This window comes from Balaenoptera ricei, chromosome 4 (assembly GCF_028023285.1).
Source record: "Balaenoptera ricei isolate mBalRic1 chromosome 4, mBalRic1.hap2, whole genome shotgun sequence".
Lineage (NCBI taxonomy): Eukaryota > Metazoa > Chordata > Mammalia > Artiodactyla > Balaenopteridae > Balaenoptera > Balaenoptera ricei.
In genome coordinates this window covers 71,836,869-72,990,301 of record NC_082642.1, presented here as the reverse complement: position 1 = coordinate 72,990,301, position 1,153,433 = coordinate 71,836,869, and the positions used below count along the sequence as shown (strand labels likewise).

Genomic DNA, 1,153,433 nt, shown 5'->3' with positions numbered 1-1,153,433 from the left:
CTGACCACTCAGCTTTCCCCTGTGGACTTCTTGACCAACGCTGATGTTCTGCTTCTCTCTTTATTCTCTGCTGAAAGGTGATTCCCCAACTGTCTGACCAAAGTACCATGTTGACCTTTCAGTGCTTCACAGCACCCAGTAAGAAGCAATCCAGTCCATCCTTTCGGCTGCCATGAACCACATCACACCCACACACACTGCCCCAAAGCTGAAAAACCTGATGGTTTTTGATACATGGTTATCAAAATACATGATACATGGTGATACATGGTTAATTAACTTGGGTAGATATCTAATTCATTATGGAGAATCACTGATTTGCCTTCTTTTTCATTTGTTCATTCATCCATTCAACATTTATTGTGTCAGCTCCAAAGTTAAGCTCTGGGAATACAGAGATGAGTGAGTCCCGGTACTGCCCTCTATGGGTTCACAGTCTTATGTGGATCAGATAACCACCTGTGATTCTATCTGAAAATTTTAAACTCAGTGCAAAAAACTGTGTTGAGTGTGTTTCCCTTCCCTTTACCTTTGGTTGTTGGTTTGTCCCATAGCCTTTTGGGGTTCACGTCCAAAGGACCTAAAGTGCTCTGGGCTTGATGGTAGATTCTTAGGTGACACTTGCCTCTACTAATCATATGATGCTAATATATGGCCTTAGACAGATCTTTAGGACTGGAGGTTGGGAATGACATTAAAGAACAGAAGATAATTAAAGCATTTTGAAAGAATGTTTTATTAGTTACTTAAACTGCAATTTCTGGTTTGAGGAATATGATTCATAAGTGGTTTCAGTATTATATTTATTAATTAATTTGAGGAATAACCTCAAAATAAAGATATACATATGGATGAAACAACAGAAGTAATTTTCAGTATACATTGTGGAACCAAACAAAATGTGCCTTGTACTGTTTAGGTACTTACTCTTTATTTGGGGCAAAATTGGTAGAGTAAAAACTTATATTAGCAAGGCAATGAAATGCATCTTGAATTCTCATTGATCATAAGACTTCTTATGAGGCCAACTGGTCTGTTTTACAACTGATTTGGGTTTTATGGTCTCTCTTCCATGTGAAGAAGAATTTCCAGTCTCTTGAGAATCTCCAGAACACTTAATTCATTCTTATCACAGTAGAGCTGTTCTGGCTAGAGTCCCAAAGACTGAGTGATGTCAGCAGTGGTCTTATGTTCAGGGCACCTTGAGTGTCCTCAGGTCCTGCCATGATTCTTCCCAACAGGAAAGACCATGGAAAGGAACGGGGAATAGCTGGGGAGCAGTATTTGTCTCCTTTCTTGCTTTCCTTTAAACTCATAGGACCATACTCCAAATTTAACTGAGTGTGCTACCAAGCATTAAAGAAATGGTGATGCCCCTGCAACAGGGATTTATAAATCACCTTTCCTATGGGAAGTGGTATTGCACAGTGGTTAGAAACAAAAAAGCATTTAGTATCTATCACTTTCAACATTTCATCAGTTATAAGATGTACTCTTTCCTCTACACTTTAACGTCTCTGAAATTGGGGCCCAAATTGGAATTGATGACATATTGTAGTTTAATTGGCTGCATTTTTGTCCTCTATGAATGGTAGATAAAACAATAATGGTACTGTCATCTCAGATTAGATGATGATATGGCACTAGCTATGTGAACCGTAGACCAGTTACTTAAATGCTCTGTGCCATATATCCCACACTGATTCTCACTGCACAACACTCGGCACATAATAAACTACAGAAATAAAATTATATGTTTTTTATTACATTATTTCATATTTCTTCTTACACTATCTCTGTGATAGAAGGTGGAATGTAAATTAGATTAATTCTTCACATCAGTAAGAGTATATGAGTTTTTTGTGTGATTACTTAGTTGTTAAAATTATTGCTCTATCATACGTTGATTTATTTTTATTATGAAAAATGATTATTGGAAAGATAGGGAATAAAGTAGGAACATAAATAACAATATGTGTTTGCATAATGCCTTATGTCTTCAAAACCACTTTGCAGTCTTATCCTCCTTTACTTCTTCCCCATGCAATAAAGAGCAAGGTATTATCCTCCTTTTATAGAAGGGAAGAGATTGAGTTACTCACTCAAAGACACTCAGCTATTTTCCAAGTCCTGGTCCAGAGCTCTCTTCTGCCTTTGAAATCTTTCCCGCACTCACAGCATCAACTCTCACTACTTTTAGATTGCCATTTAATTTCCAGAACTCCTCTCTCATATTTCTAAAATATTCTCACTATGTATCTCACCATCACCCCCAACATGTCTTACATAAACCGATTGTCTTTTCCCTCTAACAAACCCATTAGATGTCACTCCCTAGGTTTCTTTCTTTCAACAGTGCAATTATCCTCGCCCAGAACTGTGGAGTCATATTTAACCCTTCCCCTTTCCTCAACATCCTCCCTCACCGTGTATCAATACCAATTTCTTTCCATCATTCCTCTCTAGTGTACTTTCCTTTAAACCTCCACTGGTATTTTTTTCTAGATGGAACTTTTTCAGTAGTCTCTTAGTCCTCTAATTCATCCTATAGTCAGCTGGCTTAACCTTTATAAAATTCATTTTGTATATGTCACAGGCTCTATATTGGGCAGAGTGAACTCTAAGGACTAATGCTGAAGGATCTCAAGTCTGGTTAGTGCTATCTTTTAATCGCAGAGGGCTGGGAAATGATGGACCTAGTTGACCAAGAGAAACTAGGATTGTGAGTCCGGCCAAGAGAAGATAATGCCAGTCTAGACCAAGAAAGACCCTTCTAGGTCTTCTCTCTAATCATTTAAATTGATCTTTTATTAAACATAAAAATCCTTCTTCTACACAGCCAGTTCTTTCAATAAATCTTGGACGTGCTGTGCTTATTTCTGCCCGGTACCTTTGCTCGTATGGCTCCCCAGTCATTCAAATATGTATTCAATAAACACTTATTGAGCACTTTCAAGGCAAGGAGAATATAAAAATTTAGAAGATCCTGCTTTGCCCTTACTAGCTCAAAGGTAATTAAGGAGGGGAGACAAATAAGTAATTAATTATAATACAGTGCAACAAGTGCCACTGCTTGTAAAGGGTTTATCGGGAATATAAAATGCCATAGCTGTGTCCAAGGCATTCAGGAAAGACTAGAAAGTGGAGGTGACATTTGGACAGGTCTTCTTCTCCTTCTCAATCTTTCCAGATCCTGTTCAGGCATCCATCCAGTGGTGCAATGCCTCTAAAATGCCTAAGGTGTCAACACTTTATAAAACTCCTTTGGAACTACTGTTGTTGTCTCTTGTTTTGGCATTATCATCACCTGTTATTCACTGTTTCCTGTGTATTTCCCTCAGTTCCTCCAGCTAGATCACAAACTCCTAAACACCAGGGATCATGCTTTATACTTTTTAGTATCCATCTCTAGACACAGAAACTAAATCCATGTTTATTAGAAGATTTCTTTTGATCCTTTGTGTACATATTAATTTTCATGATTAAGAAGTCATATATGTGCAGTCACACATTAGTGACTGCAAGCTCTGTTGTTAAAAATGAATTTTCCAGAGAGAAGAATGCACTCTACTAAAGTACAGTTATAATTTACAGTGGAATGTGCTACTAAATAAGGTTACATGTAGCAAATCCTAAACTGATTATTATGATGGTAATGATTCTGTTACTTAGTGCTCAGAGAGGAATGTACACATATTTGAAACAAGCACTGCAGGCAAGAGGAAGTGATGGTGCATGGTCCATAATATGTGCAGTTACAGCAAACATGCTGGGTAGAATGTATACTGATTTTTTTTAATCCATAAGTGGGACTTCAGGTCTGTAAAATATTGCTTACTAGGATCAGGTTTCCTTGAACAAATAAAGGTGACTGCTCTTTCCTGATGCTTCTTCATCAATGATCACCAGACTGGCACCATGATGTACCCTCTTTCTTCTGTTTGAAGTACACAGAGAAAGCTTGAGCTATGATTATTTTTGTTTCACTTATTTAAAACAAACAAAATTAACAGATAAACAAAATTGGGGGACTTTATAGTAGAAGAAGTGTGCATGCTTAAAAATAAATTAACTATTCAAAGCTGACTCAATTTGCAGTTTAAGCAAATTCAATCTAGGGAAAACTCAATCTGTCTAGATTTGGATTTTTTTTTGATTAAATGCCCAGCACTGGGCAGTTCTTTTGCTTTTTCAGGAAAGAATTCATAAGTAAAACTGAAGCAGAATACTATTGTTACATTTTACACAATACTTTGAAGGCATTTGAGAATGTATGAATTTTATATCTATAAAGAGTTATATCTTAAGATTCATTATGGGTGATCACTAGCAAAAATCCACTAGAATGGATTTATACTTTACTGGTTGCCAATTTGGGGATTTACATTTATAAATGATTTCTTTAGTAGGCTTCTTATAGAATTAAGAAATAAATTGAAAAATCTCATTTAGTACTTTTAAACTATTACGGAAAATAACATCATGTTCTATACAAAACATTTCTAAGTTATTAAAAAAACAACATCTAGATGCAGAAAAGGAAAATATTTATAAAAATTCAGTAGATAATTTCCTAGTTTTACTGTGTATCATATTAAGATTGCCCAAAGAATCCATATGTCAGGAAGTTGCTTTGTGTATGGGTTATAAAGGAAGGGTGGATTCTAACATTGTATAAAGGAGGGGATCCAAATTATATCGTTACAGATATTGAAGTCTTGTATTAAGACCCATTGGCATCACATCATTTCATAAGTAAACTCGTACGGATATTGTCAGCAGTGTATTAGATATGAATTATTAGGAGATTGGAGACAATTCCTAAGTATACATTTTCATTTTCAATATGCATATACATTTCAAAAATATACATTTTTTTTCTATCGTTTGCTCTTCCGCAATGACCATTCTATTTGCTCACCTGCTGGTTTTTATGGTAAGGGAGGTTAGTAAAAGAGGTGATCTTCTTCACTGCCCTGGAAAATGTTAATAAAAGTCTTTTCACATGTTTGGGGGCCAGGCCCTCACTTTAAGTTCATACTGTCTTGAGACTTGAAAGAAAGACATAATTTTGGTTTGGGGCTTATTTACCTAAATTTTCATGGTGAGTTCTAACCAAATACATTTATTTACTTAACTTCTCAATACTGTTTCAAATATTATTCAAGATAAATCAGAGGACGATGATTTTAAAGAGAGATTGAGCAAGTAAACCTATTCTGAAATTTATTCATCATGCTTGGACATTTCCACTAGAATAGGTAACCATTTCCTTAATAACATGGGTCATTTTTGGTTCTAGTACCTGATTGTTGCTGATATTAAATGACGGGATACAAAAGCAAGACCTTGGAGTAGAAATTCAACTTTTTTTATCAAATGCAATTTTACCTAATGTAACAGTAAGTAAAAGGTTAAAAGACTAACTTGTAAGTTTGAGGTATAAATAATTAACACATTTGATTGCCTTTAAGTTTTCTTATAATTTTTACTTTTTTTTTACATAAATAAAGGGGAAAAAGTACTTTTGTAAACTTTACCAAATGCTCACAAACCATTTTTTGTTTTCATACTATCGTTAAGTCATATTTCCCTGTTGGGAAGTGGGAAAAGTTAGGCCAATATCCCAATAGGAATATCCTATAATACAGTAACACTATTTCTTTTAAAAATCATTCTAATGATCATTAAAAAAGATGACTTACCTTACTGTATCTGTGTGATGTTTGAAGTTAAAGCCCATTTTTCAGGTGGTAAGGAGGCTTCTGTGCCAAGCATTTTCTGGCTTATTCATAAAATTGGCTTAAGCAGAGGAACGGGAAAGCAGTGAGTAAAACAAACATAGAAACCCAGGGGAAAAAGTGTGCCCTGAAGACCTGTGCTAATGGCAACAGAGAGAGCTGAGGGAGGGCTCCTCCTCTGGAACTGTCCCTTGATTTCCAACCTGTGTTAGCATAAAGAGCTCACAGATAGTCATGCTTTTTATTTTTAAATTTTAATTTATTAATTTATTATTTATTTATTTATCCATTTATTTTAACATCTTTATTGGAGTATAATTGCTTTACAATGGTGTGTTAGTTTCTGCTGTATAACAAAGTGAATCAGCTATATGTATACATATATCCCCATATCTCCTCCCTCTTGCGTCTCCCTTCCACCCTCCCTATCCCACTGCTCTAGATGGTCACAGAGCACCGAGCTGATCTCCCTGTGCTATGCAGCTGCTTCCCACTAGCTATGTATTTTACATTTGGCAGTGTGTATACAGACATGCTTCTTAGATGTTGAAATGCTTACTTAAGCCCAGGGACATACTGAAACCAGTCTTTTTTTTTTGCCTGTGCATTATTTGCATAAATAAGGCACATCATACACTTATACACTAACACAGCATACAGTGTGCAAAGAAAATAGCTTGTTGACATCTCTGAATTATATAGAGTAGTATAAGGGGCATAAAAATGTAACCTGCTGTTTGTTTCAGTAACTGTTGGAAATGGTTTAGTTTGGTTTTCAACTCAAGTTATAAAACAGACTTGCTGCTGTAAAAGCCCACTTTTATAGCAATTTCTGGCTGAAAGCCCTGGAAAAAGAGCATATAGGCAAAGTAGTTGGTTCTGAGAAGAGGTTACCCAGGAAGAAAAACATTAACCAGTTTCTCTGCTTTGAAACGATTGGCATCTTTGACATCTACATCCATGTACAATAAGATGAAAAAACAATGTTTTAACTTTTAAACAGGAAAAGGTATTTTGTTGTGGATTTATTCCTGTGCGTGTTATTTTAAACAGAAAGACTCTCAAAACTGTATTGTTACTGTAACATAATATGCCTGGAAATAAATGAGAAAAAATCCATAAAATAATGTATTCATTTAAACATTTTTTTCTAGATTCTAAATTGCATTCTATCTCCCTCCTCCCGCAAAGACCAATAAGTGATATCGTTGTAATCACCGGCAAAGATACTGGCCCATTTACATCCTTTGATATGCACAGGAGCCTTCAGTTTTCATGTTAGCGGAAGATGGAGGAGTGTTTGGATGTGAAAGTGGTACACAGTCTTGTGGGCTAGGAAGTGGGCAAGTAGGAGTGGGTCAGTGAACCTGGTTAGTGGATACTACTCTGCGCTTCATCCCCAAAGAGGGTGACTTCTAGAGACTTAAGAGTTACAAAGTGGGTATATGTTCACAAGGTGAAAACCTCTTCCCCCAGTTATTTCCATGTGAGGACCCTTGGCCTCCTACAAGTTTGAGGATCTTACTTCTAGACTATTGCTCTACTGCTTGCTAGTTGTTGGAAATTTGGACGAATACTACTGTTAGACCCTGGTATAAAACAAGAATGTCACTCCTAGATGATGATTTCATAAGGCCAAAGGTAAGTGCTTTCACCGGTATCCTCACTTTTAGATCATGCTTCTGTTTCCTAGGACCCCTGAGTGCCTTTCTAAATGTCCCTAAGCCTGCTTCCAGGACTCATGTGGGCCTTTTCCCAGGACCACTAAGTGGGCCTGAAAAGGTGACCAGGAGTGGCTGTTTGTAAGAGATGTGGAGACAGCTTGGACTGGGCTGTAATGTTACTGATTATCCATGGAATCCTCAGATGGGAAGAGAAGGGGGGTGAGTCAGGGAGCTGAAGGTTGGGGTAGAAGCCTACTTCTACCTGTACCTGACAGGTGCACAACTCCAAGGAGGCAAAGAATTTTAATTTTAAATAAAAATCTGGCCTTGGGCTTCCCCGGTGGCGCAGTGGTTAAGAATCCGCCTGCCAATGCAGGGGACACGGGTTTGAGCCCTGGCCCGGGAAGATCCCACATGCTGCAGAGCAGTTAAGCCTGTGTGCCACAACTACTGAGCCTGTGCTCTAGAGCCCGTGAGCCACAACTACTGAGCCTGCGTGCCACAACTACTGAGGCCTGCACGCCTAGAGCCCTTGCTCCGCAACAAGCTAAGCCACCGCAATTAGAAGCCCGCGCACCGCAACAAAGGGTAGCCCCCGCTCGCTGCAACTAGAGAAAGGCGGCGCACAGCAATGAAGACCCAATGCAGCCAAAAATAAATAAATAAAAAATAAATTTAAAAAAATTTAAAAAAAAATTTCTTTATTAAAAAAAAAAATCTGGCCTTGAAAATATATAAAGATCCACTTGTTAAGGTAGGATGATAGAGTATACTTTGTTCAACATTTTGCTAGCTTGATTTATAACTTAAAAATTTTGGGGTATATGATTAGAGACCTTCATTTTTGTTCTTGCCCAGCCCCTATATATATTCGAGTCAGGTTTAGTGTATTTTTCCCCAACTTTTTATTTTGAGAATTCTCAAATATACAGAGAAGTTGGAAGAAAAATAGTACAAAAATATCCAAATATCTAGACCTGGATTATAGTAGTTAACATTTTGTCAATTTTTACATTATTTCTTTCTCTTTCTCTCTCTCTTTTTCTTTGGCTTAACCATTTTATATTAAGTTGCAGGTATCAGCAGACTTTACCCCTAAATATTTCAGCATGAATCTCCCCCAAATAATGACAGTCTCCTCAACCATAATGCCATTATCTAACCTCAGAAAAATAGCACTAACATGGTAGTATTTAATGTTTAGTCTCTATACACAGTTACCTAAATTGTACCCAAATTGTAGCAAAAATGTCTTTTTAAGCTATTTTTTCAAACTAGGATTCGAATAAAGGTTTGCATTGTGTTTATTTGATGTCTTTAGAATCTTTTAAACTAGAACAGTCCCTTCACTTTTCCCCCCATTACTAGAGTTTTTGAGTCCAACAAATTGTTCCTTAGAATGCTCCCAATTCTGGATTTATCTGGTTGTTTCTTCTTTGGGTCATTAACAGTTCCTCTGTTTCCTGTACCTTTAATAAACTGGGAGTTAAAGTCTTGATTAGATTCAGATTAAACACTTTGGCAAAATATTTCATAAGTATGGTGTTCTTCATATTGCATAACATAAGGAGACATATAATCTAAGATGGCTCCTCTATCAAGGATGCTAAATTTGATCATTTATATGACTTTCCATAGGTAAACTACAGTTGACCCTTGGTATCTGCAGGGGCATTCGTTCCAGGACCTGCCGCAGATACCGAGTGGATGCCCAAGTCCCTAGTTGGCACTCTGCATTTGAAATTCTGCATCCATGTATTTAACCAGCTACCAAATGTGTATTACTGTATGTGTTTGTTGAAAAAATCCACACATAAGTAGACCTACCCAGTTCAAGGGTCAACTGTAATGATATCTCAGGATAATTTTAATTTGATTTCCTCTTATTATGAGTGGTATTAATCCTGTTTTCTTATGGGACCATTTACCTTTCTCTTTTATATTCCATGAACACTTTATTAATGTCTTTTGACTGGGGGTACTTACAATTATTTTATAATTTTGAAAAAAATTGAGATTTACAGAAGAGTTGTGAAGGTAGTGCAGAAAGTTCCCCTCTACTTTTCATTCAGCCTCTCATATGTTAGCATTTTATATTACAGTAGTACATTCACTGAAACTAGGAACAATATTAACATTGATACAATATTACTAACTGAACTATAGGCTTTGTTCAGATTTCACCAGTTTTCCCACTAATATTATTTTTTTCTGGTCCAAAATTCAATCCAGAACACTACATTGCATGTAGTTGTCCTGTCTCCTTAGTCTCTTCCAATCAATCTGTTAGCTGTTTCCCAGTCGTTTCTTTTTTTTTTTCATGACCCTGAAACTTTTGAAGAGTATTGTAGAGTGCCCCTAGGTTTGTCAGATGTTTTATCATGATTGGGCTGAGTTATAGATTTTTGGAAAAAATACCACAGAGCTGAAGGGTTTCTCATTGTATCATATACGAGGTATATGATATCAATATGAGTTATAACTGGTGATGTAACCTTGATCTCTTGGTTAAAACAGTTTCTTCCAGGTTTCTCCACTATAAAATTACTTCCCTCCCCTCTTCCATATTCTATACGTTAAAAGTAAGTAAGTTCTATCCACACTCAAAGGAAGGAGAATTATATTCCACCTCAGAGGGAAAGTATAAAAGAATTGGTGGTTATATGTTAAAACCATCATAGTAATTGAAAAATATTTTTCTGGAGATACTTTGTAGGTATGAAAATATCCTGTTTCTCCTTGGAGTTCTACCCACTAATTTCTTTTTTTTTTTTTTTAACATCTTTATTGGAGTATAATTGCTTTACAATGGTTTGTTAGTTTCTGTTTTATAACAAAGTGAATCAGCTGTACATATACATATATCCCCATATCTCCTCCCTCTTGCGTTTCCCTCCCACCCTCCCTATCCCACCCCTCTAGATGGTCACAAAGCACGGAGCTGATCTCCCTGTGCTATACGGCTACTTCCCACTAGCTATCTATTTTACATTTGGTAGTGTATATATGTCCATGCCACTCTCTCACTTCGTCCCAGCTTACCCTTCCCCCTCCCTGTGTCCTCAAGTCCATTTTCTATGTCTTGGTCTTTATTCCTGTCCTGCCCCTAGGTTCTTCAGAACCATTTTTTTTTTTAGATTCCATATATATGTGTTAGCATATATATAGTATTTGTTTTTCTCTTTCTGACTTACTTCACTCTGTATGACAGACTCTAGGTCCATCCACCTCACTACAAATAACTCAATTTTGTTTCTTTTTATGGCTGAGTAATATTCCATTGTATATATGTGCCACATCTTCTTTATCCAGTCATCTGTCAATGGACACTTAGGTTGCTTCCATATCCTGGCTACTGTGAATAGTGCTGCAGTGAACATTGTGGTACATGACTCTTATTGAATTATGGTTTTCTCAGCGTATATGCCCAGTAGTGGGATTGCTGGGTCATATGGTAGTTGTATTTTTAGTTTTTTAAGGAACCTCCATACTGTTCTCCATAGTGACTGTATCAATTTACGTTCCCACCAACAGTGCAAGAGGGTTCCCTTTTCTCGACACTGCCTCCAGCATTTATTGTTTGTAGATTTTTTGATGATGGCCATTCTGACTGGTGTGAGGTGATACCTCGTTGTAGTTTTGATTTGCATTTCTCTAATGATTAGTGATGTTGAGCATCCTTTCAGGTGTTTCTTGGCAATCTGTATATCTTGTTTGGAGAAATGTCTATTTAGGTCTTCTGCCCATTTTTGGATTGGGTTGTTTGTTTTTTTGATATTGCGCTGCATGAGCTGCTTGTATATTTTGGAGATTAATCCTTTGTCAGTTGCTTCATTTGCAAATATTTTCTCCCATTTTGAGGGGTGTCTTTTCATCTTGTTTATGGTTTCCTTTGCTGTGCAAAAGCTTTGAAGTTTCATTAGGTCCCATTTGTTTATTTTTGTTTTTATTTCCATTTCTCTAGGAGGTGGGTCAAAAAGGATCTTCCTGTGATTTATGTCATAGTGTGTTCTGCCTATGTTTTCCTCTAAGAGTTTTATAGTTTCTGGCCTTACATTTAGGTCTTTAATCCATTTTGAGTTTATTTTTGTGTATGGTGTTAGGGAATGTTCTAATTTCATTCTTTTACATGTAGCTGTCCAGTTTTCCCAACACCACTTATTGAAGAGGCTGTCTTTTCTCCATTGTATATTCTTGCCTCCTTTATCAAAGATAAGGTGACCATATACGCGTGGGTTTATCTTTGGGCTTTCTATCCTGTTCTATTGATCTATATTTCTGTTTTTGTGCCAGTACCATACTGTCTTGATTACTGTAGCTTTGTAGTATAGTCTGAAGTCCACTACCCACTAATTTTAACATTTTCCAGTGGATATTGTCTGCAACAATTATTATGTGGTGTTCTAGTGGTGATTTTCCATTTTCCCAATTTCTTCTACATTTATTATTTGGAATTCTTTTGTAAGGAAGATTTGTCTCTTAAACCCCATTTAGTTATCCATCCAATCTTTTCTTTATATTAGTATGGACACATAGATATTTATTTTATTCTTTGTCTTGTAATCCAACTTTTCTGTTTTTTATCATGTTGCTCAAATTGTGGCTATTGGGAGTTCCTTCAGACTGGGTCCTGTATCTGTTTTTTTTTTTTTATTTTTAAACTACCTTACCTTCTAGCACTACAGAATACTTCAGGCTTATCATATATTTTGCCTGCTATATTCTATGGGCACATAGAAGTTTTAAAAAAATTTTAGTTTGAAATATTTTTATGCATACAAAAGATTTGCAAAGATAGTAGAGAGTTTCTATATAAACTTCATCCAGTTTTTCCTAATATTGACATCTTATATAACAATAATACAGTTATTAAAGCAAACAATTCTTCCATCCTTCCTTATCTTTCATGAATGTGACAGTTTTGAAGAGTACTGGTTGGGTATTTTGGAGAGTTATCCTCAATTTGGGTTTGTCTGATGTTTTCTCTTCTTAGACTGCGGTTATGTGTTTGGGGAAGAATACCACAGGGGTGATGAGACACATTTTTTTAAACCTCTTCAAGTCTAAATTTCCTTATCTGTAAAATGAAATAAGTGCCTTCCTCATAGATCTGTTGTGATAATTAAATAAGGTAACAATGTAGAATGCTCAACATAAGACTTGATGTATAGTAAGCCTTTGACAAAAGTTGGGTATATAATCATCATCATTATTAGCATAGTTATGCCTGTAATTATTAATATCACTACTGTCCTCATTTTCACCATCATTATTTCAACAAATATGTATTGAATATCCAGTGGTTTGGTCTCCAGCACTCAAGTACTCAAGTTTCAACCCCTGCCCTCTTCAAATCCATCCTATATGCATCTACCACAGTGACCCATTTAAAAAAAAAGAAAAGAAAAAAATATATATATACACTTGATTTACTTGATTCAGTTATTTCCTTTCTTAAAAAGTTTCTTCTGTATTAAGCAACTATTCATCACCTACAGAGTCAAGTTTAAACTTTTAAATGTGATATCAAATTCATTTATGACCTGAATGCTGCCTACTCCTCAGGCTTATCTCTAACTATTGCTTTGAAAAGCAACTTGCTGGTCCTCACATTGAAGATGCTCTTTCTCCTCTTTGTTTCTTAAGTCATATAGTTCTCTCTGCCTGGCTGTTTTTTCACACATTCCACATCTACTCCCAACAAACTTCCATTCATCGCTCAAGACTCAACTTCAATTTAATCTCTCCCCAAAGCTTTTCTCTCTCTTTTATAACTTGAGTTAAATGCCTGTTGCTTATGTTCCCATAATACCCATTCACTCATTCATAGATTAAATAGACATTTATTGAACACGTACTATGTTCCAGGTTGGGAGTTAACTAGAAGCCCTGATAGGAGCAACCCTATAAGAAATAAGATTGCAGGTGTCCAGCAAGAAAGCTATGGCAAGAATGATGATCAAGCATACACATTCTGGTTTGTCCTACATTTAGACTGGTGGCAAGTGTGGACAAAAAATTTGTTTTGAGTCAGCTGAAGTTTTTAAAGGCAAGCCCATTTTAGAAATTTCTGAACTCTGATACTCTCAGTATTTATTTCAGGAGAGTCAGAAACATAAGGGGTAAACTTGCTTTACAAAAATTTGTCCCGCCTAGGATTAAAGGAAGGGAAGTCCAAAATTTATGACACAGCATTAACTGCACCCTTCCCTATAAAGAGGGATGCCTTTCAGAATGCAAAGTTCTAATTCAGGGAGAATAGTATTAAAATTAGATTGTGAAATTATCTATTTTTTAATTCTTAAAATTCCTTTCTTTTTGCAAAGTACAACAAATTATTCATCTGCTGAAGATTCTATTTTGACCTTCTAAGCACAAATATTCTCATATATCTCAATACTATTTGACCATTTTCAAGGGACCAAGTTCCCTTGGATGGTGGTCAGTGTTGTTGAGAATAATAAGAGGAGTTTGAGGTTCTCTGTGTATACCTGTGGTCCTTCAAGTTCAGTTATGATTTAATAGATTATTAGAGGAATCATGTTCAACATGTGTAGAGTTGAGTAGTGATGAGAAATTGACAGTAAGTGCTTCCTTCTATTAAACTCATACGTGCCAGTGACTATGATAGGTGCCTTATGTACATAATCTAATTTAGCTTTTAAAACAGTCCTTCAGATTAACTATTAATATATCCCTGTCGAGAAGAGCCTTGAAGATATTGCCACTTGCCTAAAAGACAACTAGTTAATAGATTGTCTGGGATTTAAATCTATATATCCAGGATTTGAAATTCTGTGCTTTGTCCTTACGGGAATATGTGCTCGTGAAAGGGAGGGGATGAGTACAAAAGTGTGGGTTGGAATAAGATGACAAAGCAGAAATTCCCTCACTAGGTCTGACGTCATAAAGACTGGAAGCAGCTTTTTCAAAACAGAGATTCCCAGGATCTACTGAGATCTAGTGAATCCTCAATGGTTTTTAAAGGCTGTTGGGTGATTTAGATACATCCTCTCCATGAAAAAAGGTTAAGCAATTCCTGAAATGAAATATTAACAAAAGATTTGGATGATATTGTATAGAAAGACAAGGTCATTTATCCTTGGAAAAGGCAAAAATATAGCTGTAGGAGGAGAATTATTCAGAACTCACTGTGTTCATCCATTCTTCTCCTGAATTTATTGAGCATCTTTATGATTATTACCTTGAACACTTTTTGGGTAAATTGCTTATCTCCGTTTTGCTTAGTTCTTCTTTTGGAGTTTTCTCTTGTTTCTTTTTTGGAACATATTCTTCTGTCCCACATTTTGCCTAATTCTCTGTTTTTATTTCCGTGTATTAGGTAGGTTGGTTACATTTCCCAATCTTGAAGAAGTGGCCTTATGTAGGAGATGTCCTATGGGACCCAGCAGCACACTTCCCTCTGGTCACCAGAGGTATATGCTCTAGAGAGTGCCCGTTATGTTGGCTGTGAGGTCAGGGGTGACTACTGTGGGCCCAGTGATAGGCAGGGCTGGCCCCAGGCCCAGTTGGCTGCCAGGCCCTGCCTTGTGTGGAGGCTGCTGACCCACTAGTAAATAGGGCCAGGTCCTAGAGTGGCTGGCAGTAGTGCCTGGGGTGTCCTGGGGTTGGCCTACTGGGGGATGTGGCCAGGTCCTGGAATAGCTGACTATGGAACCCGGGGGGTCCCAGTACTGGTGTTGGCTTGCTGGTGGATGGGTAAGCCCCTGGCACTAATAGGCCAGAGGGAGGACTCCAAAATGGTGATCACCATCACCAATGTCCTTGTGGTAGAACAAGCTCCCCAGAATGGCTGCTGCCAGTATGTATGTGCCCAGAGGGAATCCCAATTGCTTCCTGTCTCTCCAGGAGGCTCTCCAAGATTAGCAAATGGGTCTAACCAAGGCTCTTTTCAAATTACTGCCTCTTTGCTGGGTCTTGGAGGTTGTGTGATTTTGTGAGCACTCTTTAAGAGTCTCTGTTTCCTACAGTCCTCTGGCTCTCCCATATGCCAGCCCTGCTGGCCTTCAAAGCCAGTTATTCTCTGAGCTCATCTTCCCGGTGCAGGACCCCCATGCTGGGGAAACTGATATGGGGCTGTAAACTCTCTCTGCTTGGGGAGAATCTCTGCAATTGTGATCGTCTTCCTGTTTGTGGGTCACTTATTCAGGGGTATGGATCTGTGTCTCTGTTCCTCCTACCTGTCTTCTTGTGGTTCCCTTTTTTTTTTTTAATTTATTTTATTTATTTATTTTTGGCTGCGTTGGGTCTTCGTTGCTGCGCGCGGGCTTTAGCTGAGTTGCTGCGAGCGGGGGCTACTCTTCGTTGCGGTGCACGGGCTTCTGATTGCGGTGGCTTCTCTTGTTGTGGAGCACGGGCTCTAGGCTCGCAGGCTTCAGTAGTTGTGGCACACAGGCTTAGTTGCTCCGCGGCATGTGGGATCTTCCCGGACCAGGGCTCGAACCCGTGTCCCCTGCATTGGCAGGTGGATTTTCAACCACTTTGCCACCAGGGAAGCCCAGTTCCTTTTTTATATCCTTAGTTGTGGAAACTCTTTTCTGCTAGTCTTTGGGTTGTTCTCATAGACAGTTGCTCTGTAAATAGTTGTAATTTTGCTGTGCCCATGGGAGGAAGTGAGCTCAGGGTCTTCCTACTCTGCCATCTCGGCCACACCCCAACTGCCCATTTTTCAGTTGAAAATTTTACAGTATCCTTGCTAAGAGATGAAGCAATATGACACTGACAGAAATCTCATTGTTTCTTTAGAAACCCATTTGATCTTGATACAATCCTGATCAAGAAAATCAAATAAAGAAATTTCTTTTTCTGAAATGGAATCTGCCTTCCCTTGCTTCTGTCTGTTGTTCTCTGTTCAACTCTGAAAGACCCTACGAACTAGATCATCTTCCTTTGCCACATTTCAAACTTCAGAGGCCTGGTGATTAGTAAAATGTCTGCCTTCTCTAGACTAATTATTACTATTCCTTTTCTTGTTCTTCATATAGCATGATTTCAAGTCACCTTAGCGTCCAGGATGTGCTCTCTTGAAACAATTTTAGTTTCTTTATATGCCTCTCAAATATGTGGACCCACAGCATTTTGAAATTCAACAATGTTTACTAGACAGTTCTCTTCAAATGGTGTCAAAGTAATGGATTATAATGTAGTAGGAGGATTCCTCAGTAGTCCAGATAGGATAATTTTTAAACTATTTCTCCTTTAATGTCTATCTTCCTCTGTTTGACTGTTAGCTCTTTGAAGTAAGGGAATAGGTTTATCTAGGTCATCACTTTATCCTCCATGCCTAGCATAGTGCCTTTCTGATGCACAGTTAGTGTTCTGTAAGTATCCAATGATTGAACGGATGGATGGATGGATGTTAAGGTCTGTGGCATCATTTTTATTTTAATTCAATAATAAATTACTTACCCATAGTTTCAGTAGGGCTCCAAAATAAACTGGTTCATGATAGTAAATCTCATAACTATTTCCTCTAAGAGCTATAAAATCTTTCTAGCATGACTTTTTTAAAGGAGAAATATTACATATCAAGAGGATATATCATAGCGGATAAGGTGATTCTGTGATTCTGACCTGTGGAGTGTCCAAGTTATTGATGCCTATTTTTTCTTATGAATTATTTTACTGATCTCTCACTTTGGAAAGAGGTAGAGTGTTAGGTGATTACTTAGTTGATCTGAAACAGCCTTGATACCACGCTCTTAACATTTTATTCAATACACATATGGGTGCCCCTCCTTCTAAGGGTTCTTACTCCTTAGACCTGGAATGAGGAGAGGATATGCATTTTTTAAAAGTTTTACAGATGGTTCAGATGCATACTTCTGATTGAGAATCATCAAATTAGAAGTAGCTTAGAGAATGAAATTAAGTGGGATGGAATAATTGTCTACAAATGCAAAAATGACAAAATTTTTACTCACTGAATCCTCCGGAAAACCAGCTAATTAATTCCCACCTGGGGTCTTTTACTATTTCCAAAATTAACAGCTAACCAGTTGTGGTTGAGGGAAATGTCTTTTAGGTAACAATATCAGCAGAGAGGCATAGAATCATTGTGCTTCTTTTCCTCTATATTCTATAACCAGAAGCTGAGAATGGATTTTATTTTCTCCTTTTCATTCCTTCTTTCAACACTCATCTTGTACTAGGGAGCCCAGACTGGGACTTGAATGGGACTAGACCTTAGATTGTAAATTATTCATAATTTAGAAAAGTTATTAAATTTAGTGACTCCTTATTGAACTCTTTATTCAGTAACTCTCCTCCTCCCTGCCCCCATCTCTCTCTCTCTCCCTCTCTCTCTCCCACACACGTACCCCTCTCCTTTCCTCTTCACCCTCTCCTCTTCTCTCTCTAATTATTGCCTTAGCATCAGTTTGCAAACAGGTTTCTTACCCATTCAGAAGTTGACACTCTTCTGTCCCAATCTTGGCCATTGTGTTTGAATGTAAGATAATTTTCTGCTTTGAAAAGTTTGCAAGATTTCTATTTATTACAAATTAAGTAAAGTTAGTCATCCATGTCTATAGCTTCTTCACTCTTCTCTTTCTGTTCACTCTACTTTACTCTCTGAATTTGGTAGCTCATGGCCAAATGGGAGATTTTTCAAGTTGTGTTTGTGATAATCTGACCTTGAAAATGAGGAAAGGTAAAGCAAATGGTCTCAAAGTATTGAGAATTTCCCCCCAAATAGTCTTAAATTTTTCTCCCCTTGGAAAAAGGAAGGCAGAGGTCATATAAAGTTTAGTTTAAGAACTGAGTATGTTTTGGCTTAAAAATACGATAGTTCAAACATAATTTTACCCTAGTATCTGAGACCTGGCTGCCAAGGTTTTGTTTGCTTGAATATTGCCAAATGTTGTCTTCCTAAGTAAGGTAAATCAGTTGAGGTCATAGTGATGTAACAACAAGGAAGAAAGGGACCACTAGGAACAGGTCTGCTTCTCACACTGAGGAACAGTCCATGAATGGAATGGACCCGTCACATTTTGTGTCTTTGGAGGAGGCTCTGCGACCCCACTATAAGCTTTCATTTCTCCTAAAAGAATAAGACATACCTGAAAATAAAGTCTCGGTGAAGTCAACCATTGTTACTATTTTCCATGACATCTCATGGAAAAACCAGAATGAACTTTTTGGCCAACCCAACAGTTGTCCAAAACATCTTTCATGTTTTCTCTCTCATCAGACCCCTCTATCTTAAGGAAGAAGGAATGCCTGGCTACCCAATTTGGGACCAGGCGGTGAGAATAGGGAGGTAGGCATCTGGTTACTTTATCTTTTCCATGTTTGTCTGCAGCAGACAAATAAATATGCCCTTTCCCACCTCTCCTTTTCCTTAATTTAGTATTCATATAAAGGATTTTTTATAATCCAATACAGTATTTAATTCCTCAAGCTGTAAAACTAGCCTCCTGCTCTTATCTTTAAGAAAGATACCAATAGCAGTTTTTCCCATCTCAGGATGGATTTAAGTCACAACCGGTAACTCTCTCAGGCATATTTACAATTAAGTCTCTTTTAAAAAATAAACCTTAGTCTTTTACTGAACAAATTTCCGACATGGTGGACTGAGGTTGGCTAGTGTGACTGTAGGGTACCTTTTGGAACCTATGGTTACAATGGGGCTCCTACATTCATATCAAGACATGGAAGTGCTACCAAGCCCTGAGGATGGCACAAAGAGCAGACTCCACATTAAAATCCTCGTCTCTCTTGAGTTGTCCCATCTAACATTCCCGATACACATAAAAGGACCTTTTAGTAGCTTGTTAATGACTTTGATCTTCTACTACCATTTCAGTTTCCCCATTGACATTCATCCTGACAATCCTATCTCGTTACTTCTAAATGATTGACAGAGAACTTTCAGATCAGCGAACTCATAGCACATAGTGATTTCAGGTTTGGGCCTTGGAGTCAGAGGAACCCAGGCTTGAATCCCAACCCCTACACTGATTAGAATGACCTAGGACAAATTAGTTAACCTCTCTGATTCTCAGATTCCTTATCTATGAAAAGGAGATAATGATGTTCAACCTCTAAGGGAAGAGACAGAATATCCATTAAGTGCCTGCCATAGAGTAAGCAGCAAGTAAATGATGGCTAATATTTTGATGGTCACCTTACTAACCTGATAGTCTGCTTGTTCCCTCTCTTCTCATCAGTTAAGCCAAGGCATAAAAAGCCATAGTAATGATAACTATAACAGTTATTGATATTAATCATTATTTCACTTCACATTTACTAAAGTGGTAAATTTATTGGCATCATCTGGCACATAATAAGTATTCTTATTCCTATGATTCAGAGCTAAACTGAAAATTAAAGCTGGATCTACTAAATATAGTTCACACTCACCTCCACCTCCCCACTCCAGAGAAATCCCCTACTGTTTCTGAATTCCAAACTTTTCTTTCTCTTTTCTTGATTAAACTTCATTTTTTTTTTCCACAATGAGTGTCATAAAAAGTCCAACTCTGTGACGTAATAGTGGAAAAGGTAACTTCGGGGAGTGATTTAGACTGGAAACACATTTTGTTTATAGTGCTCACTTTATCCCAGTGCATTCTGGATGGAATGAGGGCTGCCTCAGGCCACTGGCTTCTCAGGTATTCATTAATCCTGAAGAAAGCTTCAGGTTGAGGTCATTACTGCTTAATTACAGTCTGTGATTACTGCCACATTCTTCAGTGACCTTATTCTGTGCACTGGACTGTTTGTTCACCAGAGAATCCATGCAGCTGGAAATTTTGGCTGACTAGAAAGTATAAATAGGGATTTTTTTTGGCTTGAACTGAAGATGGTTCTTGCTGAAATGTCAACACATTTTTCTCCCATCTGGATATGGTTAATCACAGTGCTTGCTTTTATATACTTTTTCCATATAAGCTGTGCTTTTGAGGTATGCCTGAACTTATCAAAATGCTGCTTTAAATAAGTGGAGCTCCGAACAGAAGTGATCCTCTATCATTATTTACTCTTTGTGGGCATAACAGGGGAGGTTTTCTTAGGAACACTTCAGCATATTAGAACCCTATTCTAGGGACTATCTAAGACTATGTAGCAACTGGAAGGAATTTTAATTCCGTGATTACTCTAAGAGTAATATTGTTCTAAAATCATATGGAAGGAGGCCTGACCTAGTTGCAGAGAGTACTCGGCTAGGAATTGAAAAATCTGGCTAGATTCTATGCTTAATTGCTGCCGATTCCTGGGCAAAATAGTTTTACTTACTTATTCACACATTATTAATGCCATAAATAATTATTGAGTGCTTTCTATGGGCCACACACTGGGAAAGGTATTGTGGTTGCTGTAAGCTGGGGAGTCTGAGATAGTATTTTCTCTTTTATCCTTATATCTGCAACACCTTCCCCTAATGAATGGCAATATGTAAATAAATGAGTGTAGCTGGGCTCCAGTAAGACTGAATGTATGGACAATGAAATTTGAATTTTGTATAATTTTTTGGCATGCTGTGAAATATCACTTTTCTTAAAAAGTGAAAACTATTCTTAGCTCATGGACTATACAAGCAGACAGTAGTCTGGATTTGGCCTATGGGGTGTAGTTTACCAACCCCTGATATATACCACAAACAAAATAGATAACAGTATGATCACTGTTGGTAGCAGCTTTTCTGGGTTCTATGGGAGCACATGGAACTTTTGGGTGTCTGGATCTTTCCCAAGGAAATAAGGACTTCTATGTTGGGACCAGAAGGATGAGATAAGATGAGTTGATTGAGGCCAAAGATAAGTATGTGCAAAGGCCCAGAGGCAACAGAGTAAATATAGTAAATGCACAATTGAAATACAGAATATAAGATGGAAAATAGAGATAAATGTGGAGTCTGCTTAGGTAAGCAGGGGTCATATTATGAGTAGTTTTATATGCTATATAAAGAGTTTTGGAGCAATAGGAAGCCTTTAGAAGGTTTTTAGTAAGAAGTACAAGATTAAATTTGTGGTTTAAAATATCTCTATGGATGCACAAGGAGGATGGAGTAGAAATGACTGTGTGTCAATATGACTTTATTTATAAAAATAAGTGGCAGGTCAGGTTTAGTCTGTGGGCCTTATTTTGCTGAACCCTGCTGCAGAGTTAGACAACCTGATTGAAATCTTGTTCCTTAACTAACTGGTTTTTTTGGAAATTATTATAATTATTTACTATCAAGTTCTGTTGAACTCTTCTTCTCCTTCCAGGAGAAGTCCATGAGAAGTCTATAAATATACATGAAGCGTAGAAAGAAAGCAGTAAGTCTGGGAAAAACTTCAGACAACACCTATTTTATTTTACTGCATTGAATACTGTTACCACTGTCCTTCTATAGGGTAATTTGCTCCATCCCTTGTTCTGATGTCCCCCTTCCCTCATATCTGGATCCTGATTTCCAGTTCCATGACAATGGCTATGTTTATTTGAGTAATAAGATGACTAGCTAACTAACTTAAAATCCAGCCTTAGTCTTCCAATTTCAGGACTTCAAATTCAAGTAGAGAATGGCAAAGACTATCTGCTAGATTATTTAATTAAAAAAATTTTTCTTCTTCTAATTTTGATGAAAGAAAGAACCTCAAGTGATGAAATCCCAGAGACTACCAAGAATACAAATGTATATGGGAAGTAAAGTGACAAAAATGATAGGCCTGGATAAAAGCACTGATAAAGATGAATATGAAAAAACTCTGTAGAAGTAAAGACCTTCCTTTCATCAAAAGATTCAGCACAAATATCCAAAGTTGAAAGGTTTGGCTATAGGAACAGAAAAAAAAAATTTGAAAAGTGTATAGTGGAAAGACCCGTGGGCTGGGGTCAATAAGATCGGGGTTGTAGACATATCTGTAATCAATTAGTAGCTGTTTGACTTTGAATGGGTGTTATTATGCCCTGTGAAAGGAGAAAAAAGGTGATATCACTATCTTCCTTTCACATTTGCTCCCTGCCTTTGCCACCAGAGGAGATGTGGACTTCAGTAAGGGTAATTTTCAGCAAGGGTGGATACTTACAGTATTATATTATGACAATGATAAAAAACCATGATTGCTATAAATTAACCACTCAAAAATTTTACACTAAATTAAGTGGATTAAAATACTCATATTGTATAGATGAAAATTCTTTCAACATTGATCTGTAGATTTTAATCCCAGTGAAAATCCTAACAGGTGGTTCTTCAACTTAGGATGCTGAAAGCTGCAAAAGAATTTTGCTCCCATCCTATTGATGAGAAAAAGCAGATGATCTACAAAATTATAACTTATCCCAAAGCTATCAGAGTGCTGAGGTCAAAAGACAACCAAGAAAACTGAATTCTGAAAAGTGACAGATCCCTTGGCAGGAGGAAAGCAGACACAAATCTTTTCAACTTTGGCAGAGCGTGGGAAGAATACTTGCTGTCATAAAAGTACGTAAGAAAAAAACCAGTCAGTACTGTAAATACTTCTTAAAGGCCAAGAGTAGGTGAAGATTTCAGTTTAAAAAAACTGAAAGCCCCAGAGAGAAGGAAAATTTGTCTTCACTCACGAACTCTTCTCCACTGATCCATCAATACAATAAGTGCTCAAAGAGAGACTGGGTGTAGGGCAGGAGACTGGAGAACCCCTCTCTACCTCCTAACTGAGATATGCAGGAGGTGATTTGATAACACGGGAGACAAAACACAGCAAAAAACACAGCTTACTTCACCAGATCCTTCTCTCATATGAAACAAAATACTTAGCCATTGGGGGAAGATACAAAACAGTTGCCATCAAGTATGCCGTTGGAGGGGCAGAAAAACCTCTTGGTCCTAAAATCCTGCACTAGTACAACGCAAGATCTGCTACCACTTGTGAAGGGCCAGAAAATGATCTCCCGCCTAAAATCTGACACAGATTTTTTTAAACGTTTGGCTTCTATGGGAGGGAGAAGAGGAAGAAACGCTGAAAATGCTTCACCCACAAGGCCCATGTGAACAAGCCTTGCCTGAGCTTGAGATTGGACAAGGAGAACTAAGCACCCTTTTCACCCCCACCATAAACCTAGCACCAAGTAACAAGCAGGAGCAACCCACCAGTGGACAGGGGTGTAGAGAGACTCTTTCTGTGATTCAGACATTCAGGGATTTCTGAAAGTGTAGGGTAGGATAAGAACACTAGAAGCCTTCTGCTTTGTGTGGACCCAGGAGCCCTGGTTCTGCATTAAGAAGGTAGTGGCAACCCAACACTGAAGGTGAATTCCATGATGCCCTAAGGATAGTGACAATAACAACAAAACCAAACCCAATTCAGTTATTGACTAGATTGAATCAAACCCTACCTCCACTAACAGCCTGAGAGAAGTGTCATGCCCATCTCTGGGAATAAAAGGTATTTGCCTCAAAGAGCAGACTGTACTATTCTTTGATATGTGATGTTCAATAGTCAATCAAAAGTTGCATAATACACATAAAGTAGAAAAAAGAAAAAGACTCATTGTAAGAAGAAAAAATAATCTACAGAACCAGACACAGAGATGATATACATGTTAGATCAATTAGACAGGAGTTTAAAATTACTCTGATTAATATGTTAAAAAATCTAGTGAAAAAAGTGGACAACATACAGGAACAGATGGGGACTTGCAGCAGAGAGAGAAAAATTATTTTAAGAGATAAATTAAAATATTAGAAATTAAGAAAAATAGGATATCAGAAAGGAAGATTTGTTCCAATGGGCTGATTAGCAGACTGGATGCCGTTGATGAAGAATGACTAAATGTGGAGGTAGGTCAACAGAAATTATCCAAAATCAAATGCAAAGTGAATAAAAGAGTTACAAATGCCAACATAATATTCAAGAGCTGTGGGTCAACAGCAAATGGTCTAAAAATATAAATAATTGAATTCCCAGAAGGACAAAAAAAATAGAAGTAGACAGAATAAATATTTGAATAGATAATGGCTTGGAATTTATGAAATTAATTAGCAATAATGAACAACAGATATATGAAGCTCAGAAAACCCCACGCAGAATATAATATAAACATATTTGTATATATCATAGGCAAACTGCTGAAAACCAAAACTAAGGAGAGATTCTTGAAGGCAGCTTAATAAAGGTAAAACAATAAAAAAGTGGAACAAAATCTGAATTATAGCAAACTTTTCATCAGAAACCATTCAAGAAAAAAGATAATGGAGTGTTTGAAGTAGAAACATAGCAACCTAAAATTCTGTACCTAGTGAAAATATATTTCAAAACTGAAGGCAAAGTAAATATTTTTTCCCAAATGAATACAGAAAGAATTTATTACCAGCAGAAGGCAAATTCATAGGAAGTCACAATCTACCAAAGCTAATTCAAAAATTAAATAACATGCTTGCTTCAGCAGCACATATACTAAAATTGTAATGATACAGAGAAGATTAGCCCCTGTGCAAGGATGACATGCAAATTCATGAAGTATTCCATAATTTTGAAAAAAATTGTTTTCCTTTTTTTTCTTTCTTTCCTTTTTATTGTATCTCTATGAGAAGATAAATGTTAGCTGAATCCATTGTGGTAATCATTTCACAATTTATATAAATCAAGCCATCATTCTGTATACCTTAAACTTTTACAGTGATATATGTCAATTATTTCTCAATAAAATTGGAAAAATAATAATTAGATAACTTAAATAGTCCACTATCTATTAAAGATAACCTATGCACAAAGAACATTCCAAGTGAGATGTCTTCACTTACTAATTCTATCAAATGTTTGTACCATGCTACAAAAACTCCTCCAGGTATTTGAAGGAGAAATACTTCCTAGGTTATAAGGCCAGTGTTACTCAAAGGCATTACAAGAAAAGAAAACTATAAGTCAATATTCCTCGTAAACATAGATGCAAAAAACCTTAAAAATAAACATCATATTCTGCAAGCAGAAAATGTGATCCTCAAAGGATACCTTGGTGGCTGGAGCAATTTCCCAAACTCAATCAGCTGAAAACTCCCAGGATTCAAGAGGAGTTTAGACTTCAACTTCAAATTCTGTTTGCTAATTTTGTTTCTAATCTTATCTCCCCAAACAGACTGTAAATACTTTGTAAAAACAAAGTATTTTTGTAAAATGAAGGTGGGGATCATATATCTTCAACTTAAGTTTTTACCACTAACATAGCAATTAGGCATTTAAGTAATATTTGTTCAGTAGTTTGATAGTCACAAATATAGAAATCAATTGCATCTAACAGAAGAATTTAATACACACTGGGGTGTTGATACTGATCTCAGTCTAAGACAGTTATCTTAATCTAACTAATGGCAGCTCCTCTTTCTATATGCATATAGATTTTGATGCAAACTTTTAATTTAAATATATCTTCAAAAAGTGTAGAATAAAAGTGTGTATCAGAATAAATTTTATAAAGTGAACAAACCCATGTGGCCAGCACCCAGATTAAAAACAGAACACTGTCCAGATCCCAGAAGCTCTCTTTTGTCCCCTTATAGTTGTTAAGCCTCTAAGAGTAACCACTTTCCTGACTTCTGACACCATAGGCTAAGTTTGTCTGTTTTGGATACTTTTATCAGTAAAATCATAACATTTGCACTCTTTTGGGTCTAGTTTCTTTTACTGTCCATTAGATTTATCCATGTTGTTGTATACAGTTATAATTTGTTCATCCTTACTGCTAAATAGTATTTGTTGTGTACATATACAACTATTTATTTATCCAGTCTACTATTAGATTGTTGGGTAGCTTCCAATTTGGGGATATTATGACAGTGCCATTGTAAACATTCCTGTATATGTCTCTTTGGGCATACACTTATACATTTCTATAGAGTTTCTACCAAGGAATGGAATACCTGGATCAAGAATGTGTATATGCTTAGCTTTAGTCTACCAAGGAATGGAATACCTGGATCAAGGATGTGTATATGCTTAGCTTTAGTAGATACTGTCAAACATTTTTCCAGTGTATAGTTCCACCAGCAATGTATGAGAGTACCAGTTGCTCTACAACTTCACCAACGTTTGGAATTTTTATCTATTTGTTTTATTTTTAGCTTTCCTGGTAGATGCATAGTGGTAATGGCTTTGTGATTTAAATTCTCACTTTCCTGATGATTAATTAAGTTAATTAAGCACCTTTCCTTATGGTGATTATCCAAATGGATTTGTCCTTTTGTGAAGTGCTTATTCATCTCTTTTGCCCATTTGTTTCTGAGTGGATTATATCATGAGTTCTTTTTATTTTTTTTTTCATTACAATGCTTTAGATCACTTGATTGCATTTATTTGCTTTATTGTCCATTTATTGGTTGGGTTGTTTGTCTTTTTGTTATTGAGCTGTATGTGGTTTGTATATTTTGGAAATTAATCCCTTGTCAGTGACATCATTTGCAAATATATTCTCCCATTCTATAGGTTGTCTTTATTGACTTCTTAGGAAGTCCTAGACGGGCTCCCTTCTATTTATTTTTCAGTATTTAAAAATTTATTCAAAAACTTAATTCATTTTAAAACAAAAACAGCAGTTTAGACAAATCCAAGAGTGATTTTTAAATGAATGAATCATAAAATAGACAATTTAAGGCTAATATCATCATGGTGAGAGAAAATGCACATGTATTTTTACATTACAAAGGAAATGTATTAACAGATAGAAAAATTTCTCCCCCCCCCGCCCCCCCGGCCAGCGATGGCTTAATGTAACAAAAGTTTGTTTGTTTGTTTATTTATTTATTTATTTATTTATTTATTTCATGGAAAGGCATTTTATTTTAAATATAACAGTGTGTACATGTCCAAACTCCCAATCTATCCCTCCTCTCCCACTCTGCCCCCCCTGCCCCCCGGTAACCATAAATTTGTTCTCTAAGTCTCTGAGTCTGTTTCTGTTTTGTAAATAAGTTCATTTGTATCATTTTTTTCAGATTCTGCATATAAGGATATCATGATATTTGTCTTTCTCTGTCTGACTTACTTCACTTAGTATGATAATGATACTTAATTCTTTGCATATTTTAGCTATAAACCTTTGTTGGATATATTGTTGCAAATATTTTCTCTCACTTTGTGGGTTGGCTTTTCACTTATTTAATGGTATATTTTTATGAGACTGCCAAAGCTTTACCTAATCTTTCAGAAACTGTCTGCTTAAGGTTTAGTTTTCTGCCTGCTACTGCTCCAGAAATTGGTAACTGCTGTGAGAGGAAAACCAGCAGTATGCCTGAGGCTCCCCCCACGTATCTCCACCAAAGGCTTAGTATTTTTTTCTTTCTCTGTCCTCCAGTAGCATCCTTTTTTCAGGTACGAAATGGATTCTCCTCCTTGTGCCCATTCACAGAATTGGCAGATGCCTCTAGGGTAAAAGTGACTGCAGAAGTCCATTTACTTCTGCTACGTTCTCCCCTCTCTGGAGTACGGTTCTTCCAATTCTCTTTTCTGTTGCTGCAGTCTGCTGACTTCAAACAGATGATTACCATCTTTTATCTTGGTGTTTCTTCTTGTTCTCAGTGGCAGCATTGGTGTGCTAAAATCCATTTCTTCCATTTTTAAGTAATAATCTACCACAGTCTATTTTGGATTGATATATACTGCTGTGTATCAGCTATCAATCAATCAAGAAATGCTAGCTAGAAAGTTTTATGTAAAATGGACTTGCAAGTATTACTGCCCTTGGTGCTGGCACATTTTTGGGTAACTGGGCATCAGCAGACATTTTTGGGTATCTCAGAAGATCTCTAGATAATTAAAGTAGTCCTCAGTTTCATCTGATTTTGGGAATTGAACCCTGACTAGAAGTACTGGAAAACTAGAGTGGAGCTGATTGTCCTAATAGCGTGGGAGAAGTGAAATAGAAACAGATTTAAGGGTGCTTAAACACATTAGTAATGATTTTCTCATGCATGACTAGCTTTGTTGTCAATTCAAGTAATGTAACTAAATCATGGCTTTGGACTTTCTCAGAAAACCATGAAAAGAAACTGAAAAATTATTGGCAAATCACTCTTAAAAAATTGTGATTCATGCTGAAATGAATTCTTGACCTAGATTACCAGCCTGATTCTTGTTTTTTGTGCCAATGGTAGAACTTGAACATATGATGTCATAGTTGTTGCTGGGTAGGGCAGACTTATCTTGGCAAATTCCATGGCTGATGCCTACAGGAACTATCCTAGTCCTTTTACCTACATGGTCACACTTACTGGTATTTTAGTTTCTTAATTAGGCTTCAGCAGTGTTTGTTTACACAATTACTTTTTTATCTAAACAACTGCTTCAACACAAAGCAGAAACATAAAACATAAAAATATTTTAATAATATTTAGAGCCTCTCGAGATAGTTTGGACTTTAGTCTTAGAGCTGAGAGATTCCCTAAAGATGATCTGAAATAGTATTTATTTGTTTGCAATTTTTTAAAGAAAATTTATATCCAAGCAACATTCAGTAAGGTCTGATACAAATAATGTGACACAATAATAGTTAGATATCTAAGTCAGGGATGTTTGCTCTGATTCTAATTTAAAAATGACATTTTTTGACTTTTTCTGATTATAAAGATAATACTTTTCTGTACAAAATTAAAGAAATTATTCTTTACTAGTTCACTCAGAAAAGCATCAGTTTGTATAAAACTCTATCTTTTTTTATAGGACATATATATGTTTGTGTACATTTATGTACACATGTTTAAAATGGACTGCATACAATCTTTTATAGTCTGATTTTCATTTAGCTATTTATGGAGAACTTTTTTCTCATTACATTTTCTATAAAACGTAAATTTAACAATTGCCTAGTGTAGCAAAATATGTATATACTAACATACCACTGATGGCCATATAAGTTGTTTGAAACTTTTCTCCATGTTCTATGGACATTCTTATACATAAATCTTTTTGTATAATCTGATCATTTTACCAGAATAACTTCTTATAAAAAGAAATACAAGACAAAAAATTCACAACTTTAAGGCTTTTGAATAACATATCAAATTACCCTTCAGAAAGGTAGTAAGAATATGAAAGCATCGATTTCACTGAGCATTTGCTAGTACTGAGAATTGTGCATTTATCTTTCTCAACTTTACACATGGAAAAAAAAAAAGACACTTCACTGTTCATGTAGCATTACTTACCATTTTGTATTACTGGCAAGTTAGATATAGGTTAAAAATGTTTATTGGCCATTTGTATAAGCTTTTCTTTAGTGAATTGTCACATTATGTACTTTGCTTACAGTTATATTGGATAGTTTTTATTTTTCTTGCTATCGGTGAGACATCTTTCAATGTAAAGGTTGTTAGCCATTTGTCTGTCATATATGTTCCAAAATATTTCTTTTTGTAATTTGCCTATTAATTTTTCTCATGTAATGAATTTTTTACTCTACACACAGTCAAACTTATAGAAATAGAAATCATAGAAATCTATCACTTTTCTTTATAGTTTCTTCTTTTGATTCTGCTGTAGTTTCTTTGGTATGGTTGATTTTGATATAGATTCATCTTTTGCTTAAAAAGGCCTTATTAACTCCAAGATCAAATAGATGCTTACCTACATTTTCTTTTACTTCTTTTATGGTTTCATTTTTTTCTTTTATATTTAACTCTTTAATCCATTTAGAATATATATGGGATGTGATAGTTATATAATTTAACTTTTTCCGAATATCCAAATAATTACATAGATTTTATCATATACCAATTTTTTAAATGTATACTAGGTCTTTTTAATATTCTTTCTGTTTGTGGTCTGTTCTGCACTAGTATTGTACTGTTTTACTTACTGTTTCAGAATTTATTTCAACATTTAGATAGCTGGGTAGGCCAATTCTCTATCATTATTCTCTTTTCAAAATGTCTTGAATGTTTTTACCTGTTTGTTCTTCCGTATTAATCAAAAGATAATTTTTTATGGTACAGAAATAATCCCATACAGCTTTTCAAAAGTATGAGTAAGATTTTGGTGAACTCTCCTGTATGGAAAGACCTTAAGGAAATGTTGATAGATTAAAAAAAAGAAAGACAAAACACCAGGTATGTTGTTAAAACATTAATAAAAATTACATTTGCTTGAATATGCAAAGGATTCCTCTGGTAGGACTCATAGGAAACAGTTCTTAGTTTCAGAGTTGGAAGACAAGGGTGGGTGGGACATTTACTTTTCACTAAATATTCTTTTGTATTTTTGAATTTTGTAACATGTGCTTATATTATTACCTGCAGAGTAAAACAAGAAATTAAAAAATTTCAGTGGTCAAATAACAGCCCTTAAGGTAAGTTTTAACTTATCCCAAGATTCACACATTGAGAAAATGAAAGTTTCGGGGATAAAACACCTGCCCCAAATCACATGGCTAGAAACGGTGCAGCCAGGACTCCCTCAGCTACACCAGAGCGCTCCTCCTCAAGGAGTGGGGAACAGAGACCCACACACAGTCAAAGAAGCACGTTTTTAACATGTTTTATTAATTTTTAATAAAATTAATAGATTTTATTTATTTGTTTGTTTGTTTTATTTTTTATTGAGGTAACTGGTTTATAACATTATACAAGCTTCATGTGTACAACATTATGTTTCTACTTCTGTGTTCGTTACAGCATGCTCACCAGCAAAAATTTAGTTTCCATCAGTTACCATACAGTTGACTCCCTTTATCTATTTCATCCTCCTCCCTGTCCTTTCCCCTTGGTAACCACTACTGTGTTCTTTGTATCTATGTGTTTGTTTTTGTTTGGTTTGGTCTGTTCATTTATTTTGTTTTATTTTGTTTATTTGTTTGTTTTCTTTTTTTTTAATAAATTTATTTATTTATTTATTTTTGGCTGTGTTGGGTCTTCGTTTCTGTGCGAGGGCTTTCTCCAGTTGCGGCAAGCGGGGGCCACTCTTCATCGCGGTGTGCGGGCCTCTCACTATCGCGGCCTCTCTTGTTGCGGAGCACAGGCTCCAGACGCGCAGGCTCAGTAGTTGTGGCTCACGGGCCCAGTTGATTCGTGGCATGTGGGATCTTCCCAGACCAGGGCTCGAACCCGTGTCCCCTGCATTGGCAGGCAGATTCTCAACCACTGCACCACCAGGGAAGCCCTGTTTGTTTGTTTTCTATATTCGTATCTGAGTGAAATCATATGGTATTTGTCTTTCTCCATCTGACTTATTTCACTTAGCATAATACCCTCAAGGTCCATCCATGTTTTACTGCTTCCTAGTTTTTGCTCAATCTTGAACACAAGATTTTAATATGAGTATCATTCAGTTTCTGAATGCAGCCTGTATCTTAAAAAATTGAGGATAGGAAGCTAGTTTGGGGAAAAGCAGGAAAATTGTAAATATCCAATGCAAAGAAGGTAAATGGCTGAGAGAATAGAGGGACCCAATACAAACTATATGATATTTGGTATTAAAAAGTATGTACTGTCTTGAGCTATTGCTGTGAGCTGTGTGTAATTGTGGTACGTGGGAATATCACCTTCCTGCCCATATGGGAGACCACTTTTCAGTTTGGCACCAAGTAGGAACAGTATTCCTGCAGAGGGCTTTAATGCTTCCTATCTTAATAGCAGAGAAGAGAGTGGAGTCTCCTACAAAGAACACCAAGAAACCAAGTGTCCCACTCAGATTAGAGGGACAAGGCTAACAATTCACAGACAGCATATGGAAAAAAGCAGTGCTTTTTATAGCAGTAGACTTTATTACTCTGAAATATATCTTTTGGCTTTTGAAGTCAGATAAAACTGGGTTATACTTCAGCCTCAAAACTTACTGTTTGACCTTGGATAAGGGACTTGTTCTTTGATAGCTTTGTGACAAGGCAATTTTGCTGAGCTTTAGTTTTTTCATCTGTCAAATATTTATCATAATACTTTCAACATTCATACATTTATTTGACAAATTACATAGCAGGCACTGTTTCAGTCACTGGTGATAAAGTGGTGAATAGGAAAAAAATGTCCTTGCCTTTATGGAGTTTATGTTTCATTAGAGGAGAACTAAATGAAATAAAAACAATGCAGTGTTTGGTAGGACACTTAGAAGAGTAAACCCTGAATGAATGATATTATATATATTACATTTATTATAAAATCATATATGTATACTATAACATTATAGATTAATTTTATTAATTTAACAAGTACCTAAGCAAAGTTCAAATCTGAGTTTTAAATATTTTGACAACACCCTAGTGGAGCAATAGCCATATGGCACCCAAGGAGTTGGAATGAGACTGAAGAGAGCTCATACCCTTAATCCCACTGGTAAAGGAGCTTCGTTGGTCTTTAACAAAGAGGTATTCATCTCAGAACCAACCTAATATTCTTCGTTAGTCGTGTCCTATGTGTTATAATCTAGGCCTGGTTATCACTGTATTGCAAGTTTCAGTTCTTTGCAATAAATTCTTCTCTCATTTTTACAAAGTATTAAGTTAAATATAGATACCTAGATCAGGAGAACACAATTCTGTACACTGAGTGGACAAATGAAAGCAGAATTCTCTCTTAATGAGGCTACTTATTTCCCCTATAGTTAGAAAATTCCAGTTTGATGAACTTAAGAAAATGTTCCTCTTAGAAAGAATTCTATGAACTTTCTCTGACCTTTATTATTTTTTTAACATTTATTGAGCAAGTCTTTCAAATTTCTCAGAAAAGATTAAGGAAAAGGTGAGTTAGTAGATGGAATTTATTCTGATTTTTCAAAAGCCTTTTGATTTGATCCCTCAGGAGTTTGTGAGGAGAAATTGATAGCCCAGTGGTGAAGTATGAAGCACAGAACTTTATCACTGAATATTAAAAATTACTTAAAACTATACTGGGAATGCACCGAGTTCTCTCCTTAAATGAGAAAATGGTGTTTTTAAAGACAAAGAAGAGAAGGGTAAATATCCCTAGATTAATTGTAGAATTACGACAGCACCATCAAATAGTCCAAGTATACTTAAGATAATAGTGGAGATAACCAAAATGCAAAGATGATATTTTGCAAGTTCAGAATACCAGGCCACAAATACAAATAATTCTTTTCTTTTTTATCAAAAAGCTTTTGGCCACTCATTTTCATTTAAGAGGTTAGACATATGGTATTACCCATTGCTTGGCAGGCATTTTCTTAATTGGGAAACATGTGTGCCTTTCTTTTAGATTCATCAGGATACCCTGGAGAAAACATTTTACCATCTATGGACATTCACATCTGTTCCTCCTTATCTGCATTAGAAGTTCTGTGTTAACAAACCCAGTTGTATTTATGTGACGCAGTCCCTATTTCTAGCTTGGTTAAGTGTTTGGGCCAAGGGTGGAAAAGGGAAAACTCTCTAGAATAGGAGATAATGGGGTTTTTTTGGTTTGTTTTTTAATAAATTTATTTATTTTATTTATTTATCTTTGGCTGTGTTGGGTCTTCATTGCTGCACACGGGCTTTCTCTAGTTGCAGCGAGCGGGGGCTGCTCTTCGTTGCGGTGCACAGGCTTCTCATTGCGGTGGCTTCTCTTGTTGCGGAGCACGGACTCTAGGCACGCGGGCTTCAGTAGATGTGGCACGCGGGCTTCAGTAGTTGTGGCGCACGGGCTTAGTTGCTCCGTGGCATGGGGGATCTTCCCGGATCAGGGCTCGAACCCGTGTCCCCTGCATCGGCAGGCAGATTCTTAACCACTGCGCCACCAGGGAAGCCCGAGATAATGTTTTTAAAGTCTTCACTGCTTCCATTTCAAAGGAAAGATGCATGGCAAGGTCAAAGAACTCGAGTGCCTCCTTTATAAAGGACGCATTGGAAATAAGCAGATCTTTTCCAAGACCTCCCTCTCTTACCACCTGAAAATGGATTCCAAACGGCAGCTGAGTGCTCTGGGGTGTGGGGGAAGGGCTCTAGTGAAGCAGGTTTATTGTTGTCCAACAGCCTCTTCCCCTCATCTCCTTCCAATCTCTGGGGAGGAATGCAGGTAGGATGGTCCAGGGCTGGATTAAGGGACGTCTTGGAGGATGGTAATCCAGTACATACACCCTGGTTCCTAACCTCATTGCCTCCCCGGAGAAATGCATGCTAGAGAGCAGATGTTATAGTCCTTCTCTCCTGGTTTGACCACAGAAGAGTTAATCCAGGTAGTTTGCTTTGAAAGAGCTTTATGGAGTACAAGATATGAAAGTAAAAGATTAAAGGTCATATAGGACAAAGAAGGTCTGTCACATCTCTGGCCCCCAGAACTAACATTATTTGCTCAAGTTCAATGTTTTTGGAATTAATATACTAGTCTTTTATACTCCCAATGGCTGTCAGCCCAATGCTGTAAGACCTGAAGGACCTAGTAACTCAGACTTGCACTACATCTCCCTTTTAAAGGCTCCAAAGCATATTGTCTTATTTCTCCGCCTGCCTACTTCTCTCCCAATTAGGTAGTGCATATTTATTTGCTGTGATGCAACTCTGGGCAACCGAAGAATATAAAATAAGTAGTCTGAAGAGATTGCTTAAAGAGATTGGCCATGATGAGAGCAATATGTAAGGTTTCTGTCTGCCCAGGTAGCCATCTCTGCAGTGCCCCTTCTGTGAGAGGCCCCAGACAGTGGAACAGAGCATGGACTTTGAGGTCAGCTTCCCTGAGTTTGAATCTTAACTACACCTCCTAGTGCCTAGGTAGCTTTGGGCAAATATTTTCATCTCTCTGTGTTTCAATTTCCTTTTCTGAGAAAAGGAAAGGGTAATAATAATATCTACTTTAAAAAGCTGTGATAATTAAATGAGTTAATATAGTAACAGAACTTGGAACAGTGTTTGGTACATAGTAAAGGCTATATGAAAGTTTTCAACTGTTATTAGTAGTTGAGGAGTTCTTTTTTTTTTTCCACACCCACACACTGTATTTTATTTTTACAAGAGATAAATAAACTGACACCAAACATTGTAAATGGATGACCACAACAAAAGCAACAATGATTGCAATTACCAAACACGAAACACACTCATACTATGTCATAATATTGACATTCAGTCCAGTAATCCTCCACTGTAACAGTTCCTTTACTTTGCAGTGAAAATGGATTTGTATATTTTTTGCCTCTGAGTCCTTGTGGGATTTTTTTTTTTAACATCTTTATTGGAGTATAATTGCTTTACAATGGTGTGTTAGTTTCTGCTGTATAACAAAGGGAATCAGTTATACATATACATATATCCCCATATCTCCTCCCTCTTGGCGTCTCCCTCCCACCCCTCTAGGTGGTCACAAAGCACCGAGCTGATCTCCCTGTGCTATGTGGTTGCTTCCCACTAGCTATCTATTTTACCTTTGGTAGTGTATATATGTCCATGCCACTCTCTCACTTTGTCCCAGCTTCCCCTTCCCCCTCCCCATATCCTCAAGTCCATTCTCTAGTAGGTCTGTGTCTTTACTCCCATCTTGCCACTAGGTTCTCCATGTCGTTTGTTTGTTTTTTTTAATTCAAACAGAAAGTCACAAAAATTATAATCATCCTCATCAGTTCACTCAGTCCCATGTAATTATTTTTTTTTTCATCTTGATCTTTTGTTAGCACTTTTATGAATTCATCAGTTTTCCATTAGAGTTCTGAAAATGCTTATTCATTCAGTTCAGCAGTATAGTCAGTTACCAGAAATCTCAAACTTCACTGGTTCTATGAGCCCCTTGAAATTGTACACAGAACTTAGCGTGGCAGAGAGCTCATACTGCTCGTCAACATCACCTCTGAAATAAAGTTTAGGAACTACTGTGACAGACTATATAGGTCTCCAAATACTAAGTATTAGTTTCTATCATTATTAAAGCTCAGTGAACCATTGCTAATATTGGTTCATATGAATAATAATTAAATCTTCAACTAAAATAATCCTTAAGAATTTAGTTACAGGGTGTCTGAAGGCTATTGGTTAGGTGTGCTAAGTTTGTTTTCTGTAACTTTCTTTGAATTTTTATTTCTTATCCACAATTTTAAGCAGGAGCTAGCTAGAGAGGTCAATGGGCCAAATTAATTAATCAAAGAGAGCATAAAACATTGAGTATCCCCAAACTTGGAGTAGTTTCCCTAGCCTTCGTGCTGCCCTGCATTAATGCAGTGACCCACTAGATGTCAGTGTTTCCATGAGAATGAATAAAGGCATTCTGTTGTCATCCTTGAAGCAAAGGATTAATTGATTGCTATAAAAAAGTTAGATGAAGTAAAATGTTCTCCTTGCTCTTCAAACGGAGATAAGCTAATAACTTTGGACACAGTTTCACTCCTCTGCATTCACCAAATGTCCAATTACATATCCTCTCTGCCTGGACCTTCAAAACAATATAAAATTGAATGAAGGCAGTGAGAGAAGTCACAGGAGGATTTCCACAGAGCTCCATCCAGTTCAGAAACAGAGCAATTTAATACGTGTTTCCATGGTTTCCAAACGCAATGACTTAGTAGGTAATGTTCTTCCTGTATCTTCTCCTATGTTCTTTTTCTTTTAGCTTTATTTGAGACATTTTTAAAAATCTCTCTTTATAAAAACAATGTTTCAGCCATCTTTCTTCAAGTAGGCTTGCTTAATTGGGACAAAGGTGATCCTGTTTGAGTCATAAATCTGCATGAAATAGTCCTGCATTTTCAGATGTTCTGTTTTCACCATTTGTCTGAGCACACATTTTTGATGGTGTGCCTCAGGCATCAGACACAGATAGTCAGGAGAGCAACAAAGAGCTATGTAGAGAGGCAAGAAATCATAATAGATATAGGAAAATTATATAACCAGAAGTATCTAAATGAGCAAGGAGGATAGTGCAAGTGTTAACTCGAGGAAAATACCAGAACAAGGGCTTCCTAGTATCCCTGCTCTTGTGGTTTTATTTAGTACATGTTCTTTTCCCCCATAACAGAGAGCAAAGCAAATGTGACTAGCATTCTGTTTCATGGGCACTGAAACTTCCCCCATGTCAAATATCACCTGGGATATTAAAGTCTACTGCGTATACTAAAGAATCAAACCTAGCAAGTTTGTCAAATACATGCTTGAGTTAAAATAGAGAGATTGATTAGGGTGGAAGTGCTATTCTAATCCAAACAGTAGGAAAAATGTGTTCCAGGGATTCAGCCATCTCAGGCTATTTTCAGGGCTGACAACCATAAAAAGCAGATGGCCTCAGAGGCTGTGCTGGACACTGGTTCAGAAATATAACACAAGGTTAACAGTGACATATGCTGTCATCCGTGAGGTACCAGAGTTCCAAAAAATATGGCAATTTCAGAACCTTCTCTAAAATAGTATTTCCTCTGTGCATTTTTTAAAAGTTAATGTAATCAAGGCTTAAAACGGCTCAGAGAAAGAGGACATTTTATTTACCTTGGAAGATCCACTGGGGAACTTCCACAGAATTCAATTCCTTTACTCTTTCACAGTTTTCTCATATAACATGTTGACAGTGAAAGTATGTGTTTGTGAATGACAGTTCATTATTTTCATTGGGACAGTATTTCAGTGTAATAGTCTAAACATTTAAAAAATGTAATTATTTATTTAAAAAGCAATATGGATAAATTATTTATGTAAACCTAGGATTGTAGACTTGAGAATATCCAGATTAATAGTTATGGTGAGGCTTAAGGCTAGCAGTTGCTAGTAAGACTGTTTCCAAATTTTTTCTCTCTTTCCCCTTGTGGCTGATCACAAATGTCCGAAGTGACTCCATTATAGATTCACAAAAGAAATACTTTTGCCATCAGATGAGAAATCCACTCATCAGATTACTATCATTAATGTCTTATTGTGAATCATTTATTTTCCTCTTTCTAATGTCATGGGAAAGGTGGCAGAAAAGTGTGTAGGGTTCTTCCCAGAGAGGGTAGATCTGATGGATTGTTCTGGATAGTAAGAGCCTGAGGAAACAATGGAAATCTGGAGGTATGAGGTAAACAGAAGTATCCAAAAATTAAGAGGGTTACATTGAGTTAATAATAAAATCTCAGGAAAGCATTTTTCAATCTTTTTCAGTTTTGCACTGAGAAGACCCTAAGAACTGGACATTGGTTCCTGAAAATTATGTAACTGGTCTTACCTGAGAAGTGCCATTCCTGGTGGTAAAGGTAGGATAACAAGGAAAAGGTGATTAATGGAGTTCTTGTTATGAAGGTATGTTGAGTTTAGTAAATCATTGGCCTCCAGACCGCTATGCTAGGGGTGCTACGAAAGATTACACTACTGCTCTCCCTCTTTTCCCCAGCTGTGCATCCTATCTATAGATACAGGTGATCACAGTTTTGGAGGCAGACACATGACTTTCAAGAATTACTTTATTATTTGTGCTATGTTAACCTTGAGAATTTGCCTTAACCTTTTGAAACTTCAATTTTTTCCTCCTTAAAATGGGAAAAAAATCCCACAACCTGCCCAAACAAGTCATAGGGGTGGTTTTAAGTTTAAAATGACAACTATGGGCAAATGGGTTTTGTGAACTGTGAGGGGCTTTACACAATCTCTTGAGTGTAATTTTTAATATAAATATTGTAGTTATGTCTTTTTAAAGTCCTTTGCATCATGAAACCTGAAGTAATTGCAGGTAAAAATACGTCTGGTATGAACTAGGTTAGAAAGCGTGGCAATGTGTAGAACAGTATTGGAAAACATTTATTCCTCTGAGAAAGAAAAAATGAAAGAAATGCTGTGGGATTTTATCAGACCCCCTGGCAATGGCACAAACTTCATAACATGATACTAATAGATTTTGGGGGAATGGAATGAGAGTGCCAGGGTTGTAACAATAGTCTTCTAATGTTTTCTTTGGAGATGAAAGAGATAAGACATTTTTTTTTCCCAAAGAGTATCCTATATGCTGACTTAGCTTGTGACCCTTTCAAAACATTTGTGATCACTCATTCTGATGGCCTTCCTGATGTGACTAAATCTTATGAGTTATTTTTATTAAGATCTTGCAAGGTTGCCAGATAACTAATTGTGGTGGAAAACAGCCAAGGAGCAGGGCCCAGAGTGGTACAAAGTGTGGACTCTCTCTCTAGCCTACCATCCGTCAGCTTTCCTAATGATTCCAGCAACCTCTTTTTAAATTTGAAAACATGTATTTCTATATATGTTTTATTTAGTTTACGTCAGTGTCATATATGTGTTTGAAATTCACTTGTCTCTTATTACATTATAATCTCTTCCTAGACATAGTCTATCTTGTATTATCTTTGAAACTCCCTATAGCGTCTAATGTAAATTTAGGCACACAGGTCTTGCACTGATATGTAGCCTTTCAGCTTCAGGGAAAGGAAGCTTATTCTAGATACAACTGAACTCCTTACTAGATGTATAAATTTTGTAATTATCTTTACAAAATTGGATGCTTTTCCTCTCATGAAATCCCAAAAGAAGAGAGAGAACTTAGCTTATTCCTTCATATTAAATCATCACACTATTGAGTGCATATTGCATGTCAGGGTCTGTGTAGGGTCTGGGCTAACTCAACAAATGTGACAAGAATTCTGCCTATCGTAGATGAATGGTAGAATGAGGATTTCAGAGAAAGAGAAACTCAGAGAAAGAGAATTTTACCTGGACAAGGTTGTGGGAAGGGAGACCCCAGCTGCTGAGCATTAAAATTCAGATGCCTTTGTGCCTCCTTGTTTGTTTTATCCTGACCCTCTTATAAAGGAGACACCCCAGAGGAGCTCCGTTTTGTCCTCACACTTGGTTTTCCCATGGTGAGACTCATTATTAATAGCAGGACATGAGATTATTAGATATCTTAGGTGTCTCCTTACCCTTAAATTTGGCTTTTCCAAATTCTTCAAAGTGGTGGGATATAGAAGGAGCATTCTTTGGCCAGCAAGTAAGGCAGCACTAAGAGACAGGCCTCTATCTTCAAAGAATACATAAGGTGGTTAAGGGACTTGGCAAAGATGATAAAAGAGAAGATGAAATGAGAATAGGGGAAGGCACTGCAGGTATAAAAATTCTCAATACCAGTGTACAGGTAGACTCAGGTGGGTAAAGCAGAGGCTAGAGGTAACGAAGAGTGGCAGTAGTTAACTTAAATCTTGGGCACTAAGATGTTTTATGGATAGTGTGGAAAACTGAGTAAGCTTCGTGTCTTTTCCCACTCTTTAAATTTTCCTCAAGTCCTTCAAGTCTTTCCACCAGTGATAACTAAGAGTTATATCTGACGGTAAAGCATGAAGGGGCCAATACTTATGCTTGAAAATCTTAAGGAACATCTCAACATGAGGAACTGCAACAACTCATCTGCAAGGCACTGATTGTTGGTTATTTAGGTGGGGGAATGGAGCTATGTTCTCAACGTGCCCCTTAAATGATCCAAAGTGAAGGCAGACATAATGGTAGAGGTGTTTCTCCTATATTTACACATGTGCTTGAACTGATTTGTTGGTCCAAAGGCTAATACCATTCTGTTGGCTCTTCATCTGATGGCTGTGGCTCAGGGTGGGCAATAGCACACTAATTGCACCATTAATTCCAGATTAGGCTATTTTAGAAAGAAAGAAAGAGAGAGAGAGAGAGAGAAGGAAAGAAGGAAGGAAGGAAGAAAGAGAGGAAGAAAGAGAGAAAGAAAGGGAGAAAGAAAGGGAGAAAGAGAAAGGAAAGAATCCTCAATGACAGATCCAAAGGGAGAATATCTGGAATTTGTGTGAGGCAAATGAGACACCTATGTATAAAGAATGTAAGGGCATCGGATGACTAATCTCACTTGACAAAGAAACTCTCTCATTGTGAATAAATATATCAATATATGTAGAAGCAAATTTATTACAGTATCCTTTAAAACAGGAAATTATGGAAATCACATAAATACCTCTCCATGAAAATAATGAATGCTTACATTGTAATCCTTAATGGATGCTATTTCATTTTATGCTTTTATGTACATCTAATTTTTTCCCTTAGGCTAAATTCCTAGAAAGAGAATTTCTGTGTCAAGGATATAATAATTGATTCAATATATTTTGCAATCTGCCTGCCAGAAAGGTTTTAAAACATTTAAATTAATTGTTTAAATGATTAATGTTTTAAAAATTATACTCCCACCAGCAGAGTATGAAAGTTCCTATTTCTTTACCTCTTCGATATCCTTTTTGCCTCCACTCTAATAGATAAATGCTACCTTTTATTGTCTTTATAATGTTTATTTATTTGATTATTAATGGGTCAGGGCATTTAAAACATAGGCCATTTTTATTTCTTCTTTACCAGTTACTTCTTCATGTCCTAAGGTCATTTTGGGGGGGCTACTTTTTTCTCTTTTCCATATTCATTTTAAGAACTTTTATGTATTCACCTCAAATATGTTGCAAATACTTTTCCCAGTTTATGTTTGCATTTAATTATTTCTTTTGTCATTATATGGGATGTTCTAATTTTTAGATAATTGCATTTATCAGTCTTTTACTTTTGGCTTCTGCTTTTGGTGTCATGCCTAGAAAGACTTTCTCCACCATGATGTCATTTAAAATAAAAATTTATTTTCTCCTACTATCAGTATGGCTTACTCTCTTTATATATAAATATTTTAATCTTGATAAATGTATAATGGTAAGAGGTAGGAATCTAACTTTTTCCCCCAAGCAATTAGCCAGTGTTCCCAATACCACTTATTGGGGTACCTCTTGATTATATTCTAAACTTTTACACATGTTTTTGTTTCAAACTAGTCTGTTCTTACACTTTGCATCATGCTGTCCAAATATTATAGTTCTAAATTACAATTAATATCTGAGAAATACTATCTCACCCCATCACCCATTTTTATGTGTTTCTACTCTACTTTTTATTTATCCAATTGTAGGAGGAAACTAAAGTGCCAAAAAAAAAAAGCCCCAACAAAAGAGTAAAAAGATATTAGTGTTAAAGAAACAACTCTTATAAGGAGAAACAGGAGTATTAAAGATTTTTTTGGATGATTCCAAAGAGGATAAAGATTATTTAGTAGAGGAATCCAATTCTGATTCAACTTCAGATTCTCTAGACTCTGTTGATCCAGTTAATCCTATAACAACTGCCACTTCAACAGATTTGGAAAGCAATTTGATAGCCTCCATAAAGCTGCCTTGTAATACCCAGGACCGAAATAACTACTGACTGACCAGATATTCAATTAAAATAGGTAACATTCATACAAATGATGCATACTTGGCCATAAGGTACTCAAAACGTGTATTTCATGACCAACCAGTGGTAATGAAGTATTTCTGTCTAAAAAGCAGTGTACCTCCAGTGACCACAAGGTACCTAATTGTAAGGAGGCTCAGGCCTGCACTTGGAGGATGCATCATTGATACCCTTACTATTTTTTCAGAGTGAAACTTGTGGCACAGTAGGAGAAATGAACTTTTGAAGAAATTTCTAAGACCTAGGCTCCACTAGGAGCTTAAGGAACTAAAGACACGTACTCTACCCTAATCCCTAAAGGTGAGCATATTTATTGCTCCACATGTGTCTACCTTTTTATAATCTTATCAGTAAAAAAATCCCAAAATAGATAACAAAGCATAATTTTAAAGTTATGAAAGGCTAATCTTATGATTTTCAATATAAAAAGAATCAATAATATTGATTCTTCCAAAACCACCAGCTCTGCTATCTCAGATTAATAGATTTAATCTAACTTTATACAAGAGCTGAAAGCCCCCTTAGGATATCTCTAATAAGATGGTATTCTGCCTCTATTTGAATATTTTCAGAGTTAGGAAGCTCACACTTTTCTAAGGCAGCCCATCCTGCCACCCACCTCCCCCCCTTTTTTTTAAAAACATCTTTATTGGAGTATAATTGCTTTACAATGGTGTGTTAGTTTCTGCTTTATAACAAAGTGAATCAGTTATACATATATGTGTGTTCCCATATCTCTTCCCTCTTGCGTCTCCCTCCCTCACACCCTCCCTATCCCACCCCTCTAGGTGGTCACAAACCACCTAGCTGATCTCCCTGTGCTATGCGGCTGCTTCCCACTAGCTATCTATTTTACGTTTGGTAGTGTATATATGTCCATGCCACTTAAGTGTTGTTGTTTTTGTTGCTGGCTGCACCACCCGGCTTGCAGGATCTTAGCTGTTCCCTGATGAGGGATTGAACCCAAACTCTTGGCAGTGAAAGCGCGGAGTCCTAACCACTGGACTGCCAGGGAATTCCCATCTGCTCCTTATTTTTATTAGGTCAAAATATCCCTATGACTCCTGTGGTTCTGTCCTCTGGAGACTGAGAGCACACATCTACCCTCTCTTTGACAAGTCGGCTCTTTAAATGTTTGAAGAGATCAAGTGCCTACAGGATCTCCAAGCTGCCCATTCCTAGTCCTGCAACTGCTCCTCCCATGATGCTATTTTCAGAACTCTCCTGGTTCCCTCTGTGGTTTATCAGAACCTGGGGCTCCAAACCAACTGCAAATTCTGAGTCAGAGTCAATGAACATAGGGTATACTGAGAGGAATCATTAAAAAAAAATCAGATATGTTTTTGTATTCCCAGTGTCCAGCACAGAGCTCAACAGGTACATAGTAGGTGCTTATTGAATATTTGAGGGCATAAATGAATGAATGAGACACTTGATCCTTTTCATGACCATTTTCACAATTTTACCAAATCGGTTGTGTTTTCTTACCAGAACAAAATTCTTGTGCACGTATCCCCTTTTCCTTGAAGTGTGTGGGGAAAACCATCCCAGGGCAAGTTAAATAAATTTTAAGCTTAACTTTTGCTTAGGTAGCTTCAAGTGCTATAAACATTTTATTTTATTTTTATTTTGTTTATAGTTCTAGGACCTAGAACAGATTTGGTTTGTGGCAGCTCTATGGATCTCACGAAGTCACATTTCACGTGGAAAATTCCTGTGATGTCCCAGCGTGAAGACATCAGTCTTTTTGAACATGCCGTTGTGAGAGGATGTCTCTTTGTTTAATGCCCTGGCCATTTGTTCCTTAGCTGCAAGTTGCCTTTGTTAGTGTTTCTGCTGTTGCCAGAGGCATTTCTGTTGGACCTGGCATCTGTTAGTGCACTTTCTCCCAAACTGAAAGCTAATTTAGGTTTTGTAGTGTATGAAGACTTGCTAGCTCTTTTCCTCTTCTGATTTTATTTTTGCCCCAAATAGTCACTGTAATGAGGCCATTTTTAAACTTTTTTTTCCCCCAAATGATTTATTTTTCCTTAGTGAATTTTACCCCCTGGAACCTGACCTTGTACATCTGCGCTTGAGTTTTATTAGGGAAGCTTCCTATTAATATTCCATGGCTTCCCCAATTCTCCTCTGCCCTCTTCCCCACTTCCCATCTCAACTTCTTGGTCTAATTTTTGTATAAACTTTCCTTTGTCCATAACTCAGAATTGGATCTCTGCTTTGCACTCTCTCATAACTACCTACGTAGCATATTGTGGGCTATTCCAGGGTGGGATATAACCCTTCCCTAGGAAGTGAAGAAGAATTAATTGTAATATAAAGGACCAAGTCATGGTCTCAAAATTTCTATAAGGAGAAGTTTAGGAGTGATAATCTGGTTGAAAGCACTGAGGAAGGGTGTGGCTATGGGAGTTGTATTGAAGTTGTGTTTGAATATAAAGCAAACTTTCTTCTTAGATTGTATCTTTATTGAGGGGAAGAGGTGATAAAGACAATTGTGGCAACTAAAGCAACTTTAGCTAGTCCACCACTCTGTGCCTTCATTCCAGATATTAAATGATCTAAGAGAGTACCCTCTTGACCAGAGCCCACAGGGTCACTCATTAGTATCCTATTACACAGAGTGAGATAAAGAAAAAAATAGTGTGTTAATTTTAACACATTTTAATTGAACCCAATGACACTTTTTTGTGAGTTCGCTGAAATATTTTAGAATTGCACTGATCCCCTAAAAGGAGAGAGTCATATACAGTTATATGAAAAATGAGTTTCAAGTTGAGGGGAAAATGTCATGCTAATGTTTTCTTTTTCCTTATGCAAATATAATTAATCTATTCTACAAGAAATCACTTCCAACCTTGTCAGAATGGGGCTTTGAGTTTTTGTGCAAGAGTAAAGAGCACATTAGTAAACTTGAACTCCAAATGATGTTGATAATATTAATTATAGAATTTTCTAGAGTATGTGTGAGAAAATAGTGATTTTACATATGCATTCAGTGATTTTAAAATAAACATCCATTTGGATGAACTTACTTTTTCTCTCAAATATAGGTTTACTAGATTGAGAAAGATTTGCGTTTATTAGATTTGGGGAAGATTTGCATTTTTTTTACTATATACAAAGTTGAGTGCTTTACTTTTGCTCAAAATGTGTGAAAGAACACCGAGTTCTCTTCCTGATTTTGTGCAGGTGCCCTGGAACTTGGGTGCACTGAGGGATGCAAGATAGGTTCACTGATCTGTAACCCAGATCAAGGTCAGAGAAGCACTGAAGGAACAGATGTTTGTGAGGTGCCGCCTCACCTAAGGAGACGGACAAAGCTGTAGCTGTATTCGAGGGAGGATGTCACAGGCCACAGAGATCTGTCTGTGGGCTCCGCGGGCGAGATATCAAACACGTTGCAGAGAACACCTTTAACAATCCTGCCAAATGGTCCCTAGTCAGTTGTTTTTACAGAACTGTGTGGACCTCAGTGATGCGTACTCAGGGGCATCTTGTATTTTAGCTAAATGAGGGTCATGTCTAGGAGAGGGGCTATAATGCTGCCATCATGGGTGAAACCGTGGGTAATCATTAGTGAAATCCATTTCACCTGTAACCTGTCTTCACTAATCAAGGTGGCTTTAATTGTTGCTACAAAAGACTTCCATGTCCTCCAAGTAGCACCCAGCCTAAACAAGTTGTTTGCCTGAGTTGTTTCCTGGGAACTTGGGGTCAGCTGTGTCTTGTTGGAGCTGAGCTGGTTAAGACTGGATGGCACCACTGACCCTTCAACTGGGCATGCCTGTCTGCACAGCGATCTTTTGAACGTGCCTGAGGCCTATAGCTTAGTTACGCCTGTGTAGAACGAAGATTCTGCACCTTTTTCCAATCACCTTTTCCCATGCTCTCCACACCTCAGACCCTCTGCTTTTTCATTGTGTATCCCACAAGACCCCTGAGACTCTGAGTTGTACTCCTGTCTCCTCACTTGGCTGCCTTTCGAATAAACCCTCTCTTTGCTACAAATCTGGTGTCTCAGCATTTTGGCTTCTTGCTGTGTGTTGGGCAAAACAAAACGAACCTGGTTCGGTAACATGAGGGCCTCGGTGGGGAAAATATATAGAAAATGGAAAGAATGGCACAAGTGGAGAAAAGGAAGAAAGACAATTTTTCCTTGAGCCATCAGTTACCTCTTTCCTCCTTTTACGCCTTTCACATTTTGCAACCTCTTTCTGAGAGACCACGTTTTAATAATGAAGCTCATGACTAAAGGTGTTCTAGGGCTAGAGAATGTAAACAGGATGGGCAGATACGTGTGGACTCACCATAATATGCAGCTCTGGGATTTGCACAACCTCACACTATCACTATTATACAGTAAATGGATAAATCCATAAATTAGGACTTTATTAGAGCATAAATGTATCCTGGTCATAGTTAATGAGGCAGCTTTGGGTTGAGTCCTATTTGTGGCACACTAACCATGGAATCAGAAAATTTATACCAACCTTCCATAAGTAACAATATTTAGAATATACAAAATAGTGATAGGTAAATGATAGCTTCTTTAACCTACAGTATTTTTATAAGGATCAGATTAGCTATTATGGACAGAAAAAGTACCATACACAGTAAATACAAACGTGAAATATAATTATTGTAGGTAAATTTGGATTACCATTCTACCACACCCCACTAAATTAGAATCTGAAAGTGGTAAGCATCTCCCTGAAGCTTCTAATTAATTTCCATGATGTAGTTTACCTATAACACAGTCTAAAACATCTAGGTAGGCTCTGTCTCATCCAATTTCCTCAAAGCATTAAACATCCTATGTAAAAATACAAAATATTCCTTTAGATACCCCTGGGCTTGCCTTTCAATCTTCATACTATTTATTGATATATATTCAGACAGTTTAAGTCAGGTATGAGACTGACAAAAGGTAGAATTAAATCTAATTTTTCTCTGTTCCACACAAACTGGTAGATGTTGCAGCACCTCGCCAAGTGTGTAGAAATCCCAGGTGGTTTTCCTGTCATTAAGCAGTCATGGCTCACTAGCCTGCTTCCTCTTTTAAGGTGGAATTCGAAACATATACTAATGTCTTGATCTAAACCAGATTGGCATGCCTGGGAGAATGCACTGTCACACTATGGACTGCAGCCGTGAGTGTCTGGTGTGTGATCTTGTGGTGGAGCTGGTGGACATGAAGAAAGCATAGGTGATAATAATCCAGCCAACTCTGGTTGAATATTTACTGTATGTAAGGCACTGTCCTACCCACAGCAGATCTTATTACCACTCACAAGAATCTCAAGAGGTAGTTACTACTATTATTACATATGAGATATATGACATATGAGAAATATAGAGCTACCTTGTTTAAATGACTTTCCCATGGCCAAGTTTCAAGGTGGGTGCAGAACTCATATCATCTGATTGCAGCCCCATGCCCTTAACCATTCCCTGTTTCAGCTTTTTGTGTTGGCCTTTAAACATTTGAATGTTTGATCCATTTGTCTAATAACCTGGTTAAACATCTCTTCTCCATATGTCTGTCCCATCTATTTCCTTAAAGAAAAGAAATCCAGCCATTAATAAACTGATTATCCACCATTTCCTGGTGTAAAGAGCCCACTAGAGCATTAACCAAAAGCAAAGTAAAACAAAACTAAACAAAACAAAAATTCAAGCTGGAAATTTTAGCCTTGAACGATTGATCAAAGCAGATACATTCTGTGCTTTAATATATTTTGTTTCATCCTGAAGGTTCTTCTTCTTCCAAGAGAAGCCTCATGAAGAAATGTACAGATAAGCAATTTTTAACAAATGGAACAGTAAGACATAAGGTTTTCTAGGCAGAAAGCATATTTTTAGGAAAACCTTCTCTGAATACATGATATTCAGTTTGGATCCTGATGAATTATATTCAACACAATTTGCAATTAAGATGCTTGAAAGTAACTAACTTAAATAACCCTTGAATATGAAGCAATATAATATAGTGTTTAAAACCATGGACTCTGGAGTCAGGTAACTTGGATTCAAAGCCCAGATTTGGCATTATTTGGGTGGTCTTGGGCAAAACACTTAACCTGTCAAAGCTCTTGTTTCCTCCTATGTAAAATGAAAATAATTATTTATCTATTTCAAAAGTTTGGAGAAATAAACAACATTTGTAAAGTTTTAAGCTCAGTTCCTATGTTGTGATAAGCAAACAGTAAATAATGGCCATTATTATATAGGTCTGTGATGGGCAAGCGATATCTAGGGTAACAATAAGACATGAGTATCATAGTCATATAGGTATTAGGTGTTGCTATGAGTTTGGGTTTATTTCTTCAAGTGTTTTAGGCATAAAGAAAAAAGAACAAAGAAGTGAGGATAAACCATTTAGGGCGGGAGGGTGAGGAGCAAACAGCCCATGAGGAAGATTAAGGGGTGGCTGGAGAATAGAAAGAAAATCAAAAATTTAGGAAAGAGGGAGTGTGTTAGTTGGGGTTTTCCAGAGAAATAGAACAATAGGATGCGTGTGTGTGTGTGTATAAAAGAGATTTATTATAGGAATTGGCTCACGCGATTGTGGAGGCCAAGAACTTCCACAGTCTGCCCTCTGCAAGCTGAAGAACCAGGAAAGCTGGTGTTGTCATTCAGTCTGAGTTCAAAGACCTGAGAACGAGAGGAGCTGATGATATAAGTCTGATTCCAAAGGCCTGAGAATCTGGGGGCTGATCTTTCAAAAACTGTTTTGAGTCCAAAGTCCTGAAAACAAGGAATACTTATATCCAAGGGCAGGAAGAGAAGGATGTCCTAGCTCACGCAAAAAAACCCAAATTACCCTTCCTCCATCTTTTTGCTCTATTTAGGCCCTCAATGGATTGGATGATACAGCCCACATTGATGAGGGTGATTTTCTGTACTCAGTCTACTGATTCAAACACTAATCTCTTCTGGAAACACCCTTACAGACACATCCCCAGATAGTGTTTTACCAGCTATACCTTAGCCCAATCAAGTTGACTTGTAAAGTTAACCATCATGAGTCTACCCTTTGTCAACTTTGCACCCATATGCATCTCCTTAAACTGTATTAATCTCCAAATAAAGACAATAACAAGGTCATAATTCCTCCTACATGATACAACTATTCTTCATATACCTGAAAATGCACTAATCCCTTTGCCAGAAGAAGAAGTAAAGTCCTTGAATGATGTTTACTCTTCTCCTGATATATCATAACTTAAATACTATGATGTAAAATTAACAATATTTAAATACTGATATAAAGTCAATATGTTTTATGTTACATAAGGGAATAAGAGAAGAAAGAAAACAAAGGCTGCTTAATATACATATATATATACACACAAGCATATGTATAACAAAATAAGGAGGAAATACTCATGACAATTATAGTTCTCATTTCTGTAACTGGTCACATAGCCTTAGCTGGTATTAATAACTATCTTCTTCTACTACCCATTCTGTATTCCCTTTGTCTTCAGCAAACACCTCGACTGATTATTCTTTACCAGGCAGGGTGATTCTAATCTTCAATCCTGAAGGGTCTGTGCCATTTGTAGTCCTGCCTGGATTGGGTTGTTGTAGTTTCCATTGACTTTAATTATAAGGCATGTTAATACTAGGAGATGTCTTAAGGGATCTCTTATATTCCAGACACACTCTTCCCTATCTCCATTATGGAGTAGCAGTCCAATTTCTTTTTAGTAATCAGGATTAATCACCCCAGCCAACACCATAACTCCTTTATTTGCCCATTGATTCAGAGGCATGAGGAACCCAGAGTGTCCAGGTGGCAGTCTTAACTTACAGTTCAATGGATCATTGCTGTGTCTCCTGGTGGAAGCATTCCTTCCCCTGGAACTAAGATCTCTAGGCCAGCAGAACATAAAGTCACAGGAACAGGAAGCAAAAATTTTGATGGTGGGTTACTAGGGGTAGTAGTGAATGGTGCTACTCCCATTTCCACTCCTTGATTTCTGAACCCCTGAATCCTGGCTATTGGAAAAATAACACCCTATATTGGATGCTGATTCAAAACATATACAGCCTTCTGGAGAACTTTGCCCCAGCCTTGCAAGGAATTGCCACCTAGATGACACTGTAACTGAGTCTTCAAAAGTCCATTTCACCATTCTCTTAAACCAGCTGCTTCAGGGTGGTGATCATAGTAAGACCAGTGAATTCCATGAGCATGAGCCCATTGCTGCACTTCTTTTGCTGTGAAGTGAGTTTCTTGATCAGAAGCAATGCTGTGTGAAATATTTACAGGAACATGAGATTGACAGCACCAGAGGAAGTGCAGTAGTCTAATAAGGTGAAGAAAAAATATGTCCATTGACTTAGGTGGTTATGTATGTTAGGAGCAACTTACAAATGTGTGTAGAAGCAACATTCCAAGTGTGAATGACAAGTGAATTTGTGTTACTTAAGAATGAAGAATGTAGCAGCGAAAGGAAAAGGAAAGGTTTTTGTTGTTTTTACTGTCAGTTAGTTTTGTTTTTCAGGTAGAAAAAATGTATATGTTAAACGGCAAAGGGTAAGAGAGTGGCTTAAAACATAAAGCGGAAAGTGAGTTGTAATCCCTTCAGGGGAACTGAAGGACTGGGATACAGAGCCCAGGTTCTTTCACATGTTCATTTATTGTTATGCTATGAGTACAAGCATCCATTTCATGTCAGATACTGGAGACATGGCAAACCGGACGAATGTGATTCTTATCTTCGTGAAGCTTTCACTTTAGAGTTTTGGATATTATTCTGTATCCAGTAAGATGTCACTGAAAGATTTTAAGCAGAGAAATTATATGATTTATTGTACACAGCATTATTGCAGCAATGGCTCATTAATACAGAAGGAATAGAGTAACATGTTAAAATACACCATAGGGAAACAATCAGAAACACATAAAAGCGGTTCTGGGTGGAACTCATGGTCTAGTAGGGAAGGAACCTGGGTTCTTTGTACTAGCTTTTTCCTCTGCTTGAGGCTTCCTTTCTCCCAATATTTGCAAGGCTGGAGTCCTTCTTGTGATTCATTTAGTAGCTTACATTTCAGTCTCTCACAGAAGTCTTTCTTTATTCCCCAGTCTAAAATATACCCAGTTGCTCTCTATCACCCAATTTTAGCTCTTTGTATAGAATTTATCTAGCTTTATATTTTTATAAAGGTATTTATTTTATCTATTTATATTTTATTATCTCTGTCTCTCTCTCTCTCTGTTGGAATCTAAGTTCTATGAGAGCAGGGCTATTGTGTGAATTTTACGCCTGTGTTCCTGAATCTGGAATAGGGCATGGCATATCAAGTAAGTGCTGATAAATGGATATTATGAAAAAATACATAAAAGAATAACAATGTAGCTGCTGAAGCAGAGACATACGCCAAATGCTATGACAATACAGAATAAGAAAATCTACAAAGACTGAGTATCATTTGTGTATCAACAGACAAGGATCTCAGGGGACATTCTGTCTTAAAGAAATTAGGACTGTAAGTAATAACTTTCCTTGCTGCTAGTAAAAAATAGAGGTAGAGCTTGAACTCAAGGTGAAGTGGGTCCAGATTCAACACTCTTTATACTCTTCCCTACTTCCATGGATATCGTGGTTTTTATTAGCTTCCTGTAGAGAAAACGAACATATTTCTCTAGTTATTAACATGAAAGGCAATTTAATGTTATCAGGCTGTGGAATGAGACAGACCTGGGTTTGAAGCCTGACTCAACTGTGTTTGAAGCCTACCAGCTGTGTGACCTAAAACAACTCACCTAATCTCTCTGTGCCTTTCATTTCTTCAGAGCCATTTAAGGATTAATGAGATAGTACAGATCAGATGTTGAGCACAGACCCAGATCCATAGTAAACTGTTCACAAGTGCTGGTTATTTTTATTATAATAGTCTCATTAACATGGGTACTATTGTTATGACTCACTAAACCTTGAAAGAAAAGTTCCACCTCTGAGAAAAAAAGACTAGGATAAATGTATCATTGTTATACAAAACTTGGAACTTGAAGGCAGCAGAATCTGAAAATTGCTTGGCTGAGATCTTAAAGACCTGATTTGCATTATGTCAAAACATATGTCACTTGCAACAAGGATGCCAGTGATTAAGTATGAGTGAGATGCTCACACTAAGTATTATAGGAATGGAGAGGAGAGAAAGAATACCATAAACCAGAGCAGGGGCTTTCCAGGCCGGGCACAGCAGGAGCAAAGGCATGGAAGAGGAAAAATAGAAGTTTTGTTTAGAGTGTGGTAAGTGGGGAGGTTTGGCTAGAGTGGAGGGACCATGCTGGAGAGTTGATGTTAAAGATTCAGAGCTCAGACCAGATCCAGAAGGGAGGATGCAGGGGTGAGAACACTATCTTGTCGGTAACTGAATATGTCTGCAATCACTTTACCTGTTTTGAAGAATTTTATCTCAAGTAAAGTAGTGTTATTCTGCAATCAAAAATGAAATGTAATATTTTCTTAGCTCTGTTTAAATATATTTTGTAAAGATACCATTTAAAACCTATTAACCTCCTCATCAACAAGGTGTTCTGTTACCAAAAGAGATCCTGTTGTTCCTCTCCCATGCTTGCTTGACTGAGCTCTCTTTATCATCCAGACCTTGTAGACCTTACCCTAGAACCATTTGAAAACTTTCAATTTGTTGTGTTTTTAAAGAATCTTGCCTCCTATACGTGTGTCAGGAGACACACGTAACTATTTTCAGAGCAGTATTGTTTGTAACCACAAAAGTAGGAAATAACCTTAATGTCCATCAGTAAGGACATTAAGATAAATAAATTGTGATACAGTTATATAATAGAAAACTAATCAGTAGTAAAATGAAACTAAACCTAAATGATTTAAAATACAATGTTGAGTTTAAAGAAAGCAAGGTGCCAAGTGATATCTAGAATATGATAGCATTTATATAAATTTTAAAATTAACACAAAATGATAATATATTCTATTTATGGAAACATGAATATATTTAATAAAAGCATTTAAACATGGATTAGGAAGATATAAATTAATGACAATAGTTGAGTTTGGGAAGGGAAGGTGGAGCTTGGGATTGGAGAAGAGATCAAAGAAGGCTTCAATGTTAACTATAAAGCTTTGTTTCTTTTATGAAATAAATTAAGCTTTATATTAAGTAAAATATAAATTTTACTCATCCAGGGAGGGTTTACATATAGGCTGTTATATTCCTTTCTGTAGTTTTCTGTATTTTTTCCATCTTATCAAGAAAAAAAATTAAAGATAAAAATGATCATTAACCACCTTCATTCATTACATGGTGGTCCAAATGTACAAACTTCCAGTTATAAGATAAATAAGTCCTGGGGATGTAATGTACAGCATGGTGACTATAGTTAACAACGCTGTACTGTATATTTGAAAGTTGTTAAGAGAGTAGATCTTAAATGTTCTCATCATAAGAAAACTAGTTGTAACTATGTGAGCTGATTAATGTTAACTAAAGTCGCTGTGGTAATCATTTTGCATTATATACATATATGAAATCATGTTGTACACCTAAAACTAACACAATGTTACATGTCAATTATATCTCAATTAAAATAAAAAATAAAAATGATCATTAAGGAATAGATTAGAATGCTGAATCTCACACTTTCCCCCTTCCAAGACTACTTTTATTATTCTTAATCCCTCGTTAATGGATTTTATACTCTGAAAGATTTTGTTCAACAAGTTACATTTATTTAATATAATTCACTTCCTTACTTCTCTTTTAAAAAGAGTGAAGGCCAGTAAGAGCTTATCACCAGTCTGAGATAAACATTCATAAAGGTACATGATGTAGAGACATTTTGCCCAGATTTATATTTGCATTGAATATTCTGAAGTTGATGAATGTTGAGAAATTGATGAAGGGGCTGGAAGGGGAGCCTGGGTGACAGCCCAGCTCCTCATTTCCAGGCCACGCTGCTGCTCTCTGCTCTTCATTAACCAGTTGATGACTCTTGTAGAGGGATTACAAACTTTGTTTTTTCACAAATTTATCTATATTCAAGGTTAATGTTCTTATTCTGACTATGCTACGTAATGAAATTTAGAGTTTATTGGGGGATGTGTGAAAATTTATGCAGATAGCTATAATCAAGAATTCAAAAATTATTAAGAATATGTAAAGATATATCTTTAGTTATAATATATAGCATAACAGTAGATATTATAACTGTAACGTATCCATGGGGAGGAATCATGAAATTGCTGAGATCACTTTGGGAATGCCGAAGGAATGATATAACTCCAGCCAAAGCAGAGAAACTTGACATTTTAGTTAGCCCATGCAGTCTCATTATGGGCAAATACATGATTACTATTTTAACTTTTGAAATATTTAAAGTAACTTGAAGATTTCCATTAATAGCTTTGTGAGCCCCTAAGGGATTTCAAGTGAGGGATTTCAAGTGGGGAACAACTACTCTCAGAGGGGTCTAATTCATGTTTTTTAAATCAATGAGTAATAACCTCTTGTCTCTAGAAAAGTTCAGTCACTTCACAAATATGACTATCTTTTCATTTTGTCCAAATTTAGGAGTTCAATAGAAAAGCAATAAATCACAAAAATACAAATTTTGGCATGAGAAGATGGAATATGGGCACATGAAGATGTATTATTTATATGAAAGAAAGACAGAGAGACAGTGACAGGTGTCTGGGGGTTGAACATTCATTAGTATGATAAGGTCTGAATTGGGGAAAAGTATTGAAATCCCCATAATAAAACTATCAAGGAAGACCAAGGAAGCTGAGGCCATAATTTCCCACAGAAATTCTAAACTGAATAAAGGAAACCATTACTAATTTATATTTGCAAGTCACCCTAACGTATTCATCATTCCCAACTCTGGTACATGCTTGGCAGTGTATGAGATGCCTGCCAATTATGCTGGCTGAGAGGAGAGAATATTCATGCTAGAGTTGACATACTGTGCCAGATTTCAGAGGTAATTTTAGGTCACCAGTCCCAAGCCAAATATCCCCACTCTAGAAAGACTGCTTCATGCACTGGATAGGGGAATGGGGGAAGGGGACCCCTAAGCCTCTAAACTCTATCAGGGCTCCTGCAATAGTCATTACTTCAGTTAGATTTCTTTCTGCGTGACTCCAGAAGGCTCTGCCTGCTAATGACAACTCATTTAGCAGAATGACAGTTGTTTGATGCTCACAGGGAATGCAGCAAGCATTGCCTGATGTGCGCTCCACTCCTTTTAACAGCCTTGCAGCAAAAGAATCTTTACTACAAGGAGCATTAGAATTAAATGTGAGCTGTTAATGAAGGAAAAACTCTCACTATCAAATAATAGCAGAAAAAAAGTGTAAGCAAGAAGAAGAAAACTGAGAAATAATGTAATGCTTTACTTTGGTCTACTTGGTGAATTGATTGCTACAAATCCATAGGATACCCACACAGTAGGGGTTTGGGGCCACAGATACATCAATATAAATTCTTATTTGCATTCATTTAAGAATTCACAGGACCAGTTGTCACAGGGAATATGGCTCTTTTAGACTGTCCATTTGTGTACAAGCACACTCAATGCACAATAGCATTTGGATGACTTAGAATTTAGACAGCAGTAAGTCTGGATTCTGAATAGCTTTATGTAAACTTTAATAGAAATGAAAACATGGATTTCATAATACCATTTTGGCTACCACATTTGACTGATTTTATTTAATGAGATTTTGGAGACTAGTTTGATTTACTATTTTTTTTTAACCCATCAAAACAGGACTGGAAATGAAAGGATAGCGATTACTGACATTTCTGCTTCTCTGCTCGGCTTATTAAAGTGATTTGATCTGTAAACAGAACCCAGTTTTGTTCAGCTGCTTGAGAGATAACTATTACAAGGCTTTTACAAAATGTTAAAAGAAAAATTGTTATTCACATTTTATATTTCAGGGAAGAGTGATCTGTTCAGGAATTTACATTTTGGTGAAAAATGTTGCTGCTTTTTCAGAGCTCGGATTCCTTTTTGTAGAAATGCACAGTTGGCTACTTGAGCATAAACAAATGTGAAACCATATACTGAGAGACACTACATTAAGAAAATGAAATAAATTCAATAGGCAGTTGGAAAATATCATTCTCTGTCGCTCTCTGAAGGAAAGGATAATATATTTCCTTGTGCCAGAGTCCTCCTGGCATAAAAAGGCCCAGACTACCTCTTTGGACTGTTCATTACTTCTCTTGCTCTGAGCCCTCATTCATAAACCTGAGAAAGTTAGGTGTTTTTACTGCCTTACACTGCCTCATTCTTATTTAGTCTAGGACAAGGTATTTAAAAAAAACGTTTCAAACCAATCATTTGATGCGGTCCCCTACTAACATTTTCCTTTTTGGAAACCACCAAAGAAATATTCCTGCTCTCTGTGTCCTGGCAGGAGACTTTTGCTCGATTCATTCCTTTGTTAAGAATTAAGACTTCAAGGGAACAGAGTTGGTAGAGTATCCCTATGGAATTCCTTAAAGAAAGATAACTCTTCCTTGATTTACTGGCAGGAAGTAATCTGACTCCTTTCTCAAGGTGAAGCCAATTTATCCTATTATCTCTGATTCATAACACTTCTTAGAAGACCATAGGGGGTTCTACCACATCCTTCTGCACCCCAATTATGTGGGCATATGATGAGGATACGCATGTAGAGGTGACTCTGTAGGTTTCCTTTTGCCACAGCATCCTCCCACTTATTCTTTTTTATTTTTTATTTTTTAATTTTTTAAAATACATCTTTATTGGAGTATAATTGCTTCACAATACAGTGTTAGTTTCTGTTGTATAACAGAGTGAATCAGCCATATGTATATGTATATCCCCATATCCCCTCGCTCTTGCGTCTCCCTCCCACCCTCCCTATCCCACCCTTCTAGGTGGTCACAAAGCACCGAGCTGATCTCCCTGTGCTATGCTTCTGCTTCCCACTAGCTAAATATTTTACATTTGGTAGTGTATATATGTCAATGTTACTCTCACTTTGCCCCAGCTTCCCCTTCCCCCGTCCCCGTGTCCTCAGGTTCCTCACTTATTCTCTTTTAAAAGAAAATTTACATATATGGTGTACAACATGATGGTTTGATATACATATACATCATGAAATGATTACAACAGTAATGCTAATTAATATATCATTTCCTCACATAGTTATCTGTTTTTGTGTGTGGTGAGAGCGCCTGAAATCTACTGTCTTAGCAAACTCCCAGTAGTCTTTGTTTGAAAGAGTCTTATTATTTCTCCTTCTACTTAATGCTTACTCAGTGTTTAGATTTTAACTTAAGTATCATCTTTTACAGGAAGGCTTTCACCAATCTCCAATCCAGATTAATTTTTTTGTGTATGTGTTACACTCTTATAAAATCATATTTTTCTTTCCTACAAAAAACTTACTTCAATGTTTATGTGTTTATTTGTGTGTTATTTGATTTTAAGCTCAGTGAGACTAGGGATTGTTTCTGTTTTCACTGCCTATTATGTCAGGTACATAGCATGGTTCCTGGTAAAATGTCGTTGAATTAATATATAAATGAATTGGCAAGAGACTTGGTAAAAAAAAATTTCCAGCAACTATCAGTAATTTCAAATGTATTCACAGGAAATAAAATAACTTCACCTTTAATATCTTATAGCTAGAAGCATAGATTTTGTCTGCAAGAGAAGACCCTTTGATACTTTATTATATATTTAAAAGAAAGGTGTAAGTTGGAGAACACTTCTCCAAACAATTATAATAAGGCTATCCCTTAGTTTAGAAAATATTTTAAAAAAGAGATTCAGAATTACATTGGCTTACTCCTCCTACTTATTATATAAGTGCTTAACTAGCTCTTCAATTTATGTTGGATGAATAAACACTGGCAGGGAGAGGTTTGCATAATAGAAAGTGCTTTGGCACCCAGCCAGCTGTGTCAAGATTCAGTTCTATTTAATTATTGTCAATACACACATCAAGTAGGGGCAGTGGAGGGGGAGGGGTTGCCTGGAGAGGAATATGGGACTGTGTCTTGGGGCATATAAGGTAATTTAACTCTCACAGAAGCTATTACTAGGGTGAGAAACAAAAGTGATTCCTGCCATTAACCTAAAATCCTTTTTAAGGAAGGTGTCATTTGCTTTCTTTCCTGAATTCGTCATTTTCTGACACACACCTTATGCTCCAGCCACACCGAATTCCTTACCTTACCCTAAACACAGGCCTTGGCACACTCAAGGACTTTGTACATGCCTGACTCCCAACTTGCTTTTCCTTCTCTTTCTGGATGAAACAACACATAAATTCAGTCTTTGAAGAGTCAGTGTTGGTCAAACTTCATTAGTGCTTCTCAACAGATTTTTTTATGTGTCCCTTTGGTAGGCACTCTGTTTCATCTATCTTCATATTATATGTACCTGTTTTTTTCTATCTTCATCATCATTTACATCGGATAACTGCTCTTGGCTTTTTAAAACAAAGCATAGTTTTTTCTAAGCCCCCGTATGTTTTGTCATTTCTGTGTTCTATGCCCCTTCCCCTCTGAAGCTAACCATATTGTTCGTGCTCTTTCTACAGACCCCATCTGTCTCTTTCTCTGATGGACATTCCATTCATACTTTTCTTCCTCTCTTTATAACTACCAATCTTCCTTTGTTGTTTCCTGATCTCATTGTTTATATATTAAAAACCCAATTTTCCATCCAAGTAAAAACAAAGACTCTTTACTACCTCTGCAGTGCTTTGTCGTCATTGACCTGCCTTATATTGTTTTCTCAGCAGCCAAACTGCTAGGATCCAGCTTCTGATCCCCTCTCCCTCTGCTTCTGCCTCTGTCATTGAATTAGACCCAGTTTTTTCAATGGCATTATGATGCCCTATTATTCAGATGTAAACGCTTCTCCTCAGTCCTCTTATTCCTTGACAGCTCAGTGATATTTTTCTGTTGACAAATGCAGTCCTTCCCACACTTCCCTTTGCCATTCTCCTCACTTTTTCTTCTGCTTTTCCACTATCTCCAACTCTTCTTTCTCCAGTCCATCGACCATCAGAAGCTCCCAAATTCATTTCTTGGTCCTCTGTTCTAAAACTTTATTTTGTGGAAGCGACTATCCTCTACTTCTGTTTTAAATCTTCATCTATATATAAATCAATTCCTCCTAAGTCCTAATCGTTTGCCAAATCTCTCCATCAAGCTCCAGCCCTTTAGTTCAAACATCCTACAAGAAAGCTTCCCTGGAGGTTTCTTCAAAACTGAAAAATTCAGTGTGCCTATAACCAAACTTCTCAGTTTTGTCTTTAAAATGCTCCATTTCTCCTCCTCCTCATTTCAGGTCGTATCACCAGTCCTCCTGTAAGTACGAATGCGTGGAGTTAATGACAAAGCTCGGTGCACTTTCAGATAGGTCTCCCCATGATTTTACTGTCTTCCTCTGTCATTACCCTACATGTGTGAATTTAACTTCCTCCTAGCTTCATTTTCTATCTCTCATATCTCCTGTTTTTCCCAGACCAATAGCTTACCTTTCTCTACCTCTTTTTGCACTGAGTAACTGTGCTATATAATTGGGTCCTTCTATTATTAATAGATAGTTATCTGAAAGACTATTCAGGAATCCATTTACTAAATCATAATAACACTGTTAGTACCTCCTCCTACAACTTAACAATATTTTACTGCCTTTTTAAAATTGAGGTATAGTTGACTTACAATATTATAATAGTTTCAGGTGTACAGCATAGCGATTCAAAATTTTCATAGATTATATTATTTTATAGTTATTATAAAATATTGGCTATATTTCCTGTGCTGCACAATATATCTTTGTAGCTTATTTATTTTATACATAGTAGTTACTGTACCTTATAAAAATGTTAATGATGTTTGTAACATACCACCCAAAATAAACACAAATACAGCAGGCATACAGGCCATTAGGTAAATAAACAGAGAGGTGAAAATTATTAGGTACAACTGCATAGACATCTGTTGGTGATGGACATAGTTGCCCTGGTACTCAGATCTGTTTCCATCTAAGGAAATTTATAGGTGGAGAGTCTGTGAACGAAGCTTTGCTACTATTTTATTCTCTAGTGGCACTGCAAGGCTTAGCATTTTGCTTGCCATTATTTTATGACTTTTATTCTCACTAATACCTCCATATGGGTAAAAAATTATAATGTCTACCAGTTTTTCTAGCATCTCTAGCTTCACAGTAAGAGAAAATAAAAAACTAAAACAAAACAACTATAACTCCACTGACTAATTTTTATTTTAAGCAATGTGAATAACAGGTAACAAGTCAAGATTCCATCATTAGGTGATTGGAAACAAGTCCTTGTTAGTTTTGTCTGTCTTTAAATATGAGCCCTTTGGAGAGAATTCAAGTTGCACACTGGTATTTTTTTAATGAACAATAAATAGTCTCCTTCAATCTAAAAAATCTGATCTAAAATGTCTTTTGCATGTAATTTAAAAAATTTAATAATTATATTACACCATCAAAAAAGTTTGGTAAGTACTGAAAAGAAAAAAAAGGTACATAATCCCACTAATCCAATCAATTTGTTAACAGTTTTCTGTATTTTCTTCCAGTCTTTTTTCACACTTATGTCCTTGCATGCCTGTCATCATAGTGTATATGCTATTTTTTCCTCTGTAATTTTAAAAACAACATTGTATCATAAATATTTCCTCTGCATATGCTACATAACTTCCATGCTTCTCTGATTTTTTTTTTTTTTTTTTAATAGGATCTAACAAGTGAGCTGGATAAAGTCTAAGAACTCAGGCCAAAGGCTTTCTTCCTTCACTGGTAATAGGCCAGCTGCCCATTAACTCTTCCCAGCAGCCGGTCCCTGTGGCACACACTACTGCATGCTATTTTTTTTTATAAAATAATTAATTTACAGGGAATAATTAAGACTCATTGCCTTGAGATTAAGAAAATTAGAATTGGCCCTATATGAGAGATTCTCCCTTGCTTAATGCCAACTGAGAAAAAAGGATTGTATTTATATCTGTGAAATAAATTCTCAGACATCTAAACATGCTCAGGCTGAGAAGGAAACAGTCAGCCATTTCAGTGTTTAGAGATGCAAGAAATTTGAGCTTTTTCCTTTGGCATTTCTGTCATATTCAGCTGTCATCTTGGGCTGTCAGAACAATCCCATTACTTATAAATCCTTTTGATCTGTGTTCATCAATTACTGCATCAGAAGCCCTAACTCTCAGTTAGTTTGGAATTTAAATAGAAAAAAATAGATCTGGGTTAAATACAGAACTTGGTTTCCTTTATTTTGTGTAGTGCCTAACTATTACTTTCCCCTTATATTTAAATCAGTTCTTTTCTTTGCCTTATTTATTTGTATTCTTCAATAATGCCCTGTACCATCTGTGTATTCCAAATTATATTTTGGTTCTTATTTAGGGATTATTATGAGAGAAACAGTTTTGTTGTTATTCTTATTCTATATTTAATTTCTAATTTAATTATAGATTTAATTTAATTTCTAATTGAACTTGAAGATGTATTCACCTTCATATATCCATCCATGCATCCATCCATTCTCGCATTCTTCCATTTACTTATTTATTCATTTATTAAGAGTCCTCCTTTCTGGCAGGCTTACACTAGTTGGTTTTCAATTCAAAGAAAGGGCCAATTTAGGCAAATAACAGTTTGTGACCTATCGATTTTTCCAAAACATCTGTGCATGAAGTCAGTATCTGTTTGTTTCCTTGAAATCAAGTTTTAATGTAGCATCTCCTGTTGATAATATAAAATACATATTTTACCAACTATCATTTAAGATTTTCTTTTCCATATCTTTATTTTAAAAGCTCACAAGTTTTGTTTCCTAAACTCATATATTGGGATTAAAACTTATTTAGAAAATAAGTTTTTTTTTTTCACATGCTAGTTGTCATTACATTTCATTGTCTTTCCCAATGCTGATAATTAGTCTATGAATGTCCTTTGAAATTTTGGCTGTTTGAATGCATTTGGCTTATGCGGGTGTACTAGAACTTATTTTCTTTCTTTATTTTTTTTCTGGACTTGGTTTCATTAATCTTTTTTTTTTTTTTTTTCCTGCTCTGTGTGTAGAGGCAAATAATTATTTTATTTTCTCATGCTCTCAATCGTTTTCTCAAAATACCTTTGACGTTTTCTTTCTTTAAGATTATTCTCTAATAGTCCTCAAATACAGATTCAAGCAATAGTAAACAGTTATTTTGATGTAATAATGACTGACTAATTAACTAGTTCTTTGATGCCTGGTTATTACATTTTAAATGAGACAATGATGAATTGAAACCAGGTAAATTTTTTTTTTTTTTTTTTTTTTTGCTGCTCTGGGTCTTCATTGCTGCACGTGGACTTTCTCTAGTTGCGGCGAGTAGGGTCTACTCTGCATTGCAGTGCACGGGCTTCTCATTGCAGTGGCTTCTCTTGTTGTGGTGGTTTCTCTTGTTGCGGTGGTTTCTCTTGTTGCAGAGCACAGACTCTAGGCACGTGGGCTTCAGTAGTTGTGGCTTGTGGGCTCTAGAGCACAGGCTCAGTAGTTGTGGCACACGGGGCTTAGTTGCTCTGCAGCACGTGGGATCTTCCTGGACCAGGGTTCGATCCGGTGTGCCCTGCATTGGCAGGTGGATTCTTAACCACTGTACCACCAGGGAAGCCCCTTGAGGCCCGGTAAATATTGTTACTGATACTACAATTTATTTTCTTCTCTGGATCACTGTTTGTGGCACGTCTCCTAAAGATTTTTTCATGTATTTTACAGGGGAAAATGGGTTTCTTCACAAGAATATTTTGAATCTAATACCAACCATCCTTTGCCACTCTTCCTAGAGACATATCCCCTTTGCCTAGTAAACGTTGGTTGAAGATGCTGCCATTGATAATTGTCTCTGGGACTTCCCTGGTGGTTCAGTGGTTAAGAATCCACCTGCCAATGCAGGGGACATGGGTTAGAGCCCTGGTCCGGGAAGATCCCGCATGCCGCGGAGCAACTAAACCTGTGCGCCACAACTACTGACCCTGCACTCTAGAGCCCATGAGCCACAACTACTGAGCCCGCGTGCTGCAACTACTGAAGCCTGCACACCTAGAGCCTGTGCTCCGCAACAAGAGAAGCCACTGCAATGATAAGCCCATGCACCGCATCGAAGAGTAGCCCCCGCTTGCCGCAACTAGAGAGAGCTCGCGGGCAGCAATGAAGACCCAACGCAGCCAATAAATTAATTAATTAATTAATTAATTTAAAAAAAATTGTCTCTTCCTATGTTAATCACTCAAACTCTTTCAAAGTTATTCATGTACAGCCAATCAACTAAGACTAAAACCCTATTTTTTAGAAATTATTTGGGCATCTTCAGAGCAATGAGTAATTCCTGCTAAAGGAGTCTTTACTGGGAAAATAATCATTCCAAATTTCACTGGATTTGTGTAGCATGAAGTCGGAGGCATTCCATTTCTCAAAAGAACCCTTCCCCACCCTACTCCTTCAAAATGCATTTATGCTATAACTTATATGTATTTACTAATTGTACAAATCCTTTGTTTTACTGGCATCAATTTTAATCTTTTATAAATTGATTTTTGTGTCTATAGCAAATGAGTTTGATTTAACACAGCTTGATGTGCAACCATTAACCAGAAAACATTTGGATGATGTCAGGGATCATCGGTACTAACAAGTTTCCTTCTCTTATATCAATTTACACTTCCACAATTTATGAAAACACCTCTTTCTCCACACTCTTGCCAATACAGACCTTTCTATTTTTTCTGCTCCAACATCCTGCCATTACCCAGGGACGGCTACATTCTCTTCTTCTCTATCTCTGTTACATACATTATATTTAAATACTTTCGTATCATAAAAAATCTCAAACAATGCTTATGCATGTCAATAAAATGTAAATCTTTTCCTTGCCCTTTCTCAAGGGTAATTATTCTCAATAGTTTGGTTAGCACATGTTTTATAAATCCATTTTTCAAACATATTTTGTTGATATGTGTGTATGTGATTTTTTTACATACACATGTTAAACTATATGCATTGTTCTGTCTTCATTTTTTCTTCACTTAAAAATATTGAAACAGTATAAGTTTATTTTTACTAGTGGATGTATGTTTTTTATCTTGTTTCTTTTCGGTGAACTTTTAGGTTGTTTCAATTTTTTCTTTATTATAATAGTCGAATGAATACCTATTTGGTAGTGCTGGGTAGAAAACTATGAATACGCTTGATCCTTGGACAACATGGGTTTCAACGCTGTGGGTCCACTTATAATCAGATTTTTTTCAATAGGAAATACTACAGTCCTACATGGTGTTGAATCTGAGAGGGTGGAGGAATCACAGGTGCAGAGGGCTGACTCTAATTTATAGGCATACTTTCAGCTGCTCAGAGGGTCAGCACCCCAACCTGCACGTTGTTCAAGGGTCAACTGTACATCTAATTTTATTAGGTATTACCAAATTTATTAACACTTGCTTATTAATAGTGTTGATCACTTTTCCGATGTCCTTAATTATTTTTAACTTGTTTTATCTGTCAGTTTCAGAAAGAGGGATGTAAAAAATTTGCATTTTGTGGATTTGTCACTTTCTCCATTGTGTTAATTTTCCTTCATACATTACAAGACCATAGTTTCAGTGATACACATTTGTGATTATTATATCTTCTTTATGGGTTATTCTGTTATCATGATTTTATGTTCCTCTTTATTTCTATTAACAATTTTTCTTAAATTCTATTTTGTCTAACATTGGTATTATTATACCAGCTTTTTGTTTTCTTTTGGTTATTATTTGCTTGGAGTACTTTTCTTTCTTCTCTATGAACTCCTAATGAACTATCATCATTGATAGTCTTTTTATTTGTATTTACATAATTTTATTTAATTTATCTACTTTTTAATAATTAAGAACACTCATGAATATGCTGTATATAGGTGTTTTATATATATCTCTCTTTAACGTTTCAAATAGAGTATATACATTTTAGGGTTAGATTCATCATCCTTCATTATCAAATAGTCTTTTTGATACTTTTGAACATTTTTGACTGACTTCTTATCATATTTGATTAGTTCATCACTGATTTTAACCTAATAGCTTGACAAATGATGAGCTCACTTCAGGAGTACAAGTGCCAGCTCTACCATTTAAGTTTGGGTTACTTGTGTTTTCTTTATTAGTTTTAGCCTCTTGTTTCTTGGCAGAAATATTTAAAGGTCTTTGACCATTTTTGTGGGGATTAGCCAAGCTCAAAAGCATTATAGAATAGGCAAATCCACTTGACATCATAAATAAAAATATAAAAGAACAAACGAGTAAGGTCACCACTGTCAACCTCTTTGGACTGAGGAAATCTTGTTCTTCCCTTAGTATATTTTACCTATTATGTGTGATAGATAATCATTTGACATGCAGAAATGAGGGTTCTGGTGTCCATTTGTATATTAACTATTTAGTAAAGGTTAATTTCTTTATTTGTTTTAAATACAAATTACATTTCAAAGAATGTATGATATTTTTTCCACCTCACAAACCAATCAGCTAGTGTAGTTATTCTCAGTGTGGTCTGTGGACCTCTGGAGGCACCAGAGACCCTCTTTCTAGAGGTCCATGTAATCAAAATTGTTATAATAATACTATGAAATTATTTACTTTTCTTTTTTTTTTTTTTACTGTGTTGACATTTATACAGCTGATGCAAATGCCATGGCAGGACAAACTGCTATAGTCTTAACAGGAATCACAGTAGTAGCAATAAACCATACTGGTAGACATTTCTTCATTGTCATACATGTACAGGAAAGGGGAAAAAAAGCCTTGGATGGAGCAGTAAAAATTATTAATTTTATTCAATCTCAATTTTAAAAAAAATAATTAATTAATTAATTAATTTGGTTGAATCGGGTCTTAGTTGTGGCAGGTGGACTCCTTAGTTGGGGCTGGCCGGCTCCTTAGTTGCGGCACATGGGCTCCTTAGTTGTGGCATGCGAACTCTTAGTTGTGGCATGCGTGTGGGATCTAGTTCCCGGACCAGGGATTGAACACGGGCCCTCTGCATTGGGAGCGTGTGGTGTTAACCAGTGCACCACCAAGGAAGTCCCCTCAATCTCAGTTTTTGAGTACCAGTCTTTTTAATACTGTGTGGGACAATATATGCACAAAGCACTTCTGCTGTATACAAAAGGTGATGGCTGTCTCATTGTGCATTTGTTGAGCGCTGAACTCTCCCCTTTTTTTCAAAATGAAATACTGTTTTTGCTTGAAAGAAACGATGGTTATTCAGACTTGAGTGTTCAGCAGACGTTTTCTCAAAAAAGAATGAAGTGAGCCTGTCACTTCAAGGCAAACAACTGACAGTATTTGTGGCCAATGATAAAAACTGAGCTTTCAAGTTAAAATCAGAATTTTGAAAACACGTATCCACTACCATAAACTTGACAGCTTCTCAGTACTTAAAGACAGGGCTGGCTACATAATTTGCAGACCTCAATGCAAAGTGAAAATATAAGGCTCCTTGTTCAAAAAGCAGGAAAAAAGTACCATTGAGGGTACTAAAATACAAAGCATTTTCTTTTTTTATTTGCTGCTTAATGTTGTTCTAAGTAAAGAAAATTAAAATTTTAAGTTACTAGTATGAATTTCACTGTTTATATTATGCAATGCCAGTTTTATATACAAATATAAGAACATTTGATTTATATGCAACTCACAAAAATTGCACAATATGTATTTCCATCGTTCATACATGCATTTTTTGTTGTTTTTACCAGAAGGGTGAAAATGATGCACAACCCTAAGCAACTGTTTTTATTTCATTTCTTGACATTTGTACATTCTGTCAACACCATCTTCAGTTTATTTATGACTAAGGAAGGACTAAAAAGAAAAGGAACTATGGGTTGCCCTATCTTTTGTTTCTTATGGTCATGATTTTCAGTGAAAATGGTTGGATATTACAGGAAAGGAACACTGATAAGAAAGGATATGACAGAGTTCCTACGTGGTTCGTCTTTCTTAGAACGTACTGCCTTCTTTCTGCATTTGAAGCAAATTCTGATTTGATTGAAAGATGTGGTTTCTCAGGGCTGTTAGCATCCCCACTCACGCAGGCATAAGCTTAGCGGCTTTACCTTTACCTGGAATCTCACAGAGCTCCTACACATTGTGGGTGCATCAAAACTTTGTGCTCATAGGACACTGTGAACACTATGTACAAATGAGGGCCCAAGGAATTTCGGACACGCTACCTTTCGCTCTTATCTCTTTTGCTTGATTGTCCCATTGGACTTCACTTACAAAACACAAGGTCAAAAATGAAGTTATTAAAAATTTGAAGACGGCAACAGCAGAGCATTAAACCAAACACTGTAACATTTTGCGTGTGCGGTCCTCTACAACTGCACAGTGTCCACTCCCATAAATGAATGGACTTTTCCATTCTATTCTTAGATTATTTTTCATGAAGTATTCTCCCAGTATTGTAGATATTAGAGCAAGATTGGTGAACAATGTAGTATAAATTTATATAATCTTTTTTGAAAGCAATATGTCAAAAAATATAAAGAGAAAAAAATCCATATTCTTAAACCCAGGATTCTAATTAGTGGAAATGTATCATAAAGAATTATTCAAACAAAATAAAAAAAAGCTATATTCACAAATTGTTTATTATTGTATTAAATATCCAATATTAGTGGAATAAGGAATAAATCATTGTCCAACAAAGTGATTAAATATACAATCATAAAAATAGTAAAAAGCATTTGCAAAAACATGGTACATGTTCAAGTCAAAATGATAATAAAAACAAGCAGACATTGGGATTAAGGCTGCATAAAATTATGAATGCTTTTGGATAAATATCATTGGGGAATACACACAAAAACAGAGAAAAGTTATACCAGAGTAATAGGATTATATTTGATTTGTTTTCATTTTGCTGAACATTTTTTAATATTGCTCTTTCTTGGTAAAAGCAAACACATAAACAAAATACCCAAGAGGCTTTCTGAAGCAATTATAGTATTAATGCATTGCACTTGGAATTGAAATTCGAGTTGGAAACTTAGCTCTCTCACTTGTACGTATGTGATTGTAGACAAATAACTTAATTTTGTGAACCTTAGTTTCATCATAAGTTAAATATAAATTCCACTTGTCCTCCAGAGTTATAAAATTAACTAAGATTATGTGTGTAAAAGTGTCCCTTAAAGTGCCTAAAACATAGTTGATATTCAGTACATTTTAATTGAATCTGAAATCAGGGAGACTTTTCTTTTTTTCATTCTAGTGTTTTTAAAGTGCTAATAAACTCCGCCAAAAGGCTTAACATACTGGCCTAGACAAGGCTATACACTTCGGGAATTTTACTTGATAAGTGAACTTATTACTTTCAACACATTTTGATTGTGTGTGGTTGAATGATTTAAGTGGGAAATCCATTTTTATCTCCAAAGGCCATTTATTGTCCTACCCACAGTGATCAAAAGGAGTCAATGAGGTGTGGATATAGTTCAGGCAAAATGCTTGGCTGTATCAAAAAAGCAACTAATCTGTAATGATCTCCTATAAGTAGACTTACAAATTCAAATTCTTTAAATGTTTTTTGTTGTACAAAGAGTTGCAAAGGATTATAAATTCTTTGGTGTTATTTGATTGCAGGATTCTATGGAGACATCTACAGACCACCTACTGGCATAGTGGAAATAGCACAGGAATGGAATTTGGGAAAACTGTGTTCTTGTAAATTCAGCTTCATCCCTCCCCGCTCCATCTGTAAATTTAGGGGTTGCATTACAAATTATTTCAGGTCTTTTTCATTTTCAGATTTTGTGATCTTATGATTTTATCTATCTATCCATCTCTCTCTCTATCTCTCTATCTAGTGGCCATTATGCATTTCTTGACAATAGAGCACACATTTAATAACAGGTGGTTATACATTATTCATGAGCCAACTGTGTGTCCACAAATACCTGAAGTACACCCTGTTAAAAGGGCTGCATAATTCCCTAAATATGGTTGTTTTGCAGCTGAATTCCCTTCTTGTATATTTGATGACAGAGAAAATATCTACCTCATTATTATAGAAAAGCCTATAATATTACAGTGTAGTTGGCAAACCAACTTTTTTTGGGGGAAGCGGGGCTGATACTTTTCAAGCATTTATTATATTCCAGGCTCTTTTTAAAGCACTTACCATACATTATTGCATTTAAAACTCAAAGCAATATCCTAGGTAAATACCATTTGATATGTAAGGAGTCTGATACTCAGAAAGCATTTAAAACTTTCCCTAAGGCCACACAATTAAATAGCAGAATTGGAGTGAAAACCCAGGTCCACCTGTGTCAAAGCCTGAACGCCTTTGTAGTATGCCCTACTGCTTTTTGGGAGCAACTGGCTAATGAACGTTTCCCCAAATACTTCTCTTGTTTACAATCGCACATCTATAGATATTCATAGGTGGCCTTTTACAAATGGAAATAAAAGTGTCTATTCTGGGCTTCAGGATCCTTCCTTTGCCAAGTGAAGAGAATGAAAGCAGAGGGAAGGAAGCTTTATGTCAATTTTTTAAAAGGCACCAGAATTGGGAGCAGCTACACTAAAATGAAAAATTGGAGCAAAGCAGGATAAGCAGAGAAAAGACAACAAAGATGTGATTGAGAAAGTACGCTTATTGAATTATTAGACAGGATGAGGCAGGAAGAAAAAAAGATGTTTCCACTAATGATGACTGATAGTTGGCAAAGATATTTTTGAAACAAGATAACCCATTCTCTACAAGTCAAGTGACAGGGCCAAATCCAAATTTTAACAGGAAAAATGTGGCTATGATAGAGTGCACTAGTATGAACATCACAGGCATCTCCGTCAATTGATGTTGCCTATGACTAAAGCAAGATATTACTAAAGTTGCACGTTCATCACTTTCTAAACTAGATGTCAGAGATCTTAAAACACTCCAGAAGGAAAAAAATCCCATCTTGTATATTGTGAAAGAGATAAAGCACGCGGCAGGAAATGTAATTCTCTTGAGGATTCTTCCCAAAGGATTTGATAGAGCATAGCACTTCATGTGTGGTTTTAAATAAATATCCTTCACAGAAATTTTAGCTTTTGGACCCAATTAAAATCATAATTCCTGATAAATACATGTAAGGACAAAACAGATTGGAATACAGAGCACTGCCATGAACCTGAAGCTCAATTGCAGAGCAGATGTCAATCGGCAGTCTGTAAGGAAGCCAGACACTTCCATGATACAGATCACTGAGACATAGGATTGTGAAGGTGAGGCCATGGCCATGGATTTGGTTCCTGTGTAGAGCAGTGTTTTGGGGGCCATAGACTATGCACTTGACTCCATTCATCTCCTCTAGTTCCCAGCATTGGATCTTCTCTTCCCGATCACAGGGACAGGTAGCCAGGGTTCTTATCGCCTCCTCTTAGGAGACCAGTACGTCTGATTTCTCTACTTAAAGACAGTTGAGACTTGACCATAATTTTGTTTTAACCATACTTGGTTTAGTCTTATTCTCTTTTTCCCATACATTGCCTTATCACTTGGGATTTTTTTTTATTATTATTTGATATTTGTTAAAAAGAAATGGGAGGTGCTCTAGTTATCTATTTCTGAGTAACAAATTACTCTAAAACTGAAGTGGCTTGAAGCAACAAACATTCTTTATGTCATAGATTGTGTGAGTCAGTAAGAGGTTGTAATCAAGGTGTTGGCCAGGTCTGCAGTCATTTCGAAGCTCAAATGCAGGAAGATCCACTTTCGAGCTCACTTTTGTGGCTGTTGGAAGGTCTCAGATCCACTTCTAAGCTCACTTATGACATTGCAACTGGCTTCACCAAGAGCAAGCAATATAAAAGAGCAAAATAAAAATAGCCCTGGAGGGTGAAAGGTTGAAGTAAACATTTTACCCTCTAAACAAAATGATGCATTTACTTCCAAAAGATAATCCCAAATCTCATGCCTATTGTGCATAGTCATAGGTCAGGAGTGTCAGAATATGAAGAACATGATTTTTAATACCTCATCAAAAATCTCAAGTAACTTGTATGTTTTAGTTGTGCCTGAAAAATGGGAAAAAAATACCCACTCTAAACTTAACCTAACCTCAGGTTAAAGAGTAAACCAGACACAATTGTAATTGTAGAATATTTAGAAATGAACATATAAACATAAGATATAACATATAACATGATGAATTATATTAGGAATTAACAACATGGATATGATGTGACCATGACAAAGTTGTGGCCTTAAAAACTTTTGTATAAATTTAAAAAGTAAATATGTGTGAATCAAGCAGTTAAGATGTAATGTTAGAAAAAATAACCAGTCAAACTTATGGGAAAACAAAAGGATGATAATAATAATGATAAAAGTGTAAATTAACAAGTAAGAATAGAGCAATGGAAATATGCTGACTTTGTTAAGTTATTCCAAGAGCAATTTTTCTACAAGAAGAAAAAAATCTATAAAACAAACTATTAGCAAATCTAATAACAATTTATGTATGAGAATATTTATTGTAAAAGTTGGGTACTGGGGGTAAGTTGTGATACATCTACATCAAAAAATTCTCTCTAGTATTTAGAAATAATGCTTTGGAAAATATCCTTTCTTATGAGAATAATAAATAGTATATATGTCAAAATAATAAAAATGTGCTGAAGTACATAATATAATTAATTTGATTGGAATAGGTAATATTTGATTGTTTCTCTGACTTTCTGGAATTAACCATTGAATGATAATACTATAGTTAAATGTTATGTTGTCCTCTTATAAGCTTAACAAATTATGCAACTTTTGATGTCTTCCAGTACGACAGACTAGGTAAATCTTTCCAAACCACTTTTTGAGGTTAAACAAAAAGCTGGGCAAAATATAAACACTTGTTTGAAAACAATAGAGAGACAGCATGATAGTGAAAAATGATCAGGCTAGGATATATTGGAAGACTGAGGCCTGGAAATTAAGACTGGCATTTGAGCTATATTTCACCTGGGAGCAGGTGTAAAATCTATAGGGCAGCCAAAAGCGCGAGAGAATGGACGGCCCATTTGACAGCCTCATAGTGCTGGGTTCCCTTACACTGAGTCAGTACCTGGAAGAGTTGCATTGAAAAGTAAGAGTGAGCCAGAAGACATATAAAGAAAAAGCCAGCAGAATTAAAGGAAGAAATACACAATTTGACAATCATTTAAACACTTCTCTCTCAAAAACTGGTGGGAAAGCTGGACAAAAATACCATTAAAGCCTTGGATGATTTGAACAACACTATCAACCATCCTGACTTAATTGATATATGTAGTACACAGCACCCAACAAACCCTAGAATACACTTTTTTTCAAGAACACATGGTACAATCACTAAGATAGATCATGTGCTGGGCTATCAAACAAGCCTCAATAAATAGAAATGAATTGAAATCATACAGCATAACTTCTCTGACTACAATGGAATTAAATTAGAAATCCATAGTAAAAACTTCAGGAAACCTCAAATATTTGGAACTAAAACAATATAATATAATAATCTATGGGTCAAGGAAAAAAATCACAAAGGAACATAGAAGATATTTCAAATTGAAATCATAATAACAGATCTTACAGCCATTGCAAGGATAATGTGTAAATATTTTGAGCAGCTTTCTGCTATCAAATTTGAGAACTTAGATGACGTGGGACAAATTCCTTGAAAGATATAAACTATCTAAGCTTACTCAGGAAGAAACAGATAACCTGAATAGCTCTTTATCTGTTAAAGAAAACCTTTAATAGAATATTTAAGTGGTTGATCCACAGCCTTTACTATATATTTGCCTTTACTAGTGGACTTTTTTTCCTTTCTTGTAAATCTCATTTCTTGTTGTAGCCTTTTCTTTACCACTTAGATAAGACCCTTTAACATTTCTTACAGGGTCAGTTTAGGACTTTTTGCTTGTCTGGGAAATTCTTTATCTCTCCTTCAATTCTGAATGATAACCTTGCTGGGTAGAGTATCCTAGGTTGCCGGCTTTTCCCTTTTAGCACTTTAAATATATCATGGCCACTCCCTTCTGGCCCGCAGAATTTCTATAGAAAAATCAGTTGATGGCCTCAGGAGGGTTCATTTATATGTGACTCTTTATTTTTCTCTTGCTGAATTTAAAATTCTCTCTTTAACTTTTGTAATTTTAATTATGTCTTGGTGTGGGTATCTTTGGGTTCATCTTGTTTCAGACTTTTTTTCTTTTTGCTTCCTCTACCTGGAAATCTGATTCCTTCTTCAGCTTTGTGAAGTTTTCAGGCATAATTTCATCGAATACATTTTCTACCCTTTTCTTTCTCTCTTCTCCTTTTGGGATACCCTGTAGTGTGAATATTAGTATGCTTGATGTTGTCCTAGAGGTCCCTTAAATTATCCTCATTAAAATAATTGTTTTTCTTTTTGCTGTTCTATTAATAATTGGGTGATTTCCATTATTCTATCTTCCAGATCACTTATGTGTTATTCTGTATCACTTAGTCTGCTGTTAATTCTTCTAGTGTGTTTGTCACTTGTTATTGTATTTTTCAGCTCTGACAGGTTCTTTTTTATATTTTCTAGTTCCTCATTAAAATTTCCACTCTGTTCATCTATTCTTTTCCCAAGTTCAGTTAGTATTCTTATTAATAATGCTTTTAACTCTTTTTATGGTAAATTATTTACATCTGTTTCATTAGGGGTTTTTTTTTCAGGTTTTTTTTCCTTGTTCTTTCATTTGAAACAAATACCTGTCTTCTCATTTTGTTTAACTTTCTCCGTCTCTATGAAGTTTGGTAAATCATTTACCTATCCTGATCTTGAATGGGTGTCCCTGTGTGGGAATGCTCCTGTACCGTCTGCATGTGCCCAGCGGCTTTGGTGGGAGAGCTGGATCTGAAGTGAGCATGGGCCACATCTCCCCCCAGGGTGTGCTGGCAACCACCGCCTCGGTGGAGGGTGTGACTGGAGATGAGGGGGCTAGAGCCACAGCCAGGTATGAGTGCTTCTCCTGTGCTCAAGGGCCATCACTGCCCTATTGGGGGCGGGGTCTGGACCCAAGGTGCTGAAACAGAAGCCCTGAGGGTTGGGTCCAAGCTGGTTCCATTTTCTCTAAGCGTGCACTCTCCCGCCTGGAAAGATACCTCCACAGTAGTGGAGAGCAGTGATTTGCCACACTAGAAGGCTAGAGGTGAAATATGACAGAATTTAAACAGGCAGATATAAATGTAGCACCTATGTTTAAAAAAATAGTTGAAAAAATTAAAGCAAGAGAGGCTGGAGCTGGCGACAGGCGAGGGCTGTGGTGCACGCGGGGACAGTCCCAGCGAGCCCGTCAGAGCCCCAGGCTGTTTCTGATCCACTGCCCTCTCCCGGTGCAGAGACTGGGTGTCCGAGCTGGCTCTGCTTCCTCCAAGTGCGTGCACCTCCCCTAGCAATGGCACCTTTACCCCTGTAGGGAGCAGGACTGGAGCAGGAGAGGCTGGAGCAGGCACCCGAGGTGCACGCGGCTGTGCACTCAGCCGTCCTGGCACACTGTCCGCTCAGAGCCCCAGGCTACTCTCCAACCACCACCTCCACCCACACTGGCAAGGGCTTCCCTGGTCCTATTCAGATGCAGGGCTGGGTCCCAGCCAGCTCCATCCCTCTCAAGCATGCACTTTCCTAGTCAATGGCAGCCTTTGCCCTAATGCAGAGTTGGGCTGGATCAAGAGGGGCTGGAGCAGGCTCCCTTTGGGGGTCGGGGTGTGCACTGGGGTGGTTGCAGGAAACTGGAGCCCCAAGCCATTTTCAATCTGCTTCCTCCTCTTTGTTCCTGGGAGTAAGCTTGTGTGTGTGTGTGTGTGTGTGTGTGCACGCACGCACGCACGCACATGCTTTTCACAAATGGAGTCTGGGTTTCTTACAGCCCCAGGTAAGTCTCACTGGTTTTCAAACCAGCTAAAGGGACTCATCATCCTGAGGTTGGATCCCAGGGATGGGATCCCAATGTGCGATTCGAACCCCTCACTTCGTGGGAGAATCTTGGCGCCCTTGTAATCCCTCTCCTCTTGTGTGTCCCCTGCTAGGGGTGCAGGTCCTCGCCTGATATTTCTTTTCCCTTCTTAGCCAACTCCGTGATCTTTCTTTATAGCCTTTGCTGTCGAAGAGCCTTTCTGCCCATTTTCAGTTTGTTTTCTGCAAGCGTTTCTCACATGTAGATGTATTTTTGATGTGTTGTCGGGGAGTTGAGCTCTGCCATCTTGATTTTCACAGCTTAGTGGTGGTCTTAAGACTCAGGCCACATTCACAGCGGGGCATCTTGCTTCTGGGTTCTGGAGGAAACAGAGCAGATCCTATTCTCCGATTAGTGTGAACTTTTTATTAGGGATATACATTTTATTGACTTGAAATTCTTTTAACTTGAAAGTAATATCCAGGGCCCACAGAAATAAGACTTTCTGAATTTGCTTACAGTAAATACTTCTACATCAAAAGTGCTTTCTCGGGCTTTTGATGCTGTAACGATCACTGTGAATGTGCACTTTTACACTGTGATAGTTAAGAGGAGGAGAATTTATCTCATCCTTATTCATTTTAGAAACCCTAAACACCCAAAGAAAATGCCTTTAACCCTTGACCAAAGAGGAGCAGAGTTAAAATTGAAAAAAAAAAAAAAGAGGATATAATGGCCATTGCACTCTCTTTCCTTCTCTACTGGGTTTGAAGCCCTTTCTCTGTATTTTCTCTTCCCCTTCAGAGATTCATACTGTTTAATTGCCAGGGACTTCTGTCAGATGGCTTGGTTGGAAGTTTAATAAGAATCTATTATCACCAAAGCAATCACTTTGCAAATTGATAAAACTTATATTTATATTTTGAAATATTTTCTTATATTTGAAGCTTCATTTGTATGGGATAAGGTAGGCAGAAACAGCAATGCTTTCTCTATACTTAAGAAACAAATAATATATAAAGTAAAAGAAATCTTTATGCATTAATTCTAGCTATGAACTGACCTCTAATATTCCTAAAGAAACAGAAAATGCTCTCCTATGGGATCCATGAAAGATCCTAATTACTTTGAACTGAGGAATTTACTATCTAGAAAAATGAGTTAAATATGCATAATATGTCACAGCAAACCCTGCAATTATACCTGTTATGTCTTTTCACATACATTCTCATTCTTTAATTAACAAAAATATAAAATTCTGAAATTTGGAAATAAGTTGTATGGAATCCATTTTATAGGTATTTTGAAATTGTGCCATCTATGTAATGAGATGAAAGCTCATGTATCTTGACAACTAAGGAACATGTAATACTGTTTTAAAATTTCTCTCATTCTCAGCACATCTAGCCTTTAATGCTATGCTCGTGGCATAAAATTTTTATTTTGTGATCACAAAACTCATTGCTTTAATCTCATGTTTCAAAGTATGCTTTTTGGGGGAAAAAAAACCATTCACAAGAGTACCTCTCTTTCCTCTATGTCACTCTCACTTTGACATTTCCTAAAGGTCATTGTTCAGGTTTCAAGATCGTGTTACTGATTTTTCTGCTTTTTTTTTTTTTGCACTATCAGGGAAAGGGAATATTCTGCAAAGGTTTGCTGGGCTCCTCTGTTCCCATTGGAGATTAAATAGAAGAAAACCGATTCCTTCAGCTTCAGAATCTCTAGGCTAGCTTCAGATTCTTATTTAGATATAAACACTCATGGCTTTCAGAGATCCAAAGAATCTTAGACATGAAGCACTAACAGATTATAAAATCTTTTCGGATGCTACAGTCTCTGCTGCAAAAAATCAGAATGAAAAAGTATCACCACCAATGTAAACTCCTCTCCCCTGCCCCCCCATCCCCCTCAGTATGCAGTGTTTAGAGCATTCAGTTTCTGATGGAGGCAAAACTCATCATCATACCAAGGCATTTGGCTGAAATTCAGTGACAATATTCTCAAGTGATGATCCCGAGTATCAAGAAAAATGAAACAAAGAGGGTCCTGGACATTTACTGGGTACCACACATGCTTTCACTTAATCTTCACAACTCCACAAGGTGAATAGACATCAAGACCCTTGTTTTAAAGAAGGGGGATTGGATTTAGAGATGAGAAGCAGTTTGCTCAAATATACAGAAAGATCAATCTGATTGGTTTTTGTTGCACGCCTGGTCATCAGCTGCAGAATCCTCAAACGTTTCTGGACCAATTCTGTTTGGGTTTTATTTTCCAAAGGGCCTCCGTCTTGTTACCAATTTTTAAAAGATTACAGTTTTTGTTCTCATTAAAGTCATTTAAAACTCAGCCTAGTGATCTCTTCCTCCTCCTGGAGAACTTTGACAACAGAAGCAGGATCTGACTCCAAGTAACTAAAGCAGGTCAGGGCTATATCCCTTCAGCAGGTGAATGTTGTCAATAACATCAGCGTGGGGGACCAATTTGTCCACTGCTTGTTTCAGCCATTCAGGGGCATTCAGCTTAATCCATAAGCAGTGGACAAAAGGATCATTCAGTTTAATAGGATCTGTAGACTGTGCATTCTTTAAGGAACAGCAAATATTGTTTGGAGTCTAATGTGAAGGGAAACAGAAGAAAGACTGCTGAAAAATGGAAATGCAATAATTTGTCTCCCTTCTGAAATATTGAGAGAGTAATGAGACTGTGCCCATAACTTAGTTATACTCCTTAGAAGAAAGGGGCTATATATTCCCAAACCTTTTCCTGCTTAGTCACTGCTGTCATTGCTGGAAATAGCACAGATTTAAGCCTAAAGGTCTAGCCCCGAGTCCTGGCTCTGTCTATAATTACTTGTGAGACTTTGGGCAAATTATTTAACCTTTCTCAGTTTTTGTTTCTATATCTTTGAAATTAATATTTAATATTGACCCAGTAGGGTAATTTTGAGAATTAAATGAGCAAAAGCACGTGAAAATGAATGGTAAGCCCTAAAAGTATACAAAGAGTTGTTATTTTATACTCACATATCACTAGAAATTTAATATCATAGTCACATAACAATATACCAGTGGTTCCCAAAGTGTGCTCCATGGAAACCTAATGCCGCAGATATTCTCTGAAAAGTGGGCTTTAGGTCTTTTGGGGCACATTTATTTATTCCAAAATAGTCACTGAGCCTTGCTAGATGCTCTTCTTGGTCAATAATGACACACGGCTCATAATTTTCTGTTTTGTGAGGTTCACGGTCCTACAACATGACTTACTATATCTCTTTGTATTCAACTCCAATTGCAAAAGTATATATGTTGCCTTTCCTGAATGTCTCCTGGATTAACTTCCATCTGGTTTATTCTTTTCATTCTTCTCTCTTGAACCTCAGCCTATACCATGGCACCTTTCTCCTCTAGGTGTACACGCACAGTACAAAGAATAATAATGGTTATGAAACAATTTGGTTTTTTCCTAGTCTTGGAAAAAGAAGTAGAAAGAGCAACTAAAGCTGTAGTCTATTGATTTGTTTTTTATCCAAACAGCTCAGTTTATTGCTGGATTCTTTTTTCTTATAGCATTTTCAATAATTTTCTCTAACGTTGCTCATAAGAGACTTTTCTAAATTCCCATATTTTCCCAAATCCCTTCAATCTAAGGTCTTTATTTACATCATGAGTCTGAAACTTATATATCTTCTAGGTAGAGATCTTTTTTCTCTTTTGAAAAATATATGCCTCCCTCTGAAACTAACTTGACAACTTTTCAGAGGTGGAAGACAAAGCTCAAAGGCTAGAAAAGATGATTTTTATTTTTGTACTGAAAACTCAATACTCTGGCTTGAACTTACTGTGGACAAGCCACATGTTTGATGTTCTAAAGGTGAACTACATGGCTCTGCTTCTATGCACAATGCCATGTCCAACATCCCACAAACAGGTTCCATTTGGAGTGACTGATTGAAGTAAAACATGTTCCAATCTTAGAGTCATAGAATTTTAGAACTGCAGATCCACTTGGCCTATTACACTGTATGCTAAGAAAGAGATTGCATCTTTTTAAACACTTTATTGGAGTATAATTGCTTTACAATGGTGTGTTAGTTTCTGGTTTATAACAAAGTGAATCAGCTATACATACACACATCTCCCCATATCTCCTCCCTCTTGCGTCTCCCTCCCACTCTCCCTATCCCACCCCTCTAGGTGGTCACAAAGCACGGAGCTGATCTCGCTGTGCCATGTGGCTGCTTCCCACTAGCTAAGGAGATTGCATTTTAAAAATGCCTTTCCTCTGAGGTCTACTGAAGTTTTAGAGAAAGTGTTTGCTGTGAGCTGTTATTAGGAAGCTGAGAAATAGGCGTCAGGAGGGACTAAGTTCAGCTAATATAGGATCCGTACTAGGCAGGTCTTATAGTGATTCCCTAATTCATTTATCTATTTACTTGATTCAATCATTTATTTATTTTTTCAAAGCACAATTTTGTGCAAAACACTAGGAGAGATAGTCATCACCTAGGTCCAGGAAAGCCTATTTGCTGAACACTTGGTGTTTTCAGCCCCATTCCTGCTCCGAGGGCAGAATCAGGCACATCACTCTTTCCCCAGAGGCCTCCTGTGAATTCTTAGCACGATATTCCTGCAGCCAATCCACTCAGTCAGACTTAGCATGTGAAAAAGCCAACAGATCACCCCTGACCTAGGGGTAATGGTCATGATATCTAAGTTATTGAGCCTCCATGCCAATCATTTCATGTGGTTTATAGCAATTAATCCTCACAACAACCTCATAAAGTGGGTAGAATTATCACTCCTTTCTTACAAAAAATGGGGTCTGAGTCTCAGAGAGGTTAAGTACCTTGCCCAGAGTCATGCCAGTTTAGCTGGGGCTGAACCCAGGAAGGTTGAGTCTAGAACCAATACTCTGGAAGATCGTGCTGAGATTTTTCAGATGCAAGGATATCAACAGAGAAACCCACTAGTTCACTTATAGGTGGCATTAGTGAAAACAGGGTTGACAACCATTTTGAATTTCATTTCCAACTCTGACATTCAAACCCCACATGGTTCTGAAAAATTACAACAAGATAAATTACTTCTATCACAGGATTTGAAAGAAGAGCAAAATGAGACGAATCAGATAGCACATATGGGAGAGTTATTAGCGTGAGTGACCTATAACAGGCACCCAATAAATATTGGGTTTCTCTTTTTTTCCCCCTGAAGTATATAGGGCAAAACCGGGGGATTCTTATCTTTCATTTGTCTTCTAACTCTCAGTTTAGAAAATAAGATCTTTTCTTTTTTGGACATTTTTTGGGATAGAGCTCTTATGTCCCATTGGAATACATTGAGATAATGGGAGAGAGCCTGCCCTGTAGAAGATGACATTAAGGCTTGTCATCTCCATAAAAATGCCACAATCACCATGATTTTTTTTCCCTTTTGCTTAAAAGAATTGATACCTGTAAGATATAGATTCTTCTGGGTTGAGTAGTAGTTGATGCTGTTGTCTGCCATTTACATTTTAGCATAAATCGAAACTTTGGTGAGAATCAGAATGCATTGGTTTATGAGACCTTGTATGACATCAATATGGAAGAAAAGAAGAGAAAATGTAGGTGGTAGAGGGTCAAGACAAATGTTACCCACTTCAGCTCATGCCCAGGGTTGACCCTGCATCCACAGTTGCCCAGTCTGAGGATGCGGTGAATGATTTCAAGGTATACATGTGTGGGGAAGTAACAGTCCGGGTGCAAGGATATGAACGGTGTGCTATTTGATGGTTGAAGGGAAAGAAAGAGTAAGATCAGTCTGTGGTTTTACTTAAATCAAATACGCTTTAAAATGATGTCTCACTTTGAGACTGACATCATGTTGAAAGACTGGCTTCCTACTGCCAAACTTCTGGAACAGCCTTGGGGTATACCCATGGGAAATTACTTCATACTGATAGTCATCCCTGTATCCCGTCAAGACCAATAAAGGACCCAGTGGTTTAGGAGTTCATCTAGTGGGTGATTTCAAACCTAGTAAATATGAAAGATAGTTCAGAAAAGAAACAGAACTCACCACTAAACATATCATCATTAGTCATAAGTCTTGCTTGAGTGTTGAAATACTCTCAACAAGAGATATTCCCTGCTAAAGGTAGAGTGGGTAGATGAGACTTAAAAACAAGATAGCATGGGTTCAATTGCCAGTTTTATCATTTCAAATCAGTGCGAAGCCTATATTATTTAACTCCTTTAAATTTTCATTTGTAAGACAGGGATATCAATACTTAGCTTTTTGATTCTTGAGAAGGCTAAATTAAATGTATGTGAATATGTTTGGTATACTAAGATGGTATGATTTGGCCTTTTTAGCTAAATGGCACTTGAAATTTTCTGGTTTGTTCTAGGGGCATCTGGTATAGGAGTATATAAGCCATTTCTATGATCTCTTCATGGCCCTGGGGCTCCCTGAGAAAAAGGGCTTTGCCGGGCAGCTGAGTTCAGAAAGCATATGGTTGGCCCTAGTTCTATCTTGAAGTGGTATTTTCACAGAGCATCATGAAGCTTAAGCTGGACATATATACACCTTCTCATTGTCATTGGGACTACCTCTTGTCAATGGGAAGCTCAGCAGTTCTCCTTCCAATTCTCTTTCTAGAAGGAGAGGCTACATTATACAAGGAAAACACTGAATTAGGAGTCAGGATATCTGAGTTTGCAAATCATAAAGTCTTCTCTGGGCCTCTAATTTCATATTTATAAAATGAGAGATAGAGAGAAATGGTGATAGAATCTACTTTTTAGCTCTCTTTTTCTATTATTAAATCTTGATTCTACGTGACTGTCCTAACTCCCTTTTTTCTATCATTCTTCATATCTCTGTAAAATTGGACAATTTTTCTTCCTTTCTTATTTTGCTTTCTAAGACCTTGAATTCCTTTAGAGAAAAGACACTGTGTAAATGTGAAATAGAATGGTATGCTATTTATTCCTAAGCCAATCTTGTTCTAAAATATTATAGTGTGGCTAAGACTATGTAGAGATTCTCTTGGTATGTTTCCTATGTGACCATGTATGAAAATTCAAGTATTTATTTCAGTTATGTATTTAAGTAAAAAAAATGTTCTCCTAAATGCATCCCTTAATAAGAATTACTAGAGTTTTTTAAAAATAAGGCTTTCCATGTCGATGCCAATTATCTTGCTGGGTTTTTTTTTCTTTTTTTTCTGTTAGTGATATTCAAGTTTCGCACTCTAGAGGTCAGTATAATGTTAAAAATGGAAGATTTTTTTCATGATAAGATCTTTAAAAACAAGGCCTTTAAATCTGAATCTAGCATAAGACTGAAAAAAAGAACTCTCCAACCACAAAAAGTCACTTGTAAAATGATGATAATCCAAAACAGAATATCCAGGGGGAATTAAGAAATGATTGAGGTTGGTGACTGAATTACATGAACAAAATAATTCCCTAAAGTTATATAATCTTGGGAACAGTAACATATGATAAGCAGAAGGTGGAAAATAATGTATGAAAAAAGACAAAACGAAAGAAAGTCATGAAGAAGCATCAGATTAAATAGGAACAAATATTTGAGGTCATGGTGAGAAAGTCACTTTTGAGATTCTAGGATGCTTACATGGTGTTTAAATGATAGTGACAGGAGAATAAAGGAAGGAAATGCTTGACTCCACATTGGGAGTATCTACACTTTACAAAAATCACTGGTCTTCTCAAACCCCCATTCACCCTCTACATCTTATTTTTAGTCTAGAAAACCAAGGCCATAGCTATGATAGACTCTGAGTCCCTCTCACATAAAGCCCTACAGGCTAATTTACATCTGCCGTCAAAATCACTTCCTCTCTCAAGTGTCAGAAGAGAGGATTCCCCACTTTTTGTTCAAATCCAAATTCTGTCAGTGTTTATGGCTCCACCTTCTCCCCCTTCTACTAAGACTTGCTCTATTAGGCTGTACAAAAGTAGGCAGTGGGCAGGTGAGTTTTGGAATCAAGTGGTCTGGAATCAAACCTGGACTCTATAATAAATTCCAGGACTCTGAATAAGCCATTTAGCCTTTCTGGGTTTTTTTTCCTTGACTTTAAAGTGGAGCTGATAATATCTATCACACAGTGTATTGGTGAGAATTGAAAGATAACGCTTGAGGATATGTGGACACAAAATATGTTTGTCTTACCTCAAATGGTAATCCCCAGTGGAGAGAATACATGTCCACCTTCTTTTAGCATCAATAACAATGGACCTTTTAAATATAATTAAACCCATTATGTTTTTCTTAATCTTCACTGGGTTTTGCTCTTTTTAGTGTCCCTCAGCATTCACACACAGATGATATTTACCTCTGTTCGTGTGTTTCATCTTGTGGTGTTCTCCTGTTTCTTTGGAAAACACTTATTGAATGGTTTATGGGATGTGACAAAAAAAGTTACTGGGAAACTTTACAACTTCATTTTTGGTTTAAAGTATTAGAATGGTCAACAGTAACTTTTTGTCTACTTTGAGGAGTTTTCTTTCACATTTTAAAACGGAATTGCAATTTTTATCACTTTTTGAAATGTTTTCTGATATTGCTAAGCTTTAAAAATAAGTTTATAAAAGTATTTTGAACAACCAATTCATTTAGAAACAGTGGGATGGCAACACCTGATCTAATAATATTTACCAATTAACTTCCAGGGTTGGAAATCTGGAAGCTGGAAGGGGCACAGTCTTGTGGAGGAATCTTAAAACTGGGCACCTTTCTGACACGTGGGCACCATCACCATTCAGATTGTTTTCACAGAGAGTAAGCTCTGTTTGGTCTGCCATAGGGAGAAGGAGGAAGCAGCAAAATGTCAATTTCTCCTATCCCCTGTTATTCTTTATGTCATGTTTATAGCAGGAGGGGTGGATGGGACAGAGCAGCATCTCTCCTGATGCCACCGCCCTCTGTGGAGCCCCCTACCCCCCACCAAGATGTACTGGCAGCTCTGTGAGATGAAGATTTTATCCTGGTGTCCTGGCCAGCTTCCATCTGGCTAAAGGCATTTTATCTAAATATTTCCAAGGCGCCTATCTCTGCAGTATTGAAGTGCTCAATTAGATATGGCCTAAGTCTTTGTAGCATATCAGTGTGCACTGCTGAACAGCTGCTGCATTCCAATAGAGAGTGAAGTCATCTCTATATATAGAGCATGGCAAGCTGTTTGGAACAGTGGCAGATTTAAGCAGGCAAATGCACACCTGAGCTATAAGTCAGTCACTGGTCCAGTGTGATAGAGGGTCTGGAAAAACCTTACTTCCTTAAGGGGCAAGTGGCATGGAGGCCACAGGGTCTGTTTCCAGATTTTTAAAAATAGCTTATAGCCTCTCCTAACTATTTTTTTCTGTCAATTCCACAAATAGTGAAAATCATTGTCCGCAAAGGGGATTATATTTTCTTCTGTGATTTTCTCTTACAACTTGGGGTTTGTTTATTGATAAGAAGTTCATCACATTTTGGCCAGTATCCAGGGCATTGCTATTTATTAAATATCATTTTTGGAGTTAAGTCATTGTGCATTTATTTATTCAGTGCTTGTCTTCCCTGCTATACCGTGAGCTCCTCACTCCTGGCACATAGTACTTGAATAAACAAATAAATATTGAGTGTTATGACAATTCATAATTCCTCATGGAGTATGATGTCTTGGTCCCCACCAAAAGGCCCTAATTGTTGCTCTTTCCAAAGTGATCTGGAAAAGATGTGGAAACACATTTCCTAAATTCTTGGGTTGGTTCTCAGAGGGCTATAGCTACCAGTGTGGTGATGGATATCTGGCACTGAAACGATCCCAAGAGGTCATTTAGATCTCTCATTTGATAGAACATAGGTTGCTTTGATTTGGAGATAAGAACAGGATGAATAGCTAATTGCACAGACATACCTGGGCACAGAAACAAGGTGGCATCATTGGAAGTTCTGAAGTTCCATCCTGGCTCAACCACTAACTACCTATACAACTCTGGGAAAGTCACAGAATGCTGATGGGCCTTAGTTTCTTCATCTAATAAATGGAGATAATAATCCCTGCCCTGCTCCCCTCACAGGGTTGTAAAGAGGATCTTCTGCAAGAATGTGTCTGAAAATGCTGTGCAAACTGTGACACTCTTAGACATTGAAGGCATAATCTCATTTTTGCCATCCCTATCTAACCTGTCAGCAAGGGTCAGATAACTATATGAGCATCCCACCTCTGGCCACCTGGAGGAAACAGCTCCATCTTATCCATTTCTCCCTTTAGTGACTGTGAAGGTGTGTCAAGTGAGCAGTCAAGTGAGAGAGATACTCTGAGGAGAGTCAGCTACCTGGCTTCTTATATTATTGCAAATCACCTGAACAGAAAGCCACTGTGACTTCCTTTCAGGTCCCTTCACTCTGCCCCTCTAGTGATTCCACCTCATGTCACAGAATCAGAAACCACTGAAAGTTAAATAGTGCCCAAAAGAGGAACACCAGAAGAGAACATTTCATTTATGGCTAATGCTCTCCTTATCCCACAGCTCTGTTATCAGCTGTTAAAGCCAGAGCATGTCTGTGGGAAGATAAATTACTTCCTGGGGATATAGGCTGTCCTTGCTATCAGAACTCGTTTCCCTCAATGATGAATTTGTAAAATGAACTTTTGACTTATGTGAGGCAAGGAAGATGCAAACTCTTGTCTAGGGCTGATTTGTAGGACACACCTAGTTTTTCATTGGTTAGTCATTAAACAGTCAGTGACATAAGCACATGCTACCAGGAATGTGAATCCAGGAGCCTAGAGCAAAGAAGACCTCCTGGATGAACAACTTCCTTAAATTGGTTCTAAAATTCTGCCATGGGTCATAAAACACTATTCTCATTGTACAGAATAACCCATAGGAGGTAAATGCCTTGCTAGTGCTAATACTTTTTTTAAGTTCCCCAAAGGCACAGATGAGAGCATATATAAGACCTCTCTGTCCCTTAATTTTTCTCTTGCCCCCTCTATCACTATTCAGCCTGTGTTGGTCCCTCAAGTCACCTAAACTGCTGGTCTGACAGCCAGATACTCATGGGCAGGAGGGGGAGGAATTGAGCTGATTACCTATTAACTTCAACCTAAATGAAATAGATTTCCATATTGCTTTAAAATTCATGGTTCTCTCTTCTGCACCCCCCTCCCGGGTTTCCATGCTTTCTCTATAAAAAGGCAATGTGACAAATTCCTTTGCCAAGGCTTGGATGTTGGGAACTCAGAGTTTTTATTTAATCATGGTGCTGAGTTCCTGTCTGGCCTTGAATATGCTATTTTACATTTCAAATATTCCATCTGTAAAGGCAGAATGATTATTCTTCCCCATCTTGCAGGGAGTTGGGAGATGATCGATTATTTAGTGTTTTAAAGAGCTTTAGAGACAACAAGTGCTAAATGACTAGTGTTATTAAACACTCTCTGAACTGGTTAAGGATACTGGGAAAAGTTTGAAGCTGAAACATTGGCCAGCTGACCTGTTATGGCATCAAATCATGAAATGTGCTATGTTTTATCTTAAAACAATAGCTGGTGATTGGGGTAAGAGGATCCTTGGCCAATGCAACCTTTTGAAAGCAAACTATAGTTATCCTTGAGGTTTACGACTTCTGTGATGCTGACTGAATCTCTGAGATTTGGGGGAATTCCTCCTCAATTTTGGTACATTTTATGTAGATTATTTTATTTGTAAGCTAAATATATATTGCATTTCTATAATGAGTCAGGCCCTAGGTTAGGACACAGATTTAAATATCTTTATTACACATGTTGTCTTAATCACAGAGGGCTTTATAATGTTGGGGAAACATAAATATTTATGATAACTAAAATGCAAAGTGAGATATAAGGTAGTGTATGAATACAAACGAGGGTAACTATTGCCTTAGAGAATCAGAAAAGAGTTCTCAGACATTGGAGACATTTAAATTCGGCTTTAAAAGAAGAATATTTTACCGGGTAAATAAAAAAGGGTCAAGAAATGGAAGAGTATCCTTTGCAGAGGGTGTAGTAAATGTACTGAATATTTTAGGTTTACCATTTTGTGACCGGAAATGAGAGAGTGGTGCGTAGATTTACCTACTGAGTTCCACTTAAACTTTCTGGAAGAGGCACTTTTACCTTTATTGATCACAAATTAACGTCTCTTGCGAGGAAGAGCTCTTCTTTTGCAAATGCCATGCAACACACAGTTTACTCGACTTCTCATACAGTTCATATGGGGAGGGGGGATGAGAGTCTGTTGAGAGTCACGTTCCTCACAGTGATCCAGAATTGCTCCCCCTTGCCCTTGTGCCTCCCAGTGATGACTAGAATCATAAGAAACTCTCTTCACAGTGAGTGGCTGCTCTTCAGCAAGCACCTACTCCTCCAGCTTAAAGACCATGTATTAATGTGGGTTGCAGGGAGCCATAGAGGTCTTGGGGAACACCCGTACTCAACCCTCTAGAGTGGAGGAAGTGGGGGAGCTATCAAGGTACCATAACATTATGTGATTTTTTCCAGACTTCATTAGTCTCCAAAGGCCAGATATTACATAGATTGTTTGGGCAGTCTTCTGCTACTTACAGAGGGCCATAACATCATAAATATTATCAATAATCAAAAGGTAATAAGGGTTGGTGTGGATGTGGAGAAACTGGAACCCTTGTACACTGTTGGTGGGAACATAATATGGGGCAATTGCTATGGAAAACAGTACGGAGTTTCCTCAAAAAATTAAAAATAGAGCTCAAATATGATCCAGCAATCCTACTTCTGGATATATATCTAAAATAATTGAAATCAGGATCTGGAAGAGATAACAAAGACCTTTTTACTAGAAGTACATTGTAGCTGCTGCTCTAGATTCTTTAAAAGTTTGTATTTATATTCCTTAGACAACTAGGCAAACTTTTTCTACTCTTTGTACAGAACTTATTGGTACTAATTTGGATACCAGAGCCAAAGGCTGGGATGACTCTGAGAGAAATATGGAAATAATTATTTTCTCTGTTCTTCTGCTTTTGCACCCCAACAAAGGAGGAGTGAATGCAGAAAACTTCCAACTGCTCCCCCACTACCTTGCTGACATTTGGCACCCTGAAGTTCTTTTCATCCTATTGATAAATATTGATTTTTGGGTACCTATATGCTGGCCCCTAACTTTGATGATCTCATTTAGTTTCCATATTATTTGGTAAGGTGGATTCTACTATTTGAGTCTCATTTAGGACTTTAGGAAATGCCATATCCAGAGAAGACAAGATAAATTGCAAGGAGACAGCCCAAGAGTCAAGGACCAAAAGTGAAACATAGGAGACAAAGGATGACTGAATCAAAGGAGCTTCAGATACGGGAAGAAAGGTTTTAGGATTCAGGACCTGAGAAAGGAGGCAAGCTCCAGGCTCCAGCAGAGAAGTGAGGAAAAGGGCTCAGTGATCGTCTGGGATATTCACAGTTATATGTGACTCGCTTTGCTTTTATGTCCCAACCAGGGGACAGTACGGGGGCAGAGTGAGGTGTGAGCAGGCTTAATTAAAAAAAAAATGTAATGGATACATTTAAATCACAGGTGAAGGTGAAGGTTTTAAATTTTTTACTGATACACAGTCTTCATTTTAGGAAGGGAAATTGAAACCAGAAGTACGAAGCTCTAATTATTAAAATATATGGATCTGTGATCATTAGTTTGAAGAGGCTTGAGGAGATTGGAGGGAGGTACAGCATATTTTGGGAGTCACTAAATCACACCTTACATGGACAAATGTCTTTGTCTATCACAGGGTTCCACAGACTAGGCAGCGGGCCAAATTCTACCCTAAAAGACCGTTTCAGACCTATGACCTGGCTCTGTTCTTCTGCTTATCTAGTAGCTTCCAGACAGCTACTGTATTACATGGTTTGTGTTAGGCTCATCCAGTATGTCATTAAAAAATGCACAGAAGATATTCTTACCTGTCCCTCTATTTGGTTGCTTGGTAGAATATTGATTTGTTCTGGTTAGTATTGTAGTGGATTTACATATGGAGCTAACTCTCATGACCTGTTTCTATAGGACTTCTGGCTAAGAATGGTTCTTATATTTTGAAAGGGCTGTAAAAAACACACACATACACAGCAGGGGTGGGGGGTGGAGAGAGAGAGAGAGAGAGAATGAATATGGGACAGAGGCTGTATGTTGCCTATAAAGCCTAAACTCATTACCATCTGGCCCTTCACAGAAAAAGCTTGCCACCCCCTGGTCTGTAAGACAGGCCCCCCCAGAGATGACCTTGTTTATTCCTCAGCCCCAGGCAGCCTGACTTGGCCGAAGTCCTTCCATTCCAGGGCTTACTCTGTCTCACTGTTGCTACACAGCCTTGCCCCGCAGCCTATAAAGCACATTGCCCGACTCCATTTCACCTCTTAATGGGTTGTGACGTGAAAACCACTGGTGCCAATGGGGCCCTTTCTAGGCCTCCCTGCAGAATTAAACAGCCCGTGGAGGCCAGACCCACCGTCTTTCTGTTGTGAGGCGGTGCTTCACCAAGGCCTTTAGAAGTTTTAATCGCTGATGTCTTTTCCTGAAGATAAACAGTTACTGGCACTGTCAATCTCTCTCCTTTCATGAGCACTAAAATCATACAGAATTTATAGGAAGCTGCTCGAAATCTCATAGATTTTTGAAAGAAAGCTTTTTAATCCATTAAAAAAATGTATGCAAATCAAAACTCATAATATTTGCATAATATCTTCCCTCATCGATATCAAGAACACTATTATTGATGCTCAATTACTTCAGTTTTAAAGTGCTAGAGTCTACAATGATAAATATCTGTAGTTCAGAAACCAAAGATAATTTGGAAACTTCAGTTTCTCATTTTACACTTAATAATGATAATAATAATAATGACAATAACAGTATTATCATCTTACATGTCTATGAAAATTTACAGCTTTTCATGCACTTTCATATTTACATTTCATCTAATCCACATAATTACTGTATGAGTTGTGAATGGCACAGCCAGTTTATATTTATTTTTTTTACTACACGAAACTATTAGCAAGATTAAGTAAATAATCCAAGGTGATCAAGCCAGAAAATGGCAGAATGACAAGAAAAAGATTATTTGGACTTCTGGTCTGTGATACTTCTACCATATCAACATAACATTTACTTAATACCATGAAGAATTTTAATGTTTAAAAATTATAATTATAGAATTATCATTCTATGATTAATGATTAAAAATAAAATAATGATTAAAAATGCCTAATGGTTAAAAAATATCTTAACCGATAGCTATAACTACTGTTAATGTTCCCATTCCTGACTTTGAGCAAATTCTATATGTCTAAAAGATAAAAAATAGATTCTAAAAATGTTCCATGTGGATCAATTCCAATTATTTATCCCCAGTAAATATTTTTTCTCCTTCCATTCCAATCCTTCGAAAGATGGAAAAACAACGCTTTTATTACTTCCCTCCCTAGATTCCTCATAGTCTAGTCATCTTTCTCACAATCACCTAAGGCCGTGATCCTGGATTAAGAGATTCCTTTCCAATAAACTTCAAAAACAGTTTTCAAATCCTGTCAGATTCCTTTGGAATTTGTTTTTGAGTTGACTGCTCTGTTCCTTGTTTAATGAGAAAAGCAAATGTATCATGATCAAAATGTATCAAAATCAACCCCAAAGCTAAACCTGAAAAAAAGTATTATTATTTGAAGGACTGCCCACAGTTAATTAAAAATAAAGTTATTTTCTATGAAATATTCTAGTAATCAATTGGTATTTAACAAAAGATACATTTTAAAGATGAAAAAAAGCTGTACTTTGTTGTATCTCAACTTAGCAGTGAAACTTTTAAATGAAAGGTTAACAGGCTGGTTGCAAAATAAAACATCACATTTCAATTGTACATTAAAAACAAAAGAAAAAAGAACAGCCTGGGAACATATAAGAGAAATGGCAAAGGAATTATTAGTGAGGCATTTTATGTAGTACTGATTTTAGACAAAAGAATAACCTCCATCATTAAAAGAATATAATAGATTTTTTGATGATGGCCATTCTGATCAGTGTGAGGTGATACCTCATTGTAGTTTTGATTTGCATTTCTCTAATAATTAGTGATGCTGAGCATCTTTTCATGTGCCTCTTGGCCATCTGTATGTCTTCTTTGGAGAAATGTCTATTTAGGTCTTCTGCCCATTTTTTGATTGGGTTGTTTGTTTTTTTGATATTGAGCTGCATGAGCTGTTTGTATATTTTGGAGGTTAATCCTTTGTCAGTTGCTTCGTTTGCATTTGCAAATATTTTCTCCCATTCTGAAGATTGTCTTTTTGTCATGTTTATGGTTTCCTTTTGTGATGACCTAGATGGGTGGGATGGGGAGGTCCAAGAGAGAAGGGATATATGTGTACATATAGCTGATTCACTTCGTTGTACAGCAGAAACTAACACAACATTGTAAAGCAATTATGCTCCAATAATAAAAAAAAGAATATAATAAATATGAGTTTCCACATTCAGGAATATGCTTGGTTGGTGAGTTTTAGGGAAAGCAAGGAATAAACACAACTCCTACCTAAGCCTGCCTTGCTCTGTTCCATGAACCATTCTTTTAAAATAAATTAATGTTACTTTTCTGAAAACAAAATAATACTCAATGTACAAAACTTGGAAACAGAAAAAATAAGGAAGAAAACAAGTATTATCACATTAATTCCTTTATTTATTTTGGGGGGGGGGTGGTTTCCAGTTGTTTCATAAAACAAAACAAAACAAAACTTTGTTCATAATACACTGGATTGAAAGAACTGCCAGTGAAGTTTCTCTAGCCAAGTGAAAGATGCTTGACTCAGACTGCACCAATCTGACTCTTTCCTCACACTTTGAATACAGTGATTCAAAGACAAAAAAAATGATTTGAGCCATGTAGTGGTAAACAGATGCAGCTGACAATTAGCTTTCACTCCCTGGTTTCCAAAACTGCTTTTACTGAGTCTGATTCTTTAGCTCCCCTTTGCCTATCCCTCCTCCTCCACCTCCTCCTCCTCCTCCTCCTCCTCCTTCTTGCTCTCCAACTCTCCCCACCCCCTTGCTCTCTTTTCTGCATCATAATCTTTGGCTTAAATTAGCTAACATTTGTTTCTGTTGCTTGCAAGCAAAGAAACATAACTCATGCATATGCTATTTTATATCCTGTTTTTGTTATTATTATATCATTTTATTACATAGTATAAAAATGTTTAATGCTTTAATAATATCCCATCACATGGATGTATCAGAATTTTTTAAAACCAAACCTCTAGTGTTAGTTATTAAATAACACATCAGTGAATATCTTTTTATATAGTCCATGTCTGCATGTCTTATTATTTTCTAAGGTTACAACCTGAGGTAAAATTACTGGATTGAACATTATAGACTTAAGAAAATTGCTCTTCCAAAAAAAGTGTTAATTACACTTTAACCAGGATTGTATTTGTGTATATTTCTCATGTTCTTACATTATTATGATTTAAAATATTTTGCTAATTCAGTAGGAAAAATGATATCTTTATATATGATTTTAAATATTTCTTTTATTCAAATAAATGCTCCCTTTTTATCCTTTACATTGAGTCTGAGCTACAACAGGAAAAGGCACGAAATATTTTATCTCCAATTGGCAATGTGATCCAGTGATTTATAAATCAATTAGTTTATAAAAAGTTAAAAATGCAGTTGAGTGTTACATTTTGAATTGGTTTAGCCTCATGCATTTTTCTAGATTTGGAATTGTTACTATATAAATACCTTGTATGTTTCATCTTTTTATTCATATAGTGGGAATGCTTATATTCATTTCCTACGTCTCTTGAAAAAGACTTAGTTGAGTGAAAAAAAATTGCCTTGAATTCTTTGGAGAAATATCTTAATATTACTTTGTGTGACCAACTTGCTCTAGAAATTACTTCTACAAGTTAGTACCCTTGACCTAACATACACATTTAAAATTATAATGTAGTCATATTAAAGTATGACTCAGGAACTCAGAAACATGTTTTTCTATTTCCTATGTGTTGTAGTTTATTTGTTTCTGATTGTCATGTTAAGAAAAAGATACTACAATTTATCTACTTAAAGCCATATGTCATTGAGGTATTTGTTAGACTGTGGTCAGTAAATATTACACAGCAGAGAGTAATTTTAAACGTCGTCATCCTGAATTCAGTCATTTTTTTTTATATCAACACAGTTACCAAATTTAATTCACCAAATAACTAGTGGGGGTAAAGAAAATTCCTTTCACAGAATGAAGTAAAGGATAGCTTTAGAACCAATTTTCAAAATGGTGTTTATAGATGGTGACTATGGTCAGATATAAGACAGAAAGGGGACCTATAAAACTCTAAAGAAAAATATAAAGAAATTGAGATTAAGGGAAAGGTAATCCTAGGTGCAAATGTATACACAGACACATATCCACATGACTTGTGTATAAGATAGAGATAGATTTATGAATGGGTGCCATTCTTTGGCACAATGATTTAGACACAAAGCTGTGATGGTAGAGCAAGCTAAATCCCACCTATCTGAGCGTATACTTTGTCCTGGGGCTTGTCTCAGGCAGTTCTATTGCCAGGAACCCTCCTCTTTTCTTAAACCTCAGCTCACCTCCCCCTTCTTATTGTTGTACTGCAGTTCTAGTTCCTGGACTTTTGTCTCATAACTCTTCATTTAAGACCTTGTTCTATACCTTTCTGATGCCCAGTCCTTACGAGATGTGCAGCAAAAGCCTCTGTCTCAGACCTGCATTCCGCCCTCCGTCAGCCTGATGACTGGCCTACGGCTGCATGCTTGTCAAAAGTGCAGTGCTCTGCCCTCCTGTCTGAAAGGTCTTCTAAGAATAGTGTTGCCAGCTAAATTCTCCATCGATATTTCCTGTCCACATGCAAGGCATTCTGCTACTTTATCTTGAGTTTTTGTTGTTGTTGTTGTTGTTCACTTTAGCATGTCAACTTTCAGAATGGCTTTTGTCTAACAGCAATTACAAACAATTTACATGTCTATACTTTGGACAGATCCAGTGTCTTCCTTTTCCTGCATTGAAGAATGCTACTTCCACTTATTCCATGCTACTTCCACTTATTCCATGCAACAATAAAGATGGGCCAAATAACCTGCTGAAATGTTGTATGGCCAAAAACAAGAACCAAAACACAAAAATTATGATCCTCTGGCTTTCATGATAGCCATCAAAAGACATGATTTAACTACTCAGTTTAGAAAATTACAGTAACTATTTTTCTCCACATGGCAATACAATAATTTCATTTCCTTGCAAACTGCTCATTATAGCATGCAGGCAGACAGATAGATGGACAGATAGAGAGGTAGATAGATATAGAGTACTCAAGAACATTGATATCTCTGACTTCCCGTCAGTTTTGTCCATCTCCTATTCGTCAATGATGGGACATAAGATATCTTTGCAATGACTCTCAAACATTTTTGTAACTATACTCGTATCAACAAAGGTCAAAACCAATGATCAACATGATTTGAGTTTTCTTTAGTTGTGCTTTGTTATCTTTTCTGCTGTTATACACAAACTATACAAACAGACATGCATTCAAAATGGTGGAAGAATCATTTAAAAGTCTGCTTGGAAATATTTTTAACTTTATGTGAAACATAAAGCTTGGTAGTATTGTGACTCCCAACAACTAGATATTGAGTCAAGATATGTGAGTTGTCTCAACATTACTGTTAACCAGTACTGTGAGCTTAGTTATGTCATTCATTTCTGAACCTCAGTCATCTCATTTATAAAATGAGAGAGTTGACCTTAAAAAATGTTACATCCAAATTTGACATTCTATAATTTTTACAAATTTGTTAATATTCTGAAGGGTCATTCTAGGATTTTAAAGTCAAATATTTTGAACAATATTAATAATTTGAGGTATATGTCAAAAATATAATTCCCTTTGTACATATCATTTTGTGATTTGTGTTAACTGTATTCTCTTTCCCTGACTGTAATCCTTGATGTTGAGCTGGTATTGTCCATTATTAAGAAAAGAAATTTTAAATTTAGATTTGACTTTTTAAAATTAATCAGTTAGATTTGCACTATGCTACATAATATTTCCAACAGATGTTATGTAAAATATAGTACTATAACTACTGAATATTCAGACATATAGTGCAAACTTGCAAAAATTCTTAGTGACACTTTGAAAAAAATTAGAATGTTTATAAGAAGCAATACAAATTAACATGAATTCTTTGTTTCAAACACTGCAGAAAGAAATATAAGACTCTGTGTTTTTATGGTATGTATATAAACTGTATAATAAGCTGATGTCTTTAAGGTAAACAGAAAAGTATATGATGTAACTAGCATCTGTACTTCAAACACATTTTTCCCCCCAGCATTGGCAATGAAAATTTTCCCTTCCATCCACATTCTCTTAGGCCATCTTTCTTACGACAGAGTTATGATCACAGATTGCATACTTGGGACAGGGGAAAACATCATCACTTAAGAATGCAATCAAATTTCTGACTTTGAAAGTGCATCATATTCTAACCAATCTAGTTAAGTAGGTGGAGGAGAGCTCAGGTTAGAATCTAGACATTCACAATGGTACATCCTGAGACCATCACAAATTCCTAAATTTATAAACACTATTATTATACTATGTTCTTTCCCCAATAAAGCAGTAAAGCAAAACCAAAAATGAAACATATTATTTTGCCCTCCTCTCTTTAAACTGCCCAACTTCTGTTTATTCTTCATGTCTCAGCTTTCCCAAGGGAGAAATTTCCTGGTCAATACCTACGTTAGATCTCACAGCACCCTGAAAATCACCTCTTATAATTCTTATTATGCTTTGTTACTAATTTCTTACCTAATGGCTGGTCCTTAGCTGCAGACTCCTTCAATTCAGAGACTGAGTCAGCCTTGCTCACTACTGCATCTCCCACATCTAGCACAGCCTTGGTACAGAGTCTACTTTTGGAGAATGAATGACCCAAAGTATGTATTTGATTTATTCGGAGCCTTATGAAATTAGCAGCAAATAACAGAAAATAAAATATTAAGTTGAGATGCAGCTTCTGGGCAGTAACTCGGTCCAATGACTAGTAACCAACTTACACCTGTCTTAGCACACACAGTGTTTTCAAGGTTTTAACCAAGAAATTTATAAATTTGTACAAATTGTGTCTTTTCTTGAGGACCTGTGAATAGTTAAAACTGTGATTGTTATATGCCAGTGTCCACAACCTATTATAAAATAAGTAGATTCATTTCATTTACTAGTTTTATGGTCAGGAACAAGTTGTTCAGCATTTATAAAGCTCAGTTTCTTCATCTGCAAAATGGATATTATAATGCCTTTCATATTTAAGTCACATGTATTGTTCTTGAGAGTTGGGTGAATTAATTAGAGCATGATGCTATAGTTATTTCAAAGAGAGTTATAAGCTACAATGGTGTCTGCTTGAAGAAAGATAAAACAAGTATCTGTTATTTCATAGCTATTTCATTCCAGTTTTTAGTAGACTCTTGATGGTTGCAATCAATAGATCTACAAAGACGTTTGCCTTAGAACATGTGATGCAGCTTTACCTGGCTGAGAGCCACCATGAGAAGCAGAATTTTTCACAGGCTTGTATATCCAAAGGTTTTGAAGCGAGGAAAATCTCTTTAGAAATACAATAATACTGTTCATATTAAAAACTGTGATGTCTCCCATGGCATCAATTTTAACTGAGCACAATTCTTTTAAAAATTCTTTTAACATTTATGCAGTTAATTCAAATGCAAAAACCAATTAACCGTATATCCCATAATCAAATCAGTTTCAAGCCAGTGCCCCAAAATTCAAGAGGACTTTGAAAGTACGACCAAAGTGAAATGGAAAAAAATGAAGTACTTAGTGCTAGCATAGGCAATGTTTTCATTATTTTTTTTCAGGCCCAAATACAGCTTCACAATATTATGTAACTTACTAAATATGTCAGGGTCACTCTAATTATGCTATTTTAATACACCAGGATGATTGTATCTTGGTATGTATCAAAGGTAAGGGACTTTGGAGAAAGACATCAAGAAGCCTTGGTTCCCATAGGTATTAAAGTCAGATAGACAAGGTTTTTAAATGCCTCTTAAAATTAGCTGTGGGTTCTTAGGTAAATTAATTAAACCTATCAGGTTTAGGGTTGTTTTGAGGAAAATGCCAGATGTGGGGTCTGCACTGACCAGCAGGGGCTCTTAATTGTGTGTACTCTGGGTCAGGAGTCATCTTTGCTCACACTCCTGTGTCCTGTCTTCATACATCCACTTGTGGGCTGGACAGAGGCAACTCCCCTGTCAGAGGCAAACACATGGGCAATGAAACTGCTTATTGTCATAATGATCTTTTAATACTAGATGTCATCTTTAATTATAACATTATTTCCCTATTGTGGGGTGTGACACAGTAACGCTGAGGTGTTAGCCAACTGAATGTGTAGGTCAAGGATTGTAGGTTAAGCATGTGATTTCAGAAGCCCTGGAAATGTCCCTTTCCCATGGATAATCATGGATGCTCTTCCCTACCTCATCTGTTAGTATTTAAAACTACACTGATTATATCCAAGCACTTTTTCTTTTTCTTGATAATGCAAATACCTTGAGAGGGGTTCTTGTAGAAATTTATCAGTACAGATAGAGAATCTTTGAGGAGGTTTTGGAAGGAGTATGATACATAAGGCTGGGGGTCATATGGGCAGGAAGAAGAGATCTTACCCAAGGGACTACTAGTGTACAACACAAGAGGCTAGACTGGCAATGAAAATTTATTCCTGTTTTAAAATGAACATTATTAATATTTGTTTATTAATAGCTATTAATTAACAGCTCCATGATTTCTTAGCCATGGGACTTCATGCAGGAAATGATCCTCTTTGTTTGTCAGTTTCCAAATCTTAAAATGGAAATAATAATACCTATATTCCATAGGTGGTTGTAAGCATTAAATGAATTAATAGGTGTAAGATAATTAGAATAGTGCCTGGCACATAGTAAGCATGGGGACAATTACTCATTTTTAAAGTGGCACAACCAATTTTTTTTTTAGAAGGGTTAATTTTCACAGTTGTTAAGTCCTCAAGTTACCCTCATTAAGAACTATTTTCACATCCACATTGTTGGGTAAACAGGTAAAGTTTTGCTTATACTTAATCTTTGGTCCCCAAGCCTCGTTACTTTTGTAACTACATTTAACACATGTTAGTTGATAATAGTCCTCATCAGTTCATTAAAATAAGTGACATCTTGGAGATAGAACTTTTAAAAGAACGGTTTACTAATTTACTGATCTTTGTCAGGCAATATTTAGTTACCAGACTTTAGCTAGCTATGCACGATTTGGTGTTTTTAAAAGTGAATTTATTTTGGTATTTGATATTGAGTCACCTAAAATTAAGCAGTTGTCACCTTCCTGTCTAAATATATTGAAACAATTCCTTCTGTTGTTGGGAAATATTTTGTAATTTATACTGATGAGAAGTCATTAACAAGGGATTTTAAGTGGTATGATATGCAAAACACTTTCTTAAATGGAAAGATCAATGCTCATTATTGCAAAAACCTAAAAATTAAATTATCTGAAAGAAAGATAGCAAAATTAGTCCGTAGTTAGATAGTTATCACTTCGAAAGAACCCGCAGACAATACAGTAGAATGCCTATTTCTTTCATTATCTCACAGCTTCCAAACAATGAAATGGGAAAATCACAACTTAAACTACTTTGAACATAATAATTTCCACCCTTCAGGGTGGGAGATTGGTTCAAGATGGTGGAGTAGAAGGACATGTGCTCACTCCCTCTTGTGAGAGCATCAGAATCATAACTAACTGCTGAACAATCATCAACAGGAAGACTCTGGAATTGAAAAAAAAAAAAAATATCCCACATCAAAAGACAAAGGGGAAGCCTCAATGAGATGGTAGGAGGGGCGCAATCACAATAAAATCAAATCCCATAACTGCTTGGTGTGTGACTCACAAACTGGAGAACAATTATACTACAGAAGTCCACCCACTGGAGTGAAGGTTCTGAGCCTCACATCAGGCTTCCCAACCCGGGGGTCCGGCAACAGGAGGAGGAATTCCCAGAGAATCAGACTTTGAAGGCTAGCGGGATTTGATTGCAGGACTTTGACAGGACTGGGGGAAACAGAGACTCCACTCTTGGAGGGCACACACAAAGTAGTGTGCACATCAGGATCCAGGGGGAAAGAGCAGTGACCCCATAGGAGACTGAACCAGACCTACCAGCTAGTGTTGGAGGGTCTCCTGCAGAGGTGGGTGGTGACTATGGCTCACCCAGGAGACAAGGACACTGGCAGCAGAAGTTTTGGGAAGTACTCCTTGGCATGAGGCCTCCCAGAGTCCACCACTAGCCCCACCAAAGAGCCTGTAGCCTCCAGTGCTGGGTGGCCTCAGGACAAACAACCAACAGGGAGGGAACTCAGCCCCACCTATCAGCAGACAAGTGGATTAAAGTTTTACTGAGCTCTGCCCACCAGAGCAACACCCAGCTCTACCCACCACCAGTCCCTCCCATCAGGAAGCTTGCACAAGCCTCTTAGATAGCCTCATCCACCAGAGGGCAGAGAGCAGAAGCAAGGAGAACTACTATCCTGCAGCCTGTGGAATGAAAACCACATTCACAGAAAGATAGACAAAATGAAAAGTCGGAGGACTATGTACCAGATGAAGGAACAAGATAAAACCCCAGAAAAACAACTAAATGAAGTGGAGATAGGCAACCTTCCAGAAAAAGAATTCAGAATAATGACAGTGAAGATGATCCAGGACCTTGGAAAAAGAATGGATGCAAAGATCGAGAAGATGCAAGAAATGTTTAACAAAGACCTAGAAGGATTAAATAACAAACACCTAGAAGAATTAAAGAACAAACAAACAGAGATGAACAATACAATAACTGAAATGAAAAATACACTAGAAGGAATCAATAGCAGAATAACTGAGGCAGAAGAAGGGATAAGTGACCTGGAAGACAGAATGGTGGAATTCACTACTGCAGAACAGAATAAAAAAAAAGAATGAAAAGAAATGAAGACAGCCTAAGAAACCTCTGGGACAACATTAAATGCAACAACATTCACATTATAGGGGTCCTAGAAGGAGAAGAGAGAGAGAAAGGACCCAAGAAAATATTTGAAGAGATTATAGTCAAAAACTTCCCTAACATGGAAAAGGAAATAGCCACCCAAGTCCAGGAAGCACAGAGAGTCCCAGGCAGGATAAACCCAAGGAGAACCATGCAGAGACACATAGTAATCAAACTGACAAAAATTAAAGACAAAGAAAAATAATTAAAAACAACAAGGGAAAAACAACAAATAACATACAAGGGAACTCCCATAAGGTTAACAGCTGAATTCTCAGCAGAAAGTCTACAAGCCAGAAAGGAGTGGCACAATATATTTAAAGTGATGAAAAGGAAGAACCTACAACCAAGATTACTGTACCTGGCAATGATCTCATTCAGATTTGATGGAGAAATCAAAACCTTTACAGACAAGCAAAAGCTAAGAGAATTCAGCACCACCAAACCAGCTCTACAAGAAATGCTAAGGAACTTCTCTAAGTGGGAAACACAAGAGAAGAAAAGGACCTACAAGAACAAACCAAAAACAATTAAGAAAATGGTAATAGGAACATACATACAGATAATTACCTTAAACGTGAATGGATTAAATGCTCCAACCAAAAGACACAGGCTTGCTGAATGGATACAAAAATAAGACCCATATATATGCTGTCTACAGGAGACCCACTTTAGACCTAGCGACACATACAGATTGAAAGTGAGGGGATGGAAAAAGATATTCCATGCCAAAGGAAATCAAAACAAAGCTGGAGTAGCAATACTCATATCAGATAAAATAGACTTTAAAATAAAGAATGTTACAAGAGACAAGGAAGGACACTACATAATGATCAAGGGATCAACCCAAGAAGAAGATATAACAATTATAAATATATATGCACCCAACATAGGAGCACCTCAATACATAAGGCAAATTCTAACAGCTATAGAAGAAGAAACTGACAGTGACACAGTAATAGTGGGGGACTTTAACACCTCACTTACACCAATGGACAGATCATCCAGACAGAAAATTAATAAGGAAACACAAGCTTTAAATGACACAATGAACCAGATAGATTTAATTGATATTTATAGGACATTCCATCCAAAAACAGCAGATTACACCTTCTCCTCAAGTAGACATGGACCATTCTCCAGGATAGGTCACATCTTGGGTCACAAATCAAGCCTCAGTAAATTTAAGAAAATTGAAATCATATGAAGCATCTTCTCAAATCATAATGCTATGAGATTAGAAATCAGTTACAGGGAAAAAACCGTAAAAAACACAAACACATGGAGGCTAAACAATACGTTACTAAATAACCAAGAGATCATTGAAGGAATCAAAGAGGAAATTAAAAAATACCTAGAAACAAATGACAATGAAACCACGATGATCCAAAACCTATGGGATGCAGCAAAAACAGTTCTAAGAAGGAAGTTTATAGCAATACCATCCTACCTCAAGAAACAAGAAACATCTCAAATAAATAATCTAAACTTACACCTAAAGGAACTAGAGAAAGAAGAACAAACAAAACCTAAAGTTAGTGGAAGGAAAGAAATCATAAATCAGAGCAGAAATAAATGAAATAGAAATAAAGAAAACAGTAGCAAAGATCAATAAAACTAAAAGCTGGTTCTTTGAGAAGATAAACAAAACTGATAAACCTTTAGCCAGACTCACCAAGAAAAAGAGGGAGAGGACTCAAATCAGTAAAATTAGAAATGAAAAAGGAGAAGTTACAATGGACACTGCAGAACTATAAAGCATCCTAAGAGACTACTACAAGCAACTATATGCCAATCAAATGGACAACCTGGAAGAAATGAACAAATTCTTAGAAAGGTATAAACTTCCAAGACTGAACCAGAAAGAAATAGAAAATATGAACAGACCAATCACAAGTAATGAAATTGAAACTGTGATTAAAAATCTTCCAACAAACAAAAACCCAGGGCCAGATGGCTTCACAGGTGAATTCTATCAAACATTTAGAGAAGAGCTAACACCCATCCCTCTGAAACTCTTCCAAAAAATTGCAGAGGAAGGAACACTCCCAAACTCATTCTACAAGTCCACCATCACCCTGATACCAAAACCAGACAAAGATACTACAAAAAAATAAAATTACAGACCAATATCACTGATGAATATAGATGTAAAAATCCTCAACAAAATACTAGCAAACAGAATTCAACAGCACATTAAAAGGATCATACACCATGATCAAGTGGGATTTATCCCAGGGATGCAAGGATTCTTCAGTATACACAAATCAATCAATGTGATACACCATATTAACAAATTGAAGAATAAAAACCATATGATCATCTCAATAGATGCAAAAATCTTTTGACAAAATTCAATACCCATTTATGAGAAAAACTCTCCAGGGGCTTCCCTGGTGGTGCAGTGGTTGAGCGTCTGCCTGCCAATGCAGGGGACACGGGTTCAAGCCCTGGTCTGGGAGGATCCCACGTGCCGCGGAGCAACTCGGCCCATGAGCCACAATTTACTGAGCCTGCGCGTCTGGAGCCTGTGCTCCGCAACAAGAGAGGCCACGACGGTGAGAGGCCCGTGCACCGTGATGAAGAGTGGCCCCCACTTGCCACAACTGGAGGAAGCCCTCGCACAGAAACGAAGACCCAACACAGCCATAAATAAATAACCCCCCCCCCAAAAAAAAGTTAAAAAAAACAACTCTCCAGAAAGTGGGCATAGAGGGAACCTACCTCAACATAATAAAGGCCATATACGACAAACCCACAGCAAACATCGTTCTCAATGGTGAAAAACAGAAAGCATATCCGCTAAGATCAGGAACAAGACAAAGATGTCCACCCTTGCCACTATTATTCAACATAGTCTTTGAAGTCCTAGCCACGGCAATCAGAAGAAAAAGAAATAAAAGGAATACAAATTGGAAAAGAGGAAGTAAAACTGTCACTGTTTGCAGATGACATGACACTATCCATAGATCATCCTAAAGATGCCACCAGAAAACTACTAGAGCTAATCAATGAATTTGGTAAATTTGCAGGATACAAAATTAATGCACAGAAATCTCTTGCATTCCTATACACTAACAATGAAAGATCAGAAAGAGAAATTAAGGAAACACTCCCATTTACCATTGCAACAAAAAGAATAAAATACCTAGGAATAAACCTACTTAAGGTGGTAAAAGACCTATACTCAGAAAACTATAAAGAAATTTCTGATTAAAGAAATTAAAGATGATACAAACAGATGGAGAGATATACCATGTTCTTGGATTGGTAGAATCAACATTGTGTAAATGACTATACTACCCAATGCAACCTACACATTCAATGCAATCCCTATCAAATTACCAATGGCATTTTTTACAGAACTAGAAGAAAAAATCTTAAAATTTGTATGGAGACACAAAAGACCCCGAATAACCAAAGCAATCTTGAGGGAAGAAAACGGAGCTAGAGGAATCAGACTCCCTGACTTCAGACTATACTACAAAGCTATAGTAATCAAGACAATATGGTACTGGCACAAAAACAGAAATATAGATCAATGGAACAGGATAGAAAGCCCAGAGATAAACTCACACACCTATGGTCAACTAATCTATGACAAAGGAGGCAAGGATATACAATGGAGAAAAAACAGTCTCTTCAATAAGTGGTGCTGGGAAAACTGGACAGCTACATGTAAAAGAATGAAATTAGAACACTCCCTAACAGCATACACAAAAATAAACTCAAAATGGATTATGGAACTAAATGTAAGATTGGACACTATAAAACTCTTGGAGGAAAACATAGGAAGAACATTCTATGACATAAATCACAGCAAGATCTTTTTGACCCACCTCCTAGAGTAATGGAAATAAAAACAAAAATAAACAAATGGGACCTAATGAAACTTAAAACTTTTGCACAGCAAAGGAAACTATAAACAAGATGAAAAGACAACCCTCAAAATGGGAGAAAATATTTTGCCAGCGAATCAACGGACAAAGGATTAATCTCCAAAATATATAAACAGCTCATGCAGCGCAACATCAAAAAAACAAACAACCCAATCCAAAAATGGGTAGAAGACCTAAATAGACATTTCTCCAAAGAAGATATACAGATTGCCAACAAACACATGAAAGGATGCTCAACATCACTAATTATTAGAGAAATGCAAATCAAAACTACAATGACGTATCACCTCACACCAGTTAGAATGGGCATCATCAGAAAATCTACAAACAACAAATGCTGGAGAGGGTGTGGAGAAAAGGGAACGCTCTCGCACTTTTGGTGGGAACGTAAATTGATACAGCCACTATGGAGAACAGCATGGAGGTTCCTTAAAAAACTAAAAATAGAATTACCATATGACCCAGCAATCCCACTACTGGGCACATACCCAGAGAAAACCATAATTCAAAAAGACACATGCACCCCAATGTTCATTGCAGCACTATTTACAATATCCAAGTCATGGAAGCAACCTAAATGTCCATCTACAGACGAATGGATAAAGAAGCTGTGGTACATATATACAATGGAATATTGCTCAGCCATAAAAAGGAACGAAATTGGGTCATTTGTTGAGATGTGGGTGGACCTAGAGACTGTCATACAGAGTGAAGTAAGTCAGAAAGAGAAAAACAAATATCACGTATTAACGCATATATGTGGAATCTAGAAAAATGATACAGATGAACCGGTTTGCAAGACAGAAATAGAGACAGATATAGAGAACAAACGTATGGACACCATGGGGAGAAAGTGGGGGTGGGGTCGTGGTGGTGTGATGAACTGGGAGATTGGGATTGACATATATACCTTAATATGTATAAAATATGTAACTAATAAGAACCTGCTGTATAAAAATAATAATAATAAAATAAAATTTTTTTAAAAAAGTTAAAAAGAAAATTTCCACCATTCAAACAGAACAAAAGGGTACATACTGGGGAATGAAACAACCAGGTAAATGTTGTTAGTATTATATATATATTTAAATTCTGTTTTCTTTTGGCTCTATTCTAATAATTTTTTGGTATTTATACACTCATTTTTATTCATTCATTTGTTCATTCATTTATTCATTCATTCTTCTGTAATAAAACATTTTTTAAACCAGGAGCTCTATATGGTAATGAAAATAACAATACCTCTTCACATCAAGATCAGTCATACAGTTCCTGCTCTGAAAGAGTAATTTAGTAGAAAGACATAATTTAGCAGACAGACACATAAATAAACGAAATAACACATGAAAAGAGGTATAATCTCTAATCACGATACATCATAAGAGAGATACAGGGAACTCTATAAAGAGTTCAGAGAAAGGATATGAATTTAGTATGGGATTGTGGGAAGGGTGATATTTCTACTGGTATTGTAGAAATTTGTATGGTTCAGACATGTGGATATGGCATGATAATGGGAAAGGAGATTATGGAAAAGTTAAACACAATTATCACATCAACAGAGGTGTTAAATTAAGATGTGTATAAAGTGAAAAGCTCATTTTGAGTGACATTGGTGTATATGAACGATTTGTGAGGAATAGAGGTAGGAAGCCCAATGGGACAAATTTATGGGCAGACTTGAATGTCCCGGTAAGAATTTGGACAAATTTTTCCGTATGCAATGGAGAGTCCTATAGCCATTTAAACCAGAGGAGTAGAGTGATCCAAGTTGAGCTTTATTTTCTTCCAAAAATTAAGTCATTCACCTAAAATTTTATTTCTTTAAAGCCTGTTTCCTTGAATCTGTTTTTTAAAGGTCTTTTGATTTATTCAATCAATGTTCATTTAATAATGAGCAAAATAGGGACTTCCCTGGTAGCGCAGTGGTTAAGAATCTGCCTGCCAGTGCAGGGGACATGGGTTCGAGCCCTAGTCTGGGAAGGTCCCACATGCCGCGGAGCAAGTAAGCCCGTGCGCCACAACTACTGAGCCCGCGCGCCTAGAGCCCATGCTCCGTAACGCGAGAAGCCCCCACAATGAGAAGCCCGCTCACCGCAACAAAGAGTAACCCCTGCTCACCACAACTAGAGAAAGCCTGCACACAGTAACGAAGACCCAAGGCAGCCAAAAATAAATAAATAAAAATAAATTTATTAAAAAAAATAATGAGCAAAATACCTTTTAACCTAATTTTGAATTTAGGTTTCAAGCTATTGGTCTCAGAAAGATCAGGTTGTGTTTATAGCACACAAAGAGTTAGTGAATCAGCAAATATGTTACATTATTAACTTAAGAATTGTAATTTGGTCAACATTATTTCACCTCAAGTTGACCATTTTTTTTATGATAGAAAAAATAGAAATCACAAATTGATCCACTTAATAAATTGTAATGTTTTTTCCAAGCTGTACAAGGTAGGCAGAACGAAAAACAAGTATATGGTTCTTTATAGATGATAATACATAATAGGAAGCATTTATCAAGTGCATTCAATAATCTAGTCCTGTGAGAAAAGCCTCACTTACGTTGTTGCTGAGTTTCATGGTAATCCTATAAGGTGATATTATTACTGCTGTTCCAGATGAAGAAATGAAATCCCAGGAGGCAAAGTGATTCACCCAGTTCTCATTGTCGATGAATGGCAGAACTGGGATCAACACCCCTGTGCATCTGATTTGAAAGATAACGCTTTAGTCCCTTTTCCACCCAGCCTCATGTTTATTATTTGAAATATTTTCTACTTCATATTTTCTGTGTAACGCATACAGCCATGTTGACAGACAAAGACTATCTTATAAAGGCTAAATTCTAACAACCAAATTCTCACCATTTTTAAGATGTCTGAATTCCATGTTTCAATGTAAGAAAAAATTCATCTTAGTGTATAGCCATAGTCTGATTTTATTTCGACTATTGTCACCTTGAATTTCTGATAAAACAGAAGGCAGAAGTAACCACAAATTTATAATCTTTGAGAGATGTCAGTATGTATTTTAAAACCACCTTACTTGATGTTACAAGGAACTTTAGATTAGGTATGAAAAATATATGTTGTTATGCCCTGTGGCGTTTTCTGACCTGTCATGATGCCACTCAACTTCAGAGTAACTATTCACAGATGTTGAGAATATATTTGAAAATAAAGAGGCCATTTTGGAAATGCGTGGAGGTTAATATTATGCACATGAAGCTGTGTGTTTCAGCTTTCTCACATCCTGTCAAATCTGAGCAATTATTCTACCAGCTCACTGCCTGTCCCCGCCCCCAGAAGCTTTCCTTAAATTGCTATGGAAATTAAATCGTGAGAGACACTCTTCTTGCAAAGATGCCTCCTTCAGAATCCTCCCTGCTTTGCTCTAGCCAATTTGGAATGAAAAATCAGCCCACATTTCCATGGAACTTAGAAAGGCCTGGGCCAGATCTAAAGGCATAATTTGCCTGACATCTGTGTTCCAGCGTCATGTTGCAGCAAAACAATCCGTGATGCTCAGATGAAAGTAAGCATCCTGTTGTATTAACCAAAGCATTTAGCAAGATAATGGCAGTCACTTTCTATTCTCCAATTCATGGAATCACATCTCATAAGGACAATTATACTCGTAAAAGTATCCAACTCCCATTACATTATTTCATGATCACATTGATATGTTGGATATATTTTTCTACATTTTTTTTTCATCTTTTTCCCAATGGGTGTGGTGTGTAACACAGCTGAGGAGGCCAGAATTTTTTTGGTTTTTGTTTTTAGTCTTTATTAAAAGAGAAAGATGTCTAATTAATGGAGGCAAGAGCTTACTGATAACTTGCAGGTGCTTTCCCTTTGCCATTCCTACTCGCTGTCAGAATCAGGTGATTAGTCAGGCCTGCTCTGTGGCTATGTAGTTAGCCAACAATGACTTAACACAAAGTGTTGAAATGGCCATTGGGAGCCAAACATCTGGGTAGACCACTTTTTATTGCTCTGTTTATAGGCAAGACATTGTTTCTGAAGTTTTGGGAACCCTTACATCTGCTCCTTTTATAGTCACTGGCAGTGTACTCAAATTTCTAAATGCCCTAATGGTCTTGAAGTTTCAAATCTCCTCCCTTTCTTAAAAAAATCTACTATATGTGAGTTAGACGGAAGTAATTTATAACTTGAATATTAGAGGAGGGATATCTGTGAAAGTAGAGATTGGGACCCTCAGACTCTGTAGCTCCTTAAGATAAACAGCTGTATTAAGAAGATATTAAAAGTGTTGCATGGTAGAGATATAGAGTAGCAGAAGAGCCTACCTTAGGAAAGTACCTGAATCCAGGAAACTAAAAATGAGAGAATGCGATAACACAAGTTTTCCTGATTGACTCTTCCAGAGCAGTAACTACTGAACATTCTGCGGTGCCCTGTTTCTACCCAAAATCTTTGTCCTTTTGGGAAGGTGGTGCAGCTAAGTGCTCTCTGAGTTCCAAGTTGGAAGTTTCTAGCTTCAGCTATGACTGAAAAATAACTTTCTTCTTCATAAATACAGTACAACGAAAAGTAAAGTTAGATAATGGATCCTCACGTTTTGCAGCACAGATCACAACCAAATTTGACCCTGGTATTTTGGCTATGTTTTCCCCTACTAAATTATCAAATTACAGCCTTATAAAGTTAGAGCTTGGTTTCATTGAGGATTCTGCGTCCCGGTTTAATTGGACTCTTCATAGCCTTAATTATATCCACTCTTATACCTTTTTGTACTTAGTTTCTCTATTTCTTAAACAAAACACACCAAAAACAGTGCCTTTCAACATGCGCTTTTAGGTCCACCAAACTCAGTGAGCTGAAAAGAAAGATATGCCTAATTGTGATAGGCAATTTTATAGTTCAGTCCCCTTTTTGTCTTGAAATCTTTCTCATCTCTCCTATTCCAATTTTCCATGCCCAATCACAGAACTCTTGTGGTTGCCTGTTTCTTTGTTATCTGTCAGACTTTCAATAATAGGATGAAATAACTGCTTATTTTCAGTCTGGAAGACCAATACGTGCATTTATTATATCCTTGGTGTTTTAGCAGTGGCGTTTTTCAGAAGCCTCTGGAAAGCCTCTTTTCCCATCAAATACCCACTGTTGGGTAACCATGTGAATCCCAAGCAGCCGAAGCTTTGGGCTAATTGAGCACTCCAGGACTCATCCTGCTGGTGCGCATCCAGCAAGATGGTTACGGAGACTCATGATTTATGACTTCACATCCTGGTTCCTTAAATTGAAATTGGAAACAAATGTTGCACATAGATTCTACCACTTTTTTTGGTAATTGCACAATGAGCAAGAGTCTTGTGGGAGGTTTCGTTCTTTCCAACACAGCGTGTTTTGATGATACTTCATGGGAATTGTGTGAGGAAAAAGAAAAAAATAATGAGGCTCATACTTCTAGTAGATAGAACAAAGTCTTCTTTTAGTAGCTTTGAAAATTCTTTAAGCACAACAGAATCATGAACGTAATAGAGATAGTGTTATTTAATGTTAGTAATGGAACTAGTTTTATACTAAACATTTATTAGTAAATATTAATGCCAATTTTACATAATTTTTCTCATACTTTCTTTGATCACTATGGCTTCCTCTTTATCATGAAGAATATCTAAATTGACAAGCACTGCCCTATTATTTCTCCCAATTTCTATAATTTCTTGATTTTGACTTTAGTGTATTTATGTTATCAAAAAAGTTCTAAAATTAGTATTTTATTTTTCACTTGAGACCGTAAAGTGGAAAAAAGGGCAGATATTATTTGTGATATAGTTTCAGATTTGTTAATAATTAGTTTTATACATTTGGAAAAATTATTTCAAATCTCTAAGCTTCAGTTTCCTTATCTGTAAAATAAGAAGTTTATAAGAACCATAAACTTTTTCCTATTGCCTACAATTTATGATTCTGTGTTGAAGAGCTTTGTTTTTACTCTACCACATTTATGTATTCTGAAAACTTAATGGCAAAAAGTAACGGATTAAAATGAGTGGAAGATATCCAAATATAGAAAACAGAAGACACAAGATAAACAAACAGAGAAAGTATATATATACAACTCCTCCCGTCCTAGACGAGTGAACAACGGCAAAATGTTTGTAATGAAGTAAAGGATGAACTCTAAATAGAATGAGAATTGGTTCCTTGCATTAGCTGACGTATGAGTTGAGCATTATTTTAATAAATATTGCTCACTTCTATATTATGGTATAGCGAAAAGAATATTGGATCTACTTTCCCAAATGTGTTACTTATAGACCTATGTGACCTTAGCTAAATCACTTACCACAGTTTTCTTTTATAAAGTTAGCAAGTTTGGACTTATTTACCTCTAAAGTGCATTACACTTGTGAAACGTTTATGTTACGACTTACAGGGATATATGGGGTGGATTGGTAGTGTCTCGATTTTGGAGCTAGGCAAATCTGGGTCAAAATCCTAGTCCCCTCCCCCGCTTTTCTTTTCCTCGATGTGTGCACGTGGTCAAGTTATTGGAGTCACGGAGGTCACTGGTTTTATAATCGGTAAAACTTCAGGAGCTTAACTAAGTCCTCACAGTCCAAGGCAAGTTCCTGTTAAAGAGGCTGCTTTTCACTCCGTGTGATTTGGGAACTTTGCTTCTTCCACCTTGCAGCTATACTATCTTAGGGTCTTGGAATCCCCTGCACTCTGGTCTAGGGAAAAGAAGACAGCAGAGAAGCCTTATCTTCTTTTTAGAAGTCTTGGACTGGAGGTAGCACATATCACTTTTGTTCACATTCTTCTGCTGAGAATCAACATCTGCTTATTCTTGGATACAAGGAGGGCTACCAAATACAGCCCTTGTCTCACCAACAGAGGCCATTCCAGAAAACAAAACCTTTTTGTGGACTAACAACAGACCCTGCCACAGTAGGCATTCAACATTTTTTCATTACCACTTCCCCCCTTTCCTGATTAGAACTCCATCTTTCAGATCCTAGCAGCGGAATGAGAAGAAACATCAAAAACACTCTGCTAGGCAAAGTTGCTTCTTTCTTAGACATCATATTCTGAAAGGCATGTATAAGACATTGGTACATGGGTATATATTAATATCTAGGAAGTGCTTGAAAAATACTGTTCTAGTATGGAGTGGAGTAGAAGTATTTAAGTATGATACCAATAATAATATTTTTCCTTGAAAATGTTTCTGACAATCCATTCATTTCATTGTTATAGCAAAATAATTTCTTGATTTATTATAATATCACAAATCATTCTGTATTTATCATCTTTATACCTTTTTATGAAGTTTGCTATTCATCCAAGTGCTCTTGGAAGTGAATTGACAAAAGAATACTTCAGTCCTATGGGAATGAATTCAGAAGCATGGTACATGACTATTTTAGGATGCTTCTGAGCCAAAGCTATGTTGTTGTGTGTGTGTGTGTGTGTGTGTGTGTATTTGGGTGTGTGTTTAATATGTCGCTAGAGCAATAATATGCTTCAAGAATTTCATTACATTTCTTGGGAATTACTGCATACAAATAAAACAGCCTTTAGCATACAGCTTCATGCTGTTTTTAAGGAAATGAATACCCTTTGTTATTCCCCGGAAGTTGTGTTTTACTTTCTGATTAGTGTCCACATTATGGTTGTCTGTAGTATCTATTAGCAAAAGTCTAGATGGCTGAAATAAAATTGATAAAAACAACTTGAAACTTTTATCTCATATGCAAGTTTTTGCTCTGCAGTATATGTCTAAATATTAGTCAGAGTAGACTGCCAGCCCGTATCTGTCTTCAGTGGGAACATACCATGCTGCTTTTCCCCACTGTGACTGTCATTCTTCTCTGTACTCATACTGTCACTGGCCAACTGATCCCCTAAAAAACGAAGAGAAGGGGAGAGAGAGGCTTCCATGCTGGCTTCTACACTGATAGAATTGCCAGCAGAAACATGTTTGATTCAATTAAATTAAACCAGCATCTATTGAACACAGTCACTGGGCTGAATGCTATGCAAAAATAAAGAACAATGCAACATGGCTCCTGTCTATAAGGAGTTTATGCTAGGTGAGGAGACAAATTTATAGACTAACAATTGCAATCTTCTGTTAAAAGTGCTATAATATTGTTTTATAAGTGTTATGAAAGGTTACCTTCTGATACCAAAAAATAAACACCCACCCCCCAAATTGTCAGCACAATGGGATACTACTATACACCCAGCTGAATAGCAAGACCAAAAATGTCAAATAAGGGAGAGGATTTGGAGAAAGTGGATTTATTTTAATCAATAACATTCATGATACAGCTTTTAGGGGAAAGCAATTTACTTTGAAATGTATCAAAAATAAATGGAAGAATTGAGGGGGTAGAAGGATGGACAGCCGTGTAAACAACAGGGTAAAATGTTAGTTGTAGAAATAGTGGTGAGTATACAGATATACACTGAAAAAATTCTTTCATTTTCACTATATGTTTAAAAAGTTCATAATAAGATAGTTGGTATCCATAGAATAGAGCAGAAATGATCCTGTTCTTTCCACCCATGTCATTGAAACTCCTGTGAGAACTAGTTCCATCATAAACTCCCTTATTTTTTACCTCTCAATCTTTCTATTGTTTTTGTTTTCCTCAATTTAAAAATTTGCTTAGTTTTCCACCACCTTAAAAACATTCATCCTTAAATCTGGTGTTTCTTCGAATTACTCTTTTTTTCTCTTTCTCTTAGCAAATTTTCTTTACAGTGAAATAGCGTCTAAATTTGCCATCCTGCTAGCTTCCCTTTCTCACCCCATAGCAGTTTGGTGTTCATCCTTATTACTCAATTAAAACTGCTCTCTCCATGGTCACCAGTAACTGCCTAATTGCCAAATCTAATGTTCCTTTCTCAGTCCTCATCTGTTGCATTCGAGGTCACAGCAACAGGCCGAGGCAGCTGGTTTGTCTCAGAACATTATTATGGCTATAAAATGACATAATCCACCAAACTGCTTCCTGTGACAGACAAATAAACCGACAGCTACAGAAATGCCTAGAAGTCACATTGCAACATCTCATAGAACACATTTTTTCCTGCTTCTCCTCTCTGAATATTTACTGCTGCTGACCATCTGCAAGTGGAAAACCTTTCTTCTTCCAGTTTCTATGATTTAGATTTGAGTTAGTATTTTTCCTTCTCTGTTTCTCCATTTGCTGACCATTATCATGCTTTTATTAGCTCCCCTTTTCTTCCTTTTTTAATTTCTACTTTTAAATGAATCTGTTTCATTAATTTTAATAGCACCTACATATATTTTAAAATTAGTGTAAGATATTAAGCATCAAGACTCCAGACAAAACAGGTGTAGATATATTTGGATCTATCCACCAGGAGCTCCAGGCTGCAGGTTGGGAAACACTCCAGGGTGATTTTGGACTCACCATGGTTCTGATTGCCACACTGAGTGATGGTTTTCATATTTTCTCTAAGCAAGAGGTTACCTTTTAAAAGTTTAACATAAAACATCAACACTTAAAACAATCAGACCAAAGCTAAACTGTTCTGGTGTTGAGTTAGACAATCCATCCCTGCCTGGGGTCTTCCATAGGCCTTCACTGTCCCCAAGGTAGGCCCTGAGGTTGCTCTTCAGTACTCTGCAATAAAGCTCCTTAAAAATATGTGTGCGTTCTAATCACTTGGGAATTTTATAAAGATGAAGATCCTGATTCAGTAGGTCTCAGATGGGATCTGGGAGTCAGTAGTTCTAACAAGCTCCCAGGTGATACCAGTGCTACTAGCCCACGGATCACACTTAGGGAGCAAAGCCAGGGAGATTTCCTCTGTGCCAAGTCTGAATGCAAGGTTTAAGCTGACTATATTCTAGAGAACATTCTGATTGTTTTGTCTCTCAGGAGGTGAATATCTGTTTCTTTGGCGATCAAGACAGCAGATATTTTATTCTCTGTAATGTGTAATTATTCCTCTAATGTGTCTTCAATTTTGAATATTCCATTTGGAGTTGGACACTGGCCAGGTAGGATGATCAAGGAGATTGTACCATAAATCCTCTTTCAGGAATCAAAGTGAATAGGGGATGTAGAGACAACAAGGTTTAAGAATAAAAACAAAATGAAAACTCTTCAAGGAAACTCAAACCCTATTTGGGACTGGTAACCTGCAAATTCAGTCACAGAAGACTCAATAGAGGCACTAAGATTATAATGGGTGGTTAACAGCTCCACTTGGATTCAGATGTTTCTTCCCTGTCTTACCATGGCAGCCAAGAAAATCTGTTCAGTGGAGAATGACTCAATGCAAATAGTTTCCATGAATCAGAGGTTAGAGCAAGAGCCAGCCTGATGGTCAAATCAGCAGAACTGGTGGATTCTGTACGGGCAATGCAGAACACGGAGTCTTTCCCTTCCCCAACCTGAAGGCCCCCTTCCTCATCCCAGGGTGGCCTTTTCCTCTTTATCTGCAACTCATTTTAAATTCTAGGTAGATGACCTCCATATCTGTATCTTCAGCTTTGATCTTTCTTGAGTCTCTGTTTCTGTTCCAGAGGTTATTTATTCCTCTCATTCATTCATTCATTTATTCATGATATATCAATACAGAGACATAAGGAGAGAGCAAGGATAAACAGTCCTTAGGGTTCCAGTGAGGAAGATAGAAAAACCAGTATTTTCATTTCGCTGTGTAATTGTCAGTCCCTAATTCCCCTAGAACTTTGGAGCCTCACTCACACTTTCCTTTAATCTCTAGACAATATGGCTTCAGCCCTCATCCTACATACTGTGGGATGTTTGGTAACCCCCCCTCAGGCCCCAGTTTTGAGAGGTCCTAGGGCTCTTTCATGTACCTGGTGAGTACTTGCTCCAAATTCCCTCCTAGTGTTAATGACCTCATGTTCCCTCCTGAAGCTGCTGTCCTGTTTCCACACAGCTTTGTCCTAGGGATCATTACTGCCTCTCCTCTCCTATTTTATTTCCCTAAGGCCTACAAACACAGACTCTTGCCAGTAACAGACTTTTACACAAGTGTTAGGTATAAATGGGGCGGAAGTGAAGAAGGCTAGAAGGGGAAACAGTGAGCTATGGTGCTTTGCAGATGTTTTCTTCTTGGTATCTTTCTCCACAGGTCTCAGCCTGCAGCTTAGTGCTGGGGACTTCCTCTCTTCTACGATGCTATCCCTCTCCAGCCTCGGTCCACAGCCCCTACCTTCCCATCCCAGCACAAGCAAAGCAATGTAGCGCCTTTGTCTCAGTCTCCCCTTTCCTGATCTTGCACAGAGGTCTCTTTTCATAATTAACAAAGGTCAGTCAGAGTATCCTCCTAAAGAAAAGTAAGGTTTTTTCTCCCTAAGAAGAATTCCTATCTTTCTAGGGCAATCACCTTAAGCTTAATTATAACTTGTTTCTCTTCTGTCATGTGTGAAAAATGCTATGGAAACAACAGTAAAAATGAAAGTACTATAGCTATCTACAACTCAGGTAAGTCTTGGCAACATCACATTCAGTATAAAAGGGAGGAAAAACATGTGATTCCCTTTTCTACAGGCTGAAATGAACTTAAAAAACATTATAGAGGCAGACATACATATATGATAAAGTTATTTTAAATTTTATTTAAAAAGTAGCTCTGAATGACAAGATAGGACATTGTTATCACTAGGAGCTGGGAAAAGCAGCAGGATGAGATGGGACAGGAGCCTGCCTCAAGTACGCTGAATGCTAATGGTGATGTTCCAGTTCAGAACTTGGGTAGGAGTAATAAAGTTTTATTTTATTTTTATGCCTCATAAGTGTTACCAAGCCATATAGATTCTTTATAAAATGATATGATGAGGTATGCACAGGGTTCTCTGTTTCCACAGATACTAAACTCAGATTTGGAGTAGGGGATTAGAGGAAGCTCCATCATTCTTGAGATAACTTTGAAAGGCAAATAACCATTTCTATCTGTAAGTTCCACCTGGAACTCAAATTCAGTATCTCTGAAATAAACTCATGTTTTCTTCTGGTTTAACCTAAGTCAACTTCCCCTGTCTGTCAAAATCTAGCTGCCCAAAATATCAACAAAATAACCTGCTGATAAGACAGAATTGTTTATTGCTTACCATGGTAAGGGAGAATACCACCTCAACAATTTTAGTAGCATCTCAGAGGGGAGAAGAACAACATTGGGATATTTACTGAGATTCTGAAGTCTGGTGCATTATTCTGAAATCATATTGAAAGACTTGTCTTTCCATGTGGAAAGAGGTGTGGAGGAGGCATATTTTGTTAGGATTCAGTTAAGATCATGATTAATAGCTTAGAATTGGTAGACACAGGAAGAAGAGGATTTTGCATTGCAGTGACTCAGATTCAGAGTACAAACTGTTGTTTGATGCTTTCTATTGAAAACTCGAAGTTCTTGGAATGAACAATAAAGGTATGTACAACTTTTATCTTCCTGAGTAAGAGTTTGCTAGAATACTAAAGTTTCCTTGATGAGGACAATGAAATAGTAAAGTCATGTTAATGTAGACAGTAGGCTGTGTAGATGGTTTTGATTCTCAATTATCCTTTCTGTGTTATTCAAAGACAGGATTAGTTATCCAGTGGGGAGGGTGTGATTACATTTAGAATAAGAAATACTGCATCTGCTTCCTGTTTCTGCCTTTGGCAACTTGGATGAGTCACTGCACCCCTTTAAATCTCACTTCTGATGCCTCTAGAAAGGGAAACCATGTTTCCCTTTAAGGATTGGCACTGGAATTAAATGAGACAGGGTTTTAGCATTTCAGTATTAGTTTATCCTAGATCATATAGGGGAGAAAACTATCTTTTTCTTCTACTTTTCTAAGTTCTCGGCTTAGAAAGGGGCCCCGTAACAAAAGACAAATTAATAAGAGAAAGCATACAAATTTATTTAATATAAATTTTGTGTGACATGGGAGCCTTCATAAGGAAATGAAGAACCAAAGAATTGGTTAAGCCTGAGTGTTTTTATGCTAGGTTTGATAAAGAGTGGAAATTTGTGGGAAAATGTGATAGGACAAATAAAAGGGTATGAGTTAAGTGCAGTAAACTGGGGAAAACAGCAAGGCCTGTTTGTTCAGATTCCTCTTGGCATCTTGGAGATGAGGCTGCTCCCTTCTTCTAGGCATAAGAAGGGCACCTCTTACAGGAGGGTTTTATGATCTCCTTCAGGGGAAGTTCAGAAAGTCCCTCCTTTACATGCCATTTCTCAAATTCCTTCAGCTTAAAATATTCAGTATGCCAAAATGCCGTATTTTGGGGTAGTGTATCCTGAACCCCATCAAGCCCATTCACCTGCCACCCCTAAACTGGTCAGAAATTCAACCTTTAGTGTAGACACCTTTCCCAGCATGGTGTAATGTAGGCAAGTTTCATGCTACAGTGTTCAAAGCTTTTTACATAGTGATGAAAATTGTGTGAAAAAAATTAGTCCTTAGAACAGAATTAAAAGCAAAATATATTGATCTTGGATTTAAGTTCTGCCTGGAATTTGGCATTTCTGCCAATGCACTCAGCTACCTCAATATTTTAATTGACTGAGATTCTGTGTATTGCTCTTCTTGCTTGTGTGTGTGTGTGTGTGTGTGTGTGTGTGTGTGTGTGTGTAGTTTTAGCATTCAGAATGAGCTAATTCTGCTTCAGTCATGCTTGATGGGAACTGGTGATTCAACTGTTGCAAAACTTTGAAAGTGTTCATTAATTCAGGCTTAATTAATGCAGAATGACAAACTTTTATGGAGTATATGTCATCAACATGAATACCATGCATTTATTATACTCCTGAATATTGAGATGAATACAAATGAATTCCAATGACCAAAGAACTTTAAAAGTTACCCCAACTGGATAGCTGTGGATATATATGCAATGTACCTCAAGTTACTGAAAGAGATTTGAAACTACATTTTATAATCTATGATGTAAATGCAGAGAAGCATTATATTTTTATTAATGTGGTGATGACTTTTCTTATAAAATCAGCTTCTGGAAAAGAGGCATAGATAATTTCCTTAAATTCTTGCTCAATAATTTATATGCCCTAAAATGCTAGATTCATGACATTAAAAATTAAGTCTGTGATTTCAAGAATATTTAGTGTTTCTTAAACTCAAATGTCTGTTCTTTTGTGTGAAATGGAATAGCTGTACATTCTAGAATCTAAACCAACATAAGGTGAATGACTGTAAAATATGCCTGTTTGTTTCAAAATTACATAGTTTCATCAAATCCTAGGCTTATACACCAGCTTCCAGTATTCAACAGAGCCAGAATTTTGCCATGGCAACTGCTGTATCCTTTTTTTATATATAAAGCTACAGACTGACAGGAAAGAACCATCATGTCAGCTCTTTCAATTCATATATAGATAGATTTTTATCAATGTTCATTTCTTAAAGACAATTCAGGTTGACTCTCCAAAATCTTTGTTTTTGATCAGAGTTTATGATCATAAACTGATACTATCCTAGGTTAAGAATGTAGTACATAACTTTTTAAATAACTGTGGAATATTGTGTTCTGTGTAGCTTAATATTTCATTTAATTGGTGACCAATACACTTTTTATAGGAAAACAAAGGGCCTGGAATCTCTACCTTAGTTTCCTCCTAAAACATTCAAGTGCCTACAAACACCTCGATCTCTTTGTTACTTTTTTGCATCAATATCAGTCACACATATACCATCTAGTAACAGGATCATAAATCATTTTATCAACAGACTTTTAAAGAGACTTGGGCAAAATTAATAGTTGTTATAGAAAAATTCATCACAGCAGAATAGACTTGTAAAAGAAACTAAAGCTTTTTCCTGAAAATTCACACAGGTAGAAAACCATTTCACAAAAGAAAAGATAAATCATTTCAGAAATAAATTTTTATTAGAAATATATGAAATAAGATATGTTGAGTGATTGCCAAGAGTAATGCCCATATTAAAACAATTGTTTAAAATAACATCTTTCAAAATTCAACTCTGAAGATAATACTGGATCTCCAGTTACAAATGGTAAAAATCACTATTTTGTCCCAGCTTACCCTTCCCCCTCCCCGTGTCCTCAAGTCCATTCTATAGTAGGTCTGTGTCTTTATTCCTGTCCTGCCCCTAGGTTATTCATGACCAATTTTTTTTTTTTTTTTTTTTTTAGATTCCATATATATATGACAAAGTGAGAGAGTGGCATGGACATATATACACTACCAAATGTAAAACCGATAGCTAGTGGGAAGCCGCCGCATAGCACAGGGAGATCAGCTCGGTGCTTTGTGACCACCTAGAGGGCTGGGATAAGGAGGGTAGGAGGGAGACGCAAGAGGGAGGAAATATGGGGATACATGTATATGTATAGCTGATTCACTTTGTTATAAAGCAGAAACTAACACAACATTCTAAAGCAATTATACTCCAATAAAGTTGTTAAAAAAAGAAAAAAAAAATCACTATTTTGAGTCCCCTCTCAACGTTCCTGTTCAACATCACACTATAAGTTCTAGCTAGCACAATGGACAAAAATAGAAAGTAAAAGGTATATATATTAGAAAGAAATAACATTGTCTTTGTTCACAGATGGCAGATTGTCTATACAGAAAATCTGAAAGAACTGACAAAAAAACTCCTGCAACTAAGTGATTATAGCAAGGTTGTAGGATATAAGGTTAATATACAAAAGTTAATTGTTTTTCTATATGCCAGAAATGAACAATTGGAATTTGAAATAAAAAATGCATTATGATTTACAATAACACCCAAAAAAATTAACTACTCAGGTATAAACCTAATAAAATATGTACAGAATCTATATGTTAATAAATATAAAACTCTGATGAAAGAAACCAAAGGTCTAAATAAGTGGAGAGATTTTCTGTATTCATGATTAGGAAGATTCAATATTTTCAAGATGTCAGTTTTTTTCCAACTTGATGTATTGATTCAATGCAATTCCAATCAAAATTCCAGAAAGCTAGTTTGTGGATATTGACAAACTTATCCTAAAGTTTATATGGAGAGGCAAAAGATCTTGAATAGACAGCACAATACTGAAGAAAAACAAAGATGGAGGGCAGATACTATCTGACTTCAAGACTTACTATAAAGCAGCAGTGATTAAGAGAGCATGCTATTGGCAAAAGAGTAGATAAATTAGATTAGTAGATTAAATTAAATTAGTAGACTAATGGAAGAAATATACACACAAATATATTCAAATGATCTTTGGCAAAGCAGCAAAGGCAATTCAATGGAGAAACAAAATAAATGATGCTGGAATAACTGGAATGTCCATACCAAACAAAGAAACAAACAAAAAACCAGAACAAAGAATCTTGACACAGACTTTACACCTTTCCAAAAATTAACTCAAAGTGTACCATAGGCTTCAATATAAAAATCAGTACTACAAAACTTCTAGAAGGAAAAAAAAGAAGAAAATTTGTAACTTAGGGTTTGACAGTGATTTTAGATACAACACTTATAGTATAACCCATGAGAGATAAGATGGATACATTAGACTTTATTAAAATAAAAAATTCTGTTCTATAAAAGATACTGTTAGGAGAATAAAGACAAAACACAGTCTGGGAGAAAATGTGTGCACACCAAACTTCTGATAAAGAATTTTTACACAAGATATACAAAGAAGACTTAAAACTCAACAATAAAAAACCAAACAACTCAATTTAGAAACAGGCAAAAGATCTTGACATCGCACCAAAGATATATAGATGCAAATAAGCATATAAAAAGATGATCAATATCATGTCATGCCTCAATTGCAATCTTAAAGCAATAAGATAACACCACTTACCTATCAGAATGGCTAAAATTAAAAAAAAAAAACCTACAATACTAAATGTTAACAAGGATGAAGGGTAACAAGAACATTCATTCATTTCTGAAGCAAATGCAAAGTGGTGCAGCCACTTTGGAAGATGGTTTGGCAGTTTCTTGTAAAATAAAACATAGTCTTTCCATATGATCCAGCAATTATTCTCCTTGGTATTTACCCAAGTGAAATGAAAATTTATGTCTACACAAAAACCTACACACAAATGTGTAAAGAAGCTTTATTAATAATTGCCAAAACTTGGAAGCAATCAAGATGTCCTTCAGTAGGTGAATGGATAAACAAACTGTGATATATCCAGACAATGAAATATTATTCAATAATAAGAAGAAATGAGCTATTGAGCCATGAAAAAACATGGAGAAATCTTAAATGCTTACTGTTATTGAAAGAAGCTAGTTTGAAAAGGCTACATATTGTGTGATTCCAATTATGTGACATTCTGTAAAAGACAAAATTATGGAGACAGTAAAATAATGAGTAGTTCCCATGGTTCAAGGGGAGTCAGAAGAGAGATTCGTAAATAACACACAGGGGATTTTTTAGGGTGGTGAAAGTATTCTGTATGATACTGCCACAGTGGATGCATGACATGCATTTGTCAAAACCTATAGAACTTTACAGCACAAACAGTGAACCTTAATGTATGCAATTTAAGAAAAAATCATGTAGGAAGTCAGAGGATCTCAGGAAGGAGTGCAGCGTGTAACAAGACAATCTAACTGTATTACAAATGTATAAAACAATCTGTCTTTCTCCCAAAAACCAATAACTCCAGTCTTATCATGAGAAAAAACATCAAACAAATTCCAATAGTGGGGGCATCCTACAGAATACCTTACCAGTATGCCTCAAAACTGGTAAGCTTATCAGATGCAAGGAAAGTCTGAGAAACTTTTACAGCCAAGAGGAGCTAGGGAGACACAAAAACTAAATGTAATGTAGAAACCTAGATGGGATGCTGAACAAAATAAGAACATTAGATTAAAACGAAGGAAATTTGGATAAATTATGGATTTAACAATAATGTTTCATATTGGTTTATTAATTATAACAAATGTACCATAGTAATCTAAGATGTTAATTGTTGGGGGAATCTCAGTGTGGAATATATGGAAATTCTCTGAAATATGTTCTCAATTTTTCTGTAAATCTAAAACTATTCTAAAAAATAAAGCCTATTTAAAGAGAAAACTATTTTGATGCAGTAAAGCCTTTGCAAGTCACAAAGTGCTTTGCATGTATCAAAAAATTATTATTTTTATAATAATTCTCCAAAGTAATTTTTAAAATTTTCATAGAATAATTATTGGGGTTTTTTTTAACATCTTTATTGGAGTATAATTGCTTGACAATGGTGTGTTAGTTTCGTTTTATAATAGAGTGAATCAGCTATACATATACATATATCCCCGTATCTCCTCCCTCTTGCATCTCCCTCCCACCCTTGCTATCCCACCCCTCTAGGTGGTCACAAAGCACCGAGCTGATCTCCCTGTGCTATGCGGCTGCTTCCCACTAGCTATCTGTTTTATATTTGGTAGTGTATATATGTCCATGCCACTCTCTCACTTCGTCCCAGCTTACCCTTCCCCCTCCCCATGTCCTCAAGTCCATTCTCTATGTCTGCGTCTTTATTCCTGTCCTGCCCCTAGGTTCTTCAGAACCTTTTTTTTTTTTTTTTTTTTAGATTCCATATATATGTGTTAGCATACAGTATTTCTTTTTCTATTTCTGACTTGCTTCACTCTGTATGACAGACTCTAGGCCCATCCACCTCACTACAAATAACTCAATTTCGGTTTTTTTATGGCTGAGTAATATTCCATTGTATAGATGTGCCACATCTTCTTTATCCATTCATCTGTTGATGGACACTTAGGTTGCTTCCATGTCCTGGCTATTGTAAATAGAGCTGCAATGAACATTGTGGTACATGACACTTTTTGAATTACAGTTTACTCAGGGTATACGCCCAGTAATGGGATTGCTGGGTCATGTGTTAGTTCTATTTTTAGTTTTATAAGGAACCTCCATACTGTTGTCAATAGTGGCTGTATCAATTTACATTCCCACCAACAGTGCAAGAGGGTTCCCAATTCTCCACACCCTCTCCAGGATTTATTGTTTGTAGATTTTTTGATGATTGCCATTCTGATTGGTGTGAGGTGATACCTCATTGTAGTTTTGATTTGCATTTCTCTAATGATTAGTGATGTTGAGCATCCTTTCATGTGTTTGTTGGCAATCTGTATATCTCCTTTGGAGAAATGTCTATTTAGGTCTTCTGCCCATTTTTGGATTGGGTTGTTTGTTTTTTTGATATTGAGCTGCATGAGCTGATTGCATATTTTGGAGATTAATCCTTTGTCAGTTGCTTCATTTGCAAATATTTTGAGGGTTGTCTTTTCATCTTGTTTATGGTTTCCTTTGCTGTGCAAAGCTTTTAAGTTTCATTAGGTCCCATTTGTTTATTTTTGTTTTTATTTCCATTTCTCTAGGAGTTGGGTCAAAAAGGATCTTGCTGTGATTTATGTCATAGAGTGTTCTGCCTAGGTTTTCCTCTAAGAATTTTATAGTGTCTGACCTTACATTTAGGTCTTTAATCCATTTTGAGTTAATTTTTGTGTATGGTGTTAGGGAGTGCTCTAATTTCATTCTTTTACATGTAGCTGTCCAGTTTTCCCAGTACAACTTATTGAAGAGGCTGTCTTTCTCCATTGTGTATTCTTGCCTCTTTTATCAAAAATATGGTGACCATATGTATGTGGGTTTATCTGTGGGTTTTCTATCCTGTTCCATTGATCTATATTTCTGTTTTTGTGCCAGTACCGTACTGTCTTGATTAGCTTTGTAGTATAGTCTGAAATCTGGGAGCCTGATTCCTCCAGCTCTGTTTTTCTTTCTCAAGATTGCTTGGCTATTTGGGGTCTCTTGTGTTTCCATACAAGTGTTGAAATTTTTTGTTCTAGTTCTGTGAAAAATGCCATTGGTAGTTTGATAGGGATTGCATTGAATCTGTAGATTGCTTTGGGTAGTATAGTCATTTTCACAATGTTGATTCATCCAATCCAGGAACGTGGTATATCTCTCCATCTGTTGGTGTCTTTAATTTCTTTCATCAGTGTCTTATAGTTTTCTGAGTACAGGTCTTTTGTCTCCTTAGGTAGGTTTATTCCTAGGTATTTTATTCGCTTTGTTGCAATGGTAAATGGGAGTGTTTCCTCAATTTCTCTTTCAGATTTTTCATCGTTAGTGTATAGGAATGCAAGAGATTTCTGTGCATTAATTTTGTTTCCTGCTAGTTTACTAAATTCGTTGATTAGCTCTAGTAGTTTTCTGGTGGCATCTTTCAGATTCTCTACGTATAGTATCATGTAATCTGCAAACAGTGACAGCTTTACTTCTTTCCGATTTGGATTCCTTTCTTTTCTTTTTTCTTCTCTGATTGCTGTGGCTAAAACTTCCAAAACTATGTTGAATAATAGTGGTGAGAGTGGACAACCTTGTCTTGTTCCTGATCTTAGAGGAAACGCTTTCAGTTTTTCACCATTGACAACGATGTTGGCTGTGGGTTTGTTATATATGGCCTTTATTATGTTGAGGTAAGTTCCCCCTATGCCTACTTTCTGGAGGGTTTTTATCAGAAATCGGTGTTGAATTTTGTGGAAAGCTTTTTCTGCATCTATTGAGATGATCATATGGTTTTTCTCCTTCAGTTTGTTTATATGGTTTATCACATTGATTAATCTGTGTATATTGAAGAATCCTTGCATTCCTCGGATAAACCCCACTTGATCATGGTGTATGATCCTTTTAACGTGCTGTTGGATTCTGTTTGCTAGTATTTTGTTGAGGATTTTTGCATCTATGTTCATCAGTGATATTGGCCTGTAGTTTTCTTTCTTTGTGATATCTTTGTCTGGTTTTGGTATCAGGGTGATGGTGGCCTCGTAGAATGAGTTTGAGAGTGTTCCTCCATCTGCTATATTTCGGAAGAGTTTGAGAAGGATAGGTGTTAGCTCTTCTCTAAATGTTTGGTAGAATTCGCCTGTGAAGCCATCTGGTCCTGGGCTTTTGTTTGTTGGAAGATTTTTAATCACAGTCTCAATTTCAGTGCTTGTGATAGGTCTGTTTATATTTTCTATTTCTTCCTGGTTCAGTCTCAGAAGGTTGTGCTTTTCTCAGAATTTGTCCATTTCTTCCAGGTTGTCCATTTTATTGGCATATAGTTGCTTGTAGTAATGTCTCCTGATCCTTTGTATTTCTGCAGTGTCAGTTGTTACTTCTCCCTTTTTATTTCTAATTCTATTGATTTGAGTCTTCTCCCTTTTTTTCTTGATGAGTCTGGCTAATGGTTTATCAATTTTGTTTATCTTCTCAAAGAATCAGCTTTTAGTTTTATTGATCTTTGCTGCCGTTTCCTTCATTTCTTTTTCATTTATTTCTGATCTGATCTTCATGATTTCTTTCCTTCTGCTAACTTTGGGTTTTTTTGGTTCTTCTTTCTCTAATTGCTTTAGGTGTAAGGTTAGGTTGTTTACTTGAGATGTTTGTTGTTTCTTGAGGTAGGATTGTATTGCTATAAACTTCCCTCTTAGAACTGCTTTTGCTGCATCCCATAGGTTTTGGGTCGTCATGTTTTCATTGTCATCTTTTTCTATGTATTTTTTAATTTCCTCTTTGATTTCTTCACTGATCTCTTGGTTATTGAGTAGTGTATTGTTTAGCCTCCATGTGTTTGTTTGTTTTTTTCATGTGTTTGTATTTTTTACAGATTTTTTTCCTATAATTGATATCCAGTCTCATAGTGTTGTGGCAGATAAGATACTTGATACAATTTCAATTTTCTTAAATTTACCAAGGCTTGATTTGTGACCCAAGATATGATCTATCCTGGAGTGTTCCATGAGCACTTGAGAAGAAAGTATATTCTGTTGTTTTTGGATGAAATATTCTATAAATATCAATTAAGTCCATCTTGTTTAATGTATCATTTAAAGCTTGTGTTTCCTTATTTATTTTCATTTTGGATGATCTGTCCATTGGTTAAAGTCGGGTGTTAAAGTCCCCTACTATGATTGTGTTACTGTCACTTTCCCCTTTTATGGTTGTTAGCTTTTGCCTTATTTATGGAGGTGCTTCTATGTTGGGTGCATAAATATTTACAATTTTTATATCTTCTTCTTGGGTTGATCCCTTGATCATTATGTCGTGTTCTTCGTTGTCTCTTGTAACATTCTTTATTTTAAAGCCTATTTTATCTGTTATGAGAATTGCTACTCCAGCTTTCTTTTGATTTCCATTTCCATAGAATATCATTTTCCATCTCCACACTTTCAGTTTGTTTGTATCCCTAAGTCTGAAATGGGTCTCTTGTAGACAACATATATATGGGTCTTATTTTTGTATCCATTCAACCAGTCTTTGTCTTTTGGTTGGAGCATTTAATCCATTTACATTTAAGGTAGTTATCGATATGTATGTTCCTATTACCATTTTCTTAATTGTTTTGGGTTTGTTATTGTAGGTCTTTTCCTTTTCCTGTGTTTCCTGCCTAGAGAAGTTCCTTTAGCATTTGTTGTAAAGCTGGTTTTGTGGTGCTGAATTCTCTTAGGTGTTGCTTGTCTGTAAAGGTTTTAATTTCTCCATCGAATCTGAGTGAGATCCTTGCTGGGTAGAATAATCTTGGTTGTAGGTTTTTATCTTTCTTCACTTTAAATATGTCCTGCCACTCCCTTCTGGCTTGTACAGTTTGTGCTGAAATATCAGCTGTTAACCTTATGGGGATTCCCTTGTATGTTATTTGTTGTTTTTCCTTTGGTTCTTTTAATATTTTTTCTTTGTATTTAATTTTTGATAGTTTGATGAATATGTGTCTTGGCATGTTTCTCCTCGGATTTATCCTGTATGGGACTCTCTGCACTTCCTGGACTTGATTGACTATTTCCTTTCCCATAATAGGGAAATTTTCAACTATTATCTCTTCAAATATTTTTTCAGTCCCTTTCTTTTTCTCTTCTTCTTCTGGTACCCCTATAATTCCAATGTTGGTGCATTTAATGTTGTCCCAGAGGTCTCTGAGACTGTCCTCAATTCTTTTCATTCTTTTTTCTTTATTCCACTCTGTGGTAGTTATTTCCACTCTTTTATCTTCCAGGTCACTTATCCGTTCTTCTGACTTAGTTATTCTGCTATTGATTCCTTCTAGAGAATTTTTAATTTCATTTATTGTGTTGTTCATCATTGTTTGTTTGCTCTTTAGTTCTTCTAGGTCCTTGTTAAACGTTTCTTGTATTTTCTCCATTCTATTTCCTAGATTTTTGATCATGTTTACTACTATCATTACTCTGAATTCTTTTTCAGGTAGACTGCCTATTTCCTCTTCATTTGTTTGATCTGATGGGTTTTTACCTTGCTCCTTCACCTGCTGTGTGTTTCTCTGTCTTCTCATTTTGCTTAACTTACTGTGTTTGGGGTCTCCTTTTCGCAAACTGTAGGTTCGTAGTTCCTGTTGTTTTTGGTGTCTGCCCCTGGTGGCTACCGTTTGTTAAGTGGGTTGTGTAGGCTTCCTGGTGGAGGGGACTGGTGCCTGTGTTCTGGTGGATGAGGCTGGATCTTGTCTTTCTGGTGGGCAGGACCGTGTCCAGTGGTGTTTTTGGTGTGCCTGTGATCTTATCATGATTTTAGGCAGCCTCTCTGCTAATGGGTGGGGTTGTGTTCCTGTCTTGCTAGTTGTTTGGCATAAGGTATCTAGCACTGTAGCTTGCTGGTCGTTGAGTGGAGCTGGATCTTAGCATTGAGTTGGAGATCTCTGGGAGAGCTTTCACTGTTTGTTATTATGTGGAGCTGGGAGGTCTCTGGTGGACCAATGTCCTGAACTCAGCTCTCCCTCCTCAGAGGCACAGGCCTGACACCTGGCTGGACCACCAAGACCCTGTCAGCCACACAGCTCAGAAGAAAAGGGAGAAAAAAAGAAAGAAAGAAAGAAAAAAATAAAATAAAATCAAGTTATTAAAATAAAAAATAAAAGAAAAATTTTAAAAATTGAAAAGTAATAAAGAAAGAAAGAAGAGAGCAACCAAACCAAAAAACAAATCCACCAATGATAACAAGTGCTAAAAACTATACTAAAAAAACAAACAAACAAACAAAAAAAACCGGACAGACAGAACCCTAGGAGAAATGGTAAAAACAAAGCTATACAGGCAAAATCACACAAGAATCATACACATACACACTCACAAAAAGAGAAAAAGGAAAAAAATATATATATCTTTTGGGAAGTCTGAAGTCTTCTACCAGCGTTCAGTAGGTGTTCTGTAGGAGTGTTCCACATGTAGATGTATTTCTGATGTATTTGTGGGGAAGAAGCTGATCTCCACATCTTACTCCTCTGCCATCTTGAAGGTCTCCTTCACAATAAGTATTGATTAAAGCCCAGATCAATTTCTTTTTTCACAGTTACCCTTTCTGTAGTTTAGAGGCCTAGCGGTAGAAATAACCTCAAATACTTTTCAGAAATAAGTAAAACTGTGTTCAGTTCTGGAATTTTGTGGTTGCCCTATGTGCTTCTCTTCCCTCATCTCCTCCTTCAGTGTTTTTAACAGATCTGTTTTCCCCATCACCAGGGCTGCTGAAATAATGTCCCTTTGGGGTAGCCAGACTTGATAGCTCACCATCTCAAGGACTTAGATGTAACAACACTGTATCATGGTTTCCTATTAATTGTCTGTATCACGCACCACACTGTCAGTGCCTTGAAGACACAGGGACGCTCTTTATGTTGATGGCAGTTGAGTCTCCATGGACTCACATGAGCATATCACATAGTACTCATTCAATATACATTTGAGGAAAGTACCACAAACCATACCTCTAACTGCAACCTGCTGGGGGAATTGTGAACTAGTACAATTAGAGAGGCTTCCCTGTACCTGTTAAATACCACATACAAGTGAGTGGCACACAGGAATGTCGATTCTCATTCTTTGCAGTAGTTTTGTTCTGTAAAGTCACTGCAAACACTGAATTAGTGGATACTGAAATATTGGTCTTGGAAAAAATACAGGTTTAGATTCCTGAGAGACTCTGGTCACAGTGTTTTCATTTCATTTCAACCAATTAATATATAACCTTGTTTTATGTGTTTCTGTTTCAGTACGCCTTATTTAATAAAAGTTGTGATTCATTAACATTGAACTCATAATACACAGCACTATAATTGATGTCTGAACAATAGTTATTTAACAAGGATATTTTCTCTGTTAGGCACATCAAATCCTTGTGCTTAGAAACAATAGACAGCAGTTCCGAACTGTGCATGGGGGCCACTTTAAACAGCAAAGTAACCAACAAAAAGCATGAAGATGTGAAAAACATGGCACTAAATAGACAATGTAAGAGCTGAAACAAGAAGGCAGAGCATCGTCCTGTCCTAGGTCACCTGGGAATGTACCAGTTAGGTGACTTAAGTTTTTCACCACTGTACGCACTTCTGCAAAGGACCTCAATATCTCACGCATATTGATTTTGAGGTCACAATACATTTTAGTGAGTAGATAAATTTGCAAATACAGAATCTGTTAATGATGAAGATTGACTGTATTTCACAGGTCCTAGAGCCTGACTGCTCAGAAAGTAATTTCCTGATTGCTATTTAATGGACCTTTGGAAGACAACCATGCTGTGGATAGTAGAAAGCACCAGGACTAGGCACCGGGGTGGCTGGGATCTGATCCTTTGCCACATATTTCCTAAGTAGATTAGACAGCTCTAAGATATTCTATCTCGTATATCCCAGTTTGTGTATGCCCTCCTCATGTCCTAGAGATTTATGGAGGAGAGAAAATATGGTGCAGCACTATTCACACAGTATATTGTTAAGCCATAGAATCTTATAACTGGACAGGATCTCAGAGTTCTTCTGGTTTATTCCCAATATATTCCAAATGTGGAAACTGAGACTCAGACATTTTAAGTGACTTGCCCCAAATTAGTAGCAATGCCAGGATGATAGCCCATCTCACTGGTTTCAATTTACCATTACACTGTTGTGTATTGATTTCTTAGTTAGCTTGTTTGATTATATTTACTGAGAGTTTACCATATGCAAGGAAACATGCAGGGAATTATATGGCTGCCTGTCCTCAAAAAGCCTACAGTCTAGAGATTCTATGCATAAACTCTTCTTAGATTCAGATTTTGACTTTTTATACTCTGCCAGATTGTTGGCTTTAGAGTTCTAGTTAACTGGTTTAATTCATATGTCTTGGGTAATATGCATCAGGTAGCTAAAGTGTTTTAAATGTTAGCAGGTAGCTACTTTTACCCATGTATTGATTATAGGCCTTCTTCCATTTTCACTTCATTACCCCTCCCCACTTAGGGTAACAACTTGAAAATTTATATTCCAATTCAGATTTCTCTTTTGAGCTCCAAACTCATCTATCCAACTGTCTACTTGGCTCTCCACTTAGATTTCTTAAGAGCATCTCAAATTTAACATATATCAAACTAAAATTGTACTTTCCACCCCTCACCCACTTCCAATGCACTCCAGAAACCTTGGGCTCCTTAACTCTTATGTTTCTCTTACCACCCACATTCAATCACCAAGAGCTATTGAGCATACCTCCAAAACATATTTTAAGTTCATCTAGATCTCTCCATCTCTACGTCAAACACCCTAATTCAAGTTCAAGCCACTAATAATATTGCCTACGATACTACATAGCTTCTTAATTGCTCTTCCCTCTCCATTATTGTTTTTTCTCCAAAATATTCTCTAGCCAGTGGCCAGAGTGAATTTTTTTAACTGTTAACTATATAATATTACTTTCCAGCTTTAAAAAACCTTCAACAGTGCCTGTTAAGTTAGAAAAAGTCCTTAAACTCCTTATGATGATGATCTTCAAACATTTGTAGATGCTGGTCCCCTGCCTACCTCTTCAACATCAGCTCTGGCCATTCTCTCCTTACTCACTGTACTTTACATATCATGGCCTTCTTATGTGTGCACAAATGCCCCACACCTTCTCCCAACTCAGCACCCGCAAAAATGTCACTCCTTTTTCTGGAAAAATAATTTCCTAGACTATTCATCAAGATAATTCCTGTTTATATCTTAGATCTCATTTTAAATGTCATTTCTTCAGTGAGACCTTTTCTGACTCTCTCAATCTAAATTAGAACTTCTTGTTACACGCTGTATATATGTTCTTTCCTTTCATAGCACTTATTCCAATTATAATTATAAACTTGTTTTATAATATTTTGTGTGTTACCTTTCTCCCTTTCCTGACAATATATTCCATGAGGAAAGGCCTCCTCTTTCTCCATATCTCTCTCTTTCTCCCCCTCCCTCCCTCTCTTTCTTTAGCACTTAAACCTCAGTGTCTAGCACAAGACTCTTTCAGCATACACACTCTGAAAAGAATTGTTTAGTTAATAAATATGCTGACAGATCTATTATTTTGATTTATATACATACATGATAAAGTCATACAGTGACATATATATATATATATATATATATATATATAGAACCACTACCAAGATCAAGATATAAAATCTTATAAATTTTTATTATAATATCCATTCCTTAACTTGGCATTTTTAGCTAAGAATCCCAGTTGTGTAGTATAGTGGTTTAGAACAGTGTTTCTCAAATTTTAGTGAGCAAGTGAAATCACCTGGGGATCTTGTTAAAATGTAGATTCCGATTCATTACATTTGAGGTTTGGTTTAAGACATTGAATCTCTAACAAGCTTTCTGGTGTTGCCAGTCTATGGACCTCATCATGAAGAGCACCCCTTTAGATAAGGAACATATGAATCAGAGAAAGACTGGGTTCAAGTCTTGGTTCTGCTATTTATTTAGTAGCTCTGTGAACCTAGATCAATTACTTAACTTCTCCATGTCCCACTTATTTGCCAGGATTGTTGTAGTGTAAAATGAGATGATGTAGCACATAGTATTTGGTGCACAATATGATTAAGTGTCACTACTGTTGTATCTGGCCATGGAACTTTGATGAGTGCTCAACACCACTGGATGAAATTTCTCATCTTCAAATTTAGATGGGCCTTCAATCACTAAACCTCTGTAATTCTCTTCTAGAACCCACCCCCCTCTTCTTTAATTCACTTGCCTTTTATACTTAAAAAGAAATTGTGGAGAAAATCAAGAGCACTGCTGAGTAGAGGGAGGTGTGGATAGAGATGATGAATAATCTTAAAACAATAGTGAAAGAAGTAGAGCATTCAATCAATAACTGTTTAATGAATGCCTTCTCTGAGTCAGGCCTGGGCCCAACTTTGAAAGAGGTCACAGCCTAATGGGGGGATAAATGAAAAAAATTTGAGCTAGTAGTAGTTTGCTGAGGGAACTCAAAACTTCAGGAAATCATTCCTGTTGACTTTGATTTGAAAAGCTTTTTATAACGCAGGCTCAGCAGAACCAGTAATATCCCGAGATCTGTGTAGAGCCAATTTACTTTTGGCTTTTTGCCCATTTGTGTCAGTTAAATACAAGGTCTTAAATTCTTTTTTATCTTACTAATTAGGTTAGTAGAGACAGCACTCTGTGATCTTTGGGGTAAAGTACATATTCCTCAGGCTGGCACAGATAGACTACTGCCCTCCTTGGTTGATTAACCCTACTGCTCAATCTACAGGTCTTTGCTTCAGCTTTATCATCCAGATTCATTCCCACAACAGGGTCATTCTCTCTAATATTCCTGGGCCTTTGGGCTTAAAGTTCCCTTTGCTTGGAAGTCCCTTTACCCTAAATCCTATTTATTCTTCAGGAGTCATATTAAGCATCTTCTGCTCAGGAAATGTTCCCAAATTCCCAATTTGAGTTAATTGTGCACCTTCCTTTTGCTTTTGTGTATATTTATATCATGGCACTTATATTCCCTTCTAACCGATGGTTTATTGGCTGACTCTCCACTAACTATAACCTTTCAAAGAATAGGCTTGAGTCTTATATTTCCATGACACCTGTACAGGTGGCAGTGGATCTCACACACAGGGGTCCCATAATGTCTGTAGAAAGAGTGAATAAAAACTTACTGCTCAGTCAGCATGGAAAGACTTGAAACTTAATAATTTTTTTACATTCAATTAAATTCTACAAAAATTTGTGTTGGCAGGTTACTATGTTATGAAGAGCCAAGACAAATGGAATGGTAAAATTTAAGAAGACTGGCATTTAAAAAATTAAAAAGTGGAGGAAAATATACAAGGGGAGTTATGAGATAAAATAGCAAAGTTGGAAGAATTCTAAAACTAAGTGTACTGAAAGAGCTGGAGATCTGTAAATTGGGCTGGTGAGCAAGTGAAAGTAAAGGATACAGTTGTATTAGAAGGTATATTGAACAGTCTTCTGTGGGCATGGGCCCAGGATTTTTTTGAAAGCTTTTGGTTTAAAGGTATTTGTTGTAGAGAGCTGAGTCCCAGAGGAGCTATCCAGGTGGAGTCCAGTGGAGAGCTAACTAATGAGCAGAACGTGAGATAACATTGTGTTCCCTTCCAGGTTGTTGAGACTAGACATCCAGAGAAACACAGTCTAATATTAAGTAAAGTAATTCTCTGAGTTTCATTTTGCTGGGTCATTCATCACCCTGAGATTCATATATGAGGAGTCCCATATTTTATTGCAGAGATTGTCAACTATGACTTGCTGGCGTAATGCTGCCTGTAGCATCTTCTCATAAGTAGAATTTTATCGGAACACAGCCACCCCCATTTGTTTACATGCTGTCTGTGGCTACTTCACTTTTAAAGGACAACGGTAGAGTTGGGTAAGAATGAGAAAGATCGTGTTGCCTCTGAAGCCTAAAATATCGATTTGGCCCCTTGCAGAAAAGTTTGCTGACCCCTGTTCTAATCTCACACACTATCTTTTCTGTCACAACACAGACAAGATGCCGCAATCCCATAAAAGTGCTAAAATACAAATCGAGTTGCTGTCCATATACTGTCTGGTGTGTTTTTGTCTCTCAGATTATTGAAAAATATTCATTAATTCATTAAAACTGTGTTACATGTAAATTGCCACTAAAAACAAATGCTACGCTGTTTCATTTTACCAGTATGGGGAATGTAGATAAAATGAAGATGGGTACAGGTGATTCTTACATACCAGTGTAAGGAGAATTCACGGCTTGGGTATTTTGAGAAGATAATTTCCAACAGATAACAGAACCTTAATGTGCACATATACTCAGACCTAGTAAAGTTGGATCTCCCTATTTATCCTAAGGAAACAAATATGGCTATGCAAGAAGATTTAGCCATCAGAACATTTTTATATAATAAAAAAGATTTGAAATAATCTAAGTATCTAACAACAGAGTCAATCAGTAAATTAGAGTTCACCCACATACTGAAATTGAAATGCTATGCGTGCATTAAAATATTTTTAAATGATTATTTATGAACATGAAAAGATTACTTATCAACTTGCCATCTACTATTAAGGAAGGTATAAAACTGGAGGGAATATAGCAAAAGACTAATAAGTGTTATTAGCAGATGGAAAATTACAAATGAATTATCTTTCTTTTTTCTAATGTGTACTCCCATAATTAATATGTATGATATATTTGAAAAATAATGGAAAATTACCCCGCTCCCACCACACACTTCTATGCCACGACATTTTTTTTCATAAACATAATGGATAGCCTTGAGTGGAGACAATGTCCAAAAAAGGTACTCTGAAGTTTGTACCAATCCCACCAACTCCCAAGGTTTACACTCTTTAATAATATGAACGTTGAATACACACAAACACACACAGACACACACGGGAGGCAGTACCACTTCTTTTTTTGCTCTCCCTTTCTCTAGAGTTCTGACCCTTGGATTCTTTTGTTACCTTTCTTTCCTATTACATGACCTACCCCTGACTAAAAAAATAAAAAGACTGAATATGATTTAGTCACATTTTTGTCTATAAATAGTCATGAGTAAAGCCAGATTTCCTATTTCCATACTTTCTAAAACCTATATGAGTTATTATTTACTTTCCACCATTGATGAGATAAATCTCATGAGTTATTATCTCATTTCCATATAGAAAAACATCTGATATATAACTAAAGATTTAAAATATCAGGGGAAAAGGAAGCAGTTTGGGGTGAAAATTTTCCACTTTTTTCCACTTCTTATCTCATGAATCAGCATCATGAGATAGTTATTAAACTTTTCATGACGTTCTGTGCTTTCAAAAATTTCTTTGACATCAAGCAAGGCATAGTATAATTTCCTCATCCCAACTGTCTTGACATTTTAGTGATAAAACAATGTTCTCTTTATGTTTAGTTTCATAGAAGCCTCTCTATAAAATATTTGTTCCAAGTAAAAGTTTAAAGGGCCTTCTTAAAAGTTCAGCAAATTTTCATGAGATAGCATTATATCTCGACTGCACCACATTCTGAAACTTCGTTGTCATTTATGCTGTAAAGTTATTCTGAGGATTAAGTTAAATAATGTATTTAAGATGCCAAGGTTGTTGCCTGGCAAGCTAGGTCACTCAACATACAGTTGCTAATCTTGCTGCTCCTTATTTTTGAACAAACACTGGCAAAATAAAAACAAAGCAGTTAGTATGTTGACCAACATTTTCATTTTCAGCTGATTATTGTGGGCAGCATAGAAAACAACTTTAATCTAAGGTATTTAGTTGGCTTCTAGGGAACAATTTCTAGGTGGCAATTTTAAAGCTAAGACTCAGCTTAGTTTCCTCTTCATCTTTTTCTATTTCTCTCCAAGGTAAACATGAAAAGTCACCCATCTCTTACAATAGGCCAGGAAGATTGAAATAAGAAGCAGGACATGATTCTAAGTAATACAATATTATTAGTTTCTGAGGGAGTGTGATTTATGTATGACTTTGAAGGTCTGTGCGTTTTCAAACATCTGCAGCAGAATTCCTGCAAGGCACTGTCACCAGTGTCTATTTAATGCAGGAGCAAACTTGTTTACCAAATTCTGAAATGAAAAACAAGATGTTCTTGTGCAGGATTGCAGAGAAATGCAGTTCCTGTTCAGCCTGAACCTCTGCTTTTTCCACCCACATGGAGTTTAGAGAGAGTCTTACAACACCAAGTTCAAAACAGGAACACTAATTACCTCCACACTTTTCAATGCCTTGTTTTTCTCTACCACAAAAATGTTGACCTGAAGTACTTTTTCTCCTGAAGCTCAGACTTGGTATTTGCCTCCTGAATCTCTGTGTGTTAAATGATTTCTTACGATCCTTGGATGAATATGAGCATGGTTGCATAATACAAAGGTCATTTAAAGGTTAAGCAGAAAGTTTTATGTGGCTCTACATAAAAGGCTTATTTCCTTTAAGGCTCATCTCTTGGTGTATAGAATCAGATGAATCAAGTACCCTGATTATCCTAAAATTTTTTTGTAGCTTTGAAGCATTTATCAAGTTTCACTTTTATCTGTACATTTAGACTGATCTTTCCATTAAATGAATTAAGGGACTGAATAATATGCCACCTACATACTACATACAAGTATTGTCACTATGGCTTACAAGGTACCTAAGAGTCAAGCAGGGCACTGTAAGTGGCTCATAGAATACTATCTGGAAGGGTAATATATATTCATTCAATAAATACTCACCCAAGTAGATACATTTTGAAAGAAAAGAGGACTCAAGAACAAAAGGTCCTGAACTGGAAAAGAGGTACCAATAAACGTATTAAGGAAGAGATACCAGATATGAAGATTTTACATTGTCTGAAGAGGGAATGTCTGATTGCAAAAGAAAAATGTGAAATACAAAGACTGTCTTTTTATTAAATAATTTTGCTACAAATGAATAAATCTACTTACCATTTTTTTTTTTAAATGCAGAAATTGGACATAATGATTCATGATTCACTGAGAGCTGTTAACCAAGGTGGAGTAAAGGGAGCTCAGTTTGGGGCATGTGAAGTTTGAGATGCCTGTGAAATTTCCAAGCAGTAATGAATGCCAAGTTAAGTAGCTGTGATGGGAGCTCAAAGGCAATATTTGGGCTGCAGGTAGCCATTTTCAAGTCATTGGCATAGAGAAAGTTTTTAAAGCCAACAAAATGGATAGAAAGCATAGAATAGAGGCTCAGACTCTCCGTCATTGAGAGGAGAGTAGTAAAATCTCTCAGGTGCATGCCTGGAAGAGTGGGTGCCTGATCTGGAGACTGATGCAAAAACGTGTTTGAGGTCCAAGGATTCAAAATAATATCAGGAATTTGTGAATTAGGATAACAGGGGAAAGCTTTTCTGATTCTTTCTCTAAGAAGCAATGGATTTGTCAAGACTCTATTATTATCTGTGTGACACTAAAAAATAGAATATTTCCAGGAATCAATAGTCAAGTGAATTCAGTATTCAAGCCTCAGTATTCTGCAAAATGAGAAGTCTGGACTAAAAGGTCCTAATGTTCTCCGCTCCCCTCTCTTCGACCTTAAAATGTGTAAAATTTAGATGTCTCATACACTTCCTCAATTTACTAGACGGAACATTCTGTTCCCATTGTACATAGAGCCTGCAGAGGAGAACCAGACTAACTGCAAAACAATCTACTAAGCTAATTTTTAATAAACATATTTTACTCGAGGAAGAGTCTCTTGCCTTATTTGCTTCCCCCTGGTCACATGAATCAGGATTAGCCCACCTGCCTCAAAACTATTCTATTTTCTGGATGACTTTATTCTCTTTGCCTGCTCAGAACATTATGTAGTCATGAGATGCACACAGTATTATATAACTAATTTAGACTGTAATTACTGTTAATTTCCTCCTCCTATTACAGCAGAAGCAATGCTGAAGTTCAGAAGACACGAATTCAGTCTGTGTCTATGCCATGGTTCTGTAAATTTCCAGCCCTGTAATATGGTGACGGATTTTGCTGAAATTAGAAGACCTCAGGAACTGTCAGATAGCAGAAATTTGTTACCAGTTTCACTGAAAACAGCACAGAGGGATTGAAAAAGAGAGAAAGATGAATATTATAGACAGTTTGTTACCTAGCAGGATAGATAGATAATAAACTTGGCTTCTTTTCTAGCTGAACTGTAAAAATCATAATCTCTCCCTTGACAGAGATTCACCAAATCAGTCTGGCAGTCTTTGGATAGCCTTGAACCCAGGGTTACTGGCAAGGATAAATGAAAATTTCGTGTGGCTGGGATTGATCTATTGACCCTCCTTCCAAAGCCTCATTCTGAGGAGGAAGATTCTTTTACTTTTATCAAGAAAAAAAATGCAGCCTTTCAAGAACCATCTTCATGCAGAAAGACCCTGATGTTGATCAAGTCAGAAGGCCCATATGCCTTATGCAGAGGAGATATTTGTAATAAAACTTATATTTTAAAGTATAATTGAGATTGAACTTTGAAAGGAATGAGGTGAATATTAATACTTTGTTTTGGTGTATAACCTATTAAATTACTTTGTATCCATTCTGAGTGTATCAGTAGTATCTCAGTAGCATTATTTGCATTGTGATACTGGGCATATAGTTGGGAATGGATGTGAGGACTCTCTTTGAATGCTTAACCTAAGTTCACAGATAACTAATATGCAGGCTGCTATGAGACAGACTTTTAAGGTTGTGCAAAAGCATACATATGGTGATTTCTGAATGTAGCTGCAATTTAATGTGCATATGCACTTGAACTGTTTTAGGCACCAACTCCTTCTGTCAATGTTTCATGACTTCTGCTTTCATAAAAGCTCTAGCCCAGATCACCTTTTGCTTCATATTAAATGTCAACAGGCATGGGCACTACTGCGTAAGTTTCATCATGTAAAGAAGTGGTTGCCGCTTAAATTTTTTTTTTGAAAAGAAAAAAAATGCTGTCTTTATTTGCATACAATATAATCTTCTAGATAGAAAATTCTAAGAAACCTATTTTTAAAAACCCTATTAGAACTAATAAGTAAGTTTATAGTAATGTTGCAAGATAAAAATCAATACACAGATTTCAGTTGTATTGGTTGTCCCTTAAATCTTAATGAATGCACACAAAAGAGAAACCTTACACTGCACATGGGCTACTGCCTATAGCTAATGTTTATAGGAGGGGTGCTGTTACCGTGCAGCATATCAGTCAGATTAAGGAATCTGACTACTCTTTATAGCCGTAAGTAGTGGAGCCATTACCTGGGGGAGACTGGCAGCTGGTCCCTCTGGAACTCGTGCCCTTAACCAGTATGTTACAATGTTTCTCATACAATATGCAGATCAGATCCCTACCTCAGGATAAATGAAACACTCTCTTAATTTTCCTCCTACTTCAATTCCAAGAACATCTTTATTTAATGCATACTTTATGGGCCATAAATGTAGAAAGAATTCTCTTAAAGCCCTCCAATGAGGCTTTCTTCCTTTGCTCCATCAAATCTGCTCTCAAAAATGACATCCATTACCTCCATGATGCTAAAGACAAAGGTCATTTCTTAGTTTTCATCTTACTTTAATTCAAAAGCGGCCTTTAACATAGTTAATTTCTCCTTTCTCCATGGAGTGCTTGTGACTCAGTACTCAGCCCTCTTCTCTTCTCTGCCCTCACCTGATAGGTGTATACACACAAGTCATATGAGAAATAGTTACAAATTTTTGTTTCCAACCCAGCCCCCTTTCTTGAACTCTAGACTTGAATATTCACCGGCCTGCTTGATACCTCCACTTGGGTGTATAGTAGGCAGCTCAAACTTAAGTCCAAAACTGACTCTGATTTTTATCTAAAACTTGTAGCCTTCACCATCTAATCAACAGAAACTCCTCCCTTTAGTTGCTCAGGCCTTGAAGTCATCTTGTAGTTTCCTATCTTGCATCCACCAGGAATTCATGTTGGTTCCACTTTCAAATATAACCAGGATCCAAACATGTCTCCTGCTATCATCCTGGTCCTAGAAGTCATCACGTCTCACCTCATATAAAACTTAAGATGGTTCATGTTAATGTGTCTGCTCAAAACCCTGCAAGTTCTCCATTTACCGCAGAGTAAAAGCAAGACCCTTACTTACGAAGGCTTACACAGCCCTGCGTCATCTCCCCTCCCCTCCCACTGTCCTCCTTTCCTACTACCTGCCTTGCTCACGGATCATCTTGCGCCAGCCACTCTCGCCTCCTAGTTCTCTTCCAACACACTAGGTATGTCCTGTCTTAGGACATTTGCCCTAGCTCTTCCCTCTGCCTGGCACACAATTCTCCCAGATGTCCTCTCGGCTTCTTCCCTCACTTCTTTCACGTTCTAGTCAAATCTTCCTTCTTACTCCTGATCATCCTTACCCTGTTCTACAATGACCTTTTTTTCCCATAGTACTACTACCTCTGACATACTACATAATGTACTTAAGTTTATGATTTATTACCTAAGATCCACAAGAGCAGGGGCTTTTGATTATCTTTTCTGCTCATTAATGTAGTGTAGGTACCTAGAACAGGTGAACTACATGAATGAATGCCTACTCATTTATAAAATAATTCATGTAAATTACTTTCCCTGGCATTAAGTAAGTGCTCAATGAAAGCTATTTATTATGACTTAGCTTTTATAAGTGGGATTTTTTTTGTTCTTTCCCCCTGAGAATTCTGTGAGACTTAGTTTATAGAAAAAGCAATATATTCCAAGGAAATGAATTTTAAAGCATATTACTGTTACTGTTTGTTTATAAGAAGATTGGCTGCTAGTAGGATTGTAAAATAGTAGAAGTTTATCAAAGCTCTCCTCCTACATTTTCACCCCCTCTTTCCTCCCCTCTGCAGAGTATGTTCATCTCATCTCGTTTTGCTGGGAATTTGATGCGATTGTATGGTCTTCATACTTTTATCATCAAGAGTAGTTCTCATAAAATTGTGTGAAAGAGTAATGCCTAAAGAAAGTATAAAACACTGATAAGGCTTAATTTGTCTCGTCTTCCAGAGCCATTCACTTTTTAAAGGGGAATTGAGTGTGAACTATGAATGTGGTACAAAGAGACTGGAGAGAAAAGGTGTCTTCCCTTCTATGCAGAATTCACTCCACTTAGATAACCACATCACCTTCTCTTAAGACCTGCCCTGAAAACCAGCATTTAAGAGAGAAAATAGACAGATATTTGGGGGCATTTCTGATTATAACTTCATCTGTGTTTCACTCAGTATTTCTCCTTTATATGTAGGTTCACATTGCTATGTCTATTTAAGAGAATCAGCTTTATGAAAGAAAATGGTCAGCAACCCATTCTAAGCAGGATGGAAATGATGCTTGTTGGCAATAGGGAGTTATCTAATGACATGGAAAATGGCCATGTCTTCTTAAAGATGCTTCATAGCTTTGTTGAATCCCTCACCCTTTGGCAAGTGAACTCTTCTTTCTGTTAACTGCCAGTCACCCAGGAAAGACTGAAACATCACTTGAGATTTAAATTTTAGAAGCTGTTCATATTCAGAGGAGCACAAAAGCAGTTGCCACCTGTCTAGTAATGCAAAAAGAACTTCACCCAAAGTTAATAGATGCAAATACATCTTAGCCCATGTCCTGGCTGATTTAGAAGAATATTTTTCACGTGAATCTTATCACTATAGTAACCACAATTTAGAGAGATTGTTCCATTTTCTCATTAGAGTCAAGATTTAAGAGCAAAACCAAAGTTCTATTATTTATGTAGCAAAAATGAACATCAGCAACACAGGGAAGCATGTGTTAATTATGGGTAAGTTGTTTTCTAGTGATTACTAAAACATTTTACCTTTCTTCCAAGCTTCATGTAATAAATTTTAGTGAAGCATCCACTACATACAATGCACAGAGCTGGGTGTGTGTTTTATACAAAGATACTCATTTCAATTCAGTAGACACGTGTGAGTACCTACCATATTCCAGGAATTTTGCCAGGTACTAGCAATGCAGTAGTGAATGAAATGGTCCCTTTACCCCAGAAACTGACAGCTTAGTGGGACATTGACATATAATTAAATAATTAACATAAAATATGATATTCCACCAATTGATGCATATCCAAGATCTAGCTATGGTACACGGGGAAGGGATGTTAACTTAGGTTCTAGAGATGGCTTTACAGAGGAGGACAAATGTGATTATATTTTGAAGGATCTGAAAGAGTTTGCCAGGCAAGAATGGGAAGGAAGAGAATTCTATTTTGTTTTGGGACAGTTGCCTTTCAGTCTTGAAAAAGATCATGTACAAAAAAAAAAGTACAAGGAAGGAAAGGCATAGATGTCCAAATCAAAAGTTATAGTGATACAATATTTACAGAGGTGGAGAACAATGTTTATGGCACACCAATTATATGAAACACACTGAACCAAGTACCTCGACATATCCAAAGTTGAGTGAGACATAGACCCTTTCTTATTCTTGCACTTTAGTGCAAGAGATATGGAAAGAATCATTTTTAAAACACAGAATAATGTAGTGCTATAATAGTCAGAAATGTAAATTGCAATGGGACTAGGTTGTCTATTGTAACTTGGAAATTGATCAGGGACAACAGGCTTAGATGTGACTGGTACATTAGAAGTGGGATGTTAGTGTTTGATCAAGTCTAGGATCCTTATCCTTTGGAGTACCCCTATAGAGCCCTTCTGCCTGCCTTGCACACACACATCTCATTGTGTTCGTGGGCTCTCCCAAGCACAGGAATTCCTTCCCAGCTCCTACACTGCTCCCTTCTCTCCATCAACTAGCTGACATTCTGGACCTTCTTGCTCTTACAACTTAGTTTCCCTTCTTTTCTTATAGCATTTGTATTTAGTACTTGATATATTTCATGACTAACCACAGAAATCTATAAGATGACAGCTAACTGTGATCCATGTTCCATGTTCCATGACTAACTCCATGAGATACTGCACTCTACAAGGGAATCTGGAAGCTATTCATAGTCTGGGAGTCATTGCTGGGCCACAGAATAACATAATATAGAAAGGTGGCTGGTACTATTTTGTAATCTCTTGCAAGGATTGGTATAGTCTTGTCCTTTCCACCCCTCTTTCCTTTCTTTAAAAATAACTTTTATTAACAACTTAAAAAAATCTTGATTTCTTATAAAATGTAATAAATTGTAAACTCTAGAGGTGCGTCCAGGCATGCAGCTGAATGTGCTAAATGCTCAACAGACAATTCTAATGTCTGTAGAGTGTATGAACCTTACCTTAACCACCATGATATACTACTGTGAAAAGGTCTTTCCAAACACCAAGACTGGAATCTAAACCAAGATTAGTGTGGTCACATAGACTAATCAATTTATCTTAATCTTGGCTTCACATTTGAATCAGTGAAAGTTTTTTTTTTTTTTTTTAAAGTATCAATGTCTGTGCTTTATTCCATACCTAGCTATTAAACCGGACTTCGCAGGATGGGTCCTGGATTTATGTTTTAAAGAACTCTAATAAGAAGCCAGAGCTGAGAACCACTCATCATCTGAACCTCCTGTTTGTAGAACAGTCTGGAGATTAGCTAGGTAACTAACCTGAGCAGACTTTTCAGGTGAATCACATACAAATGTAGGAAGTTGTTAGGGTCAGTATGAATATTTTTATGAAGAAATGACCAAGAAATGCACCCATGGACAAATGGTGTTGGATAATTGGATGGATAGATGGATGGATAGATGAATGATTGGATGATTGGATGGATGGATGGAATTTCAATAAGTAGAAGTCAAGATAGAGGGCATTCAAGTTGGAGGTCATGGAAAACCCTTGTGGAAGGTAAGAAGTCAGAGCCTGGCATGTAGAAAAATTATAGGTAAGTTGTAAGGCTTTGCTATTCAGAGTACTGTCCTCACCTCTGCAGCATCAGTTTCTTGTTAGAAATGCAGAATCTCAGATCCCATAGAGTAATTCTGCATGCTAGCCCATTACAATTTAAGTTTTCCTATTTCATCAGCCAGATTGTAATTTAAATTTGGTGCTCAAATAGGAATTAATTTAAATTCAATAAGACATTTATTACATAGTGTGCTAGCCAAATGTTATCCAGTTATTTAAAACATATTTAATGAAGTTTGTCATCCAAGTAATTATTACAGTATATTGCTTAAACTAGAAAATATGCACATGCAAATCATCTTTTAACATGGAATTATGGCAATTAGATGCATCTCCTTAGATTTACTTTAAAATAATTTTATCCATCTAGATATTTATTGATCCAAACATACCTGTTTTAGACCATTAAAACTAGTATTTATATAACTTTGTGACCAAAATCTGGTAGTACTAACACTTCCTCCAAGGAGAGGAAACATGACATTGGACAGAGACTCTGGTTTTTAAATCAGGCCAGAACAACATGGATTCAAGTCCAGATCTGATGTTTACTAGTCAAATGAACTTAAGTGAGAGTCTTAAATCTCTGCATGTCCATTTTCTCAGCCATAAAGTAGGGATGTTACCTCCTACCTAATAGAATTGATAGCTGGAGATTAAATAAAACATATATAAAGTATATAACATACACAACAGACAAAAAAGAAGGGAATATTATTATCTGTATCATAAATATTGTACAAAATCTAAGCTAAACAAAAATGTTGTTAAACACAAATAAATTAACTGATTCATGATGTTTAAAATATATTTTTGAGGTATGTGTGTGTATGCATCATTTAATTTAAATATTATTTAATAATTAGAGTAAAACTCAAAAAATATTTGTTGATTTATTTATTCAATCTGACTTCTAATAAATCCTTGTGCTCATGACCCCATCATGTTATCTAAAAGTGACATTTCCCAATGCCAATAAAGATCTCTACTTTTTATCTGTTTTGCAATTTAGATTTTCATATAATAGTTTTACGCAATGTAAAACACAACCAAATACCTAGTATTCCTTTTCTTGTTTCCCTTTAATGTAACGAACTATTTTTACTTCTAATTCTAATTTCAATTTCTAATCCATACCTGCTGAAAATGCCTCAGTGCAACTCACTTGTCCCTAAGCACCTTTCCTGAATTACTTCCTCACTCTCAGTTCATGAATAAGAAGCAAAATCATTTTTTTTTTACCAAGTTGCCGCCTTTCCTCTGAAATCAACAATTAATTCCTTTTTGTAGAATAAGAATCACATCGCTCTCCCCCGCCACTGCTATGAGACAGTGTTGAGGAGACAAGTAGGAAAAGAGACAATTTGACTTTCAGAACTCAGTCCCTATAAAAATAGGCAGATTAAACTGGTTGAAAAAGGAAACATTTAATCAGTCACCTGCTTGATGAGGAACGTGATGTTAAATGCCCTGTTCTGACCCATTCTGTTCCAGAGAGAAGCCAAAGAGTAACCGTTTATAGGTTTTATTCATTTCTGGTATAGTGAATTATAATTTATTCATCCTATTTGTTTATTCATATATCACAAATGTATGGCGCTTTACTTAACTGTTGAACTCTTACTATACCTTAAAATAACTAGTCTAAGCTGGAGGGAGGTTAGATTTTAGAAAGAAGGAGCTAAATATATAGATCTAATTTTTGCCCTTCCAGAGTGTTATGGTAAAGAAAGATTTATAACTGGAGAAAGACATGTAGAGGGAAATGATACCTATCTCAAATAAACAGTACAATTGGCTAACCATTTGATAGCAGAGGAAAGGCTTGTGGTTTGGTCTAGCTTAGTGTGAATACCTGGAATGGAAGAAGATAAGGCTGGTAAGGAAATGTGAAACCAGGCTGTGTAAACCTTTAAATCACTCACAATTTAAAGGCACAATTTTCAGGAATAGGTTTTAATAATGAGTCATCAAAAGAAGTTACCATCAACATCATTAAGCACAGGAAGAACCATATCCTCCTTCCTAGAGATAAGGCAACTCACTGACCCTCAAGATTCCGCCAAATTGAATGTTTAAGATACACATTAACTGATGAAAACCTTAAACCTTTGTGCCTACAAGTAGCCTGAAAGAATCCTGTGCTTTTTATTGTTTAAATAGTCCAGTTCCATGTCTGTAGTGTTTACAATCTCATTTTTAAAATTCGGTGTTTAATTTTTTTAAATAGCTCTTCATATTATTTAATGTTCAGTCCATAGACTGGTATTCAGGAAGGACTGCACACACACATAGACAACACGAATAGGTAATTGCTGAAGATATGAAATTGTATCTAAAATTCCTGTAAGTAAAGAAATTTCTAGAAAAAAATGCCTATAAAAGATACATCTCCAAGAATTATACATATCAGACTTCAAATACTATAATATCCACTACTTCTTAGGTATATGCAGGCATTTGGCAATCCTCTGATTAAATCTTTCTCTTTCTCCCCTTTTGGTTGGATCTAAATCAAAATATTGACAGATACAATTTCAGAAGGGAAAATGGAAAAGTACATAGGATAGTTGGCGTTGCATGCGTGTCAGGGCATTTGCATGATTTATATGCTTTTTGACTTCTGTAGTGCAAAATAAGTAAGAATTCCAAACCCCCTTTTACTCTAAACTGTGATTTTGGCAAAGTAGAGAAAAAAATATTTTATCATATAAAGTGATGATGTTTTATTTGGTAACATTTTATGTTATCCTGTAACCATTCACCATATAATTGCACTGACCTCTACAACAGCATCTTAAGGACAAACAGTAATTACTGAATCAGAGTAAGAGCACCTGATCCTTAAGCATCTGAATAAACACATGAACTACCTGTTATATATTTATATTCATCCATCCATTTGTTTTCTGTTTTTATTTTCTTTCAGCAAACACATATCCAGGGTTTCTGGTGTGCCAGGACTGTTATAGAGACCAAGTCTGTAATGAAAGGAGGAGTGGGGTCATGAGGTCAAAAGGTGACGTGTTGAAAATATTAGATTCAAACAAACCAAAGACGTCAGTGGAATAACAGCATGGCTGAGCTGTACCTACAAAGTTTCTAGGTTCCCATTGTAGCCAGGCGACTCCTTATAAAAACAAGGAAACAAAAACCATGCAAACAAACAGAAGACACAGAAGGAGATGTGGGATCTTAGGTAAGTGGCTCGACATCTCTACTCCCTCAGTTTCCTCATCTGTTAAATTAGATAATAGGTCCCAGTTCACAGTTGCAGGGGGGATAAGACAGGATAGTGCACATGAAAGCAGTTTGTAAAGGACCAAGCATTACTCAAATATAGGTTATCATATCCTTAACATTGGTATTTATGGATGACTAAACCTGAGCAGACCTAGGATATGTGGAAAGAGTTTCCTTTGTAGGACAGACTGAGGTCAGAAGTCATGATTTGGTGAGAGTAAAATGGAGTGTGGCTTTATCAGGAAGGACATAGGGATGACAATAATTCCTATCATCGTGAAAAATAAGTGTTCCCAAAGCAATGTAGAAACAGAAAGCTGAGAATCTGTTTATCAAACTTGTTTTTTATCAATAGCCATTTCGGAGACCTATCAGTTTGTCAGTGCATTTATTTAACCAACTGCATAAAATTCTCCCTTCAGACCTAACAAAAGCATGAACAGAATCAGTATTCTGGGAGTATTAGTGGCATTCCGCTTGATAAGCTGTGTGGGAAGCTACTTGTCAAGGCCCTGTGATAATGAAAATGTCTCTCTTCACATTACAAAGATATTACTTATCTCCTATAGTTTGAAAGCTATAAAAATTCTTACACTTTTCATATTTACATTCTAGGCTTCCACATACCGGTTAAGTGCATGACATTTTGTTTCTGCTCTTCTTGCCAGAATATATGAAAGGATGTGTGGGTTGCTGTTACGTTTTGTTTTAGGAATGTGGTTGCCTGTAACTTTAAAAGACTTTTAAGAACTTCAAACTTAGCTGTTACTGTTGACCATTTTTCCTCAGCCTGGAGACAATGATAATACAGTCCAGGCATTTACTGTGGCACTGATAAAGGGGCTTCCAGATAATAGACTTCTGCGAAAGCCCAGTCTCACCATGAACAGGGGCTGAAAGGGCATCTGCTGGTTTATTTGAAAGTAAGCAACCATAAGAAACAAGGTGTAGTTAATGGTTTTTTAAAGCAACATCAAAGGAATGGACCCATAGAAGAGACTGTCTGTTGGAGAATTTTGTTCTTTGTGAGGAGAGCTTTTTATTTCACATGGTCACCATTTCTCTAACGGTAGAGAAGTATATTATTTGAAATAATATAACTTAACTCAATGCATCCCATGTTATGTTTGCACAAACTGCTAGTGTCCCAAGCTGTGAAAATCATTGTCAAAAATAAATACATAAGCAAATAAATAAAAAGAACAAAGATCATTAAAAAATAATGTCATATTTGTCTACTTCTTTTTTATATGAAAAGTAAATTAATGAATGTATTACATATTAAATTACATATTAAATTTCCTTAATAGGGCTATTTAAGTTATCTATTTCAAATTGGGTGAGATATAGTAGTTAGTATTTTTTGAGGAATTGGCTCATTTTGTCTAAGTGGTCAAATTTATTTATGTGGAGTTGTTCATAGCCTTCCTTTTTTGTCATTTTTTGTCCTTTTGGAGTTGTTCATAGCCTTCCTTTTTTGTCTGCAGAATCTGTAGTGTTTCATTCCTGAAATTAACTTGTGTATTCTCTCTTTTTTTCTTTGTCAGTCTTGGTAGAAGTTTGTCAATTTATTGATCTTTTCAAAGTACCATTTGTTTCATGATTTTCTCTGATATTTTTCTGCTATAAATTTTATTGATTTCTGCTCTTATGTTTATTATTTCCTTGCTTTGGCTTTATTTTGCTCTTCTTTTTCTAGGTTCTTGAGGTGGGAGTTTAGATTATTGATTTGAGCCTTTTCTTCTTGTCTAATGTATGCATTTATTGCTATAAATTTTCCTCTCAGCACTACTTTAGCTGTGTCCTGCACACTGAAATTTTCATTCATTCAAAGTATTTTATTTACCTTGAGACTTCCTCTTTGAGCTATGGATTACTTAAGAGTGTGTTGTTTTGTTTCCAAGTGTTTGTTTCCTGTTATCTTTACCCTATTGATTTCTAGTTTGATTCTATGATAGTTGGAGAACACACTTGTTTGAGATTTGTTTTATGATCCAGCATATAGTCTATCTTGGGATATGTTCCATGGAACTTGAAAAGAATGTGTATTTTGCTGTAGTTGGGTAGAATGTTCTATGTCAATTAGATGTTGTTTGATGGTGTTGTTGAGTTATTCCATATTCTTGCTGATTATCTCTCTATTTGTTCTATCAATTCTTGAGTGAAGGGTATTGAAGTCTCTAACTATAATTGTAAACTTTTATATTTATCCTTCCAGTTATATCAGTATTTATTTCGTATATTTTACAGCTCTATGTTTGGTGCATACAGATTTAAGATTGCTGTGTATTTTCAGTGGATTAACACTTTTATTATATATTCTGCCTCTCTCTGTATTTGGTAATTTTCATACTCTGAAGTCACTTTGTCTGGTTTTAATATAGCCACTCCTACTTTCCTTTGATTAATGTTTGTGTGATATATCTTTTTGCATTCTTTACTTTTAAACCTACCTATATTGTTATATTTGAAGTGAGTTTCTTAGAGACAACATATAGACGAGCCATGTCACTCTAATCTGCTCTGTCAATCTCTGTCTTTTAATTGGTGTATTTAGATGATTTACATTGGTAATTATTGGGATGTTAGGGTTTATGCCTACTTTTTTTTTTTTTTCTACTTTTCATCTCTATTTTCTCTTTTCTGTCTTACCCTGGGTAACTTGAATATTTTTTACGATTACATTTTCATTTATCTATATTGCTTTTGAGTGTGTCTCTATAGTGGGGGTGCTATTGCATTAATGTCAGATGGCAAAAGAAGTGCAGATTCCCTACTCAACCTCCATTAATACCTAAGAAATTCTGTGGGTGGGAGTTTTGGCCTCCTTTGTGGTCTCCACTGACAATGTGGTCAGGGTGGCCTCATTACCACTGAGTGATGGGGAAAGTCCTGATCGTTCACCAGGCTTCCTGTGACACAAACCCACAGTGAGTATCAGATTACTCCTGGGTGATGGTGGAATTCCAGGCTCCCCACATGGTCCCACTAATACTAGAGAAAGGGAATGTTGCCTTGCTACCAGCTGAAAAGGATGAAAGCTCAAGCTTCCTATTTGGTCTTCTCTTATACCAACTTGGCAAGGTATTGGGTGCCTTATTACAGCTTCCTTGAAAGTAGAAGTCTGAACTTCACACTTGGCCTTTGCTGGTAAGGGTGCAGGTAGGCACACGGCTGTTTCAGTGTTGTTTGCTTAAAGTAGAGTGGTTATAATTTTGAAGTTTTCTGTCTTGCTAGGTTATCCATTTCCTGTCCTTTTGTTAGAATGAACAGCCTCTCATGGAAGCTTTTATTTTTGTTGGTGCTTTTAGATATTTCCAGGTTACTGGCTTCCAAGACTTTTTATGGGTTATAAAGGAAACCCAGGGAACTCCTTACTGTGTTGTTCCTCGGGTCCCGAGGTTCCCAGCCTGTCTGCCTTCTTCCCTCCACCTTTCAGAGTCTCTTAAGTTTCTTTTATAAATTATGTCTAGTGTTTTCAGTTATACTTAGCAGAAGGAAAAGGAAAAAGTCCATCTATTCCATTTCCTAGAAGTGAAAGTTCCAATTTCTCATGTGCATATTTGCCATTTGTATATCTTCTTTGGTTCAGTGTCTGATCAAATCTTTTGTCCATTTTTTAATTTGGTAGTTAGTTTTCCATTGTTTGCTTTTGGAGAGTTCTTTACGTATTCTGAATAGAAGTCATTTGTTTTATATATGCTAGATAAGATATCTGGCTTATCTTTTCATTCCCTTAAGAAAGTCTTTTGAAGAGCAGAAATTTCGTATTTTGATAAAGTTCAATTTTCAATTAGTTTTTATGTATTATGATTTTGCTGTTGCATTTAATAAATTGTTGTCTAATTCAAGGTCAGGATGATTTTGTCCTGTTTTATTCTAGAAATTTGGTTTTAGATTTTATATTTAGGTCTGTTATCCAATTTGAGCTAATTTTTGGATATGGTGTGAGGTATAAATTGAGCTTCATTTTTTTTATATTGCTATATAAATATTCTATTTACAGTCAGTTGACTATTCTTCCTCTATCGATTTGATTTATTATTTTTGTCAAAAATTAATTGTCCAGAAATGTGTAAGCATACTTCTGAACTCTCAATTCTGTGCCATTCATCTTTTTTCTGTCTTTTGCCAAGATCACACTATTTTTATTACCATCATTATTTTAAAATAAATTTTGAAATCAGTTGTTAGCCATTCAACATTGTTCTTGTGTTTCAAAATTGTTTTGGCTATTCTTTGTCCTTTATATCAATATATGACTTTTAGAATTAGATTGTTTCCAAATTTAGTTCCAGCCTATTTTCACACACATTGACACACACAGAAAGAGACAGGCAGAGAGAGAGTGAGAGAGAGACTTAACTATACCAACAATATAAAATTGTTTCTCTGTTTACTATTGTAATTTGCATCATAGTCTTCCCTTTTGGCTTTTTTTCCCTCATTATAGATGTAAGTTCTTTAGTAGTTCATACAGTAAGAGTCTATTTTTAATAACATTTTCTAGTTTTTGTATGTTAGAAAATATTTTTATTCATTCTCAAAATATAATTTAGCTTGGCATAGAATTTGATGTTGATGGCTAATTTTTTTTAAACATCTTTATTGGAGTATAATTGCTTTACAATGATATGTTAGTTTCTGCTGTATAACAAAGTGAATCAGCTATACATTTACATATATCCCCATATCTCCTCCCTCTTGCATCTCCCTCCCACTCTTCCTATCCCACCCCTCTAGGTGGTCACAAAGCACCGAGCTGATCTCCCTGTGCTATGTGGCTGCTGCCCACTAGCTATCTATTTTACATTTGGTAGTGTATATATGTCCATGCCACTTTCTCACTTTGTACCAGCTTACCCTTCCCCCTCCCCATGTCCTCAAATCCATTCTCTACGTCTGCGTCTTTATTCCTGTCCTGCCCCTAGGTTCTTCAGAACCTTTTTTTTTTTTTTAGATTCCATATATATGTGTCAGCATACAGTATTTGTTTTTCTCTTTCTGACTTACTTCATTCTGTATGACAGATTCTAGGTCCATGCACCTCACTACAAATAACTCAATTTCTTTTTTTTTATGGCTGAGTAATATTCCATTGTATAGATGTGCCACATCTTCTTTATCCATTCATCTGTCGATGGACACTTAGGTTGCTTCCATGTCCTGGCTATTGTAAATAGCGCTGCAATGAACATTTTGGTACATGACTCTTTTGGAATTGTGGTTTCCTCAGAGTATATGTCCAGTAATGGGATTGCTGGGTCATAGGGTAGTTCTGTTTTTAGATTTTTAAGGAACCTCCATACTGTTCTCCATAGTGGCTGTATCAGTTTACATTCCCACCAACAGTGCAAGAGGGTTCCCATTTCTCCACACCCGCTCCAGCATTTATTGTTTGTAGAGTTTTTGAGGATGGCCATTCTGACTGCTGTGAGGGGATACCTCATTGCAGTTTTGATTTGCATTTCTCTAATGATTAGTGATGTTGATCATCCTTTCATGTGTTTGCTGTCAATCTGTATATCTTCTTTGGAGAAATGTCTATTTAGGTCTTCTGCACATTTTTGGATTGGGTTGTTTGTTTATTCGATATTGAGCTGCTGGTAAGTTTTGGAGATTAATCCTTTGTCAGTTGCTTCATTTGCAAATATTTTCTCCCATTCTGAGGGTTGTCTTGTCATCTTGTTTATGGTTTCCTTTGCTGTGCAAAAGCTTTGAAGTTTCATTAGGTCCCATTTGTTTATTTTTGTTTTTATTTCCATTTCTCTAGGAGTTGGATCAAAAAGGATCTTGCTGTGATTTATGTCATAGAGTGTTCTGCCTATGTTTTCCTCTAAGAATTTTATAGTGTCTGGCCTTACATTTAGGTCTTTAATCCATTTTGAGTTTATTTTTGTATATGGTATTAGGGAGTGTTCTGATTTCATTCTTTTACATGTAGCTGTCCAGTTTTCCCAGCACCACTTATTGAAGAGACTGTCTTTTCTCCATTGTATATTCTTGCCTCCTTTATCAAAGATAAGGTGACCATATGTGCGTGGGTTTATCTCTGGGCTTCCTATACTGTTCCATTGATCTATATTTCTGTTTTTGTGCCAGTACCATACTTCTTGATTACTGTAGCTTTGTAGTATAGTCTGAAGTCAAGGAGCCTGATTCCTCCAGTTCCGTTTTTCTTTCTCAAGATTGCTTGGCTATTTGGGGTCTTTTGTGTTTCCATACAAATTGTGAAATTTTTTGTTCTAGTTCTGTGAAAAATGCCATTGGTAGTTTGATAGGGATTGCATTGAATCTGTAGATTGCTTTGGGTAGTAGAGTCATTTTCACAATGTTGATTCTTCCAATCCAAGAACATGGTATATCTCTCCATCTGTTTGTATCATCTTTAATTTCTTTCATCAGTGTCTTATAGTTTTCTGCATACAGATATTTTGTCTCCTTAGGTAGGTTTATTCCTAGGTATTTTATTCTTTTTGCTGCAATGGTAAATGAGAGTGTTTCCTTAATTTCTCATTCAGATTTTTCATCATTAGTGTATGGGAATGCAAGAGATTTCTGTGCCTTAATTTTGTATCCTGCTACTTTACCAAATTCATTGATTAGCTCTAGTAGTTTTCTGGTAGCATCTTTAGGATTCTCTGTGTATATTATCATACCATGTGCAAACAGTGATGGCTTTACTTCTTCTTTCTGATTTGGATTCCTTTTATTTCTTTTTCTTCGCTGATTGCTATGGCTAAAACTTCCAAAATTGTGTTGAATAATAGTGGTGAGAGTGGACAACTTTGTCTTGTTCCTGATCTTAGAGGAAATGGTTTCAGTTTTTCACCATTGAGAACGATTTTGGTTGTGTATTTGTCATATATGGCCTTCATTATGTTGAGGTAAGTTCCCTCTATGCCTACTTTCTGGAGGGTTTTTATCATAAATGGGTATTGAATTTTGTTGAAAGCTTTTCCTGCATCTATTGAGTTGATCATATGGTTTTTCTCCTTCAGTTTGTTAATATGGTTTATCACATTGATTGATTTGCGTATATTGAAGAATCTTTGCATTCCTTGATGGCTAATTTTAATTTTAATTAGCATTTTGAAAATATTTTCCACTCTCTTCTGGAGGCTTTTATTACAGATATGTAGTCTGTACTTAATCAGTACTTCATATATCCTCAGGATCCAGAACCCACATAGCAATTTAAATAGGGAAAGTTTAATATAGAGAGTCATTAACTTTGACAAGGGATTGGAATATCAAGGGATTGAATAGCGAGAAGAAAAGCAAAGTAAAAAAAAAAAGAAAAGAAATCTCATAATAGCAAATAAGAAGCAGTTTCTAGTGCTAGGTTGACATTCAGAACTTTGTTGAAATGTGCACACCCATGACTCATTGAATGACAGAGAAGTTGCTTTTTTTTTTTTTTTTTTGGCTGTGCTATGCAGGTTGCAGGTTCTCAGTTCCCCTACCAAGGATTGAACCTGGGCCACCGCAGTGAAAGCCTGGAATCCTAACCCCTATCCCACCAGGGAACTCCTGACAGAGAAGTTTTAACAGTGCCACATTGGTGGAACTTTCTGGAAATCTGCTTTCTAGAGTGCTGGAGAAAGCTGTTCATAGGAATTATGTCATCAGTGGTACTCTGCTATGAAACCATCAATGTAGTAAAAAGTTAACCTTACCAAAGGTCTGGTTTGCTCTTGGTTCTTGGGATATATTCGCTAAGACTTTAGAATGTGCTGCCTGACAAAAGTGTCTTTGTTTACCGTAATGGGTAGTCTAACAATGTGAAGTATGGTGGGGCTTTGGGCCATGTGTTATCAGCTTCAAGCCTAGAAGTTCAGTCACACAGATGATCAACTATGTCTATGTGACCCAGTAAAATCTCTGGTCACCAAGGCTTGAGTAAACTTCCCTGGTTGGCGATACTCACAGCATATATCACACATCATTGCTGAGAAGAGGTAACAGTGACCACGACTTTACTAGGAGAAGACCCTGGAATATCTGTGTTTAGAACTCTCCTGGAATCTGCCCCATGCATCTCTTCCCTTGGCTGATCTAATCTGTATCCTTTTGTTGCAATAAGCCATAGTTGTGAGTTTAACAGCTTTTAGTGAGTTCTGTGAGTACCTCTTGTGAATGATCATATCTGAAGGTGGTCTTGGAGATCCCCAGACTGACTTCCAGTTGGTATAAGAAGTGAGGGTGGTCTTGGGGGCCCCAAATTCTGCAGTTGCTATCAGAAGTGAGAATAGTCTTGTGAATTGTTCCCTAACTTTGCACCACCAAAGAGGCATACCAAGGGAAGCATCTGGCTGCTGGGTGCTGCTGACAACTGGACACCCAGCAGAAGCTGGGTGCTGGTGAAGCCATCTGTGATGTAGGAGTGCAACACTGAAGAAGGTACCTGCACTGCACTGCAGAATCTGGGATCTGGGGAAGCTGCAGCTGTTGCAGGGGCCAGTTTCTGGGGAAGCCCTCTGCATTGCAGGACTTGGGCTGTACTACAGAAGCATGACAAGATAGCACAGTGAACCAAGAAGCAAACCTCTATTTCCTGCCATACCTCTCCAGTGCCTTTACTGACAACTTTTAGTATCATGCCAGCTGGCAAAGAAAACTATTTAAAGAGTCCATCTCTATTTTTACATATCAGGTGATGAAGAGTGAGTTTGGAGCTGAGAGAGCATCAATATATATATAACAAGATTTTAACTTCTCTTTAGATTATATGTCTTTTTTCTTTAAGATTTTTCTTAAAATTCTACAGTTTTACTGTAATATGTCTAGGCCCCTCTTTTTTCCTTCCTTCCTTCCTTCCTTCCTTTCTTCCTTCCTTCCTTTATTGTTCAGTCTTGCTTGACACATGATAAGACAGTTCAATTTGAGATACATATTTTGATTTATCTCATGAAAATTAATATATATTCTCTTTTTACTTCAATCCCATTCTTTATATTCATATCTTCGGGGACTGCCTCTAGAAGGATCTGAAACTTCTCTTTTTATCTTCAGTGTCTCAAATTTTTCTTTATTTTTCCCTAGTATTTTATCTCTCTGTGATGCATTTTGAAAGATTTTTTCAGTCTTTTGGTCCAAGTATAACTTTTCTTTTTATATGTGCCATTCTCCTATGTATAGTCTACTGAAGTCTTATTTTTATGACTATTTTTTCCACTGGATTTCACATTGATTCTTTTTAAAACGAATTATTTTTGTTTATACATCTAATTTTGTGTTCTTGGATGTATTCATTAATTAGGGATTTAAAATACATATAATAGCTCCATTCCATTGTTGTGAGTTCTTCAAATTATTGCTGTGAGGTTTTGTTTTTTCGGTTTTTTTTCTTCTGCATTTGTCTTCATTCTATGCTCTATAATTTTTGTTTTAGGGCTGAGTTTCAAAACATGTTTCCCAATAGTGAAGCTTCCTTTAGGATAATTACCTATTGGCTTCTATCTTGACCCACAAGATGCTATGCTCTTAATAAGCTCTTATGCTTAAAGTTTAAGCAGGAGCTCCAATTGCATGTGCAGAGTAGTGGTTGTTAAACTTTTTTTTTCTCACTGGAAAATCAATTTATTCAAATGCATATAGGAAACCCCAGTAATCAAATATCTGAGCTTTCCTTTATAAAGAGAAAGGAACAAGACTAAAAGACTAAGAGCTTTTTTTTTTAACCTCTTTGCTTTTCTATTTTACCTCCAGTAAATTTTGAGGCACTTCTCCCCAAACATCAGTTCTAAGGAAGAAAACTTGTAAACTACTGTCTAAAGAATTTTGAGTATCTTGCAAAAAATTTTACTAAATATATATATATATATATATATATGTATACATGTTTAATGTGTTGACATGACTGAAATATTCTGAGATCCTAGGATGACAGGCATCACACTGAAATACATGCAGAGAATAGTTGTTAGGAAATCATATCAAGATAGACAATTTTTCAGATGTAAAGTGTGCTATTTAAAATGAAATGTTGGTAAAAAAGATGTATTCAGATATTGAGTTTACAGATGATATTAATGAAGTCTCACTTCTCAGGGCTATATATTAGAGAAAGAAAAACATGCAGAAAAAGTTTTTTAGTTGCCAAAATTGTGACTCAAATATTCAGCAAAAGTTAAGCTTTCATCAAATCTACTACATTGATATGTTTTCTCATTGCTACTTTGTGTGAACATTACATAAATAACTCTGTGGTTTGTTTAGTTATAAAAACTGATGATAGGTGAGTGCTGTTATATAGGCTTTCAACAAGGTGAGGTGATAGGTGCTCCTTTTGTCTGATAATGAGGGAAGTGTAGCCTCAGTCTGAGGATATTCATATAATGAAGAGCGATACATTTGCTCATCAAGTATGAGATGTCTAACACATTAGATTCAACTGGTAAATTTTTTTGAAAAAAAGTAGGATTTAGATCTCAGCTCTATAATTTTCTAGTTCAAGTGATCTTATCTTGCGACGACAGATGTAATAGCCTCCTGACTATTCTCCCTTCTATGATATGACTCCTTCCCTGATTGCATCGGCACCCTTCAAAAAAAATCACTGTACTGAATTCAGTATTTATTATTACAACTTTATGGATTTGTTGATAATTTTACTATAGATATAAGGACACACATACAATATACAGTTGACCCTGGAACAACGCAGGGGTTAGGGGTGCTGACTCCTGTACAGTTGAAAGTCCACATATAACTTTGAGTCCCCTGAGACTTAACCATTAATAGCCTACAATTGACTGGAAACCATAATGATAACATAAACAGTCTATTAACACATATTTTGTATGTTATATGTATTATATACTGTATTCTTATAACAAAGTAAGCTAGAGAAAAGAAAATGTTATTAAGAAAATCATAAAGAAAATACATTTACAATACTGTATTGTATTTATTGATATAAGTTTACATCATCTGTTTATAAGATGAATTGTCTGTCAATACTTACATCAATATCATCTTACATGGTACAAACATTATAGATGTTATACACATTACTAACACTAGACATCAAAAATGAAAAGATAATGTGAAAAAGAAATTCATGTTTATTTACAGGTATAATGATTCATGCATTGACAGTGAAGAAACAACGTGATTATTTTATGGTAGCCTAGCCTATACATTAATGAATGAGTTGTTATAAAATTTTTATGGAATACAGTATTAGAAACATTGTTACATTAAAAGAAACCCCACTTACCTATAATGATAGGCTGATATGTAGTCTCTCCATTGCAAGAGAGAGAGGCATGCTGTACAGTAATGTAATTCTTTGAAAGCAAAATTACAAAACAGTAAGAAAAATAACACATTACTAATTTATATTAAATATCACTCACCTTACACCTATGGAAGGATAGGCTATCCACTTCAATGCAAATCTTGCACACAGTGTTCTACATGATGAATACTTAGGTGATAATGATGATGATGCAAAAATGCCTCATACTGCTCTTGCCATACAGTTATTAGATTTTTACATGAAGACACACATATACATGACAGATAATTTTATTAACTGTATGGCATGATAATTATTTATTATCCATTAAGTGGAAGTGGATCATCATAAAGGCCTTCAACCTCATCATCTTCATTTTGAGTAGGCTGAGGAGGAGGAGGGAGGGAGGGGTTGGTCTTGCTGTCTCAGGGGTGGCAGAGTGGAAGAGGTGGAAGAGGTGGGAAGGAAGGCAGGAGAGGCAGGCACACTTGGTATAACTTTATGGAAATAGATTGTAATTTCTGTCTGACTTTTTTGCTTTTTCAGTTCTCTAAAAATGTCTCTAGATGGTACCAATTCTCCTTCCATTTTTTGCTTTAGTTTCAGTGCCCATATCACAGAAGGGTCCATGTCATAAAAAAAAGTCAAAAGCAGTCTTGAATAATTGGAACCCTTCTGCCTGATTGTCTAATGTCAATTTGTTTTCTGGCACTGCTTCTTCTACATCTTCTTCCTCATTGTCTGGCACTGGTTCAGAAGCCCTCATCTCCATCAAGTCATCGTCTATTAATTCCTCTACAGTGATTTCTATTTGATCTTGAATTTCTCCAAGATGCATATCTTGAGACCCTTCCCTCAAACACACACTTTTTTTTTTTTATACCATATCCACAATCTCTTTCATGAGCTCCTTGATTCGGTCTGCCATAAATCCTGTGAAGTCATGCACAACATCTGGACACAGTTTTCTTCAGCAGGAATTTATTGTTTTAGGCTTGATGGCTTTCACAGCTTTTTCTATAAAAATGATGGCATCTTCAGTGATGGTGTAATCCTTTCAGAATTTCATATATTCTGTCAGTGTTCTCTTCCATAACGCTGACAATCTTTTCCATAGAGTACCATGTGTAATGAGCCTTAAAGGTCCTTATGACCCCCTGATCTAGAGGCTAAATTAGAGGTCGTTTTGGGGGCAAGTAGACCACTTTGATGGCTTTGGTGTTGAACTCATGGGATTCTGGATGGCCAGGGGCATTGTCCAATGTCAAAAGAACTTTAAAGGGCAGTGCCTTACTGGCAAGATGCTTCCTGACTTCAGGGACAAAGCATTAATGGAACCATTCGAGAAAAAGGGTTCTCATTGGCCAGGCCTTCTTGTTGTACAACCAATAGACTCGCAGCTGTTGTTTAATTTTTTCCTTCAAGGCTCAGGCGTTAGTTAGCAGCTTTATAGATAAGGGTGGTCTGGATCATAAACCCAACTGTACGTTCACAAAACAGCCAAGTTAGCCTACCCCTTCCTGCCTTAAATCCTGGTGTGCACTTCTCTTCCTTACTAACAAATGTCCTTGTGGCAATTTTTTTTCCAGAATAGGGCACTTTCATCTGCATTAGAACTCTGTTCATGCAGATATCCTTTCCCTCAATGATATTTTTATTAGTTATCTATTTTATACATATTAGTGTATATATGTCAATCCCAATCTCCCAATTCATCCCACCACCACCTGCCCCCCCCCGCCCCCGCTTTCCCCTCTTGTCCTCAATGATTTTTTTAATGGCGTCTGGGAACTCTTCTGCTGCCTCTTTTTTTTTTTTTTTTAGCTGTTTGCTCTTCCATATACATTTTATTATTATTTTTTAAACATCTTTATTGGAGTATAATTGCTTTACAGTGGTGTGTTAGTTTCTGCTTTATAACAAAGTGAATCAGTTATACATATACATATGTTCCCCTATGTCTTCCCTCTTGCATCTCCCTCCCTCCCACACTCCCTATCCCAACCCTCTAGGTGGTCACAAAGCACCGAGCTGATCTCCCTGTGCTATGTGGCTGCTTCCCACTAGCTATCTATTTTACATTTGGTAGTGTATATATGTCCATGCCACTCTCTCACCCTGTCTCTTCTGCTGCCTCTTTTTTTTTTTTTTTTTTTAAATTTTTTTTTTTAATTAATTTTATTTTTGGCTGTGTTGGGTCTTCGTTTCTGTGCGAGGGCTTTCTCCAGTTGTGGCAAGTGGGGGCCACTCTTCATCGCGGTGCGCGGGCCTCTCACTGTCACGGCCTCTCTTGCCGTGGAGCACAGGCTCCAGATGCGCAAGCTCAGTAGGTGTGGCTCACGGGCCTAGTTGCTCCGCAGCATGTGGGATCTTCCCAGACCAGGGCTCGAACCCGTGTCCCCTGCATTGGCAGGCGGATTCTTAACCACTGCGCCACCAGGGAAGCCCTGCTGCCTCTTATTTGACAGAAGATGCTTCTATTGACATTTTTTAAGCAAACCTCTTTCTAAAATGATCAAACCATCCTTTGGTAGCATTAAATTCCCCATCTTTATATCCCTCTCTTTCCTTTTGCTGTTTGTCATATAATGACTTCACTTTTTCTCAAATTATATTAGAGTCCATAGGTATGTCTTTCTTATAGCAATCCTGCCCCCACATAAATGTTGCACTTTCAGTACAAGATAAAAATGTATTTCACAAAAAATGCAAAGTTTTCACACGTGCTGGAGTAGCTACAGTGATGGCTTCATGAATTTCCTTTTCTTTTTTTACCGTGGTCCTCACACTGGATTTATTTATCTTGAAATGGTGGGCAAACGCAACTGCAGACCTCTATCTATATTACATATCAAGCAACTCAACTTTTTCTTGTAATGTCATGACTTTTCTCTGCTTTTTGGTAACACCGGCATCACTAGTGGCACTTCATATGGGTTCCATGGTGTTATTCAAGATTTATGGTATTGCACCAAACATAATGAAAAATATGCAAGAACCACGAGAGATCACTTTTTACTGCCATATGCAATTTCCTGGAGAGACAAACTGCTCACATGGAGATTGTTAGAGTCACACCACGCTATAAGCAGTTACTCCCAAAACTTGAGCTCACCACAATAGCAACAGAAGGTGGCTACAAAATTATTACAGTGGTACAGTATGGACTACAGTTACTTTATGCAGCTATGATTTAATACTGCATCTTCACACTTGTTTACACTTCTCTTGAGTGTTAATGGCATCACGTGCAGTCTGTGTTTGTGTGCATGTTTTGATAAAGTTTAACTTTTTATAACAGATTTGTGTATATTTTATGGTAGCAAATGATAAAACAGACTAGTATCTACATATATTTTATGCATTCATGACATACCTAACTTTTTCTTAATTTTTTTTTAATATTTCTAGACTACACCAATTCACCTATGAGGTTTTTTTTTAAGTTGTTGCAAATGTCCAAAAATTTTTCCAATGAATTTATTGAAAAAAATTCACATATAAGTGGACCTATGCAGTTCAAGCCCATGTTGTTCAAGGGCCAACTGTATGGTTTTACTATACGTGTTTTGAAATTTTATATAAATGCAGTTGTGTTTTTGTTTAACATTATGCTTGTGAGATACACCTATGTTGGTCTATAAAAGCACCTGTTTTAATTTCACTGTCATATAATTTTTTTTGTGAAGATACCATAATAGATTAATCCACTTCAATGATGTTTTTCTATTATCAACAATCTGGTAATAATTATTCTTATGCATATGACTTTATGCATTTGTAAAAGAATTTTTCTAGGTATACGTCTGGAAATAAAATTGCTAAAGAGTAGCATATTATCATCTTTAATATTGCAAAACTGCTATCTGATGTGGTTTTACCAATTTACCTCTCACAGCAATATCTGAGTTCCATTAATCTTCGTCCTTACTAAAATACGGTATTGCCAGGTATTTTAATTTTTGCTAATCTGATGGGAATAAAATGTTATCTTACTGTGGTCTAATTTGAATCTCCTTGATTGTTAATAAATAACATATATTTGCCCTTTATTGACCATTTTTTGTTGTCTCTTCTATGAATATCTGTTCATATCTTTTCCTTTGAACTATTTTTCTTTTACTTGCTGATTTTAAGGAATAGGTTTAGTTTTCTTCTCTTAGTTTGTGAATTACCTTTTATGTATTTTATAATATTTTTTGATGCAAAAACATTCTAATTTAAATGCTTGTTTATCCATTATTTCTTAATTCATTTCATTTTTAGTGCTGTGTCTCATTTTAAAACAAGACATGTTTTCATTTGAAAGGTAGAAAATTTCCATCCCTTCTCATACGCTTTTAATCTGGCTGGTATTGATGTGTGTGTGTGTGTGTGTGTGTGTGTGAGAGAGAGATTTGGGAGATTCCAAATATATATATATTTTCCATTAGTATTTTTAAATTATTAAATTATTTTTAAATGTGTTATCCTTGCCCAAAAGTTAGGAAAATTACCATTGTATCACTAGAATTTTAGGGTATATGCTGATGGAGCACACACAATTTTAAAATGAAATAAAACACAAATGTATTAAATGTGGGTGGAAACTTCTAAAATCATGTTGGTAAATGGATGAATATTTTAGTGAGGAAAACTCTACTTTCACTCAAAATATTTTCTCTAGTTGGAGTTAAAACTAACATGAAAGGTAGAAACTTTGAAATTTAGACCATTTCTTCCCTACCTTTCTGATGTCCATTATAAATTTGCTTTAAATAGTCATGTGTATTTTAAAGAAATTAAGCTAAAGAAATAGCCTGTTATTTACTAAGATATTTACCATTTCTGGTGCTCTTCATTTATTCCTTAAGATCTGAGTTTCTCCTCAGCTTCATATCCTTTCAGCCTGAAGAACTTGCTTTTAAAATTTCTTCCAGTATAGGTTTACTGGTGATTAATTCTCTTAGTTTTCCTTTATATAAAATGTGTTTGTCTTTCATTCTTGGGAGATATTTTTGCTGGATATAGAATTCTGCATTTGTTGTTGTTGTTTTGTTTGTTTGTTTTGCTTTGATAAGCTAAAGATATTGTTCAATGTCTTTGTCCTCCAAAGTTTCTGATGAAAATTCTATGGTATCTTTAACCACAATTCCTTCTTTGTATGCATGTTTTCAGTTCTCAAGATTTATTTTCTTATCTTTCATTTGCCACCAGTTTGACTATGATGTACTTGGCAGGTGGGGAGTGGTGGGTTTTTATTTTGTACTCATTCTGCTTGGAATTTGCTGAGCTTCTAGAATCTGCCATTCACCAAATTTTTGAACTTTTCAATCATTATTTTTTAGACTTTTTTCTGTCCACTTCAGTCTCCTTTTCTTTTGGGACTAAAACTTCACATATATTAGATATTTTGATCTACTACAGGTCTTCGTGTGTCTGTTTATTTTTATTTTTATTTTTTTTTATTTTTTAGTTTTTTAAACAACAGCTCCTGTTTATTTTTTTATTTTTATTTATTTATTTTATTTATGGCTGTGTTGGGTCTTCATTTCCGTGCGAGGGTCTTCTCCAGCTGCGGCAAGTGGGGGCCACTCTTCATCACGGTGCGCGGGCCTCTCACTATCGCGGCCTCTCTTGTTGCGGAGCACAGGCTCCAGACGCGCAGGCTCAGCAATTGTGGCTCACGGGCCCAGTCGCTCCGCGGCATGTGGGATCCTCCCAGACCAGGGCTCGAACCCGTGTCCCCTGCATTGGCAGGCAGATTCTCAACCACTGCGCCACCAGGGAAGCCCTGTTTATTTTTATTTTTAACCTATTTTCTCTCTTTTCTTTAGATTGAATAACTTCTATTGCCTTATCTTCAAGTTCACTGAATTTTTTTTCTCTGTAATCTTCATTCTATTATTAAGTTCAATTAGTGACATTTGAATTTCTAACTTATTTTTTGTTTTTAAGATTTCTATTTAGTTGTTTTTTATGTATTCTATTTCTCTGCTAATATTTCCTATCTTTGCATTTATTACAAGAGTATTTTCTTTTACCTCGTTGAATATATATTTATATCACCTGCTTTAAAGTCATTGTCTGATAATTCCAACTTTGAATCATCTCAGGATTGGGCCATGTTGATTGTCTTTACCCATGAAAATGGCTCATATTTTCTTGTTTATCTGTACATAACATAGTTTGGATTGCGTCTTAAACATTGTACGTGTAGGCTCTAGATTCTGCTATATCCCTTAAAGTATATTGGTGTTTTTGTTGTTGCAGGTAATTAAGTTGGTCAGATTCAAAGGGCAAACTCTGACTCAACCATGGTGGGTGACATCTCAAATCTAATTTTAATTCTTTTATATTTGGCTGGTCTGCTGGTAGCTTTCCCCATGCATACACAGTTCAGGATCTTCCAGAGACGTGGGCAGAGTTTATTCACACAATTTGAAGATTCCCTTGTCCAGCTCTCTCTTTTCCATGATTCCCTCCTATTCTCCATCATCTCTGGCTTCTGGCTTTATTCCCTGATTTTTCAGGGCATAAAGACAGTGGACTTTCTATCAGAATATTAGAATTTTAGCCACTCCTCATTGAGCCAAATCCATAGGGACAGAAAACATACACAGTATTATTTCCAGTTTTCTAGTGACAGCTTCTTTTCAGAATCTGCCTGCCTTATTTCTTCTCCAGAGCCCTCAAGATATTGCTTTTAGTATTTTGTCTAGAGTTTATAGTTGTTATTAGCAGAGGGGCATCAACATTTTTTCTATGGAATAATGAAGCATTGGTAGGGTATGACTTTTTTTAAATGAACAAATAAAAATGATTAATTTTTATAACTTATTCTCTCTAGATAAGAATATAGTCATCTTAGGAAGCTATTTATTTAATCTGGCAAATGCTACATTTTTCAACACATGTCTAGAACTTCTTTGGAAATTGCCTTAAGAGCCTGTGATATATTTTTTAATTTACTAAGAACTGACACTTATCTAATAGTGAGTGGCATCTTTGTCAAGAGGAAATTTGATATTTTTTATACAGGCAAAATAAATTTGGGGAGATCAAGTCAAATAAATAAGATGGCTACTATGAACTGTGGTTCCCTAAAATTCATTTTATAGTCCTAACCCCCCAGTGTAACTATATTTGGTGGTAGGACCTTTAAGGAGGTAATTAATATTAAATGATGTTATAAGAGTGGAGTCCTAATCTGAGTAGAAGAAGAAGAGACACCAGAGTTCACTCTCTCTGTGCACACACAGAGGAAAGACCATGTGAGAACACAGTAAGAAGGTGACCATCTGCAAAGCAGGAAGAGAGACATCACTAGAAACCAACTCTGCTGGAACCTTGATCTCAGACTGCCAGCCTCTAGAACTGTGAGAAAATAACTTCTGTTGTTTAAGCTACCCAGTCTGTGCTATTTTGTTATGGCAGCATGAGCACACTAGTACAATAACATAACTTGCTTATACCATGTTTTGAGGGTAAAAATGCTGTAAATACATAAAACAATGAAAAAAAGGAATTTGGGGAAGGAGAGAAATAAGTTCAAAAGCATTTTGTACAATGGCAACATGCATAGAGTCAGTAGTATGTCCCAATGTAGTTCCATTTAAGAGGAGCAATCTCCATGATGACCATCTGGGCTCTGGGGAGGAAACAGTTTCATGATTTTAGAGCTATATCTTGTACATTATTTACCCTTTTGATAACACTATGTTAGACTACTCCAAAATTACACGCCTCAAATTTGTTTTAGACTATAGAATGCTCAAAAAAGCATTTTGCAAGCTTTCAATATGTATGTGTTTCTATTTTAAGCAGATATTTATTACCATGTTTAGGAACCCTTTGACCTTAGAGTGAGAAGATATTATTTATTTGGTTTAAATCTGCAGGACTGTCATGAATCCACAAGAGAAGTTACTTAGAGAGCTTAGGAGAGATAAAAAAGTAATCACTCATTACTCTGCCATCTAGCAGCTGTGACCCGTTGGTGAGGGTTTATATGTGTGCATGTGTGTTTAAATTTGCTAAAGGAATGGAACCGTAAATCACCAACAATAACAGGCAGATCAATACTCTCTCTCACCTCTTTTGTGAGATCTGAAGCATGGCCTGAATCTGTCAGACAGAATTAAAGGGCTCAGGATGTCAGGGAGAATGCCAACAAATAGACCTGCCATGCTGTCCATTAACAAAAGCCCCCAATCACCACCATTGCCATTGTTACCACTTTAAAAGGGTGACATTTTGGGACCGGCCACTTTTAAATGAAAGGTGGTCTGGATATTCACAGCAGAGATTACTTGCATTTCTAACAAATAAAGTATACACTAATTCCGTGATAACACTGAATCAACTCCGCAGAAAAGAAGAATCATTGTGTTTCACCATGATGGGGGAAATGCCATTTGATCAAAAAACAGATAGGGGAGGGTACTGTGAGACTCACGAGCACAGATCATGGCTGGCTTGAAAGTTTCCATCACGTGCACAATCCTTCCTTTGGCAAAGGCTAATGCCTAAGGCTTTCTGGGTTCTTTTGTCTTTATACAACTACAGCACATCATGCATCTGGCCAATTGTGCAGTGGGACACCACAGGGAGGGTTTCCATCCCAGCACCAGCTGGTGATGATTTTATGGCTACCAGCATGAGGACTGATAGCTTCCATAAATTCACATCCAGCTAGTGTACCCACAGATGCCATTCTTATTCTTATCTTGAAAATTTACTAAATTTTAGCCTGAGAAATATCCTGCAGCAGTGAATTCTGAAAGCTGATTATGCACCACATAAAAAGTCTTTTTATCCATTTTCAATCTGCTGCCTTTTGAATTCCATCCAGTTTCTGCTTTTTCTCAAATTAAGGTGAATGGTAGTATGGTATATAATTAGGCCGCGTTGTACTATATATTACTACATTCACCTTAATCTTATTATCTCTGCAGACATGCTAGGTCAATTCCAGCAGCATTTGAACAGAAGATGTGGTTAATTTTAAGTGAACTGAATAGAACTAATAATATGTTTGATTGAGATAAACTCCAAATTGAAAGAAATTGTCATAGGGACTTTATTCTGTTATTAACATTGGCAGGAGGGAAGTAGGTATTTTACAGGCGCAATACTGGGGCCAGGGTGCCTCTCTGTATTTGTGAAAAGCTGTGAAGACATGGGAAAATATCTATAGATACTTTATTCACTTTGCATTAGTTGTAGGTGAATAATAGATTGTAAATTTTCAGTTGTGTGATTGTGAGCCTTCCAAAGGATGAATTTGTAGCAGACCTTTGTGATAGGTCAAGAGTTTGTAGTCAGCAAGTTCTAATACTTGGCACTTCTAAAATAGAATGTTAGCAAGGAAATAATTGGAAGTATTTTAGAGAACTGCAGTCTGAAAAATATAGTAAATGTCTATACACTCCCATAATGGAAATAGAATATAGATTGTTCTGCTGAAAAATAAAAGGAATGTTTTATAGATAATAAGCATTGTATTTACTACAGATACATATAATCTAGGGTTTAACATATCCTTCTTTCATTTATAATAACATTTTAGATCATAAGCTTGTGAATAAACTACGTTACAGGTCTGTAGAGTCCCAGTGCCCTGATTTCTGCACTGGTTTGCTCCTTTATCCAACAATTTTCAGGGACCCTTAAGCTCATTCTCTCTCTTTTTCTTTCTCTCCCCTCCCCCCTTTCTTCTCTGATGTAGGCTATGCAAGAGATTACTGAAATACACACCCCTTCTTTATCCTTTCTTGTTGGGTTTGCTAGTCTACCTGCTTTTCTATATGGACTCTGGACTGGCCACATCCTCAGACTGGTTTCTATTCTAACCCAAAGCACATATGAAGTCTTTGTGGAGGAAACTCACCCTCAACATCTCCTTGCCTCTCCTTGCCCCCTCCTTGTGATTTTTATTCTTTTCTTGTTTCTGGCTTTCCCCTTGAATATATGACCACCTATCCTGTTTTATCCATCTGATTTTCCTTTGCTTATATATTTTTGGTCCATGACTGACAGTTTTCTGCTTTCCCTAAATCATGGGTGTCCTGACTCTTACATTACTAGCAATATATGCCTGCATTTTTGATTCCCTGTCTAGTTGCTGACCCACTGTTGCATCTGACTCCAACTTCCCACTCACGCCCCATTACTTCAGTTGCAGCTCACAGATAGACACACTGTTGGTTTTTCTAGGAATCAAGTTTATTTTTTTATACCTTTCTTCTTTTTTTAAAATTATAAAATAATACATGGTTCTTGTGAAATATTTGCAAATTACCCATGAAGTAGAAAGAATCAGAACTAAACAAAGCCAAACAATAAATCCACAACCCAGAGACAAGCAGTATGGACATTTTGGCATTTTCTTTCCAGTTTTTTTTTAAACATAATTCAGACAATGTTAACGGGAAGTTTTTAAAAAATTCAACTTTATGTCATAAACATTTTCAGATATCATGAAAAAACTTTGACACACATGATTTTTTAGTGGTAGGTTATTTCACTTTGTAAATCTCCCATAGTCATTTAATCATGCCTGTACTTCTGCCATTAATATTATGCCTAAAAAAAATTGTATAGGTAAAGCTCTGATGAATATCCTGTGTGTAAATACTTGGCTGCATTTCATATAATTTTCTTGGACTAAATTAATCAAATTGAAATTATTGTGTTAAAACACATAAATATTTTAGAGTTTTTTGAAATACATAGCTATATTATAAAAATGGAGCAGAACTAGGGTTAGAGAACTACTCCTATTAGATAGATGACAGTGCTTGTACAGTTTGGGAAGCGGAGCGGGTGCAGAAACATGGGCTTTTTAATCGGTACTACATATGGGAGAAACATAGTTTGTGCAAGTTCAAATTCAGATACGACTGTATCATAATATATGCATATTACCCTATGATAATATGTGCCACAATAATATGCATCACTCTCTATTTTATTTTATGACTCATGGTGAAATTTCCTCTCATATCTCATCTTTGTCTGTAATGTTTGATTGCAGCATACAATCTTGAGTGTCCAGTATTTTCTCCATTATCACCTCTATGACTGTTAAATTATTGTATTTTCTTTTATTCTCACTCCCATGTCTGTTTCTGGACCATCTTCTGCACATGTCAGCTATCTTTGGGTCTCAGTTTTTTCTGATAAGAAGCTAGTATTTGATTGAACTTTTGTTTTTCTGTACTCAATGTGTCATTTCTCTCTGGCTGCTTTCAAGGTTTTGTTTTTTCTTTATCTTTGGTCATTAGCAGTATGACTGATGTACTTGGAGGCATTTGTTGGTACTTACTCTGCTTAAATCTTTATAAATATGTCTTTCACCAAATTTGGGAGATCTTTGGCTCTTATATCTTCAAATATTTTATCTGAAAGTCCCTCTAGGACTCCAATAATATGTATTTCATATATTTTGGTATTCTCGTGTAGACTCCTGAGACACTATTAACTTATTAATCTTTTTTTCTCTTGCACTTCTTCATATCAGATAATTTCTATTAGCATATCTTTGAATTCAATGACTCTTTCTTTAGAAATTTTTATTCTGCTATTAAGCACATTCATTGAATGTTTTATATTAGATACCGTGTTTCTGTTTTTATTTCAGAAATTCCATTTGGTTCTTTTTTTTAACATCTTTATTGAAATATAATTGCTTTACAATGGTGTCTTAGTTTCTGCTTTATAACAACGTGAATCAGCTATACGTATACATATATCCCCATATACCCTCCCTCTTGCGTCTCCTTCCCACCCTCCCTGTCTGCCCCTCCAGGTGGACACAAAGCACTGAGCTGATCTCCCAGTATTATGCGGCTGCTTCCCACTAGCTATCTATTTTACATTTGGTAGTGTATATATGTCCATGCCACTTTCTCATTTCGTCCCAGGTTGCCCTTCCCCCTCCCCGTGTACTCAAGTCCATTCTCTACGTCTACCTCTTTATTGCTGTCCTGCCCCTAGATTCTTCAGAACCATTTTTTTTCCCCTTAGATTCCATATATATGTGTTAGCATACGGTATTTGTTTCTCTCTTTCTGACTTACTTTACTCTGTATACGGGCTCTAGGTCCATCCACCTCGCTACAAATAACTCAATTTCGTTTCTTTTTATGGCTGAGTAATATTCCATTGTATATATGTGCCACATCTTCTTTATCCATTCATCTGTCAATGGACACATAGGTTGCTTCCATGTCCTGGCTATTGTAAATAGAGCTGAAATGAACATTGTGGTACATGACTCTTTTTGGATTCCGGTTTTCTCAGGGTATATGCCCAGTAGTGGGATTGCTGGGCCGTATGGTAGTTCTATTTTTAGTTTTTAAAGGAACCTCCATACTGTTTTCCATAGTGGTTGTATCAATTTACATTCCCACCAAGAGTGCAAGAGGGTTCCCTTTTCTGCACACCCTCTCCAGCATTTATAGTTTGTAGACTTCTTGATGATGGCCATTCTGACTGGTGTGAGGTGACAGCTCATTGTAGTTTTGATTTGCATTTCTCTAATGATTAGTGATGTTGAGCATCCTTTCATATGTTTGCTGGCAATCTGTATATCTCCTTTGGAGAAATGTCTATTTAGGTCTTCTGCCCATTTTTGGATTGGGTTGTTTGTTTATTCGATATTGAGCTACATGAGCTGCTTGTATATTTTGGAGATTAATCCTTTGTCAGTTGCTTCATTTGCAAATATTTTCTCCCATTCTGAGTGTTGTCTTGTCATCTTGTTTATGGTTTCCTTTGCTGTGCAAAAGCTTTTAAGTTTCATTAGGTCCCATTTGTTTATTTTTGTTTTTATTTCCATTTCTCTAGCAGTTGGGTCAAAAGGATCTTGCTGTGATTTATGTCAGAGAGTGTTCTGCCTATGTTTTCCTCTAAGAGTTTTATAGTGTCTGGCCTTACATTTAGGTCTTTAATCCACTTTGAGTTTATTTTTGTGTATGCTGTTAGGGAGTGTTCTGATTTCATTCTTTTACATGTAGCTGTCCACTTTCCCCAGCACCACTTATTGAAGAGGCTGTCTTTTCTCCCTTGTATATTCTTGCCTCCTTTATCAAAGATAAGCTGACCATATGTGTGTGGGTTTATCTCTGGTCTTTCTATCCTGTTCCATTGATCTATATTTCTGTTTTTGTGCCAGTACCATACTTCTTGATTACTACAGCTTTGTAGTATAGTCTGGAGTCAGTCCTGATTCCTCCAGCTCTGTTTTTCATTCTCAAGATTGCTTTGGCTATCCAGGTCTTTTGTGTTTCCAACAAATTGTGAAATTTTTTGTTCTATTTCTGTGAAAAATGCCATTGGTAGTTTGATAGGGATTGCATTGAATCTGTAGATTGCTTTGGGTAGTATAGTCATTTTTACATGTTGATACTTCCAATCTAAGAACATGGTATATCTCTCCATCTGTTTGTATCATCTTTAATTTCTTTCATCAGTGTCTTATGGTTTTCTGCATACAGGTCTTTTGTCTACTTATGTAAGTTTATTTCTAGGCATTTTATTCGTTTTGTTGCAATGGTAAATGGGATAGTTTCCTTAATTTCTCTTTCAGATATTTCAACATTAGTCTATAGAAATGCAAGAGATTTCTGTGCCTTAACTTTGTATCCTGCTACTTTACCAAATTCATTGATTAGCTCTAGTAGTTTCTTGGTGGAATCTTTCGGATGCTCTATGTATAGCATCATGTCATCTGCAAACAGTGACAGCTTTACTTCTTCTTTTCTGATTTGGATTCCTTTTATTTCTTTTTCTTCTCTGATTGCTGTGGCTAAAACTTCCAACACTATGTTGAATAATAGTGGTGAGAGTGGACAACCTTGTCTTGTTCCTGATCTTAGAGGAAATGGTTTCAGTTTTTCACCATTGAGAATGATGTTGTCTGTGGGTTTGTTATATATGGCCTTTATTATGTTGAGGTAAGTTCCCTCTGTGCTTACTTTCTGGAGGGTTTTTTTCATAAATGGGTGTTGAATTTTGTTGAAAGCTTTTTCTGCATCTATTGAGATGATCATATGATTTTTCTCCTTCAATTTGTTAATATGGTTTATCACATTGATTGATTTGTGTATATTGAAGAATCCTTGCATTTCCGCAATAAACCCCACTTGATCATGGTGTGTGATCCTTTTAATGTGCTGTTGGATTCTGTTTGCTAGTATTTTGTTGAGGATTTTTGCATCTATGTACATCAGTGGTATTGGCCTGTAGAGTTCTTTTTTTGTGACATCTTTGTCAGGTTTTGGTATTAGGGTGATGGTGGCCTCATAGAATGAGTTTGGGGGTGTTTCTCCCTCTGCTGTATTTTGGAAGAGTTTGAGAAGGATAGCTGTTAGCTCTTCTCTAAATTTTTGATAGAATTCGCCTGTGAAGCCATCTGGTTCTGGGCTTTTGTTTGTTGGAAGATTTTTAATCACAGTCTCAATTTCAGTGCTTGTGATTGGTCTGTTTATATTTTCTATTTCTTCCTGGTTCAGTCTCAGAAGGTGGTGCTTTTCTAATAATTTGTCCATTTCTTCCAGGTTGTCCATTTTATTGGCATATAGTTGCTTGTAGTAATCTCTCATGATCCTTCATATTTCTACAGTGTCTGTTGTTACTTCTCTTTTATCTCTAATACTATTGATTGGGGTCTTATCCCTTTTTTCTTGATGAGTCTGGCTAATGGTTTATCAATTTTGTTTATCTTCTCAAAGAACCAGCTTTTAGTTTTATTGATCTTTGCTATCATTTCCTTCATTTCTTTTTCATTTCTTTCTGATCTGATCTTTATGATTTCTTTCCTTCTGATAACTTTGGGGTTTTTTGGTTCTTCTTTCTCTAATTGCTTTAGGTGTAAGGTTAGGTTTTTATTTGAGATGTTTCTTGTTTTTTATGTAGGATTGTATTGCTATAAACTTCCCTCTTAGAACTGCTTTTGCTGCATACCATAGGTTTTAGGTTGTCGTGTTTGCATTATTTATTTCTAGGTATTTTTTTATTTCCTCTTTGATTCCTTCACTGATCTCTTGATTATTGAGTAGTGTTTTGTTTAGCCTCCATGTGTTTGTATTTTTTACAGATTTTTTTCCTGTAATTGATATCTAGTCTCTTAGCGTTGTGGTCGGAAAAGACACCTGATACAATTTCAATTTTCTTAAATTTATCAAGGCTTGATTTGTGACCCCAGATATGATCTGTCCTGGAGAACGTTCCATCAGCACTTGAGAAGAAAGTGTATTCTGTTGTTTTTGGATAGAATATCCTGTAAATATCAATTAAGTCCATCTTGTTTAATGTGTCATTTAAAGCTTGTGTTTCCTTATTTATTTTCATTTTTGATGATCTGTCCATTGGTCAAAGCGGGGTGTTAAAGTCCCCTACTCTGACTGTGTTACTGTCACTTTCCTCTTTTATGGATGTTAGCATTTGCCTTATTTATTGAGGTGCTCCTATGTTGGGTGCATAAATATTTACAATTGTTATATCTTCTTCTTGGATTGATCCCTTGATCATTATGTAGTGTCCTACTTTGTCTCTTGTAATAGTCTTTACTTTAAAGCCTATTTTGTCTGATATGGGAACTGCTTCCCAGCTTTCTTTTGATTTCCATTTGCATGGAATATCTTTTTCCATCCCCTCACTTTCAATCTGTATGTGTCCCTAGGTCTGAAGTGGGTCTCTTGTAGACAGCATATATACAGGTCTGGTTTTTGTATCCATTCAGCCAGTCTATGTCTTTTGCTTAGAGCGTTTAATCCATTTACGTTTAAGGTAGTTATCGGTATGTATGTTCCTATTACCATTTTGTTAACTGTTTTGGGTTTGTTAGTGTAGGTCTTTTCCTTCTCTTGTGTTTCCTGCCTAGAGAAGTTCCTTTAGCATTTGTTGTAAAGCTGGTTTGGTGGTGCTGAATTCTCTTAGGTTTTGCTTGTCTGTAAAGTGTTTAATATCTCCATAGAATCTGAATGAGATCCTTGCTGGGTAGAGTAATCTTGTTTGTAGGTTTTTCCCTTTCACCACTTTAAATATGTCCTGCCACTCCCTTCTGGCTTGTAGAGTTTCTTCTGAAAGATCAGCTGTTAACCTTATGGGGATTCCCTTGTATGTTATTTGTTGTTTTTCCCTTGCTGCTTTTAATAAATTTTTCTTTGTATTTAATTTTTGATAGTTTGATGAATATGTGTCTTGGCATGTTTCTCCTTAGATTTATCCTGTATGGGACTCTCTGTGCTTCCTGGACTTGACTGATTCTTTCCTTCTCCATATTAGGGAAGTTTTCAACTATAATTTCTTCAAATATTTTCTCAGTCCCTTTTTTTTTTTCTCTTCTTCTTCTGGGATCACTATAATTCCAATGTTGGTGCATTTAATGTTGTCCCAGAGGTCTGTGAGCCTGTCCTCAATTCTTTTCATTCTTTTTTCTTTATTCTACTCTGCGGTAGCATTTCCACTATTTTATCTTCCAGGTCACTTATCTGTTCTTCTGCCTCAGTTATTCTGCTATTGATTCCTTCTAGAGAATTTTTAATTTCATTTATTGTGTTGTTCATCATTGTTTGTTTGCTCTTTAGTTCTTCTAGATACTTATTGCACATTTCTTGTATTTTCTCCATTCTATTTCCAAGATTTTGGATCATGTTTATTATCATTACTCTGAATTCTTTTTCAGGTAGACTGCCTATTTCCTCTTCATGTGTTTGGTCTGATGGGTTTTTACCTTGCTCCTTCATCTGCTGTGTGTTTCTCTGTCTTCTCATTTTGCTTAACTTACTGTGTCTGGGGTCTCCTTTCCACAGGCTGCAGGTTTGAATTTCCTGTTGTTTTTGGTGTCTGCCCCCAGTGGTTAAGGTTGGTTCAGTGGGTGTGTAGGCTTCCTGGTGGAGGAGACTGGTGCCTGTGTTCTGGTGGATGAGGCTGGATCTTGTCTTTCTGGTGGCCATGACTGTGTCTGGTGGTGTGTTTTGGGGTGTCTGTGATCTTATTATGGTTTTAGGCAGCCTCTCTGCTAATGGGTGGGGTTGTATTCCTGTCTTGCTATTTGTTTGGCATGCGGTGTCCAGCCCTGGAGCTTGCTGGTCGTTGAGTGGAGCTGGGTCTTAGCATTGAGATGGAGATCTCTGGGAGAGCTCTCAGCAATTGATATTACAAGGGGCCGGCAGGTCTCTGGTGGACCAATGTCCTGAACTTGGCTCTCCCACCTCAGAGGCTCATGCCTGACACCTGGCCGGAGCACCAAGGCCCTGTCAGCCACACGGCTCTATAACTCTGTCCAGTGCAGTTTTTACTTTGATGATTCCTATCCAAATGGAAAATGAATTATGTCCCACTGGAGGTGCCACTCACACAAGTCACAGGTAGAGAGATGGTTCTTTTTTATATGTCTATTTCTCTGCTGAGATTTCCTAGTTTTTCACACAATACAAGCATATTTTTCCTTACTTTGTTGAGCATATTCAAAGTAGCTGCTTAAAAACCCTTGACTGGTAATAACAACATCTGCATTATCTTGAGTTTGGGCTCTGTTGATTGTTCTCCCCTTGAAAATTGGTCATATATTCCTACTTTTAATATATCATGTAGTTTTGGAATATATACTGGATATTATGAATCATGTGTGGTACAGACTTAGGATTCTGTTATATTCCTATAAAGAGAACTCAAACTCAAGCTCTGAATTCATAGTTTAGTTTTTGTTTGTTTTTGTTTTTAGCCTTAAATATGCTGCTTAGAAGCTGACCTTTTGAATGTGTAGTTCAGGGGTGAGCCAGAGTTTTGAGCAGAGTTATTTACAGAATTTGGACCTCTTCTGTCCCTCTCTTCTTCCTAAGATTCTCCACCTCACTGTCCAGTTACTATGGATGCCCCATATTCTGTATTCTGGTTCCTCAATAAGCTGGTATATCCTTGTGGGCTTTAGCCACTTTGCATGCCAACTGTATCCTACTCTTAGGCTAAAAGCCGTTAAAATGGGAAAGTTACCTCATACTATTTCTTTTTTCTATTGACTATTGACTGCCCTCTGGTATCTGGCAAATGTGGTTTTCTCTCTGGTGCCTTGGGTAGTTGTTTTATATTATTCTGTCCAGAGTTTATAGTTGTTATTTATAGGAGCTTGGTCTGATAGGAGCTACTCAGTCATTACTAAGAGTGGAAGTTTAGCCATGTTTTCTGATAGAAATTCATATTTGTGTATGTCTGACTTTCCCTCATTTGTGACTGACATGTAAAGAAGGTATTTTACAGGTGGAGTAAGTGCCCTGAGACACCAGATTTATGAACTGTCAAGGGAAAAAACTCCAATAGTGGCTGGGCTTTCCTTCCTGCAGCTTTCAGCTGCTGAAGGGTAGTTTGCTCACCTCCATCCAAAGTTTTGCCAGAGACATGTAAAATGGGTCAGGATATTGCTCTCAGAATTTAAAAGTAATTTAAAACCCCTTGTGTCTGAAAATAGAGGTGGATTAGGGAGTACCATGGGTAGAATTGGAATATTACTGTTTTCTAGAAGATAGGATTCTTGATTAACTGTCATGAAGCAGGTAGAATGGTAGATTCAGCTCATATCAGTGTGTCTCAAAGTGTGGCCATTGAGGTCATCTCAAACTGCATCAGGATCATCTGGAGTATTTGTGTTAAAAAAGGATTTCTAGCCCACCCCAGACCTGCTGAATAATAAGCTTTGCAGACATCTGCATTCCTATGCAGGTGATGCCTGCATTCATTAAAGTTGGAGAACCACTGCTCTGTGTCAGTGGTTCTTAAACCTGGCTGCACATTAGAGTCACCTGGGAAGCTTTTAAATCTTACAGATTCCCAGACATCCTCAGAGGCTCTCTTAATTGGTGTGGTTTGGGGCACTTGTATTTTTTTAAGTTGCCTGGGTGATTCTCATGTTCTGTCAACGTTGAAAAGCACTGCTTTTTGTGAATAGTAGTTGCTTTCTAGAGGGTCAATAGAATGACTTCTAAGACTGAGGACAATGGGCCAAAAGATAACACTAACTAGTAACTCTTCCTGGACATTTAGGCAGAAAATATACCTATGAATATGGCACTAATTTCTGGGTGTTCTTTGGCACATCTCAGAGGACAAAAAAAAGATGCTATGAACTCATTCTACAATGGTATTTCTAATATGTAAATCCTAAATCAAAATTGAACATGTTTCTTTACTATAGAAGTTTGCAGAACCCAGTTCGTACATATCCCAGAGAGAGATGTGGTATGCCCCATTTCTCAAACTTATTTAATTATGTGACCCTTTTACTTATGCAACACTTATTAACATCTTGCATGAACAATCTGGGAAGTATTTGTTCTAGGAGGCATTCATGTAGAGCAAACACACTGGCTAGTCAGACCTTGGAATTCTATTGTTTATAATATAACTGGTAAGTTTTTAATATCTTCATTTTTAATGCTGGAGGTTTCTGCATCAGAGAAAAGCAAATTATTTTACTCACAAAGCAATCTCAGCATTAGTACTCTTTCCTCCACTTGGGGAAGATGTTACCTGCATGTGCAGAAGGGGATTTTACACTATAGATGAGGAATTCCAAAACTATAGATTTCAGAGCTTCTATAGGAACTTCTCTCCCAGAGACAAGGGGAGAAAATTTTGCTCTCTAATGGAAACAAATTCTGCCTTGGAGGAGATGGGGAAGATCCCCAGGTATTTGTAACAACAACGCTTTAAAATGTAAACAAATGGCTTTAGATTTTATCACTCTATGAATTGTAAATACAAGCGTTCAGGAAAATAAATCTCTATATTTTTCTAGTGGATTTTATCTATTTTTCTATAGGATTGCTATTCAATTCTTTAACACGTGTTGCTGGCAATCTTCGTTCACAAATTCCTGAGGAGGCAAAAACATGAAAATACGAATATTTTCCTCACAATGCCATCTACTATCAACTGGGAACAACCTCACTCCCTCCAACTCTGTTCCTGATTCAACAATAGTTCTAGTATCAATCCTAGCAATGCACTCCCTTTATGAGGTGACTACCCAGAATAACTTCAAGACATGAAGGCAGACTTACAAAGCACCTTGCTATATGAAAAACATAAGTAAAAATTGATTGCCCACTGTCTTAGTCCGTTTGGGCCACTGTAAACAAAATATCATAGACAGGGTGCCTTATAAACAGCAGAAATTTGTTGCTCAAAGTTCTGGAGGCTGGACGTCCAAGGTTAGTGGCCCTTTTCTAAGTTGTGGACTACTGACTTCTCAGTTGTATCCTCACATGGTGGAAGGGGCAAGGGAGCTGTCTTGGTCTTCTTTTAATAAAGGCACTAATTTGGGACCTAATCACCTACCAAAGATCCTACCTCCTAATGCCATCTCATAAGGCATTAGGTTTTCAATATATGAATTTGGGGGGGACACAAGCACTCAAATCATACGAACCATCATGCAAAATGTTTACTTGTTTATGTCCAACTACATTTATCAACGTGCCCTTTCTCTAAGACTGTCCCTCATCCCTAGAAATTAGAATTGCTGCAAGGTATTTATACAATGAGCTACAATAATAATTAGTGATTAATTAATTTAAGATTACTAATACCCGCCATATAACCTTGTTCTCTTGCTTGATTCAATGCAGTGTTTCATTAGTACTTCCCTCATCAGTCAGATGTGGTTTTTCACTATATGTAGCACAATAACACTGTCCATTCCTTTGCTATGAACAGGAATCCCAATTATATAACTAAACTATCCAATGGTCATATAATTTCTGTGGACATCTGCCTTGTTTTGAAACTTTGGATGGAATGGAGCTAAACCTACACCTGAAAAATAGACTGCCACTTCAATTTACTCAAAAGTTTGGAAGCTTTCTAGGATTCTACCTGTTGTTAGAGATTCTCTCATTCTATTCAATCTAGATATGAGGGACTACAGACTCATCAATCTGTTACTCATTGTAGAATCTAATTTCCTAATGAGCACATAGATGGTTTGTTATATTAGTAATCCATAGATGTTCTTGAAAATTATAATTTGTAATGATAATTTACACATTCCTAATAGCAACCATGATTTTTTTTCTTAAAGTTTTTAAATTCTCAAGAAGATATCACACAGAATAATGGTTTAAAAGGTGAGCTCTGGCCCCAAACTGCCTGGGATCAAATCCTAGGTCTGCTATTTTCTAGCAGCAGTAAGTGTATTAGTAGGTATATCATTTAACCTCTTTGTTCCTCAGTTTCTTCTTTAGTAAAATGAGGTTGTTGTTACTTAGGTCAAAGAGTTGTTATAGGATTAAATGAGTTAAAGTATGTAAAGTGTTGAAAACAGAGTTTCTCCCTTAGGACTCCATAATTATTTACCATTACAACACAGATTCTGTAAGTCTAGTTTGTTAATTTTATCTGAGTATACTGTGATTTTACTATTGTTGGCCCTGTATCTACAGCAGTTTTTTCAGATAGTGTGGAATGGGCTTTAACAGAGGCATAGTTAAGCAGTTTGAAATATAAATGGAAACCAGAAATGTAAATGACAATTTACATATTGGGTAACAGGTCTAATTCACGGTGTAAGTATTGGATAGGTGGGTGGTAGCAAAGCATGGGAGATGAGGTGGGGATCGAATAAGCTAGGCAGCAAGTCAGCAATAGATTTTTCCATGAAAAGAAATGAATAGGATTTAAACAATTTGAACCATAAATCTCAAGTCAGGGCCAAGAGTTAACCTGGGATGAAAGAGAATCAGTTATGATAGTGGCTGTGAGACAAGAGACTGTGTTGATAAATGCTGACAACTAAGAGTCCTGCTATTTCTGCTGGCTCTTATTGTCCTAATAGTACAGAAGGCACGTTGGCCCCTAAATTTCTGTACAGGTATTTCAAGGATTTAGAACTTGCTGGAAAGATAATTTGGTAGAGAGATCCTTGATAATATTTTCTCCCAGGAGGAGAAAAGCATTCGCATGCCTATCTACTTCCAGCTCACTGGTCCCCAAGGCACTTTGAATGCTCTGATCCTGAGGGTCCTCCCACATCTCTTCTGGAGCTGATATCCTCCCTTGGTTTCATTTAAAAACGCTTTACCCATTTCATTCCGTGAGTTCATTCTGGGATAATTGTCAATTTTATCATGAGTCTTTGTATGTACATATGTACATGTATATGTATCTCTTGCTGTTTTAAATTTTAGTTTGCCTTTGATCTTGATGAATTTTGAGGTCTTCTTCTTCCTCATGGTAAGCACTCCTTCTGTGCTTTAAAGGCTTTGTCTCCGTGAAAGTCTCACTTGCTTTTATTGATAAGTCATGCAAAGCTGATCCATTTATTTATATTTAGGTTTATTTATACATGTTGTTTCAATTTGCATTTTGGTATTTCTAATTCATTAGCCACATATATGCTGGGCCTCCAATACAGAGACCTGGAAATAATCTCCAAGTTTTCTGTGCATTTTTCACTTTGTAAATTACCATTCTTTAGGTAATATAGTGCACCACTTTAAATTGCTGTTCAGTTGAATAATTTAATTGGTCCATTTTTCTCAAGTAAGAAGCTCACTATACACATAATAGGAATTTATTGACTTTACAAAAAGAGTTTACAATGCACCAGTATTCTATTTAATATTTATTGTAAGCTATCTTTAAACTTTATATGTAAACAGTTAATGATATAAATTAGAGTTAAGAAAGTACTTAAAAATTGTACTCTGGGCAGTGATAAGCAGAGTGTTTATTAACCAGATTTAATTCTGATAAGGAGTGAGCCATAGCAGCTATGGAGATGGCCAAAGATATGGCCAGAATATTCGATATCTTTGTGACACAGAAAGCCAGATTTCTGTACATTGATAAAAGCTACATAGGACTGCAGCTGCTACCTTAAAGACAGAGTCCAGAAAGGCTCCTGCTTCTGATGTAAGCCACCGACACATGCTGTGCATATTTCCACAGACCAGCCACAGGTGACCCAGATGGCTCCTAAGTAGTGTCAAATTTAAATTGCAGACCGGTTAGCAACTAGCAGCTATATGTGCAGGAAAATGTGTGCTGTGTGTGTGTGCATGTGTGAGTTTGCCCGTGAGCATGTGTGCGTCTCAGGGGAAAAGGGCATGGAAGAGATTATCGTACAGCTGGCCAAAGAAGTTGTATTTTCCAAGACTGCTTTCATTTGAGGGAAGAAGCTTTCAACCACACCCTCTAATGGATCTGGCTTGGCAATTTGCTGGATACAATTTTTGCATATCAGTTTAAACTCTGTATCCCAAAACATTTGTGCTTGTATCCTCTGGCTCTAAATACATCTCCTATTTTCATACCTCCACCACAGCAGTTGGCCAACTGATACTTGAGAATAGCATTAGATGGCCAAATAAGTAGCACCATCTGCTGCAATTTAGAGTAATCCTCAGTGGTGCTGTGACAGCTGTCTGGTTCTGAGTCCTGAACACCAGAATTCATTTGTCAAAGAGGACACATATCCAGTGTTAGAATGGCTATTTTCTATAAAAGGAATGCTTTTTCTAGTAATGCAATACCCTATTTTTATGGAGGTCAGACTTCTGGAAACCATTGTCTAGTCTTCAAAATACAGCCCCAAATGTGGATGTTGACAAAATAGTCCTCCTAGGCAATTAGATTTAAAGCCCAAACTCTCAAGCCATGCTTTAATGTATGAAAAGTCATTATGCCCTCCCTAAGTGCCTAATTACATTTTTAATACATAGTCCTTAATAAGCTTGATTATCTGGCTTGTGAGCATAGAGCATCATAGAAGCTGCAAGCTAGAATTAGACGTGGTAGGGTTGTAAGCGACTCAAGCTCAATAATTAGAAGTATAGAATCTGGTGAATTATAGAATATTAACTGCAGACCATGATTTTATACATATTATCATGACATATTTATGTATTTATCATTTAATAAATATCTATTTACTATGACCCAGGTACTTTTCTAAATGCTGGAGTACGTAGAAGAGTTAGTAAGGCAAGATCCTTACACTTAAAGAGTTTGCAGTCTAGTCAGATGTGCTACCTCATGAATAATGCAAGGTAGGTTAGACAAATACCATTAGAGGAGCAGATAATTTAACATGGGAGCTCAGACTAGGCTAACATTACTTCAAACACAGGAAGGATTCATGGGAGCTGTGGCATTTAAAATTGACTTTGAAAAATGTGTTTGTAATCTGAATATACAGATAGAGGAGCACAGCATTCTTTGTAAATAAAAGAGTGTGGGAAAACTCGAAAGCCCAAAGAATTATGAAACTAGGACCACCAGGGGACTGAAAGCTCTACAGGCAGAGGCTGTACCTGTCCTGTTTGTTGGTGGATCCCCAGTGAAAGAACTGGCATGTGGTAAGCATTTGATATTGTTGGAATGAATGCATGCATGCATGAATGAATGAATAAATGAGTAGCTTAGTTGTATTTTATACAAAATATCTAGCATTAGATTAATAACTAAAATGTATAGGAACAAAAGAAAAGTCTGCAAATGTAACAACCACCATAATCGAGATAGAGAACATATTCTTCTCCCCCAAATATTTCCACATGTCTCTTGATAGTCATTTCTCTCCACCTACCCTCGGCCATACACATCCAGCCACTGATCTATTATCACTATAGATTAGATTCTTTTTTAAAAAATACATTTATACATATATCAAAAACAGGCATATACGTGGCCTATTTTTTTGGAGTAAACAGGAATGGACCTTCAAAGAACTCTAATTAATTTGTTGAAGAAAACATTTGACAAGACAAAATATTTCACCAGAGAAGAATTTATTTTAAAAGAGGTTAAGATGAAAGTTCTAGACATAAAAAGTAAATAATCTAAATTAAGAGCTCAAAATGGGTGTTAATAGCAGATTAAAACAGCAGAAGAAAAGATTAGCAAATAGGAAAATTAGTCAGTGGAAGATATCAGATGACTAGAAAGAAAAAAGAAGAGAAAACACAAAAAAGAGCTTAATAATAGGTGAGAAAGAGTAAAAAGTTTGGGTTTGTGATTTAGCCTTAACACATGAGGATTTGTGTGATCGTTCCTTTACTCCACCCTCATTCCCCTCAGAGGACTTCCCCTGGTAAGTGGCCTGCTCCCAAGATTGCCCCAAGCAGGAGTTCTAGTATCTTCTCCAGCATAAACTAAATTGGAGCCAGATGTTGAAGGTAGAGCTGAGGGAAGGATATACATAACCGTTTTTAGAAGATAAGACCAGTAACAAAAAGCTTGTATTGTAGTCATCCCTCAGTATCCACTGGGGAATTGGTTCCAGGACCCCCTGCAAACACCAAAATCTCAGAAGGTTTAAGTCCTTTATATAACATGGCTAGTGCAGTCGACCCTAAGTATTCACAGATTCTGTGGAATCTAAATAAGTAATTTTTTATACTTTTAGTTAATATTGAATCAAATTAGTAAAATTGTTTTTTACATACAATAAAAGCACCAATTTTAACATGTAAGTCAACATGTTTCACAAATGTATAGAACATATCCATTATCTCAAAAAGTGATTTCCACATATTTGGGAATTTTTCATGTATCTTTCTTAAAATTTATAATTTATTTCCACCATGGTCAGATTAAATATTGTGTCAATTCAATTGTTTTAAAATTTATTGAGATTTGTTTTATGACTCATTGTCTACCTTAGTAAAGTTTTGTGTACACTTGAAAAGAATGTGTAATCTGCTATTTTTGGGTGAAGTGTTCTGTAATTGTCCATTAGGTCGTGCTTGGAGAGTGCTGTTATAATCATCTATACCCTTGTTGATATACTGGCTGCTTATTTTACTGAGAAAAGAGTGTTGAAGATCCACACTCTGATTGTGTATTTGTTTATTTCTCCTTTCAGCTGTTCAGTATTTGCTTCACAAAGTTTGGAGGCTTTCTGTTAGGATTTTTATTCTTCTTAATTAATTGACCCTTTTATTGTTATTAAACATGTCTCTTTAAGAATGGTCAAATTCCTTGCCCTGGGGTCTACTTTTCTAATATTCAATAGCTACTGCCACTTTCCTATGAATAGTAAGTTGTATTATATATCATTTTTTATCATTTTACTTTAAAAAATGTCTTCTATATTTAAATGCATTTCTTGTAAACAGAACGTATTTGGATATTGCCTTTTTATCAGTCTAACAATCACTGCCTTTTATTTGGAGTACATAAACTGTTTATATTTATTTTTTGATCTGAATGTGTTTGTCTAGAATCATTCTACAGTATTTGTTTTATATTTTTTGCATCTGTTCTTCATTCACTTTTCTCCTTTTCTTCTTTTTTTAGATTGAGTACTTTTAATTATTTAGTTTTATGTCTATTCTTGAACTTATAAGCTGTATCTTTGTTTTGCTTTTTAGTGGTTGCTCTAAGATTTACAATATGCAATTTTAATATATCATTGTCTATCTTCAAATATTATTATAGCACTTCATGTGTGATGTGTGAATCTTACAACAATATATTTCCATTTCCCCCTCCTATTCTTTGTGCTACTGTTATATATTTTATCATATATCTTATAATTCATTGTTATAAGTCTAATGCTATAGCCTCAAATCTAAAGAATTTTTAAAATGAGAAAAAATATGTTTTCACACTTTTAACATTTCTCACACTCTTTATTCCTTTATGAACATCCAGCTTCCATCTGAAGAACTTTCTCTGATACATCTTATAGTGCAAATCTGCTGACACCAAATTCTCTTAGGTATTGTTTGTATGACAATGTTTTTAGTTTAATTTTGAAGAAAATTTTTGCTGCATGTATAATTCTGAATGATTGTTTTTAGCAATTTAAAGATTGATTTTCCATTGTCTACAGATTTCGGTTTTTTTTTTTTTTTTTTTTTTTTCTTTTTGACAAAAAGTCAGAGATAATTCTTATCTTTATTCTCCACTATGTATCGTGACTTCTTTCCCTGGCAGCTTTGAAGTTTTCTGTGTACCGTATCACTGTTTTCCAGCACATTCATTGGTGTGGTTTTCTCTCTGTTTATCTTGCTTTGAGTGCCTCAAGCTTCCTGGATTTTCATCAAATTGAAAATAATTTAGCCATTATTTTTTTACACATTGTTTTGATCTTCTATTTCTTTTTTATCTGCACTTAAATGCCATGTATATTGACCACTTGATATTGCTCTACAAATCACTAAGGCTTTTTTCTTTTCTATTCTTCTTTTTCCTTTCTTTCCTTTTCTTTCTTCTCTTGTCTTATCTTTTCTTCCCTTTTCTTTTCATTTTATTTTTCTCTGCCTGTGTTTCAGTTTAGATGGTTTCTATTGTTATGTGTTTAAGTTCACTGATCTGTTCAGTGTCAAATACAAGTGTGCTATTAAGTCCACACAGGTAATTTTTTCATCTTATATATACAACTTTAAAGTCCCTGTCTACTAATTCCCGTTTTTGTTTTTTTTTTCTGTCATTTCTATGTCTGTTTTCATGTACAGATTTTGTTTTTTATGTCTTCACATGTCTATTAATTTTGGATCAGATGCTGGCCATTATGATGTTGTATGGAGACAGATAGATAGATAGATAGATATAGATAGATAGATAAAAATCCATATAGACATATATGGATTTTGTTGTCTTCTTTTAAAAATTGTTGAAGTTTATTTTGGCAAGCAGGTAAGTTACTTGCCAGTCAACTTGATCATTTTAGATTAGTTTCAATCTTTGTTAGGAAGGTTTTAGAATATCCTTTTTTCCAGGACTAGTTCAGCATTACAATCAAGATCTGATCCTCTGCAGTCTCTAATGAGTACCGTGAGTTTTCACTCTGGCTAGTTGGAAGAGGAATCCCTCTTACCCCTGTGTGAGATCAGGAATTATGTAGCTGACTACCTCCCTGATAGCTGATAGTTTTTGGTTCAGTTGGCTCATTTTTGCTTGGCATCACGGAAGCTTTACTTGATGCACATACAGCTTGGTATTCAGCAACAGACCCAAGTAGACCCCTGCACAGATTTTTGGAGTACTTTCTCTGCATAACTCACTCCTTCCAGTTCCCTGGCCTGAAAATTCTTCCTGCCTCAACATTCTCACACTGGAATCTCTATTTCCTCAATCAACAAAACTACCTTGCTCAGCTTCATTCCATCCTCTCAGCACTGAGTTCTTAGACGTACCTACTGAAGTAAAGCTGGGGAAATTCTAGGGCTCACTCTCTTTGTTCTTCTTCGGTGAAGGATGAGTACCTTAATTCAGTGCTTGATCATAGTTTCATATACTTTTATTAAATTTTCCCAGTTTTTTAGTGAAAGAAAGGTAATTATTTTTTGAAATTTCAAGTTAAGTGTAATATATATGGTACCAATAAGAAAAGATACATACATTGCCTATTTGATTCAGAATTTTAAAAAATTATCTGGTTTTAAGAAATTAGTAATACAATATTTTATTCACCCCTATTACAAGTTAGATACATAAAGAAATGAGTCTCCTCTATCTTGCCTAAACCAATCTGGTCTTCCCCACTTTAACTCTTAATCCTATCTTGTTTAAAACTTTGTCTGATCTACGCAAGAGGGAGGAGATTAAAAAAAGAAATTAGTAATACAATATTCTAATATAATAAAACAATAATTTGTAATAATAAAACAATAATATCTATTACTAATACAATATTTTAATTATAATGTCAAAAATTATGGACAAAAATAAATTGTAAATTTTATGTAATTCTGTTTTTAAAATCCCATTCTTTAACCATTGAATGTAGTGTCAGAACATAATCCCTGATTTTGGCTCTCAAATTTTGTAGTGTTCAAGAATCAGATAGAATATTTGTTAAGGAGCAGCTTCCTGAGTCCCAGCTCCGGATATTCTAATTGATTAAGCTTTAAGTGGGGCCAAGCTATGACCATTTTTTAGCAATATTCCTGTTGATTCTGATAAAGGAGGTCCAAGAGAAAATTCAGATGAAATGTCCTTGTGCTGTTGATATTTTCCTTTTGAGTGACTGGTTAATGACAAATGACCATATTGACCCTGCAAGATTGAAAGCATGATTTATGTGTCGCAATGCCTTGGGGCTTTGTGGGTCTTGTGTTCAATCATTTCAAATAAGGGAACATGGAAACTAAAACTTCTGGTTTCTTTCTCATTTGAACTTTTTTCCTCTCAATTCAGGAGACTAAAGAAGATGATATTTAAATTTGGCATGAATTACATATTATCACAAAGGTAGCTTGGAAGATGTTTTAAGTGCCTTATAATCACAATGAAGACATATTTGACATGTTTAATGGAGCTTAGCTGGAAGCCCAAACCACCTTACATCTAGAAAAATATGGAAAAAAGAAAATGCCATTTGTCACAAGATTTCATAGCACTTGAGTTCTGGTTTTAATTTTCTCCAAAAGGCAGTTGGCATCAGGCAATGTCATTTACTAGTTATTTACTCTCTGATTAATTACTTGGTAGACAAAATAAAAGAACATTTTCTATGAAGTAAGTCTCTGAAGCTTGATGTGTTCAGGGAGGTGTGGGAGACTGAGAATGCTGTCCCCATATTGCAATCTCCTCTATCTTCTATCCAGTCAGACCCTTTGGTTGGAGGGGGTCACAGTGCCCCAGAAAAATCCTAAAGAATAAAAGCTGCAATTTGATGAATCCACTGATACATTGAATACTGGGACACGCTGGTGTTCTTTTGACTTCTCCAAAGGTTCAGTTTAAAACTGTAACAGGACTAGGAGAAATATTCTGACAAATAGCCTTCTAAGGCAACCATTTCATGCTTGGCTCATTTCATGGCTTTAGGAAAAATCTGAGAGAGGAATTGCTGATTTTGAGAAAGTTTTAGGGGAAAAAAGAGTTTCTCCTTGCAATATTGGAGCTCATTTTTTTTCTTCAAGCTGGAAATTTGACAGTCTACTCTGTGCTGGAGCAGCCTCTAAGCTTCAACTCAAACCCAAAGATTGGTTTCTGATTTGTTAGAGGTGCTCAATATATCCTGGAAATTACCTTTAGCAAAAGTTGCTAAGTCCAAGAGTGTGGACTCTTGCCAAAGTAGGAAAGAGAATGTAAAAATGGGGCTTAGTGCTCCTAGGTTCGTGCTTTCAGAAATCTAGATGTGCTTTAACAAATACGAAGGTAAGAAATGCCAATCTCATATCCCTACTAGTTTTTTTCTTCCTAAAGTCTTTCCTTTATTGACCAGTTACTATGTAGCCAGACATAAAACACTCTGCATATTTTTCTCAAGTCTTCACAGCAATCTTATGACATAGATACTATTATTATACCCATTTCACAAGAAAGCCAACTTAGGATAAATATGTTAAGAGCAAAGCTAAATGTGGTAGAGTCAATAAGTGGCAGAGTCAACATTCAAATCCAGGATAATCAGACTCTAAGGTCCATGATCTTAGTGATTATACTATATTTTAGTAACTCAACTTCTCAACCTCTATCCTAACTATTGGCTATATCCATAGGACATGTCTACAAACTCTGTTCTTCCCTGATAATCAGCCCTGACAACTGTGATAATATATTATTGACTTTACTGAGTTCTGGAGCTAAGAATCTCTTCTAGGTTTAGAAGTCAGTGTTTCAGTCACGTCTAAAGGATCCCTTGTTTGACTTCCTTTGGATCCCCTCTAAATCCCATTTCTTATCAACCAGGTTAGGAATCCAGTACTGTAGACATAAAGTGCACGTGTTTTCCCAGGACACATTAATTCTTATGACTCTTCCTCTTTCGGTGCTGGCCTGATCTGGAGTTCTGCCAGGATGTTTCCTCCTCATTTTATCTACTGCTCTAGCTAACCCTCGTTCTGAAGACTGAAATCCTATTCTTCACCCCAAGTTGTTCACAAGGTTCTGCTTGGCCTTTGTTTTTCTACTTTCTAGGACTAGACTCTGTTCTTATGTTGTCATCTTTTGAACTAAACATCTGCTACATGTAGACAAAATGTCTAATGATGACCACCACCTGAACCCCCTGTTGCTATGGTTGGATCGTATTCCTTGTTGCCACTTGATTGGATACCCTTGAACAAACATTTGTTAAGCATTTTCTGAGTGCAGGCTCTGTGTTGGGGCCTCAAATCTAAGAAGAGTTATATTTTGAAGTTTATAGCAATTTCCTTTGTAAGTACTCACTGGGAATGAAAGTTTTAGGGGAAAAGTGGTTGAAATTTTCTAAGACAAGGATTGGCAAACTATATTGCATAGGCCAAATCCAGCTCATCACTGATTTTTGTAACTAAAATTTTATTGGAACCCAGCCACATTCACTTAGGTGTTGTCTAAGGCTGCTTTGTGCTACAATAGCATGAGAAGGTGGGTAGCTGTGAAAGAGAAACAATGGCTCACAAAGTCTAAAGTATTTACTATCTGATAGTTTACAGAACATTTACCCACATTTATTCTAAGACATTCTTAAACTCCTTAGGAAGCACAGTAAATAATAATACATGGTTATCTTAAGTACTCTTAGGGTTAAGAGAGTAAATTTAAATGGCTGTATAATGAAAAGGATACACTCTTATAATCCTTGTTTCTTTGGCCACACTCATAGCCTTAGTAGAAATCAAGAAGGCATTTGATGCTTCTTCATATTTCTTAGGTTTCTGGCCACATCGACCCTCGATCCCACATTGTTCTCATACATCTTCCAAAGGGGATGCCCAACAGTCTCTTCATAGCTTTTTATGAAAAAGTACCAGGTGTTTGGGGTCACAGGGTCTTGGTCAATGTCTTCTTATGTTGCCAAACAACATCTATGCAGCACTTAAACTCAGGTTTGCCCAACCTTCTTCAACAACATATTCCACCACTTACCTGGCTCCCCAGTGGAAGAAAACCTCATTCTAAGCTTAGTGTTTTTGTATGTTGATCTTGGCTGATTTGTTTTCTAAGTATAAACAGTTTAGTGGTCCTTGAAAAGGTAGATTTGCTCTTTCAGGTTTGTGGCTCCCTCTTTTAACAAGTTCTCCAGGGACTAAACCACCTTTCTAATAATAATGATATTGATAATAACAATAGCTTTGAATGCTTATTATATATTATAATAATTATAATGATAATAAGCTATAATTGTTTTGAATGATTATTATATGTCATAGGTGGGAATGGTTCCAAGTTCTGCACATAAATTAACTTACTTAATAGTTAAATTTAATTAGTTGAATTTCTTTGAGAGGGGTTCCCTAAAAAAATGGGATACACACACATAGGCACACACGTACATACATACATATATACACATACATACGTATATACATATTTCATATACATATATGTAGTAAGTGGACAATAGACATTTGTTACTAAATGCATAGAAACTTTAATTTATTCATCAAAAATGTTATCAAATAGGCATTGTCATAGTTTGGAAGGAATGCTTCAGTTACCAGATATATTCTGGTATTCATATTCTTATTCATATTCTTATTCTTATTCTTATTCATATTCATATTCTTTTAAGAATCATTTGCTGAGAGTAACAAACTCATGTAGACTGGATTAAAACACAGTAGGAAATAAAATAAATAAGTTTTACTAGCATACAAGGGTAATTTGTGGAAGTTAAGTGCAAGAAATGCAAGAAGCCAGCCATTAGGGGCCAACTTAGTCTCCAGCAGTCGGTCTCCCGCTCTTGCTCCTCTTCCCCAGCCCCTCCCTGTGCACATCTACCACCCAATCCCTCCCTGGCCTCTTTCTGAGCATCCACCTCTTCTTCTCTGCCTTTCTGCTTCTGAGTGAATGTGGAAGGCAGCACGCTTCAAGCTCCTATGACACTAACTAGAACTTCTGGATCCAAATTACAGATTTCCAGGAAAGGAAATTAGTAAGTCACCTTGAACCAGATGTCCTCTTTCAGGCTCAATCAATTATGCCTGGCAACAGGGTTGGGGTGAGTTCACATGACCTGCTAAGGGAACAGAATCCCTAAGCCTGGGTCTTGAATAAGGCATGAAAACTAAGGGGTTTTCTGTGTACAAAATATGTTGAGTTTTTCCTCGCTCTCTCCCTCTCTCTTTGAATGCCTAGAAGCCATAGTAATGCTCCCTAAAACTATAACTATGCTTTTAATTGTCCTCAAAGGTTATGGGAAACATCTTCTTAAGAGATAAAGAATACATTAAATGTGAAAAAGGTACATTGTATTCCTAGACCTTCACTCCTTGGATGATGCAACTCCCTGGGATATTTCTATATTCCTGTGTTTGCTTGTGATGCCAATAAAAGTTGCCATGGACACAAATGTCAGACTTTCTGATGCTACCTGTAGTCCCATCAATTACAGACTTCATCCTTTCCTCCAAATTGCCAGTGGATGTATAATCCACAAAGATTAGCCAAAGGGTGTGGAAGGGGTAGAATGGGGTCATTTTGCATGGTGTCCTCCAGACCTGCAGAAATAAAAAAACTGGGCTACCCAAGTGAACTGACTGGCACTGACAGGCCAGGGACCATAAAAATTTTCCACTTCATTGGAAGAATTTCAACTACGAATTTCTTTCCTCATACCTCTCCATAGGTCAAAGGCTGGGTCTGAAAACCCATATAGCTACTAGGAAAGAGGAAGCATTGGAGATGCTCAAAGAGCCAATTGAATAGCTTGAGTCTTTCCAACATCAGCTCTCTTGGTGTAACAAGTCCTTTTTTTAACTAAAAGTTAAAATGATTCTCTTATTCTGATAGTTAAAATTATTCTTTGCTTTTGGCATATCCATATTGGGAAGATTTATTCACACAATGTAGAGATGGAAAATGGGACAGATGCTACAATTGAGCCTTAATTCCTTTCAAAATTAACAGGAATTAGAAGAGAGAGTTTGCCCTTGGGGTAGAGACTTCATAGACGTACCACAGAGACATACCCTTCACTTGCGCATGACCTGCTAGGTACAGAGGGTTCCCATGTAATTACACTGCCTAAATTCTGTTTGTCACAAAATTCTCACCAGGTCCCACAGCTCTCTCCTGCTGAAGTTTAAAGATGGTGTAAAAGAATAGATAGGATGCCTATGGACCTCAGGATATCCTCTAGAATGTAATTTTTACATACCACTGTATGAATTTATTCTGTTTCTACTTTCCATTTTATTTTAAGTGTCTGTTACTAACATTTTGCAGAGCTGATTAATTCAAACTGAAAGAGATGTTTTCTCAAGAAACACAAAAATGGCTAATTGTTTCAGTACCAACTACCATGCAGACCAAGTGAAAGTTAGATTTCATGGGAAAGTCATTAATTTAGTACCATCTAAATCAGTGGTTCCCAAGTTTGACTGCACATGCGAATCATCTGGGGGCTTAAAACAATACCAACACCCAGGTTCTACCCCAGAGATTCTGATTTAATTTGTCTGTGGTGTTTCCTGGGCATTAATATTTTTAAAAGAAATGATTTTCTGGAATCTTTCAGATTTATAGAAAAGCTACAAAGATGGTACAGAGGGATCTCACATGCCCCTCACTCAGTTTCCCCTCTTATCTTATATTACCACCATGGTACATTTGTCACAACTATGAAACCAGCATTAGTACATTACTATTAACTCCAGACTTTATTTGATTTCATTATCGTTTCCACTCACGTCCTTGTTTGGTTCCAGAATCCCATCCAGGATACATTACATTTTGTCATCATGTCTCCTTCGTCTTATCAGGTCTTATGATAGTTTCTCAGTCTTTCCTTGTTTTTCATGACCTTGAAGCTTTTGGTGAGTGTTGACCAGATATTTTGAACAATGTCCTTCAATTTGGGCTTTTTGATTGTTTTCTCATGGTTAGACTGGGGTCATTCCATTTTGGGGAAGAATATCACAGAGGTAAAGTGCCTTCATCATACATCTGGAAGTAAATCCCATAAGCATGACTTCCCACTGAGGACAAGGACTGGATCTCGGATCACCTGCCCAAGGTGGTGTTGGTCAGTTTCTCTATTGTAAAGTTATTCTCGACCCCCTTCACCTTCCTGTATTCTAGTTTTTGAAGATAAGTCACTAAGAGTGGGGGTAGGGGGAGGAGTTTGGCTTCACTGCCTGCAGGGGGAATAGCGACATAAATTGTTTGCAGTTTTTTCACTAGGAGGATTTGTCTCTTCTCCCACATTCATTTACTTACTTAACCCTTTATTTATATAAATACAGACTCATGGATATGGGTCTTTATACTTTGGATTATAACCCAAAACTGTATTTTGTTACTCAAATTATTCTAGCTTTGGCCATTGGGACCTCTTTTAGGTTAGTTGCATTCGAATTTTAAAAGCCTTCCAGGTAATACTCAAGTGCAACAATAGTAGGGAACTCTGATTTATATGCAGCAGACCCATGTTTCTCAAAGTGTAGTTCCTAGACAAGCAGCATGACCTTCACCTGGAAATTTGTTAGAAATGCAAATTTGGGCTCCCCACCCCCAACCTACTGAATTAGGACGGGGTGGACCCCAGGTGAATCCGATGGACACTAATGTTTGAAAACCACGAAGTAGATAATATCAGGAATACCCTGTAGTCTTCAATAATGTACTTAAAATGTCACCGGGCATAGCTCCATGAAATGCGCACACAGTTAAAGATAAGCATTATATTTTAGGTCTAGAGTTGCCAGGCTAGCACTTTAGAAGTGGCCTAATTTCTGCCAGGCAATATGCACTGATTTAGAAAGACTTGACAGAGGAAATATCCCTACCCTGACACAGAGAAGTGTGTAGTCTTGGACGAATGTGAATAGAATATGCACACGATCGAACGTTTCCCCCCAAACATGCCTCTTTATTGTGATAACATATATATTGATGTGCTACTAATTATTAAAATGTGCAAAATTACTGTGAAGAAAGGGACCTCATCTAACCCCAGGCTTTTCTTATTATTCTCAAAGCAGAGCCATTATCTTTCTCTAACTTATGCTTCAGGTATTGAAAAGCTAATTCACAGCTCCCCAGCTGCTTACTTGTGGGGACAGCTTTCTTCTGCTACAGGCAGTAATTGCTTTACCGTTAGCCTAACTTGCCCTAGAGAAGAAAGCATAGCTTTGCTTGCTTTATCTTGTGGATTTAAAGCAGTGCCTATACTTGCTTTGCATCGAAGAGAATTTCTACAGATATTTTTACTCTAATCCATGTGACTGCTTCCAGTTGGGACATGAAAACAAGATTATGAAGACATGCACTTAAGTACATTTTGTTTTCACTGGTAATGCATTGAAAACAAGTCAGGGATTATCTTGTTGAGGGGAGGGGCCAGAAACTACCTTCACTGGTCCACTGGTCCAGGTTAGTGGAGATAGCTTAATAGGTGCTATAGATAAAAACTCACATTCAATTGAACGGATCAGTCAGAAATATCTGAATAGATAAGAATCAAACGTATGGACACCAAGGGGGGAAAGCGACGGGGGGGGGGGGGTGGGGGGTGGGGGGGGGGGTGGTGTGATGAATTGGGAGATTGGGATTGACATGTATACACTAATATGTATAAAATAGATAACTGATAAGAACCTGCTGTATAAAAAAATTAATTAAATAAATTTCAAAAATTCAAAAAAAAAATCATTTAATTTGGCCAAACAGATTAGATCAGAGAATTTAAGTATAAACTGTTTTTGCCAAAACAAAAATTCTGTAGGTAAAACTAGGCACATAACAAGATTAATGAAAAGTATTTCACTAGTTCTGTTCTGATGTAATGCACAGGATTGGGTTGTTAAACTAGACTCACAAATTTTACCCAATATCAAGCTTTACTATTAATTTCAGGGGTAAAGCTTATCAAGAGGCACAGAGAGGATAGGGAAGGACCTCGGACATCAAGGGTGGCCAGCCAGGTCCTTTCTTCCTGCAGCAAACAGGTACCTCTGGCTCAGAAAAAGTGTGATCTGTAAGTGTGACTGTTATTTCACACAGCAGAGAGCATGAAAACTATGAAAAATTCCCATTTTATACCTCAGGGTGGTAGAGCTTATGTGAAATTCTGTAGAGAGTCATGTCTTATAAATCCAGAGGTTCTGCTTTATTTATCATAGATAAATCTTTAGCTAGGGACATCCTATTAAGGACATTCTGAAGTCAAGTTCTCCTCCTCTTGGCATATATTTTTAGTCTATCTACTTGACTATTTAGTTAACGAGGAGATTAGACTGGTTGACATACCTTCTTTTCCTTCTTCTGAGGGTATGCCCCAGAAAAAAGTGTAAATAAATGTAAGGTAAGTTGCTGTAACTCCCTCCTCCCTATGCCTCAACAGTTTCTGAGGGAACATCAGCTCCATCTGTTAATCTCTACACCCCATACACACACACACACACACACACACACACACACACACTCACTCACAATTGACCCTGTCAGTTTTTCAGGTAGACTTAGAAACCCAGAGTAATTTTGGTTCCTCTGTAGGGTTTACAATTTTTCTTTTCTTTTGCTCTGGCTTTTGGCAGTGGCATCAGCTGCTGAACCTTCACAAGGCCAGGGTACTGGTATTTATGTCCATACCAGAGATTCTGTAATTTAGTGCCTGACCCTCAAGGGTACTGGTGCCCGTGTGAGGGCTTCCCTCCCACTACTACTCCAAGGCAGCAAGGCACTACCTCACCCTATTGTCTTTCTCAGCCTGGGTTACTGTAGGTTTAGTAACTGGCCTTCTTCCAAGTTCAAGCCCCTAGGTCTGTCCCACTGCAATCTATCTCACATATTGCATTCAAATGTTCCTTCTCAAATGCAAATATGATTGTACCCTTCTCAGAACTAGAAACTTTCAGTGGCTCCCCAGGGTCATCAGTATGAAAACATAAGCTTCTTATTCTATATGCCATATTTCGGAGTCGTATCATTGAATACTTATCCTACTTCACATATTTTCCACTCAACTTATATAACTCAGCTTTAGATCAGCTCTCCCTTGTTTTCAAGATTCTGTGCCATCATAATTTCTGCTCACTCTACATGATGGTCTTTTCTCCCTTTTTTTTAATCCAGATTAGTTCTTCCTTATCCTGCATTGTTTGGTTCAGGTATTATCTTCTCTGGGACAATTTTCTGGTCCCAGCATTCTAGAGTTGAAGAAAAAAAAAAAAAAAAAAAGAGCAAAATGACACATACTATGTATGTTACAGATGTCTGTTCTCTTGCCTGTCTCTCTTACTATCCTCGGAGCAAACATTTTATAGTTTATTTGGTCGCAACTTCAGTGACTGGCATACAGAAAAATGCAAGGATGGATGTCATGAAGGGCACAGACGGGAGCTTTACTGTGACAAAGGGGTGTGACACCTTTTCCTCAGACTGAAGGGAGAGGTGTGGCTCTAGAGAGAGCTCTGGGAATTAGGAAGGAACCTTGAGGTGGTTCAGGCCTGATCTTGATACGAAGGTGGTTAAGTTATCTGATGAGAATGAGCATGGGGACGAGGACTTGAAGAGAAAGTTTGGATACGCAGAGAATGAGATAGGCTGCTGACTGAAGATAAATTAGAGGGTTTAAAAGAAGCAGGACTCCCCAGGGCAAATTGCAAGTGGTAACTTTGAGTGAATTTCTGCAGTGATGCTCTGTTGACTTTGTGTAGAAGCAGGTAACAGATTCTGAGACTATTTGCAGAGTTTGCATGAGGGGAGGACAAAGGGTTGAGGAGGTTGATGAGAGAACTCATGGCCTAAGGAGGTGAGCCTGGAGAAGGAAGGATGGGAGGTCAAGAAAGGGCTGAGACATTGTAAGGATAGTGTGGCATCACTTTACATCCTTGGCTTTTATTGTGGATAAACAAACTAAACTCTCATTGCCAATGAGAGTCATAAGGTCCCCCAGTATGGGAACAGTGTCATCCACTTCAATGCTGGAGATTTGAATGTTATGAAATGTTTAAGGCAAAAGGAATAACAAGACTTTTATTCCATGGATGGGAGAACAGGGGGAGCTGGAATTAAATCATTTCTCACTAAGAAAATTGATAACATCTTTAAAATCTAGTTGTTCTTTCTATCTGGGTATCATCTGGAAGAGAGAATTAAGTAAATCATAAATCTTTCTCCTGTTCAGAATTACTTTCTTTGATTTAAAACATTTTCAGCTCTCTTGTCTCTTGGGCTAATTGTCGTTATAGCCAAGGGCCCTCGCTGCTAAGTTGTCTGCCCAACACACTGTGTAGAGAAAGATTAAAAGAAAATTGGATCAAAAATTTCACAGGAAAAACACCAAGATGAAACATTTCTCTGTTAGGTCTATCCCCCGGAGGAACAGTGGCATTAAGTGAGCCACAAATAGTACACGATGACCTCACCAAATGCCACATTACCGAGCCTGACTAAGATGGTTGTATAATAATAAGAAGAAGCTGCTTTGCTTGTGATGAAAGGAAAAAAGGACTGTTCACACTCTTCCAACTCACATACCAGACAATCTGAGAGTTCTTTTTACCCTCATAAACAGGGTTGACTTTAATGTGGTCATCAGAGCCTTTTTAGGGCCTTTATAGGCCCAAAGCATTCTTACTGTTGGAGACACGCTCCCATCCCACATTACATAATAAATAAATTAAAATGCACCTTGGTCCCAGATCAATCCAAATTTACATATTTATTTCTGTAGTAATTGTTGTAGTTGTTTAGTTAACATGTTATATTTTATATTTAATTAGAATACTTATTACTTTAATTTTGCAATGTTCTTTTATTATTTTGTAGCTGGTAGTAGTTTTCCAAGTCTCAAACATTTTGTTGGCCTTTAAAAAGTTTATCAATCGTAGGCACTGTGCCTGATGATACCAAGGGATGAGTGGCTCTGAGCACAGGGGGAGAGGTTGGATTCTTTGAGGAGATACTGTAAGATGAAGTCAAGGTGACTGAGAGTTCAAGTCCAAGCTTTGCATCTAACTGGTGTGATGCAGGCAAGACCTTTGCCTCCCTCTCAGTCTCATTAACCAGAACCAACACTAGTTAATGCTGTGTTTCCCAGCTTTTAGTAGAAACAGATAAATAATCGGGCAAATACAATAAAGTGATAACACTTTTTAAAGACATATAACAGGTTGCTATGGGAACAAATAAAAGGGGCAGGAAGTTCAGGGAAGTCATGGTATTTTTCCTTAGTGAAAATATAAGTAATACCCATGTTGCCTTTCTTTTTAAAGGCTTTATACGGGGGATCAAATAAGAGTATGTTACACGGAGATTAACCAAGATGGCGGAGTAGAAGGACGTGCTGTCACTCCCTCTTGCGAGAGCACCAGAATCACAACTGACTGCTGGACCATCATTGACAGGAAGACCCTGGACTTCACCAAGGAGGATACCCCACGTCCAAGGACAGAGGAGAAGCCACAGTGAGACGGTAGGAGGGGCGCAAGCAGAGTAAAATCAAACCCCGTAACTGCTGGGTGGGTGACTCACAGACTGGCGAACACTTATACCACAGAAGTCCACCCACTGGAGTAAAGGTTCTGAGCCCCACGTCAGGCTTCCCAACCTGGGGGTCAGGCAACGGGAGGAGGAATTCCTAGAGAATCAGACTTTGAAGCCTAGTGGGAATTGGATTGCAGGACTTTGACGGGACTGGGGGAAACAGAGATCCCACTCTTGGAGGGCACACACAAAGTAATGTGTGCATCAGGACCCAGGGGAAGGAGCAGTGAGCCTGGGGGAGACTGAACCAGACCTACCTGCTGGTGTTGGGGGGTCTCCTGCAGAGGCGAGTGGTGGCTCTGTTTCACCGTGGGGATAAGGACACTGGCAGCAGAGGTTCTGGGAAGTTCTCCTTGGCGTGAGCCCTCCCAGAGTCTGCCATTAACCCCACCAAAGAGCACGGGTAGGCTCCAGTGTTGGGTTGCCTCAGGCAAAACAGCCAACAGGGAGGGAACCCAGCCCCACCCATCAACAGTCAAGTGGATTAAGGTTTTACTGAGCTCTGACCCGCCACAGCAACAGGGAGGGAACCCAGCCCCACCCATCAACAGTCAAGTGGATTAAGGTTTTACTGAGCTCTGACCGCCACAGCAACAGTCAGCTCTACCCACCACCAGAGCCTCCCATCAAGCCTCTTAGATAGCCTCAACCACCAGAGGGCAGACAACAGAAGCAAGAAAAACTATAATCCTGCAGCCTGTGGACCAAAAACCACAGTTACAGAAAGATAGAGAAGATGAAAAGGCAGAGGGCTATGTACCAGATGAAGGAACAAGAAAAATCCCCAGAAAAACAACTAAATGAAGTGGAGATAGGCAACCTTCCAGAAAAAGAATTCAGAATAATGATAGTGAAGATGATCCAGGACCTCGGAATAAGAATGGAGGCAAAGATTGAGAAGATGCAAGAAATGATTAACAAAGACCTAGAAGAATTAAAGAACAAACAAACAGAGATGACCAATACAATAACTGAAATGAAAACTACACTAGAAGGAATCAATAGCAGAATAACTGAGGCAGAAGAACGGATAAGTGACCTGGAAGACAGAATGATGGAATTCACTGCTGCGGAACAGACTAAAGAAAAAAGAATGAAAAGAAATGAAGACAGCCTAAGAGACCTCTGGGACAACATTAAACGCAACAACATTCGCATTATAGGGGTCCCAGAAGGAGAAGAGAGAGAGAAAGGACCAGAGAAAATATTTGAAGAGATTATAGTCGAAAACTTCCCTAACATGGGAAAGGAAATAGCCACCCAAGTCCAGGAAGCGCAGAGAGTCCCATACAGGATAAACCCAAGGAGAAACACGCCGAGACACATAGTAATCAAAGTGGCAAAAATTAAAGACAAAGAAAAGTTATTGAAAGCAGCAAGGGAAAAACGACAAATAACATACAAGGGAACTCCCATAAGGTTAACAGCTGATTTCTCAGCAGAAACTCTGCAAGCCAGAAGGGAGTGGCATGATATACTTAAAGTGATGAAAGGGAAGAACCTACAACCAAGATTACTCTACCCGGCAAGGATCTCATTTAGATTTGATGGAGAAATCAAAAGCTTTACAGACAAGCAAAAGCTAAGAGAATTCAGCACCACCAAACCAGCTCTACAACAAATGCTAAAGGAACTTCTCTAAGTGGGAAACACAAGAGAAGAAAAGGACCTACAAAAACAAACACAAAACAATTAAGAAAATGGTCATAGGAACATACATATCGATAATTACCTTAAACGTGAATGGATTAAATGCCCCAACCAAAAGACATAGACTGGCTGAATGGATACAAAAACAAGACCCATATATATGCTGTCTACAAGAGACCCACTTTAGACCTAGGGACACATACAGACTGAAAGTGAGGGGATGGAAAAAGATATTCCATGCAAATGGAAATCAAAAGAAAGCTGGAGTAGCTATACTCATATCAGATAAAATAGACTTTAAATTAAAGAATGTTACAAGAGACAAGGAAGGACACTACATAATGATCCAGGGATCAATCCAAGAAGAAGATATAACAATTATAAATATATATGCACCCAACATAGGAGCACCTCAATACATAAGGCAACTGCTAACAGCTATAAAAGAGGAAATCGACAGTAACACAATAATAGTGGGGGACTTTAACACCTCACTTACACCAATGGACAGATCATCCAAAATGAAAATAAATAAGGAAACAGAAGCTTTAAATGACACAATAGACCAGATAGATTTAATTGATATATATCGGACATTCCATCCAAAAACAGCAGATTACACGTTCTTCTCAAGTGCGCACGGAACATTCTCCAAGATAGATCACATCTTGGGTCACAAATCAAGCCTCAGTAAATTTAAGAAAATTGAAATCATATCAAGCATCTTTTCTGACCACAACGCTATGAGATTAGAAATGAATTACAGGGAAAAAAACGTAAAAAGGACAAACACATGGAGGCTAAACAATACGTTACTAAATAACCAAGAGATCACTGAAGAAATCAAAGAGGAAATAAAAAAATACCTAGAGACAAATGACAATGAAAACACGACGACCCAAAACTTATGGGATGCAGCAAAAGCAGTTCTAAGAGGGAAGTTTATAGCTATACAAGCCTACCTAAAGAAACAAGAAAAAGCTCAAGTAAACAATCTAACCTTACACTTAAAGAAACTAGAGAAAGAAGAACAAACAAAACCCAAAGTTAGCAGAAGGAAAGAAATCATAAAGATCAGAGCAGAAATAAATGAAATAGAAACAAAGAAAACAATAGCAAAGATCAATAAAACTAAAAGTTGGTTCTTTGAGAAGATAAACAAAATTGATAAACCATTAGCCAGACTCATCAAGAAAAAGAGGGAGAGGACTCAAATCAATAAAATCAGAAATGAAAAAGGAGAAGTTACAACAGACACTGCAGAAATACAAAGCATCCTAAGAGACTACTACAAGCAACTTTATGCCAATAAAATGGACAACCTGGAAGAAATGGACAAATTCTTAGAAAGGTATAACCTTCCAAGACTGAACCAGGAAGAAATAGAAAATATGAACAGACCAATCACAAGTAATGAAATTGAAACTGTGATTAAAAATCTTCCAACAAACAAAAGTCCAGGACCAGATGGCTTCACAGGTGAATTCTATCAAACATTTAGAGAAGAGCTAACACCCATCCTTCTCAAACTCTTCCAAAAAATTGCAGAGGAAGGAACACTCCCAAACTCATTCTATGAGGCCACCATCACCCTGATACCAAAACCAGACAAAGACACTACAAAAAAAGAAAATTACAGACCAATATCACTGATGAATATAGATGCAAAAATCCTCAACAAAATACTAGCAAACAGAATCCAACAACACATTAAAAGGATCATACACCACGATCAAGTGGGATTTATCCCAGGGATGCAAGGATTCTTCAATATACGCAAATCAATCAATGTGATACACCATATTAACAAATTGAAGAATAAAAACCATATGATCATCTCAATAGATGCAGAAAAAGCTTTTGACAAAATTCAACACCCATTTCTGATAAAAACTCTCCAGAAAGTGGGCATAGAGGGAACCTACCTCAACATAATAAAGGCCATATATGACAAACCCACAGCAAACATCATTCTCAATGGTGAAAAACTGAAAGCATTTCCTCTAAGATCAGGAACGAGACAAGGATGTCCACTCTCACCACTATTATTCAACATAGTTTTGGAAGTCCTAGCCACGGCAATCAGAGAAGAAAAAGAAATAAAAGGAATACAAATTGGAAAAGAAGAAGTAAAACTGTCACTGTTTGCGGATGACATGATACTATACATAGAGAATCCTAAAACTGCCACCAGAAAACTGCTAGAGCTAATTAATGAATATGGTAAAGTTGCAGGATACAAAATTAATGCACAGAAATCTCTTGCATTCCTATACACTAATGATGAAAAATCTGAAAGAGAAATTATGGAAACACTCCCATTTACCATTGCAACAAAAAGAATAAAATACCTAGGAATAAACCTACCTAGGGAGACAAAAGACCTGTATGCAGAAAACTATAAGACACTGATGAAAGAAATTAAAGATGATACCAACAGATGGAGAGATATACCATGTTCTTGGATTGGAAGAATCAACATTGTGAAAATGAGTATACTACCCAAAGCAATCTACAGATTCAATGCAATCCCTATCAAATTACCAATGGCATTTTTTACGGAGCTAGAACAAATCATCTTAAAATTTGTATGGAGACACAAAAGACCCCGAATAGGCAAAGCAGTCTTGAGGCAAAAAAATGGAGCTGGAGGAATCAGACTCCCTGACTTCAGACTATACTACAAAGCTACAGTAATCAAGACAATATGGTACTGGCACAAAAACAGAAACATAGATCAATGGAACAAGATAGAAAGCCCAGAGATTAACCCACGCACCTATGGTCAACTAATCTATGACAAAGGAGGCAAAGATATACAATGGAGAAAAGACAGTCTCTTCAATAAGTGGTGCTGGGAAAACTGGACAGCTACATGTAAAAGAATGAAATTAGAATACTCCCTAACACCATACACAAAAATAAACTCAAAATGGATTAGAGACCTAAATATAAGAGTGGACACTATAAAACTCTTAGAGGAAAACATAGGAAGAACACTCTTTGACATAAATCACAGCAAGATCTTTTTTGATCCACCTCCTAGAGTAATGGAAATAAAAACAAAAATAAACAAATGGGACCTAATGAAACTTCAAAGCTTTTGCACAGCAAAGGAAACCATAAACAAGACGAAAAGACAACCCTCAGAATGGGAGAAAATATTTGCAAATGAATCAACGGACAAAGGATTAATCTCCAAAATATATAAACAGCTCATTCAGCTCAATATCAAAGAAACAAACACCCCAATCCAAAAATGGGCAGAAGACCTAAATAGACATTTCTCCAAAGAAGACATACAGATGGCCACGAAGCACATGAAAAGATGCTCAACATCACTAATTATTAGAGAAATGCAAATCAAAACTACAATGAGGTATCACCTCACTCCTGTTAGAATGGGCATCATCAGAAAATCTACAAACAACAAATGCTGGAGAGGGTGTGGTGAAAAGGGAACCCTCTTGCACTGTTGGTGGGAATGTAAATTGATACAGCCACTATGGAGAGCAATATGGAGGTTCCTTAAAAAACTAAAAATAGAATTACCATATGACCCAGCAATCCCACTACTGGGCATATACCCAGAGAAAACCGTAATTCAAAAAGACACATGCACCCGAATGTTCATTGCAGCACTATTTACAATAGCCAGGTCATGGAAGCAACCTAAATGCCCATCAACAGACGAATGGATAAAGAAGATGTGGTACATATATACAATGGAATATTACTCAGCCATAAAAAGGAACGAAATTGAGTCATTTGTTGAGACGTGGATGGATCTAGAGACTGTCATACAGAGTGAAGTAAGTCAGAAAGAGAAAAACAAATATCGTATATTAATGCATGTATGCGGAACCTAGAAAAATGGTACAGATGAGCCAGTTTGCAGGGCAGAAGTTGAGACACAGATGTAGAGAATGGACATATGGACACCAAGGGGGGAAAACTGCGGTGGGGTGGGGATGGTGGTGTGCTGAATTGGGTGATTGGGATTGACATGTATACACTGATGTGTATAAAACTGATGCCTAATAAGAACCTGCAGTATAAAAAAACAAACAAAACAACTAATACTAAACTTTCATTGGGTTATTTGTATGGAAACATGTTAATATAAATGTTTCAGACATTACATGAAATTTCTAAAAATCTTATATTTGTATTTGTATGGAAATATGTATGGAAATATGTTAATATAAATGTTTCAGACATTACATGAAATTTCTAAAAATCATATTTGTATTTGTATGGAAATATGTATGGAAATATGTTAATATAAATGTTTCAGACATTACATGAAATTTCTAAAAATCTTATATTTGTACTTGTATGGAAATATGTATGGAAATATGTTAATATAAATGTTTCAGACATTACATGAAATTTCTAAAAATCTTATATGTTCTGGTATAATGTTATAAGTAATAATCCTATTTATTACTTTAAAATGTATATCTCAGAAATAACTAATTTTCTTGTCAACTGCATTATTATGAACTGTCATCAAATCTTTAACCGTGGCCATTTTTAAGTCTTTTGTCATTTACAGACAGTTCTGGGTGTACTCTGATGATTTTGCAAATATGTTCCTATAAAAGGGTTTCATCTTCAAGAAATACATGGAAAAGACTCTGACAAGTACAGGTTTCTGGTAACGGACTGTACTGCTGAACTGAATGAATAAGCATTTTCAGAACTCTAATGAAAAACTGATGAACTCATAAAAGTGCTAACAAAAGATCAAGATGAAAAAAAAAAATTAATTACATGGGACTGAGTGAACTGATGAGGATGAGTATAATTTTTGTGACTTTCTGTCTGAATTTAAAAAAAAAAAAAAAATTCCACAAGGACTCAGAGGCAAAGAATATACAAATCAATTTTCACTGCAAAGTAAAGGAGCTGTTACAGTGGAGGATTACTGGACTGAATGTCAATACTATGACATAGTATGAGTGTGTTTCATGTTTGGTAATTGCAATCATTGTTGCTTTTGTTGTGGTCATCCATGTACAATGCTTGGTGTCAGTCGATTTATCTCTTGTAAAAATAAAATACAGTGTGTGTGTGTGTGAAAAAAAAAAAAAAAAAAAAAAAAAAAAAAAAAAAAAAAAAAAGAGTATGTTACACCAGAAAACTTTTTTTCATACTTTATAGTGCAGTAGAAACAACATAGAATTGGAGTCAGAAGACTTGGTTTTAAATTCCAGTTTGTTCCTCTGAATGATCTGAAAAAATTGCTTAGCCTATCTGGACCTCAGTCTGCACATCTCTAAAAGCAGGGTTTGCTGAGTTGAATAGTGTCCTCCTCAAATTCATATCTATCCAGAACCTGTGGATGTGACCTTATTTAGAAATAGGGTCTTTGCTGGTGTAATCAAGTTAAGATGAGCTCATACTGGATTAGAGTGTATGCTCATCCAAGAACCGGTGTCCTTATAAGACAAGGGAAATTTGGACGTAGACATACAGGGGAAAGGGATCTGTGAGGATGGAGGGAGAAGTTGGAATGATGCATTTACAAGCCCAGGAAGCCCAAGGATTGCCAGCAACCACCAGAAGCTAGAAGAGGCAAGGAAGAATTCTTCCCTAGAGCCTTCAGAGGGAGCATGGCCCTGTCAACACCTTGATTTCAGACTGCTAGCCTCTCTCAGAACTGTGAGAGAATACATTTTTGTTGTTTTAGGCCACTCAGTTTGTGGTAATTTATTATGGCAGCCCTAGAAAACTTATATGGGGTAATAACAGGACTTACCTACCTCACAGTGGTGTAATATAAAGTCTAGAGAGGGCCTGACCGGGGTACAGCCATCAGAATCCAACAACCAGGAGATCCATTTTGGAGCAACCATACCACCTTATGACATGGCTGTCTGCCTTGTTCAGCATATGTCATTCTTCTCACTTCCATTTTTCCTCTACCAACTTCCAATCACCACGCTCTTCATTGACTCATGATTTATAACTTCCTTTTCTAGCTTAATATTTCATAGCCCAAGAAGCAGTGATTTTATTTTTTTGGAATTGGCCTCCAGAGTCTCTGCTTATATCTTCCTGGGTGATGGGAGGCTGTCCATTATTATCACAGGATGCCCTTCTGCAGTTATTCCTTCTCATAATCCCAAGTGGTGGAGAGATGGTGGACCGGATGGATGGGGTGGGGGCAGGGGACCGGGGAAAGTAGAACAGGAAGAGTGTCACATGGGCAGGGGGAGCAGCATGCTTATATGTTCTTAATGGCATACATGCTTGTATGTCCTCAAGGTATAAGCATTTTTTAAAATTTGCTCTCTCTGCTATGGAAGGTCAAAAATCCCAGGAAGAAACATCCAGATGAAAGTCCAGTAGAGCAATGAAGACAAGGTGAGACGTAGGATTAAGGCCAGATGCTCCCCGCATGAGTACAAGTTAGGAAGATAGGAAAAGTCACTGACATTCCAGTACTTGTCAGTCCTCATGAGTAAACTTTCCTCCCAGGATCTCTTTTCTGTAGACCTCAGGTGAGACTGCACACCTGAGAGCAAGGGGGGCTGGGCCCCATTGGTTCTACTAACCAAGAGGAGTCCTAGAGAGGCAGCTTCTTGCTCCAAGGGTGTGTACTGCTTACATAAAAGGCAGATGTTATCATGAGTTTCACCAAAGCTTTCTTATAATCCTTCCTGTTATGAATATGTAAGGAGAAGCTGGAAAATTATGCTCAAACAATAATACTCTTCTAAAGAAAATAGCCTAGCTTTCTGATTTTATTTGAGTTAATCTTAGGCATTTTATAAATTATTAATTTAATGTTTTTTCTAAAATCCAGATGATAAGTATAATTCAGACAAGGGATCAGTGATGAGGTATGGTAGCTATGTATAACATCTTTATATTGTGTTTTCAATCTGCGCAAAATTTAATTTATCTATGTATACACACACACACACACACACTTGACATTCTTATCTAAAGTTTTAATTATTATGTTAGCATTTTTCTTTATCCACAATCCTTTGTTTTTCCACAAAATTATTAACAAAAACATTTTAAAGAGCACCATTTAGTAGTTGTCCTAATCATGCCAATAGGGAGGTTTGTTTTTTTCCATATTATTTTTCCTTGATTATATTCTGTTTATCTCCATTGCTTTGTATAAATCATCCTGTAGAGACTTTTCAATTTTATTTAAAATTTAAATGTGATATTGTTGGAGGTATTATTACTCATAACTGTCTCTAATAGAGAAGATCTTGAAATCAACTCAAAATACCTTGATTTGAATCTAAATCCTGGCTCCACTATTTACTGATTTACCTTAGGCGTCTATAAAATGGGAATAAAAACATAGGTCCTAGGTACACTTACTTGATACTTGTGAATATCTGAAGGGCTAATGTATATTGAAATGACTTGAAAACTGTAAATAGCTGTGTCTGTGAACACAATCAAATGATTTAATTCATGCTCAATTCTGGGGTAATAATAATACTAATAATAAAATAACAATAACACCAGCTCTCATTTGTTATCGAACAGCACTTTATATATATTTATTTACTTGTTCAGTTTTCATTACCACAAAGTAGCATCCCATCTTACAGATGAAGAAGCTGAGGCACAGAGACTTTTCCAAGGACCCTCAGCAAGATGGAAGATGAACCTGGTGGAAGACGGACCTGGTGGTCAGTTCGGCTCCAGAGTCAGCACTCTTAACCAGGACACTAATGTTGTAGAATGCAAGTATCTCTTAGCTATAGTTTCATGTGCCAAATATTTTAAAAATGTGTCCTGTTGAGGAAGTAAAATAGGGAACCCAGAAGAGATCATTTCAAAATGGGACAGAGAGCCCATGGAACAGTATTGCCGCTTAGTCCAAAAGTGTAAATTTTCTTCTCGAGGCAAGTGGGAACCTGAACGGACACATAGAAACCTGCTGTCCGTAAGGAATGTGTCCTCGGGCGTGGGAGTCAAGGAAAGGGCCCTCATGGCCGAAAGGGGTCAGCAGGGCTTAGATCAGAAATCTGCGCCCTGAGATGTTCTGTGTAACATGAAGATAACAGACGTGGTGGTGGTAACCAGTTTGAACTTTTAAAGAAAGTCTGAACTATGTCAAGCTCCTGATTTACCACCCTCCGCTTTCCCATAGGGAAAGCCTTCCAAGCAAAAGGCAGAGGGTGAGGCAAAAGCTGTGAAGTGAGGCTGCGACGGCAAATTACAGTCTAGAATGACTTTTCCCTGTGGTAGTATGTCTGCCTCTCTTTCCTTGCCAACAGCCCTCCTTCCCAGACTTACACGAGCACCAGCATTATTCACCATTGATGATTATTTTATCTGCATAGAGAACTAAACGTGTTGCTGTCATAAAAGGAAAGGAGCAGACTTTTAAAATTGCTTCATGAAGGAGCTCTCCTATGTCAGTGCCGTTAAATTAAATTTCTGCTCTGGATGATGAATAAAAATGGCTTGTGATTTTTTTTTTCCTTGGGTGACTCATTTGGTTTGAACTTCAAGGCAATTCCTCAGAAATGGAAAGAGGCTGTTTAAAAATCAGCTGCGAGGTTGTCATTTAAAAATCGTTTTTGAAAGTGAGGTGATCTCTGCCCACACTGAATGATAGAAGAGAAATTTGAAAATCCTGAACTCAGTTCTCAAAGACATCATCTTTGAAAAAGAAGCTTAAGAAATTTTAAGTAGCCTCTAAAAAAGAGCAATTTGAAGGGAGTGAAGGAACGAGAATAAAATCTTAATTTTTTAAGTGAAAAATTATACCTTTTCTTGTATGAAGAGAAGAGTTTCTGGGTACCTCTGTCTTACATCTCCCTTAGGAAATTATTAGCATTCCTCAGCAAAATCTAAGACCTCTTCTTAAAAAAACAAAACTTAGTATAAGCCTAAAAACAATACTTTGTATATGTCATGGTTGCTATATCTTCAGTGGACGGTATAATAATATTTAAATCTTTTTATTAGGCATTAAGGTCTTTGAGATATTCTGGTGGCAGAATACAATGTTAAAAGTCACCAATAGAATTCATATTATGCAGTTTTTCTTCTTAAAATCTATTCTCTTTTTCTTCTAAAATGTAATTTTAAAAATGTTCCTCTGGGGAATGTCTTGGGCCATTGGGAGGACTTCAGACCGCTGGCGTTATCCCATGGATTCCTCACCTAGTTTACCACCTTCCAGCTCCACCACCCCACACACTCTTCCAAGTTCATCCATGACCCTGGAAAGACTTGCTCATGAAATTATCCCATAAAGCCTTTATCATTTTATTCAATCTGTGTTAAAATAAAAATAACCCTGCAAGAAGTGAGGCTTTAGGTGAATGACTTTCCAAATGTTCAAAACAATTTTTTTTTTTTTTTCCAGCTGCACAATTCAAAGTTAAAGGAACTCTCTTTTGGAATTGCCACTAGGAGCAGATCAGGGGAGATGCAGATTGGGAAGATGCAGAAGGGCGGGGTGGGCTGCCAGCTTTCTGCCTCACATCCCACAATCCCAGAGAGAGGCCTGATGGCCCAAGTTAAATCCTAAAGTTGTTGAGGTATCCAGTCTGTGGCGATTAAAGCACAATGTGCTTAAACTCTTTGCTGTTGGTGGTAAAAAAAACCTTGTGAAAACCTGGTTCTTTCCAACCATTCAGGAAATTCCGGAGGAGGTAAAGTACTTAGTTACATTTTTTCTTAGTCATCTCTAGCTTCAAAAGCCCATTTTCTCTGAATTAATTCAATTTACACATCATTTCACCTTCGTTCACCAGCTGTCCAGGTTCTCCTGTTGTGACCTAGACCTGCATCTCAGACCCATTTCTTTCATTTCCACACACAGATAAAAAACACCAAAGGCCTTGGTGCAGGTGGTTCTATAACACAATAATGTGAACAGCTTAAGAACGACTATTAGATATCTAAGTTCTTACGGAGTATTTCTGTTATTCTACCAACCTGGATGCTGGCTCCCCTTTTTCTCCAGCCCTGTTTTCCTCTTCTCCTGCCTCCCCAATTCCTTCTTCACCTCACAAGGTCATTTCTTTGAAAAGTAGTTGTCTCCCTCCTACCTATTCTTGCCAGCTTCACCTTTCTTTCTACAATGTTAAACCAAAAATATTCTTTTCTCAGAAAGAATTCTGGTGCCAGCTTATAAAATAGCACGCTTTTCGACTTACTACTTTAGCATAAATAAAGCATCGCAGAACAAGTTTTCAGCTCAGGGTGGCAAAGAGAAAGAGAGGAAGTCCTCAGTAGAATGGGGTATATGGAGGTAGAGGGAAGACGCAAAGGGGCAGAGGTCCTAGGAAGGGGTGCAGTGGCAGTGGAAACAAGCCTGCCACCTGCCACCGTATGGCTTAGCTTTGTCCCTGCTCCCTACAAAGGCTCTCCACTGACTATGTCTCCATTAACTCAAGTTCTTGATTCTAAGTTTTTAAACCAGAATTGTGATACTACAGATTTATTTTGTTACTGTCTCCAGATTTCCAAATGTTGCCTCTCAGAAGTAATTTTATCACCCCCTCTCTACCAGCTAATAATATATTCTCTGTACAGATTCTGGCATTAATGACTCAGGATCATAACCTCCTGTGAATTGTATATTATTAAATCTCCTTTCCAGCGGCTGAGATTAGAATAAAGAGAAGTTAATAAGTTGCTTAGAGTCACAAAATGAGTCATTAGAACTAGGGACAGATTTCAGACACTGAAGCCACACATCCTGCTTCTCAATAGACCCGCTGGCTGCATATTAATTTAACTTCCCTGCAAAAAAGCTGAATCACGCTGTCCTCTTCTGTGTCATGCTCCCTGCTCAGAGAGGGTTCACTGCCTTCGATGCTTCATGCTAATTCTGTCATCTATCTATCTGAATAATTTTAAAGGAATTTTACAAATATTTCTAGAACCTTCTACCTTACATAGTGATCTAATGTCAGTCTTTTCGAAGAAGTTGAAATGACCGCATTCTAAACAGCAAAGTACCATAACATTCTTCCCTACAAACTGCCCACATGCATTCATTTAACTTCAGCCCATTATTCAGTGCTTTATACTTTAGATCATTTGAGCTAAAGGGTGTTTTCTTGAAAAAAGAAAAAAAGGTTTGGAAAGAAAAGTTGGAACAACAGTCTTGGGAATCTTCAGTACTTGGGGAAAGGTAGGGAAGAAAGGACTTCTGAATTAGAAAATAAGCATACTCATTGGTGCCAAAGCCAAGGTTTGTCAAGTCCAAAAGTTTGCTTGCAGGCATATTTTTGTTTGTTTGTTTTGCTTTGATTTTTTTGAAGTATAGTTGATTTACAATGTTGTGTTAATTCCTGCTGTATAGCAAAGTGATTCAGTTATACATATATATACATTCTTTTTTTAATATTCTTTTCATTATGGTTTATCATACTGAATATAATTCTCTGTACTATACAGTAAAACCTTGTTGTTTATCCATTCCATATATAATAGCATACATCCACTAACCCCAACCTCCCACTCCATCCCTCCCCCAACCCCCTCCTCCTTGGCAACCGCCAATCTGTTCTCTATGTCCCTGAGTCTGTTTCTGTTTTGTAGATAGGTTCATTTGTGTCATATTTTAGAACCCACATGTAAGTAATATCATATAGTATTTGTCTTTCTCTTTCTGACTTATTTCACTTAGTATGATAATCTCTAGTTGCATCCATGTTGCTGCAAATGACATTATTTTGTTCTTTTTCATGGCTGAGTAGTATTCCATTGTATATATGTAATACATCTTCTTTATCCATTTATCTGTCAGTGGACATTTAGGTTGCTTCCATGTCCTGGCTACTGTAAATAGTGCTGCAATGAATATTGTGGTACATGAATCTTTCTGAATTATGGTTTTCTTGGGTTATATAGCCAGTAGTGGGATTGCTGGGTCATATGGTAGTTCTATTTTTAGTTTTTTAAGGAACCTCCGTACTGTTCTCCATAGTGGCTGTATCAATTTACATTCCCACTAACAGTGCAAGAGGGTTCCCTTCTCTCCACACCCTCCCCAGCATTTATTGTTTGTAGATTTTTTGATGATGGCCATTCTGACTGGTGTGAGGTGATACCTCACTGTAGTTTTGATTTGCATTTCTCTAATGATTAGTGATGTTGACCATCCTTTCATGTGTTTGTTGGCAATCTGTATATCTTCTTTGGAGAAATGTCTATTTAGATCTTCTGCCCATTTTTGGACTGGGTTGTTTGTTTTTTTGATATTGAGCTGCATGAGCTGCTTGTATATTTTGGAGATTAATCCTTTGTCAGTTGCTTCATTTGCAAATATTTTCTCCCATTCTGAGGGTTGTCTTTTCATCTTGTTTATGGTTTCCTTTGCTGTGCAAAAGCTTTTAAGTTTCATTAGGTCCCATACAGATCCTCACCAGGTTGGGTTACCAGACAGAATACAGGATGCCCAGTTTAGTTTGAAGTTTAGATAAACAATGAATCATTTTTTCATATAAACATGCTCCAAATTATTTGCTATTTATCTGAAATTCAAATTTAATAGGTACTCTGTATTTTATCTACTGAATCTGGCAACCCTATCGACTAGGGAAATATACTTGTTTCAGAACTGACTGTCAAGATTGCAGCTCAGAAACCTGATGTTGTTGGCACAAGCAGTGAGCCAAGTCATTTATTACTTGTTAGAAAAGTAGCTGTCAAGAGAGCCAGATAGCCATACCAGGCTATCTATACATTCTCCCCTGAAGGCAAGTTGAATATGAAACCATTTTAAACACCTAATGCTTTCTTGGTGAGCAAGTTCTCCCCTCCTATAGGGATGCTGAGCCAAGGAAATGGTAGAGTTCAGCTCCCTGGGATGGGCACTGCCAACATTTGCTTCTATAGTTCTCCTTTTTCTCAGTCTTCGTGGATTCTCTTCTGACTGGTACATTACATTTTATATTTAAAATGACCATTTAATTGAGGATAATCCATTCTTGCCTAACTTAGAACAAATCTGTCTGTTCAATTTGACTCTACACATCTTTGATTGATCTGTTATATCTTGATCTTAAAGTTTAACCTTTCACATTAATCTTGTTTTGTAATATTTAATCTTCATGGTGGTAGCCTTCCTATGGTCCATATTCTGAAAACAAAATCTAGGTATATGAATAAAAGACACACTGGTACAGAAAGGCACTTTTTTAGAGTTTCAAAGAAAATGAAAAAAAAAATAAGATATTTTTGAGAATTTAAGATCTTTTTTTTTTTTTTCTGGCTGACTTCCTTCAGGAAGCTAAGGAAGATGACCTTTAAATAGACTGAACAGACCCAGAAATATAATAAGTAGTCACACACAGTCCTACCTCCTTAATAAACAGTCTGCAGCAGAATCCCTCTGACCCCAATCTCAAACTCAGGAAACAGTTACAGTCATAAGCAAGAAGATGAGTGTTTCTTTAGAAGTCCTGCCAAGGCAAACCTCTGCCACCAAAGTAAGTGGTGGCCTCCTGAACCTCAGAGTTTTCAAGGAAGTTAGGAACAGTGAGTTTATTAGGTAATCTTCCTTTTAGGGGAAAGGCATTTACTTTTTCTGTATATTCCTGACAGGCAGTAGTACTAATGGACAAATTCACACAATAGTCTGAGTGTGATTCAGGGGTTAGTTCAGACATCTTTGGATTGTTACCTCAAGGTTTGCCCATCCACGTAATAACAGTTAGGTTTCAAAAATTGAGACTGAGCATTTTTAATCCAAGTAATCTCCTTATCATTGAATGCTTTTAGATAACTTTTGGAAATGTAAACACATAGTACAATATCTAGAAAGTAAAGAACTTCTTACTTACAAATTATAATCATATATGACAATTTTTCTACTTTCACATTCTTTGTGTGTCCCAAATTAATTCTTTATTCAAAAAGAAGAAATAATTTTAAATATTCAAATGATGGTATAAATTATAAAATGTTCTATCTGAAGAACTGAGAAATAGGAACCTCTTAAAGGAAAAGTCTAATTCAAGAGAAAAAAATAATTGCAAACAAAAACTTTGTTTAATTGTAGAGAATCTTAAAATGTATTCTCAGTGGACTGGAGCAGTAGATGTTATTTATATATCGGCCACACTTCTCTTTTACAAGGTTTAGGCAATTCAGAACTTCACACAAAAATCATTTCTTAGTGTTGCAAATGTTTTATTTGATTTCCTATAGGGGAAAAAAAAACCCAGAAAGAATAATTGATGGAAAAAGAAAAAAAAGCCTTCCAACCCTTTTAGAGTATTAAAATATATGGACATTGGAGGGATCATTCACTTTACAAATATTTACAGAGATCATATTATTTGCCAGACACGTGATAGAAGCTGGTAATGCAGAAATGGACTGCATTGTCAGTGTTCCTTTCCTTATGGAACTCACAGTCGAGCACTCTGCTGCCTGTATGGTAGCCATTAGTCACATGTAGATATTAAAATTAAATAAAACTTAAAATTCAGTTCTTAAGTCACATTATTCACATTCTTACGTGCTTTATGTTACAAAGCAATTCTATTATCACAGAAAATTCTATTAAGTAATGTTGGTAGTAAAAGAACTATATAGTAATCAAATCATCACATATATAAATACACGATTACAAACCGTGATAAATGCTCTGAAATAAAAGATAAAGGTGCTTCAAGAGCATAAAGCAAAGTGATTTGAACTAATCTAGGGCGTGATAGAAGGCTTTCCTAAGGAAATAATGGTTGACCTTTTAGTGGAAGGATGAGTAGGAAAAAAAAGTAGCCATGGGTTGAAAGAATGGTCATGCCAGAGGGAACAATGTGAGCAAAGGTCCTGAAGCAGGAGGGACCCCTAGATTCAGAGGGATCCAAGGAAGGCTGGGAAGCAGGAAAGGGGTGTGTGATGAGGCTGAAAATGTTGGTAAAGGCAAGTTATATGAAAAATGAGTCTTTCTCCTGGGAGTAATCCGCAGCCATTGAAGGATTTTTAGCGAGGCGGTGGCTTGATCAGATGCTAATTTTAATGCAGCAGGATGGGGCTCTGACCCTTTCAATCCTTTAGCTCTTCTCATCCTCAGCCTTGCTGGGAGGTTGCTGTTTAACAGCAACATGTCAAAGATATTCCATAGAAGGCAATCTCTAGTAGCAAGACAGCAGTTTGCGGATCTCCTAGATTCTCCATTCTGAAGAATGAGAAGATCCAGGGGAAAAGGAACCAGCCCATCTTCATCAAAAAGATGAAGACCCCACAAAGATGCAGTAGGAAAAGGGAGGAGGGGAGAATACCATGGGGGACTTTCTACCTGATCATTCAAAGTGAACTCAACACTCACTGAAAGTTGCTTCTAGAGGACAGTAATAATAAAAAAAAGTGACATTTATCCAATAAATATTATGTACCTATCACTGTGTTAAGTATTTTCCCTGTTTAAAGTCATTAATCTTTTAAATATATGTGCGTGTGTATGTCCTGTAAAATAACTCTTATTATTCTCATTATCTAAATCGTTGTTCTCTTTGAAGTGTGGTCTCCAGATTAGCAGAATCAGCATTACCTGGAAACCGGTTAGGAATTCAAAATCTCAGGCCCTATGTCAGACCCACTGAATCAGAAACTCTGGGGATGAACGCAGCATTCTGAGTTTGAACAAGACCTCCAAGTGATTCTGTTGCACACACTAAAGTTTGAGAACCATTGATCAAGAGCAAAGCTGCCTGGATTAAATTTTAGCTCTGTCCATTTCAGCTGTGTAATCTTGGGAAAATCACTTAACAATTTTAGAGATAAATGACTAAATTGCTTCAATAGCGTAACTCTCATCTCCTTTGTTTTGTTTCATTATTTTTCTATCATTACAAAATGATTCTCATTACAAAATGATTCTCTTTATCTCAGATAATTTTTTTACATAAACTATAGTTTTCATGATAATAGGTTAACCAATGATGAGAGCACATTAAAATGACAGCCTGAATTTATAATCTATAGATTTGTGAACTTCTTAAACAATATTGAGAACCTCAGAAGTGGTAATGGAAAAAAGCAAACATCAAGGGTGATTGATAAATAATATAGATTTATTTTGCCTGTTTTTAACTTTTTAAATGAAATTATACTCAATATTATGTCTTGCTTCTTTAGTTCAAAACTATGCTGTTAAGTACAGTTGAGGTTTGTTCACTGTTATGCTGTATAACATTCCATAGTATTACAATTCAATAGTGCAGCGTTTGACAATTTTTTTTTTTTTTTACTTTTACTAAGAAAACTTCTTTGAATGTACTGGAACATTTATTTTGCTTCAATGTGCAGGCATTTCTTGAGGATAGATATCTCGAAGTAGAATTACAGGGTCATAGGATATGCACACCTTTAGTTTTGCCAAGTAATACCAAACCTTAGTGTATCAGATTATATTCTCACCACAAATGTATTTCTCATTATTTCACACCCTTACCAGCATTTTATTTGTTCTTTTCTGTCCATCATCTAAATACACTCCCATATTTCTTTATCTGCCTATTTCCTGAAATCTTCCTCTGGGACTTTAGCATCATGTTAATAATTTTTCTACATATTAATTAGTTCAGAGAGTCTTGACTTCCTCCTACTCAATGACCTTCTTCTCTATCACAGGTCATCTACTCACTGACCATCCATTGAATATCATCACTGCTCACACAATTTCTCCACCTCAAAACTTTTTTCACCACGGCTCTTGGTATTTAGGGAGGTAATAATTACATCCTGTTTTTCCAACCAAGTTCAGAATCAGGTGAGAAATTTATAAAGGTATCAGACAGGTGAAGATTTATTATTGTTGGTGCCAAAGGAGAATGAAGCATGGGCTTAGGCATAATGGGATTCCTACTGCTTTCCCTCATGAATGAAAACCTTCCCTCCCAGAAATGAAGTCCTTCCATATGAAAAAAGAATTCTCGTTTCTCAAGAGCCCCATGGAAGGAGCTGCGCCAAAAGGCTATTTTCCTGATCTTACCATGAAATAAGTTGCTGTTCTTCCTTTGAGAGAAGAATAAAAAGTATTCCTTCTACGAGTTTTCCTTCTGTGACATGAGTTACCTCTATTCCTGGGAAATGTGAGGAGAAGCCTACCCTTATAACGATAACTTTTTAATCTTCCACTTCTTCACCCTGTTGTCACTATCACAGAACCTGTTCTTCATCTTCATATAATCACAAGTCTTTGCTTATTCTATTTTTTTCCACATCTCTTCTAGGCTCACGTGTTCTCCAACCCAGGCACCTCACATCTACTCAGCTCAACAATCACCTGACATCACCCAAGAATTTTTTTCCTTGACTTACCTCCATTCCTGCTCTGTCAATTCCCACCTCTGGATCACCAACAATTTCTGCTCGTTCCCGTTTCCCTTCTTGGACTTTTAATTTTTTCCTGGCTTTACTGAGGAATAATTGACAAATAAAAATTGTGTATCTTTAAGGTGTACAATGTGATGTTTTGATGCAAAATGTTTACATTGTGATAATTATCACAATTAAGTTACTTAACATATCCATCCCCTCACATAGTTTCTAAGATACCATTTTTTGTTGTGGTGAGAACATCTGAGATCTACTCTACCAAATTTCAAGTATACAATATAGTACTATTAACTATAGTCCTAGGCTTCTGAATATTTTTTTAGATAGTCATAAGTTTACTAATTATAAATTCAAGCTGTCCTGATTTTAAATGTGCTCTGATAATTTTTAAACAAGTATTTAATCCAATTACTTTTTCACATTCATCACATCAATTGTTTTAAAACTCTATTGTTTTCATGTTCTATTTTTAATCCACCACTATCATCCAACAGAAGTCCTCTCACTCACCTAAATATCTACAGCACTTTAATTGTTCTTTTTTTCCTGTTTTTGCCTTGTATTGTGGCCCTACTTTCTTTCTTCTACTAGATTATATTATATCTGTGCCTTTTCTATATGAATTTTGCTGTCTCCATTTTTATGATGCCCATTGTCTTTTGTGCCTGGCCCATGAAATGCCTTTAGATTTTTTAGTAAAAGATTGAGTGAAGAAAACAGTCCTTGAGCCCCTGGGGTCTTATAGATTCTATTGAGAAGGGGTTGGTGGTGATACAGAATCTAGCTGTACCCATGATATATATATACGAAGTTCATACACATATATGAACAGTACTCATCATATATATATATATATATATATATATATATATATATATATACACATGAAATAGATCCCTAAATAGCAATTTTACTTCCTATTAATTCAGCTGCAGTTTCTGTATTTTACAAACACTATTATGTCCAACTTAAGAAAAATATTAGTTTCTCTGTTCAATATTGCCCTCCTTTCAATCCTGATCCTCTCAACATGTGTATAATAGCAAGTCTATATAATAAAGGCAAGCTTGGCTTGTTGTCTATAGAAACTTACCAATGCTATATTCTGTTTATAGTTCTGTTGTGAAAAATAATCTACTGAAACTTAAGTGATTTCCTTGGCTTTGCTGGGGAAATATATGAAGGTATCAGAGAGTCAATAACTGGTCACTACTGGGAGACTTTGAACGACAGATAGAATTCATATACACTTAGTAAAGCACATTTTCTTATTAGCAGGAAGTAATAACTAGCAAACCAAGAAAGACCTTAATTTCAGATAACTGAAATTAGAAAATAAACGAGTCAAATCAGCTTACTAAGAGTTGTTTCTTATTTGCAAACATATAAAAACATCCAAATCTTGACTAAGTTTTAAAAGTGTTATCTAGCTATTATTTGGCATTATGTAGACATTATCTCCGACCACTGTATCTTCAATCATTTTTGTTTCCATTATTTGGTATAAAGCAAAGTGGGTTGCCAATCATTTATGAACATTAATCTTGCCTTTGCTGTAAACTAAGTTTATGGTTTAGTGTAATATATTTTACTCTTTCTGTGCCTTTGATGCCTCAGAAAAAAGGCACAAACAGTTTAAAAATATTCCTCTCAATGTATCCTCATTGAAAAATAATATTAGACAGGCAGAAGACTTGGAAAGTTCAATTGTGACAAATAATATAACAAATCCTCCTCTTCTGTCAAGAGAAACTATATAGATGCAAGATAGAAAATCTATTTCTGAGTTTTGGTCTAGAGTTTCAGGTAAATTACAAATCTCCTCACACCCTTCCTGAAGGGTTAGCACTTTCTTCATTGCAGCATTTGACAAATTGGGATCAACAAGATGGACCTGTAGTTACTTTTCAGAGAGCTATTTACTCTGGGTTGTTAAATCTGACAAATGATGTAGGGCGCTACAGAGGCTCAGCTGTTCAGTGAAAAAAAGGAATTAACATTCAAAAGGAGGAATTGCTCTCACTACATATAAATATTAGTCTTGTATTTAAATTCATATAAAATACAGCCTTAATTGCAAATTTACCCCTTATTAGTATCTCATAAACATTAAGAGAATTGTAGATGATTTGTCCTTTGAGAAGCTTCCTTAAATACACTACTTAACCAATTCAGTATTAAAAAAGAGATTTATTACCAAATATCAAATTCAAATCAAATGTCATAGTGAAAGATTTCATGAGAAACTAGCTAAAGAGGTCATTTCAATTACAAATTTGAATTCTCATGGTAGAGAGAGCCTGGACTCTCTCTGTATCTTTCCTTCTCTCTTCTTTCTATATCTCTTATTCAACCACAAATAAATTGTAGATTTTCTGAAAGTCAGCTATTATGTATCCAAAATTAAAATTAAACAGGCCTTTTCAGCTATTTTCTGTCTGCTGTACCTGCTCCAGAGAGAGAGAGAGAATACAGAATGTAGGGAAGGAACCAGGGGGAGCAGGGAATCTGTGAAACTACTGAGAATTCAGAGGTCTCTGAGTATGCCAGGATGCTGTCTGCTGGGGAGAATCTGAATGGGCCTGTTAAGGAGGATGCTGGCTTTCCTCCCCTTTCCTTATGTGCTAAGATTCCATGACTATGTAGAGAGCCAAAGAAAAAAACGTGCAAACTTGGATCCAGGGAAAGTAGTTAGTAACTAGATGGGAGAGGTGATTTCTAATTTGACACAGGAAAGAGACACATGTACTGTATTTTATTCCCATTGAACCTCAGCCGATTTTCTAAGACAGAAAAGCTGAATTATATAGTGACTTAAATCTGAGGGCTATATTACATGGGACAAGTGCTTTAATCAATGAAGAGTACAGGAAATAAACATATTTTTGAAGAGCACAGCCTTTGGAGTTAGAAGTATCTGAGTTCAAATTACAGCTCTCTCTTGAAGTAGCTGCATAAAAGCGGACAATTTACTTCATCTCTCCAACTCTCAGTTTTCCCTGGTGCTGAAGGAAATAACAACATCATGAACATGGCATTGTTTTCAGGTATAAATGGACTGTTATATAAAGAGCACTCAGAATTGGACTAAAAAACGGTATCTACTAAATTAATGCAGTAAGGGTAGTAATAATTCACCAGTATAAGGGGGGATATTTCTTCCTTTTATTATTGGTTCATTTGTTCATCATTTATTCATTGATTGAACTGGGCTAAGTGCTGAGAATATGAAGGCAAACTAAGATAGTTGTTATCTGTGACAGACTCATCATCCTATGCTAGAGATTACTGTGTCTCTGTTTAAGCCGACTGGTGTTACACAATCTGTGAAAGAACAATGCATGGTGAACACTGGGGCTAGGAAGGGTGTGGTCAATTTTATGATGTGAGAGAGAGGAGGTCAGGCAAGACTTCATAAAGGAGGTGCATGTTTTTTAATTGAGGTATAGTTGATTTACAATGTTTCAGGTGTACAGAAAACTGATCAGTTATATATATATATATATATATATACATACACACACACATATATATCTATATAAATATTCTTTTTTAGATTCCTTTCCATTATAGGTTATTACAAGACATTGAGTATAGTTCCCTGTGCTATACAGTAGGTCCTTGTTATTTATCTATTTTATATATAGTAGTGTGTATCTGTTAACCCCAAATTCCTAATTTATCTGCCCCCCCTTCCCATTTGGTAACCATTAGTTCGTTTTCTCTGTCTGTGAGTCTATTTCTGTTTGTAAATAAATTCATTTGTATCACTTTTTTAGATTCCACATATAGATATCTTATGATATTTGTCTTTCTCTGTATGACTTACTTTACTTAGTATGATAATTTCTAGGTCCATCCATGTTGCTGCAAATGGCATTATTTCATTCTTTTTTATGGCTGAGTAGTATTACATTGTATATATATATATATATACCACATCTTCTTTATCCATTCATCTGTCAATGGATATTTAAGTTGCTTCCATGTCTTGGCTATTGTAAATAGTGCTGCTATGAGCATTGGGGTGCATGTTTCTTTTTGAATTAGAGTTTTTGTGTTTTCTGGATATATGCCCAGGGATTGCTGTATCATATGGTAATTCTGTTTTTAGTTTTTAAAGAACCTCCATACTGTTCTCCATAGTGGCTGCACCAATTTACACTCCCACCAACAGTGTAGGAGGATTCCCATTTCAAGTAGGTGCATATTTGAGCACATCTTGGAAAATAACAAGGTATTTACTCAATGGAAAGTGTGGGAAAGATATTTCAGATGGACCTGGTAGGATCTTAGTGATTAGGACAAGAGCATCTGGAGGTATGGAAGACATTAAAAGGACAAGGAAAGCCTTAGAAAAGGAACTCAGTAAAGCAGAGAAGGAGGACCCTGGAAGGAATAGATCACTATTTATGAGCCACTACAGTCATGCCTTATACAGAAAGCAAAGAAATTGGAATCTAAAGTTCCTGTCATGTTACTGGTAGGTTTCAAACTCCAATGAGCTGTGTGACATTAGAAAATATTTAATCACTTTAAGCCTTTACTTCCCTGAATATAAAATTAAGCTAAGATACCTACCTTGCAGAGTGATTGCGGTGACTAATTAGGTACGATATGTAAAGGATTTAGCAAAGGGTAAGTGTTCAAAATGATTGCAAATATGCCATTATAGCCAGAATAACATGCTGTGACTCAGATGGCTGGCAGGCAAGAAGGCAGGAGTGAATCATGAAGGTGCAAGGTTAGGAGAGAAGAGGGATAGGCGGCTCCCAGGGCTGTGAGAGTGGAGGTGTGGAAGAGGGGAAAAGGTACAGAATTGAAATCATAGTGTTCAAAGCAGGGTTGGCTACATGATTTGCAGGACTCAGAGCAAAATGAAAATGTGGGCCCCTTGTTCAAAAAGCAGGAAAACAGTGCCATTAGAGATACTAGAATACAAAGTTTTTACTTTAAAATATGTTGTTACTTATGTAACATAAGGGGGTAATAGTGATGCATGAATAACAGCATTAGCATATAAATAGCAAAATATATTTTATTTTATAATTTTATATAATACTATAAATACAGAAGCAACCTAAATGTCCATCAACAGAGGAATGGGTAAAGAAGTTGTGGTACACATATACAATGGAATATTACTCAGCCATAAAAAGGAACGAAACTGGGTCATTTGTAGAGACGTGCATGGACCTAGAGAGTGTCATACAGAGTGAAGTAAGTCAGAAGGAGAAAAACAATATCATATATTAATGCATATATGTGGAATCTAGAAGTATGGTACAGATGACCTTAATTGCCAAGAAGAAATAGAGACACAGACATAGAGAACAAATGTATGGAAACCAAGGGGGAAAGGGGTGGGGTGGGAGGAACTAGGAGATTGGGATTGACACATATATACTGTTGATACAATGCATAAAATAGACAACTGATGGGAATTGTACTGTATAGCACAGGGAATCTACTTAATGCACTGTAGTGTCCTAAATGGAGAGGATATATGTATATGTACGGCTGATTCATTTTGCTGTGCAGTAGAAGCGAACACAACATTGTAAAGCAATTATACGCCAATAAAAATTAATTAAAAAAATAAGACTTTTAAAATGTGTTATCTTCGTTTATCATAAGATTTTTCTGTCTTACTTTTCTGCAAATTCTTTTGTAAAGCCATCAAAATATATACTTTTTTTTTCAAAAGTAATTATGAAAATTTAATTTTATTCCTGCATGCATACTAGTAATATTTATTGGATACCTACCATATGCAGAATGTGGTCCCGGAGAATGCCACATCTTGGAAGGAACATAAGATAAAGCCACTCCTAGTCTTGACAATATAACCACATAAATGCAAAAATAAATTTAAAATGATCAAAACCCCGCAGTAATTCTGACCTATTGGAGAGAAGTATTTTCTGAATTCAGAACAATTTTTCTGCTATAGATTATACACATAAACAAATACAATTTTAAGGCTAAGTGCCTTGTGGCTACATTTGGTTAAATGTTGTTTAGTAGACATTCTGCACTCAACAACAGATTTAAATGTGCCCAAATTATCTGCCTGTTAGCGTTAGTTTACATGGAATTCAATCATGTGTATGTAGACTTCCTAAAACGGTGAAACTTCCTAAATGGTGAAAGAGACTTCCTAAAATGGTGAAAAAACAGCTTTCTTAAGTAGGTACATATTTCCTTTTAAAGATTCCTGTAAATTTATTTTTTTTCTGTCTTAAAGCTTTATTTTTTTTTAATAATTTTGTTTTCAAATGACATAATTGAAAACTGTGTCAGTGCTCTTGTCAAATGCAAGATTATAAATAATTTTTAGTAATTTTTTAATTTTGAGAAGATTCTTCTGATGCAACATATTTTATAGATTGTGACAACGTTGGGATAAATTTCTAAGTTATTTTGAAATGTGAATTTTACTACATATAGAACTAATAATTCTTTTGGAGTAATTTTTCTAAAGAGATTTAATTCTTCGTAAAAAACACTTTTATATATAATCCTAACTTAATTTTAAATATAAATTTATACAATGGCATTTTAAAATTTCCTCTGACATTTCTTATAACTGTCTTGCAAGAAATCAAAAGTGGCTTCATGGGCTTCCCTGGTGGCGCAGTGGTTGAGAGTCTGCCTGCCAATGCAGGGGACACGGGTTCGAGCCCTGGTCTGGGAGGATCCCACATGCCGCGGAGCAACTGGGCCCGTGAGCCACAACTACTGAGCCTGCGCGTCTGGAGCCTGTGCTCCGCAACAAGAGAGGCCGCGACGGTGAGAGGCCCGCGCACCGCGATGAAGAGTGGCCCCCGCTTGCCGCAACTAGAGAAAGCCCTCGCACAGAAACGAAGACCCAACACAGCCAAAAATAAATAAATGAAGAAATAAATAAATAAAATTAAAAAAAAAAAGTGGCTTCATGATTTGTGTAGAATTCAAAGCACCTGTTCCCATATTCTATTATTGTATCTTCAGTTATAAGGAACACTTAATTATAAAATTATCTTCCGTGTTAAAATTAGTTCATTCAAAGCCTTGTATAACAATAGAGTTCTTTTCTTTCAAATGCAACAATCACACTGGATTTATATTTCTAGGCTTGTGGAAATTTGCTTTGCAGTGTTGTGGCTGTTTTCAAAGCCGGAGATTCTAAACTCTTTGAAGAGTTCTAATAATTCCCTGAGTTATTTACTTCCTGAGTAATTGACACACACATGTCCATGTACCTGTTGTTATCCTGCAATAACTTACTGACAAAGTTTCCTGCCCAAGCATCTGCTGTTCCTGGCGCTGCACAGTCTGCAGAGTTAATATTGGTACAGGTGCCGCAGAGACAGGCTTTGGGGCCAGCCTCCCACCGTGAGTCCCAGGGCTGCTCCCGTGCAGAGCCTTTCCTCTGGCCCATGGCTGTTAGTGCTGCGCTGCCTCTGCTTTTGTGGCCACTGCCCCTGTCGTCACTGTGGAGCCCTCTGTCCCCAGCGCACACGCACGGCCCCTAGACAAGTGCATATGTGGTGGGCAGCCATGCCAGTGCTCAGCGCTTGGCGCTGCCCGCGGTGCCCTGGGCCTGAGCCTGCATGGCTGCTACCTGGGGTATGTCCCTGCTCACGTTCATGCCCCATTGCCCTATCAGACCTCACTTACAAAACCCAGGTTCAAAGACAGAATTATTCAAAATTTCAATAGGCTGGCCACACAGCTTTAAAGCAAGTGTGGGGCACTCCTGAGAACAGGGCCCTGTGTGACTGCACTTGTCACAGCCCATGAGGCTGGACTGGTCCAAAGGGAGAATGCTCCATGCATAACAAAGGGACCTAAGGCTACGAGAGAGATATGCACTAAGTACAGAATCCAAATGTTGATAACTGTGTGAAGGAAAAAAGAGGATGCTACGAGAGAAGATAAGAAGATTCTCTCAGGTTTGGCAAAAATCTCGTTGTTCTGAAGCAGGTATATAGTGGGCGAGTCTCCTGCAAGCTCACTGAGTTGTAGCCCTGTTGCCATGCGACACTAATGTTCATTTAGGAAAAGTACACCTACTTCTTTGACTTAGGTGGTTGGTTGGTGGCATGAGGGTTGTTAGGATATTTGCCAGATTTACTCAGGAACTTAGCAAGTGGTTCCAAGGTCTAGAGAGGAGGCAGGAGGGCAAACCTAGATAATTAGGTGAGCTTCAGCCTTAGGGGAATAGGGATACAAATCAGGAGTCTGGACCAGAGCACAGCCATGAGGGATGCGGACATACTGCACGGATCTTTAACTCTCTTGGAAAGTTTCCTAATTCAAGTGGATCGAGGTCTTTGACCCAGTACCTCACACATCCATTTTTTAATTGTTGTATAAGCAATTATTTTAAAAGAAATTCTTTCTAAACTAAGGAGAGCTATTTTCTTTGAAAATGCATTTGTGAAGCATGAAATTATACCTTTTCCAAAACATAGATACTTCTTTGTTTTAGTTCTGAGAGGACAATTTGGTCTCACAAAACTCTTTCTCTTCCCCATACACAACCCAAGCTTTATTAATCATTTCATTAATCATCTTTCTAAATCATCAAAACTTTTAAATAGGTTCCCTAGGGTATGATATGGGTATGCAAGTTACATATAAATGGTGATGCTAGCTTATTCCCTGAAAACATATGAAAACACAAATACTTTTTCTTTTTAGATTACTAACTAAAACAACTTTAGCAGAGGTAGAAAAAATCTTAATATACTCTTGAATTATTAACTAATCTTTTACCAGCTCAGCACATTTTACAAAAATGCCCTTAGATTTTATTAAACTTAAACTTTAATTTAAAATATCAATTTATTATAGGTTGGGAAAAACTGCTTTAAATGGAACAGTGTAGTTATTTGGTTGCTGTGTATGTAAATGATCCATTAATGTTTACTTGGAAAAAATGTTCTCTTTGAAATGTCACAGGAAAACAGAATTGCTATAATGCTATCATTAGCATTTAAAATATACCACTCTCCAAAAAATTACATCTGAAAAAGGGTCTGAGTCAGGTTTTCTGTAGAAAGTAAAACCAAATTATTCCATATTCAAATTGCTCTTTGAAACTAATAAAAAATAGATTTTCACCCTAATGTCAGATCGTGAGAGACACTGTCAGCAATTCCTATTGGTTTGGGGGAGTAAGAAAACATGGCTATAATACATGTTGCTCGTTGCCTACCCAATATCTGCTCACTCCTTCGTCGTCACCAAAAGAACCTAGTTTTGTTTGGAACAGCACTGAGCCCCCAAAAATAACACCTTTCTTCACTGCCTTACATTTGGGGCTGGGGCAGGAGACCCAGCAGAAGATGGTGAATTTCTGAGAAATTTTTTACTTTCCTAATTCAGGAGTTCCCTCCATCCTCCTTCATTCTATATTCTTTTTCCTGCCTAGAACACGGATAGAAGACTGGATACTAAGGATTCAAGCATAAGAATGAAAGCATGTAAAGAGTTGTAATGTAAAAAGCTAGAAGGAAAACAGGACTTTGATAACTTCAGATGAAGCTTCTGCAGCAACCCTGGACAGTCTTGCTTTGTCTGGACTTCCTGTTATGTGAGAAAAATAATGTCTATTTATTTTAGCCACTGTGGGTGGGTTTCTTTGACAGGATGTTAAAAAAATAATCTTAACTGATTAGAAATTTATATGCAGATAAACTTATTCCTAACATTCACAGTGGGAAAACAAACTCTGTGAACACCTAATGTCTGGTAAATTTATTTACCAATAAATTTAAGACTTCAGACTACATATTTCAACATCTATTAGCATAAATTAAAGCCTAAAGTTCTAAGTTAGTCTGACTAGTCTGCCCTACTTGGAAACAAATGGAAACATTTACCAAGAAGAGTATGAACTTAAATTTCCAATGACAGGGGGGTTGGTGATGGTGGGATGAATTGGGAGATTGGGATTGACATGTATTCACTAATATGTATAAAATAGATAACTAATAAGAACCTGCTGAATAAAAAAATAAATAAAATAAAATTCAAAATTCAAAAAAAAAAAAGAAAGAAAGAAAAGGAAACAACTAACGGGCCCTGCCACAGAGCAGAGGCTGAAGAACAGTCGCTGTCTTTAGAATTATAAGTACGCTCCTCTTGGACTTACCCCTCTGGCTGCCAATTAACACCATTTATATGTTATTCATTTATATGAATAAATAATTTTCTTTGTATTTCAGGAAAGTTATTTTATGTCATCCCCATAGAAGTCTGATGCATAGACAAAGTAGAGTGTTTTTATTACCTTACACAAGAGACTTTGATCCAGAGGCAACACTGAATAAAGGTTAGGCATTGCAATTATTGTGATTAGTGTTGCTGGAATTCCTTGAAAGCACTGTCCTTTACCAAATGACAGTGTGGTTAATCAGAGTACACATTCTGTGATGTTATAAAATATGGTTTAGGAAACTACCTATTATTCAAACTTTATTTTTACTTTTAAGTCCTTTGCATAACCCCAAATATCCAAGAACTGGTTTTGTTTGTTTTTATTATTTCCTGTCACTGTCTAATTACCATTGCTCTTTGCAACAGTGTACTAGACATAAAGGCATAAACCCACGGTTGGGATTAAGAGGCCTGGTGTCTAAACTTCACCCTGCCAATCATTAAAAGTCACAGAAACTGACTTTCTTTGTGTCTGGGTTTATATTCTCTTGTAGATTAAATGAGGGAAGTAAAGTCTTTTTCAGAACTACAATTTCATGATTATATGGACCCAATGGTTGTAATACTAACAATAAATTAATAGGAGAGTTCTGCCATAAATTACTTTTTGATACTATTGGATTTACTGTTAGGTAAGTCATATTCAGAATGAATAACAACAGCCTGCCTTGAGACCTCTGTAAATAACGCATCGGACCACTGCAGAGTTCTCCCCAGTCTGCAGAATATTTTCTGCAGGAATGTTCAATAAATATTTACTGATATATCCTTGAGTACAGGAATGTTTTTGAAACCCCGATGCTTCTTTCTATTTCACAGTGGGAACAATTAGGATGGACTCTTGAAATTGCTTTTACAGTTTTATGACTTGTTTGGAACTCTTCATTCCTCTCTAAAAGAAAAACGGGCGTATTCAGGTTCACCTAAGATGAACTCCTGTAAAGATTTCCACTCAAATGATTGAATGATGTTTAGCAGTAACATGCACAAGAAATGTACTTTGGCAAGGTATTTGCATTGATCACCCTTGGAATGTAAAAAAGGTTAAGGCAATGAGCGAATAGAAAAAGAGTTGGGTTACTTGGCCACTGATAATTCCCACCGCGTACAGAACAAGGCTGATGCAGCAAAATACAGTAGACAGTATTAAGTAGATGTGAAACCTAGATAGGAACGGTTTCCTATTTAGCTTTATTTTTAAGTCAGTTTCGCATAGAACAGTAAAACACTGATTTGTGATAAAGTCAATCTGAATAAAGGAGCATATCAGGAATTCTTTTTTTTTAATTTTTTAATTTTTTTAATTTTTGAATTTTATTTTATTTATTTTTTATACCGCAGGTTCTTATTAGTTATCCATTTTATACACATCAGTGTATACATGTCAATCCCAATCGCCCAATTCATCACACCACCACCCCTACCCCCCACCGCTTTCCCCCCTTGGTGTTTTTTAAAGGTGTAATGTTATTTCTTCAGGCTTTTACACTACCTAGAATAAAGTGAAAACATAATAATTCATAATCATACAAATGTGAAAATGTGAAATTTTAAAAACTAAAAAGTCACAAGAGAAGATTTTGAGGATTTTTAACAAATAGGATCTAAGGTCGATATATTTCTGACAGTAAGACACAAAGAATTGAAGACCCAAAAGGTAGTTAAAGACCACCTAGGATTAATATAAAGACATTAATGTGGAAATGACTAGGAAGGAGTTGTAGCTCTGACTAGGTCACTAATTGTATAAACCTAGGATATTCATATAACTTGTGTGGCTCTCAGTTTCCTCATCTAAGAAATGTCAAGAGAATTGGTGTAGAACAATGGATCTCAAACTGTGGTCCATAAGTTCCTTGGAGACCCTGGAGCTATGATATAGTGACTGTGAATTTATCAATAAACTGAGCATTGTATATAAATACCATGTTTGTACACCTGTGAACTACAATGTGTCAAGATACATATTTACTATTGTAATAAATTAAATACATAATAATTCCTTACTACTAGGTAACAGTGGGGAAAAGTTATTTAATCTTTCTGTGACTCACTTTCCTCATCTATAAAATGGGGATGATAATAACAATACCATCTTCATAGGTATGTTATGACGATTAAATAGCATAAATAAGGAAAGCTCTTGGAAGAGCACTTTGCAAATAAACAATATTAAACAAAGGTTAGCCATTACAATTGTCACAATTATTATTACTAGAATTTTTAAAAAGCATTTCTTCTTTTTATTATGCATATTTTCAGTGAATGAGTGTTAAAAATACAAGGATCACGTAGGTCTGCAAGGTATATTTTGAACTTAGAAAAGTCATTGATCTGTTTTTGTTTTTTGTTTTTTTTCCTGCAAAACAAACCTTTCCAAAATCTACTAGCTTAAAACAACCATCTTATATTGCTCATGATTTGTGGATCAGGTATTCAAGAAGGGCTCCAAGTGGCACCAGCTGAAGCAGCTGGGCTAGATACTCCACATCCCACTTGTGGGAGAGGACCACATAAGGTTGTAAATTCCAGGAGGCATGTTTTTTGAGAAGGAGAGCATCTTTGGAAACTACCTCTCACACTCATTATTCTCACGATGGTTGAGAATGACTGCTGAGATTATCTTTATACCTTCTTTCATCTCAGATTCCATGAACCTAATTGGTACTTGCTTAATGGGCAGCAAAATGCTTTTACTAATACCAGGGCTTCCACCCTTCAGGCATTCTCCGTGCTATTTTTGTTGGCACATTTTAATTTCTTTCCCAGGATATGAAAGCAGCATGCTCTGCCCACTTCAGACACATTTGCCATTTATAAGCCTATAAGTGTTATTTCACCACTTATTTCCCTCTGTGTTTTAGAGTATGAACTCTCCTCCTATTTAAAATTTAAATATTGCCCTGGATTGCACTCCAATATGTCAAATTTTGAAGATAAAAGTCAATGAAGATTTTTACTTTTTGGGTTTGTGGCAACAGACATCAGAAATAGACTGTGTAAATAGATAAATGTAATTTTTTTAAAACGAGTTTGTAGGGCTATGCTGGGTTGCTCATCATCTAAAAGTATTTTTAGAGCTCAAGTGATTTTTGTTTAAGAGGCTTAAACATCTTTAAAGTGTAACCTAATCTGCATAGAAAGAGAAGATGCCTTTGAGCATGACACAGACCTTCAGACCTTATCTCTCAGCTCGAGTCTATGCACAGTTTAAGATTCATTTTTTTTTCATGCATGGCTCTCAAATGTGAGAACTCAGCTCCCAGTTTTCAGAATAGAGTTTTCAAGTTTTGCTTCAGGGTTCCTTGAAGTCTCTAGGATCCTCCAAGTTCTCAGTGGGTTGTTCAAAGTTCTTGGTCATAAAATGCTTCTCCTTTTGTTTAAGGCTTGCATTGCATGCTTATGCTGTTTCACATATACCAGGCATCCCTATTTGTGCTTTATCTTATCTATTGATAACCGTCCTATCAATACTGGTTAGATGTCTTTGTGGAATGCAGCTCATATTGCCTCACTGAATATGCCCATCATGACTTTGTTCTATAACCTTGGATGTTTATCACAGCACACAGATTTGTGACAATTGAAACTTATAAGTCAGACACAGGTGGTTGAGAAGATTTCCTGATTTACTGTTGGCTTATGATTATAGGGTTCAAACAAAATAAATGATTAAGCTCTTCTGAAGTTTTTTTTTTTTTTTTCCCCTGGGATTCTGAATAATTCCAGCCAATGCATCTTCCTGAAATTCAATTTCCATGATAACTTTTAGTATTTTGTCTCTTGCCACTGAAGATAACAACTCTTGTCAGGAACACATGCATCAAGTACACTCTTTTTTGGCATATTTGCACTATTTTAGATTTAATCTTTGCCTTACTATGATTATGAAGGGTAATTAAATCACAAAATGTAACTTCTGTTTGGCCCAATTATTTGGTAAAATGAAATGAGTATTTCTATTTCTCTCTAAAACTTTTAAGAGTTGACAGGGACAGTGTGTGGATCTATTTAAAAGGCATCATAAGTTTTGCTAGTTAGCTTCCTTTTCATTAATAGAAAGAGAGGTTAAATGAGTCATGTCAAGCGATCCGTGAGATTAATATAGACAAAAATGTCATGTCCTCATGAATGCAGCTGTGAATAACATATCTACTTTGCCATCTGTAAACTTAATGGACAAAATGTCCCAGTGACTGCTTCAGGGTTTAAAGTAACTCAGTTATCAGCAGCCACATTTCCTGTTACCTAATACCCAAATTCAATTCTATGAGGAACTTTAGTCTGGCTCTTGGAGTAGGTAGGAAAATCTGCTAACCACATTATGCTCTTTCATAACCAGATTGAATTGGACCATTAGCTAATACTGAGTAAAAGCAAATACTGTTTACTTGGAAAGAGTGCTGTGTTTTATATGGATTGATGTTCATTCTCACTGCATTTGTGTCTTAGCTTAGTAGTAAAATTAAACAATGCATGGTAACGTAGCAACTATTATTTCTCTCTGTGTTAAATAGCGTCTGAAAATAAACCATTCTGTAAAGTAAGTATGTAGCATGTTTACTTTAAATGCTATTTATGTAAATTTTATAGTGACTGTTATTCTCTCCACATTGAAAAATATAGAGCATTTTTCTAGGAATAAATTTCACCTCTCATGTTATGTGCCAAATCAAAATCTTAATGTTTATGTTACTTCAGGTATAATTCTCTCCATTTATAGAATAATATTTCCCTACCAGTTTTTTTAGTACATTTTATTGAAGAGTTGCCGATTTACATAAAAATTAAGCAGATAGTACAGAGTATTCCCGTATACTTCCCCCAAAACACACACACACACACACACACACACAGTTTCCCCTATTGTTAACTTCTAGCATTAGTATGGCAACACATTACAATTAATGAATCAATATTGATACATATTTAGGAATTAAAGTTCATATTTTGCATTGTTGTACTCTGCGCTCTTTTTGTTGTATAGTTCTATGAGTTTTGACTCATGCATAATGTACTTTATCCACCATTACAATGATTATAGAGAATAGTTTTACTGCCCTAAAAATCCCCTGTACTTTATCTCTCCATTTCCTCCCCACTTTACCTCCTCCCTGGACTCTGGGAAACTACTGATCTTATTATTATCTCTACAGTTTTTCCTTTTCCAGAATGTTGTATAGTTGGAGTCCTACAGTATGTATCCTTTCCACGCTGCCTTCTTTCACTTAGCAAAAAGTATTTAAGATTCATGTCTTTTTGTTGCTTCATAGCTCATACCTTTTTATCACTGAATAATATCCATTGTATGATATACCATAGTTTGTTTACCTGTTGAAGGACATCTTAGTTGCTTCCAAGTTTTGACAATTATGAATAAAATTACTGTAAAATTTTGTGTGCAGGTTTTTGTGTGAACATAAGTTTTTAACTCATTTGGGTAGATACCAAGGAGAACGATTGCTGGATCATATGATAAACCTATATTTAGTGTTGTGAGAAACTGCCAAACTATCTTCCAAAATGGCTGTACCCTTTTGCATTCCCACCAGCAATAAATAGAAATCCTGTAGCTCCACACCTTCATTCGTGTTTTCAATGTTTTGGGTTTTGGCTATTCTAATAGTTGCGTAGTGGTGTCTGTTTGTTGTTTTATTTTGTAATTCCTTAAGGATGTATAATGTAGAGCATCTTTTCATATACTTATTTGTTATCCATATATCTTCTTTGGCAAGATGTTTGTTCAGGTCTTTTGCAAGTTTTTTTAATCAGGTTGTTCATTTTCCTATTGTTGAGTTTTAACTGTTCTTTTGATATTTTAGATAACAGTCCTTTATCAGATATGTGTTCTACAAGTATTTTCTCCAAATCTGTGGTTTCTCTTTTTATTCTTATAACAGTGTCCTTTACAGAGAAAAAGTTTTTAATTTTAATAAAGTCCAAATTATCATTATTTTCTTTCATGGATTATGCTTTTGGTATTATATCTAAAAACTCATCACCAAACCTGCTTGCTGTCTCTATCATTCCTCTTATGTTATCTTCTAGAAGTTTTATAGTTTTTAAATTTACATATAGGTCTGTAATCCATTTTGAGTTAATTTTTGTGAAAACTGTAGGTTCTTTATTGAGTTTTTTTTTTTTTTTTGTATTGATGTCCAAATTGTTCCAGCACCATTTTTTGAAAAGTTCATCCTTTTACACTGAATTGCCTTTGCTTCTTTGTCAAAGATCACTTGATTGTATTTGTGTGGGTCTATTTCTGAGCTCACAATTCTGTTCCATTGACCTATTTGACCATTCTTTCCCCAATATCATGCTGTCTTGATTACTATAACATGGCAGTAAGTCTTGCAGTCAGGTAGTGTCAGTCTTCCCACACTATTCTTCTTCAGTATTATGCTGCGTATTCTGGGTTTTTGGTTTTTCCACATATGACTTAGAATCATCTTTTCCATATCCACAAAATAACTTGCTGGAATTTTGATTGAGTTTGCATTGAATCTATAGACTGGGAAGAATCGATATCTTTGTATGTACCTCTCCAATGTGTCCATATGGAGAATTCATATTTAGTCCATGAACATGGAATATCTCTCCAGTTATTTAAATCCTCTTTGATTCCTTTCATTAGTTTGGAATTTTCCTCGTTATAGATTCTGTACATGTTTTGTTAGGTTTGTACCTAGGTATTTGTTTCTTTTTTTGGTGCTAATTTAAATGGTATAGTGTTTTTAATTTCCCAGTTGTTCATTGCAGGTGTAAAAGAAAGTAACAGATTTTTGTATTTTAATCTTGTATCCTGCAAGGTTGGTATAATCACTTATTAGTAGCAGGGGTTCTTTTGTTGTTGCTAATTCTTTGTTATTTTCTACAATCATGTCATCTGCAAACAAAGACAGTTTTATTTCCTCTTTCCCAATATATATACTTTTTACTTTATTTTCTTGTCTTACTGAATTTACTAGAACTTCCAGTTCAGTGTTGAATAAAGTGGTGAGAGGGGGATATCCTTGCCTTGTTTTTAATCATAGAGAGAAAGGATCTATTTTCTCATCACTAAGTATGATATAGCTGTAGGCTTTTGACCTTCTTTTTTTTATCAAGCTGAAGAAATTTCTTTCCATTCCTAATTCACTGAGGGTTTTTATCATGAATGGATGTTGGATTTTGTCAAATGCTTTTGTTGAATCTATTGATTATTGATCAAATGATTTTTCTTCTTTATCATATGATCAGAAGACTTTTTTCTTTAAACTATTGATGTGATGGATTACGTTATTTGATTTTTGAATGTTGAACTAACCTTGAATACCTGGAATAAATCTCTCTTTGGCATAAATCTCTCTTTTGGCATATTTTTTTAATATATTGTTGGATTTGATTTGATGTTATTTTGTTGAGGAGTATTGCATCTATGTTCATGAGAGATATTGGTCTGCAGTTTTCCTTGCTTATAAAGTCTTTATCTGATTTTGGTATTAGTAAAATGCTGACCTCATAGAATGTTAGGAAATGTTTTCCTTGCTTTTGTTTTCTAGAAGAGATTGTAGAGAATTGGTATCAATTCTTAAATGCTTGGTAGAATTCATTCATGAAACCATCTTAGCCTTGTGGATTCTTTTTGCAAAATTTATTAATTATCAATTCAATTTTGCTAGTAGATATAAGCCTACTCAGATTGTCTATTTCTCCTTGTGTAAGTTTTGGTAGTGTGTATTTTTTAAGGAATTTGTGTACTTCATCTATGTTATCAAATCAGTGGGCATAGAGTTGTTAATAACATTCTTTTATTATTATTTTAGTGTCCAGGGAATAAGTAGTGATGCTCCTTTTTCATTTCAGGTATTACTAATTTGTGTCTTTTGTTGTTGTTGATTAGCTTAACTAGAGGTTTATCAATTTAAAAAAAAAAAACTTTTTAAAGAAACAGCTTTTGATTTCACTGATTTTCCCGATTGATTTTTTTGTTTAAATTTCACTGGTTTCTTCTCTAATTATCTTTACATGGGGATTTTCCACCTATCTTTCCATTACTGATTTCTACCCATTGTGATCTGACAGCACACTTTGTATGATTTCTGCTCTTTTAAATTTTTTAAGGTGTGTTTTGTGGCCCAGTATGTGGTCAAATCATAGTGAATCTTTCCTGTGATTTTGAGATGAACTTACATTTTGTTGTGGTTGGATGTATTTTTTTATAAATGTCAATTATATCTAGTTGATTAATGATGCTGTTCAGTTCAACTATATTCTTACTGATTTTCTGCCTATGAATCAACTAATTATTGATAAATAGGTATTCAGGTGTCCAACTGTGAGTGGATTTGCCTTTCTATCTGCATTTTGTTTTTGCTACACTTATTTTGATGTTCTGTTGTTAGGCACGTACATATTAAAAATCATTATGCCTTCTTGGAGAGTTGACCCCTTTACCGTTATGTAATGCCCCTATTTATCCCTGATAATTGTCCTCATTCTGACTTGTCTGAAATTGATAGAACCATTCTGGCTTTCTTTTAATTAGTGTTAACATGACATATCTTTCTCCATTCCTTTATTTTCAATCTATTTTGTTTTTATATTTAAAGTGAATTTCTCATAGACAACCTGTAGGTGGGTTTTTTTTTTTTTTTGATCCACTATGGCAGTTTCAATTTTTAAACTGATGTATTTAGACCATTCACATTTAAAGCGATTGATGTAGTTGGATTAATATCGACCATGTTGTAACTGTTTTCTATTCATTGCACTGCTATTTGTTTCTCTCTTTGTAATCTACTATCTTTCTAACTTCTCTGATTTTACTTAATCAATTTTTTAACATCTTTATTGGAGTATAATTGCTTTACAATGTTGTGTTAATTTCTGCTGTATAACAAGGTGAGTCAGCTATATGTATACATATATCCCCATATCTCCTCCCTCTTGCATCTCCCTCCCAACCTCCCTATCCCACCCCTCTAGGTGGTTACAAAACACCGAGCTAATCTCCCCGTGCAATTCAGCTCCTTCCCACTAGCTATCTATTTTATGTTTGGTAGTGTATATATGTCAATGCTACTCTCTCACTTTGTCCCAGCTTCCCCTTCCCCCTCCCCGTGTCCTCAAGTCCATTCTCTATGTCTGTGTCTTTATTCCTGTCCTACCCCTAGGTTCATCAGAACCTTTTTTCTTTTTTTTAGATGCCATATATATGTGTTAGCATACGGTATTTGTTTTTCTCTTTCTGACTTACTTCACTCTGTATGACAGACTCTAGGACCATCCAACTCATTACAAATAACTCAATTTCGTTTCTTTATATGGCTGAGTAATATTCCATTGTATATATGTGCTGCATCTTCTTTATCCATTCATCTGTCGATGGACACTTAGGTTGCTTCCATGTCCTAGCTATTATAAATAGTGCTGCAATGAACATTGTGGTACATGACTCTTTTTGAATTATGGTTTTCTCAGAGTATATGCCTAGTAGTGGGATTGCTGGATCATATGGTAGTTCTATTTTTAGTGTTCTGAGGAAACTCCATACTGTTCTCCATAGTGGCTGTATCAATTTACATTCCCACCAACAGGGCAAGAGGGTTCCCTTTTCTCCACACCCTCTCCAGCATTGGTTGTTTGTAGATTTTTTATGATGGCCATTCTGACCGGTGTGAGGTGATACCTCATTGTAGTTTTGATTTGCATTTCTCTTAGTTAATCACTTTATATGATTCTATTTTCTCTCCCATTTTATGCCTTATTTTTGATTTTTAAGTGGTTGCCTTAGAGTTAGCGATATGCATTCACAACCAATCTGTGTTCACTTCCATGGAATACTATACTGTTTCATGGATGGAACAGGTACCTTATAACAAAGTAGTCTCAATTCTTCCTTCCTATCCCTTATATGATTGTGTCATTCCTGTCACTTATCCATATACTATAATCACCTAATACATTATTGCTACTATTACTTTGAACACACAGTTATCAGTTCAATTAAGAATAAGGAAAATAAAACATTGTATTTTACTTTCATTTATTCTAATACTTTTCCTTTTTTAAAAAATAGATCCATATTTCTTTTTTTAATTAATTAATTAATTTATTTATTTATTATTTTTGGCTGCGCTGGGTCTTTGTTGCTACACGCAGGCTCTCTCCAGCTGCGGTGAGCAGGGGCCACTCCTCGCCGCGGCGCGTGGGCTTCTCACTGCGGTGGCCTCTCTCGTTGTGGAGCATGGGCTCTAGGCACGGGCCTCAGTAGTTGTGGCATGTGGGCCCAGCAGCCGTGGCTCACGGGCTCCAGAGCACAGGCTCAGCAGCTGTAGCGCATGGGCCTAGTTGCTCCGCGGCATGTGGGGTCCTCCCGGACCAGGGCGCGAACCCGTGTCCCCTGCATTGGCAGGCGGACTCTCAACCACTGCGTCACCAGGGAAGTCCTAGATCCATATTTCTGACATAATTTTCCTTCTCTCTGAAGAACTGTTTTAACATTTCTTGCAAAGCAGGTCTACTGGCAAAAAATGACCTCAGTTTTTGTTTGTTTGAGAAATTATTTATTTCTCATTCTTTTCTGAATTCTAGACTAGTGGCTTTTTTTCAACTCTTTAAATATTTGTCATTAGATATGATACGCCTAGATGTAAGTTTTTTTGGTGTTTATCCTGCTTGATGTTCTCTGAGCTTTTGGACCTGTGGTTTGGGGTCTGCCATTAAAGAATTTGGAAAAACCTCCATTGTTAGTATTCAAATAATTCTTCAGCTCTTTTCTCTCTTTCTTCTACTTCCAGTATTCCCGTTGTGCATATTTTATACTTTTTGTAATTGTCCCACAATTCTTGAACATTCTATTCCTTTGTTTTCAATTTATATTTTTTCTCTTTGCATTTCACTTTGGGAAATTCTGTTGACATATCTTTAAGCTGATTCTTTCCTTGTCTATGTCCAGTTTACTTATGAGCCCATCAAATGTAGTCTTCATTTTGTTAGTTTTTTTTATTTCTAACATTTTCTTTATATTCTTTCTTAGATCTTCCATCTCTCTGCTTATTTACTCACCTATTCTTGCATGTTGTCTACTTTTCTATTGAGGTCCTGAATATCTTAATCATACTTATTTTAAATCCCTTATCTGATAATTCCAAAATCTGTTTTATATTTGATTCTGGTTCTGATGCTTGCTTTATTTCTACAGATTGTGTTTTTTCTTGCCTTTTATATTATCTCTCAATTTTGAAAGCTGGACATGATGTATTGGGTAATAGAAACTGAGTTCATTAGACATTTAGTGAGAGGTTTATGCAAATCTGCCTAGGTTATAAGCTGTGTTTAATGTTTGTTATAGCTGTAGATACTAGAAGCTTTACTTTCCTCTAGCATGCTTATTGGGTTATTTTTCCCCTTCTCTGTTGTCTTTGAGTTTCCCTAAGATCTCTTTCTTAAATAGTCTGTGTCTTGCAGCTCTCTCAGTTGTAAGCCACTATTATTACACTAATAACAAGCCCTGTTGATGTGGTGGTAAGGTGTTGGAGAATAAAAGCATCCTATAATCTTATAATTAAATCTGTTTTTTAGTGAACATGAGTCCCTGGGCAGTAACCTTCAATAGCATTTCTAAGCTTTTTACTTTTCTTCCCTTTACCTTAAACAAGAAATCTCAAGGGGGCTGGAGTTGACTAGCTGCCCTTCCTCCAGGTCAGAAAAGGCTCTGGTAGTCTCCTCTGAGGGCTGGCCTTTGTTTTGGAAAACACTCTGGGCATATTTTAAATGGCTAATTTTCCCCATCCCCTACCAGAAACAGGACAAAATGTTTTGGTCATTTGGACATTTCATGCTAAGAACAGTTTAAATGAATCCAAAAGCTTTTTGATATATTATTTTTATTATCATCCAATTAAAAAATATTTTTTAATTCATTGTAATTTCTTTGTTGATGATGCATTATTAAGAATTATGCTGCTTATTTTTCAAAGATTTGGGGATTTCAACTGTCAATGCCATCCAGCCAAAGACTCTCAGGTAAATATCTGTGATTGAACAAGTTGAGCTTATTATTCACTACAGCAAGGCAGAACTTACACCATGGGGAGCCATGGGGCATCTTAGTAAGAAGGTGTTAAAAAGGACCAATTATAGGATTAGTGTTTGGTTGAGTAATTTTGGAGAAGGCTTAAGGAAGTGAGAGTTTATCCTAGATTAAGTACTATAGAAAAAAGAACAATTTTATGATTGGTTATTTCAATAAATCTCATCTATATGCAGGGCAGTCTGGAGAGGGGCTGCAGCTGTACTTGACAAAGTAGCAGTAATCACTCATATTAGCTGGAAGTGGGGGATGTTGGTGTTTTGTTGGTTGTACACTGACCTTGTTTTTAATCTGTATTTAGACAAAATTATGAAGTAGATTGCCTTGTTTCACTCCATCACAGTCTCATAGTGATCTTGTATGATGTTGGTATTCTGTGAGATTGTTTTTCTCCAATCAGAGAACCACATGGCCTAGCTGGGAGCACCAGGAGCTCTAACCCTGAGGCCTGCTGTGTCAGACCAGTGCCTGGCTATCAAGGTCTGCTTTTGATTTTTTTCGTAATTTATCTTTCAGTTATGGGTTTCTAGTTTATCCCCACTGTGGTCGGGGAACACAACGTGCTCTGTATGATCTCAGCCCTTTATATTTGCTGAGATGCTTTATGACTTAGCATATGGTCTATTTTGGCAAACATTTCATGTACACTTGAATAGAATGTTTATTCTGTACTTGTTGGGTGTAGTGATCTATACATGTCATTGAGATCAAGTTTGCTAATAATTTTGTTCATATTTTCTATAGTGTTCTAATTATATTTTACCTTCTTATTCTAATAATTAAAGAAAAGAGTGTTTTAAAACCCCCATATGATTGTGGAAATGTATATTTCTTCTTTTGGTTCTGTCAATTATTGTTATATATGTTTTGAAACTATGTTATTAGGTATATATACATAAGAGAATGTTATATCTTCCTATTGAACTTACTATTGTGAAATGTATCTCTTTATTTCTGGTAATATTTTTGTGTCAAAAAATGTTTGTCTAATGTTAATACAGCCACTCCATCTGCCTTTTGGCTAGTTCTTGCAAGGTATATTTTTTCCATCATTATACTTTCAAGCTATGTGTGCTATATTTCAGTTGTGGCTTCCATAACTTCATATAGTTGTATTTTGTTTTTATCCTGCTGACAATCTTTGTTTATTAATTGGAATTTTATTCTATCATATTTAATGTAGTGACAGTATATTTGGGTTTAAGCCTTCCATGTTGTTAGTTGTTTTCTGTTTTTCTAATATCTTCTTTGCTTATTAATACTTCTTGCTTTTTCAACTTAACAGGGATTTTTTATTATTCCACTTTTTCTCTACTCTGTCACCATCTAATTTATATATTCTTTTAGTATTCCCTTAGGAATTACTCTGGGGGTTACAATATTCATCCTTCATTTAATATAGTGTGCTGTAAATAACTACATTTGCTACTTCCTAAACGATAGAAAAACTTTATAACACTTTAACTCCATACCTTTTGCCTTTTAAGCTATTATTTTTGTTATCTAGTTCAAATTAACAAGTCTTTTCTTCTTATTAGTGCCTTGAAACAGTCCATGCAGATAAATATTTACCTACTTATTTTCCCATTTCTGGTACTCTTCATTCCTTCCTGCAATGCCATGCTTTCATCTGAGATAATCATTCTTCCCAAAGAACTCCACTTAATATTAATTTATTTAACAGTTTTTGAAGTGCAGGTCTCTTGTCAACAAATTCTCTGTAAAAATGTCTTTATTTTGCCTTTGTTGGAAAGACTCTTTGGACTTTGAATAAAATTTTAGATTGGCATTCCCCACTCCCCCTCCCACCCCACCCCGCCCCAGAATTTGAAAGATATTGTTGCATTGTATTCTAGCTTCCATTGTCTTTGTTGGAAAATTAGCCTTCAGTTTTGTTGCTACTTCTCTAAGGTAATATGAGGTATTTTTCTCTCTCTGTCTATTCTGTTTAGCAGTTTGACTATGACATGCTTGTTTGGTTTTATTCACATTTACTTGTTTTCATAGGGGTTCTTAAGTACATAGTTCAATGCCTTTGTTTAGTTTTTGGGTTTTTTTTTTTTTTTTGGCTACTCTATGCAGCATGTGGGATCTTAGTTCCCCGACCAGGATCAAACCTGCGCCCTCTGCAGTGGAAGCGTGGAGTCTTAACCACTGTACCTCCAGGGAAGTCCCTTTGTTTAGTTTTTAAAATTGGATATTCTAAACCAGTATCTCTTTCAATATTGCTTATTTCTCATTCTCTTTCACCTCTCTTTCTGAACTCAGATCTCTTTTTCCACAGCCTAGGAAGACTGCTGCTTTCTGCTTGGGTCCTAATCCTTCATGCTATTTGGAGTAGAAAATATTTTTTTAAATTTATCTCATAAAAAGTAAAGGAACTTATTCCTTCCCTTTACCACCCCAAAAACTTCCTGTGGTCCCACCAAGAGTAATTCTTGGCTCCCTTGGAATTACTGAGGAAAAATGATCTATCCTTCTTTCCATCTCTCTCTGGCTCTTCTTATAGGTGTGGTCATTTTTATCAAACTGGTGATGTAATGATAAATTGACATTTGCTTTTCCATTTTATACAGTTAAGGTGCTAAACATTGTGATAATTTAATAACAATAGACCAGATCATAGAACTTTCTAGGTGAAAGGAGTTTTTAAAAAATTATCCAGTTAACTTAGGAAGTGAGGACAGTAATGCCCAGAGAGGCTCTGTCATTTATCTGTGGTCATGCAGAGATAAAGTATTTGTATTAGATAAAATAGTTCCTTGCATTTTATACTTTTCTTTTAAAACTAATGGCCATTGTCCGTGTCTTTGTTCTATACATACAAATCAGAGAAAACAGGCGAAACCTTTTGTGAACAACCTTGCCTGTCAGTGTATCCAAAACTACCATTAACACTAATGAAAGTCATCCATGTGAGCCTGGTGTCATCAAGCAGAGAATCACTTCTTTAGTTTTTTCAAGACTTCTGAGGGAATTTTCCCTCTTAGAATATTTAATTTTTTCTCTTTCTGGTGGAAAGTAATTTTTTTCCCCTGATATTTCAGTGATCACGAGGCAGCTGGTCTCACCTAAAAACAACAACAATAAAAAGCAAGTGTCAATGTGACTGGGGGAAAATGCTAGTCTATGTCTGAGAGGGCTGTAGGTTGTCATCATTTTTAAAGAGCTAGCAAAAGCTAAAGCTACGGATGTCAGTGATTGTAAATTTTTTTCCAGTGATTGTCATCAAAAGATGGCGCTGTACATATTTTAATGTGTCTACCTCCTAACTCAAACGGTTGCTTTGGAAAAAGGATGAAATTCTGACAATACTTAGATGAGCTGAAAATACTTATGTGATCCTCTTGTTATAATAAAATCCACCAGTGTTGAAAAAATAGAAATAATCGATGCATGGCTTTTAAAAATTCAGTCTCACACATTTAGGAAGAGATTCTACTGCATTCCTTAGGCAACAGCCTTGTGGGTTCTGAGAAATAAGGAGAGAGTAAGAAATATTATCCAGTTTTAGTAGATAGAATTGCTCGTTACAAATAGTACAGGATAACAGGGGGAAGAAGCATTGATTAGAGAAAAACATTCTTTGGACTGGTCAAAATAGCTGAATGAGAATTGAAAAATCAGTTAATCGACTACATAATTTAGATAGCTCATGACTAACAAACGACCTAATATTCTATAAAGCGTGACAAATGTTAGGAAATTCACTAAAATTGCTGAAGCCAAATTACACATTTTAGTAGAAATATTTCAACCACAGAGTCTAGTGTAATACCTCAACTTTGATCTGCAAAGTTGGATCAGATATGTTCAGAATAAACATCAAGTTAGCTTTAGGCTAGAGACCTCTTTGGCTTTCCTAGAAACAACGGTGGGCAGTGGGGCACTAGATAATAACCTGTGCCCTGAAACATACCAGGTGCTAACTCTGTGCCCCCAAATGACAAAGCCAGGCACCTTTTTGGTCCATTGGAATATTCCCTAATTTCTTCTCAAATGCCCCTTGAAAGGCAGGTCACTTTTCTGTTTTCTTTCTGTGTAGCTTTTTTGGTACTTGGCATTTCTCAGGATCCCAAAAGACATTGATGTAAGACCTAGGAAAGCCTGTCTACTATTGGTTCCCAATTTCCTTCCTAGAAATGTCATAATTCAGTACCCAACATCCTTGTCATCATTGTTCTATGCTTTCCAGGCTCCTAATTTTCCACAGATCAGAACCAACATTTCTCACCTCCTTTTCCTTTTTAACACAGTCACCCAGTAGATTTGAAGTCTTCGAATTTGCAAGAAACTATTTTGGACACTGTATATTCTGACTGAAAAGATTAAGACCTACAAACTTCTTGTTCTTGTGGACTATACATTCTACATGAAAAGACAATAAACAAAAATAAATAAATAAATAGTTTTATGTAAGAAGTAATACAAAAATTCAATAAGATAATTTGATACCAAGAAAGAACATTTTTATAGAATGGTTTCAGGGTGCCTGTTAGAGGACCTAAGATTTCAGCTGGTGAGAAAGAGTCATCCAAGCAAAGATCAGGAGCTACAGCATTTGGGAAGCTGACCAGCTAGTGCAAAGGCTCCGAGGCGGGAATGAAATTGACAAATTGGAGGAACAAAAAGAAGAATGAGTCTGGATAAGACAGAGAAATGGAGAGAGTAGATAATTCGAGGTAGGAAAGTCAGTAGGAACCAAATTTTGTAGGTCCTTGTAGACCACAGCACAGAGGTTGTATTTTATCCGAAGGGCAATGCAAAGATGTTAGATAATTTTAGACAGAAAAGTAACACTATCTGATTAATATTTTTAGACAATCCCCATGGCTTCTATGTGGCGAATAAAATGCAGGTGTGGTCTTGGGGCAATCATAAGGTCTTTTAGGATGCCGGTTACATGCATCCTAGCTGATGCCAGGCAACAGATGAGGGTGACATGACCAAAGCTAGTAATATTAAGATGGAGAATAACAGATAGATTCATGATAGAGTTTGGAGGCATAGTCCACAGGACTTGCTGATAGAAAGAAGGCAATCTTGAGGAAAAGAGAGAAATCAAGATTATTGATTTCCTGAAATGGAAATTCTGAAGGAGAAACATGTTTTTTGTTCATGGTTTGGATTACCCACATTTGTATTAAGATTTCAATTCTGGTGCTTGGCTCCTATTTTGCTAGTATGCAGCTAACTGTAATTCCTCTTGATCCACTCCCAGAATTCTTTATAGTGGAGACCTCCTGGCAGTACACCCTAGACTGTCCAGAGACAGGTTCTCTCCAAGAAGCTTAATAAAATGTAACCTTTAGAACCTCTCACAGACATTGGCTCCTACTAAGGTCCAAAAAGGAGCCCTGGCAATGTGTTCATATGTTTCTGTAACATTTGAAGTTCTACCATATTGGTTAAAATAGTTTCCTAACTTCCTTAAGCTTTCCTTAAGTGGGTGGCCTTAGAGGGCCCTTGGATCCAGCTATTGTAAGTTGAGTTGGGGCTATATTTAATTTAAGTTTAGTGGAATATAGTGGCTTGTGGTAACTTCCATGAAGAATTCTGTTGGAGCGATATCTACTATGAATATTGCTGCTCACTGTACCACACCACGCAAGTGTAGGGTTGGTGGGTGCATTTCAACATGAAAGAGTTTTACTGGCAGTGGAGGCTATGGAAGGAGGAGAATCAAGGTATAAAGTACATGGAAACAGAAGTTAATCTGTGAAAAATGCTCCCAATTTTTACATAGGTTGAATTGATTCCTATTAATGCTTAGACAAAATAGAAGTTTCCTCCTAGCAGGAATATATTTGATAATGCAGCATACACAATCTAAATGCACCACACAATTGCTTTTTCTTTTTTGACAAGAATTAAGCACAATAGAATTTATCAGAATCTCTTTGTAAGGCACAAATATGCAGCTAATAATACAAACATGAAGGACATCTCTGTTATGTCATATGTTTTATGCATCCCCAAATTATCTACAATCAAACCAAAATTTGATCAGCTCGTTAGAGGAAAGATTGAGTTATCTTTATCTTCTGTCTATAGGAAATATTTCAAAACCATTGTCCTATGATAATTGTTATAATACCTTTTTTCTTCTAAATAAATATTCATTATTGAACATACTTTTGTTTCTGTAACCCTGTAATAAAAAATAGGGCCCTTCAAATTGTTAAACTTTAGGTTTCACAAAATCTTCAAACCCATGTTTCTGTTTGAAGTCAGAGATAATATTGATGAAATTCAAGAACATTACCTCTTTTTCAGAGCCACACATGTTTGGATCTATTAAATAAACACCTGTCTGATGCCATAAAAAGGCAACTGCCAGGTAGTCCAAGAGACAAATCTTTCACTTTCCATCTTCTTAACATTGACTCGTGTATACAACCCCTTGAAGTTTGTGGTCTACTTTTCACTTAAGGATTTTCCTTAGCTCTTATATGAATCTCACATGTTCAGATAAGTTACCTTTGTGGTGACCCAGAAAATTAAAATGGCTATACCAACAATATTTAAAATTTCCTTACTATTTGGAGTGGAGTGTATTTAACATGCATCTTGGGTTTTGTTTTGGTAGGATTGGGTTTTGTTCTTTGTTTTCCGGGTTTTTTTTTTGTTGTTGTTGTTAAAAATATTTAAAAACAGTCTTGGTTTTAAGTTAGCCAAAGCTTTATTCCCTACTTAGAATCTAATAAGTGTACAAACATCTTTGTCTTTCAAATTCTACCCCTAAAGGTGTGAGGAAAGTCTGTGGAAAAAATGGCTACAAAATGGTTTCGTATTTTTACTCCAGATGGGCTGGTGAAGCATAGCCTGTTCTCAAAGAAGATCTTAAAGTCAATACTGAAATAGAAAAACAACCGGATGCTATTCTGCCTTATGTTCTATCAAGCAAATTGACAGATTATGATTGTCAAAGCCTTATTACTGGCAGTGCCGAAAAGAACATAATTTAAATTTCAGATCCCTTGATGCAGTTCAGGAAAAGTTCTATAGATATTATAACAATTGGACTCAAAGAATATTAAGCTTAAAATACCTGGGTGTTTTGTTTATTTCACAAGTGTTACTAGGTATCTAAAAAAAATATTATCTTCATAATTTACTGTGTTGTTTTAAAAGATTTTAATCAATAAGAACAATAAGAACGATTATGAATAGAGAATACTGTCAGGCACCCTGCACACTTAAATACTGAAGAAGTAAAAATCTCCCAGTACACTTCTCCCAGAGAAGTAAAGTTCTTAAAGGATATGAATTTTGTGCTAGGTCTCATGAAACATGATGGGCAAAAGTTGCTCAAAGAACATAAATTCAAAGATTAAATGAATTAGTACAAATAAATAAATTTCATCAATTTAAAAGGATTTAATTTATCATCTGGAAAATGTTTATGATAAAAAAATGCCAAAAAAAAATGCAGCGAAATATTCAAGGATAAGTCAATTTGGCCTTCCCATACTTTAATCCATGTTCAAGTCATATCTCCCCAGTGGTGTGCTGGTAAATATTTAACAACCAGCTCTCTGGGGGAAAAAGCCCTGACTTACACTGTTGCAGATTCCCTTGGCATAAATAAAACCACATCACTTATGTGAAGCTACAACTGATGTCACTGAATGCAGAGTTGGGGAGAGACATGCAGCTGCACATTAATATATAGTATTTCTACCATACAAATACAATAAACTTAAATAACCTTAAGAACATAGGTAAGAGTCAAAGTAAAATAATTAGGGAGTGATGAATTCTGACTGTTCATTATCTTTCTTTTTACATGATTTATTTAATTGTAAGGCTATATAATTCTATTTTTAATGATGATGAGTTTAACCATCAGCTTACAAAATTTAACAATAATTTACCAATAATCTTGTAGGCCTGTACAAACCAGTCTCAACACAACACTACTTTAGGCCACATAACATATTAAGCTTTATCCAAGCGCAGTGTGGAAAGGAGGCTTTAAGAAGGGGAGAAAATGTATTATATTTTCACTTTTAAAAGCTCATCCATGAAGCTGTGTGGAGAATAGGTTGGAAGGAGACGAGAGAGGAAACGCAGAGCCAGTGAGGAGATTACTGGTGTCTGCTCTCTAGAGGCACTCTGATCTCTGATGTAATATGGGCTTCAAAGGGTATAAAGCCATTTTCTTCTGACTTCAGTAAAAGCATATTTAGACATTTACAAGAAAACCATAAGGGAAACACAAACAAAAAAGAAAATGCAGAATAATGGAAACTCGCTTTACTTCCAAGCTATAGATTGCCTCCTACCTCAGAACTAGCCACAGACAGTTCAGCTGCTCAGGTTGGGTTCCAGAAAACACAGCCCTAATCCTTAAAAAACACCAAAAAACAAAAAAACAGACTTAATTCTTTCTTATTTGTTTGCCAGATGCATATTTACTCCCTGCTTCTGTAATTATTATCCTGAAGTAACATCTTTGCTTGTACCCGTCAGCTGCTAAATGGTTTCCTAGCGCTTTTACCTCATTGCACAGGTCCTCCCGAGCAACCTGTGTTTCTTCTCCTTCATAAAGGAGGCCAATTCTTTCACGTCAGAGCACTTTTATGGTGCTTTGCAATTGACACAGCACTTCCACCCACTTACTTATCTCATACTAACGCTTTACGGTGGGGCAGTAGGTACTACATTCGATAGGGATACCTCCTAAGAGTTGTGGGAATTTCATAGTTGAGAATCTCAAATAGCATCACATTTCAGCCATAAAATGCAAAGAACCAGTAAAAATTTTTAAGCAATTCTATAAGTATAGAGTGAGTGCCACATATAAAGTTATTACAATATACTCCATTATTAATATTTAACTGATAGTGGAGGTTTTCAAACTGGTGTGTGGAGACTTCCCAAGGAATGTGCGGGTACTTGATAGTTTTAGGAAAACTATTTCCAGACCATAAACTTCCATAGACACCGTTTCCTAAAATTAATTTCCCTGACAACCGATAACTCAAACAAGTCTTCTCTCCAATTTCATCTTTTATAATCACTCATTTTTCACTTTATGAAAGAAAAGCATGCCTCTCACTTACTCCTAATGTTATCATGATACATTGTCATAGAATAGAAAAATCTGAGTGTCTAATATTAGGACAATTTGAAATATCATTGTAGGTATTGGGAAAGTGAATGATCTAAATTAATAGGCAATAATTCTTTTCAAATCCAGTACTTGTGTCTTTCAACAAAATTGAAGGAGATTCTGACTGAGTTGTTGGCTGATATGTTATTAAAATAATTTTTAATGATAAATCATTAGGCACATAACTTGGAAAGTGTTCTAAGACGTGTGTGTCAATACGTATAATAAAACTCTCGCCATTTCCTTCAGTATTTTTATGTGGACAACATTTTTTACCACTTCCATCTATGAAAACAAAAATAGGAGTAGAGTTAATGCTGAATCTTGGCTCAGTCTAGTAGAAAGTCATATTCATCCACAGATATAAGCTTTGTATATCTTAAGATACAGATTCCCAATAATTTTTTTCTTTTTTGCTAATAACATATCAAACTATATTATATAGCTATGTTGTTTCTATCTATTGCATACTACTATAAGTTATAATGATAATTAAACTCAAAATATTTTTTAAACAGAACTTTATAGTCCCAGGAAGTTTACAAAAAATTAAGTGCAAACATTTTTGTTGTAAAGAAATATGATAGAGTGATCAGTAATTGACTTTCAACCATAAAATGTAATTAAGATAAAATTCTGAGGGTACATGAAATGAAAATATGAGTTTAAGGAGGTAAAATTGATGCAACATCTTCTTACAAAGATCTTGTTCATGTATTTTTGTAATGAATAATGGTGGTTATCAAGTCATTATGATATAAGGACTCTTTGGAACCAATTTAAGAATGACAATAATTTTATTTAAAATTGCCAATATTTATAGCTTGCTAAAAATTACAACATTTTTCAAGTATTTAAACTTATGACATACAATTTTACATGTCAGTTTAAAATGTGTGAGGGGCACGTCATTTTTCAACATTCTTTTAGGGTATACATAGGAAAAAATTGCTGAAGATTTCTGCTTTTCATTGAAAGACATCATTAGATTGAACATCTTCATGTATTTTTTCATTTCTATCCACCAGCATCAGCAGCTGGTTATGTTTTTTTCCTCCCAGAAAGCCACATACTTCTTTTTTAATTGCTTCAAGAGACTTACTGTGTACACAGGGTCAAGCAGAAAACAACGAACCATGTGGCTAGTTGCCTGCTGAGCAGTTAACAAGGCTCACGCCCCCAGCTAACTGGCTCTCTTCTGCACAACAGCTCCTTAGTACACAAGCCTCAATTTTCTCAATTTCATGCCTCGGTAAGATTACAAATCACCACAGGTCATGGTCCGTCATGGTCACTTGCACAGGCTTGATTCCATGAACATTAAATTTGTAAATACTATGGAGCTACTGAAATTCCCCATTTACAGATGAAGAAACTGATATTCTGACAGGCTAAGAGATTGCCCAGATTTACACAATTGGTAAAAGGCGATCCAAGTCTCAAATCTATAACTCTGAATTTATAGTTAGTACACGCATAGCCAAGCACACATACGTACACATATGTGTGTATGTATATACACATATTATGTATATCTAGCACTGTGTTTGAGTATGTGTATAATATAAGCCCAAGCTCATATTACCCCAGTGGAACCGTTGCATCTCAACATGCCTTCGCCTCAGAGACTCTATTGCGTGAAACACCGAGAAGGGGCCCTTTGAGATGGGCTCTTTTGTGCTGCAGGAAAGATAGAGAAGTGAGGAACTGGAGGACAACAGGCCTCTGCCGACCACAAGCTTTGATTTTCAAATCTCATAGTTAGGAAAAGTGAGTGTGTAGGCGGAGACTGGGGGCTGTTTTTTCACATAGGACTTTGTATGACATCAGGACACAGAAAAGATGAGTAGGCCTTCTGGAAGCCCAGATTTGAACCAGGGGGGAAGAGGGTCATTTTTCTCATCTCTGCACAGAACACAAACTGGTCTGTGTTGTGGAGAGGCTGGAGGGCTGGCAGCGCTGGGGGTATCAGGAAAGGGCGCCTTGACCAGGATAGTTGTCGTTCTCATGGTGCACAGGAGCAGCAATGGCAAGGTTATCCTCAGAGAAGTCCATAAGTCCTTGGAGACCAGTAATGAGCTAAGAGCGAAAAAGGAATACAGTATAAAAATGGTAGTGTATAAATAAGCACACCAGCTGGTGGGCTGGTTCAAGACAACATGTAAGACTCCAGAATGCTTTGGAATGCTTCCAGACAATTTTCACGGCCCTAGTGTTTTACCCAAATAGGTAGAGTTAATGACCAAGAAAAACTGTATTATTAATCTTGTTGTGATCTTATTTATATCCATACTCTAGCAAGGCCTAGGTATTTGGAGATTGCATATGCATTCACACACATGCACACAAATCCTCATAAACTCATACATTCCAAAAAAAGTATACATATATATACATAAAGTATTTTGATAAACCATAAATTCTTCTAACCTTCCTCCCTTTTTTACCTTATCTTTATTAGCCAGATGTTCATTCATTAAACAAATATTTATTGAGTAATCATTGTATTAGGAATAAAATTATGAGCAACACACAAAGTCCGTGCTAATATCAAACTAATATCCTAGTAGAGGAGATGAATAATAAACAAGTAAAAAAATAATGGTATGATTTCCAATAGTGATCATATTATGAGGTTGGAGTTTCTTTACATGGACATAAGAAAGATCTCTATGGGAAGCCATCTGAACAGAGACCTGAAACCCTTATTTGAAGATCTAGTGCAATGGTTTGCAACCTTGCCTATAGATTAGCATTACCTGGGAGACATTTTCTTCATGTGTAAAATACTTTTATTCTTTATTTTTTCTAATTTTTGAACTTTATTTTATTTATTTTTTTATACAGCAGGTCCTTATTAATCATCAATTTTATACACATCAGTGTATACATGTCAATCCCAATCGCCCAATTCATCCCACCACCACCCCCACCTCCCCACTGCTTTCCCCCCTTGGTGTCCACACTTTTGTTCTCTACATCTGTGTCTCAATTTCTGCCCTGCAAACTGGTTGATCTGTACCATTTTTCTAAGTTCCACATATATGCGCTAACATACGATATTTGTTTTTCTCTTTCTGACTTACTTCACTCTGTATGACAGTCTCTAGATCTATCCACGTCTCTACAAATGACCCAATTTCGTTCCTTTTTATGGCTGAGTAATATTCCATTGTATATAAGTACCACCTCTTCTTTATCCGTTCATCTGTCAATGGACATGTAGGTTGCTTCCATGACCTGGCTATTGTAAATAGTGCTGCAATGAACATTGGGGTGCATGTGTCTTTTTGAATTACGGTTTTCTCTGGGTATATGCCCAGTACTGGGAGTGCTGGGTCATATGGTAATTCTATTTTTAGTTTTTTAAGGAACCTCCATACTGTTCTCCATAGTGGCTGTATCAATTTACATTCCCACCAACAGTGCAAGAGGGTTCCCTTTCCTCCACACCCTCTCCAGCATTTGTTGTTTGTAGATATTCTGATGATGTCCATTCTAACTGGTGTGAGGTGATACCTCACTGTACTTTTGATTTGCATTTCTCTAATAATTAGTGATGTTGAGAAGCTTTTCATGTGCTTCTTGGCCATCTGTATGTCTTCTGTGGAGAAATGTCTATTTAGGTCTTCTGCCCATTTTTTGATTGGGTTGTTTGTTTTTTTAATGTTGAGCTGCATGAGCTGTTTATATATTTTGGAGATTAATCCTTTGTTGTTGATTCGTTTGCAAATATTTTCTTCCATTCTGAGGGTTGTCTTTTTGTCCTGTTTATGGTTTCCTTTGCTGTTCAAAAGCTTTGAAGTTTCATTAGGTCCCATTTGTTTGTTTTTGTTTTTATTTCCATTACTCTAGGCGGTGGATCAAAAATGATCTTGCTGTGATTTATGTCAAAGACTGCTCTGCCTATGTTTTCCTCTAAGAGTTTTATAGTGCCCAGTCTTACATTTAGGTCTCTAATCCATTTTGAGTTTATTTTTGTGTATGGTGTCAGGGAGTGTTCTAATTTCATTCTTTTACATGTAGCTGTCCAGTTTTGCCAGCACCACTTATTGAAGAGACTGTCTTTTCTCCATTGCATATCCTTGCCTCCTTTGTCATAGATTAGTTGACCATAGGTGCGTGGGTTTATCTCTGGGCTTTCTATCTTGTTCCATTGATCTATGTTTCTGTTTTTGTGCCAGTACCATATTGTCTTGATTACTGTTGCTTTGTAGTATTGTCTGAAGTCAGGGAGTCTGATTCCTCCAGCTCCATTTTTTTCCCTCAAGACTGCTTTGGCTATTCGGGGTCTTTTTTGTCTCCAAACGAATTTTAAGATTTTTTGTTCTAGTTCTGTAAAAAATGCCATTGGTAATTTGATAGGGATTGCATTGAATCTGTAGATTGCTTTGGGTAGTATAGTCAATTTCACAATAGTGATTCATCCAATCCAAGAACATGGTATATCTCTGCATCTGTTGGTATCATCTTTAATTTCTTTCATCAGTGTCTTATAGTTTTCTGCATACAGGTCTTTTGTCTCCCTAGGTAGGTTTATTCCTAGGTATTTTATTCTTTTTGTTGCAATGGTAAATGGGAGTGTTTCCTTAATTTCTCTTTCAGATTTTTCATTATTAGTATATAGGAATGCAAGAGATTTCTGTGCATTAATTTTTTATCCTGCAACTTTACCAAATTCATTGGTTAGCTCTAGTAGTTTTCTGATGGCATCTTTAGGATTCTCTATGTATAGTATCATGTCATCTGCAAACAGTGACAGTTTTACTTCTTCTTTTCCAATTTGTAATCCTTTTATTTCTTTTTCTTCTCTGATTGCCGTGGCTAGGACTTCCAAAACTATGTTGAATAATAGTGGTGAGAGTGGACATCCTTGTCTCGTTCCTGATCTTAGAGGAAATGCTTTCAGTTTTTCACCATTGAGAATGATGTTTACTGTGGGTTTGTCATATATGGCCTTTATTATGTTGAGGTAGGTTCCCTCTATGCCCACTTTCCGGAGAGTTTTTATCATAAATGGGTGTTGAATTGTGTCAAAAGCTTTTTCTGCATCTATTGAGATGATCATATGGTTTTTATTCTTCGATTTGTTAATATGGTGTATCACATTGATTGATTTGCGTATATTGAAGAATCCTTGCATGCCTGGGATAAATCCCTTTTGATCATGGTATATGGTCCTTTTAATGTGTTGTTGGATTCTGTTTGCTAGTATTTTGTCGAAGATTTTTGCATCTATATTCATCAGTGATATTGGTCTGTAAGTTTCTTTTTTTGTAGTATCTTTGTCTGGTTTTGGTATCAGGGTGATGGTGGCCTCATAGAATGAGTTTGGGAGTGTTCCTTCCTCTACAATTTTTTGGAAGAGTTTGAGAAGGATGGGTGTTAGCTCTTCTGTAAATGTTTGATAGAATTCGCCTGTGAAGCCATCTGGTTCTGGAATTTTGTTTGTTGGAATATTTTTTTTTTTTTTTGTTGGAATATTTTTAATCACAGTTTCAATATCATTACTTGTGATTGTTCTGTTCATATTTTCTGTTTCTTCCTGGTTCAGTCTTGGAAGGTTATACCTTTCTGAGAATTTGTCCATTTCTTCCAGGTTGTCCATTTTATTGGCATAGAGTTGCTTGTAGCAGTCTCTTAGGGTGCTTTGTATTTCTGCGGTGTCTGTTGTAACTTCTCCTTTTTCTTTCTAATTTTATTGATTTGAGTCCTCTCCCTCTTTTTCTTGGTGAGTCTGGCTAATGGTTTATCAATTTTGTTTATCTTCTCAAAGAACCAGCTTTTAGTTTTATTGATCCTTGCTATTGTTTTCTTTGTTTCTATTTCATTTATTTCTGCTCTGATCTTTATGATTTCTTTCCTTCTGCTAACTTTGGGTTTTGTTTGTTCTTCTTTCTCTAGTTCCTTTACGTGTAAGATTAGATTGTTTATTTGAGATTTTTCTTGTTTTTTGAGGTAGGCTTGTATAGCTTTAAACTTCCTTCTTAGAACTGCTTTTGCTGCATCCCATAGGTTTTGGATTGTCGTGTTTTCATTGTCAATTGTCTCTAGGTATTTTTTGATTTCCTCTTTGATTTCTTCAGTGATCTCTTGGTTATTTACTAACGTATTGTTTAGCCTCCATGTGTTTGTGTTTTTTACTTGTTTTTCCCTGTAATTCATTTCTAATCTCATAATGTTGTGGTCAGAAAAGATGCTTGATATGATTTCAATTTTCTTAAATTTACTGAGGCTTGATTTGTGACCCAAGATGTGATCTATCCTGGAGAATGTTCCGTGCGCACTTGAGAAGAACGTGTAATCTGCTGTTTTTGGATGGAATGTCCTATATATATCAATTAAATCTATCTGGTCTATTGTGTCATTTAAAGCTTCTGTTTCCTTATTTATTTTCATTTTGGATGATCTGTCCATTGGTGTAAGTGAAGTGTTAAAGTCCCCCACTATTATTGTGTTACTGTCGATTTCCTCTTTTATAGCTGTTAGCAGTTGCCTTATGTATTGAGGTGCTCCTGTGTTGGGTGCATATATATTTATAATTGTTATATCTTCTTCTTGGATTGATCCCTGGATCATTATGTAGTGTCCTTCCTTGTCTCTTGTAACATTCTTTATTTTAAAGTCTATTTTATCTGATATGAGTATAGCTACTCCAGCTTTCTTTTGATTTCCATTGGCATGGAATATCTTTTTCCATCCCCTCACTTTCAGTCTGTATGTGTCCCTAGGTCTAAAGTGGGTCTCCTGTAGACAGCATATATATGGGTCTTGTTTTTGTATCCATTCAGCAAGCCTGTGTCTTTTGGTTGGAGCATTTAATCCATTCACGTTTAAGGTAATTATCGATATGTATGTTCCTATGACCATTTTCTTAATTGTTTTGGGTTTGTTTTTGTGGGTCCTTTTCTTCTCTTGTGTTTTCCACTTTGAGAAGTTCCTGTAGCATTTGTTGTAGAGCTGGTTTGGTGGTGCTGAATTCTCTTAGCTTTTGCTTGTCTGTAAAGCTTTTGATTTCTCCATCGAATCTAAATGAGATCCTTGCCGGGTAGGGTAATCTTGGTTGTAGTTTCTTCCCTTTCATCACTTTAAGTATATCATGCCACTGCCTTCTGGCTTGTAGAGTTTCTGCTGAGAAATCAGCTGTTAACCTTATGGGAGTTCCCTTGTCTGTTATTTGTCATTTTTCTCTTGCTGCTTTCAATAATTTTTCTTTGTCTTTAATTTTTGCCAGTTTGATTACTATGTGTCTCGCCGTGTTTCTCCTTGGGTTTATCCTGTATGGGACTCTCTGTGCTTCCTGGACTTGGGTGGCTATTTCCTTTCCCATGTTAAGGAAGTTTTCAACTATAATCTCTTCAAATATTTTCTCAGGTTGTTTCTCTCTCTCTTCTCCTTCTGGGACCCCTATAATGCAAATGTTGTTGCATTTAATATTGTCCCAGAGGTCTCTTAGACTGTCTTTATTTCTTTTCATTCCTTTTTCTTTATTTTGTCCAGCAGCAGTGAATTACACCATTCTGTCTTCCAGATCACTTATCCGTTCTTCTGCCTCAGTTACTCTGCTATTGTAAAATACTTTTATTCTTAATATAAACACATACAATGGTTAGGAAAAATAAGCATAGGTGAATTACAGAGTGTTCAAAAATTTTTTTAATTGACATATAGTTGATGTACAATATTATGTAAGTTACAGATGTACAATACAGTGATTCACAATTTTTAAAGTTACAATTCATTTATAGTTATTATATAATATTGGCTATATTCCCTATGTTGTACATTATATTCTTGTAGCTTATTTTATACATAATAGTTTGTACTTCTTAAGGAGACTTTTAAAAACACTGATGCATAAGCCCCATTCAAAATCATTTAAACCAGAATGTCTGGTGATGGGGCTCAGACATTTGTATTTTGAATAGTTCTCAAGGTGATTCTAATGTGCAGTTACAGTAGACTTCTTACGTAGGGAAAGAGTGGAGCAAGCAAGGTAGATAGTAAGTCCACACATACGTGTCTATGTCCACATGTTTGGCTTGTTCAAGGAACAAGGAAAAGCAAAAGAAGAGATGAGGTCAAAAATATAAGTGGCGCCAGATCATATAGGGCTTTTAGGTCATGGTAGTAGGTTTAAATTTTATTTTAAGTGTAATGTGAAACTATTGTATTATACTTGTTAGGTCATGTGATAAAATGGGGGAAATAAGACAGAAACAAAAAAGATTATGCTTTCTCTAATTTTCTCAATGTAAAACACAAAGATACATTATGTTTTAATCATAGGGTCATGTTAATTATCCAATCTCTGGCAAAGGACTGAGGTGTTCCGATCAATTAAATCAGGGAGAAATGGAATAGTAATCTATTGGAGAAGATGAGTCAACATCACCCTGGAAAGAAAGAGAAATAGAATGACACTGAGTGCTGTCACACATGTGCATTTCCACACACACACACCATTATTTATTTCACAACTATATCTTTATAATGAGTTTGTGTGACATATCTAAGAATTGGTTTTAAAATTTATTGTTAAAATACCAAAAAATGCCATCAGCTAATAACTACTAAAGATTTTTGTTACTTGACTTTTTTTTTTTTAACTTCCTAACTTTTCCGTCTTAGTGTATATCCTTTCCCTCCTGTCATATTCTGATTAATTCTGTCTGTTGGAAAGAGAAAAATAAAGAACTATCTATCCCTAAGATGAAATATTTAGACAATTAGTGCCACAATTTCTGAAAATATATAAATTGCAATTTATGCCTTTTTGGAGTGCTTAATTAAGAAATAGCTTTCTTGCTTATCCAACATATATATTAACATATGTGTATATATATGACAATGCAGATATACAGTTTGCTGTGTTTTCTTATTTTATTGCAGTGATTGCAAAATGTTTTGAAGCAAGAAAGATTTTGTTTCCCTTGTAATAAAACAGAACACTCTTAAGGTCCAATCATTCCTGCGAGCTTCATGCAGCACATTGGAAGATCTGTTAGAATTCCCACTATTATTTGAGTTCATAATTGTGTTCTCCTATAGGAAGAAGAGAAATATTTTCCTGCTTCCCACAAGCAAGTACTTCTGAACTTCCTATGCTATATGAAGCTGCCCAAGTGTGGTTGGAAAGCCTAATCCTTTGGTTATAGTTTATAGGCTACTAGGGATGATGTTCAGGTGCCACCAACCAGGGACTTGAGATCTTGTCTCCCAGATAACTCTCAGGGCATTGTGGTCACGCTTCCTTTCAACTTCTGCAGAGGCAAACCTGCTCCATGATGTAGAGCATGGTCTTTGAATGAGACAGAATCTGAGTTTGCATCTTGGCTCTGCTACTTGGCAGGTAACTGACTTCTCTGACCCTCTGGGTCCCCTCCACTGCTCAGTATAATGAACAATACTTGCCCTAGGGGAGTCGTTGTGGTGATTAGAAAGAACTACCTTGCTTTAAGCTTCACACCTCGTATATAGCTATCTTTTTCTTTTTAACTTAGCACAATATGCTCAGTCATTTGACATATATATTTGATAAAAATTACAGAAACTATAAGTGTTTATGACCTCTAAGCAGTACAATGACTTGCTGTTTCAAAGCTATGTTAATTAGTTTATTCTCCCTAAATAAACTCATTAACATAGAATTGAAAGATCTCTACCATCAGGACTTAACTTATCTCAGTATAACAGCATTTCTTACTATATTTTCCACCTTCTATTCTGAACTACTTAAGGTTTTGTTCAAACATACCAACGACATTTTTTATCTCTGTGTCTTTGATCATATTGTTTCTCCCTCCCTGGATTTCTTCCACATAATCCTCAAATCTATGAGAATTCTATTTATTTTTCAAAGTCCAAAGTAAATACCTATTGGATGAAGTTATCCTTCATTCCTGTAGTGAGAATTAATATTGTCTATTTCCTATCCCTCTAGTATAGAACCACCTCATTACATTATAGGTATTTGTATAATTTTGTCTTGCACATCATATTGTAAATTCTTTGAGGAGAAAGAGTTGGCTTAGGTCATCTTTGCCTCAATATTTTTTGATGGATTGAATTGATATAAAATGTCTTTAAGTTATCAATGTTATTAAACAAAGATGTACATATAAATCAGGTTTTACACTCATGCTAATTCTCTCTTCATTATTTTCTTTCATTAGCACAATAATAGTAATAGTTTACCCAACTCTTTTAGCAAGGGTCTTCATATTTGTGTATCCAAATCAAACTTTGGGTCTGAAGACCAACTATTTGAAATTGAACTACATGTACCCAATTTAGGGTCTCACTGAAATTTCTTCCAGTAGAACCCCTGTTCAAATCCTGAGTGTTAGCAGCTCTAAGACATCCATCTTGAAAGTCTCAAACCTGGTTTCTCTAATTCTGTATTTACTCCTGTCTTGTGGGAGTGACTGAGGGTTTAGGCTCCAACTCTAGTGTTTTCACCAACAAGCATTAACATATCTTCAAACAAACTGTGTTCAAATTTTGGGGGTCCTGTTAAGACACAGTTTATTTTGAATCTACATATTTTGTAGGAAGGGAAAATTTTATCCTAATGTTGTCCCCTTCATAAACGGTTCATCCTGGCTAGGAAGCCAACTGTTAGAAAAAGGAAGAGGACTTTTTGATTAAGACTATTTCATCTCCCTTCTGGGCCAAGAAACATCAACAGACTACATTTTGGGAGTGTGACATGGGGAATATTACCATAAATTTTAAGGAATTATACCAACCAATGGAGCTCAATAGTGTGTTTCCTGCCTCAGCTTCAGCAACTGACAATTCCATTTGTGTCCTTTTCAGGGACACCTATTCAAGATATTTACAACTCATATGCAAGTTGGTTCTGGTATTATATGCTCTATATATTATTTTCAATCTTTTCTGTCCCATGTAAAAGTGTAAAAATAGATATTTTATTGAGGTTTCAGGGCATCTTTGGTGACACAGTAGCTCAAGAAGAGCTTTTTATTTTTTTAAATAAAATTGTAAATGTCTTCAGACTGTCATGTACAGAAGAATAAGCTCTTACACTATTTAAAAATTTTATGTGATCATAAATCTGTTCCATAGGCAAGTTACTGTTTTACAATGCATTGTAACCTTTTTCTTTCTCACTTCCTCCATTTTTCCAAGGGATATATATGTGAATTCTGTTAGTTTTATTTTGTTTAGAAAAATCATGGTATTTTTAATTCAGAGTATATCTTTGCATTTGCTTCATTCATTAATGATATTTGCATGAATTAAGAGAAGAGCATGTTCATAAACTGGTCAGTCATCAATATTTGAACCAGAATTTAAGAACACAATGAATAAAAGCTTGGATAGAGCAGGGCTGCCAAGTAGTCCTGAGGTGTCCCCACCCATGCCTTACCTTACCATGTGTACACAAGCCCAGCAACACATCGGGACTGATTTCCCCAAGGCTGAGCTTTACTTCAGAGTGATGTGTCTCATGCAGTTCCATACTTCTGGCTTTTATAGAACCCTCTTTCACTACAGCAAGCAAGTTCTAATATCTTGATGGAAAAATATTTTTAAGTTAGGAACTTTGAAGAAGTTACAAGACAGCATCTGTGCCTCAAAATTATAAAATGAGAAGCACTTTTCATTTGTCTTAGAGCACTTTTCTTTTAATTTGTAGGTGCACAAAATCATTGTGGCCATAAATCCTTCTAACCTCCCTGTTAGGAGGTGACCAGTAATAAAGTGCCTGTTTTCTAACTGAGGATTCACACAAGCTGGAGTGAGGTCATCTGCTCAGTCACATGGTACATTTCAGAATATGTATATATGTGTGTGTATCTATGTTGGAAGATGAGGGAGATTGTTTCTTGAATTTTAAACTCTAGGTGTTTAACTTCACTACAAACAAGGAATTTATCAGATGTAAAAATTTGTTCTTTGTGAAAGTCATGGAATTTGTCTGTTTTTACTTTAACTTCCAACGATCTACTGTTTGATTCTTGATGAGGCCCCATCACACTAGAGAAAACAAAGAGGGTAAATTTCCACCTCTGCCCTCTTGGAAGCTAAAAAAGGAATATGTGATTTAGGATCAGACAAGGGGATCTTTCCACCCAGGATTTAGAACCTTGAAGGAGAGCTTTTAGAGGGACTTAGAGATTATTCATGTCACTAATGGTGGAGAACAGAGAACATGGTTGAGGTAGTAATCATCAATGGCTGTGCATCAGGCAGTGCTGTCCACACTACACAATGCCTGAGGCATGACTCTGGCTTGGTTCTTGATTTGGTGGCTTTTGGTGGTTCCAGGCTATTTCCTGAGTCCAGTTCTTTATCCTTCCCAACTGTCTGTATCCTTCCAATACATTCTTCTTCCATTTAAATTAGAGCTGGTTCAGTTATTTAGAATCTAGACTCCTGACTGGAATTTTGTACAGAGCAGTATTACCAGCCAGGCATGACTATGACACATGCTTCTTGTAGACACCTTTTCAGGGGCTGGTTGGAAAATCTTCAGAATTAATGCATCCAAGAAATGGATTGGATTGGATTGTTATTCCTGGTCAACAGATAGAAGAGTGGGGATATGAAAAGTAAATCTGAAAGCAGCTTGGTGTGATATGGTACAAAAGCAACTCTGGGCTCAGCCAGGGAAACTTCCTCCACCATGTAGTTAGCCTGGTGACCTCAGGTGAAGTACTTTCTATCTCTAAACAATTGTTCCTTCATCTGTAAAAGACAGATAATACCAGCTGCATAGCCTATTTCACAGGGAAGTTAAGAAGAATAGAAAATAAATATATAAGGCACACAAATAAAGGATAGGATTAGAGTAACCTTATGGTTACTGTTACATTTATACTCTAGGATAGATGAGTATCAGGCACCTGACCTACTTTTTATTTTATAATGACTTTCCAGGGTTATTCATAAAAGCCCTACTGCTTTTGTACAGGTTATAGGCTTGGCATGGTGGGAAAAGGGCCTGAGTCTGAATCCTAGTTTTACAATTTAAGATGTTTGTGACAGTGGCAAGTTACTCAAACTCTCTGAGAATAAGTATTCTGTATAATAGAACAGTGTGAAATAAAGATATTAATATTAATTTCAGGGATGCCATAAGGGTAACAGCATACATTTTATTACAAATTTATCTATGGATATTTAAATAATTATGTATAAGTGCATGTATATGTGCTAGCTCTGCCATTTATTAGCTATGTAACATGGTAACGCTTATTAAACTCTCTGAAATTCAGTATTCTCAAATGTAAAATGACTGTAATGACTGTAAAATTTTAAAAAGATAAAAATAATAAAAATAACCCCCAATCCCATGATCAACAGATAGGCACTTTTTAGGGATGCTTTTCTTTGTGTGTGTGTGTGTGTGTGTGTGTGTGTGTGTGTTTACAAGCACACTTTACAGGTTGTGATTTATATGGACTCTTGTGTTCTGGTTTTGTTCATAACATCATGTCATGAATATGGTTTTATGTCATTAAATAGTCTACAAAAATTAAAATTTAATTTGTGATCAATTTTTATAATTAATTATAAGAAAATTATAATTATGAGACTTCTATGACAGGTACATTTCAGCATGAGTTATAATAGAAAAATTATATCATGAAAATGGCCAACAGAAGAATGTTTAAAACTAAAATGACATACCATAACCTATTCCATTATTAATCCATTTGTAGTTACCTCGAAGCTTTACAAGAGCCATATTTAAACATTACTTATTTTTGGAGATTAGAATGAAACTGTACCCCTTGACTACTCTGCAGACAAGGAATTTAATATGTATTTGTTTACCTCCTCTAAGTTTTTAAAGAAATTCAGGTGTGTTTTGTCTTTTCTGAGTTTTTATATATTGTTTGATGACTTTTTCCTGTTGCCTTACTGCAAGGATCGAGTTAGTTTAAAATAAATGCTTGACTTGTGACTTTTATCTTTCAAATTCTGATTTTTCAGAATAGTTTCTCAACAGTAATATTTAGACATCTAGTAGCAAAGGAAAAAAACCTAGTCTAGGTAAACAGTTTTTTATTATTTGGTGGTGGTGGTTGTTTCTGTGTTTATTCTGTCTAGATATCTGTAGAATTTTATCTTTAACTTAATTATGCAAAAGTGTCCTGATGTGGTTCTCTTCTCATCAAAGTTTCTTGAAAGGTATAACCTTCCAAGACTGAACCAGGAAGAAACAGAAAATATGAACACACCAATCACAAGTAATGAAATTGAAACTGTGATTAAAATCTTCCAGCAACAAAATTCCAGGACCAGATGGCTTCACAGGCGAATTCTATCAAACATTTACAGAAGAGCTAACACCCATCCTTCTCAAACTCTTCCAAAAAATTGCAGAGGAAGGAACACTCCCAAACTCATTCTATGAGGCCACCATCACCCTGACACCAAAACCAGACAAAGATACTACAAAAAAAGAAACTTACAGACCAATATCACTGATGAATATAGATGCAAAAATCCTCGACAAAATACTAGCAAACAGAATCCAACAACACGTTAAAAGGATCATACACTATGATCAAGTGGGATGTATCCCAGGGATGCAAGGATTCTTCAGTATACACAAATCAATCAATGTGATAAACCATATTAACAAATTGAAGAATAAAAACCATATGATCGTCTCAGTAGATGCAGAAAAAGCTTTTGACAAAATTCAACACCCATTTATGATAAAAATTCTCCAGAGACTGGGCATAGAGGGAAACTACCTCAACATAATAAAGGCCATATATGACAAACTGACAGCAAACATCATTCTCAATGGTGAAAAACTGAAAGCGTTTCCTCTAAGATCAGGAACAAGACAAGGATGTCCACTCTCATCACTATTTTTCAACATAGTTTTGGAAGTCCTAGCCATGGCAATGAGAGAAGAAAAAGAATAAAAGGAATACAAATTGGAAAAGAAGAAATAAAACTGTCACTGTTTGCAGATGACATGATACCGTACATATAGAATCCTGAAGATGCCACCATAAAACTACTAGAGTTAATCAATGAATTTGGTAAAGTTGCAGGATAAAAAATTAATGCACAGAAATCTCTTGCATTCCTATATACTAATAATGAAAAATCTGAAAGAGAAATTAAGGAAACACTCCCATTTACCATTGCAACAAAAAGAATAAAATACCTAGGAATAAACCTACCTAGGGAGACAAAAGACCTGTATGCAGAAAACTATAAGACACTGATGAAAGAAATTAAAAATGATACCAACAGATGGAGAGATATACCAATTTCTTGGATTGGAAGAATCAATTTTGTAAAAGTGACCATACTACCCAAAGCAATCCATAGAGTCAGTGCAATCCCTATCAAATTACCAATGGCATTTTTTACAGAACTAGAACAAAAAACCTTAAAATTTGTATGGAGACACAAAAGACCCCAAATAACCAAAGCAGTCTTGAGAGAAAAAAGTGGAACTGGAGGAATCAGACTCCCTGACTTCAGACTATACTACAAAGCTACAGTAATCAAGACAATATGGTACTGGCACAAAAACAGAAACATAGATCAATGGAACAAGATAGAAAGCCCAGAGATAAACCCACGCACCTATGGGCAACTAATCTATGACAAAGGAGGCAAGGATATACAATGGAGAAAAAGTCTCTTCAATAAGTGGTGCTGGCAAAACTGGACAGCTACATGTAAAAGAATGAAATTGGAACACTCTCTAACACCATACACAAAAATAAACGCAAAATGGATTAGAGACCTAAATGTAAGACCAGACACTATAAAACTCTTAGGGGAAAACATAGGCAGAACAGTCTTTGACATAAATCACAGCAAGATATTTTTGATCCACCTCCTAGAATAATGGAAATAAAAACAAAAATAAACAAATGGGACCTAATGAAACTTCAAAGCTTTTGCACAGCAAAGGAAACCATAAACAGGATGAAAAGACAACCCTCAGAATGGGAGAAAATATTTGCAAACGAATCAACGGACAAAGGATTAATCTCCAAAATATATAAACAGCTCATGCAGCTCAATATTAAAAAAACAAATAACCCATCCAAAAATAGGCAGAAGACCTAAATAGACATTTCTCCAAAGAAGACATACAGGTGGCCAAGAAGCACATGAAAAGCTGCTCAACATCTCTAATTATTAGAGAATTGCAAATCAAAACTACAATGAGGTATCACCTCACACCTGTTAGAATGAGCATCATCAGAATATCTACAAACAACAAATGCTGGAGAGGGTGTGGAGAAAAGGGAACCCTCTTGCACTGTTGGTGGGAATGTAAATTGATACAGCCACTATGGAGAACAGTATGGAGGTTCCTTAAAAAACTAAAAATAGAATTACCATATGACCCAGCACTCCCAGTACTGGGCATATACCCAGAGAAAACCATAATTCAAAAAACACATGCACCCCAATGTTCATTGCAGCACTATTTACAATAGCTAGGTCATGGTAACAACCTAAATGCCCATCGACGGATGAATGGGTAAAGAAGAGGTGGTACATATATACAATGGAATATTACTCAGCCATAAAAAGGAATGAAATTGGATCATTTGTAGAGACGTGGATGGATCTAAAGACTGTCATACAGAGTGAAGTAAGTCAGAAAGAGAAAAACAAATATCGTATATTGATGCATATATGTGGAACATAGAATAATGGTACAGATGAACTGGTTTGCAGGGCAGAAAGTGAGACACAGATGTAGAGAACAAACCTATGGACACCAAGGGGGGAAAGCAGCAGGGGGTGGGGATGGTGGTGTGATGAATTGGGCGATTGGGATTGACATGTATACACTGATGTGTATAATATGGATGACTAATAAAAAAAAAATGACATACTTGAAAAAAAAAGAATATGACTCATGTGTGCAATCTGATTATCTCTTTCTCTCTTCAAAACTATTAATTATAGTATCCAGTGTTTTAAATTTGTATTGTTATTCTTGGATTTTGTCTTATTTTATCTGTCTTATATCTGGGGAACATCTACAATGTTTACACCTTAAAATTCTCTCTCCCTTTAATATTCTATTACTATTTTAATTCCTTTCTTCTTTACTTCATTATTTTGAGATAGCATGCAAGTTATACTTTCACATAACTCATTTTTTTTTTTTTTCTGTTATGCTGACTTGGTAACTTTTGCTACACAGAGTTTTAGTGTCCTACTGAAACTTTCATGCCAATATCTCTTAGCTTACCCTTCTCTTTTTAACTGTTATTTTGAATCTCAGCATATTTACTTTGCCACTCTTCTTACTGTTTTTTCTCAATATGATTTCTTTTTATAACTGTCTCACTCTATTTTTACTTACCATTTTTGCTTATTCTATTGTGAAGACCCAGAAGGGTTTCTTCTGGTTCTTTTAGTTGATCAGTTTCAGAGATCTGCTTTTCTCTTTGATTCTTCAGAATAATGTTTCTTCTTGCTTCATTTGCATTATTTTTCATAACTCTCATTTGCATTTTATCATTCTACTCATCTTAAAAAAGAGAAAGTCTATGCAAAAATGAGGTTGCCGATAGACAGGGGTTGTAGATGTTCCTGGGCTCCATTCACTATCCCCTTAACCTTAGAACCTTTCTGTTCAGAAGCACAGTGCGGGGGATGACAGATGGCCAAACCCATAGAAATGTGTGGTGTCTCTCCTCAAATCGCATTGTAAAACTTCTGCACTACAGAAGTTTTGGATTTTGGATTCTCTGAAATTATAACATATTAAAAAAAAAAGCCACCATTATGTATATCTCAGTATTTACCAATTACCACGCTATATATAATATTTTGCTGGCATTTCATAGAATTAAGCATACCATCAACAGTTTCTCTCTCTCTCTTTCTCATGCACACACACACACCACACTTATACACACTTCTGGCCATTTTTTCTGAGCATTATGATATCCAGAAAACAGCACATACACAGTAAAAGGATTGCTAAGTTTTATTGTTGACATGGAAACCTGTTTAAGTAGATTTTCTTTTTTAATAAATAATATTTAATAGAATAGAAGTATCATAATTCTCAAACAAAAAACTATGCATTCTCAAACATTTTGACAGTTAGGTTTTTTCCAAAGTTTCCTTTAGCCACTTTCCATTCCTGCTAATCCTGTAGTAAATATCTTCATACATAGAGCTGTGGGTCTGGCTTAGATGATTTCCTTTAGATGGCCTCACTAGAGGGAAAGGTAGGGGACACTTTGGGAGTCGGCTTATATTGCCATGTTGCTTTCAAAAGGATTATCCTGGGTTTTAAAGGCATCAGCAGAAAATAAGCTCTCTTATTTTTGCAAAGTTACTACACCTAAAAAGACAATTTCAAACATCTTTCCTTCTCTTTCCTCATGAGACATTGAGGAGCCATCATTTTGCTTTCTAGCCCTCTTTTAGGGGAAATACTATTAGGGCAAATAAACATGAATGCCTCTACAAATGCTGGTAAAAATCCTTTCTTGCTATTGGTTTCCTGTAGCTTAGACAAATTTCATAGAAATTTCGATGAGCCATTGGGAACAACCATCTTGGTGAGAATAACATAAAGCTGAAAGGTTTAAAAAACACAGTACAATATTTGGAGAAATGTCATTGTTACTTTGGATCTGAGAAAATTAAGAGCATACACACAATTGTTAGAGTCTAAAGGTGAAAACAAGAGGCCTTTTTCTTATTCACTGACTAATCTCATCAGAAACATTATGTGTTCTGGTTTCTCATCTTCCCAAGTTTTGTTTATTTTATGTATCTGGTTGTCAGTAAAACTAGACTAAGGTGTTAATTGATAATTAATTGATCCAAAAGAATAAAATGCAACAAAAGGCATGAAAGGTATTTTTGAGCATGAAGCCTGTTTGCTCTCAGTGTCACTCTCCGGGTCACATAAAACATACTATGTTGCTTGGAATTTGAATGGGTTTATAATTATTGAAGTTATGTATTTCAGCTGACTACATACTCAGATATCCAGAGGAATCTATTCTATTTTTTTAGATCACATTATTTAGGAAATTGCTTTCTCTGTTCATACTTTGAGTAGTTTCAAAGATAAAGTTGAATCTTTCTTGAAAGAAACAAAGAGATTCTTGAATGGAGGCAAAAAGAATTATTCCATTTCATAGATAAAACCCAAAGTCCCAGAAATTGTTAAGTTCCTGAGTTAACACAGTTTGTACCATAAAAATGGCAGATTAAAAATCTACGTCTGTTGAATTGAGCTGATTTTTATTCTCAACATAATCTTTTTCCAGGTAACTGTCACAGCCTCCCAGAGAATTACACATCTTCTTGAATACTAGCAGTAAACAAAATAACATATTAAATAAAGTTTTGTGTACTCTGTTTTAAATTAAAATTCAAGTGATGGCAATGTGTTCAACTTCTCTCTCAGAAAAGAAACCTAAAATGATAAAAGCCCTCATTTGATCCTTTTTAATGGATCTTGGCTTGGTGTAAATATCTGGGCCTTTGCTTCCTTTGGGGAAAAGGCAATGTGTCTTTGTCTTGTCAACCCCTGCTGTTTGGGCAATTTCAAACATAGGAAGTAATTTCCTTCACAGTAGAGTTTGTAGTTTGTCCAGTCTCTGGAACAGAAAGTAACAAATTCCTTAATATGAAGACTGGGCCCCAGATCAGACACAGTGATAGCACTTGTGTAAATTTAAGCTGCTGGTGGAACAGAGATCTTTCTGATGCATGATTTTTTTTCCAATTTGTCCTCTAATTACAGACCAAACTGAATAATTTTACATCGGATATTAATGAGTTTCAAGCTGTGATTCTTTCTGTAGACAAAGAAGAAATACTTTAAATTCAGGTAAGGATATAAAGAAAAACTACTCTGACATAACACAAGAACCTCTGATTCATAAATTGTGACATCCTATGAAGTCTAATGTGGTAACTTTAATAACAAGGGCATTTTATATTTTAACTTTTCACTCTGAGTTCAAAGGTTCAGAGCTAGTTCATGGATGAAAAAATGTGAGTGTTCTTTGCCATCACCTCATCCACCTCTTCAGGATTCTGGCTCTTCATGTATTTACTGCTCAAAACCCCCTCACAAGTTCTCTGTTCCTATAGATAAGGTCTAAAACCCTTAGCACCATAGACACTGTCCTCTATAATTCACCTTTTCCCAGCACCATGGCTTCCTGTCTTATCACCTACCTGACAGCTTTATGCATATTAGTCACACCACACAACAGGTTATTTCTTTCCCGAACACTTGTGTTTCTTTATTTCCCATCGACCTTCTGCCCTCTTCCTCTTTCAAGTCTAACGTGCAGGGGATTTAGTTATAGTGACTTGCAGGCCTTGTATAAACTATCAGTAGTGCATCATACTTTACTTGCCTTTGAAAAATCAAGTAGAGACTAGGTCAGCTCAACCCAGGCAATGTCAAACCTCACTTCCCAAGACAGGTTATAAGACATATATTAACCTCATTTCATAATTCACCTTGATCTTTTAATGGAAAAAAAAAGACAAAGATTTAGTTGATCAAGGGAAGAGTAAGACAAATATCTCCAGTTACCTCCTCTAATTTTATTCTCTTCTTCTTGCTAATTAACAGTGCCTTAATTCTATTTAGGGTATTCACAGACTCAGCTCTTTAGTCTTTCTTATTTTTTTCTGCTTAGAATGCAGACATAAAGTTTCTGAAGGTACAGCATCCATTTTGCAACCAAGAGGTGACCATCATGAGTCAAAGACCTATACTCTCAGGATGGCTGAGGGGATACGCAGAAATACCTTGGATCCCACGTGGCATCATTGAACTGTCACCAGCCCTGGTTTGTCCACATTGGAGTGTGTGTTTATAGAGAGAAAGCAACTCCTGTTTGAGAGTTTCAGTTGTTACAACTGAATCCATTACTAACTGATATAAAGGACTAAACAGAAATTTGGATATTATAATTTTATTAAATTGTCAATAACATCCCACTGTGTTTTCTATAGACCACCAGCCATTTGCTTGCTCCTCTACCCCTCATTCTCAGATTTCCTCATTGCCCGCCTCCCCCTCATCCCCAGTTCCCTCAGTCATCAATATTCAGTCCCACCCAGGATATAGCCCTTCACCTAATCCCAGCTGAGACTTGCTCTCCTTCCTTTGACTTCTCCCAGCTCCAGGAAACAACTTCTGAACCTGCCCTCTGTTCCTTGCCTCGCACCTCAACCTCATGTAAGAAGCACCTGCCCCTGCCTTCCTCTGACACTTGGGTTCTTGGGTCACTTCATCTCACTTAATTTTCTTCTGGCCAGAGAAAGGGAGCAGACAGATTTAGGGGTAAAAAAGCAATTTCCAATCATGCCTGAAACTAGCTGTCAAACCAAAGGACACTTAATGACCAAAATAACTTGTATTTAGAATAGACCAGTTTATCTTCCTTTTCAAAATTGTGGAATCCTACATTGGAGGTCCGTTGTCCTCTAGCTTATGGAAGAATAATGATTCTTTACACCTTGCTGGATGATTCTATCTTCCTTTTAAGATGAGGGGCTACTTCTGGAACTGGTTCAGTGACAAAAGTGATCTTCTGCCAATTTCAAAGATAAACAGCCTCAAGCAGTCAAAATGATTTCATGAGTTTTCATCAAAAGCTATAACTCTGACTTGAAATTTTCAATAGTAATGGCTCCAGTGATTGAATTAATGCTTCTAGAACAAAATACAAAGGGACAGGACTTCAGAAAAATATTTTTGGGGGACTAGCAGCCATGCAAAACTACAGAATAGTGGCTTATAAATTTCTATATTTTGTAGACTGCTTTAGAAGTCTAGCCACTGATGTGCCTACCCACTGGGTTGCTTGTGCATGCACACGCTATTCTGAAGGAGCTACTCATTCTTAAAAGATGCAAATGATTATAGACATTCCCGAGTGCAGCAGGGCAACTTGGTACAAACTATAGTCATCTGCATTTTGGGAAAAGGGCAGTTCCTCCAGAAACATCTGATAATGTGGCTCTGCTCTCTAATCAAAAATGACAGGATTAAAGATGGGCACTTGATCCATGCCAGGTATATTAACGTCCTTCCCTAGGAATGTGGAATTATAACTAAGAGATTTGAGTTGCAGTATGGATATTCTTTAATAGAAGAAGTGAAAATTTGAAAGTTGTTGCAGCCAAGATCTGAACTATGGGCTGAGAAGAAAAAAAAAAGTCAGTTTTCAGAGAGAGATCAAATAATATCAGACACTCAGAAAGAATCGTAAATGAGAGATGGAGAGAAATGATTTCCCAGCCTCCCCAAGTGTACCAGCCTTTGGTTACAGTTTATCCCTGAGTCCTGCTACTCACAGCCCATACAGTACTTGAAATGTCCTATACCTTCGTAATAAATTCACTCTTTTTGCCAAATTTAGCTCCACTGTGATTCTTTTATAGATGTAATAAATTTCTGTTTCCTGCAGCAAATAACCTTTCAGCAAAGTTTATGAGAAAATGTTTTGTTTTAATAAGACAGACCTATTTTCTTTCATTCATTTTTTGAAGAAATTGTTTTCTATAAACCATTGTGCTATGTTTTTAGGCAGTCACAGCTGAATCATATATGGGTTCTGCAATCAAGGAATACATAGGGAGATAATACATCTATCTCAATAGATAGGTGCATGTGGAAAGTTGTAAGGGCCATGAAAGGGGCAGAACCAACATGCTGTGGAAAGAGATTATTTCCAGCAGTGATCCAAGAAAACTTCAGGAAGGGGTGGAATTTAAGCTTATATGTGACAAATGGGTATCATTTGGTCATGTGGAGTTAGCAGAAAAAGGATTCTTGGTAGAGAGGATGTGAACATGACTACAAAGATAGAAAGAAGGAAGGCATATAAGCAACAGTTCAGCTTGACTAAAATAAAAGATTTGCAAGTAGATATAGAGATTAAGATTAGAAAGGTAGATTTGGACCAGATTAATGGAGGCCTTTAAACTCATATAATAAATTTAGAGTTTCTCATGTTAGCCATAAGAAGTCAATAAAGGTCTTGAGCCAGGGAATGACATCAGGAGTGACTCAGGAATGAATCAAGGGCAATACAAATGATGGACTATAGGAAAATGGAGGATGCCAGTGAGAAAGCTAGTTCAGTGGTCCAGTTAAGTAGTAATAAGGACTGAGAAGGAAGAATTTTCTTCAGCAGTATTTTGAGGGTTTCAATGCCATCAAGGAACGGTGATATTCTGAGGGTACCAGTCAAGGTAGGCAGCAAAAATTCTTCAAGAAGAGTCTGAAGAAGTAGGATGGTTTGCCTGCAATAGTGGGGGCCACTGTTTTGGAGCTGGGAGCCTGTTGATGTAGTCGGGATGTATATGAGTAGCCTGGATAGGGCATTAATGAGAACTCTTCCTTTATAGCGAGGCAATAAAGGAAGAGTTTTTCATCTAATAGAGCAATTATAAAGTGAAGGGATTAAGAAAACAGAAGGTAGGCGTTAGACTGAAGACAAGATGCAAATCCATATCCAAGTAATATTTATTGATTGCCTATAGAGTTCCAAGTATATTCACAAATGGAACTACATTTGAATGTTATCCACATATTACAGATATAAGGAGGTTGGGAAACTTGCCTAAAATAAGCCTATTTTAAGTGGTAGCAGTGAGATTTCAACTCCAGTTTTTTGGTGGCTTGATTTTTTAATTTTAATCCTTTGCATCATATCACATTATCTCTTATCAAAATTAGGAGAGGTGAGCATGTATTTTCCTGAATAAAATTTTGTCCATAGGAGTTATAGGAGTGGGATTGCTGGATCATATGGTAATTCTATTTTTATTTTTCTGAGGAACCTCCATACTGTGTTCTATAGTGGCTGTACCAGTTTACATTCCCCAATAGCCAAAACATGGAAACAACCTAAATGTCCATCGACAGATGAATGGATAAAGAAGATGTGGTACATATCTACAATGGAATATTACTCAACCATAAAAAAGAATGAAATAATGCCATTTGCAGCAATATGGATGCAACTAGAGATTATCATACTAAGTGAAGTAAATCAGAAAGAGAAAGGCAAATACCATATGATATCACTTATATGTGGAACCTAAAATATGGCACAAATGAACCTATCTACAGAACAGAAACAGACACATAGAGATAGAGAACAGACTTGCAGTTGTCAAGGGGGAAGGGGGAGGGAGAGGGATGGACTGGGAGTTTGGAGTTAGCAGACGCAAACTATTACATTTAGAATGGATAAACAACAAGGTCCTAATGTATAGCACAGAGAACTATATTCAATAACCTGTGATAAACCATAATGGAAAAGAATATGAAAAATAATGTACATATGTATATAACTGAGTCACTTTGCTGTACAGCAGAGATAGGCACAACATGGTAAGTCAACTCTACTTCAATAAAAAAACAATTGAAGAGAAAGAAAAAAAATTTAGCAGAGGTGAGGGGCATAAACATGGAGCTAGATTATATGTTAATAGGAACGCTGATTTCACTGAGTACCCAGCCCTCTTAAAACAGCTTCTTCAAGTGTGGAACGTAGATCAAAATAATTTCCAGTTAGGCCATTGGCTGTTAATAAATAATTCATTACATGAAATTACTAAATAAATGCCAGAGGTAAGAAATTATATATTTTGATATTGTGACAAAATCAATAAAACGCAACTACCAGATTGTTTTTCCTGGTTTCATAGTTTGTTAATTTTGTGATTATTCATTTGAGTAACTTCATTTGAAATGTGAGAGTAAAAGGCTAGTGGCCATTAATTCATGTATTATAAATGCTAAATTCCAGAAGTGTGTGACATCTACATGAATATAAACCAAATTTATTGTAATTAAAGTTATTACCATGGATAAGAAATAAATTCATAGCATCCAATATGTAAATACTAAGCAAAGCATGTAATTTGTCTCTTTTTGAAATTAATCTCACATTCACATTAATATGATTTATGTTATTGTAATATACACTATGCCTCTGGAATCAGATTGGGAATGATTAGTTCTTTATGTGACCTTAATAACAAATAATGTGCTAACAGGAGAATAAATATCAACTAAAATTAATTTATTTTTCTAATATTCTTAAAATAGCTTCCTGAATTTGAACTTTGAATAGTAACATAATGAATGAAAACAAGCGTAAGTGCCATGACATATTAAAATGTCAAAGCAGAGGACACCTATGGTCACAGTTCCAGGGATGGATCATAGATCACAGAATGTTAGAAGGAGAAAGGGCCTTGGAGGTCATTCAGTTCAATCACTTCATTTTGTAAATGAGGAACGGGAAGGCCAGAGACGCTGGGGACTTCTCCAGGGTTCAATGCACAGTTACAAAGTGCCAGTGCCAAGAACACAGTTCAGACCTCCTGACTTCAGTCTATTGTTCTTTTTGCTACATCATGCTGCCTGAAAGAATCATTTTTCATCATCTTAAAATGCTACCTTATTATTACATAAGCGGGTGAAAAATTAATGGGTATATATTTTTTACTTATTCAATGAAAAGAAAGCCCTTTCATTAACCACAGCAGAACAGTAGTATTTACCATAACCTAAGCTTGATGATAGTTTTGTTCCCTACACATAGGCTTTCTAGATTTAAGCACCTATTGTTACATTGATGACCTTTTAAAATGAGCTGCCTTTTTATTAAAATAAATTATTTGACTTATGATTATTAATTTTCATGATGCAAAAGAGGAAATCATTACAGAATGTTATTGTAGCAAATTTTTAAAAAGTAACACTTTTTTTTCTATTCATGTACAATTTACAAAAAGCGAGGCATAGATCTTAAGAGTATCATTTGTTGAGTTCTCACAATGGTATACATGAATATAATCCACACAGATCAAGATGTAGACCATTTTAACACCCCATAAAAAACTAGTTAATAATAAATTCACCATCCTCCAATGAAGACAACCACAAATATTTTATTCATGTTTTGATTGGACTAGTTGTCTTTATTTTTATTGAATTGTAGGAGTTTTGGGTATATTTTGGATATAAATTCTCTGTCAGATTTATGCACTGCAAATATTTTCTGCCAGACTGTGGCTTATGTATACACTTACTGAACAGTGTCTCTTGATAAGCAGAAGTGTTTAATTTTGATGATGTGTACTTTAACAATTTTTCTTTTATGATTATTGCTTTTTATGTCCTGAGGAAGAAATATTTTGTATCTCAGATTATTGAAAATATTATTCAATTTTTTCCCAGAAGCTTCATAGTTTTAGCTTTTCTATTTAGTTCTGAGATCGATCTCAAGTTAGATTTTAAATATGAAGCGACGTATGAAGCAAAGCTTCTCCCCCATATCACAATCCTTTTATTTCAACGCCGTTTGTTGAAAAGACACTTCTATCCCCATTGGATTGATTTGGAGTCAGTGAAACTTCACAATGAAAGTATGACTTTGTTTCTGGGCTCTCCAATCTATTCCAGTGATCTGTCTATTCTTATATCAACAGCATACTCAACATATATACACTACCAAATGTAAAATAGTTAGCTAGTGGGAAGCAGCTGCATAGCACAGGGAGATCAGCTTGGAGCTTTGAGACGACATAGAGGGGTCGGATAGGGAGGGTGGGAGGGAGGTCCAAGAGGGAGGGGATATGGGGATATATGTATACATATGGCTGATTCACTTTGTTGTACAACAGAAACTAACACTGTATTGTGAAGCAATTATACTCCAGTAAAGATCTATTAAAAAAAAAAAGCATGCTCTCTTTTTAGTTTTTTAATGTCTCAAATCATTTGTAAGTACTCAAACTTTATTGTTGGTTTCTTTTTCAAGATTTAAAAGAATTCTAAGTCTTGCATTGCCATGTAAATTTTAAAAACAATTTGTTGATTTCCGTTTTAAAAAATGGATCGGATTTTGATTAAGATTGTGCTGAAACTATAGTTCAGTTTGGGGAGAAGTGACATCTTAACAGTTCTAAATTTTTCAAAACATATAAGCATAATATATATCTCTAAGTCTTCTTTAGTTTCTCTCAGTAGTGTTTTGCAGTTTTCAGAATAAAGCTATGAACTTACTTTAATGTTAAGTTTATCTTAAGTAGTTTATATTTTCTAATGCTAGTGTAAATAGTATATATTGTTAACCAATTTCCATTGGGTGCTACCATATAGAAATAAACTGACCTTGTATCCCATAATTTTGCTAAATTCACTTATTAGTTCAAGTAGCTGCTTTGTGCATCACTTAGAATTTCTACATATACTATCATATTGTCTAGAAATAGAAACAGTTTTACTTCTTCCTTCCAATCTACATGACTCTTTTTCTTCTAGGCTTATTTCACTGGCTACAACTTAAATTACAATGTAGAACACAAGTGGTGAAAGCAGTTAGCCTGGCCTTATTCTTGATCTTAAGGGAAAAGTGTTCATCATTAGGTATGATGCAAGCTGTATTTTCTTCTTTTCATCAAAATGAAGGCATTTTTTTTTTCATCCTAGTTTAGCGAGAGTTTTGATTCAAATGAGTTTTGGATTTTGTCAAATGTTTTCTATGCTTTTATTGTGTTGCTTATATATTTTCTAGATTGCTCTGAGTTGTTCTGTTTAAGTTGTGAATTACACTGACTTTTGAGTGTTGAACTGCATAAATAGGATAAATCCCACTGGTATGTGTGTGCATGCATATATTGCTATTGTTTTGTTAAAGAAGTTTTCTTATGAGGGATTTCAGTCCGTAGATTTATTTCATTGTAATGTCTTTATCTGTGTTAGGTATTGGGGTAATGCTGACTTTATGAAATAAATTGTTAAGTGTTCCCTTCTATTTTGTGATTGAATTTATATAGGATATGTATTATTCCTTGCTTAAATATTTGTGGAAATTTAAGTGACACAAGGTGGGCCTGGAATTTTCTTTTTGGGAATGTTTTTAATTACCAATTATATTTCACTAATAGATACTTAGCTATTCAAATTTTATGTTTTTTTCTTTAATCTTTAATCTTATTTTTCCCCGCAATTTGTCTACTTCATCCAAATTGCTGAGCTTATTGGTTGAAATTGTTCTTAATATTTCTTTTAATCCTTTTAATACTTATAAGATTTACACTAGCATCCTTATTTTCATTCCAGACTTTGATAATTTGTGTATTCTCTTTTTTCTTGGTGAATATGGATAGGGAGTTTATCAATTTTAATAATGTTTTCAAAGAGCCCCATTTGATTTCATTGATTTTCTCTATTGTTTGTTATCTATTTAATTAATTTCTGCTCCTCTCTTTATTATTTTCATTATTCTACTTACTTTGATTTGAATTTGCTTGTCTTTTTTTAAGCTTCTTATGTTGAAGTTTAAGTCAACTTAGAATATTTTGTATTTTCTTTCTGATTTCTTCTTTAACCCATATGTTTCTTGGACCTGAGTTGCTTAATTTCCAAATATTTGAGGCTTTTCTAGATGCCATTTTTTATTGATTACTACTTTAATTCCAGAGCGGTAAAAAAACATATTTGGTATAATTTCAGTGTTTGGAATTGAGACTTTTAAAATGGCCTAGGATATGTTCTATTTTGATGAGTGTCCTGTGTGTACTTGAAAGAAATTTGTATTCTGCAGGTTGTTAGATGCAGCATTCCATAAATGTCAATTTGATCCAGTTGGTTGATAAAGCTTTTCAACTTTTTTATGTTCTTACTGATTACTTCTCAATTAGTTCTATCATTTACTGAGAGGGGAGTTTTGAAATCTTCTACTATAACTGCAGATTAACCTGTTTTTCCATTACCTTCTGTCAATATTTGCTTCAATTATTCTGAAACTGCTATTAGGTACATACATATTTATTATTTTTAGGATTCTTGATGAATTGTTATTTTTATCATTATGAAATATTCCTCTTTATCTCAAGTAATCCTCTTTTCCCTGGAATCTATTTTCTCTGATATATTAATATTGTTACTCTACCTTTCTTATAATTAGTATTTGCAAGGTAGTTTAAAAAATATATCGGTCTTTATACTTAATGTGTGACTCTTATAAGTGGAAAAATTTTTGTGTATACCTTCTTTATTGCATCTGATAATCTCTGTCCTCTAATTAGAGTATTTAACTTACTCACATTTTTGGAAAGTAATTTCGATTTATCTTTTGACTTTTTAATTATACCTCTTTGCATTCATTTTAGTGGGTGTTCTAGGAATAGCAACATATATTTTTGACTTTGCACAGTCTACTCAGAGTGAATATTGTAATAGTTCTTGAAACTTTGCAGTGTATTTTATTGTAGATCTGTTTTCTTCTCCCTAGTCCCTCATACTATAGTTGTCATATGCATTACATCTAAATCCATTAAATACCCCACAATGTTATATTTTTAATGAGTCCTAACTATTTTAAGAAATTAAGCTAAAAAAGAATAGGCTTTTTAATTTACCAAGATATTTATCATTTGTGACAATCTCAATTCCTTCCTGAAGATCTGAGTTTTCATTTTTTTTTTTTTAAAGTTATACTCCATTTATAGTTATTATAAAATATTGGCTATAATCCCTGTGTTGTGCAATATGTCCTTGTAACTTATTTTATACATGATAGTTTGTATCTCTCATTACCATACCCCTATGTTGCCCCTTTCATCTTCCCTCTCCCCACTGGTAACCACTAATGTGTTCTCTACATCTGTGAGTCTGTTTCTTTTTTGTTACATTTGGTATTATTTTATTTCATAATGAAGAACTTTCTTCACCATTTTTTTTGTAGTGCAGGTCTACTGAGGTTAAATTCTGTGAGTTTTTATTTTCCTGTGAAGATGTCTTTTTCTGTTTCTTTCTTGATAGGCATTTTGTTGGATACAGAATTTTGAGTGGACAGTTTCTGTTTGGGGTTTTTTTTTTTCATATTTTAGCACTCTAAAGATGCTTCTCTACTGCATTTGGGTCTTCATTCGTCCAATTATTGTTCACTCTACAAAGTGTCATTTTTCTTTGGCTACTTCAAGATTGTCTCTTTATTTTGGGTTTTTAGATGTTTGTGAAGCTTCTAGGTATGATTTTCTTTGTATTTGTCCTGCTTGGGATTGATGGTTTTCTTGAATTTATAAATTATCCTTTTTACAAAATTTAGGATTTTTAGCCATTATTTCATTAAATATTTTCTCTGTCCTCTTCTCACTCTCCCCTGCTTCTGGGATTCTACTTCCATATGTTAGTCCTTTGATATTGTTCTAAAGGTCTGTGAAGGCCTGTTCTTTACATGTTATTTTTTTTCCTCTAGACTTCAAAATATATCATATCTATTTCTCTATTTTCAAGTTTAGTGTCTGTTTACTCTGTCATCTTCTTTTTACTGATCATCCCATCAGTGACCTTTTTTTTATTTTAACATATTGTATTTTTCAGTTCCACAACTTCCATTTACTATTTTACTTCTTTTTTTTTTCTGCTGAGAAGTCCTCTCTTCATTCACTTGAACATCCTTTGCTTTACATCCTTGAGGTTAATTATAATAGTCCTTTGACATCCATGTATGTTAATTCCACGAGCTGAGTCATTTCAAGGTTGGTCTTCATTGATTGCTGTTTTATCTTGCTCATGGGTACGTTTTCCTGCATTCTTTTTTTTTTTTTCCTGCATTCTTTTAAGTCTTAGATATCTTGAATGTCATATTGTGGAAAATCTGGATCCTGGAATTTCCAAGTTTGTCTTAAATTACGAACTCTCTTTCTCGGTAGCACCTCAAATCTTAGTTCAGTTTTTTGTCCTTAACTGGTCTGTTTCACATACATGTTTCAGAGGTAAGTGAGAGATCTGGGTAGAGTTCACACCAGCAAGTCAGGGCTTCTATATATCTCTCTTGATCAGAATTCACACTTTTTTCTAGGTAGCTGGGATTTCCCCAAACTCTATCTTCAGGTTGTTCAGGTTAGAAAGGCTATGTATTTTTTAATTAAAGATTTAGTCACCCCATGCAGTGCCAAATTTCACCTACCCTCAAGATAAAAGATGTAAAACCCTGTAACTCACCCTGTACTATTGCCTTTTTCAAGTGTCTACTTGCCTGCAGAATCTGGCTACTTTTGTTGTTAGCTCTTCATTGCCTTCAGGCACTATTTTTTGTTTGTTTGTTTTGTATTTTGTCTAGAGCTTATAGAGGTTACCTATGAGGCAGCACCATCCTTTAGGAACTGCTCAGTCATACCAGAAGAGCCCCTAGTCTGTTTACTTTTAATACAATTGTTACTATGATTGGTTTAAGCCTGACAATTTATTTGTTTTCTATTCGTGCATGTGTTCCTTGCTATTTCTCTTCCTTTACAACATTATTTTGCATTGAGTGTTTTTCAATACTCCATTTCACTCCTCAGTTGCTATTTAGTTATACCTCTTTATCTTGCTTTGCCTTTTGTGTGTGTTTGAGTTTTCTCTAGTATTTACAACATGTATCTTTATCATATTTTATCTTCAAATATTATTGCATCACTTCAATTATAAAATACAAACCTTACAACAATATATGCTCTTTTCTTGCCTCACCTTTTTTGTGCATTTGTTGCACACATTCTATTTCTATATATATTTAAAGCCCCAATATAGTTTTGTCAGTTTTGTTTTAAAAAAGTTAATTATCTTTTAAAGTAAAAAAAAATTTTTTTAAACTATGCTTACTCATATATTTATCATTTCCAGAACTCCACGTTTCTTTTTGCAGATCCAAGTTTCCATCTACTATATCTTTTATTCTGCCTGAAAATTTTCCTTTAACATTTCTTTTAATGTTCACCTGCTATGAAGATTCTCCCAGCTTTTGTTTGTCTGAAAATGACTGTATTTTGCCTTCAGACTTGAGGAATATTTTCACTGGATATAGAATTCTAGGCTGGCAGTTCCTCTTTTCATTCAACATTTTAAGATGTCATTCCATTGTATCTTGGCCTCCATTGTTTCATATAAGAATTCAGACCTCATTTGAATCATTGTCCCCTTGTATGTAATATGTCTTTTTTTCTACAGGTATTTTAAAGATTTTGTTTTATATAGTTGTATTTCAGAAATTTGATAATGGATACCTTGGCTACTTTGTGTTATCTCAAATTGGGTTTTGTTTAGCCTCTTGGATTCATTTGTTAAAGTTTTTCAGCAGATTTGGAAAATTACATCTGCAATAGCTAAATCAGTCCTTGAATTCAAAATACAGATTCCTGAGGGGTGTGGCCAAGACGGCAGAGTAGGAGGACCCTGAGCTTACCTCCTCCTACAGGAGCACCAAAATTATAACTATTTACAGAGAAACTATTGATGAAAAAACCAGAAGACCAGCAGAAAAGATCTTCTACAACTAAAGATATAAAAAATGGAACCACAACAAGATGGGTAGGAGGGGCGGAGAGGCAGTATAATCAAGACCCATACCCACAGGTGGATGACTCACAAAAGGGAGGATAATTACAATTGCAGAGGTTCTCCCCAAGAAGCAAGTGGCCTGAGCCCCACATCAGGTGCTGGGACCCGTCCTCACCACCAGCCTGTCAGCCACCAGCACAGGGATGCCTCAGGCCAATCAACTAGCCAGGTAGAGACACAGCCCCACCTATCAGCAGGCTTGCTGCCCTAAGATCCCTTGAACCCACAGCTGTCCCAGACTGGGACCTGGCCCTGTCCACCTGAGGGCCCAGGAACTGGCCCCGCCCACCAGTGGGCTGGCATTAGCTCCAGGACCAGCCTCACCCACCAGTGGGTAGGCACCAGCCTCAGGACCCCCTGGGCCCTGGCCTGCCCACCAGCGGGCCAAAATACCAACTCCGGGATCCCTAAGGCCCTGCAGCCAGAGTCAGACAGAGAAAGACAAATACTGCATGATTTGAATCTAAAAAACAAAACAAACAAATGTAACACACAGAAACAGAGTTCTAGATACAAAGAACAATCAGGTATTTGCCAGAGGATAGGGAAGAAAAAGGTGAGGGAGATTAAGAGGTACAAACTTCTAGTTGCAAAAGAAATGAGTCATGGGTATGAAATGTACAGTATAGGGAATATAGTCAATAACTAAGTCTTATTTTTCTATGGTGACATATAGTAACTAGACTTATCATGGTGACCATTTTGAAATGTATAGAAAAAAATCACTATGTTGTGTAACAGGAACTAACATGGTATTGTAGGTCAATTATATTTCAAAAGCAAATAAACAAACAAACTCATAGAAAAAGAGATCAGATTTGTGGTTACCAGAGGTGGGGGTGGGGGGAAGGGGAATTGGATGAAGGTGGTCAAAATTTACTACAAACTTCCAGTTATAAGATAAATAAGTACTAGAGATGTGATGTGCAACATGATAATGTAATTAACATTGAAATGTGTTATATATGAAATTTGTTAAGAGAGTGAGTTCTTATCACACAATTTTTTTCCATTTCTGTGTATATCTATATGAAATGATAGATGTTCACTAAACTTACTGTGATAATCATCTCATGATGTATGTAAGTCAAATCATTATGTTGTATACCTTAAGCTTATACAGTGCCATATGTCAGTTGTATCTCAATAAAACTGGAAGGAAAAATAAATAAATAAATAATATTTTTAAAAAATCCAGAGTCCTTGTAAAAATGAGTTTTTACATATGGCTTAAAGCAGGACCACTGATTTCCTCCTCTTTCTAGTTGAGATGGTTGTGTCTGTAACACAGACCAAAGCTTAACTCACTATTCAGTTGTTAGCATGGAAGAGATAGCATAGAAAAAAGAGACACTTAGCCAAGCCTACCCCAAGACTTAATGCCCTAAGTATACTTGTCACATGAGACAAGTAAGTACAAAAGGGAATACCTCTCAAAATGTCAATCTTTAGGACATAATAGCCATGCTCATAATAACTGTGGCTGCAACAATGCCCTAAGCTCTGACCAATCACATCAGCGAATTTCCCCTCAAGTGATGGGCAAAATATCTAGAAGAGATAGAAATAGAGGTGGATGCTTGGTCAGAAAGGGCAGAAGACTCCATCCCAAAAAAACATCAGCAGAGGGACTTTGTACCCTGAGTCATAAAGGGAACACCACCAACAATCACAGGATCATATACAGATTAGAAAATGGTTTGAGAGCAATGTATATGGGAATGTCGGAGGGACTGAGGTTTATATCTAATCTTGGTGGGGAAAACTAATTCCAAAATTTTCTTAACAATCTGAGATAATAATGGTGCCACTTGCGTAAATGAGAAAATTATTATGAAAGGGAGTCTATACTGGAGGGATGGTAGAAAGGAAAGAGGTTGGCTTCATTGTTCAGGCATATATTCACTCACTTAGAAACTAGTTGGTGATGACCTGAACTGAGCTGAGGAGAGCCTCAAAAGAACAAACACAGGGAGAGAAATTGATACTGGAGAAAAGGAAATGCGATTAGCTCTGTATGATTGGAGAAATATCTAAAAAGCTGTTGGCTATTTGGGTGCAGAGTGGTTTGAGACAATGGTTTGAGATACAGAGTTGAGTTTCTGTGAGTAAATGAAGCTCCTGAATGAATGACCATTTGAGTAATGGGCCTAAGTTTTTAGGTAAACTGTAGCTGTTTGTGCATATTCACTAAATGTTTCTATAGGAGTCTTCTTGTGACTCAAAACTGTAATGCTGAAAAGAGAAATTATCCTTTAGAAAATAATAAGGTATCACTCCTTCTTGGCTCTATCCTTTGAAAATAGCATAACTAAGAGAGAATATTAGTACCAAAAAAGATCAGCTTGTCTATACAGCTTCATCTCCCTTGGGAGAATCGGGTAAGAAATTACAACAGCTGTTTCTCTGGTGATGAGCAGGATAGCACTTAGGTTTTCACTATTTTCTCATGAGTATTGACAGGTGTGTGATTACATATTCCATGCTCCTGTGTATATATTTTAGGAATATGCAGATTTTCAGAGAACAAGATTTTGCAAATGAATGCACACCTGGAAATACATCCATTCAACCTTGTGGAGTAGTGGAAAGAGATCTGGATGACACAAAAAACAAACTGTATTCCTTTTCTGGCTCTGCCCCTTCCCAGATTTGTGACTTAAGGCAAGTTACCCCTCTGTGTCTTCATTATCCTTATATGTAAGCTGAAGGGTTTAGATTTACAGAACATATAGTTCTTTTTCAGCTTTAGACTGTGCCTCACTTCCATGCAAAATCAAGTATCTCGGTGAACATTATACAGTAATGCACCCATGAGAGTCAATTCACCATATATTTGTTATCTACTATATTTAGATATTGGAAATATAAAAACAAACAAGAAAACAATCTCTTTTTAAGAAACTCACAATCTAATGAAGAAGACATTACAATAACTACTTACAAACTAATAGTATAATTGAAATAAATTAGGTCCATACCGGGCACAACAAAACCAGAAATAAGGGAGAAACTCAGTGTGTCTGGGGGATTTGGAGGTTTCCCAGAAGAGGGGGTACATGAGCTGAGTCCAAAAAAGGTGACGAGTTCTTTAGACAAATGCACCAGTAGAAGTTTGGGAGTAGAATTACAGGCAGAGTAAAACTGTAGTAAATAAAAAGCATTCAAGAATCATTTATATTTAGATAACCACAAGCACTTTTGAATGTAAGGGTTCAGCCTGAGTGTGGCGGCATGGTGGCCCATGAGACTAGGGAGTCAGGAAGGGTCAGCCCATAAAGGGCCTTCATACTAAGGAGTTTAGACTTCATCATATAGACCCATAAATAAAATTCTTAAGCATACCATTATACATTTTAAAAAACTAAAAATAAATTTTTTAAGAATTTAGTAAGGTGCTAGACACAAATGAATATATAGAAATCAGCAATCTTAAAAAACAGCAATGGATTAGAAGATATGATGGAAGAAAAACCCTATTTAAATATCAAAACAGCAACAAAAATACATAAGAATAGTTTGAACAAGAAATGTGAAAGATCTGTTTGAGGAAATAATTCTAAAATACTACTGGGGACTCAAAAGTTTTCGGCAAATAGAAGGGTGTACCTTTTTCTTGAATAAAAAAATTCAACATAGCCAATTCCCTTAAGTGAACCATTCCCTCAATGAAAATGCCAATAAGCCTTTTAAAAAATGTATTTTTTATTTTATTGTGGTAGGAACACTTAGCATGAGATCTACCCTCTTTAAAAACTTCTAAGTATATAATACAGTAGTGCTGACTATAGGTACAGTGCTGTATAGCTGATCTCTAGAACTTATTCATCTTGCTTACCTGAAACTTTATGACTGTTGATTAGTAATCTTCATTTTCCCCCCTCCCCAATCCTCTGGAAACCACCATTCCACTCTTCAATTCTATGAATATGACTATTTTAGATACGTCACATAAGTGACATCATGAAGCATTAGTCTTTCAGTGACTGGTTTTTTCACTTAGCATAGTGTCTGAAGTTCACACATATTGTTACATATTGAGAATTCCCTTCTTTTTTAAGGCTGAAAAAAAATTCTATTGTATGCATATGCCACATTTTATCTATTCATCTGCTGATGGACATTAGGCTGGTTCCACATTTTGGCTATTCACACAAAGTGCTAGTATCTCTTCCAGATCCTGATTTCAATTTTTTTGGCTAAATACCTAGAAGTGGGATTGTTGGATCATATGGTAGTTCTACTTTTAATTTTTTGAGAAACCTCCATGATGTTTTCCATAGTGGCTGCACCATTTTGTATTCCTACCAAAAATGTACGGATTCTAACTTTTCCACATCCTTGCCAACAGTTGTTATTTTATTTTATTTTTTTTTAGATAATAGCCATCCTGAAAGGTATGAGAACATATCTCATTGTGATTTTGATTTGCATTTCCATGATGATCAATGACATTAAGCATTTTTTCCTATACCTGTTAACTATATGTATTTGGAGAAATGTCTATTCAAGTTCTTAGCCCAGTTTTTTTCATTGGAGTCTAGTTGATTTACAATGTTGTGTTAGTTTCAGGTGTACAGCAAAGTGAATCAGTTATACATATACATATATCCACTCTTTTTTAGACTTTTTCCCATATAGCCCATTACAGAGTATTGAGTATAGTTCCCCGTGCTGTGCAGTAGGTCTTTATTAGTTATCTATTTTATATATAGTAGTATGTATCTGTCAATCCCATTATTAGTTATCTTGCTATTGAGTTGTAGGATTCCTTATATATTTTAGATATTAATTTCTTATCAGATATATGGTTTGCAAATATTTTCTCCTATTCCATAGGTTGCCTTTTACTCTGCTGATTGTTTTCTTTGCTATGCAGAAACTTTTTAAGTTGATACAGTACCACTTGTTTATTTTTGCTTTTGTTGCCTGTGTTTTTAGTGTCATATCCATGAAATCTTTGCTAAGCTCAATGTTATGTGATACACCATGTAACACTAACAGAATAAAGGATAAAAGTCATATGATAATCCTAGTAGATGCAGAAAAAGCATTTGACAAAATTTAGCACATCTCATGATAAAACCTCTCAAGAGTCCAGGAACAGAGAAGAAAAGTGCTTCAATATAACACAGGCCACATATGAAAAGTCCACAGCTAACATCATACCCAATGATGAAAAGTTGAAAAATTTTCTCTAAGACTAGGAACAAGGGACGAATGCTCACATCTATTCAACACAGCACTGGAAGGCCTAGACAGAGCAATTAGACAAGAAAAAGGAAAAAAAAAAATCCAAATTGGAAAGGAAGAAGTAAAATTTTTCCTATTTGTAGACAGTATAATCTTATATATAAAAGCCCTAAAGACTCTGTAAGAAAACTGTTTAAAACTAATAAACATATTCAATAAATTTGCAAAATACAGAATCAATATATGAAAATCAATTGCACTTCTATACACTAACAACAAAGTACCTGAAAAGGAAATTAGGAAGCAATTGCATTTACACAGCACCAAAAAGAACAAATCATTTAGGAATAAACAACTATGGAGGAAAAGCCTTCTATACCGAAAGGTACAAAACATTGATAAAAGAAATTAAAGAAGACACAAGCAAATGGAAAGACATCCTGTGTTCATGGTTTGGAAGACTTACTATTGTTAAAATGTTCATACTATCCAAAGCAATCTACAAATTCAGTGTGTTCCCCTTCAAAATTCCAATGGCATTTTTACAGAAATAGAAAATGAATTTCTAAATCTATATGAAACCAAAAGTACAGTGAAAACCTCAAACAAGCCTGAAAAATAAGAACAAAGCTGGAGGCATCACATTTCCTTATTTCAAAATATATTACAAAGCTACAGTAATCAACTTAGTATGACACTGACATAAAGATAGACATAAAAACCAACGGAACCACATAGAGAGTCAGAAATAAATGTGTGCCTGTATGGTTAACTGATCTTTGACAAGAGCATCAGTACTACAAAATGTGGAAAAGATAGTCTCTCCAACAAATGGTGTTGGAAACCTGTAAATTTACATGCAAAAGAGTGAAACTGGACCCTTTCTTATACCATAGAGGAAAACCAATTCAAAATGGATTAATGACTTACATGGAAGACCTGAAACTCTAAAATGCCTAGGGAAAAAAAATAACAAAACATAGGTAAAAAAGCTTCCTAACACTGATTTTGAAAAACTTTTGAGAACATTGTATATATTTTTAAACAATGTATAAAGTATTGTGGTAGTCAGGGTTCTCCAGAGAGACAGAGCCAAAAGGATAGGTATACATAAGAAAAAGAGAGAGATTTATTTTAAGGAATTGACTCATATGATTGTGGAGGCTGGCAAGTCCAAAATTTGCAGGGCAGACTGGCAGGCTAGATACTAGGGAAGATTTGATATTGTAGCAGTCTGCTGGCAGAATTTTCCCTCCTTCGGGAGAGGTCAATTTTTTTCTTAAAGCTTTCGATGGATTGGATGAGGATCACCCACATTATGGAGGGTAATCTGCTTGACTGTCAATCTACCAACTTAGATGTTAATTTTATCTAAAAAATTCCTTCACAGTAACATCCAGACATATTTGATTAAATATCTGTGTACTGTGGCCTAGCCAAGGAGACACATAAAATTAACCATTATTCATGTGTACTATATCACATACATTATAAAATATACACTTTATAAACGTCTACAAAATAATGTTAGACAGAACAAAATTAAAAAGCAAAAAGAAAAACAGTAGTTTCTTCTTAGCTCCCAGCAAATACTTTCATGTTCCATAAAATGTGTGCAACCCACAGGAGAATGGAGAGCCATTATAAGAAAGAGTAATAGAATTCGATATGTTGTAATTTTTATCTCTCTCATAGCAGAGTGGACAAAAGAGTGAAGCAAGGTGAGATTTGAGGCAGGAATTCCAGTCAAGAGGAAACAATGGGGCAGAATAGAGAAGCCTGGCATCTGACCTAAGGTTGTAGCAGTGGTGATAAAATAAATGAGTATTAGAAGTTAGAATCAAGCAGATGACTAATCATGGATGGGGGCTGAAGATTGTGAGGAGTTTAGACGACTGCCAGAACTTGGTCCCTTGGATGGATGGACTGTGGGTGTGACTGAATTTACTGGGTTCAGTTCTGGGCATGTTGAATTTGAGTACTTTAATCACCCATGTGGGGCTACCCTCTTGGCATTGAGAGATAATGGCTTTGAATGCAAGTTCCAGATTGGATATGGGAGACACATAGCAAATGCATTGACAATAGAAAAAGGGTGAGATTAGAGTCATAAAAAACACGAATGTTTAAAATTATATTGTTTTAAAAAACTGGCTACTATTTATTCAGGACTTATCACATGCAAGGCACTGTGCTAAATGCTTTGCATACATTATCTTACTGATCTTTAAAACAACCCTGTGAGACAAGAATTGTAATCCCCTTTTTTAAAGGCCAAGAAACTGAAGCTTAGAAAAATTAAGTAACTCATCCAAGGTCAGAACCAGTAAGAAGAAGAGCTGGAATTCAAACCTAGGTTCAACCAAACTCCAAGCACCATGTCTTTACTCACTATGTGCTATTGTCACCCATTTGAAAGAAAGCTAAAGTGCTATACCTGTCACCAGGCATGCAGAAAGCTTGGGGATGAAGAGATGGAAGGCTTCCATCATTTAGCAGGATATTTTTTTATATTCAAACATTGCGGAGTGGATTATTAGAAGTCCAAGCTTTGGAGCCAGACAGACTTCCATCAAATCTTTCTTTGAGACTCAGTTTCTCGATCTGTAAAACAGAGATAAAAAGTTGTGTCATATATGTGTTATTAGCATTAAATTAAGTAATGTATATACAGTGCCTGTTAAATAAATTGTAATAATTTTTATTATATTTCTTCATGTTGGTCTAACTGTGAAAAAGAAAGATAACATCCTTTAAGGTAGAGCAGAGAATTATCAAGACTAGAATGAACACTACATTACCTCAAAGAGACTATTCCAAGCAATTCTATTTATACATTGAAAATAATCTGTTTATTTAAAGGTGCTTCTTCCAACAAGCCCTTTTATTTTGTGGTTTTAAAAAATATGTACATTGGCAGTGAACAGCTGAGTAGTCTCTTCAAGATTGCATAAATTCAAAACCAGATTTTCATTCCCCAAACTAACTGAAAACAAATTCTGAAAAATCACAAAGGCAAATGGGACTGAAAAATCTGTAAGTATTTAAACAGGCTCTCAGGACCTCTAAATAACATTTTAAAAGTCCCCCCAGAATGAATCAAAACAATATGATTGTTTGCCATTGCTGTGTACGTAAATATGGAATCGGTCCCGAAGGGCTCGATGGTTAACAAGTATTTCTCTTTTATATGTCTGCTGGCTCTGACCCTGGAAATGCTCAGCTGGGAGCTGGTGTGTCTGTTGTGATGTCTGCGGGGACCACAGCTGGGTAACATCCATGCCTGTGCATGAGAAGGAATGATTCTCCCTCCTCCCTCTCACTCCATCTGATTTCGCTAATGAGGTCCAGAGGTTTGATTCTGCAGAGCCCAACCCTCCTGTAGAGGAGGGACATTTGGTGCAATGATAAATTGCCCAAACCTAAGCTAAACAGACAAAAAGATATTAAATGTAGGTAGTTAAACAAAAAAAGCATACAAATTAGAGCTGACATCAAAGTACCTCTTCTCTAGGTTACTCTGATGGAATACCACACCACTCATGAGATTTTTGCTAAGGAAACTCCCACTTCTGTTAATTAACAAAATATTTATCTACAAGAATTAGATGGTTGTCCAATGTATAACTTTCGGTTAAGTAGTGAATTTGTTAAATCTTTTCTTAACTATGGTGAAATTAATGTTCTTTTTAACGTTTGCTAACTCTGTATGTTTTTGTTTAAATACAATGGAACAATTCAGCAAGGTATTATAAGATTTCATCTAGTGAGGATAAAAGCTAATGCTGTCTAAAAAGCATGGCTTAAAATTTCTCTAAGCTGTGTTCACCATCCTGCCTAAATTATGCAGGCAGAGCTTATAAACTATTAGGGCCTTTAGATCTTTAGATTGGAAACATTTTCATATTTAGAACAGCTTCCTTGTTTGATTTGAACTTTTCAGTTTAAAATAATTAGGGGGGAATGGGAACATAATCATCTCACTAATGTATTTTTTCCTCAGTGAAGGCTGAGGAATTTAGCATAAAGATGCAATCTGGAAAAAATAAAAGAAAAGAAAGAAAAGGAAAGAACTTTCTCCCTTTTTGCTTAATTCCTAATAACGAAATTGCAAGATATAGAACTTAATGTTTAGTGTCATCTTTTATTGGAATATGTCAACTTCCCCAGAGACAATGCATTGCTGCAAGTACCTATTTGAAACAAATCTCTGTAATATTGGAAGACATTCCTCTTCGAGGCTTCATCTTCAGCATTCCCACAGCAGCCATCCTTCACCTTGCCTCCATCCAGGTAAATAAGCAAAACAAACAAAAGAGCTGTTCCTCTTTGGCATTTTACTTTTTGTCTGTTTTGTATCATTGCAATTGTGAAACAAAATAAGCTTTGTGAGAAAGAGTCCATCTTGTCTTTTACATTAAATGTTCATTCCTGAGCTAATCTTAGTTAGCTGTTCCTTTGAAACCACAAGACAGTCTTAAAATCACTTAAAGTGTTATTAATTTAGCTGTTGTACGATGATGGATTTTTCAGCTTGCTTATACTAGATCTCTTAATACTGAAAATGTGCAGATGTCATAGCTTTGCTTCCTCAGCTATCACTACCCTTATCTCCAAGAAGCATATTCTACAGCAAAATTGCTGGTAACCAAATGAACTGCCATTAGATAGTCCATTATTTGGGCTAATGCAAATTTCAGCTGGTCATATTGCTTGGTGAAAAGCTGATGTAAATATTTCCAAATAAAATTCTTTTCAGAATGTAGGTTTTGGTCTATGTATTTTAACCACTACCAAGCAAGCATAAATTCATTACAGATTCATAAAGTCAAATGTGGTTAATATTTCTCCACTAAATGAAAATGAATTTGAAAATGCATGGAGAACCATAATTATGCTTAATTCTGTTAATGTACTTCCCAAGTAAAGCAACCTCAGATTGTTATATATACCTTCACCCTTGGTTTTAAGACAGCAGTTCAGAGTAAAAATGGAGCAAAAAGCCATTTCATTAGTCCACTGCATTCTGAATGCATTTCAGGTCATTATTTTTATGAATAAAAAATGTGAAGCTCATTTCACCTTGTAAGGACAATCAACAACAATTGCTCTAAGTTCAAAGCTATGGGGATATCTGTTAATCTGTTTTGCTCAAGGAAGTTCTGGCTAGGAAAGAGAGGAGATAAAACAAATGGGCCTTCCTCATTTAAATTCCCGACTGAGTAAATACTACCACATTACCAGCTCTGAATAATTAACTTCCATCCACTATGCCAAAAATGATACACTGTATTTGAAATGCATCTTTTCAATAAATACTCCTTGAAAAAAACCACCACAGAAATCATGACAGCTGTCATTGCACTAAACTTTTACTTACTCAAATCATTTTCTGAAAACCATCATTAGAATCAAATTAAAATAAAGCTGAGGTTTTCTGAATAAAACTGTCAAAGAAGATAAAAGTTCTTACGTTGACAGTAAAGCAAATGATTTTTTCCACTCTGTTGAGGTTTCATAATAGTGCAGTATATCTGAATGACTTATGGTCCATTAATGACAGATTAACAGCTGGAGGAGGGGACATCTTTCCAAGAATAGTTTTCAAATGAATGAAACTTCAGGCCCAGAGGCAATGGGAAATGCAAAGTGTGGGAAGCTGGGGGAAGATGTGGGGGGAGGAGTCTTGTAAGATTAAACTTTCATAATTCATTAAAATCACTGAAAATGACAAGAGTGCAATCTGAAATAAATTTTCCATATTCACAGGGGGAAGAGGTCATAGTCAATACTAAGTTCTTGAAGATGACTGCAGGGGATAGAAAGCCAATGAGAGCATATCTGTGCAGCATACGTGAAAGAAAGAAGCTTTACTAAGATAAAACTTAGTGAAGGATTCTACCTATGTAGTTTTGCTCACCAGCCCTCTTGATATAATGAAATACCAAACATTCTATGCAGCTAGACCAAGGTGGGGAGTGGGAGTAGGTGTGCAGGAGGGAGTGTTGATACTAAAAAAGTATTTTATGTGTAAAAATGATTTATTTAGGTCTAATCCCACAATCTGGAATGATAATTACACCATATATATATTTATTTCAGCAAAATTATATAAAATAAATTCTAAAAAAAATAGCACTGATAACTTTCTTTTCTTTTTTAAGTTGAATATTTTTGTAGCCTAATTTTAATTTTTTATCACAAAAGTAATTCATGCTTTTATAGCTGTTACAGAAAATCGGTAAAACAAATGAAGAAGAAAGTAAAAGTCACTTCCCAGTAACATCCACATTTAAATTTTAGTGCATTTCCTTCCACCATGTAATGTATTTATTCATAATATAAATTTTTTCAATAAAAGGAAATTATGTTGAATGCACATCACATTATGTCATGAGCAGAGGAGCCATTTAGCCTTGATTTTGAAGTCAGTGATCTATTTTGAGGTATATGATGCAGCCTTTGCAATCTATTATGGCTACTAGACCAAAGCATATTTATCTTTGTAGCTGGCGAGCACTGGATTTGTGTGCTCAGTACTCATTAAAGATATTATCAGTAATAGTGAAGGTAGCATATATTTTAAGTGCTTAAGGATGTGACTCTACTTAAAAGCCTAAAGCAAATGTAGAAATTGTATATAACCTCAGGATCTAAAAATCTAACAACTACTGTCTTCATCCAGCTTCTGAGGCTTTCTGGGGTTTCAGCTTGCATCAACAATAAGCTTTACTCTTCAAAAGGTAACAATTTTGACAGAGGTCAAACACATTGGTGGAACATAGCACCACCAACACCACCACCCCAAATGAATAACCTTCTTAAAAGGAATTAAGTCATCCTGTAATGAAAAAATATAATGTGTTAGACTAAATATAATGGTAGCAGAAACACTGCAAAAATGATTAAATAGTTTCCATATGAATTATTTTTCCTTAAAATTGATAAATTTTATTATAATAAGTTCTTACACATTCGTATTTCTCTAATTCAGAATAAAGAATAATAGTTATAGAATATGCCTTTTACAGGAAGAAAAGTTGGAAATAATTTCTTAGGAAATTTTAGGCTTTATCATACTGCTTAAGTATAATACTTAGGCAAAATACCTGTCTCATTTAAATCCTCTTCAAAAATAGAGAGGCCTTTATGCTCTTGAGTCTTGGTACATTAATTTAAATGCTCACTATACTTTATTGTTATAATAAATATTGTGATAATAATTTCTAGTTCCATAGCCCTAACACAACATTTTTTTTAAAAATTCACTTTCCTGCCCATTTAAAATGCAAAATTTATACAAACTTTTGTTTATAGAGAAACATAAATCTATGGATTCCATTTTTCAAATTTTACATTAGACAGTACAATTTTACCCTGTTTTTACTTAATCTTCAAAATAGTAATTTTAATGGATACATAAAGTAGAAGCATCATTATTTATTTAACCATTCCCCTTTTTTAAAACACTTAGATTGTTTTAGATGTTTAAAATATGTTCATGGTTTATTGATAAACTTCCGCCCAATCTCGGATTTTTGCCTTTTTATTTATTTTTTCCTGGTTGGTTAATGTGTGACTTTAGTAAGCCACATTGTTGCTTTTTATGTTTAATTATTTCTCTTGATATATGAAGAGACTTTTTCCCCAGAAGTCTTCATTTCTTATACCTGAAAGATTACTTTAGTTAAATTTATTATTTTTCCACGTTTTTGTCTTTACCAGTAATTCTTATTTTTCACAAATTGTTTCCAGGTTCCATCTTCCATATTTGTCTTTTTGTCTTGCATTTTAGGGTGCTCTGTTGTTTTCATTGTTTTATGTTGTATTTCTAATAACTACTAAGTGCAACAATGATTTCAGTCGTTCAGTTGCTGTTTTCATTGCAGTTTGATCTCATTCAATGTTTGTCTTACTAGTTAGGATAGACTAGTTTATACTGCAGTAGCAAATATCAAAATTCCAATTTCTTAAAATAACAAAATTTATTTCTTGCCTACTGTGCATGACTGTCTTAGGTTGTTAGTGGGGTCTTGCTCATTGTAGCTACAAAGGGACTCAGACTGGCGAACCTGGCAACATTGCTAGATCTGTACTAAAGGAAAACGAGAGCTTGACAAGGTCTGTCATTGTCACTTAAATGGTTGAGCCCCCAAATAATGCATCTTCTGAGCAGAATTCATGGGCCCAACCTAGATACATGCAAGTACAAAGAGTGGTAACTTAGACCTCTGGAGTGCACAGGAAGGTGGAGACCAGAAAATATCTGGCAAACAGTACTAGCAATTGCCACAAAACTCACCTCACTTTCTTCATTGCTGCAAGGTAAGATAACCTCTATTTTCTAAAAAGTTTCCATTTCATACGAAAAAGGTATTTTAGGGTAAAGTTTTTCCTACTCTTACCTTGATTCTTTTGGCTTTTGGTTTTGTGTTTAAAAGTGTCTTTTTGTATGTTTGTTTGTTGTGGGTAGCTTTATACTTTCTGTCCCTTCATACTTCCATGTGATTAATTTGCTAATCTTTCCAAAGCAGACCAGATGGAGAATTGCTTTCAAGCATTGTCCTAGCAATCTGACTGTTTTCTGGCTGAGTGAGTTTCTTTGATCTTGAGTTGGAAATTAGGCTTTTTTTTTTTTTTTTTTTTCCTGAGGCTCTTCATATCCCAATAGCTTATTTAATAATTTGTTGTCAGAGTGAGTTTTGATGAAGGATAAGGTGTAGAGCAGATTTTTCTCCAACTCAAGAAGCTCGTTTTACCATCTCATGTCCTTCCTGGACTTCGAGTTAAGAAGTAGCTCACATGGAGGGTTTATTTCTGTCAGCCAACATGAGGGCCGGGATGTTGACACAGAGTAGTACTTAACTCAGAGACTGGAGGTCAATTCACCCGAGTGTCTCAGATGATGGCAGAGAGAATTATTTGAATTCTGAATGGGAGACAGGTTCATATTGTAACCACTTTCTATCACTGAACTTGGCTGCAGGAATTCCATTTAATATCTATAAAATGTCTATGTGCTCTGATTACTTCCAATAATGACTTTTATTTGGGCAATTCGAATGATTTCTTAGTAGTTAGAGTTTTCCTCTTACTCAAATCAAATATGTAGCTGAAATTTTAATTACTTTAAACAGCTTGAATGTTAATCACATCTTGTCATTAGAATGGGACTAAAAAGTAGTGTTAAAAATTGGCTTTCCGGGACTTCCCTGGTGGCACGGTGGTTGGGTGTCTGCCTGCCAATGCAGGGGACACGAGTTCGAGCCCCTGGTCCAGGGAGATCCCACATGCCGCGGAGCTACTAAGCCCGTGCGCCTAGAGCCTGTGCTCTGCAACAAGAGAGGCCACTGCAGAGAGAAGCCCGCGCGCTGCAATGAAGGATGGCCCCTGCTCGCTGCAACTAGAGAAAGCCCGCGTGCAGCAATGAAGACCCAACACAGCCAAAAATAAATAAATAAAATAAATAAGTTTATATAAAAAAAAAAAAAAATTGGCTTTCCAAGCCATACCAATCTGGGTTTAAATCTTGGCCTGTTACTAACTAGCTGTGTGACCTTGGGTAAGTAACATAAGTGATTCTCAAACTTTGTTTTTTTTTCCATCTGGAAGAAGTGGATGATGACAATAGTACCTAACTCACAGGATTTTTTGGAGGATTAATTTTAAAACACTTACCATAGTTCTATTAGTAGGTCTTGAGAAATTGGCCAGTTTTGAGCTCAGAGGAAGGAAATGACATGAACAAAGATAAGAAGATGGGAAAACACAGCATGTATTCTAGGTTGATTGGCACTTTGGATAGATGAGAGTAGGGTAGCTGTACAGATTTGTGCAAGTTGTTCACTGCACAAAAATGCCAGACCAAAGGGGCAAGTGAGGCTGAAAGCCAGGCCATATTCTGCTTGTATAGCCCTCCTCCCTGCAAGAAGAAGTGCATTTTTCTTTACATACTAGGGATGCTAGGGGTGACCCTGAGTACGTTGGAATCAGATAAGAAATTTGACTAAAAGTACATCTGTGACCCTAATCCTAAACGGGGAGGTGTAGAGTTCCAGAGGGCACTCACCATTATACACACCTGGATCATCATCTCCTGTTCTTAAGTAAAGGGCCTCTGAGCCATTTTCATTTGTAGGTTTTTAAAAACTCACACCAAAATAGCTATTTGTTCCCTTGACATTGCAACCATTTTTCTTTCTTCCACTAAAGTTCCAATCTTTCTTCTGAGCCATCATTACAATAATTTGCAGGAGGTGGGGTACCTACCAACTCTTCACTTTGCTGTCAGTTGTGTTGTATTTGCTTTTCTTGCCAGGACTGTCTCAAAGATTGAAAGGGATTTTACATGGTTTGATCTTGATGGTTTAGCTGAGACTTGTGGGCTGGATGACTAGCTGCCTCAAATCACAGCCTCCTTTCCTGCTGAGTTCATCTCCAAAAAGGAGTGGGGGAAAGGGGAGGGAAACGCCATGAGGGGGAGGGATGGAACTGTGTAGCAAGATGCTGAAATCTGCCTCTATGGCGCTTCCTAGACTCTAGTCTACACACGTTTTCAGAACTTCTTCCACCTGCTGCCTACAGGTTTCTCAAGAGCAAAGACCCTTAAACTTGTGCATGTCCTCTATGATATGCAGCATATAGAGCTGCCAGAGAAGGCTTTGTAGCTTCAGGAAGGACGGAACATCTCTTCTGTCATTGCCTCTTCTAGCCCTCTTCTTTCCAGTTCTCTGATTTCTTTGTTAACTGGGGAGATGGGAAGGAGGAAAGGAGCTTGTATCAGGCAATAAAGGATTCTAATAAGAATTCATTTCATTGATCCATAGAATAAAACCAAGAGTATCTCATCTATCTTCATATAATGATTACAATTTATTAAATTTTGAATATGTTCCAGGTGCTTTACATACATTAATCTTTGCAACAGCACTGTGAGGTGGTTATTTTTATCTCTGTTCTATAGATAAGAAAACTTTAGTGAGAAAAGTCAATTAACTTATCCAAATATACAGAGCTAACAAGGAATAGGGTTAGGATAAATCCCAGTGCTATCTGACTCTGTAGCCCATGTTCTTTTTCTTTCTTTCTTAGTGTGTCTAAAATTATTTTTTTAATGACACAATGTAATGTCCTCACTGGGTACAATTAACACAATGCAAAGCATATATAATAAATGTAGAAATCCCTTTCATATCACTTCCCTCACCCAAATATCCAATCCTAATAGCTTTCCTGGTGGGGACCAGTTTCCAGAATTGTGAATACATTTCCAAATACACCTGACTATGTATTGCTCTATAAGATGTTTTTAAATGTGATACTATATTTTAAAAACATCTTTCAATATCAGTGTACTCATACCTTCATCTTTTTATAGTAGTTGAATAATATTTAAATTTGTATCTGCCATCTCATCCTGATTTCTTTTTACCCAGTTTCTTGCAATGTGGTTATTCTGAATCCCTGTTTTTTGTGTAAGTCAGCTTAGACTGGGAAGAATATATGGAGTAATTTCAAAGATCTCTGATTTTTTTCACACTATTTCATCCTTATTTTATAGATAAACATAAAATTATTGGAAATTTTCCTTCTATTTGCTACATTAATGTAATCACATGGGTGTCAATCTTTCTGTTTGGTTGAATATGGTGCTTTTTTTTTTTTCTCACAATGTGGATTTTCCTTAAATGTCTACTTTTTCTTGGCTGTTTGACATTTTGGCCCATCCCTCATTTTACCTCTACAGTACAATGCTGCAGTTCATTTTACAGCTGAGGAAACCAAGAACCAGAGAAAATAAATGACCACCAAAGGCATGGGGCTATTTAGTGCTAGAACCAGTAACAAATCCAATTTATCTGCTGACTCCTGGCCCAGCACCCTTTCTATAACACGACATGTTATTAACTGGAAGTAGTATGTAGATGCTTTAGCTTATTTGTAAATCTGTACTCCTTTCTCTTCACATTTTATATCCTATTTCCAGTCACATTTGTTTAGCTGAAAAAGTTTGACATGCTATGTGTTCTTGGCAGAGAACTCTGAGGAAAGCTCACTTATCCTTGTATTTAATTTGGAATAACATCTTCTGGAAGAATCTGGTACTTGGACATGTTCAATAAATCCCAGTTAACAAAAAGTTAGAACATTATGGGTCCTTAGAAAAAAATCTAACCCAACTCATTATTCTACAAATTCATTTAACAACACGTATTGTGAATGCACTTAACTCTCATAAATGCTAATATATGTTAAAGCACATTTTCATATAGCATCTAAGAAACTAAAGCCAAGAATGACAAATTCACTTGAAAAATCTGACCTTAATGGTGACAACAGGACTTTAGCCCAAGTCTCCTGACTCAAAGTTCAGTGCTAAACACCCAAGTGACTTGCCAGGGTACTATTCTGTATAACCAATAAAATAGAGGCTAGTCTAACCTACCTACAGTATGTGCTAAGCTGCATCCATTGTCTTTGTGGCTCGTAGAAAAAGACAGTACTAGCTGTGAAATGTATAATGCCTTTATTCCTTTTAAAGCTTAAGGCTTTTATTTAGTTTGCTTTCAAATTTCTAATCACAGATACATAGCAACCTTTTGAAGTAGCTCCAGTGGCTTTGACTGATTTGCAACTCTCAATCTTTCTCTCTTTTTTTCCCTCTCATGTAAAAATACTTCTTAAGGTCACATTATGTGTTCCTGAAACTAGCATTTGTATTCAAGTTCAGTAAATCACACTTGTCAACATTTTGTGACCGTTCCTACTGAATCCTGTTGAAGGCTGGATGTTGCCTTATAATCTTTAACAGATACATGTGTTCTAACAGGGCTGTTCAAGGATAGTATTGTTCCGGATTAAAAGGGTAGAATATTTTTAGTGCATCACAAGGCACTTTGATCTCCTGATCAGGGGCAGCATTTACTGATCATGCATCTTCATTAGCACAGAGGATAAGTCAATGTAATGGAAAGGGCACTGGATTTGCCATCAGATGCCCTGGGTTTGGAGGCCCTACTATTCTTGGCTTTCTCAGATTCTTGACTTATGAATCTTAAAAATAGGGCAATAATATCCATTTCCTCTGGGTGGTTTTAAGTTTTAATTGAAATAATGCATGTGAGAGCACCCTGGCACATATAAGGAGTTTAATAAAGTTAATTTCCTTTCCAGTTTACTTAATGTTTGCTACCTTTGAAACCATTCTTTCCCAGTAATGTAATAACTGGCTTTGACAGCCGTAACAGAGCCGTACACAGCGCTCATGCTCTTTCCCTGAAGACCAGCTTTCTCCATTAGTATCTGAGCCTGGCAAGTCAAAATCCTTCCTAAAATCTGCTAAGTGACTTCGAAATCCCTGTGTGCATTAGTCTGGATCGCTTGCGTGTATCTGGCACATTTAATTAAACCTGTTATTTCTGGAAACAAAAACAAAACATTTAAGGCGGAATGGCTGAGAGAAACCATTGCTTTTCCAGCAGTGTGGTACGTGAATAATATCAGAAATCTTTTAAAGCCATGCTTTATTTTAATTGGTTTCTGAATCCATTCATTTTCAGACTGTGCTTTTATTACCTTCATCTACCATTGTCTTTTGCCACTTCTCTTTGAGGATATCTGTTATCCTTAAAAAAGGGACTAGGTGGGAATTAACTTGCTTCTGACCATATCATTTATCCACTTGAAGATCACTGTGGCGAACTATGAAAAATGTGCTAGTTTTGAAAAATGACAAAGCCCCTGGATCGAAGAGGCGCTCATCCCCTCACAGGAATCTACTTCTTCTGTTATTCTTGGTGGCTAGGGCTGGATTCTTCAAAGGAAGATGCAGATTCCATTTTCCTTATTCTACCTACTCTGAAAATTATGTCTTCCTTCTGCATTGGAAAGGTTTTGGATGAAAAGTATTTTCCTATTTGCACTGCAAATAAAAAAAAAAAAACACAGCCCCATTGTAAATTGTGTTAACTCCCTTTCGACAATCTAAACCTCATGAGGAAAGATATGCTATTATGTGTACATTACATGCACTGTGCACAGGTGTGTTTATAAGGAGGCTATGCAGTTGATCTCTTCTTCCATTCCTTAGTCCTTCCCTAAGCATTACTGGCATGTAGAAAATGGAATCTGTCTAACCTGTTCCAACTGAATTAAATCCATCAAATGGAATTCGCTTTGAATTTTAATTGGACCAAAACCTTTGTCCTAGTAATAGAAAGTGAGTAATTTGTCTTTTCCATCCTCCTGTGTTACTTCCTTCACGATCCAGGATGATGCCTCTGTTTTGCTTTGGAAAAATACGATGCCAAAAGCTGCTGCTCTCCAACACATGGCTTCCCAAACTCCAGGGAACACAAGTCTGTTTCCCCCAAGAATTCCCTCCTAATGTTCCGTTCCCATGGTGATGTAAGTCTCATGGAACACTCTACATGGTTTGAGAAGAAGAATGGGGAAATGAAGGAGCAATGCTAGAAGATTCGCGTTAGACAGTCTACTCTATTATAAAAACGGCCTCTTGTTATGTGAGCAATCTCTCGTATCTGGGCAGGACGTAGATGATGGTGCAAAGGTCACCGTATTGGGTTTTGACCACCTCTAGCAAGTCCTACGTATATCGTCTATCTTCTCTCATTAAAATATGGGGATTTTATCATCCATTGCTCTTAACTTTGGGATCTCAAATGAGACTAGGAGAAGTCCTCTTAACATTTTGTAACTCATGTGTAACTTTGATATAATAAAAACTAGATTTTAAATGATAAAATCTATACAGAGTACAAAATGAAGAAAGATTATAGACTTTGGTAGAAATTTCCATTGTGGCACCACTATGAGACTGACTAGAGAGTATTTTATCCTTTTAGTTTGATTAAAAGTGCAATTTCACGTGAAATAGTGTGATATTTCATCTCCAGTTTCCAAGTAGGCTCTGCAGAGACCGTCATTAACCAGTGTGGTGGGGCGAACCAGCATCTTCCCTGATTAGTTTCTCCTGCTGGGCAGTATAGACAAAACCTCAATCACAGGACGTTCCAGAGAGCTCGAGTGTCCACGCTCCAACTGTGCTGCCTAGAGAACTGTCAGGTGTCTATAAATGTTTTGCAGTTCCTTAGGAAAAAGTGTTGGTCTTCTGAGATACAGCAGCGAGAGCCTGTCCCTGAATCCAGCTCTGGTTCTCCAGTGGATTTGGTTTGTTTATTTTCAGTCATTTCATCTCTCTGATTAGTCCCACATCTGTATTTCCTTCTTATCTCTTTGTGTGGCTTATGCTAAAGAGTATTTTTCTTCTGACGTATGATCTTCCTCCTAGAATGTGCAGAAATATCACTGATCACCCTTGATTGATTCATCCATGACCTTAGCTGGGATGAAAAAGCCAAGCCACTGAACAGGAGAAATAAGCCTGACCATGCAGTTGGGGGCCAGGGAGGGATCCCAGCTATTATTCCTCACAATCTTCAGAGTTGCTCGTCCTCATTTTACATCCCCCTCCCACCCCCACCTCCCACTGATAAAGCGAAAAAGAAACTTGGTCATCATTACATGAATCCAAGTTCATTCTGATCACCTTGCCATTTTAACATGCTTTGTCCCATTTTTTTTCTCCCAGATGCTGGGTTTGCATCTTCCGAGAAGCAACTTCAGAGGCTTAAAATGTGCATCCACCAAACAAAGCTAGCCATAAATACATTGTTTGTTTTGAACAAACCTTCTGTTCTGGTTCTATTTGATTAACAAGAATAATCAAACATCTAAATAAAAATCATTGTCTGTTACCACTGGAGAGTGTCCAATTAGTTGTAGACAGCTTGGAAGGCTGGCAAAAGGCAAGACACATTGTGCTGAGGGACAACCAGGCCAGCATGCCGGGACCTGTATGCCATCTGCCCCCACCCCTCTGCTCGGATCCCAGTCCAATCTGGGATTAAAATGAGATTTTAATCTCATTAGAGCAAGAATCTTGTAAAGCCAAGAGATGCAATTTAGCTGCAGCTCCCAATTTCACCAGCTACAGAAAGGCTCACAATGAGAAGGCCAGCTTCTTGAGACACCTTGAATGACCTCCTGGCTCTTAGGCACAAAGAAGCTTCCCCAAACTGCATATTCCGTAAAAGATTGAGTATCTTTCTCTATGTTTTACTCTTCCACACTATGAGAGAAGTTGAAACCTTTCAAGTTATAATGTGTACGTTCCCCATATACAGTGCTGGAAGATAGTACGCACTAATTGTTTGTTGCTTTAGAGCAAAGCAGGCCCCCTGAGAAGCCAGCCCTTTTATGATATTTGTAGAGCTGCGTTTACCAAGAAGCAAAGTTCCGTAGAAAAAAACAATCTGAAACCCTTTCTTCATAAAATAAGATACATTTCTGACACCCTATTTAATGACAACATTCAACTGTTTCTTTTCCATCTTTATTTCTCCTCTAAGGTTTAGCTTTTGTGCCTGGAACATGAAGGATGACAAGGGGATGGAATTCTAGCTCAGCAGATTCAGCCCCCAGCCCGCACCTGCTCAGCTCTCCTCCCTTCCTCCTCTCTTGCCTTCTCTCCTCTTCCCCCAGCTCTCCCGCCTCCTGCTGCAGACCTCTTTCTGCTGCCTGGCAACCGCTCCACAGGCAATGTCACACAGGATTGCTTATTACAGCTTCAGAGAAATAAACAGGAGGGGAAAAATTCTTGCTGTTACATTAGAACTGTTATGTACAAATGCACCAAAGCCAGGTAATTCCAGGACTGAGATTATAGTAGAATTTTGCACCATGGTGCCTGGTCTTCCCTTACATGGATAGAGAGAAGGGTGAGGGGAAAAATAAAAGGGGACTCCTTAGATGGCTTTTAGCCAGTGATGTATTAAATCTATCCATTCTTTTGTCATAGACCTCAAAGATAACTATTCCTGGGCTTTAAGGACTTTAGCGAGAAATTTTACAGTTGTCATTTGAAAAGTGTAGTGTGCATATGAAGAGCAAAGTTCTATTGCTTATCATTACCATCTTGGCTCATCATGATTGTGTAGATGGTCTTAACAAGACTTAAGGGCATCACATCTACTATTTGAGAACTGAGTCAGGACCTATCTTTCCTTCTATACAGTTTATTTGCTAATTTGTAGGTCTTTTGCTCCTTTAAACGTTCACTTATGCATTGCTTCCAGTAACTGACAATGAAAGAGCATATACTTTACATCCAGCACGGGATACAATGGTGCGGAAGAGACCTGAAGCACTCCCAAGGTCACACCATCACATAGAAGGCTGACAATTAAACAAATCACTACAGTAAACTTTGCTAAAGGATAAAGGGGGGGAGGGGATGAAAAAATGGAAAAGTCTTCTTCTACTTTCCATTCAGGATTCTATGCTTCTCTGCACCAGACGTAGTTCTATATCAGGATTTCCTTTGATGTCCTATCTATTTAGCCAGGCAATGGAAGGAAGCAGGTTTCTTCCCAACTCAGTTTCCTGAGTATGACATCCGGCTAGCTTTAAGCACTATTTGAAGTGTATCTTATCCAGAAATCTGAACTCACCTTTAACTTGATTGTAAAATCCTTTCATGTTCCAGGTCCCTATCCTTGTTGGCCTAAGTCTTTGAAAGGAGTGAGACTGACCTATTTTCTCGGACAAGTTAGCTATAAACAGTAACCAAGACCCCATATTTGACCAGTTCTTGTCTACAAATCAGTCTTAAAGGCATAGGCGTCCCTAATGCAAATCACAGTAGTCCAGAAAGTGTAGGGAATCCTGTGCAGAGTGGGATAATGTCATATCTTGACAGAGTAGGATAAGGGTAGTGTCAGAATTTCTAGAAGGGCTAACTATTGGCAACCCATAGATGTCCAAGGTATAGATAAGGAAAGTCATTATGGAGTCATTGGTATTATATTGGAACCAGTGACTATCACCAAGGAAAATAACTATCAAGAACTGGGCAGGAGTGTCAGGTAACCAAAGTTCAACAACTGCAGTTCTGGGCTAGGCTCAGTTTTCAGAGTGGGAATGCGAGGGAATAAAGAGGCTGTCAAAAGTCCAGTCAGACAGAGTGGCCAAGCACTGTGGGGCAGATGCAAGGCCTGAGTCTGATGCCCACATCACCAAGTGACCAGAATATTCACCTCCACAACCAAGGGGTACAGTCTCAGCACCTCTGACTATGTATAGCCTCTCCTCACTCCTAGAACTCAACAGTTTCGTGACTAGATGGGACTTCTCCCGGGGGGGGGAGGTGCTTCTGACACCCCCCAGCTTGTGGTGGAGGGCAAACTGGTAGTCGGCAGAGTGAGGAAGCAAGGCTGACTGCTAGCACTGAGTCCAGGCAGCTCGTCCAAGGCACAGATTTTGATCAGACGGACCTAGTTTTGAATCCCAGTTCTGATATTTAATGGTTATACGACCCTGGGCAAATTACTCAAGTTCCCGAGCCTCAGTTTCCTCATCTGCAAGCTTTCAATGAATATCAGCAATAACTTTGATTAAAATTACTATTACACTGCAAAGGACCAAAAACAGATCATCAGGAAATTTTTTGCCATAATATGAAAGCAGAGATAAGAAGTAATTAAATTGTTCCATCTAAATTTATGGAATTGGAAAATGAGGGTAAGTGTTATTAACAAAACTAAGATGGCATACTGTCAAGAATTAAAATGGCAGAATATATGTCAAGCTGAAAAATCCCCTTCCTCTGTGCCCCCCTGACTCCCAGTTTGCTTACTGCTTCACAGTATGTGTGCATGCTGCAAAACTCCATGACCTTGTCTAACTGGCTAAAAGTCTTAGTCCAATTCTCACTCTGTGGACCTAGGAATTAGGGTGGGTGGAGGGCTTTCTGACCATAACAGGGGTCTCTACTACATATCATTACAGCATATTTCTTATGCACTAACAGGGAGGTTTAACCTGCCCCTGCACTTTACCTATTAGCCTAAGTGAGGCTGACCCAGGCAATTTCTGAAGAACTCTAATTCCATTCAGGAAAATCTCTGCTCCCATCCTAAGCTTCTCTTGTCCCCCTCTAATTGTCTTCCTGGTCTTCTGACTTCTTTGGCTATGTCTCTACTTTCTTGCCTATGCTTTCCACTTGGTCTTGACAACAGAATGTCAAGAAGTTTTCAGTATCAATTTACTCATCCCCTGGGCTTCCTCATGGTTGACAGATATCTCCCAAGAGTGAGCTGTGATCTCCAGGAACCCAGCAACCGGCACCTAAGTGACAAAATCTGATTCTCTGTTAAAGGTAAGTCAGACAGGTAGGTATCTACTTTTCTCAAAGTTATGAAAGAAATTACAAAACTTGAAGCTCAATATTTCTCAAAGCAGTTCAAGGAGCAGCTGCATCAAGGTCACCTGGGGCTTTTTTTTTTTTTTTTTTTTAACAAATCAGGATTTAGAAGCAAATACTAGGTTTACTATATAGCTGCCCTAGGTGATTGTTATAAACATTAAAGTTTAAGGCTCACTGCCATAATCCCTTGAAGATTTGTACAAAAAATAAAAAATTAAAAAACCTTTCATGTAAGTAAGTGACAATGTAAATCCAATTTTTCAGCGATGGTTTTTTAAAAATCACATCTACACAAATTTTAATAAGGGTTTCTCTGTAAGAGTATAGATACATCCTTTTTTTAAGTGAGTAAACCACTGATATAAAAACAAAAACAAAAACGATGATTTGTCAAGGGCAACAAAACAAGTCATATGATGGATTAAATAATCCAATTTACCCAGGACTCCTGACCGGTTATTCATTTATACAACAGATACTATTAACTGATTATTATATGTCAGGCACCATTCCTGGTGTTGGAGACACAGGGTCTTTGTGTGAACAAGACAGGCGAAGTCACTGTCCTCACTAAGCTCCCATTCTAGTGGAGAAGGCAGGCAGTGGACATCTTACAAAAATAAATAATATTTCCAAGCTGCAGTAATGCCATGAAGAAAAGTAAAGCCGCTTGTGGAGTTTGAGATTAACTGGAGAGACAAATTTAAAGGGGGTGGGAGCAGGAAAAACTTCTCAGAGATGGTATTTCAATAGGGTCCTGGATGACATGAAGGAGGAGCCACATGGAGACCAGAAGAAAGAGAGTAGTGAGTGTAAGTCCACGAGGCAGGGACAGCTTGGTGTGTTTGAAGAAAAGCAGGTAGGGCAGAGTGGCTGCAGCAGAGTGAGTGAGGGGAAAGTGGTAGGAGAAGAGGGGCAGGGGATCATGCAGGGCTTTGTAGGCTACAATCAGGAGGTTATATTTTCCTTGACTGTTTGCTAATGGGAAGCTATTTTAGAGTTTTGAGCAGGAAAGTTACATCATCGTATGTACATTAATTTTTTAAACCACTCTGTTGTGTAAAGTATAGATGATTGAGGGCAAAGACTGGGAGCTAGAAACCAGCCTTTGGGCTATTTCAGTAGTCTATGGGAAGAGACAACGGAGCCTGGGCGAAGGTCATATCAGTGGAGACAGGGGGGGACAACTTCAGGACACAATTTGGAAGTAGAGATGGCAAGATTTGTACTGTATATGGAAAACAAAGGAAATAGAGAAATCAAGGATGCCTATATGATTTGGCTTGACCACTTGGTTGAATGGTGGTGCATTTTATTAAAATTAGAAGTTTAGAGAAAGAGAACTTTTGGAGAAAATATCCAGAGTTCTCTTTTTGTCATGATAACTTTGTAAAACCTTACAGATAGCCTAGCTAAGATGTTGAATAAGGTGGTAGGTGTAATAATCTGGAGCTCAGAGCTCCAAATGAGATAAAAATTTGAGACCCATCAGCATTAGGATATGAGATGACATAAGAATGAGGAGCTCTCCCAAGGAGTGGATGTCCCTAGAGAAGAGAAGATATAGAATTGAGTGCTAACCCACTCTGACATTTAGAGGACAGAGAGAGAAGGAGAAGTCAGTTAAGGAGGCTGAAAAGGAAAAGCCAATGACGTCGCAGAAAAATGAGAGTGGCTACTTGGAAGCCAAGTGAATGTTTTCGCATAGGACTTACATCATGGTGTGTAGTGACAGAAATGGCTGTTCAGTAGCATGAAAGAACGCTGGATGCCAAGGGTAATAAGTATTTGGACATTAATAACTTGTGTTTATTTTGTATTGTAATAAATGAAAGACATGTGAATGGTACAAGTGAACTTTCCCAAAGGACTTCCAAAATGGGAAAACAACCATTGAAAACACCCTGACAAGCAGTGATATAAAGTGCCATTTTCCCTAAGGGACTGACATACTTTCCAAAGCTGGCGGATTTTCTTTTTAAACTTCCTTTAGCAGCAAATCAACACCATCAAACAGCTTATGGAAAAGGGCAAAATCAAATATGCTGATTAGACCTGCTAGAACTTCTTGGCATTTGGGAGAGGAAAGGTTAAGGTTAAATAAGTGGTAACTGAGAGCTAATATTCTTAGATTTTCCGTAGGTTAAACAGCAATTTAGGTCATAAGGTAAAAAGGAGGTGGGAGAGCAAAAGGCTTATTTCAAGTGGTGGTGGGTTGTGTTTTCCTATGAGCTCACCAGCTCAGAGACTTTACAGAAGTAATGACACCCTGACTAGACAGGAAAGGAAATTGCTGCCCCTGCTTAGCACTTATTGAAGGCCCAGAATGAGAGGCATTTAGAGCATTTATAAACTTGTTGACTAGAAAGTCATGGGACTGTTTCCACATTTCATTTGTGGTGAAAGCTTGCTTGATTTCTTCTCCATAAGTTTAGTTTATAAAGCATCTTGAAAAACATGTCTCATACAGAGTTTTTATGTCCATTAGAATAACTCTTTTTCACACATAGTATTGATCACGCTTATGATTAATTTTGACTTTTTATTGACATTTAATTTAGTTCATTCGTTTTTTTGTTTTTTGTTTTTTTAATGTGCTAGCAGATTTGAAGTTAATCCCACAAAGGAGACCAACTACAGGCCAGATATTTTTCTGGGGGCTATTTTTTTTTTTTTAATCCATCTACTCATATTTTTAGGAAGGACTTTCTCTGTAAGAGTATGACTATATCTATTTTAAATGAGCATACTGCAAATATACAGAATCAATAATAAAACATTCACTTCATGGGAAATGAAGCCATAAAAATAGGAAACAGTCTATACTGGCAAGTTGAAAAAAACAGACCAAACTAAACTCTGCAGCTATGTTAGGACCAGGTGTTTGGTAAAGTTGATCTCTTACTTTTTCTGATTTATCCTCTTTACAATTCAGAGTTCTCTGCAGTAAAATGCCTGGGCTGGATTAAACTGCATTCCCTGAAGTTACAGGAAATATGCGATTATCTTCACTAATAGAAAGGAACAAAAGTACAGGCATTCCAAAATGGTGGCAAACTCCCTGAATCATGCCCAGTTGGCTTTAGGATGTGTTTTGTATTTAAGTTTGGATATGGGTGTGTCTGATTTTCTGGGAATTTACTTCAAAGAGAATAATGAAATGACACAGTGAAAACTTGGCTCTCTTCAAACTGGGAAACTCTCCAGTTTTCCTATCCTAACCCTGTCCATTCAGGAAACAGACATGACCTTACTCAAAGCTCTCTCTGAACAAAAAACTGTGTACTGATCCTTTGTATTTCAAAGAGCTTCCTCACAGAGATATAAGTTCCCTTAAGGCCACAGCAATAATTAAGCAGAATGTTTGATAGTGCTTCTGCTGGGATGTTTGCGTGCATAGACAGATAGCAACATGTCTGCTTGATGGACCTGAGAAAAAAATTGCAGGAGGACAGATGACGCCCCTTCATGCAGCCAACATTGCCTTGCAAAGCACTATAGTATGTGATAAGCCCTCAAGATCATAGAGATTATTTCTTTTATTAACTCTGAAATCTTTAGCAAAATACTTAATTTGCCCAGTCTCTTCATCTATAAAATCGTATCCCATGGGCTTGTTGTGAAGATTAAATGAGCTAATACTCAGTGCTTGGCTCCACACCAGGTGCAAAATAAATGATGAAATCACATTAGCAATTATTAGAGTCTATAGACTGAACTTTAAAATGCCTCTCACACAGTAATATCTTATTGTTTTATAAATATATTCAGTTGCAGTTGTGCTTAGTAAAATGCAATGTCGACTAAAAACATTACTAAATTCATGTATGTAGCAAGGAAATGTTAAACAACTACCATGTACTAGGTATTCTTATTCACTAATTTTTTTTTGCCGTTATGCATTTTCTTAATCAACTGGTTCTGAATGAAAAATTACTGTCATGTTAAAGCCCATGCAATTTATGACACTACAAGTTGCCTTGAGTAATAATTACATGCAATGTGAGGAACATAATTAGATCCTTAGTGGGGGTGGGGGAAGGGAACTATAATATTCAATTTTGAGACAAATGGAGATATTTGAATATGACTTGGATAAGAGAAGCTTTTAGGTAATTATTTTTTAAAGTTGTGTATTATACTTTTTAAAGTTGTATATTACACTTTTAAAGTTGTGTATTATAGTTATGTTGAACAATGCCCTTAGTCTTAGAGGTTTCATGCTGAAATTCTCAAAAGTGTCACTATGTCTGCAAGTTACTTTCAAATGGTTCATAAAAATAAAGTGAGTATGGAATAATATTAATAGTTTTTGAGTCTATGTGAGGAGTATAAAAGTGATCATTGTATTATTCTTTTATCATCTTTACGAAGATTTTCTTAATAACATTTTTGGGGTGGAAGAGACAAAAATAGGGTCCATACACAGTCTTTAAAAACATTCTATATGAACATAGAATAATCTATTCCAAGTTACCCAGTTCAGAGGAGAAGACTGAGGGCTGACTGGTTAAGTGATCTATCCAAATAACTAGATAATATCAGAGCCTTATCACTTCCCAGCAGAGAACATGGCAGTGCTCAGCTATCTACACTGCTCCTTTACCTTGGTCAACATTTCAGAAATGGTGCCTTCAATCAAAAGGGAGGCAAAGTAGGAGAGTGCAAATGGATCAATGTGAATCCATTCACAGTAATGGAGAAACAATAAGTATCTTCATGTGATGGGAAGGCAATCATGCCATTCTCTTCTAATATAAAGGCCAGCAGAACTTTCTTCACCAGAGAGAAAGACAGTAGCTGTTGAGTGCTGAATGTAAGTGAATTTCAGCAGGAAGTGTGTTCAAATATTCCCATAGTGTCAACACCAAAATTAATGGAATATATTCATTTTATGTTATCCTGCAGTAAAATATCCAATTAAAATCTTAGCTAATATCACAGGTCAAGAAATAAGTTTGTATGTTTGAAACCTAAATGACTACTGCTATTACAAATTTCTAGAAGATATTCAAGGCATTTCCAAGCAGTGATAAAGGATGTTTATGACCTTTTATAAGTATAATTATAGAAAAGCATCAACTGTCTACAACTCAGCTAGAAAGAACTTTCAATAAGCCACACTGGGATAATGGACACACTCAATCTGTAGTATGGAACAGCAAATTATAATACTAATAGTTAGTAAATGCAAGCAAAAATGCCATGAGGTTAGCAAGCATTTTATGTAATCTTCCACAACTTTAAGTCTAGAGACCAATGTTTTTCAGATACCCAGATAATTTTACAATGTTGCACATCTTTTTCATTGCATCCACTCAGCACAACAGTTGTAGCTTGGTCTTTTTCCCAGTTCCTTTCATTTCCCAGGTCTGCTATGTAGTTTGGAAAGGGAAACTTGGATCTAGGCTACTGGATCCAGTTACTACCCTGAATAAATTCAAGTTTCCAAATCGTCAAAGATACAGACATAGGCTCTATATTGTATGCAATAAAGCAGCAGAGAAAACCAATACATTGTGTCTAACCATGTGTAAGGAGAGAGCACACACAACTCCATGAGGCCAATGAAATTCTCACCTACAATCTGGTGACTTACAAATTCAGTTAACCAATATACCCTACCTCCTCCCTGAATTGAAGACTCCATTTAATTGAAACTCTAGCATCTATATCTCTTAGAAATGATACTTACATACATCTACATATATAGGGTTATATATATACATGCACTTATACATATCTATATATATCTCTCCAGCATTTCAAAATACACCTATGGGGCTTCCCTGGTGGTGCAGTGGTTGAGAGTCTGCCTGCTAATGCAGGGGACGTGGGTTCGAGCCCTGGTCTGGGAAGATCCCACATGCCGCGGAGCAGCTAGGCCCGTGAGCCACAACTACTGAGCCTGCGCGTCTGGAGCCTGTGCTCCGCAACAAGAGAGGCCGCGATAGTGAGAGGCCTGCACACCGCGATGAAGAGTGGCCCCCGCTCGCCGCAACTAGAGAAAGCCCTGGCACAGAAATGAAGATGCAACACAGCCAAAAATAAATAAATAAATTACTTAATTAAAAAACAAACAAAACCGCAAATGAGTTTAAAAAAAAAAATAAAAAAAAATACACCTATGTTTTTGCCTGCGTGTGGCAACAAGAACAAAATGCCTATTTGTGTTCTGTAATAGACTGTGTCCACCTCGCCACAACACTCATGCAATGGCCTCATGTTATAGACAGACCTCTCCCGGGTTTGTGTTCTTGTGTTGAATGTGGGTGCATTTGAAAATAATCACATATGCAGAATCTTGCTTAAATGGCAAAATAAAAGATGTTCTTTGACTCTCTTCTTTATTGATTAACCAGTGGCATTTGGGTGAGATAGATTTTTTTTCCTGGAAGGATTTAATTTTACTTGATGAGAGTTTGCATCCCAAACAGTTCACATAAAAATATAAAAGAACTCTTATTTTTTGTCTCAGATTGGTTACTATTTTGAGATATTTTACATCAAAGAAATAAAAATCAAGATTTCAAACATCATGAAGAAATGTGTCTATGTAGTGATATGATTAAAATTAAACACATCAGATGCCATTTCTTATTCTATTGAACAAAATGAGAAAGGCTTCCATTTTTAATCATCCACTATAGAATATCTTTTATACAGAAATGTGGGAGCAGTGGCATGCTTTCTGCAAAGAGCTCTGAGCTCAACGTGGCTATTTTGGCTAGCAGTACAGTCCTGCATAACACAGCATTCTGCAACGTGTCAGCAGTTCAAAGCAATACTCTATTCTTTGGATCACTTATCCATTATTACTTCAGACAATGAGTATCTGATACAAAATAAAAGTGATGGATGCTGAGTGAACCAGTGAGTGTGTTCTGAGTAAAAACAAATGGGAAAGACACTGTGGTTCATTGCCTGATGAAATTACTTTTGGGTATTTAAATACATCTTATGTAATGTTATGCATGGACTGTTGATGTGAACTCTGGAAATCAGTCCTGGAGAATTAACTATTTCTACCCCATGAAAATATTACTTAAATTTCCTAAATTGCATATCAGAAATAATTATTAAATAAAATTCCCTATGTTTGTACTGGAGGCATCAATAGTTTAGATTCATTATTTTAAAATCCATCTGGCACTCACTGATATCATTTTTCTTTCTCCTCCCCCCCTTTTTGAAAATAAAAAGGGCAAAGAGAACAAGGGTGGAAAGAGCAAATATGTCTACCAAGATACTGCATAATAAATATTCCTGTTTGAATTTGAAATAGTGAATTTAGGACAGTAAAATGATTCATCATTTCTTGGAAAAACATTTTTTTTGTAGACCTATGCTTTTCTTGGCATTTGGTTACATAGAACTGAATCTGTCTCCTGCAGTGAAAACCGTGTAGCTGACTGACTTGGCATGACATTCATGTTCATAACCCCATGTTGTCAAGTTTGTGACATCCTCTGTAATCTTCTCCCAACCTGTCCAAAATCCGGTTTGATAATTTCACTTTTCTACTAAAAAATTCTCACATCCCCTACATAAGCCATTCTTGCAGAATGAAGATCCAACTCTGTAGTTTTATATCCTAGGTCTACCGTTATGGAACTCTGTATGAAAAGCGAATTCTCTGAGGAAAAAGTAACTTGCATCTGGCTCAACTCTTGATGTAGAAATTAATTTTTAATCAGAACAATATTCTAGCAGAGTTTGGACTCATTATAAACAAAAAAAAAGGAATAAAAGGAAAGATTTTTGGTGAATAATTGATGGCCTAGAAGCTGGATTTGGGGAGACTATTCTTATTTTACCTAACAAACTATCAGATCCTTTCCAGGAATCCTCATATTCTTAGACGAATGGGGTGAGGGAGCAGGTTTCCTCTAAAATATGCCCCAAGCTGTAAAACACAAACTAGAATTCCTCTGAACTATACTCAGTTGTTAGAACATACTCTCTCATGAAGGTATTGATCACCTTTGAAACTCACTTCAGCGTCAGACTTCAGGACATTATCCGTAAAATCTACAGACAAACATATTTCAGTAAGCCTCTCGTATTTTGGGTACTAGTCCCTTGAAACTTATTCTGAAAGAACAAATAGATTCTTAAAGCTTTTTTTTTCCAAAATAAAAGGACAAATTTGCATCTTTTATTCACTCAATGAATGTTCTAAAGGGAGAAATTTCCTAAAATTTTCAACAAAAATATTAATTACTGACCATAATGAGCCATTTCTAGAATGACTAATTAAAGCACTCTAAGAGGTAACTTAAATTTGGGGATTAACCTGACAAGGGAATCAATATGTGATGAATGTATTTCTATTTGCCAATTCAAAATAAATTTCCTCAAACATTGAAATTCTCTAGTGTCAGATTTATTAAGTACACTCATCTCAAGAGATAAATTATAATTAAACTATTGTTAAATGTCCAGCTTGTCTAGTTTTCTATTTAGAATAAAATATTTTGCTTCTTACAAGGGAAGGCTAGAAAAGTTTTGATAAATTTGTGTTTCAGGGATTTAAATGTGTTGTAGCTGAATTTCAGAGAATTTATCTACTAAGATCCAAGGTTCATACTTCTTGGTTATAGAAAATGAAGACTTGGGTATTATACAGAAAAGCAGACACTTTTTCTGAGCCTGAATCTGTTTTGATGGAGGTGTCCTGAGAGAAAGAGACAGACAACAGTGAAGTGGGGCCCTATAAAGAAAGAGGGAAGGGAGAAGAAATCCCCCCGTGAGTGACCTTAAAGAGGAGAGATTTAGGGGGAAAGTGTCAGGATCTTCTACTCCAAGTGATATGTGTACAGTAATCCTTACCTAACAACTCAGACATTAGTAAAACTCTTATGTTTGGTGTGATTTCATTGGTGGAAGATGGTGAAGATGATATGGGGATATACATAGTCAACTATTGGGAAAAAAGACTTGGCATAACATGATTTATCACTCATTTCTTCTGCTTGACCAAAAGCTGTTTGTGTTCAGGAACTGTGTCTTTTATTTCTATGGCCATAGTCCTTTATATCATGCTTAGTCTATAGAAGATGCTCAATAAATATTAGTTGAATTGAATTAAACATATAAATAAACACATGAGGGTGGCATCCTGTAGGCTGTTTTCATTTTCTGTTTTTCCTGAATGGGAGGTTCCTACTAAAAGACATCAAGGAATGCTTTTATGTCATACATTTGAATGGTGTCAGCTAAAATATGCAGAGAATATATCTTTCCCAGCTCCAATTTCCTGTCAGCTTTTCAAAACAGACAGATTGTCTTTCTCATTCAAGAGAAGTAGGAGGAGGTGGGGAACAGACTTCACCCTGTCTGAACTGTTCACCTTGGATTTGAGACCTACTAGATGGCTTGAGAGATGCCACAAGAATTCAGTGTTGATTCTGCCTGGTTGCTATAAAAGAAAAAAAAATATTTTTTCTGAGCTCTCTTCCCAAGTGTGAGGTCTAACATCTGGTACCAGCTAAACTGCAAAAAGATAATAAAATGTGTTTGGGGACTTAGAGGCCCAGAGATGAGGATAATTTGTAGACCCAATTTCTAATGGTACAGGGAGAAATGCTTTCATCTGAATCACTGATGTGATCAAATAAAAATGAGTGAATACTCGCCAATTGCTACAGCAATTTATCTCTCCAAATGTATTCGAAATGCTAATTTTATCAGGGTGCAAGCTGCTAAAATGCAGCTAGTAGATCATTAAATTTCAATAGGGAATAGACTTCATATTTAACATAAACAGTCAAGTCATTTTGGCTGCCTGCATCTTGTGCCACATTTAGAAAGCCTTCTGTGTAACCATAGGAACGGTTTTGCTTAAGCACTGTTGCTTGTGTAAATCCAATTCATTCTGAATTAGCTGAAAAAAAGGGGAAGCTTGCGTGATTTGTTTCTGTCCATTGCTTCCCAAGTTGCCTCTTAGAAAATGTGAAGAGAAAATTAAAAATAAGGGTGTTTTTTTTTTTCTTTCCTCTTTTTGGAGGATGGGATAGGAATGAGATTGGGAGTCAGAATTCTTTTCTCCTGGCAACATTGGCATGATGGGGAATAAAAATTAATGAAGTAGTCTTCTACAGCTCAGAATCTTTGCTGCTTAATTAAGCATTCTTCTCATTTGAAATATTTCCTATGCTGATTATTTTCTTAGTTTAGAGTAATCTTTTTAATACAAGTGATTTAGCAACACGCTCTTCCTGGATGTAATTTTACACATGGCATAAAATCCCAACAGAAATGTATTTATGTTAAGAAACTCCTCCTTTTGCTCTAGGAGATTTGAGGAGCTCTCAGCCACACGTACCATATAGTGAATTAGAGCAATCACATTATTTTCCTGTCAACACCTAGATTAAAGCAGCTGATTGGGGGGCTATTGAGAGAAGAGAATATTTTCCCATGTGGTGCACTGAAGAAAAAGCAGGTTTGGATGGACTGATCCAGGGGGACTATTTAGGGCAGCCAGAGGGAAGCGGAAAGTTACTGATTTTCCAGAGAAAATAGAGAACGCTCTCCTCTGTGCCTTCTTCCGTCTGGAAAATTCTTCCGTCATTATTAATCCATGGATATCCTTCTGATCTCAAGGCCCAGTTCATTGACTTCAAGATAGTTTCTCTACCTCTCAATAACAATGACTAATTCTACAGTGCATTACTGATACTTCTGTGCAAATCATATACCTACTCTCCTTCCTTTATTACAAATGATTGTTTAACTATCCATCTCCCACACCAGAGTGTAAGCTACTTGTAGATAGAAAAATGTTTCTTCTTTTTTTTTTAATCCCCCAAAGTCAAGGGCACTGCATTTAGTAACTCATAAATAAATGTTTTTGACTAGTAATGGAAGGAAAGACTGAAAGGCAGTAGGGATGCCAGGGGCAGGCATAACCTGTTTCAGTTTTACAGAGCTTGGGGGTGGGAGGTGGTGCTATGGAAGATGGTTATGGAAACTTTGAGAAAGAGAGGGAAAAGGAAAAGGAACAGGAAAGGGAAGATTATGAAATTCATAAAATATGCCAGGCATTATAAAACAATCCTAAGAAGATCCCTGCAGTAGGCTGAAAAGTGGTCCTTCCAAACAGATCCACATCCTAATCCCTAGAACCTGTAAATGTTACCTTGTTTGGAAATAGGGTCTTCGCAGATTTGACTAAATTAAGGATTTTGAGATGATGAGATTATTCTAGATCATCTGAGTGACCCTAAAGGCAATCACATGCTTCTTTATAAGAGAGAAGAGGGAGATTATACAGACAAAAAGAAAGAAGGCAATATGAAGATAGAAGCAGACAATACAGTGAGGTGGCCACAAGCAATGGAATGCCAACAACCACAGGAAGCTGGAAGAGGCAGGAAACAATTCTATCCTAGAGTTCCAGAGACTGCATGGTCTTGTCAACACCTTGATTTCAGACCAGAAATAGTGATTTTGGGCTTCTGGCCTCCAAAACTGTGAGAGAATAAATTTCTTAATTTTGTAAAGCCATCAAGTTTGTAGTAGTTTGTTACAGCAGCCCTAGGTAGAAAAAACAGAAGTTAAGACAGGGCTATCAACTTAGTTACATTCACATAGATAATTACTGGCTGGGAATCAAACCCAATCTGACCAACTTCAAAGCTGCTTAGATAGTTTTTCTCATCTAGCATGTGTAGGGCAAAACTCCCTCCAAACCAAATTCTGATGTATTGAATCACTGTTGGCACTGTTCTGTGGACTGAGACACTGTAACTGTATTGGCTCCTGAAGCAAAATAGAAATAGAAATTTCAATTAGTTGACTTACTAATTTAGGTAGACCTGTAGGCCTCTCTCATAATTACACCCCAAAATAGGAAACTACATGAATATACTTTTTTTGAAATTTTAATTATAGATATTCAACCAGTGATCTTGCCTGTCCTGCTCCCCTCTGTCCATAGTTCCTTATAAATATCAAGTGAGAAATGGTAGGTTGCTTTCAGCTTCTGTTGAAAGAAGACTTGTTCCTCTATTAAGTATTCATCGACAAATGTCTACTGAGACCATACTATGTGCCAGGACCTGTTTTTATGCTTAAAAACATTATCTTACTAACAAGCTAGAAATTTCTACAATTCTTGGATTTATATTTTAGAAAGGAATAGAAAAGATAAAACAACACAAACAACCAAAAACAAGATAAATAAATATATAATATATTTGATGTTAATATTATATTTTGAAAAGTACTAAGGAGGAAAATAAGGTCAAGGGAAATAAGAAATGGGAGGAGTCAGGGTGGAGGGTGGTTGTGTGAAACAGCCAAGGAAGTTGCCCTGAGAAAGGGACAGCTGACCAAGAACCTGAAAAGGATGAGAGAACAAGTCATGGGGACATCTTGGGGGGGTTGCAGGGGACAGCCCAGGCAGATGGATTAGCGAACTTGAAGATGCTAAGGGAGAGAAAAGGAGATCAGTGGGACATGAGATACACACTATATAGGACCTGTAAGGCCATTGAAAGAACTTTGGATTTTGTTCTGTGTGAGACTGAAAGCCATTGGAGGGTTTTAAGTTGACATGATCTGGTTTACATTTTAAAAGGGCCACTCAGGGGTCCTATAAAAGCCTAGACTTTACCAAAGCAAGTAGGCCATTTGGAAGGTCATAACTGTATCAACATTTCATAAAGAAAAACAGGCAAATTATCTGATTTACTCTTTATTGTGAAATTGTCTCACCATTGAGTATCTCAGAGACACTGATGATTCATGTACTACACTCTACTTCTGCCCTTTTAGATTTTCATAATGAAATTTAAAACACAAATGACCTACACAGTTAAAATGTCTTGCTGCAATATTGAGCCTTTCTACTGGAAGAGAAGGAAAACATAGAGAAAATTAATTTTTAAAAAAGCTGGGACTTCCCTGGTGGCGCAGTGGTTAAGAATCCACCTGCCAATGCAGGGAACATGGGTTCGAGCCCTGGTCCAGGAGGATGCCACATGTCGCAGAGCAGCTAAGCCCGTGTGCCACAACTACTGAGCCTGTGCTCTAGAGCCCGCGAGCCACAACTACTGAGCCCACGTGCCACAGCTACTGAAGCCTGCATTCCTAGAGCCCATGCTCCGCAACAAGAGAAGCCACTGCAATGAAAAGCCCGCTTACCGCAATGAAAAGTAACTCCCACTAGCCGCAAATAGAGAAAGCCCATGCACAGCAAGGAAAACCCAATGCAGCTGAATTAATTAATTAATTAATTAATTATTAAAAAATCCCTTCTATCTGATCTAAAAAAAAAAAAAGAAAAAGCTGGCCTTTTCCTAATGCCTTACATTTCCTATAGCCTAAACCAGTAAGAACAGCTTTGACTTTGTTTTCTCTACAGTTCTGGGAATCCTTTAAAAATTATAAAATATAATGTTCACTCTGTCTTTCTGCTTCACCAAGGACCCTTACACTAAATGGATTTGTAATTCAGAATTTCTCTTACATATAAATATAGATAAATCTAAAATGTAATTATTAGTATTATTTTCATATGTGGCATGAATTCTTCACATATGGAAGGTGAGGCAGGGAACAAAAAAGAGTAGGAGAAAGACCAAGAGTGTTGAAAAGTGGGGGGAAGGGAAAAGGAGGGGCAGGAAGTAGATTCAAGATTCCAAAGTGCTATATTTTGTATCATTTATCTGTGACTTCAGAAGAACCTAATTATGTGGTTTACATTCCATAAACCCCATCACCAGTACCTCATAGCAGCTTCATCAGTTGTAGACATAGTACCCTGAAATTTCTAAACAATCTCTCAGATATATAACATACACAATCTATCCAATTTTAGAGACAGAAACATCTCAGGTGGTTTGGAAATCTAATTTGGAGACATATTTGAAAATCAAGATGACAACTGTAAAACATCTTGGGACTTTAAGCTCATACCAACTAGTTTTCTTGTTGAGACTTCAAGAACATTCCAACTAGACTTTATCCCATTTTCCTGTTCTCAATGAGGCAAAATACCACAAGCACCATTCTTAGGGCAGTGCCTCTCACTCAAGAGGAGAACACAAGAAGTTACTTCATAAATAAACAGAATAATAAGGAATTCTTCAAATTCAGTTTAGCAGCTTTTCTGTAACCCACATCAATTTGATTTCACATTTGAGAAGGAGCTGCTGGCCTTCATCTGTGTCAGATTATGCAACTTCAGAAATGTTTTTTGAAATAAAAATTCCAAAGTGCCCTTACAGTACAACAAGGTATTTTGTTTTTTACTAAAAGTACATTTTTAAAAAATAATTTGTCATTGTTTATATTTTAAAATCCCATTTTCCTTCCTGCGTTTGAAACAAAATGGGGAATTCTGCATCACCATTTTTCTTTCATTTTTCCCTGACAACATTGCTAACATTGTTTCCTTCCACACTGCCTTCATTTTTCATGAATACTGCTGTGTTTATCCTATGAAACCAGGAAACAAACTTGAAAGGACAAATATATAAAAAAAAAAAAGTTGATTCTAGTAGCCAGTCCCAAGCTCTGTTACTGGCTAATGACAATAGCATTGGAATTCCCCAGTGGATTCATGTGGTTCTTTTTTTTTTTTTTTAAGCCCCTTGGGGAAGAGTTGTTTGGCAGGAAACAGGAAGGTCAAGGTGTCAACACTGAGAGCTTCAACTTGTGTAACAGACTCCAAATTTAAAAAATAATGGGATGCTTTTTGATTCTTAAGTTGTATTTTCATGGACATGAGGGTTTTAATATGAATAATACATCAGACACATGATACCTAAAAAGAGGGATGTGTGGAAAGAGTCTCATTCCTACACTAGTTGAAATACCTTGGGATAACAGTGAGGAAAATGGGAAAATGTTCAATACTTTGCTAAACGTCGGCACACTGTAAATAACACAGTTCTCACAAAGGTTAATAGCACAACGTCTAGGGGTACATTGTCTGGGTTCAAATCCTAGCTACCAACTTACCAGCTTTGTGATTTTGAGCAAATCATTTAACCTGGCAATGTTTCAGGTTCCTTGTCTGTAAAATGGGAACAATAATACCTACCTCAGGGAGTTACTAAGGTAATTAAATGAGTTATAAGTTATTGAGGCAATGAGTAAAGTTATGTAAAGAGCTGAGAACAATGCCTACACTCAGAATCAGTACTCTCTAAGCATGAACAAGTATTTACCTTAAATATATGAAAATTTAGCTAAGTTTGTGTCTTCTTTGATGTTAAAAGTTATGGCCTTACAAAGTTACAAAAGTAACTCAATGGAGGAAAGATAGTTTTTTCAACAAATGGTTCTAGAAAATTCAATATTCATAGGCAAAAAGTGAACCCTCACCAAAACCTCACACCTTATACAAAAATTAACTCACAACAAATCATGGACTTAAATGTCAAATCTTACACTGTCAAACTTTTAGGAAAAAAATAAGAGAAAATCTTCAGGATCTAGAGCTAGACCAAGTGTTCATGGACATGAACCATAAAAGAAAAAATTGATAACCTGAATCACAGCAAAACTTTAAAACATTTGCACTCCAAAGACTCTATTAAGAGAATTAAAACAGGCCAACCACCTGGAGAAAATACTTTTAAATTACATATCTGACAGAGGATTAGTAGCTAGAATATATAAAGTACTCTAAAAACTCAGCAGTAAAAAACAAACAATCCAATCAGAAAGTAGGAAAAAGACGTGAACGAATATTTCGCCAGAAGATATACACATGGTGTTTCACATAAGCTAAAAATATATTCAACCTCATTAGCCATTAGGGAAGTGAGGACTAAAACCCCAATGAGATATCACTATACCCCTGTGAGAATGGCTGAAAGAAAAAGTAGTGACAGCAGTAAATGTGGAGAAACAGGATCCCTCATACATTGCTGGTGAAAATTCAAATGGTACAGTCACCCTGGAAAACATTTTGGCAGTTTCTTGTAAAACTAAATGCCCAACTACTATACAACAATTGCTCTCCTGAGCATTTACCCCTGAGAAGTGAAAACTTATGTTCATGTAAAACTCTGTAGTTGAATGTTCATAACAACTTTATTCAAAATAGTCTAGAATTGTAAACAACCCAGATGTCCTTCGATGGGTGAATGGCTGTAAAAATTGTGGCACATCCACACCGCAGAATATTACTCAGCAATAAGAAGGAACAAACAATTGATATACACATCAACTTGGATGAATCTCCAGGAAATCAAGCTGAGTGAAAAACACCAATATCCAAAGGCTACATCACGCATGATTCAATTTATGTAGCACTTTTGAAATCACAAAATTTTAGAAATGGAAAAGAAATTAGTGGTTGTCAGGGGTCAGGGACAGTAAGGGAGGAAAAGACAAATGTGGCTCTAAACGTGCAACAGAGGGGGTCCTTGTGGTGACATGACTGTTCTGCGCCTTGACTGTATCAATATACGACCCTGGTTGTGATATTGGAGCACGGTTTTGCAAGATGTTACTTAACACTGGGGGACACTGGGTAAAGGGTGGTACCTCTGCATTATTTCTTACAACTGCATGTGAATCCATAATTATCTCAAAACAGAAAGATTAATTTTAAAAAGGGTTATGGGGCTAAAATATTCTTTTAAAAAAGGAGCTTCTTCATCCTTACTTAATTAGAACTGCAATTAGACCCATTCTAACAGAAAACATAGCCTATTTTTCAAAACTATGAGAGAAAATTTTTCCTAGTCATTTAATGTTCTCTCCTCATCAAGAAAGTCTTCCTTATTCTAATCTAAATAGCTCATGTTCTGTCAGCTTATTTTCTCTGAACCTAATGAGAGAGAAAAGGTCACCATCCTCAGAATGTTATGCCTCATATAGGAAATGACGTTTTAAAATGGAAATAATTTAATTATTGCTTTTCAACTGATATTTCATGAGCTGAATGTCTGAAAGCCTTCCTGTCTAATCAAATGATAGCATTTTCATAGCCTTTTAGTTTCTTTGGTCTTGTAAAGTGGAAACAAACCAATCAAAAACCTGGATACTCACTTTTACCTGTTCCTCTTTTAATGAAAGGTGATGCACCACCTTTCCTTTGTCAATGTTTCTACTTCTTTACTAGAACTTGGGTGGTGGGGAATATTTTGGTGCTACTTGTACTGACGGATCATTTCTACTTTGGAGGAGAATATTCATTGTTGAGCAAGCATATGACTTAACTTTCTGGCTTTCTTCCAAAATTTCTCTTTTTTTCCCAAGGTTGGTGAGTCAATTGCCATTTCACAAGATAAATGATTGGGCCTGGAGCCATCCTTAAATTTTAGACTGCATTATTATTAGGTGGGATACGGTTGCACTGACAGTGCTGTCACTGGAGTGTGTGACCCTCAGGGTACAACTGGTTGCAGAACTCATCTTTACTGTCTCTGTTCAATGAGTTATATCGTGCTTCCTTCTCAGGAGGAGGCTGGCACAGCCAGTCCTAAGAAGGCAAACATTAATCTCCTTTCACCCCTTCAGGCCTTAATAAAATTGACTCAACTGATCCTTGAAGCCATGTGCTGTTCTCTCAAATACAATCAACTTTTATCAATTAGAAGGAAACTGATTTTCGGGTGCCTTTATGATATGAAAAAAAATGGATGTAAACATGCCATTTATCTGTAAAAGCTTTTTTCTGGTTGTCAAAGTTATTTGTCTTCTGCTTTTTCTTAAAAACAAAACAAAACAACAACCACAGTAAAAAAAAATCTTCTGTCCTGCTTTCTTGACTTTATTGATGGCAGTTGGTTACAATTGTGCAGGAGTGGCCTGAGGTGCAGCCTCTCAATAGGAAAACAGCAGCACAATGATAAGTTGTGATAGAGCATAAAAGAGTTGGTGTAGTTTCAATACTGGTGTTTTTTAAGGTAGGAAATATTTTATTTTTTCCTTTAGACTAAGAGCTAAAAATGGAACAAGGGACTGATTTATTACAATACAGAAGTCTAGCCTAAGACACGCTCCTTTAACGTCTATGACGAAAGCTCAGACTCTTCTCTATGTCATCAGCATGATCTTAAATTAGCATGACCATCCACCGGTTGCCTCTAATTCCCAGTAACTGGATACAAGAAATAACAAAGTGTGTTCAGTCGTCAACATCAGCAGGATGCTGGTTGGGGGCCTATCTTGAACGTAAAATGAAACAATAAATGAGTGTGATAGTGCTTCATATACTGTCAAGTGTTATAAAAATAAAAAATTGCTTTTGTGATAAGTCAGAACAAAATAAATGCCAAATTTAGGTAGGAGCAAAATTCTGCATGTTTTCTGTAATAGAAAATGAGTCCTTTGAAAACAGGGACTTTTGCCGTTATGTTTATCTTTGTAATTTACCTTTCCTGAAAACCACCTCAGTCTTCTGATTCCTATGCAACTTTTAGTGTGCAATATACAAATGATGTTTTTTGAATTAACATCATTAATGCTTGAATTAACTACTTGAATTAACTGCTTGAATTAACTCTGGCAAGTATGAAAGATGAGGTGCTGGTCCATCAACAGCAGCAAGCCTTGTGCCTGTGGTACTTCTCTACACTACTGTGAATTTGAACACAGTTGTCTCTCGCCTGGTACCCATATGACAAATGACTCACCTGGGTAAAGGGACCTGGTCCAAGCTCAAATTATTTTACACAAATTAATCAATTGACTAAACCTTTGTTCTTTCCTTTTCTTAGGTACTTTAATTGTAAATAAAAACATCTAAATATATGAAACAGAAGCAAAATGTTTTAAATGAGATTTAACTCAGTTCTACAATCTCTCCTCACCCTGGAGCTGTCCTTTGGAAATGAAGCTACAAATAAGATATAGACTTTGCCCTCTAGAAATCTTAAAGAAGTACAGAGAAGAGAGGAAATAATATGCATAAAGTGTGGTGGTGAATATGCAGGAAAGAGTGCTTCATACTGAGTTTGGGGGTGAGGGTTCTTCTAGAAAAGTTTGCTCAGGAAGAGAACATTTCACTTGAGCCTGAAAATGTGGGTCAAATGCTGAGAGGCAAGGAATACAATCATGTCCTGCTGAAGAGCTTTCATGCCCAATCTCTTCCTTTCTCTGGAAAAAGAAAGGAGTCTACCAAATGGGTCTTAGCTTGAAGAAGCATGTTATAGTAAACCAGGACATTGAAGTATTGCCCAGAGAGACCTTAGTAACAAATTTTAGGTCTCTTTTGCTCCTTTACATTTTAAAGTAAAGCCAATATACTGTGGTTAAAAACATGGGAGTTGGTATCAGACAAGAATTGGATTCAAATCTCAGCTCTGCTACTTGAGCAAGTTATTTAACCTTTATAAACCTCACTTTCTTTTTCATTAATATGAGGATTATAATGGTATTTAACTCACTAGAATTTTGTTAGGATTAAATGGCATCCTGCATGAAAGGGGCTTAACCAAATGCCTTGCACTCAGAAAGCATCTAATAAACATAAGCTATTGCCATTACCAGGAGTATCACCCTTCACTACTATATTTCTCATGCCTGCACTCTCCGTTGTGGAAGAAAACACAAATTATCTATGCTAGGGCAAAATGCTTGATTTTAAAACATGGATTTGGCTTACGAATGCTAATAAGAGGAAAAGGTGATTTGCACGTACCCCACTTCACCATGAATGGAATCACGCTGTAAGTCAAGTGGGGCGTACGGTGCCATCTTCAGTGTCACAGAGGAAAACCTACATGGCTGCTTCTCCTCATTCCCAGCAGCAGCATTTATAGCAAGGGTTGATTTACGACGCCTCCCATGGCACCGACCATCTGGGATGACTAAGGAGATCATCAAGCTTGGGAGGGTCACTGTTTCGACTTGAACAATCTGTATAAGCTTGGACTCTCCACCAGAAACGTAGCTCATTATGCTGCTAAGCTATTAACTATCAACGTTCATTTTGAAATATAAATCCTGCTCTCTTGGCTACCCCACTGATCAAGTTATAATGTGCTGTGTGTAATGGAAAAGTACAAAGGGAAAAGGTGGAAATTTAAAGACTTACTAAAACTATAACAGCAGTTGATGACAACTCGATTTCTTCATGCAAATGAATTCCTTTTGCCAAATATCAATGTTCCAATTTAACCCATTGCCCCAATTTTAAGTATCATGTTTAATTAGGTATGTAATGCTCCTGTTATTATTTCTTTGGCTTTTTTTCCTGTCCAGGAACTTATTCTTATTTGGGGTTTGTCTTGCTTTTCCTTTTGCTACTCTAATTTATTTTCCTTTTTTAAATTTAAATATTTCCCATTTTAGTTTTTTGGGGGAGGAGGAGAAGCACAAAGAATGTTTTGAAGGATATTACACGAAGACTTCAACTTATCATTAACAAGAAACCATTATACTGGTCCGTCCTAGGGCATGCGCACACAAAACTCATTGCCCAACAAAACAAAACAAAAACCAAAATCTATGTACCATGCATTGCACTAGGCACCAAGGATAGTAAAGATGAATACATATATTTATCTTGATAAGGTGGTTCTCACTGATGAGGCTTATGCTTCTTAGTCCCTTCCTGTGAAAGCATTCTGAGGCTTTGCCTAGTTCCTTAATTTTAATGGAAGTTACCAACTATTGTTCTCAATGGCTCTGGCTTGCTAAGGATTATGTTAACCATTTACTGCTGATCCTCCCTGCAGAAAACTACCAATTAAATGTGGGGAACAATAGCAGATTTAAATAATGGCATGCAATAATTTTATATTATATAAAATACTCCATGCATTTAATATCATTTGCATACTTTAATAGAGCCGTGTAGCCTTGCAATGCAGCTTACTTTGTAGTAACTTTTTCATTCTCAGTTTCTTTATACGCCATGGGCCATAGCCTTAGTTGCTCATACTGACCTTAGATTGACTTCTCTTTTATCTCTCTCAAAAATGTTTAAACGTCCTCACCTTTAGGTCCCACACCTTAGGGTGAACATTGTGCATTACAACACACCTCTGTCTTAAAGTATTCCCTATAACACATTGATATCCAACTATAGCTGGATATCCCAGAGTCATCTCACCCCCTGTTAGAAAAGATAAGTGTTACTATTTTCCAGAGGCCCCATTGCAACCATAACCCTAAGCAATTCTCTCTCTTGAAATTCAAAGAGTTCCTTGCTTCTGATTCTGGAACAATGTCAATAACTGTAGGAGAAACTCTACTTTTTTTTGCCAAGCTAATTTCTATATAACAGCTATCAAAATGTTCTAAATTTTTCTATGGATCTCAATCTCACTGCTCTGTTTCTTTTTGGATACTATCCAATCTTATCTTACTTTTATTTTTAAATTCATTCAGTAGGTCAATCTAATTCTAAGAACCTTCTAAACAAACCCAATCTAACTAAAAACCTAACTCTAGCTTCTTTTATCCAGGCTTCATTAAATCTACTCCTTACCCATATATTTCAAAAAAAAAAAAAAAAAAAAGAGTTTGCTTTATCTTCTGTATTGATCCAACTGATGCAGCAGATGTTCATATCTATAACTGGCGTGACCATGTTCTGTTCAGGAAGATTTCCCATTGCTACAATTTGAATAAAGCCAGGTCAGCACAATCTACTGGGGTCCATTAGGCATCTCTGTAACTAGGATACAAGGGCAGCTGAGAGGCCCAGAAAGAATTCACTCTTAAGCTCCCCACTGTTAGTCTACCTATAAACATAAACAATTGCTTGGAATGTGTACATCATAATGTTTTTAAAAATCCAAAAGGATAATGTGAGTGATCGTTCTGTGTGGGACCAGATATGGGCAAGGAAAAACATGTACCCTGGAAAATAAAAAGAAAACACTGTCTCTCTGCTTAGCCAAAATAAAACACAATTTCTTTAAAGCTGATCCAAAAATTTTAACAAAGGTACGCCAAAGGAAATGTCAATCTAAGCGTTTCCCCAGCACCCCATGTGATTTTTACCAATCACATTACAAGGATTAGGGAAATTTGCTATAGTCCCTAGGATGTACTGCCACTAATCTTACTTTTAATAACTACCTCTTTATAGGAAAGTAAGCATGCTTTCCTGATGAGGACAGATCATGGGAACTGCTTTCTATTAACAACTAATGATGAAACAAATCCTTTCTCAGGGTTTATAGTCGCCTTCCTATATCTGTCCTTCCTTGTGACCCCCAGGTTTTTGACTCTGTCCTACATCGCTTCTTGTGGTGTCATCCTACTTTCATTATTTGCTACATTACCTGTAAGATAGCTTCCAGAATTGCCCGCATAGAATCTTGTGAATCGAATTGGATTTAAATGGAGAAGGGACCTTAAAGGTATTTGCATTTCCTCCAGATATAGAGATAGATAAATACTCAAAATTAATTCTTATATCCATAATTTCTGATTAAGTCTAGTGTTGAAGAAGATCCTATTCTCCAAAAGGAATCTCCAAAGCTAGCGCTAGCATCTCAAGTCAAATTTGCAATATGTGCCCCCAAGAGGTAATATCAACATGGTTCAACTGCAAACATTCCCACTAGCCATGGTTTTACTTACCTGATGGAGCTTTCCTAGTGAACATAAAAGCCTTTTATATAGTATAGAGGATTATTTAATCCTTTAATATAATATGTGCTACTAACTCTTGCTACTATATTTCTATTTCAACCTCCAAGTAACAGCCACTGCAAAATACATTTAGTCTTTCTGAAAGACACTTCTGTGTAAGCTGATGATTATTCAGCTTCTGTTTCTCAAGGAAGATGGGGAAGGTTATCTGCTATCTTTAAAATTGTACATTGTACTTCTATTAATGTCTTTTCTTCTTTGTACATCCACTTTTGAAAGACTTCTAATATATTTTACTGGTTACCTTGATTCTGGTGGCAAGAACAAGCAGTATGCTATGGCTATGAATTAACTATTTACTGCCCAACATACACAAAATAGCCTATACTGCTAGGTTAAGAATTACTTTAAAATTCTCCTCCCAGCATCGTGACATATCTAATTTTTTTCTAACTTTACCCTTCTCCTTTCCCTCACAGTTATAACAATAGTTATAAATATTATAATAAATATTAGTGATCTTTGCCATTCTCATTGATTAGAAAGAGAGTAAGTGATGGAAGTCACTCTCCTTCATTAATAAGCACTGCAATATGTTCTCTGCAGCCTCAGTCACTCTCACATGTTCTTTCCCAGAGCAGAGTTACAACATCAAACAGAGAGAGGGAGAAGAATATCAGAATGAGATCAGGAAGTGTTCTACAAAGGCTGACTTGGTGTATGTGTCCTGGCCTTTCTACACACCTGATGTATACCTCTATACCAGTGACCAAATACTCCTATCAATTAGCATGATTAGAGGGATAAGAAAGGGAAAGGGACTTTTCTTGTTGTTAACAAATGTTAGAGTATAATACCATTTTTCATAAACTATGGTCAGTGGACCACTTGCATAAGGAAAATCTTAAGTAATTGTGGAAAATTCAGATCCTTGGATGTCATCTCAGATCTAATGAATCCTTGTCTCTGTGAGTAGTCTCCTGAATTTTTGGCAGGCTTTCCAGGTGAGTCATAAACATACTAAAGTTTATGATTACTCTATGGGTGTGGTCAAAGAATAATATGTTTACTGAAGAAGGCTAGGCTTAGCACTTAGTTAATAGTGCTACTTAGTTAATAGTGTTAATAGGTATGAATATGTAATAACAATATTTGCAAATAGCATTTGTTATGAGTTATTAAAAGGTTAGTAATCATTGGATGCAGTTAGAGGAAGAAAAGTGATTATGCAAAATGCTTCTCAAGCTTTACTGTACATACAGATCAGTTGGGAATCTTATTGAAATGAAGATCTTGATTCAGTAGATCTTGGGTATGACTTGAGACTCTCCATTTCTAACAAGCTCCCGGGGGATAGTGGAGCTGCTCGTCTGTGGATCATAGTTTGAGTAGCAAGGATTAAGAAGGTTTAAATGTAAGCTTAAAAGAAAGTTCCCAAGAACCTCTGGTGAAAAGTTACTTCAAATAACTATTTGAAGTATTAAAAAATACTATAAATAGCTATTTGAAGTATAAAAATGAATTTTACTGAGCAAACTCCAAAATTTCTAGTGGAGACCCAAAAAGTTATTGTTCAATTTGAGATCGAGGAAATATGAATACCTTTGGAACTGTTTCCTTAACCTGCCTGTGTTCCATTTGACTTTCTACCTGACATGATTTGGGTTGGAAAAGCTGTAAATATAAGCTGTTTTCCCTTCCAGAAGGGAAAATGAACCTGTTTCAAGGTCTGTATAAGTTGTAGCATTTTATGGAATTGGACATAACAGACAGTGTATGAAATAATCCAGGAAGAAGTGTGATTTCAAGAAGATGGAGGGTAATTGGCATCAATAAATTAATGAGTTGACCAATATAAACTAAAATAATTACTGGGGAATTAAACTTACATGAGAAGCATTGTGCTAAAAATTGCATAGGGATTTTAAAATGTAATCCCCAAACAGTCTTATGAACAAAGTATATTTTCCTACATTTTACTTTTGATGAAATAAAGCTCAGAGAAGTTTTCCTAAGATCACACAGCTGGTAATGGCAAAAGCAGGACTCCCATCTCTCTGACTCTCAAGTCTCTAATCATTCTATTATGTCAAACTGCCTTCCTCCAAAAAAGGAAAGAAAAGAAAAGATACTCAGCATTATCAGAGCTCTCCAGCACTCATGCCATTCTTTTCATAGAGCATGAATTCTACATGGGGATTGATATTGCCTCAATAGTAAAAATCAGTTCCGGACCGGGGGCGTGAAAAAAACCTTAGTTATTACAGTAGTTGGAGGACCATAGTGCACAAACAGATAAACAGTATATCGGTTGTAATAAAATATCACAGAGGTTGGAGGAAGTAATTAGGAAAAAAAAAAAAAAACTGAACTAAAAAGCTCCTGGTGGTTGGAAGGCTGGAAGGGGAGTGTGATAATGAAAAAAAATTGAGAAACAGATCATAGAGCATGAAGTTCAACCTTAGAAAGAAACACTGACTTCCTTCAACATTATCGCAGACAATAGCGATGACCCACAGATTCTAGCATATGGGAGTTATCCATCACCAGCCAAGGGAAATGCAACTCACAGGGTGGTAGATGACTCCATGTTGAGATAACATGTTAACCATTCATATGGCTGACACGGTTAATGTAGAATTCTGCTGCTTTCAACAAATAACTTATTCAGAGAAGAGAAAAGTAAGAAGGAAGGGAGGGAGGGAGGCAAGGAAGAAGGAAAGAAGGAAGGAAGGAAAAAGCTGATAGCATCATCCTTTAGTAGGCACTATTTACCCAGTATAACCAGAATATTGTCTACAGTTGTCATTTAGAGTTCTCTAAGCCAAATATCTACCCAAAACCACACAATAAATCATCTGTTAACTCAGCACTTTACAAGAAAACAAAAGGGATTAATTAGTTGTAGCAACTGATACCACATGATAGAATGTGAATTGCATACATCTTTTAAAACAGTTTAGTTAAATCTGAGGTGGAATGGCTGAGCATGAATGGAAGGAGGGGCAGGGGGCGTCTTTGGTGCTGAGGAGCTTCTGACTCTTAGAACTCTTCCTAAGGGAATAGGACTTATGCATGTGGTCCATTCCCAGCACCACACTCTGGAAGAGGAAAATTGTGAGTGTAGGACATCATCTGTCCCTCTGCTTATTCTCCCAACCTGTATCCTCAGGGGGGAAAAAATGTTGGTCCACAGATTCTGAGTAAAGGAGTCTTGTCTGGGAAGAGAAAGATGTAAGTCAGGTGGAAAGAATTGTTTTCTTTAAGAAACTGGGAGTGTAGGATAAACTGTTTTTAGGACCCAGATACAGGAATATAACACATAGGTGAGGAAGAGGAATTCTTCCTAGTTGAGCAGAAAATGCAGGCTGATCTTGCTGCATCAGGAGAACTGATGCATTAGTGGCACAGAAATATTTTGTTGGCAGAGCAGAAGGGCTTCAGAACTTCATGATGCTGGCACAGCCTTGTTCTGGCCAGCTGTGGTGGAAAATGGTGTGAATAGTAATGATAGCACTTTCAAAGGGATTCAAAGGCAACAGACATCACCTAATGAAGGCAGAGCTAGCACAACAGAAGAGGAGAATAGCATATCCATTAGGACTGGGCCTGTGAACCCAATAAATGAGGTGATTTTTGGGCATTCTACAAGATAAATGGGGAGACATGGAGGGTAGCAGGAGATCCTGTCAAAAAAAGAAGGTAGAAATAAGACAGTCATACTGTAATTGCGATGTTACTTTTTATTCCCCCGCTGGTCAGGTTGGTCTGCCCTGGCCATGGGAAAAATCAATTGTATATAAAAACAAGATACAGATAACACAGAATGTGTTCCAGATGTTACACTACCCATCGTCTCTTTTGGGCTCATTCATTGTAAATGGGGTCGTGTCTCTCTGGCTCTGGTCTACATCCTCTTCTTTAGTCATCCAGCTTTTTACCATCTTTCTCACACTTCTGAGCCCCCTGCTCTCTAAGCTCTATCCCTTTTGAAATGGACTTGTAATTTCTTGTGCAAAAGAGGTGAAAGAAAAACAAAGTAGAAGCATATATAATCCTCCACTTTTCCCATTCCACCTTCCCTGCCTTTTAAAAAAGAAAACATCTTTTCTGGGTTTTGCTCCTACTAATATTTGTTTTGCTGATAGGTATTAGTGAAGAAGAGAAGTAAGGTAGAAACTGAGATCAGACAAAGTGCTCTACTTTTCATGTGAACATACAAGAGAGAAAGGAGAACAAAGAAATGAGGAAAAGAAGAGAAAATGAGAAAGAAAAAGAGATCACGAGAGAAACTGCTGTAAACATAAAAGCTACAATTATAAAATTTCAGGAAGAAAACAGTGGAGAAACTTTTTGATACTATGAGTAGGCAAAAATTGCGCGAAGAAGACACAAAAGGAAAAAGTATAAACTGAATTTCATCAAAATTAAAACCTTCTGTTCTTCAAAAGACTTTATTAAGATAATTAAGAACTAAGCAACAGTAAGGGAGAAAATATTTGCAGCACACATATATGACAAAGGACTTATATACAAAATATATAAGGAAGACTTACAGTGCAATAGTTAGAAGACAACTTAATTTTTTAAAGGGAAAATTCTGCAACAGGCTTTTTGCAAAAGAAGATACACAAATAGCCAATAAGCACTTTAAAGGGTATTCAACATTATTAGTCATCAATCAAATGCATATAAAAGCCCCAATAGGATACAACTAGAATGGCTAAAACAAAAAAAGCCCAAAACGCCAAGTACTGGAGAGGATGTGGAGCAACTAGAACTCTTGTACATTGCTGGAGGTAGTATAAACTGGATCACTTTGGAAGGCAGCTAGGCAGTTTCTGATAAACTTAAACATTAATTTATTGTATCACCTAAAAGAAATAAAAACGTGTTAAAAAGAGTTGTGCATGAAGGTTCATAGTAGCTTTTATCAAAACAGCTAAAATCTAGAAACAATGCAACATCAATAGGAGAATGGATAAACAAATTATTGTATTTTCATAAAATAAAATACTACCCATCAATGTAAAAAATGAACTATTGCTACATCAAGGACAAAACTCAAAAGCATTATGTTGAGCAAAAGGAAACAGACACTCTGGAGTCATGATGCTGTCTGGCCTTCTAGAACAAAGCTATATGAGCCACTAGAAAATTTTAAATTATCAAAGTGGTTCCCATTAAATTTCTATTTGACAGATGTTCTGGAGCAAGAAAACTGATGAGATCAGTGTCTACAAAACATCAGATCAAAGGCTACCTGGGTGGTCATGCAGGCTTGACTGCCAAGAAGCATTTGTGAGCTTTCTGAGATGAAAATGTTAAACCTCTTAACTGAGGTTGTAGCTATTCAGGTGTATGTGTTTGTCCAAACTCGTCAAATTGTGTACATAAAATATGTGTATTTTATTTTACGTAAAGTTCATTTCAGTGATACTGATATAAATAAACAAGATAGTGATTAGTGCTGTGAAGGAATTAAAAGAGAGTCATAGGACAGAGAATGAGAGTTGGGGTGGAGAAATCGACTTCACATGGCAAGATCATGGTTGGGGAAGGGTTTGAGCTAAGACCTAATGACAACCATCAACCGACTATGTAAGGATCTGAGAAATGAGGGTTCCAGACAAAGTGCACAGGTCCTGAGGCAGGAGACAAGTTCATCATGCTCCAGGAATAGACTGAAGCCTGGTGGTGTGGCTGAAACTCAGGGCAAGAGGAAGAGAGTGGTAGAAGCTGAAATCAAAGAGGTAGGTCCTGAGGAGCTTTCTAGCGGACTTTAAAAAAATGTAATGAGAAGCCACTGGAGGGCGTTAAACAGAGAAATAACATAATCTAATTCACTATTTTAAAATATTACTGTGACTCTTTTGTAAGGATTTTTTTAACAATGCCTGGTGAATGCTAGGGGATCAAGAGAGAAGCAGCAAGTGGAGTTAGGAAACTACTGACACCGTGGCTTAGTCTAGGCTGGCTGCAATGGAGACAGTGAATTAATAAGTGAGGGTGTGTATTAAGACCTTCAGATGGTTAGAGTTGGGGATAAAGAAATAAGTCCGATAAGACCCCCAGATTTAGTTCTTGATCCGATGGGAGTGTGATGGTGCCATTTGTGGAAATAATGAAGATTTGGGGAAGAAAGGTGGGAAGAATGTAAGTTAAGTAAGCCTTTGGACATATGAGATGAAATCTCAGAGAAGTCAAGGCTGGGGATATAAATGTGGGTGTAGAACTTTTCTTGGCTGTAGTTTGAGAGAGATGTGACTACGAAAGGAGGTTTGGAGAGAGATTTGAGAGATCTCTGAAGATGGGGGGAAAGTAAATGAGCTGGGATGCAGGCAGCAAGCTGGAAAATATAAGAAAATGGTTCTCTTTGAGAGCCTTCAGAAAGGAACATGGCCCTGATGACATGTTGATTTTTAGTCCGGGGAGACCTGTGTCAGACTTCTGAACAGTAAGATAAGACATTTATGCCGTCTTAAGCCACTAAGTTTGTGGTAATTATTTATAGCAGCAATAAAAATCTAATAGTGAAGGACTCAGTTCTGGGAACTTTCAATATTTAGAGGCCAACCTAAGGAAAAGTCAGCCAAAAAAGCTGTGAACAAGGAACCAACATGAGAATAAGATGTCCAGGAGAGAATGGCATCATAAAAACCAAAAGGAGAAGGAAGTAAATAACCGCATCAAATGTGCCTAAGAGGTAACGTGTGGTGAGTACGGAAAAGTGACTGTTGGGTTTGCCAATATGGAAGTCGGTGATGCCCACAGGGGCAGTGTCAGTTTGGGTGATGAGGACAGAACCCTACTTGAGCAAAGAACAGTGTGCGAGAAGTGCAAATGGGTGTGGTGATAACCAACAACTATGTTAATATATTTTCTTGTGAAGATGAGCAGAGAAATAGGACCAATATTTCCAGCTGGGACAACTGGGTAGATGGTAAACTTGGGATAAAAGAAGGAACAGTTAGGGACTTTCCTGGTGGTCCAGTGGTTAGGACTCCGAGGTTCCACTGCAGGGGGCACAGGTTCGATCCCTGGTTGGGTAACTAAGATCCTGCATGCTGTGTGGCCAAAAACAAAAAAAGATGAAAAAAAGTTATGGGGGAAAGATACATTTGAGATCCCTGAAGGTGGAGATGTTCAGGAGTCACTTGCACACACATGTTTGCAGCTTGGGATTCACCATGGACCCTGAGATAAAGAGATACAGATTTTTCAAATCAAGGAAATAGAAATGTTAGTTTAAGTCTTGAGTGAGCTTATGAGATTAGTCAGAGAAACTTAGAAGTAAAGGGAAAGAGAAGTAGCGTTGTATGTAAACACAGTACTAACCGAGATGGAAATTTACAATTTATAAAGTGGAAGTATATAATCTGGCTAAAATGAAAAAAAAAAAAGATATTGATGCTGTTTTAGAAGCACACTTCAGAGCTTTGAGATTAAAAGTAAATGATCAATAAATAACAAAACTGGTGCTGAGGCAAGATAAAGTAGCTTCAGCTATCAATATAGCTGCTGGAAGCCTTATTCTGCTAAAGGCAGAGCATCAAATAGTTCTTGACATGCCCTGCTGATAGTTTCATTGCTCAAAAGGCAGAGGTGATAAAGGCAGCAGTGAGAGGAAATGCTGTTGGCACCTAATTCTGATCAACAATGGGAACTGATGAAGGTATAGAAGTGATGGGAACCTGGGGTGAGAATGATTATGCCATCTTTGAGTTTATAACAATGTAAGAAGAGAGAGATAATATTGTACAGTTATTAAGGGTATACCTCTGGAGCCCAGCTTACAAGATTCAAATTCTACCTCTGACACCAGCTGAATGGATAGCCTTGGACAGGTTACTTAATCACTCTATGCCTCAGTTTCCTCTTCTGTAAATAGGAATGATAAAAGTAATTAATTCATTGGGTTGCTGTGATAACTGAATGAGCTACTACTTGTAAAGCACTTAGGACAGTGGTTAGCACAATAAAAATATTTTTAAAATATGTTAATAATATAATAATAATATCAACTGTGTACCTTAAATTTCAGGAAAGTTATTTTTTAAAAATGTGTAGAGAAGGTGCATTTTATAATGTACAGGGAGTGGATAAATGAAGTTTTCAGGAGATGATCCCCCTTTACTGGGTGTCAGAGAATGGTCACTTACACTTTTCAGGTCATTCAGCACTGAACCAAGGTTGATGTAGTAACCTGCAGTAGTCAAGAGAAGGAAGCAAAAGGTGACTTAAAGTCTTTTTCTAAGGGAGGACTACACCTTAAAATGAGGGAGCCAAATCCAGTCAACAAGTTTCAGATGAGAAGTCAGGGTAGGGGCCTGGGATAAAGCCAAAATGATGGAGAAATGAGTGGGCTCTAGAGCAGAAGAGGAAGTGACAACAAGGGTGGGAGGGAAGCTGAAGGGCCCAAGACTGAACACCTGTGACCTCATGTTTCCAGAGTCTGTTGTTGTCCTTAGTCATATGGTACGACTGAGGACCATGCGGATTTTGACACCAATAATACTAAATTCTGACTATGTGATCACAAAAGATTCCAGACCAGAGCAGAGGACACCGTTGGGAAACAAGTGAAATATTTTATCTTTTGCTTCACAAATATTTGTAACCACATACACACAGTACACACACACACACACACACACAGATCCACCACATAAATTGGTGACAGCAAGATTTTGGAGGATTTAGAGCTATGGAAGATACTGAGCTATGGAAGATACTTTTTAAGGAAGTTGGAATCCAAATGCCAAACATGAGAGGGGATGGTGTGGGAAAATAAACTCGTGGTATGTGTGATGTTTAATTTATGTGTCAATTTTGATGCCCAGATTAAAGAGTGTTTCTGGATGGGATTAGCATTTGAATTGGTGAACTCAGTAAAGTAGATTAAGATCCCCAGTGTGGACGGGCATCATCCAGTCTGTTCAGGGTCTGAATCGAACAACAGGAGGAGGAAGGGGGAATTAACCCCTTTCTTTCCTGCCTCACTGCTTAGCTGGGACATCTCATTTCATTTTCTTCAGTCCTCATACTGGGATGTACACCACTGACTGCACTGGTTCTCAGGCCATTGAACTTGGACTGAATTGCACCACTGGCTTTCTTGAATTTTCAGCGTGCAGATGGCAGGTTGTGGGATTTCTCAGCCTCCATAATTGTGTACACACACACACACACACACAGTGTATTTTCACCATCTTTTAAAACAATCAGAGGATTCTGGGAATTCCCTGGCGGTCCAGTGGTTAAGGACTCTGCATTTTCACTGCAGAGGGCCTGGGTTCAATCCCTGGTCAGGGAACTAAGATCCCACAAGCCGTGTGGTGCAATCAAAAAAATATATATATCAGAGGATTCTACCACAGTGGACCATCAATCCTGCATGGCGGTCAGTTGAAGATGGATGAGTAATGGCTGCTCTTTCTGTAGGTGTACTTTCGGTTCTCTAGTTCTCCACCTTTTACCATCAGGGCCATTGTAGGATTTGAATTTGTGAACCATGGTCAAGCACCAAGAGTCAGGGAAAAGAGCACAACGCCCAAAGCAGTTGGCAAAAAAAAAAAAAAAAAAAAAAATTCGAAGAGAGAAAAGCAGTTAGCAGCTGTGACTTACATGCATGAACCAAAGTGTCTGTGATGGGTAAATGAACTGATCTGGTTTAAAGGGAGACAGATACAAAACCATTTATAGTTGCAAAGGACACTTCTTGATGAGCTCAGATTGTAAAGGAACATTGGAAGGGGATTCAAGGAAGAAGGGACATAAAATTAAAGATTAAATAAGAAGATTAAATAAGAAGATTGGTTTGGATGTCTAAGAAAGAGGTTGAATACTCAAAATGAGCTTGTTTGCAAAAACTTTTGGAAGGCAAAACAGTGGACTTTTTTCTTTTTGCTAAGTTCATGGCAAGAAGGAGATGAAGGAAGGCGGTCTGCTGGTAACAGATGGTACAATGCTAACGGATGACAAACAGCAAACAAGACTCAACTAATTCCTATTTAGCTTTCATCTTCTCCAACCAGAGAATGATCTGGAAAGTGGCAAAAGGAGAGCAAACGTGGTTAGGAGGAAATTGAAAAGCAAGATAGGCAAGGAGATAGTGTGAAAATATAAAGCCTTTTTAATCCTCCTCCAGTCTCAGAAAAAAATTACATCTCAGAGGAGTGAAAGAACTAGAGATTTGATTACAAAACCACCACAGTCTTTGAGAACACCTAAAGAATAGAAAAAATTGGAATTAGAATAAAAGAAATATTTTTTCTTTTCAATTATTATTTTGTTTTCTCTATTAAGATAATACATGTTGGAAATAGGAAATTTAGGACATACAGAAAGGTTACAGGAATTAAAAAAGAAATCATCTATAATTTCAGCTTTTAGAGACAAATGTGATTACCACTTTGGCATAGTTTCTTTCTGAAATTGTATATGCATTTTTATGTAGTTGTGATGCCATAGACTACACTATTGTTCATTGAGTTTTCCTGACTTTAGCATTAAATCATAAACATTTTTCAATGCAATGGTAACTCTTCAAAAACATCTCTTTAATAACTATATACATGACATGATATTATATATTAGTTATGAAATTATAGTAATATTTATACATTAATATTAATATTATATAGTTTTAAAATTATATATATATTTTTTCCTCCTAAGTAATATTTGTTTCCAGTATTTCACTGTTACAAATAAAGTGTGATGAACATCACTACATATAAATATTTCTTCCTTTTCCAGATTTTGCCTCAGGATTCATCCTTTATTAAAATTTGAGGTAAAATGACTCTGTAAAAGGTCTCCATGCACATTATTGAACTGATTTTCAGAGTTTGAGTCAATGTACATATATGACAATGCTTTCCCATGGAATCCTCAAATGAATTTAGTATCACAATTACTTAAGAGTTTGTAACTTAAGAGTAAAAAATGTTATCTTGTTGTTTTGATTTGCATTCTTTTGAATCTCGGTGGGGTAAAAGAGTTTTGATATGTTTATTAGCCATTTGTATTTTCCCCTGTTATTATCTCCTTATATCAATTGTCATTTTTTGGTAAATGTCTTTATACAATGCTTGAAATTTTTATTCTGTTTTAGGGTAGAAAAGGTTATCAATGTAAAAAAAACCCAATCTCCATTAATTATTTTTGTTTTAGATATTGTATCTGATATCAGTAATTGAATATCTTCTTTTTGTTCCCGATTTTCTGGTATATCCTTGGTCTATCGTCTCATAGTCATCCTTTAACATGATGTTATAAGCAGCACAGAGACCATTTTTTTTAACTTTATATTTATAACCATTACTGAAAGGATTGGTATTATATCTCATATTTTGTTTTACATCTTCTATTTTGATGTGTTTCCATACACTTGACTTTGTTTTTACTTTTATTTGTGCGAGTCTATTTTTTGTTTTATTCTGTAGTAGTTTGAGGAGTTATTGTTTTTCTTAATTTTACTAGTGATAACATTTCTCATATATTTCTAAACCTGTATTTCTCTATTTTCCAAGGACAAAAAGCAATTATGAACTTGAATCACTTCTCTACTATAGGAATTTATCACTCTTATGCCATTCTTTTTCCTCCCACTTCTCAGTTTTGTTTATTTTTTTAAATGAGAGTTATGGACCTGGCTTATTATTATATGTTGTTCTAATATATGAAATCCATTTTTAATAATTATTTGTCAATTTTGCATCCTATTGAATAATCACACTACTATAGTTATTTTTTATTCATCCAGTTAGGTTGTTTTAAATCCCAAAAGCATCCTTTTATGTTACCAAATTAATATTCTTAGCTTGTTAAGGGGACTGAAGAATGTGTTTTTTTGAAAGAGTACGTAAGTCTTATGTTTAATGGAGCTTTTAATACCTAAGAAAATTCTTCTGTGGTCTTTCCATTTGAATGACATCTTAGATGGGCATATGAATCTTGAGTCCCTACCACTTAACTTCAACAAAGTTAAATGTCAGACTTTTCTCTACCTTGAGTTATCCACTTAAGTATATCTTCAATTACAAGAAAAGGAAAATAAGGCATATAGTTTCAGAGCCCTTAAACACAGCTATTATCTTGCTTTATCATAATAAGCACAACTCTTAGTCACTATTCTCTGTCTTCTATAATTTAACTTTCTAAAATTTCTTTGTCTTTTTATTCAGCATACTGGGAGAGCTTCTTAGCTTATTATTACCAGATCAATTTTCTCAATTTCATTCCTTTACTGTTTCTAATGTGAATTCTAATTTTTCTCTTTCAGGTAGTTTCCTTCTATAACCTACTACTTTATCCCGTCATTTTCTCTCCCTGTAGTCCTGAAATGGATGTCATAATCTACCCAGATAATTTGTCTAAACCAGTCATAGCTGTTTTATTTCCCATTTCAGTAATTGCCTGAGGATGTGAGGAGAAATTGACTAGGAGATGTTGCACAATGCTTTTCCCCCATAACTAAGAGACTTAGGAAGAGTCATCTCTTTATCATGTTCACATTAATGTGTGTGGATGTGACACGTGGAACTGCTGCTTGAGACTATGAGGTAAGCCAGCTTGAAAACAAGGAATCAACACAATTAGGTTGGAAGAACACAGAGGCCCTGATGACAACTTGACCAGTGTAATGAGCCTACAATACTATTCACTTTGCCTCCATACTTCTAGTTATTTGAGAAAATAATGTATTTATTGTGTAAGCCATCCCACATCAAAATTGTTGATTACAGCCAAAGACATAATTAATACTGGTCTCTGTTTCTACTTCATACTGGTCACATTATTAGACTTTCATTAGGAGAGTAAGGGAAATATTGTCAAGCATTTTCCACCTCTTATAGAAAATTATTTCTGAAGTATGTTCTTTTTCTAAATCTTCAGGGTAATTCTTTTTTGCCTTTATACTGAAAAAGCTTTCCATAAACCCTATGTCATACTGTTTAATATTACCCTGCTTATTCATCCTTAATACTTCTATACTGATGCTTTATTTTATAGAATACAGAATACATGTATTACTCCTATCCAGATACTTAGCCTATTGTGTACTGGTGAATTCTTGTTTTTAGACCAGACCTGCCTGTAGTAATGTGTTCAGTATGAGATAATGTGTTCAGCCTCTATTGTGTTGAAAGGGGAGGCGGGGAGAAGTGTTATCTGTCCCACTAAGGAAATGCCTTTTCCTCTAATTAGTCTATTTAACTATGGTAAACAGTCAGAGGTATTGTAGTTCTTTTTTGTGCAAGGGAAGTACATAAAACACTACATCTATCAGTGTGCACTACTTAAATGGTCCACATTATTGCTCACCCAGCACCACATACAAAGCTTTCTTTTCCTGAGATAAGTGCATAATACAAGATACAATGCAACACTTTCTCCTTTCTCTACTCTCCATCATGTTTTATTCTGGAAATTATAACTTCTGAATGAAATTAGAAAAAGAGGATTGCTGGAAAAATTGGAGGAAGGTGCATGATACTATTGTATGGTGGAACATCACTCTCCTGGAATGTCAAGGACTTGACCTATTCCAGACTAATGACATTTCCAATTTTAATTTAATGCTAAAGAAGTAAAAATCATGAAAAAATAGATTGAGCATATAAATATGGGAAATGAGATAAAATATGGTAAGAAGTAAATGAAATTTAAAATCCACTGGACCACAAGGGAATTCCAGAAAGCTTGTTTTAATGGAAAAAAAATTGATCTCCCAAATCAATCATAGATTACATACCTTTTGTTTGTTGTACATGAAAAAGAAAAAATACCCAACAAAATATCAGGTATGTATATTCTGGGCTTATGTGTATCATCACAAATTGTTTATTTAGTCTGCCTATATCCTACCATCATTCATCATTCCAAATTTTTATTCAATTATTACATTGGTGTGATTTTACAAGCAGATATTCATTTAAACAAAAAAGACTCAGTAGATTGTCCCTTTTGTATATTTTGGCATTAGCACCCTGGATGTACTATTTTCTACCAAAGTTCTTGTGCATCAGGGTTTGGTTGGCTGCCAGATTTTCTGTTCAACATAATCCTTAAGTCACAAAGTTAGGAGCAGACATTGGGGATGCAGTTGTCCATGCAATTCTGGTACAGCATGTGGATTGTGTCTATACTAGAATGTATATTCCAAGTCAATGGAAATTCCCCTCACACAGTAGCATATGGTCTTTTCTTATTTTTAGTTTCCTGTGCCATTGCAATTTTTGTCCTTTAACAGATCTTTTCAAGTATTTTATCTTAGAGTCGTAAGAGGACATAACAGACACCAGGATCTAGCCTTTGCGTTAATTATAACTTCTCTATTATAAAAGGAGAATGTATAAACCAGTAAGCTTGGAAGTATTTCTCTTAGACATTCTATTATCTAATGAAAGTAGTAAACAGGATCTAAGGAGTATTTCAAATAGAAGAGTGGATCCCGAAGCATGAGTATGTGTTCCTTTTGTTTATGCCATACCTACTTAGTCTCTTTTCCTTTATGGTGAAGCTGACTCTACCTATAGATATGATAGGATGCTAAAAATCAGTGTCATCAAATGTTTTCCTTGCATCCCTGAGGTTTGTGGGGAGCCATGGTTTAGGAAGGGATTGAGAGGAATGGAGGTGATGAGTGTAGGTGTCCTATCTTCCTACCCTACCCATCTTTCAACCACAGCAGCTCCACATTTTTTATGTTCTATAAATTATGATTCCATGTAAGACTACATTTGAAAACACAAATTATGTTGCTTTTAAAAATAGAATCCAAAAACCTTCCTATTGATGAAGTATTTTTCTCATAGAAGGAAATTTAATAAAGTCTCTTATGATATTCTTGAGACTCACAATAAAGTGTGGACTGGACAAGAGTATAGTGGAGCTAGGTTGTAGCTAGTTAAACAACCATGCCTACCATACCAACCTGCTCTTCTCTAGTGATATGGCAATGAGGTCCTGACCAATTAAATATTTTCGTTACCAACTTGAAAGGTTAAATGATATGCCATTTAAATTTGCAGGTAAATAAAAACTGAGTTAACCAGGTAATATGCTGAGTGTCAATCAATATTCAAAATTACTTCAACAGACCAAAAACTAATAAGACTAAGTCAGAGATATAGTTCAGATCCACCCTTGAGCCTTAAACATAATTTTCTCAATTGAAAAACAGATGAAGTATAACTTAAGTACTTCATTCGAAAAACACCAACATGTACTTATGAACAGCAAGCCCACATGAGCCAAAAACTATTCAAGAAAAGAAATGTAATTTTAAACTACATTATGTGTAGAATTTATAACATTTCCAGCTGGCCTCTACAGTGGCTGGTCTATATCTGGAGACCATATTTGGGTTCGTGAAACTAAAGTATTTATCAAGGAAGGTGAAGAAAATATTGAGAGATGAGCTATGTTACATGAGAAGGGGTTGTAGGGGTTGAGGATGTTGGGACTAGAGATGAGATGGCTAAGGACAACATCAAACTGGCATCAAACACCCAGAGGCCTACTAGATGAAGTAACACTTTTCTATATTCAAAAGGACGAAACCAGGACCAATGGACAGAGAATATGGAAGCAAAGATTTGGTTCAGTACACAGGAAAAAATTATAACTAGGACTATCCTACAAGAAATGGTCAGCCTCACCAAACAGACTTACAGATCTTGGTAAATCTTCAAGCAGAAGCATTAGGTAAAAGATTAAATTACAAAATCCTGAAGCATTTCTTTTAGAATTTAAGCTTCTATGATTCCATATACAATAGAAGTGTGAGGGAAGATCTTAACTTTTCCGTAGCAGTTTACCCACATGGAAACATGGGAGGGCACCATGATTCATGGCTAAGGACATGGGATGGCCACAGGGAGAATAAGCTCATGGTAATTATTTATCACTTTATTTCTTTTAAATGAAAATAGAGCATTCCAAACTATATGACTTTAGAAGAAAAATGAACTCTTGGTTAATGTTTTCTGCATTATAAATTACTTATGACTGAACTTGCTGTTTTTTCATTTTTGTTGTGTTGAAAGATGATACATCAACTCTATGAGACATTTTAAGAGTAAGAAATATTATCTTCATCTCTAACACTATTTTTTCATGTCATCTATTTTGTCCTCATGTATTCATATTTTTAGGTTTGCCATTATCCAATACCAACATTTTCACATATATCATTAAAATTATTACCTTTTTTCTACTGTTCTATAGCATTCATAATATGTCTCACTAACTGATTAATATTCTCTTTCCACAGTGTTTCATAATCAATCTTTAAGGTTTGGGTTTTTTGTTGTTGTTGTTGTTGTTACTTTTATACATAACGTTAAAATAAATAGCTTGTTGAATTCTAAATGTTTCTTGGCTCTTATAAATAATTACACTTATAGAAAAAACTTTAGGATTGATTTATAAAGTTTAGAAAAGGCCATATTGTAATTTTTACTGAAGTTGCATTGAGTTTATATGGTAATTTGAGGTAATATCTTTACAATATTGAATCTTTCTCTTAAGAAACAACGCATTTGTCTTTGGTTAGTTAAGATTTTTAAAATATATTTTTGTATAGCTGTACAATTTTGTTCACATAGATCGTACATATTTCTTAAGCTATTGTTATAGTTTTGATACTATTGTAAAAGATATCATTTTTAATGTAGTTTTCTAGTGGTTTCTTTGCAAAAGTACAAACCTAAAAGTCTTCGTAATCCAAGAAGGTAACATAAATGACTCTACCCTTTTTTAATCAATAAATAGAAAAATTATATTAATACACTTCCTACAGTTGAGCTGATCTAGCATTCCTGAAATAAAAATCAAGGTTGATTATGTTGTATTATTAATTTTAATTCACTCTTAATATGTGTTTTTAATATTTTATTTAAAATTTTACTTCTACATTCATAGGTGAGATTGCTCTAAGTTTTTCCTGCCTTGTTTTCGTATCGAGGCCACTCCTTTTCCTGAAAAATTTTAAAAATTTTAATCAAGCTTTCTTTCACCTTTTTGGTTTCTTTGAGTGATAGAGCAGTTCTATCTTACATTTACAGTATTATGTTGACTGTTTTTTTAAATTTATAGAAATGTATTTTAAATGTTTCCTCTTAATTGCAAAAGCAATCATATCATAACCTCTTACCATATTACAAAATAGAGGCTCCAGCAAACATTTTTCCTGCCTATTCTCCCATATTTTGTTAAATTCATGTAGAATTCTAACTTTTCTTTGATTGTAATTTTACTGTCTATTTTGCCTCATATATAAGAAAGAGTTACTTCTTAGCTATAATTTTAAATCTCATAGCCATATCATCGTCAACTACTTAAATTTAATTAAAGTTTTACTGGATTCTTCTCTTCCTCACCACTGCTTCTTATATCCTAGGTATTCCCCTTGAATTCATTTATTTTTGCTATTGTTTTGCTGGAATATTACCTTGAATAACTTTTTTTCCAGTAAGTACCTATGTAGCATATTGATTTTAGTTTTTACCCATTTTGGCATAAAATTCTATGATCAAATCCTCTTATTAAATTGTAGACATTGCTCCATAATCCTTTAGCATTCAGTTTAACAAATAAGAATTCATTTATTCATTCCTCTTTCTCTTAGATTTTTCTCTGCACTTTGGAATTCAAAAATTTTACCAAAATTTATCAGATTTGTGTCTTATTTTCCTCTTTAACAGTGTTATCTTAAAATGTTTGAAGAGCTCTTTCAATTTGAAAAAAGACTTGAATTTCTTCAATGTAGGCAAATTTTCTTCTAATATACTATTTTTTTCTCACATATTTTCTTCTAGAATGTTTATTAAACTGATATCAGATATTTTAGATCTGTCCTTTGTCTCTTTTTCCATAAATTTAACATGTTTATTATTACACTAGTACTCAATACATTAGCTTCCAGATTAACAGTATAGCTGTCAGCCATGTCCCTTTTGCAATTCAAACTTTCTATTGACCTCTTTAAATAATAATATGTTTTACATTTCCCAAAAGTTTTTCTATTCTCCAGTTCTCCTCCCCACTTTCATACCAGCAGCCTATTCTTGCTCTATGGATGATATAAAAGCTCAATAAAACACTGCAAGAATATCAAATAGACTTACTTTAAGGTTTTCTTTTGTTTCCTGCATTAACTATTTTTTCAGAGATTAGATCTCTTATTTGTTTACATTACTACCTTCTTTTCCTTCAGGTGATTTTTGCTTATCTCTTCATTTTACTTATGAACATCTAGAATTAATCAGTTTAATAGCCTATGTTTCCTTAGCACTTGTGAAGAATCATTTTTCTCTTGTCAGTGAATATGCCTCAAAGTTGCATAAGCACTATGGCAGGAGGGAAAGGGAACATACAGAGATGAGCTTCCTTTCATGCTCAAGACACTTTTCTTGACATGAATTCTAAAAGCCACGAGTTACCAGTCCTGATTAGTTCTCCAGCCCTAATGCCCAGACAGGGAGTCCACTTTTGCAAACTCTATTCTATTTAGAGATCTATATTTGCTAGCTCTAATCTGGAGGCAAAACCTAATCTAGACACTCTGGAAAGAATGGTGAACTAAAAATCTTTCAGTGATTTACCTGCCAATTTTCCTGTGCTTAACAGCAGACTTTACTCTAATCTTAGTTTCTCACTGTTCTTTTAGGAAAAGCAACACTCACTTTTCCAGTAATGTCTTTCAACTATTACAGCTCCCTCCAAAATAAATCCTAACACATCTGTTTTTCTTTTCTAATTTTTTCGGAGTTTGTGATCTACTGATGGCATCCTTCCCAGTTCTTCAGAATTACTGTGGATTTCTTACATCACTTCAATGAGATTTGAGAACAGATTAGTGTTAAAGGTATGCGCTCAGTCCCTCAACTTGAACCTGAAGTCTCCCTTGAATTTAACCTTTAATCTGAAGAAGATTTTGCCAATGGTCCCAGCAACAATTACTTTCTATTTCCTGAATCCTACTAAAACTTTTCATATAAATCTATTCATATTTTGTCACATTGCATTGTAATTATGTACATGTTTTTCTCTTAACTTGACCATGAACTTTATGAGGATAGCAACAATTTATTTGTGTTTCATTTCCAGGGCCTAACACAGTGTCTCATGTAGAGTAGGTACATAACAGTTATTTAACAAACAGATGAAGGAATGTATACTTTAAATAGGGAAAGTGCTAGCATGAGATGCCAAGACACCAGTTTTGGAAGGTTTCTATGAGTGATTTTTGAAGCTTCTGCAGAGAGTAGAATTCAAACTTCATAAACCTGTTTATGTCATGATTCCTTATGATTTTAAATACTTATGAAACACAAGTATCAACTACAGTTGCCAGACTTTTTAAAAGAAACGGTGATTGCCTCAAGCCCTTTCCCTGTTGGTGGCTTGAGGGAAGATTAATGTCCCACCAAAGATTTCTGCAAACTTCTAGGGAGCTTTTTTCTTATGGACACCTCTAACCCTAGCCCTTGCTTCTCCAGAATTACTTTAAGGACTGTCTGGCTTTCCTGTGTGTGTTATACATTTTCTTCATTGTATCAACACATCAGGGCACTTGATCATGGTCATTAGTAAAAAAGGAAGCTAACAAGCAAACAAACATAACTCATAGAAAGCTTTTGTGTGAACATAAGTTGTTATAAAATGATAATGGATCAAAGTGGGATTTACCTACACGAGGCCAAGAACTGAAAATTGAACATTAGATTTTCCTGTTCCAGAAGCCCTTTCATTTAGCCAATAACTGGGAATTTTCTATCAGATAAATGACCCCATGGAGCATACAGGCTTTTGTGATATTGCTGGCTCCCCTCTCTCTTAGTCCTCATTCCTCTCTCCTTTGCCCATTCCTTCCCTCCCAGACTGCTCCTAAATCCAGCTTCTCCTCACTATAATATTCACCTTTCTTTGACACCATCTTTTGAACTTAGCCCCAGGAACACCTTTGAATATCCAAAACTGATTCAAGTGTTTACATGAAGGAGCTCTATTAGCAGCCCTGTCAGCTATGACATTTAGATTTTATTTAAGGACCCATCTTCCTTAAAAGGAAGTTATGCTTTTAAGTAGTAAAGCTTTTATATTTGTATTAAATATTAAAATAACTAGGCATATTTAATTATCTGCCTTATTTCCAAAAATTCGAATTTTTGCCCAGAACATAAGCCCCTAAAATCAATCACTCACACACCAAAATCTGTGGACATTAATTCACCTCGCAGGCTATGTGACATAAAAAGACTAAGAAATATTGAAATAATCCACACATAAGAAAAGTAGCTATTTTAGAATATTTGTGTGTAATCTTTTCACAAGCTAATCCATCTGCAAATGCCATACATTCAAATAATTGCAGAAGAAAATATAAAAATTACATTGTTATGTCTTTATTTGATGATGATAATTCCAAAATGCCAATCCACAGGAAAAGAATGAGACAGCTATTTTATTATTTAGAACATAAATTCATTGGTGATATTTTTCTAACTAAAAATAAAATATATGACATACTTAGGTTTAGAAACCTAAGTATGTTTAGAAACATACTTAGGTTTCTAAAAGAAAATATTCTTATCCACAAAGTGCTACTAGTCACTATAAAACAAAGAGTTCACCAGTGGTATTTACTGCTTAATTTTTTTAAAAACCAATTAACAAAAACAAAACATTACCCAGGTGTGAGCTGTAATAAATATTTTCTGCATCTGTTTACAATGAATACGACAGTGAAAGGAGTGTTTGCTCTCTGTCCATGGACCATTTGCTATCTCTAGAGAAAATAACAAATGGTATATTATTTCATTTCAGCACAGAAGAGAGGAAAGTTCAGCTAGCCTGTGCTTAAAGGTCCATTTTTCCATTAAGCAGCAATTACTATTTTTATGTCTTAGAAATGCTACTATCTTTATTTTTACTGGTTATAAAGGTAATATTTGTTTCTTGCTGAATTTTCAAATAGTACAGAAGTAGATAAAATAAAAATTGTACCTACTTCTAACTTTATCTTACACTGTCTGTGTACCCTTATAATTCACAATTTGGGGGGAAATACATAGTTAACATACATACATAAAACATAGTTGTGACCACAACAGGAAAATGTTGGTTTATATCTACAAGAAAGGGTCTTCTTTAGTTACGAGCAACATGCTCTTCTTCTTTTATTTTTTTAAGAAAGGATTAAGTAATCATCTATTACCTGGGACAAGCAGCAATTACTCTTAAGTCTCCTTCCCTCTTCCATCCTGATAAGCCCCTCCAGAAGATTCTAGAACCAATGAAAAAAATCATAATAGGGTACCAAAACTATTGTCTCTCCTTGCATACCATCTTTGACTTTGAGATTTCCTTTGCATTTGATAAATCCAGTTTCAACACATGCATCCAAGAATTATTGGTATAATTTTCAACATTACATGCATTATAATAAAATTTCATTCTAATGTATATCTAATGTATACGTCATCCTATAGCACATTATATTGGAATTTGACAATTTTTTCCATTCATAAAATTTCTCCTATAGTTTGAAGAAATTTTTTTTAAAATAATTAATAATAAATAATTGTTACTGATCAATTTTTAAGGTTTAATTTATTATTCAACATTTCTTTTTAAGTCCTGGGCTTTTTTCCCTAATTAAGTCTGTAAGGAAATCCATTCCAAAAAGTTTCTTCTTCAAATGACAAATTAAATTTTAGAATTTAGAAAATAAAACATTTATTGTAATCTCCACTCAACTATATTTGCTGCAAATTTATGTCAGATGGGTAGAAAATGTATCTTTTTGTATTCATACAGCAACATGAGTGTATACACTTTTATACAAAAGGGAAAGTAGGTAATTAGTGGGATAGTTTTTTGGGGAGAATTTATTTAGTCGATCAACTATTATAACTAGGCAATTAAAATGCAGAACTTTGATCCACAATATGCACAAAATTAATATGAAACAGGAAGACAAATCCATTTTATGAGAGCAAACAGAATTTTGGTATGACAAAGATATATCAAGTGTAACTAGTTTTTCCAGTTTTGTAATGAAGATTATGCTATAAAACTTTAGGGAACTAGTAACTGAGAATAATTCAAATCTATCTTCTTAACAGAAGCATCAAAATATATACTATACAATCCATCACTTAGTATCATCAAGGAAAAATAAAGGCTATATAAATCTGCGGCTATATACAACGCACTCTGCTAAAAGTTGCATTTTCCTTTAATAAACTGTTATTTTAAACGTCTTTGTGTGAAGCATAGACACCTCTTTTAAAGCACCCACACGTATGTAATATAGTTATATCCTGTGTGGCAATCCTTTTAGGATCTCAATGTCAGAAAACGATACTCGCAGCAGTAAATGGTGACTCGATTGTGATGATAATAACCTCATTCTTTCTTTTTGTTTTCTGAATATCTAGGCACACAACCCCAAACAAGGCAATCAATGCATCTTTAAATAGAAAGATGAACAACAAATAACACTGAAAATTGCTGAAGAATATCTAATTGTGATGAAACAAACCAATTATGCTACAGAATTCCATCTTACTAAGCTGAATGTGACCAAGTTACAAACCTTTGATGAAGTCTTTCTATAGGTACACACCAATATTTGATTAGCCTCATGTTAAATTAAGAGACAAATGAGGGCCTGCCAGAGAGCAACCAATCTATCAAGCTGATAAATCATCCAGTGTAGGAAATAGCCCTGACCTATATAAGTAGTAGGTCTTTTACCCACATTTAAAGAGTCAGCCATGCTTTAACATTTTGCGATATTAAAGCATAAATAAAATTTGGGGAGAAAGATACCACTGCATAAAAAAATAGCATTTTTTTTTTCCTTAGAGGATCTCAGCTGTTTTCCAAACTCTAGGTGCATGCTTTGGTTCCAGGTCGATGGGGAGTAGCAACATACCTTTGAAAATCACCCCAGGGAACTGTACTTATTTATCTCATTTTTTCATGGAGAAACCCAGCTTCCACTTGCCGTCACTGGCAGGCCTTTCCAAATCCCTCCTTTGATCTTGACCAGTATAGCTCTTCTTAAAGTGATAGGATGAGTAGATCACACTCTAATAAACTGGCTGATTGCTACTATAGTCATCTTCATTTTACAGAATTGGAAAATGATAATTCACCTTTATCAAAAGGTGAATTCATTATTGGATAAAGGAGAAAGGGGTTTAGCAAATACAGAATTTGTAAAAGTGAATTCTAGGTTACATGTTAATTTAGTAAGACCTGTTGGAGAGAGTGAGTCCGAATAAGGAAGGTTACACCATAGAATGTTTGCAATCATAAAAGTGGGGTAAGTTAAGCACATAAATTTTATCTCTTGAAGCATAAAGTCCAACTGAAGATGAACTGCTCATGTTATCTTCCCAAGATAGTGACAATGGGGATCTTTATCCCTTATGATGACAGAATATTTGTGATATTATAATGAGAAAAAAACACATGCAAAGAAATGAACACATAATAAGAGGCAGTAAGATACTTGATCTAGTAAACTTCTTGATAAAAGGTCTAGGGAAAAGTGGAGGAAAGGTTTGTGCCACAAAGAATGACATAATGAAGGATAAGAATTTGACATCTGTATAAAAGGGTTAATATAAACATTCAGCTCTGGGGAGTGCTGACCTCTTGGTTTTTCCATTGATTGTGGTCAAGTCAGTATGGGAACAGAGTTACGCAGTTTTGGGGTTTTTTTTTTTCTCCACATCTAGCCTCTTCTACTTATCTGCTTGGGTGTCCAGAAATTCAGGACTGGGGTAAATGGGTGCTCATTAACTCCTCTGGTCCCCTGGGTAAGTTGGCCTGGGATGGTACTTGCCTCTAATATTGCCCTCAATATTGCTCAGAAGGGTTGGATACACCCATAGGGGCAATCAAACATATAGTCAATAGAAAATGACTCTAAAATTTATTATTCCAAAACAATTCAATAGTGAAACATTTACTTACAGTATGAAGTTTGATTTGTACATCATCCAGATTCTCCTGAAGCACAGCTCTGATCACAGAGCTAACAGAGAGTAGGACACCTAGGAGGGACTCAGTCAGGGTGTCCTAAATAAAAACTATCACTACGGGGCTTCCCTGGTGGCACAGTGGTTGAGAATCTGCCTGCCAATGCAGGGGACACGGGTTTGAGCCCTGCTCTGGGAAGATCCCACATGCCGCGGAGCAACTGGGCCCGTGAGCCACAATTACTGAGCCTGCGCGTCTGGAGCCTGTGCTCCGCAACAAGAGAGGCCACGACAATGAGAGGCCCACGCACCGCGATGAAGAGTGGCCCCCTCTCGCCACAACTAGAGAAAGCCCTTGCACAGAAACAAAGACCCAACACAGCCAAAAATTAATTAATTAATTAATTTTAAAAAACCAAAAAAAAACCTATCACTACATTTCTCAAACTGTCTTCCGCTCACTCTTGCTTACTGAATACAATTTCTGTCTTTTCCCCAGCATGTTAAATTAAGCACTAAATTACCTTTCTAACATTGTCTCTCTCACCTTTGGTCTTGAAAATTTCTGTTCACAGATCCTCTAGAAGAGTTTTATTAAAACGTGTATCTTCTCATACATTTTTTTTTAACATCTTTATTGGAGTATAATTGCTTTACAATGATGTGTTAGTTTCTGCTTTATAACAAAGTGAAGCAGTTATACATATACATATATCACCATATCTCTTCCCTCTGGCACCTCTCTCCCTCCCACCCTCCCTATCCCACACCTCTAGGTGGTCATAAAGCACCGAGCTTATCTACCTGTGCTATGCGGCTGCTTCCCACTATCTATCTATTGTACATTTGGTAGTGTATATATGTCCATGCCACTCTCTCACTTTGTCCCAGCTTACCCTTCCCCCTCCCCGTATCCTCAAGTCCATTCTCTAGTAGGTCTGTGTCTTTATTCCTATCTTGCCACTAGGTTCTTCATGACATTTTTTTTTTCTTTTTTTTTTTTTTAGATTCCATATATATGTGTTAGCATACAGTATTTGTTCTTCTCTTTCTGACTTACCTCACTCCGTATGACAGACTCTAGGTCCATCCACCTTACTACAAATAACTCAATTTCGTTTTTTTTATAGCTGAGTAATATTCCATTGTATATATGTGCACATCTTCTTTATCCATTCATCAGTTGATGTATACGTAGGTTGCTTCCATGACCTGGCTACTGTAAATAGAGCTGCAATGAACATTGTGGTACAGGACTCTTTTTGAATTATGGTTTTATCATGGTATACGCCCAGTAGTGGGATTGCTGGGTTATATGGTAGCTCTATTTTTAGTTTTTTAAGGAACTTCCATACTGTTCTCCATAGTGGCTGTATCAATTTACATTCCCACCAACAGTGCAAGAGGATTCCCTTTTCTCCACACCCTCTCCAGCATTTACCGTTTGTAGATTTTTTGATGATGGCCATTCTGACCGGTGTGAGATGATATCTCATTGTAGTTTTGATTTGCATTTCTCTAATGATTAATGATGTTGAGCATTCTTTCATGTGTCTGTTGGCAATCTGTATATCTTCTTCGGAGAAATGTCTATTTAGGTCTTCTGCCCATTTTTGGATTGGGCTGTTTGTTTTTTTGTTATTGAGCTGCATGAGCTGCTTGTAAATCTTGGAGATTAATCCTTTGTCAGTTGCTTCATTTGCAAATATTTTCTCCCATTCTGAGGGTTGTCTTTTGGTCTTGTTTATGGTTTCCTTTGCTGTGCAAAAGCTTTCAAGTTTCATTAGGTCCCATTTGTTTGTTTGTGTTTTTATTTCCATTTCTCTAGGAGGTGGGTCAAAAAGGATCTTCCTGTGATTTATGTCATAGAGTGTTCTGCCTATGTTTTCCTCTAAGAGTTTGATAGTGTCTGGTTTGATAGACCTTACATTTAGGTCTTTAATCTATTTTGAGTTTATTTTTGTGTATGCTGTTAGGGAGTGTTCCAATTTCATTCTTTTACATGTAGCTCTCCAGTTTTCCCAGCACCACTTATTGAAGAGGCTGTCTTTTCTCCATTGTATATTCTTGCATACTTTATCAAAGATAAGGTGACCATATGTGTGTGGGTTTATCTCTGGGCTTTCTATCCTGTTCCATTGATCTATATTTCTGTTTTGGTACCAGCACCATACTGTCTTGATTACTGTAGCTTTGTAGTATAGTCTGAAGACAGGGAGCCTGATTCCTCCAGCTCCATTTTTCTTTCTCAAGATTGCTTTGGCTATTCAGGGTCTTTTGTGTTTCCATACAAATTGTGAAATTTTTTGTTCTAGTTCTGTGAAAAATGGCCTTGGTAGTTTGATAGGGATTGCATTGAATCTGTAGATTGCTTTGGGTAGTAGAGTCATTTTCACAATGTTGATCCTTCCAATCCAAGAACATGGTATGTCTCTCCATTTATTTGTATCATCTTTAATTTCTTTCATCATAGTCTTATAATTTTCCGCATGCAGGTCTTTTGTCTCCTTAGGTAGGTTTATCCCTAGATATTTTATTCTTTTTGTTGCAATGGTAAATGGGAGTGTTTTCTTAATTTCACTTTCAGATTTTTCATCATTAATGTATAGGAATGCAAGAGATTTCTGTGCATTAATTTTGTATCCTGCTACTTTACCAAATTCATTGATTAGCTCTAGTAGTTTTCTGGTAGCATCTTTAAGATTCTCTATGTCTAGTATCATGTCATCTGCAAACAGTGACAGCTTTATTTCTTCTTTTCCATTTTGGATTCTTTTATTTCTTTTTCTTCTCTGATTGTTGTGGCTAAAACTTCCAAAACTATGTTGAATAATAGTGGTGAGAGTGGGCAACCTTGTCTTGTTCCTGATCTTAGTGGAAATGGTTTCAGTTTTTCACCATTGAGGATGATGTTGGTTGTGGGTTTGTCAGATATGGCCTTTATTATGTTGAGGTAAGGCCCCTCTATGCCTACTTTCTGGAGAGTTTTTATCATAAAGAGGTGTTGAATTTTGTTGAAAGCTTTCTCTGCATCTATTGAGATGATCATATGGTTTTTCTCCTTCAATTTGTTAATATGGTGTATCTCATTGATTGATTTGCGTATATTGAAGAATCCTTGCATTCCTGGGATAAACCCCACTTGATCATGGTGTATGATCCTTTTAATGTGCTGTTGGATTCTGTTTGCTAGTATTTTGTTGAGGATTTCTGCATCTATATTCATCAGTGATATTGGCCTGTAGTTTTCTTTCTTTGTGACATCTTTGTCTGGTTTTGGTATCAGGGTGATGGTGGCCTCGTAGAATGAGTTTGGGAGTGTTCCTCCCTCTGCTATGTTTTGGAAGAGTTTGAGAAGGATAGGTGTTAGCTCTTCTCTAAATGCTTGACAGAATTTGCCTGTGAAGCCATCTGGTCCTGGGCTTTTGTTTGTTGGAAGATTTTTAATCATGGTTTCAATTTCAGTGCTTGTGATTGGTCTGTTCATATTTTCTATTTCTTCCTGGTTCAGTCTCAGAAAGTTGTGCATTTCTAAGAATTTGTCCATTTCTTCCAGGTTCTCCATTTTATTGGCATATAGTTGCTTGTAGTAATCTATCATGATCCTTTGTATTTCTGCAGTGTCAGTTGTTACTTCTCCTTTTTCATCTCTAATTCTATTGACTTGAGCCTTCTCCCTTTTTTTCTTGATGAGTCTGGCTAATGGTTTATCATTTTTGTTTATCTTCTCAAAGAACCAGCTTTTAGTTTTATTGATCTTTGCTATCATTTCCTTTAGTTCTTTTTCATTTATTCCTGATCTGATCTTTATGATTTCTTTCCTTCTGCTAACTTTGGGGTTTTTTTGTTCTTCTTTCTCTAATTGCTTTAGGTTGTTTATTTGAGATGTTTCTTGTTTCTTAAGGTAGGATTGTATTGCTATAAACTTCCCTCTTAGAACTGCTTTTGCTGCATCCCATACGTTTTGGGTCATAGTGTTTTCATTGTCACTTGTTTCTAGGTATTTTTTGATTTCCCCTTTGATTTCTTCAGTGATCTCTTGGTTATTAAGTAGTGTATTGTTTAGCCTCCATGTGTTTGTATTTTTTACAGAATTTTTCCTGTAATTGATATCTAGTCTCATAACGTTTTGGTCGGAAAAGATACTTGATATGATTTCAATTTTCGTAAATTTACCAAGGCTTGATTTGTGACCCAAGATATGATCTATCCTGGAGAATGTCCATGAGCACTTGAGAAGAAAGTGTATTCTGTTGTTTTTGAATGGAATGTCCTATGAACATCAATTAAGTCCATCTTGTTTAGTGTATCATTTAAAGCTTGTGTTTCCTTATTTATTTTAATTTTGGATTATCTGTCCAGTGGTGAAAGTGGGGTGTTAAATTCCACATTCACCACTGGACAGATCATCTATGATTGTGTTACTGTCGATTTCCCTTTTCATGGCTGTTAGTATTTTCCTTACGTATTGAGGTGCTCCTATGTTGGGTTCATAAATATTTACAATTGTTATATCTTCTTCTTGGATTGATCCCTTGATCATTATGTAGTGTCCTTCTTTGTCTCTTGTAATAGTCTTTATTTTAAAGTCTATTTTGTCTGAGAATTGCTACTCCAGCTTTCTTTTGATTTCCATTTTCATGGAATATCTTTTTCCATCCCCTCACTTTCAGTCTGTATGTGTCCCTAGGTCTGAAGTGGGTCTCTTGTAGACAGCATATATACAGGTCTTGTTTTTGTATCCATAAAGCCAGTCTATGTCTTTTGGTTTTAATCCATTTACATTTAAGGTAGTTATTGATATGTATGTTCCTATTACCATTTTCTTAATTGTTTTGGGGTTGTTATTGTAGGTCTTTTCCTTCTCTTGTGTTTCCTGCCTAGAGAAGTTCCTTTAGCATTTGTTATAAAGCTTGTCTGGTGGTGCTGAATTCTCTTAGCTTTTGCTTGTCTATAAAGGTTTTAATTTCTCCATCAAATCTGAATGAGATCCTTGCTGGGTAGAGTAATCTTGGTTGTAGGTTTTTCCCCTTCATCACTTTAAATATGTCCTGCCACTCCCTTCTGGCTTGCAGAGTTTCTGCTGAAAGATCAGCTGTTAACCTTATGGGGATTGCCTTGTGTGTTATTTGTTGTTTTTCCCTTTCTGCTTTTAATATTTTTTCTTTGTATTTAATTTTTGATAGTTTGATTAATATGTGTCTGGGAGTGTTTCTCCTTGGATTTACCCTGTATGGGACTCTCTGTGCTTCCTGGACTTGATTAACTATTTCCTTTCCCATATTAGGGAAGTTTTCAACGATTCAAATATTTTCAAATATTTTCAAATATTTTCAAATATTTTCTCAGTCCCCTTCCTCTTCTCTTCTTCTTCTGGGACCCCTATAATTCCAATGTTGGTGCATTTAATGTTGTCCCAGAGGTCTCTGAGCCTGTCCTCAATTCTTTACATTCTTTTTTCTTTATTCTGCTCTGCAGTAGTTATCTCCACTATTTTATATTCCAGGTCACTTATCCGTTCTTCTGCCTCAGTTATTCTGCTATTGATCCCTTCTAGAGAATTTGTAATTTCATTTATTGTGTTGTTCATCACTATTTGTTTGCTCTTTAGTTCTTCTAGGTCCTTGTTAAACGTTTCTTGTATTTTCTTCTTTCTATTTCCGAGATTTGGATCATCTTTACTCTCATTATTCTGAATTCTTTTTCAGGTAGATTGCCTATTTCCTCTTCATTTGTTAGGTCTGGTGGGTTTTTACCTTGCTCCTTCATCTGCTGTGTGTTTCTCTGTCTTCTCATTTTGTTTAACTTACTGTGTTTGGGGTCTCCTTTTCGCAGGCTGCAGGTTCGTAGTTCCTGTTGTTTTTGGTGTCTGCCCCCAGTGGCTAAGGTTGGTTCAGTGGCTTGTGTAGGCTTCCTGGTGGAGGGGACTAGTGCCTGTGTTCTGGTGGATGAGGCTGGATCTTGTCTTTCTGGTGGGCAGGTCCACGTCTGGTGGTGTGTTTTGGGGTATCTGTGGCCTTATTATGATTTTAGGCAGCCTCTCTGCTAATGGGTAGGGTTGTGCTCCTGTCTTGCTAGTTGTTTGGCATAGAGTGTTCAGCACTGTAGCTTGCTGGTTGTTGAGCGGAGCTGGGTCTTGGTGTTGAGATTGAGATCTCTGGGAGATTTTTGCCATTTGATATTACATGGAGCTGGGAGGTGTCTTGTGGACCAACATCCTGAACTTGGCTCTCCCACCTCAGAGGCACAGCCCTGATGCCTGGCTGGAGCACCAAGAGCCTGTCATTCACAGGGCTCACAATAAAAGGGAGAAAAACAAAGAAAGAAAGAAGAAGATAAAATAAAATAAAATAAAGTTATTAAAATAAAAAATAATTATTAAAAAAGGTTTTTTTTATGTAATAAAAAAAAAGGAAAGAAAGAAGAGAGCAACCAAACCAAAAAACAGATCCACCAATGATAACAAGCTCTAAAAACTATACTAAAACAAACAAACAAACAAAACGGACAGAGGGAAGCATAGGACAAATGGTAAAAGCAAAGCTATACAGAGAAAATCACACACGGACGCATACACATACACACTCACAAAAAGAGAAGAAGGGGAAAAAATGTATATATCGTTGCTCCCAAAGCCCACCTCCTCAATTTGGGATGATTCGTTGTCTATTCAGTTATTCCACAGATACAGGGAACATCAAGTTGATTGTGGAGCTTTAATCCGCTGCTCCTGAGGCTGCTGGGAGAGATTTCCCTTTCTCTTCTTTGTTCGCAAAGCTCCTGTGGTTTAGCTTTGGATTTGGCCCTGTCTCTGAGTGTAGGTCGCCTGAGGGCGTCTGTTCTTCGCTTGGACAGGATGGGGTTAAAGGAGCAGCTGCTTCGGGGGCTCTGGCTCACTCAGGCCCGGGGGGAGGGAGGGGTACGGATGCGGGGTGAGCCTGCGGCGGCAGAGGCCGGCGTGACGTTGCACCAGCCTGAGGCGCTGTGCGTTCTCCCGGGGAAGTTGTCACTGGATCACGGGAGCCTGGCAGTGGCGGGCTGCACAGGCTCCCGGGAGGGGAGGTGTGGAGAGCGACCTGTGCTCACACACAGGCTTCTTGGTGGCGGCAGCAGCAGCCTTAGCGTCTCATGCCCTTCTCTGGGGTCCGCGCTGATCGCCGCGGCTCGCGCCCGTCTCTGGAGTTCGTTTAGGCGGCGCTCTGAATCCCCTCTCCTTGCACACCGCAAAACAAAGAGGGAAGAAAAAGTCTCTCGCCTCTTCGGCAGCTCCAGACCTTTTCCCGGACTCCCTCCAGGCTAGCTGTGGCACACTAACCCCCTTCAGGCTGTGTTCATGCCGCCAACCCCAGTCCTCTACCTGCGATCCGACCGAAGCCCGAGCCTCAGCTCCCAGCCCCCGCCCGCCCCGGCGGCTGAGCAGACAAGCCTCTCGGGCTGCTGAGTGCTGCTCGGCGCCGATCCTCCGTGCGGGAGTCTCCCCACTTTGCCCTCCGCACCCCTGTGGCTGCGCTCTCCTCCGCGGCTCCGAAGCTTCCCCCCTCCGCCACCCGCAGTCTCTGCCCGCGAAGGGGCTTCCTAGTGTGTGGAAACCTTTCCTCCTTCACAGCTCCCTCCCACTGGTGCAGGTCCCATCCCTATTCTTTTGTCTCTGTTTTTTCTTTTTTCTTTTGCCCTACCCAAGTACGTGGGGATTTTCTTGCCTTTTGGGAGGTCTGAGGTCTTCTGCCAGCGTTCAGTAGGTGTTCTGTAGGAGTTGTTCCACATGTAGATGTATATCTACTGTATCTGTGGGGAGGAAGGTGATCTCCACGTCTTACTCTTCCGCCATCTTGATGCTCCTCCTTATACGTTTTTAAGTTGGTATTGAAAAAATTTTGTCACAAGTTTAAATTGTTATAAAAATGTAACCCTAAATATTTATGTCTTTAATAAACATTATAATAATGTTTATTATATAATTATTATACTACTGTATATATATTCAGTGAAATCTAAATAATATAATTTGATAATCACCATAACCCATTTAAAGTGCACTTAAACATGACCTTCTTTAACAGTCAGAATTTTTACATCACTCACTTTTTTCCTTAAACTCATATCTCCATTATTCTCCCTCAGAATTTTATCCTAATGTAGTTTTATGCTTGAAAGTCTTTTATTGATCATTTCATTATATGTCGTTGCAACAACTACCTGTCTCTTTAGATATATAGTTTTCCTTGTGACCACAAAATATTAAACATTAAATATTAAAGTATTCAATAATCTGCTAATTTTTTGGCCAAAGTAGATGTCAATACTCTTCTATGATTCTGAATAACTTTTCAATGAAATACAACATACCAATTTGCCTCCCATATGTGTTCCTTTTCTCAAATATTTAATAATCTTTTGGAAGTAAAGTTTCACATTCTCTCTTTCTTTGAAATAATGCAGAATACACCCCTGAAATGCAGACAGAAACACAGGTACATGAAAACGCTTACCAAGCTCTCAAGATTGAGAATGGCACAAGTGCAGCGAGAGCACTCTCAAGAGATTGGTCTTTACCAGCTTGCTTTTTACAAATCTTAATTATTCTAATTCTAAGGTAGAGAGAGATATTGAACACTGGCATGAGTTTATTGGCTGGATGAAAAAAAGATGCCACAACCTTCAGTACTTCTTACTACTAGGACCAATCCTCGGAGAAATGCAGTATTTGACAACGTTTAGGAGATGGAAGAAGCTAGCTTACTGAACAAAATGAGCCATCATCAATTCTGTTGGCCAATTTCTGAATTCCTATCACTTTGACCCAGGCCATAATATTCTGTTTCTTTTGCCAAGCTTTGCCTTAACCCAAATATGTATAAGATGAGAAAAGATGGAGAATCCTACCGCTACTGACCATGGCATAATTACTGGCAGACCGCAGTATTTCAAACATTTGTTTTGTTTTCTTTTTGGCACCTCAGAGTATTTTCACCTCAGGGCAGTTTACAGGAGTAAGACTCAGAATGGGTGAAAACTGAACTTTCTCTGTCGAAATAGAAGAAAAAGGAAGTGAAAAAGGAAAACCAGCACATTAACTCAAAGTCAACTAATTAAGGACCTTAGTTACATTGGCAAAAATCTCTTCATCTTTTCCCATGTCAGTAACCTAATCACAGAATGACAACTACTATATTTGCAGGCTCCTTTCATACTCTAAGGAGGGGATTATATGGGGCATGAACCCAGGAAGCAGGAATCTTGGTGGCCATCTCAGAATCTGCCTACCACACAAAACCAAACAGATCTTCTTAAATTTCAAAAATTGCTAACATTTACTAATGCTATTCATTTACAAATAGGCTCTACACACATTGTCTTTAACTAAATGCCCCTTTTCTATTTGACCCAGCTTTCAAGGCCTAGTTCAAATTCCTTCCTGCCACAGTCCTTGATCTGTATTTCCCTCATGGTAGTCTTATTATTTGTGTAAATATTTTACTCCCTTTATGGACAAGTAACTCCTTGAACCATATCTGATTTATCTCTACAACATTCACAGGATCAAGTCGTGCCTTGAAAGAGAAGGCACCAAAATATTTGATTAATGATTAAATGAAGAAGTAAAAATTTGCACTGTCTAAACCTGAGTATGTTTCTAGCTCCAACTTCTCAGACTCTCTCTATTCTTATCCTCAGTTATGTCAATGACTAGGTTGTAAAGATACAGAAAACAGGGCCGTAAGGTAGGCTCAAGGATGTATTGTACAATACAGAGAATATGGCCAGTATTTTGTAATAACTGTAAATGGAAAGTAACCTTTAATAATAGTATAAAAATAAACATTAAAAAAAAATAGAAAACACGGTCAATGTGTTCTCTGTCTTTCCTAATGTGTTTCATTGTAAAACTTAGATGTAATTTCTACAGATATGTGTATTTATAACCAAGTGGCCTTAACTCACTGATACAGACTGACTCTAAGAATAATCAAGCATGTGCCAGCTGTAGTTTATGGTAATATGTTTTTTCATTGTTTCCACCTATTTTGAAGTGGGGAAAATTAATATTGTTGAAATATCTGAAGAAGTCAGGGCTGTTCGGGATTCCAGGTTTCCAATATTTAGCAAGTATCTTCCTCCACCAGATTCCCATGGGAAATTTGAATAGAAGACCCACTACTTCAAAATATCTTCCTGTGACTATCACCACAAACCATTCTGTGGAACACCCCAGCTCCGGTAAGATGAACAAAATCACTGGAAAGCCACAGTGAAAATATTTGGCCTTTAGTCTAAAACCCAGGTGACATAAATAAATAAATAAATAGATAAATAAGAGGCTCCTTGGAAGATCTATGACAGACTCACATCTTAATCTTGACCCTGATGATCTTGCCACACAAATGGCCATAGGGAATCCCCCCACGAAAAAAAAGCATCAGAGGAAAGGAAGCATTTTTCTCTTGGGCTAAGAGCAGAGTTAAACTAACTCTCACACTGTTGAGACTTTCTAATATAGGAAGGTCCCCTCCTTTGGGAAGTAGCCCAAGACCCATCTACCATACAAAAGATGGAGTAATTCCGAAAGGGAGAACTACAAGGGGAGCAAGTCATGCAGACATGCACACTTTGAAACTCTTTGTCAGGGGAGAAGGGACACCTACTTGCTCTGAATTTACAGAGTAATATTATACTTGATCTTGCCCCACAGCAGTCCTTGCCTTGTCAGGTAGAGAGAAGGTGTGTGGGACATCACTGAGAGGGCTCCTACCTGTTTAGTGACCTGACATGATGAGAAATCTTCCTTCCTAGTATTCTGTGCATCATGTTTTATTAGATGCTTACTTGTTCTGGTGATTGGCCCTCTCCTTTTCCTCTTTTCCTAAGTACCTGTCAAATACTGAAGAAAAGAAGTGAATAAGCTTGACATTTAAAAAAAATCCCTGAAGTCCTTTAAGCTAAATAGGCCACTCTGCAATAGGGGAAGTTGCATAACAAGTAAAATTCCTTGAGAAAAAAAGAGAAGCATGCATGCAGGATTTAATTGCCAGAGTCTAATTAGTTTTTGACTAGTGCTATAAAACTTAGAGAGAAGCAAAGATAAATATTTCAGCTAATTTCCCTATGTACTGTGAATAAAAGAATGGAAATAATTCTCAAAATTGAATGTTATGAAGTCATTTGCAAAGTATATTAAGTCAGTTCTTCTTTGTAATGAAGTATCCTTTACAGTTTAAGAGACTTTCCAGAGCTGACATTTCTCTCATAAAGAACATGGATCTTGTGGCTTCATTATGACTTCTTGAAACAATCTGAACTTGAGACCTTTTCATCTGCCAGCTGAGGACACATCTACACACTAACTGGTGTTTAATAGCAGTGCAGAGCACCAAGGCTCAAAATTATTTCAACTCTCATGACCTAAAAATCTGGCCAGGCGACATGTTGAAAGCCTCCTTGCTAACACCTCATTTCTTTTTTCTCCCCACACTCAGTGAGAGAGTTGCACATTGTGCTGCTTAAAAAAAAAAAAAAAATCAGATTGCATGGTGGAAGGTCACTGAGAAATGAATGTCATTATGAAACAATTCAATGCATCACTTCCTTTCCTTTGATCAATTTGATTCCCTTCACTGGAGGCCTGATAACTTCCCCCAAAGTGGTCTCCTGTGCATGATTACCTTGAGGCAATCTAGATGATGCTACACTAGGGAGGTGAGAAAGAGCAAATATGAAAACAGAAATTACTATGTATAAGTTTGCAAATGAGTCAGTAAGGCTCCCTTTGCCACCTTCACTGAGAAGCAAATACGTTGATCTCATTTTGAGTTATAGATTCTGATGCTCTTACTTTTAGCTTGGTGACTGGTAAATCTATCCAACATGCGATTTCATTTTATATAATAGTTACCTTTTTAATGGCTCTTTAAATATCTTATATCAGTTTGTAGGGTTTATCCCTACATGTTTGCACAGCAACAGAGCATATTTACTCTTCTAATTCAAAAGGCATCCATGGTGTATTTTATTCTGGAATGATGTTTGCTTTATAATGAGAGTGTTTTCTTTCATTATGTATTAATACATTTATAATTTGTTGATACCATATTTTTTCCAGTGCACAATTCATTATTTTCATCTGGAGAAGAAAACATAGGACAGAAGAACTTGCAACTAGGTTGTGAGCTCCTTAAGAGGAGAGAACTTAGTTCCTAGCACAGGAAGCAGCAAAATATGAGTAAATTATTTGTTAAATTAGTAAAAGAATTAGTGTAATAGCAATACTTATAATATATATGAATATATACAAATATATACAAAATTTTCACCAAGTAAATCCACTGTACTTAGGAATTAACTATGTAAATTACCTATTGATAGCAACTGACTCAAGATTAAGTCTCATATATTTGGAAGTATGAGATGCAATTTAGAGGCAATCAAATGCTATTTTTCATAAATATTTTAAGGAACTACAGAAAAAGTTGAATAAAGAAAATATGATATAGTTTCCAGTAATGGAAATGTATATAATCCTGGCATTTACCACCTAAAATATTTATAATTTCACGTCTAAGGCTATTGTAGACAATTATAAAAATTGTCATCAACTAAGTGGAAATATTTCATATTAACATTATTCATTCATTCATGCAACAATATTTGTTTTATAAATTGTATTAAATGGATTAAATTGTATTGAAGAAAATTATATTAAACTGCCTACAACCTTGTCTATGATTCTTGGGTTCTGTGATTTTTTTCCTCCAAAACAGATTCTATCATTAAACAGGGAACTACTTAAAAGTCTGGAAATACATTTCCTTTATCTTGGTATTCTCTTCACCCTGCACCTAAATTTTTATGGAATGAGAAACAGTGAAATATACGTTAATTTCTGAGAATTGACAAAAATACTCTGGGCTTCTTATATAAACATGAAATTAGAAGATTTGTTCAACAATTTGTAAATATGAACTCCATATATTATTATTTATCAGAGAAGCATGAGGATTATGACTGCCATCATTCAACTGCCTGTGGAAACCATTTGATAGAATGAAGTTTGTGGGTCAGTGAGGAGAGTACTGGCTAGGAGCTGAGAGACTTTGGCCTTCTCATGATCTTAGCCACTTATCTTCTTTGGGTCCTATTTCCTCAAGTGGAGAATGATGGATTAAGCTAGGTCCATAGTTGTCAATATTTTTAATTCATGATAGCCTTTGTTCAAACAAAAATCTTTCTTGGAATTTACATGTGCAAAAGAGGTAATAGCTGAGATGCTCCCATTGGAATGGAGTGAGGGCTCTTCATCTCTCCTAGTTCACTCTTCATTTACCTGTCTTTCTCCTACCCTACCTTCCAGTGGTAGCTCCTTAGGGAGTGGGGCATCTCAAGGAATTCTCATGAACCAAATACTAGACCAGGTCACTGAATCACTAAAATCCCTTTCTAGTTCTAAAATTGTGACTTTAGCATTCAGTACTAATGGTAACCTAGGATATATCTCTATAATTATGAGATAGAATATAGCCAAATATGCAACATAGATATTATTCATACTGTTGTTTTCTAAACTAAGTGTAATAATGAAGGCGTAAACAGGAATAAAGTGATAAACTTCAGATCCCTTTTATTAATTCTAGTGACTGGTCAGTAATGACTGAGCAGCTCCTCACTTTTACTTTGCAAACAGTGGCTAAAACTGACCAAGCCAAGCCACGCTTCTGGTTCTGAGATGATCTTCTGCAATCAGAAGTGGTGTCTGGAGTCCTCACCAAGAAAATAAGAGACAGACACAAACACATTAGAAATTAATAAGTAGAAACTGCAATAGTGCCAAGGCCCAAGGTGACAAAAGAAAGGGTCAGAAAGATTTAACTTTGGGAGACCAGAAGTTGAAATATAACAGTAAATTGTGAAATCAAACTTCAGGGTCATAGAGACAAGAGTAAAGGTAAGTAAACCAGAAATAAAAGAATCAGAAGAAGTACCTAAGTTATTCCAAAGTCATGAGCTAGCATTTGTGAGTTATAAGCAGGCTGGGCATGTGAATAGGCCTGGTCTAAAGAATGAGGAATGAAGGGAACAGTTTAATTTTGTGTGTGTGTAGCTAAGATTATTATCAAGGGATTTTAAATGTCTAAATTTCCCCCTTTCCCTGTTACCGCTGATAATTAAGAATTAGAGCTATTCACACCAATTTATAGTTCAGCAAAAACAGAGACAATCATGACTTAAACAGGGCTTATCAGTGGAGAAGGGGACCATGAAAAATGGCTTTATTTTTCTATCAAAGATCTTAAAAAGTAAAAATACACATAATTCTCTTAAAATACTGTCTCTAAGATCCAGAGACTTAGAATAGCTCAGTCCTCACCCTGGGTTATGAAATCTCACTTCTCAATATCCTGAACTTTTGCACTGGATTCAAACCTCACCTTTCCCTCTTTTGCTAATAACTACTCTGCAAAGTGCACACAGGGCTTCATCACCTTCAAACACCCCTATTCTCACAGGAATTTAACAAGCTCTGTCAAAAATGCATACTTTAGACTGGATCATTTATTTTCCCCCCTTCAAGTTAAAATGATGTATTAGAGATTGAAAATAAATAAAAGTAGATTGCACAAAATACAGCTCATTTCCCCAGAAGGTAAATGTTAAAGGCTGATTTTTTAACAGGCCAGATGACTACTTTCATGATATACATGTGCCTTAGCAAAAGCCTTTAATCTCTTCAAGTCCTGATTTTCTTGGTTGAAAAATGGAAAATCAAAATTAAAGTAGTAAAATTTCAGCTTCAATAAGGAGTAGAGATTTATGGCTTAATTTGGTACCAGGCTAGCCTGATAACTGCCTCTCCCCAACTTCCATTAGGCTTACACCCATACACAGATAGTCTGTGACCGTGTCCAAATGCAAACATCTACAAACAACCCCTGGAGACATTCCTTCCAAAAACAAAGCCAATGTCAACTGAGAAAAAACAAAAAACAAAAAACAGAATATATATATATTCTTTTTTTAAACTTCATAAAACAAAGCACTCCAACATTCCTGAAAGAGAGGTGGGGAAATACCTACTGCTTATCTTCATAGATCAGAAATCCAAGGTCCGTACCAGTGATTCTCAACCCTGGTTACACATTAGAAGCCCCTGAAGATGGCTTGAGGTAGGTAGAATTCTAAAGATGCCCCCCACCACACACACACACACACACACACACACACACACATATCCACACAACATTCCCATGACCTGGTTATCTGATCAAACACTAATGTAAGTATGGTTGTAAAAAGATTTTTTAGATGAAATTAAGGCTAGTTACTAATCAACTAATTTTAAAATGAGAGATTATCCTGGATAATCCATGTGTTCCTATGTCATTACATGGGCCCTGAAAAGCAGATGAGGAAGGCAGAAGAGTCAGAGATACACTGCAGAAGAGAAGTCAGGACAGATGAGGCAGAAATGGAGATCGGAAAGAACTTAAGCACCAGAAGGACTCAACCCATCACTACTGGCTGTGAGGACCAAGGCCAAGAACCAAGGAATGCAGGAGGCCCCTAGAAATTGAGTATGATCCCCAGCCACAGCCAGCAGAGAAACAGGGTCCTCAGTTCCACAGCTGCATGGAAATGAGTTCTGCCAACAATGTGAATCAGCCCAGAAGTCATCTCCCCCCAGAGCCTCCAGAAAGGAACACAGCCCTGCCCACAACTTCACACAGGCCTTGCAGACTTGGAGCAGAGTAGCCCACTGAGCCTGCTGGGCTTCTGATCTACAGAGCAATGAAATAATAAATCAGTGTTGTTGTAAGCCATTAAGTTTGTGGTAATTTGTTATGGCAGTAATAAAACACTAATACGTGGTTTCTCTCTAAAAAAACTTAGAGGATAAGGCGAGGCACCAATATTTTTCAAAAGTTTCCTAGGTCACTGCTAATCAAACTTTAATGTGTATAGGAATTCTAGTCATCTTGTGAAAATTCTAGTCATCTTGTGAAAATTGGTGGAGTAGATGTAGAAGCTGGGTGATATAGAAAGTGAAGGCAGAGGGGGGCAGAATACACACTGATGGGTGTGGACCCAACAAGCAAACCACAGCAGGTGGGATTTTTAAAAACTGAGCTGCAGGGTACAAGCAGAAATTCTAATTTTTTTTTTTTTTTTTTTTAGAAATTCTAATTTTTGAGTCCTTTATTAGCTCATAGCACTACAGAAAGGCAGTGGGAATAATGAGAAAATCTCACCACTGTAGGGCAAAAAAGCAATAGATGAAGAATGGCTAGATTCTGTTGATGATCAGCAATGATGATGAGAAATGGATTTAACCAGCAGGCAGTTTCCTAATATGAAAAGCCATGGGAAATCCAGATACTTTATCTTAGCTAACTGTGAGTTTGGATAGATGTTTCCTCATTTCCTAAAATAAGGAGGGGGGCAATGATAAAACACTAATGAAAAGGAAAAGAAGCGTCACAACAATTGAGTAAAGGAGCACATCTCTGAAGACAACCTACTGCAGGAACCTGGAGAAAATTTTAGAATAATATTTTGCATCCTCCCTGGGATACAAGAAGACATAAAATCTATTAAAAAAAAAGAAGAAGAGATGATAAGGAAATAAAAAACATCAAATTAAAAGGCTATATAGGGTGACCTTTGAGGGGAATAGTGACTGAAAAAGAGCATGAAGGGTATTTCTGAAGGCTGGTGATGTTCTGAATCTTGCACTTAGACCTGGTTTCACAGGTATGTGTATGGTGTAAAAATTCATCAGGATGTATTTTTTGATACATATACTTTTCTGTATATATATTTTAGTTCAATAACAACATTTAAAGGAACAGAAATCACTAATGAATCAGCAGAGGATAAAAAGCAATAGGAAGAGATAAAAAGAAGGCTCAATGTGAAATGAAAAATTGCAGTGAAACTAAAACTACAATAAGCAGAAATAAAACCTGAATATGAAACATTGAATAGTAAAGTTGGTACTCAGAAATCTAATTAGTTATGTAAAGTAGTTAATTTGTAGAATCCTTAGAACACAAAAAGCACATGAAGAGTTTATAAAAAATTTTAGAGGAAAGATGACATTAATAGTGGAGAATAAAGATGCAACCAGAAGTCCTAGGTTTTCCCAGGGAGGAAATTTGAAAAATTGAGGCATAAGTAGAAAGAACAGTCCAGAGTTTGAAAATACATTTGTTTTTGCCATTTTTAGAAAGCTACCTTAGCTTTAGTCCAAGGAAAATTGAAAAGATAGGTCAAAAAAGATACCTCCAAGAATGGAAAATTAAACAATATTACAATGTTAAATCATGCAAGCATTTAAGAGAAAAAAATGGAGTCCCACAAGAACAGGAATGTTTGTCGACTTTATTCTGCAGCATTTTCTCAGTGACAAGAAAAAGAGCCTGGCATATATGAGTTGCTCAATAAATATTTGTTGAATAAGTGATTAGAAAAAAGAAAAATATACTTTAAAAACTGCTTATCATAAAAAAGAAAGAAAACTTCAAATTTTTCTTCAGTAAAATAAATGTAGAAGAAAATAAAATTATAGGCACTCACATTTGAGGCAGAAAAAGACATCTCTTGGCAAGGAATTTCATATGCAGTTAAATTTCTCTTCATAGATTAAGACAATACAGACACATTTTCAGATATAGAAAGATTCAGGAAATAGATCCCTTATCAGCCCTGCTTGAAAGAAAAATGTCTTGAAGGTGTATCCCAGCTTACTGAAAGATGAGCAAGATAAGAGAGTGATGAGCACTCAAACATGTTAAACATAGAGCTAAAACTGATTAATAGTTTGATATGGGCTTCCCTGGTGGCACAGTGGTTGAGAATCTGCCTGCCAATGCAGGGGACACGGGTTCGAGCCCTGGTCTGGGAAGATCCCGCGTGCCGCGGAACAACTGAGCCCGTGAGCCACAACTACTGAGCCTGCGCGTCTGGAGCCTGTGCTCCGCAACAAGAGAGGCCACGATAGTGAGAGGCCCGCGCACCGCGATGAAGAGTGGCCCCCGCTCGCCGCAACTAGAGAAAGCCCTCGCACAGAAACGAAGACCCAACACAGCCAAAAATAAATAAATAAATTAATAAATTAAAAAAAAAAAGTTTAATATATGGTGATAAAGTAAATATCAAGGGATTTCTTAAAATAAAAGATAGGTAATGTAAGAATGATGTTGTACCAATCATCTGAGTTCTATTTATATAAACAGGTACTAAAAAGTGAGGCAAGGAAGTCATGGTAGAAGAATGAGAGAGAGTAAGAAGGAACTAAAGTGAAATCAATTCCTCATTTTCATTATGGAATATTTTTAAATGTATCATTTAATCCTTGAGATTGATTATTACAGAAATGTGGAAATTTGTAATACACAAAGGTGTTCCTTCTTTCAGAATTATAAAACACAGAGCTTGCTGTTGAAGTTACAGAAGAAAGTAAAAGCAAATAAAACATAATCCATACATAAAAAGAAAAAAATAAAGATATAAGGTACATGGCATTTGAAAAGATGAGCAAATTAAGACCAAAATATTAGATATAATAATAATTGCGAGTAGGCTGAGCCACCCCCATAAATGAACTTTTCACGGTAAAAGCAAAATCAAAACCATATGCCTCTTATAAAATAATGCATAAGAATTAATGTGAGAAAAAAGAAGAAAGGTTAAAATATTTCTCAACTAAACACAGAAAGAGAATGGACAGGGGATATTAATTTATAAAATATACAAATCAAGGCAAAATATCGTTAAATTTGAAAACAGTTATTGATGAAAAGAGGCAACCATGAATATTTTAAAGACATATAAAATACCAGCAAGTTTTTTAATTTAGAAACTCAAGAACATGTTGACAAGAAGCAATGGTACAAAACATTAAGTTAAAAATAAAACGTTTCAGTTAACCTTGCACTCTGAAAATTAAACTCTGGCCCATGAAAAATTTAGAGTTCCTTATGACCTGGTTCCTAAAGCAAACCTCCCACTTCTGGCTGATGGATCATCTGGCAATGTTATCACTGTCACACCAGGCTTTGATATTCTATTACCTGGAACCTTCTTCAACGCATATTAATTTGGAAGCAAGGCTAATTTGCTACTCTCTTTTAATCACTGGATACTCATTCCAGGCCTGACTCACCATCTATAGCTATGTCACTTTCCTCAGAAAAGGTTCAGCTCAGCCTTTTCTTCCCCTGTGACCTGTGCACTGAACTTCCAGCATGTCTCAAGCCTGAGTCTGCCTGTGTTATGATGCAGATACAAGAGGCTGGAGTTGTATATTTCTCAAAAGCAGATTTTGAGAGATGGGAAGAGCCAGCAGAAAGGTAAAGAGGCGCAATAGTCCCAGAAAGTGAGTCTGATTGATAACAAAACACTGGAATTGCCAAAGATAAAGTTACTTATAACAATAAAGCTACTTTACATTGAATGAGCCATAACTCCTGCCTTTAAGGAACTTCCAGAGAGGAAGCAAAAACACTTAACCGTATCACTTAAAGTTTATAAAATATTCTTATGTGCATAATCTCATCTTTCACAATAATCCCGCCAGATAGGTCAATAGCTCTTGTAGTTCCCATTTTACAGATGAGGAAACTCAAGCTCATAATGGCTGCGTGATTGACTGTGATCACATGGCTAAGTGGCAGAGTCAGGAACTGGACCAGGTCTTCTATATTCAAATGTATCAGTAGTACCCTATTGAGCCTTTCATAACAGTGGGAAAAATTCTTTTTCCTCTGCCACCTTAGGTTCTCCAGCTAGGACTCTGTAAATCAGACTTCAAAAGACAGATTAATAAGAGAAAAACAGTTTATTAACATGTGCATCTTGCATACACATGGGAGCATTTAGTGATGAGTGACTCAAAGGGTGGTTAGAACCTGGGCTGATATAGTATCTTAACAAAAGAACAGATTTTAAGAAAAGTCAAGACAAAGGAAAAACACTTTGGGCATCTTGAGGTGGCAAATTGTGGGAAGACAAATACGCTGGGAAAACAATGGTAGGTAAGGGCTAGTTTTAGCAAGGTCTATTATGTAGATTACTCTGGTGCTGTATCTGGGCTGATAAGAATCTAGGGTTGTCTTCAGGGATTAACTTCTGTCCCTTCTGGTAGAGAGGGGAGTGGAGACAACTTTACAAATGTATGTCCTGCTTTTAGGTAAATAGAGGGAGTGCAGAGAGCTTTTCGTGTATCTGCTTCTTAATTACTTTCAGCTCAATATAATCCTTATGCCAAAGTGGTATGTTTTAGGATGGCATATTCTGCTACCCTTCACTTTCGTGCTACTTCTGAAATGTACCTCAGGTACACTGGTTGCCTCTTTAGTTCCTTCTTGGCTTGCAAATTGGCATTTGGAGGAAATTCAGTGGGTTTATGGCAGACTACTGCTATAGCAGTAATAGGTCACAGACTTTTAGCTTTGTGACAGCTCAAGTCAATGACAGGCACAATACCATGAAATATTCCTCCATTTTCTTAATAAAGGGCCTTGTCCTAAACTTTGGGGACTACAAGGAATCCCACGAAGATTCAGCCCAGATTAGGATCAGTCTGCCAGCCTCTGGAGCAGCTGAACAAATAGCTATGCCCTGACTCTGCTTCTGCTGGGAGGACCTACTCTGCCTGATCTCTGTCTAGTAGCGCAGCAGAAATATTAACTCTAGGTTCCATTGCTGGCTCAATTCCCTGCCCTCAGTGTGTCAGCAGGAGCCTGGTAATGTGACAATGATGTTCTGTACACATTTGGATTCTGAATAATTCTTAACTTTTTCAAATTAGGAACATTATTAGAAATTTAAAATAATTATATGTATTAGTGACTGAGCCCCAGTGAGTTGGCAGTTTCTAAGAATGTGGAAATGACAGATCTCTTGGAGATCTGATTCCCAATTAAGATCAGTCAGTTCTCTTAAGCACTGACTTATTTGTAAATATCACCAAAAGTGGAAACTGTTTAACTAGGAGTTTGAAGTTCTAGAAAGGAAAGACATGAAAGAAATGAGCTCCAGCCAGGTTTTTTAACCTAACCAACAAATTCACTGTGTAAAGCACCTGGGAGAATAATTAACTGGTTTTAATTTTTCTTTTAAGGTTGCTGATACCTGAATACATCTTAAATAGAGAAGGTTTTTTTAATTTTTAAAGTTTTCTCCCTTCAGAGTTCTTTAAAATAATAGTCTTTCAGCTTTTACTTAAAGGGCCAGGGAACTTTTTGAAAGAGATAAAACATCACTAAATTCTTTGTTTTTATCCCTAAGTAAAACAAATTGCCTAATTAATAAACATTTTAGATCAAGGACATGAAAGTAGCTCTGTTGAGCTAATAAAATATACTATAAAATATTTGTTCCAAACTACAGTGTTAATTATCTGAAAAAAAAAGAAACATTGATTATTGAATGTGATTTCTTCCTCTCACATATTCAAAGTAAATGCCCACATATTTTCCAAAAGAATATAATCTAGTGAGAGAAGATGGGCAGGTGAGAACAAGCCTGCTGTTCCATTAAAGGCAGCTTCCACAGAAAAGGAAGGAGCAATTCTTCCAGACCTCCTCCTCCTCCTGACAAGTATATGGAGTCAAAATAATTTTGAGAATGTTCTCTTCCCTTTATTCTCCATTACTGGGCTTAGGTCCAGGCAAGAGGCCCTGCTTTGAGCCCTACACTTTAGGGAGGCCCGTGACTGCAATGTACAACAGAAATGTGCCAACATATAACGCCATTCTTGCAACTAATGCTGCTCAGACCCCAGGGAAGTGCTCCTCTGCATCTCTTCCCCTTGTCCTCAAAACGAAAAGCTGTTCGACCTGAATTCCATGAGTGAGTGCTGTGCTGCAGGCACAGGGGACAGACACTGCTTCAGAGAACCAGGAAGAGTTGAGTGGTGGCCGCCCTCAGGTGAAAGAAAAGACAAATTCATCCTTCTTCTCAGAGAGCTTGAATGCTCTACATAATGAAGGATCAGTGTCCAAGTAGTGCCAAATGTCCATCTTTCAGCCTCTCTCGGTGTTCCAAATCATGTTTCTGAAATTACTGACAAATTAACGTGACATGTGCAACAGGCGCACATAGTGGTTGAAAAACATTTTGCAATATTAGACAATTTATGTCGTTATAATTTTGCATATGCATATGGAGATACCGATTCTTTACCTTGGAAAATAGAATTGCCAATAGTTTCATTTTTATAAAAGTATTTTACAAGAGTAAATTTTGTAATTAAATTCTAAAATACAGATGTTAAAATTGTTTTGACTTAAAATTCTAATACACATTAAATATGATTTAGTCTTTGGCTTTAATAGAGATTTTAAATAGTTTGTGGTAAAGAGCTACTTTGAAAACATAAAAATTCTTTGAAATTTTCACTTTCTTGCATTTGATTTAATTTACATTTTGAAGAAAAAATATTCATATTCTGTACACTTTTAATGAAACTATGTTGTTATTTTCTAATCTTTCAGATCAATGTGAATTAATACATCAAATTATGGTTGAAGTAGAAGATACAATGGGGCTGAGAAAAGAAAAAATCTTGTAAAGAAAAATTTAAAACTTCAAAGAAATAATTTGTTGAACGTTTGAATAGCTGAATACAATGAAAATTAAGACCTTGTAAATGAACCACATACATATTTCAGCAGGACATTACACAATCTTTATTTCTTATTTAAAAAATTATGGATCAAAATGAGCAAAAAATTACTCTCATCAAATAAACAACTTGAATAGATCAAGTGATTTCTTCAATAAATATTTTAATTGCTGATCAGAATAGTGGGAAAATAAAAATAATTGCTCATATCAAATTTCCAACTCAGAAGCAACAAATGCAACTGTGGCCTGCCCAATAAAATGAATTACATTTATGAAATTTAAAAAATGGATAAAAATACAAAACTGGGGAGCTTTACTATGATTATTAGAAAATTACCCTAGAAAATTACCATCACGTCTTTGTGACAGTGGAATACTTTCTAGAAAAACACAACTTGCTTCAAATCATTCATTTTGATTTTTCATTTGATGAGCATTGCAGAAAATTTTGCTTGACACCACACGTTTTTTCAAATGGGCAAAGAGAGTATAAACTGCCCTTTCTATTCTAAGTGCAAAGACAAAGTATTTTACTATTACTCTTCCATGTTTCACAACCAATCTTACGAGATCAGTTTTGACCAATGTAATATCTGTGACTGAAAACATTTAGGTTCTTGATAACACATACACACACACACACATACACACACCACAAAACATAAAACATCATTTGTACCCACAAGAGTAAACATGCAATTACTAGAACTGAAACTATTTGAATAAATAGCAAACAAAAAATAGTTTTAAATAAAGACAAGTAAATGGTAATACTACAGAACACTGGAATGGCATTTTGTGGCACATTTATTTTGTGACCCTATTAGTACAACACTGCAAAAACTCTAGATTTGGTAGAAGTCATTTCAAACAGTGATACTAGAATGGCCAAATACGTAAAACAGTTTTAAAAATATTGTAATAAATGTCACTACTTAGGACTGACTACTTAGCAAATACTCTTAATTAAGAATTGTCAGTGCCTATTGATGGAATTGGTTCATTTTTTTTTTTCTTCCCTAGGACTGGCTTTGTGAATCATGAAAGTTAAGATATATACCTTTAAGATGTATCATTCAGTAAGAAAATAACAAGCCATTATCGGTAGTCTAATTATATAATTGCACTATTTATGGTCACTGTGAAATGTATTTTATGGAGTTAAAAATCAGCATATAGGATTTGATAGTATATTTATCACATTTGGGGAAAAAAACAGAATATTTCAGTCCTCTATTTAAAAAGATGTCTAATCAATTCACAAGAAATCTATAAAAATAACCTTTAAACATATGAATAAAGGCTCACTTTACTCATGAGAAACGAGAAATGCAAATTAAAACTACACTAAGATGCCACCTCTCACCTGTCAGATTGGTAGAAATTAAAAAGAATAGCAACACTCTTTTGCAGGGCTGTGGGGACATAGGCGCTCTCCCATAATGCTGGTGCGAAAGAAGATTGACACAACCCTTTGGGGATGAAATTCAGCAATATCTAAAGCAATTACACCTGTGTTTACATATTGACCCAGTGATCCCACTTCCAGGAATTTTTCCTGAAGATATATCTCCAATAATATGAAAATACGTATACACAAGATTGTTTTCACTGTCATTGAAAAATATTGAAAACATCCTAAATGCCATCCATAAGATAGTTGTTGAATAAACTATGGAACATCCACACAATGGACATTCTTTTATTTAAAAGGAATGAGGAAGATGTTTACGAACTAATAGAGAGGGATTTTCAGGATATTGTTAAGCACAGCACTATGTCAGGCAGATGTTTGCAGTTTAAAGCTTTCGTAAAATGTTTTTGTTATGATTACTTTCCCCATTCTTAGTAAATACTCTTTTTTAAAACTAGTTTTGTCTTCATAATGATGTTTTCTTTTTCTTAAACAAAAAAAAGTCTCCTGATTTCTATAAGCTTCTGGTTATACAAAACCAGCGTTCTCTTCAGACTTGCGGACTATGGTGTGTAAGTAAAACATGTATTGTCTTTTATTTGATTTTTCTGATCGGTTTTTCACCAAAATTACTCCAAAGCATTTTTCTAAAACAGCAGTTCTCAAACTTACCTGAGCATCACAATCAGCTGTGGACCTTTAGGAAAACTGAGATTCCTGAGCAACACATACGTTTAGGTTCTGCTCAGGAACCTGTATTGTCCGAAAGCCCTGGAGCGGATCCTGAGACTCACTTGGGTTTGGGAACCTCCACTAACATGTTTACAAAATAAGAAAGAATAAAATTATTTTTGCTCTGTATTTTTCTATCTAGTAGTTTGTGGTAATAATCAATAATTTTTAAATCAGAGCTTAACTAATTGGCCAAAAGTGTCTCATCCTGAAATTGGGCGATTTTAAAAACAAAATAAATGGTAGTGAAGAATTCTGCTTGTTTCATGAAGCAGTTTAGTAGAATGATACTTGGACTAAAAGCCAGTCCCCAGGAATTGATTCCTGCCTCTGATACGTCCCTGGCCTGTGAGTTGGCAAGGCGGTTAATGTCAGTATCTGGTTTCTATTTTGTAAAATGTGTACAGTTTGGTCTTTTTCACATAGCGCTGAGGATCAATGAAGATACATGATATAAAGTGTTCTTATACACTAGTAAGTATTATAATTCTGAATATAGTTCTCATTATGTTTGAAAGCCTGTGTATTTATTATATTTTTTAAAAGCTTAATTGTATATTTAGACTGTACTATTTTGATATATTAACATCTATCATCTATCTATCATGTATCTATCTCTTTCCATTCATTCATCTATTCCACCACCTTCCCTGTGAATTAAAACAAAACATGAACTTTGGTTACTTGGGAATACCATGTTTGCCTATATTAATGCCAGTGTCAGCATCAGGCGACTCACAGAGGATTTGAGGTGGAGTCATATACTGAACATCTAAGGCAATATAGGAATAACTCTCCTGGTGATGAACAGGAGTTCCAGACTTCTTTAAAAGACAGATGAATGATTATGTTCCATATGAGCTAATATAAACATTTACATCTGTTAAACATATATCTTTCATAAATTCTGGCAGAACCAAATACAATTCACAAACAGTTATTATATAATTGCCTTATTTTCTGATGCATATTGCATACCATTATTTCAGAAAACATACCAAGTAAAATCATATTTATCTTAGATAAATGAATCCTGTATATTTTCAATAAAGTGAGAGAAGTCACCACAATAACTTAAAAACCACATATGGCTGAGAAAAATGCCAAAGGGGGGGAAAATTAATTTTGATTTTGGTGGTATGTTTCCTGAGCTGGAACAGAACCCTGAATTGCTGGTGGCATTCACACCTCTTCATTACTGCCGTTAGCAATTCTTTATCTACTTCTGCAGCCTATAAAAGCTTAGTGTATCAGAGAGATGCCAAATTCATATATAACTCCTGAGACAGTGTTATGAAAATGATTCATTAATAAGCAATATTCAGATCTCTGTGATGAACTGTGGAGTCCAAATCAATTCACAGAGGACATTTCTCAATCATTTTTTCTTTTCACATTCTCTTATTTTGAATACATTCAAAGTAAAATCATGGCTACTGTAATTCTAGAGCAACTTTCAAGCTGAGAACATTGTGTTAACTTACTTATCATACAATCATACTCTATATTCTGGTCCTTAGACAGGTGGCTTTCACATCTTTTTGATTGAAAGCAACTGTAAGAAATATATTTCATGTCCTGACGTGGCACACTCACCACCCTCCCTTGCAGCGAACACATACAGTTAAGAAACAAAATTTTTGAAATAACACATTTACTTATTATTACCATTTTTACTTGTTCTATTTTCTTCTATTCTGTGTCTTTGTAAAATACTGGTCACTCAATTAAATTGATTTAATGTTCCACCCATGTGCAGCTGAAAAAAAAACTGCCTTATTGGTACTGTCCAAAACTACTTGGAGTTCTGAGCTTGGCAACAGCATACTAAAATTGGAACAAGTGGAGATTAGCATGGCACCTGGGCAAGGATGACACACACATTTGTAAAGAATTTCATATTTTTAAAAAAGTCACTTGGGGAGTTGTCCAATCATGGATGAATGGACAAGCAAAATGTAATATATACAAACAATGGAATATTATTTAGCCTTTAACAGGAAGGAAATGCTGACACGTGCTAAGACATGAAGGAATGTTGGAAACATTATGCTAAGTGGAATAAGCCAGTCACAAAAGAACAAATACTTTTTGATTCCACCTGTATAAGATAACTAGAGTAATCAAATTCATAGAGACAAAAAATAGAATAATAGTTGCCAGGGCCTGGAGGAAGGACGAATGAAGAGGTATTATTTCATGGGTATAGAGTTTCAGTTTTGCAAGATGAATAGAGTTCTGGAGATGGATGGTGGAATGGTTGCATGAAAATGTGACTGTACCTAATGCCACTGAACTTTACACTTAAAAATGGTTCAAATGGTAAGTTTTATGTTATGTATATTTTACCACAATTACAAAAACATCACTGGACAACACAAATTTCATTGATATATTTCAGATTTATTGAATCAGAGGTTGGGATCCTGAATCTGGGAATTTTTAAGAGCTATCCAGGTGAATTTGATGCAAAGTGGTTTGGAAATCACTGCTTTAGAATATAACTATGACTTTCCCTCCTAACACCCACATTCTTTTGCCATTTCTCTGAGAGAAACAAAAAGTGTGTGGTGAGACCCTGCAGATCCTAACTTTACTCCTGATCAGGATTATTTTTTAAAAAGATTAAAATTTACCCTCCCAAAGACCTCACCTCCAAATAGTATTAGGATTGGTCATTAGGATTTAACATATGAACTTTGGGAAGACACAATCATTCAGAACATAGCAGCTATCTTTTTTTGTGTGTTTTATATACCAAGTCCTGTACATACATTAATTTATCTAACATGGCAGTGTTCCATTTAGGATTTATATTTTTATTTTATTGATGAGGCAATAGAAGCTCAGAGAAGTTAATACCTTGCCCAATGTCTGAAAGCCCATACCTGGTGGAAACTACGTCTATCTGGCCCCCAAACTTTTAGTATTTTCAACACTATCCTCCTTCTCTGCCAATTGTATTCCATTCTTCCACAGCACAGTGGAGGAGACCTCATTATTGTCATTTTAAAAATAAGAAAAGAACCTCAGGGAGATGACTTTATGAAGGTCACCCAGGAAGCCTTCCACGTTTTGATTTGATTTTCACCCATAAAATAGAGCTATTTTACCTCTGAGAAATATATTGAAGAAACCAAATAAAATTGAATGTCATAAAAATAACCCGAGAAGAGTAAAATCTTGATTAATACGAAAGTGCCAGGCAGCTACGGTTAATTGAAGGTTAACTAGAGGCTTCTTTTTGTTTTAACCTTTAATGTTGAAAATCCTTTCAGAATAGATTTAGCCACATCCTGGTTTATGTAAGTTTAGTGTAATGAACACAGTTAAATCTTTCTTTGAGTGTTTTCTCTTTTTTTTTAACTTCTGTATATCCTTGTAGATGTGGATCATACAGGAAATTGATCTGAATTTTTATGGAGGCCAGGAAAAAATGTAAAAGTGGCTCTTTAGACCAAGTCTTTCAAAGGACCTCATATGGTCTCTTGCTTTAAAATAAAGCACCAAAACAGTTCCAGGTCTAGTTCATTTTTTTGTTTTTGCTGTTTGTCTGTTTTGTTTTGTTTTTTCCTTTGGAAGGTGTTTTTTGGGGTTTTTTTGTTTGTTTTTTCTTTTTTGTGAGACTGATTCAAGGAGGTTGGTCTGTGGAAGACAATTATACAATTGAATAGTACTTTAAGCTCCTCTCCCTCCAAATGGAATTTTAGGCTGAAGAACTATTACCATTTTTTCTGCTTATACAGGATATTCCCTTATATTGAGGAAAAAATGTATTTACAATTCTATAGATTGTTCAGAGATAATAAAAATCTGAACTTTTTCATTTATTAGGAAAAATATAAAGGTGTGGTTTTCTCACAGAAGCCAGTGAAGTCCCACTCTGAACAGTTGACCTCAATCTCCCTTTGCCTAGACTGACACCCATCATCCTTCCCTGTATGCATTATCCAGCGCCTTTACTATTTTCATTGAAATACATTTATTGAAACAGAGGGATGAATAATTTGACCTGGGAAAGAGTGAAGACAGAATCAAAGAGACACACACCAGAAATGGCTACTACAAGTGCTTTGGGTGTCTTCATTGGCTGGTCAACACTATAGAATTTAAAGATTAGCAAAATAAATTTAGAAATAGATTTTATTGTGTAAATTAGTGATTTTCAAAATAGAGACTAAAATATTTTTAAAAAATTAATAGAAAATTGGGGCCTTTTTAGGAGTTAATCTGTGGCAAGTATTTCTGGTTACAAAAAAACATTTAATTTATACACTTTTATTCTTATAAAAGATGCTAGTAGAGGAAAATAAAATACCAAACATCAATAAATGTTATATTAGCAAATATAAAAAAATAAAATTAAAAATATAAAATATTTTAGAAACATTTACTCTGTCATAAGACTATAGTTTAAAAGTCTAACCAAACATTTCCCTTTAAGAAGGGCCCCCTACGTTTGATTACTACAGAGGCCTCTGTCTAAACACTAGTTTGGAAGACTACTGTTGACCCAAGTCTGACGAGGTAGTCAGCTGAATCCTACTGCTATAATATTGCGTCGTCCAGTGAATCTTTCATGCTAGGTATAGTCTTAGCACCCTAAAGGAAAAACATAAAGCCGAGGAGTGGTAGAGTTTATAGGACAGTTTTGTGTATGCTGGCTACTAAATGACTATATTTACAGAAGAATTTCATTTTTAATTACTTAGAAAGTTTGCTTTCTTTACTTAGAAAGATGCCATGAAAGCAGTATATAACCTTCTCCTGCTTACAACTATTGGCTATTGATTTCTACCCTAAGAAGCGTAAATATTTGTATATCCAGATTGGTTTAGGTCAGTTTATAACAAGATATATCAAAATAAAGCTTGAGTGAGATTCCTAAGGATATTCAGCCAGTGCATAGACTAAAAGATCAATAACATCCTTTCCACTTTAAAGACACAGAACTCTTCCTATGAGCCTACATTCGGAACATTCCTAGAAAAGGAATCGGTTCTCTGGAACATTTTGGTGATTAGAAATGACTTTGCCAAGAAGAATTTGCTCACACCTGTGTTCTTGGATTGATGGTTCTTTTATAGAAGTTGTTTTGCTATAACACAAGTAGACCTTAAATGAGAATATAGAAAGCGTGATGATAACACAGTCCCAGCATTTTATATGGAAGGGATTGTAAGTAGAGAGTACACCTGAAGGGGCAGTGATTGAGTCTGGTTACCAGAAAAGAAGCTGAAAGCTGTCCCAGTCAGTGTGAAAAGTAACCTGAAGTTCTCATGCATATGATCTTCTTAAAGAAGAAGTAGGACCACCCTCTTTTCCCCTCTACATAGCCCTCTCAGCCTTCCTGTTGCAATTCAGAATCTCTGCTTTCAGGCTGAGCTTAATGTTTACCTGAGTCTTGCATTACAAGATTTAAAAATTGTGGGGGAAATGCCAAATGACCTAGCAGAGAGATCCACAACAAGACACATAATTCAAACAGGTTTGACAGACATAGGATTCATATTTCTAGTATATTGCCTGGAAAGTCAATTGCCTTTCATGTCTAGTTGCAAAGAGTTAACAAATCTATGTAAAACCCAAAACTTACATTTTCAGCAGAAAATCTGGCTCCATGTTTGTGAGAGTTATTTATGTTATTAAGAGGGCTAAATGTCACTTATACATATCACCACATTTGTGGAGATGGATACCAGATATCTTAATCTTCAAAGCTGTTATATATTGTGGCTGGAGACATATTCTATCAAACTATCCCTTTTTCTAACACTTGCCAAGGTGATGACAGAGAGAGAGTTGCCTAACCTGATGAAATTTCATTTCCCAAATTCTTCTATCTCATCTAAGTTAGTTTGAGTCAGCATTTACCTTTCCTGCTTTCTTCCATCTGTTCTCTTTTCACACTTGTCTAATTTATCATTTGATTGATACTCTAGCTATCTACCATATTGTTCAAAAGACAAAGAAAACATTATATCTTTAGAATTTTAATAAAATAAATTTAAGTGATTTTAAACTTAGTGCCTTTCCAAGCCCACAGCCTTACTCTACCTTTACCATGATCCAGTTGCTCCATAGCTACTGGAAAGACAGTAAAATAAAAGGGTAGTACAAGCTTGAGGAGGGGGCTAGGGAAATAGTGAAAGTTTGTTATGCACCTCCCACTGTAATGGCATTAGCTGAAAGCTTACTTTTCCTTGAAGATGTTGAAAGATCCAAACAGCACTCCTTCCTTAACCCTGAGAAAAGCCATATAATATACAAAATAATCATTTTTCTTGAGCTCATTAGAGAGCTGAAGTCACAAGACAATCAAGTAAACTGAATTCTAAATAAGGACAAGCCTCATCCAAAAGAAGCCAAGACATACAAACTTATTCACCTTAGGCAGAGTATGGGACATACACCAAACAAGTGGGTAAAAAGAAATCAGCTAAATTTAACAAATTCTTAATACCAAGTGTGACTCTGCATTTCATTTAAGAATAGCTGGTAGAGTGAGACACAAGGGGAGGTCACACTCACTCACACCCTCTTTTCAACAGACCTCCATCAGGGGCTTACGAAAAAAATGGAGGCAGTGCAAGTGATGAGGTAGAGCCCCGCCAGTGGCACAGGTGTGAAGGCGGTGAACAGCAGCTGCTAATGACCAGGCTAAGGCTGTGCCTACTTCCCTGAAGTGTTCTTTCCTACAAAACAAAAGCCTTAACCTGCTATTGTGGGGAAATAAACTCCTCCCAGGGCATGAGTAGAGATTCATTGCTTCTGAGGTAGGAATAGACGTAAAACCTGTCTGCCTCTGGGAAAGGGGTAGGGGAGCCTATCATACTGAGGACACAACCAGAGATCCATTCTTGCTGAGTTAGAAGTAGAAGCAAAACTCCTTCTCCTTGAACCTAGCATCCTACACTCTTCAAAAAAGAGATCTGCTATTACTGCAGGAAAGGCAGAAAACCTCTGCCTGAGAATACTGAAAAAAGGAGCAGGAATGGAGAAAAAGCCAAACCACAGAGACCCAGGCACACAAACCTGCCTAAAACTGACCAGGAAAGTAAAATGCCCTACTCCCCATGAGAAATCTAGTGGCAGGGACTACCAAAACCTGAGACTAGCATTAGAACACTGAGAAAGATCTTCCAACTTCCCAGGTAACACACTAAATACAAGCTAATGGAAGCCAGACACTGGAAGACCTGAAGCCTGTGCTATACCAGGAACAGCTTTACCAAGCCCAGCTCAGCTATGGAAATCCACTCCCCACACCAAGAGCTTTACTGAAGAAGAGGCAAGTAAAGAGGGGTGGGGGGAGGGGGGCTTTACCATTTACTGGCATATATGCTATTTATCTCAGATTCTATACTTCTTTTTAACAACGTTAATCATTTAGTCAAAAACTATAAGACACACACTGAAACAAGAAAAAATCCATTTCAATAGTTAAAAGCAATTAATAGAACCAGAGGAATGACTCAGATATTTGAACAATCAGATGGGTCTTTAAAATAGTCATGATTAATATGTTAAAGTATATAGTGGGAAAGATAGATCACATACAGGAACAGATAAAAATTATAGCAGAGAGAAAGAATTATTTTTTAAAAGTTGAGTACATGCTAGTAAAAAAAAAGAACCATCAAACATGAAGATTTCCTTCACTGAACTTATCAGAAGACCAGATACTACTGAAAAATATCCAGTGAATGAGAAGATAGGTAAATAAAAATATCCAAAATGAAAGGTAAATAGAAGGAACAGAGAGAGAGGGAAAGAAAGAAAGAGAGAGAGAAAGAAAGAAAGAAAAAAGAAAGAAAGAAAGAAAGAAAGAAAGAAAGAAGAAAGGGGAAGGAAAAACAGGAGGGAGGAAGAAAGAGGAAGGGAAGGAAAGAAGAAAAGAAAAAAAGAGAGAAAGAGAAAAGAGTATCCAACAGCTGTGGTACAATATCAGTTGGCCTAATATGCATGTGTCATGCACCTTCTCCCAAAAGAAGAAGAGAGACAGAGTGTGGTAGAAGACATATTTAAAGAGGTAATGAGAATTTTTCAAGATTAAAGGACGAAAACAAACCACAGATCTAAGAATCAGAGGACACACACACACACACACACACACACACACGCGCACACACGTATATATATATAACAGTCAAACTGCTTAAAACCAAAGAAAAAGAAAATATCTTGAAGGCAGAGGAAAGAGAAACATTACATGCAAAGAAACAAAGATAAGAATATAGCAAAGCAGAAGGCAATGGAGTGACATCTTAAAAGTGTTTAAAGATATAGAAATTGTCAACCCAGAATTGTACACCCAATAAAACTACCTTTCAAAAGTAAAGACAGAACAAGTTTTTTTCTTTTCATACCAACGACTGCAGAGATAATTCTTTGCCAGCAGAACTGTGCTAGAAGAAGCATTAAAGGAAGTTCTTCAGGCAGAAGTTTTGGTTCTACAAAAAACTAGATTTATACAAAGTAAAGAGGAGTACTAAAAATGGTAAAAACGAGCATAAATATAAAACATTTTTATTTTATTCAATTTAGAAGATAGTTGAAGATAATATTTGACAAGGGCCAGGAATACTCAATGGAAAAAGGATAGTCTCTTCAATAAATGGTGTTGAGAAAACTGTATATTCACAAGCAGAATAATGAAATTGACCCCTATCTTAAACCACTCACAAAAATTAGCTTGAAATAGGTTGAAGACTTAAACATGAGACCTGAAACCATAAAACTCCTAGAAGGAAGCACAGGGAAAATGCTTCTCAAGATGCATCTTGGCAAAAATTTTTGATATGACAAAAATCACAAGACACAATAGCAAAAATAAACAAGTGGGACTACATCAAATAGAAAGCTTCTGCACAGCAAAAGAAACAATCAACAAAATAAAAAGGCAAATTAAGAAATGGGAGAAAATATCTGCAAACCATGTACCTGATAAGGGGTTAATATCAAAAGTATATAAGAAACTCATACAACTAAATAGCAAACAGACAAGCGAATAAACAAAACAACAATAATCCAATTACAAAACAGGCAGAAGAACTAAATAGACATTTTTCCAAAGAAGATATACAAATGACCAACAGGTACATGAAGAGATGCTCAACATCACTAATCATCAGGGAAATGCAAATTAAAACCACAATGAGATGGGCTTCTCTGGTGGCACAGTGGTTAAGGATCTGCCAGCCAATGCGGGGTACATGGGTTTGAGCCCTGGTCTGGGAAGATCCCACATGCCATGGAGCAACTGAGCCCGAGAGCCACAACTACTGAGTCTGCGCTCTAGAGCCCGAGAGCCACAACTACTTAGCCCGCATGCTACAACTACTGAAGCCCACACGCCTAGAGCCCATGCCTCTCAACAAGAGAAGCCACCGCAATGAGAAGCCTGCGCACTGCAATAAGGAGTAGCCCCCACTCACCGCAACTAGAGAAAGCCCACATGGAATAATGAAGACACAATGCAGCCAAAAATAAAAAATAAATAAATAAATAAAATTAAAACAACAACAAAAACCCACAATGAGATATCACCTCATATCTCTTAGAATGGCCATTATCAAAAAACAAGAGAGAGAGTGAAAGAGATAACAAGTGTTGCTGAGGATGTGGAGAAAAGGGAACTCCTGTGCACTGTTGGTGGGAATGGAACTATGGAAAACAGTATGAAGGTTCTTCAAAAAATTAAACATAGAACTACCACGTGATCCAGCAGTCCCACTTCTGGGTAAATATCCAGTGGAAATAAAATGAGGATCTTGAAGAGCTGTCTGCACTCCCATGTTCACTGAAGCTTTATTCACAACAGCCAAGACACTAAAACAACTTAAGTGTCCATCACTGGAAGAATGGATAAAGAAGATGTAGTGTATAATATATATACTATATATATAATGGAATATTATTCAGCCATGAGAAAGAAGGAAATCCTGCCATTTGTGATACGGGTGCATGGATGGACCTTGAGGGCATTATGCTAAGTGAATTAAGTCAGACAGAGAAAGACAAATACTGTATGCTATTACTTACATGTGGAATCTAAAAAAAGCTGAGCTCCTAGAAACAGAGAGTAGAATGGTGGTAGCCAGGGGCTGGGGGGTAGGGGTGGAGAATAGGGAGATGTCAGTCAAAGGGTACAAACTTCCAGTTATAAGATGAATAAGTTGTTTTACAGCATAGTGATTATAGTTAATATTATTTTACTATATACTTGAAAGTTGCTAAGAGTAGATCTTAAATGTTCTCACTATAAAAAAGTAATTATGTGAGGTAATAGAGGTGTTAACTAACCCTACTCTGGTAATCATTTCTCAATATAAAAGTGTATTAGGGCTTCCCTGGTGGCGCAGTGGTTGAGAATCTGCCTGCCAATGCAGGGAACACGGGTTCGAGCCCTGGTCTGGGAGGATCCCACATGCCGCGGAGCAACTGGGCCCGTGAGCCACAACTACTGAGCCTGAGCATCTGGAGTCTGTGCTCCGCAACAAGAGAGGCCGCGTGGGCTTCCCTGGTGGCGCAGTGGTTGGGAGTCTGCCTGCCAGTGCAGGGGACACGGGTTCGGGCCCTGGTCTGGGAGGATACCACATGCTGCGGAGCGGATGGGCCCATGAGCCACAATTACTGAGCCTGCCCATCTGGAGCCTGTGCTCCGCAGCGGGAGAGGCTGCAATAGTGAGAGGCCCGCGTACCGCGATGAAGAGTGGCCCCCGCTTGCCACAACTGGAGAAGGCCCTTGCACAGAGGCGAGGATCCAACACAGCCATAAATAAATAAATAAAATTTTAAAAAAAAAAAAAAAAAAAAAAAAAAAAAAAAAAAAAAAAAAAAAAAAAAAAAAAGAGAGGCCGCGATAGTGAGAGGCCCGCGCACCGCGATGAAGAGTGGCCCCCGCTCGCCGCAACTAGAGAAAGCCCTCGCACAGAAACGAAGACCCAACACAGCCAAAAATATAAGTTAATTAATTAATTAATTTTAAAAAACGTGTATCAAATCATCACAATGTACACCTTCAACTTATACAATGTTTTATGTCAATTATATCTCAATAAAGCTGGAAAAAATCAACTACAAAACCGTATGTGTTAACAAACAGTAAATGATATATGAGGTACTGGAAAGAGTGTATAACGTACTCTTTCGAGAACCTTGGCTGTAAAATAAAGGAGAAAGTTAGGTGAACTAGAATGAGAAAATGAATCAATTGTCTTTTTTGGCTTTAGTTAAGGAGAAATTTGAATATGTTGAAGACAGTTGATGAAAATTTTAGTAAGAAGAAATAAAGATGGGAGAGAAAATGTGCTGGGGCTAGTTTTAGTGGGAAGAAATGTGATTCAGACCCATATGGAGGAATTAGTCTAACACTGATGGACAGACACCTCTTCTGTAGAAACAGCAAAAGCAGTAAGCGTGGGTATGAACTCAGATGACTGTAACTGTTTATTGTAAACTTTTATAGGGCTGAGTATTTAGATAGTATCCTGCTGCCTCCTTAAAGTTTTGGTTTTAAATGTTCCATAGCTTTTATAAAGTAAGTTCTGAAGAGCTTAAAGCAAAATGGAGGAGTTGCTGAGTAACAATTGCATAATAATATAATAATAAAAATAATGGCAGGCATTCCATTCTCAGAAGGCAAAGAGGAGGATGTGTACCCTTTATATCATCTGACACCCACTGGAACCAGAAATATAATATTTATCTGACGAATACATTTTTGTAATTAAAAAAATTCTTGAAAAAAATTAATGGACTTATGTACCTTGAGGGTCAACATCATAATGGAAAAAAAAATCTACATTTTATTCTAAGTTTTAAAGTCTGTCTTCCCAGTCAAATAAGATGCTTGTGGCTAAGGTGTGTTAATAAAAATATCCCAGAACTCTACTCTGTAATGTGTATTTTTAATCACTTTCTCCAGATAACTTGATTTCTTTCTCAGATTTTTAAAATGAAGAATGACACATCATTGTTATGACACAATGAGGTAAGATTTCAAAGTGTGAGTGGGTTTTAGGCAGAAGAATACTGCTAACAAATAAAAAAAAATGTAGGTTGGAGTCCCACATACCATTTTAAAAAACAGTCATGTCTATGGCTCTCAATCACTTACTGCTAAAAATAAAATATCACAGGATATAAAGTGTCAAAGAGGCAGTCAAGAGACTTCCTTCAGATTTTTCATTGCATAAAATTAATTGGTTCAATTGAAGTTGGAGGATTGTCTGGGGGTTTCTGATAAATGCTCTTTAAAAACCTTGTAGCAGTAGGTTTTGAAGTGAGAGGGAAATCTATTTATTAGTACAAGCTGTTCCATTGGAGGCATTTATAATTTGGTCAAACTAATTCTGGAAATAAATGTTCCCATCAGAAGTTGCATGCATTGCCAATAAAATAAATGTGAGATAGAACTAGCGCACAGAGAGAGTGTTGCTCTTAGCGGAAATATAAATCTATTTTTTTTTTTTTTTAGGTGAGATCAAAAACTCTAAGTAAATCTATTTTCCTTGTTATGGTGCAGAGTACATATAAGGGTCTCATCCTGGTCTCAGAGTCTCCGTTAAGGGGCACAATCCTTAGTGTCATATTGTTCTTGTGAATAGAGCTTGATAGAGACATGTTGTTTGTTTTCAACTGTTATACGAATGCTGGCCTGTGAAAATTCCAAGACAGATCACAGGGTAAGAAAGAGTTGGGTGAGTCATGCTTCCACCCTCTCACCAATAGTTTAGAGTATATTATACTACAGTATCTAAAATTGAAAACTTTAGAGTTTGCTACCACTACCACAGCGTGAGTTGCTTGGGTTCAGTGGTGATGCAATGGAAAGGGCCTCAGTGCAGGGCTCACCTGGCCCAAGTTTGCACCTTGGCCCTAAAACTTTTGAGTCAAGTTGGCCAAGTTACCTTCCTGGGGCTTAAGATATACTTGCATAAATGGAAATAATGAAAACTGCTTTCATCAAAAATTTGTTGAGTGAATTACCCAAGAAAATGTATGTTAGAGCAATCTGTAAATTTCAAAGAGCTATATAACTTTAAGGAATTTTTATTATTGCTAAGAGTAGCCAATGTCAAAGCTGCTCCAGAAAGCAGGGCCAACAGTGAGTATTTGAAACTCCCTCTTGGTCCTGACTTGGGAAATCTTTTCATCAGTCACAACAGTTATTTATTTAACGGCTTTAGTTCTGTGTCTTTTTAAAAAGTGCTTGACCGATAATATCAAACCTTTTAAAGAGCAGATTTCCTATTTTAATGACTTGCTAGGACTTAATGAACCACAATGACTAAATGTGACTGATCACTGTCATGTTCATATGTTACTGTGCATGTTCATATGTTGCTATGGGTGAGTGTCTAAAAAAAGCTTATTCATGAAGACAAAGAGAATTGCATGTGTTGCTTACAGAGCCTCACACCATGGTGGGAATGGAGCAGGAAGCGCAAACAGCCAGGCTCACTAACTCAGAATGAGAGCTAGGAAATAATAAGGGTGCAGTTGTATTTTGTTTCCTAATAGAAATTGGGCATCTGTAGCCAAATATCGATAATTTTTAAAAACACTTTAAAATTCTTCCCCCACACTTTTCATTTTTCTACTTTTCTAAAGTTACATTCTTTTATATATGACTACTTTTCAAAATGCTTGTCAATGGATGTCACAGGATATAACAGGAAAAAATAAAACAGTGTTTCAGTACCTTTATGTATAAAAACACAGAGACATATTCTCCCACTTCGCCCACCTCCACACACACCCACTGTGGAAAGGATATATGTTGGCTTATGAATGTGTTCTCACTCAAAGATTTCGCTGCAACGAAACAGTTAACTGACTTCAGAGGTATGTTTCAGACTCCCTCTGAGGAAAAATTGTGCTGGTACATCAAATAAGCATTTGGCATTACCGAAGAGCACTGGAAAAGACCCAATGTCATAGTCAGAGTTTGGAGCATGCCCAGATAGTACAGATGAGGGCTCAGAAAAAAGGAGTTCAATTCTGAGCATTCTGTGTTGGAAGAATTGGTTCCATTTCAGAAGCTTTCATTGCGTGGTGACCATGTGTCCACACTACTCTAGGCACTGGGACCTCACTGGAGAATAGGCACAAGTCCCTCCCTGAAAGAAATCACAGAGTCCCTGAGCAGGGATTTCTAATGTCCTGTGGTGTGACAGAGGGACAGAAGACGGATTCATTCTCAGCCTAACCTGAGCGGACTCAACTGAGTTGCCCATTAAATGATGACTAGAGATTGTCCCCAATTACAATGGCTCAACTTAACGATTTTTTGACTTCACTATGGTGTGAAAGCTCTATGTATTCAGTAGAAACTGTAATTCCGATTTTGAATTTTGCTCTTTTGCCTGGCAAGTAATATGCAGTAGATACTCTCTTGTGATGCTGGGCAGGGCAGCAAGTGGCAGCTCCTAGTCAGGAGGGGAAACAACCCATATACCTTTACAGCCATTCTGTACCCAGACAACCAGCTGTTTTTCACTTTCAGTACAGTATTCAATTAATTGCATGAGATAGTCAACACTTTATTATAAAACAGGTTTTGTGTTAGATGACTTTACCCAACTGTGGGCTAATGTGAATATTTTGAGCACATTTAAGGTAGGCTAAGCTAAGTTATGATGTTGGGTAGGTTAGGTGTTTTAAATGAATTTTCGACTAAGGATAGTTTCAACTTGTGATGGGTTTTTCTGAACATAACCCCATCATAAGAGGAGGAAGATCTGTAGATATCAGCCATATCTTGGGAGCACTGATAAAGCAAAAGCATTTAGACTGAGAGACAGCATACACCAAGGCAGTTCAGCATTGCAGGAACACAAAACATGGGATAGAAGGGCAAGCAATGAAGCTTGGAGAAATAAGCAAAAGTCTTTATGAAGGAATTGTTCTCTTTTTAAGGGTCAAGGAGCTTGGGCTTCATTCTGCAGATATAGTTTCATAACCTCTCTTATCATCAACTTGACCTGGAAAGGTTCTCTTTCTTAACATAGATTCCTGCTCCACCTCTTATCCTTTAAACAGCTATCAATTCAGTAGGCCCAGGATGGGTTCTGGAATATATCATTTACAAAGAAAAAAAAAATCCTTTTAAAGGAAAATAGAAAAACATAATATAGAAATAAGTCTGTCAGGAATCACAAAAAAATATAATTAAATTTTGTTTTACTATGTTGATTTAATATTTGATATTATTTAATATTTTTTCATGATAAACCAACAAACTCTTAACAAGTAATAGATGAGAACTTTCCTAATCTATTAAAGGGTATCAATCAAATATATAGTAAAGAGCATGCCTTATATTGAAACGTTAGAAACTTTCCTACTAATGTCAAGGACAAACTGCGGCTCTTGCTGTCACTATTAAGCAACATCTTACTAGAATATTTGACAGAAGGAGGGGGAGGAGCAGGAGGTAGACAAAAGAAATAAGAAAAGGAGAGGTACAGAAAATGTGAATATTCATGAAAACAAGATTATCAACTTAGAAAATCAATAGGCATCTAGAATGAATTATTAGAACTAATTAGAACATTTTCCAGTATTGTTGAATACAAGATGAACGTAAAAATTAATAATGTTTCTATACACTGTTAATAATCATTTAGAAAATGAAACCTTAAAAAGGATTTGACTGACATTAAAGAAACAAACAAACAACAAAAACACTGCAAGATATCTAGAAATAGATCTACCAAAATGTGTAAGACCTTTGGAGAGAGTATTCTGAAACTTTTAAAGGTCATAAAACAGACCTGAATAAATGGAAAATATATAAAATTCATGGATAGAAAAACTCATTATCATAGTGATATTAATTCCCACACACTATTAATTAAATAGAATTAATTGAATTAAAATTCAATTATTTTTTCCAACTATTTATTTATAATACTATGCCTAAGTTGCATGGAAAAAACCATGCATTTCTGTCCCATTTCAGGAAAAGTTTCCAACCAACACTAACTATCTGGTGACAAGTATCTGTAATTGTGACATCTTTGCGTTAAGACTAACAGAAATTCCTAGAGGACATTTTTATGGTACATGACAAAATGGTTTTAAAATTCAAAGAGAAAAGTAAAGCATCTAGAAGAATCAAAAAAGTTTTGAAGAAAAAAATATGAGATGGGGGCTTGCCCAACAATATCAAAACATTATAAAGCTATGATAACAGAAACAGTGTTTTATTGGCATGATAAAATTGAGAAAAGTGTCTAGAAACAGACACATATGGGAACTTGGTATAGGACAGAAAAATTTAGTTGGAGAAAATTTGGGTAATTGCTGGAACAATCGAACATCCATATGCCAAAAAGGAACAAGAACAACAAAAAGAACCTGGACCCGATTTTCACACCTTTTATAAAAGTTAAGTAAAAATGAATCATAGACCTAAATATAAAAGAAAAAATATAAAATTTTTATAAGAAAACACAGTAGAAAATCTTTGCAGCATTTGGGTTAGGCAAAGAGTTCTTGGATACAGCACCAAAAGCATGGTCCATAGAATAAAAAAAGAGAGAGGGAGAGAGAGAGAGAGAGAGGAAGGAAGGAAGGAAGGAAGGAAGAAAGAACGAAAGACCTTATCAAAATGAAAAACTATTGCTCTACAAAAGAACGTGTTAAGCGAATGAGAAGATGAGCCACAGATGGAGGGAAAAAAAAAAAGACCATTTCTGCCCAACTTGGGACTCCTCTAATAGGATTTGTTTGCTCTGGAGCACCATACTGAGTTGGCCAAGACTTTGTCAGATGCATCACAGTCTGAGGCTTTCCCTGCTCAATAATGTTTCCTTCCTTCTTTCCTTTCACAAGTTTCAGATCCATATCATGATCTGAATACCTTCCCTGCCCAATTCTGCTTCCTTCTATCTTCAGAGGTTTACCTACTAATAAACCCCTTGCTCTCTTCACTCTGTCTCATCATCTGCTTTCCAGAGGATATAAACTAACATTGTTCTAAATGCTAGAAGATAAGGGATTAAGGCCATGAGGTTTGGGACCCAAGAATTTCATAAACAATAAATTTGTCAAGTATAAAAGTAATAGAAGCACATTTTATAATATACAAGGTCTAGAAAAATATACCCCAATATACATTTTTTCTAGATTTCTATTGTTTAATCTGCTCAACCTTTTCCCATGTATACTTGCAATAACTAGAGAAATTTAATCCATTACTGGGAAATACTACAACCACCCACACCACCACTACATCTTCCTGTCAAACCACATGGCTGATGGAATAAGTGAATGAATTAATGAAAGCCTGATGCATTTAATACTATTTTTGTTGGTGTTATTGAGAATAGTCAAGAATATATTGAAAGAGAAGATTGATAAATGAGGACTATATATTAAAACATAATATAAAATAAAAATTAAAAGTATTGACATGCCAAAATAAATTATACAGATAAATTAATATGGGAAAAAATGTTTTTAATTTAATTACTTTATTTTTTAATTTTTATTTTTTTATTGAATGATTCTTTAAATTCCATAGTGCTTTACAATTTTAAAAAGAGAAAATATTTTTAAACTCATGATATTGGCAAAATATATAAAAATATAATACTCAGTGTGTTAATATTATAGAAATAAAGGCACTTTTTAAGCATCAATAGTGAAGGGAACATTTTTACAATATTTATTGAGGGCAATTGGCAATATGAAATAAACTCCTTTTTTTATTGAAGTACAGTTGATATACAATTCTGTGCCAATCTCTGCTAGATAGCAAAATGACTCAGTTATACACATATATCCATTTTTTAAATATTCTTTTCCATTATGGTTTATCCCAGGAGACTGGATATAGTTCCCTGTGCTCTACAGTAGGACCTTGTTGTGTATCCTTTCTAAATGTAATAGTTTGCATCTACCAACCCCAAACTCCCAGTCCATCCCTCTACCTCCCCCACTCCCCCTTGGCAACCACAAGTCTGATCTCTATGTCTGTGAATCTGTTTCCATTTTGTAGATAGGTTCATTTGTGCCATATTTTAGATTACACATATAAATGATAATATATGGTATTTGTCTTTCTCTTTCTGACTTACTTTGCTTGGTATGATCATCTCTAGTTGCATCCATGTTGCTGCAAATGGCATTATTTTGTTCTTTTCTATGGCTGAGTAGTATTCCATTGTATATATGTACCAAATCTACTTTATCCATTCCTCTGTCAGTGGACAGTTAGGTTGTTTCCATGTTTTGGCTGTTGTGAATAGTGCTGCTATGAACATTGGGGTGCATCTTTTTTGCATTGGGGTGTATCTTTTTGAATTATAGTTTTGTCCAGGTATATGCCCAGGGGTGGGGTTGCTGGATCATATAGTGATTCTATTTTTAGTTTACTGAGGAACTTCCATACTGTTTTCTATAGTGGCTGCACCACCTTACATTCCCAACAACAGTGTAGGAGGGTTCCCTTTTCTCCACACCCTCTCCAGCATTTGTTATTTGTAGACTTTTTAATATGGCCATTCTGACCAATGTGAGGTGATAGCGCATTGTAGTTTTTGTTTTGTTTTGTTTTGTTGGCCACGCAGCTTGTGGGATCCTAGTTCCCCCACCAGGGACTGAACCCGGGCCCTCAGCAGTGAAAGTGCAGAGTCCTAACCACTGGACCACCAGGGAATTCCCCAAAATAAACTCCTTAATAATGCACATATTATATGGTCTAGGAATTCCGGTTCTAATGCTTAGTCCTGAAGTAATATTCCTAAGATATAAACCAAAATTATTTTTCAGAATGTTTTTTATGACATTTTTTATAATTGCAAAAAAAAAATGGAAACTAACTATGTCACTAAACTTAAGAGTATTGAATGAACAAATTCCGAATTGTATATAATGGGTTATTCCTTTGACACTTAAAAACAATGTCAAAAATTGTGTTTATTGACAAAGAAATAATTTATACAATATTGTTAAGTAAAAATAGATTATAAAATACATGAGGTATACTAACAGGTTCTGAATACTTATTTCAAATAACCTTTATAAGAACAACATTCTGCTCAGAAGTTTAAGTAACATAGTAAATGTCACCAATTAATAAGTGGTAGAGCAGGATTTGGATCCAGAGCTACCTGTTTCAAAGGCATGCACACTTTCAGCTATACCATGATTATGTGATTTTTAAATAATTTTAATAAAAACTTCAATGTTATAAAATGAACAAAGTCAAAAGAGCTTTTAATGAAAGCACAGTATTACATTCCACCTTCCCCCCACTCCAGTCTTCCACCCTAAAGTCAAGTTTAAATTCTTTGGTTTTACTTCTAAGACTAATGATAAGTTCCGTTAGTCTCAATGGTCTTACTTATTTAATTAAATACAATATCTGTTGACTCTCTAATTTGATACAATGATTCACCTCACTTTACACCCATCTCTCTCCCATACTTTCCAATTTTTCATAGTTATGTTACTTTTTGATATCTCTATTGGACAAATTGTGCCCAAACCTTTACTTTTTACTCCATCAATTTTTAGAAAGTATTTGACTTCACTAAGTCTTGCTGAGGATTTCCAGTGTGATGTTGCATAAAGTGGTGATAGCAGGGATCCTTATCTTCTCCACAACATCCAGAAGAAAACTAAACATTTCACAGTTGTATGAAGTTCATCATGTGTTTGTTTGTTTTTGGTAGATTCTCTGTATCATACTATGGAAGTGAACTTTTATTTCTAGTTTTGTAATGTTTTATATCATAAAATATTTATTGAATTTTATCAAATTTTTTTCATTCTATTTAGCTAATTATTTTCTTCTTCATTCCATTAATGTGTTTAAATTGGTTAATTTCAAATGTGAAACCAAACATATTCTTGAAACAAATCCAACTTGTTCATAATGTCTTATCTTCTTATATATTGCTGGATTTGGTCTGCTAATATTTCATTTGGATTTTTTTTTTAATTTTATTTATTTATTTGTTTATTTATTTATGGCTGTGTTGGGTCTTCGTTTCTGTGCGAGGGCTCTCTCTAGTTGTGGCAAGCGGGGGCCACTCTTCATCGCGGTGCGCGGGCCTCTCACCATCGCGGCCTCTCTTGCTGCGGAGCACAGGCTCCAGACGCGCAGGCTCAGCAACTGTGGCTCACGGGTCCAGTCGCTCCGCGGCATGTGGGATCTTCCCAGACCAGGGCTCGAACCCGTGTCCCCTGCATTGGCAGGCAGATTCTCAACCACTGCGCCACCAGGGAAGCCCCTTCATTTGGATTTTAACATTTCTGTTCTTGAGAGATTAATTCATAATTTTCCTTTATTGGGACATCCTTATCAGGTTTAATATCAAGATTGTGCTTGCCTCATAAAAGAAATTGGAAAGTGTTCCTCTTTTCCTAATCTTTCAAAGATTTGTCTGTATAAGATCTGTGATGTTTGATGAATTTAACAGGTCAATCCATATGTGACTGAAATTTTCTTTGTGGGGTGATTTTTAATTACAAATTTTGTTTCTTTAATAGGTATAAGACTATCCAGGTTTTCTATTTCTTATTCTGTCAATTTTGGTGATCTATATTTTTCTAAAAAGTTGTCTATATTATCCAAAATTTTTCACTGAGGTTGAACAAGTATTTATTTCTTCCCATAATTCTGTCCTTTTGTATTACATATTTTGCTTCCATTTGAAAACATACACACGTTCATAATGTTTATGATGAATTGACCCTTTTATATTATGAAATGGAACAAATCCTTGGGTGTTGACATCTATTTTATATGACATTATTATAATCACTCTAACCTTCTTACATTTACTGTTTGCATGATATATCTTTTCCATCCATATCCTTTTAATCTCTCTGTGTCACTACATTCAAAGTGCATCTCTTGTAGCATATAGTTGGTTCTTGCTATTTTACTGACTCTGATAATCTTTGTCTTTTAATTAGAGTGTTTACTCCATTAATATTTAACATAAGCATTGATATGGTTGGAATTAAATGTACCATTTTATTATTGGTTTTCTGATTGTAATATTTTCTTCATTCCTCTGTTTTCCTTTTCCTGATATTTTTGTATTGTTTATTTTTTAAACTTACATTGCAATATATCTACTAACTTTTTGCTCATATCTCTGCACATATTAACTTTTAATTATGTGTTTTTAGTATTCTGTTAGTTGTTTTCCTGGAAATGCCCACATATATTCTTGACTTATTAAAGTCTATATGGAAATTAGTACTGTTAAAACTTCAAAGACTTTAGATTATTGTAATTGCTTTATATCCTTTTCTCTAATTTTTTTTTGTTTCATTCTTGGATGTTATATATGTATATCCAACATTATATGTAGTGCACATATTATATATACTATATATCCCCATAAAATTATTTTTGTTTTTAAAAATCAACATTTATATTTACCCCCATATTTTCTATTGCTCTTGTTTTCTTTCGGAATCTCAATTACTTCTCTGTAGGGAGAATCCCCCTTAGTATTTTCTTTAATGTGATTCTACTGCTACTGTATCATATCAGTATTTCTTTTGCTATTATCTAAGGCTTTATTTTCTCTCATTTTTGAACAATATTTTCAATGATTACAGAATTCCAGGTCAGAGGGCTTTTATTCTCTCCCATCAATACTTTGAAGATATCATTTCATTGTATTGTATTTTTATACAATACATTTTATCATGTTTGTTCAAAGTCATTTCCCATTTTTACTGTTCTTTAAATGTAATGTATCATTTTCCTCTGGCTGACTTAAGGTTTTCTTTATATTTGTTTTTCAACACTATGACTTTATAAGCTTAAGTGTTTTGTTTAGTCTTTTAATTTTGTTTAGGGTCACAGAAATGTTTGAATCTGTGATTTGATGTCCTTGAGCAGTTTTTGGAAAATTCTCAGCCATTACCTTTTCAAGTACTTCTTTTACCCTATTCTCTCTGTCTCTTCTCCTTGGACTCTATTTACACATATGTTTTAGACTTAAATCATATCCACTGTGCCTTGTGCTCCATCCTTTGATTTTCCTATGCTTTAGTCTGGGTAGTTTCTTCTGATATATCAGGATTACTAATTCTGTCACTAGTTTTCTTTTTTGCTATTTCTATTCTGGTGTTAAACAGATCCATTCAATTCTTAACTTCAGTCATGTTTTCCATTTCAGAATTTCCACTAGATTCTTTTTTATAATTTCTGCTTATCTGCCCAAAATTCTCCACCTCTTCATTTAAATTCTTTTAATCACATTTATTTTATGATACCTGATTTTTTTTCTCCAGATCTGTTTCAAAGCTCTCATTTTAGTATCATGATTGTTTCCTTCCAAGGCCAGTCCCTTTATTTCATAACATTTCTTTCTTGGTTTTATTCTGTTTTTCTGATATAGATTCTCAAATAACTTTCTCAGAAATGGTGGATAAAAAGTAAAATTTATGAATTCTTACATGTCTAAAATATCTCTTTTGCTCTTACCCTAGGTCAATACTTCAGCTGAGCCTCAAAAATTGTGTTTAAAAATGGTTTCCACATGAATGACTTTATCAACATCCAGTGAAGCTAATAGTAGGTATGATACTAGTCTTTTTTTTTTCATTTATAGGTGAATTAAGGATATGTGTGTGAGGCCAGCTGTAGCAGATGTTCAAAAAGACATAATCAATTAGTCCTATGTTTTCAAGCTTTTAGTTTCTCTGGCCTTTACTCAGGAAGCTAGACTTCTGACTCTATTGAAGTTTCATTGTGCATATTATGAAATATGGCTCTTTTCCCTCTGTTTTACCTTTCAACATGTCATCATGTCTTCAACTGACTTTAGTCTTCCAGAAATTTGTCTCTCTCCTTAACTCTGTCTCATGATTCACTTCATTATTTAGGGTTTATACGTTTTTTTTTAATTAATTTAATTTAATTTTTTTATACAGCAGGCTCCTGTTAGTTTTCTATTTTATACATATTAGTGGATATATGTCAATCTCAATCTCCCAATTCATACCACCACCACCCGCCCCCCAGTTTTCCCCCTTGGTGTCCATATGTTTGTTCTCTACATCTGTGTCTCTCTGCCTTGCAAACCGGTTCATCTGTACCATTTTTCTAGATTCCACATATATGTCTTAATATATGATATTTGTTTTTCTCTTTCTGACTTACTTCACTCTGTATGACAGTCTCTAGGTCCATCCATGTCTCTACAAATGACCCAATTTTGTTCCTTTTTATGGCTGAGTAATATTCCATTGTATATATGTACCACCTCTTCTTTATCCATTCATCTAACAATGGGCATTTAGGTTGTTTCCATGTCCTAGCTATTATAAACAGTGCTGCAATGAACATTGGGGTGCATGTGTCTTTTTGAATTATGGTTTTCTCTGGGTATAAGCCCAGTAGTGAGATTGCTGGGTTATATGGTGATTCTATTTTTAGTTTTTTAAGGAACTTCCATACTGTTCTTCATAGTGGCTGTATCAATTTACATTCCCACCAACAGTGCAAGGGGGTTCCCTTTTCTCCATACCCTCTCCAGCATTTGTTGTTTGTAGATTTTCTGATGATGCCCATTCTAACTGGTGTGAGGTGATACCTCACTGTAGTTTTGATTTGCATTTCTCTAATAATTAGTGATGTTGAGCAGCTTTTCATGTGCTTCTTGACCATCTGTATGTCTTTTATGGAGAAAAGTCTATTTAGGTCTTCTGCCCATTTTTGGATTGGGTTGTTTGTTTTTTTAATATTGAGCTGCATGAGCTGTTTATATATTTTGGAGATTAATCCTTTGTCCGTTGATTCATTTGCAAATATTTTCTCCCATTCTGAGGGTTGTCTTTTCGTCTTGTTTGGGTTTATACATTTTTTTTAAGTTTTTATTTCTATACATTGTCAGAGGGATGAAAAGTGAATTGAGTATTCTATATTTATTCTCTTGAGTCAGAACTCCACATCACTTTTAAAATGAATAAATGAGCAGGTAAATGAAGGGACATTTTATTACAGCAATTTACTTATTTCACAAATTAATTGTAATATCATGACATATGTCAACTTCAGCCTTCAGGATTTCTCATTCTTTTTATTATGCTACTTTGTTTTCCATTTTTGGATATATACTTAATGCAGGTTAAATAAAATGATTGTGACCTGACACTTTCTAGGCCTACATTTTTTCATAATTCAGACCAGGAGCTTGTGTTTTCTAAAGAAGTTGGGATAAAAAGCATTGACCAGAGATTCACCAGCATAATTATAATTTTTTGAATCTCTATAAATTCTTCAATAGAGATGAATTTCAATGCCTTTAGTGATTGGCACCACAGAATTGAAAGAACTTCAAAAACCACTGTCATCAATCATGCATGGCAGTTCTTTACCCAGACACATGTTAAGGGATTTAATGGGTTCTTATGATGTGTGCACCTTGAAATTTCTGAGTTTGATTTAAGAGAGCTCACTAGGATATAATTAACTCAGAACTTAGAGCCTTGTGCATAATTTAGAGGCAATTACAGTTCAAGGAAATAATAAGCCAACTTTTCAAATTCAAACAAAAAACAATCTGGAAAAATAGAATTAATCACTGGCAATTACTGAGTTAAAATTTCTAACTTATTACCTGAAATACTCCTACGTAATCATGTATTCAACTTTAACTGAGCCAATAATTGTAATCATAATTAGGGATGTGCAGGCATTAAAAACTCAAAAGACCATAAAACACATGAAGCTCCTATTTTTAAAAAAATAACTGCTTAAACTTTCCACCCTCAAAGTTTGCAATGTAGTTTAAATCCTAGTAGTTGTACCTTACAAATCTGAAACTTGTGACAATTTTAAATGGTTTTTAGGCAAAATATAATTTGTACAATTTTGGAAAATAGGTTTGAAAAATCAATAGTAGAAATCCTGTTTGTTCTTTTAAGTAATTTTAACATGTCTTCTAGAATCTTATTTGGATATTAATTGTATTTTAAAGCAACCAATACGCTAACTACAAACCCTCTTCTATGTCTCATTAATAGGGCCTGGAGTTAGACTGTTTTAGTTACTGTTACACTTGAAAACAATAAAAATAATTTCAGACTTTTCATTACATTTAAAGTAGCTTAGCTTATTCTACGTGATTAGTCCAAATAAATGGAAATTTTACTATACCTATCAGTAGTTTTAAAGCCATCTCTCACATAAATACTCATTAAGACTATAAAATGACATTTCTTCCTATAGTCCAATGATAAGGAAAATTAAAAGGTTTAAAGATAATTTGTGAAGATTTATTCATAAAGAGAGAACATTTATTTCATTTTAAATGAAAGTCAATTCCATGACTGCCACAAATTGAAGAAAGCAGCATCCTTGCTTACTTCTCATTTTCTGTGCAAGTAAATCGCCAGTGCAGGTGTATCCAAAATGCTGCCAACCAAGTCTGCACATTTTTCCTTCCTTTTCTCAGTCATTCTACAAACCTCCCTAAGTTGAATTTTGGAAGGTTACTTTTTGATTATCATAACAAGTAAGCATTAAAAACAACAACTATAACAATGAAATTGTCCTTCGTATATAAAAAAAATAGCCCAAACATAAAATGAAAAGACAGTGAAAAAACTCAGATATTTAATATTATGGTAGTATTTGGCATATGGTAGACATCAGCAAATTTCTCCAGAATAAGAGTAGTAAAACCTTAACACAAGGAATGAGATTAACTCTTAGTTAAAAGGCCAAATAATAGTAATAGTAATAACAACAATAAAAATACTATAAAATCAATCTGTAGAATTATGACTGAGAAGATTTAGAAAATGCCTAAGTCTAATAAGGAAAGATCAAGTTGTTTTCTTAGGACTTAATAGTCATAGCAATTTCAATCGAAGCAATAATCTGAAAAAAGAAAATAATAAACACAAACAAGTGGTCTGTATATTGTCTAGCAAAACATACACTATCACCATAAGGATGACTGGGTCAGAACAATCCACAGGGAGGTAATTCGTCTACTATTGTATCCATAAAGGGAAGATGGCTGGATCACAATTTCCACGATTAGCCTACTGTCACTAATTACAAACTTCATCCAACTATTCCCTTTACTCTGATTTCATGACTAACAAATACATTTTCTATAATATTTTGGCTTTCATATAGACTTTCCTAGAAAAGAGAGGTGCTAATCAAAATATAAATTGTCATATATTATATAGTTAAATTTCTCTTTCTAAATCAATAAATTAGTATTCTTGTTTTTATAGCCATGTCTTGTGAGTCTAGTTATGGAAAACCAATATCCCTAAATGAGCTAATTCCAAATACTGCCAAAATTTGTGTTTCTTGGCCTGTAAGGCTGAGTTACACCTAAATCATCATCTTTTAAGATGCAAATACAGAAATCAGCTGAACTCCTTGTCAACATTTTAGATATTTACATTATCCTTTTAATTCCATGAGTATGAAATGGTATTCCATTGTGTAACTGAGTGTTCACTTTTGTACTTATATTATTTATTATTTGTTTACATAAAAATATTTATTGAGGAATTATACAATTGTGTCAGGCATCATGCAAGTCGCTGAAATGAGGAAACAGATTTTGATACATGCAATGATAGAATGTACATTCTATATCTAGCAGGTCTTATCTATTGAGCATGTTCTATGTATCAGGCATTGTTCTGAGAACTCTTGTGACTATTATTCCATTTAATCTGTTCAACCACTCAATTAGATTTTTTTTTTTAAGATGAAGAAACTGAGATGGATAAAGTTCAAAGTTTAAAAGGTTAAATAATGTCTCAGAATCACACAAGTAAGACACAAAGTCAGAGGCAGTGTCTAAATATTGATAGTACATGGATTCCCCTGGTAAGAAAGAGAAAAATTAATTACACAAAATATAAAAATGTAAATGACAATTAGTCTGATGAAAGACAATTTATAATGATATATGAAAATGGTGTGAAATAAGACCAGATATGTAGGCAGGGAACATATCATAAAGGATTTTTGTACCATGTTAAGGAGAAACTACTTAAGAGTTTTAGCAAAGATTGGCTCTTTTAAAAGATCACTTTGGTTGCAAAGTGGAGAACAGAATTGAGTCTGAATGGATGTAGAGAAACCATTTAGAAGTAATTTTAAGAATCCAGTGTGAAAAAGACTAGAGGTGGTGGGGATGTGGAGAAGTGGACTGCTTCCCAGCACTAGAACATAATGTCAACAGAACTCATGACATGCCAAGGACAGTTTCTAGGAATCTGACTTGCCCAGCTTAATGGATAGTACAGCCATTCCCTGAGACAAAGATAGAAAATAATCACACCTTCTAAATTATGTTCACAAATCCTTACTAATATCACACTTCTTAAATGTGTCAAGCCATAGCCAATTGTTTCTTCACTTTCTGACAGTCACAATGTGTATTTCAATTACGTCTTCTTTACAGTCTCACTCTAGGTTTATGTTCTTACTAAAAGGATACAGGGAAATGATCTCTCTGTCTAGAACTGTTCCCGTTTGTCCCTTCCTGAATACTCTGAATACTCTCCCTTGTCTTTTCTTTTTAAATTTATTTATTTTTGGCTGTGTTGGGTCTTCGTTTCTGTGCGAGGGCTTTCTCTAGTTGTGGCAAGTGGGGGCCACTCTTCATCGCGGTGCGCAGGCCTCTCACTATCGCGGCCTCTCTTGTTGTGGAGCACAGGCTCCAGACGCGCAGGCTCAGTAATTGTGGCTCACGGGCCCAGCTGCTCCGCGGCATGTGGGATCTTCCCAGACCAGGGCTCGAACCCGTGTCCCCTGCATTGGCAGGCAGATTCTCAACCACTGCGCCACCAGGGAAGCCCTCCCTTGTCTTTTCTTTGCCACTAGATTTTTCTTATTAAAAAAAACAAAAACAAAAAGCAACTAAAAAAAAGAAACTTTATTTTTTAGAGCAGTTTTAGGTTCACAGTAAAATTGAGAGGCAAGTACAGAGATTTCCCGTATATTCCCCAATGGTACACATGTACAGCCTCCCCCATTATCAGCATTTCCCAGCAGAGTGATACATTTGTTACAATTGATGAATTTACATTGACAAGTCATAATCACCTAAAGTCTGTAGTGTACATTATGGTTTACTCTTGGTGTTGTACAGTCTATGGGTTTGGACAAATGTATAATGTATCCAACATAATAGCATCATAAAGAATATTTTCACTGCCCTAAAAACCGTCTGTGCTACACCTATTCATCCCTCCCCTCACCCCTGGCAACCACTGATCTTTTTACTGTCTGTATAGTTTTACCTTTTCCTCAATGTCATATAGTTGGAATCATACAGTATGATACAGCTTTTTCAGATTTGTTTCTTTCACTTAGTACTATGCATTTAAGTTTCCCCCATGTATTTTCATGGCTTGATAGCTCATTTCTTTTCAGTGTTGAATAAGATTCCATTTTTGGATGTACCACCATTTATTTATCTATTCACCTAGTATAGGACATCTTGGTTGCTTACAAGTTTTGGCAATTATGAATAAAGCTGCTATAAACATTCATGTACAGATTTTTGTGTAGACATAAGTTATCAACTCTTTGGGTAATGGCCAAGCAGTGCAATTGCTGGATTGTGTGGCAAGAGTATATTTCGTTATGTAAGAAACTGCCAAACTGTCTCCCAAAGTGGCTGTACCACCCACTAGATTTTTAACCACGTTCATATAGCCAAAATTTCACAAATATTTCTACAATATTTGCAGATATTGTACACTTGAAATCCAGATCATTATTCCAGATTCTACTTAATGGTACCTCCTCCAGGAAATTCCATCTCTCTTAACTCTACCTTCTTTGCAGCCCCTCGGACCTTTCCTTCAACCTATTTTATAAGAATCACTTCATTTGTTTCGAATTCTAACTACTTGTTGTTATAACTGCTCCCTGACCCCATGTTTAAAGATGTGCTGTATTTGTGTCTCTATTTCCCTCATGCCAAGCATAGTTTATTTTGCATATAATAGGGGCTATGTTAGTTGGTAGTGCAATGATTAGAGAACCATAGTAAATACAATAATGCCTGTGTAAGTATATAGATTGCTAATAAAAAATATTCAGTTGGCTATGAGTTCAAATATATTAGAAATCATTACAAAGAAATCAAAAGGATAAAAATTATAATTATAGAAATTAAATATGTACTTTTTTTCTAAGTGCTGATGCCTCTTGTAACATGTTTTGTTTTTGAATGTTCCAAATATTTCCAAAACACGATTAAGTGGCTCCATTTTGCAGTGACTTGGGGAAGCATTCAACCAATGCAGAAAACCTTACTTCAATAAGGGAGAAAAGAGCTTAATCTTGATTTCAGATCTATGTGCTAATGACTATCTTCATGGAAGCTGTTTTCTATGGTTTCACCAGTTGATCTTAAGGAGTACAGTTCCTTGGAAATACACAAACTAAAATACATTTCCTGAAAACTAGGAAAACATGATGAAACATTAATCAAAACTAAATCATCTATAAGAGTTGTACCATGTGCCTGGCACTAGAACTATTACTGGTCACTGAAAGGAATGAACAATCATATTAGTAATTCGTCATTAGCCCTGAGGAATCCTGCTAAAGTGTTCTCATAGCTGATTGAAGTGGAGTGGAGGCAAATCAGAGAAGGCTGTGAAGGACACAGTTTCTGCAATTTTACATTATTTGACTACGTCCTGATTCTGTTGTGAATGAAGCTGTGGCATTTTGAAAAATCAGCCCACTAATGGACAGTAATCCTGAAACTAAAATGAGGGGAAAAAATTGCAGTAGGAGCAGTACAAAGATAATAGAAAACATGACATTTACATAAATGCCACTTTCTAATTTAATGAACTTGGGCAAGTTCCCTAATCTCACTGTGCCTCCCTTAATTCCTCTGTAAAGTGGGAAGAGTAATAGTTCCTACCCCTGAGTGTGGCTGCGGGGATTAATGTGTTAATACAGGCAAATTGCTTTGGACACATGGAAACTATCAGTAAGTGCTGTTTTTATTATAGTGGTTGTCATTTCCCCAAGATGCCTCCAATTCAAATTAGTTTTCTACAGTCTCCAATCCGGATCAGCTCTACAGTGCTGTGGAGGCCAGAATGGCCCCTCCACTCTTCCAACGCATCCTCTTCTATGGCTCCTCAGTAAGTTGGAGTCCTTCTGTGTCTATTTTTCATGTCTGTTCTGGGGGCACGTCCCTCCCATTCATTACAAAACAACCCCCCATGGATGCCTTCTCTTTCCTTTAACCTCTGTTCTTCCAGCCCCCAGTCTCATCTTTTTCTCCTCATTTCCTGATTGCATATGCAGTGATGTTCACTTGATTCCATTGGGTTCCAACTACCTAGATAGGCCTGGGGGATGGGAGTGGAGAGGGCAGGTGAAGATCAATTAGAAGACTGCCTCCATTGTCAAGTTGGCCTTTCTCTTACTGTTCCTAAAAGTATCTCTGTCTCTTCCTCATCTTGACTTTATTATCCTAGCTTCAGGGTCTGCCAGGACTCAAAAAATGGCCCTAGGAAAAGGAAGATGTTAAAGAGTGAAAAACTCACCTTCCACAAATTGCAAATGATCTTGTAAAATCCAAATCAAATCAGGCCACTTCCTCTTTAAAACATACTCAGAACTTCTCATTGTATTTAGGATAGAAGCCAAACTCCACACTATGGCCAGCCAGACCCTGCATGATCTGGCCTCTGCCTACTGTTTCTACCTCATCTCTCACCACTCTCCTCTCCTCTGCACATCACCAGCCTTCCTTAGTTTCTGCACAGTTTAATCTCTTTGCTGCTTCCATGCATCTTCCTGAAACCATCTTCTCTCACCTCTTTCCCTGAATAACTCCTTTGTCTCCATTAGGTTTCAGCTTGATTGTCACTTTCGTTGCAAGGCCTTTCCTTTCTGACTTTTCCACCTAAATTAACATTTTATGCATTTTCATAACACCATGCATTTCCCTCTGGAGCACTAGTCATCATTTATGATTGTATATTTATTACTTTGAAAGAGTTCTAATGTCAACTTTCTCCAGTAGGCTCTTCATGGACCATGTCTGTCTTGCTCACAGCTGATCCACATGGATTCAGGTGCGTATTTATTAAATAAATGTTTCTATGAATTCACAGTGTGGAAAAAACCTAAATGCATAGTGTTTAGAGTTCTATAGACCTTACCAGCTGTGGGACAGGGGGCTTCACTTCTCTAAGCCTCAGGTTCTTCAGCAGTAAAATGGAGTCACATACCTCAAAGTCTTATGCAAATTTCGCAGCCGTTGGGACAGGTGCTTAGCAAACATCCAGTCTCCCTGCCACTATGCTTGCCTCCCACTGGCTGTTTTTACAGCCAGTGTGTTAAAAGAGAAGTTGGATCACACTGTTCCTCTGCTTGAAACTCCCAATATCTCCCCCATCCCATCCAAATTCCTTGGAAATACACAGCCCCATGAGCTGCCCCCTTTCCTCCTCCTCCCCTCCTTCCCTTTCCCAATCTCCTCTCCTATCACCCTCTCCCTCTCTCTCCTCCAGCCACATTGATCCCCTTTCTTATCTTTGAGCACACCAGGCATACTTCTGCCTCAGGTCCTTTTCATTGGCTGTTCTTTCCATTGGGAGAAGTTCCTTTCAGGAATCTGAACGGCTGCTTCCTCACTCTCTCCAGGGACTATTCTATTTTAATTACAATCACTCCTTGCCCTCAACAGTCCCCACCCACCTTAGCCTACTTTATTTTTTTGTCATCTCACTTATCAGCCTTCAAAACATTCTAAAAGTGACTTATTTATTATGTTTATTGTCTGCCTTGCAGTACTAGAATGTAATGTAAAGTTTATGAGAGAAGACATTTTTGTCTGTCATATTAATTGCGTATCCCTAATACCTAGAACAGGACTTGGCCTATAGAAGGCATTTAATAAATATTTTAAATTAATAAATGTAGCTATCTTATTAGGATTATTATTATCATTATATAAAGATGAAATCTATTTTCCTTAAGGCACCCTTCTATGGATTCTATCCCCATTTACATAATAAAAAAATAATCTAGTTACTTGTCCCCATGACACCTTCAAAACAATTTGACCCTTCAGAGAATTAATTAAGGACAAAGCCAAAAATTGCCTTGCATTGAGAGGCAACTTGGGATTTTTGCCATTTGGTCATTCTTGTTTGAAATGTCCTGTTTTGCAAAGTATTTTTCATATAATTTGGCATTTTGGCCTTTTCTCACCAATTTCTGTTTCTGATCAAAGCTGAATGTCTGCATTAAGCCACAAATGGAGAAAGGATCAAGACCTTGTCATTTTCCCCTGTCCATCATTCCCTATCCTCAGGCTCCATTAGGTGATTACAAGGCCTGTCTCCTGTATTTGTGTGTCTGGTCCACTGTGCCCCTCTAGATCTTGATTTCTTGATTTTGCCTTACATAATCCTGCTGCTTCTCAGTTGCTCACACTGATTTAGCTACTTGGCCTGGTTAAGGCTTTGATTGACATCAGTATTTGTCTTTTAGAACTCTATTTGATCTAGCTTTTCCAATTTGGTCCTATTACATCTTGTTATAATTTCTAATTTCCCTTTGGGGTGTCTTGGTGCTTGAGATTGGGGGCAGGAACCAAGAAGGGACCATAATTGCAATGATGTGGGTGGTGGGAAAATGATATATACTTTCAATGGTTAATTTAGTAGGTAAAGCACCTCAAACCCTTTCCTGATGGGATTGTCACATGGGAGACACAGGAGAAAAAGACCCCCTTGGGATACAAAATTATGGAAGAGAATAAAAGCTAGTGAGAAATAAAGATTATCTGTTTGTTTAGTTCCTCCAGGGCAAGGAGACCATGTATTATTACCTTACTTTTGTATCCTGAGCACCTAGCCTGCAGTCCAGTTCATACCAGGCATGAATAAATGTTTCTCATTGAATATGTTGGTAAAGATACACATAGGGCAGCAGCACTAACATAAATTGGCAATGGATTATTGTCATTATGTGGTTATTTTCCATCAGAAGTATATCATGACTAAGCAGTTAGCATAATCTAAGCATATGAGAAAAACATACAAACAATATTCAGAAGGTCGTTTTACCATGCTTTCTATGGCAGAAAAAGAAGTGGATATGGGTGAGATAGAGCAAACTAGCTCACCAGTGGCTAGATTCTTAGAAAAATCTCCCAGGGTTGTAGGGAGGATTAATTATGTGAATCCACTTATAGCACTTAGAAAAGGACTGCCATAAGTGCTCAACTTACTAGAAATGTTAGTTACTATTTTTACTACTTATAGAACTTTTTAAGAATATATATTCCTGATTCTGATACACAGGACCCATTAAGTCCAGGCTCAAGGAGCGATAGTTTTAAAGCTCCTCTGCTGATTCTAAAGTGAGTCATTGACCTACCACCTCTATGTCCCAGGGAGCCTGTGTGCTAGCAGAGTGAGAAAGACATGGCTGGAGAACTCTGTTCTCTCTTACACCAGTCCTGGAACCAGAGGGAGACAGGAGCCATATTCCTTTTCATGTTCTGTGTCACTAGCCGTAAAACCCTGGCCCTTAATGTATTTCAGGGGTGGACAATCATAATGTTTAAGGGCATTGTCATTCCTCTCACTTCAGACACCAGGCTTAGACCTTGGGGAAAAAAAATCAACATTTTCATGACTCTGGATAGTGTGAGCCTGAAAGTCAGTGAACTTAAAGAAAGACATCCAAATGCTAACTGTCCTTAGTTCTTCATAAGAATTTCCAACTCAACTGCACAAAATGAATTTCATTATCTCTTCTTTTTATCTTGATTCTCCTATAGTATTTTCTCTCTTGGTTAAATGGTCTATAATTCATCCAGTCTCCCAACTTAGAAATCAACGGTTTATCCCCATCTACTCTAGCTTATTCACCACCAAACAGTAGATATGAATATAGATATATAGATCTAGATGAATATAGATGAATATGATGTATATAGAAATGTATACATATGAATATATAATAATATATATAAATATAGATATATAGATACAGATAGCTCATGAAACAGTCCCCTGTCCCTTTGACTGCCACACTGTCCTCTATACCACATCACTTTCCTGCTTGAAGCCCTCCATTGATTTTTCCATGCCTGAAGGATAATATGCAAATAGCTTGGTAGAGACCAGAAGGATCTCCACAGCATACTGGAAGCAATATACTAAGCAGTTAAGGAAATGGGCTTTGGAATCCCACAGAGCTGGGCTGAATTATGACTTCTTCACTTACTAGCTGTGTGATCTTGGGGAAGTAATTTTTCTATGGCTCAGCTGCCTCACTCATCAAATGGAGATGTTAATAACGCCCTCACGAAGTGCTTAAGAATATTAAATTATATATGATGCTTATCATACCTAGTAGAATAAGTGCTAAATAAATAGTGGTAGTTGTCACTGATGTTGTTATGATTAGTTGCAGTAACATAATCTATCTCCAATTTATCCTTTTAGGCCTATCTTTCCACCCCCCATCTTCCCGTGTCTCTCCACTTCCATCTGTCCTCTGTACCCCAATCACATCCGACTTCTCACCACTCTCTGAACATGCCCTTCTCTTTCATAGCTCTGTGACTCTGCACATGTCTTTATTTCTTCCTGTATTTTGCCTTTTCAGATTCTCTGAGTATTATTCATCTTAAAGACCTGCTTCAAATCCCACCTCTTCTCTGAAGCCCTTTTAAGCTTTTCCTCTTTATAACAGCACTCAGTTCACATTTCCATTACAGGTATCCTTATACCAAAAAAAAAAAAAAAGTATGGTATTGTCAGGGATGCTCTATTTAATCAAAGATTAAATAAACTGTAAGTGGAAAAGAAATGTAATCATTTTCAAAAATAAAATACTCTGTAGAACTGCAAGAATTTCTGTTGCAATTCAGGAGAGTAAAGACCACTAAGAAAAATAATGAGCAGGCATGAAATATTTTCATTATTTTTACTGAAGCTTCAAAATAGATTCTTCTCACTGCAGTTTCTTTTGGGGGTCTGTATGTAACAGTGCAGGGGGCAGGTGCAACCTCTAGCAGTCCTGCTCAGCCATTGCTTGGTGCCACAGTGGGCCCCTCCCCCAAGTGAGCAACTGTCAACGAGGGACAATTAGTGGTCCTGCTATGCCTTTGGTCAGCACTGCACTGGGCCCCGCCCCCTCCCCTCCTCTGTATAAAAGGAGCCCAAATTCTGACTGGGACAAGATGGGTTTTTCTGAGATAATAGTCTGCCATCCTCTCTGTCTGCTAGCTTTCTGATTAATGTCATTCTTCCTTGACCCAACAACTCATCTCCCAATTTATTGGCCTGTCGTGAGATGAGCACAGCAAGGTGCGGCCTGGTAACAAATTCGGCGAAGCCAGCCAGGAGCCTTGCTATTTGTGACCAGCAGGCTCTGCTTGGGGAATTTTTGGGTAAGGCCCTAGCACCTGCAGGGACCACTTGCCCTGAGGATCTTCCCTTCAAAATTCCCTGAAGCAGCACCGGCTGCCCCAGCGCTTGGCAGTTGGAGCAAGGAATTGACATTTGGGAACGAACAGGCTCCATATAGTAGGATAAGTCACTACGGTGTGTATAACCAGGAACATTTTCCCCTCTCAATTCGGGCTTTTTCCTTTAAGGGAAAAGCCAATTTGTTCATTTGATTGGGGTACCCTGTTGAAGAGGGGACTTGTTGTTGGAGTCTACCTGATTTGTCAACCAGTTCATTGGCTTTTGTTTTGCACTCATTCATTCATGATAGAATCTGTTTGTGCTTTTGGCATTGGAATTTGCTTGTGCTTTTTGTGTTTTGTTGTTCTTGAACTTATAAACATGGGAAATACCCCATCTGTCCCTAAGGAAAGCCCTTTGGGGCGTATCTTAAATGGGCAATATATAGCTGTAGTCTTATGACTAAGGAAGAGACGACATTCTATTGTAATAGTGTGTGGTCCCAATATATGTTAGGATCAGGAAAGCGATGGCCCTTGAATGGCTCACTAATTAATTATTATACCATCTTGCAATTAGAATTGTTTTGTGGAAGAGCAGGTAAAAATAATGCGATTCTGTATGTAGAAGCATTTATGCTATTGTATCAGGAGGAAAAGAAGTCAGACAGCTGTGGCCTATGGTACAGCAGTATAAAGGGAAAACCTGTTCTACAAGAGGGAAGCAGAGAAAGTGAGAGCGAGAACATGTTATTTCAAAACTTAAACCCCCCTCCGGCCAACCTGGCTCCCCCACTGGCTGAGCAGGCTGCACCAGCAGTTGTTCTGAGCACCCCCATGCCACCAACACATTCACCACCTCCTGTTTCCCCTACTTATGGGAATCAATTAGAAGTTTCTACATTAACCCCTGGGGCATATGGGCCTGGTGTGGTGTCACCGTCTAAGACCCGACAGGGCACCCAATTTGGACAAGGAGCCACTTCAGGAGCAGGGCAATTTCCCATGCGCTGATGTCCTGTAGGAGGCCTTAATGCAGATGGCCAACCAGCTGGGTTTCTATGGATGCACAAGCCATTCTCAACTTCAGATTTGTTTAATTAGAAAAACCATAACCCTACATACTGAGAGGACCCCCTCCACATGACTGAATTTTTCACTTCTTTCTTTGCCACTCACTATTCCTCTTGGGCAGACATTCACACTCTATGAATATGATGCTTACTGGGGATGAAAGAACGATGGTCATTGACAAGGCTAGAGAGGAAGCACACCAGCTTCATCTTGCAGATCCAGATGGAACTCCAGAAGCAAATCTGGCAGTTCCTATTGCTGAGCCTGACTGGGATCCTAATAATGGAGATATGCCACTCCTAAAGCATTATAGGAAGTATATATTAGCGGGTCTTTGAAAGGGAGTACCTAGGCAAAATAGCTTAAATAAAATTCAGGAGATACACCAAAAACCCAGTGAGGATCCATCAGAGTTTCTAGAAAGAATTTATCAAGCTTATAGGCACTACATTGATGCAGACCCTGAGGCCCCCAAAAATATGAGAATGCTAAATATGACCTTCATTGGGCAAAGCATCCCAGATATAAGAAGAAAATTACAAAAGTTAGATGGTGCATTTGGAATGAATCATTCTCAATTGGTAGATGTTGCTTTTAAAGTGTTCAACAACAGGGAACAATGACAGAAACAACAGGATGCAAGACAGAATGCCACTTTCCTGGCAGCAGCGTAGGATTCCCTGAAGGCAAGTAACTGAAGAGAGGTAAGTCACCATCAGGGAGGGAACAATGTGCTTACTGTAAGGAGAAAGGGCATTGGAAAAAAGATTGCCCTAGGCTAAAGAATAAGAAAGAAAACAACAAAAGAAAGATGGGAGCCTCTCATATGGTAGAAAGAGAAGAACACTCTAATGATGAATGGAGATGCCTGGGGGCACCCTTGGGCTTGAGGCATCCAATTCCAATTTCTCCACAGGAGCCCCGGGTAACTTTGACAATGGGGGACAAGTTGATTGACTTTCTGATAGATACGGGTGCAACATACTCTGTGGTAAACACCAAGGTGGCACAGAAAACATCTCAATCCATCACGGTCACGGGAGTTTCAGGAGAAGTACAAAATCATTCTTTCTTACAACCCCTAGACTCCTGTAGATTGACTTGTCAAAATACCAGCCAGTGTATTCAGAAAAGAACAAGGAAAGGGGCCAAAGAGTGGGGATTCACTCTCTATCACACCTTGCCTGCCTGGAAATGTAGTGCACAAGGAATTGTTTTGATTCTTGAGGCCCTCTTGGACACTGTGCTGCAGCACTTTCATAATAGTATCCATTATGGGAGAGATGCCGCCTTATAATGGATTCAAAAATATATAATGGATTCAAAAATATATAATGGGGCCTAACCTACAAAGGACCATCCAGTGAGTCTCTCAATATTGCATGATTTGTGCTAAAAATAAGCCAAAGACCGCTGTCACACCTCCCCAGGTGGGCACTCAACACAGAGGAGCCTGTCCCACCAAGGACGGGCAAATAGACTTTACTCAAATACCTCGAGCTACAGGAAATTTCAGATACCTGCTAGTACTTGTGGACACTTTTTCAGGATGGGTGGATGCATATCCAACCAGGACAGAAAAAGCCTCCAAAGCGGTTAAAGTCCTCCTCAAGGAAATTATCCCCTGATTTGGACTGCCTAACTTCCTTCAAAGTGATAATGGGCCTGCTTTTGTCTGTAGCATAATCCAACAAATGTCTAAAGCACCGCAAATTAATTGGAAGCTACATTCATTCTGGAGACCACAATCAACAGGAAAAACCGAGAAAATGAATTAGACACTGAAAAAGAGCATTGCTAAAATATGTCAACAGACTAATTTAACTTGGGAAAAGGCCTTACCAGTTGCCCTGCTACGGATCAGAGTGACTCCCAGAAACAGGCTTAAATTAAGCCTCTTTGAAATAGTATATGGTAGGCCATTACAGGTGTCTGCCACACGGGAGAATCTAGAAATGCTCTGAAAGACCTTGCTGTTGCCAGTTATGTTAAAACTCTGGGCACTATACTAACCTCTGTTCATGAGTTTGCTTCCAGCAGGTCTGCCTATCCAACTGAGGTAGCCTTATACCCTTTCCAGCCTGGAGACTGAGTCCTCCTTAAAACCTGGAGAGAACAAGGGCCTGAGCAACAGCTGACTACAAGGTGGACAGGACCACATATGGTATTACTTACCACGCACTTATCTGTCAAGTTAGCTGGAGTAAAGCCATGGATACATCACACTTGGGTTAAAGTAGCCCCAGTGTCATCAGAAAATGACCCAACTCCTGAGAGGCTTAGAGAGCAATGGGTTTGTGAACACTTAGAAGGGTTAAGGTTGCTCTTCAAAAAGAATAAGTACTGAGATTAAAATTCATTGTAGAAGGAGTTTCATCTGGTTCAAATAGTTGTAGATAAAGAAAGATAACTGTATTGCTAAAAATTACTACAGATGTTAAGGAATATTCCCGACCCAAAGCTGATCAATTCCATTTCACAATCACCCCCTCATTGTCCCTGTTCAGCAGGAAGTCGCCAGAAAGATCATCAGCCCTTTTTCCCACAAGATTGTGGAATGGACACTGACAGTGGGGAGTTGTAATAGGGGTGGGGGAGACACAACCTATAACAGCCCTGCTCAGCCATTTTTCAGTGCCACAGTGGGCCTCTCCCCCCTCCCTCCTCTGTATAAAAGGAACCTGAATTCAGACTGGGACTAGATGGTTTTTTTGAGACACTAGTCTGCCATCTTCTCAGTCTGCTAGCTTTCCAATTAAAGTTGTTCTTCCTTGTCCCAACAGCTCATCTCCCGATTTATTGGCCTGTCGTGTGGCGAGCAGAGTGAGCTTGGGCTGGGTAACATGTACACGGTATTGGAATCTGATTCATCAGTAATAGTTACTCTACAAATATTATCTGCAAGACAAGTTTCCAAGTCCTAATCAGATCATTAAAGGCGCTATGCCTAATAAAACTGCATCCTGTCATATGACACTGACAGAGGGTTTTCCCATAGGAAATGAGAACTATCAATAACATTCTTCATAGACACAGATTTTGGATAATGATATGGTGTCAACAGACCCATTAATATATTTTTTCATTTTGGTGGCATGATAATAAAATTTAGCATTAATGACACAGTTTGAACTCAATAAGCTATTCCATAAAATCCTTACTTACAAGTAATTGACAACAATTGTGAAAAAACATTCTGTTTGGTTGTTGGCCATCTGTAGCAGTGTATGGAACAAACTCAGAGATACATGGTGCTGTTTCTCCCTCCACCTGTATTGGTGGACAGGTTACTGCCTACAGGTATTTGCCTTCTGGAAACCATCAAAGATGGGCACTAATCAGGACTATTCCCCATGACAGAAAAGACCTTCTCAGTCATCCAGCAGGAGGATATTTTAGAGCAGTTCCAATGTAGCCACTTTTCCCCTCAAATATCATCTTAATATAACTGTTTTCCTTCCTTCCCTCCCTCCTTCCAGAATTAATAAATATTTATGTATGGTGATAATAATAATGTTTTAATGAGATGACACCAGAAAGGACATTTACTGAATACATTATTTTAAAATGTCTTGATATATATATACTATCTCTTTTAGTATTGTAACAATTCTAACAGCAAGGCACTGCCATTTGATTTTTACATATAAGAAAACTAACTCGGGCTTCCCTGGTGGCACAGTGGTTGAGAATCTGCCTGCCAATGCAGGGGACACAGGTTCGAGCCCTGGTCTGGGAAGATCCCCCATGCCGCAGAGCAACTAGGCCCGTGAGCCACACCTACTGAGCCTGCGTGTCTGGAGCTTGTACTCTGCAACAAGAGAGGCCGCGATAGTGAGAGGCCCGTGCACCACGATGAAGAGTGGGCCCCGCTTGCCGCAACTAGAGAAAGCCCTTGCACAGAAACGAAGACCCAACACAGCCAAAAATAAATTAAAAAATAAATAAACAAAAAGTAAATAAAAATAAAAGGAATTCCTTTAAAAAAAAAAAGAAAGAAAGAAAGAAAGAAAACTAACTCATCAGTAAAATAACTTGTCCGGGATCACATGGTTAATAAGAGGCAGAATTGGAACTTGAATCAAGGTGTGTCTGACGCCAAAGATTCTCTTTCTGTAATATTAAATAGCCTGTCCAAAGAAAAGGAAAAATTAGTAAATTGGTTTAGCAGTGCCTTCAGTTATAGGTAACAGAAACTCAACCATGGTAACTCAGCCAAATAGTGATTGTTGTTTGCATAGACCAAGAAATCCAGCACTGGCATGGCTGCTCAAGGATATCATGGAGGAATGAGGCTTCCAATAACTTCTGATCTACTCTCTTTAGAATGTGCTTAATTCCCTTGATTGCAGATGTGACTCCCTTCTACTGGTCATCAATCCTTTACTCCAAACAAGAAGAAGTGGTAAAATGTGATGGACAAAAGGCTCATGTGAGCTGAATCTATCCTGTCTTATCAAGAAAATAATAACTGGCCAGCAGTGTTTCCTGGTGACTTCCACTTAGTCATTAGGACAGTGTTGTATGAGCGCCCTTTATTATAAGGTAACCTGGGGAATTAATGTGGATTTTAGCTGCATACATTGACAGAATGAACAAAGTGGGGTTCTATGAAAAAGCAAGGATAGATTTCTGCCAGGCAGCAGTATCTGGCAACAAATCTATAGCTGGGAAAATGAGAATGGGAGCTCAGTAAAATATTGAAAGAAATCTATGAAGCCAGAAAGAGATGATTCATTATTTCTCACCAAAAAATATATTGGACAACTAGATAAAAAGGATTGTGAGGGAGTCGTTTACCCAAACACTTAAGTACATTCTCTGTTAACCTCCCTATTGGTCTAATTACTTAGGTACCAAAGAGCAGTATCCTCTGATAGCTAGACAATCCCATTTACACTGCAAGAAAAGGGCCACTTAGGACACTCAAATGTAGCATAAAGATTCAATTGGAGAAGTGGTCTCTTAGCCTTTAGGGTTATTTCAGAAGGAATCTATGGCCCTATCCATACCCAACTCTTCAATAAATAAACAAATCAAGGCTGTAGACCCCAGATATTTTAAGATAGAAATCACTGTCACCGTGCTTTGGGAATCAAACATTTGTACCTCTGAGCTTGACGAAAAATAGAAAGAAAAGAAAAGAAACTTTCAGATGACAGAGTTCATTTAATCAACTCTTGCTAAGTTAGGCCTCGTTACACTGATAAGCTGCTGAGTCTTCAAACTTGAGACATGTTGAATATTGCCTGTTGATGAAAATAAGCCCCTTTCTTTTCCTCTCCAGCACAGACCTAGAAATTCATTATAATTATTCTTTGTAACATGCATGGATATATATGCATCTATACACATAAGGAATTTTATACAGAGAAGTTGATGAGAGGAAGTTAGTCTCTCTTCCCACCGCAGCATCAAGCTTAACGACATAGAAAAAACAGGTGTTAAAGCCCATGTGCTAAAATTGGGAGGTTTACACCTCCTTTTGCATGGAGTACTTGCAAATTCATAAAGCTTTCCACATTTCCCCAAGATTCCCTTGTGAAACTTTGTCTGACCCTTTGCTCTCAGAGCAGTTGCTACATCCCTGTATTAACATGTGCCTCACTGTATTTAATTATGAGTGTACATATTTGTCTTCTCCACAAGGCTGTGAGTTTCTTGAAGGCAAAAGCACTATATAGGAAATTGAACTTGAAAACAATATACAGGGACGTCCTGAATTCTCCATCTCTAGAATCTTTAAAACTAGTTGTTTGGTCATAGAAATGTGTAGAGGCAATACGCTAAATCAAATGACCCTTTCAAGACTCCCAATCCAAAAATCTGTTTTAAAAGGAATCCTTTAAAAACAGAATCAGAAAGCATCTATTTGGTTATTTGGAATAAAACGTAATTTCATGTTCTCTGTACTACTTAATTGGCTCTTGCTAAAAGTACATTTAAATTCTGAGTCTCAATAAAGATACAATGGTAATTATAAAAGATTTAAGAATAGTATTCATGTCTCATTTCATCACCATAAAACTACTGCCTAAATCCTACTTATTTCTATAGGCCAAAAACAGCTACCACAGGAGCAATATCTACTCTACTAATCATCACTAATAGCTTTTAACAGGACCGAGAGTTGAAACACCATCATTGCTATGTAGCTGGATACACAGAGAAATATTAGAAGTAATGTGTTAAATCATACATTTCAGGGACATTTTCTTAAAGAGATTAATGCCAAAGCCCGCTTTTATAAAGGAATAGAAAAAGAGCTCAAACTCTGATGGTTGTGAATACAGAGGGCTATAGAATGATGCCCCCAAGAACTTGGAAACGAGACAATAAGACTGGCTCTGAGAGTTAAACCAAGAGATCAAAGCAGAGCAGAAGTATGCAACGTTGCCTCAAAGAGACAGAATGACTCATAGGCCTCCAGGGCTTGAAGAAGTCCAGATTAACTGTATGAACATTTCTAAAGACAGAATATTTTATTCACAGAGTGTTTGTCAGTTATAGAAGCACAGAAAAAGTTAGAACCTGAAGGTCCCTGGGGTAACGTGGGCATCACTTCTTAGCTAGATTGTCCTTAGCTTCTCTTGTAAATTTAGTAGGGTGAGAAAATGTACTCACCATCCTCATCTTGATTCATCACTAAGTGTTGCTCTGCTGTACATTTCGGCCCTGTGCACTTAAGTCAAAATGAGTTCATCTGATGCAGGTCTATCTTGTTCACTGTGATATCGCCAGTGCCCAGCATGGTGCCAAACGCAGTGCATCCTCAGTACTTTTTTCAATTGAATTAATGGTCCTGAGACTTGACAAGGGAGAACGAATGGGCCTTTGAGTCCAAGATTCAGGAATGCAGAGCTAGAATTGACATATCGATTATTAAGATTATCAACTGGGGAGGATCTTCAGCAACCCCATTTTATTGGATCAAACAATTAAATTTCTGGCTTCACAAAAACTGTCTAAGCGAAATAGGAGCAGCTTAAAGAGAAAACTTTTTTACAAATTGAAGGTTTGTGGCAACCCTGCATTGTCAGCTGATGGTTTCTTTCAGCAATAAAGTATTTTTTAATTAAGGTGTGTACATTTTTTTTTAGACATAATGTTATTGCTAACTTAATAGACTACAGTATAATGTGAACATAGTTTAATTTGCACTGGGAAACCAAAAATTTCATGTGACTTGCTTTATTGTGATATCCACTTTACTGTAGTGGTCTGGAACCAAACCTGCAATATCTCCAAAGTATGCCTGTAGTTGACTCATGTTTTATTTATTTATTTTTAATCCAATATGGTGATCTATGCCTTTTACTTGGATATTTAGACCATTTATAAGATATGTGGTAAGGGTTTAAGTCTATCTTGCTATTTGTTTTCTATTTATCTATTCTGCTCTTTGTTCACTTTTCTTTTACTACTTATGGATTAAGTAATTTTTATAATTTTATTTTGTACCTTTGCTTACTTATAACAATAACTGTTGTTATTTTACTCATTGCCTTAGGGTTCATAGAATGCATCTTTAACTTGTCACAATTTATCCTCAAGTGATATTATACTCCCTCACATATATTATAAGAACCTTACAGCAATATCCTCGATTTCTCTCCTCCCAGCATTTGTATTATTGTTGTCATACATATAACTTCTACATATGTTATAAACTCCATAGTACTTTGTTACTACTTTTGCTTAAAATTCAATTATATTTTACTATTTTTGATGCTATTCATTCTTTGCGTATATCCAGATCCCCATCTGGAGTGATTTTCTTTTGCTTGATGAACTTCCTTTCACATTTCTTGTAGTGTGAGTCTGCTAGATGAATTCTTTTACATTTTGTATGTCTGAAAAAGTATATTGCCTTCATTTTTGAAAAATATTTTTGCTTGGTTAGGAGTTCTATGTTGTCAGTTTTTATTTTCTGTACTTTAAAGATGTTGCTTGACTATCTTCTAGCTTGTACTGTTTTTGATGAGAGATTTGCTGTCTCCATTATATTTGTTCTTCTAAGTGTTATGTGTCTTCTCCAGCTGCTTTCATTTTTTTAATTGCTATTTTTAATCAATTTGATTACTATGATTTTTTTTTAATTAATTTATTTATTTATTGGAGACGTTGGGTTTTCGTTGAGGTGCATGGGCTTCTCATTGCAGTGGCTTCTCTTGTTGCGGAGCGTGGGCTCTAGGTGCACGGGCTTCAGTAGTTGTGGCACACAGGCTCAGTAGTTGTGGCTCATGGGCTCTAGAGTGCAGGCTCAGTAGTTGTGGCGCATGGGCTTAGTTGCTCTTCGGTATGTGGGATCTTCCCAGACCAGGGCTCGAACCCGAGTTCCCTGCATTGGCAGGCGGATTCTTAACCACTGTGCCACCAGGGAAGTCCGATTACTATGATTTTTTCTTCAAGTTTCTTGTTCTTGGGTTTGGTTGAGCTTCTTGAATCTGTGTTTACAATTTTATCAACTTTGTAAATACTTCAGCCATTATTTCTTCAAATATATTTTCTGTTTCACTCCCGTCCTTCAGAGACTACAATTACATGTATGGAGGGCTGTTTTAATTTCCCCTGCACTTCGCTGATTTGTAGGATGCTCTGTTCACTTTTGTATGTTTGTTTTCCCTACCTGTTTTGTTTGAATGGTTTCTATCCTTATGCATTCATGGTCAGTAATTTTTTTTTTCTGCAATGTATAATCTGCCACTAATTCCATTCAGTGTATTTTTCATCTCAAATATTGTCATTTGCATCTCCAGAAGTTTGATGTGTATCTATTTTTTATATCTTTTATTTCTCTACTTAGCCTATTGAATTTTTTCTCTAGCTCCTTGAATGTCTAGTATTCAATTACATAATGATTTTAATGTCTTTGTCTACTATTTCTGCCATCTGTGTCCTGTGGGGTCAATGTCTCCTCTCTGCATTACAGACTCTAACCACCTTTACCTCCTCAAACCTCCAACTCAGGCCCCTCAACAAGGAGAGATTGTCATGCTCCTCTTGGGTCCCCGACCCTGTGCAGTGTCCTGGAAATTTTCTTAAAACAGTAAGCTAAGGCAATCAGAGGGCTCATCTAGTTTGCTTACTGTCTCTTAGGGAACAGTGTGCCTCATTGTCTATTGTCTAATGTTTCAAGAATCATTGTTTTATATATTTTGCCCACTTAATTTGTGTTTCTGTTTTAGTAATTTCAGGTGGGAGGGTAAATCCTCTCCCTGTAATTCCATGTTGGCAGAAAGCAGAAATCCAAATTGATTTTTATTTTTTGTCTTTTAACTTTCATTTTAACTTTTAAATATACACAAGTCAAGTAATTTCTAGTGACACCAATTATTTGCCAGGCACTGTTCTAGGTACTGGAGATACAGCAGTGAATAAAGCAGCCAAATAGCCCTGTTTTTCATGGAGAAATGGCTGTCTCTTTTAGAGAAATGACTGATTCCTGAAACATTGTTAAAAATTCTGTACCCCATTCCAATATGTGTGTATCGGAGGGTTACCCACATTACCACACAATTCTCCCACACCAGCTGGGTATCCTATAATTCAACTCAATTCTGACGCCATCTACCTGAAGATAGAATCAGATTTCAAGAGTTAAAATCTCAGTCCTATAAGACTGCCCCCCTCCCCAACTTCAGACACCAATTACAAGTCCAGTTTGTCACCTGTGCTTCTGACCAACCTACTATCAGAGGTTCCAATGACCCCCCCTCCTGGTTAATCTGCTAGAGTGGCTCATAGAATTCAGAGAAACATTTTACTTACTAGATTACTGATTTATTTTAAAAGGATATAACTCAGGAACAGCCAGGTGAAAGAGATGCATAAGGCAAGGTTTGGGGAAAGGGTGGGGAACTTCCATGCCCTCTCCAAGTGGGCCACTCCCCCAGCACCTCCACGTATTCACAAACCCAGATGTTCTCTGAACACCCTCCTTTTGGGTTTTTATGGAGGCTCCATTACACAGGCATGATTGATTAAACCATTGACCATTGGTAATTGAACTCTATCTCCAGCCCCTTTACCCTCTCTGGAGGCCAGGGGGTGAGACTGAAAGTTTCAACCCCCTAATCATATTGTTGTTTCCTCTGGTGGCCAGCCCCTATCCTTAGGTGACCTGTGACCAAGGAGCATTCCAAAAATAACCTCATTAACATAACAAAAGACATCTTAATAGCTCTCATCACTTAGGAAATTTCAAGGGTTTTAGGAGCTCTGTGACAGAAATAGGACGAAGACCAAATATATATTTCTTATTATAAATCACAGGATCACAATTGTGTTACAAGAGAAAGCAAGACGTCTACTGTAATCATGTCAAAAATATTCAGGAGCCAACTGAAGAAGTTTCCACTTGCCAAAGAGAGGACATTTGAGTATTAGTAAAATAATAACTGTGATGCATTGATGCATATCCAATATGCTTAAATCTATGAATTTATAATGACACTAAGAAAAGAATTAATTGGTTATCTTTGAAAAATGCTATGGGATTAAATTGCTATTTTGATAACTAAGAAATATAGAGAAAAACTTAAATATCTTTCCTGCCTTTCCTAGAACCAAATAGTAAATATAGGAAGTTTTTCTTTAGATAATTATTTCAACTAATAATAGAATTACACTATTAATATTTTGCAAACTCTAATGAAATATTTGCTCTAGTTTATGAACATCAGTGACTACTAACATCACACACTAAAAATAAAAGCCATACATTATGTGTCCCTGCTGGAATACCACCTAAGAACTATTCTTGCTAAAATCTCAAATACAACTCTAGTCAAGCTTCTAGAGTTAACTACCTAATTTACAGAAAGTATAGGAAACAAAAACATATTAAACAATACCATAGAGACACAGTCAGAAAATCCAGATTGTGGGAAACTCTACGGGACAAACATCCTGGTTTAGTCAACAAATAAATAGCATGGAGGAAACAATGAAGCAGGAGGAACCTATGCATTTAAGAGACATTTTGGGGTGGCAAATTTTGTTCCTCTATACCTTCAAGTTTTTCCCATCATGACTACAGACTTCATAATTTATTTGATGTCTTTCCTTTCCCAGAGGTGTTAGTATCTTGAACATAAAAGGCATTCAGTAACTATTATTGCTTAATTTGTTGCAAAACTCTGTAGTTAAGAGCTATAGAACTCCTTGAATGTGCTGAGGCATTTTATTGATAGCTAATGGTAATGAAATCAGTCATTCAATTAAATTTTTCAGGGAGCACCTACTACAAGCAAATCCTATGGTGGCAAATTTAATAGCGAGATAAATAACTACAGTCTCTGCCCTGAAGGATCCCACTAGATAAGGGAAAATATGGAAACATTGTGGTGAATGCCAAAAGAGAAGGAGATGTTATCTCCTTCTCTTTTGGCATTCTGTCCAAAAACGGAGATGGGGAGATGGAGAGAAAAGAGAAAGAGAGCATTCCAAAGGGTAAATCCAGGATGACATCAATTTGGTGGGCAATGGGTCTATAGTTTCATTGCTCATGGCCTTGAAAGATGAGTAGGACTTCAATATTTGGGCAAAGATCTGCAGGCCAGGAGTGAATGAGGATGATTTCAGAGGAATGACTCTTTTCCTATGATTCTGTAATTAACTGTGAAGCTTTACTCTATCTCATTTCTACTTTATTTAAAATACGAAGAGCAAGGATAATATATCTCTTCTTTTGTAATTTGTTGCAGTAATATTTTTACTTTCATGGTAATATAATAATATTTTAGACTGTCACTAATTTCTTTTTTGCAAATATCACAATACTTGAGTCAAGGGTGACATTTGGTCTTTTGACATTTTGTATTCAGCCACCCAGAAAAAGACAGTTTGCATCATTAAATGTTGCCTTTTGAAGCACTCAGTAGGGAGTGGGGGCAGAAATCCTATGTTAATATGAAAAATGAACCATCAGATACATCCTAATTTTTGAAATAACATTTTTTTACAATTTAAATATATGTTTTGTGTTTTATTTTTATTTCTCTGTGGTATTATAAAATCCTTTAGAATGTACTGTAATTCACTTAATCGCTAGTATATTCTAAGAGGCCCTTCTGGGAATTCTTAACAGAAACAGCATGAAGTGGGCGCTAAGAACACTGCAGCTTGCTTTATAATTTACAGTGTAGGTGTAAATCCTTTCTCTTAAGAACAGCACAAAATTGCCATTAAATTCACTTCAGGAACATTTAAATTAAGTACAGTTATATTTTAAAATAACATTTTGTATTGTCCTCATTATACTCAAGTGAACTGTTCACCCGAAGAACAGCACATGTAGAATGTATAATCAGTATAACACCGCGTAATGACGATTGTATAATAAATAAGAACAATGCTGTTAATTAAGATCTTGATTGAGCCCAGAATTACAGCTAGTGAAATATCTCATGTTGTCTCCAGGCCATTTGGTTCAAATTGTCAATATTAACCTCCTAAGCTTTCTTTCAAAAGATGGGTCCACACTGGCAAAGCCTGGGAAGTCAGATAGGAGATAAAGAAAAATGTTTCTGCTAATGTGCCCCTACTTCCAGATCATAGAGAGATGCTAAGAGAATGCATGTTTATATAGAGCCATGAAGGATGATGAAGAAAAAGAGTAACATTTGCGGAAAGTAGAAAATTGTGAGTGTAGCAAGGGTGACAAGTAAATTACGAACATCTGTGTGGCAGGAAATACATAGGAGGGGGTTTGTGGTAAAACCAGAAGCAGCAAAACGTATAGGCAGGTGTACTTCGAGTTAAGAGGTGTGGCCTCAGAAATGGGAGAAATTGTTTTATGAATATTTCCTTAGTTAAGTTTTTTCTATGAAGGAATAAAATTGGAGCTAATCAAATATTTAATATTCAGGATTTGAACTGTGACATTTTCAATAATGTGACGATAAGGTATTCAAATACAATTGAAAAATCTTATCCAGCCTAAGTATAAAACACAGACACTCAAATACAACATTAAAAAGTAGAAAGTCTGGTTTGATGTATTATTTGTTTATCCATTCCAAATATTTATTGTGACCCTTCTAATTATCAGGCACTGCTCTAAATACTAAGGATACAGCAGAGATTGAGACAAAGTCCCCACTCTTTTGGATCTGGTATTCTACTGAGGTAGGGGAGAGACTATACATATGCCCAAATAAATAATCTCATATAGTCATATTTTAATAAAGCTAGGAAACAAGTTAATGTGATGGAGAGTATGTGTAGGCGTGAGTCAGGGCAGACACTCTATGAGTTGGAATGATGAGTAAAGGCCCTTTGGGAAGGAGGCCGCTAAGGCAGAATCTAAAGGGAAAGGATTCCAGGCAGAAGGAAGAGCTGGCACACAGATATTGAGACTGAAGGGACCAGGCATTTCCAAGCGATGGAAGAACAGGAGTGGTTCTAAAGTCTCACTGCCAAGGTGAGAGTGATAAGAAATGATATCGGAGGCCTGACCAGTGGCTAGATCTTGTGTGTCTTCCTAGGCCACGGTGAAGAGTTCAGCCATGGGACACTACTGAGGGGTTTTAACAGGAGAGACACAGAATTTGATATACATTTTAAAAGGATCAAGCTGCTTTAGGAAGACTGTAAGGGAATAAAGAGTGGAAACAGAACAGTTAGGAGACTGCTGCATTAGCTCAGAAATGTCTTACATTAAGGTAGTGGAAGTAGATATGGTGGAAGTGATGCATTCATTTTATAATTTGAAGGCCTATCTAAGAATATTTGCTGATAAATTAAATGTCACTGTTTTTCATTCTAAACAAGTGGGTGAATGGTAGAAATTAGTTTGGGGGTGAAATGAAATACTAGTTTGCATAGGTAAATATGTAGAATAGACAGTTGGATATTTTAGTCCAAGTTTAGAGGAGAGAACAAAGTTGAAGATAAATGATTGAGCGCCAATAACATGTAGATGATACTTAAAGGCATGGGACAGGATGAGCTCATATAAGGAAAGAGAATAATTAAAGAACAGGGCCAAGCACTAAGCCATGGGTGTAAGTCAATATTTCAGGGTCTGGAGGAGAAAGAGGAACCCAGCACAAAGGAGTGACGGTGAGGCAGGAGGGTTGAACATGATGAAGTCAAAGAATCAACTATAGGGGTTTGGTAGGATGGCGGTTATTGCTCCTGATCTTAATGAAAGTTGTTTGGGGGCAGCTCTGGGGATGCAAGCCTGGGTAAAGTGGGCAGAGAGGACTTGGGAATAAAGAAGTAGAAAGAGGAGGTGTAGATAATTGTTTCCAGGACAGTGTCTATAAAAGCAGAGAAAAAAACAGGTTAGTAGATGAAAGGAGCAAGACATAATGTCAAGGGACTGTTTTTTATTTCTTTGTTTTATTGTTTCTTTTAAAATAGCTAATATTAAGGCATGTGCACATGCCACAGAGAGTAACCCAGTAGTGAGGAAGAAATTAATGCTGCAGGAGAGAGAGGGAATAATTGCAGAAGCAAAGACCTTGAGGTACTGAGAAAGGATGACCCTAATTTCCTCAGTGATGCACTAAGTACTTGTTTACTGTAACTCTTAGCTAAGCCATTGAATAGAGTGATTCTAATTTAATTGTTCTGGGCTGGGTCCTGGGCATCAATATATTTTTTAAAAGCTCCCCAATTACATCTAATGTGCAGCCAGGGTGGAAAAGCAGTAATCTAAACAAAACTGTTTTGTGTTTAGCATTTTGGGGGCTTTTCTTTATAGTTTGATGACATCTATATCTGTCCCCAGCAGTTTACTGTTTACTTGTGCGTGAACTTTATATAAATATAATCATACTGTCTGTATCCTGTGTGTCTTACTTTCTTTTGGTTTCCATTGTGTTTATGGGATTCACACATGGTGATGCGTGCAGTTCCAGCTCATTCATTGTCACTACTCTAGATGGTCCCAGCAGATGAAAATGTATGATTTCTCCATTCCCCTGTTTAATGGTTATGGGAAACACTTTTTCTTCAGTTTTTGACTATTGCAAATCACATTGCCATGAGCATTCTTAAATATGTAATTGATTCACTATCGCAATTGTTTCCTGGGAAAGGAAAATATAAACTGGTATAACTAATTTAGAAAATAATTTGACATTATGTATTTGTCTTTAAAAAATGGTAATTATATTTTATGTTCAGTTCCATAATTGCATATCACAAACTATATTTTGAAATTGTTTTGAAAAGTAAATGGTTTACATTTGGTTGCAATTCAATTTGATCTTCCTCTTCATTATTTCTTTTATTATGTTTATACTTAAAAATAAATTAGCCACCATTAAATAGTAGTTCAAAATTCACCTAGAGTTTTCTTAGTTCCATTTATTCTACATTTAGCTTTTTAATATACCTGAAATTTTCTATTAAATAAAATTGAAAGACAAATTATAAATTGGCAAAAAAATTACAAAAAGAAATTGATAGCCAAAAACTCAATGGGAGGAAAATCTACTAATAAAAGTGACTTGAGACATGAACAGATAATTTACAAAAGAGACATAATTGCTAATTAAACACAAGGACAGTGTTCAATCTTAGTAATTAAAGAAACAAAATGTGAAACTATTATATAATGGTTTTCACATTTGTCAATATTTTGAAATAAAAATATCTAAGTCAGTCATTCTTAAACACTGCTTGTAGTATTTATCAGTACCAAATTCTTGGAAAACAATTTTATAACATATATCAAGAGCTGTGAAGAAAAACAAGCTATAATTATATGCCTAGGATTTTATTATAAGGAAGTAGTTTGAAATGTGGATGAGGATACATATTCAAGGATGTCCATTGAAGTGTTATTTATAATAGAAAAGGGAGAAAAAGGCTTGAAATAATGTAAATGCCCTCAAATAGGGCAAGCATTAAATTAGTTGTTTGCTCATACAATGGAATAGTATTAGTTTATTAAAAACATGTTTCCTAAGGATGATGACATGGGAAAATGCTAATAACTGAGAAAAAAAGATAATTGTGTATAACTATGAGCTCTATTTCATGAAATGTTTCCATTTCCATCTATCTTGCTCCTTGGCTTGCTTGCTCTCTCTCCCTCCCTCACACTTCCTCTGTCAAAACATACGCCAAAACATTGATGGAAAGAGAGGAAGTAAATTTTTTTTCTTTATAGTTTGTTTTTACATATCTTTAAAATGCTATTAAGATGCTTCTCTGTGTTTGATTTAGTTGAAAAGAGTGTTTGACCTCTTAAAATACAGCAGGTTAAGTGCTGAGAATAAAACCATCCTGGCTTGATTTGCTCAATTTTACTCTGTAAACACACATCCTTTTCTGGGTGCTCAGATCTGTCAAATCAACCTTTGTCCCTCATTGTCTATTTTGGTCTTTTCTTATTTTAAATAAGAAAAGAAAGACCTGTATACACCTTTCCAACAACCACCAAAACCAGCCATGATGATCAAGTCTAGGGGAGCTGATGGCCCGGCTTCCGACATTGTCAGCTCACGTTGCACAAAGGAGAGAAGGATAAGAAAAAACCAGCAGAGCTGCAGTCACATTGAGCACATACCTTGAGAAGCCTGTGTAAATGAGTGAACCACAGGGACTCTGGTGGTGGAGGAGGGGCGCACTGGGCAAATGCAGAGACCCCAGGGAACATCTTCTGATTAGTGTTGACTTTGACTACTGGTTCTCTTTTGAGATCTTTTCAACTGTAAAATGGGGGCGTTATGATTTCCCTTCCAGAGATGTTATGGAGTTAAATGAGAGTGACTTAAGCAGAATACCTGTACAACAGCAGTAGGTAATAAATGAATGTTGCTATCATTACTTACACCACTTCAAATCCTCAAGCAGAGAACTCAAGACATCTCTCCTCATTGAGACAGTTTAGACCTTTAAGCTAATACATTATAAATGATGAGATGAAGTCACAGTGTTGATTTCCCAAACAGGACATATCGATCCTCTCTTGTAACAATATCCTTTTTTGTAATAACTTCAGTTTTTTTTATGCCACATTATTGACACACAGATTTTGTGAGATGAATATTGATGCTGCAAATCTTGCTCCATTCTTTAAAGTGTAACTAACCATTTTATTTTAATCTGATGCTCTAAAGGTGTCAGTAAGTGTTAGTAAAATGCTAGCATTTTTCTTTGGGGACTGGGAAGAATAACCTATGCCAAGCAACTTACTTGAGGTTGAAGGAGAAGCATGTGGCTGGAGTTGCAAGCTTTTTTCTCCTTTTTGCACACAGAAGAAAATGTCAGATCTGTGATGGAACTGGCAAAAGATTGGAGCTGATTTTGGGGCATAGAGGAGGAGACGTTTCCTCAGGCAAGTGAAGCAGAATTAGGGAAGGGGGGCAGCCTAGGTCAGATTTTCATACAGACGCCAGGAGGAGGGCAAAGCAGGGCTGCAATGGATGCAGCAAGATTGAATACAGAGGTATCTGCAAAATACCTTTGTCCTAATGGGAGCATGGACAAGAGACATGAGTGAGGAGGACGCATCTCTACTCTAGGTTGGCAGGGATGACTGAAAAGGCCAGGCATGGCGAGAAGGCACGCACTCTAGCTCTCTGACCCGTGTCCAGGAACGGCACAGCCTCTGCTGATGGTGTAAGGCCATACTTCTTCAGGACAATGTCCTTTGTACAGCATCTGAGAGTCTCCCCCAAGGAAGATAACCCAGTAGGCAAAATCTGTCCTCAGCAACCTGAGACTTCCTGTCTGTGCCCCTTTATCCCTTTCGAGGTGCTTTCTTCTTGTCTTCCTTCAGGATCACAGTATCAACCCCAGCTGTATAAAACATGGGCTCAGAAAGGAGATGGGCATGTATACCCTGATGTCCATTTTTACTTCCTCAAGAAGGAGGGATATCAAAGGCTTCATCACCCAATTAGAAAGATCAGTAAATAATTTTGGAAAACAGAAGATCAACACCTGCTAGGAGATCCATTGTAGCCCAGTCCCCAATTTAAAGGCTTTCACAAAAACTTCTCTTCTCAAAATTATCTCTGCCCAAAACCTGTCAGTTGTAGGCGGGAGTCTGGTTCCCTCTCAGTTGAAGACATCAAACCTCCCATAAAAGAACACATCAAGCCACCATCACTCAGCCTCACCTTAGCATGATATACCATCCCTTTAGCAAACTCATAGCCAGCAGAGGAAGTTGTGCCAGTAAAAGAGTAGAAAGAAAGGTACAGAACCACAGTTTTTACCTTGGTCATATAGACAAGTTACCTGGGGAAGGGTAAAAATAATATAGTTTCCTGACTCCATTCCAGACTTACTGAATCACAATTTTTTTATGGTTGGCCTTTAGCATCTTCATTTGTAAAAAGATTTCTGGATAATTTAATGCATAGTTCAGTTTTGGGAAGTCAACATGGGGTAAAAGACCTTGAGTAAACCTCGTAGCAGCTAGAAAATCACAAGCTTATTGCTCGCTAATTCAACTTAAGCCCTGCTATTTTCAGCATTTGCGAGGTGTGGCAGGGCAACCTGATGGTTGATACCAGCACAAGGTAGTGCTGACCATCTCAGGACATCTTATCTGGAGGCTCTACTCCTTTTTGCATGGACATGGGCAAGAGAGAGAAACCACAGACACTGAATCTTATATTTGATTCCAAATCTGCAAAGTGCTTGAATAAAATGAGCACTGTTAGAAATAGCAAAAAATCAAGCAAAATCAAATCAAACAAAACCACCTAAATATTCTTCAGTTAGGAGGGGTTGATTAAGTTGTGGTATTTCCATCCAATGGAAATAATTTCAAGTGATCCTGAATAAGTACATTTATAAACCTAAAAAAGATATCATACTATATTATAGACAGAAAAATAAACATTACATATAACATGTCTAATATCTGCTCAAAATTACACATTATCACGTACATACAGATTCAGATTATGAACAAATCTTTAAAAAATGTAACAAAATGTTCATTATGGCTATCCCTGAGTAAGGAGATTATGAGTAATTCTTGTTGCTTCCTTTCCATAATTTTCTGATAGACTTGCAAGGAACATGCATTATTTGTTCGTTTTAAAAAAGTGAAAGAAAGTACCACAATGACACAATATTCTCAGCGTCTCTCCCTGTAGCTATCACAATAGCTTCTCCTCAAACCTGTCTGCTTTTGATCTCACAATGTTTGAATATAACTTTGATAATACCTTAAAATGCAGATCAAATTGTTTCCATCCTCTCCAACTTCAGTGGTTTCTCATTAGCTACCAAACGAGGTCCAGCTCCTACTTGGGTCATTTGAGTTTGCTTGTGATCTTTCTTCAGGTGTGTTTCTCACTTTAACTGCTCGGTCCATCCCTCCATGCTCCTTGTACTCTCATCCCATCAGAGCACTCCTGGTGCTACCAGCACACAGAATATTTTTAATGCTGGATGGCTTTCCTACTTTTTTTTTTTTCTCAACTTTTTCAATCATACTCACTCTTTGATGACTGCTCAGAAATTACTACCTACATCAGGCCTCCCATCGACACTCCCAGAATTAATGGTCCCTTCCACTACACCTACACTGCACATTGGCTGAACCTCCTTGTATCACCTATTTTTATTCTTTCGTGTTCATCACTTATAGGTTTGCTTCCACTGGCAAATGAAGGCTCCTGGAGCAAAGTCATATTCCTGTTCATCTTTGAATCTTTCATAGTTCCCAGCTCAGTGTACTGCAGATCGTGCTCACCAATAAAAAACACATTATAGTGACTTACATAAAAGCCTGAAATGTTAAAAACCCGTTTAACAATACACTTCTTGAAACCTACAGGTTTGGAGAAACTTAATCACCCCTACCTAGCTGGCGGTAATATAAAATTGTTCAGCCTCTCTGGAAGTAGTTTGGCAGTTTCTCACAAACCTAAACATGCAAGTACTGTATGATCCAGCAATTGCAGTCCTGGGCATTCAGTGAAGAGAAATGAGAACTTAAGTTTACACAAAAACTTTGTATTAACCATGTTTTCTACTTTCTGTGTTTGATGGGGTGTTTTTTGTTTTTTAAAAATTTTATTTATTTTGTATACAGCACGTTCTTATTAGTTATCTATTTTATACACGTTAGTGTATACATGTCAATCCCAGTCTCCCAATTCATCACACACAACCCCCCAACCCCCCCACACCCACTCTCCCCCACACCCACTCTCCCCGCTTGGTGTCCAGATGTTTGTTCTCTACATCTGTGTCTCTATTTCTGCCCTGCAAACTGGTTCACCTGTACCATTTTTCTAGATTCCTCATATATGCATTAATATACAATATTGTTTTTTCTCTTTCTGACCTACTTCACTCTGTATGACAGTCTCTATGGAGAACAGTATGGAGGTTCCTTAAAAAACTAAAAATAGAATTACCATATGGCCCAGCAATCCCACTACTGGGCATATACTCAGAAAAAACCATAATTCAAAAAGACACATGCACCCCAGTGTTCATTGTGTCTGATGTTTTGACATCTGGGGCCTTGCTGACTAGTGATGGACTGCACCTCCAGTGGTTGGTTAATGGTTTGTAGCTTTCTCCAGAGACCAAAGCACTCTCCCTGGAGCCTGCCTTTCATGTGCAAAGGAATTAATCCAAAAGCCAAATCCCCAATTTGGCTGCCTGCTTCATGGCAGCTCTTACATTTCTGAGACAATATTTCCCTGCCCTAATCACCCCAGGGCCAGGCATCAGGCAGCCTTTGTACACTAGAGCTCACTGAAATTATTCTAATTACCCAATCCTAACCTGGTTCTCTTGCTTAAGATACCCTTCCCTTGAAAACTACCATAAAGGCCTTCCTGCAGTTTCCCTGCACTTTCTCTCTGCCTTCCACTGACCTTAGTGTTCTCTTGTGTGACCCTGCATGGCATGGGATGCTCTCTTCCTCTTGGGAACAGTGAGTAATAAACTATCATTTCAATGGCAATGTCTCCCGACCTGTTGGCCTCATCATACATGAATAAAATAAAACTCGGGTATGTTGTAGTGCAAATCTGTACATTAATGTTCATAGCAGCTTTATTCATAATAACTCAAAACTGGAAATAACCCAGATACCATTCAAAGAGTGAAAGGTTAAACAATCTGTACTATATCCATACCACAGAATATTACTCACCAATAAAAGGGAACAAACTATTGATACATGCAACAACTTGGCAGAATTTTCAGAGAATTATGTTGAGTAAAAAATGCCAGTCCCAAAAGGTTACTTCAAGATTCCATTTGTAATAGAATTTTGAAATGACTAAATTATAAAAAGTAGAACAGATTGGTGGTTGCCAGGGGTCAGGGTATGGAAGATGGGCAGGAAGTATTAGTATATTTTAGTAAATTAGGTTGTCTATCCAAAGTCACCCTCCTGCCAGGTAAATTCTGCTCCTCGTTACAACACCCATTTCTAGACCAAATGATAGTTATGCAATTAAAACACACACACGCACACACACTATAAAATATTGCTTGTCATAGCTTTCATAGGGCAGGAAAAAGAAATATAATGGAAATTATACACAGATCATCTGATGTTGAGGAAAGCTTAAGAAGAACAACAATATACAGAAGTGACTAATAGTATCAAAGTGATTATTTATTATACATTTACTTTAGAAGGAATCATTGGTGATGAGATTAATATATCCAACCAAAGATTTTAATTATGAAAGGATGTAATCACCATATCTGTAAATCAAGAGACCAAGTAAGGCCATGATACATAGGGAGTTACAAATAATGATCAAGGGCAAAATTATGTACAAGGAGACTATGCTTACACATCCAACACTCCATCAAAGTCATGTTCAAGGAGAAATGTGTGGTTGTAGGTATCAATCAGAACACAACCAAATGAACACCAGATGACTAAAATATGAAAGAACCACAGGAGGTAGCTGCAGGAAGTGGAGATAAGGCCACCAAACCAACCTATAAAACAGGAGCCTGAAGTGTGTGGAGGGCACAAGAATGAGGGGCTGCTGACAAGACTTGTCTTCCAAAATAGAAAGGACGAAGGCCTTGTGGGTCAATTAATGGAATATGAGGAAAGTTCATGGAAATCAGTAGAACACTGAACAAAAAGTATGGACAGGTGGGCAATAAATGGCCCCCCACTTTATTCCCTGTTAATTGCAGAAATGGGGAAGTGGGTGCAGGAGGAGTAACGGAAAGTAAGTTCAGTGACAGCTGTCCCGGTTGTTGTTTCCCCTCCTCTGGGAGGGGGACTTCTCTGCTAACTCTGACACATACCATTATAAGAAGTTTCCACCTCCTTCAGATAACAACTACAGAGACATACATCTACACGGCGTATAAAAGGAGGGAAATCTGTGACCATTTGGGGCAGAAACCAGGTGACTAGTTGGGAATTTGACTGGTTCAATTGGGTGATGAGAGGGTGGGGACGGTAATGCTGATTAAGAAAGACTATCTCTTAAGGCTCACTTCCCTTCCACAGTCTATTATGCCAAGCTTGTATCTATTCAGAGAAAAGTAAAAATTCTTAAGAGTTATTTTACAGTGGATTTGGGCTACTATAAGGGATATTTGGCCCTCCTGAGGAGATTTTCTGGAGAAAGTCAGGTCCTCATGGTATATTAGTCAGTGAGGGCTACTGTAACAAAGTACCAGAAACTGGGTGACTTAAACAATAGAAATGTATTGTCTTATGGTTGTGGAGGCCAAAAGAAGTCCAAAATTAAGGTATTGACAGGGTTGCTCCTTCTGAGGACTATGAGGGAAGGATCTCTTCCAGGTCTCTCTCCTTGGCTTGTAGATGTTCGTCTTCTCCCTGTGTCTCTTCATATCATCTTCCCTCTATGTGTGTCTCTATGTCCAAATTTTCTCTTTTTCTAAGGACACTAGTCATATTGGATTAAGCTCTATCCAAATAACCTCACTTTAACTTTGAATATACTTGTAAAGGCCCTACATACAAATAAGGTCACATTCTGAGGTATTAGGGGTTAGGACCTCAGCATATGAATTTCATGGGCATGTGAAACCATAGATGAGGTATTGACTGACAATTATTTAGGCACTTTATGTCCTAGATTGGGTTTACAATGTTGATGAAGATGACCTACTAGATAATAAGAAAACGGCTCCAAGATTGGAGAGAGAAGAGATTCAAACTATTTTAACTCTACTGGAGACAGGCAACTAAGTTACTGTCCTATTAGAGACCCTTGGAAGCTAAAGACACCCAGATTGGGCAGGTGTACAGTGGGAAAAGGAAGATAAAGTAGTCTTGTGAGTGGGGCCTTTGAAATATTTTAATACACAGATGTTTTTGCTTCTACATATGAATGTAGAAAAACAATGTGTTATTTACTTTCCTACCTCATAAATGCCAGGTGGGATCCTCCATTTCAGGAAGAGTGGCATGTACAGAAGTAGTAGTATGGCATATACATTGCACCCTAACCCACCTTTAGTGTCAAGGTACTCCTCCAGAGGTACCTAAACGCTCCTGTCTTTTGCCACCAATAGGTGGACCAGGATTTAGTACAAGTGACCCTACCCAAAGGTTTCATTTGGATTATGCCCCACTGGCTAGAGAACCAAAAGCCTCAGTCACAATAGCCCTGACTTCCACCAGCAGGTAGGGGGAGAGGGATAATATTAACAAAACAATATTCAGGAGCATGCTTACCAAATAAAGTTTCTTGAGATTATGTGAGCAGATTTACAATGCTCAAATCTCTCTGGGAGTCAAGGAAAAGTTGTCTTTCTTCAAACCTCACCATCCGAAGAGAAGTTTAGCACCTTACTGCACTCTTTGGGTATTGAGACAGCACATGCCTCATCTGGGCATTCTACTTGGTCTTTTATGTCATCCAACCTCCAAATCAACATTTTTTGAAAGGAGCCCCAGGCAAGAGGCTATGTAGGAAGCGGTCCAGCAAGCTATGGCTCAGTTTCCACCTTGGGAGCCCCATAGTCCTATTACCTCTTTGAGAAAAAAGTCTCTGTGACTGATGATTTCACCAACTGAAGCCATAGACAAGGGGAGGCAGTCTCCATGTGGAGGTTCCTCTGGGGGCCACCTTCCTGACAGAGCCACCAGATACTCCTTTGGAAGCTAACTATTAGTTTGCTTCTGGGCTTTTCTGAAGAGTTGACATCTGAATATCTGACAAATGGAAATCCATGCCTCCAGCCTGATAGTCTCATTTTGGAGTGGTTGAACTCAGCCTCAATAGCAAACAAGGTGGGAAGGGCCCAACAAGCTTCCTGGCCAAATGGAAATGGTACTAGTGATATCTTGGCTTTACATGAAAAAGTGGCAGCAATCTCTTTGAGGGAAATTTTTTCTAAAAACTTGGGCTTAGTTCACTAATAGTTCAGCTAAGATCAAACGTGATGGTACCCACTGGCCTACTCTGACTGTTCCACCTCAGCACCAGCTATGGAACTCTGGGCTATTCTCAGAACTCTAGACAATCATCTCCTGGAGGAAACTTGTTATATTTTACTGACTCTTGTTTTGTTACCAGTAACCTATTTCATCTGCCACTGGGCAAACTAAGACTGGCAAGTTAAAAACACTCCTCTTTGGGGCCAGGCACTGTGGAAACAAATTACAGGGGCTGATTAAGTGTGTGGGTCACTCGGGTAGATGGCCACAGTAAACTCCTGCTCTTTGATGAGACTGACTGTCAGTACCACCCCAATTGCTACAACTTGACCATCATCAGACCTGGAAAGACATCCATCACTACAGACTGAGCACAAACTAAAGGAATCTATGTTTCTGGTGCAGAAGGTGCACTGTATGCCTGACTTTGGACTCCTTTCAAAATTGACCTGTTTGCCTTGGGATGAGGAAGCCCACATTACATGGGATATTGCCCCTGCCTGCTCCTGGTAGGTTGACCATATGGGACTTTTGACTCTCTTTCAAGGTTTTCAGTGCTGCTTCACTACTTTTGACAGTTTTTCTCCATCTGTTTCATACTCATAATGGCATTTTTTGATGAGTAGTGTGTTTACATTTGATGAAGTCCAGTTTATGAATGTTTCATGGTTAGCACTTTTGGTGTATTGCTTATTCAATAGTTTTTGACCACAAAAACATCAATTTTGTATGGTTCACCAAAACTAATAAGGTTCAACTGTATTAATATATGTCCCATATATTAATTCATATAATTTTCACAATAAACTATCAGGATAGACATCCCCATTTTACAGATGATGAAACTGAAGAAAGAGAGATCAAGTAGCTTCCCTCTAAGGTCACACGGTTAACTAATGACTGAGATTCAAACACAGGCAGTCTAGCTCTGAAGGCTGTGCTCAATCATGATGCTGTATCTATTGCACATTCCACCTGGCACTGGAGTATCAATATATATGTCTCTCCCTCTAGTCTATGTGCTCCTTGAAGGAAAAACTGCTTACTTGTCTTTTTAACCCTTGCACCCAGCACCTTGCACATGGTGATGTCAATAATATTTGAGGAATGAATAGATAAATGAATGGAGAGGTCTACACCAGTGCCACCACCAGGGACTGCTGGTTGGACATTGCAGGGGCAATGGTCATGTTCTTTCAGCCTTGATGCATTTGCATACTGTATCTGCTGACCTTTGAACATACATTTGGTTTCATGGAGCTCTCCCCTTTGAGATCTTCCCTCTTTAATTAAAGTATTTAATATCATAATATAGATACTCATAAGTAATATGGTAATTGCAAGTGGGGGTCTCTGACCTATATGGCTAAAGAAAATCCTATTGTACAAAATCTTAGGTATTAAAAAAACACTATCTCAAGGACAGAAAAATGGTGCATATAAAGGATTACAAAAATTAGATGTTATTCTCCCAATTCCACTGGAGAACCATTTCTACTCCTTCAAAAAAATTCTGCATATCTACTATTATATCCTCATATAACTATTATAACCACATATGACTATATACATAGTTCTATATATCTATATAATATAGTTATGTCTATAAATAGAATGCAATCCAGCCACAAAGAGACTAGTTTGTGGCATATTTGAAATATTATTATTATCATATTCATCAATAAATTTGGAAGAATCTCACTATCTCCCTTTATAATTTAACAACATCATTGTTTGAAAAAAATTAGTTAGTCACTCTTGGTATTGTTGCATGCTACACTAGCATACTTAGGTGAGAAAATTTATGAGAGTTTCTCTAGGCAGTTCAGTGACAATGCAGATGAGTTATGTTATAATTTTTGGTAATTAGCATTCATAAAAACAGAAACATCCTTTACATATAGTCAAGGTATAAAACTCCTTCCCAGATTTAAAACCTCTAAATAAATCACTTCTAATTTGTGCCTTAGAGTTGAATGCCCATTGTGATTTACCAATTCTAACTCATGTCAGCCCTGGTGCAAAGGATATTTTGCAGAAATTTTAGCTTTGCTGTATAACTTTAATATCACTGTAAGTGAGAATTGCTGAAGCCAGATCTGAGTGTTCTGCAATAACATAATTTTATTTGTTCTTAGTACTACCTATGAAGGTATTTTACAACTATTTGATCTGATGTAAAATAAAACCCTTATCCTAACTTTCTAATTTGTATTCAGCTTTGAGAGAACAATTTCTTCACCACATAGGTAGCATGTAGATAAATATATGTTTCTATAAATAAGCAACTGGAAGAACACACAGGAAATGTTTTTTCAAAACCTAACTCATTATTTTTCATCCTATTTGGGCCCTTTAAATAAAGTTGCCTTGAAAATTCCAGATGTTCTTCTTCTTATTATAGTCATTTAAATTATAAGTAGTAATATATCATATTAATTGCTCTTAATGAGGATAATAAATAACTACAATAGTAATAATAAAAATTAATTGCCCTTCATAGAATGAGTTGCATTTTGTAATGTTTCTGGATGGGTATGGTTAGCAACACTATTAATTTTTCCCAGAATGTAATACAAAACATAATTTTGATTAGGGTATTAGAAGATCCTACAGCCCAAAATTTTATATGCATAATGTACCACCAGCCAAATTCAGGGGTGATATGTTATGAATGTCTCTGCTAAAAGAGGAATGTACAAATATTGTCCTATACTACACTCTCACCCAAAAGTCAAAATGATGATAACAATGAAAATGACCAGAAATATAAGCTACAGAGAGATGTATAGAATTCCAGGATTTCTAGATTAAAGAATTTGTGAGACTCTTGACTGACCTCTTATTTTAAAATGCACTTATTGGAAATAGAATCTGTAAAACAAAACAAAACAAAACAAACAAACAAACAGAAAACCAACTACCTGAAAACAAAAGTCCAGGACCAGAAGTCTTCACTGGAGAATTCTACCAAACATACAAAGGAGAACTTATACTGATCCTTCTCAAACTCTTCCAAAATATTGAAAAAGAGGGAACACTCCCAAAGTCATTCTATGAAGCTACAATCACCCATATACCAAAATCAGATAAAGACATGACCAAAGAAGAAAATTACAGGCCAATGTCTTTGATGAATATAGATGCAAAAATTCTCAACAGAGTATTAGCAAACCAAATCCAACAACACATAAAAAAAGATCATACACCACAATCAAATTAGATTCATCCCAGGGTCACAAAGATGGTTAAATATATGCAAATCAATCAATGTGGTACACCACATTAACAAAAGAAAAGACAAAAATGACACGATCATCTCGATAGATGCAGAAAAAGCATTTGATAAAATTCAACATCTATTAAGGATAAAAACTCTTACCAAAGTGGGTATAGAGGGAACATATCTCAACATAGTAAAAGCTATTTATGACAAACCCACAGCCAATATAATACTCAATGGTGAAAAGCTGAAAGCCTTCCTGCTAAAATCTGGAACAAAACAAGGATGCCCACTCTAACCATTTCTATTCAAGATAGTATTGGAGGTCCTAGCCACTGCAATCAGACAAGAAAAAGAAATAAAAAGTATCCAAATTGGAAGGGAAGAGGCAAAAGTGTCATTAGGCAGATGACACGATACTATATATAGAAAACCCTAAAGACTCACACAAAAACTACTAGAACTGATAAATGAATTCAGCAAGGTAGTAGAATACAAGATTAACATGCAGAAATCTGTTCATTTCTTTACATTAACAATGAACTGTCAGAAAGGGAAAGTAAAAAAAGATCCCTTTTAAAATCACATCAAAAAAAATAAAATACTTATGAATAAACCTGACCAAGGTGGTGAAAGACTTATATGCTAAGAACTATAAAACATTGATAAAGGAAATTGAAGATGATTTAAAGAAATGGAAAGATATCCCATGCTCTTGGGTTGGAAGAATTAATATTGTTAAAATTGCCATACTACCCAAAGCAATTTACAGATTTAATGTGATCCTTATCAAATTACCCATGACAATTTTCAAAGAACTAGAACAAATAATCCTAAAATGTATACAGAACCATAAAAGACCCAGAATGGCCAAAGCAGTCTTGAGGAAAAAGAACAAAGTTGGGGCACAACCCTCCCAGACTTCAGACAATACTACAAATCTACAGTAGTCAAAACAGTGTGATATTGGCACAAAAAAAGACATATGGATCAATGGAACAGAATAGAGAGCCTAGAAATAAACCCACACACCTACAATCAATTAATGTTCAACAAAGGAAGCAAGAATAAACAATGGAGAAAAGACAGTCTCTTCAGCAAGTGGTGTTGGGAAAGCTGAACAGCCACGTGTAAATCAGTGAAGTTAGAACACTCCCTCACACCATATACAAAAATAAACTCAAGATGGCATAAAGACTTAAATATAAGACATGACAGCATAAGATTCCTAGAAGAGAACATAGGCAAAACATTCGCTGACATAAATCATAGCAATGTATTCTTAGGTCAGTTTTCCGAGGCAATAGAAATGAAAGCAAAAATAAACAAATGAGACCTAATCAAACTTAGAAGCTTTTGCATAGCAAAGAAAACCATAAATAAAATGAAAAGACAACCTACGGACTGGGAGAAAATATTTGCAAACAATGCGACTGACAAGGGCTTAATTTCGAAAATATACAAATAGCTCATATGACCCAATAACACATTGTGTGTGTGTGTGTATGTGTGTGTGTGTGTGTGTGTGTACACACATACACACATAATGAAATACTACTTAGCCACAAAATAAGAAGGAAATAATGCCATTTGCAGCAACATGGATGAACCTAGAGATTATCAAACTAAGTGAGGTAAGCCAGGAAGAAAAATACCATAGGATATCACTTATACGTGGAATCTAAAATATGATACAAGTGAACTTATTTACAAAACTGAAACAGACTCACAGACATAGAAAACTTACAGTTAGCAAAGGGGAAAAGGGGTGGGGGAGGGATAAATTAGGAGTTTGGGATTAGCAGATACAAACTACTATATATAAAATAGATAAACAGTAAGGTCCTACTATATAGCACAGGGAACTATATTCAATATCCTCTGATAAACCATAATGAAAAAGAATATATATATAAAACTGAATCACTTTGTTATACACCAGAAACACACCATTGTAAATCAACTATACTTCAATTTTTAAAAAATGCATTTATTGAATTCCAGCCCTAGAGATTCTGACTCAATGGACCTACACACAGGCCCATAATCTATATATATATTTTTAACATCTTTATTGGAGTATAATTGCTTTACAATGGTGTGTTAGTTTCTGCTTTATAACAAAGTGAATCAGATATACACATACATATATCCCCAAATCTCCTCCCCCTTGCATCTCCCTCCCACCTTCCCTATCCCACCCCTCTAGGTGGTCACAAATCACCGAGCTGATCTCCCTGTGCTATGTGGCTGCTTCCCACTAGCTATCTATTTTACATTTGGTAGTATATATATATGTCCATGCCACTCTCTCACTTTGTCCCAGCTTACCTTTCCCTCTCCCTGTGTCCTCAAGTCCATTCTCTACATCTGCGTCTTTATTCCTGTCCTGCCCCTATGTTCTTCAGAACCATTCTCTCTCTCTTTTTTTTTTTTAGATTCCATATATATGTCTTAGCATACGGTATTTATTTTTTTCCTTCTGACTTACTTCTCTCTGTATGACAGTCTCTAGGTCCATCCACCTCACTACAAATAACTCAATTTCATTTCTTTTTCTGGCTGAGTAATATTCCATTGTATATATGTGCCACATCTTCTTTATCCAATCATCTGTCGATGGACACTTAGGTTGCTTCCATGTCCTGGCTATTGTAAATAGAGCTGCAATGAACATTGTGGTACATGACTCTTCAACCCTCAGAATGGGAGAAAATATTTGCAAAGGAAGCAACTGACAAAGGATTAATCTCCAAAATTTTCAAGCAGCTCATGTGGCTCAATATCAAAAAAACAAACAACCCAATCCAAAAATGGGCAGAAGACCTAAATAGATATTTCTCCAAAGAAGATATACAGATTGCCAGTGAACACATGAAAGGATGCTCAACACCACTAATCATTAGAGAAATGCAAATCAAAACTACAATGAGGTATCACCTCACACCAGTCAGAATGGCCATCATCAAAATATCTACAAACAATAAATGTTGGAGAGGGTGTGGAGAAAAGGGAACCCTCTTGCATTGTTGGTGGGAATGTAAATTGATACAGCCACTATGGAGAACAGTATGGAGGTTCCTTAAAAAACTAAAAATAGAACTACCATACATGTATTTTTGATAGGTATCTCAGCAGACTTTGGTGAAGGATTTCCCATACCACACTTTTTGAAAAATGTGATCTGGAAACACTGAAGTATCAAGCAGGTTGCCAAGATAGACTCAGACATGTAGAGTGAGGCTGAAACCTGGTTATCAGAGTCAGATGACGTCAGGGCCAGGCTGGAAGTGATGTCCTAGAGGTTGGGTTAAATCTCCATCCTTGTTCATGTCCAAGATCAGATTGGTCTTATGAAGTGAGGTGGGGCTGAAGCTACAGGCAGGGATGCAAGTGGTCCTGGCTGAAGACAGGAAAAAGTCCCAGAGACTAGGAGACAGGCAGCCCCTGCCACTCGGCGCTCCTCTCAGCCTTACCCCATGGATACTCTGCAGCCAAGTGGAGTATAGTATGGCTCTCCTCTCTCAAGTCAGCCCAGACTCTGGGTGTGAAAAGGAGCCAGTCTCTCTCTTCTCAACCTTGCTGGAGTAGTCCCTGATATAAGAAGATTTTCTGAAAAGTTGTCAAGTGGAAACAAAGAAGAATGAGGAAGGCAGAACAAGCTGGGGCTGGGATTATGAGGATACACTGATGGGTAACTCTCTCTGGACTTACCAGTGAAGTTGACTTCTGCTTTGCCAATGCCACATCTATGAGTAAAATGACTTCCTGGAATTCACTTAAAGGCAGGAGTAGAGCTGCTATAGAAATCAGTGATTTCTAGTTTACCTGACCATCAAGATCTAGGGAGCATTAAAATCCCTCCCCCAAAGATTCTCATTCAATAGGTCTTGAGTAGAGTTTAAGAATCTGCTTTTTAAATAGTGTTCCAGTTAATTCTTAAATGCAGCCAGAATTGGGAACCACTGTACTAAAACATATCGGAAAGTTAACTTATGCCTGAATACTGTCTTAGTTTTAATGAGTTTATAGCTTGAAAATTCTAATAATTAATTCTGTGCTTATTAATTACTACAGCCAACTGTACAATTTTCCATGTGTGTTTGAAATATTGCTGAGTGTTTTCATGACTCTAATTATAATTCAAGTTAAGATATTTTAACTAGAGTTCATCAACAATTATTAAATTAGTATTTTGTGAGTATGTTGCTAGTTCTCTTTCACCTAATGATCCATGGAAGAAACAAGAGTGTGACTAAAATTTTAGCATCAGACAATAGTTTTCAGAAAATGAAAGGGCAAAGCCTAATGAAGAACAGGAAAAAAAAAACAAAAACCAAAACTGATATCCTCAAAGCCCAGTGAAAGTGTAATCTTTAGCAAATTATAAAGTCTAGATTTCATATAATATACTTTCTTTGTGAGCAAGATTGACAACAGTAATGACTACAAGGTTTATTTAGAATTTTTCCTCAATTAAGAGGAGATGGTAAAGCAGAGGGAGAGAGAGACAAGACAGAAAACTGAGTTTTGTTTTACTGTCTAAAAGATAAAGAAATGTTAGCTGTGGAAGGTATCATTCTTGAGCTAGTCATAAGAGCTGAAGACACAAAAAATAATATTTCACTTTCAAAAGATAAGATAGATGTTAAAAATCCTACCTAGAAGACATTTAAAGCAAAGTAGCATCAAACTACTCAATTTTTGGTCACTTTTAGTATAGACTAGAAAGCTCTATGATTCTTGGAAAAATGATGTAGCAATTGAGAAAAAAATGTCATAGAGAGCTGTTGTATAGGACACAGGATCTCCCCTGGAAACTGTCTCATTTTTTCCTGCAAACTACCAATTACCCCTCATCCTGCCAAAGCCATCTATATCCATATGGTTACTATAGGGCTTTCCCTCATAGTATAATGTAACCCCATCCCCTGGTTACATTTGATTGGTCTTGAGGTAGGCATCTGACCCAAGCTGAGCAAATCACTCTTCTCTGGGAATTTGGTATGGGTTTTAATAGATTCCTCCTCATTTTAGCTGCTCGCTTGAAAAAAATTGATGAATTCTTGGGAAATTACTACAGAAACTACTTCCTGTCACAACAACTAGAAAACAGAGAAGTCAAGTCTGCGATGAGAAAAAAGAAAGAAGTAAATGTGAAAAGAGAAGCAGAGACAAGAGAAAAAGTGTCTGTGGCAATTTACATCCTGGTGCTGATTGTTCTTCAGGCTTGGATACACTCAGTTCTACTTCATGCTAGTCTAAATCAGGCTTTCATTATTGCAATCAAAAGATTTCTAAATAAGGTAGAGGGAGAATGCAATAGTATTGGCCAAAAGAGACAAAAGTCAAATGCCCAGAAAAGGAAGAGGACTCTGAAATTACCAGAGATTGCAGACTGGGGAGGGCTGAAATCAAATTGTTAGTAATGTTGTTACTGGAAAGGAAAAAGAAATAATCAGACTCAATCCAGGAACCCAGATAGAGGTAGTTGATACCTAAGAAGTTTGGTTACCAGGGGATTGGTCAGGTTGGAAAGGCTTTAAGTAGATAAATTTGGTGGAGGTAGACAAAGTTAGCGTCCACATCTGAAAATCAACCTCCAACTTCTGACTGGAGAAGAGGAAGAAGTGCTATGTTCACTTTCTAGAAGATCTTCATTCCAGTAAAACAGAAAGAAGAGGCTCCCATATTGGGTTTATAACCTGTTTTTGTTGTGGCTGATATCTTTTGGTTTATCTAGCTCTTTTAGATACTGTGAGGTTTTTCTACATACAAGTGAAAGATGTTTGTATCATATGTATTAATCTCTTAATGATCTTCATTTTTTAAGATTGAGTTAAATCTATCACTGAACATGGTAATACCTAAATTATAAGGATAATGAAAATACAGGCGTTATTAACAGCCTTCTAAGGATGGGCCTTGAAAATTCAAGCTAGTCATTGATGACATGTGTCTCTGAAGGCAAATGTCACAGATTATCCAGTTTAACTCATGTCATATAAGTTTATCTGCTACTAAGCATACCAAAATGGTTCTGTGAATTACAGCAAAGTTAAAAATGGACATATATTTAATCTGCACTCGTACAGATTGCTATTATTTTAATCACTACGTTGATGTGCTAAGAATACTTAAGGAGCTCAGTTGCACTGACAAATCAATTAAATTTAAAAACTATTTAAAATTTAGATAAATGGACCTTAGTCTGTTGATAGATATGAAAATCTCTTAGATTTTAAGTGCAATAGGATCAGCGTGATAGTTACTGAACCAGTTCATTCCATAGTGTCTAATACTGGATACTTGACCTCAAAGTTTACTGAGAAAATATTCTAAGATGATGACATGCTATGTGAGGTTTTTATAGAATGAAAAAGTACTGAGTTGGGGGAATGAAGAGTAGGGATCAAAATTCTGGGGTTTTTTAGTCTTAATGAATTCAAGCAACTGAGTCTCTGAACTTCAATTTTTTAAAATGAAATAATGTAAATAGTACTTTTCCTGCCACCTTAAAAGGGTGGAAGTGAAGAAGCCAAATAGCACTGGAGAAAGCTCTTCACAAAAAAAGAGAAAGAAATACAAATAAAATAAAGGAAGACCCATTCTACTCCTACTCCCAAAAGGTCTCTACTTTACCAGCTAATAACCAGGACTGAAACTGCTGGAAAGTGAGAGTGGAAACAAAAAATCGGGAATCCATGGATGGCTTTAGAAGTAGCAGAAGAGGAAGACGCATTTATGATGTGACTTTGGATGTGGCAAAATGGTTCCTCTGATTAAAACCAAAATAAGAAAAGAAGACCTTGTCTTCTTACTTACTAAGGCCCCAAGCCCCCAAGATGAAATCTATATCCACTTGTCAAAACGTATTACCAATTAAAAAAATGATCTTTGTTAGTAAGCTCATAGTCTAATGGCAGAATTAAATTCATATGTGAAAATTTGCAATATGTAATGTGATTAACTCCATAACAGAAGTGCAAACTTCAGTGAGAACAAGCAGAAGGGAGGTAGAATCGGGAAAAGCTTTTCTCAGAACAGGCTTTCTGGTTGAAGGTATGAGAAAAGAATTGGCATGAGAAAATTAGATACCTCAGAAAGGAATCCATAAAACGTAGGATTATTACAGAAAGAGAAAACAAAGGGTGTGAAAAAATAGATTGCTTTGCCAGTAGTATTATGATTGGTAATTTGGGGACAAATTCTGGACTATTTGGGTCATAATCTATTTGAGTTCTTTTTTTAGGTTCTACTGCTACCTAATCAACTGCAGAAGAAAATAGTGGCGAAAGAAGTTTCCAAAAGAAGAGTGGAGAAATTGTGGGTGACTATATTCCTGAAAGCTGAAAATTTTAGTTGGAATGAAGAAAGCCAATACCATTCTAATGGTAATACCATTCTAACACCATTCTGATTCTCTATGACATGAAGGGGATCTATGTACTTTGAGTGGTTTCATATGCCCAGATCTTCTTTTGTTTGAAATTCTCCCAGGTACATATTGTCAGAGCAGGAAAATAATATTCACAAATATAAAAATAATATGCTAATAAGCACCTCTGCTTACTTTTTCTTGAACATCTTAGAAGAATAACTACTATTTTTTTCCAGAACTACTTACAGTTAATTTTCACACTAGGTAGAAGCAACTCACATCATCTCAGTTTCACAGCTGGTCATATGCAAACCTGTTGCTATCAAAAACTAGCTGAGAATTCATGGAATTTCTCCTTAGTGGCCCAAATGCAAGTGTTCCAATTTCTATTCTTCTATAATAATTTCTTTGCTGAGTTGCCTTTCAATTTCACATGTAATTTTTCTTGGATAAAGAAGAAAGCCCTAGAGGATTTTCCTTGTTCTCTACTGCTTCAAGAAAATAGAATTTTAAAATAGCTATAGTTTGCCCAATGGAGAGAGAGAGAGATGAGTAACTTTCAGACAGTTACAGCTCTTCTAAATATCCTAGCAGCGTACTCATTATTTGCATTAAAGTTAAAAAAAAAAATCGCACAGCAAACAGAACTTACATCCATCTGAGGTAACACATTTCATTATATTTTATTATCCCCAAATCAATTCCTAAAGCAGTGTGTGAATTAAAATGTTTTATCCAGCATTTTCAAGAAACAATTTAAAATTACACAGCTTATAACAAATTGCCAGAAATATTGCAAGCAGCCATTAATTCACTCTAAACCAATTAAACTCTACATTAATACACGCAGTAATATACATGTACTTGTTTCTAATTTCCTTTTTTAATGAAGCATGGGTACAAGGCATAGCCTCACTTGACAAAAAAATTTTAATCCTCTTATTTGATCTTTCCGTGTCCTCTCTGGCCCCTACTACCAAGTGGCAAAAGTCACTTTGTCCAGTATCACCTTCATTTTTCATGTATAAAAGAAATTTCTTTTAAACAGTCATCTATACTCTGTAGTGGGTTTCTAGGTATCCTGAAATTGCCTTATATTTCAGAGACATTTTATCCTCAAATCCATGGGGAGGGACTCCCAGAAGGTTAACGAAAAGTACCTAATAAGTGTTCCAGAATTTAAGGTCAACAGTATGGGAGAAACGAATGCAAATTTCACTAATTTATAGTCAAGATCAGTTATGTATTAGGCTTCTCCAGAGAAACAGAAACAATTATTCCCATCTACACTTTTACAGATACACCCAGAGATAATATTTAATCTGGGCACTCCATGAGCAGTCAAGTTGACAAATAAAATTGGCCATCACAATTTCACCCCTTGCCAACTTGGCACCCATACACATCTTTTAAAACCATACTTAATCTCCAAATAAAGACAATAACAAGGTCATATTTGTGCCTAACATGGTATAACTATCCTTCATACAATCGAAAATTCACTCATCCCTTGCCCAGAAGAGGAGGTAAATTTCTTGAGTGATGTTTCCTGCTCTCCTTGATATCCCATAACTTAAATATTATGATGTAAAATTAGCAGTACTTAAATGTTATGATATAAAGCCAATGTTACATGATAAGTGAATAAAAGAGAAAACTCTATTTCTACACACATATACACAAATGTACATGTGTACAAATGCATATGTGTGTAGAAATATAAGCAAAATAAGAAGGAATTACTCATGACAATTCTAGTTCTCATTTCTGTAACTGGTCGTGTGGTCATAGCTGGTACTTATAAGTACCTTCTTCCACTACTCATACATTCCCTTTACCTTCACCAACCATCTCAGCTGGTCATAGTTCTTTATCTTCTGGGGTGACCCAAACCTTTATTCCTAAAGGGTCTGGGCCATTGTAGTCCTGCCTGGACTGAGTTGTAGTTTCCATTGACCTTAATTCCAAGGCATGGTAATCCTTAGAGATGCCCTAAGGCATTGCCTGTATTTCAGACATACTCTTCCTTACCTTCAGAGTAGAGTAATAGTCCAATTTCCCCTTAGCTGGAATCAATCACCAGAGCCAACAGGTTGATTCCCCTCTTTGCCTTTGAATTTCCTTGTCTTTGCCTCCTTTTTTTGAATGCCTTCCTCTACATTAAACTGAGGCATATTATTTTCCCTGCTGATTCAGAGGCATGAGGAGCTTAAAATGGCCAAGTGGTAGTCTTAACTCCTGTTCAAGGGAATCATTATTGTGTCTCCTGGTGGAAGGATTCCTCCCTCTGGAACTAAGACCCTTAAGCTAGCAGGGCATAAAGTTGCTTGAATAGGATTTTGTTTGTGGGTCACTTAGGGTTAATAGTGAGTGGTGCCACTCCCATTTCCACCCCTTGAGTCATAGATTCCTGAATCCTGGCCATCAGAGAAATAGCCCCATATATTCGACACTGATTCAGAAGAAATGCAGCCTTCTAGAAAACCTTGCCCCAGCCCTGCAAGGTATTGCCACATAGCTGGTACTGTAACTTAGTCTTCAAAAGAACATTTCACTGCTCTATTAAGCCAGCTGCTTCACAGTGGTGAGGAACATGGCAAGACCAGGGAATCCCAGGAGCATGGGCCAATTACTGCACTTCTTTGGCTGTGACGTTTCTTTATCAGAGGAAATGCTGTGTGGAATTCCATTATGGTGGATAAGGCATTTTATAACTCCACGGATGGCAGTTTTGGCAGAGAAGGATTGTGTGCAGGGAAGACAAATCTGCAACCAGAATAAGCGTCTATTCTAGTAAGAACAAAATGCTGCCCCTTCCATAATGAAAGCTATCCAATGTAATCAACCTGCCACTAGGCAGCCAGCTGATCACCCTGGGAATGGTGCCATATCGGGTTACCAGTGTTGGTCTCTCTGCTACTGGGGAACTGGGCACTCTGGTGGCAGTAGCCAGGTCAGCCTTAGTGAGTGGAAGTCCATGTTGCTGAGTCCATGCGTAACCTCCATCTTGCCACCACGTCCACTTTGTTCATAAGCCCATTGGATGATGACAAGAGTAGCTGGGGAAAGAGACTGACTGGTATCCACAAAACAGGTCATGCTACCCATTTGATTATTAAAGTTCTCCTGTGCTGATATTACCCCTTTGATGAGCATTCACATGGGAGACAAATATTTTCACATTTCTTGCCCATTCAGAGAGGTCTATCCACATACATTTCCCAAATTTCTTTGTCACTAGTACTCTAATCATGGTGTTTCCAAGTCCCTGACTATCCAGCCAAATCACTGGCCACAGCCCATAAGCAGTATATAAACAAATTTCAAGCCATTTCTCTTTCCAAACAAAGTGAACAACCCAGTGCTCTGTTTATGTTCTAGAAGGAACTTCCACTGGAAGGATTTCCCTTCAACCACTATCGTTCAGGGATGCCCCAGAGAGGGACAATACTACAGCTGTCCATTTTCAGGTGGTACCTGCAGGTTGTGCAGAACCGTCTGTAAACCACGCCTAAGTCTTCTCTTCTTCTGTCAACTGATATTAGAGAACTCCCCATGAAGTCACAGATGCAGGCTAGGTGAGAGAAGGCAGTGTAGCAGGAGTGGGGACCATGGGCATTTGGGCCACTTTTTCATGTGACTACTTTCTTGTGCCTTCAGGGTCTGCTTGGGCCCAATCACATATACACTACTTCCATTTGATGGCAGATATTGCCATACATGCCCAACTTTGTGGCGTGGAGGTCAAATAACACCCAGTTCATGATGGACAGCTTAAGTTTTGTAGTAATTTGGTGGTCCATGGTAAAGTATTCAGTCTCTACTAAGGTCCAGTAGCAGGCCAAGGGCTGTTTCTCCAAAAGAGAGTCATTATCTGCAGATAATGGTAGGGCCTTGCTCCAAAATCCTAAAGACCTGTATTACAATTCACCTCTAGGTATACGAGACCTCTCCCATCATGACTTGACCTCTAAAAGGACTTTGTATCTATCATCTAGAGGATAATATGATGCTGTAACTGATCTAATCAGTGACTGGAAATTGCATGAACAGAAGATCCCAAAGTTTTAGTTACTTAAGTTGTGCACACTTTTAAATCTTGTATTGGCCTCAGCAAACCATTTGGAGAAGCAGCAACATGTATTAAGGAAATGCAAGAAGAATTCTAAAGCACAAGAAATACTGAGGTTGTAATTAATTATTTTTAGTGTAACATTTTAGCTTTTGTCCATTTAAAGCATAGTTATTAATTAGGTTAATTCTTTCCAGTATTCCATTTAAGTATTTCTTACTTAAATACTGCTCTAGTTTTATTTAGTACTCTGTGGTGTGAATCTTATTTGCTACTGGTTGGCATTGATACCCATAGGAATTCCAGAAAATTATCAATCTGTGTTTCTTGTTGGTGATTCAGATGATCCAAGTTAACCATACTAGTGTTCTCATTTAGTATTAATTCTGGATTAGCATGCCCTTGTTCTTCCTAACTTGTCAAACTTCACATAAATGTATTTCCAATTGTGAGATAATTGTATATAAATTATAATGATACATCTCTATCTTCATACCTTGAATGGCAAACAGCACCCCTATCTGCCACTGATAATTCAAGCACCATTGGATCTTCTGGATCATATGGCATAAGTGGTAGAGCAGCTTGGGTGTGTTGCAGACTCTTCTCTTGTTCTGGATTCTATGCAAAACTAGTAGGTTTTTGGGTCACCTGGTAAATGGGCTGGAGTAGCACATCCAAATAAGGAATATGTTATCTCCAAAATTCAAAGATGCCTAATAGGTACTATGCCTCTTTGTGGGTTGCAGGAGTGGTCAGATGCAACAACTTATCCTTTACCTTAGAAAGGATATCTTTACATGCCCCACATCAATGGATCATTAGAAATTTCACTGAAGTAGATAGAAGGCCCATGAATTTTAGTCAGATTTATTTCCCACCCTCTGACATACAAATTTCTTACCAATTAAGTGTAGATTGGTTGCTACTTCTTGCTCACTAGGTCCAACAGCATGATGTCGTCAGTGTAATTGACCATTGTGATATCTTGTGGAAGGGAAAAATCAAGATTCCTACAAACTAAATTATGACATTGGTCTGGAGAGTTGATATACCCCAAGGTAGAGAATTGAGTAAAGGTGTATTGCTTGCCTTGCTAGGTGGAAGCAAACTAGGATGGAGAAAAAGGCATTTGTCGTATCAATAGCAGCATACCAGGTACCAGGGAATGTGTTAATTTGCTCAAGCAATGAAACCACATCTGGTACGGCAGCTGCAATTTGGAGTCACACATCGTTAAACTTTTGATAATCCACTGTCATTCTCCAAAATCCATCTGCTTTCTGCACAGGTCAAATGGGAGAGTTGAATGGAGATGTGGTGGGAATCATTATCCCTGCATCCTTCAAGTCCTTGATAGTGGCACTAATTTTTGCAATCTCTGTAGGAATGTAGTATTGCTTTTGATTTACTATTTTGCTCGATAGGGGAAGTTCTAAAGACTTCCACTTGGCCTTTCCCACCATAATAGCCCTTATTCCATAGGTCAGGGAACCAATGTGGCGATTCTATCAGCTACTCAGTATGTCTATTTTAATTATGCATCTTGGAACTGGGGAAATAACCACAGGATGGGTTCTGGGACCCAATGGACCCACCAAAAGGTGGACCTGAGCTAAAACCCCATTGATCATCTGAGCTCTATAAACTCCCCACTCAACTGATGAGGCACAGTGATGTTTTGAATCTCCTGGAATTAGTGTCAGTTTAGAGCCTGGGTCCAATAGTCCCCAAAAGGTCTGATTATTTCCTTCCCCAATATAGAGCTGCCCTGGTGAAAGGTCATTGGTCCCTTTAGAAAAGCCTGGGAGAATGATTAGCAGTATAACTTTTTGGTAGTGTACCAGGGGTCTTACCTCAAGGCGACCCACCTTCCCCTTCACTCAAGGGGTTCTGAGTCTGTAAACTAGCTCACGTCTGTCGACTGACTGAGGGTCCATAACTCTCTGATTTTATAATTCAGGTTAGATTTGTTCACTTGACCTAGAACTTTTCTGATTCTACAGATCACGTAAGAATTTAGTAGGCTTTCTATCTATTTCGTACCTAGGAACACCATGATCAATTAGCCAACACTATAGACCTGAGTGAGTCAGACTATTCTGACTGCTGCTTGTCCATTATGGTAATGGTACCTGCTTGCCTTTGGCAGTTGGAGCCACCACTTGGCCCCTGACACCCTGAGATCCAATTACTCCCGTTGCATTTAGGTTTCCCAGTTCAGTGATTGCAGTTCCCCCGTGAGATCTGGTCTACAGAGAAGTGTGATCACAGACATTTTCAAGGATTCTGGGACTCCCTTCACAAATTTATTCCTCACAGTTTTGGTGAAAAGTGTGCCTCCTGGACCCTTCCAGTGTGCACAAGCAGGTCTTAAACCACAAATCCACTCTAACGTTTCAATCTCCTTAAGCCTTTGAATCCCTTCCTCTCCATTCATTAAACCCAGGCATGTCCCGCATTTTCAGTTCACTTACAGTGGGTCATCTTTTGGTCCATATTTCAGTCAGCCAACCAAAGAAACTGTTAGAGCTCTTCTAACTCCCCAGGCTACAGCATCAAGGGCAGAATCTTTACCTAGTGAGCCCATGTCAATGAATTCAGCCTGATCCAACTTTATGTTCTTTCTTCCATTATCCCATACCTTTAGTGTCCATTCCTATACATTTCCCCTATATTTCTGTCTTTATAAATTAGAAAACTCAAGTAGTTCTCTTGGAGTGTAATGCACCTTCTTATTGGTCACACATTGTACTTCACCTTTAGGGACCTACCAGGACTTGAGTCTAGTTATAAGTCTAGAAGCAAAAAGGGGTCATAGGAGTGGCTCCTAAAGAGAATCTGGTGAAGAGTCACTAGAATTTAGTGGTCCAATGTCCCCAGCTTCAGTAGAGTCTTCACACATGTCCCCATCCCAACTAATAATCCCATTACTTCCTAATAAATGCCCTCACTTCAACAGGAGACACCCTGTGAGTCTTGGAGTTCAACTTGCATTGTAATTCAGTAAGTTGCAGAATGAGGTTCTGCATTTGATTTTCAGCAATTTCAGCTCTGTAGGTACAAGAGGTAAATGTCCTTCAGGGCACACAGAAGTTCTTAGGTTATTTATGTAATGCTTGAGCTGGGAATTTGAATCCCTGTGCTCATCCTTTTCTTTTGCCACTTTGTCAGCAATATTAGGAGCCAACGTCATTATATTCATTAATTTTCCAAAAATGTTCAAAAGTAGCATATAAAGTGACACCTAGCTCCTTGCTTCTTATAAGTGATTGATTAGGAATATCCAATGCAGGTATTTTGCATATCTCTATAAACAGTTCACACTGTGGACCATCAGTGCTGTCTTTACTACTTAAAATAAAGTTATTAGCATCTTTAAATCTAATTAGATTAAAGAGATAATTCCTGACTCTCTACACCAAAACTTGTATTAGTCAGTGTTCTCCAGAGCAACAGACACTGTAGGAGGTATATATATATATAAATTGATTGATTATGAAAAATTGGCTCATACAATTATAGAGGCTGAGAAGTCCTATAATCTGTTATTTGCAAACTGGAGACCCAAGAAAGCTATGGTGTCATTCAGTCTAAGTCCAAATGCCTGAGAACCAGGGTAGCCTACGGTGAAAATTCCAGTCTGAGGGCCAGAGGAGATGAGAGGAGAGGAGAGGAGATATCCTAGTTTAAACAGTGAGGCAGATAAAAGAATTAAAAGAGATGAGTTCCTCCTTCCTCCATCTTTTGCTCTATTCAGGTCTTCAATGCACTGGATGATGGCCACCCACATTGAGGAGGGCAACCGATTTTACTGAGTTCACTGTTTCAAAAGCTAACCTCATCTAGATATACCCTCACAGATACACCCAGAAATACTATTTAATCTGGGCACCCCGTGGCCAGTGAAGCTGACACATAAAATTAACCATCACAATTAATATACCATTCTTACCTTTACATTTTCAATTGTATATAGAAACTGACCTCCAATCCAGAATATTAATATATCTTTCTGAAATCCATTCAAAGATAAAGAATATTGGCTAATTGTATAAGAGTTACCACATTAATCATTAATTTCTAATAGCCTACTAAAAATTCTTATTTGCGTCCAAAACAAGGATATTAAAATTTCTATAAAAATCAATCAATTTGAATAAAATTTCTCATCCCTAGAAAGTTTCAAGTATTTAGTATAGGGAAAGGGAAATAATCTGACCCTTCTCCTGCCCTCCCATCATCACCTCAAGGAAAGGGAAATAATGGTACTGAGCTTCTATTACGTCCTAGACTTTTTAAGTGGATTTGATTATGAAATTTTTACCAAAAAACTTAGCTAATAAGGAAATGGATATTCAGAGTTTCCATAATTTGCCAGTGTCACACAGTTTGTGGCAGAGTTGAAATTCAAACCTACCTCTAATCCCAAGTCTGTGTTCTTCAGATAATATAAACCTTCTACTGAATGAGTCAACTCTTCCTATTTGAGAAATGTTACTGTCCATACATATATAAACATCGCATGCACTTGAGAATATTGCGTTCTGCTTTTTTTCCCTTGACTTTATGGCAAAAGTATTTTTCCGTGTATATGTATAGGCTCTAAAATGCTAAATGTTAACATCTCTCTAATGTGTTTTACTGCTAGTACATTATAATTTCTTTAACCATTTCCCTGATATTAGGCATCTAAATTGTTTCCAAGTTCTTTTTATTATAGATAGGTCCAAGTAAGGTAGTCATTCCCTTAGATTTTTGTTTCTATTAAGCTACTTCTTTAAGACACAGTTTTAGTTGTGAAATTCATGAGAGTAAAGGAGAGAAACATCCATATAGCTCTTACTATACACTGCTCCTTTTTTTCTCAAACAGATGCACTAATTTAAAATGAAATATTGCTACTTTTAAAAGGAGCCATTGTCAACACTCACATTCTACAACAGGGAGAAAAACATCAAGCTTCAGGAATTTACCACTCAAGAGTGTTGTGAATTGCCCTTGAAAAAGATAGTGATAGACCTCCTCCCCTCCCCTGAATTATATTACATCCCAGAGGACTGAAATGGTCATTAATTTTTAATATTATCTCTTCTCAGTGAAAAGTATAATGAATTTTCCTTATATACTCTTATAGGATTGAAGTCCTAGAAATTCTGAGATTTCAGGGCATCTATAGTGAGGCCAGAAAATGTTAACCAGCTGCTGAGTTCCTGGAGAAGAGTATATAGTAAAAATAAGAGTAATTGTTAAATTACCTACAACATCAGTTCTTATCGTAATAAGAACGATAGATGTCTGTACAATGTTTTCCTGTTTAGACAATATTTTCCCATTTGTTTGATCTTGGGGATGGGGTGGGGAGTAGATTACACTAGGCTGGGGTTTATGAGATACAGAGAACTGTGTGCCAGGAATAAAGGTAGTGCCTCTGTCCTTATTGAAGTTAACAGTTTCGTTGGATTAAAAAGATATCATCACATTAAAAGTTAGCTAGGAAAAAAAAAAAAAAAGTTAGCTAGGGCTTCCCTGGTGGCGCAGTGGTTGAGAGTCTGCCTGCCAATGCAGGGGACACGGGTTCGAGCCCTGGTCTGGGAAGATCCCACATGCCACGGAGCAACTGGGACCGTGAGCCACAACTACTGAGCCTGCGCGTCTGGAGCCTGTGCCCCGCAACAAGAGAGGCCACGATAGTGAGAGGCCCGCGCACCGCGATGAAGAATGGCCCCACTCGCCGCAACTAGAGAAAGCCCTTGCACAGAAACTAAGACCCAACACAGCCAAAAATAAAAATAAATAAATTTATTAAAAAAAAAAAAAAAGTTAGTTATATGCCAAAGAGGGTGATATTAAATACCTTACAAGCAAAATATATAATGTGTCAGAATATAAAAGAAAAAAGTTTATTCTTGATTTGAGTGATCAAGGTAGTTATTATTGCTGAGGTATGGAAATTCCTTTTCAGAAAAGTCATATATGATGAGTGTCCCAGTTACATTCCGGCCCTTCTCCTGCCCTCCCATCATCACCTCAGTGCACCGGATCCAGGCCTTTGGGAGCATCCCAAGGGGTTTCCTTTAGGAAGGTCAGCCAAGCTCTGGATCTCACACTTCCTTGCCATCTCTGGAATAGATCCTTTTAGCAACTTGAGAACAGAGGGCCGTGCCCAGTGATCCTCTACCACTCTGTAGCAAAAGATTTCTCCTGCTTCAAAACCATCCATGTCTAGAAACTTTGGTCAAGTCTGAGTGTGAAAAATATCAAACTACAAGAATGGGCAGTGAAAGGAGCTGTTGACCGCAGGAGACAACTTAAGTGCATCCATTCATTCAACAAATTCGTATGGAATACCTACAAGATATCTGGCTCTGGGTGCTTATACACATCATTAAAATATGAAGGAGGGGACTTCCCTAGTGGTCCAGTGGGTAAGACTCCATACTCCCAATGCAGGGGGTCCGGGTTCGATCCCTGGTCAGGGAACTAGATCCTGCATGCATGCCGCAACTAAGAAGCCCTCATGCTGCAACTAAAAAGTCCTGCATGCCACAACGAAGATCCCACGTGCTGCAACTAAGACCCAGCACAGCCAAAATAAATAAATAAATAAATAATCAAATATGAAGGAAAAAAGTAGTATTTAATTCTGAATATAGGACAGAAAATATTCACATAATTTATCTACAGTAAGAACAAAGAAAATAATTTACTCCAGCCCCCTTATTAAGAATATCAAATAGCTAAGACCACCAAAAGTGACCTACTCCAAGTCAATAGGTGGTTAGGGTCAAAGCCAGATCTTAGAACTCAAATCATCTTATTCTTTGCTAATCCATCTTACCCAAAGGTTCCATGAAGACATTTTCATCACTTTTGCCTTGTTGAAATTTTCAATCCTCTTCCCTGAAAGAAATTGTGAAAAATGTTTCTCGGTGCAGAAGTAGTTTTTATCTTTCTTCTTCTTATTATAACCCATGATTGTTAATTCTTCACTATCTAATATTTATTCTTCAATGAAGTGACCTTGAGCAATTAGGTAAACATCTACAATGCTTCACAAACTATTACAGTGGCTCAAATAATGGTATAAATATTAAAGCTGTGCTGTTCATCAAGATAGCCACTGGCCACATCTGGCTAATTGATTTAAATTTTGAATTTAAATTACCTAAAATTAATTATTCAGTTCCTCAGTTGCATTAACTGCATTTCACGTGTTCAATAGCCACAGATAGCCAGTGGCTACCATTTTGAACAGTGAAGATATACAACATTTCCATCATTGCAAAAGTTCTATTGTAATGTATTGTATTAAAGCAATGAACCCACTTTTCACCCTGCATTGTAAAGAATGAATTAACTTACAAAAATGCATTTTTTTCCAACACATTCTGCCTTGAGTAATAAGATATTTGCATAAGGATATGCAGGAAGAGGGATTTTACTGAGAAGCAGTACAAGGGAAACACAATCATCTCGTGTTTTCCTGCTTCCCTACTTGCAAAACTGAATGCTTAAATGGCGTTCTTTGAATGCCACAGATGCTCAAAATCTTTCTCTTCATATAACCAGAGTTTGAAAGCTTTTCCATAAGTCCTGTGAAATGATTTATGGAGAAACAGCACTACCGTTCACTATGGTACTCACTCTCTTGCACATATATTAAATATAAAACAAATAAATAATATATACTAAAGAAAACACATGATTATTTAGGAAGAAAAGTTGTTTCCAAATGGATATTCAAATGAAAAACCATAAGAGAAAAGATAATATTTTTGACTACGAATATTAAATTGGGCACATCCTTTTCCCAAAAGTAGAGAATTTTGAAGAAAATCATGGAAGCATAAAAATATTTTTATGTAATAACATTTATAGTAGTAAAAATTTTAGAAAACCTAAATGGCCATCAATACAATATTAACAAAACAAAATAGTCACTTCCATACAAAGTCATATTATATAGACATAAAAGAGAATGACCAGAACAACTGAAAATGCGTCTTCTCCCAGGAAGGAGCAGTGTGATTTCACATAAAGGAAATAAAAAGTGTGTATATACAAAAACAAAAAACAAAAACAAGGAAAGATAACCCTAAAGTACTAATGTTGGTTACTCTAGTCAATAGTATTTAATATTTTGGGTGTTTGCTATTCTCTATTTCTCTCTCTCTTTGTCTCTGTCTCTGTCTCATTCTCTCCCCTTACCAGTCTTTGCTAATTGTTTTTTTGATATTGAATATGTACTACTATTATAATGTAAAATGTATAATATATTTTTAAATAAAAAACTATTTCTCTAACTGGATATCATTTTAGTACAGAGTTCAAATAACAAATACATGAATGTATAAACAAACAAATACAAAAATAAATATAGCTAACTTCCCCAACACACTTAAAATATAGTTATGGGACGTCTCTAGAAAATGAAACAGAGTTTACTTTTGAGTATACTGTAAGAAACAAATCTATAAGGAATCAAGTTTTACTTAGTTACTAGCCTTGATTAATAGTATAAAAGCGACAATGAAAAGAGCAAGGGGAGTTTAGAAATAAAAAATAGAACTGAGGATATATATATATATTTATACTGTGGCACTGTGTCCTGATAGTTATAGGACTATTCCCAAAGTTTGAGTTTTAATTGGATTTTTAAAACCTTGAAAGGCGAAACAAACAAACCAATAATGCTAAACAAAGCAGTCTACACGTTTATTAGTCTGGTTACCAGCTTTATGTATCTTTATTTTTTTCAAATATTTACTGTGCAAGTTGCAGGCAATAAGTGAATTTTCTAAAAGAACACCTTTTAAAAGAAACTCAAATATTGTAAGTTTTTCTTTCCTTTTCCTCTGAACCTTAATGAGATCAGATTCACATAGTTATTACAAACTGGGGAGGGAAGAAAGAAGAATAGATGAAGGGGGTGGTGACGGGAGGAAAAGTTCTAAACCATTTCAGTAAAGATCAATTTCATTTTAATATAATTTTTAATGGTTGTTCAAACTCCTATAATGCACCCACACACAAAAGGCTTCAGTTAATGTGTGTGTATTTTGAGCAGTTCCCCTCTTCGACCCTCCAGTTTAATTTCCGTCCTTCAAATGAGATGAATGGAGCGTGAAGCAGGTCATATCTCAATGCTGACACATGCGTTGCAGATAGAACTCACAGCCTGGAGAAGCAGCCAGTGTGGAGATTAAATCAAAGCAGCTCTGAATAGATGGGAGGTCAGCCAGGGCCAGCTTTGACATTTGATAGGACCTTGTGATCAATCAGACCTTTCTTCACTCTCCCAGTCTTCCTTATGACAGTGGCCTTAAAAAACAGATGGGATATGTTACAAAGTGCAGGAGAAGCACTAGATTGTGAAAGGAGATAGGTGTCAATACTATCAAAGGGACAACTGTTATTTGAAGCAGCCAGCAAATCAGAAGGCCCTGCTTTGCTGAAATTGCTATGTTAAAGTATGCCTTTCATGATGTGAAATCCGAGCCTTGAGAATGATGAGATAATTTTTAAACTGCTTTTTAAAATTTCTTACCTCCTATGCATTACACTGTAAACTTTGAACTTTCCTGATATCCTAAGATTAAATTTTAGCCAGTCTTTACTCTGTGAATAAGCTGTGTTTCCAGCAAAGCCAAGCTTAGTCTTTGCTCTATTTGTTTGTTTCTTTGTCTTCTGGGAAACACACACACACACACACACACACAAATAAAACCAACACACGATAACCTTTGGAAGAAAGGAATCAGAGGGTATTAATGTGGAGCACTCACTGGGTGGGGACCTGAGCATAGTTGCAGGAAATCCCAGTCATGTCGCCAAGAGGGTCATGAAATATGAATGGCCCTGGGGCAGCACTGTGACAGACTGTTTTAGTGAGTGGTAATAGGCCATCTCTAGGATGAAAGGCCATGTTTTACAATTGTACGGGCTCCCGGCTATCACACCATTCATTATGCCTGCCAGATTTAAGGGAGATGCCTTTTATGGGGGTGACATGGGAGCAAATTATTTTCAGGAATACCACAGCTCCCTCTTCTCCCCCTCCAGCTACCTCTCCATCAGGCCCACCGTCATCCCAGCCACATAAATACGCTCTCATATTTACACAAGCACATCCTCTGAATTTCTCCTGTCATAGAGCATTTCATGCTCATAGCTAACCTCTCCAAAATGTGTCACCTCAGGGTATATTGGGATGGGAAAGCTGTAATGTGGGAGCGTGGCCTAAGGAGGGTTGAGTTACGGAGGAATAGCACAGATTCACTTTGCTACCTCTCCTTATGAGATGTCTTGTTGGGAGACTGTGAGCCAAGGTCATTTGGCCTTAGAGACAACTATTGAACTAATTTGCAAAGTGAGTTTCCAAAGTCAGATTTTTACTTGACATGTATTCCAACTTCACAGAAAAGATAGCATTTGGGTCCCGTTTTGTTTCTTGGTTGCAGTGGTTTGTCATTAGCTAAATATGCAAAATTACTCAAACTCTGGACAGTTTCTGATGAGAAACCAATTGCACAAAATTTTCTCTAAGTTACTTTCCAACACTAATACTTTGTGATTGAAATTCTAAGATAGAAGCATAATACAACCAAAAATTTCTATCAGCAGATTAGATATTCTGGTAAAAATAACTTCATAGAACTTGTTGATGAGCTAACTCACTTAATAGCAATATGCAAAATTCCATTTTGACAAAAAAAGGATATTTAAATCTATTCAGAAGAGTTATCATTAGAGTAATTTGTTTATGATATATGATTTAGGTCCCTTAAGGTGTTAAGTGAAAAAAAAATAAACTTTATATTTCACACTAGACTATTGAGGAAAAGATACATATAACATACTTAGATTTTAACAAAGTTAATTCAGCTGCTTTCTTAATACAGCTGCAGTACAATCAGTAGTTAAAATATGGTATCTACAACAGTGCTTTCATTGTCTGTGTCACAGGGTTTTCTGAAGAGATGGTATAGTTACTCTGATAAAATTTTCCAGAGAGAATCATAACACAACCGAGAGACCTTTGGATTATGAAATGCACTTGTGTTTAATTTATGCAAATTGTGCCCTGATTCTGGCCCCCAAGAGCTCAGATGTTTGTGAGAATTTAGAGATTATTTACAGAGAGCATTTTTGGGGAATAATTTTATCACTGAAATGTGACACAAATCTTCCAAAACGGTAATTCTCTCTAGCAAGGTAATCCTTCAAGAGGTTTTTATGTCTCAGAGAAAACTGTGTTTAATCAGAAGACTCCATAAAATGCATGTTGGTTTGAATCATTCTCTATAATTCCATTTAAATATTGCCAGCTCCAGACACAGTCAGAATTGCCCTGTATCTCATGCACATCTGATAAAGAAATCAGAAAGAGTTGGCAATGGGCAGTTGAGTAGCCAAAAGAGGAAGGAACAAAAGCTTTGTTGTTGTTTTCCAATTAACTTTCTTTTCAAGTGAAATTTTGAAAAGAAAAAAATAAGAAAACTGGAAATGACCTAAAAATTCTGGTGTGATAAGATAAACTTTGGCCTGACCATCACCCTGTTACTGAATACATAGTCTGAGTGTGAGAAAGTGGACCAAAAAACACAGACTGTATTTTCCAACAATTATTTTTAAAACTTAGGCTAAAACTTAAAAGTGAGTGATATAAGGGATTCAACTGTAAAGACATTAAGTTTGTTGGAAAATTACAGGAAAAAGCAAATAAAAAATAAATATTTAGTTAAGAATCTTAACCAAAATTCCATTTTTAAAAATGGAACTAATGCCAAGTTCTTAAAAAAGATCTACTTTCTCAAATAGAACAAAGACAGTTGTTAATATTGAGTCCATTGTATTTTATATTTCAATTGTATTTAAAAAATAACAAACATGTAAGCCAATGGCATTTGTGAGAAAGACCCTAGATGCATAAGGCATGTCATAAATGCTCTAGCACATAACAGTTTAAATTACATGCCAGCTCCCTTTTCCCTTGTGAGAAACAGAGAGGTGATAGTCTTGGTTACAGGCATGACATGGGGTTTTTGTTCTATTAAACCAAATGTCGCTGTAAACCCTGAGATGGAGCCCTTGGGATCATGTGCTCCTGATACTAAAAATCAATAAAACTGTCCAGTTCAAATATCTCCCACATTCTGGGCATTTAAGATCAGCCAAAGTTTTCTTAGGGGTAGAGGCTATAACCTGGTGACAGAGTTTATTTCAGCTTGGGTAATCACCCCTCCCTTCAAAAACATCATGGGCTCAGATTTGGCAAAGGGGCCTATTTGGATTCAAAACCCATCTCAGAGGCTTCCCTGGTGGCGCAGTGGTTGAGAATCTGCCTGCCAATGCAGGGGACACAGGTCCGAGCCCTGGTCTGGGAAGATCCCACATGCCGCAGAGCAACTGGGCCCGTGAGCCACAACTACTGAGCCTGCGCGTCTGGAGCCTGTGCTCCGCAACAAGAGAGGCCACGACAGTGAGAGGCCCGCGCACCGCGATGAAGAGTGGCCCCTGCTTGCCGCAACTAGAGAAAGCCCTCGCACAGAAACAAAGACCCAACACAGCCAAAAATAAAATAAATAAATAAATAAATAATTTTTAAAAAAAAACCATCTCAGGCTGCATCCATATAGACACTGAAAGGGCTAACCCTCGTTCTGTTTCATCAGCATTGTGCCATTAAGAGAATCCACCCTATTTATCTACGCTGTTTATTAGCCTGTTTATGCAAAGAGGCACAGGAGATCTTCTTTGCCTGGAGTGATTAAGAGTTCAGGCCTTGCAGACAAGGCAAGCCTGAGCTCAAATTTCAGATCCACCTCTTAACAATGTGTGACATTGGGCAAATCTCCCTAAAGTAGGAGTAATAATGATATCTACTCCAAAGGGTAGTTATGACAATTATCAAAAATGATTATATAAAGCAATTTTCACAGTTTTTGGTACAGATAAAGTATAACATAAAGGTTAGCTATTGTTAAATATTAATCCAACCTATTTTACCTTTGAGCATTCTAACCTGGAAGAATTCCAAGGACACAAGGGAACATCATGCCCTAACGCCCTTTTTAGCTATCATTTTATAATTAAAGGAATTAATTAATCGAAATATAAAGTAAGATAGTGGAGAGGTAGGAGACCAGACTTGAAGTTGGTATACTTCAAATGGTGACTAAAGCTTTCATTAACAATGACATCTTATTAAATGGATTGGAATTGCCTCTTCATAAAATATTGCATAAGAGCAATTAGAACATTTTAGTACAGTTTGTCTTTTCGAACACAAATGTATTTTAATCCATTTCTGCATAATAAATTATCCTAACATTTACAGGCTAAAAACTGTGAAACATTTATTATCCAACAGGTTTGACAGATCAGGAATCCAGGATCAGATTACCTGGCTAGATTTGACTTAGATTTTCTTATGAAGTACATTCAGTTTTGGCTGGGGCTGCAGTCATCTCAAGGATTGACTGGGAGGATCCAGGCTTATTCACAAGGCTGTTGGCAGGCCTCAGAAGGTCTACTTTCAAGCTCACTCCCATGGAACTCCCCTCAGGGCTGCCTCCTGAATTGGCAGCTGGCTTCCCCCAGAATGAGCCATTCGAAGACTGAGAGAGCCTCGCAGATGGAAATCACGGTCTTTTTTTTTTTTTTTTTTTTTTTAACATCTTTATTGGAGTATAATTGCTTTACAGTGGTGTGTTAGTTTCTGCTTTATAACAAAGTGCATCAGTTATACATATACATATGTTACCATATCTCTTCCCTCTAGTGTCTCCCTCCCTGCCACCCTCCCTATCCCACCCCTCTAGGTGGTCACAAAGCACCAAGCTGATCTCCCTGTGCTATGCGGCTGCTTCCCACTAGCTATCTATTTTACATTTGGTAGTGTATATATATCCATGCCACTCTCTCACCCTGTCACATCTTACCCTTCCCCCTCCCCATATCCTCAAGTCCATTCTCTAGTAGGTCTGTGTCTTTATTCCCGTCTTGCCACTAGGTTCTTCATGACCTTTTTTTTTTTTCCCTTAGATTCCATATATATGTGTTAGCATACTGTATTTGTTTTTCTCTTTCTGACTTACTTCACTCTGTATGACAGACTCTAACTCCATCCACCTCACTACAAATACCTCCATTTCGTTTCTTTATATGGCTGAGTAATATTCCATTGTATATATGTGCCACATCTTCTTTATCCGTTCATCTGATGATGGACACTTAGGTTGCTTCCATGTCCTGGCTATTGTAAATAGAGCTGCAGTGAACATTTTGGTACATGACTCTTTTTGAATTATGGTTTTCTCAGGGTATATGCCCAGTAGTGGGATTGCTGGGTTGTATGGTAGTTCTATTTTTAGTTTTTTAAGGAACCTCCATACTGTTCTCCATAGTGGCTGTATCAATTTACATTCCCACCAACAGTGCAAGAGTGTTCCCTTTTCTCCACACCCTCTCCAGCATTTATTGTTTCTACATCTTTTGTAACCTCACCTCAGAACTGAGATCCTATCACTTCTGCTGTATTCTACCTGTTAGAAGTGAGTCAAAAAGCCCAGACCACACTTAATAGGTAGAGATTACATAAGAAAGTGAATCCCAGGAGGCGGGGATAACTGGGGGGGCCACCTTAGAAACTACCTATAGTCTCTCCTCTGGCTCCCAATGGTTTATATCCCTCTGAGATGCAAAATATACTCACTGTCCCCAAAGACCTCAAAATTCTTATCCCACCTCAACATCAGCTCAAAGCCCTGAATCTCATCATCTAAATGAAGTCCAAGTATGGATGAGCTTCCTCAAGTGTAATCCCTTGGTATAGTTCCTTGAGACTTGTAGACCTGTGAAACAAAAGAAACAATCTGCCCTCCAACCCCCCCACACACTCACCCAGCATGCAATGGTGGGACAGGCATGGAATAACCACTATAGACAGTCCTGTTCAAAGCGGTGGGTGGGAGACACAGAGGAATTAACTAGTCCATGGCAATTCTGAAATTCAGCCAGGCAAATGTTGGGAGATCCTTGATTAGGTCTCATATCTGAAATAATTCTTCATTTTCTCCACTCTGTCCTCTGGGCTCCTGGTTCCACCCTCTTCTGAGTCATCTCTCCACTCTCATAAAAGGTAGCACATGTTAAAATTCTAGTGATTCAAAGGACAGTCTCTCCTCTTTGCATGCTGTCTCTTCCCCCTCAGTTCAAGCTGGTGATGTTTCTGCCTATATTTCTTTTGAGAACATTGTGAGTCTCTTGTGTAACTTCTTGCTGTCAAATCCAATAGACAAAAACCATACCCACAAACCTCTTCTGGATAAATCCCTCCCTTTCTAGGCCTTCTGCTGAGTTAACTGAAGGGCAATGTCCTGAAACTTCCTAGAAGTCCTATTGTTTGAGAGACTCCTTGGCACACTCTTAATCCCTTTAAAGGGTCTTTAGTCTGATGGAAGTTTCTCTGAGGCACTACCTTAGATCTTTTCAAGATCTTAATAGAAGATTCTGTGGCTACACCCTGGACTTTATCTCTTACTTCATACAATGTTCTCCTAGTGTTGCCCTAGATTTGATGTTTGTTCAGAGAAACTTTTTTTTTTTTTTTTTTTCAATTTTAGCATCCTGGACCTTTTGAAGAGTCTGAGAGCTTTCAAACCATCATGTCGTGGCTTCTCTTTCTTTAACAGTCCTTCCCTGAGTTTCTCTCCCTCTCTTTCATCTCATACTTTACTTCAAGCAGCAAGAAGAAACCAGGCGTTATCTAAACACTTTGCTTGGAAATATCCTTAGATAGATCCCCAGTTCATTCAGTATATTTCCTACTTTCCATATTACCACAGGCAAAAGTATTGCTAAATGTCTGCCCTTTACTACAGCTTCCAATAAGATTTTTCTCCCATTCTTTTAAGTCTTCACTACCAGCCTCTACAAAATTCAAAATTCTACGAATAGTACATTCAAAGCATTTGAGGTTTTCATCAACACTCTCCTCAAAATTCTTACAGTGTTTCCAACTTCTACACACTGCCTGGTTCCGAAGCCACTCCCACATTTTAACTTTTGTTGTGCCAGGACCACTTGCAGATGCCAAAATCTGTATCAGTCGGGGTTAGAGTTCACGCAGCATTTAGACAAAGAGAACCATTAGAATAGATAGATCGATAGGTTAGATAGCTGACAGATCAACAGATCAATGATAGACAGATACATAGATAGATAGATAGTTTTTTTTTTAAAAAAAGATTTGACATCATACAATTCTGGGAGATGGTTAATAAGCCTCCATAAGGCTGTTGTCTTTAGTTTGACGCTGAAGCTTGAAGTCCAATGTAAGCAGTTGGAAAGGGAAGAGTGATGTAAAGTGGATCAGATAAAAGAGAAGTTGAAATTCACAAGCATGACTTGAGCCCATGAAAACAAACTATTAGAAACTGTGTGTGTGGTTTTTTGTTTTTGTTTTGTTTTTTTAGAAACTGTGTGTTCTTATTGCCTGTGACCTTGGTGGTGTGAGTGTCTTGAAGCAGCCGGGGGTCCCTGGTCATGAATCTAAAAATATGCACCTGGCCCAGGAGTCAGCAAAGCTAAAGGAAGATCCATTAGAAGGTAGAGCAGTTGCAGACATGGCTACTGTGCTTCTTCATACCAATGAAGAAGCCAGCAGAGAAGCAACACAGGTACTAGATATGAAAGAGGTGCTGCTACAGTTCCATCCCCCAAATCTCCCAAAGATTCCATCTCATGGCCCATCCTCATCAAAAACATACAGAAAAGGAAATTTTGAGGAATGTGGTTCAAGAGAGTCAAACTGATACATTAAAAAGCCACCACAATAAGCTCCTTTAATAATGTATGTATGTACTTTTAAAGAAACTTTAATCTATTTTATCTATTCGACAAATGCCAAGAACTATTCTGCATGCTAGGAATACAAAAATGAACAAAGCAGACAAAAATTCTTGTTTTCTTGGAGTTGATTCCCTATTTCAGGAAGATTGACAACAATCAAAACATAGTGAATAAGTAAATTATATAGTACCTGAGAAGGTGAAAAGTGCTATAAAAAAATCCAGGTAAGGAGATTGGGACTGTAGACTAAGGAAGGATGCCATAGGCCTCATTGAGAAGGCAAATTTATACAAAGACTTAAGGGAGATGAGAAAGTTGCATGCATTAACCATGCAGATATCTGAAGAGAATTTCTTTAGTACTTAGAAAATGGTATATAGTCCACAAATGAAGGGGTCAAAGAGTATATAACTGAATAAATGAATGAATAAAACAGCCAAATATAATGGGAAGAAATAAGCCAGTGTAGGAGCATTGTCTCCCCACAAGCTTTTCAGATGAGTCGCACTGAGGAAATATTTCTGTTTCCTGTAGTTAGGATTTTTGCTGGCAAACATCCTGGACAATTTAAAAATCAAATTCTTAGGGCTCGGTTTAGGGTACGGGTTAGGATTAGGGTACGTGTTAGGGTTAGGGTAGGGGTTAGGGTTAGGGTACGCGTTAGGGTTAGGGTAGTTATAAAAAAAAAAAATAAAGAAGCATATTTGTACTTCTAATAAAAAAAAAAAAAAAATCAAATTCATTGCAATAGTGTGAGGTAGCTGATGGAATCAAAGAAACTGATTAGCCAGGCCTTGGAAAGAAGAAATCAGGACAACTCACATAGTGCAGGTAAGAGGATTAATGGATCAGTGAGGAGTCTCTTCAGAGTACCATTAACAAAATGAATCAAGGACCATGTTTCATTTTTGTGCCATTCCACTCAAGACTCAAATTCATGGGGGATTATCTCACTGTTCAAGCTTGGTCACATGTCTATAGACCAGTGGGAAGAAAGGCAGGACAGCTGGACTAACAGTGCCACCAAGATCACTTGGAACAAGGGTCATTAATTCTTCAAAGGAAAAGCATGTGTTACTAAATGAAGCAGGAAGGGATATTGGGCAGGTAAAAGCAATAGATAACCACCACCATCAAAACTCTTTGCAACTGGCTGGTGATCTACTATATGTACATAATAGGTAAAGAGACTCCAAAGAAGGTATGGATCCCAAAGGGGTTGGTGATTTAAATTTAAAGACAAAGCCAAGTGTGAGATTTTTCTACTCTGTCCCCAGCCCTAGGGCCATCTTCTTTATCAAGGGTGGCTCATGCTTTGCCTACTTGGCAATGGTGCATAGAAACAAGTAGTGGAAGGAATGGAAGGGAAGAAATGTCTTGAACTAAATAGGATGATTCGAAACACCTATCGCCTATAGATATGACCTTAGGTGAGGAATTATCATTCTGAGACCACACAAAAAGCCAGGAGCATTGCAAACAGGATAAACAGATAAACATTCAGGCTTTGGGGCTGTCTTGACTGTAGAAAAGATTACTTGTTTCTTCTCAGTCTATTTGTCAATGTCTTCTTATTCTATTGCTAACATTTCACTGACTGGTATATTTAAAAAATGTTAATTCAGAACATGAATCTTTCCTTTCTTCTCTAAAATGTCTTTGGCTATGTAATACTTTCACACAAAGGAGCTTATTTTTGGCATTCAAAAAATTCCTTTTCTTCCTGCTGGCAAGAAGAATTCACCCACTACCTGCTAGTGCAAAATACTTATTTTGCTTAAGAAAAGGAAAAAAAAGGAGGCTCCTCCAAATGACACAGAAAAAAAAAAAGATATTAAATTTTAAAAAGGACAAAATGACTCCTCCTCTTTGAACATTTTCCAGAACAACACACTGCTGCCTGTCTATTGTTCCAGAGGCTAATAGTTATATAAATGCCTCTTGAACAGCATCTATTTCATAGCATCATTGCCTTTCCCACAAAAGGAGTAGGCAATGGATAATGACTCACTTTTTAACACACCCTTATTGATATCCAGAGCTCATCAAAGGAGAGATTACTGCATTATTTTTTCAATTTTCTTTCCTCGTTTTTGTCTTATTTTTCCTTTTTTTGTCTTTATTATGTTCTTCTTTGATGTGTGCATAGGACCCCTATGTTCACACTGGTGTTGTAAGGAGAAATTAGACTAAGAATCAAAAGGTTAGAAATCCCTTTCGTCTAGTAGTTTACTAGGTACTCTGAGGCTGATATTTTCTTGAAAGTGAGGGAGAAAAGTGGAGACTTTGTAAACCAGACTTGCGGAATTTGATGCTCAAATGGATATTATGGGGATTAGACTAAAAGGTCATTTTTTTAACTTCATTTGAATTCTTGGTTGCTTGGTAATTTAGAGCATATCACTCTTTGTTAGGAAACTATAAACTTAATTATATGATAAAAAATAAACTTGATTATCAAAAAATCAACATGGTGGAGTAGGAGACATGGTACTCACCACCCACCATGAATACATCAAAAATACATCTACATGTGGAAAAATCCTCACTAAAAAACTAACTGGAAACTGGCAGAAAGCCTTCTGTACAACCAAGACTGTAAGAAAGATCCACATGGAATCAGGTGGGAAGGGAAGAGAAGAAATCAGGTTGAGACCTGTGCTCCTGGAAGATGACAGAGTAAAAGGGAGATTACATGGGTGGAGATCTACTCTGGGGCGTGAGCTATTCCAGCCACATATTAGGCACCACAGGCTTGGGGTCTGACAAAGGGAAGTCACTTGGCTGGTTGGTGGGACAGTGGGACTAACAGGAGGGCTGTGTGAAGCCTGGACTGTGCTTAGGAGGAGCACACGAACACTTGCTTATTCCAGAAGCAGGGTGAAAAGGGTGGATTGAGAATGCACAGGTGGCTACTGGTTTACTGCGATGGCCCTGGTGCACACCCCAGCCTGAGCCAAGCAAAAGCTCCAGCCCCTCTTACTTCACATTGCAGCTCCACACTGGAGCAAGGGCTGCCAGGGCCAAAGAAGGAGCTCAGCAGTGAAACACAGAGGGGACTCAGATAAGAAGTGACATCAGAGCACGGCAGGGGCAGCCATTACTGGCACTTACACAGGCAGTGCATCAGTAGCAGTCCTGATCTCTGACGACAGCTGGACCACCACACCCCATGCGCTGACACATGCAAAGAGCCCATAGGGGACCCACCTGCCTTGAAACATGGCTCCACAACAGGGCAGGAGTGGCAGAGGCTGAGGGGAGTGATTGGCAGTGAGAGACAAAAGACTCAGGCCCAAAACTGCCACTGAGCAAGGCAGAGACAACCATTACTGGTGTTTGCAAAGTAAGCACATCAACAGCAGCCCAGACCTCTGTCTGCGCCAGGCTTCCACAGCCTGCACCCCTTTACAAGTTGAGGGCATGCACATGCCACTCTTGCTCCAGCACTGCTTCCCTCTGGGGCAAGGGCGCCAGTGCTGAAAGAGGGGAGAGCACACACTTAAAGCAAACAGAGCCAACTTGGACCCAACCCTCAGGGTTTCAGCTCCAGCAACTTTGGATCAGATCCCAACTCCCAGAGGGCAGTGACAGCCACTGAGCAGAGGGGAAGCCCCACCTCAAACTGGGTTTGGACCTAGTCCCTCCATCTCAACCCCACCTCCTACCAAGGTGAGAGCTGCCAGCACACCTTAAAGAAAGAAATGAATTGTGTTCATGTCAAATCCAACTCTCCCACCAAAGGTATTAGGCACATGCAGACTGAATAGGGACACTCCCACATAAGGACACCCCTTCAAAACAGCAATAGGTAACTGTTTCACCTAAGTTCATAGAGATAAAGTTAAGCAAAATGAGAAGACAGAGGAACTGGTCTCAGTTGAAAGAGCAATAAAAAAAACCCTGAATAATAAATAATGAAACAGAAATAAACAATTTACTAAATAAAGAATTTAAAGTATTATTAATAAGAATTAACTGAACTTAGGAAAAGAAAGATGATGAACACAATGAGAATTTTAACAAGGAACTAGAAAATATAAAAAAGAACCAGTCAGAATGAAGAATACACTAACTCAAATGAAAAACATGCTAGCAGGAATTAACAGCAGACTAGGTGATGCAGAAGAACACATAAGTGATCTGGAAGATAGAATAATGGAAATCATCCAGTCAGAACAGCAAAAAGCAAAACAAATTTTAAAAAATGAGAACAGCTTAAGAGATCTCTGGGATAACATCAAGCATACCAACATTCACATTATAGGGGTCCCAGATGAAGGAAGAGGATCAAAAATGTATTTAATGAAATTATAGCTGAAACTTCCCAAACATGAAGAAGGCAACAGATATCCAGGTACAGGAATCACAGAGGATCCCTAACAAGATGAACCAAAACAGATCCAGACCAAAACATATCCTAACTAAAATGGCAAAAGTTAAAGATAAAGAGAGAATTCTACAGGCAGCAAGGGAGAAACAAAGAGTCATATACAAGGAACCCCCATAAGGCTATCAGCTGACTTTTCTGCAGAAACTTCACAGGCCAGAAGGAAGTACAAAATATATTCAACAAGATGAAAGGGAAAAACCTGCAAACTAGGATACCCTACCCAGTGAGACCATCATTAGAACTGAAGGAGAGATAAAGAACTTCTCACACAAGCAAAGCTAAAAGAGTTCATCAATACTAAACCTACCTTAAAAGATATGTTAAAGTGTCTTCTCTAAGTGGGAAAGAAAGGGCTCTAGAAGAAGTAAGAATTTATAGGAAAGGAAAAATTCGACTAGGAAAGACAAATATATAGTAAGGACTGAGGATCAACCAGTTAAATAAACTAGTATGAAAATTAAAAGACAAAAAATTGTAAAAGCAACTATAACTACAATAAACAGTGAAAGGATAAACAGGAAGATGTAAAATATGATATCAAAAACACAAAATGTGGGGGAGGCAGTGAACACATAGGTCTTTTAGAATGTGTTTGAAATTAAACAACTACCAGCTTAAAACAAGTAGTTATAGTTGTAGGTCAACATATAGGAGCTCCATGGTAACCACAAATCTAAAACCTACAATAGATATACAAAAACTAGAAAGAAAGGAACACAAGCATATTACCAAAGAATATCATCAAACCACAAGGAAAGAAACAAAAAGAAGAAGAAACAAACAGAGAAGAGCTACATAAATAACTAGAAAACAAGTAATAAAATGGCAATAAGTACATACCTATCAATATTATTTAAATGTCAAAGGACTAAATGATCAAATCAAAAGACAAACAGTGAAAAAAAAAAAAAAGACAAACAGTGGCTGAATGGATTGAAAAAAAGAGAGAGAGACCCATCTATATGCTGCTTACAAGAGACTCACTTCATAGCTAAGAAAGATACAGACTGATAGTGAGGAGATGGAAAAGATATTATACGCAAATGTAAATGACAAGGAAGCAGGGTTAGTAATACTCATATCAAACAATGTAGACTTTAAAAGAAGTCTACAAAAAAAAGACAAAGAAAGGCATTATATAATGATAAAGGGATCAAAACAAAAAGAGGATATTACATTCATTAACACATATGCACCCAATACAGGAGCACCTATATATATAAAGCAAATATTATCAGACGTGAAGGGAGAAATTGACAACAGTGTAATAATAGTTGGTGACTTTAACATCCCACTTACATCAATGGACAGATCATCCACACAGAAAATCAATTAGGCAACAATGGTCTTAAATGACACAATAGATGATTGGACTTAATAGATATCTACTGGACATTCCATCCCAAAACAGCAAAATACAAATTCTTTTCAAGTACACATGGAAGGTTCTCCAGGATAGATCACATGCTAGGCCACAGAATAAGTCTTAACAAATTTAAGAGGACAGAAATTATATCAAGCATTTTTTCTGACCAACAATATGAAATTAGAACAGTATGAAACTAGAAATCAATTACAGAAAGAAAAATGGGAAACATGTGAAGACTAAACATGTGAAGACTAAACAACATGCTACTAAAAATACCAGTGGGTCAATGAAGAAATCAAAGAGGAATTCAGAAAACACCTCAAGACAAATTAAAATGGAAACACAACTTTCCAAAATCTGTGGGATACAGCAAAAGCAGTTCTAAGAGGGAAGTTTACAGCAATACAGGCCTTCCTCAAGAAAGAAGAAAAATCTCAACCTAACCTACCATGTAAAGAAATTAGAAAAGAAGAACAAACAAAGCCCACGTTCATCAGAAGAAAGGTAATAATAAAGATCAGAGTGGAAATAAATGAAATAGAGACCAAAAAATGGAAAAGATCAATGAAACCAACAGCTTTTTTTAATTAAAGATAAACAAAATTGACAAACTTTTGGCCAGGTTCAAGAAGAGAGCAGACCCAAATAAACAAAATAAAAAAATGAAAGAGGAGAAATAACAACCAATACTGTAGAGAAACAAAAAATCATGAGAGAATACTATGAACAGTTACATGCCAACAAATTGGACAACCAAGAAGAAATGGAAAAATTTCTAGAAACATACAATTTTTAAGACTGAATCAGAAAGAAACAAACAATCTGAACAGACCGATCACTAGTAGTGAAATTGAATTTGTAATTTAAAAACTCTCAGGAAACAAAATCCAGGACTGGATAGCTTCACAGGGGAATTCTACTAAACATATAAAGAAAAGCTAATACCTATCCTTCTCAAACAATTCCAAAAAATTGAAGAGGAGGGAGCACTCCCAAATTTGTTCTATGAGGCCTCCATTACCCTGGTACCAAAAACAGACAAAGATACGATAAAAAAAAAGAAAAAAGAAAAAAAGAAAATTATAAGCCTATACCTTTGATGAGTATAGATGCAAAAATCCTTAACAAAACATTAGCAAACCAAATCCATCAATATATAAAAAGGATCATACACCGTGACCAGTGAGATTGAGTCTAGGGATGCAAGTTTGGTTCAATATTCTCAAATCAATCAGTGTGATACACCATATTAACAAATTGAAAAATAAAACCCTATGATCATCTCAATAGATGCAGAAAAAGCATTTGACAAAATTCAACAACATTCATGATAAGAACTCTCACCAGAGTGGGCATAAAAGGACCATATCTCAACATAATAAAGGACTTTTATGACAAACCCACAGCTAACATCATACTCAATGGTGAAAAGCTGAAATCCATTCCTCTAAAATCAGGAACAAGGATGCCCACTCTTGCCACTTCTATTTAATATAGTACTGGAAGTCCTAGCCACAGCAATAAGACAAGAAAAAGAAAATGCATCCAGATTGGAAAAGAAGAAGTAAAACTGTCACTGTTTGCAGATGACATGACACTATACATAGAAAATCCTAGTCTCCACAAAAAAATTATTAGAACTAATAAATGAATTCAGCAAAGTTGCAGGATACAAGATTAATATACAGACATCTGTTGTTTTTCTATATACTAAAATTGCACTATCAAAAAGAAAAAGCAAAAAACCAATCCTGTTTAAAATGGCATCAAAAAGAATAAAATACCTAGGAATAAGCTTACCCAAGGACGTTAAAGACCTATAATTTGAAAACTATACAACATTGATGAAGGAAACTGAAGATGGTACAAAAAATGGAAAGATAGCCTATGCTCTTGGATTGGAAGAATTAATCCCCAAAATACCCATGACATTTTCCTCACAACTAGAACAAAGAATCCTAAAATTTATATGGAACCACAAAAGACTCTAAATAGCCAAATGATTCTTGAGAAAAAAGAACAAAGCTGGAGTTATCATGACCCCTGACTTCAGACTATACTACAAAACTGCAGTAATCTAAACAGTATGATACTGGCACAAAAACAGACACATAAATCAATGGAACAGAATAGAGAAACCAGAAATAAACTCAAACTCCTATGGTCAATTAATCTACAACAAAGGAGGCAAGAATATACAATGGAGAAGGACAGTCTCTTCAATAAGTGGTACTGAGAAAACTGGACAGCTACATGTAAAAGAATGACATTAAAACATTTCCTCACACCGTATACAAAAATAAACTCAAAATGAATTAAATACCATTTTGTAAGACCTGAAACCATAAAACTCCTGAAAGAGAACATAGGTAGAACATTCTTTGATATAAATTGTAGCAATATCTTTGGATCTGTCTCCAAAGCAATAGAAATAAAAGCAAAAAAAACACAAATGGGACCTAATTAAATTTAAAGCTTTTGCACAGCATAGGGAGCCACCAACAAAACAACCTACAAAATGGGAGAAAATATTTGAAAATGATATGACCTACAAGGGGTTAATATCCAAAAAATAAAAACAGGTCATACAACTCAATATCAGAAAGAAAAAAAAAAACCAAATTATAAAATGGGCAGAAGATCAGGATAAACATTTTTCCAAAGAAGACATACAGATGGCTAACAGTCACATGAAAAGATGCTAAACATCACTAATTATTAGAGAAATGCAAATCGAAACCATAATGTCACCTGTCAAAATGGTTATCATCAAAAAGTATACAAATAACAAATGTTGGTGAGGATGTGGAGAAAAGGAAACCCTGGTGGGAATGTAAACTGGTGCTGTCACTTGGAAAACAATATGGAGGTTGCTCAAAAAAACTAAAAATAAAACTACCATATGATCCAACAATTTCACTGCTGAGTATATATCCAAAAGACAAAAAAAGAAAAGAAAAGAAAGGAAGGAAAGGAGAAGAAAAAACTAATTTGAAATGATGCATTCACTCCAGTGTTTACAGCAGCATTCTTTACAATAGCCAAGATATGGAAGCAACCCAAGTGTCCATCAACAGATGAATGGATAAAGGAGATGTGGTGTATATATATACACATATATATATTATATATTATATATATATTATATATAATATATTATTATTTCAATATTATAGTTTAATATAACAATTAATTTATTATCTTATATAATCAATATAATATACTAATTGTATAATATAATAAATATATTATATAATAATTATATTATATTATATATTAATACTCAATATTTATTGTGTATTAATATTATATATTATATGTAAATATTATATATATATTATTCAGCCATAAAAAAAAAAGAATCAAATTCTGTCATTGCAACAACATCTATGGACCTAGAGAGTATTATGCTTAGTGAAATAAGTCAGAGAAAGACAAATACTGTATGTTATCACTTATAGGTGGAATAAAATGAATGAATATAACAAAACAGAAACAGACTCATGGATATAGAAAACAAGCTAGTGGAAACCAGTGAGGAAAGGGAGGGGAATGGCGGGAAGATAGGGGTATGGGATTAAGAGACACAAACAACTATGTATAAAATAGATAAGCAGTAAGGATATATTGCACAGCACAGTGAAATATATAAGTTATTTTGTAATAGTTTTATCTGGAATAAAACCTATAAAAATATTGAATCACCATGCCATACATTTGAAACTAATATTGCAAATCAACTATACTTCAATACAAAAATAAACAAAATATAAATAAAAATAAACTTGTTTAAATGTTTCTCACTGAAATTAGTCATAGAATGACATACAGTTTTGCTGGATTTTGGGGGGGACCTAAATTAGAAAATTCTGCAAGCTATCCTAGCTTTTAAAAATTAGCAAGATGCCATATAGAACACTTAACTCTTGGGATATTGATTAGTGAAAAACTGGTCTGGAAAATTAAAGATGCTTTCCAGAGAGTGTTATTAGAATAAGGATTGAAGAAAAGCCTTCATATAGAGAGAACTAGACACAACTATCAATAAAAAGCAGTTGAAAGGATAAATTATTATTCTAGGAGATTATGTTTATAATAGGGAATAAAAGGTATGCAACTATAGATGGCATCACAATACAATGAAAAAAATCCTGTAGGGAATAGGTAGTCACTAGTTTCCTGATGCCTTCCACTAACAAAATGAGGTCATCTGGAATTATACCAAAGTCTTGGGAAGTCATTGAGAAGATCTAGTCCCCAGGGGACCATGACTCGCCCTATATCCCTGCAGGACCTCAGTTTTCTCTTATGGTAGATAAAGAATTGAGAGCAATATGGTTTTCCAAAGCTACAGGTTTATAACTTTGGTGGGTCACACCTTCATACTGACACTTCCAAATCACCTTGGTATTTCTACTTCAAATTCCACTTTCCTTCTTTCACCCACCAGTTACTTATTACTTGTCCCAAACTCTTTTTCTCAGCTCCATTCTTGATCCCTCAACATAGCCTCTTATTTTAGACACTTGACCACCATGTTTTAGGCCAAAAACCATGTCTCACTCTACCCCATATCTCTAGCACTGACACCTAGCCAAATGCTTAGTAAGTGAGTGATGAATGAATGATGTATAAATATATAGAGAAAGATGTGGATGAATGTTAAAGGAATAAATGATAAATGTCTGGGTAAAAGATTCATCCTTCATATCACTGAAAATGTGGAAGATACATTTTTGATGACAATTTCAATTTTCTATGAAAACATAGAAACATAGAACTATAGAGAGCCACAATATTACAAAATAACTTAGTGCTCTACTTCATTAACATAATAGATAAAATAGGCTTTTTGTAGGCCTGTTTGCTCCTCCAGCGAGAACTAGACTCTTTTGTAAATTCTGAGTTGTGCTCTCAGCTCCAATCTGACTAATGCATGACTTGTATGTTCTTTAAGTTGGAGAACATCAGAAAAAGTAGAAATTAACTCTCAATACTCCAAATTGAACATGACTTGCAATGTTTTATGGAGGTTTTCAATGCTGACAGTCATGAGCTGACACACAGGATATAGCTCTCCATCCTTATCCAGGCATCAAGCACATTGCTTAGAGAAGTGTGACTGCATATCAAAGGGAGAACAAGTGCTCTGTGACTCTGAAGACAGAATCAGGATCCAAGACAGCAGTCACCAGTAACAACCTGAAGAAGACTAAGACTTCTAGTAATGGAATGGGGCTCCCCCTGAAGTAGGCAGCTCACACACCTTTGGGCATTTTTAAGAAACAGAAATACCTGGCATTTGTGCAAAAGTTTAAAACTGACAAAAAACTTTACACATTAAGCCTAAAGAATTCTGGGCCACCCTAAGGATTCCTTTGCCCATTGAGCAGCCACCCCAAGCTAGAACTTGACTAATGGCTTTCTTTAAAAGTTGGTGCAAAGGGCTTCCCTGGTGGTGCAGTGGTTGGGAGTCCGCCTGCCAACGCAGGGGACACAGGTTCGAGCCCTGGTCTGGGAAGATCCCACATGCCGAGGAGCAGCTGGGCCCGTGAGCCACAACTACTGAGTCTGCACGTCTGGAGCCTGTGCTCCGCAACAAGAGAGGCCGCGATGGTGAGAGGCCCGCGCACCGCGATGAAGAGTGGCCCCTGCTCGCCGCAACTAGAGAGAGCCCTCGCACAGAGGCGAAGACCCAACACAGCCAAAAATAAATAAATAAATAAATAAATAAATAAATAAATAAAAAGTTGGTGCAAGGACTTACCTAATCTGTCTGTCTATCCATCTGCTGATCCTTCCATCCATCCATCCACCATCCATCCATCCATCCATTCATTTTACTCATAAAAATCCTCTAAACCTGTCTTTCCCAGGAGTGCTTATGCTCATGGCACCCGGGACATTCCCTTTCCCCCATGTCCTCCCTTCCCTGGTATTCTTTGCTCTCCTTCCCTCCTGCTGCTCAGATATGATTGTCCCAATCCAGGACCCTCCCTTGCACACACTGTAGGATGTATATATTCTGCAGCCTAACCACTCACTATGACTTATTTCCTCTCCATGAGACAAACTCCTTAGAATTCTGGGGAATAAAATTTCTCCTCTTGTCACTCACATTGATTATTTTATTTTTATGACACCATGTGAAGAAGGCAACATTAGTATTAATGTTTCCACTTTGGAGCTAAAGAAACAGAGGCCCAGAGAAATTCTGTTACTGGCCTAAACTCACATAGGTAAAGTGATAGGACCATTACCCGAATCTGGATCCTCTGGCTCCAAGCTTGGTGGTCTTTCCACCACCGTAAGTAGGACAAGTAGGAACTGATGATTTAAATGGGTAATTCTTTCTTAAGGCTCGAAGACTCTATGTATATATGGTTCAATTTTTAAGTGTTATTTGTTGATAAAACAAATATGGTGATCTATAAATGTTCCTAATACCAATCTCTTTTTATAGAGTACATTGCAGCAGTTATAAACTCAGGGTACTATTATTTAAGTTGGTTAAGATACTTTAAGCTTATACAAAAAGGCCAATTTTATCTCATTATTATTGCTATTGTGTCATTTTAACTCAGACAAGTTAATTTAAGGAAAAAAAAGTATTTCAAAGGCAGTAAGCCACAATGGTACTTGGCCAGCTGGCTATAAAACTCTGAAAATTAATGATCACCCCTTAAAATTTTCTCTAGAGCTGCATTGTCAGAAACTTATTCTTTCTAAATTTAGCCGTTGGCAAACAGTCACCCTTAAATCTAATAAAATTTAGCAAGACTTTCCATACATATTAGGGTGTGTCTTCTTAGTAAAATTATTATCTAAACAACTGTTATTTTGTAGCATAAATGAATCAAGATGAGTTGTGCTGGGGAACTAGAAAAGAAACTCCAAGGAATGAGCCTCCAAATGTTTGTGGTAAACAGTTTAGCCTGGGTTGGAGGAAAATCAGTCTTATTTCAGCCCTATATTCACGTACTGTTAAGTCTTCAAGTATCCTAGTAGGATGATGATAAATGTCACAAAAATCCAGGCAGAAGGAGGCTGCATAGATCCTCAGTCCTCAGTAAGATCTTGCTGAAGACCAACTTTTAGTGAATAAAATAGTTACAATTGCCATAAGTTTGGGGGTATAAAATGTGTTAAATTTGCATAAAATTTACATAAACCTACCTAAATGATTGCAGCTGCCAAAGAAAAATATATGGGCATCTTCTTACATTATCTTAAACTTCATATACCTTAAAAATGAGAGAAGGGTTTCGGAGAACTTGGTTGTAAGATTTTCTGAAGAATGCTATTACAAAATTTGATAGCTTGATTAAATAAAATAACTGGGTTAGGGGAAATCTGTTTGGCTAATTTTAATTCAAGTGAACCCATTTTTTAAAACCCTCATTGTTGAAAATGTGCCTAAAATATGTCCTTTTTTCCTCTCCTTAATTAGTTCAGTATATGTATCGAATATTATTAGAGCAGACAGGGTCATTTAGGCGAAAACTCAAATGGTTTCTACTCCTAGGCCTGACATCTGTGGCCCTGAGATATGAGGCAAATACTCGAAATTCTTGCATTTTCTATTTTCTCAGCTGTAGAACACAAGACAGGGTTCTCTAACCTGACTCTACAGAAGATCACCTGAGGGCTTTGATTAAAAATTACAGCCCCAGGACCTGCCCTGAGTTCCTGATTTGAAAGAGCCAGAAATCCATGTTAATAAGCAGCACTGTAGATGACACCAGCACAGTTTTGGTCAGAGCACCAGAGTTAGGATTTGCCTGACTAGAAGAAATCTAAAGGTCCCCAACAAATCTAACAGTTTATGTTTGCTTTTAACGCTTTGATGTTTAAGTACCTTGAAATTTCATAATCCCTGTGAAGGTCAAGTACTTGAAGAATTTGAGGTCTTGAAATTAGCACTGGATCAGGAGTGAAGGGTTAGAATTCTGATGTCTTTCACTCACTGGATGCATTACATTTGCCATTCGTTGTAAGCTTTCCACATACCTATAAAGTGAAGACTAATTCATTTTAAAGGTCTCTCAAGTTTAAAACTCTACTAAGAACTTGATACGAATCTAAGTTATGTGACAGATACATTCCACAGAAACAGTCTCTGTGTAATTGACATGAATCTCATGAATGGAAGCTTCAGCACATTTGAAACCTGATTCAAACCAAGCTCTAGCCCTTCTCTACAGAGCATTTCCCCAAGATGTCTCATATTTCTATTTTAAGATAGAAATATGGAGCAAAGAAGGGAGAAAGTGTCTTTAGATGCTTTTGCTCAAAAAGCTAATTATTATGTAACATCTCCATTCAAGCTCTCAGTCTAATATTGTGCAAAATATTTGCAATAAAGCACAAATCTGGACTAACTTTCTCTACTTCGGGGCTTGCGGAAAGAATTGTGCAGTATATATGAAACATAAAACTGTTTGCAGTGGTCAATATTCTAGAGGCAGTAGAAAAATAGGTTTTCTGATAAGGCACCAGTTTTGCAGTGAACATAGTGAAATATGTTACTTTCAAGTTGAGTCCATTTTTGAAATTCCAGGCAAAGCCATCACAGCCCCTGTCATGGAGGCTGGATAATTGGGATTCGTTGCACAACCTATATTCTCTAAAAGATGATTGACATCACTGCAGTTTGTGCTGTGTAAAACTGGCCACACTGTCAAAACCTGGGCAAACACAATTGTCGCAAAAGATTAATTCAAATTCTTTTAAATACAAAGATAGAAGGAGGGTTTTTTTCATACCTTTTTAGTACATAATTTTTAAAGTCATGATTAGAATAAAATAAGTTATCTAGACTTACACTCTCCAATATGGTAGCCACTAGCCACATGTGAGTCTAATACAAGAGAAATGCAAATAAAAACTACAATGAGATATCACCTCACACCAGTCAGAATGGCCATCATCAAAAAATATACAAACAATAAGTGCTGGAGAGGGTGTGGAGAAAAGGGAACCCTCTTGCACTGTTGGTGGAAATGTAAATTGATACAGCCACTATGGAGAACAGTATGGAGGTTCCTTAAAAAACTAAAAATAGAACTACCGTACAAGCCAGCAATCCCACTACTGGGCATATACCCTGAGAAAACCATAATCCAAAAAGAGTTATGTACCACAATGTTCATTGCAGCTCTATTTACAATAGCCAGGACATGGAAGCAACCTAAATGTCCATCAACAGATGAATGGATAAAGAAGGTGTGGCACATATATACAATGGAATATTACTCAGCCATAAAAAGAAATGAAATTGAGTTATTTGTAGTGAGGTAGATGGACCTAGAGTCTGTCATACAGAGTGAAGTAAGTCAGAAAGAGAAAAACAAATACCATATGCTAACACATATATATGGAATCTAAAAACAAATGGTTCTGAAGAACCTAGAGGAAGGACAGGAATAAAGACACAGACATAGAGAATGGACTTGACACGGGGAGGGGGAAGGGTAAGCTGGGACGAAATGAGAGTGGCATGGACATATATACACTACCAAATGTAAAATAGCTAGCTAGTGGGAAGCAGCCGCATAGCACAGGGAGATCAGCTCAGTGCTTTGTGGCCACCTAGAGGGGTGGGTTAGGGAGGATGGGAGGGAGACACAAGAGGGAGGAGATATGCGGATATATGCATCTGTATAGCTGATTCACTTTGTTATAAAGCAGAAACTAACACACCATTATAAAGCAATTATACTCCAATAAAGATGTTAAAAATAAATAAATTTTAAAAAAGAAAAAAAAAAAATGAGTCTAATACCGATTTAGGTATGCTGTAAGTATATAGTATGCACCAGACTTCTAAGACTCAGTTTTTTTTCCTTTATAAATGCAAAATATCTCATTAAAATTTTTATATTGATTACATGTTCAAGAAATTATATTTTGGATATATCAGGTTAAATAAAATAAATAGCAGAATTAATCTCATTAATTTTTATTTTAATGTGATTACTAAAAACTATAAATTATATACATGGCTCACATTATATTTATTGGATGGTATTGCTTTCAACAAAAGATGAGAGAATGCACCTTCTCAAAACAGCTTCGTTGATGCTACTTGAAGCTCATTATAGCATATAATCGTACATACAACATATGAGTTCAAGATAGTAATGTTGCTCCATACCAGTTTATTTAATGCTAGGTGCATACTGATGCCCCTCTAAACTACACAACTGTAGTTTCAGAATATTTTTTATTTATGTTGAAAGGACTTTGATATATAACAGAGTGCCTTAGAGAGTCTTAGAACTGCTAGATATCCTAAAAAATCATTTAGTTCAGTCCCACCTTCTTGGGAAGGAAACTAAGAAATAGAGAGTTAAAGTGATCACCTTACTATCACTTAGGAGTAAAATTAGAACTGGAGCCTAGATCTCTGAATTCCAAACCACTTCTGTCATAGCAGTGCTACTTAAATTTGACTGTGTTTCAAAGTGAGAATAAAAATATTCCTTGCTTTTTCCCCACAGTAAATAGTCTTATTTTTACAAAAGAATTTCAATTCAAAAGCATTTTTTTCTGGTTTGTACCTTTTGGCTACCTTATCTAATTCCCTGCCCCTTCCCCACCTCTGGTAACCATAAATCTGATCTCTTTTTGTATAAGTTTGTTTGTTTGTTTGTTTTGGAAGTATAATTGACCTACAACACTATGTTGGTTCCTGTTACCTGACATAGTGATTTTGTATTTCTATACATTTCAAAATGACCATCATGCTAAGTCTAGTCATAATATGGTACCATAGTTATTGACAATATTCCCCACATTGTACATTTCATACTTGTGACTCATTTATTTTGACTGGAAATTTGTACCTTTTAATCTTCCTCCTATTTCTTTCCTCCCCTCCACCCTCCTCTCCTCTGGTAACCACCTGTTTGTTCTCTGCATCTTTAACTGCTTCTGTTTTATTATGTTTGTTCATTTTTTTGTTTTTTGGATTTTACATATCTATATATGTGGAAGAAGATATAACAATTATAAATATATATGCAACCAACATAGAATCACTTAAATACATAAAGGAAATATTAACAATTATAAAGGGAGAAACTGACAGTAACACAATAATAGTAGGGGATTTTAACACTTTAACATCAATGAACAGATCAACCAGACAGAAAATCAATAAAGAAACACTGGCCTTAAATGACATTACACCAAATGGACTTAATAAATCTACATAGGACATTCCATCCAAAAGTGGCAGAATACACATTCTTTTCAAGTGCACATAGAACATTCTCCAGGATAGATGACATGCTAGGCCACAAAGCAAGTCTCAGTAAATTTAAGAAAACTCAAATCACATCAAGCATCTTTTCTGACCACAATGCCATGAAATTAGAAATCAACTGCAAGCAAAAAACTGCAGAAAACATAAACATGTGGAGGATAAACAATATGCTACTAAACAACCAATGGATCACTGAAAAAAATCAAAGATGAAATTTTAAAATACCTTAAGACAAATAAAAACAAAAACACAATGATCCAAAATCTATAAGATGCAACAAAAGCAGTTCTAAGAGGGAAGTTTATAGTGATACAAGCCTACCTCAGGAATCAAAGAAATAAATCTCAAATAAAGAACCTATTCTTGCACATAAAGGTACTAGAAAAAGAAGAACATGCAAAACTCAAAGTTAGTAGCAGGAAAGAAATAATAAAAATCAGAGCCAAAATAAATGAAAAGAAGACTAAAATAAAAATAGAAAAGATCAATGAAACTAAGAGCTGATTCTTTGAAAAGATAAACAAAATTGATGAACTTTTAGCCAGATTCATCAAGAAAACAGAGAGAGGGCCCAAATTAATAAAATCAGAAATGAAAAAAGAGAAGTTAAAACTGACACCACAGAAATACAAAAGATCATGAGAGATTACTATGAACAACTATACACCAATATAATGGACAACCTAGAAGAAATGGACAAATTCCTAGAAATATTCACTCTTCTGAGACTGAACTAGGAAGAAATAGAAAATATGAACAGACCAATTACCAGTAATGAAATTGAATCAGTAATAAAAAAATAAATAAATAAAACTCCCAACAAACAAAGGTCCAGGGGCAGATATCTTCACAGATTGATTGTACCAAACATTTAGAGAAGAGTTAACACCTACCCTTCTCAAATTGTTCCAAAAAATTGGAAGGAATGCTTCTAAACTCATTCTATGAGGCCAGAATCACCCTGATACCAAAACCAGACAAAGATACCACAAAAAAAGAAAATTACAGGCCAATACCACTGATGAACATAGATGCAAAAATCTGCAACAAAATATTAGCAAACTGAATTCAACAATATATTAAAAGGACTATACACCATGATCAAGTGGGATCTATCCCAGGTATGCAAGGCTGGTTCAGTTATCTGCAAATCAATCAATGTAATAAGGCACATTAACAAACTGAAGAATAAAAATCATATGATCATTTCAGTAGATGCAGAAAAAGCTTTTGACAAAATTCTACATCCAGTCATGATAAAAACGCTAAACAAAGTGAGTATAGAGGGAACATACCTCAAGATAATAAAAGCCATATATCATAAACCCACAGCTAACATCATACTCAACAGTGAAAAGCTGAAAGGTTTTCCTCTAAGATCAGGAAAAAGACAAGGATGCCCACTCTTGCTACTTCTGTTTAACATAGTACTGGAAGTACTAGCCACAGCAACGAGACAAGAAAAAGAAATAAAAGGAATCCAAATTGGAGAGGAAGGAGTAAAAATGTCACTGTTTGCAGATGACAGATACTATACGTAGAAAATCCTAAACATGCTAACAAAAAACTACTAAAGCTCATCAATGAATTCAGTAAGTTTGCAGGATACAAAATAAATATACAGAAATCTGTTGCATTTCTATACAGTAACAATGAACTAATAGAAAGTGAAATTAAGAAAACAATCTCAGTTGCAACCACATCAAAAATAATAAAATACCTAGTAATAAATCTAACTAAGGAGGTAAAAGACCTATACTCAGAACACTGATGAAAGAAATTGAAGATGACACAAACAGATGGAAAGATATACCATGTTCATGGCTTGGAAGAATTAATATTGTTAAAATGACCATAATACCCAAGGCAATCTACAGATTCAAAAGCTATGTTTTAAAAAATTGCCATAATTGAGACCATACTCATTAAGACAATTAGTCTGATTAAAGTAATTTAATAATGTCCTATTATTTGTCTCCTTCCCCAATAAATATAATTTGACCTAAAAGGATTTTGTGATACAAAATAATGAAAACATAAAACTCACAAATTACCAAGCAGGCAATCAGTATTTAAAATAGGATATGTCTAAATAGAAGAAGTAGGGTGGGAGGAAGAAACCAGCTTGACTCAAAGAGAACCATAATGCCTGGAGCAAAGATGGACCTCCAGACAAACTGGCTGGACAGGCAGACTGCCTGCTATGAAACAAAGAACAACAGTACCCCTGGAAGGATCAAGTCACCTAAACAGAGGGAAGGAGGACACTGACCAAACTTGCAGGAGATATTTTTAAAACCTCATTAACTTAATAATTTGACACAGAAGAAGGGTAAATGAAAACTGTTACTTCTTTATTAGAAAGAGAGACAAAACTGTTCCTGCCTGAGGCTTTCGAGGTATTGACTTGGGCTCTTTAGTGAGTACTTAACCCCTTCGAGGGCTGTGTCAATTGAGGTGCTGCATCAGTCAATCCCTTGGAAAGTGAAGGATCCAGTCAGACATTTTACCGTTTTCCCATTGAAAAAAATAAAATAAGGTATTGATATTCCATTTTGTGGGCATTAGGAAGGGAGAACTAAATTAATTAGTTCTTTTGAGGTCCATTTAAAAGATAGTCTCAAGATTAAAGGACAATAGTCCTTCTAAATACTGCTTTGGCTAAACTGACCAGTTGTTTTGATCAAATTCTATGAAACGTAGTGTATAACATGCCAGTCATGGTACCTGTGCATGCTAGGTACCCAGTAAAAGTTAATTATATCTGAATCACTCAGGAGATGTCAGTGTAAATAGAAGTTAGGATGATTAAGGACAGGAAAGAATCAAGCAACAATATTCTATTTATTTCAGCATTCTGATTTTATTTAAATTTTGACATTCCAATTGCAATGTATTTTCATTACATGTAACACAGAAAATATAAAATTATAATGTTGAAAGTATAAAGAATATAAAGTATAATAAAAATTCTTTTCTTCTTTTATTTTATCCAATGTTTTTTTGTCTCACAATGTCTTTTCCCTTAGCATTTGGTTTTTCTCAAACATAGTTTTATGTTACTTCAGTCTCTCTCTAACTCTGTTTTCTTCACTGCGAAACCACTTTACTGAGCTTGACAATACTTGATGCTCAGTGAAAGACTAAATAACACTAACATCAGGAAAGCCTCCTGGCCACCTAGGGAAGATCAAAGAGTGTTGGTATCTCTATGGGGTCACCAGCACTTTAACTGTAAAACTCAATGTTGTCATTGCACCTAGAAGTGATCTGGCTCAGGGGAACCAACTCCCACTAATCAAACCATTAACAGCTAGCAAGTTAACTGCCAACCTACGAAGACAAAAAGACCTAATGAAAAAAGACAACAAAGTTCACATCAGTCAGTGAGACATTCTTATCTATAAGAAAATATGCATGGGAAGCTAAATAATAATTAGTAACTTGATTGAGGTAGTTGGTCTTAATGTGTGCCAACAGACTATAAAGGTCAGATGCATTTATCCACACACTTGTATTTGCCTGCCAAAAGGTCTGGGGTATTTGAAGGACTAGCGAGAACATTCTTTTCCCCTAGAGTACAGGAGATATTCCGACAAATGTTACTTCTTGACACTTCTTTTAAATTATTCCAGGATAACCATCTCTCTTCTTTTAATATTGTCTTTCTACAAAAGCGTATCATAAAATTGGTTAAATTTAAGATTACTACATCACAATCACATTCCAATTCTGCTTTTCTAAGAAGTCTCCTTGATTAGAGTTTTAGGTGTTATCAAGACTTTTCAGTGCTACATTTACAGGTGTCTTTTAGTTTACCCAGAGGGAGTGCTAATCAAATCTACTATGTGCAGATTTTATCAGGCCAACTCATTGAAGGTGATGCTATTTCCAACTTCTTGGTAGACATGTTACTATTGCACTCAGTATTGACTATATAAGGTCTCCTATATACCTTTCTTTAGTAATAGAAGTATTGAGCTTCTTTCTAAATAACTCAGGATATGTCTAAATCCATTTTCCATGGGGAATTTAGATTTACGTGACTCAGTCACTTCAGAGAATACAGTATCATCATCTAAAAATTCCAGATCTAGACAACCAGATAATTTCCTTTGGAAGGGCGAATGCTTCTCAATTTTAATTCCTTCCCAGCCTTCCAAGGTAAATGGGTCTCTTATACTATTTTCCTAAGCCAAGTAAACATCATGAAGTGGGCCTTTGGCAAACTTGGCTTCATTAAGTGAAGTTTCCATTTGAAATTACAAATATAAAAGCAATCCTTATGTTCCATTTGCCTCCACCATAAGGATAGACCTATTTACTTCAGATTTTAGTGTAGACTCAGGATTGTATATTCTGTTTTACTCTGCAGGAACATCCTGACTCAGATACCTATGTAATTTCTGTGAACTACTCAGAACAAATTTTCTAAAACAAAGTCACTATATAATATCTAAGAATGTTTAGTTCTTGCATTAACTATAGCTTTTAGGAAGAGTACAGATTATAATTTTTATAAATATTCCATTTGTTAGATCCCTGGGGATCTCTATTACATCAAACCAGGTGCCATCTTTTCCCCCTCACAGTCCGTATTTTAACAGTCATTCCTAGTACAGTTGTATTACAATTTTTATGAAAGGTAATAATACATAAAAATCCTAACTAAGCAGGAGGCAAAAGAAGATGAAAAGTACTCCTTCCTCATACTACCAAAGTCCCAATTTGGGGAATATTTTTTAATTTTTGCCCATGATGGCTACATTTCTAAGGAAGCTTCTGGAACTGGATATGCCACCTCTCATTTTCCATCAGGTTATAAACCAAAAGCAGAGTGATGTACAAAGGGCAGGTGTGGTAGGAGAGGTAGGGCTGTGGGAGTTGGTGACAGGTCAGTACATGGGCTCTCCCTTCCTTTGAACTTTCTAGAAGTCCAAAGTAAGCTGTAGTTGCAAACATGAGATAAATTTCAAAAGCACATGAAATCAACTAAATAAACTGTGAAAGGTAAGTTATAATTGTTAATCTTGATTAATTATTTTAAAATGCACCAGTTTTTTTTAATTGACATAGAAAAAGAAACAAGAAAAACTATGAGCACATTGACACACAGCATAGGTGATAATGCAGTGATGCTTACTACCATCACAGCTGTGACTGTATATGTTCATACTTTCTTATCTTTATATTACTTGGATAGGAAATCTCATAATTTTTGTCATAATTGTGATCATGATAAGTGATCATTAAATTTTTGTCTCCATAACTGTGATTCCCTGAAAATGTCAAAAACTAAGATATTTTTCCCCTATTCCAACAGTCTCCAACCATTTTCCATTTCTCTCCCACTTCCTTCCTTCTCCCCTTCCTTCTCTCATGCTTCTGCATTTTCCTTCAGCAAGTTCAGAATTTCTATAAGAAGTTGGCCGCGGGGCTTCCCTGGTGGCGCAGCGGTTGAGAATCTGCCTGCCAGTGCAGGGTACACGGGTTCGAGCCCTGGTCTGGGAAGATCCCACATGCCACGGAACAACTAGGCCCGTGGGCCACAACTACTGAGCCTGAGTGTCTGGAGCCTGTGCTCCGCAACAAGAGAGCCCGCGACAGTGAGAGGCCCGTGCACCGCGATGAAGAGTGGCCCCCGTTTGCCGCAACTAGAGAAAGCCCTCGCACAGAAACAAAGACCCAACACAGCCAAAAATAAAAATAAATTAATTAATTTTAAAAAATAAATAATAATTCTTAAAAAAAAAAAAAAGTTGGCCGCGATTATCTCCGTCCAGCATAAAAAACAACTCTGCCATGATGAAGGGCAGATCCAGACTATGGTGCCTGATAAATTGGCTTGCTGCAGCCCCACCCAATTTAACGGACTTTAATCTCTGTGCAACTTTTTATGCCTTACTACGTTACTCGTTACTCCCACTAGTAATGCTCTCTCACTTAGTCTCCAACTTGGCCATGTGCCTTAGTGGAGGCACTGCAGCCCTGTTACAACACAGTTCTCCAGCTGGAGAGTGGTAGCTTGAGTTGTAGCAGTTATGTTAACAAACTAGCATGAGCTTTTAAGACCCCAAAACGTACCCTGGAAATCCACAAATATCTCTAGGATACAGGAGGCAAAATTAGGAGAAAACATGGAATTTGGAAAAGAACATAAGAGGAAAGCATGAGCAAAATAATTAAAATAATAACAATTTTGGGTAACAGCCAAAAACATAAGTGAAAGAGGGGAGGTATTTTTGACCCCCTAACTAATATATTAAAATGTGTCATTTCACATACTCACACTGCATGCATGGTCTGGCTTTCTTTTTCTCAGCCACAGCAATAGCTAGGAATACTTTGTTGACAGTTTTTACCTCATAAATTTGGTTCCCTGATCCAAATTTTCTTTACAAGGGGAAAAAAAAATAGAGAAAACTTAGAGATCTTTTCTCAAATGAGATTCTCTTTCCCCTGGAGTTTTCATTGACTTATAACTGCATCGATATTTCACATTTCTTTTAAAACACCGCGTTCTAATGTTCAGTCTGGCAGAGGCTTTCCTTTGTATTTGACATGATGTCCACCAAATCTTCCTATTACGGAGAGAGCTTGGGGTCCTGGGAAAATCAATAGACATTTAGCTACCAGGGAGACAGGGAGATGAAGCAACATACATGGTGGCCGCTAGCAACTGCTGGGATAGGAATGTCTCAAAAGGCTGAAATGAAACCACAAGTCTGCAAGTTGTGGAATGTAAGCAGTTACATAACCACTTTTTGGGTTAACTATTCAGTCTCTCTGCTCATATTTCCCTTTAGATGAGTTGCCCCTGGGAGCAAAGCATTGTCATTTCACTGTGACAATTGCCTCTTCACTGGCCATTGTTTTGTCAGAAAGGGAATGGCCTTTCAGAGAAGCCATATTTGTTTAAGTTTCTAAATAACAAATCTTTGGTCTCTATGATTCATATTGCTTTGCCATCAGTTTTAGACAGTGTTCAATTATACATCGAGTGAAAGACAAGTCTTCCCTTTCAGGTCCGACCTTGTCAAAAGCCTGCCTCCCCACGATTTGTGGTGGGTGTTCCATTGTAATGATTCTGCTAGCTGCCTCTTCCCTCATCTCTGCCCCAAAATCAAATCATCTGCTCAAAAGTCAGTGAAAGGTCCCAAGCTGCTAAGGCAGCTAAACAAATCTGCTAATAATAGTAGCCTTACTGAGGAGAAATGTAGAAGAAATTAACTGTGGTCCTCAGAAGGCATTCTGAGAAACAGCATTTGACATCAAAGGCCAGCTCTGAAATGCGACCTATCGTGGGCTGGACAGATCATGCTTTGTGAGTCAATGGATAACGTGTAAACAGATGGCATTCTCCCCACCAACACTCCACCCCACAGCTCCTGAGGGTGAGATCCTGCAATTAACTGCTTCACAGGGGTTAAGGCTATTGTTTAACAAGTTTCCATTCATCATGAAGGCAAGGACCTGAGTCTTACTTGGGAAATGTTTTGTATTAAAGCTTTCAAGCAGCAAACTTACCATCAAGGAGAAAGAACAGTCTCCTGTGGGAAATAGCCCAACTTAAAATAAAATTGACCAAGCAGAAAGTTATAAATAATATTATTTTAACAGGGTTTTGAGGTGCAGCCAAATATTTTGGAATGTTCTCAGTCCAAACAAAGCCAGCATACTTCTCATTTTTTCCAACCTCATGACTGAGACGAGAGATAAATGGAAAGGAAAAAAAGCCCACAGTTGCGAAATGTAAATTTAAAAGAAAAATCAATCTGGACAGTCATAAAAACCAGGTGGCAGGCAAAAATTGGACTCATTTATGAAGAAATGCACAACATTCTCTAAAACAGGCAATAATTAAGGTACAGTGAAAAGAGCAAAGAATTTGGAGGCAGAAAAAAGTTTAGATCCTAAGTCCATCACTCATAAAATGTGTACATCTGGCTACATTTCTTAGCTTCTCTGGGCCTCACATTCCTCATCTAGAAAATGGCGATGACTTTTATCTGACTTTCTCAGAGTTGTTACAAGGATTTCGAGTTCAGGAACAGAAGCACCTAGCACAGCATTCAGTACAAACAGGACCACCAAATTTCCACTGCTTCCCAAGTCTCTCCTTCCCTCCCTACCCCCACCCAAGCACACAGGAAGCACTGAAGATGCCTTGGATTTAAATGTATTAAACAGCTTGTTTGTTATTAAGAGTGGTTGTGTAGTACTAAAAAAATACAATTGGACTAGAAATCTAGTGAAATCAGTCTGTTACTGATTTTGTGACTAGTATTAGATTTGAGAAGTGGCCTCCCTTCTCTAGGCTCTCTTGTCTTTAAAGTGAGGCCACCGGAGTAGAAAATCTACAAGGACTCTTCCAATTTTCGCATTCAGGGAATTGCAGGGATCTATGCCTATATGAACCAAAAGTTTTGTTTTGTCTTGTTTTGTTTTTACCCTTTCTTGATACGTTATTTCAAAACAAGTTTTAATACAGCTAGAATTAGGATTTTTCTTTGGTATGTGGAAATCTTAGTGACAGCAAAGTGAGCCTTGTTTTCAGAAGTTCAATACGTGTTTGTGGGATGAATACGTTACACTAACTAGGATGAAACAGAATGCTGCTATTAATATAAAACCTTGGTTCAGTCCTAGTGCATGGCTCCTCCTTAATTATAGCTCTCTTGCCCACTACTCCAATTTTATGGAAACATCAAAAGTGCTGCCCCTCAATGTTGTCAAATGAAGGAGCAAGTGGTTAAAAATCTTCTGCTTCTGAACCATGTTTATCCATAGTTCATGAATCCTTTATTGTTTTTATGAAGCTCAGGAAGTTCAAAAAAATAAAATAATTATCTCTCCCAAAATACATAAAATAATTATAAGCTATCCTTTCCTGATAATTCCTAAGGAAAAAAATAAAGGACCTAAACTTATGGACTCTGAGTGGTACATATGTATTTCCACCTCTACACCTTTATCCATGTCTGGAATTCCCTACTCCCATCTCTTTCTAGGCTTGGTAATTATCTACCTTTTCAAGATATAAGTGTAAGTCTTATACTTCTTTATATCCTCAAGACCTAGACTAGTCCAACACATAGAGGATATTCACTAAACATACATGGGTGGCATTTAGAGTACTTTCTTTTTTCTAGTGTGTCACTATGTAGCAGCCCTATTACATTTTTCTTTATTCGTTTTTTAAAGTTTCAATAGATTATATTTAGTCTATCATGCATACTATTTTGGAATATATACTAAACTTTAAGATTAGGATCTAAATGGCATGCTAAAAGACTTAGTGAACATTCCAAACGGTCTGATTTCTACCCAGAAGTGGTTAATGTAGGTAGGATTTGGCATATATTATTGAAGATACAAAAAACTTTAAATATCGATGGCACTTTGAAATTCACTGTGCTTTCATTACATTCTATCAAAGTGAATCTGGGTATACCACAGATAGAAGCCCTGAATTCAGTATTTCTGACATCAAATCCAGGACTTTCTTGACTACACCACAGCTATTAAAGGCCCCATGATGTGATGGACAGACTCTGAGTGGGAGGGAAAAAAAAACCCTAAAGGAATATCAGAAACACCACTACCAAATAAATGAAATGGAACCACAGTGAATCACTCGACCATAAGAACTAGGAGAAAGAAAGACTACACTTAATTTTAGAAAAACGCTGCACATACCTAAAGCCATCTAGAGCGATGCCACATATTAATATTTTCTAACTTAAAAAGGCAAAGTGAAAGGTTTTATATTCACACCTGGGATGATTTGAACACCCTTCAATGGCTCTTCTATCATAGACACCCCAGGGTAACACGATTACTGTCACTTCCCACCTGACACAGCCTTGTTCACCACTGTGGCTTCAGCCACAACAGAAAGAATGGCATCTGTACTATGAATACTTCATTGATTTTTTTCTACTATTAAAGCAATTTAACATTTATTACCTCATTTAATCCTAAAGCACCTGTAAGGGAGAGAGGATTGCCTTCTTTTCTATCTCTTTCAACTTACATATGAAGGAAAGAAACTCAAAGGAGTTAAGCATCAAGTTCCAAATCAGAGACAAGATTGTGACAAATAAAAAGTATTTACAAGAGTTTGATTTCCCAAGCATGGACATTCCCAGTTAAGTTCCCTGCTCCAAACTTTCTTATGCTTAGGATCCTTTCTTCCTGATGAACTAAGAACCAGGGGGAAGAGAAACCAAACAACAATTTAAAATATCGGTCAACCATTCAATTAAAAGCAAAATAAAAGAAAAACAAAAAATAAAATATCTCACTGCAAGGGCCAGGACTTGGCTGCTTTTGGGAGGAATCAGGCAATGGCCTTAATATAACAAGCAGATCGTCCATGGATTTTGATAATCCATATCAAGTTCCCCAGGAAAGTAACAAGGACAAAAATCTTATGATAAAATATTTGGGGGAAATCGGTTAAACATAGTTAAATAGGTTTCTTTATTTCAAGACTTTAATGTACTAATAAATAATGTAAATTTGCAAGAAAGAAGACAGTATGCAATTTTCCTCAAGTAATTTAAATTATTTGACTGTGGAATCCTTTCCCTCACACTTTTTTTCATGGAACATCTTAAGAGGTTAAAGTTTAATGGATACAGCTTTGGGGAGAAAGTGCTCTATCTACATCTCAGCAATTTAGCGATCCCCTGTATGAAAGCTGAGGTATGTAACCAAGTGGTTGAATGTTTTCAAATCCATACGTTTACAGTGTTAGCAATGTCTAGATTTATTTTAATGCCTTTCATGTATGCTGATTGCACAGAAAGTCATGGGCATATATTTGTAGAAACATAAAGGTCGAATCCAATCCTTGAGCTTACTAATTTGTGATTATTTCATATTGTTTTGATTTCTGTTATATAATATAATCTGTTATGTTTGAAGTAGAAGAAATAATTTTCATTTGGTCTTGATTATGTGAGAAGTCAAATTTCTAAATATGACAGGCCACGTAGACAAGGAAGTAAGACAGTATCATATACCATAAAAAGTGACTCCACTACAGGAAGTGATAATAACTTATTGAGCACTTGCATGAGGCAGGCTTTGTTTCAAGATTTTTCTTAAATGGATTAATTCAATTAATGCCAATGAAGACCCTAAAAAGTAATTATTATTTTCTCTTTTTACAAGCTGAGAAATGCAGCAGAATTATGTAATTCGTCCAAAGTCATCCAACTAATTAATACATTGGTGTGGCAAAATTTGAGCTCACACAGTCATTTGCAGAGTTTGTGCATCTAACTATCACATTAAACTACTTTGCAAGCATTCACAATAGAAACGCAACCTTTTTGGAATTTCTATTCTTGCTCCTTAAAAATAGATATCACTCAAGTAATATGTCTCTTCCATAACTGCAGATTGAAAGAAACACATTTGTTCTCACATTGGAAATAGGGAAACAGTCCAACACTAAAGTTTAAATTACTTTTCTCCTTATATTTAAATCAACTCCTTTGATATCTAGCCCTGGTTGAACCAATGAAAAATCACACAGGAAATACCAACAGGAGGCACCAGCTTGATTTTATAACAGACTTAATAGAAATGAAAATATAACTTTAAGGAAAAGATATGTGGCTGACTTTTCTCCCTTTGTTCAATATTACTGATACACTTTCCTAAAGGAAAGTTTTCACTAAGCACATTGATATGTGGTTTAAGTATAACAGTTCTACGAACTAAAAAAGGTTAAAAGATCTTAGATAAAACTGTGGCAGTCAATCTGAAAATTATTGGTCTCTAAGATGTACCTTTTAATCATTTCTGAGAAGGAAACTTAAAGTGAGGAACATTTATTAGTAAATTGTTTTTAGCTTTGAACTGATCCCTAATGGCTCTGAGAGAAGTCCTGGTTTAACCTTGGGATATATTTCATTATCATGTCTACGGTCAGAGCTCTTTACCATGTAGACTGAAACTACAATTCTGAAAGAGATGTGCTCTATTTAATAAGATCAATCTCCTATATATGTTTAATTTCAAATTTTGGTGATGCTTTATGAAGCCTTGGCAATAAGAATCATACTAAGAGTACACAATCCAAGTTTAATAATACCCAACACTTACAAGGTTTTTCCCAACTATATGCAAAGACATTGTCTAATATTCTTCTTGACAATATCCTTGAAACCCAGGCGAGTGACAAGTCTTATTCTCCATATTTTATAGGGAAAAACTCTGAGTCAGAACAAAATGAAATGACTTATTTAAGGTCAGACTGAAGGTTCATGCTGATATCCTATATAGTAAAGTGATTTTTTTTTAACTCTATTTCTTTGAACGACAAGTGAGGAGATAAATGTGATTGTGTCGGGTTTTTTCCCATAATTTAATGATGATCTATCTATATGTCCACCTACTTGTTTGTTTATGCTCCGCAGCCTTAAATAAAGAAACTGAGGATGTTACTGAAACAATAATGTTTCTTCTGTAGTCATATAATGAGGTTATGAAAATACTAAGTGCTGTGGTTTCTCTAAAGAAAATCATTTGCATTACATTGCTTACTTCAACCATCATAACAAAGCCTGATGCTTCTAAAGCAGGTCTAAAAAATAGCTAGAATTTATCTAAAGAAAATAGGTAAAGGTCCTCATTTCTTTGATACCTTGATTTGTTTTAGAGTGTATTTAATAATCTGATATAACTGTCAGTCACCCCAGTAGAGGAAACCAAAACACTCCAAGTATTTTAAGCAAGAAGTTATCCAGTACAGAGAATAGGGTGTTTATAAAACTGTGGATTCTAGACTAGGTCTCCAGAAGTTGCTCCCAGAATACCACAGAACTCAACTACCAGGGACTCCAATCCTACCACTAGAACTATTGAGCACACTGCAGAGTAGTGACTGGACACCAAGAAGCTGGAATCATGAACCCACCGAAGCTACGGCTCCTGCTTCCACAGATGTCTCCAGTCCCAGGGAGCTGAGAAAAAGCCATTGGAAGTGCTCTTGCAAAGGAGCATGTTGTCTTCAACACCCTGTTCGCCAGAAACACACACCCAAATGGAACAGGAAGTCACTCTTTGTCTCATTTTCACCTGCCAAGTTTTGTGTGCTCATCTATTTGGCAAAACCCAATTTTCAGCCAGAACTCCAGCTACATGGAAGTCTGGAAAATTTTTAAGCATTGAAGCTTATGCAGTACAGAGAAGCACAGCAAAAGGCAAATGGAATGAGATTGAACAAGATATTACACAGTATCTACCAAATATGAATTAAAAATATTAGCTTTGATTTGCTTTAAATCACTTTTCTTCAATTATAAAGCACCATTAGTTGCATGATATACCATTTTCCTAAGAAAGAAAAAATACTATCCATTACTAAGATGCCTTCAGTTGTAAGATGCAGGTAATTTCAAAGAAAGTAACATGTAAAAAGATGTGCATGTTAGAATCGATGAAATACAAGTCATGATAGATTGTAATGGTATGATCTTTTCATGATGTTATGCATGGCCATATAGAGCAGTTTATAGTTTTTAGAGAAAAATTGAAAGTTTCAAACATATTACCATTTCCATTTTAACTGACATGCTAATGTGTAAAGAGAAAAGTACCAAAGGATAATAGAATGGTAAAAGACTGGAAGAGATATTTTATAATTTACCAATACATGGATGTTACCAAATTAAATAACTGAAAACTATTTATACCTCTCTATGTCAAGAACAGATTACATTGTAAATTTCCCTATTAAGAAGTTCTGACCTTGTTGAGAAGTGGAAAAAGATATTTTATGAGTGATGTTAAAATACATGAAATCAAGACACCCAGAGTGACTGTATTCCATCAACTTCAACGAACCACAATTGCTACCCAAAGCGTCACCCTGGATAAACTGCTTCCCGGGGAGGGTAGAGAGAGTCAGAGAGCCAGGAATATGTGCAAAACTATAACTTGTGAGCCAACTGGAAGCCTAGGAGACAACCAGGACCCTTGGCTAAGGCTCAATGTAGTTGGATACACAGCAGGGTCTTCACATGGTTCAGTACCCTGGAAGTCAAGTGCAGTTGCAAAAGGAGAAGCAATCAGTCAACAGCGCTGAGATGGCTTATGATTGGAGCCCTGAGGTAGATATTTGTTGTGTACTTACTACGTGCCAGGCACTATTCCAGGTGCTGTTAATAGAAGAAGCAACCAGGGTCCCATAAGATCTGTAAAGTAGTATTCAGAGTCCGTAGTTCTCAGAACAAAGTGTGTTAGTTGGTCCTGAAAAAATTATTTTAGTGAAGGCTCAATTATTCCACTTCTGTTTTAACTTGTCAAATGGGCCTGGTGGCCTGAGGTCAGAACTTAAAGAGCTGTCCCCTGAGCTGCTGAGAGGGCTGGGCACGTTCTGCCATCACCAGAAAGCACAAGTGTTTTTCCATAGTAACAATCTGTTCCTGGGTACCAGCACCAAAATGTCTAGAAAATAAAAGTGGGCTTGTGATATTTATGGTACACAATATATTTTGCTGTCAGCTCAAAGGTTGCAGATGTCATTTGCCAACAAGTTGCTTATTTGATTTATGGAATAATTAATTATATGTAAGATAAGCTGTGCACTGAGGAATGGAAGCTATAATTAATCAACTCTCACAGCAAAGAAATCTTTATGCAATTGTGAGTGCAAATTTATGGACCCCAAAACCAGTGTCTCTCAAACTGCTTTACTTTTTCTTGATATCCCATTCTTCAGGTATGGGCCAAGGAATGTATGTCTAATAATAACCCTTTATATTCTTTTGAGGCTTTGTAATTTACTAGTGATTTCTGATGTGTGCTATTTGGTTGGGCCATCAGCGCACCCCTAGAGGGAACACAGAGGAGGCATTGTAACCTGTTCTGAGGGCTGAGGAAACAAACCCTGAGAGGTTAAGTGACTTGCCCAGTGCTACCTAGTCAATGTCAGAGCTGAAGGAAACCCTGGTACAGGGACCCCCAAGTCTGCTGTGGAAAATGCCACATGTTGTAGGAGGTAAGGAAGAGTACAGCTTCGAGTACCTGGATTTAAGCCCTGCCTTTGCCAAGCAAGTCCTGTGTGAACAAATCTCTCAACCTCCAGGAGCCTCTGTTTCTTCATGTATAAAAGGGAACAACACAATTTCTATTGCAAGCTTCTGGTGAGGATTACATAAAATGAAAGAAACCATGGGAAAGCCCCTCTCTCCTGGAGCCTGGGACGTGAGAGGTACCTAAAACATCACCTTCTAGCTGCTTCCCATCTCTGTGCCCAGCCCTGACCGGCCATTCTTCTCCACCTCCACAGCTGCTGGGTGTTCAGTTCATCAAAGACTCCCCGTAATTCTGCCACATCAGGGGAAGATCAGACAGCCTTAAAATGAATCCTTTTCGATACTTCAGTAAAACCCTTTTGAAATAGATCCACTCCAAAAAATGACTGTGCCTCAAACAAAACAATATTTGAGCCAGGTTCACACTTTTTTTACAATAACAAATGTCTCAGTCTAGACAAAGCCACTTACATGGGGAACAGAATTTTGACCAGTGCTGCACAGTAGCTATAGATACTTTCATGTCTGTCTTCAAGGAACCTAGAACCTGACGGGAAAGGACTTACCAAGAGAGAGGACATATATAATAACAAACATAAATCCTTAGTTATCTTTTTCTTAACTGAATGTGAGAGCTAGCTTCTTCATCGGTCAACCTTAACTCACTGCTAAGAATTACAGTTTTATTTCCTGACAAATGAGGCAACTGTTAATTATAATAATACCTTGTGTTCAAAATACCAACAGTGGTTTTCTTATTAATTAATGGTCAACTCAATCAAAAAAGCAACAGTTGCTTTCCCTAGTGTCACTTCTGACTGCAAGTTTCAGGGCTTTTATTAAAATAAAATCTCTGTTCTCACCATAGCCATCTCGCCTGGCTGGATTATTTCCTACTGAAATCTTGCTGGAGTGTGTCTGTGTGCGTGTACCTGTGCATATGAGTGTCCTGGAGAATGGGAAACAATGGCGAACACACGGAGGACTATTTACTGTAGAAACCTAACATGGAGTGCAGCTCATGAAGTGGGTCAAATAGCCCCTGATTTGTTGCTCTCTCTGAGAACATTTTCATCACCATCAGTAATACTTCTCGGAGCGCAGTCTCTAAGTACGTGATTTCCTCTCCAGGCTGTGGACTACGACGGCAGACTCAGCCACAGAACAATTTTCCGAGACATTCTTAAGGTAACTTGAGATTATATACTGAAGAGGTTAGACTACTTTTCATCAGAGACACACACGCACCAATTTTTCTGATCACCCCTCCATGGAGTGTAGTCTGTGCTGATCAATTTGATCAAAAGTAACAACTGAAATGAATTGATCAGAACGGTTCTGCTACTGAGCTCAGCGATATTTGCTGTGTATGAGAAAATTTAAAAAGGCACCTAAACGGTGAGTTGTTTATGGTCTTGTGCCCCATATAAACATGTTGAATATATTCCTCCTGGATGGTTAAAAAAAAAAAAAACTCTTTTATTTGTTTTGAATTGGGTACAGAAGAGGGGTGGTTTAAAAGAGGAATGGTGGGGGAAGGGAGGATATTGTATAAAATGTACGAATTACTTTTAAGCAATTTAGAATGGAGCTTATGTTAACAAACACATATCAACCCCTCCCCAGTTAATGGTCCTGTGCCAGGAAATGTTGATAGAAAGACAAAAAAGGTATCGCAAATGGTCCTCATGGAGCTCACTGCCTATCTGGGGAGACAAGGAGTGCGCCATGATGACGTGGTACGAGGTATGAGGGAAGAATCACAAGACGCTGTGGATACATGTTGGAGAGCAAGGCGGTAACTCTGCAGAGGTAATGGATGACCTGAGACTGAATGGTTGAGTAGGAAGCAGCCTGGAAGCGAGGGGAAGGGGAAGAACATTCAGGAGAGGACATACCAGCCAAAGACAGTATTGCAGGTTAGGGGGACACTGTCCAGGGTGACTATGGCTGGTGCCAGGGCAGCAGGAGGGGAAACATGAGAGCTAAGGCACAGTCAGACCTTCACAGGCCTGTATGGCCTGATGAGGAGGAAACTTCAGAAGGATTTCAACAGATGACGTGACTCAACCTACTTTTTGAGGCATCTATGGCAGCAAAGTAGAGGGTGGGTTTGAGGAGGGTGAGGCGAGAGGCAGGGGTGCATGCAGAGGCTGTGGTAGTCATTCTCACCATCCAAGGACTTGAGTCAATGCAGAGGAGTACCGATGAGGAGGGCATACAGCTTAAAAGTAGGTACAGCCGCTCCCTGACTTAGGATGGTTTGACTTACAATTTTTCAATTTTATGATGGTGCGAAAGCAATACACATTCAGTAGAAACAGTAATTTGAATTTTGAATTTTGATCTTTTTCCCAGGCTAGTGATATATGTACGGAAATGTCGTCTTTTTTGATGCTGGGCAGGGCAGCGACCTGCAGCTCCCAGTCAGCGAACGATCATGAGGGGAAACAACTGATACACTTACAACCATTCTGTACCCATACAACTAGTTTGTTTATCACATTCAGTACAGTATTCAATAAATTACATGACACTTTACTATAAAATAGGCTTTGTGATAGATGATTTTGCCCAACTGTAGGCTAATGTAAGTGTTCTAAGTATGTTTAAGGTAGACTAGCCTAAGCTGTGATGTTCAGCAGTTTAGGTATATTAAATGCTTTTTTGTCATTAGATAGTTTCTCCTTACAATGGGTTTATCAGGATGTAACCCCATCGTAAGTCGAGGAAGATCTGTATAGGCTAATGTGCTGGTGATTAAAAAAGTAAAATCACCTTATAAATTCAATCTTGGTTTATTCTTCGCTCTCTCCTGGTCTCATTAGGCAGCTTAATACCTGGTCCCGGCATCAAGAACTTTTAGTTTTTATAGTGAATTCAGTATTTAGTTTGTTTTTGTTTTTATCAATGACAAAAATCTGCAAAGGCGAATCACTGACATACCTGGGATAACTGAAAGGAAGCCGCTTTAGCTCTTTCACTATTTCGTGCAGAAGATGTTAGAAATAGCATTTTCAGTTGTTAACATTACACATCAAACACACTTGACATTTACTAGAACTAACATTAAAAGCAACACAAACAGCAGCAGCAATGGTAGTCGTCAAGGGGAAGTTTCCAGATGAGCCAGGTCACTCAACCAGTGGAGTATTGCTGAGAGTTAAGTACCAGTAATTACAGGGGATGTAGTTACTGAGTTGCAGCTCTGCAAAAGGAGGAATAAAATACTCTGTCCAACATAAAACACTCATTTGCTATTTTGTCCCTAAAAGTTGCTCCTTGGATCCATCTCAAAAATGTGTCACAAAAGACGGATTGTTTTTCCAGCTTACTCTTTTTGTCCAGATGTCACTAAATGTTCAAATGTTCATAGTTTTGCCTTGTACAGAACAGAAGCTGTTCAGGCTTTTTTTCATCTTTTTTTGTTTTCAGTATGTCCAGATTACTTTTTATTTCACGTTCTACCAGGTATAACTGGAACACATTTTTTTTTCTTCTTAAATACACAATCATATATTTAAAATTTTTTTCAGCACACAGTTTTGTAGCACAGTAAAGGAATTATAACAGTTTGCTACACAGAAATGTTAATGATTTTTTTCTTCCTCACTAAATGCTATTTGCATGTAAATGATGTTAGATATATTTTTTTTGCCCACCTCAGAATAATCATAGTGAATTTAATCCTGCTTATCTTTCATGCTGAACAAAAGTCCCATCTATACACATGTGTGTGTGTAGTGAGTGTGTATATAGAGGTGTGAAGGTGACAACTGGTGGACAGACAAAATAGAGAGTTTAGAGATCAAAATTATAAAGATAAAAGCCCTCTAAATATTATGTAGCTAATTCCTGTGTCTCCCCATCAGTCCTCCTTTTTTAATACTTCAGATATATGAGAATGCATCTCATTCCTCTCAGCCTTAATCTTTTACTACACTTTAATGAAACATCTTAAATACTTGTGACACATCCACTGTGTTCAATTCACAGTGCTAGAGCCTCAAGGTATTTACCATTCAGGAAACACTGTAGGATAATTATAGATATTTATAAAATAAGCCAGATTGAGGGACCTGAGAGAAATACAAAGAAAATTCAATGAAGAGATTAGAGAAAGGGAGGACTCATGCTCATCTGTAGGAATTAGGGAAAGCTTCATGAAAGAGGTGATTTTGAACCCTTAAGGATGGGTAAATGTTCTTGATGGGAATGCAGATGGTTCATAAGAAGAAAGTGGCAAGGACAAACCCAAGGACAAACCCAGGATGGAGTGTGCTATACAAAAAGTACACCAAGTAGGCACCTATGGGTGAGCGTTATGTAGTAGAAGTCAGTGAGATAAGGGTCTGGAAGGAAAATCGACTCAGATATGAGGTTCCTATAAATACCCAAGTCAGACAGATATATTTGAGTTATAAATAGAGAGCCACTGAAATATTTTGAGTAAGAAAATGACTATCATAACTACGTTTAAGAAAAATTTATCTGGCAGTTACATATTTTAAGAAGAGGGAAGACATGGTACGTTAGGAAGTAGGGAAATTAGGAAGCGATCTCTTTAGAACAGTGGTATTGAGTAGGACCTGAAGAGAAATAGTGAGAATAGAAAAGAGAAGCTAGATGCAAGCTCATTCTTTCTGTGTCATGGCCAATGTATCATTTTACTGTGATTGGCAAAGCCACCGCTTTATGTGTGGAAGTAGGATGGTCCTTTTGAGTGATGTTCCATCATAGACTGTTTCAGAGGTAGATCAACTGGTCGATGCTGATATATTTCCTGCAAGGGGTGACTCACTCATTAGAACTCAGGTATTTACTATAGAAAAAAAAAATATATATATGTATATATACACTAAATTTTTCTTTTATTTTGGGAACCAGAATGAAGTAGGAGGATACTATGTTGGAAAGGCAGAAAGCTAATGAAAATTAAGTGTTCAAAAGGTTCGATCTTTCAATCAAATGCCACAAGTCTATGGAAACAGGATCCTGGGGTCCAGATGTCAAAGTGTTACTCAGAAGTCACATGTTGAAAAGACAGGCATAAAAGGGAAACAAAATAGGAACTATGTGCTGGGAAGCACGTAGGGTAATTTTCAATCAACGTTTAATAAATACATATCCAGCACTGTGCTAGGTGCCATCCAGACCTCACAAAGTCCACAGTCGAGTGTGATGAATTGTAACTAGGGCAGGCAATGGGGAGCACATGGTATGAATGAATGGATTTGAAGCATGGTTGAGTGTTAGAACAGTTTAAAAAGTTAAGATATACTGGCTTGGAAGTATTTATCTTTTGAGAGAAAAAGATTCCCCTGTGGGCACTTTTATTTATCCAATTTTTGGAGGAGGAGTTTTCATTTTGTTTCCTCTGACAGAATGTGGGATCTATTGTGAGGCAGAATTGATAGGACTTGCATGGTGAGGAGGCAGGACCCATTCAAGACTCCAGGAAGTCTTGATCCTGGAGAGTGATGGGGTGAGAGGGATATCACAGTGGCTTAGTCCTTCCCCACCATGCACTCTGAAAAAAGACCACCCACCAAGGCGATTCACTGTTTTTCTGTGTACTTATCCCATGTACACATTTGGTAGTTGATGGAAAGAAGGGGTAAAAGGAGTAGTTTTAGGTGAAATTTCCATACATTCACAATTCAAGCCAAAGACAGCCATTAGAAAAACCAAAGAACTGACTTCTCATTTCATTAACATTCCTTTGCTTCTTTAATCAAATTTCTCTCTCCTTACCTCAAACCCTGTCCTTTCTCATGGTGAGTTCTAGGGACTTGTCCTGTTACTGTAGTCACAAGTCTCCTTTGACTATCCCATTTTTTCATTTGTAAATGTAAATTTGATCCCTGACCCTTAACTTCTCGCACATGGGCTTAATAAGCATATTCTTTTAAATTCTCTGTGCTCCTTTGTAAGAATTACAGTACAGGATATTTCAGCCCAAGAAAATACAATTTATTTTCTTTTTTTTTTCTGCCTCATAGCACCATCCTAAATATATTACCCTACAGAAGAGGTTCTCAACCTTGGCTGCATATTAGAATAATTTGAGGACCTTTTAAAAATCTCAGTGCATACGCCATAGCAACGACCAGTTAAATCAGGACCTCTTGGGGGTGAAACTCAGGCACCAGCATTCTTAAGACTCCCCAGGTCAGTCCATTGTGCAGCCAGGATTAAGAAGCACTGATCAACAGCAACACTTATTTATTGATACTTCTCAGTTCCATGAACTGGCATTTATTTTCATGATTCTTGTGCCCATGTTATTTTCCTAGCATCGACTTCCTTTCCCTACGTTACCTTCTAAAACAAAACAAGACAAAACCAAACCTGCACAGTCATCAAAGCCCAACTCAAATGCCCTCTTCTTTACAGAGTCCTCTTTTCTTCCCCATCACCAGTCTAAACTTAATTGTTTACCCCCCTCTCTCCCATCCAAACTGCTTGAAACCACATGAAACATTGAGCTTTGAACTCTGGATGGCTGTGGACATGTATTTTTCCCAAACGGATTTTAAGCTATTTGAAATTAGGGATTTGGGCACATAGTGAACACTCAATAAATATTTTAAAATCAAATTAATATTGCCAAAAAAAATAATATAAATCAATCTATACCCTTCCTATTAATAACATGAGGGTGATGACTTGTGCCTTCTATTAAAACTGAGTTCTTTGAAAAGCCATAATACCATTTCTTTTAAAATCGTGGGATGTGATTTACTATTCCTGGCAACAGCTGCTGCTCATCAATGATAACTTCAAAGTCAGTGATAACATAATTCAGCAGACATGGTGATTCTCAACCTACGCATGATGCCATATGGGCTTCAATACAGCAATACTTCCTGCTCATACAAATACACTCCAGGTTTTGTTTTGTAAAATTGAACTTAGATTAAATGAGCACTGGCCAAAGCATCTAAAGTCCTGCCAGGATAATGGCTATAGACTAAATGGGGGTGGCAGGGAGGGAGAGAGAAAGAGAGAATTAGTTTTGAGCGTAACAGAGCACAAAACCCACTTCTTCTGGAAGAGACAACTTAGGCATGACCAAGGCATCTTTCCTGCATTCCAGGTGTCCCTGCCTTTCCTCCCTGCTCCCACTTAAATCCTGGATTTAATTTTATCTTTTTTTTTTTTTTTTTAAATTTATTTATTTTTGGCTGTGTTGGGTCTTTGTTTCTGTGCGAGGGCTTTCTCTAGTTGTGGCAAGTGGGGGCCACTCTTCATCGCGGTGCGTGGGCCTTTCACTGTCTTGGCCTCTCGTTGCGGGGCACAGGCTCCAGACGCGCAGGCTCAGTAGTTGTGGCTCACGGGCCTAGTTGCTCCGTGGCATGTGGGATCTTCCCAGACCAGGGCTCGAACCCATGTCCCCTGCATTGGCAGGCAGATTCTCAACCACTGCGCCACCAGGGAAGCCCCTAATTTTATCTTAAGGTGACTGGCTCCACTATCAAATGGGGAGCAACTTGAAGGTAAATATTACTTATGTTATGTTTTACTCTTCTTCTTTTCATACATAACACGTACCTATCACAGTTCTTATCACACACAACAGGAGTTAAAACATTTCATAAGTCTGTAATTGAACAAAAGGAAGAACACTGAATTGATAAAGGTAAGTATGAATAGCTCTGTCTCAAAAATGGCCCCTTTTCTTGCCTATATAAAGCAAGCACCAATTCCAGCCAACCCCACAAGTACAGTGATTTGAACAGGTGCCCGATTAGATAGGAACACCTAGAATAAAAATAATTAGATAGACAAGTGATAAATCAAGCAAATATTGAGTGAGTGATATTACTTAAAAGTGTACAAATTTTAAGTTATAAATTTCACTTACCCACTTAAAATCTTAAGAAGTTACAGTTAACCTATAGGACCAGAACTAGGGGGAGGGAAAAGAGGCACTCACTTTGGGTATACAATTTAAGGGGGTGCAAAAAACCTTGATAATCAAGGTAAATAATATTTAATGCAATATTCTTAAAAATCAAAAAATGCAAAAAAATCCATGATAAACAATTATAAGGACACAATCCATATGGGATAGATTTGCAAAATATTATATGAGCATTTTTATATCATGAGAAATATTATATCAAAATATTATATGAGTGTTACTACATAATGCTGTTAATAAAGCTCTCAGTAAGATAATAGCCCACAGGTTTTGGTGCACACAGCTTTGAAACTATAACCAGATATGCACAGACATGGGCTGCTTTATAAAAGGAAATCATTTAACACCAAAGGCTGCTGTGGGTGATTTTCCATAAAAAGCAGCAAATAATTTCTCATGTTTGGGTTTTAATATGTGTTGGGTTTTAATATCAAAGTATCTATTGTGTTAGAAAAGAAATTGATACTGCCCCCATTATAGTGCTCTAACAAGTATTTATATATTGAAAGACATATGCTTTCATTTGACTGTTCACTCTTCTATCATTTCTTGAATGTCTAGCCTGGTGCTTGGCACTGAGGCTAATGCATTGGCCAGCTAGGGGCAGACACACTTGTCAGAAAACACCAGTAATAGAATACTGAGAAAGATACAAGAGAAAGTGATGGGGTTACCATGGAGACGGGAATGACTGCTCCCTAGGGAAAGGATAAGGGGACAAGCTGAAAAATATTCCAGGTCAGGGTAATATAACTCATTAGTTAACACTCACTTTTCAAAACTACTTTTTTCCCCCTAACAGCTAGCTGGCAATATGTATGAAATGCCTTAAAATTCAGAATAATTTTCATGAAGCACTTCCATTTTAAGGAAATAACCTGAAAGAAATCTCAGTGGAGTTGTGTTAAGATTTCTCTTTATGAATGTTGCTCATAGTTCCTTCTATAATATAATAAAAATAAAGGAATAAACCTAACTAGACAATATGGCTTGTTGAGTTACATGTATGGTATAATGGAATACTTGCAGCAATTAAAAATCTGTTGGGGGCTTCCCTGGTGGCGCAGTGATTGAGAGTCTGCCTGCTAGTGCAGGGGACACGGGTTCGAGCCCTGGTCTGGGAGGATCCCACATGCTGCGGAGCAACTGGGCCCGTGAGCCACAACTACTGAGCCTGCGTGTCTGGAGCCTGTGCTCCGCAGCAGGAGAGGCCGTGATAGTGAGAGGCCCGCGCACCGTGATGAAGAGTGGCCCCCGCTTGCCACAACTAGAGAAAGCCCTCGCACAGAAACGAAGACCCATCACAGCCAAAAATACATAAATAAATAATTTTTAAAAAAAATCTGGGGCTTCCCTGGTGGCGCAGTGGTTGAGAATCTGCCTGCCAATGCAGGGGACACGGGTTCGAGCCCTGGTCTGGGAAGATCCCACATGATGCGGAGCAACTGGGCCCGTGAGCCACAATTACTGAGCCTACGCGTCTGGAGCCTGTGCTCCGCAACAAGAGAGGCCGTGATAGTGAGAGGCCCACGCACCGTGATGAAGAGTGGCCCCCACTTGCCGCAACTAGAGAAAGCCCTCTCACAGAAACGAAGACCCAACACAGCCATAAATAAATAAATAAATAAATAAATAATTAATTAATTAAAAAAAAAATATTTTGGTAGGGAATCAGTAATGCCACAGAGTGGTGTACACACCTGCTGCCTTTCATAGGGTGCTCCCTGGTCTGGCAGCACGGGCATTCCCTGGAGCTTGTTAGATAGGCCATATGCAGAGTTCCAGGCCCCAGCCCAGACCTACTGAATCAGAATCTGCATTTTAACAAAGTCCCCAGATGATTCCTATGCACATTAAAGTTTGAGAAGTACTGGTGTATGCTATATTTTTTAAGCAAAATAAAAGTATGTGCATTATGATTCCATTTCTGGCTCCTCCAGGTTTACTCAATAGATACACACATCAAAGCGTACACAGTGATGATCTCTTGGGACTTTTTATTTTCTCTGTGCTTTTCATTTTCTCCTTTTCTTCATGTTTCCTAAATATCCAACTACAAATGTGTATTAGTTTTGTTACAAGAAAAAAGTAATTTCTATAAGCGTACTTTCTCTTTGCTATTTTTCTTTTAAAATGATTGTTCATGACGAGTGAATTATCTTCTGTAAGATAAAAATTCAGGTCAATTGCACATTGAGGTTTGCAAAATTGAAAATATAATTTCACATCAATTGGTTCTAGGACCATATATCTAGTACACTTTTGATTTTAAATATTTCTTTACCTTGTTTCCATAAGAATATTTGTCTCTTTCTATTTATGTATCTTGGCTTTCTGCCTGTTAAAGACGACTATGTTTGTAGCATGTCAGCAGGTTATGTAATCTCTCAGTTCTTGGTTTCCTTTGAAGCTCACCCTCTCCCCTGTTGCCATCCTAAAACTACTAAGATACACAAGTTTTCTATTTTTCTCTTTCATTTTGTTTTAGGACTTGAAAAACCTCCTTTAAAAAAACAAGTGTAATTAGCATACCCAGCTGTTACTAGTATGAACCCCCTTTGGGGGCTATTTTAAATCCCATACTCTTCTTAGACAAGGACTCTGAGGTTAGAGGACACAGGAGGTGCCAGACTGGAAGCCAAGGCAAGAGGGAGGAAAGACCTCCACCTGGAGAGTTGCACAGGTGGGCCCTGGTAGCATAGAGTAAACATGGCAGAGAAAAGGGAGGTATCAGAGGAAAAAGAGAGCAGCCTACCTCTGAAGCTTGACTCCAGCAGTCCCAGCTCATTCCAAGACACTTAGGGAATACAAGAAAAATCCCATTCCAGTGCAAACTTTTTTAATGTAACACTTTGTTAATGAATCAGTGCACATGTCCTCTGAGAAGGGACACAGTAATTGTGCTTTGCTTATCCCATTCCAGGGATCTTATAAAACAAGTCGAGTAACAAGGCCCATCAAATGGAGCAGCCTGATTAAGGCAAGCCTCGCCCTGTTGGGTATCTGTGCTCTTTTCTGTAGCAGGGACCTTAAGCAATAGCAATGGGAAGATAAGGAATTCAGAGAAGTCACAGGTAGAGGAGATGGGGAAGATTATTGAAAAAAATACTAGAAGAAATGGAGAGGAAGTAACAGTTATGGAGGATCTGAAGGGCAGGCTTTTTCTATATGATCTCATTTAATCCTCACAACAGATTGTGCTGTACAGGAGCTGGCTGAGATTCAGTGAATTCATCACTTTCCTCAGTTGATTCAGCTAATGATGGTGCAATAGGAATCAATGTAGGTTTAGCTAGTTCCTTCCACATTAACACACTACCTCAAGAAACAATTCTGATTATGAGTCATTCACTGTATCCCAAAAAGCTTAAAACTTTAAAAAGTTCCCCAAAGCATCCCTTCCCTGATTCATAGACTATCTTCCATCAGAATATCCTAGGTATCTTGTCAAAATGCAGATTCCTGATTTCGTTCCCTGACTGGGGCATAGGAATTTGTATTTTAAACATTTCCCAGGTAGTTTTGATGCACAGATCACCCACAGGCGTACCTAGGAAGGGCATACGCTACACATTAGAAGGAGACCCTCTGTCATTCTTAGAGCAAATACTTAGACCCTTTTTCACCAACATGCCTTTGATAACACTACTCCCTCCTCTTGGTCTGCGCTCCATATTTTTCTGCCTGGTTCGAGGCTCCCTAAGGTGGAGGAGAAGAATCTGAAGTGAGAAAAGTGGAGGTTGAGTCTTAAACCGCATCATTAACTAGTGATGCTAGGTAAGGAAGTAACAACCCCTCTGAAACTTAGTTTACTTTTCTATAAAATGGAGAACATGATTCCTGCCTCAACCACCTCACATGAGGATTGTGAGGAACTAATAGGATTTAGCTAAAATGGACTCATAGACTGTTACTGATGTTTCATACACGTTAGTAATTGGGTGAGGAGTAGGGGCTGTGGAAAATGGAAACAGCCCTGGCCTTGACATCAGACACGAATCAGAGTTCTGGCTCTGCCTCTCACTAGCTCTCACCCTGAACACTTAACCTCTTGGAACCTGTTTCCTTTTGTATAAAAAGAGAATAACAAACATGTACGCCCAAGAGCAGGAATAGAAGTAACCGAAACATCCATCAGTAGGGGACTAGCTCAATTAAGGATATTTTGTTCATACTGTCAGAGAGGAGTGCCTTCTCCCCACTCCTGAGTTCCATGGAAAGGGATTTTTTTTAAGCACCCCAATGGCCTCTCACCTGCCCTTCAGTCCCTCCACCCCTGGGAAAGTGGCATAACATATCTAAGTGGTAGGTCTTGGATCAGCTTTACTCTTCATTTGGAGAACTGTGCTAGGCTACACAGATGGGTTCTACATAGGCAGGTTAAGTATTAACAAGCCTACTTGACTAGTCACATAAAACCCCAGCCTCTGGTTCTGGCCTCTATCTGAAATAAAATTAAATCTGTGGCCTCAATGTGCCATCCATTTGTTTTGTTCTCAAATTATTCAGAATGTGGGAGCAGGGGGCAGGGGAAGAGGGGTGCTATTTATTGGATCCCCTCTAAGTTCCAACACATATATTGTAAACTGTGTAACGATTAAAATAAAAGAGGTGAAGCCATATGTACTTATTGTCATGAAAATTACCTTGGGATATATTGTTAAGTGAAAAATGTCAGATCCAGAACAGGGTATTTTAGTGTATTCCCCTTTGTATAAAAATAAAGGATGTATTCACAGAGAAATGCACATGTATTTAATTAGGAAGTTACCAGAAAAATATAGAAGAAACCATTTACTCTGGTTGCTCTTGGGGATGGAAACTGGAGGTGTGCAGTGAGATGTATATGCTCTAACATGATTTTAACTTTTAGTTATACTTGTATTGTTTTTTTAATTAAAAAAAATTTAAAATGCCCATCTGTCACATTGTTGTGTTGAGGAGTAAACAGAAGTGCAATGGCAAATGAAGCCTGCATAACAGAGTCAATAAGTCCAGCTTCTTTTCTTCATTTTTCTACCAGGAAGTCAGCTCCCCTTTGCCAATAATATTCCTTTGGAGCTGTTGCAGGTCACTTTCTTATAGGACAGCCCTCTGACTTCTCTTAGCTTCAGCTGTGCCCTTAGTCATCAGAGGATCTCCCCCCCACCAGAAAGAAAGCTACAGGACAGCAAGGGACCAAGAACCATATCTCTCCCAGCACCTAACCCAGTATCTTAACACAGTAGAGAGCCAAAACATGTTTGTAACACTGCACAGAACACAAGGCTCGTAGAGCCCAAGCCAACCACCTACTCTAATTGTCAAGGAGATGGAGTTGGCATAAAGAAAGCCTTTGCATGACTCTGCTAAGCAGGAAGCACAGCTTCAAAGAGCAGCTGAGGCTCCCCAGCAGAACACAGACTCAGCATGGGACGTTATGTGCAAAATCAGCACATGTGTGCTGCTCCCAACCATCCTCATCATCTCACACGGAAATTTTAAACGGAAACACGTGGCTAACACAAAACAAATCTGACTTTTTTTTCCCTCTGTGTGTTTGCTAATTATTTATTGGAGTTTAAGAAAGTATAAATTAAAAATTACCGAAGCAAGGGAAAATGAGCTGAAAGCTCCTTTGAAGTTTTTTACCTTGGGCATGGTTTCTAAAGTTATGCATTGGTGTTATGGGCTGAGAAGTTTGGCTAAAGTCCATCTTGGATAATAGTGGACTCTCTTTGAAAGATCACAGACTAGGAAGTCACACAGAATATGTCCAAATCCTGACTCCACCCTTGCCGGGTCTGTGGCATATGTTTTCTAAGCCTTGGTTTCCACTGCTATGAAATGAGAATACTTACCCTGAGGGTGTAAATGGTAAAATACCTATAAAGTACCAGATCCCTATTCATGGTAATAATTATTAATATAGAAATTAATTGATGGAAAATAATAGAACTAACTCTGACTAATCATCTGTTCAATCATTCATCTTGATTTTTTCCACTGGTCTGTGATCTCATAGAGTGTGGAACCCTCCTTTGTTCATTTTTATGACCCTAGCACTGAGCACCTTGCTTATATTGGGTTGGCCAAAATGTTCGTTCGGTTTTTTCTGTAAGGTGGGTTACTAAGTAAGTAGTACTTAGTTGTCTTTAACTTCATTCGAAACAATTTTGTTACATTGTATGTGACAGCTGTCATATCAGAGTGCATTTTTAAAAAAAGACATCAAAATTGGTGAATTTTTGTGTAGCCATTTTAATATTGAAGATGGAAGGAAAAAAGCAACATTTTCAGCATATTATGCTTAATTATTTCAAGAAAGGTAAAAACGCAGCTGAAAAGCCAAAGAAGATTTGTTCAGTGTATGGAGAAGGTGCTGTGACTGATCTGATGTGTCAAAAGTGGTTTGCGAAGTTTTGTGCTGGAGATTTCTTGCTGGACAATGCTCCACAGTCAGGTAGACCAGTTGAAGTCGATAGCTATCAAATCCAAACAGTAATTGAGAACAATCAACGTTATACCACGCAGGAGATAGCCAACATACTCGAAATATCCAAATCAAGCACTGAAAGTCATTTGCACCAGATTGGTTATGCGAATTACTTTGATGTTTGGGTTCCACATAAGTTAAGCACAAAAAACCTCGACCACATTTCCACATACGATTCTCTACTGAAACGTAATGCAAATGTTCCGTTTTTAAAACAAATTGTGACGGGCGATGAAAAGTGGATACTGTACAATAATGTGGAACAGAAGAGATCGTGGGGCAAACGAAATGAACCACCACCAACCACACTAAAGGTCAGTCTTCATCCAAAGAAGGTGATGTTGTGTATATGGTGGGATTGGAAGGGAGTCCTCTATTATGAGCTCCTTCCAAAAAACCAAACGATTAATTCCAAGTACTGCTCCCAGTTAGACCAACTGAAAGCGGCACCCGACAAAAAGCATCCAGAATTGGTCAACAGAAAACGCATAATCTTCCATCAGGATAATGCAAGATGGCACGTTTCTTTGATGACCAGGCAAAAACCGTTACAGCTTGGCTGGGAAGTTCTGATTCATCTGCAGTATCCATCAGACATTGCACCTTTGGATTTCCATTTATTTCGGTCTTTACAAAATTCTCTTAATGGAAAAAATTTCAATTCCCTTGAAGACTGTAAAAGGCACCTGGAACAGTTCTTTCCTCAAAAAGATAAAAAGTTTTGGGAAGATGGAATTATGAAGCTGCCTGAAAAATGGCAGAAGGTAGTGGAACAATACGTTGTTCAATAAAGTTCTTGGTGAAAATGAAAAATATGTCTTTTATTTTTACTTAAAAAACCAAAGGCACTTTTTGACCCACCCAATATACAGCTCACTCCTTAATAAACATGTATTGAATAAAGAGAAAGAGAATTCGAAATAACTTCAAACCAGGCTAGCCAATGTCATTTCTACCCATATTCAACATGAACTTCTGTATCAGTGCACTTGGTCTCTTCCCACTTCCTTTTCACATACCATACTCAATTCTAAGAAAGGGAAAAACAGCAGGCCAATTGCGTGGAAACTGGTCCTAACTCATTTAAGATTTCCAAGAAAGAGGATAAGCTAAAGGCATGCTCCTTGATTTGAGAAACCAAATTATCAGACAGTGTTTCTTAGCAACATGCAATTTGAATTTCCCTACCTCAAACCTGGCCCTGTTGTTTTGGGGCTCAATTTATGTTTTAAGTAACTTGCTCTGGGACACAAAAAAGAAACTTTGCAAAAATAATTACAGTGTAAAATTTGGTCTTTATAAAACCATAGGGTTGCCATGGAAAGTTGGTTATTTCATATTCCCCCAAATATACACTAAACTTCTACTGTGTGCCAGGCAATATTAGATTCAGAAAAACCTCAACATGATTAAGACATGACCCTATTCCAAAATATTATGCTTGCCATCTAATAAAATAACTCTACATTTCCCTTCTCTCTCTCTTTTTCTTATATATATATTAAACATTTTCTTTATACATTCAGTCATCAATGGACATTTAGCTTGCTTCCATGTCTAAGTTTTGGGAATAATGTTGCAATGAACATGGGAGTTCAGAGATGTCTTTGACATCATGATTTCAACTTCTTTGCATATATATACAAAGTGGGATTGCTGAATCATATGGTAGTTCTATATTTAATTTTTTAAGGAACCTCCATACTATTTTCCATAGTGGCTACACCAATTTGCATTCCCACCAATAGTATACGAGGGTTTCCTATTTTCCACATCCTCCTCAACACTTATCTTTTAAAAAAAAAAAAAAATTCTTTTTAGGTAATAGCCATCCGAGCAGACATGAGGTGATATCTCATTGTGGTTTTGATTTGCATTTCTCTGATGAATAGAGATGTTGAGCATCTTTTCATATACCTATTGGCCACTTGTAGGTCTTCTTTAGAGAAATGTCTATTCAAGTTCTTTGCCCAATTTTTTTTTTTTAAACAAGACCTCTAAAATGAAAACCATAAAAAATTGCTGAGAGATTGTTTTTCTGTGTGTGAGGTATCATTTTTTTTTCTTCTTTTATTTATTTTTTTATATAGCAGGTTCTTATTAGTCATCCATTTTATACACATCAGTGTATACATGTCAATCTCAATCTCCCAATTCATCACACCACCACCACACCCCCCACTGCTTTCCCCCCTTGGTGTCCATACGTTTGTTCTCTACATCTGTGGCTCAATGTCTGCCCTGCAAACAGGTTCATCTGTACCAATTTTCTAGGTTCCACATATACGCATTAATATATGATATTTGTTTTTCTCTTTCTGACTTACTTCACTCTGTATGACAGTCTCTAGATACATCCACTTCTCTACAAATGACCCAATTTCGTTCCTTTTTATGGCTGAGTAATATTCCATTGTATATATGTACCACCTCTTCTTTATCCGTTCATCTGTCAATGGGCATTTAGGTTGCTACCATGACCTGGCTATTGTAGATAGTGCTGCAATGAACATTGGGGTGCATGTGTCTTTTTGAATTATGGTTTTCTCTGGGTATATGCCCAGTACTGGGAGTGCTGGGTCATATGGTAATTCTATTTTTAGTTTTCTAAGGAACCTCCATACTGTTCTCCATAGTGGCTGTATCAATTTACATTCCGACCAAGAGTGCAAGAGGGTTCCCTTTTCTCCACACCCTCTCCAGAATTTGTTGTTTGTAGATTTTCTGATGATGCCCATTCTGACTGGTGTGAGGTGATACCTCACTGTAGTTTTGATTTGCATTTCTCTAATGATTAGTGACGTTGAGCAGCTTTTCATGTGCTTCTTGGCCATCTGTATGTCTTCTCTGGAGAAAAGTCTAATTAGGTCTTCTGCCCATTTTTGGATTGGGTTTTTGTTTTTTTAATATTGAGCTGCATGAGCTGTTTATATATTTTGGAGACTAATCCTTTGTCCATTGATTCATTTCCAAATATTTTCTCCCATTCTGAGGGTTGTCTCTTTGTCTTGTTTATGGTTTCCTTTGCTGTGCAAAACCTTTTAAGTTTCATTAGGTCCCATTTGTATATTTTTGTTTTTATTTCCATTACTCTAGGAGGTGGATCAAAAAAAGATCTTGCTGTGATTTATGTTAAAGAGTGTTCTTCCTATGTTTTCCTCTAAGAGTTTTATAATGTCCGGTCTTACATTTAGGTCTCTAATCCATTTTGAGTTTATTTTTGTATATGGTGTTAGGGAATGTTCTAATTTTATTCTTTTACATGTAGCTGGCCAGTTTTCCCAGCACCACTTACTGAAGAGACTGTCTTTTCTCCATTGTATATCCTTGCCTCCTTTGTCATAGATTAGTTGACCATACGTGCATAGGTTTATCTCTGGGCTTTCTATCTTGTTCCATTGATCTATATTTGTTTTTGTGCCATTACCATATGGTCTTGATTACTATAGCTTCATAGTATAGTCTGAAGTCAGGGAGTGTGATTCCTCCAGCTCTGTTTTTTTCCCTCAAGACTGCTTTGGCTATTCAGGGTCTTTTGTGGCTCCATACAAATTTTAAGATTTTTTGTTCTAGTTCTGTAAAAAATGCCATTGGTAATTTGATAGGGATTGCATTGAATCTGTAGATTGCTTTGGGTAGTATAGTCATTTTCACAATATTGATGCTTCCAATCCAAGAACATAGTATATCTCTCCATCTGTTTGTATCATCTTTAATTTCTTTCATCAGTGTCTTATAGTTTTCTGCATATAGGTCTTTTGTCTCCCTAGGTAGGTTTATTCCTAGGTATTTTATTCTTTTTGTTGCAATGGTAAATGGGAGTGTTTCCTTAATTTCTCTTTCAGATTTTTCATCATTAGTGTATAGGAATGCAAGAGATTTCTGTGCATTAATTTTGTATCCTACAACTTTACCAAATTCATTGATTAGCTCTAGTAGTTTTCTGGTGGCATCTTTAGGATTCTCTATGTATAGTATCACGTCATCTGCAAACAGTGACAGTTTTACTTCTTCTTTTCCAATTTGTATTCCTTTTATTTTTTTTTTCTTCTCTGATTTCCAAGGTTAGGACTTCCAAAACTATGTTGAATAACAGTGGTGAGAGTGGACATCCTTGTCTTGTTCCTGATCTTAGAGGAAATGCTTTCAGTTTTTCACCATTGAGAATGATGTTTGCTGTGGGTTTGTCATATATGGCCTATATTATGTTGACGTAGGTTCCCTCTATGCCCACTTTCTGGAGAGTTTTTATCATAAATGGGTGTTGAATTGTGTCAAAAGCTTTTTCTGCATCTATTGAGATGATCATATGGTTTTTATTCTTCAATTTGTTAATATGGTGTATCACATTGATTGATTTGCCTATATTGAAGAATCCTTGCATCCTTGGGATAAATCCCACTTGATCGTGGTGTATGATCCTTTTAATGTGTTGTTGGATTCTGTTTGCTAGCATTTTGTTGAGGATTTTTGTATCTATATTCATCAGTGATACTGGTCTGTAATTTTCTTTTTTTGTAGTATCTTTGTCTGGTTTTGGTATCAGGGTGATGGTGGCCCCATAGAATGAGTTTGGTAGTGTTCCTTCCTCTGTAATTTTTTGGAAGAGTTTGAGAAGGATGGGTGTTAGCTCTTCTCTAAATGTTTGATAGAATTCACCTGTGAAGCCATCTGGTCCTGCACTTTTGTTTGTTGGAAGATTTTTAATCACAATTTCTATTTCATTACTTGTGATTGGTCTGTTCATATTTTCTATTTCTTCCTGGTTCAGTCTTGGAAGGTTATACCTTTCTACGAATTTGTCCATTTCTTCCAGGTTGTCCATTTGATTGGCATAGAGTTGTTTGTAGTAGTCTTTTAGGATGTTTTGTATTTCTGTGGTGTCTGTTGTAACTTCTCCTTTTTCATTTCTAATTTTATTGATTTGAGTCCTCTCCCTCTTTTTCTTGATGAGTCTGGCTAATGGTTTATCAATTTTGTTTATCTTCTCAAAAAACCAACTTTTAGTTTTATTTATCTTTGCTATTGTTTGCTTTGTTTCTATTTCATTTATTTCTGCTCTGATCTTTATGATTTCTCTCCTTCTACTAACTTTGGGTTTTGTTTGTTCTTCTTTCTCTAGTTCCTTTAAGTGTAAGGTTAGATTGTTTATTTGAGATTTTTCTTGTTTCTTGAGGTAGGCTTGTGTAGCTATAAACTTCCCTCTTAGAACTGCTTTTGCTTCATCCCATAGGTTTTGGATCATCGTGTTTTCATTATCATTTGTCTCTAGGTAATTTTTTTTTAACTTTTTAAAAAATTAATTAATTAATTAATTAATTAATTTTTAAATTTTATTTTATGGCTGTGTTGGGTCTTCATTTCTGTGTGAGGGCTTTCTCTAGTTGCGGCAAGTGGGGGCCACTCTTCATCACGGTGCGCGGGCCTCTCGTTATCGCGGCCCCTCTTGTTGCCAAGCACAGACTCCAGGCACACAGGCTCAGTAATTGTGGCTCACGGGCCTAGTTGCTCCGTGGCATGCGGGATCTTCCCAGACCAGGGCTTGAACCCGTGTCCCCTGCATTGGCAGGCGGATTCTCAACCACTGCGCCACCAGTGAAGCCCTATTTACTTTATTTTTGGCTGAATTGGGTCTTTGTTGCTGTTTGCAGGCTTTCTCTAGTTGTGGCAAGCGGGGGCTACTCCTCGCTGCGGTGCACGGGCTTCTCATTGTGGTGGCCTCTCCCGATGCGGAGCACTGGCTCCAGGCGCGCATTGTCTCTAGGTATTTTTTGATTTCCTCTTTGATTTCTTCAGTGATCTCTTGGTTATTTAGTAACATATTGTTTAGCCTCCATGTGTTTCTGGTTTTTACTTTTTTTTCCCTGTAATTGATTTCTAATCTCATAGCGTTGTGATCAGAAAAGATGCTTGATATGATTTCAATATTATCCTCATTTAGCTAAAATTCTCTCCTCATTTAGCTAAAATTTTATCTACAAAGTCTTCCTTTCAGCTCATGACCTTCTCATCTACAAGACTCACAATCTATTTAGAACTACTATTTGAGCAGTGTCTCTGCTAGAGGTAGGGCCACAGACCTGCCTTCCCCATCCTAACTTGTGAAGAAGATTCCCACTCTTTACCTGTACAGAATTGCTTTCTTTGTGTGGAAACTAACTTTAAAGGTAACTATTTGTTTGGTGTTAAAGATCTGAGATTTCTTTAAAGATTTACAGGATAGCTTTGATTTTGCTAAATGTTATTTACAATTTGACAGCTTTAGTACCGTTCTACTCAGTGTTTAATTTTGTTAATACTACCAGTGTCAGCTAACACAGCCCGAGCACTTTCACGCAGCAAGAACTGTGATGTCTATAAGAATTATCTCATTGGATCTCTACAACAGCCCTATGAGGTAGGTTCTGTCATAAGCATCCCCATTTCACAGATGAAGAAACTGAAGTTTCGAACACTTGAGTAACTTGTTCAAGAGCACACAGCAATAAATTGCTGTATAAAGAGCTGAACTCAGAAGTTCAAACACTTAAAGAAGACAAAACCCAATCTCCAAGTACACATAAAAGAGGTAAAAGTAATTTTTGTGAGGACTTCACATATGTCAAAGATCTTTAGAATCAGACATACATAAACTCGTATTATGGCTCTCCCTTTCTCTAGTTAGGGGACACTGGGAAAATTACTTATTCCTCGTTACCCGTGTTTCTTTATCTTTACAACTCCTTGAGATTAACACCTCTTGATGAGTTCATAATGATTAAATAAGATAGTATCTGTAAAGCACTTGGTACATAAAGGAGGGAATAATAATAGCACTATTATTATTCTAATGGGCTTCGCATATTGCATCAGATTTAAGATTCAGATTTCTCTGAAACGCAGTTCCACCATTTACTAGTTCCATGCACCTGGGTATTTTAGTTAAATTTTCTAGGCCTCAGTTTCCTCATCTGAAAAGGTGGGGATAATAATAGTTACCTACTCATAAAATTCCTATATAGCAGTCCCTGACACACCCTAAGTGTTCAGTGTGTTATCTGTCTAATGATTATGACAATGGCTAGACATAATGGTATAGTGGACTTGTTCAAAGTTCAGTACATATGAGGACCAGTGTGTATGAGAACTTGATTTGGAAAAAAAGAGACATAGTATTTGAACAAATCTGTTACTTGGAATTGTCTGCTGGCCCTGCCCGATCAGACTTGTGTCTGCATCCCGTTAGAGCCATAAAGACCCATGGAAGAGCTGTGCCATGTCAAGCCCACTGTGAACCCCCACTTACAGAGAGCAATCCAATTGGGAAAGAGCAATCCCTTGGGCACAGTGTTGGCACAATTCCTCAGAACAGTGGAACCACCCACAGTACTCAGGAGGATAGCAGCACACAGGACAGTGAAAGAGACGATGATTCTTAAGGAATCATCAATAGTAGAGCAGCAGAAGGATACAGGATTTAGCAAGGGCAAGCTTGGAGGTGAGCACATCTAGGGAAATAACTGAGGAAGACTTTTCAGAGAGTTCTATTATACAGATGGAGGCAATGACCAGAGTAATTTGAATAATGACTAATAAGGTAACTTCATTTACATTCACAGGCTGATGAGGTCTGAAAAAATTCAGGTTACATTATAATAAAAACATGTAATTATTATTATTGTGGTGTAATTGCATTTGAAGCACAGACTTTGCTCAGAGCTGCTTGCTTGACACTTTGGATTGCACCAATTTTCTAATGGCACAGACCCAATTTTCTGGTGGTTTGAATTTTGACTTTCTCTTGACATTGCTTAGTGGGTCAACATGAGTAAGCTTTTAAGAAATTGTGTATTTGTTCCTTAAGTACATTTCCTTTTTTAAAATGTTAACGTGTTTTTCCATGTGCCTAATTAAAGTTTACATAAACCTTCATGTTTGTGCTTTCCCTTGCATCCTATGAGAATATGTTTTAAATGGACTTAATTAACATCGGAACAATTAGAAATCGGAGGTCCTGCATTAGTAAATGTTTCATTATTCATTAAAACCTAAAACATATTCCTCTTAAGAATGCCCATTCAAGAGGCTGCTATCTCAAATATACGTGTAACATGCTTATCCAGTCTGATTCACACTACAAATGCATCAGAAAGATTAGGGGATAGAATAAAATTTGTTTTTTACATTTTTTGTTCAGTTTAGTTTTCTTAATGTTTAATAAGAGAGCCACAAAGCTATAGTCATCTTGTTCAAGGTCTCGTAAATATTCAACATAACTAGGGACAAGAGATTAGTTTTCTTCAAAAGGCCAATTTATAAATTCAGTACTGCTGAAATTGAATTTTTTGCTTTAGTTAATTTCTCTGAAAAATAAACCCCTCCCGCCAACAAAAACTCTTTAAAAAGGTAAATAATCTGTGAACTGATAGTGAGGTAGCTCAAGGAAATGAAGCATATGTTTTCAGTAGAGGATAACAAAATATGAATGTCTTTTCAAATTTGCCCTCAAAAAAGTGATGTTTATTTGGCAAACTGTCTAAAGAGTTAAGCTGCCTCACAGAGGTCTCTTTACTATGAAGCTGATCTTCATCCAATCCTATATTATAGGCATTAGTGAGAATGCTATCAGTTGCCTGGCTGGTTAAGAATGGACTTCCTTAAATACTTCTTATGTGACAACTAATCCTTCCAATACTTACATATGGAAAGTATGCCAACAAAAATATCTAACCAAAAGATAACTTCTGATTATTTCAAATGCACATTCAACATAAAGGAGCATAAAGCCTTTGAAGAAAGATAAATTTTTCAACACATCAGTAAGTATTTCTAAGCAGAATCAATACCATTATTACTTAACAATAACTTTTTATCAAACACTTAGAGTCACTATGCTAAACACTTTACACAGATTATATTACTTTTCTAATTATAACTATGGATTATTACATAATTATGAGGAGGTGCTATTATTATCCCTATTTTAGAGACGAAAAGTGAGGCTTGGAGAAGTGAAATAACTGAAGGTCAGATAATCAAATTACAGAGGCACAAGTCTAGCCCATAAAATTTACATTTTACAAGCTTGCTTTTATCCACCATATTAGGCACAAGATATTGTGATGAGAGCTAAGAGGGAGAGGGAAGATCTGTAAGCCTGAGTTTCTGCCTCAAGTTGTTTATAATCTCATATCTAATGTAAGGAGATAACACGACAGGGCATAACCATCCCAGGCGCACTGTGTTCATCTCAAGGCTCCCTCTCTCCAGCATTTTACTCATTCCAAGGAGAGATGCTTGGACACTTGAGGAAGGGAAGCATGAAAGCATTCAACTCCCTTGCCCTCAAAATAGGGCAAAAAATTTAAATTTGGCATCATGATCACAATACCTAGAAACTACCTAGTACTAAATCTTGAGATTCAGGAAAATACAGTGGGGTTTTGGAGGAAGAAGGTAGAGACCCCTGTCATAAGGGAGATCAACTGGCAACACAGAATTAGCTTAATGTGGGAAAGTTAGAATATATCTTCTTTACGACACCAAATTCTTACGGTTCTGGTAGGGTCCGGGTGGCTGCAGTACCTGCTTAGAGAAAAGCTAGCAACTGAAATATCTATTTTCCATTTAACATTAGTGAGACTTGGCATTGACAAAATCATTTTCATAAAGCAGAAAACCAACTTGTTTCACAGGTCTTCCTATCCGCATGCTATTTTCTCATGGTGAGTAGTAGATTAATTCTCTAGCTTCTGAAGAAAATTTTTTCTTAGTTTATTTTGACTACCCTTGTGTAGAAGTGACCTGAATTAAAATTACCTAGTCTATTTTTAGTAGACTATTTTAGATTTTTCCCTCTAAAATTACAGTTGTGCTATAATGTGCAAATTTTCATTGCTTTTCAACATGAAATTAAAATTACATAGTTATAAAAAGAAGAACCTCAATTTACAATTTTTGAAAAGAAGTCTTGGACTTCAAAGTATAATTACCTAGAGCTCATTAAAATGCAGGATTATTAACCCAAGAGCTGAAGTTTCTAGTAATAGCAGATCTTTTATAAGAGTAATTATAAGAGTCATAAATATTAAGCATGACAGAAACACTCTACATTTAAAGGGAAAGTGTGTGCTCACATCTTTACCAAATTTAATGTGAAAAAGAAGACAGTAAAGGAGCCATCAGATTGCTAAAGAGTCGAGCATAGCCCTATGTTTGGACTCCTTGTTAATGTAAAGCATTATAATAAAATGTTCCAAAATGTTCTATGTATGAAAAAAATATCAGTGGATAATATATATTAATTAGTAGGAAAGGTATCTAGTAGCACCTTAAAGTATCTTTTTCCTAAACTGTTCTGGGAAAAATAGCAGGTAGACATAATATACTCAGTATGCTATTTTGTAAATATGTGAAGAGAAAATGACTAGAAAGAAATTTGCTTAAACATTAACAACAGTAATCTTTGAATGGTAAATTTATGGGTGATCTTTCCAGCTTTTTAATAACTTTCAGTAATTTCTCAGCTTTCTAGAATAAGCACATATTTCTTGTAGCTCACCTACAACAACTTTCAACAATTACAGTTTTTATTTCCAAGATTTCTAGTTCTTTTTCATAACGATTTGTTCTTGTTTTATATTTAAAATGGTATCCTTTACATGTCTCTGGATATTAATTAAATTTATTGTATTTTGTGGCTGCCTATCCCTTTTAAATTCTATTCTGAATCTATTTGCCCAGCTTGTCTGCAGGGAGGCGTTGAGACTTGCTGCAAACTTGCATAGCAGTGTTTTCCATATATGTTAGTGGGGTCACGGGAAAGGTGGATGTGCCACTGGGCTAAGTACCTCCATGGTTGGTCTTCTGGGAATGAAGTTTCTTTTCACTTCTAGTTCACCACCAGTCTCCAGGAGCACTGCCTTGTCTCTATACCCAAAGTCCCATACTCCTTGCTCCTACCTGGAGGTAGACAGTGTCATTGCTGTCCCTAGATTGCCTCCTGCCTGTTGCTCCCGCAAACTCTGCTATGAAGCATCCTGTTCTGTTTCCTCTTTGTTTATTACTTCCCTCCATAGATTATGATGTTTCCCTTCTCCTGGGATTGTTTTAAGTGTGTGCTATATATTTAATCACTAACACAAACAAACAAAAATCTCTCCTATTTTTCCTAAATATTTGGACTGAAGAGGCAGACCACAAATTGTATTTAGTCTGCCATCTTGAAACAGAAAAAGTAAACAAAAAACATTTTTTATATGTTACTGTAAAACTGTCATTTTAGTAAAGTTAGATTTCTGCTAATTAAAAAACTTTTAAAGTGCTGCAATGAACACTGGGGTGTTGATATCTCTTCGAGATCCTGATTTCCATTCTTTTGGATAAACACCCAGGAATGGGATTGCTGGATCATATGGTAGTTCTATTTTTAATTTTTTGAGGGACCTCCACAGTTTTTCCATAGCAGCTGCACCATTTTACATTCACACTAACTGTGTACAAGGATTCCAATTTCTCCACATCCTCACCAACATTTGTCTTTTGTTCTTTTGACAATAGCCATCCTAGCAGGTGTGAGTAGTATCTCATTGTGGTTTTGATTTGCATTTCCCTGAAAATCAGTGACATTGAACATCATATACTTGTTGTTCACCTGTTCATATACTTGTTGGCCACTTGTATGTCTTCTTTGGAGAAGTGACTATACAAGTCTTTAGCCGTAAATGTTGATAAATAGATGAATGGATAAAGAAAATGTGATTATATATATATAATATTATGTAGTGTGTATACGTATTACAATATAATGTGTGTGTGTGTGTATATATAATGTAGAATGGTGGTTATCAGGGGCTGAATGGAAGGGGAGATGGGAAATTGCTAATCAATGGGTATAAAGTTTCAACTATACAAGATGAATAAGTTCTAGGGGTCGGCTGTACACCATTATGCCTATAGCTAACAATACTGTACTATACACTTTAAAAATTAAGAGAGTACATCTCATATTAAGTATTCTTACCACAATAAAATAAATTTTTTTAAAAAGTAAAAAATACAGAAAGGAGGGAAAATTCACTAAGTCATATTCACTAAGTTAATTGGTGCCGAAGGTATCCAGTTCCGAAGATGTGATAAAAGTACCAGCACCACCTGGTCCTGAGTTTTGCCTTTTAATATTGTTAATTGTATGATTTTTTTTTTTTTTTTTTTTTTTGCTTTTGAGGATTTCCTTTTATTTCTTTTGGTAAGTACATGAAGATTCATAGATTTCCACTTAAAGATTGACTCTTTAAGCATAAGTTTATTAAGAAACAGCAATATCATAGTCAAATAATCAAGTAATTAAACTAAAAAATATTAAAATATTAAGAATTCTAAGTGTATATCAGGGTTGCAAATGACTTGAAGTGCTATAACTAATGGAAATTTATTTATTCATCAAGTCTATTTGGGGACATGTCACAAAGCCTAAATCATTCAAATATCATCAGAATGTAATAAAGGAAAATGTCAGCCAGTGTTTTGGAACAGGCCCCTTGAAAATGCTATTAATGATATAATTTCACTTCAGTTCTCTCAGAAGCCTCTTGAAAAATCAGAAGGTTCAGTCTTTTAATTCTGACCTAATCTTTACGAATGGAATATAGTTCATCAATATGTTTCCTATAAAACTTTACTTTCTTCTTTTTTTAAATAAAAGCTGAGAATCAAATGAAAATAATAACTAGAAAAAGGAAAATGCCAAAATGGTTATTCTCTTAACTCATGAGTTTGAAATTTTCAAATTGAATTTTATCCTTTTGAGGTTCAAGTTCTATTTACAGCCAACAAAATGAGATTTCCTGGTTCTGTATAAAGGAGAAAGCCCTAAATTCTTTTCAACACCAAGCCTGTCTTAATAAAATGCATTTGACAATTTAAGGGTAAAGGAATCAGATTCAGGCAGCTTAGATTTCTTTTTAAATACACAGCAGTTGGAATTTGAAGAGGGAGAGGCTTGGCGCAGAATACCTTTGGCTTTGCCTGAAACATTTAGGAAAAGAGATATAGTTGAAATAATTTGCCAAGTTCCAAATGTGGTTTGTTTCTCCAATATATAAAAATTATGGTATTAACTTTTCCTAAAATTACCTCCAGCAGTTAACTATAGGACAATCACAACAGAGAATTTCTTAAATGGGCAAAAAAGGAGAAGTATAAGAATTGCAGTATATTCCTGCTGACTAATCTTTGGCTGTGTCTAACTTAAAGAGCCTGTCTTCCTAAACTTCTGAACTTAGATTTGGGCAGAACATTAGCAGAGAATTCACCTCACTCTTTTACATACTGTTTAGGTGGTGGGGTTGGTAAACAGCAAACTTGAAAGGAGAGGCCTTGCCAAGGCCAGTCATATTCACTGGAGATACAAAGGTGAAGACAGTTAGTGCATCTGATCCTGGTATTTACAGAATCGAGAGCCACCCTTAAGCTGAGCTGCACTGATGGAGGAAGGGAGAGGCAGAAAGCACTCTGTGGTCATCTTCACATATTACGACTGGGTCACAGCTGAGAAGCAAAAGAAATCATCTCTACGAATGGCCAATAAGCATGAAAAGATACTCAACTGCATTGCAAATCATAAAAAATAATAAACTGAAATAATAAAATTGTATATTTATCAATCATTTTCACCTCTCAGATTGGCAGAGATTACAAAGATTCATAGAAACTAATTCGGGGAAGGTGTAGAGAAATTGCATTTTCTTGTAATAATTTCTTGTTATAACTGTTCTGGAGAGAGAAATTTGATAAAATTCAACAAAAGATCTAACAATTCCACTTCTAGAAATGTATCCTAAAGAAATGAAGACATATTCTAATATGTATGTATAGAAATATTCATTTAACATACAAAAACATGTTGTAATTTGGAAAAATTATAAGCAACTCAAAAGCCTGATAAAAGGAGATTGGGTGCACATGCTATGATGTAGTCATAAGAGCCATTAAAAGTGATACTGTATCAACTCTCTGTTAAGAAAATTTTTAAAAAAAGAAAAGAAACTAATTTGTATTTTTTTAAAAGTAATATTGTAGAATATATACTAAAATGGGATAATGTTCATGATATAATTGCTAAGTGAAATAGAGCAACCTAAAACACCACATTAGAAGATGATTACATTAAAATAGGTATAAAGAAGTTGCTCTCACACCTTTGATCTCTCTCTCTTAGAGTGTTCAAGGACTCAGTACTTTCACCACACCCCTGTACCAGCTCATGGTGATGTCAACCAGACTCATGGGTTTAAATACTATATTTGGTTTCCTGGTCGATTTAAACCGGGAGTGCTGCTTGTGTGAGGCGCAGGCAGGAGCCGTTGTGCGTGTAGGCACCTGCTTGTCTGGCAGCCTCCAACTGCCCAGTGGCCATGATAGCCGTGTGGCTGACAGGGTCTTGGTGCTCCATCTAGGTGTCAGACTTGTGTCTCTGAGGTGGGAGAGCTAAGTTCAGGACGTTGGTCCACGAGAGACCTCCCAGCTCCACGTAATATCAAACAGCGAAAGCTCTCCCAGAGATCTCCATCTCAATGCTAAGACCCAGCTCCACTAAATGACCAGCAAGCTACAGGGGTGGACACCCTATGCCAAACAACTAGTAAGACAGGAACACAACCCCACCCACTGGCAGAGAGGCTGCCTAAAATCATAATAAGTTCACAGACGCCCCAAAACACACCGAAAGATGAGGTTCTGCTCACCAGAAAGACAAGATCCAGCCTCATCCACAAGAACACAGGCACCAGTCCCCTTCACCAGGAAGCCTACACAACACACTGAACCAACCCTACCCACTGGGAGCAGGCACCAAAAACAATGGGAACTACAAACGTGCAGCCTGTAGAAAGGAGACCCCAGACACAGTAAGTTAAGCAAAATGAGAAGACAGAGAAACAGACAGCGGATGAAAGAGCAAGGTAAAAACCCACCAGACGAAACAAATGAAGAGTAAATAGGCACACTACCTGAAAAAGAATTCAGAGTAATGGTAGTAAGGATGATCCAAAATTTTGGAAATAGAATGGAGAAAATACAAGAAAGTTTTAACAAGGACCTAGAAGAACTAAAGAGCAAACAAACAATCATGAACAACACAATAAATGAAATTAAAAAATTCTCTAGAAGGAATCAATAGCAGAATAACTGAGGCAGAAAAACGGAGAAGTGACCTGGAAGATAAAATAGTGGAAATAACTACCGCAGAGCAGAATAAAGAAAAAAGAATGAAAAGAATTGAAGACACTCTCAGAGACCTCTGGGATAACATTAAACACACCAACACTTGAATTAAGAGGTCCCAGAAGAAGAAGAGAAAAAGAAAGAATCTGAGAAAATATTTGAAGAGATTAGAGTTGAAAGCATCCTTACTATGGGAAAGGAAATACACAATGAAATCCGGGAAGCAAAGAGAGTCCCATACAGGATAAATCCAATGACAAACATGCCAAAACACATATTAATAAACTATCAAAAATTAAATACAAACAAAAAATATTAAAAGCAGCAAGGGAAAAGCAACAAATAACATACAAGGGAATCCCCATAAGGTTAACAGCTGATCTTTCAGCAGAAACTCTGCAAGCCAGAAGGGAGTGGCAGGACATATTTAAAGTGATGAAAGGGAAAAACCTACAACCAAGATTACTCTACCCAGCAAGGATCTCATTCAGATTGGATGGAGAAATTAAAACCTTTACACACAAGCAAAAGCTAAGAGAATTCAGCACCACCTAACCAGCTTTACAACAAATGCTAAAGGAACTTCTCTAGGCAGGAAACACAACAGAAGGAAAAGACCTACAATAACAAACCCAAAACAATTAAGAAAATGGTAATAGGAACATATATATCGATAATTACCCTAAATGTAAATTGATTAAATGCTCCAACCAAAGACATAGACTGCCTGAACGGATACAAAAACAAGACCCATATACATGCTGTCTACAAGAGACCCACTTCAGACCTCTGGACACATACAGACTGAAAGCGAGGGGATGGAAAAAGATATTCCATGCAACTGGAAATCAAATGAAAGCTAGAGCAGCAATTCTCATATCAGACAAAATAGACTTTAAAATAAAGGCTATTACAAAAGACAAAGAAGGACACTACACACTGATCAATGCAAGAAGAAGATATAACAATTGTAAATATTTATGCACCCAACATAGGAGCACCTCAATACATAAGGCAAATGCTAACAGCCATAAAAGGGGAAATCGACCATAACACAATCACAGTAGGGGACTTTAACACCCCACTTTCACCAATGGACAGATCATCCAAAATGTAAATAAATATGGAAACCAAGCTTTAAATGACACATTAAAGAACATGGGCTTAATTGATATTTACAGGACATTCCATCCAAAAACAACAGAATACACTTTCTTCTCAAGTGCTCATAGAACATTCTCAAGGATAGATCATATCTTGGGTCACAAATCAAGCTTTGGTAAATTTAAGAAAATTGAAATCGTAGCAAGTATCTTTTCCAACCACAAGGCTATGAGACTAGATATCAGTTATAGGAAAAAATCTGTAAGAAATCTGTATGAGATTATAGTTGAAAGCTTCCCTACTATGGGAAAGGGAATAGGAGGCTAAACAATATACTAAATGGAGGTTAAACAATATACTAAATGACCAAGAGATAACTGAAGCTGTGAGACTAGATATCAGTTATAGGAAAAAATCTGTAAGAAATCTGTAAGAGATTATAGTTGAAAGCTTCCCTACTGTGGGAAAGGAAATAGGAGGCTAAACAATATACTAAATGGAGGCTAAACAATAGACTAAATGACCAAGAGATAACTGAAGAAATCAAAGAGAAAATCAAAAAATACCTAGAAATAAATGAGAATGAAAACACGATGACCCAAAACCTATGGATTGCTGCAAAAGCAGTTCTAAGAGGGAAGCTTATAGCAATACAATCCTATGTCAAAAACAAGAAACATCTCAAATAAACAACCTAACCTTACACCTAAAGCAATTAGAGAAAGAAGAACAAAAAAACCCCAAAGTTAGCAGAAGGAAAGAAATCATAAAGATCAGATCAGATAAAAATGAAAAAGAAATGAAGGAAACAATAGCAAAGATCAACAAAACTAAAAGCTGGTTCTTTGAGAAGATAAACAAAATTGATAATCCATTAGCTGGACTCATCAAGAAAAAAAAGGAAGAAGACTCAAATCAATAGAATTAGAAATGAAAAAGAAGTAACAACTGACACCACAGAAATACAAAGGATCATGAGAGAGTACTACAAGCAAATATATGCCAATAAAATGGACAACCTGGAAGAAATGGACAAATTCTTTGAAAAGCACAACCTTCCGAGACTGAAACAGGAAGAAACAGAAAATATAAACACACCAATCACAAGCACTGAAATTGAGACTGTGATGACAAATCTTCCAACAAACAAAAGCCCAGGACCAGATGGCTTCACAGGCGAATTCTATCAAACATTTAGAGAAGAGCTAACACCTATCCTTCTCAAACTCTTCCAAAATATCGCAGAGGGAGGAACACTCCCAAACTCAATGTACGAGGCCACCATCACCCCGACACCACTATTACTCAACATTGTTTTGGAAGTTTTAGCCATAGCAATCAGAGAAGAAAAAGAAATAAAAGGAATCCAAATCAGAAAAGAAGAAGTAAAGCAGTCACTCTTTGCAGATGACAGGATACTATACATAGCGAATCCTAAAGATGCTACCAGAAAACTACTAGAGCTAATCAATGAATTTTGTAAAGTTGTAGGATACAAAATTAATGTACAGAAATCTCTTGCATTCCTATACACTAATGAAGAAACATCTGAAAGAGAAATTAAGGAAACACTCCCATTTACCACTGCAACAAAAAGAATAAAATACCTAGGAATAAACCTACCTAGGGAGACAAAACACCTGTATGCAGAAAACTATAAGACACTGATGAAAGAAATTAAAGATGATACAAACAGATGGAGAGATATACCATATTCTTGGATTGCAAGAATCCACACTGTGAAAATGACTATACTACCCAAAGCAATCTACAGATTCAATGCAATCCCCATCAAAGCACCAAGGGCATTTTTCACAGAACTAGAACAAAAAATTTCACAATTTGTATGGAAACACAAAAGACCCCGAATAGCCAAAGCAATCTTGAGAAAGAAACACGGAGCTGGAGGAATCAGACTCCTGAACTTCAGACTATATTACAAAGCTGCAGTAATCAAGACAGTTTGGTACTGGCACAAAAACAGAAATATAGATCAATGGAACAGGATAGAAAGCCCAGAGATAAACCCACAAACATATGGTCAACTTATCTTTGATAAAGGAGGCAAGAATATACAATGGAGAAAAGACAACCTCTTCAATAAGTGGTGCTGGGAAAACCAGACAGCTACATGTAAAAGAATGAAATTAGAACACTCCCTAACACCATATATAAAAATAAATTCAAAATGGATTAAAGACCTAAATATAAGGCCAGACACTATAAAACTCTTAGAGGAAAACATAGCCAGAACACTCCATGACATAAATCACAGCAAGATTCTTTTTGACTCATCTCCTAGAGAAATGGAAATAAAAACAAAAATAAACAAATGGGACCTAATGAAACTTAAAAGCTTTTGCATAGCAAAGGAAAACATAAACAAGACAAAAAGACACCCCTCAGAATGGGAGAAAATATTTGCAAATGGAGCAAATGACAAAGGATTAATCTCCAAAATTTTCAAGCAGCTCATGCAGCTCAATATCAAAAAAACAAACAACCTAATCCAAATATGGGCAGAAGACCTAAATAGACATTTCTCCAAAGAAGATATACAGACACATGAAACAAACACATGAAAGGATGCTCAGCATCACTAATCATTAGAGAAATGCAAATCAAAACTACAATGAGGTATCACCTCACACCAGTCAGAATGGACATCATCAAAATATCCACAAACAATAAATGCTGGAGAGGGTGTGGAGAAAAGGGAACCCTCTTGCACTGTTGGTGGGAATGTAAATTGATACAGCCACTATGGAGAACATGGAGGTTCCTTAAAAAACTAAAAATAGAACTACCATATGACTCAGCAATCCCACTAGTGGGCATATACCCGGATGAAGCCATAATTCAAAAAGAGTCATGTACCACAATGTTCATTGCAGCTCTATTTACGATAGCCAGGACATGGAAGTAACCTAAGTGTCCATCGACAGATGATTGGATAAAGAAGATGTGGCACATATATATAATGGAATATTACTCAGCCATAGAAAGAAATGAAATTGAGTTATTTGTAGTGAGGTGGATGGACCTAGAGACTGTCATACAGAGTGAAGTAAGTCAGTAAGAGATAAACAAATACCGTATGCTAACACATATATATGGAATCGAAAAAAGGAAAAAATAAAAAAGGTTCTGAAGAACCTAGGGGTAGGACAGGAATAAAGACCCAGACGTAGAGAATGGAGTTGAGGGCACGGAAGGGGGAATGGTAAGCTGTGACAAAGTGAGAGAGTGGCATGGACATATATACACTACCAAATGTACAATAGATAGCTAGTGGGAAGCAGCCGCATAGCACAGGGAGATCAGCTCGGTGCTTTGTGACCACCTAGAGGTGTGGGATAGGGAGGGTGGGAGAGAGACACAAGAGGGAGGAGATATGGGGATATATGTATATGTATAGCTGACTCACTTTGTTATAAAGCAGAAACTAACACACCATTGTAAAGCAATTATACTCCAATAAAGATGTTAAAAAATAAATAAATAAATACTTTATTTACACTAACAACTACTAAATAAACATCTCTAGTCCAGATTTCTTCCTGTACTCCAAACCCATCTATCCAAATCTCCACCTGCATAGAAAATGTCTCAAACTTAACATTTCTAAAACCAAGCTCCTGAGTTCTTGGTTCCCATAAAACCTGATTCTTCCAGAGTCTACCTCATCTCAATTAATGCCAACTCCATTCTTTAAGATACTCACCCAGAAAACTTGGAATCATCCTGACTCCACACTGACTTTTATATCCCACATTCAATCCACTAGCAAATCCCATCCGCCTTCCTTTCACAGTATAGACAGGATCTAATCCCTGCTCCCTACCTCCACTGCTATCATTCAAGTCCAAGCAAACATTATGGCTCATCTGGGTTATTAAAATAGTTAAATCTCCCTGTTTAAACGCTCTGCCCTTATTGCCTCTTCTTCATGTTTTATTCCTCTCCACTTATTGTCTATTCTCTAAACAGCAACAGAGTGATCATATTAAAACATAAGTCAAAACACGTGACTCTTTTGCTCAAAACTCTCCAAAGACTTCCTACATCACTCCAAAGAAAAACCAAGTCATCCTAACGGCACACAAGGCCCTACCTGATCTAGCCAACTCATCATTATGACCAGCTTCCACCATCTCCCCCCTGCTCACTCTATTCCAACTATGCTTGCCTCCTTGTTGTTTCTTAAACCTCATAACCAACACTTGCTGTTCCATCTGCCCCAAATACCCTGCTCTGAAATATGTACATGGCTCATTTTCTCACCTCCTTCAGGTTTGTCCATAAGTGTCAAAAATGGGGCTTTCCTCAATGCCCTCTTTAAAATAGGAATACATCTTATCCCCCTCTCTTATTCCTTTCTCCTCACCTATGTCCTCCCTATTCCCCTTTCCTTGTATTTATTAATGCCTAAGATACTATATAATATACTTATTTACTTATTTTCTGAGTTTCTTCCCACCCCAGCTGGAACATAAGCTCCAAGGGGTAAGGATTTTAGATTTGTTTGAGTCACTGCTGTATCCTCAGTGCCTGAAACAATGTCTGAAACAAAGCAGGGGCTCCGTGAATAATTGTTGAATGAATGATAAAGACATATACTAAAGTGTGCAGTACTTACCTTAACATTAGTTTAGGCTAATGTATAATGACACGTATCCACCATTGTACCATCATACAGAATAGCTTCACTGCCCTAAAAATCTTCTGTGCTATACCAGTTCATACCTTCTTCCCCACCAACCCCTGGTAGCCACTGATCTTTTTACTCTCTCCATAGTGTAACCTTTTCCAGAAAGTCATATAGTCAAAATCATACAGTATGTAGCCTTTTCAGGTTGGCTTCTTTCACTTACTAATATGCATTTAAGGTTCCTCCATGCCTTTTCATGGCTTGATGGCTCATATCTTTTTGTGCTAAATAATATTCCATTGTCTAGGTGTACCACAGTTTATTTATCTGTTCACTTACTAAAGGACAACTTCCAAGTTTTGGCAGTTGTTAATAAAGCCACTATAAACATTTGTGTGCAGGCTTTTTTTTTTTTTTTGACCATGCCGCATGGCTTGCAGGATCTTAGTTCCCCGAACAGGGATTGAACCCGGACCCTGGCTGTGAAAGCACAGAGTCCTAACCACTGTACTGCCAGGGAATTCCCCGTGTGCAGGTTTTCATATGGACATCAGTTTCTAACTCATTTGGGTAAATATCAAGGAGCACAACTGCTGAATCTTGTAGTAAGAATATGTTTCGTTTTGTAAGAAACTGCCAAACTGTCTTTCAAAGTGGCTGTAACACTGTGCATTTATGTCAGCAATAAATGAAAGTTCCTGTTGCTCCACATTCTAAACGGCATTTGGTGTCAATGTTCTCGATTTTGGCAATTCTAATAGGTAAGCAGTAGTATTTCATTGTTGTTTTAATTTGCATTTCTCTGATGACTTATGATGTGGAGCACCTTTGTATATGCTTATTGGCCACCTTTATATTTTGGTGAAGTGCGTGTTTACATCCTTTTCCTACTTTTTAATCAGATTATTTTATTATTGAGTTTTAATAGTTCTTTGTATATTTTGGTAATAGTCCTTGACCAGATATGTCTTTCGCAAATATTTTCTCCTAGTCTGTGGCTTGTTTTCTCATTCTCTTCAGATTATTTTTATAATTGAATAGTTCACATTTTAAAATATATATATTATAGATCACATGCCAAATGAGTATTAAATTATTTCAACTTCGTCTGTGTACGTAACAACTATTTTATGTTAGTTATACCACAGAGAATGCACATGAATCAATATAGCCGGAATCTATACAACTGAATATCCTTCTGTGTGTCTTTCCTTTTTTTTTAATATACACTTTAAAATAAACGTAGCCATTGCTGGGATGCCTCATTCCACCTAGTCCAGGCCACATCTCACTTTTTATAGGCAGAGCAAAAGCAAATGCTTTATTTCTAGACAAAGCATCTGTCCTGAGTCCCAGATTTCCTACCTGGTGAATTAAGCAGCACTCTCTCTCTCTTTACCTTGTACAGGAATTGCCCCAAGCAGATGCTCCAGCTTGCCTTGCCTTTATACCTGTTCTGCTCTGCAGAACCAAGCAGGACTGCCTTGCCAGAAGTTTCCCTAGCCCCAAAGAAATCAGTCACCTAGGACCCACCTCAGCTGAAAAGTGTTCAAGGAGTTCACACTCCCAGAAGCCACAAAGCTTCCAATCCAACAATCTGTGATCAAAACCCTAAAAGGCCAAAGATCCCCAACAGCCAAAATTCTATCCTCCCTCTCAAATTTTCCAACCTCTTCAAATTTTTCACTTTCATTATCTTTTCCTTATCTCTACTAAGGCCTGCCATAGGGTAAGAGGGAGATAGATGGCATCTACCCCACTCTCTAGCCAAGAGACTCCCCCTACCAATCCATGTCTTCTTCTAATAGAAAAAAAGGGCTCTCTTGATTACTACTAAGGGTGCTTAAGCACATTTCTTAACCTGCCTGAACCTCAGCTTCCATATCTGTCAAATAGAGATAAAATTGTCTTACTTTCAGGGCTATTACAAAGACTAGAAATGGTATGTAAAATGCATTACATATCTTAACTACTCAACAAAGCTGCTCTGGTTCCCACCGTTCATTCTATGCACATGTCTCAGTTAGTTCCCTGTCTGTCTGTTCATACCTTCCCAAACTCTCAAATCCATGTTGCATCCCAAGGCTCTTCCTTGAGAATGTACATGTGAGAAGACAGGATGTTCATTCCTGGTTTATGTAAGTAATATCTCTTGTGAGATAAACTTTTCCAATTTCTAATTCCTGGCTAAGTAAATAGGAAAAATAAGGCTTAGATCTGATGTTACACATTGAGCATATTCAGCAGTATCAATCTGAGGACTGGCTTCTGACTTTATAATCAGTAGGAAACATTTTACTGTTACATCATGGACTGTTAGAGATGAAAGGGAACTGAGGCTCAGAGAGGTCTCCTACCTCCCGGCCATAGCAATTTTCCCCGTGCCACTCAGTTACCCTTGTTGCCCTGTACTCACTACATTGCTCTGATGTACCATACTAGAATAATTACAGGTCTACTCTTCCAGCCACTTAACCCAGAGGTGGAGTTAGGCTGTACAGATCCAGCCCTGGAGTGACTGGGCAGCAACAGGCTGGAAGGTGGGGCCTGCAGGGTTTGAAGATGGTAAGAAGGCCATACACTTTCACTACCTTCTCTTAATGCCCCTGGTGTTGCTGCCAGTTCAGCCTCTGAAATATCCTCATCATAATTTTGACAATTGTTGTGTTAACCATTTTTTAAAATTGTTGAGAGGTACCATTTTTAGAGATTATTCTTTCCTTGATTGCCTCCTAGCTGTGTTTCTGGTGTATCCCCACTTCTACTTTTCTGATATGTTCATTTATAATCAAGGGAGATACTTAGAGATTGGTTAGCAATTTTCCCCTCAACCCATGTAGCACGAATGACCCTGAATCTCTCCAACAAAGAACCACACAGTATGGTTCAGTGGCAGTCTCTAGAACCAAGACAAGGCTTAGAGACTCAGTTCTGAAATTACTTATTCCTGTTTATCTGCATTTATAAGTTATAAACTGAGGCTTAGTTTTTCATCTGTAAATGGGGACAATAATATCAGACTTATAGGATTATTGATATAACACTTTGCAAATGATAACCCCCATAAATCACACATGTCATCTGTGATTTTAGTTTATTTAATTCCAACTGAATAAATGAAGATAACAGGCACACTATTTGGTAGAAAAGGCTGGACACCACCAACAGAAAACCAGCATGGCCTTAAGAATAGGTTTTGACACCTTCTAAAATACACTGCCCAATTGAATGTTGCACCATGAGGATGGAGAAACGACTGAACTCTTAGCAAATGTACAATGATACTGTAAAGATTGTGGTCATTACTAATGAAATGTTTGCAGAGGGTAAACATCTTCCAACTGTTAGCAAATCAAATTAAATACCAGAATGGCAGGAGGTCACCTGGTATTTGAAAGACAAACTAAGTGGTAATTATAAGGAAACCAATTAGAAGATTAACAAAACTGAAATGGCTTAATGTTATATAAGTTACTATTTAAAACTCACAGTTTTTAATTCAGAAAATAGGAATCTTAGAAATTCTCTAGCCGTATCTTCCTTGTGGCCTAGAGTTGTGAAGTGATTTGCTCAAGGTCACACAAAAACTTTGAATGAGAATCTCTAGATAGTTCCAGGTGATATTTAAGCTCTTACATTAAAAAAAAAAAAAATTTAAACAAGATGGCTGTTATATATATGATAAGCGACTGAATTCTTTTTTCTGTTGTATATGAAAAACTCCTAATTATTCAGTGTTTATTAAGAGCCAAGCATTATAGATAGGATTTTACATACATCATCTCATGTTTTTCTCTCAACACCCAGTGAGGTGGGAACTACTGTTTCCCATTTAAGAGGTGAGGAAGCTGAAGCTCTGAGAGGTCAGTAAACTGGTTCAAAGTCACAGAACCGGTAAGTAGCAAGAGTCAGGCTTCAAATCCAGGTCTGCCTGACTCTACAGTTGGTGCTTTTTGCATTGTCTTTCTTTTTATTCTCAATCTTTGCAAAGATCAGTTATTAAAGATACCAGAGTAACGAATCATCTTGGTGTTTCACAAGAAGATTTAAGGCAGCCCAGGGTGGAGCCTTTCTGATGCATTATCGCTAAGCCTAAAATATAATCCCCAGCAAGGTCAATGGGCACTTTTCCCATTTTGACTCCTGTTTTGAGCTTCAGCAAGGCTATTCAAAAACACATCAAGACTACAGAACAAGACACAGCCCTCCCCAGACCACAGGAATATCCATTATGTTCCTACAAATATTGTTAGAAAGAAAATTGAGAACAAAGAGCCCCTCTGGTGGAGTGAAAGATGTCCCAGGATTAAAGTCGGGAAGTCTGACCCAGTGCGACCACTTCATACCTCTGTGACCTTAGAGCAAGACTCTTAACCTCACCTGTAAAATGAGACAAGGCTTTGAAAGAGTAAAATGGAATAATTTTAATATCCCTTGAAAAACTATGAAAATAAATTATGAACAAATATTTATAGAATCTATCATTTTTTCAAATAATAATAGAAGGTAGAGGAACCTACTTGGTGCCAAGTTTACAAAAGAGTCCCTGCCTTTAAGGAGTTGATAAGCTAAGTGGTAAAAAGCTAGATATGCAAAAACAAAACAAAATAAAACAAAAATTAGACATCTGGTTTTCTTTCCCCATTATTTTCAGGCTACAAATAATGTTGGCATATGTGGAATAAAGCATTTCTTTTGCCTTTCGAAATGTTTTCTTAGGATAACCTCTAATTTAAAATTATGTCTACATTTTACTGGTTTAAGGTATCTGTTGCTGTAATAATTAATCATCCCAAAACTAAGTGGCTTAAAACAATAATCACTTTTTCATTATTCTTTACAGTTGACTCGCCTCAGCCAGACAGTTCTTTCTGTGGGTCTCTTAGGTGGTTGCAGTCAGCCCATAGCTGGTGCTGGAATTATTTCCAAGACTTCCTCACTCACAAGTCTAGTGAGTCCACAGTTGATGCTGGCTGTGGACTGAGACCTCAGCTAGGGCTCTCGCCCATAACACCTATACATGGCCTCTCCGCATGGCTTCTCCATGTGTGCTCTGCTTCCTCATGACATGGTACTTGTATTCCAAAGGCAAACACCTGAGAAATCCATGCAAAAGCCATATTACTTTTCATGACCTCACATCAGAAGTCACATAGCATAACTTTGGCTATAGTCACGGACCCACCCAGATTCAAGGGGAGTGAACATTATCACTTCTCAATAGAAGGAGTGTAAATGTCATATTGGAAGAAGAGCATGACGAATAGAAGACCATGTTGCAGTTATCTTGCAAAATACGATCTACCACAAGGCATAATAAGCAGAATTCAAAGGTCTATTACACCTAATGAAAATTTGTTAGGTATATGTGCATATGAGCAAAAGGAATACAGAGGAAGTTACTATCAGACTAGGGTATTAGGGTAAAAGAATTGTCATTCTCCCAAATGTATGTTTTTGCTACCCTGTGTTTTCTTTCAAAATGCTCACCATGATACCAGATTGTCTATGTTCTCCAGTGTGGACAGTGGGAAGAACTCAGGTGGGGAATAAGGATGTAAGCTCGCATGGTGGTTTAGGGCCTCGGTGGAAGATTAAGAGGTTGAGCCTTTGTTGTTTAGGTTACAGGAGGCCAAAGACATCCATTGAGAGGGTCAGCCTGTGTGAAAAAGTGCTTTAGGAAGACGCATCTTAAACTGGGTGGGGAATGGAGGCCCCTACGGGCAAAGACAGTCGTTCAGACTCCATTGTGATAGACCAATTGTAGAGGTGCAAAGTCCTCAAGAAGGATGGGAGAAAGAAGAAAGGAAAGGAAGTGGAAGAAGTCAAACACATTCCACAGGAAAAGGGACTGGCATTTGGAGACTGGAGAGTTGTGCAGTGAGCTAGAGAAGGGAGAGCCAAGGAAGGACACCTCTGAGTTTGCTGGCCCAGATAACTGAAAGAATCTGTGAATCACTCACTGACCTAAATGGGAAGGTTGAGTAAGGGGCAGGGCACAAGTTTCAGGGGAAACAATGGGGAAAATTCATACAGTTCCTCTTTTTTTCCCACCCAGTTCTTTACAGATGAGTTTTAAAGATACAGGCATAGAGATGTGTTTGTGAATCTATGTTAATCTCGCTCAAGACATCAACTCTTCATTTTCAAACTTATAGGCTCACCACATCCATGCCTTCATCTCTCATTTAACATTTTCTTGTGTACTCTTCACTGAATAATTTCTACTTGTATTTCAGGTCTCAGCTTAAAAATCCTTTCCTTGGGGAAAGCCTTCCTCTGCTCTGAGATGAAATTAGATTCTCCTGTTAGACGCACACACAGCACGCTGCAGGGCTCCTTCACAGCACTTAGCACACATGTCATTATTTAAGTATTTGTGAAAAGATGTCAGTACCAGTGTTCCTCACTAGAACATGAGCTCCACTGTGGAGGAGCTGCATCCTAAGTGTCTTCCCTGCTATCCCCAGTGCCACCCACTGCGCCTGGCACATGGCTGGCACTCAGTAACTTTTGCCTGACTGACCAGTTCCTGAGGCTGGATACTACCAATTTAAAACCTCCAGGGGAGAGAGATCAAGTAAAGGAGGCCAAGTGGTGAGGACTCTGGTAAATTAGAGTATGAGCCAATAAAGCATTCAATTCCCACCAAAAGCAAAACAATAACAAAACAAAACAAAACAAAATAATACTGTGTACTAAATAAAACATATCTTCAGTTGTCTCCAGCTCACAGGCAACCTTGTAACTGTGATTCAACTTGTATTTTCTCAGGTAGAATTGCCCCATACTAGGTAAGAGTCAATCAACTGACATTCACAACCAATGCGGATCTTCCACAGGGTGCTCTGACTTAATACAATCACCTTCATTAACGCTGTTCTAATATGAATTCTGAACATCAGCAAAGGACACTATTTAAATCCTGTTCCCACATGTCATCTACCACCCCTTTCTATAACCCTCTTCCATTCACTGAATGTAGGACCTGGAGAGAAACGTAAGCATCACCCATTCCAATCCACTCATTTTACAAATAAAGAAATTGGTACAAATGACTTACTTGGCAGGTCACACAATTGGTTATTAGAGACATGGAGATATACGATAAGAACCCAAACTCACCTGAGTGCCATCCAGTGCTTTTCCCATATCACCACATCATCTGAAATGAAGCTCAAGGTGCCTTTTTTTTTTTTTTTTTTAAATTTATGGTTGTGTTGGGTCTTTGTGTCTGTGCGAGGGCTTTCTCTAATTGGCGCAAGCGGGGGCCACTCTTCATCGCGGTGCGCGGGCCTCTCACTGTCGCGGCCTCTCTTGCTGCGGAGCACAGGCTCCCGACGCGCAGGCTCAGTACAGTAATTATGGCTCACGGGCCTAGTTGCTCCGCGGCATGTGGGATCTTCCCAGACCAGGGCTCGAACCCGTGTCCCCTGCACTGGCAGGCAGACTCTCAACCACTGCGCCACCAGGGAAGCCCCTCAAGGTGACTTTTAAAACTGCAACACTATGAAAATGTTAGACACAAAACAATTTTCATCATGTACCTATTTTAATATAAAACATAAATATGCATATGGATAAACATTCTCACACATTGCTTTTCTTTAATTTTGGGCATGACCCAGACTGGGATCTGAAATTGATCCCTTGCTAATGAGGGACAACTAAAAGGCAAAGATTTAATGATAAAAATTGTTTATATTTGGCTATAAATAATGCAGTAATGGAATATTTATTGATCCCAGGTTCAATAGCTCAAATGAGTGATGGACTAGGAAAGGCCTGCCACTTTCTGAAGGCTTACACACAAGTGCAATCCACCCTATTAACACAATGTGCTAAAGCACAGAGCCAAAATTTGACTGAGCTATCTGGACACTCTAGGCTGACTCATTTGCAAGATGGTTCTTTTCTTAGATTCTCAGGATAGAAAAGACATAATATTAGTTTTTGTACATTGAAAAAAAAAATAGTGTGACCTTGCTTCCTGTTACTGCTGTAAAACTGAAGAAAACAGAGAGGTGTTAAAATGGCCTAAAATTTAAGTTGATTCTGTGGCCCATCTGTCTCACCAACTACCAACACTCCTCCTCTGAAGACCTTCAGAATCCCTGTGCCACTGTGCTTTGTTCGCATTTTAATTTCCTCAGAACTCTAGAAAAGATCCAAACCTACAACCTTGATGCCTTCTTCCCTTCCCCATGCCTCCCTGGAACAAGTGCCAAAGAGAAACCACCTTGCTGCCTCCATTTACTCACAGAATGATAATATTTCAACATAACAGAGGGGCTGTTTGTGCTTTATCTTTTACTGCATTTTTATGGGGAACAATATATTTTCTTCTTTTCCTCCCCCGATACCATAACAGTCGTTCTTAAATTAAACATGTAACAAATTTCTCATACAACTTTATTCCCAGGTTCTTTATAAACCATCATTAAATATCTTCATGCTGTTTGACAGTTATTCCTCATCAGTGTGTTACCGTAGAGACTGCAGGCTGTAAACAGAGGTTTACAGTGTGCAGACTGAGAGGAAGAGCTTTGAGGATACGAGGGGGTGGTGACTGGACACCCCCCCTCAACTGTAGGCAGGGATAGGCACCAGGGGACCAGAGAGGTGCACACTTGAGAAGCAGAGTTCATCCTATTTATCTTTGTATGCCCAGGACCTTTGTATATTCCAGGCACAGCAAGGTTATGTGGAGATATTTGGAGGAAGGAAAAGGGGGAGAGAGAGGAGGGGGATATAGGAGAAAAGGTAGAAGAGGGAAATGGGAAGTAGGGAAGAGGCTAAAGGTTGGGGAGATATTCAGTGGAGAATAAAGACAGGTGGAAAGTACCATACCAGAGAGAAATCTGGAGAAGTCTTTCACTTATTCACTGATTTGATCCAGGACAAAATGTACGTAGATGGCGAAGTGTTTCCTCAAGGGCCATAGGTCCTGAAGAAAATGACAATCTGTAAAGCAGACTGAGGCCTCCCCCAAGGTCTGAGACCACACTCTGCAGTGGACATAGGCAGCTGTGATCTAAGGGGCATTGTGACAGCCAGGAAGGTGGGCTCAGGGGGAGGGTACAGAGTTGAACCACACTGGCAAAGGTGGCAGTCACTGGATTGGGAGAAATGTGTTTCATAGTAAAACTGAACTAACAGCCATGATATCTGAGAGGAAATTATATGGGCCAGAAAGAAACACATTTAACTTATCCAATAGTTGTAATTATCTGGATTTATGGATCACATCACTGAGCTTATCTGAAAGACAAGAAAACAGACTAGAATTAGGCATTGGCTATAGTCAAGCAGCTGTGTGTCAGCTTTAATTTGCAACCATTCTCTTTGACACACTGTCTTTGTGGTGTTGAGCAAGAATCGGTAAGGTTTCTAAGTGCCTAATTCATATCACTTTTGCTGATGTGTGGACCTCATCTAAAGTACCATTAAAACAAACAAACAAACAAACAAAAAAACCCTGAACACTTGAGCTATATTTAAGTCCCTTAGGTAACAAACTTGTGTAGGATAGTGCTACTTTGGCACTTGTTATTTCTGGAGTCAATCCATACATGTAGATGGATATAAAATCAATCATAGAAGAGGGAAGGAATATTTTGATCAATTTTTAGCGAACAATCTAATTCAGCCAATATTTCTTGGCAATCACGTATACTGCTGACCACAGGGTTAATTTTTGTGTTAGACTTCCCAACAGCTTCTGATATTGTATATTGCAAATGGTGATGGTCTGCTTATAATAGAATGAACCGTCACCCGTGGAGACTTCTCAGCTATTTGAAGGGTCTAGGAAGTAGCTTGGAATAAAAAATATACCTCACTAGAAGTCAAAAGAGCTGGTTCTACCTCAGGCTTTCCCACTAACTAGGAATGTGATCTTGGACAAATCCCTTCATCTGGCCAGGCCTCAGTTTCCTCATCTGTGACATGAAAGAGCTGGACCAGATGATCCTTAAGAGCTCTTCCAACATCAGCAGCCTGAGATCCAGACACAAAATAAGGAGAACATCAAAATTCATAACCAAAATCCCAGGAAGTGTAGGAAAGGGATCATCTCCATAAGGTCTCTACTCCTCTGCCTTGGAATTCATGGAATTGACCAAGACTACAATAGTAATCACTGGTTCTGATAATTATGTAACAGGTGCTCAGGAAGGTGGCTTTTGACATCTGAAAACATAGAGTAGAATGGTAATGCACGCAAGCGGAAGTCTAACAACACTGCCTCAATCAGTAATATTCATAGGGATGAGGAAACAGAAGATTAAAGATGATATTAAAAAAAAAAAAAAACAGAAAACAGAAGGCAGAGTACAGCCAAGGCCAAATGTTTTGGGTTTGTTTAGCTTCATTTTTCAAAATAATTTTAGGCTGATAGAAGAGTTGCAAAAGAGTATAGAGTTTCCTTAGGCCCTTCACCCAGCTTCCCCAATGTTACCATCTTGCATAAACATAGTAAAATATCCAAACTAAGAAATTAACATTGCTACAATAATATACACTAAATTACAAATTTTATTCAGTTTTTATTAAATTACAAATTCCAGTTTTTCCACTAATGTCCTTTTCTATTCTGAGACCCAAACCCAAAGGCCTGATTTTAATTGGGACAATTTAAGATTTTCTTTGCAAGACCCAGAATTGCCAAAGGAATTCTGAGGAAAAAGAACAAAGCTGGAGGCACAACTCTCCAAGACTTCGGACAATACTACAAAACTACAAACAAATCAACACAATGTGGTATTGGCACAAAAACAGACATACAGATTAACGGAATAGAACACAGAGCCCAGAAATAAACCCACACACCTACAGTAAATTAATCTTCGACAAAGGAGGCAAGAAATATACAATGGAGAAAAGACAGTCTCTTCAGTAAGTGGTGTTAGGAAAGCTGGATAGTTACATGTAAATCAATGAAATTAGAACACTCCCTCATACCATATACAACAATACACTCGAAATGGTTCAAAGACCTAAATATAAGACATCACACCATAAAACTCCTAGAAGAGAACATAGGGAAAACATTCTCAGATATAAATCGTAGCAATATTTTCTTAGATCAGTCTCCCAAGGCAAAAGAATCAAAAGAAAAAATAAACAAATGGGACCTAATCAAACTTAAATGCTTTTGCACAGCAAACGAGACCATCAACAAATGAAAAGACAATCCACGGAGTGGGAAAAAATATTTGCAAACTATGCAACTGACAAGGGGTTAATATTCAAAATATACAAACAGCTCATATAACTCAATATAAAAAAACACAGGGACTAGGGCCAATATTTTGTAATAACTGTAAATGGAGTGTAATCTTTAAAAATTGTGTAAAAATAAAAAATAAACAAAAAAATTAGAAGAAACACCCCAAGCAACTCAATCAAAAAATGGGCAGAAGACCTAAATTGACATTTCTCCAAAGAGGACACACAGATGGCCAACAGGCACATGAAGAGATGCTCAACATTGCTACTTATTAGAGAAATGCAAATCAAAACCACAATGAGGTATCACCTCACACCAGTCAGAATGGCCATCATCAGAAAATCTACAAACAATAAATGCTGGAGAGGGTGTGGAGAAAAGGGAACCCTCTTGCACTGTTGGTGGGAATGTAAATTGATACAGCCACTATGGAGAACAGTATGGAGCTTCCTTAAAAACTAAAAAAAGAGCTACCATATGATCCAGCAATCCCACTCCTGGGCATATATCTAGGAAAAATGAAAACTCTAATTTGAAAAGATACATGCACACCAATGTTCATAGCAGCACTGTTTACACTAGCCAAGACATGGAAGCAACCTAAATGTCCATTGACAGATGAATGGATAAAGAAGATGGATGACTAAGAGACCAATTTGATTATCTTCCCTTTATTTTTACAGAACAAAAGCCAACATGATCAGTTTCAAGGGATTCTTCTAAATATTTAATTTTCCATTAATTCCTGAATTCTCTTGGTTACTCCAAGATTTTCATATGGTATAATTTTACTAGAATTAGATTTGGACTATTAAGAATTCTGGAGACACAATTACTATGCCACTACTAACTACCTCTTGCTCCAACCCACAAAATTAGGCTAAATAGCCTCATCTGTGTTCCTTTAAGCATATTTCATAATTATACTTATTACACTATCTTATAATTGTGCAATCTACAGTGAACTTCTGAGTGAGAGTTTTTTCATCCAATTATACCAAGTACCTGACAGATGTTAGGTACTTGGTAAACACTTGTTGAATAAATTCATGATAACTTTTCTTCAGTACACCAACATTATCTATACACCAATATTAAACACATAAAATTCTTTAAGTTAGCATTGTTGATGCTAGTCATTAACAAGCAAAATTGTTCAGTGGCATATATTGTCAAATTTCCTTATGAGAACACCAAATTTTAGGCTTACATTCTCCAGCAAACCCTTAAGAGAAAATTTACTCTATAACCAACTAACAGATCTCTGACCTCCCTATTCCCTTCAAGGCATATTTCTGACTCACAACAAGTATATTTTTGTTCTTTCCACGTTTGGGAGATTTGTCCACTAACCAGAGCAAGAGCTGCTTTATTTTAACTGCGGCCTTAAAGTACTTAAAACACTGCCACTCGCTATATGCTACTCAATAAAAAACTGTCCTTAGTGTAATCAAAAAAGAGCAGAGATGATGAAAGCCATTCACTGCCATGCTTCCAATGCTTTATGACTACTTCTTCAAACCACCATTCACTCTCATACACGATGACTCATGCAAACCCATGTCCTTCTCAATGACAGGTCCCAACACCCTTCTGGCTTGACCTACTGGGAGGTAGGGCTTCATGATGAGAATAAAGGTTTTAAAAAGTTTTTGATCAGCCAGCTGGTGGATAGGACAGAGCTCTGAGTAATTAAAGATAATTTACTCATTCATACATATGTATTCACACTGTAAGCAAATCTGCCTACAAACCACATCATTGTAGAGGAACAGAGCTCAGGAGGCCCTTGTAGAGGTTCATGCAGTGTGCTAAGGAGGTAAAGTGGCTCACTAAGACCTCACTATTAAAATCCCAATTTGCAGTCTACATATTTCACAATATAAATTGTTGGATTGATTCTTCTAAAATCACTGCTTCAAAACCGGATGCCAAAAGTAGCAGCAGCAGGCATCGCAAATCAGACCATGTTTTTCCCTTGCTTGAAACCTTTTAATGGATTCTGATTGGGCTGGGGGTCCAGATTGTGGGCATGATTTACAAGTGTTGTAGTGTTGTGGGCCCTGCATACACTCCAGCCTCATCTCTCATCATCTCCTCTCTCACTGCACAGGCTCCCATCCCGCTGTCCTACTTGTGGTTGTTTTGAGCTGCTGGTCCACATTCCCATTGCTAGACCCCTGTTAGACCCCATCTTCTATGCTCCCATCTCCTGCTATGACTCCCTACATTGGACTGTTTAGCTCAACATTAAAATTTGCCTGTTTTCTTTCCTGTTTTCTCTACAATATAATAAATAACTTGAGAGCAGCAATCATGTCTATATGATTCATTGCTTTATTCCCAGGACCTTGTACAGTGCCTGGTGCATTATAAGTAGTAAATGAATATTTTTTTCAATGAATTAATACATTTAAAGAAGGAAATAAACATTCCTGTTAGTTATCTTCAAATAATATCTAAATATCTCATTAATATCATTCCCCCCTAGAAAAATAACATTATATAAGTCTAAACCCAAACCATATGATATTTTATAAGGGTTAGTTTGCTATAAATAGAAAATCAATTATTACCATTATAATTATTACCAAAGCACCATACTATATCTATGCCCTTTAATCAATTAGATTACAAAATATAAAATTATATCTACCCACACTATTCCCTGCAAAATGATACCCAGTTTCAACATGCTGGGTCCCTAGAGCTCTGATCGACTAATTTTGGATTTACAGTCATCTCTATTATACCTAAAGGAGAGTGCTTTCAATGACTATTCCCCGAGTGCTGGTACCCAGGCACTGTGCCATTGGAGCCCATAATCCTTGATAACCCTCAAGGTATGCAGTCTGTACCCCTCTGTATATGCATTCTGCTGGCTATAAAGATCTCCCATAAAAAATGCTTTATAGCACAGTGGCTTTCTTTTTTATAGTTTTATGGTTTTATATTCAGATCTATGATCCATTTTGAGTGGTTTTTTTGCATATGAATGGCCAATTGTTGCAACATTCTTATTTTTTGTGTTTCATTTTTTAAAAGATTTAATTTTATTTATTTTTGGCTGCGTTGGGTTTTCGTTGCTGCACGCAGGCTTACTCTAGTTGTGCAGGCTTCTCACTGCGGTGGTTTTCTTGTTGCAGAGCATGGGCTCTAGGTGTGCAGGCTTCAGTAGTTGTGGAGCACGGGCTTAGTGGCTCCGCGGTATGTGGGATCTTCCCAGACCAGGGCTGGAACCCATGTCACACCCTGCATTGGCAGGCAGTTTCTTAACGACTGCACCACCAGGGAAGTCCCTAGCATTTTATACGTATAAAAGAGTTAAACTTATATTCTTGTAATATTCCAGAGTTTTTCATAGGGGATCACATGACAATAAAGCGGTCTTTCCCACAAGTATTTAGTTTCCTGTCTTCTTCTGCATGTGAATAAAGGATTGCATTTGGATACCTGCTGAAATAAGCCTTAATTGATTTTTTTCAGGTGTCTCCCACTGCCATAGCAACCTTAATCAAATCTTTTCATGAATAGCTTTGTCAATTGCAATATAATATTCTCACTGAATACGGTCTCCAGTTCTCTTTCTGCCAAGCCCTCTGGAGCTTTCTCTTTCTTTACCTAAACTTTCCTTCAGGTTCCTAAGCCCCATGGAAATAATATACTTAAATAGCATGCATGATTTTTAAAAATCAGAACCTCCTATGAGCTCCATAAGTAATGACACATACACACAAAAGACAAAAATAGATCATGCTTTCGAGGGTAATAGATATTTTTAAATTAATTTTTATTAGAGTATAGTTGCTTTACAATGTTGTGTTAGTTTTTACTGTACAGCAAAGTTAATCAGCTATACGTGTACATATATCCCCTCTTTTTTGGATTTCCTTCCCATTTAGGTCACTGGCATGATTTTTCAAATATCTGTAATCCTTCTCAAATCACCTTTGAAGGAATTGTTTTGTTTTTTCTTTTTTTCTCCCAAGAAAAGTCATCATTCATCTTAAGAGAGAACATCTTGTCGAGTGTTGCAGTTCAACAAAATAAGGAAAACATCTCTGCCAAAATGCAGCAAATATGATTACACAAGGCCAAGGAGAAGCCCATAATTAGATCATTACCATGGAAACAACCTAATTACATGTGTAAAGTAGTGAGGGCTGAGTCGCAGATCTGAATATGTTAATGCCATTGTCTATGTTATAATATTTCTGCTACTTAGCCTTTCTCAAATGTAATCATATAAGCCATATATTTAAATCCCAACTCAGTTTAAATGAATGAAAAAATACTGTGCAGTTATGTGAACGGAGTTTAGGAATATTCACTATCTTTGTTATAAACACACACCTATACACTTAAATGAGAAAAAAATGTGTGTATTAATAATAAATGTACATGAAAAAAATGTATATTAGCACATAGATAGCCTTAAGTATGCATTCTGTAATTTCACACTGTGCAAAAATTATAAGGACAACCAAAGTTAGGGCAAGGTAATTACATTTTTTTAATTTATACTAAGGAATAATTTTTTGTGGTCCTCTATTGGTTATTTAGAGTCCAGTTGCTTTTTAAGGTCTCATTTGATCCCTGAAGGCTAAAATGTGAGTGTCCAATTATTTATTGTTCAAGTCACAGTCAAAGGTATAAGCCACATCCCCAGGGGCAGTGGAGAGGCTACCCAGAACAATTTTATTAATATAAGAGCCAGTTAACTTTTCAAAATTATCAAATCTAAATACCTGTTCCTAACTTCCTTTTAACACTATTTACAAATATTCTTGTGTTTGAATTTGTTAAACATCTTCCATTTTCTATCCTTGCTTGTCCCAACAGGACCCTCTTCTGTCAGTCATCTCGGACACTGGCTGTCACTTGCAATACAGGCAGGTATTTTTCCTTCCCTGCTGAAGTTATAAGCTGGGTTTTGGTGAAGTTGCTTTCGTCCTCCTGTGTGGTGCCATTTAGAAAAGTATCTTCCCCAGTAGCCCCAGATATTAGCTAGACCCTGACCTCCCCACCTCTCTTGGAAACAGCATGGCTTCAGAAGTGGAGAAGACAAGACAGGAGATAATGCTGATGGTCCTTACAGCCTGACACACACACACACACACACACACACACACACACACACACACGATCAGACTCAGAGGAGTGGGTAAGGGCGTGAAGGGCCTTTTTATTTTCTCACTGGTCTATATTTCTCATGTCATCTGTGCCTCTGATTCTAGCAATGCTCCTCTCCTTCTGTCATTCCCTACTCTTCCCTACAGACATAAGGAACCGGTCTCCTGCTGGGGAGGAGGAAAGGAGAGATGAATGGAGGAAATTGTGGCTCTTTTGGGATGGGGACGCAAACTCATTCTGGAGCTATCTTCTATGTGCCTTCTGTAGCTTTCTTCTCCCAGTGCACCATACACACATGCACACACAAACACACACACAGACACACACATCTGGGAACTGAGTGGGAGAAGTAGCCAGTTTATCAGCAGTTCAAGGATCCTGGTCCCCAATAACAACATCTTTTGTGTACTATAGATTCTACCGAAACATAATTTTCGCCATAAAATTATCCTCATTTCTACCAAAGATAGCCAAATTAAGACTAATTTGTTTCCAAAATAAGTCTATATTCAATCAACTTGGCCTGGTTATTTACATAAGTACAGTAAGAATAGTGATTGGCCATATAGGCTCTTTTAAATTTGCTTTGCTGGAACTTTTTACAAGCACTCTCCAGACTGAATTTTTAATAGCCTCTCAAGGCTAAGAAGCCAAGCCAAATATTTGCCATCAGACTTCACCTGCAATACCTATAGATTTGAGTGAATTCTTCTCTTCTTGGGGTCTCTCAAAAATCCTGAGGTTTTCCTGGGCCTGCAAGGAAGTGACCTTCCTTTTTCCCTGTCAGGTTGCTGGGAACCCTGTAAGCAAAGTAGCAGGCTACTTTTCCAAGGGACTTTGTTGTCTCCATAAAGCCAACCTTAGTTCCTTAAAGCTGTCTGGTCATATCTGAGTCTATTTATGTCTCTCTCATACATGACATTCCAGTCAAAGTTTTGGTAATATAATCAATGTTTCTAATTGTGTCTTCTTATAGGAGAACAGATTCTTTTTGAACTTATACAAGTAACATGCTCACCAAAAAAATAAGAATATTCATTGAGAGTTTCTGAATCCTGGAGGGATCAGGTAAGGAGAAAAAGATAAATGTTTCAATTCTACTTACAAAGGTATAATTTACCAAACTGGTCTAAGTCACAGTTAGCTTAAGAAAAAAAGAGAAAAAGGTTTTCTTAAATTTGGAGCTGCAAAACATTTTAAAATGTTTCAAATTTTAAAAATCATAAAAATTATAATCATCTTCCTCAGTTCATTTAGTCCCATGTAATTAATTCTTTCTTTGCTTGACCTTTTGTTAGAAGTTTTATGAAGCCATCAGTTTCTCCATTAGGGTTCTATAAATTCTTACCTAGTTCAGTGGTATGATTTGAAAGTCATCAGAACTCATATTCTAGAGCACTTATTCGGTTCTTTTCCATGAATTTCTCTGAAGATGATACATATTTGCAGGAAGGTTTGTAAAGCATATGAGTAAAACAGTAACTGTAAATGATAAAAGGCTTAAAATGTCCATTACTAAATGTCTGATTCATCATAATGGAACTGACAAGGAAATTTGGTTATCTCTGTGATGCACAACATTTTAAGATAATAACTAGAATTATGACTGATAACATTATATTAAGACATATCCAAATTTTAGAAATTCTATACAATTTTTAGAACATTTATAATAATAATATTTACCCATACAATATAAACTAATAAAGTTTATAATCATTTATTTGACAATGCTTCCCATGTAATTTTCCCCATGTAATTTAATATATCAAATAACCCTAATTAGGTTAGTATCTCTTGTTTTTAAAGAACGAAAACAAATATTTTGAGATGTTCCAGGAGCCCTCTGGAAAACCCCTAAGTTATTTCTACGTCAATAAGACATCATCTAGAATTCAATATTTTGGAAGTTTGTCAAAGATATCAAAACACTTGGTCAAAAAAAATCATAGGTCACTGTGAAATAATACTTAGTTATCCATTTAACCAAAGTGACACAGACTTCACAGGAAAATACAGAAAGTTAAATAGTTGTAAAAAGCTTTAGCTCTTTTAATATTGAGAAAACTCAGTTGTTTTTGTTTTCCTAAGTAATCAAAGATCTGATAAAGACAAAATATATAATCTTTGTTTTTATAGATAGATTACATTAAAAGTAAAGAAGACCTTTGTTTTCAATTTCTCATTAAGAGCAGACCAATAGTCTAAGAAAACTTCATCCCTTTAACAGAGAAAAAACAAATTTTAATTTTGTACCAGTTTACTTTTGATATTAAAACTCATTTACTTAATAAAATTTATTCCAGTCTCAGTTCTAACCACACATAAAATTCCTTTCTAAAGATCACTTTTTCTACAAACCTTCTACAACTCTCTATGTTTATTTTAGTGTGTACTTTGTTCTCTTTCCCATTTAGAAATAACCAGCATTGCTTTAGGACAAAATCACTTTCCTTCCTCTCAAAATGTATTCCCATACCTCATGTCATTTTTCCCCAAAAAACACATATCTTATTTTTCCTTCTATAGATGTTTTCCTTATTATTTTTAGTAGCTTTAACTGCATACATTGATTAGAATTCTTAACCCTTAGAAATCTTAATTTATAATGAAAACTAAGAAGTAAGCCACTGTGAACTGTTACTGCATTCTTTAAATTGACAAATTCCATAATTTTTAGAACCATACATTTTCTCATAGCAGAATTTTTTAATGTGGCATAAAACGTGTTTCTTAATAGAACAAAACATCTTTAGTTCCTCTGTAATAAGAGGTCAAGGTAGGTAAAATTAAACTTGTTTAGCATTTAATATTCCAGTATTTTATCTTATTTGGAAATAATCTGGACATTCAATAAATCCTCGTCATTTAATTTAATTCTAAGGGTGTAAGTTACCAAAGAGATTTGAGAAAATATTTCAGTAGACATACCATAAAACAATCATTGCTAAAAAGCTCATTTAAAACCTTTTTTCACATTTACATCTATTTAACTCATTTGTTCTTAACAATCATACTTAAGATTACTCATGAATATTTCATGAGACATTAAAACAATTAGTCATCATCTTAAGTTTCGTTGTTCTTATTTCTGACAAACTTTGCAACAGAGACATGAGCCCATTTGACTAGTTAACCCAGGTAGAAAAAAAGTTGTTTATCTGCATTATATTTGATGCTTATAACTCTGAAGGTATTTCTGTATTAATTAAAGCAACAAGTTTAAAATTTGCTTTCATTTACCAAAAATTATCCTACATCATGTGAACTTGAAAAAAATTGGGGTTAGTTTTTATTATATCTCCAAGGTTTAGAAATACAGTTAACCCTTGAACAATGTGGAGGTTAGGGGTGCTGATGCCCCTTGAAATCAAAAATCCATGTAAAACTTTACTATAGGCCCTCCATATCCTTGGTTCCACATCTGTGGATTCAACGAACCATAGATCATGTAGTACTGTAGTATATACTGATTGAAAGAAATCTGCATATAAGGGGACCTGTACAGTTCAAATCTGTGTTGTTCAAGGATCAACTGTACTTAATTTATAGATGCTTATCTTTACGCTAATTAAATACAGCCTTTTACAAATTAATTTTGGCACTACCATTCAGAGGTAGAAAAATACCATATCTACAACGTACATCCATAAATATACACAAATACAGGTAGACACGACAGCGATGTCATAGTTTTCATTTTAAAACTTTAGCCATGAATCAGTAAAAACTCACTAGTTTATAAATAATGGTTGGAATAAATTAAGTTTACTCACTCAAATGACTAAAATCTTTTATTATTTGTGGAAGACTTCTAGGATCTATATTTGCCTTTGATAAATAATCTTAAGAAGTCTGTGATTTAGAGTTTGGGCAAGAGAGCTCTTTTAGCAGTTTGTGTTTAATAAGACCTCTTTCCCTCTTTTTTCTTTTTTTTTTTTTTTCAGTTTCAGGTTCTACCAATTGAGTTAATCTGGGCTCAGTCTCAGGTGATTGTGGTCTATGTTTACATTTCAAAGACTTGATAAAATGTATAACTTTAAGCGACAGAGAAAAAAATTGTAAGTTTTCTCCTAGGAATTTTGGAATATATTTGTCTATTATCATAAGTCTTTGGGTAATTACTATAAAATTTTTTTCTTAACTACAGGCCAATTTTACTCCAATATCTTAATCTTTTAAAATATCTACAAGCATTTTGAGACGAATAGACAAGTTTTGGGTATTGGTAAAGATAGGTGGGACTTGACTTGTTTCTAGAGTTGCATTTGTGGTTCTGTAGAAATCTACAAGACAAAGACAGTTGTTTCTATTAGCCCTTGAATGTTGGCTTCCTGCTGATCTATCTCTTGATTATTTTTAGAAGAGCCTGGGGAATTGCTGAGAGGATGGAGAATTTTTTTCAAGAAGGGAAATTTACATTGGATCTTTGTTTTAAGTTTAATTTCTGTTCTTTCATCTTAATAAGGGATTCCCTAAAACTTGCTGTTATGCCTGTGTGTTTTCCTTTCAATTTGATCCTCCTATGAGTACCAATATGGCAGCTGTCTATTATGAGAGCTCTCAATTTTTTTTCCTTTCAAATATAGCCAATTTCAAGGATCTATCATTTGGCCATTGATGAGGAGGATCTTATATTAATTTTAAATAGCACTCAAACCAATAAGCTTTTTTTATGGCTTAACCAAAGATGCAAAAGACATCTCACAAGAGTGTATCTTTCCCTCACAAGATCTAGAAAGTTCACTCCCAAGTTAGTTTAAAAAAGTAAAAGCTCTTCATTGCTACAGGTGGTAAGAATGGTGTAGTGAAAATGGTGTCTCTAGTTGCCCATGAGAACGTGGTATGCCTCCAGTCGTAGACCTGCTAATCTGTGACACCAGGCAGGTGCTACTGGAATGGGACTTTTGCATCACTAACAAGCAACAAAGTTTGAGATGACAAAGGCTCCTTATGGACTAGGACCCCTTATGACAAATTCCCCTGAGAGCTAGAATAGCCAAAAAGAGAGAGTGCTGCTTATGACACTGTGTCATGAAACCCCAGTCTATTCAACTGGCTACTAGATGCATCCCAGTAAGTACACCTTCTGGATGGCAAAGATCAGACAGAATATTCTCAATCATCACAAAGCCAAGCTCTCAGGACATAGAACAAGACGGAAGGAAAAACCTCATATAGTTTTTACATAGCGGACCCACAGCAAAGTTTGTCTAAACAGACGCACGTCCAGTGGAAACTGTTAACTCGCTAGTCTGTGAGGCCAGCTTGAACAGCAGATGTATAAAGGGCCTATGCCTGATGTTCTGCTCTATGGTTCTTCCTTCTTATGACAAACGACACATCAGACAGAGACAAACAGTGACCATCTCCAGGAGGAAAGGATCAATACAAATTGAGAGTACTCATTTACCAAATACCAGAGTTGCTAGGTCCCAAGGAACCAGTTCCACAAATATTGATATTTTCTCCTGCTAATCTAAATTTAGAAAGAGAGAAAAAGAACTCTGATGACTTTTCCCTTCCTTCAGACCCAGCAGGCAGAGAATGGGAAGCTGAGTGGTAAGAACTTTTACTTTCTACTGGCTTTTGTTAGTAGTCCCAGGATCTCTCAGCTGTAGCAGCCTGGGCTTGGGAAGCGGGGAGCAGGGTCCAGCCAATATCCTGCCAACTATGCCAACTACTGGGGAGGGAGAAATTCCCCCCATCCCTCTTGAGTTCCTTTAGCTGGTCTAATAATTAAATTGACATGAGACAGATTAGCAGGAGGAAAAAAATTTAATTTGTATGCAAGGAGATCTCATAGCAATGGGATCACCGAAGTGGCCAAAGCAGGCTGTTTATATATCATTTTTAGACAAAGAAACAATTATTTGTGAAGATTTAACAAAACAAAGGGGCTTGTGCTTGGGGTAGCAGACTAATGAAGAACACAGTTTGTTTATACAGCTTTGTTAGCCTTGAATACCCTAACTCTGGTGATAAAGATGCTTTTTATCCTCCTGGTAGAAGGAAGATACCTTCACATGGAAGATTTAGTTCCCACTTTCAGTGTGAAACGGGGGGGTGGGGGAGTTGTTGTCAGATGAGGCTTTTTTTAAATATCGTTTTTTTCCATCAGCTGTTTCTCAAGTAACTAATTCAAAATAATCAATATGCCATTAAGGCACATTGGGGGCGGCTTGCCCTAGGCCCCAACAGCTGTAGCATAGGCTGAGTCTAGCCTTCACTCCCACATTCAGCCTGTGTGGTCCCAAACCAGGATGCTAGGTTCACTCAGGCTCCTCCTCCCTTTATCGTCCTGCCATCCAGCCTATAGCACACACACACTGCTGGGACAGAGAGAGGGAGCCTGAAATGGAGACAAGATGACTATATTTGGGCTTAAACACATCATATAACCTCTTTAGGCTTTAATTGTTTTTTTCTTTTCATGGTGGCCGTGGGAAGGGAAACTGGAGGGGGTGGTGAGTGAAGGAATCTCTACAATCCCTTCCAGCTATTACATTCCATTAGGAAAATTAATTTTCTTTATGAACTTCTTTCATTAGCTTCCTCCCAGACTGAAACACCTTCAGTGACTCCCCATTTTCATAAATTACAAATGTGAAAGCCACTGCCTTTCATAATACACTTTAATCCAGCTACAGTTGCTTTGCCCAAACTTGTTTCTCTCTGTATTCTTTTCCTACAATTTCTCACCCCCAACTCACTGGCCTAGCAAGGTTTGCTCACAGATCCACACATCCTCAATCCCAGTTTTTTCTTGACCCCGACGCTGTTCCTTATTCATGAACCTGACACATGGTAGCCACTCGGTAGATGTTTGTGGCTGGACTGTTGAACCATGCTCTCCTCTACCATCCAAATCCCATCCCAGTTTTCAAGGAACAGATCAGGCCCTATCCTATCTGGGAAGCTTGCCCTGGTTCCTCTGAATTACATAATCATGCTCTCCTATAATCCACAGAATTAATGTTGTAACACACCATTTAGGATATACAGTCATGACCTCTTAATCACTGTTAAAAGTCTGTGGAAAATTTAATCTACTCATTAAAAGTAGACACTCTGAAGACTAATAGCTAGTCTTCTATTTCTTCATAATTACCACACCACCTAACCCCACACTGAATCCTTGATAGGTACTCAGGAAATATTGAATTGATGGGCCGGGAGGCAGTCTGAGAACATTTCCTCTCCTGGGGATGAATATAATCCCTATCATACAATCTTCACTTGGTAAAATACTCATCTTTCAAAAAGAAACTCAAATGCCAGGTGAATGTAGCCTTCTCTCTTCTTGTATACGTCTATTGGCACTCATCATGTTGCCATAATTATTTGTTTATACATCTATCTTCCCATGTGAACAATGAATTCTTTCCCTTCAGAAAAGAACCAAATTTCACTTTTGTTGTAATTCTATGCCCAGTACTACCCCCACAACATAATAAATATCCAATAATGTTGAATAAATGTATAGAATGAATGCACATACCATGTACAAAAAGAGTGGATTTTTGCTTTGCTCTCTCTGAAAACTGTAGAAGCAATTTTTGACAATTTGTGATAAAGAATTAGTGTGACGCTTGAGACCCAGTTTATAAGTTCATGATCTAAGTCATATACAGGGTCAGGGGATAGAATTATCCATAGGTTTCTAGTATCTATACTAAATCTTGCCCCCAATTACCTTTAATAGTTCTGAGTTGACTGTGCATTATACTGCATTCTGTGGCTTTTGAAATCCCAAATTGGAGAATCATTATTTAAAAACCACCTTTAAGAAATTAGCATAGTTAATACATTAGAAAGTACAAAGAATGTGCCTGTTCTTTTCCTGGGGTCATCCATAGATTGCTATGAGACTTAAATGGCTCCTTTTAACACCACATGTGTACCGCTCATCAGTACTATCTACCTTAAACTTAGTTTATTAATGTATTACATATACTCTACTGGATGCATATTCTCTGAGACCAGGGACAGTTTTAGACATCTCTCTGTTCCCCGTAGCACCTAACACAATAATTTCTATGGGTAGGGGCTAAGTAAACAGTTACTCTATGAACCTATTAATGACTATATTCCAAGATTCGGCTGAATTTTAAAACTCAGCAATGGGGGGGGGGGGGACCTTCAAGATGGCAGAAGAGTAAGATGTGGAGATCAACTTCCTCCCCACAAATACATCAAAAATACATCTACATGTGGAACAACTCCTAAAGAACACCTACTGAATGCTGGCAGAAGACCTCAGACTTCCCAAAAGGCAAAAAACTCCCCACATACCTGGGTAGGGCAAAAGAAAAAACAGAGACAAAAGAATAAGGATGGGACCTGCATCTCTGGGAGGGAGCTGTGAAGGAGGAAGTTTCCACACACTAGGAAGCCCCTTTGCTGGTGGAGACAGGGGGTGGAGGAGGACGCTTCGGAGCCATGGAGGAGAGTGCAGCAACAGGGGTGCAGAGGGCAAAGTGGAGAGATTACCGCACAGAGTATCAGTGCCGACCAGCACTCACCAGCCTGAGAGGCTTGTCTGCTCACCCGCCCTGGCGGGTGAGGGCTGGGAGCTGAAGCTTGGGCTTCGGAGGTCAGATCCCAGGGAGAGGACTGGGGTTGGCTGTGTGAACACAGCCTGAAGGGGGCTAGTACATGACAGCTAGCCGGGAGGAAGTCCGGGGAAAAGTCTGGAACTGCCTAAGAGGCAAGAGACATTTGTTTTGGGGTGTGCGAGGAGAGGGGATTCGGAGCACCACCTAAATGAGCTCCACAGACGGGCACGAGCTGCAGCTATCAGCTTGGAAACCAGAGACGGGCATGAAACAGTAAGGCTGCTTCTGCAGCCACCAAAAAGCCTGTGTGCAAGCACAGATCACTATCCACGCCTCCCATTCCCAGGAGCCTGGGTAACCTACCACTGCCAGGGTCCTGAGATCCAGGGACAACTGCTCCGGGAGAACACACAGTGCACTTCAGGCTGTTGCAACATCATGCCGGCCTCTGCCACCATAGGCTCGTGCTGCATTCGGTACCACTCTCTCCCCACGGACTGAGTGAACCAGAGCCCCCTAGTCAGATGCTCGTTTAACCCCCTCCTGTCTGGGAAAAGAACAGATGCCAGAGGGTGACCTACATGCAGAGGCAGGGCCAAATCCAAAGCTGAACCCCAGAAGCCGTGCGAACAAAGAAGAGAAAGGGAAATCTCTCCCAGCAGCCACAGGAGCAGCAGATTAAATCTGCACAATCAACTTGATGTACCCTGCATCTGTGGAATACCTGAATAGACAACGAATCATCCCAAAATTGAGGCGGTGGACTTTGGGAGCAACTGTAGACTTGGGGTTTGCTTTCTGCATCTAATTTGTTTCTGGTTTTATGTTTATCTTAGTTTAGTATTTAGAGCTTATTATCATTGGTAGATTTGTTTATTGATTTGGTTGCTCTCTTCCTTTTTTATATATATATATTTTTTTTCCTTTTTCTCTTTTTGTGAGTGTGTATGTGTATGCTTCTTTGTGTGATTTTGTCTGTATAGATTTGTTTTCACCATTTGTCCTAGGGTTCTGTCTGTCCGATTTTTTTTTTTTTAGTATAGTTTTTAGCACTTGTTATAATTTGTGGATTTGTTTGTTGGCTTGGTTGCTCTCTCTTTCTTTCTTTTTTTAAATTACTTTTTAATATTTTTATTTTAATAATTTTTTATTCTTTATTTTAATAACTTTATTTATTTATTTATTTTTCCTTTCTTTCTTTTTTTCTCCCTTTTCTTCTGAGCCGAGTGGCTGACAGGGTCATGGTGCTCCCGCTGGGTGTCAAGCCTGAGTCTCTGTGTTGGGAGAGCCAAGTTCACGAAATTGGTCCACCAGAAACCTCCCGGCCCCACATAATATCAATCAGCAAGAGCTCTCCCAGAGATCTCCATCTCAATGCTAAGAACGAGCTCCACTCACTGACCAGAAAGCTACAGTGCTGGACACCCCATGCCAAACAACAAGCAAGACAGGAACACAACCCCCCCCCCCCGATTAGAAGAGAGGCTGCATAAAATCATAAGTTCACAGACAGCCCAAAACACACCATCAGACATGGTCCTGCCCACCAGAAAGACAAGATCCAGCCTCATCCACCAGAACACAGGCACCAGTCCCCTCCAACAGGAAGCCTACACAACCAACTGAACCAACCCTACCCACTGGGGGCACACACCAAAACCAATGGGAACCACGAACGTGCAGCCTGAGAAAAGGAGACCCCAAACACAGTAAGTTAAGCAAAATGAGAAGACAGAGAAATATTCAGCAGATGAAGGAGCAAGGTAAAAGCCAACCAGACCAAACAAATGAAGAGGAAATAGGCAGTCTAACTGAAAAAGAATTCAGAGTAATGATAGTAAAGATGATCCAAAATCTGGAAAATAGAATGGAGAAAACACAAGAAAGAATTAACAAGGATCTAGAAGAATTAAAGAGCAAACAAACAATGATGAACAGCGCAATAAATGAAATTAAAAATTCCCAAGAAGGAATCAATAGCAGAATAACTGAGGCAGAAGAACGGATAAGTGACCTGGAAGATAAAAATAGTGGAAATAACTACCACAGAGTAGAATAAAGAAAAAAGAATGAAAAGAATTGAGGAGAGTCTCAGAGACCTCTGGGACAACATTAAACGCACAAACATTCGAATTATAGGGGTACCAGCAGAAGAAGAGAAAAAGAAAGGCTCTGAGAAAATATTTGAAGAGATTGTAGTAGAAAGCTTCCCTACTATGGGAAAGGAAATAGTCAATAAAGTCCAGGAAGCACAGAGTCCCATACAGGATAAATCCAAGGAGAAACATGCCAAGACACATATTAATCAACTTATCAAAAACTAAATACAAAGGAAAAATATTAAAAGCAGCAAGGGAAAAGCAACAAATAACATAAAAGGGAATCCCCATAAGGTTAACAGTTATCTTTCAGCAGAAATTCTGCAAGCCAGAAGGGAGTGGAAGGACATATTTAAAGTGATGAAAGGGAAAAATCTACAACAAAGATTACTCCACCCAGCAAGGAATTCATTCAGATTCAACAGAGAAATTAAAACCTTTACAGACAAGCAAAAGCTAAGAGAATTCAGCACCACCAAACCAGCTTAACAACAAATGCTAAAGGAACTTCTCTAGGCAGGAAACACAAGAGAAGGAAAAGACCTACAATAACAACTCCAAAACAATTAACAAAATGGTAATAGGAACATACATATCGATAATTACTTTAAATGTAAGTGGATTAAATGCTCCAACCAAAAGACACAGACTGGCTGAATGGATACAAAAACAACACCCATATATATGCTGTCTACAAGGACCCACTTCAGACCTAGGGACACATACACACTGAAAGTGAGGGGATGGAAAAATATATTCCATGCAAATGGAAATCAAATGAAAGCTGGAGTAGCAATACTCATATCAGACAAAATAGATGTTAAAATAAAGACTATTACAAGAGAGAAAGAAGGACACTACATAATGATCAAGGGATCAATCCAAGAAATAGATATAACAATTGTAAATATTTATGCACCCAACATAGGAGCACCTCAATATATGAGGCAAATGCTAACAGCTATAAAAGGGGAAATCGACACTAACACAATCATAGTACAGGACTTTAACACCCCACTTTCACCAAAGGACAGATCATCAAAAATGAAAATAAATATGGGAACAAAAGTTTCAAATGACACATTAAATAAGATGGACTTAATTGATATTTATAGGACAATCCATCCAAAAAGAACAGAATACACTTTCTTCTCAAGTGATCATGGAACATTCTCCAGGATACATCATATCGTGGGTCACAAATCAAGCCTTGGTAAATTTAAGAAAATTGAAATCATATCAAGTATCTTTTCTGACCACAACACTATGAAACTAGATATCAATTACAGGAAAAAATCTGTAAAAAATACAAACGTATGGAAGTTAAACAATACACTACTGAATGACCAAGAGATCACTGAAGAAATCAAAGAGGAAATCAAAAAATACCTAGAAACAAGTGACAATGAAAACACGATGACCCAGAGGCTATGGGATGCAGCAAAAGCAGTTCTAAGAGGGAAGTTTATAGCAATACATTCCTACCACAAGAAACAAGAAAAATCTCAAATAAACAACCTAATCTTACACCTAAAGCAATTGGAGAAAAAAGAACAAAAAAAACCCAAAGTTAGCAGAAGGAAAGAAATCATAAAGATCAGATCAAAAATAAATGAAAAAGAACTGAAGGAAACGATAGCAAAGATCAATAAAATTAAAAGCTGGTTCTTTGAGAGGATACACAAAATTGATAAAACATTAGCCAGACTCAACAAGAAAAATGGGAGAAGACTCAGATCAACAGAATTAGAAATGACAAAGGAAAAGTAACAACTGATAATGCAGAAATAAAAATGATCATAAGAGATTACTACAAGTAACTATATGCCAATAAAATGGACAACCTGGAAGAAATGGACAAAGTCTTAGAAAAGCACAACCTTCCAAGACTGAACCTGGAAGAAGTAGAAAATATAAACAGACCAATCACAAGCACTGAAATTGAGACTGTGATTAAAAATCTTCCAACAAACAAAAGCCCAGGACCAGATGGCTTCACAGGCGAATTCTATCAAACATTTAGAGAAGAGCTAACACCTATCCTTCTCAAACTCTTCCAAAATATAGCAGAGGGAGGAACACTCCAAAACTCATTCTACGAGGTCACCATCACCCTGATACCAAAACAAGACAAAGATGTCACAAAAAAAGAAAACTACAGGCGAATATCACTGATGAACATAGATGCAAAAATTCTCAACAAAATACTAGCAAACAAAATCCAACAGCACATTAAAAGGATCATACATAATGATCAACTGGTGTTTATTGCAGGAAGGCAAGGATTCTTCAGTATACAGAAATCAATCAATGTGATAAACCATATTAACATATTGAAGGAGAAAAACCATATGATTATCTCAATAGATGCAGAAAAATCTTTTGATAAAATTCAACACTCATTTATGATAAAAACCTTCCAGACAGTAGGCATAGAGGGAACTTACCTCAACATAATAAAGGCCATATATGACAAACCTACAGCCAACATCGTTCTCAATGGTGAAAAACTGAAACCATTTCCACTAATATCAGGAACAAGACAATGTTACCAATTCTCACCACTATTACTCAACATAGTTTTGGAAGTTTTAGCCACAGCAATCAGAGAAGAAAAAGAAATAAAAGGAAGCCAAATCGGAAAAGAAGTAAAACTGTCACTGTTTGCAGATGACATGATATTATACATAGAGAATCTTAAACATGTTACTAGAAAACTACTAGAGGTAATCAGTGAATTTGGTAAAGTAGCAGGATACAAAATTAATGCACAGAAACCTCTTGCATTACTATACACTAACGAAGAGAAATCTGAAACAGAAATTAAGGAAAGACTCCCATTTACCACTGCAACAAAAAGAATAAAATACCTAGGAATAAACCTACCTAAGGAGACAAAAGACCTGTATGCAGAAAGGTATAAGACACTGATAAAATAAATTAAAGATGTTACAAACAGATGGAGAGATATATCATGTTCTTGTATTGGAAGAATCAATATTGTGAAAATGACCATACTACCCAAAGCAATCTACAGACTCAATGCAATCCCTATCAAACTACCAAGGGCATTTTTCACAGAACTAGAACAGAAATTTCACAGTTTGTATGGAAACACAAAAGAACACGAATAGCCAAAGCAATCTTGGGAAGGAAAAAGGAGCTGGAGGGAACAGGCTCCTGGACTTCAGACTCCACTACAAAGCTACAGTAATCAAGACAGTATGGTACTGGCACAAAAACAGAAATATAGATCAATGGAACAGGATAGAAAGCCCAGAGATAAACTCACACACATACAGTCACCTTATCTTTGATAAAGGAGGCAACAATATACAATAGAGAAAAGACTGCCTCTTTAATACGTGGTGCTGGGAAAACTGGACAGCTACATGTAAAAGAATGAAATTAGAACACTTCCTAACACCATACACAAAAATTAACTCAAAATGGATTAAAGACCTAAATGTAAGGCCAGATATTATAAAACTCTTAGAGGAAAACATAGGCTGAACACTCTATGACGTAAATCACAGCAAGATCCTTTTTGACCCACCTCCTAGAGTAACAGAAATAAAAACAAAAATAAACAAATGGGACCTAATGAAACTTAAAAGCTTTTGCACAGCAAAGGAAACCATAAACAAAAGACAAAAAGACAACCCTCAGAATGGGAGAAAATATTTGCCAATGAAGCAACTGACAAAGGATTAATCTCCAAAATTTTCAAGCAGCTCATGCAGCTCAATATCAAAGAAACCAAACAACCCAATCCAAAAATGTGCAGAAGACCTAACTAGACATTTCTCCAAAGAAGATATACAGACTGCCAACAAACACATGAAATGATGCTCAACATCACTAATCATTAGAGAAATGCAAATCAAAACTACAATGAGGTATCACCTCACACCAGTCAGAATGGCCATCATCAAAAAACCTACAAACAATAAATGCTGGAGAGGGTGTGGAGAAAAGGGAACCCTCTTGCACTGTTGGTGGGAATGTAAATTGATACAGCCACTATGGAGAACAGTATGGAGGTTCCTTAAAAAACAAAAATAGAACTACCATATGACCCAGCAATCCAACTACTGGGCATATACCCTGAGAAAACCATAATTCAAAAAGAGTCATGTACCAAAATGTTCATTGCAGCTCATTTAGAATAGCCAGCGCATGGAAGCAACCTAAGTGTCCATTGACAGATGAATGGGTAAAGAAGATGTGGCACATATATACAATGGAATATTACTCAGCCACAAAAAGAAACGAAATTGAGTTATTTGTAGTGAGGTGGATGGACCTAGAGTCTGTCATACAGAGTGAAGTAAGTCAGAAAGAGAAAAACAAATACTGTATGTTAACACATATATATGGAATCTAAAAAAAAAAAAAAGATGGTCATGACGAACCTTGGGGCAAGATGGGAATAAAGACACAGACTTACTAGAGAATGGACTTGAGGATACGGGGAGGGGGAACGGTAAGCTGGGACAAAGTGAGAGAGTGGCATGGACATATATACACTACCAAACATAAAATAGATAATTGTGGGAAGCAGCTGCATAGCACAGGGAGATCAGCTCGCTGCTTTGTGACCACCTAGAGGGGTGGGATAGGGAGGGTGGCAGGGAGGGAGACGCAAGAGGGAAGAGATATGGGGACATATGTATATGTATAACTGATTCACTTTGTTATAAAGCAGAAACTAACACACCATTGTTAAGCAATTATACTCCAATAAAGATGTTAAAAAAAAAAAAAAAAGAGTCATGAACCACAATGTTCATTGCAGCTCTACTTACAATAGGCAGGACATGGAAGCAACCTAAGTGTCCACTGACAGGTGAATAGATAAAGAAGATGTGGCACATATACACAATGGAATATTACTCAGCCAGAAAGAGAAACGAAATTGAGTTATTTGTAGTGAGGTGGATGGACCTAGAGTCTGTCATACAGAGTGAAGTAAGTCAGAAAGAGAAGAACAAATACCGTATGCCACCACATATATATGGAACCTAAAAAAAAAAAAAGTTCTGAAGAACCTAGGGGCAGGACAGCAATGAAGACGCAGACGTAGAGAATGGACTTGAGGACTCGGGGAGGGGGAACGGTAAGCTGAGACAAAGTGAGAGAGTGGCATGGACATACATACACTACCAAATGTAAAATAGATAGCTAGTGGGAAGCAGCTGCATCGCACAGGGAGATCAGCTCTGTGCTTTGTGTTCACCTAGAGCGGTGGTTTAGGGAGGGTGGGAGGGAGGTGCAAGAGGGAGGGGATATGGGGATATATGTATACATATAGCTGATTCACTTTGTTATACAGCAGAAATTAACACACCATTGTAAAGCAATTATACTCCAATAAAGTTGTTAAAAAATAACAAATTAATAAAATAAAATAAATGTACAAATTCTAAGAAAGGATTATGGGAAAATGAAGAGTAACCAAAAAATAGAAAAAAAACATTACAGTATATGACTATCAGAATAAACTTGAATTCAGGAAATGGGAGTTTCTAGGAAGGCAAGAAAAAAGAATAGTTTTCCAGAATCACTTGTTTTCTTAGTAAAAAATTTCTATGTGAACATGTAGATAAGATTGAAGGAACCCACTTGGACCCTCAGAGTTAATATGAAGAATATTTGAAACTAAAGACATTTGAGATTCAAAAGATGCAGAAAAAAGCCTTCTTGGAGCTTCCCTTATCTCACTAAATGCAGAAACTTATGGAAATGAAACGGTCATAAATTTCCATCCCGAGGAGAGTTTTATGGCCATGAAAATATGGAAAATACCACTTGTACCTGCATAAACAATGATTATCACAAGCTTTCTTATCTCCAATTTGGTCCACTAGAAACCCATTTATTCTTCCCATGCAAGCTTCTTATCCCCTCTCACTTTCCTTTCTTAAGTTAGATATATAAGCATCTAATTTTAGCCATTTACCAACTACTTATTTTGTGAGTTTCCATATGCATATAAATAAATTCTGGTTTACTTTTAAAAAATAAATAAATAAAAATAAAACTGAGCCACATGGGAGAAACACTCTTATCACAGTTTCAATAATGATCATCTTTTGCCTGAGCAACTTATTTGTTTTACATGCTGATCTTAATGAATCGTATTATCACTTTGATTTCTTTTCTTAAATTTGTCCACTAGACATCTTAGAACCAACTTGATGGACCACAAATAGCAAGTGCATGGTTCTTCAAAGTACAATTTAGCATACAAAAGGCTGTCTCCTTATTTCCTAACTTTATTTTCCCTTTACCTAATTTTTCCTACTAATTTCAATTTAAGATTATCTTGTTACATAATATGCATCTTTGTAAGCTGTCTTAAATTATTTTCAGCCCAAACAAGTATTCATGAACATAAATAAACAGATATATGATATAATAAATACAAAAAATAAATATCAAATCTAAGATTTTCTTGATTAAATATCATTCCCAACTGTGTTAAACTGATAAATTTCCTTAAATTGTTATTACTAAATCACAATTTTAATTACCCTATAGATTATTCATAATTCTGCTCATGCTTGAGAAATACCTTTTATTTTCCATGTAATCATCTGGCCTCTTTATTACGTACTTCCAACTTAGGTAGTGGCTTTATGGGGAAAAAAAGAGAATGAGAAGGTGAATGATAACTGTCTTCAAGATTATCTTTGTACTTTAAGAGCTAAGATACAATAATAACTAACACTTATAGCACTTACCATAGGCTGGCATTGTACTAAGAATTTAACGTCATCATTTAATCCTCACAACAACCATAAGAGATAATACTATTATTATTATCCCATATTTGTAATGAGGAAACTAGGCACTCAGAAGTTTGGTAAGTTGCCCAAGATCACACCTTGAGTACATGACACAACTGGGATTGGAGCTGAGGCCAACTGTCCCCAGAGTTGGGGTCCTAACAAATTTGCCACACTGCATCAACTATTCTGAGTCTCCAAGTCCTTAAAAGCCTTGAAATGTTAGCTTCCAGTATTGTCCAGAAACTATGACAAATAAAGGAGAAATGGCAAACCGGATGATCAGTTTTTCCACTGCAAGGAAAAGACGATTGTCCCCTCAAACCCACTCTGTTCCGCAAGATAACATTTCCCAGATCTGGCCCTTCTAAGCCAAATAAAGCATTAATGGATAGTGCTTTAATAGAAACTTTGTGGATTTTTAAGAAATCCAAATGCTATTTAAGTGAAAGGGATTGAGAGAGAAAGGGGAATTTTCTTTCACTCTTGGTAGCAAAATTATTCATTGCCTCTTGCTATTAGAAGTCATTTGTTGCTTCAGTCAATACTGCCCAGGGCAGGCCTGGGCTTTATTTGCTATCTCTGTGTTTGAGCCCTGAAATGAGGTTATCGATTTATGATCAGTGTAACTCCTGGCTGACTCCTGAATGTTATGATACACTAATATAGGGTCTTGAGGAAATCACCTGCTATCCCTCAAGGCAGGATCTACATCTTGTTCATTTTCTGTCACTCCAGCATCTAGCACATAATAAACACTCAATAAATATATGCTGAGTGATCTGATTCATAAATTATTCTTTGGGTATAGATTTTAAGTTTCTAATGAATAGACCCTGTTTAACACCTTATATGGTGCTGCTAACATTGAATAATATAGATATGATCAAGTGAATGAACTATTTACAGTTGCAAGTTCAATGGTAAAAATGGTTTATGTGTGACTGAAGTCATATGCTAGAAGACACGTGAAAATAAAATCTTTGCCAATAACAAAAATTTATTTTAAACACCATGAATACTATTTCACAAGGAACCAGCTTCTTCATAATTCATTAATGAGTGATTCGGCTTTTTTTACTTCTTTGGCAACATGAAAGATTATTAAGCTTTCACATCCTCCCCATTTTATAACTTTTTAAAAAATTTTTATTTATTTATTTATGGCTGTGTTGGGTCTTCGTTTCTGTGCGAGGGCTTTCTCTAGTTGCGGCAAGCGGGGGCCACTCTTCACTGCGGAGCGCGGGCCTCTCACTATCGCGGCCTCTCTTGTTGCGGAGCACAGGCTCCAGACGCGCAGGCTCAGCAATTGTGGCCCACCGGCCTAGTCGCTCTGCAGCATGTGGGATCTTCCCAGACCAGGGCTCGAACCCGTGTCCCCTGCATTGGCAGGCAGATTCTCAACCACTGCGCCACCAGGGAAGCCCACATCCTCCCCATTTTAAACCTTCATCGTGTTATACATAAACCCCTAGGGATATGGGTCTTAGAAAAATAAAAGACTTTATATATTTCTCTGGGACACTAATTAAAAGATTTCTGTTAATTTGTTTAACTGTAAAGAGCTCATTATGACGCCATTCAGAGGAGGTTTCACAACAATAAGTATGAATTGGGTGAGAGAAGACAGTCCCAGTTAACCTGGAACTTAGGTACAGATATATCTGGCATTTAGCTTTAGAAGAAATCGGTCCATTAAGCTGTTTGTATTAATCTGGTGACTTATGTGGTGGATGAAGAATCTCTTAAAAAACTTCACACTATATTCCCAGTTGAGGATCAAATGCATACAGAAATGCATAGAGGACTAAGGGTGTAGGGAGGCAAAGGAAGCTATAATGCCAGAAGGATTTTGCAGAATTTCTGAGGGAAAGTGTTCCAGAGAGGAATGTGACATGACAAGCCTGTCTCAGCCATGGAACGGAGAGTGAGAGGTACAATGGCCAGTCCTAGTGCTACTGCAACAGCCCCACCCCCAGTGCTAGATGTGTGAACGACACCATGCTCCCCTGCACTACAGAGGGGCCCACTTAGCTAGGTGTAACAGCAAAACCAGGAAGCTCTTCCCTACTCACTTCCCAGAAGCCTGCCAACCTATGGGCCTCAAGCATGGAGGGCTTTGGGGCCAGACTGCTGGGCAAGGCTCTACTCTTCAGATGGGTACAGGCTGGTGGGGAAGAGCAGCAGAAGCCCAAGACTGGATCTGTGAAGGCACATAAGGCATCAACTGCAGGGCACAGAAATGCCTGGGGTAAACTTTGTAGGGAATGACATGCCTGTCTGAGTGAATAGAGCTTATGGCCAGCAAACTATGTCTATCCACTACAGAATTCAAGTTTAACTCTACATTCAGTTTGTAAATTCCTCTGTAAGATAAAATAGAAATAAAATTATAAATCTATATATCCTTTACTGACATCATGTTTTATGGTTTCACAAACCTTGTCTCATTTCTTTCTTAAAACAACTTTATGAGGAAAAGAGTGGGCATCATCCCTATCTAATAGATGTGGAAACTTGAGGCTCAGAGAGACCAAGAGATCTGACATTGATCATACAGTTCATGGAACTCCAGTGGCCATAAAGTTCCACAAATCAGGGATCTCTGTGTGGTGCTCATTCACTGAACCACAATGCACTAATCACTTGTTCTAGGAGTTCATGGGTATTGATAAGCCATGATGTTAAAGTTGGTGGACTAATTGGAGTAAAGACAAGACTGTCGTTCCAATAGCTATGTGCAGGGATTTACTCATTTCAAAGCTATTTGTTATGGTGTCTCTCCCTATCCTTTGCTTCCCCTGTCCTCTAACTCTACTTCTCCTCCTCCTTCTCTCTTCAGATAGGCACCAAGGATGTCCTGCAGTGGTGGTGCTGGGAGCATAGTGGTTACTTGGGAAAGAAGGATGGGAAAAAGAGAGAGAACGAGGGGAAAGTATATGAGAAAAGGCAGAGAGCACGATGGAACTGGCAGAAGTCCTGCCCATCTCTACTCACTGTACACTCTTTAAAAATATTCCCAGAGTCCTTCCCTTTTTAAAATCTCATTTAGCCAAAATGTGTAAATACAATTAACCAAATGCAGTAATGTAATTCCTGGACAAAAAAAGCCATAGCAGCTTTTTTTGTTTGTTTTTAAGTCAGCAAACAACACAACGTATCCCTAAGGCCAGCCGAAACAAAGAGCAGGGGGTGTAAGACACCCAAAACTTTTCAGTATTAAGTGGGTTTTTAGCACTTTCTTTTCTTTTTTCCCCATTTTCAGAGCCAGTTGCCCTTTGCCACATCTTCTCTATATTCCTGTAGAAGCCTGTCCTCCAAGACAGCATACACAGGCCAGGCAGGGAACCGTGCAGGCAGTAAGGGTCACCCAGCGTGCCCCCAGTGCTCTCTCCAGGACTGGAAGACACCATGGAGGGGAAATACTTTCCAGCTGATTTTTCTGTCTTAGAGAGAAAAGCGGGTAAAATGAAGGTTGCCAGGGGCAGGTAGATTGGCAGAGACAGTTTGGTTTCTAAATATTTCAGTGAGAGTTCACACCAGGGTCAAGCAGAGCACTCTTAGTTTCTGAACAAAAGAAAAGTTGTCTCCATCCTGGCAGTCCATGACCAGGTGGAGGCCGCCTGTCTCTGTTCCCATAGAGCAGGTGATTGCACCCCCCATGCAATAAAGGTCAGAGGGGTTGGTTGCATATGCCTGATTAAAGAGTCCAAGCAAGCACGATGAGCTTTGAGGAGTGAATCAGAGCCAGCCCTGACCACAGCTCTTCAACGAATTCCGTTTCTCAGAGATTTATGAAGTGCCTGCCATTTGCAAGGCACTGTACCATGAATTAAAATTTTAAAGAAATTCCCACAACCTCTATTACTTTTGACTAATAACCCTTGGGCAAGTAGAGTTACTATTGTTATCAAATGATGAGCTGAGGCCCAAAGGGGTTCTGTGACAGTGAAGAGGTATTGGAGTCACTGTGCCTGGCTGCCGGTGGCCCACTGTAGGAGCTAGGGCCAAGTCTCTCACTTGGGCTTCAGTTCTTCAGCTACAAAGGGGAGGGTTGACCAGGTGGTCTCTGTCAAATACTCCTGATAGTTTGTTTTTTATCCATTGTGGCTAACATTTGTTGAGTACCTGTTGACATGAAGTGGGTACCCATGTTACACAAAGGGATATTTCTAACATGCTATGATTTGTTTAGGTCTCATTGTCTCAAAATAATACCACCCAAAGTTTGTACTTAATTATATTTATATTAATTTATTAGTGTAGAAGAAATAAGGGAAAAGTAAGCCATATTTTCTTTCCTTCCTTATCGGCATTTTTTAAGGCAAAAACTGTGTCTCGTCTCACTCCTTGCTTTTAGTTTTACAAGGAATGTGGAGTCTGAGCCAGAGCATCAAGACTTGCAGAGTAATTTTTTGTGTTGTTGTTTTTGGTTTTAGCATGAAACATAGTTACAGAGAGAAGAGACTTTTTAGTTCATCCTAGGGGTGACTCAGAAGGTTATGGAAAGTAGGAATCTAAAATTCACCCTTTTGAAAATCCATTGTCAACAGGTTTTATGATATATATATTGTTCTCAGCTGTTACTATACATTTCTGTTGTGGTTTGCATTTTTTAAAGGATTTTATAATTATTTAGCTGACTCTGGTGATAACCTTCTAAATTAAAACTCAGCCTCAGTAATGGATGTTCTGACTCCACTTGCCAAGTCCACTAGCAGGAAATGAGTGAAGACCTCTGGTTGGGAAAGAACCTTTCTGTGTTTCTAGCAAGTAAACTGTCATCACATTTAATTGAGATTTGAGAAATGGGTAGCAAAACAGCAGTGAATGATGGTATTTGCAAATTAGTTGAAGCCAAGTGAATTTTTGCCTGGAGTGTTCAGACTGAAAAAATAAATATAAGGAAAATCAATGTTAGTGGAGAGAATCTTTCTTGTTTCCCTGCTGATTTTCCATGAATTAATATGCACATATTTGATTAAGCTTGGAAGACCCTGTCTTTTTTGACCCTTTAAGGGAGACTGTCAAATTTGAAATAAGATGTAGATGTAAGATTACGATGTAGTGGAAACAATCTTTGAACTTACTATACTGATCAAAGTAATGGCTTAACTTGTACCTTCCCCTACTCAGCCCATATTATAGATTTCTATTTTTTCCAGGGAATTATTTCAAATGCTTCCTAAGGGGGGAAAAATGCCTTTCAATCTTCCTCACTTTCAACTGTGATATGGGCAAAGTCATCAATACCCATTTCTGCCAGTAACTGACATTCATGGTTATCAATGAGCCTACCTAGTGCTCTGTTCTCAGTGCATTCTTGTTGGACGTTTATAAAATTTAGTATGTGAGGTTAGTGCAAAAGTAACAAGCTTTGAAAGAATGTTAGATAACAAAGACTTTACTTTAGACATAATCATCTCTAACATGTATGTCTAATAGTCTGAGTTATCAAACAATTCTCTCTATCCCAATTATAATACACATTTAATTTATATTTTTAGAGAAGTTGCCATATATTTAATGTTAATCTCTTTTTGAGAAAATGTTTTACATTTTCCAGATAATACAATAGAGTCTGTTTGGGCTTAATAATTAACTTAAAATCAGACAAACTCTATTTTTATATAGTAATATGACTAAAAACCAGTTTGGTTTTTTATGTTTGCATCTATGTAGATGATATCTATATCTATATCTATCTATCTATCTATCTATATATATATACACATATATGAAGGTTATTCTTTGATCACTCTAAAATTTTCTCTGATCATCCTCTACTTCAGTAAGTTTTAGCAAATATTAAGCTTCAACAAATAGTGGGATTTTTTCCCTATGTCTAATTTGTGTTTGAATCCAATGGTAAATAAAGAGGAAAAAGAGAAGTTAATCCTTGTCATAAATGACAATTGATCTAACATTTTGTTTTCTTTCTTTCCAAGGTCTGTAGCTGGATTCTAGAAAGGGCTACATGGATAGTTTTCTGATCAAAAATTTCACTGTGATTCTATTCAACCCATTTTGTTTTTACATGGGGTATAAATATTTATAAAATCAAAATATGTTCTCATTCAAAATTAGGTTTATTTCCAATGCTGATATAAAAGGCCTCAAAATTTTTTCAGTGTAATTTTCAGCCATGAAGCATCAGGAAACACTCCTAAACTTGTGTGCCATGTCAGGTCTATGGACTGATTGTTTCCCCTTTATCGGGGAAGGAAAAAAGGAGTTTCGGGGAGGGGCGGGGAATGAAACAGAACTCTCATTTTTTACATGTCAAAAGTAATTTTTAGCCCCTACAAATGCTTTGAAAATGGTCTAGGCTTTAAATTACCATAATTCTAACCCACTCCCATGTAAGAAAATCTCAGTGTAGTATATTCAAGTACTTAAAGTATTACCTCAGTTGTTTCTAATTCCTGCATGACTTCCCAGACCTTTGGCATTACTCTTACCTTTATTCTTCTCTAATATGTTTTACATTGATTTTTTTCTATTCTCTGCTGACTGCACAGTCTGAAAATGCTTTACCCTTAAAGTCAAGGTCAAGTTTGCATTACTGGAGTAAACAAGAAGGAAAGATGGAGAAGAGGAGAACTTAAAACAAAGCCATGAAACCAAGAAACATTATGGAGCAAAAATATGTCTTCTAAAAAAAACAAAGAAAGAAAGAAAACAATGTCTCTCTTTTGGAATTTCTCTTTCTTCTATATTTGTCATTCAAGGTGAGGAATATTAATATAAGCTGCCAGTGAAAGGAGTGACATTTTTCCCCAAGCATTATTTGTGAAGAAACTAGTCTGGCATTAAATATTCCTATCACTGTGTAGAATAATAGATCTGATGGAATGAAATTTCCAACCATACTATTATGCTCAGGTACTATACTGGAAAAACAAGAACTACACATTATGGCTCCAAGAAAAGTTTAAATAAATTAGTGCTGGAAAAATATGCTAAGAAAACCCCGTAAGTTTGAATAATCTTGTAGAGTTGCTGCAGGTTTTATAAAGATTTCCTCTCTATCTCAGGGCATAACTATAGTAATTTGACAGTTAACCACTTAAAAAGATAGTATTTCTTGAAATGTTCATAACTTTCCATTTATAACAAAGACAGAAAAACAACAAACTCATAAAAACCTATTTCTTCTTTTCCTAGCCTAGTTCAAAGCAAAGGTTTCACACAACTAAAAGAAGGCATTTTAAAACTTCAGTGTGACACATCTAATGTGGACACGGTTATCCAAAGCAAAGTTAATGCAATTAGGTATCTGAGACATCAACTTTTTCATAAAGACCCTCCACTGAAATAGTGTGTCTCCTTAGAGAGAGGCCTTTTAATTTAAAATCAGTCTAGGTATGACCCTTTTCATAATCTGTGCCCATTTTATGATGTGGTGTGATGTCATGTCATCCAGAAAGCAGTTTCAGTAACTGGTTTGCATTCACATAGACTGCCTAGTTCACCTTAGACATACATATACCATCATACAGTGTGTCATAGATCTCTATCCACTGAAAGCACATTTTCACTAAGATTAGAAACCTACATATGGGCTTTGGTGAAAAATATCAGTACCTACCCAGCACCCATTCCCTCTTCTTTCTTTTCTTAGCAGAACCTAATTTTGTCTAAGTACCCACCTTTATTCCCTATGGACCACAACTCCAGGGTCAGACTCATTCGAATGTGGCTAATTCTATCTTCTTTGCCAAAAATTGATTTGGGAATGGGAATGTGATCCAATTCTGGACAAGAAGATGTGAGAAAAGGCTAATAGGGGGATTCTAGAAAAAAAGAGAAGCATGAGAAGAGACTCTTTCTTCCACACCTGGGTATTATTGCCCATAAATGGGCTACTCAGAACTGATTCAGCCTCCTTTCTGTCAGTCTTAAGATGAAACAAACTCAAAGGATAGGAGGGTAAAGATTATTTTTTAAAAAAGATACTTGATATCATTTTGATAACACTGAGGCATGGTATCAACAAGCCCTGAGGCCACCCTACTTAAGACTTAGCTATGTGAGACATTATTATTATGGTCATTTAAGACTTTTGGCACCTGGGTTTCTATTATTTGCAGCCAGAAGCATGCTAACCAATTTCTCTTGGCTTCCTTCATCAGTCTCTACCTTCTGAGCTCATGCCTTTCAGAAGAAGAGAGATTCCAAAGCTAATGGCTTACCCTCTTACTTAACTTGAAATTTTCTGCCATAAACAGGTAAACTTACAGAAAATTTTAAAAAGATAATTTAATGATACGGAAACATTAACTTCTGAAATGTATCTTGGAGGAGTTGCTTGGCATTTCCTAGCAATGTTTCTAGCCAGTGTCAGGCTGCTGAGTAAAGCTGTGACTGACAGAGCATTCAAGTGACCATCGTTTATGCAACATGAGCCAGTTTATTAAAACAGATCGGCATGACGGGGACAAACAAAATTCCAATTTGTCTTCACAACCTTTCTCAAACCTGCTGTCACGTTTATCTTCTCCACCACTCAGTGAATCTTGGGCATATTCCACAAATTCGCTTACTTTCAGGGACTATAGAACTTTTCAGGAACTAAAAAACCCCATCCAATCAAATACCAAAACTTCATCTCTCCTCCAATTCAAAGATTCTCTCCTTTCTCCCAGCTCGGATCTGTTTGTGGACCTTTCTTTGTAGTCAAATGCCCTGTGTAGGACAGATATTCTGAATATCAAGGACTCACACAGACAGCATTCCTCATGCTTGGAAAACATTATCTGGTTAATCTCTTGAAGACTCTTAACTCCTGCTGCCTGGAAAGTCCTTGGGATCCCTTTATTCCAGCAAGCATCCCTCTTGTGTGAGGTCTCTTCAAGACAACTTATGCTATTTTGCACAGCATCCACTCATCCCACAAGAAAAAGAACACATCTTTCTCTGCCATGTTTTCAAAGAGCTGCCCAAATTCTAGAGCTGCTGGCCAAACACTATAGCCATTAACCACATGTGGCTTTGAGCACTCGAAATGTGGCTATTGAGATCTCAAAGACTTAGTATAAAAAATTAAATTATAATGTGGCTCACATGACATTTCCATTGGTTGGTACTGCTGTTGAGTCTTGCAGCTCAAAATGTGCTCCAGACAACAGCACGAGCATCACCCAGCCACCTCTTAGAAATAAAGATGCTTGGCCTTATTGTCGAGCTCAGAATGGGCATTTTAAGTGGATCTCCAGGTGAACCTCTGAACTACAGCAGTGCCACTTAATCTGAGGTCTGGGCACTCCATGCTGATCCTTGAACAGTCTGTTACCAATTCATGACAAAATAAATAGAAAAATTAAGAGTACTTTACTGTTTAGAAATCTTTATAACAATTTGACATGACTACACAGGGTGTGTGATCAGTGAAGTTTTATATTTCATTTTTTTAGAAATTCAGTTTTATTAAATTTTATCCAAGTAACGTAACAGTCCATTGTGAAACATTGCCCTAGAGGACACATTTCAAACTCTCCCAAGAAATTTCTCACACTCTGTATGACAGCAACTTCCCGGCTAGCAAGCATCTCTCTCCTCACTGTCGTTTCTTGAAAGAGGTTTCCTGCAGTCTCCTCCCTTGACTTAAGACAAGGCCACATAGCTGCTTACCCTCCCACACTGCAGTGCTCTCTCTATTCCTACAAATTTCCTGTAAGAAATTATCCTCTAATGAATCTCCAGGCTGTTAAATGTGTTCTTTGAAGTGACAGTAGTTGACAACTAGACCAAATCTTAGCACATCCTATGAGAAACATATCTAGTGTCTCTCTTTAGAATGTGGAAAAACTGTCACTAGTTGCCCTCGGTTTTGGATTTAGCCCAAATTCCTAAGTAATGGGAAAATTCCCATTCTATATCCTATCAAGGCCAAGACTCCCAAATTCTCTGGGGAACTTATTTTGGGCTTTGGCAGTTTCTGCTTTTTTCCTGTTGAAACACTCTTCCAATTTCCCCATATTGGTTGAAGTAGTCATGGCAATCAATCCCACTTTGAAGGTTTTAGTTGGAATAATATATAATCTTTCTGAAATATTATATCCTATGTTTCTTCTAAAGTTTAAGGAAAATCTTGCAGGCATGACCAACACATTCTATTAAGATACAGATATACTTAACTTTGTGCATATCACATGTTCCTGGCAAATAGGCATTTTAAACTTCTTTTTGGTCGAGTTAATGTCCACAAGCAGTTCACCATTTAAAGCAATCTTATGCCTTATTTTGTAAAACAAAGACTACTTTATTAAATGAAGAATCACTTCCAAATTTTCCATTTTAACCACATAAATACAAGATTTCCATATACCAAGTTTATTTAAAGAAAAATGTATCTGAGTTTTCACATATCTATTTTAATATTTTATTAATAATTTTAATATTTAGTGGAAACTACATTTTAAAAAAACTCTGAAATTCCGTAATTTCTTTATGGCTTTTTAAAAGTTTTGCTTCTTGCTACTGTACTTTCAACAGATTCATAAATATAAGCAATTCAACTCAATTTTTAAAAATTCAGTGGATATTTATTGAGTCTTTAATATGCACTAGGTGCTCTACTACACCCTAAGGGTACAAAAAATGAATAAAATATGGTCCTTCCCTTGTGGAACTCAGAGTCTGCTAGATGGGACAGATTCTTACATAGACAATACAACACAATGTCAGGGACTATAAGACAGCATTCCATGCAGGATTCTGTGGGAGTAGAGGGGGGTGGGGAAGTTAGCTCTTGAGGAGATTCCGGAAAGGCTTCCTGAGGAAGAGGATGCCTGAACTAGAAATAGATGGAGTCACAATAGGTTTTCCAGATAAAACATTTTGAAAAACATTCAGGGCACAGGGTACTGTATGATCACATACTCAAAAGGCATGAAACAGAGCCCAAAAGTTTTAGAGGTAAGTGGAGTAAATTGAAACTGGAGAACAGAAAGAGACCAGGTGATGGAGAGCCTGACTTACACTTAGGATCGTGAATAGGACTTAACAGTTTTCACAGGCCATGAAAGTGGCTCAGGTTCCTAACATTGTAGTAGCCAGTTAGTTTCTTTTCTGGTCTAATTTTGCAGTGATTTCCATAGAGGATCTTCATAGAACCTTTACTGAGTTCAAGATCATGTTTAAAAATCAGAGAGAATGACAGCGTCCATGAAACGAACAGTAAATAAAAAACAGAGGCAGGAATATTTTCTAGCTCCATTCATTGATGATCATAATTGCCATAACTTTTTTTGGCATTCAACATTTTAAACTCAGGTCGTGTTTCATTTAATAGAGCAACATTTTGGCATACATAAACCAGATATATTTTTCCTTTATGGATGAGGAAATTGAAACCAAAAGAGAGAGTCATACCACTAGTGAGTGGCAGAGGGAAAAGGTGGAAGCAGGTCTTGAAGCAGCAAATACTTTGCTCTCTTCACCAGGAGATGGAATCTATGCTAATGAAATTTCTTGTCAAGTTTAAGAATGATCACTGATAATGAATACTACAAGTAACATTAACCTACTGCACAGGTACAATCTTGTGGAAATTTTTCTAAACTATGTTTGACAAACTTCCTATATAGACGATGCCATTAATAATGATTAAAAACTAATTTATTGAGCACCAGGAAGTAACTGATTTTTAATTTTTCTTTCTTGCTTTTGCTAGCATTTTTTTAACATATTTATTGGAGTATAATTGCTTTACAATGGTGCGTTAGTTTCTGCTGTATAACAAAGTGAATCAGCTATATATATACCTATATCCCCATATCCCCTCCCTCTTGCATCTCCCTCCCTCCCACCCTCCCTATCCCACCCCTCTAGGTGGACACAAAGCACCGAGCTGATATCTCTGCGCTATGCGGCTGTTTCCCACTAGATATATATTTTACATTTGGTAGTGTATATATGTCCATGCCACTCTCTCACTTCAGCCCAGCTTACCCTTTGTTTTTCTCTTTCTGACTTATTTCACTATGTATGACAGACTCTAGGTCCATCCACCTCACTACAAATAACTCAATTTCATTTTTTTTATGGCTGAGTAATATTTCATTGTATATATGTGCCACATCTTCTTTATCCATTCATCTGTCAATGGACACTTAGGTTGCTTCCATACCCTGGCTATTGTAAATAGTGCTGTAATGAACACTGTGGTACACGACTCTTTCTGAATTATGGTTTTCTCAGGGTATATGCCCAGTAGTGGGATTCCTGGGTCGTATGGTAGTTCTATTTTTAGATTTTTAAGGAACTTCCATACTGTTCTCTATAGTGGCTGTATGATTTTACATTCCCACCAACAGTGCAAGAGGGTTCCCTTTTCTCCACACCCTCTCTAGCATTTATTGTTTGTAGATTTTTTGATGATGGCCATTCTGACTGGTGTGAGGTGATACTTCATTGTAGTTTTGATTTGCATTTCTCTAATGATTAGTGATGTTGAGCATCCTTTCATGTGTTTGCTGGCAATCTGTATATTTTCTTTGGAGAAATGTCTAGTTAGGTCTTCTGACCATTTTTGGATTGGGTTGTTTGTTTTTTTGATATTGAGCTGCATGAGCTGCTTGTATATTTTGGAGATTAATCCTTTGTCAGTTGCTTCATTGCCAATATTTTCTCCCATTCTGAGGATTGTCTTTTTGTCTTGTTTATGGTTTCCTTTGCTGTGCAAAAGCTTTTAAGTTTCATTAGGTCCCATTTGTTTATTTTTGTTTTTATTTCCATTTCTCTAGGAGGTGGGTCAAAAAGGATCTTGCTGTGATTTATGTCATAGAGTGTTCTGCCTATGTTCTCCTCTAAGAGTTTTAGAGTGTCTGGCCTTTCATTTAGGTCTTTAATCCATTTTGAGTTTATTTTTGTATATGCTGTTAGGGAGCATCCTAATTTCATTCTTTTACATGTAGCTGTCCCATTTTCCCAGCGCCACTTATTGAAGAGGCTGTCTTTTCTCCATTGTATATTCTTGCCTCCTTTATCAAAGATAAGTTGACCATATGTTTGTGGGTTTAACTCTGGGTTTTCTATCCTGTTCCATCGATCTATATTTCTGTTTTCATGCCAGTACCATACTGTCTTGATTACTGCAGCTTTGTAGTAAAGTCTGAAGTCCGGAAGCCTGATTCCTCCAGCTCCATTTTTCTTTCTCAAGATTGTTTTGGCTATTTGGGGTCTTTTGTGTTTCCATACAAATTGTGAAATTTTTTGTTCTAGTTCTGTGAAAAATGCCCTTGGTGCTTTGATAGGGATTGCACTGAATCTGTAGATTGCTTTGGGTAGTATAGTCATTTTCACAATGTTGATTCTTCCAATCCAAGAACATGGTATATCTCTCCATCTGTTTACATCATCTTTAATTTCTTTCATCAGTGTCTTATAGTTTTCTGCATAAAGGTCTTCTATCTCCATAGGTAGGTTTATTCCTAGGTATTTTATTCTTTTTGTTGCAATGGTAAATGGGAGTGTTTCCTTAATTTCTCTTTCAGATTTTTCATCATTAGTGTATAGGAATGCAAGAGATTTCTGTGCATTAATTTTGTATCCTGCTACTTTACCAAATTGATTGTTTAGCTCTAGTAGTTTTCTGGTAGCATCTTTAGGGTTAGCACCTTTAGGATTCTCTATGTATAGTGTCATGTCATCTGCAAAGAGTGACAGTTTTACTTCTTCTTTTCCGATTAGCATTCCTTTTATTTCTTTTTCTTCTGTTACTGCTTTGGCTAAAACTTCCAAAATTATGTTGAATGATAGTGGTGAGAGTGGGCAACCTTGTCTTGTTCCTGATCTCAGTGGAAATGGTTTCAGTTTTTCACCATTGAGAATGATGTTGGCTGTGGGTTTGTCACATATGGCCTTTATTTTGTTGAGGTAAGTTCCCTCTATGCCTCATTCTGGAGGGGTTTTATCATAAATGGGTGTTGAATTTTGTCGAAAGCTTTTTCGGCATCTTTGAAATGATCATATGGTTTTTCTCCTTTGAATTGTTAATATAGTTTATCACATTGATTGATTTGTGTATATTGAAGAATCCTTGCATTCCTGGGATAAACCCCACTTGATCATGGTGTATGATCCTTTTAATGTGCTGTTGGATTCTGTTTGCTAGTATTTTGTTGATGATTTTTGCATCTATGTTCATCAATGATACTGGGCTGTAATTTTCTTTCTTTGTGACATCTTTGTCCGGTTTTGGTATCAGGGTGATGGTGGCCTTGTAGAATCAGTTTGGGAGTGTTTCTCCCTCTGCTCTATTTTGGAAGAGTTTGAGAACGTTAGGTGTTAGTTCTTCTCTAAATATTTGATAGAATTCGCCTGTGAAGCCATCTGGTCCTGGGCTTTTATTTGTTGGAAGATTTTTAATCACAGTCTCAATTTCAGTGCTTGTGATTGGTCTGTTTATATTTTCTATTTCTTCCTGGTTCAGTCTCAGGAAGTTGTGCTTTTCTAAGAATTTGTCCATTTCTTCCAGGTTGTCCATTTTATTGGCATATACTTGCTTGTAGTAATCTCTCATGATCCTTTGTATTTCTTCATTGTCTGTTGTTACTTCTCCTTTTTCATTTCTAATTCTGTTGATTTGAGTCTTCTCCCTTTTTTTCTTGATGACTCTGGCTAATGGTTTATCAATTAGTTTATCTTTTTAAAGAACCAGCTTTTAATTCTATTCATCTTTGCTATTCTTTCCTTCATTTCTTTTTCATTTATTTCTGATCTGATATTTATGATTTCTTTCCTTCTGCTAACTTTGGGGGTTTTTTTTGTTCTTCTTTCTCTAATTGCTTTAGGTGTAAGGTTAGCTTGTTTATTTGAGATATTTCTTGTTTCTTGAGGTAGGACTGTATTGCTATAAACTTCCCTCTTACAACTGCTTTTGCTGCATCCCATAGGTTTTGGGTTGTCATGTTTTCATTGTCATTTGTTTCTAGATATTTTTTGATTTCCTCTTTGATTTCTTCAGTGATCTCTTGGTTATTTAGTAGTGTATTGTTTAACCTTCATGTGTTTGTATCTTTTACAGATTTTTTTCTTGTAATTGATATCTAGTCTCAAAGCGTTGTGGTTGGAAAAGATACTTAACACGATTTCAGTTTTCTTAAATTTACCAAGGCTTGATTTGTGACTCAAGATATGATCTGTCCTGGAGAATGTTCCATGAACACTTGAGAAGAAAGTGTATTCTGTTGTTTTTGGACAGAATGTCTTATAAATATCAATTAAGTCCATCTTGTTTAATGTGTCATTTAAAGCTTGCATTTCCTTATTTATTTTCATTTTGGATGATCTGTCCATTGGTGAAAGTGGGGTGTTAAAGTCCCCTACTATGATTGTGTTACTGTCGACTTCCCCTTTTATGGCTGTTAGCATTTGCCTTATGTATTGAGGGGCTCCTATGTTGGGTGCATAAATATTTACAATTGTTTTATCTATCTCTTGGATTGATCCCTTGATCATTATGTAGTGTACTTGTCTCTTGTAATAGTCTTTATTTTAACATCTATTTTGTCTGATATGAGAATTGTTACTCCATCTTTCTTTGATTTCCAGTTGCATGGAATATCTTTTTCCATCCACTCAATTTCAGTCTGTATGTGTCCAGAGGTCTGAAGTGGGTCTCTTGTAGACAGCATATATATATAGGTCTTGTTTTTGTATCCATTCATCCAGTCTATGTCTTTTGGTTGGAGCATTTAATCCACTTACATTTAAGGTAGTTATCGATATGTATGTTCCTATTACCTTTTTCTTATCTGTTTTGGGATTGTTATTGTAGGTCTTTTCCTTCTCTTTTGTTTCCTCCCTAGAGAAGTTCCTTTAGCATTTGTTGTAAAGCTGGTTTGGTGGTGCTGAATTCTCTTAGCTTTTGCTTGTCTGTAAAGGTGTTAATTTCTCCGTTGAATCTGAATGAGATCCTTGCCTGGTAGAGTAATCTTGGTTGTAGGTTTTTCCCTTTCATCACTTTAAATATGTCCTGCCACTCCCTTCTGGCGTGCAGAGTTTCTGCTGATAGATCAGCTGTTAACCTTATGGGGATTCTTTTGTATGTTATTTGTTGTTTTCCCTTGCTGCTTTTAATATTTTTTCTTAGTATTTAATTTTTGATAGTTTGATTAATATGTATCTTGGCGTGTTTCTCCTTGGATTTATCCTGTATGGGATTCTCTGCACTTCCTGGACTTTATTGACTATTTCCTTTCCCGTATTAGGGAAGCTTTCAACTATAATTTCTTCAAGTATTTTCAGTCCCTTTCTTTTCTCTTCTTCTTCTGGGACCCTTATATTTGAATGTTGGTGCATTTAATGTTGTCCCAGTGGTCTCTGAGTCTGCCCTGAAGTCTATTCTTTCTTTATTCTGCTCTGCGGTAGTTATTTCCACTATTTTATCTTCCAGGTCACTTATCCGTTCTTCTACCTCAGTTATTCTGCTACTGATTTCTTCTAGAGAATTTTTAATTTCATTTACTGTGGTGTCCATCATTGTTTGTTTTCTCTTTAGTTCTTCTAGGTCCTTGTTAAACCTTTCTTGAGTTTTCTCCATTCTATTTCCAAGATTTTGGATCATCTTTACTATCATTACTCTGAATTCTTTTTCAGGTAGACTGCCTATTTCCTCTTCATTTGTTTGCTCTGGTGGGTTTTTACCTTCCTCCTTCATCTGCTGAATATTTCTCTGTCTTCTCATTTTGCTTAACTTACTGTGTTTGGAGTCTCCTTTTTGCAGCCTGCAGGTTTGTAGTTCCCATTGTTTTTGGTGTCTGCCTTCAGTGGGTAGAGTTGGTTCAGTGTGTTGTGTGTGTTGTGAAGGCTTCCTGGTGGAGCGGACTGGTGCCTGCGTTCTGGTGCATGCGGCTGGATCTTGTCTTTCTGGTGGGCAGGACCACGTCTGGTGGTGTGTTTTGGGGTGTCTGTGAACTTATTAAGATTTTAGGCAGCCTCTCTGCTAATGGGTGGGTTTGTGTTCCTGTCTTGCTAGATGTTTGGCATAGGGTGTCCAGCACTGTAGGTTGCTGGTTGTTGAGTGGAGCTGTGTCTTAGCATTGAGATGGAGATCACTGTGAGAGCTTTTGCCGTTTGATATTATGTGGGGCCGGGAGGTCTCTGGTGGTCCAATGTCCTGGACTTGGCTCTCCTACTTCTGAGGCTCAGGCCTGACAAGAGGCCAGAGCACCAAGACCTTGTCAACCACACGGCTCAGAAGAAAAGGGAGAAAAAAAGAAAGAAAGAAAGAAAAATTTAAAAATGATAAATAAAATAAAATAATTTTTTAAAATTAAAAAATAAAAAGGAAAAAAAGAAAAGAGAGCAACCAAACCAGTACACAAATCCACCAATGATTACAAGGACTAAAAACTAAACTAAGATAAACATAAAAATCAGAAATAAGTCAGTCGCAGACAGCAAACCCTAAGTCTACAGTTGCTCCCAAAGTTCACCGCCTCAATTTTGGGTTGATTAGTTGTCTATTCAGGTATTCCACGGATGCAGGGTACCTCAAGTTGATTTGGGGGATTTAATCCATTGCTCCTGAGTCTGCACCTAGAAATTTCCCTTTCTCTTCTTTGTTCGCACAGCTCCTGGGGTTCAGCTTTGGATTTGGCCCCACTTCTGTGTGTAGGTTCCCTGAGGGTGTCTGTTCCCCACCCAGACAGGAGGGGGTTAACATAGCAGCTGATTAGGGGGCTCTGGCTCACTCAGGCTGGGGGGAAAGATGGTACGGAATGTGGTGCAAGCCTGCAGCGGCACAGGACAGCATGATGTTGCAACAGCCTGAGGTGTGCCGTGTGTTCTCCTGGGGAAGTCGTCCCTGGATCACGGGACCCTGGCAGTGGCGGGCTGCACAGTCTCCCGGGAGGGCAGGTGTGGATGGTGACCTGTGCTTGCACACAGGCTTCTTGGTGCCTGCATCTTAGCGTTTCATGCCGGTCTCTGGTGTCCGTGTTGATAGCCATGGCTCGCACCCGTCTCTGGAGCTCATTTAGGCAGTGCTCTGAATCCCCTCTCCTCGTGCACCCCAAAACAATGGTCTCTTGCCTCTTAGACAATTCCAGACTTTTTCCTGGGCTCCGTCCCGGGTAGCTGTGGTGCACTAGCCTCCTTCAGGATGTGTTCACGTAGCCAACCCCAGTCCTCTCCCTGGGATCTGACCTCTGAAGCCCGAGACTCAGCTCCCAGCCCCCACTCGCCCTGGCGGGTGAGCAGACAAGCCTCTCAGGTTGGTGAGTGATGGTCGGCACCAATCTCTGTGCAAGAATCTCTCTGCTTTGTTCTCTCCACCCCTGTTGCTGCGCTCTCCTCCATGGCTCCGAAGCTTCCCCCCCACCCCGCCCACACCCCGTCTCCGCCAGTGAAGGGGCTTCCTAGTGTGTGGAAACTTTTCCTCCTTCACAGCTCCCTCCCAGAAATGCAGGTCCCATCCTTATTGTTTTGTATCTGTTTTTTCTTTTTTCTTTTGCCCTACCCAGGTATGTGGGGAGTTTCCTGCCTTTTGGGAGGTCTGAGGTCTTCTGCCAGCGTTCAGTAGGTGTTCTGTAGGAGTTGTTCCACATGTAGATGTATTTTTGATGTATTTGTGGGGAGGGAGCTGATCTCCACATCTTACTCCTTCACCATCTTGAAGGTCCACCAGAAGTGTTTTGTTTAATTTCCAAATACATGAAAGTTTTCTTGATATAATGTTGTTACTGAGTTCTAATTTAGTTAAAACTGGTTAGGGAAACATACTCTGTAAACTTTGTATCCATTTAAATTGATTGAGATTTCTATTAAGGTCCAGCATGTAATCTAGGTGACTATTCCATGAGTACTTGAAAGGAGTGTGTATCCTACAATTATTGAGTGTAGGGGTCTATGAATAGTGATTAGGTTCAGGTGGTTGGTGATGTTGTCCAGATCTTCTGTAACTATACTCTTATTGAATTTTTCTGTCAGTCACTGAGAGAGGCTTCTAAACTATCTAACTGATATTATAGATTTGTCCATTTTCCCCTGTTACAGTTCTGCTAGATTTTTGCTTCATGTATTTTTAAGTTCTCTGATTAGGTGCCTACACATCAAAGGTTTTTATGCCTTACTGACAAAGTGGCCCCTTTGTCATTTAAAAGTACTCTCTTTACCTCTGGTCTTGCTCCTGATCTGAAAGTCCCCTTTGTGATGTTATTGTAGCCACACCAGCTTTCTTATGCTTTTGGCATGGATTCTCTTTTACCATCTTTTTACTTTCAATCTGTGCTATTGCATTTAAGGGGCATCTGTTGACTTCTAGATTCTATTCAGGATATAGAATTGGAAGAGTGTTACTCCCATCCTTACTACAGCGACAACAATAACAGCAACAAAGGACATATTTATGCTTTCCATGTTATTCATTCAATCCCATAGATTTTGTTTCTTTCCCCTTCACCAGGAAGAACTTCCTTTAGCCTGTCTTGTAGCTTATTTCTGCTGGTGACTAATTCTCTCACCTCTTGCTTTGTGAAAATGTCTTATAATGCAAGTGCTAAATATGTATTCTCTTCAATAGTTGATGGGTATTATATCAGTTTTCTGTTGCCACCATAACAAGTTACCACAAACTGAATGGCTTAAGGCAACAAAAATTATTTTACAGTTCAGAAGTCCCACATGAACCTCACTGGGCTAAAATCAAGGTGTCAGCAGGGCTGTGTTCTTTCTGGAGGCTCTAGGAGAGAATCCACTTCCTTGCCTTTTCAAGCTTCTGGAGGCTGCCAGCATTCCCTAGGCTCAAGACCATCTTCAAAGCCAGCAACGTTCATTTCTCTGATCCTTTTTCCATAGTCATATCTCCCCATAGCTGGGAAAGTTTCTGCTTTTAAGGACGATGATCATATTTGATTATATGTGATTATATTTGGCTGCCCAGATAGTTCAGGATAATCTCTCCCCATCACTAAGTCTGCAACCTTAATCACATCTGTAAAGTCCCTTTTGTCATGTAAAGTAACATATTCACAGGTTCTGGGGATTAGGGTTTGGGCATTTTGGGGAGGGGGTACATTATTCTGCTTCCCACAAATTTTAAGCTAATTATAGAATTTTAGCTTCACAGATTTTTCCCTTTTTCAACACTTTGAAAATCGTATTTCATTGTATTCAGGCCTCCACAGTTTTGATGAAAAAGATTTATATCATTGTTCCCCAGTACTAATATTTTTTTCTCTTTAATTTTGGTTTTCAGCCGTTTGAATATGATAGGCGATGGTATGGTTTTACTTGTAGCTATTCTTTAGGATTTGTTCAGCTTCTTGTAGTTATAAATTGATAGGATCTTTGAAATTTGGGAATTTTTTGGCCATTACGTCTTCAAATATGTTTTCTACTCCATTCTCTATCTCTTCTCTCTCTCATATTCCAATTCCACATATGTTAGGACCAGTCACTATGGAGACCAGTCACTGAGACTGCCACTCTACTTGGCTCCACCTCCCTGCTCAGTGGCAAGAAAGAAACACAGAGGAAAGCTGGGCCCACGATGAGGTCAACTTCTCAGGGCTTGCAGTCCTTCACTGACTATTTTTTAGTGCCTGGAAAAAGTTGTCTTGTACATTTTGTTCAGTTTTATAGTTGTTTTTGGCAGGAGGGTTAAATCGGTACAAGTTACTCTGTCATGGATGGAAACAGAAGTTGCCAAGATTAGTTTTTAAAGAAAAAATGTACACCCTGATTTTAGGGGCAGAATAGGAAATCTTTTCTCTTTCATTGTTATCTTTGGTTCAATTAACCTAAGCAATCTCTCCATTTTGTAATACTGACAGGAAATTCTGTAGATAAGTGTAGGTTGAGTATTAGTCTAAATATAGTTATTTCATGGCAATAATACATTAAATTTTTGCATATATTTTATCCAACTCCAACATCAAAATTATTGCTGTTCTTTGTATTCCAAGACAAAAGATATTTTTACTAAAAATCTCTCATAAATTTAGAGACATTCGAATTGTTGGCTCATCTCATCTATAATTTGTATTTTATGTTGCCAACCTGGCAAACTACATTTTACTTCTTACTTTAACCAAAAGACAAATAAATAAAATGCAATGCCCACCTTCCAGATAGCTTGTGGAGGCAGTACAAAGATTTTATGAAGAGAAATTAATAACACAAAGTGGATCCATCTAATTTATCAACACTATGCTATCCTCCCCAGCTAAATGCTGTGACATTTGACTTAACATGCAATAGGGGAGCACCTATTTTTCCCAAAGCATTATTTTAGAGGCTGCAGTACAAACATGACTGAGTTTCTGCCTCAGCCAAAGAACAGTCTTTGAAAACAAATCTTAGTTTGGATACTGTTTCCATTATCCAATATAACCTAGGAATGTAACCTCCTTGAGCTTCCACTTTCACATCTGTTATATTGGCCTAAACAAAATGATCTTGCATGTATATCATACAGTTTAAACCTAATGACCTCTGTACCATGTCTGATGCACAACAGATGCTCTTTTAAGTCAGCTCATTCTCTCATTCTCTACCCTGCCCTCTTCATACCTCTACCCCCTTCCTAGCCTCAATCTCCTGGTAGACATGGTTAGGGTAGTGAATCTCAGTCTGTTCTCTGTTGAGTCCTCACATTCCTCTGCCAGTTCTTGGGTCACTGGCACTGAGGAATGGCAGAGGGTAACAGTGCTGTTTAAACCTTTTATCTCCTTTATATATTATGGGTTAACGTAAAATTTCCTCTGAAAACTAGGGTCTCGTCTTTTCTCTTTTTTTTCTCTTTTTTGTAAAACAGATTTAGAGAAATAGTAAGTCCTACATCCTTTCCTCGTTATTATCCACTTCTCTTTAGAAGCAAATACTTGCAGGAAATTTAGAGATAAGGGAAAATAGCTCTCCTCCTCTTTTCCTCTGTTATAATCTTTCTAACCTCTGCTTCCTACATGGATAAGTTGGCTTCCAGAATCCTCCTGCCATCATAGGTGATTTACAGAGACGCTACTTGGATCCATTTGGAGTAAATGAGAGAGTAAAAATTACTACAAGAAGAGTAAGGTAAGCGATAGTATCATATTACTCAGCACTAACAATAAGTCCAATATAATTATATAGCGTGTCATGACTTTTAAGGTATCCAGAGACATCATTTTGGGTGAGCCCTACAGCCAACATGACTGTGAAAAAATATAGAAAGCTTTATTATTGCCATTGAAAAAACGGGGAAAATGAGGTTTAGTGGGATCAACTGCATAAAGAAAAGAGAAAATAGAGGAAGAAAGTCAGCCTTGTTCTCTAACAAATGATATAGTATTTTTGTCATATCCACCAAAACATATGCCAATCCATGGAAGCATTATCAATGCATTATCAATACCAGGTAAATGCAAGAAATAAGTATGCCTAAGAAGTATTTCTCATCATATTTTAAGTATTTATCGTTAAGCTGTAGTAAGTACAGATTCTTCACTCAGTTTCTCCAGAATGAGAATTATTCACAACAAATTTTTCCTCTAAAGTATTATTTAAAACAACTGAGTAACTTTCAACAGTATTTGTTGATACTCTTTTTGAGCTACTTTCCTTTGACTTCTCCATGTTAATCATAGCCTTTTAAGAAAAACAAATTTAAACCAAAATCCTTAATTTACCAAAGCATGAAAAGAATAAAAAGTATATTGTTCAAAATGACAACAACCAACCAAGAAACCACATTTAATGTTTAGAAGATGTTTACAGACTAAGAGGAAATGTTGTCTTTGGCATGAAGAGAGGTTAATGAAATGACCTAATTTCAGACAAGGTACATAACTAAAGTTTTGGGGCAAGTTTATTGTAGTTTGGTATCTTTTTAATTAAGTAATTTTAAGTTTATAGTTTTGAATCATCAGTAAAAAAAAAATTGCAACATAATCTGTTTAGAGCAAAGGCATGTTGCTGACACATTCAAAAAGTCCTGAACCTTTATTTTATTTTTGAAATAAACACGGGCAGTGTTTATTGAGAACAAGGGAAACATCTGAGAACAAGGGAAATACAATGACTCTCTGAATGTTTCAATTTGCAACTGTTTGTGCTGATTCATCATTATCTGTGGATCCCTTCTGAAATACAATGGAGTGTGTTCAGTACCTGCCAAATACACTACCCAGATATGAATAATTCTGGAAGGAGAATCACATTATAAAACTTATTTTTTCCTACCTAAAACACTGCCCAAAAATCTGGAAAAATAATTTTCTCTATAACTGACTATAGTGGCTTTTACTTTCAGTGCTCATGTAAATAACTTTTTCAAAGAGAAAGGTTATTTAAATTAAATCTGGAACCTGGCTTCATTTCTTTTGTATTTAAAGAGAAGAGATTTTTTTAGAACTTTCCAAGAATTTATAAATTAGGTTCATAAGACTATTTCACTCTGCCTTCATAGAAACTGATTTAGTGGTTTTCATCAAATAAATGAGGGTGATGATTTTGACATCACAGGACAATGGCAGAACATAACCTAGACTGGATAAGAGGGAAGATAGCAAACATTTTTCTGTTAATTATTTGCTGTTCCACAGGAAGGATTATTAAAGTTGCAAAGTTCGTCAATCTATAATTAGTAATTTAAAGTATTTTGACATTTAAGCATTTGCGTACAGTCTCATGAGTATTTTTAGTGTGATCACTTGGTGTTTATTCAGATATTATGTCTCTGTCCAGGATTAAGCAGAAAATAACTCTCCAGACACCCTGAATTTTCACCTCTTAACTAAGCTCTGCAAAGGTAACATGCATTCCTCTTGGGGCTTCAGACTTGAAAGCAGTGTGTATGACTCTCTCATTTTCTTCATTCAATCCAGTCTTTTCACAAACATTTATTATCAGTTAATATGTGATAGATACCATACTAGGCCCCGGGGATGGAGAATGGGATATAATCACTGTCATCAAGATTGTCATTAACTTGCACATGGAGACAGACACATAAAGAAACAAGTTAAACATGCGTGATAAATATACAAGACACAACAGGGACCCAAAGGCAAGTCATTTTTGTTAGTACAACCATTGATTCTAACTATAGTAGGCAGGGTCTTTTTTCCCCCCTCAATTAGTTTTAAAAAATCATTCTTTTTTTCACATTCTCAAAAAGATCATTTGAGTTAAAAATATTTGTAAATATGACAAACTATAACAAACTTAGATTAAAATTTTAGTGCTAATTCATAACATAAAATCAGATCATGTATTATCTCTATGCAAAAATAACACACCTCTTAGAAAATGTAAATTTATTTCATTTTTTTTTAGTACAGGATGGCATTGTTTAGGGCCAGTCTTACAATTAGAGTCAGGAAATTTGCCCATAAGAAATAATACATGAGCTATGTCTAGGAGTTTGGAGAAGAGAGATCCTGGAACAGCAGGCTCCAGCAGAGAGAACAGAGTGAGGAAAATCAAAGAATCAAAAAAAAGAATAATTAGTTAAAGTAAGTACAAATTGGCTTTTCTTTTTTCTAGCTAATATTCTTCACACTAGATACTAACTTTTTGTGAAAAGTCCTAGATTGTCCTTTCATTTTCTTACTTTGTCTCAATTCATGGCTAAAGGGAAAAATACAAGTTATGGTATGATTTTCAGATGTTAATTAAAGTCTTCAAATGTGAAACTTTTCTGTCCCAAACACAGTATTTTTTTCCTTTGACTCCTTCTTTGATGCTTAGCTCTTCCTTCTTTGATTTCAGTAACAGGTATATAGTCTCAAGTACCTCAAAACATAAACATTCTTCCAACTAGAATAGCTACAATTAAAACTGACAATAGCAAGTGTTGGCAAGTATGAAAAGCATCTAGAACATTCTTCCATTGTGATAGAAGTATAAAACAGTACAACCACTTTGGAAAATGATTTGACAGTTTCCTAAAATGTTAAACACACCCTATGATCCAACAATTCCATTCTTAGGTATACAACCAAGGGAAATTAACGTTTATGTGCATTTATCTTTTACTAAGAATGTATATAGCAGCTTATTTCATTGCCTAAAACTGGAAAAATCCAAATCTGGTTCATGAACTAGAGAATGGATAAATATCATGTATATCCACACAATGGAATACTATCAGCCTAATTGTTAAACAAATGGAAAAGAGCAAATTACTAATGCACCAGTATAGATAAACCTCAAAAATGCTAAATTGGATGAAAGAAGTCAGAAAATATATATATATACTGTATTACTTTATTTAGTTCAAGAGGAGGTAAACCTCATCCATGGGGATGAAACTCAGAATGGTAGTTTCCTCTAAGATGGTGCATTGCCTGGAAAGGAGCATCATGGGACTTTCTGGGACAATGGAAATGATTTATATCTTCTATAAGTGGTTATAAGAAGATATAGATATGTTAGAACTCATCAACTTGTAATTTAAGATGTAAGCATTTTACTGTAGTATATTATATTTTAATAAAGTACTATTAAATATAAAATAATATCTTCTGTTAACTTCTTGTTAAAGTATCTTGTGACTGCAAAATTCCTAAATATTTTTAGAATATTTGAGATTATCTTAAACCTAACAACAAAATGTGACTAAAATTTTAATCAAAGAACATACAATTTCTTCATGTCAAGTAAATCCAATTGACCCAACTATAAAGGCTCCACTCTGGCTACTTCCTCTTTGAAATTAGATGGTTGAAAACTGGGAGAAAAAAAAATCAATGTAAACAAAGGTAAATATTGGTTTAAATGTTCAATTTAAACCTTGACTGAATTTACAGTTAAACTGGTCTTGTTTCCAATCACAGAAATCAGCTAATTTCAAGTATGTTAAGAAAAGTGGCCCAAGATATCCAAGAAGAAAAAGTATCTGAGCTTTGTACAATAATCTGAAGAGGCCAGTGGTGGTACTCAGATGTGGCCATAAATTTTAGGACTCAAAAGAAGAGAAAGATAACCAGTACACAGAATTTCAAAATCATCAGTGTCCATTTTGCCTGAAAGGAGATTTGGTTGAGATAAAGAGCCATACTTACATATTAGCAGAAGCTAATGGTTTGGTAAGGTCACTGTTAGTGACTTTAAAGAAGCAAGATTGAAGGGCTGGTGACAAAGAGGTTTTATCTCCCCATTAGATAAAATTTACCACTGGATATGGTAGTCTGTGTAACATCCCAGAGCAATTCCTCCATTTCATTTATGCTGCCCAATACAATTCTATCATTCCCTGAAAATTCAGGCCTATTGTCCCAAGCAAGAATGGAAACATTTTCCTTCCTCTCTTTTTTTTTTTTTTTTTTTCCTATTTGGACTAGTGACATGAAAACCAGAAGGCCAGGAGGGAATCTCAACTTTCCTGTGAACTGAGCCTTAATTCTAACTCCTGATGACAGCATTCCCCTACTAGGTAGAAAGATCATTAAAATAGAGAACCCTGGTGCCACAGGAATGGAAAAAATAATTGGAAATAGGTTATTAGGTGTTATGAGTAAACACGTCACCCACTGCTCCATCTCTTATTCCCAGATCTATCCTTTCTAGCTATGAGGAAAGCACCCATACTACTACCACCTCGAGTTTAGGATGAGAGCAAAGTTAGGCAGTTCAGTCAAAGGAATGATAGGAAGTGACTGAGACTTGAGCAATGGAACATGCAGGCAAGACCCCCACTTCTGTATCTTTCCTGTGCCCTGCATTCCCATGCCACCATGTTTTTCCATTACAATCACACTGCAGTGCAACAGTCTGCTCCCTCTGCTGTTACAGCAAAAATAAACTGATGGAGATAGGGAGGAAGCAGAGAACCCTCAGCCTCTCTTGCAAGAGGGATATGGGAGGAAAGTCAGGAAGAAAAGAACCGTGGGGCTTCCCTGGTGGCGCAGTGGTTGAGAATCTGCCTGCTAATGCAGAGCACACGGGTTCGAACCCTCGTCCGGGAAGATCCACATGCCACGGAGCAACTAGGCCCGTGAGCCACAACTACTGAGCCTGCGCGTCTGGAGCCTGTGCTCCGCAACAAGAGAGGCCGCGATAATGAGAGGCCCGCGCACTGCGATGAAGAGTGGCCCCTGCTTGCTGCAACTAGAGAAAGCCCTCGCACAGAAATGAAGACCCAACACAGTCAAAAATAAATAAATAAAAATTTGAAAAAAAAAAAAAAGAAAAGAACCGTGGAGGTAGAAGCCCACGTGGCATGTGAAGAGCCACCACCTGCCTTTTCAGAGGGAGAGAGGACTAGGGGGTTCACTATTAAGCCCCTAAACTGGGGAGGAAAAAATGGACAGCAGCTAGAGTAAGAGACTGACAGAAAACCCTGCAGAAATACGTCCTGTTCCAGAACCCCAAAGTGGAGTACACAATTCAAAGTATCCAGGGGCTAGAGCACCAGCATGAGTGCAATGGAAAAAAAAAAGAAAAAAACAAAACAAAACATGGTTCACAAAGAAAGCCTGACCTCACTCTGTGATAACTGTCCAAGGAACTCCATCAGGACCATTTCACACGATCCATCCTCAGATCCCAATCCACCTACACTGGCAACAAGCAGAGAAATTGACTCTAGCCTCTGCCGCTGACTCTACAGTGATCAACCCTCTGTTCTGATATGCATCACTCTCTGCTTTGCTCTAGCTTTTCATGTTCCCTCTGCTGAAATGCTCCTCCCCCAAATATCCATGTGGCTCATTCCTTCATTTCCTTGAGTCTCTGCTCAAATGTCATATTTCCAGGAAATTCTGCCCTGACTACCCTACTTAAAACCGCAAAGCCCACACAAAAACACACACTGAGCCCTCTTGATCCCTCTTCCCTGCTCCACTATGTTCAAATAGCCCTTATCACATTCTAACATACTATAGAATTTACTTAATTATCTTGTTTATTGTCTCTCTCTCTCTACTAGAATGTAGCCCCCATCTGATTTTTTCACTGACATACTCCTAGTCTCTATAACTCAGCCTAGGACACAGTTGAGGCTCAATACATATTTGTTGAACTATTTGATGAATAAATAAATGAAAACCATAGTTTGTTTGCTCTGAAGGTACAGGGATTAACATGCATTCATCTTTGTATTCCTTTCAATCAGGACTGTGCTTGGCACATGCTAGACTCTTAATAAATGTTGTTAAATGAATTAATGGATGAAAAATATAATCTCAAGTTGAAATAGCTGAATTTGTATCGTAGATTGGAGTGGAGATAAGTGGGGAATCAAAGGACAGAGGCTATGATATAATAATAATGGTAGTAGTAATGATTATAATAATAATAATAGCCAGTTAGTGGTCATGTCAATTTGCCAAGTATGTTGTTTGGTATTTATTATATCTGGTCCTCACAATCATCCTACAAGGGAAGCATTATTATCTTTGTCTTATAGATGAAGGTGTTAGGGCACAGAATATTTTAACAACTGTCTCACATCACAGAGGTGGTAAAGATTGCTGGGATTTAAACCTAGGACCAACTGGACTGACCCTAAAACCAAGGTGCCATTCTGCTTATGCACATTTTGCTCCTCAACTAGGGAAACCAAACAGTGGTTTTCTTCCCACCATGGGTTGTGCTGATATGGGAGAAATAACAATGCAAGCTGCTCTTACCACCCGGTTCTAAAGCGTATCAGGGCCCTTGGAACATCAGGTAGCCTCATATGAAAGTGTTGCTATTCTCAACGACTAAGCAACATAAACAATAAACTGAGAATTGAGGGGGTTTGAACTCTATGTAGTAATTCAAGAAAAGCTTCCTAGAGGGAAGAGGTATCTAGGAAGTATTCAAAAGTACGTAAGACATATGGGAGGGAAAAGGCAGCAGTGTACCACCAGAAACAAACAAACAAAAAAAATAGACTAAGTAGAGAACAACAGTATTTAAGTAACAGAAATGCAATCTCTGCACTATATATTAATTTATTCAGTTACCTAACATATATAGTGCAATTTTTTTTATCTGTAAGGCATTTCTCTGGGCTCTGAACATACAGAAAGATGGTCAGAAAATCTCTTCCCTCATGGTGCTTCCATTCAAGTTGGGGTGAAACAAAATAAAATTTATGTGAAATATATGGCATATTAGGTTGGGTTAATACTAAGTAGAAAAATAAAGCAGAGAAAAGAGGATGAGGGAGTTGTAATTTAACAGTGGGCTATTTTAATACTATTTGAAGCTGTCAAAGAAGTCGACACTTGTGGGGCAAAATTGCCAGATTTTTGTAAAACAATTTAACCTTGAGCTCTTTTTGGCTATACTGTATAAGATTTTCTTGTTCTTCAATCAAAGATGGCAGTTCAAGAGGGCGATGTGCTCTGTCTCTCTATTGGAGGCTCTCTGACGATTGCTCTGACCCAAGAATAATAGCAGAGCTCCAGCCAATTTCCAGACTGGTGAGAATCTTGGAAAAAGGGATTTTAAAAAATATTATGCTCCATGGAGTCCCTACAGTTGGTGAAGAATAACAGTGCCTCATTTGGTGGCCAAAATTCTAGCCTGACCACTAAGTGTCATTGTGGTTGCAGAGCACAGATCTGGGTCAGCAAAAGAAGAAAAGAGGTGGAATAAAATGCAAATCATGAGCAAAAAGCTTTATCATACTTGATAGGTCATTTCTAGAGAATTACATGATTAAGGAACGTGAGAGAGCAGAGCATCAGGTGTATAAGGACTTCAGAAAAGCATCTTGTGTAGGGCTTTAAAATTACTTAGGAGCCTAATAAAAATTGACATCTATATGGACACTATCTCATGGTTGAAAAGCCGGCTGAAAGATTGAAAAGCCTGTGAACAAATGAAAATAAATGGCTTGCAATTCATACTGGGAGGAGTTCTCAGGGTTGGCATTTGAAGAGCTCTTATTTAGCCTGAGAGCTGGATGACTAAGCTATTACATTGGGATAAACAGATTGGGAATGAAACGTGCAAATGAACTAACCTGGCAGGAGTCATTGGAAAGGTAGGGAACCTTATACCACCACGGAGTTGTTTATATTCAGATTTAGAAAAGGGCTGCATTTGAACATCCGTTTTTCAGAATGCAAAGTGGTATGCAGTCTGGAAATCCTGGAAGAGGCCACACTCATGACTGGTTCAAGAAGAGTGGCTGGTACAGGAGGGAAGATGAAAGGCTGTAAGTTAGATCAGGCAAACTGGTGATTAAGAATGAGACAATCCACAAATGCTTTAAGGATGTAAACACCAAGTACATTTAAAATTATTTGTCCTGGGCTTCCCTGGTGGCGCAGTGGTTGGGAGTCTGCCTGCCGGTGCAGGGGACGCGGGTTCGAGCCCTGGTCTGGGAGGGTCCCACATGCCGCGGAGCGGCTGGGCCCGTGAGCCACAACTACTGAGCCTGCGCGTCTGGAGCCTGTGCTCTGCAACGGGAGGGGCCGCGATGGTGGGGGGCCCGCGCACCGTGATGAGGGGTGGCCCCCGCTTGCCACAACTGGAGAAAGCCCTCGCACAGAAACAAAGACCCAACGCAGCCAGAAATATAAAAATAAATAAATAAAAAATTAAAAAAAAAAAAATTATTTGTCCTGATACCCTAGGGAATACTAATAGGAGAGAATTAAGAAAGGGTAATCACAGCCAAATTCTTTCTTTCAAAAATCATGAACTGGATCAGTCATTTAGACTTAGAAATGATTCTTTTATACTTCATATTCTTATTTCAAGACCTTGCTCAAATGTCACATTTTTGGCTTTCTTTGACACCTCTCCTACACCTCCAAGGCAGAATTAATCACTTCCTGAAGTATTTTTCCATGGCATTTAAGAAATGCTTCTTTTATAGCACTAACCACACTGTATTTTAGTTATGTTTTGATCTCTACTAGTAGGATGTGAGTTTCTTAAGGACTGGGTTTATGTCTTCACATATTTTGCACCTCCAGCACCTAGAATATTGACTGTTATATTAAAAGTTTAGTGAATTGAATGGCACCTTACACATTCACTTGGGATTTAATTACTAAAGTTATCATGTGTTACTCTGATGAGGCCACACTGTGTTAAAGAGAGAGAGAGAAGTATTTTATGTATTGATATAAAAAGATTGCCAGCATATCCATTTTAAGTAAAAAAGGCAAGGTGCCAAGCAATATGTATATCTTGCTTCCTTATGTGTAGAATGAGAGAAAAATAAGGATATCCTCATATTTGCTATTATTTTCATAAATAAAATCTGGACAGCTACTTTAAAAGCTAATTACTGGTTACCTCTGGAGGAGATAGTATGATGGGGACAGTGATAAAAGCAAAAATTTTCACTGAGTGCATTTTTATACGGTTTTGACTTTTTAAACATTTGCTCATAATCTACCACCCATTAAAAACATTTTTAAATATTTTTTAAAAACTAATCACATGGAGAATAAAAGCAACAGCAACAACAATGATGAAAAGGCTACAGAGGACTCATTCTATGGTTAATTGTTTAAGGAGAAAGGTACTGCTATATATTGGTTTGTTTGTTTGTTTTAACAAATGAACTCACTTCCACTTATGGACTAAGTAGTTGTTGAAGAAATTAAAGGAACTTTTATTTTCTCACTCAAGCCGTAATCAAAATTTTTTCAAAAATCTCACTGGATAAAGATGACTGCTTCACTCTGTTTCTGCTAATTGCACTACTAAGTGTAGCATGCCTTAAGGATCCTCCATCTGTCTCACTGAACCCAAGACAATTCCTTAACATACTGTTAGAAAATCAATATTTTAAATAATGAGATTTGGTCTGTCCTTGAAGTAGTGCTGGGTACTAAAATAGATTTATATAAGGTTTTCATTTGTCTAAACTAATTAGTGATTGCTTCCCTTGACTGATTACTTTCAAGCAAAAACTATCACATTTAAAAAGTATATATTTATATGTATGCATCTTGAATGGCACATGTCAAAGTATAATTTTCAAGAAGTTATAAAACATAACTCATACAAATATAAAATAAGTTTGTATCAAAGAGTTATTCAACTCATTAAGGAGAGAACCAGTCGGACAGTAAAGATGGTTCAAAGGAGAAATGAAGAACAAGGGTTATTGAGTCATGGAAGGAAAAATGGATGAATGGGGTTAGCTATAGAACCAGTTAATATCCTACAGAGCAATAAAGCCATCACCTTTGGGGTTATCTTTTCTACCTGGCAGAAATCGTTTGCATCTCTATCAGATAAAAATCTACAAATAAACATGCAACTTCACAGAAAATGGGTTTTTAAACAATAATTAGGTATAATCAAACAAAGGTAAATTTTCCTGAATGATCAAATAATCTTTGGGTTAGCCTGTTAAACAAGGCTCTGATATGATGTCAAAAGGGCATGCTGTGCTCTCTGCTTTACTTCCAAGTTAGGTGATGTTTCTTAGCATATGTTAGTGAAAGTAAAAATTAGTGAAAGAATGGTGTAAGCTAAACTTCCTATCTTTGCCATCAGGCCTGAAGTGAAGAAGCAATTCAGAGATAGGGAACAATGGTGTATCAAATATTTTAAGATGTAGGCCTGTTCTAATAGGGTTCTCTTGACATAATGAGCAAAAAGAATTGTTAATTAATGTATTTTGCAACTTATATGATGATGCTGAGGATAAGGACAAGGTTAATACTACTAATAAAGATGATAGTAAATTTGACTTTATTCAATAGTAAAATGCATCAATAATCTTACATTTATTCCTTGAGAGGAGGAAACAACCTAACCCTCAAAACTGCCATGAATAGTAGAAGAGCATTTAATATTTATGCAAACTGAGGATGCAGCTGTAACACATGGAAATATCTCCACAAACCAACCTTGTCTTTCCTTGTCAGTTGGGAAGCTGAACAGCAAAGCTTAAATCTGTGCTGCACCAGAGTAAATCACAGGGTTGGTCACCAGAAGACATATTTGTGATGCATTCAACCCAGCCAGTTAGTTCTCTAAACTGTAAGCAAAACAGTCTTGCAGTAAGTAGGAAAGGCTCATCCAGAGTTCTTCAGAAAAAATTAAAAATCATAGAGAAACCAGGAATATGAAGCTCATGTTGACAAAAAGATAATTTTTCAAGGAAAAATGCAATCTATATTTTTCCAGAAACTAATACAAGACATAATCTCAAGTATCACTAAGTGAGACTGTTCGGCTAATTTTTGTAATAATGAATTAGTCTAGGAAAATTCTTAGAAATTTTTAGAATTTTAAGAATTCTTAGAAGTCAAATGGGCAGTTCGTAAGCAAACTTTTCACCCTGGAAACCCAGGGGCTAAGCCCAGAATGAGAACAATCCTATTTATCTTTGTCCAAAACACTGCCATTTTTTTCTATATCCATTTCTTTTTGCTTTGTATAATATTCTAAGGAATTTTAACTTGGAAGGTTTACAGTTGGCATAAACATTTTTGTATTTCCCCATAGGAATATCAGAGATGCTGTGTTTATATAGGAAACTTGCCCTTTAAAAAAGAAGAACAGCTGGTTATCCAAATATTTTTCTTATAATGGCCAGATGATTTGGAAAGGGGAAAATGTTGTAAAGAGAAGCACATGCAATTTGAATTATTTAAAAGCCCTACAGCTACTATAGAAAAAAAATCTGGCCCAAATAGAAGTGTCTTCAATACTACCTACTATTTTCTTACTTACTCATTAAAAGCTAATGTACCATTTGGGAAAAATAGGAACTGGAAAAAAGACCACTTAACGGCTTCAAAGTAATGTCATCATCCTTTATATTTCTCTGTGCCTGAGGCAGACTTTTTCTTTGTTCTTTTCTCAACTGGTCTCTTAATAAAGCCTGAGGAGGACAGACTTAACTCCCATGAAGATAAGACTATTAATTAACTAGATTTGCTAACTATGACTGGAAAAGTAAAGTATTCAGTAGGGGTCAAACTCAAATGCTGAAAAGTCATAACTGTGACAGCAATGCAGGGAACTTTCAGTGTTAGAACTGTCTTTAGTGCTTAAACTTATATGTGGGAAAGTTCCAAGATTATTTTAACATCTGTTTGCTAGCAGTCAAAATGCAGGCTTTGGAATCTCCTTACGATGTACGGTAGAAAACCACATTTTTATTTATTGACTGATTGATTCTTGAAAAAGTCTCAGTATCTATTCTTGACTTAAAAACAAAAAACAAATTAACAAGAAAAAAAAGAAACATTTTTGGAGAGACACTACAAAGGACCTAGGAAAACTACATAATAATTCTGGAGAAGAGCAATTTCCCCTCTTGCACGGATCTGACTGGATGGAAAAAGCCTTGGAAGAGGTAAACACTGGTTTGGGATAAAGCAGAAATAGAAAAGGAGAACTCTCCAAGAGAACTTTTATAGAAGCAGGTGGGACTAAGAGCTGCCTCTGGCAGATCCCCATTCTCAAAAAGGCTTCCAGGAACTCAAAAGCTATCAAGGAAGTCCACAAAAGAGGCAGAAAAGGCACGTCTTCATGGGGAACCAGGGAGGGGAAAATGTAGAGGCTCATCAGAAAGGAAAGTATGAAAACATAGCAAAGTTTTCACCTATAGTAGAGAATTCTTACATGCAAATGAGTACATTCAAACTAAGAGGTGGTACGCAAGGGACAAGCCACATGTAGAGGAAAGTAGTTCTCCTGATCATACAAATGAAGTTCGAAAATTTGGCTTGTGACCCTGAAGATGAGAAATTGAAAGTATCCTAGACCATTAGAACTTTAAAATAACATATATGTCATGGGAGAGTAAAGGTTCCCAAATATATAAGGGATTTGATGTATTCTTTGAACTCCTAGTCAGAGTAATTTTATCATTCTTAGCTTAGTCTTCACCTATAAAATTTCATTCCTTTATCCTATTTGGTGGTCCAGCACACTATAGTGTTCAGTTAGAGGCAATGTCATTTGGTTGTCAAGTTAAAGAAACACAGACAGGGGTCAGATTCTTGCTCTGACTCTATCTTTCAAAGTAACCTCAGAAAACCAAATCTTAAGCACTTAACCTCTTTTCCAAATGCTAATCCTCTCCTATTTCCATAAATGGTCCACATTTTAAACAAGTATTTTGAATTCTCAAATTGAAAGATTTTCAGCAAAGAGAAAAGACAGACTAGAAATTGTTTTCAGAATTACTAGGGTTTACTAAAGGGAAAAACTATGACAAATGCATGGCAAAATCTTCTAAAACGATATCAGATTAAGGTCTTTTGCCTTATTGAATCACTAATCTTGGAAAAACTGATGTCATAGTTGTTCTTTAAATGGAAAGAATGATCTTGGATCCTCTGTACAAATTCTGTTCTCACTTTTTTAAGGAGGAAAAGGAATTTATTCCATCATATTGGCTTTTCATATTTAAGTCTTCTTAAATCTGAAAGAAGCCTTTGAGAGAAGTGCTATTGTGTACCAGGAGACTGGAATTTGCCTGCTGTGAGGAACTGCATGGGTGTGGACATAATTTGTGAATGAAGAAAACTATATAACTAAATACATTAAAAAATCAATTGAGGTTTTCAGCTTTCTTTGGTTTTTGAACAGAGGAGAATTTTTCTTATAGGTTGTAGTTATAAATTAAATAATTTCCCTAAATTTTTATCTAAATATAAAGATTGACTTTGAAACAACAGAAGAAGAATGAAGAGGATGAGGAGAGAAGAAGGAAAGAAGAGGAGAGAAGAGGAAGAGGAGGAGAGAACAAAGGGGAAGAGAAGGAAACAAGAGGAGGGATCTGAAGCTTTTTATTTTCAAAAGACTGTGTGATTGAATTCCAATTTTCCTTTTCTAAACTGGCTTTTGTTGACATTGACATAACCAGAGGGTGAGAATGTGTAGTTTAAACATTGTTAATGAAGTATATCAATATCGACCTCTCATAAATCAGGCATGGTTGACCAGGAAAAGTGTGGCTTGCAGTTATACCTGAAATGCCCACATATTTGGTGCATGCATAGAGCACTTACTTGGGACAAGGTCCTTTACACAGGTGACAGCATTTACCCCTACACTAACCTGATGAGGTTGTGATCTTTGTCCTTGTTTTGAAGAGGAGGATACGGAGGCTCAGAGATGGTGATTCTCCAATGTTTCATGGCCAGGGAGAGGAATAGTCATAGTGTAAGCCCGGCTCAGCTTGATGCCAGAGCTTCCTCTCTTTTGCTGACCATCAGCTGCCTCCAGGGGACTGACTGGCTCCGGTGGGCATTTGATGTTACCCAATTTTTGATAAGATCAGACCTTCTCCACTGGCTTCATAATAAAAAAAAAATTGTATAAAATACCAAGAATTCTTATAAAATTCTCATAAAATACAGAAGTCTTTCATGTGAAGGACGCACACAAGGGTTTGTGGTTCCCACCAGCAGCATGTGCTAATAGAAATGCCCTCCACAAGGACACGGCTGCTCATTCTGACACATATAAAGCCTTCATCACATTGAAGGTAAACTTTCAAGTCAAAGACAGAACCAGTCCTGGGAACCATACAGCCATATATAGTTTAGTGTTTTTCACACAAAGAATAGCATCCAAACATTCTAAGTAATACATAGTTTACAATCCTTAGCACTCTCTGTCAAACTGCTAATCAAATGGCTTGGTAACACCCAAGAGAATGGTCTTTCCTGTCCTGCCCATTTTATCACTCATCCTTTTTTATTCCAAATTAATTCAATCCGCTTACACTTCTTAGAAGTTTGGAAGGGTGTAGGTCACTCTTTTACCGTAACTCAAAAATCAAACTAAAGGCCAATGTATCTCATCAGGAATGGCCTAATGTGAAAGACCAAAGAGAATCTGGATTAAATGTGAATAATTCTGAAGAGCAATTTTAAAAAATATTGATTCCACCTTGGTATACAGGACTCACAGAGAAAAAAAGAAAGCATTTGCCCACCCTCACAAAAGAAGTTTTTAAAAAGCTATGGCTTCTTTAATTTCAAAACCAGAACGATGGCTGCTTCATAGATGTGATTGCTTTCAGTCTCTCTCACTTAACATCCCCACCCATCTGAGCGCCCAGACCAGCAGTATCAGCATCACTGTGGAACTGATGAGAAGTGCAGAATCTCATCCTGCCCCCACCACAGACCTGATGAATCAGAATCAGCATATTAAGAAGTACTCTCCTCCCAAGTGATTCAGATACACATTTATAATCATTGATCTACTGAACCTCAGCACAGAGAAGAAGTATTCCTTTTCTTGGAGATTATACCAGAAATAATAGTTCCACTAAAAATAACAATAACGTAGTAGTAGAAATAATGATAGAATAATAATATAAACAATAATATCTCTAGAATAATAATTCCACTGGAGTTATATCTGAAAACAAAGACTGATCTTTTATAAAAAAATGGAGATGATTTTAAACTTATTATTTTCAAGATAAGCTGTATGATTACATTCAAATTTTTTTTCCTAAACTGTTTTGTTGACATTGATATAGCCAAAGGTTGAGTGAATGCATTTCTTCAAGTGTATGTAGGGATAACATTGCCTACGCCACAGAACTGTGATGAGAATTAAATAAGAAAATGTGTGAACAGTGCCTGGCATATGGCAGGCAGTCAAAAGTAGTAGGCACTATTTGTAACCATCATTACTAATTTTTGTACCAGAGCCCAAGTAGATTAACAGGCCAATTTAACTGGCCTCCTAATCAATTTTGTTTTCTCCTCTGCCCTTTATCATAGGATGTGTGGATTTATAATCATAGCAAAGCTTGATTTTACCTTCCTTATATTTCTAGATATGTAAACGGTGAGTCTAGAAAAAGGAAATTCTCCAAATATGCAAGACATTAAAATACTGATTCTACATTCTCCTGTGACTCAAAAATAAACAGTACAATATTCACCAGCACAATTATAATTAGAAGAGGAAAGGCTTCAGTTAGACTCCTTCTCATGACAAAGATTATCAAGTTACCATTCCCTTAGCATTCTCTCTCATGAGACAAGCCCACCACAATCTATATCTGTCAACATTGTTGCCATTTCTAATCCTAGCCTCAGAACTGTGAGTCGTGTAATTATCACTATGCCATATTAGCATTTGTGGGTTCCCTCGATACTAATAGGATGCAAAAGCTGACATGTATATGGATTGTGTCAAGTTGTCACACTGCACAAAAACATGGTCCTAATCCCATAGGCTGTAATATTCACCTAATGATACACTTATGTCACAGAAGTACATAAACAGCATTCTGCTGCCCGTTAAGTCTTCCTTGCAGAAGGATGAGCTCAGTGGGATGTATGTGAATGAGTGATCTCATGTCATACGAGATGATTGAAAATGAGTGGGTCCCTTTTAGAGATTAGTGGTGGTTAAATTATTTCAGTCACTTGCTATTCATGATGAATAATAAATCACTCTCAGCAACTGCTGTTCTATTCCTTTATTACATGAGGATGTTTAGAAGCTAATTACTCTGAGGTAGCTTCCCCAGCAAAAAAGGAGTGAGGGGATGAGGAATCCCAGTTCTGATTGCATTTTTATGCTGGGCCTGACATTTAGCCAGTTTTTTTTTAGGGTTACTCATAGTTATATCTGGTTCCTAGTTTTCTTTCTGACTTCTGCTTAGAATTTCCTAGTGTTTTAAAGGCTGTTGGGGAGTGTTTGAAGATCAAAAAGCTATTAATCTAAACTGGTACTTCCTAGAACTGTGTAATATCAGCCTCTATTTGGTAGGTGTCTGGAGGACTCATTTCCTTACTGAGCATTTGTTAAACTCTTCACGGAACATACAACAGAATCAGCCACTTCCTTCTAAGTGTGCAATTAATCAATTCCTTCAGCCAGTGTTATTGAGTGCCTACTACATACTCAACACTCTGAGATTGTGGAAAAGGAGAATATAACCCATGTTTGTTGGCTCTGAAAGAACTTAAAATCAAATCAGGGAGATAATTAATATACATTAAAAAAATGATAAAAGATTCAATAAATATCTATTGTACCTGAACCTTGGGCCATGCATTGTGCTAGGCAATTTTGCAAACATTATGTCATCTAATTTAATCATAACAATACTTGGAAAGAATCTTCACAATTTTACAGATAAGGAAATTGAAGCTCAGAGAGGAGACTTGTTTATGTTCAAACAGCTAGTCAGTAGCAAAACTGAGACTCAAACCCCTCTGAACTCCAAGCCCAGTACACTTTCCAAAACTCCTTATGCTCCTAACTGAATGAGGCTGTTCCTTTTTTTTTTTTTTTTTTTTTTAAGTAACCCTTACTGAATAATTAGAGGGAAAAAAAGGAATAAAGGTCATAATTCTGGAAAAAAAACACAAAAAACAAAATTCCATATGTTCCAAACACAATATGTAAGATAATGAAGTGCTAATTTGTGTGGTGAGAAGACTAAGTTTTGTAGTTCATTAAAAAGAGCCTGCAGATATCAAATAAGCCTCTGAAGATATAGGGCCTTCACTGAGTGAGGCTTTGAAGGGTGAAAACGATGCAAGGGGCAGGGGAGAAAGGGAACAACAGAAGTAAAAGCCCAGAGATAAAAATGGGAACAGGACATGGGAGGAGCTATTCCAAGTTGAACTTGAGTGACTGTACAAATTATGTGGGAGATTAATTGATTAGGTTTCCCAGGCAGATAGGACCAGATTTTAAAGGATCTAGAAAATTAAGCAATGTGCCATTAGATGTCATACAGTAGGAAAGAGAGCTACAGAAGAGTGTTCTTTCCTTGACCAAATTTTAGTCAGGTTCTTCTGAGCTGCCTCCTCAACTGGGCCTCAATCTTGGCCTGTGGGAACTGCAAACTCTCAGCACAAACAATTTTGTCCACCTCACACACTAAGAGACTTAAACAAACTCTAGTATGGCTTCTATAAGCCTGAGGACATGTCCCTAGGATGACCCCAGTCCCCTTAAAATGCTTGGCTGAGAAGGCTCAACACTGTAACAAGAATTCACTGTTTCAGCCAAAATCTGACTACAGACCCCTCACCTTCCTTTTCTTAGAGCATTTTCTTTATAAAACATGGAATTATAAATCCTTTCTCTGTCCCTTTGAGATATATCTTCCACAGCCCAGGGATATCTTTTTCAAGGAGCCATCCCTTTGAAATGAAATCATCAGGAAAGGCAGGGCCCCTGTTGCCTAGTCTTTGTGGGAGGGTAGGAGCCTAACTTTGATAAGCAACAGTTAGGGAGCACAGATGGCCTAATCACATCAACTAACACCACCCCCAACCCACATCCCCACCCCTACAATGTCTTTCAGTACTTTTCCTTTAGCACTCTCCAGCATTTAAAAAAGCCTCTCACCTTTAGTTTCAGTGGCACTGAGTTCAGTTTATAATTGAGTCTCTCCCCACTACTGCAGTAGCCTGAAAAAAAATCTGTCTTGCCATCTTTAACAAACATCCAGTTCTATTTCTCTTTGACAGTATTGGGCAGGAAAATGACAATAAAAGCAATGTTTAACTTAGCAGCAAGAGTAATTTTCTCCTTTAAAATACTTCAGTGGAACCCTTTCGCCTCCAGGTTAAAACCTAAAGAATTGAGCATGGCACATAGGGTCCTTCAGGTCCTGGCTCCTGCCTACCATTCCAGCCTCATATTTCACCACTGTGCAACCAATACCCAGTGTTATACCCAGCTATAATGTAAGCCTGCCCTTCCCAAAACAGATCATACTTGTTTCTCATCCCCATAATTTTTCAAAGGCTATATACTCTTTGCCTGGAATAGTAGGAAGAATAGCTAGTATTTCTTGAGCATTTAAAGTGCAATAGGCGTTGGACCTTCAGGATGGCAGAAGAGTAAGATGTGGAGATCACCTTCCTCCCCACAAATACATCAAAAATACATCTACATGTGGAACAACTCCTACATAACACCTACTGGACGCTGGCAGAAGACCTCAGACTTCCCAAAAGGCAAGAAAATCCTCATGCACCTAGGTAGGGCAAAAGAAAAAAGAAAAACCAGAAACAAATGAATAGGGACAGGACCTACACCTCTGGGAGGGAGCTGTGAAGGAAGAAAAGTTTCCACACACAAGGAAGTCCCTTCACTAGCGGAGACGGCGGGTGGGCAGGGGGGAAGCTTCGGAGCCACGGAGGAGAGCACAGCAACAGGGGGTGCAGAGCACAAAGCGGAGAGATTCCCGCACAGAGGAGCGGTGCCGACCAGCACTCACCAGCCCAAGAGGCTTGTCTGCTCACCCACCGGGGTGGGTGGGGTCTGGGAGCTGAGGATCAGGCTTTGGAGGTCAGATCCCAGGGAGGGGACTGCGGTTGGCCACGTAAACACAGCCTGAAGGGGGTTAGTGAGCCACAGCTAGCCGGAAGGGAGTCCGGGAAAAAGTCTGGAACTGCCTAAGAGGCAAGAGACCATTGTTTCAGGGTGCACGAGGAGAGAGGAGTCCTTCCCTGTCTGCCCACAGAAGGCAGAGCACCACCTAAATGAGCTCCAGATACGGGCGCGACCTGCGGTTATCAGCTTGGACACCAGAGATGGGCAAGAAACGTTAAGGCTGCTGATATAGCCACCAAGAATCCTGTGTGCAAGCACAGGTCACTATCTAATGCCCCCCAAAAACCCCCCCGGGAGCCTGTGCAGACCGCCACTGCCAGGGTCCCGTGATCCGGAAGAACACATGGCGTGCCTCAAGCTTTTGCAATGTCACATCAACCTCTGCCGCTGCAGGCTCACCCCGCATTCCAATTATAACTACCGTACCCCTCCCTCCCCCCAGCATGAGTAAGCCAGAGCTCCCTAATCCGCCGCTGCTTTAACTCCGTCCTGTCTGGGCAGAGACAGAAGCCTGAGGGCAACCTACACACAGAGGTGGGGCCAAACCTAAAGCTGAACCCCAGGATCTGTGTGAACAAAGAAGAGAAAGGGAAATCTCTCCCAGCAGCCTCAGGAGCAGAAGATTAATTCCCCACAATCAACTTGAGATACGCTGCATCTGTGGAATATCTGAATACACAACAAATCAACCCAAAATTGAGTCAGTGGATTTTGGGAGCAACTGTAGACTTGGGGTTTGCTATTTGCGACTGACTTGATTCTGACTTTTATGTTTATCTTAGTTTAGTTTTTGGCGCTTGTTATAATTGGTGGATTTCTGCATTGGTTTGGTTGCTCTCCTTCCTTTTTTTTTTTAAATTTTTTTTAAAATAATTTATTTTTAAAATTATTTTATCTTATTTTATTTTATTAAAAAATATTTTTTTTTCATTCTTTCTTTTTTTCTCCCTTTTCTTCTGAGCCGTGTGGCTGAAAGGGTCTTGGTGCTCCAGCCTGCTGTCAGGCCTGGGCCTCTGAGGTGGGAGAGCCAAGTTCAGGACATTGGACCACCAGAGAACTCCTGGCGCCATGTAATATCAATCAGCAAGAGCTCTCCCAGAGATCTCCGTCTCAATGCTAATACCCAGGTTCACTCAACAGCCAGCAAGCTCCAGTGCTGGACGTCCCATGCCAAACAACTAGCAAGACAGGAGCACAGGCACACCCATTAGACGAGAGGCTGCCTAAAATCATACTAGGTTCACAGACACTCCAAAACACACTGCCGGACGCAGCCCTGCCCACCAGAAAGACAAGATCCAGCCTCATCCACCAGAACACAGGCACCAATCCCCTCCACCAGGAAGCATACACAACCCACTGAACCAACCTTACCCACTGGGGGCAGACACCAAAAACAATAGGAACTATGAACCTGCAGCCTGCGAAAAGGAGACCACAAAAAAGTTAAGCAAAATGCAAAGACAGAAAAATATGCAGCACGTGAAGAAGCAAGGTAAAAACCCACCAGACCAAACAAATGAAGAGGCAATAGGCAGTCTACCTGAAAAAGAATTCAGAGTAATGAAAGTAAAGATGATCCAAAATCTTGGAAATAGAATGGAGAAAATATAAGGGACGTTTAACAAGGGCCTAGAAGAACTAAAGAGCAAACAAACAATGATGAACAACACAATAAATGAAATTTAAAATTCTACAGAAGGAATCAAAAGCAGAATAACTGAGGCAGAAGAACGGATAAGTGACCTGGAAGATAAAATAGGGGAAGTAACTACAGTAGAGAAGAATGAAGAAAAAAGAATGAAAAGAATTGAAGACACTCTCAGAGATCTATGGGACAACGTTAAATGCACCAATATTTAAATTAAGGGGTCCCAGAAGAAGAAGAGAAAAAGGAAGAGTCTGAGAAAATATTTGAAGAGATTATAGTTGAAAACTTCCCTACTATGGGAAAAGAAATAGTCAATCAAATCCAGGAAGCAAAGAGAGTCCCATACAGGATAAAGCCAAGGAGAAACATGCCAAGACACATATTAATCAAACTATCAAAAATTAAACATAAAGAAAAAATATTAAAAGAAGCAAGGGGAAAGTAACAAATAACATAAAAGGGAATCCCCATAAGGTTAACAGCTGATCTTTCAGCAGAAACTCTGCAAGCCAGAAGGGAGTGGAAGGACATATTTAAAATGATGAAAGGGAAAATCCTACAACCAAGATTACTCAACCTGGCAAGGATCTCATTCAGATTCAATGGACAAATTAAAACCTTTACACATAAGCAAAAGCTAAGAGAATTCAGCACTACCAAACCAGCTTTACAACAAATGCGAAAGGATCTTCTCTAGGCAGGAAACAGAAGAGAAGGAAAAGACCTACAAAAACAAACCCAAAACAGATAAGAAAATGGTAATAGGAACATACATATCAATAATTACCTTAAATGTAACTGGATTAACTGCTCCAACCAAAGACATAGACTGGCTGAACAGATACAAAACTAAGACCTGCATATATGCTGTCTACAAGAGACAAACTTCAGACCTAGGGACACATACAGAATGAAAGTGAGGGGATGGAAAAACGATATTCCTGCAACTGGAAATCAAAAGAGAGCTGGAGTAACAATTCTCATATCAGACAAAATAGACGTTAAAATAAAGACTATTACAAGAGACAAAGAAGGACACTACATAATGATCAAGGGATCAATCCAAGAAGAAGATATAACAATTGTAAATATTTATGCACCCAACAAGGAGCACCTCAATACATAAGGCAAATGGTAACAGCCATAAAAGGGGAAATCAACAGTAACACAATCATACTAGGGGACTTTAGCACCCCTCTTTCACCAATGGACAGATCATCCAAAATGAAAATAAATAAAGAAACACAAGCTTTAAATGACACATTAAACAAGATGGACTTAATTGATATTTATAGGACATTCCATCCAAAAACAACAGAATACACTTTCTTCTCAAGTGCTCATAGAATATTCTCCAGTATAGATCATATCTGGGGTGACAAATCAAGCCTTGGCATATTTAAGAAAATTGAAATCATATCAAGTATCTTTTCCAACCACAACACTATGAGACTAGATATCAATTACAGGGAAAAAAACTGTGAAAAAAAACAAACACATGGAGGCTAAACAATGCACTACTAAATAACCAAGAGATCACTGAAGAAATCAAAGAGGAAATCAAAAAATACCTAGAAACAAATGACAATGAAAACACGATGACCCCAAACCTATGGGAAGCAGCAAAAGCAGTTCTAAGAGGGAAGTTTATAGCAATACAGTCCTACCTCAGGAAACAAGAAACATCTCAAATAAACAACCTAACCTTACACCTAAAGCAATTAGAGAAAGAAGAACAAAAAAACCCCAAAGTTAGCAAAAGGAAAGTAATCATGAAAATCAGATCAGAAATAAATGAAAAAGAAATGAAGGAAACAACAGCAAAGATCAATAAAACCAAAAGGTGGTTCTTTGAGAAGATAAACACAATTGATAAACCACTAGCCAGACTCATCAAGAAAAAAAGGGAGAAGACTCAAATCAACAGAATTAGAAATGAAAAGGACGTAACAACTGACACTGCAGAAATACAAAGGATCGTGAGAGATTACTACAAGCAACTATATTCCAATAAAATGGACAACCTGGAAGAAATGGACAAATTCTTAGAAAAGCACAACCTTCGAGACTGAACCAGGAAGAAATAGAAAATATAAACACACCTATCACAAGCACTGAAATTGAGACTGTGATTAAAAATCTTCCAACAAACAAAGGCCCAGGACCAGATGGCTTCACAGTCAAATTCTATCAAATATTTAGCATAGCGAAGAGTAAACACCTATCTTTCTCAAACTCTGAAAATATTGCAGAGGGAGGAACACTCCCAAACTCATTCTATGAGGCCACCATCACCCTGATACCAAAACCAGACAAAGATGTCACAAAAAAAGAAAACTACAGACCAATAACACTGATGAACATAGATGCAAAAATCCTCAACAAAATACTAGCAAACAGAATCTAACAGCACATTAAAAGGATCATACACCATGATCAAGTGGGGTTTATCCCAGGAATGCAAGGATTCTTCAATATATGCAAATCAATCAATGTGATATACCATATTAACAAATTGAAGGAGAAAAACCGTATGATCATCTCAATAGATGCAGAAAAACTTTCAGCAAAATTTAACACCCATTTATGATAAAACTCTCCAGAAAGAGGTATAGAGGGAACTTACCTCAACATAATAAAGGCCATATATAACAAACCCACAGCCAACATCATTCTCAATGGTGAAAAACAGAAACCATTTCCTCTAAGATCAGGAAAAAGACAAGGATGCTCATTCTCAACATTATTATTCAACATAGTTTGGGAAGTCTTAGCCACAGCAATCAGAGAAGAAAAAGAAATAAAAGGAATCCAAATCGGAAAAGAAGAAGTAAAATTGTCACTGTTTGCAGATGACATGATACTATACATAGAGAATCCTAAAGCTGCTACCAGAAAACTACTAGAGATAACGAAATTGGTAAAGTATCAGGATACAATATTAATGCACAGAAATCTCTTTCATTCCTGTATACTAATGATGAAAAATCTGAAAGAGAAATTAAGGAAACACTCCCATTTACCACTGCAACAAAAAGAATAAAATACCTCGGAATAAACCTACCTATGGAGATAGAAGACCTTTATGCAGAAAACTATACGACACTGAAATTAAAGATGATGTAAACAGCTGGAGAGATATACCATGTTCTTGGATTGGAAGAATAAACACTGTGAAAATGACTATACTGCCCAAAATAATCTTCAGATTCAATGCAATCCCTATCAAACTACCAATGGCATTTTTCACAGAACTAGAACAAAAAATTTCACCATTTGTATGGAAACACAAAAGACCCCGAATAGCCAAAGCAATCTTGAGAAAGAAAAACAGCTGGAGGACTCAGGCTACCAGACGTCAGACTATACTACAAAGCTACAGTAATCAAGACAGTATGGTACTGGCACAGAAACAGAAATATAGATCAATGGAACAGGATAGAAAGCCCAGAGATAAACCCACGTAGATATGGTCACCTTATATTTGATAAAGGAGGCAAGAATATTCAATGGAGAAAAGACAGTCTCTTCAATAAGTTGTGCTGGGAAAACTGGACAGCTACATGTAAAAAATGAAATTAGAACACTTCCTAACACCATACACAAAAATTAACTCAAAATGGATTAAAGACCTAGATGTAAGGCCAGACACTATCAAACTCTTAGAGGAAAACATAGGCAGAACGCTCTTTGACATAAGTCACAGCAAGATCTTTTTTGACCCACCTCCTAGAGAAATGGGAATTAAAACAAAAATAAATAAATGGGACCTAATGAAACATAAAAGCTTTTGCACAGCAAAGGAAACCATAAAGTAGACAAAAAGACAACCCTCAGAATGGGAGAAAATATTTGCAAACAAAGCAACTGACACAGGATTAATCTCCAAAATATACAAGCAGCTCATGCAGCTCAATATCAAAAATCAAACAACCCAATCCAAAAATGGGCAGAAGAACTAAATAGACATTTCTCCAAAGAAGATATGCAGATTGCCAGCAAACACATGAAAGGATGCTCAACATCATTAAACATTAGAAAAATGCAAATCAAAACTACAATGAGGTATTATCTCACACGGGTCATAATGGCCATTATCAAAAAATCTACAAACAATAAATGCTAGAGAGGGTGTGGAGAAAAGGGAACCCTCTTGCACTGTTGGTGGGAATGTAAATTGATACAGCCACTATGGAGAACAGTATGGAGATCCTTAAAAAAACTAAAAATAGAACTACTATATGACCCAGGAATCCCACTACTGGGCATATATCCTGAGAAAACCATAATTCAAAAAGAGTCATGTACCACAAAGTTCATTGGAGCTCTATTTACAATAGCCAGGACATGGAAGCAACCTAAGTGTCCATTGACAGATGAATGGATAAAGAAGATGTGGCACATATATACAATGGAATATTACTCAGCCATAAAAGGAACGAAATTGAGTTATTTGTAGTGAGGTGGATGGACCTAGAATCTGTCACAGAAAGCGAAGAAGTCAGAGAGAGAAAAACAAATACCATACGCTAACACATATATATGGAATCTAAAAAAAAAGGTTCTGATGACATAGGGGCAGGACAGGAATAAAGACATAGACGTAGAGAATGGACTTCAGGACATGGGGAGGAGGAAAGGTAAGCTGGGATGACGTGAGAGAACAGCATTGACATATATACACTACCGAATGTAAAATAGTTAGCTAGTCGGAAGCAGCCACATAGCACACTGAGATCAGCTTGGTGCTTTGTGACCACCTAGAGGGGTGGGATAGGGAGGGTGGGAGGGAGAAGCAAGAGGGAGGGGATGTGGGGATATATGTATATGTATAGCTGATTCACTTTGTTATACAGCAGAAACTAACACAACATTGTAAAGCAATTATACTCCAATAAAGATGTTTAAAAAAAGGATTCATTCCTGGAAATAGTATTGTGGAACCAAAGAAGAATGAAAAAATAATTTCTATTTCTTCATAGTTATTTCTAAAACACTTTTATTAATTACTTCTAACTCTTACTTTATGTACACTATATTCTTTTCTGATCTGTTGGGGGATCCCCCCTCATAATAAGGAAATGCAGTGAGGCTGCTGCACTTTGTTTCCACACAAGTATAAAATTTTCATCTTAGATAAGTAAAAATTAAAGCTCTTTATTCTTTTATCTTTAAAGAAAATAAAGTGCGGTAGGCTCTATCATAAGAAATTTGTATTCATTAGCACCATTGATCCTCACAATTTTATAAGGTAGATGGTCCCCTTTTGCACATGAGGCAACTAAGGTGCAATGAGTTTAGGTAATTTGCTTGAGATCACTCAAAGAATGGCAAAGCAGAATTTAACTCAGAGAATCTGAATCTCCCTCCTGAGTGAGCTTTTACTCAAGACCAAATATACCATAATAATTCCCCTTTTCTCAGGCTATTTTTTTTTTCCTGTCTTGTTCTCACAGCAAAATTCAAGGCATACTATAAAACTCAGCTCAAGTCTCCCCACCACTTGAAATAATCCCAATCCCTCTCGCCTCTGTTTTTATAGTGTTCTATGTTTACCCTGGGTATAGCCCTTGTCATATTGCAGAGACAGTGTTTTTCATCTATTTTTGTCTCTCCCACCTTGAAGGTAAAATGTCTGGTTCATTTTCATCCCAAGCCCAGTACTTGCCACAAAACACACACTCAGTTAAAGCCTGTTGAATAAAAGCTTGAAAGTGGAAAGAGACAAGCATGAGACAAGTAGCTGGAAAAGCTCAATTAGTATTGGCAGTGAAGGACAAGGGAACATTTGACAGAAAAATCTGCAGACCTGCTGATTTGCTGCATGGGATTATAAAGAAGAAGGAATTTTTAAAAATTGATCTGTTCAACATCTATTTACTGAACCTCTTTTGTGGGTCTAGCACTGTAGTGAGCACTTGGATGACACTGAAGTTTCCTGTGCGGTTACTAGGGAAACAGACCATTGTCAGGAATAGGGAAATCCTTCTTGAGAGCTGATTTGGTTGGGGATATGTACTGAAGAAAAAGAACTGGACATCTAAATTGATGATTTACAAAATCTTTGAAATGAACACATCTGCATTTTTCTGTTCTTATTTGATTTTTGGTTTATTTTTTCCAACAAGAAAAAAGATACATATTTGTCAATCATAGGAGTAAAGCTCACTTTAGCCCCATAGATTTTCTGTAGGTGGCAATGTAGGAAAGTGGTTTTGAATGAGCATTGGTTTGGTGGCTGCTAAATCAAGATTGCAGTGTTATTAGTGTTCCAAGGTTCTTACCATAAAACCCGAATTATTTGCTATTTTGCATAAATTTACATCCCAAATTAAGGGAATTTTAACCCATGTATGTGGGAGGAGAGGGAATGAAATTAATACAGTCTGTATAATTATATTCAAACCCAAGTTAACAGGCTATTATGCATATCATATGCAGAATAATTTAGTAAATCCATCAACTTAATCAAGCCCAGGTGAAGGACAACGATCTACAGTCAGTGGTGTGCTGGTAAATGTTTAACAACTGGCTCTCTGGGAGAAAAACGGTTATGAGGTGTAGGGTTTGCCAATGTCCGTGGTGAAAATACTCCCACCATGGACAACTTCCAGCTACCAGTCTGGTATCTCTGAACACTGAATTGGGAACAGATGTGTGTATTTGGCCCTCAGGAGCCAGTATACATGGGTTCTGGCATACGACTGACCTCATCTGATGATTAAAACTTCCCCCATCTTGCTTATTGAGTTTCTAAACTGAAGAGCTACTTCTAAGAGATGGACCCTCTAACTGGTGAAAGGAACGTCAGTACCTATGAGAAGTGGCATTGCTAAACAGTGAGCCACATCTCTTAAGTTTTGGAAACTTGTGGTTCTTTGGAAAAGAACTAAAGAGCAAAAGTACAGAAAAGCAATTATTTTCCCTCATGGAATGGTGTGTGAATAAAGAGATATTTGCTCCATTCTTGGAACAATTCTGTCTGGTCTACCATTTCTGTGTGGTTCTAGATATGCACCAGGTGTGGAGTAGACGCACAGGTCACTATGGTGAAAGAAAGCAAGTACCTGACAGCACTGTAATTATCTGCTTACATGTTTCCCTCGTCTAGATTCTGAGCCCCCAAAACATCAACCATGTCTCATTCAGAATCATATCCCCAGTGAGACCATGACACATAGGGGGCTCTGGATTAATGTGTACACTGAATGACGAAATGAGTGAACTTGCAGGGAAAACATTACTTTTATGGCACGTGCACTGCTTACTTAACAGGTACAATGACAGATGGAAAGCCTTTTGAAAAATGAAAGAATTAAACAAATGCTGGGTATTATTATTATTACATCTCAAAAGAATATGCTGTAAACTAATTAGAGCAGTATGTGCTTTTCCAGTCAAGGATATTGACAATAATCTCTTGTAGATATAGAAGCCTCCAGGTTGTCGTGTGGTAAATGCCTTGAAGTAACCGCCTTCTAAATTATTGTCAAAATATGATAGATTACCAGCTCATACGTGTAAAGTACCTCAGCCTCTGGGAAAATAAGAAACTTTGTGATGGTGTTTCTAAGATCCATATTCTGACAGCAACTCTACCAGAATGGGTTACTTGTTACATTTTTCTGCTTAGCTTATTTTTCAGCTGTTTCTTTGAAGCTTGTACTGAACATTTAGTTAAGTTCTACCGTATTCATTTTATCAAAGAGCAGAATATCCACTGTGTGGACCATAATTTGTTGATTTGTCAATATGCATCACCTCAAAATTTTTCAAAAGTGGGTGTCAAGCAGATCAGAATCATCTAGGAAATCTCTTCATACTACATGTTTACCCAGAAATTCTGATAGGTCCATAATGTGATGTGTCCCTTTCCTCCCTACAGGCTGCAAAATCACTGTTTCAGAGGAATGTGTGTTATATCCCTCAGATCCAATGGATAGAAAAACCAACAGATTGAGAACCAGTGATCTGAAATAATTTGAGGTAAGTGTTTATTGAATACTATTCTATATAAAGTTGAATATTAGAGCTGAAAGGGATCTTTAAGAAGATGAAATTGCCTTTCACCTTACCAGTGAGTAACTGAGGCCTAGAGAGGTCAGGTGGTGGTCAGTGGGAAGGCAGGGCTGACACCTAACTGGTCAGTGTTTTTACATCTGTTTACAGCTTCTCTCCTCACTGACAATTTTACCACAATAGGCATCTCAGTGCTAATTGTCAGGGTAAAATATTCAAAATGCCATTTTACCTGTTGGCACCATCTTAGTTGGTGCACAGTCCGTTTACAAATTTGTTGGATTAATAATTCTTTTATAATTTGGTATAAATTTCTTTGCCTTTCTCTGTGGTACTCATCTCCTTGACCTCATTTCCCACTTCTACATCAATGTCTGTGCCACATATTTTATAGAGCCCAACCTTCTATCATTATTCAGTGAGTGTTAACATATTTTATGTACCAAGTTCAGGGTTACTTGCTAAAGATATAGTAGCACACAAGACAGACAATGTCCCCATCTTCACAGAATATACAACCCAGCAAAGTGGTCAAAGAAATAACCAGATAATTACAACACTGAATGATAAGTGCTATGATGGAGGAACAATAGATTGCTATGGGAACACAGAGAAGGATATTTATTACCCATGCTGCAGAACAAATTCATTACCTATGCTGTATAACAAATTATCCCAAAACTTAGCAGCTCAAAACAGCAAAGATTTACTATCTCACAAATTATTTGTATCAAGAATCCAGGCATGGCTTAATTGGGTACCTCTGACTCAAGATCTCTCATAAGATTGTAGCCACGCAAAGGCTATAGTCTCATCTGAAGGCTCAACTGGGGATAAGGTGTCATGTGTTTCCAAGCTCATTTATATGATTTTTTACAGGCCTCAAAAGATTTGTTTCTAAGGTCACTGACATGGTTGCTGGCAGGCCTCAGTTCCTTACCATGTAGGCCTCTCTATGGATCTTTGAGGGACTCCTGGCAATTGATGGTCCAAGAGAGAGTCAGAGAGTGAGAAAGGGTGCTGGAGGCAAGAGTCACCTTCTTTTCTGTAACCTTATCTTGGAAGTGACATCGTAAGTAAGGAATGCACATCTTTTGCTGTATCTCATTCATTACAAGTGAGTCACAGGTCCAGCTCACATTAAAGGAAAAAGATTGCACAAGGGCATGAATACCAGGAAGTGGGGATTCCCTGGGGCCAACTTAGAGACTTCCTACCTCCAGTACCCTAAATAAGCAGGGGTTGTGGGTGTTTGTCAAAGGAGCTCCTCACTCCCCCATCTCGAGGAAGTGGCATCTGAATGAACTTGGAAGAATAAAGGCTGAGCAGAAGAGGCCAGGATGGAGGGGTGTGTGTGTGTGTGTGTGTGTGTGTGTGTATGCACACTCACTCAAGGGGAGAGCTGTTCTGGGAAAAGGATAGTCTGTGCAAAAGAATGATGGCAAGAGAAAGCAAGTTTAATATTGCTGAAGCACAAAAGTATAGTAGGAGGTGGAGAACAGTAAAAGGTGAGGCTAATTGAAGAGGCAAGTCAAAGGATGGGTCATGACCTCACCCACTTGCTTTTCTTTGTTCCCCTACAATGGCTTCCATTGTTTTATCATTGGGTACTGATAATTATTGAAAGATGTATCAGTAAAACAATCCCCAACCCAAACTGACTTAAACAGTAAGGACATATATTAGCTTGCATAGGACTAGAAGATTTCCAAGGCTGACTCATTCAGTAGCTTAAGAAGAGTTTTCTTCATCTACTCTGCCATCTACTATTGACTTCATCCTCGTGCTCTCACATCACAATCAACAGTGTCCCACGAAAGGAGAGGCAGGCTGTCTTTCAGCATTTCCTACTTGAGATGGAGAAAGCCTTTCCCAGAAGTTCTCTAGATTTTCTCCTCTTGCTTCTCAGTGCCCACAATTAGGTCACAGCCTGAGTGAGGAGGAGTCATTGCCAAGCGGAGAGGAATTACCTTGATTGGCTTACACTAATCAACTGGCATGGAATGACACTAGCACACCAGCCACAAACTTCCACCACAGACAGCCTCAAACTCAGACTAGATTAGTTTAGTCCCTCAAAGAGTTCTTCTCAGGTTTGTGCATTAGCTTTCATGCCCACTTTAATCAAGGGCAGTTCTAGGAACAGCCACATAAAATCTGTTTCTACATTGACTGTAAAACTATTTTTGAAGGCATTTTTTTTCTTATGTCCCTTGAGGTCTTTTGTGGGAAGATTTGCCTAAGACACTCCTTCCAGTACTAAATTTGGGAACAAAATTTATTGAGGATAGTATGATCATTTTTTCTGAAAACAAGAGCTATGGAACTGATAATGCTTCCCTTTCCACCATGGCTGTTAAGAACTCTAAGCCAGAGTTGGAAGTAAATCACAGACATCTCTAAACAATTGTAAATTATTGGGGAATTTACTTCCTGCCTTTTCTTGGACTTCATTTTCTGTTTTGGTATCTCCGTAGCCCAGATATCAGCTGATGCCCCCAAGCATCTCTGGCTCAGCACCCTCCTTTCCACCCTCTGTCACCCAGGCCCTCTTCCATCACTGGTTGCCACCATCGACCCCAACCCGCAGTGTTAAGCATTTGGAAAAGTTTATTACCGCAGATGGCTAGAAGATGATGGAGTCAGAGGGAAAGCCCAGGTCAGACAACACACATCACTGAAGACTTTCACTCACCTGTGTCATGAACTCTTGCCTTGTTTCCCCTCTCACATTCCTCCTGTCTCTTCAGGAGCAACACAAATTTTCTTCCTTGGCCTGTGCATGGCAGTTTAGGGGTCATCTTGGTTATTTATGTATGCTTTTTGGGATTTTTCTTTCTAATTTAGGCAGGTCGTCAATGTCTTCCAAACAGTTCTCCCCCAAGAGAAAGGCTGGCAGATAAGATTTCTTCATTCTCTTATACACATATATTTTATTAACCTATTATGTGTGTCTTTTTAAACCACCCTAAATCCTTTTTGGAAAAGGCAAACTATAAATAAGTTTAGTGAAGCTTTCTAAACAATGTTATAAAGGACATCATTGGCTACAAAAATAAAATGCTTGAAATTAGAAAATCTGTAACTGACTAAAACGTTTACAGTTGATCCGGTGCATGGCTGTGTCACATATGGATCTTATTTTCCTGCTCTTCTCCTAATGCTTACAACCAAGATGAGAAATCAATTAAATAAAATACTAGACATTTCTGAATCCAAAACACACTTTTCAAGTGTTTAGAGATCATAACTGTAATTAATATTTTGATGTAATGAATATATTGTAATCTATTTGAAACATTCACCTACTTCACTCTGCTATCGTGCAGCACTACAGTCAAGAAAGAATCCTTGACATCATATTGAATAGCTATGTGATCCCACCATGGTAGAAAGAGAGGTTTTTAAAGATGCTGAAAAGGATACCTGATCCAAAACAATATTCTTGAATTATTCATTTTGCCATAACGTAATTGGAATCTGATCCCCACAGGTCTCCTTTCCACTGTGCTCCAACCCCCTTCATTGTTCCTTTGGAGAGTTCAGCTCAAGTCTTCACTATTCACAAACCTTTTCTGGACCCAGCATGAGTATGCAAAGCCATCAATAATTTATTTTTTTCCACTTTGGGTGGTGATGATGTTACTGTATCAGCATAAAAAATGATCCAGGTGAATAATAATAAGAGTGCTACCTTAGATGTCCTGAACACATTTCCCCCCTGGAGTACAAAGTGTTCTCCTAACTATTGGCTCTTTTGTCTTTCAAAAGAGGCAGATGCTGTTATGTTAATAAATTAGTAGAGAAGCATAAAGGTTTAAGCCACAGTCAGCAGCTAAGAAGGTAGGACTAAATAAGAAAATGTATAGGGTCTAACTTTAAAATTGCCATATGTTAAAGACAAATCATATTTTCTCTCTCTTTCGAAAATCCTCAGTTGCACAGTGGAAAAATCAATAAATACAATAAATTAAACTAACATTGGCGTGCACTTTACAGTTTACCAGTATTCCCTCTATAGTACCACTTCTAATCCTCAACACTACCCTGGTCAAGGATATTTTTTAGCTCCATTTTCTAGATGAAATTGAGGCTCAGAGAAGAGAATTTACTTGCCTGAGATTGTGGAACTAGTAAGTGGTGAAGCCAAGATACAAATCAAGATCTTCTAACTCTAAAACACATTTTTTTGTTGTAATACTTCTGACTGGCAGCCGATGAGGGAATTTTATCTACATTTCAAATCAGACATGAACTCACTGTGCTTCATATTGTTGTAGAGGCTAAGAAGAAGATGGGAAATAATTCATACATACCATTAAGACTTTAGGCTCAACCGGAAACATGAAAACAATTACCACAAGGTCCGGTTTTATTGAAAATAACATATATATATTTTACATTATATATATCTTAATATATATATTTAAGTATATATAGACATATATATGTGTGTGTGTGTATATATATATATATGTGTATATATATGAATGATAACATGAGACTTAATGGACCCTGAAAACATCTCTGAGTTTCTTATCTACTGAGGAGTGGTCAGTCTGACTCCTAGAAAAAGAAGTGAGGCTATTTAGAAGGCTAGAAAGAAATGTAAATCAGGTATGAGTATGATTTACCTGGATAACACTTTAAGCAGAGACATACTGAAGAAATGTCAAATATTAATTATGTCAGGAATGAGCAGGTTCGGCTGTGTTTGCTATTTCAGAGGGTTAGGACCATTAAAGCCATAAAGAAAAGGAGTTAGTACAAGTCATCCAGCTGATGGACCTCTGAGGATGAATTTATAGTCGCAGACCATGCTGGGACCTGGGAGGTGACCACAAGGCACTGAGTTATAAAGGGCAGGCTGTGTCTCTTCTCAGGTGGTGGAAGAAGGATGCTGACAACCATTCACTGGGCGCCTAGGCTTGGTTCTTGACAATTCATGCTCCTCACCCCCTCTCATCCTCACAACAACCCTGGAGGAATTACCCCATTTGCAGCTGAGAAAACTGAGGTGCTGAGAGGCTAACCAGTTCTCCCCAGGTCCCAAGCCAGTAAGCAGCTGAGCTGGGCACTTTCAGTTTAAGGCTGGGCCTCTTGCTCACCACACTGCTCTACCCAGGGGAGGGAGGGTTGTTCTACTGTATAACCTAATGCACCAGCTGAAAAGCTCAGGGGTGAAGTGAGGTGGCCGAAAGGAGGAGGAAGGCCCCATGGAGCACTCTCTACTCCCTCATCCCCACACCCTCAGTCACAGACCAATGCCTTCCTCGTACTCCTGCCCTCTTCCACCAGCCCGAAGGATGGTGAGCACAGAGAACAGGAGTAAACAAGGGTTGTCAAGCCCCTGCCCTGGCCCCCACTAAGAGGCATTATTCACGGCTGGCCAGGGAAGCTGTGACTTGATTCAGGGTCACAGCAAGGTGGCTTTCCAGGGGGCCACCTTGGCAGTCATCACTAAAAACCCTGAAATTTGGCCTCTCAGGCTTCCAGGCACATGTGGAATGCATTATGTTTCTAATCATAACACTGCTAAAGCTGTCTTCAAATAAGGAGCTTGTGAGAGAAACTACCCAAATTAGGAAACCAACGTGGGCACAACAGAATCGGCCTTCAACCTCTCAAGCACACTGCCAACATTTTTCTCCTCTTGCCTGATACTGTCATTTAAGCATCCCATTAACTGACAGATTTTTTTTACAAAGCAACCTCTGTCTTGGGAGAACTTGTACCAGGTTTATTTATAATTGTCCTTTTTCCAAGCACTAAATTTATTTTCACTGCTGCTTTTGTTATGGGGAAATATTCACCCTCTAAAAACTCTGGTCATTTTGGACTAAATCTAGAAAAATCATAAGGCTCCTGAATCTCAGAATTTCTGACTAACTAATTATCACTTCTGCTGGGTTCAAAGTGAGTATTTACATACACTCACTCTTTATTTGTACCTCTGGCTATAGCTCTAAATCTTTGAATTTGGGATGTAGATGTTCGGAATGAGCCTTTTCCCAGGGGTATCTCAAGCATCTTCAGCTTAAGTCCCAGGCTAGGGACCTCCCTCAATATCTTGCTCTGTGCCTCTCACCCCAAGCCTCACATACTTCCTAATATATCTCCCAAGGCTAAGACAACTCTTTAATGAAAAGACATCCAAATTAATAATAATAAATACTTTCATTACCCTTTTTATTTCCCACAAAATACCCAAGGGGAAGTGCTATTACTTTAACTTTCCAGTTGAGGAAACTGAGGCATAGAGAGATTACATAACTTGCTTAAGATCACATAGCTAGTAAATAGCCAGATTTGGAGCTGCAATAATCAATGCTGGATATCTCTCTCTCCCTCTCTCTCCCTCCCCCACTTTCAATTTCTCTTCCAATTTTTGATTTGTAAATAATTTTAAACTTATAAAAATTATCAAGTATAGGAATAATACAAAAACACTTGCACATTCTTTACTCAGATTCACCTATTGTTAACAGTTACTCTATTTGCTTTTTTTGCATACCTTCTCTTTTTCATCTCTATCTACATATAAATATTTTATATTATATGTTATGCACAACAGATATTATATATAATATTTTTCTTGAACCATTTGGGAGAAAGTTGAGTACATCATGCCCCTTTGCCTTTAAATAATTCAATGCATCTTTCCTTAGAGAAATATTCTCTTATATAACAATATCACAGCTATCTAATTCAGTAAATTTAACATTATACAAAATTTTAATCTAATCTATATCTATAATCCAATTTTTTCAGTTGACCCAAAAATGTCTTTCATAGCAAATTTTTTTTCTCTAGAGCAGAAGTTAGTCTAGGATTGGGTGCATTTCGTTGTCATGTTTCTTTAGTTTCCTTTAATCAGGAACATTTCCACAGCCTTTCTTTTTCTTTTATGACACTGACATTTTGAAAAGTATAGTTCCTTCCTCCTTTTTTTTTCTAGTAGAATATACCTGATTTGAGTGTTGTCAGATGTTTTCTCATAATTACATTTAGGTGATGCATTTCTGGACAGAATATCCATAAGTGATATTGTGATCTCCTGGTATCACATTCTGGAAGCTCACAATGTTTATTTGCTCTTCATTGGGGATTGCACTTTATTTGCCTATTACTGTCTGATTTCTACAATATATAGTTACAACTATTCCCTTTGAAACTAATAAGCAGTCAGTGGGGAGTCAGTTTAAGCACATGAAACTATCCTCCTGCTCCTTATCAGAACTCCCCTCTGAATTTAGTATCCATTGATGATTTTTGCCTGAACCATTCTTGAAGATGATTATAAAATGATGATTTTCTAAGTCTATGGTCCCTTCATTTACTGATCAGCTCTTGGCATTCTGCAGTAATACCTCTCCTTTTTCCTCCATTAATTACTTATCTATCTATTTATTATCAATACAGTTTCATGGATTTCTATTTTGTTCAGTGGCTTATATTCATACCCTCCTTATTTATTTTCAGATTGTTGCAGCTTTGGCCAGTGGGAGCTATTTCAAGCTTTCTCTTATCCTTATGATATATCCTCATCATTTTCTAAAACATTTCCTTATTTTCTGGAACATAACAAGATGTTCCAGGATCCTGTAGAACATTACCTGCCTCAGCCATAGATTCTTCCATTGCTCTGAGGAGTCCTTGGTCTTTTAGTGGAAAATGGTATTAGAAGCCAAGATCTGAGCACTGGGTGTATTCATTGCTACTGGGGTTTTTCTGCATCTAGTTCCTTTCAACAGACAGAGCTAGGAAATATATACATGTATATATACAAATACACGTGTATACTCATTTACATACATACACATATCTGCATAGATACATATACACATGGATGTGGGCACACATGCATGCATACACACATATAAATAGTTTGGAAATCATGAGCTCACACTGATACTTCCAGTTTGGAGCACACTCTCTTTATCACTACAGAGTCTTTGTCCTGTGCTTCTGCACTAGCTAAAAAAAAAGATGCAAGCTAGAACCCAAAGTGACTTAGAGAATATTGCCTCTGCTCTACTTGTGATAGCTTTACATCTTTTGTTTAAAATTTCACCCCCAATTCTGGGGGCAAGATTATGTGTCCTTGACTCAATTTTGTCTTGGATTCTTATCTGAGCTCCTCTTCTTACAAGACTGTAGTGGGGGCTTGTGAGGGACAGGGCCTTGATTTTCTCCTGGAATTTAGAATTTGTGACTACCATCTGTCTTAGATACTTGGAAGTCATTCACATAAAATACATCAAATCCTAAGATAGCAGCTAGTATGTCCACCATAGGCAACTCCTGTTCTGAGAGGCTGACAAAGAAAAGTGAAGGTATGTGGGCAAAGCCTCTTCTGGGTGGGGATACAAGAATGGTGATGGAAAAGGAGGATGAGGTCCCCCAAATCTTTAGATATTGAAATGTGGGGGGAACATACAGTCCCCAGAGATGGTCACAAGGTGGCTCAGTGACCCTGTTCCCTGATGCTCCAGATCTCCCTAGGAGGAAGGAAGGGAGTATGTTCAAGAGCAGGCAGTCACTGAACATTACGGCAGCCCCCAGCCCATCTATGCAAGCCCACAACAGAACGTAGAACTAAATGCAATGAACCAGCCTCTAGAGTGATGACCTGGCCCCATGGACTCTACCCAGGTGCAACACAGGCCTTTAGAGGAGGCCTGCTTGCTAGTACTCGTTGGCTTTGACTTTCCTTTATGGCAGTTGTGCTCAGGCAGAAGTATATGATGGCTCTGGAACCAGACAGAACCGAGTTCTAGTCCTAGCTCTGCTGTTATTAGTGTGTAGCCTTGGATTGTAATAACTTCCCTGGGCCTCAGGTTCTTCACTTATAGAATAAAAAGAGTGTAAGACTGTTATGTGAATTTGAGGTAATAAAATTCTACACGGCATGTAGTTAGGTCTTAGATAAATATAGACTTTCTTAAGAACAATAAAGAGGTAATAATACCTTATGTAGATCCTTAGGTATGTCCCTAAGCAAAATAGTCTGAGGTGCCTTGCAGAAGGGCCTGATATCACAAGAGAACGGAAAGGGGTCAAATGCATGCCATTTTTTTTAAGGTTATCTCCAAGTGTGGATTGGCTAATAAGACTGTTTTCTATGTGCATCAGCCAGAATTTTACAGCAACGTAATGGTTTGGATTAATGTCCTTTGTTATTGAATTTTTAGCTGCTTTCATAACTGAAAACATACCAGCTCTTGGGCCATTGTTATCTTGAGAACACCTGCAACATTGCATTTCCTTTGGAAATTAAATGGTCAGATATGGTGCGGCCAAGGGCTGAAACTAAATACAAGTAGTCCCTTGCCAAGGTATTCTCTACCTGGGCCTGCTGTCCTCACAGGCAGCATTGTCCCTCAAAGAGTATGCATTCCTCTAGTTTCCCCTGCCCAGGACTGCATGTTCACATACCACTCAGCATGGCTGAATTCCACCACTACCTGAGGATGATTGGCAGGTAAAATGTGACTTTTGTTCTTTCCCTACCCAGTAACACAAAGACCAGAGCCACTGATGGATGTTGCTATGACACGTTCACATGGGAGCACATATCTCCTAGCACTGCTATGCAGGAAGACCATGTCTTGAGCTTGCAGGCTCAAAGCCTCTCTGCTCTCCAAGCACTGTTGCCCTAACCCAGATGTCTTTTCAAGCCACGCAGAACAAGTACCTCTGTCACCCAAGTGTAAGGAGATGGGGGTGGAAGGGACCATCTGAACAGCAGAAAGCATGCCCCACCTAAAAGTCTTGATATTGAGTTATTTTTTAAACACTGCGCTGGCCAAAACAAATAAATCAGCTCGTTTGTGACCCCTGCCTTTACCTGATGATGATGATGATAAGGAGGAGGAGGAGGGGGAGGGGGGAAGGGGAGGAGAAGAAGGAGACGGAGGAGAAGGCGAAGGAGAAGAAGATGTGACAGAGAAGCAAGAGTTGGGGTCCTGCTCTTGGATCTGTCACCAATAGACTCTGAGAACTTTGGAAGTCACTTGCCTTCTCTGGGCCAAGTTTCCTCTTCAATAAGAAGAGGATGTGAGTATGAAGGTTTTCCAGCATTTCTTGAAGCTCAGATTCCAAACTGGTCCCAGTCTACCCCTCCCGTCTCTGCTCTTACCTAGAGGCTGACCCAGGTTTGGGGGGACCTGAAGCTTATACAATTTGAGGGGCCTTCTTTAAGAATAATAATACAAAATTATAACACAGAAATAGGGCAACTTGAATATTTAAAATGAGAAAAAAAAATCACAAAAATACCAATTTTCAAAACCGACACATACCAGAAATCCCACACACACAAAAAAAAAAACAGGAAAAAATAATGTAAGATTTGTTTTCATTACCTGTTTGACAAACCTCTATACATGCTTATATTCTACATTTTTGGCTGCATAATCTTTGACTGTCTCTTCTTATGACAAAATTCTGTAATAGCCTTTTATATAGAGAGACTAGAAAGATAATTCAGTTTTCTCTATAACATAGTTGATCAAAATTTATTTATTGATAATAAATTTATTTATTATTAATGTGACTTGGAAAATTTCTTTCACCTTCACAACTTATTACCAGCAATATCATTTCATTTTTAGGACTTTTGTCAAATTCAGAGAAATCCTCTATCGAGTGTCTTTCATATGTGAGCTGTATAATTTCAAGCATTTATGTTTCCTTGGGCAGAGACTACTCTGAAATGCTCTTTAAATTGATGTCTCTCATTACCCAAGGCTGTGGGAGGGCCTCTGCTCTTATCACTTCACACCAGGTAGCCTATAGCTCCACCCTCACACACATGGAACTTCTCACGGGTCCCTGGCACAGGGCAACCTTCCACAAGTCTGTGGCTTTGCAAATGCTGATCCCTCACTTTGAATTGCCCTTCCTCTCGTCTCCCCTATCACCCTTCTTCAAGGTGCAGGCAGACTCAGCCACCCCTCCTGTGTGTTTTCCTTGCCTTTGGCTCACACCACAAGAAGAGAATCCTTCCCTTGGTGCTTTAGTCCTCTGCTCATTTGTCTGCCTTCCCACTAGACTCAGATTCCCTTGAGGGAAGGCAGTGGATCTCTCCGTCTGCCTAACATAAGGCCTAGCTCAAAAAAGATGCTCAGTAAGTGTGTCACAAATAGAAATTGCTACACAACACAGATTCCAAGAAGTGTGACAATTCTTAACCTTTCTAAAACAAACCTTGTTCTGCTGTGATTTCTCAATTGTCAATTGATGATAAAAACAGCATAGTCACTTATTGCGGCATCTTCCTCCTTCCTTGGGCTCCAGGCTGTCAATGAAAATGGGGGGGCTCACTCTCGGCCATTCGTCAGCATTGCTTACCCTGGACACAGCTTCTTCTGCTCCTCTAGGAGGGTGAGGGAGCTGTCATCCTGTCTACTCGCCTTTGGCTCACCCTCAGGGATCCTTTTCCCCTTGCTTTCAAGGTTGCAGCATTTGGGGGTAACCACCTAAATCACCTAGGTGGCCATCCTCCTTCTGAGGTGCTATCACCTCTGGAAGGTGCAAATGTGAGCAGGGGACAGGCCTACGCCAAAGGCAGAATATTTCAGACTCATTTCCTTCAAGTGCCTAGAAATATACCCAAAAGGATTAAGTAAAGAAGTCATCAAATATGTGTATCCCCACCAGCCTCAGAGGAAAAAGGAAATAAGAAAAGAAAGAAGGAGGAGGGGAGGCAAGGGGAGGGGAAAGGACAGGAGAAGAAAAGACTTTCCTGGGCAAAGAAGTCGGAACTCGAGAACACAGGAATCTGGTTGTCTTTCTTCTATGGGTGACGGATACAATTACTTCTTCATCCTCTTTCTAATGAGTCTGCTCAAGCAAGAAAATAATAATAATAATAAAGTAAGGCACAGGTTAATTTCTACATTAACTTATTAATACATTAGCCTGCCACAAACGTTTATTGAATGAATCAATCAGTGAATGAGTTCTCACGGTTACTTCATTATCATGAATCCGTTTTTTTTAAAAACTACATAAATATCAGCCAGGGAAATATAAACAGTGTCCCTTCTCTGTACACCTATGTAATTATATAGGTAAGAACAATGATTAGAAGCGATTCCCTTACTACACTGGGAAAATAGGCAAGACTTGTTCATTTCAGGCACAATGATGGAGTTTCCTCCCCTGCTTCAGAAAACGGCTTTAGGTTTATTCTGTATTTTATAGAAAGTGGTTATGGCAAGTGAAACCTTGCATTTGGCTTCTGCTGGCAAACTTCACACTGCAGCTGTATTACACTGGGAAAAAAAAAATAAAGCAAAGCCATTTTTCCCTTAATCAGAACTTCTTTAAGAGAGGCTGGATTACAATGCCTTAACATCCTGTATCAAAAGGCAATAACAGATTTCCAGAGCAAAGTGCACTGCTGATCTAATGTATTTCTTCCAAGTAAAACTGATATTTGTAGTCTAAGAAGAAATGGAGACTTCACTTCCTCACATCATCTGGTCATTAACTTATGTAGTAAAATGGCCCACCAAGCTCTTTTCTAGTTAGCAGGACTCCTTTCCTTCCCTTCCCCCATCCTCCTTTCTATAACCAGTGGCAAATTACCAGTATTGATAAACTGTAAGAAAATAAAATGAGACAATTTTATTGACAGCTAAATGAAGTAATGCCTGGGTTGTGTTGGTTTTCAGCAATTGATCTTTTTGTATTCATTAAAACTCTGCAAGCAGCATGTGTTAAATTTTTGATATATGCAGTGTGCACTGAAATCTTTATCTACATTAACCGAGACACCAATTTCCACCCCTGTTGCACCCTAATAGGCTGATTTATTGTGGTTTCCGAAGGCTTATTAATGAAAGAGCTTGGAGTTTTTTAGTGGCCTGAATCAATTTCATTTTTGGATGCGGCAGAACTTGTCAAGGTCCATGCCTCCCGCTTCCTCTTTTGTCAGCGTGGATGGAGAGTGTGAGCTCTCGTGTTGCATGCAGCAGTCAGGTGCTTGACAGACTGACGGGTAAGCTGGGGACTACTTGGACATCCGCACAAACTCAGAGTAGAATGACAAAGAAATGCCACGGGATTCCCCAACTGTCTCCAAGGGGAAGAAATGCCGATTAAAAGTTTTTACCAAAATCAATAAATACAAATTTTAAAAACCCCACAAAGCTGACAGTAAGCACCAATCTAGTGGCAATGTTCATTCTCCACCATTATTAGCAAGTTTTTGGCCCACTTTGATGGTTTCTAATTATCTTACTCCCCTGTTTGAATTTAAGCTTCTGGTGAGTCGGGGGTTAGAGGGACAGCAATCTAGTTTGTTCGCTGATGTATCCTAAGCACTTAGAATAGAGTCTGAGCTCATTAATATTATCAATGGATAGGCTTCCACACAACATGAGGAAAAGAGAAGTATTCATTAAATGAGTATTTTTTTAAACCAATGTTTGTTACCATTAGTGTCATGGGATCTTTGAGAATCTAGTGAAAGCTATGATCTCTCTCTCTCTCCAGAAATATGCTTAGCTGTTCATGAATGCTTAATTTTCCATACACTTTCAGACTCCCCTAAAATCCCATAGGCAGACCTCAGAGTAAGACACCCTCTGGTCCACACAGTGCCAAGAAGCAAGAGTGTTTAATTACTGGAGTTGGGGGGAACCGGCAGGGGATACACAGAGGCTGGGAGAGAAGGAACTGATCCAATTGGATTAGATGAGCCTTTGCTTACTGCTCCTAGAGATCCAAACTCAGTCAGCCAAGCAAACCATCCAAGAATTAATTTGATATACTAATCATTCTTAACAGCCCAGAAAATATTAAAGGGATAATGAGCAAATTTGTTAAAAGCCACATAAAAATTGTCCTCCTTTCTCTTCCAGATTTGTTAGTTGATGTGTTTCCTAGGGTGACCGAGTTACAGAGTTCTTCTTTAGTGTACCTTCCTCCTTATGGAGGGAGTTCAGAATATTCAAGAGCAGATCTTCCTATTCTGAAGCTGACTGATCCCAGAATTAAATTATCCCATAATTTTGCCATCTTGGAATAGAATCCCAAAGACCTCTGAACACTCAGCTGAGTTTGAGGAATCACAGGAGGAATCAGCAGCTGTCCTGCCTGTCGGATGAAGACACTGCTGCAGAATTTGACAAATTTGGCCTATTTACATTGCTCTTGTTATTTTCAAGGCATTTCTCAGCGACTCCATCAATTGATCAGACCTATTGATTCCTGTACAAACATTGATGTTAGCATTTCCATATCACATACTGTATTAAGTTAGGTTTATATTTGGTATATAGTTTCAGGTCCAAGAAGCCTGAAAGATGGCATACTACCCCACACAGCACTCTTAGATGACTATTGTCATGTTTCATCTTGTACCAGGAAAATCTGATAGAGAGCCAAAAGTTTTCATCAGGATTATAAGACAGTCTATAATGAAATCCTGATACTATGGCAGAATTCCAACAAGAAATATACTGATCACAAATTTAGGAGAAAAGTTAATTTAGAAATTAACACAAAAAAACTGTTGTTAATATCTCAGATGTGGTAAAATTTGAAGTAAAATATGCCAAAATATCACAGATCAAATATGTGGAGAATTAAGCTCAAGAATATGGTCATTCTTGTGTTTCTGTGTCTGGAATATAAGGAAAGTGAAGTGGACTAGAAATGCCCCCTCCCCCCAAAATTAACACATTCTTTAGGAGGCTCTGAATATTACTTTCATAACAAGAGAGAGTTTTTCATAGTCAGGCAAATGAGGTTGTAAGCTTTAGCTTTACCACTAATTGGCTGGGTAACCTCAGGCTAGTTGTCTAATTACTTTGGTCTTTGGTTTCCTTACCTTTACAAGGATAATAATAGTTACCTTTAAGGCAGTTGGAAGGATTAAGCAGTATTATGTCTATAAGGCATTTAGGGCAGGGCCCAGGAGCGCCAAATATGCATTCAAGAAACAGAAGTTGCCCTCTTGCAATCATCAAGGGACCAAGGAAGAAATCAATAGGAGAAGCTAAAGGAGACCATAGGGCAGGTCAGAGGGACTGACAGGACACTGGTGGACTGTCCAGTCCTTAAAATCAAATCAACTGTTAGCAAAAAATACAGAGATTTGTCTTTTAAGGCTGTCTCTTTTGAGGTACTGAGGAGAGGAGCAAATGTGGCTTCTAGATAGAGATGAGGGTGGCAGCAGGGAATACGGCAGCCTGAATTTATGACAGAAGAGGCTAAACAATTGACAGAAACTTCAAAATTAAAATAAAAACAAGGTCCTACTTGTTTGGCAATAATAAAATTTAGATAAGTCATTTTAGAAGGAAAGACAAATACTATCAAAGCCAACAAAGCCATCAATATGTGTTCTCAGAAGGACAAACACTGCAGGAAATGCTTACAGTGAATGAAAATACATCCAATTCACAACAAAAGAAACAACGTGGGCTCAAAGCCAGAAACTATTCTTGGACTGAATTTTTTTATGACACTAAATTTAACCAACTGGAATTCTTTTTTAAAATAGCATTCTATTCAACCTTTTCAAATGAAGAATTTGCATTTAATGGGAAATGTGCACTTTATCACAGGGATGGAGTTCCCAGTCCCCGGCTTAGTTACTCTTGAAGAAGTAAGACCCACGTTGCAGTGAATATTTCCCAGGCATGAGTGACTGGGGCATGCACAGGTTGAAAAGCAGGAATATTGCTTCTTCCAACAAGTAATGCCCCATGGTGAAGCTTCTTTGAAGGGAGGCAACTAATCTTGTCTATGAGGATGAAACACGTCAAAAGAAAAGGCATAGTGTAGAATAAATGAGTGGTACAATTAACACTATTGTTAAAGAAGGACCTAGTTATTAAGGGATAACAGAGTCAGCAGCAAGTTTAAGCAATGAAATAATGTGCCATGGGCGTTTTCTCAAATTCTTGCTTACTTCAGGAAATTATGATGGGCTAATCAAAGAGCACCATGATCCTATAATAGTCAGAGAGCATAAAGGGGGTACTATGGGACAAAAGAACCCAAATAATTCATTTCTAACACAATAGCTAACTCAGTTGCTAAGAGTATCGGCAGGTTAATTAAGAAATCTGTTAGCAACGATGCTGGCACATTTTCATTTCCAGAAGATACTGCTCGTTAACACATGAGCACAACTTCTGGCTGTTGAATAGTGACAAGTCTTTGCAGAAGGGAGGATGTAGGGATGTCTTCTTAGCTCACAGAGAGACAAGTCTCCCCTTGCTCTCCCTACCCATCATATTCTTATACTAACAAGACAGTAGCCCTGTCACTACTTATATCTATTGTCTATCTATGAAGAGACCAGATGGAGAACTCAGATTCCCACACTTCATGGATATTAATTTATTCTACTCCTTTTCCTTTAGGGAGCTAAAAAAGAAAGCTACTGCCTGTAAAATATTCATAAAATGTATGCTATATCATTGTGGAAGCTTTTGACTGCGAGAAAGAGAAAGCTGCAACTTAAACAACAAAGAATTTACTGATTTTGTCAAATGTAAGACACCGATTGTAACACACACCATCATTTTATGAACCACTAAGAAAGAAAGAAAGAAGGAAAAAAAAAACACTGCTAGTTAGCATTGACACAATCCTTTCTAATGACTTAAAATTTTTATTTTATACCTATTGAAAGAGAATTGTAAAACTTATATAACATATATTTTATCATATCTCACATAGACAATATATGTTATACATCAGAAATATATGTATATATACAACCATAAATCATATAGTTCACATTCTTAAAACATTTTCACATTCAGAGTTTGAATCTTCTGAATTGCTTTATAAAGTCAGAGCCATCAATATCCATATTTTTTCTACCCAATATTATCCTCTGTTATATCAAAAGTGTTGTTGATGTAGCACTTTTTAAAAGACTATTCCACTATTGCCTCTTGAAATTTCTTCCAAGCACTGATACTCATTAAGGAAGTTTCAGTGGTGATGCTTACTTTTATATTTCCAGAAGATGTCAATGGAAGGTGTTCAGACAGAGAACAAGATCCCTAACTTGAACATCCTTCAATGGTTTGTTGACTGAACTGTCAAGGGGCTGCAGCTGTCAGTCATGTCACTGGGAATAATGATCAAATTGACACATGCACAGGCAATGACAACTATGTCAGGACCACCCCTGGCCAGCAGTGATTGTAAGATATTATCATGGCAAAATACATTCTGATTTTAGAGATGTTGAACTATGAAAAGAAAGTGTAACGTAGAATCAACAAAATACATTATCTTACTTAACGAGAACTCTGAAGATATGATGGCTCTAGGGCGGGTTAATTCGGTGGCTCAATGATGTCATCAGGGACCCAAGTTCTTTTCACCTTTCCACTCAGCCATCCTCAGCATAGTATCTTGTGCTCAGTTCACTGCCTTCATGGACCCAGGTGATGTTAGAGTTTCAGAAGTCATGCAAACCTCAGGTCCAGAGGAGGAAGAAGAGGTGTTTGCTCCTAAGTGTCTCTGTGTATCAGTAAGCAAACAATCCCTTTGGAGAATAGTCCAGTCACGCAGGAAGAAGGAAATGAATGAACACCATTGTTTAGCTCTATCCTATAGTTACTTTGCAGGAATCGGGCCTAATGTTAACAGATTTTCCAGTTTGTCAAACAGTATCAGAAAGCTGGATTTTTTTCTGTGGAATACTCTGATTTTTAAAATATATCTCCAATCCATCAGTTTCTATACCATACCACCTTGCTCACATATAGCATGGAAGCTAAAAGAAATTCAGTCTGACAGTGTTCTACAGACACCGAGGTTCAGGGGAAAAACTGAACTACAGCTTGTGCAGCAATTCTGGAAAGGTAGTCTGCATCTAGTTAATGCATCTGAAGGATCATGTACTGCCAGCAGAGATGGCACAAATGAGACATGGGTGGCCTCCACCCAGGAGAAACAGGACTCATATGGCTGGATCTGAACCTTTACCAACAGGCAGGGTGCTCTGAGGTGGTTCACCTAACGAAGGTCCCTTGAGGCTTCCCTTAGAAGTTCTAACTTGGCAAGGAGCCTCTGATGGCACCACAAGAAACACTAGGTGTCATTGCAGCAGATGATTCAGACCCCAAGCCTTACTTCAACTTGGCGGCCACTCTCCCACCCACTCCCTTCAATCCCATGGCATCCAGCCAGCCTTCCCTGAGCAATGCTCATACCCAGGCCTCTGTACTAGGCCCCATCCTCATCTACTTGTCACTTCCTGGCTCCAATCCCTTTCACTTGGACTTTCACTTGCTTTTAATTTATTTGGGACAACAGTTGCAAACTCAGCCTCCCGTTTGCTTTAACCGTTCCATCATTCTAACTTCTCCTATAGTACTCAGGTTAGATATCTTAAGCTCTGCCACATCTGGGAAAAACTTGACAACTTGCATGTGCAAAAATGAGCAGCTGCGGGTTTATGGCCTAAACAGCCAGGGTTCTCAGAAGTGTGAGTGGCAGAAAGAAAAATATCCTTCCTCAAGCATGATTTATTTCCTTCCTTCCTCCCTCACCCCTCCCTTCCTCCCTCACTCCTCCCTTCCTTCCTTCCTCCTTCCCATCTTCACTAACTTTATTTCTTCCTTCATCTCCTTCTTCCAAGGAATTTTTATATTTTGAAGTATACAGGAAATGTAGGCTTATTCTAAAAAATAAATAAGAGTGAAAACCAAAATCACTCATGTTTCCACCACCATAAAAACATCACTGTGAACATTTTAGTGTACTCCCTCCCAGTTTTTTTGTATTTCCAGTTTTATTTATTTATTGAGTTTTTTAAGTTTTGGTGGCTCTGTTTATTTTTGTAAGGTTAAAATCATCAAGTAGTTTTCTTACATACATACCTGTGAAAATTTAGCTGTAAAAATTATACCATTAATAATTAGATATAGCATTTAATTAAAGCAGCAATATATATTCTGCCCTTCTAGACTATAATAAAAGGCAGAAACACTTTTAATCATTTTTTTATACCCTCCCAGTTCTTTTAACATAGTAGACACTCAACAGAAATATACTGAAGGTGAATATTCCGAAGTCTAAAAAACCTAATATAATTAAGCAAATTCCTTTTTCACTAATTTTGAATACTGCATAGTGTTGCTTAACCTAAATTAGATCTCTCATCTGCTCAGGTTTGAGTAGAAGACTCCATTTCACCCTAAAAGTATTTTATTTTTCTGTAAATTAGAACACCATCTGGGGGCATTGACAGAGCTCCAATATTCCAGCCCCTTTACAAGTGTCAAAGCAGAACCTGGCATATAGTAGGTGCTTAAAACATGTTTGTCTTGGCAGCTGTCTGTTGCTACAGACTGTTACTTCCCTAGACAAGAATATCTTGATTTTGAAGTGTCTTTAGGAATCTGTGTTCTTGCTACTTAATTACTCAGATTCTCCCTAACTCCCAGTGTGAAAAATAAAGGTGACTTTTGAATCCATGTTTGCAGTATTTTCTAGCAACAGAATAAACTCCCAAAGCAAGAGCAAATAAATTTATCTTCTCGAAAAAAAAAAAGGGGAAGACATCCTCCCAACACACACGCACATACACATACTCGCTCCTTGCGAGAGATATTGTCATATCCTGAGTGTTTACATTCCATTTCTCATGTTGAAATAGCCACTGAAAATAAATTGTTTCAAACACTGCTTAGTGTTGCAAAACCAAGTTTTCTAGAACTCATTTTTTAAAAATTCATCTAAATGGAAATAAATTCTATTTTTAAAAGAAATTAAAATCATTTTTACCCCAGCTTCCTTGTTTGAATTTTCTTGAGAGTTCTTAGTTTCGGAACTAGACACCTTTATAGATTTTTCCCTATATCTCTTATTTTACATATAACTAAATTCCCTCATATAGATAATGCCAATCAGCAATCAAGAGATTAGTAGATTGGGCTCGGAATGCCACCCCCCTTCCTTGTTCTCATCTTCATGGACTGTTTGCTAGTTTGTTTAGCTACTGGGTACTCTCTCCATTAAAATGTACTGGCAGACGAAAACAACTTTGCTACATCTGACAAGGCAGTAATGTGCATTTATTTGATCTGCTAATCCCAAAGCTAATACTTGAGGGTAGTGGGTTTTTAATCAAATCTTCAGTATGCGAAGTAGCCAGCCCAGTGCCTGCAATCCTTTCTGAGTCATAGAGGGCAGCTTTGGTTTGCAGCTACTGTCGTATTTCATGGAACCATAGAATTTTAGAGCTGGAAGGGACCTTAGATTATTTGTGACTTGACCTCCTAGCCACTTTAAAATCATTGCTTGAAAAACATTGCTCTCTGTAACTTTTCTGTTGTTAAACTCTTATGCTCTTTAAAAGAAATAATACATCTGTTCTAGATACTTTTATGGGACTGCTTGTTAAAGGGTTGTTTGGTGGAGTCCTTTTACGCTCATGAAGTTTGGGTGACTTTTAGATCCTTTTGAAAAACACTGATAAAAAAATTATTTTCAAGTGAGGACACTTAGAAGAAAGAAAGAAGGACAGGAAACCAACCTTTGTTGCAAGACCAATGGGTGCCAGGTGACCCACTTACATCATCTCTTTTGGTACTTGTCTTCAAAGATAGCTATTGTCTCCATTTTACAGATGAAAAAACTGAGATCCAATGAGTTTAAGAGTAACTTGCTCAATGTCTCAGAGTTACTGAGTGACAAAGCTAGGATTTAAACTCATGTCTATCAGGCTCCATTTAGGGCCAATGTTCTGTTTATTATACCCAACTGTTTCCCTTGACTTTTATTCAAATATCTAAATAGAAAAGCACTCCTGAGCCTCCACATGGCTACATGGTCATAGTAGACACTTACCCTCAGGTGAATCTTCAAAGTAGTTTGCTCAAAAATCTCTAGGAAAGGGGCTCATTTTCTTCTGTTTGGCTGTGTGATAATTATAAGTGAATGTGCTTTGTACAAAGGTTCCTTTATATCAGATAGCAACATTTACTCCTTTCAAAGCTGTCTAATGATCTTGCTGTTGAAGACTCTACCTGCAAATTCTAGGAGTACAAGGAACAAGGTTGACTGAGGGCAGGATGCTGAGTTGGCAAAGAGATTCCCTGCTGGTAGGCAGGTTGATGGCTGGAGGGGTTTCGGGCCACCCAAAACACAGAAACAGGTTTTTCCTTAAGGTTCAAGATGACTCTGAAATCAGCTCTGCCAATGCAGTCTGGACATTCCTCAGCTCCAATTTACATAGAGGACAAAACGAAAGAGTGACACTCTCCCCTGCAGCCCCTGGAATTCCCCCAGAATCCAGAAACAAATAATAAATAGCCCTCAAACTGACACAACCAAAACTCAAGGTTAGGTGCAGAAGGCTGCTCGGGAAATGTAAAGAGAAATCAGCCCAGATGTTGAAAATAACATAGCTGGTCTCCAAGGTGATATTGAAAATCAAAAGTTAGTAGTAGGGCTTCCCTGGTGGCGCAGTGGTTGAGAGTCTGCCTGCCAATGCAGGGGACACGGGTTCGAGCCCTGGTCTGGGAAGATCCCACATTCCGCGGAGCAACTAAGCCTGTGCGCCACAACTACTGAGCCTGCGCGTCTGGAGCCTGTGCTCCGCAACAAGAGAGGCCGCGACAGTGAGAGGCCCGCGCACCGCGATGAGGAGTGGCCCCCACTTGCCACAACTAAAGAAAGCCCTCGCACAGAAACGAAGACCCAACACAGCCATAAATTAAATAAATAAATAAAATTTAAAAAAAAAATAAAAAGTTAGTAGTAAAGTTGATGTCAATGAATATGGATTCTGTCCCAGTATTCTTTGTCAGATAGGCACTTCATCTCAATATTTCTTTAAGCTTCCTGCTCTACTGAGACAAAATCACACCTCATGGCTCTTAACAGCATGGTTCTTAACAGCAAGGGCTCTGCAATACTCACAACTGATTGTGCTCTATCAGTGAAAAATGATTGTAGCTACCAAGAAAGGGGCCTCTTGTTTAATTATCTTTTTACTCATAGGCACCTCCCTTCTCTGCCCTATTCAACAGCTCGGCTCTCCTCAAGCTGCCTCTTCCTGGGCTAAGTGCCTGACTATGTGACCATGCCAAAGCCTCATCTATTTCTTTCTTGCTATCTCGGGTCCCCATTTCTTTGCCCACACGCCAGTTTAGTTCTGCTCGTCTCCTAGGAAGAGGAATCTCTGATGTTCTCACCCTGTAAGAGGGTTCAGTAAACACACGATTTCTACTTCTGGGATTCAGCGCTCACTGTCTCTGCAAGGGTTATCCTCTTTTACTTAGATGGGTAACTTAGTTTCCTTAGGATTACTTACTTTATTTTTCTTTCATCCTTTTAATTGCTTTTTCAATACATCCAGCCCAAGTCAGATCATGTTATTAAAGAACGTGGGGGGCTTCCCTGGTGGCGCAGTGGTTGAGAGTCTGCCTGCCAATTCAGGGGACACGGGTTCGAGCACTTGTCTGGGAAGATCCCACGTGCCGCGGAGCAGCTGGGCCCGCGAGCCACAATTACTGAGCCTGCGCGTCTGGAGCCTGTGCTCCGCGACAAGAGAGGCCGCGACAGTGAGAGGCCCGCGCACCGCGATGAAGAGTGGCCCCCACTTGCCACAACTAGAGAAAGCCCTCGCAAAGAAACGGAGACCCAACACAGCCATAAATAAATAAATAAATAAATAAATAAATAAATAAATAATAACAAATACTTAAAAAAAAAAAAAAAAAGAACGTGGGATATGGAGCAGATAAGCAGCAATTTATTTTTCTCACCCTTTGTAAATGTGTCTTTTTTTTTTTTAACATCTTTATTGGAGTATAATTGTTTTACAATGGTGTGTTACTTTCTGCTGTATAAGAAACTGAATAAGCTATACATATACATACATCCCCATATCTCCTCCCTCTTGCGTCTGCCTCCCACCCTCCCTATCCCACCCCTCTAGGTGGACACAAAGCACCGAGCTGATCTCCCTGTGCTATGCGGTTGCTTCCGACTAGCTATTTTATATTTGGTAGTGTATATATGTCCATGCTACTCTCTCACTTCATCCCAGCTTACCCTTCCCCCTCCCCGTGTCCTCAAATCCATTCTCTATGTGTCTGCATCTTTATTCCTGTCCTGCTCCTAGGTTCTTCAGAACCTTTTTTTTTTTTAAGATTCCATATATATGTGTTAGCATACAGTATTTGTTTTTCTCTTTCTGACTTACTTCACTCTGTACAATAGTCTCTAGGTCCATCCATCTCACTACAAATAACTCAATTTCGTTTCTTTTTTTGGCTGAGTAATATTCCATTGTATATATGTGCCACATCTTCTATATCCGTTCATCTGTCAACGGACACTTAGGTTGCTTCCATATCCTGGCTATTGTAAATAGAGCTGCAATGAACATTGTGGTACGTGTCTCTTTTTGAATTATGGTTTTCTCAGGGTATATGCCCAGTAGTAGTATTCCTGGGTCATATGGTAGTTCTTTTTTTAGTTTTTTAAGGAACCTCCATACTGTTCTCCATAGTGGCTGTATCAATTTACATTCCCACCAACAGTGCAAGAGGGTTCCCTTTTCTCCACACCCTCTCCAGCATTTATTGTTTGTAGATTTTTTGATGATGGCCATTCTTGTAAATGTGTCTTGTTGATGGTTTTCGCTCAGTGACCCGAATAATAAGTGTTCCTGTTATGTGGTGGCTGAAACAAGCAGAGAAGGTTCTTGTCTAGGTAAACCATGGACCCCACACAGAAGCAGTCACGGTCTTCATCAGGCAGAGTCAGCTTATGTTTTTATTTGACTACAGATGATAAAGAAAATCAAGTAAAACCATAAAGGATGCCAGACAAGAAAAACCACTAATTAGGGAAAGGGAGAGAATTTCTTTCTAAACGTGCTCATTAAACTATTTTGACTTTGAAATGGAAACAGAATACTAAAATATGGAAATATTCACATTTGTGGTTTTATTAGGGCATATTTAGATTTTTCAAACACTAGGCTCTTTTTTGAAAGTTCTTGACTCAGCAAAATACGGATGCATTTGACCAACCACTTTTTCTTCCTCCAATTTAAACCCATTTGTATTCCAAGAGAAATTTAATCTGTACATTTATGATTCATTTGTGCTTAACTTGTCAAAATGTTAAGAGCTTGAAATAAAAGAAGCCTTTGGATTCTGATGCTTATATAGTTTTTATCCTTAGAATCAGAAAGCCACGCCTTTGCAGAGAATCAACAATCTGATACCCTATAGACAAAGGCATCAGATATGAGAAATTGCAGGGCTCAAGCAGATAACAGATATAATGCTGTTACTTTGAATTTTAATATACAGACATACATATATAAGTAACACAAGTAAGCCTTAAGCTTAACTTTCTTTAAGCAAATCATATAATTTAAATGGTGATTTATTTTAAATTAAGTTTCTAATTATTCCTTTCCTTGCAGGGTCACTATGCAATGTTGTTTATGTTGTGTACTGCACAAGCCTGGGAAGCTCCATTCTCAAAAACAGCACAAACCTTCACAGTGAATCTGTTTCCTTGTACTCTTAAATTCTGTTTTTCTTTTCTCAACTCAAAATTCAGGCAAGAGCATCACCTAGAAATATCACCAAGCTGCAATATCTTTATTGACTAGACCAAAAATTCTATCTTGACTTGTCAAATTTGCAAGGACTTACAAGTGCTTCATGCATATTAACCTAAGATAGTTAGTGTCTGGTGAATTTATAATCAGGCTTTGGGTTTAACTCCATATTCAGTTAATTACATCTAGATATATGTCTTTGGAAAAGGTCTTTTACTTCTTGGAATCTCTGTGTCTTCAGACGAGAAATTGGGATAACTCTATCTACCTCAGAGAATGTCAGCTGTGTGGAACTAACAAATATACCATGATAGGGCACCTTGAAAGCTCAGTGTGAATGGCCCACAGGGTAAGTCAACATGGGTGGGGTCTCCTGTGATTGGAGCCATCAGGCAGAAGGGGAGAGTAGGCTGGAAGCTTTGGGAGATGGCCAATTGGTACAACCAAACTGGACTCGTAAGTGGTGGAACAGACACTGAGGGAGGTCAGAAGAAAGAGATCAAGAGCAGTGTGTGAAATGGGAGCTGTGAATGCTTAGGAAGTAAGGGCTCTCCTTTTACATGAGGCCTAGTCCAGCCTGTTGGGCGATGTATGACTCCTAAGAGGGCTGAGTCCAGTAAGAGCTAAGGATATGATGCATTTAATGTACTCAGCACAGGGCCTGAACTTAGTAAGAGATGTTAGCCCTTTAGCCCTTTCTAGGGCATGGATTCACTTTACCATGGCAAAGAAAGAGCTACAAAGGACCTAACTCATAAATTCCCACTTGCCAAACAGTGGGCATTGGTTGGGTTTTTTGCTCTTTGCGCCATTGCTTCATTTTGGAATCTGCCTTTTCCTCACTTCACGTGACTCTAGAGAGGTTCACAATCATAGGGTCCTGCACTGACAACTATAGAGGGAGACACATGATCCAAGCTGATCAGAGTCTATCTGTAGATACAACCCAAACAGTGGCAATCAGAGTACTTTTTTGGAATTAATAGGATGCTGAGATAAAAAGGGCCTCTCTGCCTCTGAGATTGCAAGATGAAAGGAGCACCCAAACCAGACATTGTTGGGGGCCAAAACAAAGGAAAACAGAGTCAATAGATTTTTAAAAAAGAGTCAGATATCACCTGGATCCCACTGTGCCTGAAGCCCCAGACTTTGCAATTACATAGACAATTAGTTCTCTTCTTTTGCTGAAATTAATTTGAATTGAATTTCTATCCATTACAGCCAATAGACCTGACGGCTTTGTGGGGATTAACCCTGAGCATTAAACTTTGCCATAGAATATATAGGAAAGCATACTGTTTCCTCCTTTTCACTATAGATATTAATCTAAACTGTTTTCTAATTAAAATAATTAAAATCAAATTGGACTTCTGTTCTTGAATGAATGGATAGTTACTGGGATTTATTCTGATGTCCCCAGTGTAATAATCTTTCCGTCCTGTGGGAAGATGAGGACACTGGTGAAGACAACCACAGGCTGATGAGGGCATAGGCACTGACTGTGCCCAGAGTCTCCCAAGACAATCAAGGGAACATGCAGAGTTGAGAGTCAATCCTGCGACAGGGCAGCAGGTCCTCCCAAAGTCAATGAGAAAAGTAAGGGTCTAAATGACATGTCTTAATAAAGGAGGAAGCCGAGGCCTATATCTAGAGCCTGGGCATGGAGTCAGAAAATTAGGAAATCAACAGTCAGGGAGGTGGGGGGACCAGTAGATTCTGTAGGTAGAGCAGGAGAAGCCTGCGATAGAGCCGCATCATTGCTGGATCTATATGCTCGCCAGGGTATTGTATAGATTAGGGACAGTGGAGTTAAAAGGTCAGGGCAAGAGTAGATGTCTATGGGCTATACTATATTTTTAACTAGGGTATAATCACAGTCTAAACACAGAAAGAGAACAAATGGTTATAGGGAGTAAATATTCATCCATTTACTAATTTATTTATTAACATATCATTTCTATTCTAATCAATCATATATTGAGCATTTGGCATGTACATAGTGTGGTACTAGTGAAAGAGATGGAGAAAAACATAAGAAATGGTCTTTGCCTTCTAAAAGCCACAGCCTAATTAGGGCTATCTTGACATGTGCACAGATAACTAGCATATAAAGCGGTGTGTGATGGTTAAATGTCATCCCAAAGGTTTGACCACAGCAAAGGCTGTGAAATTCTTAGGGAGGTAGACATTATTCTCAGGTGATAAGAAGAGGCTTCTTAGAAGTGGGAGGATAAAGCTGGGCAGGTAGTCACTATAATGAAGGGAGCCACATGGGTCTGGAAAACAGACTGTGCTCTACTAATCTGGGCAAGGTCTTAGTTACTCTGAATCTCATTTTCCCTGCTTCATAATGGAAAACAATATTTCAAATACCCAGGGTTAGAGTCAAGATAAAATAAGTAGTTCTGGACTCCTACAGCATCACAGGGTCCCCACGCCCCAGAGTGACTCAAAAGGAGCAAAATGACCAGGAGCAACAAAAAGAGACCTTGTGAATGGGAATAAGGGACAACCCAGCAGCTGGTTGGGTAGGTGGGTCACTTCGCTTTTCAGTCTGGTAGGACTTATATGGTGCTGAGGACCGAACACCAAACCCCTCTCCAACATCCAAGAGCCCCATGCTGGAAATATATCCACAATTGTTCCTCAAGAGCTTAGCTATCACTCCAAGGAAAACAGGGTCAGAAACTCTGAATTAACTGAGACTAAGTTCTTGGCACTAGACAGGGGCCCAAAATAGGAATTAATCTATATTAGAATATGTGGAAAGTTATATCGCTTGGACAACGGGGTTCAGGAATTATAATTCACACCAACTAATTCTGTAAAGCACTCACAGACCATCAACATATATTTGTTCTCTTTTCCCATTCCCCAACGTTTCAAGGAATGATATAATTCCGAATAGAATCAATAAAAGCAGAGCTATCAGGTACAGACAGCATTTTACAGATCTGCCTTTATGGTTATAAAAATAATTCAGAGCATACGTTTCTCCTGATGGTAGGAAAGTCATTTTACTGCCACATAGAAAGGACATCACATTAAAGAAATCATTTCTGTATACTTCCATCTATGGCTTCTCACATCAGAGAAGCTGACAAAATTGTGACTCATCGGTGACCAATTTTTGGAAAGTGTGAAAATGGGATCAAGTGTCCACTTATCCATGAGTAGAGCATGTGTACTCCAGGGAAGAGAAAATGTCTTCCTCTGGTGACATTTAAGAAAACGGCAGGGACAGCTATCATTCAGTGATGTGCACAGATAACTAGCATATAAAGCGGTGTGTGATGGTTAAATGTCATCCCAAAGGTTTGGGATCTATTCTTTTTTTTTTTTTTTTTTTTGGCTGCAGAGCAGCTCCAAGGTGGTGTCACTGTTGCCGAGATCAGGGAAAGGGACTGTTGCCGAGATCAGGGAAAGGGACGGTGCCCGGGGATGAAGGAAACAGGTTAGAGCTGACAGCAGCCTCTGGTTAGCTTCCCTTCCCTACATCCCCCTTCCCCACCATGCCCTTCCAGTTCCCCAACCTTTGCTCTCCCCATCGCCGCCCCATCCCCCAGGACAGTGACCATTGGCTCCTTTTCCTTCCTTTGACTTTCTTCTTCAATCCCTCACTCAAGTTGACAGGTACACAAATCTAAAATGCCTCCCCCAAATAGAAAAACTAGGAAGAGCTTTCCAGGTTGATAGATGATGGGAACACTGAAAGCCTTACTCCTGACTTCCCAGAAGTTCTTTAACCCTAGATGCTGATATTTTGTATTAGTCTATAGGCAATGTGGAGTCTGCATTAGTTTCTTGAGCTTGACTTAATGCAGGCAGATAAGAAATGCTATTGCAATTCTGAAAATGTCTTAATTCCTTATTTATCTAGCAGCATCACAAATGAAATGTATATCTATTAGTTTTATGGACAAGTGATCATTACCCTTTAAGCATGAACACTTCTTTTTCATCTGAAATGTATTCTATAATTCCTTCACTTAATAAATACACCCTGTTAAGAATTATTACCATGCTCCTTGTTCAGTCAGGCCCACTGAGCTGGACTTCAGTGGCTGAATTTTGCTGAACTGATTTTGTGCTGTCGAGGAGGGCTAGGATGTAGGTCCCCAAACAATGTCTTCAGACCCTTGTGCAACTCTAATCTGTGAGGCATCTTTCTGTCACATCCCATGCAATAGCATCTCACAGGCAGCGTCACCGCTGGGCAAAGCCAATATCAGGGTTTCTCTCTGATAGTAACAAACTACGAACAATTCCAGAGGAATAGTAGGAGAGCAAAGTCTGGAGCAAAAACAGTCTAACCAGGTAAGGAATGGAGGAAGCTATTGGGAAGAGGTGAGAGCAACATGCCTGGTGAAGTCTGGAAATCTGCTGAATGCAGTCTGCTAGATTAACTGGTTTTTATTGGCCCTTCCACATGCAAGCTCACTTTTGCTCTAAAGGCTTCTTAAAGAGCGTCATGATTTTTGACACTAGCATTGACACCACCTTTATCCTCATCACAAGCTGTTGATTCGAGATGTTTGGTTCTCTATAGTCTCCCTCAATCCTCACTGCTTCCAACCTGATGTCACTGTGATGGAGAAAGAATGAAGGGTGCCAGAAAAGCCACACACTACACACACCCACCAACAGCACAGATACCCCAGCTTGTTCCCTGTTGCCCTGATTCACCTGTCCTTCTGATTCAGTATGTCAGATGCTGGCTGGGGTATTCTGTCCTCTCACATACTGAGGTGTATGGCATTTGAGAGAATTATCTCCCCTCACCACACCAAGGAATATTTCACTTGTTTATCAAGTCACAGCTGTAATCCAGGCAGTGTTTCCAGAAGTTCAAAACAACAGAAAACAAAATTTAAAAATCTATTCTCGGGGCTTCCCTGGTGGCGCAGTGGTTGAGAATCTGCCTGCCAATGCAGGGGACACGGGTTCGAGCCCTGGTCTGGGAAGATCCCACATGCCACAGAGCAACTAGGCCCGTGAGCCACAATTACTGAGCCTGCGCGTCTGAAGCCTGTGCTCCGCAGCAAGAGAGGCCGCGATAATGGGGCCTGCGCAGCGCGATGAAGAGTGGCCCCCACTTGCCACGACTAGAGAAAGCCCTCACACAGAAACGAAGACTCAACACAGCCATAAATAATTAATTAATTAATTAATTATTTAAAAAAAATCTATTCTCCACCCTACAACCAGAGTGTTTTCTTAGCATGCAAATCTGATCATGTAACTCCCTTTCAGCAGCTTCTCACCGTCCTTAGAATAAGGTTCAAATGCTTAACAGGCCCTACAGGGTCCCGGGGAAACTGCTCACTCTTCTATTCAGCTTCCTCACCCATCACTCTCCCCTCACTCTCCATGCCCACCAGCCATGGGGTACCCAGTACAGGCCTCAAACCAGCCCTGCCCCCTCCTGGCCCAGGGCCTTGTCACCCACAGTCCTCCCCACCTGTTAATGAAGCTCCTTCCTTGACACACAAACAAAACCAAACATTCATCCTTCAGATCTCAGCTTAAATGGTCACCTGCCAGAAGACTAAATCCCCTTGCAGCAGCTACCCAGCCCTCCCCCAACCCTGAGATCCATCAGTCTTGCAACTACTCATCCATCAAATGTCAACCCTTCCTCACTAAGCTCCATGAGGATAGCGGTGGGGCAGATGCAGGCCCCTGAGCTTCTATCCTTGGGGGAAGGGACTGGCTCTTTAAGAAAAACAATACAAAAGTACCTTACTGTGCACATTTTACAAAAAACTTATAATCGATTGTGTGAACACTTTCCTCAGGCCTCTCCCGGGACCTCAAAAGGGGCTGAGCTAGTGGGGACACAAAGCTTAATCTTCTTTAGCTTCATGCTGACTCTGCCTCTGGGCAAGGACTACATTTGTTTTGTTCACTGCTGTGCTTCTGGCACCTGATACAATTTTATTTGGGTGACTATTATCTATTAATTTTCTAATTACTAAATGAGGAAAAGTAGGAATTAGAAGATCTATATTTTTTGAATATTAATATATTGAATATAAAGTATAGTATATACATTTACTGGTAGAACTATGCAATCCCAACAGGAATGAAAGAAGCACATTAGCTCTCTGAGGGTTGAGCAGATCTTGTATGAAAAGAAGATAAATGATCCTTTCTCCTCCATGAGGGAAGGCTCGTGGACAGGCTGTCAGAGAACTGGGCTGTGGCCACACCAGTTTCAGGCTGATTCCAATCTTCAGCCCTGACTCCATGGGAAGAAATCTGAACCCTAATCATGATGGATGCTTGATGAACCCACAGTGCTTGTAAATTGGGAATATTCCTTTCTACGTTCATGTTTCTGGGAAAGGAATCTTGCTTTCATCAAATTCTCAAAGTGATATGAGACCTCCCAAAACATGAACAATGACTTCAGATTAGTCCAGGAAGTCTGCATGGAATCAGTGGAATCAGTTTCAGCTCAGACAGATGAGGGTTCATATCCCAGCCCTACTTCTTATTAGAAGAGGATCTTCACAATCCACTCGACCTCTGTGTCTATGCAAATGTATAATGGCGCTACTAATGTTACTCACAAGGTGACTGCAATAGTATATATATATATATATATATATATATATATATATATATATCTACATACATGTGTGTATATGTACGTAGACATATAATATATATTGTCTGGCCCAGTTCCTGTCTCATAGTGTGCAGTCAATCATATGTGTTCTCTTCCCTTCTAAATAAATAGTTTTTCAATCCTTAGTATAATCTCTATACTGGAGGTTAAATTATTTAAGAATAATATATACATTAAACCATGTATTCATTTAAAAAGTTTATTCAGCATCTACTCTGTGCCAAGCACTGTGCTTGGCACTGGGTAGGGGGTAGGATAGGAAACAAAGATTAATAAAATAATTAGAAGGCATAAAGACAAATCAAAAAGACTGAAAAAAGTCAAGAAGTAGTTTTGAAAATTTCCTACCTCATGATGATTATGTGTTCTCTCTTGGAGATGAGCCCCTTTGGCTGTCTACATTATTCCAAAATATCTGGGTAAAAATGGAAAAATATAGTCAGTCATGTGGCTTTTTATGCAAAGGATAGCAATCATCCAGATGTTTCCAAATATTCATGTGTTCACTGTAATCTAGACAACCGTTTTGGAGGATTGAAATTTTCATTCTCAATGAGATGGCATTGCTTTGGGTATACACAGCTTTGCCAGTTTCATGTTACAAACCAACAAATATCCTGTCTCTGACGCAGGCCAAGTGCAACTTTGTGCTTGCAAAGCAAAACAAACCCCTCCCCCCAAAAAAGTAATGAGAAATTATGGAAATAAGTGGGTCTTAAAGCCAACATATAATTATTCAGGATTAGTCTCTTAGTCCCTCTTTCTTTCTCTCTCTGTCACACACATAGACACATGTTAGCCCTGCTCCATCTCACTCTCCCCACCACCAGCCTCCCTCCAGCCAGCCCCACCATCATTCCCAGATAAGTGAGGCTTCCTCAAGCACACAAGTGCTGACCAGTGTCCCCTATACACACCTAGGGCTGCCAGATAAAATACAGGATGCCCAGGTAAATTTGAATTTCAGATAAACAATGAATAAATTTTTAGTATGAGTAAGCCCAGATAGTGCATGGGACATACTGATTCTAAAAGTACTCTTCGTTTATCTGAAATTTGGATTTAACTCGATGTCCTGTATCTTTATTTGTTAAATCTGGCAACCCCACCCCACCCCTTCCTGGAGTTGTAGACTGGGACCAAGTTACTGCCACTCTTACTCCTTTGGGCCTTCGTGCCATTTCCACCCTGGCATGTCCCAGTTCCCAGGATGGTGCTTTTTCTCTGGACCCCATTTCAAATCCCTACGCTACCAAGCCCTACCTTTGGAACACCACCATTGTAATTACCCACCACTGTGCTTGGCAGGGCTGTCGCAACTCCCAGCTTTTCTTTCTCAGGTAGACAGAAATCTTGATCACTGGCCCCTTCTCCACTGGTGACCTCTGCTATCACTGGATCCCTTCTCCACCTGGGTCCCCTCCTACTTGGTGGGACTGTGACAGAACTCTGACCCCTGAGCAGCCTGCCCTGTGGCTGCCCTGACCCATTGCAAATAAATTTCCAGACTCCCTGATAGATCCCCAATAGGACACTACACCTAATTCATATTAGCCATGTTAAGGATTAGTTGCATTCACAAGCTAAAATGAACAAAAGAAGAAGGTCAAACAATGCAGTCAAGAAGAGACTGCTTATTTCCTAAGAAGAAATGTAACCAAATGGGAAAATATTTAATAAAGCAATAAATGAGTTAATAGTTGCACAAAATATAATTTATCTCAGAGCCTGCAGTTCAATCACATAAGCACTCATAATAGCAAAACTTTTTTTATTTCCTCTAAATTTATCAAGGTCTCATTTAATTGCTATAAACACCTAAAGACATGAGCAAATTAACACATAAAATTGCAGGATTTTAGCTGATACATATTCATGAACGCATGTTGTTGTGATCAGACAAATAATGACCTGAGACATTGATAAATTTGGTAGAAGCAAAAGAAAACCATAGCACACTGTTAGAATTCTCTGCAGATCACAGAATGGAATATTTGATAAGCCCTACTCTAAGAGATCATTCATAATAGTTATTGTATATCTCTAATTCTTCCAGGAGAGAGATCAGCAAATGTTTAATCAGTAAGCTTCATAAAAATACTGTCCCCAAAGCACTTGAAAGCCAGATCAGTGCTAAAGAATGCTGGCTTCTTGGAAGGCTAATCCAGGCCCTGTTTCTCAGAATCAGTTTTACATTCTTACTGGTATTCTTGCTTCTATAACTACTGCCACTCAGAAAGGACTGACAGTTTTCCAAGCATTTGTGGGAATCTCAAGTTACAGCTGTTCCAGAGTCTTCAAAATAAATGTCTTTTATTTGAATGGAAATATATAGCATGTGTTGCTCACCCAGAGTTGCTGCAGTGTAGTTATTTTTGAATCCCCAGCCTGCTAACCCCTCTTGTCAGAACCCATCCATACATAGCTCCTGCTCATTAAACTCTTTGCTCTCACCCAAGCAGGCAGTGCCCCTGTGAGCTGGAAACTGCACTTAGTCTGAACATAGCTGGACTGGTCCTGACAAAAAAAGTCTGAGCAAATGCCTAAGGCAGACAATCAGGCTGAGAAGCAAAGGCACAGACTGACAGATGCTGCAAATGAGTCTCAAGAAAGGGCGAAATTACACAGCACACATATAGGAACACTAATTAATTTCAGCTGATCTCAGAGTAAACCTCAGAATCCTTCTCAACACAATATTCTAGTCAGCCATTTCCAATCAACCTGGAGCAAAAAAGCACTTCAAAGTTATTTGCCTCCCCTGTTCAAATTGAGGTCAACATGAAAGTTGGGCTCTGGAATAAAACTACAAAAACACTGCCACCACAATAATACTTTTAAAGGATTTACTATGTTTCAGAAACTATGGCATATATGTGTTTGTGTGTATATCTATATGTATATGTACACATATATATTAATTCACTTATTCCTTACAAAGCCCTATGATGTTTGTCCCTTTTTGTACTGTCCCAGTTTGTAATAATTTGCTCAAGGTCACATACAGGAGGTTAAAGATCAGTATTCAAGTACAGGACTATCTCCCTTTACATCCTGTACTCTAAGCCATTGTGCTGACAGCTGGACTACCATTAAGTGGGGAGAACTTGACAGCTGCTTATGTCGTGTGACTTCAAGGGATAATGGGAAAATCCTCTCCTCACATTTTCAAGCTGCCCCTCCCAACACAGATCTGTTTGCCTTATTCAGAGGGAACAACTGGTAGAGAGGTGAGAGCATGAAATGCAGAGTCCCAGCTCGTCCGCTACATAGTGGTCTGACTTTGGGTAAGTAGCTTAGCCCCCCTGGGGATGATTATAATGATAATACCCCACAAAGTTGTATGAGCATTAAATGAAACACTTAGAGAAGCACATTTTGAAAGTGGAGTTGAGTGTGCAAGGGTTAGTCACTATTATTAAGACCCAGAATTAGATAAAGTACTTGAGTTCCCCCCAAAAGTATTTGTATTTAGACAATGGTATTTACCCTGAGATTCTGAGCGGAGTCTGGAGCGGGGGTGTTAGTGGCATTTTGGGAGATGGAACACGTAGGGGTCATGAGGAAGGGGCATAAGCCTGCCTGGCATGGCTGGAGGTGGAGAGAGGAAGCTGGGGCTCCTGCTTTCCACTTGTAACCTTGGGCAGTGATGTGGCGAGAACCAGCATCCCCAGATGCTCAATACATAGACTACCTTTGTCAAAAAATTCCCAGCTATCAGACACTTTTCAATTCGCTGTTGTAAAATACAGATGGGATCATTAGAGATTAGTTACTATCCATGGAAGTGAGGACACGAGCACAGGATCCCTCAGGAAGCACCTAGCAGCCTGAGAGGGAATCAGCACTAAGAACAAGTGTACATACTCCAATCCCCAGGGCTTGGTCAGTGTAGAGCAACAAAGGGAAGTTGGAGGTTCTTCCATGTTCATCTCACCCCTTGCCCAATAACCTCAAAGGCACCCTATAGAGTCTTATCTCCATTTTTAGAAACAGTCAGTCCAATCCTCTTGGAAGTCAGTCAAGCCTTCTGTAGGGGGCACTAACTGCTGTAGTCTGGCAACATTTCATCTCTTCTCTGTAGGCACTTTGCACTTTGTGTGGGGAGCTTCGGTTACGTGGGCAGCCACTGGTTGTGTGGCCAGTACAAGAGATGACCACGCAACCACCTTGAAAGCCACTCATACTTGTCTGGATCCCTCACGGAGCCTTATTTCGTAGCTGCTCCATAAGGTGAATCTAACTGAACTGGATAGGATGGAATGGCACTGAGTTGAACCAAATTTGAATCAGTTGAACTGGCTGCCTTTTCTAACCCTGAACTAGGTAAGGTGAGAAGATCTCTGTTTCCTTTCAGCCAGTGTCTCAGACCAGCCCTATGGATGCACCCCTTCAGTGAATGGAACACTCATCTGCCGAGCTGCTGGAGTCGTCTTTGATAACACGTCCTCTCTTCCACCTTTACCTCCCATCTAATCCATCACCAAATCCTGCTCATTCTTTTCTCACACTCACTTTTAGGAAACCTTCACTTCTCTCCATCTTTGCCACCACAATCCTTGCCCAAATCACTGCCATCTCTCACCCTGAGTACTCATGCAGCCTACAGAATGGTCTCCCTATGTCTATTCTTGCCCCACTCCCCAATCTAAACCCTGCGCTAAGGCTAAAATGATTTCATACACACACACACACACAAAACAGCAAAACACCAATATGATCGATTTCTCCCCTGGTAAAACCAAAGGGCTTCCCTCACCATTAGGAGGAATATAAAAGTCCTCTAGCACAGCCTGGAACCTCCCTCCTGGACTCATGCCACTCTGGCCATGCAGTTCCTCAAATGCTCCCTCATGTTTCTCAGCCTTTGCTCACATCATCCCCTCAGCCTGAAACACCTTCCTTCTGAACTCCCATCCCTGCCCCACACTTTCCTATACCTGATGATACACAAAAACATGTTCTTCCTTCACGCTATAGCAGGTATTACAGCTATCCACTCTCCTAGAGTACTTTTCTCTTTCTTCACAATGCCTATCAGACTTTATAAGTATATAGAGGTGATTATTTTTACTCATGTCATTTTCCCACTAAGCAACAATCACTGTAGAACCTGGAACTATGTCTTTTTGGCATATTATTTCTCCCCAGGGTCTAGCATTGGGCTTGACAGATGATAGGAAACAAGAGCCATTGTTGTTGAATGTTGTGTGGAGGGATACCACTAGCTCTGCAAACTGCCAGCGACGACTCAGAGAGTAGGAGAATGATGAAGCTGATATAACCCAGGAACCTCTCACTCCACCCCTCCTCCCATTTGGAGCTTGCTCGTTTCTGCTTCGGAAATTCTGGGATTACAATTTACAGTGGCATTCAAAGGTGGGCAACAATACTGCAGTCATACAAATACTCAGTATGACTGTTGACAAGTTTTTATTACTGTGTAGAGTATTTTAGAATAGTTCATTACTTATAGTGCATTGTTTAGAACAGTTCCTTTCATACAATCATTACATGCTGACCTTAAGTGCATGTCAGGGGCCAGTCTACCCACCACATAAGCTGGATCTCATAGCAGGCCAAAAAGGAGCTACCTAGCTCTGTTTAAATGCGTCTTGTGATGGAGGAAGAGCCCGTGACCTCCATTCCACTGTGAAGCAGCTGCACTTGTTAGAAAGTTTTGCCTTATGTTGTGCTGATATGTGCCTCACTGTATCTCTTCCTCCCAATCTTGAACCAAATAACCCTAAACGTGCATCCACATGGCAACATTTCAGTTACTTGAAGACCCCTGACAAGCCACATCTGAAGTCTTCTCTTCTATATTTTATGCTTTTGCCAGCCTTGATTTTTTATTTATGGACCACATCTTGCTATTTTGCTGCATGCATTCTTGTAAGCTGCCTTATATCCTGTGTGGAATAAGGCCATATATAAATAAATCCTGTGTCTTTCCTCTAGGCAACAACTCAAGTTCCCCACCTGACCGTCTCCTTACCAACCTTGCATTATTACCTCAGATTTATTCTCTGATCAGTCTGACACTAGAATAGGGAAAAGTATAGGGCTATCCCCAAACTCTGTCTTCGCCTTAGACAGACACTGTCAAGACCATGGGATGGTCTCTGGGTGCAGTGTCTTGGGACTAATAGGCAGAGTTTGGATGAGAGCAGGTCCATCACTGCTGTTTCACAGTTTCACTTTGCAAAACAGTTCTTAGTGACATGCTCAGGCTTTGGAAACCCCTAAAACCACCCTCCCTTGGTACTTGAGGTGATAAGCTGGCCTCCTTCATGAACTAGAAGATTCAGGTCACGGGACTAAACTCCCCCAACGCCCCTCCACACTAATTCAGAGTCCACTCCCTCTCTTTCTTTCTTCACTGCTGTCTGTACCTTCCTTTGAAAGCTGTTCTCTCTCTCTACTCTGTCTAATCTATTCCTTTCCACAAAATGAGATCTGCTCCAACAAGTGTCCCTGTTATAGTGGTATTTCCATCTTTCCCTTACAACTAGCTCCTTCCCTTCTGCATACAAAATGCTCGTCATCCCTAGCTAAGAATTACTAATAATGAAATATTTAATACCTATTTTAGCCAAAAGCTGACATCCTAGCTATTTCTGTTCAAGCATGAGTAAACCTTCAGAAAAAAGCCCTGCTGTTATACGAGGGGGGATCCAGGTTTTGCGGGGCCTGCAGGTTATACAATTTGGGGGCAGGAGGGCTCTTTAAAATAAAGAATTCAAACTTATAAATAAAAAGTTAAGTACAAAAGTGAGTATCTATTTAGAATGAGAAAAAACGCAACAAATTATAATTTTTAAAAAACAAATACTACAAATATATTAAAAAATAATGTAATATTTTAATTTATTAACTGGCCTCTAAAACATTTCCTCCCTCGTTTTTTACCTGCATTCTCTTTGATTGCTTCTTTATTTGGCAAGGATTCAATCTGTTTTTCAGCATTGTTAATTTTTTAAAAATGCGTTCATTTTTATAGTTTAGAAAAGTTTTAGCTTCCCACACCATTATTGGTAATATGTAAATCTGTAGAATTTTTTTCCTCAAATTTATAAAAATCTCATCAAATTTCTTTCATTTCTGAGCTAAAAAATTTAGAACATTTTAAATTGTGTGTGTGTGTGTGTGTGTGTGTGCTATGATTAATCTTAAATCTTCTTTGAACTGACAACACCCATTAACCAGCTTGCCTTTGATGTCTCATCGCAGTGGTATATTATGAATTTTAGGTTGTCTTATCTGATAGGAAAGAATTTGCATTTTGACTGGGCCTTGACGAGAACCAGATCCTCTCCTTGCAATTTTACATATCTCATAATTAAAAGGACGTTTCACACACTAGCTTCTGGCTCTGTACATTTCAAACCTTTTCTCCTCCACATTTTTCCTAATGCCAGGTGTCAAAAGACACATTCACACTTGGTGTCATTGCTGGATGAGTCAGCCCCAGTGGCAGAGGGAGAACTCCCAAGACTATTAGTAGTAGCTTAACTATGTATTAACTCTATGTGAACCACACAGTATATCCCCCTTAAACCCTAACTCCAGTTCCCTAAGCAGATACTCAAATGCCATTCACAACCACAGGGGAACTGTGAGTAAAGGAGGGCCTGAATAGAAAGATACAGTAGTCTTAACTGACTGCACTTAAATATTGCTATGGACTGAATGTTTGTCTTCCTCCAAAATTCATATGTTGAAAGCCTAATCCCCAATATGATGGTATTTGGAGACTGGTCCTTTGGGAGTAATTAGGGCTAGATTAGGTCATGAGGGTGGGGACCTCCTGATGAAACTAATGCTTTTCTACAAGAGGATCTCTCTTTCTCCCTTTCTCCTTCAACTCCCCCTGCCCCCAACCTTGTGAGGACATAGGGAGAGAAGACACTGTCTGCAAACCAGGAAGAGGGCTCTACCTGACCATGTTGGCACTCTGACATCAGACTTCCCAGCCTTCAGAACTGTGATAAATACATTTCTGTTACTTAAGCCACCCAGTCTGTGGAACTTTGTTAAAGCAGCCTGAACAGACTAAGTCAAACATCTTACATGTGTAAGTTTTACAGATTACATAACCATAGGAAGGCACTGCTAGTACATCCTAGGGACTGGGAAAGGTCTGGGCAAGTGAGGGGCTTGAAACTGGCAGCTAATCTGCTTCTTGGTATATCTGCCTTGGCATTAGAATTTCCTCAAGAAGTTTCCTCAAAGTCCTGCCCCTTTACCCGGATATGCCCTCCTTGCCACTTAACCCCTTGGAGTCTGGCTTCTACTCTACATTCTTGTAACTCAGCAACGACCTAAAACTAATACAGTACCTTGTTTTTTGGTTTTTTTAAATAAATTTATTTATTTTTGGCTGCGTTGGGTCTTCGCTGCTGCTCACGGGCTTTCTCTAGTTGCAGCGAGCGGGGGCTACTCTTCGTTGCGGTGCGCAGGCTTCTCATTGTGGTGGCTTCTCTTGTTGCAGAGCACGGGCTCTAGGCGCGCGGGCTTCGGTAGTTGTGGCATGCAGGCTTCCATAGTTGTGGCTCGTGGGCTCTAGAGCACAGGCTCAGTAGTTGTGGCTCACGGGCTTAGTTGCTCCGAGGCATGTGGGATCTTCGCGGACCAGGACTCGAACCCGTGTCGTTTGAATTGGCAGGCGGATTCTTAACCACTGCGCCACCAGGGAAGTCCACTAATACGATTTCTTTTTCCCAGCCTTTATTCTTTTCAACCCTCTGCCTTCTTTCTCTGAAGCAAGCTACTCCCTTGTCTCTTACCTAGCATCTTCCTGACTCTTTCACCGTCTCTCTCTCTTCCCTACCCTCACACCTCCCCAACCCTCCCATCTTCCCCTCTCCCTCCCTAAGTGAAGGCACTTTCCTTGTTTCTGTCCCTGGCTCCTACTTCCTTCTCTTTATGGAGCACACGTACTTGGAAACCTCATTCATTCATAGACATCCTTCATCAGCTCAGCCTCTACGCTCGCTCAGTCCAGTCTCCTTTTCTCTAGAGAAGAAATTTCTCTCTAGAGCCAATTTCATTGCCTGCCAGCATCCCCTCAACACTTTAATCCAATGTCTTTTCCCCACACTGGCTCTTCTTTCTTGGCTACATGTTGTCTATTAATGCTGAGAGATCACTGTTGACTCCTGTTTTTCCCCTGACCACCATATTCCTTTTTACCCTTTCCTATTTCTAGCCTTAGCATACTCTTAACTAGAGTAAAAACTTCTCAGTTGTTCCAGAGAATTCTACAACCTGGCGTTTTTCTCCTCCTTCCACCCAGATGGTTTTTCCTTCTCCTCAGAACTGTCACATGCTTTTTATTTATCTGATAGAATTTATTATATTTCATCTTGTATTTATGTGGCAATAACTCACATTTATAAAGTGATTATAATGTGCTAAGCATTTTGCATTATCTTATGTAATTCTCATACCTACTCTGTTACTGGCTTTTATTAACATGTTAATTATTTCTGTTTTCAATGGAGAACCTGAGCCTTAGAAAAATGAGTAACTTGCTCAAGGTCACATAGAAAGTGGCAGAGCCAGAATTTAGATGCAGCTCTCTAACTAAAAATAACCATGAGCTTAATCACCAATAACTAATCATAACAATATAATTGCTACCATTTATTATGCACTTGTCCTGTGCTCTATAAACTTCATATTACCTATAAGGTTATATACTGTTATCATTCCCCTTTCATAGAGGAGAAACCTGAGTCCCCCAAACTTTATGCCATCCCCCTAAGGCCTCCTGGCTGGTAATGGCAGGGCTACTATTGAAGACGAGCCGCTTGGCTCCAAAGCCCATGGGGTAACCATGTCACCAGACTGCCTCCCTCTGCACTCTGCTGACTTCATCTTTGTTGTCCTGGCCCTTCAACTATACAGTAGCCTCCCTGAAGGCAGAGGGCTCTTCTTATTCATTTTTTTCATTCTAAAGGTAATTTTTATTTTGAAATTATTTCAGAATTACAAAAATGTTGCAAACACAGTACAGAAATTGTTTTTTCCTAAACCATTTTAAAGTTACCAACATGCTACCATATAACCCCTCAACAATTTTGCATAAATTTCCTCCAGACATAGATATTCTTCTACATAACTACAATAAAACCATCAAAATGAGGAAATAGACACTGATACATCATTATCATCTAATATCAGACCCTATTCAATTTTCACCAGTTGTTCCAATAATGTTCTTCATAGCAAAAGGATCCAGTGCAGACTTAAACATTTAGTTCTCTGTGTCTCTAGTCTCCTTCAACATGGAATAGTTCCCCAGGCTTTCTGCAACATCCAAGCCCTTGACACTTTTAAAAACTGCATCCCAGTTATTTGTAGAACATCCCTCAATTTGAGTCTGCCTGATGTTATTTGTAGAATGTCCCTCAATTTGAGTCTGCCTGATATATAACTCAGGTTATATATCTTTGGCAGTAATGTCTGAGAAGTGATATTTGGTTCTTCCATGCCTTCCTGTAAAGTGGTCACAATTTCTTTTGTCTCTTTTCTGGTAAGGTTAACTTTGATAATTGGATTAAGATGTTATCTCCCAGGTTTCTTCAAGTTACCCTTTTTTCTTAGTACGTAAATACTTTGTAGTAGGTACTTCTTTGAGACTATATTTTCTCCTCATCAAACTTTCACCCATTTAGTTTCAATATTCATAGATGTTTCTTGGCTTAGTTACCACTGTAATTTGTTGCCAAATGGTGATTTTCTAATGTAAATATTCTTTCTACCTTCATTAGCCAGCATCCACTTCTCTCAATTTATTTATCCATTGATGTATTAGTATGGACTCGAGGATCCTATTTTATTCAATGGGTTATAATACTTTACTACCATCATCTATTTTGAAGTTCAGATTGTCCCATGTTCATGTTCATCCCTTCAAAGAGGCTTCTATGTCATCATGTTCCCACCATCCTTTGAGCACTTCCTACATCCTAGGACAATAAGATATTCCAGGCTTCTCTTATACTTTCCCTGGCCCAGTCCTGGAATCAGTCATTTCTCCAAACCATCACGGTTCCTTTTAGTAGAGAATAGTACTTAGAAACTAAGATCTGGCCACTTGGTGTGCTTGCTGTGACTGGGATGTCAGTGCTCTGGGGCTCTCTCGGTGGCCAGAACTAGGAAGCTAGAAGATGCGTGTGTGCGTGTGTGTGCGTGCGTGCATGTGTGAAACAATGAGTTCACATCAATACCTCCAGTTCCATTCTAATATCATATGGTTCATTCCATTTTTCTCCTTTTCTACATTTCTAACTTTCTTCTTAAATAGTATAAAACCATTATTAATTTATGTACTTATTGGGTCATTCTCCCCATACGTACCCAACCTCCTGATGCTGCCACAATTCCCCCACCATCACATGGGTGCCCCACCCTACTCAGACTGACTTCCCATGCCAGCCTGCCCCCCTCCAACTCCGCCACCTCGCCTTCCTCTTCAGTCCTGCTCACCCCCGCCTAACAGCTGTTCGACTGAACTGTTCCAGAAGCTCACTAATTCTATGACGAATCTCTGGACTAGCACAATGCTCTTTGCTGAGTGGTTACTCAATTCACATTTTTTAAATAGAATAAAATAAATATTGGCCCACTTGAGGCTTTATACATAAAAATTGGTCTTTATTAAGAAAATAATAGAGTTTATACTTACTTATCATAAAAAAATAATACCTGAGTAAGAACAAAAATTAAACAAAACGTAAGTTCTTATTAAAAAAGGCTAAATTCAACTTACAGGAAGCATAAACAAAGTATCAACCAAAAGGTGCTGGTTTTCCCTCTACATCTGGCCTGCCTCAGTGTCCATGAGTGTTCCTGACCTTCATTTTTTCTAGTCTGTTTTTGTCACTTCATGAATTTAAACTGATAACTCTTAGTTTCCCTTGGCTGGGGTTGTCTAACATCTACTGCCTGAAGTTTAAAATCCTATTGTGGGGTTGTTGTGACACATAGTTGCCAACTGCTTTCTCCAAAAGCAGAGTCCACTTTCCTCTGAGGGTCTCTCTCTGCAAGCCCATCCACTAGCTCCTCAGTCTGGTAACACGGTTTCTCCACTACACACCTGGATCCAGAATAGTTTTCCTTTCTAACTTTTCAAAATTATAAGAGGACATATACAATTTTCTTCACAAATATTACATTTCAGTTGGTTGATTTATTTTTAAATTAAGGTGCACACAGACATGATGTGGCTATAAAATAAACAGATGTGTGGCCTATTTCATTTCTTTTATAGTGTACTGTAATATATAAAAAATAAGTATATTTTCAAGAATATTTGCTCTTCAGGACTTTCAGAGCAATTAAACAGTATGGCTACCAGCAAACAAAGGTATGGCTTAAATTAAAACTTCTAGAGACCTTTGTAAAGCCTAGGTTGAAAGTTTCAGTGACTATTCAATAACTTCTACCAAGAAACCTCAGGTACAACTCAACAATATTAAGGTAAGACAAGAGCCTAATTTCTAGTACCATCATCCATAGATTGTATGATAACAATAACAATTCACACATATTATTACATGTATTCCTCACATGAACCCTTTGAGGTAGACAAGAGCTATAACATGATGAAACAAACTCACACATCTTTAAGGTGGCAGAACTAAAATGTAACCCTAGGTTTCTTTTCTTTTTTTAAAGATTAACTTTTTAAAATTAATTTATTTATTTATTTTTGGCTGCATTGGGTCTTTGTTGCTGCGCACAGGCTTTCTTCAGTTGCAGTGAGCGGGGGCTACTCTTCGTTGCGGTGCGTGGGCTTCTCGTTGCAGTGGCTTCTCTTGTTGCGGAGCACGGGCTCTAGGCACGCGGGCTCAGTAGTTGCGGCTCGGGGGCTGTAGAGCACAGGCTCAGTAGTTGTGGCGCACGGGCTTAGTTGCTTCGTGGCATGTGGGATCTTCCTGGACCAGAGCTCTAGCCCGTGTCCCCTGCATTGACAGACGGATTCTTAACCACTGCACCACCAGGGAAGTCTGCAACCCTAGGTTTTAATTCACCCCACACCCACACGTCATGCTGCCTCTCCAGACGAGATTATGTTTGTAATAGGTTTCCAATTCCTCCACCATATCTTCTTATGCTGTGCATCCAAACTCCCTTCTACCTAATGAGGTAGATAAAATCAAGCCAATGAAGTCTAAACTCATAGGAAAAATGCCTCTGTAAAGATGTTTTCGTTAAGATAACTGGCTTATTCAAAAAACTATTTTCCCTTTAAGCTAAAGAGCAAGGTACCTAAAGAAATTCCCAACTAAATTATATTCAGAAGTCAGAAAACTCTTCTGACATGAAATGTGGGAGTTTTTACTTTTCTGACAAAGTAGGATGAATGCTTTTTATTCTAGATTATCATTTTTATATGAAGACAAAATAGTAAGCTTCATTCATAGACATTTTCAAAGATGGCTATGCTACTGCCATGAAAATATAAGAAAGAAAAAAAGAGTCAGTTAGTTAATGGTCATCACAAGGCCCAAAAAACACTATTTCAATTTTTGATGAATGTATTACTTCTACCACTTTAACTTATTGGAAATTCAAAGAATTCTATCACTATAAGGAATATTTATTGTGTTTTATGATTATAAAATTAACACATGCTCAATATTTTAAAAGGTGAAAAATTATAAAGAATAAAAATAAGATCATATACACTCTCATCACCCATTGATAACAACTGGTTTCTCTTAAATATATCTTTTCATGCATTTGTGTGTCTGGTTTTATTTTTGCAGAGTTGGAATCATAGAGTTTAATTTTCTGTTTTTTTTCATTTATACAATAGCATTTCCTCATGACATTAAATGCTATAGTGTGACATTAGTGAATGAATAATAGCCTATGCAATGTACCCTAACTTATTTAACCATAATTTAATTCTATTATTAGAAATGTTAGCTTTTTTATTTTCAATATTAAAAATAACAATTTTGCATATAAATCTTTGCCCACAACTTTGGATAGATTCCTAGAAGTAAAATTATTGCATGAAAGGACATGAACTCTTTTAAGAATGTTATTCATATTGTTAAATGCATTTCTAGGAAAATTATACCAGTTTGCAAATCAACCAGCAGATTATTTTTTATAAAACTCTTGGTAGCATTTAATGTTTTAACATTGTTTTGCAAATTTGCTAGTTTAAAAATTATACCTCGTTTTAATTTGCATGCATTTGACTATTAATAAAACCAAATATTTTTGCATATGTTAATTTCCCATTTGTGTGTGTATGTGTGTGTATTTACATGTGTTTCCTTCAGTCTTGTATTTTGTATTCATTTTTCAAGTGGGATATTTACATTACTATTTTCAAATATACTTTTTCATTTGTTAAATATAATAGCCCTTGGTTGCCAATATTATTTACCAGTTAGTCATTTGCTTTTAATTTATATGTAGTCAAATCCTTAATGTTCCACTATGTATGCAGAGCGCATAATGTTTAAAACATGTTGTTACACATTTTGGTAAATAAAATAGTTTGTCTATCAATCTGTTCATTTGTGGCTGGGCAACAGACATTAAACCAAGCTATTTGAGGAGTCCAGTAACCCCTTATCCAGCAATCTCTGCTGGCTGTTTCAGAGAGCAGTGAATCGTACAAAAGAACACTTCTAAACCCAGCCTTCCATAACCCATTTTGAATGGAGCTTTGAACTGACCCAGAGCCCTTTGGGAACTTTGTTTTTCTCCAGACATAATACTTTTTCCTGATTATAAGGGCTAAATCTTATCAAAAGCACCTCAAAAATCTTCTAGGAGACATCAAATGCCAATTGCCAAATAGCACTTTGATGAGTTAAGTATAAGTGAATGTGAAACATATAAATAAACAAGAATATAAAGTGGAAAGGTGCCTGATCAATTAGGTTTGGGACAGGTTGGAAGGAAAAATGAGTTTAATTCAAGCCTAAAGTATAATTCGTTTACCAACTATATATCTGATCACAAAATAAGTTGAGTCCGTGCTGGCCACAAGTATCAATAATCCCTGAGAGAAGACAGGAATTTCAAATATATTTCTCTTCAACCTACATTCCGAGTCCCTTTGTGGCAATGTTTTTAAGAAGAGGAAATAACATACAAAGTATATTACTTTTCCTTTCATTTCAGTTCTGACATTGTGAAATATTAAGATTCAGGCCAGCCAGATGAATCCTCCCCATCCCACTCCATGCTGAGCGAGCCCAAAGGAGTGTAGAAGAGACCAACACTGGTAGCACAGAATCACCTTCGAGGAATCGAGCTGATCCTAGCCAAAACTGCCATCTGTCCACAGTTGAAATCTGTCAATTGTGGCTATTTATGAAATCTCTAGTTGAGCCTATAAATGGCTCAATCTTACCTTGCCTACTCAATGTTACCCTCTTATCCAAAACCTTACAGTCTCACACTCATTCTTCTAAAAGAAGGAGGCAAGTATAGAATAGTCACTAAAAATGTTCTTGAAATGTAGAGTGCTGTGGTAAAAAGTGAAAAGAGGCTGGACTTTGGAATCAAGCAATCTTAGAGTCAAATCCTGGTGACACTTGCTATTCACATATATTGAATATGTTATTAACATCTCTGTGAACTTTTCTGTGAAATGGGAGCAGTGATATCTCTCCTACCTCACTCACTGGTGATGGGAAAGAGTCACTGAGAAAATAAACATAAGTGTCTGGCCATCTGCAGCAGTTATTTGGTACATGACACCTCCACAGTTCTTCCTAGTGATTTCCCAAGTCAACAACAAACATTGCAAATGGGATTTGGAAGAGGAAGGGGGACTGAGTTGCATTTGAGATTAAAGATCTTATGGAAATGTTTAACCTTCATTTTACTTTTCAGGAGTGATCTACATTCTTTTCTCATAATACCATCTATATTTGCATAAAACTAGTATACTCAGAGGGTTTGTTGCCTGATTTTTTTACTTACCATTGCTATCTGGAATTACTCAGAAATAAACAGAAAACCACAAATGGAGAAAACGTCAGTCTAACCAAAAGGAGCTCTGTCATTTCCAAAAATGTTAACAAATATTTCCTAAGCAAGATTGCCCTCAGACTCTCTCTTTAAGCCAGCAGACAATGCAAGGGATTACTAGGGATTCCTAAAGTCATCTAGTTTTGCCCTTCAAAATGCTACGTTTTTGCCAAACCCCACCTCCTAAGATTCAAATACTCCAAGTCAATTCTGTCATCATTTTTACCTTAATATGTTTACAAGGTCACTGATAACAGAAAGTGAGCGAACTCCAATTGTCTCTCAAAACCAGAGCAGAAAGGAGGAGGCAAAAGCTTAAGGTAGGAATCATATCTCAAGTCTTTCCATGGAATTCTTTGTATTTAAAGAAATATCACTGAAATGTGAAGTCCTCCATAAAATTATGGAGCATTTGAAAATATTATTGTGTCATTAATCCATGGCTAATTTATCTCAGAGTTTTAATACATTTTAAACATTTTTATACCTCAATATTAAAGGAGAGACTTTTCTAAGAATTAGCTATATTTCATGAGCTTTACCAAGTCTCAGAACAAATGAAACCCAAACGATCATCAGTTTTCAGCTTATTCTCTATAGATAGCTTAACAATTATGTAAAAACATGAAACCACAGGCAACATATTTTGTAAGACACTGTCAAATTCAAGTATTTCTATATTCATAAGTATACCGAGTATACTGTACATAGCAGGTTAAGAGCACAAGCTTTAAAGTTAGACAGGAATGATCTCCTGGATTTGCCATGAATTATCTGTGTGACCTTGGGGAAATGATCTACCATCTCTAGCCTCAGTTTCCACATTTGTAAATTGGGTTGAATAGCATGACCTTTGGCTAAGGAAGTAAAATCATAATAATTAAGCTCTACCCAAAAATATGCAAGCTGAGTTCCACATAGCTGTGGTAAAAGTCTACAATGCACAGAATACACGGAAAGTTTATTGCTCTCCTTAAATTCTCACACATACACACACACACACACACACGCATGCACACACACCATTCTCAAAGACTCTGGAGTTAGTCATTCTTCATTCTGCTTCCAATACTCAAGCCATTTCACTGCCCTGTAGCACCACACCTAGAGGATCACAGAGTGGAGAAAACACGGGTACCTCAAATAAATGCTCCTTATAAAATATATGTTTCCTTTGTAGGTCTGAGATTTCCATACACATGATGTTAGAGAAATCACAACCCCTCTTTTTCTTTTAGTTAGGTGAGTTTGATGGAATGATGGCTGACGTCCTTCTCTGAGTCTAATTTTAAGGATTTATTTTAATGATTGTAGCATTACATAATAAGTAAGTTCATTATGCTGAAGTGAATACCCACAATGAGAAAATGAGATCTTGAAATTATTTGCATGATTTCATTATTCTGGCCATCTTTGACCATTGAAACAAATAATATCTCTTGATTTTAATAAGCAAGCCTCACTATGTTTCTCAAAAAATGAAGTTTGGGATGAACACTCCCCAGAGAATGGAGGTTCCATTTCACTAATAAGCTTGGTCGGTCTTGGCTGTAGGCTTTTTGGAAATGATTAGGTAGTACAAAAGTAATCCACATATAAGAGTGTGCGAAATGGTTGAATTGCAAAACTTCACTGAAATGAGAGAGAAAACTTTTTAGCTCAAGATTAAGGGCCAATATGGGCTGGGGGAAGGCCTGGGGTGAAAGCATAGGGAGTAATTGAGACACTGCGGGACAGGAAAGAACCTGATGAAAGGGTTTCTAAGTAATGGGGGAGATTCTTCTGGGATCCCCTAGATCTGGATTCTTTTTTCTTGGTATCCTTTAAGGTAGGAAGTTTTCTAAAATCTTTCCAACCTTAGTTGCAGCAGGCATTTTCTAAGAGGCTTTTTTTGCTGGAAAAAAAATCAGTAGAGATCATCCTTAGTGGAAGAAAGCTACAGCTGCATCATTATACGGATTTGTGAAATGGCAAATAAAAGAGAAGAATTAAAGCAATAGAGAGACAGTCAATGTCACTCCACAACTGAGGCAAGAATGCTTTGCATTTCCCAGAATGAAGTGTGACAAATGCACGTCAGAACTGTGAGAAGTCTGTTCAATCAAGGCTTCTGGATTAAGGATGTGTGCAGGCTGGGGCAGGAAAAGCAGATTGGACCACAGAACCAATAGGAGGCAAGAGAGAGAAAACGTAAACTGGTCAGCTACCATCGATGACTTTCTTTAGAAGCCAAGCAGTATGTGGGAAATGCAAGGGTTTGGAGGACAGACTGCCTTTCTTCCAGGCTCCCCTGTTTGCTATCCATGTGCGCTTGCTCAGGTTAAACTTTCACAGCCTATTTCCTCATCTGAGCAAACAGAATAACATCTGACCTTTATCCTCACAGTGTGTTTTGATGAGTACACTGCACACCAAAAAGTGTGAACTGATTGTCAAACATGTAAACTCTTTCCTCCAGTAATATAAACCCTGTCTCTTAAGCCAGTGTTCTGTGGATGTGGTGAGCAGACGTCCATCCTCCTCCCTATAAAAATGTTTCCATTTTTCTTGAAGAAAATTATTAAATCACCTCTCAGAACTCAGGGACCCTTAGGAAAAAAAACCAGTAAGAGTTTTCACAAATGCAAACTATGTTATTCCTCTTCCTCTCTCCCAAAGATTCAATTAACAAGAGGGAAAAGGTGGCATGTTTTTAACAAGTTCTTCATGATGAATTGCTTACAGAGGTACATTAGGCCTCCTTTTAGTAATAGGAAAAAATTATCTCGTCGTGACTCGACTCTCTTTCCCACCTCCAGCAGAGGACTGCAATCAATCAGCCGGACAGCAAGATTGATTTTCTAATTGAGCCGGCATTTGTATCTTTTCTCAGAGCCACACAAGGTTTCCCTACTGTATCTTCCCAACACATTCCTATTTGTATTCATTTACCCTCACATTTAAAGCACTTTCAAAGTTGTGGGGGGAAAGGTTACATAGCCACTCTCTTCATGCACATATCCAATAGGGTCACTGGCTGCTTCAGCGAAGAATTACACCAAGTTACAGAGCAAAAGAGAGAAAATGTTGAGCTCTATTTCTCTGTTTGAGAGAAAATTTGGGCGCTATTTGGCTCAGATGTGAATGAAATTGGCCACCATGGCCCTGTCCCCCACCCCTGCCATGGACGCAGCTGGACCAGCCAAACGCAGATGGCGGGAGGGGGCAGGCTTCCATTTCAAGCACTGCTTGCCAAAAAGGTATAGCAGGCTTTTGTGTGGGTCTCTGTGATGAGATGAGCTCCTGATTTAATTTACTTAGGGGAAGAATATGAAACCCTGGACAGCTCAGCCGGATTCATGTCCTCAGGGACTCTGCTGGAAGAGAAAACCTACTTTAGCAATTCTGGATGCTGTGCGCTGGTGCCTTGTTGCTCATGACCTTCCTTCAGTGAGAGACACCAGGGAATAAAGCTGAAATCATTAAGAAAAGCTTGCATCTTTTTTAGTTCATTCCTGGTACATCCATTACCTAATATCTTATTAAAAACCTCAGTCTTTCACTAATTCAAAATGCTGATTTCGATTTGGGGAGCATTCTGACCTGAACGGGGATGAAGGTTACTTATGTTCAATGTTAAGAAAGAAAGTAAGAAGAAAGAAAGAATGTGAAAGAAAGAAAGAAAGAAAGAAAGGAAGGAAGGAAGAAAGAAAGGGAAAGAAAAAGGGAAGGAAGGAAGGAAGAAAGGAAGGAAGGAAGGAAGGAAGGAAGGAAGAAAGAAAGGGAAAGAAAAAGGGAAGGAAGGAAGGAAGAAAGGAAGGAAGGAAGGAAGGAAGGAAGGAAGAAAGGAAGGAAGGAAGGAAGGAAGAAAGAAAGGGAAAGAAAAAGGGAAGGAAGGAAGAAAGAAAGGAAGGAAGAGAGAAAAAAGAGAAAAGATGAGGAGGCTGGCTGAGGCAAAGTGACTAGGGGGTGGCTGTGTGTGATGGGCTTAGTTAAGAAACAATTTGTTTTAAAGAGCTTTAAAAAATAGCCTTTCAAGTAGCATCATTCGTATTCATTAAGTAGCTGCTGGTCTTGCCACCTGTACTGGCAATGGGAGTCAGAAGCCCAGGGAGTCAGGCAGGACCTGTAGGACTAAGTGGACGGTAAAGGCAAGAGCAAACCATATTCTTAGAAAGGGGAAGATGAACCAGGCAGAGGGAATCTGTAGCCCAGGCAAGCAGTCTGAGAATGAGAGGCAGCGGTCCAGAGGAGAGAGGAAACAGGAAGAGCTCAAGGCCCCAGTGTAGGCAGAAAGAAGGGCAAACAAGATGGCAATGAGCAACTCAAAGAGGCATCAGGAAACAAAAGGACAATTCAGAATCAAAAATGATCTCATTAAGTGGTTAAGAACCTGGGTGGGCAGTGGTCTTGGCAGGTTGTACCCAGGGACGCACAGCAGATGAAGGGGAGCAGCTGCATGGCAGTGGAACTCAGACACAGCTGAACTCATGTTTGGCCCAGGCTCTGAGCTCTTGTGCGGCTCCTCTGAGGGTGGCCGTCAATCCTAACTCCATTAGAATGAGGCGGGAAGGGACAGGCCACTGGGAGCATGCAGCCTGTGTACTCACCAGAGGCAGCAGAAGCTTTTAGAAGGCAAGGCCGGGTCTAGGAAGACTAACTGCCTCGCAGTTTGCAGGTGGGAGAGGGAGAAAGGCACTGTCTCAGAAGCACACTCAACTAGGGTAAGTTGGATACATGATCGACAGTAGGGAGAGAAAAAAAAGTGATTTAAGGAAGAGGGACAACACTTGAAGGTGAACTATGCAGAAGGAATGGGAGGGGAGAAATGTTGAAAAGAGGACTTCACAGTAGAAGTAAAAGTAACTGTGCTATGTGCTAGGATTGAAACCATGGAAATAGAGAGTAAGAGGAAAATGAGAGAATGTGTTAGAAAGAAGATTTCAAAGGCAAAGGCATTGAAATCTCAAAACACAGTCTTGGAGTGAACAGTCAAGTAGTCAAAGAGAAAAATTATGGAAAGTAGAGAGAGATTCATTGACTGGAAAGATCACACTCATGTGGTATAATCCATAAACAGGAAGAAAGAGTTGGAATGAGAGTTAGAATAGACTGAAATTAAATGGAAAGTCCATCTATTTTGGAAAAGTGAAAACCATTAACTATGGCAAGAATAACCAAGAAAATTTATCAGTGACTATTCACTGAAGGAGTATTTTGTATAAAGCTCCATATGAGAGGAGGTGATATTTGAAATATGCCTCAAAGGAGAGGAAGGATTTCAGCAGGTAAAGAGGAAAGAACTGAGCATTGCTGGATGATGCAGACACCATGAAGAGCAGCCTAGAACCTGAAAAGTCTATTCCAGGAGCACGGGGAAGATAAGTCTACTGGACAAAAAAGAATGGAGAAGAGAGGAAAGAAACAGGAAGAGTTGATTGGCACATTGGGAAGTTTAACCATCATCTATCCAGCGGTAAACTATTAAATGTCATGGAAAGGAAGGCACAGATGTCATGGGGATGGATACTGAGAAAATATATTCACTAATATATGAAAAAGTTATTTGGTTCTGTGGAGAAAGATAACATCCATCCAGTTTGTGTTTTAAAAAATCACCACTTCTCCCCTTCCCTCTCATGCCACTCATTTTCCTGGGATGATTTTTGCTTCAACATCTTGAGAGGGGGAAGAACTCTGTGAGCTTTTTGGACTTGGGTTGCTGCCATCCTCAGCACTTCCCTTTATCTTTGAGAGTCTCAGTTGCATTTACAAGGGATGGTGACAGTTAATTAGAGGAAAAGTTAATTAGAATCTAGACCTCCTAAAATTTCTCCCTACCTTCAGCAATTCCTCAAGTTCTTAAAAGTGCTGCTTAGAGGAAAAGACTTGCACTGAGGCAGAACTTTGTGTCTGGGAAAGTAATTCCAAGATGATTACACAGGGAAGGATGTGACTTGCAAGTATTTTCATTTACAATGGTTTGCCATTTGGAGGTGACTCTAGATGTTAGGGACAGAAGGTCCTCAGAGCTGTCTCAAAATTGACGATTCATCTGCCTTAGTAAAAGAGACCCAAAACTGGGTAAGAGAACAAGGCTGAGTAAATCTCCCTTCTGCACACAAGGACCAATTTCAGTAGCCAAGGCGCCATTAATTTAACCCAGTTTTAACCCAAGTTTCTCTTTCATGTAGTCTCTTCTAGGAGTAAATTGACATTTGGTGCACAAAGGCAAGTGAGATGAATGATATGCAAGAACAGTTGTGGGGTTTTTTGTTTTTTGCTTTTGCTTCTTAGTTTTCTTTCTAAATATGTGTAGGAGAATATGGTCACGTGTACCATCCCCTGAAGGGCTCTTTCTTTGGCACTTGGACAATAAATGCTACCACTTATAAAAGAATAGAAGATTCATCCCTAGGCAGCCATTTCGTCACAGCCTGGAACCAAAATTCGTATCGGGGATAGGCAGGAGGAAAAAGAATTGCTATAGCATAAGCCCATGCACCGGGGGGACAGGGATCTGGTTAATACGGCTCTTTCTTGAAATAAAATAAAAGTAACGTCTGGACTCAGACAAACCTTGGGTCTAACCTTCACTTCACACTTAGAGTTGGAGGTCTCCAAAGTGCAGTCTCCTCATCTCTAAAATGAGAGTAATAATACCTGCTTCTTATGGTCATCGTGAGGACAAAAAGAGATCGTGTCCAGAAAGCTCAGCCCAGTGCTTTGCACACAGTAGGCATTCCATGAAAAAGAATTGTGCTGGCAGGGACTTAGAAGGCTCTTCACTGAACAAGGTTCATGCTGGGGTGTGAGGGGTGGAAGTAATACTGGTTGCCACAGAACCAGCTGCCATGTAGCAAGACTTACTTGCCTGTCTCTGCCTACAGTGAATTTTTGTTCTGGCACCCAACAAAATGAGTAGCTGTACACCGAGATGAGTGAAAATCCAGCATCTATTATTGGTATCTTTCTTATGTTTTCAACACCATCAAAAAAGCAGACCAACCAGCCAGTTGGAAACCATTCAACACTAAATAAACATTTGGAATGGGGCCGTGCCTTTTGCAAAATTAGGATCTGCTTAAAATAGACGGCCTCAGAGGTCAGTTTCAAATATACTCCATTGGATGTCCACGTTTGTTTACTTCTATCCAAAGGCAATTTGGGGGTGAGCAACTCAGACAGCTGCTTTGGGCATTAGGCACTATGTTCCTTAGACACTGCTGTTCCTTGAACAAGATGTGCTGCATCACTGATTCTATTTTCAAAAGGACTCCATTTACCATTGTCAGAGAAGGCAAAGGCCACCAAACAAGAGTGTAAGCCTTACAAATGGCATTTGGGAGGGAAGTGGAAATGGGGGTAAGAGGAGGGCTCTGCTTACATTTCTGATCTGATCTTTTGGGTCTCTAACTGCTTCTACTCCTGAAAAAAGATTTCTTGGTCTTAAGACAGATGACAGGTAGGTAGATAGATAGATAGATAGATAGATAGACCTAAAAGCTCTTTGAAAGTTAAACATGTTTAAAAAATTGAATAGTTTTCACAAAACACTATTTAGGTCAAATAAATCAGAAAAATGTGGACTAAATATTTCCTTTTAATAAAGGCACATGTTGAAAATTAGGAGATGTGTTTATGGCAAAACTTTCTTGGGTTTCTAAAAAATAAAACACTTAAAAATTAGTTGTAGGTGTTAGATATCCCTCCCTTTTCATCTCAAATAAAATATATCATACTAATAATGGTATCATATACACTTATTTTAGGAGAAAAAACATTTTTTAATTGCCAACAATAGAATTTCCAGACATTGAAGAGACAAGTAAATTGACTACTGAAACACTTTTTAGGAAATCATTAACATCAACTGTACTGTGTAAACTAGTTCTCACACTTTCCATTGATCCATCTTAAAATGAGGAAGGAAAGATCTGTCCCTAGCAAGTAAGAATTTCCATTTTTTAGTACTTTCAGAATATTTTATTTGAAGAAAAAAACCAATTCTTTTGAGAAAGCCTGCCTTGACTACTTCAGACTGCACTGATTTACTGCTTTACTGAATTTTTATAGATAAGAGTCAGTCCACTCCATTCAGGAGTTAATTATCCACAGCTTGTGTTTTTACTCAATTGTTTCACATGTATTTGTTTTGTTTCCCCAACTAGATGGTAAGCATTTTGAGAACAGTGACCATACCTTATATTTATTCTGTACCCATTGGGTGCCTGTTCAGTGCTGAGTACAGAGAAAGCCTTTAGTAAACACTTACTGAATGAAAAAAAATTTTTTGTGATTGCCACAGTTAAAGTGGAGTGTTTCTTATATGAGATGTTACTTGTTATTCAATATGCAGGTATATTAAAATCACCTGGCTGCACATTAGAATTACATGAGGAGTTTTTAAAATATTCTTATGCCCATGCTAGATGCTAGATTGAAAGAGAGAGGAAAAAGAATCATGCGTTTGCCATCAAGGAGGTTACAAATCTAGGGCCAAAGGCAGAGATTTCAAATAATAGTAAATAAATATGATGAATAAATTCTTCAGAGAGACAGGCTATACCTTAATTGATTGTTTTGTAGCTTCTTCAGTTACCATTAATTTCTGAGGCTATACTATGGTGATCTTGATTGGACCTGCATACTCCCCAAGCCTTCTCCAATAACTTACTTCCCAACCATTCTCTAAGATAGGGTTATTTTTACAGATGGCTAAGTTCATCTCTTATGTGCTTGATGCTGATTATTTTTGCTTACAGAAGAGAGCTCTATTTGCAAGTTCTAGGGAAAAATAACACATGAGACGTAGCTTCATGTATCATGAACACTATACATTATTACTATATATTCTGGCAAAGATAAAATAACAGGGACCAGATTTACCCTTCCACATAAAATGCTGGAAGGACCAGCTCCCAGGATGTTGGACATCAAGCAAAGAAGGATAGCAATACCTGAGACCTGGGAAGCAAAGAAGGTGAGAATTATGAGTGCCCCAACTTACCCTCTGGAAAAAGATTACAGACTATGGTGCAGGGAGGGAGAACCCAGGCAGAGCAGGGCAGACTGTCGGAGTTGAGGAAATAGAGGAGACAGTTCAGAGAAGCCAGAGTGCCAACAGTTCACAGAGCAGAGTACTGGGGAAAGAGAGCACTGCACAGAGAGAAAAATTCCAAGATTTGCAGAGAGTGGGTTCCCCTCAAACATTTTGCCAAGCGCTGGTGAGCAAAATGAGAGTGAGGAAACTACCCAAAAGGATTCAAGGGAACAGTGCCCGGAATTCACACAGGGCCAGGAATAGTGCCTGTTCCCCACAGCCAGAGGAGAAAAGCTCATAAATTATGGTAGATTGATTAAAGCAGGGGTAGGCAAACCATGGCTCCCAAGCCAAATCTAGCCTGCCACCTATTTTTGTAAATAAAGTTTTATTGGAATACAGCCACACCCATTTCTTTGCTATAATATTTTCTGTTTGCTTTCATGCTACAATGACAGAGCTGAGTAGTTGGGACTGAAACTAGATGGCCCACAAAGCCTAAAATATTTACCATCTGGCCCTTCACAGAAACATTTGCCGACTGACTCCTAGGTTAAAGTACTAAGAAGGGCCTTGCCTCAGCTGTGGGAAAAATTCACTCTAGACCAAATGTAGCTCTGATTCCACTTTTTAAAAGCAAGATCCAAAAAGATCAAATTGTTTCCAAGTAACTTAACTATGTCCCAGAAGAAAGCTCAATAATATGTATGAAAATACAAAAGCCTCCAGCACTCAACAAGGTTAAATTCGCAATGTCTGGCATCCAATCAAAAGTTACCTGGCACACAAAGAAGGAAAATACAATCCATAACTAGAGGGAAAAATCAATCAATTAAAACTGACCCAGAAATGACGCATGATAAAATTAATAGACAAGGACAAGGATTAAAACAGTTATGATGACTATATTCCACGTGTGGGTGCTTGAGGAAAGATTGAACATGTTGAATAAAAGATGAAAGATATAAAAAAAGAAAGGCCTGAATCAAGCTGTTGACCATTTAAAACAAATTAATAACAATGATCTGAAGGTTTTAACATATTTAAAAGTAAAATGTATGATAACATGAGCAAAAAGAATAAGAGGGGTATAAATAGAATTATATGGTTGTAAGGTTTTTACATTGCTTGTGAAGTAGTTTAATATGATCTGAAGGTAGACTGTGATAACATATAAACATATATTGTAACTTCTAGAGAAACTACTTTAAAAAAATAACACAAGGGCTTCCTGGTGGCGCAGTGGTTGAGAGTCTGCCTGCCAGTGCAGGGGACACGGGTTCGAGCCCTGGTCTGAGAGGATCCCACATGCCACGGAGCAGCTGGGCCCGTGAGCCACAACTACTGAGCCTGCGCGTCTGGAGCCTGTGCTCCGCAACAAGAGAGGCCGCGATAGTGAGAGGCCCGCGCACCACGATGAGGAGTGGCCCCCGCTTGCCGCAACTAGAGAAAGCCCTCGCACAGAAACGAAGATCCAACACAGCCAAAAATAAATAAATAGATAAATTAAAAAATAATAATAATAAAAAAAAATTTTTTTTAAATAACAACAAATCACCATGGTGTGTTAAGCCTATCAAATAAATTCTTTATTCATTTTTTCCATTTATAACATTTCTATTTGTTTTTGTTGCTGTTATTTCTCTGCTAAGATTCCCTGTATGTATTCAGTTTCTTGTCCACCTTTTCCATTAATACTTTAATATATTTACATGGCTATTTTTTTTTAATTGGGGTATAGTTGCTTTACAATGTTGTGTTAGTTTCTGCTGTACAATGAAGTGAATCAGCTATATGTATACATATAATTCCTCCTTCTTGTACCTCCCTCCCACCCCCTCACCCACCCATCTAGGTCGTCAAAGAGCACGAGCTGAGCTCCCTGTGCTATACAGCAGGTTCCCACTAGCCATTTGTTTTACACACAGTAGGGTATATATGTCAATTGCAACCCCCCAGTTCATCCTACCCCTCCTTCCCCTCACCCCCTTCCACACGTCTGTTCTCTACATCTGCGTCTCTATTCCTGCCCTGCAAATAGGTTCATCTGTACCATTTTTCTAGATTCCACATATATGTGAGGCATGGCTATTTTTTTACAGACTATTTTTTGAGCAGTTTTAGGTTCACAGCAAAACTGAGGGAAAAGTACAGAGATTTCCAATATAGTGTTCTGCCCCCAACCATGTATAGCCTCCCTCATTACCAACATCCTCACCAGAGCAGTACATTTGTTATAATTGGTGAACCTACACTGACACATCATAATCACCCTAAGTCCATAGCGTACATTACAGTTCACTCTTGGTGTTGTATATTCTATTGATTTAGACTAATGTATAATAGCATGTATCCATCATTAAGTATCATACAGAGTCTTTTCACTGCCTTAAAAATCCTCTGTGCTCTGCCCATTTATCCCTCCCACCCCCAACCCCTGGCAATCACTGATCTTTTCACTGTCTCCATAGTTTTGCCTTTTCCAGAATGTTATATAGTTAGAATCATACCATATGTAACCTTTTCAAATTGGCTTCTTTCACTCAGCAACATGTATCTAAGATTCCTTCATGTCTTTTTATGGCTTAATAACTCATTTCCTTTTAACACTAAATAATATTCCATTGTCTGTATGTACCACAGTTTATCCATTCACCTACTGAAGGATGTCTTGGTTGCTTCCAAGTTTTGGCAATTATGAATAAACCTGCTATAAATATTTACGTGCAGGTTTTTGTGTGGACATAAGTTTTCAGTTCGTTTGGGTAAATACCAAGGAGTGCAATTGCTGGATCTTTTGTTAAGAGTCTATTAGTTTTGTGAGAAACCACCAAAGTGTCTTCCAAAGTGGCTATACCATTTGCATTTCCAAAGCAATGAATGAGAGTTCCTGTTATTCCACTTCCTTGCCAGCACTGGTGTTGTCAGTGTTCAAGATTTAGGACATTCTAATAGGTGTGAAGTGGTATCTCACTGTTTTAATTTGCATTTCCCTGATGACAGATGATGTGGAGCATCTTTTCATATGCTTATTCCCCATCTGTTTATCTTCTTTGGTGAGGTGCCTATTTAGGTCTTTGGCCCATTTTTTAATTGGGTTGTTTTCTTGTTAAGTTTTAAGAGCTTGCTGTATATTTTGGTTATCAGTCCTTTATCTGATGTGCTTTTTGCAAATATTTTCTCCCAGTCTATGATTCATCTTCTCATTCTCTTGGCATTGTCTTTCACAGGGAAGAGGTTTTAATTTTAATGAAGTCCAGCTTATCAATTTTTTTCTTTCATGGCTTGTGTCTTTGGTATCGTATCTAAAAAGGCATCACCATATACAAGGTAATCTAGGTTTTCTCCTATCTTATCTTCGAGGATAAGTTTCATAGTTTTCCATTTTACATTAAGGTCTATGACTCATTTTTAGTTAATTTTTGTGAAGGGTATAAGGTCTGTGACTATATACTTTTTTTTTTTTTTTTTTGCACATGGATGTCCAGTTATTCCAGTACCATTTGTTGAAAAAAACTATCTTTGATTCTACATGGTTAAAGTCACTTTTTTTAAGAATTGTAGCATCTGGGACATGTGTTGATTTGTTTCTACTGCCTTTTTTCTCTTTTTTTTTTTTTTTTAGTTTATTTTTATTTATTTATTTTTGGCTGTGTTGGGTCTTCGTTTCTGTACTAGGGCTTTCTCTAGTTGTGGCAAGTGGGGGCCACTCTTCATCGCAGTGCGCGGGCCTCTCACTATCGTGGCCTCTCTTGTTGCGGGGCACAGGCTCCAGATGTGCAGGCTCAGTAATTGTGGCTCACGGGCCCAGCTGCTCTGCGGCATGTGGGATCCTCCCAGACCAGGGCTCGAACCCGCGTCCCCTGCATTGGCAGGCAGATTCTCAACCACTGTGCCACCAGGGAAGCCCTGCTTTTTTTCTCTTGATTATGGTTAACATTTTCCAGTTTCTTCAAATGTTTTGTAATTTTTTAATTAAATTCTGGACATTATATGTAAAATAATAGTGGAGACTAAAGTAAATAATATTTGTACCCCACCCCTCTGAAGTAAAAATTATTTGAATCCCACCCCTCCCCAGAAAGGATGTCTCTCTTCTTCTGTCAAGCTGTTAGTATTCTGTGCTCATTCAATCTCTGAATTGGGTCTTGCCTTTTTTACAGTTATGTTCATTTCACCATTGGCTTCATATGTTTTGAGGGCAGGATGGAGACTTTCCTTTCAGCTGGTCTTGAAATCTGAGGACCTGTGAGACTCTGGAGATCTCTTTCTTTTTACAGCCCATTCTCTAATCTTAAGGTGCTGGGGAATTTGATTTGCTCTTCAGTCCCACCTCCAGTTTTCTGTGCCTGGGAGATCTCCCTCTGCCCTGCTGCCCTAGCCCCAACCTTCAGCAGCCTTCTACTTTCCACTTTGTGCGGGACTCCTATGCTCAGAGAGATCCCTCTCTCCTCTCCTTCTCTGTCTCCAATCTACTTGTACCCCATGTAGTTGGTGAAAGCTCACGGGAGAGAGCTGATGGCTAGATACAGACTTGCTCTATGCCTGGAGTCCTCAGGATCCTAATCCATTATGCCACCCCAAAAGCAACTGTTAAAAGTTCATTGAAAGTTTGCCTGGTTTTTCCTTACCCCAGTCGGTGTCAGGTTCACTCCACCTCACACTCCTCCACCAGTATCAAGGCATCTCTGGTTCTCTTTACTCTCCTAGGAAGAACTTGTGTTTCCTGGAATTTGATTCATATTCCTCAAGTCCCTAATGGGTCAAAAACAAATCTATGATTTTGTAGATGATCCAACTTATTCTCATTATCTGGATGAGAGCAATGTCTGTTGGGACTTTCTCCATCCTAACTGAAAGCAGACTCTCTAAGGAGCTTACAGTTTTAAATGAACACAATTTGGCCATTTGTTACATGAGTAATATAGGTGGTAGGAATAAAACACAAAGGGTATTTGTATTCATTTATTTTAAATTAGTAAGAACTACAGGACCTTAAACCACAGACTCTTGAGACTTGAAACCAACTACTTTAATAAATTACTTGACAAATTATTTGCATAATTTGCAAAATAATTAATAAATTAAAAATTAATAAATTATTTGCCTAAGTCCAACATTTTATCTGTGCAGGTGAATTTGTCACAGACTCAAATAAAATTAGAGTTGGTGAGACCTTACAGATCATGTAATCACACATAGAATGGAGAACTCTAGGTATCTACGAAAGTCTGTTTGGAGTTGCCAAAGGATATGGGTAGATGTCCAGTCTGCTCTGGGTCCCTCTCCCCAAACATAAATTCTGCTTTTATCAGTTTTCTATGTTGAGCTCTGAATTAGATAGCAATTGAAACAGAGGTTCTGATCCTTTTGAAACTATGAAAATTACAACTAGTCAACCTCCCACACACACACTTCCAAAAACACATGCATATACACAAAGATATACGTACATTCTCTTGTTAAGGAAACTGAGGTCCAGAGATATACAGTGACTCCCCTAAGATCACATAGCTAGCTAATAGCAGAAATGGTGCAGAACCCCTCCAAATCTAGTCCATTTTCTTCTCCACATGTTCCTCTCCTTGCTAATTAACCTGCCTGCACTAGACTATTATAAGTCTCTACCGCTGCGGTCGATGCAGTGTGGAAGCATGGATGAGCAGGCTTAGTCAGGTTGACGAATGATTCCTAGGGCTTTGGAGACTCTTGTGTGACATCAGTTGGACCCAGGTGAAATTGTAATCACCAGTGTATAAATGATTTGGACACTGTAATTTCCCCCTGTGATTTAGTTTGCTTTCTTCCATTGATTTATTTAGAATGTGCTCTGCTACATCTCCCAACCTTGCTACACATTGAGCACCAATAAACGTCAAACAGATCAGACAGGCCCATTACTCAATGGGCACATTTCTAAAAATGGTACAAAGGTGAAATCCCAGCAGTTTGAGATGATTGGAGTATTTACAGGATGTTAGGAAAACATCTGCTTCAAAGATTCAGAGGTTTGAGAATTGATGTAATGTTTTATTAGGAGCCTATACCACCATAGTCAATGTACAGAAAATATTAAGCCATTATAGAGTGAATGAGTTTTGAGTACCTATTATATAGAATGGGCTGTACAGAGATCAGCCCTCTAATAGCCACTTAAGAGTGAATACATTTTGCTTTTACCAAAAGAGAAGAGAATGGAACTCATTTTTATGGCTTTACTCAAAGATAAATGTGGGCAAAAAGAGATATATTTTTCTTCTACACTGACCACTTGGGTTTTGGGCACATAGCATCCTTGCTCTGGTATAGTGTCATAAGCCTTAAGAAGCAGGCAAAAGGTGGAAACATTTCACTAGAACTAAACTAACTTATTTATCTTCATCATCACTGTAGTGACCGTTAATAGATCACCAATTACAGACCCAAACAGTATATCTCATTTACCTTTATAAGAATCCTAAGATATAAGAACAACTGTTCTCATTTTACATATAAGAAAATTGGGGATTAGAGAGGTTAAGTAACTTCCTGTGGTCACACATTTATTAAGTGGTAAAGCTGGATACTAACCCAATCAGGTGAATTCCAAAGTCTTTGCCTTTGCCATTACTGTCATCAGTTGTGCAGAAAACAATCAGCTTAAGGTTGAAATAACAACAACCACAAGAATGGGTTGTTCTGGTTATTTTATAACCACAAGAAGTTTACAATCTCCTTCAAGAAATTGTCCAGAATAATGTCTGTTGGTGGGGACACACAGTTACTAATGGATTAGTTCTAGAATCACACTTCTGCAATCTTCCTTTCACCAAGATTTAGTTACATCTCCAGTATTTTCTTTGTGATGTTTTTCCCTTTCCACAGCTAATGGGATAGGTGGTGGTGTTTGCAGATGAAGCAGTATGCCTAAAGAGGAGGAAAGACAGAATATAAGCTGGGTTTGGCAGGAGCCAACCAGTATTTCCAGTCTATGGTGCTAAATTCGCCATCTAGTTTTATATGCATACACATATGTACATATGTGCATATGTGCACATGCACATACCAAAAAAATAAATGGGGAGAAGAGGGAGATATGGCTTTCTTCTTTTTGCTTTGCTTTTCTGAGGAAATAGTAATTGGATTTATCATTTATTAATAACAAATTGTGTTGCTATGTCTTCAGAATAGAAAAACATCACTTGATTTTTAATGCATATTCTGCTAATTGGTAGGTTTTGCCTCTCAACGAAACTGTAAAGGGGAAGGGTGCATACTAAACTGATTGCCCTACTTAGGCAGCTCCTGGCAGGAATGCTGAGATGGATTAACATGCATAACAGAAGGCTATGTGACCCTGGGAGACAGTAGAACCTGAAATAACCTTAATATCCTGTCAACTTTCATTACCAGACCCCAATGAACAAGTAAAGCCTATTTCACTATCTGTCTGGGAAGGAAAAAATCCATATCTTGTTTTTTTAACCAGGATTTTTCATCCTGTTCTTTTTATCCCGGGGATATTTTCTTCCACCTCACTTCTCAGAGCAACACCACTGTGCTAGACCCAGTCATATGGTACCCTGATTTCATCAAATTTCTCAGTGCGAATGCCACTCCACAGCGCCTTGCTGCCACAGCCCTTGCTTTACAAACATGCCCTCAATTATCTGAAACACAGAGCCTGTGTTGAACAGCTAGCAGTCCGGAGCCTAGCAGTGTGTTTGGGCAGAAATAGCTCTATCTTGACAGTTGGCCAGGTTCTGTGCCCGGAAGTTGTTTGAACTCAAGAAAGAGGGGAAGAATTAGTCAAACTGAACAGTCAGAAAGCAAGAATATCTTGAATAAGCACCTGGGCTTTCTCAGAAACACACGAATCCAGATGTCTTGTCAAGTTGTCAACTGCATTTGCCAAAGGCATCCTGAGGTACAGTGGCATGCCAAGTGCGGTATATTCCTCAAGGGAGGTGTTCATGGGGAAATTCTAAAAATACCAGAGCACTAAAACAAATCCAAAATAATTGCATTCCTGTAGCTTTTTAACAACACTCTCAAGAAATAGACAATTCTCTCAGGCTCAGTAAATGCTTTCCCAAATTTCCAATTTAGATGTCATATCTTGAGATTCCAAACTCCCTCTATTCACAAGACATGGCTTAGCTATGGATTCAAGTCTGTCTAATTAGAGGAATCAAAATTATGTCTTTAAAAAAAGTCACTAGGCAGTATACAGAGACCTGGATTCTGCAAATTAGCAGCTGTGTGACCTTGAGCAAGTCACTTCTCTCATCTGAAACATTAAAAGGAGGAGGAAAGTACTAAAATTTGTTGAGTTATTGGGCACTTTGCCACCACTGTCTTCTGTAAAGTTTACACTAAATGGTTCCCAATACTTCTTCTAGTTTTAATCTTCTGTTCTATTTACTAAGTGCTTAAAGCGATTTAGCAAATGTTTGTGAGAGATTCTATGGGCCAGGTATAGTACTACATACTGCAAGAGTCATTAACACCAATGTGAGGATGAAATATTAACGGATTTTTACAGACTTTTTTTTCCCATGGCAAACCAGGCCTCCAGGTTTCTTTTTACAAAAAATTCAGAAGACTAATTTCTTATGGTATTAAGGCGCCCGTGCATTACCCACCCTATCATATAATCCTGTCAGAAATGTGTCATTTTATTCCTTGAGGAATTTATCAATTCCTCCCAGTGAGTTGTACTGTGACTTCATTTATCTGAGCTCCAATAGCTTTGTTTATAAATTGTAATTCATAAATTCGTTGTTTAATTGGAAAGAACAATGAAGTGAGTCAGAAAAACTGAGTTTGAGTTCTGGCTGTGGCACTCACCAATTGGACAATAATGTTGGACAATTTGCTATCTGTTTGGGTCTCACTTTCCTGATATGAAGAATTTGGAATTGGTGATTTAGCTTATTCCTAAAATTCTCAGACAGCTTTAAGAGAGGTAGGGGTGGGGCAGAAAGGGGGGGAGGGTTAGTCTTAAACCTGCCCTATGCAATACAGTAGCCACTAGACACATGTGGCTATTGAGTACTTGAAGTGTGGCTAGTCCAAATTGAAATATAAAAAAAAAGATGCAAAATATGTCATTAATAATTTTATAATATTGATTATATAATGAAATATAAATATTTTGGATATGTTGGGTTAAATATAATATATTATTAAAACTAATCTCACCTGTCTCTTTTTACTTTTTATTTTCATGTGGTTAGTAGAAAATTTAAAATCACACATGTTGTTCACATCTGTGGCTCGCATTCTGTTTCTATTGGACAGTTCTGGCCTAAACCCTCTCAGTCACCCTCTTACTAAAAAGCCATCAGCTTGTGAAGAGTTAAGAAGGTCGTCATGTTCTGGTCTGATTTAAAAAGAGAGAAAAAGGAAGATAGGAAAATGAGGCAGCAAGTTGTGTCCATGCAGAGGACTGCCCTGTCCCCCTACCAGGAAGCCACTGAGGGGTCCTACTTCTCCTCATGGCCTTTGTTATACAGATTTGAGGAAGAGCAAGCGCCACTGACTTTATATTAGAAAAGGCAGACAGCTACTGACAGGAGAAGAAGGTGAGCCACTGAAAGGGAAAGGGCCTGGGAAAAAGGGTTTTAGGGAAGCTTGGAGTTGGGAAGAAGAGACTCTTTCCCTTCACTTCTCCGTCCTTCATCCTTTCACTTCCTATTTCATGCCTTCCTTTATATCTTGCAATTCTATTCTTGCTAGGCACCTTCACATATGTATCTCATTACATCATAGTACGTCTATGAGGTTGGTATGATTACCTCATTTTACAGCTGAGAAAACTGAAACTCAGAGAAGTTCTATAACTCTCACGAGGGTTGAACCACTAGCACTGTAGTGAAGCCAGGATCTGAATCCATATCTCTTGGTTTCAGTGGTTTTGTTTTTTCCACAAAACCATATCACATGCGTGTGTTTCAACTGTTCTTTCATAATTGACTTATGATATATTTTAAGTTGAGCTAATTCTTTAGTTGTTCTATGAAAACAGTTTAGAGGTTATCCTACTTCACATTTTTTAACTGCTTCCTAAAATATGACAGGGCTAAGTTTCAAAATTCTTTTTCACACTGCTAACTAAATACTGTCCAAATATTAATCAGGTTTGAATACTTGGACTAATAAAATAAGTCGGCCTACAGCTCATTTAAATAGCTCAGCCAAACCAGTGAAAAAACACAATTAGCTGATACCCTGTTTGGTTTTCAGTGAATAATAGATCTTAGCAAAAAACACATTAAAACATTTTAGCTCAAAGAATTAAAATTAACTTAGTTGATTATGAGAAATCTGTTATGTAAATGTGTGAACCTAAATCTTTAAAGTCATGGTCATATAATTTCTGTAATTTAATTTCAACAGAGGCAGAAAAATATTTTTTCCTTTTCACCTTCATGAACCACTGAAAAGAAGACAAATGAAATATATGCATTGTGTTTATTTGAAATAAAGTTCCATGGTGTTCCATCTGTACTACCCCAAATGCCAGCGTTAATCCATCTCTAAATCCATGAGGCTTTCAGTTCAGACTCCAAGAAGGCATAAGTAATGCATACAGAATCTGTGCCAGTTCAACAACCACAACAGAAGCCAGAGCATCCTGAGACTGGCCTGGGAATTAGACTTCAAACAAATCCCCAAGTTGAGGATTTAAATATATACAGAACCTTTTTTCTTTTTTTTTTTTTTAAGTCTATGTAATAGAGAACACAACCCTCAACCCTTTATTCATTGTTCCATCTCAACCTACATTTTTCATCTGTGTTGTAAAATCCTACAAGGAAAGAGGAGCTAGGTATGATCTGCCTTCAGAAAACAAGATGGTGCAAGAAAATTTAAATATAACCAAACATCAATAGATGCAGGAGGTGAAAATTGTTCTCATTGCCTAATAATTTTTTATTTACAAAATAACTCTGAGTTGTTTTACATAGTATTTCCTCTATTGCATATAAGTATAAATATATAATTTTTACAGATTTGATTGGGATAGAGGATAGTAATTAGAAATTACATACAGTAGAAAATCAGTCAGAAAGTAAGATAAAGTATCTATAAAACAATATAAATCATAATATAATTTGATTTAGAAAATTTCAGTGCTCAAGAAACTTTCTTAAACACCTGTATGACATAAAAGAAGGTATTTCTATGTGTAAATAAGTTATGGGGAGATAGATAGATGGAAGGAAGGAAGACAGGAAGGCAGGAAAGAAGGAAGGAAAAAGATACAAATGGATGTATTTTTTTTTCCTTTTTAAATCAGGAAAAGTGTAAGTATACATTTCAAATGAATAGAAGTCAGAATTCAACTTACTACAAAATAATTTCCGATGCACTTCACGTTATATCACAGACTCTTTAAAATTTTCATATGAATTATATTTTTGTGTATAAAGTATGTTAAATGACCCAAAATGTGGCTATCATTAAAAACAAACAAACAAACAAAAAACCTTCTGGTGAGTTCTTTATTAAAAACAACTAACTGCTTCCTCATTTATCTGTGCTGTAAATTTTCCATTCAACAAATAATTACTGGCCACCAACTATGCCCCAGGCACCAAGTATATAGTACAGTAGTCCCCTCCTTATCCACAGGGGATACATTCCAAAACCCTCAGTGGAGGCCTGAAACCACAGAGAGTAAAGAACTCTATATATACTGTTTTTTCCTATACATACATACCTACAATAAAGTTTAATTTATAAATTAGGCACACTAAGAGTTTAACAATTCATAGTAAAATAGAAAAATTATAACAATACACTGTAACAAAAGTTATGTGGTCTCTCTCTCTCAAAATATCTTATTGGTCAAATTTAATGCTTTTTTCATCTTAACTAAGCATTTACACACCGTGGCCATAACTTTTGCACTTTGAGTTGCAGCAGCAAAACTAGCATGAATTTCTTTTTCCTTCTTCACAATTTCACAGATAGAAGATTCATTCATACCGTAGATCTTAGCACCTCAGCATACGGTTGTTTTTCTTACCTTAGTAAGTCAAGAACTTTCACCTTTTCACTTAAAGAAAGGCTTTAGCTTCTTTTCAGCATATCTGAATTGCCAGCATCACTACTCTTGCACTTTGGAGCCATTCTTAAGTAAAATAAGGGTGACTTGAACATAAGCACCATGATACAATGACAATCAATCTGATAACCAATGGCTACAAAGTGACTAACGGGTGGGATACATTGAGTAAAGCAATAATTCACGTCCCATTCACATCCCAGGCAGGACAGAGCAGGAACAGCATACAATTTAAAACTTATAAAGCAGAAACTAACATACCATTATAAAGCAATTACACTCCAATAAAGATGTTAAAAAAAAAAACAAACTTATGCATTGCTTATTTCTGAAATTTTCCATCTAACATTTTCAAACCTCAGTTGACCGTGGGTAACTGAAACCATGGAAAGTGAAACCACAGATAAGACTATTGTACCAAACAAGGCAGCAGCAGGGTCTTGTATCAAGGAACTAAGAGTATACATACACAGACAGGCAAACAAGTGAATAAACAATTTCATTTAATAAGTACAAAGTGTGCTGAGTGCTACCAAGGAAATAAACATGGCATGTGATAGAGAAGCCACATGTTAGGAGACTATGGCATAATTAGAAAGATAATGGTAACTGGACTAAGTAGTTACAGTGGAAATAGAGACAGGTCAGTGGACTTAAGGACAGAAGCAACAAAGCTTGCTGATAGACTGGACGTGGGGCTTGATGAGGAGGTTTCCATCCAAGATTCTCATATGCATATATACACACACACACACAATCCATATCTTTATATAAACTCTTCTTGATTTAATGTAAGGATTACATTCTAAAAGTACGCCCTAGTCTATTCCATGTGAAAGTGTACTTTGGTTTAACAAAAATTTATTTAAGTTTCTCAGATTTAGATCCTCAATACCATTTATAATTAAATTTGTATGAAAAAAATGTATTGTGCCAAACATGGAAATCTACGAGTCTCTCTTCCTTTCATAATACATTTAAAGTGAGCATTTCTTTCTTTTTTTATCCCTCTTCAAAACTTTTAATAGTTTCCATCTGTGTTATTGTTGTTGTTGTTTTATAAAGCTGACTTAAATCCTCACTGGTTAACCTAGAAAATGATTAAAGAAAGTCATTTAACTAGATCACTGCTTCGAGTGGGACATTCACAGAGACGGAAAGATGTAAATGACCCACTACGATGACCCCAGACAACAGCACAAGCAGAGGCAAACTACAGTTGACCCCTGAACAATGGCGAGGGTTACAGGAGTGGACCCTCCTCACAGTCAAAAATCCGCATATGACTTATAGTCAGCCCTCGGTGTATGCAGTACCTCTGTATCCGCAGTTCTGCATCTGGGAATTCAAACAACTAAGGGTGTATAGTACTGTAGCATTTACTTTTGAAAAAAATCCACGTATAAGTGGACCCACATAGTTCAAACCCGTGTTGTTCAAGGGTCAACTGTACTAGGAAAGGAGTGGCTATGAAAACTTTGCTTACAGCTCTCACTGGAGGCCTGGTTCAGACTTGGCATTGTGTTGACCAATGTGCAAATTGGATGATGTTTCCAAATCTGCTCCAGTTGCTCTCTCATGTACTGAATTTTTACTGAACTTTTATACCTCACACACAAAGTAAGATTGTTCTTTGGCTTGCAGGATCATTGTGAATTTTATCTGTATAAATCTAGGTTAGCCTCATGAAATTCTGAATCTTCCATATGGGAAAAGACAGATGCCTAGGCAAAAGAGATTCATACCTGGTGTCCATTTGAAATTATTTCTACTCATTCCTTTTAATTTCTAAATTTTAATTCCTAAATGTATAAAAATTTAATTTTAAGTGCTTTGAGGAATATTTATAATAACTAAAACTAAGGTAGGGGTGCCTGTCAAGACCCAGCCTCATGAATCTTGTTCCATATGGAGGAGACTCACTCTCCCTTCTATCCCTTGTGCATTAGTCAGGGTTCTCCAGAGAAAGAGAATCAATAGGCTGTGCATATTTATATATAAAGAGATTATGATAAAGTATTGGTTCATATGATTATAGAAACTGGCAAGTCCAAATCTGCAGTGTGAGGCAGCAGGCTGGAGACCCAGAGAACTGATGTTTCAGATGAGGTGTGAAGGCAGTCTGCCGGAGAATTCCCTCTTGCTCAGGAAGGCCATTCATTTTGTTCTATTCAGGTCTTCAACTGATCAGACAAAGCCCACCACATTATGGAGAACAATCTGCTTTACTAATTAAAATGTTTATCTCATCCAAAAACACTCTGGCAGAAACACCTAGAATAGTGTCTGACCAAATATCTGGGCACCCCATGATTCAATCAAATTAACATAAAATTAAACATCATATCTTGCCACTCACAATCCCTCCTTTTTGCAAGGACAAAATCCTACAATGGGAAGAGCTAGGCCTCAAACTTTAAGGACTATTAGGTCCGAGTGACAATGTAGTTTAGTAGCAGAAATGCTACTGTCATTCTCACACAGAATGAGACTGTCAGACAAGCTTGGCCTGAGAAGAGAAGGTCTTAGTTATCTGGGGAAAGGCTGGCTTTGATTCTCCGGTGCTACATCCCTCCCCAGCTGCAGCCCCTTTCAGATGTACTCATATCAGAGTCCTGGCAAGAAAGGAGACTCTGAACAAAAACAAAGAGAGCTATTTTCTCTAAAAACATCTGGCTCACCCTCTTGTATTTCTTCCACTTTTCTCTCCCCACACTCATCATCACTGGGGAGAATTCTGGCTGGTCCAGCTGCCCTAGGATTCTTTCTTCCTTCAGGTTTTGGTTGGTTTGGCTGACTAATCCCAACTCAGTCTCAGAACCTAGATTCTCTGGGTTGCTTGGATGAAGCAAGCACCTGCCTTCTTTCCTGTTCCTCCCAAGTCTGCGTTCTTTGGATAGATTAGTACTTACATGGACCTCCAGAGGGACTTAGCTTTTCTAATCAAAATATGAAAGTCCAGTTGGTTCCTGGTTAGTAACTTAACAGGGCAAGCTGCCTGTTACATTCACAGGCACATTTCCCAGTGGGCCACCATGTCAATTTACCCCCCTACATCACCCCTTTCAAATAAGGAAGCAGATACTCAATAGAATCAGAACAGCATCAGGAATTCACCTTGGGAACTGGCCCAGATACAAACTGGAATGACACTACATAGATGCTTAGGTTTTCCAGGCTGAAAGTAGCCAAATCTGGTTCACCCAGAATTAGACTTTATCCTTTCAACACTGAGGCTACCTTTGTTTTCCTGGTCCACATTCCCCACCCTGTACTAGCCAGTGTCTTTCAGCAGATAAAAACATTCCTGCTTACCATCCCCACCAAAGTTAGTTCTTTTATTTAATTTAATTTATTTATTTATTTATTTATTTACTTTTGGCTGCATTGGGTCTTCCTTGCTGCACGTGGGCTTTCTCTAGTTGTGGCGAGTGGGGGCTACTCTTCATTGTGGTGCGCCGGCTTCTCATTGCAGTGGTTTCTCTTGTTGTGGAGCACAGGCTCTAGGCATGCGGGCTTCAGTAGTTGTAGCATGCAGGCTCAGTAGTTGTGGCGTATGGGCTTAGTTGCTCCGCAGCATGTGGGATCTTCCCAGACCAGGGCTCGAACCCGTGTGCCCTGCACTGGCAGGTGGATTCTTAACCACTGTGCCACAAGGGAAGTCCCAAAGCTAGTTCTTTTAAATTAGTACTGTCCAACAGAATTTTCTGCAATGATGGAAATGTTCTGTATCTGCACTACCCAATGTGATAGCCACACATGGCTACTGAGCACTTGAAATGTGCTACTGTGACTTAATGAACTGAAATTTTATTATTGCTTAATTTTAATAAATTTAAACTGCTACTACTAGATAGTAACTACCATATTGCACCGCGCCTATCTAGATAATCATTCCTCAGCCACACAAAACTACTTTCTGTCATCCAGGGGATCCATAACCCTGTTTCAGGGCACTGGATCCCAGCTATGTGGTTCTATTCTCTTTCCAAGTCCCCAATTCTAATGAATTTGAATTCCTCAATGAGGAAATTCATAGACAATAATTTCTGGTGGAAGTAGCTCCACACAACCCTCAAACAATCCTGAGGTGGCTAGTTATAAACTTAACCCTAGGCAAGTCGTTTTAGGGTTCATCACTTGCAAGACCTAACAAATAAAAACCCAGAGGATGAATACTAGTTTGGGTGTCTTTCTGATTCCTAAAGACCTCCTGAGCCTCTTTGGCTACCCAGGATGCTCCCAGATCTTCTATCATCCACCCTGCCCACCTGTCTGTTTATGTCCTCTCCATGGTAGACTTAGACTTATTCTAATCCCTGAAGGCCAAAAGTATATTCATAGAGTAAAAGTGTTTCCCCGTACCCCAAAATGTTTTAAAACTTTGTCATTGGCTTCTTTTTCTAAACAGAACCCATTCTACATGTTATATATACAAGGTCCTCAGAAGCTTGCCCTGATGGAAAAAAATTAAATGGTCCTCAAAAACTATTCTCAAATTTCAGGGTACATAGGATCAGGACAGATTCACCGATGCCACCCTTCATATTCTCACTCAGTAGGTCTCAGGTGGGGCACAACAATCTGCATTTCTACAAGCACCCAGGGGATACTGATGCAGGTAATTCTTAGAATTCACTTTCAGAAAATCTATACTAGAAACAATAACTTCACTTTTTTAACTCCATCTGTTGGGGCATTGTACAATAATTTGATGGCAAAGTTAAGTGCAAAATAAAAAAAAAATACAGTCTAAAACACCTCCCAATAATTAAATGCATATTCTCTGACCTTTAGTGTCCACCTGAAACTTCCAAATCGCTTATATCCTGCTTGCGTCTTTCCCAGCAACCTAAATCACCGCACCTCCTGAACCTACCTCAGACATTATTCCAGTCAGAACAGTGCCACAATCCAGTTGAATGATCATCCTCCTTCCCTGTGTCATCTGCAGGGCCCATTATACACAGGCACAAGTCATTGTGTCTCAGACCACCTCTCTACCCATTCAGACAGGGGCTTTTTAGACAGCCTATGACACTTTATGCTCTACCTCTTTCTCACATCCAAGGGGCCTGTGCTTAATTTATCTGTTTGGACTATGGCTCTACTCCTGCTGCTAACCTTGAGTTGTTAAGGCTCTGACACATAATAACAACAAAGCTTTTGATGGCAGCAGTTCTATGACAGGTAAGAAAATCTTGTACATTAAAAATAAGATTAGAAAGCTCATGGGGTTCTGAAAGCTTCATTCCTGCCTAAGGCTCCCAAAGGTTTCTTTGCTTCTAGAACATATTATTTTCTGCCTTCTGGGGACAAATTCATTTGACACATATTTGTCACCTACAAATCAATGGACAAACCAAGCACACTAATGGGGTTTTAGAACCTTTGGAATTTAAGCTAACTTGGGCAGGATTCATGATGGATGTTTAGGAATATGGGAGGAGGGAAGCTAGGAGGAACTGGCGGAGACATCTAATTACTTGGAGCAGGGATTAGGGTAACTGACCCAACTGCAGCAACAAGCTCTGGGGGTAGATAAGAAGATCCAAAGGGACAAGACTTAGTAGTTGACTATTGGGTTGTTTGAAGGGCACAATGGGGAGAGACCCAGGCAGCAGCCATCATCCTGGCGGGTGTATATATGTTAGGACCCCAGTAAATATCTGGGACTAATGGCATGTTGTAGAATACAATACGGTTCTGGCTTGGTTTGAAGTAAACCAGTAAATTAGGATTCAGCAACGCAAACTTGGGCAGACAGACAACAGGGTCAGCCAGACGAACATAATGTGGAGGAGGGTATGGTAAGAAGTGATGTGACTCATGGGCTGCACTTCACAGGCTGTACTTCAGAGCCTGGTGCAGGGGGTGAACAGTTGAGAGGTTGTACAGCAGGCAACAAAAATGACCAGTGTCATAGCTCAGTCACAGCTAGGTCAGCAGACCTCAATTATGGAAATCACTTCATCTGAGCCCACAATCTGGGCTGGAGGTAGCCACGGGGGAGGTGGCTATAACAAAATATCTTTTGCTCTGTCAGAATTAGCTCAGGAACTAGCAGGGCACAAATAAGACTAGTAGTTGCCATTTGTGAAATTACTCATCAAGATAATTGAACCACACTTCTTGATCCTTGGACTCTGTTATAATAATACAGGCTACATCATACAACACACCATCTGCATCAGGTATAGGCTCCACACCCAGATTTGCCACCATCCATCCTTCACATCCCCATCCCAGTCCAAGAGACACCTACTCAGGAATCAAGAGGGCCCAGGCTGATGTGCATGATTGTAACAGTGCCCAGCATTCAACTCAGCTGGTTGGGTAATGTCCTCCAAGTTAACCCGCCAAGGGTACCTTCCTCCTCCTTCTTCCCTGCCACTCTCACCTCTATTAGTTTTAAGAGTACCATCAAAAGAGGAATACGCAAGCCTAGCATAGCTGGCCAACACTTTGGAAGTGAAAACAGAAGTGCTAATGAAAGGCATATCAATGCCAACCAACTGGTAGATAAAATAAAATCAAAGGTATAAGATCTGTAAGGAAAAAAATACTTCTGCGTTATAATTTGCAGATGCAAATTTTTCAAGCTTTTAATAAAAAAAAGCTAATGTAAAAAAAGTGGAACAAATTATATGAATGGTATATGAGCCAAAAATCTGTTCAATCCAAAGAATTTTCTGTTCAATATAAACAGGCATTAATTTGCATGTGTTTATTATTCCTAATTTTCAAGCACATTGGAGGTCAATTAACAAATTGATGAGCTTATCTCCTGAAAAGATTAAAGGAGAAATATATTAACACACCATTAATATACTCACCAGAAAAGAGAACTTGGTAATCATTGCTAAAGGTAAATGTCCATGTTAACGTGACCAGATGAAAGGCTAATGAAAAAGGCCTTCTTTTCACACCTCAAATAGTGGATGAAATGGAATTGTCATCAGCAATATAACAACAGACATATATTAAAATGTTTCACACTTCAAAAGAAAAGTAACACCTATCAAGCTCAGGAAAAAAGGCTTTCTACCGTTTATTCATGCAAGTTCACAACTTACACTGGATTTAATAAATTAATAGTATTAATAGCATATTCATTAAATACCCTAAAAAGTCAAGTTATTTGAGGGAGATATATATGTATATATACACATATATATTCTACAAAAGATGGCCAACCAATACCTATAAATTATAAACTGATTAAAGAATATTAGAAAAGATTTAGAGGAAAAAACAAATCCCTAAACAAAATCTCCATTTTGATCACATTATATGTCAAGAATTCTGGGGAAAGTAAATCATGCCCCTTGCCATCAGTAAATCAAGATACTGCAACTCTGGCTTTGAACTAAAGGAACCCATCTTTCAATCACGCATTTATTCAGCAAAACTTTGCTGTGTCTACCAAATATTTGGCACAATGCTAGCTAATAGAGATTGAAGTGAATTCGAGGAATGCATCTTCAAGTTGAAAGAGATGTTCCCTGTCCTGCTAAGAGCTGCTCTCCCATTATCATCTGACCCATTGAGAACTGTAAAACAGAAAACAGCATATAGACATAGAGGAAGAGAACAAGAACAGGATGTGTAAGTGCTGAGGGGAAATCCATAGGCAGAGGATCTAAAGGAGTTTTCTGTCATGCATGGATGATAGGCACTCTAGGATTTACTGAAAGTTTTAAACTGAGCAGTAATGTGATCTTATTTTTGTTTTAGAATATCTGGAAATAGAGTGGGAGTCAGGGTCAAACCTGGTATCAAGTGTGTCAATAATGAGCTGTCCTGTGATCAAGAGGAAAATGTAAGGCAGTTTGCTCAATATCAGGGGTGGTGGAAATACACAAACATGAAAAGATTCAAGCGATATTTAAGAGTTAATCTCCACTGGCTTAAATGATTGAATGGACATAACGGATGAAAAGAGGGAGAAGGCAAGGATGATGTTTCGCTTCATCTCCCTAAACCCCAGTTTTCTCATCTCTAAGGGGAATTTATTATCATAACAGTGCACACGTCCCTCTGTGTCTGGGGGAAATAGTTCCAGAACCCAGTTAGATACCCAAATCAGTGAATGCTCAAGTCCCTTAATAAAATGGCGGAGTACAGTTGTCCCTCGGTATCTGCGGCTTCCACATCTGCAGATTCAATCAGTCGTGGAATCCATGGGTGCAGTGGGACTACTGTACAGGGTAGGGCTCTTAGAGAGATCAAACGAAAACGATGACAACAGAATCAACTTTGTAAACTGAAAAGTTCTATATAGATGTTTGTAAAAACAACAACGAAAATGGTGTTAAGGGAAAACTTTTTTTCTTCGAATCTCGATTTTTTCATCTACAAAAATGGAATAGTGAGGGTGCCTTCCAGCTCTCACAAATCTTGACTCAATGACACTTTACTTAACAAGGTGGAATAATTCATCCAATTCCTTGAGATGAGGTGGAAAGACGAGCCAGTAACCACCATTACTATTTCAAAGATGGGCCTTTAATTCTACTCTATGCCCTAATATGTAGTAGGCATTCATCCATGCAAAGAATCTTCGCTGTGTTTTTTATCTCTATGCAAGGTCTGGACATGAAAATGTGATTAAGAAATGGTTCCTAGAATGAGCTGCTTATAGTCTAAGACGTCTTTGTATTACTCAGATGTAATAGATGTTCTTTCCTCCCTCTGCCTTGCAAAATGAAGACTGGCCAGCCTTCCTTACAATCCCTCAGATAAACGCCCCAGAGAAAGCAAATAGTCTCCTTCTCAGATATCTTTCCTGGCATCAAAAGCACATGCACAAAAAACGGCAGTATAGTATAGAACATCAAAATTGATACAGGAGCAACAGTGTCCGTAATGTTGAAGAGGAGGAGGCTAGCTGTGACGATAATTATGATTATGATTATGATTATAAAGGTTGAGATGTAGACATTTGGAAGTGAATATGGAAAGTGATTCTGTTAGCAAATAGTGGAGATTATCCCAGGAAAATGTCATTTAACTTTGACCTCAAGCTCAATAGCTTTGTAAGAAAAATATTTGTGTGATCAAGTGATGCTTATGTCATCATTTCAAGGAGGAACAATTCCTCAAAATATATCCCACTCTTTAAAATTATATAATTAACTTGATGGATTTATTACTTAATCAAAATACATAAAACCATGAGTGACACAGAAAAAAAAAAATAGTCTCCTTCTCTAGACCTATTCATATCTGCCTTAGTTCCCAATAATGGTACCAGGATCTAGTCCTAAATTAACAAACTTCAACAAAATGTATGGAAAACCAAATTCATTTATTGTATGCTTAAACATCCATAGACATTATAGTCGTATTTCAATTCTGACCAATTAATCTCTCATTGATTTACCCAGAAAGAGTAAACAAAAAAAAAAGTTCACCACTCTTGACCGTGGCCTTAACATAGAAATCATTCTACAGCAATTCAGGAACCAAGAACATTCCAGTTGTTTCCCCTCTTCCCTTTTCAACTTTAGGCTGGCCTCAAACCTTGTAGGATCCCTCATCTTCCTTGGCTTACCTTCTTCTTAAGTGTTTAAGAAAATATGATACACAAAATACTACATTTGTTTAGCATTTCATCACAGGGTCAGCTACTTGATGCCACTGTGACCAGGATGAAATACAAGTCTCTGGGCATTTTTTCCGGCTGAAAATTATAATTGTCTGCATTCAGATCACTCTTCAAAGCATTAGCTTCACACTTTGATTTCAGCTGAAGTTTAAAAGCTACCAACTATTCTTTTCTTTGCAACTACTTCTTGGTTACCAACTGTAGTGAAAAAGGTACAATCTATAAGGGATAAGTAAAAACTTCTTAACTTACTTCTATTTAGAAAAACATGAGAGCAAAAAGTATTAAAGAAAACTACTTGGTAATCCAGCCAACCAGGATAATTCAGAGATAGATGTTTAAAGATATATACAAAGCAGAACTGAGGGAAATGACTATTCTAATCTTGTCCTAGCTTTTTGTTGTTGTTGTTTTTTGTTTGTTTGTTTTTTTAAGGATAACATCCGTTCCAATTTTTTTGCAAGTAGAGTTCCTTATTGCTTCCAGCTCATTAACTTTCCACTATCTCTCCCAGAACAACCCATCTCACCCCTGTTTTGCATATGGGAGGAGTAAACAAAACCATGACATTTTAAGGCATGATCCCATGGGGCCTTCAAGAAGTTTATATTTCACTGGAAACTCTGAGAATCTTTTGCCCAGCTAAAAGGAACATCTGCTTCCCCTTAGCAACTTTAAATACACTTTGATCCTGACGTCTTTCAATATCACCACACGATATATTTGAGGTTTTCCTGAGTAAAATGGGAGAGAAGAGTGACATTTGAGTTGGGGGCAAAGTGCCACTTTCCAGGAGACATTTAACTAAAGCTTTTGCTTAGGAATTTTAAAAAAACCAAACAAACAGGTTTAGTGTTGCTTATTCTTGGTTCTTCCTTAGAAACCTTGTTCTGCAATAACACTCAGGATCTATGTAGCATTTTTAAAACATTAAACAAATTACTCCTCAACCAACCTTTTGTCAGGAGTCAATTAGGTACAATATAATTTGTAGATGGAAAACCAAGAAATAAGCAGGCTGAATTAGAATTCAGATGTATACTCCATGCTTCCCATTATCCCTCTCCCCAGACCACCAAGGGTTTCCATATGTCAGCATAATTTTAGTCAAGATCATCTAGTAGCATTACTTTGTGATCAATGTCTAGTTCAAATTTAAAATGTTCTACCAATTACATTACTTTGGGTTCCTTTATTTATTAGTTCATTCCAAAAGCAACTACTGAGTACAGAGTAACCTTTTAGACTTTTAGTTCATTTTTATTAAATTAAATAATAATCTAGCTCAGGGATCAGAAAACTATAGCCCCCGGACCATATTTTTGTAAATAAAGTTGTACTGGAGCACAGCCATACCCATTTGTTTAAATATCATCTATGATTGCTTTTGTACTGTAACAGCTGCAATGAGATTGAAGTTTGATTCAATAGTTGTAAGAGAGATTGCATGGCTCATCAGCCCCAAATATTTACCATGTGACCCTTTACAGAACAAATGTCCCAACCCCTGTTCTAGTTCAGTGATTTCTAAACACCTTGTCTAGCTGCATGTGGATCTCCTAAGAACCTGGCTAAAGGCATATCCTTCACCCAAGAGATTCTGATTCAGTAGGTCAATGGGAGGGGCACATAGGAATCTATACTTTTAAAAACCTCTTTCAGGTGACGGGGTTGTATAACTCCATTTGAGGAATGCTGCTCTAGGCGATACATTTAAGGGTATTCAAGAGACAGAATTTTTTTTTTCAAATGGGAGGAGTGCCCATTGGATGAGATTAAGGAAAAGCTTCTTGGAGATAGTAATTATCTGCAAGTTTAGACCAATTTGGATTGGTAGAGAGAAAAACCAGAACTTATTCCAGGCAGTGGAACAAATAGTATGAGCCAAGAAATGGAGATGGAAAGGAACAAGGATGAGCAAAGTGTACAGTAAGGAAATAGGTCTAACCAAAGACAGGGTATCACCAAGGAGTCAGGAAAGAAAGGATTTCATTTGTATAGAGCTGGGAATCAGAGCAATAGATGCCTTTTAAGCCTACTGAAAAACACTTTCAATCTAAATTAATAGTTCAAGATCTGCAAGTTGCAATGGAGCTGAGCCAGCTAGGCATATTATCCAATCTCTCTGATAAACAATGGAGGACATTTGTAATAATGTGGGTGAGGGTCAGGGTACAGAATTAACACTTCAGAATTTGAACCTGCAACTTTAACCTCATGTCTTCAAACTTTAACATGCATCAGCAACACTTAGAGGGCTTGCTAAAACTCAGAAAGCTGGGTTTCACCTCCAGAGTTTCTGATTCAGTAGGTCTGGGATGGGGCCTGAGAATCTGAATTTCTACCAAGTCCCTGGATGATGTTAATAGCGCTGGGCCAGGGACCACGTTTTGAGAACAACCACTGTAAACAAATGGGAGCAATGACTGGAAAAGAGGAATCATAGAGCGTGCCTGTAAATACGCTTTGTCATGTTGAAGCCCACTCAGCTGTATGGCTGACGAACCAAGGCAAATGCACTACCTCCTTTCTGGTTTGAACTTTAGAGGTCATCACCAGTTAGGATGGAAACTAACTGAAATCACAGGATCATAAATAATAACAGAACTAATAATTGAATAGGCCTCAGATATCATTTAGTTCAACCTTTCATTTTATAGACTAGATGGAAAAACTGAAAATCAGAGAGGTTACATGGCTTAACTGCCCCCAGTTCCTAATGGCAACTCAAGGGTTTTGTTCTTCAGCAGAAACCTACATAATAAAAATGGGTGATATTCAATATTAAGAAAATAAACTAAGATTTAGTCCATGCCCCCTGAGTTTACTAAACAGCTTACATATGGCAACAATACACAAACTCTGATTTTAGTAATTGTACCAAAAATGAAATCTTCATTGAAGGAAAACCCATATTTGCAGAAAACAGACAAATAATAATACTGCTACTCAAGATTAGAAATCGTTTTGGGTCCTGAATAATTATTCTAAAACTTATTGCTATATTACCGAGTACCTTTAAAAGGCAAACCATCACATTACAGTTTCTGACTATATTTAGTTTTTGACTGTTTTGCTGAATTTCAAGTGCAAGGAAATGGAAGCTTGATTCAGGTTCAAGTCCTAGTCCCTGATAATGGGTAAATGACAACTCAGGTAACAGCTGCAATTGATTGAAAGTGACATATGAGCAGAGATGCTTTTAGCTGCCTCTGGGCTCCCAGGACACTCAGAAATAATTCAGATATGGTTTCTTATCAGCTGGGTATTAGCAGCCTGTAAATATGTATCCCCATTCAGCATAATGGGTTCTGACAGAATAAAAGCCACCTGGAAAACATTTAAATGTCCTTCTTCAAGAGGCTGTTTAGCTACTCTTTCTCTCAAGGGACAACCAATCAACAATACATTATTTCAGTTTGTTAACATGGAGGTTGTGTCAGGTTTTTGTTTGGTTTGGTTTGGTTTTCTGCTTGCTTTCATTTGTTTGCTCTGTGCTCTTCATCTGTCTTTTAAATGTAGAGTAAAAAGGATCTGTTTCCTTGTCCAGCCTCACGTCATATGTAGATAAAAATGAGAGTTAATCTTTAATGAAACAGAAAGTAAGTTATATAAAGGCAATTTCCTTCCAGGTTTTACATGATGGCTCTTGTTCATTTTATTGTGCTCATCAACCAGACGGTTATTTATTCATATATCCGTCTAGCATATATTGAACACTGCTATGTGGAAGGCATTTTGACAGATTTAGGTGCCCCCCAACTCCGCCACCTTGTAATTATTGGAAAAGGAGGAGGAGCAAGTAAATACTGCTCCCACACCAGGTACAGTTTGAGTCCTAATTTCCCTTTTGTTTTGTCCTGGTATAATTCCTGTGCTCTGGGTTGGTTAATCATTTTACAAATAAGATTACTCTTCCACCATTTTCAAAGTGGTGAAATAAAGGATTTAATAATTTCTTTGCTTGAAAACTCTAGGCATTATGAAATATTCTATTCTTTATAAGTTAAACACAATTTTCCTCAGCCTGGTATTTTGAGGTATTCTTTTCTCTGATGTTCTTTCCAAACTTATTCTAACCTTGAATGAACCAGCCTTCAAGTCAGGCCCATCTATGCACCTAAGCCTGTGTCAGGAGTACCTTCGTTATTGCCGGCTCTCCTTCAACCTGGAATATGCTCCACTGCCACAAAGACTGAGTCCTTCGAAGACCAACTTAAAGTTCAGCCTCCTCTGTTGGGCTCCTTTGGGAAACATGGCAACCCACAATGAGATCTTTCTCCATACTCCCAGGACACTGATTTTTCTACACCATTCATCTGACACATCAAATTCTGTCTTATATTATGAATTATTGTTTTGAAATATGTGTACTATAAGCTCTTTGAGGACAAATAATAAAGCATACCTTTCCTCGTATACCTCATAGGGCTTAACAAATTATTAAGTAGTCAGATTTCCTTGAATGGGAGGAGGGTGGTCTCAGGGATGCTTATAGTAATGATCATTGTTAAGGAATATCTACTGGGAATTTTCTCCAGCAGAAAGTGTCCATGGAATCAACTAAAAACCAAAAAACAAAACCTTGAGTTACTGAAGTTAGGTATTAAAAAGGTTAACAAAATTTCTGCAGTCACTGTAGTTAAATTTTAAAGGTTTTATTTTATTTTTTGTTTTTTGGTTTTTGTAAGAAGCTTAGAGAATTAACTGATCTCCTAATGTTACATAATGCAGGTTCACAGTAAGTAGTATTTTCATTCTTCAAAGAACTTTAGAAATCTTTACTGATTAATTAACTCATTAATCACTAGCTAAACTAGCAAGCTGGAAAGAAGATTGCAAGAAGAAAAGCAAATGGTTGTAGCAGTAGCAATCTAAAAACCTAACCAGGGCTTCCCTGGTGGCGCAGTAGTCAAGAATCCGCCTGCCAATGCAGGGGACATGGGTTCGAGCCCTGGTCCGGGAAGATCCCACATGCCGCAAAGCAACTAAGCCCGTGCGCCACAACTACTGAGCCTTCGCTCTAGAGCCCGTGCTCCGCAACAAGAGAAGCCACAGCAATGAGAAGCCCGCGCACCGCAACGAAGAGCAGCCCCGACTCACCACAACTAGAGAAAGCCCACACGCAGCAACGAAGACCCAACACAGCCAAAAATAAAATAAATAAAATAAATTTAAAAACCTAACCATATTCTAGAGAGTTGAAGGAGGGGTTGTTATGCATTTGGTGATGCATCAGCGTTGGGATTTTCATTGTCTGTTCGTTTTCTGGTATGGAGAGAGTTTATCTGGCTTTGATATTAGACAGTGTCTTGCTGAATATTGCCTGTTCTTACAAATAGTGCACAATGCCAGTTTTTCACACACTGGATGCTAGGGTTTTTCATTTCATATAGCAGAATGGGATACAAAGAAAACATTATATAGTGCCCTTTATGCTGAAGCACCAAAATGTACTTTAAGAACCATGTAGGAGGGAAATGGGAAGAGGGAGGGGCAGAAGAGATGATTCCCAGTTTTAGTAAATAAACCAAATCCTAGAATTAAAAAGAAAATACTCAAATTGGAAGCTAAATATGTCTGACAATTTTAAACCTAGGATAATGGCAACTTATAAAATTGAGGCTTAAGACAAAACCAACATTCCCAGATCCCTCAACCTATATTTTGAAAGGCATCTATTCAGGTGGTTTCTAATAATTCTGGTGTTGAGATAAACAGGGAGGTGTGAGTGGGTGTAGGGCAGCCTCAGGGTAATGCACGGTCCCACCAATTTACTCACCCTGAAAGCAATTTTAAAATCAATTCAATATTTCCTGGATAGGTTGACGTCACCCTGCTCATATCAGAGTGAAGGACTGAAGAGCTGGCTTTGTGCTCATTAAAATTCTGTATACCACACTATGCGGGAGCCGGTGGCCTATTTTCTGGACAACCATAAAACAAAGTAATAAGTGTTCTTGTCTCTGGGGCCAAGGTGGGGAGAGCAGAGAGGAGTCGTGTGGGATGAGGAGAAAGGGAGAAGGGAAGCATGTAACCTGTTAATGTTTACCAAATTCTAGCAATAAAATTAAGTGTCAGCCATATACAGTTAATAAAGCATCCAAAACACAGAAATGAATTCAAGAGTACTCCAAGAAATCTAATCTGAGGGAAACCAGCCAGGAAGGTTGTGACAGACAATTTAATCTGGGGAAAATGACTTTACACCAAGGAAATTGAAAACACCATTCTCAGTTCTTCTTTTGTGATTTTCATTAAGTAGTTTTTCTTCTCACAACCCATTCATAAAGGAAAATGTCTGTCACCCATTCTGGTACTATTTGCATAAACATAGAACCTAGTTCTTCCAGATATATGTTTTATATATGTATGTATATACGTATATACTGTGTGTATGCATACATACACTTTTATATACACAAATATATGCATAAATATATATCTAACAGGATCCCCGGGTCACGACTGCCATGGTAGAGGGACATTCCGAGGTATGGCTTTGCCGTGACCCTGGGTCTGAGGGTTGCCTTTGTTCTGAAGGAGCAGGGTGGCTTACTAGAGCATTAGAGTTTTATAGACCTGAGGGAGAAAAGTTGCTATCTTTTCCCAATGTTAAGATGCAGCTTTTGTACAATTGTGTCATTCAGCTAGGCCTGCAGAAACCCTGTGGCTCGTCCTCCAGTGAAGGGAGTAAACTTTGCAAAAGGGAAGCTCCCCCATGGACAGACAGATAGACGCTACTCTCAGAGAAATTCACTCCCTGTGCTTTCTTCAGTTCCACCTGATGGGTAAAAGCAGCTGCCCACTGACTAAGAAAAAATGACCTCAAATTCAGGACACGAGTGTCATTCTGTTTTTGACCATTCCATATCAAGTATTCTTTCAACAGGCAAACCCAACTCTAAATATTATTAAAAACTCTAATGAGGTTCCTGGCGTTTCTTCTTCTTTCAGCCACTCTTCACATACACACGCACACAAGGCCAGTGGGACCACGCATGTGGTAAAAAGCAAGATTTTTATTCTAAAAAAGGGCAGGCTGACCTTTCAGAGTTCACCCCAACATAAATGTGCAGGCTCTCATCTCTCTAGAACAGGACTCAGTGTTCAAAGGCGGTGAAAAATTGCCTAAAGACCCAGCTTCCTTGTCCTGCTGGGTCAAGGAGAAAGGAAGATGGGAGAGTCCTTCCAGGAGGGGTTGGCACTGTGCTCACTTGGCATGGAAAGGAACCAGCCACCTCTCTGCCCATGTCCTCTCTTTTCAGAGACAAGCCGGTCTCAGTTCTCTGCTGGAGGCTGTGGCCTGGCTCGGGGCAGCCAGGAGGAGGGCACCTCCTGTGCTGTTGGAGTGTTTGGGGAGGGGAAGTGCACCATGAGAATTCACGCCACAGAATCATGTGAAGGGGACACCCCCAGTCCTTTGTCTTCCTGGCCCAGCTCACATCTCCCTTTGAAATGGCATGAGGGCCACAGCCCAGTGGGTCGGGCACAGCATAGTTCCCTAGGACCCAGGGAACAAAGGAGGCTCTCTCTCTTACACCAACTGGGATCAAATCGCAGCGCTGCCACTTTCCCAGCTCTGTGACCTGGGGCAAGTCACTGAACCTCTCTGTGCTTTAAGTGCCTCCTCTACAGATTGCGTCAGTAACCGTCCCTCCCTCATCGGATAGCTAGAAAGATTGGATGAGGCGAATTTTGAAGGGCTGAGGAAAAGTGTCTAGAACATCACAGACATGTGTAAGTGTTAGGGATGATTATCAGACATTTATCCCACCTGACTTCCCATCGACCTGCTCTTGGACGTGGAGAGAAGAGCAAAAGAGAACCTGGCTACCGCACTCATTATCCTACCCTTGGGCCCTGGCAGTTGCAGATCAGGTGGGGCTGGCACTGCCTTCAGATCTCCTGCCCCACCTGCCCCTGGGTTTGTTTCTCTGGAGTGAACGGAAGCAGAGTTGTTGGCTGCCTCTGCTGAAAGGCACAGACGTCCTCATTACCCTGAAATAACCTAATGAAGAGAGTCTAAAATAGAAGGCACTGGCGCTAAGGAAGAACCTGGTCCACTTACTGAATACATGAGTTCAAATTCTGGAAACACTGTTTTGAATGGGCTTTATTATTAACAACATGAGGGAGAAAATGCAACCACTGAGACTTCATTCTTCATCGTGGACCCCTACTGCCCATAAATAAAGTGCCCACTCCCCAGGGAAATACGTCAGTGATCTGCAACCCGCTTGCCAGGCACCAGGACTGCAGGAGAACTGACCAGGGCACCAGAGATGTCTGGATCTGAAACTGAAACTGCAATGAAACAGATGTTCCTATAACTCAGACTAAAGAGTCAAGTCTAGAGAAGAACGTATGAAGGCTGTTTCTCTACCCTAAGCGTATATTTCCCAAACCAAAAATCAAAACCTTGTATATCACAGAAGATTTTTGTATGGCTTCTGGGACTGCCCTTAGTCAATCTTTAAGATAACAGTTTGAATGCCAAAATATTGACCTTTGGGGACTATGAGGGAAAATAAGACAGAATATTGGGCTAACCTGAAAAATTCAGGCACTCTACCATACACATTCACTTGGCAGGAAATAGGAAAATATTTTTAAAGTGGAAACACATATTTATCATTTATAAGGGCGATCCTTTTGTGCTTATCTAGATTTGAGTAGCAAAAAGGAATTAGAGCCTGACCCTGAGTTTCCATGGTGACTCCCAGAGCAACAGTGGACATGGGTAGAATTGTCAAAGGAAGTCACAACTCAAAAGGGACAACAGTCTACATACCTGTTCTCCTTCTTATCCCAGGTCACCCAGAAGGACAGAGCATTCCTTGAGCACCTGTGCTCTATTCAGTGTGCTCCTCGGTTAGAAACAAGGATGATATTCCCCTCACCCCAACAGAGCTTTGCCTAAAAAGTCTCTATAGCATAATAGTAGGTGGCCTTGGAGTCAGACTGTCCAGATTCGAACCTTGTAAACTGGGTAACCTCTCTGAGCCTCAGTTTCAGCATCTGTAAAATGGAAATAATAACCAGCACCTCACTCACTGGAATAACTGTGGTGACATAAGCAAACAGCTTGGCTCATTCTTGACTAAGAATTCAATGAATGTTAGCTGTTGTTGCTGGAAAAGAAAAACAAGATGTGGTGGTACTCATCATCATATCAGCATCACCTCTGTGCAATTAACAGTCTTCTAGTCCCCTCCTGGAAACTCTGAGAAGCATAAATCCTAAAATTAAATAGCTTTCATATCTTGAAATAGAAAACATAGAAATACAATTTTTTAAATAAATTAAAACAGGCTGGTGTTCAATGAGACAGAAAACCAGAGAGAGGATGGTGTGGCCATTCCTCCCCTGATCTGGGCCAGTCCCTTAACATACAAAAACCACACCCCAAGTGGAGTCTGAACTCACCGTCCCTAAAACTGTGGCGATTTCAATTGCTTGTTTTTTGACTAACAAACAAAGTAAACTAAAACATAGGACAATACCATGCATGTATCCGGGGCACTATTTTTACCTATTGGATTTGTCATACTAATTTTAAACTGAATTTCAAATTTAAGGTATATGCTTTAATTGTAAAATTGTGGTTATTAGTTTTGAACTCTGCTTTCTCTTTTTTTTTTTTGCCCTTTTTCTACATGGATTTGGAGTTTTTTTAATTTTTAAAATAGGGGACGTGAACAAGATAGACTCTAAAGTCATTTCTTTTTTAACCTTTTATTAGTCTATGAATTCCTTAAATATCAAACTCCATGTTAAATTTTTAGCAATTAATGAAAATAGTTTTTGAGAAGAAGTTGAGAGGAGCTATGTCTCTATAGCCAAGAGTTGTTTATTTCAACTGCAGGCAGAGCCTTTTCATAATTTTGTGAAAAAGCCACAAAATAAGAAACAGTCTCTAATCTCTGTGCCATTTGCAAATAAGGGACAATCATGATTGAAAAGAAGCCAATGAGGGCAGCAGGGAGATTCCAGAAAGCACAAGACATTGGGCAGAATCCTGGAAGCAGATGGCGTGTGGTGCAGCTGAGGGTTAGGAAACAGTGAGGTGAAACTGTTTTCAAATATTGAAAGCCTCCACCCTGCTCTACCCCCATTCAGAGTCGAGGTATTTTCTAATCTTCACATACTGCATCCTGTCAGAAACGGTGGTAGCTTTCCATTTTCCGCAGCCCAGCTTTTTCTCACCTCCTTTCACACATCCTATGCTTTTCATACATATCACATTTAGATTACCACGTGTGCCATCCACCACTACACAGGGCAGTGTAGGAAAAGTAATCTAATTAATGATTACCATTTACAATTCTATAGAAACTGCTTCTCTGCACAGTCAATAAGCAGCCTGACCGGTTTCTCTCTGTGCAACAGGTTTCATTATCCCTAAGGTTGTATCTTAAAAAAAAAAAAAAAAAGAATTCTGATATATTCCACTCAACCATTTGGCAGATCCCTTTAACTTAAAAATGAAAGGAAAAAATATTCACTTAAGAAAGCACTGTATTCATATGAATATTTGGAGATTCTTAGCTATGCCATATATGGGGTAACTGTCTTGAAACTGAAAATAAAGATTAATTAAATCTGTTTGCAGAGACTTATCAGGAGACTACCATTTAAGCTATTTCATCAAGCACTACAGAGGGCATGATAGATTGTTCCTGTTCTTCAAAGAATTTACAATCTAGTTGGAGAAGAAAATTAAAATTGAAATAATATTTTTAACTGTCTAAAATATGATTAATTGTTTAAAAAAAGGTAACACTGTAAAACTACACAAGGACAATGTAACATGTTTACTTAATAGATGGTACACAGTGATGAATTCAGAGGAGGCAATACCTCTGTGCCATGTGATGGGCTGCTAAGTCTTCACAGCAGGGGTGGTATTTGCCCTGGGCTTGATCAGGCATGAATGGTGGACTTTGGACTGGTTGGGAGGAGGAGGCTAGGTTCCCAAGGGAAGCAAGAGTAGGGAAAACATGGGGGAAATAACAGAGGCAGATACTTGCAGGGCATGTTCAGAAACCACAGCTGGCTGGAGTTGAAGCTTCATGTAGAGGAGCACGATTTGATGATAAAAAGAGAGTGTCTGCATTAAGACAATCTAAAGGGATCCAAGTTCATCATATTTCTCTAATTACATTTTCTCAGCCAATAAAAAAATATTTGTTAAGCTCCTGTTATATACAAGGCACTGCTGGGGATGGAGGAAGGCAGGGGAACAAAAAGGAAAGATCTAATTCAAGCTCAGGAGCTAGTCATAAAAACAGGAAATGTTAACAATGCAAAATATACTAAACAAAACCAAAAAAAAAGAAAGGTGAATTTGCAAATAATTACTCCATTGGTAGAGGAAACCAATTATTTTGTCTGCTAAATACCTTTTCCTTTCTTCTGAGAATAAAAGAGCCTTTCTTTACTTCTGAGTATTGTTCTCCCAGCCCCCCAACTAGTCCTGTTGTATCCACAGGAGCTACCATTTCTTCCACAACCCTGCTCCCCTGGCCATAACTGATTGTAAGGAATGAGTCTTAGCAGTATGTAATTCCCTGGTCCCAGTTTCTTCCAGGAAACAATTACATCCTTGCTTTGTTTTTCAATCTTTTTATCAATAATATGGGCATTCTGCTAATAAAATTCCTCCTTTGATAAAGCTAATTCAAATTGGATGCCTGTCACTTGCAATTCAAAGAGGTCTTATTAAAATTCTAAGTAATTAAAATCTGCTTTGTCTTATAATTGTTTGCATTTCTTCCTTCAAACTTCTAGGTTTGCAGTCTTTCCTTCAAACTTCTGGATGTTTCTCACTCATCTTTGTGTCACCTTAAAGTGCCAGGTCTGTCTGTGATTTGTACTAAGCAGACATAATTAGGTGCAAAATACTAACTTCAGTAACAGATACTCCCAACTCTTAGATGCTTGACAACTTACAAGTTTATTTCTCAATCCCATAATTGGGTGTTCTTCAAAGAGAGGTGGCTATCCTCTAGGTGGCATTTCTGGAACTGGCTCCTCTCATCTTGTGACTCCATCACCCATGACCATTGTTTCCTGTGCTGGATTCTTTATAAACAGGAGCAGAAAGCATGTAGAAGCCTCGTACTTCTTAACCACCTGGGCCTAGAAGTGATCACATCTCTTCTGCTGTCATTCCACTGGGAGAAGAAGCCACATAGATATGAAGGCTGAGATATTTGATCCCTAGCTGGGCAGCCAGCTCCTGGCAGCAGCTCTACCCCACTGAAAGGAGTCAGTCATTTATAGTGAAAAACTACCCATCTCTCTCTACAATGAAAACTACAAGACTGCTGCAAAGAATCAAAGAAGACATGAACAAATGGAAAGGCATCCTCTGTTCATGGATCAGAAGAATTAATATTGTTAAAATAACCAAACTATCCAAAGCCATCTACAGATTCAACACAATCCCCATCAAAATACCAAAGGCATTCTTCACAAAAATGGAAGAAGCAATCCTAACATTTGTGTAGAACCACAAAAGACCCTGAATAGCAGGGTAATTCTGAGAAAAAAGAACAAAATTAGAGATATTATGCTTCCAGATTTCAAACTATACTACAAAGCCATAGTAATAAAAACAGTATGGCACTGGCACCAAAACAGACACATAGACAAATGGAACAGAATAGAGAGCCCAGAATTAAATCCCAGCATATGCAGTCAACTAGTATTTGACAAGGGTGCCAAGAACACCCAATAGGGAAAAGATAGTCTCTTCAACAAATGGTGCTAGAAAAACTGGAGAAACATATGCGGAACAATGAAATTGGACCCCTATCTCACACCACTCACAAAAATTAACTTGAAATAGACCAAAGACTTAAACATAAGAGCTAATATCGTAAAAATCCTAGAAGAAAACATAGAAAAGAAACTTCTTGACATTAGTTTTGGCAATGACTCTTTTGATATGATGCCAAAAGCACAAAAAACAAAAGCAAAAATCAACACATAGAACTACATCAAATTCAAAAGCTTCTGCACAGCAAAAGAAACAATTAAAATGAAAAGGCAACATACAGAATGGGAGAAAAATTTTGCAAACTGTATATTGTAAAAGGGGTTAATATCTAAAATTTATAAAGAACTCATACAACTTAACAACAACAACAAAAAATCTGATTTAAAAATGGGTAGAAGAACTAAATAGATATTTTTCCAAGGAGCACATCAAAGTGTCCAATAAGTAAATGAAAAGATGCTCAACATCACTAATCATCAGGGAAATGCAAATCAAAACCACAATTAGATATCACCTCACTCTTGCTGGAATGGCTATTTATCAAGAAGACTGGTGAGGATGTGGTGAAAAGGGAACTCTTGATACACTGTTGGTGAAAATGTAAATTGGTCCAACCACTATAGAAAACAATATGGAGGATCCTTAAAAAAAATAAAAATAGATCTACCATATGATCCAGGAATTCCACTTCTGGGCATATGAAAACAGGATTTCAAAGAGATATATGTACTTCATGTTTATTTCAGCATTATTCACAATAGCCAAGATATGGAAACAATGCCCATTAGCGGATGAATGGATAAAAAAGATGTGATATATATATATATATATATATATATATATATATATAATGGAATATTATTCAGGCATGAGAAAGGAGGATACCCTGCCATTTGCAGTAACATAGATAGACCTTGAGCATATTATGCTAAGTGAGATAAGTCAGGCAGAGAAAGATAAGTACTGTATGATCTCACTTATACATAGAATCTAAGTCAAACTCATAAAAACAGAGTAAAATGGTGGTTACCAGGGGATGGGAGGTGGGAGGATAAAATTAATTCTGTTTAAGGGTACAAACTTGCAACAACTAGTAAGTTAAGCCATAGAGACCTAGTACACAGTGTAATGAATATAGACAACAATATTACACTACAATCATCAAACTTGCTAAAAGACTAGAACTTAATTATCCCAACCACTAAAAAGAAAGGGTAATAATGTAATGTGATAGAGGTGCTAAATAGTGCCACAATGGCAATCATATTATAATACATAAATGTATCAGGTTAAAACATTGTACATCTTTAATGTACTCAATGTTATATGTCAAATATAGTTGATTAAAAAAGAAAGAACTAGCCATCTCTCCCGTGAAGACATTCAAGTAATGATTGAAAAGAAAGAAAGAAAGAAAGAAAGAAAGAAAGAAAGAAAGAAAGAAAGAAAGAAAGGAAGGAAGGAAGGGAGAAAGGGAGAAAGAAAGAGAGAGACAGAGACAGAGGGAGGGAGGGAAGGAGGGAGGAAGGAAGGAGAAGAAAGAAACCCTGTAGAGCAAAGTGAAGAAAAGTTTCATTATAACTTAGAGATGGGGAAAGATTGCTTCTCAAAGACCAGGGATTGAGCATTTTTCTTGCATTTTCTTAACTATACAAAGCCCACTGAAAAATAAATTTAAAATGTAGAGGATCACAAATAAAAATGTAGAGGAACTCTCACTGACTACCTTAATGAAAAGGCAATGCCTCTAACATACATTTAGAAAAATTCTTCCAAATTATTAACCTTGGAGTCTAAACTGCATGTGTCAAAGTTCATGTCTCTAATAGCTTTCTTTGTCAAAATTCTCTTCACAGAAACCACATAAAAGCACAGAGCAATCTGCTGAAGACTTAAATGGCTGGAATTTCAAGGATGCAGATATCTTCTTTAAATGGCTGTTTCTTCTATTGAGTTGAATCCACCCACCTTTCTCTATGATGGCAATGAGGGAAAATGTACAACCCTTAGAACGAACAGGAAACAATTCAAAGCCTTTCTGGAGAGTCTCCAAATACATTTAAATTAATTTTTTTCTCCTGAAAACATTCTAAGCACAAACTCCTATGGTATAAAAGTTGGAGTCAATCAACAAGTGAGGTTCTGGAGCAGATCTCCATCTTCAGGGGAAGGGAAGAGAGTGGAAGAGATAGAAGCTTCCTAACACAAGGCTGGACTCCAGTCGTGAAGGGCCCTGGGAGCCCCCCTGAGTATAAAGGCAAGTTCTCTGGCACTAAAGGTAACTTCTGAAGGACATGGCCATGTTTCATTTGTTTTTGTGTTTCTTGCTCTGAGCACAGCATCTGACACCTAGCAAGTATCCGATAAATATTTGGTGAATGAATAAATGAATTGAACTGGGATTTAGTTATTATATCTTGGAAGCAAGGTGATCATTTGACCTCAATAACAAAGAAAAAAATCTAAAACTGGGGCACAGGATTGGAGCAAAACAAAGAAAAGACATTCAATGCTAAGTTTCTTTAAATGTTTTTAGTTGTAAACCAGTGTGGTCTCAGAATCAGGAGCAAAGATGAGTCACCAAGTAGAGGTCAAAAGGATTTAGCTAATTAGGTGGGATGTTGAGTCAGGAAGCTGAGGAAGTTATTACTTTTAAATTATTGTACAACCTAATTGGAAAAGGTCAAGAGCAGTCAGACATGATTTCTTTACTCCTAGCTCATTTATGTTTCTCCAGAAAGTAGAACCAGCCTGGAGCACAAGAGTATGGTAGTCCTCACCCCCCCATCTCCCCTTCTGTCATCTTCCTGCAGTCAGCAAGTGCACCTCCAGGTGTCTAATGGCTTTGTATTTTCTCCACCCAGCCACCCCTTACTTCCCACGTCTCCCTAGGACCTCTTGCTCCAGATGTTCCCAACCTAAATGTTCTCATCTTGCATCTCAGTCATTCACACTCTGCTCTAGGCTGGTGAAAGCTGCCTACATTTGTTAATCTGTTCATGTATTCAGAAAGGGCATTAATGGTATATTCAGGTAAAATATAGTCTTGTTTATTGGTGCCTTCTGGAGGCAAGGCCTTTATCCAATGGAGTATCTCTAACCATGAAAATTTTCAAGTGAAGTAAGGCCACTGGGGAGGAGATCATGGGGCAGACTGAACTTTTACTGCCCTTTAAATCACACGAGGAAAGGCAGCTACTCTTTCTGTCAGATCTGGAGACCTAGTTATCAAACTCTTCTAAAATGGCAACTGTCCAATGTTGAATCAACATTGCAAGACCTCTCATGGCAAAACCTCAGCACCAGCCCAGTAAGAAAGATAACGGTTGCATTAGTTGATATGTTTTCAGAAGAGTGCCTGAGTCATTTCCCTTTAGACCCCCTGACCCTTTATTTCTGGTTATCTCAAATGCTTCTTATAAATTAATAGTCGAAAACACACAACAGTGGCCTGTGACGTCCTTTACACACTCCTTCAAAAAAAATTCACCTAGATAGTTTAAAGAACAAAACTGAACTTCCCCAAGATTGTAACTGTGACCAAGCCACACCAGCCTCCAAGTTTACTTATAACTGAGGGACATCCTGCCACAGTCTCACGAACAGTTTGAAGGTAGTTATGTCCAAAGAGAACTACAGAGTACCAGGCTGCCAAGTTAATAAAAGGTATTAGCAACTGTTATGTAGGCCCATGAACTTTACCCATTTTTCCTTTCCTATTGTCACTACTGTTACTTTAAATCTTTTCAGAAACAATATAGAATATAAGTGAATTCACAGAAATATATATATACATATATCTCTATATATACACGCATATATTCATACATATGTCAAGTCACTATTCCTAGAAACATTCCCAAAGGAAGCTGCCTTTTAAAAGTCTCCTCTTCAAAATAGCAACAAATTAGGTTATTGTCTTTGTTGCAAATTATGAGTCTCACATATTCAGCAGACAGCTCTATGGAAACTCAACCAAATATACTTTCTTTCTTGAAGACTGAACAATGATAACAACAGAAAAAAGACTCTAGCACTGATAAGGAATGTACTTAAACCAAGCTCATGCGTTTTACAGAGGAAGATAAATGAGTTCACCCTGAAGCCTATAGGCCAGAGCTAATTGAAATATTCAGGGGTTCACCTTACAGTAGCTGATTAAACTTACTGACTTATCTGGTACCCCCATGAAACCCACAGATTAGCCTTAGCAAACAGAAGACATGGAATTAGACATACAATGGACTGTATTTATGAAGAAGACCAGGGAAACCAGTGCAAATGATCAGAGATGACAGAGGGGAAATAAAAAGAAATCAAGCAGACAGGAACCGTCCTTTATAAGCTCTGACACCTGAGGATATCACTCTGCAACCCCACAGTTTACAAATAATAGTCAGAGTGATGGTGTTGAGTCATAAAGGAAAGCTTAGGTCACATCTGATAGACTCTGTTTATTAAGACAGGGAGGTGAATAAAGCACCCTAGATAATTACCGACTAAAAATGGTTTTCAGAGAGCTTTGATACGTAAAATCTATCTTTAAAAAATTGAACATTGAAAGAACTTGATTCCTCAATGTTAATCAACACATGAAGTGTTAGTGTGTCAGCCAAGCGAGTTCAAGAATTGAAAATAATAGTGGAAGAAACTGTCTTGAAAGGCTACTCTATTATTTTTTAATCCACTTTTGTTACTTTAAAGTACTTAGACAATTTTTAATTTCAGAGGACCTGTTTTAATAAATATGAATTAGATAAGCATGTTTTTATATTAACATATTAAAAGTTGAAGAAAATGCTTCTAAAAAGCTTCAAGATATTTATCTGAGTCATTTATTCAAGTGTACCAGGCATACTCCTTGGTTCAGTGGATCGAGCAGTGAAAAGTTTTGATTTATTCAAACAACATCCCCGTGGCTCCATAACAATTTTGCTTTTGCTGAGGGTTTATGTAAAAAATCTTTGGCTTGTCATTCAAACTCTGGTAGATTTTAAATCAACTCTGTTTATACAAAGTAGCCACTGTGCCAAGCAGAGTCCTAGCCTCAGGAAATATCCAGATCAACCTAAACCCATCCTTGATCACCATGGCTCAGAGCCCAGCCCTGAGGAAACAGATAAACACACAGTCACTGAAGTAGAATAAGTGCTATGTTAGAGCTAAAAATACACTGCTTGTTATGAGAGCAAAAGGAGGGAGCAGGGTTTAGTGTGTTTATATATAATGTACATGAATATATGTATGTATGAATGGAGATAGATGATGTGTTTTGACTTCAGAGACAGTTAAACAATATTGACGCTCTTCTTCATGATAATAAAAACATGGCATAGTAATTTGGGATTGTAGCATCTATACCACCAGGTAAACCAGAACTGAAAACCAGGTTCTGCCACTTATAAATTCGGCAGCCTTAAAGAGGTTACTTGACCTCTCTCTGAGCTTCTGTTTTCACCTATAAAACAAGGGTTACTATAGTACTTAATTTACAGTGTTTTCAAAGCTCTTCATATAGGAGAATCAAAAATCATTATGTTTCTTTATTATTGATATATAAACGTTCTTTAAAATAGTCTATTGCTCACCATTCAGAATATTGTTTTTCATCTTAAAATTTGGTCTAAAATATTGTGTTCAAGAACATAAACAAGGGAGGGGTTGTGCCCTTCAAACACACAGGAATGCATGCCCGAAAGAAGAACAGCAACCAACCAGGCAGGGGTAAGAGCTTTAGCTTTTTTGGAAGCTCTCCTGAGTGCCCAGATATTTTTAGATTATTTTTTAAATGGAAAACAGACATGCACACCAAAAGGCATAAAACAAACACCCAGAAATATTTTGCTTCAGTTTTACATGGGTTATTTTTAAAGATCTGTCTTGCTGTGTGGATTCCATTGAGAATGAAATGAATCTGTGCTATTGCTTCCATGGAAACCTGTTTCTTTGTGGTTGGCTGATCAGTATCCAAGCGCTTCAACAATATCCCAGAAAGTACAAGTACTGTTAATATTTAACAGATGAAGTAAAACCTACCAACCCCATGGCATTTATTATGCAACTCACTATTAATACAGAGATTCAGATCCATCCTAACGTTTTCTCACCCTCTAAATATCCTTGTGAGGGTTTTTTCCTTGTTAACCTGACCTACACAGAAAAAGGAATGGGTAGGGGGGAGGGGAGGACAGGACCTAGATAGAAGGGGCATGAAACCTTGAAGGTGCGATAGATAAAACCTTATCGTACTTGTAATTGCAACTGCCTCTATTTCATTTGTTTTATTTCAAGATAGAACTGGTTGAAAAAGAGAAAAATGATACATCCAAAAGGAATGTTTTGCCAAGTTATATTTGATCAAGGTTGAAAAAGAGAGTATCATGTCACCAAAGACAATTTATATAACATTATATAATCTTGGTGTGATTAACCAAGTTGAGGCAAATGATGATACAAATCAAATGGCCCAAAGGAGACAATGTATATTTACCAGTGTCCGTGGGAAACTGAGGTTTTTTTTAAGCGTATATGATTTGAAACTCCCAGTGTGCCTTGCATTAAGAAAAGCATTCATATCCCTATCCCCGCCCCCCCCCCCCAACAAAAAGTCCCATTTTGCAAAAGAATTAAGCATCCAGGTAATTATTTTTTCTAAAATCTTTACACTGCCTGGATACTTGGGAACTCCTCCAGTGCTTTAAAAGTTTTATTTATACCACAGTGTGAGGAAATTCACCACTTAAGAGGGGGCAACAATACTGAAAAGCGGCCAGGGTTTTTAGTGTTTCCGTATATTATCATTCCATTTAGAATATTCTTATTTGAATGTCTTGCGATTGAGTTTCTCAATTCTCAGGAGAGGATACAATTTGAAAGCCTGAACATATATGTTTAGGTTAAAAACCTTAAAAATGATAAGGGGAAATAATACTATATTTTGAGCTTATATACAAATGACTCTATAGAGGTGTGTCAATTTTGTGTATAAATTCAATAAAAATCATGTTAGGAAGTGCCACTGGGCAAAATCACTGAACTATTTATATCTAAAGCTGATATTTGCTGATAGCCCAGAAAGATAGCTGCCCATGTGCTTCCTGTGAATCTTTAAACTGATACAAAGTTGAAAAATAGGGTAAGTTTAAAATCATATATAATAGTATCTCAGCTTTGATAAATTAATGTAAATTTGTAAAAGATTAAAAAAAAATCAAACATCAAAATACTAACCATGATTATCATTGGGAGCTTATAGTTAATTTTTGTGAGATTTTTTCTTTTACTTTATACCTTAGTCTCTCCACATTGTTCACACTAAATATATGTCACATAAAAAGGAAAAATTATATTTTTTGAAAGAAACTATCAGCAGTCTTTTCATCTTTCTTTGCAAGGACAATTAAACCTTAAATATATAATGAGCTTTATAAGTTTTAAAGTATCATGCATCCATTATTTCATTCCAGGTACACAATAGCCTGGGAGGAAGATATTACAGAGCATGGAGTCTCACCTACAGATAAGGGAAATGAAGGCCAGAGGTCATCCGACTTTGCAGGATGGCAGGGGACATAAGAGTCAAAACTTGAAGAACATATCTGGTGTTATGGGGTCCCTGTCTCCCAACACTTAGATTATATACGAGATATAAAACATTGATGGTTTTCACATCTCTTTAAGTTATAAGTCCATTTTCACATCTTAATTTTTTTGTATTCTGTTCCTGTATGTAACACACTGCTAAGAATCAAGCAGATGTTTAATAAACATTTTTTAATTAACTTACAACAATCCTTTTCTCTTTGTATATTTTACAACTCATTTATCTATGCAACTAAACATATTTGCTAAAGAACTGACAGCACTTCAATCAATTTTTTTCTTTAAACTATTTTCCAAAGTTTGAAACTCTGGGGTTTTAAATTTTATATATATATACATATATACATACATATATATATATACACACACACACATATATATATGCATATATATATATATGTGTGTGTATATATATACTTTCCTGACCATCCATGCAGTTTTAGGGGAAAGGATATAAGGAAAGAATAACATGAATATTCACTAAGCAGTTTACAAAGAGTAATGCCTAGCAAGGGTAAACAGGCATTGCATAAGTGCCAGCTCTCCAGGCCCAGTGGGAAGTGGGAAGAGGGAGAGAGGAAGGCAGGTACTCTCCCTCTCGCCGTTTTCCCAGGCTAGTCCCAGAGTGAGATCAGTAGTCAGGACAAATGGAGTTCTAAGGGACAGTCCCAAGATGCATGATAGAGAAGGGGGAAATGAAGAAACCAACACCCCAAGATGCCAGGATGAACAGGATATTACCTAGAGTTTCAAAGTTCCTTTCCAGGGTTGCTCATCTGTTGTAAGTGATCTGCATCAGCAGAGTCACTGCAAACATAGATGAGTAAACTAGAAAGAGGTACCCCTTCCTCCCAGCAGACACAATCCTGACCAAAGCACGCAGCGTGGTGAGTGGCCTGGGGTTTGGATTATACCCACTTGTTCCCTGACCAGGGACTCACGCAGTAAGCCATGTGCACAACTGTATGCCACAGTTCCCTGCGTGAAGTGGAAACATAATCAAGTCAGGTCAGCCTTTAACTGGAAGATATTTTTGACTCCTTGCCAACAAAGTACCCTTTTGTTTAATGGATACACATACACACACATCTGATACATAACAGAGACAAAGAGATGATTTGCAGAATCCAGAGGTAAATGAATTCCCAGTTAAAAGGAAAATGGATGCCCACCTCACAGAGTATAGTACTGACGAATAAGATAATACACACCAAACACAGAGCACAATACCTAGTGTGAATCATTCAGTAAAATATTGGTTCTCTGCCATTTTCCCCTGAAACTATTTTGATAAAGCTGCTGTTACAGTGGTAATTTTTTAAAATCCAACTCTTTCTTGCCATAAGTCACAAAGCCTTCATATTTCCCCACTTAGGAATAAACTTTTTCCCTCCCTCACCATCATCCTCTATACCAAGTACATTTTAGAGTAGCAGGCAGTATGCCATAGACACTGAACCCATCTGGAAGAACTGTAAATTAGTTTTGTATGATATGTTGGTACAAAACACAAAGCCAGCTCTGACTTTACATTTTATAATAAAGCTAAAATTTGGCCCATGTTTGCAAAACTTTTGCCAGCATTTGCTATGGGTCTGTGATTGTCATTAACCCGTAGATATGAACCCATCCCAAAGACAAAAGATTCCAGATCGGCTGAGAGCCGAGCAGAAATCAGGCATATATCCCAATGTCACTGACCCTGAAAAAAATGAGAAGTTGATGCACAAAATTGTGTAGGAAAAATGTTCAGAGTCATATCTTTCAATGAACTTGGGTCACAGCCCTTTCTATCTCTATCTCTTCCAAATGAACCTCAGAGACAGGTTGTTTCTGAATGTTTACCATGGCTTCTGGGGCAGCCATGAACTCTCTCCTTCCCTATAGCTTTCTAGTTAAAAAATTGTAAATGTGTAGAGAATTCACCTGCCATATCTTGACCAAATTAAAAGGCAGTGGTAAAAAGACAGCACGCTCTGTTAGTAGTCTCAATCCTGGCCTTGATTTCCACATTGGCATAGAGTGACGTTGTTTTTAAGATAGTCATTAGCCTCTCTCTAAGGCTGCAGCCCTCTCAGAACTTCTGAACCCTGGAATCTCACAAGTAGACAATGACCCCCAAGGTGTTCATTTATATTTTATTAAAATGTCATGTAGCCAGATTTTTCTGACCTGGTATAGCTTTAACCAGGGACAATTTCTAGAGGATGAAATTCAAGGCAATGATCTAACACATGGTATCTTAATAAATGGTAAATTGTACAAATCAGAGAACTTCTATCATAGCAGCAAGTTTGAAAATAATAGAGGCCATTATACAGAATACGGGTCAAATACCAGAATTAGGCAGCCCAAATCAGAATGAAAATGTATACAAAACAACAGAGTACAAATATTTTAAAGCCAGGGAAACAAAAATAGATTCTTTTAAGAACAAGGTAGTGGAGGGAAAGATAACAGAAAACAAGTTAAGAGCTTAAGTTCCCTTTGGGTTCCTCTGAGTTGTAACAGCTCCCCAGCTGAGCATACCAGGTGAGACCTGATCTTACAAGGTGCCGAGCAGAGAAGAAAACAGGACCCAGGCTTTGCTTCCATCCTTTGATTCTCACCCAACATTGTACACTCCCACCATCTGGTTGACTTTTAGTACTCATGAAGGACACAAGTGCCTCTTTTCAAACAACTCCAAATCTTGAATCTCATTTTCACTCACACCCATAGGTAAAGCAGTGGCCACTATTGTGATGCTTAAAAAAAAAAATCCCCAAAATAAATATACGAATCATCTCAACTAAATTTCATTGTTTGTATGTGACTTATCTGCCCTCCCAAACACATTAAACACCAAACCTAGGTCAATTCACTGCTTTGTAATCCACAGGTCCTAGCCCAACATCTTGAAGAAAGGAAATGTTTAGACATTTATTCATCTATTTACACCATATCCATATATTTTCCTAAGTTCAAAATTATTATTGATATTTAATTAAGAACAAATTGATAGCCATTTAAAATGCAGAAGAGAACAGTTTTAGCACGATTCTGTTTCCCCCTGCATGATTTTTGCATTCATTCGGTCCACAAGGGTAAGAGTGAGGTACCTTGTTAGATGTCCCCAGGATACCAGAGTAAAGACAACAAGATGTCTGCCCACCAGAATCTAGTTAGGGAGACAACAAAGTGAGTAAATGATTGAAACAATATAGTTTTTCATTGTTAGTAGTTTTGCCTTTAAAATTATCTAGAAAGAGGGTGATACTGGGATTCCAGATTAGGAATTATCAGTTGGCCTCCTCCTGCAGATCCAGGACCCTGGGGTTCCCAGGAGAGATACAATCACAGATGTGCTAGATGTGCACGTGGTCTTCATGACTCAGGGATTCTATCAAGTTCAAGACTGACTCCCATGCACATGGCAGACGCTCTATACTTGCTGCTCAAAACAAAGGTGGGCTGGGACAGACAACTTTTGAGCTATAAGTTCTTCGAGTAGGCTATAGGAGCATAAATGTGGATAACACCTACTTTTCTTGATAAACAATCCAGCTTCCCAGTTAGCCTTATCAGGGCAAGGGAACCCCTCCCAAGAGTCAGGCAGGCCCAAGGCAATCTCACTGTAGCATCTGAATTCCAAGAGAGACAGTCCACTGAAAGCTAGAAGGATAGAATATTGGCTGAATTATCTCTGCACTATTCCCAGGGCCTAGACAATGTCTGATCCTTAGTAAGCCTTCAAGAAAAGTTTGTTAAATAAATAAGTAAATTAATGAATCAGGATAGGACCTAAAGCAACGACTCTAAAGAGAAGACACCAAACATAGACCAGAGGTCACACAAGGTAAAAAGAGTCTTCTATCTTCTCTCATCGAATTGAAATTTATACCACCACCCCCTTAAAAAGGACCTTGGTCCAGTACAGTCCTTGGTCTTGACGTTTCTTCTTGGAATGAATGAGAAGAGAAATCATAGCTCTCCCTAGAGATGAAAGGGTGAGCAATAAGTTTATTTTAAAAGTATGCTCAAAGTATTGCTGGGAATACAGTAGAAAAAAGGAGAATGCACTAACTTCATTCAGCCTTAAGGTTAAAGAAGGCTTATTAGAGCGGAGACCTTCAAGATGGCGGAGGAGTAAGACATGGAGATCACCTTCCTCCCCATAAATACATCAGAAATACACCTACACGTGCAACAACTCCTACAGAACACTTACTAAATGCTGGCAGAAGACCTCAGACTTCCCAAAAGGCAAGAAACTCCCCATGTACCTGGGTAGGGCAAAGGAAAAAAGAAAAAACAGAGACAAAAGAATAGGGATGGGACCTGCACCTTTGGGAGGGAGCTGTGAAGGAGGAAAGGTTTCCACACATTAGGAAGCCCCTTCACGGGCGGAGTCAGTGGGTGGAAGGGGGAAGCTTCAGAGCCACAGAGGAGAGCGCAGCAACGGGTACAGAGGGCAAAGCGGAGAGATTCCCGCACAGAGGATCGGTGCCGACCAGCACTCACCAGCCCGAGAGGCTTGTCTGCTCACCCGCCGGGGCGGGCGGGGGCTGGGAGCTGAGGCTCGGGCTTCGGTCGGATCGCAGGGAGAGGACTGGGGTTGGCTGCATGAACACAGCCTGAAGGGGGCTAGTGCGCCACAGCGAGCTGGGAGGGAGTCCGGGAAAAAGTCTGGAACTGCCTAAGAGGCAAGAGAACATTGTTTTGGGGTACACGAGAAGAGGGGATTCAGAGCACCGCCTAAACCTGCTCCAGAGACAGGCGCGAGCCACGGCTATCAGCGCGGACACCAGAGACAGGCATGAGACGCTAAGACTGCTGCTGCCGCCACCAAGAAGCCTGTGTGCAAGCACAGGTCACTACCCACACCTCCCCTCCCGGGAGCCTGTGCAGCCCGCCACTGCCAGGGTCTCATGATCCAGGGACAACTTCCCTGGGAGAACACACGGTGCACCTCAGGCTGTTGCAATGTCTCCTTGGCCTCTGCAGCCGCAGGCTCGCCCCGCATCCGTACCCCTCCCTCCCCCCAGCCTGAGTGAGCCAGAGCCGACGAATCAGCTGCTCCTTTAACCCCGTCCTGTCTGAGCGGGAACAGACACCCTCAGGCGACCTACACGCAGAGGCGGGGCCAAATCCAAAGCTGAACCCCAGGAGCTGTGTGAACAAAGAAGAGAAAGGGAAATCTCTCCCAGCAGCCTCAGGAGCAGCTGATTAAATCTCCACTATCAACTTAATGTAGGCTGCATCTCTGGAATACCTGAATAGACAGCGAATCATCCCAAAACTGAGGCGGTGTTCTTTGGGAGCAACTGTAGACTTGGGGTTTGCTTTCTGCATCTAATTTGTTTCTGGTCTTATGTTTATCTTAGCTTAGTATTTAGAGTTTATTATCATTGGTAGATTTGTATATTGATTTGGTTGCTATCTTCCTTTTTTTTAATATATAGATTTTTTTTCCCTTTTTCTCTTTTTGTGACTGTGTATGTGTATGCTTCTTTGTGTGATTTTGTCGGCATAGCTTTGCTTTTACCATTTGTCCTAGGGTTCTGTCTGTCCTTTTTTTTTTTTTTTTTTGGTATAGTTTTTAGCACTTGTTATCATTGCTGGATTTGTTTTTTGGTTTGGTTGCTCTCGTTTTTCTTTCTTCCTTTTTTAAATAATTTTTTAATTTTTAATAATTTTTTAATTTTTTATTTTGATAACTTTATTTCATTTCTTTATTTTTTCTTTCTTTCTTTCTTTTTTTTTACCTCTTCTTCTGAGCTGTGTGGTTGACAGTGTCTTGGTGCTCCAGCTGGGTGTCAGGCCTGTGCCTCTGAGGTGGGAGAGCCAAGGTAAGAAAATTGGTCCACCAGAGACCTCCCGGGTCCATGTATTCTCAAACGGTGAAAGCTCTCCCAGAGATCTCCATCTCAATGCTAAGACCCAGCTCCACTCAATGACCAGCAAGCTACAGTGCTGTACACCCTATGACAAACAACAAGCAAGACAAGAACTAACCCCACCCATTAGCAGAGAGGATGCCTAAAATCATAAGTTCACAGACACCCCAAAACACACCACAGTACACAGTCCTGCCCACCAGAAAGACAAGATCCAGCCTCATCCAACAGAGCACAAGCACCAGTACGCTCCAACAGGAAGCCTACACAACCCAAGAACAAACCTTAGCCACTAAGGGGAGACACCAAAAACAATGGGACTATGAACCTGCAGCCTGCAAAAAGGAGACCCCAGACACAGTAAGTTAAGCAAAATGAGAAGACAGAGAAACACACAGCAGATGAAGGAGCAAAGCGAAAACCCACCAGGCCAAACAAATGAAGAGTAAATAGGCAGTCCACCTGAAAAAGAATTCAGAGTAATGATAGTAAAGACGATCCAAAATCTTGGAAATAGAATGGAGAAAATACAAGGAACGTTTAACAAGGACCTAGAAGAACTAAAGAGCAAACAAACAATGATGAACAACACAATAAATGAAATTTAAAATTCTCTAGAAGGAATCAATAGCAGAATAACTGAAGCAGAAGAACAGATAAGTGACCTGGAAGATAAAATAGTGGAAATAACTACCACAGAGCAGCATAAAGAAAAAAGAATGAAACGAATTGAGGACAGTTTCAGAGACCTCTGGGGCAACATTAAATGCAACAACATTCGAATTATAGGGGACCCAGAAGAAGAAGAGAAAAATTAGGAGGCTTACAAAATATTTGAAGAGATTATAGTTGAAAACTTCCCTAATATGGGAAAGGAAATAGTTAATCAAGTCCAGGAAGTGCAGAGAGTCCCATACAGGATAAATCTAAGGAGAAACACACAAATACACATATTAATCAAGCTACCAAAATTAAATACAAAGAAAAAATATTGAAAGCAGCAAGGGAAAAACAACAAATAACATACAAGGGAATCCCCATAAAGTTAACAGCTGATCTATCAGCAGAAACTCTGCAAACCACAAGGGAGTGACAGGACATATTTAAAGTGATGAAAGGGAAAAACCTACAACCAAGATTACTCTACCCAGCAAGGATCTCATTCAGATTCAATGGAGAAATCAAAAGCTTTACAGACAAGCAAAAGCTAAGAGAATTCAGCACCACCAAACCATATTTACAACAAATGCTAAGGGAACTTCTCTAGGCAGGAAACACAAGAAAAGGAAAAGACCTACAATAACAAACCCAAAACATTTAAGAAAATAGTAATAGGAACATACATATTGATGATTACCTTAAATGTAAATGGATTAAATGCTCCAACCAAAAGACATAGACTGGCTGAATGGATACAAAAACAAGACCTGTACATATGCTGTCTAGAGGAGACCCACTTCAGACCTAGAGACACATACAGACTGAAAGTGAGGGGATGGAAAAGATACTCCATGCAAATGGAAATCAAAAGAAAGCTGGAGTAGCAATTCTCATATCAAACAAAATAGACTTTAAAACAAAGACTATTACGAGAGACAAAGAAGGACACTATATAATGATCAAGCGATCAATCCAAGAAGAAGATATAACAATTGTAAGTATTTATGCACCCAACATAGGAGCACCTCAACACATAAGGCAAATACCACCAGCCATAAAAGGGGAAATCGACAGTAACACAATCAGAGTAGGGGACTTTAACACCCCACTTTCAGCAATGGACAGATCATCCAAAATGAAAATAAATAAGGAAACACAAGCTTTACATGATACATTAAACAAGATGGACTTAATTGATATTTATAGGACATTCCATCCAAAAACAACAGAATACACTTTCTTCTCACGTGCTCATGGAACATTCTCCAGAATAGAACATATCTTGGGTCACAAATTAATCCTTTGTAAATTTTAAAAAATTGAAATCGTATCAAGTAACTTTTGCGAACACAACGTTATGAGACCAGATATCAATTACAAGAAAAAACCTGTAAAAAATACAAACACATGGAGGCTAAATAATACACTACTAAATGAACAAGAGATCACTGAAGAAATCAAAGAGAAAATTTAAAAAATACCTAGAAACAAATGACAATGAAAACACGACGACCCGAAACCTATGGGATGCAGCAAAAGCAGTTCTAAGAGAGAAGTTTATAGCAATACAATCCTACCTCAAGAAGCAAGAAACATCTCAAATAAACAACCTAACACTACACCTAAAGCAATTAGAGAAAGAAAAACAAAACAACCCCAAAGTTAGCAGAAGGAAAGAAATCATAAAGATCAGATCAAAAATAAATGAAAAAGAAATGAAGGAAACAATAGCAAAGATCAATAAAACTAAAACCTGGTTCTTTGAGAAGATAAACAAAATTGATAAACTATTAGCCTGACTCATCAAGAAAAAAAAGGGAGAAGATTCAAACAATAGAATTAGAAATGAAAAAGAAGTAACAACTGACACTGCAGAAATACAAAGGATCATGAGAGATTACTACAAGCAACTATATGCCAATAAAATGGACAACCTTGAAGAAATGGGCAAATTCTTAGAAAAGCACAACCTTCTGAGACTGAACCTGGAAGAAATAGAAAATATAAACAGACCAATCATAAGCACTGAAATTGAGACTGTGATTAAAAATCTTCCAACAAACATAAGCCCATGGTCAGATGGCTTCCCAGGTGAATTCTATCAAACATTTAGAGAAGAGCTAACACCTAACCTCCTCACACTCTTCCAAAATATAGCAGAGGGAGGAACACTCCCAAACTCATTCTACAAGGCCACCATCACCCAGATACCAAAACCAGAAAAAGATGTCACAAAGAAAGAAAACTACAGGCCAATATCACTGATGAACATACATGCAAAATCCTCAGAAAAATACTAGCAAACAGAATCCAACAGCACATTAAAAGGATCATACACCATGATCAAATGGGGTTTATCCCAGGAATGCAAGGATTCTTCAACATATGCAAATCAATCAATGTGGTACACCATATTAACAAATTGTAGGAGAAAAACCATATGATCATCTCAATAGATGCAGAAACAGCTTTTGACAAAATTCAACACCGATTTATGATAAAAAACCCTCCAGAAAGCAGGCATAGAGGGAATTTACTTCAACATAATAAAGGCCATATATGACAAACCCACAGCCAACATTGTTCTCAATGGTGAAAAACTGAAACCATTTCCTCTAAGATCAGGAACAAGACAAGGTTGTCCACTCTCACCACTATTATTCAACATAGTTTTGGAAGTTTTAGCCACAGCAATCATAGAAGAAAAAGGAATCCAAATCGGAAAAGAAGAAGTAAAGCGGTCACTGTTTGCAGATGACATGATACTATACATAGAGAATCCTAAACAGGCTACCAGAAAACTACTAGAGCTAATCAATGAATTTGGTAAAGTAGCAGGATACAAAATTAATGCACACGAACCTCTTGCATTCTTATACACTACTGATGAAATATCTGAAAGAGAAATTAAGGAAACACTCCCATTTACCATTGCAACAAAAAGAACAAAATACCTAGGTATAAACCTACCTAAGGAGACAAAAGACCTGTATGCAGAAAACTATAAGACACTGATGAAAGAAATTTAAAATGATACAAACAGACGGAGAGATATACCATGTTCTTGGATTGGAAGAATCAACATTGTGAAAATGACTCTGCTACCCAAAGCAATCTACAGATTCAGTGCAATCCCTATCAAACTACCAATGGCATTTTTCACAGAACTAGAACAAAAACATTCACAATTTGTATGGAAACACAAAAGACCTCGAATAGCCAAAGCAATCTTGAGAAAGAAAAATGGAGCTGGAGGAATCAGGCTCCCAGACTTCAGACTATACTACAAAGTTACAGTAATCAAGACAGTATGGTACTGGCACAAAAACAGAAATACAGATCCATGGAACAGGATCAAAAGCCCAGAGATAAATCCACGCACCTATGGTCACCTTATTTTAGATAAAGGATGTGAGAAAAGACAGTCTCTTCAATAAGTGGTGCTGCGGAAACTGGACAGCTACATGTAAAAGAATGAAATTAGAACACTCCTTAACACCATACAAAAAAAATAAACTCAAAATGGATTAAAGACCTAAATGTAAGGCCAGACACTGTAAAATTCTTAGAGGAAAACATTGGCAGAACACTCTATGACATAAATCACAGCAAGATCCTTTTTGACCCACCTCCTAGAGAAATGCAAATAAAAACAAAAATAAAAAAATGGGACCTAATGAAACTTAAAAGCTTTTGCACAGCAAAGGAAACCATAAGCAAAAGACGAAAAGACAACCCTCAGAATGGGAGAAAATATTTGCAAATGAAGCAACTGACAAAGGATTAATCTCCAAAATATACAGGCAGCTCATGCAGCTCAATATCAAAAAAACAAACAACCCAATCCAAAAATGGGCAGAAGACCTAAATAGACATTTCTCCAAAGAAGATATACAGATTGCCAACAAACACATGAAAGGATGCTCAACATCACTAATCATTAGAGAAATGCAAATCAAAACTACAAGGAGGTATCACCTCACACCAGTCAGAATGGCCATCATCAAAAAACCTACAAACAATAAATGCTGGAGAGGGTGTGGAGAAAAGGGAACCCTCTTGCCCTGTTGGTGGGAATGTAAATTGATACCCCCACTATAGAGAACAGTATGCCCGTTCCTTAAAAATCTAAAAATAGAACTACCATATGACCCAGCAATGCCACTACTGGGCATATACCCTGAGAAAACCATAATTCAAAAAGAGTCATGTACCACAATGTTCATTGCAGCTTTATTTACAATAGCCAGGACACTGAATCAACCTAAGTGTCCATCAACAGATAAATGGATAAAGAAGATGTGGCACATATATACAATGGAATATTACTCAGCCATAAAAAAGAAAGGAAATTGAGGTATTTGTAGTGAGGTGGATGGACCTAGAGTCTGTCATACAGAGTGAAGTAAGTCAGAAAGAGAAAGACAAATACCGTATGCTAACCCATGTATATGGAATCTAAAAAAAAAAAAAAAAAAAAAAGGTTCTGAAGAACCTAAGGGCAGGACAGGAATAAAGACGCAGATGTAGAGAATGGACTTGAGGACACGGGGAGGGGGAAGGGTAAGCTGGAACAAAGTGAGAGAGTGGCATGGATATATATATATATATACACTACCAAATGTAAAATAGATAGCTAGTGGGAAGCAGCCGCATAGCACAGGGAGATCAGCTCGGTGCTTTGCGACCACCTAGGGGGGTGGGATAGGGAGGGTGGGAGGGAGACGCAAGAGGGAGGAGATATGGGGACATATGTATATGTATAGGTGATTCACTTTGTTATAAAGCAGAAACTAACACACCATTGTAAAGCAATTATACTCCAATAAAGATGTTACCAAAAAAAAAAAAAAAAAGAAGGCTTCTTAGAAGTGGGGCCATTTGAGCTATTTACATTCCACGTGAACCACAAAGACTGCCCTTTTGAAGTACTTTGCTCTTGGACTTAAAGAGGATAGCAATGAGAAAGATGACTTCATAATTTCCCCTATGAAAAAAGGAAAGGAAAAAGAAATGACAACAACAAAATTATCACAGACATCAAAGATTATTTCCTGGTGACCTAACCCTTAACTATGTATGCTGGTAGCTTACTCAACAGTTCAAGAATTAAAAAAAAAAAAAAAAAAGAAGAAGAAATCAAATATGGCAAGGAATACAGACTAAGAATTTAACTTTGTGAGTTTATTGTGAAAGAATGAAAGCTACTTTTCCTTACCTACATCTCAAGGGGAGAGCAAGGATTTATAACCTGTATGTCACTCCAAGGAAGAGAGTTTCAGAAGGTTAGGCTCCCAAAGTAAACAGCTGGATCGTTCAAGATGGAAAAAGCTCAGAAGTTTCTGAAAGACATGACTCTATCCTGGTGGACCTGATGCCCATGCAATGTGGAACTGCTAATGAGGTAACATGATGTCTAGGTCTAAACCCTGGGCCCCGTGGCTCAGGAGGGATCAAAGATACAGTGGCCAAGTTGGACATGCAGACTGTGCCACCAAATCCAAACGCTTTTCAGTGAGCCACTTCAGCAGCCAGACCATAGGCCCTTCCTCAAATTTTCTGGAATGTATAAGACCCTCAGTTTCCTTGAATGACCAAAAGAATTTGCAGGGCAAAAACAGATGAGATTAAATTCTCAACAACCTTGCAGGGTCAGGAGGAAACAGAGCCAGATTTATTTGAACATGAAGAAATATAACACTTCCTGCTCCCAGAGTGGAGGAGCCAATTTATACTCATTCTATAAGTTTGCCTGAAGTTCTAAAACAAAATCAACCTTTTAAAAAACAAAAGCAAGCCCCTAGATCTTTGTAAATGAACAGCAGAACTCCACATGCTGCAGAGTACCCATATTTACCTCAGACACAGCAAGTCAACTGGAAAACCAGCCAAGCTTGATAAGTTTACCCAATTTCTAACCTTCCCAGAGCTGGAAGAATGTCTGTCTCAAGCCGTTTCAGTTACTGGCCTGAGATGACCGAAGGACTTCCTCCCACTTAACAGCCATTCAAAAAGAGGGAGGGAAAAATCCACTCACTGAAATTCCCTCCTTGGCCAATCACCCATTTAACCAGACAAACAGGAACAGAGTAGCTAATGTTTAAAGGGAACTAATGTTACATGTCAAAGTTAAAACTCATGTTTTCTCTTGCATTTTTTTCTTTTTCACAGAACATATTAACAATGTCTAAGGGTAACAAGAATTCAATAGGGACATTTCACTTTTCTAGATAGCAGGCATTCATTGGTTCTTGAATGTTTCATACAAGGCAGAATTTCTGGCTTATTGTGTTTGATAGAAAGAAAAGCATTTTGAATCAAAACAGAGGGGGAATTGCAAAATGAATTCCAATGAAACACGAGCAAGCAAGAACATCAAAGTAGGTTTTGTTATGACTTAGCATTCAAGGGATGGGGAAAAAAATAAAAAGCAAGTATCCAATTGTTAAATCAAGACTTCGCAGCTCCCCTGTCCTGTAGTCAATTTGCCAAATGCCCTTTTTCTTCTCTAATTCCATTTTTCAATATCTCATAACTCAAACCTGATTGATCACTTAGTCACATCAGCCTAAATTAATTAGGCCAATTAAATTAGAATGCATGTGGTAGAGAATCAGGCTTTCACAGAGCCATTGGCTGCTGGGCTTCTAAACATTCGACTACAGAGTCTCATTTCAAGCGCTGTGATCCTGCAGGGGTGGTTTGATTTTTCAAAGGGGACACGTTGCTACTCAGAAGGACTTCTCAGGACACTGTGGGGGAAAAAAGTAGTAAAAACCAGAGCAATCTGACAAAAATAGGAAGCATTGTCACCCAAACCCTGAGGCAACTCACACATATGGTGCCGTATTTTAAACATGAAGAAATAGACGCTGTCTTAACAGCCTGGTGCTGTTAGGATAGCAACTCCCAGAGAGCACATCTTTCCTGGTAAATGTGTGGAGAGAAGCATTGTTCTGAGGCAGCCTCTTATGGATTTGCTGGCAAGGTTGCCCATAGGCAGTGGTGCAGGTTCTATGGGGCATCCTCTGAGGGGCAGGACGGGGGGCTGAGATCATGCCATGTGCTCAAGGCACCACATACCCTGATGAGGGGCTGGAGCCTGTAGGAAGGGGGCCTTTCCCTAATTGGTCCACAGAGGAGCCACATTTACGCAACTTGTCTAGAGAGGATACATATTCTTATCTGCAAAAAGGCACTATATATGCTAACAGCCTGGGAACTAGATAATAAATAGGTTGGATAATGATTTACAGAACAAAAACCTGACAATGCTGAGACTAGAGGAACTTTCACTTTTAGGCAATCTCTTGAATTCACTTTAGCTCCTAAAGAGTCTCAGCCCCACCCATCTGCAACCTTGGGATATTGGAGCTTTTGGAAAAAGCCAACCAGAGATTTGATGACAGCCCTAGGTTTCCTTCAGGTTAGGGTAGGAGTGTAGAGAAGAGGGGGAAGAACTGACATGTTTCATGTCTAAACTTTAGCACACTTGAGGGCAGGGACTGTGTCTTATGCACAATTGTATCCTTAGTACAATGCACTCAACAAATCTGTGTGGAAGGGATGTATTCAAATCCATTTTATTCTTTCATCTTGCTGTGTTTTCAATAAAAGAGAGATGGTTAAACCTATCTTTATTTTTTTTATATGCACGAAATTCAATCCTATGTTAACCTGGCAAATAAAGCACTTTTGTGAACATTTTTCAAAATCTGTTAAAGGATCACAGGACCTTAGAGTTAAAAGTGTCTTAGTCTAATCTGCTTAGTTGCAAACAAGGCAGCAGCAATCTAGAGAGTTTAAATGACTTGTGGTTGATTTCACAACCAGTTGGAGGTAAAGCCAGAAGTGGAGCTCAAAACAACAGATCCCAAACCCAAAGTCTTTCTCCAGTGCTCTGAGAATAAGAGAGCAGGCATTATATACCTCTAACATAAGAGTTGTCCGCTATGTTAGGTGTTGTCAGCCGCCCGTGCTGAGGTCTTACACCATGCCTGTGGCCCCTTTGCAAGCACCATCCTCATTTTCCTAGTGCTAACTCTGACACCACCCAATCAGCTGTATGTTTGTGTACTCTACACACACTGCTAGGCTCAAAAGTGGGTAATCAGAGAGCAATCTCAGAACATTTACATAAATGGGCCCCAAAGAAAATACCAACTAGAAGCCTGTTACTTTCAATTCCTTTGTTAAATGAGCCATGAAATTTTAAAAATGATAACTTCAAAACTACAGAGCAGGTAAATGTGTCATACACCATCCTTTAGCATTGAAAGGGCTAGGCCAGAGCAGTAATAAACTGGGAAGCCCCCACTGAGAAGAGTGATCTGGCTTTGCAAAGATCATGCATCAGAGACACTGAGGAGACGCACCATAAGGTAGCCAGGATGAAACAAGAGTCATTCCACTCTTATAGAAAGCATTCCAGTGACTGCCACAGAACAAAGTGGTAATCATTCTTAAAGAACGTTGGATTCACGTCAACCAGGGAACAACATTTAAAAGGGCATTTTTTTCTGTGGAATAAGTACAGATTTTCTGACCTCCATTTCCAATAACTGGAATGGCACATGTGTCTGGTAACTCAAAAGAGAAGAATATGTGAAGACCATTATAATAGAATATTTTAGTCAAATAATAACAAGCCATCCCTTCCTCAGGCAAAGGAACCAACTGCTTGAACGTGGTAGGAAAGCGAAAATTCAGAATCTCAATCACATGGGGTCACACAGGCATTTCTGGCTTAAGATGAACTTGAAAAATATAACAAAGAAAAATCTACAATGAGCAATAGATTTATGAGCTCAAAATGTCCATTTGCCCTCAAAAAGGCTTCTGGAAATAGATTTTCATTATATTTTGGACAATATAATGTTGTATCTTTTGTATCTAGAAAGTTCAAACTGGATGAACCAGCTATGAAAGGAAATTAATTTTATTATACCTTGATAACTTTTGTTTCTATTCAATAATTTCTCAACTGAGAATATTTCATGCCTGGTATTGATTACCATTTCATACTTATTGAGTGCCAGTGTTCAAGATGCTGCATAGAAGACATGATGAAAACTAACTAAATTGGCAAAGTGGAGTCGAGGGTGGGCAGTAATTCAGTGAGTTTGGGCAGCTTTCTAAAACTGGAAGCATTTTCATCAGCAGGGTTCTATGCATAAATTATTTTTGTAAGTGTCTTAAGATTATGGAAAAGAAAAGAAGGGAAGGATCTGGAAGAAAACCTTTGTAAACAGTTGTCTAGAATTGAGTTGATATGGTTTAAACTCTGAACCATACTATTCTGCTTATAATAATCAAGAATGTTAAGGGAAGGGTAGTAACAAGTGATTATTTAAAAATTTAAGTTGGTTCCCAATTTGAGCAACAAAATAAAGAAGCATTGGATTACAACCAAAAATACAAAACACATAGCCATGTGTACATACCAATATTAAAGTTTTAAAGATTAAATAATGAATGAATGAATGGAGGAGAATAGACAAATCCCCCTTGCAGAAGAATTTCAAATAATTTACGTAGGTACTTCACCCTCAAGGAGGTTGAACATAATTCCTCACTCACTCTTTAAGTATGAGCTGTGTACAGTAACTTCCTTCCAAAGAGTATAGTGTGAAAGCAGGGGGAAAGAATAACTTTACAGTGGAGAAATCTGGCAAACACTACCTCAATCAGGTTATTAAGGCAAACACTAGTGATAAGTCACATTTATAGCATGTATACTTGATAAGATGTGATGAGTATGGTGTATTATTGCTGTGTGTGTTTTTTTGGTTGTTTTGTTTTGCTTTTGTTTTTGTTTTTCACAAAACTCATAACCCCAGTCTACTCATGAGGAAAACAAATCCATCCTTATTGAGGGATAGTCTACAGAATAGCTGAGTAGGACTTTCCAAAACTGTCAAGATCTTCAAAAACCAGAAGAGTTTTTTAAAAACTGTCACAGTCAAGGGAAGCCTAAAGAGATATGACTTCTGAATGTAATGTGGTGTCCTGGATGGGATTCTGGAAGGGGAAAAGGACATTAAGAAAAATCTAAGGACATAGTACGGACTTTAGTTAAAAGTAATGTATCAGTATCAGTTCAAGTATGCCATACTAACGTCAGATTCTAACAATAGGGGAAACTGGGCCATGGATTTTGGGGAATTCCCTGGACTATAGTTTTGCTTTTTCTGTATTTTTCTAAAACTACTCTAAAATAAAAATTGATTCAATAAAATAAAAAGGAAGTTGGCTGTGGCAAAAAAAAAAAAAAAAAAAGACAGTGTTAGAGGTGAAGAAATAGAAGTTAACAGTCAAAAGTAGGAGCTCTTAACCCAGCAGAGCCTGGGGTGTCAGCACTGGGGAAAAAGAAAGTCAAAATTCATCTCTAAATGCCAAGCAGAACTGTTTGAAACAATGTGTTAAGAATAGCTGGGAGGTATTCATAAGCACAATTAGCACCTTGAGTGACTGGGAGCCAAAACTAAGCAGCTGTGGGAGAGCGAGCAGGCCAGGGTCATAAACATGTCCTGTGATGGCATCTTAAATGAGATAAGGTGCCCGAAGAGAGGAAAGTGTTCAGCGAACAGGGCCCAGGTTTGTAACAAGAACTCCTATGTTATGTGTTCTCCCTAGTGTTTCTAACTAAGAGGAAGAGTTAAAACTGTTTTTCTACAAAATTTTCATGTTGACATTTTTTGTCACTTTTATAAAGGTTTTTATGTCTCAATACAGGCAGCCCCTGCTTCTCACTACTTTGAAATTTACCTAGTAGGAAAGAACCTAAAAACAATGCCTCGCAACGCTGGATCTGACCAGCCTTCCGTTTCAGCAGCCCATTCTTAATTTGGAGGGACTGAATCATCCATTTCTCACCTTTCTCACCAGCCAAGTATTTTTAACTTACTGTCAGCTATGGAGTAAACATAGAGTCTATAAGGGAAAAGTCCATTTTTCACTTTTCTGCTTTTGGCTGCTGAATCCAGGATGCATTACAGCAAAAAAGAGGGTCTTTTATGTAAAAATAATATTGGTTTGTTTAACATTTTTCTCCATTTTGTTAAATATCCAAAATGAGTCCCTGCTACTTCAACAGGGTCCACTTCTTACCTAGAGGCAGCTTTTCTGCACTATCCCAAGTATAGAAACTGTGGGCAGCAGCCTTGAGCTCCCAGTGGCTCCAGGGATAGAAATGTCATAGGGGTGCATCCAGTTCCCTGTACCAGAAGGGCCCGATCTGGAAGGTAAGCCTCTGTGGACCTGTTCTGTAAGACCTCAAAGATCTGGGATGGGAGAGAGACAAAGCTTGAACTGCTGCTCAAGATCCACTGGACACACTGATACTCAAGAACCTCAACTTTATGAAAACAGTTCGTTCCAACATCTAAAGGAAACAGTCAGGGTTCCATTAGGTTCTTAGGTCTAAACTGAGAAAATGAAAGTAGGGAGGCCAAAGAAAGCAACTGATTGAATAAGAAGAGAGTGGCATTTTCTCATCATCAGTGTAAGTGGGTAAAATGTCAATTAAAAACATTTAAGCAAAGCTTTTGTTTCTCCTTTTGTTTGTTTGCATGATAGATACAGAATACACTTCATGGTCAGGGACAGAAAAGCATATGGCAAAGACTGGGTGTTGCAGAATGACGAAATTCAGATAACAGTTCTGTGTGGTGCAGTGAAGAACAGAAGGAATAGATTATACCTTGGAATAGAAACACCAGGGGAAATATCAAAGCCGATGGAGATAATGATGAACAGAGAGGCTGCCTGAGCACATACTCCATGTTCAGAAGTGTGGGTACAAAGGAAGATGAGGGAAGTTAAGGTGAGAAAAGGTCACCTATAAAAGGTGACCAGAGTGAGGTGCTAAAGGTGGGGAGGCTTAAAGGCAAGTACTTGGGCAAAGCCTGCATAGTCCACACAGAAGGAAATAGTGAAACTGTGTTTGAAGAAAAGCCCAAAGTAACTGGTCTGTCCTCATAGTCCTTGAAGACATAGTGGATAGGAGAGCCAAACTCAAGTCCATAAAAGAAAAGTAAATAATCCTAGTAAACACTTACACAGCAATTGCTATATGCCAGACACATGTAAACATATTAACTCAATAATCCTATGAGGTAGGGATTTTATTGTCCTATTTTATAGGTGCAGAAACTGAGACACAAAGGGATCAGGTGACTTGCCCAAGGTTACACAGGTGATCACAACAGCTATCCAATGCTGACTCACATCACACAAAAGCTGCCTGCCACAGGGAAAGAACATGAATACTCAGCTTAGAACTGTATTGCCATCTAAAATAATTGTTTTAAAGTGAACTGTTTGGAACCATTGTGTTTCTCTACATTTGTTCTTTCAGTCAACTGTGCTATAAATATCTACTGAATACACATGAGGCACCAAGCACTGTTACAGGATTTGGTGGTAGGAAACATTACAAAAGCCATGCCTTCCTGAGCATATGCTCTAGTGAGGGGCAACAGATAAACAAAACAGATGAGAGTGATACAGTATATTATATGGTAATAAGTATGGTGAAGACAAAGCAGGGAAGAGGAACCAGAGTGACAGCTAAAATTTTCAGTAGTGTGTCATAGGCTTGAGACATAAAGGACGTGAGGGAACCAGCCATGCAGATATTTGGGGGAAAGCATTCCAGGCAGAGGGATCAGCAAGCATAAATACCCTCAGGTCAAAATGGGACAAGATGTCCCAGGAGATTTTTGTGGCTAGAATGGATTTATCTTTGGTTAAGTTCCTAGGCCAAGCCTGAAAGTGTCTTTTACTCCATAAAAAAGTGAAATACAAGTGGTCTCTAAATTACATATACTTCACACACTGTTCTCCAGAAGAATTCCCTTCACATATCATCCTTCCAGAAATAACTCGAAGGCCACCAGCTCCTCGCAGATTCTTCTTTTATCTCTTGCTAAAAGTGGTACATGCCTTTTCCAAATTCCTTAGGGTATTTGCCATTTCCACCTTGCTTCTCATTAGAGTTGCTTTTCTGCCTTATCTTCCCTCTGAATTGTACATTCACTGAGGACAGGATGTGGATCTGGTTAATTGTTTTATTCTCTAGAGTTTAACCTTGCTCATAGTTAGGGTTTAACAAACACTTGAGAAGGCTTGAGTGTATGCTTTCTATCAAATTAAGCTCCAAATTAGAATATCATTAATTTTATATCTATATTTTATTATAAGGAGGAAACATATTGTTAACCATATTTCTTGAATCTTTAATATTCACAAAAGTTTTTGCAAACTACTGCAACTCATCAACATGTTAAGTTGCAAGCTAATATTTTAAGCTCCAATGATCTTAAAGAGTAACACATTTTTCCCACACAAGCATAAAAAGAAAGAAAAAGATTAGTTTCGACAACTTTGTTGTAAATAAGTAAAAACGACAGATTGCAAAATATCTTTGCTTATGCAATCAAAAAATAAACAAGAATAACATATTTAAATATCTCAAGTAGATAAAACATTTAAAAACTAGGCCAAACTTCCATTTTTTGCCCAATTTGGCATTGACCAGTGTCTTATGCCCTATTATTTCCAGACTGAAAAATTAATTACACAAGATGTCTTTTTGTAAGGAAACACAAAATCTGACATGGGGTTGTTAAGACAGCCAATAAGTCACTACAAAATTGCTTTCAAAAACCAAGAAGTAGAGAGACAATGTAAGAGGAGTACTACAGAATTCAAAATAATTTGCACTGAATTTCTCTTTATTTCTCTGTTGTAGAAAGTAGCCTAAAATCTCATATAACTGATTTGAAATTGACCAAGCAGACATTTCAGCTCTATGGTTATTATTACTTTTAAGAGAGTAGAAAATAATGAGAAAATCAATGAGAGAAAAAAATTCTTTATTTTGGGAAAACAATCTCCTCATTTGGAATTGTTTCCTCCTTCTGTGCCTCTCTCTGTAGAGTGACTTTAGGTGACTTCAGGCTGGGGTGTGTGGCCTCTGTGAAGCAGACTCCTTTGGGGAAGCTGGCCCCTGGCTTGAGGAAGGCCGTTCTACAGACCCTGATCTAATCTCCAGTTTGACGGTAGATGATCACAGCTGATACTAGGGCTGAACAGCTCAGAAAGCTTCTGCTCAGTGCCCATACATTCACCAGGACTTTGTTATCTTATCGCAGTAGGATTGAGAGGGGCAGGAAGCGGCAAAGTTCTAGTCATTAGAACCTAGAAACTGCCCAGTCCCAAGGAAACATAATTTAATACTCTGGGCCATCCTGGGTTCCAAAATATGAGCCTCTCTAAGTAGAAACTATTTCTCCCTTTCCCCTTCCATTTTGCTAACCCCAAATTGTCCTTCCTTCCAAATCATAATAGCATCACTTCCTTAATTGTCTTGGATATAATTTTTTTCCCAGAGCCAAAGCTAGCTGTCATTCTCACCATCCACAATAAGTATTTCCAGAGTACCTGCCATGTGACTCACTGTGCTAAGTTTGGAAGACTTATGCTGAGTGAGACAGATATGGTCCTTGTACTCATTAAGGATAGGAGGAAAAAATAAGTGCCCTGAAGTATAGGGAACAATGACCTTTGATCAACTTCTTGATACAAGATGGCATATTTAAGAATGTATCACACAATAAAAGACAATGGTAAGCACTGACAGAAAGTGAGGTCCTCAGGGAGAGGCAAGTCTGTGTTAGAATCACATGGGGAGGTTTGTCAAGCTCCACAGCCCAACAGTCACCCCCATCCCTCCCACCTCCACCCCAGTTCCAGTGCGAACCTTACCAGGTCCTCTCCCACCCAAGATAATGGCAATCTTTGTACATTTCTTCTCAGCAATCCTTCCCAACATCCCCCCCCACACGCACACACACATAGTCCGTAGTAGCTAAGCGGGGATGCACTGGGAAAATGGAGTACTTTTTTCCAAAGTTCATTCATGACATGAGCACAGGCAGGCACGTAAGGCAAACAAACAAAACTTTTGGAGATTCTGAAGCTTTGGCTTTGAATATCAAAAGCCAAATCCTGGAAGACTCAGAACAAGCATTTATGGAATGGGAAACATTTAAGAGGGAACTGGACAGCCAAAGAGCAGTTTTCCTGCCACTTGGATTAGAGATAAGTCTGAGGGGCTCACGTGCTGTGAGGACCTGAAGAGTGGCCTGGCACACTGCCCCCCTCTGGACTGAAACTGGGGGGGGGGGCACAGTTGTGTCCACATCAGAAGTCACAGGTGAGAGTGGGGATCTCAGAGCAGAAGAGGCTCTAAGATTTCCTGGCTTCCCACAATGTGCCTCAGACACTTCACAGCTCACAGAAAAGCCCTGTGTCCAACATGATGCCAAACTGTAGGTTTCAAAGGGCTGAAGGAAGAAAATAGGCTGCAGAGCCCCAGGACAGTCCCCAAAGTCATGGCTTCCACAGTGTAGCACATGGAAAACAGCCAAGAGTTTCAGAGGAGGCACACTCCCCACCTCTTACCAAAAAAAGTAAAAAATAAAAAATAGTTATAAAAGTGACTGAGAAGGGAGGTGATGGATGACTCATGGTTCTGGGGCAGAGCATACAGATTGTATTAAACCCTGCACTTGTTACAAATGAATAATCTGTAACAATTTCCAATAGAGTCACTAAGAAAAGAGTTAGAAAATAAATAGTAGCTGTATCCACATCCAGAAGAGACAACATCACATGTCTACTCACTGCATTTGCCACAGGGAGTTTGTAGAGAGCAGTTCTTTGGGAGACCAACGAGCAAATGGAAGGAGACCCCACTGAGGGAACCAGAGAGATCAGAGTAGGACAGAAAACCTGATGCCCTTTCCTTACGCCACACTCATCTACCAGAGATTAAGGGAACGTAGAAGGAAAGGGAAGGAAATTCTGATTAGACTGAATTTTAAACCAAAAGAGACAAAGATTTAACTAGAAGTGAATGTTGTTGAAGTGACAACATAAAGTTTTCCTTTAAAAGCAGAGATAGAGACCAGAGAGTAAAGTTCAGATATAAAGAAGAGTTTCAGCTTTGCACATCCAAGCCTGTGGACTATGACAAACTTATAACACTCACACCTATTTTAACTGGCACTAAAGGACAGATGCTCCCCAACAAACTTCTTAACAGCACATGGCAGGATCAGAGACACACCATAAATCCAAATTATCTTCTTTTACAACACTTTGGAAAAATCATGGTAAGCTCATATACAAAGTTAGTAACGGGCAACCGACTCAACTTCATAATAAGAAACTACAGCAGTTAATTAGTTCAGTCAAAGGCCACTGCATGGTTTTTCTCATTGTAACTTTTTGTTACAAATGAATAATCCACAGCAATTTCTAACAGAGATACTAAAAGGAGTGTTAGAAACTAAGTTATAGTTGTGTCCACACCAGAAGAGGCAATATCACATGTCTACTCACTGGACTTTTCCCGGGGGGAGTTTGTAGACACAGTGGTTAGAGCTTGGGTTCTGGAGTCATGGAGCTTGAGTTCTAATTCCAACTCTGCACTGATACACACAACATGTGTGAACCCCAGATGCATCAATTACAATAAGTGAAAGAAGTCAAACTCAAAAGATTATATACTGTATGATTCCATTTAAATGACATTTTGGAAAAGGTAAGTTTACACGAGCAAAAACAGATCAGCGGTTTGCTAGAGCTGGAGACAAGTGTAAGGGTTGACTAGAAAGGGCCTGAAGAATTTGCAGGGGACGGGTGATGGAACTATTCTATATCCACATGTCGCTTGTCAAAATTCATGTAAATGTATGCCAAAGAGAGTGAATTTTACTGGATGTGAATTTAGAAATAAGTGCTTTTAAAAAAAAAATCCCCATCGTGCCATTTAATGGCTGAATGATCTTGCCCCGGTTACTAAATCTTTTTGTGCTTCAGTTTCTTTACCTCAAAAGATAAATAGAAGCACCCTCTGCACAGGAATATTATAAGGATTAAATGAGTTAGTGTGAATAAAGTACTTAGAACAGAGTTGGCCACATCAGAAAGCTCTGGTCATCATCATCATCATCACCATCACCATCATCAGTGCCATCATGCCTGGTCTATGCCAGGTATAGTGGATTCCGTGTGCTCTGCCTGGATCCCTCTTCACCCATGCACCAATCCCCCAGATGCTGGGAAGATTGGCTGTGATACTCTCCCAGCTGATTTCCTCACTAGAAATTGCCCTCCAGTACAGGCCTGTCAGCCAGTCATTGGCTATTGGTGGTCCCCAGGTGTAACCCTGGGTTGATGTAGGGATACAAAGGCCAACCCCCTTCTCAAAATTTGGGACAATTCTGAAGGGCCATCTCAGCTCCAGAACTTTCAGTAGGATTGATTTTGGCCTCAATTGCAACTGCACTGTGGGTCAAACACTGCTCATCTGTGACGTCTTCTTCATAGGCAGTAAAGAAAATAAGTGTACAGACTCTGGAGCCAGACCGCCTGGGTTCATTTCCTGACTTGGCTATGGCCATGGGACCTTGGAAATCACATACCTCCTCTGTGGCTAGGTTTCCTCATGGGTTTCTGGCAAGGATAAAATTAGCTAATGCATGTAGCAGCACTTTGAACAGTACCTGGCACATAGCAAACACTAAATTAACTGCTGTTATTATTACCCAACTCCCAGTGATCCAGCCTTCATCTGAATCTCTGTGACCCTCACTGTCTGATCATTCATTTTCTCTTAGCTAATTTCAAAACATTATTTATATTTTTAATCCATATTCATGTTGTTCCATTGTTTTATCTCAACTAGAAGTATTAGTCCTATTTTTTTTTTTTCAGTTTACAAAGTAGGAATTCAGAGAAATTACATGATTTGCCTAAGATCACACAGTTAGACAGGGTTATGACAATTTGTCCTCAGAATGTGGGCTTTTCCCATTATACCACGCTAGTTATATAAGGAGCTGTGGTAAAAGCTCCTCCTTATATATATTTATTTATTTAAGTGTATGTGCTATGTAAAATACAGGTCTTAATAAGGAGACAGTAATTATATAAAAGTTGAAAGATACTAAAGCATGATAGTTCAACAGCCTCTCCCTAATACTGGAAAGCCTACTACATTTCCAACAAATCATTGGTTGTCTGGCCTCTGAATATTTTCAGTGACAAGGAACTCATAGCTTCCTGAGACAGCTTGGTTTTATGATGCTCTCTCCATCAGAAAGGAGCTATCTATATTAAGGCACTTTTCCTAACTACTGCTTTGCTTCATTGGTCTTAGCTCTGCCTCAGGAGCCACACCAAATAAAATAAATCCTTCATCCATGCACTATCCCTCCAAATATTTGAAAAGAGTTATTATATTCCCATTCTTGTTTCCAAGCTAAATAAAGCAGATGTCTTCCCCCAACCCTCCCATCACAAAGCTTTTAGTCACCTCTCCATCCCAGGTGCATTCCTCTGCACACACTCCAGTTTTCCAGCATCCTGAAATATAATGCCTGAATCCAAACATAGATTCCCATCTCTGAACTGAGCAAGTCGGGGAGAAAAATGACACTAAAACCCACATTGATATAAATACTATGCTTTCATTAATTCAGCCAAGAAACCCTACTATTTTTTGGAAGTCATGTCACCCTGAGAACTCGTGTGGAATTTACTCTCAACTAGACTCACCAATATTTGTTCCAAATCTCTTTCCCATTCCCACCGTATCTTATCACTGTGCTGTTTCATTGTGATTAGCCACTTAAAATTTGTCATTATTTCAATATGTCAGGAACATTTTGTCAACTAATCTTCATCTAAAATATTAACTTCTTCCAACTTGTGTCCATTTGAAAACTTCAGCAGCCTGCCATTGAGGTTCACCTCCAAAACATTATGAAAATAATGGCCTGCAAAGGGCAATGACAGAGACCTCCCTCAAGCATGCTATTGACAACTCATGCCCCCCTTGAGGTTCTGTGTTCTACCAGTTACAGATCTCACTCAGCACTATGATCCAACCTGGATCCTTCCATGTTGTTCTCAAGGGTGGTCATGAACGACTTCATCAGATGCAGGCCCAAATCTCAGTGTGCTACATTTCTGTCATTCCTGTAATTTCCTGATCTACCAACTCGATTCTGCTGTCTCACAAATAGTTCCAGCTCAAGGGAAAAAATGTATTGAATTTTATGCTAAGGAGCAAACAATGACCTTTGGGTCAAATTCACAAGATCTTCTTCAGACTGGCCCTGAAGACTATGAACTACCCAAAGAAAAGACACAGCCTGTGCACAGAGGTTAATGAGAACAGGACACATTTTAAAAACTAAAGCAAATTCATATACTAGAAGGAAAAAGGTGCAAGAGGAGAAGAGTGAAGAGGTTTGAGGATGGAGGGAGAGAAGAGGGGCCAGACCTTGTTAAGTCATGTTAGGAATTTGGACTGTATCCTGAGGGCAAAGGGGAGCCACTGGCTGATGTTAACAGGAGAGTGACATGATTGAATTTGCATTTTACAAAGATCACAGGCGAAGGCTGTTCTGGGGACTCCTACTTTGACAGGGAAGTGGGAGTAGTTAACCTCTTAGGTCCTGTCCAATGCAAGGAGTCTGTAGTTCTATTGCTTAGCTAATCAGGAAACCCATAGGAGGATTAGCTTCTTCTTGGAGGATTTGTGCTTTCCCTGTCCTCATAAAATTGTCTAAGACTCATCACTCCTATTGGGTGAGGCTGTGTGTGTGAGTGTGTGTGTGTGTGTGTGTGTGTGTGTGTGTGTGTAAGTAATGGGGGGAAGGGGGAGGCATATATCACAATATCCTAGCACCCTCACATGTCACTGCAGAATAAGTTCTCACTGTCACTGACGGTTCTTTCCAGCTCAGCAAGCCAGGCTGCTAAGAGCTGCAAACATCAGTGAGACTAATTCATAAGCTGCAAAGTACACAAGCACCAAATACCAATATTGAAAGAATCAAGGAAGTGACAAAAGGTTGACAGATACTTGATTAAAATTTCATTCTTACCAAGCAACATGCTGTCAAAAAAAATGTAACAGATGATTACCTGGTAAATTCAGAATTCCTTAGGTCACTTGTTAAGAAAAGTCATCCATAACTTGTAAACAGACAAGAGGATGAGTGCGAATTGTTTCAAAGTCACACTGAAACAGTGTTGAACAGACCCATTTGGTCAAGGATTACTTAATTTTCTGAAATAATCTACCATCGCTAGATTTTGGTATTTAAAATATAAATTAAAGGCTCAGGTTCTGTGAAGTTACATGTTATCTTGTAAACCTGTATCTGGTACAGAAGCAATATTTTCTGTCTGAGAGAAAAATAACCTCAAACGTCACAGTTTCTTGTACTGTTGATGGTTAACAGTTTAATTCTAATGCAGCAATCTAACTTAATATTCCTTTATTACATCGTCTATAAACAACCAGCTCCTCAAATGATCTTTGAACCTGCTTTACGATTTTACTGTTTTTCTCATTAATTAATGAGTTGGATAGTATCTTTGGCATGTGTTCATTTTATATTTGCATCAACGTCATGTTTTAACTTTTTGAAAATTATACTTTGTCATTCTGAACACTAAAAATTTTAGTGCAATACTTCACTGTAGTCTTGCTGCTGGATTTTAAATTTGATTGTTGGAGGTGATCTTTTTTTTTCATAATGGGTCTCTCCTCTGTTTTCTTCATCTTGCAGTGGTAATATCAAGTAAACTAGCATTGGTCAGACTTGTACATCCTCACTTCTGGTGTCTAAGAAAAAGACAACACATACGAGAAAATATTTATACCTGGGGGCAGAAGGAAAGCAAATACATATCCTTTCCTTTTGGCCACTTCCTTTCTTCATTTTTATGGCTAAAAATTCTCCCGAGGCAAAAAATATATATATTTTATAGAAATATCTTCCAAGTTGTGAGAAAATTCTTGTCTACTTGAACAAATGGAATGTATGTTTAAAACCAAATGAAAATGCCCCTTTCTGCTTTGTCAGTGTGGTGGGGTCTGGAGTCATCCTTATTACTCAGTCCTACAGAGTTCTTACACTTAGGAGTTTCCACCTTACACAATAAATGTGCATGAAAGTGGTGCTGGTACAAGACAATTTGTTTAGTGCTGGTTTCTTACAGATACATGAAAACCAGTAAGAAAAATAAAAGATTGAATTACGGAAAATTTTCTCAAAATCTACTAGCTGAAAGAATCCAAACCTTTTTCTTCATTTCCTACGGAGCTTATGCTTTCAAATTAAAGTAAATTGTGGTGTATGTATTTATGACCACCACCTGAATTTTCCATATACTCTGAGCCTGCTGTTTTTCCCCCATGTAAAAAAGCATTTATTCCCCAACCACCATATAAAAAATACAGAGAGAAAATGAGCAACCCTGGTTCAGTACCATCATGCTAATTTACAGTTAAACTTCTCTTTTTTGTCTAATGTCCTTTAGAATCACTTGATCTTCTTAAAGTCTGTGATCTGGGTTCGTGTGGCTTTTAAAAAATACAATATTGGTTTTAATAACCCAGATTTGCAATGATTTTGATCGTTAGCATAAATTTCATCTCCTTTTATGCCAGAAGCATTTCTTGTTTCAAAACCATTCAGCCCGTAAATATTATGCTGTTCTTTTTCTGGCTTTTACTGGATCTGACAACTTGAGCCGCTGCCATCAATGTACATTATGGTACCAAGTACAGTTCTCAGACATGGGATGTACAGAGGTCGCCTGTTACTATTACAGCAGGAATCTTTTTTATTAAGATGGTTTCTGGAAAGGCCTCTGATGGATGCTGCTGAGCCAGAGGCTCCCACAGCTGCAGCTCTAGACAAATCCAGGGTGGATGTTTGTCAGCGGTTGTCTGAGTCCCTGTGACAGCGCCCGAGGATAGGCTGCCAGGCTGGAGCAGTGCGCTCAGTGGGAGGCAATGGAGGGGGCTGGGCTCCGCAAATTCCTGAGCCGGAATCACCCCTGTGGAGCGCCTGGTACCCAGCGCCCCACATCCCGCGGCCCAGGGGCTAAGCTGGTAATGGAGGAAGGAGGCTGAAAAGGAACTGGTCACCTGGCATTTAATAAATGAGCTGTCTGAAAATCATTTGTATTGTGAGGAGAAACAGTTTTCTTTCCTCTCGATTTTCTGTGATTTCATTTATTTACTTAATTACTTCAGCCCCACCTTGTTCCAGAAATGACTGGGGGAAGCTTGGAGTGATTTAAGCAGTGCTCCACTGAACATGCACCCAGGAAACAATTTGCTTCTCACTGTTCCATGTCTGTTTTTAGCTTCCAAACAATTAAGCAGGAGCACATAAGCTCTCTCAGGCTGAGCCTGCACCCTGAGCAACCATCGCTTCACAGTGAGGGGGAAGGAGGTCGAAGAGAAAGCCAGTTAACATTTTCCATGTCCCAGACAACAGCTTCATTTCAGCTAAGATCCAGGGAGGGCTAAAAGAAGTAGAGGCTCCAGAGTCCCTCCAAATTCACCCTCCTGCCTTGTTACTCCTGCCCTCTCAGCCCATTTGGAAAGAAAGGCTGTGGACCCTGCTTCTTCCTAGAGGAGCTCATCATTCTAACTAAGTCAGTGAGGAGAGGAACAGGAGGTTTGGTCAAAGTAAGCAGCAAATCCAGCTGCACATGTTTAAGACACTGGCTGGTAAAGGTTAACTATTTCTTGTGGATGAGCCTAAAGGGAGCAAATTGCCTGCTCAGAGAGCACAAGGGCACAGTGCACAAATAGAAGGTAATTTGGGTCAATAACGAAGGTGGGTGAAGGGAGAGCTGTTCTGAAGCTGTACAAGAGATGATCTCATTAATCCAGACAGTGTTAATTAAGACTTCTAAGTGCTAGGAGCACAAAAATGGCCAGTAACAAGGCCTGGTCCCTGCCTTTGAAGCGCTCACCATCTAATAGATGCCAATGGAATTGCATTTAATTTGGGGTTGTTTTCTAGAGTCAGCTCTTACAACAAAAACTGAAATAAAAATCCTATGCAAAATTTCATTTGAAAAAATCCTTTAAGAAAGAGCTGGGTTTTCCTCCAGTGTTAGAAGTGATGATTCTTTGATTGCGTCCCTGGTGAAGCAGTTTGTTGTCCTGCATTCAGGTTCATAGTGTGAGAAAAAGTAAACATTTAAACACTAGGCTCTTTTCCAGCACAGGGAGACACCCACCAACAGAAGCCCAAGAAACCGAGATCAGCTAGCACAGGGTGAGATTCATGTATCCCAACTTAAACCCACTCCCCATTTCAATAGATACATGCTTTTCCAATAGAGTTGTCACCTTTTTCTTGCTTTCCCTCTCTCTTGGCCTTTTGGTCTGCTTTCTCCCCTCGCCTTCTTCGCATCACCTCCTCAAAATGCATAAGTTAAACACGTATAAGACGCAACTATTCTGGACCTCACTTTAAACAATGTGAGAAGTACTATGGCAGAATAAAAGTTGAACCAAAATATTGTAGAAGATGGTTTTAATAGCATATCTAGGAGTTAACCTGCTCTGGCTTAATGAGGTTAGATATCTTAATTCCAAAGGAGCACTGTGATGGAGAATGACCAAGAATCCTCCTACCTCACACATCACCTGGAAGACTGCCAAGACCTTGCTGAGGGTTCCACAGCACCCTCTCCATCACCAAGCGGTTGTGGCAGCCCACAGGATTAACCCATTGTGTGCTGGGAATTCTAGCATAATGAGTATTCAGTTATTGTAATGCCATATTTGGGGGAGAAAATCATGTTAATTTTTAAAATCCTTTTGGCATAATTCCAAGATTTGGATGCTTTTGATCTTCTTTATTTAAAATCTACAGTGCTGTTAAAACCACCAAGGAGAGAGTAGAAAATTCTGCCTGGAAGGTAAGAGAAGCCTTCCCAGAATAGGCAATCTTTGAACTCAGCCTTGAACGAATGGGTTGGACAGGATTCCAGGTGGGCGGTGGAGGAAATCATTACTGGTGGCAGAAAAACTGGAACAAAAGCACAGAGATATTCTTCTTTATTAAAGAAGTAAAATCACAAAGTCAAAGAAATCTGCCTTGACCATTCCCTTATCTCCTCTTTTTCCCACTGTGCTTGTCCCGAATCCCTCTTATCACCTGCCAGAGGCACATGTCTTCATTCCATGGCCTCCTCCAGCCAGGAGAAGCCCAGAGTTCACAGTCCATACTACTTCATCTTCCTGGTTCACCCAGCAAACAGTAAAACCATGTACTTGGCTATTTAACTAAGTTGTTAAAATTAATGCCTTCACCTCTTCCATCAAAATTTCCTCAATTTGCTGCCAAGTTAATCTTTTCCCTGTCCATATCCCGTAGCACTCTGAAGCTCTAATACAACGCTTAAGCACATAATATACCTATTCATAATGTGTTGACCCTTGTTTGTCTCTCCTACCAGGTACAACTTCCCTTTGGCAATAAGGATGTACAGAGCTGAATCAACCTTTTCACAAATGGACTCTTTCTGTGGGAAAGTAGAGAAGAATGAGATGTACTGTTTTTATTAATGGGATGACATAATGAAAATATGGGCTTCAGAAACAGACTCTTTCACTAACTTTGTGCTGTTCATGTTTTGAAAATCCTCTATTTGGATTTTCATTTTCAGAGATGTGTCCTGGTAAAAAGATGGAAGGGTTTACAACTTCAAATGTAGAACCTGTTCAAACAACTTGGCTCTAATCTGTAAAGCCTGCTGGTTCTCTAATTCATTTTATTCTTGGCAAAAACTGACAAAAATGATTCTTTAAAAAAATCCAGAAGCTTCTTTTGACATCAGGCAGTCTTTACAATGCCACATTGTAATGACTTAAGGGCAAATCAATTTAGAACATATGGGTTAATTTTTCCTATAGAAAACATAAAGGTTTAAAATGATATGGTCCTATATTATTGTGCTGTGACTTTCCCATTGAAAACAAAGCAGCCAGACATAAGATGTTAATGTATTCTATACAAAACGAGATTTACTTGGTCTTACCTATTTTTACCTAAAATGAATAAATAAATACTTTTGAAAGTATGATCTTTAATAACATAAATTAGTTGATTAATAAAGTCATTAGGGACTTCCCTGGTGGCACAGTGTTTAAGAACCCTCCTGCCAATGCAGGGGACACGGGTTCAACCCCTGGTCCGGGAAGATCCCACATGCGGTAGAGCAACTAAACCCATGCGCCACAACTACTGAGCCTGCGCTCTAGAGCTCGCGAGCCACAACTACTGCAGCCCACACACCTAGAGCCTGTGCTCCGCAACAAAAGAAGCCACTGCGATGAGAAGCCCATGCACTGCAACGAAGAGTAGCCCCCACTCGCAGCAACTTGAGAAACCCCCCCACGCAGCAACGAAGACCCAACGCAGCCATAAATTTATTTATTTATTTAAAAAATAAAAATAGATTAATTCATCCAATAAACCAGTATGAAATGCCTTACATAAAGCTTTATCATACGTTATCCCTCAGCCTTCTTCTCTCTTAACTGGAAAGGATTAGCTTTTCTTAGCTCTCTTCTTAGCATGCATTTTCATCTCTTTAAATGTTGTTCTTATTTCTTAATTAGGATCCCTATGTTTAAATTCTATAACTAAAGACTGATTCCAGAAGAGTGAACCGATTCCTTTTTCCCAGCAAAATCATGTTCTGAAACCAAGAATTTTTTCAGAATCTATGAAGTCTCCCAGAAATTCATGGTCCCTAATTTGAGAAACCAATCTTAGAAATAACTGGGATGTACTGTTAATGCAGAGAACAGTAAAGTTATAAATCCCAGTTCTGGCAAAGATGCGATGATTCTGGCCACCTCATTCATTGTTGGTGGCAGTTATAATTTATTAAGTTCTTTAGAATGAGACATTGGATATCAAGAACAATAAAAATGTCCAATATAGCTATATGTTCTGTTTCTCAGATATAAAAGTAACCTGCAAAATTTTTATAAGGATCACTGAAGTCAGATTTTACCATGGTGGGTCCTGGGTCTGCCTGGACAACAAAACCTTTCATTGAATTTTTACAGTATAATTATTTGGAGATAAGTAAAGACAATAGATTATTTCATTCAATAGATAAGAATGAAGCTGTTAAAATATTACTTATTAATAGCATTGATTATTTACATTCAGCCTCATTCCCAAAGGGATTTGAGGTTACTTTCAGAGATGTGTAAAGTATAAAAGCGTTTTTTAATTTAAAAAAATCAGGATTAATGAAAACTAAGAATGGGAAAGTAAGACAAAGCCAGAACCAAGTTGAGGACAAAATGGTAGAGACTTAAACTTGGAACTAAGCTTCTTAGCAGCCAAGCAAAAGGAGAAAATATTCACAATGTCTTTGAGAGTAGCAATCTACCTACTGGAAGAACCACAGCCTTGCCTGATACTGAGTCCAGAAAGAAATTTACCCACGCTCCTACTAGGAACAGAGACTGGACTAACCACCATGGGCACCTCTTCTGGTGATATCTGTCCCAATTCCTAGGGGAGCAACAACCACTCTGGGGCCCAGGAGCCTTGAGAATGCCCACCTTCATGCAAAGATTGAGAGATCATGAGTAATGTCAGAACTTTGTGTTCTTTGGGAATAAAAAAGAGCCTTGTCTTCTCTCTGTCCCCTTGGTATCCTAAAATTTCCATCTTGTTGAGATGAAAAGAACGAATGTACTCTGCAGCCCAGATAACCTAGGCAGCCCCAGGTCCAACCTTTGCATATTAAAGTTAAGAAGTTACATTTATAACTGATGAGGAATATTATTCAAGGATTTGTTTATTTTATGACTTTAAACAGTAACTGGAAACATAAGCCTGGCTTGAGAATAAGTTGATCAAGGGATGGTGGAAGTTTCAAAAAGTAGAGGTACTTTCAAAAAAGTAGATACTTCACTTGCACAGCCTCTGTTATCTACATATGATTTCCATCAGAAAGCACTGGCATTGTCTAATCCTTAATGTTAGGTCTGTACCCATTCTCATAAACCCTTCTACATTAGCCAAACCATGATTTAGAAACTTCATCCAGTTTGTGGTTCTGCTAATGGTTAAGAGGTAGGAGAGCAGTTTGCTGGTAAGTAACAAATGTTACAAGAATAGGGCTATGAGGAAAAGGATTGAGATCTGAACGGACCCGGCACAGAGGTGATTCTTATCGGTGGAGGGCTGTGAGATGAGATGACAACACCCTACGGATTTATACAAACCCAAGTGAAAGTCCCAGTTCAGCCACTCTGTCCTATGGGGAAGCTCGTTTAGCTTATATTCTCACCTCAGTCTCCTCACATGCAAATCATGGGTAATAACACTTACTCTACAGGTGTGCTGTAAGAATAAAGCAATGAAATACAGAAAACACCTAGGAATAAGTGCTTAACTGAGCATAAGTGCTCAGTAAGTGGGAAAATTAAGGTTTTCTAGAAAAGAATAAGACACACATAGGCTTCAATTGCAGTGGAAAAAACGTTGGTATGACTAAATGATAACTTCATAACTAAGTGAGGAGAGGAGGGAATAATGGATTCTGCCTGCTTAATCACCACTGTGTACCAAGTGCCTCACACCGTTCCTGGCAAATGGGGGGAGTTCAATACATTTTTTTCTTTTTAACTTTTTATTCCCTCCATCTATCTTCCCCTAATGCTAACATCTTACATGAACGTAACACAACTATCAAAATCAGAAATCAAACATATTTTAATGAATATCAAATATACATTTTTAAATGATTAAAATAAGGATATTATCCATATATCTGGGATATCATTCAGGAAACAGAGGAATACAAAGTCCCTTTGAGTCTTACACTACAAAGTATCAGAATTCCAAAATTATTTTTGAGAGGAAAAAATAATTCATTTAACTAAAGTGGTCATTTTAAAACAGACTCACTGAGGTGGACCTGTATAACTATTATATATAAAGTATAGGAGCTTTGCTCCTATTTGATCCTTTTGATTCATCAACGTTGGGTTCAGGATTCATGGTGAAGAAATGAACTTCAGCTTACTGAGCAAACCAGGATTTATAACAACAAAATATATAGGTACCAATTATGTAGAACAAGAGCTATTCTTTCTATTGTGAGAAAAGGACATTTTTCATACCATAACTCTTTGTTATGAATATCTTTATATACCGCATAGACATTTATCACACCCCCACCAATTTTGTGAAGAGACAGTACATCAGGGAGTTACCTAATTTCTGTCACAAACAAGGAAAAAATGTGTCAACAACAGCATTTTTTCCATCCAAATGACAGGTTAGCACTCCAACTGCTGCTTATCCATTGGAATTTCCTGCTTCCCCTTTCACTGAAATGTTTCCTCTTTTCAGCTGAAGTAATAAATTGGAATCAATGGGGCAGGGTAGGGCATGACAGTTCATAACAACAGATGGCATCTGAAATAACTATCCTTGGTACACTGGATATAGTAAAATCAATCTACCCAGAATCAATAGGGCCAGATTTTCTTAAAGATTCACAGTAATAATTAGAATTTAAAGTAAGACTTTGTAGGGAGACCTTCGAGATGGCGGAGGGTAAGACGTGGAGATCACCTTCCTCCCCACAAATACATCAGAAATACATCTACATGTGGAACAACTCCTATAGAACACCTACTGAACGCTGGGAGAAGACCTCAGACCTCCCAAGAGGCAAGAAACTCCCCACGTACCTGGGTAGGGCAAGAGAAAAAACAAAAAACAGAGACGAAAAAATAGAAAAAGGACCTGCACCTCTGGGAGAGAGCTGTGAAGGAGGAAAAGTATCCACACACGAGGAAACCCCTTCACTGGCGGAGATGGGGGTGGGGGTGGGGGAAGCTTCAGGGCCACAGAGGAGAGCACAGCAACAGGGGTGCAGAGAGCAAAGCAGAGAGATTCCCACACAGAGGATCTGTGCCGACCAGCACTGACCAGCCTGAGAGGCTTGTCTGCTCCCCGCCTGCCAGGGCAGGTGGGGGCTGGGAGCTGAGGCTTGGGCTTCAGAGGTCAGATGCCAGGGAGAGGACTGGGGTTGGCTGCATGAACACAGCCTGAGGGGGACTAGTGTGTCAAAGCTAGCCAGGAGGGAGTCCGGGAAAAAGTCTGGACCTGCCTAAGAGGCAAGGGACCATTGTTTCGGGGTGGGCGAGGAGAGGGGATTCAGAGCACTGCTTAAACGAGCTCCAGAGACTGCAGCTATCAGCACAGACACCAGAGACAGGCATGAAACGCTAAGACTGCTGCTGCAGCCACCAAGAATCCTGTGTGCAAGCACAGGTCACTATCCACACCTCCCCTCCGGGGAGCCTGTGCAACCCACCACTGCCAGGGTCCGGTGATCCAGGGACAACTTCCCCGGGAGAACACAGTGCGCATCAGGCTGGTGCAACGTCACGCTGGCCTCTGCCACCAAAGGCTCACCCCACATTCCGTACCCCTCCCACTCCCAGGCTGAGTGAGCCAGAGCCCCCTTATCAGCTGCTACTTAACCCCATCCTGCCTGGGCAGGGAACAGACGTCCGCAGGTGACCTACACGCAGAGGTGGGGCCAAAACCAAAGCTGAACCCCAGGAGCTGTGCGAACAAAGAAGAGAAAAGGAAATTTCTCCCAGCAGCCTCAGAAGCAGCGGATTAAATCTCCACATTTAACTCGATGTACCCTGCATCTGTGGAATACCTGAATAGACAGCGAATCACCCCAAAAATTGAGGCAGTGGACTCTGGGAGCAACTGTAGACTTGGGGTTTGCTTTCTGCATCTAATTTGTTTCTGGTTTTATGTTTATCTTAGTTTAGTATTTAGAGTTTATTATCATTGGTAGATTTGTTTACTGATTCGGTTGCTCTCTTCCTTTTTTCCTTTTTTATATATAGATATATATATATTTTTCCTTTATCTCTTTTTGTGAGTGGGTATGTGTATGCTTCTTTGTCTGATTTTGTCTGTATAGCTTTGCTTTTACCATTTGTCCTATGGTTCTGTTCTTTTTTATTTTTGTATACGTTTTAGCACTAGTTATCACTGGTGGATTTGTTTTTTGGTTTAGTTGCTCTTTTCTTTCTTTCTTTCTTTCTTTTGTTACTTTTTAATTTTTTTCATAGATTTTTTTATTTTAATAACTTTATTTTATTTTATTGTTTCTTTCTTTCATTTTTTCTCCCTTTTCTTCTGAGCCGTGTGACTGACAGGGTCTTGTGCTCCGGCCAGGTGTCAGGCCTGTGCCTCTGAGGTGGGAGAGCCAAGTTCAGGACACTGGTCCACCAGAATCCTCCCAGCTCCATGTAATATCAAATGGTGAAACCTCTCCCAGAGACCTCCATCTCAATGCTAAGACTCAGCTCCACTCAACGACCAGCAAGCTACAGTGCTGGACACCCTATGCCAAACAACTAACAAGACAGGAACACACACAACCCATTAGCAGAGAGGCTGCCTAAGATCATAATAAGGTCACAGACACCCCAAAACACATGACCGGACAGGGTCCTGCCCACCAGAAAGACAATATCCAGCCTCATCCATGAAAACACAGGCACCAGTTCCCTCCACCAGGAAGCCTACACAACCACTGAACCAACCTTAGCCAGTGGGGCAAGACACCAAAAACAACGGGAACTATGAACCTGCAGCCTGTGAAAAGGAGGCCCCAAACACAGTAAGTTAAGCAAAATGAGAAGACAGAGAAACACACAACAGATGAAGGAGCAAGGCAAAAACCCACCAGACCAAACAAATGAAGAGGAAATAGGCAGTCTACCTGGAAAAGAATTCACGGTAATGATAGTAAAGATGAACCAAAATCTTGGAAATAGGATGGAGAAAATACAAGAAATGTTGAAAAAAGAACTAGAAGAACTAAAGAGCAAACAAAAATGAGGAACAACACAATAAATGAAATTGAAAACTCTCTAGAAGCAATCAGTAGCAAAATAACTGAGGCAGAAGAACGGATAAGTGACCTGAAAGATAAAATAGTGGAAAAAACTACCACAGAGCAGAATAAAGAAAAAAGAATGAAAAGAATTGAAGATAGTCTCAGAGACTTCTGGGACAACATTAAACGCACCAACATTCGAATTATAGGGGTCCCTGCAGAAGAAGAGAAAAAGAAAGGGTCTGAGAAAATACTTGAAGAGATTATAGTTGAAACTTCCCTAACATAGGAAAGGAAATAGTCAATCAAGTCCAGGAAGCACAGAGAGTCCCACACATGATAAATCCAAAGACAAACATGCAAAGACACATAATAATCAAACTAACAAAAATTAAATACAATGAAAAAATATTAAAAGCAACAAGGGAAAAGCAACAAATAACATACAAGGGAATCCCCATAAGGTTAAGAGCTGATCTTTAAGCAGAAACTTGGCAAACCACAGTGGAGTGGCAGGACATATTTAAAGTGATGAAAGGGAAAAACCTACAACCAAGATTACTCTACCCAGCAAGGATCTCATTCAGATTCAACAGAGAAATTAAAACCTTTACAGACAAGCAAAAGCTAAGAGAATTCAGCACCACCAAATCAGCTTTACAACAAATGCTAAAGGGACTTCTCTAGGCAGGAAACACAAAAGAAGAAAAAGACCTACAATAACAAACCCAAAACAATTGAGAAAATGGTAATAGGAACATACATATCGATAACTACCTTAAATGTAAACAGATTAAATGCTCCAACAAAAAGACATAGACTGGATGAATGGATAAAAAACCAAGACCTGTATATACGCTATGTACAAGAGACCCACTTCAGACCTAGGAAAACATACAGATTGAAAGTGAGGGGATAGAAAAAGATATTCCATGCAAATGGAAATCAAAAGAAAGCTGGAGTAGCAATTCTCATAGCAGACAAAATAGACTTTAAAATAAAGACTATTACAAGAGACAAAGAAGGACACTGCATAATGATCAAGGGATCAATCCAAGAAGAAGATATAAAAATTGAAAATATTTATGCACCCAGCATAGGAGCACCTCTTTACATAAGGCAAATGCTAACAGCCATAAAAAGGGAAATCGACAGTAACACAGTCATAGTAGGGGACTTCAACACCCCACTTTCACCAATGGACAGATCATCCAAAATGAAAATAAATAAGGAAACACAAGCTTTAAATGATACATTAAACAAGATGGACTTAATTGATATTTATAGGACATTCCATCCAAAACAACAGAATACACTTTCTTCTCAAGTGCTCATGGAACATTCTCGAGGATAGATCATATCTTGGGTCACAAATCAAGACTTGGTAAATTTAGGAAAATTGAAAACGTATCAAGTATCTTTTCTGACCACAACGCTATGAGACTAGATATCAATTACAGGAAAAAACCTGTAAAAAACACAAACACATGGAGGCTAAACAATACGTTACTAAATGACCAAGAGATCACTGAAGAAATCAAAGAGGACATCAAAAAATACCTAGAAACAAATGACAATTAAAACACGACGACCCAAAACCTATGGGATGCAGCAAAAGCAGTTCTAAGAGGGAAGTTTATAGCAATACAACTGTACCTCAAGAAACAAGAAACATCTCAAATAAACAACCTAACCTTACACCTAAAGCAATTAGAGAAAGAGGAACAAAAAAAAAACCCCCAAAGTTAGCTGAAGGAAGGAAATCATAAAGATCAGATCAGAAATAAATGAAAAAGAACTGAAGGAAATGATAGCAAAGATCAATAAAACTAAAACCTGGTTCTTTGAGAAGATAAACAAAATTGATAAACCATTAGCCAGATTCATCAAGAAAAAAAGGGAGAAGATTCAAATCAACAGAATTAGAAATGAAAAAGGAGAAGTAACAACTGACACTGCAGAAATACAAAGGTCATAAGAGATTACTACAAGCAACCATATGCCAATAAAATGGACAACCTGGAAGAAATGGACAAATTCTTAGAAAAGCACAGCCTTCCATGACTGAACCAGGAAGAAATAGAAAATATACACAGACCAATCACAAGCACTGAAATTGTGACTGTGATTAAAAATCTTCCAAAAAATAAAAGCCCAGGACCAGATGGCTTCACAGGCGAATTCTATCAAACATTTAGAGAAGAGCTAACACCTATCCTTCTCAAACTCTTCCAAAATATAGCAAAGGGAGGAACACTCCCAAACTCATTCTACGAGGCCACCATCACCCAGATACCAAAACCAGAAAAAGATGTCACAAAGAAAGAAAACTATAGGCCAATATCACTGATGAACATAGATGCAAAATTCCTCAACAAAATACTAGCAAACAGAATCCAACAGCATATTAAAAGGATCATACACCATGATCAAGTGGGGTTTATCCCAGGAATGCAAGGATTCTTCAATATACACAAATCAATCAGTGTGATACACCATATTAACAAACTGAAGGAGAAAAACCATATGATCATCTCAATAGATGCAGAGAAAGCTTTCGACAAAATTCAACACCCTTTTATGATAAAAACCCTCCAGAAAGTAGGCATACAGGGAACTTACCTCAACATAATGAAGGCCATATATGACAAACCCACAGCAAACATCATTCTCAATGGTGAAAAACTGAAAGCATTCCCTCTAAGATCAGGAACAAGACAAGGATGTCCACTCTCACCACTATTATTCAACATAGTTTTCTAAGTTTTAGCCATAGCAATCAGAGAAGAAAAAGTAATAAAAGGAATCCAAATCAGAAAAGAAGAAGTAAAACTGTCACTGTTTGCAGATGTCATGATACTATACATAGAGAAACCTAAACATGTTACCAGAAAACTACTAGAGCTAATCAATGAATTTGGTAAAGTAGCAGGATACAAAATTAATGCACACGAATCTCTTGCATTCCTATACACTAATGATGAAAAATCTGAAAGAGAAATTAAGGAAACACTCCCATTTACCATTGCAACAAAAAGAATAAAATACCTTGGAATAAACCTACCTAAGGAGACAAAAGACCTCTATGCAGAAAACTATAAGACACTGATGAAAGAAATTAAAGATGATACAAACAGATGGAGAGATATACCATGTTCTTGGATTGGAAGAATCAACATTGTGAAAATGACTATACTACCCAAAGCAATCTACAACTTCAATGCAATCCTTATCCAACTACCAATGGCATTTTTCACAGAACTAGAACAAAAAATTTCACAATTTGTATGTAAACACAAAAGACCTGGAATAACCAAAGCAGTCTTGAGAAAGAAAAATGAAACTGGAGGAATCAGGCTCCCGTACTTCAGGCTATACTACAAAGCTACAGTAATCAAGACAGTATGGTACTGGCACAAAAACAGAAATATAGATGAATGGAACAGGATAGAAAGCCCAGAGGTAAACCCACACACATATGGTCACCTTATTTTTGACAAAGGAGGCAAGAATATACAATGGAGAAAAGACAACCTCTTCAATAAGTGGTGCTGGGAAAACTGGACAGCTACATGTAAAAGAATGAAATTAGAACACTCCCTAACACCATACACAAAAATAAACTCAAAATGAATTAAAGACCTAAATGTAAGGCCAGACACTATAAATCTCTTAGAGGAAAACATAGGCAGAACACTCTATGACATAAATCACAGCAAGATCCTTTTTGACCCACCTCCTAGAGAAATGGAAATAAAAACAAAAATAAACAAATGGGACCTAATGAAACTTAAAAGCTTTTGCACAGCAAAGGAAACCATAAATAAGACCAAAAGACAACCCTCATAATGGGAGAAAATATTTGCCAATGAAGCAACTGACAAAGGATTAATATCCAAAATATATAAACAGCTCATGCAGCTCAATTTCAAAAAACAAACAACCCAATCCAAAAATGGGTAGAAGACCTTAATATACATTTCTCCAAAGAAGATATACAGATTGCCAACAAACACATGAAAGGATGCTCAACATCACTAATTATTAGAGAAATGCAAATCAAAACTACAATGAGGTATCACCTCACACCAGTCAGAATGGCCATCATCAAAATATCTACAAACAATAAATGGTGGAGAAGATGCGGAGAAAAGGGAACCCTCTTGCACTGTTGGTGGGAATATAAATTGATACAGCCACTATGGAGAACAGTATGGAGGTTCCTTAAAAGACTAAAAACAGAACTACCATATGACCCAGCAATCCCACTACTGGGTATATACCCTGAGGAAACCATAATTCAAAAAGAGTCATGTACCACAATGTTCACTGCAGCTCATTTACAATAGCCAGGACATGGAAGTAACCTAAGTGCCCATCAACAGATGAATGGATAAAGAAGATGTGGTACATATATACAATGGAATATTACTCGACCATAAAAAAAACGAAATTGAGTTATTTGTAATGAGTTGGATGGACCTAGAGTCCATCATACAGAGTGAAGTCAGAGAGAGAAAAACAAATACCGTATGCTAACACATATATATGGATTCCATATATATATATAGAATTTAAAAAAAAAGTTTCTGAAGTACCTAGGGGCAGGACAGGAATAAAGATGCAGGTGTAGAGAATGGACTTGAGGACATGGGGAGGGAGAAGGGTAAGGTGGGATGAAGTGAGAGCGTAGCATGGACATATATACACTACCAAACATAAAACAGATAGCTAGTGGGAAGGAGCCACATAGCACAGGGAGATCAGCTCGGTGCTTTGTGACTTCCTAGAGGGATAGGGTAGGGAGGGTGGGAAGGAGACGCAAGAGGGAGGAGATATGCGGATATATGTATATGTATAGCTGATTCACTTTGTTATAAAGCAGAAACTAACACACCATTGTAAAGCAATTATACTCCAATAAAGATGTTTTAAAAAATTCTCAAAAAAAAATAAGACTTTGACTATCATATAAAATAAATTATGGTCAGTTTAGTTTTAGTGTTACATGATGTTTTTAAGAATTTTTTGACCATGAATGAGATAAAGTGTAGCTGTTAGCCAAAATAAACATTTCCAACCATTCTAGATAAATAGATGTTTCATCTGTGTATCTTTTTTCTTCCCCCTCTTTGTTTTTCCTGCTCTTCCACTGGCTTTTCTTTTCCCTGTATGAGGTGATTTTCATCTCTCCTACTGCCCCAGGCCCTCTGCAGAGACACCTTGATTATTGAAAACCCTGAAAAAACCTGGTTCATGGGGAATGTGCTCAGGAGAATTGAGGCATTGGAGTTATTCTCCATTGAGTCTAGAACAGGAGAACAAACACTGCCCTGGGAAACCGATGAGCTGAATCTAGCCTCCATCCTTACTCACCTGTAATGAAATTATGGGCAAGTGTTTAAAAGTCTTGGAGTATTAGTTGCTTTTTCTGAAAAATAGGGATAATGATGATGCCGAGTCCAAGCTCATTCTGCTCACCAAACGACAGGCCAGTAAAGTGGGAGAGGAGTTGCTGGGACAAGGAATAACGACTTTACTCGGAAAGCCAGCAGACCGAGAAGATGGCACACTAGTGTCTCAAAGAACCATCTTCTCCTGGTCAGAATCAGGGCTTCTTTTATACAGAGGAAGGGGAGGGAGGGAAGATCCACTGCGATGCCACCCGTTGGTGGAGCAGAACCCCTAACAGCCACTTGCTAAGCAGCCCCGCACTGACAGCTGGCGCCCGCCCCACCCCATTGCAACTATATTTCCTCTGCCCAGAGCTCATCTCTTGACATCTGTACGGTTATAACTAGAAAGTACTCCCCCTACCCTGTTGTTTGCACTGATCTTGGCCTCCTACATCTGCCCTGTGAAGCCAACAACCACTGAGCCTGTGATCAATCACCTTAGTTATCATCCAGCTAACCATGTGTTTCCAGAAACACACTGTCATTCAAAGACTTATTTAAAGAGTATCTAACGGTGAACCAGGTACGTGGAATTCATTTTCTTAGAATGACTCTTCAGTACTTCCCCTTCACAAAGAAACAGAGAAAACAAAACAAAATCACATTCAGGCAAGTCCTGTGACGGCTGTGGAACTGTGACTCCTGAATTACAAAATGACACAAGAAGACGTGAGGGTGAAGGGTTTTCGTTTTGTTTTTGTTTTTCTCAGATATGGCTGGCTATCAATACATGATAAAATTAGAAACATTTTTTTTCTGATGGATATTTTCTCCTTTACATAAATCCTGCCCCTCAATCAAATCTGAGTGCTTTAACATTCTGAAAGAAAACATTTTTGTAACATACTTTGCCTAGGTGCTGCCCAATTATTAATTTAACAGAAAATCTTCAGGACAAACAGCAATTGAGCTTCTAACACCCACCAAATATTTAGCGAGTTGCTAATGCTGCTCTGTGAAGATACTCAACAAATATGAAACACAGTTCCCAATTTCAAAACAATACAACTCATCGTGAAAATAATATTTATTGTATTTTAGAATGAAAAAGTTCACCATTTTACAGATGGAAACAGGAAATAATTCACTGTCCAGAGAATAAAACAAAGAAAAGGATGGTTTGACCACCAGCAAAATAAAGTCAGTCCCTTCGCTACCTTCTAGAATTGGCAAAGACAGGCTGCCTTATGTTTGGAAAAATCCAGGTAAGTATCCAACAATGACATTATACATAAAAGATTATCAGTAGATGACAATTGTAGATAGAGTATCTCAGCACAAGCCTTAGCCAGCTGGCTGGAGGTATCTTAAAAAAACAAAAACAAAAACAAAACCAGAGTTCCTCCACTAAAGAGGCTTTTAATTATGTAGTATTATCCATAAGTGAAAGACTTTCCCAGTCACGTCACTTAAGAGATCATTTTATCCACTGCTCTGTTTGGTTGCCAGTCTCTTGTCTCTCTCCTCAGCAATGGTAAGGCAGATACCCTTTCCACGAGGAAGACAGATCCATGGTTTGTTGCCTTTGCCAATAACGAAAATGTTGGAGAGCCGGGTGGCAAAGCTATTGCCGTTGGCATCTTTCACATGAACTACATCAAAAGAACCAGGATGTCTCTCCCGGTTAGTGATCACACCAATTCTTCCCAGGTTAGCACCTCCAGTCACCATGCACAGGTTACCAGTGTCAAATCTGATGAAATCAGTAATCTTGCCAGTCTCCAAATCAATCTGAATGGTGTCATTCACCTTGATGAGGGGATCAGGGTAGCAGATAGTGCAAGCATCATGGGTCACCAGATGAGGGATTCCTTTTGTCCCCACAAAGATCTTTCTCACTTTGCATAACTTATACTTGGCCTCCTCAGGTGTAATACGATGAACAGCAAAGCAACCCTTGGTGTCATAGATCAGACGAAAATTCTCTGGAAATTTTTGTTCCAAAAACAAAACAAAACCAGGATGTCTGCTGCATGCCTTCCAGTATTTGATGCATATGATACAAGGAGGAAGGGGTGGAGCAGACACTCTGATACAGAGGTGCCAAAGGGGGTCTCAGATCAACATATTCAGGCAAGTCCTATGACGGCTGTGACTCCTGAACCACAAAATGACACAAAAAGACATGAGAGTGAAGTTTTTTTGTTTTGTTTTTGTTTTTCTCAGATATGGCTGGCTATCAATACATGATACGGCCAATTCATGATGAATTTATGTGTTATATGGTATTTTTTGTTAATTAAACTTTTTATTATAACGTCACTAAAATATGCTTGTGGTGCATTTTTTCATATTCACAGTAGTGCAAAAAACTATGCCAACATGTGACAATTTCCTATGGGAGAAATTATCTGTAGGTTGCATAAGGATGGAAGTTCCACAAGGGGTATGACTGCTAGAGGAGTGAAAAACAGCAGAAAAGACTCACAGATGAAAGAATACTGGAATGGGACATGACATAATAAGACTCATTTGGATTATTAAAAAAGAGAGAAGTACATTCCAACTGAACTACATGAAGATGAGAGGCCAAAAACTATGGAGAAAAATTAAGCATTAAACAAGTGGCAGCAGCTTTGAGTTCAATAGGTTTCGAAGTGTTCGGGGCCAGGAAGGAAGGCAGAGCAGCTACTGGTGAAGAGACATTCAGTGCAGGTACAACAGGCAAGCCTCCACAGCCCAAGATATTTATCGCTCACCTGCTGGATGATGCTTGAAATGTCTTTTACTTTAATGTTTAGAGTTTTGCTTCAATGCTTAATCAAGCACACATTTGTGGGTTTAAAGGATGCAGCCATTCTTTTTCTTTCTAACAGACAGATAGAATGGGGTCATCCCATTCAGAAAAAGTACCACCAATCCAATAACCAGAACATGTTCATTAGGCTCTAACTAGATTTGGATATTTTGTTTGTAATTAATACCCTATGATGGTTAATTTTGTGTGTTACCTTAGCTAGGCCACAGTACCCAGATATCTGGTCAAATGTCAGTCTGGATGTTTCTGTGAAGGTTTCGTTAAGATGAGATTAACATTTCGATCAGTAGACTTTGAATAAAGCCGATTACTTTCCATAATGTGGGTGGGCCTCATGTAATCAGTTAAAGGTCTTAAGAGAAAAAGACCAAGGTTCTACAGGGAAAAGGGAATTCTGCCTCCAGACTGCCTTTATGCTCAAGCAACATCAGCTTTTTGCTGGGTCTCCAGCCTGCCAGTTTGCCCTGAAGATTTCAGACTTGCCAGCCACACAGCCACATGAGCCAATTCCTTAAAATAAATACTCTTGATAGATAGACAGATAATCTGCTATTGGTTCTATTTCTCTGGAAAACCCTGAGTAATATGTACACCTTTAAGGGTTTAGATCCATTAACTTGAAATAAAAAGGAATTTGAGTACACAACCTCAGACATTCTGGATAAAGAATGACTTTTTATTAAACAATTTAAGTGAAACCTAATAACTGATTATAGAAACGTTAAAAACTTCTGGACTAGATTTTGAACCTTGGATCCTAGGAATCCAGTCTTGTGGTCTGGATTCATGATTATCCTCTTACCTTTTTTTTCCATCTTTCTGTTTTATGATCTGTCATAGAGTTTCTGAAGTATGACCTGGTACCCAGTTATATTTTTTTCTAGGTTTTGCTACCTCTCCAGAAAGTCTTATATACTTACTCTGTGTACACTCTCTTTCTTGACTGCTGTTTTCTTAAAAGGAGCACTTTACAGTGAAAATAACAAGACCTTTGTGGTTTGAGTTTTAATCCTGGATCCAAAGCAAACAGTAGCTGTGTGATCTTGTCCATGTTGTAATACTTAACCTCTTTGAACCTCAGTTTCCTTATCTCTCAAGATCTTCACAGAGTCAGTGTACAGAATAAATGAGGTAATGAATGCCTTGATCATATTGTTTATAGAGAAAGGGAATGACTGTCAAAAAAACTTGTATCTTTATGTAGCTTCTCAGTTTCTTTATTCTATTTTTATAAACTTATTTATTTTATTTATTTATTTTTGTCTGCATTGGGTCTTCGTTGCTGTGCACAGGCTTTCTCTAGTTGCGTCGAGTGGGGGCTGATCTTAGTTGCGGTGTGTGGGCTTCTCACTGCAGTGGCTTCTCTTGCTGCAGAGCATGGGCTCTAGGCACACAGGCTTCAGTAGTTGTGGCACGTGCGCTCAGTAGTTGTGGCTTGCGGGCTCTAGAGCGCAGGCTCAGTAGTTGTGGCGCAGGGGCTTAGTTGCTCCATGGCATGTGAGATCTTCTCGGACCAGGGCTCAAACCCATGTCCCCTGCATTGGCAGGCGGATTCTTAACCACTGTGCCACCAGGGAAGCCCAGTTTCCTTACTTTAAAAGTTGCTGATAATACTAAAAAAATTCAACAAGTATGTGATTTAGGAAATAATGTCTCTGCCAAACTTAGCAGCTAAATAGTGTCAAAATGACTATATTATTCAAGGTAGCCTAACTTCTATAACAACTCCCAAATTATAGCAGCTAAACATAATAAAATTGTATTCCTTGCTCACATCACAGCCCTGTGTGGATTAATTGGTGGGGGTGGTTATTCTGCTCCACAGAGTCATTCATGAACCCAGGCACCTTCAACTTGAGGTTCCACCCTCACACTGGCCCTTAAGGTTCTCTCTTTCAAGCCAGCTGATGAGAAAGAAAGACAGAGAAAGGAAGATGATCACCCATGACTGCTTTTATGGGCCATTCCTAGAACAGCACACATCATTCCAGTTGACCAGAACCCTACTACATGGACTTACCTAGAAGATGTAGTGCCTCTATGTGTCCAAGGAGATGAAAACAAAGATATGGACGAACTTGGACACATATTTCTGTCTCAGAAGTCATAAAAACTTAATAGATTAGTTTTTTGGGGCTTTTTTGGGGTTTTTTTGTTTTTCTTTTCAAGTTTGTTTGCCCTTAACTGTTTACTTCCCATTGCTGGGGCATATGCTTTGATTTGTTTCCAGGCCTTCACATCTTATATAAATTCCTAGGAACACGTTTCCCTATCAGCAGAATTTAATAATGGAGAAAGAGGTAGTTCGTAAGTCCCTTGGTATCTAAAGCAGGAAGAAAAGATAGCTGCTTAGAGGAAAGAGGAAAAAAAGGGAAGCTCAGAAAATTATAAATGTATTACACTAATGAGATCATCAAAAGTCTATTCAACCATAAGAATTAAGTATTGGAAATGCTATCTTCTGTGGTGATGTTACCTTGTAAGTTCCAGTAGTCCCCAAATCCTCTCAGCTTTTTAAGTCCCACACTGAGAAACAGTAGTGCTGGCCAGAGCCTCACAGAACATCTAGAGAAATTAGTCTGACAGCTGCAAATGCCTATGGCAAATGATGGCTGTGATGAAAAGTGCTTTCAGTTTCATAGACGATTTCAAACTCCAAAGACAGGTTGAGGTAGAAACAAACATGAGCCAGACTTCCCAGTTCACTAATTTCTTTTCTTTCTTCTGGATCCTTCCCACATTCTATGTTCATGTGAAAATCCAGATCTGCACCTGCCCTATGTACTCCATCCCACCCTGTCCAAGCCGAGATCCTTACCTGATGCAAGGCCCCCACATGCACACGGTGGGCAGCACCAATGTGACACGATGTTTGTCTCAAGGTGAGTGGAGACCCAAAGGCCTTCCCCACACCCCCCCTTGCTAAGCTGTCAGCTTTCCACCTGTATAGCTAAGTGCCAGAACGTTCCAGTATGAGCCATGCATTGGGGTAAGGAAGTAGAGGCCTCTGAAAAAGTCCAGCACTAATAATCTGACAGCACTAATAGCCAAACCACTATCTATTAAGTGGTTACTATGCGCTAGCAACTTTATATGCGTTATGTGATTAATCCTACCACAATCCTAGCAGTATTAGGACCTCTGTTTTAAAAAGGAAAACTGAGTTTTAGCGAGGTTAAGCAAAGAGCTCAGGGCAGCATAGCTGATAAAAGACAGAGCCAGGGTCCAAACCTAATTCTGTCTGACTCCTCCTACATGAGGCAATTACAGCTAACATTTGTTGAGAGCTTACTACATGCCAGTCATTGTTCTAAGCACTTCACTTGACTTAACTTATTTTATCCCCACAACAATCCTATGAAGCTGACACTGTTCTTATCATCATTTTGCTGATGAAGATACTGAAGCACAGAGTGTCCTCAGGACGTACTGTATTCTGAGATGTCAAAAAGAATGCTGTGAAAGCAGAGCTGAGTGGCTGCTTCAGAACCTGTCAGAGTGGAGACATCAGGGCCATTTCCAGGCACCAGGTCGCTTACCTACCTATCCTACCACACCATGCCCAGTTTGGGTGTATGGCTGAGGGACTAAGCTGCCTGGTTCCCATGAGCCTGTAAGGAGAGCTCAGGGGAGGAGACAGGCTCAATGCCACCTCAGAAGAACAAAGATCATATGAAACACTAAAAACATGCATTTTCCTATCAAAACCTCCTACATGGACTGAAAAGTTTTCTTAAGTAAAAAAAATATATATATAATTCAAAATTTTATTAAAGTGAGAAAGGCTTTTTTTTTTTTTAAACATCTTTATTGAAGTATAATTGCCTTACAATGGTGTGTTAGCTTCTGCTTTATAACAAAGTGAATCAGTTATACATATACAATATGTTCCCATTTCTCTTCCCTCTTGCATCTCCCTCCCTCCCACCCTCCCCATCCCACCCCTCTAGGTGGTCACAAAGCACGGAGCTGATCTCCCTGTGCTATGCGGCTGCTTCCCACTAGCTATCTATTTTACATTTGGTAGTGTATATATGTCCATGACACTCTCTTACCCTGTCACATCTCACCCCACCCCCTCCCCATATCCTCAAGTCCAGAGAAAGGCTTTTTTAATCTAGCATCTTTGAATTGTACTCTGAGAAGTATTGGTCTTCCCAAACCAAAATGAAGGAAAAAAAAAAAGAAAACCTCACTTAATCTGAAACTTCGGAGGAAATTTTTGAAGTTTATATTGTTTTCCTTCAACGACACAATGAACATTTTATTGTGGGGTTATATTTTTATTACAAATGCATAAAAATAATCAAAGAAAAAAGTCAGTAGAAGGCTTGGTAAGAGGGATTTCTTAAAATTAAAAGCCGTTGTGCCTTCTCCACCTTGCCCCTACTTTTCAGAATGCTTGCTAGGTTAACCCAGCAGCCCCAGACACGGACAATGTGTCGTAGCCAAGGACTCATACAGAGACCACGTGCACTACTGAGCATATGCATGTGTGTGGAGTGTCTTTGTGTGTGGTATGTGTAGAGCGGGTGGGAGTGGATGCTTTGTTTGTCTTTTCCTTAATTTAAAAAAAAAAAAATTGTGTTTCCCTCAGAACTCAACCAGGAACTGGCGTTGAGGTTTAGGGAGATGACCCAATTTATATCACTCACGCAAATTATCCTGCCTCTTCATTCAGGGTGGTACACATGGCACCCAAAACTCCCAGTCATGCCTCTTTTCAATGTGTGAACTTTGCTTTAGAATCACATTCAGTGACTAGCATGCCTCAGTAGAATGTTGAGTGACTTAAAAAATACTTGGCTCCCAGATAAGAAAAGTCAAACAAAGCTAAGTGTGTAATGTTTAACAAAGGAACATTCAGAATCTTTCTTCTGGCAGAATCAAGGCAGCAAAGAACACCCCTGTCCTTCTCTCCCAGATATAAATAGGAGAAAACATCCTGGAAAATAAATGCCAAGAGCCAATAGTCAGTTACTATTAAGAAACATGAAGTTTTAAGCCATTCATTCTCATGTTGTTCTTCTTCTAAACCAAGGCCATTAATAACCTCTGAAAATGTTGACTGATTATCTTCCTTCTGCTTGGTTGGTATTTCTGTACCAAAATGTTCACATGGGAGGGGAATAAAGGCCTGGCAGCTTAGATTCAAAAAAAGTTTGAACTGGAACTCATTTATTTGTATTTCAAAATCCTGAGGCAGATTAACTGGAAGGCATCCAAAACCTCAGAAGCCAAAAGTTCTGCCAAACATTTTTCAGCTTGGCAATCAGTAATACAATACGGCCAGATCATTAAAGAAATCCTGTTCTGAATTCCCTTGAAGTTTCTAAGACAAAGTTTAAACAAAAATTATTTCCTTCAGAGGCTTGTATGCATGATAAGATTCCATCTGTGCATAAGGAATAAGTGTGGTAGATTAGACGCCTTGACTAAGAAAAAAACAAACACAACAAAAATAAACCTACATTCATTTCTATCTCTAGACCTGCATGACTGCATGTTCATGAAGCAAAAATCTGTCTCTCATAACTTAGGAAGGAGTTGTTTATTACTCCATTGCTTTGTCATGGCTGTATCATTCATTTGTTTTCAGCAATCATGTATTGAAAACCCAGTATCAAGAAGGTCCAGCGTCAGACACTGTGTGAAGGAAGAAACAAAGATGAAGATATATAGATTTCTCCTCTCAGGGCGTGGTGATAGGTAGGGAGAGAAGAGACACATAAAAATGAGTGTTAACAAGGTATGGTGTTACATACCTTAGGAAGATAAGATAAGGTGCTCTGGGTATTCAGAGAAGGGGCATGTTAATTACAATCAAGAGGTGAGGACAGATTTCAGGAAGGAGACAGAATGAGAGCTGAGTCTTGAAGGGTATGTGGGATTTGGATAAAGTAGAAAAGGTCATTGAGTATCATGGTGTTTCATTTAGTGTTTTATTGTTTAAAATGTTCTATCAGCTCATTTCTACTCTGGATCATATTTAAGTCCACTCAAACACTTAAACCAAAACTGATTACGTGAGAACACATGTTTCTTGCCCACACGTTAAAATCAAGCTGGATGTAGTCTCATATTTCTGTATAATCACAGTTTACTTTATATGCTGAAATTTATTTTTTTTATCTGAATTGTCTCAAGGCAACGTTTCCTTAAATTAATTTTACCAGGGACAGGTTAAATGCATGAAACCTAGTGGCGTAGCCACTAATCAAAACCAGCATGAGAACAGGAATCTGAATTATTTAGCCTCATAAGCATATTACCACTTTGCCTACGAAGGGTGCTTACAGAGAAGAATCATCTTTTTGCCACCGTTGTACCAATCCCATTGTATCCATCTATGGGAAGATCAAAATCCACTTATTTAATTCAACTCATTTAAATAAGCATTTACCAAGAAATTACTGCAAAGACACTGTGCCAGTTTCTGAGGATACTAGATGATTACCTACAAGGATCTCACATCCTAGATGAGAATACATAGCACCTCTAATGCAAAGTAAAATAATAGACACAAGGGACAAGTATGTCTGATACTCACATTCCGCTTCAGAAATAAAGCTATACCGTTTGACCACCTTCATTCAATTCCCCCTCCCTCAACTCCCCTGCCCCCACCTCTGGGAACCACAAATCTGATCTCTTTTTCTATGAGTTTATTTGTTCTTTGAAGAATAATTGACCTACAACACTGTTAGTTCCTGATGCAAAATAGCGATCTGGTATTTCTATACATTACAAAATGATCACTGTGATAAGTCTAGCTACCATCTGTCAACATACAATGATATTACATCGTTATTGACTGTATTTCCCATGCTGTACATTTCATCCCTGTGACTCATTTATTTTGTAACTCTTAATTTCCCTCACCCATTTCACTCAAAAGCTTCAAAATTCCAGTTGTAAGAATAATAAGTACTAAGGATGTAATGTGTAACACGATTAGTATAATGAACACTGATGAATGTTATATATGAAAGCTGTAAAGAGAGTAAACCCTAAGAGTTCTCATCACAAGGGAAACTTGTTTTTCTTTTGTATCCATATGAGATGATAGATGATTGCTAAACTTATTGTGCTAATCACTTCATGATGTATGTAAGTCAAATCATTATGCTGTACAACTTAAACTTACACAGTGCTGTATGTCAATTATATCTCAATAAAACTGGAAGAAAATTAAAACTTAATTTAAAAATTTAAATAAAAAAGAAAGGTGATTTCCATTTGCATATGTAGATTCATATTCTTACTATTTACGATTCTAATTGTAAAGTAGGCTCAAAATATTCTTTAAACTTCTTTGGAATTAGCCTTAGAATCTATTTATATACAAATCACACACACACAAACACTAGTAGTATTTTTTAAGTCATTTGCCAATATTGACAAAATAACTGGTTTCATTTACCAAACCTGAATCTGAATGATTTTTCATATTTTCCAATGTTCAGATATACCTTAAAATTCAAAGATTTGCCACAACTGAGACTATTAAAAGATATGCCGCATATTTTGAAGTCAATTTTCTAGTATACATGTATTAAAAAATTCTCCAGAAAAGTTTTTAGCGATGGCACCATCATTTCAATGTACTTTCCTATCTCCTCTGTCTGGAAAACTCCTACTCGACTTTCACAACCTAATTCAGATATTGCTTCTTCAGTGAAGTTCTAGATTCCCTTCTGTACTTTCACACAACTTTGTTAAACATATAACTTCATTGCTACAACCAAGTCTAAGATACCAATAGCCTGTGCCTTAGTTTCTTCATCTGTAAAATGGGATTATTACAGATAGTATTCATAAAGGTAAAATGAATTCGTAACATTTAAGAACAGTATGTGAAGCATGGTATCATAAAGTACATTTTCAGTTACACTATCATTATTGGCCCAAGTAATTGTCATATAGTAAGTCATCAATATTGGACCATTGGATAAAACATATACCCTGTTTAATAGATATACCAGAATTAATACATTCCAGGGTGTGTTAGCCTCTTTCATAAAATGATTTACAATCACACTTCATAAATTAAAAATAAACATTCACCGAGTCTAAAACATAGCTTTACACATTGAAAATAATGCAAATAACTTATTTACATAGTACACAGTTTTACAAAGCAAAGTGAAGAAATTAATATCATTTTCTTTCACACTATGTAATTCCGCTAATGCCAATCATAGATGAAAAGCATGTAATGTATTTGCCCATTTGGCTCCCCCTTCAAATATATCTAAGCAACTAAGTAAGTTGTCACTGAAATCTGCAGTGGCTTTTTCATCAACGAGCTTCTAATGGTCTTTTGATGCTTATCAAATGCCTATGCATACATTTCTTCCTCTGAACCACATTCCTCCCAGGCTTTCAGTCTCCCAAAAGGGACAGCTGCATATTGCTCTTCTCTTTCTACACCACTTCCAGTAGCTCAGTGGGGAAGGAAGGAGAAAATAAACACACACATTTCTAACTTTCTACCCTAGTGACTAGTCTACCATTCCCCTAGCCAACATCCTCAAAAATATATAATGAAGTGTTTTGTGTGACTGAAAGAGTAGGTTCATTTTCCTAGCTTAACATCTTCTAAGACTGGTCCAGCTTCCATTGAGCTCTCTATTTTCTATTTATCTATACCAGTTGCATAAGATGTATCACAAACTTCAGCACTTATTTATTGTGTATTATTCACCATGACTCTATGCAGATTAGTTCTCTCTTCATATTATCATAAGCTACTTGAAAGCTAAATAATTTGAATCCTCTCACCCCACCTCCTGGCAACAGTGCTGAAAATTCACCATTTACTGAGACCTTTCCCTTACAAATAGGCCCAGAGGGACCAAAATGAGTGGGACAGGTTCAACAGAGCTCTGGTCCTCCTGCAGTTTAAAATGCAATAGGCAGAGAGAGTAAAAAAGCTCTAATACTGTCTGCTGGGGTGGAGGTGTAGACACAGTTCTTTGTGATGCAGATAACAAGGAGATTAGTTTACCTGAGAGCATCTGATTAAAGCTATTCAAAGTGTGGTCCAAGGACAGGTGCTGGTTACATATGAAATAAATTCAGAAATTAAGAATAAGTGTTTAGAATTGTTTACAGCCATTGACAAAGTAAAATTATGTCTGCTGAGCCTAACAATAAAAAAATTATGACTTGTGCTTTGTATGTCTGTAAGCAGATTGGAAATTTTAAAAAGAAAGGAAAAGAAGGAAGAAAGAGAAAGAGAAGGAAACCGGCCTTTCCTCGCAGAGAATTTGAGCATCACTGTCTTAGATGAACCAGGATTGACCTGGACCCTGCAGAGGGGAAGGACTTCCACAGCCAACTACGTGGAAGAAGGTGGGACAAGGACGGCCAGCAGCACCAAAACTCAGAGAAGAGGGTGCAAGGAACGAATGAGGAGTATCAAACCAGTGAACTGAGAAGACGGGATTCTCCTGTATGTGAGACAAGAACCCAGAATTACTGAATGATACCAAAGGTTAGGAGATTTCATTCCAAGCTGAAGAGTTTGGACTTTACTGTATTGGCAACAGAGAACTATGGAAAGTTTTTGACTGGAAAATACCGTAACAGAATCTGCACACGGGTAGACGATGCTCAATAGCTCCTTGCTAATTGAACTAATTTGCTCCAGTGGCTGTAAACTCAAATGCCGACCTAGGCAGGCAGACCCCACAGGTTGGAAGGCGAGGCTTGTCGAGCTACCTACCACTTGCCTCATCTGATGGACCTAATATGTAGATCCAGCAAGCATTTTCATCTGGAAGTATATACCCCACGTGCCAGATATCCAATCTTTCAAGAGAAGCTGAAAAGCAGGATTTATCTGGGAACTCCTAAACTTCAAATGTTAGCACTAATCAAAAACTTGTTAAAGGATAGTATTAAGGCCCAACCAAACAGGTCTGAAAATTGGATTTGATGCTCAGGCCCCCAATATGCATCTCTGCTTTCACACATAAAAGAAGAGGTTTATGATATCTGCTAGAGTGGTAACCCTGCTCCTCATGTACTGTTTGGTCCCCAAAGCCTACAAAGATTATTTTTAATACTCATAATGTAACGTCTATACTATCCTGTGGTCCTCTGTCTTCAGAAATGATTGCTGGCATTAGTGATGACTGCAAATGTGTGCTGATATACCCAAATCTGATACATCCCTCAAGTTCCTTCTCTCTTGGTTCAGCAGTAGAAACTATGTGCAATTACAGCCACACGTTATAGCCCCTGCAAGTACTTCCATCACTAAGGGGTACAGTTGTGTGTGATTTTTAGTATCTTTATCTCTTAAAACCAGAGCATTCTTAATCCTGGACTGAAACTGGGCTGCCCCATCCAGCCCCCAAAGAAATAGCCCCACATTCTGCCCAGACCATTTTACTTTCCCTTTGCCCTGGGGAATCTTTGCTTAGCTAAGGTTGCCTGGGCCTGGTTTCAGCCGAGGTAAAAGCAGTATCAGGGTGCAGCTTGTAGCCCTATTAGGATGCTTCCAAGTTACGAGGCTTTTGGAAAGAGAAAAGTTTTTATTCCAACAAGTTTCAGAAAATTAAAAAAAAAACAAAACCTCTCTGCCAGTAAATTTTAAATGTGTTTGTTAGAAAGGGTGGGAGAAGGGGTGAAGAGGAGACTTTTTTTTTCAATAAAAAGTCTCTTCCCAGCTGTTCTTTCCACAGCCTGCATAAAGAAGTACATCCTTTTGATTAAAGTGCAGCTTTCAGGCCCTGCTCTGGCAGGCTGCCAAAAGCTGCCTGAAGGTGAGAGCGGCTATTTTAAGGCGGAATTGTTTGCATTTGACTTGAAAAGACTTGTTATTCCACAGTTAAGTTTTCATACTGCTCAGAAGGGAAGCAGCAATCTGAACCTGGAGAAACAAGATGGAGGAAATGACCCCTGGCCCTTCAGGGAAAAAAATTTTTTTTAATCTAAATGACCATAATTTCAACAGCTTTCATCATTCTCTGTGGTACAGTTTACTGTTCCAAGAAAGCTGAATTAGACTTGATAGGGTTACATCATAAACTTCCACAGTAAAAGATTAATATTCAATTATAAAAATCACTCAAGTCTCAGATTTACTTAGTTTAGGAGGACATGTTTTCACTCATTTATCTTATAAATGTATCCATTCAGAAATCCATATAACTGCTCACAATTTGAATTGCTTCCAAAGAAAGATAAACATTCTGGACTGTTGGCTGAGATGTTGTTGTCATTGTCGTTAGCCTGGTCATTTTTCTATTTCTCCAGGAAAGTGTGTTGGTCTTTCAGGCTGGAAAGCCGTTGGGCTTATGCTTGAAAAACAAATCACTGTGCACATACACACGTGGAAGCGCTGTGCAGCCTAAATATGACTCTCTCTCCTCTGCTCTTCTAGAACATTTGCTGCTTTCCCTGCTACAGTGTGTCAGCTAAACTCCTCAGTCAACATGTGCTCAGCACACTAGAATTGCCTGAACTGATTACTAGTGTTTCTTAACCAACCCACTTTATAATTTCTGTCAGTCTCAAGTTTTTAAGAAATTAGTATTAATTACTTCTGTCTTTGTGGGCCCAGAATTGATGAGGCATTTAATATGATTCTTGACTACTTTCTAACAAAACTGTTTTTCACATGTATGAAACAAGAATTTTAAGTTTCGTTTTTCCTTCCCTTCTGAATCTCACTGTTCGTTATTAGCACTTAGAACTTATATTTTAGGATTTCCTCATTGTTCTATAATAATGGGAAAATATCTGTATATACCTTGTACAGAATGATTTTCCTAAAAGAGAGGAGATGAGCTTGTCTTGTGATGTGAAGAAAATAAAGTCATAAATTGAAACGCCTATGTTATGGTTAACTCCTTAAAGCTAGAGAGTAAAGTAATACCTCACAGAGCAGATGTGAAATGAAACAGAGCGCTTTTCCCTACCCAGATTAGATAAGTTTTCTTTTCCCATTCTCTCCAGCCTCTTTCCATCTCTTCTCTCAAGTTCTGGAGTTTCTTTTAATTTTTTTTAACTAAACAGTCTGCATTTAACATAAGCAGGGAGAGCCTGCTCATAGCACACTAGTGGAAATCACTGAGTTTGTGGGGACAGTTCTGTAAAACGTGCTCCACGGCAATGGAATAATTTACTTCCTTTAAAAGACTAAATCAAGCCCTTTGGACCCCCAGAAGGGAACAATCTACCTCATCTAAAAGATGGGATGAGATGGGACGAGAGAGTCACTGATAGCTTTAGGCAGAAACTTTCCTGTGTCAGTTTCTGGAAAGGGTCATTCCAGGCCCAGGTGTGGTCTCAGCTTCTATATAATGTGAGTGGATCTTCAACTTTGTCTCAGCTCCCCTCTGAGAATTAAAAAAAAAAGCCATAGATTTCTTCCTATGTACATACACCTATGTCTGTCCCCCCTACACACACACACACACACACACACACGCACACACACACATATACACACACAGTCCTTTCCTGGATCCCACTGACCAATTTTAAGCTTTTCCAGAGATGACACATCTCTGGTGTCAGATTCATGCGAAGGAAACCCAGAGTCTGATTTACTAAACAGGATGCCAATTTATTAATTTAAATGTGGAGACATGGCTTGGTCCAGGAGCTAGGCCAACTGTCTGCACACTCCCTTCTGGTAGGTAGAGCTATACAAGAAATCAAATTACAGATCAGAAGTCTTCCTGGTGATTTTAGAAATAGAACAAAAGCAGTGGACGTCATTAAACCACAGCAGCCTAATCAATGTCTCTTCTCCATTCCAAGGATATGTGTGTCCACTCACCAACCTTAGAGTCCTCTCTCCTCTAGTCGCTGTTTCATTAAATTCCAATATACAAAGGGGAGAGGGCTCAGAAAATTAGTCTGTCACCCGTACACCATTACTTACGCCAAAAAGTTAAATACAACTTAACTGAAATACGGATTTCAGTTACACTTCAATTATTTCTTCTTCAGGATGTATTCTTGTTAGGATCCTTGCACATTTTAAAGATTTGAGAATTACTTTATTAGCAACAATAGTACAAACCATTTCTTCTTCAGGTAGCTATAAGTAGAATGTTTCTTTTACGTGTCAAAGAGAATTTAACATGACTTTGTTTCCAAATCCTATGAACACATCATGGGGAGAATTATCAGCTACCACACATCAACCATGGAGTCAACTCCATTGTTTATCTGTAGTAACGCAGGGTAACCACGGCAGAGATCATCTAAAGCAGTTGTTTGAATGCACGTGTAATACTTTCCAAGGATGTTTGCCTCCTTGGGTTTTTCTTAGATTATTATTTCTTTGTGTTTGCCTTTGATGAGCCAGACAATGGAGCCCAGAAACACCCTGAGCTAGAAAGAGTACAGTATTCTCTCCTTGGTGCTTCACCGACAGGTAATATTCCTCTCTCTCTCTCCCTCTCTCTCTCTCCTACCTCCAATTCCTCCTCCCTCCTTCCTTCTCTCCCTTTCTCAGTAAATCCTATTCAAAGCTAAGAATCTAGAAAATTTTTTTCAGCATATCACCTACCACAGCAGAATTCTCAATCTCTGTTGGTAAAACTCAAAATTTTCTCCTAAATTAAGCTAATGAAGCAGTTTGTACAGTGATTTTTTTTGAAAGGCTAGTCTTTTGCTCTTTTCCTAGTAAGGGACCAGGTGAAACAAGTCGTGGAAGCTTTTCTCAGTGTGTAATACAGAATGGCAAACATGAGAACTGTGTCCAAGGTAAAGGCCAAAGCTGAACCAGAGAAGTAGGCAACAAGCAGCCTATCAGAACACCAAGGAGCAGACTGTGAGATAGAGACAAAACAACTCAGAGAATAGGCTAAGGTCACAGCAGATAAAGAGATGATAGAAAGATCTCAAGGCAGGGAGAAGACACCCCCAGCTGATGAGGTCATCCTTGTAAGAGGGCTAAGATGATATGAAAAAAGTTAAACTGTGGTTCACAACTGCAAACAAGAAGCATCGAATGAAAGCCACATGAGGACAGTGACAGGTGAAGCAAAGCATTCCAACACCACCCGGGGTTCACAGGAACCAGTAGAAGCTTTCTTTCATAGGGTTAAGTGTAAAGTTGCTGCCTGGCTCCTTTCTCAACCAATTGCTTCAGTTGAGATACCTTGAAAATCAGCAAAAGATATTACCAGGGATAGCCATTATCTTCAAGCCTCCTGACAAGTTAGATTTCCTTGCAACAAGTGAATAGGAAATAAGATATAAGAGCCCAGATTCACAAAAGCTTCACCTTGGCTTGGCAGGACTCCTGGGTGGTATAATCTTCTAGGATTCTGATCTGTTCTGCTTTCCTTTGAAACTAAATGGAAGCCTCCAGCAGACCCTTCTCTCTGTTTCCAAAACATGTTGAAGTTTGCCAAGAGTTTAATTTATATTTTGGACAAAATGGCATCACTTAATATTCTTCAGTAAATACTGATTAAGTATATGCTCAGGAGGAGATTTGCACTTATATAATACCAGTGAAAACCTTCTTGTGAAGATGAACACAAATTCTACAAGAAATATTTCCCATTAAATGATGCCATGGTCCTTATTTTGTGGACAAATAGAGAAGTTAAATGCTTTCCCATCAAAACCCCACAGTAAGTCAAGGGCCATGCTCAACACCATTATAACATTAAGACACTATCAGCTAAACAACACTAAAAGATCTAAGTCATATTTTCCCACCCAATGTTATATAGAAAGTGTTTTCAGCTTTTCATTTAATCGCATTAAAAAGAGAGCTATTACAACAATTGCATTAACAAGGATTTAATCATTTGTGAGGAACCTGAGTGATCCTAACACTGGTGGCACAAAGGCTACATTGAAACTACAAGTTGTTAGGTATCTCTGAAACCCTGAGTCGGCAGCACAGTTTTGGAGAAAAGCCATCCTCTCACCTTTTTCCTTTTTCCAAGTCTGATGATTCCAAACAAACTTTGAACTCACAGCTGGGAGCTCCCATTCATTTAAAGAATTGGGCATTTGCTATTGCTGACCCACAGTTTTCAATAAAAGCAATTACCTGTCTATAAATTGTTAATAGTTCAAGCAACACACAACAAATCAATCATTCCCTTTGAGCAAGACAATATGCCAAGTGCTGGAGTGGACACAGAAGCATAAGGTGGTTTTCTCTGGTTATTGTCTATTTGCCCCTTATGCTCCCAAATCCATTCTCCACCTTTCTCTGTCATGCTTTGCTCTCAGGGAGGTTGACCTTCTATAGACTGCATCCGTGAGTCCCTCACCCTCTGGTTTACAGTTGGGTGTGGCCAGCGGAAGGCACCAGCAAGAGATCCAAGGGCAGAAGTCAGGGTCTTTATCTCCAAGCTCCCTCCCTGATTGGCTCAGGTTCAGACCGTGGTTGTGATACTTTAGGCTACAGTCGCTGTCAGGGGTTCATTTCCCTTCTGAGAGGCTCAAGCTCTCACCAGGGCTTCACAACAAGTGAAAGTCCCCTTCTCCTTCAGACCTAATGCTAGTAATCATTTCCAACTATTACTAGTCTCTGGGTGCCTCATGATTCCTTGTTGACTCCCAAACTCCTGTAGACAGGTCCTTTGTTATTTCAGTCAAACCTCTTTGAGTATGCCATCTGTCTTCTACCCTGATCCTGAGATACGTGATCTCTGCCCTGGCAGCTTTTACAATTCATACTGGAGAACAAACATGAAAATAGAGCCAGTAGCTTTAATAGGGGATGGAAATGTTTCATATCTTGATCCAGCTGACAGCCACTGACACTTAAGATTTGTGCACATTACTATAACATAGGTAATCAGTTAAATAATATTATGTCATAAAAGCCAAGTGCCAGGTGAATTCTAAGGATAATAGGGCTGTAAGTGTTTAGAGGAGGAAAACAATCACATTTAGGGACACAGTAGGAGAAAGTTTTAGAGAAGGAGAGATTTGAGCTGGCATTAAGGAATGGGTAGCACTTGCACTAGCAGAAAGAGAGAAGACCATTTCTGAGAAGAGGCATTCAGAGTGTCCAGAGGTGTGGAACTGGGAAATGGCATAGGAGACAATAAATAAATGGTCAGCATGTGACCCTTTCAAGTCAATTATTCTCAAGAAATATCTTTAATCATACAACCTATCCTTTTCCATAAGATATCAAACGAAACAATTAAAAAATCTCTAACATGCAGAGCATCCCCTCAGAATTTCCAGGCATGACATCATCTCAGATAATCTCCCAGAATAGAGTCTTTGCAGCACTCCTTTTCCAATGAGCTTTAGAAAATCATTTATTTTTCACTTAATCAGTTTTGTCCTTGGAGCCCACACTTCACTAGGAAACCATTTGGGAGGAGAAGAGGTATTCATTCAGAATATGTTAGTTCATTGAGCCAATGAAGAATCAAAAAATATAGGCGCCCTCGTTCTTGCTGATGTTTTACAATGCTTGTTCTGGGCAAGTCAAATTTGAAGAGGGTCTCTGGCATGTGAGTGTGTCATCACTGTCTCTGCTCACTTCAAACGTTGTTTAGAGTACTCCTGCATACCAAAATAACCTTCTCCAGCTCTACACAGGGCCAACAGAGTTCTTCATGTCCTTCATGGAGAACATTCTTTTTAGTCATGAAATGGTGAGATAATGACAGGAAGACTGAGCACCTGAGATGTAGTAGTTGATGAATGGAACTACACTGGAAGTTTAGGTTAGTCAGTTGAACTAAGTTAAAATTATAGAAGAGAAAAGTTGCTGACAGTTAGGGAAAAAAAAAAATCTATGTAAAATCAGGCACTTTCCTCATGCATTTTGAAATGTAAATACATTTAGCACCCACAGAGGTGCAAGGGAATCAAGCTATTTTGGGCCATTCTGAACAAGGACAGCTGTATGTTCTGAAACATATGGCTTAACATTTATAAAGTGGAGTTGGAGGTGGGGGCGGGTAACAGGAAACCACTGAATGGCATATTTGAGTTGGCTATTTTAGGATTCCTTAAAAGTTTTGACAGGCAAACATGACTCCCTAATAACTAACATATCAAGTATCAGGCATTAGGAAACATTCTGTTAACTGATGTTTGCATTGGAATATGTGGAGGTGGAGTTCTTTCTAGACAACAGGCCAGTTCAGTTCACCCCATCTCATTTCATCTATTCCCGTGCGTATGTTTGGAGGAAGGGGTTATGGCAAGGGGTGGCTCTCTCTCAATGTATAATGTGGGTTCTACCAAGCTAGCTAAGAGCCTATGGACTTACTTTTCTGGTTTTCTCATTGTTTCCAGTGGCAAAAAGCTTCTCTGCAACCTCTAAACAATAACTTGTGCTAATTTCAAAGGGCAAATTTGATGTTTCCCTTTTCCAGTAATAAGTATTAATTGCTAAATCTGTTAGCAAGAATTTAATGAATGCCTACCATGATCTCAGCACTGTGCTAGGGACTTTGGAAGAAAATAAAACATGATCCCTGACCTCAAAGAGCTTACAGGATAGTTTGCTGGAACAAGACCAAAGCACATGAAATAAATCTAGCAAATATACAGGAATCTATAGAAATATAGTTCAGCTCTCTTATATAGGACCAGCTTTCCAGACCCTCCAACACCATGCCTATATGTATTAAGGATTTCCCCTACTTACCTAAAAGCAGTGAGGTTTTGGAGCTTTGTGGAAATATTTCCCCTTACATTCCTACCATCCCAGCATACAATTTTTGGATGCTAGCCTACTTCATATCCTCCTTCCTCCCTCTTTTATCTCTCCCTGATGCATGATTTACCCTCCCCTGGAGCTCCCTTCATCTGGATCAGACTTTCTGCCTCCCTGGACCTAATTATTTCCCTGATTCTCTAGAGTGATCTCTTCCCTTTTTGCCAATGACTCAACCTTTTATTAGTGAACAGTTAATTCTTTGCTCTTCCAATGTTCTCTGCTCTATTTTCCTTTCCTGTATTCTTCTAAGTGTGCACTGATAGATAAATACAAAAGTGTGTTATGTTGCTACTCACCCCCAATGCACACACATACACACACAGAGTAATTTTCTTAAATTCACTGGAGTCACTGTGCAAGTAACACCAGCACAGAGATTGAAACTTGAAATGCCCAGTTCAATGAAAGTGAAATATGGTTAAATTTCACAAGGCAAATGAGAAGGAAAGAAACAATAAATAAGAAGACAATTTGACAATGAAGGAAGCCAAAGTAGAACAGAGATCTGAATATAGAATGCCAGATACTAAAGAACCAGAGAAAGTAATGATGAGATAAGAAGGAAGAGAAATGTAGTATCTTAAAAGAGGTGGAGGTTAGGATGCATTTTCATGATTTCTAGATGGTAGACCTGGGACCAAAAAGAGAAGAAGGTATCAAGAATTCTTCATTTTGAGTCAGCTATCACCTGCTATATCCTGTGGCAAGTCACTTATTCTCTCTAATATCTCAGTTTCAATATCTATAAAACTATATGTAACAAATCTAAACTATGGTCCATGTACAGTCTAAGAAATACCTAATTTTAAATTATCCAGGGTGATACTAATGATCCAGGTTATTTCTGCAATGGTTGATATTGTCAGAAAAGCCCAGAAAAAATGTTTGAAAGGATTCAGTTACCATGGGTGTGGAGGGGGTATGTGGGGACATGGGGGAGTCTTTGCTTCTTTGACTCAGAGACTTCAGAGAAATACTCCCAAAGGGATGTCATCAGGGGATTATACCTGACAGGATGCATTCTAGAGACTGTGATGGATTTCCCCATTACCTGGGATTGGTTAGGTTTTGGTGCTGTTTGGAAGTGTTTCCTCTTACATTCCTACCATCAGGGCAGATTCATACTGAAAAGCAGCTTGCTGGCAGGGGTGTGTGCTGGCTGTGACAGAAGAACAATGCTTGTTAATTAAGAAGAGGACCAAGTAACAAGAAATCACAAGTCTCTTGGTACCACAAACATACTCAGCTACTTGCCTTGGCAATCCCTTTAAACCCTTGAGCCAGTTCCGCCTGTTAGACTTCAGAGAGTTATTTTAATTAGGACAGAAACGTTTGAGAAATTCTGAAACAAAATGGCTACTATTTCCTAGAGAGAGTTGCAACATGGGGAAGCATCACTCAAAAACTGATCAAATGTTTTTGAGCAATTCATCTAAAACATCTCCAAAGAAAAATGTGTCCACATTTTCATAGGTGGAGATAACAAGAAGAATTCTTTCCATCAGTACAGTACTTTTCCATTTGCATTTGTGACCCACATATGTTCTCTAACTTGCCCCTGCTCTGACCCCTTTCCTACCACAGAAAGCCGTTAAAGTGAGCATTATCATCCCCAGTTTACAGATGAGAAATCTGCAGCCCAGATTAATTTGCTCATTTGGCTGCCTGTCATAAAACTCTTAAGAAACCTAACCAGGACTTAATCTCAGATTCTCTGACTCCAAGTTCACTGTAACTTCTCTTATCTTACTATTGCTTCAAGAGATAAAAATGTATCAATTCAGAGAAAAATGTAAGAGTTGAGGAAAAAAATTAAAAGCCAGGCAATGAGTATTTGGTGCTTGCATAGAGTCCCTGATTTGTGATATTAAGATTAAGCTGCCTGAGATAGCACCGAAACGGTAGCAAACTGAATTCAACAGCACATTTAAAGGATAATACAACATGGTCAAATAGGATTTATCCCTGATATGTAAGGATATTTCAACATATACAAATCAATAAATGCGATACACTACATTAACAGAATGAAAGATAAAAATCATATAATAATATCAATAGATGAAGAAAAAAGCATTTGACAAAATTCAACATTCTTTTATGTTAACAAATCTCAACAAACTGGGTATAGAAGGAACACACCTTAACATATGACAAGCCTACAGCAAACATCACACTCAACAGTGAAAGGTTGAATGCTTTCCCTCTAAGATCAGAAACAAAACAAGGGTACCCACTATCACCACTGCTATTCAACATAGTACTGGAAGTCCTAGCCAAAGAAATTAGGGGGAAAAAAGAAATAAAAGACATCCAAATCAAGACGGAAAAAGTAAAATTGTCTCTGTTGGCTGATGACATGATCTTGTATATAGAAAATCCTAAAGACTCCATCCAAAAACTATTAGAATAAACAAATTCAGTAGTTTCAGGATACATAATCAATACACAAAAAGCAGTTGCATTTCCATACACTAACAATGAACTATCTGAAAAGAAATTTTTAAAAGATCCCATTTCTAGTAACATCAAAAAGAATAAAACACTTAGGAATAAATTTAACCAAGGATGTGAAAAATCTATAAACCAAAAAGTGTAAGATATTGATGAAAGTAATTGAAGATGACAGAAATAAGTGGAAATACATCCCATGTTCATGGATCAGAAGAATTAATATTGTTAGAATGTCTATATGACCCAAAGCCATCTATGGACTTAATGCAATCTCTATCAAAATTTCAATGGCATTTTTCACAGAAATATAAAAAACAATCCTATATTTGTGTAGAACCACAAAATACCCCAAATAGCTAAAGCAAGCTTGAGAAAGAGCAAAGCTGTGAGCAACACACTTCCTGATTTCAAAGTACAGACATACCTCATTATATTGCCCTTTACTTTATTGTGCTTCACAAATATTGCATTTTTTTTTCCAAATTGAAGGTTTGTAGCAACCCTATGTGGAGTAAGTCTATCGGCACTATCTTTCCAACAGCATTTGCTCACTTCATGTCTCTGTGTCACATTTTGGTAATTCTTGCAATATTTCAAACTTTTTTATTATGATTATATTTGTTATGGTGATCTGTGATCAATCAGTGGTCTTTGATGTTACTATTGCCAAAAGATTACAACTCAATGAAGGCTCATTATGGTCAGCATTTTTAGCAATGAAGTATTTTTTAATTAAGAAATGTACATTTTTAGACACAATGCTGTTCACACTTAGCAGCCTACAGTGTAACATAAATATAACCTTTATATGCACTGGAAAACCAAAAAAATTATGTGACTCACTTTATTGTGATACTTACTTTATTGTGGTGGTCAAGAACCACACCTTCAGTATCTCTAAGGTATGCTGCCTGTACATTACAAAGCTATAGTAATCGAAACAGTTTGGTACTGGCATAAAAACAGACACATAGATCAATGGAACAGAAATCAGAGCCCAGAAAGAAACACACACATATAAGTTCAATTAATATTTGACAAGGGAGTCAAGAATACTCAATGGGGAAAGGATAGTCTCTTCAATAAAGTGTTGGGAAAACAGGATAGCTACTTGCAAAAGAATGAAATTGGATCCCTATCTTACACTACTCACAAAAATTAACTCAAAATGGATTAGGGCTTACCATAAGACCTGTAACTCTAAAATTCCTGGAAGAAAACATAGAGAAAAAGCTCCTTGACATGGTCTTTGGCAGTGATTTTTTGGATATGACACCAAAAGCACAAGCAATAAAAGATTTTTTAAAGATTTATTTTTATTTAAAAATAAAATCAACAAGTAAGACTATACCACACTAAAAGCTCCTGCACAGCAAAAGAAACAATCAATAAAATGAAAAGGCAATCTATGGAATGGGAGCAAATATTTGCAAATCCTATATCCAATAAAGTGTTAATATCCAAAATATATAAAGAGCTCATATAACTCAATAGCAAACAAACAAGAACAAATAATCTGATTTTTTAAATGGGCAAAGGATCTGAATAGACATTTTTCCAAAGAAGACATACAGATGGCCAACAGATACATGAAAAGGTGCTCAACATCATTAATCATCAGGGAAATGCAAATTAAAACCACAATGAAATACCACCACACACCTGTTAGAATGGCCATGATCAAAACAGACAAGGATAACAAGTATTGGCAAGGATATGGAGAAAAGGGAATCCTTGTGCACTATTGGTAGAAATGTAAATTGGTACAGCCACTATGAAAAATAGTATGGAGGTTCCTCAAAAAATTAAAACTAGAACTACCATAACATCCAGAAATTCTACTTCTGGGTATATAGCCAAAGGAAATGAAATCACTATATTAAAGAAATATATGTACTCCTATGTTAATTGCAGCATTATTCATAATAGCCAAGACATTGAAACAACCTAAGTGTCCATGGGCAGTTGAATGGATAAAGAAAATGTGGTGTATACATACAATGGACTATTATTCGGCCAAATTTTTTAAAAAAAAGGAAGAAGAAAATCCTGCCATTTGCGACTACATGGATGGCCTTTGAGGACACTATGCTAAGTGAAATAAGTCAGACAGGAAAAAACAAATACCATATGATACCATATGATCTCACTTATATGGGGACTGAAAAAAAGCCAAACTCATAGAAGCAAAGAGTAGAAAGGTGGTTGCCAGGAGCTGGGGGTGGAGCGAGTGAGAAGATTGTGGTCAATGGGTACAAACTTCCAGATATAAGAGGAATAAATTCCACTGATCTAATTTACAGCATGGTGACTATCATTAATAATTCTGTATACAACTTGAAAGTTGCTATGACAATAGATTTAAATTTTTCTCACCATAATAATAACAGCAACTAAGTGGGAATTATGTGAGGTGAAGAATGTGTTAACTAACCTTATTGTGGTAAACATTTCACAATATATACATGTATCAAATCATCGCATTGTACACCCTAAACTTACACAATGTTATATATCAAGTATATGTCAATAAAGTTGGGGGAAAAGGAAAAAGCTGACTGATTTCCCCAAAGAATGATGACTGCAGGTATCTAGAAATATGCTTGGTCCTAAAAGAATTGGCTAATTCCACTAAAAATCTCCTGAGCAAGCAATTTATAAACTTTTGTAGTCACTTGGAGCTCACTGGTTGAGCTAAAGTCATTTTATCCATTTTAGCCAAAGGATAAAAATATCATCAAAATGAAGTGGGTAAGAGGAAAAAAATATAACCATAGACTGGCAAGATAAACACAAAACCCTAACAGTGAATATCCCTAGAAGGTGGAATTGTGGGTGATTTTACTTCTTAGTTGGACTTTTCTGAATTTTTCAAATGTCGTACAACAAGCAAGCATTACTTCTGTATTTAGGAAGAAAGTTATATGTTTTAATATATTTAAAGAATGATGCCATGTTAGATGATGAATAAAATATAAAATTATCATTAAGATCAAGAAGTCATCGTATAAGTTAGTAATAAAAGAAACCAGCCTAAGATACCTTTCCCCAAGTCTCTCACAAATCATTAGGGGCCCTCATCCTCCAGATCATTCTAGAGATAATTGTTCTAGAGGATTCTGAGGGAATAACAGCATATACTTACTCCCTTTCCCACCTCAGTGCAAATCACAGTCAAAGTTTAATAGATTTTTAATCTTCTTTTGTTGTGATATTTATTTAAACTCAGTATTTTAGAGACTTACTCACTTGAGACATTACAGGTACATATGTCAGGAGTTATGGAAATCTTCTTAAAGGTAGAGTAGACACAGGGAGGTACGGTGGGCTTGTGCAGAAAGTAAACAATGATTGTTATGGGCTTTACCCAAATGTTGTGTGATATTTCTCAAACCATCCTAAAGTCCTCCCCTCAGGACAGACCCACACATGGCATCTCCCCATTTTTCATCTCCCGCCCTATCTTCTCCTTTCTCCATTCTTTCCCACCAACTTTTCCTCTTCTGCCCTTTGCTTCTAATCACAGGTTCACTTGTCAAGGATCCTAAATGAGGATTTATTGCATCAATTTAAAGACTTGTAAGGGCTTCAGTATTAAAACATAAAATGAACAAGAGCTGACTTGTGTGCATAAAATATGTCTCTTCCCTCAGAAGAGGGAGTGGTTTAAAAAACTTAATCAGCAGAATAGTTTCCAACATAACTGCATTCTGGAAGTCAGGCTAGAGGAAACAAGTTGGATGCAGACTTAAGAGCTCTAACCAACAATGGTTTCTGAGACCAAAAAGAATAGAGCTTTTTGTTTTGTTTCCATTCTACTTTGTAATGACTACTTGAAGTGGGTTTTTCAGTACATTCTCTGCTCTACATTCAGTCCTTACCTCATTTCTTCCCTCATCTTTACTTCCAACAGCTGGAGAATTGGAGAGTCTCTCACATTTGATTACTAGCAAGTATTCCTATTCCTATTCCTATTTATTAATTGAATCCTATTTCCCATAAATACCCATAATATGAATTATTTTACATTTCTGATTGTAGAACAGACAGGCTTGAATCTGTTTTAAAACACTCATGTAATACAACTGAACTATTCTGGATGGAAGGAAATGCAGTTTTAGCACTACATGATGCCATCTTATTTTGTCAGGGCCAAGTTTATAAATATGAAAAAATTAAGCTCAGCTCTAAGCTCCACGAGAGTAGGGACCATGCTTTTTTCTCCCCATTGCCAGTGCCTAACACAAGCCTGGCACCTGGAAGGCAAGAATATTTAAGTTGCAATGTAACTGAATTGAAATAGAATCAATGATATCTCCAGGTGTCACAAGGCTGTAGCATCATTAAAAACTGGGTCTCAAATAGGCTAGCCAGTTCAGAAAACCCTGTCTGATGGGTAAACAGACAACTGCATTGACAGAGAAAGAGCAATGAGTGATGGAGTCGCCTATGCAAAGCTGACAGAACTGGCACTCTCCACAACTGGGTGTGAAACCTGGTGATATCTGGCAGTCAGTCCTAGCCAAGGGCAAAAGAAGCCATTCTATCTTTGAGGACAGCCTTTCTGGAGAGGTCTGCTCTCAAAAATCTCAAAGCCGTGACAAGTCACCACAAATCTGTCCTTCACTAAACAGACTCCAAAGTGAAGCCAGGAATAAAATGAAAGACGCCCCAACTTACATGTGGAAATATTGCCACAGGATATTATTGCAGGAGCCAGAGTTTGCACCTCGTGGCTGAAGAGGTCCAGTCTCACCCTTGGTTCACCAAAACCTGCTACAGGGTAGAATGAGGCTGTGCTGCTACCATCTGGGATGGTAGCAGAATAAGAACCTACTTAAAAATATGTGTAAGGTTGGAGTTATTCTTCCATGATCTAAATTTTCAACTGAGAGCATTTTAAATGACCCCTGCCTCCTAAGACAGAGGCAAAGGACTATACACCAGAAGAGCACAGGGTCAAGAGAGCTACTGCAGAGAAAATTAATGCCTTTTAAAGTCAGAGACAGAGTGGCCAAAAAAAGAGCCTTCCCTGAGGCTCAGTTACCCCAGCAGGGTCCCACCCTGCTGTGTTCTAAAAACTTTTACATATTCAAGAGTCTTTTTCATACAGTAGTTTCAGAAAGACCTATTTGTTTTTTCTTTTTTTCTTTTTTTCTTTTTTTGCATTTTACAGATCTTTTGCTTAGACTGGCAAATAAAGTCATCCTTCATCGTTTTAATGTGTAAAACATTTCCAGCCAAAAAGTGATTGAACTACGTCAGAGCAAAGGTTCCAACACAATTTTTCCAAGTCAGTAGGAAAGTAGAGTGTTAAACGTGAGAAACCTATTCTGAAAGAGCAGAAGTTGAAGGTAGGTCCCCCTCCACTGGGTTACAGGGAAGGGAAGACCAGGAAACCTAGAAAAAATGATCCAGGAAAAAAACAAAAATGAAAACATTCAAAGCCCAGGAAAGAACTGTGACAGGCTGGAGAGGGGCTACAAAAACCTAGGAGAGCATCATATTAATGAGGAGTGGGACTGAGGAGAAAACCTTTAAGGAAGTAGAGGATGCTAGAAGTCAACAGGAAATGAACTGTGGTTTTTGAAGGTCTGAGAGTTAAAAGTGCCCTAAATGTGACCCCTGGTAAAGAAGGCCAGGTTTCTACGGGAGGCATTAAGAGAATGCCTGGCTGGATGCATTGGAGTGAGTCCCAGAGTTTGTCAATATTTGATCTGAGAATCACCTTAGAGGGTCACCTCCTCCACGAAGCCAGTCCCATATACCAAAGATGCACGTTGTGCTGCCTGTGTTTGAGAGACCTGTAGGTATACACATCCTATCCTACTCCTGCCTGCGTTTTTAATGGACTTTGCAAAGGCCTAAGATGGCAAGGCTCCAGCCATGAGGCATGAGGCTAGAGAGCATCTTTTTTGTCTTCAGCAACCAAACACACATTTCCTGTGAAGCCAGATAGATAATTAAGGGGAAATCAAAACCGCATTTTGGGGTCATCAGTCCAGCCTTGCAGCTTCTCAGCAGAAATCAATGCAGTGAGTCAAAAAGGCTTGCCTGGATGTGCCTCAGTCTAAGTGGTGAGACTGTACCTGGAGCACTCAGCAACATCTGAAGCATTTCTAGAAGCCATCCACAGGAAAGGTGAAGCCACCACCCAGATTCAGGCATGGATTTTCACCAGAGTCCATTCTCCCTAGGCTGCCAAGTTTAAAAGGGGCTGGTGAGCCAGAGCACAAATTCAAATGGGCTTAGGCAATACCGAATCCTGTTAGATTGCAACCCTCTACTGCCAAACTTTGGGAAAACCGCTCAAATTATGGCCTTAATGTCTTTTGTCAGAACACAAATGGACAAAGTCTTCTCCCACTTCCTGGGAAGAAATCAGTAGCTGGGATAGCTAGGAGCACACTGGAACATGCAAGCCACAAATGTCTAAATGACCCAGCCAAGGGAGTCCCTCCATTTCTCATCGGAAAGGTACCCTGAAGCAACACACACATGCAGAGCAGGTTCTCACTGACAGACCTGGCAGGGCAGAAAGCCCGGGAAGCCTGTGTGGTTAAAACCAACGAATGTGCATGAGAGTTGTGTATGTGGGCAGAAGGTGTGGCTTTTCATATGATCTTGCTCCACTGGTATGGAACATTTACACCTCTGGTTCTCTTTTGCAAAAAGAAAAAAAAACTGAAAGAATAAACAGAAAACATGCCTTTGGTTCCTTCTGCCAACATCTGCGTAAACCTTTAAGGAGGTTTCAGGCAACAGAACTTGGCACTGTGCTTCACAAGTTGGTACAAAATTCTTGGTGCCAAATGTTCAGGGAGAACATGCCTATGACTCTGCAGGAAAACTCTAGCCAAGTCCACGCCCTTGTAAAGGGGTCTTCCGTGATGCCTTTGCTGTGGAAATAGGATGCAATTCCATGGCACTGGGGGCCTGCACCTTGTCCTGGCATGGACCCATGCCTAGTGCCTACATGTATAGCCGGGTACTTATGTTAATGAGTGCGCACTCAAATTCTATCTGACTCTCCCAGTTAATAAGGCTTGGACAGTTGGGAATGTGTTGGGCAATCACAGCATGACTTGGAGACATGGAGAGTATTCTCTTCCCAAAAACACCCAGCAGATGACACACCGGACAAAGCCACCCTGATAGGGCCAAGGCCTGAGCCAAAGCCTGTGGTCTGTACGACTGATCAGGCCCCTAGATTATCAGGAGGGCTTCAGTGCAGTCGCCCTCAGCAAGTGAGTTGCCCCCACTTCCATCTCAAGCACAGCACTGACCCAGGACAGCAAGCCTACCCTACATCCAGCAGACAATGAATGTCGGTTTAAAAGCCAAGAGGAGGGACAAGAGGCAGGAAACTCTGAGACAACGCTAACATCAGGGGCTTACATAAGGAAACATGTGCAGTTGAGGAAAAACTCCAAAATGGGGCTCAGGTCGTAACTGGTCTTCATCCTTAGAGACAGGGACAAAGTCATCACTCATCCGACTATACACTGACACAATACAGGGGTCAGTCACTAAGGTTCCATAGGAGGAAACCATACTCTCATACCACTGACCTCAAGAAGCTTACAACAATCATTATAATAAGTAATACTTGCAGAGGTATTTTACATCTTACAAAATGCTGTTGCACATATCAATAAGAAAATAAATAAGAGAAGCATAAATTAAGTGAGAATAAAAAAGAGAGCACAGATTGGTATATAATAATAACATGTTGAATAAATACGACCAGCAGTAACCACTGAGATATCAGAGGAGAGAAGAGCTGCTTAAGGCCCAGATAGGTGTGGTTTAATGGGGCAGAGGAGGTTTGAAAAATGGAAAAAGTGGGAGAATCAGATTATATTCTCTTACCAGAAAATATAAGCATAATTTTGTGAGTAAGATAACAAACTTTATTTTGAAACATCTATGTTCCAAGCAATGTGCCAGGTGCTAGTTTTATAGCAATAAAAAAAGACAGAATCTCTGCATTTCCAGTGGACAAGATATACAATGTGTAAGGAAACAAATAAACAAGATAATTAGATAATGCAATAAGTGCTGTGAAGGAAATAACTGGTAATGTGACAGGATTTTTTTTTTTTTAAGCTTTCCACTGGGCAACTCTCTGCATGTAGCAAGTGCTCAGTTAGTTGATTTAATTAAACACATGGAACACAACACTACTTCAGAATAAAAGATCCAATGCCAAGTTCACCAACTCGTTTGCAGTTGGGATCCACCAAATGTAAATCGACTTTAGCTGGCTGGTTACCCTCCAAATAGCAATGGCAATGGCCCCCTCACTTAGTGTTCCCCCTCAGCCTGAGCCAACATACAATCAAGTTACAACAACGAGGGCAGAAGAGTCAAGTGACGTACAAAAAAATGAGAAAAAACATTATTATACTATTGTTGAGGCAAAATTATGATTTAAATGGAAAATTCCTAGTATATTCTCCAGTCATGACTTTGAAAAGGCAGAAAATAATGTTGGAAAGACAAGCAGAGACTGTCTCCCTGAGGTCAGGATGCAACTTCCTGAAAAATGAGATGATCCAAATGAAATAATAGTCACATAACTGGATATATAGTGCCAAAATACCAATTTGATAGATTCCTTGTCACCTAATTGGTTAAATAAGATAATTTTATTTTCATTATATGGTCACAGTCTTAGTCTTAGGCACATTGTGCCACAGTCAGATATTTAGGTCTTATTCCCACAGTATTAACCCTTAAGAAGAGAATAGCTAGAGAGAGGTGACTCCTGTGAAAGAAGCAGGGATTAGTGAAAAGAGGCAAAATGTGTTAACAGGGTAACAGTATGAAAAATGTTAATGTGCTTTTCCCTTCTGCATTTCCTGTAGATGATCCTCTCCTCCAGCTGAGTAAGGCTGCCTTTCATGGCAGTGGCAGGGAAATCATTACATAAGGAAAGGAAAGAGAAAAATCAAGATAATATTCAGCTTCTCATATTCAAAATAGGATTTTTCATCAAGGCAATAGGCTTGAGAGCAGGATATATCAAGAAAAAGAGAGAGCATATTCTTTAATTTTGTAGAATATAAAAATGCAAGCCTAAAGAACTCAGATTATATGGTAACTTATATGTTCAGAAAATAGAATCTTTTCATCTACTGATAAATAGGTCCTAAGCTTAGTATGACATAGTGGAGGAAAAATCCTGAAACCTTTTCCTTCTGTCTTGCAATATTCTAGGAGGGCTTTCTTCTCCTTTGCTGGCTAAATGGAAGCAATACAGTGGAGAATTCCAAGGAACCCTACAACAGCACTTTCCAATATGGTAACCACTAGTTATATTTGGTTCCTGAGCACTTGCGATCTGGCTAGTGTAACTCAATTTTAATATTTTATTTTAATTAATTTAAATTTAAATAGCCAAGTGTGGCTAATGGGCTACCATATTGGATGGCATAACCCTAGCAGATGATGAAAGTCTCATAATGGAAGATGTCTAGATCCGATCACTTCTTGGAAGGGAGCAACCCAGGAGAACCTCGTGATTCCTGTCAGGCTGTGATGTGAGCAAGAAAATAAACATTTACTGCTCTAAGATTTGGGAGGCTGTTGCAACAGGTAGTGTTAATTACCCTAAATAATACTGTCAGGTACTCTTACTCAACCTTTTTATAGATGAGAAAACTGGGGCAAAGAGGAATTAATTAATTTGTCCAAGGTCACATGGCTACTAAGTGGTGGAACTAGGAGAGAGCTAGGTGGGCTGACTAGAGAGTGCTCACCCACACTCTTAGAACCTTTGCTACACTGCAGCCCCTTGGTGTATATGTGAGTAAAAAAAAAGGGGATAGTTCATGGTCCAGACATCACTGCTTTACACCAAAAAAAAAAAAAAAAAAAAGAAAAAGAAAAAAAATTTGTAACTTTGCTAAATTATATCATCTCTTTGTCATGCAAATCACAAGTAATCAAATCCCTAGACAGCCTTACCAATTAGAAAGAGTGGGCACACACATTTCACACACACACAAAACCTGCTGTCTGGTTTCTTCAGAAATGACAGGACACTCTGTCATAGGAACACAATGAAAAGTAAGTTGTGCCCAGACCAAAGGAACAAGGAGTTCTGTACATATAAAACAGATGGGATTTCCGGAGCCATTCTCATGCATTTTCACAGTTTTCAAATGAGCTAGGTTTTAAAAATCCATTTAATTTTTCGCCAGGATCTGAGTTGATTGGAACTAATAACAGTTGTCCAGGCCTCTGAAATTGTCTTCAGCATTGCTCATCCACACTATCGTTCAGACAATGGATGTACTCATCTCCCCTTAGAGGAGCTATAGTGTCTGATACTCTCAGCTGGGGCATGACTGATAAATTGGGCTTGAGAAAGACTCTTCTCAACATTCCCCTTTCCTGGGGTCTCTTAAGATGTTCAGTACTCAGTTTGTGATATAGTAATAAGGTCTCATACAGACCATGTTTGTAAACATTCTCATGCAGCCTGCTCATAATAAAGATATACTGTTTATTGAACATCAACTTCATAAAAGGTAATTTATCTACCTCATCTTATATGCACAAATCTTAACAAAAGATGGAAACATAATATCATTATCCATTGTTTAATGTTAACAGCAAGTGCTATATGGTCTTTACAATGAACAAGGTACCTTTCCAAGGAAATTAATGTAATAACTCAGTCTTCATAAAAAAATGAGAAAAGTGCTCGAATCATCATCCTGTTTTACAGGTTGGAAATTGAGGTGAAAGGAAGTTAAACAGCTTGCCTAATGTCACAGGCCTAATAAGAACAGAGCCAAGATCTCAAACCCAGGCACTCTGGCTCCAGAGGCTACACCCTTGACCTCTTCATGGTACAGCCTCTCAGTTACAGCTCAGAAAACACTTGCTCAAGATTATAAAGCAAATACAGGGTTCAAAACCCCAGTTCACCCAATTCCAAAGCCTGGCTCCTTCCTTCCTTGTCAGTGCTCCCGCAAACATGCCTCGTTCTCAGAATCACTTTAATAACTTGCTCGAGGAGACACCCAAGCCCCATCAGTCTCCCCTGGGACCTGGGAAACGGCAGAAACTGCACGTTGAACAAGAGGCACAGGTGATTCCCATGTTGGGAGGCTTGGGAACCCCGCCAGGCCAGCCGGGGCTCCCTCCTCTAGACTCTGAGCTCTTCTGCAGCAGGGTCGCGCACCTCCAAGGCAGCGGAACGCATGGCAGTAACACGGCTTTGTGGGCTCTCCCCTCCTCCTCCTGCTGCATGTGTGAGTGTACTGATGAGAGTGTGGGACATGTCAGGACACGCATCATCTGAGTGTGTGTCTCTGCATCTTCCTGCTGGAGCCACTGCTCTTGCCGTTTCACTTCCCAGCCACAGCGCTATTCTGTTCCCTACTTAGCCTCCTACCCTCTGTTCCTACCCATTACCAGACATCAGGAACTTGAAGCTGACGAGCTGGCTCCAGCAATTACAAGTCAGTTCCTGGCAGTCTGAAAGGCCTGAGGGGAGGTGCTGGTGGTGCCTTTCGACTGACAAACCCTCCCCCTTCAGGTGCCAGTATGTGAGAAGCAAAGGAGACGGGCAGCCGGGACACGACACTTGGCACCCCAAGGGAGGACTTAAAACACATGGCTGTCTTGCCTTAGCCACTGACTCTGCACCTGCACCAGTGTGAATTCTGTCACCTTCAGCAATCCTACCCTCTGGTCCCTTTTGTTCCTCTGCCCTTCCCCTCCTTCCCAGGGTTTGTTTTTTGTGTTTTGTTTGCTTGTTTTGCCACACCCTGAGCACTTTTAGGTCCCTGTATGTGGATCATGTCCCAGGATGTGTACGTTGGGAACAATAGTGCTTATTTAGAACAAACAGATGGATGAAGCCAACTGAGAACATCAGGGGTGTCCAAGGACAAACCACGCCAATAGGAAGCAGCATGGAAAAGTGATTTTGAATCAAGCAGTCAACCTGGAATCAGGAACTGGGCCCTTTAGACCTGACTCTTCCACTTAGCAGCTCTATGGCCCTGAGCAAGTCAAGGAAGTTTTCTCCATGTGTCTTCCCTCATCTCTAAAGAGTAGGTTGGATTATTTAACCTCTTGGTTCTCTTCCCATACTAATATTCTATTTTTTAAAGGCAAATTCCATTACATATGAGGTACTAAAAATTGAAAAAATTCAAGTGTGACATAAATCTAAATCATGAACAAGAAAACTTGAGCTAAGAGCTCAGTAGGTCCTTCCCCAAAGTACAAATAACTACTGCAGAATATTGCAGCCAGCCAGGCATGATCTCATCATCTGCCCTCAAGCATAGCAACCTCAGTTTCGGCCTCTCTGCCTTCCCACCCACTCCCAGGACAGCATCTGACCTGAATTACAGGGGAGACTTGGAATTTGCAACCTTATTACCTAGTAATGTGGCTAACCATTTCCAGAAATATAAATATCAGGCACAGCATGACAGGTCAGGGTTGAGTCAGCTGGGAAAGCAGCACACAATAGCTGGTCAGGCCACAGGAAACTTTGATTGAGAAACCTGAAACCTTTTGTCTGCATCTCTCATTTTCTGGACCATTCATGGATTTGGACCAGAATCATTTGAGCCTGGCCTTGAAGCAGCTGTACTCAGTTAAAATGAGTCTGGCCAGCCTGGCAAAGAAGACACACACCCCTCCAAATAAATTGCCTAATAAAAAGCCCTGGCTCCTGACAGCATAGGTTTGAAGGGTTGGAAGGAACATTAACAATAATTGAGGACAAACTCTTATTTCATAGTTGAGAAAGAGCCTCAAACATCCAGAAATATACATCTCACTAAGACTTGAAATATGGACTATTTTAAACTAAATCTGGACTCTTTCCTAGTTGTAGTTTGGGTGCATTGTTGGTGCTATCTTTGTCACATACAGAGAACTAGAACTCCTGAATAACAACTAATTTCTCTCCTTATGAAACATTCCCATAGAAAAATCTCTTTTGAGCCTCACCAAAGACAAACAAACCAACCCTGGAAAGTAGATATTATAATTCTGCTTTAGAAATGAGAAAACTGAGGCCAAAATTATACAGCTAGGAAATGACAGAGCCAGGATTTGAATAGAAGTCTTGTTTTCAAATCCCAGATTCTTTCCACCACCCCACAGCTGCTACCACAAAGGTGCATAGCCCAAGTAACAGAGCGAAGAACTCAAGGGTCTGTAAAATGATTTACCAAGGTCAACATACATCCAGTACAGACAGTCTGGCCAAACCATTTGTTTTCTGTCAACATCCAGGCTGATGAGGAAGAACCAGTTGGTTAAATATTTTGAATATCAACCTTGTTATTACTGGCTATCATAGTAGACTCATGCATGGTAAGCAAGGTAAATGAATCCCCACCGACCGGGGGTAAATCTCACCCAGCCCAATGGCAAACATCCGAAATTCCACTTAGGACTCCACCCACTACCTGTTCTTTAAGCACCTAATAATTACTGACATATGTAGCATTGAAGGAAGAATCTGAAGGCTGGGCTTTTAACAGGAAAGACAGAGAACACAAGATCCCTGGGGATCAGAGGAAAAAGAGAAAACAACTGACAAAGCAAGGAGGAGAGAAAAGAAAAATTCAGAGCAGGAAGGTAGGGATGGGACAGTACTATTTGCTGACATCTTTTTAGATCTTAGTCTCAGTGGTTGATTCTTTCTCATTCATTATCTAATGTTTGTCCTCATTACGCTCCTATGATATTGATATTAACACCATATTACAGATGGGAAAGTTGAGTCTCAAAATCAGTCTCTCCTATTTTGCAATTTTGTCTCAGGCCAATCCTTAAATTTTTACCTCTTAAGTTATTGTCTCAATTATTTATTAATCCCACACACCATCCCTGTGTAATGTTCTGGTAAATTTAGAGTGTCTTGCTTTCTAGGTGGAAATGGAGAGAGTGAGACTACGTGATATAGCCAAGTCTGAGAAAGAAGGACTAGCTGGCATTCTGAAAACCATACCTCATCTCACTAATATTTTAAGTATACCTAAAGCTACACTGAGGCATAACTGTACGATAAAATCCTGTACTGTCTTTAAAAATGATACTGTGTGTGTTTTTGTTGATAATGGAACTTTTCCTGATATGGGATGAAGAGTACAATTCTACTGCAGTTTAAAACAATAAGGCACATATTATATATGAGTGTGTGTAAGTGTGTGTGTCTGTAAGAGAGCGAGAAAGAAAAAGATAAGGGAAAGAAAAGCAGGAGGAATTGGTGAAGAAAAGGAAATAATAGGATGTTATTAACTTACCAATAGGCTAACAACAGACATCCCTGGGCAGGGAAATGAAGAGTGATTTCTTTTTTCTTTTTTTAGTTCATTTCTTCACATTTATACAGTGACAAAAGTATTACTTGTATAATACAAAAAAAAAATGATGAGTTAAGGGAGGAAAAAGGTATTTATTAATCACAGCTAGATTCTCACTGAAGAGAGAGAGATGGAAAAGTAAGGTATTCTAATAATACCAAAGAGTCTTGGGTGAGGTAAGGGTCACAGTTTTTGGGGTTTTTTTAACATCTTTATTGGAGTATAATTGCTTTACAATGTTGTGTTAGTTTCTGCTGTATAACAAAGTGAATCAGCTATATGTATACATATATCCCCCATCACCTCCCTCTTGCATTTCCCTCCCACCCTCCCTATCCCACCGCTCTAGGTGGTCACAAAGCACAGAGCTGATCTTCCTGTGGGATGCAGCTGCTTCCCACTAGCTATCTATTTTACATGTGGTAGTGTATATATGTCCATGCCACTCTCTCACTTCATCCCAGCTTACCATTCCCTTCCGCTTGTCCTCAAGTCCATTCTCTATGTCTGCGTCTTTATTCCTGTCCTGCCCCTAGGTTCATCAGAAACATTTTTTTTTTAGATTCCATATATATGTGTTAGCATAAAGTATTTGTTTTTCTCTTTCTGACTTACTTCATTCTGTATGATAGACTCTAGGTCCATCCACCTCACTACAAATACCTCAATTTCATGTCTTTTTATGGCTGAGTAATATTCCATTGTATATATGTTCCACGTCTTCTTTATCCATTCATCTGTCAATGGACACTTAGGTGGCTTCAATGTCCTGGCTATTGTAAATAGTGCTGCAATGAACATTGTGGTACATGACTCTTTGAATTATGGTTTTCTCTGGGTATATGCCCAGTAGTGGGACTGCTGGGTCATATGGTAGTTCTATTTTTAGATTTTTAAGGAACCTTCATACTGTTCTCCATAGTGGCTGTATCAATTTACATTCCCACCAACAGTGCAAGAGGGTTCCCTTTTCTCCACACCCTCTCCAGCATTTATTGTTTGTAGATTTTTTGATGCTGGCAATTCTGACCGGTGTGAGGTGATATCTCATTGTAGTTTTCATTAGCATTTCTCTAATGATTAGTGATGTTGAGCATCCTTTCACATGTTTGTTGGCAATCTGTATGTCTTCTTTGGAGAAATGTCTATTTAGGTCTTCTGCTCATTTTTGGATTGGGTTGTTTGTTTTTTTGATATTGAGCTGCATGAGCTGCTTGTATATTTTGCAGATTAATCCTTTGTCAGTTGCTTCATTGGCAAATATTTTCTCCCATTCTGAGGGTTGTCTTTTGGTCTTGTTTATGGTTTCCTTTGCTGTGCAAAAGCTTTTAAGTTTCATTAGGTCCCATTTGTTTATTTTTGTCTTTATTTCCATTTCTCTAGGAGTTGGGTCAAAAAGGATCTTGCTGTGATTTATGTCATAGAGTGTTCTGCCTGTGTGTTCTTCTAAGAGTTTTATAGTGTCTGGCTTAACATTTAGGTCTTTAATCCATTTTGAGTTTATTTTTGTGTCTGGTGTTAGGGAGTGTTCTGATTTCATTCTTTTCCATGTAGCTGTCCAGTTTTCCCAGCACCACTTATTGAAGACGCTGTCTTTTCTCCATTGTATATTCTTGCCTTTATCAAAGATAAAGTGACCATATGTGCGTGGGTTTATCGCTGGGCTTTCTATCCTGTTCCATTGATCTATATTTCTGATTTTGAGCCAGTACCATACTGTCGAGATTACTGTAGCTTTATAGTATCATCTGAAGTCTGGTAGCCTGATTCCTCCAGCTCTGTTTTTCATTCTCAAGATTGCTTTGGCTATTTGGGGTCTTTTGTGTTTCCACACAAATTGTGAAATTTTTTGTTCTAGTTCTGTGAAAAATGCCATTGGTAGTTGGATAGGGATTGCACTGAATCTGTAGATTGCTTTGGGTAGTATAGTCATTTTCACAATGTTGATTCTTCCATCCAAGAACATGGTATATCTCTCCATCTGTTTGTATCATCTTTAATTTCTTTCATCAGTGTCTTATAGTTTTCTGCATAAAGGTCTTCTATCTCCATAGGTAGGTTTATTCCTAGGTATTTTATTCTTTTTGTTGCAGTGGTAAATGGGAGTGTTTCCTTAAATTCCCTTTCAGATTTTTCATCATTAGTATATAGGAATGCAAGAGATTTGTGTGCATTAATTTTGTATCCTGCTACTTTACCAAATTCATTGATTAGCTCTAGTAGTTTTCTGGTAGCATCTTTAGGATTCTCTATGTATAGTATCATGTCATCTGCAAACAGTGACAGTTTTACTTCTTTTCCAATTTATATTCCTTTTATTTCTTTTTCTTCTCTGATTGCTGTGGCTAAAACTTCCAAAACTATGTTGAATAATAGCAGTGAGAGTGGGCAACCTTGTCTTGTTCCTGATCTTAGAGGAAATGGTTTCAGTTTTTCACCATTGAGAATGAGGTTGGCTGTGGGTTTGTCATATATGCCCTTTATTATGTTGAGGTAGGTTCACTCTATGCCTACTTTCTGGAGGATTTTTTATCATAAATGGGTGTTGAATTTTGTTGAAAGATTTTTCTGCATCTGTTGAGATTATCATATGGTTTTTCTCCTTCAATTTGTTAATATGGTGTACCACATTGATAGATTTGTGTATATTGAAGAATCCTTGCATTCCTGGGATAAACCCCACTTGATCATGGTGTATGATCCTTTTAATGTGCTGTTGGATTCTGTTTTTCCCTTTCATCACTTTAAATATGTCCTGCCACTCCATTGTGGTTTGCCAAGTTTCTGCTTAAAGATCAGCTCTTAACCTTATGGGGATTCCCTTGTATATTATTTGTCGCTTTTCCCTTGCTGCTTTTAATATTTTTTCTTTGTATTTAATTTCTGTTAGTTTGATTAGTATGTGTCTTTGCATGTTTCTCCTTGGATTTATCCTGTGTGGGACTCTCTGTGCTTCCTGGACTTGACTATTTCCTTTCCCATGTTAGGGAAGTTTCAACTATAATCTCTTCAAGTATTTTCTCAGACCCTTTCTTTTTCTCTTTCTTCTGCAGGGAGCCCTATAATTCAAATGTTGGTGCGTTTAATGTTGTCCCAGAAGTCTCTGAGACTATCTGCAATTCTTTTCATTCTTTTTTCTTTATTCTGCTCTGTGGTAGTTTTTTCCACTATTTTATCTTTCAGGTCACTTATCCGTTCTTCTGCCTCAGTTATTTTGCTACTGATTGCTTCTAGAGAGTTTTCAATTTCATTTATTGTGTTGTTCCTCATTTTCGTTTGCTCTTTAGTTCTTCTAGGTCCTTGTTAAACGTTCCTTGTATTTTCTTCATTCTATTTCCAAGATTTTGGATCATCCTTACTATCATTACTCAGAATTCTTTTTCAGGTAGACTGCCTATTTCCTCTTCATTTGTTGGTCTGGTGGGGTTTTACCTTGCTCCTTCATCTGCTGCATATTTCTCTGCCTCCAATTTTGTTTAACTTATTGTGTTTGGGGTCTCCTTCTTGCACACTGCAGGTTCGTAGTTCCCGTTGTTTTTGGTGTCTGACCCCAGTGGTTGTGGTTGGTTCCGTGGCCTGCGTAGGCTTCCTGGTTGAGGGGACTGGTGCTTGTGCTCTGTTGGGTGGGGCTGGATTTTGTCTTTCTGGTGGGCATGGCTGCGTCCAGTGGTGTGTTTTGGGGTGTCTGTGGACTTAGTATAATTTTAGGCAGCCTCTCTGATAATGGGTGGGGTTGTGTTCTTATCTTGCTAGTTGTTTGGCATGGGGGGTCCAGCACTGGAGCTTGCTGGAGGTCGGGTGGAGCTGGGTCTTAGATTTGAGACTGAGATCTCTGGCCGATTGATATTACATGGGGCCGGGAGGTCTCTGGTGGTCCAATGTCCTGAACTCTGCTCTCCTGCCTCAGAAGCTCAGGCCTGACATCAGGCCAGAGCACCAAGAGCCTGTCAGCCACATGGCTCAGTAGAAAAGGGAGAAAAAAGGAAAGAAAAACATTTTTTTTAAATAATAATAAATTTTTTAAAATTATTAAAATAAAAAAATAATAAGAAAAAAGAAGAGAGCAACCAAATAAACAAATCCACCAATGATAACAAGCGCTAAAAACTAAACTAAGATAAACATAAAATTCAGAAACAAATCAGTCGTAGACAGCAAACCCGAAGTCTACAGTTGCTCCCAAAGTCAACCACCTCAATTTTGGGTTGATTTGTTGTCTATTCAGGTATTCCATAGATGCAGGGTACTTCAAGTTGATTGTGGGGATTTAATCCACTGCTCCTGAGGCTGCATGGAGTAATTTCCCTTTCTCTTCTTTGTTTGCACAGCTCCTGGGGTTCAGTTTTGGATTTGGCCCCACCTCTGCGTGTAGACCTCCCTCAGGCATCTGTTCCCCACCCAGATAGGACAGGGTAAAGCAGGGGCTGATTAGGGGGATCTTGTTCATTCAGGCCAGGGGGAGGGAGGGGTACAGTAGTTATAAGTGGAATGCAGGGCGAGCCTGCAGCAGCAGAGGCCAGCATGACATTGCACCAGCCTGAGGTGCGCCATGTGTTCTTCCAGGGAAGTTGTCCCTGGATCACGGGACCCTGGCGGTGGCAGGCTGCACAGGCTCCCGGGAGGGGAGGTGTGGATAGTGACTTGTGCTTGCACACAGGATTCTTGGTGGCTGCAGCAGCAGCCTTAGCATTTCATGCCCATCTCTGGTGTCTGTGCTGATAGCCGTGGCTTGCGCCCATCTCTGGAGCTTGTTTAGGCGGTGCTCTGAATCCCCTCTCCTCGCACATCCCGAAACAATTGCCTCTCAGGCAGGTCCAGGGTTTTTCCTGGACTCCCTCCCGGCTAGTTGTGGTGCACTAGCCCCCTTCAGGCTGTGTTCACGCAGCCAGCCCCAGTCCTCTCCCTGGGATCTGACCTCTGAAGCCCGAGCCTTGGCTCCCAGCCCCCACCCGTCCTGGTGGGTGAGCTGACAAGCCTCTCAGGCTGGTGAGTGCTAGTCGGCACCGATCCTCTGTGCAGGAATCTCTCTGCTTTGTCCTCTGCACCCCTGTTGCTGCGCTCTCCTCTGTGGCTCCAAAGCTTCCCCCCCGCCCACCCCCTCTCTCTGCCAGTGAAGGGGCTTCCTAGTGTGTGGAAACTTTTCCTCCTTCACAGCTCCCTCCCACTGGTGCAGGTCCCATCCCTATTGTTTGTCTCTGTTTTTTCTTTTTTCTTTTGCCCTACCCATGTACGTGGGGATTTTCTTGCCTTTTGGGAAGTCTGAGGTCTTCTGCCAGCATTCAGTAGGTGTTCTGTAGGAGTTGTTCCACATGTAGATGTACATTTTTTTTTTTTATAAATTTATTTATTTATTTATTTTTGCTGTGTTGGGTCTTCGTTTCTGTGCAAGGGCTTTCACTAGTTGTGGCAAGCGGGGGCCACTCTTCATCACGGTGCACGGGCCTCTCATTATCGCGGCCTCTCTTGTTGTGGAGAACAGGCTCCAGACGCACAGGCTCAGTAGTTGTGGCTCACGGGCCCAGTTACTCCGCGGCATGTGGGATCTTCCCAGACCAGGGCTCGAACCCGTGTCCCCTGCATTGGCAGGCAGATTCTCAACCACTGTGTCACCAGGGAAGCCTTAGATGTATTTTTGATGTATTTGTGGGGAGGAAGGTGATCTCCATGTCTTACTCCTCCGCCATCATGAAGGTCCCCCCAAGGGTCACAGTTTGGTAAATATGAGAAATGTTACAAACATGATACTCTGGTATAGAAAATGCTGGGCTCTTCTCCTGGACTGATGAGCTACAAGAGTTCTTGTCAGGCACTATTATTCAGGCAAAGGTGGAGACACAAATTTGTGTTTACTTTAAAAAAGGAAAAACAACAACAACAAAAAATTGAAACTTTTCCAGTAGCATATACTTTTTTATTATGTTATTAATGTTTAAAGACTATCTTAAGAAGTTTAGAGACAGAAGTAGCTTCATATGTGAATATTAGTTACAGAGTTTCTGAATACTTCACTTAATAGACATTTATTAGCTGTCTATTATTTGTTTAGCACTCTACTATGCCATGATCTAATCATTCCTAAGACATTTTCCTCAGGACTATTCAACCTATATGAAGGGTAAGAGGGTACTTGGCACTTGACTCTTAAGAAGCACCACCACACTGTAGAAAAAGGGCCCTCCAGTAACAGCGAAGACCTATTTTTACTCCTTAAACTACTCAGGAAAATAAGCCATCAACTGCAATGTGCAACACAAAAGGCAAATTAAAAACAAAACAAATAAATAAAACAAAAACACTGTAAGGAAGAGCTATAACACGTGCTCAGTTTCTTTACCTCTCACTGGTTTGCACCAATAGAGGGAAATAGATGACTGAATTCAAAGTATTTTGTTAAATTAAAATTCCTCAGAACCAAAAAAGCATTCTCTTGATTATGGTGTACATTACCATAAAAGATAAAGTCTAGGAGCCAGTTTCTAGTCCACAGTTGATTTAGAATCCAAAGGATTCTAAGAAGATAAAAGTTATCATTTAATGTTTTTCATTTCCCTGTGGTCACATAATTCTAATGAGTTCAATTTGGGGCTCCATCTATTTTTTTCAGCAATGTACACGTGGGAGTTTTGCCACAAAATTATTTACAGTGGGGAGCCTCAAATTTACTTAGCTGTTCAAAACTTGAGTGGCTGGTTAAATGCACTCTTGATAAGAAAGTCTTTCAGCATGAAATACAATGCCTTGGGCTTAGTAGGTATTTCATATACATGTTAAAGGAAAGCTGTTGATTTGGTAAGACCTACACCAATTATTGACTTAGGGCTATGCCAAGATCTCAGGCACTGAAAGAAAGAGAAATTAGAAACAGACTTCTTAAATACATAGTAAACTGTTAATAGTATTTAGTATGACAGAAGCCTAACTTAAAGTAACTTGATAAATGAGGAAATTATTAGCACACAAAGTATAAGGAAAATGGAAAAAAGAAATACAGGGAAAGGTCAGGCTTATCGTTGGTTCTCAGGAACAACTGGAACCAGAAACAGAACCTCAAGTAATTCTCTCCCTAGCTCTCATTTCTGCTTTTCTAGGTGGTGACTTCACTCTCCCCCACTGACTTCCTCTATATGGAAGGAAACATGGATACCACAACTGAAAACCCCTCATCCTACAACTTTTCTCTCTAAAAAGAGTTAACTCATCCCAGTTTTAGTAAGAAAAACCCCAGTGAGTGACCTAACTAGATTCAAGTGCCCACCCATCAACTGTGTCTAGAGGAGCAGGTATTCTTCCTGCACCCCCAAAATTAGAGCAAGGAAAGAAATAACTACCAGAAGAATGGAGGTGCTTTCTCCAGAAGGAAGGAGAAGGGGGTGCAGCACAAAGTAGCAGGCGCTCACAACAGATAAAAACTAAAACAGTGATGGTACATGCAAACAAGTCATTTTGTTAGTAGGTATCATTAGTATTATTATTATAGTAAAATGGCAATGTGAATTTAAGCCTGCCACAGGTTATAAATGGAGCTATGACCTGTTTATAGCTTTTTGTAAAAAACAAAAAAATTACTAAGGTACAGTGGAAATGCAATGAACTATACATATTAAAATGTATAATGTGAAACATTTTGACACATATGTATAACCATGAAACCATCACTACAATAAGAAAATGAACCCGTCCATAACCTCCAAAAGTTTCCTCCTGTACCCTGTAGTCCCTCTCTCTTACTTCTCTCCAAATCCCCCTTACATCTCAACACAATAATCTCCTTTCTGTCACTATAGTTTGCAGTTCCTAGAATTTTGTATAAATGGAGTCGCACAGTATGTACTCTTTCTTGTCTGATTTACTTCATTCAGCATAATTATTTGAGATTAACCCATATTGTGCCATGTAGCCATAGTTTGTTTCTTTTCATTGCTAAGTAGGGTTCTATTGCATACAGACTTATTGTGCCCCATCCCCTCCCTGCCCAATTCACATGTTGAAGCCTAACCTCTATTACTTCATTGCTCTAAGAATGCATTTGGAAATAGGCCTTTTAAAGAGGTAGTTAACTTAAAATGGGGTCCTTAGGTTGGTTCCTGATCCGATATGATTCGTGTCCTTATAAGAAAAGGAAATTAGAATATACAGAGGGATGCGCACACACAGAGGAAAGACCATGTTAGGACAAGGCAAGAAGACAGCCACCTATAAGCCAAGGAGAGAAACCAAATCTGCCAACACCTTGCTCTTGGACTTCTAGCTTCCAGAACTGTCAGAAAATACATTTCTGTTGTTTTAGCCACCAGGTCTGTGGTATTGTTATGGCAGCCCTAGTAAACTAATACATATAGATTTACTATAATTTTTTTGTTATCCTGTTGATGGGTTGTTTCTAGTTTGGAGTTATTACAAGTAAAGCTACTATGAAAATTCATGTACAAATCTTTGTACAGATATAAGCTATTACTTCTCTTGAGTAAATACCTAGGTATTTAGGCCTAGGTCATATGGAAAGTTCTGTTGTATTGGTTTGGCCAGAAAGTTCGTTCTGGTTTTCGGTAAGATGGTACAGAAAAACCCGAACGAATTTTTTGGCCACCCCAGTAATAAACCACCAGTTTTCAAAAGTGGTAGTACTATTTTACATTCAGTACTTTATATTATTTTATATGTGAGAGTTCCAATTATTCTATATCCTTTCCAAAACTTAGTATAGGCAATCCTTTTACACGTAGACATTTTCATAGGTATACAGCAGCACATTGTTGTGGTTTTAACTTGCATTTCCCTAATGACTAATGCATTGGAACATCTTTCACACAGTTACTCACCATCCCTATATCTTCTCTGATGAAGTGTCAAAGTTCTCAACTCATTTTTTTAAATTGACATGGTAATTTTTTTATTGAATGCCTGATATTGTAAATTTTACCTCTTTAGAATTGATTACTTTTGTATTCCTACAAGTATTTTGAGTTTTGTTCTGGGATGCAGGTAAATTACATGTTAAAAGTTTAATCCTTTTGGATCTTGCTTTAAACTCTGTGAGGTAGAGCCAGAGCGGTATTCTAGGACTATTTTGCCCTACTCTTAAGGCAAACCCCTTCTGAGTACTCTAAAGGTCCCAGGTATTATGAGGTTTTCTACTCTGTTGGGAATAGAAACTATCTCCAGCTCTGCCTGCACTAGCTTCAGGAATTATTTCCCTTAATTCTTTTGAGTGGTTCTTTTCTCTGACTCACGTGATTTCCTCACATGCATGTGTGAATCAGCGTTCAGCCACATACTTGAGGGGACTCTGCTCCTCTCCAGCGTTCTATCCAATCTGGTTCTCTTATGAAGGCAAGTCACCTTGGCCTCTCAGGTGCCCAGTTCAGTCTCCTCTGTTCAAAGAGGCTGTCAGGCATCTCCTGGGTTCTCCCTCTCTGTAACAAGGTGTGGCAATTCTCTCCAGGCAGTAAAATGAGGACCATCACAGAACTCACCTCATTTGCTTCCCATCTTTCAGGGATCACTGTTCTTCATTGCCTGATTATTTGTTGTCTTGAAAACCATTTATACATTTGGAGGCTTTTTTTTTCTTTTAATTGTTTCAGTTCAGAAGGTAAAATTAGCCCCTGTTATTCCATTTTTTTTCTGGAAGTGGAAGTCTATAGTTCTTTTTTCAATATATTATACATATTTATATATGAAAAGTTATTTGTAATTAGAAGACTTTTTACCTGCCTGGAATCCAAGGTCTCTGCCATATAAAATTTCTGTATTGGTTAAACAGGGATTGGTAAATTTTTTCTATAAAGAGCCAGATAGTAAATATTTTAGACTTTGTGGGCCACATATGGTCCCTGTGCGTATTCTTTTTTAAAAAAACAACCCTTTAAAAATACAGACTCACAGAGAAAACAAACTATGGTTACCAAAGGGGAGAGAGAGGAAGAGAGGAACAAATTAGGAGAATGGGATTAACAGATACAAAATACTATACATAACATAGATAAGCAACAAGGATTTACCATATAGCACAGGGAACTATATTCAATATCTTGTAATAACATATAATGGAATATAATCTGAAAAAAATAACTGAATCACTTTGAGGTACACCTGAAACTAACACACTATTGTAAATTAATTATACTTCAATATTTTTAAAAATGTAAAAAATAATTTTAAACTATTCTCATGGGCTGTGCAAAAATAAGCCATGAGCTAGATTTGATCTGTGGGCCATAGCTTGTTGACCTCTGAATTAGGATAATTAGCCTCTGCAAAAACAAACTTAAAATATTAGTTATTAACGAAACAGACATTTCTTTCTCACACATGTCCCAAACAGGTATTCTTTTTTTTTTTTCAAACAGGTATTCTTGATTAGTGGCCATCGATTTTTACTTTCCAAGTCATGATTCAAGGATACAGATGCCTTCTACCTCCTAGCTCCTTCATTTTCTCACAAAGCTTTTAAGATTGCCATTGTAGCAAAAAGATTATGGAGCATTGCATGGGGAGGTTCTTATGAGCAAGTCCTTCTGGGTACAACTTCCATTGTTCAGAACTCATTCACATCAGCACATTTAACTGCAAGACAGGGTGGGAAACCTCATTTTGCCCTGTGCTCAAGAGGAAGAGGAAATAGACTTGGGTAACAGCTAGCTAATCTCCATTATAATGTCGACTGAATTTAAGTAGCCAAGCCCCAATTATCCAAAGTATACATATCCTTTGCCAGCATGTTATTTGACCTGTTGGTACCACGTATATGGTAACATGCCAGATGATGAGTTTCAATAGCTCCTATGATAATTACAGTCTATTAATTGTTCATCTTCCTCTGTCTTCTGCACAAGATTCACATTCCTGCAGGAGTGATCATGACACATCCTCCCTTTCTCACTTCTCTGTCACTCCATGAAAGAAGCCACTGCAAATGGGACTTTGCCAAGTTCAAACCACTAGTTAATGGTAAGATTTCTAAAAGAATTTTGGATCTCCTTACCACAGTGATTTTTCCATCCTATCCTGCTGCCTTGCCCCAAAACACTGAGATAGCCACTAACTGGTCTGTCTTCTCTTTGAGGGAAGAAGTTTTGTCTTGTTCTTTTTTTTTTTTTTTTTTTTTTTATTGCTAGTGTCTAGAACACAGCTAAGTGCTCAAGAAGATTTTCTGTATAACTTAATTTGGCACCTAACAATGATCAGTCCATTAAATTCCTACCCATAAAAGTTATTACCATTCTTCACTTTGAGAATCAGTCCCCATTCCCGTTAGTTCAAATTCCCGAATAATTTTCTCACCTCCACTGGGGACTTTCCTACAATGCATCTTGTTATCAGTCTGAATTGTTCAGGTGTATAATTATATTAGGGCACATTATTAAAACAATGAGTATTTGAATTTAATTGGAGCATAGAAGGCATGAAAATAAATAGTATTTCATCTGTTAATTTATTTAAAAAAGAACTGATGATAGCAAGGGGTCTCTTGAGAGCTGTAGATACTGTTGACTCAACCCCGCCCCACCTCCAACACACACACGCCCAATTCAACTTTGTAAGGAGGTCCAAAGCCCTCTCCAAATTTCTGCTAATGCATGAGAGTTGTGTTCTCATGCCAACTCCTCTCCCCACCTCCTGGTTCCTATATTCAGTAGCTGCACATGGTCTCTGCTTGGCCCCACCTAAACCCAGATATTCTGCTCGGTCCTTCACTATTGCACCCATACGCTTAAATACACCAGATCCTCTCATAGGTAGATTTACCTTAAAGTTGACGAGCTGATGATGCTTAAGCTTCAGAACCTCTCACTTATGCAGCCCCTTTTAAGAATCTGCTCCTATTTGCTTCATTTGTAACTTTAGGCTCTTTTTCAGAAAGAAGGCCTCTGGAATTATATAACCTTCAGGCTTCTCAGAACCTGGCTCTTCTCACACCAAGTGCTCCTGGATACCTCAGCAAACATCACTGGAAACTTCAGGAGTTAAAAATCATGGAACTGACCTAGAGTCTGCCCTGAGCCTCCTTGTTGACTCCCCTTCCTCTCCCCTCTATTTCCCTTTATGTCTTCTTTTTCATCGTTTTTTTTTTTTTTTTTTCTTCTCAGAAGGACGGGAGGGGGAAGCCTTTCCTAACTAATTATTAGAATATTTTATTGTTTGAATATGTCCCTGAGGTCTCCATTTCCACTCCTCAGCAGCTTATAAACATTTCTTCCAAACAAATTCTCCACCATTCATTACACAAACATCTACTGAGAAGCTGTAGTCTGTACAACTCAATTCTGCATTATAAAGAGGTCACGACCCTCAAAGTCAGACTAGGTTCAGTCCTGGCTCTGACCTTACTAGCTGGCTGACCAAGGACAAGACACTTAAACTCTTGGAGCTTCAGTGTCTTTACATATAAAATGAGGCAGTTGGGCTGTGTATTGAATGCAAGCTCCTTAAGGGCAGGACTCTGTCTTACTCTCTGGCATACAGCAGGAGTGCAATTAATGTCTGTTGACTGATTGACTTTAAAATAAATAACATCACAAACATGTTGTACTGATTAAATGTAAAATGGGACACATACAAAAAGCCCAAAAACTACTCAATGAAAGAACCCAGTGCCCGGCCTCAAATATCTCATACTCTAGCTAAAGAGAAACTGAATAAAGGAACCACTAAAAAGAGATGCGAAGGCAATAGAAATGAAGTCTGAATTTTACCTTCAAATCTCTTTTATGAGAAAATGATGTCTATCTCCTAAGAAACTCTGAGATAATTTAGCGTAATCACCTGAAATATAAATTTGGAGGCCTAAACGTAACTGAAACTAGGCAATGAGATAAAAAGAATAAGATGATTGTTTTGAAACAATACCCCCCATAAAACCTGGTATGCGATTAATTGTATTCTTTTCTGAATTTGTAAAAAAAAAAAAAAAAAAAAAATAGATTTACAGGTTTTTTCTACTTAAAGTGTAGCAAGATATATACACACACACATATATACATATATATTCATTTAAATCTTCCTGTAGCTGTTTCCACCTTTCAGTATGGTATATGATTTAACCTTGGAGGAAGTCTGCTGTTTTGCTTGGGAAAATGCTGGGATGGGATTTTTGGCTATGCCTGTGAAAAGGCGGCCGAGGCCTAGAGGGAGAAGTTGAACCAGGAGAGCTGAAGTGCCCAGGAGAATGGACTGGGGACAAAGGTGGTTATGATGTTAACTTGGGGCCTACTCTGAGGGTACCAGAGGCAGGAGACTTAGAGCCCTGAGGTTTCAAAGGGAAAATATATGAAAAAGGTGACTTTAATCTGAGCTGCAAGGAGGCCCTAAAAATGTAGCATTAACTAATAAGAACCTGCTGTATAGCACAAGGAACCCTACTTCACCTCACTGTACAATAGAAACTAACATAACATTGTAAAACAACTATATCTCAATTTAAAAAAACAATGTAGCATTAGACATTAGACAGCCACTACAGGACCCTATAAAATGCCTGGACAAGCTTGGGAGTAGAGATGTCCTAAATCCACTCTTTGGTTTTCCTCCTTAGTCCCTGGAAGCCCTTAGTTCCGTGTCCCATGAACAGGGACAAGGAAGCCCCTGGTCCATGCTTGGGACAAAGAAGGACAAGGAAAAAACATCTTTATGAGATGCCAAAAGGTGACCCAGAACATAGCTTCTCAAACTTTAATGTAGGTGCAAATCCCTGGGGAACTCGCTGAAATTCAGATTCTGATTCAGCAGGCTGAGGTGGGACCAGGAAATCCCTGCCTACTGGTGAGGGTGGGGCATATTCTGAGTAACAAGAATCTACAGAACTGAGACTGGAGCAGCAGTTCAGAGTATGGCTGGGGGTGGTTAGGGAGACCATGACAAGAGATGATCAGGACATGAGCACTCTCCAGTAATCCTCAGGTATCCAAGAAGGAATGGAATTTCCTACAATAGGGAATGTTGAAAACCTGGCCCTCAGATTACTCAGTCTTTTTCATAATTTTTTAAAACTTCAGTGCCTGCTACTGCTTGTCTTTGGGCAAGTTAGTAGACATCAAAAAACAAAAGGCAGCAAACACATATTAATAGGAAAAAAAACAGTTTTGTAGCTTGGGTTATATTCATACTTGTGGTCATGGTTTTATAATATATGCATACTTCCTGACTTTGAAATTGTTTGTAGCTTATCTAATGGAATCAAGTACATCACCATATCATTGTGTTCCATAAATAGCAGCAAAACTCCCAAATGCTCTGCCCCCTGAAGGTGTTGTAGCATTTTAGGTCATGGCGGGTGTTTACGTTCCTGGGGACTAGAGAGTTTTAATGTTTTCACAATTTCTTCTCCGAGAATTTGGACAGCATATGTAATTAAAATCACTGTAAATATATGTAATGTGAGTTTAGTTAAGTAATATAGCTAAGAGATTTGAAACTTCACCTTCTAACCTAGACCTATCCTCTCAGAAATTTGTCACTACCTGCACAGAACAAAAGCACCCACCTTGACACACCAACACAACAGAAAATCATCCCCTTAGCCCATCAGCACTGCTCCTAATCCCAGGCCCCTAAGTCAGTGACAACCCCCCCACCGCCCATGAATTGAAACACACACTAAGAAAAAACGTCCATCTCTGGAAGGAAATGTGGACTTTCTCATCGATATACTGTAGTATGTACAGCCAAAAATTAGGGTTTTTTTTTTTTTTTAAATCAGCATGTAATTTGTTGTTTGCTATACAATTGGCCATTTTTATATTTATAGAGACAAATATAAACTGGTGGATCAACTGTTCATCATTAAATGGATATATTTTGAATGGGATTAACCAGTTTAAATAAAAACATAATCTTAGTTGGCAAAACCCTTAAGGGTTATCTAATTCAAGCACTCAGCTTTTTTCACCAAGTAGCCATGGAGCCTACAGTCATTCACTTCCAATAACACATGGTCTAGTCCATTTTTTGGCAGTTCTATTAGGAAGTCTTCCTAAGTAGAACCAAAATCTATCTCCCTGTGTCATCTGAGCATTGGTTCTATTTCTACCCTTTATGGATCTTTGACACAATCTGGTCTCTCACATGACAGCATTTCAGATATTTCAAAATATCATCATATTTTTTCTGCCCCTTAATTTTCTTTTCTATATTGTAATAGTTTCTCTTAAAGTCATTAACTGAGCCTCAAATGGTACTGTGTTAAGTACTGTATAATCCTAGGTATATCCATGGTCCCTACTATGGGATGGGTAAAGTAATTCCAAACTGGTTCCCTAGGGAGTTAATAGATGTACCCTTAAAAAAAAAAAAAAAAACCCTCTTTGATCAAATAAGTTCTATATGCAAACTCTGAGCTTAAAAAAATTCAAATAGACTTCTTTGTTGCAGAAATTTTCACTCTTTAATATGCTGGTGGACACTGTGAAACTCTAAGAGGAAATAAAGTATTTTCCCAAACATACAACTACATAACTTCTTTTTAAACAATAATATTTGGAAAGCACATTGGCTCTCAAGTTGGACAATCCCGAGTCCCATACTCAACATTTCTACTTCCTATGTGATCATAGGGAAATTCCTTAACCCCTCAGATACTCATGTTTTCTATTTTGTGAAACTAGGATAATAAAGCCTATTTCCATGGCTGTTGGAGAACAAGAGGTATACTAGGTAACACACCTTACACGGTGTCTAGCCCATAGTTAGTGTTCAATAAATGGTAGTAATTATTATATTCCCATGTGTTCCAATAAATTGCAAGTTCTTTCCAAATTAATCTTATCAAAAACAACTATCTGTAAATGTGTAACATAAAGTAAATTCCTCTGAGTATTTGCATTATATTCTTCCTTCATTCTTCCTTAAAAACTATACACACTCAAGTATCTCCACCTTTTCAAAGCAATAAAATAAACACACACAAGTTGCAAAGCATGTTGGCATAAATAGAAAATGAAGAGAGGGAAATTTAGGAAGGCTCTGGAGACTATGTATGTTGGATCAGTACCAGTTAAATAGGTTGCCTCCCCAGTTGCAGTATCGTCCCACTGCTTGGAAACAAGAGGCAAAAAGAGTTGTCAGGTGTAACAAGCACAAATATGGGTTTACCAAACTCTCTGAAAATTTAACTTATTTTAAGATGGGTTCTGTTGTTCTTGAGGTATTCTTGGGGAGAGTAAAAATTGGAGTTAGCAGCATGAAAACCTAGTGGATCAACCTTAGCAACAAATAGCTACCTTACTGGTTATTTTAATTATTAAATAAAATACTATGTGTAAAATGCTTAGGACTGAAGAAATCAACTGTTGTCATAATCATTATCATCATCACCATCAGAGAAGGGGAGAGAGTTGTGGAAGGAAGCAGAGGGGTAGAACTTTGATCCCACAGTGTGGTAAAGCAAAATCACACAAGGCAGAAAAAATCCTGGCTGAGCATCAGTTCCCGTGCCAGTCCTGCCCCTTTCTAGCTGTGTGACTTTGAACAAGTAATTTGGGTTTTTTTTGTCTATGAGGTCCTCAGTTTCCCCGCTTGCGAAATAACCTCCAGGAGTCTTACCAGATCTAAATTCTGACTCCAGCCTCATGTGTGCCCAGGTACTGAATGTGAAGGCAGTGATGGGTATGTTTAGGATCAGGGAGGGAAGTACAGATGAGAGAGAAGGAGGAGGAGAACCAAGTGTGGTTCACATTGTGTGGCTCTTCAGCCAGGCAGCTCCAAGTGGGAGAGAAGAGGTGCTGGGAAAGACCAGCCCAAGGCAAAATCCTCACATTGCTATCCTCCCAGGCACTGCTCTGGATCACAATGTGCATGTTGGCAGCAGCTGTGTGTGTGTGTGTGTGTGTGTGTGTGTGTGTGTGTGTGATTTTTTTTTTTTTTCTGGTCTTACCCAGAGTAGTAGGGCTCAGTATTAGGCAGGACAGTGAAGAATAAGCACATGCTTTGCAGTGACAGAACCTAGTCCCTGTAGCGTTGCCTGATAAAATGCAGGACACACAGTAAAATTTGAATTTCAGATAAACAATGAATTTTTTAATAATTATATCCCAAATATTGCAAAGGATATACTTACACTAAGCATTTTTTGTTGTTTATCTGAAGTTTAAATGTTCACCTTGTCATTTTATTTGCTAAATCCAGCAGCCCTGAGTCCCAGGGTTGCTGCTCATAAACAAACAGCTGTTTTATACAATAAGAGATGAATCTCACCACTAGGAATTTTATGTAGGATCAGGCTCTTTTATACACACTTGACTTGTACCTCTGGAAGCATAAGCTTTATTTGATAACTTGTCAAGGTCAGAGTGTCCCTGGACATGGCATTTGAAGGCATGTGCTTAAGTAGGTGAATTATTTCTCTCCCCTGCTCATGCAGACAGCATAGTAACTGAGTAAATATCTTTGGCATTCAACTGATCTGGATCCAAATCCCAGATCTTTGGTGACTCAGTGTGTGGTATCAACCGAGGTACATACATTTTCAAGCCTCAATTCCCTCATTTGTAAAATGGGGGCAATAGCATCTACTTCCTAGGGTATTCTTAATGAGATTGTCAAAGTACATCGAGTACGACAGGTAGTAAGCACCCAACAAGGGTCACTGAGATGATTTTGCATTTTTATGTATCAATTCACTCATTTTGCCTAAATGATTAATTTGATAGAATAGAATAAATGCATTTATTCTTACCCCCATTCATTCCCAGAAAGGATGATGTAGATAAGAAGTATATGCCATGTTCAGGATGGAGAAACTGTCTAGGGCAGGTGATAATGAGGTTAAGGAAGCAAAGGCAGTCATAGATGTAGCACTGAGAATTTCCAATTGGGCAACTTGTTTCTGCATTTGGAAAAGGTGAGGAAAATATGTGGATTTCCAAACCAGCTTACAGGAATAAGGCTAGTATCCAGCTCATTTCTCCTTTGATTCTTTTAGGGAAAGTCCACCTTTTTACTGCTTGACCCTCATAGTAAAAACAGGTTTTTTAAAAAAATTTGGTGGTGTTGCTTCATTGTCCTCCATTACTTTTGACAACTGTAATATGAATCTCTGTCCATAAACTCAGAATTCAAAACATGTAACTTTGTTTTTCCTTATATCTACCTATTTCTGCTCCTGAGCCCCATTCTACTGAATGCTAGAAACTTAATCTTGGTCACCTCAGAGTTTTGTCCTTGTCCCCTCCATTCCCAACAGCTGCATCTAAATTGCATCCAGGGGTCTTAAAATATGCCAAGGGAAGGTGGGGAATGAAGAAGATGCCTTCAGGTTCTGAGTCTTTATCTGTACACTTTGGCAGATAATGTCCTCTGAGACATTCCTCATCCAGCTCCTTGCAGTCCTTGGTCCACTTCAGCTATTTGTTCAGAAGGTTATAAAACTACAGAGCATAGCAAAGAAGCGATTTAACGTTAATTGAATATTGATAAAAGAGGAGAGGAAAAGTTAATTGAGTTAATTAGTTGCTTAGTTGCTAAGGTAACTTTCCTCCCAGTTGGAAAGAATTGTCTCAGGATTAGAGCCAGACTTTAGAGAAAGAGATATATTATCAGCTTTTCTCTTTCAGTCTTGGAAAAAGTCTGAATAATCAAAGGAAGGTGGGGTGCAAGAAAGAGGCTCTAGGAATAAAAGATGGTGCAGAGCTTCCCAGCACAGAGTGACATCACCCCCAAGAAAAAGCAATGAGCTCTCTTCCAGGAGAGAGCTAGCTAATTACTGAGATCCGAGCACAACAGCTGAGTAAGGAAGCCATTGGCCCATGAGCCTGGATGAATTCAAGCAGCAAGAAAAAGGGCAATAAACATTTTTTAATACTCAAATTACAAGGGCCTCCCAGGCTGAGGGAAAATGCTGAGAAATTTTGTAGGTGAGAGATAGTAGATGTTTTCAAGAGGCAGAAAGAGAAGTAAAGTTATATTAGGTTGAGAGGATGCTTGTAAGGTTAAAAGAAGTGGCACTTCACTTGCCTTTTCCAAAAGTATTTTACTCTTGATCTCTGATACAAAAAAAAACAAAAACAAACAAAAAAACAGTAATTAGAGATCACTAATTACTTACCCTGTTATTTTAGTAATATATTTCATGGAAAAATTGAAATTTGCTGAATTGTGTGCATTTCTGTCCCCTCAGTTAACGGTGTCTAAAACACTCCACTCATTGGGCCTTTTTACCAATTCGCAGACTCTCCCAAACATTGTCCAATGGTAGCTACCAAAATTAGAGTTATTATGGCTAGAAGGGAATGATCTGCCTTGTGTTTTTAAAACCTGTTTTGGAAGCCCTGAAGCCCCAGAATTCTCCCCTTGGCATGAGCAGGGGAGACCAGACTCCCACCCAATATATTTGTTCAGGGCTGAACAAAGTGTTAGCTGCCTCAAACAGGGCCCTGTATATCCAACTGCCTGTTTGATGCCTCTTGTTGGATGTCTTAACGTCACTTCAAAGGAAGCTCCTCTCATAATCTTCCCTCCCCAAATCAGGTCATCTTCCAGGGCTCCCTCTCTCAGTGGAGCCATCACCAGCCTTCCCAGGCCAGGAACCTTCATGCCATCCTTAACTAGCTTCTCACCATGTCCAATCAACCCCCAATTTCTATTTTGTTTCGTCCCCCAAATATTTTTTTCAAAATTTTCCCTCTTCTGCAGATCTCCAGCTCTACCTCCCCAGTGTAAGCTACACAATCTCTCACCTGCCAGAGCTTCCTGTGTGACTGAATGTGCCCTCATCCAGTCTGCATTGCCCCCAACTGTTCTCCATGCTTCAGCTGGAGTGATGGTTATGACATGCAGATCAGATGAGGTCACCCTTAAGGCATCATTGTCTTCCCAACCTCCAGCACAGCTTAAACCCTTCAATAGTTTCCTGCTTGTTTTAGGATGAGTATACAAATGCCCAATGTTAATCTCCAGGCCCTGCATGGTCTGATAATAGCTAACCTCTTGAGCACTGATCATCCTCATCTTAGCACTTTGCTCTCTCCACTCCAGCCCCTCTAGTCTCTGGTACTTAACATCCTTCTCTCCAGGTATTTTTGCATGTGCTGATTGCTCTGCCTTCCCCTCTGCACCTAAATAACACTTACTCAGCCCAAGCATACTTGTCCCAGAATCCAGACCAGGTCTAATCCTCACCAAGTGAGATGCTGGAGCATCCTGTCTCTCTCCCCTTCTCTCTTGCTTATTTTGTATCTGTTTCTCTGGTGATTTGAGTAAATGTCTGTCTGCCCCACTGGAGTAAAACCTTAGACTCTGTTATGGGTTTCACTGTGTCCCCTCAAAAAAGATAGGTTGAAGTTCTACCCACCCAGTACCTATGAATGTGATCTTATTTGTGACTAGGGACTTTGCAAATGTAAGCAAGTTAACACGAGGTCATTAGAGTTGGCCTTAATCCAGTATGACCAGTGTCCTTGTAAGAGGGAACTTTGCTCACAGAACACAGGAAGAGCACCTGTGAAGACAGACACAAAGGGAAGATGTTCATGTGAAGATGGAGACAGACTGGAGTTATGCTACCCACAATCCAAGGGACACCTGGGGCTTCCAGACACTAGGAGAGACAAGGACGTGTCCTTTCCCAAAGGCCTTAGAGGGAGCATGGCCCTGATGACACCTTGATTTTGGACTGTTTTTCACCTCCAGAAACGTGAGAGGATAAAATTCTGTTGTTAGACGTAAAAAAAACAGAAACAGACTCATAGATACAGAGAACAAACGCTTGGTTACCAGAGGAGAATGAGGTGGGAAGAGGGCCAAAATAGGGGAGGAATATTAAGAGGTACAAACCACTAGGTATAAAATAAGTAAGTTACAATGATGTAATGTACAGCACAGGAAATATCCTCAATATTTTATAACAACTTTGTATGGAGTGTAATCTATAAAAATACTGAATTACTATGTTGTACACCTGAAATTAATATAATATTGTAATTCTACAATACTATAACCTAATTTAAATAAATAAATAAATAGACATCTGTTGTTTTAAGCTACCCAGTTTGTGGTATTTTGTTACAGCAACTCTAGGAAACTAACATAGACTGTAAAGCCATATGAGGACAGAGACCTTACGTATTTTTACTCATCGTTGCCTTCCCAACCTCCAGCACAATGCCAGGTTACATAACCACTTTCTGTAACAATAATCTTCAAATAGAGAAGGTGACTTTCACAATTACCTGGGAAGCCTTTACAAAGAATTCTTGCTCATCCACAAAACTCACTCCACCCCCAAGAGGGTTCATCCCCATAGCTCTGAAACATCTTAAAGGAAAGGATTCCCTTCCTTCTATTCAAGGTACAGTAGCCAGGATCACCTGAGTCATTCAGGCAGACTCCCTTCTTTCCCTGAATTATCTGAGTAATTGCATAATTATCTGCTTCACTTTGGTTGCACAGATATTTAGCTCTGCACATAGGTGTGATAATTGGTTCATAGCCAGAGAACACAAAACGCATGGCTCCAAAACATGTGCCTACAAAAAGGAATCTATTTAAACTGAAATTCAGCCCTAAGAGTTGGCTAAAAACAGCTCTAAACGATCAGTTACTGAGTGGTGAGCACTATGAGAAAAATGATGCCATCTTTGTCTTTAAACGTAGTTGGAGAGAGAAAACAGAAGTACATGAACTGAAATAGTGAACACAGGACCATACCAGGGTCCACAGATGCCACATTCATGGCACAGAACAGATGTCCTATAACAGAATTCAGAAGAGAGAATGACCAGAGAAATTCATGACATATTAAGTTAATAAATAAATAGATAAATAATTAAATAAACAAACAAATAAATAAAAAAGCAAGTTACAGTATAGTATGTTTACTATAAGTCTCTTACATAAATATTTTTAAATAGAAAGAAAACAAAGATCCCATACATGTGCCTATAATCACAACAAAATAAAAATTAGAAAAGTACATGGTGGCATATGAGTGGGCGAGGAGGCAACTTGAGAAGACTTTTAATTGTTACCTTATATATATCTGCAGTATTTGAATTATTAAAATGAGAGATGATTAGTTTTCTAATTCAAATGACTGAAATTTAAAAATCACCACCATCCCAAAAAAAGTAAAATAAAAGTATTTATCTTTACATCCACCTCAAAATGATACTAGTTTGAGGGTGACAGTCTTGGCTCTGTCAATCCTTCTATTACTTTCTCAGGTACGAACAATTAAGTCGAGGATCTAACACTCACTTTCCCTGTATGAGAGGCCCACCAGCCATTCTGCAGCCAGGAGTGCCTCTCGGCAAATGGGCACACTCCAGCACATGGGCTGCAGAGAAACCAGGCATTTGGGTTCCACCCCAGAAAATAAACACATAAATAATACATTTGGTGCCAAAAGAAAATCCTATCGCCCTGCTTCAGAGGCTTACATTCAGCGGAAGGCTGCCAGGGTGTGCAATATTTAGGTGGTTGGTAAGGGTGACTAAAGTCTTAATGTATCTGATAATGCCAAGTGTGAGGGATTAGTCAGAACTGGGCTTGCGAGCAGCAGCATTTTAATGATTTATTGAATTCCTCTTAAGGTCAGTAGTTTGTGATTTGCCATTTTTAAAATGCACTGTAAAAAGATAGATGTGTATTTTACTTTACAGGAACTGAATCATTTTCTAAATGCATTTTTTAAGAGGAGAAATCAGTACAAATAACCACTGCCAGCATACCCCGTGTCTAACCTAATCACATGAACTCCAGCCCAGATAAGCAGCTTTCTGAATGTTATTGGTGGAAATACGGTTTCCAGAAGGAAAAGAGACAATCCTGAGGTCAGAAAGTTGATGTTATCAGCTTGCAACATTATTCCTGTTGTATAATTTTACCTTTGGGACTGTTATTTCAATTCAAGTGTACTGGAAATTCAGAGTTAGCCTAATCAGTCATCTCACTCAGGGGCCTTCAAATACATTTTTTTTCATATTCTGAGGTGCCTGAGTGGCATTCACATTTTCCCTTAGTAGTTAGAGCCACAGGTAGAAAATGTGAGAGTTCATCAAAAAGAGTTGCTGAGTGCTGCCTCCAGAAGCCCAGCTCTCTGCCAGGAGCCCCTGACTAAGGACCACATTCTATCCCAACAGGGCATGATCCCTCCTCTAGGTGGAAAATTAATGTAGCATCTTACGTAAAAATCATACAGGGAGTGAAAAAACGTGGCAAAATTTACACCTCCTGACTGTCAGTGAAAACTCTCTCCCCTGGCCCATGCTGCCTTCCAAGATGTATTAATGTATTCACTACAATAAATATATAATGGGCGCCCATCATGTACCAGGTTCTGTTCTAACCTCTGGGAGACTGACAGTGCATGAGCAGACATGGCGGGTCTTCATGAAGCTTGCTGTATTCTTGACAGGAAAGGCACTTTAAAGAGCAGTGGTGCATAGGGTGACATGGTAGAGAATATACGGGATCCATGGTAGGGGCATCTCAACCAGGCCGGGGGATGTCGACAATCTGAACTTAGGTAGAAACACACATAACACGGAGGACAGGGAACTGGGGGGCGAAGATGCCAGAGAGCGGGAACTACACAGCAATGGGTCCGGAAGTCAGAGAGCCTGGAGCCCCACATAAGAGTGAGGACTTGGTATAAGCAGAACAAAGATTGTGATAAAGGAAATAGTGAGAGACAGGCTGGAGAGATGAGAAAGATGCCAGACTGTTTCTGGAATCCTGCCTGAAGACAATGGGAGGCCACCTGTAAGTTGTACATAGGGGAATCACATGATCACATTTGCATTTTAGAGAAAGCCCAGGCTGCAGTATGGACACTAGGTCAGAAGGACCTGTTGTAGAAATCCAGAGGAGAGATTAAGAAAGAGGATGGAAGGGATAGAATCAATTGATAGTTAGGAAGTAGAAATGACAACATTTGCTAATTGCTTTTTTTTTTTTTTTTTTTTTTTTTTTTTTTTTTTTTAAATAGCTACTTTATTTATTTATTTATTTTTGGCTGTGTTCGGTCTTCGGTTCGTGCGCGGGCTTTCTCCATTTGCGGCAAGCGGGGGCCACTCTTCATCGCGGTGCGGGGACCGCTCTTCATCGCGGTGCGCGGGCCTTTCACTATCGCGGCCCCTCCCGCTGCGGGGCACAGGCTCCAGACGCGCAGGCTCAGTAGTTGTGGCTCACGGGCCCAGCTACTCCGTGGCATGTGGGATCTTCCCAGACCAGGGCTCGAACCCGTGTCCCCTGCATTAGCAGGCAGATTCTCAACCACTGCGCCACCAGGGAAGCCCTTGCTAATTGCTTGAATGGAGTAAGGAAGGAAAAGAAAAGAAAAGGAAAGGAAAAAAAAAAAACAGAAAAGAAAAAAAAAGGAAAAAGAGCCAAACCTGACTTTCAGCTTTCTGCCTTGGTCAGCTGGGTAGAAAGAGATGCCATTCATTCATAAACGGGGAACACATCGGGAGGGGCAAACTTGAGGCAGAAATCCAGGTTTACATTTGTGCTAAGAGGATTCCTAGGGAGGGAGATTTTTTAATAATTATGCCAGCCTTTTACCATCTGGAAAGAGAAAGTCTCCTTGGGGAAGATTTTGTTGTTGTTCTTGGAAGAGTTGTCTGGCTGCTCTGTAAAAATTTAAGTTAAAAAGTACCCCGCTGCCCTGAGAAAAAAATTTCCCCCTCCCAAAGACTTGGGAGGAAAAGCAGTTCCTCTCTTTAGTATATGAGAAGATAAACCAATTTGCTTAAGGAGCCTATACGGCTTCTGAGAGAAGATTACTCAGGTTCCTACCAAGACTCAAAGGTATAGACACTACTGGGCAAGAACTGCAGGGCATGGCCAAGGTCTAGTATCAAGATAGGACCCCAAGATTCCCAGAGGAAAACTTACCAGAAACAGGGGCTTATGGTCTTGCAATCTATCCTGTTGGCCAAAAAACCCATGCGAAGTGGCCAGCTCCTGCACAGCATTAAACTGAAGTTGGAAATCAGTCCTTTCTGTCCTAAGTGTTGGTAAATAGTATTTGTGCATGTGAGCTGGAGCCCTGGAGTCCAAGACACAGCCCACTGAAGCTCCAGCAGGAGTGAAGCAGCAGATCCAACACAAGGAAGAGACAAACATCATCATTAGGACACGCAGGACTGGTTTTCCACAGTAACACTATATGGCAATAAGGGCAAAAGCAAGAAAGAATACCTAAGGACATCAGGGATTGACTCTCTTTGGATAGAATCAATTTGGGAACATTCTGGACAAATCAGGGTTAACAGGAAGTCCAAGAGAGATGTTTTGGGATTTCTGTTGTTAAAAGCAGGTGGGCATTTGAGCTACTAAATAGAAAAGTAAGAGATGTGACTCTACAACACATTAAAAACTGGTAAAGTACAACACAATGCTAACATGTATGCTACATTTAACATAATTGCTCGATTTTTTTAGCATTATTTTAAATATATAGCAGAACAAAAGGAGGAAATCAATGCTATACATTTGTATATTGTTACATGATTTTTCAAAGTACTTTTGTAAATGTGGGTAAACATACAGTTTTTTTGCCAGCTCATCATCCCATCTCCTTTATTCTGGTTAAAAAACTGCTCTTTTTTGTCAGGGGCCCATTCTATGTGGTTTAGATGGGGCTGATCCATCAGAGAGCTGGACCTGATGTTTGAGGAATGAATGGATATGTGACACAAATTAATACGAATCGTTCCCATAGCTTTCCTGAGTATGGGGAGGAGGAAGCTCTTTCTCTAGGATCATGACTTCAAAGGATGATAAAAACTTGAAACCTGCTATCATATAGGAGTTCACGAACATTCTTAGGTTGAAAAGTGCTATCATTCATATCTCAAAAGATTGGAAACTACTGGCTTAAGATAAGAGGATCAAATTTTGGCAGGAAGAGCCCTGGGCTGCAAGACTTGCCAAGTTCCCTCTGAGGGGATGTGGCCATTCGATGTAAAAGGAAAGGGTAGGTAATAGCAACCTCCCCTTTTTGTCCTGACCCTCTCCCCAGGGGTAGCCCCTCCTCCCCTGAGATTCCGGCCAACTGGGAAGCCTTCAGAACTCCTGCTGGAAGTAGAGCTTCTCTTCAAGTTTGAAAAAGAAAGGTAGAACCCAGTGTGAAGGACACCAGCAAAAAATGGCATCTTTCTTGGCAGAAGACTCACCACCACGAAGTGTGTCAGAGAAGGACAATGCAGCAAATGAGTTCACCCAGTTTCTGATTTTATTTTATTAAGAAGATTTTTTTGGTTAAGGTCCCCAATGTATATTAATGCATTAATACTCATTAAATAAATGAAAAACTGCTTTCCACAAGTATGTTTTATTGTGCAAACCACACATTTCACAGAAGGCTCACAGACTCATAGTGTTGACCCTGCATCCAAGTGTAGAGCTTCAAACAAACAATAGCCCTTTACTGTGGAAATGCAGACTGAAACCTGATTACTGTATTTGCTTTTTCTCTTGCTTTAGCTGTAACAGACCATAGACATTATGCGACACACAACCCTAAGCATGTGCAGGATATGTACCGTATGTTCTTAACATCCATATATTTGTATATATGAATGTCTTTACACATATATTGTGTGTATAGCAAATGAATACATACATTATTTATCTGTCAATAAGCATCAAACAAACAAAAATTGCTTAGTCTATAACTCTTAACTGGCACATTCTCTTGCTCCAAACTACCCAGTTTTCCAGGTTTGCTAACAAGCAGGAAATGAGCTTTTGTGTTTTGTTTCCATTTATTTTTTCATCTTTCTCCCTGAAGAGGTAGATTTGAATTGTAAAGTAGAGGAAAAGGAGCAGTAAAGAGCCTGGATAATCCACATACTGGATAATCCCTTTCTTTGTAATTACTTTAATTCCTAATATTTATATAGCAACCAATAAACAAATAAAATGACATACAGTAGATTATATATTCCCTACTCTTACTCATCTACAGTCCCTAACAGAATGCCCTGCACATGGTAGACTTTTAATAATAAGTATTTGATTAAATCCAGTAAATGATATAACCAATCTTATAATTTCATAAGTAACTTGAGTATGTCAGTTGATACTACAGCTAACTAGGTCTTCCCCTCCCCCTCCCTCATCTTCCAACATCCCCATAGTCAGCATGAATTACATCTGAGATGGTCCTACTCACTTGTGACCTAAGGCCTAGAGTCTCAATGATGCTTAAAATAGCATGGGTAATGGAGCAAGTGTGCCTATGACTGGTCATTGACAGAGACATTTTTGCCTGCTCAATAAGCATCGAATGGAGGCAACCCCTTGGAATTTACATTCATTGTTATAGTGGCTAAGTTTTGTTAAAATCCAGCAAAATTGGAGTTAATTTTATTTAGTAGAAATAGGCTTAAAAATAGCCTCCCAAGTGAGCATAGTTCTGCAATTTTACCATCCCATAGTGATAATGAAAAAATTCTGTTCGTTAGTTTTCCTCTTTCATTTGGTTAAAACCCCCTCCTCCATATAAAATTAGATTCTATACTGATAGTATAATTACTGTATAATAGAGTTTGCTCAACTACTCAACACAAAATGCTTTGCTTTCATAGCATTTTAATATGAGCAGCATAATGGGCACCAGCTTGAAAATCAGCATGCCGGAAAGGAATCTAGGACCCCAAACGAGCTCAAGTTTGTAAAATTTGGTTCAGCTGCTCAGCAAACTAGTTAATTCTAACCGACTTGACATGTGGATATCAAAAATTTTCTGTTCCCAATCGTGTGTTTTGGTTAAAGAGAAATGGTCTGGCTCCAGACACATCATAACATGGACGTTGCCCTGTGGGTCTCTGAGGGCTCACGGTATGAGTGGGCCTCATTGCCTCACATGCAGCAGGGGAACCTTATCCGCTCCACTTCATGGCTCTGAAGCATGATATTGAAAAGCCAGACGCTCCCCATGATGCATCAGTTTTAAATTAAATTAGACTTTTCTATTTCTCCCAGTAAATACTGCTTTTATGGACTTAATGGCTCTGTGTTGTACGCCATACACTAAAACCATTTACCCCTTTGGGGATAAGAGATTAACACAAGTAATATAGTGAAACCCCTTATTTACATAATTGCAATTTTCCTTTTGCCATAATAGAGGCTTTTCTGACCTTTTAAATGTCCAATACTGCCAGAGTTAGCATGGTTCGTACTGCATGTCCAATTTATTCACTCATTTCTCTGAAATAACTCGTAAATCTCCCTATTGTTTGCTAAGAAACTACTAAAAGGCAACCAGTTTCTTTTACATACTTCCAACGAGTGCTAGAGAAAGAGCCCCACAGAGGGGCTTTCTTCAACCATTTCCACAGGGGTAAGCAAGTCCAGGAGTCCCATCAGATAACAAAATTAGGAAATGAACTGGAGTATATAATAGGGAGTCACTGGGCCTATGCCATCCTGCAGGAAGCACGACCCACCTACACACATTCAATTTTATACACACACACACACATACACACATATATAATATATATACACATATACCATTGACCGTTGAACAACACGGGTTTGAACTGCATGGGTCCACTTATATGTGAATTTTTTTAAATAGAAAATAATACAGTACTACATGATCTGGGGATGGTTGAATCTTCAGGTACACAGGAACTGGGGTGTGAAAGGCTGACTGTAAATTATACAGGGGATTTTTACTGCGTGGAGGGTCGGTGCCCCAACCCCTGCATTGTTCAAGGTCAACTGTATATACATATATACATACATATATACACATACATGTGTATATATATATCAATCTGGCCCAAAGCACCACTACTGCTAGTCTATTGCAGCTCCAGGTACAGTTCATAACCCCTCCCTATAGCACTTCCCCAAAACGGGGATACTCTAAAAAGAATATTCCTAAGTTGTCCCCTTTCAAAATGTTTTTGGAACTAAAGTCCAAAGGACACTAACTCCTGGAAAAAGGAAATCTCAATATCCATTATTTGAGAATTTTTGTGCCTGGAGTAAGGAAAGTCCATGTAACTATTTTGCTTGATGCTTTAAATATGTTCTAATAATTGTGCTGAATTGAAACTACAAGAAACATCCCAAGCAATTTAAGAGTTTCCCTGTATTTGTACTCCATATTTGCAATATTTCTCTTGCCCTTGCTCCTAAAAGAAATGGAGAGCATATACATATAAGTGTAAATGTAGAACACACAGCAATCCTCATTAAGTATCCTCCTATCACATACTCTTTCCAGCCCCAGGGTCTAAAATTAGATGGGACCATGTGACTGGTTCTGGCCAATGGGCTGTGAGAGGAAGTGGCAGTGTCCCTTCTGGGTGAGACAATGCAAAGCCTTTGCACAGCTCTCTAGTCTCTTTCCCTACCCTGGTAAGCAAAGGGGGCAGATGGTTTCAGAAAATCCAATCATAAGATTGTAGGGAGTTCCCTGGCAGTCCAGTGGTTAGGACTCGGCACTTTCACTGCTGTGGCCCAGGTTCAATCCCTGGTCTGGGAACTAAGATCCCGTAAGCCTCACGGTGTGGCCAAAAAAAAAAAAAATTTTTTTTCAATTAAAAAAAAAAAAAAAGATTGTATCAGCTAGGTTCTTTGAGTGATTGTATAAACAAACTTTTTCCTTTCCCGCCCACATACAAAGGTCAGCAAGAAAGAAATATTGGTTTTTTTTTAACCACAATATACCTAGCCTAGCCCAGTTAAAGCAATAATCAGACATCTTTGCAGTGACAAAACTCTGTCCTTGACTAAACTTTAATCAGGCTCCAAGACCTCTGGGCCTTGGCCTTAGTATACCTCTTTCTTGGGCCTCTATCATCCAGTTTTAGCAGGAATCCTGCTAAGTCAATTTAGAGAGAATCCCTCATCCTCATATCTGATCACCCTCCATATCTGATCAAATTTTCATCCCACACCATTCCCCAGGTGATATCTGATCACCCTGGCCTGCCTTCAAGAATCCTGTTAGGTCTGTTTAACCAATATCCTTCCCCATCCCATGCTTTCTCTTAGTAATTTTCCATCCACTGACCCCATCCTGCTCCTTGGCTATAAATCCCCACTTGTCCATGGTGTATTTAGAATTGAGTCCGGTTCTATACTGAGGTCTCTTTACCCTTATTGCAGTAGTTCCTGAATAAAATCTGTTTTGGCCATTTTACTGTCAAGCTGTGCTTTTTCTTTAACAGCAGTAATTCTTTATACTGTCTCTCTTTGTCCATCCACTCGTGCCACCTGGTTTCACTTACAACTTCTAAGCTAGATCAATACATAACCACAATTACCCTGGCAATTCTGTAAAGCACAATTTTTTGTGAACCTCTGTTCTCCCAAATTTGTTTATCAACATGAAATCAAATATAGAATCCCAAAATTAAGTTTACAGAAAAATGTTGCTTGAAAGTGTCTTATGGGAAGGAGAGCTACTAGCTTTTATCCTTAACGTTCTGTGGATTGTTCTGAACTACCCCGGCTTAATATGTAATACTGCATCTGCAAGGTAATGATTATTACTTTATTAGGAGTATACATAGGTTCATCATTGACATACTACTAAGTGTGGAGGTTCGATTGATTTAGGAGATTAAGGGATGATTTTGTTTTCAGGACAATTTCTGCAATCCTCCAGAGGTAGTATCTATGTGTGGTGCTTCCTACATAGGTGCTTCCTGTCACTGTACTGTGATGGATGAACACTCTATTCAAAACTCAGACTGCCTCCCATTTGTTCATAAAAGCTGGCAATGAAGAGAAAATTTGCTGAAAGAGCCACAGAAGAGTGAATTCCAGAGAAATGTAAAACAACATGACAGAGAAGCATTGGGGCCAAAAATAAAGCAACCAAATTCCACGAATCTAAAAGAGTGATTTTGTATTTTATTTTATTTTTTTGGCCAATAGTACATTCAGATGCAGATTCAAACAGCAAGCCTGCTGGTTCTCTTGTCAGCAAAAATGCTAAATAGGGGCGAACTTGTCTTCCTGGAGAGAGAGGAGCATAGTCAAACTGAAAAACCACCTGAAGTTTGAACCAAAAGCCAATTTAGATCAAGCTGAGCAAACAGACAGGTCCACTGGCCAATTCAAAACCAAGTTATTAAAAAAAGAAAAAGAAAAAAGTATATAAGTACAAAAAAGAACTGTACAGTCCAAGGCAAACCCAGAGAGCACTTTCAGGGACTAATAGCCCACTTCCCATTCAGATCCGGGCCTAGGGTGCAGCCTGGGGCAGTTCCCACCATTCCTCCCAGTGCCCTTTCTTTGTTTTGTGTTGATAAAATCAGAAAGTCAAGGGTAGCCAGAGGACTTCGGGGGCTGTGAGGGAGGGCGGTTCCTCCCACTGGGCCCAGGTTAAAGTGATGGAGGCCGTTACTTGCTGAGAGCAGATCTGCACTCCCTTTTTTTTTTTTAAGGCACCAGCTGAGCTTCTCTGTCAATTGCCCTCCACACTGAGTCACTAACCAGCCACTGGGCGTGGGGTTCTAGCAGCAGTAGCTCTTATCTCTGACACTCCCCACCCCTGCCTGCTCCTCTTCCTCTCACATGGCTTTCTTTGGTAAAGGAGAAAAAAACCTTTGAAATCCTTTTAGCAGTTCTGAAAATTGTTTACAAGTGATTCTTTTTGAAGGGCCTCCCGGTGTTTGCAAAGCACAGTCGGGTTATGTGAGACTTTAAAAGGTTATTGAACATATTTGCTCATGTGCATAATGTATGTATAATTTCACTGAAGAATTTTGGGGAGGGGTCATTTTCTATACTTTCATTACATATTTATTGGCAGTGATAAGCAATACTGCTTGCGTGAACCCAACTATTTTTCAAAATTTACCTTTTTCAGAGTATATATTACTATATATTCACTTCTAATTTTCTAATGAAAATGCATTATACTATACTTATTAAACAAAATAATGTATTTTCTCTTTTGATGACATAACTGCTCTAAAGCAAATTCAATATTTACAACTTCCTTCAGTCAGCAACCATGACTCATAAGATGCAAGTAAGTTTTTAATACATTGGGGAAGGATGTCTCTTATACACCTGCAAATGCGGTGATGTGTCTGGGTCTGAATGTCCTTATCTACAAAAAGAACTAAACTCCAAGGCCCCTTGGCTCTGAAAGTCTACAATTAGCAAGGGCTGTGCCGCAAAGACAAAACAAGGTGTTTCAATAGGATTTAAAAAAAAATAAGGCACTGAAATTGGATTAACTTGGCAAGCAAAAGCAACCCTTCCACTGACCACCCAAAAGTCATTCTGCAAATATTAATTTCTTAAGTAACTAAAGAATAATGATGTATGTCTTTTTTCCTTAAGTTAGATTGGAAGTTCCTTGAGGCTAGGACCAATGTTTTTAATTAAAAATGACATTTCCCATAATAAAATCAAGAGACATCTCTCATCCTACCTTAACAATGAAAAAATATATTAAATCCATCAAAAAGAATGCAAGTCTCAGAGCTCTCAGCCCAAAGATTTTTTCTCTCCATTACAATGTGCTGCCATCAAGAGGGTCGATGTAAGAGGCTTCTAGGGACAGACAATGAATGGCAATTAAGAGGAAGAGATCCAAGACCACTGTAATAGACATGAACTATATAAGGATCCTAAAATCTTGGCACGGGCTCTTTTGTGCCAACAATATTTCTGCAAGTAAATGCTCCCTCCCTAGGACTCTTTATAGAAGACTTGGGTTGAGCACTTGGGGATGGAGCCTGGGTTGGTGGGCTGTGTTGCCTGACATTTGTATTGAGACCCTTCCCTGGCAGAGCCTGGTAGCACCCAGGTGACCACTGATCTTGAGCAGACAGGGCTAGCTCAGTGCTACAAGGCAGCTCTGAGGGCCTGGGGACTAGAGCAGTAATGCTTTCTGAGGTGGCATGCACATTCTCAGTTTGCAATTCTATTTTGTCAGAACTAAAGGGAAACAGCGGGAAGTGGCTTGGCTGCTTTTCCAGATGCTTTTGACCAAGCAGGGCACTTTAAAAAAAAATCTGACTTGACAAATGTTACAAAGAGAGAAATAGGTTCTATTTGCCCATTAATTTTAGCTGGGATGTGGTCTATTGATTATTAAAAACAAACAAACAAACAAAACTACTAACATAGCTTTTGTTTCCCTGTTGTACGCTAGAGGCTTCATCCAGTCCAAGGGTCTAAGACTGGCTGTTAGAAGTCGGGTTTTTGTCCCCCATCACCACCATCTCCTGATCTTCATCCTTGATTTCCTCCTGCTTCACTGTGTCTCTCTAAAATGTCATTTTTAATCCCTGTCCTTCCCTACCTCAAACGAATGCTGTGAGGACAAATGAGATGGCTCAATGTTACCTCCTTCCCTATCCATATGGCACTTCGATTTGCAAAGACCACATCGGGTTCTGGACTGGAAAACAACAGCATTGCGCCAGAAATGAAAGGAGGCAGAATGGATCCAGGCGGAAGCCCAACAGGACGCAGAGGCAGAGATCCAGGCCAGGGTTGGAACACTGGACTGGCCACAGTCTCACATATCAAGGTTATGGCCAGGCCCCCAGAGTACACATTTGTGTGGTTACAGGAACATCTTTGAGTCATTCAGGTCTCAATTGCATCACTGTTTGAACTCTCAGGTGCAAAATCATAGGGATTATACTACAGAGCTTTTCTTCCTTTTACCACAGAGTATTTTTCCTTGTGTGGCCTTGAGTGCCTCTTTTGTTGTCAGAAGTCCTGATAATGACTGAACTAGTCATTTTAATTCACTTGGGTCCAACTAAGGTATTTTTGCGGCACCTTCTGGCTTTGGCGCATCCAGCAGATCTTGGGCAGCTAGGCAACAGGAATGAAGTCCTCAAAGGGGGCTCAACCACAGGCCCTCCTCCCTTCACACCCAGCCCCTCCTTTCCAGTCACACTAATCCCCTCCAAAGACCCAGAGGCTTCTCCACGTGGACACCCATGGGAAAACCAATAGAGAGGGCAGGACGGGAGCAATGCTGCTCTTTGTCACTGTTAATTGTGAGCCGGTTATCTGATCTGCTTTGACTTACTCTTTCTGGAAAGGTCTGCATAATTTGGCAATAGAATTCCAAGATTCTCATTTATTATAAATTGCGCCTTTGCCAATTGCTTTTGTCAAGACTCCCCATTTCACCTCATGTCTCTGCTCTCTACTTTTGCAAATGCACTGATCTGTGAAAATGAATTAAACAGATTAAAAAGCAGCTTTCCTTATTTGTTGGAATAAAAATGGACAAATGCGGACATGGCACATCCCAGTACACGATCTGTGAAAAAAAATTACCTCAGACAAGAGGGTGGCCTGACTCTCTGGGGAAAACAAACCCAGAAAATGCTCCGTGGCTCAAGTTAAGCCACTCCTGTAACCTACAGTGATGGTCTACTTAACGACAGCCCACAGTGATAATCCAGTTATTAGGCTTTCAACAAACCCATACCATAATGACATCATAGATTCTTATAATTAAATTTGATCTTTGTATAAGGCGGTTCCTCTTCACAGAGAAAGAAATATTTGTGATGTTAAATAACTCATCTTACAGACATCTCCCAGTTCACAAATTAGAGTAGAAACACTCAAAAGGAGTGTTTACAGATACATGTTATCTTTAACATATGAAAATTCTAGGTGCCGTTTTGACCCCACCTGCCAGACCAGGACCAAGCAAAAAGCAACCTCCGCAGTACGGCTGGGAGTGTCCCAAAGCATCATCGTGGTGCATCAAAGGGGGCGGTGGGAGTTGGAGGCCATATACATTTCAGACAAGTGATGCGGTCGAGGAGTTTCGGGAATGCCACACTGCACTGCTCCTGGGAGCGTCAGTCACACCTAGGCCTTGTGTGTTGGGTGATCTCCAGGGGTGGGAAGAACACTACGTGTGCAAACTAAACTGGTAGCCCTGAATGCTTTTATTGAAGAGTTCACACTTTGTTCTTCTCGTTTATTTGCTTAATATTGTTTGGAAGGGCTAGGGGTAGCAAAAAGAGAGGAAGCACACTTCGTTACCCAAGCAATGAGCCACCCTCTCCTCCCCTTGAAGATCTGGTTCTTAATTCAAAATCAAGTATGCAGGGTTTGGTAGCCAAAACTTCCTTATCTCTGTGCTAGATAATCTTATCATCTGCTCCAAGGTTTGTCCTGAAGAATAAATGGGTTAAAGCATGAAAATTTCATGGTTCTGTACCTAGAGAATGGTAAGTGCTCATTTAAGAATAGTTATTCTTATCATGGTGATTACTAGCCGTATTATTTTCTTAAATGGGCTTAGATGAATAGAAAATGAACCCACTCGTCTCACGACAAGTAGCAAGAAAGAGTTTCCCTCTTGAAGATGGGTAAGAGCATAGCTGAAGCCAGGCTCATCACAAGGCATCAGTACTCAGGAATACTGGCACAGTGACATGAGCTATGGACTCCTCTGCATTCATATGCAATTTTAGACTTCTCACAGAATGTTCATAGCTGTTTGCAATGTTGCTCATTTTGTAACCAGTTATTATGTGGACTGTGTCCTGTGCACTGCAGGATATTTAGCATCTCTGGCCCCCTCCCACTAATACCAGAGCTACCCAGTCCTTGTAACACCCAAACAACATCCCACACATTTCTAATTGCCATGTAGGAGACAGAACTACCCCACTTTTTGGTAGAGCAAGTATCCCTATATCCACTTTACAATGGTATAAAGGTATAAAGAGTGACTGACCAAGTTAATCAGAGAAGAGAGACAGTAGAAACAAACAGGAATTGATTTATGTATGTCACAAACAGTGATCACATGGGGTGGGGGAAGGGAAGTTACTTTTTTCTAACTACACAGGAACCCCCTGTAGACATTCACCCAGTGAAAAATCAGTCACCGTGGGTTATTGATAATGACAGGAATGTGTTATATTCCTCAAGGTTTGAAGATAGAAAAAAGGTCAAAAGTGTTGAAAAGAATCAAATTTTCTCTCAATGTACCTGGCTAGAACAATAGGAGGTAAAGGGGAGAGGAAGGCAGCATGGGGAGGGAAAAATCACAACTCTGAAACAGCTCAATAGAAGGAAGGCAAATCCCTGAGCTGACCCCACCCCAATTTCATCCTTGGATTTTAATATGTGTCAGCAATACATCACAAAATAACTTCTGTGGATCAGCATCCAGGTAAAGCCTTTATAATCTGTAATTCTCTTTAAGTGCAATTAACCTCCTATTTCCTCTCAGTCTCTCATTCTGTCGTGTGGTATTACAGCATTTAGAGGCCACATGTTTTTGGAAAGTCTTTTCCACTGTTTTACTGAAGTCAGTGAAAAAGTACAATTCTACGTGATGAAATTTATGACACAGCCAATTCTTTTTTTTTTTTTTTTTTAATACTTTGGAGGGTTTTATTTAGGCCAACTTCTTAGTACACAGCAACAATTAATTCCAAATAAAATTTCAAAATTTCAGAGTGAATGTTGACACAGCCGACTCTTCAGGAACATGTCTACTTTAAATAGGGAGAGACACCTGTGTTTGGCTGCGTTCCTTAAACTTTGTGTAAAGACGAGTAAACACTGGTACCCTGTGCCTATACAGGGAGCACAGCTGGCTTCACTTTGAGCCTCTGAATAAATTTTCTAGCTTGAAAGGAAACTGTGGCTTCTGCTGTGCAACGAGCTCAGACTTTTTTGTTGGAAGTCTTCAGAGCAGAAAGCCAGGTTTGACCAGAGGTGCTCTGTGACTCTTTCCTGGGTACTTTGAACCCTAAGTATAAAAGAACACCACCTGAGTGTTTGCTAAGGGAAATAGGGGCTTCTGAATTCCTCTGTGTGCCGGAGAAGGCTCGGCTTCCTTGCAGGATCATCTAATATTAGGCTAACTTTTCATGTACTTTTTTCCCCACATCTAGCTCTTCTTTTCATTGCTCGGTAAAAAAAAAATTCAAACGTATCCAAAATTGGAAATGTAATGCTAGGATCATAGCAAACATTTAGAATGATTTCATCAAATCCACTACACACATACATACACACACACACTGACTATGGGGACAGAGGGTGGGGGAAGGGAGGGTGGCAATAATGTCTGCATTTAACTCTGAAATATAAAAAAGTTTAAAAATCACATGCCTCATTTTCAAGTCAAGAAATATTTTTGGAACACCAGCCAGCCATGTGCCAACCACCTGGGGGGGTGAGAGGTGCTGAGGAAGAGAGCTGGAGGGGACAAGAGAGATCAAAGACAATTAACACCAGTCCCTGGAATACGCAGGGTACTATGTCTTCCTGGTATGGGAAGGGCCGAGGACAGCTCTCATACTTCTCCTGTCTTCCAGGAGCCTGCTGTCTAGCTGGAGGATGAGAAACGCTGAGGGAAAAACACCTCACAGACAAGGGGTAATCGTAGGTCAGAGTAAGGAAAGATTTCCTAACAGCCATTTAGGACATCTGATCTATAGCAGCCCTCAGGAGGCTCCTAATATCGAATAATAAAGGGGCCAGGTGACTTTTTAAAAAATGGGCACATGCACCACTTTATTATAGAAAATGCTATTTTAGAGGTATTCAGTCATTTGTCAAACAGTTATGGGGCACCTAATATGCAAGCACTGGAGAAAGACAGATATATTTGTTTGGATCTGGACACAAATTACTGACTGACTTCATAGACTGAAAGTTGTTCCTACTCCTCACTCCCTCCTTATAGAAGGAATATCCATCCATGAACTTTGCCACATGACCTTCAGGAATATGGCATTAGAGAAAGTGTGGAGTATATTTCTCTACCCCACTGATACTGGGCTTGGCCACATGACTTTGCTTAAGCCAATGGAACCTTAGTGCATTTGACACAAGCCAAGGCTTTAAGTGTATTTGCACCATTTGCCTTGGCCTCTTGTCTTCTCCATTTCTATAAGAAGAAATTGCTCTGAAAACCACAGGTTCAAAGAGAATGACAATCACACAGGGGAGACTTGTAGTCCACCTGAGCCCAGGCTTGATTAGCCAAACCACAGCAGATCTACAGAGCCACAAAAGAGAAATGTTTGTGGTTGTAAGCCACTAAGAATTGGGGGGTGTTTGTTGTGTAGCATTATTGCAGCAATAGCTTAATAATACACTGACCAATGGTTCACCCTGAACTATGACATATGCAAAATTTTTCTTAGTGCCTTCTAAGGTACCAATCCTCCTAGTCTGCCCAGGACTACCTCTGTTCTAAAACTGGGACAATTGGTCATTCTAGTGCTTTCCCACCTCCAGTTTCTGAATCCTTTCTGCTGGTTGGTGCTAGCCATAGCTCTGCTATAGATGTCAAAGGCCCTCAATCTGCCCTGACAGTTCTTGCTGGCCCAGACTCCCACCCACCACTTCTGCAGCTCCCCAACTGAGCCTGCCCTCTATGAGCAACCCCAAGTGCCAGATCCATAGGTCTTGTTTTTCTTCAATCTCACCTATCTCCAGTAGTTACTAATTGCTGGTAAGATATATTTACCACAAGTTGTTAACATTGATGTATTATTCTAAAAGATGTTTCTTAAAAAAAAAAAAAACTCCCAGAGTGGCAATGCCTTAACCCAGGGTTGGCAGATACAGGTGTTGCCATTATCCCCAACCTATACCCATGGCAGACATCAGAAATCAATTATGACACCCTTTCCCATTAAGCCCAGATGTTCATTCGAAATCCTGCTCAACATAGTGCTTTTGGTAACCATTTCTAATATATTCAAGTTGGAACATAAAATGAATCCCATATGTCAACCCTGCTTAGGCCAGAAAAAAATGTAACTCTAACGGTGGGACTTTCACCTGATGCTCTGCTTCTAAGAGGACGGGTGGAGGCATAGAGCAGGCAGTAAATCAAGAATCAGTCAGTCAGGAAGCCATTTCCGTGACTCTGATCAAGTTATGGAAATTTTCCTGGTTTCAGCTTCTTCATTTGTTTTTTTTAAAAAAAGAATTTTATTAATTCCATGGCCTTCATGCTAAGATGTTTCTCTCTAAAATGTTATGACATTAAAGAAAATGAATTTCTCTGGTGTCTTCCAGTTATACAGGACCCATATCAGAGGGTTTCCTTTAGAAAGATCAATACAAACTCTGCTGAGAGGATAAAATGAGACCACAAATTTTTGAATACCTTGTTTGTTGTAGTATGTTCTAGAAAAGAGACAGGAAATGACTTTATGTTTATTGTTTATCATCATTAACATATCATCCTCCATCTTTTTCCTCATCATAGGCCCAGGGCAGCTTGACCTCTGTTGAAGGTGAGGATGGGGGTAGTTCATGAAGATGATTTTCATGACACCTCTTAAAATAAACAGTGAGAAAATTTGGGAAGTCCAATCTGCACATTAGGTTGTTGGTATCAGAAAATAAGTTTGAATGTAAAAAGGATGTAAGAGTTTGGCAAATACCTTAAGCACTTTAAATTTCCATTTATGTATCTCCAAAATTGGAGAAACACATATATACAGAGTTAGAGAGAAACATTTGAATAAGGCCTAGCTGAATGAGAAAGAATTGTACTATCATGGGGATTCATTAAAACTTACCTAAAAGCATTTAAACTGCTGTCATATTATGAGTGGTCTGCAAATGGCAACAGCCGTTAGTATTATTTAAGATATAGTTTCATCAGTCACCTTGCAAACTATCTGAAGAAAAGCCTTGTATAAGGAGGATGACATTCCTGGCCTCTAGGAAAGGGGCAGCCAACGAGGATCATCCGGCTCTCAGGACACTGGAAATGTGAGAAGGGCTGCCCATTAGGCTTTTCTTGCCTCTACCAGAATCAGCTAATCCACTTCACCCAGCAACCTGTCATCACCCTTTCTTTCTAGGAGGGATGCCCTGCACTGGGTAACCCAGGAGGGGGGCACATGGTTGACACAGTTGTTCCTGGTGAGAGTGTGTGTGTGTCCAGCTCAGCAATCCAACCCACTCTGAGAACACTGACAGGGCTGGGATCTGGACCTACCATCTCCATGTGAGTGGTCCTGCACTAGGGAGATCCCTACACCAGGATGATGTCACCACTTCCATGTGGCAAGCAAGTATCCCTCAGGACAGCTCTGGAGATTTCATTTACATGACATTCTGGAAAAGGCAAACTATAGGGACGGGAAATATCAATGTTGCCAAGAGCTGGGGTCAGGGAAGGGGACTGACTAGAAAGGGGCACAAGGGAACTTTCTGGGGTGATGGAAATACCATGAGCTGAATTGTCCCCCCACAAATATGTTGAAGCCCTAACCTTTCAGTACCTCAGAATGTGACTGTATTTGAAGATAGAGCCTTTAAAGAGATGATTAAGCTAAAAAGAGGCAAGTAGGGCAGGCCCTAATCCGATATGATTGGTGTCCTCATAAGAGGAGGAAACTTGGTCACTGGAGACACCAGTGATATACCTACACAGAGGAAAGACCATGTGAGGACACAGCAAGAAGGTGCCACCTGTAAGCCAAGGAGCAAGGCCTCAGAAGAACCAAACCTGCTGACGTCTTGGATCTTGGACCTCCAGCCTCCAGAACAGAGAAAACAAATTTTTGCTGTTTAAGTCACCTAATCTGCAATACTTTGTAGTGGCAGCCTTAGGAAACTAATACAGATATAGTCTACATTGTTATTGTGATGGTGATTACATGAATATTTTACATTTGTCAAAACTCATCTAATTATATACTTACAGAGGGTGGCTTTCACTGTACATAGATCATACCTTAATAAGCCTGACTTTAAAAATGCTACTAATCAGATTTTTAAAGTCTGGCAGGAATAATGATATCTCTTTGAAGAATTTCCTAAGTAGGACTATTTTTGAAAAATGCACATTTAAATAGAATTAAATAACTAAAAATCAAATATAATTCTTAAAGTTTTATTTTGTTTAGTTTTTCCAATGCAAACAGTTCTACGAAGATAACCATGATATAATGCAATCTCTATTCTTATGGGGTTTTTTTGAATTATTTTTTGTGTATAAACATTTGCTGGTTCAAATAGGATATGAATCCTTAAAGCCAGGGAGATAATCTACTATCTATTAATATTAACTGTCAACTCATATCCCTATTTATTTGAGGGTTCTTAATTGTTTTGTTCATGAAATTATCAATATTTATCATCAATAATTGAAATACTCTACTTCTGTGATAATAAATATGTTTGTATTTTAAATGGAGATTTCAATATATAAAGCACATTACATGTAGAATATTTACCTGTATCTTAATGAGATTATTCAGATAGACATGCTTTGTACCTATTACTGATTTTATTATGCTGATTAAACATGATGATGACTAACATAATCACTCAATCATTGATCATCCCAAGTTCAGAGATGTCATCAACAACATTGAAGTAGGATTGTGGTTACTCAGCCTTAAAGGTCATGGGGTCAAGGCCAAAGCTAAAGCCAAATAGACAATTTGGCCAAACACTGTACTAAGGTTGAAGCAAAGATTTACTATATTCCTATAGGAACTGAACTGAATTACAGACTGAAAACAAAAAGTGAATCTATAAACACAAAAAGACATACTCTTATCATTTCATCAGACAAGAAAAAGAACCTGACACTGTAAACGCTTAGTTCTCATTCATATAAACAAACAAGTCTATAAAAGTCCATGCTCAGGGCACCATCACTGCAATAATCCTAAATATCTAGTCTTCCAATCCCCAAAATTCAGCCTCCCAGATGTAACCGAGCCTTTCCTTGACAGGTTTCTGAAGCTACAGTTCAGAAACTATTGAAGTAGAGTTGCAAGAGAGTCACTCTGCCCTTTCCTTTTTCCTGCCTAGAGATTTCTTTTGGGAACTCTTGAAAATTTACAAGAAATTTTCGGCCAGACAGCCTTGCCAGCAGGACTGGCACCCTTCCTAGGCCCGCCTGTAACTTCATGATGAATGCTTTAATAATCTGCCTCTTTGCTGCCTCTCACCCTTCAGTGCTTTGCTCTAAAGACATTTGTTTTTTAAATCCAGTTGAGGAAAAAGGCCTGAACAAAGCTACTTTTTTCTGTGGTCTTTCCACGGCCTGCTCATGGGTCAGCATTTAGCTATGCCAACGCCTCTAAGCGTAATTCTTAGATGAGATATCTCCTCCTGAGGCAGCACAAGCTGTTTCCTTCTTTCATAAGGTACAATGTGTGCACTATTCCATAATCAAACAAGTAGGGAAAATCGCTACTTAGCATATGCACAGCTCAGAACACAAATTCGAACACCAATTAGTAACAATACGAATTTAAGTCAGAATAGCCAATTTGCTAGTATGAGAATCCCAGCCAGGAAAACGTTTCTTCCTTTTCTACCATAACAGCCCTCACGCACAAATAATTGAGAGTCTGAGAGTTAGAGATCTTCTATTAATGTTTTTAATTGCTTCTACGTATAGCCATTGCCTTCATAGCAGCACTACCTAGGGTAGGGAAATGTGCAAAATTATTCCAGCAGGTCATCTAACATGGGTCATCATGACCTGGAGGCTAATTAGAGTAACCCTAAAGCTAAGAGAGTGCTCAGAGAAAGAGCACTGGAGTTGATCAAATACCAGTCTATGTCTTCTTTGACCTGGCTGTGAGGCATTGAGCAAGTTACTCACCCTCTCTGAGCCTCAGTTTTCCCACTATAAAATAAGAAATGCACCATGTGGAAGTCCTTTGGGAACTAACGTGCCATTCAAGTGTAGGAGACTATCAGTAACAGAGTCAGGGCATACTTTCCCATCAAGCCTAAATAGAAGTGCGAGCAACAGAATCCCTAGTCTGGTGCTACGGTGTGGGTGTGGCTAAGAATCCCATAGAAATAGACCCTTTACTGTGTTTCACCCCTTGTCCTCACAAGAGCAGTTTTCCTTTCCCTACACCTTATGCCTTTGGAAATAAACTCTTCCAAATATTATTTGAAGTCACAGAAAGAAGTCCCAGCCAGAGTATGTATCTGCTTCTTTGTATAAGTGTTTCTTCTCTTATAAGCGTTGAACTTAAGATCTGAAGGCTTGAAGACAAGTGGACATTCTCCTTATATTCTGTGGGGAATATGTAGTGGCACCCTTCATGGAAAATGGATTCTCTTAACTGACTCCAGTAATATAATGTTCCGATTTACAAATTTATATTTTATCCCCTCTGATGAATGCATAGCAATATATAGTAGAGATATAATCAATTAAAGATACTTTCAGACCTTGAGAGACCGAGTCGTAAGGAATAAGAGTCAAATATAGAAACTTAGATGATATATGTGAAATATAGAGAATGCAGAAGCATTGTTCAACAAAGAAAAAATATTTAATATAGGTAAAGGAAAAAAACGAGCTGAATGAAGTAAAACAAAGAAAAACAAGGACTTACTGTATATAGCACAGGGAACTCTGCTCAATGTTATGTGGCAGCCTGGATGGGAGAGGAGTTTGGGGGAGAATGGATACATGTATATGTATGGCTGAGTTGCTTTGCTGTGTACCTGAAACTATCACAACATTGTTAATCAGCTATAGTCCAATATAAAATTAAAAGTTTAAAAAAAAAAGAAAAAGAAAGACAAATGACAAAAAAAAAATGTGTTGAGTAAATGATTATCTTAGGGATATTGTCAGGGGTGTACTAGAGCTTATCTATTAAAACCCTTAAGAATCCATGGAATTCATCTAAGAAGCCCTTGTTGAACCCTATTATGGGTAGGACACTGTGCTCACTGTGGAAGTAATGCAGGAGAAAAGGCAGATGATCTGGGTTCGAGTTCCAGTGCTGCCACCTAGCCATTGGACTTTCATCATGGCACTCACTTCTCTGGGTCTGGTTTCCACATCTATAAGATATGTGGTTAGACTAGATGAAAAGTAGCAAGCTAGAGATCAGTAGGGGATCACTGAATGAGCCAAATCTTAAATATTTTGGAAACATTACATAAAATCTAGAATTCCAGATTTTCTTGAAAAGTTGGAGCAGCCCCTAATGTTGGGTCAGCTTCCTGCACGGCAGCAATAGGCTAGAGCTGATTATTTGCACCAGGATACTCTCACCTCTCCCTAGAGATGCCTAGAGCTGCCCAGTGTGTGCTTATGTGCCTACTCTCTGCCCTGCTTCATTCCCATGAATTACCTGCATGGGCTCTTGAGCATTTACACTTGTGACCCTGGATAGCTGTTCTCTACCATCCCATTCAGTTCTCAGACTCCATAATTCTTTAAAACTCTGCACCTAGAATGAAAAATCCAGCACATTGATTCTCTTCTTGCCCTATAATTTCAATCATCCCATTAGTTGGAGAAAAGCACTTAAAGATTTGAATCTAGAAATCAAAACTATCATACTGATGGTCTAAAAACTCTTTAAACCTTCCACCTCTTGCATGTTGCTGTGGTGTTTATTTTAGCTTCCCGCTCATCCACTTTGCTTCGTGTCCAACTTGATTTCTGTTTTACAGTACATGTACATAGACTTTCCACAGTAATTAATTTCAAAGCATGACATTGAACTGGTTCCTTCGAACCGGACACATCAGAAACTGAAAATGCTTATTTAATGAGAATAGCTGGATGCCAAAGATGGAATTCTTGGAGCTCAGGCAAACCTGAAGGACCTGCAAACACTAAATCTTTGTCTTTTAGCCCCTTTTTTAAACTACTTCCATAAAAGAAAATCTATTCTATTTTGACCAGACTGCACACAAACAGGAGGTTAAAAATGTTTGCCTGACACTTTTCAATACCCCTGCTTTGAATGCAGCAGTTTGTTTTGCTGCCATATTTCTTTCAAACGATGTGCTTTGTAAGAATTTTAGATTCATCAAAATACCTATGAGCAAAGTTTTTTAGTAGAAAGTGTTAGCTTGCTGCTTGCATGCCTTTGAATGTGAGAGATTTTACCATATGTTGCCATATCATTTAGATTATGTCTAAATGATGCCAAAAATCTGGAGGAAAAAAGGGAGATTCCATTATCTAGATGCTTTATTTGCAAGTCACCAAACAGCTAGCTGTTTTAGATCACCCAGCTGTGTGGCACCATAGCTAACACATCTGGGTGATTAGCTGAATTATTCATTTTCATCAAGATATTTTGTTCTCCTATGGACAATATCTGAGCTTTACACGTGGATGTGCATAGTATATGCACGTGTTTACATAAGCACATGTGTTTCTAAAATGACAGATTTAAGCAACTGTTTCAAATAAAAAATGCAGGGTCAGACTCTTCCTTCACCTCCTGCTGGACATCTGTAACAATCTACAGCTCTTTTCCATCTGTGCCCATGCAACCCTCAGGGTCAGGCTAGGGAGCAAAACTGAGAGGTTAGCCCGGTAAAGCCAAGGAATGGGACTGGCAGTCCCATTGCCTGCAATCCAGTCAAGAGTTCTGACCCTGAGCAAATGCTGGTAGATAGGCACACCTAGGAGAATGCAGTCTGGGCTGGAAGAATCGTGAAATACAACGTTACTATTTAAGGAGCACTTATTATGCACCAGGCTTAGTGTTTTTACCTGCATCATCTCATTTGAACCTCAAAATAACTCCATGAGGCAAAAACTATTATTTCCTAATCCCTCTTTTTGTTTTTCGGGTTGTTTTTTTAATTTACATAAATAAGGGGACTCAGAAAAGTTAAGTAACTGGTAAGTGGTAATGTTTGTATTTGAAGACAAGTCTGGCTTCAAAACATGCCTCATAATAAAGCCACTACCCTGTCTTGTCTGGGTCGCATCTGGCTGTCCTCCTCCAAACGGCACTGGAGCACTCGCAGTGCATGTCACTCAGGCTGGTGTGACAGTGGCAACCATCCCTGTGCTGATCCAAACCTACACTGCTAGAACCTTAGTTAATTCCTTAACATCTCTGGGCAGGGTTAGAGAAGGAGAAGGAGCTGATGTTACCCTGCTTTCACAACCATCAGCACATGCCACTTGAATGGCTAGGGTGGGCTGAGCACAACCTGTATTATTGTGTTTCAAGCTGCCATATTTCCTGAGTTTTTTAACAAGTCTAATCTCAAATCCTATCTCTCATTGTCAGTCTATCTATTTGATTTGAGGTTTATAAAATTAGACTGCTAAACTCCATGGAAGACTGTGACATCATCTACCATCTTGGTATGTTTAAACTATTTGAGTCATGGATGGCTGCAATTATTTTTAATGTTTGCTGTAGTACTTTTAATACATCTCCATTAAAGTCTGTTTAAGGAGGTACTTCTCCTGGGGGTGGGGGGGAAGCATGATTTTTTGTTCTTGGAAACTAGGCAGGCATGATATATCACACCATGGTACCATGAGGCAGACAATAGAAGGAACTGAACACAGAAAACTTTTGAAACCAAACAAGCAAATAATTGTCATCCCAATTATTTCATTATGGCTGACAACAGAATAACACAAAGGACTGAGTGGCTCCCAGAATGGCACGACAATCATAAAAGACTGAAGATACAAAGAGTATTTCTAAGAGACAGCAGAACTTGTACAATATGTGATGTACAGTAAAACCTTGTTATTCTGATCACAGCTCTTTTTTCTCCAAATAGTATGTAATTCAAAACAATTCCCACTCCCCAGCTGCCTAGACTGTCTTACTGTTATTTTATTAAAATAGAAGCTCATTTTAACCTGGCTAATTCAAAGTCAAATTTTGCCAGCCCCTTACATGGTATCTAAGGAGCTCTTACTTCCTCTCTGTTTCATCTCCCGGGCTCTCCCGACCCCCAAATTGGTTTCACAAATGCAAGCGTGCAGAGTAAAAGAAAATTACCACACTGGATGGCAATAACATATGCAGAAAAATGCATGTTAAATATCTGTTCTTTTGTGACATTCCAAATTCTCTTTCTTTTTTAAGATTCCCTTATGTTTAGATATTAAACAATAATCTGAACACATTCAGAGTATATGATTTATAGGAAGGAGAGGGAGGGAAGGAGAGAGAGAGATTCAATTTTTCACTAGTAACAAAATCCATTAACATCTAATAATAATAAGATCTCATATAATGAAACAATTTATCGGCACTGGCTACATGCAATGAACTTTAAATATATTAGCTTATAGAGTCCTCACAGTAACCACGAGTTAAGTATTTTCGACCTCATTTTGGTGGTGGAGAAAGAGAGGCACAGAAAGGTTAAGCAACTTGCCCAGGCCATGCCGTTGTTAAGTGGCCAGGACTTGGACTCAGCCAGGACGGGAACTTAGGCCTCTGTTTAGGAGGACGATGAAGCTTCTTAAGTCCAGAAGTGGAACTCCATCTTCTTTCCTCCCCCTTCCACTCTACCCTCACAGCACCAGCACCATCACTACCCCGAGGCCACCATCACAGCCCCATGGAAAAACTGAACCCCCTTCAGTCCTCAACTTCCATTCCCACAAAACATTAGAGAATTCCCAAATCCTAAAACAATAATGATCCCTTTAGCAGCCAGTAAACTCCAAGACGGTTTTCTAGCCAGCACTTGAACAGGACAGAAGTGGGCAACCCCTGAATCTGGAGTCCTACGTGGCCCTCAGGCCACTCACTGCCAACACCCAGGTAACTCGAATCTCATCAGGGGCTAGTAGACTCCAGCTGCTGCATTCTGTTCTGAAACTTGTCTGTTCCACTACTTAGGATTTCTAGTGGGGCCCTCATAACCCTTTTCCCCAACACGGTTTTGATTGGACACAAATTCCCAATACCACACATCTGTGTATGCTTTGCTGCTTACCTATTCCTTGCACCAGGCTGATGTACCCAGCCCCAGTTGTAGTGGCTCAAAAAAAACCCAGAGTTGTAGTTGGCTGCAAAAGATGCACAGCTATGCCCATCTCAGAGAACTGCCCTAGGCCAAAGGGAGCTGCCTCACCTTGGAAGTTATGGAAGTTATGCCAGTGACCAGTGACTGACTACCTGGGGCACAAAAGGTTGGCCCTTTGCTTTGAGGGGAAGCCATCTCTGGGGTGCAATTTGTTACCCACAGCTCACAATAGGTCCCTGTGAAGCTAGGCTCCAGCTGAAAACATCCTTCCTAGCTTTCTTCCCCTTCTCCTGAGAGCATCACCTCAGTAAATCATGTACACAAGAATCCCTGTCTCAGGCTCTGCTTCTAGAAACTAAGACAATGATATTAGCTGCTCTCCCAGAGCCAGGACTCTTTTCATTCACCTCATCCCACCCTCTGCCTCTAGACTTACCCTGCATAAGACTCCTCAGCCTGGCCCACTCCAAACTTCTATGCAAGGTGCCAGGTGGTATTTTCAATAACCATATAACATTTTACCTACCTATAAAAATAGAAAATATTCATAACTTATTTTCCTGAGCAAGTTATACCAAAAGTTTACTGGATTTTGTTCTGCCAACTCATCTGCAGATTGTGCACTAGGAAGAATAAATATGGAGTAGTGAGAGTCAAGATGTTGGTGTGGGAAGATGCGGACTTAGCGTCTCCCCACAGCTAGGGCACCTGCCAGCCGCTCGTGGGGGACTCTGATGCCCAAGGAGATGGGAGGAACCCCAAAGTGAACTGGTAGGTCAGAGGGGGACTGAGGGGGGAGGAGAAGTGGAGACCAGACAGCATCCACACCCCTGAGGCCGGGGAGATCACGAGAGGCAGGCGGGAGGGGCCCTTCCAGACCAGAAGAGCAGGAGAGAAGAGGAGGGTGTTTGCCCCACCCACTCGAGCCCAGGAAGCCTGCTGGGCTCCCAGGTGAGGTCCCCACCCTCTGAGACCAGGGGTGGGGGGCACACCTGGGCCCATTCTGTTCCTTGAGCCTAAGCCCCCCCCCCACAGCCCCCAGGGCCTTTTCCAGCCCTGTGGGTCCTGAGCATTGGCCCCCCCCCCCACCCAAACCTTGCCCTTGCTGAGGCCCTGCCCTCCACAGCCAAGGACTTCCCCCCCTTTTTTCTTTTTTATTTCTTTTCCCTCCTCTTTTTTACTATTGTGGTACTGATATACTTTCCAGTTGTTGATTAATCTATATTTTTATTTTTATATTCTTCCTAAGATATCTATTACTTTCCTAGTCAAATTTTATTTTTTACTTTTTTTTTTTTTTTTGCCACCCCAGGAGGCTTGTGGTATCTTGGTTCACAAGCCCGGGGTCGGGCCGAAGCTCCTGCGGTGGGAGCTCTGAGTCTGGACTAACAGAGAATCTCAGAACCTAGGGAATATTCATCGGAGTGAGGTCTCACAGAGTTCCTCATCTCAGCACCAAGACTCAGCTCTATCCAATAGCCTACAAACCCCAGTGTTGGAAGCCTCAGGCCAAACAAGCAGTAAGACAGGAACACAATCCCACTCATAAAAAAAATAAAATTAAAAAAAAATGAGATGGCAAAAAAATATGTCACAGATGAAGGACCAAGGTAAAAACCTACAAGACCAAATAAATGAAGAGGAAATAAGTAATTTACCTGAAAAAGAATTCAGAGTAATGATAGTAAAGATGATCCAGAATCTCAGAAATAGAATGGAGGCACAGATTGAAAAAATACAAGAAATGTTTAACGAAGATCTAGAAGAACGAAAGAACAAACAAACAGAGAAGAACAACACAACAACTGAAATGAAAAATACACTAGAAAGAGTCAATACAGAATAACTGAGGCAGAAGAACGAATAAATGAACTGCAAGACAAAATGGGAGAAATAAATGCCAAGGAGCAGAATAAAGAAAAAAGAATTAAAAGAATTGAAGACAATCTCAGAGACCTCTGGGACAACACTAAACACACCAACATTCGAATTATAGGGGTCCCAGAAGAAGAAGAGAAAAAGAAAGGGTCTGAGAAAATATTTGAAGAGATTATAGTTGAAAACGTCCCTAACATGGGAAAGGAAAGAGTCAACCAAGTCCAGGAAGCACAGAGAGTCCCAAACCGGATAAACCCTAGGAAAAACCCACCAAGACACATATTAATGAGACTAACAAAAATTAAATTCAAAGAAAACATATTAAAAGCAGCAAGGGAAAAGCAACAAATAACATACAAGGGAATCCCCATAAGGTTAACAGCTGATCTTTCAGCAGAAACTCTGCAAACCACAAGGGAGTGACAGGACATATTTAAAGCGATGAAAGGGAAAAACCTACAACCAAGATTACTCTACCCAGCAAGGATCTCATTCAGATTCAATGGAGAAATTAAAACCTTTACAGACAAGCAAAAGCTAAGAGAATATAGCACCACCAAACCAGCTTTACAACAAATGCTAAAGGAACTTCTCTAGGCAAGAAACACAAGAGAAGGAAAAGACCTACAAAAACAAACCCAAAACAATTAAGAAAATGGTAATAGCAACATACATATTGATGATTACCTTAAATGTAAATGGATTAAATGCTCCAACCAAAAGACATAGACTGGCTGAATGGATACAAAAACAAGATCTGTATATATGCTGTCTACAAGAGACCCACTTCAGACCTAGAGACACATACAGACTGAAACTGAGGGGATGGAAAAAGATATTCCATGCAAATGGAAATGAAAAGAAAGCTGGAGTAGCAATTCTCATATCAGACAAAATAGACTTTAAAATAAAGACTATTACAAGAGACAAAAAAGGACACTACATAATGATCAAGGGATCAATCCCAGAAGAAGATATGACAATTGTAAATATTTATGCACCCAACATAGGAGCACCTCAATACATAAGGCAAATGCTAACAGCCATGAAAGGAGAAATCGACAGTAACACAATAACAGTAGGGGACTTTAACACCCCACTTTCACCAACGGACACATCATCCAAAATGAAAATAAATAAGGAAACACAAGCTTTAAATGATACATGAAACAAGATGGACTTAATTGATATTTATAGGACATTCCATCCAAAAACAACAGAATACACTTTCTTCTCAAGTGCTCATGGACCATTCTCCAGGATAGATCATATCTTGGGTCACCAATCAAGCCTTGGTAAAATTAAGAAAACTGAAATCGTATCAAGTCTCTTTTCCGACCACAAGACTATGAGACTAGATATCAATTACAGGAAAAAATCTGTAAAAAATACAAACACATGGAGGCTAAACAATACACTACTAAATGACCAAGAGATCACTGAAGGAATCAAAGAGGAAATTTAAAAATTACCTAGAAACAAATGACAATGAAAACACGACAACCCAAAACCTATGGGATGCAGCAAAAGCAGTTCTAAGAGGAAAGTCTATAGCAATACAATCCTACCTCAAGAAACAAGAAAAAGCTCAAATAAACAACTTAACCATACACCTAAAGCAATTAGAGAAAGAAGAACAAAAAAACCCCAAAGTTAGCAGAAGGAAGGAAATCATAAAGATCAGATCAGAAATAAATGAAAAAGAAATGAAGGAAACAGTAGCAAAGATCAATAAAATTAAAAGCTGGTTCTTCGAGAAGATAAACAAAATTGATAAACCATTAGCCAGACTCATCAAGAAAAAAAGGGAGAAGACTCAGATCGACAGTATTAGAAATGAAAAAGGAGAAGTAACAACTGATAATGCAGAAATACAAAGGATCATGAGAGTTTACTACAAGCAACTACATGCCAATAAAATGGACAACCTGGAAGAAATGGACAAAGTCTTAGAAAAACACAACCTGCTGAGACTGAACCAGGAAGAAATAGAAAATATAAACAGACCAATCACAAGCACTGAAATTGAAACTGTGATTTAAAAACTTCCAACAAACAAAAGCCCAGGACCAGATGGCTTCACAGGTGAATTCTACCAAACATTTAGAGAAGAGCTAACACCTATCCTTCTCAAACTGTTCCAAAATAGAGCAGAGGGAGGAACACTCCCAAACTCATTCTACAAGGCCACCATCACCCTGATACCAAAACCAGACAAAGATATCTCAAAAAAAGAAAATTATAGACCAATATTGCTGATGAACATAAATGCAAAAATCGTGAACAATATACTACCAAACAGAATCCAACAGCACATTAAAAGGATCATACACCATGACCAAGTGGGATTTATCCCAGCGATGCAAGGATTCTTCAATATACGCAAATCAATCAACATGATACACCACATAAACAAATTAAGGAATAAAAACCATATGATCATCTCAATAGATGCAGAAAAACCTTTTGACAAAATTCAACAACTATTTATGATAAAAACTCTCCAGAAAATGGGTGTAGAGGGAACCTACTTCAGCATAATAAAGGCCATATATGACAAACCCACAGCAAGCATCATACTCAATGGTGAAAAACTGAAAGCATTTCCACTAAGATCAGGAACAAGACAAGGATGTCCACTCTCACCACTCTTATTCAAAATAGTTTTGGAAGTCCCAGCCACAGCAATCAGAGAAGAAAAAGAAATAAAAGGAATCCAAATCGGAAAAGCAGAAGTAAAACTGTCACTGTTTGCCGATGACATGATACTATACATAGAAAATCCTAAAGATGCCATCAGAAAACTACTAGGACTAATCAATGAATTTTGTAAGGTTGCAGGATACAAAATTAATGCACAGAAATCTCTGGCATTCCTACACCAACAACAAAAAGTCAGAAGGAGAAATTAAGGGAACACTCCCATTTACCATTGCAACAAAAAGAATAAAATACCTAAGAATAAACCTGCCTAAGGAGGTGAAAGACTTGTACTCAGAAAACTATAAAACACTGATGAAAGAAATCAAAGATGACATAAATAGATGGAGATATATACCATGTTCTTGGATTGGAAGAATCAGCATTGTGAAAATGACTCTACTACCCAAAGCAATCTACAGATTCAATGCAATCCCTATCAAACTACCAGTGGCATTCTTCACAGAGTTAGAACAAAAATTTTTTTAATTTGTATGGAAACACAAAAGACCCCGAATAGCCAAAGCAATCTTGAGAAAGAAAAACGGAGTTGGAGGAATGAGGCGCCCTGACTTCAAACTATACTACAAAGCTACAGTAATCAAGACAGTATGGTACTGGCACAAAAACAGAAATATAGATCAATAGTACAAGATAGAATGCCCAGAGATAAACCCACGCACATATGGGCACCTAATTTATGACAAAGGAGGCAAGAATATACAATGGAGAAAAGACAGCCTCTTCAATAAGTGGTGCTGGGAAAACTGGACAGCTACATGTAAAAGAATGAAATTAGAACACTCCCTAACACCATACACAAAAATAAACTCCAAATGGATTAAAGACTTAAACGTAAGACCAGACACTATAAAATTCTTAGAGGAAAACATAGGAAGAACACTCTTTGACATAAACCACAGCGAGATCTTTTTTGCCCCACCTCCTAGAGTAACGGAAATAAAAACAAAAATAAACAAATGAGACTTAATTAAACTTAAAAGCTTTTGCACAGCAAAGGAAACCATAAACAAGACAAAAATACAACCCTCAGCATGGGAGAAAATGTTTGCAAATGAAACAGACGAAGGATTAATCTCCAAAATATACAAACAGCTCATGGAGCTCAATATCAAAAATAAGAAACAATCCAGTTAAAAAATGGGCAGAAGACCAAAATAGACATTTAACCATGGAAGATATACAGATGGCCAAGAGGCACATGAAAAGATGCTCAACATCACTAATTATTAGAGAAATGCAAATCAAAACTACAAATGAGGTATCACCTCATACCAGCCAGCATGGCCCTCATCAAAAAATCTAGAAACAATAAATGCTGGAAAGGGTGTGGTGAAAAGGGAACCCTCCTGCACTGTTGGTGGGAATGTAAATTGATACAACCACTATGGAAAAGAGTATGGAGGTTCCTTAAAAAACTAAAAATAGAACTACCATATGACCCAGCAATCCCACTACTGGGCATATACCCTGCAGAAACTATAACTCAAAAAGAGACATGTACCACAATGTTCATTGCAGCTCTATCTACAATAGCCAGGACATGGGACCAACCTAAGTGTCCATCAACAGATGAATGGATGAAGAAGATGTGGCACATATATACAATGGAATAATACTCAGCCATAAAAGGAAATGAAATTGAGTTATTTGTAGTGAGGTGGATGGACCTAGAGTCTGTCATACAGAGTGAAGTAAGTCAGAAAGAGAAAAACAAATACCATATGCTAATGCATATATATGGAATCCAAAAAAAAAAAAAATGGTACTGATGAACCTCGTTGCAGGGCAGGAATAAAGAGGTAGACATAGAAAATGGACTTGAGAACATGGGGTGCGAACCTGGGGCAAAGTGAGATTAGCATCGATATATATACACTACCAAATGTAAAATAATTGGCTGGTGGGAAGCAGCAGCATAGCACAGGGAGATCGGCTAGGTGCTTTGCGATGACCTAGAGCGGTGGGATAGGGAGGATGGGAGGGAGGCTCAAGAGGGAGGGGATATGGGGACATGTGTATGCATATGGCTGATTCGCTTTGTTGTGCAACAGAAACTAACACAGTATTGTGAAGCAATTATACTCCAATAAAGATCTATTTTAAAAAAAAAGAATGAATATGCCTTAGTTTAGGAAGCCTCCTGCATCACTCTCTTCCCTTAGGGCACTGAAGAGCAGGCCTACCCATGGTTTAACATCTAATAAGATGACCTGGGCCAGGACAATTGCCTAGTGAAGATTACTCTGCTTTCTTGGCCCTGAAAACAGGCCACCCATCCAGATATGGGAACATGGAGACTGGACACTTCTTTCAGAGGTTAAGTGTAGGGGCACATGTATGCCTGCATGCATGCATGTGCACATATGAACACACACACACACACACACACACACACACACACACACCCTCAGGCCCAACATAAACAAGCAGCTCCAGCTTAGGAAGGATCAAGGGCTGGCAGGGGAGGATGCTTGGACACTGAGAAGTTTTCCCCCTTCAAGCAGAAGGGCTGAAAAGCATTGCATTTTCCTTTCTACATAAGGTTTGAGTATTTCCACTGATTCCACTGAAAGGTCTTTAAAAATTTCTATGAAGCCCTTTGACCAGCTTCCGACTCTTGCTGCAATGACAACCCCATCTCATTGGAGCTATTAAAAGGCTCATTGTCTAGCCCAGGGAAGGGAAATTAATCCTCAGATGAAACAGACCCCAAAACACCAGACATTTTTTTTTAATAAATTTATTTATTTTATTTTTGGCTGCATTGGGTCTCCATTGCTGTGCAGTACGCTTCTTCTAGTTGCGGTGAATGGGGGCTACTGTTCGTTGCAGTGCACGGGCTTCTCATTGTGGTGGCTTCTCTTACTGCGGAGCACAGGCTCTAGGTGCACAGGCTTCAGTAGTTGTAGCTGGCGGGTTCTAGAGCACAGGCTCAGTAGTTGTGGCGCACGGGCTTAGTTGCTCCGCGGCATGTGGGCTTCCTGGACCAGGGCTCGAACCCGTGTCCCCTGCATTGGCAGGCAGATTTTTTTTTTTTTAACATCTTTATTGGAGTATAATTGCTTTACAATGGTGTGTTAGTTTCTGCTGTATAACAAAGTGAATCAGCTATACATATACATATATCCCCATATCTCGTCCCTCTTGCGTCTCCCTCCCACCCTCCCTATCCCACCCCTCTAGGTGGTCACAAAGCACCGAGCTGATCTCCCTGTGCTATGCGGTTGCTTCCCACTAGCTACCTATTTTACGTTTGGTAGTGTATATATGTCCATGCCACTCTCTCACTTCATCCCAGCTTACCCTTCCCACTCCCCGTGTCCTCAAGTCCATTCTCTACGAACACCAGACATTTTTTCACATATTCCTTATTTTTCAGATCCCCTTCCACTGTGCATGTTTTTCCCACTTATATTTGAGTGTAGGCATTGTCTTGCTATCTCCTTTTTAAACAAAAAGCAGGCTTAACTGGAATCAGGAAACACAAAAGCTTGTATGTGACCCTGGATAAGTCTGTCTGTCTCTACCCCCTCATCTGTAAACACAGCGCCCTGGACCAGGTTGATCTAAGGTCCTGTCCTTTTCTAATGTCCTATGAGACTTTACTAGAAGCACAAGAGTATAGTCTTAAGAGCATGGGGTCCAGAGCCAAATTATCAGGGTTCATATCCCAGATTTACCACTTACTATTTACATCTTTGAGTAAGTTCCGTGATGAACCTCAGTTTCATCATTTGTGAAATGGGGACAAAATGAGTTAGCTCTCTCACTGGGTTGGGGTGGGGATTTAATGATATGATATTTAGAATGTACTTAGAATTGTGCCTGGCACATAGCAAATGTTCAATAAATATTTAACTGTTGTGATTCATCCTCATTCACCAAAAAAGAACTTGCCAGGTTGATTTCCCCACTAGAAGACATAAAATATTGGTGGCCCCAAATACAATCACACTAACACTTATTAAGAACCATGTGCTAGATATTAAGGAATTATACAAATTATCTCATTTAAACCACATCAAAATTGTACCAGGTTGAAATACTATTTTCTTCCATTTCAGAGATGAAGAAACAAAGGACCAAAGAGGCTTAGCAACTTGCTCATGGTCACACAGAATACATTTTTTTTAATATTTCACCATTAGCTCTTCAGGAACAAAAGCCCAATTCATAGCATGATGCCATTTTCCTTGGCGTAAATCCTTCCACCACAGCCAGTTACAAGCTCCCAATGTGGCATCACTGAACGCAGAGCTGGGAAGAGATGAGCACAGCTGGCTCTCCTGCGCTGCAGTTAGAATGTTGTGAAGTGAGCGGCCCACTCCAGACCCACAGCTGACCTCTTCACAGCATGTTCATGTCATTCGACTCCTGAAGCTCAGCACTGCTTTAGAATGCAAACCAAATGATACACATACTCCTTATAAAACATCTAACTCAGATTATAAAACTCAAACTCAGATTTTGCTTGTGTTTCAGTGTGTAAGTCTGAATAGGGGTCTGAGCTATGTTTTTAACTATGCATTCATGTTCTTTTTATTCGTGGAAGGAACAATTGTTTCACTTCAAAAGGACTTAGAACTGATTTATTTCTGTTATCTGATTCTGTACCACAGTTAATATGGTAATTTATTTGCAAGCTATAATAAACATAATGTTTAAAAAAAACAGATTTTTCTCTTCATTTATAAATCTAATCTAGTTTTCAACAATGTATAAATTTCCTGGTTGGTTGGTATGTTTTTAAATGTTTGGATTGCACAATTATTGTATATGATGAAAAATGTATATTATGCATTCTTTCTAATTGAGTGTTTTATGCAAATTAATGTTTCTCAGTTGAAACTGTTGATTCATTTCTGCTAACTTATTAATAACACATTACCAGATGTTTCTAAATCTCTGTATACAATTTCAATTCTTGATCAAGCCTGACATACAGAATTTCACCCAAAGAGCCTTTTCTTTCTAGTCTTAATTTAGAATATGCATTGATTTAGCAATTTTAAATGTACTGTAAGAATAAATAAGAAGATTCTGTTTCTAATCTTTTGTGGCAGCTAAAATACCATTTTGTGCACCATAAAGCAGCTATATGAATTTATTCACAGATAAATATAGTGGTAGCAGGCAAGTTGTAAGAGCAGAACTATACATTCCCCCGCCCCCCAGATTCTAGGAGGTTTCTTTTACCACCAAGAATCTCGGGTGCTCCAGGCTTTAGCAGCCATCATCGTGGCCTCAGCTGCACGGTGGCGGCCAGGGCTTGAGTCTGGGGAGCCCGCTCTAAGCTGTCTCTGTCAGCATTAAGAAAGGCCAAGCCCCGGGCCCAGGAGGCCTGTCATGCCCTACCCTCGCCCTTCTCAGCCCTGCAAGTTCTGGAAAACAAAATTGAGATGGAGGTAAATGTTGACTTTGGCACCTCCTTTTTTGTATTCTTCTAGCATCCAGCTCCTCCCTCAGAGGTCTCAAAATTTGAAAGCCTTGAATAAACTAGTTCAAGCTTTGGGCTAATATGTTAATAACCTGAGGTCATCCTTAACCCCATTGCCAAATGTCTTCATTATAAATGACAACTGACTAGAAGAGGTCATGATAGGCCCAAAGAAGTTGTTCAAAGGTGGGATTTCAGGGACTGTTACACCAGAAAGTTTTTAATGGGAGAACATCTCCCCCAGTCTTCAAAAACACACCGTGTGCATAGCTCCTACCCTTTTAAAGGACCACCTCCAGCCCATCCCTCCCACCCCCACCCCACCTTGGCCCCTCACTGCCATACAGTCCCCAAACCGCAATTCTCTGTGCACCAGTGATAACCTGTCTCCTCCCTTCAGAGGGGAATAATGCCAGGCTCTTTCCCCTCTTCCACCACTAACGGCTAATATATACTGAATAATCACCATGGATCAGCCTAAGTTCTAAATGCTTTGCACACATCAAGTGATTTCATCCTCATTCCACACTTGTGAAGTAAGTACTATTACCCCTGTTTTACATGGAAGGGAACCAAGACACAAAGAGGGTAAGTCACTACCCAGGGGTCCACAGCTGACAGGTGGCAGGGCTCGCCTGTCCCAAGAGCCTGGCTTCTAGCTGTGTGCCCTCGACAGCCACACTGCCACATTGTACTGCCCTTTGCTGGCAGCATGTGACATTGATCCCTTAACCTCTCCTCATTTTAAACTGAGGAACTGGATTACATCATCATCCAACCTGTTCCCACTCTGACACCTCATCCAGGTTTTAGGCACATCATCATCACTATTAACTTAATGCAGAAACTCCCATTGTCATCATTTCAACACCACAGCCTTCTCCTGTGTTCACAGAACACAGAAACAGACTTTTTTCCCCATTGGTGAAAATGGCTGAATATTTGTAACACGGCCCTCTTGCCTTTCAAAAGAAAACAAATTAGAAGAAGGTGTTTTTGCTCTGCTTCATGGTGGAACTAGGTTGCACCAGAAGACCTGTGTCTATTTCTGCCTGAGCTGTTATGTGTCTGGGGCTTCAGAGAAGAGCCTTGTCCTTCCTCAGGCTGTGTTCTCTTCCCAGGGGAAATGTAGGCAAAAGCACTGCTATCGGATGATCTTTTTAAAAATTCTATGGAGATGCTGGCTGCTTATATTCATTTTGTAGTCACCACTTAGCACTGGTTTCACTATTAATATCCAAACACAAAGGGAACATGTGAGAAGGGATATAGTCAGACAGTCTATTTACAGAAGGTAAAAATGAAGAAACAAGATTTCATATAATTCAACTTTCCAAACAACACTTTATAAACAAAGATGAGTACAGAAAGATTCATTTGAGTATACAACGGGTACTGATTCTGAGCTACCTAAGAGATCAATTGGTAATTCAGTCATTTAGCAAATATACACTGAGGGCCAATGATGCAAAGTTTACCAAGACTTTTGTGTCAGGAACAATGTTCATCACTGTACATAGATCATCTTATTTAATTCTTATAAGAAAATCTCTGAGCAACTATTATTCCCATTTTACAGATGGGGAAACAGGTGAGTGAGTAACTTACCTACGATCATGCAGCATATAAGCTGGTAGAGCTAAGATTTAGGACAATAAAGACCAAACATCCCCATTTTGGACTGGGTTTTTTGTTGTTGTTTGTTTGCTTGCTTTTTGCTCAGGGTTTTTGGGTTGGATAGATAAAGCCAAGATCTCCGCCTTCAAATTAACACCAAACTAACATTTCATAGATCCATGATCATCTATTCCAACTTTCTGCCCTGGCCACAGATCCACCTACCCTTGTTTAAGTCTAAGAGTGTTGATAACATTCTCTGAATTCTGTAGAAAAAAGAAAAACAAACTATAGAGCACTGAGATCTAACTTAGATGAGCATTGATCCATAGGAATTATGTCCACAGTGTATTATTAAATGAAGAATGTTACAAAGCAATCTTGGAGCAGGGAACTATACATCCACCCCAAAGTGTTAACAGTGCTTAACTCTTCTGAGTGGGATTACAGGTGTTTTTAGCCTTCTTTTTCTTTTTCTGTACTTTCACATTTATAATTCAAAGAATAAAATAAAACTGCTCTTGCAACAGGAAAAATTTTTAATTTTAAAAACTGTAAAACGAACTATAAAAAATATATTGACACAGCTGAGGATTCTCAAGGTTTTACGGCATAATGCTTTCGTGGCAATGCAATGGTTTACCAAAAGGCAATGCTGACACACAGCCGATACTGTCTGGAGCACTTCCCCTGGCTCAAGGCTCCCCACTCCTAATGCCACCCATTCCTCTCTACCACCATCTTTGCACACAAATATGACACGTGGGCTCCCCAACAGACACCCAATTTCTGTTAGCAGGAAAGGCAGGAAAAACAGAAAGACTGCCTTCACCCTCTTTTCTCCCAATACATTTGCCCTCTTCTGTCCAGGATTTCTGGAAGCCAGACAACATTCACCACGTTCACCCATCAAAATTATGCCCATGCTGGTAACCAGAGAGGCTACTTCCTCATCTCCAAGATGTCTGAAGTCCTACTGGACCTTTTCTTTGGCCAAGTTACAAAGATTTTTAGAAGCAAACTTTCCTAAGGACATGCTGATCTGTCTCCCAATGATCAGTCTAAATATTACCTTCCTCATATAATTTATAAATGCCACATGTAAGAACAAGGCAGTGAAAAGGACATGGTGAAACCACACCTGAACTGTCTTTCTCCTCCTTGTTATCACCCCTCTGGTTCAACTGCAAAGAAATGAACCAAAAAACAGAATTTCTTTCAAGGCTCTAGGGTCCCTTGTGAGCAAATCAGTCATAAATAGAATGCATCTCAAACTTAATTTACTGATGGCATGTATAAGAATGAGGTCAGAATGTGATTTTGCAAAGAGTTAAATCATTTTGTCCATTTTCATTGCTAAAGCACCTCTTTAACCTGTATGCCCATTTAAAACTGTTTTTTTAAACTATTCTCCTTAATTACCGAGAGTAATTATTACAACTTAAATAAAAAGTAGAATATCGAACCATAATTTTTTTCTCATAATAGGCCATTCCTAAAAGAGAACAAAATGATTTGTATATCACACAGACAGAAAGCATACCTTTTAGGATTGCAATGAGATTTTAAAAAGAAAAAGAAAACCAGCATATATGCCCCTCCTAATTCTCCTCTGTATCTTCTATGTTGGAGAAGGGGGTGAAAAGGAGCTGCTAGGCATCGACTCAAGATGCTCTCTGGCTCAGGAACAGGGCTGGGGGAATTAAAGCCACAAAAAGAAGGTCCAGGGTGCCACTGACACGATTTCTCCAGCCATCCTCCCCAAACACTGTGTGAAGTTCCATCTTCTCCCAACCTGTTGTGTTTATTTCTATCTGCAGTTCTGGCTTCACCCAACATTGTGCGGAAACCGCATAATCTTCACGTACAGTTGCCAACTGTAGCTTCATCTTTATCTTAACCATTCCTTCAATAAAAGAAAAACATTAAAAGAATATACTTTTCCTGTGAAGCTCAACTATGAACATAACAGTTGATTATCTCACTTTCAGTATGACCATTTGGGGTCTAAATATTATTTTATGAATGGCAGCAACCATAATATGGAAAGCATGACTGTCCTAAAGAACAGATTTACAAGTCAGAGATACAACGCACAGAGTGCTAACCCAAATGCCTGTAGGAGCCCAACAAGTAGTTTAAAGAGTGAGGCAAACCGAGGGGAAAACGACAGGAAGACACAGCACTGGGAGGAACTGGAGTGTGCACTCCCACCCCCAGGTGACAGGTGACAGTGGCCAAGCGTGAACAAGGGACCTTCCTTCTTAGAAGTCTAAAGTTAGGATCAGATGAACAGAGAGCCTCCAAGGTCAGATGGGTGCTTTCAGATCAGTGACTCAATCTTCTGCCAGAAGGGGCCATACCCAGAAACAAGCAAGTGCTGGGGAACCAACTCCGAAGACCAGTAAAAAATATCCAAAAACTTGCTATTTCTATCCTCAGAGAGGAGCATGTCATCACAAAGGGATGAGTTCCAGGAAATATTTTGGGACAAGAGTATTTTGATATTTCTCAGATTGTTTACCACAATACTGACTGCCTACACAGCTTGTGCTGAGGCCCAACTTGAAAGAGGGTCCAGCTTACCTTTTCTCAGGGAAGACACCAACTACAACTGCTTCGAAAAAAGGTAGCTGAAACAATTGGGGAAACAGAGGGATTTCCAGTAAAAAAAAAATTAATTTTACACAAATCTTTTTGATCCTGGAAAGGCTCAAATGGAAAAGGCTTCACATATCTGTACTGTGTAAATTCCTTGGTTTGCATTATTTATAAAACACTAAGTTAATGACAAATCTCTACTCCATTTCTGCTATGTACACACAGCCATCCTGCCACTAAACCATTTAGGGAGTTATTGGGAGGGAATGATCCAGTTAGATCTTTCCCTTCTCATGTTACTAAGAACTGTGTCATCATTGCATAAGACCTGAAGTTGCAAAAACTGTTATTTCAAAAATGATGTTTGAGTTCTTTCGATGCACCAGGTCTTAGATGCTGGAAAAACAAGGATGGGTAAAGCAAAGTCCTTGTTCTTCATGGATTCCAGTCTGAGTGGATGTCAATCATATACAAAACTAGCCAAATGACTATGCAAGAAAAAACATTATGAACAAAATTCTATGATATTATGGGCACAGACGTCCCTAATTCTGCCTTGGAGATGAGAAAGGGACATTTGAGCTAGATTTTAAATGACTGTGAAATATAGGAAGGGTTGTTCCAGAACATGACACCTTGTCTAGAATTTCATACTCATAAAACCCAGTAACTGGTACTAAGTGATTACCAAGTAAACTTTTTATTTGGTTTGTTTTCATCTTAGGTTTCCTTTTTGTATTCTTGTATTTTGGCTTTATTTTTTATGAAGAGCACCTGAGAAATTTATAAACTCTCTTTACTAAGTCCCATATTGCCCTTGAGTTTAGTTGGGGTCAAATTATAAATGTTTCTCATCTCTTTCCCTAGCTACTAACTTTCTTTAAATAGGATCCCATAAAGTGGCACAATGTTGTTTAATAACAAACTCAATGCATAAGATTGCTGAAGTGTTTGAAAAATATAAAAGCTTTATGACAATACATATCAAATGATACAGAATATGGACAGTCCTGGAACATTAGCGGGATTGGCTAGAAATAAACCCATCGTAAATTAACCTCAGTTTTATACAAGTGGAAATGACGATTATATTGAAAGAGAGGAAGATTTTCAAAACCAACAGTTTTTATGTTATTAGATTGATGTCCCAACACCATGAATGGCTCATTGTCATTTGATGATTGTGTCAGCCTATTTAATTCTTGAGACCTTAATTATGGTGCTTCCCAGGAGATAAACTATGGGTGAAAAAAATCATATCTTTTTATAATACAACAAACTAGCCAAAAAAAAAAGATTCTGTAAAAAAATGAGAAAACACGTCATGTATTTTCAAATTTATCATGCCACATGCCTTCAAGATAATTATCATTTGTCATTTTGGTTTACACATGAAAAAAGTCTGATAAAAGATAGGCAGAATTAAATCAAATGCTTTTAACAGACACTTAATGAATTCCCCCTACTATTGTTTACATTGCTAGGCTATCTATTTGTACATCATCTGTCATTTGTTTCCAAAGGGTTCTATTTTCCCATATGATACAGTGCATTATGAATCAGCTAATTATACAATAACCTTTACCAGAAGCAAAGCCAGAATTACATGGATTTCAGGGCAGCTATTTCTAATCCTCATTTTAAGTTACATTTGTCTCTTAAGTCACAAGAAGAAAGAGGCAGTTGGTAAACAAGCCACCTACAGCTAAAGCCAATTGATTTGTTTTGTTGGACAATAATAGTTAATAAAAGCTGTAAAGCAAAAGATTTATAATTTCATAAACTAAATGCCTTGTATAAACATTATTTCTTCCCTAGTTAATGATACAAGTTGGCCCAGACTTACTGTCTTTACCTGGTGAATTTCCTATGATACAGAGAAATAATCTCTAATGGGCTCCAAAATGCTCTTCATGGAAAGGAACAGATAGGTGGATGTGAATAAATAATTCACCATTTCAACATTTATCCTTGTGCAAATGTGTTCAAAATCTTAATTTTTTTTCTATTTTGTATTTAATGTAAGGTGTCCAATAATTGCCTCTGTGATAGAAAATGTTTTGCTTTGACTTATTCTGTGATCTTCGGCAAAATACGTTGAATAATGAAATGTCTCCCCACTCCTTTCCTCTTCCTAGTCCCTCTGTCCCTATTCTCTACCTGCTACTATTTCAGTACATATTTAGCACATTTATGATTACCAGAACATCAATGAATGTTGGGCAACTGATGTCTAAAAGGCAGGGGGTGGGGTAGGTGGAATGACTCCCTTCTCCCCATCACTTGTTAGCATATGGGGAAAAAAGATATTCTCTGTAATTTTTGGCCATGTGGGTTAGCCCACACATTGGTTTGTGAACTGATTGTTCCCATCAGATGAGTCAGAGAGGGGAATGTTAATGTATTTGAGGGGATATCTGTCAATGTAGTTCCAAAAAAAAAACAGGTGTAGCATTCTTTACCACCAAGCTCCATGACAAGGAAAGCTCATCCAGTGATCTTCCTCAGGTGATTGATTCTCTAGGGCCAATCGGCCTCTCTCTATCATCCAGCTGTATCATACAACACAATCTGTATGTGAGTACTAATAATTGAAAGTGTGCTGAGCCAAATACAAATATGTACATGTTCTGATACAGTTTCAAGACCTTCCTAGCTATGGACGTGGTGAGATCTACTTTCAGGCACTTGCTGATTTTTCTTTACCTATGTTTCCATCCCATATCCTTCACCAACTCACCCCTTTAAGCAAAGAGCATGAATTGACAATGAACCACTCACAGACTTCATAAACTCCAAAGTCATGGAAAAGAAACCCCTTTTTCTAAGTCCCTCCTAGATCCTTCATTTCAGTTTTTTTTCTGATTCAAGGAGGAAAAAAAACCATGTATTTTCTACATACTAAGCAACCAGATTGTCACCTATTTTATCTAATAAATGCTGATGTATTCTTCAGTGATGAAGAAAAGTGTTAGGCAGAAAGAAGCAAAGGCCAAATCTCTGGGCTTTCAAGGATTTGAAAATAGCCTGAGAAAACATAGTCCCTTTTCCCCTTCATTGGGTAAACCACCAGAGGTCACTCCCCAAGAAGGGGTTACAAACACCCCCACCTCCCTGCTCAGCCTTCTCATTGAAATTCCTTCATTCTTATCTCTCCACAACACCCTCCCCAACTCCTAACAAGTCCTTTGGGTCCCTATTTAGAATCTGCCTTTTTCTGAGATGCCTTCACCAATCCCCCCACCAAGTTAAGCACTCTGACTTCTTATAGCACTTATGAAAATCTTACTGACCTCCAAAGTTTGTTCTATTTTCTATACACTGACCAACAACCATTCAAATTAATAACGTTTTTTAAAAAAATTTTAAAGTAGAGAACCAGGTTGCAAAGTCAAGTCTTGGACCTGCTCTCCTCTAGTCCCTTCTTTATTGAACTGTCAGGTTGCCTTAATTTACTCATTTCCAAATTCTGGGCATTACCCCCACTGCCTCCTACACTGACGAACCTGGAATCCCCTGCTGACTTAATCCTTAGACCAGAATTTTTTAATGGTCTGAAGGAAATTAAAGAATCTTAGGCTGACGGATTCTAGATTCCATATCAAGTCAGTCTTACTGTTGATATGCAGGTAGGCCTCGATGCTCGTTTTACCTCTCATAACTAAGCCCTGATGTCACCAACCACTTTAGGATCTGGGCCTCATTCCCCATTGCTGAGTCCCTGTCTTCGGCACAGTTCCTTTTGAACTGGAGTCTTGCTGGTTGTCTTCGCAACAGATCCCTGCTCCCTGCTGCCTCTGTCAGACCTCTTGGGCATCAGCGCCTGCCCTCATCCCCCTCCACTTACTGTTACCTGCCTCTTTCCCAATTGTAAGCCTATGCCAGCCCCTAACTTGTTCTGACTGGTCATCTATCCAGATCCAGGCCCTTCTCCTTCCCCATCCCTGGTCTAGCCGATCTTATCTCTGTTCTCATACCTGACAGACATGAAAACACAGATGAGATTAAGTTTCTTTTGCCAACTGCCCATGTGGACATTAGGTAGTCACACAAGTAAAAATGAAGATATCACTTGGAAATTCATCTCTTCTCACTGGAAATACACTGAAATAACACGAACTTAGTCCACATTAGCAGGCATTCCCAAATTCCACGATGGGAAAGAATACTGTTTTAGGAATTAGAAAATACGACCTATTTACTAAATGTCCATCGTTAATAGAATGCGTGCCTTTGCTTCTCATCCTGAAGCTATAATGACAGGGCTTAACCTGGTGATTTCTACAGTCTTTTCCAATTCTAAAATGCTAGGACCCCCAAAGGGATCGATTTTATAGTCGCTAGTGTGTACATGCATATGTGTGTATTTGTTTATATGCTTATATCTCTCTGTATTTTCCCTGACAAGAAAAACAACCATTTATTAATGATGTGGCTTGCTAACGAACCAGAGACAGTTCACCAGAAGCTTTTAGTTTGAGAAGTTCCTGTAACTGGTGGCCAAAACCAATGCTATGTACAAAACAAAAGAAATGAGGATAGTGCCTCTCGCTGCAGCCCATTGACCTATGGCCTGGCTCAGATCTGGACCTCTAGAAAGGGGAACAGCTTGGGGCCTGCCGGGACAGCACAAGCTGCATCACACCAGCTCGTGGTGCAGCTGATCCAAGCCTACCCAGCAGCAGTTTGGCTGCCCCCCAACCAGATTATAAATTCCTCAAGGGCAATATAAATATCCTTTATATTTTTCCTGTATCCATATGGTGCAGGAGAAAAAAAAAAAAAAAGATTTTTGGGCTAGCAGCCCAGCCAGAAGCTGAAGAGTGTTATCCGCCTCCATCCCCAGCCAGCCTCCTCCCTTCTAATCACAAGAGGAAGACATTCAGGAATAGTTTTTAAGACGTGCCTCCCTCCTTCCTGCTGAAGAAGCTATGTAAGTAGTTCATGTGCTCCCACACTTGAAGAGGAGACTCAAGTCCATTGATGTATCAATGAGATATTCCTGCATCAAAAGGATACGAGGCCAGCCACAGCGTTCCATTGTGTTCACGTCCCATTTCAGTGATCTGCTGAGCTGGTAGCACCCCCTCTTCCCCATATAGTACTGAATTAACTGGAGAGCCAGACCAGAGACAGACCCTGTTGAGGCACGAGCTGTGTGGCTGGAATCTATGTGACTAGAAACACCCCAGCCAGAATCAACGAGGCCCTATCTGGACACATGCATTGATGCAGCGAGGCTGTCCAGGGTCAACTCTGCCAAAGTATTTCCCCTGGTGGCATCTGAGGTCCAGTCAGGACTTCGGGAAAAAGAAAAAAAATTTACTGACAGATGAAAACACTGAATATGACTTCCAAGTACCCTCAAAACATAATTTAGTCTACTCTCTAGCACTTTCTAATGAGTAACACCCAGCTAGATGAATTACTTGTCACTAAGCGATTGTTGAATTCTTCTAGCTTCCTTTGACTAGACTAGAAACAATTTCAACTTACGTTCTATATAGTTGTCTTTCTTTGTAATTTATTGTTGCCATTATCATCACCATTAATATTGTTATCACTACTAAAGTAATACATGCTAATGGTAAAAAAAAAATGCAAACAATATAAGGAGATAAAGTTAAAAGCAACATTTTCAAAGTTAAAAGCAACATTTTCTTATTCTTTCCTATCCTTTCCCCAGCCCCAGCTTGACCTTCCCTGATCTGCTTCCTAGAGGAAATCACTATTAGTAGGTTTGTGGAAACTTCAAAAATGTTCCCTATATCACTTAAAAATATATATGCATAGAAAAATATTACACACAGAAATGCATACAATCACACATGTATTCATACACACATTACACAAACTTATATACATATTTTCACACATTGATCACAGTATACCGTCTGCAACATGTTTTCAATTGAGATATGTCTGACATTTATATGAAAACAAACATTTTTTTTTTGCTGTTATCTTGTTTTTTTTAATTGAAGTATAGTTGATTTACAAGTTTTGTTAGTTTCAGGTGTACAGCAAAGTGATTCAGTTATACATATATACATATATATGTATATGTATATATATACACATATATATACACATTATATATATTTCTTTTTCAGATTATTTTCCATTATAGGTTATTACAAGATATTGAATATAGTTCCCTGTGCTATACAGTAGGTCCTTGTTTTTTATCTATTTTATATATAGTAGTGTGTATCTGCTAATCCCAAACTCCTAATTTATTCCTCCTCTGCCCCCCACCTTTCCCTTTTGGTAATCATAAATTTGTTTTCTGTGTCTGTGAGTCTGTTACTGTTTTGTAAATAAGTTCATTTGTATCATTTTTTAAGATTCCACATATAAGTGATATCATATATTTGTCTTTGACTTACTTCACTTAGTATGATAATCTCTAGGTCCATCTATGTTGCTGCAAATGGTATAATTTCATTCTTTTTTATGCCTGAGTAATATTTCATTGTGTGTGTATGTGTATATATATTATGTATATATGTGTATATATATATATATATAATATATATATACACACATACATATATATATATAGCACATCTTCTTTATTCATCTGTCAGTAGATATTTAGTTTGCTTCCATGTATTGGCTATTGTAAACAGTGCTGCTATGAACACTGGGGTGCATGTATCTTTTCAAGTTACAGTTCTCTCTGGATATATGCCCAGGAGTGGGATTGCTCAATCATATGGTAGCTCTATTTTTAGTTTTTTGAGGAACCTCCACACTGTTCTCCATAGTGGCCGTACCAATTTCATTCCCACCAACAGTGTAAGAGGGTCCCCATTTCTTACACCCTCTCCAGCATTGATTATTTATAGACTTTTTGATGATGGCCTTCTGACTGGTATGAGATGATACCTCATTGTAGTCTTGATTTGCATTTCTCTAATAATTAGTGATGCTGAGCATCTTTTCATGTGTCTGTGGGCCATCTGTATGTCTTCTTTGGAGAAATGTCTATTTAGGTCTTCTGTCCATTTTTTGATTGGGTTTTTTTTTTCATATATATATATTGAGTTTTATGTGCTGCTTGTATATTTTGGAAACTAAGCCCATGTTGGTCACATTGTTTACAAATATTTTCTCCCAGTTCACAGGTTATCTTTTCATTTTGTTTATCATATGTATCTTCTTTTAAATGACTGCATGGTATTCTCTATACAACTGTATCATACTCTATTCTGTGTTTCTCTCTTTGCATCATCTTTTCTTTGGAGTCCAAGTTTATCATGGTTTACTCCTTCTGAATTTATTTAAGCTCAGTTTCCAATGCATAGATCTGACTGCTCTAGTTGTTCCTACCACTACCATTACTCTTTACTGGTTATACTTTCGTATATTCAGTCTATCTTTGTCTTTCTGACTTTGCACTTCATGCATTGCTTTACACAGCTAAAAGGGCCCTCCTTACTGTCCTCCCAGGGAAACTCATGTCTCCTCTGATTGTCTCCTGTACTTCATGCATTCATCACCCTGTGCCAGGCTCTACTTCCAGAGACATGCGCCATCACTTGGCTTTGCTGACCATGCTCCCTTCCCATGATGCTCTTGGTTTGGATTCTCCAGGCTGCACTTCATCTTTGACCATCTATCCCTAAAGGATAGGCAGTAGGCCTTGGGCATTCTCTAGGGACTGCACCCTAGCTGCACTGCTACAAAGTCAGAGACCTAACTGGTTATAATATTCTAGTTCAATTGACCATAACTGCTGGACCCAGAATGGCCTCATACTATTTCTCTCAAAGCCTCTGCCTCCCAGGTGTCATCATGTTCCAGAGGAACTTTATTCATTTTGTCCTAAGTTTCCAAGAAGGAAGAATTTCTGAGGAGGTTCTCACCCTACCCCACCCCTCCTTGTGTAGAAATCTAGGTCTGTGAAACACAGTATTCTTATGCCACATTCTTGGGACAAAGAACAAAATAAATTACACTAACACAGAAAGTATAATTCCCCTTTGAACTGCTGCTATCCCACCAGAAAAGTCTCCTTAGGATCTTAAATTTTGTTAACACCTTCCCACAGCATCATATTTGGATGATACCAGCCCCAAACACATTAACATTATTTAAACAGCAGATAGCAATATGAATACGCTTCCTTGTTTCCTAGGCAGTTGGTGGTAGAAGAATTGAGTGCAAAATGCCTCTTCTAAACATACATTGTAGCTCTGCAGCATATCATAATGACTTCACAAAAAAAGCATGCAAAATTTCCAAAAAGATGTCAATCACGTGGGGGGGAAAAAAACACTTATTAAAGCTCCCAACTAGCCAAGCAATTCTTTCCCTCTTCTTTAAAGGCCCAAGACTTTTTTCCCTGAGTGGGGGGTGCCCCTCATATAGACATAGCTTGATGGCTGCAAGGTTCCAGCTGTTTAAGTGGAGCCAGCCAATATCTATCAGGATGTTAGATGATTGCCAGGAACACCCTGCGACAAGCAGCTCATTTTTCATCTAAGAATTCGATTGAAATTCTATCTCCCTCACCCATGCAGTTTAATTTAATCGATAGAACATTACACTATGTCACATTTAGTATTAAAAATAAATGATACAGACCAGATATTTGAAAACTGGGCATTTGTTTTTGCAGGCATTTTTAACTTTCCAGTGGCAAACATCCCGACTTGCAGTGCTGGAAAAGCCAAACTCGGAAAAGCATCACTTCAAATTAAGCAGTTGTCGCTTTACATTTGCTGGGGTTTTGGTCCCATACTTTCCTCAGATTTCCAGTCCCTTTCAACTCAAAGTTCTCATTAGTGACAGAGAAATGAAAACGCTTAACAGCACAGCTTTCTACATTTATGGATTACTGTTAGGAGTCGAACATGACAGATGTCTTGGGTAGAAAAGAAATATTTGCAGCTGATTATATCACCACTGTTCATTCAAGTAAACTGAAGTGGCATCACAGTTTAGAATTTCAAAACAGAGTAGTTATTTCAACATATTAGTGGACTTCTGGGCGATGATTTGTTGTCAGAAGTAATAACCCCAAAGCATAAATCTAAATATAAGCTAAATCCATGGTTATACAATGTTCTCACCACCACACCCCACCCCTCTGCCCCGGCAATATTTTCATTTGAGATAGAGGCAGAGAATTTCTGGGCTGGAAGGACTCTTAGAGATCATTTTAACCATACTGTTAAGTCCTCCTTTTTTTAAACAGAGGGGAAACTTGAGACCCCTGAGCCTCAATGCCATGCTCAAAGTCACCCAGTGGGTGGCAAAGCCAAAACTCTAAGCCAGCCCTGACTGATTCTGAAAGGTCATCTCTCCCTTGCCTCCAGAACAACATCAACATTCCACCTGCTCATGAATCCTGATCCAACTTATACTTTCAGCTCAAGTGTGGGTTTCTAAAACCTTCTCTCCCACACTTAAAATCCTTTCATATATTTCCAGTCTTCCTCCTGACTTCTCAATATTTGGCATAACATGTTTTTTCTTTGGTTCCTCAGTTCTGGCCCAGATTGTTCTCTGAACTGACTCAGCATCTCTTCCTTGGGCTCCAAGATGGCCATTACAATGGTCACCACCTGGCCCATTTAGGTTCTAGACTTCCCAGAGGTGTCCCCTGTCTTCTCCTTCTCCCCCAAACCTCTCTTCCCCTGTTACATCAGCCCTTGACTAGAAAACCCTTCTTCTTTGTTGCCAGTAGCTATACCAGCAGCAGGTTTTAAGCTGACCCTTGTTACCCCCAGATACACTCATGGGTCCCAGCAATGCTAAGCCTTTGTGGGTGATTTCAGTGATACAGCATTTTGTCATCTTGATTTTTATGTGGTTTTTAGACCTTTAAATTGACAATTTTTTACATGTATATATAACAACACCTGGTGATAGCAAGCATTCAGAGAAAGGGAAATTGTCATATGCTACTGATAAGAATGTAAGTTATTACAATTTTGTAATGTAATCCAAATACCTTTAAAATGCATGTACCCCCCAGCATTACCCTGATAACAAAACCAGACAAGGATGTCACAGGAAAAGAAAATTACAGGCCAATATCCCTGTTGAACAAAGATGTAAAAATCCTCAACAAAATATTCAATATTAGCAAACTGAATTCAACAATACATTAAAAGGATCATACTTCATGACCAAGTGTGACTTATCCCAGGGATCCAAGGATGGTTCAATACCCACAAATCAGTCAACATGATGTACCACACACTGACAAAATGTAGGATAAAAATCATATGATCACCTCAATTGATGCAGGAAAAGCATATGACAAAATTCATCATACATTTATGATAAAAACTCTCAACAAAGTGGGATAGAGGGAATGTATTTCAACATAATAAAGGCCACATATGACAAGCCCAATGCTAACATCATACTCACCAGTAAAAAGCTGAAGCCTTTCCTCTAAGATCAGGAACAAGACAAGGATGCCCACTCTTGCAACTTCCATTCAACATAGTAAGTCCTAGCCAGAATATTCAGACAAAAGGAAGGAAGGAAGGAAGGAAGGGAGGGAGGAAGAAATGGCATTGAAATTGGAAAAGAAGTAGTAAAACTATCACGATTTGCAGATGACATGATATTATATATATAGAAAACCCTAAAGACTCCATCAAAAAACTTTTAGAATAAATAAATTCAGTAAAGTTGCAGGATACAAATCAATACACAAAAATCTGTTGCATTTCTATAAACTAATAACAGGGCTTCCCTGGTGGCGCAGTGGTTAAGAGTCTGCCTGCCAATGCAGGGGACACGGGTTCGAGCCCTGGTCTGGGAGGATCCCACATGCCGCGGAGCAACTAAGCCTGTGAGCCACAACTACTGAGCCTGCGCGTCTGGAGTTGGGCTCCGCAACAAGAGAGGCCGCGACAGTGAGAGGCCAGCGCATCGCGATGAAGAGTGGCCCCCACTCACCACAACTAGAGAAAGCCCTCGCACAGAAACGAAGACCCAACACAGCCAAAAATAAAGAAGCTTTCATTAAAAAAAACAAAACAAAACAAAAACCTAATAACAAACTCTCAGAAAGAGAAATAAAGAAAACAGTCCCATGTACAATTGCATCAAAAAGAATAAAATACCTAGGAATAAATTTAACCAAGGAGGTGAAAGATCTGTATACTGAAAACTATAAGACATTAACAAAAGAAATTGAAGAGGCCACAAATAAATGGAAAGATATTCTGTCCTCATAGATTGGAAGAATCAATATTGTTAAAATGATCCATACTACCTAAAGTACTCTACAGATTCAATTTGATCCCTAACAAAATTCCAATGGCATTTTTCAAAGGAATAGAACAAGTAATTCTAAAATTTGTATGGAACCACAAAAAAACCCCAAAGAACCAAAGCAATCTTAAGAAGAAAACATCTGGAGACATTATGCACCCTGATTTCAAACTATATTACAAAGCTATAGTATGGTACCATTACAAAACATTATGGTGCTGGCATAAAAACAACAAAGGAGGCAAGAACATACTATGGGGAAAGGACAGTCTCTTCAATAAATGGTGCTGGAAAAACTGGACAGCCACATGTAAAAGAATGAAACTCAACCACTATCTTATACATTTTATTATAAACAAAAAATAACTCAAAATAAATAAAAGACTTGAATGTACAACCTGAAATCATAAGTCTCCTAGAAGAAAACAAACAGTAAGCTCCTGATGTTGGACTTGGCAATGATTTTTTAAATGTGACACCAAAAGCAAAAGCAAAGATAAATAAGTAGGACTATATCAAAATAAAAAGCTTCTGCACAGCAAAGGAAACATCAATGAAATGAAAAGGCAACCTACTGAATAGGATAATATATTTGCAAATCATATATCTGATAAGAGGTTAATCTCCAAAATATATAAAGAACTCATAAAACTCAATAGCTAAGAAAACAAACAATCCAATTTAAAAATGGGCAAAAGATCTGAATAGACATTTTCCCAAAGAAGACACACAGATGGCCAACAGAGTCATAAAAAGATGCTCAACATTATTAACCATCAGCAATGGAAACCAAAACCACAATGGGACAGCGCCTGACATGCACAGTGTTAGAATAGCTATTACCAAAAAGACAAGAAATAGCAAGCATTGGCAAGGAGGTGGAGAAAAGGGAATGTTTACGTACTGTTGATGGGAATGTTAATGGGAATGCAGCCATTACAGAAAACAGTATGGAGGTTCCTCAAAAAATTAGTAATAGAACTATCATATGTATTCCAGCAATCCCACTTTGGGGTATTTATCTGCAATTTGGGTATTTTTGTCTGCAATTCCACTACCAAGAATTTATCCTAAGGAAGTCACTACGGACGCACATACAGTGCTCACTGTAGCAGTCTTTATCCATGGGAAATATTGGAACCCACATAAATTTCCAAAAACAGAAGAATGGTCACATAAGTTATGGTACATTCATACAAAGGAACTCAGTAATCATTAAGAACACTGTAAGTAGAAGAATATGTGATATGGAAAAATATTCACAATATAATGGCATTTTAAGCAGCTTATAAGAGAGTATGTATTATATAATGCCATTTTTTCTTTTTCTTTTTCTTTTTAATTTACAGTCACAAACCTGGAATAAAGCTTGGCAGGATACATATCAATGCTTACAGTGCTACCCTGAGTCATAGGATAGTAAGTTATTTTATTTTATTCTTTTTATCTACATTTTCCAAATTTTCTATGGTAAGCCCTTTCCTTTATAAGTAAATTATAACCTATATCAAAAGGTTACTCTGGAACATTCACTTATTGATACCAACTATGTGTTAAGCACTGCTAGGCACTCCCACATATTTATAATTTATACAAATATAAACAAAAGTCTCTGATCTCAAGCAGCTCACAATCCAATAGGAGAAAGATAAAAAACAGAGTTAGTGTTCAACATGGTAAGTGCTTCTGGAGCACAGAGGAGGGCATAACTAACTCCAAAGGACAAGGTGGGTGTTAGGAAAAGCTGAACAGAGATGAGTCAGTGAGCAGAGTCTTACAGGGTTAGTCAGGCAATAGCATGCAGGCAGAACATTCCACCCTGACTTCAGGACTTCCTGAAATATTTTTATCAGCATGTTTAAGATGACCACTTCATGAAAATAAAGGGGGAAAATACTGTTTTCTGTGATGACCAGAGATATTCCTAGCATCACACTCACAGATTACAACCCTCGGCCCCTTGAGTGAATGAAAGAACCATCAGAGAAACCCCAACTCCAATCCACAAGGCTCAGTGGAGATGATCAGCCTCTCAACTAACTTCACGTCTCTGGGACTATTTGGAGAAGACCTCAAAGCAATCCCCATGTCACCATCTGATTCCCCGTCCCTCTCACCTCTGCCTTGTTAGGACCACAGCACACTATCACAGCACACAATTGCCTTGAACCTTCCAACAGCCTACAATTACCTATCTAGCTGTTTTCTCTGCTTTTTGTGAGGGGAGGCAGTAAAGAAGACAGGCAAGAAAGCCCCCCTATTAGAACTCTTCATGCTCATTTTGTAACTGTTTGAACAGACCTATGTGTATCATGTCACAAGAGAAGAAAAGGCAGAGAACAGAAATTGCTGCTTCCCCTCAACTTCACAGAAAAAAACACTCAAACTGGGACTTTCCTTCCCAAGCCAGCACTCTTTCAAAGCACCATCCTCCCCCGACCCCCAAGATGGTCCCAGATGCCATCATGTTGTTTTAGAATGAGGGCTGAGACTATCCCTGACCATGCCACTAGAGTCCCCTTGGCTTCATCAGGGCCAAGGGTCAAGGCACTCCAGCCACATTTGGGGTACAGCCAAGTAACCAGAGACACCTCCAGAAGGCCCTCATTGAGTGACAAAGAGCATCATCACAGTCCTGTGCGTGCACACCCTCTGCTCTAAGAGAAGCAGGTGCCCCATAGATGCTCAAAGACTTGGAGGTTTCCACAGAACACAAGTAAGCCTTGAATATCTGTGATATTTCCAATAAAGTTACTGACTGGGTCCAACTAGAAAGTGACCAATTCCATATCTCTATTATAAGTTCAGGGTTTTTCTTCTCTGGGAATTAGCTTCCTCAAACCACTTCATGTACAAGTTTTAGTCTCTGAGGATCATTTAAATATTTTGCTCTAAAATTTAAAAATAGCCTATTTCGGATTGTTGTCATTCATTGCTATCATTGGAAAATGTCAGCAAAGGGCTAGCAGTAACTTCCTCGGCCAACAGCAGTGAAACATTACGTTCTCAGAGTTGTTTGTAACAGAAGGAAAACTTAGAATTAGGTAATGGTGGTGACTTAGCAGTCCCCTGTGTTGCAAATACTAACAGACGTTAAAGCTCACAATGTAACCTTTGAGCATACAGCAAAAATACATGATAAAATTTCAAGTCCTGGCACTGTATTTCCCCACAGGCCACCATCAGCATTCGGAGGCATCAAACCTTTATGCCTTTTGATCACAGGAAAATAGGAGTGATTTTTCTTAATGTTAGAAAAGCATCTGATAAGAAAAGAGCTTGCTAATAATTAACTATAGCCACTGGACTTCTCTGGAGGAGCTTTTAACTCTTTCAAAACTACCTTACAGCATGGACATGTGATGGTTTTATAAAGCATAGGGGACATATTCAGCATGATATATTTCAAAAGAGAAATAATGGTACAACCCACTTAAACATTCTTTCCAACATGTTGAAAATTTTGTTACAATACATAACGATTAACATAGTAAATATAAACATATAACATATTAAACATAATTTTAAGATCGATAATACAACATAGTTATTTGGCAAGGTTAGAAACTTTTTATTCTCCCTTCTCTCCTTCAATTCTCAGTGGGTTTGCATGATCTGCTGGCATGGTTAAGCACTGATAGAATCCTAGAAGATCGATTCATGACCTGCCATCCCAAGAGTCTCTGGACTGATTAATTGAGTAAAATGAGTATTTTCTAGGCCACTGATTGTTGAGTTTACACAGTTACCACATTTTGAAACTGCATGTTGAGGGGACCTTGAAGAAACCATGGAATATTCCATAAAGTACTGAGAAGACTAACATTAGATCTCTTCTTGTCCCTTTCCACCCTTTGGCTTCCAGAACATTAAAAACATGTATTATCTTAGAGTTGACGAGAACGTTGCCTCTAAACAAACCTTTCGGTTTGAACTTACAGATTCTTCAAAGTAAATTTTACTGGCAATGAAAATAACTGCCTTCATGTTGTAGAGAATTAGCTCCATAATTCAATCAAACTGGTTTAAAAATGATATGTAAATATAAACCAGAGCATATTTTCAGGTTACTGGAGCCTATAAAAGAGATCACTAAAATTTCTTCCAACCAATAATGTATTGGATTTTTAGATCCTCCAGCCTACCATTAGATTAACATGTATTAGCACAGCTGAGGTTTGATGTTGGTACAGATAGATGATTCATATCCCCTCACCCATTTTTAATCTCTCAAGGTAGAAAATTAATGTTACTGCTACTCTAACAGGTACATATTAATAAAAGATCACCTAAAAACAAAACTCTCCAAGATACATGAAGTTTATCACTCTCAAGAATTTTAAATTATAAGATACCCACTTGCCTACATTGACCTGACAGGATGCTCTGCTTTAGGATTTCAAAGGACTGAAATAAGTCATGACAATACCAACAAAGACATTTTTATTCAGTATTTATTAAGCAGTTAAGACATTAACTATATCACTTTTAAACTTTTATATATTTGATATGTTGCCCCTCTTTTACGCTAGTCCTAGATAAAATTAATATTTCATGGTCTCCCCCCCTTACAAATCTCCTCTCTTTCTTATCAGTGTTGTGTCAACTCCACACTTAACAAGGCAACTGAATTTGAAGTAAGTGGCCTCCAGTTACATATTGGACCTATTTCTATCTAGCTATGTGACCCTAAGCAAATTATCACGTATGAACATCAGTTTCCTCTCTCTGGTAAGAGGAGTTTCACCTGCCCTACTTGCCTAAAAGTTTTATAAAGATCAAATTTAAAAAGTCATATAATACCTTTCTTAAGTGAACATTATATTATGTGATCTCCTTGTGCCAGTTAGAATTAAGTTCAGCAGATGTAAAGGACAGCCCAAAATGATAATGGCTTAAACACTACCTATGACACAGTCAGAATTTCATTTCCTTCTCATGTGAAACAAATTCGGGAGGAAGCTTTCCAGGGTCACCATGATGGCCACAGAATGCAAGGACCCAAACTCTTTTGATGTTTTTTCTCTTGATGCTCTGCCATTCTTAGCACCCAACTTCCCCTACTCACGATCCAGCTTGGCTACCTGAGCTCTGCGATCATCTCTGCATCCCAGTGAGAAAGAGGATGGGAGGGGGCATTTACCCTCCCTTTCAAAATACTTCCAGGAATTGTACTGCACTCCTGGTGACATGTATTAGCCAGAGGTTAGATATATGACATTACCTAGTTGCAAGAGAGGTTGAGAAGACACATTGCAGCTGAAAACCAGGAATTCTATTACAGAGGAAGGGGATGGTGGTTATTGGGGATCAACTAGCAATCTCTGACAGAGATCTTTTTTTTCTGACTTCTGTAAGACTGCTGCATACTCTAGTGCCACCTCACCTTGAATCCCTGTTAAAACTTTCCTGTCTAGGTTACACTTCTGTTGAATCCTATTCGCTAGTTTCTAGGTGACACTGACCACACAATAAACTATAGTAAAGTATTTAGAAGCAGATAATTGTTTACTATTGCCAAAAATCTCTGAAATTATATTTTATAAATTCTTTCTACCATAATTATACTGCTCATTGCCTGAATTCCAAATTTATCCTATAAAGCACAAATATAATTATAGAATTTCCTTGCTTAAGGGAGTAGCAGTACTCTCTGGCAAGAGAAACTATGTTTCCATTGGCCGAAGACAGTCTTGATTTCTGCCTCTTGCTTAGTGTCCCATCATGTTTAGCACTTGTCTTGGATTTTAACTTTTTGCCAAAATGATCTCAATATTTGTATTAAAATAAGCCATAATGTGTTTAATGGACCTCTACTTTATACTTCTAGAGACTTTTATGGTACTATGTGAGAAGCATGTGCAATGAATAGATTTACTTTGACATTTGGTTAAATCTGAAAGATAACCAGTGACAGTCCAACTTGCCCTTCCCAATCCCGTCAAGATCCAACTTAAGTTATATCTCCCTTCCAAGGACAGCATATGGGGCTATTCATTCATAATTCATTCATAAATTGAACTGCACTTTGATATATTTGGGAGTCAGTTAACTCCTTCTAGTTCAGGGACACTGCCTTCAAGGTATAGGAAGTCACCAGGCTAACAGCTGGCTAGTCAAGTGGAAAACATGAAAATAAGTTAAATAAAAATGAAAATATGTGCAAGAAATAGAGACTGAGCAACTAGAGAGTAGTCTGAATATTCTTACTACAAAAGTTTGTCATTTATTGTATAATATAGAACTATATATTTTATCGTTTGTTAATGTATTTTTATTTTGCAATAAACCTTTTCGGTGGCAATAGCTAAAAAAAGAAAATTCAAGCTTAATGAAAAATTAAGACTAAATTTCCATTTCTTAAGAAAGTTGATGATTAAAAAGTAACTCACACCAAATATCTGTTGAGAATTACCATCCATGGGTAAGCTACTGGTATCACTGGCCACATATAAACCAGAAGACACAAAACTTCTGAGTAAACATTAGCAACTCTTCCCAAAGTTAATAAAAGATTTTGCCCAAACATGGTGATTTAATACATGCAGCCATAGAAGGTGAGTTTCCATAACACACTGTAAAGCATCACTTTTCATTTAGATCACAATGGCTCTTCTAAATTAATATTGTTCGCTTTTTATTCCAAGTTTCCTTGTGCAAGTATAAAAATAAAGTGAATCAGAATGGGAGAAAATATTTGCAAATGAAGCAACTGACAAAGGATTAATCTCCAAGATTTACAAGCAGCTCATGCAGCTCAATAACAAAAAAACGAACAACCCCATCCAAAAATGGGCAGAAGACCTAAATAGACATTTCTCCAAAGAAGATATACAGATGGCCTACAGACACATGAAAGAATGCTCAACATCATTAATCATTAGAGAAATGCAAATCAAAACTACAATGAGATATCATCTCACACCGGTCAGAATGGCCATCATCAAAAAATCTAGAAACAATACATGCTGGAGAGGGTGTGGAGGAAAGGGAACACTCTTACACTGTTGGTGGGAATGTAAATTTATACAGCCACTATGGAGAACAGTATGGAGGTTCCTTAAAAAACTACAAATAGAACTACCATACGACCCAGCAATCCCACTACTGGGCATATACCCTGAGAAAACCATAGGTCAAAAAGTGTCATGTACCACAATGTTCATTGCAGCTCTATTTACAATAGCCAGGACATGGAAGCAACCTAAATGTCCATCGACAGATGAATGGATAAAGAAGATGTGGCACATATATACAATGGAATATTACTCAGCCATAAAAAGAAATGAAATGGAGGTATTTGTAATGAGGTGGATGGAGTTAGAGTCTGTCATACAGAGTGAAGTAAGTCAGAAAGAGAAAAACAAATACAGTATGCTAACACATATATACGGAATCTAAGGAAAAAAAAAAAAAAAGGCCATGAAGAACCTAGTGGCAAGACGGGAATAAAGACACAGACCTACTAGAGAATGGACTTGAGGATATGGGGAGGGGGTGGGGTGAGATGTGACAGGGTAAGAGAGTGTCACGGACATATATACACTACCAAATGTAAAATAGATAGCTAGTGGGAAGCAGCCGCATAGCACAGGAAGATCAGCTCGGTGCTTTGTGACCACCTAGAGGGGTGGGATGGGGAGGGTGGGAGGGAGGGAGATGCAAGAGGGAAGAGAAATGGGAACATATTGTATATGTATAACTGATTCACTTTGTTATAAAGCAGAAGCTAACACACCATTGTAAGGCAATTATACTTCAATAAAGATGTTTAAAAAAATAAATAAATAAATAAAGTGATAGTTGTCAATGTGCTATCTCCATTAGAAGAAAAACCTCAAATAGTTCAATAGTACAAGTTTTGCATTCAGCTTCAAATAGAAAAATCAGTTAATTCAAAAGTGGTTCAACTGTTTTCATCGACTTACGAAATAAAGTAGTTCATTCAGGCATAGTTGAAACAACTGATTTTTGCAGATGCTATTGTAAATTGAGTTAAAATTTTCAATATTAAAAGTAATTATTTGTTTTTGTTGTGGTAAAACAATTAGAAACTGATGGAACCCAGTATCATGTTAAAGACAAAGATCTAAAGAAACATATTAAAAAGACTGGAACTACGCAGAACTCAGAATTGATTGTGGTACACATATAGTTCATAAGTTTGTCAAAATAAGCTATGATATCTTACTCTTTAAAATACAATAGTATTTGAGAACTGTAGTTCTCAAATTTTACACATGTATACTTATATACATAGTTTAAATGATTTAACTGCATAAAAACTTGTAATGACAGGTACTGAAGACAAAAAAATTTTCACATGGCAATACATACTTTCTTGTTTTGCTGCCTACATTCAATTGGATGGTAGAAATGTTTGAGCCTTTGAATAGTTGTGGTTTTTTTTATGTCAACCTAAGTGTACAATGAAATTGAACTTTTTTATAAACATGTGCTCTAATTTTTGTTTGCATTTTGTTCAAGATTAGTTGGAAATAAAGAAAATGTCCAAAAACTTCAGTTTTTGAAGCTTTTAGTGAATTTTGATTACTAAAAACAAAGCTTACAACAAGGAAGTCATTGAAACTTACCCTGCAAAAGTAAAGGAAAAACTGAATTAATTAAATGACAAGGGCTTAAAGGGTACGTAAGTTTCAGTTTTTAAAATTCTATAATTGTCCTTTAAAATATATTACTTGTAGGGAGTGTCATTTGGTAGAGTTACTATTTTTCATTGGATAAATTTTATTCTGTTCTGAAATGGAATGAAATTGAGAAAGGCTATAATTTGCAACATTTATATTTGGCAAAAATTCTAAAACATCATAAACAGAGACAACTTATTTGATGAGTTTTATTTTATAAAAAAAAAATTATTGAAGAAAGGTACACTGAATAGAAGAAGAAAACAGCCAGAGATGTTTACACACTTTAATATTAAAAAAATGGAATTGAGAATATCCTCCATTTAGCATAATTTGTTTGAACATTTCCCAGTGCCTGAAGGGAGAGTATTTTCTCAATTAAGAAAAGATAAGTGTTCACTGGAGTTATCAAACATTCTAATCTACATACCATAAAGCAGAGCTTTAAGCAGCTTTTTGCTGTTTTGTTAAAACATTAAAAATAAGATTATATTGAAAAATATATTCTAAGAAAAATACTAACAGCATGGTGTTAGAGATAGTTATAAACAAGCAGATTAAAATATATGGCTATAGCAAGAATAATTTTCGCTCATGTTATTTTTTATTGTTCATATAGAGATTTTTAATTTTTGCTTTAATATACAAGATAAATTTTTTTTATATTTTTAGAATTTTCTCTTCAGAAAGTTTAATAGAATCAATTTGATGATCAATGAATATTCAAAAAATTTTAATTCCAATGATTTTTAGCATCTCCCTTTTACTCTCAAAAAAGTCCCAGTTTAAACAATAAATTTCACCATCACCCTGACTGTAGCCAACAGGACAAAGCCACATTCCTTGCGATGTGGCCTTTGACCCTTTCCAGCCTCTGCTTCCTCATTTCTACCCCATCCTCTCCAAACCCTCCCAAGCTCAAGCCACACACTCCTTCCCACTGGCCAGGAGCAAAGTTCACTGGCACTGCTCTGCCCTCACACTTCCCTATGCAGTGCTCTGTGCTCTCGTATCCCTGATGAATTCTAACTCAACCATGAAATCCAACTCTAATATCTTCCTACAGCTTTCCATGGCTTTCTCCTCCCACCTCACGCCACAGCATTAAGTATGTGCTGACCTGGGTCCTTGTGCAGCCTACAACCCTGATGGTTACAGCTCCATTATTTTGTTTCTGGTCCTTCTTTGTGACTGGATGGGGAGAGCTGAGAAGTCGTGGACTTTGATTTCTTCATCTTTGTTGCACCCAGAGCCTGATGCATTGCCTAACACACAGGGCTCGTTAGATAAATATTTGTCCAATAGAATGTGTTGTATTATAAAGATGGCCTTTTAGTATCTCCTGAAACACACCTTTTAGGCATCTCCCTTTTCTGTGTTTGTGCATAAGGCACAAACACAGGACTGATCCACCAGCTGCTGAGCTCAGCAGGGCCTGGTGTTCTCTGAAGGACATAAGTTTATGATCACCTATTGGCTTGTCCTTACTTGGGCTCTAGGGTAAATAGATAATTAACCTCAGCTGTCTAGTGACTTATTTAACTTCATAGAACCTGAGACAGTGATAGTGTATATGTGTGTGTGTATGCACACACATGTGTAAAATGAACTTCGATGAATAAGCTAACAATAGGACCACACACAAAGCCTGACTAACAGATAGGGTAATGAATGGAACCTAACCTTATTCCTTAAAGCTGACCACAGACCCCTTCACTAGATAAGCTAGCCTTAAGTATAAAGATGCTCCTTCAAAGTGAATCTATGACATATACAATGGTGGGACTCCACATTGCATTATGTTTCATTCAAATAAGAATGTTTTTCATTATGGATATAATTCAAGGGTTCCTATAGGTGTGCATATATGTATATATTATCAACACCTGAACAGAAAACAAATGTTAGCTATTAAGATGTCCACTGACATCAATAATGCTGAGAATTATACAGGTTGTAACAGAAAGGCCTTGGAGCCAGACAGATCTGTCACAGAATTTTGTATTCTATCATTTACAGTTGAGCATATATATATATTTTTTTATATATATAAATTTTTTTTTTTTTTTTTTTTTGGTTGCATTGGGTCTTCGTTGCCGTGCACGGGTTTTCTCTAGCTGCGGTGAGCGGGGACTACTCTTCGTTGCGGTGTGCGTGCTTCTCATTGCGGTGGCTTCTCTTGCTGTGGAGCACGGGCTCTAGGTGCGCGGGCTTCAGTAGTTGTGGCACGCGGGTTCAGTAGTTGTGGTTTGAGGGCTCCAGAGTGCAGGCTCAGTAGTTGCGGCGCATGGGCTTAGTTGCTCCGCGGCATGTGGGATCTTCCCAGACCAGGCTCAAACCCGTGTGCCCTGCATTGGCAGGCAGATTCTTAACCACTGCACCACCAGGGAAGTTCTGTCACAGAATTTTGACTTCATCTTTGCCTGAACCTCAGTTTCCTCATCAGTGAAATGTTGATGATATTGCCTGCCATTCAGGGTTGTTGAGAGGATTAAAGAGAAGAACAGTGCTTGGCTAGATAAATGGTAAATTTGTTATATTTCTTATTACAAGGTTTGCTCTTGTTTGACTACCATGTAACCTGCTAACACTGGACAACCTTAATTCTTATTCTCTAAAAGTCACCAAGTATCTCACCACTGACAAATTTTGTTTCCAGTGCATTTTAAGCTCAGCCTCCCTCTCTAGATCCACAGGGAGCTGTCCTGCCCAGGGGCTCCTCTGCTCTTCCTAGCAGGCAGCTCCCTCAAAGCAAGAGGTGAGCGCATTTTCTGTGATCCCACCGAGATTTGGCTGGGCTCCACATTCTGCCTGGTGACTCATGTCTTTTTGAGTTGCTGAATGAATTTAAAGTGTTGCCAAGGAATTTTGCAGTTCACAGCAGGTAGATGCAGAAATTACAGAATCAGTTTCCTCGAATTAGTGACAATGGATATTTGTGCCCACCAAAATGAGGACACCTTGGATAAAACACCATAGTCAAGTTTTCTTCATACTTCAGAGCAGACCCCAAAACACCAATGTCATTTTATCACCTTCTAGTGTACACAAATATACAAGTGCATAAAAAGAAAAATCCTATCCCAAGCAGATGGTCCAAATTCATAAGTATTAACAAATATTTTATAATCTTTTTAAAAATATGAACAGTGAACTGATGAAACTGAATAGACTGATGAATGATTACATTATTCAATTACTTCACTTTAGATATAATTTTAAACCTTTCAAAAGACATTTGCCTCTCCTTATCTATAAAACTGATTGTTTTATCTCTCTGTGCTGTATCTTGGACAATTTTCTTATATCTAGTTTTCAATTTATTATTTTTTTTTCTTTGGTTGTCTTTAACCAGATGATTAAACCATGTTCTGAGTTTCTATTTCAATGACTATTTTACAACTCTACAAAACTTACTTGGTTATTTTTTAATTTTTTTAGTATTCCAGTTAAACTTGTGTTGGTGTTTGGACTATAGCCCTTTGCATAATTTTTCACGGCTGCCCTACAAACAAAATGGCATATCTAATTTTTAGTCTATTTTGATTTACTATTTTAGCACTGCAAGTAAAATATAGAAACCTTACAACCATATAGGTCTGTTTGCCTTCTCCCTTTTATAGTATAGCTGTCATAATGCTTTACATCTACATGTATTGAAAACTCCATCAGTTATAATTTTTGCTGTCAACTGCCATAATTTAAAGAACTTGAGGATAGCCTTAAATTTACCCAGATATTTACTATTTTTATTGTTCTTCTTTCATTCCTGGAGTTCCAAGTTTCCCTTCAGTATCATTTCCTCTCAGCCTAATTAACTTCCTTTCGTATTTCTTTTAAAGCAGATCTGCTGGTAACAAACTCTTGGTTTTCCTTCCTGATACATTTTTACTGAATATAGAATTCTGGATTGACAGTATTTTTTTTAATTAATTAATTAATTTATTATTTATTTTTGGTTGCATTGGGTCTTCGTTGCGGTGCGTGGGCTTCTCATTGCGGTGGCTTCTCTTGTTGTGGAGCACGGGCTCTAGGCATGCAGGCTTCAGTAGTTGTGGCACACGGGCTTCAGTAGTTGTGGCTCACGGACTCCAGAGCACAGGCTCAGCAGCTGTGGCGCCCAGGCCCAGCTGCTCCGTGGCATGTGGGATCTTCCCAGACCAGGGCTCGAACCCGTGTACGCTGCACTGGCAGGCAGGTTCTTAACCACTGCACCACCAGGGAAGCCCTGACAGTACTTTTTTCTTCAGCACTTTAAACATACAGTTCCACTGTCTTCTGACTTCCATCACCTAAGAGAAATCTTTGGTTATTCGAATTCTTGTCTCCCTCTATGTAATGTGTTATTTCAAGGGGTTTTTTTCCTATTTTTGGTTTTCAGCAATTTGATTATGATGTATCTGGGCTCATTTTTCTTTGAGTTTACCCTGCTTGGGTTTTGCTGAGCTTCTTAAATCTGTAAATTTGTGTCTCTCAAATTTGGGAAGGTTTCAGTCCTTATATCTTCAGTATTATTTTTGCACCAATCTCTTTCCTTTCCTTCTGGAACTCAGATGATGAAAATGTTACACATATTGCCATTGTCTCCAATATCCCTAAGCCTCTATTCATTTTTTAGGTGATTTTTTTTTTGCTCTGTTGTTAAGATTGGATAATTATTATTGATCTATCTTTAAGTTCACTGATTCTTTGGTCATCTGCATCCTGCTACTGAGCCCATCCATAGATTTTTTTTTTTTTTTAATTTCTGATATTGTACTTCAGTTCTAAAATTTGTTTGGTTCTATTTTATATTTTCCTATTTATCTGCATAGAACTTCTATATTTCCATTCACTGAGTATTTCTATCTTGATATGGAGCATAGTAATAGCTGATTTAGAGTCTTTGATCTCTAAACTCTGGGTCATCTTGGGGTTTTATCTTTATTGTCTTTTTCCCTTGAGAATTCATCACATTTTCCTGGGGCCTTTTTTTTTTTGTTTTTGGTATGTTGTGTAATTTTTAATTGTATGTGGGACATAATGAGTTATGTTGTAAGACATTAGGTCCTGCTAAACTCCTGGAGTATTTGTTTGTTTTGCAGGCAATCAACCCAGTTAGGTTTAGAATGCAAGTCTGTCTCACTGTCCCTGGACAATGGCTCCACTATCAGCTCAGTTTTCAAAGCTGTTGCCATACTGCTTTGGGTCTGCCTCATATTTGCGCAGGTCCAGCATGAGCCTGGAATTTGTTCCGGTTCAAACACATATTTGGGGGTCCCTTTCTTCAGCTCTCTCCTTTGACATTCCCTACACACTCTCTGGTGTCCCTTTTTCTGAACTGCTGGCCAGAAATATGTGGTTTATCTTACCGTTTAAGAAGCAGCTACAGATCTTCAACTGGGGCCCCATCTCAACGCAAGATGGAGAACTTAAGAGGAAAAAATCAGAAATTTACATCTGCATAGGTCACTTCTTCAAATTTTGACTCCCTTCCCCAATCTGTCTGCTTTTGCTAAGTTTTCAGGTTTTCAGGTACTTGTTTTTTGTGCTTTGTATAGAGCGTTAGCTGTAATCACTAAGAAATAGGCTATACCATCTTGGCCAGCAGCAGAATTCAACTATTTGATTGTTTTTTCAACTTTTCCTATATATTTTTCATTTTATCTTATTCTTTTCTTATAGGTTCTATTTCTTTTTATCTAATTATTTGAAGCAAAATCGTTTTATTTTCTCTATCACAATGTTCTATGATCTCAAGTTACTGCTTATGGTGAATTCGTCTTACCCTGCCTGTTTCATAATTTTGTACTGTGAGCTCATCTTGAGTCAAAAATCTTTTGGAATCCTTTGCAAACTGGGCTGTGAACGTAGTCCTTCAGAGTGGCTTTGTATTTGCTTCTCCAGAGGTCCCTGGTAACTCACTAGCCAGAGATCAATTTATATGAAATTTCTCAGTATCATGATTTCTAGACCACAAAGATGGTATATTTTGGATGTTAATTTGTCAAGGAGATTTTGTTTTTGTTTCCAGCAAGAGCTCAGGCAAAAAGCAATCTTTCTTGACATCTCCCTGGGCCAATAAGCAGTTTGTCTAGTTTCTTTTTCACAAAGATGCAGCCAATTAGCAGACCATAGCAGTGAAAAGGTGGAGAACAGATTTGAAAGCAGTGAGTGATTAACATCCTCTCTAACCCAAAGCAGCTGAGCCCCAGTAAGGCCCCTTGATTCTTTTAGGCAAGTCTCAGAAACTCAGCTTTTCTTACTATCTTTCTGCATTTGCCACTACCAACCTGTCACTCTGTGTTCTCTTCCCTCATACCAGCCATGGACTAATTTCCTCTTTCATCAGCTGGAGAGAATAAACACCTACTCTGTTTATTTCACAGTGCCATTGTGAATTATGATGCTCAGAGTGTCAATAGCCACCTAGTCCCCAAACCAGTATGAAAAGACAGACTTGAACTGAAGGGAAACTGAATTTTTTAAGGTTATCTTTGCTATCGCAGTGATGCAGACCACCGTGAAGTACAGTCCAGAGGGAAAAAAATAAGCAAATCCAAATTATGGTGCACATTTATCTCTACTTTCCCTGATGCATATAGATGTCATTGACCTTTAATCACTGGTCAAACCATAAGTTGTTTTGCAATTTTTTTGGATCTTTCAAGACTGGGGGTTATTATTGGGAGACAGTTTTCCTTGAATCTCAATATTTCTGCAGATCTTGTTTGCAGAGATATTGACTTCCCTTTGTTCTGAACTACTTTTTCAAGGATATTCGTATAGCAAACAGCCTTGAAATGTACATGTATCTTCCTCTAGAGCAAAGATGAGGTTTGCTTACTACCTTGGAAGATAGAGGTAGTGTTTCCCATGAAGCAAAAGGCAGGCATGCTTACTGTCCAGTTAGTATAATAAAGAAAATGTCTCTCCCTGAAGCAAAGGTCAAGCATGCTGACTGCATATTATACAAGATTCAAGTTCCCTAACAAACCCTGTTCTTCTGTAACAAACCCACTGCGTTCACAGGTATTGTCTGCCCTCTTCAAGACATCCCATGAGAACTTGGGCTTGGGAACTGGTGCAAAAATGCTGATTCTCTGGCATCTGCTACTGCTGTGAGTAACCTACTGTCCTTTGCCTCTGGCTCGGTCTCAACTCTACTAGCATCCTTGAAACCACAGCAGGCTAACCTGTTAGCTTGCAAGTAGAGTAAAATCTTAGACCTTCAGAGTCCTCGGCAGTTATATAATGTCTTTCTATGCCTGCCCAATGCTTCCATGGCATTTATTTCTCCAAGGGTGAGATGGTTGCCATGTATTCACGTAGCAACTGGGCAAGGGCCAATTTACAGATCCTCTCCGGGTTCTATCCCAGAACTGTGTTTCTTAATACAAGTACATAGGTGCCAAAAGTGGTCATTGGTTTCTTTGTTTCATCCTCAGTTACACATATTTCTCTTTGATATGCATACACTCATATATCTCAACAGCTGCGAGCAGAAGCAAACACAAACAGATTATATTCTATGGCTACTATACGCATCTATGCTAAGCCTATACAAATGCATTAATAAACCCCACTTGACATTAAGGATGTAAAAACCCCATGTAAGACCACCTACAAAGTTTTATTATTATTACAAGAGCTAAGGTTAGCCACCCCTGAGCTACTTATTAGAATTTCCTCATTCCTGAATAGAGCTTTAGTTAAGAGTAAGTCAGTGAGCACTCAGCTAAAACATTTGTTAGAGATCAGTAAACAGAAGTTTGTTTCCTCTGTCAAAGGCTAAAAGGGACCAGGGACCATGTTTAATCGGTAGATAGAAAGTATCACTGTGCCTCTCTGTTTTGGTTGTATTTCCCTGACAATTTGGTTACTAAGTTGTTAGATTCCAGAATTGACTCTTGATTGAGTCCACTTGGTCTAGCAATGCATATTAAATTAATGAACAGGAAATGAGTTAACTTAAATTCCCTGGCTATCTTATTTTTCTTTTGTATTATTTACATGGTATCAAAATCTGTTCCAGTAACTACGGATGCATAACAAATTACCCCCAAATTCAGTGGCACAGAGCAGTAACGAGTCATGCTCACTGATACTGTGGGTCAGGAATTTGGATGGAGGCACAATAGGCCCAGCTGGTCTCTGCTCTGACATCTGGAGCTGCCGATGGAAAACTCAAAGGTTAGGAGCTGAAACTGTCTGAAAGCTTCGTCACTGACGTCTGGTGCTTGGTGGTGGCTGTCTACTGGGGGCCGTGTTTGTGCTCCACACTGACCTCTCCGTGTGAGTCAGTCTGTGCTTCCTCACAGCATGGTAGCTGAGTTCTAAGGGCAAGTGTCCTAAGAAAGGGAACAGATGGAAGCTGTATCATTTTCATGACTGAGCCTTGGAGGTCACATAGCATCTCTCCTGCCACATCTATTGATCAGAGAACTCAAGTCTGCCCAGATTCAAACAGAGAATATACACCTCAACTTTTAGTGAGAGGATGTCAGTCACATTTAAGAAATTCATGTGGGATTGCGATATGTATATTGGTGTAGTCATCTTTGGAAAATACAATCTGCCACAGTATTTATTTGTGGTGAATTCTCACAATAATCTTACAAAACAGATGCTTTCATATTCTTCACCTTATAGACGGAAAATGGATCTTAGGCAAGTGAAGCAACTTGACCAAGATAACAACCATTGGTGAACCAGTGCCCACCCTTAACACACATAATGCCTAAACACTTGATCATAAGAACAACCATTAGTAAACTTACCCATATTTGAGTTTTGCTTAGACAAAGAATTCCTCCTCCCATAACCAGAGATGATTTTGGTCTGTACCCAGAGCCACTGCTTTCAGGATTCTGTTGACCTTTCTAGTTGATCTGGCCATTATCCCAAGTTTCAATGTGTAACATCTGGCACATGACCTGCCCTTTTAAAGTTCTTATTTTAACAGCTTCTGGGACTGTATTGGCTTGGTAGAGGAGCCTAGAGGGTCTCCTACAGCGTGGTGGCAACATGAGTAAGCTCTGGAAGCAGATAAACGGGGTTTAAATCCTGACTTTAACACTTCTTGTTTTAATACAGTAAATGCATTACTTAACTGCAAAGCCTCAGTTTCTTAACTACTGAAATGGAGACAATAGTATGCTTCTAGAACCTGGTACAGAAGGGGCATATTAATAGAAATACACAAAGTACCACTGATACCTGACTCCATATTTTTAAGCAGCATCCTAGGAACTTTCTAATTATAACTAGATGTTTTCAAGTGGTGCCACATGAGCTCTTACAGATACATCACCATGGATGCCCCCCTTAGCTTCCTCTTCTGATCCAGATGTCCCCCCACCTTGGCAGATGCCTCCAGAGGTCACCTGAGGGCGATGCCTCATCACTACTTCAGTTATAGGTGCTCCCCCAGGAGAAGGCTGTCTTCTAATGAGACAGTAGCAGCAATCCTTCAGGATGCCTGAGAGGAACAATATTCAAGTCCTCCACCATTCCACTTGGGTCACATAGGAAAACAGTTTCTTCTGCTTTTGCTAGTAATTTCTCTCTCCAGGGGGCTTGTACCATCAGTCTTTGGAGCCAGGATAGAACACTGCCCACTACCATAACCATCCCTCCTCCCTCACCCAAACATTCCTTCCTCTTTCTTCAACCAAAAGCAAAAATACATACAACTTATGCAAGTTCCTTCTTCTCAGATCCATCCATGGCTTTACAGACTCTCCTGACTTGCAATAGTCACGCTACCCTTTACATGCTCACTCTTTTCTGCACTTCCTACTCTGATTTTATATCCTGGTCAGTCTCTCTCATCTCTTGCCTTTCCCTTTGTCCTCTGCGTTTGTAAAGCATGGTATATCCAGGTGGGGGTTAGCTTCCGTTAGCTGCTTTCTGTAAGGGGAGGTGTTGGCCTGGTTGGCCCATACTGTGTACCCAAATTTTATTATTTAGATCCTCCCCGTGAAGCAATCAGATGTAACATTATCAGGAGGGGTCTTTAACTGCAGATTTCATTTAAAAATTAAATAAAAAAGAATGCATTGAGAATGACTCAAACTCCATTGTGGAAAAAGAACTATAAACAATTCACACTTGAATAACTTGAGCTGAATGTTATTTGCAGTTTAGTGTGTATTTAATTCAATGTAGGGCTGATGATAACTTACAATCCCTCATCACTAAGAAATTTTTCATAACCCTTGGCCAGTTGTGGCAGAGGGGAGTATCTCTGCCATGGTCCTATTTACATGTCCTTCTTCTTTCAGATCCATTGCCCCATGCTGAGCCTCTTTCTGTATGTGTCTGTGTCTCACTCTGTCTGGGTTTAAGTGGCCACTCTCCCGTGTCAAGACTTAATGCCAATTATTTAATGCCATCTCTCTATCTGTAACTACTCAAAGCTCACTTTTAATTCAAATTCCTCATCAACTCTATTTTTCAGAGGTTGCTTTCTCCAAGTATGTTCTACAAACTGCTATCTCTGGCTGCCTGCTGCCATAAATAGCACTCAGTCTCTACATCCTGTGCCACAGCAAAGAGAAGTGTTGTATAGCCCCAGGCATTTTGGTGGGAAGAGAGCTACTTCCAGTTTGGATAGTAAAAGAAAAGCTTCCCTTGTTGCCCAGATCTCTGATACTTCCTGTGTTTCCATGGCAAACTTCCCTCCCCTGGATGCAGCTGCTTGGGAGGGTTGGGAAGAGAAGAATTATTAACCATTTTGTTCCCACAACATACGTTTTATGCTTTCTCTTTTCCCTGCACACTACATTTCACATTCTGTCCTTGTTCCCTTTTTAAGCACCCCCATCTCCATACACATACGCTTTTTTTCAGCTCTCTCAATGTGTGGGGTTACTCACTTAACCCCAGAAAACCTATCTTTTTGGCAGTAAAATACTGGATTCTTAGCAGTGCGACTAGAAAAACATTTTTTTTTAAATAAGTCCTCTGTTTTTAGAATGAGTAGGCCCTTGAACCCCTAAGCCAGGGCTGTTGGTCACTCCAGGAAGTCACCTGCAGCTGTAAAAACCAATGCATATAATGAGGATAGTATTTTTGGTATTTTTGAATATGTATTCCCCCTTAAATTATGCTCCTCTGCAGCTCTGGCATCCCAGCTTAGCCAAAAAGCTTACTGCTCCAAGGAAAAACAGGCCATTGATCATCTTTGAGTCATAAATCCGACGTTTACAAATCCACATCAAGACAACAGTTATGAAAGCCAAGCTCTGGGTAGAGAGAAAAAAAAGAAAGAAAAGAGAACCACTCCACGTTGCCCTGACCTCATTTAACACAGTAAGAGCCAGACCGGGCCCACCAGGGGGGTCTCACCATGGGCCTAGGGTAGAGAGAACGCAGGACAGAACACAGGAGGCTGCAAATGTGCCTGAGCATCATAGCCTCCTCCCTACCCCACGCGTACCCCTCCCCCCAAAACTGGGATGTGAGCCTAGAATGGGATTTACATAGACAGAGAGGTGCTTCTGCCTCCTTTCCCATTTGGGACTCAGAGCAACTTGCCACAGAATGGCTGCAGCAGAGGAATGCTGGTTGTACAACATGATTGTGTGGGGAATGCAAGGGGAGGAGGCTCAGTTTAACCCTTCAGAGACTCCCTTAGCCCTCATATGACATCAAAAGTGTCTAGAAGTTTCCAGATGCCCTGAGAAATGAAGCAGGCTATATCCGATGATACTGGGTGGAGAGCTTACCAGAGGGTCACTGTAAGGGGCCACAGGGGAGTCTGCTAGGCTAGAGGGTCAGATGGAAGGGACAAGCATGGAAGTGGTACCAAATCAGCAGAGAGGACAGTCAAGCCCGCAGTGAACCACAAGACTACAGAGCGTGTGTCCACCAGCTGCTAACTTCAGCTGCTGAGCGGCAGCTACCAGGCATAAAAAGGACATCACTGCAGAGAACAGAGAAGCCGGGAGAGTACGGATGGGTCTGAGGTGTCTCTTTCCCACTGCCATCAGGTCAGAAGGCTTTATTCTTGCCATATACTGAGAAACCATCTCAGAAAAGAAAGAGAAAAAATTTTTAAATTCTGAATGACTACCCGAAAGTTACTGTTACCCACATTTGCCAAACCGGGCTAAATTTTACATTTTTCCCTTTGTAGTAGGCAGCTTCTAAAGATTTCTCCCAGTGATCCCCACTTCCTAGCATTCATGGCCTTGTACTTGTGCTTGAGTATGGTTTGGACCTAATGACTTGCTTCTCACAAACAATACAGCAAAACTGTTGGGTTGTGACTTTGAAGATTTGGTTTGACAGAGGATTTGGTTTCCAATTTGCTCACCTCTCTTCCTCTCTCCTCTGCTTGTTCTGATTAAACAAGATACCATGTTGTAAGCTGCACAGTGGACAGGCCCATGTGGCAAGGAACTCGGGAAGCTTCTGAACAATAGCCAGAAAAGAACTGAGGCCCTCAGTCCTACAATTCACAAGGAACTAAATCCTGCCACCTGACATGGAAGAGTTTGACAGATTGTCCCTCAGTCTAGACTTCAGATGGAATCCAACTAAAGTAACCAATTCATTTCAGTTTTCCCAAGACTTTCCTAGTGTGAGCACTGAAAGTTCCACATTCCAAGAAACCACTCAGTCTTGAGCAATCCCACACAGTTAGTCACCCTAGATCCAGCCCTAGATGACACCTTGAATGTAGCCTTCTGAAAGACCCTGAACCAGATGACCAAGCAAAGCCACACCTAGATTTGTGACCTAGAAATCATGAGATAATAAAAGTGTGTTGTTTTAAACTGCTGCACTTTAGGGTAATTAGTTATGCAGCAATTGATAACTACTACATTCTTCATTACCAAACAAATTAAAAGTTCAAGAGAAAGATCCGGTCAGCTATAGAAAAATAAAGAAGCTGCATTTTTCCTTGTGCATCTGCATGTACTGTGAGTTAAATTAGCAACTCACTATAAATGTACTATACTTCTAAACAGTTGATTCCAGGAGCACAGTTTTCAGAAAGAATGAAGAACTAGGTATGCCCCTGATCTTCAAGTTTAAAAGCAGATTAAGAAATCCAGGCACAATCACCTGACAGATCAAAAATTGCTATCACAAACTTAGTTTCTTTTCTAGACATTCTATAAGTAGATTAAATAAATTTTGTAAGTCAGGCAATGAATCTGTCTTGTAGATAGGACCAGAACCAAAATATCTCCCTATCTCAGGAAGCAAGTATATCATAAAGCCAATATTGAATACGAGTGGGAACTCTTCAAATTTTCTCCTGTCACAGGAAAATTGGCTTCATTTAGCCAATCTACTACACAGAGATCAGCTCTATACCATGCAGACTGGCATTTAACAAATGTAACTTCATGATTATGAGGCATACAATGTAGTATATTAAGATCCTGAATATTTTCAGTGATAAGGCTCGATCAGAGGCAGTGGCTGAATGATTAGTTTCGGGCATGGAAAAATATGCCATGGAGGCCAATACAAATGCTTCAGTTTCAACTGAGATAACAACAATAGCCATAGCCATAAATATTTGTACAGTGTTTCACAGCTCAGAAAGATTTGCACACACTTTAAATCAAAGATTCTGACACTTCAACTCTGAAAGACACCTAGGGCAGAAAGAATTCTTTTCATTCTCATTTGATAAGAAAAACTGAAGTTATAAACATTTAAATGATTTTTTCCAAAGTCACAGATCTGGGATTCAAACCCAGACATCTCCGAATGGCAAGTGCTACTTACTCTCTTTCCTCCCCAGCAGCAGAGAGAAAGTGGAAATATTCATGAACTATCCAGTTTCCTACTTTCACTGGGAAATGATCTAGGAAGCACTGTGGAAGGCAGAGAGGATCTATAAAGTATATTTATGGAAACAGCAGAACTGTTATGCATCATTGTGGGGATTCTTCTTTCCCTAAGCCCTGGGGTCTCTGAAACACTGCTCTAGTAATAATGACGGTTTAGGTCCAGATGTAGAATAAGTTTTTAGTTGAAGTGTCATATGAATAGAAAATCTAGAATTACTGAGAATAAATTATGTTAGAAATTTGAAAAACACATGGCAAGTGCCCTGAAGTATGGTAAGTTCAATTCAATTTAACAGACAATGATTGAGTCTGCCTCCCATAAGCCAGGCAGTAGTATTCCAGACCTGTGCTATACAGCATGGTAGCCAATATTCACATATGGCTATTTAATTAAAATTTAAAAAACTAAAAATCCAGTTCCTAGTCACACTAGCCACATTTCAAGGCACCCAGTAGCCATATGAGGCTAGTGGCTAATTATAGAACATTTCCATTATAACAATAAGTTCTACTGAACAATGCTACTAGACTCTTAAGAAGAAATAACCAAGTCTCCCAGAGTAACTCACATTCTCATGGAGAAAACACTCTACTTTATAAGTACTCTAAAAATGCAGGAGTATAACTCTGGCCAGGCTCTCTAACAATGTCTTATGAGAGGTAACACATGACTTCTGGATTCATTCCAAATAGGTGCTAGCTAATTAGAGGCTTTTCTCATCCTTTAAAGATATTATGACATGTATTAAAATGTCATGCCTTCTAATTTCCTCATCTTACCAATATTCCATAGGAACCATACACCAGAGTTAACATAAAATACTAGATAGTCTCTATTGTAGAAGTGTATTTCCTGTGCACCACCATCCTAGGGAACACGCCAGGCACCACAGTAGCCACAGAATGGGCTGCCCTTTAATCCCTGAAAAAGGTCTGCCAGATTTATAGACCTCAACTGTTGACCCAGTCATTCGTTGGGCATGCCTGAGAACAGGAGGATAGGATGTGGAGCAGCAAGTGGCAACATGACTCAAGGAACCAGTGACCTGGCTGGCTATGTGTCACAGCAGTGAGCTCTCAGGACCCACCCTTCCTAAGTCAGGGTCCTGGCCTTCAGCAGAGCTGTTTGGCCTCAGCTAGATGTCAGCAGAGCAACCTGGCACGCAGCTCAGAGAGTTTTCCAGCCAATCTCACTGCCCCACACAGCCCCATCCTGCTTGTCCATTACAGGCAAGCTTCTCTCTAGTATACTAGAAGCACCTCTAGTATACTGGACAAAAACTGTCCTAATAGACAGTACGGATCAAAGTGAAAAGGAAGGACACTTGGAAATCATCCTTCCCATACCCTGAATCTCATAGACGCACAGAGAGAAGTGAAAGACATGAGGTCACCAGAACCAGGGTAATCCTGTTTCTGCATCTGTGAAATAGAGAGATGTTTCCACACAGAGATGTCATGTCTCACCAGCACAACTACAGTCACCAGCATCATGCTCCTGTGCTGTCCCAGCTCTCAGTTCCTCACACCACCCTGCAGTGAGTAGTACCAGCTTTTAACTCTTCTCCTGTGGACAGACTTGTTTCTTCTGTACTGCTCATGTTTTAATCAATGAACAACTCCAAATCAATGACCAACTAGTTGACTCTTGGTCATTCTTCATGGGAAACATACCAACAGAAGTCTATAGTAAGTATAGATCCCAACAAGACAAATTCAATTTGGGAAATAAGGATCTAGGCCTGTTGCCCCAAATACTATAACTGATAAAATTGCTACTATCATAAAACCTGATTCACCCAGCTCACCCTGTCATTATAATTTTATTCTTGGAGGGGAGGTGTCTTAAAATATTTACAAATTTCAGTCACACAAGCTTCAGGTGCAAATAGTCAACTCATAATGAACTATTAATGCCTTAATAAGGATTAGGATACAGCTACCCAGATTAAGAATGGGATACCAGATGAATCTTGCAGATTTAGCTCCCTAGGGGTGGAAACAGCCCCACAAGAGGAAGTTTAGAGCCAAAGACAAAACCTAACTTACATTGAGATTGTGTACAGGGCAGGCCTCATTTCCAATGGTGAAAAAAGATGAAGCTTTTTCAATAGGTCACGGGCTCTTTAAGTTACAGTCTTGAAAAATCAGCCACTGAAATAGTTTATGAATCTGTGGGTACAGCACAGCGAAACATTTAATCAGGGAACAGAAAACTTTCTGGAACAAATAAGCCAAATGAATGCCTAGAAGTGGAAATGTTAACTAGTGATGTAAGTTCAGAGTACAGCTGTGTCAAAATGAGTCAGGCTTCTGGCCCAACAAGCAAAGTCTATGAAAGATATAGAAGAATTATATTGTTTTTCCTAAACTCAAAACAGTGGACTTTTGCCATGTTAATTCTGAGTTTCTGAGATGAGATACAAGAAATTAAGAAAGCAAAATGGAATGGTTATAAAACAAATACTTCCTACGTTATTGTGTTGAAGAGACAGGGTTGTATTTTTTTTCTTCTGGCAGAGGAGTGATTAGACATCTTTCAGGAGATATGCCTCAGATTTATTTCAATGACCTTATAGTCTGGGTATGATGGCACCAAAAATATACTCAGTTTATTAGTTAATGTCTAATGAATCACATTTTGAGTGTTTTAGGACAATTCATAAGCTCTTGTGGTTCATTTGGTCCACAAGACATCACTGAACAAACCACAGTGTCAGTGCCTGCATTGGCTGTTCTGCACTCCTTGTGGAAGAATGGTTCCAAGAACCATGCAGGGTGGGACTTTTTGCCAAACTAATCATCATAATTGTCCAGCAACATGATAAAGACTTCAAAGTATCAGTCATTACTTATGTAGGCTTTGGGAAGAAGATAAATCAGTTTCAACAGGTTCTGATTAAAACTGTTCTTAATAATAGTAACTGTCGCATACGGAGACATTTGTCAGGCACAATAATAGGCACTATTATTTTTTCCATTTTATATTTGAAGTTTAGGCAGTTTTTAAAACTTGCCCACGGTTACATATCTGGTATGGCAGAGCCAGGGCCTCCAGGAGAGACACTGGAATGCCTCTGCTGGCAACAACTTCAAGCTACACTAAAGTAGTTCTCAGTTGAATTGAGCAGAAAAAAACTTACCAAGTCAAATAACTAGCAAACAGTGCAGAACTGTATGTAATAAAATGCTGAATAGTGGAAAAGAGATTCTAAAGTCCTAGAGAGGTTCAGCAAAAGAGAAAATCCAGACTGGAAGACACAAGCAAGGTTGGCAGTAGAAGGTGCATTGTGAGCTGGCCTTTGGAATGGCTGTGACAGTACAGATACAAGAGCAAAGGTGAGAATAACAGGAGGAAGAGGTTAGAAGGTATGGGAGTTATGAAGAGGCCAGACTGAGCAAACGGTACAGGAGAGAAATAGTTGTCCACTTTTAGGCTTATTCCCAATTTTTAAGCTCACAAAGAACTCAAGGGGCATACAGATCAACCCATGTAATACGTAACGGCAGACCTGATAAGGAATTGCGCTGGAATCTCCGTTACCCAATCTACAGTGCTTCCCGTGAGCTACCATGCAGAAAGGCTGTGCTCCATAATCCTAATTCAATCTAATGTTGATTGAGCCCCTACCTTGGACAGATACAGTGTTAATTATTGGGAAGATAAGAGTGAAAAAGATGTCCCAGGGAACTCATGTTAAAACCACGTAAGTACACAAATATTTGTGGAATGAGTTGGCCTGGGGAGGAGTGTGACAATAGATACACTAAGTGTTAAAGGAAGAAGGAAGGAGTATCCCATCTCTCTTGAGACAGGAAAGACTTCTGAGCAGGGACATTTGATATGGGCCTTGCAAGAGGAGTGAACTATGATCACTCAAGAAAAAGAGAAAGGCAGGACAAACAGCAGGAGCAACTGGCTGTAAACATGGAAGGATCCTACATATGCTATTAGAAGGAAGGGCAACCCAGCAGAGCTACAGCTGAGAAGAGCAGATACGTGAGTCGGGAGGCAGAGCTGCCAGAGCAGTCTTAGATGATGGGGGTGAGGGATAACATAAGGAATCGGAACGTAATTGAGGAGCCACAGAAAAACTTAGCATCCCAATGAGATTTGATCTCTAGTTTAAGATAAAAATCTGGCAGCAAAGTGAAGAACAGATGTGTGTGGGGCAGGGGGGAGAATGAGCTAAAAGGCTCCTGAGCTATTCAAGAAGAAGCCCGAAGTCAGGTGATGGTAACAGACAAGACGAAGGATTCATGAGGCACAGAGGTAGATTAACAAGGCTTACCAACTAAAAGATAATGACGATTTCTGATTTTAATGACTTGGTGGATGGTGGTGTCACTAAATAGGATGGGGACATCAAGACCAAAAGCAATCAAAAGTAAGTACCACTTGAACTAGAAAAATACTGAAAATTCTGAAAACACGATGGATTCTCAAAACTGGGTGATGCCATTTTCTATATTGACGGTGTAGTCTGCCAGAGCAGATGGCTCAGGGGAGTGATAATAAGGACAAAGGACCTCCAGGTCACTAGTTCAAAGTCACAGTTCTCAAATGTCCAAAATTTGTTCACATATCTGACAGCTGTTCAATGACTTACGTAAAAGGAATTAGAGGTCTTAGTTTAGGTTCTAGCAAGACAGGTGTTCCTCTTTATAAATGATACTCGTGTTGATTTTTTATGAAATTAAACCAGTTCTCACCGTTGAGTTGCCTGCTGAGGTGGTTTTGGACTTATCAGAGTCATTTTCTTCCAAAAGCATTCAACCATGGCATAGTTGATTTGTTTAAAAATTTTAAAAGTCAAGGATAGGAGTTGGCAAAAAGTGATAAAGCAATCATTTAATATAGCTCTTTCTGCTTCCATCCATCCTTCTTTATTCTCATAATGTCACTTCCAAAAAGGTATCTGCCACATTTCGTGTCTCTGTTTCTTTCATTTCTTTGTCAAAATTTAGATCCAGATAAAGCATTCAGCCTGCAGTAGTGGGTCTCTCTGCCTTTGGAAGATAACACAGTGTCACCACAGGTTTTTGGATTTTATATGTATGTGTGTGTATGTGTGTGTATATATATATATATATATATATATATAAAACATGTGTCCTTCCTTTCAAACCCAAAGCTCCAAGTGGAAGGATATGTGTCCTGGGCATTACGTGAGATATACAGAGTGTTCCCAGAGGCCTCCACAGCAAGAGACTCTTTGAGGTGCAGGGGAACCTCAGACCTCCATGGTTCCATATTTGCTTACCCTGTCCCCATGTGTGGACTGGCCCATGGCAAACCACCGTAAAAAAATGAAGTCTCATAAGAAATGTGCTTGAATTTGTACATTCCTTGGTGTCGGCTAAAGCCACAGGAACTTTGGCTGTATTTTAAAGTTACACCCATTCCTCATTGCAGTGCAGGTCTGTGAAATTATGCCTTAGCTCTGCCAAAAACCACAATGATTATCAACAGTGTAAGTAATCAAGTAAAAGCACTTTTCCACAGCCCACTGACCAGACTGTCAAGAAAACAAGAAGTAGTAGCAAAAATTGATTGCCGTTTGCAAAGATAATTTCTGTCTGAATTATATTACTGTATAGCAACAGTGATGCATGTGTGCCTGGCATCTTTACAGTAAGCATTTTAGGTTTAATTTAGAAATCTGAGTCATTAGAAAACTTCTCTCTCATTATGATGAAGGGGCCACCGTGGACTCAGCACTATTACAATCTGAAGAGGGAAAGGGAATAAACAAGAAAGCTACACGCACTAAAAGCAGAGAGAATTACCACTGGGCTGAAATAGTGGGAAGAAATTCAAATTATAGACAGCTGCTTACTACTGAATAGTTAATACAAGCATGGTTATCTTACATTATTAAGCAGCTCATTTTTAATGTTCTAATATAAAGTGATATGGTCACTGTTTTGTTGTTTTAAACCCTTCATTTCTATGAGGGAAATAAGGCTTCAAATTGTAGGAAACAGGCCAAATAGATCAACCAAATTAGACTTCCCCACCCCTCACAGATACCCCTATGCTTCTTCTTCAATAATTGCTAGCATCGGTATTCAATAACTCAGGCAGGCAAGATGTTCAACCCTATGCTGCTGGAAAATCTTATTTAAATTGAATTTTTCCCTACTCAACTCTTAATGTCAGAACCTGGAAGATGTCTGGTGAAAAGCATCAAGACTTACTGGAAATTAATGTAGCGGAAACATAATAAACTTGGGCCGGAGGCCTCCTCCCAAGATTAGTAGGTGTGAATCAGTGGTTCAAAACCTGGTTGCATACTAGCATGGCCGGGAAGCCTTTTTTAAAATACTGATGTTTGAGCAGCCCCCTCCAGGGGCCGTTTAATAAAACATCTGGTGAGAATGGGGCCCAGGCACGACTGGGTTTTTGAGCCCTTCCTCCGTAGGTGCTTCTAGTGTACAACCTGGTTTGAGAGTCACTGTTTCATGTTCTGGCATGCCTGTGGAGAGAGAATTTTGTGCGTATTTGCCTAGAAATACTTGCGACTGATTACACTAAGAGCCCTTGGCATTCAAACTTACATGTCCATTGGAGACACCTGGGGAATTTTAAGAATGCTGACACCTGCGTCTCACCTTCCAGGATCCTGATATTCTGGGAGTGGACAATCACTTCCAAATGACTCCAATGTGTAGCCAAGTTTGAGAGTCACTGCTCTCCATCTATGAAATTGATGAGGGCTGAGCTGGAGGTGGTCCAGTATGAGTATTAACAAGACAGGGCTCAGGGTAACCTACAGACGTCACACCGAAAGAATAGGAATCCTTCCTCCTGTTGCCAGAACTGTGATGCTGACGTTTAGACTGTACAGAAATAAGCACATCAACAATTGTCTATTCTGAGTAATAAGAGTTGTTTCCATAGAAACAACTGACTAATAATCATAATGGCTAATTAGATAAGTGATTTCCAAAACCTATTTGGATGACAACTAATGTAATAAACTTCAAACTCCTTTTTCAGTGACATGTTTCTTCCTACTTCTCTTAATGGTCTATCAAGGCTTGGCACTCGGGTCAGTAAAAACCAGTTTTTTAAACCTTAACACCTCCAGAAGAATTACTGAGTGTAGAGAAAAGTGGCATACAACAAGCTTGAGTGTGGAGTCAAACAGACCAAAATCTGCATCCTGGCTGTGCCATGTATTAAGCAGTCAGCCTCGGGAATGGGGCTGAACCTCCCCCCCTTGTCTTCTCGTCAGTAAAATGGCAGTGATGTTACCCACCCACAGCATGGTAATGAGGATTTGAGAGAACGAATTTCTCTGTTACAGTGCTTTGCACATAGCTATTCCTAGAAAAAGCATAGTAACTATTATTAAAATCATGGCCTAAATCAGGGGGCTGTTCAGGGTTAACATGATACCAAAGTTAAATTTCTCCAGACAGGATGACCACAAATAAAGTTCAAATGACTCCTTACTGCCATCTCATCAAAATACAGAGTCTTGCAATGATTGAGTCTCACCACCCTATTTTTCAGCACATTTTGGGTTTTTTTGGACCAATGACCAAGATATTTGGTGGTTCTCCCTGGTGCTATCACCCTTCCTGGCCACACTGGTTTCCTTCCATTTTCCTCAGGGTAAAGATGACTGGCCTATTCTTGATGTTCCTTCATTCCTCTCCTATTTCTGCCTCAGCGCGGCTACCAAATCCATATCTCACAAACAAGGTTCTGAAACAGAAGATGCCGCCATCAGTCTTATCTACTCAGCTAACCAAACAAGCCCAGGTGATGTGCTCAGAACCCTCTGTCCCTTTCCCTCCTTCCCAGAGTCGGCATCCTAGGGCTGGGAAAAGTATAAAATTCATGGCTCTGACTCCCTTATTTTATAGATGAGTCACAGTAACTACCTCAGCAGAAAGATTCTAAATGACTGTTCACTTTCACACCTTCAAGATACACCTCAGCAGCCCGATGGGGAGGTACTGTTACAGAGGAGTAAACAGAAGCCTAGAAAAGATGGAACTCTGCTGAAGTCACACAGCTGGCAGAAGTGGGATGAGAACTAAGGCCTGCTGATTCCTAGTTCAGTGCTCTGCATAGGAAGCACGTTTGCAGCTTTCCAGGTTTTTCTCAGGCTGTCTGCATATAGCACCACCATAGTGAAAGTGTCATCCGGTTACGGCGCAGAGTTCACGTGAAGTGATATTCATTTTTCCCTGAGAGACTTTCTCGCAGATAAATGTTTTATGGCTGAGTGCAAGACTGACAGCATTCAGCAATCTAGCCAGGTCCCACACTGTAAAGTAACATAAAGTGGTCTTGGGAGGTTCCCAGTCTCCTCCCCAACACTGACACTGCAAATTACAGTAGTAAAAGGAATTCTGTGAACCGCTTGCGAACAAGCCAAACCCACTGTTATTGTCCCTAAAAGCCTGACACGCTTGGTACACAGGCTGGGCAGCCCCATGCGATGATGCAGCACACGTTGGATACCCCGGCTCCGAAAGGAAGACCAGAGAAGACGGCGGCGTTCCTTTGAGCCACCATTTGCCTTGGGATAAATACACCAAGAAGCAGTTAGTGCCAGTCAGATTCTACCAAAGGCAGGAAGATAAGACCACTAGTGAATAGCAACTGGTTAGTGGCCTATTAACACTTTTGGTCCAGTCTAAGGAAAGCAGCACGAATGTATCTTCCCAAAATGGTACATGTCCTCTGATGTTGAAAGTTATTTTAAAAGGTTCAGGGATAAACCTCTGTTTAAATTATGTGGGTTTTTTTTTTTTTTCAAGCGTATGCATTTGAAACACACACACACACATACACACAGCACATTAAACTCATGATTCCCTGCCTATTATTGCTTAAGATGAGGCTAAATTTAATTGGAAAAAAGTAAACTGACTTAAAGAAAAATTGATGGTTCATGGCTTTGGTAAAAATAGCAACACATTTAAAATGACTCCAGTTTGGGAAACATCAGTGCACTGGTTACAAGCATGATAGGCTGTGGAGCTGAAAGGACTTGACCTTGAATCCTGAATCTACCGTCTTGTAATTGAGTGAGACTTAGGTCTGTTTCCTCACCTATGAGGTGAGGATAATGCCACTGACCTCAAAGAAGCAAAGTTTCAATTAAATGAAATACTATAGGTAAAGGGCCTGGCATATCTGCTGACTATCATTATTATTATAACTGCCTGGACAGATTCAATAGACTGAATAAAACCAGTCCTATCAAGCAAACTTGGCTGATGCCATTTGGAGAGGAGTCACACTCAGACTCCAGACTAGCTGTCACCAGCAAAGTCCATTAACAATTCCCAGAGAATAAAAATAGAATGTGAGTAACAAAATAAAGTCTAACCTTTTTTTTTTTTTCCTTTGGACTTCGTCTAGTTTTGCTGGCTCACAGGGTACCTCAGGCACCAGTTACTTCAGACCAGAGTTCCTCGGTGCGTGGTTCACCTCAGCTCAGGGGCCTCGTGCAGAAGCGCTGCTAACAAGACACTGAAATTCAAGATGGCCACGGCGGGCCATGCGCATGCGCCCGGCTCGGCGATCCGGAGCGGTGAGCAGCACGGCTGGGCCAGCCCCGCGAGATCTCCGCCCCTCCCCCCACGGAGACCCCATAAAGCAGCCCCGCCCCCCGCCTACAGGGAGAGCGTGTGCTCTAGAGCCGGAGTGCGAACTTAGCCGTTATCTGATCAAAGAAGGAAGCTTTCCTTTGCTTCGGAACTGAACTTGGTCTCCTTTTACTGGCTTGAAGGACACCAGGCGGGAGGACCCATGTTGGGGACTGACTTGGGAGGGTTCGGTAACATAGGGAAGTCAGTGCTGCCCATGCTAGGCCTGCTACCCTGTCACAGCTCCAGGGCTGTCGTGACCTCCCTGGTAGCACCATCTGCTCCGAGCGAGCCGCAGTTCACCAGCTGGTGGGAGGCAGAGCTCTTCCCGGGCGTAGCTGTCACACCGTCGTGCTAACGCCCTCCTCCAGGTGTGCGTGCTGACGCTCTGCAAGGCTGTCTTCTCCAGCAGCTCGGAGGCCTCCCAGCACGTTTGTATCCCGAGCACAGTGCACACAACTCTGCTCCATTGCGAGGCCAGACCAGCAACAAGCGGCATCCTGACCGCAGTGAGAAACAGGAGAGGTCTCAGTAATGGCTGCCATAGGATGTCTTGCCTTGCCTTTGAAACAGGCGATCCTGGGAGGATTTCTTCAAGAACCCTGTGTTGGCAGATGAATGGAAGCAGCCATTGCCTCCCCAGCAGAAAGCTCTGAACAGGCACCTTCAAGCCCAGATTGTCATCTGCCTACGAGGCTTGGCAGCAAGGCTGATGCCGCAGAGAAAACTAAGAGCACCCGGTCTCACCTGGCAGACTCAGGGCCCGTGCTTGTTATTCTTCTTTTCTATCATAAACATCACATGTACTCAATGTAGAAAATTTAGAAAATATATAAAACAAAATTTCCCAAACGCCACAACTCAGTAAGAACTATTAACATTTTGATATTTCCTTCCAGAATTAGGATTTTTTTTGTACAGTTGTAATGGAACTATTTATATATTTAACATTGCATCAGAAATTCCCCATTCTGATGTTTTTCATAATGGCCAGATCATTGCATCATATAAGTATACTGTGATGTGCTTAACCAATCCCCTATTAGTGGGTATTTGCATTTTCATTTTTATTATAATTAATTCTGTAATAAATATCTTGGTGCATGCATCTTTATCCACATTTCAAATTATTTCCTTAGGAGAATTTCTATTTCTAGATATGGAATTACTAGGTTAAATTGTGTGTTTTTCGGTTCTTGATATGTACTATTCGATTGCTCCTGGAAAGATAAAGACACTTTGCAGTCCTAAAACAATCATATGAGACCCCAGTCTTACCAAATTCTTGCCAGAGGATTTCTCCTTTTTAATTCTTTGCTAATTTAACAGACAAAAAGAAACTAATGGCTTCTTGTTTACTGTGCATCTCTCTATTGCTCAATTTTTTACATGCCTTTAGCCATTTGTTTTGCTCTTTTGTGAACATTCTGATCATGTCCTTTGCTCTTTTATCTTTTGATTTCTTTTGCTAAGATCTATAATTAAAATATTCTCACTTCACTTCCATTCAAGTTCATTAGAACTAATTTTTCTCCCACTGAAAGAACGATACATTACATTACCATAGGTGTCGGGATAAAAAATGGTTCATCTGTCATTTTATTCCTGTGTAATTAGAATATAAAAACTTTTCTTTATGGAATGCAACCTGACACTTTAACTTGTTTAGGAAAGTATATAATAGGTTATGTTTATATTACATTGCCTTGTGTTTATTACTGTTTTGGAATTTTTACTTCATGGATTTTAGTTTGGTAGACTAGACATCATTTTGGTTTAAAGTACAAGATTATGGGGTTTTTTGGAGATATTAAAATAAAAACAGAAAACATTGTCAGTTGATTTATTTTCAAAGATTGTGTCTCTGTGTGAATTTCCATATATAAACTATACCTGAGATGACCTTGGACATGATGTTAAAGTTAACCAAGGTTTAAAAAAACAAAAACCACAATTTTCATAAAAGAAACATCTACAAACAGGCAGTCCAAATAAAATCTCTCCTCCTCCAGGAAGCCTCCTCAGAATCCCCTAGGCAGAATTCCTCTCTCCCTCCCCAGCATATCCACAACTTACTGCATATGCCCCAGTGCCGTTAGTCATTAAGATCTACTTTGAATTGGTGATATGTGTACATCTCACTCCATCAAGGTGATTAATTTCTGGAAAGCAGGAACAATGTTTTGTTTATCTGTGTGTCTATCTGTGATCCCAATACAGTGCTTTGAGTATAGTACATGCTCAGTAAACAGACCGAATTGAACTAAACTTTAAAATTTTGAGAAGGGGACTATGTGGAATAGTGGAATCCATGCAGGGTTTTGAGTCAGATTAAGTCAGCTCGGAATCCGGCTGTGACACCAGCTATGAGACCCCACACAAGTTAACTTAGCCTCCTGAGCTACTTTGTCATCTATATAGGGATAACAATGCCTACCGTGGCAGGCCCTCTAAGTTGGCTAACCCAGTTTCACTCTTGCCTTCCTCAACTGTAATGACTAGAAAGCTAAATCCTCAATTTCCCAGCCACCTCCCTGCTGAAAAGGTCATGGGCCACACTTCTTGCCAGTGAAACAAAGACATAAACAGCTGAAAAGTTTCTAGGAACTCTTTGCGTTCTAGATAAAGCAGCTCGTACACCCTAGACAAAGCGAATGTCAACATGATGCCTACAGATACACTGCCCACTTTGCAACCATGAGGCCAAAACATGAAGGCAGTTGCCAAAGACTGAGGAAGATGGACTGGGAAGCTAGAAACTGTCTGGAGACTTTAGTGGCCTCACTGAGACCCAATTCAACAACTGCCATTCTCTGGACTTTGTATATGGAAGAAATGATCCATATATGTTTAAGCCACTGTTATCGGGTGTTCTATTATTTACCACCAAATACATTGAGAAGTGACTCTACCTTATAGGATTACTGTAAATAATAAAGATAAATCACATATGTCACAGGACTTAATACACTGTAAGCATTCAATAAGTGATTGCAGATAGCCTCATCCAACAGAGGGCAGACAGCAGAAGCAAGAAGAACTACAATCTTGCAGCCTGTGGAACAAATACCACATTCACACAAAGATAGAAAAGATGAAAAGGCAGAGGGCTATGTACCAGATGAAGGAACAAGATAAAACCCCAGAAAAACAACTAAGTGAAGTGGAGATAGGCAACCTTCCAGAAAAAGAATTCACAATAATGATAGTGAAGATGATCCAGGACCTTGGAAAAAGAATGGAGGCAAAGATTGAGAAAATGCAAGAAATGTTTAACAAAGACCTAGAAGAATTAAAGAACAAACAAACAGAGATGTACAATACAATAACTGAAATGAAAAATACATTAGAAGGACTCAATAGCAGAATAACTGAGGCAGAAGAACGGATAAGTGACCTGGAAGACAGAATGGTGGAATTCACTGCTGCGGAACAGAATAAATAAAAAAGAATGAAAAGAAATAAAGACAGCCTAAGAGACCTCTGGGACAACATTAAATGCAACAACATTCGCATTATAGGGGTCCCAGAAGGAGAAGAGAGAGTGAAAGGACCCGAGAAAATATCTGAAGAGATTATAGTCAAAAACTTCCCTAACATGGGAAAGGAAGTAGCCACCCAAGTCCAGGAAGCACAGAGAGTCCCATACAGGATAAACCCAAGGAGAAACATGCCAAGACACATAGTAAACAAATTGGCAAAAATTAAAGACAGAGAAAAATTATTGAAAGCAGCAAGGGAAAAATGACACATAACATACAAGGGAACTCCCATGAGGTTAAAGCTGATTTCTCAGCAGAAACTCTACAGGCCAGAAAGGAGTGTCATGACATATTTAAAGTGATGAAAGGGAAGAACCTACAACCAAGATTACTCTACCTGGCAAGGATCTCATTCAGATCTGATGGAGAAATCAAAAGCTTTACAGACAAGCAAAAGCTAAGAGAATTCAGCCCCACCAAACCACCTCTACAACAAATGCTAAAGGAACTTCTCTAAGTGGGAAACACAAGAGAAGCAAAGGACCTAAAAAAACAAACACAAAACAATTAAGAAAATGGTAATAGGGACATACATATCGATAATTACCTTAAAATGTGAATGGATTAAATTCTCCAACCAAAAGACACAGGCTTGCTGAATGGATACAAAAACAAGACCCATATATATGCTGTCTACAAGAGACCCACTTCAGACCTAGGGATACATACAGACTGAAAGTGAGGGGATGGAAAAAGATATTCCATGCAAATGGAAATCAAAAGAAAGCTGGAGTAGCAATACTCATATCAGATAAAATAGACTTTAAAATAAAGAATGTTACAAGACACAAGGAAGGACGCTACATAATGATCAAGGGATCAATCCAAGAAGAAGATATAACAATTATAAACATATATGCACCCAATATAGGAGTACCTCAATACATAACGCAACTGCTAACAGCTATAAAAGAGGAAATCGACAGTAACACAATAATAGTGGGGGACTTTAACACCTCACTTACATCAATGGACAGATCATCCAAAATGAAAATAAATAAGGAAACAGAAGCTTTAAATGACACGATAGACGAGATAGATTTAATTGATATTTATAGGATATTCCATCCAAAAACAGCAGATTACACTTTTTTCTCAAGTGCACACGGAACATTCTCCAGGATAGATCACATCTTGGGTCACAAATCAAGCCTCAGTAAATTAAAAAAAATTGAAATCATATCAAGCATCTTTTCTGACCACAACACTATGAGATTAGAAATGAATCACAGGGAAAAAAACGTAAAAAACACAAACACATGGAGGCTAAACAATACATTACTAAAAAACCAAGATATCACTGAGGAAATCAAAGAGGAAATCAAAAAATACCTAGAGACAAATGACAATGAAAACACGACGATCCAAAACCTATGGGATGCAGCAAAAGCAGTTCTAAGAGGGAAGTTTATAGCTATACAAGCCTACCTAAAGAAACAAGAAAAATCTCAAATAAACAATCTAACCTTACACCTAAAGAAACTAGAGAACGAAGAACAAACTAAACCCAAAGTGAGCAGAAGGAAAGAAATCATAAAGATCAGATCAGAAATAAATGAAATAGAAACAAAGAAAACAATAGCAAAGATCAATAAAACTAAAAGCTGGTTCCTTGAGACGATAAACAAAATTGATAAACCATTAGCCAGACTCATCAAAAAAGAGGGAGAGGACTCAAATCAATAAAATTAGAAATGAAAAAGGAGAAGTTACAACAGACACCACAGAAATACAAAACATCCTAAGAGACTACTACAAGCAACCCTTTGCCAATAAAATGGACAATCTGGAAGAAATGGACAAATTCTTAGAAAGGTATAACCTTCCAAGACTGAACCAGGAAGAAATAGAAAATATGAACAGACAAATCACAAGTAAAGAAATTGAAACTGTGATAAAAAATCTTCCAACAGGGGCTCCCCTGGTGGCACAGTGGTTAAGAATCTGCCTGCCAATGCAGGGGACACGGGTTCGAGCCCTGGTCTGGGAAGATCCCACATGCCGTGGAGCAACTAAGCTCGTGAGCCACAACTACTGAGCCTGCGCGTCTGGAGCCTGTGCTCCGCAACAGGAGAGGCCACGACAGTGAGAGGCCCGCGCACCACGATGAAGAATGGCCCCCGCTTGCCGCAACTGGAGAAAGCCCTCATGCAGAAAAGAAGACCCAACACAGCCAAAAATAAATAAATAAATAAAAATCTTTAAAAAAAATAAAAATAAAAAAATAAAAAGCACTGAATTGATAACTAGAAAAATTGTTTTAAAAAAAAAAATCTTCCAACAAACAAAAGTCCAGGACCAGATGGCTTCACAGGTGAATTCTATCAAACATTTAGAGAAGAGCTAACACCCATCCTTCTCAAACTCTTCCAAAAAATTGCAGAGGAAGGAACACTCCCAAACTCATTCTATGAGGCCACCATCACCCTGATACCAAAATCAGACAAAGATACTGCAAAAAAAGAAAATTACAGGCCAATATCACTGATGAATATAGATGCAAAAATCCTCAACAAAATACTAGCAAACAGAATCCAACAACACATTAAAAGGATTGTACACCATGATCAAGTGGGATTTATCCCAGGGATGCAAAGATTCTTCAATATACACATACCAATCAATGTGATACACCATATTAACAAACTGAAGAATAAAAACCATATGATCATCTTAATAGATGCAGAAAAGGCTTTTGACAAAATTCAACACCCATTTACGATAAAAACTCTCCAGAAAATGGGCATAGAGGGAACCTACCTCAACATAATAAAGGCCATATATGACAAACCCACAGCAAACATCCTTCTCAATGCTGAAAAACTGAAAGGATTTCCTCTAAGATCAGGAACCAGACAAGGATGTCCATTTTCACCACTGTTATTCAACATAGTTTTGGAAGTCCTAGACATGGCAATCAGAGAAGAAAAAGAAATAAAAGGGATACAAATTGGAAAAGAAGAAGTAAAACTGTCACTGTTTGCAGATGACATGATATTACACATAGAGAATCCTAAAGATGCCACCAGAAAACTACTAGAGCTAATCAATCAATTTGGTAAAGTTGCAGGATACAAAATTAATGCGCAGAAATCTCTTGCATTCCTATACACTAATGATGAAAAATCTGAAAGAGAAATTAAGGAAACACTCCCATTTACCAGTGCAACAAAAAGAATAAAATACCTAGGAATAAACCTACCTAGGGAGACAAAAGACCTGTATGCAGAAAACTATAAGACACCGATGAAAGAAATTAAATATGATACAAACAGATGGAGAGATATACCATGTTCTTGGATTGGAAGAATCAATATTGTGAAAATGACTACACTGCCCAAAGCAATCTACAGATTCAATGCAATCCCTATCAAATTACCAGTGGCATCTTTTACAGAATTAGAACAAAAAATCTTAAAATTTGTATGGAGACACAAAAGACCCCAAATAGCCAAAGCAGTCTTGAGGGAAAAAAAAACGGAACTGGAGGAATCACACTCCCTGACTTGAGACTATAATACAAAGCTACAGTAATCAAGACAATATGGTACTGGCACAAAAACAGAAATATAGATCAATGGAACAGGATAGAAAGCACAGAGATAAACCCACGCACCTATGGTCAACTAATCTATGACAAAGGAGGCAAGGATATACAATGGAGAAAAGACAGTCTCTTCAATAAGTGGTGCTCGGAAAACTGGACAGCTACATGGAAAAGAATGAAATTAGAACACTCCCTAACACCATACACAAAAATAAACTCAAAGTGGATTAGAGACCTAAATGTAAGACTGGACACTATAAAACTCTTAGAGGAAAACATAGGAAGAACACACTTTGACATAAATCACAGCAAGATCTTTTTTGATCCACCTCCTAGAGTAATGGAAATAAAAACAAAAATAAACAAATGGGACCTAATGAAACTTAAAAGCTTTTACACAGCAAAGGAAACTACAAACAAGACAAAAAGACAACCCTCAGAATGGGAGAAAATATTTGCAAACGAATCAACGGACAAAGGATTAATCTCCAAAATATATAAACAGCTCATGCAGCTCAACATCAAAAAAACAAACAACCCAATTCAAAAATGGGTAGAAGACCTAAATAGACATTTCTCCAAAGAAGACATACAGATGGCCAAGAAGCACATGAAAAGCTGCTCAACATCACTAATTATTAGAGAAATGCAAATCAAAACTACAATGAGGTATCACCTCACACCAGTTAGAATGGGCATCATCAGAAAATCTACAAACAACAAATGCTGGAGAGGGTGTGGAGAAAAGGGAACCCTCTTGCACTGTTGGTGGGAACGTAAATTGATACAGCCACTATGGAGAACAGTATGGAGGTTCCTTAAAAAACTAAAAATAGAATTACCATATGACCCAGCACTACTGGGCACATACCCAGAGAAAACCATAATTCAAAAAGACACATGCACCCCAATGTTCATTGCAGCACTATTTACAATAGCCAGGTCATGGAAGCAACCTAAAAGTCCATCGACAGACGAATGGATAAAGAAGATGTGGTACATATATACAATGGAATATTCCTCAGCCATAAAAAGGAACAAAATTGGGTCATTTGTAGAGATGTGGATGGATCTAGAGATTGTCATATAGAGTGAAGTAAATCAGAAAGAGAAAAAGAAATATCATGTATTAACACATATATGTGGAACCTAGAAAAATGGTACCGATGAACTGATTTGCAGGGCAGAAACTGAGACACAGATATAAAGAACAAACATATGGACACCAAGAGGGGAAAGCGGCGGGGGGTGGTGGTGGTGGTGGGATGAATTGGGAGATTGGGATTGACATATATACACGAATATGTATAAAATAGATAACTAATAAGAACCTGGTTTATAAAAAAATAAATAAAATAAAATTCAAAAAAAAAAGTGATTGCTTTTAATAGCACTAGAGAGGGTGTGACGTGCTGGTGAGTGACAAGGAGTTTTGGAGCATCAGGTGAGAATCTGGAACTAGGCACTGAAGGAGAAAGTAGGGAACAGAATAGGAGGGACCTTGTAGGCCAAGTTAAGGACAGAAATCCATCGTGAGAGCAATGGACATGGAGAAAAGAGAATGAGACTGGATGGTGCTTAATGTTCTCCTGGTTCTCTGCGCTCCTGGAGATCAAATCCCCTTGTCCATCAACACCCCCGCCCTACCCCTACTCCTCAGGGCCAGATGTGCTTCAGAATCTGTGCTTTATAAGAACACAAGAAGTCTCATGTAAAGTGTTCCCAGCTCTTACTTAGATATATCAATGTCCAACATCACTGTCTTGTGCAGTAGTGGCCAGTGCCTCCCCCTTAAAGTCACTTCCCCTCTGGCCAGGTCCTCCATATTGCTCCTAAGTGCTAAAGCCAATCTCTTACTTCTCCTGGGTACCTACCTTGGGCACCCTCATTAATCATCAGCCCAGAGCTTCATAGAAAGTGGTCTTTGGGGTCCTTGGGTAACAGATCTGACTGGTCTAACTGTCTTCTCCCCATTCCAGACCTACTTTCAGAGTTTACATATTTGTAGAATAGCATTTCCTACATGTGTAATACAGAAATTACTCAAGATACTATTAATAACTCATAAAACAATATTATCATGGTCAAAGAAATCAGAAGAACCTTAGGTTTAACAGAGTTAAACAGGTTTCTTTCCTATATGACTTGTCAGAGCTTCTATAATAGTGTTATACACACACACAGAGTACAGTATTTTGTAGTGTTTTGCACACTTGTTCATTTGTTTGTCTGCAAATTAGTCCATGAATATCTCAAGGGCTGGTGCTTTATGGGATATACTTTGGGAAATTCTGTCTTAGAAAAACGGACTTCTGACTTCCCTCCCATAGTTGGACATCTTCTCCCCACGTTGTTAAACATTCTCTTCACCCTATAGATTTTCCCATATTCCCAGCCCCACACTGACCCTTACTCAACTTTTCTTCTCACACCCCATGAGCCTCAAACCTTCTAGCCCCACCAGCCCGTTACCACTCCCTAACCAAGCCAGGCTTCTCCCACCTCCGGGACTTTGCACAAATTATGCTGCCTCCCGAGAGAGTTCTTCCACCTCTTCTCCACCAGGGAAACTCTTATTCACGTTTCAAGACCTAACTTGAATAGTATATCCACTGAGAAATGTTCCCCAGTTATTCAGAGCACATTAGTTACTCCTACCTGTATGTTCCAGGAGAACTTTGCAGTTGCTTCTGTTGTAGCATGTTTTACGTTGGTTACAGTTGTGAGCTGACCTTCCTTTCTCTCCAAGCAGACTATTAATTCCTCAAATAGGGTTTGTCCATAAGTCTGCTCCAAGTAATCAGCAGATCTTGAGTAAATGTAGGTTTTATCAATGAATGAATGAATAGACTACCTTGAAGTCCACAGGGACTTGCCTCTATATCTTTAACAAGGGTGTTATGAATTAGTATCAGATCGATTACCATGGCAGCTACCAAGGTCCTACTACAAGACCAGGGATCAAAATCAGGATGCCAAGGAAACTCCTACAGCCTCCAATTATATTTTGCTTAAAGGGAGAAAAATAAATTTTATATTTAATGGCTAACAAAATGGAAGCAAGCAATTCCAGTTTTAATATAAGATTGTAACACCAATAGTCTGTCAGTATTTTATGTGTGTGAGAGTGGTAGCGGTTACCTTGTCTGTGGTTACCTGCAAGCTGGCCTCTTGGAAGAGGAGCAGGCCACCAGCATGTAGCCATGGAAACCAGTCGCTGCTGAGCACTTAAAGCAATCAATTTCAGTCACCTACAAGGCTTGGACCCCACCCTCACCAATTGCACCACAGGAGGGGCAAAATCTTTCCCAACCATCAACACTGGTGAGTTAGAGTTTAAGCCCACCATGTCATACCAGCCATGACCCTCCAGGATTGGACCCCAGCCCCAGTTCTGCCAAGGGAGGAGCTATTGCTTCTCCAGTTATAACCCCTGGGCTGGCAGGATAAAGATGGAGTCAAGGTCCTGCCTGGCCATTTTGCTATTGAATCCCAAGCCTTGAACATGCCAAGAGAGGGGCTGGTGCTTCCTATTCATGTAGCTGAAAAGCCCTACAGTCCCAGAACCTGGTTCCCCTCCGAAAGAAGAGAGACGGATTCCCAGCCCTGCTAAATGGAAGTATGCTCTCCTGGAATGTCATGGGTCATGGGGGGCCAAGCACCTGCTACAGCATCTTGTTTGCCCAACAAAATGTTTTAACGATTTATTGTTTATTTAGTGAGGAGGAAGATTGAGTTTGGTTGGTTGGTTGTTCTCTCCGCTTTGGTGAGAGAAGTGCCAGGAACACTGGGGAATTGGTAGCCACCCCTTCCCCATGGAAGTACTGCTGCTGCTGCAGGGTAATTCTTCCCACACAGCTGCTGCCATCTGACCAGCTGACGACCTCACAGGCCTCCTCCACTTCACATTCAACTTACTGGTGCTAGCTTTAACCAACATCCACAATCACCAGGCAAGCATATCACAACAGGGCAAAGCTGGACCAGGTGGTCCCCGAGACACTGATAAATCCAGAAAATATCGGGATATATAACTGGGAAGGAGTTGAGTCACTGGAGAGGGCAGACTGGACTTCTAGACTTTCTGCTCTTACTGACCAACAGAGCAATTGAGCTTTTCACCCTGGTGACTAATTTGTACTTCAGACTATGAAGTAGGACACTCTGGAGGTCATGTATTTATGCCCTAAGCAATACGATACTGTTGAGGGAATCAGAGTAGCAAATAATAAATTCATTTAGCACCTATTATGTTTCAAGTACTGTACTTAGCATTACTAAACGTTATTTCATTTAATCCCGAAGTCGACTTAGGTATTCCTCTCCCATTCTATGAATAGGGAAACTGAAGTTCAGAGAAGTTATAAGTTCAAAGTTAAAACAGCAGTGAGTTAAAACTGATTAAAATTCACATCTATGTGAACCCCAAAATCCATGAGCCTCCCTAAAATTGTAGCTGCCAATATTAAAATAGCCGTAGTCAACTTATTATGGAATATGAGCCTTGGGATGTGGGCAAGCCACAAAATACAAATAACTAAATGCCAGAGGCAAGACCTAAACCTAAGCATTTTCCAGTTGACTTTTCACATTGGAGACTGTGGTACATCATTTCCATGCATTAGATTTACACGAATCTGAAATAAACTGCCTCCTTAAGTCTTTTTCAGCATGAAATGTTAATCAGTGTTGTCTTTATTTTTTTTTTCCTGGTTGTAATACTATCTTCCCTACTGATGAAAACTGATGAGGCACATTTAATATGAATAGAAGAAATGAAAGGGCAACAGCAAAGGCAACCAGATCGAAGAAATAGGAAAAAATGGTTTTCATGAACATATAAAATATATGACTAGAAGTGAATGAAAACTTCTCCAAAAATAAACACCTCTGCTGTTAATTTGGTTGATGATTCATGTTAAAATAGCATCTGTTTACATCCGTCTCAATGTTCTTGTCCGTGCAACATTCTTTCTACCTTCCTTTACCCAAATAACTCTTACACATTCTTCAAGACATAACTCAGTTACCTCCCAGATTTCCACGTTGGGCTATTTTCACCACCTCCACCCTTCTCTAGCTCCCTGTGCATAACCGTGTCACTGCTATGACCACTGAAGTTTCTGACCCTTTCTCTGAATCGTGAGCTCCTTGAGGACAGGGCCTAGGTCTTTAATGTATCTTTATCCCCTGGCACACATCTAACACATAATGACACTGAGTAAAAGCTTGATTACCCACATTGAATGTTTTCATCTTTATAAATAAATGCTCAGATAAATGATATGTAAATTGGGGCATAAGATCATATTATGTCATGTTAAGTTAATGTTTTAATCTGAAGAAAACTACACATTTGCAGATAACAATACCCAGCTAAAAACCACCAGAAGAGCCCAACCCCGAATTGTGTAAATTAAGGCCATTAGTATTGAACAAACTATAATTCCTGCCCAAGAGAAAGTTGATTCTGTTGCCTTTCTGTATGTCAAACCAAAACTCTTAAGTCCTAGAAGATTCTCAAGTGATTTCAGTGGTTGGCGTCATTCAGCACATACTGAGCAAGAGACATGTGGACTCTTTCCTGAGTTTTAAATGACCCTAAGTAATTCTAAGCTCACCATTTTTCAGCTGGTCTCCCTTTTTCCAGTTTCTCCTGAAATGTGTTTTTTAAATCTGGGGCTCCTAGAGCTGTTATGACCTTAGGCGATCATTTAACATCACTGAACCTCAGTTTTCTCTGTTTCACCATCTATAAACTCTGCCTTGGTGGTTTCACGTGAGAAGGCACAGAACTCTAGCGCGTGCCAAGACAGGCTGGCCGGACTCGTGTGCAATGATCCAGGCAACAGTAGCCCAGCTCTGGAGACTCTAAAGAGTCCTCACGGGATGGTTGAAATTATCGCGTCAAATGGAGCCAGCTGTAAAAGAACCAGTTTACTATTAGGGAAAATTAGTAGAATTGTAAATATAAGATAGATCAGAACCTACTGTCAATAGTACCTTCAGTTGTGGAGTGTACGCCAGTAAACACTTGAAGCAGAAGGGAGACAGAGCACAAGGAAACAAAAGGAGAGGATCTGTTGGTTCAGAATTCCTGGCACTTAACTCAGGAAGAAAGAGCTCCCTCCTTCATATTCTCAGAGCCTGGGGGGAGCGAGGTAAAATGCTAGGATCCTTTCTGAAGCCTTGTTTTGCTGAATCAGTACCACTTCTGAGAAGTTCCCAGAAGAGTTTCTTTCCCATTAGTTTCATTTGTTTCCCCAAAGCTACAGAAGAAAGTCAAAACACTGGCAATTACCTTCAAGGCCTGAACATCTCAAATAACGGATCTTGCTGCCACATCCATTCTTCTGAAACATGAATTTTACCATGTCATCCTCTGCTCAAGGACATACAGCATCTCTCTCCTGCTCTCAGATCAATCAATCAGCTAGTCTTACTGAACATCTCATTTGGTACACAGCCCTCCACTACACATAGGAATAACTGAGTATTTCTTATTGATTTAAAAAATGTTTGCATACCGACTAAGTGGCAGAAGCCATGTTGGACACTGGAGGATGCAGAGATGAATAAGGTGCAGTCCCCATCCTAGAGAAGCAACTTGCCGGAGTTGCCAAATGAGTAAACAGTAATTGCAACACACTGTGATAAGTCAACACTAAAGATACATGCACGGAATTCGGTGAATCCTAAGCAAAGGCATCACAGAGAAGACAACACATCAGTCAGGCTTTCAGGGATGAGTAGACATTTACCAGATGACAAGCAGGGAAAGGGTACCCAGGCTGAGGGAACACCATATGCTGTGGTGACCTTAAGTAAAACAGAAAACAATGAGAAATGCAGATTACTATGTATCATTTGGTATTTTATTAAGTGCTAGAGATTACATATTTTAGTACAGCAGAGATCAAGAAGGCAGGACCTGGGGTAATCAGACTTTGCTCATGTTATTCCACTGCTCTCCCCAGATAGAATGGAGGAGGGGAGTGACACACACACACACACGCACACACACACAAATCTTGGAAAGAGATCCTAGTCAGAATCACAGCTCCACTAAAAAGTGTCTTGTAGCCAAATTAGAAATGCAGAAATTTTCACAGCCTTTCCCCAGCTCACCCATTAAAACAGATTCTAGCTTGTCTTCCCATACGTCCAAGGAAAGTCTTACTCTTCAAGACTAGTTATTTGGGGCTTTAGAATGCAGACTCAGCATGGGAGCAGGGAAGAGAAAGACTAGAGGCCCACAAACTAGGTCAGGAGCACTGAGATAAACGAGGCTCAAAACTAGTGCATGATGAAATCACAGAAAGTTGTAGGGATTCATCTTCATGGCATTCTAGAAACCCAAGAAGATTCAGTTATCGTGAAACTTTTTTTTTTTCACTTATACATTAGTTTATTGTTGTTTGCTTGTTTCGTTTTCCCTTGATTTTTTTTTTTAAGATTTATTTATTTTATTGATTGATTGATTGCTATGTTGGGTCTTCGTTTCTGTGCGAGGGCTTTCTCTAGTTGCGGCGAGTGGGGGCCACTCTTCATCGCGGTGCGCGGGCCTCTCACCATCGTGGCCTCTCTTATTGCGGAGCACAGGCTCCAGACGCGCAGGCTCAGTAGTTGTGGCTCACAGGCCTAGTTGCTCCGCGGCATGTGGGATCTTCCCAGACCAGGGCTCGAACCTGTGTCCCCTGCATTAGCAGGCAGATTCTCAACCACTGTGCCACCAGGGAAGCCCCTTTCCCTTGATTTTTAACCTAACTCTGCCTAAGACAGTGCACATGGGTCATGGCTTTAGAAGAATCTTATCAGCTATGTTAGAATCATACTAGCTATTAATGAAGTGCTTGGATTTAACCTCTTTACTTTCCTTATCTGCAAAATGTGAACATACATCTGAAATATTTTATGAAGATGAAATGAATAATTAATGTAAAATTCTGCTAATCAAAGAGGAAACTTTCTCTTGTACTCCTATGCATGCCCTTTCATTCAACTGTTTATTCATTCAATTCATATATTTTGGTCACTTGCTACTGACATGGTCTATTAAACATTTTGTCCATATAAAGCCTGCCCATCTTAAAATGCTGTTCGTGTTTTAGTCTGCCCAGTACTGTTTTCCCTCTTTTCCCCCCAGCTTTATTGACATATAATTGACACAATATTGTATATGTTTAAGGTCTATAATATGATTTGATACATGTATATACTGCAAAGTGTTTACACAATAAGGTTAACACATCCTTCACCTCACATAACTACCATTTTGATTATTGCTATGGTGAGAACATTTAAAATCTACTCTCAGCAACTTTCAAGTATATAGTACAGTATTAACTATAGCCACCATGCTGTACATTAGATCCCTAGGACGTATTCCTCTTATAACTGGAAGTTTGTACACCATTTGTCCCCATCTCCCCAACCCCCAGCCCCTGTAACTATCATAGAAACATCTGCTTCTATGAATTCGGCTTTTTCAGATTCTACACACGTGAGCTTCTTCCCTCTTCTTAAGGTGATAGCGCAAACCCCTGTGGACATTTGACACAAGTTGGTCAATCATGATTTCTCCTCTTGGCCCAATGCTGCTCCACGTACAGGCCTATCACCCCAGCTAAGCCAATCAGAGTGCTGCTTAAGATTTTTCAAACTAGAGCTCGGAAATATGCTTTTTTTCCCTCTGAATTTAAGAGTTTACAGATGTAAGCATAAGAATGTAGCAGCCCTAATTCCAGCCACTAACTTAGAGAATTCTGAGAATGAAGCCAACCCACAGAGGGAAGAAAACAAAAGAAAGAAAGAGAAAGAATCCCTGGTCTTCCTGGGAGCTGATTATAGTAGTCAGTAAATGTAACCCTATGTGCTACGCTAACTTGAGGTGGTTCTCCTCTCCCAGGTGCTATCAGAGAGTTCTGGTTAACACGGCATCTTTGGCGACATCACTCAATTCCCTTTCTCCCTGCTCTACGGGACATCATGACTTCTCTCAGTGCCTACAGCATAGCTGCCAATCCTACACCACTCGCCGCTGACACCGTGTGTCTGCCATTGTTGCGTGATTCTCTTTTTCCAAACTTTGTGCTTCTTAATGCCAAAGGCTTCATGACTAAGCACATCGTAGGTGCTCAATAAATGTGTTAAGATAAACTGAGTACTCTCAAACTATTAGAGCAAGAAAGGGTCTTAGAGAATCAGTTGGTGGGGGGAGGGAGGCTCAAGAGGAAGGGGATATGGGGATATATGTATGCATATGGGTGATTTACTTTGTTGTACTACAGAAACTAACACAGCATTGTGAAGCAATTATACTCCAATAAAGATCTATTAAATAAAAAGAGAGAGAATCAGTTGGAAAGTCTCTGGAAACTCAAAAATGTATAGTGACTTTTTTTCTTTCTATAATAACCCCTGGGAGGGAGCAAGAAGATGGTCATATAAATGTACACTGCAATTCTTCCCAAGTAATCACGAAATGGAATAATATCAAAACTGCCCACATGTAAGTATGTATATGTATAAGTGCACCCAGACATGCCTTATTATAAAGGAGTATCCATGCTCAGAGGATGCCTGAGTCCAGCTGTAACTCATTGTCTCCAAAGACAAAGCACACCATATAATTAAAACTTTACATGAATTCAGCAATATATTCAACACCTCAGAAACGTGTACCTTTTGAGCCACCACTTCTGTTTTGGGCAACTTACCCTAAGACAAGAAGTATTTACAGAGATTTAGCCATGAAGATTTTCATCATAACATTGTGAAAAATTGCAAGGGATTGAAAATACTGACTTATCTATTCGTAGGGGATTGGTAAAGAACTTAATGGCTTATTCATACATTGGGATTCCATCTTAAAAAATCATGAAAGAAAGATGTTCACATTGTTAAATGAAAAAGAGTAGGTATCAAAATGGTATGTATGTAGAATGGTTCCATTTTTGTGTGTATATTTAAATGTACACAAGTATATGTATATGTATATATACATGTATGTGTGAACATATAAAGGCTGGAAGAATATACATTGAAATACTAACTGTATGTATCTCTGGATTGTAGCATTATATGTGAGTTTGACTTTCTCTTTTTTTGCTTATCTTTATTTTGGGAGTTCACCATGAATACATATATATTTTTATGTAATTAGAAGAAAACAAGAACAATTTTTTAAATATACAGGAAAATGTTCTTAGAGAACATCCAGTCCAAAATCCTTACGTTGCAGGGGAGGGAACGCAGGCCCAGAAAAGTTAAGTGGCTTGCCCAAGGTCCAAAAGTTAGAAAAATTAGTACCCCATGCCCAGACAGAGTTCTTTCCACCAGACCAGGCAACCACATTATGGGTATTGTGTTTGAAAATTCCAGCTGACTTCCTTTAACTCTGCATTTGGAAACAACTGTCCTAACACAAGTGCACTTAAGTATGGGAGCAGCAGCAAACAAACACACCTTGAATTTCATCTCATGCATTGGCTTTAGCGCTTTAAAAAAATAGTGCTGACATTCCCTTCTGGCGTTGTATTACAGGATGGGATTTATTATGGAACTGAGACCAAATTCTTTAATTAACAGGCAGAACATAGGTTTAATATTAGTGAAGTCATATTTTTGCAGCTGCCCTAGTTCTCAATTCTTCCACAGCTTAATTTGCTACCTTTGTGACTTTAACAAATGGAAGGATTATTTGTGTTCATTTATAATAATTGGCTATATGCTTCCACTAACTTACAAAAATTCAATGATTTTCAGGAATCATAACAGACCATGACCTATAAATTCAATTTCCAATGGCAAAAATCCCCTGACCAAAGTGGATGTTGATGACGAACTAATGCGCTCTGTAACAATCTATTTTGAGCATTGAATTGACCTGTAAGTGTTCCAGATACTGCCTGACGAAAATGGGTTTTATTATATTCCATTAGCAGCTGCTCCAGCAAAATGAACGGCCAGTTCACAGGGGAAATAAAAGTGCTTCCCTCTTCAGAGTCTCCTCTGCTGCAAATGTAAACAAAGCCAGCTCTTCCTCCTCCTGCCCCTCCCTCCCCTTGTCCCACCCTGTGCCACACTGAAATTTCCACACTCAAGGCCATGGCTGGCAAAACCTGCCCGAGTCCATGGCATCAAATTAAAGCTTAATGGAATTTAATTATTTACAGAGCACCTACTATGCCCTCAGCAGTGTGCTGATGGCTGGCACACGAGGAAAATGCGAAGACAGTAGGGGGGGAGTAAAACATTGGAAAGAGTGCTCCCTGCCCTGAAAACCGTAACTGAGCCTTCCAATTGGTTCTTTTTCATTAAACAAGTGTCTATGCTGTTCATGCTTTATATACATAACCTCTAATTCTCACAAAAGCCTTACAAAATAGATAGCATTATCTCTATTTGACACATATGGAAAAATGAAACCTGGAGAGGTCAAGTGATGCACACAGCTGATAAGTGAGAGAGTTGGGCTTCCAAACAGCTCTCACTGGCACTGAAGTCTGCACCTTAGCAATACCCTGAATGGATGCTCAAGTCCAAGGGCCATCGCTAATGAATCTCAGTGAGGTGTGGTGGGAAGGACCTGAGATTTGTTATCAGGAGACCTGTGTCCTAAACCTAGCCCAGCCACTTGCGAGCTCCGTGTGACTTTAGGCAGGTGTCCAAACTTCAGTTTCTTTACCTGTAAAAATGAGTGGTGACACCTATCTCACATGGGTGATGTGACATTTAACCAAATTAAAGAGACTAGTGTAGGTATCAATAAAAACAATCCAGATACACAGTACCAAAAAATGTAACATTTGAACAATTTAGAGTGTTCTAAAGTTAAGCCCCTTCACCAAAAAAAGAGGGGGTAGTTTTGGAATGGCAAAAAAAAAATATGTGTCCTCCAACTGGACTTAAATGCCTGATAATGTTCCATGGCTAACTCTGCTTGCCAACTACACATAGATCTTGTAGGAAGTCTCTTGTGCCATTATAGTGGTCTGCTTTACCTTTGGCTGTTTCTTGCATTTCTGAAAAATCATTCAGCACTATCTTTGTTTCTGCAAGTTAACCACAAGGCCTCTCCCAATCTCTCCACTTTTCACATTTGCATCCTGCAAAACGGTCTTTTTGGAAAATGCATACATGCATGTGTATAAGTGAGGTACACAATCATTTACAGAAATCATTTCTCCAAGGATTTATTGTTTCCTTCCAGAGAGACAGTGAAAAATCTCTCCGAGGTGTTATACAAAAACCACTTTCTCTCCTGGCTTCTATTTTCCTTCTTGCTGGCTAAATAAAACCTTCACCCAAAGTTCTTTTCTCTGACCTCTCTTCTCTCACTACTCTCTCCCTAGATGATCTCATCTAATTCCACAGCTTCAACACTCACCTAATACATGCGATTCCTAAGTCTCTCTAACCATGACCTCTTCCCCAGCTCCTAATCTGCATTCTTAGCTGTCTGCCAACCAGCAACACCCACACACTTCCCTGAACCCCAAGCTGAGAACTGCAAATCCAGAACCTGTGTGCCCGCTTGTGTTCCTTATTTCTGCTCAAGGTACCACCGTCTTCCCTGTCTAGATCTAAACTAGCAGACCTCTTTCCCTCTTTCTTCCTTCATGCCCCTTACTCAAACCTATCAATTCTCCTGCTACTTCATTGATGTCTCTGTCTTTCTTTCCATCATTCCTACCACTCCAGGCACACTTGGGGTTGTCACAGTGGGGGAGTAGCACAAATAGACTCTCTCACATTCTATCCCCACCTTTTAATCAGTTTGACAAGTTTCAAACCAATTTAAAACTACTAAAAACCCTTCTCTCCTAGATCTCATCTGATGCTGTCACTCTGTGAATCTAAATAAAAAGGACCGTGGTGGGCACTTTAAGGAACACAAAGACACAGGCTCCCGCGATCTTAGTAGGAAGACAAGGCATAAATGCAAAGAAAGGTAAGCAGCAGGAAAAGAGAGCCAGTGGGATAATACAAATCACATCTCCTCTAGGGCTTCAGAACAGGGATGAGGGATTTTACAGATGAGGAATTTGAGACTAAAAAAAAAGCTGAGTAACTTGCTTAAAAGTTAACATGCAGTGAGTGTCAAAATTAAGATTCTAGCCGAATTCCATTGGTTGCCAGAGCCCACGTAACATAGTGTCCCCAAACTCCTACGTTTCTACTGTACTTGGGACAATTCCAGATGGTGTCAACTTCCAGACCTTCCATATACTTATGAATGACAGTTGTGCAGACAGCACAGTTTAGTGACCTATATTGATGCTCTGTGGAGTTGTAGAATTTTTGGTTTTGAGGTTTTGGTTATGACAGTGGTGTAGTGGTGGTACTTTCTCAGTGTTCTTGATGTCTGAGTTTAGCTGTAAACCTCTGGCTGTGTAATAATGATATTTCTGGCTAGAGCATATACATTTGGAAGGACTCCTTTCTCATCCCAGTTATTTAATAATATTTCTTTAAAAAATGACATCACCCCAAGGCTGCCAGGCTCTTCTGAGTCAGAAATGGAGGTCTGAGTACTAGGAGTGAGAAGAACATATTTCACTGGAAAGCCAATGCAGTGGCTCTTCATTCAGACTAAGTGGATAAGATCCACACACCAGTTTTGCTATATATTTTGTTGAGGATTTCAAAGCAAAAGTCACAGTGTGTTGGAAGAAAGAAAGAGAAAGAGAGAAAGAAAGAGAGAGAGAGAGAGGGAGGGAGGGAAGGAGGCAGGGAAAGAAAGAAAAGAAAGAAAGGGAGAGAGAGAGGGAGGGAGGGAGGAAAAGAAGGGGGAAGGAAATAAGAAAAGAAGAAAGGAAGGAAGAGAAAAAGAGAGAGCAAAAAAATATTGTTATTCAATGTTTCAGAGTAAAAGGGAAAATCCCTAGGATCACGGCCAATTGTCATGGGAGAAATTTTTCTTCCTGATCTATTTTTGGCAGTCACTTCAACTTCATGCATCATTGTTTTACTTATGGCATGTACAGTAGCCAGAGAGAAACCCATAATATCTTTTCTGTCTGGTGGGAATCTTATATTCCTATGCACAGTAACAAATGGCCTGATCACAACAATTTTCTTCTCCAGGCATCATAGTGTTTTAAATATCTCTGAATCTGTGGAACACATTTAAAGAGAGTAGGAGTAGGACTCAACATACCACAAACCCAGAGACCATGGTACACATTAGCAGACAGCATGGACCAGTTGGAGGAACAATGAACACAAAGCCATGGTGTATGAGGAATGTGAAAGAACAAAGGATGTGCAAGCTACAGAAGCATCCATTTTGAGGAATATTTTTTTCCTTTTCAAGTAAGAAGAGTACTCAAATATTTAAGCAAGGGCAGAAAAATAGATTTAATCGTGGGAAAAATAATTACAAATGGCTTAAGTCAGCTTACGGCTTTCACCACTTCTTTATCCTTTATTTTCATTTTAACCTTCTGGAAAAGGCCATGTTTTGTGGTAAAGCTTTTGAATCATGCTAATTCACTGCTTCAGTTGTTTTTATCCTTTAGTGGAGAATTTTCAAAAACATGAACTCTTCACAGGAAAATATTTGCGACATTAGAAACTGACTCACGTTTCCTAGTTTTTCATGAAACAATGACATTTTTTCCCTTTGATGCTCTCATCTAACTCCACAGGAAATTCTACTACCTAGCTGCTTTCATCTCTTTCCTGGTTTGAAGATAAATGATCCTTGGTCCCCTTTAGACCTGCGTAAGTCACAAAGCAATCTACTAAGAGCTGCCGGTGGCAGGCAGTCTCAACCAGAATCCAAAGGACGGTCAAAATACCCATACTGCTCACCAAAGGGGTAACCGGCCAAAGTGACCCAACACTGCATGTCCTTCTCTTATATATATGAAGCTTGGCACACAGGGGTTGTTGATAAACGTGAATGAGTTCCTCTCTGACATGAGCGCCATGCTGTGTGTTACAGGTAACTCTAACTTCTCTGCTCTTCCTTAGCAACAGGAAACCCAGTTTGTACAAAGAGTATAATGATCAAGAACTCCATGGGGCTTCCCTGGTGGCGCAGTGGTTGAGAGTCCGCCTGCCAATGCAGGGCACACGGGTTCGAGCCCTGGTCTGGGAAGATCCCACATGCCGCGGAGCAACTGGGCCCGTGAGCCACAACTACTGAGCCTGCGCGTCTGGAGCCTGTGCTCCGCAATGAGAGAGGCCGCGATGGTGAGAGGCCCGCGCACCGCGATGAAGAGTGGCCCCCGCTTGCCGCAACTGGAGAAAGCCCTCGCACAGATACGAGGTCCCAACACAGCCATAGATAAATGAATGAAGAAATAAAATTAAGAGAAGAATTCCATTTCTTTCATTTAAAAAAAAATCATTATTTACTTTTTACCTTAGTACATGAACATTAATGGGATACCAAGTGGAAGAGAAAAGGGTCATCAACCATAATCCTGCCATCCAATGAATTAAAATATTTCCATTTGCCTGTGCCCATGCATTATTTTTCCACAGGACCTGTTGGGGCTGAGATACACTTTCTTGTCGCTGTTTTTTTTTCACTTAACAAAGGCATTTTCTCTGTTGCACACATAATCTTCCTATTTGCCAAGGGATGGAATTGCATCAGGTGATTTGTGCCTACATTTATTTCACTTGCATCTGGTTGGACCATGAAACTTTAAAAGGCAGCATAAAGAAGTGGTTACTAGCCCAGGCTCGGAAAATAAACTGGGTTTCAACCTGAGTTCTGCCATTACTGGTCCAGGGAACTCTGGTTGATTACTCTGTCTCTAAGCTTTCTCTGTCTATAAAAATGGGGACAAGCTAGCATCTCCTTTAAAGTATTATTGTGAGAACTAAATGAGACGGAGCACATAAAATCCATGGCATCTCTCCTAGCTCACAGTAACCACTCAAGAGATGTTGACTTTTTATTATTAATAATAAAGAAAAAATTTTTAGCTGATACAAGGAGATAAAATAAAAATTCTCCAATTTACTGAAGAGGGGTGAGGTCTAATCTTCAATTTTCCTCATTGCTATGCAATTTTCCCACCATATCCTCTCTTTTCAGACAGGGTTAACAGCCAAAGGGGCTGCCCCAGCAGGCGGTGGTGCAAGGCCCTCAGCTTTGATCTTGCATAATAGTGATGGGGTCACTATTGGCCTAGTCACCCAGAGCATAACATTGAGAGGGAAAACTTAGACATCCGTTAAGTCCAACTGCCACATTGTGTCAGAAGGAAATTGAGGCCTTGAGAAGTAAAATGATTTGTCCAAAGTTGCAATGAACAGGACACAACCACAGTCTCCCATTTGCCTTTGTTCATTGCTTCCATTCTGTTGCAAGTCTGGCCCTGTTTACAAAGTATTGAGGATATCTACAGGAATTCATGCCATGAACTTAGTGTCCCAGCCCTGAAGTCTTTCTCAGTCTCCTTGCTTCTGTGGTGAGGTCACCTTTCCTGGAAATCCCTATGATTTCCTTCTGCAAACTCTTAGCCATGCATGTGGCAATAACATCAGCAGAACCAAAACTAATGATTACATGTTAAGTAGAATAAATGAACTCTTTGATTGAGCTCAGGCAAAACCACATTAAATCTAAAACGTCATTCTCTTATACTTCAAAAACAGAGGACCATCAGGTTCTTCTTTATTTGCTCTTTTTTTCCTTTTTTCCAAGTTGCCTTCTACATCTGTGTATATGTTTAATTTATTCAGTCCTTTCCCCTGGCACTAGAAGAACCCCAATTTTTCTAGTAGATCATTTCAAGGTAGTTATAATTTAACCTAAAACAGGAAGTGCTCAGTATGTCATAGTGAGGAAATCTATTCTCAAGACAGTCATAACATTTCAAGAGGTTGTATTAAAGTATGAGTAAGCACCTGAATTACAGTTTATCTACAAACCTATCACTACTGTTAATCAGAAAAAAAACATGTTTCTGATAAAGTTTGTCACCTGAAGAAATCTTTACAAAAACTTGAAAAATCCACTGGCCTCTACCCAATCAGTTGGCTTTCCCCTATAGGTGTTTGTAGCTTTGTTTTTACCCATTGGTGTGTTTTTTAAAAAAAAAGAAAAGAAAAGAAAGAAAGAAAGAAATATTTTAGGCTCTATTCATTTTTGACAGCGAAACTGTAAGCTATGTGAACCTAAAATTTTTAGGATTTTAAAGAAACCTAGCTTTAGAAGTTTTTAACATCCTGCATCCACTAACTCAAATTAGCTTAGTTGAGTGTTGCCAAGTAGAGAGAAATGAATAAAAATCATGTGCAATTAGCCCAGCTTTATTATGAAAATAACTGCTTCAGAAATGCTTGGTTCTGTTGAAGAGGCTAAATGTTACCAAAGTACAATATAGTTCAACTCATCAAATTTCCACAAGTTTCAAATTCATGTTAGTTGAGTTAATAAGATGTTTACTGGTTTTACTTTTTTATTTTTATAACAGCATTAGGTTTATAGGAAAATCTTATTTCACAAGCTTGCTCTTGGGAAGATTCATTCCTTTTTCCCTTTCCATATGCCCCGTATTCTCTACCATGCAGACTCAACTACCTATTACCATCCCCAACCCATAGCCAGGAAAGAGAAACTCTGCCTTGTATTATAGCTAAATAAAATCAGTACATATTTACCATGCAACCATGGTGTGCTCGATATAACACAAGTTGATCTGAAAATGAAAAGATCTGTGCCCAAATCATGGGACTTATAATCTACATCATATTTCTTTGCACCCCTGGTAAGTGCAGCCCAAGCAATGAGCTCTATGGACAATGTGGGAGGGGAACAGACTAAGAACAGTCATGGGCTCTTGTCCAGGCTCTTCTGCCTTTCAGATGCTGGAGCCTCCCTCACTTTCAGGAGGCAGTTTCCAAATCTTTTACATAAGCACCTCCCAGTAGTAACTACCATTTACTGAGCCCTTGCTTTAGGGCAAGCTGAGCACATTCAGTCTTTGCAACAGCCTGATAAAGTAGTAATTATGATTTCCATTTTACAGATGTGGAAACTTTGGCACAGACAGTTCAAACTGTTCTAGGTTAAACAGCTCTAAAAAGTGGCAAAGCAAGAATTTGAACCCAGGACTAACACCAACGCCAAACTTCTCAATCAGATTCTAATCACCTACTTTACCAGTATCTTTACCTCCCACCTCCACCTTTGTCCGTGCCTCAAAAATCCCTCCACCCAGGAAGATCAGGCTCATTATTAAGAAACAGAAAGAAAAAGCTTTGAGCTAGAATGTAAACCTTAGTTATAGCTATCAACAACCTCTCTTTTACTATTATTATTGCACTAAGCTATATAACATGAAACGTTGCCCAGTATTGTACTAAAGATATATTGACTAAATATAAAACTAGCCCATTAACTTTTAAGAATTTTCTTCTCCAAATTCCATACAGATTGTGCAAATTAATTAAGCTCTAGAGCTATAAACCGGAGATAATCAGTCTGAACCAGCTGAAGAGCTACTACGTCATCCAGTAGTCAGAAAGCCACCAAATAACTAAGCACATTTCTGACATAAAAAAGCATATAAACTTTTTATTATAAAATAACAGTACATTCATCCAAATGGCTAAATAGAGATTGCTGCCTGAGTCTCAATATTGTTCAGTTCAGAAAGAGGTATGGAATTAATATCAGGTTTCCAGGGCCCATCAGTTCCGCTGCTGCTGACTAGGCTGGTGATCTAATGTCAGCGAAAACACTAACTCCGTTTTAAAGTTAATTGTTTCTAAAAGGTAATAATAATAAAAGCAAAAATGCTACTTTTCATTTGTTGTGTAGTTAAAAGGATGATTATGTTTTTCAACACACCTGGGTTTGTATGTCAGCTCTATAACATTGTAGCAAATTACTTAACCTCTCCAAGCCTCATCTGTAAAATTGGGGTAATAAAGACTCTCTCAGAGGCTCACTTACACTACAAGTAGCACAATGCCTGGTACACAGTGAAGCCTATTCAGTAAAGGGTAGCTATTAATGCCGAGGCATTTACGAAAGAGAGAAAAGTCAATGGGGGTTTAAGGTTTGAGTTTCTTGGGAGGACAGGATTGGCTTGGTATTTTCATCTTTAATTTCTTTCAGAGGTACTTGCATTCAGTATCTCATCCATCATAACCCCATGTGCAAGTTGTAGGCCATTAACACATGTGGTTCTGGATCTGGTACACGAATAGGGATGGATTGCTCAATAGGAAGTGCTGTGTTTTTATGTTTTAAGTGCTATTTTTCCCTGAGGCTTTCAGCATGTCACTCTATTTCAAAAACAAGTGGCTCACATGTCTAGAAAACCATGTGCTGAGGCTCACTGTCAGAGATTCTGTTTACTCACGAAAAGGTCATCAACTTGGAGAGAACATTATTTTTCCTCCAGGTTGGTGTGCATAACTACAAAGAGTTGGGGTGTTTAATGGTGCTTGTTGTCAAGCCATCCTGAGGTCAGTGATCCTTTCACCATTAACTCATGGGATTAGCAGGCATTCTTGTGATGTGTTGCACAGGAAACTCCTCTTGGTTCCCAAAATATATTGTATTTATGTGCCACAGGACATGTAAACTGAAACACTGGAGAAAATATTTTTGTGTGATTCCATCAGGAAGGACTTGTGATTTTGCCTTTTGGTCTCTTGATTGCTATTATCAAAGCCCCTTTGTGCTTTATGGTCCAGAGTCTGCCGAAGCTAACTGGTTGAATAACAGGTCCCTGTGGCACTCACCAGCCTGGACATGAGGACACACTGGCCCTCCCATCTTCCCACTGCCTCGCTGTGTGAGCTGTGTGAATTACCAGAGCTCTCTCAGCCTCCACCTCCTTGTCACAAAACAACAAAAACTAGGTTAACTTTAAGATAATCTGTCCCAGCTCTAAAGGCCTAAAATTCTACCACTATCTTTTTCAAATTTACTGCTTTGCCAAGTATTTCATTTTTCTAATGATGAATAGTATGGAACAGAATAAACAACTGCTACCTAGAAGATATAATTAAGTTTGTATATTATTTTCTATAACTAATATGCAATGGATTTTAATTTTATTCATAATTACTAACTTCAGGCTTAAAATATCTGTATATTAAGCAGGAATATTACACCATTTTATAGTCTCTTCTTCTCATATTAATAAAGTAACATAATAAAACACCACCCACACAAATGATAAGCCTCTTTCTATCAAGGGGAAGCATAATTAGCAAATTAAAGAGTTGAACTTATATTCCCAAGGTCTTTCATTTAAGTAAAGCCCATGGCCTAAATCACAGTGATTATAATATGGCACTAAGTAAATAAAAGTATGTCTGCCTTTCATAATTTATGTTTTTATCTCCCATTTTTCATTTTCAATGTAAAAGCTCAGTTTTGTTTACACTTTAATTTACAAAAAAAATTCTTCTTAAATAATATCTTCTGAAAATTGAAGTGCAAACGTATCATGCATGGATTTTTGCCCCCCATAAACATTAGCTTGTATCCAGTCTTTGCTGGTGGCATGCAAATAGAAAGATGGATGCTTTCGATGTAGAAAATTCTGTACTTTCCCTATTATCTTCAAAAAGCATTCTTTGAAAGAAAGGTTACTATCTTTAGTCTGGTTTCTCTGCATGTCTCTGGAATAACAGGATATCTAAATCAGTTTCAGAAGCAGTAGTCCAGAAAACACAGGAAATTCTGAAATGAGAGGGAGACACAACCTCCTAGGGAAAGCACTCCCTCAGATCGAAAGGTCATCTGGCCCGTTCCTTAAGACAAACGTATTGTGGTTGAGTAGACACATCGGATCATACAGACTGAAGTTCACATCCTTGCTCTGCCACTTACTAGTTTATTCTTTACACACCTCCATGTCTTTGTAAAACAGAGGAAATACTGCCTAATTCATAGAATTTGTGCAAAAATTAAATTAGATTATGTACACAACATACTGTATATCATAATCACCCAAGAAATCATGGAAGTGATTGTTATTTTTATTATCATTGCTATTTCTATTATAATTATTACATCACAAAGAATGTGACCCTGGGGGTGAGCGCACACCATGGTTTCAGCCATGACATTCAGGCAGCAGCATTAGTTTCCCTTAGAGAGTCTTGCTGTGCCCAGAGTGATGGAATTGGAGCTCAAAGACACGCAGAAAGCTGACAGCCTTGAAGACCTCTAAGGATGCTCAAAACATTCTTCCTATGCCTGCCTGAGGCTGCATTACTGCCTACCAAGCTTGTTTCTGCCCTCAGGCACTCACTTCATTTCTCTGCTTCCAAACCAGCCTTCCTAACTTTCTTTGTGTCCCTCCTGCATCAGCCGTCATAACACCCCGGTTCAGTGACAGATAAGTTGGATAACTCCCATCAGGTCACTGCTCCTACAATTGGTGGAAGGGAGGGATTGGAGACGGGACTCAAGCAGAAGATAAGGGTTGAACTCAGCAAGTCACACACACACACACCCCATTATCAATTGTAAAATCAATTTAGCGTGTTAGTGACCAGTAATATTTTTCATGAAATAGAATAGAAAATATCAGTAAGCAAAATATTATTTCATTAAACTTTATTTCAGCTATGTGTATGTGTGTGTATCTATCTCTGTCTGTGTACATATGTGTGTAAACTGGGTTGCAATATAAAATGTATTTCTTTTTGTGCTCATTGGGAATAGAAGATTTTTAAGGTCCCTTTTAACTAGAAAGCCTATAGTTCAATAAGTCTCCAAAGTCTGTAGAACTGGGATTTAAAATGCCAGTAGTGGGCTTCCCTGGTGGCGCAGTGGTTGAGAATCTGCCTGCCAATGCAGGGGACACGGGTTCGAGCCCTGGTCTGGGAAGATCCCACATGCCACGGAGCAACTAGGCCCGTGAGCCACAATTACTGAGCCTGCGCGTCTGGAGCCTGTGACCCGCAACGGGAGGGGCCGCGATGGTGAGAGGTCCGCGCACCGCGATGAAGAGTGGCCCCCGCTTGCCACAACTAGAGAAAGCCCTCGCACAGAAACGAAGACCCAACACAGCCAAAAATAAATAAATAAACAAAGTAAACAATGCCTTAAAAAAAAAAAATTCTTTAAAAAAAAAAAAAATGCCAGTAGTTATTAGTTTGGATTAAGCTACAGAAATTTATTTACTTTAGTGAATAGGTAAAGTAAGCATAGAAAAATGTTTTTTTTGTTTTTTTTTGTTTTTTGTTTTTTGGTTTTTTTTAAACATCTTTATTGGAGTATAATTGCTTTACAATGGTGTGTTAGTTTCTGCTTTATAACAAAGTGAATCAGTTATACATATACATGTGTTCCCATATCTCTTCCCTCTTGCATCTCCCTCCCTCCCACCCTCCCTATCCCACCCCTCTAGGTGGTCACAAAGCACGGAGCTGATCTCCCTGTGCTATGTGGCTGCTTCCCACTAGCTATCTATTTTACATTTGGTAGTGTATATATGTACATGACACTCTCTCACCCTGTCACATCTCACCCCTCCCCCTCCCCATATCCTCAAGTCCGTTCTCTAGTAGGTCTGTGTCTTTATTCCCGTCTTGCCACTAGGTTCTTCATGACCTTTTTTTTTTTTTTCCTTAGATTCCATATATATGTGTTAGCATACTGTATTTGTTTTTCTCTTTCTGACTTACTTCACTCTGTATGACAGACTCTAACTCCATCCACCTCATTACAAATGCCTCCATTTCATTTCTTTTTATGGCTGAGTAATATTCCATTGTATATATGTGCCACATCTTCTTTATCTGTTCATCCGATGATGGACACTTAGGTTGCTTCCATGTCCTGGCTATTGTAAATAGAGCTGCAGTGAACATTTTGGTACATGACTCTTTTTGAATTATGGTTTTCTCAGGGTATATGTCCAGTAGTGGTATTCCTGGGTCATATGGTAGTTCTCTTTTTAGTTTTTTAAGGAACCTCCATACTGTTCTCCATAGTGGCTGTATCAATTTACATTCCCACCAACAGTGCAAGAGTGTTCCCTTTTCTCCACACCCTTTCCAGCATTTATTGTTTCTAGATTTTCTGTTGATGCCCATTCTAACTGGTGTGAGGTGATACCTCATTGTAGTTTTGATTTGCATTTCTCTAATAATTAGTGATGTGGAGCAGCTTTTCATGTGCTTCTTGGCCATCTGTATGTCTTCTTTGGAGAAATGTCTATTTAGGTCTTCTGCCCATTTTTGGATTGGGTTGTTTCTTTAATATTGAGCTGCATGAGCTGTTTATATATTTTGGAGATTAATCCTTTGTCCATTGATTCGTTTGCGAATATTTTCTCCCATTCTGAGGGTTGTCTTTTCGTCTTGTTTATGGTTTCCTTTGCTGTGCAAAAGCTTTGAAGTTTCATTAGGTCCCATTTGTTTATTTTTGTTTCTATTTCCATTACTCTAGGAGGTGGATAAAAAAAGATCTTGCTGTGATTTATGTCAAAGAGTGTTCTTCCTATGTTTTTCTCTAAGAGTTTTATAGTGTCCAGTCTTACATTTAGGTCTCTAATCCATTTTGAGTTTATTTTTGTGTATGGTGTTAGGGAGTGTTCTAATTTCATTCTTTTACATGTAGCTGTCCAGTTTTCCCAGCATGTGGTACATGACTCTTTTTGAATTATGGTTTTCTCAGGGTATATGCCCAGTAGTGGCATTGCTGGGTCGTATGGTAGCTCTATTTTTAGTTTTTAAAGGAATCTCCATACTGTTCTCCATAGTGGCTGTATCAATTTACATTCCCACCAACAGTGCAAGAGGGTTCCCTTTTCTCCACACCCTCTCCAGCATTTACTGTTTGTAGATTTTTTGATGATGGCCATTCTGACTGGTGTGAGGTGATACCTCATTGCAGTTTTGATTTGCATTTCTCTAATGATTAGTGATGTTGAGCATCCTTTCATGTGTTTGTTGGCAATCTGTATATCTTCTTTGGAGAAATGTCTATTTAGGTCTTCTGCCCATTTTTGGATTGGGTTTTTTTTTTAATATTGAGCTGCATGAGCTGCTTGTATATTTTGGCAATTAATCCTTTAGAAAAATGTTTTTAAATGGTGATTCTAAAATTATTGGAGAAGATATATCCTCTAAATATTTTGATCAAAGGCTCTTTGAAGTCCTTTAAAAAAATAAATAAAAATCAATTTAAAAATAAAATGGCAGTAGTTTGGAGGCTTTGGTTTTATTGGGTTAGTCTATTTATTTTCCAATAAGAAAATAAATTGTCTCCTCACCAGTAAATAAATGTGTTAAAAGAATATAAATAGGATCTGCAATCAATCCCCCAGGAAGATGGGACATCTTTTGGGAGTTAGACTATGGTATAAAGTAAACACAGTGACTGGTGTTTGAAGCATGCTTTGGACTCCATGATCCACTCCCTCAACTCAGCATCTCACTTTTGTACACAGTATTCCATCCATGGGAACTTGGGCCTGCCTATGAAGACCTGAAGAGAGGAGAAAAACTGCTGGGGTAGAGAGGAAGGGGGATCCTCTCCCAGCATGTTCACATGCACGAGCTCACACACTCACACAAGTGCACACCAAGAAGCCAGAAGATGTATGACGTATCAGTGCATCTGTCAAGCTTCTAGAGGCCAATGGAAGTATGTTATGGGTCAGTCGTAGAGCAGGCCTGGGATTCCAAACCCTCTGAAGCCTGTTTTTCACTCTGCTTCTCCTTGGCATGAATAAGTCACTTCATTCTCCCCTTCACCCAGGCAGGTAATTAATTTACATTGAGAACACTAACTGCCCAGATGATCAGACACTCCAAATATGGGTCGCTACAGATTCCCCCGTTTGAAAACTTAAATTGGAAACTTTTTATATAATCAGTAGTGCTCAACAAACATGAAATTAGAGCAAGGGGAACTAGTGGGAGGATATTACCTATTGGTTCTCCAAGCAATCACAGTCTGATGGTACAAAACAGCCCCAAATGCTCAGATTGCAGCCCAGGCCCTCCCTCCCTCTTCTCGTCTTCTTAGCTCACCACACTCCTATTAACATCTAGTTCTTCAGATGATGAAACGTGGTCAGCTTGGGTTAAGCTACCAGATTCCATTGTCTTACACTGAGACCACACTCAAACCACTTTGGCTGTCCTCGCAGGTTTCCAAATCGCAGCCATCTACATATAGACCAGCCAGCCCCTTCCATTACTACTGAAGATGGTTAGTCCCAATCATTATTAGTGAAATTTCTATCTCAACCCCCAGAGGGGTGCTATAGTGCAAAGCTCTGAGGATACCTTACTTTATCACCATGTGTGAACACAATGCCAAGAAGGAAATCCTCAAGTTCAACATCTTCTTATTCTAGTTGGTCTTGTACAGGGGGTTGGTATGAAGGTAACTATCTGCTGTTAGTATTATTTAGTTGCTATTCTAGGTTACTTTCCATATAAATGATGTATTAACGATTTGAACATTTGCCCTGGGAGAGTTTTGCAATTAGAACAAATTTTAAATCAAAGAAATAAACACTCTCAACAAAGCACAGCTTTTTAAGTGGCTTTCTAAGGCTTGTTGCAATTAGTCACTGGCTTAAGAAGGCAACTCCATTATCATTCTATTGAACATGAGTCACACATGCTTTGTGGCCATCAGTGCAGGAATAAATACATTGCCCCTTTCTTTGTATATCTTCAGTATTGACAGTCTTCTGCCTCAGGAATTTTGATTATCAATATGTTAACCACAATTTTCAAAACAAAACTCTAGACATAGTTTCTGAGATTAAATTTGGCCTGATTTTATGATTTCTTATAAAATGTCTTATCCAATCAAATTGTGGTCATTGCTTCACATTTTGATGTTAAAATTAAATATAAATTTAAAAGACAATAGTTCTGACCCTCTGAAACAATTCTGAACTGATTTTAAATTTCCTAACTACATTCAGTAGCACCTGGGAAGAGTCACTGTCGCCTACCCCCACTGCAGTCCACCACCTGGCTCCCAGTTTGACAGGATTTTATAAGTACAGTATTCTCCAACTTTACAACTAAAACACCAGTACATGTATACTCATAACTGTATTAAATGTGGGCTAGCATGCACATGTATCTTCATTAATCCCTGAGTTCCTTCAGCCTATGACTCAAGTTTTATGACACATATGTCGTTATTATATTACTTGCCCTGAGTCATTCAGTTACTATTTATCAAGTACTGGGATTTCTCAGTATTTTATTGATTTGTGGAGACAATGGGTCAGAATATTTGAAACTGAGGCTGTCTCAGAAAAAGAGACATATGGTCCAGGAATGAAGCAGGCATTCCTCTGCAGGAGCGAAGGCATGACAGAAGGCTTGCCCAGAGCATCAGGGCAGGCCCAGTGTAGCTGTCAATTAAAGGAGGGGAATTCCAATGATCATCACCACCATAGCTACATTTCTAGAGTGCTCACTATGTTCAGGTATCATGCCAAGTACTTTCCGTGCACAACCTCATTTAACACTCATAAAAGCCTCGACAGAAGCCTTTGTTAACCCTGTTTTACAGATGAAGAAATGGGCATGGAGAGAGATCACTTAGAACTATTAGAACCTGGACCAGAACCCAAGTTTTCCCAATTCCAGAGACAGTGCTCTGGGATTTGAATCTGCTCCTGGACCAAACATAATGCCCATTAGACCTTTAGGAAGCTTCACACCCCTGACTGTAGTTCCAGCCTAAACCCTCCAGTCGTCTTTACAATCCCCACCTGTCTCAGAATGAAGCGTGTCCTCTGGGCTCTAAAACTAGGAAAATGTCTGCAACGGGACGGGCAGTCAGGAGGTATTTTTTCATTTTTTTCCTTGAAATAATTCTCATAACTAATGCAATTTACCATTCCTGACTCCTCACACTTTCTCTCTCAACATGCTCTTTTTTGATTATTTATTATTGTCATAATTAACATTTATTGGACACATTACTGTGCAAAATATTGAGGAAGACAGACTCCGCCACCCTTTTGGCTTATGATCCAAATATTTAGATTGTAAACACAATGTTTTTGGCAGGTTAATTCTGTATGAAGAAATAGAGCATTTGCAGGAAATGTCAGATGCTTACTTTACGATCAGTGTAAGGAGGAATTTACCCCACACAAAGATTTTGACTTGGCAAGCAAGCCCTGTCTACCTACCCACATGTGAAGAAGGCAGAGACAATGCTTCTTCCTCGCCACAATTTTTAGGAAATGGGCATTTTTAACTCTCAATAAAATGTAGTGGCAGGAAGGGGCAAGGTAGGTGCTTGTTGGTCGCCTGCACAGCAGCTAGGCCAGAGGCATTAACAACAGGAGTCTTTGCTTCCCCCTCCTTATAGTAATGGATAAACATGGTGTTTTTAAGAGACACATGAAACATTACAAAATTAGTCTACTTATTCCTCTTTCGCAATCTGCAGAATAAGACTGGCAGCACATAAAGGAGATAACTAACTCCAGCACACCGGCTTCAAAACTTTCTGCCCATGTGGCATTTCTTCTTTAGAGATATAGTCTGAACCCCAGACATGCAATGTTTTGCATTTAAGAAACTGTGTCAATTTCATGTAACATGATATTGAAGCCTATAAGATGTAAGAGAATACTAAATGCCTGACCTGACAACATTTTTTACTTAATAGTACTCAATAACCAACACTATGAATCTCATGAAGGTGGAGTGACTTGCATAGCAAACTCAAATTTCCACTGAAAGGAGACTGTGCACTTTCACAATTCAGAAAGCTGGAAGGTTTTATTAATCACCTATGAGCAGGCATGAGTGTTAAGTTGAAATGAATCATGGAACAGAAAGGAAATTTAGTCCAGTACCTTCATTCTATAGTTAAGTGGGAGACCATGGGTATCATCCACGGTCATGCAGCTGGTAAGCAGCAGAGTTGGGACATGAATTCAGAATCTTTTGGTCATTCAATCCAGAGCTCTTGCCAACATGTCATGCTGTCCCTGTTTTGTTTTTTTGTTGTTTTGTTGTTCTCTAAATTATTTATTTATTTGGCTGCACTGGGTCTTAGTTGCAGCATGCAGGATCTTTAGTTGCGGCATGTGAATTTGTAGTTGCGGCACGTGGGATCTAGTTCCCTGACCAGGAATCGAACCTGGGCCCCCTACATTGGGAGCTCAGAGTCTTAGCCACTGGACCACCAGGGAAGCCCCTGTCCCTTTTTTTTTTTAAATCACAACACAAAACTATACAGGAGTGAATATGCAACTCTTGGGTAATCCCCAGATTCTGAATCATCGGAGCATCTTTATAAAGTTGGTGGACCCAGAGAGGAGGACTCCAAGCCATTAGTCGTGGATAGTCGCCCCATGAATTCCAAGATACCTCAACAGAGAACACTTCCAACAGGGCTTCTGTTTAGTCGGCAGGTAAAGCATCCCAGCCGGGGTCCCAATGAATTGGTCAGAACCTATATCCTATTAGTTGTTAGACATTTGGACTATCACCCCTGCTTTCTGGGAGCTCCTGCAGGTATCAGAGCATCACTGTGCTTATCCACAACACCACTTCAGTTATACTCGCAGGAGGCAACATTTGCAGCTGTTAAGTGCAAATTATTCATGTAAGATGGGGAAAATGTTAAAATTACTCTGAAAAAAGCAACGGAGACACCTACTTTTAGCTGCCTTAATTTTCTTTTCCCATTGCAATAAATTCTGGCCACATAAGAACAAGAAATCTGACAAGGGTAGCCTTTTCAATGTTTGCTTTATAGTCTCAAGTAACTTGGTAAACCACTGTTGGAAGCCATTAAAAGGGCAGGCTCTTTCCATCCCATTCATCACATAAGCTTGACACCTTGTTTACTGAACTAACTGGAATTATAAATAGAGAGGGGTCCACTGGGTTGCTCCATACCTGATATTGAATTCCATTATTGTAAACCAGTTGTTCAATTAAAAAAAAATCTTCCAGTCTTTCAGCCTATTGATGAAATAATGAACTCCCACTGCTCTGTAATAAATATTGCATGTGTCAACTGGATTATAAGAGAGCTTGGAATTTTGCCCCTTTAATTAGCTGTTAAGAACACACCCACAATATTGGCAAGTGCCTCTAATAGTAGGTACCCCAATAAAGGGGCCTTAGATAATGTCACATTTTGCACAGGGAAAGATTAGTTTCTGCTGTGATATAGTGTTTCTGCTGTGACATTTAGATGAGTTTAAAAAATGGCTACTACATAAATTTAGCAATCTCTTACTTATACCATATTTTATGCTTTGACCATAAAGTTCTCTTTTTCTTTACATCTTTGGGGTTTCATTCATTAGGTTTTTTAATGGCATGCTATTAGTGATTTTTTTTTTTGGTTGATTAATAAATGTAATGTCTTCCTGGCACATTTTATAAATACGTTGAGGATGACCTGTTCCTTCTCAATGGCCTGTTCCTACGTGGCCATCGGGGAGGATGGATGACCTTGCTCATCCATATATTTACATAACGTCTCTAAAAGGCAGCCAGCCTAGTCCTTTATACCATAGCATGCTTGATACAAAGGCCATAAGTGTTTCTTATCCATTCAGTTAGTTCATTCTATTTGCAAATGTACTCTACTTGTGAATTGCCTACTAAAAGATATGGTGATGCTTCCGATTTTTAATCCAGCTTTTATTTAAAATCAGTAACATTGTACCTTTTCTTTTTCCATGTAACTATAAAAGTAATCCTTGAGAGAATGACCCAGGGAAAGACTGTCTAAAATTCATTTTGGGAAAAACTATCTAAAATTCATTTCAGAAAGGCCAAGTGTTGGATCTCAGTGTTTCTGTCTAGGTCTGGGAATTTGGGTCATCATTGCCAACTATCTGAGCAGACCATTGCACAATATGCTTTGGTTATTTTCTAGCCAAATGTTAGTCTAACTTCACCAAACAATTCAGTCTATAGACCCAGTTCAGACCCAAAGAGCAACCTAAATACATTTCTTAAGTAAGGGAAAAGAAGAGAAAAGAAAGAAGAAAAACCTAGCTAGTCTTAGGTTTCTTAAAGGAAATGTTAAGGTTCTCTAGTAAAACAGAGTTTATAATATGTTAAAGAAAATGAAAGAGTTGAGTGATGTGAATGCAAAGTGGCAGGGATGTGGCCCATTGCAGGAGTGTCAGATTCAGAGTCCAGAGGTCTGATCCCAGCCCCTCCACTAACTAGCTCCACCATGTTAGGCAAATTACTTCTTTTTCTGAGGCTCAGATTTCTCATCTGTAAAATGATGGAGCTGGTCCTTGTTCCCTAAGGTCCCATTCAACTCGAACATGTTGAAGTTATGAGCCTATATAAGATTTGTGATGGCTAAAATAGGAGAAGGAGGCAGATGGTATACTGGGCACAAGAGCTCTGACTAGGAAGAGTAATAGGAGTCAAGAAGTGGAAAAAGAAAAGCAGACACAATTCTATTTAAAACAAGTAAAAAATTTGAACACACCTGGCAAAGTAACTAAAGAAGGTAATAGCTGATAGCAAAGTCCATTTCCAAAGGTATGGGAAGAAAAATTGGCAAACAAGACAAAGATGTATGAGGAAAAGAGCACATGGCAAAAATTAAAATGTTGCTCATTAGGATGAGCAGAAAAAGAAAAAAAATGTCTAGTGAGAATTCAGGTCATCATATACTCATACTGCCAAATTCTTAAAAAGGAAATCTATACCTAGTGGTAAACATGCATTTTTTTTAAAAATGTAAATGTGTATCATCCTTCATGTGTCTATTTGTCTATGGTTTGAGCCAGGCTGGGGAGCATGGTCTTATATGACATGTAACAGGGAATCCCCATTACATAGTGAAGTGACAAGATGAAACACTGCCTATTGCTATAGACTGAGTGTTTGTGTCCCTCCAAAATTTATATGTTGAAATCCTAACCCCCAATGTGATGGCATTAGGAGGTGAGGCTTTTGGGAGGTGTTTAGGTCATAGGGTGGACCCCTCATGAATGGGATTAGTGCCCTTATAAAAGAGGCCCCAGAGTGCTGTCTTGCTGTTTCCACCATGGGAGGACACAGCAAGAGGAGGTCCCAGAAGAGCACCTCTACCAGAACCACCCCCATGCTGTCATTCTGTTCCTGCACTTGCAGCCTCCAGAACTATAAGAAATAAATGTTTGCTGTTTATAAACCACCCAGTCTGTGGGATTTGCTCTAGCAGCCCAAATGGACTAAGGCAGAGATGCAGAAAAGTTAAATAAATTGTCCAATGTCACAAAGCAAGTAAGAGACAGAGCCAAGCTTCCAACATGAGCCATATGATTCTGGAGCCTCTTTGCTCCTTCTTTGACACCCGTAAGTCTTTAATATTAATTAAGATAAATGCTGCAAAGGGAAGTAACCTGGCCCAGGGGGTCGGGGAAGGCCTCCCTGAGAAGGGGACATTAGAGCTGAGACCTGAAGATGAGCAGGAGTTAAGCAGGCACAGAGGGGAAAGCTGCTCCAAGTGATTATCAAATAATTACACTTCACTTTTATTCACAAAGGCCGTTGTACCATTAGCACATAGAGATGCCTAAAATAGCTTTAAGTACACTTTTTAAAAATTATTTTAGTAATCCCAACGGCATACAGAATTATCTTTTTATGTAAATTCAGGATTAGACAACCATTTCTCTCTAGGCTGTGCTATAGAAATAGTCTCTAAGAATCATTCCTGGATCACAGTGCCAGGAACCTGAAGATTCTGGTAATGAAGCCCTCACTTCCAAATGATGAGAGCGGGGAAGTTGAGGAGATAGGGTTTTCAAGGTGCTTGGCTGTTCTGTATAGAGAGGATCCAAGTTCTATAAATGAAGAATAACTGGAACCCACCCACCTCTGACCTTCTCTCCATCCACTAGCTGGGTGCTCACTGAGGGAGGGCAGGCAGGATTCTCAGTCCTAGGGTTAAGAAGAGCTTCTGTGGTTCAGGATGGAGCTGTTCCTGGTCACAATGCAGCAAAGGGAGCAGATAAGACGGTCGGCTTTGGCCACTGCTGCTGCGGGGAGCAGCCCACAGCAGGCCACAAATGGCGGGAATCATGGGTGCCCGTGGATGCATGTGGCTGTGCTGTGTCTGGGAGGTATTAAGTGAAGGGACAAAGGCGGCACTCCTTTTGTGTCAGGGGGCATATATTGAAAGCTAGATCTAGACCAGTTCTAAAATATATTTTACAATTCTGGGTCTAGGAGAGTTTTTACGCTTTGTGCTGCTTCTTCCAGAAACTATGCTCCTATTCCTCAGAAAGGAAAAAGGCCATGCCCATAATTCTAGCCTTAGATTTCTTTTCTTTTTTTTTAATTAATTAATTTATTTATTTATTTATTTTTGGCTGTGTTGGGTCTTCGTTTCTGTGCAAGGGCTTTCTCCAGTTGCGGTGAGTGGGGGCCACTCTTCATCACGGTGCGCGGGCCTCTCACTGTCGCGGCCTCTCCCGTTGCGGGGCACAGGCTCCAGACGCGCAGGCTCAGTAGTTGTGGCGCATGGGCTTAGTTGCTCCGCGGCATGTGGGATCTTCCCAGACCAGGGATCGAACCCATCTCCCCTGCATTGGCAGGCAGACTCTCAACCACCGCACCACCAGGGAAGCCACAGGTTTCTTTTTAAAAAGGATAAAATGGCCATCATAGCCCAAGCATTCCTAGAAAACTGTTCCTACCACCACTTGTTTTTTAATCATGACTTCCATTTCCAGTGATGCGTCTAGCAGGGACCTCATGGAGTAGGCGTCGTGTAACAACAGTCATACATAAAGACTCTACACATACTCTCCACTGGCCTACCTTAGAGAAATGATCCGGGGTTGGAATATTTACCTGGGGGAGGAAGGGCAGCAAACTCGTATTTATTGACCACAGCTCTGTACCTGGCACTTTCGCAAATACACTGAGCCTTCGCAACCACCCAGCAAAAGGAACCCAATGTTCGGAGGAGGACACCAAGGCTCAGGGCCTCCACCTTCACACGACCCCCTCTTGCAAAGTGATTTTACTATGTGTGCCTTGAGCAAGGCAGGCAGAGAGCATCAGGAATGTGATCGGCGCTTTCGTGTGCTCGGCACAGATTTTAGGTGCATCTGATAACGTTATCAGAAGCAGTGCAGACGCGACCTGCAGACTCTGCCCCTCTGGGGTAGCCCGGCTGTGGACTACACTGTGAAGTGTCTGTGTACACAGAGAGGCCGCGGGCTGACTTTCAAAGCAGCAACACCCGTGTCTCAGGGTACCACCCACCGCTGAGCAGCCAGCTGTGGAAATCCCTTGGAGGAAGAGTGAAAGGCGACGTGACCTCGATTGAGACAAAGTGTCTGCACGAAGTTGGTGAAGGGCAGTGGGTGAAGGGGTATCCAGGGCACCGGGCAAAGGTTGGGGAACCTGGCCCCAAATGGGACTGAGGTCACCCAGGTCCCTTCTGCCAATGAGGCGAGTTTGGGGAAAAGTTTGAGGAGCAAAGTTTTCCAAAGGAAAACGGCCAAGAGCATTTTAATTTTTCTCTCACTAAAACATGAAGAATAGCCATTTATTTGCTTCACCTCCCACAGAAAAATAAATAAGTGACCCATCAAAGCCTATGGAGCTGAACTTGGCCTCATATTTCCCTTTGCCTCAAGATCCAGTCTTTTATTCCTTTTTTACTAACATTAAATTGTGGGTTATTAAAATGTAACGCAAAAAAACCTAGCTTGTGAAAACTAAAACTACTAACAAGCAGTGGATGTTAGGATTATTTTTTTAAGGGTATTCATAAGCAACATTTGTCTTGCTTCAACATTTTATTTCCAGTTAAGAACACAATGCTTTTTCTTTTCTTTTACGAAAAAATACACACACATTCTGAAAGGTTGTACTATTTCTTCTCTCTTTGGGCGTGGGTGGCAGTGCCAACAATAGAAATCAGCATTAGGAACACATGACTTCCCTCTTCAATGAGGACATAAACATGTTACAAGTAAATGCTGAAATAATGACTTTCTTTGGACATTTTTTTAATTAGAGCTTAAAGAGTTTAGAAAAAATAATAACCACCTGGCAAGCCAGCTCCTCTTTGAAAGCTGAATTAAAATCAAATGAGAGAAATAATTAGGACAGCTGGAAATAATAAAAACAATAGATACCAGACACATCTTTGACAAAACACAACAAACCAAAGAGACATTGCAATGTAAAATCTTAGTTGTGTCACAGCTCGCTAAATCTCTCTCCTTCCACCCCCCCAACCCAGTTCTTGATCACAGTGAAAACCACTGTATATCAATATGCAAGCCAAAAAGCAATAACATTGTTATAGCCTGAATGGGCATGACAATAAACAGAGGTAGCTGCTATAGGATAGTGTATCTAAACAGACACAATACTGCAATTTGAATGAATTACGCTTCTCCTTTTTTGTCCCTTGTATGCAGTGCGAATTTTTACTTCTTGCAAGTTGTTTGTAGACTTAATACCAACTTTTTCATGTATGTATCAAGTCTTAAATATGGGACTGATTTGGATTCTAATGTCCAGAATCAGAATGAAAACAAACAAAAAAAAACCCTCACCTGAGATGAATTATGCCACTCCTATAGAATGCAGAAGCTTCTGTAGTCACTGCTATTCTAAATAGCATTTTTTTTCTTTCCATTTTGCAGGGGGGTAGGGAGAGGGCCATATGCCAAAATGCTAACAGTGGTTTTCTTTGGGAAATGGAATTTCTGGTAATTTTAATTTGTATTTATGTTCTTTTCTGTATTTACCAAATTTTTCATAATTTAAAGCCAAACATAATTTCATGTAAATCCTTCAATCCTATAAATGCTTCTAAGAAGGAGAAGTGACCCAGAGACACATTAACAACATTAAATATAAGCTATAGGCAATGGGAATGGAACGCAGAGGAATGAAGTTCACAGACTTTGCAACTCCATTAAAGTGCAAATCACTGGCACTGTAAGTTACCTGTAATGTAGGGAAGGGTGGATCTGGAAATCAGGTTATCTAGATATTCAGTGACTGACATCCTACATGGTGGTGTGAAAGCCACTTAATCTCCCCAGTCTTTTTGCCATCAGAATATCTTCTTTTCCACAGGCAAAGCTTCTGCTTCAAGTTAATGGAAACTGAGAGAATTGGGACACCTCTCCCTTTACTTTTTCTCTCTGTCAAACCAAGATAAAGGTTTTATTCAAACTTTTTTATTTGAAGAGGAGCAGCACCTGAATGAAATTTGGTCATGATCAGAAATCCTAAGAATTAGAAATTTTCCAAACACCCACAGAAATGATATAATGCCTTGAAGAATGAGGGGGAAATTGTTATGAACAAGAATATAGCTATCTAAGCAGTCTTCCTTGAAATAAAAATGTTTTCCATATATGTCCATTTATAAAAGTAATATCTATCAACAAGAAAATAAATGAAAGAAATTTTAAATTAAAGATTTAATTTAATGAAAATGATTCAGGTTTTTACATTTTAGTACACTGGCAAAAGCAATTTTTTTTAAAATTTGAATAGCAATAGCTAGTTTAACCTTTTTTTTTTTTCTAGAGGTTTAATTTGGCCATGACTCCTTCTTTGAAAAATTCAAAGTCTTGCTTCTACATGTTTAATAATTCTATTTAATCTCCCACAATCTGTCCAACTGAAAGTCAAAAGGGTATACGTAGAAAGATTACTGATTGTTTACCCAATTCTGCAATTAACTAACTAAAATTAATGAGTAATCTTGAACAAGTTGTTTGATATCTATGAATCGCACAGTCCTGCTCACCAAATATTTGTTCAATGAATGAATGAATGAATAAATGATCAAATAATGCTGATTTCTCACCCTGTCACTTGATGACTCGCTCTAACCTTCTACGACCTGTGTTTCTGTTAAACTATAGCAACAGTTCCCAAACACAAGTCAGCTGATGAATACCAACCCATCAACTAGTGTCAGCCTGTGATGAAACTTTCAAGACCTTGCATACAGTGAGAGAAAATAAGGAAGGACAATATAGCTGGTTTCTCATAAAACTAAATGTACCTAATTTAAAGGACTCTCCTGTAGTCTGAGAGTATGTCCTCTGTATTTCATTGAGGTGGTAATATCTTTTCTTTCATGAAATGATTTTAAAAAGTACTAATTGTTGGAGCTTTTTAGGGTCTTTACTTGGCAAAATATAAAGTCCACAATCTTATGTCAGTCCCCACTCTTGTCTAATTTTATTGCTCTGTAAACACTGTAAGTCTGGAAACTACTGACTTACAGAATGTGCATTACTTCAGGTACAAGAAAAAAGGCGCTTTCTCTTTTCCCATCCCCAGGTTTGTCGCTCCTGGGAGGACAGAGAGTCTATTAGCTGCTTCTCTACTTCAAACTTTTCTTTTCAAACTCTTCCATCCCCCACAATCCTCTAAATGCAAAGGGGTAGCCAGGTAACCACTTTCTGCATCACAATGGAATAGTAGACCATCTATTCCAGGGAGAAATGATGTAATAGATGCAATTTCATTGACTCTCTCATAGTCCCTTCTAGAAAACTGCAATGCAGCCAGTTCTAAGATTGACATCTACCCCAAGGCCAGCCAACTCATTTCCTAACCAATTACCAACAAGATCCCCTCTCTTTGAATCTGTGCAAACAGGACATAAAGCTGGTCTGTGGTGGGTACTGGGCCCAAGAGACCAGGATACAAAGTTGGGGCTATTGAAGTCATATAGAGCCACATGTAAGGTGAGTGAGGAGGGCAAGCTGCTCAAGACAAACATCAGGGTGGATGTACAGAGAGAAACAGACTCCTGAGAAACCATGACAGTGGCTTCATTTTTCATTTCCAACTCCCAACTCCAAATGGATTCTATGAGCTCCTTATTTAACCCCTTCTTCCGCCATCTCCCTTTTTGTACTTGAGCTGGTGGATATCTGTTCCATGTCTGAAAGAACACTGTCAAGAATTGAAAACATGGACTAACATTCATGCATTCTCACAAGAGTGATTTACCATTCCTTTTTGCCCAAGTTTTTGTGCTTGTTTGTTTGGTTGGTTTTTATTTGCTAGACATTTTTTCTTCCTTATTTCTGCAGCACCAACAATATACAAACCATCAGTCATACTTCCTCCTCTATGTTCCCTTTAAGCACTGGGCAAAAATATTTTGCATGCATGAGAAAAAGCACAGCTCTCAGCCCTTCTCCTCACCCTGCATCCATCCACCCCCATCTTCACCATGATGTAGGCTTGATCATGTGTCCCACCCCTGCCTGGTGCCCTGCTCAGACTCACAACCAGGTAAGGCACAGCTCAGAACCACAGAGAGCACATCAGTGACTCCACTGGGTAAAATTCTTCATCTCTGTCATTTTCCCGTTGAGAAAAGATCCAGAGGGGTGAAGTGAGAACTTAATGTCATACAAGGAAAGGGCAAGGAAAATAGCATTTTATTTAATCTTTTCAACTACCCTAAAAGGTAAAACGTCATCCCCATTTCCTATAAAAGGAAACTAAGCCTCACAAGGCTTGCCTATGGTTTACCAAAGATCCCATTACCAATGAGAGCTGAGTCCTGGCTTTGAGTGAAACTTATTAAACTCCAAAGTCTATACTTGTTTAAAAATATATCTTACTGCCTCCAAATTTTTAGTAGTCAAGCCACATTTAAACCCAAATCACATGACACCTAACTCCTAAACAAGTGCTCTCTCCACCAATTATGCAGGAACAGCTCAGAGAAAAAGCTGTAGAGATGTGGCACTGGGTAGATAATGAGAAGGGAGGGCAGCTGAGTGCACTTTTATTACCTCAATCCTTTCCCATCTTCTTCTCTGCCTTCATCAACCAAGCACATGATTCAGAGCCATCTTCAGGTTGTGGTCCTGAGTCACTGCCCCTACCAAGTCCAGTACTAGGGTAGGCAGTGGCTAAGGTGGCAGCCAATGATCCCCACCTGCGAGTATTCATACTCTTGTACTCTCTCCCATTGTACCTGCATTGGTCTAGGTAGGTTATTTTAAAAATGCAATTTCTGGGCTTCCCTGGTGGTGCAGTGGTTGAGAATCTGCCTGCCAACGCAGGGGACACGGGTTCGAGCCCTGGTCTGGGAGGATCCCACATGCCGCGGAGCAACAAAGCCCGTGAGCCACAAGTACTGAGCCTGCGTGTCTGGAGCCTGTGCTCCGCAACAAGAGAGGCCGCGACAGTGAGAGGCCCGCGCACCGCGATGAAGAGTGGTCCCCGCTCGCCACAACTACAGAAAGCCCTCGCACAGAAACAAAGGCCCAACACAGCCAAAAATAAATAAATAAATTAATTAATTTTTTTAAAAATGCAATTTCTGTCTTGAGTGCGCTCCCCCCACACACACCCACTCTCTCTTTCTCTCTCTCTCTCTCTCTCTCTCTCTCTCTCTCTGTCTTGGATCACACACTCCAGGGGAAGCCAGCTGCCATGTCACGAAAACACTTGGGTAGCCTACAGAGATGCTCTGTAGATGCCTACAGAGACTTTAGATGCACTAAAGTCTCCAGCCAACAGCCAACAAGGAAACAGTCCATCAACAACCATGCAGGTGAGCTTAGAAAAGACTCCTTCCCCCAAGCAAGTGTTCAGATGAGACTGCAGCCCTAGCAAACCCTTGCATGCAACCTCATGAGAAACCCAGGACCAGAACCACCTAGCTAAACTGCTCCCAGATTCCTCATCCACAGGAAAAAAAAAATTGTTATTTTAAGCTGATATGTTTGGGTGTAATTTGTTGTGCAGCAACAGATAACAAATTCAAGCCCTGAGAATTCTCTCCAAGTACTAAACATTTCTTCTACCTTGGCCCACTCAGGTGTTCCCACCAGGGGAAGAACAATTCTTCTTTGCCTTCCATAAACATTTGTATCAATACACTAACTCCCCGTCTCTGGCTGGGGAGTGAGCTCTAAGGCTAATTCACAAATACGTTCACTAGAAATATGTATGTGGTTCTAGATAGTGGAATCTTCAGAAAGTCACTACTGTCTCTTTCCCTTGCTCCATCATTTTTATACTCACTTTGGTTTGTGGAATCTTTTTCTCACCAGTCAATAGAAGCCAGAGAATTTTAAGGAAGAGTTTGACTCCTCTCCTGAGCAGAATATTTAAGTCATACATTATTGTTTGTTTTCAAGCAAACCAGTACAATTACGCAACAGAAATTCTTTTTAAAGCATCTGGGACTTCAGTTCAATTTAAAATCCTGTGGGGTTTATTACCAGAATGAATGATTATAAAATATATGCATGCAAATGAAGAGATAAGAAAATTAAAGAGCATATGGAATTTAATGCCCGCTACTTGTAATTCCATGCCAAATTGTTACAAAAGACAGTGGCTATGCAATACCATGTAAAAATGTGGTTTATAATATTTATGACTTTGGAATGTGGATTTAATATTCTATTGTCATGAATAGATATTATAAAACAGAGTAGAGAATTCGTTTCTGGGTGCTAATAGGAAGGGGAGGGGAAGAAAGGTTTACAGCTGTCATCAGTTTTACGGCCAAAATAAAGAGCCCTGCTTTCACCCCAATAGTACACCACAGTGAAAATCTTGTGAAAATGGAGATTCTCTGTTTTTCAGTGTTCTTATTCTAAGAGCTCATTTGGGGCCAATCTAATTTAATCAATATGTATTAAGTGTCAAAAATGTGAAAACTAATATATTTGAGAATTTGGGGGTTGAGGGAGGAGGGAATAAAAATTGAACCTTACAATCCCTATTTTTGAGGAGATCACAATCTAGAGAGATAAGCAGGTATGTGCCTAAAGAACCTGAAACAGGACTGTGTAAATTGTTGCAGCCGCCAACAACAGGCTCCCACCTCCAGACTCCTCTTCTAATCCATCCTCCTCATGGCTGCCTGAGTTAGTTACCCAATATAAAAGTCTACTTGTTTCACTCTCCTGCACAAAGCTCTCCATTGCTTAGAAAAATATAGTCCAGACTCCTTAGTACAAGGCCCTTCAACATTTGGTCTGAAACTACCTTTTCATATCCAAATAACGGTCTGGAGAACAATGGGTAAGAAAAAAAAAAAAAGATTCTACTTGAAAAGACTAAGGATTCCAATATAGTTCTTCAAATAGTGTATGGACATCCACTGTTTCTGCAGGACTCATCCCTTCCTAATTTTTGTCTTCAGCAAGAGAACTAGTTTCTAAAGAAGGATGGAGTCATGTCAACCAGGAAGCAGCTGGGGCATTTCCTTGCAAGGACTGGTACAGAAGGAAACAAATGGGTGTGTTACTATGAAAGAAATTCACTGATATTTGCATCTCCTTTTCCTAGCCCCTCCCACCTCAGTTCTAGTCCATCGGAGAGGAAAGCGTTGTACTTCTAAATGTCTCAGATCTCTTATACTTCATTCAGGAAGAGAAACCGCTCTGAGATCTCCCCTGAATATAGAGGGGCTGGTGAGATTTGGAGACAGAGAAAATTGGTTAATATTTATTAGGCTGAGGCAGCAAGATCCAGCACTGTGGAGGTGAGAGTTGAGGAGCCTTAGAATGGGAAGGCTTTTTTCTTTGGATTTGAGTTTTTTAGTGGGTGGGGAATTCATGCATGGTGTAGAGACAGGTCCTTCTTTATGCATCACTCCTACATCCCAGTATGCCTTTAGAAGGGAGACACTGTGAGAGCACAGCAGGTGGTGGAACCCCTGAGCAGTCGCTAGGAAGCAAAATGTCTGCCTGAACTCCCAGTATAGTCAGGAGGTCAGCCCCAACACGGGGAGGAGTAATAAGGGCAGCACCATGGACCAATGCTGGCCATCCTCATTGTGCCCCACGAGCCCCTAATAAACTCAGTTTCTGTGCAATCTCAAAGAAAAGGCAATCAGAGTTTGAGTCTTCCACCAGTCAAAGTAGAGTGAGTTCAGAGAAATTTATATTCGATTTAGAGATTTAAGGAATGCATCTTATATCATGTTTTAAAATCCTTGTACACCAGACATAGTTCAGGGGCTGCTTCCAGATAAGAATGCTCGGGCCACTGTTTCCAGATTCTTGAAGACCCTTTGCCATGCCGAACCCCATACACACAGGTCTATAGAGGACACCAAAGTACACTTTATGGAAAAACCCATAGGCAGAGCATTGGGTCCTGCCTTGGAGTTTCCCTTTCGGGCTGAGGAGAGGCTGGTGTGCCTTTTAGCAAGTGTCCCAGGTTATTTTGACTGGGGGCACTCTTCCAACCAGACTTTGAAACACACTGACTTAGACCACTGGCTCAGAAACCCCCTCTCTCCGGGGTGCACCGCTATCTGTGGGGAAAGTTCATTTTGTTTGTGTTATCCTGGCTCGGCTTCTCACTTTGCACAGCCCAAGTATCTCAGCAGATTTACATTTAAGATCCACACATACCCATATGGTTTCTACCCAGTATTAAATATTTGTTATCTTTAATCATATTTTATATTTATCCTACTGAACCGCGAATCTCTCTGGGGCTGAGACTTCATTTTATTCATTTGGTTTTCTCCCACTTATACTTGCCACAGTGCCTTGCAACTAATAAGTGCTTAATAAATGTTTGTAGAATGAAAGGACCGCAAAAATAATTAGGTGTTGTTCTGAACCAGCAGCTTGCCTAATTCAATTTAAAACAAAAAACAGTCAAGAGAGGAATACGAAAAGATGACATTAGTGAGAATTCATATCCATTTCTAATATTTTCATTTAAAAGGAGAAACTTAAAATATGGTTTGGAACAGTTCCTTAAGGCATATATTTTAACTGCCAAAACGTTTTTGTTCTCCCCCCATGTATTTAAAATAGCTGCTCTCTGGGCTTCCCTGGTGGCGCAGTGGTTGAGAATCTGCCTGCCAATGCAGGGCACATGGGTTCGAGCCCTGGTCTGGGAAGATCCCACATGCCACGGAGCAACTAGGCCCGTGAGCCACAATTACTGAGCCTGCCCGTCTAGAGCCTGTGCTCCGCAACTAGAGAGGCCGCGATAGTGAGAGACCCGCGCACCACGATGAAGAGTGGCCCCTGCTTGCCGCAACTAGAAAAAGCCCTCGCACAGAAACGAAGACCCAACAAAGCCAAAAATAAATAAATAAATAAATAAATAAATAATTTTTTTTTTTAATAGCTGCTCTCTCAGTAGAATATAATCACTGGAACGTGAACAAACCCAGGCCACTCAGCTCCACTCTACAGGCACGTTCCATTAGAACTCTTCTCAGCTGTCTTGGTTCAGGTCTGGAAAGCACTCCGCGGACACCTGGGACAAGGCGGCTCTCCCTGCCCTTATCCTCCCCAGTTTTTCAGTCAAGATGTTTCTAAGCCAAGATGGGCTTTCTAATCCCCAGAGACTCCGATAGACTGGAACTCGAGTACCTGTATTTTTAAACAACCTCCTCCTGGGATTCTAGGAGCCAGGGCTAAGAGTCACAGGTGGAGTCCCGGTAAACAGAAAGCTGGCCTTGGCCACTGGCTACCCGGAATTTCCTGGTTGGCTGGGGCTGGAGTCTGCAGGCTGACCCCACAACCACCAGCCCCCACCCCTGCCGCGACCTGTTCACCTTCTCAGCTCAGGCTTGTGGGCACTTTATTGGCTTCAGAAGGGAGAAGCCCAGGCTGCAGGGTTCCCAGGCTGACCACTCACCTTGCAGAGAGAGTTGAGTGATGTCTGGCCCCTCCCAGGTGCTCAGGCGGCCACTCCTGCATTCCTACATTCCTGGATTCCTGGGAGCATTTCTACAAGCACACCCTCATTCCTGGCAGGAGGGGACCTGTGTCGGCCGTGGGGGGCAAACTCTGTAGTGCAGCAGCCCTTGTAGATGTATCGCCTAGGAGTACATGTGAGTACTTGTCAAACGCCTAGATCCATGAATCCTACCATCGCACATAATAGAATTTTGCCCATTAAATTCAGTGAAAGGAACTAGAACATTGTAATGAGTTGCTTAATGAAAATAATGGACTAGGTACGGAGGAAGGGAAAGCGCGAACCTGCGAGAGAGAGATGGTGGGCAGCCAGCTAAGTTTACCCACCAGCTAAGTGACTCCTGGGCCACTGTGGTCACACAGCATGTGATTCAAATCTGTGCTTGAGCAGAAGAACAAATTGCTACACGTCAGAAATCTTCCGGGTCATCTGCAAAGAGCTGAAACCGGGAATGTTAAATCCATGAATGCCAAGGATGCATTCATATATCAAAATGAACATTTGTGCCGACAACATGAGTCCAAGTGAGAGAAACATGCAGTTGCATTTATGTGTAAACGTGATGGATAAAAATCTATCCATTGACTCTTTGAAACAATATCTCTACAGCCCCCTATATTTCAAAGTCAGCGATAGGTATAATAAACAGATTTTTCTGAGTCAAAATCAGAGCATGTGATTTGAGAAAATATTTTTTCTGCGTTGTAAATGTATTTATAAAGAAGGTTGCCTTGGGCTCCTAGGATGACAAAAAAGCTACAAAAACAGGGATGCTGACAGGAAGTGCAAAGGCTGGAAGGAGGGAAGTTCATCTGAAGAAGGCGGCAGGTCTGGATCACACAGCACTTAGGCACATGTGAGACTGCACCTGAGCAAGAGCCCAGGAGCGCAGGGGACCCTACAGACAGCCCGGGGGCATCCAAGGGTGTGCCTGGAGAAGAAGGGCCCCAAAAGTTCAAGAGAAGTCGAAATGAAGAGGCAGAAGTGTCCTTCTCCAAGATCACCGAGGCAGTTGCATCAACATCTAAGACATTAGAATCCACCCCAGGGAGTAGGGGGAGGAAGAAGAAGAAAATCTGAGAGGTAATTTTAACTTGAAAGTGACTGAATTCTAAACCTGAACTTGCTGAGAAGTGTCTGAATTAGATTGAGTTTACTCAGAAATGACTAAATTCAAAACGTTCTGCTGTGTCAGAAATTACATTTATTATAAGAAGATAAGACAGTTTTGCACATCTGAGTGGGTGACTGGGAAAGAAAAAGCCATCTCTTAGGTTTTGTTTATTCTCTCCTCCTCCAGTGGGCAAGGTCCCTTCTTTCACTGAGGCCAGGGCAAGAGCGATGGCCACTCCCCGAGGTCTCCTTCCAAAGCCACTGTAGTGGGAAGTGGCCAAGCTGAGGGCACCAGCAGAGGCAGGTGTATCTATGCATTCCGCCATTCAGTTACTCAACAACTGTCTTCTTTGTGCTCCACACCCCCGAGCCCTGGAATTCTGAATCAGGGAGCCAAGGGAAAGTTTGGGAAGCCAAGAACAACCACACCAGACTCTCCTCTAGATAGACAGCCCCTTTTAAAAAAACTTCCTTAACAAGGAGACTTTTTTTTTTTTTTTTAACTATAAAAGCCAGTATTGCCATTGTGGCAGGGACATGAGCACACACACCCACCACTGCACTGGGAGTGGCTTTTCTGGAAGGCAATTATATACTCTGTATCAAAAACCTTTAAAATGTGCATACCTTCTTAACCAGAAATTCTAGGTCTAGAAATTTGCCTAAGGCAGTAATTAAATAGACCAATATAGTGTAGTGGTTAAGAGCCAATCCTTGATGTCAATAGAATCTGGATTCAGGTCCTGATTCCACTGATGAGCTGAATGAAATTTTGGACAAATTACTGAAGGTGAACTTCAACACCCTGTGTGAAATGGGGGTAACAGGAATAGCCGTTGCACAAGGCTGTTATGAAGATAAAATGGAAGTATGGAAATGCTCCACACCAGTACACCTGGCAAGGTACATAAAGATGATGGCACAAGGATGGTCATCACACCATTGTTTGTACAAGGGAAGAGCTAAAAATGCAATGAAACTAATAATAAGTGAAGCATTAAACAAATTATGATGCACCCATATAATGAATATTAAGCTGTCCTTTAAAAATGTTATGGAAATATATCTATTTTGCTATAGAAAGATATTTACAATGTATCATCAAGTGAAAAAAGCAGGCTTACAAACTAGTATGCACAGCATAATCTACTTTTGTTTATACATGCACATATATGCATAGCAAAATATATGAAAAGATGGACTCAATATTAAGATCATTGTCTGTGAGTGAGATATTTTTTTAACCTGTATTTCTTTGGCTTTTTGTATTGAATATGTATTGTGTTTGGAATAAGCAAAAAAAAATTTTTTCACGATGTCACTTTTAGTGCAAATGCTCCTTGGGAAGTCATAGGTAAATTTTATCAGGTAATTATCAAAAATCAAGATGATCCCTCACAGAAGAATCCCAAGTAATAATGTAGAAGGGGTGAGGGGAATAGAAAATCACGATCAAAAAAAACACAGTAATAATTGCTGCAGGCAAGGTCCACCACTGGATGCTCAAATTTGTGGGTGAAAGTTCAAGGAGTAGAATAGTTACATTGTCTCAAAGGATCTCCCTCAAGATAGCTATTAATTACCAAGGGGAAAACAGTAGCTCTACCATGGAAACGACTGGCAGACATCAGCTTAACAACATAACCACGTGACCAAGGTTAACATGACCAGCAATGAGACACATCAACACCATGAATGAACCCCCAATGTGATGTCCTGCATGAGAAGCACATGTGACTTCTGTAGTACTCTTGCCAAAAAAGGCACAACTTCCGTCTCACCATGGGAACACATCAGACAAACTCAAATTGAAAGATAGTCTGTAGACTACCTGACCAGTTCTCATTAAGAGTATCAAGGTCACGAAAGATAAGGAAAGACCAAGGAACTTTCATAGATGGAAAGAGACAAAGGAGACACGACAACTAAGTGTAATGTGAGATCCTAGTTTGGCTCTTAGAGGAACTAAAGGACACTAGTGGAGGAACTGGGGAAATCCAAGTAAAGTCAGTAGTTGAACTAAGCATTATCCTAATATTAATGTCTTAGTTTTGATCATCGTTACATGGTTATATAAGATAGTAACATTAGAAGAACCTGGGTAAAAGGTATATGGAACTCTCTACTATTTTTGCAATTTACTTATACATCTAAAATCATTTAAAAATAAAAAGTTTAAATATAAAGCAAGACTGGACAAGCCCAGGTACTTGGGGTTAGGCATTATTGGGAAGTCCCCAAGACAGCCTAGGCAGTAAAGGTCTCAGTCCTATATTTCCTTCTCCTATTTGAATAGAAAATATTGCTTTTACAACTTGTTAGGCTAAAATTAGATTAAAGCAAACATAGGGGAACATAGCATACCAGTTTTCAGCGCACAGCCACAGAACATTCACAGATATTACTAACATTCAACATTTCTCTTTTGAATTGTCACTCTTCAAAAACCATAATTTCCCCATTCCAGTTCATTGGTTCAATTCCTTTTTTTTATCTCAACAATCTTCTTTTTTTCAAGTCATGTCTGTAAGTCAACAAAAATTAAAGATCAAAGTCCTTTGTATTTTAAATATCCCCCAAAGTGTCTTTATTATTGCCCATTTCTTTTCTTTGCCCTTTCAGAATCAGATATAAAATGTTTGTTTCCTCAGTGCCCACTGAACTGGTATCTAAAATCACCAATCTACACAAGCTAGTAGACCTCATGCTTCCTATGGGAACATGTTTTAATCTCCCATTCCATGCCTCTTGGTAATGAAAACAAGTAGCAAACAAAAACACAACTAAAGTTATTGGAGTTTGCTTATATTATTTCATTAATCCTCACAACAACCCTCCAAGTGGGTGTTGTACCATCTCCATTTTACAGTTGACAAAACTGAGGCTTAAGGAATGAATTAATTTTTTCAAGGTCACAGAATAAGTGGCAGAATCAGGTGCCAGGTGCCAGGTACTCTGTGATTTATTGTTTGCTGTTTTCAAAACTTGTGTGAATGTTCATTGATGAATACCACTGATATTGGAGGTCAATCTAGAAACCTCTGGAAATCCAAAACTGCTGGTTGAGGAAAGAATGCCTATTGCAGGTAGGAGCCTGCTAACACAGACTGCTCTTTCTTTCTTGTATAGGGTAACTAAGGATACACAGATATGATTAGAACAAGGTAAACCACAACTACACCATGCAAATCAATGCAAGAACTAAATGGAAGTTTGATAATCTAGGGTTTCTCTTTAGCTATACAGAGATTCATTTTACATTTTAATGTGCAAAATTTCACTTCATGTAAAATGAAGACTAGATTCTCTAATCACTATAATTCCACATGTAGAGACTTTTACTGGAGGGAGGGCACCACCTCCTCATGGATATTCTCTTCCCTCCTCTAAACCATCCTATGTACATCTGCCAGATTAACCTTCTTAAAGTTTTAATTACCTCATTCCTCAGCTGAAAAAGCTTAAATGGCTCCACATTGCCTTTGAAATATTGTCTAAATTCCTCAACAGTCTGGCTTCAATCTCTCTTTCCAATAAAATTTTATCATCAGTTTGGATAATTTCTGTAACAACTAACAGAAATCCCAACTCAAACTGATCTAAACAGAAGGAAACATTTTCTCATATAACTGGGTGAACAGAAGTTGGATGGGCTTTGTGGTGACTTAATCAAGTGGTTCTGGTCCCAGGTCCCTAGGATTGATTAATTTCTCTCTGTCTCTCTGTCTCTCTCTCTCTTTCTGTGTGTGTGTGTGTGTCTCTCTCTCTCTCTCTCTCTCTCTGTCTCTCTGTCTCTCTGTCTCTTCCCTCTGGTCAATCATACTGTACTCAAGTCAAATGAAAACACACATTCTTGCTTTCCCACTTTGTCATGGAACTTCCTGCACACCATTTCTATTCATCCTTCAAGGGCCGCATCTTCCATGGCTCATCCCTGTTTTTCCCAGCAGAGAGCCTTGCCTGCTTTCTCTGTAATTCCATGGTACGTTATACTTGTGTCTTTGGCCCTTACTATGACCTGTCTTGTAAAAAAGTCACCTATATCTATGCCTCACCTGCTGTACTAAACAATAAGGTCCTTGAGGGCTGAGTCCACATCCAGCCCCTCTCTGTATCCCCATTTCCTGACTAGTGCTTTGTACAAAGGCTCTCAATAAATGAGCCAATCAATCAACAAACAAGTCAACCTTATGAGAAAATCTGCATGGTTACTTGTCCCAAGGCACCATTTTCTCCCTCTCATCTGGTGGTCTTCAAGGCCTAACACAAATAAGACAAGTTTTTGATTTTTAGTTAAACATGCCACTCTCATTAAATAATAAAGAAGACTTCCTTTTTAAAAAAAATAATAAATTTCACAAAAACTCCTAAACGTTGGGTTGAAAACAACTAGAGGACACTCAGGTTTAGAGGAGGAATTTTCTGCAGAAAATAGAACTCTGAGCAGAAGAACTGTTCCAAAGTCTAAAATGATCACGGGGTCCAGGCTAAGCCTGCCTTGTGTCAGTGATGTTCCCTCTGTGTCCCTACTGGCCTGCACATTATCCTTGTCTAAGTGAGACACCAGGCAAAACCCAGCATCTCTTGGCATCAATCGCTCTCTAAACCCATTCAGAGGCCCAAAGTAGTCTGCTCTAAGACCTGCCTGTCCAGAGTGGAGTCCAAGAGAAACCCTAGGGGAAATTACATGGTAAAGTCAGGATCCCCCGACCACCTCCCTACCCAGAATCATGACCCACATAAAGCACATTGGAATCTGTTTATATCAGAGCAAATTGGACACCAGTTTCCTTTAGTTAATAAAAGCCAAGAAGTCAGCAAAAGCATCATGATGCCTGAGTGCTCCGTGGGAGAGAATGGGTTTGCTTTGGTGTAGGATGAAGTCAGTGGTCCGGCACTGGGATTCATTTACTCACTCATCCTAAAATATTTAGTAAGTGTCTGTTAGGTGTTAGGTACTATGTTAGTTATGAACTTTAAACTTCTTTGGGCCCAGCTGGAAAAGCCGACCCTTTCTTCTCCCAAAGACACCTCCCTCATCCATGACCCAACAGCTCAAGGTCTCCTCGGGATGTGGAGCTCAGGGTCAGCATCTTCCAAGTCACAGTGCAGATGTGGCCAAGACTCACTGCAGGCTGTGGCTGTGATAAGCCGGCTGGCCTTGCCCCAGGGGAAATGCACCCACTCATCCCTTGTGAAAAAAGCTGTAAGAACATATTGCTTATGATTTGCAACTAAAGCCTCACTGTAGATCATGGCACAGGGCAGTCCTTTGACTATGCTGAACTGAGGTGATCAGCCTAACACCAAATTTTGAGGGGTCTCCATTGTGATAGACAGTGGCTCAGAAAGCGAGCTGCTGATAAGGAGGTAGCTCACTCTTCCATCATTCATTCATTCATTCATTCATGTATTGATTCATTCATCCAACGTTGAGAACCTCCATCTGCCAGGTTCTTTGCCCCTGAAGAGCTAATAGTCAGGGAGACAGACACGTTAAACAAATAATTACCACGTGCTACGATCAGTGCCATGATAGAAATAGGCACAGAGTGAGGGAGCACAGAGAGGAAACGACAAACTCTGCCTGGAAAGTCAGAGAAGGCTCAGAGAGAGGGTAACAGGGGTTCAAGGAAAGATGTAAACACTGGAGATGTTCCAACCCACAAGCTATTCCCGAGCCTTCAAAGTAAGTATAAGTGAAGATATGAGTAGATTTACTTTAAATATAGGAAGAGTTGGAAAAGAGCAGGTTAGGACTTTTCAGCAAAATATGGGGATAAAATCATTTCATGAAGACAACCCAAGTCGCTGATCATTTTCTTATTGACAATAACAACTTCTTTCCTGAGGCCCTTCTCTGTCTCCTCAGTTCCCTGTTGCTTTTGGGTAAATATCCACCTGCTATTTTACAGTATTCCTGCTTAATTGGCAAACAGCTGCCTCTAGGAAATAAGATATTATGTTCAAGTGTGACTATTTTTTCCACCCCCATCTTAGCACCAGGAAAAAAGACTAAGTCAAGAAAATACATTCTTAAAATAGACAGCTTATTTCAAAAAAAAAACAAAGAGATATAAAGTTAGTGCTGAGAATTCTATCTTTTCTACGGTGTCAGCTTAAGATAGACAAAGACTATACAATTATGATCTGGTGAGTTTTACTGCATTCACAAAGCAACAGGAGCAGACCTAGTCAAATGTTAGTGATCTCTTCTATATCAAGTTAAAGAATTAGCTACCCCCTGAACTGCCTCTCTTGAGAGTGTTTTTATTTGAAACTTTTATGGCCCTTGGAACTTTTGAGACTCTTCAGTAGAAAATTTCCATGGTCCGGGAGCTGGATTTCTGGGTGAGCGGAACGCGGCCTCTCTGCTCAGTATAGCATTCGGTAGGACATGCAGAGAACAAGAGCCCTTTGGAAGAGAGCCATGCACGTGTGAGGGATACATGCGTGACTAAGACCACCTTGACTGGCAAAGGGAGAAAAACAAAAACATCAAGGCATCACTGGTTAAAGGGCAGCCCAGAGAGAGGGGAAATTCCTAAAGCACAGAATAAATAGTGCAGTTCTAGGTGCTTTGGTCCACGGAATGGAAGAAATTTCCCTGGGGAGGTACTGGGGCTAGTACTGTTGTGTACAGCTTGCTAAGGGAACCGTACTTCACAGCGTCCCTATCTCTATTTATTGGTTAACGTTGATGTTAACATATAAAACAAAGAGTTAAATTTTTCACCCAGAAGACATCAAGATTGTGATGCAGGAATAAGAACACAGTGTCTTATAGATGTAGCAGATCGAGACCCAGAGAAATTTCTGAAGACCCAGAGAAATTCAACAGCCTTCTTATAGTCCCAAATAACTTAATAATATAAGAAATTGCACAGCAAATATTTCCAAACTGAAGATGGAAATTTCCCTGCTGGCAGCTCTGATCCAGGGCATTTTTCTGAAGTTGAAAGGGGGCAAAAAGAAATGCTTTATAGGAATGTGTATATGTTCCCTCCAGGTCATCATAAAAATCACAACAAATCATAACATTTTGGAATTCAAGAAAATCTAATAAAATTCAACTCCTCCTTTTTATAGATGAAGAAGACGAGGCCTCAGGGAATACTGTGACCTGCTTAAAGTAATACAGCTACCAAAGTATATGAAAAAGCCAAAACTTATGCTCGAGTCATCTGATCCCAACTTCAAACTATGTCCAATGCCCCCCCCACAAAAAAAAGATAATGAGCAACAGTAAGAAAAATAAAATCTCTACTTTTTCAAAGAGGGAGATCATTCTGACAAACATCTGCAACTTCATGTAAATACCAGCCTTAGTACTAATTTGCATTCTCAGGCTATCACTCTCCTTGGTGAGTACCGTTTGTCTGATACCTGCTATGTTAAGTTAGGCTTCTTTTAATGACTATAATGAGAGACTGTGGCTCTAGCTTTCCAGGAATTGTTCCATATTCATCCTGATCCTTCTTGGTTTTACAACTTCATTAGATAAACTAGAAAATATCTTTCTTCTCCTAAGAAAATCTCTCCAAGGTTGCAGCTTGGTGCATTTAAATCTCTCTGAGGAGAGAGCAGGAATAAGAGCCAGTTGGAAAACAACTGGTCCTCTAGCAGAATTCTCTTGAGAATTCACATGCACATGGCTCCCCTCTACCACTGCAGCTCAACATTTGCTCTTGGTTTTGACCTGTTTCCGTGTCCTGGCAGCTGCCTCTGGGCCTCTGCATCCATGAGAGCCTGTCCTGGTTGAACACGTAGGAGGGTATCACCCATCCACATCCATTATCCCTAGCCCGTGGCTAGTTTCCTCTTGGTCACCATCCTCACCTCCCACCCCTGCCATGGACTTCCAGTCACCACTCCTTTGGTCCATACTCCTAATCTGTCCTAGGGTGGGCGGGACAACCAAGCTCCCAGAGCAGAGGTTCACACACGTGTAGAATTTCCTGGAGCAATTAATTATTTAAAAAATTTTTAATCACCACATTTTTATTTCGCCCAGTAAGTACATGTTTAAAAAGCTACTGTCATCTATTAGCATCATTATTTAATAAATAATATTTCTGCAGGTTCTGTTTTTTTTTTTTAATAAACTGTATTTTAACTCAAAGAGAGTAAGAGCGGCATTATCTTATGTAAAATTAGCTTGTCAAAAAACTTAATCCATTGTCCTCCATTTTCTTATTTCTCCTCAGTTGGGTGAAAATTTATTACAAGCCTACATTTGGGAACAACTGCCCTAGGATCTAGAGGTCAAATATCTCTAAGAGTCAGGACAGCAACAAATTACTGAATTTGCACATAGGGCCAGGACTTGGGTGAGGAGAATGAGGCATTGGCCTTGGATGCAAAATTTAGAGGGATGCCGAAAACTCAGTAATCAAGATAAATGTTTTAATAAAGCAAAATTAATGCAAAAATCCATCCATTTTGAACAAAATATTAAAATCTTCAGTAAGGACAGGATCCGTATTATATCGGTTTTTCCTTTTGCCACAACTCCAATATGGCTCTGACAGCTCCAAATGCATGAATGCAACCCATGTTGGGACCAACGGAAATTAGAGAGTGTTCCTTATATGACGCTGGGCTGCCTGAACGGGGGGCCACAGTGCAACCTCTGGGCCTAGAGTGGTCTGTGCGCTACCAGTTCATGATTATCAAGTGTCTCAGAAGAAGGTTTACACTCAGGAATATAGGTAGGTCAAGGCACACTAGCCAGAGTTTTCTTTACAAAAGGAACTGATAAACTTCAAGCAGAATGAAGGGAAATGTTCACCAAAAAACTCAGGTCTGAAAATTCTACAAGAAGGAGAAAAGGGCTGTCCCTTAAACACCTGCCCTGTGTGCCAAACGGAGAGGGGATAAAGGATCCAGGCCGTGAGCTCAGTCTGGGGACCCTGTCTGTATGCCAACAAGAGGAGTCAAGGCCATATGGCGGCATTCTGCTTCCCTTCCTACACCGGAGGGGACAAAAGAGAGGTAAATAAAAAAAGTGAACTATGTCCCCCTGAGAGGCACTGAGACTGTAAAGCCTCTCTGTTTGTGGTCTACTCGTAAAGGCTCATGTTTATTGAGCACTCCCAGTGCTTAGCACTTTCATACACTACCTCATTTCATACTGATAACATCTCTCAGAGGAATACATTAGCCTTTTTTCATAATAAAGAAACTGGGGTCATAGTAGTATAGCTGAGACTTGAACCCAGGGAGTCTGATTCCAGAGCCTGTATGCTTAACCACTCACTATACTGCCCCTTAGGAGTTAAGACAGGACGGAGGCACTTTCTCAAAATAATATAGATGGAAGGGTGTCTGGAGAATATACAGTCTGTCAATTCCGCCAGATATTTCAAATTTCAGCCTTGGATCAAGGAAGAACTCTAGCAAGCTGTACAGCCATCAGCTTGACACTGAAGGACATTATAATCTAACGTTGAAGGGCAAAACAAATCTAACACAAAGATGCTGTTGAAGGCATCATCCACTACCTTGACACAGTATCCTCCTTACCAAGACCCATGGGGAAACATTTCCTGTTACTCTCAGTATCAGGAAAAGCTGTATTCTTCTAAATAGTCACTTTGTTTACAAATGTGAACAGAGTAAATTCTGTTCCTGTTTGGTTTCCATCTTTGTTATGGCTGCTAGGAATTATTAAGCCAAATTTATGTCCCACATCTAGAAACTCTCCAGGACCACATACCCATAATAAGTCTTTTTGTATACTATGCTCACTCTTTGCTTTATTAGTTTCCTACCTATATTCTCCTTTGGTTCTGATTTCCAAAGCTATTTATTTTATTCTTTCCTTAATTTATTATACTGTCTCTAATCTCTTACAAAATGAGGTGCTGAATGAATTAATGAATGAATGAATACATGCATGCATGAATGAATAACAGCCAAACAATCAGTTTTGTTTTTTTTTTAATGAATTGGAAGAGATGTGTGACACCTATAAAATTCCTGAATCCCAAATTGGAAGCCCAGAGTTGATCAACAAGGCAGTGCCTGGGGCCCTATGATCAGTAGGGTTCAATAGAGGCAGTAAGTAAGAACATCTTAACTAGCAAAGCCATGGTATAAGTGGACAGGATGAATGATGACCTCATGTTAACAAAGAGAGGAATATTAATGCTACCCTGAAAAGCATTTCAACCATCCTGGGGTCCCTGCCAATGACAGAGAACTTTGAGGACTGGGTTTCCATTCATGATGCTGATGAAGGCTTGAACCTGAGACTTCTTATTAGACATTCTTGAGTCCATCATTCCAGGCTGCAGTGTTCGACAAGATATGACTATATACATGCAAGATTGAGCTGTGTGTTTGCATTGGCTTGCCTCTGTGGTTTGCAATTTGTAACTACACACCATAATTATGCTTTCTGGTACCAAGTTTATCCCAGGTCTACAAATCATTAAGTGATTTCACTTTTGAGGGACCCCGAAATGCTCCCAAAGCTATCCCTATTCAAGTCATTTAAATCTTTAATTGTTGATTCAATAATACAGCCCCAGCAAATCCAGGTTGATTGGTCTATTCCAAATGGTCAGCAGAGGAAAGGGATGTCCAAGAGGAAGGTAAATTTGCCTGAAGAGGAATCACATGAGAGGAGCTCTGACTAGGGCCTTGCTCAGGGTGTGGAAGCAAATACACTCTAAATTCTGTGTTCAAGATTCCCCTGGTTGGATCCTGACTGACAGACTGATTAAGCACATCACCCCATGTCTGGGCAGTAATCTGGAACTTAATGATGCATGATCATTCCAACACTTTTTCTAAATGATCATACCTGCCGTAAGAAAATGTCCTGTGCTAGACTGGAAATATGTGGAGAAGGCCTTCATGTTTTTGAATCAATCAAGTAAGTAACAAGTATGTTTTTAGTCATCACCTATGAGTTCATCATTATGACAAGTTTATTGGTGAAACCACAAAAGAAACCAAGACCTGTTTGCTGCTCTCAAAGAACCTACTCTTTAGTTGGAAGGATAAGACACTCATTAAAAATGAAAGAATCCTTATAATCAAATCATTTGGCAGGACTAATAGAAGTTCAAAAAGGAAGAGAACACTGAGAGTGGGGTTTGTTAAAGCAGAGGTAGAATCTGAGCTGACCTTGAAGAGGAGGTAAAATTTAATGAAGAGCAAAAACTGAGAGAGCTCATTCCAGGTTGAGGAGAAGAGAAGGAAGATGGTAGACAGAACGAGCCATAGTCGTTTTGAGCTAATATTAGAGTTCTCTCGTCACTCTGGTTGGCTTAAGAGATGCTGACAGATACTCCAGGAAAGGAAGCACAATTCTTCCAAGACCACACAACTTAAATAGTTTTGCAGAAGCAGCTCCAAAGTTTTGCTTTCCTTATTTACCAATCGGACTTCATTTGATTCTTTCCCCTTCCACATGGGTCTTACTTTCCCAGTTATATTTTGATCTATAATTTTGAAAGCACATTTATTGGCGTTTGTAAAGAATGTTCAAAATACAGTTACATATATTTTTCAGTGGGAAGTCTTACCCTTCCAAATGGCTCTGCCACAAGGACTACTGTTTCTCACTCTCTGCATTGGGATGAGGGCGCACTTTCCAATTATAAAATTAATGTAACATAGCTCCAATTTCCTGTCTGCTTCTAGCCATGTGGGAGATCTTCATTTTTCTTGGAGATGATGATGGAAGTGTCTGAATAATAAGGGAATACACTTATCCTTGGGGATGGGGGCAAGGAGCTAATTGATTCATAGCCAGTAGACATTTAGTCTCAAAGCAACCAGTGACGTTCCCAAAGCGACTAGAGTTAACTGGAGCCTACATTCTCTTGTCAGGCTAAGGGCTTTAGATGAACCAGGGAGAGGAAAACAGCACATTCTATTTCTTCATAATAAATCTCCCATCTTATTGTCTGAGACATTTTGCTCTCCTGAGGACATAGGGCCTGCTTCTCAGGCTTTTCCAACTGGCTCTTTCTTGCCTCTCGCCCATTTATATTAAAATGGTTTACTGGGATCCAAAAGAAGCAAGCTGCCACATCAAGCTTTTTATTTTCTTCCCCCCCCCCTTCCCCTGCTCCCCTCCAGTCTCATTTAGACCCTTTTTCTTTTCTCCCCCTTCCCCACCTCCCCACCCTGGTCCTCCTCAGCCATCCATCATTACCCAGGGGGTCTCTTTCTACGGGTCTTCAGAGAGAAACAATTCCTAGATTGGATTGTGAATCAAAGCATTATGAGACTCTCTAACTCAATCTCAATTACTCTTTGGCGCTCCGTTTTATGAGTGAGAACTGCAATAAAATAGAAATTTCTAAATTTAACTAGCATTATACAATGCAATTATTTATTACAGAAAGCTGTTGTTTATATATTGCCTGAGCTATTGATTAGTGTGAAAAGGGCGGTATACAGGAAGCCATATAAATCGATCATTATTTAAAGTGGTTAATCAAGCATCTAATTTGTTTCCATGAGTTTTCCTCCAGTAATCATGCTGCATATCACACGGTGTTCCAATGGGCTGTAATCCACAGACACATACCAACCCTAGAATAGAATCAGCAAGAGATGCAAAGAGATGACTTCCTCATTCTATTGTTCAAAATGCGGGAAAAAGCAATTTAAACATAGCAAACCATATTTCTCTTCCACATACCCATCCTTGCTTTGCTCCCTCCCCTAATAACCATAAGCTGAAACCACTTAAGAATTACAATTATCCGTCATCATTATCACCCATATTATGATGAGGTTGCTACCCACTGCAGACGACACTTCTGAAAATGAAAGATGCTCTTCTGAGAGATTTTTGTTTGTTTGTTTTTTGCTTTATAGGTTCCTTCGGGCAGAATGGGGGCAGGGGGGAGAAAAAGAGATGGAAATTCAGTCAGGAAAACAATTAACTAGCATAGCTTCACTGCACAGTAACATCAAATCATACAGCAATTAGAGCTCTGTGAAACCCCGGTTTGGTTTCATGAGCATTTAAGGATGAAAACTGATATGTACACTGAGCTGATGCTGGACTGCCAATGAAAAAAACCAAAGAGGTAAACATTGTAAAATTTCCTTCTCTGCCTAATCACATCTCTAGAATGGTGATTTGGGCTAAGTATTTTTAGTCTGTACATAAGAAAATTCACCTTCTCCCTCCTTGAGCCTTGGTAGATCGCCAGAGAATTGTCTACCATACTTTTTTTTATTTCCAAGTTAAATATAAAAAAGTCAGTGTTTGGGACTTCCCTGGTGGCGCAGTGGTTAAGAATCCGCCTGCCAATGCAGGGGGCATGGGTTCGAGCCCTGGTCTGGGAAGATCCCACATGCCGCGGGGCAACTAAGCCCGTGCGCCACAACTACTGAGCCCGCTGCGCCTAGAGCCCCTGCTCCGCAACAAGAGAAGCCACCGCAATGAGAAGCCCACGCACCGCACCGCAACGAAGAGTAGCCCCCGCTGGCCGCAACTAGAAAAACCCTGCGCACCGCAACAAAGACACAACGCTGACAAAAATAAATAAATAAATGAATAATTTTTTTTTTAAAGTCAATGTTTGCCAAAAAATATATTGCACTTGTTGACGAATAAAGGCGTTATTTAACCCATTGTCCTCACAGATCACCAAAGCCTTAATTGTTAAATCCAGGAAAGTAACAACTAAAGTATCCCCCAAAGCAAGGCAATGGTGCTTTTAAAAGAGGGAAAGATCTACCAAGCCTTGTGTGGCTAAGCTTTACTGCACAAAAGAAATTCACCTTTAGCTTGTAAAAATCCCAGTATAGATTACATAACCTGCAAAATATGTATATTTCCTTTCCATTTTTTTTCTAATTTAGTGATTTTTCCCTTGGGAAGTTTTTGGTACAATAGGAGTTAATTTATAATTCAGCAGGAATTTCCCTATACAAAGCTATTCACAAAGTCTCATCTTCCCCTCTCTTCCTCTGAAGGTGTTTATACCATTTGACAATGGCTTTAAAAAAGAAAGTGACTAAGGCATCTGCTTCCCTTATTTTTAAATAAATTATTTTGGAATAATTTTAGATACACAGAAAAGTTGTAAAGGAAACACAGGAAGTTCCCATATACCCCTTACCCAGTTTCCCCATTTTTTACATCTTACATTAGTATGGTACCTTCATCAAAACTAAGAAACTGACATTGATAGATTGCTATTAATTAAACTCTAGGCTTTATCTAGATGTCACCAGCTTTTGCATTACTGTCATCTCTCTGTTCCACCACCCACCCTCTGGTACCATGCTGCACTGAGTTACATATCCCTCCACTCTTCCCCGATCTGTGACAGTTTCTCAGTCTTTCCTTGTTTTTATCACCTTGGCTGTTTTGCATACCGATCAGATATCCTGTCACATGTTCCACAATCTGAATTTCTCATTATTTTTTTTTCTTGAGATTAGACTGGGGTGATGGGGTTTTAGAAAAAAAATAACACAGAGGTGAAGTGCCCTTCTCATCACTTCATACCAGGGGTACCTGATATCCATATGATGTCACCGATGCCATTAGCCTTCATCCTTGGTTAAGGTAGTGTTTGCCAAGTTTCCCCACTCTCGGTTTTACTATCTTTCCCTTTCCTTTATTTATTGTTTGCAGGAGAGTCACTAAGCCCAGCCCACACTCACAAGAGGTGGCGGGCGAGAATCTCCTGGAGAGGGAAGTGTCCACATATATTACTTGTGGAGGGGAGGATCTAGGAATTACACTGTAAGAAAGACTTGTCTCTTCTTCCCAGTATATTTATTTATTCAATCAGTTGCTTCCCTTAATTTTAAAATAAGACAGATCGTTGAGGTGACGAATATCTTAACTGTAGAAGACACAAAGAAAACACATTAGGGGTTTCAGTTTTCAAAGAAATATTGTTGTTTCCAAGGCTTTTTCAATAAACCAAATTTAATATTCATTTAATATACCTAGGGGAAAATATACGCATAAGGTTATACGCCCACTCTCTGACCCCCACCAGAGCTCAGTGTATATTACACAAATTAGGTTTATTTATCCCAAGCTGTTTATGAAGACAAACTGCCATTTGAAATTTTGGCTGAAGCATTTTGGTTCAGCGATATTCTAGCCCCTTCTCAACCCTACTGAGCCACATGATTTGTTTGGCAGCGGTCTGGCTGCAGTGGAGGCAGACACAACAGTAACAATACAGGCACATGCAAGAGAAAACACAAATTGAGATGATTCCCAAAATCAGTAACAATTTTTTCCACCAAGAGCCCCATGATCAGAACCACTGATTTATTAAGTCCCCTAGGCTGGGGGTTGGATCACTCAGGGCTTTTACCTGTGTCCACATGTGATTTAATAAAGATGATACCTTAGCCGACTCATCAGGCATGAACACACAACATTCTGCTTGAATAATGGCACAGGTGCCTCCTTGCAAGGCAGTGATAATGTCCAAGGCCATTCTATTCTGGAGGACAGCTTTTCTCACTAGAGACATTTCGGCATTCAGTAAGGACAAGCTTTGCTGGCTACCATTTAAGTCTTGCTGGGTGAATTTAGTAAGGGCTTCTATGCGTGCTACAATGTCCTCCAGGCCAGTGGAGGGGAGAAAGATGGCGGCCAAATGATCACACCAGTAGAAAACAGAGCATGCCCATCTGGCCTTGAGGAGAGGGAGGTCGGCAATTGTTGTTACTGTGGGGCAGATTCTCCCCTGTGCCCAGGGAAAACCCAGGGTACAGGGGTCCAACCATCCAGGTGGAAGCCATGCCCAAAGATTTGTGCCACACAACCACTGGGTCCCCTTCACAGCTACCTAATAAATACCTGGACAGTACAACTAGTCAGTGCCAAACAGCCACTATCCTTTACTGTGACAGAATGACTGCACAGTTCCAGTGACATCCATCCCATATCCCTCATGCCATTGAATTGGTTTTTCTGTTCCCAACACAGGGGTGCATGAGTGCTCATATGTCCATAAGCTGGGGTAAGCCACATGAACCCATCCCAAATCTGAGTGTAGCCACTCATGGCTCTGATGGTGGTGTTCTTAGGACCCTTCTGGGCAGCAGTATAGTTTGATTGACAGAAAAAGCATATCCATGCCCAGTGTCACTGAAAGTACGTGCCACAGGCCAGGTTTCTGAATCAGTATTGGTAATGACAGGTGAATTGAGCACTAGTCCTAGCTTGTTCTTCCTTAATGTACTGCCTTAGTGCCTTCCATCCCCTCCCTGGAGTGGTCATACCCACCATGGTAATCCCAACGAGCTAGAGAGGGCAGCTGTCCACATACCCAATAGCTGGATCCCATGCAAGAGATCTATGACATCTATAAAGCCATCACAGTACCTGAGCAGAACTGGGCATATTTCTCATGTTTATATCCTACAAGGCAAGAGTACACAAGCTGCTGCCACCCGGCACACAAAGCAATGGGTGATGGCATTTAGGGAAAAAAATCAATGTGAAGTCAATAGGACCTTAGAAAATAGAAATCTGGAACTTTGAGACTAAGTCTGAACAGAGTCACTATACTTTGGCTCAAATCTGAGTCAAACACCTAAGATCTAAGGGATATCGATGCAGGAAAGGAGGAGCAGAAACATGAATTTCAAAGAACAGAGTCAATGGGAATAAGAGACAGTGGCCACGTCAAAACAGGCTGAGTGTCAAACACTTCAAGAATCAAGATTAAAAATTCTGTCTGATATCAGGCCAAGGTAAATAGGAGCTGGACTCAGACCTCAGAAAATAAGGTTTGTAGGAACAAGAGAAGAAGAGTCCCCACTCCAGGTACTGGGGCTAACAGGATCTGCTTCCTTTTACCTGGATGGCAGTGCCTTATTTAGAAACAGAGAAATCCAACAGCAATATCAGCTACTCTGAAACGAAAAGTTAAGAGTAAAAAAAGAGCCAAAGAAGAACTAGAAGAAACCATGTGTGAATATTTATATCATTTTTAAAGTAAAAAGAACGTTTTAAGTGAAGAGGGCTACTACAAAAACACTCCTTATCTCCCTACTTTAGTTTGTAACCAACTGAGAGGTAGATCCTGGAGTCAGAGAGATGATGAACATTTTCACTGATAAAGCAGATGTCAGGGAACATAGTTTAAGTCAGTAATGACAATGGACCTGCTCATACTGTACCCCAGAAGTTGACTTTCCCAGTTACAGGCAGTGCTGACCACCTGCAGGCCTACACCTTTGGGCAGACACCCTATAAAACCAGGCTCAAAGGATGTGTGCTGTTTGCAGAAAGGGGACAGACTCAAGGTCAAGGGTAAAGGTAGCTGTCTCTTCTCCCAAATTCACCACTCAGGTAAGTGTCAGCCCAAAGAGGAGCCAGATGTGTTACTCTGGTAGAGGTCCTCCCACATGAAAAATATGAAGAGTAGAGAATAAATGTTCTCCCAGTAATAAGCACAACACCAAGTCCACAAAGAACAGATTGAAATATTTGAGTAGAGAAAAACTATAGATGTCTACATGTGAAGAAGAAGAAAAAAATATATATATATATATATTCAATTATTGCTATATCCTGTAGTTAATGTTCTATAATGTCACCATGAACACTGAATTAGCAAATACCGAAGCATTGCTCCTGGGGGAAATATATGCCTAGGTTCCTGCAAGCCTCTGACCCCAACATTTTTGTCAACCAATTAATACATAATCTTATACATACTTCTGTTTAAAGAGACCTTATTTAATACACACTGTTGATTCATTAACACTGAAACCATGGCCAACAGCTACTATAACTCATGCCTGAATAAAGCTAATCTAACACGTATTTTCTCTGCAAGGCACATCACAGCCTTCTTGCACTGAGGAACACTACACAGCACTTCAGCACTACCTTTTGGGGACCATTTTAAACAGTGAAATCACCAACAAAAAGCATCAAAATGTGAAAAACATGGCACTAAATAGACTGTGAAAAGGACACTCATTTACAGTATGAGATGTGAAACAAGAAGGTTGAAGGTTGCCCTATTGGACCTCAGCTGGGAATTATCGAGTCATGCGATTCAAATTTTTCACTGCTCTGCACATGTCCACAAATGACCACAAAAAACACCACAAATATTGATTTGGGGTTACAAGGAAATTTTAGTGAGTAGGCAAATTTGCAAATGCAGAATCCATCAATAATGAGGTTGACTGTATATACACACACACATTTCAAAAGCAAATGACAAAATGAGAATTCCTTCATATATGTCAGGTGAAAGAGGTATTAATCACTACACAAAGAGATTTTGTAAATTAAAAATAAAATGCAAATACCCCAATAGAAAAAAACAAAATCAAAGGATATGAATCATGCAATTCACGCTTGAAGAAATACACATAATTTCTGGAGAAAAAAACTCTTCGAAACTTTTATACAAAACCCCAACCCCTCCTTCATACACGCTCATGCACTGTGGGTGGGAGTACAGCTGGGCATAGCCACTGTGGAAGCAATGAGGAAAGGCTTCAGAAAGCTCATCTCACGTAACCCAGTAATGCCAATTATAGTAAGTAATCCTAAGGAAATAAATTAGAGATAAATAAATAAATTAGTGTAAAGATATATGTCCATTGATAATTCTTTTGCCCATTGTTTATAACAGTAGGAGAAAATGTGGGGAAATTCTGTACTTCTTTTTTTTTTCTTTTACTTTTATTTGCATTTATTTTTTTGCAGCATTTATTCCCGGGCCATAAGTTTTTGTTTCTTCAGTTTCTTCTGGGATATCTTTTCCTTCTGTGCAACCTCCTCTTCTGATTTAGGAACAATCTGTTCTTTTTCAGTAAGGATCATCTCAATGTGGCAGGGAGAGCTTGTGTATGGGTTGATCCGACCATGAACTCTGTAAGTCCCACGTTGTACCTTGGGGGCATTGTTCACTTGGATGTGCTCAATCTAAGCCCTTAAGTTCAGCATTACTCTCTGCATTTTTGAGCATGTGCAGTAAAAATTCAGCACTCTATTTGGGCCACCGACCCTGCATCTAGCCCCACTGTTTGGCCTGCACACACCTGTCAACTCCATCACTGTAGCGACAGAATGGCACACATTGCTTCTGTAAAGTGACATCCTTCATACACTTGGTGGCTTTTCAGATATGCATACCCTTAATGGCATGGGCAGTTTCACGAGTGTTTTTAAAGTGAACACGAAGATTTGAAGCTCTTGATTTGCATGATTTTGTGCAGTTATCTGGGTCAAATGAATAGCAAACCATTTTTAGAGGTCACCTCAGGCCGCTTACCAGAAAAGCGAAATCTTGTATTTCTAAAAACAAAACACTAGTTACATACATTATGACATACCCATAGAATGGAATACTAAACAGACATTAAAAATGACGTTAAGGGTTTCCCTGGTGGTGCAGTGGTTGAGAATCTGCATGCCAATGCAGGGGACATGGGTTTGAGCCCTGGTCTGGGAAGCTCCCACATGCTGCAGAGCGACTAGGCCCGTGAGCCACAATTACTGAGCCTGCGTGTCTGGAGCCTGTGCTCCGCAACAAGAGAGGCCACGATAGTGAGAGGCCCACGCACCGCCATGAAGAGTGGCCCCCACTTGCCGCAGCTAGAGGAAGCCCTCGCACAGAAACGAAGACCCAACACAGCCAAAAGTAAATAAATAAATAAGTAAATAAAAATAAAAATAAAGGAATTCCTTTTAAAAAAGAAAATGACATTAAAATACATGCCTTGATATGATACAATACGTGTGCTTGTCTTATGTCATCTTAATTAATTAAAAAACATATATTGTCATGGAGATTTGTTCCCAATATATTTATAAGTGAAAAAATGTTATAAAACAATATTCACAGCATAAGCCCATTTTCATGGGTCCACAATTATATTCATCAAATTTTTAAGAGTAATTATCTATTAGGGGTGGGAATATCAGTATTTCTTAAAACTTCTTGTCTTTTCAAATTATTTCTATAAATCACTATGCATAGCTTTTGAAACAAAAATAATATTTAATGTTAATGTCATATATCTGCAATGATCTTAGCATTCTTGATTTAAAAAAGAAAGCTGATCCTTTCCTTGGTGCTTCCAAGATTCTTAAACATTTTTATCGTTTCAAAGAATCAAATGGATTAATTCAAAGAGCTAAATAGATTAATAGGTTTGGTAAGAAGAAGGACCTTTTATGGCTGGTTTATGAGAAATTGTGGTTCTCCTTGTATTTCCTTTCCTGCCTTCAGACATATGCCCAGTTCCCTTTGATTTCAGCTGTAGAATCTCAGGCGGTAGGCTGAACTTCACACACACGGGACAACACGTGGATGTGATTACATTATAAGTGGGATTTCCCTGCTCTCTGCAGAGCAAGAATACAATCTAGCAGTTCAGTGTGCTGTGGGGCTTTTGTCATTTTGTAGTGTGCCTTTGGTAGCTCTTCACTACAAGGCTATCAGTTTAGCTGTTGGGGAATGTGTGGTAATAAAAGATGTCTTCCCTCTCACCATATGGAGCTATTCTACAGAGTGTATGCCCTGCCATTTCACTAACTATTAATAGAGTCATGCCGATTTCTCCTCCAAGCTGTTACAATCTCTTTAAAAGATGATGTCTAAATTTGTATGCAGATATTCTGATTCCCACAGCATCTCCTCTCTCTTAAGCTTCCTGAGCATAATCTATACCTTATTTTCAAATCTGGAGTAGTCAATTTTTTTTCATGACAATATCCTTTTGGGATAGGGCTCTAGCTGACGTATAGGACAACGGATAGTGCTTCGTCAGCAAAAAAATTACGGAGCAGTTGTGATGAGCACCTCACACTGTGAGCCAGGAATTATGGCGAGACATGTCATCCCTGCCCTGGGGGAACCTTTTATCCAAATGAGAGCTCACAATTTCCCTGAGTTAATATCCTCCATCCCAAGGAAGTCTCCCGCAAGGGCATCTGTCTTCCACGTTTATCTTCCAGGCTGAGTATCTCTCCCTATTGAGGAACTGAGAACTTGCCTCAGATTTTTCTGGGATAAGGTTTATCAGAATAAACACACTCAAATCTACCTGTCATATCCACGAGGCACTTGGGCATTTTCCTGGAATCTCTTGAGCCTAAAATCTGAAGCTCTAAGGACATTTCAGACACTGTGTGTGCTCTCCTCTTTAGCATGCTTGAAAGCTTGGTGGACGCTGAGCATATTATTATACTGGAAGGATACTGAGATATTCTCTCTCCAGTGACATACTAATAGGTGGCATGTTCCCAGCGCTGGGAAAGTCAGTGTTTGTACAATACGCTATTATATGTTGTTGAAAAAATGTAAAGAAACAAATAGATCATAACCTTGTTAAGATGTCAGTCATCCTTTTTTTATGAGACTCAGTGTAACTTAGTGGAATAAGCATGGCTTCAGAGTCAGGCAGACTAGGTTCCTTTCCTGTTCCACTACTTACTAGCTCAGTGATGTTGGCCTTACTGCTTAGTATCTGTGAGCACAGCCTTGTAGAAGGAGCCAATGAAATAATAGCAACCTAATAGAGTTGCAGTAAGATTCAATTAGATAATGTAGGTAAAGTATGGGGCAGCAAGGGCTCCGTTAGTCATACCTCTTCTAACTGTGAGTGACTTTGAAGGAGAATAACTTTCTGCTTCACTGGTATACAGTCATTCATGCATTGAGCAAGTTTTATTGAACTGCTATGTTGCTACTAAGAGCCAGGCCGACATAACCACTGGGGAATTAGTGTGTGTGTTGGGAGGGGGTGGGGAAGGAACTAGTCCCTGTGGCACAGAATTCACAATCCAGCAGGAAGGGACAGGAATGTTAACAAATAAACATGGTCAGCGGGATAAGTTACATAAAAGGTGTACTATAGACAAAAATTTACAGCGGAGGGGTTGACTAATGCCTGGTTGGTGCATTCACGCAGGGCTTCAAAGAGGAGACGAAGGGTGAGCTGCTTCTTAAAGCATGAATAGGAGTTCCCAGACACACAGGTGGGAAGAGAAAGGCCCTCCAAATAATTTGACCATGAACAACTAATGAAAGCCCCTACTTTAAATGCCACGCACATTGTAGATACTCAATAAGTATTTAATGAGCTTACCACTTAGTCATGGTAAAGATCCACATAAAGGTACATATGTTGTGGACACTAATTTCACAAATCTCAACCACTGGTGTGCAAAACATAAAATCTTTTTTTCTCCCTAAAGGCCACCTTTGTTTCTTTGTCAAGCACCATACTTTCTGATGCAGGAAATGTGATCTAGTCACTTCTGGCTCATCGCTTCCAGTTAATTCAGTAAAATTTTTTTACAGCCATATCAAGAGATGACTTGCACATTCAGGATTCTGTCCCTCCACCACTCTTTTCCAGGGACCATCCTCCTGACCTATAAGATGGTGCTGATTATACCTACATTGGTGTAAGTCTTAGAGGTAATGTTTGTAAATCTCAAATTACTAGGCACAGAGTATGTGCCCCGGATGTGAGAACAGCAGCTATTACCCACCCTCAGCCTGATCTAGATCAAGGATGCTCTTGCCACCCTGTAGCCCAATTTTAAAAATGTTACCCTTTTATTCAAGGAAAATAAGTTTTAATGGTTCATGGAATAGCATAGAGAAAGTACAGGTTTCCTCCCACCCTTGATAATTGGATGCCTAAACCCCGTAACGCTATGCCTGCGATTGTACACACTACCTCAGCCAAGCAGAGCCCCATTTCAGCAGTCAAGCCACAGTCGACTTAGGTAAGTCTCTTTGTTAAAGGGCCACACAGTGAAACACAAATTTGCTTAGTACTTCTCTGGATAATTATGAGCTATATATCAACAAAATTTCAACCTCAAGAATTTTATCTAATCAAGTTTACTTGAACCATTTAAGATTTTTAAGGAATACCTCAAGAAGGTTTTTGAGATTCTCTAATGAGTTACTTAAACTGTCTGGACTCAGAAAGTCCAGTGTTGGCATAAATAAATCAGTATAAGGCCATAGCTAGTAGTTTGGCCAAAGCATCAAGATGATAATATGGGATTAAGCTTAAAATTTGGCAGAACAGTACCACTCATGGATAACCCTACACTATTAACAAATACCTAAGCAAACTAGCTGCTTACACAGTAAGGTGAGGTTAAAGATAGTACAATTCATATAATTACTTTCAAGCTTCACAGTCTTCAAGTAACCTGCCTACAAGATACTTTTTGTGTGACTAGGGAGTAGAAGACTTAGAGTCAATTAGACAATAATGATGACGGTCACAGCTGACAAACCCGGAAAACCCTCCAACATTCATGTTTTATGCAGTCACATTATGGTAAAGAGATGACTGTGGGGACTTACCAAAATAACGTTAGAACTTTAGGATTTTTTTCTAGGTTGCATAGAACTAGGAACTGACAGACCCCCAGGCACAAGAAATCTCAGGTTACATAAATCTTTTGTGGTTTCACTGAGGTTATGTTGAAACCACATTAAGTTGTAGGATGAGATCTTCCTTTCTTTGCGTGATCCGTCCTGCCTGGCTCTTCCTTGCCCAGGGTTTTTTTTTTTTTTTTCCCTAAGACTCACAACTAAAAGGGAGGAAAATATGAGACCAATGCCTAACTCAGGAGCTGTGCCTGCTGAATACCTGGTCCTTGCAGCCACTTCAACCCAAGACCCTAACAATAGGGTCATTTGACATTTGACACAGTTCCTTCAACCCTTCTCTCCTTTCCATCTGTTTAATGGAGAGCAAACACTAAGTGCTCAAAAAACCAAACTTTCTCAAGATTTCTAGTAACTTAAGTCCTTAGAAAAACATACAATAGCTTTTACAACTTCCCACGTTTTTTAAAAGGATGTACACACTAAGAAACAACTAGTTCTCTTTTTTCCTCTTTCTCCCAGACTTATGACCAAGAAGAATTTTAAAACAGAAAAAGTTAAAATGCAAGGTTCAATCTACGACCCATTTACATACAACACTCTTCACCATGGGGGTAATTGTACCCACCTTCATTTGTTCCTGTCTGTTACACCTGTTACCAGATTACCTGGTAAAAGTTTTCTGGATTGGATGTGGAATCTGGTTTAGAATTATGTCACCTGCAAATACATACACACACTCCAACATAACTACCTCTGTGGTAACAACCTGAGAAAAAAGCAAAATAGCTAAAATCTCCACCTAAATAAAAACCATTTAAGCACTGCAATTACTTGCAAGCTACTCTGAATGCGTAATACCCAGATATTCCTGTAATTAAAATGTGATTCTGGGAAAGTCACTGGTACCATACATAACTGTTATTTGATACTCCAAGTATTAAGTTCTTTATCGTGTTGAAATATTAATATTATCACTTCATAAATCTCCATACCTGCCTCCTACTGATTTAAGAGAGTCATTTGCTATGATAATTCAGACCCAAGGCAACCTGGAAACAAAAAGAAATGCCAGTTAATGTCAAAATGAAGCCAATTCTTGGGTGTCACACTTTGAAACAGACTCAGAATCTAATCTCAAAACATTTTACTGTTTTGGAGAAATTGCAAGGAATAAAATGAATGTTTTTCAAGAAAACATTCTTTAACATTCTCATAAATATGTGTGTCTTTTAAATACCAAGAATATGAATTTTGGCTATACTGTAATATCTTCAAACCCAAGATATCATTTGTATGACAGAAAGACAAATTACTTCAGATATTTCTACATTATGCTCCAAAAATTAACTTAGATGTATGGAAGTTGGAAATAAATTTTCTCATTGAAATAAGATTTTAAAATAGCAGTTAGTCCCCCTAAACTAGCCTTCAGAACTCAATTTATCTTATAATGTTGCTGAACTATTAGATATTTGGAAAGTGTTAACTAATGCTACTATAATTATCATTGCTACAGTATAGTAGCTATTGCAATATTATCCAATCTCATGACATAACTGGGCACAGAACGTTTCATTGTAAACAGGACAAGATAGACTAAAATAATACAGAGAATCATTTTTACTTCTAGAAAGCATACATGGGACTTTCCTGGTGGCACAGTGGTTAAGAATCCATCTGCCAATGCAGGGGACACGGGTTCGAGCCCTGGTCCGGGAAGATCCCACATGCCGCAGAGCAACTATGCCCCGTGCACCACAACTACTGAACCTGTTCTCTAGAGCCCACGAGCCACAACTACTGAAGCCCATGCACCCTAGAGCCCATGCTCTGCAACAAGAGAAGCCACCACAATGAGAAGCCCGCACACCGCAACAAAGAGTAGCCCCCGCTCACCATAACTAGAGAAAACCTGCGCGCAGCAACAAAGACCCAATGCAGCCAAAAATAAATAAATAAATAAATAAAAAGCATATGTGGGTGATATTCTTTTTTAAGCTCTTGCACTTCTATTTCTCTCACCTACAAATGACGATTTAGCTGGGTATTAAAATTTTGACTAACTACTATACCCCCTCAAATCCCACAGACACTGTTCTATTGTTTTTTATTTTCTACCACTCACAGATTGGAAATCCAAGGCACCATGCTTTTTAATCTATTGTAGGTAAAACATTGTTACTGTTGTGGTTGTTTGATGGAAGCAGAGGTGAGGGCAAAATGAAGGTTAGGACATCTGTAGGAAATTTTATGAGAAGTTATATGTTAGTGTTGTGATTTTTAAATCTGAAAACTTAGGTCTTTCTTCAGTAGAGAAATTATATAATTACACCGTATCTTTATTATTTTCCATTTATTTCATCAAAAGGATTTAAGCAGAGAAGTAGCATGGTTAGAATTTATTTTGTGAACATTTCTGTGGCAGTGCAGAGAATGGCTTTTGAGCAGGACAAAAATTGATGCTGGAAAATATACGAGGAGTCTTCTGCAAAACATCAAGAGATACAGAGAGCATTACAAAGGGATAGAGAAAAGGAAGTAGGTGGAAGAAATACTTAAGAGGTAAAATCTGAAACTACATGACTTAGTGATTCATTGAATATGAGGAAAGAAAGAATAGGAAAATTTTAGAATGAATGCTCATATAATGTAAGGGTGACAGTGTCACTGATACCGTCACTAATTATGATTGGGCATATAGGGGAAGGAGTAAGTTGATGTAGCTCTGTGTTCTACCTATCTATTGCTGTGTAACAAACCATCCCTAAACTCCAAGTTTTGAAATCACAATCTTTTTTTTTATCTCACCAATCTGCAGTTTGGGCAGAGCTCAGGGGGGATCTCTTCTGTGCTCCATGTGGTGTCAACTAGGGCAGCTTGAATGGGAGCTGGAGGATTCACTTCCAAGATCGCTCATTCATTTGCCTGGCAAGTCCGTGCTGGTTGCCTACCAGGACCTCGGTGGGCTCTCATGTGGCTACCTGACTTTTTCACAAAAGGGTACCTGGGTTCCAAAAGCAAACATTCCAAAACATGAGAAGTGGAAGCTGTCAGCTTCTTAAGGCCTGGGCCCAGAACGTGGCACCATGCTGCTTCTGCTACATTCTATTGGTCAGGCAGTCGCAAAGCCCAGACTCAAAGAGAGGGACATAAACCCCAATTCTCAATGGGAGACATGTCAAATAATTTGGGGGCCATGTTTTAAAACCTCCACACTGTGGGACACCTTAAGTCCCACTGTGGGAGTAAGTCCAATAAGTAATTTAACTTACAAACCTTAAGTTTAGGAATGAGGTCAAAGAAGTTATGTCAACTTGGGAGTCATCTATCTATAGACGTAGACAAAGATACATTTACTGTAATTTTAATAAAGCTAAGTTTCAGGCAATTTACTTTCTGGATGAGGCCCTGTGCTTAATTTTGCATTCTTTTCCTTAAAGAGAGACCCCAAAGTTGTATAAGCTTCAGACCCCACAAAACCTGGGCCTACCCTGGGTAATGTTTAAATCATTAGAGTAGATAAGATGATCTGAGGAGATTGTATAGAATGAAAAGAGCAGTGAACTTAGAATGAAAATCTGAGAGTGTCAATATTCACCAGGTAGGAGAGTAAGAGGAAGGAGTTTATGAATGGGATTTTTAGAATAGGATCAGAGACAGGCAGAGATCAGAAAAGAATTTTGTCACAGAAGCCAAGGAGTAGAAAGTTTCTGGAAGCAATGACCGGTAAACAGTCTCAAAGCATAAAGGTCAAAAGAAAAAAAGAACTAAAAAGAATCCTTTGGAGTTGGCTTCCTGGAGTTCCATTAGCAACCTTGAAAGCAGCTTCAGCGGAAGTAGAACCACCTTTCAGTGTGTTGAGAGTCCATGTTAATTGAAAGAAATGAAGATAGCAGGAAATCTGGTTGAAAGGTATTTGAAATAGATGCAGGAATAAGGAAGGTTGAGAGCCAGAAAAACACAACTTCCTGAGATTGTTTTAAGCAAAAATGCAAAGCCTGAATAGTGTTACAACTCTTAAAGAAATTGACACAACATTTAAAAATATCCCTACAATGAAAACACTAGGCTCAGATGGCTTTACACAAAAATTCTCCCAAACTTTGAAGGAAGAAATCATTTGTCTTTTCCAATTTCTTCCAGGAAATACAAAAAGAAGAAACATGCCCCCAAGTCATTTTACAGAACCAGAATAGTCCTGACCCCAAAACCACGCTGGCATTAGGAGAAGGGTAACTTTCTGGTTTCTAATTCATGAATAAAGATGCAAAAATGTTAAATAAAACAATAGCAAAGTCAAATGGAACAGTGGAAATAAAAGATAATATACCATGATAAAGTTGCTTGTAACCAAGGAACACAGGGCTAGTTTAACATTAGAAAATTTGCCATGTAATTCAGCACATTAACAGATTTTAAAAAGAAAACCATGCGACTATTTTAATAGATGTGGGAAAAGCATCTGATAAAATTCAACGTAACACAAACTCATAGTAAAAGGAGAAGAGAAGGGAGCCTCCCTAGATAGTCTCTATTATCCGGAAGTGTTGGAAGCATCCTCTTTAAAATCAGGGATGAGACACTATCATCACTTCTTGTCAACCTTGTGGTGAAGGCGCCACTGATACCACAGGCCTAATGAAGCCAAGTCTTCCTTGGTTCTGTGCTGAGCCTACCACTCGGTCGTCTTTGCTAACTCAGTGTCTTCCTGACACCCACATGTGCTCCTTCCTTGGCATCTTCTTCTCAGTGTGGGCTGCACAGTGGAATCACCCAGTCTTTAAATTTACTGATGCCTGAGTTCCACCCCCAGAAATTCCTATTGTGATTGATCTGGGCTATCACACAGGCATCTGGAGTTTCAAAATCTCCCCAGGTGACTCTAATGCACATCTCAGGTTGAGAAGCACTGAAGTGGCAGAAGAGGAGAGATGGGAAGGAAGGGAAGAGTAGAGCTATGATTCTCAAACCTGGCTGCACATTAAAATCACCTAAAGAGCTTTAAAAAAACCCTGATTCCCTGATTGTATCCTACACCTATTTTTGAGTCAGAATCTACGGAGGTAGGATCCCCAAAGTTTTCTTATATGTAGCCAAGATTGAGAACCGCAGCTCTCTCCTTCCTTCCTAGGCGATGTCATCAGCTCCCCTGGATTCAATTACTAAACACATGGCAATGCTTCAAAATCTGTATATCGTGCCTGGAGTTACCTTCTAAATAGGAACACTTTAAACCCAACAGCCAACTCTACATCTCCTCCTGGAAGTTCCAAGCCTGCTGAAGGCCCAGAGCTTCTGCTGCATCACAGCTGTGTCCACTTACTCAGTTCTTCCCATCAGGCAGCAAGCTCCACAAGGAGAAGAGTGTTACTACTGCATGTGCTGTGTGTGAGGATTGAGGGTAAGTTTCTTAAATCTCCCTTATCTAAAAAACAGGATTGTTTCCACATCATTGGCATATCCTGCAAGTGGAGCTTAAGACCCATAACTCCTGAGAAGAGGAGAGGTACAGGAGCAGGAAGCCAGCACAGCGTTGATATTACTGATATTTAAAGATTTCTGGGGAGACAGTACAGAAGGAATGGGAACCAGGCTTTAGTAAAGCATGCGTTAGAAACAGACCAGCACTCCCACCTGCAGAAGCACAGAACTGATGTCAAGAAGACAGTCTGTTTCCAGTCCCATGAACCTCTGAACCACGTCGCCCAGAAGTACCTTTCCACATGTTTTCTTTCCCCTCTTTTCCACCCGTATTAAAGGGGCGAAAAGGGACTCCCGTAACCCTCACTGTCACAGCAGTGAGAGGAGAAATCTTCCCACACCCTTGCAACCCACATAATAAGAAGGGACTTTCCTGCCTAAGTGACAAGATGGGAATCCCCTGCCACAGAGGCATCTAGAAAGTAAGGGATGTCCACTGTAAATGGAGTAAGCACCTCTCAGCCAAGGAAACTGATCTTTCCTTGATCTTTTTCAACTCGATCTGCACTTTTCATAAACTATCTTACTGAATCTGCATTATTATCTCTAGGGTACAGATGAGGAAACAGGGCTTGCCCATGGTCCCCAAACCAGTGACCAGTGGTAGAACCCAGTGGTCAGCCCACCTAGGCAGAAAACAGGTATCCCCCAGTTTTGGAAAGTTTGCTTTATGCCACTCGCTTTTACAAAGACCTACATTAGTACCTGTTTTTGCTAACCGAAAGAAATCTGAAGGGGATTTTCGCTGTTAGCGTCCAGCATTTGTTTTGCAGCGAGCTGTTAGAGAGGCAGCATGCAACCCAAGTGGTGAGAGCAGTTCTGCCAGGCTCCTTCCCGGAGAACCACACTCGGCATCCAGCCGCCATAGCTTTGAACTCTGTCTCTGAGCATCTGTGCTTTTATCTCAATTTATTTTGTGTATCCGTTAGCAAGGTGTGTCCTAAGGTGTTTGCCTCTTCTCTTTATGCCATTTCGGCTTACGAAAGTTTTCATAGGCAGGCTCTAATTTCATATGAAGAGGGGGAAAAACTGTTACGCCAAAATCCTTGTTTTTTCCACATTAAAATGCACTAGCCTATCGTTGTGGTCAACTGACTTTATTTTTTTTCTTTTATTCCTATAACAAGGGCAGGAAGCAAAAAAGGTAGTTTTAAAGGGAAAACTCAAATGAAATGGTAAAGGCTGAAAAAACTGTTCTCGAAACGTTTCCAAAATAGCCCTCACTCTCTTGAGATGGAATGCAGGTTATCTTTGATCTCATGTCAAAACAACACAGAATAACACCATGAACCTTTTCCCATCTATCATTATCAAGATCAAGGAACCTGGCATTCGTCTTCGTAAACAGTCTGTTACCCCAGACTCTAGGCCAGCTGGGGAAACCCACCGCCCTGGGGACCCCACTCAACATCCTCTGGTTGCTAAAAGCCACAGGTTTCTCCAGGGAAAAGGTGACGCTCTACAGGAGGTCCAGTCGCCTTTGGGAGACTGCCAGGCAAAGCCGCCACCTCAGGCCTCCTCTGCCAGGGCCAGAGTGCAAACAGCGCGTCGCTTGCAGGGAAGCCGAAAGGCTCTGCTTGTCCCGGCGAGGCGGCACCAGCTCTGCAGTTGCTTCAGTGGAATGACTCCCTGAGTCGCTGCTGTGCCAATTTATTTTGTGGCTTTTATTCATCAGATTAAAATGACTTAATTAGTGGGGAAGTGTGGGCTTGTCTGGTGTGCAGCATCACTCCGGCATTTTTTGGTTGTGTCCGTGTGTTTAAACCTCAGGGGAAAAGAAGGATATCTTTATTCCCACGGCACCCTTCTAAAATGAATTAAATATTGTTTGCTCCTGCTGCCTACCTCACGACCTCACTGCTTTTTGGCAGCATAATGGGAAAGAAAACATTTCAGTAATTGCCATACTGTGAAGAGCTGTGAGGAGTGTTATAGTATGTCATAGTACTTAAGTTTTAGTTTAAAAGAATGAAACTAGTAATGGAGGAGAGGCCGCAAATGCATTGTTTTCTCCAGGCTGGCTCGGTCTTGGACTATCTGTGCCCCCTTGACAAAAATGGCCAAAGACACGCAGAGATAGTCTAACTCTTCTTTTTTCACCCACGTTCATTGCGGGAGAAGCAATTGTGAACATAAGGGGAAAATACAGAATGTTCCAGTGCCTTACACACAACTGGTGCTCCAAAAAATACTTGTTGGTTAGATCTTTGATATGATTTAAGATCCAAGCCTTTTCCAATCCCCTCAACATTAAAGACTAATGCCTCTTAACAAAAATAAGTTCTCTCATTGCCCAGCAGTTGCCTCTGTACCTTCCAAGGCCCCATTCATTCAATCCTTCCACAACCCCTCAGATCCAGCCCTGTAACTAAGGCATCATCTTCTTTCTGATTTAGCAGCTCCTAAAATCCTATGTCCACCTAAGAAATGCCTTTTAATCTCTCTCCCCTATACATACACCCTACCATGTAATTCCTATGATTCCTCTTCGCACAACACCCCACAAAATTCATGTATTTCTTTGCCTACGGATAACAAAGATTTTATTTTATGTTTGTTCCTCTTTCAATTGTTTTTCCCCCATAACTATACAGCAAGAAATACAGTAAGAAAATAGGAGCCCATCTGCTGTGTTAGAGAGAATCTCCATTGCTGCTTTAGCTTCCTGTCTACAGTGTTACTTGGCATGACATTTAAGAGAGTCTAGGGAGAAAAACCAGACTGAAAACTTGCTATTTCAGCGACCACAAGCAAGGACAAAGTGTCCTGCCTGCGTGCCCGTCCTCACTGGTGTTGTAGGCATAGGTTACACTCATCTATGCTCACAAGAAAATATCAGAGACTGACTGGAGAAAATCAGGATCACTTTTTTGAAATGTAATTCATACATCATACTCATTATGTCAAGAGCACAGTTAAGGGTCTCCTTGCCCATGAGAGCCAGGTCCTAGGGCTTTCACTTTGTTGCCATTGTTATTGTTCTGATGCATTACCTTGAGTTTTTATAAAACCATCTCAAGTCTTTCCCAAGTGAGTCAGCCTCTTCTGTTCCACTTATGAATTTTGCAGTTTACTGGGCTCTAGCTCCATGCCAAATGGCAACCAGATGAACAGTCTCCTACATATGTTCTTTACATGCACAGGAGAGGACCTGCCTGGTGCAACCTGCCTGGCATCCATCCACCCATCCATCCATCCATCCATCCATCCATCCATCCATTCAAAATATTTTTATTACTAGCCTACATCGCATTGTCCTGGGCATTGAGGATACCACCCTAAGCAAGGCAGACATGCACTCCATTTTATGAAAACTACCCTGTAGGACATAAGCCACTCTCCTGACCTCTAGACAAAGTTTCAGATGCAGCACAGCTGTGCCCTTTTATAGACGTTTTACAGTTGTAAACAACTTAGTTGGGGCCACATTCTGCTCCATCATTAGCTCTCTGTTCCCCCCTGCAGCATGGAAGAACTGGGCAGAGTAATATCACTGGTTTGTACGAAGTGCCCACTTCTAGACTTTACTTTATAAATCTATACCCAGCTCACATTTGGTAACAAAATATTCTTAGACATTGTGACCACAAACCAGTCAGCCAAGAGACATGTCCCTAATTCAAATGGATGATATTTTAATATGTGTAGAAATTGTGGATTTTCTAGATAAGAAGTATATTAGAAGAATGCATGATTCTCTCCAGTTCAAAGGTCTTTAGAGTTAGATGCAAAGATATTTACATATCCTAAGGGCTGAAGAAATGAAAAGTCCAATCAAGCAAGGTTGCTACCTGAGCCCTTGCCTTAGCTTGGTACAATTAGATATTACAGAATTACATCTACAAAAGTCAAACTGCAAACTTCCCATATAGACAAAGCTAGAAAAATTTTTAGTTGAATCCAGTGGACATCGGCTATGAGATCACTCCAAATGGAGGCCATTCACCCAGTTAAGTATGAAAAGGGGCTCCACCAGACCATTTTAGTCCCAGATGAGGATTTCTTTATGTCCAAGCCAACATCTCCAGGCGTTAAGTACCTTCAAAAAGCTGAGAAGGCAAGTCCCAAAATCAAGAAGCAAGTCAAACCCCAAAACTCATCTGAGTAACACATTTTTTCCCACAATGGATAAGCATCTTTTAATCTTCAGGAATTTTAAAATTTAATTTAATAAATGTTTAATAAAATCAAACCTGTAATATTTATAATTTTATATTAAGTGATATATGCAAATTTGAAATTTTAAATATTCATGTGACAATTTGGCCTCTTCAAATAAAGTTCAACCTTGTAGTTCCAATTTAAAATATGTAATTGAGTTATTGATTTAGAGTTGTGATTGTGAAAATACTATAATATTGGAAGATTTAAGAGATTTTAGTGTTCCCATATCTGTGAATTTGATTTGTGAGATTAATAATAGTTATTTAAGTACTTAGGAAGAGTTTTGTTAGTTAAAAAAAAAATCATAGTCTATACAAAGAAAATCAAGCATATTTAAATTATAAATGAAATTTAAAATATTTCAGGCTATTTAAATATGTAAATGGCACCAAGCACTAGTCAAAGGCCCCCTTAAAAGTGATTAAAATTTGCTGGACTTATAAATAGAAAAGTAAGATTTTTAAACTGAACTTAAAAGGTTGGGGCTTCCCTGGTGGCGCAGTGGTTGGGAGTCTGCCTGCCGATGCAGGGGACACGGGTTCGAGCCCTGGCCTGGGAGGATCCCACATGCCGCGGAGCAACTGGGCCCGTGAGCCACAATTGCTGAGCCTGCGCGTCTGGAGCCTGTGCTCCGCAACAAGAGAGGCCGCGATAATGAGAGGCCAGCGCACCGCCATGAAGAGTGGCCCCCGCTTGCCGCAACTAGAGAAAGCCCTCGCACAGAAACGAAGACCCAACACAGCCCTAAATAAATAAATAAATAAATAAACCCAAAGTTTAAAAAAAAAAAAAATGACCTTCAGTTTAAAAAAAAAAAAGGTAAAAAATAAGAGTTACATTTGTGGATTCATAACAATTAATGGGTTATTAATTTTTTTAAAAAAAACCTCTGAGTAATCTTTTCTGCACACAAAAATTGCCTTAAAGGATATTTTTTAAAGCCACATTTAGAGGCATGCTTGGCAGTTAATTAATGAAAATACTTTGTTATTTTCAAATTTTGCATTATTTGTAATATTTTTCAACTTTTAATAATTTATAATATTGTGATTTCTTTTCTCAGTCTAAATAAGTACTCACTTTTGTACCTAAAAAAAAAAAAAAAAGCCACATTTAACAACATCCTTGGGAGCTTAGAGAGTGATTGGAGACAAAGAATTATGCTCCCAAAGAAAAGGCAGGAAAAACATGTACTTTATATAGCCCAGAATTGGCACTAAACAGGACATTTTCTCCTACCCTCTACTATCCTCCACTAAATGCAGGAGAAATGCTACAAGATAATGTGGGTGAAGCAACAGAGCAGAATTACTATGTATTGTTGAGTGCCTCCTCTGTGTTTAAAACTATGGGAAAATACAAAAGCATATGAAGTTTTTAATCTAGTAAGACAGGTAAGATGCAAAAACCTGAAACAATTAGAGAACAGAATGATTCAGTTCAATGAACAGTTATTGAGAGCCAACCTTGCAGGAGATACAGTGATTGGCTCCAGGGAGCAGGAGAGAGCTAGGCTCAAAAACAAACAATAAGCTTTATAATTAAGCGCTAAATTGTGTGTTGCAGAAGACAACTGAGAAGCATTCAGAGAGAGATACCAAAGTATACTGCAACAGCTGAGATTTATGGATGAGGTAACAATTGATCTGGGCTTTGAAGGATGGCAAGGACTGAAATACACAAAGGGGGGCAGGGCTGGAAGGGAGAGGTACTATGACCCTATTGTACAAAGGAAACAACAAAGAAGCCAGCAGAGAAGAGATGCATCACACTGAGTGGTAGTGGACTGAGTTTACGGAGCGATTTCTAAATTACATGAGACTAAAACAAAAGTTAGTCACTAGTGTAAGTTACTAAAGACTAGAACTAAAAACAATACTATCACTACCAAATATTGGGCGTAAGTGGCATAAAATAAGATAAATCATCATCTGTCACAGCAAGGAGCCAATAGATACTATGTAAACTTGCTTAATCCAAGAAAAAATATAAGCATGTATTATTAGACCTTTGAGGGTAAATAGGGAAGGAAAGATAAAGTTAAAATAGCTTGTCTCTGGGAATGAAACTAAAGATAAAGAGGGCTGCAGATCAGAGAATGCTGTTTCTCATCCTAAGCTCTTCTGCACTATTTGAGTTGATAACATGTGAATGCATTACTTAGGTCCAAATATGAACATTCAAGAGAAATAAACTTAGTTATTAGGCCACATTTGTTTGACTCAGAAACACATTTACTATGAAGGTAATAAAGCTTCAGCTTTGAGGCCCCTCACTTTACTGATCCCTTCCAAGGCCTATATCTAATTTTGTAATTAGATATTTTCTATTCTGTTTTCTTAGAGTCCCCCAAGTCATATAAGCTTCAGGCCCTGGATGACCCCAACTTGAACCGTGATCTTTTTCATTTCTTACAGTTCCTTAATGTCTAGAGGGAACCCAGTGTTCCTACCTTTGATGTCACTTTTAATCAAGGCACACGATCTTGGTTATGCTAATAAATAATTTTTACTCAAAATGAAAATTCCTACTTGATTCAGGAAGCAATATCAAAGCACCTAGATTTTTTAATTTTTATTATTTATTTATTATGTTTATTTTTGGCTGTGTTGGGTCTTCGTTTCTGTGTGAGGGCTTTCTCCAGTTGCGGCGAGTGGGGGCCACTCTTCATCGCGGTGCGCGGGCCTGTCACTATCGCGGCCTCTCTTGTTGCAGAGCACAGGCTCCAGACGCGCAGGCTCAGTAGTTGTGGCTCACGGGCCCAGTTGCTCCGCGGCATGTGGGATCTTCCCAGACCAGGGCTCGAACCCGTGTCCCCTGCATTGGCAGGCAGATTCTCAACCACTGCGCCACCAGGGAAGCCCAAGCACCTAGATTTTTAAACATGGAAATGATATGAGGGAAGTAGTGATTGATAAAATATTCCCTTGACGTAGCCGGATTGAGGCTGGGAGATACTAGAGGCAGAGGGACCAGCTGAGAGCTGTGGCGGTAACTGGCAGGTAAGATACGAAGGCGCAGACCCGGTGGTAAAAGAAAGGATGGAGAAAATGAGTGGATGAAAGTGGTAGTTTAAAATAGAATTGAACAGGCCTGCTTACCAGCTGAAGAGCTGCCCCACAAACAATAATAATCAGTTAGGATACTTCCAAATTACACGTTGGGATGGCACCTGATTCTTTACCCTTCCCTGGGTGGATTTCTCACGGACCTCAACTGAAAGTTTGACCAGTAAAACCAATTTGAATGAACACATCCTGCCAGTCAGTCAGTAACTCTAGCCAAAAATTTACAGATGGAATTCTATCATCGAAGTTTAAAACAGTAAACTTTCTTTTAATCGACACAATCATGAACTTTCTAGCCCTGGATGTATATTCATATTCTTGCACATAATTTCAGGAGCATGTGCTGACAGGAGAGGCTAATAAATGGATTCAGTTAAACCCCTGACAGCCCTATGGTTCAGGGTGTTCTCACTTAGACAGTTTATACAGTTTACACAGTTGCCCATATTCCTAATGCGGCAGATTGGTAACTAGTCCACATTCTGCAGGAACAGGCACATAACAAAATGGTTCTATGAGGGTCAAGCCATTTGGCAAAAAACAACAAGCTAAAGAATTTTGTGGGACTTCCCTGGTGGCGCAGTGGTTAGGAATCCACATGTCAGTGCAGGGGACATGGGTTTGAGCCCTGGTCCAGAAGATCCCACATGCCTCGGAGCAACGAATCCCACACGCCATAACTACTGAGCCTGCGCTCTAGAGCCCGTGAGCCACAACTACTGAAGCCCACGCACCTGGAGCCCGTGCTCCACAAGAGAAGCCACTGCAATGAGAAGCCCGTGCACCACAATGAAGATTAGCCCCCGCTTGCTGCAACTAGAGAAAGCCCACGCACAGCAACAAAGACCCAATGCAGCTGAAAATAAATAAATAAATTTATTTTTAAAAAAAAAAGAATTTTGTGAAGAACATCTAAATATGTCTTATTGTTCTTGCGAGCCAGTATAATTTAATATCTCCACAGTGTATTTGGGGTTGTGTGTATGTAATGCGGGGATTCTGAATACATCAACTGTCAGTCTTTGAATTTCTCTGTGGAAATAAGAAATTTAAAATCATGGCTGTATGCAGCCAAACCAGCATAGCTGACCTGGAAAGTGAAGTCAGTTAATGATGCACCTAGGTTGTTTCCTGATCGATTGATTCGACTGCTATACGTCTGGATAGACTAAATACAGCCAGGCCTGAAACTTGGTAGGAACCACTCTCTTTCATCCTCCATTCCCTGGCTTGGGGATTTTTTTCTCTTACAAATGCAGCCTGATGCTCTGCCCTTTTGTCTAAAAAAATGTATTAACTTTTTTGATGGGATAAGTAAGGACTAAAATTTCACTTAGTAATCAGAATGCCTACTGAGTATAGAAAGTGAGTTAAGAAGTGGAAATACAGAGCTAACTATGTATAGTGCCTTCCTGCAACAGCTCCAAAACTAGTGAGTAAGTTAGACAGACCACCAACCTGTGACAGCATCGTACAAGATGCCACATTCAGTTCTTTCACAGTATGTAAAAAGAGGGGAGTCCTCCGGTGCTTCCTTTCTGACATTTTCGCCCACCTCAATCTATTACATGTCCCGGCTCTCTTTATATCTTTCAGCTCATCCTCTCTGCTGGCTCTTTGCCATCATCACATTGTAAGCATGCTAATGTAGTCTCCTTCAAAAAAATAAAATAAAATAAATTTCTCTTGTAACCACTGCCCTTCACAACTCAAACTTCATTAAAAGCTATGTCTGGGGGGAGGAGAGAAGATGGCGGAAGAGTAAGACGCGGAGATCACCTTCCTTCCCACAGATACAGTAGAAATACATCTACACGTGGAACTGCTCCTATAGAACACCCACTGAACGCTGGCAGAAAACGTCAGACCTCCCAAAAGGCAAGAAACTCCCCCCGTACTTGGGTAGGGCAAAAGAAAAAAGAAATAACAGAGACAAAAGAATAGGGACGGCACCTGCACCAGTGGGAGGGAGCTGTGAAGGAGGAAAGATTTCCACGCACTAGGAGCCCCTTCGCGGGCAGAGACTGCGGGTGGCAGAGGGGGGAAGCTTCGGAGCCACGGAGGAGAGCGCAGCCACAGAGGTGCGGAGGGCAAAGCGGAGAGATTCCCGCACTTCCCGCACGGAGGCTCGGCGCTGACCAGCACTCACCAGCCCGAGAGGCTTGTCTGCTCAGCCGCCGGGGCGGGCGGGGCTGGGAGCTGAGGCTCGGGCTTCGGTCGGATCGCAGGGAGAGGACTGGGGTTGGCGGCGTGAACACAGCCTGAAGGGGTTAGTGCACCACAGCTAGCCGGGAGGGAGTCCGGGAAAAAGTCTGCAGCTGCCGAAGAGGCAAGAGACTTTTTCTTCCCTGTTTCCTGGTGCGCGAGGAGAGGGGATTCAGAGCGCCGCCTAAACGAACTTCAGAGACGGGCGCGAGCCGCAGCTAACAGCGCGGATCCCATAGCAACAGGGGCGCAGAGGGAAAAACGGAGAGATTCCCGCACAGAGGCTCGGCGCCGAGCAGCGCTCACCAGCCCGAGAGGCTTGTCTGCTCCCCCGCCGGGGCGGGCGGGGCTGGGAGCGGAGGCTCGGGCTTCGGTCGGATCGCAGGGAGAGGACTGGGGTTGGCGGCAGGGAGAGGACTGGGGTTGGCGGCGTGAACACAGCCTGAAGGGGTTGGCGCACCACAGCTGGCTGGGAGGGAGACCGGGAAAAAGTCTGCAGCTGCCGAAGAGGCCAGAGACTTTTTCTTGCCTCTTTGTTTCGCGGCGCGCAAGGAGAGGGGATTCAGAGCGCCGCCTAAACGAACTCCAGAAACTGGCGCGAGCCGCGGCGATCAGCGCGGACCCCAGAGACGGGCGTGAGACGCTGGGGCTGCTGCTGCCGCCTCCAAGAAGCCTGTGTGCGAGCACAGGTCACTCTCCACACCGCCCCTCCCGGGAGCCCGTGCAGCCCGCCACTGCCAGGGTCCCGTGATCCAGGGACAACATCCCCCGGGAGAACGCACTGTGCGCCTCAGGCTGCTGCAACGTCACGCCGGCCTCTGCCGCCGCAGGCTCGCCCTGCCTCCTCTGTACCCCTCCCTCCCCGCGGCCTGGGTGAGCCAGAGTCCCCGAAGCAGCTGCTCCTTTAACCCCGTCCTGTCTGGGCGGGGAACAGACGCCCTCAGGCGACCTACACGCAGAGGCGGGTCCAAATCCAAAGCTGATCCCCAGGAGCTGTGCGAACAGAGAAGAGGAGGGGAAATCTGTCCCAGCAGCCTCAGAAGAAGCGGATTAAAACTCCACAAACAACTTGATGTGCCTGCATCTGTTGAATACCTGAATAGACAACGAATCATCCCAAATTCAGGAGGTGGACTTTGGGAGCAGGATATATTAATTTTTCCCCTTTTCCTTTTTTTTTGTGAGTGTATATGTATATGCTTCTGGGGGAGATTTTGTCTGTATAGCTTTGCTTTACAATAGCTTTATTTTACTTCACTATATTATAGCTTCTTTCTTTCTTTCCTTTCTTTCTTTCTTTCTTTCCTTCCTTCCTTCCTTCCTTCCTTCCTCCTTCCTTCCTTCCTTCCTTCCTTCCTTTCTTTCTTTCTATTTTTTCTCCCTCTTACTCTGAGCCGTGTGGACGAAAGGCTCTTGGTGCTTCAGCCAGGCATCAGGGCCGTACCTCGGAGGTGGGAGAGCCAACTTCAGGACACTGGTCCACAAGAGACCTCCCAGCTCCACGTAATACCAAACGGCAAAAATCTCTCAGAGATCTCCATCTCAACATCAAGACCCAGCATCACTCAATGACCAGCAAGCTACAGTGCTGAACACCCTATGCCAAACAACTAGCAAGACAGGAACACAGCCTCATCCATTAGCAGAGAGGCTGCCTAAAATCATAATAAGGCCACAGACACCCCAAAATACACCACCAGACGTGGACGTGCCCACCAGAAAGACAAGATCCAGCCTCATCCACCAGAGCTCAGGCACTAGTTCCCTCCACCAGGAAGCCTACACAACCCACTGAACCAACCTTAGCCACTGGGGACAGATACCAAAAACAACGGGAACTACAAACCTGCAACCTGTGATAAGGAGACCCCAAACACAGTAAGATAAGCAAAATGAGACGACAGAAAAACACACAGCAGATGAAGGAGCAGGGTCAAAACACACTAGACTTAACAAATGAAGAGGAAATAGGTAGTCTACCTGAAAAAGAATTCAGAATAATGATAGTAAGGATGATCCAAAATCTTGGAAATAGAATAGACAAAATGCAAGAAGCATTTAACAAGGACGTAGAAGAACTAAAGAGGAATCAAGCAATGATGAAAAACACAATAAATGAAATTAAAAATACTCTAGATGGGATCAATAGCAGAATAACTGAGGCAGAAGAAAGGATAAGTGACCTGGAAGATAAAATGGTGGAAATAACTACTGCAGAGCAGGATAAAGAAAAAAGAATGAAAAGAACTGAGGACAGTCTCAGAGACCTCTGGGACAGCATTAAACGCACCAACATTCGAATTATAGGGGTCCCAGAAGAAGAAGAGAAAAAGAAAGGGACTGAGAAAATATTTGAAGAGATTATAGTTGAAAACTTCCCTAATATGGGAAAGGAAATAGTTAATCAAGTCCTGGAAGCACAGAGAGTCCCATACAGGATAAACCCAAGGAGAAACACGCCAAGACACATATTAATCAAACTGTCAAAAATTAAATATAAGGAAAACATATTAAAGGCAGCAAGGGAAAAAAAACAAATAACACACAAGGGAATCCCCATAAGGTTAACATCTGATCTTTCAGCAGAAACTCTGCAAGCCAGAAGGGAGTGGCAAGATATACTTAAAGTCATGAAGGAGAAGAACCTACAACCAAGATTACTCTACCCAGCAAGGATCTCATTCAAATGTGATGGAGAAATTAAAACCTTTACAGACAAGCAAAAGCTGAGAGAGTTCAGCACTACCAAACCAGCTTTACAACAAATGCTAAAGGAACTTCTCTAGGCAAGAAACACAAGAGAAGGAAAACACCTACAATAACAAACCCAAAACATTTAAGAAAATGGGAATAGGAACATTCATATCGATAATTACCTTGAATGTAAATGGATTAAATGCTCCCACCAAAAGACACAGGCTGGCTGAATGGATACAAAAACAAGACCCATATATATGCTGTCTACAAGAGACCCACTTCAGACCTAGAGACACATACAGACTGAAAGTGAAGGGATGGAAAAAGATATTCCATGCAAATGGAAATCAAAAGAAAGCTGGAGTAGCAATTCTCATATCAGACAAAATAGACTTTAAAATAAAGACTATTACAAGAGACAAAGAAGGACACTATATAATGATCAAGGGATCGATCCAAGAGGAAGGTATAACAATTGTAAATATTTATGCACCCAACATAGGAGCACCTCAATACATAAGGCAAGTACTAACAGCCATAAAAGGGGAAATCGACAGCAACACAATCATAGTAGGGGACTTTAACACCCCACTTTCACCAATGGACAGATCATCCAAAATGAAAATAAATAAGGAAACACAAGCTTTAAATGATACATTAAACAAGATGGACTTAATTGATATTTATAGGACATTCCACCCAAAAACAACAGAATACACATTTTTCTCAAGTGCTCATGGAACATTCTCCAGGATAGATCATATCTTGGGTCACAAATCAAACCTTGGTAAATTTAAGAAAATTGAAATCGTATCAAGTATCTTTTCCGACCACAACGCTATGAGACTAGATATCAATTACAGGAAAAGATCTGTAAAAAATACAAACACATGGAGGCTACACAATACATTACTTAATAATGAAGTGATTACTGAAGAAATCAAAGGGGAAATCAAAAAATACCTAGAAATAAATGACAATGGAGATACGACGACCCAAAACCTATGGGACGCAGCAAAAGCAGTGCTAAGAGGGAAGTTTATAGCAATACAAGCCTACCTCAAGAAACAGGAAACATCTCGAATAAACAACCTAACCTTGCACCTAAAGCAATTAGAGAAAGAAGAACAAAAAAACCCCAAAGCCAGCAGAAGGAAAGAAATTATAAAGATCAGGTCAGAAATAAATGAAAAAGAAATGAAGGAAACAATAGCAAAAATCAATGAAACTAAAAGCTGGTTCTTTGAGAAGATAAACAAAATTGATAAACCATTAGCCAGACTCATCAAGAGAAAAAGGGAGAAGACTCAGATCAATAGAATTAGAAATGAAAAAGGAGAAATAACCACTGACACTGCAGAAATACAAACGATCATGAGAGATTACTACAAGCAACTCTATGCCAATAAAATGGACAACCTGGAAGAAATGGACAGATTCTTAGAAATGCACAAACTGCCGAGACTGAACCAGGAAGAAATAGAAAATATGAACAGACCAATCACAAGCACTGAAATTGAAACTGTGATTAAAAACCTTCCAACAAACAAAAGCCCAGGACCAGATGGCTTCACAGGTGAATTCTATCAAACATTTAGAGAAGAGCTAACACCTATCCTTCTCAAACTCTTCCAAAATATTGCAGAGGGAGGAACACTCCCAAACTCATTCTACGAGGCCACCATCACCCTGATACCAAAACCAGACAAAGATGTCACAAAGAAAGAAAACTACAGGCCAATATCACTGATGAACATAGATGCAAAAATCCTCAACAAAATACTAGCAAACAGAATCCAACAGCACATTAAAAGGATCATACACCATGATCAAGTGGGGTTTATCCCAGGAATGCAAGGATTCTTCAATATACGCAAATCAATCAATGTGATACACCATATTAACAAATTGAAGGAGAAAAACCATATGATCATCTCAATAGATGCAGAGAAAGCTTTCGACAAAATTCAACACCCATTTATGATAAAAGCCCTGCAGAAAGTAGGCATAGAGGGAACTTTCCTCAACATAATAAAGGCCATATATGACAAACCCACAGCCAACATTGTCCTCAATGGTGAAAAACTGAAACCATTTCCACTAAGATCAGGAACAAGACAAGGTTGCCCACTCTCACCACTATTATTCAACATAGTTTTGGAAGTGTTAGCCACAGCAATCAGAGAAGACAAAGAAATAAAAGGAATCCAAATCGGAAAAGAAGAAGTAAAGCTGTCACTATTTGCAGATGACATGATACTATACATAGAGAATCCTAAAGAGGCTACCAGAAAACTCCTAGAGCTAATCAATGAATTTGGTAAAGTAGCAGGATACAAAATTAATGCACAGAAATCGCTTGCATTTCTATACACTAATGACGAAAAATCTGAAAGGGAAATTAAGAAAACACTCCCGTTTACCATTGCAACAAAAAGAATAAGATATCTAGGAATAAACCTACCTAAGGAGACAAAAGACCTGTATGCAGAAAATTATAAGACACTGATGAAAGAAATTAAAGATGATACAAATAGATGGAGAGATATACCATGTTCCTGGATTGGAAGAATCAACATTGTGAAAATGACTCTACTACCCAAAGCAATCTACAGATTCAATGCAATCCCTATCAAACTACCACTGGCATTTTTCACAGAACTAGAACAAAAAATTTCACAATTTGTATGGAAACACAAAAGACCCCGAATAGCCAAAGCAATCTTGAGAACGAAAAATGGAGCTGGGGGAATCAGGCTCCCTGACTTCAGACTATACTACAAAGCTTCAGTAATCAAGACAGTTTGGTACTGGCACAAAAACAGAAATATAGATCAATGGAACAGGATAGAAAGCCCAGAGATAAACCCACACACATATGGTCACCTTATCTTTGATAAAGGAGGCAAGCATATACAGTGGAGAAAAGACAGCCTCTTCAATAAGTGGTGCTGGGAAAATTGGACAGGTACATGTAAAAGTATGAAATTAGAACACTCCCTGACACCATGCACAAAAATAAACTCCAAATGGATTAAAGACCTAAGTGTAAGGCCAGACACTATCAAACTCTTAGAGGAAAACATAGGCAGAACACTCTATGACATACATCACAGCAAGATTCTTTTTGACCCAGCTCCCAGAGAAATGGAAATAAGAACACAAATAAACAAATATGACCTAATGAAACTTAAAAGCTTTTGCACAGCAAAGGAAACCATAAACAAGACCAAAAGACAACCCTTAGAATGGGAGAAAATATTTGCAAATGAAGCAACTGACAAAGGATTAATCTCCAAGATTTACAAGCAGCTCATGCAGCTCAATAACAAAAAAACGAACAACCCAATCCAAAAATGGGCAGAAGACCTAAATAGACATTTCTCCAAAGAAGATATACAGATGGCCTACAGACACATGAAAGAATGCTCAACATCATTAATCATTAGAGAAATGCAAATCAAAACTACAATGAGATATCATCTCACACCGGTCAGAATGGCCATCATCAAAAAATCTAGAAACAATAAATGCTGGAGAGGGTGTGGAGGAAAGGGAACACTCTTGCACTGTTGGTGGGAATGTAAATTGATACAGCCACTATGGAGAACAGTATGGAGGTTCCTTAAAAAACTACAAATAGAACTACCATACGACCCAGCAATTCCACTACTGGGCATATACCCTGAGAAAACCATAGGTCAAAAATTGTCATGTACCACAATGTTCATTGCAGCTCTATTTACAATAGCCAGGACATGGAAGCAACCTAAATGTCCATCGACAGACGAATGGATAAAGAAGATGTGGCTCATATATACAATGGAATATTACTCAGCCATAAAAAGAAATGAAATGGAGGTATTTGTAATGAGGTGGATGGAGTTAGAGTCTGTCATACAGAGTGAAGTAAGTCAGAAAGAGAAAAACAAATACAGTATGCTAACACATATATACGGAATCTAAGGAAAAAAAAAAAAAAGGCCATGAAGAACCTAGTGGCAAGACGGGAATAAAGACACAGACCTACTAGAGAATGGACTTGAGGATATGGGGAGGGGGTGGGGTGAGATGTGACAGGGTAAGAGAGTGTCATGGACATATATACACTACCAAATGTAAAATAGATAGCTAGTGGGAAGCAGCCGCATAGCCCAGGGAGATCAGCTCGGTGCTTTGTGACCACCTAGAGGGGTGGGATGGGGAGGGTGGGAGGGAGGGAGATGCAAGAGGGAAGAGAAATGGGAACATATTGTATATGTATAACTGATTCACTTTGTTATAAAGCAGAAGCTAACACACTATTGTAAGGCAATTATACTTCAATAAAGATGTTTAAAAAAAAAAAAAAAAAAAAAAAAAAGCTATGTCTGACACAAGTAACAAATGTTGGCGAGATGTGGAGAAAAGGGAATCCTCCTACACTGTTGGTGGGAATGTAAATTTGTGTAGCCAGTGTGGAAAACAGTATGAAGGTTTCTCAAAAAACTAAAAATAGAACTACCATATGATCCAGCAATTCCACTCCTAGGTATGTATCCAAAAAAAACCAAAAAACACTAATTCAAAAAGATATGTGCACCCAAATGTTCATAGCAGCATTATTTACAATTGCCAAGATATGGAAGCAAGCTAAGTGTCCATCAACAGATGAATGGATAAAGAAGATGTGGTATGTATATACAATGGAATACTCCTTAGCCATAAAGAACAAAATTTTGCCATTTGCAGCAACATGGATGGACTTAGAGGGCATTATGCTAAGTGAAATAAGTCAGACAGAGAAAGACAAAAACTGTATGATATCATTTATATGTGGAATCTAAAAAATACAATCTAGCGAATATAACAAAACAAGAAGCAGACTCACAGATATAGAGAACAAACTAGTGGTTACCAGTGGGTGGGGGGCAGTATAGGGGTGGGAGAGTGGGAGGTACAAACTATCAGGTGTAAGATAGGCTCAAAGATGTACTGTACCACATGGGGAATATAGCCAATATTTTGTAATAACTGTAAATGTAAAGTAACCTTTAAAAATTGTATAAAAAAATTTTTTTAAAAAGCTATGTCCAATCACTGCCCCCTCAGCCTCACCATCTACTCCCTTCTCAGCCACGGCAGTTTCACACCTGCCCCTACTTCTCCCAAGGAACCACTCCTGCCCAGATGGCTAGTGATCTCTCTAGGCCAAATTGAGTGGTTTTTGTTTCCGTGATCTCTTAGCTGCTTTCAATACTGTTCAACTCTCCCACTACTCTTAACTTCCTTGCAAAAAAAACAAAAGGAAAAAGATTTTTTTTTTGTTTTTTACTCTTCTCTGGCTACTTCTTCTCAATGTCTTTTGCTGGCTTTTTTTTTTTTTTTTTTAAAGTATTAGTTTAATATGATCCCTGGGTTTGTTTTCTGGCTCTCTTCTCTTCTCCTTATACACACTCTCCCAGGGATGTCATCCTCTCCAATAGATTCAATAACCATTTACGTGTGAATGACTATCATAGTCTAGCTCTCCTGCTAAGTTTTAGAACCTTAGATCCAATAAGCATCACCATCTGGCTCTTCCAGAAGCTACCTAAGCTCAACATGTCTAAAACCAGACTCATCTCTCTGCTCAAACTTGTTCTCTCTCCTGGGTTTACCATCTTGTTGGATAAAGCCAAAGTCTACTTAGCTTTGTTATTCTGAAGGACACCAGCACCAGTGTAGGTAAAGTGTTCAATATCTCAAGAGTTGTATACTTATTTATCCCTATTCTGATCTAATTAGTGCAGATTCACCCTTTTCACCCTACTGTTCATGTGACTTTAAATGTCAATCATGTTAGATACATAAAATGTCTCATTAACTACTTTGGAAGATACATAACAAACCTAAATGGTACATAAAACGTTCAACAAAATACTTCAGGAGATATTAGTAACATTCAATCCCTTGCTGAAGTGCCACTAAAAATCCAAATCAATATCTTTTAGGGACCAGAAGGATTAGATGGACCCCAGTTTGGGATACCCTGACATTACCCTAGAAAGATTTACTCACATGTAATCACATACACTGTATTTTATAAAGTAGATCTATGCCCAACTTCTGTTCTTCCTTATATATTGGGCAATTAAGGTTGAGTAATAAGTATTGCCAGGGTCAATCAGGCAAACACAGAGCGAAGGATGGCACAAGTGTTGAGCTTCCCTGCTTTCTGAGACTTTCTTCAACTGCAACATGGGGTAGTAATACCTACCTCACATGAATGTTGGAAGAATTTAATGAGACAATGTGCACAAAATGCCTGGCATAGGCTGGATGCTCAAAAATTTCAACAAAAAACATATTTATTTTTAAAAATTTCCCACCATTCTCTTTCTTTTCCCCACAGTTTTGAGGCAACTGAAGCCTTCTGGTACAGAATGAAATATCTAGAAAAATCCAATATGATTCCAGATGAGAAATGTTCCAGTAGACCTGTAAGAGATTAAATTTGGCTTAAAATTATTTCACACATTTCAAGTGTCCTAGACTGAAGTTCTCAGGTGTATGGACCCAAACCCCTAGGGTACCACCTCAAGAGTGGCCCTGACTGCTTAAGGCCCTCAAAATTCTCATTGGTGAGATTAAATTAAATGGCCAGAAGCAGTGAGGACTGGCTTACCCTCCAGAGGTAACTGTAGCTCATATATGAAATTCTCACAAAGCCCCAGAACAAAGGAGAAGAAAAAGCAAGTGGAGAATATTATCAGCTATCTCCTCTAAAAACTCCTGGCTTTCTTTCAAAACAACAACAAACTGAAAAGAAAGTTTGTGCAATGGGGGATGGGGAAGGGGGTGGGGATGGGGGAAGCAGTTGTCTAATCCTAGGAAGAAAGAGGCATTGTTTAAATCGGGGGCTGGGGGCGAGGGTGAGGTGGAGGGGAGCAACCCTCACTAGACTCCCCATGAAAGAGGAAGAACCAAGCTGAGCATAACTTATGAAACCCCACGTTGCAGGTGCTAGTCCAGCTACCAGCCACCAGCAGCCCTCACAAGGAGCCGGAGACTCTCGGCAAAGATGCCCTTCACAATTTCTTTAGTGGAGCCCTGACAGGAAGCTCCCATAGAATAGGCTGCAAGATATAATTGGGCCTACAATCCCAACATGATGAATATGTTTTTAGTATAGTCACTGGCAGCGTAGACCTCCCGGTATCTCCCCTTCACTGCAAGAACCCAGGCCTGACTTTTTTCCACGGCAACCACCTTCAAGCTGGGGTACACATATACCCCTGTAGGTACATAGAGACTTTTCCAAGAGGTGCACAGAAAGGTTTTAAGATCATCAATTTCGTCAACTTCTATCAGTACTATCCGGCTGAGAAAGAGCTTGATATCAAGATGACATCTTCATCTCCCTGTCTTCTACTTTACTAAAGAAATGCACACCCCCAAAAAAGAAGGAATTATTCAGCCATAAAAAAGAAGGAAATCTTGCCATTGGCAACAACATGGACAGACCTTGAGGGCATTATGCTAAGTGAATAAGTCAGACAAAGAAAGACAAATACCATATGATCTCACTTATATGTGGAAACTAAAAATATACAAAACAAAAAACCAAACTCATAGTTACAGAGAACAGATTGGTGGTTGCCAGAGGTGGGAGTGAGGGTGGAGAAAATGAGTGAAGGTGGTCAAAGGGTACAAACTTCCAATTATAAGATAAATAACTCCTGGGGATGTACAGCATGGTGACTGTAGTTAATAATACTATACTGTATATTTGAAAGTTGCTAAGAGAGTACATCTTAAAAGTTCTCATCACAAGAAAAACAAGTGTAACTATATGTGATCGTGGATGTTAACCAGACTTACTTGGTGGTCACCTCATAATACATACAAACATCACATTATTATATTTGCACCTGAAACTAACATAATGCTATATGTCAATTATACCTCAATTTTAAAAATTAGACAATATAGACAAGCAGAAATATAATAAATAAGTAAATAAGTAAAATTTCCACTACCCAGAAAAAAAAGCAGAAAGAAATGCATACCTTATACCTGTTCCCAATCCTGCAGTACACTGACCTGAGGCACGAACATATGCAGAGCAAAGACTCAAGTCTTAGAACAGGTATAGAGGAAGCAAATAATTTTAATGACTTGAAATAAATACCTTTGCTAGTCAGGTGGTGTCTTAGTTCAGGCTGCTGTAATATCATATCATAGATTAGGTGCTTTATAAACAACAGAATTCATTTCTTACAGTTCTGGAGGCTGGCAGTCCAAGATCAAGGCACCAGCAAACACAGTGTCTGGTGTGAGCCTGCTTTGGTTCACAGATGGCCATCTTTTCACAACGTCCTAACATGGCAGGAGGAGTGAGGGTTTTCTTTGGGGTCTCTCTTATAAGGACTCTAATATCATTCCTGAAGCTTCCAGCCTCATGACCTAATCACCTCCCAAAGGCACCACTTCAAAATACGATTACACTGGAGATTAGGTTTCAACGTATGAATTGCGGAGGGCAGTGGGGGAGACACACAGACATTCAGGCTACAGAACATGGCTTCTTATTTCTTGCTGGCCAAAGGATCAAAGTAGTATCTAATCACAGATGCTTTTTGGCAAGCCCAAGATGAGATCTTCGGCAAATGATTCGTAAGGAGATAAAGAATGAAAAGCAGCAAACGAGAAACGTGAAGATGATATTGCTATTAAAAACACTGCTTCCAAGGCTGGTGGTGTTGGTACCTTTTGTGGTTCCCATCGTGGGTGACAAAACCTTGCTGGTGTGGGAGCTGAGCTCTGGACCCACGGCCGAGGCCTTGCAAGTGAGCCGAGCCGGGGCGGAGGGAGGGATGGAGGAAGCCACCCCGCGCCCCAGTAACTGGGCGCCCCGCGGTACTGCTTCAGCACCTCATCTGTCTGTGGTCTCCTCTGAGAGGAATCTTAGTTCTAGAGCCGACCTGAGCAGTCAGCTCGCCCCCACAGAGTTTTGAGAGGTAGTTCCCAACAGACGGCATTGCCTCCTAATGCTTCTCAATGCTTAGGATTTCAGAGGGAAACTTGTTCCTGAAATGAGACGTGTTTGGAGTTGCAGGCTCACCACAGTTGCCTGCGGCGAAGCGCTGGGGGAATATAAGGGAACGGGCGGTTTGGCTTCCTGGGCATGAAATTTCCTGCACTTACTTAGCATGGGACCACCCTACAGCATTCTCTGTTCACAGTCTTCTCCCAGTTTGGCCTTCTGTATTCGGTCCGAGTCTTCCCAAACGCAGCAGTGGCCGGTCCTGGGTTCTATGCCATCATCAAGTTTTATTCAGCAAGGGATGCCCACAGAGCCCAAAAGGCATGCGACCAGAAGCAGCTTTTTCAGACATCTCCAGTGAAGAATTCTCAATCGTAATCCTTTGACAAGAGTTGAAGATTCTCATCTTTTTAAATTGCCAGCATTAAAATATTTAGACATGGGAACAACACAAGTGTCACTTACAACAATTGAAAGCATCCTCATGATGACCCTTGAATTGGAAAAACTCCCCTCAGGTGTGAATATTTCCAAATACAGAAGAATTGCCGCTTCATCAATCAGCCATGTAATGGCGAAAAATCAACCATTTTGAGGATCAACTGTGCACCCAGCACTAGACTGATATTATACTTAGTCATATGACTACTCTGTAAGGAGGTGGGTCAAAAAGGATCTTGCTGTGATTCATGTCATAGAGTATTCTGCGTACAAATTGAAGGAGAAAAACCATATCATCATCTCAATAGATGCAGAGAAAGCGTTTGACAAAATTAAACTCCCATTTATGATAAAAACCCTGCAGAAAGTAGGCATAGAGGGAACTTTCCTCAACATAATAAAGGCCATATATGACAAACCCACAGCCAACATCGTCCTCAATGGTGAAAAACTGAAACCATGTCCACTAAGATCAGGAAAAAGACAAGGTTGCCCACTCTCACCACTATTATTCAACATAGTTTTGGAAGTTTTAGCCACAGCAATCAGAGAAGAAAAAGAAATAAAAGGAATCCAAATCAGAAACGAAGAAGTAAAGCTGTCATTGTTTGCAGATGACATGATACTCTACATAAAGAATCCTTGAGATTGGAGTCATTGGGAGATTTAGGAGTCATAGGAGTCATCCTATGAGATGATGACTACCATAATCCCCATTTTACAGATGAGAAAATTGAGTCATAAAGCTAATAAATGACAGACCTGGGTTCAAACCCAGGTAGTCTGGCTCCAGAATCTCTACTCTTAACCACTTTGTTGTATTACCACCAATGAGATGGGGAGAGGGACATGTTGCTGTAAAGAAGATGGAATAAAGATGGGAGAAGAGTAGATGTTAAGGAATTAAATAATGGGGTAAAAAATGGAGAAGGAAAAAATAAGGGCAATTAAAGGTAAAAGACTGGAGGAGAGGGAAAAATAGTAAGAAGGAGAATGAAGATAAGGAATCATGGACAAACAAAAGGTGGAAACAGAAAGTCAGTCTATGTGGATTGGGGAGATAAGGAGGATCCAGGAAGACCTGAAGAAAGGCTGCCATGTCAGGCAGGATGCAGAGAACAAATGAGGAAAGGCGATTCTTACATGATGGTGAAGGCGCCGTTGTAGGTGTTAGGTTCTGGCTCAGGCACTCTGTGGAGCTTCTTCTTTGGGCTGAGAACAACGCACGACAGTGTCTCATTTTTGCAGCTACAGAGCTCACATATGCTGATGTTTGTGGTGGCATTCTGTTCTGGCTGCTTCTTTTCTGGGGTATATTTTACACCAGGAATAACTGTGGATACTGAATACTGAGTCGAAGGAAAAATAACTGTCTCAGATGGCCTTGGTTGCTGAGATATGTTAACTCCTAGGTCCACAGGTGGAACTGTGACTTGAGTCAGGTGTGGTTGTGCAAGTGTCACCTCAGGGTGTTTTGGAGGGGGAGCTGTAGTCTGCCGTAGGGATGTAGAATGTCCAACCTCCATAGTGGGTTCTGGAGTTGTGGTTTGCTCTAGGTCCACATGATGAACTGTGACACTGGATGATGTTGAATGCTGACCTTGATCCTCACTTGGGGTTGGAACTGTCACCTCCTGCAGGAATGGAGATTAAACTACAACCTCCTGAGGTGCCTCTGGAGGCTGAGTTGGGGTCTCCTGCATAATTGGAGAATGTACAGTCTCCATATTGGATCCTGCAGTAACGGTAAGTTCCACATCCATAGGTTGAATTGTGACTTGAGTCAGGCTTGGCTGTGCAAGTGTCACCTCAGGGTGTTTTGGAGGGGGAGCTGTAGTCTGCTGCCGGGCTGTAGAATGTTCACACTCTGTAGTAGGTTCTGGAGTTGTGGTAAGCTCCAGGTCCAAAGGTTTAACTGTGATACTGGGTGATGTTGGATGCTCAGCATGATCCTGATCTGGTGCTGGAACTGTCACCTCGGGATACAATGGAGACTGAGCTACAACTTCCTTAATGAGCTCTGGAGGCTGAGCTTGGGTCTGCTGCACGGTTGGAGAAGGTTCAACCTCCATACTGGATTCCAGAGTTAATATAAGTAAGTGGTTCAAAGGTTGAACTGTGACCTCAGTCAAGGTTGGATGCTGAGCCTGAACTTGCTCTGGATTTGGAAGTGTCACCTCGGGGTATGTTGGAGGAACTATAGTCTCCTGCAGGGGTGTGGAATGTTCAGCCTCCATAGTAGGTTCTGGAGTTGTGGTAAGCCCCTGGTCTAAAGGTTGAACTGTGACACTGGGTGATGTTGGAGGCTCAGTGGGATCCTGATCTGGTGTTGGAACTATTGGGTTCTGATATACTGGAAGCTGAGCTACAAAAACCTCCTTAGGTGGTTCTGGAGGCTGGGTTAAGGTCTCCTGCATGGTTGGAGAAGGTTCATCCTCCTTAGTGGGTTCTGGCCTTATGGTCAGTTCAAGGTCCAAAGGTTGAACTGTGACCTCAGTCAAGGTTGGATGCTGAGCCTGAACTTGCTCTGGATTTGGAAATGTCACCTAGGGGTATGTTGGAGGAACTGCAGTCTGCTGCAGGGCTGCGGAATGTTCAGCCTCCGTTGTAGGTTCTGGAGCTGTGGGAAGCCCCTGGTCCAAAGGTTTAACTGTGACACTGGGCAAGTTTGAATGCTGAGCTTGATCCTGTCGCAGTGTTGGAACTGTCATCTCATAATGCACTGGAGTTTGTGCTACAACCTCCTTAGGTGGCGCTGGAGGCTGAGATGAGGCCTCCTGCTGGGCTGGAGAAGGTTCTGTCTCTTTAAGGGGTTCCAGAGGTAGGTCTGGGAACTCCTGTTGGACTGGAGAAGATTCCATATTCTCAGGGGGCTGTAGAAGCTGAGGAAGGGTCCCTTGAGGGACTGGAAATAGTTCCACCTTTGCAGGGAGCTCTGATGACTGAGCCTGAAGCTCCTGCTGTGTGGGAGAAGGTACTACCTCCTTAGGGGGCTCAGAAGATATAGCTGAGCCCCCCTGGGGAACTGGAGACTGAGCTGGGGCCTCCGCCTGGACTAAAGAAAGCTCTATCCCTCCAGGGGGATCTGGAGTCTGAGTAGGGTCTCCCTGCTGCACTGGAGGATGTTCAACCTCTTTAGTGGGCTCTAGAGTTAAGGCAACCGCCAGGTCCACGGGTTTAACTGTGATATTAGGCAACACTGGATGTTCAACTTCACCTGGACCTAGAGGTGAGAATGTCACTTCATTATGTACTGAAGGTTGAGCTGCATCATCTGTAGAGGCCCCTGGAGGCTGAGTTGGGTGCTGATGCTGGACTGGAGAAGGTCCAACCCACTCAGTGGGCTTCGGATGCTGAGCTGAGCTCTCCTGCTGGCTTGGAGAAGGTTCAGTTTCCTCAGGAAGCTCTTCAGCTTGAGTTGGGGCTCCCTGCTGAACTGGAGAAGGTTCAACATTTTCAGTGGGGGTTGGATGCTGATCTGAAACCTCTTGCTGGACTGACAAAGCTTCCAACTGCTCAGGGGACACTGTAGACTGAGCCGAGGTTTCTTGTTGGGGTGGAGAAGTTTCAACCTCATTAGTGAACGCTGGAGTTACAATAAGTGCAAGATCCACAGGTTTAACAGTGACATCGGGCCGCTGCAGAAGCTGAGCTTGATCCTGACCTAGAGGAGAAACTGTTGTCATGTGATGCTCTGGAGAGAAAACTACAGTCACATTAGAGAGCTCTGGAGACTGGGTTGGAGAGGATTCAACCTCACCAGGAGACTGTGGATGCTGAGCTGTGGCTTCCTGCTGAGGTGGAGAAGGTACAAGCTCAGGAGCCTGTGGATGCTGATCTGGAGTCTCCTGCTGGGTTGTGGCAGGTGTAACTTCTTCTCCAGGATGCTCTGGATACTGAGCTGGGGTCTCCTCTTGTACTGAAGGTTTGTTATGTGTACTGGCTTCTGGAGATTGGGCTGGCGCATCCTGTTGAACTGGCAAAGGTTCAACCTCCTCAGGTGGCTGTGAAGGCAGCGTGGGGGCCTCATGCTGGGTTGTAGAAAATTCTGCATTAGTAAGGGGCACTGAGGGCTGAGCTGAAGGCTTGTGCTGATTTGGAGAAGGTTCCACCTCTGGCGTGGGTTCTTTTGTTATGGTAAGCTCCACATCTGCAGGTTTGACAGCGACACTGGATAAGTTTGAATGCTGAGCGTGATGGTGACTTGGAGGTGAAACTGTCATTTCATGAAGCTCTGGAGGTTGAGCTGGCTGTTCCTGTTGAGTTGCAGAAGGTTCCACCTCCCCTGAAGAAGGCTCTGGAGGCTGAGCTCGTTGCTCCTGCAGGGTTGCAGAAGGTTCTATCTCCACTGGAGACAGAGCTGGGATCTCCTGCTGGGTTGGAGAAGATGCTGCCTCATTAGGGGGCTCTGGAGACTGAGCTGAGGCTTCCTCCTGGGTTGCAGACGTTTCAGCTTCTCCAAAAGACTCTGAAAGCTGAGCTGTGGTCTCCTGCTGGGTTGCTGGCTTCACCTCCTCAGGAGACTCTGTAGGCTCAGAAGGCTGAGTCGGTTGTTCCTGTTCACTTGGAGAAGGCTCAGCTTCCACAGGAGGCTCTGGAGGCTGACCTGTGGTCTCCTGCTGGGTTGGAGAAGGTTCAACATCCCCAGGAGGCTCAGAAGGCGGAGCTGGTTGCTCCCACTCACGTGAAGGCTCAACCTCTCCAGGAGGCTCTGGAGGCTTAGCCGAGGTCTCTTGCTGGGTTGGAGAAGATTCCTTCTCCTCAGGATGCTCAAGAGGTGGAGCCAGGGCCTCCTGCTGAGCTGTAGGAAATTCAGCTTCCGGAGTGGGCTCTGGAGTGATGGTAAGTTCCAAATCCAGAGGTTGAAGTGTCACACTGGGCAAGTTTGAATGAGCGTGACGCTGAACGCCAGGTAGAGATGCTACCTCATCACTCACTGGAATTTGAAGTACATACTCAGTAGGGAACCCTGGAGCCTGAGTTGGGGCCTCTTGATGGAGTAGAGAAGGTTCAACCTCCTCGGGGCTCTCTGGAGGCTGAGATGGGTTTTCCTGCTGGACTGGAGAAGGTTCAACCGCTTTAGTGACCTGTGGAGTTATGGTCAGTGCCAGATCCAGAGGTTTAACAGTGACATTGTACAAGTTTGACTGCTGAGCTTCATTTACCCCATGATGTGCTAGTGGTTGAACTACAACCTCCTTAAGTGTCTCCAAAGGCTGGGCTAGGGCCTCCTGAGGACTTGAAGTTTCTAGTTGCTCAGGGGCTCTGAAGGCTGAGATGGAGCCTCCTGCTGAAGTGGAGGTGGTTCTACCTCTTCAGCGGGCTCTGGATGCTGAGCCCGGGCCTCTGCCTGGGGTGAAAAAGATTCAACCTCCTCAGGGGTCTGTGGATGCTGAGCCCGGGCCTCGTGCTGGGGTAAAGATTCAGCCTCCTCAGTGCGCTCTGGATGACGAGTTTGGGCCTCCTGCTGGGATGGAGAAATTTCAGCTTCCACAGGGGGCTCTGGAGGTTCAACTGGGCTCCCCAGAAAATCCGTAGGTAGGCTGTCCTCACGATAAAAGGCATCCATACTGGGATCTAAATAATCACCTTGCAACTGTTGTTCTAGACCCTGAGTTTTTTTTTCAAATTGGCCTGTAGTTTCAACAACTTTGGCAAGCAGTCGATGCTGAACTAGATCTTTCTTCGGGTTTGGGGGTGAAACAATAAACTTCATTGGTTTTGAGCTCTTACTACCTAGAGGTGGAACAAGTATTTCAAATGACTGGTGACCTTTAGCCTGATCTAGACCTATGTTTTTAGTCTTACTTTTGTGTCGAGAAGGCAGAACCAAGGCCTGATTCTGATTCCAATCCAGCACTGGAACTTCCTCTGGGAGCTTTTGATGTTGGGTTTGCTTGTTATTCAGATCCTGATGTGGAACAGCAAACTGATCTGGCCCTGCAGGCAGCTCTCCAACCAACTCCGTGTCCAGGTATGGAACCTCAGTCTCAGTCAACTCCTGATGAGGCGGGGCCAACATCTGGACTGGAGACGAGGACGTCAAGTAATTAAAGCCCCCGGCTGCTGCCAGGGGTGTAAGGGCATGGGGCAATTTGGGAGGGGGGTCTGAGGCGTGTGAAGACCAAGCCTCGGTCAGCCGCACGGGGTTGGGGGTCACCTGGATGGGGTCCAGGGCCCACCCCGGAGGCTGAACTGCCTGGACTAGAAGCCACAGTTGTTGCCACGTGAGGAGGAGCCGTGGCAACCAAAGGCACAGCCGGGACATAACACGCGGCGGCTCCCAGGCGCAGTGACCCAGGCCACTGAGGAGCCGGAGCCACATCCTGCGTCCGAGCTGAACTGCTGTGCCAGCGCCGATGCCAGGGCTCACGTTAGCAACCGCGCGCCCCTCCCCCGCCTAACGTCCCACCCGTTATTTATGACGTGTTTAGTTCCACCACCTTTATTAGGTTCATGCGGAGATCCAATCCACGCCACCAGAGTGGGCCTTTTTCCCAGAGTCCCCAGGGCGCAAGCCATCCTTCCCCTTGCAAAGGCGACAATTACCTCCTGCCGGGCCCTCTTCCCAAGCACTCCCTGCCCTCCCTGGCCCCAAACAATGAGGCGGGATTTGGGCTGCAGACCCGAGTGGCCCCAAACTCCAGCGGCCCAGGGGTGGCGGGGGGTTGGGAAGGATGCAGAGCTTCCCAAGGAAACCACAGGACCTGGCATTCTGGGAAATTCGAAAGTGCTAGTCCAGTTCTGGCAATCTGAACTCTTCCTCCTCAAAGCTGAAGTCTGAGAGACATTCTTCCTCCCTTTGGCCACACGGCTGACAAGAAAAGTAGCTGACCTGCAAAATGAGCACCAGTTTTGGTGGCAGGAGGGGAACACACCTTAAAATTATTCTAAAATGTTGCGTATATATGTCCATGCCACTCTCTCACTTTGTCACAGCAGCTCGGTGGTTTGTGACCACCTAGAGGGGTGGGATAGGGAGGGTGGGAGGGAGGAAGACGCAAGAGGGAAGACATATGGGAACATATGTATATGTATAACTGATTTACTTTGTTATAAAGCAGAAACTAACACACCAGTGTAAAGCAATTATACTCCAATAAAGATGTTAAAAAATAAAAAAATAAAATAAAATAAAATAAAATGTTGCCATTTCCTCCAAAAAAAAAAAAAACAGTTTCCATTTCCATCTACCTGGTCATATGATAACCGTTCTTGTGCGCACACAAGTGTATGAACAAAAACTAGAAGAGAATCAATGCTCACTCTAGTAATAGGAAGCAGTAGTCATCCATGGATAAGCTAATTGGAAGAAAAGCCATAGTCACCTTATTAGAATATATAATCAATAAAAATTTAATACTAAAAGCCATGTAATCACATAGAATTTTTTTAAATTAAAACTTATATTTATTTTATGAGCCCTATAAGGATGGCCATATAAAGTCAATGAAAAATATACGTAAAGGCTGCCGGTGTTTAAGAAAAGCTTGTTCATGTATTTTTTAAGTAAATGATGATAGGTATCTGATTGCTATGGTATTTGGATACCACTGGATATATTTTTTAAAGTGATGTAACAGCTTTATTCTAAATTTTTGTAGTACACTGGATATTATACCCTTTGCAACAACTTCAACTTATGTTGCAAAACTGTAGCTGTCATTTTTAGGGGGTACATGAACAAGAGTCTGAAGATGACAACAATTTATTTTTTTTGGCTTCGTTGGATCTTCGTTGCTGCGCACGGGCTTTTTCTCTAGTGGCAGTAAGTGAGGGCTATTCTTCCTTGCGGTACGCGGGCTTCTCATTGCAGTGGCTTCTCTTGCTGCAGAGCATGGCCTCTAGGCGTGAGGGCTTCAGTAGTTGTGGCACATGGGCTCAGTAGTTGTGGCGCACGGGCTTCGTTGCTCTGCAGCATGTGGGATCTTCCCAGACCAGGGATCAAACCCATGTTCCCTGCATTGGCAGGCGGATTCTTAACCACTGCACCACCAGGGAAGTCCATGAAGATGACAACTATTATAGAACAGCAGTCCCCTAACTTTTTCATGACGGAGCATCCCCTCTTGAACTTTTTTTTTTTTTTAATTTATTTTTGTCAGTGTTGGGGCTTCGTTTCTGTGCGAAGGCTTTCTCCAGTTGCGGCGAGCGGGGGCCACTCTTCATCGCGGTGCGCGGGTCTCTCACTATCGCAGCCTCTCTTGTTGCGGAGCACGGGCTTCAGACGCGCAGGCTCAGTAGCTGTGGCTCACGGGCGTAGTTGCTCCACGGCATGTGGGATCCTCCCAGACCAGGGCTCGAACCCGTGTCCCCTGCATTGGCAGGCAGACTCTCAACCACTGCGCCACCAGGGAAGCCCCTTGAACATTTTTTAAAGGCAGTAAGGCATTAGTAGTTTTACTTTCTATGTCTATTAACCAAGAAAAATTAAGTCACAAAAAACTAGTAGTAACACTTATCAGTAACATTTATAAATTATTAAATGAATTTTATATTCATCAAAATAGCATCTGCATGCATCTGAAGACTTTAACCCATATAGATCTGAGGTGTATTATCCACTAATCCAGAGAGAATGTTTGAGGCACACAAGGATTCACAGAAACTCTATACTAACACCACAGCCTCTAGTCTTAGAACCACATTGCCCTGGTTGGGGTCCTATGACCTTTGCAGTGTGGTCTTTCCCTAGGAGAAGGCTAGGAAATACCCATGAGGCCTATTTCAAGGGGAAACCTTTAGAAGGAGTACACAGATTCAAATGCTTTTTGCAGCCAAGCCAAGCCTGTAGGTCAAATCAGTAACTCTGCCTAGGGGTAGGTTGGAACTGTGGCCAATAGCAGGCTGTGTCCTGGGCTTAAAGGGACAGCTCTACCCAATTGTTGACATGGCTTGAGGAAAAAAGCTTTTCAGGAAAAGCTGGATTTTTCTGTGAAAATCTCTGGATTTTTAATCCATTTTTTAAAAACTGTTTGGGCCAACCTACACACAAACGTGAGCTGAATTTAGCCCTTAGACCTCCAGTATGCAAACTCTGTTCCATGCTACTCAAAGCGCATCCCAGATCCAAGAACTGTTTGTTACATTCCAGATGAGATGTGCATAGCAACTGAGAATAACATTTAGAAACATCTACAGTAGTTTGACAGAGTGATTTTGTGAATATAATTTTCTCTCTCTAGTAATAAAAAATTGGTCTTGTATTTGTATACCTTTTGTAATTTATTTCTCTAATGTTTTTAAGCAAAAATATCAGTGAGCAATGGATTAGAAATCTTGCCCACAGATAGTTTAACCATTGTTGTCATCTTTATCAAAGTAAAGGGTCTATTTAAAGATGCTGTACTTTCTAAACCAAATCAGGGCTTGATAACTGAATTTAGTCTCTGGAATCTTCATATTACTACAAAAGCCTATGAGTTAAAATGTACCCAGTTCTAACCAGCTGACAGATGTCTGGCAGTAAAGGCCTAGAAGCTGACCTCTTTTCCCTAGAGGAATAGGGAAATATCACATCACTCTGGCAGGACTGCTCCTGAACCCATCAGGACACCAAATTTCCTCCAGGGTCAGTTGTGGGAGGAGTGGCCAGCTGCCACAGGTCACAGGTCCTCCCCCCACCGGTACACAAGGACCGACCCAGGAAAGGCCCTCACCTTGGTGCACTGGGCGTGCTCTCTGGCTGTTGTTTGTGTGTCTGCCTCTTGGAACATACTAAGCTCCTCTAGGACCAAGAATCCTGCTTCCCGGTCTCCCTGGCTTAGTTCCATTGCTCTGAATTCTCTCCTCTTCCTAGCCAGTGTAGGCTCCTTGCTCAGCAAAAGTGTCAGCCACCTAGTTCTGGAGCTTTGATAGCTGACAACCAGCTTCCTGTCCTGGAGCTTCTGCCCAAGTGGTCCCCGAGTGGTTCTCTGACCTTTGCACTCCCCTGCTTAGGCAGAAGCTCCAGGATAGGAAGTTGGTTGCCAGCTATCAGAGCTCAACACCTAGAATGAGGTGGTTGATTTCCTTGTCTAGTAAGGACCCTTATTTGGGTCAGTCATGCCTAGAAGGGGCTTAGGCAAAGGCCAGAGGGCCGGTAGGCAAGAAAACAGAAGTGCTTTGAGAGCCTCTTCATCTTGACAACCAAAGGGACAAACTCTGGGATCTGCACACTCCTCTCTCAAGAGCTGAGGGAAAGCTCCTAAGTAAACATTGCACTGGTAGGGGGAGAACTCCGGCCCGAACCCTCTTCAGCAGCCCAAGCTCCACGGAATGAACACCTACTGAACCATCTTGGAGGGCTGGTCCGCTGGACCTCGCCAGCTGCCAGCATCTCGGAAATTTCCGGGGCAAAATTTGAGGTGGGGGTGGGAGAGCTGTAGGGCAGACTTGTGGAGGTGATTTTAGAAGTGCAAACCTGGTGGGGGAATTTTTCCTCAAACCTTCTAGAGGGAAGTGGTCATAATCCACTACAAATTCTCCTGAAACGATCAAGTACACAGAGGGAAAGTGTTACATTGCTGAGAAACATGGCTGCCTTGCTTCCTCCCCAGGAGTTCCAAAGACTTTTATATCAATAGGTGATCTCTCCCTGCCTGGGCTACAGATGGATGAAATCAGGCCAGTGAAGAACTGCATTTTCCTTGTAATTCTCCAGGTAGCCAGTTCCCAGCCTGTTGTCATTTTTTGCAATTTAAAATACTAAGAAAATTTAAATGAGATCAGCCCTGTGTGTGTAAAAAAAAGAAATAATCTGTTTGGCCAAACAGAAAAGGTACCATGTTGTGGAAGCTATTGAATTTTACATATTTTAACTGAGAGGTATGTGTATCAACAGAACAAAAGTGCAGTAATCTACACAATTAGTTATTTAATTCATTATGAGTACCACTGCAGCAGGAGGGAGGGAAGAGAACATCTAAAATGATTTTTAAAAACTCATTCTAGGAAAAGGAAATGCCAGAGTAGTAAGATAAGGAGTCTTAATTAACAATAAATTCATCTACTTCCCTCCTTCAAAATGAGACACTCTTCTAAGGCAGTTTGCTTGGAGAGCAGTTTTGCACTGTAAATCTGGGACATGTTTTTTTATGTGTGTTTACTCTGCATGAGGCTTAAGAAAAACACAGCAACCAAACCACCCAGGCCAACCCTGCAGGGAAAGAGAAGACCTAATCACCCGTGATGGCGATTACATAATAGAGATTCACACACACACAAACCCCAAGAGTCTCAAAAGAATCAGCCTTTGGCTTCCTGTCATAAAATACGCCTCCCCCCCCCCCCTTTGTAAGGATCACTAAAAATGCTTCTTAAAGACCAAGTGGATGTCTTTGGTAGACACAGAGGTCACTTAGGAATGATTTATAAGTGCGCCCCCCGCCAAAATGAAGCGTGTATCGATAGCTAAAGTGCATCTGCATTTAGTGCAGCAAAAGCTCATAATCTGTTTCTAATAGGTGCCCTGAAAATGCTCCCCGGGAGGAAAAGGCCTGGCTTGGGCAGCCGCTCCTCCCCAGGCCCGCGTCCCAGGTCCTTCCTTGGGCAGCCGGAGTGCTCCTCTCTTAGATAATGCCAGGTACTCTGGAAAGTAGCCGTGTAATAATACACAAACCCCTGATGATGTCAGCGTGTTATTGACTTTCCAAGTCTGAATGACTGAGCAGAGAAGCGGGGGTGGGGCGCGATCCATCCGGCAGCGCGGGGACCGGCCAAGCGAAAATGGGCTCGCGGGCCGGGCGGGGGAGGGGCGGCAGCTGCTCAGCGCTCAGGCTCAGCCGAGGCGGTGTCGGGGTCGCTGCTCGCTGCATCCCAGCCTCGCCGCGGCTCCCGCTCCTCCGCTGTTTGTTTGGTCAAACACCGCTCCGGCAGAAACCACTCAGGCCGCCCCCCTGCCCCCCGGAAGCTTTCACCACGTGGCCGAGCCGGATTACAAAGCGGGGAGCGGAGCGCAAGAAAGGGGGCCCCTTGCCCCTCCCCCACCAGAGCCTTCCTCCCCGGCTGCGGTGATTTCGCAGATCCGGGGGTCGCCGGCCGTGGTGTATTTCCCCCTGCGGGAGACCCCTTGGAAATTGCACCTCAGCGGTGGTGATATTTTTATGGGACGTGATTGGCTTCTTTTATGGCGCTGGAAGTGCAGGTGCAGGGTTGTAGGTTCCCGTTCTCACCCTGCAAATTGACCACAGAGCGATGTAGTCTTCAAGGCTAGGTGTGAACCGGGCAAGGTTGCCCTTAAATGGAATTGCATTCAGAGGCCGGTATGGGAAGAGGAGCGCTCCAAGCTGGGGCGTGGCCTTCCCCACTGGGCCTGGGCCTTCCTTTCAGGACTCGCAGCTCCTGCCCGCCCTCCTCCCTCAGGCCCACCCGGCTTCGCTGTTCCCACTGTTGGGACTAGGCACCCAGACCTCTGCCCGCTGGCGTAGCTCCCTTACTCCCTCTCCCACACCTTCCGAAACCCTCCCAGGAAGTCCAGGTCCGGCGCAGAACTTCGGCCCCAAGCCCCAGGGCTGGACTGCTCCTCCTTGGAGCTCCTGCCTCCCTCTCCCCCATCGCCCACCCCAAGGAGTTGTGCTTGTGCAAGCCCGGTGCGGGGCAAACCTCACACAGGCTGTGCAGCCGCCCGGCTCCGCATCCTGTTCTGCCCCTTATTAGCTGTGTGAGTGTGGGCAGAGTGCTTCACCTTTCTGTATCCCTCTTCCGTGAAAAGGGGGTAGCAGTAATCCCTGCACTGTTGGGAGGATTAAATGAAAGCCGGATTTCGTGAAGAGACGCCTGTCCTAGAATATTCTAGTCTTTTGCCCTCATTAGTAGTGTCACTTGTCAGGCCAGAGTCCCTGTGGTGGTTCTGAAAACGCGGTCAGCTTAAGCGCTGGGCCCACTGTTTCCCCTACTCTCCGGGCTTTGTGGAGCCCGCTGCCTCTGTCTACCGGCCCCGACCCACCCCGACGGGGACCCTGAGAAGAACCATTTTACTGCCCTGTGAGAAGAACCATTTTACTGCCAGGGCGGGCTGGGGAATGTGCCTCTGACCGCAGGTGGACCATTCACAGCCTTTTCCCAAATCCTCTCCTCCCCCACCTTGCCCCGTGGGATTGGTCCCGAAGTGAAAAGCTGACACTTTTAGTCCAATCAGAAGTCTTCTTGGAGAATTTTGAGACTGGAAGTTAATAAGTCAGTTTCTCCCCAGGGGTACAATGGCAAGATGTTATAAAGGTGGGAGCCTTCTCTACGACCATGTTTCCCATGAAGTGGAGGAAAGGCCCATCTGAAGACAGAAGTAGAGGTAGAGAGCCAGAGATAGAGACGGGCTGGGAGAGCGCAGCTGAGCGGCCCAGAGAGGTCTGATGTTGGCCGTGCTACTTCCTATGCCCCTGATACAGTCTCTTCTGCCCCAGGTTCTTGGTGACAACCCAGGAGTTTTTACAAGATTCCTCTTGTTGTTTAATTCAGTTTGCATGTTTAGTCCTTGCAACCAAGAAAGCCCTAATAATACACCAACATGGCGTTTATTAGCCTAACTTGCGCCATTTCTTAGTTGAGTTCAAGACTAGCTCCCCACCTCTACCACAAACCCCTGGAGGGCAGAACTGTGTCTTTTACCTCCCCCACCCCTAGCCCCGAAGTTAGTGCCTCATAAGGAGGGGCTCCATTAACGCTCTTCCTATTGAATCGAGCAAGGTGTGAGTGGACAGGAAGTGGCTCTCAGAAGGGGAGGCTTCCAGTGGTTCATTTAAAGGGGAAACATCACCTATTGTCGCAGTCTCCTGGAAGCCCATTTATTCTGCCCTGGTGGTAATTAGTGTTTATTCGAGTGAATAGAAAGAAAGAAGAGAAGAAACTTTATCCCCTCTAAATTGCATTTAATAAAAATCTTGGAGAAAATGAGTGAATTGTCAGGCTTAATAATTCCCCCTGGGTTTTTGTTGGAGAGAGGCTGAAGAAATGTACAGTATTCAACATTTATGGGACAGCAGATCCACATTTTATCAGAGAATAAAATGCTGTAGTGACTTAACCTCCTTTTTTTTCCCCCTCATTTGTTTCCAAAAGGTTTTTTTCCAGCCCATGAGTCACTTCCAGGCAGATCCAAAGACAAAAGCCGGCTAATTGTGTGTCAGTGAGTCAGGTCCCCACCCTGCCTTTTCATGAACAACCCTTTCTAGCTCCAAGAAGACAGGACACTTTTCAGCCTATGAGGCACTGACTGGAACCTGTTACACACCAGGGAGTAGTGCTGGGCCCTCCCAACTCCCTCTGGCATCTGGCAGCTGATCTCTCAACCGATAGCATCTTGGGGTGTTTCCCTCCCAGGGTTACTTTCAATCTGGAACTCTCCATGCAGTCTACTCTGTTTTCAAGGCACCCTGTTGAGCCCAGGGATACAAAGGTGAATTTATATTTATAGAAGGAGGTCCAAAACCTCTAATGATCTGTCAAATAATGAAGGAGAAGGGCTGGAAAGAATCACTGTCAGACACGCTTTGGGAGCTACAGAGGAGTTCACGCGAAGACTAATGATCTTTTAGTACCATCCCTCACCATCTCTCAGCAGCACTTTACCTGGTTGACTGTTTCCAACTTCTTGACACACTCACTCTCAAGAGGCTTCCTGGATGTCACCCTCTGAACATTTTCCAACCAGTTCTCTGCTCCCTGCCCCCACATCATCTCCCTGTCTCCCTCTTCCAGATATCTTTCTCTTCTAGGTAATGGTACCACATCCACCTGGTGCTCACACCAAAGAAGCAATCCTTACTCTGTTCTTTTCTCCATTCACCACATTCAGTCCATTAGCTTGTTTACCTGCAAAAGCTATCTCCACCCATGGGCTTCTCCCCATCTACACTGCCACAGCTTACCTCTCACTCATGCCCCTGCTCAGGCCTCCTAGACCTTCTGTAATCTGGTCCCTTTTCCCATTCACGCCACCTTCCCCAGCTCACACCACTCCAGCCACATGAGACCTCTTTTTCTTCTTCTACCACCTCACCCCTTCCTATCTTAAGGTGTCTGCTCTTGGACTTGATTCCATCTGACTGGAAGACTCTTCCGGCACTTCCTGGGACTGGCCCCTCTGTATCTGTCTTAGTCCATTCTGGCTGCTATAACAAACTACCATAGATTGGGTGACTTACACACCAGAAATTTATTTCTCACAGTTCAGGAGGCTGGGAAGTCCAAGTCAAGGTGCCAGCAGATTCGGTGTCTGGTGAGGGCCCACTTCATTGTTTGCAGACAGAAGCCTTCTTGTTGTGTCCTCACATAGAGGAGAGAGACAGCATCTCTCTCATGTCTCTTCTTATAAGGGCACTAATACCACTCCTGAGGGCTCCACACTCATGACCTAATTACATCCCAAAGGCCCCACCTCCAAATACCATCATTTTGGGGATTAGGGCTTTAGCACATGAATTTGGGGGGGACACAAACATTCGGTCCATAGCAGTATCCTTCAGGTTTCAGTGTAGCTGTCACCTCCCTAGAGAGGCCTTCATGACCACCACATCTCACATCACCCAGTTTGTGACCTACACAACACTTACCATAATCAGTGGTGATCAATTACCTTACGTCTTTATTTGTATGCCTCTGTATTCTCTGTCTCCTCATTGGAATATAACCTCTGGGAAGGCAGAACTCTTATCAGGCTTATTCATTGTTCACTGATGAGTTCAGTGAACCTTATCTATTTCATAGCAGGCACAGAGTCTAAGTCTTTTTTGATGAATGATGAACATTAGAGAAAGCTCAGTGTAGACATAGCCAAATTAGCTCCTCAAGGAAAAGAGGAAGTTCTCCAGGTAGACTCCAAAAGAAGGGCATCTCAGAAAGGCAGGAAGGCATCCAACTACCCAGTGTTCACAGAACCCTCTCTTGACCTCACTTACTCCTCCAGCTATGCCTCAATACTCTGCTCCCTTTATTGCTAAACAGTGCTCAAGGGTCACTGTGACTCACTATCTTCAATTCCTCTTCTCCCATTCTCTCCTATTTACCGCCAATTATGCTTCTGCCCCAAACCACTCCACCACAACTGCTTTTCCCAAGGTTACCAATGATCTCCATATTGCTAAAGTCAACTGTCAGTTTTCAGGCTCATCTTAGTGAACTTATCAGCAGCATCTGATAGAAGTGATCACTGGCTCCTTCTGGAAATACTTTCTTCATTTGGCAACTGAGATGCTACCCTCTGCTGTTTTTTTCTCCCCCCTTACTGACTGCACCATCCCAACCTTCCGTGCTGATTCCTCCACTCTACCCATCTTCTGTTCCCTGAATGTTGAAGCACTCCAAATCCACTTTTAAAATAGATCCCACTTGGGGCTTCCCTGGTGGCACAGTGGTTGAGAATCTGCCTGCTAATGCAGGGGACATGGGTTCGTGCCCTGGTCTGGGAAGATCCCACATGCCGCAGAGCAATTAGGCCCGTGAGCCACAACTACTGAGCCTGCGCATCTGGAGCCTGTGCTCCGCAACAAGAGAGGTCACGATAGTGAGAGGCCCGCGCACCGCGATGAAGAGTGGCCCCCGCTTGCCGCAACTAGAGAAAGCCCTAGCACAGAAACGAAGACCCAACATAGCAATCAATCAATAAATAAATCTTAAAAAAAAAAAAAATAGATCCCACTTACCACTTCCACTGCTGTTACCTTGGTCTAAACCATAATCCTCTCTCACCTGATTATTGCAACAGCTTCCCAGCTGGTCTCCCCACTCCTGCACTTCAGTCTGTTCACAGCACAGCAGCCAGAGGGGTCCCTTGAAAATATGTCAGGTCACATCACTCTCCTGCACAAAACCCTCCCATGGCTTTCCGTTTCACTCAGAGTCAAAACCGAAGTCCTTACAGTGTCATTCAAGACCCTACTTCACCTGGTCCCACCACCCACCCTCTGCCAGTTTCCTTCTACTCTCTTGCTTTTTCATTGCCATTGCAGCACACCAGCCTCTTCACTGTTTCTCCAACGCAACAGCCATTCCCTGTGTCGAGACCTTTGCGATGGCCACTGCCTCTGCCTGGAAGGCTATTTTCCAGGATGTCTGCATGGTTTGCTCCTATATCAACTGGCCACTGTTACAATTGTGCTCATAACTGAAACATCCCCTTACCTTCTCAGAGAGGCCTACCCCATTTCCCTACATAAAATGTAGCCCCCATTCCCATTCCCAGCACAACTAAAGCTCCCTCTCTTGCTCCAGTTTTCCCAACTGTCTCATCACTCTCCCTTGCTATATAATGTTTATCATCTGTCTTCCCCTACAGTGTAGGTTCAGTTTATTTACCGATATATCCCCAGCACTGAGAACAGACCTGACACTCATTAGTAGGCATGCATTAAATATTTGCTGAAAAAATATGGAATTTGAGAACAAAAGTTTATACACTGGACCCTAGAACTGTGCTGTAGAAGACTGGGCAATAATCACAGCAGAGATAGGACTGGAGAAATAAGTGGAAGCCATATTTTTCAAAGGCCTCTTATGCTATGCTAAGTTGTTTGGATTTTATTTTACATGCAGTGGAGTAGCATTAAACATTTTTAAGCAGTGAACTCTCATGACAGTGAATGTGCCTAAAGTGGCTCTGGATGCATCATGGAGTAGAGTAGGGTAGAGCCTGGTGGCCCAGAGCCTGGGTGGCAGGCTGTGGGCAGTTGGACTGATGAGCAAGAAGCCTTGTCTGAGCCTCTCAATTCAAGCTGTGTGAGCAGTTGCTAACTTTGCTCATTGCTTACCTGATGAGGGCTCCCCACGTGTGCCAGAAAGAATACATGGAACGCAAATGTTGGGAAGGAGGCCCTCTTAGCCAGATTTCTTTCACCTGAGCCTCAAACTACAGGTATCACTTGGAGTATATATTGTGAGAATAATAATCGCTTACCCTTACATAGCACCGTAGAGCTTACAAAGGATTTTTCCAACTATTTCATCTAAAGACTCAAAGACCTAAAGTACTCTAGCCAGTATGTTTAAGTATCTAGCCACTTCACTGGTTAAGAAAGGAAATAACACTTATGTCCTGAAATTCACTAGGGAACCTTTCTGGTGAATTGCTAAGAACATAGTTAAAACACCATCTGGGGCACTTCTTTTCTTCTTCTAACGAACACCATATTGCTGGTGTGATCTCTGAAAATTTCAGAGATCACAGGTGAGTGATGTTGTTCAACCTGATTCCATACGTTCTTCAGAATCCATCAAATGACTCTCCTCTCTGCAGTTGAGTCCCTTGAGTATGTTCACAGAGACTCACATAAAGGCACTAACAGGTAAAATAGGTACTTTCCCCAGTTACTTCTGCATGGGGTAAGAGATCACACTTAGCTTCCCCCAACCACCGAGAAAGCATTCAGGCTTGTAAGAATATTTATAGGGCTACCAGGAGTTCCCCATTAGTCCCCCAAACCCTTTGCACACCCCTGAAAGGGTTCGTTTTTACATAAATAGCCTTTGTACACCCCGCATGCCTTTCTTCCTTGGCAGAAACCCAGTTTGGCCATGACTGTATTTGAATGTCATGGCCCAAGCAAGGACTTTCATACAGATACATAGACTTTCATAGCTGGAAGCAGCTTTAGACATTATCTAGTGAGCCTAACTTCTTCATTTTCCAGATGAGAAAACTGAGGCTCAACAGCAAAGGGAAAGAAAAGGGATGCTTTCAAAGCTGATGCCACGATCTAGACCTGTGGCAGACAGTGTTCCATACATGACTTCCTTTATTCCTCTCCATAGCAAAAAAAAAAAAAAAATCTTTAAGGTCAATGTCTTAGAGTTCTCCAAGGAACAGAACCAATAGGATATGTATATATGAAGAGAGAGACTTAGTTTAAAGAATTGGCTCACGAGATTATGGAGGCCTCTACAGGATGGGATGTGAGACTGGAGACTCAGGGAAGACTTGATGTTGCTATTCAAGTGCAAAGGTCATCTGCTAGCCCAATCCCTTCTCACTTGGGGGGAGTCTATCGTTTTTCCTGTTCAGGGCCCACCTACATTTACAGGGGGCCACCTGCTTTACTCAGAGTCCGTCCAATTTAAATGTTAATCTCATCTAGAAACATCCAGAATAATGCTTGACCAAATAACTGGGCACCATGACCCAGCCAAGCTGACACATAAAATTAACTGCCACAGTAGATAATATCATCATTTTACAAAGATAATTTGAAGACTGCTTTCGAGAAAGTTTGAATGACTTGGCCAAGGTCACCTAGCTGATAAGCTGGGACTAGCACTTGGGACTTTTACGTTCCTAAAGGGTCTTCTTTCTGCAAAAGAAGAACAGAACAAAAACTATGTTTTGTTCTCCAATGAAAAGAAGGAAAACAACAACTTTTGAGTGCCTAACATTTAAATATTTGTCAGGCTCTATATTAATGATTAACATAAGTGCCCATTTAATAGACCACCATCATATAGACCAGCAAACAGAATCTTGGGAAAGTTAAATAACAAGCCCAAAGTAGCAAACAATTTCTAGCAAAGCAAAGTTTGAGTCTAGGTCTGTATGGTACCAGTACTTCCCACCATCTGGCTCTTTTTAAGGATGTTTTCCCTGCTCCTCATCTTTCTTTCAATTCGGCAGCATGTAATTTCTCCCCCGAATTTTAAGAAATGGCCCCGAGTCTTCATCCACTAAGACCATATTCTTAGTTCAAAGTGAGTTTTCAAATATCAGATGTGACTATAAAACGAGGAGACTGATTTCAGAGGAATATATGAACTCTACCACATCAAAATGAGTGTTGTCCCAATTATAAAAGCTACCCCAGGCATCAATACACTCCTTCCATTACTCAAAACTCATCTGTGGCTCTTCTTCTGAAATTACCTTCAGGACCTGTATTGCTTGCTTTTCCCAAATAGTTTTAATGTTAGAAAATGTTCATTGTTTGGTTTGATTTTTGGGAAACAGCCCAAATCATCTGGTGCCAGATCTGTTGAATGAGGTACATGATCAAGCTAATATAGTTTAGATTAAGAGTAAAAAAAAAACTGAGGCTTGACTACAAAAGGATGAGTGATGTTCCTTATATCGCTGGAAAAGTGGTTTCAAAGGCAACCCATTCTCATTTCTTGAGCAATGACAGCAAAGTTGGAATAAACGTTTGAGTTGGAGAAAGTAGTCTCCCAAGTGACTACACAGGACAGACTCTGTCTGGTTTATCCTATTACAACATGGTCACTCCACATGTTAAGGTTTTTTTTAAAAACATAATCAATATTTTTAGAAATATCTTGGAATGAGATACTTTTACACACTCAATGGTTGGTTTTTTGCTAGATGAAGATCTAGCAATGTCAGGAGCTATATCTTAGCAGTTATAGTTCAGAGAAAATGACTGAGAATTTTCCATTATTTTTTTTTTGAATCCCAATAATGTAAAGAGCTAATCAGAAAAACTGCTTTTCTTGGAAATATTCTCTCCTTTTTCAATAAGCACAAATGAAACATATGAGTGAAAAGATCTTTCCGCCAAAAGCAAATTAGAGAATCGTAGGTCTTTGAAAGTTGAGGAAAAAATATCTTCCTGCCACACAGCTGTCTTGGTAAATGTCCTCTCATAATACCCCACATAATCCATATGTGGGAGTCCCCTTAGATTCCACACATAATTAACACTTGGCAGAAATAAGGAGAGTGAGCCTGAGGCTCTCTTAAATTTCATTTAAGAAATTCAGATTTCCATGAGGGTGGCTGGGGGAGGGGGAATTTAGGCCCCATTTCTCCAACAGTACTTCCAGTTGCTGAATTCTACATGAATTTATAAAGATGTCCTTAGCCAGTCAAAAGGCATTTATTGAGTGTCTGCTATGTGTAGGGCACCATGCAAGTGCTGAGGGAGCCGCAACACGGCATAAAACAAAATTCCCATTCTCATTTATTTTACTGAGGTCACTACAGGTCCTAAATAATGTCTAGGTGTTAAGAGGAAAAGAAATGGTTGAGGAATTGGAAAGGATAGAAAAGGCTTAACTGAGAGGTGAGAAAGGAGCTGTACTAGAGAATGTGGTTAGGGGAATTCCCTGGCAGTCCAGTAGTTAGGACTCAGCACTTCCACTGCTGGGGCCCGGTGTTTGGTCCCTCCTGCAAGCTACGTGGCACGGCCGGAAAAAAAAAAAAAAAATGTGGTTAGGATGAGGATGGCTGGAATAGGGCGAGGGTGTCTCTGTCTGTAGAAATGGAAAACATGTGCTCAGGACAGCACGTGGAGACTGTTCAGGAAAGACTTACAAGACAGACTCCGGGAGAACCCTGGGAGGCTGCAGAAAGCCTGTTGTCACTCAGCATACAGGTAGGGAGTTGGCTACAGCATTTCGGGCACCGTTTTAGGCATTGGTTGACTATGGGACTCTGAGGAAAGTCTTTTGATTGTTCAGTTTTCTCCCTGAAGTAAAAGACAAGGTCATCAGCTGAGAATATGGATTGGAGAATAAGTGTTGGGGCTATTTAATTTGGTTTTAAATAGGTAATACTTGTATACGATATTAAATACAAACAGTGTGAAGGGACAGAGAGAAGAGTCTCTCTTCTACCTGTGGCCACCAGCTATCCAGTTCCCCTCCGTGGGGACAACCAGGCCCCAGGTCAGGATGGCCTCTGAGCAAAAGACTGGCATAAAGGAAGCATTAAGTTAATTAAAAAGAATCAGAAGAATTGTTGGGGTACCTAATTTTTTGATCCTAGGTAATCAGCTGACTTTTTGCCCAAAGCAGCAAATAGGAGAAGGTTTAAACCTGTTCCTGTCTTGATCTTCACAGGATTTTACTTTTCCACAGATGGCTGCCATATCTTTATTCTGCTTCTTTATCATATTAAAAATATTTTGCAGGACCACTTCACCCAACACCTGTTACTACCTTGATGGTTACCCTGGGTCAGTCCCTCCTAGGATGCTTAGAGCCTGGTCCTCTCTGGGGATATCCCCTTCTGAGCTGTGTACAGGGAGCCCCAGAGTCCTGGAAGCATGTGGGTATGGACTGGTCTCCTCAGGCTGGGCCCCAGCCCCTTCTCACCAAGGAGGGCCCAGAGAGGAAAGAGGAGTCCTCAAGGAGTTTGTTAGGATGGTTCAAGCATAAATTTCCCCCTGTGGTCCCAAGAACATTCTGTGAAACCAGAAAAAAATCAGGAATCCCCAAACATATATTCGTATCTTACACTTTTATCTTGTTCTTATTAAAGAAGTTATTGGGGTGTCCCTAAAAACACAGGAGGAAACTGTCAATTCAAATAAAATGCCATGTACCTCTTTCTGCAACTAACAACTTTAAAAAAAAAGAGAAAATCTGTACACCTTTATGCTGCCTGATGGGCAGCGGAACAGATGTTCTACCAATAAAAAAAGACCCCTCTGGATAGTTTTAAAAGGAAGGGATTAAGAAGATTACTGAAAATGCTGGAGGTAAGGCTCTAGGCCAGATGTTCTTGAACTTCTGTGACTAAAACACATAGCTAGAAATACATTTTACATTGTGACTCAGAATACACATACATAAATGTATGTACACACACGTATGAAACTGAACTACTAGTTGCATAAAACAAATTAACCTTTACTAGGGACAATGTACTCAGATATTTTTTCTATTCTATTTTATTTTATTTTATTCTATTTTTTTCTTTCTTTCTTTCTTTTTTAATGCTTGTCCCATAGCACTAAATAGATTCTATTACCTATAGTTTGAAAAACATTGCTCTAGTCGGGCTGCGCTCTCAGGCACAACTCCCAGACCCTAGATCCAACTGCCTCTGCCCCATGGGAAGAAGTCTGTTTCCACTGGTGCAGAAGGTGCTGAAGCAGGAGACTTCCTGCCAGATCAGGAGGCCACAGCTCAGCTAGTGGCTCCAGAACCAGGCCATCCCCACCACAAACCTGCATCTCTTACCTTTAAATTAAATTCTGAGTTTATCTGATTGATGGAACCCTAGCTGCAAGGGACTCTGAGAAATGTAGTTCTTAGCTTTCTAGTCTCCAGAAGCAGGGAGGGATGAGAATGAGAATGAGAATGGATGAGTGGTTTTGAGCCCACCCTGCTGCGAGGTTGAGGGTACCCATGCCAAACTTCAGACATTGCTAGACCTCCAGGCCACCTTGCTCCCTGGTCTTTACAATGCAAAATCTTAAGCCCAGGGTATTCCTGGGGTCCCTGCACTCCTGGGAATCCAAGAACTCTATGACTATATTTTACCTAGGATGCATTGAGCATCCCTACAATTTCTTAGAGAATTTCAACCAGTTTGACAGTGTAGATATGGTCACTAATAAAACTGCATGCTCATCTGCAATCACTCGTGCATATGCGTGTGTGTAACAAAAATGTTTAGGACTGAATTTTAGGTTTAACTGGAAAATAGTAGCATCACATCAACTTGGCCTCTCAAAGAATTGCATTCTACATTCATAAATCATTTGGGAAGCATTTATCAACCACCATTCTGTGTCAAGCATTGTTATAGCTGCTGTTATTCACGGTTAATTAACTTGTGATCTCTGCCCTCAAGGAACTTACAGTCTGATGGAACGATAAACGCATGAATCACACTAATAATGTGTGACAAAGCTTAGGATGGGCTCAATCACAGGCTGCCAAGGGAACACGGAGGACAAAGACTTGAAAGAGACTGTGGAATTACAGAAATTTTGGAGGCGGTGACCTTTGAACTGAGTTTTGAAGGATGAGCAGTGAAGAAGCAGAAGGACATGCTGGGGAGAAGAAAGAACCAGCCCAGCAGCCCCAGTGCATAAAACAGGTGATGTGCATTAGGAATTCTGGACCATTCCATGTGACTGAATAAAAGTATGAGGGAATATGATGGCATTTGAAGCTATAGAAATAGGCAGGTAGATCCCAGACATGCCTACTCTGCTAAATAAATAGCCAAAAAATAACAGTAGTAATTTATTTGAACACTGTAGGTTTATTGCCTCTCTTTGCCATAGTTTCATGAGATTTCCAGGGTAGAACACATGGATTCAGCATTTCTTCCTCATTTATCAAACGTCCTATACTCAGCATTGTTAATTATATGTGTGGGGGGGGGGGTGGGATGAAGCATGGTCATATATATATTTTTTTTTTTAAATAAATTTATTTATTTATTTTTGGCTGACTTGGGTCTTCGTTGCTGTGCGTGGGCTTTCTCTAGTTGCGGTGAGCGGGAGCTACTCTTCGTTGTGGTGTGCGGGCTTCTCACTGTAGTGGCTTCTCTTGTTGCGGAGCACGGGCTCTAGGCACACAGGCTTCAGTAGTTGTGGCACATGGGCTTAGTTGCTCCACGGCATGTGGGATCTTCCCGGACCAGGGCTCGAACTCATGTCCCCTGCATTAGCAGGTGGACTCTTAACCACTGCACCACCAGAGAAGCCCCTTGGTCATATATTATGATGCAAATACCACGCTGAATGAACATCTGGAAATGGATCATTTATAACAGCGCTATTAGAGTGCAAATATTTTTTAGGATATTCCAGGGAATACATACCTACATAAGTTTATAAAAATACTCTTAAAAGCACAAATAAATGACCCACTTGTCATTGTGTTCTCGTTATCAGTAAGAAGATTTCTTCGTATGCATTCACAGCTGTCACAAAGAAATGCTCTGAGGCTGAACTCTTTTATATTAGCATTATAATTTTAGACTGACTCCTGAGCTCCAAACCACTTGGAAACTTTTTGCCAGCTCTGGAATAGATAGCAAGCAGAGTAATACACATTTAATTCTTTTGCACAGTAATCTGATGGCTGAATATGCTTCAGAGATTCTTTTAGGACTAGCTGGGGAATGAAATCAATCAGAGTGCATAAATTACAAGAAAAGTGCTGTTGGTGTCAGTTACCAAAGCTCTGTGAATGTAAGTCTTCTAATTTCCTGTTAAATCAGTAATGTTACCAATCTCACTCTATTATTTTAAATAGGACTGTAACCGCAGTTGCTAGGAGTTGAATGAGGGCAGACAAATGTGAATAGTTAATGAGTGTCACCAACTACTAGCAAGTGGAAGGTGTCAATAACAGTGATATTATAACAGGCTCGCAAAGCTCCACCCTAATGTCTGCAAAAGAAGCTTTGTTTCTTTTTTCATGTGTGCCCCTGTACTCTCCCTAAATCCATTTTGTACACAGCAAATGCCAGGTGAATATGGGTGTTCCTATTGCCAGAGTGAGTCCCTATCTTTCCCCAAAGATAATGACCCTGAGTTGGTACAGGAAGTTTTGGCTGCACTTTCCCTGGTAATCTACCCACCCCCACTGCTCATGGCTATGTTTCACTGACTCATAATTTCCAACTATGATCAGTATGCTAACAGGAAAGATACAGTCACTGGGCAAAGCAGCAGCCCTAGAGAGCTGGCCAAGGCCTATCCAATAACCTCTGCCACCACTGACGGCAAAACAGAAAGAACAACAATAACAGTAACAACAACAGAACCAAAACCTAGAGAGCACAGGGACCTTCAGACCTTTGCACACCAAGCACCTCCACTATACATGGGACTGAATGGGGGAGTGCAGCTGTAATTAGCTCTTGGCTCTCAGTTCACTTCCTATCCTCCAAAATAATGAAACTAGCAAATGGCACATCACACTGAGCACTACGAGAGAAATCCAACAGGCTGGGAGCCAAGTTACAACTGAGGTTTGCACGGACCTGGGTTCGAGTCAGGGTGTCACATACTGTCTGGTCAGGCTGGGTCTTGCCTGCAACGCAGGGCTCCTCCTGTTATGAAACATTCTCTCAGATGGCACGTAGACGACACGACTCAGCCAGTTCTTAAACAGGAAACACAACTCCACCCTTCCACTTTCCTTGGTAAAGCCTCATCTTCTTTGAGTCAAAGAACTTCAGCTTTCTAAATCACCCCATTCTTTTTCAATTTGCATTTTTCTGTTTGTCAGCATCTTGCAAATGTAAAGGTACCTCCAGTTCTCTAAATCCATCCTCAAGTGCCCCTTTGTTTCCAATTACACTCACAGTACACTTGATGAGTGAAGGGGAATCCTATGACAAAGAATAACTATTAATGAGTCAATTATCAACCAGTCAGATGAAGGAAATGGCTAGACTCTAAATAGATTTAAGGAACTGGTGAAGGGCTCAAACAAAGTCAGGTCTTAAAGTCATATTTAGTCATTGGATCAGTTTACTACTTGCCTAATAGATATTCTCAGAAGAGAAGTTTCATTTAGTGCCATGGGAATTAAATGTAAAAATGAATGAATGAATGAATGAATGAAGACAGAGAGAGAGAGAAAGGGAGGAATGGAGGGGGAGGAAGGGCGGAAGAAACAGGAGTTAAGTAGCCCAGGTCAACTCCTGTATAACTTGTTGCTCTGGGAACATTTGGAAGAACTGAAGAAGATTAAGAATAAGGAAACTGGCAGATCTCCCTGTTTGTATTTCCTAGGTTCAGAAAAAGCCACAGCAATCCCATATGTGACCCTAGTCTGTTTTGCATCATGAATGAAGACACTATTATAAATTAGGCTGAAGTACTTATAACTATGATGCTCATCCTACCGCCTAAGGATTGGAGAGATACTGAGAGAAACAAACTCAATTTCTCTGGATCACAGAGGAATCCGGGAGCCATGGAAAGTCACAGGACTCATTAACAGCTGACTAGTCCCCAGTCCAGACCTCCCGCCATGCTCCACGTTGCCTCCAGTCTTGCCATATCTGGTTTACTTTACAGATTGTAAGGTACTTGAATGCTGATTAATTATCTATTTTCCACCTCTGTGACTGTAAATGAGATTAGAACGTCTGTGTGATGGGAAATTCAATGGTGCATCATGTGATAGCAAGAGAAAAAATGTACTTATGATAAAATCCTTTCTGACACAAATAACTCAGCAAGCTGTTGAGGAAGGCCAGGTCTGTACACATTGCGATGTTATTATTAGCCAAGACTCTAGCTATGTTTGTATTTCCAGTCAGGGACAAGGCAAAAAGACACTAAATACCTCAAGAAAGATTTACGTAGTACAGAAATTGAGTTATTTTCTGCTTCAATACAAAAATGTCTATTTTTGTGAAATGATCTTTCCAGAAGATCCAGAAATGATCTTTCCATGCCTTATCAAGGAATATTGTAAGACTTTTCCAACATCAAAAAATTCTCTGATAGAATCATCATAGGCTTTTTTTTTTTTTTTTTAATTTTTTTTTATAGCTATTTTTATTTATTTATTTATTTTTGGCTGTGCTGGGTCTTCGGTTCGTGCGAGGGCTTTCTCCAGTTGCGGCAAGTGGGGGCCACTCTTCATCGCAGTGCGGGGACCGCTCTTCATCGCGGTGCGCGGGCCTTTCACCATCGCGGCCCCTCCCGCCGCAGGGCACAGGCTCCAGACGCGCAGGCTCAGCAGTTGTGGCTCATGGGCCCAGCTGCTCCGCGGCATGTGGGATCTTCCCAGACCAGGGCTCGAACCCGTGTCCCCTGCATTAGCAGGCAGATTCTCAACCACTGCGCCACCAGGGAAGCCCCATCATAGGCTTTTTAAATGAAAAAAAAAAAAAGAAAGAATATACACTCAAAAGCCTATACTTATTATCAGGAATTATTATTGCTGTTATTTCATCCTCTTTTTCCAGAAGGATCATATGAAAGTTGTTCAAAAATTTTAGATGGATTGAGCAGCTCTCAGATTGTGACAGCCTGCTTCAGAGTCTGAACGTTGAATGGGCTATTTCTTGGCTTGACAAAGCAGGGCAGGCGACAGAGAAGAAGGTGGGGTGGGAAGGAGAGCCTAGATGCTCTGAACTGCTTTTCTGCTAGAAACTTAGGCAGCTTTGCACAGATTCATCTTGTACTGCCTTGGGCCCTTCTCCTGTAAGCCAACAAACGAGTATACATTTTTAAAGAACAGCAATATTACGAACTAACATCAATCATGGGCTTGCTAGATGCTAAGTCCCGGCTGAGCACTTTCTCCCTCCAACAACTCTGAGAGCAGGTCAGTTATTATCCCCATTTTGTAGATGGGGGATCTGAGGTCTGGGGAAGTTAGCTACCTTCCATCTTGTAGCTCTGGCCTCCTTGAGATCCTTGGAGTCCTCTGGATTCAAAGGGTATATGGGAAAAGAGAAAGAGTGGAGCAAGTGTGGGCCAGGCCAGTTCAGTCACACGGTTACACCTATTGCAAATGTGACTGAGAAAGGTAGTCAATCTAGCTGCAGTCCAAAAACCAGCAGGGAAAACGGATACTGGGGACTGTTGGGCCGCACCCCACAGGCCTGCAAGCCTTGTAGCTGCCCAGCCTTGTGACCAAAGAAAGAGCCTGGATACAGCGACAGAGACATCAGTGGTGTGTTGGACAGGGGATCTTATGCACCTGAAGCAAAAGGTCCTGGAGCGACACCCCCATGGTGTACAGCCTACGGCAGGCAGGACATGGCAGCAGTCTTCACTACTCAGGGGAGAAGGCTACCATTTGTAAGGGTAATCGATGTCAGGTGGGCTTACCGGTTACCAGGGACACCAGCAGCGGGGGCAGGGGGCAAGCACACAGGCAATTACTGATGAAGCCCTGTAATTAAGAGGATTGGATAGTCATGTGAGTGAAGCAGGGCCTGGTCAAGCAGGGGATGGACAGAGAGCAAGAGCACAGCCATCTTGTATGGCCTGACCATACAGAGATCATGAGCAGCCTTTGCCTCAGGAACCAATATTTTCACTGGACTCACTATTTAATTCTTTATCTCCCTGCTGCCCAATAATTATTCTAAAAACGTTTTAAGGAATAGTAGCTACAGAAGATTTCTTGAAGGACATATAATCTACTGATTTCTAAACATCTAGGTGTGTACTTAGATCCACTGTTCTGCACCCACATTCAATATCCTGGAAACATGTTTTCTAATTTGCATGAGTTGTGCCTTTGGCTTGCATTGAGGAATATAATGAGACACAGCTGTATGGAATTCACTGTTATATCTACTGAGAGGATGGTATTAAGGGAAGAACTTTTCCCCACACTCTGAGTAAAAGCTATGCTTCTCTTGGATTGATTTTTTTAATCTTATGAATATTCTGAATCTTACAATAAATCATCTGTCCCACTTTGCTAAGGCCACTAAGCAACTCAGAGCCAAAGTTGATACCCTTTGCCAGACACTGAACAGGGACTCTGTAATATTTATCTCCGTGTACAAATTCGACCTATCTTTATTATTTTCCTATCAAAAACAAAACAAATTTCCCTTCACTCTAATTGTTCCTAGAGTTTATTTTATATTTCTGAATTTTATATATAGAGAGAAAACCTTGTGGTGCAAGATGGGTAAAGCACATGAATTGGGTCGCATTTGTGATTTGGAATCTATGCTAAATTCCAGCTTAGTTATGGGGGTTTTTCAGAAAGACAAATGTGATAGCTACTGCCCAGCTGTCACGCTGCCTCAGTGCAGAGGAAACTCTGTGAGCAGCTGACCCTCCGAGCTGATCTCAGGCCAGTGGCATTCTTGGTGGGTCCCCCACCAGGTCTCAGAGGTGAAAAGTGCTGGGTATAGCATGAGTGACAAAACTGCTCTCTTAGTTAGGGCCTTTGCTTAATGAGGAGCTGTGGAAACGTGGAACCTATGGCAATAGTTTAGGAATTCACCTTGTGTTCACACAGCAAATTTACTGGGGCTAACTAGCTGAGTGACCTTGAGCAAGGCACTAACCTTCTCTGGGCTTCCCATGTATTTATCTTTAAAATAAAAGGCACTGGACCATGGGACTAGGTGATCTCTAAAGCCTCTTCTAGCACAATAAATCTGTTAGGAGTTCTTTATACAAATTAATTATAATTTCAAAAACTCCACCAAGCATTTTTGAAAAATAAATGACTATGTCGAGAAGAAAAGAGCCAGTGGACAACCCACAAATGGTGAAGCAGGATGATGGCTAGTGGTAAAGGTATTTTGAAACCACCATGGTCAAATGCAGCTGCTTATCTTGCCTCTGTGAGCAACAGGAGGTCACAGTTCCACTATACAGAGGTGAAAGGTTGTATCGACAGGATGTATTAATTTGGGTGGGAATTTGGCTGGAGCAGCTGGACAGTTAATCCATCTCTGGGCTTCAGGAATCCGATATACTCTGAGAAGGCTGTTGCAGAATTCACAAGGCATCCTGGACAGGGGACTCAGCTTGCTCCACTGGTGGGCTATGAAAAGGCTCAGGTCCACCTAGCACACCCCCGGGAACCATCCCAAGTTCCTGACTGCCCACGTCTGCATGTACAGTGTGAAGCATCTTTCAACTGTAATCCAGGAGGGCTGTGAGCCTGCCACACCCAGCCTTTACTTGCAGTTCAGGACCCTGTGCTGAAAATGCATTTTATGGTGAAACAAGGGATTAGCTAATCTTTTGGGCTAACAGAGGGCCAGCTACAAATGTTTCCTGCGTATATTGTGAAACCCTGAGATGACAGAGAAGTTCCTCATTGCTCTCTGAATTTCCCTTCCCCCAAGACTTCCAGTGGTCACACAAGCCATGATGTGAGGCAAGCTGGCCAGAGCACGATGTTGTAATTCTTCTTGGTTCATACTTCTACATTAAATCTGCTTGGAGAGAGAAAAAACTAAAAAAATATTTAAGTCGTGTCTTAAATCATGGAGGAATTTTCTATTTTTTCTTCATGTATTGGCTAGTCTTATTTTTTGTTAAGAAATCATTCTTTGGATCCTCAAGGGCCAAAAACAAGAAAAAAAAAAAAAAAAACAGAAACAAAACACTCTAGAAACTAGGCACTTAAGCAATAAGAACTCAGACACCTGTGGTTTGATACAAATGCACTGACACAGAGCCCAGGCTGCCACTCTTAAATTTCACATATGCAGCCAAGATCAACGATCCACTTTGATAAATAAATGTGAATACGATTTTCTTTGACTCATAACTGTATGCATTTAATATTCTCTTTGGCCTTACTTATAAGAGAGTTTCTTTTTCTTTTTTTTTTCTAGGGTAAAGGTGTGGGAATTTCCCAACCACATTGTTCCACTTCATATCTTCTTCTTTCTCTTCTGATTTTATTTTCACTGCAGAGCAGGGTGAAGGCAAATGTGTATTATTTGGTAGCCTCTGGGAACCAAGGGAAAACTGATTAGCAGCTACTACAGCAAGGCATGTATCTGTAACCACTAGGACCCTCACATTCAGAAGTTATAACCAGCAAAAGTCCAGGCCTAAAACATCTACCCTCTTACAGCTGTTTATTATTATTATCATTTAAACAGGGCTGTAAACTTTCTGACATAAAAAGACTGGATGACTTACCTTTTGAGAAGTGGGAGGAAGGGGAGATATGAATATGTATTTGTATTTGCTGATATGTGTATAAAAACATCAGAAAGATACACAAGAAACTACTAAATTGTAATCTGTAAAGAAAAAAAAAGTAAATGGCCATCTTCCAAGGGTCAATTGCTAATTTTGCCCGACCTCTTTATTTCTTCAATAATAAATCTATTGTCATGCATTTAATTAGAGAAGACTGAACCGCCCCCAAAACTCGGGCTGAAAATACACTCACCCTCCCTCCCCAACAGCATAAGTTGTTTCTCATCCATTTCATTAATGCAGTGAAAATTACAAAATGATACTGAATGAGAATAATATTTTAAATTTTATCACACTACCAGCTGAGGAATCTCAATGTACGTTCTTAATTCACTGACATTTACCACACAGGAAAGCAAACATGGTGTTTCAAAACTGAGAAAGCTAAAGCTCCTAGGAGAAGTCTGCAGTCACAGCTTCCTGAGTCCTGTTTACATATATCATTTGTTAACTCAGATTCCTCCCAGAACTCCTCTCTCACCAAAGTTCGTGTTTGATTCCACTCTGGTTTGTGTCTTTGTGAAAGCGCGTTGATGGCCAAGGTGCAGAAGGGCTGAGCTGGTTAAAACACAAATCAAATCAGGAATTCCTGCCCTGCAGCTGGCTGGGGATGTAACCATTAACAAAGAGCCAGAGCTCTTTGTAGACCCTCAAGACTAAGGGTTAAGAGGCAAGGTTTGAGTAGAACGGTTCAGAAGCTGCGTACCACACAGCTGGAAACGAAGGCTGAGCTATTTTCTAGGGAATTTGAATTATGTGCACAGCCAATCAGAAACAATAAATGGATTTGAGTCCAGTGATAATAATTCCTCCTAGTTATAGACAGATTTACAGTTTACACAGCATTTCCTATACATTCTCTCTCAGTGAGCTTCAAAAACAGCTCTGTGTAGCAAAAAGGGCTGTTACTTTCAATGCTGTTTTAGAGATAAGAGCTCCAAGGCTTGGGAGATGAAAGAGTGGGTGCCTTTGAACCAGATATGAGTGGCAGGTGGCGATCTGGGACTCACACTTAGGTTTTCTGAGGATACGTTCCACTGAGCTGGCTGCCTTGGGTCCTCCATCCAGTCACTCAGTTAAGGAATTCACCCACTTCGCCAACTTTCCATCTGACAAACGAGAGAGTCCTATTAATCTACCTTTGAACTTCTATTAGGCTCTTTGCCTTGTACTGAAACACAAAATCAAATTCCCGTCATTAAGTAAGCTGTAACAATGATGAAATTGTACGGCTCTTTCCCCCTCCTGCCTGTGTCCTCTTTTCATTTCTTTTTCATTGCTTTTGTAACTCAGGCTGTATTAGAAATTAGAAGAAGATGGAAACTAGGTATATGGTGACCAAGGAGAGGAGGGTGGAATCCGGCCCCTTATTTCTAGGCTTTTCAGTGGAAGGTCTGACAACAGGAGCGGTTGTGTCACACTGTTCTATGCAGTGTCCTTTTATTTTCCTGAAAACATTTGTCCTTGCTGCAAGTGGATGAGAGGTTAAGAATGCAGGATTGGCAGGCAGGATTTGCGGTTTCTATTATTAGGCCCGCCACAGTTTTATCACACAAGGGTGAGCCCTAAGCAGAGTGGTTTATTGGAGAGAGAACTTGATTGGAAGACAGCACCCTCCTTCCTGGGAATGAGAGAGGCTGAGTGCCACAGCTGAGCATCAGCCCAGGGTGAGGGGACAGAGGACAACGTGAGAGCCCTTAGTCACTGAATGTAAGGCTTGATCTGACTGATGTACGATTCACCTCTGTACAGGGGTAACTGCAGAAGAATCCCATTAGGCCTCCCTCCACAACTTTCTACAGGAGGAACAGAAACGACTCTTTGATGAAGACCTGCTCAAGGAAGGGGGAAGGACCCTGAGTATTGCTTTCCCCGATGTGCTTTCTGTGCACAAACCTATAGGTTTCCACACAGTGAGGTGGGGCGGGGGGGGGGGGGAGGGCAGGCCAAAAGAACACTAATGTTGTTTGGAGAAGTAGGGATGGGAGTGGTGTTGATAACGTTTTCAGATGATTGCTGGTGTTTCCTTGACTTCAGATATCATAATACAGGCTAGACCAAAGAATTTAGGTAGGGAAGGGGAGAAAAAGAATCTTGCATACACTCAGTTTTGAGAGAGATCTATATTAGCCTTCTGAGCTTAGTGATGAATTGAACCAAATATGTTCAAAACACACTATGTCAGCCCTCTGTTGCTTCCAGGCAACGTAGCCCCAAGACCCTTCCACGCTACTGAGAACACCTTTGGACACCTCTGCCCAGCCCTAATCCAAAAGCCCCAAGACCCAATGTTACCTTAGGCAGGAGAGATAAAGATTCTGAGTCTCAGCATCTGTGGTTTCCTTTTCTGGCCCCAACCCATCTTCATTTGATAACTATGCTTTTGCCTTCTTCCCCATAGATGAAGCCCTGTGTGATTACTCTACCTGCTAACTCAGTCCACTGGGAATGCATGCAATGAACTCGAATGAATTCATTTATCCAGTCAAGAAATACATACACGCGCATATTATGTGCCAAACACTGTGCTAAGCTTGAGGATAGAGTAGCAATGACAAAACAAGACAAAAATGCATGGTGTTTGCCTACGTGGAGACAGGAATAAAAAATAAAATAAAATCACACAAAGAGGTGTATAATTACAACCAGTGGTAAGAGCTGGGGAGGAGAAAGTCAGGATGCTTTAAGAGCCCTTGAAGCCCCAGTCAGGTGGTAGAGGACCTGGCATCAGAAGATAAATACTCCAGATGCCAACCACCCAAATTTGAATGTGTCCCTCTCAAATTCATATGTTGAAGCACTAACCTCCAATGTGATGGTATTTGGATGGAACCTTAGGAGGCAATTAGGTTTAGATGAGGTCATGAGGGTGGAGTCCCCATGATGGAGTTCTCTGTCTCTCTCTCCCTCTCTCTGTCTCTCTCTGATACAGTGAAAAGGTGTCTGTCTGCAATTCAGGAAGGAGACGCTCACCAGACACCGATCCTGCTAGCACCGTGATCTTGGACTTCTCAGCCTCCAGAACTGTCAAAACCATGAGTAATAAATGCCTGTTGTTTAAGTCACTTAGTCTATGGTCACGTGTTGTGGCAGCTGGAACTGATTAAGACAATGGAGCACTCAGAAGGCACTGTTGTAGGGGTCAGGAAACTTGGGCCCTAGCTCAACCACTAACCTTGTTGCCTGTGTCACTCTCTAAGGTCACTGAGGAAGTTTGATTTGCTTAGGTTTGGGGTGAGGCTCAGCTGTGGGATGACAATGTCTGTTGAGCACATTCACTGATTCTTTTTGAAAGCTGAAAGTTTAGTGTTTTATTTTTTAATATCAAAAAGTTGCTTCACTTGAGGACACGGGGAGGGGGAAGGGTAAGCTGGGACAAAATGAGAGAGTGGCATGGACATATACACACTACCAAATGTAAAATAGATAGCTAGTGGGAAGCAGCTGCATAGCACAGGGAGATCAGCTCTGTGCTCTGTGACCACCTAGAGGGGTGGGATAGGGAGGGTGGGAGGGAGACACAAGAGGGAGGAGATATGGGGATATATGTATATGTATAGATGATTCACTTTGTTATAAAGCAGAAACTAACACACCACTGTAAAGCAATTATACTCCAATAAAGATGTTAAAAAAAAAAAAGTTGCTTCTCCATCAAAACTACTACATCTAAATGCCATGTATATTTTGTACCTTATCTGTGACAGCCCACCATCTTGCCACTCTTAAGTCATTCACTCTGGTGCTTGGATAACAAGCGAGGAAACCAACTAGGAAAGAGTCAGGGCTAAATGTTGAAGGGGGTGGGTAGAGAAAGGAGAAAGCCTGAGAGTAGGTGACTGTGTTTGAAGCTGTGAATACATTTATTTTTGATTTTCCTTTTTTGTATATGAACAACATTCTATTTGACTGAAATTAGTATCTAGTAAATCATAATCATGGGCCAGATACTTGGCTAGGATCTGGAAATTAAATGATAAATAATATTGCCATGGTCCCAGCTGTCAAAGAGCTAGGATCTCTCAGAGGAAATACAATGAAGCATATGCATACAATAGGCCATATTCAGTCTCAAAGGTAGAATGCAGAAGAGGCACGGAACCCAGATATGGGAAACAGAGAAAGACACAGCCTAGAAGAAGAGATGTCTCAGTTGAGACTGTTGCCATCTAGTTATAATTTTTCAGTGGTAGTTGAATGACATGAGGTTGATGGGCTATAATTTACTCAAATGTCCTTTAATTGTGAAAAATTTAGTTCCCTCTCTCTCTCCTCTCTATTGTAAATAATAACATTATTAACCATCGCTAGAAAGTCATTTGTCACTATAGTAGGCCTCATTTTTACCTATCAGATGAGCTGGTCTCATGCTGATGTGGTTTATCTAAGAGGAGAACTCTTCTGTCTCTAAAGTAATATGAAATACAACCTTATGTAGGTGATTTCACTTTGCAGACTGTAGACAGGCAAAAACACACATCTCTGGACCACTTCTGACCAATAGCCTGACACACAGACATTTCTTCCTTCCAGTAATCAGCATATATACAAGGAGACTGAATTCACTGTAGACTTCATTTAATTAAAGCATAAATATGATAGTATATTTTCATATGATTTCATTTAAAAAATCATGTAACTCATTCTAAGATCAAAAAGAAAGGATTTTGGACTAGCTGCATTTTTAAAAATATCTGTGCCATTGTTCATTGAGTAGAAGTGTTTCGGGTATTATCTGTGGTTTGTATTAACTGTGCTTTTTCTCCACTGGGACATACAGTAATTGAAAGTTGAGTACAGACTTTATGACTGTTTTTGAATTGATCAAATCATCTTAGAGTTGCTTTCTAAAGCTTAATTAATGCTTCTTAAATGCTTTAAGATCATATTAAAAGCACTGAAAGAAAGTTTTATTCTAAATTCTGAAATATTAGACTTCCACGTTATATCTACATAGAATATAAGATTCCTTTTATGTCAAAATCTGCGAAAGCAAAGTAGGAAAAGAAAGAACTGAGGGGATGATCTTCTCCAAAATAAAACATAAATGATGACACTTCCACTCTGCTCCTTGTGCAATGCATTACCTAGGAGAATCATTCCTATCTTCAAAGCTCCTGTAATTTACATCCTAGAATTCATAATGCCTAGAATCATTTTGTGCCATGCTTACTAAAAGATGACCTCCAACATTCAATCAGAGAAGTTTCCTATGCAATTTACTCAAAGCCTGTAAGCATAAAGGAAAAAAAAATAATGCTAAAATACTCTTCCTGAATCCTTATGCACAGTTTCCACCTGTATAATAAATGAAATAAAGAGATTCTACTTTCTTTGTTAATATTCTCTTTAAACCAATGGGATGCATACACCTCAACAATAAATTACATTAGCTGGATTTCATCATCAATTATGAGGAAGATACCATTTAATTTTTTAAATTATTTGAAAAATAGATCATTCTTCTACTACCTGAAGTGGTTAAAAATCATAATAATAATTCCCTTCATTCTGTTCAGGATAAAAACCTTTGTTGAAATGTTAGGCAACTATTTTGTTTTTGTCATATTCTTTTGTGTTCAAGACATTCAACAGAATAATTGTTCAAAGAAATGACAAGAACATAATCTTAAGTAAGAAAAAAATCTTGGCTCGGGACCATTTTGCTATGTAGATGTGTATGTAGTAAGGGCTTTTAAAAAGTTAATTAAAAACTGAATTGCTGGGCTTCCCTGGTGGCGCAGTGGTTGAGAATCTGCCTGCTAATGCAGGGAACATGGGTTCGAGCCCTGGTCTGGGATGATCCCACATGCTGCGGAGCAACTGGGCCGTGAGCCACAATTACTGAGCCTGCACGTCTGGAGCCTGTGCTCTGCAACAAGAGAGGCCGCGATAGTGAGAGGCCCACGCACCGCACCGCGATGAAGAGTGGCCCCCACTCGCTGCAGCTAGAGAAAAAGCCCTCGCACAGAAACTAAGACCCAACACAGCCAAAAATTAATTAATTAATTAATTAATTAATTTTTTAAAAAACTGAATTGCGAAAAGGGATTCAAAATCATGATGGTGATTCAGGAAATTAAATGGGACCATTTTCCAAGAGAGAAAAAAATTAGTACCTAAAGGACCACAGTTTCTTATTGTTTGGAATACCATCCCTCACCACCCTCTACCACCAGGATCTCCTCTCCAAGGCCCATCTCAAATGTCCCTTTTCCTGATTAATTTTTTTTGGCAAACCTAAACAGAGTTAGTCACTCCCTTCTGAGTGCCAGGCCATGGACTGAGTGCTAGAGATACCAAGACTAATAGGAAACAGTCTCTGTTCTGCTCTGAAATGGGGGAGAAAGCCATGAATAGACAAATTACAGTCCAACAGAGAAAGTGTCAATAGAGCAATATGATCAAATGCGCTCAGGTAAAAACAAGAACATATATTTATGATCTTGATATTTCCACAGTACTCTCTCCATACTTCTACTATACCAGTTTATTTGTATTCCGGTCAATCTCCACACTAAACTGGGAGTTCCTTCATTCATTCAAAAACACACATTTAGTTTCCATTAGGTGCTTGACATTGTGCTAGGCACACCAAGCATTATCGTCTGGGTTCTGATCCAAACGTAACCCTTGCCATAATGAATGCAGAGCCCAGCACAAGCCCAACAAATATATAATAAGAGTCTGACACATTTTGGTTGAATAAACAAACAAACAGACTGAATGAATTCATGTTGACAAATAGGAGAGGCTTTGGAAAGCAGAATGGAAAAAAATACATGTTTGATTTAACTAGGCAGGAAGTTGAAGTTGATGCCCACCTGGGTGCAGGGAACCTGCTTTTTCGTTTTGTCCTTCTCGGTACTATACCTATAACTTATGCGTCACTTGGGAGAACTTAGCTTTTTTAAACTCCTGGATCTTGATAAAAATTAAAGAAAATCAAAGCAAAGTGAAGGAACTAGAAAAGAGTTTGTAGCAGTTACTATAAAGAATTTTTTCTGTTCTCAGAGATTTAGCATGAAAATGGGAATTTAAACATGAATTTTAATAATTTTGGAAAAATGTTTATAGCAGCCTTAGTCCTAATAGTTGAAAACAAGAAACAACCCAAATATTCATCAACAGGTTGATGGACAAATTCTAATAACTTTATACTAAAATAAAAAGAAATAAACTTCTGATACAATGTAACGACATGCATGAACCTCAAAAACATTACGTTGAGTGAAAAATGCCAGACACAATAAAGTTCATACTGATTGATTACATCTATACGAAGTTCAAGAAAAGGCAAAAATAATATATGTGACAGAACAGTGGTCACCTTGGAAAGTAGAAGAGGAACTGACTGGGAACGAGCAGAAAGGAACTTTCTGGGATGATGAAATGTTCTAATATCTTGTTTTCAGTGGTGATTACATGGATATATACAATTGTCAAAATTCACTGCACTAAGCCCTTAAGATTACTGCATTGTACGTAAATTATACCACAATAATAGAAAAAAAGCCTTATGAATACTGCATATCTTCTAATCATGGATTCCTTCACAGAATTTTTTTTTAAAATGTAATCTTAAGATCCTCATCTTCATATTACAGAATTTTTAACATGTTTCTTAAAATCTCTATTATTTTTGTAAATTACACCACAATATGTATACAAGTAAAATGTTTAGTGCAGATCAGATATGGCATTAAACCAACTAATGATAGAGCCTTTGCCCTATCAGACTCTATTCAGAAACCAGAGGAACTTGGTTTGATATATTCCTTTTTTGTGAATTAGTTCAGGTGGCTCCTTCATAAGCACTCACACAGATTTCAGGGATATGTAAAAGACATCTGTTTTGAGTTATTGCCCTTGGAGGTGGTGAGGCTTTATGCTGACTCATTCATACCCTCTCACCTGACCTCCCATAACCCAGCACATATATCTGTAAAGCAGTTGGTGCAGGTTAGGGATTTAATCTGTGGTGACTGGAGCTGAGGCTCTCTTTCACTAAGTATATTTGCCTGTATGGAAATGAGAACCCTGACCTTGGCCTCATTAGCACTCTCTTCCAAACAGCTAAGTGAATCAGCCGCTGGCACATACAAATAATAAACCGAAAACACGTTGGGTTGAGAGTGATATTAAGGTGCACAGAAGGCCATTCTTTTCCCTTTAATCCCTTGGTGATATGAAGCAAATTTTCAAGCTCTCTAATACCCAGAATCACAGTTCCATCCTTACTGCTGCCCTGCTTTTGCCTTCTGTGTCCCCAAAACAAATATACAAGTAGGAGATACGACTTTCAGTCCATACCGAAGGGTTTACGTGAAATGTCACAATACTTCATTTTGTTCCTAAATCAAAATAGATCTGAAGATAAGTCCTCATCTCACTGGGCCTCTCAGTGTCGTGAGAAAGCCCCTGAGAACTTACCTAGGTCACGTCAGTTGGATGAAGCCCTCCTGTCTTCAGTCCACACCAATCACCATCCGTGTGCTCAGTGTCCGAGCTCTCGCACTCCCTTAAGTTCAGGCAGCTCTGCTGATTCCTGCCAAGCTTGCACAGAACTCTTTGCCAGGGCTGAAAGGCCCAGAGTCTAAAGTCCAGTCTGTCTAGAGGCACCACACAGTCTTTCCTCTCCAAGCTCTTCCCCAGGGTGCTTCAAGGGAGCTGGGCATGGGTCTCTGCTACGTGAAGAACAAACCAAAGACCACCATTCTTTCGCAGTCTTAAAGAGTTTCTCTTTCTCTCTGCTTCTATCACTCCTAGGATAGGGTTTGGGGAGGAGGAAAGGAGAAGAGAAAATAAAACAAGAATATGTAAATTGACATTTCAATTATGCAAACATATGCACATATCCTAACAATATCACCTATATCAACACATCAAGCCATAGAGCTGGTTTTGATTTGAAACTCTATTGCTGATCAGCTGTGAGTACTCAGATAAGCTACCTTAAAACAGAAAGCCTCAGTTTCCTTATCTACACAATGGGAATACACTGTAGGCTGACTATTTTATGTACAAGCCCATTATGAGGACTAAAGTAAACATCAATGACTTTGCATTATTTATAGAGTCTGTATTCCATTAGCATTTCATATATCTTCTATGTCATCCTCAAACACTGTCAAAGATGTGGTGGTGTTTTACAATGAGCAAAGAATGGCACAAAAGTTATATAATGTTGTCCTTTTTAAATGAAGACCCAGTAATCATATCTTGATATATTTTTTGAAGTTTCTTCCATGCCTGCCCCCAACTACTACATTGCATATCACATATTCCTACATTCTACTAATTGTGAAGAACTTTATTCCAATTATTTTCCCATTATCTCTCATGCTCAAATCCAAACTTCTATATGATGGCCCTATATTTGGGCAGCTGTTAATCTAACAAATGCTTTTTACTTTATATCAATTTAAAAATGAAAGCGCTACCAAAGAACGCCTTCACCATCTTGTCTTAGGGCTATGTTAAGTCTCTGGGCATAATCTCATCTGCAGGGACCTTGATCCCACAAGAGATCAAACTGGTTCACTGCATAGCGAACATCATGATGTTTGAAACTGATGACTAATAGTAGCATGTACTACATTAGATGCCTAAGACACACACTTACCAAAGGGGAGAAGTAACAACCCCTGAAACCTAGGAGTCAGCCACCTAGATGAGGTTTCTAGGAGTCCAATATTCTGGATCATACTAGGATATTCCCTCCAAAGTGAAAGAAAAGTTGTTGCACCTTGCACCAACTATAACCAAGAATAATTTTGATCATGTGATGGCCCTCTGTATTTTGGAGACAACATACGGCACATTTGAGTGTGGTCTTCTGACCAATTTGGTGTATAAACCACAATGCAGCCAGATGTGCGTGGTGACCAAGTAAAAGAAGGCTTTGCAACTAGTCCAGGATGTAGACTGTAGACCAATCCTGCACAAGCTATAGTGCTACATGGGCCTTATAACCCAGCAGATCCAGTAGCACTTGATGTTTCCATGGTAAATAGGGATCCTGTACGGAGCCCACGGCAGACCCCCAAAGGATAACCATGGCGCACACCCTGAGGGTTTGAAGTAAAGAGGTGCCCTCTCTTCCAGATAATTGTTCTTTTGAGAAACTTCTCTGCCCTGCTATTGGACCTGATAGAGAATGAACCCCCGGCCCTGTGACTTGAGCTGCCCATAACTGATGGGTATTATCTGATTCATTAGGTCACAAAATTAAGCATGGACAGCAACACTTCATCCCGCAGTGGAAATGGTATGTGTAAAATCAGGCTCAGGGCTTCCCTGGTGGGGCAGTGGTTGAGAATCTGCCTGCCAATGCAGTTCGAGCCCTGGTCTGGGAAGATCCCACATGCCGCGGAGCAACTGGGCCCGTGAGCCACAGCTACTGAGCCTGAGCGTCTGGAGCCTCTGCTCCGCAACAAGAGAGGCCGCGATAGTGAGAGGCCCGCACACCGCGATGAAGAGTGGCCCCCACTTGCCGCAACTGGAGAAAGCCCTTGCACAGAAACGAAGACCCAACACAGCCAAAAATAAAAATAATAAATAAATAATAAATTAAAAAATTAAAAAAAAAAAATCAGGCTCAAACAGATCCCAAAGGAACAATAAAGTCACAAGTGCAGATAGCTCAGGCTTTTATGGCACATTCTTCTGCTGCACTGCCATCCTTCTTTCATCCACTGCTAGGTGTTTATGGAGATCTGCCTGTGAAAAAATGACTTGAGGAAGGGTCTGGTTTACAGACTTTTTTCTCATTATACTGGCAAACCAGGAATAGAGCACTATAGCCACAATGGGAGTGTGCTTGAAAAAACAAAACAAACAAACAAAAACACTGGAGAAGGGAAATGCCCTCAGTAGGAAAATCTTTAAGCAATATATCGCAATGCCCACTTAGACTGGACTGAGAGATGGCCCAAAATATGGACAGACCTACACTGCTTCATGGGTAATGACTAATGGTTTGGCTGGATCATCGTGGATTTGGAAAGAAAGGATGGAAAGATTGTCTGCAAGGCAGTATGTAGATGGACCTCTTAAACTGGCACAGAGCATGAGGATATTTATGTGAATGTTCAGTGTTATGTGACTGCTCACAAAGTCATATGCTATACACGAAGCTCTCGATAATCAGGTAGAAAAGAAAGTCTATTCAATGGATGTCTTTCAGTTTCTTTCTCCAAACACCCAGGTACTTAGTCGATAGGTTCACGTACACAAGACATAGCATCAGGAACAGGGGTTGCATACGGGCCCAACAACACGGAGGTCCCATCACCAATTGTGATCTGGTTATCAGTGATCTGATGAGGTCTAGAACTGAGAAGACTCTCTAAGGCATCTCTTAGATGCCTTAGACTGAAAACTAATTTAGACCATTGAAGAATGAGGGTATGGGTCACCTCATCAGGTAAAGAACACTGACCAGCTGGCTGAAGGCAAAGGAAATATAGAATGGGTGATAGAAAAAGGAATTTATAAACATCATCTGTGGCTTTGTGACCAGTTCCAGAAATAAAGTAGCAGATGTGAACTGTTTCTTCCTCACTTGTTTCCATTCGTTTTCTTTCTCCTAACTCCCTATTATTTTATATAAAAAGTGTTGGTGACAATTCAATTTATAATAGTCTTTAATGAAAAAAAAAAAGATAATTAACATCACTTGAAGATGGATATGAAGAGCATTAGAGATTTGTGTCTCCGTTTTGGGGGGTAAGAAGGTGAAAGTATGTATTTACAAAGGGGAGTTTTAACTTACTAGGCAGAAGCATGACGTTGTTATTGTCGTATAGAAGTTTTAAAATGGGTAGAAGAGAGTGTGTGGGGAATTGGTAGCCAAAGGGTGGGGGGATCTGTGATCCTTTATTCATGTACTGTCTCTCACCTTTCTACATTGTGCCCTGTGACTCTGGGGCTGGTGATATAAGGACCACATTTCTAAGAATCTTTTTGCAGCATGTTCCAATTAGATTCTGCCAGTGAGAGGCATTATGTGGGGAGACTGAACGGGAGGAGAAGACAGGAGATTTTTCCCACCTCCAGCAGCTGTCAGCATCTCTCCAGCACAAATAGGCAGCAAAGACTCTCGCATCTTTTGGCACCCCAGGACAGCCATGCAGAACCCCCGCAGGGGCTAGACACAGCCATGCTGCCCTCTCAGAAGTCCCAGGAGCCCCAGCACTAGCTGTGAGGCACCCCCTCAGAGGTCTGAGCACAGCTGCATGGCCCCCTATCAGCCAATTCAGCACCGCTAAGCCGTGGTCTCTCCCACCACACTCCGAGCTGAGGCAACTGCTCCTCACCTCTGCTCCCCACTTCTGCTGTCTCCACCTTTGTTTTTTTTGTTCTCCTAGCCATAGGGGTGGTAGCTACTTCTGATTTACTGATCTCTGGGTTAGCTTACCATCCTTTTCCTTTCTTTCAGGCTATTAATCCCTTGTATTGAATCCCCTCTGTTTAAAATACCTACTGTGGTTTCTGTTTTCCTAACTAGACCCTGACAGATACTACAATATAAATTAAAAGTTGATAATAAAAAATGTTTAAACAGAAGCCAAAATGAAAATATTTAATATTTATAAACATCTTTTATTATTCTGAGTTTTAAAGAATTAAACTTCCTCCAGAATTTGACCTCTTTCTATCCCTGGATAGTGTGAACCCTCAATTTCCCTTGGGATCATATAACTGTATGTCAGTCTACCAAGTGGCATTTTACCCAGCTTCTAGTCTTCTTCCCCAAACACAGAAACAGGATACATATACCCTCCTAGAGTGCTGAGAACAGAGACTAAAACCACTATTTAGATGTGATTGTCAGGAAGTCAAAACGACTTTTTTCAAAAATTGCAGTCTCAGCATGTGCCCATTACACAGAATGCTTTCCACTTCTCAGATCATGTGCTATAAAAACACAGTGAGCCACTTCCTGTCTTTTGGTGGAGGGGTCATGTGGGTCAATCTTTAGACTGAAATGTGAACTTCCTAGTTCTATCAAATGTCATGATGAGAACAGCGATTTGGGCGGACATGTGTGCTAATGCTACTTGGAAGAAAATTTTTAAAGGACTGGCTCCTGAGAAAAAAACACTCTTCCTTGGGAATGTGACAACATTTACAGACTTCCTAAAAGTTCTGTACAACTGAGGTATTTTCAAAATCAAACAGTGAGCAGAGCAATAAGGTGTTCCTCCTTTGCTTTCCATTTTATTTCTGTGACCCACCCCCAATCAGCACCTGTACATAAGGACATGACATAGTTTCCACGTGGAAGCTCCTTTGAAAAGCAAGGTGAAAGGGAGCCTCTAGGATAAAGTGAGGGCTCCCACGACCATGGATATTGGAATTCCTATTGTGGATAAACAAGCAATGGAAAACTTCTCAGTAATACGCTTTCTTTTCCATTACTTATTAAGTTCATCCCACAGAGGTGGAGATGGCAACTTCCCATTGTACTGGGAGACCGGGACTTGAGTTTAGTGTCATCCTTGATTCTGCAGATGGGTAACAAGCAAGATAATAAGATGGGCAAGATCAAGATAATATGATCGTTCACACTGCCATCATGGGCCTCCTCTTAGCATATTTCCAATGGGCTCTTATTTTAAAGGAGGCTCTGACCCTTCTCTAACTTGTCATGTTACTAGTCACACAGCTTTAGTAATTGTCAGGCTACAGAAAAAAGAGTGAAGAGGAGAAAAAAAATCTAGCCGTTTTCAAATATTTAAAAAAGGGACAAGGCCACCATTTTGAATGTGAACTGTTGCTTATTATGAGAACAGCTGTTTTGGCCATTGGCCTACTGATGAGGTCTAAGAGGGAAGATTTTTTTTAATGAGGAAAGAGCACAGGAATATTGAGAAAGGATACTGCTTTTCCTAGGTGGCTAGTCTTTCTAGAGGTACTTTACCTAGATCTTCTTCCTGCTCCAAACCAGAGGAACAGATTAGGTTGCCCCACTGAGAGTGGAGATTTGAGGTTTGGGAAGACCAGAAAAATCACTGGAACCTAAGAGAAATATCACCTCCTCCAGAGATAATTAGTTTCTCCTTCTCCATACTTCCACTTCCACATCTGTTGTAATTATTTGCTTAGATCTGTCTCTTTGCTGGAAGGCAGGAAACACATCTATTAATCTTGGTGTACGCCCAGCATTAGCCAGTGCCTGGCACAAGAGGGTTCAATGAATGATGATCAAGTAATATTGAACAAAGGAGGCATGCTTGGAAACTAGGTCTTAACCTCAGTAATGAACCTGCCTGGATATTCAGAATGAAATTGTTGGCAGAGGTTGGTTCAGAACATTGTTAAAGCACATTACCTAAAGTTTCAGGATTTTAGCAATAGGAAAAGGAATGATAAAGAAGCCAGGGTCCCCAGGCCAAGAACAAGAGGAAGGAAGGGGAACATAGAGGAAAGGGCTTCCTGCTGACTTGATGTGTCCTGTAGCCCCAAAGACCTTACCTCTGAAAGCCATCTCTCATCTCCCTTCCTTTAAGCCTTAGGATATCAACTGCTAAGATCACCTCAAGTACATGATTATATGCGCACACACATGTGTGTGTGCAAAATATAATGTCTTTCCTATCAAGAAGTCAGCCTTCAGGCTTCCCTTGTGGCGCAGTGGTTAAGAATCCACTTGCCGGAGCTTCCCTGGTGGCGCAGTGGTTGAGAATCTGCCTGCTAATGCAGGGGACATGGGTTCGAGCCCTGGTCTGGGAAGATCCCACATGCCGCAGAGCAACTAGGCCCGTGAGCCACAACTACTGAGCCTGCACGTCTGGAGCCTGTGCTCCGCAACAAGAGAGGCCACGATGGTGAGAGGCCCGCGCACCGCGATGAAGAGTGGCCCCCGCTTGCCGCAACTAGAGAAAGCCCTCACAGAAACGAAGACCCAACACAGCCAAAAATAAACAAATAAATTAATTAATTAAAAAAAAAAAAAAAGAATCCACCTGCCAATGCAAGGGACACGGGTTCGAGCCCTGGTCCGGGAAGATCCCACATGCCATGGAGGAACTAAGCCCGTGTGCCACAACTACTGAGCCTGCGCTCTAGAGCCTGCATGCCACAACTACTGAAGCCCGTGTGCCTAGAGCCCATGCTCCGCAACAAGAGAAGCCACCGCAATGAGAAGCCCACGCACCGCAATGAAGAGTAGTCCCCGCTCGCCACAACTAGAGAAAGCCCACGGGCAGCAACAAAGACCCAACGCAGCCAAAAATTAATTAATTAATTTTTAAAAAAGGAAATATTTCTCATTGCCAGAAGGCTGACTTCTTTTTTTTTAATTTATTTATTTTTATTTATTTTAGTTTTGGCTGTGTTGTGTCTTCGTTGCTGTGTGCAGGCTTTCTCCAGTTGCGGCGAGCAAGGGCTACTCTTTGTGGCAGTGCGCAGGCTTCTCACTGCAGTGGCTTCTCTTGCTGCAGAGCACGGGCTCTAGGCACTTCAGTAGTTGTGGCTCACGGGCTCAGTAGTTGTGGCTCGTGGGCTCTAGAGTGCAGGCTCAGTAGTTGTGGCGCACAGGCTTAGCTGCCACGCGGCATGTGGGATCTTCCCGGACAAGGACTTGAACCCGTGTCCCCAGCATTGGCAGGCGGATTCTTAACCACTGCGCCACCAGGGAAGCCCAATGAGAAATATTTCTTAAAGTGTTACCAGCAAAGGAAAAAAAAAAAAAAAAAAACCTCAGACAAAAAAAGGAGAGAAAAAAATGGTGAATAGTTGAAGTCCTGAAATAACACCCATTCAAAATGATTGTTTGTTATTTAGAAAGAATGAAATGCCCTTTTATATTTATGTATATGAGGAGGGCTATCCTGGCCAGGCTGGAGTTGGCTCCGCTGCATGGTTCCCCTCAGAGTCTCTCAACACTAACTAGATCTGGAAATCAAGACCCCAGGGACTCGCAGGAGACTGAAATGCTGCCTGAACGTCGGAGATCACTCTAAATTATGTTCCCTTTTCTCGGGACAGGCTTCCAATTTGGTTCTGATCATATTCTTGCCAGTTTCTCCCTCAGGCTTTGGAGTTCTGGTCCTATCTCACACAGGTGATTAGAGCCTTCTGAGATGGAAACCAGGGTGCCTGACTTCAAAGCACCATCCTCTTTGGATTACCTACTCTTTGATCCGTGGCCTGTACCTGTCAAAGATAATGCACAGAAAGAAATCAAGAGAACTAGCTCACTTATGAACTGTCAATAAAAAAGCCTAAATAAAATAGTGGTCAATCAAATCTAGCACTGGACTGAAAGGATCCACAAATGATGGGGACCTTTATAATAGAGGGAACAGACTGCAACACCTGAAACCATTGATCAATCACTAAACATAGGACAACCGAGTTGCATGTGCCTCCTAATGTGGTACAAAATCAAGGGTACAGCATCACCTCTGACATATTCTTGCTTAAAATTTGAACTTGAGTCTAATCAAGCCTGTAGGTCTAACTACCGGTTGTAGGAAATTCGAGGGAAAGGAGACTGTTTACAACCACAGGATGCAGTCAATTGAATCTTCAACGAAGGAGGTCAACAAATGACCCCATTTCTTTAACAAAGCATGAAAAACATAAAAAGAAAGGGAGAGATCTTGTTGATTAAGAGACTTCTTAAACCAATGATTAGAAAAAGCTCAATATTTGTGGCAATTGGAGAAAACTGAACTTGGACAGGTTATTAGATGTCTCTAAGAAAACAGTATTAATTGGTACTTTTGTTAGATATCATAATGACATTGAACTTGCATTTTTTTTAAAAGTCCTTATCTGTTAGAGAGGCACATTATAGTATTTACGGGTAAAATGATAGATTGTCCTAGAGTTTGCTTTAAAACATTCCACCAAAAAGGGAAGGAGAGAATAGTTGAGTCAAGAATGTTGATAATTATGGAATTTGGGTATAGATTATATGAGGATTCGTTATGTTATTCTCTACACTTTGAAGTTTCTTTGAAAATTTTCATAACTAAAATGAAATAAAAATAAACACCACGACCAAATAAGGGAGTTTCCAGAAATGCAAAAATGATTTGAAATTTAAAATACTTCACCACGACAAAAAGTTAACGGAGAAAAATCATTTAATCAACTTAATAGACCCTAAAAAGGTCTTTGAAAAGTTCAATATGTTGTCCTGACTTTAACAACAAAAATACTGGAAACAACAGAGGATCTGGTAAATGTATTTAAGTATCTCCACCTGATAAAATACCATGCATTGGTTTAAAATGATGTTAAGAGAGAATAGTGACATGGAAACATGCTCAAGATGTACTAAGTAGAAAAAAATTTTCCCAGAAGATTACGGCATGATTTCATGTTATATTAACATATATACCAAAGTGTGGAGAGTGGCTAAATGTGCATTTGGATTTGGTGTTGTTTGTGGTTTTCATTTTCTTCCTTGTACTCGGTTGTATTTTCCAAAATGTCTACAGATAACACATATTACTTTTTTAATAAGGGAACAGCACACAATGTTATTTTAATTTTTTTTGAAACTCCTGTGGTCATTTCTTCAGTCACAAATACACCTAAATTAACCCTGGTCTTACTAACATTTCTCCATTTTGCCCAAAAGGATATCTTAAGAGACTTGTCAAATGCCTTGTTGGAATTAAAATCCAATGTTTGCAGTGTTTCCTGTGTAATAATGTTATTGAAATAAAAATCAGAAGCCTTATTGAAACACGGTGTTCATATTAAACATCTTGAACTACCCTGAGATTATTAGGTTATATCAAATGTATTTCAAATAATTCCTATTGTACAACTCTGCATGAAAATGGCACAAAGTTTGAGAAAATGAAAAAATGGAATCCGTTTTTATGCAGCAGGAGATTGGGAATTTATCCTTTTTCATTTTCCTTGCCATGTTCCAAAGGACAAGAAACTATGTAGTACATTTTAGAATGATTTGTATCCAAAGTGAATTAAATTGTTAAAATTTCAGTAAGAGGCTTCAGTTATCTCTCTTTTTCTTTCTCCCTCTCTCTCTCTCACTCACACACATACACACACACATACACACACACACAACGTAGTACTTCATGAGATGCTTGTTTGCTGCAAGAGTATGAGACAAACCCATGATTTTCTTAACCAAATAATAAATGAATTATTAGGAAATAGAATTAAGCTTTATCATGAACTTGCTTTAAAAAAGGGCATTCCCTAAGAAAAGTATAATTAACCTTTAAAAATAAGCTCTGGAGATATCACTGAGCTGAAGGAACAATATGCAGGCTACTATCTTCATTCAAATAACTAAACTTGCCTAATTAGCACCCAGACTATTGTGACTTGAGAGGGAGCATGGCCTAATGAAGGTCAGCTGGACTGCATGCTAAATAAAATGCAAGAATATTAGGTAGCACTGACTACTGACCTTCCTCCTATATTTAGTTTTTCGCATCCCTGAAAATACAAAACTATCTTTAAAATGCTCATTTTCCAAATGACCTGGGTGGACTTGACATGTGATAATCCTTGACTGGTGCGGCCTGACAGCTGTATGATACTATGTCCTGAACTTTTCTTCTAATAAAAGAAACACACTGGGGCTTCCCTGGTGGCGCAGTGGTTGAGAATCTGCCTGCCAATGCAGGGAACATGGGTTCGAGACCTGGTCTGGGAAGATCCCACATGCCGCGGAGCAACTAGGCCCGTGAGCCGCAATTACTGACCCTGCGCAGACGTCTGGAGCCTGTGCTCCGCAACAAGAGAGGCCGCGATACTGAGAGGCCCGCGCACCGCGATGAAGAGTGGCCCCCCGCTTGCCGCAGCTAGAGAAAGCCCTCGCACAGAAACGAAGACCCAACACAGCCAAAAATAAATAAATTAATAAATTAATTAATTTAATTAAATTTAAAAAAAGAAATACACTGATCCAAGTTCTCATATAATCTAAATTAAATATATCTAATTTCTATATAAATTGTTGAACTGCTTTTTTTTATTAATTTATTAATTAATTTATTTATTTATGGCTGTGTTGTGTCTTTGTTTCTGTGCGAGGGCTTTCTATAGTTGCGGCAAGCGGGGGCCACTCTTCATCGTGGTGCGCGGGCCTCTCAGTATCGCGGCCTCTCTTGTTGCAGAGCACAGGCTCCAGACGTCTGCGCAGGGTCAGTAATTGTGGTTCATGGGCCCAGTTGCTCCGCAGCATGTGGGATCCTCCCAGACCAGGTCTCGAACCCATGTCCCCTGCATTGGCAGGCGGATTCTCAACCACTGCGCCACCAGGGAAGCCCCTGAACTGCTATTTTAAATGAATAGGTTTTACCCTATTTTTTCTCATCCTTTTGACACAGGTTCCAAACCACTGACTGGAGAAATATATAATATTGAAAGTAAAAATTTATAATACTGAAAGTTTCAACTTGAGCCAAGTTTTGAAATACCATGAGACTTATATTAATAATAGTATCGTTTATTCATTTAATTCCAGTGAATTCAAGAGCTACATGATATATCAAAGTACCTAACAATCTTTTTTTTTTTCAGTATTCTTATAAAATTTTTGATATATGTAATATTGGCCTACAAACATGGAATTTTAGAAACTGGGAGAAAAGCAGATCATTTAGCCTACTCTTTTTACTTATTGTTACAAATTCTAAAGTAGACTTGGAGATGCTAGTCTATATGATAGGATGTTACAAAACATTATTCTTTAGGGTTGAAGTTTCTGTTTCCCGCCAACCTAATAGGGAAAAAGAAAATGCACACAGACAGACAGACAGACAGACAGACACACACACACACACACACACACACACACTGCAGTGAATAGAACCCAGTGTTGATATAAATAAATCATTTTACAGTGGAATGATTTTATCCAGTACCAAGTTATTCACATTTAATTTCTATTCACAAAACTTGAAATAGTTCTCTTCTGTTGGGCACTAGTCTTTCTGAGGATTTCTCCAGAATCTATAGTTCTAGCCATGCTCTCTCTTTCCTAAGCTCCAGATCCATATTTCTACCAGCCTCCTGCTCATCTCCATCTGGATGACTCACAGGAACTCATTTTCCCCACCCTACATCCAACCCACTTCTTCCTTCAGGGCTCCTAAACTCAGAAAATGCAACTGCCACACACATAGTCATATTATCATGAGGGTTGGAAATTTTCCCTTACTGCCCGTGCTTCATTAGATACCAAGTCCCAGACAGCCTATGAAACATTCCTCAAATGTATATATTCTATTATATTACCAATGGCTTTGTCCTATTAAGGTCATCTTTTCCTTTCAAGAATAATATTTTAAAGGACTCTGAATAGACTTCTGTTTCTGGCCAACACAAAATAACAGTATAGTTGGTGCCCTGTAACTGTGAGTTCCACATTCAAAGATTTAACCAACTGCAGATTGAAAATATTCATCAAGGACTTCCCTGGTGGCGCAGTGGTTAAGATCCTCCTGCCAATGCAGGGGATGTGGGTTCGATCTCTAGTCCAGGAAGATCCTACATGCCGTGGAGCAACTAAGCCCATATGCCACAACTACTGAGCCCGCGTCCCACAACTACTAAAGCCCGCACGCCCTAGAGCCCATGCTCCGCAAAAAGAGAAGCCACCGCAATGAGAAGCCCACTCACTGCAACAAAGAGTAACCCCCGCTTGACGCAACTAGAGAAAGCCTGTGCACGGGAACAAAGACCCAAAGCAACCAAAAATAAATAAATAAATAAACAAATAAATGAAAGGGTGTTTTAAAAAAAAGAAAATATTCAGCAAAAAAATTCCAGAAAGTTCCAAAATCAAAACTTGAAATTGCCGCACACAGGTAACTATTTACATAGCATTTACACTGTATTTACAGCTATTTACCTAGCATTTACATTGTATTAGGTATTAGAAGTAATCTAGAGATGATTTAAAGTATATGGAAGGATGTACCATTTTATATAGGGGACTTGAGAATCCACAGATTGTGGTATCCACAGGAAGGGGGGATGGGGCGTGGAATCAATCCCAACGCCCACCCCCATTCCTGGGGATGACTATAACTGAATTTATCCTGAAACAAATAAACATTTCTTCATATGAAACAACGGTTCACAAAACTTTGGTCATCAGGCAACAGAGGACAGTGATCCTTGACAGACAGGAAACAAATAAGACTGGCACTATGATTGCCTTAGCTTTGCACTTAGAAAAAATTTTCATGCTTGGCACAGGGAGGGGAATCCAAGTGGAGACTGACTGTCTCCCTGAGTTGAGGAGACAGAAATGTGAGTGTGAGGAAGCCAAAGCATCTAGAATTCACAGCGCAGATTACCAGAGGGAAAAGAGCTGGACATCTGCAGAGTGTAACCTCAGCCGAGTACTGATCACTGCATGCGGGTGAGGTCAAGCTAAAACACAAAATGAAACTGAAAATATTAAAGGGAATAATACCCTATTCTCAGGTGGACTGAAAAAATTGCCTGCTCCCGTCAGCCAAATTAGAAAGCTTCATAATTCATGGGAGCATCAATGAGAATAGTTAAACGGGGCTTTGCCCAAGTAACAGGGAAAAACTAGTCCTAGATTAAACATTGTTTTGGTCCTGCTTAACAAAGTTTTAAAGCCAGCCACAAAAGTAGCTACTGTTTCAAAGGAATTTAGGCACAACCCAGAATAAAGCTCATGAATATTTACAGGAATATTAAAATATCCAACAAGGTAAAAATCACATGCCTGACACCAAACCAAAAGTTACAAAGCAAGAAAAGAAGCAGGAAATATGGCCCATGAAGACTAGAAAAATCAGTCAATCAAAATTGACCAACAATTCATGTAGATGACATATTTAGTGGATAAGGATATTAAAACAGTTATTATAGCTGTATTATATGTGTTCAAGAAGCTAGAGGAATGATTAAACATGTTAACTAGAGACATGGAATATATAAAGAGTCAAATTGAATTTCTAGAGATGAAAATCACAGTATCTGAGATGAAAAATGTACTAGATGGAATTAATGGCAGATTAGACATTGCAGAAGAAAACATTACTGAATTTGAATACCTAACAATAGAAACTCTCCAAAATGAAACACAGTGAGATTAAAAAGTCTGAAAAATGAAATAAAAAGAGCTACAGTGAGCTGTGGGACAACTTTAACAGGACTAGTATACTAATTCCCAAAGGAAAGGGGGAAGGGAAAAAAATGGCTAAAATTTTTCCAAATTTGATGAAAACTATTAACTCACAGATTCAGAAACTGAAAAAAAATACTCAAGTACAAGATGCATGAATAAAACTGCATCAAAGCACATCATAATCAAATTACTTAAAACCAGTGATTATTAGAAAATCATAAAAACAGTCAGAGACAAAAGATACATTACATGCAGAAGAACAAATATATATTTTCATATATATATATATACACATATACATAGATATATGAAAGATTTCTCATTGGAAACAACACAATCTAAAAGATACTGGGGCATCATCATTAAAGTACTGAAAGAAAAAATGGTCAACCTAGAATACTTTACCAGTGAAAATATCTTTCAAAAAAGAAGGCAAAATAAAGACTTTTTCAAACACAAAACAGCTTTATCATCAGCAGACATGCACTACAATAAATGTTAAAAAAGGTATTTTAATGAGAAGGAAAATGATACTATATTATGTCTACACAAAGGAATGAAGAGCACCAGAAATGGAAAATACATTGGTAAATATGAATCATTTTTGTCATTTTTTAAAGTATCATTAAAAGACAACTGACTGTTTAAAATAAAAATAATAACCATGTATTGTGGGTATACAGTATATGGAGACTTTAAATATATGACATTTAAAAAAGCCTGGGGAGGGACTTCCCTGGTGGCGCAGTGCTTGAGAGTCTGCCTGCCAATGCAGGGGACATGGGTTGGAGCCCTGGTCTGGGAAGATCCCACATGCCGCGGAGCAACTGGGCCCGTGAGCCACAACTACTGAGCCTGCGCGTCTGGAGCCGGTGCTCCGCAACGACAGGCCGCGATAGTGAGAGGCCCGCGCACCGCGATGAAGACTGGCCCCCGCTTGCCGCAACTAGAGAAAGCCCTCGCACAGAAACGAAGACCCAACACAGCCATAAATAAAATAAATAAAATTTAAAAAAAAAAAAAAAAAAAAAAGCCCGAGTAGAAAGAAATGAAAGTATAGCATGGTAAGGTTGGTATACTATATGTGAAGTAGAATAATATCACCTGAAGGTAGATGGTGTTAATTTAAAGATGTATACTACAAACCATAAAGAAACCACTTAAATACCATAACATAGAGATACAGCTAATAAGGTAATAAAGGGGATGAAACTGTCATAAAAATACTCAATTAATTCAAAAAAGGTAGTAAAAAAGCAAACCAAAAACAGATAACAATGGGTTTCAAGTTTTGTTAATTTGTTTTCTCAGCAAAACCTCTTTTATACAGAGAACCTTACAGTTAAGCTGAATATAATGAATAGATAAAAGTAACAGTGCTCTGGTTAAAGTGGGAGTGGGAGAGCCTCAATTCCTCCCTGCCTGTCCCCGAGTAGGTCCTGCAGCAAGAGCGGCTCACGGCACCTCTGCGTGACCCACTCCCAGCCCAGAATTCCTCCTTCCCAGATGGAGAACTGAGGATAAAAAGACCAAGTGACGCACACAAGTTACTGACCTGTGACTGAACCCTAGATTGTTTTACTCAGTATTAACTCCACCATGCTGCTGAGAACAGAAAAATATGGGAAGCATACAAAAACTATCAATTGTTATATCAGAATAAGAGAGTGAAGAAATTCAAAAAAGAATAATGAGCGTATCTTCACAAACCTAACCACAAATCTATTTTTTTACCCAAGATAAAAGTAAATATTAGGTATTTGAGCTGATATTTCCACTTATGTTCATTAGTATTTGTTTCTTCAATCTGTATTGGCCATTTGGGGGTTTCTGATACATGAAGACAACCCAGGGAATGAACTTCAGATATGCTGAATTTGAAATAAAAACAACTTATTAGTTTCAGTGAATTAAAAACACCACACCCTGCATATCCTGCCAAATCAGCTGAAGGCTGAAGAAATATCTTATTCTTCTGGAAAGGCCTCTTTCTCCCCTTTTTCTTTTCATTTTAATGGTGGAAAGATGGTATAATGAATCTGTGATAATGGCCTTCATTACTGTAAACTGAAATCAAATGCTCCAATTTCAATCTGTTTCAGATTTGAAATGATTATGCTGATAAGTAGTAAAGAAAACAGACACATAAGGGATATTTCCAAATAACGTGATGTATTTATTTCAATATAACATGACCCCTAAAAACAAACACCAACAAAATATAATGCAGAACTTGGCTATAAATTTCAGTGTATGGTTCCCTGAACTATATCAGTAGGAATACTATTTCTATGGCAAACATTTAAGTGTTTAGTTGAGAGGACCATTTCATTAACACAGGTGTGACTTCGGATGGCAGCAGAGCCAAACCTGTGTACAGTGAAGCTGCCATTCTTCAAGTACAAGAACAGTCTTAGGCTCTGACCAGCTTCAACATTTCATATCAAGCCAGTACTTACAAATGTTCGGTCCCCTACTTGGTATCTCACTACTCCATTTCTGTGGCTGCCATTGAGTTCAAAGTTACGTAGCAAAAAATATTTTATAGGTTTTTTTCGTTAGAGTAGGCTAAATGAGTGTAAAAGCAGTATTATCAACTTTTTAAACTAAAACTTGTGATCACTATATATTGATAAATAGTTTCTTTTAAAACTCTTCAATCCAATACTGCTTCTACCCAAACCAAGATTATTTTGAAAGCATGAATAAAGTGGAATGCAAAATCAATGATGTCAATGAGCTTATTTTACCTTACAGCACGTGTGAGGATATGAAACCTAGCCGGGTGTATGAGCTGCTTTTTTTAAACATGCATTTTTAAAAGGGAAAATTTTTTTAAATCAGTAATGCTGAGATTGAATAAATAAAATTTTAGTTTTCAAAATTAAACTCATAAGCAAATAAACCATTTGGTTTGCATGATTCAGGTTTAGCTTTATTATAAACAAGGTTTATTACTCAGTCTGACTTTTGATCAAAGCTTTCACAGTTCTCCTTCAGGTCAGTAGAGAACATAATTTTCATGCCTGTGTTTTGAAAAGAATCTTAATCAAAATTAACAACAACAGTGCAAATCTCTTGAAATCCAAAATGAACCATAAAAATGTATTAAAGTAGGATTAATACTATTAATTGTTTAATGCAAGGATTGCTTGGACATTTTATCAATATTTACAAAAACAGAGAGCTATAAGAGAGATTTAGTTACCTGTCTTCAGGTGGATGAATGTCTAAAACTCTTACTTCTCAATGGAGACGAGAGATGGAATATGGAATAATCTGAAAACATCCTTCAAACTATGCACATTCCCTCTACCTATCAGGGGAAATGTGAATGGTTGGGAAAATACCCAAGCTTAATCAGAAGTTCACCCCCCCACCTCCCCTTCCTAAGAACTCTCATCTAACCATCTTCATGATAATCTCTACGAATAAAGATTCAATAATAATAATGATAATGATAATAAAATAATGACAAATTCTTATATTGTGTCACTTTGCTATTTATAAAGCCTTTTTATTTAATTGTCTTCTTTTTTAATATTTATTTATTTATTTATTTATTTATTTGGCTGCGCCGGGTCTTAGTTGCGGAATGCAGGACCTTCATTGTCACATGTGGGATCTTCATTGCCGCATGTGGGATCTTTAGTTGCAGCACGTGGGCTCTTAGTTGAGGCATACGGGATCTAGTTCCCTGATCAGGGATCAAACCCAGGCCCCTGCGTTGGGAGCACGGATTCTTAACCACTGGACTGCCAGGGAAGTCCCTTAATTGTCTCTTTTGAGCCTCACAGCAATTCTATGAAGTAGGCATCCCATTTTATAGGGTCAAAGAAATCAAGGGTTTTCCCCAGTTTATGCTGCATATGCTATTCTAGCTGTATATGCTAGAGCTGAGGGCTAGAATTTAAGGTTACCTGATGCTCAGTTCGGTTCTCCTTCTCCTGTATAATACAGTCTCCAATGTCATAATGAGATGGTGCTTCCTCAATTTAATTTTTAAAAAAAAGTTGCTCTGACTTATATGCAAGTCAGTTTTTTCATTTAGTTCCCTCTCATGTTATTCCAACTTCTGGGTTAAGACTTCTAAAAAAGATATGAAAGGAAACAAAAGAATTTCCCTCCCCCAACACATTAAATTTCAGTAAAATACAGATTCAAAAACATTCTTAGGCATAGGTTCACCAAAGTCAACCAAAAAAGAAAGAGGTGTAACCTGATGCCATATATCAAAAATTAATGGCCAGGGAAAGAAAGAGAAGATTCTGAGAGAAACAAGAGAGAGCTGGTCTAACTCAGCTACAGACTCTAAGATCAGACCCTCAAAGTCATATTAGCTTCATAAAATAAACAGAAGAAAAGGTACTCAGCTTAGAACCCTTGCTCAGAGAGGAAGTCATGTAGGAATTGAGTCAAGAAGTCTCCCATGCTGTAACAGAGGCAAGCCTGGACAGAACCGATCCAGGCAAGAATAGACTGAAAATAAATGTAAAACTCTGAAAACAAAATACAGGGAAAGAAGGAAGGAAGGGAGGAAGAAAGGACAGAAAAGATCTAGAAGGAAATCATTAACATTTGCTTCATGCCATAACATAAATTAAGGAGAATATGCATTCAATAAAGTATGAGCTCAAAGATAAACTGACAACAACACAAGAGTAAAAGGAAGATTTAACTGAAATGATATTATCATAAAACTAATTGATAAACCAGAGATGACAAGGAAGAATAGACACCACTGAATATGAAATTTTAAAAGACAAATAAAAATTCAATTAGAACAACACTAACAAATATAGAGAAAATAAAAGGTTAAAATCCCAAATAATGGTAACTGGTGTTTCTGTGCTACAGAAACTACAAATAAAGCAGAAGCTGTGGTGAAAGGTATAGTAGCAAAAAATTCCCCCATACCATCACCCCAAGTGAAGGAAAAAACTGGATATGCAAATCAGTTCCAAGAAAATTTGATATAGACACTACCTGGGTTAGCTACTGAACATCAGGAACAAAGAAAGAATTCTTTAGATGTCCCGGAAAGCATACTACTACTGTGATGGTTAATTTTACGTATCAACTTGACTGCCCAGACATTTGGCTAAACGTTATTCTGGGTAGTCTGTGAGGGTGTTTCTGGATGAGATTAACGTTTGAATCCGTAGACTAACTAAAGCAGATTGCCCTCCGCAATGTGGTGCCTCTCATCCAATCAACTGAAGACCTGAATAGAACAAAAAGGCTAAGGAAGAGGGAACTTCTACCTGACTGCTTGGGTCTTGAGCCTGCCGGCTTTCAGACTTGACCTTACACCATCAGCTCTCCTACTTCTCAGACCTTTGGACACAGAATGGAACCATACATCAGCTCTCCTGGGTCTCCCACTTGGGACTTCTCAGACTCCAGAACCACATGAGTCAATTCTTTATAATAAATCTCTATAACTATCTTATATATAGGATATCTCTCTCTCTCTCTCTCTTCAGTTCTGTTTCTCTGGAGACCTCTCATACACCTACAAAGAACAAACAGATCAGACTGGCCTCATCTCATATGTCTTCCAATAACATACAACAGCCAAAGACTAGAGAAATAGCCATAAAATTCTAGTGAAAAGAAACTGACCAGTATCATTCATTTGGTCATACCTTTCTAGTATAAAAACAACAGATATTTTCAAACATGAAAGAACCAGGAATATGGTACCAATGTGTCCCTTTTGAAAAAATTATCTGACAATGAAATCCAAACAAATAAGAGATGAATTAAAGATCAAAGAAATTATAATACAAAGACTGGTGAGGAACAACACTTCATTTTTAAATAAAGAAGTTACACTAAAACAATGAAATTATAATTGCAGAAAGTAAACATTATCAATCTGGATAATTTGAAAATAATAATACAACAGCATTTGAGAGATGGGCAAAGGGGAGATGGAAGAGTGATTATGTTAATGTTTTCATTTTATACCACCTAAAATTGGGGGAAAATACATTTAAATGTTCTTCACAACTTCTTTTGTAACATTAGAGGGATATTTAGGAAATATCCCTAATGGAGAAGAAGAAAAACACTTACTTGAAGTTTAACAATTCCTCCAGTTGTGTTTCATTTGATTTTTCTTCTATTAAATTCAAAGGTTTGGGGCTTCCCTTGTGGCACGGTGGTTAAGAATCCGCCTGCCAATGCAGGGGACACGGGTTCGAGCCCTAGTCGGGAAGATCCCACATGCCGCGGAGCAACTAAGCCCGTGCGCCACAACTACTGAACGTGTGCTCTAGAACCCACATGCCACAACTACTGAAGCCCGTGCACCTAGAGCCCGTGCTCCGCAACACGAGAAGCCACTGCAATGAGAAGCCTGCTCACCGCAACAAAGAGTAGCCCCCACTCGCCGCAACTAGAGAAAGCCCGCGCACAGCAACAAAGACCCAGTGCAGCCAAAAATAAATTTTTTAAAATAAATAATTTTTTTTTTTAAATTCAAAGGCTTTTTTTTTTATTGAGAAATAGCACTTATATCACAATGCCATTTTTATAAAGTATATCTATTTGACTGTATGCATAGAAAAATCCAGGTCCATCCAGCACTAACTGTGGCAATTTCTGGATGGTGGCATTCCAGTTGATTCACTCTTACTGTTCATTTTTACTTTCCTAAATAGTTTGAATTATTTTTAAAACACTATGCAGTTTTTCTTTTTAAAAAAATACTAGAAGCTAATATGCAAAGATCTTAACAGGAATGGGACTATATCCAATGATTCTTCACTTGTTTTTCATACAAATTTTCAATTTCTAAAAATATCAAGTTGCTCCATAGCTACTGTCTTGCTATTAAAAATTTGACACAGTATTTTAAAAGGATGACTCAAAATTCTTTCACATAACTTCCCCTGCACTCTCTCTCAATGGAGAGAGCTAGAGAAGCTTTAGAAGGAAGAAAATTAGACCTCTTACCTCCTTCCACTGAACGTAAATGACTGCAGTACCTACATTTTACCTCCACAGTAAATAAATTAAAGTGACCCAGATACTGTCTTAAATAAGATTGAATTCATAAAAGTGTGGGCAGTGGCAGTAGATAGATCTAGGTTTGTATCAATATACAAACTCCCTCATTTTCTAGCTATATGACCTTGACAAGATCTTCTATCAGATTCTTAGGGGATAATAATACTGAACATGATATGTGATGGAAGGAATTAAACAGACAACACGTGTAAATAAATTGGCACATATCAGGTCCTCAGTAAATGATAGCTATTAATACTTTCAAAACAATTAATTATTTCATTTCATTGAAAGGAGGAACTGGAGGAAGAACCCAGTTGGGGGACACTCTAGAAACCTCTCAAAAGGCAGTTTTTGCCACTCCCATGACATCTATTCAGTTATTTGTGTCTATGGTGGCAGAATGGGCCCTTCTCAGGGGAGTTAGACATGCCAGTTGTAACCAGGCAAAGCAGCAGAAGAAGCCTCTTTCCTCCCCGGCACTCTGTGGCCCCTCACGCAGTGTCCCCTATCCTGGACTCAAGTAGAAAAAAGGCCTCTGCTCATTCTTTCATTTCGTGGTGTCAGCTTTGTAGCATGTGTCTAGATTAATTTTTATGAGCCCTTAGACTATATCATTGACCAAGCTGTAAAGTGCAATCAGGTTGCCTGACTTCTCAGAAAACAGGTTTGTGAGATTGTGCTGAATCTTTCCAGGTGAATGAATGACCAAAATGAAAACCCCTCCCAGCCCTTCACTGAACCCTGGCACCACAGGGTGTGACTCTGCTTTTATCACTGGGCCGCAGAAACGCTCTGCAGGCCAGCTTCCCAGAGCATGAGCCTTGCTCTGCATGCCTGGTCCTTCAGAGGGGGGCATTTACAGGTCACACGCTGTGCAAAAGGAATCATTCCTTAATAAAACAGGCAGCGCACCTTAGGCTGGGCTTTTGTGAGAGAAGAATAACACATGCTTTGTGGAGATGAAAGATAAGAAAATCCTGTGTTGGGCTTCCCTGGTGGCGCAGTGGTTGAGAACCTGCCTGCCGATGCAGGGGATGCGGGTTCGAGCCCTGGTCTGGGAGGATCCCACATGCCGCGGAGCAACTGGGCCCGTGCGCCACAACTACTGAGCCTGCGCGTCTGGAGCCTGTGCTCCGCAACGGGAGAGGCCGCGACAGTGAGAGGCCCGCGCACCGCGATGAAGAGTGGCCCCGCTTGCCACAACTGGAGAAAGCCCTCGCACAGAAACGAAGACCCAACACAGCCAAGAATGAATAAATAAATAAATAATAAAAGCCCCTTAATAAATCGAAAAAAAAAAAAAAAAAAGAAAAGAAAATCCTGTGTTCTGGCTGCAGGTCCAAGTCCAATCTCTTATGTTCATGGAGCCCATCATCTGAGTCAGGAGCATCAAGTTTACCAGATATATATATATATATATCAGGTCCATTATTACTGGGATTATTTTCCCTCCTTCAATTTAGACCTTTGTCTTCTCTTATTATGAGACCATGTATAAACAAGATACAAAAGTACTATGTACTACTTTATGAGGCACCCTAAAAAACTCTGAACTCTCAGCTCTTTGTCAAAATCTGATGTGGGTCAGGCCTCAGGCCTAAATACTAGAGGCTGGGAAATATTTCCACAAGCATTGCTTACACTTCTTCCACAACTCATATGTCCCTCCAGAAGGGTAGAGTTTTCAGAGGCACAGTCGCCATCTTACTTCTCTGCAAGCTGCACAATGTCTGGCACTAACAGGGGCTCCATAAATATTCGGTGAATAAAAGAATAAAGGAATTAATACAGAGATAATTACAATAACTTTCCAAATGGATTTCTTATCCCAATCTTTTCCTTCCAAGTCACTCAATGTCACATCATTGCCAGTTTCCTCCCCTCCAAATATTTCACTCCCTCATTCAAAAATCCTCATTGGCTTCTATTTGCCTGTACAGAAAAAGGCCTCTTTAGCCTGGCAATCAAGGCCATAGAAATCTTTTCCAATATAATATTTCTATAATCCCTTCATATTTCCTGGGTACCTACCAAACGCATCCACTCCCCCCTCACATCCTTACATGCTCCCCATACAAGTTGTTCTATTAATCTGGAGTCCCTTTCACTCTCATCCCAACACAGCTAAATTCTACCTTGCTGGATCTTAAGACCCAGCAGAAGGAGGCCCTTAATAAATGATAAACAGTCACTGATATCTGGATAATTAATTTCTTCTCTCTTGTTATGTTTTTCAAGAATAGGGCTATGTACAGCCTCCACAATTGTTTTTTTTTTTTTAATTTATTTATTTATTTATTTTTATGGCTGTGTTGGGTCTTCGTTTCTGCGCGAGGGCTTTCCCCAGTTGCGGCAAGTGGGGGCCACTCCTCATCGCGGTGCGCGGGCCTCCCACTATAGCGGCCTCTCCCGTTGCAGAGCACAGGCTCCAGACGCACAGGCTCAGTAATTATGGCCCACGGGCCCAGTCGCTCCGCGGCATGCGGGATCCTCCCAGACCAGGGCTCGAACCCGCGTCCCCCGCACTGGCAGGCAGACTCCCAACCACTGCGCCACCAGGGAAGCCCCACAATTGTTTTTTAAAGTTGATTTACAACATTATATTAGTTTCAGGTGTACAACATAGTGATTCAATATGTTTATAGATTATACTCCATTTAAAGTTATTACAAAACCATGGCTATATTTCCCTGTGCTGTACAATATATCCTTGTTGCTTACTTATTTCATGCATAGTAGTTTGTGTCTCTTAATCCCCCACCCCTATCTTGCCCCTCTCCCCTTCCTTCTCCCCACCAATAACCACTAGTTTGTTCTCTATATCTGTGAGTCTGTTCTGTTATATACATTCGTTTTATTTTTTAGATTCCACATGTAAGTGATAACATAGAGTATTTGTCTTTCTCTGACTTACTCCATTAAGCATAATACTCTCTAGGTCCATTCACGTTTTTCAGAATTAGCCTCCGTGATTTAAGAAGAGCTCTGACTGGGCAATCTCTGTGTAAAGTCTGGCTGTAGGAAAAACTTCTATCCACAGAAACAGATCCAACAGGATGTGTGTGTGTGTGTATTCAGGTAATTGGAGAGGCCTGGTAAGTCCAAAATCTATAGGGCAGGCCAAAGACCCAGGAAAGAGTACAAAGGCAGTCTGCTGGTAGAATTCCTTCTTGTTCAGGGAGGTCAGTCTTTGTTCTACTCAAGCCTTCAACTGTTTGGATGAGGTCCACCCACATTATGGAGGGCAATCTGCTTTACTCAAAGTCTACCAAGTTAAATGCTAATCTCATCCAAACCAAAAAAAAAAAAATCACAAAAAATATCCAGAATAATGTTTGACCAACTATCTGAGCACCACAGCCTAGCCAAGTTGACACATAAAATTAACCATCACACCTTCGAATATAGCCTCCTCCTCCTGCCACCACTACCAACCACAAAAGGGGGAGTTTCTCTTGGCCCTTGGACTCTTTATTCTAGAGCCATCACCAAAACCGGCTCCAGGGCTATTAGGCTCCTCCCAGAAAATTTGGGCACAGAACAGCAGAGGGTTTAGGGGAGGGGTGGGGAGGGTGGAAGTTCCCCTTAGCACAGCTGAAATTTGCAGTCACTTTCAAGAACAATACCAAGAGAAATAAAAGGAAATGATTACAGATAATTCAAACAAGTTGTTACGTTCCTAAAAAACAGATTTCTGGGGCTTCCCTGGTGGCGCAGTGGTTAGGAATCCACCTGCCAGTACAGGGGTCACAGGTTCGAGCCCTGGTCTGGGAGGATCCCACACGCCGCAGAGCAGCTGGGCCCGTGCACCACAAGTACTGAACCTGCGCTCTAGAGCTCGCGAGCCACAGCTGCTGAGCCCACGTGCCACAACTACTGAAGCCCGTGCGCACCTAGAGCCCACGCTCTGCAACAAGAGAAGCCACCACAATGAGAAGCCCGTGCACCACAATGAAGAGTGGCCCCCGCTCGCCACAACTAGAGAGAGCCTGTACGCAGCGGCGAGGACTCAACGCAGCCAAAAATAAATAAATAAAATAAATATATTTTTTAAAAAAAAAGAAAACAGATTACTGGTTCTGCAATTGCATACTTGCTTATAGTTGTATATATCTGACAGCTGCCTGAGAACCAAACAATTCCTCTTTTTAATTCCTAGAATTGTTGCTTTTCTTCCCACACCTTTTTTCACTCCTCCTCCCTCCTGGAAGAGGGGTTGAGGTATCTGGGGACAGACAGACCTCCCCGGGAAGGTAACAGGTTAGGTAATTGCAGTTTAAAGTCCAGCCAAAACCCTCATCCTTATCTCACTGTCAACTATCATATAAGGTAATAGTTCAGGCACAGAGATGCCCTCTCTTCCTCAGATCATTAGTTATTTTCTCACAGTTCTTTCCTAACCAGTTTTACCCCTAAAATGGGAGCTCAAGAACAAATCTCTGCCATGTTTACCCCAGGCCTGAACAGAACATGGTTTAATTTCTTTTGGTGTGAAATGGGGAAGATTTGGCCTCCTTGAAGGTAATGACCCATGCAGTTTCTATTATTATATGATCCTTCCCTGATGTAGTTGAGCATAAATTCAGCTAATGTGGACTTAGGGGTTTCGCTGACAGGCCACTAGTTCATGACATGAAGTACACACCTCCGGAATTATCTGCCTAGCACATCTTTTCTAAGACACAACTCCTTCTCACCTGTATTTTTTTGCTACATGAGCCACTGTATGTGTACATTAGGCCCCAGCTCCCTGGCTACTGTTCATTCCTTTACAGGTAAGCACTGGGCTTAAGCTGAGCCACAGTCCTTTTTGTGGCCTGGGGCCTTGGAATTAGGTACAAGTTGAACTAATCTCTCCCCAGTGGCTCCATACTTCGATATAAAAGTCAGATGCTTCTGGTAAGCAAGTCTTCCAACAAGCAGAGAAAGGCAGTCTGAAATGAGAGAGAGTAAAGCCAATATCCAGAGAGGCATGTGAGACTGAGAAAAATCTTGACAACCTTCTAGTCCCTGGCTCAAAGTGTTTATAACCCAGCTGCATCTCTGCTCTTCCTGTGTTTTGATATTCAATGCTTCCTAGAAGTAGATGAGAAAAAAACCCATCAGTAACCTTCCAACAAATTCTTTCTTGCATAAGGTAGTTTATTTTGGGTTTCTAACATTTGCAACCAAAAGTTTCTAAAAATTATATAATGTGGCCAGTGCCACATGGTGTGCTGATAAAAACATCACCTGATTACTGGGAGAATTAAGTGAGATGATTAATGTAGAAGTGCCTTGTCATCTGTAAAATACAATGCATAAATGTGGTTCTTCTAAAGTTTTTACATTCAATTAACTTGGAATAAAAATTTCTGCTTAAAGACCAAAGGGTTTTTCATGTTTCACAATCTTCTTACTTTTCATATGTTTTGTAATATGTTATCACTTTTTGCGATCTTGAGATTTATCTATATAATATGAAGTCATCTTTACATTAACAGAACTTTGAATACAAAAGTAACATATGTCAGAGAAGTGCAATAATAACATTTGTGAAATGGCCTATTGTACATCTAAATCTGTAATACCTGGATGCTTAGGGATCTGTGAAGTTAGCAAGACATCCTGGGGCTATTTTAAATATTTTTCAACTTCTAAAGGCAATTGTATATGCACCATACATTTATTTACACAAGTTAACTATAACATCTTCTTTGTTTTGGGCTAGAATTATATCAGTTCAGTCTGGCAACTGTCTAGCTCAAGTTGCTCAAAAGTTCTGATTGGCTGTTGATGATACCATAGGAATTTCTCTGATGAAACTGAGGGCTCAGACTGTTATCAGGTTATAATATCCAAACTGAATACCCACAGCAGAATGGACCTAGGAACAGGTACAGGTTGGTAGCCAAAACTAAGGAATCTGCAGCAGGGAATATTGCTTATACATTCCTATGCTTACATAACTTCATTTGAGTGAGATAAGTACGGTTTTATTTACTAGGAAAATGTTCAAAACATGAGACAAAAGGGGAAAACCAAAAAAGGAATCCTGGGTGAGGAAAAGATTGGTAACTTCTAGCCTGTAATATAACCTATAAGGTGTTTCCCTAGGCATGTTCCCCCAAATACTAATTCTGAGGTATTACAATGGAGTTATAAAAAAGAGTTACGTAGGAAAAAATATCTATATTTGGGAAACGCTGGTTCACACAAACTTGTTTTGCTACATACTTTCTCATAGCCTTTAACATCTTTGCACTTGGTGAATTTCCAAGATGGTGTCTCCCAAACTTATCTGAGTACCATGGAACTCTTCTTTTTTGAGGCATTTTACCAGACTAGAGTACCATGAAACATACCTTGGGGAAAGCCAATCTAATAAACTCTCATTAAATCCTTCCTATTTGTATTACCTAGCCCACATAGAGATTTATAAACAGAGCTGGCCCCATCAGTTGGCAGAATATGTGAAATTAGAGTTGCTTCACACACCCACCAAAAGATCTCTTCCACCTCCCATCAAACCACCTTCATTTCTATCAGTAAAGGACCATTTCTTTGGTTCTTGAATACTTTTTGCTATTTCCAACACAGATGCTTCTAAGAAGAGAAACAAATGAGGTCAGATTTCCTCAAGCACCTGTAGGAAAACACCTCTAGCAGCAGAGCAGGGTGAACTGAGAACCCTGAGGGTCTGAGTGAACCGACCTTGAAGCAGCTGAAAGCTCAACACTGATAAATCAAGTCTCCTGTCGGATCTGACATTCATATACATTTTACATTCTACACCATAATACACCCAAGTTTGCTTTAATATAAAACTGTCTTAGGCCGAGGGCCTGGCGGTAGCTGATCTCTTTCTTCAACAGTGTTTGGACCACACAGACCCAGGGATGCCGCTTCTTCCAGCTTCCCACCACCCTCCAACCTCTTTTCCAGTCCCAACCTTCAGAACCAAGCAGTTAAGCCATGCTTGGCCTCTGGGACCAGCCAACACCTTTTTTTTTTTTCTTTTTTTGAGCTTAGCTCCTTAGTGTGGATCAACCACGAGCTCCCAGGTTTGTCAGAATTATTCCACCTAGCGGAAGGCCACTGATAATCGCCTGGTCAACCTGCATCTGCGGGCCTCCTACACCTACCTCTCCCCGCGCTTCTACTTCAGGCTCTGTTGGCCGTGGGCACCTCGACCAGTGGGCAGAGGAGAAGCGCCAGGGCGCCCAGCATCTCTTGAAGATGCAAAACCAGCGCGGCGCAAGACGATGAGAAACCCTCTTCCGGGACGTGCAGACGCCGTCCCAAGATGAGTGGGGCGAGACCCCAGGTGCTGTGAAAGCCTCCACGTCCCTGGAGAAGAACCGGAGCCAAGCCCTTCTGGGCCTGCGCGCCCCGGCCGCTGCCGCGCAGACGCCCAGTTCTGACTTCCGGGAGAGCCGCCCCCAGGTGAACAGGTGAAACTCATCAGGAAGATGGCGACCACCTGGCGGACCTCGCGGGCTGCCGGCCCCAAGGCGGGGCGGGGCAAGTAGTTCTTTGAAGGGTTCACCCTCAAGCACGACTAGAGCCGCAGGAGCCCAGAGGCCCTTGAGGGGCCCCTCTGCGTCCCCCTGGTGTCAGGGCTTCGGCCTGAGCCTCTCCCTGCAGCCACTGGGCAGCTTTTTAACCACCCTGGAACCCTCTCCCAAGCCGTGGACCAAATGGAAACAATAAAGCATTTTTGCAGAAAAAGAAAGGAAATTTTTATTGCTTGGCAGCAAATACAACCGATACTCTAAGAAGATGCACTACGTTATAGTGGCTGTAGGGGAATCTAAGGCAACCCCAAGCTAGTTCTTTCTCTTTCCGAGCCTGCATCTGGTCCACAAGAAGCATGCACCTTTGGCCTTTCACTCAAAGGGAGCGCAGCTACTTCCTAAACCACAGTCTGCCATTCCAGGCGGAAGCCAGCCACTGGCTCTAGATCTCTCAAAGTGAAGTCAGATGCAGGTCCACAGGGTCTCTTCAAACTGCAGGGGGCACATATCAAGTAGTCCAGGTGGTCTCCCTGAAGCCCTGCTCACGGGTCATGGGGTGAGTGAAAAGCACCTCCTTTCCCCTCTCCATGGGTAAAGGGTACTAACAGCATACTGACAACTCTCTCTAAAGAAATCTTCCATTTCCCATCCATTCCTGATCTCTTCAAATTTAATCCTTTTTTATTCCAAAGTGGGTGAGGGGTTAAGGTTGCAAAACTAGTTTCAACATCTCTTTGTTGGTTCCACATAGTGATCGGGTTTCTCCTACGATACAGTTTAAGTTCACATTTATAACATTTGAACTAAGATGCTATTTAAATGAACTCAGAAATTTGAAAACAAGAGTTAAGAATGGTCAAAGGTCAGCCTCCACCTCCATGAAGTCAAGTAAACATTTGCAGAACCTTAGAAATGCATGCATGAAGCCATCCCCGCTGATAAACACTGGTCTGTCCCAGCTCTTCCTATTAGAAAGGAGGAAACTGAGGCCTACACGCGATAAGAGATTTGCTCAGGATCACATAAGTACAGGCGGCAAAATGATAACCAAATCACAGTCCCTCCACCGACTCCAGTAAGTTTATCACCATGCAGTCTTGGCTGACTTCTCTGACTCTCGAGAAACATAGGAAACTTTCATGAGTTGGGCAGCCTCTGTGGCTGTACAGTCAGAAGCCTGGCCTCAAATCCGGGTCATGCACCCCCCTGAGTGAACCTGAGCAAATCTCTTGTCCTCTCTGAGCCTCAGGTTTCTGTCTGTAAAATGACATTGATAACAGTAGGAGGAAAATAATGGGTAATTTATAGGAAAGTGCTTTCCAAACTGCTATACTTTGGGCAAATGTTAGTTGCCATTATTATTATGATATGGGGGGAGGGGTGATGACAGTTTGTTCAGGATAACCTTAGTCTTAGGATTATTATGAGATTTATTAAGATCAGTTAATGTGTAATGGTGTTTGGTCATAAGAAATGCATGACCTAAACAAGTTCCAAAAGTTTTCATATAACTTTTCTGCAACTATAAGGCTATTACCCAGCCTATTAGAAATAAACATATTTTAAAGAGAGTGGTACACATGTTATACTAATGGTACAGTGTTAAAGAGCAGAAAAGGACACATACATTTTGTCTATATCCAAGAGCTATAAAAGCAGCTAGATAAACAAACGGAGACTACAAAGTACCATGGAACTAAGGCACAGACGTTACCATAGACCTGGCAAAACCGTGTCCAGAGCAAAAGGACTCTCACCCCCAAAGACTGTGGAAGACGAAATGGCCTTTCTCCAAGGAAGCATTCGATAACGGACCACGAGGCACCCACTTCAACACCACGTGGTGCCTGAGAGCCTTTCTAACACGCAGAGGACAAATACACACCAGGTGGTTCCCCCAACAGGAGTCACTGGATCTAATTAAAGTCAAAGACACAGAGAATGTCAGGGGATGTCAAGGAGCATCTTACAGAGACTCACAGAAAAGGTTGCCAGCATTGGAGGGTTCCTGCTGTAGGAAACTCTGCCCTTTATCCTTGCTTGACCTCCTTGGATTGCAAAATATATGCCATGCTCTTCTCTGACCTATGAGCCCTTAAGAAAGAGGGAAATGGGGCGGGAGAGGAGTACTTGATAGGGGGAAAACTTTAATCTTCATTGTCTTCGTTTTCTGAGAGAAGTGAGAGAGATCAAAGGAAAGGGTTTCACTTAGACTGGAAAACTCTAGTAGTTACCATCCAAATTCAGCCTTCCTGTAAGACATTATATGGCCAAGCTTACATTTGTTTTTATTTGCATTTATTAAAAGCAAGAAAAGCAAGTTTGGAATTAACCGTGTGTAAGTAAAAAAGCACTGAGCTCAGTAATCAGTATGTGGGTGACTAATGCCTGGGTGGGCTTGGTGCAATGTGACACAGGTAAACCAAGTGTCAGTTAACTTGCCAACAGGCTGCCCGGATCCATTTATTTCTGCTATTTCATTTTGCATATTTTCTCAGCATAATCATACATGTACGTAATAAATCACTTAAGTATTTTCTTCGACAGTTTAAAAGAACGTGTTCAATGGGAGGCACACTGACTTTTATTTTTTATTAAAAAGTCGTTTTCGGGCTTCCCTGGTGGCACAATGGTTAGGAATCCGCCTGCCAGTGCAGGGGACACGGGTTCGAGCCCTGGTCCAGGAAGGTCCCACATGCCGTGGAGCAGCTAAGCCCATGCGCCACAACTACTGAGCCTGCACTCTAGAGCCTGTGTCCCACAACTACTGAAGCCTGCACGCCTAGAGCCCATGCTCCGCAACAAGAGAAGCCACCGCGATGAGAAGCTCCTGCACCACAACGAAGAGTAGCCCCCGCTCACCACAACTAGAGAAAGCCCACGCGCAGCAACGGAGACCCAACGCAGCCAAAAATAATAATTAATTAATTAATTATTTTTTAAAAAGGTCATTTTCCCTTTAACACTAGGTTAAAGCGGCTCTGAGGACCGTCACTCTACTAGTCTATGAGTCTAATCATTCTACTCTGAAAGGCCAGTCTGGGCTCAGCCCTGAAGAGATACTGTGCAATTTATTCAAGGCATTTGGGAGACTCTTGGGCATCCAGGCAAGATATGACTGAGTGTGGTTAAATGGGGAACGGGGAGAGCAATGAACGTTCTGGAATGTGACCCTAAGATTAAAATCTCTTAAGATCAAATCTGTGTTCAGTCAGCATTCATTTGCCAAGCTGGGGGCCAGCTCCGGATGCCCTCTGGATTTTTCAGACTTGCTGAGCCACCATCTCCCTTCCTGACTATGAGCCTCTCCACTGGGGAAATAGGGCCTTAGCAATGTAGGTTCCCACAGGGAGAAGCCTGATTCCTGGAACGTAATAGTGGTTCAACACACATTGAACTGTCATCAAACATCAAGCAAATCATCAAACCCTAAATGTATTTTTCATCTAACCATTTTCCTTCAATTGCTTCTTGCCTCCCACAGGGACTGGTGCTATACAGGCAGGAACTAGTGAGTGAATGAATGAACAAATGGATGTGTTAATAGATGCGTATTGTCTGATTATATATAAAAGCATTTGTAGAGCTTGTGAACGTAATAGTGTTTTTTTCCTAATGTTGTTTTCTCGAATATGGTGCCATTATTCATTATGATAAATGCACCTTTATATAAGACGTTGTGCTATTTGCAAAATGCTTTCACACGCATCATTTTATTTAATTCTCACAGCAGTGCTGCAAAGTAGATATTATTATCCTCCACGTTAGATAAGACGTGATTTATCCAAAGTACACAGTAAGTACAGAGCTGGACTTGAACCCAAGTTTTGCCACATATACTTAGCAGTCTTTCCTGGTTTGAAGGGTGAGTAGGAAGGCAAAGGTTATAAGCATTTTAAACAGATGCTTGTTTCTGAAGATTTACTGGTGTGTAGTGTCCAGATAGGGCAAGTGGCATCTCTAAACTGCTGACGAGCTCTCCCACCAGTCACCTGGCTTGCCACTGGCTACATCTGCTTCTAAATGCACAGCTGGTCTTATGCCAGCTCACTCAGTAGGACTTACATTTGATTATAGCTACTTGATACTAAAATAACTAGTGAAAAGAGGGAAAATTCAGACAACTAACCAGTTATTATTCTGTCTACACAATGACAACCTCTGGGGTAGATTTTTGTCTTTGAGTTGAGTTGCTAAATTCATGGAGACACCACAATTATTTCCTCTCCAGTTAAATGTCAGCCCACAACAAGGAAGCCAGCAGGCTTGAACAGCAGGAGTCAATATTTAAAAAAAAAAACAAACTAGGCCTCGAAATGTGGCCTGCTTCCTAAGGCCCCTGGTGCCCTTTTCTGTGCGAATGATCTGTGCTGTTGATATTGCGGCTGCAGACACGCTTTATATCCTAGTGCTGAAAGGACCTTAGAAATCATTTAGTGCAGCAGTTTTCACACTTTGGAAAAAATGGTACTGAACAATTTATTTAAATTAACTCTAATATAGAAGCCCGATGAGCAAAGCAAATCCATGCAGATTTGCTTTGGTTGAAAAGGAGATTGTGATTAAGCCTGAGGGGGCCTTCCCAACAGGGCTCTAAAAGTGGGGTAACCTATCGTTTTGCATGTGAGGAAATGAGGCCCGGAAAGCAAAATGACTAAGGTCAAGAACCAGGAAATCCACTTATGGGGTTCTGCTACTTTTAGAATGTCTACGTTCCTCATCTCAGTTTAACTTTCATTTCTGCCTGGATTCCAGCCTCCTTTCATATCCCATCCTAAGTCCATAGACTTACACCTGCTTACTGCACCCAGAACCACACTAGCATTCTAACCACTGCTTGGAGAACATCATATTTCCCAAATGTACCTGGTCAAGAATTCACAGAAGCCCTTGTTAAAAATGCAGATCCTTAGATTCCCTTCTTTGCAGATTCTGATTCAGTTGGTTTGGGATGAAACCCAGGTGATTAGTGAAGTTTGGGAAACCCTTGCTGGATAGAATGGGCCAAGGATGTCCTCTCACAGGGGCAGTAAAGAGTAAACCTAGGGACTTCCCTGGTGGTCCAGTGGCTAAGTCTCTGCACTCCCAATGCAGGGGGCCTGGGTTTGATCCCTGGTCAGGGAACTAGATCCCACATGTGCAACTAAACTTCCCTCATGCCGCAACGAAGATCCCGCGTGCCACAACTAAGACCCAGCACAGCCAAATAAATAAATATTTAAAAAAAAAAAAAAAAAGTAAACCTATGTGGGCCATTCATCACCTATGCCAGAGAAGATCCCAATATTGTCAGGAAAGTTTTCTCTTTTCATCATAATCAAGGAATGTCAGTTCTCTGGCATAAAGGAAAAACTTCAACCAAAAATTAAATTTCCATTCACTTTTGAGACCACGAGGTTTTGAAGGTGCATTGCTCTGTAACGTCACGTTTGGCTAGGTGGGTAGGAAAGCACAACACACGGCGTGATCTCTGCTCCCTCACCGACTGTCAGCTTTTGCTCAGGCACTCCCACGCAACTTGCTCTTCGCCCACAGGGCCTCCTTCTGGTCCTTGTTTCCTTCCCTAACCATGGGTATGCTTCATGCAATGTGCTGTTCCTCTCCATATGGCCTGGACTCCAGGATCAGCTAGACCCACGTACTTATCCACTCTAGACTTGCCAGCATGTCCGTGTAACTATATGTGGAACGCACGGGTCTGCTCCCTGGAAGTATCCCAGCCCTGTACTCTGCTGGTACCACCCTTTCTTTTAACATTTACACTTATCCTCCCCACTTGTATATGAGATTTACTCCCCTTCCGTTTTGTCTCAAAAATTTTTTTAAATATTTATCTTTCAAAATCTGGAGATTGTCTCCAGACAATCTCATGGTTTGTCTCATGACTTCCTTTCCAGAAACCATGTAGCTGTAACCTGTCCCTCCACTGACTTGACTCCAAAGCCCTCTGCCTTGGTCTCTGATTTCTTTTCTGCTGATCTTAGAACTAGAGGATCACTCTTTTCCTTTGGAATAATGCTGCTGTTGGTGACGCTGGCCTCAAAGAAAGGGGTCACCCAGAACACTGGGCTTCTCAGCACCTCATGATCCCTTAATTCCCTACATCACTATTAACACAGGCTGCTATGTAAAGAGACTGTATGAAGATCAGGGGATAACTAGAGGAAATAGATTTACAACTGGATGCCAAATATAAAAGTTGAAGGAAAGGGGATTTCAAACACAGGACAGGGGTTTCCTCATGGACAGACTCTGGTTCCTAGCCTTGGTTCTATCTCTTGAGGTCTTCAAAGAGAGCCCCTCCATGATCCTTCACTGTGGGAATAAGAACCCTCCATGCCACAGATGAATTACGTTTACCCTAGAGTGTGTCTCAACCACACCCACGTTGCTCCCCAACACACACACACACAAATACACACATGCATGCATGTACACAGCCTACATGCATGTACCTCAGGACAGTCCATAGGATACATGGTCTGTAACAGCACTCTGAGAGTATCACCCACACTGGAGAGCAGGGGATATGAAGACAGTTTGGGGCAGACTCCAGACTTCCGTATCCTATCTATTTCAGGGTCACTCTGCAAGTATAAGGTGAAGCTATACCTCTTTATTCTCTATCTCTACTCCTGTTTGTCTCTGGACCGCTTTATTTATGTATTTATTTTTATTGAGGTATATAGTTGATGTGCAATATTATATAAGTTTCAGGTGTACAGCATAGTGATTCATAATTTTTTAAATCTCTGGGTCACTTTTAAAATATGCACACATGCACATACATGCACACACTCTCAAGAAGAAACAAAAAGTCACTTTCCTAAAGCCATCCTAACCTGCAAAATTTTCCCAACCCAAGAGAAAAATTCCCTTTTATACAATTATACAGAGGAATTATAGATCCCTTTAGCCCAATGTCCTTGTTGCAGCCCATGCCTTCTTACCCACAACAATCAGGCTGAGTGGATTGCTCACATAGCATATTGGTGGCACCACAAAAATGGGATAAAGCCAGTCCTGTGCTTTGTCTGTCTGGTTATGATTTTATCCTCTCCCAAACACTGTGAGGTAGGTGGAGCAGATAAGGCATATTGCTAGTTATCTTTCGAAGTCCATCCTCTCCTTCCATAGTAATAGAGTTTTACCTGTACACATGGCTACTTAGCTAAAGACCACTACCTTACCAAACCATTCCTGAAGCTAGAAGCAGTCATGTGACCACTGGTTGTGGCCAATGGAATGTGAGAAAGTGCTTTGTGTCATTTTTCTCAGTTTGCCCTAAAAAAGACTGATGTATGTTTCTGACCCTGTACTTCCTTCCTGATGGCTATAGCATGGCTAGAACAAAAGCAGGCACCTTAAACCCAAAGGTGGACTACCCACCTCTGGGCTTCTGCAGAGAAAGAGATAAGCATCTACTTTGTGTAAGTCAATGTATGTTGGGTACTGTTTGTTACAGAAGTTTAGGTGGAGCCCTGTCGAGTACAGTGGCCAGCCTCATAGATGCCAAGTTCCTTGAAGGAAACATAATCAGTAAGAAGCAGAGCTGAGCCTTGCATCTAGTGTTCTAACCATACAGCTCTCCTCATCCATCCTAAAGATGTCTTTGTCAGAACTTGAATACTTTATAAGAGAGTAGAGATATCACAGTATGAAATGTGACATTTTATGTCATGTCCTTTTGTAGTTTCCTTCTTTAGAATAGTTACTAATTTCGCTTCTGTTAAGATAATGCTGTCTGTCCAATGATCATCAGCATCTACCACAACAGCAGCCTTCACTTAGCCTGGGAGCTTAAGAGCATAGCACATTTTCTGGAAGCAATGATTTCTTTCTCTTTAGTAGGTTCAGAAGGGAATTTGTAGTCCTGAAACTTAAAGGCAGAAATCTTTTAGAACCAACAAGGATAAAAGGGGCTTTACAAATAAGTAGAGGAAATGAGGGTCCAGATAATGAGAGCTCATTCTTATTGACTCAGTGAATGTAACTCCCTCTCTCAATCTTTCTCCAACAGTCCTGCTAAGCCCCACAAGTGAATAAAAGCGAAATGACCTTATCATTGCCAACAAAAAAAACACTGGGTGGCAGAAATTTAATTTTAAATCACCATTCCTCATCCTTACCAGGAAGAATAAATCACCATTTGACAACCTACGCTAACTCCATCCAAAGAATGGATGTTATTAACCCTATCTTTGGATTTACTTTAATAACGAATAATAGCAAACTCATATAGCATTTACTGTGTTCCAACACCATTCTGTGTGATTTTTACATATTAACTCTTCTAAAATTCTTACAACTATATGAAGTAGGTACAATTGTTTTTTCCATGTTACAGGCAAGGAAACCAAAGGCATAAATATATTTTACATGCTTGTTAGTAGACTAAATATATTTTAGTACGTATGAAAAATGCCACCATCTAGAGATCGTTTTGCTGGTGGTATGCTGAATGATAATTAATGAAGTGTGAGCATTCACATTTCACTCATCATTTCCCTCCCACCTGAAACTATACTCCACTGAAACTAACCTGCTTCCTCAGCAGGTAAAAATAAATTATCCAACTCTACTGGGCTTGTACCTAAAAGTCACATTATTTTCAGTTGGATCAAGTGTTCTGTTCAGGAAAATGGTGTCTTCATGTTTTATGAAGCCCATCTCTGTGTTGAAATTTTTCATCATATTGTTCATCTGTTTATTATCACCCCACAGTTTTTTTTTCCTTAAAACATCTAGTTTATTGCCATATAAATTTCCATAAGAACTGGAATACTAAGATTGATCCTTGTTTTAGAAAAAAGTGAACACTTATCTTTCAAAATATGTACTTAATGAGAATTAATAGTTAACAAAGAACCCACAAAACTTGCATTGGATTTTGATCATTTTAGTTATGAGCCAGCTCTTCAAGTGGAATTTATTTATAACTCCCTGTTTTCTTAGAAGAATTCCAAAGATTTTACAACTTTTTAGTGTCAAGACAATATTATCATGTTGTATTATCACATTGTTTTACAGTATCCAATTCTGCCATGCAAATGTTGAAATAGTGTTGTTGCTTGACAATTCAAAGTTGGACAATCCAAATTGCTTTTCTTCTTTAAATAATACTAATTTTCCTCTATGCTATATGTGGCAAAAATTCATAATTTTCTCCATTCTCACCTTTTTCTATATGGGACAACAAAGTGATTGACTAATAAAAGCAAAAACTAACAAAATTTCTTAACTCATAGAAGTGGCCATGTGTTCTGAGCAATGAGGTAAAAGTGGATGTCACTGGGTGAGACTTTTAAGAATCCTCTTTAAAAGCAGTCCAGACTCAGCTAAAAATATTTGCCCTTGCCCTTTCGTTCTTCCTTCCTGGACAGTAGCTGTGATGCCAGGAGTTATGCCGTAAGTTTGGGCTCATGAGGTAACAAGCATCCATTAAGGACAGCTGAATGGAAGCCCAGAAGGAACCTAGATTGTACTGGTAGCAGGGAACCACCATACCGGCCCTATACTGTCTAGCTCCAGACATCACGTAATGTGAAGAAAATAAAAGCCTTCATTTGTTTAAGCTTCTGTTTTTCTGGTTTCCATTACTCACAGCCAAGTACAGTTTCTGACTTCTAAGTGATCAGAAGAGAGCAGCAGAGGATATAAAGGTTTTCAACATCTTGAAGCTTAAAAATTGGGATAGGTCTACAAAGCATGGTTAAACATTCTGTTATACAGCCATTAGGTATTTTCAAATAATATTTGAAATCATATCATCTGTTGGTGATTCAGATCAATCATTTGAAAATATGAGCCAGTTATTAAGACGAAAATACTAATGCAACCATCCAGTCTCCATTTATTTCAGTAAAATAAGTTTGGACATAAAAAAGAAGACATGCACTATGATTTTCTTTTTCCTGTGGAAATTGACAAGATGTACAAAAAGTTTGGGGATTTTTAGCATGAAGAATTCTTGTGCTCAGGAATATCTGTAGTATTGTCACACAAGTAAATGGACTTTTAGCTTTAACAATGGAAGCAATAGGAACCTCTAAATTACAGAATTGAAAAAAGTATGAAAAGTACTAATAATAATGAGTTTTTCCTATATGTATGTACATGTGACGATAGTGATAATCGCTACAATTTTTTTTTTCAAGAGTACAACAACATTTAATGGTCAGAAACAGTTGTACAGTGTTACAATCAGTCACAGAAGCTGTGCTGGAGGACAGGAACTGCCATATGGCTGGGCCCATGTCCTCATCCCTGTGGCCTGAGAGGAGACCACCATCGAATATCCCCCAGGTTCCACTACTCTTCAGAGGAGGGGTGTAAGCCCCACATGCAAGAAAAACCCCTTGCCCCCAGTGTCAAATGGGATGTGAGAGTTATGATTAAGGGGAAACCCTGTGTAAGGTGTTAATGGGGTTCAAAGGGGTAGGGATTACCCCTGTTCTCCATTTCCCAAAGGTGCTCACTTTTCCAGTTTCTTCATCCGTTCATCAATGTTGGCAAAGTTCCCCTCAACTGTGGACAGGTTTTCACACATTGTTATCTGCACCTGGGTCAAGAGGGTAGCATTGTCCTTGAGGGAACAAGTGATCATCTGCTGTGTGGTATCCAAGTGTGTCAGAAGCTGACCAAACTGCATGGTTTGTTCGTGCAATATAGCTACTATTTGGGCTTCCCTGGTGGCGCAGTAGTTAAGAATCCACTTGCCAATGCAGGGGACACGGGTTCGAGCCCTGGTCCGGGAAGATCCCACATGCCACGGAGCAACTAAACCCGTGCGCCACAACTACTGAGCCTGCGCTCTAAAGTCCGCGAGCCACAACTGCTGAGCCTACGAGTCACAACTACTGAAGCCTGTGTGCCTAGAGCCCGTGCTCCGCAACAAGAGAAGCCACCTCAATGAGAGGCCTGCGCACCGCAACAAAGAGTAGCCTCCACTCACCGCAACTAGAGAAAGCCCAGACGTAGCAACGAAGACCCAACACAGCCAAAAATAAATAAATTAAATAAATTTAAAAAAATATATATATAGCTACTATTTTTAATGGGCCAAGTTCTGTAGTAGATCTTGGGACTTAGAGGCAGGCCTTTTGACTAACCTCAAAATCTAGGTTTTATTTCTCTAAATCATTAGAGCAGCAGGATCCTACGCCTGAAGAAGAGAGGTGTTCAGTGGATTTATTGATGGATTGCCAAGTTTATTCTTCTTTCGTAGAAAAGAATAAAGTAGAGATTTGGAAAGGCATTTTATGTGATTAAAAATTCTCTCAGTGGTTGCTCCTAACCACAACTGTATTCCTTTTCTATTGCTGTACAATAAATTATCACACACTAGTGACTTACACAATACCCATTGTCACCTCACACGTTCAGTAGGTCAGAAGTCCAGTAAGCCATACTGGGTTATCAGCTCAGGCTCTCACAAGGTTGAAATCAAAGTGTCCATCAAGCCACAGTCTCATCTGGAGCTTGGGACCCTCTTCCAAGCTCACTTGGACTGTCGGTAAAATCCAGCTCTTTGCAGTGTGGGTCCCTATGACTTGCTGGCTGTCAGCCAGGGTCTTCAGGTTCTAGCCATGTGCCTCCTTCTCTGACAACTTGGCAGTTTGCTTGTCCTCAAACCAGCAGGAAAACATTTTACTAATGCTTTACCTTCTTGTAAGGAGCTCATTTAAGTCAGGCCCACCCAGTATAATCTCCCTTGTGAATAACTCAATGTCAGTTAGTAACCTAATCATAGGAGTGATATCCCATCATATTCACTGCTCCTATCCACACTCTGAGGGAGGGAATTTTAGAAGGTATGTGCACCAGGGGACAGAATCTTGGGGTCATCTCAGAATCCTTTCTGTCACAACAACCTAGAGCATTTCGTTGCTTAGAGAAGTGGTTATAATGCTTTGGGGTTTTTTTAATTTATTATTTTGTTTATTTATTTTTGGCTGCATTGGGTTTCTGTTGCTGAGCATGGGTTTTCTCTACTTGCGGCGAGCGGGGGCTACTCTTTGTGGCGGTGCATGAGCTTCTCATTGCGGTGGCTTCTCTTGTTGCAGAGCACGGGCTCTAGGCACGCGGGCTACAGTAGTTGTGACACGGGAGCTCAGTAGCTGTGGATCGTGAGCTCTAGAGTGCAGGCTCAGTAGTTGTGGTGCACGGGCTTAGTTGCTCCACGGCATGCGGGATCTTCCTGGGCCAGGATTCTTAACCACTGCACCACCAGGGAAGGCCTATAATACTTACTTTAATTCAGAGGAATTCCTTCCTAGGAAGAGAAAGGTAATGCCTATATTCTTACCTAATTATCTGGAAATATCATTGTCAGCACTGCACTGTTTTGAAATTATGTGTTCAACACTTTAGTATGATTGTTCCATCAAACTAGAATAAAAGGAGATTAAGCATTCCTTCCTAGTCGTTCTTTTGTATACATACCATAAGCATTGTACTTTCAGACCTCCATCCATGGGGTTGGCACCCAGGAGTTTTCTCCTCAGGCCAATTCTGCTGCATGGTTCTGGAGCTGGCAGCAATAAGGGCAAGTCCCTCATTAGGCTGGTTCTTCAGTTTGGCTCTAGACTTCACTTATGGAAACTTAGCAGTTTTCTTCTGCCTTCCCAGTTACTTCCTAAGCTACCTAATATCCTTTATTAGATCCATTTCAGTAAAAACTAGCTTGAGTGAATTCTTTTATTTGCAAATAAGAACACTGACCAATTCAGTAAATAATGGCAGATGTGATGGTGGACAAGAAGCCTTTCAGGAAATGAGCATGTGTGGCTGCTTATTCGATGTGGTCAGGTTAAAAGGCAACGAGAATCCACGGCAGCAGTGGACAGAGTTACTTATATTATCACTTGGTCATATGGAATGAGGAGCCTATCAATGCAAAACTTCCAGGGACCAAATAGTTGCAGTTTTGTTAGGGTAGGAAGGCATGTGGAAGAAAAGACTGAAGATAAGTCTAGATGCTTCTAATTATCATGGGAACAAAAAGGAAGTGTGATGGTTAATTTTATGTGTCAGGTAGGCTAGGTCATGGTACCCAGATATTTGGTCAATGTATGCATACATAACCACACACACACACACACACACACACACACACACACACAATCCTATTGCTTCTGTTTCTCTGGAGAACTCTGACTAATACAAATAGACTTAAAGTTTACCATGACCTGGATCAAGTTATGATGATAAAACCACATATGCCCTAAAAACATGCCTTATGTGGCCATAGTGCTTTTACAACTGAAAACGTAACACACAGTGTTAGCCTATGGATTGTTGGATTACATCAGCTGATTTCATAGTCTCATTGCTTCTCTTTTATGAAAATGAAGCTATTGTTTAGGGAAGAGTAATACCACCCCACAGATCCCTAACAATTAGAATGAGACATACGGGAGGAGTCTGGTGATTCACTGTACTCTAAGTTGCCTAGTTTCACTGAGCATTCCCGTGCCAGCTGAAGCAGCCCTTCCTGAACTGTCTGATGAGGATGGCCCTGTCTTTCGTGAAATCCATGCATGTAATGGCCTAGACAGAGGCAATTCCTTTGTAAGGGAAATCTACTTCTCCTCATTCTCCTCCCCTGAAAATCCTCATTGCCTACGGACTTATAATTAGAAATTTCCAGGGGCCAATTACAAAGTCAAACCAGGAAGGAAAAGGTGTACATGCATGAATGTATACATGCATGCACACACACAAGGAAGCAAGACTTTGCTAATATATAACAGCAGAAATCTGGGGAATATATGTGGGAATGGGTTTTCAGCATGCTTGACGTAGATAGATTTTCCAGTGATGGCAGAACAATATCTTCCATTTCACATGCTCCTCTCTGACTCTTCTCCCATCAAGAGTTTAGGTCTCTTTTCCTTCCTCTTGAATTTGAGTGGGCTTGTGGCAGAAGCGAAATTTTGTAAAGTTGTGTGACTTCGAGGCTGCATAGCTTGTTATACAGCATTAGTAGCTTAGGCAGTACTTAGGCCAGTGAATGTAAATTTAGATTGGTCTGAGTTATTGAAATGAATGCACTTACTACAGATTCTGGAGTCAATATGCTAAGTCAAATATTTAGAGTTTAAAGTTTTGCTCAATTAGCTCACCGAAACCTGGATTCAGTGATGGTCTTCCATAAATGAAGATGTAAAAGAAGTTGTCTGATATTATGAACAGGAAGAAATACAAAGATTTGGGATAGATAAGAATGTTGGTGAATATTTATAATTTGTAAACCACTCACACACATATGAATACACACACACACACTGTGGCCCTCAAAAGAACCCAGAAGAAACTCCTTTTACCATACCATTGAAAAATAGTTTGGCAAGTAGAAGGCCAGCATCTTTGAAAAGTGCTATTCTCTGTGGGCAAGGGACTCTGCCATGGAAATGGGCTCTCTGATGAGCAGATATTTGGTTGACAGAAGTCTAACAGCAGTTTTTCACTTTAAGAGAAAAGCTGGACATGGTTATGGCAATAGACAATTAGGCCATCACAAGAGTCATATGATACATAAGTGCTAACTTGTTACAAGATCCCCAGTACAAAAATACAGGGGCAAACCATTAAGATCTTTTTTTTTTTTTTTAATAAGGGAGCTTTTTTTTTTTTAATTTATTTATTTATGGCTGTGTTGGGTCTTCGTTTCCGTGCGAGGGCTTTCTCTAGTTGTGGCAAGTGGGGGCCACTCTTCATCGCGGTGCGCAGGCCTCTCACTATCGCAGTGCGTGGGCCTCTCAGTATCGCGGCCTCTCTTGTTGCGGAGCACAGGCTCCAGATGCGCAGGCTCAGTAATTGTGGCTCACGGGCCCAGTTGCTCTGTGGCATGTGGGATCTTCCCAGACCAGGGCTTGAACCCGTGTCCCCTGCATTGGCAGGCAGATTCTCAACTACTGCGCCACCAGGGAAGCCCAACATCTTTTTTGATATAAAACACAAAACAAAAATAAATAACAGCAAAACAACAAAAGCTTCTTATTCTGGAGAACAAAGGCATAAAAATGAGCTGCCACAATACAGTCAAAACCCAATAACCAATGCCCAGACCTGAGTCAGTTCACAGACCTGGAAGTCCATTTATGAAGGAAGGAGCCCAGAAAACCCCTAAGAAAAGACCCTAAACGACTGTCTTTTCTCCATTGTACATTCTTGCCTTCTTTGTTTTATATTAATTGACCATAAGTATATGGGTTTATTCGTGGGCTCTCTATCCTGTTCCATTGATTTATGTGTCTGTTTTTGTGCCAGTACCCTGCTGTATTGATTACTGTAGCTTTGTAGTATAATCAGAAGTCAGGGAGCATGATCCCTCCAGCTCTGTTCTTCTTTCTTAAGCCTGTTTTAGCTATTCAGGGTCTTTTGTACTTCCAAACAAATTTTACAATTATTTGTTCTAGTCCTGTGAAAAATGTCATGGGTGTTTTGATAGGGATTGCATTAAATCTGTAGATTGCCTTGGATATAATGGTCATTTTCCATAACATCTTATGGAAAAACCCAAACAAACTTTTTGGCCAACCCAATACAATGGAGGAAAAAAAGTCTCTTCAATAAGTGGTGCTGGGAAAACTGGACAGCTACGTGTAAAAGAATGAAATTAGATTAGAACATTCTCTAACACCCAAAACAAAATAAACTCAAAATGAATTAAAGACCTAAGTATAAGACCATATACCATAAAACTCCTAGAGGAAAACATAGGCAGAACACTCTTTGACATAAATCACAGCAATATTTTTTTAGATCTGTCTTCTAAAGAAAAGGAAATAAAAGCAAACATAAACAAATGGGACCTAATTAAACTTAAAAGCTTTTGCACAGCAAAGAAAACCATCAACAAAACAAAAAGACAACCTACTGAATGGGAGAAAATATTTGGAAATGATATGACTGAGAAGGGATTAATATCCCACATATATAAACAGCTCATACAACTAAACATCAAAAAAAGAAACAGGGCTTCCCTGGTGGCGCAGTGGTTGGGAGTCTGCCTGCCGATGCAGGGGACACGGGTTCGAGCCCTGGCCTGGGAGGATCCCACATGCCGCGGAGCTATAAAGCCCGTGAGCCACAATTGCTGAGCCTGCGCGTCTGGAGCCTGTGCTCCACAACAAGAGAGGCCGCGATAGTGAGAGGCCTGCGCACCGCGATGAGGAGTGGCCCCCACTTGCCGCAGCTGGGGGGGGCCCTCGCACAGAGACAAAGACCCAACTCAGCCATAAATAATAAATAAATAAATTAAAAAAAAAAAAGAAACAACCCAATTTAAAAATGGGCAGAAGAACTGAACAGACAATTTTCCAAAGAGAAAATGCAGATGGCCAACAGGCACATGAAAAGATACTCAACATAGGTAAACATCAGGGAAATGCAAATCAAAACCACGATGAGATATCACCTCCCCCCTGTCAGAATGGCTATCATCAAAAAGAACACAAAGGGCTTCCCTGGTGGTGCAGTGGTTATGAATCCACTTGCCAATGCAGGGGACATGGGTTCGAGCCCTGGTCTGGGAAGATCCCACATGCCACGGAGCAACTAAGCCCGTGTGCCACAACTACTGATCCTGCACTCTAGAGCTCACAAGCCATAACTACTGAAGCCCTAGAGCTTGCACCTAGATCCCGTGCTCCACAACAAAAGAAGCCACCGCAGTGAGAAGCCCGCGCACTGCAACAAAGACCCAATGCAGCCAAAAATAAATAAATAAAAATAAATACATTTATTTAAAAAATAATTACCCTCATTTATGTGAGGCACTTCAAAGAGTAAATGCATTAAATCCCTATCACCCCACAAAATATGAGCTATTTAAAAAAAAAAAAGAACACAAATAACAAATGTTGGCAAGGATGTGGAGAAAAGGGAACACTCATACGTTGCTGGTGGAAATGTAAATTGGTACAGCTACTGTGGAAAACAGTATGGAAGTTTTTCAAAAAACTAAAAATGGAACTACCATATGACCCAATTCCACTCCTGTGTATATATCCAAAAAAAACCAAAACAAAACGAACAAAAAAAACACAAAAAAGCTAATTCGAAAAATACATGCACCCTAATGTGTTCATAGCAACATTATTTACAATTGCCAAGATATGGAAGCAACCCAAGTGTCCATCAACATATAAGTAAAGAAAACGTGGTATGTATATACCACTCAGCTACGAAAAAGAATAAAATTTTGCCATTTGCAACAACATGGATGGACTTGGAGGCATCATGCTAAGTGAAATAAGTCTGAGAAAGACAAATAATGTATGATATCACTTATATGTGGAGCCTAAAAAATACAACAGAAGAGTAAGTATAACAAAAAAGAAGCAGATTCACAGATATAGAGAACAAACTAGTGGTTATCAGTGGGGAGGGTGGGGATGGGCAATATAGGGTTTGCAGAGTGGGAGACACAAACAATTAGGTGTAAGACAGGCTCAAAGATGTATTGTACAACACAGGGAATATAGCCAATATTTTGTAAAAACTGTAAATCAAAAGCAACCATTAAAAATTGTATAACAGAGGAGCTTCAAGATGGCGGAAGAGTAAGAAGTGGAGATCACCTTCCTCCCCAAAAATACATCGGAAATACATCTACATGTGGAACAACTCCTATAGAACACCTACTGAATGCTGGCAGAAGAACTCAGACCTCCCAAAAGGCAAGAAACTCCCCACGTACCTGGGTAGGGCAAAAGAAAAAAGGAAAAGCAGAGACAAAATAGGGACGGGACCTGCACCAGTGGGAGGGAGCTGTGAAGGAGGAAAGGTTTCCACACACTAGGAAGCCCCTTCGTGGCCGGAGACTGCGGGTGGCAGAGGGGGGAAGCTTTGGAGCCACAGAGGAGAGCGCAGCAACAGGGGTGCGGAGGGCAAAGCGGAGAGATTCCCGCACAGAGGATCGGTGCCGACCAGCACTCACCAGCCCGAGAGGCTTGTCTGCTCACCCGCCGGGGCGGGCGGGGGCTGGGAGCTGAGGCTCGGGCTCCGGAGGTCAGATCCCAGGGAGAGGACTGGGGTTGGCTGCGTGAACACAGCCTGAAGGGGGCTAGTGCGCCACAGCTAGCCGGGAGGGAGTCTGGGAAAAAGTCTGAAACTGTCTAAGAGGCAAGAGACTTTTTTTGCCTCTGTGTTTCCGGGTGCGTGAGGAGAGGGGATTAAGAGCACCGCCTAAAGGAGCTCCAGAGACGGGCGCGAGCCGCGGCTATCAGCGCAGACCCCAGAGACGGGCATGAGACGCTAAGACTGCTGCTGCAGCCACCAAGAAGCCTGTGTGCAAGCACACGTCACTATCCACACCTCCCCTCCCGGGAGCCTGTGCAGCCCACCACTGCCAGGGTCCCGTGATCCAGGGACAACTTCCCTGGGAAAACGCATGGCGTGCCTCAGGCTGGTGCAACGTCACGCCGGCCTCTGCCACCGCAGGCTTGCCCTGCATCCGTACCCCTCCCTCCCCCTGGCCTGAGTGAGCCAGAGCCCCCGAAGCAGCTGCTCCTTTAACCTCGTCCTGTCTGAGCGAAGAACAGACACCCTCAGGCGACCTACATGCAGAGGCGGGTCCAAATCCAAAGCTGAACCCCAGGAGCTGTGTGAACAAAGAAGAGAAAGGGAAATCTCTCCCAGCAGCCTCAGAAGCAGCGGATTAAATCTCCACAATCAACTTGTACCCTGCATCTGTGGAATACCTGAATAGACAACGAATCATCCCAAATTGAGACGGTGGACTTTGGGACCAATGATATATATTTTTTTCTCCTTTTTCTACTTTTGTGAGTGTGTATGTGTATGCTTCTATGTGTGATTTTGTCTGTATAGCTTTGCTCTTACCATTTGTCCTAGGGTTATGTCTGTCCGTTTTTTTGTTTTTTTGTTTTTTTAGTATAGTTTTTAGAGCTTGTTATCATTGGTGGATTTCTTTTTTGGTTTGGTTGCTCTCTTCTTTCTTTCTTTTTTTTATTACTTTTTTAATTTTTAAACTTATTTTTAATCATTATTTATTATTTTTTATTTTAATAACTTTATTTTATTTTATTTTTTCTTTCTTTCTTTCTGTTTATCTCCCTTTTATTCTGAGCCGTGTGGCTGACAGGGTCTTAGTGCTCTGGCTGGGCGTCAGGCCTGTGCCTCTGAGGTGGGAGAGCCAAGTTCAGGATATTGGTTCACCAGAGACCTCCCAGCTCCACGTAATATCAAACGGCGAATATCTCCCAGAGATATCCATCTCAACGCCAAGACCCAGTTCCACTCAATGACCAGAAAGCTACAGTGCTGGACACCCTATGCCAAACAACTAGCAAGACAGGAACACAACCCCACCCATTAGCAGAGAGGCTGCCTAAAATTATAATAACGTCACAGACACCCCAGAACACACGACAAGATGCGGACCTGCCCACCAGAAAGACAAGACCCAGCCTCATCCACCAGAACACAGGCACTAGTCCCCTCCGCCAGGAAGCCTACACAACCCACTGAACCAACCTTAGCCACTGGGGGCAGATGCCAAAAACAACGGGAACTACGAACCTGCAGCCTGCGAAAAGGAAACCCCAAACACAATTGGTTAAGCAAAATGAGAAGACAGAGAAACACAGCAGATGAAGGAGCAAGGTAAAAACCCACCAGACCTAACAAATGAAGAAGAAATAGACAGTCTACCCGAAAAAGAATTCGGAGTAATTATAGTAAAGATGATCCAAAATCTTGGAAATAGAATGGAGAAAATACAAGGAATGTTTAACAAGGACCTAGAAGAACTAAAGAGCAAACAAACAACGATGAACAACACAATAATTGAAATTAAAAATTCTCTAGAAGGAATCAATGGCAGAATAACTGAGGGAGAAGAATGGATAAGTGACCTGGAAGATAAAATAGTGGAAATAACTACTGCAGAGCATAATAAAGAAAAAAGAATGAAAAGAATTGAGGACAGTCTCAGAGACCTCTGGGACAACATTAAATGCACCAACATTCGAATTATAGGGGTCCCAGAAGAAGAAGAGAAAAAGGACTGAGAAAATATTTGAAGAGATTGTAGTTGAAAACTTCCCTAATATGGGAAAGGAAATAGTCAATCAACTCCAGGACCTCAGAGAGTCCCATACAGGATAAATCCAAGGAGAAACACACCAAGATACATATTAATCAAACTATCAAAAATTAAATACAAAGAACAAATATTAAAAGCAGCAAGGGAAAAGCAACAAATAACATACAAGGGAATCCCCATAAGGTTAACAGCTGATCTTTCAGCAGAAATTCTGCAAGCCAGAAAGGACTGCCAGGACATATTTAAAGTGATGAAAGGGAAAAAACTTCAACCAAGATTACTCTACCCAGCAAGGATCTCATTCAGATTCAATGGAGAAATTAAAACCTTTACAGACAAGCAAAACCTAAGAGAATTCAGCACCACCAAGCCAGGTTTACAACAAATGCTGAAGGAACTTCTCCAGGCACAAAACACAAAAGAAGGAAATGACCTACAATAACAAACCCAAAACAGTTAAGAAGATGGTAATAGGAACATACATATCAATAACTACCTTAAACGTAAATGGATTAAGTGCTCCAACCAAAAGACATAGACTGGCTGAATGGATACAAAAACAAGACCCGTATATATGCTGTCTACAGGAGACCCACTTCAGACCTAGGGACACATACGGACTGAAAGTGAGGGGATGGAAAAAGATATTCCATGCAAATGGAAATCAAAAGAAAGCTGGAGTAGCAAGTCTCCTATCACACAAAATAGACTTTAAAATAAAGACTACTACAACAGACAAAGAAGGACACTACATAATGATCAAGGGATCAATCCAAAAAGAAGATACAGCAATTGTAAATATTTATGCACCCAACACAGGAGCACCTCAATACATAAGGCAAATGCTAACAGCCATAAAAGGGGAAATCGACAGTAACACAATCATAGTAGAGGACTTTAACACCCCACTTTCACCAATGGACAGATCATCGAAAATGAATATAAATAAGGAAACACAAGCTTTAAATGATACATTAAACAAGATGGACTTAATTGATATTTATAGGACATTCCATCCAAAAACAACAAGATACACTTTCTTCTCAAATGCTCATGGACCATTCTCCAGGATAGATCATATCTGGGGTGACAAATCAAGCCTTGGTAAATTTAAGAAAATTGAAATCGTATCAAGTATCTTTTCCAACCACAACGCAATGAGACTAGATATCAATTACAGGAAAATATCTGTAGAAAATACAAACACATGGAGGCTAAACAATACACTACTACATAACCAGGAGATCACTGAAGAAATCAAAGAGGAAATAAAAAGAATACATAGAAATAAATGACAACGAAAACACGACGACACAAAACCTATGGGATGCCGCAAAAGCAGTTCTAAGAGGGAAATTTATAACAATACAATCCTACCTTAAGAAACAAGAAACAACTCAAATAAACAACCTAACCTTACACCTAAAGCAATTAGAGAAAGAAGAACAAAAAAACCCCAAAGTTAGCAGAAGGAAAGAAATCATAAAGACCAGATAAGAAATAAATGAAAAAGAAATGAAGGAAATGATAGCAAAGATCAATAAAACTAAAAGCTGGTTCTTTGAGAAGATAAACAAAATTGATAAACCATTAGCCAGACTCATCAAGAAAAAAAGGGAGAAGACTCAAATCAACAGAATTAGAAATGAAAAAGGAGAAGTAACAACTGACACTGCAGAAATACAAAGGATCATGAGAGATTACTACAAACAACTATATGCCAATAAAATGGACAACCTGGAAGAAATGTGCTTAGAAAAGCACAACCTTCTGAGACTGAACCAGGAAGAAATAGGAAATGTAACAGACCAATCACAAGCCCTGAAATTGAAACTGTGATTAAAAACCTTCCAACAAACAAAAGCCCCAGGACCAGATGGCGTCACAGGCGAATTCTATCAAACATTTAGAGAAGAGCTAACACCTATGTTTCTCAAACTCTTCCAAAATATAGGAGAGGGAGGAACACTCCCAAACTCATTCTACGAGTCCACCATCACCCTGATACCACAAGCAGAGAAAGATGTCACAAAGAAAGAAAACTACAGGCCAATATCACTGATGAACATAGATGCAAAAATACTCAACCAAATACTAGCAAACAGAATCTAACAGCACATTAAAAGGATCATACACCATGATCAAGTGGGATTTATACCAGGAATGCAAGGATTTTTCAATATATGCAAATCAATCAATGTGATAAACCACATTAACATATTGAAGGAGAAAAACCATATGATCATCTCAATAGATGCAGAAAAATCTTTTGACAAAATTCAACACCCATTTATGACAAAAACCCTCCAGTAAGTAGGCATAGAGGGAACTTACCTCAACATAATGACAGCCATATATGACAAACCCAAAGCCAACATTGTCCTCAATGGTGAAAAACTGAAACCATTTCCACTAAGATCAGGAACAGGACAAGGTTGCCCACTCTCACCCCTATTATTCAGCATTGTTTTGCAAGTTTTAGCCACAGCAATCAGAGAAGAAAAAGAAATAAAAGAAATTCAAATCGGAAAAGAAGAAGTAAAGCTGGCACTGTTTGCAGATGACATGATACTATACATAGAGAATCCTAAAGATGTTACCAGAAAACTACTAGAGCTAATCAGTGAATTTGGTAAAGTAGCAGGATACAAAATTAATGCACAGAAATCTCTTGCATTCCTATACACAAAAAACGAAAAATCTGAAGGAGAAATTAAGGAAACACTCCCATTTACCACTGCAACAAAAAGAATAAAATACCTAGGAATAAACCTACCTAAGGAGACAAAAGACCTGTATGCAGAAAACTATAAGAGACTGATAAAATAAATTAAAGATGATACAAACAGATGGAGAGATATACTATATTCTTAGATTGGAAGAATCAACATTGTGAAAATGACTATACTACCCAAAGCAATCTACAACTTCAATGCAATCCCTATCAAACTACCACTGGCATTTTTCACAGAACTAGAACAAAAAACTTCACAATTTGTATGGAAACACAAAAGACCCCGAATAGCCAAAGCAATCTTGAGAAAGAAAAACGGAGCTGGAGGAATCAGGCTCCCTGACTTCAGACTATACTACAAAGCTACGGTAATCAAGACAATATGGTACTGGCACAAAAACAGAAATATAGATCAAGGGAACAGGATAGAAAGCCCAGAGATAAACCCACGCACATATCGTCACCTTATTTATCATAAAGGAGGCAAGGATATACAATGGAGAAAAGGCAGCCTCTTCAATAAGTGGTGCTGGGAAAACTAGACAGCTACATATAAAGGAATGAAATTAGAACACTACCTAACACCATACAGAAAAATAAGCTCAAAATGGATTAAAGACCTAAATGTAAGGCCAGACACTATAAAACTCTTAGAGGAAAACATAGGCAGAACACTCTTGGACATAAATCACAGCAAGATCCTTTTTGACCCACCTCCTAGAGAAATGGAAATAAAAACAAAAATAAACAAATGGGACCTAATGAAACTTAAAATCTTTTGCACAGCAAAGGAAACCATAAACAAGACGAAAAGGCAACCCTCAGAATGGGAGAAAATATTTGCAAATGAAGCAACTGACAAAGGAGTAACCTCTAAATTTTGCAAGCAGCTCATGCAGCTCAATATCAAAAAAAATCCCAATCCAAAAATGGGTAGAACACCTAAATAGACATTTCTCCAAAGAAGATATACAGATTGCCAACAAACACATGAAAGAATGCTCAACATCATTAATCATTAGAGAAATGCAAAGCAAAACTACAATGAGATATCACCTCACACCAGTCAGAATGGCCATCATCAAAATATCTACAAACAATAAATGCTGGAGAGGGTGTGGAGAAAAGGGAACCCTCTTGCACTGTTGGTGGGAATATAAATTGATACAGCCAGTATGGAGAACACTATGGAGGTTCCTTAAAAAACTAAAAATAGAGCTACAATATGACCCAGTAATCCCACTACTGGGCATATACCCAGAGAAAACCATAATTCAGAAAGAGTCAGGTACCACAATGTTCATTGCAGGTCTATTTACAATAGCCAGGACATGGAAGCAACCTAAGTGTCCATCGACAGATGAATGGATAAAGAAGATGTGGCACATATATACAATGGAATATTACTCAACCATAAAAAGAAACGAAATTGAGTTATTTGTAGTGAGGTGGATGGACCTAGAGTCTATCATACAGAGTGAAGTAAGTCAGAAAGAGAAAAACAAATATCGTATGCTATCGCATACATATGGACTCTAAAAAAAAAAAAAAAAAAGGTCATGAAGAACCTATGGGCAGGACGGGAGTAAAGACACGGACCTACTAGAGAATGGACTTGAGGACACGGGGAGGGAGAAGGGTATGCTGGGACAAAGTGAGAGAGGGCATGGACATATATACACTACCAAATGTAAAACCGATAACTAGTGGGAAGCAGCCGCATAGCACAGGGAGATCAGCTCCGTGCTTTTTGACCACCTAGAGGGGTGGGATAAGGAGGGTGGGAGGGAGGGAGACGCAAGAGAGAAGAGATATGGGGATATATGTATATGTATAGCTGATTCACTTTGTTATAAAGCAGAAACTAACACACCATTGTAAAGCAATTATACTCCAATAAAGATGTTTAAAAAAAAATTGTATAACAATGTTTTTAAATTTTTTTAAAAGAAAAAAAGGAAAAGACCCTAGATGACGTCATGTGTAAGTGATGTATAAATCTTTCTTCTGGCCTTTCCCAATGGGATTTGCAACCATTTTGCGAGGATGAGTGTGTACTACTAGAGAAAGGAAAACACTTTAGGGAATTATTGCATTGACTCTGAGTTACAATTAATCCATGGGAACATAGGCTTTAACCATTACCCACTGGTCAGAATGTGAGCTAATGGGGCCAGGTGATATGTGAATTGTGTGGGCCTACTCAGTCTTAAAGTGAACCCAGTGCTTCCACAAAATCATCTTGTTGATATTTTCCCAGTTCTCAAAATAGAGTTTGAATAGAAATACTCAGTAACTGGCAAAATCCCCATATTGGCTATTGACCCCTAGAATAAATATTTAAATTATTGTAGAAATGACGAAATGTAAGTCCCTAGAGCTACCTGCCCTCCCAAAATGTTAAATCAAATGCAGAACCATATTCCTGTAGTGATCATGGAGACTTAAAAGACTTAAAAGATGCACAGCTGGTGATTATTATCATATTCTCATCTAATTTACCTATCTGACCATTGCAGAAGAGAGATCTTGCAGAATGACAAAGGATTATTTTACACTTAATTGGATTGGCACGTCATAAGGATGCTTAGTAGGGAAAATGAATCCAGCCCCTGCATTGTAGCTAGACTGTACCTTTTGGTCTGGACAATGCCTTTTTCTCTGTCCCAGTAAACGAGAACACTGGATGCAGTTTGTTTCCACCTGGCAGGGACATATGCACACCTTCACTGGTTTCACTGCCAAAGAACAATAGGAACTCACTGACTGTGCTATAATTTAGTCCAGAGGACATCATAGTGGTCTATAAACCAACGACTTTATGCTAGTGCAACCCGGTGCACAGGAAGAGTATGTACCCAGATATGTTCATAAACATATACATATCAAAAGATAAAAGATGTGAAAAATACAGAGACCTGTCAGTTGAGTGAAATTTCTGGAGACCATTGTTCTCAGACTTCTCAAAATGTCTCCTCCAGCATGAAAAAAAAAGTATTACACTATACATCCCCTGTCATAAGAGAGGCAAACGATGCTTGCTCAATTTTCGTATTTTGTAGAAAATATATGTGACATTTGGCTATGCTTCTCCAAATAATTAACAGGTCACAGAAAGTCTTCTAGCTTTCAGTGTGCACAAAGCAATAGAAGACTCTCTAGAAGATCTAGATGACAGTGCATAACTTCAAATTTCAAAGTACAGTATCTTTTTCAGTAATTAACTATGGCGTTCTCCTTTCGAGAATGTCTTGCCTTGCTGTTGGATCCTAGCAGAGACCGAATGTTTGAGAGCAGTACACCATGTGGCTATGGAAATTAAGCATCCCACGACGAAGTGTATTTTATCTCATCTACTGAGCTATAAAGTCAGATATTCCTTGCAGCATCCATCATCCCTGGGAAATCATTTATATTTGAATTGGTTCAAGTAGGTCCTGAAAACACAAGTTGCAAAAGCAGATGACTCATACTCTGAATGCATCTACTCCTGCCATGCTGCCATTGTTCTCTCAAACCACACCTCTAGCCTCATAAGAGATCTCTAGGACCAGGTGACTGAGAAAAAAATATTCCGGTTTACTGTTACTTCCACTGGAAATGACAATACTAAGAAGCACCCTATAAGAACCTCTATGTTAAAGAAGAATTCTTTTGGTCCATGTCACATAGCAGTATTTCTTTGTCCCTTTTAATGCAGCTCAATCACCCCACCTATAGAAGTGGACTGCTACATCATGTAAATCCCACTCAGGGGTGACCTGACAGTTTGTGTAGAAAAATAAATATTCCCAATGGGCAGAACTTCAAACAGGACATCTCATGATCCATTTACCTGGAAAGCGAGATAAGCTACAGGTCTCTGTTAATTTATAGGCAATAGCTAATAATTTCATTGGATAGTCAGGGATGTGGGAGGAATAAGATTGGAGGATTGGTGGTAAGGAAGATTAGAGCAAAGACCAATCTAGACTTTTAAACTCTTCTAGAGTTGTTTGGTTTTTTTTTTAATAAATTTATTTATTTATTTATGGCTGCGTTGGGTCTTTGTTGCTGCGCGCAGGCTTTCTCTAGTTGCGGCGAGCAGGGGCTACTCTTCGTTGCAGTGCATGGGCTTCTCATCGTGGTGGCTTCTCTTGTTGCGGAGCACCAGCTCTAGGGTGAGTGGGCTTCAGTAGTTGTGGTGCGTGGGCTCAGTAGTTGTGACTCGCAGGCTCTAGAGCTCAGGCTCAGTAGTTGTGACACATGGGCTTAGTTGCTCTGTGGCATGTGGGATCTTCCCAGACCAGGGATCGAACCCGTGTCCCCTGTATTGGCAGGCAGATTCTTAACCACTGCGCCACCAGGGAAGTCCCCTTTTCTAGAGTTTGAGAACATTTGTGTCCCATGGGAATATGGAAAAAGACTATATAGACACTATATAGAGCTTCAATAGATGATTGGACAAGGTGACCTGCCATGTGGATTTGTTAACCTCTTTCCACAGTCACCCAGTATTTATTAAATGGTCTCATGAAAAAAAAAAGTGATCATGTTTTCAGACAAAGTATGCATGGGCTTAACAACCTAGACTTCTTCTCCCCTAGATGTCCGGATAATACTTCTGCTGAGTGCCCAGTTTGAAAGCAACAGTGAACAAACATGAGTCCTGCCATATGGTACCATACCGCAAAAGGAATAACCAGCCAACTGATGGCAGGTTAATTACATAGGGCTTCTTCCAACATGATGAGTGTTGGAATCTGTGCTCTATGAAATTGATATGTTCTAGACATGGATTTATCTACCTTGCCTACCAAGTTTCTGCAAGCAACATCATCTGTGGACTTACCAAATGCCTCACTCGCTGTCACTGTAATTCATGTAACATTGGTTCTGACTAGAGATCTTATTTTACAGCAAGATGATTAGGACAACAGACTGATGCATTTAGGAGGCATTAAGATTTCTAACTAGAAGCTGTTGGCTGTATAAAGAAGTGAAATGACTTATTGAAGATTTAGTTTTGGTACCTACTGGAAGATATCTTACAAAATTAGGATGACAACTTGTAGAATACAGCCTATGCTATAAAATAGCATCCAATACATAGCGTTTTTTCAGCCATGCCAGAACATATGAGCTTTGGAGCCAAGAAATGAAATGGGAGTGGCACTTCTCACTATTCCCTTAATGGCCCACTAATGTAAATTTTACTTCACATCCTTGCCACTTTCAACTGCTTTGGTTTAAGGATCTTGGTACTCAAAGGAGGAATACTTCCACCACGAGCACAACAGTGTCTCAAAGCACTTGACAGAGCAGACAAGGGGATTACTATGTTGGCTGTGGGATTGAGCATGATTAAAAAGGAATAATTACTGTTACGCAATGTAAATATAGAAGAATATTTCTTTAACACAAGAATTCAAATAGGGTATTCCTTAGTATTTCCATGTCTATTAGTGAATACTAACGGAAAACTAGAGCAACCTCATACAGTCTGAACCACCAGGGGCTCAACTCCCAAAAAATGGAAGCTTGGGAGTTGATAAATAATAGATAAAGAAATCCAGTTAACTGAGTCACTACTGACCTAAAGATAAAAGTAATATGGAATGGTTAGTTGTTGATGAAGAAAGTTATCCACATCAACTAAAGACCATTTGCAGAAAATGTAACCAATTTTCTGTTTTAACCCTTGCTTTATTTAGTATGTTTTGATACTATTTACTTTATAATTTAGTCTACATATTAAAAAAACAAGGTAGGATAGAGGAAACATAATCATCACTACATACATTAGACCTAGAAAAGATTGTATTAAAAGATTGTACTAAATAAAAAAAGATTATACTAAATAGTCTCCGCATCTGGGGAGAGATTGAGTTTATTTGTATCAGAGATAGTCACCTTATTAGGTGGGAATATAGTTTTTGTTGCTATTGTTGTTTTATGTTTGGAAAACGGATGTATGTCCAGATAAGGGGTGACATCTCTCTCTTGCGGCTGCTCAAAATATTTTAAATACTCTTCTTGCTTTTGTTTCCTATTTTGTAAATCGTGTTTTCCCCAGGTGGAATCCCCCAAACTACATCTTAAAGACTCTCTTACAAATAGTGCAAACAGTTTTCTGATTTCAGCCATGAGGGAAAATAGGATCTGCATGAGAAATTCATTTTTTGGTGGTGTGAATGGCACCAGAGGTACAGGGAGTGATGGAGGCTTCCTCTCTAACCCATGACATATGGTTTTGGAGTTAGTGCCAGTGGCAGATCTGTGGAGTGGTTCTAGAGTCTGTGGTGGTGACGAATGACAGCTCCCTGCTTAGTGCAGTTCTGTGTGTGCCTCAAGGTATCGTTCCTGAAAGCTTTATCTGTTCTCCAGCTCTCCCGATGATCCTGTATAGGGGATCATATAGTGTGCCATTTGAACTAAGACACATTTGGGAATAAAAGGGGATGCTATTGATAATGTCAAGGATAAACTAGAACTGTACTGAACAGATGGGACACATAGTAACTCTAATACTGTGATCTACTTAATACATTTTGCTGCTTAAATTAGAATAGACTTACTTGTTTTTTACTAAGAACGCTAACCAAAATACCATTAAATTTTTAGGATTATAAAATTAGTTAACAATATAAGTAGACCCTTTGTACTATATTGTGCCTGTAACACAGGGGAGAATATTCTATTCTACAATTCTATTATAAAGCAAATTCAGATTAATTCAAATTTATAGAATCTATTATATCAATATTAGTTGACTTAACGTAGCCATATGCTTGTTGCCTAAAGAACCATGACTGACACTGATGTTATATGTGGTTAATGAAGCCTAGGGAATGGAAACAAAATACAGTCGTCCTTTGGTGTCTGCAAGGGATTGTTTCCAGGGACCCCCCACAGATGCTCACGACCCTTACATAAAGTGGCTTAGGGTTTGCATATCACCTATGGCACATCCTCCCATATACTTTAAATCATGGCTGGATTACTTACTATAATACTTAATACAATGTAAGTACTATGTAAACAGTTGCGTGCACATGGCTAATTCAACTTTTGCTTTTTGGAACTTCCCGGAAATTCTTTCCAAATATTTTCAATCCGCGGTTGGTTGAATCCCCAGATGCCGAATCCAAGGATACGAAGAAATACAAAGGGCCAACTATATCTTGTCATGATGTTTTTATTATAAACAGTGATTCACTGACATACAGGAGAGTCAAGGTTGTTAAATGCACTATTACTAGGACGGAACATATACTTTAAAAACTCTTTAAGAAATTTAAGATTATATTTTAAGAAATCTTTAATGCATATAGCTATATGCATTTTGTTCCATGCTATAAATGTTTGCACTAAATGCTACTAAGGCCAGAAACCCAGGAAGAAACAAATACAGTCTCATTCATCATTCCAGTGTCTTCATTCAAACAGTTGGATCACTAAGTGACCAGTTACTGGCACTTTACTTATTCACTCAGCAATTCATATAGACACTGGGCTGGTAGCTAAGAATACAGTGATGAGCAAAAAAGACATGATCTGGGGGGCAGGCGTCTAGTAGTCTCAAAAAGGAAATGCAGTCATCAAACTGTAATACAAATAAATATATGGTTACAAACCGCAGTGAGCACTATGCAGGAAATGTATATAGTATTCTGGGCCATAAGTTATGCAGAGAGTCAGGGGAGGTCTGTTGGAGCAGGTGGAATTTGAATGGACACCTGAAAATGACAAAACAATAACTAAGGGTGGGAGTTAGTGTAGGAGAAGAGGCTGCTCTAGACATAGAGAAAAGCGTGTAAAGGTCTATGAAGCAAAACTGGGCATGAATTTCAGTTCAAAGCACTGGAAGGAGACCTGTACAACTGGAGCTGACAGCAAGGAGAGTGAGACCACCGTGAACTCTTGGAGGTAGCTGGCACCACCCCAGGGCCCTGCAGACATGCACAGGAAGGAGACCTTACCGAGTCCTCTCCCCAACTCTGGAGAGCTGGGCAGGTCAGTAACAACTTGCAACAGAATACCAAGAACAGAAATTGGGTTCTGAGAGGATAGCTAGTGCAGAAAATCTACCTGAAACTGTAAAAAGCAAGGATATCAAGAGAGAAACCCAAGCCAAAGTCCTTGTGGGAAAGCCAAAAATTAGGAGTCCAGACACCAAATCATCAGCACCAAAGACAAGGGGGACATTTAAAGAAAGAGGTCAGGTTGAACACATACATTCACCTATCCTTTCTCTCCCAAATTCCATAGCCTACCAAAAATGTTTTTCAATTTTTACTTATAAAGAATAATTGTGCTGAAAAACAAACAAACAAAAAATGTACCATCACCTGACCAGAAATTTGAGAAAGAAACAAAGTGGATGGGAAATTGAAGGGAAATAAGAGCCAATAAAATAAGAACAAATAAAAACCCCCACCCAGCCTAAAACACAAACAGGTGAAAAGTACTTGAGTAAATTCATATTTTATAAGCAAAAATTGTTTATAATCAAAATTACCATTGAAAGGGACTATATTTTCACTGCACCCTTTTACATATTTATAATATAGTGCATTATGCGTGTATTAGTTGAATAGTTTCAGGAGGCCAGCGTCTGCTAGCAGGGTAGGACACCTGGGAAAACAGCCCTGGGCAATTGATCTCCAATTCATCCATTCTTACAGTAAGCGCTCAGGAATGTGCCAGGGTGGTCATGAGTTAGTTTGCATCTGGTGAACATTAGAAACATAACCAAAATCTCCAGAACAGTTAAGAGTGATCAAGAGTGAGTAAAAACCTCTGAGCAATAGCAAGAAAGACTTCTTAAAAACACTTGAGTTCTCTCTGTCAACAGATGATGCTACCAGGCAAGACACCTTGTGGGAGATGACAGCCAGGTAAGTTTCCCCTCCAACAGGGAGACTGCGATTGTGCCTTCTGCCCTGCAGAGCTATCTGGATGTAGCAGCTTACATCTTTTCTATTTCCATTTAAGGAAGTTGTATTATATACCTGAAACTTTACTCTCTTCCAGTCAACACAAGCATCCTTATAAAAACTGTACAGCAACCTATTTCTTAAAAAATGAATAAATAAAAATTATCCTTGAAAAGCCATTGAGAAAAGGCCACATTGCAGATAATCAAAGTATCTCTTAAGCATCCAGCACAAGTGATTTTCCTAAACATTGGAAAAGACTAATATTTCTTTGGTTAAACACCTGAAAAAATGCTTGGCTTACATTTAGAAACCATGCTATAAGGTACAAAGCTATATCTTTAATCATCATTGTCATACTAAATGTGGTGAATGCTCTTACTACAAGAGGCACACAGATGCTAAATGTGATGGAAAGAACAGCAGATTTACATCTCCCACCTGAGATTTGCTCCTTCTGGGACAAAACTGATTGAACAGAATGACAGGCAAAATCATCTGCCATATTTAAACTTTCATTTTTCCTTATGTTTCCCCTATAATGTAATTGAATTATGGAAAATTAAGTGTGAATATAACATAACTCTACCATAAAAATAAGAGCCATTTCAGATATACTCTAAGGTTAAAGGCAACAAAAATGAAAAGTAGAGTAGCCTTGGCACAGTTGTCAGAGCAATTCATTAAACTGTGATCTTTGGATAAGCTACATAAGTCAGAGCTTTTTCTCTTCCCCTGAAAGTAGTAAAGGGTAGCTACTGCTGTTCACCCCCAAAAGCAAATAATCTGCTTGGAGTGTGAGTATGATGAGTTTTTGAACTGGAGAAAGAAGAGCAGTGAGGTAACTACAAACCTCCATATTGACAGGAGAGAAAAGAAAAAAGCAAAGAAAAGAGATAAATCAGGCACTTGTCTCCAGGGCAATTTTTAAGATATTGTTCTCTAAGGTGGGTTTTCTGACATAAGAAAATCTAATTGGGACCAGAAAAGCAGTGAAGAATGCCAGATAATTTAAGATCCAAAAGAATGATAAGGGGCTTCCCTGGTGGCGCAGTGGTTGAGAATCTGCCTGCCAATGCGGGGACACGGGTTCGAGCCCTGGTCTGGGAAGATCCCACATGCCGCGAAGCAACTAGGCCCGTGAGCCACAACTACTGAGCCTGCGCGTCTGGAGCCTGTGCTCCGCAACAAGAGAGGCCGCGATAGTGAGAGGCCCGCGCACCGCGATGAAGAGTGGCCCCCGCTTGCCGCAACTAGAGAAAGCCCTCGCACAGAAACGAAGACCCAACACAGCCAAAAATAAATTAATTAATTAATTAATTGTTTTAGAAAAATGGAGGTTAAATTCACATCACATAAAATTAAAAAAAAAAAAATGATAGGGAACCCTGCCACCACATCCAAAATCAAGCTGTTCACAGACTTTTACCTAGTTACATGTCCTATTCAATCCCTAAAGAGCATTGAGAATCACTAAACATTTCTGAAAACAATTAGCAAAAATCAACCTAAGGAAAATTACTAATCAAACAAATAAGCAATCTTGTAAGTTAAAATAAGTCTCTAGCAATGTTCCAGATATCTATTGCTGCATAACAAATCACCAACCTTGTAGCTAAACAGAACTATTTTACCATACTTCACCATTTTGGAGTCAAGGAATTGGATAGGTCTCAGTTGGGTGATTTTTTCTATTTTATGCCATTGACTGTGGTCTCTTGGTTATACACAGCTGACACATAAACTCATCTAGAGTTTGCAAGACTGATTCACCCGCTTGCTGCCTTGGTGAGGAAGCCTACAAGAATGGACTTAGTTGGAACTGCCAACCAGAGCACCTGTAAGTTTCCTCTGAACATGACAGTCTCAGGGTAGTCAAACTTCTTACCTGGTGGCTGGCTTCCCCAGAGCAAAGATTCCAAGAAACCCGAGTCGAAGCTGCAAGGAGTCTTAGGACCTAGTCTTGGAAATTCAAGAATATCACTTCTGCCCACATTCTAATGATCAAGAAAAACTAGGGCAAAGCCTGACTCAAAGGTAGAGAATTAGGGCTTCCCTGGTGGCGCAGTGGTTGAGAATCTGCCTGCTAATGCAGGGAACACGGGTTCGAGTCCTGGTCTGGGAAGATCCCACATGCCGCGGAGCAACTGGGCCCGTGAGCCACAACTACTGAGCCTGCGCGTCTGGAGCCTGTGCTCCACAACAAGAGAGGCCGCGATAGTGAGAGGCCCGCGCACCGCAATGAAGAGTGGCCCCCGCTCGCCGCAACTAGAGAAAGCCCTCACACAGAAATGAAGACCCAACACAGCCAAAAATAAATAAATAAATAAATAAATAAAGTAGCTATTAAAAAAAAAAAAGGTAGAGAATTAGATTCTATCTCTCACTGGGAGGAATAGCAAAAATATTGTGATCACGTTGAATCTACCACAGATGGACAGTTCCACTTATGACCACGATGGAATAACTAGTACCAGTAAACAACTAGAAAACTCCTGCAGTAAACAACTAGAAAACTGGGGAAATGTATGAAACAGCTGTTTTCAGGTATTGGACAAAAAGTATGAAAGAGTATGATCTCTGAGAAAAGAGAAATAAATGAAGTGACCTCAACAGTCACCTGGCTTGCTGCCTAGAGGCACTTCCCAGAAATCAGTTTGAGGAGAGAAAACCTTAGCAGAGCACAGTGATGTTGATGAGCTGAGTAGACAGAGATTGAATTGCGGGAAGGCCAAAGTGACTGAAAATTGCAGAGCAAAGTACAAAAGAAAGGAGGAAACAATGCAGACAAATAGTCCCAGAAATATGCCTAAGGGCCCGTTGAAACATTGGCTGAATCCTAACTTCAGAGGATAGGAATCCACCATAATGGACAAACTAAGATTATGAGAAAAGTACAACAACAGTAAGATAAACAACTACTGAACAAGTACAAAGCAGAAAGTTCTTTGACCAGTTGCAAAAGAAAAATTTTAAGTACCCAAAGCATTTGGTAGAGGTCCCTGGGAGGCCATGCCTTATGAGTAGGGCTAAATTAGCCATAGAGCAGTGGTTCTCAACTGGGGGTGATTTTGCCTGCCAGGGGACATTTAGTAATATATAGAGATAGTTTTGATTGTTAAACCATTGGGAGAGTTTGCATCCCGTGGATAGAGGCCAAGGGTGCTACTAAAAATGCTACAATGCACAGGACAATCCTATTAAAAAAGAAAAAAAAAAAAAAAGAATTATCTGTTTCCAAATGCCAATAGTCGATACTGAGAAACCCTGATTAGAGTAAGACTACTTTAGACCTGAACTAACAAAGTTTTAAAACAAGCTTCATATTGGTGAGGCTGATATGGCATTAAATACCAACTGCAATATCAATTCTACCAATCAGAAAAAAGATCTCTAGAGTCTTTAAATGAAACAACAAAATTAAAGGAAAACAAGAAAATTCAACCTATTTTTAAATGTAATCACAATGTCCAAATTCAATTAAAAATTTTCTAAACATGCAAGAAGCAAGAAAATGTAACCCATACAAATAGGAGGGGAATAGAGTCACTAGAAATGACAGACCCAGGAAATTACAGAAGTGATGGACAGAGAATTTAATGCAGATATTATAAATATCATAAATATTTTCAAGGACTTTAAGGAAAATATTAACATAATGAAGAGAGAAATGGAAACTATGAAAGAGAACTGAACTGATCTTCTGAGCAAAAATATATGTGACGGCCGGTAATGACCCTGAGCACCGAGGAGGGACACCCAACGCAACGCCGCACGGGCTGAAAGAGCGTTGCCGGGGGAGAGTCGTTGAGGGGACAACCCAGCACCCGCAGAGGACAGCTTCCTGCTGGGAGGGTGGCAGAGAACCATCTACCTGGAGAAGAGTGATCCACCAGGCAGGGAATGATGTGACCTCCATTTTCTTCAATAAATGATTTGGCAACTGTGGTCTGTGATGTATTTAAGAGGTAAAACAGTTCAGACTTATCACCAGTTCCTTTGTCACCTTGAAATCAATGGTGGGGCCGAGGGGGGATGGCAATTTCAAGTTGCCCAAGGGATGAATAATATGCACACTTCAGGGCTTCCCTGGTGGTGCAGTGGTTAAGAATCTGCCTGCCAATGTAGGGGATATGGGTTCCAGCCCTGGTCCAGGAAGATCCCACATGCCGTGGAGCAACTAAGCCTCTGTGCCACAACTACTGAGCCTGCGCTCTAGAGCCCACGAGCCACAACTACTGAGCCCACGTGCCACAACTACTGAAGCCCACGCGCCTAGATCCCGTGCTCCATGATAAGAGAAGCCACCGCAATGAGAAGCCTGTGCACCGCAACGAAGAGTAGCTCGCCGCAACTAGAGAAAGCCCGCGCACAGCAACGAAGACCCAATGCAGCCAAAAATTAATTAATTAATTAATTAATTTTAAAAATGCACACTTCACACACACACACAAAAAAAGTGAAAGTGCCACTGGATGAGCTTTTAAGATTAGAAACTGCAGAAGAAATTATACCTAAAAACTACAAAACATTCTTGAGACAAATTAAAGAGGACTTAAGTAAATGGAGAGATATAATGTGTTCATGGATTGATTCAAATTACAGAAAAGTCTATGCAATCTAAACGTATTTATAGTTGGAGAAAGAAAATCAGTGGTTGCATGTAAACTGGAAGTAGTGGGAAGAAGGGATTTCAAAGGTGCACAAGGAATCCTTTATGAGTGATGGATATACTGACTTTCTTGATAGTGGTAATGGTTTCATGACTGTATACATGTTGCAAAACTTATCAAACTCTACTCATAAATATAGGCAGATTATTGAATGTTAATTATACCCCAATTAAAACTATTAAAAATAAATTTTTAAAAATTTGGCCAAACCTTTTTTTCCACATTTGATGAAAACTATAAACGCTTATATCCAAAAAGCTCGATAAACACCAAACAGAATGACATACAGAAAATCACATCAAGTGTTTTACACATGGAAATACACCACTCAGATCCCCCTTCAAGGAAAGATTTGTTGTCCCAACTGTGAGAGTGCTGTCAGCAAACAGCATTTAGCTTTCAGCCCCTTCAGGGATTGCTTCAGCTGCAGAGAGCTGCGTCACCCCAGGTTACGTCCTTCAGCTGGGGGCCCATGTTTGATGATTGACCTAGGAGGAGGTGTCCAGAGCTCCTGGTGAGGAAAGCTGGGCATTCATCATAGCCTGATGTCCCTCTCTGCCCAATTCCTACTTAACCTGCCATCCTTCCACAGGTGTGGAGCCCATGGGCACTCCCTCATAAACAGTCTGAACCCTAAAGCCTACCTCAGAATCTGCTTCCCAGAGAATCCAACCTGAAATGTCAAGGCACATCATAATCAAATGGCTATAATCCAAAGGTAAAGAAAAATTCCTAAAAGCAAACCGATAAAAGACACATTACATACATAATTTTTAAAAGTCTACTGACTTTTCACTAAAAAAAAAATGCAAGCCATACAACTATCAAATCATTATATTGTATACCTGAAACTAATATGTCAATTTTATATATATATATATATATATTTTTTTTTTTTTTTTTAAACAAAGTAACCATTTTATTTATTTATTTATTTTTGGCTGTGCTGGGTCTTCGGTTTGTGCGAGGGCTTTCTCTAGTTGCGGCAAGTGGGGGCCACTCTTTATCGCGGTGCGCGGGCCTTTCACTATCGCGGCCCCTCCCGTTGCGGGGCACAGGCTCCAGACGCGCAGGCTCAGTAGTTGTGGCTCACGGGCCCAGCTGCTCCGTGGCATGTGGGATCTTCCCAGACCAGGGCTCTAACCCGTGTCCCCTGCATTAGCAGGCAGATTCTCAACCACTGCGCCACCAGGGAAACCCTGTATATTTTTTAAAAACGCCAGCCAGAAGACAAAGGAGCAACACCCTTAAAGTATTTAAAGAAAAAAAAATGTTGAAACAAATTCTATATCCAGTGAAAATATCCTTCCAAAATTAAGGCAAAATAAAGACTTATTCAGAAAAACAGAAGATGAGGTACACCAGCAGACCTACACTGCAAAAAAAATGACAAAGGAGGTTCTTTAAGTGGAAACAAGATAATACCAGATGGAAAGGCTTGAAGAGTGGGAGAAATGATAAATAAGAGGATAGATACTATGTAAAACTCTTGTTTTCTTCTTGTTTTTAGTTTATTTCTGTGATAACTGATTATTTAAAGGAAAAATAATAACATTGTACTCTGGGTTTAAAACATGTAGAATGTATGACAACAATAGCACAAAGGACAGGAGAGAAGCAATAGAAGTGTATGGTTATAAGATTTGTGTAATATGTGGCAGCCAGCTTCCAAGATGCCTCTCAGTTGTCTTCACCTTCTGATATTCATGTGATTGTGTGGCACCCTCTCACTCTGAACCAAGTGACCTGGGTGACCAATAATTTTGTGTCACTTTTGAAGTTAAATGATGGAAGGCATTGTGGTTTCCAGCTTGTTATACTTGTTCTGAGGGAAGGTTTCCCATAACATGGGACACTCAGTCAGCCATGTAGAGTAACCCCGCTGGAAAAGACCTAAGTCTACCCACAACAATCAACACCATCTTGCCAGCTATGTGAGTGAGCCAACATGGAAGCATCTTCTCCAGCCCTAAAACAGCCTTCAGAGACTGAGATGATATTTTGACTGCAGCCTCAGGAGAGGCCCCAAGGCAGAAATGCTCAGTTAAGTCACTTGCAGTTTCCTGACCCACAGAAACTGTGAGAGATTTTTCTTTTAATGTCTATTGTTTTTAAGCCACAAAAATTCCCACTCATTTTGTAAGTATTATGCTGATATCAAAACCAGATAAGAATATCACTCAAGGACTTCCCTGGTGGCACAGTGGTTAAGAATCCAGCTGCCAATGCAGGGGACACAGGTTCCTATGCAATCCCTAACAAATTACCAATGGCATTTTTACAGAACTAGAACAAAAAATCTTAAAATTTGTATGGAGACACAAAACACCCCGAATAGCCAAAGCAGTCTTGAGGGAAAAAAACAGAGCTGGAGGAATCAGACTCCCTGACTTCAGACTATACTACAAAGCGACAGTAATCAAGACAATATGGTACTGGCACAAAAACAGAAACATAGATCAATGGAACAATATAGAAAGCCCAGAGATAAACCCACGCACCTATGGTCAACTAATCTATGACAAAGGAGGCAAGGATATACAATGGAGAATCGACAGATGAATGGATAAAGAAGAGGTGGTACATATATACAATGGACTATTACTCAGCCATAAAAAGGAACGAAATTGGGTCATTTGTTGAGACGTGGATGGATCTAGAGACTGTCATACAGAGTGAAGTAAGTCAGAAAGAGAAAAACAAATATCGTATATTAATGCATATATGAGGAACCTTGAAAAATGGCACAGATGAACCAGTTTGCAAGGCAGAAATTGAGACACAGATGTAGAGAACAAATGTATGGACACCAAGGGGGTAAAGTGGCGGGGGGGTGGGGGTGGTGGTGTGATGAATTGGGTGATTGGGATTGACATGTATACACTGATGTGTATAAAATGGATGACTAATAAGAACCTGCTGTATAAAAAAATAAATAAAATAAAATTCAAAAATTAAAAAAAAAAAAAAGAATCCACCTGCCAATGCAGGGGACACGGGTTCGATCCCTGGTCTGAGAAGATCCCACATGCTGAGAAGCAACTAAGCCTGTGTGCCACAACTACTGAGCCTGAGCTCTAGAGCCCGCAAGCCACAACTACTGAGCCCGCATGCCACAACTACTGAAGCCCTCGTGCCTAGAACCTATGCTCTGCAACAAGAGAAGCCATCACAATGAGAAGCCTGCACACCACAACGAAGACTAGCCCCTGCTCACCACAACTAGAGAAAGCCCGCACGCAGCAACGAAGATCCAATGCAGCCAAATTAAATAAATTAATTTTTTAAAAAAAGAATATCACTCAAAAAGAAAACAGACCGATATCCCTCATGAACATAGATACAAAACTCATAAAGAAGTACATTTCATAATTGCAAAGAAATACATGTGGGGTTTATACCATGAATATGTTTAACAATTGAATATGTGATTACAAAATATCTGAGAAAAGCTGTATGATCATACCAATATATGCAAAAAAAGAATTTGATAAAATCTAACACCTATTCATGATTTTAAAATAATAATTCAATAAACTAGAATTTAGAAGTTTAGAGAGAAGGAAACTTCCTCAATTTGCTAAGGATATTTATAAAAAGCTGCAGGCAACATTATACTTAGTGATAAAAGATTTAATGTTGGGCTTCCCTGGTGGCATAGTGGTTAAGAATCTGCCTGCCAATGCAGGGAACACAGGTTTGAGTCCTGGTCTGGGAAGATCCCACATGCCGCGGAACAACTAAGTCCGTGCACCACAACTATACTGAGCCTGCACTCTAGAGCCCACGAGCCACGACTACTGAGCCCACGTGCCACAACTACTGAAGCCCATGCACCTAGAGCCCATGCTCCACAACAAGAGAAGCCACTGCAATGAGAAGCCTACTCACTGCAATGACGAGTAGCCCCCGCTCGCCACAACTAGAGAAAGCCCACGCGCAGCAACGAAGACCCAACGCAGCCAAAAATAAATAATTAAAATAAATAAATTTAAAAAAAAAAAGATTTAATGTTTTCTCCAAGTTTGTTAAAAAAAAAAAAGCTAAGATGACTGCTCTTATACCTTCTATTCAACAGTGTACTAGGGGATTCTAGCTTTGTACAGTAAGGCTAGAGAATAAAAAGCATATAGATTAGAGAGGAATAAGTAAAATTTCTGCTATGTGCAGATGACATAATCAGGTATATAAAAAATCTGGGGCTTCCCTGGTGGCGCAGTGGTTGAGAATCTGCCTGCCAATGCAGGGGACACGGGTTCGAGTCCTGGTCTGGGAAGATCCCACATGCCGCAGAGCAACTAGGCCCGTGAGCCACAACTACTGAGCCTGCGCGTCTGGAGCCTGTGCTCCGCAACAAGAGAGGCCACGATGGTGAGAGGCCCGCGCACCGCGATGAAGAGTGGTCCCCACTTGCCGCAACTAGAGAAAGCCCTCGCACAGAAACGAAGACTCAACACAGTCATAAATAAATAAATAAATAAATAAAAGAACGTGAATATCTTTAAAAAAAAAAAACTGAAGGAATTTCAAAAAAATAAGACGAATAAGTTAATTTAGCATAGTTATAAAATGCAAGGTCAGTATACAAAATTCACTTGTATTTGTATGTACTAGCAACAAGTAATTAGAAAATAAAATGTAAATAATACGATTTAAAGTAGTCAAAACAAGTAAAATACTTAACAACGTATATGCAAGACCTACATCCTGTAAACTAGAAAACATTGCTAAGAGAAATTAGAGAAGTCCTAAATAAATGGAGAGATATACCATGTACATGCTTACGAAACTAAATACTGTTACGAGGTAAATGCTCCCCAAAGTTATTTGTAGATTTAATGCAATCTCAATAAAAAATTCAGCAGCTTTTTTTGCATAAATTGACATACCAATTCTAAACTTACATGGAAATGCAAAAGACCAAGAATAACCAAAGGAATTTTGAAAAATAAAATTAGAGGACATACACTACCTGATTTTAAAACTTACTATAAAGCAAAAGTATGATGTTGGTATGAAGATAGACATTGGAATTAAAGAAACAATCAAAAATCCAGAAATAGACCTAAACATATATGGTCAGCTCATTTTTTACAAAGGTGCCCAAAAAATCGCATAGAGAAAGGATAGTCTTTTCAAAAAATTTGCTAAAACAACTGGACATCCATGTTTCCAATTGGGGGAAAATAAAAGAAGTTTGGATAACTCCTTGCATCATATACAAAAAGCACTAACTATAGAAGGAAAATTATAAATTATACTTCTACAAAATTAAAATTTTCTATTCTTCAAAAGGCACTGCTTTTCAAAAAACACTGTTAATAAAAAGTTAAGCCACAGACAGGAAAAAACTTTCTGTAACACATATGAAGGACTTGTAACCAGAAGGTCTACAAGTCAATAAGAAGACAAATGATTCCATTTAAAAATGGGTAAAAGGTATCCCAAGGAAGATATGTGAATGGCCCTAAAGTCCATGGAAAGATGCACAACACCATTACACATTAGGGAAATGCATATTAAATCCATAATTAAATACTACTATATGCCCATTAGAAGGGCTAAAATGTAAGCCTGACAATAACAAATGTTGATGAGGGTGTAGAGCAAATGGAACACTCATAAATTGCTGGTAAGAATGCAAAATAGTACATCTACTTCAGAGTACCATTTGGCAGATTCTGATGAAGTTAAACATATATTTATCATAAACCTAGCAATTCCACTCCTTGGTATTTACCTAAGAGACATAGAAGCATATGTCCACACAAAGACTTGCAAGTGAATGTTCATAGTAGCTTCATAGCCTCAAACAGGAAAGAACCCAAATGCCCATCAACTGGTAAGGCAATAAACAAATTGTAACACACCCAAATAATGGAATACTACTCAAAAATAAAAAGAACAAACTACAGCCATATGTAACAACATGGATGAATCACACAAACATTATGGGTAACAGAAAAACTAAATATAAAAGACCATATATTATATGATTCTATTTATGTGAAGTTGTAGAACATGCAAAACTAATCTACAGTGATAAATTTCAGACCAATGGTTGCCTGGTGTGGGCAAACCAGTGTTGTCAAAATCCATCTAACTACCCAAAATATGACTATTTTGTTGTATGTACCTTATACCTCTAAATAAAGTTCATTTTTTAAAAATAAAAAAGTATTTATAAATGAAAAAGCGTGTCTCTGAAATTAAGTTCAAAAGGTGGGATAAATATGTAATAGACTCAACTGAAGATCAAATCAGTTAGCTAAAAGATCAAAAGCCATGTTTCTTAACCCAAAAGGACATGGCAATATTACATATTATAGAATAGTTTGATATATCAGATACTTAAAAAGTTCTAGCAATCATTAACAGGAATTATATAAAGAGGAAATAGAGATGAAGAATGGGGAATTTTCTAGAAGAAAAATACAATTTCCCAGAGCTGAAGAAAGTCAAAGGGCTTCACACTATGAGTACCACTGGCTGCAGAAAAATCAGGACAAATGAAAAAAAAATTGTTTTAATACCAACACAAATACTGGTAAAATTTTAATATTCTCAGGAAAACAAGAAAATTCTAAAAATTTTAAATACCAAACAATCTACAAAGGAACGAGGATTGATTGGAATCTGATTTTTAAATTGGAAACACTGATTGTTAGAAGGTAATATAGCACTGGCTTTCATATTCCGAGAACAAAAATGATTTATAGTCTAAAATTTTGAACCAAGTCAAGCTAGCATTTACTTCTGAGGGTAGACTAAAGATATTTTCAGACGCACACGAACTCAGAAAATTCATCCTCCTGAGACTTTTCCTGAAATACCTTGGATCTTTTCACTTCTTTCCATCTCAGCTTGGCTTACTGCTACCTCCTCTCTCTGCCTCTGGTCTTGCCCCATCCCATATCTGTTTCTTTTTGCAGCTGGGGTGATGTTTAAAAGGCAGATCTCATCATTTACTCCTAACGTAAAACCCTTCACTGAATTTCCTCTCCACACTCATCTCCAGCCACTTTCCTTTCCTTCCAGCTACTCCGGGTCTCCTGAGAGTCCTTCCTTCTCTCCCGTTTCTCCCTGGGCTAAAGTCTTGGGTCTCTAGAATGTACCATGTTCCTTCTGATTGCCTCTACTGAGAATGCTCTTCCCCTGGCTCATTCCTCATCTTCCTTCAGGTCTTTCTTAGTCTTGATATCATTTACTTAGAAAAGTGTTCCATGGGGCCCCACTCCCATCCCTGTTCTTCCATCAGATTAGGTTTGACTCCTTCGTTATTGACCCTAACACCACCTGTTATTTTACTTATAATTACAGTAATTGTATTATACAGACATAACTTTGTGTAATTATTTGTATAATTATTTTGTATAATCTGTATAATTATTTAATGTCTTTTTTCCCAGTAGGCAGTCTCATTCCACCCACAGCTCTGTGAGTAAGAATGCTGTCTGTCCCTAATATTTGTTCTTCACTTCCCTAGTAACAGACAAGATTTTCCAGTCTCCCCTGGCTGTGTGGCTAAGTCCTGGCTACTGGGGTATAAGCACAACTTGTGGGTTGTGCTCTTAAAGGAAACAGGTTTGATCCTCATTTCACCTTTCTGCTTGCTCGTAAGCCATCATAAATCTTACTACAGTCAAAACCTTAGGGACAGAGGATCAATAAGGCACAAACAAGTATCCCTGACTCCAAGGGGGCCACCTCATACCAGTCCTGGAATAATGTTCTTAAAATGTCACATGAATGAAAAAAGAAAAATACTCCAGATTCAATTGTCAGACCCCAGCCTCCTTCCTGAGAAATACTGCTCCTTCGGCCAAAGAAACAATTCTAAAATTGCCTCTTGTTTCACTTATGATTTCTTATATGCTTTTTCCTTTCACTCACAGGTACCATAAATATTTATTATATTCAATGATCTACTTATATAATCTTTCAATGTTTTATTATCCAGTTATCTAGATGCCCTCTATAAGACCCACTGCTTCCACATTATCGATCTTAAATTATAATGGGGAAAGAAGATGTAACTGCAAAATACCTTCTTACGAGTTATATTTGGAGTCCTAAAAGTGTCCTCACCTCAAGGAGAGATAGGATATCCATGCCGAAATAAGCAAAATTCAAGTCAGTGTAGAAAGGTCTTATTGTATCTTGAGTTTCAAGGGCCATTGGCAAGGACAGCTCACACAGATGTGGCAGTCAGTTGTATAGGTGTAAATATCTGTGGACAATTGCAGTAGCCTCTTAATTGATCTACCTGCTTCCACTATGAACCCCTCAAATCTGTCTGCCAAAACAATCTGTCTAAAATGAAAATCTGATCATGTCACTTTCCCTGCTCAAAATCCTTCTTTGGATTTCCATTGTTCTTGGGATAAACACCAAAATCCTCACTGTGGCTTGCGAGCCTCTTCAGGATCCTCTGTTATGTTCTTCTCATGCCTCCCTCTCCCCTGCTCTCTGAGTGACAGCCACATTTGCCTTTCTTCAGTTCACTCCAAAGCCCTGCCTCCTTCCCTCTACTCAGGACGTTCCTTTTGCTTGAAATATTCTTTCCCCCATCATGCCTCCCTCGACTTATTTAACTACTACTCAAATGTCACATTCTGGGGGAAGCAAGCCTTGCCTGAATCTTCAGACTTACTCACATTCCCCATTCTATACATGTATACTCTTCTACTTTTTCATAGAACTTAAACAGTTGTAATTAATTTATCTATGTGTGAGCATATTTGGTTTTTTGTTTCTCTGTTTGGCCGTGCCACGTGGCTTGCGGGAGCCTAGTTCCCCGACCAGGGATCAGACCTGTGTCCCCTGCAGTGGAAACGCGGAGTCCTAACCACTGGGCGGCCCGGGAATTCCCTTAATTTTTATTGAAATATAGTTGATTTACAATGCTATGTTAATTTCAGATGTACAAATAAGCATATTTGATTCAAGTATCTCTCCTTTATTGGCTACAAGGTTCATGAGAGCAAGTACCATGTCTATTTGGCACACGATTATATCTCATGACTTTTGAGGGGACTTAATAAATATTGGTTGAATAAAATGAATGAATGAATAGGATATGATTTGTAGGTAAGGGTAAAAGTCACTCCTGCCTGTCTTTTCTAACAGCTTGCTATTAGGGCCTGGAATTCTTTTTATTGCTTTAATCTAGCATGGATTAAGGGTTTCTAGGATTTGATTGTTGAGCCTGAAATATATGCTTATCAGGCTCTATTTCCATCTATAACTACCAACCAGAAGCAATGTGAAAGAACAATGCCCCTGTGGAAACGCCTACTGTGTACATAATGTTCTGGGGTTGCAAACTCAAGCGTGGAAAGGGGAGAGAGAGGCTTGCTGGAGGGGAGGTAGCATGGTGTGGTACTTAGGAGCTCAGACTTTCCAGCCCGACTCTCTGGTTTTGAATCTCTGTCCCATCACTTATGAGCTATTACTCATAGGCAGTTTTCTGTCCTCTCTGTGCCTCAGTTTTCTCATCTATACAATGGAGCTAAATATTGTGTGCCTCATAGGATTAAAAGGATTCAGTGAGTTAGTATTAATAAAGCACTTAGAAGAAGCATGACAGAGGACAAGTGTTTGTATATGTGTTTGTAAGTAAAACATGTTACATGGGAGATACTGCTCCCAGATAAGTAAAAACAAGTCACTAGTCACAACAGTCAAGTATAAATAAATGCAACTTCAGAGGATATAGATCAGGTCTACCCCCTTCTCACCACCCTCAGCACACTGCTTTGGGTTAAGGAATTGTGCCCCTCAGGCATTTCTTGTTGTATACAGTTGTCATATATAAACAGGGAGCTATTTCACCACAGCCAGTCTTAGCAAGGTCCAAGTGCAAGGCCTGAGATGATTCATTTTAATAAACAGAGGTGGGAGAGAAGTAGTTCATTTAAACTAGCGAATATTTACTGAGAATGGTGGAGGCTGGCCAGCTGTTCCCCTTTACGCATGCTCTCGGCCTCCTTGGTGCATGGCTGGTCTGCACGGTGCAGGCCCACTGCACCTAGAAAGTGACCGTGAAGAGCTCTCCTCAGTAGATTGTGAGCAGAGTGAGGGGTGACATTTTTGGGCCCTGGCAATAAAAGCAGGTGTTCCACTCTCCTGTACCCGCTCTCTGAGGATGTGCTGGAGTACTCAGACTTCCTGTGTGGGGCAGAGCACCTCCCCTAATTCCAATCCAAGGTTTCTCTTTGTGATGGGAGTTTAAATTGGAGCCTTAGTTATTTCAATGGGACCTCATTACCGAGAAGCTTGATGAATGGCTTTATACATAAAACTAGCCTTGCTATTGAAGCTATAGATTGCTATTAGACTGTTATATGAGCAAAAAATAAACTTTTATTGTTTATTTCATTTATAAACCACTGAGACTTGGGGGCCGTTTGTTACAGCAGTTAGCCTACTCTGACCAACACCCAAAGACTGGGCCAGGCACTCTGATTATGTAACTCAATTTCGATTGAGATTTCCACATCCATTGTAATCCAGATATGCTGTTCAAGTGTATACAGTTGTCATATATAAACAGGGAGCTATTTCACCACAGCCAGTCTTAGCAAGGTCCAAGTGCAAGGCCTGAGATGATTCATTTTAATAAACAGAGGTGGGAGAGAAGTAGTTCATTTAAACTAGCGAATATTTACTGAGAATGGTGGAGGCCTTCCTCCACTGGGAATGGTGGGAACGGCCCTCCCCAAGATTACTGTGATGTCTGTGGAGTTGTATTATTCTGCTCATCTCTGGCACTGATCTGTTGGTTCTGCAGAATTAGAAGAACTTACTCATGCTATTTCTCAAGCGCTTTCTTTATCCCCAGCAGCATCAACTAACTATGAAATGCAACCTTGGCTCAATTTCCACCACCCTCCCCCTGCAAATTCCACTCTCACAGTACTTTTGTCCTTCGGTTGACTTTCCTGAAGGTGGGAGTGCAGTGAGACAGGGCAGGCATTCACCTTGTACCTTCCACGGAAACTCAAAGAGAACAGCGGGCCTTTTTTCCTCAGTCTTTTAACTCTACTCCACCCCATAAAACTACAAGACATAATCTTCCACCTCACCGCAATCCTTTTTTCTTCTCAACCCTCTGCCTCAGCCTGCCCCTAATTTGAGAACATCACATTTTTCTCCCCTGCGTATGTACTTCAGCAGTTTTGATTTAATGAAATTCACTTCTAAACCTTAACTTATTCTAGGCCCATCTTTGTGATGCCAAACCCATTAAGGTCGTCTTCAGTGCAAAAGGGTGCTCCGTGTTTCAGGATCCTTTCACAGAGACACAAAAAATACACAGTCGCTCCCACAGGAGATTTATAGTCTTGTGGGAAAGATAAGACAAATACACAAATAATTATAAATCAGAGTATAATATTACACCTCACCAGCCAGGCTACTTCGTTCACACCCCACAGGATTCTGGGGGAAAGGAGCAAATCTGGCGTGGTTCCTTGCCACACTGTCACTCACAAACATCTCTCAGCTTTCGGGGAATTAAAAATTGTTTTCCCTCACAAAAGGGGAAACACCTTTGGTCTACAGCTTTTTAGCTTCATGACAGTCTTCTCTCTCCTGTGGAGACAGAATTAAATCCTAAGTCTCTGTGCTAACCCCTCAAATAGTAAATGGAGACTACAAAGACAATTCTAATTCAAGGTTTCTTTTTGTTGTGTGAGCTTAAATTGGAGCCCTGGGGTTATTTTAATGATACTTTGTTGCTGAAGAATATTACGAATGGTTTTATATTTGATACTAGTCTTGTTATTGAAGCTATAGATAAATGACTCTCAGTAATAGTAAGCTTTGGTGCTTCAGTTCTGGGATATTACATTTTAAATAAAGTCCAAGGCAGAAAACAACTCAGCACCTTAAAAGTCTTCTGGAATAGTTTGATTTCATCATATTACTGATTCTGAGCCAAATGGTTTATTGTATCAAATGATATAAATAGGAGTGCAGAAGAGGATACTGAGCGATTATAATCATCCATTACAGGGCTGATGTTTGATAGAAAGCATTAATTCATTTTCATTGTTAAGTGTCCATTGAAAATGCTATCATATCATAGTAGTATGAAATAGGTACTATCATAGTAGTATGATCCCTGAATAAAAGGCTGGTATTATTATTAGAATCTCATGGCTAAACCTGTCTTAACTGATAAAATAATAAAACTTTGTTCACTTAAGATAATACATTTTTAGGTCTCAAAACACTTGTTTTCTCTTTTGTTTTTTAAACATTAATAGATATAATTTTCATTTTACTATAGTCATAAAGAAAAGTCAAATTCCATTAACTATTTACTTTTAAAATATAACATAGACTCTAAGTTTCTCCTCTGAATCACTGGCTTTATTCTTTTTATGCAGGAGATGAAAGCTTAATGAGAAATTGAGGTGAGTTAGAAATATTTTGTCTACATTTATTTAAGAATGAAAAATGAGGGAATTCCCTGGCAGTCCAGTGGTTAGGACTCCGCACTCGCACTGCCAAGGGCCCAGGTTCGATCTCTGGTAGGGGAACTAAAATCCCACAAGATGCAAGGTGCAGCCAAAAAAAAAAAAAGAATGAAAAATGAAAATACTACATATGATTTCTAAGTCTTCCATATTAGCTCCATTGAATTGATATTCAAAAACAGCTGAAAACAGGTCTTAGATGAACCCTGTGTTCTAAATTATTATTGGTCGACTGGCTGTACCTTTGAATCAGTATATTATGTTTTACTCTCCCAGAAACAGGCTGAATCTCAATAAAACTTTTATGTTAGCATGCTCCCCACAGAGATAGAGTTGGACCTGCCAACTGCGTGTATATTTTTCTAGCATCTATAAGTCTATCTGAAATAAAATCATAGATTTTCAGAACCTCAAGTGACTTTGGACTCTTCAATTAAAATCTAAACAGCCCACTTGCCATTTGTCAGACGGCATCTGTTTGAACACCAAGAAAAATCTTAATTAGGCTCGGAAAAATAATAAAATCTTATTTTTCATAATCAACATTTAAATAAATTGAATAAGAAGTGGGCTAATAAGAAGTAACAGAAGTGAGATTATTATCTTGGTTTTAATTTGCTTTTAAAAAATGACTCAAGAGCTTTGCTTTTTTTAACTAACTTAAGCTTAACCTTGTACTGTTAACACACAAATTTCTTGAGCTGCAGTGAAAACTGCATGGGGCCTGGGGTGGTGAGAAGGGGAGCAAAAAGGATGAAGGAGAGAGGCCCTGAGAGATGAGAACCTGGTCTAGTGGGTCCCAACCTGCAATGCATCAGAAGCTCTTAGGGAGATTTTGAAAATGCAGATTCCCAAGTCTTGCCCTAGAGATCTAGATTCAGTAGTTATAAGTCAAGACCCAGAAATATATGTTAAATTTCTCAGGTAATTCAGGTGATCAGTTGACCTGTTGAATCTCATTTTAGTCTAGTTTCCCATTTTCGAGTATCTGAACATGACTTCCACAAGATTAACGAGTAATCAGAATTGAGATTTAAATCTAACTATCCATATCCCATGGATAATAAGTAATTATTCTAATCAGTAACCAGAATTGAGATTGGAATTCATATCCTATACATTCCCATATCCATGTTCCTTTCATATTACTGTGTTTGAGGAAGAGAAGAATGAAGGGACCATGGGCTGAACGCTGAGAACCAAAGGCCTGGCTACATGCTTTTTACCTTAGATAGTCCTGGTATCTGTTCAGATGAATTTGATTCGGCAGTTCCACTTAGACTAATTACGATAGTGGAAAATTAGAAACAACTTAATTGACCAACAATAAGATATTTGGTACATAAATTATAGTAGATAGTTACGGTACAAGGGAAAATCTGTGGCCTTTAACAAAGATGGTGTAGACATATACTTTGGACATGGAAATATATTCACAATATATATACACACACAGAAAAAAATTCTGAAGGTTATACCTCAAAGTGTTAGTGGTTTTCTCAGTGAGTGGTTTTCTCACACAGTAGTAGTAAGATCATGGAATTTTTTTCAAAAGTTTGCTAATCACATGTCACATATTTTGACAACAATCACATATTGGTTGTAATCAACATATATACACAAAACACTCACATACAAATCCAGAGGTTGTATGGCTTTGGAGGCAACATGTTATAGTTCAATGATTCTGTTGAACCAAAGTTCAGACCAGCAAGAGTAAAAATGAGAAGGTTGCAGGTTTTTTCCTTGAGACACTTTTCTCTGGGCTCTTTTTTTGTGTGTCCTATAAAACTGAAATATAATTATGCATAATGTATATATTTAAATAAACTGTATTTGTTGATGGTCTGTGTTTGTGTTTAAGACTCTTCCATAGTTCCTAGCATATAAATGTTAGCATCACAATAAATGTTACTTTCCCTTTCCCTTAGGGATTTGATTGGTAGTTTAGAAGGGGCTATAATAATGCATGTATAGCAGGTTTTTTATAGCAGGAAAGGAGTTAGATTCTGTAATTGACCTAATATTAGATCTACAGTTACACCAAAGACCTTGCCTTCTACTGTGTTTATTAATAATTTAGCTATAGTGGTGTACAAAGGAAGTGGTGTGTATTTACAGAGAAAATATTGAAACCTCAGTTGAAGATAAGGTTATACGGTCTGGCAATAAAAATGTGTGCATGCGTAATATATTACTACCTTTTCCGTGTTGACTGCAGCTCTAGTGAGTCAAAGGTGGTTATTTCCTCTACAAGACAGGGTTGTTATGGAAAGAGCATCTGCTGATTTCATGATTCTAATCTTGTCTCTGCTACTGACTAGTGTGATCTTGGGTAACAGATAAATGTTAAGTTCAGGGTTCAAAACAAATCTGACACCCTCTATAGAATGTGCCTGACTTAAATGTGTGTCTATCTACACAATTGTAAGTATATGTTTATGTATGTGATATGTATCCATAAGCTATATATACAAAGTTCTTATAATATAGTCTTAAGCTAAGAATTTCAGAGTCCATAAACTGGACTTATCACTCTTTTATAGGCCATCTAAAAATAGATGATATCTTTTGTTAAGTCAGATGCCCTGGAACATTAAAAATTAAGCATTAAAAATAGAGGGATGACAGCACAAGGTACTTTTCATAATCCCTGCTTCTTACTGCCTTAGGACTTTTCTGCTAGTTTTCTAGTGGTGAGTACATCATGCTGAGGCACAAGGCAAATGGCTGGGCTGGGAATATGATTTGGTTATGTTGGCTCCGTGTTTTGAGAGTATAGCTCTATATACCCTTAAGGTATCTGGTGTATTCCAGGCTCATGGTCCCAATAGTGGTAATAACTATTATTCATTCAGTGCTATTGTTTGTAAAAAATATTTTACATGCATTAACTCATTTACTCTTAATTTTTTTGATGAGGAAATGAGGCACTGAAAGGTTAATTAACTTGCCTAAGGTTACTCAGCTAGTGAGAGGCAGAGCCAGGACTCAAAACATTGATGCTAGAATCATACCCTTAACAATTCTCTGCACGGCCTCCTCGATAGGATGACTGCCAAGTTCCATGAGGAGAGAGGCTAGGACTCTTGTATTTTTATTTTATTCACAGAGTCTGGTTCTGGGTATGTATTAAATAAATATATGTAAATAATGAATAAATGATATTGGTATTCTTCAAATCAGTTGCAAGGTATTTTGCAAATGATTTGTTTTGAATGATAAAGTACCAAAACTTTGAAGTGTCAACTTAAAAAAAAAAAGTAGAGCAGAATCAAGGTTGACTGGGAAGTGGTATCATTCTTTACTGATCTGCCTTTTTAAAAAAATTTATTTATTTATTTATTTGGCTGCGTTGGGTCTTTGTGGCATGTGGGATCTTTCGTTGTGGCAAGCAGGCTCTTCGTTGTGGTGCACAGGCTTCTCTCTAGTTTGTGGTGTGCAGGCTCTAGAGCACGCAGGCTCACTAGTTGCAGCATACGGGCTTAGTTGCCCTGCAGCATGTGGGATCTTAGTTCCCCGGCCAGGGATCGAACCCACATCCCCTGCATTGGAAGGCAGATTCTTAACCACTGGACCTCCAGGGAACTCCCTGATCTGACTTCTGATATTGTAATAAACTAGCCCAAATATCTCAGTGACCTAACACATTACAACATGTCCACTGTAGGCTGAGCAAGTTGGCAGGGCAGCTGTTCTCCATAGAATGCCTCAGTACACAGGCTGCTTCCATGTGCCCCACCATGCCAATGTAGGGCTCAGAAAAGAAGCTGCAAGGTCAAGCAGTGTGCACCTCAGCCTGAAATGACATGTAAATGACCTGTCACTTCCACTCAGAACTTATTGGCCAAAACTAGTTACACAGCCCCAACTAATCACATGGGATCTGATCAGTGTGTCTTCTGTGTTCCGAGCAGAGAACTGGATATAGGTAAGCCCTAGGGATGTCTTCCATAGAGAGAAAGGAGTGGGCATTTAGTAGGTGCTGGAATTTCTTATAACATTGGAAAGGTCTGTTAAAATGTGCCTTACTGACCAGTTTTGCCTTAGGGGTAGGAGAGAAATAAGAAGTGTGATGGGATAATTAAAAAGGCACAGGGAGGGACTTGCCTGGTGGCACAGTGGTTAAGAGTCCACCTGCCAATGCAGGGGACACGGGTTCGAGCCCTGGTCCAGGAAGATCCCACATGCCACGGAGCAACTAAGTCCGTGCGCCACAGCTACTGAGCCTGTGCTCTAGAGCCCACAGCCTGCGCGCCTAGAGCCGGTGCTCCACAGCAAGAGAAGCCACCGCAATGAGAAGCCCACGCACCGCAACGAAGAGTAGCCCCCGCTCTCCGCAACTAGGGAAGGCCGGCGCACAGCAACAAAGACCCAACTCAGCCAAAAATTAATTAATTAATTAATTAATTTAAAAAGTTATTTAGGGCTTCCCTGGTGGCGCAGTGGTTGAGAATCTGCCTGCCAATGCAGGGGACACGGGTTCGAGCCCTGGTCTGGGAAGATCCCACATGCCGCGGAGCAACTGGGCCCGTGAGCCACAGCTGCTGAGCCTGCGCGTCTGGAGCCTGTGCTCCGCAACAAGAGAGGCCGCGACAGTGAGAGGCCCCCGTACCACGGTGAAGAGCGGCCCCCGCTTGCCGCAACTAGAGAAAGCCCTCGCACGAAACGAAGACCCAACACAGCCAAAAATAAATAAATAAAGTAGCTATTAAAATAAATAAATAAATAAAACCTATGGAGGAAAAAGATTGATTTTTAACTACAGGAAAACTAAAATTTCTCTTTGACAGAAGACGCTGCAAACCAAGTTGAAAGAAAGTCGGCATACTAGGAGAATATATTTTCAACCAGTCCAACAGGAAAAAGAATTAACAATCAAAATATAAAAGGAATCCTAAACATAAAAAAACCCAAAAAACAAAAACAAAAAGAAAACAATGCATTGAAGAGGAAATACCAGGCACCAATAATCTTTTGAAAAGATGCTTTCCTCACTAATAATCAAGAAAAAGCAGATTAAAACAGCAATGAGATACTTTTAACTCATGAGACTGGCAGAAATCAACATGTTTAATAAGAGTCTCAGAAACATTGATAGAGTTATACCTTCCTTTATAATGTTAATGGGAATATAGATGGTGATACCCTTCTGAAGGCTATTTGGCAGTAGGTATTACAATACACATTCTGTTCAACCCAGCAATTCCACCTCTAGAATTTTAGCCTACAGAAATTTGTATGTACGCAAACATGCATGGGCAAGACATTTGTTAAAACATTATGCAGAGTAGGAAAAAAAAGAAAACTTAAATGTTCAACAATATTGGAGCATGAAGTAAATTATAGTGTATCTATGTCATAGACTATTACACTTCACAGTAAAAAGAGTAAGACGAAAGTAATTAGAAACAGCAGGAAAAATAAAAGCAAAACTCCATAATAAAATGTGTGATGTTAGTTTTTTTAATACAGCATGATTTTGAGCAATTAGACTGGAATAGGGAGAATTCATTGTAATATTGACTATCAACAGTGTGTGACGTTGGAATGGCAGAGAAAGAAATACATCACATTGTTTATCTCTGCAGTGCACAATATTTACAGTCATGATAATGTAAGTGCTGTTTATTACTTTTCATCTTTTAGAATCAACCTAGAAAGCAAAAGACCTAATTAAAGTTATTAAAGATTCAAAAAGTTACCAAAAATTGTTACCAACCATAACAATGTTACAACAAAAGTTAACACTGGCGTAATATGGTTGGTGGAAGAGGCTGGGAAGCATAATGGCAAGGGTCAGTGTGCTAACATCCCCTTTTTTTAAAAATTTTTATTGGAGTATAGTTGATTTACAATGTTGTGTTAGTTTCAGGTGTACAGCAAAGTGAATCAGTTGTAGATATATAACTGATATATATATATATATATATATATATCCATTCTTTTTCAGATTCTTTTCCTATATAGGTTATTAAGTTGGTAACATCCTTATCTCTCAGAGGAGGGAGAAACACTGTCAGGGCGAGTTTTGCTTGGCCTGAATAGTTTCAAATTTTTGTAGTGTGAATATACTCATATATTCTTTGGGCACTTAATAAATTTGAATTTTTTTAATTCAATTTTTAAGAAAAAGAAAACAAAGTGTGAGAATAATTTTTTGAAAGCCCTCAAAGATCTAATTTAAATATCTAGATATATCTGTGAGTGTATTTTTTATCCAATTATCTGGGAAAATCTTTCTATTTTCCACTTTACTGTGCAGAGTAGAATCATTCTTACAATTCAATACATTTTTAAAATGTTTCCTAGTATATTCACATAAGGAATTCAAAGTGTTCCTCTTTAATTTTCCCTTTCAGATCAATGTGTATTAAATAACATATTTGAAATTTCTATTAATATTATAGTAATATAATACCAAATGAGAAAAATAGAGCAGAAACATCACCCTAAGATGATTTTAAAAGCATTTAATTATCCAATATAATTATTTCTTAAGGCCCAATTATAATACACTATTACGTTACTGAAATGCCAGCTGTCTTGGGTCATAGACAAAAGTGGTGGTATTAAGAAAAACGTACTCCTGGTCAACATCTGTTTACGGTTTAAAAACACCTTGCTTTCCTCCAAGTTCCTGAGCTATGTAGCTTCCAATCTCATGTTAAAATGAATGGGGAAGCTGAGGCATAAAAGTGTGTTAATAAGAGCTATTTCTACTCTGACTTATTATTTGTTCCCTCTGTATCTTCCCTAATCAGCAGGATGGTGCCTGCCATATCCTTAAACAAAGCATCAAAGAGCTTCTGCCTCCTAGAGTCTGGAGGCTGCTGGAACTCTGCTGACTTCAGAGTCTTGAGCCCCAGGGGGGTGAGATGACAAAGGCTGCCCATCACCATCAACAGAGGAAAAAGCCAATGATGGGTGCCTTCTCCCTTCTGCCTTCCAAATCTCTCACCAATGCATCTGATTGGCAGAGCCCAAATGGTATCTGAAACCCTGCTGGCAATGAAATATGAGAAATGTTGTTCTCAGGTTTCTAGACCCTGCAAAACAGGAGAGATATGAATGTAAAGGGGCCAGATACTCATGGACAATATCTGACCATTTGCATATTACCACATTAATATGAGTAGCCATGTTTGAGTAGAAGAAGCATTAAATGTGTATAGAGAAGACTGATTACTGGTTGGAGAGAGTTGGACAGGAGGAAGGAAAAGGAGAGAAAACTAGACCTAAAGATGGAATGGAGGGCTCCCCTGGTGGGGCAGTGGTTAAGAATCCGCCTGCCAATGCAGGTGACATGGGTTCGACCCCTGGTCCAGGGATATCCCACATGCTGCAGAGCAACTAATCCCGTGCGCCACAACTACTGAGCCTGAGCTCTGGAGCCCACAAGCCACAACTACTGAGCCCACGTGCCGCATCTACTGAAGTCTGCATGCTCTAGAGCCTGTGCTCCGCAACAAGAGAAGCCACGGCAATGAGAAGCCTGCGCATCACAACGAAGAGTAACCCCTACTCGCCGCAACTAGAGAAAGCCTGCATGTAGCAACGAAGACCCAACACAGCCAAAAATAATAAATAAATAAAAATAAATAAATTTATGTTAAAAAAAAAAAGATGGAATGGGTTAAAGTGATGTTTGCTAGAGACCTGCAGTGGTCCTTACCCAGGAAAGTTACATCATGAAAGCAGTCCTTTAGGGCGGTGATACTGCTGATATGCTAGAGAGGACTTTGTGTGTGTGTGTGTGTGGTGTGTGGGAGTGGAAAGAAAGGAGGGAGGGAGAGACTTGAAGTCAGGAAACCTTACTGTCCTAAGGGGCACTTTGAAGAATCCACAAGTGAGAATACAGAGGCTACAGATTAGGATAAAAGTGGCAAGAATGGAGGCAAAAGGGCACATGTGAGAGACATGGTCCCTGTATCCAGAAAGAGAACCTTGTCCCCAAGAATATTCTAGTGTCCAGCAGCAGCAGCCCACCACGTGACTGGTCCGTGCCTCCAACCCCTGTCTCCTGGGGGACGGCCAGCCCGCAGCAACCTAACAGCCTCAGCCGGCAGCGCATCAGCAGTCATCCTTTTCTAAGAAAGAATCCAGCTTTGCTTCTGCATTTTTATCTCCTTTTCGAATGCCTTTGGAGTAATGATACTAAATATAGAAATGAGGCAAGATGAGACCAGGAGTTCCATCATGTTCCCTCCCTCTCCCATCGCCTAAGGGAGAACTTGCCTCAAATCCATCATTCTTACAACTCATGGACTGCACTTTCTACTCCAACCCCACTGGAACACTACTTCTATCAGGCCGACCTGATCTGACCATTCCTTCATTCAGTCACACACACATGCTTCAGTCAGCAACTACTCATCGAGTATCTACTCTGTGTCGGCCCTGCTGAGGATTTAAAAGTTAAAATAACAACAACAATAAAAATTCCTGCATTATGGAGCATACATCCTAGTAGGGAGAGGCAAACAAGAAGTAAAGTATAGAGTATGTTAGAACCTAAGTGCAAAGAAGAGAACTAGTGCGATGCCCACCATTATAGAATTCTTTTTTTTTTTTTTTTTTGCTGCTGCCTTTCTAAACCCAGACTACTTTTCAAGATTCAAAGTAAATTTTCTTTCTACTCTGTGCCTTGCCTAACCCTTTCAGCCCACAGCAGCCTAACCTTGTTCAATGCTTCTTATCATCTGCTCAAGTCTTTGGGTACTATTCATGCACACAACACGCCTCACTTTTGAAAAACATGTTCTAGGAAGAGATGTGGTTACATGTAAACATAGGAGCTTGAGAATTTTTCTTTTAAATGTTCAGTGTGATCGCATGACTTCTGTAGAAAGATGATACTGTTTTATAAGAGACTAATTGATGCATCTGAAATAATGAAGTAAAACTTGGAAGAAAAAGACGTACTGGGGGCTTCCCTGGTGGCGTAGTGGTTGAGAATCTGCCTGCCAATGCAGGGGACACGGGTTCCAGCCCTGGTCTGGGAAGATCCTACATGCCGCAGAGCAACTAAGCCCATGAGCCACAATTACTGAGCCTGCGCGTCTGGAGCCTGTGCTCCGCAACAGGAGAGGCCGCGACAGTGAGAGGCCCGCGCACCACGATGAAGAGTGGCTCCCGCTCGCCGCAACTGGAGAAAGCCCTTGCACAGAAACGAAGACCCAACACAGCCAAAAATTAATAAATAAATAAATTTATTAAAAAAAAAAAAAAAAAAAAAGACATACTGACCTGTGTTGGAAATTGGAGGTTAGGCAATAAAAGGGAGGGGTGGGGTCCAGGCTGGATTGGAATAGATTTACAAGAAATGAAGAGGTCTTTGTAGTGAAGCCGTGGGACAGAAGAAAAAGGGTAGAAGGAATTTTTCTGGCGTAGAACATTGTGAGAGGAACGCTATAAGAGAAATATGTAAGAGGAAAAATATGAGGACATGGAAAAAGAATAGGTTGGGACTTCCCTGATGGTCCAGTGGTAAAGAATCCACCTTACAATGCAGGGGATGCGGGTTCATTCCCTGGTGAGGGAACTAAGATCCCACATGCCGTGGGGCAACTAAGCCAGCATGCCACAACTACTGAGCTCTCGAGCCTCAACTAGAGCCCACGTGCTGCAAACTACAGAGCCCACGCACTCTGGAACCCACGCGCCACAACTAGAGAGAGAAAACCCTCATGCCACAGCTAGAAGCCCAAGCGTCACAATGAAAGATCCTGCATGCTGCAACTAAGACCCGATGCAACCAAAAATTTAAAAAATAAAAAAATAAATAATAAATAAATCTTAAAACAGAAAAAAAGAAAAAGAATAGGTGGAGCAGCATCTGAAGGAAAAATACGTGTTAATATAACTCTGTTCACGATAATGTCCTAAGAAGCTGAATATTTATAACCAGAGCAAGGCTAATCAGAGATATCCTCTGGACCAATAATCTTCAAGTTTGTCTGATAAGAAAAGTCCACTGCATGTTTTTCCAAATTATAAATTCCTAACTCTATCCCTAGATCAAATGAATTAGACTCTTCTAGGGAAATCGCAAGGAATGTACATTTCTATTTATTTTTATTTATTTACTTTTGGCTGCATTGGGTCTTCGTTGCGCGTGGGCTTTCTCTAGTTGCGGCGAGCGGGGGCTCCTCTTCGTTGTGGTGCGTGGGCTTCTCACTGCAGTGACTTCTCTTGTTGCGTAGCACGGGCTCTAGGCACTCAGGCTTCAGTAGTTGTGGCGCACGGGCTTAGTTGCTCCGCGGCATGTGGGATCTTCCTCAACCAGGGCTCGAACCCGTGTCCCCTGCATTGGCAGGCGGATTCCTAATCACTGCACCACCAGAGAAATCACTATGTTTCTGTTTAATATGTATTCCAAGTGATTCATTCGATTTGGTAAGTTTGGAAAACACAGCTTGGCAAAGCCCGTGGCAGTGGGTATCAGATTTTACTATCTACAATACTTTTTGGTTGTCATTAGCTTTGAGAAGAACCATAACTAACAATGGCCTAGGTCTAGGATAATGCTGGCAAAGCTGGTATGCCAACTCTCTGCCAGTTTATACTGGAAAGCTGTGGTAGATACTGTTGATTGGCCGACCAAGAGTCGTTCTCAACTGCCCTGCCATTTTCACTATAAAGTCCAGAAAAGCAATGCACTTTCCCATGTACCCTTGCTACTAGGCAGGTCCATGTGACTCATATTGGCCAATTAGATATAAGTTGAGGTTTCCTGGGGGCTTCTGAAAATGCTTTTGTTTTCTTGGTATAACAGGCAGACATGAGGTACCACCCCACGCTTTCTTCCTGGTCAAATCCAGGTATGATGCCTCTGTAGTCATAGCAGCCATTTTGGGATTGAAGGGACCGAGCAGGAAGGACAAGAGAGACGATGACACTAACATTGTGGGTCCGGATTGCTTGTTGTGGTAAAGAAGGAGGAGGAGGAGAGAATTTCTATTTCTAAAAAAGATATTACCTGCTTTTGAGGAAATGTACAGTGTGGGGAATATAGTCAACAACTATGTAATATCTTTGTATGCTGACATACGTAACCAGGCTTATCATGGTGATCACCTTGAAATATATAGAAATACTGAATGTTATGTAACAGGAACTAACAGTATTGGAGGTCAATTAAATTTCAAAAACAAATAAACTCATAGAAAAAGAGATCAGATTTGGGTTAGGGGGTGGGGTGAGGAGAAGTGAATGGGGAGGAAACTGGATGAAGGTAGTCAAAAGGTACAAACTTCCACTTATAAGATAAATAAGCACTAGGGATGTAATGTACAACATGATAATTATAATTAACACTGTATGTTATATATGAAAGCTGTTAAGAGAGTAAATCATAAGAGTTCTCATCACAAAAAAATTTTTTTTCTATTTCTTTAATTTTGTGCATATATGAGATGATAGATGTTCACTTAAACTTGTGATAATCACTTCACGATGTATAAATCAAATCATTTTGCTGTATATCTTAAACATATAGAGTGCTGTATGTCAATTATATCTCAATTAAACTGGAAGAAAAAATGCTAAAAAAAAAAAAAAAGCCATTTTAAAAGCTGGTTTTCTGTTCCTTGCAACTGAAAACATTCCTAACTAAATCAAAGGAGAAGTGGGGTAAGCCCAGGCCTGAGGCAGGAAAAGACCCCCTCATCTTTAGAAACACACGTGCATGAAAGGGTGGGCTCACCTTCTCATTAGGGGATAGATGAGGACAAGAGTACAAGGATTGAACCCTAGAATCTGAGTCTGAGGGAGAGTTCTAGAAGGGAATAGAACAGAGAAAGTTGATACGTCATGCCTGGGCTATCCTAATAATAGGATATTTGCCCAGGATTAGGCAAAACTAATTTGCCTTAAAAGGATATGTTGTAACTTCACATTTCCTCAACAAAATGCAAAATTTAGCACAAGCCATGTAGAGTGAGTAGTAAAGGGGGATTCAGCTATCAGGGCATCTGTCTCATTGTGCTAAAAGCAATGCATCTGATAAATCGGTAACTTGTTTTTCTGACAATTTCATCTGGTAAAGGGTAAAGGAAACAACCAGAAGAACTGCTACTTTGTATTTAATTCTAACCAAAAAAAAAAAAAAAGAGAGAGAGAACTGTTTGTGGAATGGATGTGGAGTCTGAGCAGAAAGGGCAAAGGTCACCTTAGATGGTATGATACCCAACAATGTCAAAAGTGCTCTTAGACACCAGGAAATGAGATTTTAGGAAGTTGAAGGGAAAGATGAGTCAGATTCAGTGCCTAAAACTCTAAAGGAAAGATTATTTTGAAAGTCTTTCAAAAATGAAATTTTCAAGTCAACAAATATTTAATGATCACCAGCAACATGGGACAATCTGTACCAGGAGCTATAAAATTCTTACTCTCAAGGAATTTATTGTCCGTGGAGGGAGGAAAAGGAGACAAGCACTCAAATGCACAGCTACCATTTATTGAACATCTACTGTGAAAAACAATATGATTAAAAATTTATATATAATATGTAAAATATTTACAAATGCTTTGCAAGATAGATATTATCCTCAGTTAACAAAGAGACTAAATGTTTAGAATGGTTGAATAAATTGCGCAAAGCCTCACAGCTCATGAGGAAATGAGCCCAGCCCCCCTCCTCTTGCATTTATTGGATCAGCTTGATCCCAGGGGCCTCGTAAAGCAAAAGGAGCAAAAGGACACTCTGTTCCCTTCTACTTTCTCCCATGTATCTTCAAGAGCACCAAGAGTTCATTGGCATGGATTTGGCCCCTAAAAGTAGAAGCTTTTAGCAATTGACTGCAAAGGAATAAAATTAGTTCCATCTTTGAAACTGGAATATCTGCTAAACTCCTTGTGGGAGAATTCATTCCTTGAGTGAAGACTTACCATTATCAATCCTTCTATATTGAAAATCTTTCTCCTGATCTCTCAGGAGCGTAGGTAAATCAGCACTTAAAAAACAACTGCTTAATGACAGAATATGTAAAAAAGATTTAGCATTCTAAGAGAAGTTATATATTTTAAAAAATAAATCGACTCTTTAATGTTGAAAATAACATATTGTGCAATGTGTTCAGAAGCCTAAAATGTTAAGATGTGGATAAAATTATAACATAAGAGTTTTACTCTAAACATTTAATGAATTATATAATAAATCGTTGACTAAATAAAACTGAAGACTTGACCAGTTGTATATTGATCAAATTTGGCATATACATGTATCTTTTTTTTTTAATGTGAGTAAAACAAGCTAAACACTCACTTTCTTCACTTTAGCAGTTAATTCTTGACTGAATTACTGAAAAATTAAATTTACACTCCTATTATTTAGCTATGGAAATTCAACTTACATGTTTTAATTTAAAAAAAAAATAAGAAGAAAGCTAATGAGGCCACTAGATGTGAGAAGTCTAGGAATTATGTCTTCAGAGGTTCACTGACTCTGCTTAAGAGGGCAGCAACCAGAGGAGGGTTCCGCCAAAGAACTTCACTGAAGTGAAAGAGCCACACAACTAACCTCACCCCCATTTCCTGTATATTCCTGCAAGGGGAAAATATCCAATAAACTGAACATGGAGATTACATTATAACACTTTTAGTGTACACAACACCAGCTTTCCTGAAAGTTGGGGGAAAGTTGTCCACGTTTTTCTTTTAGTGGCCAAAAAGGACTATGTTTAGAAGTAAATAATGATGCAATTTGGTCCATTCTCTATATGTAGAGAAATTAGAGAAAATCACAAAGCACATTTAATCAGTTATTTGCTTTGTACAGAGACATACATGTATAGAATTGTCAATATCCCCTCATTGTTAGTTAAGGCCTGGAATAAAGTGGCAAATTTGGGGCTTAGCATCCAACCTGCTCCCTCTGGCCACACCCTGGGCCCTGGCCAGTGGTAGGTCCCAGTGGAGGAAGGTGTATCTAGTTTTAATTGGTCCACGCAGAAGAGATACAAAGACCTGGGTTTGCTGGCTGAGGCCCTCGATGATCCTGGTCTCATGAGTAAGAAGGACAAAGGAAGTAACCCAGAAAGAGACTTTCTCATGTGGGCATAGGAATGATTGTATCAACTGGCCCTCCTGAGCTCTGTGCTTTCTGGACAGCACGGATCTGAGGCTGCAGAGTATAGGGCCACATACTTGGTGCTTTGCTAGAGGGAGTGGGATGGACCTATTCCTGCACAAAACATGCACTTCTTTGCTAGAAGGTGTTTATATGACTGGCCTGGCTCTCAAAGAATATCACCTTATTTGTCTGCTGAAAACCATAGACCCCTGGCCGATACTACTTTATGGCTCTAATGGGAAAAATACTCAATAACTTGCTCTCTTCCCACCTCCTTATAGTTTTTTCCCCCCTTGACCCTAAGTACTCCTTGACCTAGAATCCCAGGGTGTTAGAAATTGAGAATCCTTTGAGACCAAACCCGGCCACCTCTTGCTTTCTGCATGATAGAACTGAAGCCACTTTGCCCTTTCTGCCCCCACTTAATTCTTCTGATATCCGCTCATATTTTATATCATTCACAGCTTTTGGAAAATATGAGTTAGAAAAATTTGCTCACTGCAAATCTTGCTCTGCCTAGTCCCAACCCAAAACTAAGGAGTATGAGAAGAGAAAGAAAGAAAATGAGAAACCTACATGTTTTGAAAATTTAAAGCATTGGTGACATTCATTATATTATTTGTATGCCATACAAACCTTTTATTTCCTTAGTTAAAAACTTCTTTGAGAGTAGGGGCTGTGTCTTTTAAATGCTCTTTTAATATATATGGATTCTAGCACAGTATCATGAATTCCCAGGAGTATAATAAGTGTTATTTGTTGATGGTGAGCCACTCTATCCCCTGGCCTCCTAGGAGTATCCCACATAATCATCCCAGACAGACAAGAATCCATCCTGCTTTGAAAGACCTACAGGGAGTGAGAATCTAAACCTTCTTCCATAACTCATTTCAGTGTCTAATAAAGCTTAGTGTCTGCTGGAAGATTCTTCCCAAGAAGGTGGCATTTGGGAATGTTGCAGAGTAAACGCTGAACTTCTTCTAAGACCTTGGAGCCAGTCACTTGAATGACTAGGAACTATCCTGGGGGATGGGTGGGTGCTGGTGGGGAAGGTAGTCATATGAGGAAGAAAAAGGGCAGAGATTAGGTTTCTTTGCAGCTCACAGGAAGTGGCATTGTTCACACTTGCTAGTAGAACTGCCCAGTGTTAAGGATTTGGGACGGGTAGAAGTCATCCCATCATGTGGAGCTGGGGAGAGCTCTATGATGGAGGAAGGCAAGTCTGCTACTGGCTGCCCAGCTGTTTACATCCCTCCCTGGAACTGACCGTGATGATAAAATTGCCATTAGTATTCCCCATTAATATTCCATGGTCATCAGTGTTAGTTCCTGTTAACAGGAAAGGAATATGCATACCCTAGCCATGCTACAAATGAGATGAATGCTTCCTTTGCAGTGTGTGTGTGTGTGTGTGCACACGTGTGCACACACACATGTGCAAATGAAAGGGTTTGTGGAGGTGCAGACCTGGAGTGACAGGAGGTGAATAAAAGAAGGATTAGAAGGACCCTAGCAACCTCTCAGGCCAAAGCAGACTCAAGCAAGTGATCCAAATCAGGGCTGAAAATCAAAGCAGATGCCCAAAGGAACTGCAAATTCAGTGAAAGCCTAGGACAGGAAGTGGGAGGGCAGAGTTGGAGGCAGAATAAGGATTGAAGTGAGGAAGTGCAGGTCAGAGGAAGTAGGCCTGCTGAGATATCTGGCACTGGAAGGGATGAAACAGAACTGAGCCTCCAGGAAAATGGGTTGGCAAGATGGAGTTGAGAAGTAAGTTTCAGCCTAAGGGTTTGGATACGTGGCAGGGCTTCCATCTACCCTGTGCCCGTGTCCTGGGCTAGTGGAAGGGCTCAGGAGTGCTGTGAGCAGAGGACCTAGGCCGAAGGAAGGCATGTTGGTGGCCTGGCCTCCCTGCCAGGGGCCTGGGATGAAATGCAACCGGATGAAGTAGGTGCCACTGGTTAGATCTGAGAAAGTATTTGGACCAGGAAAAACCAAGACAGGTTTCAAATTCTGTTGTGCCCTGATTGTCTGAAAGAGAGAGAGAACAAGGCCTGCATCTAGCTAGACGCTTGTTTTGAGGTAGCTGAGACTGGGCAAGGTTGGGGCACACAAGGCCTGTGGAGGGAACTGGTACCTCAATGACAACCAAGTAATCAGTCACTTAGGAGACTCTAAGTTAGTTTGGGTGAAAAGCACCCTGGTCCACCATGCCTTAGACAGTCCTTCTCAGGGTCCCCACAAACAGAGAAGGCAGCTGATTGGAGAACAGTAGGAAGCAGTGGAATTAAAACCCTAGGATAACACAAGAAGCCCTAAGTGGTATTAAGAGCTTGGAGAGGAAGTGTGGGTGGAGGGGTAAATCATAACTAGTGGCTTGTAAGCCTTCTAAGGACTGTCAACCCCTTGGAACAGAACAAAGCCTCCATTCACTTGTTCCAGCCCCTGTTTCTTGTTAGCTCCCACAAGTCATTTTCTATAGCCCTGCAGGAACCTGAGGTTAGTTCGCTCAAATTGTAAATGATTTATTTTATGAATGCTGAATAACAGGACCATGGTTAAAGGAAATAATCGTCATGTATAAGAATCCCTAATCTGCTCCCTAAACACTTCTTTTCTTCCCTCCCTCATGTGTGTGTGTGTGTGTGTGTGTGTGTGTGGTGTGTTGATTGGAACATCTGTTCTAGATATCAGCATCATCTTTAAAGCACACATTTTGAGGAGCTTTCAGGTCAAAAACTTGAATTCAAGTCCAAAGCTGGCCAGAGCCCTAAATACCATTCCTGCTTTTCTTGGCACTATCCAATTTCTTTGGCAAGTATCTGTGAAAAATAATGAAATACCATTTATTAAACATTTTGGTTATAGTGGGCCTTTTGTACACTTTTGCTTATGTGTTATTATGTACCTGTTTTACATTAAATCAAGCTGGAGCATTTAACATATTTACCAAATGCAAACTTGATCTGAGACAATACTGGGATTTCTACAACAGTATATTAGCTCCAATATTTCCTCTATAAATCAGGGATATATTTATACCTATATATCTATAGATATAGATATCTGAGATTATACTCTTTAGAAAACAATGTTTTACCACAAACTGATCTAGGCTTAAGAAATTGTGAGGTTGTGGGTATGGATCTTACTTATTACTACTATCCTGATCTCATATTTTTAAAAGATTAGAGAGAAAGGAATCCTTTTTCTCTATTTTGGATGCATTTTGTAATCCTCTTATTTAAGCACTTCTCAAAGTTCTCATCCTGCTACCCTTAATGGTAGAATGTGTGCCCCTGTAGGCTGACTGGGGTGAAGGATGGGGGCGGGGGAGTCTGAGGGCGGGCCCTACATTTGCTGCCCACAGATCAAAAGGTCTTTAGAATTTCTTTTATTTGAAAACTCCATAATATCTCTTGGTTGTGCTATAATAATACCCCCCCCCCCATACACACAATACACCCATGAATAAACCAACCCTTCAGAACAGTATACTCTGTTTATCTAAAAGCATTGTTTCTCATGTTCCTACTAATTTATCAGATGGAATAGTTTGGCATCATGCTTACACATAGGTTTGGTTTTGTTTTGTTTTGTTCCTAGTCAATTTTGTAAGTGGTAAACTTGTACACAGCGTTCTAAAAGACTCCAAATGCAAAGCTGATCTACTGTTCCAGATGTATATAATAATAATAGCTCACCTTGAGTGCTTTCTCTGTGCCTTGTACATTAATAAATAAAATAAGCATAATCTTTGCCATTAAGAAGTTCATGGTTTAGGGAACCCTCCTACACTGTTGGTGGGAATGTAAATTGGTACAGCCACTATGGAGAACAGTACGGAGTTTCCTTAAAAAAAACTAAAAATAGAGCTACCATATGACCCAGCAATCCCACTCCTAGGCATATATCCGGAGGAAACCATAATTCAAAAAGATGCATGCCCCCTGATGTTCACTGCAGCACTATTTACAATAGCCAGGACATGGATGCAACCTAAATGGCCATCAACAGATGAACGGGTAAAGAAGATGTGGTAGATATATACAATGGAATATTATTCAGCCATAAAAAATGAAATAGTGACATTTGCAGAGACGTGGATGGACCTAGGGACTGTCATACAGAGTGAAGTAAGAAAGAGAAAAACAAATATCGTATAATATTGCTTATATGTGAAATCTAGAAAAATGGTAGAGATGAACTTATTTGCAAAGCAGAAATAGAGGCACAGATATAGAGAACAAATTTATGGTTACCAAGGGGGGAAGGAGGGAGTGGGATGAATTGGGAGATTGGGACTGACATATATACACTACTATGTATAAAATAGATAACTAATGAGAACCTACTGTATAGCACAGGGAACTCTACTCAGTGCTCTGTGGCGACCTAAATGTGAAGGAAATCGAAAAAAGCGTGGATATATGTATATGTATGACTGATTCACTTTGCTGTACAGCAAGAAACTAACATAACATAAAGCAACTATACTCCAATAAAAATTAATAAAAAAAAAAGTTCATGGTCCAGTGGACGAGACAGACTGTAAATCAAATAATTAGACAAATGCACATGAAATGGCCACTGTGATAAGCACTGTGAAGGAGCAGAGTCCTGTTATACAGAGATCATATGAATAATGGGGACATTTGATCTTGTCAGGGATCAGGAAAGTCCTCCCAAGGAAGTGATGCTTGAATTGAGACCAGGGGGTAGGAGTGAAAGTGTGGGGTTAACTAGGAAGAGGGAGGGTGTGGAGGTTAGCACGGGGAGAGCAGGTGGCCCAGGCAGCTGTTACTGCAATGGCAAAGGCTTTGTGGTGGGAGGGAGCACGGTCCATGCACTGAACTGGAAAAACTCAGTGTGACCGCAACACAGCCCGGGGCAGAGGGGCACATGCAGGTGGGGCTTCAGAGAAGTTTGGGCATTAGAGGTTTTAAGCTGCTTCATGCAAACGTTTTGGAGGAAAGCCGGAAAGGAAGCAAAGACTAGGAGGTTATTGCAGATGAGAGCCACTGCTCCTTGGTCTAAGTTCCAAATATATAGAGATATATATAATTCATAGGATATAAAGGGATCTCTAAGATAAAATTTATTTCAAAGCTTCCAAGTATTAATTTACCTAGACGACTCCAAGTAGATAATTATTTGTAGTTTTAAACCTCCACAGAACATTTTCCTAAAATTTACTGTGGGGCAGTTCTCTTATTACTGTTTCTTGGTTAATAGGCAGTCTAGTCGGCCTGCCTTGGTCAACACAGGAACCGTTGTCAGGGAGATTGCAATGGGCCACGCAGGCAAGGGGAAATGTAATGAATTCAGTTAAGTGCTTCCTAGTGTTCCCTTTAAGCAGGTCCCAGGCAGGATTTGTGAACTAGGGGAAATTGTTTCTAAGACCTTTCTGCCCCAGCCAGTGGCCACTTTCAGACCTCTAAACCATGGTGGACCAAAGCTTCTCAACTGGAGGTTTCTCTTGAACCCTTCCCTCTCTCATTTTTTTCTTCCCAAACTTCATGTTCCTACTGAAAACTTTTCTGTCCTTTGCCCCATATCAATAACCTTTCCCTGTATTCCATTATACATAGTCTCTCTGACACTTTAAATTCATGTGAAGTGTATTGGAACGTTCTAATAATTATTTGGATGCCATGATCTCCTGTACATTTTTAGGTTAAAAAAAAAAAACATTATAAGTTCCCTCCCCTTTTCCCACCTCCCTGCCTTAAAACTATGCCTTTGTGTTAAGAATAGCTTTAGTAAACAGCAGTTCAAGTTCAAGGTGGGAAGAGAAGAACTATTTTGTGTCTAGCTATGAGACAGATAATTTGGGGCAGATGGTAGGACAATGAGCTGCCCCTCTAATAGCAAAATATGTAAAGCTGCTGCTTTTTTTTTTTTTTTTACAGCTGAGCTTCCTTATTGCATATCTGGGCTCTTCAAAGGAGGCATTATGACTGAAAGTCAAGTTTACTTAAAGGTACAGTTTCTTCCTGCTGAGGTCAGGCTCTTCTCAAAGACATTGGGACATTCCATTTTTGGGTACTGAGAGAAAAGTTTGCTACTCCACTTTCCCTGAAATAGAGTAATACTGAGTATCATTGCTCTGCAATATTGTCTTGGGCATCAGTTCCCAAATGGAATGTGGCACGAAACATAAGTCTTGCAGAGTTGCTCATGTGTGCAGCTGTGCATGGCATGATAATCCCCAGAGCAAACTTTCGGGTTGCCAAAAAGAGTTAGTCCTGTAGCACCTCAGTGGAACATACCTCACTCAGATTTCAAGATGCATCACCAGAGTCGGAACATCACGCCCTTTTCCTCATCACAGTGATCCTCCAACTCCTTGGAGGGCCCTAGTTTGAGGTAAATGGCCAGTTTTGGAGAGGAGGGCGGGGTCAGACTCAGGTAAAATGGTGAGGTTTACCAATGATTTCTTTAGATCGGGAGTTGGCAAACCATAACCCGCAGACCAAATCCAGCAGCAGCCTGGAGCTAGGAATGGTTTATACTTTTTTAAAGGTTGGAGGAAAAAACAAACAAAACAAAGAAGAACATGGCCCGCAAAGCCTAAAATAGTTACTGTCTAGCCCTTTACAGTAAAAGTTTGCCCCCCAGCTTCTGAGCCTGCCAGGTCCCTTTCTCTGCGTTCACTCCTCTGTAACTCCTCTCTGATTCCTCATTAGAAGGAAGCCTGGCCCAGCTCTCAGCTCCAGGTGTACTTGCTCAAGAGAGCTAATCCTCCTGCCCAAAGGCAAACCCATTGACCTGGCTGCATTTTCCCAGCTGGAGGGAGGACCGCAGTCTGCTTGTACACTTCCTTTCCTCCTGCCCCCTCCCCCTGGCTTCCACCTCGCGCTATGGTCTGGAGCTACCCTTCCTCAGGCTGTGGGTGCCCCAGTTCTCAATGCCTGTGGGCAAGGGTTTCTGCCAGCAGGAGCTTCTGGAGACCGCGGGTCTCATGCATCCCCTGCTAGAGTAGTGAAGAGGTCTGCTCCTTGAGACTTCCTCAGGTTCTAACACCTGTGGTCCTAAGAGAGGCCTCCCAGGACCTCCGGGCTGGCTTGTGACCCAGAATGCTCTCTGGTTGCAGCAGTTCTGTCCCCACCCCTGCCCCTGCCAGGCTCAGATCTGCTTGCTGTGTGGAGTAGTGGTTAAGGGTATGAACTCACCTGCCTAGATGAAAATTCAGCTCTGACATTTACTAGCTAGGGAACCTCAGGCAAGTCACTTAATCAGCCTGTGATTTGGTTTCCTCATCTGTGGACAGGGGATAATAATAGTTCCTCATTTATCTGGCTATGGCGAGGATTAAATGTTAATCTGCATCAAATGGTTTTGAACAAAAGGCCTAACACATGGTAAGTACTCAATAACATGCTCGCTCTTACTACTATTTGATGTTCTGAGGTTAGCTGTGTCATGAGCTTGTCTTGGCCCAGGTCTCTACTTCCTCTGGCTGTTGCTCAAAGTGACTTCTGCTCTCAGTTAGTCAGGCCACCCCCGGGGGGGGGGGGGTAGGCAAGACTTCGAGAAACAGGTGAAATGTGATTAAGAGGCTTCCCATAGCTCTTATTCTTTATACCTTTTATTATGCAGAATAATGACTAAAAATACCTTGCTTTTGAAAGGAGACTGTGATCTGCTTTCACAAACACTATTTCATTAGAGGCATGCGACAGCCCTGTGAAATAGCTGGCACACGGCAGTCACCGATAGATGTTGACTGAGTGATGGAGATGGGCTGTGGGCCTGCCAGTGAGCAGGGTGATGTGGTGTGGCCACGCAGAACTGGCCGCTTTGGAGCAATCTTATTAATGTGCTCCCTACTTTATTCATGAGGAAGCTGAGTTTCTGAGCTGGTTGTTGCTTTGTCTAAGATTACACACAACTCGGATAGAGCTGCATCTAGAACCCAGTTCCTCTGACCTCTACACTAGCCCTGTGGTGGTTATACCTATCACTAAATGTGTCTAAAATCAAGTTCATTTTATTTGATTCAATAATAACCTGGGTACTGGCATACACAGTCTGTCCTTTGTGTTGCTCAAGGAAGATCACAACATCAAAAGCTGTAGAAGGGGAGGGAGGTCCTGTGCCCCATGAGGAGTTCTCTGAGTCTCTGCAAAGGACAGTGACTTTCAAGAGTGTCGGAAGGAAGTGAGCACAGGTGCTCAGTGACTTCCCCTCTCATATTGGAGGGGACTTGCCACGGGACACATAATTTCCCTCGCCCTTTGCCCCTGGGAGAGCAGTTTCCCCTGTGGGGAAGGGCTGTGACTATTCAGTTCTGTCTGTGGCTGGGTGGGATAAGTTTAGGGGAAGGGAAGTATTAGGAAGCCCATTTAGTTGTATATCTAAGCTTTGATCTCCAAAAGGTAGAAAAATAAAAGATCAAGAATTAAAGACATTTTACCAAATTTGAACACAATTTACCAAATGCGTTCCACAGAATGCTAGCTTTGCAAGATTTTGAAAGGTATGTCTTTAAAAAGGGGGTTCAAAGGGTTTATAAGATTTTCATACTGCAAAGTTTCTCAGTCTTTAATATGCTAACGAACATTGCAAATCTCCAGAAGGTGGATTTAACATGTGAGATTTCCCAGACTTCTTTAATGTTGAACCTTTTATTCCCCAAAGTGCAGGCTATGTGCCCACGATGAGTGGAACACAATTTAAGAAATCTTAACATAAGGGCATTTGGCGTATTCTTATAAAGTGAAGTCTGCTCACTTTCCAGTGGCCATAATAAGGGTGTGTGTGTGTGTGTGTGTGTGTGTGTGTGTTCAGAACTGCAGAGCCAGCCACAGACATGAGAATGTGCACAGTTAATTTCTGTAAGAATTGTAGTCCCATCAGAGAAGAAAAAAATACAAACAATTCAGAATAAAATGAAATAGTTTATAAATTGGTTGAATTCAGCTATGTGTGTCAGCAATCTAGCAGTAGGGGTACAAATACAAATCACTTGGAAGAAGTAGGTTCAGCCAGAATCTGTGAGCAGGAACGGTGGCAAGACCACTACCCACCTGTAGGCAAGAATTTGGGGTTCCCATTGGCGGCATTAAGGAGGGTTCAGTATATCTTACCAGCTGTGAGAAATACTACTCCAATGTCTGCATCTCCAGCCAGACCTCTCAGGACAATTAGCCACTTACCCTAAGTCACCTGGGACAGTAGAATTTTTTATTTAAAGCATGTTTCTTTTAGCCTCAGTAAAGCATAAAGTTAAATAAAGAGATAAGTATATCAATACTTACTTAAAGCTTATGTACTTAAACTTTTTAAGTCTACTAAAGTAAATTTTTTATTCTATGCTTAGAAATAACTTGTGAATATTTGTATTTGGTGTTTTAAACATTTGTGATGTTTAAGATAATTTGACGTTTTAGAATGCCTGACAGGTTGTCCTTGTGATGCCAGTTTAAACCATCTATGTGAGCTCTGTAATTGATTTAGATTTGTGATTTCCAGTGAAAAGATATGAGAATTTTATTAAATCTGTATGTTTGTTATATTCAAAAGAACTTAAGATTCATCATATTTTATAATTAGTTTATCATATTTATGAGCATTACTTGTGATTCTTTTGTTTTTTGAGCAATGAAGTATTTTAAAAAGAAGATTGAATACATTAAATGTATAAATGAAGTTTAATAATTCAAAGGAATTTAATTGACCAGATTGTAAGCATTCACTTAAAAGAGAGACTTAGATATGGAGCTTGAAAGTTTAAAGGAAAACTAGGTTTTCAAATTTGTAATAAATAAAACTGAATTACAACATATTGCCTTCTTTGCCCACAAAACCTGTCTTCGAGAACACGCCACACCCAAATTGCCACGTGGGAGCACTGGAGGTGGTGAGAGGTACGGAGTGAGTGGGGCGAAGGTCTTCCTCGTGTAATTCTTTCTTCCTTGTGTAGATGCACTAATAGCTCAGAGTGCAAGTGACTGAATGCAGCTGGTTGATTATAACCACTGTATTCAATAAGCATTTTTTGAGATTCTGATCTGGAGATGTGGGTCATATAAATGAGATTAAGATGTGGTTCCTCCCCTGAAGCAGTTTCTCCTTTTTTCCACTTTGCATTTCTCTCCTCCATTCATGGAAGGATTTTGCAGCAAACACTTGCACTTTCTTGCCTTGATCTGCTTAGTTGCACTCAGTGGAAAAGCAGACAAGGCTCTCAGACAGCCTCGAGTGCAAATTCTTGTTTTGCCATTTGCCACGTGAACTTAGATAAGCTATTTGGTCTTGTTACTTTAGCTTCCTCGTGAGTCAAACTGAGATAACAGTATTATTTACCTCTACAGGTTTTTGAGAAAATTAGGGACAGCAAAGATAAAAGTGCTTGGTAACAAGCAATAAGCTTCAATAACTGGTAGCCATTAATATGACCCATGGTTTCTTTCCATCAATGTCCTTGCACAGATAGAATGTCACCTTATATCCACCCGTGATAAAATATGTTTAGGCTTCTGAGCTCATCAAGAGCAGGGGAGACATTTGGGGCAGCAGACAGCTGAAGGTAATAGAGAACTCTTCTTTACCTACACTCACTCTCCAGCCGCTTGTATCCAGATCTGTGATTTCAAATATCCTTACTTAACTGATGAGTCCCAGCGTTATATTTTCAGCTCTGATACCTCCTCTGAACACCAGATATGTATATCTGGCTCCCTATTTGACATCTTCACGGGGATGTCTGATTGTCACATCAAACTCTAAAACAAAACTCTTGATTTTTCCCTCATAAACTTTCTCCTCTCCCAGACTCTCCCATCTTGATAAATGGACATTCCATTCTTCTACTTGCTTGGTCTAAAATCTCAGCAGCATCTTTGAGTCCTGTGTTTCTCTCGCATGCCACAAATATATTTCCTGATCCTTGTTTAAAATGTACACAGAGTTTAGCTTCTTTTAACCAACTCTTGCCACCATCCTCCATGCTGCCAACCTCTCATTGGGATTTCTGCACTAGCCCCTAACTAGTTGTCCCCTTTCCACTGTCGCACTATTGCACTTAACACTCTGCATAGTAAAACAGAAGTCACGTCAAGTCACTTCTCTACTCAAAACCTTTCAATGGCTTTCCATCTCATGAAAAGAAAAAGGCCTTCACATGTGGTCCCTGGCTCTCTCTCCCGCCACTCCTTGGCTGACTTTGTGCCAGTGAACTGGCATCATTTTTATTCCTAGAATACAGCACGCTTGCTTTTGCCTCTGTTCTTTTATATTTGACATTCCCTCTGCCTTCTTCTTCTGATATTTGCCACTCACCCCCGCAACTTCATTTCGTTTCCTGCTCACAGATCACCTTAACTGAGCAGCCTCTTCTAAAAGCCCTATCTAAACTAACATATGCTCCCAACCCTCTCCCCACCTTATTTTACTTAAGCTTGGTACCTGTTATTTACCTGACTTACTAGCAGCTAAGTATGGTCATATGCCCAAGTTCTGGCCAGTTAAGTACGAGTAGAAGTGATAAGAACAACTGCCAGGACGAGTCCTCTATTTGTCCTTCTTTCTGGCCCAGTGGCTGGAATCTGAATGTGATTGTGGGAGCTAGAAAAGCCACCTTAGACCACTAGGGAGGAGATACGTGTCGAGCTAGTAGAACAATCTGGGTCCTTGATACCTTATCCGTTCTGGAATGCTTACATTTGAATGGCCATGTTAGAGAATAAGCTTTTATTTTGTTTAAGCCATTTTGTATATTGTCTTTGTTACAGAAGTCAAACGATAGCCTGATGCAGACATATTTTTTGAAAGTCTGTCTGTCCTCCTAACCCCCACCTGACTGGACTAGACCATAAATTCCATGCGAGTAGGGGCTGTGTTTGGTTTACTGTAAACAGCTTCTTGAACAGTGCCTGCTACGCTAAGCATTCAGGAAAAGTTTGTTGAATGAATGAACAGCAAAACCATCAACATAATGTGAGGCCTTGAGCACTGCTTGAGGAAGCACATGGCTGGTCAGTATAAGTAAGCGATTGGTACAGCAGTACGCTCTGTGTGTGGCTGGTTTTCTATTCTGACTAATCACAAAGGCAGGATACAACCTGCTATTTCCATTATCTGAGAGGCATAAATACTTGCAAGATGGTTGTGTGTTGCTTTTGTAATTTAAATGAAGACTCCCAAGTAAAGTTCATTGTTGTAATGAAATCGGGTCACAAGAGTCATGGAAAACTGTGACAAGGTTCACGCTGATGAGGAAAGGTCACACGTCGCATGCTAAGCACAGATGGAGAAAAGGAGCTTGTGTGCTGAGATCTTGAGATGTGTGGCTGAGATGTGTATCAGTGTGGGTGGCAAAAGCTGATAGCTGGAAGAACCACAGACAAAGAATTGCACAAACGGAGTCAAAATGAAACAGAAACATGTCACAGGGTGCCAGCAAGAAGCTTGGGGGTAAATGCTGCAGACATAAAGCCACTGATTTCATGGGTGAGTAACAATACGAAAGAGAGTTACAGTGCCAAGATAATATTTTTGGTATCAAATACCATTTTCATGCTATTAAGTTTGTTTTGAATATTTTAATTACATAGGTCAGCTAATATATACAACTTAAAACATCACGGTGACTTTAAAAATACAGTAATGAGATCCTGAGGTCTGGGATTAAACCACCTTAATTTTAAAGTGTTCTATTTCCTGAGTGATAAAAGTTGCAAAGGTATAGGCTATCTTGCCATACCACATCCCCTGGGTGTAATATTACTGAAATAAAACAAGTCAAGATTTGTTTAGTCATTTTATAATACACATGTAACTTCTGGTAACAGTTACTGGTAAGAAGTTTCTCTTCCTTGAGAAGTTAGCTAGAAAGTTCAAGAGAACTTTCTTCATAATGTGCCTCTTTGCTTTAAAATTTCTTAGTAACAGTAATTTCTCCTTTCTAGAAACATATTAACATTTATATTCAAAACATAAGGACGGCTTTTAGATTAGGACAAAGTACTGGAAACTGGTTGTTACCTCACTCTTGTGCCTAATTATTGCTTGCATTTTGGTGAGGCCTCTGATCTGGTATACTGGATGTGTTGGAATGACTAGTGGGCAGAGTAACAATACATGTGACCTTTATATGGTGGCTCTTTTATCTGAGTATTTCATGCTGAAGCCACAATGTCATATCAGATAGGTTCTGGAATATAGAAATCAAAGTGATCAAAATATGGCCTCCTTTAAAACCCCTTCGCTGAGAGAATCAAGGCTTTTCCACATTTGGTACTGTTTTTGTCTGAAGGGTGCTTCAAGTCTGTCTTCAGTGAGCACAGCGGAGGAAGTTCACTTTACAGGAACAAGCTTATGGCACAGGTCCCCTTAGGTGACTTTTATTATGATATTCAAATGAAGTCAATTATGCACAGAAATACCTTGTAAACAAATGCATGTATTATTATTATCATTGTGATAATAACGATTTAGGAATTTCTGTTAGGAAAGGAGGCAGCTTGGTGTACGGTATAAGAATTTCAGGCTAGAAGTCCGGGACCCCATGAACCTGAGGGAGGGAATGAGGTCATTTTGAAGGAAGATAAGTCTGGGGTCCCAGGTTTGGAGATGACCGCATTAAGAAACGGTGTAGTTGGGAAGTCCTCATTCACTGGATGAGTGGTTTGATTTTATGGTAGCTGCTGCCTGGACAGGACCCACGCACAGTGGTGGCACAATGTGAAACTTCAAAAACAAGCTAGGCCAATAGATGTGTTTCATTGGGTGGCTCAGATAATGAACCCTAGCTGTACTGAGATAGCTTACTAATTGAAGAGAGGATTATGCTTAGTGACATACATACGTATGTCACTAAAAATATTGAAAAAAAAAGAAGATATTATATTCTCAGTGCTTCTGGAAAGCATCTTTGCAAAGGTTCTCCAGTAAATAAGCCTAAGCTTTAGAATCTTACTGAAATGCAAAACTAGCTCTCTTTGTGCTGTTTCCCTGTACACTCAACACAGTGTTTTGGAAACCTGCAGTTATCTAAATTCCCATCAGGTGACATTGTTTATTCTAACATTCCCTCTTTCATATATGAAAATAGCTCTAAGGACAAACCACCGAGATGCTTTGAACTCTCTTTCTGGTGGTTCAGAGGGAGTTTCCAATCTCACTCCCTTTCCTCTGATGGTTTTCCTGCCCCTCCTGCCCTCCCCCCAAAGGTCTGGAAAGGCCTTCAGCTGCTCCTCCCCACCCTCCTCCAAGAGCTCATCAGGGGCAAGAGCCTTTGACCTTGGCCAAAAAAAGCACCTGTCTCATCACTGAGCTTATTAGGCCACCCGGAGTCCAGACGTGTAAAAGTTCTAATGAATTTTTTTTTGGTGTGAAAATTTAGGTCTCTTATATTGAGAGGAAAAGGCTATTGCTTCAAAATAATGACTACACCGATTTCCAAATATTGTTGTGAAAGTACGAAAGTATGAAAGCAGAACCCCTTACCTAAAAAGGCTGCAAAAAATGTTTACTTTGAAGACAGCAATAACTGAAAATAACAACAAAAAGGTTTCTTTGAGGCCAAATCTTAAAATTAAAAGGGTAAGCTGCTTTCTTTACCCTAGGCTTATACAAAGGTCTGAGAAGGTTCCAAGACCTGCTTTTTGAGGACCTTAGATGAACACATTTGTTTCAAAAACTGTGAGGTGCCTCCCTTTTTAAAAACAACCCGCTGCACTCATCATATTGTCACATTATCACTCACCTAAGTTACACTCTATAAACCGCCTTGATGTGCTACACACATGCAAGAAGTACACAAAGTGGATATACTTCTACTGTCTTTGCTGCCGTAGAGGTATATATGTTTAGTAAACATTTAGGTACATTATTTTATTTTTGTGAAACGAGAACTGATCGACCAAACCTTTCAAACAGACCCACCAGACGATAAATACCACCATATGTTTAATTCACAGTACATTTGGGCATAAACACTTCAATTACAGCTTTGTGTTTAGTATCAAAACCCTTTTCTTGTGTGTGTTTTCTCCACAGATCCCATGCTCTGGATTACATTTTGAATATCGCTTATTACAGATAAAGCACCTTTCCAGGTACGCTTCCGAGAAACATATGTATTTACGCACACAAAGGTGCGTGCAGATCTTTTCACAAACAAACGTCCATATGATGCCTGCGCCGCGCTCCCCTCACATGCTCACCGCGTGCGTGTGGCCCGCCGGCCGCGCCGCGCAGCCCGGGTGCCCGCGGGGCCAGGCCGCCCCCGAACACGCGGGAGGCCCGCCGGCCTCCCCAGAAAAGCTAACCGGCGTTTCCCCACCCGAGGCGGCGCAAGCCTTCCCGCCCCCACCGGGCGCGGGGCCGCGCAGCCAACACCCAGGCTGCCCCGCACCCGGCCGCGCACGGCGGTGGGGGCGGGGCGGCCGGGGGCCCGGCGACACCTCGGAGCGCCTGCAGGTCTGTCTTTCTTTTTAAAAGCCTGCGCCGCGCCCACCCAGCCCCCAGCGCCCCCGCGGCGGGCGGGAGGAAGAGGAGCTGGGCTGGCGGTGCCCCCCTCCCCCTCCGCCGCGCCGCCGCCGCCGCCGCCGCCACCTCCTCCCCGCGTCCGCGGCGCCCCTCCCCCGCCGGCCCCTCCCCC

At 38.5% G+C, this 1,153,433-nt stretch overlaps 2 protein-coding genes, 2 long non-coding RNA genes, 1 other non-coding gene and 1 pseudogene across 5 annotated transcripts; 4 read left to right on the top strand and 2 right to left on the bottom strand.

Annotated features, from left to right (window-relative positions):
* Positions 1 to 24,775: 24,775 nt before the first annotated feature.
* On the top strand, positions 24,776 to 24,873 carry LOC132365677 (U6 spliceosomal RNA; annotated as a pseudogene).
* A 225,629-nt stretch (positions 24,874 to 250,502) lies between these two features.
* Positions 250,503 to 1,046,740, bottom strand: LOC132365315 (uncharacterized). The gene is made up of 7 exons (XR_009503074.1): positions 1,046,666 to 1,046,740; positions 653,645 to 653,711; positions 571,006 to 571,065; positions 459,948 to 460,009; positions 350,034 to 350,102; positions 289,433 to 289,599; positions 250,503 to 251,492 (listed from the first exon to the last, which is right to left on the bottom strand). It is a non-coding gene; the product is annotated as an uncharacterized LOC132365315 (long non-coding RNA).
* Positions 379,382 to 379,484, top strand: LOC132365682 (U6 spliceosomal RNA). The gene has a single exon (XR_009503200.1). It is a non-coding gene; the product is annotated as a U6 spliceosomal RNA (small nuclear RNA).
* Positions 764,620 to 766,773, bottom strand: LOC132365076 (small ribosomal subunit protein eS4, X isoform-like). Its single transcript, XM_059921791.1, has 2 exons — positions 766,761 to 766,773; positions 764,620 to 765,125 (listed from the first exon to the last, which is right to left on the bottom strand). Exons 1-2 carry the CDS (start codon positions 766,771 to 766,773, stop codon positions 764,623 to 764,625), a joined length of 516 nt encoding a protein of 171 aa, XP_059777774.1. The 3' UTR covers positions 764,620 to 764,622.
* Positions 799,604 to 813,257, top strand: LOC132365314 (uncharacterized). The gene is made up of 3 exons (XR_009503073.1): positions 799,604 to 799,724; positions 811,288 to 811,402; positions 812,312 to 813,257. It is a non-coding gene; the product is annotated as an uncharacterized LOC132365314 (long non-coding RNA).
* Positions 1,006,093 to 1,006,847, top strand: LOC132365075 (RAD52 motif-containing protein 1-like). The gene is made up of 2 exons (XM_059921790.1): positions 1,006,093 to 1,006,272; positions 1,006,653 to 1,006,847. The coding sequence occupies exons 1-2, from the start codon at positions 1,006,093 to 1,006,095 to the stop codon at positions 1,006,845 to 1,006,847; spliced, it is 375 nt and encodes a 124-aa protein (XP_059777773.1).
* Positions 1,046,741 to 1,153,433: the final 106,693 nt, after the last annotated feature.

Coding starts and splice junctions, on each gene's coding strand:
- LOC132365075 (XM_059921790.1), top strand. CDS start 1,006,093: ATGATTCGTAAGGAGATAAAGAATGAAAAGCAGCAAACGAGAAACGTG. Junction 1,006,273..1,006,652: donor CCACGGCCGAGGCCTTGCAA/GTGAGCCGAGCC, acceptor ACCACCCTACAG/CATTCTCTGTTCACAGTCTT.